Source organism: Triturus cristatus, chromosome 1_2, assembly GCF_964204655.1.
Source record: "Triturus cristatus chromosome 1_2, aTriCri1.1, whole genome shotgun sequence".
In the NCBI taxonomy this organism is placed as follows: Eukaryota; Metazoa; Chordata; class Amphibia; order Caudata; family Salamandridae; genus Triturus; species Triturus cristatus.
The window spans coordinates 269275950-270404929 of NC_140580.1; the positions used below are offsets into that span (position 1 = coordinate 269275950).

General features: G+C 47.0%; 2 protein-coding genes and 1 long non-coding RNA gene across 6 annotated transcripts; 2 read left to right on the plus strand and 1 right to left on the minus strand.

Annotated features, from left to right (window-relative positions):
* Window positions 1-47859: 47859 nt before the first annotated feature.
* On the plus strand, window positions 47860-148648 carry LOC146867147 (DNA-directed RNA polymerase III subunit RPC7-like). 2 transcript variants are annotated; one of them, XR_014961086.1, is made up of 9 exons: window positions 47864-47992; window positions 69337-69504; window positions 82369-82498; window positions 85715-85783; window positions 86348-86404; window positions 107723-107796; window positions 118618-118731; window positions 122257-122425; window positions 148576-148648. XR_014961086.1 is itself a non-coding variant. In XM_085603644.1 (8 exons), exons 2-8 carry the CDS (start codon window positions 69391-69393, stop codon window positions 122341-122343), a joined length of 645 nt encoding a protein of 214 aa, XP_085459770.1. In that variant the 5' UTR covers window positions 47860-47992; window positions 69337-69390; the 3' UTR covers window positions 122344-128963. The 2 variants fall into 2 exon arrangements, 1 of the variants encoding a protein (XP_085459770.1); XM_085603644.1 differs by lacking the exon at window positions 148576-148648 and having other exon boundaries at window positions 47860-47992; window positions 122257-128963.
* A 226423-nt stretch (window positions 148649-375071) lies between these two features.
* LOC146867148 (uncharacterized) lies at window positions 375072-444612 on the minus strand. Its single transcript, XR_014961087.1, has 4 exons — window positions 443827-444612; window positions 412301-412526; window positions 395337-395494; window positions 375072-375485 (listed from the first exon to the last, which is right to left on the minus strand). It is a non-coding gene; the product is annotated as an uncharacterized LOC146867148 (long non-coding RNA).
* Window positions 444613-484722: 40110 nt separating this feature from the next.
* ANXA7 (annexin A7) lies at window positions 484723-974971 on the plus strand. Of its 3 annotated transcripts, none has more exons than XM_085603647.1 (14): window positions 484752-484855; window positions 510642-510715; window positions 577593-577647; window positions 593364-593547; window positions 672255-672491; window positions 684393-684436; window positions 706335-706440; window positions 766852-766946; window positions 787903-788016; window positions 838787-838957; window positions 876228-876398; window positions 917148-917223; window positions 938316-938428; window positions 973574-974971. In XM_085603647.1, exons 2-14 carry the CDS (start codon window positions 510687-510689, stop codon window positions 973694-973696), a joined length of 1518 nt encoding a protein of 505 aa, XP_085459773.1. In that variant the 5' UTR covers window positions 484752-484855; window positions 510642-510686; the 3' UTR covers window positions 973697-974971. The 3 variants fall into 3 exon arrangements, with proteins under 3 accessions (XP_085459772.1, XP_085459773.1, XP_085459774.1); XM_085603648.1 differs by lacking the exon at window positions 510642-510715 and adding an exon at window positions 509996-510100 and having other exon boundaries at window positions 484772-484855; XM_085603646.1 differs by lacking the exon at window positions 510642-510715 and having other exon boundaries at window positions 484723-484855.
* Window positions 974972-1128980: the final 154009 nt, after the last annotated feature.

The following is a 1128980-nucleotide window of genomic DNA, read 5'->3' on the forward strand; positions in this document are numbered from 1 at the left end:
TTGGTGTTGCAGGTGCCTAAGAGGCAAGGGTTCAATCCCCAGCAGTGGAGGCAAGGTCATCTCTGAAGGGCAAAATCTATGGCAATTGATTTTTTCAACCCACTTTTATTGTGTTGTGTGGTCCAAGGCGCTAGGCCTGGGTTCACTCCTCCCTTCTGGTTTTTGTTTCTTAACAGGGGGCTGGTCATTAAGTGTCTTATGCAGTGCAGTCCGGTAAGGCAAGCCAACATGTTGGCACTGCAGGGTACATACACAGGTGACCCCAGGGGCGGGGTAAGCACATGCAGGACTGTCCCCGCCCTGGAGGTTGCCGCCAGACCTGATGCGGTGTGAGGATCATGTACGGATGTTTTGGGCCAGGTACCCTGAGAGGGGATTTTCTAGCGATGCACAGGGCAAGCCGGCGCACTGGGTACCGGTAAGGGGGTTAGGGATAACTACTTCATCACTCCCCCATGGCTGGAGGCCTATTCACTGTAACTGCCAAGCTGCTGTGTGTACTTGAGATGCTTGCCAATGTACTAATCACCGTTCCTTTTCCCAATTGCAGATCGGTGAGGGAGCGCCCGCGAGTATAGGGCTAGGACCGGAGGCGAAGGCACTAAGGGACGCGCATAGCTGTACTATCGGAGCATCGCCATGGAGAATATCGGGACACCGGGTCCATTGTTCTCCCAAGAAACGTCGGTCGAGGAGACGCAGCCGAGCGCACCACAGGAAGGGGTCTGGGCAGACTTTAAGGCATTTGCCCGAGAGAAGGGCACGGCGTGGGCCCAAGGTTTTCTAGAGGGCCGCAGGGTGGAGGATTCGGGCGTTGTCGTAACTCCCCCCCCCTCTGAGGGCGCCCCAAGCTTATCCGGGTCTGAGCCCTGGAGGTCCACCAGGGTGCGCAAGCCCACATCAAAAGACATGCCGGAGGCCCAGCCGGCCAGGAAACGGCAGGCGACCGCAACACGTTCCGGCCTCCCGGCGGTTGCAACAACACCGGTACACGATTCTGCCACAGGACTAACTGACTTGGCCCAGATGGGCAAAGCCATGGACCAGATGCTTGGCCTCATGTCTGTTTTCCAGAGCCGCCTCGATGCGCTGGCCGCACCGCCACAGGTGCCCCCAGCCCCGGGCCCCGCACCTGCTCAGGCGCCCGTCCTACAAGTCTGGGCTGGGCAGAGCACAACCGTTGAACGACGCAATGGTGAGCTGGGGGGAGCGTTGGGGTTGTCAACACAAGGGGAAGCTGGCCCTTCCACAAGCATGGCGGCAAGCACCCCCCCGCACAGGCGATCACCACACCCCCCATCCCTGCTGCCGCTGGTGGCGGCGTCCGGAGGGGGGGGTGTAACCCAGGTCCCGAAGCCCCTCGTTACCCAAGCACCGCTGGCATCGGGCCGCTGCTCCCTGGCGTGGTTGGTGCCGCAGGCCGCAAAAGAAGGGATCTGGAGGAGGGAATATATAGACATCCTGACATTACTTATGCATGGGTCTGCTGGGGTGGACACGAGGAAAATGGGTCGCAAGGAAGAGGAGAGGGTCAGGTACCAGCGGTGGCCGGACAAGACGATCGAAAACTGGACATCTGCATTCAATATATTGGCAGCGGTTATAGTGCAGAAATCCCCCGATCAGAGTGAGGCTCTAATGCAGTACGCCAGCACCATACCAGAGGAGGCGAGGCTCTCGGGGGGGTTAGGGTGGTTCTACTATGACCAGGATTTCAGAAAAAGAATGGCCATATGCCCAGACCTGGGGTGGGACCAGAAAGAAATTCAGCTCTGGGTGGAACACATGTGTCGCCCCACCAGGGAGAAGAAGGACCAGGGTTATAAAGGGCAGGGTGAGGCATCTGAGAAAAAGAAAGACCACTTCCCCAAGCGCCCATTTAAGCAGCCTTTTCGGGGTGGCAGGGGGCGGGGGCAGAGGCAGGGCAAGAGATTCAATTCTGGGACGTGCCGCCTTTACAATGGGGGCAATTGCACCTGGGGAAGGTCATGTATGTTCGCACACAGCTGCAGCAAGTGCGGCGCGCAGCACCCCGCCACTTCTTGCTCCTCCAGCCAGAGCGCACCGCAGCCCACAGCAGTTACCAGGACTGATGCCCGACTTTGAGTCCACACATTGCCCCCCCCCCACCCCCGCCTGCATCCCTCCCCCCCACACCAGTCACGCCCCCGCATTTCAGGGTGCACCACAGAGCGCCATGGCCCCTGTCAAAGGCCCTTCACCCATCATCCTGGGAAATATCCTCCCACTCATTAGGCGGTATCCACTGCTCCGGGACAGACCACTCCTGGCGGGGGGGTTCATCGATGGGGTTTAGGATCCCCTACAATGGGCCTCTGGAGTCCAGAGATGCGAAGAACCTTAAATCCGCTAGGGATATGCCCGGGGTGGTGGACCAAAAGGTGGGGAAGGAGTTGTTAGCAGGTAGGGTAGCGGGTCCTTTTAGCGGCCCGCCCTTGGACAACTTTTTAGTGTCACCACTGGGGGTGGTGCCGAAAAAACAACCGGGCACCTACCGTTTGATCCACCACTTGTCTTACCCTGAAGGAAATTCGGTGAACCACTGGCTGGACGAGGGTATTTGTTCTGTGGTGTACTGCTCCCTGGACATGGCCATTGACATGGTCAGGAGAGTGGGGCAGGGGGCGTGGCTTGCGAAGGCGGACATTGAATCCGCATTCCGCCTGCTGCCGGTTCATCCAGCCAGTCAACATCTGTTGGGCTTCAAGTGGGCGGGGCAGTTCTTTTATGATCGCTGCATGCCGATGGGCTGTGCCGTTTCCTGCGCCTACTTCGAAGCCTTCAGTTCGTTCCTTCAGTGGGCCTTGGGGGAGCTACACGGGATCACGCAGGTGACCCACTATCTGGATGACTTCCTATTTTTTGGTGCGAGTGGGTCAGATGAGTGTGCAGTGGGTTTGAGTCGGTTTGAGGAGCTGGCAGAGTTTCTGGGTGTTCCCCTTGCCCCAGGTAAGACCGAGGGCCCTGCGCAGGTGCTGACTTTTCTCGGGGTGGAGTTGGACACGGTAAAGGGCGAGTCGAGGCTCCCCGCCGAGAAGGTACTGGGCTTGTTACAGGACATCCAGGCGCTGCTGGGCAAGGACAAAGCGACCCTCGGGGCTGTCCAGAGCTTGATTGGCAAATTAAATTTTGCAGCGAGAGTGATCCCAGCAGGCAGAGTGTTTTCAAGGAGACTAGCGGGGGCCACGGCTAAGGTGACCCTGAAGCACCACTTTGTAAGACTGACCGCGGGCTTGAAGGCTGACCTGGCCATGTGGGCGGAATTCCTCAGGGACTTTAACGGGACGGTGATTTGGAGGGCCCCATGGATAGCCAGTCAGGAGCTCTGCTTGTTTTCAGATGCGTCTGGAAGGGAAGGTTTTGGTGTGATTCTGGGGGAAGAATGGTGCGCGATGCGATGGCCCAATGCATGGCGTAAGAAGAAGGTGACGCAGAATGTGGCAGTGTTGGAGCTCTTCCCAATTGTGGTAGCACTGCACCTCTGGCGGGCGGCACTGAGCAACAGAAAGGTTGTCTTCTGGTCAGACAACATGGCAGTGGTACACGCCATCAACGGCCTGACTGCCTCATGCCCGCTAGTCCTGAGCCTGCTGAGGGAATTAGTCAGGGAGGGCCTGCGCAGCAACGTCGAGTGTAGGGCACGGCACATCGCGGGGGTACGGAATGTGGCAGCTGACGCTCTTTCTCGCTTTCAGTGGCTCCGGTTCCGGGAGGCCTGGCCGCGGGCGAGGGCGGAGATGACACCATTTCCGGACCACCTCTGGCGCTTGCTTCAGTGGGAGAAAGATTGAGGAAGATGGGGGAGAGGTCCCTGGCGGCGGCGACGCGGCGGAAGTACGACTCGCAGCTGGCGACTTTCAGAGCTGTAAGGGAGGCGCTGGGTGCCTCAGCCTTAGGGGCGGAAGATCAAGTGGAGGCCTTTGTGGTGTGGGCCAAGGAGACCGGCAGATCGCACTCCTGGATTAGCGGTCACTTGGCAGCGGTGCGCCACGATGCTAAGCTAGATGGTAGGGGCGACCCCGCGGGATCATCCAAGATCAGGGCGGCCCTGAAGGGTTGGGCCAGGGAGGAGGTTAGACAACCAGACACCAGAGCACCCATTGAATACAGAGACCTCCAACTCCTCCTAGACGTGTTACCCCTGGTGACGTTCTCACCGTTTGAGGCCAGCTTGTTTTCTACGGCCTTCTGCCTGGCATTCTTTGGCGCTTTCAGGGTCAGCGAGCTAGTGGCAAAATCTAAGGAAGACCTGTCTGATTGCGCGCTGGGGATTGCGGATGTGACCCTCAACACAGCACTGGAGCTACGCATCCGCAGGTCTAAAACAGACCAGGTGGGGAAGGGGAAGACGGTGGTGTTACAGACCCTAGGGGATAACAGGTACTGCCCGGTTCACTTGGTCAGGGAATACCTTGCTCTGCGTCCAGCATCTCCAGGTCCCTTTCTGGTTCCTGCGGACGGATCCCCCCTCACTAAATTTCAGTTCGAGCGTCTATTAGGAGCTTCACTGGCTAGAGCCGGTCTAGCGGGGTGCGGGCGCAGGTTCTCCTCGCACTCCTTTAGGATTGGTGCTGCTACTTCGGCGGCCAAACCCGGCCTGGGCCCGGAAGGAGTAAAAGGGGTAGGCCGCTGGGAATCGGACTGTTTCAAGAAGTATGTCCGTCCGTAATGCTGTGGTACAACCCGGAGCTTTGTTCCCGCTCCAGGTTTTTGGTCCATTGTCATGAACGCATCGTTTTAATGTGTGTAATAAAGATACGCTTACCTAAAAGCCGTTTCATCGCTTTATTGACAGGTCCCCGGGTCTGGTTGGTAGGCCATTCCTACATCTCGAGGATGGAACGCTGGGCAGCGCACAGGAACTGGTCGCAGAACTTTGCTTCTACACAGCTTGTGTGGTTGGGTTCCCCGGGCATGAAATGGAGTGAAGCTCGCGGCATGATTGAGCAGCGCCTGGCAGTTGTAGGGGTCCAGCCCACTGTTATCATCTTGCACTTAGGGGGTAATGACCTGGTTGCCAGGGGGAGGAGGGCTCTGCTACTGTCAATGCAAACCGACTTACAGGCCATCAGCCAAGCCGTGGGGTCATGCGAGGTCTGGTGGTCTGAAATCGTCCCCCGCAGGGTTTGGAGAGGGGCTAGGTCCCCGGCGGCGGTAGAGCGGTCCCGTAGGAGGCTTAATAGGTCCATGCAGAAATTCATGGAGCGCAGGGGCATGGGCTTCATTAGACATGCTTTGATCCAAGAGAAGGTTGAAGGGTATTATGAGGCTGACGGGGTGCACCTGTCCAGGGTAGGGATGGACATGTTCCTGCTTGACGTACAAGAGGCACTGGCTAGCAAGGGACATCAGTAACACTTGTTAGGAGAGGGGGGCTCTGGCAGCGACGGTAGCCTCCCCAGAGCTGTGGCGGAGTTACAGGGCGATCTGGATGCAGACGGGTACAGTAAGGGTACCCCTGCGACAGGCGGTACAGTAAGGGTACCCCTGTCCGGCACAGTAAGGGTGCCCGAGCCAAGGTCCAGGAGCCGAAGGGGGTTCTGGGAAGACCGCGACGGCGCCCCGTTAGTCCTTCGGGCGGTTGGGGGGCCTGACCAACCGGGGGTGTGCCACAACACGCTCCGCCCCTGTCGGAAGGGGCGGGAGTAGGAGACAGATCACGTGACCCAGTGGATGATCTGTAAATAATTATGTGCCACACTGCCGGGCATCGACCCACCGTGTGTGCGGGCTCACCAGGCGGGCGGAGCAGCAAGGGGCTGCCTGCCCTGGATCGCCCGTAAGATAACCCAATTTTATTATCATACTGTGTTGTATGAAATAAACCTGCAGCAGTTCTTCACCCACAAATAAAGTGTCTGTGTAATCTTTGGGTGACGTCTGTGTATGCGTGTTGTCTGAGGCGGATGACGGTGTGGTCACTATGCCGCTGCCCGCGTCCCAAGCAGTGGGACATCAGCAGGGCAGCATGTTAGTGGCCGCCCGTCGGAGCCTTCCCCCTTGCTGCCTCGCGCGCGAGGCTACGCCCACTAAGGTATGACCCCCCTATAGTTGTGAGCTGGAGGCGGGCCATTGGGGGCGGGGGGCGCGGCTCGCCCCCCCTACTTAGGAGGCCCTATCGCCCAGTTCCTCCTCTGTTTCCTGCGCGCCGCTCCAGCCTGGACACGCGATTTCCCACCCTTTCCACTTACCCCACGTGTCAGGCGCAGCGCGTCATTGGAATGTTTTAATGTTTTTCTTTTGCGTTGCAGGCGGAGTTACAGGGCGATCTGGATGCAGACGGGTACAGTAAGGGTACCCCTGCGACAGGCGGTACAGTAAGGGTACCCCTGTCCGGCACAGTAAGGGTGCCCGAGCCAAGGTCCAGGAGCCGAAGGGGGTTCTGGGAAGACCGCGACGGCGCCCCGTTAGTCCTTCGGGCGGTTGGGGGGCCTGACCAACCGGGGGTGTGCCACAACACGCTCCGCCCCTGTCGGAAGGGGCGGGAGTAGGAGACAGATCACGTGACCCAGTGGATGATCTGTAAATAATTATGTGCCACACTGCCGGGCATCGACCCACCGTGTGTGCGGGCTCACCAGGCGGGCGGAGCAGCAAGGGGCTGCCTGCCCTGGATTGCCCGTAAGATAACCCAATTTTATTATCATACTGTGTTGTATGAAATAAACCTGCAGCAGTTCTTCACCCACAAATAAAGTGTCTGTGTAATCTTTGGGTGACGTCTGTGTATGCGTGTTGTCTGAGGCGGATGACGGTGTGGTCACTAAGCGCCTTCTAGCTGCGGGACCCTGTGATAGCGCCTTCTCGCTTAAATTCGCACGTTAGAGTGTTTGCAGTATGCCAATGCTTTGTAATGAAACCGAGTGCCAGTCTGTTTGTTGAAGTCTGCGTCCCTCTGCAATTCTTAGAGGTTCTTTAGGCGATTGTTGTGCACTGGGCTCGTGTGAACAGAACTATGAATGTGTTAAAGAAAGCTGGTACTGCGCAGATATTAAGGCCGGGGGTCCTTTATGCCAGCGGCAACCGTGGAGACTCCGGGGCGAGGTGGCCGCACCGACGGTTAGGGGAGTAACAGTGTGTGTCAGGACCAGTGCTTTAAATGGGCCGGTACTCACTGGTACTGAGTTCGGCACTTCCACATTTTCTAGCCCTCAGTGCCGGCACTTTTCTTTTGTCAGGGAGAGTACCGGTACCCTGATTGGTGGCACAGCAGGCTCAGGTTCCATATCCCCTTACAACACAGGACAGATGCCGCTCTGCTTCCGGATCTCGCAATCACACTGAGCCATGAAGTCGACTTTTGCAGAGACACTGGTAAAGTCCAGAGGCGCTCCTTTGCCATTCCTCACACTTCAGGGGTTTGATAGGGCTTGAGACAAATGCTGTGATTAACAGAGCACTGTTGATTAAGGGTGTAATGACCTTTCAGCTACAAATGTCTTAGCCCCACCCCCCCAGCTCCCTCTCCGTCAGGTGCATGACGTAGACTGGGCTGGTGCTGCACTGGCCACACTTAAGCGAGTGGCAGTTCAACACAATCATCGACCTTTTCTTTTCATGTTTGTTTTTTTCAGCGCAGGAGCGTCTTCCCTTTGTGTGCCCCATCAACTAATCTCTGCATTTACATAACAGTGAGGGATCCATGGGTGTGAAAGTAGCCCTGCCCAATGCTGCAGCACTCCAGAAATGAAGTCGCGTGACAACTGGCAATGGATCTGGCTGGGGGGGGAAACGAGATGCTGAACATAGAAGGAAGGGGAGGGAGGGATGTAAAAAGGTGACGTGTACCAGATATTTGTTCAGTTGTTCATTTCTGAAATCGGGGCCTAGAAATGGCATTTTAACACAAATTAGTGCAGAGTTCAAAATCTGCTGTATTTCTTGTTAAACTTTCATAATCGTTTATAAAAATATATATATGTAGGTATACGGAAATACTTTTGAAGGGATTGAATGATTTATGATTTTATTTACGGGTTATATATCATGTTATGTATCATCATGTCTTGCCCTTAGCCCCGCCCCTAGCCCTGCCCACTTGACACACCTCAAGCTACTTTTAATGAGTACATGCACTTATTTTTTCCCATTTAAAGCACTGGTCAGGACGGACAGGTCAAGTAATCAAGGGGATGGAGGAACAACGAGGGGTGGGGGGCCAGTATCTACCTGCCATGCAGATGGCTGTCCCAGAGAGGTTTGCTTCAAACAGCACCTGCAGCAGTGCCTGCCTGTAACCGTGAAGCGGTATGCTTTTATCTGTGCCTGCGTGCTGTTTGTTTATAATTGTGTTTAATATTTATGCAGTTTGGTAATTGTTTGTCAGATGTAAATAAAATATCCACCGGTTGTCGCACCTTTACTCAAAAGTTGATTGACAGTCCTTCTCAGACCCCTTCTGCTTCAATAATTTGTGTTTCAATTCCAATTACATTTCAGCATAATCACAGACCTACTGTTGTCAAAGCACAGTGTCTGCCTCTAGCTTTCTACCCTGTATTAAAACCCTCCAAGCCCTGAAAAATTGTCTTTAAATACCATCATGTTAAGTTTAATATGCCCAGCAAAACCGTTCAGGCCACTTCAAAACAGTGAGTACTAGGTGGGGCCAGAACGCCAGCTCGCCACCTGATTTACGTCTTGCAAATGAAACTTCGGGTTTTCTCTTTATTTTACATTTTCTTGGCAATAAGCCTCTTGGACTGGCGTTATCGCTTGTCTTCTGTATACGGGTTCCTGTACGAACCCCGAGTACTGTAGGTAATTAGCTCTCCTAGACGCTGGTGGACAGATGTTTGCTAATGCAGCATTGGAGCGTCTGCAAGTGTGTGTGGAGGAAAACAACTTGTTGCCCATCAAACAGTCTTCTTACCGAGCAAAGCAGACTTCCTGAGTTATTACAGTACTTTAGGTGGCACTGGAAATAAAGTTTTTATTAAAAGGCAGCCAATTAGCAACGCCTCAATTGTTTATGCATCAGAACTGGCATATCTGATGGCCAACTTTGTGGCATAAACCAGCAGCCCTCCAAATACTGGTTGGTGTTCGTGAACTCTTTGATGCAGCATACACTGGAACCTGGATCGAGATGCTGATTGGAGCAGATGAGGGTCTAACTAGCCAAGTTAACAATGCAAATGGTGTAAAACAGGTGCCCGTTGGCATTACTGCTTTCTTACCCTTCATCTTCACGACTTTGCCACATTTTTCAAAGTGAGTAAAAATGTTCCCCGTTATGAGGTCCATCTACGCCTTTATACGCTTGAAATATTCTGCAGGCCTGCACTTCTTGAAGGTGATCAACTCCAAGAACCAAAGTGAGAGTGTATATGGCCAAAAGCGGGCCCGTTTTCCTTGGAGTTAAGAGTGCAAACACTAGGGGGCGTGGTCTCGCGCCGCAAGAAGATGGCGGCTCATCTTTAAGCTCTGCTTGACCGCGGAGCTTATTTAAGGATTACAGCCTGCATTTGGCCTTACGCAGGAATCAAAATGAAGGAATCCAGCTCATGAAGGGTCGGAGCAACGATTGAAACCGCTCTGACCACTTTCTCTTCACTCTCCGATCCAGCGGCGGCATTTCTCCTCATCGTAATGCGAGCGGCGGCCGCCATTTTGTATCGGCCGCTCGCCTCACACAGCTGTAAGGTAAACCGGCGTTTCTATCATTAACGCTTGGCAACGTTTTTTATTTTTATTTTTTCATTATCTCTTTTTTTCCCTCTATCTACATGGAATACTGGCAGAAGACTTTCAAATCTTTACAAGCATTGTGAATGCTGACTATATTATGCCCTGAACCAACTGGTGGTTGGAGGGTGAAGCCATTCCTTTTTTTTTTCTACTGAACATGTTTTCTTTTTTGGCATCTTTTTCTCTAGAGCTTCATTGATTAGTGATGTGTCTTCACTAGGCATATGGGCAGACTGAAATCTTTATTAAAAATCACTTCTCGCCCTCCACATAATTTCAAGATGGCTAATGAAGCTCCAATTTCGGTCAGAGCCTCGTCTTCAGGTACCAAACCCAAGAGAGCCAAAAATGACCCTCCCTCACCCATCTTATCCTCTCAAAACCCTGTTCTTGACACCATTTTGAATGAGGTGAGGGGTCTTAAGTCTTTTATGACCACGACTAACGAGAAGCTTCAACAAATAGAGGATAGATGGATTAATATGGAAGCTAAGGTGTTAGATATGGAGCAACGCATCAGTGAGCTACATGATGTATCTACTAAAATTCCGATTTTGGAATAGGAAATTCAACGTCTCAAGCTTCACACTGAGGACCTTGAAAATCGTAATAGAAGCAACAAAGTCTTTTTGGTCTGCCAGAAAATCTTGAAGGTCCGGATAAGCTTCTCTTCCTAAAGAAATTCTTGTCAGAACTTTTAGACCTTCCACCAGAACCTTCATTAAATATTCAACGAGCTCATAGACTTGGACGTATTCAACCTCATGCTTCCAAACCTAGAGGAATCATCATGTTGTTTTTGGAATTTACTGATTTAATGCGAGTCCTTTCTGCAGCCAAAGCAAAACGTCACCTCAAATGGTCTGGTCACAACATTTTCATATCACAAGATTTGTCTAACGCTACTAATGCAAGAAGAAAGAATTTTTGGCTCTTCTACCTCAAATGAGACAATTGAATATTCGTTATGGTATCCTCCATCCTTGTCTGTGGAAAATTACTCACGATGGCTCCACACGTTCTTTTGATGACCCTCTTAAATTGAGGTCTTTTCTCCAGAACCTTTCTACAAACTCTGCAACTGGTTCTTCCTATCGTCCTTAATGTTCTTGCTTCTTTTCTACATCTTATTCACTATGGCTGTTCATAACTCTACTATTTTTATCTTTCTCTCTGTCGTTTCATCTCTCGTCGATGCTGTTGCGCCCAATGCATCAGTTATTGTTGCTTTCTCTTAGATCTGGATATCTTTCCTTGATCTATCTTCTCTTTCTATTCCCTTTTTCTTTTTTCTCTTTTTCGTTTTTTCTTTTTATCTGTTCCCTCTATTCAATGATGTTCTACTCGTTGCATGTGTCCATTAGTAATGTTTGTTCTTCTATAGCATATTTCTTCTATTCATCTCATAAGTGGTGTTTTTTTCTTTTTAGCTGTATCCCTGAAGTGTATCAACTCTTTACATGTATTACCCCCCCTCCATCATGTGTATTATTGTCACGTGGAATGTTCGTGGTCTTGGAAACCCCGTCAAAAGACAAAAGTTACTCTCTCATTTATCCAAACTTAACTCTCAGGTATCTTTTATTCAAGAAACACATTGCAATGAAGCAGAATCGCTTAAGTTAAAAAGACAGTGGGTGGGTCAAGTTGTTTACTCTCCTGTTTCTAGTAAAAAAGGGGGTGTTGCTATATTGTTTCATAAGTCATTGTCTGTACAAATTTTATCTACGCAAAATAATGCTGATGGACGATGGGTAATGGCCAAGGTTGTTATACAAAACAAAGATCTGGTCTTATTGAATATTTATGGTCCAGTCAAACTGGATCCTAAATTTTGGAATGACATTTAGATTTTACTTTCCTTCATTAAATGTCTTAATATTATTATTGCCGGTGACTTTAACCAATGGATTGACCCCTTTTCTGACAAACAATCTAAGTGTAAGTTTAATCCAGATAAATCCCACAAAGCATACCACTTGGCCATTGCCTCTCATTCATTGTATGATGTTTGGAAGACTTGTAACCCTGACTCTCTCGAGTTTACTTTTTTTTCCAATGTTCATCAAACACGGTCCAGGATTGATTATATTTTAGTTAGTAAACCGCTACTCCCATCTATTCAATCATTGGAGATTGGGTCTATTTTCATCTCCGACCATGCACCAGTCCTTACTGTTTTGGATCTTTCCTTAAGCTCCCCAAAATTCAGCCGCTGGAAGCTTAATAACTTTTTATTATCGGATACTATTTTCATTACAGAAGCCTCTGCTTTAATTAATGAGTTTTTCAAGTTCAACAATCCCATAGACACCTCTGTTTCCAATAATTGGGATGCCTTTAAGGCCTCTTTCCGGGCCTTTACTATTTCATGTTACAAAAAACAAGAAAATTGCTCGAAATAAGTATGCAGCTCTACTACAACAGCTTCAATTATTAGAACATAATTATTTCATTTCCAAATCATCTTCGGCTCTTCATGAGTTGATTAAGGCCAAATCTGAACTTAACAAACTTGCGACAGTCGAAGCTTGCAATATCCTCCTTAAAATTAAATCTAAATACCATGGAGGCCAAAATAAAGCTGGTAAGATTTTAGCCAATTACTTGAAAATCAAATCTGAACATAAAAATAATGGACCCATCTTAAATGAGTCCACTAAAAGCTTAGCGTCCTCAGATGAAGATATTGCTAGTATTTTTCATGAATGTTATCAATCACTCTATTCTGAAGACACGAATCCTTCTAATCAAAATCTAGATACTTTTTTCACGGGCCTTCCATCCCCTCATTCCCTGCCTGATGAATTTAACTCATTAGAGGGAGAAGTTACTGTCCAAGAGATAACTAATACCATTAAATCTTTTAAAAAAATCAAAAGCACCAGGGCCAGATGGCCTCTCTGTTGAATGTTATTCTACTTTTGCATCCATTTTTGTTCCCAATCATTTGGCACTTTTTAATTCTTTTATTTATGATGCTAAAGCCTTCGGGTCTTTTATGGATGCCTTAATAATTCTCATTCCTAAACCTGACAGAGACCATTCCCTTTGTAAAAACTACAGCCCTATATCATTAAATAAACTATGATTGTAAAATGTTTGCTAAAATTCTTGCTTCTCGTCTTGAAAGTATTATTCCATTATTGGTTGAGACTGATCAAGTTGGATTTGTTAGTGCAGATAATGCTCGAATGTTTGCAAATATTATCTCCTATGGGAAAAAAAATCAAATCCCCTCTTGCAGCGCTGTCTCTAGACGCCGAAAAGGCTTTTGATCGTATTAATTGGCAATTTATGTTTAGAACTCTCCAATGGTTTGGTTTTGGGCCTACTTTCATTTCCTATATTAAATTATTATATTCCTGCCCACGCGCCAGTATTTTTGTAAATAATCACTTGTCCAGATTTTTTTCTTTATCTAGAGGTACACGTCAGGGATGCCCCCTTTCCCCCGTTATTTGTTCTATGCCTTGAACCCTTCCTTGAACGCATCCGTGTTAATACTCATATTTCTGGCTTCATGCATAATTCTATAGAAACCAAAATATCAGCATATGCTGATGATATATTAATATATATGTCCAACCCTCATACTTCCCTTCCTCCATTTTTGGATGAGGTTCGGTTATACTCCAGTATTTCTGGATATAAGTTAAACCTCTCTAAAACAGAAGTTTTACCTCTGGACTCTTTATGCTATCAATATATGTTTAATGACACAAATTTTACATGGTGCCCCACAAAAATTAAATACCTTGGTATTTGGTTCTCTGCTTCTCTGTCTACCACAATTAGATATACGTTCAATGCATTAATCACTAAAATTCAATCACTCCTTCTTACTTGGACCCCCCTTTATCTCTCCTGGTGGGGTAGGTTAGATACTATCAAAATTATGATAGTACCCCATGTCCTCTATACAATATCTATGTTACCTATTCGAATTCCCATTTCAAATTTTTCACAAATTAATTCCATCTGTACAAAATTTTTATGGAATAAGAAACACCCTGAAATTGCCCTTACAAAACTTAAACGCCCTAAATCTGAGAGTGGAGTACGTTTTCCCGATTTTAAAGCCTATCACTCAGCCTTTTTTATTAAACAATCCTTTGCTTTATCTTATGAATTTGCTGATATCCCTATACCCAGATGGATTATTTTTGAACACTCCTCATTAAAGGATTTTTCTTTTCAGAATGTAATATATATGTCCAATTGTACTTTCATAACTAATAACCCTATTTTAAAATATTCCCAAAATGTATTGTATAATACATTTACCAATGGTCTAACTCCATTTCAATGTTTTTTATCCTCTACTATCTGGTATAATAAATTTCTCAAATATAAGGGTAAATCATTCTATAACAAACACAGGAAGGAGAAGGGAATTATTTTTGTGCAGCAATTAATTCACCAAAACTCTGTTATTCCCTTCCTTGAATTACAATCACGTTTTCATTTACCTAACACATCTCTTAATGAATACATCTTAATTTCAACTGCTTTACAATCACAGTTAGCCTCTCTTGACCTTCCTGATGCCACACCCTCTCTTACTCCACCAACGCCATAATACAGTTTGTTTCAGATGCACAGACCTAAAGCCGCTCTTGTCTATAAATTATTGTTTTTACATGTTACTGAAAGACCTAAATCCCCTATTGAAATTGCGTGGGAAACAGACTTGTCCTTTTCATTCTCTATCTCTGTTTGGGACAAATTATGGTCTAAGTTATTTAAAGTTTCTGCCGCTGCTCGTATAACCCAATCTTTGTATTTTATTTACAATAGAGCTGTTATTACCCATGTTTGTATTTCCAAGTTTTCCCCTTCCTCTTCTCCATTATGCTGGTCTTATTCTAAATATACCGGCACTTTGAGACATCAACTTTATGAATGTTCCAATGTATTGACATTTTGGAAATCTGTTTGGTCTACTTGCATGAACATTTTTAATTGTGATCTTACATTATCATTACAAAATGTTTTTCTAGGTTCCTCCTCACCTGATGTTGATGACTCCACTTCTATTTCTTTATTGTTCGACCTCTTTATTGCATTAGCATTCAAAGTTATTTTATCATCTTGGAAAGACAATTCCAAAATATCTTCATTGACTTGGTGGAACTTTATTTGCGATGAACATAGAATTGCCAATGTCTCTTCCTCTATTCTTTCTCACAAAATTAAATCTGATCTCCTCTGGCTACCATTTACATCTTATCTTTCTACACATGCTCCTATGCCCTACATTTCCTTTTCTTTTTACTATCATATAAGGTTTTAGAACATTTTATATCTTCTTTTATTTTTTCTTTCCTCCTCTACTTTTCTTTCCCTTTCCATCACCTTTTTCTTTTCTTTTTCCCTCTACTGTTTTTCATACATTGCACTTATATATTAATTGGTTATTTATAATTTGTAATATGGTTTTTACTTTGTGAATGCTTTTACCTTTTTGTTTGTTCCCTTGAAAACTCAATAAAAATTCTTAAACACAAAAAGAAAGAGTGCAAACACTAGAAAAAGCACGCTTTATGTTTCTATGTGTAGTAATGTCCCAAAACATGGATTTCACCTCCACGAAGATTAATTAAGCACAAAAGGAATAAATTATTGTGGAGGATAAATAATGTTTTTTATAATTTGAAACAAAAGAACAAAATTAAATACCTTCTACAGGTGTACAATATAAAGCCTCACTCGGCTCTCTTATATGGTATAAAATGAGTCTTTTTACGGTGGTCATTTTACAAAATCGAGTACAGGGGAATTCTGAACGTCATTGTGTTTGATTTGCAAAAGACAGCGTGGGATTTTTTTTTTCATAAAGCATCAGTTGCTACCCTCCCATGTAGGAGTACAATTTCCTAGAATGCTGAAAAACCTAACATATAAAAAGATTAGTGGTCTGGACATCTGGGGTGGGGAGGTCACGTCAGTCATTTGCTGTCTCATGTAAAATAAAACATGAAAAAGTTGTTTATTAGCAGGTGAGCTCAGACTCCATTTTGCAACAAAATGCCCAAACGGTTTGCCAATATATAGTAAAACGTTCCTTTGGAAATTCTACAGTGCAGAATTGCGACCACAGATGTGTGAAATAAAAACAATGGCATGGGCATGGACAATCAACTCACCAGTTGAGTGATTCGTTTTCTAAGATGACAAACACTTGGAGAACTGCCCTGGTAAACAGGCCATTAAGGTGCTTGTGCGTGCACATCAAGTTAGCAGAAACCGTGAGGGGCGTACCAGGTGGCTCCCATTCAAATTAAGTCTACAGAGAACTTGGAGCGAAGTATCCTTGGAGGGTTCGAAGTGCGCTGGTTTCACAGGCAGCGGCAGATGTTGGGGATTTCGGTCACTCATTTAGAGTCCTATCCTAAAGAAGTGTGGCGGGGAGATTAGAAGCTTGCAAGTAGATCTCAGAATACTAGATTTGATCGTGTCGAGATCCCTGTGGACTGCACTTTGAGATCAACACTGGAATTGAACTGAAGGTTGTGCTTAGTACCAAGAGCTGCTGCTGATGTACAGGTTTTCACAGTAATGACTGCCGTAACTCAGCCATGTAACAACTGTTTGCATCACGCATTTCGACTTTTTGTGGCCTTGTACGACTTCCGGTTTCTGGGCACACTTTCTGTACATCTGCTTGTGTTCTCTTGATATTTCCTTCGGTCTCTTGAAGTGAAAAAAGAGAGTTAGGTATAGCAGAATATATTAGCCCCAAAGGTTATGATGAACATTCACAGAGCTTGTTCACTGCATGGAAAGTGCACGCGCATAGAGTCGGCGAGGTCCTTTGTTAAAGGAGTCCAGTGCAGCGCAACGTTTTTGGTCCTATTGGTTCGATTGCAAGTGCCTCACTCCTCGCCAAGAGTGTATTAGCACCAGTCAGTTACAACACACAGAATGAACACGTGCCTAGGTGTGGGTTCTGCCAAGATGCAAGCGTGAATGGGCTGACTGCAATGGACAGACCTCTGCAACCTCGCACCTGCCTCTACACGACATGCCCGGCCTTTAATAAGAGACTCCAACTACAGCACGAGACTTATGAGACTGCTCTGAACATCTGTATCGCGGCCAAATCGGTTCTACCACCTGAGCTGAAGCCAGGCTACGACGACATGTCTGTCTGTCTGCAGGCAGCGACTTCAGAGTTGTCTCACACTTTCCTACTACTTGCTGAAGTTTAATGTACAGCCTCAAGGTGGTGCTGTTGCCACACTTTATAAATGTATTATTAACGCACAAGAATAGTTAGGTGATACTTTACTTTACTTTATTTCGACTCTGACAACCATAAAAGCTCATAAAAACAAAACCAGCATTTTGCTGCCTCATTAAAAACAAGAAAGAGACAATAATACAATAAATAGGCCTAAAAATATTAAAACCGATCATAAACGTCATGTTAGAACACAAAACATTTGAGCCAATAAAGTACTTTAATATAGTAACACTACTAACTCCCCTCAGATGTCAGAAAAGAAAAGACTTTCTATCCTCAACATGCTTGTAAAGTGCACGTGCATCTTATAATTAATAACGCATAATACAAGATATGGACCTTTCACTAAAACGTCAGTTAATTTGTTAGATCTGATTCTGCTTGCCCATAGTACAAACCTAGACACATTGAAGGCTGGCATAACACAGGCTCACGCAGCCCCGCGGTGCGGGCCCAAGCTCCAGGGGGCCCCCATCAGCACAGCAGTTCGACCGGAGAGATCCTGATAGAGTCTGGAGGGGGGCCCTCCACGTACCTTGCAGGGGGGTCCCCTCAATTTTCATTACGCCACTGATTGAAGACAATTAAAACTTTTGTGTCACATCTAAAGATCTTGAATGCTTCCCTATAGTGGCCAATGCCCAGCAACTTGCACACTGGGATGACCCATTTCTTGCGCGGCTAGACATAGTTAGGACAGAAGAACAAAAGATGGTCCACAGATTCCTCCAACTGCAAACAAAAAAGACTGTTGGGGGGTTGAGGAGCTGTTTTTGTCCCATGTGGAGATAAAGGAATTAAATGGCAGAGTGCCAATTCTAAGCTCTATGTACAGAGTTTTGGCCTGAGCTGGTTGTATTCTATCCAGAAATGGCTCAAAGCACGGGCCACTTTTATGGTTCAAAAACGTCTCGGTTATACTCCCCACTTTTTGACCTTTCCAGATTTGTTCCAACATACATTCCTAGTAAGCGTGTTTCAATTTTACAGTTAACACCATTTGGTGGGAGCCATATCTCCTCCATCTTTACCAAGCTCGCACAGTGCTTTTATCTTTCTTAACCAAGGGATTCCAACTCTCTTGTACAAACTGAGAATCTCCTCCAAAGCTTTTCCATAGATCTCAAGTACCGGAGTATTCCAGATTCATACCCAATATGGCATTTGATATCATTGAGTGGCCATATATGTTCTCGGCCCTGGAGAAGATGGGCTATGGCCCACAGTTTTGTGGGTGGGTTAAACTCCTATATCAGGACCCGCTGGCAAGGGTGCGCATCAATGGTACAGTATCCACTTCCTTTGCAGACTTAGGAGGAAATTTTAACCCATTTGAATCATCCCATAGATGCCCCAGATCTAATTTTATTAATAAGTCTCTGATTTCTTTGAGCCATGCTATAGAATGAAATTGGTCAGCCTTAATAATGTCTTTTAGGGCGGTAGCATAGTGGGCCAGTTCCGGTGTGACCATGATACGTCGCCAATAAAGGAGTGGGCGCAATCGTGCCAAATCCTCGATTCTTTTCCTGCCAAGATCATAGGCTAATGGAATCATTGGGGTACTTCGGGGAACTCCCGTTAAGCAACGTAAAAACTTATTTTCAACTAGACTTAGTTGTTTCAGGTTGCCAAAGCCCCATAGTTCAGAGCCATATAATACAGCACTAATAGCCTTCATATTATAAATCTCTAAGGCTGGAGTGATAGGTTTAGTCAAGGAAGATTTATATTTTGAAACAATTGCTCCCGCTAACTGATGAAATTTTAGGGCAGCCATATCAATATGGTTTGTCCACTTCATATTGTTCTGGAGGGATATCCCTAAATATGTGAATGCCTCTACTTGTTCCAACGGTGTGTCATTGAATTTAATAACACCTCTAAAATGTTTCCTCTTATTTAAGCACATAAACTTTGTTTTGGAGGTGTTTATTTCAAGACCATGTTCTCGACAAAATTCACCAAATGCATTTAGCGCCTTCTGCAGGCCACTAGGTGTCCGTGAGACTATCAGTGTATCATCCGCGAACATGAGGACAGGCACGCGGGTTCCAGCCAATACGGGAGCATCTGTGGGCGAACGACTCAGGTATTCTACAATACCATTAATAAACAGGGAGAACAACGTGGGTGCCAAGACACATCCCTGCCGAACACCACGCTCTACAGGGAATGTGTCAGTAACCTCCCCCTGCGTTCCCCACCTAATTCGTGCATAATTGTTCTCATGCAAGCGGACGAGTAATGTTAGTAATTCTGGAGCTATCCCTGCTTCGTCGAGAACCCTCCATAATTTGGAGCGAGGCACCAAATCAAATGCGGATTTTAAATCTATAAAAACCGCATAAAGGGTCCCATTGGTTAGCTTTACATTCCTCCAATAGAGTGCTAGAAAATAAAATACCTGATCAACCGAACTAGTACATGGTCTAAACCCAGCCTGAAAGGGGGACAGAATATTATTTTCTTCAATCCAGGTGTGTAATCTATTTTGTACTAATCGACCCATCAGTTTCTGGGCAGAATCTATGAGGCTGATAGGTCTATAGTTACTGGGTAATGATTTGTCCCCTTTCTTAAAAACTGGGATTATTTCAGCCCCTTTCCATGAGGGGGGTACGGGCGCCCCCATAGCTATGGAATTTACTAGATATTGGAAATACTGACACCAGGACAATCTGTCAGTTAAAAATACATCCGCAGGTATTCCGTCCATCCCGGGGGCACGGCCCCTGGTTATACAATCTAATGCTAGATTTATATCTTTGATCGTGAAGACCTGCGTTTGAAAATAAATGACCGGAGGGGGTGAGTGCTCTCCTTCTTGCGAGACTGAAGCATATTGTGGTTTGAAAAAATCAACCCATTGGTTTATTGCCACATTATTTTGGGGAGATGGTGCAACCCCGCCTCTGTCCCATTTTACTATCGCCCAAAACTTCTTTTGGTCCTTGGACAGGCAAGCTGTTTTCAGATCCTGCCAATGATCCTCGTCCCATTCCTTCTTCGCCTTTAGCTGTGTATACTTATATAGCTTTCTAGCAGTTCTCACACTATCCATGTTTTTTGATCTAAGGGCCAAACTTAAACTCTGGCGAGCAGCTCTACAAGATTTATTAAACCATCCCGCCATGAGTTGTTTGTCCTTATTGAATTTTCCACCCACTAGGGGCTTTTTAAAAAATGTTTGGAGATTTAGAAAAAAAAGTGGTGTGGACCTCATCCATTGATGATAAAAATTTATTTCCAGATGCTTGTGTAATCAGGTTATCCACTTCATTAGTTACCACTTTTTTAAGATCTTCTAATTCTTCAGGCTTCTCTATGAATCTATCCCATTTAACATGCCTCATGTTGTTGGATACAACAACATCCAGACTAGTTTTCCCATCATTAATTTCAAATTCTGTGGACTCGTTAAAGGTTTGTAATTCCAAGTACAGGGCATTATGATCACTGTCTTCTCGTTTGATTATGGTCATATCGTTCAATTTAGGCCAAATCCTTATATCCACTAGAAAATAATCAATACGACTAGTGGATCTGCCATTATCGAACGTATTTGCCCCCTGGTGATCTGACCGAGTACGTCCATTGGCAGCCCTAAGCCCTCTCTCTAGGCAAAGTGCTTTCAATTGGATGGCCATGGCGGTCCACCTCTTGACCGGGGGTAGTTCCAGCTGGGGAACCCCCCACCTACTATCTTCTTCTTCTGCTAGGAACTGATCCTCCGAGCCAAGAGGTTCAAACGTCGTATTAAAATCTCCACCCACTAGAATAGACTTCTCCGATGGTAATACAGAAAGATGATGGTCTAAGGCAGATATTACATCTGATGAGGAGCCTCCAACCGTCCCTCTAGCATAAATATTTGCTATGGCCAATCCCTGGTCATTAGGCCAGGTGATATTTAATGACAGAATGTCGCTAGATTGGAGACTAAATTTGTCAATCTTACAGCGTAGGGATTGGCGGATCCAAATTATCAACCCTCCTGATGGACGACCTTTAGCTTTTTTAGTAGCAGGTACATAGAAGTTAAGGAAACCCAAGCGATAAACCGGGTCCAATGACCATGACTCTTGAAATAATATTATATCGAACTGGTCGACAAAGATGCACCACTCAGGACAGTGCATTTTGTTGCCAATTCCTGCAAGATTCCAGGATAAAACGGACAGATGAGGCTTGGGTTTAATGGGACTAGTATGCTCATTTAGCGTTAGTGAGCTTTGGATATCATCACCAGTCCTACTCATATAATCAGTCCTGCTACTTGGATTACTTAATGATTCATTTATTGGTGCCTGTAGTTCAATATCTCCAATTCCTAGTTGGGTGGGTAACGCAGATCTACAAAGTTCCTGTGCAGTGAACTGAGTGGAGCTGGGGTTGCCTTTTTCAGTACTGTCATTGCAACTAGCTAATCCTATGGGGATAGATGAAATATCGTGCAGAGTAAATGCAACAGCCTCAAATCTAGCATTCCCATCAAGTCAATCACAGTCATTCAGATTTGACAAGACCTCAAACCTGTTTTCTATGTTGATATTCCACATCCTATTAAGGTCACTCCCACCCCCTATACTAGGTAATGGGGTCCGCCCTTTCCTCACCGTCGCTTGCTTTACCACCCCTTTCTTTCTACAATAGAAAAAGTTGAGTGTTAAGGGAATGATAGAGCCATGTCTCTGTTGTGGAGGAAATATATTATGCAGGATATTAGGGAGGACTGCCAGGTTGGAAAAATTAATAACCACACAATCCCCGGCATACTTTTTAGGATCATGGCCTAACCATGAGACCCTTCTTGCCATGATGATTTCACCAGCTAGTTGTCTCTCTCCCCAAGGGGTCATTCTCATATTTTTTGTTAACCAATGTAATGATTTACTAATGAGGGAAGATGTAGTTTCTATTTTATCAGAAGATAAAATAGGTACATTGGCAAGAACCAATGTGGTAGGAAGTGCCTCAACAATACATTGGAACTGGTCATTCGCTGGACGTTGAGCAAGTCGGTCAATGGGAAGGCCTGGTCTAGATGTTTTCTGGGAATTCTCCTCAGTTGTAAATTGCAAGAGTGGAGGATTCGCAATCTCTTTTTGTGTAGCCCTTCCCTCCCCACTATCAGGTAGTGTTATCAGGCTACGGCGACTCGATGCCGAAGACTCAGCTCTAGGTACTTCTTCCACAGGTCTATTTATCAGGGAATTTAATCTGACTACCTCTGTCATTAATTCATCAATTCTGGCTACCAGAGGAGTAATAATACTCTCAATTTTAATGTCAATCATATTTGCTATTTTCTTGGACAATTCATTCTCAGAATATTTAGCAAAATGGGACTCTGATGCCTCAACTTTCCTCGCAATTTTGGGTGCAGAGGTAGCCTTTTTTTTCCCTGGACGGGAACCATTACTTTTAGCCTGATTTTTCCTACAGGCTCTAACTTGCCTGACTCTGGGGGGAGGGATGGAAGAGTCGATATCAGCTAATTCGGTGGCCGTATGCAAATCTACATCAGGAATGGATTGTGAGGTGACTGTTGGATGGATACTTAGTTCGATAATGTCACTCTCTAACTCATCAATTTCAGTTGGGGTACTAGTGTTAGCCATTAAGGGGGAAGCCAAAAGTGAATCAGACAAAGGTGCTAGCACAGGAGAATTTTCAGGAGGATTTTGAGAACAATTTAACCCCAGTGAAGCCCTCCTGTCGTTATTAATTTTGCTAACGATCTGCACCATGTAATTGTCCATAATGTTCACACTTGTTGCTTTTTTCGATTTCGGCATTTCACCACACAGCTATAAGAGATATACTAGTAGTTCACTGCCACTTGGTGTCAGCTTTGTTAGAACAATTGACAATGGTGCCCAATGAGACAAAGTTCGATAGAACACTCACTCAGACTCTTTCATAGTAATGTGGGTCCGTCCCGTCCTCTGTCGTCCTCGGACGGCCTCAGACGGCCCGCCCTTTGCCCGGGCTTAGCCCGTCGCCGACCCGCGCGCGATCCCGCGTCGCGGGGACTCCCGCTGCCTTTATGCGCCTACAAGCGCGCTTCTTGTGACGTGGGCGGGTTCGTCCCGCAAGGGTTGCTGGGAATAGTAGTTTTCTTTGCGCACAGCGGCCGCGTAGGTGGTGGGAGCGGCAGCGGCAAAGAAACGCTAAGGTGCTCCAAGGTGGCGTCCTCCGGTGTGGCAAGATAGCGCGGCACAGGGAGCAAACAGACTGCGTGGCAACTTCGGGCAACAGGTCAGGAAAAGACACCCCCGCTCTGCCGGGGCTCCCGCTGCCTTTATGCGCCTACAAGCGCGCTTCTTGTGACGTGGGCGGGTTCGTCCCGCAAGGGTTGCTGGGAATAGTAGTTTTCTTTGCGCACAGCGGCCGCGTAGGTGGTGGGAGCGGCAGCGGCAAAGAAACGCTAGGGATACGAGGCAGGGGTGTCCGCTGTCCCCTATGATCTTTGCATTGGCGCCTGAACCATTAGCAGCCTTGGTTCGCCAAGACCCACTAGAGTCCGATATCGAGGGGAGGGGTAGGAGACTGGGAGAAACGCATATCTCTATATGCAGATGATATACTGCTATATGCCACTCAGCCCTATCGCACGGTGAATACATTGCTCCATATATTTCAGTTACTTGGCAACTATACTGGGTACCAGATTAACTGGGTTAAATCCCTCCTTTTCCTTCTTTTGGGAGACGTTCCACCCAGACTGGGTAGGAACAGGCCTTTGATGGTAAAAAATAAATTCAAATATCTAAACATCCAGATATCGAGGACAGTGACTGATTTCATGACTGACAACCTACTCCCACAACTCGAGAGATTCTGAAGACATGTGGCACACTGGAGGATGCGAATAGTGTCCTTGATGGGAAGAGCTGTTCTTTCAAAAATGATGGCCTTGCCACGCCTACTATATGTTTTACAGAACACCCCATAAAAATTCTGCAGGGCTTCTTTCAGAAAGTGGACGATGACCTACGCAATCCTTTGGGACGGGGGCAGCTCTCTGATCGCATTACGTAAACTCCAGGCAGGCATTTTTGATGGGGGACTGGCGGTTTCAGATATTAAGAAATATTATTGGGCAGCTAAGCGAATTACAATAAATGATTGGGTATTTGCAAATAGGGAGGAACCTGCCTACTGAGTGGACCGACTTGTGATGGGCAGTCGCGGCTACCCAGCTGCGCTCTATCATAAACAGCAGGAAGGGCAGTTACCATTGCATACACAGACAGTGGTCCACATATGTCAATAAGCAAATAGATTTCTGGGAAGGGAGGGTAAACTGACAGAGAAAACCCCACTTTGGAACAGTGACTTCCAGCTGGCAGATGAGAACTTGAAGGGCTTTCATAAATGGGGTCTTCTAGGAATAGAAAGTCTTGGAGACTTCTGGAGAAATCAGGCAATGATTACCTTTGACGACTTGGGGGCAGAATATCAGATGACAGAAACTGAAAGATTCTGATATTTACATCTGGGGAATGCGTTGCACAGACATATACTTGAGGGAGAGCAATTGCCAGAGTACACGCCATTGGAAGATCAGTTACTACTAGACCCTATGATGGCCAAGGCTACCTCTCTAAAATATAGGAAGACCATGAATAATTCACCAGATCCCCTTGGGGCCCTGAGGGAGGCGTGGGAAACAGACGTGGGAATGCTAGAGGAGGACGATTGGGCTGAAGCCCTTCAAAGTCCTGGAAAAGTAGCTATTTGGGCTTGTTTTCACCTTATACCGTTAAGAATCTTACACAGATCATACTTGTCCAGAACGCTCATGCACCGGCTGGGACGATGTGACACTGACGAGTGTGCCAAGGGATGCGAGAAAAGGGGTCGTTCTTTCATATTTTGTGGCATGTTTCCTTATTAAGCGATACTGGCGGAAAGTTACGCAGGCTAAGAATATGGTCACGGGACAATATGTCCTGCTGGAGGCACGATGGGATATCCTACATGTGGCGAGAGGAGTCATGGCCTAAATACTCTTAGATATGGCTCATGATGGCTGCAGTAGTGGTGAAAAGGAACATAGCTAAGGCTTGGGAAGGCAATTCACATATCAAGGGTAAAAGACTGAAAAGGCAATCTGGACTGGTGCAGCCTGGCAGAGATAGTGGTACACTAGAGTCATACATCGGGTACTGAACTGATACTCTGAAGATTCAGTAAATATATGTATAGGATGGTGTAGCCTGTTGACTATGTAATGTGTGTCAATCTAGCATGAATGACACGTAGCCTCAACCTTGCATTGGAGTTACTCAAACAATGGAACGATATTGTAATCTTATGTTCAAGTCCTGAGATGTTATGCATATTGATGGAAAGTGTCAAACCAAACTGAGCAAATGTTAAATAAAAAGAATTTAAAAAAAAAGTTTTAATGGGATCGCATGGTCAGTTCTTTTTAGTGCTAGGTCAAATCGAAGTGGGGTAAGAGGGGTGTTTACTGGAACATTGAAAAGAGGCGTAATAAATTGGTTTTGAGCTACACTGAGCATAGAACATCAGTCCATCCCTAAAGCTATGCACCATAAACTGCACCTGACAAGGCTGTAGCCCTGTATACCTCCAGAGCTGGGGTTACTGCTCCGCTGGAGGTAGCCTTATATTTCTTCCCTATGGCCATCACCCTTTGGATAAGAATCGTTCTACGTTTCCTTAACTGTGGTGCCCAGGACTCATTGTCAGACAATCTTACACCCAAATAGTCAAAGGACTTTACTGGCTCCAAGGGTGCCCCCTCTATCCTCATTTTACCTCTAAAGTAGCGGTGGGGGTTCAGTGCCATAAATTTTGACAAGTTTATCTCAGGCCTCTTGCACAGCAAAAGGATGAAAAGTGGTCTAACTACTGCGATAAACGCGATGTTCGAGATATTTAAAGCGTGTCATCAGCAAACATTAAATAGGGACGTTCATGCTTGCAGATTTTGGTGTGTCGTGATTACTTTTTACTAGCCATTCTACTGCTCCATTTATACATTTATTTATTTTTGCATATTTATATAGCGCGAACTCGACCCGAAGGGATTGGAGCGCTTTACATGAGCACCGTATTTACATTACACATTCAGGCACGGGGAGATTAAGTGATTTGCCCAGAATCACAGGATGTGGGCGCACCCGAGGCTCGAACCCTGTTTTCCAGCACCAAAGTCGGCAGTCTAGCCGACGGACCACATCCACTAAAGAGTGTAGGGTCCAGCATGCATCCTTGCCTGACAACACGGTTGATATTTATCCTAGATGTGTGGTTCCCACCCAAGTACCACCTGACCTGGGCATATGATTCCAAGTATAAAATCTTCAAAATTTCGATGAGGTCCTACGGGAAGCTGTACGAGTCCAACACAGCCCCCAGGTTAAATTCTGCCCTAAAGTCCATAAAGGCAACATAAAGATGATCCCGCAACTGGACGACATACTTCCAGCATTGCGTCCCGGAGCGAAGTACCTGGTCCAAGGTGCTAACCTTGGCCCTAAATCCTGCTCGGCAGTGGGCTAGGATATGATGTTATAGTATCCAAGTTTGGAGTCTGATTAAAATCTCCCAAGTAAATATTTTTTGACTAATGTCAATTAAGATAATGGGTCTATAGTTGGATGCAACGTCCCTCTTCCCTTCTTGTTGATAAGAACAATATTTGCTCAGTGCCAGGAGGGAGGACAACCTCGCCTCTTAGGCCTAGCATTACTGAGGGCGTTCAAATAAGTTACCCATATCTCAGGGTGAGACAGGTATAAGTCTCCCGCAATGCCATCGGGACTAGGTGCCTTCTCCCTTTTTATTAATAGGTGCAATGCCTGTGCACTTTCTTCCATCCCAAGTGCTATGGTCTCCCTAGCAGCTGTCCTGGGCTTTTGCCCTTTCTGGTCTACAAAATCACCCTCTGGATGCTCGACATTGTTGTTTGACCTCGTCTTGTATAGCTCATTGAAAGGGGCTTCTCATATAGAAGGTTCAATCACCATATCCAGATGATTTTCTATAGTACAGGTCCCAGATTGAGTTCCCAGAATGCCTTGGTGTTTCTATTGTACAGGGAATCAGTATGTTTCTTCCATTGCTCTTCCTCCCACCCCCTTTTCGCCTTTAAAAGTTGTACTTCTCGGATTTTCTGGTGTTGGAGAGCTCCATATGGTCCCCCGATTTTGCAGCTTCAATTATTGCAGTTTTGGCATGTCTGCAGACACCTGTGGACCAACCATGGGGATTTCCAACGCCATTCTCCCCTCCTCCTGTCCTTAGTGAAGAGCAATTTTAATTGCCCCATAAATTTACAGGGAAGGTCTACAAAGTTGGTGACCGGACTGTGTTAACCACCTTATCTTCCATGATGTATTTGTTTTATCCCTGGTTTGCTTCCTTACAGCCTGCCTACTATGTAATGCAATTTCCATCTGTTTTTTTCTTTACAGTATGTATGTAAAGCGCTCTGATACCTACGGGTCAAGCTAGCACTATATAAACTTTTAAAATAAATAAATAAAAAGTTAATTGCACTTGGATCTAATCTTTCAAACAGGCCAATTTCTTCACAAAGAGATTATACATTTGTGACTGCACTCTGGCATCACCTGATAGTACAGCCCATTTCACATTCCGTCTGTTAGTACACGTTTATTTAATTTCACTCCAAGACCACAAGGACAGCGACCCTTCTTATGGCAGATTTCTTTTTGCCCCCAAGGGAGGGCATTCTATAAAGGATCTATGCCTATGCTGATCTGCAACATTTGGTTTCTAATTATCTTATCTGGAACTTTAGTAAGATGTTCCTTCTCCCAAATATTCAATAAAATGCTTAACAGATTTTATAGCCAGCAGATCGTCCCCATCTGATGATAAGCTGACCATCCTTGCTGATTCATCAAGCAAAGCTTTTATGTGTTCCATTTTAATTTACTTGGCGTACAACGTATTCTGAGTGAGACTGGGCGTCCTTCACAATTACACAGAAAATTTAGAGTTTTTTTAATTTTTTTATTGGGTTTTTACATTTCTTATTGCTTCATGACTTCGTACATCATTTCAAAGTATTAAAACACACTTACAAATGGACGTGAAGTACTTGCGATCATCAACATATATTTTAATATTTCACAATGTTAGCACTATTTAGTCCATGGTGAAAGACTGTTCGGGAATAGTCTTCTCGTTGTTCTGAGCTTGTCAGCGACACGGTCTCATGTTCGGGTAGTATTTGTCGCCGATGGGCGTGTTTGAATATTTCGCTGATGTGTAGACTTCCCGAAGTTAACATGCCTATTCTTGTCTAAATGTGTTCCCAACAAACTGACGCAGAGTTATGTCCGCCAACGCGAACTTTCAACAATTGGGGTAAACTGTGGGAGAAAGAAGGGGGAGCCATCGGACCTAAAATCAATAGGATCAATATTGTCGATGGTATTGTTTCTTTTGTGTGGTGTGGAGGCATGGAAGTACTTCTTCCCTGCCCATTCTAATGAGATAGGGTGCTTACGGAGTCCCTTTACCTCTTCTTCCCTGAGTACCTCTTCCTCTGCCTTTCCCCATTTTTTCACAGCTCCTATCCAGGCTGCTTCTGGGGGTCCCGTTGGGGACCGCCAGTGCATGGCTATTCCCCTTTTCGCTAACAGGAGGGCCAGAGACATGAAACGGCACTGTACTTTTTCGGTCTTCCGCCTACGGATGATCCCGAGAGCACATGATTCCCATGAAGACATAGTCGTGATGCTGGTCGTTGCCCTGAGCGTCCGATGGACCCTGTCCCAGTAGTTTTGAATGGTGGGACAGTCCCAGAACATGTGTTTGAAGTCCGCTTCGGGAGTTTGCCATTGGGGACGTGCAAAGTGTGTGTCTGGGTAGAACTGATGAAGATGGCGTGGAGTGAGATAAGCTCTGTGGAGGATATTGAACTGTATGTTCCGAAACCGTGCATTCCTGGGAGACCTTTTTGGGGTATTCTAAGGCTGTATTCCATTCTTTGTCGTTGACTACCCTTTCTATTTCTGTTTCCCATTTTTGACGTAAGAGCTGTAGGGAGGGGAGAATTAGTTCCCGTACAGCTTTGTAGAGCCACGTGACCAGATGTCGTCCCACTCCCATGTGCAAAATGGTGTGTATCACTGGGTGTGTCGGGGGTTCCCCTTTGTTTGGGTTCCAGTACCGGCGGCTGCTGTCTATGAGTTGTCTGTGGGTTAAAAATTGCCCAGGCGGGAGATCGTATTGTTCAGTCATCTGGGCATATGTTTTTTGAGTTGGCCTTCCTCAAACAGGGATTCTACCTCCGTGACTGCCAGGTCAGTCCATACTTGGAGTGTACCTGCGGTGTAGTATGTCTCATCTCTGGGAAGTAGGGGTGAGTATGGGGTTCTATCCTTGGACATGCAAATTATTCTCATCATACAAGTGCAGGCTATGGACACCTGTAGTGGCCGGGTACGCATTGGCTTGGTGCCCGGTAGCAGCGTCCTATGGATTGCCAGCAGCGGTATGTTGCCCTCCACGGTGGTGGTCTCCCCTGTATGGCGTCCCGCCGTCCAGTATGACAACCACTGTAGTTGGGCCGCCAGAAAGTATGCCTCAAATGATGGCGCTCCCAATCCCCCTCCCGTCATGGGCAGATATAATGTTGATAGCGCAACCCTATGTCGGCTCCCTCCCCAGATCAGCTCGGTGAGTAGGGTATCTAGTTACTTAAAGAATGAACGTGGTGGTATAACTGGGAGGTTGGCGAAATGATAAAGTAGTCGAGGGACCATTATCATTTTTGCCAGTGCCACTCGTCCTATAGGGGCTAGGGGCAATGTTTTCCAGAATCCCACCACCGTTCGAATCTCTGCCAACGCCCTACGATGGTTCCCTTCATAGAGGTCCTCGGGGGTATGGTACAATCTCACTCCCAGATACCTGGGCCCCTCAGCGTTCCACGCGGGTGACTGAGTTCCGATCTGCACTTCGAATGGGGCCAAGTGAGGGCTCAGCGGGTATATCGTGGATTTCTCCCAGTTCATTTCAAGGCCGGAGGCGGCCGCGAAGTCTCTGAGTGCCCCCCAGGTAGACGGTAGGTCTTGAGTAGCGTCACAGACATAAATTAATAAGTCATCTGCATACAGTGACACGCAATGTACCGTGTCTGCTAGTGGAATTCCCCACTCCTCGCCCTACCGTCTTAGGCGCATCGCCAGGGGTTCCACCGCTAGAGCGAACAGGAGAGGAGATAGCGGGCAACCCTGTCTGGTTCCCCTTTCCACTGCGAATGCTGGAGAGATATATTTACCTATTCTGACTCTAGAGGAGAGGCGTGTGTAGAGGAGCTTTGTGTATGCCAGTAGGACCGGTCCGATGTTAATTTTACTGATGACCTCGAATAAATACGGCCATAGTAGCGTATCGAATGCCTTTTCGAGATCTAATATTAGGCAAGTCGCATTGGGGAACTGCATACCCGTCCTGTCTTGTATGTGGAATAGCCTGTGTAAGTTTTACGATGTGTTTCGTCGCGGGATGAAACCGCATTGGTCAGGATGGATCAACGGTGTTAGAATTTGGGCAAATCTTTCTGCTAAGATTTTGCTACTATTTTGCAGTCTGCGCTGAGGAGGGTAATTGGTCTGTATGAAGAGGGGAGCGTTGGATCTGTATGTGGTTTTAGGAATGTGATCGATTCCCTAAGGGAGCCTGGTAGTTCACCTCTATCTAGTGCGTCATTATACATGGTGACCATGTGCACAGAAAATTTAGAGTTATCCTAATACTTTTATCAGGGAGAATAAAAACCAAAGGGCACGAGTTTTAGCTAATGAGTCCCATGAAGTCAAACCTAATTTGAGTCGTGGAGATTGGATCATTGCATTCTGCAAGATAAAAAAAAAGCTTCTTAAGACTCATCAATTCCCCACTATTGCAGCTTACTTGTTTATTGAAACATCACAACTCTGCTCCATACAGGGCTTGCGGGACAGAGTTGCCTGGAATTGCTTTTTTGAAAGGGTCAGCTGATAGTCCACCATATCGGGCACCAAACCCTTTTAGGGCATTTGTGGTGGTCATTAAAGAAATTTTAATGCTGAGAAGTGAAGTCCTAAATTCTTATACCCCTTCATCAACTCCATGGGGAAATAGTTAAGAAACCATGCAAACTTCTTAGATCTTTATGAGAAGATTAAAGTTTTAGTTTTATCTGTACTGGTCGTAAGTTTATTATTTTCACAAAATACATGGAGGGCATTAATTATTCACTACAAGCTGATGGGAATAGAGTCCTTAATGACAAGGTCATGAGCATACATAAGATGTCCTGTCTGCAGCCTCCCGTTTGAGGCCGCAGGCACCACCCTCTTCAGCCACTCAAGTTTTCCACGCCCGGGGGCTCCTCGCCCTCCACTTAATCCCAGCTAATAAAGTTAAGGCGACCTTGGGGGCAGCAAGCCTCTGACAACGCTGGCCCACAGCGAAGATTGCAGAGCAGGCCGCTGCCGGCTATTGGAAGAAACGCGTGTTGCACGCCGCCTTTTTGGTGGACAGCATTCGGGTCTGCTAGGAGAGTCTCGTCCGTACAGGCCCTCTGGGCTCAAAATTTCGTTATTTTCACATCAGGAGTGCAGGGGGAGATGCAGTAAGACCTGCATCAGGAACGCTTGAGGCAAGAACGGCCGCAGGATCGGTCTAGATTGCGAAGCTCAGCAGGGAGACCCTCGAGTTTGCTTCCTATCACATTGGTGCCAAGACACGCCCCTCACAAATCCAGCTATATATTATTAGACTAAAAGGTTATGTTTAAGTCCCCTGTGATGATGACATAATGTAGGCCGCATACATGGTGATTATCTCATATAGGAGCAAGATAGTGTTTTATTCCTCATGTCTACCCACGTTTCTATCATGGATTTTAATTAGCAGAATAGGAATGCTAGTGGATTGCGATAGAACAGGCCCCTGCATGTCGGATGAAGGCAATGACAACTCTAAGACTGTGTATTTCAATGCAATGTTCAACCAGATTTACAAGACCTCTGAGGTTCTCCCAGCAAGAGAACTTATCGCTAGAACACAAACATCTTTTATAACCATTCATACAGACATTTACTACTGTCCACGTCTCTTGGAAAATGCAAACCTCGTGGCTGTCAAAACATTTACCCCACTCATTGTCCCCTAGTTTTAGTTTTAATCCCTGCTACATTCCAACTATGTAGTGAATCTAGTGCTTTGCATGTGGCAGGAGCTTCTGGAAGTATTGCTGTAACAGAAGAGGAGGCAGGTGGGGGAAGTATGGTAGATAGAATAGTATTACTATATTAGGTAGTATAAGAACAAACCCATGAAATTCCTGTGCGATTTAATATAGAGTAAAAAAAGAAGGGCGGTATCTATCTGGTTTCCAGCAAGGACGGCCCTCACAGTTGGAGCTCTGTGCCTCCTAACAGGTGTAATGATAGTGAGAATAGAAGGCATCACCACTGCATTTATGGATGCTAATCCTCTGTGGAATTTGGGGAGGTCTTCGGATGGATTGCTTGGCCCACAAACTTTAACGCAAGTTCCAGAAACAACTTGACCATCAAAGGGCAGAGCGATATCTGGGACCCGGTTGTTCTGTGCAAGTGGTGGAAGATGGAATGCAGGATATGTTTAACTTCTTTAAGGGGAGGTTGGTAATCTGTGTCCCATTGCTTCTACGAAACCCAAAGGGAGGTAGTTTCTAATGCCGGCGCTCCATCATCAAAGGGTAGACAATCATTCTCGGTCAGGCTGGCAAGGTTCATGAAACGATAAGAAATGGAAATTTGGAATTGGGCTAATGTGGGTCCCTTGACTCAGGGATTATTCACAAGCATGTTTTGGAGAGGGCGGTAGAAATAACAGAGGGGATAGCTTTATACCACCATCATGTACACCAGTTTGCACACACTTGAGAAATTAATGCTGCGCAAACCTTGTTAATTATCACACAAACCCCCACTAGGGTTTTCTCTAACGGACCCACCCTGCGAACCATCAAAATGTCATGAGCATTGCAGTTGGGGAAATTCCTTTTAGAGTGAAGGCAAACCAAGAACTCATGCTTGAGCTGCAAAAAGGATTCGGCAGTATGCTGGGACAATGAGGGGGGAACATTGGTCATTACCATTACATATGATACATATGAGCAAGTGGTTGGAGGTAAATCGATTACAACACCATGTGGTGAGTGTGATGTCAAGATCAAATTACTTTGGTAATTAACTGCCCATCCGCAGTGACCTGGCTGATACACAATGTTGGGCCAGATTAGCTGTGCAAGTAGCACCTCCAAACTCCTGTGTTCCCTCAGTAGTAATTTTTCCTTCAGTGTCACAGCCATAGAATGCTTGGGGACAGGTAGAGGGAAGTTGGCATCCCTTTCACCTTAGGGGGCTGGTGCTGCAGATGGAAGTGCAACTGAAGAAAAATGACAAACCTCCAGGTTGCTGTGAGTGGTTAACTGGTCACCTTGTAAAACTTTGTGGGGGGGTGCTGGTGAAACATAGTGAAATAATTTACACAGTTTCTGCTCTATGGCCTCTAGACACTCTTCAAATGGTGAGAGGAGAAGTTTAACAGATGCAGTAAATCTGCCCAGCAGTCTATTACAAACGAAGACCTTTATATTGAGCAGCTGGGACGATGACGGTCGATGGCCCATGCAGTTGAGTTCATGGACTTGTGGCTTTTGTTTTTGAAACAGGATAGCGTTTTTTACGTTTACCTGGTTGATCCATGTCAGAAAGAGCACTTATAACCTGGCCCTGGTTTGAAACAGTAGTGGTGTCAGGCAAATGGCGCTGCTAGATTTGTTAGCGGCAGAGAGGAAGCCTGAAGCAGAGTCTTTGAGGAGGTTAGACATTCCAGGGGGAGGTGTACAAGTTCTGTCAAGAGCTCTGGAGAGATTGACAGGTGGCATTCAGTCAATTCAATTTCTCTGTTAATTGACCCCACAGCCCACTGGATAAACCCATGGAATAATTGATGGCTTGGACAGACTCTGTGGCGCCTTATGTTTCCCCATAATATGGCAATTAAAATGTAGTTTTGCAACAAATAAAACAATGAAGTAAAAGATAAAAGAACTAAGCAAGCCAAGTCAGAAAGGTTTAGAGGCCAATAACTCTAATTGTGCCTTAAAGAGCAGTAAAAAAAATTCCTTCCAAGTGAGATGGTACAAATAGGAGACAGTGTGCTTGCTTCTTCAGTACTACTTAAGTAAACAGTTTCCCCCTCTTGGCGCAAAAATAAAATAAAAGTTCATTACTTGGTACATGAAGGAAAGAGGTCATGAGCCGTATATGTTAAAGGAGGCACTCAGCCCAACCTCCACTGGGCTCTGATGGATGAGGATGGGCTCTATCGGATCCCAGTTCGGCAGATATTTGTGGGCCGGTGATGGGATCGGCCGACCCAGGGAAACATGCTGAATTTATCCTGGTGTCTTTTTCTGACATCAGGACACAATTCAGTAGCACCCCCGTGTTGTCTGCTTCCATTGTTCAGAGCAGCAGCATGCACGGGGCGAGAGCATTTGTATCTTTTCACTTCCAGTTGGGCCCAAAAGGAAGGCCTAATTTGAAGGGCCATCAGCCCTTCTTTTGTTTAAGTATCACCCTGGCTGGGAGCTCAACACCAAGACAGTAGCGTAATGGAAGGAAACCAGGCACACCAGGCCTCGAGAAATCTACTTGCCCGCTCGCTATGGGGAGTCAGATTTGATACGGTTGAGCTATTTTTAGGACCTACTGGTACGTTCTGGCGAGTGAATTTAAGCTGGAATGGAACAGGTCTTCTGTTCATTTCGAAAGTGAATGAGCAATAAAGATGCTTAAAAATGTTTTTTTTTATCTTGATACATTTGATGTCTGTTTTAGAACAGTTTGTCTTTTTAGTAATTGCTGCTTATCTTATCCTGGAAAATAGTGTTTACTTTTCTTTCTCTTACTAAAGTTAGAACTGTGTGACAATCATTGTGAAACAAAAGGCTGTGAGATGTCAGTTTTTTTTCTAACACAACATTGCAATAGCTTATAAATGAATGTACAAATATTCCAAATCTATCGAGAATTACGAAAGCACATTTCTTTTGGAAATTCAAAAGTGTGATGCAAACAATGATTTAAATAGGAGAAAAATAAATCAGAACACTATACTTGGTGATGTGCAAATGGCAAATATTGGCAGAAACTCAATTTCCAAATACTATTGTTTGCACACTCTATAGTTTTTAAAATATTTATTTATTGATATAATGCACAACAGCACATTTGACAACGATAAGTACAGTCATGAATTCAAACAGAAAAAAAGGAGGAATTTCTTTACATGCGATTCAAGATTGTTGAACATCATAGACAGTAGATATTTCTACAGTGTGCAGCAGTTCAAATTGTTACAATACCAATAATGTAAACCAACTCAGAATAGCACTGAAACATTATAGACTATGTAAATATATTTGTGTAACTACCCAATATGACAATGTAGTATGTCGGGTGCGATGAGAAGGCAGGGAAAGCAGAGTACACCCAAGGGGACAGCCACCGAACTTGTTACACCTTTCTAAGCAGGAGGAGACTGGCGGGTGGGAGGAGACCGCAGAATGGCTCAAACATGGATTCCCGAGCCGGGCCAGCACAACAGACATGGTCAGGGGGGAGTGCCAGAGGAAAGGTCTCCACTATTTCCAGGTATCTCTGCCAATTAGGGGTATGGGACGGGGTTGGATGCCCTGTCCCCGCATTGCACAGTACGTCCTGTTACGAAACAATGCCAGTGCGCAGATCAGACAGCCACTGTCTAATGGAAGGAGTGGTAGCTAATTTCCAACACATGCCTATTCTGCGCTTAGCTAGAACCAATGTTAGATCAATAAATGTATTGGCAAATTTACTCGCTGCAAAACGGGAGTTGATCCCCCAGTAGGTAATGAAGGCCATTTTTGAGGAGAGTTCAAGGCCTCCGAAAGAAATATGCTCTTTCATCCCAGTAGCGAACAAGCGGGGCAAGTCCATACCATATGAATAAAGTCAGCTATAGTGTCCCGGAAAAAGGGGCAGGAGTCTGAGGTACTAGAGTACCTGCGTGCCAGTCTCACTGGGGTCAGATAAGTATGGTGGAGATAGTTGAATTATGTATATTTGAGTTGTGCATTCATAGACACACACTTCAGGACCCAAGAAATTGTGACCATTGCTTATCTGTGAGCTTAATAGTCAAAGCCTCGTCCCAATAAGATGAAGAGGATTTAGCGGCATCTCTCTATCTGCACACAGAGAGCTGTACGAGTGTGTGATTGCATGGTGGTCACATTCGTGGGTTAGCACCACCTTAAAAAGTTTTGATGTTTCTGGCTCATCATTCATCCTATGCCAGTCTGTATTTAAGTGTCTAGTAAGTGACGCATAAAGGAGGAAGTTATTCCCGGCAGTATACCATAATTGTCTACTATACCCTTGACAGTGCAGAGAATTTTATTGTTAAATAAGTCGCCCCATGTCATGAGGCAGCAGTCTGTCCATGTGGTCACATACAGTCTGGAACCTTGGGCGGCACAGCCTGGCATCGTTCAGAGAGATAATTCAGGGCATACTGGGGGGATGGCACTTAACCATGTGATCATCCCAAAACAACTGTGCTGCTCACATAAGAAAGTTCCCAGCCCCTCTACGGGCCACTCCCTCTGAGCCCAACAGCCATTACAGAACCATGGGTGGAAGTATTTCGTCAGACCATCGCCCCAACTCCTATACATTTTGTCTAGCCAACCACCAAATTGGCCACTGAAGTTTTGAGGCTAGATAATAATATATTCCTAGTGCGGGACGCCAGGCCACCCTCTTCCAAATAGGTAGACAGATTGTGAAGCATGACTCACCTTCTGTTGCCCCAAATTAGTGTGTTCAAGAGTGTCTGCAACTCCCCAAAAAACTTTAGAGGGAGGATAACGGGGAGAGCAGAGAAGAAATATAACAACCTGGGGAGAAGGAGCACCTTAGAGATAGCTATATGCCCCGTACTTGAGAGCAGCAATGTGGCCCAAAAAGGGAGGTTCTTGCACCAGTAAGGGTCCTACCTAGGTTGCCGTGAATCAGGTCCCTGCCTCAGTGATAGACACCGATCCCCAGGTATATAAAGGTATTGCAGGCCCAAGGGAGTGTGGTGTTTAGGAGCACTCATTGCTGTTACGGAGAAAGGGACTTCAGCGGGAACAGCTGAGACTTATCCCAGTATACCCATAATACAGAGGCAGTGCCAAACCGCCGCAATAGCTCCTTAAGATTTGTGAGCACCGCGCTATCCTCACTAAGATATACTAAGGGATCACCCCCTACATGGCATTCAGCCAGAGAGTGCACGCTAGTGGCTCCATTGCTAACACAAAAATGATGGGGGGGAGGGGGCCACACCCAATGTTAAAGGAGTCGGAAAAGGTAGAGCCAGTTTTCACACGGGCCAGGGATGAATTATACAACAAAGCGATCCACTTGGGGCCTATCCCAAACCAGCCAAGGACTTGCAACAGGTAATCCCATCCCACGGTGTCAAATGCTTTTTTAATGTCAAATGACGCTACCCAGGGATGTACGCATGTCCTGCGAGCCCAGTCCATCAGCATGAAAAGATGACATAAGTTAAGGAACATGTTCCTGTTGGGTATGAACTCATTTTGGTCAGGATGTATTACATACTGTACAGTAAAATATTTGTCCAGGATCACATAATTTGAAGCCAATCTATGGGTCAAGAGCATTACAATTTGGTTGAGTAGATTATCTAAGTTACTAGACCTGCAAGTCTAGTAACAGTTTTAGGATTTTTCGAGCCTGCATACAGCTTATCTCCTCACAAGTACTTTAGAGAAACTATGACTTGGAGGCAGGTGTTTCACTTTGTTTAACCTCCTCGTGTAACAATTGTGAATGCATTTTAAGAAAGCAAGATTATCTTTGTGTATGAGCAATTACCCAAATAATGATTTAAGTGGCACCTACATTTGTATTTAATTCTCACATCGAGGCATAATAAATCATGCAATTGTGTAAGTCAATGTCAAGGGACTGTTATACAAGATAATGAGGTTACAAGTGGTAGGAATCACATATTGTCCATACTTGTAGACATTATATGGTAGGAGTGAATGGTTTGGAGAAACACAAAGTAGCATTTAAAATGTAATGCAGTGATTGTGGTTCACTTTATTACTTTCCAAAGGAACCTTTCTTTGCAATCTTAGAATAAGAACAGATTGAGGTGAAAAAACACAACAAGGATCTAAACCCATGACTGACAGCTTGCATGCAGATCCTTAATGCTGGTAAATAGATCAGTGTGCCATATTAGAAGGACTGTAACTTAATAGTTGGAAGTAACAAATTGATATTGGTGTCATATGCAGTAGCCCACTTACCTATCTTCATAAAATAAGAATCTGTGATTTGCATGTTACACAGTGTGCTTTGCAGCAGACACATTACCCTCTTTAAACCTTTATGAGCCAAAACTGTAACTTGAAAAAACACAGAACTCTCCCAGAATTGCATTAACCACCAGAGTTTACTGCCAACATAATCTCCTCAACATTACTGGGCATATAAAGATCTCTGCAGCAGGTGTCTTAACCCTGTAAGATATTTTAAAAAGCAGCCTCTGTGTGACCAATTAAGTATGCTATAACAGATTTCCTGGTACATTCGTCCTTGTTGCCAATTTCTATGAAGCAGACTTTTTACAATAAAAGAAATGCTTAAGTTGTCCCTCGCTCTCTGCTTATCAAGTTCCGCCCCTCAACACTCTAACCCTGTAGTGTCCTGCGAGACACGTTCTAGTGTCCCGCAGGAAGCTGTCATACCAGCCACTCCCTCGAGGGCTGGACACACTGCACCCCCACATCCATCCATCACGGGTGCCACGAGTGACGTTGCCCCATCAATAAAAGGGCCCGAGTGCACGTGCTCGTGCCCAGTTACTACACTACCTCGCCTGGTGTCTGTGTCTATCAATCATGTAATGCGGGCCAGAGGCCCAACACCACATTGGCGACGAGGCGGGTAGCTCACCCCGCGTGCCTGCTGCCCCGAAATTCCTCGTGGAAGAAGAAATGAGCCCGGCAGGCAGTACCCCCTGCGTGCCTTTCACAGCCATCCGTGACTGCGGTGATGACTGTCTCCCGATTGCCGCCTCCCCGTCTCATGGCTCAAGGTGGCCGGCCTGTGGGGCCCACTCGTGCCCACTGCTAGCACCACGGCCGAGACTGCACTGATGAGGCAGGTGGACACCCAATGCATGGACCGACGTCACGGGGGCGGTCCTGGCAGACGCCCGCGCACGACCGCCGCTGCAGCCCTGCCACCGGCCAGCCCGACAACGGAAGGTCAGTGATCCAGAAGGCGGTCAGACAGGGAAAGAATTGCCGCTGCGCTAGAGGTGCCTGGGGCCCCGACTCTTGAGTACCCCGTCCATGCCCAGACGTGTCCTCATGCTGTCTCACCCGCCGCTCCTGCACTGAGCGCACAGGGTGCAGGGACGCGACTGCCCCCAACAACCACCCGAGGAAAGCGCCTATGCGCCTACACCCCCCTCTGCACTGCCTGATAAGCGGCCTCCGCAGTCGAACGGCCCTGCGGCCCAGAATGGGGGAAGAGTGAGAGAGAGGTTCCAGCCCTGGCCCCGCTCCCTCTCACCGTACTGCCTGAGGCACCGGACAGCTCGCGCACTCCGACGGCTGCCCAGCGCGGAAGTGCCACGGAGAGAAGAGCTATTCACGTCATGAGAGGCCCTGCACCAGCTGATTGCAACGCACCTCACAGCCCAGCCCGCGAGCACCAAGGAGGCCGCAGCAGCCGATGAAGAGGAGCACTGGAAGGCAACGCCACCTAGCGGCCGAATGCCCACTCTGCAGGCTGAAATCTGCAGAATCACACGCAGCAGCAAGATACCCTTCCGATCAACCCGAGCGGAGCAGCACTGCTACCGCAAGCCTGCTCCTCCACAACTGACCCGAACACCTGCTCAGGGAAGCAGGTGAGTCCGCGCTTCACGTTTTGCCTGGTCTGCCGCACTCCACAAAAGGGCAAGGAAGGAGCCATCAGCCAGCAAGTGTTACTCCACAACGGACAGCCTTGGCACACGCAGCACCACTGGGGGACCTCTCCCCCCCTCACGCACCAGTCAAGCCCAGGGAAAACGCAACTAGTGCTGCAACAGCTAGCAGCCCCCTGCATGAGCCTCCAACCCAGGTGCTGAGTTAGACTTTCCACAAGGAGGGTGTAATAGTGCCACCTAATGTCCATTGGGAGACACTGCCACAGCAGCAGTAAGACTATCCTGGACTCACATCACGGGTGGCGCCACCTCACAACTGTTCAGGAGCTCTCCAAAACCCATGCATAGGCACTGCGGCCAACAGGAGGAAGAGTCCTAGCATGAAAACCCACGAGAAACAGGATAGTGCCTCCCATCACAGCACCCATCCCCCCAGGACAATTGCCATGGTTCACTGCGACAACCATACAGCACTATAGTCACCCACCAGAAAACGACAGGACAGAGCTAGGGTCACATACACAGTGCACCCTCTGGTAGTCCCCGGCAGCCGCAGCCGTAAGAAGGGTTGCTACCGGCTACAAACACCCTCGCCAAGTCACAAGCAGGACAGGAGTGACACCCACGGTCACCACCGGGGCCCACAGCCCCAATCCGCAGCAGAAAGGAGACCACAAACCTCATTCCCAGGCAAGACAGGCCAGAGACGGAGCGCTGCTCCCAGCGCCACTGCAGAGGTCAGCCGAAGAATGCTCCCAAGAGGAGAGCAACTCCGAACTCACCCCCAGAATAAAGGTACCAGGGCAGGGGTGTGAAATTTAATAAAATATCTCCTTGTCCATGGGGCAGGTTGCTTCATAAATCTACTTGTCCTGTAACATAATCCACTTGTCCCTTTAATGCAGTGACAAATTATGGCAGCAATCTCATTATATAAGAGCTCCGAAATAGCATCTCTGATTAAGCCAGGGCTCCTTCCATAGTAAGGTTTGAATACAAGCCTTTCCCTTATGTTACCACGTTTCCGCAGATCTACATACTGGTGCTGAAGAAGCAACAGTTCCAGGGTTGGAATGCCCTTTTGAGTCTGTGCAAACCTACTAACTTGCATGTTTTAAGGGTCTTCACCAACTCTTCTCTAATCTTTACCCATACTGAGAGAGGTTGGAAATTTACTCCTGACAATGGCAGACATAAGACTTCTTCCAAGGTTAGGAAAAAAGTGGTTTGAGGGAAAGTGAACTTGCAAGCACTCAGATTTTCGCATGAGCAAATCTACACCTGCATATTTGCTCATGCTAAAATACAGTTCACAAATATTTTCTAAGACTACTATTTTTTGGCCTACTTCTGTAAGTCTTGTGAATTCACTAAAGTTGTTTATCTGCACTTAATGCAAGGACATGAGTGCACTTTTCAGACTAATTAGATCTGGTGTTAATCATGACCTTTTGTGTTTATTAAAATTCTGTGTCTCTCTGGCTATTGGCTTTCTTCTCTGTGAGTGACAGCATTCTGTTCTTTCACAAGGAGCATTATCAACACAGTCGTTTTGTTCAGTGCCAGGAACTACTGTGGCAATGTTTGCTTTTTGAGACCAAAACAACTTTTGCTTTTGCCAATGTTTGTTATAATGATGAAGGCCCAGCAACTGCCACACCAATAAGGTTTTACAAGTCACGATTTGACAAAACCAAAAGGCTGACCAACAATTTCAGAGCTATTGGCTTTACCAATGCTTGTTTATTTTGTTTCCCATAATCTTATTAAAACTGGTTACACTGATTTTCGATTATGAATATTTTTGGGAAATACATCATCACATTTTACTAAATGATGCTGCATAAAAACTACTTAAAATGTTACAGTAGTTTAGCGAAATGTTTTTGCATTTTTTTTGTGAACATTTTCTTTGGAAAGCAAAGAATCAATCTTTCTTTCAAGCTTCTGCATATATTTGCATCGAATCAGAGCATTCTGGGAGCAGTATGCATAGCCTCATATTACTAAACATTGAAAACGTGTGTACACATTTTTATACTGGAACCACTGTCAGTAGTACAGTCTGAGCTACAACATGTACTTAAATCGCTCACCCTAATAATAAAGATTTTGCATTAATGAACCATAAATACAAGTTTGAACAGCATTAACAAATGGACACAAATATTACCTTAACAGCAGGCAATGCCTTTCGCTGATTCGTAATGTGGTACTGTAAACTGGCAGTCAATGGGTTTGTGATGTAGGGGGTTGGGCCTACTTGTCCCAAGGACAAAATACACATGGAAACTTGTTGCCCTTGACCCCAAACAATATGTCCCGGGCGTCGGGCTATAGGAATTCCACATCCCTGCAGGGGCACAGGTCCGCTCCATCCCAGGAAAACGCCAAGACGTAAACGGACGGCAAAGCCCAGTACGGCAGCAAGCCCCAAAAGGAGCCCCAGCGACGCAGGAGAAGTAGCCAGCAGCAAAGCGAATACTTCCAGGTCCACCCAAAGGCCCCAAGAGACAGACACTCATCACAGTAGGCGCGATACTGTAGATTCCACGCTACCACAAGACGCAAGCAAGCAGAACAGACTACAACGTCTCAGGGGAGCTGTCCCAATCGACAGCGCAAGAAAGACCGGTGCAGAGCACGCACCACACACGACTGCCCAAAGCCACCGCCAGTGAAGAGGTCGCATCACCCGCCCCTTCTGGTGAACAGGCACAACCGCCAACCACACCACAGGCACTCCAGTGCCAGAAGGGAGCGCCCAAGGCGAAGACGGAGTGCACGTGGTCCGAAGCGTGCAGAAGACCACACCAGTGAATCCGACAGCACGGGCAGGCGCCCAGGAGATAGAGACATCTCCGCAAAGAAGCCCTGCTGAACGCAGGTAGGAGAGCACCCACATCTCTACCGCCACAGCGAAGACCCGCAGTGGGCCGAAAGCAACAGTGTCCTCCTCAACACTGCCTCAAGATGGAGTCAGCGGTGACCCACGACAGGCAAGAGAGGAGTCGCACCCCCAGCGGCCCGAAAGCAACACAGTGTCCTCCTCAACACTGCCTCAAGATGGAGTCGGCGGTGACCCATGACAGGCAAGAGAGGAGTCGCACCCCCAACGGCCCGAAAGCAACGCAGTGTCCTCCTCAACACTGCCTCAAGATGGAGTAGGTGGTGACCCACGACAGACAAGAGAGGAGTCGCACACACCACGTGGCAGGCCGCCACAACAACAGGCGCTCCAACGCCAGCGACTGGACGTCACGTCGCCCAGCAAGCAAGGAGCGCGCCGGAGCGAAGGCAGAAGCCGGCGCCATGACTGCGCAGCCTTGAGGTCTAAGCGCAACGCCCTTGATGAAAGAAGAGTGACAGCCCTGTCACCCTGAAAACCGGATAAACACAGGTGGGCAGAAAAGACCAGCAAAGGGAGAGGACCAAGGACTCACAACAAGCCACAGAGCACACCCTGACACACCAGACAGCCACCGAGGCGGACCGACGTCCCTGGATACAGCTCCACGGGTGAACCGAACATAAGCCGAGGCAAGCGCAAGCCGAGTCTCATCCCTATACTTCCCCAGGCGACGTCCATCCCCAAGCGTCGGCAGTCTAAGTCAAGTGGCATCCCTGCTCCTGTCCGCAGATGCCACGGGTTAAGATCAGCACTGAGTGTCCGTCCTCACACCACCTCAAGACGGAGTCGGCAGTGGCCCCAAGCCAGGCAAGAGAGGATCCACACACTCTACGTGTTAAGCCGCCACAGACACTCAACATCAGCAAGGCGGAGGCACGTGGCTGCCCAGGTCCATCCTGACATCCAAACTCTCCCAGCAAGTCACCACCACCTGTCATTCCGACTCACCACATGGCTGGCAACCATCACCACGCCAGCCATCAGCACATGTGTCAAACACCACTCCCCGAGTACCGATGGACTGGAGTCCGAAACCGTTGCCACACAAGCCGACTAAAGAAATCAGAAGCCACCTGTGAACCCGGCCTACACCGGAACCGCGGCAGCGAGTGCAAGTCTTGACCAAGACTCATCCACCCGTGAGGGTTGTGCGTGCGACCAAGTAACGGCTCCTCGGCAGTCCTGCAGTTGCCCCCAGACGGCACACAAGCAGAGCCCCCAGCGCAGCCCTCCTACAGTCCCGCAGCAACCCAGACGACGGGCCTCCCCAGGCGGGAGAGCGAGGAGAGACATTGCCTCACCGACATGGTACCGATCGCAGCCAAGCGGTTCAACAGGGATAGTCGGTCTAGCAACACCTCTGTGAATTCTCACTTGAGACTCCATCCATGGTCACGAACTGTTAGGAACTCACCACAGACCATCACCGACGTCAGCCAAGGGGAAGCCATGCAAGACAGCAAGACATGGCATTGTCAGCGAACTGACGGTAGGCAGCGGACGTCTCCAAGCCAGCGGTCATGTCCTGAGTCCCTCAGGTTAAATTACGGGTGTCCGCCGAGAAGGTCCTGCTGCAAGCCAAGTTCACCAGCCCGTGTCTGACGTCATCCTGCCACCTGACGCTAGAGAATGATGGACCCTGTGGTAATTAGTTAACTGTTTGGTTTCTTCCCCACAGGTTGGACTGACACTTTGTTTGTCCCTCAATAAAGTTGGGAAGGAATGTAGTGTCCTGCGAGACACGTTCTAGTGTCCCGCAGAAAGCTGTCATACCAGCCACTCCCTCGAGGGCTGGACACACTGCACCCCCACACCCATCCATCACGGGTGCTGGAGCGGGTAAAATAAAAATATTTGGTATACCCAATCCATTTATATATGTTTATATTAAAACGACTAAATGATAAATTTAATGATTAAAACAGTGTGCTGTGATAAACTAACCAACCTTATTAATCAAGAGAATATATGTGGGAACGCATTTGCATGGCTAAATTAATAGGTGAACTAAGACTGTACACATATTAAAATTATGTTTAGTTTAAGCAATGTTTATGTGATTTGCGCCTAAATAAACCTGCATTTAACGGCTTTAATTGTCGCATATGGCTAGATAAATGCATACACATAAGGGTATTAGCAAGGGAATAACATTATTTTATTCATTTCCATGTATTAATTACGTTTTGTGTTTCTGTACCTTAAGTTGACTATTTCGGCCTGCTAAAAGATGGCCGCCAACTGAATCCATACTAAAGTACATGACTTCATGCAATTGACAGCAGAGGAGGGCGTCTGCACTGACTACGTAGCAACCTCTCCTTGAACCCCTGTACCAGGTCCATGAAGACTACTCTGGGCGAGATGCCAGTGTCCCTGAACACGGATGAAAATGTTGCTAGTTTGGAACCAAAATCCACCTTTTCCACAATAGACTGATACATTCCTGGCCTGGGAACGATTTTCCCATACGCCTGGTTGAATACATCATCCGAATGTGAACATTAAATATGTTACTTAAATTCTTGGGACGGGGCTGAATTCAGCCAATGAAATGACTAGAAATTATAAAATGTTTCCTTTATATGCAAAATTTCAGTATAAATATTAGTAGTCCAGAGAGGGAAAATACCGCTTACCACCCTACGATCTTGAGACGCGCCCTGATCGATGCTATTCACGACGCTGACAGCAGAGGACGGGACGTTAGACTCTTTGATGATTTTCTGAGGACCCGATTCTGACTTGGAGAACGACAATTAGCCAGAATAGGTAATTATGACAAAAGATAATATTGCATTTATTAGGATTTAACCTGAACTTTAATTAGATAAAGAAATTGATTGTTTAAAGAACTGTGTCGGGTGGTTATTTCTTGAAATGTATATTTTATTAGCATAATAAATTGAAGTGTCTATCATCACCTCCCTAGTCAACTAAATGATCCAATTGGCCTCCGGATGGAGGAAATGTCAGGATAAAATTAAATAGATATGGTCTCCGTCCAAGGGAAATAAAGCTGTAGTTTGGAAAGGAATTTGAAGACCCAATCTCCCCTGTAGGCACGGATAGATTGATGTGAATGAATGTTGGTGTTATGGGCCCCACCAGCGTGTGATGTGTGTATGTGCATGTGACTGTGAAATCATTCCGTCCGTGGAAGCAGAAGGAGATTTTGTGTTCTGAACGGCACCACGGGTGCCACGAGTGACGTGGCGCCGTCAATAAAAGGGCCCGAGTGCACGTGCTCGTGGCCAGTTACTACACTACCTCGCCTGGTGTCTGTGTCTACCAATCATGTAATGCGGGCCAGAGGCCCAACACCACAAACCCTTTCCTCTGCACCACTTGACCTCCAATGTGTAGGTTCCCAAAATAAATTTCGTTCAATTCCACCAGTTAACAGGTGTAAAAAAAAATCAAGTTCTTTTACACTCTACCTGCCTCAAAATATGGCCTATGCTGTGCTATACACGACTTGCCCTTATCTGTTAAATTAAATGGTTTCATGTGTCTATAAAAGCAAAATAAAAATTAAACCGTACTATGCTATAGTTACAAATATTTAAGACAGATATTCGTTTATGAATCCAACATTGCCTTCTTTTACGTACTTGTTTAACCTTAAATAATATATTGTAAGACTTTATTTAAGTAAAAAACCTTTAGATAAACCCTCTAACAAAATTAATCATCGCCTGCCCCTTTCAAATAGAATACGCGTCTTTTCCTGCCGCACGCATCCACTATCCCTTCCAGCGCCAGACTATTTTAAGTATTTGGGGTGAGACGCTTACCTTTTCGGAGCTTCAATATATTAACAGGAGTAAAAGGGGTTTCGGGGAACTTCTGTAAAGTGAAAAGTTTAGCTACACTGCGTTGTATTCCCATTTACGTTTGTGTTACTTTTCCATTGGTGCTCGGTTTTCTTTTGCTGCTCAAAGTGCAACCTTTACAGAGGAAACACGTTCTGTGGCAAATATAAGCATTTTACCACTCTCAAATTTACACCGGGCACAACACTCCTCAATCAATCTCATGGGTGATACCTAATCCAGGGTGAGAAACTGGCCAAGCATACTCCCCTTTTCAATGTTTTTGCAAGAGTGAAACAATCAACGCTTCGGATTGCTCTCAGTCGACGTTACGACAAGGAAATGGAAGAAAGGCTGTCGCCATATAAAAATACACACAAGACTACAAGTTTTAATTTTGAGGCTTCTTAAATCTTCATTCACATCGTTGTGTGCAAGCATCTCATCAAAGAGGTAAATACAAAATATGCAAGTCAAACATTTCTAGTGCCGCCAATTACAACTCAATTATGATCATATTCCGGTCTCTGTCAAATGTGGTTAGCAAAATACCTCGGTTTGTGAAATACAAAAAAGATGTTCTGTTTAAAATGCCTACATTTAGAAATTACGCAGTTTGTTATAATGTCCATGTTATGAGTTATACTCCATCCCTAGTACTACAATTCCATCATGGCTGCTCGATTTTCCGATACGAAAAACTGAAAGTCCTCTCACAGCCAGCAACTGTGAATCCCAGCATCGTCTTTCGTTTTAAAGTGGCCATCTTTCGGCAGTACGATATCAACATACAGAAGGACAGCGTGAGATACAATTCCTTGTTATGCTACGTCTATATAATTGTATCATTTCAGAATCCAATGCACATTTAGTGCGAACATTATGGATACGGATGTACAAAAAATACAAATTATAAGTGAATAAAAATAAGTCTATAAATCTATATAATGTGACAATTCAAAATGTTGTTTCGTTAGTCCTACTCATCACAGTATTACTGCTAGACAATGCGTAAGTAATGTGCTGGCTGCTCAGAACAAAATGTGTTTTTGTCTAATATGGCCGCCAGGTGCTGAGCCGTTGCTCTTGGCTTTTAGGTGGGACGTCGGGATTGCCTGGTTCTACGCTGCCAGGGCTCTTTCCCTGTCTCAAGGGGATTAGCGTACATCTGATCCACCCGTCTTGGCACAGATAGTGTTCAGTTCTTAGCTGCTGCTCAAAGATTACTTGAAGGTGAGGATGCTTCTATTTATTTAGTTATTGGGGCTATGTCACGTGGAGGCTGTTGGTTGAGACTGGATACATGGTTGGATCAGTTGAAAGGATACCCCTCCCGCCCCCCATCACTGGCTTAGAAGGGGGAGGTGGGGCGTCCAGGTCTTCATCTTGGATCGCTGCTGCATCCTTCTGACCACTGTAAAGTTTCGCATACCGCAGGTTGTTGGGTGCATTTTACACAAACCTAACAATAAAATACTATTTTTTAGGTCTCGCCTAGGCAGCTTGCGCTGTGTCTTCCAGACATGCTGCATTCAGATATGGACTTTAAACTCCGCCCATTTCCCCGCCTACCCTTTCAATTGACTCCCCTCACTGTCCTTTGCAAATGCTAGCATCTCATTCGTGAATAGACTTAGTAGTGCCTCCTTTTAAAATTTTGTATCCTCCCATGAGGACTACCCCTGCTACATGTGTTTCTACTTTCACTGTTATTTTATTTATTTTATTTTGAGAGTTTTATATAGCGCTGTCTAGACCTGGAGATATCGGAGCGCTTTACATAAGGTTCCACAGAAATTACAAAATGACATCAGTTATACGTTACATTAGTTACTAGAAAAACATTTCAAGAGAGTAGAAGACGAAATAAATGGAGCTTAGAAGGGTAAGGTGGTGGGGTAAAGGGGTAGGAGGTAGATAGGATGGAGAGACGAAGGAGAGTCTGCCCAAAGTCCAGCTGGGTAGGTGACGGCCGAGGGGGAAGTCAACAGCCCATCTCCTCTTTAGCTATTGGGTAGTTTCCACCGGGCATCAGCCAAACAGCTAGGTCTCAATGGGAAAACACTTTAAAGAGCAAAGGGGAGGGATAAATGGAGCGTAAAGGAGAAAGGGGGTGGAGTAAAGGGGTAGGAGGGAGAATACAACAGAGAGACAAAGTATGTTTTGTCCAAAGACCGGCTGGGTAGGTGACGGCTGAAGGGGTAGTCCACAGCCCATCTCCTCTTTAGCTATGAAGTAGCTCCACTGGGCATCGCTCAAAAAGCTAGGTCTCCACGGTCAAAGGAAGGTTAACAGATTTTGTATCCTGATGGGATGGAATCAGGGGCAGCCATTTTGGGGTCAGGCGCAGAGTGATGTTTATGCCCCTTGTTGTTGGAGATAAGCCAGTTACCAGGATTGGGTTTATGAGCAATCATGAGCTTCCCGGGTGGTGAAGGGAGTGGAACATCAGTTGGAATGGGCCACCACTGTCCCTCCTGTAGCTGCAGCAGCATGGGCGCCATGTTGGAGTCAGGCGCGATCATTAAGTCACCACTGATACTGCAGACTGGGTCCCTATGCTCCTTAGGAGCTGTGCACTGCAAGGTGCTCCAGTGATGTGTGGAGCGGGAGATTCTCCTCCTCTAGTGCTGAAACTGCTGACGTGTAAGGGGACCCAGTGCTCCCACAAGGCCTGGCGTCCACCGCGGGCGCCATGTTAGAGTAAGGCACAGCTAAATTTAATTCCTCCCCAGGGTAAACGAAGTAGTGCTATTGGGGCCTCAAGGGGATCTCAGCCAGCAAGGGAAGCCCTCTGCAGCGCCTCCCGCTGCCACCAAACGTCCGATTCCTCCCCGCCTAGCCTCTGCTCGCCTCACCAGTTTGCGCCACACTGCCAGGAAATGGCAGCCGCCGCGTCCTCAGCCTCGCTCCACAGTCACTCCCGCAATTTCCTCTCTCTGCCCAAGGCTTATTTATGGTGCTCTGTGAGCACTCTTTCCCTATTAGGTCTCGAATGGTGGCTTGCAGCAGCACAGGCTTCCGCTTATTACACAGGAAGTGTTACTCTTTAGCATTCGCAGCGCGCCATTCTTTATTTCAGCACAGCGCCACTTTCACTTTCCAATGTGTTTTGCCCACTGCTATTGATTTGACTAGCATTCGCGGCATGCCTTTCTTTATTTCAGCACAGCGCCGCTTGAATTTTCCTTTATGTTTAAGCACTGTTTATTGACATCACTTGCATTAGCGCCGTGCCTGTCTGTATTTCAGCACAGCACAGCATTCACTTTCCTTTAAGTTTAAGCAGTGTTATTGTACTCCTCTCCTTTCCTGTTCCTTCCTCGTCCTGCTGCTTTCCCTTCTTTCCACTGGCCCCTGTGCTGATTTTTGATATGTGCTTGCCATTAACTCCTCCAGCTTTCCCGCCCCCTTGTTTATAGTTCAGGGAATGGTTTGGCGGCATGAGAGAAATCCATGATGCAGCCCAGGCTGTAAAAGACCATTACTGTTTACTTGAAGGGCAGACAGTGAATCTGTGCACAGCCTGTACCTCTCATGGCTTAACCTGCTTGGTAGGAAATGTACGTTTATATACTGAATCAGCCTCAAATCATATAGATTGTACATACTTAATGCATAGTGATTCAATTATTATTTACACTGAGTGAAGAGTTAGTGATTAACCTATTAGGGTATTACTGCATCTCCTCCTCCTCCTATATTAATCAACGCCGTCAGTTTATGTATCAGTACTGCTTGTGCATTTATCTGAATAGTTGTTGCTGCATGCCACTGTTGGGGGCGAGCAGGGGATATTTTCTCTATCCCCTTCAGTAATCCTCAGCAATGACAATCTGTCACTTGTAAATTCACGCCATACTAATGACAGAAATATCCTGTAAAATATGTTCGGAGTTGGTGAAAGTCTGCACTGTGTGTGGGGCAACATATTGCTACTGGAATCAAAATTATTAATTTGTTTCAGTGTATGTCTTCTTCGTGAAAAGGTAAATCTCACAGCATCATTTACCGCCTTGTACAGAGCATCTTCAGACTTCATATCTGCCAGGAGCATGGGAGGGTCATATTGTGCTGATGGAGTTAGTGACTTAAGGGCCACCTATACATTTTTCAAAGACCGAGAAAAGGCTCCTACTAGAGCGACAATCTGGATGAAGGATTCACAATTTGCGAACATACGTGACAAGAATGTTCAATTCTATTAAGGACACGGAGTCGAGGATTATGCTTCTCATTTCTTTACTAAGAAAATCTCAGCAGCCAATCAGATTACAGAAAAGAAAATAAACACTACAATACCCATGAACACACTGGGTATCACCTGATAAACCATAGAGAATCCCCTATAAAAGGTTCACAAGAGAATACCACATCCTCTTTCTTTGGTGAGTAGAACAGTTAAAGTGAAGAACACGGTCCAACGTCTGAAGAACTTGAAAAACAAAGCAGCTCGATCATTGAAACAGCAGACCAACAGGCTGGAAACAGAAGACCAGATGCGTGCATCGTCGGAAAAACTGGAACCTGCAGGTATCCACAAGACAGTCCATGGAGACAGGGCAACACGCCTCACTTAGAATCTGAACGAGTCGTAATATACCATTCCCTCATGGCAGAAAAATTACAGTAACAAGGGGGAGGGAAAATAAGGAACCGATCCATAATACAAATATCCATATGCAGTAAAAGCAGATAATATAAACAGTCATATGAAAAACAACCATACGAGAATAGAAAAACATGGGTGGGATAATCCTCGCCTCCGTGTCCTTAATAGAATTGAAAATTCTTGTCACGTATGTTTGCAAATTTTGAATTCTATGTCAGGACCGGAGGCTCCGATTATGCTTGTTCAAAGCTGAGCCACCACCACAGATACAATATCCACAATCAGTTTATAATAAAAAGTCTTAAACATAGAATCAGTTGACCAATCAGCTGCTTTCATAATCTCCATTAAACTAACTCCCATAGAAAATGCGTTGGAAGCCATAGCTCCACGGGCTGAATGTGCACCAAATTTTGTAACATCAATTCCTGCCTCACCCATAAGCCATCATACCCATCTTGCCAATGTAGCCGGGGTCATCGGGCGAAAAGGTTTTTGCAAAGCAATCAACAATTGACCATGCATATCTTGTTGAAAGCCAGCAGTACTTACCTCATAATCCTTAATACATTGCACTACACAGAGTTTTGGATTTTCAGGAAAACTCAGGTAAGTAATAGAGGCAGTATTACACTTAGTGCGTCTGGAGATAGCAAAAGTGACACCCTCCGGTGAAAATCTACGACCTGCAAGATCCAGAGCACGGATGTCCGAGACGCGCTTGCAAGAAACTAAACATAATAACATAGTTAATTTTGCTGAAAGCTGTTTCCGGGAAAGATTAGTATTGGAGGGCCAAGCCTCCAGGAATCGTAAAACAGTAGAAACATCCCATAACTCAACATATTTAGGGCAAGGTGGTTTTACCAACCTAATACCCCTGAGTAACTTGCACACCAATGGATGTTCACCAGCAGGTTTGTCATTGATTGTTCTATGACCAGCAGAAATGGCGGAGCGAAAATTATTAACCGTTCTATAAGCAAGACCGGAAGAAGCAATTGATGCAAGAAAATTCACGGTCAAAGAGATATCTGCTGAAGCGGGATCCACCTCCTGTTCATCGCACCAACTACACCATTGTTTCCAGCCTGTGGAATAACGTTTGTGTGTGTTGGGAGACCAAGCCTCACTGATAAATCTGGTAGCGTCTCGCGAAAGGCCTGGGATTTTCCAGCGATCCCCGAAACCCGCCATGCCACTAGAAGGAGTTGACCCAATTGTATCAGTGGATGCGGGTTGTCGAGAGGGTCCAGCAACAGATTTCAACGCTGGGGAAGAAGGAGCGGGACTGCACAAATCAAGTGAGGGAATTGATCAGAAAACCCAGGAATTCCATCGATTGAGACGGGATGAAAACTGACTTCTGTGGATTCACTAGAAATCCGAGTGACTGTAAAAGATCTATTGACCACTCCAAATGCGTCATTAACAGGAGAGGGCAATGAGCCATTATGAGAATGTCGTCCAAATAAATTATCAGACGAACACCCCGGGCTCTCAGAGATTCTACGACAGGCCTCAGGAGTTTCGTGAAGCACCAAGGTGCTGACAAGAGGCCGAAAGAGAGAACCTTGTACACGAACCAGACTCCCTGCCACTGGAATTGCAGGGACCGTAAATGGGAATTGACAGATACACATCCAGATATAGACGGACCATCCAGTCGCCTTCCTGAAGAAGATCCCGAGGAAGATGGATGCCCTCCATCTTGAAGTGTCGATAAACAACCCAGCCATTGAAGTCTTTGAGGTTGAGAACCAGTCTGGAACCACCCCCTTTCTTTTGAACCAGAAAGATGTTGCTAGAGAAACCCTGAGGATGATGGGTGGTCCGAACTATGGCCCCTTTTTTCAGAAGAGAGTCTATTTCCGTGGAAATGACAGCTTGATTTTGAAGGGAAAAAACTAGGGGCGAAGGAGGAAGAGTCTGAATGGGAAAACTGAAGAACTCTATCTTGTAACCTTTCACAGTGTCCAACACCCAAGCATTGCTCGAGATCTGTTGCCAATTGGGGAGAAAAAACTGAATCCTGCCCCCCAACAAAACTTCGGAAGCTGAGATCAAGCTCACCTGCAGCTGAGGAATCTTGATGTCCTTGATTTCCATCATAATGTCCCTTCCTGAACGTGTTGCGGGCTCTGCAATTGGGATAGAAGGAGGAATTGGTCTTATAGCCGGAGTCTTGATAACCTCCACGATGGGACTGAGAACCATGCTGGGTGCCTTGGTTATGGCCGCGGCCGAACGATCGTCCCCTATATCGTCCGGCTCGTCCAAAAACCGGGCGAAAAGCTCCTCGAAGGGAGGACTGAGCTTTATCTAGACCACTGAAAGTGGCAACAAATTTGTTCAATTCTTTGAGAAAAGGTTGCCCAAATAACAACCCCTGAGCCAACAGCCCAGACTCAGAAGAGGACAATTCCGCCAATTTTGGATCCATTTTCAAAAGAATAGAATGCCTGCGTTCGCAGGACATGGCACAATTGGCGTTTCCCAGATGACAAATGGGTCTCTGAGCCCAACCAATCAACTCATCAGTATCGATGGCGGAAGCGGACTCCTTAGCCCGGAAACCCAGTTCCAAAATCTTTGTGAGGGGACCAAGCAAGTCTAACAACTTGTCCTGACAAGAACGCCACGCTCTATCAATTCCCTTTTTGGGATCTTTGGTGTATTTCTTGAGATAAGTCAACATGGCAGGGTCTACCTCAGGCGTGTCCGCCAATTTTTCAGCAAGATCAGGCCGAGGACATTCAGAACGCAGACGCGTCCGTACCTCCTTGTCTAGAGGCTGGCGAATATGGGACTGGATATAATCCGCCACCTCTGCAGAAGGGAGCCAGGAAGAAGAATTAGGATGCACAATATCATTAGGATCAAAAGTAAGGAGTTGAGGGTGAGTAGGTGTGTCAACAAAATGCTCTTTACAAGCCTTTTTAGGCGGGGGAGGAGAAACGTCATGATCCGAAGACGTATCAGAAGTAGTGTCTCCATCGTCATGATGGCGAGAATGTGAGTCTGGAATATCCTTGGAAGACTGACCATAGGAATGATCACTGGAAAGAGCTTTGGCCAATTTAACAAAATCAGATTTATGAGGATTCGCCGTTTTTACAGAGGACGAGGAAGATCGCCCAGAAGAAGAAGGCAGCTAGCACTGTTTTACAGCATATGAACAAAGATGGCGTTTTAATGGTTCAATAGCGTGGACCAGCGCTTTATTAACAGACTGTTGGATACCCACATCCTGTGCCTCAATCAACTCCTGTTCCATGGACCCAGAGGCCCCTTCATCATAGTAATATTCTTCCTCCTCATAATACTCATCCATGATAACACTGAAAGTGTAATTATAGCTCACTGGAAGAAGGGAACACTGCAAACCAGTTATATGCCACAGGCAAAAATAAGGGGGGAGTGGAATAACCCCAGGCAAGCCAACAATACAGATACAATGTAACTGTAAACTGAAAATAATTAAATGTGAAGGGAGGGCTTGCCAATGACCACTCTAGTCAAAGCCTATGCACAATTGTACAGCCCAAAGCCGTAATTAGGACCTTTGGGCGTAGGGTAGGGCTGTGACAGGCTCGTGGGCCACAGAGCAAAACCAGCGCTGCTCCTGCGCTAAACAAAAACCTGCAAACCGGCAAATGCGCAGGATAAACAAATAAAATGGCCGCCGCGCATGCGCGTAACGGCCGCCTGTCAACAATAGAAAGAGGACAGCGCGATAACCATACCCGCGTCCTCTAGTCCCGCTCCACAGTAACAGGAAACAACGCGGGCGCAAAGCGCCCGAGTCAGGGGAGGTGAACACACGCTTCCAACACGAAAGAAACAGCGGAAACGCCGGAGCGCCGAATCAAAGAAGTGCAAAGCGCCGCAGATGCCACGCGGCAAGGAGAATGCTGAACAGCACGCAAAACACACCAGAATGCCACAGCAATACATCAAATACACAGCAGAAAATGTAAGTAAATATGGGAAAGCACTTAACTGGCTGCGGAGCAGCAAAGAAAGAGGATGTGGTATTCTCTTGTGGACTTTTTATAGGAGATTCTCTATGGTTTACTCAGTGTGTTCATGGGTATTGTAGTGTTTATTTTCTTTTCTATAATCTGATTTGCTGCTGAGTTTTGCTTAGTAAAGAAATGAGAAGCATAATCTGAGCCTCCGGTCCTGACATAGAATTTGCCTACGGGCTGGACATTTTCACTTGTAGCATATTCTTCCAGGTCAGTTTTCTTTAGTGGTTTGTACAAAATTGTCAGCCTGTGTGTAGTAAGAACGCATTACAGTTAAAAGGTAAATGAAGCAAAGACTTTATTCATAAGCAGGGTCTGCGCAGCAGCCACGCGAACAGGGCACTAACCAACTGACAACTGCAGAACACTCACAACAGAATTCTAAAGTCAAAGTGGAATGCACACATGCAAAGAGAATACAGAGCTGTGGGCGTTCCACAAAGACTATAATGTAACCATACACCACTACATTATCCTCCTCCTTTTGATGATTTTTGTTTTTTAAACTTAAAACAAAAGAGCGTAAGGAGAAACAAAATAAGGATAGAAAATAGAACAGCAAAAACGAAACTGGGTAAGAGGGGAAATAAATAAGGAGAGGCAAAACAACCAGAGGGCCACAGCAGGAAAAGAAGACGAAGGAAAGAACAGAAGGCAGGAATGAAAAGAACTAGAGAAAAAAACTTTGCAGAAACAAGCGAAACCTCACAAGAACAGGACGACGTGAGCTTCTAAGGAACTAACGAAACCTCACAGGAACCGAGCGACGAGGATTGCTTCTACGCGGCTTAGTGGAAACATGCATAGGCAGATTAGAAGCATTAACATTTAGTAAATCAGAACCTAAACCATTAAGCGATTCAGACAAATGGTCAGAGAATATCTTGGGGTTGGTTTGTCCACTAACTTTAATAATAATAGGATATTCCAATTTTTTAAAACCTTTTTGGCTATTATTTAAAATCTTGCTATTAGTTGCTTTTACTGTATAAAAAGCATATTCATCCTTCTGCCGCACTTTTTAATCTATTGTTGTATTTTAGGAAAAAAAGGGAAATATTCTTTGTATTGTATTTAAAATTGTCTTTTTTACTGTATTGATGCATTTTGTGGACCTCCGTAGGAGTTCCTTAACAAATAAAACCTTTGACTTTGAACGCATGAGACGTTCCACCAATTCTTGTTGTTGACCCTAAAGACATTTCCACATACCTTGTCCACAACCGTGGGATCGGAGTATTTCACATCCCCCTTTTTGCAATGATCTTGATGCGTACCACCTCACCCACAGCAACCTTTAACGGGTCAGACCTTTTCAGAGAATCAAAATAATTTTTGGGACGTTGCTGTGCTTTTTCAACATTCTCTCTGACAGTCTCATCCACACACTCGATGGCATTCAACTTCACCCACCTGGACATCCATCCTGGACACACTTTAGAAGCAGGCTTTATTCCTCTCAATAATTCAAAAGGCGAGACTTTGCTAGAGGAATGTGGAGAGGTGCGGTAAAACCATAACATGGAACTCACAGCGTTCTGCACAACGCACTTACTCGCAATGGCCCATTGCACACAGTTGTTCAGCACCCTATTCATATGTTCCACCAGACCATTTGTTTGTGGGTGATAAAGCGAACTTCTGCAGTGGGAAATACCACCCTGAACCAAGAAATCTTGAAACTCCTTACCGACCAACTGCACACCATTGTCTAGACACAATGGTGATGGGCAAGCCTTCCCGCAAAAAATGTCTTTCAAGAAATCAATGACATTCTTGGAATTAGGATAATTTAAAAATTAAACCTCAGGCCACTTAAAATAGTAACCAGTAACAACCAGAGCATAGCGAGAACCGGGGGGGTAAAAGTTTAAATGGTCCCACCAAATCAATACCAACCTTCTCCAAAGGCCTAGATGGAAGTTCAATGGGAAATAAATGCGGTGTCCTAACTTTTAAGCTTTTCTCTGCATTGGAACACACCACACACTCGCCCACAAAAACATCTACATTCTTATCCATAAAAGGCCGCCTGAAAACCTCTCGCAATCTGCGTTTAGTAAGTGTTTTTCCTAAATGCCCCTCATGAGCAACAGAAACCAACCTACCTCCACGCGTCAAAATTCTGTCCTCAACTGAAAGCTCAAGAGCCACTTTCACAAAAGTTTGGAGAGTAAACGGTGCGTTTTTTTCCTTGGGCCAACCACAGCTCATACACTTCAAAACATGACCCAGAACCCCGTCTTTGTCAAGTTCATTCCTCCACACTGATGGCACGCATGTCAGATAAATGAACGTAGGCAATGAAGCAATTATCTTGGTCCTCCTCTACCTCAATACCAGAGTCATCTTCAGCAACAGGATATCTTGAGATGAAATCAGGTCTTCCATTTTTGTTACCAGGCAAATAAGAGACCTCAAAGTCATATTGCAACAACTTTGTTGACAATCTAGCAGTCCTAGAAATGTGGTCCTTGAGCTTACTCCCAGAAAGGATGGAAACTAACAGGCTGTGATCAGTACGCAGTACAAAATGACTGCCCCAAATGTAGGAATAGAATTACCTAATAGCCCACCAGCAGGCAAGATGTTTCCTCTCTATCACTGAAAAATTCATTTCTGGACCACTCAAGACTCTAGAGGCATACCCCAAGGTACTTTCCACACCCTTTTTGGATTGGGTGAGGATGGCACCCAGGCCTACACCACTGGCATCAACACTGATTTTGCATCTGACATTAGGATCGAAAGGTTTCAAAACGTTGGGACCAACCAACTGAGTTTTTACCCATTCAAACCGGATTGTCGTGGGATTTGTGAGGAGTTTCGGACATTTCTACTAGATTAACTGCGAGAGTACTCATGGGCAAGGAATCCTTACATTTATTTACGAACTCATGCAACTGTGACTATTGGTGTACCTTTTGCAGCGCTGCAGCATCTTTTGATGGTACTTCAACGTTCCTTCACTGTGGCACTCCTAGACTGTATTCCAGAATTACCGGTTTGGAAGGCTCCATCTCTTCATTCTTTCGGCTTGGCAAGTGACGTTCCACATCAGAAACATGTAGCATGTATACGTAAACCAGCTATTGTGAGCAAGAGCACTTAGATTAGGAGGCTGTGGAACGCTCTGCACTTGTTTTGGATGCAGTGGAATGAAGCGGAGCACCTTTCCACATCGCAGGTTCACGCAATGCTCAGCATTTGTTTTGGATACAGTGGAACGCAGCACAGAAAATGGTTTCACGTTGTAGGGTTATGCAGCATGCGGTATGCTGCCTTCTTTGTTTACTGTGGTAAGCCTATGGGAGAGCTTATCGTGTACCGTTAAGTAGCCAAGTAAACAGCTATTCACCCTTTCTTGTTATTTCATTTGGAATATATTGGGTAAATTCTGGTATTTATTGAGTTCTTGCTAATTTGAAATAGTGCATAAGGGAACTAGTCCTTTTGGGGTGAAGTGAGAACACTTGTGCAGGACTTACCTTTCAGCATTTACCCCTACAGTATTTCAGCAAACAAATCCCACTTTTGGATGAAGAAAGGATGCTGAAATTACTTTGTAAACTTCATCATAGCTACACAGACTTTTTCTCTTCAACCACTGCAAGCGTTTTGGCCAGCGGGACAGGGCATGGGCTTTCCCTTCCGCCTCTGGCTGTGGGAGGGGGTCTGTGTGAAATTCCAACTCCTGATAGATTTCAGCCACTTTCTTATTTGGATGCAAGTGATTGGCCTGAATACTATCTAGATCATCAATGCCTGACTCAAGGCGATATTTTGGCATCTTCAACTGCTACTATTTCAATACTTTCCCCTCCTAAAGAAACAACTGCCTTTTCAGTACTAGATGGTCTAGCTCTGCTCTCAGGCACCAAAGGCCCTGGCGTAAAGGATCAGCCTATTATTACCCCACTATTACATTCAATTTGCCCCTAATTATGATCTTGGGGTGGCTGGGAGCAATTTGATGCAGGACTCTTGATCTTATTCATTTGTCCCTGCTTCTTCATATGTTGAGGACCTGCTGGCTTGTAATGAGGCCCACAAGGATGGCTTCGGACATAATGACGTCATCTTTAATCCTTTGGCTTGGAATCCTGGTGTTGAAACTCCTAGAACCGAGTCAATTAGTACGACTCTAAGTGACACTTTGATGAGAAGAAACTATGTTGGCACAAATTGTAATGACGCTCTAGCTTTTATTTCCTGGAATGTGGTGGGGCTATATTCTAAGACGAGTAATTCTGATTGGTTGTCTATTATAGATTCCTTTGATGTCATATGTTGCCAAGAAACCTGCGTTTTTTAAAAGATTACAGTAGATGGGTTTAGATCCTTTTGTTCTTCAGCTGTCTCTTCTTGTGAGAGCAGGGAAGGCTGGCTGTTTTTATATCAACTAAGCATAGGAATCTATCTGTTGGAGAGTTAATTACAAGCCCCCATTATCAAATCCTGAGGCTTTCCTTCACAACAGATCTTAAATACTTTTAGTAAATTTGTATTATAATTTCTATTCTTCCCAACTGCTGAATATTATTGAGGGTCTCCCATTCTATGTTTAATAACTAAAGAGTACAATGCTATCTCAAAAATACAAGCAGGTGGGCATTATCAATACTGTTCTGTCAGCGCAGCTCCGAGTGGAGGCCCGTAGGTGTCTCCTAAACATTTAGGAACCGACTGACTTGAATATTTGCTTGACGCAGTGGGTGACTTTGGGGCTAATGCTGGCCAAGAGGAATATTGCCCAGCGATGGGGGGCATCAGTTCCGCCCACGACACAGGAATGGGAGAAAGACATGGATTGGGCAATGTTTAGAGAAAAGACTGTATATGTGTCACATGGATGTCCCCAATAATGGTCTTGTGTGTGGGGCTTGTGGAACTCCTATCGTGGCGATATTTGTCAGCCACCTCTGACCCCTGCATGTGGCGATCCCCCGTCGCCCTAGACCTTCCAGCATGCATGATTGTATTTTGTATATTGCCTACTGTACCGCTGATGCCTATTGATCTGCTCCTCCTGTGTTGTCATGCTACTGCTGATGTTTGTTTTTGTTTATAAAAAAATAATAAAATTAAAAAATACAAATAGAAGCAGGGGATTTGAATATTCCTAAATGCACTCTTAGTGGAAGTCGGGTGTGTTGGATTGTAAATGGGCAGGACGATAAGGTGACACACTTTTACCACTCCCCCTACGGAAAAGCACTGACAAGGATAATGCTGACAAGCCACCTCTAATTTGCATCTGAAATTCGGGACGATATTGATGATTGCTCATATAGTGACTTATGTGGGAAGGGGAGCGCTATTGCTCATATTTTATTTAGTCTCTACTTCCTTGATCCCTTTTTAAAGTAAATTCAAGATTCTTAACTCTCATTTCAGTAACCATGGACCAATTAGTCTCATATTTTCTTTTTCATCTACCCTCCGCCACCTCCTAGTCAGATTGCACTTTTAACTTTCTCTCAAAACCAAAGGAACCCATAGAAAGTGGAAAAAATGTAGATCCTACTAAAATTCGCACGGAACTGGTCTCAACTGCATTTGATGAGATTATGTGCTGCCTAACTGAAAGTACAGGCCCTGGGACGATTGGGGATACTTTTGGGGAAATTTGTACTTCTATTTCTGAACTGTCAACAGTTAGAAGTGATTCGTGTTTTGAAGTAAGTTTATTATGAAATTTGTTTTGTCAAAATTCAGAATGTTGAATATCTCTAAACTCTTAGAGACCCCATTACTAGCACTTTTCACAGGGGATTGTGAAGTTGTGAGTCTAAAATCTACACTCCTCTTCAACAATCTCCTGTGTAGTCTAAAACTGCTTTCTGAGTCCTGGAATTTGAATTCTTCTTCCTACGGACAGTATCCTAGTGAAACAAATTGTAGTGTGCCTTGCCAAAACACAAGCATGCAAAGAGCTCTGTAATACCTGGTGTTTTTAAATGACTTTGCTTCTCAGGTTTTGTATTTATTTAGACTGTCTTTAAAAGTTGTAGAAGTTTTTGTGAAGTTATTTTTTATCTGTTATTTGATGGGCTGTATTTTTTCTATAATGTTAGTGCTATTTGAGTTCAACAAATTTTAGTCATTTTCAACTGCTATAATCCATAGTTCCTCCAAACAAGATCTTGAGGCATTATGGAAAACAAAAATCTTAAATAGTTTGTTGCCTAGTTGAGTTGTGTTCTATGAAGTGCTTCAATGCCTCAATGTCCCCTTCAAATTTTGTGCTCCATCCCGCCTTTTTTATATTTATGAAAATTCTACCTTAAAGCCTAATTAGCATTATTCCAGACTGACAGCCTCCTATTGTATATGTGGCACGTGCCCTTCTCAACAATACCATGCACCTCTGATAACAGCTCCAAACCTCTTTGAAGCCAACATCATCACGATTCCACTTTATACCTGCATGATTCCAAGGATGTTATTTTATTGATATATACTTTTTCTTTCAGGAGACAAATTAGACCGGTGTAATAAAAACTGTTTCATTAGAGGGTGTCAGCACTTTGCAATATAGACACCAAGAAGCTCAATAAAATTATAATATTAAAATGTGCATGGTTGAATGTCTCTTCTTCACGTAATACAGGGGTAGCATTGCACTTGCCAGATGTTCCCAGTTCCATACATTATATAATTGCAGTTTTCCTCTATACAGTCAGTACAACATGTTGGGGTAGCTTACATGCAAACTCCAGACTGTAAATATCAGCTTGCCAATTGAATATGTTATATTGGGAACTCTACCCCAGGAGATTGATCCTTTAATTGTCTCATTACCACCCCTCTGAGTCTGTCCCTTTGTGTTTTTATTGCCAAGCTGTACATTTACTGAAAATAAATCTGCCTCGAAGTTCCTAACATTAGCCTTGTGTGAATCGCTAAGAGTTCATTTAAATCGCTCACAGGATAAAACTTTTTGCTCTGGTAAGAGTTCAGCAATACTTTAGAGATCTAGAGAACTCTTTTATTTTTTTAATAAATCTTTATTGAGATTTTCATAAGTACAGACAAAACAGATTAAACAGATATAAGAGAATTACATTTTCTAACCCGTAACCACCCTCCCACCCCATCCCTCCCATTGCTGACCAGTACTGGTAAAAACAGATTTTATTGTCAAATATTACAAAGGATAGAGAACAGGGTAAAAAAAGATATGCCTTATCTTCGTCCAAATATCATTTTAGTCTTAAATTATTCAAAATTAATTATTCACAATTCATATGGGGCCAATTCATTAGGGGAGCCCAGATAGCTGAACCTTAAGCTTTCGCCTTGCGGCCTTTTCTAGAATATATGGCCCTTTTTAATCTATATATTGCTAGAAATCTTTCAAGCTATTGTTGACCGGATGAAGGAACAGGATCAAGCCAATGCCTGGCTAAACAGAGTGTAAAAACTGTAATGGCAATAAATAAAAAGGACTGATTCTGGCTTAAAGAAAGAGGGCATTCCACACCCAGTACAATCAATTGTGGTGATAAGACAATTTCTCTGCTTAGCATAGTTGACAAAATACTACTAACATTATGTTTCAGAGTATCTAAAGCTGGACATGTGGCAAACCTATGAACACTATCTGCTGCTTGATATTGACACCGTGGTCATGTAGAGCCTGGTCCCCCTACCCCATTTAGCAATCTTGGCTGGTGTAATATACAGATTAAACCATGTTTTAAAACATTGTAATTGTAAATTAGCCGCAATGAATGATGTTTGGGCCAAATATAGTGAGTTTTCTATCTCTCCTGATTCAATCTGTAACGTACTTTGCCATCGATCTGAATGTTTGGTCAAGTAATCTGGCATTAAATCATTTAGAGTTTTATACATCCCACCTAGTGTACTCAAACCTTTAAATAGTTCATCCATCAATCTCACCCTGGAACAGCCACAAGCACCCCCGTCTTTTTGCCTAAAAAAATCTCTTATCTGGAGATATTTAAAAAACTGTTTATTATCCAACTCAAACCTATCTCTAATAACATTGAACACTAACAGCTCAGACTCATTTGTAATATCTCCAATTATCCTGACTTCTTTATCATCCCAATACCTCATATACCTATCATTAAAGATATTTGGAAGAGAATTATTCTTGAATATTGGTGTATATGCATTAAGGCGCCCAAGGCCAAGTTTTTTCCGCACCGCAGTCCAGACCTTAAATGCGCAAATTAAAGTTTTAAATTTGACCCTTTTATAGTAATTAAATTCAATGTGCCGCATGAGGCACCCCTCAGTTCCTAAAATCAGCTCAAAAATAGAAACAGAGGAGCCTACCGTCGTTGTATCATCTTTTTCATTGAGCAATATCCCCATTTTCTGTAATACTGAAGCCCAATAATCTAATTGAAGATTAGGCACTGTTCAGACCCCTTTGTCTCTAGGCAAAGTTAAAAATGTAAGTGCTCTCCGAGGGCGACAATTAGCCCAGATGAATCTGGAAAATAGTTGATTCATAGTAGTAAACTATGAATTGCTAATGGTCAAGGAAATAGCCCTAAAAAAATATAAAATCTTCGATAGAAAAATAATTTTGATGGCATTACACCTCCCCACCATCGTAAGCTTAAGGTTCACTAGATGACTAAATTTGGTTTTGAATTTAAAAATTAGGGGGTTCAAGTTTTTTTTAGAGACATCCGCCATGATTTCTACACCCAAATATACAGCTTTCTGGACCACTCGTAAATCATTTATCTGAAGGCCATTACCGACCAGGACCTGAGCTCTATTTTGATTCAAGCGATAGCCGAATAACTTCTCAAAAATATCTGCTTCATTTTCAATCTCGCTTAAAGCATTCATGGGATTCGAGGTAGTAATCGCAAGATCATCGGCATAAGCTAATATATTCGTGCTCCCCCTATTGCTCTGCACTCCTGCAATCAGGTTATTAGCTTCAATTCTTTTAACGAGCGTACCTATATATAGTGCAAACAATAGAGGGGAGCATTGACACCCCTGACGGGTCCCTCTGCTAAACATCTCTCCCATGATTGATATTCTTGCCACCGGATTTATGTACATTGTTTTAATAGCCGTAATGAATCTTTCTCCTAGCCCTCTATTCATTAAGGTTGCCCATAAGAAAGACCAGGAGACCCTATCAAAGGCCTTCTCCGCATCAAGCAGGATAAGCCCGATAGGGTCCCCGGTAACACCTGCTGCATCAAAAAGAGCAATAACCCTCTGAATATGGTCTATTGTACTGCGTCCAGGTACAAACCCATGTTGGGTTGAGGAGACTAATTTCTTAATAATAGCCGCAAGACGTGAGGCAAGACTTTTTGCAAATATTTTAACGTCACTATTTATTAAGGTAATAGGGCGATAGGACCCCATTTCATTAACCGGCGTACCTTTCTTGGGAAATACAACAATATTAGCTGTTCCCCAAGACCCCAGGGCACCTTGCCCATTCTGGGCTTCCAAAAACACGTCCTTCATTATTCCTTATATGGAAGAGGCAGCATTTTTATAAAACTCTCCAGGAATAGCGTCGGGTCCTACTGCCTTTCCATTTACCAATGAGCTAATAGCACTGTGAATTTCCTTTATTGTTATTGGGGTCTCTAAAGCCTCCCTCTCTTCTGAAGATAATTTCTCCCCTGAGACCCCAGCTAGATAATTCTGCATCATTTCCTCATCATTGCTGATGTCCTCACTATCGGGTTTCTGATAAAAATGTTGAAAGGCAGCTCGAATTTCCCGAGGTTCAGTAACCAACACTCTCCCCCCGAATCCTCTATTGCAAGTATACCCCCTTGAGATATCCGCTGTCTTGCTCGGTTCGCCAACAAGCGACCCACTCTTTCACCACACTCATATAGTTTGGAGCGCCAGGCACAATATTTCCTCGCTGCTTTATTTGAAGACAATTCGATAATTGAGGATTTAACAATGGCCACCTTGGTTTGAGCCTGTTCTATTACTCCGTTGCTAGTAAGAGCCTGTACCAACTGGGTTTCAGCTCCACTCAATTTTCGAAATTGCTCCTGGAGATAGCTTCTCCGTATCTCATTGTTTCTCCTCTAATCCCAGCTTTAAAGGCATCCCAAATAGTCTCTACCATCAAGCCTAGCATGAGTCTAATGGGGAGCCGAGAAAAAAGTATATCGAGCATCCTGAGGTTTTAGAATAGACCATGCATCGGAGAGACCATGGGTATTAAATAGATTAGAAATCGCTTTGAAGACTTTGGGCTTGCGGCCATAATAGGATCTTCCACCTATCTTCCCACTTCCATTAACTAAGTGTAAGTTAACATCTCCACATAAAACCAGGGGTAGACGCCAACCAACTAGCTCCACATTCAGCCACTCAAATAGGGTTGGATCATCAAATATCGAGCCATATACAGAACATAAAGTAAAAGAATAATCCTCAGTGCAGCACTGAGTAATAACCAATCTGCCACATTAGTCTGATTTAGAGCGCGGAAACCTAAGACCTGTTCCTTTCCGAACCATAACCGCAACCCCTCTTGTACGTATTCCCTGTGTTGTAGCAGAGATCAGCTGGTACCCCTCTAATTCGGCAATCCGAAGTCTGCTGGCCTCGATATGAGTCTCTTGGAGACAAACTATATCTGCTTTTAAATATTGTATATCAACATTAATCCTGCACTTTTTCAGGGGATTATTCAAGCCACATATATTAACTGAGGCCATCTTAACTTTACTTAACACCATTTCTAGTATAGAGTAGACTCACTCTGCTCCCCTCCCTGCTTCCTACTAATACTAACATATCTACTTCATCTGGATCAGCACTCCCCCTTGACCCCCGCTCCCCCATCGCACCCCCCCTCTTCCCTCTATCCCTTGGCAAAAAAGGTCCACAGACCCTTGTGATGCCTCCTGCATGAAGCTGCTCCCCCGCCGCTTATCCAGGTCCATCCAACAAGAAACCCAAAACCAAAAACATAAAGAATACCCCAGTTAGTGAAGACAGTTAGACAGGATAGCCCCTTTTTACCATCCAAATTCCGTACATAATTAGATCAGTTGCTTCATATCTACCCCTCAGCCCCCTTAGAGATCCTAGTCTCTGAGATTTCACGTAGAAAGTGCTGAGCCTGTATCTCAGAAAAAAATACTCTGATGGTAGCCTTGTATATAATTTTAAGTGTCGCTGGTCTGAGTAGATAGGCCTCCGCCCCTATCTTTTGAAAGGGCAAAATTAGTTGGCGAAGCCTCCACCTTCACTCCACCGTAATATGGCAGAAGTCTGGCCTAACAAAGAAGGTGAAGCGCTCAGCCGACCGCCATGCCTCAAGGTCGAGCTTTGTCAAACACTGCTTGACGCAGGAGAAAGTTACCCAAAAAAATGTGTATAGCTCTAGGCTTTTCATTAGCATTATTGAGACCCTGCTTCTTTTTAAGCATGAGAGGGAATCAATGTACACGTTGAATCTCCTTTTCCCAATCCCAATGCCCCAGCTCAGGAAAGCCCCCCTTCAACAGGCGCAGCACAAAACCTCTAATATCCTCCCCCTCCGTGTTTTCAGGGATACCAAGAAGTCTAAGATTATTACACCGTTGGCGATTTTCAAAAGCCTCAAGTTTCCACATAACGTCCATCATACGAGATTCGTTTGCGGAAACTTGCCGAGCTGAGTTCTCTGCCCCACTTTCCAGTGCTACTACTCGTTCCTCAAGGGCAGTCATTCTCTCCGTAATCTCAGCACAGGACTTGTTCACTTTTCGTATTGCACCTTGAAGCTTCCTTGTTGCAAGAAGGGCACGTTTGTGTTCCTGTCTAGCTTCACCCTGCATCTGTTTAAGGGTTGCATATATCAGACTCATCGGGGGGGGGGGGATTCTGCTGCATTTACAAGCTTGTCAGATTGTTTTGCTAATCCCCCTCCAGTGTCTCCTTCATCGTGTACGCTATCTTCACTCAACAATTGAGTGGTTGAGTAGTCCCATTTAAGCTGGCTACGATCGGATCCTGATTGGCTAATCTCTTGCAGTGTTCCACCACCTTTAGTCCTTTTCCTTCTTTTAACTAGGGAGGGAAGACGCTTTTGTTTGCTAGGGTTAGAGAGAGAGCTTTCTGAATTCGTACCAGAATTGTCCAAATCTGTTAGGTCATTGGGATGCGATAATTCTGAATCCTCATTAAAAAATTCTCTCCATATTCCGGTGTTTTAGGCAACTCCCCCAGAGTACCAATAGGCTTGGAATTTTTTATTAAGTTGCCATCAATATTTTCCTTTGCGCTACCATCATTGTCATTATCATTGTCTGTTTTACCGCTGGCTAAGACTTCATGACCCCTTACATCTCCTTTTGCCGAATTACAGGCCCTTATAGCAGCCACACTGATACTAGCTGCATTAGTATTCAAATTAGTACTCACATTGTCCTCTACTGGGTCGGTCACCTCCTCCACCACTGTTAGTAGCCCTTCAGACAGAGCTGGAGAAAACTCTTCCTCCACGATCTTCGATTTCACCACCGGTTTACCTTGCCCAAAGAACATCCCTGGAATTACTCGTTGTTTTGCAGGGCCAGCCACTTCTGCGAGACGCTGCTCTCGATCTTTGTCTTTCCCTGTCTCCACCTCACAACTTCCTGCCGTGGGAGTGGCGTCCCCATTTTCCTCCCGCTTGATGTTTTCACAGAGCTGGCGGACCCTTGTGGCCTCCTGTTGCGCCTCCTGCCGCTACACCGTTCTCTTTTCGTTCCCGCTGGGGCCTCAGCTGTTTTGGCGGCATGTTCCTGAGAGGAAACCGGGGCCAGCGTCTCCCTCCACACCACTCAAAAAACGCCTTCAGGACAGCACGAGCAAACGAGTAAGTTAAATGGGGAGCGATTCCAGTAACCCTCTCTCCTTGCAATCGCTGTTTGTTAGCGGCAGCTAGCAGGCTCATTTAGGCATCTATAGCAGGGGTTTTCATCCACAAGTTATGGAGCGCTGGATGAGCGGCTTCTAGCAGTGCTCACACAGCCGCCATCTTGCCCCAGCGAATATTGATCTAGAGAACTCTTAATGAGTGTATTATTTTAGTTAAATGTCATTAGCATCTTAACTCTTGACTGTCAGGTTATTATATTCTCTTTCAGTGGTTGGATCATATAAAGAAACCCTTGAGATACAGTTAAACTTTACACATTTCCTTGACTAAAACACCATCAATGTACTTCACTTGTACCTGTACATCTTATTCTCATTACCTTGCTTGGCGCTTATGACCGTGAACTACACTCTTCCTAGTTTTGATTGGCTACCGTGTTTACTAGTTGGCCACCTGTTACAAAAACTGCTTAATCTTATGCCAGACCCTTCCATTTCAGAAGGGTACCATAGTGATGGCTCCTCTTACTTGTCCTCAGCAGCTGTCTAAAAAGAGACAGAACTTGCCTCTATCCATCCTTCTGGCTGAGCCTAATGTAATTATATTTTGGAAACATTTTGGAGTCAGTTTTCAACATTTAGAACAATTGGTCTTTGTGTTTCCCCATGCGTAAAATGGATCAAAGCAGGGATCAAAGTAATAAAGATGTCCGTGAGTAGCAGGTGAAAAGTAAGCTTATGAAGATCCGTTCTCCCCCAGTTAAAAACCAGATTCCCTAACCAGGTTTGCCATATCATAATTTTCAGTGCGTATGGTGAACTGGTTGTACATGTGGCCCCACCAGAACGGACAACGGTTGTCAAGTTGATTGGCAGCATTTGAAAACCAATACCAGCTTGCCTTCTGGACACCCACCTGTCTCACTGTTAGGCCTGTTTTAATTGACTGAATGCACTGATTTTGTCAGTTACCGTCTCCTTTTAGTAATGTATAATTTAATTGGCTGAATGGTTGCAAAGTGTCTTGGGAAACAAATCACAAGAACAGTGTTAACACTATTAACCGTATTGTTATCTTCTTTCTTATTTTTGGACCCTAGTGTCCTGCGTTTGGGAATCGCAGACCCAATAGAGTATTTTTAAGAGTGCTGAACATGGCAGGAAGAGGAAGGGGGCGTGGCCAGATGACCTTTAACGTGGAAGTAGTGGGAATCGGCAAAGGAGATGCTTTGCCACCTCCAACCTTGCAGCCGCCTCCCTTGTTCCCGGTGAGTGCACGAGTGATGAAGCAAAAGTGTAATTAAAAGAAAACTCATTTCATTCCTCATTTGCTGAAGCTGGTAGGCCAGGTGTGCCAGGTCATATACCAACGTGCACCCTGGTCCACCCAACGCCAAGCCCAACTGGATCCACCTCCATTTCATTTTTTTCCAATGCTTTCCGTAATCCTGTGGTCTTCGCTGAATGTTTGAAAGCTTCATGTGCATAGTAACCTGCAACAATTTGGTTTACTTAAGGTGTATGGGGTAAGTATTGAGTCAGCTGGGATGAATGCCTCTATTGTCATATTCCACCGTCATCCTGAATCACACAGCATTGAAACAACGAGAATTGTAGAATGCAAGCTTTCATCACAATATCTATAAGAAATCTTTATAAAACAAAAACACTGCGATAGATTTAACCTGCCAAGAAAAAGTAAACAAATTGGCATACTATGTAATTAACATACACTTCAAAAATGTTGTTGTTTTATTTTCTTAGGGGTGTAGGCGGCATTCTAACCATAAAGTCTATTGTTAAAACTAAGTGAAATATTAACTGACCAAAATACATTTTAAATCTCTTCTTTGGGTTAAATAAAGACTGTTCCACCCGTAATGACACTCTCAAAGCACATTACAAGCATGTGCGTTATGCAATTAATTATGTTGACCATGCAAGGTACATACATCTATTTTACCAGGAGGATCTCAGCTTTACATTCTCATCAAATTGATAAAATGTGTATCACTAAATTGACTAACGCGAACACTTGCAATGTGCACTTCTACAAAAGTGTAACCGCTCCTGTGCAACTGTTGTTCAACAGAAGTTACATATTTGTTAGATGAAAAGTTTCACTGGATGTTGTGGTTACAAATTTTGCTAACTACACCTAAAAAGAATGAGTTTCAAAAGCACGGAATTACATATTTTAACATGCTTTAACTGGTATGTGTCTAAAAATGGTTTTAAACATTTTATGTGCTCTCTTTTAACATGCGTTTATGTACTCCATTTTAACATGTGTTTGTATCTTTTATGATTAGTCTGTATAATCGAATAAAGATTAATATCATCATCAACGTGCTTTATACAATACAACATCCGTGCAGTACAAATGTCTTAATCCTCCCTGAATAATGCTTGGTGTCATGCCTGATCAGCATTCAGGATGAGTTCAGGATTTTGAATACACTTGTAAGATTACTGTAACTGAAGTGCTGCGGCCTACATCATTGTACTCCTAACTCCAGTTAAAAATTTTGTTGTGAAGTGTACAACTGTGATTTACAGAGTTGATTTAAGTATCACACAGCAGCACTTGTCTAAACTGAATTATGTATATATTCTTAGTGGACTGCAAGTGCTTCAAAATTTTATTATTCCTAAATGATCATGCTTAAATATGTAAGTAATTCATGTAAATTTGATGTTGTTGGAAATTGTACAATTCATATTTGTTTCTGCAAATGTTCATTCTATGGAGTAACTGTATTTTCTTTGTGACTGTACGTTTCTCCGTTCAAATTTTATTTTGGGTGCTTATAAAGCACTTGATGCAGGCCATGGCTATATCAAAGCGATGTGAGGGTAGACAAAAGAGAGATCGGGGAGAGAGAATGAGTGAGGCGCCTTGTGAATAGAAAGGCTTCCCAATAATGCTTGCACGGCACCCTCTTCAGAACAGTAGCGACTAAGGGTAGTGGACATTAGACGTTTATTAAGCTGGACAGGAAGGTGGACGCAGGTGAGCCAAGGTGACAGTAGACGGATTTGATTGCTTTAAACGTGGGGCTCACAATCTGAAGAGGGTTACAGCAAAATAATAAAAAACAGAGAATTATTCACAAGTTTAAACACACTGTACCAAAGGAACTGAATAAAAAGTATATATAAGTAGAAACATGCCTTGTGACTGCCAGATTTTCAGCTGATGGGACACGAATACGTATTTCGAAATATCAATTTACCTTGCTGTATATTGCTACAATAAAAGTACATTGTGCCAAAGTACTAGAACTGATTCCATGAGTTAGATGAAATCGCTGGGTCTCTGTGGTAAGTGGCCCATAGCGAATACACACATTTGAGCACAGTACAAAAACTAGCAGGCTGTCACTAGAATAAAAAAGGCCATCTCCAACAGCTACTCTGTGTGCAGACACCACTAAACTGGGAAGCTGTCAGTGTCTCCTAGCACTTCCATTGAGGAACTCAATAAACGTGACCCTCTCTTTTTTAGCTCCTTGTTACAAATACACAAAGTTCAAAGTTTTACAATGTTCCATCTCCAAAGGGAGGGCACTGTGCCTAACTCTGATGTGCTAAGACTAAAGCAGTACATACATTCTAAATTTTGGCCTTGACCCAGACCTGTTCTCACATTGCTCTGGGTCCTACCAATACTCGATTGAAAGACAGGATCAAAATTGGAAGAACCAAACTGGTTCATGCTTTTAAGGGGAAACTGTGGTCTGTGACTGATTCTTTTTTTTTTTTTTGCTATTCAAGGAAAGGTGGATTTCCAATCCTTAATTGCTTGATATCTTTGAAGGCGAGTCAAACATCGCACGTCGAAGAAAGGTTTTTAAAGCAAGAAAGCTCTCACTATTGCCTGTTAGGAAAGGCCACAGATACACTTAGGATTAGAGCAATAGAAAAACCCAGACTGACTTTCCGTAGGTGAAAGTGCAGAGAATGGCTACCAAGCCTTTGCCTCCCAAAGGATTTCTTTCTTAAATTTGGTAACACTAGTTGATACCAAAGGTGTTAGGTCTCTGGATGTGTGGTGACTCTGGTTCATGGCATCGATGTTGGGGGCGGCTGGGAGGAGTGTATCGCTCTGTACGCGGATAATGTTTTACTCTATGCTCACACGCTCCGCCAGACATTTCACAGACTCATTCACATATTTCAACTTTTTAGTAAAGTTATTTAGGCTACCAGATAAATTGGGACAAGTCACTGGTGCTCCCCCTTTTTTTTTTATTTTACTTGGTGTAACACAGCATACAGAGTTCCACAGTCTTTATACAGATACTCTACTTGCATGTATATGTCAGTACAGGTGTCTTACCCAGACCTGGAATTTGCTTGGGCCAGCCATTTTACAGTTCATGTTAAGTTTTAATGCCTCGGATAGGACGAATGGGGCGACCAGGATCTCCGATGCCCCCCTCCCTCAGCCCCACATGTTATCGGCAGTAGTATCAGGCACATAGGAACAATACAATAATCTTGCAGTACAAGCATTGCATACATATTGAGTTGTACAGTCAGTATCCGTTTGTGTAGAGCTGAGATATTGCACTAACGGTTCCCAGAAGTCCTTAGGTTTAGAGGCCTGTGGTATTTCTTCCGCTTACGTTTCCAGTTGTACCTTAAAATAGGTCACGTCTGTAACCCAGTCCTTGCTTTGTGGTGTTTGCCTGCTTCCCCATCTTTGAGCTATGTGCCTTTTGGCTAATAGCAATGCCACTGCTAAGAGTTTGCGTCGTCTAGCGTGCTTAATTTTATATATTGCTAAGAGACAGACTAAGGGTGTATTGGTATCTGTTTGGCTAACATAGCAGTAAGGATATCGGAGACCTCTTGCCAGTACTGTTGGAGTCGTGGGCATGCCCACGCCATATGTAAAAAAATCTGCTCCCGTGGCAGTACATCTATGACATCTGTCATCTTCTATCTGAAAGAAACACGTTAGTTAGATTCCTCACCTTAGAATATCCCCAGGCGTCAGGCTGATTCCGGAAAGATTTTTCGTCAGCAATACCCCTTGCGCGTCGCTAGGCGTAGTCTGCGGCTCCGCGTCCGTCGTCGGCGTCGTGCACCGAAATGACGTCGTCGGAGTACTTAGACGCCGCCCTCGCGTGCTGACGTCAGTTCTTCTTTTTTCCGCGCCAGACAGCGCCGATCCGGGAAGAGCTTACCCCTTAGTCAATTTTTGACTAAACTTTTTGACTCTTTTTGGTCTTTTGTCGACTCGACTCTGGTGCCGGTAGGATGCCTGGATTTAAGGCCTGTGACGCCTGTCATCACCTGATGTCGGTGACGGATCACCATCGCCGGTGCCTTTACTGCCTGGGGGCCGACCACGACGCGGAGTCGTGCCCCGATTGACAGGCCTTGACCTCGAAGGCTAGGCGGGAGCGGTCCCGTAAGCTTCTCCAGCTTCGGCACTCGGCTCCGCGCCGCTCACGGTCCCGGTGGAGGTCCAAGGACCGGTCGCGGAGCCGCAGTCACCATCATCGCTCGTCGGGCTCGAAGTCTTCGGGTAAATCGAAGCGATCTAAGAAGTCCAAGAGGCGACACCGCTCTTCGGACTCCCCTCGCCGGTCGCGCGACTCGGCCGAGGGTCAGCGTGGTCCCACCCCCACGGCTCCGCTGGAGCCGCAGGAGCCGCATCCGTCTCCATACCCGCCGGTCCCTGGGACTGACGCGACTCCGGCGGAGGTCAGTGCCTTCCTCTCGGCCATGAGGGGCCTGGCTCCGCCGCCGACGCCTGCCGGCGCGCCTTCGGGCCCCGTGGGCTCGACTGGGCGACCTCGCGTGTCGGCGGCTCTGGCCCCAGCGACGACTTCGGTCCCGACGCCGCAGGTCCCCGAGGGATCCAGGCCTTAATCTCTGTCGGCGCCGGTCGACCTCACGACGCCTCCTCCGCCGGCGCCGACACCGGTTCCACCTCTGGCGTCGTCTCCGGACAACGCCGTTCCCCGGTTTAGCCCCTGTCCGGACCCGACGACGGCACGGCGCCGCCCGGTGCCGCACCCGACGCCGATGGATGACCGTTTCATCTACCGTCCGGCTCCGATCGTTCCTCCTGTTTATCAGGAATCGGATGACTGGGGCGACTGGGAGGGGTCTGAGGACCCTATGGCCCTCCAGGGTCAACTTTCACAGACTGGGCAGACGAACTGGGGGATGCCAGTGGTCTGGACACTTCGCCAGACGCTGGCTTCATCTCTCCTCCGACTGTGGCTTCGGAGGAAGGTGCAGCTTTTTCAGTGGTGCTGCGCAAGGCGGCCGAAGCCCTGGGGCTCGAGTTGCCTGCTGTGGCCGTGAGGACTAATATCCTCACAGAGGTGCTTCAACCGTCGCAAGCTCCACAGAGCCTCTGTTGCAGTTCAATGAGGCCCTCATCGACGTTCTGCAGGGCACTTGGTCCAAGCCCTCCACAGTTCCTCCTGTGGATCGGAACGTGGCCCGGCGCCACCGCCCTGCTCCGGGCGACCCCAGTTTCCTGTCCCAACACCCCACCCCCTGAGAGCCTGGTTATCCAGGCCTCCACTTCCCAATCCTCCTTCCCGTCCGCTCCTCCGGATCGGGAATCCAAGAGGCTGGAACAGTTCGGAAAGAAACTGTTCTCTTCCCTGAGTTTGGGCCTGCGGTCTTTGAACACCGCTTGCCTCTTGGACCGTTTCTCCCACTCTCTGTGGGATGCGGTGGAGGACGTGCTGCCACTGTGTCCGGAGGAGGCCCGGACACGTCTCTCCCAGGCACCTGCTGACGGGCGAGATGCAGCGCGACATGCCATACGGTGTGGACTTGACACCACAGACTCGCTGGGTAGGGCGATTTCCACCACGGTGGCGCTCCGGCACCACGCCTGGCTGAGGTCCACGTCTTTTTCGGGGGATGTCCAGAGTACCCTCATGGATATGCCCTTTGATGGCGCACGCCTTTTTGGTGAGAAGGCGGATAGTGCGCTGGCTCGTTTTAAGGACTCCCGGGCTACGGCCACGTCCTTGGGTCTCTCGGCCCCACGGCCGCACACTTCCGCCTTTCGCCCCTTTCGTGGCCAAGGAAGGGGTGCCTCCTCACGTCCGCCTAGCCACCGGCCGCAGAACCAACCTGGACGCGGTCGCGGACGTGTGTTCTGCCGTGGCGGTTCTAGAGGACAACGCGGTCAGTCCACATCCACCCCGGCAGCATCCGCCTCAAAGCCCTCCTAGTCCGAGCTTTCAGGCCCATTCCACGCCAGTGGGCGGCAGAGTTCACCATCACCTGCTCCACTGGCACTCCATCACTTCGGACAGGTGGGTGCTGCAAATCGTCCGAAGAGGCTACTCCCTCCCCTTCGAGACGACCCCTCCATCCATGCCACTGCAGTGCCACCGTATATCGGAGGATCACTTGAATCATCTGCGGGAGGATGTTACGGCCCTCTTGGCCAAAGAGGCCGTCGAACGCGTTCCTTGTCCAGAAGTAGACCGTGGTTGCTATTCCCACTACTTTCTGGTTCCCAAGAATGGCAAAGGGAGCCTACGCCCAATCTTGGACCTCAGGAGCGTCAACACCTTCTTCCGGAAGGAACGGTTCAAGATGCTAACTTTAGCTCAGGTTCTGGCTGCCCTCGACCCTGGAGACTGGATGGTAGCGTTGGACTTGCAGGACGCCTATTTTCACATCCCCGTCCTGCCGGCCCACCGGCGTTGCCTGCGGTTCACGGTGGGTCAGGAGCACTTTCAGTTCACCGTGCTTCCCTTCGGCCTCACCAGTGCCCCTCGGGTGTTCACGAAAGTGATGGCGGTGGTCGCAGCTCATCTGCGCAGATCGGGGGTTCCAGTCTTCCCCTATCTCGACGACTGGCTGTTGAAGGCGGGCTCGCCCCAGCTAGTCGTCTCCCACCTCCAGACTACGGCCGACCTCCTGCATTTGCTGGGGTTCTCCATCAACGTGCCAAAGTCACACCTGAGTCCCTCCTAGAAGCTCCTCTTCATCGGAGCGGTTCTTGATTCGGCGCAGTTCCGGGCTTATCCTCCGGAGCAGCGGGTCCGGGATATTCAGGCTCTGATTCCCATCTTTCGGCCTCTATCCTGGGTTTCGGTCAGGTTGGTGCTGCGGCTTCTGGGGCTGATGGCCTCCTGCATCCTGTTGGTGCATTACGCCAGGTGGCGAATGCGGGCTCTGCAGTGGGACCTGAAGTTTCAGTGGGCCCAGCATCGAGGCAACCTGTCCGACCATGTCTTGATCTCAGAGGGCACTGCGAAACAGTTGCAGTGGTGGCTCACGGACCGCGATTGGGTCAGCGGCAGATGCCTCTCCCTACCCCAACCGGAGCACGTAGTAGTGACGGACGCGTCCCTCCTGGGATGGGGGGGCCACATAGGAGAGGCGGAGATCAGAGGACTCTGGTCTCCGGCGGAGACTCAACTCCACATCAACCTTTTGGAGCTGAGAGCGATCCGGCTTGCACTGAAAGCCTTCCTTCCCTCTGTCCGGGGAAGTGTCGTGCAGGTGTTCACGGACAACACCACCGCCATGTGGTATTGCAACAAACAGGGCGGGGTGGGGTCGTGGACCCTTTTCAGGAGGCTCTGCGCCTCTGGACATGGCTGGAACACCAGGGCATCACCCTGGTGGTTCAACATCTGGCGGGCTCTTTGAACGCCAGAGCAGACGAACTCCGCCGCCGGTGCATGATGGATCACGAATGGCGTCTGAACTCGGACGTGGCGCAAGGTCTCTTTCTGCAGTGGGGAGAGCCTTGGTTAGATCTATTCGCCACCGAAGAGAACGCGCAATGTCAGCAGTTCTGCGCGTTGGAATTTCCAAGGCAGCACTCGCTCGGAGACGCTTTTCATCGCGAGTGGAGTTGCGGTCTGTTGTACGCCTTTCCACCTATACCACTTCTGCCCAGAGTGCTGAAGAAGATCAGGCGCGACCGGGCCCAAGTTATCTTAGTGGCTCCGGATTGGGCACGAAGGTTCTGGTATCCCGAGCTACTCAGTATGTCAATCGATCCCCCGATACGACTGCCTCTTCAGGAGGGCCTTCTGTCGCAGCAGCAGGGGACGTTCCTCCACCTGAACCTGTCCAGCCTCCACCTCCATGCGTGGAGATTGAGCGGCGGCAGTTGATGCCATTTGACTTGCCTCCTGAAGTCTGTGATGTCATTCTGGCAGCCAGGCGTCCCTCCACAAAGACGGTATACGCCTGCCGGTGGAACAAATTTGTGGCATGGTGCACAGCAAAGGCTGTGGATCCCCTTTCCGCCCCTCTTTCTGAGGTTCTACTCTTTCTTCTTTCTTTGGCCCAGCAGGGCTCTGCTTTGGGCACCTTGAAAGGTTATCTTGCTGCAATCTCTGCCTTCTTACGGCTTCCTGATCAGCCTTCTCTTTTCAAGTCCCCTGTTGTTTCACGTTTTCTCAAAGGCATTACTCACATGTTCCCTCCTGTTCCCTTCGTAATGCCTCAGTGGGACTTGAATCTTGTTCTGACTTTTCTGATGTGCGCTCCTTTTGAGCCTCTTCACAATTGTCCCATTCGTCATCTGACTCTGAAAACTGCTTTCCTGGTAGCTATCACCTTGGCTAGACGGGTGAGTGAGCTCCAGGCTCTGTCATCTAAGCCTCCCTTTCTTTCTGTTCATCCGGACAAGGTTGTCCTCCGGCCTCGTCCTTCTTTTCTACCGAAAGTGGTGACCCCCTTTCACCTCGGGCAATCTGTCACGTTGCCCACCTTCTTTCCGCCTTCGCATCCTTCAAAAGAGGAAGAGAGGCTCCACCGTCTGGACCCAAAACGGGTGCTGTCCTTTTATTTGGACCGCACCAAACAGTTCCGGGTGGACGACCAACTTTTTGTTGGATACGTAGGAGCTAAGAAGGGGAAAGCGGTACACAAATGGACCATCTCATGGTGGGTCGTGTTGTGTATTAAACTTTGTTACTCCTTGGCAAAAAAGGACCCTCCTGTTGGGTTGAGGGCCCATTCCACCCGGGCCACAACGGCTACTACTGCCCTGGGCCGGGGAGTTCCCTTGCGGGACATCTGTCAAGCGGCGACGTGGGCTTCACTGCACACGTTTGCCAAGCACTATTGCCTGGACAGTCAAGTTCGGAGAGACGGCTTCTTTGGCCGTTCTGTTCTCCAGGACTTTCTGGTGTGATCTTGGTTCGCAGACCCACCACCGGGGTTGGTATTGCTGGGGTATCTATTCTAAGGTGAGGAATCTAACTAACGTGTTTCTTTCAGATGAACAAGTTACTTACCTTCGGTAACGATGTATCTGTAAGAAACATTAGTTAGTTAGATTCCTCACCGACCCACCCATCCTCCCCGTTCTGCGAACTGACATCTAGGGTTAAGGTCATCCTTTTCAGGGCCCTAGCTTTTTTGGCACCAGTGTTGGTCTCTTGCATGGCTCTGCGTTCCTGGCGCGGAAAGCTATGTACAAGAATTGACGTCAGCGCGCGAGGGCGGCGTCTAAGTACTCCGACATCATTCCGGCGCACGACGACGGACGCGGAGCCGCAGACGACGCCTAGCGACGCGCAAGGGGTATTGCTGACGAAAAATCTTTCCGGATCCAGCCTGACGCCTGGGAATATTCTAAGGTGAGGAATCTAACTAATGTTTCTTACAGATACATTGTTACCGAAGGTAAGTAACTTGTTCCTCAGGCCATATTTGTGCAGTTTCACCAGAGTGTAGTACGCTGGCTGTATACATTTGAAATATTTGATACGCAGATTACAGTTTGATGTGAGCATTTGCATCTGGGCGCAACTATACTCCTAGTCTGCCTGGGTAATGGGAATACCTAGTATTTCTTCCCATCTCTGTAGGGCCTTTTCTTGTGCTCGGTGTTGCTCCCGTTGGGCCGCCGTATAGAGGCGAGTGACTAGGCTTTGGCGTGTTGGTGATGTTAATAGAATCTGTTGCGCATTATGTGTTGGTGGCTCATTGGGGATTGTGGGGTAGAGTTCTTTCACTGCCATTCGCAATCTGAGCTACGCAAATATTTTTAAGTGTGTACGGTGAGCGGCTAGTGAGATGTCAGTAGATGCTATGAATTGCCCATTCGGGAATATGTCACCCATGGCACTGAGGCCCATTTCGTTTATAGCATCATAATTTTCTTTTCTTGTGTCACCGTTAGTCGTGGGTGATGCGTCATGGGCAATGCTGGGGCGTATGTAGGGAGTTTATGAGCCCTTTCTGCCAGCTTGTGCCACTCCGTTGATGTGCAACATACTGGATTTATTTGAGCCCACGGGATGTACCATCTCGGTTCCAGTATATAGGTGACCAGTGAGGTGGGACGAACGCTATCAAATTCTACTGCTATGTGCGGTATATGTGCATGCGGGTGTAACCAGTAATGTGCGTGCTGTGCTTGCGCACAGTAGTAGTATAGTTGCAGATCTGGTGCACTGTACCCACTCTGTATATATGGTCTGGTCAGTTCTGCCCATCCCACTCTTGCATGTTTGCCGGAGCATGGAAGCGCGTAGTTTATTTAATACTTGTTGTGTAGGCTTGACCGGTATATTCATGAATAAGTAAAGAAAGCGCGGCAGTACCACCATCTTTTGTATAGCTATCCTATCCGCTAGCGACAGTGGCAATCAGATCCATATAACTATCTGATCATCTAGTTTCGACATGGCTCACCCGTAGTTTTCTCTAAGTACCAGTTACGGATCATGATGAATCCAAATACCCAGATATTTGACTGGATCCGTCTGCCACTGCCGCGGGTAGTCCAGCGGGGGTTTCACTGTAGTGGGTGTAAGCGGAATCACCACCTATTTATTCCAGTTTATACTGAGGCCTGAGTGGTGATTAAAGCGTATATGTTCTCTAATGAGTTTATTTAAGTTGTCTGCCGGATGACGGGTATAGAGGACCATGTCATCGGCGTAGAGTGATATACTGACTGGTCGGAGTTCGAATTGTAATTCGTTGTTGCACTGGTGCTCCCTTTAGCCGGCGTCATCCCACCCCTCACGTCTGCGGCATTGGTACAGCAGGAGAAATTCAAATATTTGGGTATTTGAGTCACCAAGTTGGAGGAAGATTTTATGGCCTTAAATCTACACTCACAAGTGGTGAGATTGCGGGACGATGTAGCTCATTGGCAGCGGCTCCCAGTCTCCTTAATGGGTCGGGCAGTCATATTCAAGATGATGGCTCTCCCTCGCCGGTTGTATGTGCTGCAAAACATCCTGTATAATGTCCTGAGTGTATTCTTTCAGCCGATTGAAGGAGAACTGTGTAGCCTACTGTGGGAGGAAGGTAATCTGAGCAGAGCACTGCATAAATTGCATCGAAAGGGTCTATGAGGGCAGACTGGCAGTTCCTGACATCAGGAGTTATTATCTGGCATCCCAGCTCATCACTATCAATGATCGGGTCTTTCCATCCCACACCTAGCCTGCATATTGGGTAGACGGTCATGTCATGGGAAACGGTGGCTACCCAACCACACTATATCGCAGGAGCTGCGAGAAATCTCTTCCAATGCAGTTTCTTACAGTATGCGAGCTTGGCGAGAGGCCATGAAACTACTTGGCTGGGACGCTAAATTGACCGAGCAAACCCCGCTCTAGGAATGTTACTTGTTGCGTGATGAGACACCTACAGGACTTTCGTAGGTGGAGCCTCATTGAAATAGATCGCCTTGGAGATATCTGGCGAAATGGGGCCATGATCAAATTTGAAGATCTACAAACATAATATCAGATGGCCAACTCGGAGCGATTCTGCTATCTATAGTTAAGACATGCCCGAATACTCCCCGCTGGAAGACCGACTATTACTTGACCCGATTGTGGATAAGGCTGTCTCTCACACCTACCGCAAAATCATGAATAATTCCCCGTACCCCCTGGTCCCCTTGAGGGAGGCATGGGAAACAGACTTTGGGCTCCAGAAAGATGAGGACTGGAGGGGGGCCATCCAGAGCCCCAGAGAGATTGCCATATGAGCGAGATTTAGATTGGTCCAACTCCAGATCTTACACAGGTCATACGCCACCCAGAACACTTTAACATCGAATGGGTCGCTGCCACACAGACCAATGCGCTAGGGGTTGCGGGAAGGTGGGAACTGTCTTTCATGTCATCTGGGCCTGCCCCAACATTCGTTATTGGAATGGGGTGACCCAGATAATGGCCATTTTAGTGGGACTGCAGGTTCCGGTGAAATCAAGGTGGCACCTATTGGGAGTGACGGGGGAGGTAAACTGGCCTGCACACACTAAAACCTGGCTCATGCTGGCCTCGGGGTGGCAAAAAAAGCATTGCAAGAATGTGGGGAACTACCACTCCTCCCAAGATTAGAGACTGAGAACACGACATAGATGGGTGCCAACAGGCAGAGAAAAAGGTCTACAAAAGTAGAGGGTGCCCCACAAAATGGGAAAAGATTTGGACCTCATGGGAGAAGTACAGAAACTAATTGTGTGGAATAGGGGAGGTACTGCAATGAAAGGGACTGGAAATTTGTACCAATATGAATATAGTATTAGATTTTTCATTATTAAGATGTCAAGAACATGTCCAAGACTTTGTGGTATGCTTCTGTGCTTTGAGACATGGTCGTCATTTTCCATAATCTACACAAGGACACTGGGTTCCTTTTGTCTATGAATGTTGCTAGGAAATGCAGCATCACCACTGCACATTTCCAAGGTATGCGTCCATTCAGTGTTTAACAGTGCTTAATTTGTAAAATATTAAGTGCCAGGGCACTAACAAGAAGGCCACTGCAGCTTGCCCCACCAATCGCTCTTGCCGTCGTTGCCAAAACAACTACTAACCATCTCTCTCACATATAAATGCGACAGTTCAGATTATTCCAGGCTCCCAAAGATGAAGGAATGACTGGGGAGGTAGGTATTAGCATTTTTAATGTATACTGTATTCCTAAACGACTACTGTTCTGCTCATCTCTAAATTAGATGAGCAGCGCCACCATGTGGTGGACTGTTCTAAATATGTTGTTGACAATTAGGTGCCGGTGCTGAGCACCGGAATCCAATTAAGTGCCGGTGCTTAGCACCGGAAAGCCCCGGCCCAAATTAAGCACTACTAAGATGTCCATGAATTATTTATATTTTTCACTCATGCTTTATACAACAGCCCCTGGATTACAAACCTGTCCCGCTGCAAATGGGAGAAGAGGTTGAATATATGTTGGCCCTGAAGCAAGAGCTGAGAGGAGCTATGAAGAACCTGCCTTACTTTGTAAAGCCTGCAGCACCCAAAAAAGGTACTTCCAAATTGAATAATCTGCATCTATGCAAGCATTTAAAGCTACATTACAGTCTTTTCTTGTTCAATTTATCGGTAGACTGCTCAAAAAAAAGAATCACAGTTTCATCACTGTTTACCTTCTCTCGCCGTGTCCTGCGGTAACAAAATTGCAGCCACCAGGTCCAGTTGGGGACGGTTGTTTCTTGTGACATCATAAGTAGGCTTTACTGGTCAGTTGAGCTCAGCTGCTCGGTTAAAGTCAGAGTTATTTATAACGTAGCACTAGAGGACAATTTCCTAGACAAACATTGGATAAGACGTCTCCTGGTGCAATTATAGATGAGCCACTTGTGATGCATGCAGATCTGGCACATTGATCAGATTTAGGTGGGAGAGAGGCAGGAGTGTCAGATACATGAAGACTTCTGGTGCGAGTCCGGCAAAGGCACAGCAAATATCCTGGAAACAGATGAAGTAACTGCAAAAGTTGTCTATTTCCAGGATGCTACGCGATAAGCTTGGCGCCTGCATATATGTAAATTCCCATTACTCTTGAGTCAGGCACAATACACATCTCGAGCACCAAGGTACCCACAGGTTTATGTCTGTGATTAACTATGATCCAATTAAATGATGTCTTTAATAGTACTTGCGTGATGGATAATCCCAAGAAAATATCAGCAGCACACTGACGTATTGTGTCTGTGTACTGGTACTTATGCCAAGACCTGAATGAAGTTTTAGGGGTAAAAGCAAAAAGAAAAGTATGTTATGGTTGTTTGCCTTCAATTTTTACTAATGTCCCTGCTTTAAAAAAAATATTGGAGAAGGTGGTTGGTGAGGCATTGAATGGCGGTAAGGAAGGCGGGGCAGTGCAAGGGTGGGCACTGTAAATATAGGTTAAGAAAGTCTGCATAGTAAGAAGATGAAGGGCAAGTTTGGTGTAAACAGAATTGAATGCAGCGTGGCCCAAGCATGTGGGGTCAAATGAATTAGAACTGAAAGAGGGAGGGCAAAAGGAAAGTAAAGCTTTTAAGTAGGTGAGGGAGTTTTGAAAAAGGACCCCAGAGGGGTTCCACTAAACAGTTTAGTCAGGGACAGTACTGCAGTGGAAGAAACATGTTAGACATTGGTTCACCTTGATTCTTGCTGAACCCATAGCTAATGAGATTAGCAAGGACCAGTATGTTTAGGTCTGGCGTCGGCCAAGATCTTTTGATTTTTCTCAAATTGGATTTATTATATACTTATCGGAGATTTGCAGCTAGCCCTCCTAATCCATTAGTCTATTGTTGTACTATTCACATTTTTCTTCCACCTTCTACAGCATAAATCATGGGGCAGTGGATCGACCCGCTTCAGCCTTTGTCGGCTTCACTGTATGCGACAGCAAACTGCTCTTTCACAAAAAGCCCACTACATACACAGTAGTTCCCTCCATTGCCAGGGACTGGCAACGTGTGCTATATGAGAGGACATTTTATTATCGATGGCCTGGCAGTTCCCATAATGTGTGCCAAAAGTCATGGCAAAACGAAATAAGCATTGACAAAACCAAAAGATTGGCAGGCAACGCCAGACTGATTGGCTTTGCCAAGACTTGATTTTTTGGCATTGGTAATAATAGTCCCTGAAGGGAGAGGTCTGGTGCAGCGGCCAGAGCGGCTGACACCGGAGCACGGGGCTTGCTGTTCGATCCCGTGCGCCGACACAGCTCAGTGTATGACACACCTCAGCGCTCAGCACTACATCAGAGGGTTGAGTTTCTCACCCCTGCTAGCCTGTATTTGTGCATGCGGCCCAGTTCTGGGGTGTGTAGGATGTATGTGATGGATGTTAGTGAAACGAATGTGAAGAGTGTAGAGGTATAAATGGTATGGGGATTTTTTGAAATTCTTGTAGATAATTCTTTTGAATTTTTGATCACTGTCTTTTCTGACTTTGCATATTTATTTATTTAGAATGATCCTGACCATAGTCTTGGTTCTCTAAATGTGTATATATATGTACAAATTGTTATATTGGTGCAAAATGTGGATTGTGTATAAATAGAATAATTTTGGGATGTTCTTTCTTTTACATTTGGAAAAATTGAAAAGAATTGCATTCACATGCTAAAATGATGGAAAAAAATAAATAAATGTATAAACAGACACAACGATTATGTTGATATAAGGGTGTTTCTTATTTGGTATATGTGAGCCCACAATATTTTTGATACAAAGAAATATAGGTCAAGAGGGATTTTGTGTATTATAGTCATTTGTCCTTTCCCCCTGTTCCCTGACCTTTGAGTTAATTGTGTAGGGGGTTGCCTTTCCTTCACCGACACAGCTCAGCACCATGTGTCTCTGGGCAATAGCTCACTTAACCACGGCTCCCAGCGCATCAAACCTTAAGGGGTGATTTGTTCGCGCTTTACAGATATGGATATGTCTAACCTACTCTTCATTGATGGGTTTGGAGAGAAATCGTACATCGGGTCGGGCAGCATTTATTTTCATTAAATATATTACCAATTTGAGGCAAGAGTTTATCGTTTCGGGGATAGCGCAGGATTTTTGGTCAAGTGCCAAAACCCAGATTAGAGCCCAAGTATTCATGTCTCAAGTGTCTTCTTCCACCTTCAGAGTATCGTTGTTATGAACCTGGGCTAGAAACGGATGTACTTTCGGAGCAGAAGATTTTTCGGGGTTGTCTTGGTGGTATTGTAATACATCTCTGCCCCCTCTAATGCCTTCACAGTGTTACAATTTCCATATAATGGTGGGCCCTATCTGCAGGTGTGATGCCATTTGTAATAGGTGAATACATTTTTTGAGGACTGGGTAATGTCTAAATTTTACCACAAGGAACTTACTCGGGTCCATCGAGAGAAAACCAAAAATAAATAATGCACTTTAAGCAGTTTCTCTGAAGGCCTGGTCAGCTGAATCTGCTGCAACTTCAAAGTGGACATTTCCATTTGGTCAGGTTACAGTGCAGATTTTCTCGTAGCAAAGACCTTAATTAGTATAAGTTGCATTTGTTTGTTTTACATGTTTGTTCACGGGTAATAGTAACGAAGCAGCAGATTTATTCTGACGCACTCAACAACTCTTTGGTTTCTGTGAACCTGTCTTGTGCCGTCTCTGTATCTTTCCTTGTCTGCAGGATCAGTATTTGTTTTCTTGAACATCCTGTAGCTCGGTAGCTATTTTTGTGCCCTAATGGTATTTATATCCCTTCTTAGATGTGGAGCGTTACTCGGATAAATATCAGACTTCAGGACCCATGGACAACGCAATAGACTGGAACCCTGGTAGGTTCATCAAGGATGTCCGCATTGTTCTGTGACGTGCGCATTAGTAAAAGGTCATCTGTGAAAGTGTTGCTGCACAGTGTTCTTTTAAGCCAGCAACAGCACTGCACTGTTAAGTTGTGTACAGTCTTACCGCGCTTCTTCATGTTGTTCTTATTAATGCATTATCTAGTTTTACATGTGCCGGTGCTTTCACTTATTCAGCTTTTGGTGATTTGTAGATTTATTTATTTATTTATTTATTTATTATTTTCACAACGTTTATGTAGAGACCCAGGAAATCTGGCCATATGATTCACTTTACAATTTCTTCAAATAAAAAATAAGAAACATATATGCACTGGTGTGTTTAACCTGCACCATAAACAAATATGTCAAATGTAAAATTATTTTTTATTGCAGAGCTCTTTGCAGCTGTTAAAGAAATGGTGAGCTTTCCTTAGACGTTATTGTAAAACAATAATCAAAACACAAGACAGATAGGGCCCCCATGCCACATAGCTTAAAACAGAACGATAGGTGATCATAGAAAAATACAATCTGAAAATCTGTTTGTCCACGCAGATTGGAAGCGACTGCCCCCAGAGCTGAAGATTCGGGTTCGAAAAGTGCAAAAAGACCGTAAGTACATCTTCATCAACCTAGGTATAAGCAATCCATGAGTGTGGTTGGATGGTACAAAAAATCCAAGTAGTATGAATTCAAAAAACACATTTTTATGCATTTTTGCAACCGTTACAAAGGATCTGATTAACAAAGGTAAACTTAACACTTTTGTGGAGGTTTACTCTTTTTAGGGTTTCACAAACTCTGATTAATAGTAACTTTATGTGAATACTCCGCAGTGGGGGCAGAGAATTCACATAAAAAGATAGGCCTGTGTTCAGAGACTCTGCAGTCGTTAATATTAAATCTGAGTTTGTGTCATTCCCCACTACTCCTCCGGCTTGGGCATCCCTCCTCAGCAGCATGACCTATATAGCGTATTAATACATGGTACCTCCAAGATTGAACCTTTGTCCACGCATTGAAAAAAGAGCTCCAATCTTACTTCCTTAACAACACCGGAACCGTAGCCCGAGTGAGCACACTCTGGTCCACCAGCAAAGCTACCTTGCAAGGATTTGCCAAACACTTAATTAGAGCGTGAGTGCGCCTCCCTCATCACCCTGCTGGAGGCCCAGGTCTTGCGCATCTGGGGCAGCACATCACATCCAAACCCCATGAAGAGGTCTCTTGCCAGTTAAGCCTCGTCCGGGAGGACATGCACCTACACTCCCTAGAAGCCACTAAACTCCTCTGGCGAGCAATGATGGCCAATATATATGGCTGGGGTGATACAAATGGAAACTGCCTTATTGGCTGGCCTCCCACCAGCAGGTAAATAGGATAGTCCCCAAGGTCATGGACGAGACAGGCTGTGTGCAATGATCCCTAATAAAAAAATCCCTACCAAAAATCGCACAGACTTTTGCCCATTATTATGAGAAACTATACTCTGTACCGACAGGTAGGGATCCAATGGTTCATAGTCTTTTCTTAAACTTGGTGCCCAAAATCCTTTTTGAATTGCACAAAGTGTTGGTATATCGCTTAAACTAGAAGCACATTTTGTTCTTCCGTTTTCAGCACTTGCATTTTGAAGTTTGGGGATCTCTGTTCCTGATTTTACAACGGGTCATTCGGTGAAAGCACCATCTTTTTTGTGACCTCAGAGGAAGGGCACATTACTAAAATCCAGCGTTGTAGCTATCGATTTTGGGTATTCCTGTTTTTTAGTTTAGGAATTCTTGTTTTTTTTCCAGGAGTAGTCGGTTGATGTAGTTTGCTGCTTTTGGTACCCAGTTGAATTTCTAGCATTGGTGTGAGTTGAGTTATACTACTTACGGAAGAAAATTATTCGACCTATAGAAGGTGAGGTTTAAGTGTGGATGTGTGAAAAGGGGTGTTTTGCTAATGCACTGCCCAAACACTTAAAATGAATGGTTGAGGAAGGCAGCAAAAGAAAGAAAGTGGTGCTGGTATACAGGATATACCAAGCTGACATTGTTAGAGGCCTTCCATATGTGGACAAAAGAATGGAGAGGGCTGTATGTGCTAGATAGAACCTGTATGGATAAAAAAAGACTGTTTTGTTAAATTAGGCGACATTTGCTTCCTAAGTCCTTCCTCAGTTTGCTTGTCAAAGGCAGGGCTCATTCGGGGTGTTGTACAGTTCTTGAGATTTAAAAACAAACATGGGTTTCCGTAGCTACTGTTCGTGAAAAGGAGCTGATGAAAGACAGATGTCAAATGATGTTGGAGCTTATAGTGGGGTAGTCAAAAAGTAGGTTCATTAAAGCCTCGCTCAACCTTGAAGAGATGATGCACCATGCCAAAAATAGAATGGAAATCCAGTAGTATTAGTGTGGCAACACTGCGTCCACAGTTGTTCTCGGGTGGTTCCAACAGGTAATTAAGGCAGATTTCTTCCCTCTGCCTAGATTTCAGTCTGTTTGTATGTCAGCGAGAAGGTTGTTATGTTTGTTTACAAAAAAAGCTGAGATCTGTTGAATGGATAATCTTTTGCTGACTTTACAGAGAGTTGGAGATTGGTAGAATCTGAACAGCTCTCCTGTCAAGACTTTGTTTCTTTTGGATCATCCTGGTATAACATACCCTTTGTATTTGTAAAGTGCACGTCAATCCAAGGGTATCTTGGCACTGAATAACAGATGTTAATTATTTCCCAACTCAATGGTACAGAATAAACCTGCTGGCATTCGAACCTGTGACCATGAGGTCGAACACAGTCCTTCACAGTGAAGTCCACTAAGCCACCAGACCCGGTAGAGGATGTCTAGAACTCAGTGGGATGTTTGCTAATAATTAGGGACTTTTGATGATTGGTCTGCCTAAAAAGGAGGTCAAATTGATGATGAGGAGGATGTTCTTGAATATTGTTCTCGGCATTGATCTGCAGGGGATCTAGCGACTGATACCACAGGTTGTCTTACAGCCTGTAGTACAATGTCTCACAAAGGCAATACATATTTTCACTGGGCGGCTTAGTGGCTATCTTGTTAGTTCCTGGTGAAAATTGTTAAGGACTCCAGTGGATGGAATTTGAGCCTTCTCCACCAATTTCATTTCTCTCCATGGCATTCTAAGTACCCACATTGCAGCATAGTGCTTTATTGTTTTAACATGACTTTCATCCTTCTTCTGTTTCATTCCCACTTTTGCTTATGAACATACATGCTTCCAAGACTGGTAGGGGATAATACATTTGAGCATGCCATCAATTCTGTTCCTGGTACTTTTAATATCTCTTGCACTACTTCAGGTTAAGAAGACAATGCTATGTTTTTCAAGTAACAACTCTTCTAGAAGAATTAGTGCTGACAGAATTTTTGATTCAGCTAAGAATCTCAAAAAGAGTCTTATATATTTTCAGACCAGTTTCTGAACGATATGATGGCTTGCTTGAAACGCACAATATTTCTTTTGCTGTTGCTAGATTCTGATTCAGTCTTAGTAGGGCAGCGTCTACTTGCTTCTAAACTGGCATGAATCAGTTTGTCATTCCATGTTCAAAGAGCAAATATTAGACTCAGATATGGATTCTTCTGATTCTGAGAATGATACAGAGTTCTATGCATCCCACAAAGTATTATCATACACCGAAAGCCATAGAAACCATGCATTTGCTTCCTGTTTCTCAACCTGCCTCTTTAGGACACCTATTGAGGTTCTTGTCCACTGTTCTGCTACCTCCTTCACTTGAAAGTGGGCCTTCTCTCTTGGATCATGTCATTGCTTTATTGATTTGGCCTGATTGTCAACCCTCCATGCCTCAAGCCAGCGACAAAAACACAGAATGACTACAAATGAACCTGTTGTGGCTATTGTGGCTCCTTCTGCATAATTGTTTGTGGTTAAGGCAACCCTGGGTAAAGGTAAACATCCAGCTCCTCCTCTTTGGTTGTTTTTTAGAAGGAAGCTATTCTGTCAGAATGAAAGGGGAAACATCTCACCAGAATGCTTGTGTTATGTGTAGGCAGATTAAAAACCTCCCCCTTCCAACGCTGGAGTGGAATTCCTCCTCTGGATTTCATGTAGTGATGAGGCAGCTTTGCAATAGTTCTGAGCCAACTAAGACCTTATTGACATGACTTCAAGGTCTAATATTGGATCCATATGTATGAAAAGAACTCTTCATTTTCTTCTTGTCCTAGTGATTCAGATATGGGACTGGCCTTTTGAGAACAGTCTTCTTTGGATAGTGTCTCCTCTTCAGAGGAAAAGAAATACAGAGGTATGCTTTCTTAAAGGAATGTACAATGCTCCACATACGTGTGATACCTGGCGAACATTCCTAATGATTGTCTTCAAGCCCCTGGATCATATTTGGTGCCTTGAGTTTGTTTTCAAAATCAAGTGGGGGGAAAAAAGTCACTTGGAGATGTTATTTTGCGGGTAGGGGCACACGCTGATGTTTCCTCATGTGGTCTCTCATATCGCCTTATGTTCACTGGATTACTCTGAAGTTTACTAGCATGGTGAACAATGCTCCCCACAAATAGGAGAAGATTTTGAAACATTTAATTTTAAACAATTTTGTGTCCTCATATATGCTATTGGCACATCTAACACTTGGCCTGAAGCTCATAACTTTGTGTCCCTATACCCAACTGCACCCAGAGCTCTGATCGTATTTTTGTTGCATATTCGCATCACAGCAGTCAGAAACTAACATAACAGAATCCACAGCTGCTTGCTTGGAGCCTAAAGAGGTAGACAAAGAACAGCAGAGACACACAGCTGTTGGAAAATGCATTCAGTCAAAACAAGAATACAGCATATACTTTCCCGTTTGTTTCTTCTCCAAATGAGAATCCTCTGTGAACCTCTTGATCTTTAAAAGCAACACTGACATCGTCCCTCAACAACCCCAGAGATATAAGGACAGTAAAAAAAGGTAACATCCACTAACTTTGACAAAGAATCATAGAAAACTCATGTCTCTGAAGCTGCACTAAAAAGGTCTTGGCGGTCTGAACCCAAAAAAAAAACAGATTTTATTTTTTGCCCTGGTGGACCACGTTCAATTTCAATAGAAGGCCATCGAAGTCAATGGAGAACCTTTTCTCGTCTTTTAGTACTTTATTCTTTACAAGTATTTTTAATATTATTTCTGGAAATGGGAGGAACCAGGTCTCTAACAATACCATCTTTCCTTGAATCAAAACATGCAGCACTGTCACATTGTGTTCTGCTGACATAAAGGTCAACATCACTGTTTCACCAATGTTTGATCTCCCTCGTTTGACAGCTGAATGCAATTTATAATATTTCCTACCATGTTGTTTCAGATCATCATGAGACATCTCGCCTGAGATTGTCCAGTAGCTCAGTTTTCAAGTTCAGTTTTATCTTGCTTTCACTAGCACAATTTCTAAAGGTGTCATTCCACCTAGCCCCATGCTTTGGTTCTTCAGCAACTGGAAGTTCGAGGCATATGAGCTGCAGATCGTACACTGTGCATAGATCGCCATCTGGTGCTGGGCTCGGATGCTTGCACTTCCTTGTTGTCTTGGAAGAAGTCTTTTGTAGTCACGAGATAGGTGACTCCTCCCTTGGACGATAGTGCGCATGAGCATCAACTCCATCCTCAGATTGTTTTTTTCCGCCATCGGGTTTAGATGTAGCTTTTGCGCTCCGGTTCGACACCTTATTTTCCAAACCTTTTCGACGCGCAAACTATCTACGGTATTGTTTTTGATCGCGTGATCTTCGACGCGCATTTCAACTACTCTATTCCGGTCGTCGATGCGGGCCGCTGGGCCTATCAACTCCGTTCGGGCCTACAGCTCATGGAAAGGACTCCATTAAAAAAATGCCCCCAGTGTGCAGCCAAATTCCCACACAGTGACCATCACAAGGTCTGTAACCTGTGTCTCTCGCCCGACCACGACGAGAACAATTGCCAGGCCTGCGCCTCCTTTCGATCCAAGAAAACCATCCATGATCGCCGGGCACCAGTGGATATTCTTCGATGAAGGCCCCGATGTCCCAGAGGAAGATTCAGAGGATTTGGAAATCGTGTCCGAAGCAGACGAGTCAGACTCAGACGACCACATCACTCCTGGTCAACGAGTGTGTACATCTACCCCTATCCCAACCCCACCCGAAAAAAAGAAGGCCCTGGTCAAGACTTCGCCTGCAGGCCCCAGTCGCGACCGAAAACAAGCTTCAGAAGGCCCGGGCCCGGGTCCGAAGATACAGGACAAGCCTTCGGTAGCTCGGGACCGAGCAAACCGCATATCAGTGTCCCGCAGGCGCCTTCAGCACCGAAGACGGGAGAGCAACCTACTCCCAAAAAAAAGTTGGCACCGACCACGTCGACGCCGAAAGACAAACCATCGGATCCGAAGCCAAAGCCCTCGGAACCGAAAAAGATTTCTGTCTCCATAGCCAAGCCAAAGGACTCCAAACCACCTCCTAAGGCCTCGGAGCAGAAAACCAAACCCCGCTCGGGCCCCAAAAAGTCAGCGCTGAAAGGGGTTACCGCAGAGGAAGAACTTTTTCGACCGGATCCTGTCAAACCCAAGCAAAAAAAACTCCATATAGACCCCAAAACAGGACGTGTGGCTGCTGTTCCATACGAGAAGAGGAAGCTGGACACACCAGACACTCCTGCAGTGCCTGTTAAGGAAAAACAACTGTTCCACTTCACCTATAAGACCCTCTTCTCCTGTTCTTCCTCCTAAACCTGTCTCCCCTCTACAACTTCCACCACATTTACCACCACAGGATGATGATAATGATGATTTAGGGGGTGGGGGAGGCAACAATGACCCTTTCACTGACCCTGATGATGACACGGACACACCACAGGATGACTGGGATGATTATGATGACCCAGTAGATCCCCCAGACCTCCCTGACCCACAGCCATATCCAACAAAACCATCTCCCTCAGATGACAATATTGGCTTTGGTCAGCTTGTTAATAGAGCTGCTGTCTACCATGGTGTTCACATGCATTCAGACCCTGCAGACGAGGATTTCCTTCTAGACACCTTCGAACAGTCACAGAAGACTGTTCAAATACTGCCAGTGCTCAAAGGGGTCATTAAACATGCCCCTGACATACTCAAAGACCCAGTGAGAGCTAGAATTCTCAATCCCAGGACTGACAAAAAATATAAATCTGCCCCCGATGATCCCATCTGCATCAAAGGGCAGCTACCCTTAGACTCACTAGTGGTAACTAACGCTAGGAAACGCGCCAACTCTCAAACCTCCGGTGACGCACCACCTCCAGATAAGGAATCTAAGTTGTTAGATGCCCCTGGCAAGAGAGTTGCTGCCAAAGCAGTCAACCACTGGCACATAGCCAACTCCCAAGCATTACTTGCTGGGTATGATAGGGCTCACTATGACCGACTAGAAACCCTATCACAACATTTACCTGATCAGTACAAAACCCAGGCAAATAACTTAATTCAAGAGGGCAAATTAATAACCAACGCCCCAATCAAGTGTGCCCTTGATGCAGCCGACACAGCCTCTAGGTCCATTAACACTAGTGTGCTACTCAGACGACATGCCTGGCTACGTTTTTCAGGCTTTAAACAAGAGGTACAGACAACTATCCTCAACCAGCTATTCAATCAGGAGCAACTTTTTGGACAGGCTGTAGACACCACTCTAGAGAAGATGAAAAAGGACACAGAGACTGCTAAATCCATGGGAGCATTACAGTCTCCATCCACACGCGGTTCCTTTCGTCGCTCCTTCTATAGAGGAGCATCCAAAAACATTGGAACAGAGACTGTCTCCTCTTCCTACAAAAACACCACGCAAACATCCCCCAACAGAGGATATTTTAGAGGCGGATAGAGGGGAAATAACAACAAAGGGAACTCCCTGTATATAGGTTTACCCCAGCGGTTGCTGGATAAACTACAGGGGGTTATGAATGATGCAGCCAGGTTGATCTATAAGAAACCCAGGACTGCCCATTCTTCCCCCCTGATGCAGGAGCTACATTGGCTCCCGATTCGGCAGAGGGTTGTATTTAAAGGATTGTGCATCGTACACAAGGCGCTGTATGGTAAAGCACCAAGATATTTGAAATCCCGCCTACTCCCATATATACCGGGCAGGACTTTGCGCTCGTCGGACGCTACCCTCTTGTCCCAATCCCGTTTCAAACTGGCCACGGTGGGGGGACGTGCTTTCTCCAACACACTCCCAGCTTTGTGGAACAAACTGGCCCCAGAACTTAGGAAGGAATGCAATTTGCTATCCTTCAGGAAAAAGTTAAAAACTGTACTTTTTAAGCAAGCATGGAGCAGACCCTAGGCGCACTGCTGGGATCAAGTGAATGCCATACCTCACTACGTAATCTGGACAAACAGCGCTTAGAGACCCCGGTGGTTATAACGCGCTATATAAGTTAAATAAATAAATAAATAAATAAAGGGAGAGGCCGAGGTAACAACAACACTCGTGCCTCCCCCACTAGTAAACAGTGACTTCCCTCCAGACCATTCGACTCCGGTCGGGGGAAGACTTTCACAGTTCCTACCTGTCTGGGACTCCATCACAACAGACAAGTGGGTAAGACAAATTATCCAGTATGGTTACTGCCTGGAACGTACAGCAACCCCACCCACCATACCACCCAAACAGCGTCCAATGTCCACGGAATACCTTTCACTCTTAAAACAAGAGGTTCTCTCACTGCTTCAAAAGCACACAATAGAACCAGTTCCCTTACAGCATCAACGAACAGGGGTTTACTCACTATATTTCCTAATCCCCAAGAAGGACGGTACTCTAAGACCAATACTCGACCTCAGACCCCTCAATCTTTAAATACAGTCAGATCATTTTCATATGATCACTCTCCAACAGGTCCTCCCATTACTGCAACAAGGCAACTTCCTTGCCACATTAGATCTCAAGGACGCCTACTTCCACATTCCCATACATCCTGCTCACAGGAAGTATCTAAGGTTCATAGTGGACGGACAACACTACCAGTTCAAAGTCCTTCCATTTGGGGTGACCACCGCACCCAGAGTGTTCACAAAATGCCTTGCGGTGGTAGCAGCACACTTGAAGACAACAAATCCATGTCTTTCCATATCTCGACGACTGGCTAATAAAAGCCAAGTCATTCAACCAGTGTGTTTGTCACACTCATCAAACCATCCAGCTGCTACACGACTTGGGATTCACAGTAAACTACACCAAGTCACATCTTCAGCCCTCTCATATACATCAGTATCTAGGGGCCACAGTAGATACCTCCAGAGCTCTGGCATATCCCAGTCCAGCCAGGATAGCCACTATACAAGCCCTAATCGCCAAATTTCAACCACAGCACTCCCTTCCAGCAAGGGTATTCATGCAACTCATAGGAATGATGGCCTCTTGCATCTTTATCGTACCTCATGCAAGACTTCAGATGCGCCCCTTACAGGAATGCCTAGCACATCAGTGGAACCAAGCTCAGGGACAACTTACAGATCTGGTGTTGGTGGACAGCCGCACACATTGCTCTCTGCAGTGGTGGAACACACAAAACCTTTCCCAAGGGCGGCCGTTTCTCGAACCGGTTCCACATATAGTGCTAACAGCAGACCCATCACTCACCGGTTGGGGAGCCCATCTCCTAAAACATACAATTCAAGGCAAATGGACCACTCAACAGAAAGTGCTCCATATCAATCACCTAGAATTACTAGCAATATTTCTAGCATTAAAATCATTCCAAGTACATCTACAGCACAAAACTGTCCTAGTCCGGACGGACAACATGACAGCCATGTATTACATACAGAAACAAGGAGGCACACATTCTTTGCAGCTATCCCAGCTCGCACAAAACATTTGGAGATGGGCCATTCCACAAAACATATACCTGCTTGCAGAACATCTTCCAGGAGTTCACAATCAGCAGACACAGCAGATACACGAAGGGGAACTTCATCCCCAAGTTCTTCAACCATTTTTCCAACTGTGGGGTCAACCAGACATAGATCTGTTCGCCACACACGCAAATGCAAAATACCCAACCTTCGCCGCCAGGTTTCCACACCCGTTGTCCAAAGGCAATGAAATATGGATGAACTGGTCAGGCAGATTTGCGTACGCTTTTCCGCCACTCCCACTGATTTCCCTGGTAGTACGCAAGCTCAGGCAACAGTCTCTCAAGATGATCCTAGTGGCTCCCACAAGGGCACGCCAACCGTGGTTCACAACACTGCTGGAACTCTCAGTGGTTCCAGACCAAAAATTACGCCTCTCCCCAACATTGCTAACGCAGAACCATGGAGAGATAAGGCACCCCGATCCAGGTCAACTGAATCTAGCAATCTGGCTCCTGAAGTCCTAGAGTTCGGTTATCTTAACCTTCCGCCAGACTGTATGAACATCATTAAAGAAGCCAGACGCCCTACTACTAGAGCTTGCTATGCTGAAAAATGGAAAAGATTTGTCATCTACTGCAGTAACAATCATATTGATCGCTGGATGCTTCCATCCAGGACATCACCTGCTACTTGCTACACTTGCAAAGATGTAATTTGGCAGATTCATCCATACGATTACATCTAGCAGCACTTGCTGCTTATTTACAAAATAGACAACACTTGTCACTATTTAGAGTACCTGCAATTAAATACTTTATGGAGGGCCTTAAAAGAATAATTCCTCCCAGATTACCACCCTCTCCGGTGTGGAATTTAAATATTGTTCTTACAAGGCTCATGGGTCCTCCATTTGAACCTCTACATAAATGTGAACTTCAGTTCCTCACATGGAAAGTAGCTTTCCTTGTCGCAATCACCTCTCTCAGAAGAGTAAGTGAGATCCAGGCTTTAACCATACAAGAACCATTCTTACAAATACACAGTAACAAAGTGGTTCTCAGAACAAATCCAAAATTCCTTCCTAAAGTCATCACTGCTTTTCATCTTAACCAATCAGTTGATTTACCGGTGTTTTTTCAAAACCCAGACTCAGTAGCAGGGAGAGCTCTTCACACACTAGACGTCAAAAGAGCACTACGTTATTACATTGACCTAACTAAACCCTTTCGAAAAACAAAACAACTGTTTGTAGCCTTCTCCCCACCTCATAAAGGTAACCCCAATTCCAAAGCTGGGATCACTAGGTGGATAGTAAAATGCATTTGAATATGCTACCAAAAGGCTAAACGCACATTAACAATTCCCCCTAGAGCGCATTCAACACGCCAACTAGGGGCTTCCATGGCATTCCTAGGGAACATCCCTTTAGATGACATATGTAAAGCAGCAACATGGTCTACACCACACACCTTCAACAAACACTATTGTGTTGATGTGCAGGCTATGCAACAGGCTTCTGTAGGCCAAGCTGTTTTTAAAACACTTTTTCAAACTACTGCAACGGATACAGGTGACCACCGCTAAGGGAGACACAGCTGTACAGTCTATGCACCGTGTACGATCTGCAGCTCATATGCCTCGAACGGAAAATGCTACTTACCAGTATGCCTCTGTTCTTGGCATGTAGAGCTGCAGATCCGTACACGCCCACCCACCTCCCCGGAACCTGTATCTGTTCCAGTATTATTTTAATTAGATACATTCACATGGACTTCTCTTCTATTTCTTACTGACTCCATCATTTCCCATCATGGCCAAAAACAATCTGAGGATGGAGTTGATGCCCATGCGCACTATCGTCCAAGGGAGGAGTCACCTATCTCGTGACTACAAAAGACTTCTTCCAAGACAACAACAAGGTGCAAGCATCCGAGCCCAACACCAGATGGCGATCTATGCACAGTGTACGGACCTGCAGCTCTACATGCCAAGAACAGATGCATACTGGTAAGTAGCATTTTCCTTTAGCAGCCGAGCCTCATATCTCTTTCCCCATTCCCATAGAACAGGCAGAAATACTCTCCACCTTCTCTCGCACTGTTCTCAGTACTCTCGCTCCAGAGACTTCTTCCAAGAGGCTGATTTTGATCTGGAGGTTCTGTGCACCCTGTTTGTATGAAGCTTAGTGGGGTCTTTTATTGTGATCAACTCCCATCGCCACCCTCACTTTAAGATATCTGGAATCAGATTCTGACTTATTACAACAGAAGGAGAGTTGTCAACCAATGAAAATTGCCACCACAAAACTCACATAGCTATACCTTCAGTTCGTGTTTGTGGATCAGTAATCTTGTGTGTTCCGACAGCTGCCACAAGGAATTGGAGGGAACATTAGATTTGTAAAGGGCACATCAATCGAGGTAAAAGGTAGCAGCTAAATGAAAGAGGTACATAACCCAGATAAATGTTCTGTCTGCCTAACAGGACTTCTTGATGCAAAGTACTGCATAGCGTGTTGTGTACAATATCAGGTATTCGTTTATCCGGCATGGAAAGGGGCATGTTAAATACCCAACGGCAAAGCAGAGAACAATTTAGTTTGGCGTTATTACATGGCTTTGGTGTTAAATAGGGGAGTGCTTGGTGCGAACAATTTTTTCCTCGGTATCTTGAAATCAGGGTTGTAGTGGCGGTAACATGGCAAAAATGTTAACATGTATTTATACAGGCTACAGCTGAGGTGCAATGACACAACAGCTTAAAAAACACAGTGTTTATAGCTATATAATATTTTATACATAAATACTACAGTAATATTGCGTTGTGATATGCATTTTTGTGTTTTACTGTGTTCCGTTGTAGTTTGATGTGTTGTGACTTGTCATGTTTTGTTGTATGATAGTGATTTGATTGTGCTCTGGTGTGTTGTATAGTTTTAATGTGAACTTTAACAAATGCAGTTGTGTGTTCAGCCTACTGCTGCACTTTCTATTAAATTTACAGTGAAAGACAACCATTTATCACTGCGGAACTGGTATCTTAACAACACTAACACTTAACCTACTTAATATGACAGCAGTTAGTTTGACATTTACGGTGTGCATAATGCATGTAATTTGCTTTTAACTAGTAATGTGAAATTTCTGAAAAATTACACAAAATGCGAAACCAGTGTTTACTGCTACATTTTAGTGCAAAATACATGCTCACGTCCTTTTTGGACTCAAGGACATATTTTGCACTAACAAATAGTGCAAAAATTACACATGCCACAAGCCAGAGCTGTTTATGCTCTGTTTGTTTGTGTTTTTTTCTGTGTTCCAGTGATAGGATTTGTACTCAAACGGCTATGAGAATATACAACATTGCGTGGTTTTCAGAATTTTGCGTAACCAGAGTAACACACAATACCGGAAATCAGCGGTGTCTGCTCCATTATAGCGGAGGAGCGCCACCCCTGCTGCCACCAGCAAGTAAAACAATAAAAAAGTGGGTTTTAAACCCGTTTTATTATCACTTCATTTAAATTCCCTAGGCCCACCCCTGGATTCTGACACGTCTGGGGGCAGGTCTAGAGGATGACACTGCTGGTGGGGGAGTGGTGGGCACTCCCTTCACTGCACATGAGTATTGAGCGTCTCTGGCCAGCCAAATCCTCGTGCACAGTGAAGCTCTCTACAGCCTCCACTGTGTTACTGGGGCTGGAGAGAGCTGGCACAGGCTCTGCCTGGGAATGCAAGTTGCCGGCGCTCAGGCCAATCCCCACGCTGCTTGCATGCAGCGTCAGGATTGGCCCCAGTGGTTTTTGGGAGCCTGTGCCCAAAAGCAGGAAGGTCGCGATGTGGCAGGAGACGGTGGCGTTAGGATAAGTTTATGTTCGAGGCATATGAGCTGCAGATTGTACACTTAGCATAGGTCGCCATCTGGTGTTGGGCCCGGATGTTTGCAGTTTGTTTTTCTTCTTGGACCGTCTTTGGAAGTCACGAGTTTGGTGACTCCTCCTTCGGTCCGTACTGCGCATGGGCTTCGGCTCCATCCTCAGATTGTTTTTTTCCGCCATCGGGCTCGGATGTGATACTTCGTACTCCGGCTTCGAACTTCTACGGTTCCAGCCTCGACGGAAAATCCTCGATTCTTCGAGTTCCTTCATCATCTTCATCTCTCGAAGCGGCACTTTTTCCATCCCGTACATCGACACCGGCCTTCGGGCCCTCCGCGACTCCGGTCCCGGCCGATGGAAAGGACTCCGTTTAAAAAGTGCCCAAAATGTGGGTCTAAATTTCCCCACACCGACCTCCATCAGGTGTGTAACCTTTGCCTCTCTCCGGAACACGAGGCTCGAGACTGCCCCGCCTGCAAGTCTTTTCGATCGAAGAAAACGATCCGAGATCGAAGGGCTCGACGCACCATGGCGCACTCATCCTCGACAGCTCCACCGGACATCTTCGGAGACGACGCCGAAGCTTCGGGGCAGACACACACCGAACTGGGAGAAGACATCGTCAGCGCTTCCGAGGCCGACGACTCCGACCTGGAGGACGTAACACCAGGACAGCGGGCCGTGAGTACAATGCCCCCTCCCAGCCCCGCACCGAAAACCAAAGAGACTCCGGTTACTCCCTCGCCTGCCGGCCTGGGCAAAACCAAAACCAAAGCCTCGATCACCCCACCTTCGGGCCCGGTGTCGAAGCACTCAAAGTCTCACGGCAGCTCGGGATCGAGCCAGCCGACGCCCGGTGCCGATAAACACCACTCGGCACCGAAGCCTGCAAAATCCAGCTCGACTCCGAAACCACCGGTGCCGAAGCCTGGACACTCGGCGCCGACCAAACACAAACAGAAATCGGTCGGCACCGACGCTCCGGCGCCGAAACAGCATTCGACGCCGAAACACACGGAGACCTCCAAAAAGCAGGGCGTACACAGAACATCGAAACCTCCGGTTCCGAAATCGCCGGTGCCGACAGACGACTCGGCGCCATTGGCTCTGTTTACACCAGACCCTTTACAAAAGACTTTGTCCAGAGATCCAAAGACTGGCCTTTTGACTGTGATTACTAAGAAGCGTCGCCTTGAGGCTCCGGCTCCTCCTCCTCCACCCAAAAAGAGGGACTCAGCTACTTCTCCCCTTAGAGTACCCTCCCCACTGCCACCCCCCCTCCCACCACCACCCCCTCCACCTTTACCTCACTACGATCCGGCCCCATCCCCAGACCCGGATGACGGGGACCCGGACAATGACCCAGGGGACGCCCCAATGGATCCCACTCCACCAGGGACCCCAGATCCATGGGAGGATTATAATAACCCTGATGTACCCAATGTACCTCAAGACGACCTATACCCATCAAGGCCGTCTCCTCCAGAGGACTCTTTAGGGTTTCACCATTTAGTGCAGAGAGCAGCACACTACCATGGGGTGGACACGCACACGGAACCAGTGGAAGAAGACTTCCTACTGGATACATTTGATTTACAAGATCGTTCCACTGCTATTTTACCCATGCTTAAGGGTGTCACCAAGCACGCTACAGAGGTATTCAAAGACCCTGTCAGAGCCAGAGTACTAAACCCTAGAATAGAGAAGAAGTACAAGGCGGCACCCACAGACCCTGCATACATCAAGGGCCCTGCTCCTCTAGATTCCCTAGTTGTCTCCACAGCTAGAAAGCGGGCTAACTCCCAATCCTCAGGAGATGCCCCACCACCAGACAAGGAATCTAAACTTCTGGACGCGTCTGGTAAACGCACCGCCTACCAGGCTGCAAACATGTGGCGCATTGCAAATACACAAGCACTGCTTGCGCGATATGATAGAGCACACTATGATGAATTAGAGGCTCTTATGCAGCACCTTCCAGAGAAATACAAACGCCAAGCTCATGACCTGATACAGGAGGGCAAACTAATCACAAACACCTCCATTAAGTGTGCCCTCGATGCAGCAGACACTGCTTCTAGAGCCATAACCACCAGTGTCCTGCTTCGCCGCCATGCCTGGCTCAGGATATCAGGGTTCAAGCCTGAGGTCCAGACATCAATACTTAATCACACCTTTGACCAGCAAACACTCTTTGGCCCAAAGGTAGACGAAGCGCTCGAAAAAATGAAGAAAGATACAGACACAGCGAAGTCTATGGGAGCGCTCCAGACCCAAGCCTCTAAGCGTTCCTTTCGACGCTCGTCCTTTCGTGGCACAGGTAGAGGCTCCTCCACCGATAATGCCTCTACCTCCTACAAATCCCCTCCTCAAAATACCTTTTCAAAGGGCAACCAAAGAGGTGGTTACAGAGGCAACAACAATAAGGGCAGGGGCAAAACCAACAATACCCGTTCTGCCACCCCACCCGCACAATGACTCCCCTTCGCTCCCCCCAGACCATTCCACTCCGGTCGGGGGCAGACTACAAGATTTTATCCACGTATGGGAGTCCATAACATCGGACAAATGGGTGACCCAAATCATTCGGTCAGGGTACTGCCTCGAGCTAACATCTACCCCACCCAATATCCCACCAAGGCACCGTCCAATGTCCCAAGAGCATTCCACACTGCTCAAACAAGAGGTACTCTCGCTCCTCCAGAAACACGCCATAGAGCAGGTACCCGGCAATCAACGAAATCTAGGGGTCTACTCCCTATATTTCTTAATCCCAAAGAAAGACGAGACCCTCAGACCCATTCTGGATCTCCGGCCTCTAAATGCCTACATACATTCAGACCACTTTCACATGGTCACCTTACAACAAGTCCTCCCACTCCTCTGCCAGGGAGACTTTCTCACAACACTGGATCTGAAAGACGCGTACTTTCACATTCCAATACACCCCTCTCACAGAAAATACCTCAGGTTCGTGGTGGACGGGCAACATTACCAATTCAAGGTTCTCCCCTTCGGGGTCACCACTGCACCACGGGTGTTTACCAAATGCCTAGCAGTAGTAGCAGCACACCTCAGACGTCAACATGTTCACGTCTTCCCTTACTTAGACGACTGGCTCATAAAAGCCGCGTCCTACCACCAATGCGTGCAACATACAAACAGCACCATCCAACTGCTTCATCAGCTAGGCTTCACGGTGAACTACCAAAAGTCCCACCTCATACCATCTCACACAAAGCAATATCTCGGGGCCACCATAGACACCTCAAAAGGTATTGCCTATCCAAACTCAGCCAGAATCACAAGCATTCTAGCCTTACGCAAAATATTCCTTCCTCAACACTCTCTACCAGCAAGAGTGTTTATGAAGCTCATAGGGATGATGGCGTCTTGCATCTTCATAGTGCCCCATGCAAGACTCCACATGCGTCCACTTCAGGAGTGCCTAGCACAACAGTGGAACCAGGCCCAGGGTCAGCTGACGGATCTGGTGTTGGTGGACGGCCGCACACATCACTCTCTGCAGTGGTGGAACACCACAAACCTTTCCAAGGGACGGCCGTTCCTGGACCCGGTTCCCCAAGTGACTCTAACAGCGGACGCATCGCTCTCCGGCTGGGGAGCGCACCTCTTACACCTCACAATGCAAGGTCTATGGACGCCACAGCAAAAAACGCTCCACATCAACCATCTGGAGCTTTTGGCGATCTTTCTAGCCCTAAAATCTTTCCAAAAGCAGATTTCAGGCAAAGCAGTCCTCATTCGCACACACAACATAACTGCGATGTATTATATACAGAAACAGGGGGGGACACACTCTCCCCAGCTCTCCCGCTTAGCCCAGAGCATATGGAGATGGGCAATTCCCCAAAACATTTTTCTCCTGGCACAACATGTTCCAGGCGTACAAAACACCATAGCAGATCTGCTCAGCAGACAGACTCAACAACTACACGAATGGGAACTGCATCCACAAGTTCTTCACCCATTCTTCCGACAGTGGGGGCATCCTCAAATAGACCTCTTCGCCACCCACGAAAACAAAAAATGCCCAAGCTTCGCCGCCAGATACCCACACCCATTGTCCAAGGGCAATGCGATATGGATGAACTGGTCAGGCAGATTTGCATACGCCTTTCCACCTCTCCCACTAATTCCATTAGTGGTCAGGAAACTACAACAGCACTCCCTCACACTCATTCTGGTAGCTCCGACGTGGGCCAGACAGCCGTGGTACACCACGCTACTACAACTATCAGTGGTACCACATCAAAAACTGCACCTTTCCCCATGCCTCCTAACCCAGAACCATGGAGAAATCAGGCACCCGGACCCAGCTCAGCTCAACCTGGCGATCTGGCTCCTGAAATCTTAGAATTCGGGTACCTTAACCTTCCCCCTGATTGCATGAACATCATCATGGAAGCCAGACGTCCTACCACTAGAGCATGCTATGCCGCAAAGTGGAAAAGATTTGTAATGTACTGCCGTAACAATACAATCAACCCTCTAGATGCATCCATACAACACATCATATGCTATCTGCTCCATCTTCACAGGTGTAACCTGGCGTATTCATCCATACGCCTACACCTAGCAGCGATCGCTGCCTATCTACAAAACAGACAGCATTTGTCACTCTTCAGAGTGCCCGCTATTAAAGCCTTCATGGAAGGCCTTAAACGAGTAATTCCTCCCAGGGCACCACCCTCCCCTGTATGGAATCTAAATTTGGTCCTTACACGACTAATGGGTCCGCCCTTCGAACCAATGCACAAATGTGAGCTACAATTTCTCACCTGGAAAACAGCTTTCCTTGTAGCTATCACTTCCCTTAGAAGGGTTGGTGAAATACAAGCGTTCACCATACAGGAACCTTACATACAAATGCATCACAGCAAGGTCATACTTCGAACTAATCCGAAGTTCCTGCCCAAAGTCATTACCCCCTTCCACCTCAATCAATCAGTGGAATTACCTGTCTTCTTTTCGCAACCCCAATCTGTTGCGGAAAGGGCCTTACACACACTAGATGTGAAAAGAGCGTTGCTATATTACATACAAAGAACGCAACCCTTCAGGAAGACCAAACAGTTGTTCGTTTCCTTTTCTCCACCACATAAAGGCAACCCCATCTCAAAATCAGGGATAGCTAGGTGGATTGTAAAATGCATACAAATTTGCTATCAGAAGGCAAAGAGAACATTATCTGTTCCCCCTAAAGCCCACTCTACAAGAAAGTTAGGGGCTTCTATGGCTTTTCTAGGGAATATACCCTTAGATGACATATGCAAGGCAGCCACATGGTCTACACCGCACACATTCACAAAACACTACTGTGTAGATGTGCATTCCCAGCAGCAAGCTAGGGTGGGCCAGGCTGTACTAAAAACACTCTTTCAAACAGCTGCAACGGATACCGGTGGTCGCCGCTAAGGTTGGGTACTGCTATATAATCTATGCTAAGTGTACAATCTGCAGCTCATATGCCTCGAACGGAATATGCTACTTACCAGTATGCATCTGTTCTTGGCATGTAGAGCTGCAGAGTTGTACACGCCCACCCGCCTCCCCGGCTACCTGTATCCGTTCCAGTCCATCTTATTTAGATACAACACACATGGGTTTCTCACTGTTATTACTACGCTCCATCATTTCCCTGTTGGCGAAAAACAATCTGAGGATGGAGCCGAAGCCCATGCGCAGTACGGACCGAAGGAGGAGTCACCAAACTCGTGACTTCCAAAGACGGTCCAAGAAGAAAAACAAACTGCAAACATCCGGGCCCAACACCAGATGGCGACCTATGCTAAGTGTACAACTCTGCAGCTCTACATGCCAAGAACAGATGCATACTGGTAAGTAGCATATTCCTTTTTGTGTCCCCGAAACACCCTCCCCACCTCCCTCCTCCAGCCCCCCTCCCACTTTGGCAGGAGACAGGCCACTACTGCCAGAAATTTCATAAGATTAAGCCGTTATAATGAAAAATGTGCCCACACCTATTTAAAACCATGTCACAGAACAAGTCTTAAATCAGCACTTCTCGCTCGTTTTATGTGACACTGCTACAAGGCCTCGCTTTAGTTCCTGGCACTGCCACAAAATCAGATTTTAATAGGAATGGATAAGGTAGCAGGACACTGTCGACTTCAGCTCAATTGTTAGACATCGCCTAAACACAAAAAGTCTCTTTGAAGCACAAATTGCATTCAAGCCTTTAAGTCACTCAAACAAGAGGCAGTTCCCTTTTTGTTTTGGATATTTTGTATCACAACACAATTTCAGTTAATCAGCTCAGTAGTACCTTTCATGTAGGCTGCACTGCTGCCTGTAAAGTGACATTTTCTACTACTTGAGTAGCAAAATTGTTGTTTTGTGAATGTAAAGATTAGTTCTGTTATTTTGACCCCTGGTGATCAGTTATATGCTTGAATGGAGTATTGTTTCCACATTTAACAGTAGTAAAGAACTTGTTGGTGCTGTAAATCTGCTTGGGGTCAAACGTAGTACAGGTATGGACAATTTCCTGTCTAGTTATATTTTAATTGCCAAACTGTGTGTGGTCAAATTTGTATTTAGTACAGGTGGGGACAATCTCCGGTCTGTTTATATTTTTCTGGGAAAACTGTTTGTGGTAAAGCTTAGTACAAGTTTGGACAATCTCCTGTCTGCTTATCTTTTTATGAGTTGTAAAGTGCGTACATCTTAAAAGCAAAGGGTTCAGCATCATTCAAACTCGAGCCATATTTCCGGGGACTCATCCATCCCAGTCTATACTCGTCACTCAGGATACATACAGATTTACTTAAAGGATATTTTAAATTGGGTATCTTAACCCCAAAGCCCTATAACTGTCATTCTGTGTTCAGGGTAACTACTATGCCAATCAGTTCCATTTAGTTTCATTGAATGTAAATTTATCTCACATGAATGTTAAAGCCTGAGATGGATCCAGGCATTCTTGACCTACATTTTATACGCTTGGCTTAAAGTATTTAAATGATTAGAATTTTGTTTTCTAGAAGAAAACAAATTGATTCCTTTGTGTTGGTGGTCGTCTGTTGCTTTAAGACGACAACCTTTAAGTTTTATCTTCAGATAGCAAAGCGTTGTCTATCTAAATATGAGATATTATTCGTATTGTAGAACGTGGTCGTGCTTGGTTCAGTACGCCTGGTGTGTGAGTGAGTACAATATCCTAAATGCTGTCAGTGAATATGTTTGTGTCCCAAATGCTATTGGATAAGTTTGGCTGGACCTATACAAATTTTTGTATGTATTGCTGTATCCTTTTTATGTGTGTGTGTTTTGTTCTCACTGCTCATGCTGGTAAAATACTGTCACAATTGGGGCAAATCTTGCCTTTCTGTGGACATCGATGGGATGATGGCCATTGCCCAACTGTGTAAAATCTGACCCTGTCACAATTGTGCTAATTCTTGGCAACTTGTGCACATCATGGGGTGATGCTCATTACCCTTCCTGGTAAAATGCTTGCCATGGCACAATATGCTGTGCATAAGGCCCAAAATTATTGCTTGAAAGTTTTACCCCATCGTAAAACGTATAGTACGCATCTACACTTTTGTATCCTGCGCAGCCAATCACATTTGTTTTCTTTCTGTTTTTTTAAACTCTAGTCGTTTTCCACCCACTTTCCGATGTCGGCTTTCCCTCTCACAATAAACTTTGTACAATGGTTTTGTTCACTGCCTTTAATTTTTTGTTGTTGATTTTCCGATGCACATCTGTTTTTCAGGCTGGAATTTTGATCTTAAGTGGGACTCTTCTGACCATTACAATAACTGCCAAAAGAGTAAACGTTGTCGGGGAGCGTAGTCATGAATTGATAGAAACAGCCAATAAAAAAATGACTACAATATTCCACGTCATTTTCCATTGCTGCAAATTGTATCGGAAACCCACATAATCATACATGTTTAACTAGCAGTATTTTCCATATTGCAGGAGATAGGTATCCACCTTGCACAAAGTCTCACAGTTTTTAGGGATATTTTTGATATCTCATTGAATGATGAAGACAGTATTCAATTGTGAATATTATTCATGTCGTAAGTGAATAATATTGTGAAATTAGCATGACTCTAAGAAACTGATATGGCTCCAGTAGCCTACCCAGGGAATAACCTCTTACTGGTAATAATTTCTACATTCTTTTTGTAGGATCCACTGTCGTTCTCCCTAAACATAAGCAGAGGATGCCTTTGGACAAAGAAGAGATCATAAAGAAACTTGAGGTAACCATGTTTAAATTAAAACTCATGCCACAATTTACAATGATATTGAACCAGAAATAACCATTAAAGAAGATGTATTTGTAAAGTATGAGCCCATATTGAATAACTGCATATAAATCTCAGACAAAGTTGGTGGGCATCGAAGACCTGGTGACATAGGAAGTGAGCAGGCACATCTTCATGGTGCATTAAATACATAATCTCTAAGGACCTAAAATTCAATGTAGACTCCACACATAGGGCACACCCACATTAGTTTCTGGGGTAATATTTAACTAAAAGCATGGAACACAGGCAACGCCTGCAGATTGTGATGAAGAAGGTCACGTGAGAGCAGAGTACACCAACCTAAACCGTTAAAATGTATACAGCAAGAAAATATTCAGCACAAATTAATGCAGCCTCAAATTTTCAGTCAACCGATCTGCTTGGAGCATCCTCAATGTTCTTTAAAATCAAAACCATAGACCCTGAATACATATATCAAGAGCGTTGAAGAGGCATCAGGAATTATGGTTGGCAACTTACTAAGGGTGGCTCTTGTTATTTCCATGTCTTGATGTCCCTTTGATAATTTTTTTGATTAATGTTTATATTTTTCTTCATTTTCTTCTTTTATTGAGAAATTTCTTTGAATGGTGTAATTCTTTTATGGTGGGAATTAGTGTGAATTATATGCTGTAGACTCGTCAGATATACTGCACTTCTGGTGGTGAAGTGATGTCTGTAATTCTATAATGACAAATGTACTCAGTCAGTCAGTCAAAATTACTTTATTCGGTTACTTAAAACCATAAAAGCATTCTACACAATAAGAAAGGTAAAGAACAATAATATGACATTAGCTAACATTAGGGATATTGCACTAGTTACATAATCAAGGTAGACAAACAGTTTAAAAACAGCTTTAAGACCGGGTTATAAAAAAATTAACAATGATGTTCTAGATCATGGGAATCACTCTCACTTTTTTCCTCCTTATTCTAACTGCTGCTGTTAAGAAACTCGTTATGTTAAAAATGTCCCAGACATTGGTGAGCATCTGTAGATACATAAGCGCTGGTTTTGCCTGTAAAAATCCTTTGCCCCTTAAAATTGGGAGAATAAAACGTTTCCGACTGTGCAAAAAGTGCTCACAGAATAAAACAAAGTGCAAATGTGTCCTGGGTGGAGAAATGATCACATGTACAGACACCCAGGTCCTCCTCACTTCTCCATCCCGGAGGTTCAGCAAGTAAAAAATGTCGATGGTTAGAGTTAGTTACCACATTTAAATAGGGTTCAATTGCACAAGATGTTTTTAAAAATTGATGGGCACGTACCATTGGTTTTGTCAGCTCCCTTGCCTCTCTTTCCATGTGTGCCATGTATAGGTAAGATTTCTTGGCCCACTGCACATCTCCCTTTACTAATTTGTCTGGAGAGTTAAATAATTCAGGCCTTCCTAATTGCACTGCAAGCCTTTTCACGTAACTCAACCATGGAATGCTGCTTGCTCGGTCTAAAGCTAAACAGTCTCGCAAGATTTTGCGATTCATTTCAAGTTCAGGGTTTAACCAAGTTTCTATCCATTTTAGTAAAGGTGCCATTTCAAATAGGGCAGCCACAAAACCTATCCCAGTCTCTTGATGAATTATGTATGATGGTGTTGATTGTGGCACCGATAGCAAATTTCTTTAAAATTTGTTTTCAGCTATTTGGATTTACTTTGCTTCTCTAAATCCCCATATGTCCGAGCCATAGTTTGTGATAGCAATGCATTTTGCTCTGTATACATTTAACAGTGCTTGTATTGGTTTTGCCCCTTGCCTACGTGCAACGCCTCGGACCGCAGATGTAGATCTGGCCAATACATTTATTTTTGCATTCATTTGCGGGACCCATGTACCTCTATCTTCAAATATGACACCTAGGTAAGTAAATGTAGTAACCCTAGTAATCTCATTACCCTCACAGTGGAGGCTTTTAGGCCTTTTAGGCCTGGAGCCAATTATCATTGAGTGGGATTTTGAGAAATGTACTCTGAAGTCCAGAGGTCTCATAAATACGACAAAGGAAGTTAAAAGACACTAGACCAACCGCAGTTCTTGCTAATAGGGTGGTATCATCTGCGTATAGGAGGGCTGGGATCAGCCGTTCCCCCACACGCAGGATGTCTTTGCTGGCTTCCCCTAAAACTAGGCCCAAGTAGTTAATATATAGGGTGAAAAGAAGGGGGGCTAAGATGCATCCCTGTCTAACTCCATTTATGATGCGTATTCCCTGGGTGCAGTTCCACCTTTGATCAAACCTCACTGTGGCTGTCAAATCCCTATGCAAGTCGGCAAGGAAGTAAACAATGTTTTTGTCCACACCTAGTTTGATTAATATGGCCCATAACTTGAATCTATTCACTCGGTCAAAGGCTGAGGAAAGATCCATGAACGCCAAATACAGTGTCCCCTTCTTGGCGATGGTATACTTCCCAATTAATAGGTGCAGATTCAAGCATTGGTCAGTGGTACCCCTCCCTTTCCTAAAACCATATTGCAGGTTTGATAGTGTATTAGTTTTGTTTACCCAAACCGTAAGTTTGCTGTGTACCACTCTTTCTAGCACCTTCACAGCAGAATCTATAAGTGAGATTGGTCTGTAGCAGCTTGGACCCCCTCTATTGCCCTTTTTAAAAACCGGGACAATAACTGACTCAGTCCATGATCTGGGCAGGCCAAATTTACATGCCATATTAAAAAAATGAGCCACAAGTTTTGACCATAGTGTCACATTGGATTTAAAAAGATTGGCCGGGACACCATCTGGTCCAGGGGCTTTATTACTTGTCATTTGATTTATGGCCTCTGCTATTTCTGATTCTGAAAAAACAATGGTGTATACCTCGGCCTCAAATAAAGTACCTGAGGGTCCTTGATTCTCCTGATCGCCATTTATAAGTTTAAAATGATTGAACCATTCCTGCTCCGGTATGTTACATTCTAGAGAGCTGCCCATGGTTTCCTGAAAGTATGGCTTATTAACGATTTCCCAGAACTTGACACTATTTTTGGTGACATCAATGGACAAGAGATCATTCCACGCCTCATTTCTAATCTCTCCTTTGTGTGCATTTATGGCCAGCTTACATGTTTTCCTGAGGGCTACAATTAGACTTTTATCTTGTGGTTTGTGTTTTAGAGCCACCAACAACGTTTGGTGGGCAACTGTACAATTATGGTCAAACCACCTCTCCCCTTTATTCAGGAATTCCTTAAATGGGCTTTTAAGGTCACAGACAACCTGATTACAGATTTTAGCATACGCTGTGAGGATCTCTTTGTCCCTTATATTGTCATCTAAACAGAAATCAATCTTCATTCCAACGGTGTTCAATAGGTTCACATGAAAAATGTACTCCTTTCCTGGAAGCATGGTACAGATCCACTACAGAGATATCTAGGACATTTTAGATTAGCTTTACATTGAAGTGACTCCATCATTTCATTTTAAAAATGCAATCTGCTTAATCAAACTTGCTGCTACTTTTCATTACCTTGCTGCTATCTTTTTAATCGTTGTATTTTGCACTGCTGTTACTTGCAATATTTGCACACTTTTTTAGCGAATTCTGAAATTATTTTTTACCGGATGTATTGATGTGGGGAAACAGGGAAACTGAACTAAATTAGTTCATTTTATGTTTTTTAAACCAGGCTGTTCTGTGTTCTGTGTTTAAATTGTACTGAATCTGAAGGCTTGTCTCTCCTTAAATCTCGGGGGAACCAGGAAGTTGGGACATTGCTATTACGGAGACCCGCCATTTTGTCAAGGCGCGGTCTAGTCTTTCTTGATGACAGACGGGATAAAAAGGCACGTGGCGCTAGCGCGCAGCGGGCGCGCCAAAGGCGCGCCTAAGGCAAGCCCGTCTGCGCCCGTCCGCGCCTCGGACGCACTGGACCATGCCTGTACCCGTAATACTTGTAAGTTAGCTGCTAATATTTCTCCTCACACCCCCCGGCGTAAATATACCAGAGGTGCCCTTCTAAATCTTGATACTGATTTAAATTGTCGCCTTAGATTTTCCACCTTGGGCCAGATGGTGGTTTTCTTCTTAAAACTTCCCCACAAACATCTATTGCTGGGGCTCTAATCTACCGGCCGCCGGGTCCTGCTAACTGTTTTTTGGAAGGCTTACAGTCAGCTATTTCTCCCTTGGTCACCAAATATGAAAACTGTTTAATTTTAGGGGATTTTAATATTCATATGGATGAGCCCCTTAACTCGGAGGCAATTACATTGTTTGACTCTATGAATATGCTTCATCTCACTCCTTATGTGACACTTCCTACTCACGACAAGGGTCACATATTAGACCAAGTTTTCTTTAACAAACCTATTGCTATGGCCTCTCCTTCCCCTGTAGTCTGGTCTGATCATCTTTTACTGCCTTTTAGCATCAATGAATCGACTGCTACAATAGCCAAGACGTATGCATCACGCACTAATAATTTTAGATCCTTCGATTCTATGACCCCTGCGGCCGTAGAAACTTTTCTGAAACTTCATCCCCTCTCACTAAATGACAATCTGGATGCTGGTGTATCTTCTCTGGATAACTGGCTCAAATCCTGCGTCAATAACCTGGCCCCTCTTCAAAGCCGTGCTGCCAATAGAGGAAGACCGACTGCACCATGGTTTACGGCTGACCTCAGGAAAATTAAAAGTAATTGTAAACATCTTGAAAGGTCATGGCGTCAGGGTTATGACGCTTGTGCTAAGTTAACTTATAAAAATGCACTAAAAACATATCACTGCAACATTCGCTTAGCTAAAACTTGTTATCTGAACCATAAAATTGAACTTGCTGGAAACAAAGGCGCCAAACTCTTTAAAGTTGTGAAAGACTTTACTTCTCCAAACGCCATAAAAAATCCTTTTTCCCCCACCAAGACTTGGACTGATGCTATTGCTGTATTTTTCTTTAACAAAATCTCAACTATTCAAGCTTCCTTCGATTCATCAAGCCTAAACCATGTCTCAGAGTTGGATGGGCTGCTCGAACAATCTCCCCTTTCTCCCAGTCATCTTACACATTTTCCCGCTATCCCAATGGAGAAATCTTTACACCTTCTTCGCACCCTGAAATCCGGTTCCCCGATTGATCCCTGTCCGGCTAAAATTCTGGCATCAATCGCGGAGATAATTAACCCTGCCGTAAACAAACTATTAAATCTCTCGCTGTCTACGGGGACTGTTCCGGAACAATGGAAGCTGGGCAAAATCCTACCTTTGCTGAAGAAATCCTCCGCTGACCCCCTGATAGCGAGTAATTACAGACCTATTTCACTGCTCCCCGCCTTATCAAAAACCATGGAGAAGTATGTTAATAACACCCTCGGAGATTTCCTAGAATCTAATAACATCTTACATTCTAGCCAGTCTGGTTTTCGTGCTAATTTTAGCACGGAAACTGCTCTCCTTGAGGTCTCTGAACTAATTAAAGTTACCTTGGACGGTGGCGGCCGAGCAGTGTTGGTCCTTCTTGATTTATCAGCAGCTTTCGATACCGTACCCCATGACCTTCTCCTTGATCGTCTTTGGAGGTGCGGGATCGGACATCTTGCTTTGCAGTGGTTCCGGTCTTATCTCACAAATAGACAACAAACTGTCTGGTCCCCCCCTTTTGAGGCTCACATAGATGCTATGAATGTTGGAGTCCCTCAGGGCTCCATCCTGAGTCCTACTCTTTTTAATGTGTTTGTGGCACCCCTGGCAACGTTGGTTGAATCTTTTGATGCAAAAATCGTCTCGTACGCAGACGATACTCAATTACTTTTCACCTGTGCCAGGGATGAAGTCCTGGATGGTAACAAGATAAAGCTCTGCCTTTCAGCAGTCTTCAGCTGGCTCAATACCAATCACCTCAAATTCAATTCAGATAAATCTGAAATGATCTTTTTCGGCGGTCCTCCAGATGAAAATTGGCATGACAGGTGGCCATCTAACATGCGTCCCCCCGAAAACTTGGCTACCATTGTAAAAAATCTTGGGGTCAAATTAGACAATAAACTTTCTATGAGCACCCAGGTACAGTCTGTGGTAGGCACCTGCTTTGCCCTGCTCAGGATGTTGCGGAATTTCCTTCCTCTACTCTCGCAAACCCATAGAAGGACAGTGGTGCAGGCTTTGATCCTGTCCCGACTTGATTATGTCAATGTCCTTTATCTGGGAATACCGGAATTTCTTCTTAACCGCCTCCAAGTAGCTCAAAATGCTGCCGCTCGAGCGATTTTTCTTGCTGATCGACGCTCACACACTTCCCCTCTTCTGAGAACACTTCATTGGCTGCCGATCCGAAAAAGAATTCATTTTAAGGCTCTGGTTCTTGCCTTTAAGGCCTCCCATAACATCGGTGCTCCCTATCTAAGAGCCCGCTGCCTTCACTACGTGCCGACACGCTCGCTACGGTCCTCCTCTGCACACTTGTTCCGTACGCCCAGGTTTTACCGTTCACGACAGGGCGGCCGTTCCTTTCAGGTTTTGATATCGTCTTTATGGAACAAACTCCCTGTCAATCTACGCCAGGAAAACGATCTTTTATGCTTTCGCCGCAAACTTAAGACACTGCTGTTTTAAACTTCTTCTAGGGCTCTTTTCTTAGCTAGCTTCTTTGGTTTGTTACGGGTCTTGTGCTCAGCTCCGGGACACTCCTGGGAGTAGCCGCGCGCTTAACAAATACCTAGTAACATAACATAACATCTGAGAATGCCTGTATTTGCTTTCCTTACAGAATTTATATTAAACACACAAAATCCACATTGTACGTTTTCCATGACGTTCTGCGGTGTACTACTGAATTATTGTGTCCTCCATAATATTTGACCATAATATTAGAGGTCAAATGGAAAGGAAATACTTTAGCAAAGCTCATCATTCACCTTTAAGGGCATCTTTTTATTTATTTTATTTTTTTACAAACGTATATAATGCGCACAGCTACCCCAAGGGGTTTCCCGATGCAGGATAGTTGCCGACAGTGAAAACCCAGCCAATAGCTAAAATAGCCAAGTTTTCAGATTTTTGCGAAAACATCAATAAGGAATTACAGCTCCTAAGGGAGGAAGATCGAGAATTCCATAGCTTGTGGCCGAGATAGGAAAAGGAGCGTCCTTTGATGCGGGTTAAGCTGGGCCTAGGGGTAGTCAACAAATTGTGGCTGGCAGACCTTAGCAAACTCGTAGGCTCATAAGGAGTCATCAATTCTTGAATGTATGCGGGTGCAAAGCCATGTTTGGCCTTGAACATACAGCAAAGTGCCTTAAATTCAAAGAGTTTTGAAATCTTTAGCCAGTGCAATTCCTGGAGCAGTGAAGAGGCAGGGGCATGTCCCGGTAGTCGAAAAATAAGCCGGGCAGCAGCATTCTGAATGGTCTGGAGGCGTCTAATTGATGTCTTGTAAGTGCCTAGGTACAACACATTGCATTAGTCCAATCTGGACGTGACCATGGCCTGAATGACTGTTCTCTGTGCCTCTAAAGGCATCTAGCGGATCTTTTTCAGCCATTTAAGGTCTGAGAAACAGACAGCCCTGACTTTAGAAACTTGTGGCTTCAAAGAAAGTTTGTCATCTTTGAAGAAACCAAGATTCTTGACCTTCGTAGATGGAGAGGGTATGGGCCCCAGAGAGTCCGACCAGTGGCTGGGTCCCCAGAGACACGGATTGTTGCCAAAGACAAGGATCTCCGTTTTTCTGCCATTAAGTTTTAATGCATTATTATTCATCCAAAAGGAAATATTCCTCAGGCCTGCATGAAGCAGTGAAGGGTCCTATTGATGAGCATCAGATAACGAGAAGATGATATGAGTGTCATCAGCATAAGAAAACAGGGTGAGCCCACAATTCTCAATGATGTCCACTAGAGGGCGAACGGAGATGTTAAAGAGCAAGGGGCTCAGAGTGATCCTTGAGGGACTTCAGAGGTCAGGTCTAGAATCTTCGATCTGGCGTCAGCTGAAAAATCTGGAAGGTGTGATTCTTTGAAAAGGATCTCACCTATTCCAAGGCCTTCAATGCCCAAGGCCGTCGATCAGAATAGAGTGAGACACTGTATCGAACGCAGCACTCAAGTCAAGCAGAATGAGAGCAGCCCTACCACCAGAGTCCAGATGTTGTCTGAGGCATTCAGTCACTGGAAGAGCGGACTCTGCTGAGAGCCGCCCTAAAGCCCGACTGCGAAGGATAGAGAAGTCGGTGAGTCTCAATGAAAGTGGAAAGTTGTGAGTTGACATGCTTGTCCAAAATTTTGGAGAAGACCAGAAGAAGAGAAATAGGAGGAAAATTTGACCAGCAGGAGGGATCCAAGCCAACTTTTTTTAAAAGGGGGAGGAACCAGCGCATGTTTCCAATTCTGAGGAATGGTACCCACACTCCGAGAGGACTTAAGAAGTTTTAAAATTACGGTTAGCTCAGGGTCATTAAGTAGTTTAAGTTTGACAGGGGGCAGGGGGTCCAGCAGAGAGCCAGATTTGCTGGATTGCAGAATATTCTATAAAGATGCCAGATCCAACAAGGACCAGGTCCTAATTCTGAGGGACTCATCCAACTTAGTCACTGTACGAGAACCTTCAACATGGCTACCTAAGGAGGATGCCAAATGCGTACAGCTCTCGTCTTGTGTAGCCTCCTCAGTTAATTGGAGGTGAATCTTATCCACGTTTTCTAGAAAAAACCTGGTTACTTAATCTCACTGGTTCTGTGAAAGAGAGGGCAGAGGCAGGATGTTGTTAGCCACCGAGAGTTCTTTCACCACCTTAAAAAGAATCTTCAGACAGCGTTGAGAGCTGACAATCTTCTCCGTGAAGTACTTGGCACGATCCTCTTTGCAAAGGGCATGATATATTTTCAATGCTGCCACATATTCAGATTTGGCCTCATCTGCATATCATTTCCTCCACGGTCTTTCGAGTGTTTTACATTGTTGTTTTACAAGTCTAAGGGAATCCCTAAACCAAGAAGCAGGGGGATGCGATCTATACGACGTAAGACCCTTATAAAAGGCAAATTAAAAGTGGCCACAATTGTTTGAAATAATGTCATCAAGTGAGTATTAAAGTATTATATAGTGTTTAGGTTTAGAAATAGGTTCTGGGCTAGAGTTGGAGTTTTAGGGCTAGATTTGGGTTACAACTATGGTTATAGTTGGGTGTTTTGTTGATTTCTACTATGTGATATGTAGTTTACCATAGCCGTGCTACAAATTTAATTTGTGCAGACAATATTTAGTTGACTCTAGGGGTTCTTAAAACCTACTCCGGGTCTGCGACTGCTTGGGAAATTAATTAAATAAAGAAGCAAAATGTAACAACAATTAAGTTGCGTCCTCTAATTGATTCGCTGGAGCAGTGCAAGTGCATCAAACAAGATATAGTTTTGCTATTGAGTGATGTCAATTGAATTTGGAAAAGCTCTAACCTTCCCCGTTAAAATGAAAACTTGGAATTTTTTTATATTTGGCAATACAATAAAGTTTTTTATCACTTGTGTATTTGTTTGATGAATGCTTGTATCTTTATTTTATGTGTATTGTTCTGCAGTTCAAATTATCGAAAATACTTAGGCCAGTGTGCCTGTATTCCAATAATGGTTCAGTTGGGGTTCCAGGAGTGATTAAGATGGCAAAAGTCAAAAGGTTAAGAACCACTGATTCAGGCAATCCAGCATGTTCTGTGTTTCACTGGTACCTAGCCTAGATGCAGTGGCGTAACACAGGTCCCCACAGCCCCCACGGTGCGGGGGGCCCGCAAGCTCCAGGGTGCCCCCTCAGCACAATTCTCTGGCTGGAGATTGCCTAATTGAGTCCGCAGGGCCCCCTCCACGTACCTTGCAGGGGGCCCCCTCAAGTATCATTACACCAGTGCCTAGATGGATTTTCATCATTTTCGTTATTCCTCTTGGTAAGTTGCCATTGAGGGGATTCATGTTGCTTAGTGAGAAGTTCAATGTTACTCTCATATTGAAGTGCCTCAGATATATACAAAAGAGTGCTTCTGTGCAGCTTCACAATTTTTCCTTTTCGTATTTATTCCCAAGTGGAAAAAGGCCCCCTGGTGCAACCTAAGAATGTTTGGGGGTGGTGGTTTGTTCCACTTTTTGCCCCAGATAGGGATTCTCTTTAGCCTGCTACAGAAACGTGTTTCCAACCGTTTCTGTGGTGCTAAAGGGTCCGAGATAAATTTGTGAAAGGCAAAAATAATTGCGTTTGTGGTTACTCACAAACTTGCAAGAGAAACTCCCTTTGCTTTCTTAGGATTTAATCCTGCATCATATTAATCGATAGAGCGCTAATATGAGGTAGTTGGAAAGGATTTATGACTGCCATGTCACATTTTGTGAATTCCTTTCAGTTGTAAATCCATCTATGTGCACTTATAAATCAGATTTACAAGCCTAAATGGCTTCTTTAATCGGGCCATTAGGGTAATGTGACAAGAGTTCACAGCTTTCCAAAATAGAAGTAAATATAGCTCCAAAACTTAAAATATTGATGATTCTGCCTTATTTTGCATGTCAAATTTAGACAATCAGTAAATATAGCTCCAAAACTTAAAATATTGATGATTCTGCCTTATTTTGCATGTCAAATTTAGACAATCTGCTTTTTTGATGATTTTAAATGTTGTGCTGCTGGTTTGGTCTAATTAGGAACTGCTTCATGGAGTTCCAGATTCGCTCAGTTTGGCTGATTACATCGTAAGAGAACAGTTGTCTGTAAACTACATTTATTTTAAAACACACAACTGTAAAACTATAAGCATGTGGTTATTTTGTCAATTCCCCTTTTTATGTAGACTCTGGAAAAGAAAGAAGAGGAAGTAACATCTGATGAAGAAGAGGAGAAGAAAAAGGAAGAGGAAGAGGAGAAGGAAGAAGAAGAGGACTACGATGAGGAGGAACATGAAGAGGTCAGGCTTTCACTGCAGAACCCTTATAAAACTGTACAATGTTTGTAGATATTGTGTAGTGTTAAAATGAAAGGGTGGGCAGAACTTGCGGTGTTACATAGAAACTCTATCAGATTCCACGGAGTTCTACCAACGGGCAGAAAATAATACAGCTTGTGATTCAATTTAACGCCGGTAACACGTGCATCGCTAGAAAATACGCTTAAACGGCACCATTTGTGGCCATTCGAGTTGATTTTGCTGCAGCTCGAGTAGAAAATCTATTCAAGCTGTAGCAAACCTACCCAAGAGGCAGCCCTCTGACGGTGACTGCCTGTGTTAGAAAATCACGCTAGGGGATGCCAAATCTCACTCACACTCGCCCGATCTTATTTTATGGAACCTCACTAGAAAAGAATCTTCACCACATGGCGATTGGCGAGATTTGGTCAGAACTTTGCATTAAAGAGAAATTCAGAGCGACCAAAATTCTGCCAGTTCCGCAGGTGGAACGAAACAAATTGCTCACCCCTAGTTAAATGCACTTGCACAAGCCTGAAAGGCGTAAAGGGTTTTTTGCATAGCCCGAAGGACTTGTAATCATTTTGTACACAGACGGAACACTGTTTCAGATGCTTATTCAATAGGATGTGAGCATCATGGTCAAAATAGCTTCTGCCAATGTATGACACTTTTGTTTAGTAACTTTTGATTTGTTTGAGCTTGAAGCTACTTATTTTGTCGAAATCTGAAACTTATGCAATGAAAGCTTTTTTCTGTGGCAAGTGCGGTGAATCCACAATTAAGCAGAAAGCTTTGTGACTACCAAATCACATATTTCCATTGTTAAGCATATAATAATTTACTTGGAATTCTAATAATCCTCATTCATCATTAAACTTTCTGCATGCTCGAATGTGGTTTTCTGTGTCATATTAAAACTCAAGCTCAACTATATCAGGTTGGTTTATTATGGCACAGATCTGAAGGAATTTATTTTCAAATATGCCTGCAACCTCTGCTTCCCCATTAGGGTTGCTGTTGATGCCAGGTGATTTCATTAGCTCCTATGTGATGTCATAGCTTCAAGCTTCGGCATTTGAATCCTTCACCTCATACTTTCGGTGTCAGACGTCGTCGCACCTGTATGAGGTCCATTAATTTGGTTGTCACTTTTAGGCCACCAGCTTGCACATTCAAACTGACCTCTGCCCACATACTGCCAAAAAGTAAGCAGCCAACTACCTACTTGAGAAAGAAGTGGTGTACATCAAGACTATCTGGTTCTGCAGCAGTTCCATGTTTCCTAGCATCTTGCTCCAGCAAACTCCAGGGTTCCGTCATGGGATAAGATGGGGACTGCGCATCAGACAGATTTCCTCCTTCCTGAATTCTTGGACATGGGTAGTTGGAGGGATAATACCCTGCAATCGAAGAGAGTTGTTACTATAATTGAAAACGTTGGAGCTGGCGCTACATTCCATATCAGAAAGTCCAACATCACTCATTCTTAGTGACAAATTGCAGGATGCAGGAACCACATTACCGTATTATTCTCTCGGAGTTTTTGTTTACGATTATGTTTATAGGATGGGTGAAGCCGCATGTCGGTCCTCCCAAGTGCAAAAATGAGTACGTAAAGCAGAGAATGCCCACGCTGTATCCATCGTTTTTTATTGGCACTTGTGACCCAGAGAGCCAAACAAAGACCACATGCATTCTAATGGGTACCCTTGGAGGGGCAGTCATCAAAACTGGATAGACTCGCAAGGGCTTCTCCCGAGGCCTCCTAGTATTGGCTACATTCTATTACACTTGCCTAATGGTCCAATACTTTAAAAAATAAAATATTAATTGTATTTTGGTTTTCGTGGTCAGTCAAATAGCTCACATTGCACATATTTATATACACAGAATTACAATGCTTTTGCATACATTAAGTATTATACACAAATATACATCAAATTGCCGCCTTAGGGACATTGAATTATAGACCGAACTGCTTACACCCTTAATAAAAACATCACACCCTTAACCATCATGAAACAAATAATTAGGGAGCGCTGGGCCATCATCTTGTACATACATGTGTATATGGTCCATGTTATCGCCCAACCGTGGGGTTCAATGGGTCATTCGTCCCTCGCATCCCACCACAGCCCCGGGCTAGCCCCCGACTATAAACCGTCTTCTGTTTGCATGGAGAGAAGATATTGCACCAGTGAGTCCCAGAGCCTAATGGTCCAATACTTACATATGATTTGGAGATTGATAGAATCAGATAGGTCAAGTGTACCTAACCATTTGGTAAGTCTATTTTCAGAGCCTCTTATTGATGTAGTATTGAGCGGAGATTTTTCTGGTGGGTCCATCCCAGGCTTATCAAAATGCCTCTGAAAGGGTATATGCTGCGTGGTGAGAGAGTAAGTCGCGGGTGAGATTTAAAAGGAGGATGACTATAGACCGCACTCTTGACCTTTCTTGTCTACCATGCCAGTTCCACCAGAATTAGTTTAACTTCCATGGATATAAATGACAATTTAGAAAGCTACTTCATCAGTCGCAGCAAGAACCACAATTATTGTATTTTCTCCGATGGAAACGTAGTTCTCAGAGGCTGCCACTGGTGCTGCTTCCTTAATCCTCAGCACTTGCCACTTGTCTTTAAGGGCTTCTTCCAGTAGTTTTAATGTTTTTGAATCATTTTTATAGGGCACTTGGACCGTACGATATTAGGACATTTTACGTTATATGCAGTCGCATTAAAACATTTCACAAACCATATGCGAGGGAAAGCTGCTTAGGACATTAGGGTGGTTGACAATAAAGTAGTTCTCAGTGCATCGTGGTAGTGGAATAAATGGTTAGGGTGAGTTAACTGGAGGGCTTTGTGACATCAGGATTCATCAGGAAGAAGGGTGCCAAACGTAAGGGACGTATTCTTCCAAACTGAGGAGAGTCAACTTTTCAAAGGTATATTTCAATTAATAAAGTAAGTTATTTTGAATTAACGTGGAGTTTATGGTCCTTGAACGGACACATTAAGCAGGGGAAGGGTGCCCACTCAGGACATTCCTCTGGCAATACGAGAGGTGCAGTTTGCCATATTGAGGCTACCTGGCTTACGATTGGGGATCCTTTTCAAGGTGCATTTGTATGTAAGTGTAGTGGTTTAGGTCTATTGAGGGGTGGTAAGTTACTCTATAAAATGTCTGTTTTTTTATTTATTTTTATTTAAAGCTTTTTGGCATGAACGATGTCCTCAGTGCTGTAACTTGTTCTAATGGCGTTGGCTGCTTCTCTTTTACAAGTACATTCTCCCTCAGCAGCTTGATCTGGTTGCTGTGCCTACCAGAGGCAGAGTATACTGTTTATGTATACTTGAGATTTCTTGACAGCTCATGCATCTGAAAGGCTGGTGGGACAGTGGTTAAGTCCAGTTTCCTGCCATTTGGAGACATGAGCCTGTTGGTAAATTTCCAAGTTTTTCTATTAATTGATTCCTAGTTTTTGTTGCTTTTCATTGATTTCTGTCTTCTCTTTCAGGAAACTGACTACATCATGTCCTACTTCGAAAATGGGGAAGAGTTCGGCGGAGACAGCGATGATAACATGGATGAAGCAGTCTATTGACGATAGGCCCATCTGGCCTTGAGACAAGCGCCGCTATTCTACAAGAGATTGTGGGTAGTAGTACAGGCAGACCGGATCTAAGGTAACTTGTGAAAGACTTGGACCAGCCATTGGCTACTTGCCAGACTGCTGAAAACTGTGAAAAGTGGATGCTCTCCATGCAAACTATTTAAGATGCATACTCAGTATGGGTTTTGAAGCCACCTGGGTAAAGCAGGAAACCAAGTAAGATTTCTAGGTGCTACTGTGGGTGGTTTAGTGTGGGTACCAGAAGTACCTGATTGCCTTTTGCCCACTCCCTAAAAGTTTATCTATTTCAATGGCAATAATCGCTTTATGAAGACCACGTTATCCACGCTCCCTACCATTTTTGTAAATTGAAATCTGGCACTCAGATTTTGCACTGCAGTTAATGTCCCTCCTGCTTCTCTGCTGGGAGATTCATTGTATGGGACACCGTGTTGTGTGGAACAAGACTAAACTGTGCAGATAAGTCTGCTCTGGACACTTTTGCAAGGTAAATTCAGATTTTTTTATTAGATTTCTTTTTTTTTTAAACTGTGTAACAGATTTTTGAAGATTGACCTATTTATTCCATGCTGCCAAGTTCAGTATCAAATTCATATTTTATTCAGACTTTGTCAATTTGTTGCCACAAAACAAGTGCCCATCTTCACTCAACACTTGCCTGGAAACCTCCGAGGGCAGAGCCCAGTGGGAAGATTGGTGTTGCACTCAGCATTCAAGTAACCAACAGAGATTCTTGAATCATTTGAGATATTCAGAAATCGGTACGCCAAACCAAGTCAAGAGTATTTTAAAAAAATCCTATTAAATTTTAAAGTTATTATTTAAACAACTTTGAATAGAGCATCCTGAAGTGCCCAACCAAAGAAAACTACACATAAGAGCTGCACATTTTCTATTTTCTTTGCTGGTGTTAACATTAAAGTTGTTTTTTTTTATTCACCGCGTGATTGACATACACCCTTCCAGGTCGGTTACACCAACAATCCTCAAACCGTCAGTGATTTTCAACATCATGGAGCCGTGAAGTCTGTCTTTACAGCACAAAGGCGCGTTTAAGATGTTGCTAGCTGTGATAAGCTCCTTTGTGCCTGTATTATGTATTGCCAATGTGTACCAAAGACCTGCTCGTCGACAGGGGTCCACAGCTTGTTGTTGGATATGTCTATCCAGTTCTAATACATTCTTTGTGTCTCAGAAAAAGGCCTTAATTAAGTACTGTCTTTTTTAAATAAGTTTACTTGCGTCAAAAGGAAAGAAGACTTGTATTTACCTCAAACCAACTACTATCGTTCTCATTTACAAAGTGAAGCAAAGGTGGTCTTATCTGTGTTAAAAATACAGATAGATAATTACATACAATTGACATCTTCTGACAAAAAATAGAATTAAATAGTTAGCATTCTATACTCAGCTGAAACCAGCAGAAGGAGCTGTTAACTAGGTGATGGATGCAGTTGGACCAATGCATCTTTCTGCCTTTTGCTTCCTCTTCCCGTATGAAGCAAAAACATGTAGCTTCGTCTTTGTTTCTGTCTCCTAGGCGGAAGAGGGATGGGGTGGGATAAACTGTGATCCTCGTTGGAGTCCTGGAATATGTTGTGTTTGGCACGTCCCACTCTTCAAAGCAAGTGATGGGGGAAAAGAAGAGGAATCCGTCACGCATTAATAAAAGGACCCGAGGCCTGGAACTTGCGGTCAGATAGTTAACGAAAACCGGTGTCGGCTCCTCATTTATTTACACTGTGAGATCGCCTCCAGCTCCAGGTCGCACTCCACTACATGATAATTTGGTGACGAGCGGGTGGTTTGTTCCCCTCCTGTGCACCCGATCTGGCTCCGAAGCTCACTGCATTATGCCGCCTCCCGCAGGTGCTGTTGGCATTGCACACCTCCGTACTGGACCCTGGGAATTTTCCTGTCTACTCTCCGGCCTCGCCGTCCACCACGGTCTGCAGCTGCTTGTGTCAATTGAGGCGAGCTGCATTGACTATCCTTCTGGGCTGTGGAGGGCGCTTCTCCTGTTCCTGGCTGCCCCGCCTGCTGCATTTCTTGCCTCCTTAAGCTCCATGTCCGGAGTATGCTGCTGCTGCCCTTTTGTCTCCTGCATAGGGCAATCTGCCTAGAGGGCTCAGCTGCTTTAGTCTTCATGTGGCCCTGCACTGGCACGTTTTTGTGTTCTGGGCTGAACAATGTCCTCTGCTGCCTGCTGTCTGCATCAGTGAGAGGTTAAGAGCCTTCCCAACCTCTTTACTGCTGCTGCTGCCTCTTAAGGCTAAAAAGTGGTGTGGCTCCCGGTGGTGGTGTCCTGGAGGCCCAAATCCCTATCTCCTCCATGTGACTTCTCCCTGGTGGTGCCTTTCCAATCACAAGTTGCTTGGCTCCTACTGTTGCCCCACCTCCTTGCTCTGGCACAATCGGCTACCTGCTTGACCTGGGATGGCCTCAGTACCCACACTTGAGCCTTTTATTGTAGCAGGCCCCCCATTCTGCACAGGCAGCCCGATGTAAAGACTGGGTAGAGAGATTAGAAAACTATTTGCTGCAGTAGCCTTGGAAAATGACAGCTGCCGCCCCATGCTCCTACATCTTGGGCGTGCCACCAGTCACAAGCTAGGAAAATCATTAGTGGAGGCCAGCCCGCCATTTACATGTGCTACTCTAAAACGAGCCTTCAATTAGCATTTTGAGCTTCTTGCAAATCCTAACTATGCATGAATCCTCCTAAGCCAAGCCAGGCAACTTCTTGAGGAATTGGTGAACACCTTTTATGCATGACTAAAAAAGCTTGCTAGCACTTGCACGCTGCTCGACACTGATGATGAGATTTGTGCACAGTTCATGCAGGGTTGAGCATCTGTCATACTACGGATTACATATTACAGGTCCCAGGGATGTCCATAACTGATATACACATGATGATGAGGTCAAAGGAACTCTGTAAAGTGTGTGTGCGCACATGTGAGCGGCTCTCCAACGACACGTTAAGACTGAACCTGTCAATGTGGTGACAGCTGTGGAGCAGGAAAAAGGAAGACCCACCCCAGCCTACTATGAGTTCGAAGGTATGCCTACTATGAGCTCCAGGGTGTGTTACACGTGCGGAGGACACTACCCTAATCAGGGGTCATGCCCTGCCCAAGGCAAGAGATGTACTGCCTGCAATAAACAAAATTATTTTGCCAAAGTATGCCACTTCTCCGCCCTTCAAAAGGCGTGAAAACCCAAATCTGTTAATGTCATGCAGGCCCCAGATTGTGAAGATGATGACGATGATGTGGAGGGGGGTGGCCTTGCAACCAGGAGAGTACCCTCAACGGCGCATTCCATAGTGCACAGTCCTTCTAGCGGGCTACCAAGTTCCGGCAGAGTGACACGGGGGCTTCGATTAACATTCTTGCGGAGTCTGTACTGAAAACTCTCCAGCTACAGACTATCCTGCGCCCCACCATCACTTAGGTGTTTACCTATGGATCTTCAACGCCACTTCCACTAGCAGGGGTCTTTACCACAGAACTCTCTCATGAATCACGTTCCATACATGCCAAGGTATACGGCACCAAGAGTGACTCTGGAATGTTACTGACTTGTCACACGGCAGAACGACTTCACACAGTCACTTTTGCTCTGTGTGCACCTGGGAAGTGTAGACGATTAGCTGACTGTGTATTTGCAGCTATTTCAAGGCATTAGTTGTCCTAAAGGACGTCTCATACACTTCCATATAGATGAGTCAATCCAGCCGGTTGCACTGAGACATCGTTGAGTGGACTTCCATCATAGCCCAAAGGAAGAGGATGAACTGAGGAAACTGGAGCAGGCAGACATTGAGAAAGTAGAGGTTTCTGCGCCCTGGGTGTCCCCAGTTGTAGTCACCTGCAAGCCTAAACAGCCCGGTGAAGTCAGGATTTGCATTGACATGCAACTACCCAACATAGCCATCCGGCATTAATGTCACCTGACGTCCACTGTGGATGATATGGTGGTGGAAGTGAGTGGTTCGAGATGGTTCTCGAAGATGGATCTCCGAGCAGGATACCATTAACTGTTGCTCGCTCCCAAACCAGATCTATCACTGCTTTGTCCACACACATGGGTCTAAGGAGATACAAACGCCTCAGTTTCGGGGTGTTGATTGCGGCTGAAGTTTTCCAACAAACCATCAGGGGCGTACTGGCTGGTCTTGAAGGGGTCATCAATGTCAGCGATGACATCCTAGTGCATGGTCTAACCATGAAACAGCCTCTTGGCCGGCAGAAGGCAACGTTCAAGCGATTGGAGGACCGTGGACTCACCCTGCATCGTGAAAAGTGTGCTTTTCTTCGTCTACCATTTCTCTGAATATGGGGTCATGCCCGATCCCACAAAGGTTCTGGACATTCAGTCTGCCCCTGCGCCAACCAGTGTTACAGGCGTTCGCAGTTTCTTGGGGATGGTCACATACTGTGGCCAATTCATTCAACATTTGACCCCACTCACAGCTCCTCTTCGAGAACTGACTAAAACGAATGCAGGATAGGGGCCTGCCCAAGAAGAAGCGTTCCAAGGAACAACAAAAACGTTGACAGCCCAAACCACGCTGAGCCATGGGACAGAATTGTCCGTGGATGCCAGCCATACTGGCCTAGAGGCCGTTCGCTCTCAAAAACAGGATGTCAGTGAATGGGTTCCGGTGGCGTACTCTAGTCGTGCTCTAATAGATACGGAGCAGAGTTACTGTCATATTGAGAAGGAAGCTATTACTGTCCACTGGGGGTGTCATAATTTTCACCCTTATCTTTATGGCTATCTGTTTATAGTTCACACAGACCACAAGCCACTGATACTTCTATTCAATGGTCCTCATCAGAATCACTTCCCAGGAATGAGAAATGGATCCTGCAGCTACAGGAATACCGTTTCACAGTGATGTATCTTACAGGGTCTCAAAATCCAGCTAACTATCTCTCCAGGCCTGGGAGACCACCTACTGTCTGTAAAAAAAAAATGCGAAGATGTGGAGTAGTACGTGCGATTGGTGGTAGAGCAGTCAAGGCCTCTGCCTATTTCTCTGGATGAAATTTTAGCCATTACCCTGTCAGATGACTGCCTTCAGTTAGCGATATCAGCAGTGGATTCTGGAAACCGGCACACGCTCACTCGCAATGTCTCTCATCGAACGGATGATGCCCGATTGACATTTGTCACTACATAATGTCCGGCATGAACTGGCGGTCTCTGCTGAAGGATGTCTGTTAAGAGGTCTTCAATTGCTAAGTCCATCATCACTGAAAAAACAGGTGATTGATCTAGCCCACTCCGCTCATCAAGGACTGGTGAAGACGAAGTTCAGGATCCGATGCAGGGTCCGGTTCCCTGGTCTAGATGACCAGGTGGAACACACTGTGAGACAGTGTTCCATGTGCCAAGCTTATGGGCCAGCAGATCCACCAACCCCCCTCATCACTGAATCCATTTCCCCCACTCTTTGGCACCGAGCGATTTTGGAAGCCTGCCAGATGTCTGACACATGTTGATAATAATAGATGATTTCTCAAAATAGCCGGAAGCTGAGATTCTAGAGTCAATGACGTCCGGCCACACCATACCCCGGGTGGAAAAAATCATGGCAACTCATGGTGTGTTGAATGAACTCAGGACTGACAATAGTCTTCCCTTTTCTAGTCAGGAGTCTGCTGAGTACCTTACTTCACAAGGCTTTCATCATAGGAAGATCACCCCCGCTGGAGGCAAGTGAACGGTGAGGCAGAACATTTCATTTTAACTTTAAATAAAGTCCTTCGAATTGCAGTAGCTAATAGTCAGAACATGGAGTGCTCACTGTATGCCTTCCTTCGTGAGTACAGTCTCACTCCACATTCTACCACTGAAGGGTCACCCAGCACTTTGTGTATGAATGTGTTTTCTTAGTTGTGCAGGTAATGATAACTACATCATCTAGGACAAAGTCTTCACACATGATGTTTGCAAATGTTTAATCGCCATGCCAGCCGTAGCATATTTTTGAGTTTTTGTTTTCATTTCCATGTTTTGTTTTATTTGGGTTAAGGAGGAATGTTGTGTTTGGGACAGTAAAACATCCCACTCTTCACAGTAAGTGAAGGGGGGAAAAGCAGTGGAACCTGTGTCGCATGGCCCAAGTGGTATTGGCCATGACATGATGGGAAAGATAATGAAAGGACCCGAGGCCCCGACCTTGCAGTCAGATAGTTAACGAAAACTGGTGTTCGGCTCTGCATTTATTTACACCACTCGATCGCCTCCAGGCCGCGCTCCACAACATGTCAGACTACATACCTAGAACTACAAATTGTGAACACCATCGCAAGTGTAGAAAATGGTGCAAATGGTGACTGTGTTTGTCATTTGAGACTGACACAATTTTGGACTAGAAGAACTTTTCAGATTAACTTATTCTCTAATTGATTTCTTCCTCTGTACAATATGCACATGTTGATGTGTATTCTTTACTAGAAAGTTAATAAACGTTTTTAACTTATTTTCTGATTGATGTCTTCCTCTGTATAATATACACATGTTGATGTGTATTCTTGATTAGAAAGTTAATAAACGTTTTCATTTGGAACACATATATTTTCCTTTCCACATCTTGGTCTTTATTCCTATCATCTGGAAATACAATTACTTTTTTTAACCTTTCTTCTCAGAACTGTTTTGTTAAACTGGTTATGCAACTTATTTTCTTGGTTTTTATATGTGTATGTAATGTTGTTTGAAATTAAGTGAACGTGCTTCTGGTTTTGAGTTTTAAATGACTGCATGGGGCTTGGGAAAGAAACGATCTCCAGCGGACAGTGGTCGAACCTCATAATTACTGAGGTTTATTATTATTTTAATGGTAAAAATAGTCTCCACTTCAGACACACTTGCAATAATGCCTGGATGTTAGAATAATTTCAGGCCATTACAAGTTTTAGTGGTTCACGTTATAATTGTGACTAGAACAGTACACATTTTCTGATAACAAAACATCTTGTGACTGGAATATTTTGTCTTCCTGGAATTCGTGATGAAATGTTCGTTTGTCATCCAATTTCACATTTAGTCACTGATAATATTTGTTTACGCTGCTTTATATAGTGGACTGCTCCTCTTTTATTTTATTCACCATAACATTAAACTTGGTTGGTACCAGCTGACTCTTAAACTTAATTCCCTACTAATCTTGTGACCAAGGGCTTACCTACAATCTCCAAACATTGTTAGTGGCTGTAGAGCACCTTCAAATGATGTCTAACTTTTACTGTTGGGTCAGGGGTTCTGCATTGGACTGTATGATCATTCTGAGGTTTTTGTTTGGTTCAAAATGTTTATATGAGTGTAGGCAGAATACAAAAACAAAGATTTGTTTGGTTTAACTTCTTTTTCTTCAGCTTGTCTAAAAGAGCACGTTTTGCAATTTTTTAAAAATGTACTGTGCTGAATATTTGTCAGCCTGTGTCCGTTAAACATTCTACCCTACAGACGTTATCCTTTCTCTCCGACAACCGAGACATTTTAAGGCACTCCTCATTACTCGACACTCGTCCACCATCGTCAGTCCTACTAACTAGCCTGTAATCATAGATTCACCTCCAAATCCTACCACCTAAGTTTGAAATGTAGGCATCTATACGGACTCAAATGTCTCTCTCTTTAGTTACAGACTTCATAACTCTTGTCAGCTCTTGCTTCTCACAAATTAAGCATCTGAGGAAATTCCACCTGTTCATCTCTCCTGAATTGCAAGGTTGTCTAAGAAAACATTTCCTTCAAATCCAAGCAGAATATAAGAATGTAGCTAAAACAAATAGAATCACATCACTTGTCTCTACTTTAAAAATATGTAAAGTCACAAGGTAGGGATTTGGCCGCAAAAATCTACACACTGGAATGACCCACCATTTCGTTATGTTACCATATCCTTAAAAAAAAGAAAACCGGAAATGATCTTCAGTTTCAGCACAGAAATTGCAACTGGGACAGAGGTTGGATCTAAATTCTTTACAGGCCCACTTGTATGCAACATTAAAATAGAAAGTACCTCACGAAGAAACTGGATGAACAGACTTTTCGCAAAAGGCAGCATTATTTTGACTATATAATCTTCAAACATTGGAATCTATTTCTGGTCTAAGAAATCCCAAAGAGCTTTTGGGACCTGCGGAGCTTAGCTCAAACTGTGACACAGTTTAACACCCAGATAGTAAAAATAATTAACTCTCTGCAGAGCGCTCTATTTAACATAAAATCACCTTTTAAATTGTTGTGTGGGTTATAAAACACGGCCTTTGTTTTTGAAGTATTTTAAGACCTCGCTTGGTGCAGAAACTTACAAATAGCGCCATCATAGTTTTTAGGACCATAGGGGTTCTAGTCATCCACATATATTATTGCAAGTTGTTTTCATCCTACTAAAGATGGCGAGACATTAAGGCAATTATTCAGACCACTTATGGTGTCATTTATATAAATAGTGAAAAGTGTTGGTGCAAGCAGTCAACCTTGCCGTACACCTCTCCAGTGGCATTACAAAGGCCCCTGAGCTCCAGGGGCCCCCTCATCACAGTGCCCTGACATGACAGCTCCTGACTGAGTCCGTAAGGAGGCCCCCCTCCATGTAGTTTGCAGGGGACCCCCCTCAAGTTTTGTTACACTAGTGCACCTCTCAGTACCAAAATGCGCTCTGACAGGTCCCTTTTACTACCCCATCACACCTGTGTATCATGGTCTGTATGCAGCCTTAAAATTGTACTTGATAATTGTTCTGGGACACCAGACGAATGCAAAACTTTATAGAGAGTGGTACAGGGTACTAAGAACAATAAACCCAACATATAAATGTTCCTGTCTAAGAGACACATTTTTCCAATTCATTAGAGCCTAACAAACCACTTCAATAGTGCTCACACGAGATCCAAAACCCGCTTGAAGATAGAGATCAGTTGCTTTTCCTCAAGCCACTCTTGTAACTTGTCCAATACCTGCTTACTAAAAAACTTTTTGAAAACTGTCCAACAGGCTTACAGGCCGGTAGTTGGCAGGACAATCCTACCCTTTGTGTATTGGAATAATTACCTCAACATTCTAAGACCCTGGAATAGCCTCACTGTCTCAATAGCGTTGGAGAGAATATTAATATAAGGGGACCAAATCTTAGGTTCTGATCTTTAAAGGTCACTCAGGATATTATCAGGTCTCAGCGCTCCTCCTTGCTTAAGACTGGATAGCTGACAGTGTGTCACTCAATGTAAAAACAATCAATGAAGCGGGATCGCTAGAACAAGGACCAATTGTCAAGTCAATTAAAAGTTCAGAGGGGAGAGCATGGGGGTTGGAATTTAATTAATTAATAAAGTGCCGAAAAATGTTGTTCCATCATATCAGGTTGAATACCTCACTCAACCTGACTACATGCATTCCAGTTCCCATGTGCAACTATGTGCCAGAAGGAACGGTTGTCCTTCCTGGTCACAGCCTCAAGCATATTACTCATATTTGCACAACTCCCACTCTTTATGGATGGTTGCTAATACCATTCATAAACTTTACATGAATGTACTATTGCTCCCCAATCTCGATCTTTAGGAACCTTATCCATATTGTTTTTAGGCTTACAGCCGTACTTAATGTACCAATTGTGTTGCTTCCAAAATGATAATTTAAAGCTGGAAACCCAGGTAAAATGTTCCATCAGGGTAAAAAAAAAAAAAAAAAAAGCTAGTGTGTAGGTCCATGATCAGAATATCCCTCACAAGAGATTCTCGGTAAGGGGACAAGCTGCTAAAACACTTAAATAAATGTCCAGCACATTCAGTTTTTTTTATTATTTACCCATTTAACACCCCCCTCCCGGGCCCCCTTCTCCTCTATCCCCCCCCCCCCCCCCCCACGATGGTTGGTAATTGTAAGGGTATTTTCACCAATTCGGTTTGGCCCATCCAGATCATCATGAAACGAACCCTTTAGGGAAAGTGACAGGGAATAATGGTCGCCTTTGTTTTTATCAGTGACTGCCATATTGCTTAAACTGGAGCAAACCCTAACATCGAGCAGGAAGAAATCAATGGTAATCCAGTATTTTCCTCTTATTCGATTCAGTCTGGCCTTATTCAGGGAACCGTCATATATCAAGGTCTACTGGATACGTTTGTCAGATGTCACAGATGATAGAAAATCAAGCTCCCCATCTTCTTGGACCCAGTAGAAGGGGCTATTTTACCCTTACTCTCATAAGTCTCCATTGAGTTTGGTCAAAAAAAGAATACTTCACCATTCTTCCACAGCATTACTGCTCCCTACGTTCCAGTTCTTTGTCCCACAATGTTCCTCACACTTCCCTGGTCAATGTCAACTGCAAGTTCTTTGGACAAAAACAATCTCATTTTGTGACAGGGCCTTGTCAAATGCAGCTGCTAAGGAATGATATTGATTTCCCTTCGACTCTTAACTTTCCTTTCAACCCGTAGCAATGAGGTCCCTTTTCAAAAAAGGCTTTTTATCCAATATTCTACTGTCAGGGTGATTTACAAATACTAATAATAACAACTTAAAAGCTCACATCTGTCAGACTGAACACATGAGAATTCTGAAGTTGTCCACTTCGTGTATTAAAATGAGGCAATCAGTTCCCCCGGAGGTTCTCTCCGGCTGCCTCGTTGTGGAACGGGCCCACAGGGCGCTCATGCAGAAGCCTCTACCGGGGACTCGCCCGCGGCCAGTTATAGCGAAACTCTTAAATTACTTAGACCGTGACGCTATCTTGAAGCAGGCCCGAGCCAAGGAACCTCTTACCTATAACAATGCACGCTTCCTTATATTCCCGAATTACACCCGACAGGTGCAGCTGCAGCGACAATCGTTTCTTGCAGCGAAGGCCCGCCTAAGAGACCTTAAGGTCCCCTATGCCCTGTTGTTTCCCGCCCGCCTGCGGGTAGTATACCGCTCCCGCACGCACTTCTTTGATACCCCAGAGGACATTTTCAAATTGACTGATGAGACAGTGTGGGTGAGAGTCCACACACCACCTGGTAGAGAATCTGATTCATCGTCGAGCGAGGTGGCCTGGAGAGGCCCCCGGGGCCAGCTGAAGGGCAACAGGAGGTCGTGGTCCAGGCGTCGCTCCCAATCATGTAATGCCCCTTCTCGGGGGGGCACCGCCACTGAGCGACAGACATCAGCGGATTGATTTTTGGGGTCCAGACTGTGGGATAACTGTTGGATAGGCTTGAACTTGGGCTGGTCCTCATGCCAGACTGTTGCTGGCTGGGGAGGTGCCCGAGGGGCATGGACTGTGAGTTGGGGTTCCATTGGCCGGAGCGGCTCCTGTCTCCCTTTTGGGGATTGAGTTCTTGCCCGGCCGTGACAGATACTTCACTGTTTTTGAGGTATGGGGTGGGGGGTTTGTTGTTTGTGGGTGTTGTTTCGGGTTTGAGGGTCCATACATTTTCGCACATACACCGAAGAGTTCCCTTACCCATCTTGGTGATGACTGTTTGTCCGGATATCCAATACATTGCATGGGATGCGGGTGACCCCTGGTACCCTCCGCATTGTTAGCTGGAATGTTCGCGGGGCTCTAGACAAGATTAAATGCGGGGCCATACTTCAACAAGCCAAACGGGCTGGGGCCGACTTGCTCCTGCTACAGGAAACACACTTAATGGACACCAGGGCCCTCTGTTTGCAGAGATACGGGTTCCAATACGTCTTTCACTCTGGCTTTACGAGGGGTTCACGGGGGTGGCGATATTGATACACTGCAGGGTCCCCTATACGCACGAAAAACACTGGTCAGACACACAGGGGTGATATATCTTCCTTTGGGGCAAGGTTGGGGATGATCTTCTGATATTGGGTAGTGTCTACGCCCCCCCTCCTCTGCAATGGAATCTGTTGGAACGGCTCATGAACATCTGGGCGGATATGCCAGAGGCGCTCTCGGTGGTTGGTGGGGACTGGAATGATGTCTTGGAACTGGGCCGGGACAGATGGCGGGGTGGGGGCGGACTGGAGAGCGGTCATCCCACGAAATTGCACTCCCTAGTGACGGGGCTTGATTGGGTGGATGTCTGGAGGCGTCTCCATGGGGATAGTCGGGAATTCACCTACCTGTCCGAAGTACATGACTCGTTCTCCAGAATTGACTATCTCTTTGTCCCCAGGGTAATGGTGAGCAGGGTGGTGTCGGCTGACATTCTGCCCCGGGGCCTATCGGACCACTCACCGGTGGCCCTTACGCGTCAGATGGGTCGAGGGCGACAGCCGTTTAGGTGGCATATGTCTGTGTGGCACCTGCAGAAGGATGATTATAGGGAGCGTATGAGTGAAGCTATTGATCACTATCTGACTGTCAACGTGGGGTCCGTTTCCTGTGCTGAGACACTGTGGGAGGCACTGAAACCCACACTGAGAGGGGTGGATATTTCCTGGTGTGTAGCGGCGCGTCGGGAGCGTAAGAAGGAACTATTGCAAGCAGAGGCAGGAATAGAGGCGCTGGAACATAGGAGCCGGGAGGTAGAGGGGGGCCCAGTCAGGCGGCAACTAATACTGGGGGCCCAGTCAGGCGGCAACTAATACTGGCACAACAAAATTATGCGGCCCTTTTAATGGATGAAGCCCGCCAAGCCTGGCTGGCGACGTGTAGTAGAGTCTATCAATGGGGGGACAAGTCCAGCAAGATGCTGCATCGACTTTGCCAGGGTGCCTTTCATTCCCAGGCCCTACCGGGAGTCCTGGGCCTGGAGGGGGAACCACCTACCGAACCCCCGGCTATTGCCGAAAGCTTTGCTGCGTACTATGCGGAACTCTACGCTCCGAAGGAATGCCTCTCGGCTGCCGTCATCGATAAATTCATTGATGATTTACCGTCCAAGGCCGTGTCGGATGAGGTGCGGGACCAATTGGAGCAGCCGATGACAGATGAGGAGTTGGGCACTGCACTGGGGGAACTGAAACCCGGGAAGGCTCCAGGACCCAACTAATTCCCCTGTGAATTTTTCCCAAAAACTTTTATACAGCTGGCCCCGCATTTTAGACCGGTGATAGAGGAAGCGCGGCTCGCTCCCCCCGGACTGAAGGCACGCGGAGGTGGTGGTATTCCACAAACCGGGTAGGCCTCCGGAGCAGCATGCGTCATACCGTCCCATCTCCCTCCTGAATGTGGAGGCGAAAGTTCTGGCCAAGGTGTTGGCCAACCGTCTTCTACCTCACATTTCCACTCTGGTACACCCCGACCAGGCTGGGTTTATGCCTCAGAGGGCGACCAGGCACAATATCAGGCGGGCACATGTGGCGGTGGCAGCCAGTGGTCAACTGGGGGAGCCTGCTGCGCTACTATTGGCCGATATGGACAGGGCGTTCAACTCCCTGAGTTGGGTGTACCTTTTTGCCTTGCTGCGGAGGCTCAACTTTGGCCCGCGCTTTCTTTCCTACCTAACGCTGTTATACACAGACCTGACGGCGTCGGTGCGGGTGGCGGGGGCACTCTGTAAGTCCTTTTCTATACATTGGGGTACACGGCATGGCTGCCCCCTGTCCCCATATTTATTTGCTCTCGCTACGGAGCCGCTGGCGGCCTGGGTGCGCATTGATGCTCAGATCCGAGGATTTGAATGGGCACTGAGCCTATCCGATAGGATTGCATTATATGCAGATGACGTCCTCTTCTTTCTCACAGCTATAGATCGGATGGGGCCGCAGCTATTGCGCATTCTGCAAATCTTTAGGGAAACCTCGGGACTCTATATGAATCCTCGTAAGTCTACGTTATGGGCTCTTGGGGGCCAGACAGGAGTGGGAGCATGGGCGTCCTCGGTCCAGCTGGCGGTGGGGGGGCTGAAATACCTGGGCGTTTTTCTATCAGATATAGCGGCAGTTTTGTGGGAACGTAATCTGGTCCCAGTGTGGGAACGCACTCGGGAAGATCTTAAGTCATAGTCCCGCATGCCTCTGTCCCTATACGGCAGATCAGCGATCTTTAAGATGGTGGCGCTTCCCCGGCTCCTCTACCAATTGCAGAATCATCCATACCAGATCTCACCGCGATGGTTTAGGCAAGTGAACGCAGCTCTGGGTCAGTTCCTGTGGGAGGGGGGAAAGGTGCGGGTGGCCTTGCGCACATGTTTCCTATCCACCTACTGTGGGGGGCTGGCATCCTCGGATGTCCTCTCGTACTATCAAGCTTCACACTTGCTGGTACTTAATGAGTGGTGGTACGGTGACAGGAGAGACCCGGCATATGCAGTTGAGCGGCAGATTATGGGACGTCATTCCCTGCATACGATATTATACTCAGCGCCGCTGCGGGGGTCGCTGCCATCTGTCACGCGGGAGGTATTTCTGATTTGGAGGCAAGTTCTGCGCTGCATGTGGTGGTGGAACACTTTGACCCATGAGACCCCCCTCTGGGATAACGGGCGTCTGCCTCAGTTAGTGGCCCTACGGGGCTTCCGGGGATGGGACGCGATAGGCATCTCAGTTCTTGGAGATGTCATGAGGGGCCAGATGCTCAAATCCTTTCAGGACCTGCAGAAGGAATATTCGATGCAGCGATCCCAGTTTTACCACTACCTGCAATTTAGGCACGCCCTATCCCCTAGCTTAGAGGGCCTGGAGTCGCTACCGGAATTTAGCCCCATAGAGGCGAAGGTCTTCATGGGTGATCTCACTGACCGGAAGATCTCTCGAACAGTCCGTGGTCACTCACTGCTCCCCCACGCTACAGAGGCTTCGGAGTGCTTGGGAAGAAGATGTGGGCGCATTGGAGGAGGAGGATTGGACTGAGGCCTTAGCAGCCCCCCGGGGGGTGGCAATAGCGATGCGCCTTCAGTTGGTGCAGTTTAAGTACCTACATAGGGTCTACTTCACCAGAGTGTGTCTGTGGAAGGCAGGGCTGATCGCCTCCTCCATGTGTCTTCGCTGTAATCGGGAGGAGGGCACATTTATTCATACAGTCTGGAGCTGTCCGTCTCTGAGTCGCTTTTGGAGTGGGGTATATTCCTGCCTCTCGGAAGTTCTGGGATGTGAGCTCCCCCGCACGCTGCAAATGTCCCTATTGCATGTCATGGAGGAGGTGGGGGGTAACATCTATAAACGACACCTCTTACAACTGAGCTTTACACTGGTGAAAAGGGATATTGCCAGGGCTTGGAAGGCACCTAGGGCCCCATCGGTGGCCACATGGAAGAATGGGCTGGACTTTTGCATGGGGCTAGAACAACCCATTTTCATTGCTAGGGGGTGCCCGCGCAAACACTATAGAATATGGAAGCGGTGGGCAGATTATCGGGGTCTGTTGTTGGACCCGCCACCGGTAGTAGAGGCACGCTTGCCGGAATAATTTACACGCACACTGTTGGACTATGGGGGCGGGTTGTGGGAAGGATCGGGGGGCTAGCATCTCCTTTTGTGATATTAAATGGTGGGCAGGTTTCTGTAGTAGGGGATCTCTGTGTATAGTCATAATCTAGTGAATAGTCCCGCCCATGTGCGCGGACCCCGGAGCAATAAAAAATAATCTCTAAAAGGTGACAAATCATGCAGACCTGCATACACCTTTAAGAGAGAATTTAATTTAAAGACAGATAATGCAGCCTATACCCACAGGCTACACTGTCCAGTACTTCAACTAGAATTCCACCAAAATCCACAAACAGCACTGCCTGTCCAGTTTTTCTCCACATAGGAAAAAACCCTGCCTCTACCAGCAAAAGCCTCTGGAATGATAGAGAGGAAGGAGTGGACAGACAAGCCCCATAGGCTGCCATTATGTGGCTTGGAACAGGATACTGTGCCTTTAAGAAAACTTTCCAGTTTTCCAGAACTTTCCCCAGTATCCCAGAATGCCCAGCAGGTCCCATTTACTTTCAGTTCTTTTTTCCGGCTCCTGCTAGCAGGACCCTGGAGCATTGAGCTCTACCTTTTTCAAGGTTTTTCATTGAGATTTTGGCAATTTTTGTCACTTTTTCTTGTGTTTAATAGCTGGTACTGTCAACATGCCTGGCTTGTTCGACAAGTGCCCGGAATGTGGTCGAAAGAAGGCTAAAACTGACCCACACGAGGTGTGCATAGCTTGCCTTCCCCAGTCCCACGTGCCTGAAAGCTGTACCATCTGCCACTCGTTTTCAGCAAGAACCCTGAGGGACAGGATGAAGAGCAGGCTTCAAGCTCTGGAGGGGCGAAGACTGAAGGCACCAGGTGGGTCTGGAGGGGCTGATTTGGCCCATGCTGAGGCCTCTGGGGGGCTCCCCAGGGGCAGGAAGACCAGTAAGCGCTCCCGCTCCCCGTCGAGGGCGTCGACGGCGACGTCGAGGAGGATGACCACCGTCTGTTCGCCGTCTCCCCAGGGCTCTGGGGAGAAACGGCGTCGACGATCGCCGTCGAGGGACCTGAATAGGCCGCCGTCGACTACATCGGCGTCGTCGGCGACGACGCCGTCTTCGACTGCGTCCAGTGGTCGACGTCGAGAGAAGACCCGGCGTCGGCGTTCGGCGTCGAGGGATCGCAGCTCGCCGTCGATGAAGAGAAGGAGATCGACGTCGAGAAAGAGAAGGTCGCCGTCGAGGCGAAGATCACCGTCGAGGCGGAGATCGCCGTCGAGGCGTAGGTCGCCGTCGAGGCGAAGGTCGCCGTCGAGGCGAAGGTCGCCGTCGAGGCGAGGGTCGCCGTCGAGGCGAGGGTCGCCGTCGAGGCGAGGGTCGCCGTCGAGGCGAGGGTCGCCGTCGAGGCGGAGGTCGCCGTCGAGGCGGAGGTCGCCGTCGAGGCGAAGGTCGCCGTCGAGGCGAAGGTCGCCGTCGAGACATAAGTCGACGCCGAGACATAAGTCGACGCCGAGGAAGAGATCGACGCCGAGAAGATCGCCGTCGAGGCACAGGTCGACGTCGAGGCACACGTCGACGTCGAGGAAGAGAGAGTCGCCGGGATCGGTGTACTCAATGGTGTATACCCCGCCTCGGAGGTCTCCGTCGCCTCCTCCTCTCCCACCTCTGCCACCGCCTCCTCCACCACCACCACCACCGCCACCTCCTCCACCACCGTCTCCACCTCCACCGCCTCCTCCGCGGCCGCGGACTCTGTCTCCGCCACCCCGGCCTCTGTTGCTGCCAAGCACTCCTGCGGTGCCGCCGCCGGTCCCCCCGAGGTCGGTTTCCCTTCCACGGTACCCGACTCCGCCGCAAGGGACCCCGAAGCCACGACGCCCACGGTCGCCTGGACCGGCGAGACCGGCGGACAGGCCTAAGCCGAAGAGGTCGCGCTCCCGCTCTCACAGGAGGCGACGATCGCGGAGCCGAGGGCGATCCTCGTCAGACTCTAGACGACGCCGCAGAAGGTATAGGTCCAGGTCGCGCTCCTCGGACAGGGACCTTTCCCCGACGCTGTCGGACTCCCCGGGGACTAGGGTGTCGCCGGTGGACGACTTGGTCTCGTTCCAGGAGGTGCTGTTGCGAGGGGCTGCGAAGCTGAATATCACGGTGACGGTTCCAACACCCACGACGTCCGTGATATTTGAGACGCTGCATAAAAGACACTTGTCTCGCCCCCTCCTGCCTCTCGTGCCTGGACTGGTGGAACCAGCTTTGGAACTGTTCCTCACTCCCGCAACAGCGAAGGCCGCTCCGTCCAGGCTCATGAAGAAATATAGGGCCCCGGAGTCGGATCCGTCATTCTTGAGAGGGGACCCGAAACCGGATTCGGTTATCGTGACGGCGGCGAGAAAACAACATGCGACCGCCCCGGCCTCCACGGTGCCACCGGACAAGGAAAGCCGCTGGCTGGACTCTGCGGGCAGGAAGGTGTGTGGTACCGCCGCCACCACGATGAAGGCGGCGAGTGCAGGGGCGTTGTTGGGCCGTTACGACTGGGCCCTGTGGGAATCCCTGCAGCAATATGCGGACCTCCTGCCACGAGACAAGAAGGAGGACTTCTTGGAGACGGTGCGCGAAGGCATGCTGGTTTCTAACCAAACGATCAGCGCAGCAGCGGATATATCGCTATTGGCCGCCCACGCCTACTGTCATGGCGTCCACCAGCGGCGCCATTCCTGGTTGCGCCTGACGTCCCTCAAGCCGGAGGCGCAGCAGAGAGTGGCCAACCTGCCCTTCTCGGGGGAAACCCTGTTCGGGAAGCATGCGGACGATGAAATGGCCCGCATGAAGGCTGAAGCGGAAACCCTGACGGCCGTCGGGTTAGAGAAGGCCGAGAAAAAGAAACGACCGTTCCAGAGGAGGTTCGGGTCGTCGGGCCGAGGGCGTGGGCAGGGCTCGGGACAGCAGCAGCCACAACAGCAGCAGTTCCGCAAGCCCTTCCAGAAGCGCCAGAGGGGTAGAGGTGGCCAGCAGGCTACTACCACAAATAAGGGCCCGGCCGGGTCTCGGCCCTGAGCTGTTACTTCCCCCTCAACCGTTACCCACTCCAGTGGGGGGAAGCATTCGATTTTTTCCGGCAGAGTGGAGAAAAATTACTCGGGACAAGTGGGTGCTGAATATTGTTTGCAATGGATACAGTCTTCGGTTCATCAGCCCGCCTCCAGCGATTCCGCCGGTCAGCTCTCGCTTCCAGCTGAGGGAGCTCCAGGCGGAGGCAGACATCTTGTTGAGAAAAAAGGCGGTAGAAGAAGTACCTTTGTCTCAAAGGGGAAGAGGTCTGTACTCTCGGTTCTTCCTCGTTCGCAAGAAGGACAAGAACGAGTTCAGGCCCATTCTGGATTTGCGACAAGCAAACAAGTGGATTCGCAGAGAAAAGTTTCGCATGCTATCGTTGCACCAGATTTACCCTCAGCTGCAACGGGGAGACTGGCTCTGTGCCATAGATCTACAGGATGCGTACTTCCATGTGCCCATAGCACAGAAGCACAGGAAGTTCCTGCGATTCCAAGTCGGCGCCAATCACTATCAATACACAGTACTGCCATTCGGGCTAAAGTCTGCTCCCAGGACTTTTTCGAAGTGCATGGCGGTGGTGGCGGCACACCTGCGGAGGAACAAGGTGTTTGTCTACCCGTATCTGGACGATTGGCTGATCAAGGCGTCATCCTTCGAGGAAGCGCAAGAACACTTCCGTTGGACGTGCGAGCTCTTGAACAGGCTGGGGTTACACGTCCACATGTCCAAATCGGTCCCATCTCCGGTACAGTGCATACAGTACCTGGGGGCCTCCATAGATACGCGGTCAGCAAGCGTGTCTCCTTCGGAGGAGAGACGGTTATCACTCCTTCGGAAGGCTCAGGACCTCAGGACTGCTCCATCGACGACTGTGAGGAAGGTGTCGTCTCTGCTGGGATCGATGGCCTCCTGTATCTTCCTCACTCCGCACGCACGTCTACAGATGCGACCACTGCAGGAGTGCTTGGAGGATCAGTGGGATCAGAAGACAGGCTCTTGGGACGACAAGATCCGACTGTCTCTACATGCTCGTCAGTCTCTGAAGTGGTGGTGTTCGGCGGAAAACCTCCTCAAGGGGGTTCCCTTCCACAAGGACATTCCCACGACGAATGTGGTGACGGATGCTTCTCTCCAGGGCTGGGGTGCGCATTCCGGGGACCTGCAGATTCAGGGGAAGTGGTCTCCTTTGGAATCGACGTACCACATCAATTTCCTGGAACTCAGAGCTGTCTTCCTGGCACTGAAGGCTTTCCTTCCGTCCTTCCAGACCAACTCGCTGCTGATACAGACGGACAATACAACCACGATGTATTACCTCAACAAGCAGGGGGGGTCGAGATCGCGCACTCTGTCGCAGGAGGCGCAGGCGATCTGGCGCTGGCTGCTGGCCCGAGGATTGACGATCACGGCCACGCATCTGCCAGGGGTGCAGAATGCTCAGGCGGACGCCTTGAGCAGGCTGATTCAGGAAAACCACGAATGGGTCATAAACGACGAAGTACTAGGAGAAGTCTTCGCAAGGTGGGGGACTCCAGACGTAGATCTGTTCGCCACCGCCGAAAACAGCAAATGCCGAGACTTCGCATCCAGGTACTACCAGCGGGGGACGCTGGGGAATGCGCTATGGATCGATTGGTCGAACAGCTTTCTGTACGCTTTTCCACCCATTCCCCTGATTCCGGCGGTGCTCATCAAGCTGTCCCAGTCCAGGGCGCGGATGATCCTGATCGCCCCGGAGTGGCCCAGGCAGTGGTGGTTCACGGACCTTCTTCACCGGTCTCTCCTTCCTCACATGCGGTTGCCGTGCAGGCCGGACCTTCTCACGAAGTTCGGGGGGCGGATGGTGCACCCCAACCTCTCGTCTTTAAGTTTGGCGGCATGGCTCCTGAAATAGTGCAATACGGTCATCTGAATCTACCAGACGATTGTATGGACATTCTGAAGGAGTCTAAGCGACCTTCCACTAGGACATCCTATGCTTACAAGTGGAAGAGGTTCTGTATCTGGTGTAAGTCCAAGAACTTTGATCCGACAACATGTAAGGAAGATGTCATCCTTCCATACCTTTTGCATCTGGCGCAGTCTGGCCTTAATTTCCATTCCATTAAGGTTCATCTGGCTGCTTTGACTGCTTACAGGAAGTGCCCTTCACAGACGTCCTTCTTTCAGATTCCTGTGGTCAAGGATTTTTTGGAAGGCTTGAAGAAGGTGTTCCCTCCTGTCAGACTTCCCTCGCCTTCTTGGGACTTGAATGTGGTGCTGTCCAGACTGATGAGAGAGCCTTTTGAACCTATTCACAAGGCTTCATTGCAGCACCTATCCTGGAAGGCGGCGTTCCTAGTGGCCATTACATCGGCCCGCAGGGTGAGTGAACTTCAGGCATTATGTTGTCAAGAACCTTATACTGTGTTTCATGCTGCTAAGGTTGTGATGCGTACTCACCCTAAGTTCCTTCCTAAGGTTATCTCTGACTTTCATGTCAATCAGACCATAACTTTGCCTACGTTCTTTCAGAATCCCTCTTCACCAGCGGAAAGGGCTCTCCATTCCCTGGATGTCCGAAGGGTGTTGAAATTTTATCTGGATAAGACCAAGGATATTCGTAGGTCTGACCAATTGTTTGTTAATTATGGCTCAGTCAGGACTGGTCTTGCGACCTCTAAGCAGTCCATCTCTCGGTGGATTGTGTCCTGCATACAGTTGTGTTATCAAAAGGCTAATAAGACCTTAGGGGGTAAACCTAAGGCTCATTCCACAAGGGGCAAAGCTGCCACGACGGCTTTGCTGCGTAATGTTCCGATTGCGGAAATCTGTAAGGCGGCCACGTGGAAGTCGGTCCATACCTTTGCTGCGCATTACTGTCTGGACTCGGATGCCAGGGCAGATGCTCAGGTTGGGCAGGCTTCGCTGCGAAATTTGTTCGCACAGTAGTGGTTGTGTCTTATGTGTTCTCCACCGCTTTTGTTGTGTGGGGATGGGCTTGCCATTCTATTCACTAGATTATGACTATACACAGAGATCCCCTACTACAGAAGGAGTAGTTTCTTTTCTGTAACTCCAGTTCTGTAGTAGGGGTATCTCTGTTATAGTCATAAGCGCCCGCCCTCCTCCCCGGTGGAGAGATACTTATTCATATGGAGAATGCTACAGGTCTGGCGTGCTACGCCTTCAAAAAGAACTGAAAGTAAATGGGACCTGCTGGGCATTCTGGGATACTGGGGAAAGTTCTGGAAAACTGGAAAGTTTTCTTAAAGGCACAGTATCCTGTTCCAAGCCACATAATGGCAGCCTATGGGGCTTGTCTGTCCACTCCTTCCTCTCTATCATTCCAGAGGCTTTTGCTGGTAGAGGCAGGGTTTTTTCCTATGTGGAGAAAAACTGGACAGGCAGTGCTGTTTGTGGATTTTGGTGGAATTCTAGTTGAAGTACTGGACAGTGTAGCCTGTGGGTATAGGCTGCATTATCTGTCTTTAAATTAAATTCTCTCTTAAAGGTGTATGCAGGTCTGCATGATTTGTCACCTTTTAGAGATTATTTTTTATTGCTCCGGGGTCCGCGCACATGGGCGGGACTATTCACTAGATTATGACTATAACAGAGATACCCCTACTACAGAACTGGAGTTACAGAAAAGAAACTACTCCTTATGTGGAATTGGCGCGATCTGGGGGGGGTTGGGGGGATTTGTTACAATGTGTTTGGTTATCACATGCAAAAGTCATTATCACTGTATGGTTGAATTTTGCAGTTGTCTCTGGGGTGCAGAGCCCTCCATTATATGGGCAACTTGACAAATAAAATTTGTTTTCCCAAAAAAAATGAGGCAATCAGAAATGGATCTGAAGGCTGTTTCTGAATTCAAAGAGCTTCGGAAATAGGTTTCTCCAATTACGCTACACATCCTAGACACAAAGAATATAGACATGGAGCAGAATGACCTTCCGGTGTTTCTCTGGGCAGCATCAAGAATAACTTCTTCCATCAGACAGGGAATTTTGTTGTCCTTCAGTGTTCGAATCAAGTTCAGAATTGCCAGTGGATGACAAGGGTTCTTAACTGGAGAACTAGCATACTATTGGTGGGTGATACAAAAACGATCTGTAAAAGAGACTTCATGCGTACCCACTGCCACATTTACTCCAAGGTGTCACTGAAACTCTACACGTTTGTGGTTAAAATACAGATGTGCAGAAGAGCTCTAAAACTAAGAAGCTCTCATCACGCTCAATTCCACGAGCTGCCAATCACTGCAAACCAACCCCATTTCACAGGTATTCCATCCCTGTGTGGTAAAATGTTCTCAGAACTCAGATTGGCTACATAAGACACTGGTTATGAAATACATTCCCTTGTGGAAAAGAACTAGGTGTGGTCAGTTCTTTTCAAAATGAAGTACACTGGCATAGCTCACACCAGGTAACTTCCAAGCATTCCTGACTATTATAGTTTTCCGTTGATGCACATATCCTCCCTTGGAGACTGGTCGAAAGACTATGTAATTAGCTTAGTGGCAGAAGTGTGAAGTACACGTTGCTAAAGCTTCAACAAATGTGTGCATCACAGTAGGCAACTGCAGCAAGAGTATGTAAGCACGTCACATTGTACCCAAATGTTGGAAAACGAAAATAGGTAGCTCAAATGCAATTATTAATTTGAGTTTATCACAATGGATTATATTTCAAACACAATGTGTATTGCATTTTTCAAAAGTGAGACCCAAAGTAATTATAACATTTTATTTTAGAAGAGGCAGAGGCCTGCAACAGGTGACTTAATTGATAACATACCTTTAACATACCTTTGCCACAGCTTTCATAACTGGATCTTCAGCAGCAAAAATATAGTTGACGTCCACATTGTGTGTTATTAATACTATAGTGGGCCTCAGCAACAGCTTAGACTCACAGTACTGGAGGCTACATGGATGGCAGAAACGCAAACTGTTTTCATAGAGCAAAGGGATTTGGTCTCCATGACCTGGGTCCACAAGGTAAAAAATCTAAGGTTCCTCTTATACAAAATAGGGGGAAAATAGTAGATGGATTTTCTCGCACACACCCATCAGCCGTCAGACCCATAGAAAGCTAGTCATCACATTGAGTTGTCATGTCCTAGTTTGAAAAATCTGTGCAGACCAACTCTTATGGTTTGGTAACTGCCTGTTTTGCCCCTTATTAGGTAATCTAATCGGTCCTTTTGGAGCTCTAGTCCTAACCATTTTAAGTCCACCAGAGACATCACCGCGACTCAGGAAACGTTTTTGTCAAGAGGAGAACTTCAGTCTTTGAACAGATGCTTAATTTAAGGTTCTAATCTCCACAATGGCAACCCAGGTTCCACGGCCATCTTTGCCTCCTGTGTCATTTCTCCGCTCATATTCAAGGTAAAGGTCTGGGTGTAGGGCTGTCCAATAACAAAAGCCACATACCACAACACATGGTTTGTCACAGTTGACATCTGTAAGATCTTGTGACAAGGCTATTGACCATTTACCTGCAGGTGCAGCCTCATATTTAGTAACCTGGGAAGGCTCCACCTCTATCCCATGGTCTGTAACAGCGTCACCTACTAGTTCCTTAAGCACTTCCAGATGTAGTCTAGGATGTATTGAATAACTCCATCCTGGGAGAACAGCAACTCTCAGTAGCAAGACGTTAATGACAGTGGCAGACACAGTCTGACTTCTCAATCTTTCCTTCCACCTGGGGCTCCCCAAGAGGCTTCAACAGTACAATTTTGCATAGGGTTTCCCTAGTCTCAGGTATGATAAAAAAAACTCCAGTCTCCACTTCACACATAGGATCAATTTACCTAACAAGCAGATTTTTGGGCTAGTCTTTGGCTCTAGGAAACCCCACCTCAGCAGGTGGGATGGGGTCCAATATAGAACCAGTCTTGTAATGAGGGTTGCCCTTTTCACAAAGAAGGCAAGGCCCCATACTCATCTCTGTGTCTCCAAAAGGAAATCACCCAAGTGCCATTGTGCTGACTTTCCTCTAAGCGCTTGTGGCCCAGTCTCTACTCTAAGGGTTTGGCTGCTGTCCTGGGCCATTAAAAGTCTCTGTACGTACATGCAGGCAACTCCTCATACTTTTGAATGTAGACAAAATCATCTGCACCAGGGCTAGCTATATGTCTCACAGGTTCCCAAGAAGGGGTTGATAGCTCAATGCTGCAGGAACCCTGTTTTCATCTTCACCTCTCCAATGCCAAGATCACATATGGAGACTTGTCCTTTAATTCACAGTCTCCATCTGAAGCTGAACATTTGCCTGGTCAATCAGTAGATCCAGGACTGGAACACAGTATACAGCCTTATGCATGGTACACTCTGTCAGTGTCATGTAGCTGCCTGGTGTTAGTCTCCTGGACTTTGTTTCATAAACAGATCCAGCTATAGCATGATCCTCAGCGACTTCTACTGCTGAAGAAGGTTACATCCAGCTTATGGACCCCCCAGTGTGGCTGGACCCTAGTCTCAAGGTCAGTTCTTTCAAAGATTCTTAGAGATACATACATCTGGGGCTCTGAACGCTATGTTCCAATTCAGATATGGACCAATTGTTAGCAAATATAGTAAAGATCGCATCAGACAGCCACTATTCTCTAGGCAAACAGCCCCCGCCTTCTTGCCTCACTCCAGCTAAAGAACTCTCACGCTCCCTATTGTGGGTACTAGTCAACCTAGAAGTGTGTCACACTGTAACCATATCAACCCTGCAGACTTGTATAGACTCCACATACTGCATGAGCTCTAACATTATTATAAAATAGAACTAGCGTGACACTCCATAGGGACACCATCCAATATTAAGTACTCTCAAACACAGCCTTAAGCATTATGAATGTCTTGCACTTTCTATAAATGGAAATATGGCTAATCTAAGTGTTAGCGCTGTAATATGAGTTATGAGACCACATCCTTAAAGGATGTTGACCACTCTCAAAATAATGAGCTAACGTGTGAATCTGCTTCAGAGTAAAGATAATGTCTTTGTTAATGGGTAGAAAGGTACAAAACCAGTAGTCCAGGTCTTGTCAAGTCTACATCTCGCACCAACTGTAATCAGTCAGTCCCAAAATTCTAAACTTCATCAATTCTCTCATACCTTGCTCAAGATTCATTATCACTACATCTATCATCCCATTCACTACTTATGAGGTGTTCCCACCTTTGGACAGAAGGAAAAGTCTTGGAAATGTGCTGTTAGCTGACCCCCACTTGTCCACGTGGGCCTTAGAAATTTCTAGCTTACCCAATACTCCTCCTGCATTTTTCCTTTACCTTGGACCGGTACAAGAACCTGGAAGAATGAAATTCCTACTGGACTATGTTCCTTGACGGCAAGTCCTGTGCCCCTCCGTGGCAGGCATGGAATTATCTGGATACGCAAAGCGGAACATTAAAACAATTATCCGAGTTGGCTATCTGGTACGCTTTATTGCCTATCTGTTGAAGGAAAGCTGTCTATTTGAGAAGAATGCCCTTCTCCTGTAAGCACCTTACCTGTAGTTTCGCGTTGGAAAGCACTCTATTATGTATCTTCCATGACAAAAGATGAGATAGTTTTCTCGATAGTCCAAGATATGTCTTCATTCAGCATGTGTGCAATGAATGTGCTGTTAGTTAGCGCTTGCACATGTGTATATTTTTGTTCTTTTTGCCTGAGCATCCTAGTTTAAAAAAAAAAAATTATATGGGAGCATGGGTCATTTGTTGAAGATAGTATTACCTGATTCTGGTGCTGGTAAGCACGTACGCTACGAAATGCCACTGTATCTTTGCTCTCTGCTCACTCATACCTCTTTGTTTTGATATTAACAGAGCATGGGTTTGAGCATAGCTGAAAGAAGCATCATCCAGAGGACTGCTGAGAAGGAGAGGGCGTGGCCTAGCAAGATAGCTGCTTAGACGCTTTCGTCAGAGCTCCCTTCGGCCACCCATGTAAATTAAGGCATCCTGCAACATCGTGCTCCGAAAACGCAACCAGACCAAATGGGAACTAGCGCCTGACCCCTTCCGTGAAAATAAACAATGGAACGAGGATCCGATTGCACCGAGATCAATAACACAAGAGGAGCGCTTCAGAAGACGGGTGGTGCCATCTTGAACAATGCGGTGAGCCGGCGGTGGGGCGTATCAAGTAGGAGCAGATGGCATCCCCCTAAGACTTGGACCAGAGACACAGGAAATGCCACTGCCCGCATCCCACGCAGAGGGACATCAGCAGGGCAGCCTTCTAGTGGCCGCCCGTCGCAGCCTCCCCCCCCCCCCCCCCCCCCCCCCCGGCTCCGCCTCGCTAGCGAGGTCGCGCCCAGGGAGGGGAGCTCCCAATGAGTTTGCCTTTAGGAGGCGTGCCGATAGGGGGGGGCGAGGCTAGACCCCCTACTTAGGCGTCTCTCTCCCCCAGATCCTCCTCTGCTTCCTGCGCGCCGCTCCTACCTGGCCACGCGTATTTTCTTGAGGCTCGCAGGCAGGAAGACTCGGGCGTGGTCGTCACCCCCCCCCCCCCCCCCCCCCCCCCCGGCCCTTCGGGGTCGGAGCCCTGGAGGTCCACCCGGGTACGCAAGCCCACATCAAAAGACATGCCCGAGGCCCCGCCGGCCAAGAAACGACAAGCGACCGCACCGCGTACCGGCCATTTCAACACCTGCGGTGCATGACTCTGCCACAGGCATCACGGACATGGCCCAAATGGGCAAGGCCATGGACCACATGCTCAGCCTCATGTCCGTCTTTCAGAGCCGCGTGGACGCTTTATCTGCACAGCCACAGGTGCCCCCAGCGGCGGTGCCCGCGGCAGCCCAAGCACCCCTGCTCCAAGTTTGGGCTGGTCAGAGCGCAGCCGCGGAACCTCGTAATGGTGAGCCTGGGGGAGCCCCGGGGTTGTCACTCTCAGGGAATGCTTGTCCCCCCGCAAGTACTGCAGCGGCTGCACCCACGGCTGGCGCGTTGGTCTCCTCCCCCCCCACCTGCGAATGGTCCGGCCACCACCACCGTTGCTCTCGAGCCTATGCCCGCCGCGGCACCAGGGTCTGCTGTGCCAGTAGGGGTGGGCACGGGGCAGGTTCCCAGACCCCTTGTCACTCAGGCACCATTGGCATCAGGCCGCTTCTCCCTGGCATGGTTGGTACCGCAGGCCGCTAAAGAAGGGATATGGAGGCGGGAGTACATAGACATACTAACACTACTGATGCACGGGTCGGCAGGGGTGGACACAAGAAAGAAGGGGCGTAAGGATGAGGAAAGAGTCAGATATCAGCGATGGCCTGACAAGACAATTGAGAACTGGACGTCAGCATTTAACATACTGGCGGCGGTAGTAGTGCAGAAATTTCCTGAACAGAGCGAGGCCCTCATGCAATATGCCAGCACGATCCAAGAAGAGGCGAGGCTCTCTGGGGTGTTGGGCTGGTTCTATTACGACCAAGACTTCCGGAAAAGAATGGCCATATGCCCGGACCTGGGGTGGGATCAGAAGGAGATTCAACTTTGGGTAGAACACATGTGCCGACCCACACGGGATAGGAAGGATCAGGCATATAAAGGGCAAGGGGAGTCAGACGACAGGAGAAAGGACCAGTTTCCCAGGCGCCCCTTCAAGCAGTCTTTTCGTGGGGGCAGGGGTCGGGGGCAGAGGCAGGGCTCCAAGCGCTTCAATTCAGGCACGTGCCGGCTTTATAACGGGGGCAACTGCACTTGGGGAAGGTCATGCAAATTCGCACACAGCTGCAGCAAGTGCGGCGCACAACACCCTGCGACCGCCTGCACCTCCAGCCAGGGCGCGCTACAGCCTTCCACACCCAACAGGACAGACACGCAACGCCAATGAAACCACAAGGGACGGACCACCCCCCACGCTAGGGCCCCCCACCACCACCACCACCCCCTGCGCTCCTGGGCCCCGCGCACAGCGCCCCAGGCCCGTGAAGGGCCCTTCCCCCATCATCCTGGATAATTTCATCCCGCTCATTAGGCGCTATCCGTTGGTGCAGGACAGGGCCCTACTAGCGGGTGGGTTCCTTGATGGTTTTAGGATTCCTTACAAGGGACCGTTGGAGTCCAGGGACGCACTGAACCTGAAGTCAGCCAGGGATATGCCCGGGGTGGTGGCTCAAAAGATACAAAAGGAGTTGTCAGCAGGGAGGGTGGCGGGGCCGTTCAGCAGCCCTCCCCTGGATCATTTCTTGGTTTCACCGCTGGGGGTGGTACCGAAGAAACAGCAGGGTGCCTATCGCTTGATCCACCACCTATCGTACCCCGAGGGGAATTCTGTGAACCACTGGCTGGATTAGGGGATTTGTTCTGTGTCATACTGCTCCCTGGACATGGCCATTGACATGGTCCGGAGAGTAGGGAAAGGGGCGTGGCTGGCGAAGGCGGACATTGAGTCCGCATTCCGCCTGCTGCCGGTGCATCCAGCTAGCCAGCATCTGCTAGGTTTCAAGTGGGCGGGGCAGTTCTTCTATGATTGCTGCATGCCAATGGGTTGCGCAGTCTCCTGTGCCTACTTCGAAGCCTTCAGCTCGTTCCTTCAGTGGGCCTTGGGGGACCTTCATGGGATCACGCAGGTGACCCACTACCTGGATGACTTCTTGTTCTTTGGCCCGGCTGGGACAGACGAGTGTGCGGTAGGGCTGAGACGCTTTGAGGAGCTGGCAGAGTTACTAGGAGTTCCCCTTGCCCCAGGTAAGACCGAGGGGCCGGCACAGGTCTTGACCTTTTTGGGTGTGGAGCTAGACACGGTGAAAGGTGAATCGAGGCTTCCCGCTGAGAAGGTTCAGGGCTTGTTGCAGGACATCCAGGCGCTGCTGGGCAAGGACAAAGCGACCCTAGGGGCTGTCCAGAGCTTGGTGGGCAAGTTGAACTTTGCAGCTAGGGTGATTCCAGCGGGCAGGGTATTCTCAAGGAGGCTGGCAGGGGCCACGGCAAATGTACTACAGAAGCACCATTTTGTAAGGTTGACTGCAGGCTTGAAAGCGGATCTAGCAATGTGGGCAGAATTCCTCATTGGTTTCAATGGGACGGTGATTTGGAGGGCCCCGTGGATAGCCAGCCAGGAGCTTTGCCTGTTCTCAGATGCGTCTGGTAGGGAAGGTTTTGGCGTGATCCTGGGCGAAGAGTGGTGCGCTATGAGGTGGCCTAATGCATGGCGTAAAAAGAAGGTAACAAACAACATTGCAGTGTTGGAACTCTTTCCCATCCTTGTAGCGCTGCACCTATGGCGGGCCACCCTAAGCAACATGAAGGTAGTTTTCTGGTCAGACAATATGGCGGTGGTGCACGCCATCAACGGTCTTACTGCCTCGTGCCCGCTAGTTCTAAGTCTGCTGAGGGAGTTAGTGAAAGATGGGCTGCGCAGCAACATTTAGTTTAGGGCGTGGCACATCGCGGGTGTCCGGAATGTGGCAGCTGACGCTCTTTCTCGCTTTCAGTGGCTCCGGTTTCGAGAGGCTTGGCCGCGGGCAAGGGCAGAGATGACACCATTCCCAGACCGCCTTTGGCGCCTGCTTCGGTGGGGGAAAGACTGAGGAAGATGGGGGAGAGGTCCCTGGCGCCGGCAACGCAGAAGAAGTACGGCTCCCAGTTAGCGACGTTCAGAGCAGTAGTGGAGGCGCAGGGTGGTCTAGCCTTGGGGAGCGAGGATCAGGTAGAGACCTTTGTGGTGTGGGCCAAGGAGAACGGCAAATCCCACTCATGGACATGTGGTCATCTGGCAGCCGTGCGCCACAATGCCAAGCTAGATGGGGGTGTCGACCCAACGGGGTCTTTCAAGATTAGGGCGGCCCTGAAGGGCTGGGCCAGGGAGGCGGTTAGACAACCGGACACCAGGGCACCCATTGAATTCATGGACCTACAGCGCATCCTGGACACTATACCCCTGATTACTTTCTCCCCGTTCGAAGCAAGGCTCTTTTCAACGGCATTCTGCCTGGCATTTTTTGGCGCCTTTAGGGTTAGCGAGCTGGTGGTGAAATCCAAGGTTGACCTGTCTGGCACAGCGCTGGGTATCGCAGACGTGGCCCTTAATGTATCCCTGGAGCTCCGCATTCGCAAATCCAAGACAGACCAGGCGGGGAGGGGAAAGACAGTTGTCCTACAAGTCTTGGGGGACAACAGGTACTGCCCGGTCCACACTGTCAGGGAATACCTGGCCTTACACCCAGCGGCCCCGGTCCCCTTCCTGATTCATGCGGATGGGTCCCCCCTCACCAGGTTTCAGTTTGATCGCATTCTGGGTGCCACCCTTGACAAGGGGGGTTTATCTGGGAGTGGGCGCAGATTCTCCTCCCACTCCTTCCGAATTGGCGCTGCCACCTCAGCGGCCAAAGCCGGCCTGGGCCCAGAGGGTGTGAAGGGTGTGGGGCGCTGGGAGTCCGACTGTTTTAGGAGATATGTTCGACCTTGATGCGGCATGTACATTTCAGAGTTTTCCGACTTGAGTGTTCCTTTGCGGATGAACATATCCGAGCGTCCTTAAACTGTGTTCTACAGCGGGTATCCCCCGAATAATTTTGTGTGCAAATAAAGATACAACTACCTAAAAGCTGCTTCATCGTTTCATTGACAGGTCACCAGGTTTGGTTGATGGGACACTCCTACATCACGAGGTTGGAACGCTGGGCAGCGCACAGGAATTGGTCGCAGAGTTTTGTTAACACACAGTTCGTGTGGTTGGGCTCCCCGGGGATGAAATGGAGTGAAGCACGGGGATCAATTGAACAACGTTTGGCGGCTGGGGGGGTACAGCCGTCGGTCATCATCTTGCACCTTGGGGGAAATGACCTTGTTTCCAGGGGAAGGAGGGCCCTGCTTCTGTCCATGCAAACTGACCTGCCAGCCATCAGCCAGGTTGTGGGTTCATGCGAAGTGTGGTGGTCGGAGATTGTCCCCCGCAGGACTTGGAGGGGGGGCCAGGTCTCCGGCAGCAGTAGATCGGTCACGCAGAAGGGTCAACAGGTCCATGCAAAAATTCATGGAGCGCAGGGGCATGGGCTTCATCAGACATGCATTGATCCAAGAGAAGGTGGAGGGGTTCTACAAGCCGGATGGGGTACACCTGTCCAGGGTAGGGAGGGACATGTTCTTGCTGGACGTGCAAGAGGCGCTAGCAAGGGCAGGGCATCAGTAGCAGCTATGGAGGGAGGGGGGCTCTGGCAGCGACGGAAGCCTCCCCAGAGCTGTGGCGGAGTTACAGGGCGATCTGGAGGCAGAAGGGTACAGTAAGGGTACCTCTGCGACAGGCGGTACAGTAAGGGTACCCCTGTCCGGCACAGTAAGGGTGCCCGAGTCAAGGTCCGGGAGCCGAAGGAGGTTCTGGGAAGACCGCGACGGCGCCCCGTTAGTCCTTCGGGCGGTTGGGGGGCCTGACCAACCGGGGGTGTGCCACAACACGCTCCGCCCCTGTCAAAAGGGGCGGGAGTAGGAGACAGATCACGTGACCCAGTGGATGATCTGAAAATATGTGCCGCACTGCCGGGCATCGACCCACCGTGCGTGCTGGCTCACCAGGCGGGCGGAGCAGCGAGGGGCTGCTTGCCCTGGATCGCCCGTAAGATAACCCATTTATCGTCACACTTATGTTGTATGAAATAAACCTGCAGCAGTTCTTCACCCACAATGAAAGTGTCAGTGTAATCCTTGGGTGACGTCTGTGCATGCGTGTTGAGTGGAGCGGATGACGGTGTGGTCACTATGCCGCTGCCCGCGTCCCACGCAGAGGGACATCAGCATGGCAGCCTTCTAGTGGCCGCCCGTCACAGCCTCCACCCCCCCCCCCCTTGCTCCGCCTCGCTAGCGAGGCCGCGCCCAGGGAGGGGAGCTCCCAATGAGTTTGCCTTTAGGAGGCGTGCCGATAGGGGGGGGCGAGGCTAGACCCCCTACTTAGGCGTCTCTCTCCCCCAGATCCTCCTCTGCTTCCTGCGCGCCGCTCCTACCTGGCCACGCGTATTCCCACCCTTTCCGCTTACCCTGCGTGGCGGAGGCAGCGCGTGATTGGAATGTTTTAATGTTTCTTTTTGCGTTACAGGCGGAGTTACAGGGCGATCTGGAGGCAGAAGGGTACAGTAAGGGTACCTCTGCGACAGGCGGTACAGTAAGGGTACCCCTGTCCGGCACAGTAAGGGTGCCCGAGCCAAGGTCCGGGAGCCGAAGGAGGTTCTGGGAAGACCGCGACGGCGCCCCGTTAGTCCTTCGGGCGGTTGGGGGGCCTGACCAACCGGGGGTGTGCCACAACACGCTCCGCCCCTGTCAAAAGGGGCGGGAGTAGGAGACAGATCACGTGACCCAGTGGATGATCTGAAAATATGTGCCGCACTGCCGGGCATCGACCCACCGTGCGTGCTGGCTCACCAGGCGGGCGGATCAGCGAGGGGCTGCTTGCCCTGGATCGCCCGTAAGATAACCCATTTATCGTCATACTTATGTTGTATGAAATAAACCTGCAGCAGTTCTTCACCCACAATGAAAGTGTCAGTGTAATCCTTGGGTGACGTCTGTGCATGCGTGTTGAGTGGAGCGGATGACGGTGTGGTCACTATGGAGGCAGATGCGAGAGGCCTGGGGTTGACCGGAGACAGAAGAGAGATCTACATCGGACCAGAAAGGTACGAGGGAGCGATGCCCCGGTGCGTTTGCAGTAGTGGAGCGTTTCTAGCTCTCCAGGCCTGCTCCGTCTCCGTCTGCCCTTGTGGACGCATGAGATCGAATCGCAGCGTGGTCGCATCCAAGAGAAGACCCTGAGTGGCAGGACCCGTTCCCAGGACAGCAGCAATGGCAAGATCACCCGGACAGGGAGTCGGGTGATCCAAAACATGGACACCACCAGATGCAAATAAAATAGAGGAAGGGCTGATAACAGTGGGCCAGAGAGGGGATCCTTCCAAAACACAGCATCCAGATACCGGCGACCGGTGAATAAACAGCACTGAGGAAAAGAACTGTGCAGCACTGATAAAATAAAAACGTGGAGGCCTCAACCAACAATGTACTTGAACTAGGCCAGGACCAGGGGGCTGGACAGGGGGACCAAAGGAACTATGGGAGATCCGGAAGTCTCAACCAGAGCTCATATTATTGAGCCTCACAGAACCAAGATATTACATTACCTGGATCAGAGAGGAGAGGCCTTCCCAGGACAAACCGCACAGGAGGAAAAATTCATTGGCACAATGGTGAGAGAGAAAGCACCCAAACCACAAACTAAAAAAATATCAAACTATGCGCAACCATTACCACAAGGCCCAGTAACCAGGGAAGAGGATACGAATGGAGGGAAGAGCCCCCACGACCGGGGTGATGAGGACCCCCCACGCTGGCAGATGTAATCCAGGCTATCCAATCAACAAGAGTTAACGTAGTTCACAGAATTAACGCAGTTGCTATAGACGTCAATCTCTTACGATGCAATCTGCGCAAAGTGTCGGACAGAGTAACCACCACGGAAAATATTGTGGACACATTACAAAAGGAAATACATAATCTCAGTGCCGCGGTAGTCGAACTTAAAAAGAAAGTAATACAGGTGCATGAGAAGGCAGAGGACTCTGTAGGACGATCGAGAAGAAATAACCTAAAATTTATTTGTTTTCCAGAAAAGGCAGAGGGCCCCTCAACGGAGCTGCTCTTGGAAGACTGGATAGCTAAAGAGATAGCCCCAAAAGACTTCAATGTGGAAAGAGAGCACAGGGTGCTGATCCCCCCGCCCAGGCCGGGCGCACCTCCTCGAGCCATTATCGCCAGGTTCTTCAATTACAGGGACCCTGATGTTATCCTGCAAGCTACTCAGACTAGAGGCCATATGCTTTACGAAGGTCACCCCATCTCCATATACCCGGACTATACACAACGAGTACAGGAACAAAGGACACCATTTATAATGGTCAAACGAAGACTCCGAGATCTGAACTTAAAATACAGCCTCATGATTCCGGCAAAGTTGTGAGTGGATAGTGAGATTTGTACTCTGTTCCTCTTGGCCAATGACGCAAGTGACTGGTTAGACACAGGGTGGCGAAGGGAACTGTCTGGCCCCATCCACCGGATCCACCAGAATTCCAGCAACCGGAGAACTGATGCAGGAACGAAGGAGATCGAAATGACAACAACAACAAGGAATGCACGGAGTCAAGAGGGCAAAGGGACAACCACAGATAAGTGACCAATGAGCATGTTTACACCGAGATGGGAAATATAAATGTGAGCATGAAGGGGTAAGGACACATTGTATAGGAGAAACAATATCCTTAGAATGGAGTTGGACGGCCAAGGGGAAGTACTCCCCCCCCCCCCAACAGAGGCTGGACTTCACCAGGGGAGCCTGAGAAGTTATCTTGCACCCTGGCAGATACCAGTCCACTGGCACATCACCTAATTATAGGAACTCAGGCAAAGGAACTAAAGTTAGTCATATGTGAAGAGACCATAACTCTAAATTGAATGTTATGTACTCTAAATGAAAATATTTGCTGGGGGGCTGGGTAATGGGGCAGCATGTGCTGGATTTTGTTTTAGTTCTAACGACGGAAGTGAGCCTCACACATCTGCCCATGGGGAGTAGGGGGAAAGGGAAAGTTTTGTTGATCATGTTTTTTACAAGTTGGGGGAACTCTACATTGGTGTGTCCACAAAATCGATATCAAACTCAAAGCCCGAGAGTATGGTGGGAGGAAATAGGCATTCTCAAGGAGGGCGGGGTGGAGCGAGAAGGGAAAAATTTGAAATATGGCTACACAAATAATGAAGATTGTTCATTTGAATGTCCGAGGTATAGTGGGCCTAGAAAAAAGTCGCTGAGTACATGCCTTCCTGAAACGTTATAAAGCGGCAATAGCCTGTCTGCAAGAGACACATTATATGGGTGTACGATCATTAGTGTGTGCAAGAGATGGAGGGGACAGCTCTATGCTACCTCGTATTCTGGCTTTGCACGGGGAGCGCTCATATGGGTGGCACCTGGGATCCCCTTCCAGCACTTGCACTGTGTTCTAGACCCAGAGGGGAGATATGTTATATTACATGGAAAATAGGAGGGGAGGGAACTATGCATTATAAATGTCTATGCCCCAAATTCAGATTGTCTGGATTTCTTCCTGACAATCATGAAAGCAGCAACACCATATATGGGGGCAGAGATTATCCTCCCAGGGGATTTTAACTGTGTATTTGATGCAACATTAGATAGAGAACCCTCTAGAAGCAAGACAAAACCTTGAATGTCAACATCACTGGTGACAATAATGCAGAGTATGCAGTTACGGGATGGTTAGAGATCCCGAAATCCGCTTGAAAGAGTATTCTCAAGCCACACCCCTGCATTTAACACATTTAGCCCCATAGATCACTGTTGCCTTACACCAGAATTGTCAGCTACTGTGAAAGGAGTGTCCTATCTCCCCGGATATTTATCCGACTACTCACCACTATTAGTAACACTGAAAAACAGACAGGGTCACCCGGCAATTCCACTATGGCGGCTCTGAGCTGAAACGCTCACAGACCCACCCTATCAGCAGTGGTCTCAGATGCTTTCAACCACTATTTTGAGGAAAATTGGGGATCGACGGCTGACAGATCAACGGAGTGGGAAGCTAGGCAGTTTGTCATTAGGGGAGTATGCATGAGGACAACATGTGGTGAGACAACAATTGAAAAGAGATATAAAAACACAAGAAAGGCAGCTGAAGAAGCTGGAGGAGACCATACACACTATACCCCAACATATGACTAAATGTAACAAAGCCCGGGAGGGAATATTAGAAGCATGGCACAGGCTAGAAAAATGTACATACACAGCATATAGACAGTGTAGGAAGCAGGGTTACTGTTGCAGTAACCCCCCCCCCCTTTTTTTCTCAGACTACTGATGCTCTTTGACTTGATGTGCTCTTGGTCCCTGCCAATCAGGTTCCCATTGCCTGTGTTCTTTCCAAAACTGTACCTTGCACCCCCAGTTGGCACCTCTCTGAAACATGTCAGTCCCTTATAAAGGGTGCCATGGGTACTAAGGGCACTGTGGACAGGGAAGGCCTCTAAGGGCTGCAACACTTATTGTGCCACCCTTAGAGGGGCCCTGTACCTTTATATATTTATATATATATATTCTCTCTCTCTCTCTCTCTCTCTCTCTCTCTCTCTCTCTCTCTCTCTTCTCTTTCTCTTTCTCTTTCTCTTTCTCTTTCTCTTTCTCTTTCTCTTTCTCTTTCTCTTTCTCTTTCTCTTTCTCTTTCTCTTTCTCTTTCTCTTTCTCTTTCTCTTTCTCTTTCTCTTTCTCTCTCTCTCTCTCTCTCTTCTCCCCACCCCCCCAGCTGCGTGTTTTGGTGTAGAAGAAAGTGACTAGTTGACATGGCATGTCTACAACCCAGTGCCCTGGCATAGGTCAGCCACCACTCTAGCTGGGTGCACTATACCAGTGGTGAGGGTACAGGTGCATGAGCCCTGTACCCCTACAGTGTCTAGACCAATTCTTAGACATTGTAAGCGCAGTAATGCCATTAAGAGTATATGGTGCTGGGAGTTTGTCATTACGCACTCCAAAGCGCCATAATAGCTTTACTGAAAACTGGGAAGTTTGGTATCAAACTTCTCAGCACATTAAACCCACACTGATGCCAGTGTGGGATTTAATGAAAAATGCATTCAGAGGGCATCTTAGAGATGCCCCTTAAGAAACAACCAACCTCTGGTGGGTTCTCTGACTGGTACACCCCTACCTGCCACCAGGAGACAGAAACAAAGCCTATCCTGTGTGGAGGTGTTCACACCTGCCCCAGGCCAGGCAGAGCCATCTGTGACTGGGGAGCTTCAAAGGCCATGCTGCCTTGGTAATGCGACCCCCAGCCTCTCCTGCTATCAGGAGCAGGCCCCCTTCCTGTCTCCCCTCCTTTTTGGCAGGAAGACAGGTGAGAAAAATTTGCAAACCCAGAAGGTGTGGCCACCTCTGACAACCCCACCACTCAGGCACTGAAGAGCCCACTCTTTATGCCCACCATCTTGCAGATGGGAGGCACTCTCCAATCAGGATTAGGTATTGTGTCCACTCCCCCACGTGGGGTGAGCACACCAAGGGTGTAGTCACCCTAAAGTCAGTAGCCCATTGGCTTCTGACCTCAAGACCCCTAAAACACCCCCTAAAGACAGATTTCCAAACCCTAAGGAGAAGAAGGGTGAAAGAAGACGCCCAGCAGAGGAGGCTCACCAGGGGAGGCAAGATGGCGTCCACACATCTGGACGTGTGAGCTGGCTGCTCCCGGGTGCATACACCCACACACTGGTGTAATGGACACATAATCGGAAGGAGAAGGAAATCGGAATTCACTTACAGCCGCCGACCGATGACCTTTCTGCCGCGATTGCTGGTTGTTCGGCATGCTGGGCACAGTGACTGTGGTGATATCGGCAAGATTACGCCGTCTAAATTTGTGCTGCTGGAGTTTCTCCCAGAGCCGGCGCTGGTGTAGCTATTCGGTTACTGCACGCTACGGATACCGGAGAGGGGAGGACTCTGACGGGCTAACGATGCCTCCCAAGGCCGTAAGAGGGTGGACTCGCCACCAAGTGTACACAACTGGTACTGGAGCTGGGGGACTCATGAACCTGACTAATACTGCCAGCGGTAGCAAAGCTGCCAAAAATGACTCCGCAGCAAAAGGAGAAAAGACAATGGATAACGCGGGTAAGTGAACTATCCCGCTTTTATTTTCCGCTGGCAAACACAAAGGGAAAGGTACCCAGTCCCCCCAGGGCACGTCACCTGCTCTAGGAACGGGGAGTAGGAAAACTATCGACTCTTCCATGGAACAGGGAGGGAGAGAGGAAGATATTACCCTCAGTAACGTTGGTAATTCAAATGCAGAACCCTCATCTGTTTCTGGAGCAGTTCCGGGGATCGAAGGGGTTGAAGTGGTTGAAGATATAACAGGTGATAGCTCATTCAGGGTTCCTAACCCGGATAGCGCTTCTAATGTCAATCCTCCAGAGACACGCTACACTTCAATTAATCTAATGGTGGATAATCGGGTGCTAACAGGCAAGGGTGTAAAATCGGATGCCTTAAATCTCAAATCTCCACATTATCAGATCATTCAAATTCTTCAAGTGATGATTTAGAATCATTACTCAACGCTTCGGCTTTGACTGGTGCGCAGGGTGATGGTGGTAGTGATCTAAGCAGTGTACAGCAGGAAGACTTCGCTGAGTCATCAGATGATAGTCCTCGGACAGTCCGTAAAAGACCAGATGGTTGAGGTGGTGCTAAGTTGATGGACGGTGGCAGTGACGCTTTGCAGTTGGACTACTCTTGTTCAAACGATAGAGGCACCGTGAATGGGCACAACCCTGAGACTCCTATTGAAAGGTCAGCTAATCCATCTGAAGATCCTTCACTTGCCCTGATCTATCAAACTATCATGACCCACAGAGAGGAGACACGGGTAGAGCGTCAGCGAGAACTCAGTGCAACGCATTGCTAAGACCTGTACAGAATTTACATCCAGATTCAACGATGCTGAAGCTCGATTTTCATGTCTTGAAGACGAACTGGCAGCACAAAAAGCTATCATTAATTCTCTGCGATTACAAAAAGACGACATACAATGGAAGCTTGCTGACCTAGAGAATCGGTCCCGTCGGAACAATCTTAGAATTCTGCAAATTCCAGAGGGGGTGGAAGGACAGGATACGTGCAAGTTTATTATCGATTTATTAACAGAAGCCTTCCCTGAGTTGAAACAGTTGGATTGGCAGAGAGAAAGAGAGAGAGCACATCGCTTCCCATTTGCTCTTCGTTCTAGAAATGGTCAAAACCCTGATAAACCCAGAGTAAACTTGATTTCTTTCAACAGTTTTTTGGCTCGGGAAGATGTGTTTGCGCTGGCACTTCCTGATAAAAAAAGGGCTGGGAAAAGGGTGGAGTTCTTTGTCAGGCCTGATATTTGTCATCTCACTGTTGAAAGGAGATGGCAGTTACGCCAGCTTATCGCACCTTTTCAGGCCAAAGGGGCTCAAGCCTTTTTACTAAACCCAGCAAAATTAAAAATTGTATATAAAGATCATACCCGATTCTTTTCCTCGGAGGTATTAGCAAAAGAGTTTCTACAATCTTTGTAAAACAGTTTTGAATTGGCTCTGCCTTTAATGTGTCTGTTGGAGTGGCTATAGCCAAGTTATCTTGCTGGTTGTAATTATGTGCCTTACTTATTCTTCTTTTTTTTCTGTATTAGAAGGATTGTGAGATCTACAGCAGAGGTCTGGTATCTCCCTCTCTTTCCTTGTATTAGCTCACCCTATGCGGGATGTTGGTTATATGCTTAATAGGATATTAACAACATATTCTATGTTTACAAGAACTTATCGAATTATGTTTTGTATTATTGTTGTTGCGTCTGATGCATAGGGATAGGGGTCTATTCTGGGGGGTGATCATCCGGTGGCGGGAGCTTGTCATCACAGGGACCATTGGTCCTAAAGCCTCTTGGAAGGGTAGGGATAGGGAGTGCTGGGTGGGGGGGGGTGGGGCCTTTGGGAGGTAGGGGTTTCAGGAGGGGAGGGGAGCGTGGGTTAGTTGGGGTGAAATAAAAAAAATAATAATCCACAGTATCGCTAAGTTTGAGTTTGATTGCTTTAATGCTTTTATATAGAGAATGGAGCAACAGTTCGCTCCCCTATTTTTCTAATGGCTACATCTGGACTTCGAATCTGCTCTCTAAATGTATGTGGTTAGAATAAGATACAAAGGGTCGCCGCTGAACTCCGGGTGATTCAGCCTGATGTGGTCTGCATACAAGAAAATCATACACCTTGGGGGAAGCGGAAAATACTATCGGAAATGGGTTTTGTGGTATTAGCGGCATCACAACACTCTTCAGTGACTAGGGGGGTGGCGGTTTTTAGCTAAACCTTCTGTACAAACCACGGGACGAGTGTTAGCGGATTAAGATGGGGCGTTGGGTGATTTTGGAATGCTTGATAGGGAAAGTAAACTTTACGCTGTGTACTGTTTATGGCTCCAATTTCGATGAAGCCATGGTTCTGGAACAACTAAATATGGAGCTTGCACTCTGGCCTACCCCTCTAGTGCTGTGTGGGGATTTCAATATCAATTTGATTAATAAGGAACTCCAATCTGGCATACAAGATTATAAAGGAAGGAAACCTAGGGTCTTTAAGGCTCTTTATTACTTAATGGTGGATCATGGTTTGGTCGACGCTTGGGAGTATTTATGTTTACACGATCCTGAGTTTACGTTTTATTCTCATCCCCATCAGAAGTTAGTATGCCTTGACTATTTTTTTGTATCTCATCTATTATTCACTGATGCCAAAATACGTGTATGCCCAAGAATTACTTCTGATCATGCACCGGTAGATATCCCTGAATTGGGCTCTTGTATAACTCCAAGAGCTTTCTCTTTTGATAGGAAACTCCTTCTGGATAACACCTTTATAGATCATATGAAGATTTGGATCTAGGAGTTCTTTAAAAATAATCGACATTCTACCTCGGTGGGATTCTTGTGGGATACCTTTAAAGCTTGCTTCAGAGGGGAGGTCCTGAGCTATGGATTGTATCAACAAAAGAAAGCCAAACTTGCAGTACAGGAATTGTATACCAAACTTAAAACTGCTGAAGAGGGTCTTGCACAGGGGATTCTGCTCAGGAATAACACTGCTGATTCGCAAACTAATGTGACCAGATGCAAGGCAAATAACAATTTATTATGGAGCAAGGAAATCGCAGCTAAATATCTGGTATACAAAAAGGAATGTTACGAGTATGGGTTGGCTAAAGGGCGTTGCTTAGCTCAAAGACTACAGTCTAAGGAGGCAGCTCATAGAATAAATGGCATGAAGAATGCTTTAGGCAATATGGTATCTGATCCTCAGGAGATTCTTCGGATCTTCTATAACTTCTATGAAGATCTGTATACGGAAAAGGAACCGGGGCATTATGTTAGAAACCTTGGGCTTCAAGATCTAGTGGAGCGTGTAGATCAGGAGGAGGCAGAGATAATGGATAGACCTATCACCATGGAGGAGTTAGAGTTGGCTATTAAGAGCACTTCGACAGGCAAGGCAGCAGGTCCAGATAAGATCCCCTCAGAGGTTTATAGTGCCTTTTTTCAAGACCAGATATGTTAGCTGTTTTCCAAGTAGCTCAAACAGGGGGCGCACCACAATCGTGGGATGAGGCTAACAGTCTTTTTTAAGGAAGAAAGAAAAACCACCAGATATGCCAGGATCGTATCACCCTATATCTCTCGTCAACTGCGATAGGAAAATCTATGCCAAAATCTTGGTGAATCGATTGGCTAAAGTAATTTCTTCTTTGGTTTCCCCAAAACGATATGAGTTTATCCCGAGCAGGGGGACAGTGAATCATATAAGAAGAATTGTGACCTTATTTGATATTGCACAGGCTCAGTCAAGAGATTTAGGTCTGATTTTACTTGACGCATAGAAGGCGTTCGATCGTGTTGCCTGGGACTTCCTTTGGGGGGTCATGCAGTTGATGGGGTTTGGTCAGGGGTTTGTCCAGGCTATACGGGTATTATATCGATCCCCCATGGCCAGGATCTGCTCTATGGGTCTTGTATCGGACCCTATAAAGATTTCCAGAGGCACACGGCAGGGGTGTCCTTGCTCCCCGCTGCTGTTTGCCCTATACATTAATCCCTTTTTAAATATGCTGGAGAAAAGCACCCAGATCAAACCTTTTAGCGCTCAGGAAGATCTTTTTTGCGTCCATGCTTATGCCGACGATGTAGCTATTCTAACATTGGATCCTGCAATGGCTATATCGGAAGTTGAACGGTTGGCTTATGAGTTTGGAGCTGTCTCCGGTTATAAGCTGAATACATCCAAAACTCAGATTTTGTGTACGAACCACATCATGGCCAATGATTCCAGAGCAGTCCAGGAGGTCACGTATTTGGAAATCAAGATCTGGGAATGTCTGAAAGAGCTGGTTGAGGTCAATTGAGGAGATATCATTGACAACGTGAAGCAATCAGTAGTGAGATTGTACTACCTACACCTGTCCTTGGTTGGTAGAGCCAACATCATTAAAATGAATATACACCTAAAGGTTTTATATTCTTTTAGATCGGTACCTCTGGAAGTATCCTGTGGTCAACTTCAACATCTACAAGCAATTTGTGCTAGATTTCTGTGGGCTCCGGGGATACCTCGGAGGGCTTTGCGATTTATGACTCTTCCAAGAGAGAGGAGTGCGTGGTCGGTCCCCGACTTCACACTCTATTATTCTATCTAATATTCGGATATTATTGACAGGAGAAGATGTGAGTAACCCTGCTGAGACTCCCTCAATTTACCAGATGGTATTAGGAACTTAGGTTAAGAATTGTCTGTTTAAGAAATTGGATGGGAGCTATTCTAAAAAACTTGAAATCTTGGGGGCAGTCTTTAAGGCCTGAAGCATAGTCTGAAAAAACTTACAAATTTAGGGATTAACCTATTATACACCTACCAATGCTGCGGGTATTTTGCCGTCGATTTTCTTGGGACTACGTGGTTGCTAGTTGGAGATGTAGGGGCATTACACAAATTGGGGATTTTTAAGACACAGGGGGGCTTTATTCGTCTTTTGCAGATTTAGTGGATAAATATCTCTTACCGAACAATCAGTTCTTTACATTTTTACAGATATGTGATTTTTTGGGTAAACAATGTATTCCGATGACACCTCATAAAGTTGTAGAAGCTATTAGGCGCCAGGTAAAGATAGGGGTCCTCTAAAAAATTCTCTTAGCCTCTAGGACGGATGATTTGGATAAGCACAATCTTAAATGGGCACTTAAACTGGGAGAACCAACTGTGTCATTCGAGAAGACGATTGTATAAAACTATATTTAATCTCTAACATACCTCAGCTAAAATGATGAAATGGTGGGGTGAGAACGATGGTAAATGCTTTCCGTGTGATATAGATAATGCTGATAGTCTCCACATCTTCTACATATGTGCTAAACTGGTGCCATTTATATATCACATTGAGAAATTTTTGACGGAGGTCACTGGTGTCGTCATTAAAATTTCGGCTTCCATGATGCTACTGGGGACTGGTGAAGATCTGGAGCAAGGGAGGGTATTTGCTTTTTATTGCTACAGCTGTAGCACGGTTAGGTTTAGCATCTTTATGGCTACAGTCGGAAGCACCATCTTATGAAATGTGGCGTGCCCGATTTTATAATATATATAATCTGGAGTTCAGTTTGTATTCTGGCAATGGACCAAGAAAAAGCAAACTAGGTATTTATGTATGGGGTGCGATGATTGACCATATGAATTGTTGAAATAAAATTTTGGTATAGCTGAATGATATGAATTGTTATTATGTTTTGATTTATCTATGTTTATGTATTCATATTTTGATACTGTGGATTGAATAAAAGAAAAAAGAAAAAAAGAAAATGGCAGGGGAGGGAACTATGCATTATAAATGTCTGTGCCCCAAATTCAGATTATCTGATTTCTTCCGGACAATCATGAAAGCAGAAACACCATATATGGGGGTGGAGATTATCCTCACAGGGGATTTTAACTGTGTATTTGATGCAACATTAGAGAACCCCCCTAGAAGCAAGACAAAACCTCGAATGTCAACATCACTGGCGACAATAATGCAGAGTATTCAGTTACGGGATGCTTAGAGAGCCCGAAACCTGCTTGAAAGAGTATTCTCAAGCCACACCCCTGCATCTAACACATTTAGCCGTATAGTTCACTGTTGCCTTACACCCGAATTGTCAGCTATGGTGAAAGGAGTGTCCTATCTCCCCGGATATTTATCCGACTACTCACCACTATTAGTAGCACTGAAAAACAGGGAGGGTCTGAGGTTCTTTAATTTTGACTCCATTTTACATTCGCCGCCATTTTGTGTTGCCTTTACACAGGCTGCTCGATTCACGAAGTGTCTCTGCCCCTTGGACTGCAACGTGTCAAAAACCCCCTCCGTCCTTGTCTCTGCCCCTTGGACTGCAACGTGTCAAAAACCCCCTCCGTCCTTGTCTTGAAACCCATCTCAGACACCAGCCGGCCTAAACTAATCCTTGTCTGGACTACCTAATCTCTATATCAACTATCTGTTAGCCTTTAGTATTCTTCTCGTGCTGTATCTTATGTTTTGGCCTTCGCTATTCTCTCCCTGTGTTTTCCTATTCCACAACCATTCCTTTGAAGCACACAAACATGTTCTGCCATTACTCATTGACCTATGGGTGCTGTCATTGATTGACTTATGGGATTGGGCAAAAACACGACTCAAGGGGGACGTTCTGGTTACATGATGCCTTGTTTTGAATGTTTTCCTATTGGCTAATATTTGGCAGATCTTGCATGTCCATATTAGGCATTTTGCATGCTTGCATGAGCTAGGACTGCCCTTTACTTTTATGCTGAGTTTGTAACCCTCACATATATAAGACCCCAGTGTACTGTACTCTTTGGACTGCCTCATTCAGTTGCTGCGGCTTCTGGGTGACGTAGTCACACTCATTTTGAGTTTAATAAAGATGTTCTTTTATATTTCAGTTTCTGTGCCAACTTCTTTTTTTGTTAGTTTAATCCTGAGAAGGAGTTTTGAGTTTCTTCAGGTCGCCCGGCAATTCCACTATGGCGGCTCTGAGCTGAAGCGCTCACAGACCCACCCTATGCGGCAGTGTTCTCAGATGCTTTCAACCACTATTTTGAGGAAAATTGGGGATCGACGGCTGACAGATCAACGGAGTAGGAAGCTAGGAAGGTTGTCATAAGGGGAGTATTCATGAAAGCAACATGTGTGGTGAGACAACAATTGGAAAGAGATATAAAAACACAAGAAAGGCAGCTGAAGAAGCTGGAGGAGACCATACACACTATACCCCAACATATGACTAAATGTAACAAAGCCCAGGAGGGAATATCAGAAGCATAGCACAGGCTAGAAAAATGTACATACCCAGCATATAGACAGTGTCGGAAGCTGGGTTTCTGTTGCAGTAACTACCCCCCTTTTTGTTTCCAGACTACTGATGCTCTTTGACTTGATGTGCCCTTGGCCCCTGCCAATCAGGTTCCCAGGGCCTGTGTTCTTTCCAAAACTGTACCTTGTACCCCCAGTTTTGGCACCTCTATGAAACATGTCAGTCCCTTGTAAAAGGTTCCATGGGTACTAAGGGCACTGTGGACAGGGAAGGCCTCTAAGGGTTGCAGCACTTATTGTGCCACCCCTAGAGGCCCTGCACCATATATATATATATATATATATATATTATCTACTGGCGGTCGCCAGTAGATAGTTATAGTTACAACCTAGTTTCCATAGGAAATCTCAAAATTCTATTTTAAATAACTTTGGCGCCGGTTGACGAATCCTCGCGAAATTTTCAAAACTAATGGGGCGCTCCGCTCAGCTCCTACCCTGAAAGTCTCGGGGTGATTCGTCAAGCGGGGGCCGAGAAAAAAGGGGGGTCCCAAAACGCGTTTTCCCCATGTTATTTTCCATAGGACCTTTAGACACAGCTACAGCCCGAACGGCTGAACAGAATTACGTGAAATTTGGCAGAGAGGTAGCCATAAGGTCAAGGAAGTGCCTTTTGCAGGTCTGGTGTAAATCTGTTCAGTATTTCCTGAGAAAATAGCATTTAAAAGCATATCAATATCTATACGCGTGCAGCGTGCGCGCGCAGCGTGCGCGCACCCTGCCGTGCGCGTGCGCAATTCTGATTGGTTGTTAGATCTTAGTAAACATTTGAATCGGTCGAAACCAAGAAGTGTCGGCCGCCATTTTGTCTCTCGCACTCTGAGGGGGTGAAAAACAAAGGTGGAGAACGTGAAAAGGGGGCAGAGTGGACAGTTCCTCACCCCCTAGCCTTGGTCAGGGGGTCACAGAAGGACCCCCAAGGGAGGAAAAAACTATCTTTTTTATGTTTAAAAAAATCGCGAGGTGCGCGCACCCTGCGCTCCTGGCACGAACTGCGAAACGTGGGTGCTCGGTGCACGAAGCGCACCGCGCGCCCACTGCGCGCGCAGGTTGCGCGCACCTTGCGCACACCGTGCGCGCACCGTAAAAACCTGAAAAAAAAAAATCATAAAAACATAACTTAGCATTTAAAAAACCGTACAAATTCACTGAAAAAACCATAGGTTTCACACACGTTATAGTTACGAATTAGCATTTAAAAAACCTTGCAAATTCACTTTAAAAACCATAGGTTTCACACATGTTATAGTTAGCTGGACATTTCACTCGTAAAAAACCAATGAAATTCCCCCGTTATAGTTACTGCAGGCAACTATAGCTCACGCGACCGCAATCCTCTGCTGATGACGTCAGATATTACATCACTGATGACATATGTGTCTTTATGAAAAATAAATATTTGTAATATATGTATAGCTAAAGATTAATGGAAGAAGACATGGGCAAATAAGTATCTAAATACAGTGATGTAATATCTGACGTCATCAGCAGAGGATTGCGGTCGCGTGAGTTATATATATATATATACTCTCTCTCTTTCTCTCTCTCTCACTCTCTCTCTCTCACTCTCTCTCTTTCTTCCCCCCCCCCTCCAAGCTGCGTGTTTTGGTGCAGAAGAAAGTGAAGAGTCGACATGGCACACATCCCTGTGTGCCATGCCTACAACCCACTGCCCTGGCATAGGTCGGTCACCCCTCTAGCTGGGTGCACTATACCAGTGGTGAGGATACAGGTACAGGTGCATGAGCCCTGTACCCCTACAGTGTCTAGACCAATTCTTAGACATTGTAAGTGCAGTAAAGCCATTAAGAGTATATGGTGCTGGGAGTTTGTCATTACGAACTCCACAGCGCCATAATAGCTTTACTGAAAACTGGGAAGTTTGGTATCAAACTTCTCAGCACATTAAACCCACACTGATGCCAGTGTGGGATTTAATGAAAAATGCATTCAGAGGGCATCTTAGAGATGCCCCCTAAGAAACGACCAACTTGGTGGTACACCCCTGCCTGCCACCAGGAGACATGTTTCTGGACCCCTGGGGTGGGAGCCTTCGTTCCCTGAGCCCAGAAACAAAGCCTATTCTGTGCGGAGGCCAGGAAGAGCCATCTGTGACAGAGGAGCTTCAAAGGCCATGCTGCCTTTGTAATGCGACCCCCAGCCTCTCCTGCTATCAGGAGCAGGTCCCCTTCCTGTTTCCCCTCTTTTTTGGCAGGAAGACAGGTGAACCTTTTTTACAAGCCCAGAAGGTGTGGCCACCTCTACCAACCCCCGCCCCCCCCTCAGGCACTGAAGAGCCCACTCTTCAGGGCCCGCCATCTCGCAGATGGGAGGCACTCTCCAATCAGGATTAGGTATTGTGTCCACTCCCCCATGTGGGATGAGCACACCAAGGGTGTAGTCACCCTATGGTCAGTAGCCCATTGGCTTCTGACCTCAAGACCCCTAAAACACCCCCTAAAGACAGATTTCCAAAACCTAAGGAGAAGAAGGGCGAAAGAAGACGCCCAGCAGAGGAGACTGCAGAGAAGAACTGACTTGGCCCTAGCCCTACCGGCCCGTCAGCAGTTTCCTGAGATCTTGCGCCAAAAGACGCCTATGGCCCGAATCCAGGAGGCCCACCGGTCCCAGCGAGGCCCCCCTGCGCTCCAGAGTCCAAGTCCACCGTGGGTTGACCCCTCCAGGACTCCCCGACGTCCCCTGCAGCCTCTGCATGGAGACCCCCCCATGCGAGTGGCCCAGTAAGGTGAAATCCGACCTCAAAAGACACCCCAGCATCCAGCCACCCTGCACCCTGGAAAAGAGAACCCGAGGTGCACCTACGTCCCAGAGCCCTCCAACTTACCAGCCCAGCTGTTGGTTCCTCACGGAAGTCTTCCTGGACCGAGCCTGCAGCTAAAGTCCAAAACCGGCAACCCCCATTGAAAACAACAGGGTACCCGATGCCAAAACAGCATCCGGCACTCGGCCGCCCCTGTGCCACTGTAGGTGCACCTTTTGTGCTAAACTGGATCCCCCTTTGCCCTGATCTGAACCCTAGGAGCTTTACTCCCACAATGTTATCACCCATTGGATAACATTGGGCCTCAGCACTCTGCCCCTGGCCGCCCTAGTGCCGCTGAGGGTGTTTCAAGGGTGCATCCTTGACCCTGGGGGAACCCTGGTCCTAACCCCAGAATACCAACTCCCACAAACTTGTACTTGTGTTAACCGATAACTTCATTTCTCTTCATAGGAATACATTGACTGTTTTCCCTTGAAAAATGTTTGGAAACCTGAAAAACTATAAGTGTGCAAAACTGATTTTACTTACCTTTTCTCTAGGAAATGTCCTAGTGTGATATCTGGGCATATCACACTGAGAAGAAAAATTAACTTAAAAAGTAATCTGAAAAGTAATTTCGACATTCTTAACTTACCTGTATTTCATTCAACTGCATTTGAACCTGCATTCAGTTGTAAAACACTGCATAAGATATTGCAAAGCATTTATTTCACTTACCTGTGCCAGGCTTGGCTTGGTTCTAGAAATAAAATAACTTAATAATATTTTTATACAAACAAAATTGGTTAGAGTTCAGTCATTGAGTGTGACATCATTATTTCTATTTAGGGGGTTTTTAAAGCGCTTGGTGACGCCCAGCGGCGTGTCCCCGCGCTGAAGAGCAGATACTTACTGGAACCTACCAGAGTGGAATACCCTACTGTTCAAATAGTGCAGTTTTAAGCTTGGCTCTGAAGATTGGTTCTGATGGTTCTAGTCGCAATGCTGTGGGTAGAGTGTTCCATCTAGAGGCTGCAAGATACCTGAAGGATCTTCCGCCCATCCGTGCTCTAGATACCTTGGGGATAACCAGGAGTCCTGAGCCGGACGATCTCAGGGAGCGGACCGGCTCATAAGGCGTCATCAGTCCTTTCAAAGGGAGAGGAGACCTCCCGTTGATGATCCGATGGCATGTGCATAGTGCTTTAAATTCTACCCTGCTTCTAATCGGGAGCCAATGCAAAGACCGGAGGGCCACTGAGGATGCGGCTCTCCTAGGTAATCTAAGCACTAGTCGGGCAGCGGCGTTCTGTAAGACCTGTAGGCGGCTCAAGTTCTTCTCCAAAGTCCCTAAATAGAGAAGATTGCCATAGTCCATCTTTGATGTGACTAGTGCATGCACCAGGGTTTGACGAGCGCTTACAGGTAAAAACTTCAGTGTCTTCCTAAGACTTTTAAGGGTCCCGAAGCATGAACCGACCACCCGATTAATCTGGGGGCCAAAGGTCAGGTCAGTATCGAACCAGATGCCCAAGTTCTTTGCTTTCTGGCACGGGATAGGTGTTGGACCTAGGCATGTTGGCCACCATGCCGACGTCCATGCAGATCGGTCTCCCCCCACAACCAGCACCTCGGTCTTGCCTCCATTAAGCTTGAGACAATTGGCGGACATCCAGGCAGCTAGATCTTGCATGCAAGCTCTGAAGATGTCCGCCGAAAGATCGGGTGCGCGGGACAGGGAGATCACCAACTGCGTGTCGTCGGCATAAGACACCATTTGAAGGCCGTGACTCTCTACTAGGGTAATCTGGTAGCAGAGTGCCGTCAAGGGATTCTTTTTTAAGAAGCAACGTAGTTGTGTAATCTACAATTAATTTATCTAAATTCAGAATATAATCGTAGATGGGATTTATTCCAATTATTCGTGTCTAGAGTTTATACACAGTGAATTTATCATATGTATAAGTGTTCAGTCATCATAACTCGAGAGAGTGAAAAAAATGAAGCAATCAATTACCTCAAAATAAACTCAATATCAAAGTAATCAAACGAAGCAAAGGTGTGTAAAAGAGAAATGAATTTTATATCAATGAACGATATTCAGGGTACTTAAAAATAACAGCAGTTGTACTTATAATGGAAGGCAATAGTACATTCAATGGTTCCTTCACTTTAACAATAAATCAAACACTTTTTCAACACAGTATTCAATCGTTGTGGAAAAAAGTGAATCAGTCGACGTTTCGGTCTTTTGTTGTCATTTTACAAGACCATCCTCAGGACTACAAGGTTTTAAAAGATGACCCCTAAAAATAAAGATATATACCGTTTTAATATATATAAAACACACACCTATGCCATCAAAAAGAAATTTTGAAAAAAATTAATTAAACATATCGATACAATTATGTCCATTTTTCTCGCCAAGTTTTAATTTAGGAAGATGTTCATATTCACAAATTAATAACAAACCCAAAGTATAGACCTATTGTCTTAATTTGTGTAAAGGGAGGCCATTCAACATGAAACAATTATGATATACGTTTTTTGGTCTTCATAAATTATAGTATACTAATTGTCACATTAATGCTGTCCTCTTTGAAGAACTAAATAAATTTTTTAAAAAACAAACAAATCTGGTGTTAAAGATTCGCGATCACCGTTATTCGTTATACGATAAGGTTCAAAGTACATAATCTATTTCAAAATGCAGTTAGACACTAAGGAGTGATTGAATGGGTGTTACCTTATCATAACAAGTCAGATAGATGTAGCAAATCGTTTTGAAAGCGAGTTCTGATTCCATCCACCCACAGTCAGGATTTCTCAGTTAATGATTAAGTTGCTGGAAGATAGACATTTAAAATTGCTTTGTTTGCATCTATCTAATGAATACTTGCGAGTTAAACTTGCAAGGGAATAAGTTTACCTTATTTTTGTTCACCATAAAGTCCGAACTGGCAGATAGCTCGAAGTTCGAGAAGTAAAGTGCCAAGGGAGTTAAGCCTCACGCTAGTTATCTCTTTTTCAAACTGATACTGTGGGAAAGAGATAGCACAGGTTCAGAGTCTTGAAAAGCGACTCGTGTTCACATATTTAACCCTCTATTTCGTGAAAGCATACCTGGCATTTGTTTGGCGTCGTCCGGGCAAGTAGTGAAAACTGGCAGTACCGAGTAGCACCAACTCAGTCCTATTTGAGCTCATGGAAGAGCTACAAAAAACGGACTGCGTCTTAGATCGAAGTCTAAACTGTTGTTGTATAGCCGCCATGTTTGAATGGTTAGAGCTTCGTTATAATCAGTAATGTTCAATAAAGGATATCTTCTCATATCATCAAATATATCTTTAAGATGTAAGCTAAATTGAAAAGGTGCATTCTTAATCTTTAGACTAATGAAAAAGAAATTTTTACTAAATAATCATTCTAGTACTAAGATGTGCCGAATTTGGTGGCCATCTTGGTTTGGGATATTAACCTTATTGTGGCGGCCATTATTAAGGAAGTGTGTATTTCGGTCAGGCGATCACAGTAATATAAATGTATAATTAAGCGATATTTGGGCCAAATTTATGATAAATTAGCAGAAATATTAAGTTTTGAGTTTTAACTTAATCTCACAAAGTATCTTTGGTGTTTTATTTCAAAAAAGACAACAATCTTAGTAAAAATATGTACCAAACCATGTTAGAACATATATTGCACTATAATTAAATCTCGAAATTGGTGCACTTTGGGACGACTGTAAAAGACACACGTATGGATATTTAGGCAGGATATATTCGGGTGATTGCTGCCAATGGAGAGACATATGATTTTTACTGGTATCGCTTTGTAGTCAAATCACAATTAGAGGGGGTATTTAGCGAATGCCTCTAATTTATAGCTATAAGTGACCCAGTGTCATAGTGGAAGAGAGAGAAAGGGTTTTAAGATTTAGACTCGGTAATTAATATTTCTAGAGAAAAATTCATCTGTGTACAAAAAATGCAATCTGCAATTCACGAATATCATTGGTGGTTAAATAAAGACATACTGTCCTATACATTGAAAGATCATATTCCATATTTACATATACAGTGTGTCCTATACATTGAAATATCACATTTCATTTATGCATATACAGTTTAAACCATATGTTAGAGACATAGCTTAGAGGTTGGTAATGTACCCATCATTCTAAAGATAGAGTTCAATGAATCTCAATAATAAAGATCAACATTGCATAGTTAGATATAGAATGGATTCAAACATATGACGACATCCAATATATTTAAAAGGAGTGATTAATAAACATCAATGTCTTCTTCAAAATTCGTGATTCATACTGATACAGTAAGTCAGCAATTGTCTATCAAAGATTTCGTCATTGTGAGAAAGAAATGAAATGGTGGGTACTAGATGTAATCAAACCCTCTAAAAGACAAAACAATGTAGACCAGGTACTAACTATAAAAGAGGGCAGACTCATCTGCATGACTGATTCGATCAATCATGGTCTGAACACTGCTACTGAATGGCATACTCTAGCATGTCTGTAACATCTAATTGGTAAAAGTTAGATACATGATTGTGTTTATATTCTGCAATTCTTTTCCATTGTGTTGATTGTAACATATGCTTTTATCAAAATCTGATATCTTTATAGCAACCATTGATTTATTGAGAGATGTCGTGCATAGACAATTGCTGACTTACTGTATCAGTATGAATCACGAATTTTGAAGAAGACATTGATGTTTATTAATCACTCCTTTTAAATATATTGGATGTCGTCATATGTTTGAATCCATTCTATATCCATTCTATATCTAACTATGCAATGTTGATCTTTATTATTGAGATTCATTGAACTGGAATATGGAATATGATCTTTCAATGTATAGGACAGTATGTCTTTATTTAACCACCAATGATATTCGTGAATTGCAGATTGCATTTTTTGTACACAGATGAATTTTTCTCTAGAAATATTAATTACCGAGTCTAAATCTTAAAACCCTTTCTCTCTCTTCCACTATGACACTGGGTCACTTATAGCTATAAATTAGAGGCATTCGCTAAATACCCCCTCTAATTGTGATTTGACTACAAAGCGATACCAGTAAAAATCATATGTCTCTCCATTGGCAGCAATCACCCGAATATATCCTGCCTAAATATCCATACGTGTGTCTTTTACAGTCGTCCCAAAGTGCACCAATTTCGAGATTTAATTATAGTGCAATATATGTTCTAACATGGTTTGGTACATATTTTTACTAAGATTGTTGTCTTTTTTGAAATAAAACACCAAAGATACTTTGTGAGATTAAGTTAAAACTCAAAACTTAATATTTCTGCTAATTTATCATAAATTTGGCCCAAATATCGCTTAATTATACATTTATATTACTGTGATCGCCTGACCGAAATACACACTTCCTTAATAATGGCCGCCACAATAAGGTTAATATCCCAAACCAAGATGGCCACCAAATTCGGCACATCTTAGTACTAGAATGATTATTTAGTAAAAATTTCTTTTTCATTAGTCTAAAGATTAAGAATGCACCTTTTCAATTTAGCTTACATCTTAAAGATATATTTGATGATATGAGAAGATATCCTTTATTGAACATTACTGATTATAACGAAGCTCTAACCATTCAAACATGGCGGCTATACAACAACAGTTTAGACTTCGATCTAAGACGCAGTCCGTTTTTTGTAGCTCTTCCATGAGCTCAAATAGGACTGAGTTGGTGCTACTCGGTACTGCCAGTTTTCACTACTTGCCCGGACGACGCCAAACAAATGCCAGGTATGCTTTCACGAAATAGAGGGTTAAATATGTGAACACGAGTCGCTTTTCAAGACTCTGAACCTGTGCTATCTCTTTCCCACAGTATCAGTTTGAAAAAGAGATAACTAGCGTGAGGCTTAACTCCCTTGGCACTTTACTTCTCGAACTTCGAGCTATCTGCCAGTTCGGACTTTATGGTGAACAAAAATAAGGTAAACTTATTCCCTTGCAAGTTTAACTCGCAAGTATTCATTAGATAGATGCAAACAAAGCAATTTTAAATGTCTATCTTCCAGCAACTTAATCATTAACTGAGAAATCCTGACTGTGGGTGGATGGAATCAGAACTCGCTTTCAAAACGATTTGCTACATCTATCTGACTTGTTATGATAAGGTAACACCCATTCAATCACTCCTTAGTGTCTAACTGCATTTTGAAATAGATTATGTACTTTGAACCTTATCGTATAACGAATAACGGTGATCGCGAATCTTTAACACCAGATTTGTTTGTTTTTTAAAAAATTTATTTAGTTCTTCAAAGAGGACAGCATTAATGTGACAATTAGTATACTATAATTTATGAAGACCAAAAAACGTATATCATAATTGTTTCATGTTGAATGGCCTCCCTTTACACAAATTAAGACAATAGGTCTATACTTTGGGTTTGTTATTAATTTGTGAATATGAACATCTTCCTAAATTAAAACTTGGCGAGAAAAATGGACATAATTGTATCGATATGTTTAATTAATTTTTTTCAAAATTTCTTTTTGATGGCATAGGTGTGTGTTTTATATATATTAAAACGGTATATATCTTTATTTTTAGGGGTCATCTTTTAAAACCTTGTAGTCCTGAGGATGGTCTTGTAAAATGACAACAAAAGACCGAAACGTCGACTGATTCACTTTTTTCCACAACGATTGAATACTGTGTTGAAAAAGTGTTTGATTTATTGTTAAAGTGAAGGAACCATTGAATGTACTATTGCCTTCCATTATAAGTACAACTGCTGTTATTTTTAAGTACCCTGAATATCGTTCATTGATATAAAATTCATTTCTCTTTTACACACCTTTGCTTCGTTTGATTACTTTGATATTGAGTTTATTTTGAGGTAATTGATTGCTTCATTTTTTTCACTCTCTCGAGTTATGATGACTGAACACTTATACATATGATAAATTCACTGTGTATAAACTCTAGACACGAATAATTGGAATAAATCCCATCTACGATTATATTCTGAATTTAGATAAATTAATTGTAGATTACACAACTACGTTGCTTCTTAAAAAAGAATCCCTTGACGGCACTCTGCTACCAGATTATTTGAATTCACCCAAGCCTTCAAGGGTTTATTGGGTTATCCACTTTATATACTAATCTCTACTAGGGTGGCAATCGGGGCAACATAGAGGTTAAAAAGTGTTGGACTCAGGGACGAGCCCTGTGGCACCCCCTGGTCCAAAGCAATTCGCTCAGAGTAATGATCTCCTTGCCTCACTTGGAAGCCTCGGCCTGTAAGAAATGAATAAATCCATTTCAGCGCTGCCCCTCTCACTCCACCTTTGTTCAGACACTGCAGCAAGATGGAATGTGCTACAGTGTCGAACGCCGCGCTGAGGTCTAAGAGGATCAGAGCCATGGTTTGTCCCTCGTCAGCACCTTGCCTAAGGGTTTCGGTAGCCCTAAGAAGGGCAGACTCCGTAGAATGACGGGGCCGAAACCCAAATTGGGTAGGGTGAAGAAGGTTGCTTTCCTCCACATATTTCATTAGCTGCTTATTTACCACCTTCTCCGCTACCTTAGAAAAATAAGGCAGCAGAGAAATGGGGCGTAGATTGTCTAGCTTCTGGGAGCCAATGTTGGGCTTCTTGCGGAGGGGGAGCACCACAGCCTGTTTCCAATCCTCAGGTATAGAACTGGATCGAAAGGAGACATCTAGCAGATGCCTGATGTAGGGTTCAAGTGTCTCCAGACTGTCACTCAGCCTTTTTGGGGATGCAGGATCTCGAGGGGAGCCAGATTTGACAGAGCTGCAAATTTTAACTAAGTCCTCCGGTAAGGGAGTAATAAAAAGGAGTAGCAGATTTTGATCTGCTTCCTCTCCTGCTGAGTCTGCAGGCTCTTCCACTACAGGTGGTATGTCGGGAAAAGCAGAGTAGATCTTAGACACTTTATCTCCAAAGTAGTTGGCAATGCGATTGCATGCCGCTACTGAGTAGTCTTCATCTTGAATAAGGGTTTTTGGAGTAGACAGGGACTTATATATGCTGAACAATTCCCTAGCGGAGTTTTCTGCCCCGTGTATTCTGTCTGCATAGTATGTAGCTTCTCTATCCGGATTTTATTATGATAGATTCGTCTCTTTATGAGATAGGCCTCTTTCATCCGGTCCTCATATGCCACTCTCCATTGTCTTTCTGCTCGTTTGCAGTCCTTTTTAGCGCAGCGCAACACCTCACTGAACCAGGGAGCAGTTCTTTGTCTGTGGGCACCTTTAATTGACCGGCCCAATGGGGCTGTGCTGTCCAGGGCAGCCGTGATGCGGTCATTGAGCAATTTATTTGCCATTACCACGTCATTGCCTCCTGGAGGACCTTCTGCGGTAAGGGCCTTATTAAACTCTCGCAAGGAGAATCTTGCCCACCTGCGACGAGGGTAGTTGAGAGGGGTGGGAGCACTAGCTTTCTGTTTGGGCAAATGAATACAAAATGGAACAAAAAAGTGATCAGTCCAGGGCAGAGGCACTGGGGGAGCGACTGAGACATACTCCCAATTGGCAAATATAGGGTCTAGCAATTGCCCACGATTATGTGTTGGATGCTGCCCCTTTAGCTCTAGCTGTAGGGTGTGAAGTTCTTCCCAGAACTCCACGGCTCCTTTATCTAGTGAGTCTTGCAGGTGTATATTTAAATCTCCCAGCAACAGAAACTTGTCCCTTCTTATCACTGTTTCTGTGACCCACTCTAAAAGATTGCCTTTAAATCTGGCCATGGGTCCTGGTGGGCGATAAACTAACAGGCCCTTTACAGTCGTGCTCCCATCGATTATTATGGTGAAAACACCCGCCTCGCATCCTGCCAAATTAACTAATTCTAGTTTACAAGCCCATTGTTGTTTAAAAGCGATCGCAATTCCGCCTCCTCTGCCTATCGGTCTGTCCAGGCGCACCATCTGATAGTCATCTGGTAAGGCCTGAATGATATCGGGGTCAGAGTTGGCATCGAGCCACGTTTCAGTAATGAACAACAGATCAAGATGTTTGTCGATGAGGAGGTCATATACATCGTGTTTATGACAGCTAAGCGACCTCACATTAATGAGGCCGCATGACAGCAAGGAGTTGTTGGCCCTGGTGTCAGTTAGCGCTGTGCTAAAGCGGAATTGACAATGACTACATCCTCCATTCTCCCCTACCCTTACGCTGTGGCGACCGGGAGAGCACGCATTTGAGGAAAAACTTACTAGTTCACTCCTGCACCAGGTAACTCTACAATCCAGGCCAGGGGTTGGGGCCCTGGGCCGTGTCCGGTCGCGGACGGGCGCAGACGGGCTTGGCTTAGGCGTGGCTGATTGAGTGTGTACAACAAATGCTTAACACTACTCTGTGATAAAGTCTTACTGCTCGCCGACATTACCACAAATAGAGAGTAAGGTGCAATCTAATATAACCTCTATCTACCTTTCGGGATTCCACCGGACTCTGTGCACACTATACCTCATTTTGGTATAGTATATACAGAGCCAGCTTCCTACAGACAGTGGCTGCATATGGAGGGGGACTGGACAGGTGCACTTCTTGCAAGACTAATTAGAAGGGACAGAGAGGCTACTCCTATACTTCAACTCCAAAATAAGAACGGAGACTTGATAAGCACACAGAGGGTGATTCTAGGAGAACTTTCCATGCTTCTAGAATCAGTATGCACAAATAATCCCTACCCACCCAAACAAGCACTACAGGACTTTTTGAATAATATAGAAGTTCACAGACTGGAAAGAGAAGACTCGGAAATCCTAGTGGCACCAATTACAAAAGAAGAAATACTAGCAGTCATTAAGAAACTCAAAAATTAAAAATGCCCAGGAAGCAATGGGCTTCAGGCGGAATTTTATCTGCGCTTTGCCCCATTACTGGCCGTACGCCTATTGGAAGTATTTAATGTGGCTCCAACAAAAATGTCCCTACCAGCAACTATCTGGGAGGGTGTGGTGACTATGATCCTCAAACCAGATGAAAAATCCCCTACTACTGAACTCCTACAGACCAATATCCCTCCTAAACCTGGACCCCAAGATATTAAGTGGAATTTTGGCATCCCACTTATCCACCCTGACCAAGCCGGGTTTATACCACGGCGGAATACCACACATAACCTACAGAGATTAGCACATGTGTGGCATGCTCCATCCCTGAAGGCAGAGAGCTGCGCACTGGCACTGTTAGACATCGAACAGGTGTTTGACTCCGTCAAATGGGAATACATATGGGCGATACTAAAGAAAATGAGAGTGGGACAGGGGTTTAAACAATGAGTTCGAATAATCTATTCTATACCAACCCAACAGGCCAGGGTGAGATTACGAGGAAATGTATCGAAACCATTTGCGTAAACAAAAGGCACCCGTCAAGGCTGTCCGTTGTCCCCACTTATGTTCGCCATCACAATGGAGCCACTGGCTGTCACACTGAGGGAAATACATGGGAAATGGGGAATCCAACTGGGAGACACTGACCATGTAGTCTCGTTATACACAGACGATACACTGGTGTATATTCGTCGCCCGGACGAGTTTGGAGCGATGTCAGGTCTTCATCTTAACCCCAGAAAGTTAAAACTGTTCCCTATGGGGAAACTAGCTGGCATGCCAGACAATGATTTACCCAACGTATGTCTAACATGGGTGCCAGGTGGTGTCAGATACCTAGGGTTCCGTCTGGTTCACACACCCACCACTTACCTAGAACTCAATGTAGGGAGGGTAGTGGAAGGTATAAGTAACTCCATTACATTTTGGAAAGAACTTCTACTTTACCTGATGGTCTTTTTGCACATTTGCACTTTTATCCTGTGTATTAACATTTTTTACTGACGGCACATAACTGTGTAATGGTTTTTAGTAACTATGCATAATAAAAACAAACTTGAAACTGATGGGAAGAATAGCACTAATAAAATGGTTATTCTGCTGAAGTGCCTATCCGTCCTGCAGCATTCACTGTACAGAATCCCAAATCAGTATTTCACCAAGTTAGACAGTTTGCTAGTTAAATTAATGTGGATGAACAAGAAGAAGCAAGTAAAGCTTGACACACTCCAACGAAAGTGGGAGGCAGGAGGAATTGGAGGTACCACGCTTGGATTTATACTACATGGCCTCACAGCTCCAACACGCAGAGCATTGGATAGATGAGCATAATAACTGTGAAAAACAACTTCTGGTGGGTACATATGGAGAGGTCTCCCTAGCGGAGATCCTCATGATGGGTTCTGGGGTGCCTGGGACCTACCCATACGTTATTCAACATTTTGCGGCAATATAGGAATTTAGAAGGTTGTTCGACACGCACCCTATGCCCTAAATATGCCATTGTGGGTGGTAAAACCGTTCAAAAAGATAGCAGATTCATTGTGCATTAAAAAATGGGTGGAGGGGGGATGCCACACAATGGGAGATTTGTACAGTAATTACCAATTCATAACGAGGGGGGAAGCTGAGAATACATTCGAATTGAAATGGGGACAATTCCTACAATATGCAAAGATTTCGGCGGTAGTCCGCGATATATGGCCTACTTTCCCACAGGAGCCACTCAATACATCGGTCTTCCAGACACTGCTTAGCTTGGCTGAAGGCTGAAGGCCGGAGACTGGTCTCCCATATATACAGAGCATTGCGAGACGACCTTCCCAAAAAAAACCTTCCAATCCAGGTAAGGTGGGATGGGGTAATGGATGAGCCCCTGACAGATCAAGAGTGGACAAAAATACATGAAGGGGCTGAAAAGGCAAGCTCAAGCGCGAGATTTAAACTCAGACAATATAATATTATACACCAGACCTACTTGACACCGCAGACTATGAACAAAATATATCCGGACCGCACAAATCAATGCCCTAGATGCGGGCAAGCGGTAGCGCATTTACTCTACATGATATTGGAATGTGCGGCATTGACACAATACTGGGGAGACATAGTAAACCGTATGCAAATTGCCACAGGGTGGAAAATTCCCCAAACAATATGGGCAGTAATACTGGGTCTGCTCCCCGTGCCCACATCGAAAAAACTTAGTAGGAGGTTTGTCCTGTTTGAGCTAGTGTTGGCGAAGAGGAGAATAGCGATACGATGGCTCAGTTCGGATCCCCCCCCACCCACACTGGAGAGATGGCTAAAAGATCTTAATGGATGGGAAACCGCAGAACTAGTCAGAATGAAACGGATTAGGAAAGATGAAAAAGTTGAAGAGGATGTGCGAGCCGGTCCCTCATGATGACAGACGCAAAGGACCCCCCGACCCTGATGAGGAGTCAAATGGAAAAGGAAGGGAGGGGATAGACAAGGAAGGAATGGCCAGCTGAAGCGATAGTAGAGAATGAATTGTATACATAGATGTGACCTATGTGGAGATTGATATGTTTTTTCTGAGACCAGACACAGCAATGGGGAGGGTGGGGGGATGTTTGTGTTAAATTGGCATAGACAGCATGAAGTTCAAATGTTTAAGGATGGCAACTCAATGGAGACATAATGTTAAGGTACAGCTATAAGACATCACAGAAGCTGGGAGAGGGAATGTAAGAAGTTGATGTGACAATTGTAATTATGCCCTGATATCATGCAAAATGCCAATAAAAACCTTTTTTTTTAAATCCAGACGACTCCTATTCTTTCTTTTCCCAGTCATGTTCTCCTTACGGAAGCAATCAGGAGGGAGGTATGGAAAGCAGTGCGAGGAGGACTATAAGGAGGATTTTTAGGATCTTTTTAAAATGGGCATCTATGCAGCTTCCTGCTCCTCCTGTTTTCAAGTCCAAAACAAATAAGGAGGCTCAGTTTGACTCTTCTGTCCCTGAGGTTTAAGGGGTGGAAGGTTCCTCTTCTGATCAGAAAGTAAAATACATTGATAAGGAGACTTTGTCTGGAATCTTGCCAAGAAATGGGATTTTTATGGGTGATCTTCGTAGTACTTTACCTTGCCTCTTAGTCACTCTGTTACATGGTCAGGGTTGGCAAGTGTTTCCTTACGGGGACAATTGGTTACCTCATTGGTATCAAAAACCAGCTGCAAATTCTGATCAAGGGCATAACTCAGTCTCCCAAACATTTTAATGACTGAGATTCCCAAATTACCCCCACATGTGAGGTATGAAGCAGAGGATTCCCTTATAAATAGTGATCCATTGGATCAGGTATATCATAGGCTGTCTCTCAGTTATTCACGATGATATCCTCAAGGACCAAAGGATTACGTGACAACCTGGTGACCCTTGACATTAGGTCTAGTTCTCCAAATAATTCTTCTATCCAGTTTAAATACTGTCAGCCAGATAATGTGTTACATCCTACCACGCAGTACAGAGGGGGATTGTCATCAACCTTGGGCAAGGTAGTTTGACTTAAGATCCCTATTCAACCCCCTACTCATATTATGTTCCCACCTTAATGAATCTCAATAGACAGTCTGGCTGTATGTGCTAATGCACCAACACCTCCACCTCACCTGTATCCTGCTGAGGTTCTGCTTGGTGTAAAGTTACCTAATATCCACCAATCACCAGGTAATCTTAGCACGGTTTCACCTCTTTATTCATGCCCTTTAGATACCTTGCTTGTTGCTGATTCATCTAATAGCTACCAATCACCAGGTAATCTTAGCATTACTTCTCCATTGCCAGAATCGTCAACCTTCCAAAAGCACATTGTATACAAACCTTCCAAGGTGTTGGGGCCTTCCCTGACTAATTTGCTATCTTGGATATCTTGGAATGTGGCCGGCCTCAGGTCAAAACTGGCCCAACCTGACTGGAATAAATTAATCGAGGAGCATGATTTATGTTTGCTTCAAGAAACTTGGAGCACCGACCCAGTGTACAAACCTGGTTATTTAAATTATTATGTACCAGCCAAACCCAATATACCTGGAAGAGTCTCAGGTGGTTTCGCTACTTGGGTTTGAGCTTTCCACGTCTATAAAATCACTCAATTAGATATTGACTCTCCGGTCATACTGTTGACTTCACTCACATTTAATAAGAGAGCATGGGTTGCAATTTTTAATATCTATGCAAGAGGTGAAAAGGGTGGCTTGGACTAAAAAAAACATGAAAGCTCTCGAGGACTATCAAGTAGACCAATACCCCCAATATGGTCTTATATTGGCAGGGGATTTTAATACCACCTTTGAGCCCCTTGACAATGATAATATCCGGTTAATCCAAGTAGAAGATGAGCTTTGGAGTGTCCCTCATCTGGATATTGCCCCAATTAAAAGATGGACTCAGACTGCTATTCAGTTAAAGGGTCTCATGATCAAACTTGGGGTCAGAGCAACTAATGGCCGAACCAAATCAGACCCTAGAGGAGCGATCACATTTAATAAACCAAATTATGCCAGTCATATAGGCTGCATTTTGGTTGATCTGAGATTGTGGTCACTTGTCAAAGGTATGGTCATTACACATGGGGCAGAGAGTGATCATAATCCTCTATCCCTTTCTATGCTCGCCCTCTTCACTAGTTGCAACTCTGACTGCTGTCCCTCATCTACAACATGAGATCTTGAACTTACATCCAATATGTGTCACTTGAAATGGTGGCAAATAGTTACCTATCCGGACATTCTGACCACTATTAAGTCAGGCGTTGCAAGGGTTGTTAGCTACGATTTCCCAAGAGGCCCCCACTGATAAGGGTGATAAGGCATTTGGTGACTTACATAGTAATTATTTTGATCACAATTGAACTTTTTGTTACAATTCCTAGCACAAACTCAAAAGCCCAGTTATCAAGCCTAGCTCTTGGTACAATGGGGAACGTTGAAGGCTTAAAAGCTTAATAGGCCGTTAAGGCTAAAGGTGTAGTCCAAATTTGTATTAGTACGAAAGCGTATAAACGCTATCTGAGTATTGCTATAATGGCTTGAGATGAGTAGAGGTGGCAGGACCTTAAAGATCACTCCTCAGCAAAAGACACTACTAGGTTTTGGGCACTTGTATTGAAGGGCGGCAGTTGTGCCGCCCTAGAACCAAAAAACATGTTTCTCCATTAGAGTGGTTTGACCACTTCAAGAATCTTTATTCCGATGGTGCCTCGAGTACTGTTGAGGATTAAACTATGGTCTTCCCTTTTATAAAGTAGTGCTGAGCCTTTCTTTGATATTTCAGACGTACTAAATTCCTTTAAAGCAATCTCAAGAGGCAGGGCTGCTAGCCTGGATGGTATCCCACTGATATTTTACTTCACCACATCGAAGCTTGGTCTAAATATATCCTCTTTTAGCTAACGCTATTGCAAGGGGAGCCCTGATACCAGATTCCTAGAAGGGTGCTGTAGTGTTACCAATTTTTTAAAAGGGTGATAGATCTCAGCCGGGGAACTATAGGCCAATTAGCTTAATAGCTCACATCCATATGTTTTTTTGCCGCTGTGTACTAGTGGATTCAAAGTCCCTTTCAGGTGGGGTTCCTGAAAAGGGTGTCTAATTATGACCGAATCTTTTGTCTTCTGTTAATCTACTGGAAAACGGTTGTAATCGGCAAAGGCAACCTCTATGATGCCTTTGTTGATTTGAAATCGGCTTTTGACCTGGTCCCCTGTTCAAACTATGGCAAGTATGTAGAGGCATGGGTATGCCCCACAGGGTTCTGTCTATCATAGTCAGTTTACATGATACAAACTATGCTAGAATTCGCTGGGGCATGCAGTGCGAGATGACAAAGAGAATTCCAGTTTCTAGAGGCGTTCGTCAGGGCTGTGTACTGGTCCCCACTCTGTATTCATTGTTTTTAAATGACATAGTACACTGCTTAACCTTGCCCCACATGGATGGTCCTTTACTGGCTAATATGAAAAAACCTATTTTGTTGTTTGCAGATGAATCTATGTTAATCTACAAAAGCTTTTGAACCACTTAGGTGAGTTCTGTCGTACCCAGGGATTGGAAATCAACACTGCAAAGACGAAACTGATATTTTTAACTCACACAAATCATATAAATAGAGATTGGTATTTGAGGGTTTGCCCCTGGAGAGGGTAGACTCCTTTTTTCACACAGGGGTCACTGGCTGCTATTGCGTCTTGGAAGCCTCATGTTAGTAAGGCAGTTATTCTGCATAAACAGATAGTGGGGGACATTTCTAGAGAGCAATCGGCCTCCTTTAGCAAACCAATAAGACAGGCCCTTCCAATTTATGAGGCAAAAGCACTGGGCTCTGCCCTGTATGGGGTGGAATTGTGGGGTCTTGCTAACACTGATGTGCTTACCACACCTGAGAGCAATTTTCTGAGAGCTATTTCCCATTTACCATCTAGCACCCCCTTAAACCCTCTGACATTGGATATGGGTATAAAAAAGGGTAGAGGGTATTATAGGTTGCACTCGTTGTTCTGGAGGTGCCTTTGGTCTACTCCTGAGTTAGCCCACTATACCACTACCCTTCCAGATGTTATTAAATCAGACAGATTTCACAAAATAAATTGGCTTCACAATAGCCAGCAGCTACTTAGCTTAGTAGGGTTGGACAATCTGCAGGAAACCCCTTCTGTAGCTCCCGTCCCTTCCAAGGAATCTTTGGTAATGTTTTATTGGGCAAAAACATTGTGTGATGGGGGCGTGGCTTGGTCCGCCAGCATAGCGGACGCAGCTTGAATAAGCTCCGTGCTTCCACCGCCAAAATCCGTCTATTATCCTACCTGAAATGATCTTGGAGCAGCTCATCTGTGTCGAATGGGACGGTGACTCCAGTCGGTGTGCCGTTGCATAGTCCGAGAGGGATTTCGCCGTGGGATTCCAGCCGGACACGAGCACCGCGTGGAGCTTACTACGGCCGGGGAACGGCGCTGTTAGACCTGGTACCATTGGCGTGGGTCTCCCTTCCATTTTTTCTGATTGCTTCCTCTGTTTTTGATATGTTTTGCAGGTTTAGATGCTTTGGGCACTGTGCCACTGCCATTCAGTGCCACAGTGCAAGTGCTCCATATGTTAAATTGATGTATTGATTAGTGACTCCATGATTGGGTTATTTGATTTACTTGTCAGACCCTAGTACAGTGCACCATGTGTGCCCAGGGCATGTAAATCAAATGCTGCTGGTGGGCTTGCAGCACTGGTTGTGCCACCCACAGAAGCAGCTTGTAAAGTGTGACTCAGGTCTGCCATTGCAGAGCCTATGTGCAGTCTGGTACTGCCATGCTGACTGACCAAGTGCACCCACTTGCCAGTCCCTAAACCTTCCCTTATCTTCATATCAGACAGCCCTATGGTAGGCCCAAGGGCAGGGTGCATTGTAAGTATAAGGTAGGACATGCCCTGGTGTGTGTGGCATGTTCTAATAGTGAATTACAGCCATTATCGTTTTTCACTATTGCAAGGCTACCTGTTCCCCATAGGACAGAATTGGCAGTTTGATTATTACATCTTATAATCCTAACTGACTCAGGGAACATGGTAGAAATTCGAGTTTAGTATGCCTGAACTCAGAATGATAAAATACATTGTTTAGTAAAGTTGGTTTTAACATTCTGTGTTTGAAAATACCACTTTTAGAAAGTAGGTATTTTCTTGCTTAACTGTCCAAGCCTGCCTCCGCTAGGTTGTGTATTGTGTGTCTGAAGTTTGAGTGACAGGGGCTGGGGGATTCCAGAAAACAGGGTGAGTCAGCACAGGGCTGAATAGAAAGATCTGCATGTAGATGGGTGGGAGGAGTTGCACCTGGGACATGAATACGGCTGTGCCTTCCCTCCACAATGCTGGCTCCACCTTCTGTGGTGTGTCTGATGTCTCTGCCCTGCACTCTGAAAGGAAAGAAGGAGTCAGGTAAACAAAGTGCTCCAGGACTGACCAGAACTGGTTTGGACTAGGCAAAGGCCTCTCTGCCTTAAGAGAATAAGAGTATAAATATGGGGAACCAAACCCCAAGACTTTAGATCACTTCCGGAACAAGAAGAAACCTCTGCCAAGGAAAAGAACCAAAGGAAGCTGTAGGAGTTGGACTGCCCCACTGCCAGTGTGCTGTGTTGTTGGGTTGGCCTGCAGTGGTGTCTTCATTGCCAAGGAGAGAAGGAACTTTTACAGAACTTTCATCATCTTGCAGAATATTACTCCAAGGGCTTGAACTTGTGGTTGCCTCCTGCTGAAGTTTCAGGGACAACAGACTTCACCACCAGCTCCCCTCTGAATTTCCTTGCTGGGAATTCTATCTGCAGAAGCCTGCGTGTCGTTGGGAGCTGGAAGCACGACGCAACGAGAAGAAGCATGTCGCTGCCGCAGCTGTAGTCATCGCATCGCCGGAGAAGCGTGCCGCCGCTGCATCTCCCAGAAGCGTGCCTTTGTCTCAGCTGTCTGCTTTCACATCACCGGAGAAGCGCGTCGCAACTGTGAGGGTCGCCGTCGCATCATCGGTGAAGCATGTTGCAGGGCCTGTCGCGGCTCCAAAGTATAGAGTCACCGCAAGGCTGCCAGGGGGTGCCACATCGTCTCAACACCGTCACATCAAGGGCGCCACCTTATCGCACCGTATTGTCGCATCGCATCGAGGTGCCATCTTGCCGCATTGCAACCGGGCTGCAGCACGAGAATCAACGCATCACCTCCTCTCCGGTAAGGATCAAGACGCATCCCCTACTCTGCGCAAGCATTGAGGCACGACGCATCGTCTCCCCGAAGCAAGGAACCGACGTATCTCCAACGCTGCGAGCCTTTTGTTTATTTTGCGTTACGCATCCAGGTACTATGTGAGAACTGTGTCGCATTTGCCATTAACTTGAAATAAAGCTAATTCTACCATCTTTAAGTCAATTTTAAGTACAGTATTGAGGATTTTTGTCGTTTGTGGTCTTGTGTTAAGTCTATATAAAGAATACTTATTTTTATAAAACCTGTGTGGTGTCCATCTGTAGTGTTTTCACTGTATTACTGTATGTGTTCACAAATGCTTAACACACTGCCACTGAGATAAGCCTGTCTGCTCGTGCCAAGCTACCAAGGGGGTGAGCAGGGGTTATCCAGTAGTGTAATCCCCTTTCCCTGACTTAGAAGCAAGGGTCCCTATTTGGTCAAAGGTACCTACCTCTGCAACATTGGTGGCAGCTGTGGGATTTGAACCTGCATTTGTGACTCATATACAGTGATTGGTGTACACTATTAGTGAGTGCAGACCAAACGTGACCACATAAACATTTTTGGTAGAATTCTTTGTTCCTTGGACTGGTATTTTTCCAGAGAACTGCCATGAGTAGGCCAGCATCTGTTGCATCTATGGATCTTGATTTTGAGGAAGATAGATTGGAAACCTACACTTTGAAACAGCTCAAGCATCTCTGCAAGAAATTAAAAGTTGCTACACCAGGCATTTCTAAAAAGACTGACTACCAAAAGGCGCTGAGGGCCTGGGTAGAAGCAGAAAATGCCCCTGAGTCAGTGGTGGAGCTTGCTGGGGATGCAGATGGGCAACTGGATAGGCCAGTATTTCCAGCCAGGGGAGGGGTGCCGTCCCCACCTGGCAGTAGTGTCTCTTCCAAAGACCTATCCCCCAGAGAGGGAGAGAAATAGGGCACACAAGCTGGAGATGGCTAAACCTAAGATGGAGGGTCAGAGGGAAATAGAGAATAACAAGTTGTCCATGGAGAGAGAGAAAATGAGAATGGAGCATGAGAGGATGTTGAGGGAGATAGGGATCAAGGCAAAGGGCTTAGAGATCAATCCCTCTGGTGGCAGCGCACCATCTGTGCCTTCAGAAAGTAGAGTGTATATTCCCAAGGATGTCATCAAAGATTTCCATAAGCATGAGGATATTGGGCAGTGGTTTGCAGCCTATGAGATAGCAATGTTGACCCACTGGGTCCCTGAGAAGGATTGGGGAGCTGGGTTGTGGGGCCGCTTTGTGAGTGAGGGGAGGGATACTTTGTTAGACCTGCTCAGTGAACATAGGATGTCTTATGCCCACATGAAGGAAGCCCTGATGACAATGTATGGTCGGACCCCAGAACTCTATAGACAGAGGTTTAGGAGTTGCAAGCAGCTGGAGGGAACCACTTGGGTTGAATATGTGTCTTTCTGTTGCTGAGCTATGGATGGTTGGGTGAAGGGTAGCAAAGTGGATACTTTTGAAGAGCTCTATGATTTGTTTGCATGGGAGCACTTGTCTGCTAATTGTTTTCCAGAGCTACGCCAGCACCTTATTGATAGCAAGTTAACTAACCCTAGGAAGCTTGCTGAAGAGGCGGACCGCTGGGTCAGTACCAGGGCCCACAAGGGTCATGTGGCAGATTCCACCAAAGGTGGGCAGGGCCCCCAGCAGAAGAGTGGGGGGGACAAGGATAAACAGAGGGAGTTCCAGAAAGGGCCCTAAAGTAACTCCCAAGGGAAGGGTTCCCAGCCTCCCCCTGAGAAGAAGTCAGAGCCCCCGACAGGTAAACCTGTTCAAAGGGGGCCAGCTACCTGCTTTCAGTGTAAGCAAGTGGGACACCGTTGGTATGATCCCAATGTCCCCAAAAGGGTCAGTATGTGCCACCCCGTGCACCCCCGTCAGATGGCCAGTGTAGCCCTGGGAGTGGAGGAGCAGGGTGCCCAAGGTCGGTGGGGTCCTGCAGAAATGTCCCTTGTCTCATTAGGAGACTTTGAGATGGTCCCTCAAGCTCAGCCTGGGTCAGCCCGTGTGCTGGTGGTACCCCAGCGCTTCAGAGCCTTCCTACTGGGGTTGGCTCATGATGTACCTTTAGCTGGACATCTGGGGCAGAACAAGACCTTTGAAAGGCTTGTCACCCACTTTTATTGGCCCCAGATGCGGAAGAGTTCAGATACTCATTGTAGGACCTGTCAAACTTGCCAGGCATGTGGGAAAAGTGGAAGGAGGGCAAAAGGCTCCTCTCCAACCTTTCCCTGTAGTTATTACCCCCTTTGAACGGGTGGGAATTGACATTGTGGGGCCACTGGACCCCAAGACAGCCATGGGCAACAGGTTTATCCTGGTCTTGGTGGACCATGCTACCCGGTACCCACCCCGCTCAGGACAGTGACGGCCCCCATGGATGGACGTGCACTGATGGGGATTTTCTCCCGTGTCGGGTTCCCCAGAGAGGTGGTGTCAGACCGTGATACCAATTTCATATCCAGTTATATGAAGTCCCTGTGGAAGGAGTGTGGTGTTACCTACAAGTTCACCACTCCATACCACCCACAAAGTAATGGGCTGGTTGAAAGATTCAACCGGACTCTCAAAGGCATGATCATGGGTCTTGAAGAACCAATGAGACGTAAGTGGGACGTCCTCTTGCCATGCCTTCTGTTTGCTTATCGTGAGGTTTCACAAAAGTCCCTAGGGTTCAGTCCCTTTGAACTGTTGTATGGACACCCGGTAAGAGGACCTTTGAGTTTGGTCAAGGAAGGCTGGGAGCAATCTCCCAGGAAACCTCCCCAGGATGTATGCAGTTACATGCTGGCCTTCAGGAACCGGACTCGGCGATTCAGAGAGCTCACTCAGGCAAATCTAGAAGCCAGCCAGGAAGAGATGAAGTGGTGGTATGATCAGAATGCCACTCTGATTGAGCTTCAACCTGGACAGAAAGTTTGGGTCATGGCCCTGTAGAGCCTTGTGTGCTCGAGGACAGGTGGACCGGTCCATTTGAGGTGGTGGAGCGCAAAAGTGATGTCACCTACATGACCACGAAAACAAAGCATCTTTAAAAAATAAGACCATACATTGGGTTTGTCATGTCAGGGGTTGTCGGTCGCTGATACGGGATGATATAGCCAGGGCCCGGAGATGTATATCTCATAATCAATCCCTTGACTATATTGAACTCACCTTGACAAAGCCCGATTTGGCAGCAAACTTGCTAGCACTAGAATATCGAACTTGCCCCCCAGGGACTTCGGCTATCCGATTTAGAAGCTCTCCATTAATTACTGATACCGGAGCACAGAGCAAAGTAGTTGACCAAAGTGTTGAGGGTGAGTCTACACTAGATGCTAACGACTGACTGAGATCAGACCCTGATTCTTATTTAGAGCTTTCAGAAATCTATCACAATAGTATCCCAAGAATCCTCTGTACACAGCCTTCAAGTGACCCTGGCCAATTATCGATAAACCTAACTTGTAATACTGGATGTCATACTGATGTCTCGAGGAGTCAGGTTATAGTACCAAATATGGATACAGATAGGGTAAGGTAAGATTTAGGTCGAGCCTAGAACAGCGCATGCGCTGTTGCTCGACATTTAGTATACGGGTTTCCAAAGTGCTACCTACCAGACCTCAGTGGCCTAGCGCTTGCGTTCACGCGCGCAGCCGCCAATCACTGCTGCGCGCGCACCACTTGCATGCTTGCCACACAGCGCGTCCCGTCATCGCGATCACTTTGATCGCGATTACTTTCGCTTTCACGGCCGCGCAGCCGTTACTTTTACGGCCGCGCGGCCAATGCTTGTTAAATGCGGTTTAGCTCCCAATTAGGAATGTTTGCATTCAGTGCGCAGACACCACATTTCCAGCGCTTACTTTCCATCACAACGCACGTGTGCCACAGTGCGTCCGACAATAAACTGCTCTTGTTTCCTACTTCCATCCATCTCCCTCTCTCCTTGTCTCGATCCCGCATTCCCCGGCAGCCAGGACCTGCTGCTTACTGTTAGCATCCGAAATCACACTCTGGTGCAACTTATTACCAATGACTGGGCTAAAAACTGAGCTCCAGCTTCTCCTGTCAGGGAGCAGAGGCAGGGGGCACTTCTGCCGTCTCCTATAAATGGAGTGATCGAAAAAATGGATCCGATACAGCTCGCTGCACTGCTTGGGGGATGAATGCTTCAGTTCGCATTCACTCTTGGCAATCACACTATTAGTTACACTTCGTCGAGGTATGTCTTCACATTACATTCTCCAGCTATGAACAACTGTGCCATTTGTAAAGTGCCACACCTACACCTGAGGTATATTTATGAACACGTGTGTACATTCAGGCAAGAGCACATTCCAGAAAGCCACACAATCTTAGATAAATAAACTAGAAGAACCAAAAACACAATACTTGAATATGAGTTGTGAGCAACCGCTTGGAGCTGAAAACGGTTCATTCCGAGCGCTGACTCTAAGCACACATTCCCGCATAAACAAGCATTGCCATAGCCAATAGGTCTCACCTTTGGGACCTTATAAATATTTTAGTTCTGCAACACAATATCATTGGTACAACAACATCAACTGTTGCATGGCTAAACACTTATAAGGTCCCAAAGGCGAGACCTATTGGCTATGCCAATGCTTGTTCTGTACAGGGGAGGGGTGCTGGCCAAGTTTCCAAGGGAGAGAAAAAGTGAGAATGGTTTTTCCACCGGTAAGAAGAGGACTGGTGTGAAGTTTGTGATTTAATTAAACGCGTTTTATCCCGCCTTCTTACCACCTCTTGGTAAACCGACGTTTTCTTAGGATCAGGTTTAATATGGCGCGGAGCACTGCACCCCTTCATTGCCGCGAAGCCTGACGTGCAGCTGATGTGGGGAAGTAAGTGGGGAGGACGGGGGTCATTGAAGGCAGCAGTATCTCCAAAACTATCGGTCTCACAATTTACAGGAATGAGAGGCCTCTTTATAATTTTTTTTCTCCTTACCTGTTTGTCTTTGTGTTGTCCGTGTATGTTGAAATGCAACCTTCGAGAAGGCCAGAGATTCCCTCAGCACAGTCCCTTCTAATGTCAGGCCAGCTCTCCATATCCGGGGGCGCTCGTAGGCGCGTGCACATTCCCTTTAAAGCGCTGCTTGTTTCTCTGGCTTCCAGTGGCTGGTATGAGTGCACAGCCCACCGAATGTAAACCACCTATTGTTTCAGCTTCCACCTATAGGAGGTAGTGAAGTGGAGCAGTCTGGGCATGCTTTTTAAAAATCTTATTTATTCTATATAAACAAGTCTTTTTTTTTTTTTTTACTTTTACTAAGGAGCATACAAGTTTTACAGTAAAATGTTCTGTGATGAAAGATGCAGTATCGTTCAAATGAGGCTCATTGATGGAAACCGACCCGTGATAACTAATCATCTTCCATCTCTTTACCTCCCCCCCCCCCTCAGTCGCACACTGTTCAAACACAAGCTCTCACAGGTATGATGATAATACAGATTCCTCCCTCATTTCTTTTTTTTTTTTTTTTTTTTTTTGTAAAAACCTTTATTGACATTTCACCAAAAGACAAGTATGGGCCTACCACCCCCAGGGCCGGCCGCTAAGCAGTCAGAGTAACAGAAGCAAATTTTTATCACAGGCAGCACCTCGGGGAGCAGATTCTCCATGCTAGCATACTCTTGGCCACTGAACAGCCCAAATAGGGACCAGGATACAAAAGGTTTTCATTTTATAATAAGGGATAGAAGGATCAGGTGCCAAACAATTTCCCAGCAGCAAAAAAAATGGCAGGGAGAATAGTAAACGCCAACAATAAACAGCAATCTATCCAGGCAATGGCGCTAAAACAGGAGGTTCAGGATGTGGAGGAATATCACGGCCATTTGCGCCTGCAGTCCCCTGCCCTAAGACCCAGAAATCACCACGGAAATTGAGGCACACATAAAAAGCAGTGATTGGCAGCAGAGGAGACCTACCGTGCTGACCCCAGAAAAGAAGACAAAGAAGAATAAGAGAAGAAAAAGGAGGCCATAGAAACAAAGTAAAAAACTAAAGAATCCCCTCCCCCAACCCCCCACCCTGCACCTCTGCAGATGAGTACAGCCCCCCCCCCCAGCAGTGTGCCTGTCGCCCCAGAACCAGACCCGAAATATAGAAGAAACAGAGAAAATGGAGTAAGAAAGAAAACCCCACCAGACGGGGGAGTAAAGAGAGTATTAATAAACTGGAGGAGGGCCTTCAAAACATGCCCCCGGCTTCTCCCTCCCGCACAATATGTTCCTCCCCAAAGCAAACAGTAAACAAACACAAAATCGACCATGTCAAAGAAAAAAAATGGGGAGCATTATGCACCTATTACACTATCAGTTATGTCGTGAGAGCACGCAACCCCTGTGCCCGCCCGCCTGTTAGATGACAACCTCTGAAGGATCAGCCTTATCCTTGGCCACTCTTTGCGAATCCACCCATGCATACCCATCGACCCAGTGCCATGTCCAATGTTACAATGAAGAAGAGCGTCCAAAAAAGATCGGGAAGCAACACACACATGTAGGGTGGACGTCTCTGAACACCAACACAGTCAACATTATGGAGGACCATCTTTCCCAGTACTGCCCCAGGATCTGTACTGCACCCAAGGTCCAGGAAGGCGGAATCAGCCAGAGCAGGCGACTGTTGCTGGAATATTGCCTGGGTCGCCGGAGGCTGCGCGTGGGACAAAGCCACCACCCCCCGCTCAAATCCAAAACCTCCGGAACAGACCGGACCCACAGCCAGCCGATCACACGTTGGCACATTGTCCGAAGTTTCCGGCTTTCCCCTATTCACAGGGGCGGCCACAACACTGTCCTCCTGTGTGAAGTGTGACAAGTCCCTGTGTGCCTGGGGACAGGCAGATCGCAACTGTTCCGACGCTGAAGCAACACTATCAAGCTTTCTCCCCAATACCGAGGCGCCGTGAACCAGGGTGGAATGAAGGGCACCGAGAGCTTCGAGAAGGTCACCGTACCCCAGCCCAGCTCCCGGCGCCCGCTCCGCTACGCTCCTCTTAGGCACACACTCCCAATCTTGCTGAGACCCAGTGTACAGGATGATAGACTCCATCCTAGCAAGATGGCCGCCGGGTGGGTTCATCCCAGATTGGGACCGGGACTCAGGCACAGGCGCATCAAGTTCCATGTCACTGGAAACAGGGTTCCGGGGGCAGACAAAAATATATATCCAGTGTGTGGCCACAGGTAACAGTCATCCCCACCACGGACCAGCGCCCGCGAAAATCCGGGAGCAGCCCGCGGAAATCGGGACGCGTTACGGGCAGCGTCCGGGCAGCTCACCGGCTCAGGCAATTACCGGAGAATCCTGGAATTGCCACCCCGGGCATGCACTCGTTCCGCTACGCTCAGTGGTAGAAATGACCACAGCGAAATTCAGGCCAATATTCGCACCGCTCCGGTACTCCGACTCCACCCAGTCACCAATGGCCGCTGTTGTTGAACTGCCGCCCGGCCATGTTGTCCACCCGAGGTCCCGGTTCCAGGGTTGCACAGGCCGCAAACTTCAAATGGACATTTCTCCGGCGGTACCGCCGCCAGAAACTTCAGAATCACACGATCGGTTGCCGCTCTCAGCCACCAACACGGGCATATAGCGCAGGCTAAGGATCTCATGCAGGATATCTGTGCGGGATGTGGAGGTTCACGGAGCCGGGAGCCTACGCTGCCGTCCCGATCGCCATCTTGGCTCCTCCCCTCATTTCTTTTTTATGTAGATATGTCATCTCCTCCATCCTCACAGCCCCCACCATAAACTTCATCCATCTATGAACACAGACCTTAGGCTCTTATTCTAGGACGCCCAGGCAGGTTGGTCAAATTTTCCATGTGCAATCGAACTAGCCCAAGGAAGTCAACCGGGCGGATGAACTCTATGCAGGAGCTCCACGCCGTGCCCCAGAACCAAAGTGTGCCTTTTACGTGTGATGGAGGTTTAGCAACTCGAACACACGCACATGAAAAACACACAATACATTTGAATGTCTAGTAAGTTCTTATTCATTTTTTTAAAAAGGTCGTCATATTGTGTGCTCTTGGTGGTGTGGGGAGGTGTGTAAAGACACATATGACAGTGCCACTATGTAGGCTGTGCTGTTTGGGCTGAGCAGTGACCCTATTAGTGCAAGCTTCCCAAACAAGGGGGGGGCAATGCCCCTCATGCCTGGAAACAGCTGGGCCTCTGGGTCCTCGCCATTGAGTCCAGGCTGGTCCTATTTCTTTATAACTGTCCACTTCCTTTTCCCCTTACGCACCACAAGCAGGAAGTTTCTCTATACGGTGGTAAGAGATGCCTTTACGGCGCAAGGAAGGCCGTATTGTTTGTTGTACAATTAACAGACTTCAAAAATGGTGGCCGGTCTCGAAGCACGTAGTCCTTTCAAGCTGCTTGCCCTAACACTCGATGCTGCTGTAAACCATTTTTGCTCTTTTTAATCAAACCAAGGCAGCACCCACTTTTTTTTTTTTTTCGTGTGAGGGATTGTGGTTTGTGAAAGACAAGCGTCTTCCCTTCTGAGGGTTATTATTGAAGGTAAAGAATACAGTATGGATTTGGGCGGTACGGTTTCCAGCGCGGAGGTATCAACGTGTGCCCTTTCTCACACATGTCGAGGCGGCACTCCGACTATATTTTTCTGATGGCCACAGCATACCTACAAGAAACATTAATAACTAAAAATGCAATTTTCTCCTGAAGAAATTAATAAAACTACAAAAATCAATAAAGAGATTCTTTACAACAACTCTCACAGAAGCAGTACTGCTAAACTTAATGAAACTTTATGCTGCAGCACAGCGCCCGCTTTAATACTATCAATACTTGCACCGCGCTGCAGCAATATGTTTATACTTCGGACCGGCACACCCTTTCATATTATCAACACTGGCGCTTCCACAGCTTTGAGCAGTAAGTCTCTCAACCGGTAAACACTGGCGCTTCTTCTGTGTTTACTTATATAACGTGAAAGCAAAGCATGGGGCGCTTGTAAAGAACAAGCATTGCGTTTGCAATGCAATAGGTCTCGCATTTTGGAAACTTTGACCTATCGGTATTGTAAAGGACAATGCTTTTTATTATTCCAGGTTTTTAAACACATAAATGAAATGGCATTGTCATTTACAATGCCAATAGCTCAAAATCTCGCAATTGCGAGACCTATTGCATTGCAAATGCTTGTTTTAGATCTGCTTTAACAGCGCACCCTCAAGTGATACCCTTACGAGAGGCAGCTCTCGCAATTCCACACCCGCACCTCAAGATTATTTCCTGGAATATAGCTGGACTTAGCAGCAAATTGTTATTACCCGATTGGAACAAGCTAATCGAAGGCCAAGACATCTGCCTCTTCCAGGAAACTTGGAGCTTAGTCCCTCTTTATAAATCTGGGTATTCTTGCTTTTTTTGCCAGCAGTCTCCTCAGGGAAAGGCCGCCCTTCAGGAGGTCTGATGGCCTGGGTTAATATCGCTCTGGGATGTAGAATTACTGACCACAACTGTGTAAACCCTGATATAATGAGGCTTACTATTACAGGGAATAAAGGAACTATATCTCTTGAGTTGTTCAATGTATATGTGAGAGGGATGAAAGGGGGTGCCTTCTCACCTATTGTATCATCCTTGGAGCAAGAGCTGTCCAAATGCCACCCCGACTCGCATCTTATGATAGCGGGAGATCTTAATCGTACATTTGAGCCCCTTAGTTCGGGAGATTTGCTGGGGTTGGAGGAAGATGATACTAGATGGGGTATTCCCCCCCTAAGCATTTCCCCTATTAAAAAATGGTCACGGGTTGCAATACAGCTAAATGCACTTATTCTCGAACACGGGCTAAGTCCTGCTAATGGCAGAACACCATCAGATCTTGAAGGGGCTTGTATGTATAATAGAATCAGTTGCCCATCTCGCATCGACTATATTTTAATCGATGTTAGAATGTGGAGAAGTATAATTGATATGGAAGTCGTCCCCACTATCGACAGTGACCATAATCCTCTCTGCATGGTTACAAAAGCTTTTTGGTCGTCTTTTGGCTCAATCCTCGAGGTATATAATAACTTGATGACCAAGGAAGTGGTTCCCTCAAACAGCAGAAGACACCTTAAGTGGTCTAAAGTAGCCGGTAACGAATTAAAAATGGCTGAAATTAACCAAGTACTGACTAAGAACAGACTTACAAGTAGTATCCCTCAATCCTGTTGCCACAGAGAAAGCTCTGGATATCTATATAAGAACTGTAGAAGAGTTGGGATCCTTGTTTGTGACCACTGTTGTCCATAGACCTGCAAAAGCATACCCAAAAGGAAGCCAGGCCTGGTTCTCTAAAATCTGCAGGCAAAAAAGGAAAGCCCTAGCCTTGGCTATCAAAAGTAAAAATGACCCTCGCGTCCAATGTGCCAGGACGAGTATAAAATGACGTTGCGAAGCGCAAAACTAAACTGGGAAGAATCACATTGGCAGAACTTAAAGGATGCCAGTCTAGCAAATAATGCCTATTTATTCTGGAATCTTCTTAGGGGAGCCGACGGGAATGACCCAGACTTAATTCCTAATCATATATCCAGCCAGGATTGATTCGATCACTTTAGGAATTTATATGCTGGGACAGATACAACAATTCAGGGAGGATCTTGTGTCCAGCCCATCCTTTGCTTAACTCCTAATACCGTTGATTACATTAGCTTAAATGAAGTAGAAGGAGCTATTAAGAGGATAGTACCTTCAAAAGCCCCTGGACCGCATGGTCTTCCGGGGGACTTACTACGTGCAAGTCCCAGAGATTGGGCAAAATACATCATGCTCCTAATCAATTCTACTGCCAAAGGATGCCCCAGTCATGGAAGGGAGCCGAAGTGGTGCCTATTTTTAAGAAGGGTACAAACGACAGTGATCCTCAAATGGTTAGGATAAGGATTAGATAAATATAGTTCAGAATCGATACTATATTCTGGAAGTCCAGCCGGACAACCGATTTAATTTTGCAATAAAACAATGCACACATATAGGAACAAAATACTTGTGGGACACAGTCCTGTATCCAATTAGAACAATAACATTACAAAACAAACAAAGGCATTTCAGGCAAGACAATAGGAGCTTTTTACATTATCCAATGTTTTAAGCTTTTTCAAAAACAGCGAATGCACTTTTTTACACAATGGATTAATGTGCATGCTGTTTTAGTAGGGGTCGACGACGTTTCGATCCTGTTACGAGGGTACTAGGATCATCATCAGGACATTAATGTGTACATGCCTGATTGTAACCGAAATTGCCTGTGGGAAAACAAACAGGGGTGATATAGAGAAGGGGAAGGATAAGCGGTGATCAGAGGAGAAATAGAAAGAGAAGATTAGGACGATCCACTCATGGCATGTTGAACAGGATTTAATGCGCAAAAAGTGCAGGTGTGGTAACATGGAGGCATGCTGGTGTGTGGGCATGCGTCGGGTTCATGAGCCAGGTATCACTATGTGGCGGCGCTACATAGATGATATATTCCTGATATGGCATCAAAATGAGGTTACACTTTCCCAATTCCAACACTGGCTCAATAATAATTGTTCTGGTCTCAACTTCACCAGTACACATGACAGATCACATATCCCATTCCTTGACTTAACCATATACCATTCCAACGGAGAACTACTCACTAAACTATACAGAAAAAGTACAGAGAGAAATACATTACTCAGGTATGAAAGTCACCACCCCCGAGCACTCAGAGACTCTTTACCGTACTCCCAATTTCTCCGTATTAGACGCAATTGTTTTTCCAAGGATGATTATTTCTCTGAGGCCCTCACTCTCACCAACAAACTCAGAGCCCGTGGTTACCTGAAAAGACTGGTACGAAATGCACAAAAACGAGCTTGGTATTGCCCTAGGGAAGTCCTTTTGTCACCCAAAGTTAAAACCAACTCCAATCGTTTAGTTTGTGTCACCACCTACTCTCCTGCCTCAAATCAAATTCGTAAATCCATTTTGCAACATTGGCCTGTGGTGAATGCGGGCAACCTCTCAATAGAGCGGCCCATGTTTGCCTTCCGGAAGAACCGGAACCTAAAGGACCATTTAGTAAGAGCTGCCTTACCTCCCCCCCCATCCAATGGTTACTCTTGATGCGCATTGGGGGTTAGATCCTCTCACCGGACATGCCAAATGTGGTAACTGCAATGTGTGTAGCACCACCATGGAAGGCAAAGACTTTGTATTCAACAATGTTTCTATCACCCTAAATTCCTTTTCTAACTGCAATACAAGCAATGTTATTTATTTAATCTCTTGCCCATGCAACAAGATCTACATCGGCCAGACAACACAGAAAGTTAAATTGCGCATCGGCCAACACAGAAGCAGAGTGCGATGTAAAACCCCCAATGCCCCCCTTGTCGAACATTTCATTGAAATGGGGCACAAAGAAGATGACATTAAATGGACAGTGATCAAATGCATCAAACAGCCGCCGAGAGGTGAGGACAGTGCTAAAATCTTGAACAAAGAAGAACTCAGAATGATCATCCGCACTAACAGCATCAGGCAAGGCCTGAATCGCAGCGAGGATTGGACTCACCTTATTTGATAATACTGTAACACTCTCATTCAAAAAACTCTCATGTAAATGCCAAATTACTTTACTTTTCCATTTCCATCTCGCTTCACTTTTTATTATTCACTTTTTTATTCTTACATCTCTTTGTATTTTCATGCTATCTTGGTTACTTCCCATTGTATCAGTATCTTTTATTACGCAACGTATATTATTCCTTCACTGATCAAGTTTGTGCACGTTTACATTAACGGAATTATCCGGTACATGTTGCTGCCACGTGTTATTCCTATTTTTTTTGCTCATTTTTTCTAATCAATCTGTCGTGTAAAAAACATTTTTTTCCCCATTGTTTTTCTCACTATCAAATTGTACCTGGCTTGGTAATTTCACGTAATTATGCATTGTAAACCGTAAAAATCGTGTGCGTTTCCTCTTACTGCACAAATTGCCTATTAGCAGTACAAGAAGGTCGTGCAAACATCATTCCTTTCTCTGTCACCCACACTTTCAAATTGTCCCCCTAGACTTGCTTGGTCAGTTCCTTTATATGTTCATTGTAACCCTTTCTATAAACTTTTAAGTATATCTTCCCTTTCCGCTTTCTTCTCCCAAGATGGCGCCGCTCTCACACGCTCTAGTCCCCAACACACGTCCTCAGTATGTATACACGCCCAATGCGCCTTCACTCCGTCACTCGGTTCACCGCACCTGAGGACCTGGCTGGATCCCGGTAAGCGCATTTCACTACCGTTCTCTTTTCCCTGTCCCTCGTTCACGCGCCGCCACCGTGCTCATGCCGTGCCCTTCCTTCCTTAGTGCATTGTCACGCCGCCTCAACTATACGAACCTTTGCTCGGACCGTTAACTGTTGGATTCTTCTTCAGCTTAATCTAGGTAATATGGTTCCCCTTCAGCCAGTTGTCATCACTATACTCACCGTCCACTCACTTAACGCGGTACTTTTTCATTTCTAGTGAACCTTCACTTAACCTGGCGTTCGTTGTTGCCCTTGGCTCCGGCCGGATCGTGCATTCTCACGACTCTAGGTGAGAACGCTCTTCCACTCCCTTCTCATTGCAGTCACGCGCTCTTCAAACCATCCTCCCCTTGACCCCCACGCACTCCGCTTGGTATATGCCTTCCCTTTCTCCCACTCCTTGCCAGGCGTCTTTATAGCGGGATCGCTTCTCTTAACAACTTGGATGGCTTACGCGGTCTTCCTCCACCACCGGTTGATGCCGCCTGCCCACCTAGTCCCCCTGCCTCCCAATGCGGCTCCTCGCCACGCAAATCCTTTGTCCACTCAGTCCCATTAATCACTTATCCCTTTGTCCTCCTTCCTGCTAGTTCCCTTCCACCCCGGGACCTCGCTCCCTTCGTGGATACGATTCATTCACTTGCAACGCATGTCTCCTCATCACGCGGTCATTTCCGCTCCAACTCTTCATTAGTCAGCCATTCACCTTGAATGCCAATTATCCTTCCTCCTTTTTCTAGCTGGTTGCTCACTACGTATACGTCTTCTGTTTTGCGCCCGCCACTTCCCCACTAGTACTTGGCTCATGAACCCGACGCATGCCCACACACCAGCATGCCTCCATGTTACCACACCTGCACTTTTTGCGCATTAAATCCTGTTCAACATGCCATGAGTGGATCGTCCTAATCTTCTCTTTCTATTTCTCCTCTGATCACCGCTTATCCTTCCCCTTCTCTATATCACCCCTGTTTGTTTTCCCACAGGCAATTTCGGTTACAATCAGGCATGTACACATTAATGTCCTGATGATGATCCTAGTACCCTCGTAACAGGATCGAAACGTCGTCGACCCCTACTAAAACAGCATGCACATTAATCCATTGTGTAAAAAAGTGCATTCGCTGTTTTTGAAAAAGCTTAAAACATTGGATAATGTAAAAAGCTCCTATTGTCTTGCCTGAAATGCCTTTGTTTGTTTTGTAATGTTATTGTTCTAATTGGATACAGGACTGTGTCCCACAAGTATTTTGTTCCTATATGTGTGCATTGTTTTATTGCAAAATTAAATCGGTTGTCCGGCTGGACTTCCAGAATATAGTATCGATTCTGAACTATATTTATCTAATCCTTATCCTAACCATTTGAGGATCACTTTCGTTTGTACTGAACTATTACCCAAGGTCCTCAATTACCTTTTGGGTTCCCTTGTCCCTCATAAATATGCTAAGCGCAATCGCTGGATTGCAAGGGTAGGATACCTATCCCCTTACTAATAAGTGGGTTCTCTCCCTGTTTCCTCCTCTCCACTCCGTCCTCCGAGTCCCCCTTGTTATGTCTGACCATGCACCTCTATATTCCGACGATTACATCAAAAAAATATGTGAGGGCCCTTCCTTTTTCTCAGACTCTGCAGATGGCCCTTCTTCCACCAACATATCATCAGCTGACCAATTAGAAAAGTGCAAAAAGAAACAAGTACGCCTCCAACTTATGACCCGTATGCTCACCGAATATCTTAAAGCAGAAACCATTCCTACTGGGTTACAAGTACGCAATATTCCTGGAATCTTTACTGATAATCCTAAGTATATTAACAGCTTTAGCTACATAGGCACCACCTGCTCCAGACACTGGTTGGTGCTTGGCATCGACACCGCCACAGAAGCCCTTAAAAAATTAGCAGAAGAAATCGAAGAGATTGAAAAACAAATTAGGGAAACGTGTCCAATCCCTGAGAGTAAGAAATTATTAGAACAAATACAAAAGACAGTTGACGACTTCTACAGAATAGAGCAAAATAAAAAATCAGTTAAAGTCAGAAAAGACATCAGAACATACAATATTGAACGCACTTACCCGTATTTGCAAAAAGATTTTTACACCAACAGGACATACTCCAACCCACAAAACAGCAGACCCTGGGGCCGCTTCAACAGACGCAACAATCTAGTTGGTTTTTCAGACACATCAGCTGAGTCCTCAGATAACTCCGACGCAGGTGAAGGTACTAGCACATCCAACCGCACCCCTGGCCCCAACTTTCCAGTCCCAAACAGTAATTTTTTAGGACGAGGCCAGAACGAACCACCCAGGCGAGGCCGTGTAAAACAGGCCCAAAGATGGTACAACCCACCGGGGGAGCGTCAAACTCGTCAAAGATTTTACCAATGGTAACTGATGACAATTTGCAACGCATACCCATATTTAATCTCTCACAACACAAACTTTCAGACCCTGAGTTATCTCTACTTAGTAAAGGATTATCCTTTGTCCCCACTACCCATCCCAATTTTTTGGAACTTCACACGGAACTGCTCAGATTTTTCAGACGACTACGTCTACATACATTTTTTCTTTTGAATCCATCCCCCCCCTCCATCTCCAACACTCCTTTCAGACCTCCGTCCATTTTTTCCCCCTCTACTAACATGATTCCTGGCGAAATAATCACTTTTGAGAAACTGGTTTTGAATGATTTATCCGTGTTGGAATCCAAAAAACGTTTCATTCCCTACAACATTACCCTTCCAGAAAAGAAAGCCATCACTTCCCTTAAAATGAATGATTCGTTAGTCATCAAATCAGCCGACAAGGGTGGAGGCATTGTACTTCAAGAAAAAGTTGCATACAAAGCAGAAATTCAGCGCCAATTATCCAATACAGACCATTACTGTAGACTACCCACGAATCCTACAAAAGAGTTACAGACACTTATCTTACAAATCACTACTGAAGCTAAATTGGAGGGCTTTCTCAGTCAGAAAGAATTCCTATTCCTCAACGTGAAATCACCCCGCACGCCAGTTATTTACACCTTGCCAAAGGTCCACAAAAATCAGACCAACCCCCCAGGACGACCCATAGTTTCTGGTTGCGGTTCCATTTTAGAGCCTTTGGGTCAATATATTGACCACTTTATTAAGGACTTCGTACCACTGACTCATTGCTATATCAGAGATAGAATGGCTATGATCAACCTCATCGAGCATCACCCCTTTGATCCCGCCCATGATATACTTTGCACCATGGATGTAGAATCACTCTACACTAATATTCCACAAATCCCAGCACTTCTCGTGATCCAAAGGATCTTGGACTCAAGACCCCGCCCCCACTCTGTCCCCACACTTTTCATTATTCAGTTGCTTGAACTCTGTCTGACCCGGACTTCTTCAGTTTCGAGAATGAATATTACCAGCAAGTTAAAGGTACTTCGATGGGCGCAGTTTTCGCGCCCAATCTAGCCATCCTCTACATGGATCATCTAGAAATGACTACCATCCTTGATACCACCAACCCATTCTTTTCAGGTATCACTATGTGGCGGCGCTACATAGATGATATATTCCTGATATGGCATCAAAATGAGGTTACACTTTCCCAATTCCAACACTGGCTCAATAATAATTGTTCTGGTCTCAACTTCACCAGTACACATGACAGATCACATATCCCATTCCTTGACTTAACCATATACCATTCCAACGGAGAACTACTCACTAAACTATACAGAAAAAGTTCAGAGAGAAATACATTACTCAGGTATGAAAGTCACCACCCCCGAGCACTCAGAGACTCTTTACCGTACTCCCAATTTCTCCGTATTATACGCAATTGTTTTTCCAAGGATGATTATTTCTCTGAGGCCCTCACTCTCACCAACAAACTCAGAGCCCGTGGTTACCCGAAAAGACTGGTACGAAATGCACAAAAACGAGCTTGGTATTGCCCTAGGGAAGTCCTTTTGTCACCCAAAGTTAAAACCAACTCCAATCGTTTAGTTTGTGTCACCACCTTCTCTCCTGCCTCAAATCAAATTCGTAAATCCATTTTGCAACATTGGCCTGTGGTGAATGCGGGCAACCTCTCGATAGAGCGGCCCATGTTTGCCTTCCGGAAGAACCGGAACCTAAAGGACCATTTAGTAAGAGCTGCCTTACCTCCCCCCCGTCCAATGGTTACTCTTGATGCGCATTGGGGGTTAGATCCTCTCACCGGACATGCCAAATGTGGTAACTGCAATGTGTGTAGCACCACCATGGAAGGCAAAGACTTTGTATTCAACAATGTTTCTATCACCCTAAATTCCTTTTCTAACTGCAATACAAGCAATGTTATTTATTTAATCTCTTACCCATGCAACAAGATCTTCATCGGCCAGACAACACAGAAAGTTAAACTGCGCATCGGCCAACACAGAAGCAGAGTGCGATGTAAAACCCCCAATGCCCCCCTTGTCGAACATTTCATTGAAATGGGGCACAAAGAAGATGACATTAAATGGACAGTGATCAAATGCATCAAACAGCTCCCGAGAGGTGGGGACATTGCTAAAATCTTGAACAAAGAAGAACTCAGAATGATCATCCGCACTAACAGCATCAGGCAAGGCCTGAATCGCAGCGAGGATTGGACTAACCTTATTTGATTATACTGTAACACTCTCATTCAAAAAACTCTCATGTAAATGCCAAATTACTTAACTTTTCCATTTCCATCTCGCTTCACTTTTTATTATTCGCTTTTTTATTCTTACATCTCTTTTTATTTTCATGCTATCTTGGTTACTTCCCATTGTATCAGTATCTTTACTTTTATTACGCAACGTATATTATTCCTTCACTGATCAAGTTTGTGCACGTTTACATTAACGGAATTATCCGGTACATGTTGCTGCCACGTGTTATTCCTATTCTTTTTGCTCATTTTTTCTAATCAATCTGTCGTGTAAAAAACATTTTTTTCCCCATTGTTTTTCTCACTATCAAATTGTACCTGGCTTGGTAATTTCACGTAATTATGCATTGTAAACCGTAAAAATCGTGTGCGTTTCCTCTTACTGCACAAATTGCCTATTAGCAGTACAAGAAGGTCGTGCAAACATCATTCCTTTCTCTGTCACCCACACTTTCAAATTGTCCCCCTAGACTTGCTTGGCAGTTCCTTTATATGTTCATTGTAACCCTTTCTATATACTTTTAAGTATATCTTCCCTTTCCGCTTTCTTCTCCCAAGATGGCGCCGCTCTCACACGCTCTAGTCCCCAACACACGTCCTCAGTATGTATACACGCCCAATGCGCCTTCACTCCGTCACTCGGTTCACCGCACCTGAGGACCTGGCTGGATCCCGGTAAGCGCATTTCACTACCGTTCTCATTTCCCTGTCCCTCGTTCAAGCGCCGCCACCGTGCTCATGCCGTGCCCTTCCTTCCTTAGTGCATTGTCACGCCGCCTCAACTATACGAACCTTTGCTTGGACCGTTAACTGTTGGATTCTTCTTCAGCTTAATCTAGGTAATATGGTTCCCCTTCAGCCAGTTGTCATCACTATACTCACCGTCCACTCACTTAACGCAGTACTTTTTCATTTCTAGTGAACCTTCACTTAACCTGGCTATCGTTGTTGCCCTTGGCACCGGCCGGATCGTGCATTCTCACGACTCTAGGTGAGAACGCTCTTCCACTCCCTTCTCATTGCAGTCACGCGCTCTTCAAACCATCCTCCCCTTGACCCCCACGCACTCCGCTTGGTATATGCCTTCCCTTTCTCCCACTCCTTGCCAGGCGTCTTTTTAGCGGGATCGCTTCTCTCAACAACTTGGATGGCTTACGCGGTCTTCCTCCACCACCGGTTGATGCCGCCTGCCCACCTTGTCCCCCTGCCTCCCAATGCGGCTCCTCGCCACGCAAATCCTTTGTCCACTCAGTCCCATTAATCACTTATCCCTTTGTCCTCCTTCCTGCTAGTTCCCTTCCACCCCCGGGACCTCGCTCCCTTCGTGGATACGATTCATTCACTTGCAACGCATGTCTCCTCATCACGCGGTCATTTCCGCTCCAACTCTTCATTAGTCAGCCATTCACCTTGAATGCCAATTATCCTTCCTCCTTTTTCTAGCTGGTTGCTCACTACGTATACGTCTTCTGTTTTGCGCCCGCCACTTCCCCACTAGTACTTGGCTCATGAACCCGACGCATGCCCACACACCAGCATGCCTCCATGTTACCACACCTGCACTTTTTGCGCATTAAATCCTGTTCAACATGCCATGAGTGGATCGTCCTAATCTTCTCTTTCTATTTCTCCTCTGATCACCGCTTATCCTTCCTCTTCTCTATATCACCCCTGTTTGTTTTCCCACAGGCAATTTCGGTTACAATCAGGCATGTACACATTAATGTCCTGATGATGATCCTAGTACCCTCGTAACAGGATCGAAACGTCGTCGACCCCTACTAAAACAGCATGCAGATTAATCCATTGTGTAAAAAAGCGCATTCGCTGTTTTTGAAAAAGCTTAAATCATTGGATAATGTAAAAAGCTCCTATTGTCTTGCCTGAAATGCCTTTGTTTGTTTTGTAATGTTATTGTTCTAATTGGATACAGGACTGTGTCCCACAAGTATTTTGTTCCTATATGTGTGCATTGTTTTATTGCAAAATTAAATCGGTTGTCCGGCTGGACTTCCAGAATATAGTATCGATTCTGAACTATATTTATCTAATCCTTATCCTAACCATTTGAGGATCACTGTCGTTTGTACTGAACTATTACCCAAGGTCCTTAATTACCTTTTGGGTTCCCTTGTCCCTCATAAATATTTTTAAGAAGGGGGCCAGGGAGGACCCTGCCAACTACCGACCGATTAGCTTGATTGATGCTATTCAAAAAGTAGTTGGCAGGGTATTGCTACAGAGAATCCACTCTTGGGTTGAGGATGAGACCATTCTTTCCCAATATCAAGCAGGTTTTAGAACCAAAACCGGAACAATGGATCAGGTGTTTAGGCTGCTCCTCATCTATTGGAAGGTGGTCGTGATCGGTGGAGGCAGTCTCTACCTTGCCTTCATCGATCTAAAGACTGCCTTCGACCTGGTCCCTCGGGACCATTTATGGAAAGTTCTGGGTGAGATGGGCATGCCTCCCTTTATTTTGAATCTGCTTGTCCAATTGCACGAGGGCAATTATGCCCAAGTGAGATGGGGGTCACAAGGACAAAAAATGGACAGAATTCCAGTGAATAGAGGAGTACGCCAGGGCTGTGTTATGGCGCCCACCCTGTTCTCTTTGTATGTGAACGGGGTGGTTAGCTTTCTTCAGGAAATTCCATCTGAAGCCCCGGCCCTGGCAGGCGATAGGGTACCCACACTCCTCTTCGCTGATGACACTTTGTTGATTTCTAAGACCCCAGTCGGGTTGCAGAAGCTATTAGATAGGTTCCATCTTTTTTGCTCTTCAAGGGGGTTGATCATTAACACCATGAAGACCAAATTAATGACATTCAACCCCTATAAGCCCTTTAGGCACATATTCTCCCTGGGCGGCACACCACTAGAAAGAGTTAGCACTTATGATTATTTGGGTGTCCGTCTTTCTGACACAATGCAGTGGAATCCCCACATTAACAAGATGCTTTTAAACCATAGGCGCGTGGCTGGGGCAATAGGTAGGGAACATCGTCGCTCATGTAGCAGACCCATTGCCCCAGCGCTCACGATCTATGCAGCAAAGGCAGTAAGTTCTGCCCTTTATGGTGCGTAACTGTGGGGGTTTAACAACTGACTCAGTAACTCGGGATCAGCTTGATGATGTTGCCTTGTCATCTCTACTACCTGGAGGCAAAGGTTACATAGAACATGGCAACATATGAGCATACCGACAAAGTAGATTTGAAAGCAGCAGATGAGCCCTTTAAACTCCTGCCTGTCAAAGTGCTGTGAAAGAATTATATTTTTTTAACAGAGAGATCGTGAACCAGGAGTTGAGCACATCGCACTTTGTCCAGCGCCCCTGCCGTGCCTCAAACGCATGCAGCACTTTCAGGACGGTCCCTGGAGGGATTAGAAAGTACCGGCGGCAGTCCTGCTACGCGGGACGTGCGCGGGGCGCGCCCGGGCGAAGACCAGGCCAAGACGGGCCCGTCCTAGACCGACCAGGGCCGGGCTGGGCCATATCTCTTTCATCTACTACATGTAAGGTACTGTGCCTAGGACTTGATGAGGATATTTACTTATTAGGTTTCTTTTGGAACTATACTGCAGAGACATCACTGATAAAATCAATAAAAACACAGCTGAATTTATGCTATTATGCACCACCCTCTCCTGGGCAGGAAGGAGGGCAGGAACTGGTTGTGAAGATAGCCCTTGTATACTGATTGATCGCTACTATATTTTCCAATGGACTAAGCATATCTATACTAAGGGCGTATATACAAAACATTACCTATTTTTCTTTTTTGTGTGTAATCTTGCTTATTCTGATTTGTATTACTTCGATTCGCTACCTATTTGATTAATTATGGGGAAAAGAAAACTGGCGATTAACCAGAATAAATTATCAGCTAAGTCAGGAAAACATCCACGCCAGACTCTATTAAACCATCTAACGGGTGCTGTGGGGGCTATTGAACGCCAGATAATAACTGTAGAAGAAACTTTGAACCCAGCTGTGGAAGGGGGCGTAATTAGGGATATTACTCCCTTTCGTCCAACAGAAGCTCAGGGAGGTGATTCGATCTCAAATGGATGTGTGGTAAATATCTCTGACCAAATAACCGATGGTGAACATATTAGCGAACATGATTACGAAATACAGCCACCGACCAAGCGCCCTAGAAATCCTGACACATGTCCTTTAATCCCAGAGACATCACCCCCAAAGCCAAGTAAATTTCCACCAAAATTATGTAAAAAGGCCCCCGCAAAAGCAAAGTCCCAGAATCCTGAAAACTGGGAAAAAGCACTGCTTAGCTCTAATGCACGCATACAGAGCGAGGTGGGCAAACTAAAGATTACGTTGGGGACACTGGAAACATATATTAAAAGTAGTATAAGTAATTTGATGTCGAGATTTGATCAGGTGGAAGAAAACTTGACTAAATGTCTGGACAAACTGGAGTCTTCAGGACAGGGGTATGTTTCCACCCGTGAAAGTACATTGGGCAAGGCAGTTACTAGTTTGAGAAATGATACAAATATGCCTGTACCAGGTACCGTTAACGATACAGGATCAGGCATATATAACACACTGCCTCATCCCCCTAGTGTAAACATACGGACTTCCCTGCCAGCTATACCACCAGCTAACATCATGCCCACATGTCCTATTATTGCCAATAACCCTAATACTCCCTACGAAAGGAAGAAGGAACAGCATATATCATATCTTGACCTACCTCCAGCTGCCACACCCTATATTGTGGTGTTGGCAAATGTACCTAAATTAAATCATGGGTCAGAAGAAACGTTGGAAACACTAAAAAATAGGTCACTTCATTGGCTGGGTACTAGGACAGGCCTTACGGGGCAGTTATTTTACGAATTGAAAATGGCAAGGAGAATAGGATGGGTTGGTAGAGGACAGAAAACACTCACAGGGAATTGCGTAGTCTTGACCTTTAGGACCCCTGGTTTAGTAAATTAGATTTTGAGCAAAACAGGTAACAACACCACACATGCACATGGTATTAAAGTGCTTCCATTAGGATATTTCTACCGCTATATAGTAGCCGTGTAAGGTTAGACGGGAAACCCCATACGATAAACTCTAGCGATCTTTTTAATATTCAAACACACAATCGCTTCGATGCACTTAACAACCTCGAAGCAGTAGACTGACTGAGACAGGAGGAGCTTGCCCAGGTAACAACATTTGGAGCTCAGGAAAAGTAGGTCGCACACCGCTCGTCACACCAGCAAGTTGCCCCAAAGGACTGTGGGAAATGTAGTGGCGACGGCGGGTACGCCTATGCCACAAAAAGTAAATAGAACAGTATGTGTATGCGTTAGCCATCCCTGGACACGTGTTTCGAGGTAGTTGCCTCTCGTCAGCAGGGAGCAGGTCAGTGTAAAGGGGTGCCGCGTGGACTGCCAAATGTAATTAAAAGCAGGTCAAGTACCTCTCCTGGCGCGCAGGTGCAGACTCAAGGCTCGTCAGCCCGTTGGCTTAAGGAAGCCGTTTAAATTGAGGAAAAGTAGGTCGCACACCGCTCGTCACACCAGCAAGTTGCCCCAAAGGACTGTGGGAAATGTAGTGGCGACGGCGGGTACGCCTATGCCACAAAAAGTAAATAGAACAGTATGTGTATGCGTTAGCCATCCCTGGACACGTGTTTCGAGGTAGTTGCCTCTCGTCAGCAGGGAGCAGGTCAGTGTAAAGGGGTGTCGCGTGGACTGCCAAATGTAATTAAAAGCAGGTCAAGTACCTCTCCTGGCGCGCAGGTGCAGACTCAAGGCTCGTCAGCCCGTTGGCTTAAGGAAGCCGTTTAAATTGAGGAAAAGTAGGTCGCACACCGCTCGTCACACCAGCAAGTTGCCCCAAAGGACTGTGGGAAATGTAGTGGCGACGGCGGGTACGCCTATGCCACAAAAAGTAAATAGAACAGTATGTGTATGCGTTAGCCATCCCTGGACACGTGTTTCGAGGTAGTTGCCTCTCGTCAGCAGGGAGCAGGTCAGTGTAAAGGGGTGCCGCGTGGACTGCCAAATGTAATTAAAAGCAGGTCAAGTACCTCTCCTGGCGCGCAGGTGCAGACTCAAGGCTCGTCAGCCCGTTGGCTTAAGGAAGCCGTTTAAATTGAGGAAAAGTAGGTCGCACACCGCTCGTCACACCAGCAAGTTGCCCCAAAGGACTGTGGGAAATGTAGTGGCGACGGCGGGTACGCCTATGCCACAAAAAGTAAATAGAACAGTATGTGTATGCGTTAGCCATCCCTGGACACGTGTTTCGAGGTAGTTGCCTCTCGTCAGCAGGGAGCAGGTCAGTGTAAAGGGGTGCCGCGTGGACTGCCAAATGTAATTAAAAGCAGGTCAAGGACCTCTCCTGGCGCGCAGGTGCAGACTCAAGGCTCGTCAGCCCGTTGGCTTAAGGAAGCCGTTTAAATTGAGGAAAAGTAGGTCGCACACCGCTCGTCACACCAGCAAGTTGCCCCAAAGGACTGTGGGAAATGTAGTGGCGACGGCGGGTACGCCTATGCCACAAAAAGTAAATAGAACAGTATGTGTATGCGTTAGCCATCCCTGGACACGTGTTTCGAGGTAGTTGCCTCTCGTCAGCAGGGAGCAGGTCAGTGTAAAGGGGTGCCGCGTGGACTGCCAAATGTAATTAAAAGCAGGTCAAGTACCTCTCCTGGCGCGCAGGTGCAGACTCAAGGCTCGTCAGCCCGTTGGCTTAAGGAAGCCGTTTAAATTGAGGAAAAGTAGGTCGCACACCGCTCGTCACACCAGCAAGTTGCCCCAAAGGACTGTGGGAAATGTAGTGGCGACGGCGGGTACGCCTATGCCACAAAAAGTAAATAGAACAGTATGTGTATGCGTTAGCCATCCCTGGACACGTGTTTCGAGGTAGTTGCCTCTCGTCAGCAGGGAGCAGGTCAGTGTAAAGGGGTGCCGCGTGGACTGCCAAATGTAATTAAAAGCAGGTCAAGTACCTCTCCTGGCGCGCAGGTGCAGACTCAAGGCTCGTCAGCCCGTTGGCTTAAGGAAGCCGTTTAAATTGAGGAAAAGTAGGTCGCACACCGCTCGTCACACCAGCAAGTTGCCCCAAAGGACTGTGGGAAATGTAGTGGCGACGGCGGGTACGCCTATGCCACAAAAAGTAAATAGAACAGTATGTGTATGCGTTAGCCATCCCTGGACACGTGTTTCGAGGTAGTTGCCTCTCGTCAGCAGGGAGCAGGTCAGTGTAAAGGGGTGCCGCGTGGACTGCCAAATGTAATTAAAAGCAGGTCAAGTACCTCTCCTGGCGCGCAGGTGCAGACTCAAGGCTCGTCAGCCCGTTGGCTTAAGGAAGCCGTTTAAATTGAGGAAAAGTAGGTCGCACACCGCTCGTCACACCAGCAAGTTGCCCCAAAGGACTGTGGGAAATGTAGTGGCGACGGCGGGTACGCCTATGCCACAAAAAGTAAATAGAACAGTATGTGTATGCGTTAGCCATCCCTGGACACGTGTTTCGAGGTAGTTGCCTCTCGTCAGCAGGGAGCAGGTCAGTGTAAAGGGGTGCCGCGTGGACTGCCAAATGTAATTAAAAGCAGGTCAAGTACCTCTCCTGGCGCGCAGGTGCAGACTCAAGGCTCGTCAGCCCGTTGGCTTAAGGAAGCCGTTTAAATTGAGGAAAAGTAGGTCGCACACCGCTCGTCACACCAGCAAGTTGCCCCAAAGGACTGTGGGAAATGTAGTGGCGACGGCGGGTACGCCTATGCCACAAAAAGTAAATAGAACAGTATGTGTATGCGTTAGCCATCCCTGGACACGTGTTTCGAGGTAGTTGCCTCTCGTCAGCAGGGAGCAGGTCAGTGTAAAGGGGTGCCGCGTGGACTGCCAAATGTAATTAAAAGCAGGTCAAGTACCTCTCCTGGCGCGCAGGTGCAGACTCAAGGCTCGTCAGCCCGTTGGCTTAAGGAAGCCGTTTAAATTGAGGAAAAGTAGGTCGCACACCGCTCGTCACACCAGCAAGTTGCCCCAAAGGACTGTGGGAAATGTAGTGGCGACGGCGGGTACGCCTATGCCACAAAAAGTAAATAGAACAGTATGTGTATGCGTTAGCCATCCCTGGACACGTGTTTCGAGGTAGTTGCCTCTCGTCAGCAGGGAGCAGGTCAGTGTAAAGGGGTGCCGCGTGGACTGCCAAATGTAATTAAAAGCAGGTCAAGTACCTCTCCTGGCGCGCAGGTGCAGACTCAAGGCTCGTCAGCCCGTTGGCTTAAGGAAGCCGTTTAAATTGAGGAAAAGTAGGTCGCACACCGCTCGTCACACCAGCAAGTTGCCCCAAAGGACTGTGGGAAATGTAGTGGCGACGGCGGGTACGCCTATGCCACAAAAAGTAAATAGAACAGTATGTGTATGCGTTAGCCATCCCTGGACACGTGTTTCGAGGTAGTTGCCTCTCGTCAGCAGGGAGCAGGTCAGTGTAAAGGGGTGCCGCGTGGACTGCCAAATGTAATTAAAAGCAGGTCAAGTACCTCTCCTGGCGCGCAGGTGCAGACTCAAGGCTCGTCAGCCCGTTGGCTTAAGGAAGCCGTTTAAATTGAGGAAAAGTAGGTCGCACACCGCTCGTCACACCAGCAAGTTGCCCCAAAGGACTGTGGGAAATGTAGTGGCGACGGCGGGTACGCCTATGCCACAAAAAGTAAATAGAACAGTATGTGTATGCGTTAGCCATCCCTGGACACGTGTTTCGAGGTAGTTGCCTCTCGTCAGCAGGGAGCAGGTCAGTGTAAAGGGGTGCCGCGTGGACTGCCAAATGTAATTAAAAGCAGGTCAAGTACCTCTCCTGGCGCGCAGGTGCAGACTCAAGGCTCGTCAGCCCGTTGGCTTAAGGAAGCCGTTTAAATTGAGGAAAAGTAGGTCGCACACCGCTCGTCACACCAGCAAGTTGCCCCAAAGGACTGTGGGAAATGTAGTGGCGACGGCGGGTACGCCTATGCCACAAAAAGTAAATAGAACAGTATGTGTATGCGTTAGCCATCCCTGGACACGTGTTTCGAGGTAGTTGCCTCTCGTCAGCAGGGAGCAGGTCAGTGTAAAGGGGTGCCGCGTGGACTGCCAAATGTAATTAAAAGCAGGTCAAGTACCTCTCCTGGCGCGCAGGTGCAGACTCAAGGCTCGTCAGCCCGTTGGCTTAAGGAAGCCGTTTAAATTGAGGAAAAGTAGGTCGCACACCGCTCGTCACACCAGCAAGTTGCCCCAAAGGACTGTGGGAAATGTAGTGGCGACGGCGGGTACGCCTATGCCACAAAAAGTAAATAGAACAGTATGTGTATGCGTTAGCCATCCCTGGACACGTGTTTCGAGGTAGTTGCCTCTCGTCAGCAGGGAGCAGGTCAGTGTAAAGGGGTGCCGCGTGGACTGCCAAATGTAATTAAAAGCAGGTCAAGTACCTCTCCTGGCGCGCAGGTGCAGACTCAAGGCTCGTCAGCCCGTTGGCTTAAGGAAGCCGTTTAAATTGAGGAAAAGTAGGTCGCACACCGCTCGTCACACCAGCAAGTTGCCCCAAAGGACTGTGGGAAATGTAGTGGCGACGGCGGGTACGCCTATGCCACAAAAAGTAAATAGAACAGTATGTGTATGCGTTAGCCATCCCTGGACACGTGTTTCGAGGTAGTTGCCTCTCGTCAGCAGGGAGCAGGTCAGTGTAAAGGGGTGCCGCGTGGACTGCCAAATGTAATTAAAAGCAGGTCAAGTACCTCTCCTGGCGCGCAGGTGCAGACTCAAGGCTCGTCAGCCCGTTGGCTTAAGGAAGCCGTTTAAATTGAGGAAAAGTAGGTCGCACACCGCTCGTCACACCAGCAAGTTGCCCCAAAGGACTGTGGGAAATGTAGTGGCGACGGCGGGTACGCCTATGCCACAAAAAGTAAATAGAACAGTATGTGTATGCGTTAGCCATCCCTGGACACGTGTTTCGAGGTAGTTGCCTCTCGTCAGCAGGGAGCAGGTCAGTGTAAAGGGGTGCCGCGTGGACTGCCAAATGTAATTAAAAGCAGGTCAAGTACCTCTCCTGGCGCGCAGGTGCAGACTCAAGGCTCGTCAGCCCGTTGGCTTAAGGAAGCCGTTTAAATTGAGGAAAAGTAGGTCGCACACCGCTCGTCACACCAGCAAGTTGCCCCAAAGGACTGTGGGAAATGTAGTGGCGACGGCGGGTACGCCTATGCCACAAAAAGTAAATAGAACAGTATGTGTATGCGTTAGCCATCCCTGGACACGTGTTTCGAGGTAGTTGCCTCTCGTCAGCAGGGAGCAGGTCAGTGTAAAGGGGTGCCGCGTGGACTGCCAAATGTAATTAAAAGCAGGTCAAGTACCTCTCCTGGCGCGCAGGTGCAGACTCAAGGCTCGTCAGCCCGTTGGCTTAAGGAAGCCGTTTAAATTGAGGAAAAGTAGGTCGCACACCGCTCGTCACACCAGCAAGTTGCCCCAAAGGACTGTGGGAAATGTAGTGGCGACGGCGGGTACGCCTATGCCACAAAAAGTAAATAGAACAGTATGTGTATGCGTTAGCCATCCCTGGACACGTGTTTCGAAGTAGTTGCCTCTCGTCAGCAGGGAGCAGGTCAGTGTAAAGGGGTGCCGCGTGGACTGCCAAATGTAATTAAAAGCAGGTCAAGTACCTCTCCTGGCGCGCAGGTGCAGACTCAAGGCTCGTCAGCCCGTTGGCTTAAGGAAGCCGTTTAAATTGAGGAAAAGTAGGTCGCACACCGCTCGTCACACCAGCAAGTTGCCCCAAAGGACTGTGGGAAATGTAGTGGCGACGGCGGGTACGCCTATGCCACAAAAAGTAAATAGAACAGTATGTGTATGCGTTAGCCATCCCTGGACACGTGTTTCGAGGTAGTTGCCTCTCGTCAGCAGGGAGCAGGTCAGTGTAAAGGGGTGCCGCGTGGACTGCCAAATGTAATTAAAAGCAGGTCAAGTACCTCTCCTGGCGCGCAGGTGCAGACTCAAGGCTCGTCAGCCCGTTGGCTTAAGGAAGCCGTTTAAATTGAGGAAAAGTAGGTCGCACACCGCTCGTCACACCAGCAAGTTGCCCCAAAGGACTGTGGGAAATGTAGTGGCGACGGCGGGTACGCCTATGCCACAAAAAGTAAATAGAACAGTATGTGTATGCGTTAGCCATCCCTGGACACGTGTTTCGAGGTAGTTGCCTCTCGTCAGCAGGGAGCAGGTCAGTGTAAAGGGGTGCCGCGTGGACTGCCAAATGTAATTAAAAGCAGGTCAAGTACCTCTCCTGGCGCGCAGGTGCAGACTCAAGGCTCGTCAGCCCGTTGGCTTAAGGAAGCCGTTTAAATTGAGGAAAAGTAGGTCGCACACCGCTCGTCACACCAGCAAGTTGCCCCAAAGGACTGTGGGAAATGTAGTGGCTCCCTCGAGCTTTGAGCTGACGAGCTCCTGGACGACGCACCTGCGTGCCTGTGCGGGCACTTAGGCCTTTGACGGTTGCTTGGCGGCCCTCTCTTCCACCCCTAACTATTTTCTCTACTGATGAGGGAAGTTATCCCGAAACCCGAGCCATGTCTCGGGCGATATTTTAAAACCCGGGACATGTATCGGGTCTAGAGATCATCAGTTCAACAAGTACTTACTTGCACCCACTGGGGTGAACCACTCAAGAACTCCATCAGAGATCATCAGTTCAACAAGTACTTACTTGCACCCACTGGGGTGAACCACCCAAGAACTTCATGTACCAGCTTCCCTTGGGGCGACCCGGAGGAGGGGCTAGCGGAGTGCGGTCCATTGCGATTGTTTCTAAAAATGGCTCCCTCGAGCTTTGAGCTGACGAGCTCCTGGACGACGCACCTGCGTGCCTGTGCGGGCACTTAGGCCTTTGACGGTTGCTTGGCGGCCCTCTCTTCCACCCCTAACTATTTTCTCTACTGATGAGGGAAGTTATCCCGAAACCCGAGCCATGTCTCGGGCGATATTTTAAAACCCGGGACATGTATCGGGTCTAGAGATCATCAGTTCAACAAGTACTTACTTGCACCCACTGGGGTGAACCACTCAAGAACTCCATCAGAGATCATCAGTTCAACAAGTACTTACTTGCACCCACTGGGGTGAACCACCCAAGAACTTCATGTACCAGCTTCCCTTGGGGCGACCCGGAGGAGGGGCTAGCGGAGTGCGGTCCATTGCGATTGTTTCTAAAAATGGCTCCCTCGAGCTTTGAGCTGACGAGCTCCTGGACGACGCACCTGCGTGCCTGTGCGGGCACTTAGGCCTTTGACGGTTGCTTGGCGGCCCTCTCTTCCACCCCTAACTATTTTCTCTACTGATGAGGGAAGTTATCCCGAAACCCGAGCCATGTCTCGGGCGATGTTTTAAAACCCGGGACATGTATCGGGTCTAGAGATCATCAGTTCAACAAGTACTTACTTGCACCCACTGGGGTGAACCACTCAAGAACTCCATCAGAGATCATCAGTTCAACAAGTACTTACTTGCACCCACTGGGGTGAACTACCCAAGAACTTCATGTACCAGCTTCCCTTGGGGCGACCCGGAGGAGGGGCTAGCGGAGTGCGGTCCATTGCGATTGTTTCTAAAAATGGCTCCCTCGAGCTTTGAGCTGACGAGCTCCTGGACGACGCACCTGCGTGCCTGTGCGGGCACTTAGGCCTTTGACGGTTGCTTGGCGGCCCTCTCTTCCACCCCTAACTATTTTCTCTACTGATGAGGGAAGTTATCCCGAAACCCGAGCCATGTCTCGGGCGATATTTTAAAACCCAGGACATGTATCGGGTCTAGAGATCATCAGTTCAACAAGTACTTACTTGCACCCACTGGGGTGAACCACTCAAGAACTCCATCAGAGATCATCAGTTCAACAAGTACTTACTTGCACCCACTGGGGTGAACCACCCAAGAACTTCATGTACCAGCTTCCCTTGGGGCGACCCGGAGGAGGGGCTAGCGGAGTGCGGTCCATTGCGATTGTTTCTAAAAATGGCTCCCTCGAGCTTTGAGCTGACGAGCTCCTGGACGACGCACCTGCGTGCCTGTGCGGGCACTTAGGCCTTTGACGGTTGCTTGGCGGCCCTCTCTTCCACCCCTAACTATTTTCTCTACTGATGAGGGAAGTTATCCCGAAACCCGAGCCATGTCTCGGGCGATATTTTAAAACCCGGGACATGTATCGGGTCTAGAGATCATCAGTTCAACAAGTACTTACTTGCACCCACTGGGGTGAACCACTCAAGAACTCCATCAGAGATCATCAGTTCAACAAGTACTTACTTGCACCCACTGGGGTGAACCACCCAAGAACTTCATGTACCAGCTTCCCTTGGGGCGACCCGGAGGAGGGGCTAGCGGAGTGCGGTCCATTGCGATTGTTTCTAAAAATGGCTCCCTCGAGCTTTGAGCTGACGAGCTCCTGGACGACGCACCTGCGTGCCTGTGCGGGCACTTAGGCCTTTGACGGTTGCTTGGCGGCCCTCTCTTCCACCCCTAACTATTTTCTCTACTGATGAGGGAAGTTATCCCGAAACCCGAGCCATGTCTCGGGCGATATTTTAAAACCCGGGACATGTATCGGGTCTAGAGATCATCAGTTCAACAAGTACTTACTTGCACCCACTGGGGTGAACCACTCAAGAACTCCATCAGAGATCATCAGTTCAACAAGTACTTACTTGCACCCACTGGGGTGAACCACCCAAGAACTTCATGTACCAGCTTCCCTTGGGGCGACCCGGAGGAGGGGCTAGCGGAGTGCGGTCCATTGCGATTGTTTCTAAAAATGGCTCCCTCGAGCTTTGAGCTGACGAGCTCCTGGACGACGCACCTGCGTGCCTGTGCGGGCACTTAGGCCTTTGACGGTTGCTTGGCGGCCCTCTCTTCCACCCCTAACTATTTTCTCTACTGATGAGGGAAGTTATCCCGAAACCCGAGCCATGTCTCGGGCGATATTTTAAAACCCGGGACATGTATCGGGTCTAGAGATCATCAGTTCAACAAGTACTTACTTGCACCCACTGGGGTGAACCACTCAAGAACTCCATCAGAGATCATCAGTTCAACAAGTACTTACTTGCACCCACTGGGGTGAACCACCCAAGAACTTCATGTACCAGCTTCCCTTGGGGCGACCCGGAGGAGGGGCTAGCGGAGTGCGGTCCATTGCGATTGTTTCTAAAAATGGCTCCCTCGAGCTTTGAGCTGACGAGCTCCTGGACGACGCACCTGCGTGCCTGTGCGGGCACTTAGGCCTTTGACGGTTGCTTGGCGGCCCTCTCTTCCACCCCTAACTATTTTCTCTACTGATGAGGGAAGTTATCCCGAAACCCGAGCCATGTCTCGGGCGATATTTTAAAACCCGGGACATGTATCGGGTCTAGAGATCATCAGTTCAACAAGTACTTACTTGCACCCACTGGGGTGAACCACTCAAGAACTCCATCAGAGATCATCAGTTCAACAAGTACTTACTTGCACCCACTGGGGTGAACCACCCAAGAACTTCATGTACCAGCTTCCCTTGGGGCGACCCGGAGGAGGGGCTAGCGGAGTGCGGTCCATTGCGATTGTTTCTAAAAATGGCTCCCTCGAGCTTTGAGCTGACGAGCTCCTGGACGACGCACCTGCGTGCCTGTGCGGGCACTTAGGCCTTTGACGGTTGCTTGGCGGCCCTCTCTTCCACCCCTAACTATTTTCTCTACTGATGAGGGAAGTTATCCCGAAACCCGAGCCATGTCTCGGGCGATATTTTAAAACCCGGGACATGTATCGGGTCTAGAGATCATCAGTTCAACAAGTACTTACTTGCACCCACTGGGGTGAACCACTCAAGAACTCCATCAGAGATCATCAGTTCAACAAGTACTTACTTGCACCCACTGGGGTGAACCACCCAAGAACTTCATGTACCAGCTTCCCTTGGGGCGACCCGGAGGAGGGGCTAGCGGAGTGCGGTCCATTGCGATTGTTTCTAAAAATGGCTCCCTCGAGCTTTGAGCTGACGAGCTCCTGGACGACGCACCTGCGTGCCTGTGCGGGCACTTAGGCCTTTGACGGTTGCTTGGCGGCCCTCTCTTCCACCCCTAACTATTTTCTCTACTGATGAGGGAAGTTATCCCGAAACCCGAGCCATGTCTCGGGCGATATTTTAAAACCCGGGACATGTATCGGGTCTAGAGATCATCAGTTCAACAAGTACTTACTTGCACCCACTGGGGTGAACCACTCAAGAACTCCATAAGAGATCATCAGTTCAACAAGTACTTACTTGCACCCACTGGGGTGAACCACCCAAGAACTTCATGTACCAGCTTCCCTTGGGGCGACCCGGAGGAGGGGCTAGCGGAGTGCGGTCCACTGCGATTGTTTCTAAAAATGGCTCCCTCGAGCTTTGAGCTGACGAGCTCCTGGACGACGCACCTGCGTGCCTGTGCGGGCACTTAGGCCTTTGACGGTTGCTTGGCGGCCCTCTCTTCCACCCCTAACTATTTTCTCTACTGATGAGGGAAGTTATCCCGAAACCCGAGCCATGTCTCGGGCGATATTTTAAAACCCGGGACATGTATCGGGTCTAGAGATCATCAGTTCAACAAGTACTTACTTGCACCCACTGGGGTGAACCACTCAAGAACTCCATCAGAGATCATCAGTTCAACAAGTACTTACTTGCACCCACTGGGGTGAACCACCCAAGAACTTCATGTACCAGCTTCCCTTGGGGCGACCCGGAGGAGGGGCTAGCGGAGTGCGGTCCATTGCGATTGTTTCTAAAAATGGCTCCCTCGAGCTTTGAGCTGACGAGCTCCTGGACGACGCACCTGCGTGCCTGTGCGGGCACTTAGGCCTTTGACGGTTGCTTGGCGGCCCTCTCTTCCACCCCTAACTATTTTCTCTACTGATGAGGGAAGTTATCCCGAAACCCGAGCCATGTCTCGGGCGATATTTTAAAACCCGGGACATGTATCGGGTCTAGAGATCATCAGTTCAACAAGTACTTACTTGCACCCACTGGGGTGAACCACTCAAGAACTCCATCAGAGATCATCAGTTCAACAAGTACTTACTTGCACCCACTGGGGTGAACCACCCAAGAACTTCATGTACCAGCTTCCCTTGGGGCGACCCGGAGGAGGGGCTAGCGGAGTGCGGTCCATTGCGATTGTTTCTAAACATTTGGAGCTATTGACAATAGAATAAGATCGGGTATGCCAACAATTGCCCCCAACATTGAAACAACCAATCTACAAAGAAAAGATACCATGGGCCACATACAGGCAAGTGTGGGAACAGTAACAGAAATCCCGTCTGCGATAATTCCACCTTCCCCCTCACAAACTGAGCTTATCAATCTGCAGGGGGGGGGAGGGTCCGGGCAGGAGTAGGGGCATAGATAGGCAAGATAAATGCCAGTTCCTATTTTGGAATGTGGCTGGCCTAAAAAGCAAGATCCCCATCAACGCATGGTTGGACTTTGTGTGTAAATTCGAGATAATAAGCCTCCAAGAAACCTGGGCTCTGGAACCGATCCACATAAACGGGTTTAAAACGCTTCATACTCCAGCAATAAGATCTCATCATGGCAGAGCTAAAGGGGGGTTGTGCACCTATATCTCTAATCACTTAAATCTGAGGAAAATGGAACTAACTATAACTAACAAGTATTACCAACTCATAACCATACAAGCTGATTTAGGCATACAAGTGATTATATTAAATTTTATAATAATATCCCAACAGGAGTGACTGAAAGTATATTGCGTAAATTAATTGGCGAGTTGAATAAGCTATTTGCTCATTCGACTAATGAAAATATTATCATACGGGGGGGCGATTTTAACTCCCCGATCTGCAAAAGGGATGATAAGGGGACATGTGGAATAACACTCAGAAGAGATATCTCTCTGCCTCATTTTACACATACACCTCTAGGAGACTTATTAAACGAGATAATTTTTTTATATGATATGGGTTTTGCAAACAACTTATGCTCACCGATGGTTCCTTTTTCCCCAACGTTCAATGGGCGAGGTTCATCTTCTACCATCGATTTCATACTGGTAACATGTAGGCACTCAACACGTGTTAATTAGGCCTGGGCTAAAATTTCGTTCTGTTCGTGGAAATTGCGATAATTTGACATTTTCGCGTTCCGCGGAAAGCGCGAAAATGTAAAAATTTCCGCATTCCGCAGCTTGGCGATAATTTGTTTCTTGCTCGCGCTGTAAAATAATACATTCTCGTGCGATCGCCTTACCTGAATCCCTGCGTTCGCCGACAAGTTTTCTTGATCCGGTCGCGTTCTCCATGAGATGTATTGTTTAAAGCCATTTGCGCTGTCTCGCGACAGTTCGCGCCTGCAGTGACGTCATGCGTCGCGCGATCACTTCTTTCTTCTCGCGATCATGCACCGCGAGACAACTGAAAACAAGATGGCCGCGCCCGCAAGCAACCACATGGGTAAGTTGGCGAGCCGCAACCATGCAGAAAATCTCGCGAACATGCGGGAAAAAAACTTCCACATCTTCGCGATATTTCCGCGTGTTTGCGATAATTTTTAACATTTTCGCGATAATTTGGGAAAGTGGATTTCGCAAATTCCGCCCACCCCTAGTGTTAATACATTTACCACATATGACATGGCCCTAAGCGATCACTACCTGCAGTGTATCGATATTGTAGCTTGGAAACCAGATTCTCACACGAAAAGCAAATCTAACAAGCTGTCAAAGAACATCATATTATCTAGACAAAACGGATATGCATTAAAGTGGGAGAACTTGAATACAGAGACTTTTGTAATAAATATTGTCTCGAAATGCAAAAGCATGTTTTACTCCTGCTTAAATGAGAAGTCCACAGACCAGGAAATTATCACGTGCTTCCAAAATATTGCCTGTCATATTAAAAATACATTGTGGGTAAATACAAGAGGAAAGAATACAGGAAGGATGGTTTGACTCTCATTGTACAAAGGCCTACACCAAACTTAAGCATGCATTGAATATGGGGGTAAGGAACCAGGAATATATCAGGGAAACCAGAAGGAACTATAGGAGGGTAATAAATGTTAGGAAAAAAACCTTAAAAAGAGAAGCTTGGAACGCTTTGCATGAGGCATCAACCAATCGAGATCCTATAGCATTCAGGAAAGCAGTAAATGCCCCTTTTTTGGCGGAGAGTAACAAAGCAAGTGTAGAGATCGCTATAACAGAACAGGAGTGGATCTCACATTACTCTAAATTGTACAATAATGAAACTAGGGATGAAAATGAGACTCTGGTAAATGGGGATGAACTTGAGTCCCCCTCCCCTTTTTTAAAGTTACCTTTGGGTTTTACCCTGAATGAGGTTAACAACGCCATAAACGCAAGTAAGGGCGGAAAGGCGCCAGGGCCGGACGGTATCCCGGTTGATTTATTTAAATCTAATCTGGCCCTGTGGGGACCAATCTTAACGCAAGTTTTTAATGCATGTTGCTCAGAGGGATTCCTAACGACCTGGTACGATTCCATCATAGTCCCAATTTTTAAAAAGGGAGATAGGCAGAGTCCAACCTGTTATCGCCCAATCTCGTTACTGGACTCCACTGTGAAGATCTTAGGCCGAGTGATCCTGGAGAGAATGCAGGATTGGATGGATGAACATAGAATTATAAGCGATTTACAATATGGTTTCCGTCAAGGCCTAGGGACTACTGATCAGGGATTAAATTTAAATATTTTAATTGATAAATACACAAAAGCAAAGGGAGAAAAGTTGTTTTTAACATTTGTTGACCTTACTGCTGCATTCGATTGTGTTGTGCATGACAAGCTGTGGTCAATTTTAGAGGAGCAGGGGGCAGATCCTATTTTAATCTCCCTTCTAAGACAACTTTATATGGGTGCTAGGGCAAGGGTGCGCTTTGGGCGGGACGGGGAATGTACTAAAAGTTTTAGAGTTAGGAAGGGTGTTAGGCAAGGATGTGTCCTCGCCCCATTCCTATTTACTATGTACATAAATAACCTAGAGACTACCCTTGTAGAAGAGTGCAGGGACTTACCATTAGCATCTACGCGACCTATCCCTGCGCTCCTCTACCCAGATGATGCGGTCCTCATGTCACGTACACCAATTGGCCTTCAAAGGGTAGTCACTTCTTTTACTAGCTTTATGTCTAATTTGGGTCTTATTATAAATTGCTCAAAAAGCTTTGTTATGAATTGTGGCACTGGATCAAACAAAAAGAGCAATAATATTTATATTAACAATAAGGCCATAGAACGCACTAAAACATTTTCTTATCTAGGGTTTTTATTTGATCAAACAGGAAGCTGGACCAATGCAGTTAAATCTAGAAGACTTTTGTTTAGTAAGTCATTGGCGGCACTGGTAAACTTCAGTAGAAAGTTGGGAAACCACTCTCCAGGGGAATTACTGCACATATATAGGCAAAATGTATTCCGATTGCTACCTATGGGGCAGGAATTTTGAGTTTTTCCAATGTTACTACCCTACAAACGATGGAAAATACGTTTCTTAAATTCCTATTGTCTGTACCAGAAAGCACGTCCAACTCCATTTGTCATGCGGAACTTGGCCTACCCTACCTGGAGGACACGATTAAGATCCAGCCTGTCCTCCTATGGCATAGGGTTTGGACTACAGACGAGCTGACACTTAACCGTCATATATTAAAAGACGTAATGGGTCTCGAAGGAGTAAAAAGTGTAAGATGGCTAGAATATTTTAAACTATTTCTGGGTCAAATAAGTCATCAGGAATATTATCATGATCCCTACACCTTATGTAAGGTGTCTAGAAAGGACCTAAAGTCTAGTTGCATGAAATTTTTAAGTGAAAGGAGAATATTGAGGGAAATGGATAAAATAACAGTGCAATCCCACTACTTAACTCTGGCTTTTGAGCATATGCAGCCATATATATTATTGGTCACTAGCGATTATGAAAGATTCCTGTTAACTAGATTTAGGTTAAATATTATATTCAGCTCATTAAGTTTTCCAGGATTGAATGACTGGTCCAGAACATTATGTAAATGTCCATGCGATGACCTTTCTGTACAATCCTCTCTACACATTGTGTTTTTTTGCAAATGTTATCGTAACCCTAGGAAAACATGGATTGTACCAGTGCTTAAAAAACTAGGTCTGAGGCAATGCCGTCCTGCACTATTAGCAGTACAGCTTTTGGACAATGAATATATAATTGCTGCTATCACTGCCTTTTTTTTAAAAAAAAATTAAATTGCGGAAATCAATTGTGTTTTGATATGATTGTAATAGAAACTGCTCCCTGCTATTTTTCTTTTTAGATTGTATAAATTTACAATATGTGCTTTTATGGTATGCTTTTAAAGTAACCAAATAAAGTAATTTGAATTGAACAACGTCCAAGAGATTTGCAGTTCGGGACATAAGTTCTTGAGAGAGCTGGTGAGCCTTTCCCGTAACATCCCACTTAAGCCTTTGATGAGTGACATGGGAAGACACTCTTTTAAAGATATTGCTAGATCAAGGCCATTTGTCTACTGGGCGCGGCTGCTACAAACTGCTGAACTTGCCAATTATGCCACCGCACTGAAGGAAGTAATTGGCCTGGACTGCAATCATAGGGTTAGCTGGCTTAATAATCTCAAGAAACTTGTGTTTGCATTGGGACTCCGAAGTTGCTGGGAAGGCCAGAATCCACCCAGTAAGGACGAACTCAAAAAAGCGTACTGGCTAAGGGTTGATACGCAGGAACTCACTAACCCAAACCTAGGGAGGATGGCAGACGAATTTGGCCAGTTCAAACAACATATATTCTTAGAGCCGTACCTAGATCTTATTCAAATCCCAAGAGACAGGGCACTCTACATTCAGTTTAGAGTTGGTTCCCTTTTGGTACGTGAGCTTACTGCAAAATGGAGCCCTCCGCGTCAGACAATCGCGGATTGACCTTGTTGTGAGGCACCAAAGGAGAGCGTGGCCCACCTCATGTTTGTATGTCCAGTATACTCAAGGGCTAGATCCAAGTGGCTTAAACCAATTTGCAGACAACTGGGCACCACAGCTCACATTACTGCTTTGCAGATTTTAAAATCAGATTCTAGAGCTCTCCTTGTATGTGGTGTGGCAAAGTACCTTGGTTGTGTCTGGCTTATCAGATCCAAATTTCTGCGTAGGGAGGTGTAAAAGAAAGAAAAAAAAGAAAAAGAAAAAAAGGAGATGTGAACGTACCACCCTATGTTGGCTTCCTTCATTTTTTTTTTTTTTATTTCTTTTAAATTTATTTATTATATAGTGCTCATAAACCATTAAGTATACATATGAAATTCCTTGGATCGGACACTAGCATAGTTTTGTTAACTTATTAACAATATGATCAAATTTTCGAAAATTGTCCTTGGATCTAATGTATATACTTGTTTTTATAACTGTTTTTATGATAACTTTTATCTTTTTACTTGGTTTGTATGAATTGCTTTTATGATATTTGATTATTGAAGTAAAGCTATTTGACACATTTGACACATACTTGGTGAATTTGTGGTCTCCAAGGAACCCTTTGCGGGTCCTACATGTTAACCGCCTGAAAGGTCCGAAGTGGGCATGCTCCTAGCAACGGATGATGGAATGGAGGAGGAGACAGAGCCTCTTCCTGACCTCCTGTCTGCAACAGAGCAAGATGGGTCAGTGATGGTGTCAGCCTCTCTGCCACCCTGACCCCTGATCAGCACCAAGATTGTCGCCAACTGTTGGGACAATTCTCTGATTTGTTTTCCTTGGTTCCTGGTGTCACAGAGTGGTGCGTCCATGATGTGGACACTGGGGACAGTCCTCCTGTGAAGCACAAGGCTTACAGAGTGACTGACAAGGTCAGGACTGACATCAAGGAGGAAGTCTCCAAGATGTTTGCCTTAGGGGTGATTGAGTCTTCCAACAGTCCTTGGGCCAGCCCAGTGGTCTTGGTCCCAAAGGCTGCCTCGCCTGGTGCCACACCTGAACTCAGGTTCTGTGTGGACTACCGAGGACTCAATTTAGTCACCAGGACTGACCGCACCCCATCCCCAGAGCTGATGAGCTCATTGATCGGTTAGGGGCTGCACGGTACCTCAGCACGTTTATTTGATGTCTGGGTACTGGCAGATCGCCTTAACTGATAGGGCCAAAGAGAGGTCAGCATTCTCCACACCAGATGGGCACTACCAATTCCGGGTTATGCCCTTTGGGATGAAGAATGCCTCTGCCACCTTTCAGAGGTTGGTCAACCAGGTGTTGGTTGGACTGGAAGATTTCAGTGCCGCCTACCTGGATGACATTGTAGTGTTCAGCGCCAGTTGGGAAGAACATCTGCGTCACCTTTGGGAAGTGTTGATGGCACTGCGCAAGGCAGGCCTCACGATAAAGGCGAGTAAGTGCCAGATCGGGCAGGGTTCCGTGGTGTACTTCGGGCACCAGGTAGGGAGCGGCCAGGTGGCGCCCCTGCAACCCAAGATTGATACCATCCTGGCATGGGAACCCCCAATGACTCAGACACAGAAGACATGTACCTACTGTGGAAACACAGTAGAATCCTGAAAGAGCCCTGGCATCCCAAAATGGATGCCACCAGCACAGGCACTGGGCTGCCCGCCTGCTGCTGACCGAAACTCACAGTGGAGGAGGCCCAACAATAGGCATCCTGTCACAGGGAGGTGTCACCACCTTCCAGACAGGATTTAGTGTATTGGGGCTGGGTGGGTGCACTCCTAGAGTGCTTTGAAGTCCTGCACTGGGGGAGCAGTAGGCTCCTCTGTGCATATGCCAGCTAAAACCGGTTCAGAGGCTACCTGCCCCTGCTCTGGCACGAAACTGGACAAAGGGAAGTGGGTGTAACCACCCACTCCCCAGACCCTTCCATAGGAGGGGTCTTAGAGCTAGTCCCTCCCTTTCTTTTAGTATAAGTTAGGGAACCCTTGCCATTGCAAGTTAGATATCCCTGGACGACGCTCTACAAGAAGAATCCTGGACCTTCGACGTTCCACTACCTTTGGAAGACTGAAGAATCTCCCTTGGAGTCAAGGAGTGAGCACCAAAACTTTGAATCAACGGTCGCAAACTTTCCCGCTCCCGCCGGAGTCCGTAGTCCCTGCAGCCCCGGAAGTTGATTTCCTGACTTCTCGACGGCCATTGTGAGTCCCCAGCAGAGCTGAGACGAGTGGACCCCACGAGTGATGAGGAACAGCAATACCCGGGTACCGTGCACTATTTTCGAGTGCAATTCCTTCACGACGTTCTACGAACTTGAGCATTGGACCACGTGTGGTCCAAGCCTCCAGCAGGATTTCCACCGAAGATCAGAGGCCTACCTTGTCCAGAGTGACCGTGGGCTCCTGTGAAGTGAATCCTCACGAGGCATCTTCGCCATCCCTCGCCCATTGGCTTGTGGGTCCCCTGAAGACTTTCTCATCGAACCAAAGGGCTCCCCTGGTTGCCCCAGGCCTGCCCTGACTTACCCTTGCTGGGTGAGTCCCTCAGACCTTGCTGGTCTGCACCGCTGACTTTCTTCACGTTCCACGAGACTTGCTGTTGCCAAGGCTTGTTGGCTCCAATCCAGTTGTCGACACCTCAGTAAGCTGCAGACATCGTGGGACAATCCGAATCCAGCTCATGGTTGTCGTCGATGCCTCCTGGACCTCGTGGCTGAAGAGTCAAGACACCCGTGATCACCTGAAATCACCCGACGACTGTGGGCATCCATCTCCCTGGGCCCGGGTCACTGGCAAGTGACTTTGAACACTGTCTCCTCTGCTTTAAGGTCTTCTTTCTTCAGAATACATCCTTGGATTCCACCGGACACTTCTCCTGTCTTCACAAGCAGCAAGTCTTCTTTGGCTCCCATTGAAAACGATGCCGCGACCCGACACCAAAAGACACCTATGCACCCGGCTTCCCTGGGTGAGGTAACTCGTGCACTCCGGTGCTCCTGTGTGTGTTGGCTCTAGAACTACTTACCCTGTAAGTGACTTGCTTGTAGACTCTCCCGAAGTACCCTAAAACTTTAAAATTCCAACCGCGACTTGCTCCATTGAAGTCTATTTGGATCCGCGGCTGTGTTCTCACACTGCGTGCGTCTCCCATGGGTCCTTTACTTATCTGCCTTGGATGGATTAGTGAGGCCCCAGTGCTTCTGAAGACCTTAGGCCTTCTCCCTTCTCAAGTCATTCTTCTTATACCTCTTTTTTAGTATTTGGTCTGGTACGCCCCTAGGGCCCCAGCCATATAAGTGCTTAATTTGTTGTGAAACATTGATTTGTGCATATGTTCCTGACTTCTAATCTCATAAAGAGATTAGTAGAGTGTGTCTAGAAATAAATACATATATATTTTATATATATACCTGTGTAGTGTCCTTTCATTTGGTAATTCAAGAGATTATAAGGTAAAACAAGCTGCTTTACATTCCTCAGAGACTAAGCCTGAAGGCTGCTCTCCACAGCTACCACTAGGATAGCTTTCTTTAAAAGGTTGTCTTAAACCTATCTATCATAAGAGTCGAATTGGACTAGTGCAAGGTTTAACTAGTGACCAGCATATGCCAGGCCAACTTCTCACATTGATGGGCAGCATGTGGGATTCCAGCTTGCCATTGTTTTACCAGAAAATCTCTATTTTAATTACTAACTGAAAACCTCTAAAGGTACTCAAGGTACATATAAAGTCAAGCTTAGTATCAACAAGTTCTACTGAACTTAGAGCTGTGAGTGAAGGGATAGCAAACCCTTGCTACAGCTCAAGCTAGGATCGGTAGGCCACAAACTAGTGTAGGTAGTACAACACTGCACAACACTAGAATGTCCTCAAGGGCTGGAGCCAGTGGGTCCACCCAACCTCAGTATAAGGACATGACTTTCTTTGACTTGAAAGCCATGTGTGCTGCAAGGCACCTGAGGATAGGACAGAGTCCCTCCACACTACACCTGATAAATCTGTGGACCACAGATGATCTTAGATTAGCTCTAGGAGCTAAGGGGTCTGAATCAGGGAGTGGGTCAGCTATAGTTTCTGGGTCAGATGATGAAAATCAAGATGACCTGAACTCTGTGGTTGAAGGGCCAGACCCACAGGGGTCTGAAAAGGACAGAGGAATTCTCCCTAAGAGAACTGACAGTGTGGAGGAGAGGCCTAGGTCCCTTTCTAGGGAATCTGACCACTCATATCACTCTGGCAGGGAATCTGTCCAGCAGAGGAACTTATACCTTCCTAGAAGGGAGACCTCCTCCGACAGAATGTACAAACTGCTACAGTATGAGGAAGCAAGAGTTGCCCTTAAGGCCAAAGCAGTTGGCATTAGACAAAGAAGCCTTTTAGCTCTAGAGAGCTTCTAGAAGAGAGGGTTTAGAAACCCCTGGTGGCAGCAACAGAGATTACATTCCAGACCATAGGAACCTGTCCAAGGTTGTGTCTCCCTACCAGAGTGGGGATGATATCCACAAGTGGATAACTGCTATGGAGAGGGTCTGTAGAGTACAACAGGTCCCCCAGAGTGGGCAGCAATCTTGTGGCTCTCCTTTTCTGATAAAGGTAGAGACAAGCTCCTCACTGTTAGAGAAGGGGATGCTGATGATTATGAAGTCCTGAAGAGTGCATTAATAGATGGGTTTGGCTTAACCACTGAGCAGTACAGGTTGAAGTTCAGAGACACCCAGAAAACACAAACTCAGGACTGGACAGACTTTGTAGATTGTGCAACCAAGGCTCTAGAGGGTTGGCTCGTTGGTAGTAGAGTTACTGATTTTAAGGGATTGTATAATCTTATGATGAGAGAACAGATCCTTAATAATTGCCAAAACCAGTTGTTGCATCAATACTTGGTGGACTCTGATCTGACCTCTCCCTAAGAATTGGGAAAGAAGGCAGACAAATGGATCAGAACCAGGGTGAGGCAGAAAACCCAGAACCAAGGGGGTGACACTAAGAAGCAGGATCCTAAAGGCTCTGAGAAAGGTGGGGATAAGTCAAAAGACCAGAAGTCTTCACAAGGGCCCCAAAAATCTGCATCTGGTGGGAACTCACAGCCCAACAAAGGAAAAGGCCAAAAGAAGCCCTGGTGCAAATTCTGTAAACAGAAAGGACACTGGACTTCTGACTGTAACAAGTCCAAAGACCAAACCACCACCACTCCTGCCCCTAAGGCAACTGTTCCCCCTAGTTCAGCTACTGGGGGAGGTGGTAATCAGAATAAGGGTGTAGTAGGGTTGACCCTGGGTTCTGAAGTGGACTCTGGCCTAGTCAGAGTACCCACTCAGGCATTGCTGATTTGTGATGGAGACATTGATATGTCTTTCCTAGTGAGCCCCAGTAATCTGGGCAAATACAAACAGCAGCCTGTAATAAATGGCAAACAGGCTTTGGCATTTAGGGACACAGGTGCTAGTGTCACCATGGTGGCAGAGGATCTTGTGGACCCTGGACAGATCATCCTGGGTGAAATGTACCAGGTTACCAATGCAAGCAATGTCAGGACCAACCATAGTCTGGCAGTTGTGAATTTCTCCTGGGGAGGGGTAACTGGCCTTAAGAAAGTAGTAGTCAGTGCAGACCTCCCTGTCGAATGTCTATTGGGCAATGATCTAGAGACTTCAGCCTGGTCTGAAGTAGAGTTATGGACTCATGCTGAGATATTGGGCATACCTGCAGAGGTATTTGCTGTGACCAGGTCACAAGCCAAAATGCATCAAACTGAACCAGCTCTGGATCCTGAGAGTATGGACGCCTCCTGGACCTCGTGGCTGAAGAGTCAAGACACCCATGATCACCTGAAATCACCCGAAGACTGTGGGCATCCATCTTCCTGGGCCCGGGTCACTGACAAGTGACTTTGAACACTGTCTCCTCTGCTTTCAGGTCTTCTTTCTTCAGAATCCATCCTTGGATTCCACCGGACACTTCTCCTGTCTTCACAAGCAGCAAGCCTTCTTGGGCTCCCATTGAAAACGACGCCGCGACCCGACACCAAAAGACACCTATGCACCCGGCTTCCCTGGGTGAGGTAACTCGTGCACTCCGGTGCTCCTGTGTGTGTTGGCTGTAGAACTACTTACCCTGTAAGTGACTTGCTTGTAGACTCTCCCGAAGTACCCTAAAACTTTAAAATTCCAACCACGACTTTCTCCATTGAAGTCTATTGGGATCCACGGCTGTGTTCTCACACTGCATGCGTCTCCCGTGGGTCCTTTACATACCTGCCTTGCGTGGATAAGTGAGGCCCCAGCGCTTCTGAAGACCTTAAGCCTTCTCCCTTCTCAAGTCGTTCTTGTACCTCTTTTTAAGTATATGGTCTGGTACGCCCCTAGGGCCCCAGCCATATAAGTGCTTAATTTGTGGATATATTCCTGACTTCTAATCTCATAAAGAGAATAGTAGAGTGTGTCTAGAAATAAATACATATATATTTTATATATATACCTGTGTGGTGGCCTTTCATTTGGTAATTCAAGAGATTATAAGGTAAAACAAACTGCTTTACATTCCTCAGAGACTTAGTCTGAAGGCTGCTCTCCACAGCTACCACTAGGATAGCTTTCTTTAAAAGGTTGTCTTAAACCTATCTACCATAAGAGTCGAATTGGACTGGTGCAAGGTACCCACTTTAACTAGTGACCAGCATATGCCAGGCCAACTTCTCACACCTTTACTTCCGCAAATGAAATAGGTGTTTTGTGAGGACAAAAAACTGCTATTGTTCATTCCAGTAATATTCAACACTGAAGTACAGTCACTTTTTCCCACAGGAATATTGCCAATACTGCTCACGCAGAGATCCGCTCGAGCTCTAGTAACACCAATAATAGGAGGCCCATTTCCCTTGGCTGTTCGAGTGTTAGGGAAAACATAGTGCGTGGAGAAATTTCCTCGACGATACTCCTCCATTTCCCATACAGTTCCTTTAGCTTGTTGATCTCCTTCCTCAGTGTTAGAAATGAGGGTCTCTAGTTGGCAATGGCTGACCCTTCTTCCTAAGTCAGAGTAAACAGCCGACACCCTTTGATAACCCCTGCTCAACCCTGTGGTAACGTAGCACGAGCAGCTAGGCTTATCTCAGAGGCAGTGTGTGAAGCATTTATGACCATACACAGTAACAGAATGAGGAACACTACAAATGGACACCACTCAAGTAATTATAAAAAAATAAGTATATTTATATAGACTTAACACAAGACCAATAACAGTAAAAATCCACAATGCTAAGACCATAGGGTTACTTTAAAAATGCTGCAAAAATAGTTTAAGGTGCACAAAATGATGTTCAGTTCAATGCAGTGGTCTCTGTGACCCTTTTACTCACAAGGTATCTGGATTCTGTAGCAAAGCAACAAAAATGTCGCTAAGGTGTTGTAGCGATAAATTTCCTCACGCTAACCAGTGATGCGTTGAATCCTTACCGCAAGGGAGGATGATGCGCTGGGTTGCGGGCAGGACAAAGGGACAAACTTCTGCACGCTAAGCCGGCGATGCGATAAAATCCTTGCCGCTAAGGGAGGATGATGCGCCGAGCCTGTTGCGTGTGCGATCTTGCTGCGATAAAAGAAAATGGCGCTCCGCGAGGGTGCGACGATCCTGATGCGATGCGGGGAAAATGGCGAACGCACGGCATCCGCGCTGCGATGAACTTGGTGCGATGATTTTTGGTTAGGCAGCGTTTTGGGGCACGCTAACAAACAATGCGACAATCTTCGGGTTAGTGAGCGTTTTCAGGCCCGCAGTCAGGCGATACAATAACTTGGGTTAGCAAGCGTTTTGGAACCCGCTGACAGGCTCTGCGATGATCTTCGGGATAGCGGGCGTTTTCAGGCCCGCAGACAGGTGATGCGACGTGGGTTAGCGGGCGTTTTGGGGCCTGCTGACAGGTAATGCGGTAATCTTCGGGATAGCGAGCACTCTTAGGCCCGCAGACAGATGATGCGATGCACTTGGGTTAGTGGGCGTTTTGGGGCCCGCTGACAGGTACTGCGATAATCTTCGGGGTTAGCAAGCTTTTTCAGGCCCGCCGACAGGTGATTCGACGATCTCCGGTAGCGAGCGCTTGGCGGCAGCAGAGCAACGATTTTCCTCACGCTTTCCAGCTGCAGCGGCTCGCTAACGGGGGTTAGTGACGATTTTCAGCACTCTTTTCTCAACAGTAGAACTAGAGGCCCTGGAACTCACAGGAGCCTCACCTGCAGATAGAAATCCTCGCTGGGAGGGAACAGGAGGCTGGTGGTGGAGTCTGATGTGCCTGAGACTCCTGCAGGAGGCTGGCTCTCTTCTAGCCCTTGGGTTATTGCTGTAGCCAAAAATAAAAGTTCCTTCAAAGTCCTTTTCCTCTTCTTCCAAGTCCAGTAGTAACCACTGCAGGCCAGTCCAAGAAACAGCACACAAGCACAAGGACAGTCCTTCTCCTGCAGATTCCTGTAGTTACACGGACAGAGGTTCTTCTTGTGGTCCAGGAGCAATACAAATTGTAGGGGTTTGGGAACAAATATTTATACCCCCAAAGTCTTTGTTCTTAGGAGTCACAAGTCTCTGAACCCAGCCAGAACCAGTTCTGCCCAGCCCTAGAGCACTTTGTTTACCAGGCTGCATTCTTCCTTTCAGAAAGAGGGGGTCTGCCTTCAGACGCCCAGTGGGAGGTGGAGCCAGCATTCACCTTGCCAGGCACAGCCCTATTCAAGTGCAGGAGCTACCCCTCCCCTCACTCCAAGGCAGATCTCTCTATTCAACCTAGGTCTGACTCAGCCTGCCCTGTCCCTCCAAAACCAGACAGCCAATACACATAATAGCAGAGCACACTGGAAGGCTTAGGCAAGAAAGTACCTATACTCTAAAAGTGGTAGTTTCAAACACAGAATATAAAAATAACCTTCACTAAAAGATGTATTTTAATATTCTGAGCTCAGGCATACTAAATTCGTTTTTCTACCATGTTCTGTGGGTCAGTTAGGACTATGGAATGTAATAGCCAAAACCTCCCATTCTGGCCTGTGGAGAACAGGTAGCCTTACAGTAGTGAAAAACGAAATTGGGTGTAATTCACTACTAGGACATGCTACACACATTAGAGCATGTCCTACCTTACACATACAATGCACCCTATCATAAGGGTGGCTTACAGGATGCCAAGGGAAGGTTCGGGGGCTAGGAAGTGGGTGCACTTCACAGCCAAGATGGCAGTTCTGGACTGAACGCAGACACTGCAGTGGCAGGTCTGAGAGACACTTTACAAGTTGCTTCTGTGGGTGGTACAAACCAGTGCTGCAGGCTCACCAGCAGCATTCGGTTTACCAGCCCTGGGCACACACAGGCCACGCTACTAGGGACTAACAGGTAAACCAAATAAGCCAATCATGGATGTACCAATTCACATGTCATCTTTACAAAGGGAGCATTCGCGCTGTGGCACTGAATGGCAGTGGCACAGCGCCCAGAGCATCTATAACCAGCAAAAACAGAGGAGAGACAGAGAAAAATGGAAGGGAGACTCACGCCAATGGTGCCAGGTCTAACACGCGTCCCCTCCAGCTGAAATGTGGGGAGAACTACCCATCCCCTTGGAAGTTCTCATCAGTAAGGCGGAAAAATCTGGACGGACCATCAGCATTGGCGTGTTCTGTACCAGGGCGATGTTCCACCGTGAAGTCCATACCCTGTAGGGAAATGGACCACCTTAACAACTTGGGATTCTCACCCCTCATCTGCATCAACCATCTGAGGGGCCTGTGGTCTGTCCGAACCCGGAAGTGAGTCCCAAACAGGTAGGGTCTCAGCTTCTTCAGTGCCCAGACCACAGCAAATGCCTCACGCTCAATTGCACTCCTCCTCTGTTCCCGTGGAAGTAACCTCCTACTGATGAAGGCTACAGGTTGGTCTAGTCCCTCCTCATTCATCTGTGACAGAACAGCCCCCACCCCATGCTCTGAAGCGTCTGTCTGGACAATAAATTCCTTAGCAAAGTTGGGCGCCTGGAGTACGGGTGCCATACACATGGCAGTCTTGAGGGCATCAAAAGCTTTCTGACAGGTGTCAGTCCAGTTCACAATCTTTGGCCGCTTATTGGAAATCAGCTCAGTCAAGGGGGCAACAATGTTGCCATACCCCTTGACAAACCTCCTGTAATAACCCGTGAGTCCTAAGAAGGCCCTCACCTGGGTCTGGGTCCTTGGGGGCTCCCAAGCCAGGATGGTTTCAATCTTGGGCTGTAGGGGTAGGGGTGCCACCCGGCCACTCCCTACCTGGTGTCCTAAGTACACCACAGAACCCTGCCCAATCTGGCACTTACTGGCCTTGATTGTAAGGCCTGCTCTGTGCAGCGCCATCAACACTTCCCAGAGGTGGTGCAAGTGGTCCTCCCATGAGGAACTAAACACTGCAATGTCATCCAGGTAGGCGGCACTGAAATCCTCCAGCCCAGCCAACACCTGGTTGACCAACCTCTGAAAGGTGGCAGGGGCATTCTTCATTCCAAAGGGCATCACACGGAACTGGTAGTGCCCATCTGGTGTGGAGAATGCTGACCTCTCCTTTGCCCCATCAGTTAAGGCGATCTGCCAGTACCCAGACGTTAGATCAAACGTGCTGAGGTACCGGGCAGCCCCTAACCGATCTATGAGCTCATCAGCTCTGGGGATGGGGTGCGCATCGGTCCTCGTGACGGAATTGAGACCTCGGTAGTCCACACAGAACCTAAGTTCTGGAGTGTCACCAGGCGCTGCAGCTTTTGGTACCAAGACCACGGGGCTGGACCAAGGGCTGCTAGAGGACTCAATCACCCCTAGGGCAAACATTTTGGAGACCTCCTCCTTAATGCAGGCCCTTACCCTGTCAGTCACTCTGTAAGCCTTGTGCTTGACAGGAGGACTGTCCCCGGTGTCTACCTCATGGACGCACCAATCAGTGGCACCAGGGAAAATAAATCAGAGAATTGCCCCAACAGCTGGTGGCAATCTCTCTGCTACTCAGGGGTCAGTGTGGTGGAGAGGACCACACCCTCCACTGACCCATCCTTCTCTCCTGCACACAGGAGGTCAGGAAGAGGCTCACTCTCCTTTTTCATCCCTGCATCTGTGGCAAGAAGCATGCCCACTTCAGACCTCTCAAAGTGGGGCTTTAGGCGATTCACATGCTGGACCCGCAGGGGGTTCCTGGGAGATTTAAAGTCCACCAAATAGGTAACTGGACTTTTGCGCTCTACCACCTCAAAGGGACCGGTCCACTTATCTTGGAGCGCACAAGGCTCCACTGGGGCCAGTACCCAAACCTTCTGACCAGGTTGAAATTTGACCAGAGTGGCATTCTGGTCGTGCCAACGTTTCATCTCCTCCTGGCTGGATTCCAGATTAGCCTCAGCAATTTTTCTGAAACGCCGAGTCTGGTTCCTGAAGGCCAAGATGTAGCTAAATACATCCTGGGGAGGTTTCCTGGGAGATTGCTCCCAGCCTTCCTTGACCAGACTCAGAGGCCCTCTTACCGGATGGCCATAGAGCAGTTCAAAGGGACTGAACCCTAAGGACTTCTGTGGCACCTCACGGTATGCGAACAACAGGCATGGCAAGAGGACGTCCCACTTACGCCTCAGGGGCTGCTCTAGGCCCATGATCATGCCTTTCAAGGTCCGGTTGAACCTTTCAACCAGACCGTTACCTTGGGGGTGGTAAGGAGTGGTGAACTTGTAAGTTACCCCACACTCCTTCCACAGAGACTTCATATACTGGGAGATGAAGTTGGTCCCCCTGTCGCTCACCACCCCTCTGTGGAACCCCACACGGGAGAAGATCCCCATCAATGCACGTCCCACCATGGGGGCCGTCACTGTCCTGAGCGGGATGGCTTCAGGGTACCGGGTGGCATGGTCCACCAAGACCAGGATGTACCTGTTGCCCATGGCTGTCTTGGGGTCCAGAGGCCCCACAATGTCAATGCCCACTCGCTCGAATGGGGTACTAACAACTGGAAAGGGCTGGAGTTGGGCTTTGATCTTCCCCCCACTCTTCCCACTTGCCTGGCAAGTCTCACAGGTCCTACAGTAGGTATCTGAGCTCTTGCGCATCTGGGGCCAATAAAAGTGGGTGACCAGCCTCTCAAAGGTCTTGGTCTGCCCCAGATGTCCTGCCAATGGAATGTCATGAGCCAACTCCAGTAGGAAGGCTCTGAAGCACTCGGGTACCACCAGCACACGGGCTGACCCCGGCTCAGCAGCCTTAGGCCCGCTATACAGGAGACTGTTCTCCCAATAAATCAGATGTGAACCAGACATATCACCTGCCGCCTGAGCTGCAGCCTGTTGCCGCATACCCTCAAGAGAAGGGCAAATTCTCTGCTGCTCACAAAACTCCTCCCTGGTGGGCCCTCCTTCCTGCTGCCACTGAGTCAGCTCTGGCAGGTCCCCAAGGTCGGCACTCTGCTCCCCGATAGGCTCAAGGGCACCCCCCTCAAGGTCTGCTCCCTCCTGGGCCGTGGGAACCAAAGGGGCCGGCTTCCCGCGCCCCCTGCCCCTTCTCTCTAAGGCAGGGACCTGGGCCATACTTTCAGGCTCCAGGTCTTTCTCAACACCCTTCTTGGCTGCCATGGACCGAGTGGTAGCACACGCCCACTCAGGCAGACCCAACATCTCCAAGTGAGATTTCCTCTCCACCGTAGCCCACGGTGAGTTCTCTATATCATTGCCCAACAGACAGTCTATAGGCATGGCGGGCCTCACAGCCACCTGAAGAGTTTCTGAGACCCCCCCCCCCACTCAAAGGGAACCTGAGCCACCACACATTGGCTCTCTGTGTTGTCTGCAGACACTACTGGGTAGAATGCATGGGGAACAACCTGCTCTTTGGACACCAACCGGGAGCTGACAGCAGTTAGACTGGCTCCTGTGTCCCTCAGAGCCTCCACTCAATGGCCATTGATGGTTACCCACTGCCTGTACTTTTTAGTGTTATCAGGCAGTGCAGGCTTAGGAACCATCTCAAAGTCTCCTAGTGAGACAAGGGTCAATTCTACGGGGTCCCACCCACCTTGGGCATCCATCTCCTCCTCCCCCAGGGCTACACTAGCAAGCTGGCGGGGTGGTGCACGGGGTGGTGCAGGAGTGTCCCTTTGGGGACACTGGGGATCAAAGTACCTGTGGCCCACCTGGCCACACTTAAAACAAGTAGGGGGGCCCCTCTGAACAGGCCTACCTGTTGGGGGCATTGGCTTCTTATCCTGGGGAGGCTGGGACACCACTGCCTGGTTCCCTTGGGAATTATTTTGGGGCCCTCTGTGGAACTCCCTTGGTTTACCCCTGTCCCCCCCACCTCTCTGCTGGGGACCCTGCCCACCTTTGGCGAAGTCTCCCACTGGACCCTTGCGAACCCGGGTGCTCACCCAGCGGTCCGCCTCCTCAGCAAGCTTCCTAGCTTGCAATCTATCAGATGCTGGCGTAGCTCAGGAAAACAATTACTAGAGAAATGCTCCCGTGCAATCAAATGATACAGTTGCTCAAAGGTTGCTACTTTACTACCTTTTACCCAGCGCTCGATTGCTCTGCAAAAACAAGACACATATTCAACCCACGTGGTACCCTCTAACTTCTTGCAGGTTCTAAATCTCTGCCTTTACATTTCAGGGGTCAAACCATAGCGGGTAATCAAAGCTTCCTTCATGTGGGCATAAACCATCCTACTTTCTGGAAATCCTTAATAACCTCTTTAGGTATATGTACTCTACTCTCAGTATGCACTACTGGTATGCTGCCACCAGAGGGGGAGATCTCTATACTCTTTGCTTTAATGTCCAACTCCCTCAAAATTCTCTCATGTTCAAGTTTCACTTTCATCATCTCAAATTCTGACTTCTTATTCTCTAGGTCTCTCTGACCATCCAATTTAGGCTTAGCCATCTCCATATTATGCCGCCTATCTCTCTCCCTGTCCTCCATCTCTTCTGGAGTCAGGCCCCTTGAGGACACACTAGTGCCCGGGCTGGAAACTGCTTTATCTCTGACCAAATGTACCACTTCATCCTGCTGCTCTCCTGCATTCTCTCCCCCCTCCACAGGCTCTTCTATATTCCTAGGGGCATCCCTGGCTTCTAACCAGGCCTTCAGCGCCTTGTAATATTCTTCCCTCTTAGTGAGCCCTGTGATAGGGACTGTGAATTGTCTGCAAAGAAATCTGAGCTGCTTAGAAGTGTAGATGTCTATTTTCTCTTCTTCCCAGGAGGGATCCTCAGAGGCATTGGATCTGGGCTTGGCCATTGTATCAATAACTGGTAATAACAATCAAAAATAGAATCAAAAACCTCAAAAACGTACATGGTTATGTTATGGTCTGCACTCACTAGTAGTGTACACTGTAATTACTGTATGCAATCATAAATGCAAGTCCAGATCCGCACCGCTGACCACCAATGTTAGAAATGAGGGTCTCTAGTTGGCAATGGCTGACCCTTCTTCCTAAGTCAGAGTAAACAGCCGACACCCTTTGATAACCCCTGCTCAACCCTGTGGTAACGTAGCACGAGCAGCTAGGCTTATCTCAGAGGCAGTGTGTGAAGCATTTATGACCATACACAGTAACACAATGAGGAACACTACAAATGGACACCACTCAAGTAATTTAAAAAAAATATATTTATATAGACTTAACACAAGACCAATAACAGTAAAAATCCACAATACTAAGACCATAGGGTTACTTTAAAAATGCTGCAAAAATAGTTCAAGGTGCACAAAATGATGTTCAGTTCAGTGCAGCGATATGCGATGAATCCGTACCGCAAGGGAGGATGATGTGCTGGGTTTCGGGCAGGACAAAGTGACAAACTTCTGCACGCTAAGCCGGCGATGCGATAAAATCCTTGCCGCTAAGGGAGGATGATGCGCCGAGCCTGTTGCGTGTGCGATCTTGCTGCGATAAAAGAAAATGGCGCTCTGCGAGGGAGCGACGATCCTGATGCGATGCGGGGAAAATGGCGAACGCATGGCGTCCGCGCTGCGATGAACTTGGTGCGATGATTTTTGGTTAGCGAGCGTTTTGGGGCACGCTAACAAACAATGCGACAATCTTCGGGTTGGCGAGCGTTTTCAGGCCCGCAGTCACGCGATACAATAACTTGGGTTAGCAAGCGTTTTGGAACCCGCTGACAGGCTCTGCGATGATCTTCGGGATAGCCGGCGTTTTCAGGCCCGCAGACAGGTGATGCGACGTACTTGGGTTAGCGGGCGTTTTGGGGCCTGCTGACAGGCAATGCGGTAATCTTCGGGATAGCGAGCACTCTTAGGCCCGCAGACAGATGATGCGATGCACTTGGGTTAGCGGGCGTTTTGGGGCCCACTGACAGGTAATGCAATAATCTTTGGGTTAGCGAGCGTTTTCAGGCCCGCTGACAGGTGATGCGACGATCTCCGGTAGCGAGCACTCGGCGGCAGCAGAGCGACGATTTTCCTCACGCTTTCCAGCTGCAGCGGCTCGCTAACGGGGGTTAGCGACGTTTTTCATCACTCTTTTCTCAACAGTAGAACTAGAGGCCCTGGAACTCACAGGAGCCTCACCTGCAGATAGAAATCCTCGCTCGGAGGGAACAGGAGGCTGGTGGTGGAGTCTGATGTGCCTGAGACTCCTGCAGGAGGCTAGCTCTCTTCTAGCCCTTGGGTGATTGCTGTAGCCAAAAATAAAAGTTCCTTCAAAGTCCTTTTCCTCTTCTTCTTCTAAGTCCAGTAGTAACCACTGCAGGCCAGTCCAAGAAACAGCACACAAGCACAAGGACAGTCCTTCTCCTGCAGATTCCTGTAGTTACAAGGACAGACGTTCTTCTTGTTGTCCAGCAGCAATACAAATTGTAGGGGTTTGGGCACACATATTTATACCCCCAAAGTCTTTGTTCTTAGGAGTCACAAGTCTCTGAACCCAGCCAGAACCAGTTCTGCCCAGCCCTGGAGCACTTTGTTTACCAGGCTGCATCCTTCCTTTCAGAAAGAGGGGGTCTGCCTTCAGGCGTCCAGTGGGAGGTGGAGCCAGCATTCACCTTGCCAGGCACAGCCCTATTCAAGTGCAGGAGCTACCCCTCCCCTCACTCCAAGGCAGATCTCTCTATTCAACCTAGGTCTGACTCAGCCTGCCCTGTCCCTCCAAAACCAGACAGCCAATACACATAATAGCAGAGCACACTGGAAGGCTTAGGCAAGAAAGTACCTATACTCTAAAAGTGGTAGTTTCAAACACAGAATATAAAAATAACCTTCACTAAAAGATGTATTTTAATATTCTGAGCTTAGGCATACTAAATTCGTTTTTCTACCATGTTCTGTGGGTCATTTAGGACTATAGAATGTAATAGCCAAATCCCATTCTGGCCTATGGAGAACAGGTAGCCTTACAGTAGTGAAAAACAAAATTGGGTGTAATTCACTACTAGGACATGCTACACACATTAGAGCATGTCCTACCTTACACATACAATGCACCCTATCATAAGGGTGGCTTACAGGATGCCAAGGGAAGGTTCAGGGGCTGGGAAGTGGGTGCACTTCACAGCCAAGATGGCAGTTCTGGACTGCACGCAGACACTCCAGTGGCAGGTCTGAGACACACTTTACAAGCTGCTTCTGTGGGTGGCACAAACCAGTGCTGCAGGCCCACCAGCCGCATTCGGTTTACCAGACCTGGGCACACACAGGCCACGCTACTAGGGACTAACAGGTAAACCAAATAAGCCAATCATGGATGTACCAATTCACATGTCATCTTTACAAAGGGAGCATTCACGCTGTGGCACTGAATGGCAGTGGCACAGCGCCCAGAGCATCTATAACCAGCAAAAACAGAGGAGACACAGCGAAAAATGGAAGGGAGACTCACGCCAATGGTGCCAGGTCTAACACTCATCAGGGTAACAAACTTTATTCAACTGAGCGTTTAGTCTTCCTACATCAGCATAAGTGATATTAGCAACTTCAGAAGCCCACAACAGTGCGAATCAGGCTCTGCAGGAGCCATTATGTGAAAATGGCAAAGGAACAAAGGGTGTTCCTCCTTTTTTCTGATGAGCTGGCATCATTACACATACCCAGCAGTTGGTAATGTTCGTAGCATTGTGTGTATGGTGCAACATCTGAATGAAAGTGTTATTGAGGTAGGACATTCTGTGCTTCTGTTCATGATAAGAAAAAGTGAAGTAATGGTGTTCAATGGGGACAGGAGTAGTAGCAGTCAGTAGATTTCGGACAGGAGCTACTTCCTCTACAACCCATGTTATTATAGCAACAATAGCAACAGTCAAGGTGAGTCCAGTATCGTTTTTCGCTATTCTTTTTCTGCTATAGCTTCTTCTTTCCTCACTCTCTCTTGCACTTCTTTCTCCCACATTCGTACACAATCAAACATATCTTGTCGACTTTTCCTTTTAAACAAACACTGTTCTACATATTGAATCTTCTTAAAGTCAAATGACCCATTCACTGGCCATTGTAGATCAGGATCCTTTTTCGTATATTTGTTCCACAATGTACTATACATTATGGAAGAAATACCATATTTGACATACATATGCCTATTACGTGTCCCCTCTGGGGGAGCCGGCTGACTTCTTTCTAAATCCGTTTTGGTACCACCAAGACAGCAACACAACCTACAGAGTGTGCTGGAAACAGGCATGCTACCAAAGTTTTGTAAAATATTACTTTTCCAAAATATTCAAAAGTAGAGAAAAATCTCCACATTACCTGCCTTTATCTTTTGCAAAAAATAAATCAACCAAAACCAGAATCTTGGCCAAGCAAATCAAGAGTGTCGCTTCAGCGACCTAGCCAAACAATAGTCTCCAACTTCCACCTGCCAAGCTCGTAGTCGACCTAATGGTCACTGCAAATTTTACACCAAAGGATAGCTCAGTCGGAACCAGCCACCACCCGGAGGGTCAAATCGAAAAAAACCCTGAAAAGTCACTTCAGCTGCAAAGACAAGGGTCTCCTCATGCAGGACGTGTCCTCAGTAATATTCCACTCTTCCGTCAAGACCACTCCTTCGGACGGCCGCGTCCTCGATGAGGCCCCACATGTCAGGCGCCAACTGTGAAAATGTGGCTTTTAATGAGCACACCGGTGCCGGGGTCAACCTTCTCTGTCCACGGGTCCGTAGACCAACAAAATAGAGATTGGCACTGAAGCTGGAATTCAAATAACAAGTTTATTAATCACTCATGAGTGGGACCACGTCCATACAACACCCTCAAGTGTTGCAGGAGGTAGTAGATTGAATACACAGACCATGGGGCTTTTATACACACTTTCTTGCAGAGTAAGCATTTAGATACAAATAGAAGGTACAGGCCTACCCAGAAATAGTTACCGATAAACATGGGCAGATGGGTGATCACTTAGTCAGCAAAGTGGGAGGGGAAACAGAACTGTTTACAACAGCAGAAAATAGTTGACAGTTACATCTTTAACCAGGTGCATTTTAGCAGCTACAGGCCTTTTCTCTGCACGTATATTGCTTTGGCTCAGTACAGAAGGAGTTAACTAAAGCTGATGACACAAGCAGAATAGAAGAGCAAGCAACAGTGAAGACGGAAGAATTACATGGCTAACAAAATGGATGCCACAACCAAGATGGCTTCAGCGTATGCTAATTATTTCAGATTTCCACACAGGGCGCTCACGAGAAACTGACTCCTGGAGAAAACCCACGGCCCATCATTGCTAACTTGTTAAATTACGCAGACAGGGACGCTGTGCTGCAGTATGCCAGGTTGAACAAGGATTAGCTTATTTATGACTCCAGGTGCAACAGCAGAGGCAGTCCTTCACGGCAGCAAAGAGGCGGCTGCGTGAGCTCAATCTATCCTACATGCTACTATATCCTGCCAGACTCCGGGTGATCTATAACTCAAAAACACTCTTTTTTGACTCGCCTGAAGCAGTCTTTGCCTGGTCTGATGAAAGGGCCCACCTGAAGCCACACTCCCCGCCACCGCTGGAATCGGACTCTTCTAGGGGTTCGCAGTGGAATAGAACACGCAGGAAGGAATCAAAAAGACGGTATCGCTCTGGTTCAGACCGTTGATCTTCCAGCCCTGAACAAGCATCTTGACGGAATTGCAGTCAGTGATACTCTCATTTTGCACATTATTGTATGCCCAAAGGCTGAACATAGCCAGAAAATTCTGCACCAGGTAGAGATGGACGCTGTGCACGGTGGCTGATCTGCACGGTCACTAGTTCCCCACGGTTTATCGTGTACGGGAAGGTTGAGATCCGTTGGGAGGGTCCCTGGGGTTCGAGGTTGGGGTCCTAGGGTGCCCCTCACCGCGATAGATGCTCCTTGTTTTTGGCCGTATCGGGAGGGGGGATACCGGTGGGGCGGTGGTTTCAGGGTAACAGAGTTATGTTATTTGTTGTTTAAACAAGCAGACACGCATCTCATTCCTTGCTAGGCAGATCAGTGCTCCTAGATCCAGACTAGATATATGGCCTCTCACGCGAAGGTCTCCCATCTGGGTGAACTAACGGTGGTTACGTGGAACATACAGGGGCCGTTTTACGGCAAGCCAAACAATACGGGGCTGAAATTCTTCTATTGCAGGAGACACATCTCCTGGGCAATAAGGCCCCATGTCTGGCACGGTTCGTGTTTCAGCAGGTATACCATGCAGGATTCACAAGGGGGCTCCCGCGGGACTGCCATCCTTATCCATGGTCGTGTCCCATTCCTCCATACGAAACACTGGGTGGACCCTGGGGGTAGATATGTTTTTCTGATGGGAACACTTTACGGTGAACTGCTCACGCTCGGAAGCGTATATGCACCGCTGCCCCTTGGGACTACGTTCGTAGAAGGTTTGACTAGATTGTGGGGTGAACTACCTGAGGGCTTGTCCCTCCTGGGTGGCGACTGGAATGACACTGACACCACTAGACAGGAGATGGGGTTCAGAGGCTTCCTCCTCCATTCGTCCCTCTAAACTGTCGTCGCTCGTGGGGGCATTGGGATGAATTAGACTACACATTTCTTTCAGCGGTGTATGGCTCCGTATCTCGCTTGGATTATCTGTTCACACCCCGGAGCTATGTCCACCGGTTTGCTCAGGCCTCACATCTTCCGAGTGGGCTGTCAGATCACTCTCCAGTTACAGTGACGCTTCTCTTAAAGGTTCAAAGGCCCCCTCTTAGATGGCGTATGTCCCCATGGCACCTGCTTGAACCGGATTACCATGAGTGTCTCCACACAGCGATCCAAGAGTATCTTACCCTAAATGCCGACTTCACTCCCTCTAAAGTGACCCTGTGGGAGGCCCTGAAACTTACCATTAGAGGGGTGGACATCAGCTATAGGACTAACGATAAACGCAAGCGCGCCGCTCGGAGAGCGGAACTAGAGACCCAGTGCCTCTCCCTACACGAGAGAGCCCACTCCGACTCTTTGGAGAAACCTGTCACTAGCGCAACAGCAGCTAAATCATCACCTTACAGAGGAGGCGAAAGAAATCTGGTTGGCGTCTCAATATTGAATTTGTCAGTGGGGGGATAAATACAGCAAAATGCTGCATAGACTGTGTCAGGCCAGGCTGGCCCCGGCCACAGTTCCAACCTTTAGGGGTAGGGACGGTGCCCTGCATACCTCTCCAGGGGAAGTGGTGGAGGAATTCGCCATCATTTTGCTACGCTATACACCCAGAAGGAACAGATCTCGGGCGACATAATCGCTGAGTTCCTGCGGGATATTCCCTTCAGCAGCTATCTGATCAGATGAGAGACCAATTGGATGTCCCTATTACATTAGACTAATTAACGGCTGCATTGAATGTGATGCGCTCAGGTCGAGCCCTGGGACCTAACGGGTTCCCTATGGAGTTTCTTCGTTCTCATGTGAGTAACCTGGGCCTGCACCTAATGGGCACGATTCACGAAACTCTTGAGCAGCAACTACTACCTCGGGACTGGCATCAAGCTGAAATTGTCCTCTTTTTAAAGCCCAGCCACCCACGAGAGGACCCGTCTTCATATCGACCTATCTCCCTTATCAACTTCGAATCCAAATTGCTGGGGAAAGTTCTTGCAGACCGCTTGCGGTCCTGCATTCAGGACATGGTACATTTAGACCAATCTGGCTTTATGCCGCAGAGGGCAACCCGGCATAACATCCAACATGTTCACAATGCTATGGCCCTGGCTCCAGAGTTGGGCCGCCCTACTGCCTTACTCTTGGCAGATATAGATAAGGCCTTCGACTCCCTCAGCTGGGAGTACTTATTCAAACTCGTAGGGGAGATCAATTTTTGGGCCACATTTCCGAGCGTACGTACGCCTACGTTACACCAAACCTATGTCCTCTGTTCGCATCGCTGGTCATTGCTCTCCCTTCTTCTCCATTGGTAGAGGCACACGGCAGGGCTGTCTCTTGTCCCCTCTTCTCTTCACTCTGGCAGTAGAGCCCCTGGCGGCGTGGGTCCGTAGTGACCCGGTGCTCTGAAGCTTTGATTGGCCAAGATCACAGCCGGACCGCATTGCATTTTACGCGGATGATGTCTTGTTTTTTATGACCGACCCTTGGATCTCGGGCCCACGTATTTTGCTAATTCTTCGGGTCTTTGGTCAGAATACTGGGCTCCACACCAACCCAGCTAAATCTGTGCTGTTCCCAGTATGCGGTCATCAAGGTAGGACTACGTGGGCATCTCAACTAAAACATGCCACAGAGGGCTTCCAATACTTGGGGGTATGTGCGTCTCCCTGCCCGCAGATTTCATGGGCCAACAACATAAACCCGCTCCTTGTCAACCTTCGAGAGGAGACCTCTATTTAGGCCTCCCTACCTCTTTCGCTCTATGGACGGTCTGCCATTTTCAAAATGGTCTCCCTCCCTAGGGTGCTCTACCGTCTTCAAAACTTTCCATAACACATTCAGAGAGTGTGTTTTGCACAAATTAACACCATCCATAATAAGTTTTTATGGGGAGGGGGGGGGGAGATTTGGGTGGCATTGCAGACATGCACAATCCATCTATTGTGGAGGCATTGCAGCTGCTGACATCTATTACTATTACTTGGCGGCCCACCTTTTAATTATCAATGATTGGTGGTACAATTAACCGATCGACCCGGCGTTTGCATTAGAGCATGCAGCCATGGAGAGGACTCCCCTCCTGCGACTACTCTGTAGCGCACAGAAGCTTAATTCCTTACCCACACCAGCCGAACAACGATGAGGTTATGGTGGTACACCGTTCGACGAATTGGATGGAATATGCGGCTGACGCAGGTGACGCCCCTGTGACACGGTCATTATTTACACCAGGTGGCCGCATTGAAGAGGTTCTGCCAGTGGGACCACATTGGTATTTCCACATTAGGGGACGTTATGCGAGGCACCGTCCTTAAATTCTTCCAGAGACTGCAGGAGGAGTTTCATCTCCACAAAACCCAGTTTTACAGGTACCTCCAGTTATGTCATGCTCTGGCCCCCGCGCTTGCAAATCTTGCTGACATCCCTGAATTTCATCCGCTCGAGGGCCGCCTTCTTATGGGCGATCTCGGAGCACACAAAATACGACAGATATACCAGACGCTGACGACACATATCACCACGACTCTACATAGAACGAGGAAGGCGTGGCAGGATGACATCCCTGACCTGACGGATGACGACTGAGCGGAGGCGATAGCTAGCCCTCGGGGCGCTGCAGTAGCCTCCAGATATCATATTATTCAGTTCAAGTATGTGCACCGCGTGTACTACACCCGTATTCAGCTTTGGAAAATGGGTGTCGTGCCTTCCCCCATGTGCCTGCGCTGCGAGGGAGGAAGGAACATTCCTCCACACGGTGTGGAGCTGCTTAGCATTACAGCCTTTTTGGCGCATGGTATCGTCATGCCTTAAAGAGGTGTTGTCCTGGGACCTACAGCACGAACTCCGATTGTTCCTGCTCCATAGTACAGAGGACATCGGAGGGAACTGATATAAGCAACACTTACTTTTTCTTGCCCTTACCATTGCCAAGAGGGATATAGCCCAGTTGTGGAAGGGAACTTCGCCGTCGACGATAGGGAAGTGGCAGAAAGAGCTAGATAAATGTATGGGTGCGGAGATGGCAGTGTTTCAAGCAAGGGGCTACCCCCAAAAACCTAGAAAGATATGGTCTTGGTGGGCTACATACCGTGGCATTGATCTGCCTCCTCTTCCTTCGCAATCCCCATAGGAACTGCCTCATGAGAAGCTTGTGGGCCAAAATGTATGTTGCATCGTTTCCTTTTCTTGGACATATATGTGTACTGAAGTTTGCTTGCCGATGCGGGTGGGGTGTGAATGTCTGCGTACAGTTCATAGTTTGTTTTCTTTTGTTTTGTATACAAAGTGTACCCATTGATATTTCCATTGCTATTAATACTTTGATATTTTGCTATCAAGTGGATTAGGTCGGGCTCTCGCCAAAGTGGTACTAGAAAAATTTAATAAAATATGTTTAAAAAAAAAAAACAATGTGTGATGAAACCTACAAAGCTGCTAGCACTTCTCTGACAAGCAACTTCTTGATTTTATATCACTCTGTGCCCACAAACTAGTCTGGGACACCATTATAGTGCCACTGGATAGAAAGCTATATTTCCAGTTTCGAGCAGGCACCCTACCGCTTAAATCGTTCACTTCTTCATCGGTGTTATCTGACTCTCTGCTTTGCTTTGTGTTTAATCTCTCAAAGGAAACTGTAGCCCATTTTTTTTTAACCATGCTGTATATCCCTGTAGCGAGTGATCGACATCTCAACAGTCTGTACTATTACGATCTCGCGAAAATTGCAACGAATAAAATAACGGAGCCCTCCCTCCCAATCAACTCCTGCCCACCCCACCCCCACAGGCATGTCATTCAATCATCCATGTCTCTATGGAGAATAATATCCAGTCATGCAAGGCATCAGGTGCCACAATTCCAGTAAGGAGGGATCGAAAAAAGGGTAAGCCCCTATGCAATATATCCTTTCAGTCACCCAGGCTATGCGCGTAGATAGAGCAGCTTTTCTCGCTCCCCCTACAGTTCTACTCATTCGAGGAGTGGTTCGTTATCATCAGTCGGTTGCTTGAGCAACTCTACTAACGCCACCCACGCTCTCGCCGCTTCCAGTATTTTTTCATTACCAGTTCTTTGGGCCATTTGCAGTCTAAAATTCCCTTCACAATCTGCCCATTTTATAAGCTCCCACAGAACCTCAAGGCACTAGGGGCACTGTTCGCCTTCCAGTGGCTAGTAATTTCTCGTTTAGCCAGGACCAACCCCAGGTCTATGAATTTGCTGGTAATCTTGTTCCGGGCAGTCTGAGGAAACCAGTGTAGTAGGCAATACCCCAGGGTCAGTGTTATGTCACGTTCTGTTATGTCACCTAATCTAGCCGATACCTCCCTCCAGAACCCCTCTAGCAATGGACAATCCCAGAACATATGTAAAAATTCAGTATTTTCTAAGTTACAGCGCGGACAGGCTGATTGGGCCCCGAAATACTCATTCATCTTGTGCGGGGTGAGATATGCTCTGTGGAGGACAAAAAAATTGATTAACTGGAAACGCGAATTCCTGGAACTTTTCCACGCTCTTTCTACCAGTGCCTCCCACGGCTTCTCATCTATGGGCATGCCGAGGTCTGTCTCCCATTTAAGATGCAGGCTCTCCAAGGGACGTCTTATCTCCTGGGTCATCCGCCTGTAAAGGCAAGTGACTGCCTTGATCTTCCCAGCCGCCGATACTACATATTGGCAAGGTAGAGAGATCGGCGGTTCTACCATCCCCTTCTTCCAATGCTAGCGGATAGCTGCCGTCAGAGCGGCATGTAAAAGAAAGTCCCCCCTGGGAAGTTTGTAACGCTCTAATAAATCATTAAAGGGTAGCAGGGTATTATCCTTGTAGAGGTCTCCAAAAGTGGAGATCCCCGCCTCTTCCAAAGCCCGTAACCCCTGCCAGTCTCCACCATGGGATAGGGCCTCACAGACCAACAGCGGAATCTCAGGCACATATGGGGGTCTCTGCTGGGCTCTTCTACTAGCCCGGTTCCAGCATTGGCGCTGCGCCCATAGGTCCCCCCGGGGCTTCTCTTTTGTTCAACGGGAGCCGCAGCAGCACGCGGGAGAGTTGTCTCAGATCTGGATCTGTACTCCCATTGCCCTCCACATTGCGAAGCCTCCCCGCCATCCACTTCGTGAACCACTGTAGTTGGGCTGCGTGATAATAGGCCTCAAAGTCTGGCACTGCAACGCCCCCCTCCCTTCTCGGTCTCATCATGGTGGTGAGCGCTACCCTTCGTCTCCCAGAGCCCCATTAAAATCCCGTAATCATGGTGTTAAGTTGAGTAAAGAATTTTCGCGGGACACATAGTGGTAACGAGCCAAAATAATAGAGCAATCGTGGCAGTGTGATTATCTTTATCAGTGCCACCCGTCCTGCCACTGATAGCGGGAGAGTCCCCCAGAATTCAAAGTTACTCCTGGTGGCTCGTATCGCTCATCCAACATTACCTTCTAACAGATTGGCGGTTGCGTGATATATGCGAACTCCCAGATAAGTCAGACATCTACATTCCCATACTACATCTAACACGTCTGGTGGTTCATTCCTTCCCCTTAAAGCAGGGAAAAGGCACGTCTTGTTCCAGTTGACGTTGAGGCCTGCCACTCTTCCCAGCCAGTTCAGTAGGTCCCTGGCCCCCTGCAGGTCGTCTGCAGAGTTGGCGAGGAACATTAGAAGATCATCGGCATGCAATGCAATAAATTGGGGTTGACCCATCACGTCCAGTCCCCGATAGTACCGTCCCGATCTCACCTGGATGGCTAGAAGTTCCACCACCAACGCGAACAAGAGGGGAGACAGCGGACACCCCTGTCTCGTGCCTCTGCCTACATCGCAGGCCTCTGCTATTAAACCTCCCACGTGAACTCTGGCAGTGGAGCTCTTATACAGTATTGCTGTCCAGGCTACGAATCCCTCTCCTAGCCTAAAGGCCCGCAAGACTCTAAAAAGATATGACCATTCGAGACTGTTAAAGGCCTTCTCAATGTCAATCGATAAGATACACACCTCAGCTTTAGCATAGGTGGGCGCGTCAAGCAGTCGCTGTATATTCATGGCCGTGTTCCGGGACGGAAAAAAACCCGCCTGATCCATGTGTACAAGGGTCGTCATATGGGTCATCAGGCGGATAGCCAAGATGCGGCTAAATATCTTATAATCTAGATTGAGCATGGCTAGGGGTCAGTATGCAGTGCGATCCCAGGCTGGTTTATCTGGTTTTAGGAGCGACATAATTACCTCTTCCCTCGTCGACACAGGCAAACATCCATCCCACTTCGATCTATTGTTAAGGGCCATCAAGCGGGGAGCCAGAGCGTCCACTTATGTGGAGTAAAACTCAACCGGGAGACCATCCGTACCAGGAGTTTTGTTTCCGGCCATGTGTTTTATGGCCCCCCTGATCTCACCTAGTTCTATATCATGGCCAAGGGTCCCCGCTGCGTCTGCATCAATTTGAGGCAGTTTGATATCATCTAAAAATCCCTCCCCATCTAATACCCCTGGGTCTAGTTGATATAGGGTAGTATAGTATTCCAAAAACTCAATCAAGGATACCAATAGGGGATTGTGATCAGATATTGTCCTAGCTAAGTACTCACTAAAGGTGATTCCCACATGTACGTCCGGGGAGCAGAGAATGTAGCCCAAACGAACATGCAGCTCGTGTGGAGCCGAAAAATCGGATGATGAGCTCTCCAAGTGTCAGTCAACCCCCAATGTCGTTGCCAATCCCGCCGAGCCTCTACAACCCGGTGTGTAGGAGCGTCAGGGAGTGGTGGGTGGGAACGGTCCAGATTGACATCAACAATGCTATTGAAATCCCCTCCCAGGAGTACCGATCCAGTCAGTACCTGCGCTAGTGTCTGTGAAAGCTGAGCCAAGAATGCGGGTTGGTCAACATTAGGGGCATATATACTCCCTATGGTTATATCTCGGCCATCCAAGCGCCCCAACACCACTACAAACCTGCCATCCGGGTCTATAATTTTCCTGACATATTGAAAAGGGACTCCCGCCCGCACCCATATTAGGGTCCTGCTGGCAAAAGCTGAATACGTAGTGTGAAACACCTGCCCTCTCCAGCGGCGCTGCAGTGTCGCCCCTTCCATTTGCGTTAGATGGGTTTCTTGCAATATTGCAATTTGCTCCCCTCTTCTGACCAGATAAGCATGGATTTTATGCCGTCGGCTCAAGGTGTGCATCCCCCTAACATTCCAGGTTATGCATTTGATACCTACGGTGGGACCCATAGTACAATCCCCAGCCTCTCTCGCTGTATCTCTCCTATAGCGACATGCCTGGCCCCAAACCAATTCCCCCCAGCCATGAAAACATCCCAACTCCCGTTCCCCAGGACAGGCATACACAAACAAGTTCCCATCCAAACTAAGGCCCTCAAACAGTAAATCATGGAAGTGGCAAGACGTGTACCGATTCCATTGGACCCAGAACCCCCCCGAGACCCCCCTCCACAGACATTCGCCCACCCGCACGATCTCAAACCCCTTTTTTCTGGACACTCTTCCCATCGTGCAGCCTGCTGCAAGAGGCAGCGGGATGGCACAGAAGTCACGTAGGCCCCAAATCCCCGAGCCAAAGTATAGTTGGGCGCCCTTCAATGGATGTGCTCCAGCGGAAAGGGCAAATTTACATATCCTCCCTGCGTCACAGACCCGTCATCACACTAACTCATTCATACACGCATCCATTGGTGGGGCCCATAACACCAACATTCATACGTCTCACTCCGAATCTGCGCACAGGAGGAAAGAAGCGCTGGACATGTGGGGGTACCTTATTACCTATAGGAAGAAAATACTTTACATTATATACATCTATACCTATAGAATCCTAACTTTAACATCAAGGCACTCCACCACTTGGTCGATGGACCAATTTGTTGGACTGGTTGATGGTGATTTAGAACCAGCTAAAACACATTAAAGCTGCGGAACGTTTGATTAATCAATACCTTATAAAAAATCACAAACTCATTTTCTGGTTATAAATGTTTAGTTTATCTAATTAATTCATTTTCATTGGCATAGTCAGCATTTAATCAAATCAGAGTTCAATGAATATTTTGTTACCAATTGGCATAACAATTATATTTACCTAAATTCTGAAACCGGTGACCATTTCCCGAAACCCGTCAGCCCTGCATAAATCAAATCCCTTCTGGTGAAATCGTCCAATCAATTGCAGGCTAAGACCCAAATAAGTCCGGGAAAAGTTATTTCGCTGGGCACGACACAGTCCCAAAGGTATCAAAAGGACCAGGCAGTTGTGCAAGCATATTCATCACAAACCTACAGATAAGAATAGCTTACTTTTATATGAAAGTTACCACCCAAAAGCCCTCAGACAGAATCTTCCTGTAGGACAATTTCTACGGATAAGAAGAAATTGTTCTGAAAAAGAGTCCTACAAAGAACAAGCGCAACATCTTGAGAACAAACTCATCGCACGTAACTACCCTAGAAAGATGGTGAAGAAGGCCAATAAAAGAGCAAGCAATAACCCCAGAGAAGCCCTATTGGAAGACACTGAACAAACAAAAACGAATAGACAAGTATGTGTCACTACATTCACACCAGCATCGAACTCTATTAAAAAAATCATCAGAAAGAGATGGCATATACTGAACAGCGCTGGGAAACAATGGGAAGCCCCCCTTTTTGCATTTAAACGCAACAGAAACCTAAGGGACGAGCTGGTACATGCCCAGATGACCACAACGGACGACACTGAACAACCTAGACTCTGGGACCAACCACGTGTAGTGGGACATTTCGCCTGTGGTATGTGCAACTCATGTAACCTCACCAAGAACACCAAAGAGGTAAACATAGGCACTGGAAAACCTTGGAAACTTAAAACATTCAGTAACTGTAATACGGAGAATGTTGTATATCTCCTAACGTGTCCCTGCATGCTGCAATATGTAGGTATGACAACCAGGAAGATAAGAACCCGTATAAACGAACATCGAAGTAGAATCAGGTGTAAAAAAACCAATACTAAGTTGACTCGCCATTTCACCGAGGCAAACCACAAAGAAACAGACCTCAGTTGGACTATACTTGAGGTCATGAAAAAAGAGAAGTCTGACCTTACAAAAGACCTTTATTTCAGAGAGCAACGATGGGTTTACCGCCTCCATACCCACGAGAAAGGTCTCAATGATGATATCCCCTGGCTACAGCTGACACGATAGAAGGACGATGAACTTATAATACACCATCCTTCAACCATGATATACACGTGTTTTTCACACTGACTCACGTTATATCACGGCCTGAGCCTATAACCATACTACAGTTCCTCCTTCCACACCTAATACGTTAGAATCTCGTATTGTGTACCTGGTTTGAACTTCAACATATGTGGGACACACACACTCTAACCCCACTCAATGATGTATGACCATTTATTATGAAACTGTTGATTGAGTACAGGTCAAAGGGTTTTTATTCACCACAGCGCTTTGTGGCTAGTGAATGTTTCCCTTAGTATGGAAGTGTTTATTTGATGCCATAGAATGTTCATGGCACAGAGGAGTGTTTCGGGCTTATGCATCTAAGGACCGAAGGGATTTGCCTTCCTATTATGACTCTTTTTAACTTGTATGCATAACTCACCCTTATGGTGTAGAATCTCCATTTCACTCGCTCTAGCATGAGACCAATACAATCCTTGTCTCATTATTTACAAACTGTACACCGAGCACAGAGCTATCTCGACTCCGTACCCACCATCCGGATGATCGCGCCACTATTGCACGAGCACTTACTAGACATGCGTAACCATGCCAACGATACAGCCAGGATCGTATCCATTTCTCAACCACACCCCCTGCAGTTGTTCATCAAACCGGAGCGGGTTTAACAATCCCCCACACGGCTCATCCAATGACGGTAACCCTCCTCACTCCCCAGTTCTAAGCGCACCACTGTTTGCACAAACCGTCCGGTTTCGCCCATTGGCTACCATCACCCAGCCTTTTTCTCCACGAATGAAGCTCGTTCCTTTGAGCTTTCACACGCCTCTAACCGACATCTTTGCTCCAGGCAGTAGTAGCCTGGGACACCGGGAATCGCCCACGTGCTGTCAATTCTCGTAATTAGTTCCAATCCACCTCAATTAAGCACCCGGGAGGAACCTTTAAATACTCCACCCGCTCCCTGCCATTTCTACATTCGGGAGGACCGGGAGCGGACGTATAGGCTTCGGGACGCATTGATCACAAGTTACAGTAAGAGTGTGGGTGCATTGAATGGCGATGGAGTTTGTGAGATAGTATGGATGTGGAAAGATGCAACAATGTTTATCCACCTTATGAGATTGGTTAAGTTCTTGATATAGCTCGTTCTGTGATATTCCTTCCCAACCAAAACGCTTTTACCAAGGAACTGTTCTTTCATGTTTTCTCTTACAGAGGAAACACAACTGTGGTTTCTCCCCCGCCCCCTCCCCCATATGGGACAAGTTGTCCAAATTACTAGGGTAAGCTTGGTAGCAGCATCGTCTGCCACCACATTTCCGCACTAGTGTACACAAATAGAGTGCCACCAAGTCACGTACACACTTTTGTCACGCACGACAACCAATGCATGCATTGTTTTCTTCCTTTTTTTCCTTTACAGGTACAAATGACCCAACGAGTTACATTATTGTTTTTCATAACCTCTGTTTCAGGCTTCACTATTGGAAGCAGTTCTAAGACGGTGAAGTGTGCCTTGTGCCACACTCCCGCAGTGGTAACACATTACCAAAATTGGTAAGGACGGAGCCCTTTATTCCTTTTTCTAGGTCCTGATGAATGCCACGGACCCTTCGGGGCCATCCAGGCAGAAACATGTCGACCATCCATTAGACCATTCACTAGACGGTTGGGAACAATAACCGTCCCAATTACCGTCACACCTGTATTTTAATATCATATAGTATTCATTTCACATTAAAGAATTGCTACTGATTACTATAATGATTTTTAACCTCACTCACATAGTCACGGGCCCCCACTCATCCACTTAGAAGTGCATCCTTGTCGTCAAGTGTATGCCCGCCCTCCATCAAACGAAGGTTTTGGAGGGCGAGGACTGGTCAATGATGAAGCATGACACCAGGTTGTGTGTGAGACCAGTCCGTATCTTTTTGTGAGATGCCCACACTTACGACGTTCCTGTAACTCGTTTGTGTTATCACACTAGGAGCAGCTCTTTTGTGATGAATATTTAGTATTGGAGGCTGCTGCTCCTAGAACCCCATGCCTCTCGTTCCCTCCTCCACACATCCAGTGGAGTTCTCTCGTGATTGGAGTTGTGCAAGCATATCGACTCTCCTCACCAGCAATCACCAACGGAAATTCAGAATGCATTTCTACCCACCCTCTTCTAAAGTTCCCCTTATATAATAAATTCTAAGATAATCCGCAACATCTCTAGGAGTAGAAGACTCCTGATTGGCTAAACCCTTAAAATTTGAAATATTGAACTCGGTTCCCAGGTTTTCTTGGTTCTCAGGGAATTAAATATGTCATCCTTTAAAAATAATTAATATACGGAAATGAAGCTTCTAATGTTTAAACCCACACTAATCCCAATATATATTAGTATTTTCCTAGCTTATAGCAACATTTAAAGCAATAATATTCACCATTCCGCAATACCAGGAGCACAAACCATCACAAACGCAACATAAATCATGCAATTTTCTATACCAACACATTCTACAGTTAATATGCGTACCACAGTTAGTCATTAGAATTATTAGCCATGCAATTAGCATTTACTCCCCGTGTATCTTGTGTTTATCAAGGTGTGAAGTTGATTAGTAATAACACTCCAAACAATGAATACAGGTTAGTATTTAGAATGATTACGTAATTAGTATTTTCATGCAAAATAGAGAAGGTATACAAAATTTTGATTTACCTGCTCCACCAATCCCCCTTTGGTGATTTTTAATATCACCAAAATCCCACTAAATTTCAATTTAAATTTTATGGAAATGAATTCTCAGTTCTCTTACATTTTTGTTACGTCACATCATTGTTTCCCCCGTCTCATCCTCTCTTGTTTTCTTATACATATTTTCCTTCCATTCTTCCAATTCTATATCTCCCCTTTCTCGTTTCCTTGTTTCTTTCTCTTTTTTCTTTGCCACTTCTCTTTTTATTTTATTTTGTAATTTTCTTCTTTTTACACATACGCATCCTAGTCTTAGAATCAATATTAGTATTACCACACACGTCACTGGCATTAGAATCTTACCTACAAAGGAACTAACTATTTTGATTAAGAAGTTTTTATAGTAGAAAATCCTTTACCAATACTTTCCCAAACACTTTCCACCGCCAGTGGAACAATTTCCTCATGCAAATCTGTTATATTCTTAATATATTTCTTTAAATTTGTACTCTCGTCAGGAATGTAAGTACAACAATGTTGCACCTTCAGCATTCCGCAGACTCCTCCCTCTTTTGCCAAAATAATATCAAGGGCAAGTCTATTTTGCATCACCATGGTTCTCATGGCAACCATTTCGGTATTCACCAGTAAGAACCCTCCAGCAATGCTTGTCGATAAGCGATCCACTACTGTAGACAATTTCCTAATTTTATGTGCATTCAGAGGTATTCCAACGGCTGGTATCAGTGCTCCAAAAATATCCCCTACAATTTCTGACCAACTTTCCCTCCTTCTACGTGTTAGTTGCCTACCTATCTCGTGCACACCATCTTTTCCCCTTCCCACATGAAATATTTTTGGGAAGACCAGACCTAGGAAACATGTGCCATACCAATGGTCCAGCAACCGATAATAAGCTTTGTTCCCGCAGATAAACTATAATACAGTGAATGCCGGATCGTTTCCTCCTTTAAATCCCCATCCTCCCATGATTTTGTAGACATCATGGCATTCACTCGCACCTATAAAATAATTGTCATAAACAGTTTCATTTTGTCTAATACACAATTTCCCTTTCTGCGGCCAATCTAAGGCAATAGCGGACTAGTTTCTCCCTTCAAATGTTTTTCCCTTTCAACATCCCAAACTGTCGTCTCTCCTTTTCCCTCAGGTATCTTTCTTTGCATCTTAATTCTCCTCTCTTCAACCATGTCCAAGAATGTCTTTTCTTCCTTCCTCAGACTACAAGTAAGATTATTCTTAAACACTTCCTCTAAAGTTAATTCTCTAGTCTCTAAGAAATATTCACCTAAAACTTTACCAGGTTTTATCTTATTTAGTTCAGGAACTACAGGTACTTATGAGAAAATATTATCTACATCAGAGTAATAATAGTCTAATTTCCGTGTTTTATAGAACAAACTCGCTAATACCCTACATGTTATCCCATATGTCACAGGAAGGTGGTGATAGGTAACACCCTCTGATACTGATGCAGGTAACTGCATACAAACGTAACAATCTCTAACATCCATAGTCTTTACATATTCATACAGTAACTATGAAAAAAAGTTATTAGAAAAATCTGTTATAGACCTATCCTTATGTAAGTCAGTTCTATCTATCAATCTAGTGGCATGAGTATCATAACCCCTTTCTATATTAGTCTTATTTTCAGGGTGTTTCTCTACCCCTTCGAACGTTACTCGAAACGAAATTATTATAGCTAATATACTCAATAGAAGCATTAGTAATCCTGTACAACAACAACAACACACCTTGCATCATCTTCGAAGGAACCCACATGTAGGTTTTCTACCTTCAGTGTTTGCCATTTCGGAAATGATGAGTGTCTTTTGACTTAGCCTATTTTATTCACAACTAATTTTTGTCTAAACCCAAGGCTCTAAGCGCCTACTTGGTTCCTTTTCGGTTATATGTCTTATCCGGTAATTCAATCTCTCTGCAACTTCCTCTCGTCGCTTCAGTCTGGCATTTGATCGTCTTTTACCTTGTTTTCACAATCTTGATTCAGAATTTCCTGAACATCCGTCTCTCCTCCGATATCAGACAACATAACTCTCAGGATTTCCGAATCTTCTTCCTCTTCAACCACTTCCGGTACAGTCACACCTAGACTTTCTTGGCTGTCTGCTTCCTCTTGTACTTCAGGAAGTGCCACATACATCCATTCCGGTGACTTATACTTCTGGTTGGGTTTCTTAATTCGATTTTCTTTCTTCAAGTGTGCCTGATCAGTGTCTTCTGATTTCTCTTGACTGGACACTTCATTCACTTGTTCTGCTTTAGATGATTTCACTCTTGTCAATCGATACCTCAGTCTTTTTATTTTGTTTGGCCACATTTCCTCTTTTGATGGCCTTTTCAACCTAGTTCCCTTCTCACCTCGCTCGGCTTTCCAAGCTCTCTTCCTCAAGACTCGTCCTTCTTGTGCTTCTCCTTCACTTTCTTCCGATTCGGTCTCGGTTTGACCTTTACCTTTTTTGGATTTTTCCTTCACGACCTCCTGTTCCCTATCTACAATTGTCCCTCCTCGTGTTTCTTCCACGCAATCTTCCTGCTGACTTACTGTCCCTTCTTCTACCTGGATGTGTGTAGTCCCTACACCTCCTTGGGGGTCTTCCGCAACAATCTTACCCTCACTCTCTGTATCTAATTCCTCACCTTCTAGTTCTATGACCTCAGGTGGAATTTCTCTCGTACTTGCATGTGGGGTTTCTTTATCAAGGATTTCCTTGTCAGTTTCCTCAATATTCTACTTTACCTTTTCCTGTACTCCCACCTGTTCAGTATCTGATTCGGAGCTAGTATCCGAAATTTCCAGTCATCTCCTTAATGGCAAATTCTCTTGTTCTGGAACTCTCACCTTCTCGGAGCTTGTCTTGTTCTGGTTTCTTCTGATTCTGACTCAGAACTGGTATCCCACTCTCCCAAATATTCTTCATCAGGTCTATTTACAGGACTAGGGATCCGGAGAGTATGACTCGCATGAATCCAATTCTTTACTCTGGCACATTTCACAGCCGTCGTCGTGGTCAAAATCACTTGGCGTGGTTTTCCCCAACGTGGGACCAGACAATTTCTCCTTCTATGCACTTTGATCCTCACCCAGTCTCCTGGACTCAAATCATGAGCTGGCTTCTTTTCAAGGGTGGTTGCATCCGATCCAACCTGATGAAACACAGAATGAACGGAATCAGCCAACCCCTTGCAATAATCCAACATGAAGTCATCAGATATAGGCAGTAGTTTGTTGACAGGAATGAAAACCTGTCTCATCGCTCTACCCATAACAATCTCATGGGGACTCAGTCCAGTATTCCTATCAGGAATCGATCTAATAGCCATGAGCACTAGAGGCAAGAAATCAGGCCATTTTAAACCTGTGGCCAAACACATTTTTCCCAATCTGTTTTTAATGGTGCCATTCATCTGTTCCACTACTCCAGAAGCCTCTGGACGGTAGGCACAATGCAGTTTCTGTTGTACATTCAATGCTTCACAAATCAATTTTATGATTTCATTCTCAAAATGCTTCCCTCTATCTGACTAAATCGTAACTGGGAAACCAAACCTAGGAATGAACTCTCTCAATAGGAGTTTCGCTACTGTAAACCCCATCACTCCTTCTGGGAAACACTCATTACAACGACGGTAATTTCACGCAATGCAACTTTCACATCGCGGGAGTCTTTACATCGCAGGCTTTTAGAATGCATGCTACAACTGCGCATTTACATTTACATCGCTAGCAATTACAACGCGCTGCTGGATACGGAAGTTTACAGATGACAGATGCCGCGTGACAGTAACAGATGCTTCACTAAATATTAACTATTACATAGATGATAAAAATGATAAAAGGGCAATGTTTAAAGTGACTAACGGAACTTTTTTATGCCGAGTTACAGATGCTTCACAGATTCCAGAACGGAAGTTTACAGATGACAGATGCCGCGTGACAGTGGCAGATGCTTCACTAAATATGAACTATTACATAGATGATAAAAATGATAAAAGGGCAATGTTTAAAGTGACTAACGGAACTTTTTTATGCCGCGTGACAAATCATAAAAGGCCAATGTTTAAAGTGACAGTGACAGATGCTTCACAGGTTACAGATGACAGATGCGTGGTAAGTCACTTCAACGTGCAAAGAGCAGGTCATGTCGAGGGAAGTGACTTCAACGTGTAATGTGTATTTTTTAAATAGTAAATATTACATAGATGATAAAAATGATAAAAGCAATGTTTAATTTTTACATTATATTACATAGATGATAAAAATGATAAAAGGGAAATGTTTAAATATGAAGCATGGACAAACAGCTGGTCACGTCGAGGGAAGTGACTTCAACGTGTAATGTGTATTTTAAATAATAAATATTACATAGATGATAAAAATGATAAAAGAGCAAGGTTTAATTTTGACATTATAGCTTTACTGCACATATTTTAACAACTTACTTTAACAGAAACATTGCCCTTTTCAGAACCATTGTCCTTTTTCCATGATCACAATACTTACGACCCATCCATCCATTCAACATTCATCCAACCACCCTTTTACCCATCCATCCAACAGCCCTTTCACCCACCCACCCATCCACCATTCATCCAACTGCCCTTTCACCCACCCACCCATCCACCATTCATCCAACCTCCCTTTCACCCACCCACCCATCCACCATTCATCCAACCGCCCTTTCACCCACCCACCCATCCACCATTCATCCAACCCCCGTTTCACCCATCCATCCATCCACCATTCATCCAACCGCCCTTTCACCCACCCACCCATCCACCATTCATCCAACCGCCCTTTCACCCACCCACCCATCCACCATTCATCCAACCCCCCTTTCACCCACCCACCCATCCACCATTCATCCAGCCGCCCTTTCACCCATCCACCATTAATCCAACCACCCTTTCACCCACCCATCCACCATTGTCCAACTGCCCTTTCACCCATCCATCCACCATTGTCCAACTGCCCTTTCACCCATCCATCCACCATTCATCCAACCACCCTTTCACCCAACAATATGCGCTGCAAATGTGATTTACAAAACATAAAGCGCCTCATGTACCTGTTGTGCAAACACATATCTAAACGGTTTTGCATTGATAAAGGCATTGTATGGAGAAATAAATAGATTGAGTGTATGCAGGTCGAGAACGTTAAAAACAATATCCGATTTCTTGATGTGCAAATATCTCAGCCGGATAGTTTAGAGTCAGCACTACATCAGTTTTCAAATTGTTGCTATATCTAGAATATGTGTACAAGTGGGCATGGGTGATGTCTCTTTAAGGGAAGTACTCAGTTAATTTAATATGTGGCCAAAATGCATTGATAATTATGATCTAGTTTATTGAACTACAGTGAAACAGCTGATCTAATTCAAGTGTATTTTTTTTCATGCACCTCTTGGTAAAGACTATTGCAAACACAATTTAAAGGGAAAAAATGCAAAAACATATGTTTACATTGTAGCATCTGGAATCCCTGGATCATTTTCATTACACATGCATGTTTAATCAATGGTTTCGCCTTCATCGACATTGACTTCAAAATAAGTCCAATGATCCATTTAAACACATTTTAAGGCAGACAATATAGACTTGGCATTGCTGTCATAAGTATGAGCAAACGTACCTTTTGATGAGAAACACCCAGCAAATGGAGTGCGCCTCCTTTTATACCCTAGTTCAAGTGTTGCGTCGTGGTACAATCAGTGAAAGTGTGGTAGGACTTTTGTTGTGGCGCTTGTCTAAATAGTGTCTCAGTAATCAACTTTTTAATAATACTTTAAAAAATGTACAGATTTCCGTGTTCCTACTCCCAAAAAAACAACTTAACCTTCATACAACAATAAACACGTTTTAATTGTAATACCGGACTAATGTTTTGAAATACTCAATTGGTGATCATATTGTTGCCATTTTTTCTTACAAAACCCATGCCTAAATCCCCACGATTGCAAAGATCACAGCCCAGGGAGTTAATAAACTCAGAACAAAAAAACTATGTAACAGGAGGCGATTTTGTGAACTGCGTTGTAATGACACAAACCAGCAGAGACACTACAATTGCGTGGTAACAGCATGCGCAGTAAATGCATGCGATATAATGCCTTTTACGATGTTACATCAGCGTGGTAATTGCTTGCGTTGTTCCGGTTTCCAATGTATCGTCATACATCCCTCCTTCTGGTTGGGTACGCCTCCACCCAGTGTGAAAACAAACAAACAACTACTAGAACATACCTTAGCCGATTACATGGGGGCATTTCAAGGAAATCAATCTGCATTCTGGTGAAAGGACCTCCCTCCCGTCCTATCGTTCCCAAACTCACCACTGTTTTTCTTCCTGGATTGTATTGCTGACATATTAGACATCTTTGACAAATGCTCTCAGCTACAAGCCGAAACTTGGCATTATACCATGTCTGCTTGAAAAGTCGGATCATAGCATCATCCCTACCCAATTGTGCTTGTCCATGGTAAATCTGTGCCATGATAGAGATCATGCTATCAGGCATTACTGGTCTTCCATCCCGATAAACCCAAACTCTGTCTGCCTCTCGCGGTGCACATCCTGATTTTATCCACTGTTTCTTTTCTTCTCCTCCTGCCTCTTCTTGTAACTGCCTCACCTCCTCCCAAGTACTCACAGTGTTAGTAAAAAGAAAGGGACATGAGTTAATTTCCTTTTCCCGATTCCGGTTGACTGAATTTTGGTTGCGCACACAATATTGCGCTATGTCATTTGCGAATCCGTTACCTGCCGATACGTAGTCAGCACCCTTTGAGTGGGCTGCGCATTTTACTACCGCCAATTGCTTAGGCAGCTGTATCGCCTCAAGCAACTTGCCAACCACTTCAGCATTCCTTACAGGAGTTCCACTCGACATCAAGAACCCTCTTTGGGACCAGATTTGCCCAAAATCATACACAACTCCAAATCCATACTGACTATCAGTAATCACGGTGACTCTCAGATTCTTTCCTAATTTACATGCTCTTGTCAATGCGAACAATTCAGCAACCTGAGCTTATGTCACTCCTTGCAAACAAGACGCTTCCAATACAGCCACTACAGTACATACTGCATACACTGCACTCAAAATTCCTTCTTCAGTTCTTAGACATGACCCATCCACAAACATCACATAGTCACTTTCATTCAAAGGCACATCTTTTATATCTAGACGCAGCTTGGTGCAAAAGTCAAGCACTTCCAGACAATCGTGATCCACGTCATCCTTCACTTCTACATTTACAGCATCAGGCAGTAAGGTTGAGGGATTTACATTAAGGCACCTTACAAGGCTCACATTCGTCGCACCCAAAATGACTTTCTCATATTTAGTTAGACGACTATGCGTCATAAACTGCGTGCAGCTCCATGTTAAAAGGATCGCAACGTCATGGGGTAGAAACACTCTCACAGGATATTCCATCACAATTCCTTCACTCTGTTCCAAACTCTTACAGGTAGCAGCCACTGCTTTCAAACAACCAGGCAACGCTACAGCTACAGGATCCAATACTGCTGAAAATTATGCAATCGGTCGTCTCAGTTTTCCATGCTTTTGTACCAACACAGAAAGTGCACACCCATCTCTCTCACTACAATAGAGCTCAAACTCTTTTTCATAGTCAGGCATTCCAAGAGCCGGCGCTTCACACAAGCTGTCTCTCAATTGTTTAAACGCCTTCATTTCCTCTTTATTCAATTCAAGGGGGTCTTTCACATCACTCTTTGTCAAGCGTACCAGAGGTTTTGCAATCAGCGAAACGTTGCTGATCCACTGACGACAGTATCCAACCATTCCAAGAAACATTCTCACCTCTCTTTGAGTCATTGGTGCTCTCATTCCCTTTATTATTCTGATTCTGTCTGCAGTCACCTTTCTCAGACTCTTTTCCATTTTGTGACCTAAGTATTGTACTTCCTTTTTGCAAAATTGTAATTTCGATGGGGATACCTTAAGTCCTCCATCCGCCAAATGATTCAACAATGCAACTGTATCTACCACACAGGCTTCTCGTGTTCTCGATGCCACCAGTAGGTCATCGATGTATTGCACCAGTACTGAGCTTTCAGGCATTTTTAAATCTTCTAGGGATTTCTTTAGAATCTGATTAAATATCGAGGGACTTTCTGTATACCCCTGTGGAATTCGGCACCATGCCAAAGTACGTTCGCCGAACCGGAACGCAAAAATCTGTTGGCTGTCAGGGTGCAATGGGATAGAAAAGAAAGCGTGACACAGTTCAATGACCGTGTACCATTCTGCATCATGGGGAATCTGATCTAGGATCACTGAAGGGTTTGGCACAATGGGACAACACGGTACAACAATTTTATTCACCTTACTCAAATCTTGCACTGTCCTGAAAGTTCTGTTAGGCTTTTTCAAACCCATGATCGGTGAATTACATGGACTACTCATTATCTCTCTCAAAATACCCTGTTCAATCATTTTGTGGTGTCAATTTATATTGGGGAATATTCGGGTAACTTATTCCTTCTTTTACAGTAAGTTTTACAGGGTCTACTTTTTTCATCAATCCCATACCTCGGGTTTCACTGTTTTCTTCAATTCCTGAGGTAATTCTTCTGGGTCAAATACAACAAATGCCTCAGTAATTTCGGGTTCCAGATTGGCCATGGTCATTCTATACAGTACATCCTCATCAGGAGTTTCAAAAGCTATGCCATCCGGAGTACAGAAAATCATGCAGTTCATCTTACACAACAAATCCCTCCCCAACAAATTTACAGGGCTAGTATCACTCACGACAAATCGGTGCATGTTAGTAAATGTCCCTATTTTAACTTTAACAGGTTCGGTAAGGTATGTTTTTATCTGTCTATTTGAGACTCCAACTACTTGGATTGTGTCATCGGAAAGAGGAAGATTTTTGACGTCAGCTGATCTAACAGTTGAACGAGTAGCACCAGTATCTACTAGAAAAGTAATATTTTCATCATTTACCTTTCCATCCACAAAAGGGCCTGTCTGGTCTACCTCTAGAGTTGCGCCAAGTACGCACTCCTCTTCCTCTCCTCGGCACCGTCAATAACTCTCTTCTGATTCACTCTCATTGCATTGCAGCCAATACTGCAAAACAGTACTAGTGCGCGGTAGCTTCGTTACCTGTTCCTCGGTGTAGAATCCTGTCTCATTACTGTATCTCTGAGGGTTTACGCTCTGTGGAAAAGGTGGCTTTGACACCTGACACTGTTGGGCAACAACATGCTGCTGTCACGGTGGTTGACAACTCACCTCATTCTGCACCTGTGGATTCAATGATGCATTATCGCCATTAGCACTCTGATTTCCAATGCCCTAATTTTCCGCAATTATGACATGGACACTTCTTTTTTGCTTCGTCTAAACTAATCTGTCCCTTTCCTTTACCAATATTAGGTTTTGGTCTCACATGGCCCATGACATTTGCTTGTTCAATCAACTGGGCTTCTTGCCTTTCTGCTACTTTAACCTGTGCCCACATGGCCTTCTCTTTCAGCTTACGCTGTTTTGCTTCAATTTCGTCGCTAAAATATTTCGCATGTCTCAGTACTTCATCTATCTTTTTATTTTGCCAATCTACCGTATGCTGTTTAATCATTTCACTTACTACAGGTCTCAATCCATAAACAAATCGATACACAAAATGACTCAAATCGTTTCACTCAATTTCTCATCACCACTATTTTGCTTAAAGGCTAACAGCAATCTTTCATAATAGGCATGGACAGATTCCTTAACTTCCTGGTGAGTTCTATCAATTTTTACCCAATCAGTTTCCTTTGGAGGCACTTTATTTTTCAAAAAAGTAATTACCTGTTCATACTTCCTCATTACTTCTGGATCAGTGGCACCTGTTTTAGGATCCCTAGGATACTCTTGAGTGGGCCATCCTACTGTAATTTTACATTCCGCCGATAGATCTGCTGGCACAATGATATCGAACAGACCATTCAAATCAATCCACAATACTTTGGATAATTTAACAAACCTTTCCACTTGTCGATACCATTCCACAGGCTTCTCCCTGAGCCTGGGAAAATCATTTGTAAATGATAAAATGTCCTGTCTAGTCCAGGGAACATGCACATAACACCCTCCTGGGATCTCCCTCATGGGACATTCTGTTACCACCGTCTCCTTTTCTCTTACCGGGAATGCTGAAAAGGTCTTATCTGTTGCGTCATCTCTTTTCCGAAACCACCTGCTTTTCCATCTATCCACATCACCCCATTTTCTTAGCAAGGCAATCCGTTCTTTAATTTGAGTCAACCTTCCTGCAGTATTCACATTTTCAATATCCTTTTCAGAGAAATCCACTCTATATGGCTTCTGTAACGATCTTATTTTTTCAAAATCAATGCCCATTTCGCTTGCTATCTCTTCCAGTTTCTCATGCAAACTCCTTGCTCTCCAAGTTATACTTTTACAAAGAAACATTAGTTCTTCATCTTCATATGCTTTTAATTTTTCAGTTGGAATAGTCCCTACTATTAATTCCTCCAACGTTAATTTTAATTTTGCCATATCTAAAGGTTGAGGTTCTGTATCTTTTCGCTGTAAACTCCTTAACCAATCGCTTAATTCATCAGAAGTGGGACCTACAGGAATTGTTTCATTTCTTATTCATTCCATACTTCTTTCTGGGGTCTCTGTTGCTGATTCTGTTGTCATCAGCATCTTACTTGCTGGACTTTGATTCATTTTCAGATTTTTAGGAGTACTTAACCCTGAGGTACCTACTAATTTTCCCCATGGATTTTCTCCTGAATCTCTTTTTCCCCGTCTCAATCCGTTTATTACTATTGTAAGGAACTGTTAAACAATGCTCACTATCTTTCTGTTTATCAAAGACAGGCATCACTGGTCCTATAGTTATAGGAACAGTTACGGCTTCCATATTTTTGGTTATTTCCCTAATTTTCTCAGTTAATTCCGGGGTAGTTCTAGCCAGTTTAGCTGAATTTTCATTTACCATCCTGACAGGTTGTGCTATTTCAGAATCTCTAAACAGATTATTTTTCCCTAAATCAGGTGGAGTCTGCTCAAAAGTTTGGAGTTTGGTTGATATGGGGAGGATTTTTATAGAACATATCCTCTAGCACATCATCCTCATTCACACCATACTTGTAACCTTCTGACCCTGTATTGTTTCTCTTTTCTGTACACTTTCTACCACTAGTCTCTTCAGCATTTCTCAATGAAAACTTCCCATCAGTCATGTGTGCACTCCGCCATCTACTCATTCTGTCATCATGACTTTCCTGTCCACACGGTCTACCAAACATGTAATTATAACTTCTGCCACCCGCTGCCATTCTCTTTCATACATCTTGTCTTCCCATTCCGTTAAAGCTTCAAACTGAGTAGGTCTAGGTCTCGGTTCTAACCTCATCATCCTTTCTCTTAAGTTCCTTAATACAGCCAAACTCAACGAACCACTTTCTGGAAATGCTAGAACTCCATCTTCTTTTGTATACTTTGCCTAATTATCTAGCCAAATACATGTATGGTACCCATATTTCGGTACCATAAAGGATGTGGGCAATTTCGGTGCAGGAAGTAGCTGTACTTCCCTAGTCACAATTGGCTTATCCTTTTTAAATAAGTTCTTGATTTTCCCAAACCATGACTTTTTCTCCTTCTCTGGTGGATCGTAATACATCATTTTTCTTATTCTTTAATCCTGAATCGCTAGATTTCCTGAATCGCTTTTCTACGACTGTTCGGTTTGTTGTCCAATCCCAGCGCGACTCACACTAACGCACCAATCCTCCAGCCGATCCGTGACGTTAGCCCAGTTAACAATGTATGCCCAGCACCATTCTGAAGGTTTCATTAACCAGGCAGCAGCTCAGTGGTACCACTTCATCGCCTCCCTCCAACAGAGCCTCGTTCCAGCGCTGTCTGTCTTGATATGAGTCCTGAGCGAGGACTAGGCCACCCAGCCCAACAGTCCAAAACCTCCAGTGTGTTGCTCAACTGGTGCCCTCTGATGATCCAATGCACCACACGGCGTCTCTGAACTTCAGATTGTCTCTACGCCACAGTCAACCTCCCGCTCAAGCGGGGAGCGCCGCGTCTCTCCCAGGGCCTCTTACCTGCATGAGTAAGTACTGGGCTCCACATGTCTCGCCGCACTCGTCTCACCGCAGATCCGTGCTCCCACTGGTCTCCCTCAGACATGCTTGGTGGGGCTCCCAGCCGGCTCCGATACCCCGCCGTCTGTGAGGCAGCCCTAATTTCAGGCTTTCTTGTGCAGTCAGCAAATCACTTTTGCGGGTGGAGCGAGCTCTCCACAACCGCTTTGCTCAATCAGCGGTGAGGAAGTTACCGCGTCCCGCTAGAAGCTCCCCACGCCGCCATCTTAAGGTCAGGCTTCGATGGCAGGGCGCGCTGCGAGCCTCGTCTTTCCACTGTGCGCCCCGCTCAGCTGCAGCTCAGGTGGGATTCCGCCGTCGGCCAAACACCTTATACCACTCTCTCCGGTTATGAGCCGCTCATGACGTACTGTCCTTCTCTGCAACCGGAGACCCTGCCTCAAGTCGCGGCCACCATCTTAGGGTCAAACCAGCCGAGTTTCGGGCGGGGGAAGGAACCACCGTTTTCTCCTCTTCACGGCTCCTAGCGCCTCGATAGTTCACCTAGAAGGGCACCAGGTATTCCTCCACAGGTTATGCGGCCAGGGGCCACCCCAGCTTTTCAGGATTGACTGCGGTGGAGGGAGGCCACGGAGGAGCTCCAGGTCCGCTGCTCCCTACATCGGCGTCAAGCCACGCCCCCAAGGAAACTAGCCCATGTCTTCTTTGTCTGTCCGGCCTATCCCTGTGCATGCTCCTTTTGGCTCTCTCCTCTCTGCTGAGGGCGTGGTACGAGAAGTCACAGCACCGATCTCCGCATACTTAGATCGAATTCCCAGCCTTTTTACGCTAGTGCCGTAGCTAAATACTTGGGTGCTATGTGGTTGGTTTGCAGGCAGGCTCTTTCTTTGCACATGTGAATACTTGCCTCATATTTCTTTATGTAACATGTATTTTATCTTCTGCTAGTTTTTATGTGTGTTTAGCATTTTTGTGGGTAATTTTATGGACTGCTGACTTGACTTTGAGTTTTTTACTATTACTCGTGCCCTATTATTTATACTTGTACTATAATGTATTTTGTATGCACTTTTATGGCTTTGACAGTGGAAATAAAGTTTTTGATGATGATGGTTACTTCGTACTTTGTCAGAGAGGCCTTTGAGAGGTCTGGAAGCTATTCAGGTGTGTTAAGCTCATCCCAGGCTGCTCTGCAATCTGCTGAAATATCACTTGACTCCAGCTCAAGGAAGAGGGTCGGATTTAGAGTATGGGTATCTTTACTCTGCATGTCAGGGTGGCGGAAAACATTAAATCCACCACCCTAATGGACACACAACCACCATACTTGGAGGTCACTGTCGGCACTACAGTGAACTCAATGCTTTAAGGGGAACCGCTGTCACAACAGTTCCTCTGAAGACACAAAGATCACCGGTTATAATGCAGATTACTTATTGGTAATCACCATTATCCTTAGACCTGATCGTCCTGCTCAAATTCAATACGACTCACCCAACCACCCCTGGCTGCTGGAATTCAACCAAGCTGGTTAATGTCAGGGAGTATCAGCGGTTGAAGTGCATTAAAAAAAGGAATGGGAACTGTAATGCTACATCCAATGGGGCGGGGTCAGAGGTATGGCTTAAAAAACAAAATATTTTTATTTTTTATTTTATTTTTATAGGTTTCTTATATACATACAAACATTTGTCTAACAGGTTCGCCGCCTTTGGTCTGTAAGGTATAGAAATTAGTATAAAAGTACCTTTTGGACCGGTCCCCCATTGCTGGCTATATTCTTATTAAGAAAAGAAAGGTCTTAAAGCGGGAATGTACAGGACAGATTGGAATAAGTCGAGGAGGAGGATAGGACAGAAGCATAACTGTATATACTCTTCTGGGCAGGTCGTCATTTTGTTCTAGTTCTTGAGATGACTCTTGATCAGAGCTGTTTCTTATGGTGGCTCGTAAGGGGTTAGCGCCTTGTTCAGAGCTTCCCATAGGCCTCTGGATGTCGCCTTTCACGAGGAGTATTGCATTGCCAGGTTATCTGCTCCCCTGAGGTGGATGACTTAGTTAAGCCAGCTCTTGTAGGATGTTTTTGAGGAATCTTTCCAGTTCGTTAGCACCAGTTTGATCGCTGCTGTCAGAAGTAGGTCCAATAGTTCTCTCTCTCCCTCTGTGGGGAGGTCCGTTCGGATGAACGCTGTGGTGAGTGAGGCAAAGTTCCTTGTAATCTTGCACTTAAAAACATTGTCTATGAAGTCCATCACCTTGTCCCAAAAGCTCTTGAGTGTTGGGCATTGGAAGACCAGGTGTTCCAGCTCTCCCCTCCCCATGTTGCAGTTCCAGCAGAGTGGGCTATCCCTGAGGCCTAGTGTATGAAGACGGGCTGAGGTCCAAAATGTTTTGTGTAGTAGCCATAGTTTGGTTTGCGCAAGAACTGGGGTTATTTTATTTCGGGTGGCTGAGGCCCACATCTTTTCCCACTCCTGTTCATTTAGCGGGGGTTGTATAAGCGTATCCCTGTATCCCTTTGTTTTATTGTTGAGTATGGACTTGAGGGGTCGTAGCGGTTTGTATAGTTTCGATGCTTGGTGGCCTAGTTTATTTATGTTTGCGACGTATTGGAAGATCGAGGGCGTGGTGTCTGCTATTTTTGATTTTGTTATGGCTGTCTTTATCTTTAGAAACCTGTACAGATCTAGGTCCTCTAGTTGGTGGGTTGTCTTCAGTTCAGAGAATGTAATTGGTGTTGCTTTTCTTTCTAGTTGATGCGGGTGCGAGATGCCCTTCTCTATCCATGTGTCAAATCTAAGGGTTTTCCCGTTGTATTTGAAATTGTTATTCAACCATAATGCTTCTGATTTTGAGCCTTTGATACTGACTTCCATTTTTTTGTCAAGTTTTAAGAGTGCTATTTTGGTATTTCTCAGTATAGGGTTGTTCGCGTGTGGGTATGCGTTTGTTTTTAGTAGGGCTAGTGGGTTCAGGTTGTTCAGGATGGCCTTTTCTACCTGAAACCACACCGGTGTGTATTCCGGTGTCTGGTCTACCCACTGTGTGCCCTGTTTAGCGAGAAAAGCTAGTTGGAAGAGCTTGAAATCCGCTAGGTTCACCCCCCCTTGCATTTTTGGTAATCTTAGTTTTTTTATACTAATCCTCGCTTTCTTATCGCTTCAAAGAAATTTGGTGCACATTTTATCTATCTTTTGGTGGAAGTCCTCTGTTAGGAAGATGGGGAGCATGCCTGCTAGATAATTTACCAGGGGTGTGATCATAATTTTTAGTGTTTTGATTCGTCCCCACCATGTCATAAATTTAGGTGACCGGTCTTCTAGTTGTTTCTTCATCTTAATCATAGGAGTTTCTCATTGTGTCGTATTGTGGTTATTAGGTCGCTGCCGAATAGTATACCTAAGTATTTGATGTGGTTTGTCTGCCTGGCCAGTCGTGAGTCTCCCAGCACTTCCTTAGAACAGTAAATATTTAACGGCTTGCACTCAGACTTTGTATTATTACGTTTGTACCCTGAGAGTTCTGAGTATTCTTTTATCGTGGACATTAGCGCTTTTATTGAGGCCTTGGGCTGCTCTGTCATTATCAGGATGTCGTCTGTATAGGCTGCCAGTTTTATGGTCACTCCCTTAAAGTTAATCCCCTTTATTTTCTCATTTAATTTTATGTCTCTGATTAGGGGTTCAAGGGCCAGGAGGAAGAGTGACGGTGAGAGTGGGCACCCTTGTCTGGTTCCTTGTTGGCGCTTAAACGTGTCAGAGAGTGAACCATTTACCGTGATGTGAGCCGTGGGTGTCTGGTATAGGGCCATTGCCATTCTGAAGAAGTCCTCTCCTAAGTTAAAGCTGTGCATGCATTGTTCTAGGAAAGCCCACGACATTTTATCAAAGGCCTTCTCCGCATCTAGTGCTATGGCCACTGCTGGTGTCTGTCTCTCTGAAACTTGCTCTAGTACATGGCAGAATAACTGTGTGTTGTCGCTCGCCAGTCTGTTTCGCATGAAGCCGACTTGGGTGTTACTTACTATTTTGGGTAGGAACTTGTTAAGTCTTGCCACCAGGATTTTGGCATATATTTTACAGTCCACATTGATAAGTGATATGGGTCTATAGTTCTCCGGATGTTGGTGGTCTTTACCTTCTTTCGGTATAACTATTATTGTCGCCTCTGTCATAGACAGTGGGACCATCCCTGACATTGCTGTTTGGTTAAATACCTTTTTCAGGGTTGATGTTAGCTGGGGTAGGAAGGCTTTATAGAAGTCGGCTGTGAAGCCGTCCGGGCCCGGGGCCTTGTTTTTTTTAAGTGATTTAACTGCCAGATCTACAGATGGATCCCGACAAGCACGAGGAAAACAGTCACCCAGGCCCTAGTCATCAGCAGACTCGATTACGGAAATGCCCTCTACGCCGGAGCCTTGTCCAAGCTCATCAACAGATTGCAGAGAATTCACAACGCCTCTGCACGCCTGATCCTCAACGTCCCTCGCCGCGACCACATCACCCCCCACCTCAGGAACCTGCACTGGCTCCCCGTTGAAAGGAGAATCTCCTTCAAGCTCCTGATCCACGCACACAAGGCACTCCACAAGACCGGACCAGCCTATCTCAACAACCGACTCTCCTTCTACGTACCCAACAGGAAACGCCGCTCTGCTGACCGCGCCCTGGCCACGGTCCCGCGCATCCGCAGAACAACTTCCGTAGGCAGGTCTTTCTCCTACCGCGCCGCCAGGACCTGGAACACCCTCCCCCTCTTCCTACGACAAACCGAAGACCTGCTGACCTTCAGGAGACAACTCAAGACCTGGCTCTTTTCTACCAGTAGCAGCAGCACCCCCCCCCCTCACCTCCCCAGCGCCTTGAAACCCTTACGGGTATGTAGTGCGCTTTACAAATTACTTGATTGATTGCTGCGTCTGCTTGGTCTAGTTTCAGGAGTTTCAATCTTTCTAGGAATCTTTTGCACACCTCTTTGTCGAGTGTCTTATGGCTCTTATAAAGCTCTGAATAGAAGTCTTTAAATGTCTTGAGTATTTCCTTGTGATTTGTGTAAGTTTTGTTGTGTCGGTCTGTGATTGATGAGATCACTACCTGGTTACGCTTGTGTTTCAGGTACAATGCCAGCAGTTTCCCTGCTCTATTAGACTCGCAGAGGTTGAGAGCCTTGCATTTGTCAAACCACAATCCCGCTTTCTCGCTTATGATTTTGTTATATGCGTATTATTGTTGTGTCAGGGTGTGGAGAGTTGTGTTGTCTTGTTTGTTGTTGATATGCTTGAGTTCTAGCTTTTTTATATCTTCCTCTAGCTTGGTCAACTGTAGCTTTACTTTCTTGTTTATTCTTGCCTTGATGCTGATTAATCTTCCCCTAATGGTTGCTTTTACTGCCTCCCATAGGATATTGGTGTTAACCTCTCTATTATTGTTGTTGGTTATGTAGTCCTCTATGGCTTCCTCAATTTCTTTTTTTGTTGCCCGGGTCTCTGATGATGACATTCCTAAAGCGCCATCTTTTAGGAATTGCCTCGTTGTGTGTGCCACTTAGTTTTAGGTTAATGGCTGAATGGTCCGAGACTAGCCTTGGTTCGATCGCAGATTCTTCGATCATATGAGTGTGATTCCCTGAGATTAGGATGTAATCTATCCTTGTGTATGAATTATGAGGATTGGAATAAAAGGTGTAATCCCTCGCGGCTGGGTGCTGCAACCTCCATGCGTCCTTGAGATTGAATTTAGAGCATATGTTCTGTAGTGCTGTGTGGGAGTTGGTGGGGTGGTATTTGCACGTGGATTGTCTGTCTATTAGGGGGTCTAATGGGATGTTGAAGTCCCCAGCAACGACAATGAGTTCATCTTGTGAGATTTTGTCTAGTGAGTCGAATACCTCTGCCCAGAAAGTGGGGTCATCTATGTTGGGACCGTATATGTTTGCCACGTGCACCCTTTCTTCCCGTCTGGAGAGGTTTGTTAAAAGCAGTCTGCCCTCTTTGTCATGTGTGTGTGAGTCTATTGTTAGCCTCAATCTCCTGGAGACTAGGGTCAGCACTCCCCTCTTCTTTTTGTCTGCAGGTGAGCTTGCTATCTGCGCTATCCATTTGGCTCTGATTAGTTTGGTGTCTTCCTCATCTAGTTTTGTTTCTTGTAGCAGGACTATGTCACTTCTGGACTTTGCTAGGTAATCAACAATTTTCCTGCGTTTGATGGGGTGGTTTAGGCCCTTAACATTGAGTGATGTTATTTTAAGATCTTCAGCCAGTGTGAGATTCTTGCTACCAGCCATTTGCTTTGCTAAGGTGCGGCAAATCTGTATGCCCAACACTCAAGGCTCCCCAGGGTTGCTTGTTTCCCTGGCCAAGATTCTTCCTGTCTACATTCGTTCGAACTAGTAAACTGACATTTGGTTTGGTATATAAAGTTTGGAAAAAGAAAAGAATGGAAAAGGAATAGAGTGAGTACCTGAGATGTACTAACATTGCCCACCCTCCCCCCGTAGAGACCCCCACCCTCTCCTCCCCCCTTCTTCATTAGGATACGGAAGGTGCGACGGCAGGATCGCCTTTCCGCCTCCCAGAGCTTATTGTCTTGTAGATTCTAGTTGCTGTACTCCTTTTGTTTGAGGACTTCAAAGCAACCAAAGGAAAGGATACTTGTCGGTCCATAGTTTCCCCGTTTCCTGGTTTCTTTGTTCTTTGTTCCTTGTTCTCTCGACTGGGGTCACGAGGTAGCTGTTGGTGGTTATTTGAGGTAGTTATGTTGCGTATGTTCCTTGTTTTATAATTATTATTATTTTTTTTTTAATCCAGTACCTCCTTCATTATTGAGCTCTGGCGACGGACCTCTTTTTGCTGTACCGTGGAGCGAGGTGTCCATGGGTTGTGACAGTGGTCCCTCTAGATATCTGTGTGGCTCGTGAGGGTCCGTGAAGAAGTGATTTGTCCCTTTATCTATTATTTTTAATTTCGTAGGAGCCACAAATGAGAATTGTATGCTCCTGTTTTTGAGTTTCTGGCGCAGAGCGAGGAATCCTTTCCTTGTGTCTATGGTGGGCTTCGAATAGTCTTGAGTTAAAATAATTTTGTGTCCCTTCCAGTTGATCTGGTGGTTCCTCCTAGCGTAGTTAAAAATCTCCTCCGCGTGTTTTGATCTCAAGGGTTTGCATATGATGGGTCTTGCATATTGGGAAGTCGATGTCTTGACAGCCGGCACTCTGTATGCCTTATCTAGTTCAAATTGTCGGTTGAATTTTAGGTTGGTGAGTTTTGGTATTAGGTCCTCAAGGAATGTGGAACAGGACCCCCTGCATCCTCTGCCCCTTCTGGAATCCCGAGTGTTCGTATGTTACCCCTTCAGTTCTTGTCTTCCATCTCCGCTGCTTGTAGGGCGTTCGTGACTTCTGTTAGTGACCTTACTTCTTTCCTCACGCCTTGACCAGCGTCCTCCGTGTCACTGATCCTCTGTTCTGCTGCTGTTAGTCTGATATTCACCGAGTTCAAGTCTGCTCTAACCGCAGCAATCTCTGGTTGGATTGTTTCTGTAGTGAGCTTCGTTGATTTTGCCAAATCATGCACCTCTGCTAGTTTCTTAAGAATCGTTTCCAGCGTACTGTTTATGTCCGGTCTTTGTTTGATTGGTGAATCAGATGTCAGTGGTTCTCCCTTACTTTTCTTTTGCTGCTGATGCAACCTGCTTTCCCTGTCCGTCATATTCCCTGTCGTTTGCTCTCCGTGTTACTCCCTTGCGTTGCTTTTGAGTCCTTGTCTCGTGCCTTGGTTTCCTCCGTTCCTTTTGTACTGCCCTTCTCCTTTTCGACTCGTTTTCCCTCCCTGCTTGGATCTCCTGTCTCTTTTATATTGTCTTGTTCTTGTGGCCATGAGCTCCTCCCTTGCTCTATCTGCTGTCTGTCTGTCTCGATCTGTCTCAAATCTCCTATGTTCCCCCATCTAGCGGTTTTATTTTTTTTTGTCACGCTCTGTGTTGACGCCCAAGATTCGGTATAGCGTTCTTTTTATTTTTGGACGGTGGTTTTGCCCTTGGTAGTTTTAGCTCTGACGCTGTTTCCCATCTTTCCCTCTTTCCCTTTTTCCTGTGTATTTTCTGTGTCTTCCGTGGTGTTAGCTGGATGTCTTCAGGATGATCGTATGAGGGTCATTGGTCTCGTGCTAGTTATCTCCCCTTTCTTGGTGCACCCAGGAGCTTTGTTAGTTGTTTGTTTTACTTGTTGTTTTTCCCCCTCCGCATCTCTTTTTTTATTATCCACCTTTTTCCTTTGTTCCTCTCTTCTCGTGTTGTGCTTTAAATTTTAATTTTGCCCTATGCCCGCTCTTTGTGCTAATTTATTCTTCGTGCATGCTATTATGGCAATATGAGCTCCGCCCTGCAGATTTCCTGTACTTTACGGTGCTACTTTAGTTTTATTAGTATTTATTTGTTCCAATTAACCTCCACCCTGCTGGCTCCACTTATTCACTGTTTATTCACTGTTTATTCTCTGCTTGTTCTCTGTTTGTTCATTGTTTGCGGTAGGTTTTGGGCGTCCTTTCCTTCCCTGTCTCCTCCTTTGATTGCTAGCGCTTTGCCTTAGTTTCACTTTCTTTTCTTGTTGTTCCACCCGTCGCCATTTTGATTTCCTCTCCCTCGCCTTGCCTCGCCCGTTCACCCCCCCCGCCTTGTTTTTGCTGTTCCCGGCTTACCCGGCTCTGTCTTGCCGTCTTGCTGTTTCAGGGTAGCATACGTTAGAGGAGGGGAGTAGACACGGTATGCGGGCTCCTTGTGGACAGGAGGGGGGGCTTTCTTATCAGTACCGCTTGCACTCTGACTTTCGCCGTGCGTTTGCTCCCCCGCTTGTCCCCGCTCACCTCCGATGTGCCCGAGCAGTCCACGAGCAGCCTTATTTCTGTCTGTTGGAGGCGCCGTCCTCTCCAAGTGGCAGGTTCCGATCCCCGTTGTCACGCTGAGTGAGTTGCTAGGATCAGTTTCCTTCGTTCCTTCCCATGGGCGCCATCTTGGTCGTCTCAGCCTTACACAAAGAGGCTCCGCGTATCTATCTTTGCTTGCCTTCCTGAGCCCTCATACCTCTCCGCGATGGTACCATTCTTTGGCGTAGATGTTCCGACGACCCACGGTGTTTTCTTTTCTTGTTGTGCCTCGTGATTACCGGAGTATCTTTCCCTCGCTAGCTCCGTTACGGGGCATCGGCAGGATCAGGCAGCCATTAGCTCTGCCATCTAAGCCACGTTTTTTTGGTCTTTCACCTTCAGGTTCCTACAATTAAAATAACGTGCAACTTAAATGAGAACTACATTTTAAAAAGCGCATAGTACATTATGAAACTTCTATTAGTTGGTGCACTGCAGAGGTCTATGTGTAACCCGAGAGCAACAAAATTAAATCTCGGTTGGTCCACTGGAAAATAGAGACTTGTGTATTTTTAGTGCTTTGAGGTCCCAGCCTGTGACAGAAAGCACTGCGAATGTGTATCATTATTTTAAACTTGCATTTCGCACAATAAAAGATAGACTGCTACAAAATGCACAAAATGTTTTAAGATAAAATGGTGATTCCAAATTATAGATTTTAATAATACCCAGTCTGTACGTAATGCAATTTTGAATATGTAACTGTCCCTTAAAAGCATGTGCTTCTTCAAAGCTCAGCCGGTAACACTATTGCACTACCATTCAAAAAGAATAAATCTTTGTCATCACAAAGCTTCAAGTGATTCCATCAATTAAAGAAAGTACAAGCTCCGAAGCACCTTTTACGTTAGCAGATTGACCAGTTGTGCACATTTGCATTTCTTTCAGACAAGCAGGCACCCTGGCACGAAGGCTTGTTTCTTGTTCAGCTATCTATGTGCCTTCAGTTTCACAGCAGTGGAGACTCCCAGGATGATACTTCAGCTGAATAATTTGAACTATCAGAATTACCCTTCCCAGGACGGTGGTATTTTCACTAAAAGTAGGGGAACGGATTTTCATAAATTAAAAAAAAGTATGGGCACGTCGTGCCCCTCCGATCCTGCCCACTTGGACCTCTGGGGAGAATGCTGGCTATACTATCCTTTTATAGGACACAAATGGCTGAGAGGGATCAGTATACCGCATTCTTTCTGATATTTTTTTCTCCTGTCTAGAGGTGGGTAGACCTCATAAGTAATGATTGAGACAAGGTCACAAAGGGCTAAAGTCAAGAAGTTTATCCGCAGGTAACAAGGACATTCTTTGCCATGAAAATATCTTATTTCACTATTCATGTAAATTTGTGTCTACATCACAGACAGTGTTCTTAAAGCAGCAGTTATTCAAGAGGACACTAACATTTTAGAAAACATCCTAAGCAGGTTGACTCGGTATTTAAGGTCTGGTGTCTTGATTCCTAAAGTGCCTCCTAATCAAACACAAACAAAAGATGTTTAAAATGTACCACACTGTTCTGCAGAGCTGCTTCATAATAGGAAGAGGTGCTTCTTGAGGCTCTACATATTGTGTTGATGACAGATTTAACCTTAAAGAGAAGCAACGTTTTTACTTATAACTGGTATGTAGAAAGGTCACACATTTCTAACTGTATATGTTTTACACAAACTATTTTACTCAGGGGGGGTAGAAAGAGAGGGGTTCATAAAATGGCATTCATGTACTTCACTATGAGACAAGATCATTATTTTTGGCGAAAATACACTTGGAATAGGCTCTTGTAGGAAGCTGGCTCTGAACATAGAGGATGTGGTCACACGGCTAGACTGCGAAACTTGGAGCTGGGAAACCAAGGTTCGAGCCTCTGGGTCGACTCCACATCCTGTGATTCTGGGCAAATCACTTAATCTCCCCGTGCCTAACAAAAAAAGAATGTGTCCTTGTGTAAAGTGACTGGTGCTCATGTAAAGCGCTCCAATAACTTTGGGTCAAGTTCGCGCTATATAAATCTGAAAAAAAAATGTATATACATATATATATATATATATTATATATATATATATATATATATATATATATATATATATATATATATATATATATATTCACTGAAAAAACCATAGGTTTCACACATGTTATAGTTAGCTGTACATTTTACTGATAAAAAACCAATGAAATTCCCCCGTTATAGTTACTGTAGGCAACTATAACTCACGCGACCGTAATCCTCTGCTGATGCTAATACTGTATTTAGACACTTATTTGCCCATGTCTTCTTCCATTAAATTTTAGCTATACATATATTACAAATATTTTTTTTTCATAAAGACACATATGTCATCAGCAGAGGATTACGGTCGCGTGAGTTATAGTTGCCTACAGTAACTATAACGGGGGAATTTCATTGGTTTTTTATCAGTAAAATGTACAGCTAACTATAACATGTGTGAAACCTATGGTTTTTTCAGTAAATTTGCAAGGTTTTTTAAATGCTAATTCCTAACTATAACGTGTGTGAAACCTATGGTTTTTTCAGTGAATTTGTACGGTTTTTTAAATGCTAAGTTACTTTGCGCCATTCGTGGCGTGCGCGCCCACTTAACGCAGTTCGTTCCGTGCGCGCACGGTGCGCTTCGCGCACCGTGCGCGCACAGTGAGCACGCGGTGCGCTTCGCGCACCGCGCGCCCAATTTACGCAGTTAGTGCCGTGCACGCACGGTGGGCACGCGGTGCGCTACGCGCACCGCGTGCCCACGTTACGCTAGATGGGCCATGTACGCACGATGCGCTTCGCGCACCGTGCGCACATGGAGGACATATTATGCGCTTCCTTGTGATAGGTAATCTGTTGAAATTTTTGGGGGAAATGCTGTGCTCTGCTCTTCGGCCACCATTTGCACACGGGGTGGAGAGAGTGTGGATTCTTTTAAAAAAAAATTTTTTACCGTACGCGTACGGTAAGCGTACGGTAAGCGTAATCGGCGAAATTTTCAAAAAATAAAAAATTACCGTTTTTTGCCTTGGGGGATCTTTGAAGACTCAACTAACATGGTTATGTGCATGGGCGCTGTCTAAACAGCCCCTTTATATGTTTTTGGCATTTGTTTATCAGCTCCCCCCTCAGAGTGCGAGAGAGAAAATGGCGGCCGCCGCTTCCTGGTTTCGACCGATTCGAATGTTTACTAAGATCTAAGGGCCAATCAGAATCGCGCTCGCGCACGCCACCGTACGCGTACGGTAAGCGCACCGTAAGCGCACCGTAAGCTGGCTCAGATATATATATTGATTTAAAGGCTATTTTCTCAGAATCTACTGAACAGATTTACACCAAACCTACAAAAGGCACTTCCTTGACCTGAGGACTACCTCTCTGCCAAATTTCAAGTAATTGTGTTCAGCCGTTCGGGCTGTAGCTGTGTCTAAAGGTCCTATGGAAAAATGCATGGGAAAAACGCGTTTTGGGACCCCCCTTTTATCTCAGCCCCCGCTTGACGAATCCCCCCGAGACTTTCAGGGTAGGAGCGGAGCGTAGCGCCCCACCTATTTTGAAAAATTCGCGAGGATTCGTCGACCGGCGCAAAAGTTATTCAAAATAGAATGTTGCGGATTTCCTATGGAAACGTGGTCCTAACTATAACTACCTACTGGCGACCGCCAGTAGGTAATATATTCACTGAAAAAACCATAGGTTTCACACATGTTATAGTTAGCTGGACATTTTACTGATAAAAAACCAATGAAATTCCCCCGTTATAGTTAGTGCAGGCAACTATAACTCACGCGACCGCAATCCTCTCCTGATGACATATGTGTCTTTATGAAAAAAAAATATTTGCAATATATGTATAGCTAAAATTTAATGGAAGAAGACATGGGCAAATAAGTGTCTAAATACAGTATTAGCATCAGCAGAAGATTGCGGTCGCGTGAGTTATAGTTGCCTGCACTAACTATAACGGGGGAATTTCATTGGTTTTTTTATCAGTAAAATGTCCAGCTAACTATAACATGTGTGAAACCTATGGTTTTTTCAGTGAATTTGCAAGGTTTTTTAAATGCTAGTTCCTACCTATAACGTGTGTGAAACCTATGGTTTTTTCAGTGAATTTGTACGGTTTTTTAAATGCTAAGTTACTTTACGCCATTCGTGGCGTGCGCGCCCACTTAACGCAGTTCGTTCCGTGCGTGCACAGTGAGCACGCGGTGCTCACTGTGGTGGTTTCGTGGTGATTCGTCTAGCGGGGGCTGAGAAAAAAGGGGGGTCCCAAAACACGTTTTCCCCATGCAATTTCCCATAGGACCTGTTGACGCAGCTACAGCCCGAACTGCTGAACAGAATTACACCAAATTTGGCAGAAAGGTAGACCTTGGTTTAGAGTCGTGCCTTTTGCTTAAATGGTGGAAATCCGTTCAGTAGTTCCTGAGAACATCAAAAGTAAAATCACATATATATCTGGGCGGAGCCTAACCACACATCTCATCGTGAGATCTGATTGGCTGTCAGCACTTCATCCAAGAAGTGTTGGCAGCCATCTTGGGACCAATATACATGATAGCACCTCATTAAAAAGCATTGCAGTTATTAGAAGGTTTTAAGACTTTAGTTACATTATAAATCATTTGTTGATGGTACCATACTCATTTTAGGAATTGTGGTATGTTCTAAGGTGATTTTACCATGTGAAAAAGCCTTCTGCTGGGATATCATGAATCATGTTTGAGAGAAAACTATTTTCACATGCTTTTCCCTCAGAGGTTTGGAAGGTGATCTATAAGCTAAACTGAGAGCATATTTTCTGTAAATTCACATTATCTTTCTTAGTCATATGAGAATGAAGTCTGACATTCTCAGTAAAACATGTACATCCAACAAGGGCAGAGACTGTCAGTTGATTCCTTTGTGTTCTACTGCAGCTTCCCAGAGTGTTCCAAAGAACAACTAGAGCGCTAACACTCCTACTTATGATAAACGTATGGCACACCTGAAGCCATTTTGATTGGAATAAAGTGGTAACTCTTAAAACATTTAATTTAAAAAGGAACAAAATGAGGGGGTTCATTTTGCCATAGAATGTATGATTAGTGCTGCAGAAAGAAAAATTAGGGCACATTTTGAGTGACTTCTCAAATCCTCTTCTATTTAATTAAAGAATTCTGACATGCAGACTGAAACATGCACTTTCAATACCAGCAGCAGACTTCCCTGGTGAGCATTAGCTTTACTACAGTGATCTAATGAGCAACTAGAGTGCTAACATTCTGAATGTATGGCAAATGTGTGACACATCTGAATGCCTTCTTCATTGAATCAAAGTAAAAAACTGACAGTATGCCTACTGAGGAGACTGTAGCAAATGAGGAAATTAGGAAACTTCATAACAAGTCTCCCAAGATGGCCACCAGAGACAAAAGAGCCCAAATGTAGCACAAATATCACCGAGATGTAGCCCAAGTATAGCCCGATGACAGAAATCCCAGAGTGTTTTAAAGAACAACTAGAGCGCTAACAATCTTACTTATGACAAAAGTATGGCACACCTGAAGCCATCTGGATTGGAATAAAGTGGTAACACTTAAAACATTTAATTTGCAAAGGAACAAAATGAGGGGGTTCATTTTGCCATAGAAATTATGATTAGTGCTGCAGAAAGAAAAATTAGGGCACATTTTGACTTCTTAAATCCTCTTCTATTTCATTAAAAAGTTCTGACATGCAGACTGAAACATGCACTTTGAATACCAGCAGCAGACTTCCCTGGTGAGCAGTAGCTTTACTACAGTGATCTAATGAGGAACTAGAGTACTACCATTCAGAATTGATGGCAAATGTGTCACATCTGAATGCCTTCTTGATGGAACCAAAGTAAACAAGCATTGAAAATGCAATAGGTCTCGCCCTCATTTAAGTTAAAGCAATTCTGTTTGTAATTAGGTGGCTTTTTAGCTTTGCTTTTATTAGTGTTTTTCAAAATGTCATGTACATAACATGCATATATGTATATGTATGCATGCATTTATATTTGTATTTATATAGATATGCAGATTATATATATGTTTATATATATATACACACATACATATATATAAATGCATATGCATATATGTGCATATGTGTGCAGGTATTGGTGTAGAGGTGTAGAGGTAGAGGTGTAGAGGTAAAGGTGTAGAGGTAGAGGTGTAGAGGTAGAGAGCAGTAGAGAGAGAGGTAGAGAGTAGAGGATGAGTAATAGAGAGTAGAGAGTAGAGAGAGTAGTAGAGAGAGTAGCAGAGAGTGAGTAGGAGAGAGTAGTAGAGTGAGTAGTAGAGAGAGAGTAGTAGAGTGTGAGAAGTAGAGAGTAGTAGAGAGTAGTAAAGAGTAGTAGAGTGAGTAGTAGAGTAGTAGAGAGTGAGTAGTAGAGAGTAGTAGAGAGTGAGTAGTAGAGAGTAGTAGAGAGTGAGTATTAGAGAGTGAGTAGTAGAGAGTAGTAGAGAGTGAGTAGTGGAGACTGAGTAGCAGAGAGAGAGTAGTAGAGAATGAGTAGTAGAGAATGAGTAGTAGATAATGAGTATTAGAGAGTGAGTAGTAGAGAGTAGTAGAGAGTGAGTAGTAGAGAGTGAGTAGTAGAGAGTAGTAGAGAGTGAGTAGTAGAGAGTGATTAGTAGAGAGTAGTGGAGTAGTAGATAATGAGTAGTAGAGAGTAGAAGAGAAAGTAGTAGAGAGTGAGTAGTAGAGGGTGAGTAGTAGAGAGTGAGTAGCAGAGAGAGTAGTAGAGAGTAGTAGAGTAGTAGAGAGTGAGTAGTAGAGTGAGTAGTAGAGTGAGTAGTAGAGTGTAGTAGAGAGTGAGTAGTGGAGAGTGAGTAGTGGAGAGTAGTAGAGAGTGAGTAGTAGTGAGTAGTAGAGAGAGTAGTAGAGAGTAGTCGAGAGTGAGTAGTAGAGAGTGAGTAGTAGAGAGAGAGAGTAGTAGAGAGTGAGTAGTAGTGAGTAGTCGAGTGAGTGGTAGAGAGTAGTAGAGAGTGAGTAGAGAGTGAGTAGTAGAGAGGGAGTAGTAGAGAGAGAGGAGTAGAGAGAGAGTGGTAGAGAGGGAGTAGTAGAGAGGGAGTACTAGAGAGAGAGTAGTAGAGAGGGAGTAGTAGAGAGTAGGAGAGAGGGAGTAGTAGAGAGAGAGTAGTAGAGAGTGAGTAGTAGAGAGCAGTAGAGTGAGTAGTAGAGAGTGAGTAGTAGAGAGTGAGTAGTAGAGAGAGTAGTAGAGAGAGTAGTAGAAAGTAGTAGCGAGTGAGTAGTTTAATTTAAAAGGAACACAATGAGGAGGTTCATTTTGCCATAGAATTTTTGATTAGTGCGGAAAAAAGAAAATTAGGGCACATTTTGAGTGACTTCTCAAATCCTCTTCTATTTCATGAAAAAATTCTGACATGCAGACTGAAACATGCACTTTCAATACCAGCAGCAGACTTCCCTGGTGAGCAGTAGCTTTACTACAGTGATCTAATAAGCAACTAGAGTGCTAACATTCCAAATTTATGGCAAATGTGTGACACATCTGAATGCCTTCTTGATGGCATGAAAGTAAAAAACCTGAAAGTATTTCCTACTGAGGAGACTGTTGTAAATGAGGAAATTAGGAAACTTCAAAACAAATAAGTCTCCCAAGATGGCCACCAGAGACAAAAGAGCACAAATGTAGCACACATATCACAGAGATGTAGCCCAAGTATAGCCCAATGACAGAATGTCCCAGAGTGTTTTAAAGAACAACTAGAGCGCTAACAGTCTTACTTATGACAAAAGTATGGCACACCTCATGCCATCTTGATTGGAATAAAGTGGTAACACTTAAAACATTTAATTTGAAAAGGAACAGAGTAGTAGAGAGTGAGTATTAGAGAGTGAGTAGTAGAGAGTAGTAGAGAGTGAGTAGTGGAGACTGAGTAGCAGAGAGAGAGTAGTAGAGAATGAGTAGTAGAGAATGAGTAGTAGAGAGTGTGTAGTAGAGAGTGAGTAGTAGAGAGTAGTAGAGAGTGAGTAGTAGAGAGTAGTAGAGAGTGAGTAGTAGAGATTGAGTAGTAGAGAGTAGTAGAGAGTGAGTAGTAGAGAGTGATTAGTAGAGAGTAGTGGAGTAGTAGAGAGTGATTAGTAGAGAGTAGTGGAGAGTGAGTAGTAGAGTGAGTAGTAGAGAGTGAGTAGTAGAGTGAGTAGTAGAGAGCAAGTAGTAGAGAGTGTATAGTAAAGAGTGAGTAGTAGAGAAAGTAGTAGAGAGTAGTAGAGCAGTAGAGAGTGAGTAGTAGAGGGTGAGTAGTAGAGAGTGAGTAGCAGAGAGTAGTAGAGAGTAGTAGAGTAGTAGAGAGTGAGTAGTAGAGTGAGTAGTAGCGAGTAAGTAGTAGAGTGAGTAGTAGAGTGTAGTAGAGAGTGAGTAGTGGAGAGTGAGTAGTGGAGAGTGAGTAGTGGAGAGTAGTAGAGAGTGAGTAGTAGTGAGTAGTAGAGAGAGTAGTAGAGAGTAGTAGAGAGTGAGTAGTAGAGAGTGAGTAGTAGAGAGAGAGTAGTAGAGTAGTAGAGAGTGAGTAGTAGAGTAGTAGAGAGTGAGTGGTAGAGAGTAGTAGAGAGTGAGTAGTAGAGAGTGAGTAGTAGAGAGGGAGTAGTAGAGAGGGAGTAGTAGAGAGAGAGGAGTAGAGAGAGAGTAGTAGAGAGGGAGTAGTAGAGAGGGAGTAGTAGAGAGAGAGTAGTAGAGAGGGAGTAGTAGAGAGTAGTAGAGAGGGAGTAGTAGAGAGAGAGTAGTAGAGAGAGAGTAGTAGAGAGAGAGTAGTAGAGAATGAGTAGTAGAGAGCAGTAGAGTGAGTAGTAGAGAGTGAGTAGTAGAGAGTGAGTAGTAGAGAGAGTAGTAGAGTGAGTAGTAGAAAGTAGTAGCGAGTGAGTAGTAGAGAGTGAGTAGTTTAATTTAAAAGGAACACAATGAGGAGGTTCATTTTGCCATAGAAATTATGATTAGTGCAGAAAAAAGAAAATTAGGGCACATTTTGAGTGACTTCTCAAATCCTCTTCTATTTCATTAAAAAATTCTGACATGCAGACTGAAACATGCACGTTCAATACCAGCAGCAGACTTCCCTGGTGAGCAGTAGCTTTACTACAGTGATCTAATAAGCAACTAGAGTGCTAACATTCCAAATTTATGGCAAATGTATGACACATCTGAATGCCTTTTTGATGGAATGAAAGTAGAAAACCTGAAAGTATTTCCTACTGAGGAGACTGTTGTAAATGAGGAAATTAGGAAACTTCAAAACAAATAAGTCTCCCAAGATGGCCACCAGAGACAAAAGAGCCCAAATGTAGCACAAATATCACCGAGATGTAGCCCAAGTATAGCCCAATGACAGAATGTCCCAGAGTGTTTTAAAGAACAACTAGAGCGCTAACAGTCTTACTTATGACAAAAGTATGGCACACCTGATGCCATCTTGATTGGAATAAAGTGGTAACACTTAAAACATTTAATTTGCAAAGGAACAAAATGAGGGGGTTCATTTTGCCATATAAATTATGATTAGTGCTGCAGAAAGAAAGATTAGGGCACATTTTGACTTCTCAAATCCTCTTCCATTTCATTAAAAAATTCTGACATGCAGACTGAAACATGCACTTTGAATACCAGCAGCAGACTTCCCTGGTGAGCAGTAGCTTTACTACAGTGATCTAATGAGCAACTAGAGTGCTACCATTCAGAATTTATGGAAAATGTGTGACACATCTGAATGCCTTCTTGATGGAATCAAAGTAAACAAGCATTGAAAATGCAATAGGTCTCGCCCTCGTTTAAGTTAAAGCAATTCTGTTTGTAATTAGGTGGCTTTTTAGCTTTGCTTGTATTAGAGTTTTTCAAACGTTCATGTACATACCATGCATATGTATGCATATATGTATATGTATATGTTTGCATGCATTTATATTTATATAGATATGCAGATTATATTTATATGTTTATATATGTATATATAAATACACATACATATATAAATGCATATGCATATATATGCATATATATGTGTGCATGTACAGAGAGGTGTATAGGTAGAGGTGTATAGGTAGAGGTGTAGAGGTAGAGGTGTAGAGGTAGAGGTGTAGAGGTAGAAGTGTAGAGGTAGAGGTGTAGAGGTAGAGAGGTAGAGAGTAGTAGAGAGAGAGGTAGAGAGAGGTAGAGAGTAGAGAGCAAGTAATAGAGAGTAGTGAGTGAGTAGTAGAGAGTAGTAGAGAAAGTATCAGAGAGTGAGTAGTAGAGAGTAGTAGAGTGAGTAGTAGAGAGTGAGTAGTAGAGAGTGAGTATTAGAGAGTGAGTAGTAGAGAGTAGGAGAGAGTGAGTAGTAGAGAGTAGTAGAGAGAGAGTAGTAGAGAGTGAGAAGTAGAGAGAGTAGTAGAGAGTAGTTGAGAGCGAGTATTAGAGAATGAGTAGTGGAGAGTGAGCAGTAGAGAAAGTAGTAGAGAGTAGTAGAGCAGTAGAGAGTGAGTAGTAGAGGGTGAGTAGTAGAGAGTGAGTAGCAGAGAGTAGTAGAGAGTAGTAGAGTAGTAGAGAGTGAGTAGTAGAGTGAGTAGTAGCGAGTAAGTAGTAGAGTGAGTAGTAGAGTGTAGTAGAGAGTGAGTAGTGGAGAGTGAGTAGTAGAGAGTGAGTAGTGGAGAGTGAGTAGTGGAGAGTAGTAGAGAGTGAGTAGTAGTGAGTAGTAGAGAGAGTAGTAGAGAGTAGTAGAGAGTGAGTAGTAGAGAGTGAGTAGTAGAGAGAGAGTAGTAGAGTAGTAGAGAGTGAGTAGTAGAGTAGTAGAGAGTGAGTAGTAGAGAGTGAGGAGTAGAGAGGGAGTAGTAGAGAGGGAGTAGTAGAGAGAGAGGAGTAGAGAGGGAGTAGTAGAGAGAGAGTAGTAGAGAGGGAGTAGTAGAGAGTAGTAGAGAGGGAGTAGTAGAGAGTAGTAGAGAGGGAGTAGTAGAGAGAGAGTAGTAGAGAGAAAGTAGTAGAGAGAGAGTAGTAGAGAGAGAGTAGTAGAGAATGAGTAGTAGAGAGCAGTAGAGTGAGTAGTAGAGAGTGAGTAGTAGAGAGTGAGTAGTAGAGAGAGTAGTAGAGTGAGTAGTAGAAAGTAGTAGCGAGTGAGTAGTTTAATTTAAAAGGAACACAATGAGGAGGTTCATTTTGCCATAGAAATTATGATTAGTGCAGAAAAAAGAAAATTAGGGCACATTTTGAGTGACTTCTCAAATCCTCTTCTATTTCATTAAAAAATTCTGACATGCAGACTGAAACATGCACTTTCAATACCAGCAGCAGACTTCCCTGGTGAGCAGTAGCTTTACTACAGTGATCTAATAAGCAACTAGATTGCTAACATTCCAAATTTATGGCAAATGTATGACACATCTGAATGCCTTTTTGATGGAATGAAAGTAGAAAACCTGAAAGTATTTCCTACTGAGGAGACTGTTGTAAATGAGGAAATTAGGAAACTTCAAAACAAATAAGTCTCCCAAGATGGCCACCAGAGACAAAAGAGCCCAAATGTAGCACAAATATCACCGAGATGTAGCCCAAGTATAGCCCAATGACAGAATGTCCCAGAGTGTTTTAAAGAACAACTAGAGCGCTAACAGTCTTACTTATGACAAAAGTATGGCACACCTGATGCCATCTTGATTGGAATAAAGTGGTAACACTTAAAACATTTAATTTGCAAAGGAACAAAATGAGGGGGTTCATTTTGCCATAGAAATTATGATTAGTGCTGCAGAAAGAAAGATTAGGGCACATTTTGACTTCTCAAATCCTCTTCCATTTCATTAAAAAATTCTGACATGCAGACTGAAACATGCACTTTGAAGACCAGCAGCAGACTTCCCTGGTGAGCAGTAGCTTTACTACAGTGATCTAATGAGCAACTAGAGTGCTACCATTCAGAATTTATGGAAAATGTGTGACACATCTGAATGCCTTCTTGATGGAATCAAAGTAAACAAGCATTGAAAATGCAATAGGTCTCGCCCTCGTTTAAGTTAAAGCAATTCTGTTTGTAATTAGGTGGCTTTTTAGCTTTGCTTGTATTAGAGTTTTTCAAACTTTCATGTACATACCATGCATATGTATGCATATATGTATATGTATATGTTTGCATGCATTTATATTTATATAGATATGCAGATTATATTTATATGTTTATATATGTATATATATATACACATACATATATAAATGCATATGCATATATATGCATATATATGTGTGCATGTACAGAGAGGTGTATAGGTAGAGGTGTAGAGGTAGAGGTGTAGAGGTAGAGGTGTAGAGGTAGAGGTAGAGGTGTAGAGGTAGAGAGGTAGAGAGTAGTAGAGAGAGAGGTAGAGAGTAGAGAGCAAGTAATAGAGAGTAGTGAGTGAGTAGTAGAGAGTAGTAGAGAAAGTATCAGAGAGTGAGTAGTAGAGAGTAGTAGAGTGAGTAGTAGAGAGTGAGTAGTAGAGAGTGAGTATTAGAGAGTGAGTAGTAGAGAGTAGGAGAGAGTGAGTAGTAGAGAGTAGTAGAGAGAGAGTAGTAGAGAGTGAGAAGTAGAGAGAGTAGTAGAGAGTAGTTGAGAGCGAGTATTAGAGAATGAGTAGTGGAGAGTGAGCAGTAGAGAGTGAGCAGTAGAGAGTGAGTAGTAGAGTGTGAATAGTAGAGAGTGATTAGTAGAGAGTGAGTAGTAGAGAGAGAGTAGTAGAGAGTGAGTGGGTGAGTAGGAGAGAGTAGTAGAGAGTGAGTAGTAGAGTGAGTGTAGAGAGTGAGTAGTAGAGAGAGAGTAGTAGAGTAGTAGAGAGTGAGTGGGAGAGTAGGAGAGAGTAGTAGAGAGTGAGTAGTAAAGAGTGAGTAGTAGAGAGTAGGAGAGAGTGAGTAGTAGAGAGTAGTAGAGAGTAGTAGAGAGTGAGTAGCAGAGAGAGAGTATTAGAGAGTAGTAGAGAGTGAGTAGCAGAGTGAGTAGCAGAGTGAGTAGTAGAGAGTGAGTAGTAGAGAGTGAGTAGTAGAGAGTGAGTAGTAGAAAGTAGTAGAGAGTGAGTGGTAGAGAGCAGCAGAGAGTAGTAGAGAGTGAGTAGTAGAGAGTAGAAGTAGAGAGAGAGTATAGTAGTGAGTGGTATAAAGTAGAAGAAAGTAGTAGAGAGTGAGTAGTAGAGAGAGAGTAGTAGAGAGTGAGTGGGAGAGAGCAGCAGAGAGTAGTAGAGAGTGAGTAGTAGAGTGAATAGTAGAGAGTAGAAGTAGAGAGTAGTAGAGAGAGAGTAGTTGAGAGAGAGTAGTAGAGAGTAGTAGAGAGTGAGTAGTAGAGTGAGTACTAGGGAGTAGCAGAGAGCGAGTAGCAGAGAGCAAGTAGTCGAGAGTGTGTAGTAGAGAGTGTGTAGTAGAGAGAGTAGTAGAGAGTGAGAAGTAGAGAGTAGTTGAGAGCGAGTAGTAGAGAATGAGTAGTGGAGAGTGAGCAGTAGAGAGTAGTAGAGAGTGAATAGTAGAGAGTGAGTAGTACAGAGTGAGTGGGAGAGTAGGAGAGAGTAGTAGAGTGAGAAGTAGAGAATAGTAGAGAGTGAGTAGTAGAGTGAGTAGTAGAGAATAGGTGAGAGTGAGTAGTAGAGAGCGAGTAGTAGAGAGCGAGTAGTAGAGAGTGAGTAGCAGAGTGAGTAGTAGAGTGAGTAGTAGAGAGCGAGTAGTAGAGAGCGAGTAGTAGAGAGTGAGTAGTGGAGAGTGAGTAGTGGAGAGTGAGTAGTGGAGAGTGGGTAGTGGAGAAATAGTAGAGAGAGTGTAGTAGAGAGTGAGTAGTAGAGAGTAGTAGAGAGTGAGTAGTAGAGAGTGAGTAGTAGAGAGTGAGTGGGAGAGTAGGAGAGAGTAGTAGAGTGAGTAGGAGAGAATATTAGAGAGTGAGTAGTAGAGAGTAGTAGAGAGTAGTAGAGAGTGAGTAGTAGAGAGTGAGTAGCAGAGAGAGTAGTAGAGAGTAGTAGCGAGCGAGTAGTAGAGGGCGAGTAGTAAAGAGAGAGTAGTAGAGAGAAAGAAGTAGAGAATGAGTAGTAGAGAGTAGTAGAGAGTAGTAGAGAGCGAGTAGAAGAGAGCGAGTAGTGGAGAGTGAGTAGTGGAGAGTGAGTAGTGGAGAGTGAGTAGTGGAGAGTGAATAGTGGAGAGAGAGTAGTAGAGTGTAGTAGAGTGAGTAGTAGAGAGTGAGTAGTAGAGAGTAGTAGAGAGTGAGTAGTAGAGAGAGAGTGGTAGAGAGCAGCAGAGAGTAGTTGAGAGTGAGTAGTAGAGAGTGAATAGTAGAGTGTAGAAGTAGAGAGTAGTAGAGAGAGAGAGTAGTAGAGAGAGAGTAGTAGAGTTGTAGAGAGTGAGTGGTAGAGAGCAGTAGAGAGTGAGTAGTAGAGAGTGAGTAGTAGCGAGTGAGTAGTAGAGAGTGAGTAGTAGAGAGTAGTCAGTGTCAGTGTCAGTCAGTGTCAGTCAGTCAGTGTCAATCAGTGTCAGTCAGTCAGTGTCAATCAGTGTCAGTCAGTGTCAATCAGTGTCAGTCAGTCAGTGTCAGTCAGTGTCAGAGTCAGTCAATCTGTGTCAGTCAGTGTCAATCAGTCAGTGTCAGTCAGTCAGTGTCAGCTAGAGCAGCTCTGCTGACCTGGTTCTCTGGCTCTAAAGCAGCTTAGCTGATCTGGTTCTCTCTCTCTAAAGCAGCTCTGCTGACCTGGTTTCTCTGGCTCTACAGCAGGTCTGCTGACCTGGCTCTCTGGCTCTAGAGCAGCTCTGCTGACCTAGTTCTTATGCTACAGAGCAGCTCTGCTGATCTAGTTCTGTGGCTCTACAACAGCTCTGCTGACCTGGTTCTCTGGCTCTAAAGCAGCTCCGCTGACCCAGTTCTATGGCTCTGAAGCAGTTCTGCTGACATGGTTCTCTGGCTCTAGAGCAGCTCTGCTGACTTGGTTCTCTCCCTCTAAAGCAGCTCTACTGACCTGGTTTCTCTGGCTCTGCAGCAGCTCTGCAGACCTGGTTCTCTGGCTGTAGAGCAGCTCTGTTGACCTGGTTCTTAGGCTCTAGAGCAGCTCTACTGACCTGGTTCTCTGGCTCTAAAGCAGCTCTGCTGACCTGGTTCTATGGCTCTAAAGCAACTCTGCTGATTTGGTTCTCTGGCTCTAAAGTAGCTCTGCTAACCTGGTTCTCTGGCTCTAAAGCAGCTCTGCTGGCCTGGTTCTCTGGCTCTAAAGCAGCTCTGCTGACCTGGTTCTCTCCCTCTAAAGCAGCTCTGCTGACCTGGTTTCTCTGGCTCTACAGCAGCTCTGCTGACCTGGTTCTCTGGCTCTAGAGCAGCTCTGCTGGCCTAGTTCTTAGCCTCTAGAGCAGCTCTGCTGACCTGGTTCTCTGGCTCTACAGCAGCTCTGCTGACCTGGTTTTCTGCACTCACGATGCACGCACCCGACTTCGCGAAAATATATTTAAAAATAATATAAGTTTATTATAAGTACAAATATATTATTCTGATGAATATCTTACATAATCTCTTGCCTTAATATGTATATTAAAGACACATACATATCATTTTGGAACATAAATTTTTTTTGCGGGAGTCGCGCACCCAGCACGCCCCAGCACGTATATAATGTCACGCGGGACCCGCAACCGCGCAAACATCTCGTACCGTAATGCGCATGTGTCGCGAATGCGCGGGAGCAGGAGTCGCAGACTGGTCGCATACCAATCGTGCATATCACGTGATATTAAATGTATATGATGTAACTGAAAAACACGCAGCCGTCGCACACCATACGCGGATCCTTCATGACTTTTCTAAAATGGCGGCTAGAATGCGCGCACCCACCGTGATGTGTACACTTTGAGTGCACGACTCCATAAAAAAATAGGATTTTTTTTTTAAAGAAAATAATATAAATATATTAAAATAAAAAATGAAAACAAGAAAATTAATCAATATTTGTTTTAATAAAAAAAAAATGTGTTGCAATTTTCAGAAAAATATGTTATTTAATGAATAAAATATTTATAAATAAACACTTAAAAACTGTAGAAAATCAGTAAAAAAAAATAGATATAACTACTATCACACTTAAAAGATAGCATTTAAAAAACCTTTGAAATTCGCTGAAAAAAAACATAGGTTTCAGAGACGTTATAGTTAGAAATTAGCATTTAAAAAACCTTAGAAATTCACAAAAAAAATATAGGTTTCAGGGGTGTTATAGTTAGCTGCCCATTTCACTCATACAAAACCATAGAAATTCCTCCGTTATAGTTAGTTCTGCTAACTATAACTCACGCGCCCGCTATGCACTGCTGATGATGTCACATATTGCATCATTCATGACATGGTCAGTGACATCACTGATGACATCACTGATGACATCTCAAATGACATCACTGATGACATCATCCACTTGACAATCTGATACACCTCATCATACACTAGTATAACCTTTCATCACTCACTGTAAAATACAGAGTACCATATTTGAAACCATTGACACACCAATACCAGTTACTACATACCCACTCACTGATTCCTAAGTCTACACACACAACTACCCATTCAACAACAGAATCATCAATACATGCAGTCATTAATTAATAGAACACTATCAAATGCACTTATACACATATATAGACATTGACACATCAGCAGTCAACTTAGTCGGTTATGCAGTCATCCTACTCACTCATGAAAAAAATGTATTGCACTTAAATTTACTCACTTACACAATTATCCAACAACACCTCATTTATTCAAACACATAGTAACTCATCGTTAATATGTTAAAAAAGCACCATTACAATTATACACTCATTCATATAGTTACTCTCACAATCACTGACTCTTACACATACTTATTTATATACACCAACTCTCACATACAATGCCTTTTATTTTTTTACTTTGTTGAAGATGTACTACTAAAACATATATTCGCTCACCAACACACAAATAAATACACTCAGTCACCCAAACAACTGTTTCCACATGCACTCTTAAACCCATACACCTAGTCAATCAACCATTCACACATCTATGCATAGAGTTACACACACCCCATCCAACCACACACAAACTCAGTGTCCCATACAAATACTCACCCAACTAATCAATAACTAATATACACACTCATGTAGTTAGTGACCAACTGATGCAGCATGTTATACAACAACAGACAGTGCTGCACACATTCACATAGTTTAGTTACTAATCCATGTATTAAGTGAGACACTTTTAATTACTCACTTAAAAAGACAGTCAGACATCTACTAAATCCTCCATCCAGACAATTATATATCCACTCAATCTTCAATACAGATTGGTAGATATATAATACATATTTAAATTTCAAACTAAACCACATTCAGTGGATGATGTCATCAGTGATGTCATCAGTGATGTCATTTGAGATGTCATCAGTGATGTCACTGACCATGTCATGAATGATGCAATATGTGACATCATCAGCAGTGCATTGCGGGCGCGTGAGTTATAGTTAGCAGAACTAACTATAACGGAGGAATTTCTATAGTTTTGTATGAGTGAAATGGGCAGCTAACTATACACCCCTGAAACCTATGGTGTTTTCTGTGAATATATATATATTCACTGAAAAAACCATAGGTTTCAGGCACGTTATAGTTAGGAATTAGCATTTAAAAAACCTTAGAAATTCACTGAAAAAACCCTAGGTTTCAGGGGCCACTTATTTATAGAAACACCTAGGACATGCTGGACAAACCGTGTGTACCTATCACCATGACGATTTGCGTGATATTCATTAAAAGGCGACTATGCATACAATGAATCCACGTGGAATATATCTACACCACTAGTGAAGCTCTGACGTGTCTGACGCCCTACCGTGCCTAATCCCGGCGCCCCCGCCGGTGGGTACTCTCCAAGTAGATACCCTTGTCGTTTATTTATACAAACATGGGTAGCTATTGACGGGCACATTTAATACACACGCACACCAAGCCATTCAAAGGGGATTCGACAAACATTCGACCAAACTATGCAAGAAATCCCCCTCAAGGTTAATAAAACACACATCCACAGCCGGATGTGTAATACTTTTTATATTACTCTCTGGAAAGGAGACGAACCTCACTTGAGAGTCACAGCGTGCTCCTGGCTGAGCCCAATGCTGTGTTACACCCACCAGTGCCGGCCGAGTGCCACACACCTCTGTGTTGTATTCCACCAGCTAGTGCGTATGCTATGACACTCTCTAGCCCATGTGCAATGTAACACCACCCGTGAATATGTCATGCCACACTTGCCTTCGCACGGGTTATATTGCCCTATCTAACGTGCCTTCCTCGATGCCTATGTTATAACGCACAGCGCTATGCCATACATATTACAATCTGGGATCCATATCTTTGTCACAGTGCATATGCAACGTTACACTCCCCAGCACATATTTTATATTACAACTTTAGAGACTAGTTAGGTTACACAACATTGCCCTGTGCATATTACACTCCAAGGCGCATATCGCATAGCACGCGCTAGTGCCTGAGCTATCTCGCGCTCTCCAATGAATCTGTCATTGCGCACAATGTATTGCATATTATATTTCACGCCCCGGTTCATCTTATATCACACTTTTTGGTGCATAGTTTATACCATATACTATATCTAGTTTTCATTTTCAATCGTGCTCTCAGGACTATGTTCTATATAACACTGCGTCCACCTACCCTTTTCACGGGCATTACATTTTGCGATGGGGGGTGGAGGGTCAGGGGGTGTTTCTGCCAGTGAGCCCGGAGTCACAGTCACAAACGTCCTCTTCTTCCTGAATAAAAGTGAGATTATGCTGCATACTTGTTCATATTTTAAGTAGTTCGCACAGACACACATTTTAAAAACAATAAAGTTCCTAATACCCACCTTCTCTGAACAGTTAGCTTGCTGCTCCATCCACCCCCTCCCTATCCTCTGTTGTCTGAATCCATGGACTAGCCTCCTCCCTCCTGCCATGCATGGTCTGATGTGCTGCCACTGCCCTCCATTTAGCATGATGTACCAGTCCACTCCTCCTGCCCTCCATTGCCCAATTCTATGGCCCATCATTGACCTCCTGCTTAGCCTCTGTGCTTAGCTTGCTGCCCCTATTCTCCTTCCCCCTGCCCTCCGATGTCTTTGTGCATGCCCCTGCTCCATCCTTTTTGCCCACCATGTTCCATGGACCTGCCACTCCTATCTACTCTGAGTGTTCCGTTGAGCTGCCACTCCCCTCCCACCTGCCTAGCATTGTCAGATGACTGTAACCTGTCCCTGATACCTCCACCCTGCCTGTCCACATGCCATGCCCCTATCCCCTTCCTCCAGTCCTCCATGGTCCATTTTACTGCCACACCCTTCTGCCCTCCCAGGTCTGTTGTGCTGCAACTGCTCCTCCTGCCTGCCCCGCGCGGTCTGTTGTGAGGCCCCTTCCCCTGAACTCTCTTGTCTGTGCCCAGATCCTGACCCTCCCTTCCATCCTCCATGGTCCTTTGTGCATGCCCCTGCACCCTCCTTCTTGCCCATCATAGCCATTGTGCTGCCACTAACCCTCCCGCTTGCCATGCATGGTCTTCTGTGCTGCCATGGCCCCTCCCACCTTCCCTGTGTGGTCAGCTAGCTGCCCCTGACCCCCTCCCACCTTCCCTCCATGGTCTGTGTGTATGCCATCATAGTCCCATTGTTGCTCTCCATGGTGTGTCTTGTTTCTAGTGCCCATCCTGCCTGACCTCCATGGTCATCTTGCTGCTCCTGCCCTGCCCCCTTGCCCCCAGCCCTCTGTTTCCATGTGCAGACCCCTATTCCCTCCCTCCTGGCTTGTCTGTTCCATTGTAATGCCCCTGATCCGTCCCTCCTGCCCTTTATGGTCTGTTATGCTGCAGCTTTCTCTCCTGTCTGTCCATTATGGTCAGCTAGCTACCATTGCCTCTTTCCCCTCTGTTCTCTGTTGTCCATGTGCATGGTCCTGTCCCCTCCCTATTGCTTTCTATGGATTGTTGTGCTGCACTTCCGTCCCGCATGCCCTGTGTGGTGTATTGTGCTGCTGCAAACCCTGATGCCTGCCCTGTAGGGTCAATTTGGTGCACCTCTCCATGTCCCTCCTGTCCTCTGTTATCCGAGTCCATGTCCCTACCCCAATTCCTCCTGCCTACCATGATCCAATGTACCATACTTGCGAACATTTTGAACTTGGTTAGAGGGAGATTTTGAAAAAAAACTGGGGTATTGATTTTCCCCTTTGAGTTACATTGAAAAAGAGGAGATTGTAGACAGGAGACAGATCAAATAAAGCCCATTTGAGCTTAAAAACATTGGACGTTTCCTGTCTGAAACGGGTCTGTTGGCATGTATGGTTGTACTACCACTTCCTCTTCCTTCTGCCCACAATGGTCTATTATATTGCCACAGCCTCTCTTGCCAGTCCTGTATTGTTGGTTTGTTGCCCCTGCCCCCCTTTCCACTGCCCTCCATAGTCTGTTGTGCTGCCACTTCCCTTCCTGCCTGCCCAGTGTGGTCAAATTGTTGCCTCTGCACTCTCCTACCTGCCTTCAATTTTCAGAGTCCGTGCCCCTGGCCTCTGCCTCTCAACAGTATCCCAATGAACAACTAGATTGCTAACATTCTATATTTATTACAAAAGTGTGGAACGCCTGACGTCATCTTGATCCAATCAAAACTGTAATACCTAGAGCATTTCCTTCAGAAATGACATATATGAGAGGGTCTTATTTGCATCAAAATTATGGTTAGTGCTCTAAAAAACTAAAATGAGGACATATTTTCTGAGTTTTCAAATAGCGACAAAGAACTTTTAAATTATTTGTCATCTTTATGTTTTTTTATCCAGTTGACCACTTGATTAAATGTTGCACCTAGGGGAGAGGATGTGGTGTTACTTCCAGAGCTGCAGACTGTGCAACTGGGGAACCAGTTTGAAGTTTCTGCTTCAGCTCAACATTCTGTGATTCCGGTCAAATCACTTAATCTCCCCATGTCTACAACCAAAATGAATTTGATCTTGTGTGATGTAATCGATGCTCATGTAAAGCACTCCAATACCTGGCAAGTCTGCACTATATAAAACTGCAAATACAAAAAAAATAAGTGTTTTGCACACTTCTGTCATTGGGCTACATGTGGGCTACATCTGGGTGATATTTGTGCTGCATTTGGGCTCTTTTGTCTCTGGTGGCCATCTTGGGAGATTTATTTGTTATGAAGTTTCCTAATTTCCTCATTTACTGCAGTCTCCTCAGTAGGAAAGGCTTTCAGTTTTTTACTTTGATTCCATCAAGAAGGTATTCAGATATGTCACACATTTGCCATAAATTCTGAATGTTAGCACTCTAGTTGCTCATTAGATCACTGTAGTAAAGCTACTGCTCACCACTGAAGTCTGCTGCTGGTATTAAAAGTGCATGTTTCAGTCTGCATATCAGAATTTTTTAATGAAATAGAAGAGGATTTGAGAAGTCACTCAAAATGTGCCCTAATTTTTCTTTCTTCAGCACTAATCATAATTTCTATGGCAAAATGAACTACCTCATTGTGTTCCTTTTGAAATTAAATGTTTTAACCCCTTCGGTGCTGATGACGGCTGGGAGCCGTCATGGCACACGGTGGGCGTGTGCTCATGACGGCTCCCAGCCGTTGTGACACCCACCCACGGGCAGCGCTGGCGCTCGCCCCGTGGGACACCGATCTTTGTTCCGGCACCGGGGAAGGCAGGGGAAGGGCTTCCCCTGCCTCCCCCCGGCCCTCCTCCACGTCATCAATGACGTCAGCGCGCGAGGCGCGCTGACGTCATTGGAGGCTTCCCTTAGTTTCCCAACGCGCTGGAAGCCATTTGTTTCCAGCGCGTTGGGAAAGTAAGAGGTAAGTTTTGCCTCTTGGAGGGTGGGGGGTGTATTTCCAAAGGCATCGGAGGAAAGGAAAGGGTTTTCCTTTCCTCCGATGTCTTTTGAAAAATGCATTCCTGCTGCTCGATCGCGCCTGGGGCGTGATCGTGCAGCAGGAATGCATTTTTTGTGTGTTTGTGGGGTTCGGGCTGGTGTTCTAGGCCTTAGGGTTCAAATTTGATAGGGTGCCCGGAGTCTAGGGCTCAGGGCCCGATTCAGGTTTGTGCATAATGGTTTGGGAAGGTTTTAGGGTGGTTTGGCAAAATTCCATCCAGATTTGGCTGATTTTGGGGTGTTCTTGGGAATCGCTGGAACTAGTGTCCCAGTGAGTTTGAAGATGATCGAAGCAGTGGAAGTGCCAAAAAAGAGCATTTTTTGGGAAGGCCTGGATTGCAATGTTATCCAATGGGCAGTGTTGGGGTGCGAGGAGAAGTGGCTTTTAGGGGGTTCCAGTTGATCGACAGGAACGGGGCTGCTGTGAGTGGTAGGGAGGGGCAATTGATGGGTCTGCAGGAAGTTTGGGAGGAATCTATCGATGGGAAGGGTGTTTTTTGTGTGTTTGGGGCGCCATTTGTCTCGGGGAGCGGCCCCTTGGGCAAGGGTCGCTCCCCTTTTGGGTGTAACATTTTAAGTTGGATCTGCCCCCCTTGGAGGGGGGCAGATCCATTTAGAAAAAGGCCAGAAAAATATTTTTAAAAAAATTGTGTGTGGCCCAACCGGGCTGAAAAATATTTTTAAAAAATTTGTGTGTGGCCCAACCGGGCCTTTTCGGCAATTTGTTTTGGGGAGCGGCCCCTTGGGCAAGGGTCACTCTGCTGTGGGGGGGCAGCTCCATTTAAAAAAATATTTTAAAAAAATTGTGTGTGGCCCAACCGGGCCTTTTGGGCAATTTGATTTGGGGAGCGGCCCCTTGGGCAAGGGTCGCTCCCCTGTGGGGGTAAAATTAAAAGTTGAATAAAAAAAAAAGGTGTGTGGCCCAACTGTGCCTTTTTAAATTTTTTCACCATTTTTGGCCAATCTGTTTTGGGGAGCAGCCCCTTGGGCAAGGGTCGCTCCCCTTGGGGGGGAACATGTAGTGTTTCTTTTTTTTAAAAAATCGGTGTGTGTGGCCCTTCTGGGCCAGTATGATTTTTTTTTTTTAGCTGTTTTAGGGAGAGGCCCCTTGGGCAAGGGTTGCTCTCCTTGGGGGAGCAAAATGTTTTTGGGGAGTGGCCCCTTCGGCAAGGGTCGCTCCATTCTGGGGAGCATTTTTCTTGGCCATTTCTGACCCCTTGAAGGGCAGATTCAACAATTAATTTTATTGTATGCCCACTAGGCCACCAGGAATTGTTTTTTTGTTGTTGGGAGCAGCCCCTTGCGCAAGGGTCGCTCCCCTTTAAGGTTAGTTTGTGGACTAGTGCATTATTTGTATATGTGATTGTAATGTTTTATTTCTCCTTTTTATTCTAGTGTAAAGCTTTTGATTCCTGTTTGCGGTTTCGGCAGTGGTTGTTTTGCAGTTTTACGTAGTTGACTTGTTTTGGTAAGAAAAACCTTTTGTTGTATTTACTCCAAATCAGTGTTATTGTCATGCATGAATGAATTTTTTTGTAAGTGGTTTCGTAATGGCAGCATATTTTGTTAGTGTTTTGAGCATGTGTTTTGTAATGTCTTATGTGTAATTTTCTTTTCTTTTTCTTTTTTAGTGGGATATTGTTGATCCTTACTGTGTCTGTGCAGAGTAGGTGGTGGTGAGTCTAGCTGCTTCTGGCACGTGAGTGGTATCGTTTTGGAGTATTTAGGTCTTTGTGATAAAGAGGCATTTTGTTTATAACTAATTTTTCAAAGTGTTTGTTGTTGACTGGTTTGACAAGTTACCTTTATTAATAAGGATTATGGCTAGCCGTAGAATGACTGCTCAGCAGTTTGTTGGTATGCTGCTTGAATCTTCCTCTGAGCAGGATTATGAGACTGACAGTGCGTCTGAGGGAGAGGAGGGAGGGGAAGATTCAGGCAGTGAGTTTTCTCTCCACATGGAATCATCGGATGATGAAGATACTCTCAGTGCAGATGAAGCTACTCTCAGTGCGCATGAAGTGCCTGTTTTAGAGGAGGATACTGCTGTGCCGATGGTGCAAGAGGCTTCTGGATTGCAGCCTGAGGTTGCTAGGCTTCCTACTGGAAGTGCTGAACTGTGGGTTGATCCAAACATGGTGCAGCCGGTGTTGCCTGCCTTTAGTGGTGATGCAGGGTGTAGAGTGGTTTGTGAATTTTTTTTGTTTTTTGCCTATACAGTTCTTTCAGTTGTTTATGGATGATGTATTTTTGGCTGAGATTGTTGAGCAGACTAATTTGTATGCTGAACAGTTTTTGAGGGACCACAGTGCCACACTTAAGCACCACTCTAGAGCTACCCTGTGGACTCCCCCAAATCTGGATGAGATGAAGAAGTTTTTGGGTTTGACTTTTTTGATGGGCTTGATAAGGAAACCGTCCATGGCTTCATATTGGTCTACTAGTCCCTTGATGGCAACAGCCATATTTCCTGCAATTATGTCCCGTGATCGGTATTTACTTTTGCTTCGGATGCTGCATTTTGTTGATAATACTTTGGCATTGCCACGAGATCACCCTGACTGTGACCGTCTTTTTAAGATTCGGCCTGTACTTGATCACTTTGTAGATCGATTTTCAGAGATCTATACTCCTGGGAAAGAAATATCTATTGATGAGTCTTTGGTCCTGTTCAAGGGGCGTTTGGTTTTTAGGCAGTACATCCCTAGCAAGAGGGCACGGTATGGAATTAAGTTGTATATGTTGTCTGAGAGTAGCACAGGATATGTTTTTAATTTCCGTGTGTACACTGGGAGGGATTCCACTATTGACCCCCCTGGTTGTCCGTCTACTTTTGGAGTTTCAGAGAAAATTGTGTGGGATCTTGCTAGAAGACTGTTCAACAGAGGCCACCATTTGTACCTTGATAACTTCTACACTGCTGTGCAATTGTTTAAGGAATTGTTCAAAGTTGACACTTTTGCTTGTGGCACGATCTGCTCTAACCGTAAAGGTTATCCAAAAGAGCTTGTTTCCAAAAAACTTCAAAGGGGGCAGAGCAGTTCCTTACGTAGAGATGAACTGCTTCCTGTGAAATTTGCGGACAGGAGGGATGTGTACATGCTGACTACCATCCATGATGAGAGTACTTCACCTGTGGCTGTTTGGGGTCAGTTTGCTGAACTACGCAAACCGGTGTGCATTTTAGACTACAATAAGCACATGGGTGGTGTTGATAGAGTAGATCAGAGGTTGGAACCTTACACTGCTATTCGTAAGGCGTACATTGGGTACAAAAAGTTGGCCATCCATCTCTTCAATTTAGCAACTTTCAATGCTTTTGTTGTGTACAAGGAGTGTTCACCTGAGTTAAAGTTGACTTTTGTACAGTTTCAGGAGTCTGTGATAGGCAGCCTTGTTGTTGTGGAACAGGCAAGTGTTCCTAGAGTTGGAGTGGTGGAGGATGTGGCCAGATTGAAAGATCGCCATTTTCCTGATTTAATTCCTCCCACGCCCAAAAAAAACCAATCCCTGTAAGAGATGTAGAGTCTGCTTGCGAAGAGGTGTGCGGAAGGAGACTCGTATGGAAAGTGCCGATTGTCCTTCTAATCCTGGGCTGTGTGTGCCCTCATGTTTCAGATTGTATCACACTAAAAAGAGTTTTTGGGAGTAACCGTGAGTCTAATAGTGTACTGCCTTGTCTGTATGGTTTGATATAGTTGTTCAGTTTCACATTTGGCAATAGAATGATTTCTTTTGTTTCTGCTGTTGTTTTTGTAGTTATAGTTTGGTATCTAGTTCCAATTAGTTTGTGTTTTCTTTCTTGTTTAAAAAAGAATTTATGACGGTGTGCGTGGACTGGTGTTTTGCTGGCGGTGAGTGGGCTGGCGCTTGGCTGGCGGTATGTAAGTAGTGACTAGCTGCTGGTCTCTACACACACTGCTAGCCAAATGCCACTCCACGCAATCCGTGAGCTGGTGTGGTTGGTGTGTCAGGAATGTGAGCGTGTGAAAGTGATGGGCCCTTGAATGGCGCTGTCTGCTGGTGTGAGTGTTGTAATGTGCTGGGCCCGCGGCTGGCGGTGTGGATGGTTTTGGATGTGTCACACGTATGAAAGGTGTATGAATGGCCTGTAAAGAGGTTGGTGCCTTGTCGTGGCTTTACAGCTCACGAGCTGTGAGTCAATGGTTCAGTTTCTCGTAGTTTCAATTATCAACAGTGCATTTCCTTTTTGTGAAATCTCTGGTTAATACAAGTATATATACTGAACCATCGCTCACCCTCGTGCCAAATCCAACCAGTATGTATGTGTGCTTCAGGAATAGGTGGTTGTGTAGACAAAAATTTCTATTCTGTTTTCGTCAAGCAGGGTGTACCTTGTCCCTTTTTGTGAATGTTGTAATGTGTTGGTTTTGTGCCTGGTGATGTGAACGTTCTTGTGTGTCTCATGTATGAAAGGTGTGTGAATGGCCTGTAAAACGTAGTGAGGCAACATCAACATTGCCTATCAAAAAATGTTTTGGGCCCTTGCCTGCCGCGGATACTTGGGCCTCCCACCCAAGTGAGGCACCATTTTTACCGAGAGACCTGGGGGAACGCTGGGTGGTGGTAAATTTGTGTGAGCCCGGTGATGCCACAACTTTCCCACACCAAAATGTGTGAAAAAAGTGATTTTTTCAGCTAAAATTGAGGTTTGCAGGGAATTCTAGATAAGGAAACTTTGGGGGATCCAAGCAAGCCATACCTCCCTGGAAGCCGCCCGGTGTCTAGTTTTCAGAAATGTATGGGTTTGGTAGGTTTCCCTATGTGCCGGCAGAACTAGGGTTAAAAAACTACAGCTAGTCATTTTGCCAAAAAAGGGTCATTTTTCACTGCAAAATTGAGGTGTGACCACGTTGCGTTTTGCGCCGTTTCCTGTCGCGGGCACTAGGCCGACCCACACAAGTGATGTACCTTTTTTCTCGTAGGACTTTGGGGAACGCGGGGTGGGTGGAAATTTGTGGATCCACGCAGATTCCAGAATTTCCATCACAGAAATGTGGGGAAAATGTGTTTTTTTTGTCAATTTTTTAGGTTTGCAAGGGATTCTGGGTAACAGAGCATGGTGGGAGGCAGTCAAGTCACCCCATCCTGGATTCCCCTGGGTGTCTAGTTTTTAAAAATGTATAGGTTTGCTAGGTTTCCCTAGGTGCCGGCAGAGCTAGGGTTAAAAAACTACAGCTAGTCACTTTGCCAAAAAAGGGTAATTTTTCACTGCAAAATTGAGGTGTGACCACGTTGCTTTTTGCGCCGTTTCCTGTTACGGGCACTAGGCCGACCCGCACAAGTGAGGTACCATTTTTCTCGTAGGACTTTGGGGAACGCGGGATGGGTGGAAATTTGTGGATCCACGCAGATTCCAGAACTTTCCATCACAGCAATGTGGGGAAAATGTGTTTTTTTGTCAATTTTTTAGGTTTGCAAGGGATTCTGGGTAACAGATCATGGTGGGAGGCAGTCAAGTCACCCCATCCTGGATTCCCCTGGGTGTCTAGTTTTTAATAATGTATAGGTTTGCTAGGTTTCACAAGGTGCCGGCAGAGCTAGGGTTCAAAAACTACAGCTAGGCACTTTGCCAAAAAAGGGTCATTTTTCACTGCAAAATTGAGGTGTGACCACGTTGCGTTTTGCGCCGTTTCCTGTCGCTGGCACTAGGCCGACCCGCACAAGTGAGGTACCATTTTTCTCGTAGGACTTTGGGGAACGCGGGGTGGGTGGAAATTTGTGGATCCACGCAGATTCCAGAACTTTCCATCACAGAAATGTGGGGAAAATGTGTTTTTTTTGTCAATTTTTTAGGTTTGCAAGGGATTCTGGGTAACAGATCATGGTGGGAGGCACTCAAGTCACCCCATCCTGGATTCCCCGGGTGTCTAGTTTTTTAAAATGTATAGGTTTGCTAGGTTTCACAAGGTGCCGGCAGAGCTAGTGTTCAAAAACTACAGCTAGGCACTTTGCCAAAAAAGGGTCATTTTTCACTGCAAAATTGAGGTGTGACCACATTGCGTTTTGAGCCGGTTCCTGTCGCGGGCACTAGGCCGACCCGCACAAGAGAGGTACCATTTTTCTCGTAGGACTTTGGGGAACGCGGGGTGGGTGGAAATTTGTGGATCCACACAGATTCCAGAACTTTCCATCACAGAAATGTGGGGAAAATGTGTTTTTTTTGTCCATTTTTTAGGTTTGCAAGGGATTCTGGGTAACAGATCATGGTGGGAGGCAGTCAAGTCACCCCATCTTGGATTCCCCTGGGTGTCTAGTTTTCAAAAATGTATAGGTTTGCTAGGTTTCACAAAGTGCCGGCAGAGCTAGGGTTCAAAAACTACAGCTAGGCACTTTTCCAAAAAAGGGTCATTTTTCACTACGAAATTGAGGTGTGACCACATTACATTTTGTGCAATTTCCTGTCGAGGGCAGTAGGCCAACCTGCACAAGTGAGGTACCATTTTTCTCGTAAGACTTTGGGCAACACGGGGTGGGTGGAAATTTATGGATCCACGCAGATTTCATAACTTTCCACCACAGAAATGTGGGGAAAAAGTGTTTTTTTTGTCAATGTTTAGGTTTGCAAGGGATACTGGGTAACAGATCATGGTGGGAGGCAGTCAAGTCACCCCATCCTGGATTCCCCTGGGTGTCTAGTTTTCAAAAATGTATAGGTTTGCTAGGTTTCCCTAGGTGCCGGCAGAGCTAGGGTTCAAAAACTACAGCTAGACTCTTCGCAAACAATGTGTACATTTTCATTGTGAAAATGTGGTGTGTTCACGTTAGGTTTTGAGCCACTTCCTGTGGTGGGCACTATGCCTACCCACACAAGTGAGGTACGATTTTTATCGGGAGACTTAGGGTAGTTCAGATTTGTAAAGCAACTGTTATTACCTATTGATTTTTGATGCATTTCTCCCTTCCAAATGAAAGACATTGTGTAAAAAAAAGTCATTTTGAAAAATGACCAATAATTCTCATGCTAGTATGAGTATTCCCAATTTCGAAAATGTGCAAATATGCACTGTTTCTAAACTCTATAATTTGTTCCCATTTCAGAAATACATAGGTGTCTTTCATACCGATTTTTCCATGTACACATTTTCCCACAATAAGTGCTATATACCCGGAACATAATAAAAAACCATTACAAAATGCTGCTCAGTTTTTTACTCTGGGTTCGTTGGGCTCTTGGTGAACCTACAAGTCCTATATATCCCCACAACCAGGAAGGTCCAGCGGATGTAACGGTACATTGCTTTCAAAGAGATGTCATAATTAGAAGAAGTTACAGGTGAAAACGTTGACACAAAAGGCTGCTTTTTTCAACTAATTTTTAATTTTTCCTATATTTAACTGGTAGTTTCTATAAAGAAACCTTGATGGATCTACACAAATGACCCCTTGCTGAATTCAGAATTTTGTCTGCTTTCCGAAAATGTATAGCTTTCCAGGATCCATTATTGCTTTTGTACCAATTTCTACCATTAACTGGAAAGAGGTTGAAAGCACAAAAAATAGCAAAAATAGGGTATGTCCCAGAAAAATGCCAAAACTGTGTAAAAAATGTTGGTTTTCTGACAAAAATCTGTCATTCCCTAAAAGCTGGAGAAATGGTGATTTCTGCCCCACAAACCCTTTTTTGATACCATTTGCAGAGAAAAACCCAGATGCTTTCATTTGCAGCCAGTTTTTCCCATTTTTCACAAAAAAAAAACCAAAATGTTGCTGTATTTTGACTAATTTCTGGGAACCCTCTAGGGGAATCCACAAACCCTGGATACCTTTAGAATCCCTATGATGTTGGAAGAAAAGGACGCAAATTTGGCATGGATACCTAATGTGGTCAAAAAGTTACAGGGGCCTAAGCGCGCACTACCCCAAATAGCCCAAAAAAGGCTTAGCACAGGAGGGGAAAAGGATTAGCAGCGAAGGGGTTAAGTGTTACCAGTTTATTCCAATTAAGATGGCTTCAGGTGTGCCATACTTTTGTCATAAGTAAGACAGTAAGCGCTCTAGTTGTTCTTAAGAACACTCTGGGACATTCTGTCATTGGGCTATACTTGGGCTACATCTGGGTGATATTTGGGCAACATTTGGGCTCTTTTGTCTCTGGTGGCCATCTTGGGAGATTTATTTGTTATGAAGTTTCCTAATTTCCTCATTTACTGCAGTCTCCTCAGTAGGAAATACTTTCAGTTTTTTATTTTGGTTCCATCAAGAAGGCATTCAGATGTGTCACACATTTGCCATAAATTCTGAATGTTAGCACTCTAGTTGCTCATTAGATCCCTGTGGTAAAGCTACTGCTCACCAGGGAAGTCTGCTGCTGGTATTCAAAGTGCATGTTTCAGTCTGCATGTCAGAATTTTTTTATGAAATAGAAGAGGATTTGAGAAGTCAAAATGTGCCCTCATTTTCCTTTCTGCAGCACCAATCATAATCTCTATGGCAAAATGAACCCCCTCATTTTTTTCCTTTGTAAATTAAATGTTTTAAGTGTTACCACTTTATTCCAATCAAGATGGCTTCAGGTGTGCCATACTTTTGTCATAAGTAAGACTGTTAGCGCTCTAGTTGTTCGTTAGAACACTCTGGGACATTCTGTCATTGGGCTATACTTGGGCTACATCTGGGTGATATTTGGGCTCTTTTGTCTCTGGTGGCCATTTTGGGAGACTTATTTGTTATGAAGTTTCCTAATTTCCTCATTTACTACAGTCTCCTCAGTAGGAAATAATTTCAGTTTTGTACTTTGTTTCCATCAAGAAGGCATTCAGATGTGTCACACATTTGCCATAAATTCAGAATGTTAGCACTCTAGTTGCTTATTAGATCATTGTAGTAAAGCTACTGCTCACCGGGGAAGTATGCTGCTGGTATTGAAAGTGCATGTCAGGGAGGAGGAGCCTAGCGCGCAACCAAGATGGCCGCGTAGGTGCGAGGCTCCCGAGGACCTCTGCAACCTCCTACGTTTATCCTGTCTTCATCCTGCATCGGTTGAGGGGACTGTGTCGGTGAGCCTGAGCCGAGGTGGTACCCGTTTCCCGTTTTCGAATCGGACCTCGGGTGCCGGAGTGAGCACCGATTGAAGTTTGCGGCCTACTTCTCTCCTGACCCCGAATTCGCGTTTGGGGGCGACCCAGTGGCAAAGTGAACAACAACGGCGGGCTGGGCCTGGCGAGTCGCGTACCCCACACTTTCACTTTCACTTTCGCGCCCCCTTGCCGTTTTCGCAAGTGGGATCACGGCGCTCTTTGTGTTGGGGTGGCCTTGCTGGGAGACCCTGCCTGCCTGCCTGCTGTGGCCCGTTCTGCCGTCCTGGGGTGGCCCCCCGGAGCTCGTGGCCTTGATTGCTTGCTCTTCAGTGCGTGACTGGTGCGGGTGTGAGACCCGCGACGATGGCCACGAAGCAGGATGGGGATCGGTTGAAGGCCAAGTCAACCCGGCATGGCGCCGCACATCAGGCCAACATCATGGACCGCTACACCCTCCCGAAGGGGTCTCCCGGCGGATCGCACAAGTCCTCTGAGTGCCCCCCGGATGCCCCGGACTTGCCCACGGATCTGGCTTTGCAAGACGTCATGAGCGCCATTGCTGAGATGAAGGCCTCGGTGGGCCAGCAGTTCGACACTTTAGCACACAAAATCGACGCGGTCCTCATTGATGTCAACCTTGTGAGAGCTGATCTCTCTAAGACTAACGACCGTGTCGACTCTTTGGCCCACACCGCGTCGGGCCTCACAACTGAGGTGGCGGCCCTTCAAACGGAGGTGCACCGGCTCCGTCAGGCGAGTGCGCTCATGGATCGGCGCCTGGAGGACTCCGAGAGCCGGGCCCGGAGGAATAATATCCGCATCATCGGAGTGCCCGAGGGACGGGAGGAGTCGGCGGCGGATCTCTTCGTGGAGGACCTGATCACTACCCATCTCCAGCCTCGAGGGCTGAGTAAATTCTTTGCCGTGGAGAGGGCCCATAGAGTTCCCGGGGGCAGACCGAAGGTTGGAGCCCCTCCGCGGCCTCTTATTGCCCGTATCTTTAACTTTCGGGACAGGGATGCGATTTTGCAAGCTTCCAGACTGCAAGGGCCGATTAAGCTGGAGAACATGGAGGTGAACTTTTATCCTGACTTCACCCAAGCGGTCCAGAAGCAGAGACTGAGTTTCCTGGGCGTCAAGCGGCGGCTTCGAGGCATGAACTTAAAATACGCCATGCTCTTCCCGGCCAGGCTGCGGGTGGAGGTGGATGGTCGCACTCACTTTTTTGGCCGTCCTGAAATGGCCGGGGACTGGCTGGACACTTTGTCTGGGGGTCATGATCGGGATGGCGGGGGGGGGGGCTGCGGGAGGAGATTGCCCACCGGACCGGGTCTGAGGTACTGATGCCGGGGCTCACTCCGGATGACGCGGCCACTTTCGGCCAAGCTTAGGGTCTTTTGTTTGTTGTACTTGTCTCCCCTCATTTGGAGGCTGTGCGGGGTCTTGAGGGGGTACTCTTTCCTCCTCTAGGGGGTCTAGCTAGTTCCACTTATATAGGGGCGACAGGCACACTGCAAGTTGGGGGGGCTGTCTGGGCTCATGCAGGGGTGCAGGGAGGGGGGAGTTTTGTTGGGGCGGTTGGGTTGGGGTGGGGTATTGTTCATTTGTACCACAAGGCAAAAGTATTGTTGTGCTATTCCTAAAGTGCTCTCGGGGGGACGATTGATCGCTTTCGGCTATGATGGGGGGTAGGGGACTGAGTCTTTTGTCCTGGAATGTTAATGGACTGGGGGACAGGATAAAACGGGGTGTGGTCCTGCAGTTTCTGAAACGAATTTCACCTGATATAGTTTTTCTGCAGGAGACGCACCTCATTGGCAACTCCTTTCGTGCTATGAATCGACGGGGCTACCGCCTTCTGGCCCATTCGGGCTTCACGTCTGGTTCCAGGGGTGTGGGCATCATGGCTAAAACCTCGCTCCCATTGGAAGTTGATGAGGTGCTCCATGATGACAGGGGACGTTATACGGTTCTGGTGGGTAGAATGGAGGGCAGAGTGATTGTTTTTGTTTCTGTCTATGTCCCGCCAGGGTTGCAAACGACTACTTTTGCGGATCTGGGGCGCCTCCTCCTTGGCCTTCCAGAGGGGATTCTAGTGGTTGGGGGGGATTTCAACGCGGTGGTTTCCGGAACTGAGGACCGTCACCCCCCTAGGGATCTCCCCCGTGCCCAAGCGTGGTTATCTGGCCTCTTGGATACTTTGGGGTTGGTGGATTGTTGGCGTTTGAAACACCCTACGCAGAAACAGTATTCCTTTCATTCCGGGGCCCATGGCAGTCTCTCAAGGCTAGATTATGTCCTGGTGCCGGCGGCGCATGCGGGGAGGATCGGGGAGGTGCGCCATTTGGCGCGGGGTATTTCAGACCACTCCCCGCTCCTGTCGCACTTCGACATTCTCCCGAGGGGGGAGGGTAGGGTGGTCCCGATTAATCCCTGGTACCTGCGTGACCCCACCATTCGCGCAGAGTTGGTTAAATCCCTTAAGCGATATTTTGACGATAATGTGGGGTCAGTGTCATCGGCGGTCTCCCTGTGGGAGGCTTTCAAGACGGTACTCCGGGGGGAGGCCCTGTCCCTTATTTCCCATTCCCGGAAGCACGAGCGGGAGGAGGTGACCCGTGTTGAAACTGAGATAACCGAGTTGGAGGGTGACCTAGAATGTGGGGTGACGGATGACAAACTACATGTTCTCCGACTCAAGCAGGCGGCCTATAAGGCCCTCGTCACGGAGGCGGCCAGGGGCCTCAGTAGAGAGCAACAGGGGAGACTGTATGATGTGGGTGATAAGGCTGGGAAACTGATTGCGTGGCTGGATAAAAAGGAGAGAGCGAGTCGAGTTGTCCCGTCGATTGAGAAACTGGATGGTGTGTGTGTCACTGAACCGGAAGAAATTGTTGATTGCTTTGCAGAATATTTCCGTGGGGTGTATTCCCCGGTGTCCTCCCGCTCGGAAGATGATTCCCATGCCCTGCTCAGGAATATCGCGCTGCCTTCCCTTTCGGAGGAGGACAGGGTGTCGTTGGACGCCGCCCCAACATCTGAGGAAATTGCCCTCGCCATACGTTCGGTCGCTTCCGGCAAGGCCATGGGTCCTAATGGTCTTCCTATCGAATTGTACAAGCTGCGACCGGATACGCTGGCGCCGCATCTCCGTGCTATGTTCCTCGCGGCCCGTTCGGCGGGTTCCCTCCCGCTAGACCAGTGTCTGGCTACTATCGTGGTTATTCACAAGGAGGGGAGGCCGCGGGACCGGGTCACGTCCTACAGGCCCATTTCGCTGCTGAATGCGGAACCCAAAATTCTCGCCAAGGTGTTGGCCAATCGGCTGGTTGGCGTGGTGTGCGATCTGATTCACCAGGATCAGTCCGGTTTTATCCCTCATCGCAACACTGCGCTCAACCTGCGGCGCTTGCATGGGGTGCTCGCGCGTGTCCCGTTCATACGGGAGCCGGCCATTTTGGCGTCCCTGGACGCCACGATGGCGTTTGACACACTTGAGTGGCCATATATTTGGGCGACGCTGGCGAAGTTTGGGTTTGGCCCGGGATTCATCGGTTGTGTGAAATTGTTGTATTCCGGACCGCTGGCGCAGGTGGCTGTAAACGGTAGAGTGTCGGCTCCGTTTGAGCTGGGCAGGGGCACGCGGCAGGGCTGCCCGTTATCGCCGCTCCTCTTCGCGCTTGCCTTGGAGCCCCTGGCGGAGTGGCTGCGGTGGCATCCTTCTATCCGTGGTCTCCGATGGACCCCCGAGTATGAGGACCGCGTATCTCTTTACGCTGATGATATTCTTTTGTACCTGGCCTCGCTGATAGTGCTGGTTGATGTATTGCACTCATTTGGCCTCAACTCCGGCCTAGTCATCAATTGGGCTAAATCTTGTGTGTATGTCCTCTCTGGGGAGGCTCCTATCCTTCCGCGGGGTTGTCCTATCCAGATTGCCCCGCGGGGATTTAGGTACCTGGGTATCTTCATTACCCTGGACGCGGAGGCCCGGTATAAACAGAAGTTGCTTCCCCCCCTCCAGCGCCTGAAGGACGATGTCGCGCGTTGGAGGCGCTTGCCGCTCTCGACGCTCGGCCGGGCGGCATTGTTTAAGATGATGTCGCTGCCACGTTTCCTGTACGCCTTACAGAACACAATGGACGTTGTCCCGGCGCGCTACTTTCGCGAGGTGGAGAGTTTGCAGCGCCGCCTGTTCTGGGAGGGTAGACCGCGTATCGCCCTGGCGAAGCTGACGCTCCCGTGGTACGACGGGGGGGTTGCCCTCCCAGACATCAAGCGATATTACTGGGCCTCCCAGCTGGCTGCGATAAATCACGGCCTTTACGGGCCCGCTCTAAACCCGGCCTTTGAGATGGATAAAATGTTACTGCCGGGCGGCGACTATAATCGGGCGCTTTATTCTAGCTCGCTCGACGCACGTCTGACGGGCCCCCTGCGGGTCATGGTGCGAGTGTGGCACGCGGCTAACTTGGCGATGGGGTGGAAGGACCGTTTGACCCGGGCGACGCCACTATACGCATCTGAGCGGCTGGGCTCCCTGTGGACCTCGAAGGGCTTTGAGAAGTGGGACATGATAGGCATCAGCAGGGTGGGCGATCTCTGGACGAGGGGGGGATTCAAAACGTTCGACGTGCTGCAGACGGAATTCCAGTTGCAGGACAGGGAGTACTTTCGATATATGCAGATCCGTCATGCGTTGTGCTCCGTTTTCCCGGACGTTGCCTCCATCCCGGAGTACTCCCCTCTGGAGGATAGAGTGCTAGATGGGCATGTACCGGACGCCACGATTTCATTAATTTACAAAAAACTCATCAATGATCGCTCGGGACTGCTGACTGGCCTTCGTGAGGCGTGGGGGGCTGATGGATTGGAGCTGGATGACGAGGACTGGGTGTCTGCGGTGGCCTCCCCGAAAGAGGTGGCCATACCGGCTCGCCTACGCTTCGTCCAGCTCAAGATACTCCATAGGGTCTATGTTACGGGGCCGAGTCTGATGCGTATGGGCTATGCTGTGGACGGGTTGTGTAAGCGTGGGTGTGGTTCTTTGGGGACCTTTCTCCATATATTGTGGGAATGCCCGGAGGTGGCGCAATTCTGGCGTGGTGTGCACGAGGTCTTGCAGGCAGTTACGCATGTGCCGCTGCTGTCTGAGGCGAGGAGATGTCTCCTGAATGTGTGGGAGCCAACCGACTACTCAGTGCCGCAGACGTGGTGGGTGACTCTGGGATATATGGTGGCCAAGCGTGATATTGCGCAATTGTGGGGTTCCCAGAGGTCACCGACTGTCTCGGCGTGGAAGGACAACATGGATTGGTGTATGTTTCGGGAAAAGGTGGTGTATGTTGCGAGAGGTAAGCCTGGGAAATGGGTGAAAGTGTGGGGCCCCTGGAACGCCTACCGTGGGGGAATCTGTACCCCGCCGCTGATGCCTGATCCGTCACCGGCCCCGTCTCCTTAGCCTGCTTGTCTTCCTGGTTCTGGGCTTGAGTTCACTTTGTCTCCGTCCCGACCTATCCCCCCCTTGATATTCCTGTGGACCGGTAGGGTCCCCCCCAGGGGAGCACATGCTATTGTTTCCGATTGTGGGTTGCCTTGTGGACTTGTTTTCTTCGTTATTTTTATAAAAATGAAACCGTTGTGTGGGGTCCGGATGGTGTGGCTGCCAATGCTTCTTTCAACTCCTGTGATCTCTTTTCTGCCGCAGCGTGTGTTCTACTGTTTGTATTATATGCTTTTTCTGTCTGCTAGCGGCCGGCCTGAAGGTTGTAGGCCCATCTTTGTATATCTTTTGGATTCTGTAATAAACGGTTTCAAAAAAAAAAAAAAAAAAAAGTGCATGTCAGAATTTTTTAATGAAATAGAAGAGGATTTGAGAAGTCACTCAAAATGTGCCCTAATTTTTCTTTCTTTAGCACTAATCATACTTTCTATGGCAATATGAACCCCCTCATTTTGTTCCTTTTTAAATTAAATGTTTTAAGAGTTACCACTTTATTCCAATCAAGATGGCTTCAGGTGTGCAATACGTTTGTCATAAGTAGGACTGTTAGCGCTCTAGTTGTTCTTTAGAACACTGTGGGAAGCTGCAGTAGAACACAAAGGAATCAACTGACAGTCTCTGCCCTTGTTGGATGTACATGTTTTACTGAGAATGTCAGACTTCATTCTCACATGACTGAGAAAGATAATGTCAATTTACAGAAAATATGCTCTCAGTTTAACTTATAGATCACCTTCCAAACCTCTGTGGGAAAAGCATGAGAAAATAGTTTTCTCTCAAACATGATTCATGATATCACAGCAGAAGGCTTTTTCACATGGTAAAATCACCTTAGAACACACCACAATTCCTAAAATGAGTATGGTACCATCAACAAATGATTTATAATGTAACTAAAGTCTTAAAACCTTCTATTAACTGCAATGCTTTTTAATGAGGTGCTATCATGTATATTGGTCCCAAGATGGCTGCCAATACTTCTTGGATGAAGTACTGATAGCCAATCAGATCTCACGATGAGATGTGTGGAGAGGCTCCGCCCAGATATATCTATCTTTTTAACTCTAATTTTCTCAGGAACTACTGAACGGATTTACACCATTTAAGCAAAAGGCACGAGTCTGAACTGAGGACTACCTCTTTGCCAAATTTGGTGTAATTCCGTTCAGCAGTTCGGGCTGTAGCTGCGTCAACAGGTCCAATGGGAAAATGCATGGGGAAAATGCATTTTGGGACCCCCCTTTTTTCTCGCCCCCGCTTGACGAATCACCGTGAAAGTTTCAGGATAGGAGCGGACCGGAGCTGGCCAAAAGGTTGGAAAATTTCACGAAGATTTGTCAATCGGCGACAATGTTATTCCAAATAGAATGTTGCGGATTTCCTATGGAAAATAGGTCCTAACTATAACTACCTACTGGCAACAGCCAGTAGGTAATATATATATATATATATATATGCGTTAAGTGGGCGCGCACGCCACGAATGGCGTAAAGTAACTTAGCATTTAAAAAACCGTACAAATTCACTGAAAAAACCATAGGTTTCACACACGTTATAGTTAGGAATTATCCTCTGCTGATGCGAATACTGTATTTAGACACTTATTTGCCCATGTCTTCTTCCATTACATTTTAGCTATACATATATTACAAATATTTTTTTTTCATAAAGACACATATGTCATCAGCAGAGGATTGCGGTCGCGTGAGTTATAGTTGCCTGCACTAACTATAACGGGGGAATTTCAATGGTTTTTTATCAGTAAAATGTCCAGCTAACTATAACATGTGTGAAACCTATGGTTTTTTCACTGAATTTGCAAGGTTTTTTAAATGCTAATTCCTAACTATAACGTGTGTGAAACCTATGGTTTTTTCAGTGAATTTGTACGTTTTTTTAAATGCTAAGTTACTTTACGCCATTCGTGGCGTGCGCGCCCACTTAACGCAGTTCGTTCCGTGCACGCACGGTGCGCTTCGTGCACCGCGCGCCCACTTTACGCAGTTAGTGCCGTGCGTGCCCACGTTACGCTAGATGGGCCATGTACGCACGATGCGCTTCGCGCACCGTGCGCACATGGAGGAGATATTATGCGCTTCGTTGTGAAAGGTAATCTTTTAGTTTTTGTGTAATAAATTATGCCATGCACTAATGGTGCCATTCGGGCACCATTTGCACACGGGGTGGGGAGAGTGTGGATAATTTATTTTTATTTTTTTAATTTTTACCGTACGCGTACGGTAAGCGTAATCGGCGAAATTTTCAAAAAAATTAAAATTGCCTTTTTGGCCTTGGGGGATCTTTGGGGACTCCGTCATCATGGCTATGTGCTTAGGAGCTGTCTAAACAGCCCCCATACATGTTTTTGGGCTTTGTTTTTCAATCCCCCCTCAGAGTGCGAGAGAGAAAATGGCGGCCGCCGCTTCCTGGTTTTGACCGATTCGAATGTTTACAAGGATCTAACAGCCAATCAGATTCGCGCTCGCGCACGGCACCGTACGCGTACAGTAAGCTTACCGTAAGCTTACCGTAAGCGCACCGTAAGCTGCCACAGATATATATATTGATTTAAATGCTATTTTCTCAGGAACTACTGAACAGATTTACACCAGACCTACAAAAGGCACTTCCTTGACCTGAGGACTACCTCTCTGCCAAATTTCAAGTAACTCTGTTCAGCCGTTTGGGCTGTAGCTGTGTCTAAAGGTCCTATGGAAAAATGCATGGGAAAAACGCGTTTTGGGACCCCCCTTTTTTCTCAGCCCCCGCTTGACGAATCCCCCCGAGACTTTCAGGGTAGGAGCAGAGCGTAGCGCCCCACCTATTTTGAAAATTTCGCGAGGATTCGTCGACCGGCGCCAAAGTTATTCCAAATAGAATGTTGCGGTTTTCCTATGGAAACAGGGTCCTAACTATAACTACCTACTGGCGACCGCCAGTAGGTAATATATATATATATATATATATATATATACCACAATGAGGTATAGTGTGCACAGAGTCCAGTAAATCCCCAAAGGTAGGCAGAGGTAAAAGTAGATAGCACTTTAATCTCTATTTGTGGTAGTGTGGGCGAGCAGTAAGGCTTTATCAGAGGGTAGTGTTAAGCATCTGTTGTACACACTCAGGCAGCAATTGATGTCACACACTCAAAGACTGAACTCAGTCCAATTTGTTTGTATCAAAAATATTATTTAGTTATTTTATTTCTAGAACCAAGCCAAACCTGGTGCAGGTAAGTGAAATAACACTTTGCAAAAATCTTATGCAGTGTCTTGCAGTTGAATGCCAGTTCAAATGCAGTTGGTTGAATTACAGGTAAGTCAACAATTTGGAATTACTTGTTAGTTACTTTACATATTACTATGTACGTTACTTCTTCGATTACCTTTCAGATTACTTTTGCTAATCCCTGTGATATGCCTAGATATCACACTGAGATATCTTTTAGACAAAAGGTAACTAATTCTTTTTTAGTACCTATGCAGTTTTTCAATGTTCTATACAAACCAACTCCACACAAAACAATTTTCAAGAAAAGCAGTCAATTCAATCCTTTGGGAGGAAATGAAGTTAACGGTCTTCAGGTAAGTACGTATTTGTGGTAGTTGGTATTCTGGGGTTAGCACCAGGGTTCCCCCAGGGTCAAGGATTCACTCTTGAAACACCCTCAGCGGCACTTAAGCGGCCGGGTGTAGAGTGCTTAGGCCCAATATTATCCAATGGGGGATAGGTGGCATCTGGTTGGTGGCTGCTTACGAGCAGGCCACAATGTTGTGGGAGCAAAGCTCCGGGAGTTAAGCTCAGGGCATAGGGTGATCCGAGTCTGCACCCAAAGTACACCCGCAGCGGTACAGGGATGGCTGGGTGCAGGGTGCCATTTTGGCGTTGGGTGCCCTGTTGATTTCAAAGGGGATTCTCCGGTTGCAACAAAGACTGCAGGCTCGGGGACGGAGAACTTCTGGAGGTGACCACCAGTTGGAGAGGTAAGTTGGGATGCCTGGGGATGCTGGGACACAGTCGGTTGGGCCACCCAATGCTGTGGGACGTCAGGTGCAGGGGTGTGTTTAGTCATCAGGTTTTTCTTACCAGCTCCGGTTGCGGTCTGGGAGATCCTCCGGAAAGGGCCTGCCGGCTTCACTTGGAGATTCGAGGAAGGTCAGAGATCACCAATTCTCAGGTCAGAATTGCCGGGGAGACCTCCTCGTGGTGTTGGGCCACTCGAACTCGGGCCACAGAGTGCAGCATTGCGGTTTTGGCTGGGGCCAGAGTCTGTTGGTGAGCAAATCCGATGCTCACAGGAGACAAAGTCTTGGGTTTGGAAGGCAGGGCAGGTCCTTCGGGTTCTTGAGGCTGCTGGCTGCAGGTCGCACCGGGATTTCGCTGGAGCAGGTTCGAGGTGCAGACAGGCCAGTAGGGCTGGGGCCAAGTCAGTGGGCATCCTCCTCTTCTTGGTTTCAGCACGGCTTCTTCAGTCCTTCTTCTTCTCTTCTTCTGGTCGTTTCTTGTCTGAGGAGGCAAGGTTCGGGTTTGCCCCTAAATACTAGATTTAGGGATGTTACAGGTAAGTAAATGTTGGGACAAATAGGTCCCTTCCTTGGGATGGGTACACCCCCTATTGTGTCACCCTTCAGTGGGAGCGGGGCATATGCCTCTCTCTGGTTGGCCGGGTCCCCCCATCTGCAAGAAGGCGGGGACTGAGAGTTGTGCTTCACCTTGCCTCTCCCACTTCACTTCGTTTTCCCACCGATTCTCCTGCCCAAAGCAGGGGTCAGAACAGTGGGAATCAGTTGCTGGAAACAGCAAAGGGCTGGGGTAGCTCACAAAGATGTCAGCCTTTAAAGCTTCCCCTTCGTGGACCCTGCCCATCCTGGGGGAGGAGGCTTGGCACCTCGTCCCAGAATGTGCATTGTTTCAGACTCCCGAGAGCAGCAGTCTCTCGACCCAGGGGTCTAGAAATATATCTGGTGGTAGCATCTGGTGAGCAGCCACTCAGCCAGGACACTAGAGTTAGGTTGTTTTTCCAAGGCATCTCTAAGATGCCCTCTGAGTGCATTTTTCATTAAATCCCACACTGCCATGGGGGGCATGGCCTGGTGCCGATGGAGTGAGCAGCATAGCTCCAGCCAGCAGGCCGCCATCGAATGCCATCCTGAAGCCCTAGAAGGGACATACACCCCTGCAGCGCACCCCTGTAGTTGTGGGAAAGACTAGGTGCACCCCATAGGCGAGGGAAGCCCGCCCTGCGGCCAGAAAACAAAGAAATTGGGAGCTGCGAGCGCGGCCGAACTTCGGGACAAGATGGCGTAGACAGTAAGGAGATCGGGGCGAACCCCGGACACCTGGGCAGGTGTGGACTGGGGCGGAGAGGGAGCTAAGGTGTATCTCTCCTCGTCCCATACACCGCATTGATTGCTGATCCCGGAGACCCCCTGACGTGCAGAGCGGGCTAGCAGACGGCTCAGGAAGCAGCAGAGAGCGGGAGTAAAATGGCGGTGCTCGGACGGCAACAAAGGAACGGGGCTGTGTGCGGGGCTCTGCCCGGGGCCTGGAGTGTCCCCACCTTGCCCCTCCTGAGTGCATCTGAGTGCTGGGCCTGGAGGCTCCTATTGGCACCTGCGGGTGAAACGGGGTGGAGAGAGCCTGGGAACTCCGGAGAACTCCACGTGGCCGACTTAGGGGCAGGGTCGGGTCAACCCCGGAGCGATGGAGCCAACTAAATGTGGCTGAACCTGGTGGAGAGGTGACGACACCTGCCGGGCATTATAAGAAGGCCAGAGTGAGTGTGGGATTGCCTGCGTGACCCTACCTGGGAAAGGTGGAGTCCTGGAGTGTCTTCCCCTCATCCCCTCGGGCAGGACTGAGAACTTAGCCCGGGAAGCTCCTGAGGTGAAGAGCAGGGGTGCTGGAAGTACCGAAAGCGTCAAAGACTGCAGGAACCGGACTGTGTGCGTGATAGGGTAAACACCAGAGTGGCAGAGATAATTGATTGCCTCAAGCGGATACGGCTAAGGCCCCCCGGCGAGTAAAGCTTACATGGACGGTGAGGCGGCCTGCAGGAACAGAAGTTGGCCCTGTGTAAAACAGCCAGCCAAAGAGTCAGAGAGGGAGCGAACCTGGGCCTGGGCCTCACAGTGAGCACCGACAATAAGAAGCATCTGCGCAGTGCCTGGAGAGGGGGGCAGAGGCGGCAGACCTGGAGTAAATGAGGACAAGGCCCCAAGAGAGAAGGGAGGTTTAAGTAAAGGGACCTAGAGAGGCCTGGAAACACAGCTGAGATTGGAAAGCAGGACTTGGAGTTGCCCGCGCTCAGGCCTAAATTTACGGAGTGGCAGAGAGATCCTCCCAGATCGCATATCATGGAGAATTGCGCCAGGAGACAGAGGATTCATTCATCTGAAGGCGAGACATTGGTGGTAATTTAAAATAAAGGTGAACCAGCGCATTGGGCCAGAGCCCGGTGAGAACCAGGGACCCCGGACAAATTCGGAGGAGGGCAAAACCAGACCTAGGCTCAGCGCAAAGACGCGCTGAAGGGGACGGCGGGTTGACAGCAGAAAGTTGCCACAGAGGCAGACTGGCCTGGGCTGCACCTGAGTGGATGGAAATGCCAACCAGAGCACTGGCCAGACAACATGATAACACGGGCAGCAAGGGTAATCTGAAATCGCAAGAGTGCGTGCAGTGCCAGAAGGGCCGCAGAATGAGAAGACGCCATGGGGAAGCTCCCCAAAAAGAAGGATAGGGAAGAGACCCTGGCCGGTAAATCAACAGAAGAGAAATAGAGGGCTTTGACGTAGATGGAGCACTCTGGAGACCCCACGCTGCAGGACATACTACAGGTTATTACCTCCTCCAGTGAATGGCTGGAAGGCAAAATAGGCTCACTGAGCCTTGACATGGGCTTGCTTAGAGAAGACCAAATCACAAAAAATACTCCGCGAGACCATGGGACGGTCAAAGAATGAGCAAGGGAAGTTGAAAATGTGAAGACATGAGCCTATACCCACCAGGGAGTGGGGAAGGAAAGAATTCCTTTTGTTTTAGTTACCCTCACACACCCTAGTGGTGTCATGCTTCATCATCGGGTCACCCTGACGCCTCAAAGTCAGGGTGGGCTCGACCTATAGGGCCATAACACTCCCATTGACCCTTTTTATTTTTATTTTTTTTTATTTTTATAAAACCTTTATTTTGGTAAATGCACAATACACAGCGTCTGCCTACAACCCCTCGGGGCCGGCCGCTATGACATTGTAGAACATAGAACAATAATGTCAGGATAAAAAAAGGTTTAATTTTATGATTTTGTCGAGTACAATGTAGTGAACTACGAAAAGAGTCGATGCTGATCACTGACCAGGAGAGACATCACCGTTCACGGAGCACCCAGAAGGAGGCGTTATATAGGAAGGCATTTGTAAGGAAACAGGTGGCCACCATCCAGGAACTAAGAGCAAACGCTATACCACAGAATGATAGAACACAATAAACTCCCTACTAACACTGAACCCCGACCCCGAAGAAACAAAGAAACATAGAAGAGAAAGAAACCGAAGAAGAAGAGAGAAAGAAAGAGAAAGAGGGCCATAGAGACAAAGAAAAGACATAGAACACATCCCATCCCCCCACCCTGCATACCAGCGGAAGGCCACGGCCCACCCCCCCCCAATAGGCATGCCTGTCGCCCCAAATGAACCCCAAGTAGGAAAGAGAGTCTGGAGAGTGGGAAAGAACATCCCAGTCTCCGACTCCCAGAGAAGGCAGGAGGAGGAAATTTTACATACTCCCGGTCACCACAGCCCCATAAGCATCCCCCACCCTGAATATCATCAGCACAACTGAAGTAGCAAGCAAAGCAGCAGGTGGGGAGACTCCATTCCAAATGTGCGAATAAATCAGATAATTAGCAGTCCCATCCTAGTCCCCGCCCGCCAATACGTACAGCAAACTAAAGGAAATCGCCCAGCCCTGGCCCGATCCTAAGTGGCCCCACAGATCCACCCCCGCAATCAACAATAGCAAATTACACACATGCGGCACATCAGACACATAGACAAATATTCTAGTCCGGGTCATGCCAGGCGGTCAGGCAGGATCATCAAGGGAGGCAACATCAGCCCTGGCCAGAACGCTGAAACCCCACCAAGCATGGCCACCGCTGGGAGTGTACCTCAGGCAGAACAAAGGAGCAAGATGGCCGCTCCCGGCATAGAAGACGCAGAGGAAGAGGAAGCGAGAGTTCCCAACCATAGACCATCACCACATCGATAGTGACCAACACAGTTTTCCCCACAGAACGGCACACACTCCGGCGGTGTTGAGGAAGCCGTGGCAACACTTGCAGAGGCAGAGTCTCAGCTTGTAAAGTGGAAGGGAGCTTTGTATCTGCAACTTTGTCATTAAAAGAACACTCAACACTGTAGCCAGGGAGAGGACGTTCCACAGTATCCCCCTGTCGCCACATTGTATCCGCCTCGAAGGGAATGAGAGGCATTGGGGGGTCAGACAACCGCAGTAGTTCCCTGGATGGCATAGCGACATCGATCTTCCGCTCCAGTTCTCGAGTGTTTTGCCACCATGTCGCCCTCAAGTCTTCCAGGGCTAGAAGGATATCACCATAGGTCAGGTCTGCTCCCCGCTCCAGCGTGTCGGCAGTATGTAAAGGCGCCACCGGGACACCCTCCAGCTCGACAGTAGGCAGGGCAGCTTGCGTCAGGGATATGGAGGCTTCCGTCTTTCCGGCGAGGTAGACCGGCACCGCCACCATTTTTGCAGTTAGCCCACATCGGAGGGGTGAGGGCGACTCCATAGGACGGAGGAATAGCATTTAAGGCAAGAAGAGTTACTGCTCGCTATACGGGGCTCACACGATGTGAGAGCCCTCGGCTGTATAGCAATGCGGGTGGTGGGCGCTCTAAAACGGATACCGCTCTGACCGCTGGTAGCAGGACAAAGGAAGGTTCGCCAGCCCGGACCCAATCATACAGGAATTCTCTCCGTCGCGAAGAAGGCTCCGCCAAGCCGCCCACTCCACATCCGGTCACATTTCCCCAGGCGCCGGTCCAGCCCCAGGTCGTCTCACCGTACGTGATAAGCGGTGTCCGGTGGCGGTGGTCGGGCCAGAGTGCGTGGGCAAAGTCCAAAGTCGGCAAACTCTATGAATCCTCGACCAAAAAAGCCGGCGGGGACATCGGAGGAATGCGGAAAGTGTCTGCGCATTCGTGGTTACATTTGCTCGCGCCGTAGGCAGGATTAAAGATCAGGATGTCATGTAAACAGCAGACGGGCTGCGGAGCCGGGAGCTCAGACGTCCTGTCCGTCCGCCATCTTGGCTCCTCCCCCCCCATTGACCCTTTTTATTTATTTTTAATATCCCTGACAGAACCACCAATAAAGGAATACCGGGATCTGTCTGAGGATTTTTAATCTTTATCTCCCCCTGGCCAATATTCTCACTAGGAGCTCCCTGGAATAGTGTTGAGCCCACCCTGACTTTTAGGCGTCAGGGTGACCCGATGATGAAGCATGACACCACTAGGGTGTGTAAGGGTAACTAAAATAAAAGGAATTCTTTCCTTCCCCACTCCCTGGTGGATATAGGCTCATGTCTTCACATTTGTAACTTCCCTTTCTCATTCTTTGACCGTTTCATGGTCTCGTGGAGTATTTTTTGTGATTTGTTGTAGAAACACGGAAGGATATACTCCCAACGTGAAAAATCCTCTCAGCCCTCTCGGCACAGGGGAAGTGTTCCTTTCCCTGCTGCTATAGTCTTATCCTTGCTTAGAAAAGACCACAAAAACTAGCGGACCAGGTCAAGACAAATGAGGAACAACTAGCTGAAGCATTGCCAGCTGTAGCAATAATGAAGCAGCGAATGACAGCGCTGGAAACTAAAGTGCGCATACTGGAAGGCTGGGTTGAGGACACCGAGAACAGGTTATGCAGAAGCAACCTGAGAATCACAGGCCTGCCTGAGAAAATTGAAGGCCGCAGCATGACAGACTACCTGGAAAAGTGGCTCCGGGAAGAAGTAACGCTGGACGGCTTATCGAACTTCTTTGCCCTAGAAAGGGCCCATCGCGTCCCTGCAAAGCCGCCTATGCCGGGAGCACCACCGTGGGTGGTGATAGCGAAGCTCCTCCACTGCAAGGACAGAGGTCATATCCTTACCCAGGCGCGCCTCAGAGGAGACATACAAGTCAATAATTCCATGGTGCGAATCTTCCCAGATTTCCCCGGAGAAGTGCAAAGGCAGAGAGGGTCCTACTGGAACGTGAAGCAGAGACTACGGCAACTGAACTACAAATACGTGATGCAGTACCTGGTCACGCTGCGAGGCACCTCAGACAAGTGCACAGAGTTCTTCAGAACCCCACAGATGACGTCGGACTGGTTGGACTGGCACTGAGGAACAGAGCCACCACGGGACCCAGAGAAGAGAAGAGTGCGAGAAAACCGCACCAGGAACCAGCGGACCGGGAAAGAGACTCTGGCGCCTATGCAGGAGGAGGCGCAGCTTGAGAGCTAGAGCGCAATGCAAGTTGTAGCATTGATCAGCGGCAAAGCGAGGAGCCAGGTGCCCCCTGAGAGCAGCGAGACTTCAGCAGAATCCGGCTCAGAACATGGGTTCAGCGACTCTGAGACGCAGAGTTTGATACTCCCAGACGTTACCCCGCATACGGCGGAAGACATTGATTAGTTGGAGAGAACGATGGGCTGCGGTGAACAGGTCTGGAATGCTACAAGACGCCCTGGCCTCTGCAATAAGGTACAGAGGTTGACAAGTTGGGGTGCTGTGGGGGGACCTCTGACACTATGGAAGGGGATGGTGGCAGCAGAGACTAGGAGAGCAACGGACGAGTGGCCTTCCCCCCTGCGATTGACTGATCGAACTGCAAGCAGTCACTTGCGGACATATACTAGTTTGGATGGGGGGTGTTTTCATGCTTGTCCTGGGGAGTGGGAGTTGGGGGAAATTTTTAATGTTGATATGGGGGGACACCTTGAGTTGCAGCGCGCAGGAAATCATGCGGGTTCAAGTGGGAGGCGCACGCAGGCGGTGCAGCACAGCCAGAGAGGCAATCAGGGCATAGTAACACCTAATAATGGCTGACAAACAGCAATACAAGTGTATGACCTGGAATATCAGGGACCTGCATACAATGTTTTAACGTCACAAGGTCCTCTCATACATCGGTAGGCGGGGCGTCCAGATAGCTCTTTTACAAAAACGCACCTAACGCAAAAGGAGGGACAAGCACTACGAAGATGATGGATGGGGCAGCTCTATTACACTACTTACGGCTTATGCATGGGGGCACTAAGATGGAATCAAGCAGGGGTTCCATTTCAACTAATGAGATCAATGGTGGATCCGGTGGGTAGATATGTAGCCATAAAGGGGCGGCTAGAGGGTCGGGAGATTAGTATAATTAGTATCTACGCCCCTAATCTAGAACAGCCGACCTTCTTTGCGAGGTTGAGTCTCAGATTAACGCAATATCTGACAGGTACTGCAATAGTAAGGGGCAACTTTAACAGCGTAGACAATACACTTTTAGACAGATCCCACCCTCCATTGCGAAACTCTCAAGGAGCGCGTGCCTCTCATGCATTTACTACCTGGAGACAGAGCTGGGGCCTGATAGATGCATGGAGGACCCTATACCCCCAGAAAAGGGACTACTCCTACTTCTCAGTGGTTCACGAGGTGCATACGTGACTAGACGCCTTCTTGTAGTCAGTAGATGTCCAGCGTCACGTTACTGCTGCGGAGTACCTTGCGCGAACAATATCGGATCATAACCCATTGGTTTTATCCTTGAAGTGGACGCGCCCAGTAACAGCGATCCCTACATGGAGGCTTCGTCCGGACACCCTGGAGGAGCAGGTCTTCCGGGAAGAGATTAGTGGCAAAATAGCGCACTAATTCGAAACTAATGTGGGAACGGCCTAATCGCCGAACGTGGAGTGGGACGCTTTCAAAGTGGTCCTGAAGGGCCAATGTATTACACGTGCCACAGGAGTCAGACGTGTCATCATGAAAGAAATAGAGGGGGCAGAGACGACCCTCAGAGGGTTGGAATGCAGAAGGCCAGAGCACCCGGAGCTTCAACAGGCACTCTTAGGAGCCAAGGAGGAAGTGGCGAAACAGATGGAGAGGCTTAGAAGCTTCGGTTACAAGAAATACTTAGAGCGCATTCACGCTGAGCGGGACAAGTCAGGGTCGCTTTTGGCATGGCTGACGAACCCGGTGAATAGGGGTCCCCCCACAGGTGGAAATTGAAGATGAGTTGGGGATTAGACACTATACACAGGTAAAGATCAATTAAGTCTTTGCTCGCTACTATGTTAAACTCTACAGGAAGTCACGAGAAGGATAACCTACGGACGTAGGGGAATATCTGGCAGACTTGCGGTTGACGAGGCTGAGCCCGGAAGAGACGGAAGAACTGGGAGCAGACATCACACAGTGGGAGGTGCGGGTTGCCATTAAGGGTATGGCGAGAAACAAGACCCTGGGTACAGACGGTTTGCTGGCCGAATTTTACGCAACGTATGCGGAGTGCTGTCGGAAAGTGCCAGGGAAGCCCTTATTGTCCCAGCACCCAAGCCAGCGAAGGAACCACACAAATACACGGCTTACAGGCCGCTATCTATGATAAACATGGATTACAAAATCCTAAGTAAAATTCTTGCGACGTGCTTACTCCCCCACATGTGGAATCTGGTCCACGAAGACCAGGCAGGGTTTATTCCGTGGCGGAATACGGCCATAAATATTAGGCGACTTCTGGTGGTGATGGGCTCTGAGGGGTACGATAACGAGAGGCGGCAGTGTTCGTGGTGGACATAGAGAAGGCCTTTGAATGTCTGGAGTGGTCATACCTCTATGAAGTCCTGGCTAAAATGGGCCTCGGAGGGGGATTTCTGACATGGGTGCGGCTGATATACGCATCCCCAACGGCCCGAGTGCGCACAGAGAGGGCTATCTCGTCTAGACAGAGGGTGGAGAGCGGTACGAGGCAAGGATGCCCCCTCTCCTTTTTGCACTGGCCATGGAGCCGCTGGCAAGCAGGGCCAGGAGCGGACAGGACTATGAAGGCCTGGCGACAGGAGCGGTGCAACATTTCATAGCATTGTATGCTGATGACCTCTTGCTATTCTTAAGCAACACGATGTACGAACTGCAAGGAGCGCTTGACATGCTGGCACGATTTGGCACCGTGTCTGGCCTTAAAGTCGATCGGCAAAAATCCAGCTTATACCCATGGATGCCAAATGCCCCACCCCCACCTGATCTAGAACTTTTGAAGTGGGAACCTAGCTGCCTAGAGTGAGTACCTTGGAGTTAAAATATATCACGGAGTGGCAGAATTACTAGAAGGTAAGGTGGGGAGAGCGATATGATCAGCGAAAATTGTGATGGACTTCTGGGGAACGCTGCCGCTAGCTGGGAGAGTAGCCATCCTGAAGATGGTATCACTGCCGCGCCTACTATACTACTTTGGGACTCTCCCAGTGTGGATCTCGCAAGAGATATTCAAAGAACTTGACTCGATGGTTACGTCATTCCTTTGGGGAGCAGGACGTAGGAGAGTAGTGTTGGCCTCATTGAGACGCCTCATAGCTGAGGGCGGATTAGCGGTGACTGATTTTGAGTGTTACTACTTAGCTGCACAGCTATATTGGCTGATCCAATGGCTGGCAGCAGATCGTAACCCGGAAAGGGAACAATTTTCAGCTGCGTCAGATACAGCAACCCTGGCGAAAATCCTGCTGCAAGTGCGTCGTAATACGTCTGAAGACACAACCGAAACTAGGGTGCTGGTGAGCTACTGGGCTAGATACCTGTGACGAGCGGTTGCTACGACCCCTATTCCCCTGACATACCAATAACAATGCTACTCTGACTTCCACAAGGGTAGCACTGGGCAGGGCTGGAGGACTGGGTTGAGGCAGGACTGAGAGTGATGGGGGACTTGTATCAAGATTCCGCACTACTATCATTAGAAGAGTTGCAAACTGCATACGATTTGCTCGTGGGTCACTTTCTGAAGCATGGGGCCCTCACACAAAGAATTAGAAAGCACTGGAACGTTGGGGGTATGGAACCATGGGTGCTAGTGGGGTGTAGATATGTCGCGCTGTCAGCAGGAAGAATTAAGACGGTGTCCTGCCTATATAAGGCAATACAGGGTGATATGCAAAAGCCATTAGAGCGCTTACGATTACACAGTGGGAAGAAGACCTGGATACTGGAGGGAGAGTGGGACAAAATCTTAGAGCAAACCCCGAAAGCATCTAGAAATGCGAGATTTAAATTAATTAACTTTTATGTGCTACATAGAGCGTATCTAATGCTGGCCCGAATTAGGAGACATTTTGGTGCAGAAACGACAGTGTGGCCGGGATGCGGGGAGAGGGAGGCGCACATACTTCACATGTTTTGGAGCTGCCCCATGTTGCAATCCTTTTGGGAGGAGATAAGACAGTTGATAGGCGACCTTATTGACACAGAGCTTCCCAGGCCCCAGAGCACTTCCTATTAGGGTGGTTCCCCTACATGGCCAAAAATAAAATAACTGGAAAGTTCCAGGACCTTGCCTATGTTCTGGCCAAGAGAGAGATAGCCAGGAATTGGAAAGCGCTGGAAGGGCCACTGTTTATCACCTGGAAAAAATGAGCTTGAGAATTGGGCAGGAGCAGAAGGCAGACTATTGCTCAGGGAGGCCAGCCGGGGAATAGGCAAAATAGAGAGGGCTAGGGCATGGGAAAGTCTGGTGTGCGCGTTGGCAGCGAACAGACAGGACAAAAATAGTGGGGCAAGCACCCCGAGGTTGGTAGAGCCAGAACGGGAGAATGGGCAGGAGGGATATTCACCCTAAAGAAGTCTGACGGCACAACACCACAACGCATGGAATTTGGGAGGTCGACACAGGAGAACCCAAAAACACGTAGAAAAACTCACATGATTACATAAGCGCAACTCAAGGGGAAAGGGGGGATGGTTTTGTTAAAAGGGGGTGCTGAAGAAAATGCGCCCAAGAATAAAAGCAAAAACGCTATGTACAATATGCGCTAGATATGAAACTGGGAATGTCCATGTATATTGATGTTGTCTAAAAGCCAGTAAAATATGGTTAAAAAAAATCCCACACTGCCATCATTGTGGGTTTAATGTGCTGAGAAGTTTGAGTCCAAACTTCCCAGTTTTCAGTAAAGCCATTATGGTGCTGGGGAGTTCATAATGACAAGCTTCCAGCACCATATACTCTTAATGGCATGACTACACTTACACAATGTCTAAGAATTGGCTTAGACACTGTAGGGGTACAGGGCTCATGCACCTGTGCCCTCATCACTGGTATAGTGCACCCAGCTAGAGGGGTGGCTGACCTATGCCACAGCAGTGAGTTGTAGGCATGGCACACAGGGATGTGTGCCATGTCAACACTTCACTTTGTTGTGCACCAAAACGCGCCTGCAATGGCGATCTGTGTGTAAAGGTACAGGCCCTCTAAGGGTGGCATAATAAGTGCTACAGCCTTTAGAGGCCTTCCCTGGCCACAGTTCCCTTGGTACCTGTGGTACCATTTACAAGGGACTGACGTGGCCAAAGAGTGTCATTTGGGTTGTGTCTCAATGCAGTTTATGGAACAAATATAAGCCCTGGATAACTGGTTGGCAGGAACCCAGGGCACACTCAGTCAAAGTACATGCAAAAAAGAGGGCACTTTTTTACAGCTCTGCTGCATGTATAAGATTTCCTTTGTAAGGAAACCTACGTATTTTCTGTAGCATTTGGCAAATCATTTGCATCAATGTTTGTTAAAGTGGCAAAATAGGTAGATGATAATGTCACAGAATGTGCCACAAAATTTTCCTTTGATTACATACTTTTACAACCACCCTGCAGATAGGGACAGATCACCACATAATATAATTTTCTTTACCAATCATCTAGCATGAATCTTTCACTCTACATATGTCCACATCGCGCAATTTAAATCAACACTTTCTTCAGTCATGAGAGAACTTGTACTAAAAGCATCATTATCAATGATACTATAAAAACATATCAAACTCTTCTTTCTTTGATTATCTACTGACATGGCGTTGAATGCCACATGTATGTGGATGACATAGCACCACTTTAAATGCAACCAAAGGAATGTGAAACAAACTGAATCGTGCCTCCAATACAACAAAGCATGGATGTAATAAACCAACATGGCTCCTTCAAACTGGTCTCCAGTATAGGGACAAGATCTTTCTCAAAGTAATACATTGAGGCATTTAGATGTATTTTTTTTTTTTTAAACAAATTTTATTTGTCAAGTTGCATATGTATTGCAGAGCTCTGCACTCCAGAGGTAACTGCACAATCAAAACCATACAGATATGATGCCTTTGGCTTTTTGAATGGAATCCAGGCATTTACAAAAAACAATAAAAAGAATACCCCAACTCCCTACCACCCCCACCCCTCCCCCCTGATTGCACAAAATCCACATAGTCCTGTCCACAACATGTAAACATAGCAGGAGGGGTGAACCCCTCCGGGTCCCCCCGCATTGCACCCCCAAAGTCCAAATGAGTACATATGAGTTATCCCAAAGGATGGTCCTCTGTAGCTGATGGCGGGTCCAACAGCAGTCCCCGATAGTCCGCCCACCGTTTCCAAATCTTATAGTGCTTTCGTGGGCACCCCCTAGCGACAAAGATAGGTTGTTCCAGCCCCATGCAGAAGTCCAGCCCATTCTTCCATGCGGCCACCGATGGGGCCCTTGGCAATGTCCCTCTTCGCCAGAGTAAAACCCAATTGCATGAGGTGTCGCTTGTATATATTGCCTCCTATTCCCTCTATTACATGAAGCAAGGCCAGCGGCGGTATACGGGGGAGCTCCCACCATAGGACCTCCGATAGACAGGCAAACACCCCCCTACAAAAGCGGTCCAGGGAGAGACAGCGACAGACTGTGTGAATGAATGTACCCTCCTCTCGACCGCAGCGAAGACATATAGGAGAGGCAATCAGCCCTGCCCTCCACAGGCTCACTCAAGTTAAGTAGACCCTGTGTAGATACTTAAACTGGACAAGGCGGAGCCGCGTCGCTATGGCCGCCCCCCCCCCCCCCCCGCGTGGCTGCCAGGGCCTCGGTTCAATCCTTCTCCTCCAGTGTGCCCACATCCTCTTCCCAGTCCCCCTGAAGCTTCTGTAGTGTGGGGGAGCAATGGATATCCAGGGATTGTTAGATCCGGGAAATTTTCCGGTCCTTCAAGTCACCCATAAAGACCTTTGCCTCCAGAGGGCTAAATTCCGGTAGGGACTCCAAACTAGGGGACAGGGCATGACGTAATTGAAGATAACGATAAAACTGGGACCGTGGCATACAGAATTCTTCCTGAAGATCTTGAAAGGATTTAAGCGTTCTGCCCCTCATAACATCGCCTAGGACTGAGATGCCTATGTTATCCCATCCCTGGAACCCCTGCAAAGCCGCCAGCTGAGGTAGGCGCCCATTATCCCAGAGGGGTGTTTCCCGAGTCAAAGTGTTCCACCACCCCATTCATCGCAATGCCTGTCTCCAGATCAGGAACACCACCCGTGTAGGCGACGGCAATGAGCCCCGCAAAGGCGCTGAATATAGAATTGTATGCAATGAGTGGCGCCCCATGAGTTGCTCAACTGCATATGCCGGATCCCCCCTATCACCGTACCACCACTCGTTAAGAACCAGCAGATGCGATTCTTGGTAGTAAGAGAGAACATCAGAGGACGCTAGCCCCCTGCAGTAGGTGGACAAGAAGCATGTGCGCAGACCTACACGTACCTTTTCTCCCTCCCACAAAAACTGTCCGAGCGCTGCATTCACCTGTCGGAACCATCGGGGCGGGATCTGATATGGGTGATTCTGTAGCTGTTAAAGGAGCCGGGGAAGCGCCATCATCTTGAATATCGCCGATCTGCCATATAGTCATAGAGGCATACGGGACCAGGACTTGAGATCTTCACGGATCCGTTCCCACACGGAACCAAGTTACGCTCCCAGGAGACTGCAGGTATATCCGATAAGAACACGCCCAGATATTTCAGTCCTCCAACCTCCAGCTGTACCGAGGAAGCTCACGCGCCCATTCCCATCCGACCTCCCAGAATCCATAATGTTGACTTACGGGGATTCATATATAGTCCCGAAGTCTCCCCAAAAATGTGCATAATGCGCAGTAGCCGTGGCCCCGTCCTGTCTACAGCTGTAAGAAAGAAGAGAACATTGTCCGCATATAGTGCGATCCTGTCGAACAGACCAGGCACCCACTCAAATCCCCGGACCTGCGCATCAATGCACACCCATGCAGCCAAAAACTCCATAGCTAGCGCAAATAAATATGGGGACAGCCCTGTTGTGTGCCCCGCCTGATAGAGAAAGTGGATGCGACTGCCCGCACTGACGCCGTCAGATCTGTGTATAAGAGCGTTAAATAGGGGAGAAAGTGCGGTCCAAAGTTGAGCCTGCGCAACAAGGCAAATAGGTACACCCAACTCAGAGAGTCAAATGCCCTGTCCATATCGGCCAATCAAAGCGCCGCTGGTTCCTCCAACTGCCGAATGGCCGCCACCGCCACATTCGCTCGCCTGATGTTGTGCCTGGTCGCCCTCTGGGGCATGAACCCAGCCAGGTCAGGGTGTACTAGAGTGGGGATGTGCAGCAAAAGTCGATTGGCCAAGGCCTTGGCCAGAACCTTTACCTCCACATTTAAGAAGGCAATCGGACGATATGAAGCATGCATGGGTGGCAGTTCGGTTATGAATTTATCTATGAAAGCGGCCGATAGGCATTCTTTGGGAGCGTATAGGTCTGCGTAATAGGCGGCGAAGCTTTCCGCAATGGCCAATGGGTCCGTGATAGGTTCTCCCACCGGGCCCAAGACCCCCAGTGGGGCCTGGAAATGGAAGGTACCCTGACAGAGTCGATGTAGCATCTTGCAGGACTTGTCTCCCCATTGATACACCCTGCTACACGTCGCCAGCCAGACTTGGCGGGCCTCGTCCATCAGCAGGGCCGCATAGTTCTGTAGAGCCATCAGTAATTACCTCCTGAACTGACCTCCCTCCTCCTCCCGGCTCCTACGTTCAAGCGTTTCCATTCCTGCTTCCACTCGCCGCAGCTCCTCCCTACGCTCCCTACACACTGCCGTGCACCAGGAAATAGCTACCCCATCAGTGTGGGTTTCAATGCCTCCCACACTGTTCCGGCGCTAGAGACAGACCCCACATTAGCCTTCAAGTAGTGATCAATGGCTTCGCTCATGTGTTCTTTGTATTCATCATTCTGCAGATGCCACACAGAGAGGCACCACCTAAACGGCTGTTGCCCTCGACCTATCCGGAGCGTGAGGGCTACCGGGGAATGATCTGACAGGCCCCAGGGCAGAATCTCAGCCGACACCACCCTGTCCACCGCCACCCTGGGAACAAAGAGATAGTCAATTCTGGAGTAGGAATAATGGACCACAGATAGGTAGGTGAATTCCCGGCTATCGCCATGAAGGCGCCGCCATACATCAACCCAATCAAGTCCTGTCGCTAAGTAGTGCAATCTTGTGGGGCGACCACTCTCCGGACCACCCCCAGCCTGCCACCGATCCCTGGCCAGCTCCATGACATTGTTCCAGTCCCCACCAACCACAGAAACCACGTCTGGCATATCCGCCCATAGGGTCATGAGCCGCTCCACCAGATTCCATTGCAAGGGAGGGGAGCATAGACACTGCCCAACACTAGGGGGTCCTCCCCAATCTTGCCCCGAAGAAACAAATATTGCCCCTGTACGTCTGTCCACTGTTTATCATGTATATAGGGGACCCTGCGGTGTATCAGTATCGCTACCCCCCGTGAAGCCGGAGTGAAAGACCTGTTGATACCCATATCACTGAAAGCAGAGGGCCTTCGTACCCATGAGGTGTGTTTCCTGCAACATAAGTATGTCGGCCCGATCCGTTTGGCCTGTTGAAGTATGGCCCCGCGTTTAATTTTGTCCAGGGCACCGCGAACATTCCAGCTAACGATGCGGAGTGTACCTGGGGTCACCTGCCCCCTACTAGGTGTGCTGGCCATCTGGGCGGGTATCTACCACTATAGCAGTCATGGGGACTGTTCGGTACATATGTGAAGAGCAGCGGACCATCAGCGAATGTGAGATCTGTGAACAAAAACAACCCCCGCCCAACAAACCCCCTACCCTATACCTCAAAAACACTGAAGCATCTGTCACGGCAGGACCGGACCCCGAGCCCCAACGGGGGAATGAGAGCCGTCCTGACCAATGGATCCCCAACTTACAGCCCATGTGCCCTGGGCCTGTCCCCGGCCAGCAACGGCCTGGCAGAGAACCAGCCCATGTCAGAGTCTCTCCGATGAACAATCAGCAGTCTAGTACCCTGCAGCTCCACGCGGACCCATTAATCAGTCTGCCGATATCTGCCGCCCAGAGGTGGAACCTCCCCGAGAGGAAACGCCACAGGACTGGAAGCGACGTCGAGAGCAAGACTGTCTTTTACCCTTCAGCTGGCCCCAGGGACCTCTCCGGGCCATCTCACTCAATGAAGAGTCGGATTCTCTTCCAGGCGGCGTGTGCACTCTCACCCGCACCATCTTATCAGTCCATTTGAAGACCTCTTCCAGGGTATTAAAGAAGTGCTTGCGGAAGCGGTACACAACCCGCAGGTGGGCTGGAAACAGGAGAGCATAGGGAAGCTTGAGGTCTCTCAGGTGGGCCTTCGCTGCCATGAACGATTGTCGCTGTTGCTGCACCAGACGCGTATAGTCAGGGAAGATAAGGATGCGTGCATTGTCGTAGAGCAGGGACTCCTTGACCCGGGCCTGCTTCAATATGGCGTCGCGATCAAGGTAGTTCAAAAGTTTTGCTATAACTGGCTGTGGGCGAGCCCCCGCCGGGGGCTTCTGCGTGAGCGCTCTGTGGGCCCGCTCCACAACAAAGCAACGGGACAAAGCCTCTGGGGGGAGCCAGCTTTCCAGCCACTGCGTAAGGAAGCGTTCCACGTTGTCCCCCTTGCAGCCCTCCGGAAACCCAACAAAGCGGAGGTTGTTGCATCGGGCCCGTCCCTCAGCATCCTCCACTCGCAGCACAAACCCCTTCTGAACGTTCTCCATGTCAGCCACTTTTTTCTTTAGTAAGGAGACATCGTCCTCTACTCTACGGGTTTCAGCTACTGTGATGCGTGATACCGCGTTACGCAGATCTTGTCTCAGCAGCATAACATCTGAGCCGCGTTATCAGGCATCACCCCCTGCTGTCCTCCGGGCGTCCCCGCAGCCGCTCCTGCCCCGGTAAATTTGTCAATGGGGCCCAGCTTGGCCGGGCCACCACCACCCTTCTCCCGCATCATGGCCGCCTTCAGAGCTCCCCACGCAAGCCCAAAGAGATCAGAGGAGGGAGCGAGGAAAGGGAATATCGAACAGCAGACACCCGCAGCCCGGTCTGACCGCCGAATGGGAGCCCACAAGGAGCCGCCCCAGAACTGGGGCCAACGTGCAGTCCAAGGGTCCACACTACACCAGACCCAGTCAAGGGCCCCTAGCGGCACCTACACGGCCCGACCGACCACGTCATGGATCCAAGATGGGGGGGTCCCCAATCGCCTCCTCGAGCCTGCGGCCTGTCCAACGCACGCGCCCCCGGACTGCACACACCGGTCCCCGCCAGTCACAGAGTCACAAATGGCACCCACGTGGCCCGACTGACCCCCGATAGGAGCACCTCTTATGGCCTGGGGGGTGCTTCAGGGAAGGAGAGCGCCTGCCCCCGCTGGGGCCCGATGTCGGCTCAGGGACCCTCCAATAATCACCTCAGCCTTCCACAGCCGAATCAACTACCACTTTCGCGGCTCAACAACGCCGCCAAACTTCCACTGTAGTGCAGGCCAAGGGGGGAGGGTCCAGGATAGCAGGCCCCACTGCTCCAAATCCGCTGGCCGCACACACCACGGGCCCCCACCACTGCCTGGGGAATCCAAGGCGCGAGTGCCCGCAAGGGCCAGGAAACCACCAGCGCTGTGACCCCTGCTCACCAGCGCCGCACCTCATCTCCGCAGCCCGGTCCAGCGGCCGAGCTGCTCAGCCAGTCCTTGCCTCAGGCTGCACCACGGAGCGGCGGCCGATTTCTCGCTTGCTGCCTCTGCTCATCAGCCGATCTCGGGGCACCCCTCTCCGCTCCTTCGCAGAAACACGGCACCGAGGCTGCCACTCCCACCTCAGTTGCGGCTTCCGCTATCGTCAGCATGGCGTCCCAGTCGGCTAGTCCTCGCCCCCTGGCGGCCCGTCTCGGCCGAATCGCTTTTCCGTCACCGCGAGCCCCCACAGGTGTCCCAAAATCACTCAGGGCGATGCCGCAGGTGTCACGGGACTGCAGAGTCGTTATGGCGGTCAGTGAAGCATCGGAGGATCAGGAGAGTTAAAGGATTTATTCGCGGGCTGGACGGAGCTCGCTCAGCACACGTCCGCCATGCTGGCTTGCCAAGCCACGCCCCCACTTAGATGTAATTTTTGACCTTTTATTTATCCCACATGGGATTGAAATCCATTTCATTTCCAAGAATACATCCTATAGAAGTATAGGATATTACACAATCAATAATAGGGCAAGTAAATTATTCATATATAAACTCTAGTTGAAAATGACCAAGATAAATACAATATTGTTGCTATTTAAATGCAGTTCAAACCTGAGCGTTACTAAAGAAAAGAAAGTGCACACTACTATGCAAGTATTAATTGTAATAAGCAGTACACCATCTTATATATGGCTAATAAAACTATAATTTTCTGAATATAGTTTAAAATAGGCAAAACAAATATAATCTTACTTTTGCTGACAGGAAATTGTAGTCCATAGCCTAAGTCAGCACTGATCATTGTGGGCAAAGAAACTCTATATGGTCTGTGTTTATAAAATTGGCTTTTTCTGTATCACATTAATAAACTTTACTATAGCTAATACGCTATAAAAACGTTTAATCGCAAATAAAGTGCAATTGCCGCTGTTCTTCATTCAATTCCATATCTTTTAAAAATTGGGCGAATAATTTGTATTCTTCACTCTTTGAAATACAACCAGTCAAGTAACAAATGAGATATATTTCAATTTCAATTCAATACTTTATTTCAGCTTTGACAACCATAAAAGTTCAATCAAAAACAAGACTTTTTCTGCCTTATTAACAATAAGAGCGTAACAATCCACCATGTTAGAACACAAATAATTAGAGCCAATACAGTACTTAAATCCAGTAACCCTACTTACCGCCCTCAGGTGTCAAACCATTTGAAAATATTTTCTATCCTTAACAGCCTTTTAAAGTGCATGTGCATTTTATAATTAATAACGCATAATACAAGATATGGACCCTCCACTAAAACCTCACTGTTCATTTGTTAGAACTGATTCTCCACGCCCGTAGGAAAAATCTAGACATGCTGAACACAATTAACTCTGTGTCAAATCTAAGGATCCTGGACGCTTCCCTATAGTGGGCAATGCCCAGCAACTTGCACACTTAGATTATCTATTCCTTGTGGAGCAAGACATAACTAGTACAAAAGAACAAAAAATGGTCCACAGATTCCTCCAACTGCAAACAAAAAGTACAGTTGGGGGTTTAGTAGCTGTTTAATTGTAATTTTATTTATTAAGGGCCAGATGTAGGTAGTGATTTAGCGATCGCAAATGCTGAAATTCGCAGAATTTCCACGTTTGCGATTGCTAAAACCCCATGCGTAATGTAGAGGAAGAAACACCGAATCGCAAAATAAAGATTCCACACCGACTCACTATTTAGCGAATCGCTAAATAAGGAATCGAAAAATAAAGTCACAGCACAATGTACCTAAAACCGCTAATACCGATTCCATCAAAAATCGCTAAATAAGGTCACAAATTATCACTAACTCAAAGCAGGTGGTAACCAGGTGCACAGCATATAAACAGCCCCAGAATGCATCTGAGTGAACACAATGACGGCCCTCTATGTCATTGCAAGGCGGATACGGATACAAGCTGCAGCTCAAAGGATCTGGAGACGACAGGAACGCGTATACAGACTGCGCATCTCACTATTCCAACTTACAGAGGCAGAAATCCATGAGAGGTACAGGATTCACCCAACCACCATCCAGGATCTGATACGTGACCTGCACCCACTCCTTGAGCACCAGACACCAAGGGCGCACGTAATACCTCCACATGTGCAGGTCCTCTGTTGCCTGCACCTACTAGCATCCAGCAGTTACCAGGGGGTAATAGCTGTGGCTGGTGGTGTCTCACAGAGTTGACTGCTGCGTTTTTTCAACAAATTCCTGGATGCCATGATGCAAAGGATGCACACAGCGGAACTGCACAAGACAAAGATGGACTTTTATCAGAAGTTCCCACATGTAATAGGGTGCATTGACGGGACACACATACCAATCTGCCCCCCGCTGCTACTGAGTACATATACCGTAACCGCAAATGGGGGAGTGATGCTGCTGCGGCTTGTTGCCTCCTCACTTTCACCCCCATCCCCCGATCTTGTGGCAGCGATTTTCAAGGTCTGCAGCACCTCCAAGGCACTGGTGACTGTGACCAATCTCCTTGTGACGGCACAGCTGCACTTGGCCATCTCCAGCTGCATGGCCACCGAGCGCCTGCTGAGTACATGGGTGGCATTGCATAGCCGGTTCACTGCCTTGGTGTACCCAACCAATCTCTGTCTATCCCTGCGCCTTGCCCCACGTTCGCTTTCCATCTTGCTGTATAACAGCCTAACAGCCTCTGACATGTCCTGCATGCCCTCAGCCATGGTGTTGTTGAGGCAGTATATGGCCTCCTTCATGTCGCGCATGTGTTTGCTGTTGGCCACCATCTGGCGTTGCATTGCCCTCATTGTTTTGCCTTGCATGCGCTGCACTTTCAGCATCTTCCCCTTCAGACCTGCAAAGACACTGGACTTCTCTACCTCAGGACTGTGTGCCCTTGGTCGGCGTCTTCGGGTACCTGTGTTGTCAAGCTCCATGGGGGACTGTGTTCCTGCTGTGTGTCCATCCTCATCCTGCGGGGTCTGTTGGGCTCCCATGCTCTCCTCCTCTGAGCCCTCCATCTCCTGGAGGCTAGCCACTGTGTGCCTCCTGGCTCTCGGTGGTGGTGGTGTTGGTGATGGTGGTGTGACCTCAGCAGGTGACAGGCCATCCTCCTCCAGTGTGTTGGGCTCCCTGGTTGCCTCATCTGTCTCCCCTCCTGCAGCATTGCGCGATGGGCCGCCTGTGGATACAGAATGTCCATTTACTCACTTGTGTAGCAGCATTTGCCTTACAATAAATTAATGACTGCTAATCTAACTGTCTGTCCCCCGCTTGCTTATCTACTGATGTGTATGACATGCATTTAGGTTCAGTGGACTGACTGCTATGCTATTAGTTGGTTGGGACTACATCTCCCATGATGCATTGCTGGATATTGGCAAAGCATGGACTGGAGTGGTATTCTTGCAGGGTAATTGGGGATTGGGGCTTGAGAGGGGGGCACAGCATGCTGTGCATGCTTCTTACCTTGTCTGTTGGCTCCTGTGGCCGAACTGTCCATATCTCCAATGCCACTGATGCTCTCCGGCTGGAGGGTGGACTCCACCATTTGTTCCAAGGCAGTCAGTGCAGGCGCTGTTAATGTTCCCCCACCTGTTCTAATGGCTTGTTTGAGCCTGTCAGCCACCCTCTCCTTGGCACATTTCCGGAGATCGTACCAGCGCTTCTTACGTTCCTCTATCGAGCGCTGGGTCACGCCGATGGCATTTATTTTCTGCTGGATCACAAGCCATATTTTCCTTTTTTGGGATTCAGGAACGTGCAGTGATTTTTTCCCAAAGAGCTGGTCGTGATCCTTCACCACCTCCTCAATCAGTACCTCCAACTCCCTCTCACTGAACTTATGTTTTCTCTTCCTCTCTCCAGCATCCTTTCCCTTCTCCTGTGTGTCCATGGTATCTTTGGTGGGTCAGCAAGGTGGTTGCTGTGCAGCTCCTGGGGTTTTGCTTCTGCTCCCTGCCTCTCCCACAGCTTCAGGATCAGTGTGACTGCATGGGTGTGGCCACTTCCTGGTTGTGAGGTCATCAGGAAGCACAGAATTGGCTGATTCACAGATTTGCGATTTTTTGAAATACCGGACTCAGTAAATACCGAATCGGTAATAAGGAATCGCTAATGCCGAATCGGTAATAAGGATTCAATATTTATTTTAGCGGATATTACCGAATCGCTATCTTTTAGCAATTTTTTAGCTACATCGGGAATTGCGAGTTCTTAATAGCGATTCGGTAAAAATCTCTATTAAGAAGTCGCACTTTGGGTTTTACCTACATCTGGCCCAAAGTTTTATATAGTGCGAACTTGACCCTAGAGGGTATCAGAGTGCTTTACAAATTGTTAGGCAAGAAGAAACAGGTAGAACAACCTATAAACATATATGCTGACAGTGTACGGTGTAAATCAGGAAAAGGCCAAGAAGTCAATAAACAAGGACATAGCATGAGAATAATAACCATTAGTGTCGACACTGCATCCTCTCAGTGCCCAGATAGAAGGGTCTAAGGGTTCTAAGGTAGAAATTAGTTCATCAAAAGCACTTTGACTTTTCTTTTGAATAATGTAGTTGAAGGGTTCAATCTGATTTCAGGGGGCAGGGAGTTCCGAATTCTCTGGGCCATTCCAGAGAAAGCTTGGGTGTAGGTTTTCTTTTTCAGAATTTCTGAGGTTTCAACAATAGGGTGCTAGAGCTTCTAGAGGATCTGCAGCTGTTAGGCAGCTCCAGTTTTTCAGCTAGGTACGTCGGTGTGTGGAAGTGTAGGGCTTTATGGATCATGCAAGCAATTTTCAGTTGTATCCTTGACTCAAATGAGAGCCACTTTAGCGACTTCAGATCGGGAGTGATGTGGTTGTTTCTTTTGGATCCGGTGATGAGCACTTTTTTGCTTTGGCTTTTTAGCCATGCTGTACAGCACTGCAGCTAAACATAATGGGGGAAAAAGCTGTATGATGCGGCTGTCGCATAATTTTGTAGCTGGTGAGCATTTTCTTCATTTTTATTTACCAGTACTAGCTGGATTATTAAATAAAAAGTTGTGGAAAGGTACTTTTTTGGTACAGTGCTAATGTTTTTTTTTTTTTAAATAGAAGTGGTCTGGGATGGGGACTAGGCAAAATGGAGGCGGGGGGGCGTGGCTTGGTAAGCCAACATGGCGGACGTGTGCTGAGCCGGCTCCGTCCAGCCGTCCACTTATCCGACGAATATCCTGACATCCCGGTACGAAGGTAGAGCGATCTCCTGTTTCTGCAACACGGTGCTGGCTATTTCACTGATCGGTGCGATCTGGGAGTTGGGAACCGGCTGGGACGGTACGATCCTGCCGCTGCGGGGGAGAGGCCTGCCCGACTGCAGAGATTCTGGAGTGCCACGTACAGCGCCGCTGACGGTGATCGCGGGTCGGGTGCGGTGATCGGCTCGTCCAGCGGGTGCATCCGGTGACTGAGGGAGCTCCGGTCCTGCGGTAGAGGCCCACTGGCAATTCGGAGAGTGGGAAGCTGTGCCGTGGTCCTGCGACGCAGACAGCAGTGCCGCCAGAGTAGAGCAGAGGGAGCCGGCGGCCGGATCGGGCCGCGAAGGTGAGGCGGTGCAACTGCGCCAGGAGCGGCGGCCCGGAGTGTGATCCATTGGCGGTGGTGGGCTGGAGGGTGGAGGCAGCCGGCGATAGGGGCGGCTGGCCTGATTCCAGCGGCGCCATCATTTTTTTGTGCCGCGGCGGGGACCGGCAGCACAGTCGGGCCGCGTGGGGGACTATTGGGAGACTGGTGGGTCGCCTCGCCCCCCCCCCTCAGCGGCGCCTTGCATTTCCTGGGGTTTGAGCGCGACAGCGGCGGGTGAGGGCCCCCCGCGCCATAGCGGGGATCGGTGGCACAGCCGGGCCACGTGGGGGGCTGCAGAGAGTCCTCTGGGGCTCCTGCGCTGCCTTTCTGGTGACACCCCCCCCGTACCTGGTGTGGCAACGGGGGATCGGCGGCGCTACCGGGCCATGTGGGGGGCTGCTTGGTGGTCCATTGGCTGCCTTGCTCGGCTTTTGCGACGCCTAGGGTTTTTTGGGGCTCTATCATTGATGCGGTAGTGACCTCCCCGTACTTGTCACCGCAGTGGGAGATCGGCAGTGCTGCAGGGCCATGTGGGGGGCTACTGGGAGATCAGCTGGCTGCCATCGCCAATGTAGGAGCTTCCGGGGCCTACTGGGGCTTCTGAGAGGCGGCCGGAGGAGGGCCCTACGCCCCACAGGACCACCTTGTACCTTGGTGTGAGCCAGGGGGGGGATCGGGGGCTTGGTCGGGCCGCGGGGCAGACTCTTACCTTCATCGGCACCCTGCCACCCCTCTCTGGAGTAATTCCGGGCGCTAGCCTCCATCGGCGGCTGGCGGATCGAGCTGCGGGGGGCGTGGGATCGGCAGCCGGGGGCGCCTGCTGCGGCCTACAGTCGGGACTCCTGACGGAGTTGGTGCGTGGGTTTCGCCTGCGACACTGTCACCCCAGCGGCTAGTGGTGCCGCGTCTACGTGTCTGCGTGCCCCAGATGGGACAGGGTCCCTGGAGCGTTCGGGGGGCTCGAGTGTTGGGGCTCCTTGCCGGTTGGTGCCCATTCGGCGGTAGTGTCAGACCGCGGGACCTGGCACTGTCAGTGTGAGTGCCCCCACTCTGTGGAACTTGGGCCAGCCTAGGAAGATCAAGACACAGCCATGGCGAGGGATAAAGGAGGTGGCGGCTCTTCCAAACAGGGGCCGATCGACAAGTTTACCGGTCCGGGGGTGGCGGCTGGAGCCTCCAGGGGCCAGCCGGGATCTGTGCCGGATAACACGGCCCTTATGGCTGCTATCACCCAATCCAGAGACATGCTGGATGCCAAGACAGGGGCGGTTGGATCCGATGTTATGCTGCTGCGACAGGACCTGCGTAATGCGGTGTCCCACATCACTGAGGCCGAGACCCGCATATCGGGAGTGGAAGACGACATTACGGTGTTGAAGCGGAAGGTGGCGGCGATGGAGACCATCCAAAAGGGCCGTATGCTCAGAGCAGAAGATGCGGAAGGACGGGCCCGAAGCAACAATCTCCGCTTCGTTGGGCTTCCGGAGTGCTGTGAGGAAGGGAACATGGAGAGCTTTCTCACGACCTGGCTGGAGGGTTGGCTCCCCCTGAGGCTATGTCCAGATGCTTTGTAGTGGAGCGGGCCCATCGGGCACTTATGCAGAAGCCTCCGGTTGAGGCTCGCCCACGGCCGGTTATAGCTAAACTATTAAACTACCTGGATAGAGATGCTATTCTGAAGCAGGCCCGAGCCAAAGAACCCTTACTTTTCAACAATGTTCGTATTCTGGTGTTCCCCGATTACACGAGGCAGGTCCAGCAGCAGCGCCAATCCTTCTTGGCAGCCAAGGCCCGTCTGAGAGAACTTCCGTATGCCTTGCTGTTTCCGGCCCGCCTCCGGGTGGTTTTTCGGTCACGCACCCATTTCTTTGACACTCCAGAGGAGGTCTTCAAGTGAACGGACAAAACTGGTCGGGTGAGGCCACACACACCACCTTGAAGAGAGTCAGGCTCATCATCGAGTGATGCGGCTCGGGGGGCCCCCTTGGTCAGCGGCAGAGGGGCAGCAGAAGGTCGCGATCCCGGTGGCGCTCCCAGTCCTGCGGCGCCTCCTCCCAAAGGGGGGCGGCCCCAGGGAGCCAAGTGTTGGAACCCTAGCAGAGGATGCCAGAGAGACGTTGCGAAACTACATCTTTTTTTTTTTTTATTCCCGGGATGTCTTGCTATGGGCTTGTCTTACCGTCAGGATTGCGCTGGTGGTAGCCCTGCCTGGTAGACATGGGTTGTGAGTTGGGGATCCATTGGTTGGGGCAGTGCTCATCCCCCCGTTGGGGATTGGGGACCAGCCCCGCCGCGACAGATACTTCAGTGTTTTTGAGGTATGGGGTGGGGGTTTGTTAGGTGGGGGTTGTTCATGTTTACAGGTCGCATTTCTACTACAGGTCCGCTTCACGTTACACGCACATCGCCACGGCTCATCATTAGCATTGAATCACGATGCACCGCCTTATGACCAACGTACCTGATGGTAGTCAGGGTGCACAGGGCGGCCTCCGTATCCTAAGCTGGAATGTCCGCGGGGCTCTAGATAAGATCAAGCGGGGTGCCATACTCCATTACGTGAAGAGGGTGAAGGCCGATATTCTCATGTTGCAGGAGACTCATCTTATGGGCACGAAGGCTTTTCGCCTACAGCGCTACGGGTTTCAATGGATTTTCCACGCGGGTTTTACGAGGGGGTCGCGGGGAGTAGCTATTCTAATACATCGCAGGGTCCCCTACATGCACGAGCAGCAGTGGACTGACACGCTGGGGCGCTATCTGTTTATCCGGGGTAGGGTTGGGGAAGACCCCCTGGTGTTAGGCATTGTATATGCTCCTCCCCCTTTGCAGTGGAACTTAATTGAGAGGCTGCAATCCCTGTGGGCCGATATGCCAGTTGTGTTGTCTGCGGTGGGTGGGGACTGGAACAACGTCATGGACGTGGCTAAGGATAGGACTGGGATTGAGGGTTGCCCTAGGAGCGGCCTCCCTATGAAGCTACACTCTTTGGTGACGGGGCTGGACTGGGTCGACACATGGCGGCATGCCCACGGCGCTGCACAGGGGTACACTTGTCTTGCAGCGGTCCACAAATCTCTTTCCAGACTAGATTATATATTTGTCCCCCGGGTGATGGTTGGTAGAGTGGTGGCGGCGGAGATTCTGCCTCGGGGTCTGTCGGACCACTCCCCAGTGTCCATAGAACTGTGTACGGGCAGGGGGAGGCAACCGTTCCGGTGGCAACTCTCGGTGTGGCATCTTCAGAACGCAGAATATACAACTCATATGGGTGAAACTATTGCCCAGTATCTGACAGCGAATGTGGGATCTGTTTCTAGTGCCGCCACTGTGTGGGAGGCACTGAAGCCCACTCTGCGTGGAGTGGACATCTCCTGGAGTGCAGCGGCCTGCAGGCAGCGTAGGGAGGAATTGATTCGCACGGAGGCGAATATAGAGATGCTCGAGCGTCAACATCGTGAGACGGTAGTGATCAAGGCGCGCGGCAACTACTTTTGGCTCAACAGGAGTGCGCCGCCCTATTGATGGATGAGGCTCGTCAAGTCTGGCTGGCGACGCGTAGCAGAGTGTACCAATGGGGCGACAAGTCCAGCAAGATGTTGCATCGCCTTTGTCAGGGCATGTTCCACTCCCAGGCCCTACAGGGCATTTTGGAGCCTGTGGGGCTTCCGATTACAGATTCCTCTGCCATTGCAGAGAGCTTTGCGGCCTACTACGCAGATCTCTATGCCCCTCGGGAATGTCTCCCAGCTGCTGCTGTTGATAGGTTTATATCGGATTTGCCACCCAAGGTGCTATCGGATGAGGTGCGGGACCAGATCAAGGCCCCCTTGTCGGACGAGGAGCTGGGAGCGGCCCTGGGAGGACTTAACCCGGGGAAAGCACCAGGGCCTAATGGGTTTCCGAGCGAGTTTTTTCGCCGGTATAATGTGCAACTGGGCCAGCATTTCCAGGCAGTAGTGGAGGAGGCCCGGGACAAGGGGGTGCTCCCCCAGGACTTGAGACACGCAGAGGTGGTGTGGTTTTATAAACCCGGGCGTCCCCCGGAGCAGCATGCCTCTTACCGCCCCATCTCCCTACTAAACGTGGAGGCCAAAATCCTGGCGAAGGCGCTGGCCAATCGCCTCCTGCCCCATATCACTTCACTCGTGCACCCTGATCAGGCGGGGTTCATGCCCCAGCGGGCAACCAGGCACAACATCAGGAGTGCACAGGTGGCGGTTGCGACGACTTGGGGAACCGGCGGCTCTACTCTTGGCTGATATGGACAGGGCATTCGACTCCCTGAGTTGGGTTTATCTGTTCGCATTGCTCCATAGACTCAATTTGGGCTCCCGCTTTCTTTCCTACGTGAAACTCCTATATACCAATCTGACGGCGTCAGTGCAGGTCGCGGGCGCCACTTCCTCCACCTTTTCAATTAAAAGGGGCACTCAGCAGGGATGTCCCCTGGCTCCATACCTATTCGCCCTGGCCATGGAGCCTTTGGCTGCCTGGGTGCGCATGGACGCTCAGGTACAGGGATTCGAATGGGCCATGGGACTATCCGATAGGATTGCATTGTATGCAGACGACGTTCTCTTCTTTCTCACGGCGGTTGACAAAATGGGGCCCCGTCTTCTGCGTATCATGCAAGTCTTTGGGGAAACGTCGGGTCTGTACATGAATCCCCCGCAAATCCACATTGTGGGCGCTGGGAGATCGGATGGAGGTGGGCTCATGGGCGGCTTCGGTCCAGTCGGCCGTAGGCGGCATAAAATACCTGGGGGTGGTCCTTTCGGACGTGCCGGCCATTGCCTGGGAGCGCAATCTAACACCTGTGTGGGAACAGGTTCGCGCAGACCTTAAGGCCTGGTCCCGCATGCCCTTAACATTGTTTGGGAGATCGGCTATCTTCAAAATGGTAGCACTCCCTCGACTTCTGTACCAGCTGCAGAATCACCCGTACCCGATCCCGCCTAGATGGTTCCAGCTGGTGAATTCTGTGCTTGGGCAGTTTCTATGGGAGGGGGGGGAAGGTGCGCGTGGCTATATGTACATGTTTTTAATCCACTTATTGTGGAGGCCTAGCATCCCCGAATCTCCTCTCGTACTATCAGGCATCACACCTACTAGTCCTTAATGAGTGGTGGTACGGTGATAGGGGAGACCCGGCGTATGCGCTGGAACACTACCTTATGGGACACCACACCTTACATACTCTTTTGTACTCAGCTTTGCTGCGGTGTGCGCTGCCATCGGCCACGCGGGTGGTGTTTATAGTTTGGAGGCAGGCGCTGCGGCGTATGGGCTGGTGGAATGTCCTGATTCGGGAGACCTCCTTGTTGAATAATGGACGCCTGCCCCATTTGGCGGCCCTTACGGGATTTAGGGGATGGGACGCTATCGGCATCTCCACCCTGGGGAACGTTCTGAGGGGCACGACACTAAAATCCTTCCGGGATCTCCAGGGGGAGTTTCATATGCCGCAGATGCAATTCTATCAATATCTGCAGCTATGCCACGCATTGTCCCCCAGCCTGCAGGGACTAGAGTCCATGCCCGAATTTAGTCCCATTGAAGCCAAAGTATTTATGGGGGATCTACAGGAAAGGAAGATCTCTCGGATCTATCAGTCACTAGTTACGCATTGCTCCTCTACACTTCAGAAACTCCGAGGGGACTGGGAGGCGGATGTGGGCGGGCTGGAGGAGGAGGATTGGACGGAAGCCCTGTCAGCCCCGTGGGGGGCGGCCATAGCGATACGGCTCCGCTGAGTCCATTTCAAATACCTTCATAGGGATGCATTATCATTTAATGTTCTCATGTATCGTTTTGCTGATCCTGCCAAAAGTCGAATGCTGTCATGGTTATATTTGGCTTGCTTTGGCAGAGGACTCTGGAGTGCAGAGCCCTGCGCAATATATGCGATTTGACTAATAAAATATGTTTTTGTTTTTTTTTAAGTGGAGGTGGGGGGCGGGAGATGTAGATTGGGTAAGAAGGACCAGCGTGAGACAATGGGCAAGCACACAGACAACAGAGGGCAGGGGATGGGGAAGCACACAGACAATGGAAGTTGGCCGGGCAGGGATAGTGAGCACACAGACAATAGAGAGTGGACAGGAAATCACACAAGAGGGTGAGTGGGCAGGGATGAGTAAGCACATGGACAACGGAGAGTGGGCAAGGATGGGGAAGCACATGGATAACAGAGGGTGGGCGGGAGATGGGAAAGCAAACAAATAAGAGAGGGTGAGTGGGCCTTGATGGGAGGCACTTAGACAACAGATGACTGGCAGGGATGGTGAAGCACACCAAAAACAGAGGGTGGGCCAGCGGGATGGTGATGCAAATGGACAACAGAGGCGATTTGGAAACAAACGGATAAGAGTGTGTGCACGTATCTCGATGGGAAACACACGGACAACAGAGGATGGGGAAGCACATGCACTATGTGGGGTTGGCCGGGACTTTGGGAAAGCACATGGCAAATGTACATGAGTAGGGAAGTAAGAATGGTAATGGAAGGTGGGCGCATGGGGAGGAAGCAAGAATGGCAACTGAGGGAGGGTGGGTGAGGGGAGAAGCACATGGGCGATAAAGAGGGACACAAAATACATGAGGGAGATAGTCTGAAAACACATGCACTCTTGCAGAGTGCTGAACCAAAAAAAGAAAAAGTAGCACCTAAAAGGGAACAGTGTAATGACATAAGTAATGGGTCCATTCTCCAGGTAAGGGACATACAACAGAAGAGGAAGGAAAGCCAACGAAGCTGACAAATAAGGAAGCAAATGAGAGTGACAATAAAGACAAGGAATTGTAAGCAATGGGGATATTCTAATCCCACTGTATGCTAACAATATATCTTGCAATAGACCGTGCATATGAGGTCTTAGGCAGGACCAAAAAGGCCTAAATCTCAAGCATAACAAATCACAGAAGTAGTGGCACCTTGCTAAGCCACCATAGATGCATAAATGATTTCAAAGTATCCAAGAAGAATCTATACACAAGCAAATTTTAACATCAGAACCGGATGATTTCCTAAGTTATTAAATAGACCACTGCATCATTTTTCGTAAATTAGAGTTACATTTGTAACTGATGTAAATGAATTTTGCTTGGATTCTAATCCACTGCTATCTACACATGTACTAAGAATATTTTTGATACATTTAATTCCAGTAACATCCATTGCACATAGATATGTTTTGGACACCATATGTGTTTGCAACTGTTTTATCCTATTTTATTATTCAGTGCTGCTAAATGGCCTATTTTGGTGGCATTTACTCGGATAAAGAAAATCACATTTTGCATATGTTGTCTTTCCTTGCCCCATAATTTGGTATTCCTTCATTATACAATGTAGTTAACACGGCTGCATAATTTGTCCTCCACTGCCACATAACTCCAGTTACCTCGATTGTCACAAGGTTTTCCAAAGAAAAGAAAATACACGCACTTCCTGCAAATAAAATTTTAGTGGTTTTATTCTGATCTGACCTTTTCAACTAAGTATAAAAAGTGTCACTGGGGTTTTTGCTTTCTGTTGGTCTGACACTGTAGGCTACTTGAAGATTCAAAGTCTAAAGAAAACAACCTGCTCAGTAACATGCTAGTCCAGAGTATATTGTGAGTTTGAATTTAGCAATTCAAACATGTAAGACATATTGCATAAAATAAAAGTTTAAATTGATAAAGAATCTACGGGCAATAACGTTCATCAGACAGATAAGTGTTAGATCCAATACGACATTGAAAATGTATTGAGCAGCAATAGCCTTCTAGGCGTGAGTCATAAATACTATCCATCAACAGGCGATAATAAAGAAATTAATGTTACATTTGCTACAGTATGGCACTTAAAGTCGGTGCAGAACCAATAATCTTCTGACCCATCAACCATCCAGACATGATAAATGTAGCCACTTGAAACACTACAATCACCCTTACGTCACTTTTACATATTCTCAGCGAATTAATAGGGTCTCGAAGGCCCAAAGATCGGCACATGGGTGCAATCCACCTGGATCTCGCTCGGGAATATGCCTCACAGAAGAATAGAAAATGCTCCTCCAATGCTGCTGTTAGACAGGAAGATCGGTCAGAGCTTCGACTTGTTAGTTGACAAGTGCAAAGATGGCATATACGTGCAGTTGAGAAGAGAATGTGGCCAAGTCGGTTGAATGTAATCCAGGGCGTTCTCTTATTTAAATATGTTTTTGTACATAAGAAAGGCTTAGGTCCGACTACCTGTGGAATCAAAGGTCTCCCTATGTATAATGAATTTTGCCCAGTATGCCAGTTTGATGGTGCCTTTGGCAGTACTATTAATTGCTGAAGGGTTGTTCCTAAAACAGCTCTCCCCAGAGTGCTAAGGGTCTGTTTGACAAGCGCTAGCCAGGGAATTTAATTGTAATTTTGCGATGTTGGGAAGTCACTTAGGGCTTCTCTATAGGGTTTTAAAACGTCTATAGACCAAACCTGAAACCCAATATATTAAGGGCTGGAATCGTGTACCTTCTGTGATAGACTTGAGGGCAAGATCCAGTCTGAGCAGCAGAAGAGGTGTCCCACACCTCAAACTAGCAATAGCCGTTATAAAGTTGTTTTCACCCACACTGAGCGGAAAAGAATATCAATGGCCCCATAGTTTGGTGCCATAACAGGCGGCACTCTTGACTTGGTTGTTGTAGATTTGAATCGCAGGGGATATCAAGCGAGATGATGCTCGTTTGGCAAACCTCACAACAGAGGATGCTCTATGGTTGAATAGCGAGCAGATTATTTGAATTTTGGGGTCCCTATGACTCATTTTTAGACAGTCTAATTCCCAAATAGTCAAATCCCGTCACCGTCTGATGTTGCCAACCTGCTTCTTTTTGTTGGAGTATACCACAACGTTGTTGGTATGTAGCTCTAGTCCGTAGGTGTCACAAAATAGCTGAAACCTATCGATGAGTGTTTGTAAGCCGGGCTGTTTAGGAAAGCAGCAAACTGTTGTCAGCAAAGGACATAATCCCGCCAGGGGCACCCCTCTGTCCCCCGTCCCCCAAAATGCATACCCAAATAACACACACACAGACTGTTGAGTTGGGTAAAATTTGCTGCAGGTTTATTACATATTACAATATGTAATGGGTGGGTTATCTTACGGGCGATCCAAGGGCAGGCAACCAACTGGGCCGCCTGCCCGCCTGATGAGCCGGGCAGCGCGGGAGCGAACCCCGTCTTTGCTGCCATCCAGGTGATTCTTTTCTAGGATCACGTGCCGTTGGTAACTTCTACTCACGCCCCCCCTCTCGGGGCGGAGCGTCGCATAGCAAACCCCCTGGTTGTTCAGGCCCACAACCGCCCGCAGGACTGGTGGGGCGCCAACACGGCTTCCGGGACCCTCCCCTGAGGCTCCTCGGTTTTGGCTCAGGCACCCCCTATGGTGCCGCGCAGAGGTACCCTTTGTACCGGCCTGCTTCCAGATCGCCCTGTAACTCCGCCACAGCCCTGGAGGCGGCTTACCGTCGTCGCCAGGGCCCCCCACCAGAGCAGCTGCAGCCTCTTCTGTCTAGAGCTTCCTGCAAATTTAGATGCAGAGAACCATCCCAACTGGTTATGGATGGCCCCATCTGTATCCCAAAGCCCTTGACGCTAGCCTGGGTCAGATAGTGTCTGATGAAACAAAAGACCAGTTAGGCCTGGGAAGTTGTGCCAAGAACTATCCACCCCCATGAGGGAAAGTTCCACTGCTTGAGTTGCCTCAGCCCCGAGCCAAGTCTGGGCGGGGGCGATGCTGACTCCCAGGCTCACAAAGCCCCATCTATTTGCTGCTCTCACCTAGCTGCCGTCCTACTAGCGCCGAGTGTTTCTGAACACCAGCGTGCCCATCTAAGGAACAGCACCCACTCGCTAGGTGACTACTCCCCGACCCGCCTGCCTACTCTGGCTTAAGGCAAGGAGGATTATACTTAACTTTGAACGGTCCCTGTGCAAGCCAAATGAAGGCGCGCAGGAATGTCCATGACTAGGCGTCCTGCGACAATGAACCAGGCTGCCCCCAGCACTTGCCCTGCAACCCTTCTCCCTGCAGGGAATTTCGCCCGCTCAGCTCCCTGTGGTGGAGCCCCCTAGGCATACCCGCATGGAGACTGTCTGATTCAATACAGGGCGGCCCTGTCTGGGTCAGATAGTGTCTGATGTAACCAAAGGCCCGTTAAGCCTGAGAAGTTGTGCCAAGAACTATTCACACTCCTGCGGGAGTGTTCCACTGCATCACATGCCTCTGCCCCGTGCCAGCTGTGGGCGGGGCGAATGCATACACCAAGGCTCACATTGCCCCGTCTATTTGCTGATCTCACCTAGCTGCCGTCTTTTTAGCCCCGTGTGTGCCTGAACACCTGCGTGCCCCATCTATGGGACAACAGCCCCCATGCTAGGTGACCACTCCCCCACCCGCCTGCCTGCTTTGGCTATTAAGGCGAGAAGGATTATACTTAACCTTTGAACAGTCCCTTTGTTTGCTAAATCCTGACGCACAGGAGTGCTCATCACCAGACGTGCGTGACGATGGGCAAGGGGCCCTTCTGCCCTTGCCATGTATCCCTTATTCCTAATGGGAAGTACGCCCGTTCGGTTCCCTCTGTGGTGAAACCCCCTAGACATACCAGCTTAGAGAATCTGTCTGATTTGAGCAGTGCGCACTGTCAATGTCAGGGGCGAACATAACGTTTGTAACAGTCCGACTCCCACCGCCCCACTTTTTTCACCTTGGCGGGCGCTAAACCAGCTAGGTGGGCCGCCGTAGCTACTCCAATCCTAAAAGAGTGGCTTGAGTATCTCTTCTCTGGCTGGTCCAGACCTGCCCTGGACAAGCTGGCCCTGATCATTCGCTCTATCCGGTGTCTGGTCACCGGGGCCTGGTCCCTGTGCAAGTACCCCGGGGCGGGGGGGGCGGCACCCGAGGAACACCTTCACCCAGTGGACTGGACAAAACCTGGGGTCGCCAAGGGGCCTGAGAACCACATCAATCCCCCACCCCGCCTGATCGGTCTTTGACCTCCGGAGGCGGATGGTCAAGGAGTCGGTAACGGACACATCTGAGATGGCTAGCGCATCCCCCGAGCTGTCGACTTGGACCTGGCCACCCGCTCGCTGATGCGGAATGCGCCGAAAATTGCTGGTTCCAATATTGATTATGGTCGATAGGCTCTCCCACAGTTTGAACAAACATCTTAGCTAATCGTACGCCTGCCTAATTCCCAGGGCTGACTGGTTTAATGCTTTACAAATGAAACTGCCCAACCAAATGAGGCCTTGCACTGATACTTTACTGGGTTATCTCAAGTTTCTTTTAGAGCTAGAAACGCCCCCAAGCGTACCTGATACCTGTTTCTATATGGTGCCAGCAGATGTTGCTCCTAGAGGCCCTTGTAGCCAATTGCACTATGCAGTCTCAACAACATTTCGCAACACCTCTTTTTGCATTGTAATTGCCCAGGGAAGTGTAATATTATATTTTCCCACCCACGGGCTGGTAACCGGTGGCAAATAAAGCCAGAACCTGGGCATAACCTCCCTGTTGCCGGGATTTCTCCACTAGTACCTATGATGCTGAACCTGGACTTGTAAGGCACACATGAGGTTCGACGATCGTCTTAATGCTAGTCGCCATATTTCCAACTCCTCAATATCGTCTGACTTACTGAGGGCACGACGAGGACTCGTGGGACGGCATAACGATCTGAAGCATTAGTGCCAATTAAGAAACCGCCAGGAAACATCTACATCATGGCAAAGGGGCCCTTCGCTGCAAACCGGCCCCAATCAAGTACACCCCATAATACTGCAACCCAGACGTACACCCGGGAGCCAACATGCGACTCTGGTAAAGGTGAAAGAACGTGCAACTTACATCCCTGCAACCCAGGCCTAATACTAAGTTAGAGCCGCAGATCAATATAGGCGAACAAAAGGACCGCCGGACACAGCTGTGCCACATCCCATAAGAACCATCTACAGTTTGAAGCCCACTGAGGAGAGGGGGACACTGGTCAGCGTCCCCGCCCCCTCCCCTTGGGAGTGGGTGGGGAGGGGTGACCGGTGCCCCGGCGGCACTAGGGCGCCGACCGCTGTAGTGGCCCCCTGCGGTAGCCGCGGTCAGCGGCAAAGCCGGCATATTTTTGCTTGCCAGAGATAGAGAGCTTGGCGGTCTCCTATGGCTAAGTCGATTTTATAACGTAGTTCCCCATTTGGACCCCACTAAATTCTAGTGTAGTGTAGTCTCCCTCGTGCAGATGCATGATGATGTTCAACAGGTGTCTTGCCTACCGCATTCTTTTTTTCCGGATGAGGCAGGGGTAAAGCACGCATGGACTAAAGCAGGCGCTGGCGGATAGGAATCTGCTTGGCGTTCTAGTTGTTCCCTCCCTGCAGCTTCCTGCCATCAGTTCCTTTACCTCTGCTTCCGGGTCCTCTTCGTTGCTACGGCGTTCTTGGCAGCTACATGTTGTGTCTCCCTCGCGGTTTGACTTCTTACCTCCACCTCATTAAATTCTCCCTCGACGGCTCCTGCTCTTCGGAACTTGGAAATCCTGCAATAAAAGAGAAGAAAAAAACAATTAAAGAATAAAACGCTCAGGGGGCGTGGCCAAGATGGGGGCCATGGCGGAGGCAGATTAACGAGCTCTGCACCGGCCGACCAAATACCTGCAGTTATCCTGCCCTTTCGCCCGAGCTAACGGGTGGAAAAGCCACAGCGGGACCCGAGGAGGCTGCAGCGGCTCTCAGGCGAAGCTCTGGAGCAGAGGGACCGGCGTGGGGTATGCCCGGCCCGCAACATGCCTGTGGCCTGCAGCGAGTGGGAATCCCCGACCTCAATTAGTGGTGCGGCCCGGGGGTCATGCTACGGAGGCTGGACGGGGGTACTTGAATACCTCCCGCCTGGCAGCTAAATGTTGCTCTGCAGCCCGAGTGGCACAGCGCAAAAGGCAGCACTCTGCCTCCCGAGAACCAGTGAAGGGAAGCAGAATTGGGAGAGAAGCTATATCGGAGGTGAGAGGGGCGTGGGGGGTGGGCGAGAAGCAGAGCACGTGGCATGCCCAAGCCAACTAGACTGTAGGCACAAAAGGCCCTGCACCCTGAGCACCTCAAACAAACCTATGCTGTTCAGGCAGGCACTGGCGATCGGGGAGACAGAGATCGACGCGAGGCACAGGAGAGTTGAGGAACTTGTGCCTCCTGTATAGCAAGTCCGCCTGCCTGGGTAGAACAGAGAGAAGATATTCCGAAGCCCTATTCCTGTACCAATCAACCCCAACTCATCGAGGAGCCCGTGGCTGAATACTGGCAAGCGGTAAAACGCACATGGCTGTTCCCCAGAGGACAGAGCGACAGCCAGTTGTCCCAAGAGCCATAGAAAACCAGGCATTCCACATGGCTGCCAAACGGAAAACATTACCGGACCAGGTATTAAACTGCTGCAGACAGCAGTCTGAAACGCCAGGACGCTGTGCTGGCAATTGAACCGCACCAATGAGCAAACACCACGGGCTATAGGCAATACGCAGGCTTGGGAGATCGATTGCACATAAACCCATGCCATGGCCTGGTGCTGGGGAGACTGGCCTGACAGGTGCCCCCGGTGGGGGACTTACCAGCTGAAGGTATCGGTCCGACGGCGCAGATAATAGCTATCTGGGGGCTCCCGTTGTGGCGTGAGGCGGATGGACGCTCCTCCGAAAGCTGAGTTGTGGTTGGGGTCCCCACCCCTTGTACAGAACCTCTAGGCGACAAATTGGAGGAGGTCACAGATTCCCCAAGGCGCTATATACGGGCACCGGAGAGCCCAGGAGCTACTGACGCACAGAGAAAGCACCTATAGAGCTGCCAGAGATTGGAAGAAGTAGACGCAACTGGCCAACGATGGGAAAAGACAGGTCGCAGCAGGGTGGGCAGCAAACGAGAATCGACCAATATAGGGCGCAAGGGAACAAAGCGCGAAGTGAAGCGCCCCAAGACCCTCAAAGAATGGCTGAGTCCCACAACCCGACCCCATGGGAACACAGATCCTCACTGCAATTGAGGCCTCTAGTGCATCAGTCCAGGTGAAAATAAAAGCAGTGTCGCTGGATGATGGGCTGCTAAGCGTGGACCTGCAGACAGTTGCGAAACGCTCTATCACCACACAACAAAAAGTCGCAGAAATGCAAACGGAGCTAACGACCTTAAAAACCTCTACTTAGACTGCGATGTTGGAGGAAAGGGCCGAAGATGCAGAAGGACGCTCACGGAGATGCAATTTATGATTTGTGGGCTTCCCGAAGGGTGCAGAGAGGAGAGCCCTGGAGCTGTTTTTGGAAAACTGGATCAAGAAAATACTGCTGGAGGCACCTCTGTCTGATCTGTTTATAATTGAGAGGGCGCACAGAGCACTGATCCCGGCTCTTCCTGCAGGTTCTCTGCATCGTACCTTCATAGCGAAGATATTAAATTACAGACACCGGGACTGTAACCTCAAGGACGTCAGAAAGCTGAAAGACCCCCAATTTGAAAACTACACATACGCATATTTCTGGACTACACAAAATTAGTTCAACAGCAGAGTATGTCGTTCACTAGCGCTAGCGTGAAGCAAAAACTGAGAGCCATGCAGCTGCAGTATATACTGCTATATCCAGCAAAGCTCATGGTGTTACATGTAGACCGTTACATTTTTTTAACTTCTCATTAGGCAGTGTGGGACTGGCTGGAGGTGCAGGGGAAGGGGTGCCCCATGCCGTCGAAGAAGGCAAGCTCCATGCGCTGGAGTATACAACAATCCCGCAAACCTAATGGGCGTCGGTGGACTGATAGGCGACCCAGCCGTTCGTCTCAGCAGATAGTAGTCCAGCAGGATGGACGGCTTGCCATGGAGAGAGCTGTGTTGGCCCTGAAGGAGAGATACTCACTCCACATGGACCGTACACAAATGCAAACTGAATGGTAGGAAGCTACGGGCTAGTGGAAGTAGTGACTGCATCTGGCTCAGACACCAGCTCTGGAAACGTGGTTGAAGACACGCCACAAACGGATGATCCATACCTATAAGCACCCAGTTGCTGGAGTCTGGACTGGACTATTAAAATAAGTGGTGGGTGGGGGGTTTGAGCCAAAATGGGCAAGAGAATCTGAAATATGGACATATAAGCTTAGCCCAGCCTGGATGGTATAGAGGTTTTTACGAGAGACGGTGAGAAGGATGAAACTTGCAAATGCGTGATGGGCTGGGGAGGCCTCCTAACCCCCCTACTCTCTTTTGTTCTTTACATCTCCTTTTTCTTTGCTGTATTCACATGCAGGTGTTTCTCGCCTGGTTATTTTCTCTCTCTCTCTTTGAATGTGAGTGAGTGGTGTGAGAGTGGCAGAGTAGACGGGAGCGCAGACGAGGTGGAATACTGCCTGGCAGGTTCTTTGTCTTGTCCAGCAATTATTTGAGACTGAATGAATGGGGTGCAGTCATGGAATTCAGGACAGGTGTGAGTGTACTTGGGAGTGGAGCGGTGGGTGCATTTTTTGAATGTGTGATTAGATATATTTGGTTGATATATTAGTATGTTTAAGATTAGTCATACGAATGGGAAGGCACAAATTATTCACCTAGTGTTTACCTGGGGGGTGGGGGGTTGTTCTGATTTCAAGGGCGGGTATTGGCAGCAAAGGCAGCCTAAGCGAAGGGTTCAGACATTACAATATCAATAGATAGATAGCACAGTTTAAAATTGTGAAGTGGAATGTGCGGGTACTTTATTTCTTCACTAAATGATATAGGGTGCAAACATACCTCCGTCACTGTGGCATACACAAAGCACTTCGCCAAGAGACACATCTGACCGAGGCAGAGGTAACTAAGCTCCATAAGAAATGGAGAGGTCAGATGTACGCTGCAACGTACTCCACGTACTCTCGTGGGGCGATTACATGGGTGGCCCCGCAGTTACCATTTAGGCTTCTTGGTAGTGAAGTAGACATTGAGGGACGATACATTAGAGTGCATGCAGTACTAGATGACAAGGAAATATGCATATTGAACACCTATGCCCCCAACATAGATGACCATGACTTTTTTCGCGGACACCACTACAATATGAGCTGGGGACTTAAACTGTGTTTTAGATGCCACACTAGATAGACACCCTCCCAGGGCCACCACGAAACCAAACATGACAAAGACCTGAGTGGCGTTATGGACAAATTAGGGTACTCAGACACCTGGCATACGATGCACCCAGACTGTGGAGGGTACACCTGTTACACCCCGGCTCGAACGGTCCTAAGTAGGATGTATCGTTTCTTGCTCTCCGTGAGGCCGCAGTACAGGCGACCCAGATACAGGTGTTAGGACGCTACTTATCTGACCATGCCCCAGTACTACTGGAGTAGGGGCCACGGTGCAGCAGACCCAGGGTCCAGTTATGGAGGCCACACCCATTAACGTTAAAGGACGATGTCCTTAGAGGGGAGCTCAGAGATGCAATAAACACTTTTTCAAGATTAACTGGGCACCAACTGACAAGAGGGAGATGGAGTGGCAAACATTAAAAATAGAAACACGAGGGGTGCGGTGGGGTCCATACTGTTATGTTGTCATGGGGGTGTGAACTCCGTCAATGCAGTATGACGTTTTCTGCGGACTGTAGGCTCATGTTCCCTTGTTTTGTGTACACCGGGGTGATGGGGCGACAGGCACTCTGCGAGTTTTCAGGGTGGGTGGTTGGGGGCCCACTTAGCAGGGAGGCAGGGAGGGGGGTTTGGGTTGGGTGGGGACAGTTGGGGTTGGGGGGTTGTTTCTGGTTAGCTCATGGTGACTCACACTTAAATGCATGGATGAGTTGTCGGCGGGGTAGATGTGGTGGGAGGACGATTTCGTTAACTCATGGGGCCTGGTACGGGACAGGGTGATCAATCAAAACTGCGAATCTGGACGTGGAATGTAAATGGGTTGGGCATCAAGATTAAGAGAACACTGGTACTACAACATGTGAAGCGCCACTCCCCGGATGTGGTGCTCCTTCAGGAGACGCACCTTCGTGTTAATAGGTGGAAGGCCCTAGACCGCTTCGGCTATAAGTTGGTGGCTCATTCGGGGTTCACGTCGTGTTCCAGGGGGTTGGGATCCTTGTTCGAGCCGCACTGCCCCTGATCATTAATAGGGTATGGACGGAGGACTCGGGGTGTATGGTGTTGGTTGCAGGTAAATGGGAATGGAGGCTCCTAGTTCTCTGTTCTTGTTATGTTCCGCCCGGCCTTCAGGCCCCGACATTTCAGAAGCTGGGGGCTCACCTGTTGGGCCTCCCTCAGGGCTTCCTCGTGCTCGGCAGTGACACCAACACGGTCATGGATGCTGACTGTGATCGTTCAGGGGTGCGGGGGGGCAATAGAGGGGAAATGGGTTTGCGGGGTTTTGCGGCAGCGATGGGCCTTGGAGACGTTTGGCGCTCGCTTCATCCCTCCCTGTGGCAATACACGTACTACTCGGCCAGACATGGGTCTTTCTCTAGACTAGATCATATTTTTGCTAGGGAGGACCATTTGGGTGAATTTGTGGACTCTTGCATTCTGGCCCGGGGAATCTCGGACCACTCCCCAGTGGAGGTGGTCCTCATTGGGGCAACAACCGTTAGGGCGACCTGTCCCAGGCTTGACCCATGGCGCCTTCGGGATGATCCCACGAGAGATAAGCTGCGGGAATGCTCTCTGCAGTACTTTGCTGACAATCAGGGTTCGGTAGATTCCCAGCTTACCGTGTGGGAAGCGTACAAAACAGTCCTTAGGGGCCAGGCCCAAGCGCTGATTGGAGTCCAAAAGAAGGAGGAATCGTGGCGGATTCAGTAACTAGAACAGGAAATAGAGGAATTGGAGCGCAGGGCCCCTTCGATAGACCTGGCCCACGACCTGGCACTCAAGCAGCGGGAACTTAGGTCACTAGCCGAGGGCGAGGCACGGGCCTACTCCCTCCACGCAGCGCAGGATTTACGATTCAGGGGATAAGAGTATGAAATTGCTGACATGGCTCGAGCGCCGCGATCGCAAGAGATCTTGGGTGGCGAGGGTGAGGGCTGTGTCCGGGTCGTTGGTGGACACGGGTGTGGACATAGCGGAAGCATTTGCGTCCTACTATGAGGGGTCTACTCACTGGTCTGCACCAGGTCGGAACGGGACTGTGAAGAGTTCTTGAGGGATTTTGCGCTCCCGACTCTCTCACAGGATCAAGCAAGCCGTCTGGATTCCGTCCTAACGGGGGCGGAACTCGGGGAAGCCCTAAATTCCCTGCAGGCAGGGAAGGCTCCGGGCCTAATGGGATCCCGGTGGAAATATACAGGAGCCACGCTAGTGTGATTATTGACCCGCTGCGGAACATGTTCCTTGAGGCACGAGAGGTGGGTAGGCTCCCGCCGGATCAGCGAGAAGCCACGATAGTAGTCATACACAAGGCAGGGAAACCGGCAGACCTATGTTCATCATATCGGCCCATCTCGCTGTTAAACATGGAGGCCAAAGTATTGGCTAAGGTCTTGGCGACGAGATTATTGTCGGTCTTGCCGGACCTTATCCATGTAGACCAGTCAGGTTTCATGCCCCATAGGAGCACCCGGCATAATCTGAGAAGGATGTATGGAGTCCTGTACATGACAGAGGCGGTTGGTGATACTCAAACGGCCCTGATGTCCCTAGATGCATCAATGGCCTTTGATAGTATCGAATGGCCCTACTTATTTATGGTCCTCCAGAAGATCGGCTTTGGCCCAACCTTTTGTAGCTGGGTGAGGCTACTGTATGAGCAGCCGGTAGCGAGTGTGAGGGTGAACGGTACGATGTCCCGAACATTTCATCTGCGGAGGGGAACCAGACAGGGGTGTCCTTTGTCCCCGCTGCTTTTTGCCCTCGCTCTCGAGCCGTTGGCGCATTGGATCAGGCGGGACAGGTCTTTTTGGGCTTGGCGCTCAATGATGATTGGGAAGAGCGTATATCCTTATACGCGGACGATATCGTCCTCTATATGGCCCGCCCATACCACTCGATCGCGCAGGCGCTACACCTTTTCGAGTTGTTCAGGAGCTACTCTGGCTTCTCCATCAATTGGTCCAAGTCTCTCATTTATCCCCTCTCTGGCCCGCCACCAAGAATCCCGACGGGATGCTCGGCATCGATAGAAACTGAAGGATTCCGGTATTTGGGGATTTATGTCACCAGAGATAGCGCGGAATTCCTAGCTAAAAACATTGAACCGCATTTGGTGAGGCTTGCCTCTGATGTGGCCCATTGGCGGTCCCTGCCTCTCACCATTGCTGGGCGGGCTGCACTGTTCAAAATGCTGGCTTTGCCGCGGCTCCTATACGTCCTGCAGAACACGCCGTACCAAATCCTGAGTGGGAGTGTTCAGGCGCATCTCTAGGTCGATCCGCACGTTACTGTGGGAGGGTTGCAGCCCGAGGATAGCGATGCGTAAACTCACACGAAGAGTGTACGATGGGGAGTTGGCCCTCCCAGATGTCCAACTATACTATTGGGCTTCCCAACTGCAGGTGGTAAATGATTGGGTGAATGCGCCGGGTTCAGAACCTGCCTATCGGGTTGACAGGTATATTATGCCGGGAGGCTCCTGCGAGCCGCTCCTATACTCGCGCCGTTGGCGTGGAACCCTGCCTTCGCATACGGGGGTGGTACTGCAGTACTGCCGGGAGGCAAATCGTTTCCTGGGGTGGGCTGGTGCCCTGACCGGGAGGACCCCTCTGTGGGTGGAGGATTACTTGCCAGAGGTTAAGGGACTCATGGGCTTTAAGGGCTGGAGGTTGATTGGAATAGAGTATCTAGGGGACGTATGGAAAGAAGAGGCCCCCAGATCCTTTGAGTACCTCCAACGAGATTTCCGTATGCACGAGTCCCAGCGGTTTCATTATCTTCGCCTTATGCATGCCCTGCGGTCCCATGTGAGCCCGGACGCCTCTATCCCAGAGTATTCTCCCATGGAGGACAGGCTTTTGTTAGATCCCATCTTGGGCAGGCCTACGGCTACTATTTATCGTAAACTCATAAACAATATGCCCGATCCGTTGGAGTCCCTCCGGGAGAGGTGGGAGGTAGACATAGGTCGCCTCGAGAATAATGACTGGCAGGATGCTTTGCAAAGCCCGCGCGAGGTGGCCATTCGGGTAAGATTCCGCCTCGTGCAGCTTAAAATCCTACATCGGGTGTACTACCCGCGTACTCACCTTTTCGCATGGGGTAGGAGCTTGTCCCCTCTATGCGCGCGGGGCTGCCAGGAGGAGGGGTCATTCTATCATATCCTCTGGGATTGCCCGAACATAGTACCCATTTGGACGAAGGTAGCTCGGACGATGTCGGACGTTGTGGGTTCGCAGGTCCTGGTGGAGCCCAAATGGCTTCTTCTCATGATTAAAGGTCCCACAGACTGGTCCAGATACCACAAAATTTGGCTTGCGTTGGCGGCCGGTGTAGCGAAACGTAACATTGCCAGTAGTTGGGGAGCGCAGGAGCCGCCGCAGTGGGATCAGTGGCTCAGGGACTTGGATTGGTGTCAGAGGGCGGAAGAAACCATATATAAGGCCAGGGGTTGTGCAAAAAAGTGGCAAAGGGTGTGGGGTCCATGGAAGAGGTTTCGGGGTGTTCGGGGGGGGCGGAAGAGGGTCCATCATGAGCATGTTCTTGGTTTATTATGCAGACTTGTATGGGTACCATGCACGGAAATTAGTCACTATGCATTGTAACGCTGGCTGTATTTTGTTGGTGACCGTGAGCAAAGTTAATAAAAAAGAGTTTAAAAAAAAAAAAAAATAGTAACACGAGGGGAATGTTGCAGACGGGTAGGGCCATTATGGCAGCAACTAAGAAAGAGTTGATACAGGCAGATAACACATTAGCAAGGTTCCAGAAGTCCACGCCAGATGGACCCCCGGGGCGGAGCATCTACTAGAAGCCCACCGTCGGGTGGAAGAAATATGGGACAGATTGTATTGCTTGGTCCGCTGCGAATACAGTCCACTGCTCCATTGGGAGGGAGATAAATCAAGTCGTCTGCCGGCGTGGCTGCTAAAACGTGAGCTGCCTGCTTCAATTATCCTCACGTTACAGAAACCAGATGGCAGTTATGCCATTACCCAAACGGGCGTCAATGCACTCCTGCATACTCACCTGTCATCCATATACAAGGAGGGCGCAGTAGTACCTCCAGACCCGCATGGTCTCCCCACACAATATTATCAAACATACGCTGACGTATTGCTCCCACGACTCCTGGAAACCTTGCAGGAGGCCAAGAAAGTAGGGTGTGTACCTCCGTCAATGAGGGAAGCCCAGATAGTCATGCTCCGGAAGCCAGGGGGTGACCTCTGTACACCAGGTGCATACCGGCCATTATTGATGTTGGGAGTAGACACAAAAATACTAGCTAAGGCCCTCGCGACGCGATTAGGAGGGTAAATACCCATCTAGTTCATGCGGACCAGTGCGGTTTTATGCCAGCTCGTGGCACCCATATGATTCTACAAAGATTGTTGCATGTTTTACAAGCCACAGCCACAACGGATCTCAGGGCTGCGGTACTCGCACTAGACATCGAAAAAGCCTTTGATACCCCTGGATGGGATTATCTCTGGGAGGTATTGGCAAGAAGGGGATTAGGCCAGGAATTTATTGCTTGGATATGCCTTCTATACTACATACCCATGGCACGGATGTGTCCCGGTGGGTTGGTCTCCAAAAGGTTTTCCATTGAGCGGGACACATGGCAAGGGTTCCCGATCTCCCCGCTTCTGTTCACCCTCGCCATGGAGCCGTTGGCGATTAGACTACATAGGGACATGTCGAATTGGGGTGTGCCGGTAGATGGTTGGTGCATATGGTGTCTTTGTATGCAGATGTCGCCCTGCTGTATTTAACTCGGCTAGAGGAGGCGATCCTCAAGTTACTGGACATATTAGCGAATTTTGAATAGTATCTGGGTTGAAAATCTACCCTATTTCCAATTGCTGCCTCAACAAAAATAAACACAGTGGCGCTCACGGAATTCCAATGGAGGTGCACACACTTCCGCTACTTGGGGATTCAGGTGGCACATACGGCAGAGATGCAGCATGACTTGAACGTAGGTGCGGTGATCAGGGGTTTAAAGCTTACATTGATTTCTGGATTCGCCTCCCACTCTCGGTCATGGGGCGGGCGGCACTGGCCCAGATGGTGCTCCTACCGAGATGCCTGTATGTCATACAGAACTCGTTCTGTGTTATCCCTAACTCCACTTTTAAGACCCTTGACAGCCTCCTACTATCGCTGGTCTGTGCTGGTAAGCGCAACAGAGTAAAACATTTTTCAGAAAAATGAGTTTGTTTCATGCAACATCCATACAAAAAAATCTCTTTTAGATCGAAACAGGACCTCAGGTATGAGAAATGGGAGGGATCACAGAGATTATTTGCAGTAATATTAGTGAACTGCTGCTGCGTTACAATTTGAAAAATGTTATATCCTACTTAATTGATTAACCTGTAGTCCAGCCCTGCTGCCACTAGCTGCTCAGCCAGAGCGTGAGATGGTCATAGAATGTTGGTGTGCCTGTGATGCATGGAATGCCTGGGTGTCTGAGTGGATGAGTGTTGGCAGTTGAAGATGGGCTGAGCAGCTAGGGAGGCTGCTCCTGGTGGGGCTGGTACCACACTAGGCTGGCTGGAGTAGAGACAGATGTAACCTGAACTGGAGACTGAATAAAGATGGCTTAAGAATACCTCCTGGCTCCAGGTGTCTTTCTACAGAGATCACAACATTTATTTTGGCGACGAGCGGAGTTGAACCCTAGAGACTCTTGGTGAACCACTGAAACAAAGGAACTACAAAGGAAACAAGGAGAAACCAAGAGATCCTACAAGCTATTACATCTATAAAGAATGAATTCCCAGGAAAGCCAGCGCCAGCCCCACCAGTGTCCTTTCCATTGGACAGCCCACAGAGAAGTGTCATCAAAAGGACACTACAGCCTGGGAATACTACTAACACCTAAAGGACTACAGTGAGTTGGAGGAGTAGCTAAGCTACAGCCACATCTGGTGTTCCAGCCACATCATATCTAAAGGATTACAGTGAGTTGGAGGAGTAGCTAAGCTACAGCCACATCTGGTGTTCCAGCCACATCAAACATAAAGGATTATAGTGAGTTGGAGGAGTAGTTCAACTACAACCGCATATGGTGCTCCAGCCACAAAGAGGATGAAAAAGACAATTTGGGAGTTTTAGTCATAAAGATGTAAGAACCAGTGTGCTGTCGCTGCTCAGATGGAGAATTTGTGGGTGCTTTATTGATAGTTGCAGTGATTTGGAGTGCCTCCAATACCACAGTGACCCGCATCGTTCTACTAGGACGGCAGTGACATCAAGGAAAAGGCATACATTGTGGTACTTTGTACAGGCTGCGCAGATGGAAGAAATTGTTAAGCACACTGTTGCCACATTTGTGTATTCTTGCTACATCGTGTGAGGAGAAGAGGTGCACAAATAGTACGTTTGCCCTGGATTGTGATGGTTTGGAGATTGCGGTTTGGGAAAATGAGGGTCAGCCTCTTTGTAAGGACACTAAACGGAAGGTGTCATGTTTCCTATCTGCACTGGAGCAGGCACGAAGACCGGCCGTGTAACTCCCAAGCACAGAGTTAGCAGTGGACATTTATTCTGATCTCATGCTATTATAGACAGTTTTGAATCAACGTTTCCCTGCCATCATCTTTATTGGTGCGAGTATGGGGGTAGGCCATTTTATTGGTATTTACGGTTCTTGGCTGCCCTTTGGTATTTTGTCAGTTTAACTGCAGCCTTCATTTTCAAATGTACACGCACGCGCTTACCTTTGCCAAGCTACTGGTCGCGTGCAGTCCTGCGGCGCAGTTCCCTGTGTTCATCTTCAGTGTGACGTGCACGGCTGCTTCACCTTCGTCTTCTGGCTCTTGTGGACGTTTGGTGCACGGACGCACCTTGAGCCATTCGGCAGCAACGTAGACCGCGTCCCGCCATCTTGAGGTGGACGGCCGCTTTTGTATTTTCCCTTTCCGTGGTTCCTGTTTGCTGCAGGGTTGCCAACCACGCGATTTTCTGACAACCACAGTGATTTCAATAAAGTTTTGTGAAGGTCGACTTGAGGGCCGGGGACAACGCGGTGTCTTCACGACTTGAACAGCATCTGGAATCGTCGATTTTGGAAGTTTCATGTAGATCCTCCGTTTCATGTATGTCGGAGGTATTCTACAGTGTTCCTGCTTGTCACACGTCACAACCATTTTTCTTGCTATGTGTTGTTTTTTTTGCCACCAGCTTATCTTTGCAGCGAAGTTGTCATGAGGGTGACAAAATTCTGTACTTTGGTAGTGACTTCAACTTATGTATTTGGACAGCGTTTGCAAGTGTGCTGTTTCAGACTAGCTGCCTGTATTTATTCAGAGCCTTATCTGGCAAGTCATGACAACCTGTCTGTGTATCGAGTTTGCTTTAACAAAGTTGGGAGTTATACCGTACACATGAACATGCTCCATTATTTTCACTTACAGTATGGTCTATATCTCATGTCAGAGGGTTGGCATTGCTTAGATTTGTAGTCGTTTGTGCAGTCTGGATGTAGGTGTGCAGTGGTTTTTGTGCCATTTTACGCAGGGGAAGTCTTTGTACGGCAAAATTCGGGTGAGGAGTCACTCACCGGTGGTTGTAAAGTGGTATCTTTGTTTGTTTTCGAAGGGCATGTTTAGATATTGTGCTTAAGTGTGTATTCAGTTAATATGCGTTTTCTTTTACACACTTGATGTCGTGATGCCACAGGATTACAGTTTGAGGAAGGGTCTTCCATTAGTCCTGTGGGTGGTCATCACACTGTTTCCCTACACGAGGGAAGGTTGTGGGTAACATCCCTTTGCTCAGTTTTGTTTTGTTACTCCTACATGGGGTGTGTAACCTCCACAAGGGGGTCAGGAGCTCTTATCAGTTTCATTTGGTTACTCCTACATGGGGGTACGTAATCTCCACAAGGAGGTTGGGACATTGGTTCAGTTCCCTTACTTGCATGGTACCTAGGTTAACCCCCACACAGGCTAGAGTTATGGCTTAGTCCATAGTTAGTTGCGCGCAGTATTGATGTACATCTTTTCATGGTTAACCCTCACACAGGGTTGGGTTTTGGCTTAGTCCATAAATAGTTGCGCGCAGTATTAATGTACATCCCTTCACGGGAGTTTCTATGGGTGACGACCCATATACATGTTTGGTTCCCTTTCTTTTGGGATTGTAGTAGTAGGGTATGCTATCTTTAGTGCTACTCTAGGTTATGACTTTGGGCATTGGTTGTGTGGGGTCTTTTACTCTTTCTGTTGTAGTGCATTACGTCACAGTGTTTAATGCATAATGCTTCAAATGTATTTCGGGTAATGTTATTCTTGCTTCAAAATGTTTGTTATTTCTTTAAGAGAGGGATGGGAGATATTGTTACTCGCATGGGGGTAGGCCATTTTATTGGTATTTACGGTTCTTGGCTGCCCTTTGGTATTTTGTCAGTTCAACCACAGCCGCTTTTGGTGTTCCAGCCACAAAATGATTACAGTGAGTTGGAGGAGTAGCTCAACTACAACCGCATATGGTGTTCCAGCCACAAAGAGGTTCTTGCTTCAAAATGTTTGTTATTTCTTTAAGAGAGGGATGGGAGATATTGTTTATCAAATGTATTTATCTTATCCGTTCTTTGTATAATGGTTCTTTCTCCTGCGATGTTTTAATTTTATGTTTGCATCCGTGGGACTTGTACCATTATTCATTTTTCTTGTGGATAGTTCTTCCTTGATGTTTTTTCACTTGCATGTTTGTTTTCATTGAAGAAAAAGGGATAATGTTATATCCTACTTAATTGATTAACCTGTAGTCCAGCCCTGCTGCCACTAGCTGCTCAGCCAGAGCGTGAGATGGTCATAGAATGTTGGTGTGCCTGTGATGCATGGAATGCCTGGGTGTCTGAGTGGATGAGTGTTGGCAGTTGAAGATGGGCTGAGCAGCTAGGGAGGCTGCTCCTGGTGGGGCTGGTACCACACTAGGCTGGCTGGAGTAGAGACAGATGTAACCTGAACTGGAGACTGAATAAAGATGGCTTAAGAATACCTCCTGGCTCCAGGTGTCTTTCTACAGAGATCACAACAAAAACACACATCACTATCCCTGACTATTCGATGTAAACACATTTAGAATCAGGCCCAGTGTGCCTGTCAGTCACCTTGCCAGAGACAGCATGAAAGAGCTGAAATTGAATCATAAATTCAGACCTGTTCCCAATAGGGGCCCCCAAAATACGTTTGGCACAGGGCCCCCAAAATCCTTAAGATGTCCCTGTGTGCTACCACTGGGCATCGGTCTCTCCAGATTGAGCACTGCTAGAATCAGAGGGTCTTGATTGTTCTCAACTCTGTGGCTGACCGCCATGTCCACCGCAGTCCCCAAATGTGAAAATCTAAAAGAAAATAGTCAATAGAACAGGTGTAATCACCTCTGCGAAATGTTAGGGCAGGGGTTAAGTCTGAGATGGAGCGACCTTTACAGGAGTGTGATCCCTGGTTGAGGGAAAGGTCCACTATCTGCAAGACAGTCCTGGACGTATAACTCCTAGAAGAGGGCGTCAAGTCAGGGATGTTCCATACTGCGTCCTCATCTGCACACACATCCCGTAATATATTATTAGCTCCCAGGTTAAGTTTAAGTCCCCTGTGATGATGACATTATGCGGAGCCGCAAACAGGTTCATTATTTCGTATAGGAGGCCAATAGTTCGTGATTCTTCCTGCCTACACAGTTTCCGAAAGTAAACATATAGCGTGATCGACGCAAGTCATTACAAGACAAAAGGAAACATTGCACGTGATCATGCTCGTGATGTAAATATGTCATCAGTCACGTGATAGCTCCCGTGATCACACGGTGCATAACATGAAAGGGGCACACTACACTAACCCAAGGGGAGGTGGTTTCTAATGCCGGCAGCGCTCCATCATCAAAGGGCAGACAATCGTTCTCGGTCAGACTGGCAAGGTTCATGAAATGGTTACCAATGGGAATTTGGCATTGGGCTAATGTAGAGCCCTTGATTCTGGGATTATTCACGAGCGTGTTCTGGAGATGATGGTAAAAATAAGAGGGGATAGCTTTATACCACCATCATGTACACTAGTTTGACAACACTTGAGAAATAAATTATATGCAAACCTTGTTAATTATTACACAGTCCCCTTGTAGGGTTTTCTCTAATGGACCCACCTTGCGAACCATCAAAATGTCATGAGCATTTGAGGTGGGAAAATCGGTTTTAGAGTGAAGGCAATGCAAGACATCATGCTTGAGCTGCAAAAATGATTCTGCAGTATGCTGGGACAATGGGGATAACATTGGTCATTACCATGGCATATTGGCAAGTGGCAGGAGGTAAAGCGATTCCAACAATATGGTGACAAGATCAAATTACTTAGGTAATTAACTTCCCTCACCAGTGACATGGCTGATGTACAATGTTGGGTCAGATTAGCTGTGGAAGTGGCACCTCCAAACTCGTGGATCCTCCCAGTAGTAATTTCTCTTTCACTATCACAGCCATACATGTTTGGGGACCTGTAACAGCAGGTTGGCATCCCTTGCACCTATGGGGGCTAGTATTACAGGTGGAAGTGCAACTGAAGAAAAATTACACTCCTCCAGGTTGCTGTGGGTGGATGATTGGTCACCCGGTGGAACTTCGTGAGGGGTGAGGGTACAGTTAACACATAGTGAAATAATTTACACTGTTTCTGCTCTATTGCCTCTAAACGCTCTTCAATTGGTGAGAGGAGCAGTTTAACAGATGCAGTTAATTTGCCCAGCAGTCTATCACAAAGGAAGTCCTCTTGATCGAGCAGCTGGGACGATGACAGCCGATGTAGTTAAGCAAGTTCCTGTGCTTGTGTTTTTGAAGCCGGATATGGTTTTTTAGGTCTCGGCCTGACGTAAGCAGCCCATGAGCTGTCTCGTCATACGAGGCTTCTTGGAATCGATGCGATTCCAGAAGCCTCATCCCAGCTCCGCCTTAAATGTATTCGTGCTCGCCGTTTTGCATCACAAATTATGCCAAAGGCAGTGCAATGATTGCACCGAAGGCATGTCACTCGCTGATTATTGCCACCCTGTCTCCTTTTATCCACGCCCAGCGGGATTGGATCTCTTACTGGCGGCGGGAGACAGTCTCCTAATTAGCCCCTACGCACTTTTTTATGCCTTTGCAAAGGCAGCCGCGTTTTTATTTTCGCATCGCACTTTCACGTGAAAGCGCGATGCAGTTATAAACAAGCGGCTACCTTTGCCAAAGCCGAGAGCTTGTCTTTCCAGCCAGCAGGCTCTGCTTTCGCCCTGAGGCAGAGCCCATCGTCCGGGAGACAGGTTTGCTTTATAGCGCTAAATGGGGATGAATAGCTAGTTGTACGGCTGGTGAAAGCCGTTTTAGATTTTAAGGACAAAGAGGGGGAGACCACCAGTGGCCTTTGATATTCGAAACCCCCTTTCCAACGATTTTCATTTGTCGCCATCCTACACGGTGAGGTATTTGTGCATTGTATCTCTGAAGGCTTCTCTTTAGGATTGTGTTTTGTTGTTGTTGTGCCAGCTGAGTCATTATGTCGGCCCTGATGCCTCAAAGTGGCATGCCAACCCCCACGACAGACAGGATCACGCAGGCTGCACTGGAGACCATCTATCTGTGCAAATTCCGGATGTCCATGGACGGGGAGTGGCTCCGTCTCCGCGAGCTGGACGACATCTCGCTCCCTCCGGACCCCGAGCCTACCCATGAAGGTATGGAGGAAATGTCAACCATGGCTGCCCCCCTTCTCTCTGTCCCCCTCTGCCCCTCCCCCCACCTGCTGCAGCATCTCCCATTGGCATCCGTGGCGTCGCTGCCACCTCGTGCATTCACATTACACTCTTAAATGACATTGCAGTTCACTGCTATGATTTATGTTGCGCACACTCTTTGCAACATTGCTTTCCAGGCTTTCTCTTTATATTGCTTGTACTAGTGCTCTGAATCGGCACACTCGTTACCAGGGGTGGCGGGCGCGTGCTCGAGATGTGTGGCACTGTTAGCTTTCCTCTGACATTGTAGTAACAAGCATTGGCATAGCCAATAGGTCTCGCCTTTGGGACCTTATAAGTGTTTAGCCACGCAACACTTGATGTTGTTGCACCAAGGATATTGTGCTGTATAACTAAACACTTATAAGGTCCCAAAGGCGAGACCTATTGGCTATGCCAATGCTTGTTTTGAGATGAGTTTAAGTTACCACCCACACAGGCATAGCCCAGCCGCAGGAATCCATGCTGAGAGCACAAAATTAATTTTACACGGACGTGGTTGAACAATCGACAGCAGAGGTGCGGGTCAAAGGTGAAAGGATTACTAACTGGACAATGCCAGACCACCGCGGTTAGCTTGAGAAATGCTCTTTTGTTTGTCAGCATTTTTATAAAGAATCTACAGAAAAATTCACTTTTTGACACACTGTGTTTTTTACAGACAGTTTGCACGACTGAAACAAATACAAACGTTCATGATCCAGAACATGAAACGCATAACAATAAAACAATAAATAAAAACTAAATCCTTTATTATTTTGTCAAAAAACATACAATATATTAAAAAAAACGCTTGACAGCAAATAAGACACAGCACATGAATTACAAAATCTAGAACAAATCGTACACTTTAAATGAAAACATCATCAAAACAGGGTAAAATAGACATAAAAAGAACGGGATATTAGGAGTACATTAATAAAAGGTTCAAAGTTGCAGTTCAGAGATGTTGTAGTAACAGGGTGCCTGGAGACCACTATGACAGAAAACATACTAACATCACTAATTGGAAAGTGCAGGGTATGACAAAAATCCTACATCTATGAATGTCGAAAGTCCTGTAGAGATAAAGAAAAAATCACGCAGAAATCGAAAATGGAAAGAACCGATAACATTGCTCATTATTGGGATTGGAAGCAGGGAAAGAGTTCTGAAAAAAATAAAGAGAGGGGTCTCATTACATTGATGGAAATGGGCCTATTTAAAAGTCAAATCTATAATACAATCTTTGCTCCATGTAAATAAGAATAACAAAATATGAGCCAAACGAATGTACTTGCAGCTAAACCACACATTCACCCCCTACATAATGATCTCTGGATCTAAAGCAGTGAGCTTTGCAGTACGTACTTGAGTACATGAGTAAAGATGTATGAATTTTTAAATATTTAGTAATATGCATAATCTGAAATAAGGAACAATTGTACTTTCTGGTGATCTAATTAAAAAGAAATTATAGAATGTTCTGTTGGTTTAACAAGATGTACACCAATAATAACACTTTATTCGGTTACAGAAATAACCATAAAAGTACATAAAAACATATTAAAATTGTTAAAAACATATAGTTAAATTATCAATAGAATAATGGGCCGAATTTAAAAAAAACACTATTTCATTTCTCATTACATCATGATCGATTTCCTACAGTTAAAAATATTTTTTAGAAAAGTTGTTACAGAAGCGATCAAAAATTCTGGCTCTAGCTGTTGTAGGGCCATGAATGCTGGGCGGCATTGCCTCATACCAAATGTTTTTAAGACAGGGGTAATCCATAGTTTCCTCTGTACTGAATAAAATTTACAAAAGAATACCACATGTATAGTTGATTGTCCAGAGGTATCATCGCATGGGCAATTACACAGTTCTTTTGACCAGTCATTTACATCAGGGAAACTTATTGATCTGTGCAAAATACCCAGACGAAATCGCATCAATAAAAATTTATCATAATCATGTGTTATCAGGTCTAGGTACGGTTGCAATGTAAAAGTTGTTAATATGAGGTTATGTGCCTGCACCGTTGTTTTATTCATTTCCACACATAACATCTGTTCACTCAAAAAACTTAAACATTCTTTTTTTAGATCTTTCCTTGTTATCCTGTGCATGGAAAGGGGTTCATCATAAAAATCTTGGTGGCCCAGATTATATAAAAACGATTTGACATATAGCAACCATCTGACTTGTTTCACCCCATCCAGACCCATACAATCTGTAAGAATCAGACGATTAAACTTCATTTCCTCTATTGTCCATACCCTATGCCACAACAGGACCGGTTGGATCTTTAGAATATCTTCCAGATATAGCAACCCTAGTTCTGCGTGGCATATGAAAGAGGAGGTACTGTTTGGGACCATTAGTAAAAACCTCAGAAAAATATTTTCAGCTACCTGGATGGAGTTAACATCCACATGCCCCCATATACCGGCTCCATACGAAGCTACAGTGACACATTTCGCTTTACATATGTTTAGTAATTAGTAATTCCACCGTCGGGCGTCTTCCCAATTTCCTACTAAAATTAGATAGGGCAGTCAAAGTCCTTATAAACAATAATCTTCTTATTTTAACTGCCTCCACCCATGATCCTGTGCGTTCAAATAATATTCCAAGGTAGGAAAAATTCTTGGTGCTTTCAATCCACTTTTTATCAATAAAAATTGTCCTAGGCTTTATACACCCTGGCCCGCAATTCATTATAAATGTTTTAGATGAATTAATAGTCAAGCCCCTCTCCGCCATAAAATTTGCAAAGCTATTTACAACCCTTTGAAGTCCCTGTGATGTACGAGCCATAAGAACCGCATCATCTGCGTATAATAATGCAGGGATAGGTCGTTTATCAGCTTCTGGTAAATCCCTGCATTCCTGTACTAAAACCCTATCTAAACTATTTATGTACAATGTGAAAAGAAATTGTGCAAGGACACAACCCTGTCTCACACCACGCCTCACTTTAAAGTGTTTAGTGCATTCCCCCCTGCCCCAAAACGAACCCGTGCCTTTGCCCCTTGATATAGCTGCCTTAAATAAGAAATCAAAACTACTTCCACACCCATCTCCTCTAAAATGAACCATAATTTGTTATTGATTACACAGTCAAACGCCGATGATAAATTGACGAATGCCATGTATAGAGGTTCTTTTTTAGCTTTAATGTACTTATTCATTAAAATATTAAGATTAAGGCCCTGCTCAATTGTGCCTAGCTTCTTGCGAAAACCATATTGCAAGTCACTTATCACTGCCTGTTCCTCCGCCCAGTCTTGTAATCTATTCAGTATTGCTCGGCCCACAATTTTCACAGTAGAATCCGGCAGGGATATTGGCCGGTAACAAACCGGGTCAGCCCTGTCACCTTTTTTAAAAATAGGTACCAAAATGGATTCATACCATGTAGATAGAAAACCAGCGGAGCCACAGGCATTAAAAACTTGTGTTTGCAATGGGGCCCATAGTTCCATATTAGCTTTGAAGATATCAACAGGGACACCATCAGGGCCAGCAGCCTTTCCCCCCAGGCTTTGAGTAATAGCCAGATTTACCTCGCTGAGGTCAAAATGCAGTTGTGCCCCATGGACCTCTGGAGGTTTTACACCATTGAACCTTTATATTTATATTTCAAATACATCACTTTCATATTAGGGTAACCACGTGGAATCAAAGGTAAAATACAGGTTTGTTCTGTGTTAAAAAAAAAAAAAAAGTCCAAGGTTCTGGAGGTCTGTGATCATATTATGTTTAATGTGTTTAATGAACATTCTGAATGGACACCCTGACATCTTGCCTTGCAAAAGAAAACGAAATGCAATCACTCATAGAAATGCAAGAATAGCATTTTATATTTCAGGTACTTTTTGTAAATTGCGCATGTGTTTTTTATATAAAGCTTGCTTAGAAATGAGTAAATGTGACAACGGTTTCAAACAAAGGAGTAATACTTGGTAGTTACATTTAAAATGTGCACTTTTCTTCTATTAAATTAAATATTCTGAGGTTATTTATGTTTAAATAGATGATGGTTTGGTCTTTTCGCCTTGGTTCCTACTGGCGTATTTTTTTTTTTTTAACTGAGTCAAAGATCAAACATCTAATCGCACTGGCGCCATTTTCACCTCGCTTGACCAAGAAAGTGTAAATGGTAGACCGTTTCCTGCTCAGCTAAGAGCGCCAAAAACGAGCCCCCCCCCCTATGGGGAGGATCTGCTGAGGGTTAAAAGGTTACAAAACACCCTTCAAGGCTACATTGCTAGTGTATGCAAGTTTACCGCAGCATATGCTGATTTAACAAGCACAAATCCTTTCTAGATAGAGGCACACAAGGTGAGGACACAACAGTCTGTGTTTGTTTGCTTTCGAAAAACTAGAGGCAGGAAGGCATACGCCCTTGTCCACCCTCAATTAGGGACCTGATTAGAAGAAATGGGCAAGCTCTTAGAAGACCCTAAATATAAAAGGCGCTCAAAGTGACCATACCCTGCAAGCACCCATTCCTACGAAGCAAATGCCTTGAGGTGCATGTTTCCAGAGCAGCTATATATTAATCATTCATTCATTCATTCAAGTATTCATTGATTCCCCATTGTTTTTTTATGATCTGGCACTAAAATAGGAATGTAGCTATTATTTATTAATTATGCTTTTGAAGCAGGGTTTTATTTTGCTTGTTAGGTATATATTCTCAAAGTGAAAATAATTTACAAACTTACAGCAGGAAAGTGGGCAGGTCGTGCATTTAAACAAAGGCATCTTCCAGTTAAATATGAAATGGTTGGCAACTTGATGTGAAAAACGGAAACTGCTTTTAAGAGAAACCTTGCTTACCTGAAAAATTGAAATTTTTTAAGCCAAAGACAAAAGTAAAGCATGAAAATGCAATGACCCGAAACAAGCATTGGCCGAGCGGCAGTAAAATTAACGCCGCGCAGCTGTAAAAGCGAAAGTCATTGCGATCGCTCTGAAAGAGAAAGTGATTGCGATGACGCGCTAAAGCACGAGTTTTCAAAGTGCTGCTGAAGGCTAGCGGCTCGCCTGAACGCAAGCGCTACGCCAGCCAGCAGCACTTTGAAAACTCGCCTCCAAAATGTCACTCTTAGCCAGCGCATGCGCTGGGCTCAGCGAGACCTAAAAACACACAAAACCTGCAAGCTATTATTTCCATTTCTGCGAGCAGTGCGCCGGCTTCCAGTCCCGAAACACAGCCATTGAATGACCCCCCACACAGCCGTTCCAGACAGCTAAAAATATTTTTGACAGTCTTTATAATGTTAGAACCTAACTAAGCAGAATTTAAAAACGGATGTAAACCATGACTAGATTGGTGACGGCGAATGAAAGAGTCGGTGTATAACCTGCAGCGTGACGTTTTTCTTTCCATGCTACCGTGGCTGGATTGGCGTGCATTCTTGGAGCTTGCTTGAAGACATTTATATTTTTAGAGCCTGGAAGCAACCGTTATCTCGTTTGTTACTCGTGACTGAAGTCGAATGTATTGTGCACGTCAAAGACACACTACTTAGTATTTTGCTCAGAATTGATGCAGTATTTCATTAGTGACTATTCCATTGTGATGTGAAGCAGAACCGTCTTGTAAAATAAATCCTGCTTAAAACTGTTCCTTCGATGCCCGGGATCAGCTGCTGCCTCTAGCCGCACATAAGAGCGCTTCGCCGCCCAACAGCCAGTCCCTGTGCACAGTGAAGGGCAGGGCATGAATTGCATGCATGACTATCTGCCTGTCAGTTGCTTGTAGTTCATTCCTTTCCTAGCTTTCCAAGGTGCATTGTTTTATAAGTAGTTGATAATGTGCTCATTAATTTCTCTTATTTTTCAACATTTTGAAGTTGTAGCATTGTACTTTCTTACAGTCTGCTTTCAATTACCATTCATCTGTTCAATATCCAGATGTTTTACCACCACCTTGTGCGTGCCTTTGAACAAATGACATACACAGTTACTCTTGGTACGGCCATGCTAGTTATTAGTTGGGTATGTTTGAGAAGCTGTTGAAGCCTATCCAATCTTTACCCATGCCTGTCTGGTCAATCTCCCGGTGCAAGCGCCCACAACACCAATTCCCATCTCACCGCTATGCAAGGGCTCGCTGATGACATTATCGCAAGGTATTTTAGAGACTGCAGGGGTAGGTTGGGGAAGTAATTGGATGCCATCGACAAAATGAGCACCTGCCAAATTGTAACATTTTGAGGAAGGAAGCTCGGGAAAAGGGTATTTAAAATGATGGGCGATGTGAAAAAGTCGAGCCACAAAAAGATTATTTATGGTACAAGTTGGTAAAAAGAACACATTCTTACATTTTTTTATAAAGGGAATGCTAATTATTAAGAAAAGAAAAATCTACCTACAGTGAGAAGATTGATTCTAACACTTTTTGTGAAGAGATATCTGGGTTCTTATGATAAACCATGTAATTGATAGATATCCTGAACCCCTGGAAAACCTTGTAATTCAATTGTTTGCAAGCGGCAGATGTACATACCCCAGTACCCAAGAACACACTGTTGGTCATGCTTAATGTTCATTCACGGAAAAGTGTTGTAGTACACAGTAAAAACTAAAAAGAAAAAGGAATAAAGACAGTAATGCAAAGGTGTAGGGGTGTGAAAAGTTCCCATTTACAACTAGACTAAAAAGGTCTTTACAGATGCACTTTGTAATGCTGGCTGCATGCAGGAAGACTTATTATAGCCAAGACGCCGATTGAGACACATGACATAGCATGGAGAATAGTTATGTGAATTGACAACAAGCACATGTTCCAATTAGGACCCTATTTAAAGACGTTCATATTGACATGTAAACTAAAGACTTATCATACACTGCCAAATGTTTTTTTTTTAAAAAGACGATCCTTCACCACTGGAAGGTATATCCCATTCAGCACTCCACGCCACCTTTGTTTTTTTCAATAAGCGTAATCAAATATGAATGTTCAATCATAGCTGTTTAATCTCACAGTATGCGAATTTGTGAATAATTTCAACGAAACGAAATCTTCAATTTGCACAATTTGTAATTTTAACTATTGATAATACATCGTACTCGGGTCACAGGGTTAATTCGCAATGCATTTCGGGGCGTGCCCTTCTTCAGGGGTTCTCCCTGTAAACAGAAATGCGGCCTCTTAATAATATCAGAGCTAGAATGCGTGAACTTAGAAGTAAAAGTAAAAAGGTCCGTAGTGTATTAGTCATGCAGTAAGTGGACTAGTCCGTATTGTATACGTGTCGTTATCGCATCTGATTTGCTTGATATGTGCAATTCATAAATAACTGAAAGGGCGGCTGTAGTCTCATGAAAATTACTGCATGTCACTAATGCACATTAAGGCTGTAAATGAAAACCCATTAATTACATAAATTACATGAATATGTTATGAGTCAAATAGTGGAAAATACAATAAACTGAAACAACATGTAAATATATCTTGGTATACATTATAGCACAGAGATACGAAATATTGTAACTACAAATGACACTATTACAGGTAGTAATTAAATTCCACACGGTCATTCAGACCATTTGGATGTAGCGAATCCAATTTATAAATCCAAAATAGTTCTCTTTGTAGAAGAAATTTCTTGTTGTCTCGTCCATCTTGAAGTTGAACTTGTTCCAAAATTAAAAATCGAAGCTGACTGATGTTGTGTTTAAGTTTGTTGAAATGTATAGCAATGACTGATTTGGGATTGTTTGTTCTTATATTGCTTTTGTGTTCTGTCATACGAGTTTTCATTTTGCGTTCTGTTTTTCCCACATAAGTGAGTCCAAACAGGCATTTGAGTAGGTACACCACAAAACTAGTATCGCAAGTCGCTGTAACACGTAACTTAATAGGAATACCCTGTGTCGGATGTGTCAATGTGGTGCCTTTTATGATGTTGTTGCAACTTCCGCAGTTCAAACATGGGATGGTACCCTTGTATGCATCTTTCAAAGCTGCCTTTTTCCGTTTCAACAATTGTTGCAGGTTCACTGTGCGTTGGTATGCAAATATTGGACTTTGATCAAAAATGCCGTTATTATCTGTTTCAGCTTGTAACATTGGCCAGTATTTTTTGATTATTTGTTTGATTTTTTGACTTTTAGTTGAATATTTTGACACAAATACATTTCGTTCCTGTTGTACTCCCGGGTTTTTAACTTTTAGTAATTCATGTCTGCTTTTTTTGGTAGCTCTTTCACTAGCTTGATGTAAAACAGCATCTGGATATGCTCTTTGTCTAAATTTAGTCATCACCTTGTCTTTATTTTCCTGGTACAGTTCTTCAGTTGACGATATTCTCTTCATTCCGAGTAGTTGTGAATATGGTAGATGTTGCTTCAAACTCATTTGGTGGAAACTTGAGAAGTGTAGAAGATTATTCCTGTCTGTACTTTTGGTGTAAACTGAAGTAACCAGCTTTTGTTTAAAGGCAATCTTTTGTTTATCCATTGCGTGTGTGAATTGGATACGGTCATCGATGTTATTCAACACTTGCATTGCTTCCAGTAGTTCCTTTTCTAAACCTTTCCAAATAAGAAAAATGTCGTCGATGTATGGTAAAAATATGATGGTATTGTCCGTCCAATTTTTTTGAGAAAGGATGGGAGTTAATTCGAAATGGTGCATGAACAAATTTGCATACGCAGGAGATGCGCAATTGCCCATTGAAGTGCCATTCAATTGAGTGAAAAATTGGTTATTCCATATGAAGTAGCTGTGATATAGAGTAAAATGCATTAATTCCATTAAAAAGATGTTGAGATGGTTGTTTTTGTCACTTCTTAGAAGGAAATATTCCAGTGCCTGAAGGCCCAAATTGTGTGGAATTGAAGTATATAATGACTGCACATCTATTGTGCATAGGATGTATTCAATGTTTTCTTCCAATTTGATTTGCTCTAACTTTATTAAGAAGTCGTTCGTGTCCTGTAAATATGTTGTCATTTGTCGCACAATTGGTTGTAAGTGGCGGTCGATGTATTTTCCTATTGGTTCATGGATAGAATTCCGAGTACTCACGATTGGTCTGAATGGTGGGTACTGTAAATTTTTGTGAATTTTAGGTATCATGTACAGATAAGGTATACTGGGATTTTGCTTGATAAGAAATTTTTTGTCTCTCTCATTGATTGTTCCAGATTGTAGAGCTTTATCGATTATAGAAACTAGAACTGCTTTAAAAGCTGTAGTAGGATTAGAAAGTAGTTGCATATATACTTTTTCATCTGAGACATGCGAGTGGACATTATCCAGATAAAATGACGTATCGAGAATTACAAGTGCTCCTCCTTTATTTGCTTTACAGCATGTAATCGTCTTGTTATTAGCAAGATTAGAAATTGCTATGCGTTCTTTAGTTGTCAAGTTACTGGTTTTCGATGTCTTTAGTTTGAATATCTCATGTAGTTCTTTTTGTACGATTGTCTCAAATGTGTCTAATATTTTGTGACTCACAGGTGCTTGAAACGTACTGTCTGGTTTGAGGTCCATCAATGTTCCTTGATTAACTGGTTCTGTAAATGTACTGACATTCTTAAAAAATGTTTGAGACGTAAATTCCTCATAAACCTGAACAAACAAACTTGTGTCTCTAATTCGTTGCTCTGGTAAGTAGTTACGTATGACAAACCCTTTTGAAGTGTCTGAATTTGGAAGTTGGATAGCTCTGTTTTAGAAATATTTATTACCAAGTTTTCTGACTCCTCGTTGATTTTGCGATCGGTATTGTGGGGTTGGTTGTGTTTTGACCGCCTGGATCGCCGGGTGGGCCTTGGCTTCTTCCTAAAAAAGAACCTGTAGCTGAGGATGTTGTACTCCCATTTTTTGACGATGTGGGTCGGTTGTCTTGGTCAGTATTCAAGTTTCTAGATGTTGAGCCTTTAGGTTGTAAATTAGGTTGTGGTCTTTGTTGAGAATCCTCTGACGATGATGTATCATCGGTAAATCGGTTACCAAATTGTCGTCGTTGTTTGCGTGATGCATACTCCTCTGCCCAGCTATAGACTTCACCTAACTTGTAATCTACAGTGTCCCGTTTGAATTTACGTAGTTTTCTCTCATTTATTTCCGTTGTATGTTTCTCCAACTGAATATTGATCTCCTCTAGTGTCTTTTGCCATTCATCCGCTGGCATTTTGCCACTTATCTCCTGTTTTAGTTGTGCCACTTCTTTCTCAAGTTCTTCCAATGCTTTTGAAAGCTCTTTGATGATCAATAAAATTAGATCTAGTGAGCATTTATTGAGGATCCCATACCATCGTTCTGTGAAGAGTACATTATTGTTACATAGTGTCGATTTTAGTGGTATGCGTCAAAAATTGACATGTGGATGCATTTTGCAGTAAAATAGTGCCCCAAAATAAGGATTTGCATTTCACATAATCATGTGTATTTCGCATAACTTTTCCCCAAAAATTGCTTGATCACCAGAAAGCAAATTACGCATATTTCACACTCTCCTAGTGGTCTTCTGTTATGAAAGGTCATGGAAAAGATGGGACTAGGCGTGCCCGCACCAGGGCTTCATTCTCCTTGTGAAGCATACCATGGAGAATTTTGCTGAGCCCTGGCACAGATTCATTGCAGTCTCTGGCGCTCGGAATGCATTGCTGCTTGGATTGTAATGTTAGAACAAATCTGTATTACATTGGTTTCTAAATATGGATATTCTAAAAATGATCCTACACTAGGCGCGTTTGTCTACTCTCATTTTGTCCAGTAGTTTCATTAGGGTTCACTGAATTGCACTCATTAAGTTAAAGCCATTTGCTTTGCTATACAATACCATTAGCAAAGCAAATGGCTTTAACTTAATCAAAGCCGAGACCTATTGCAGACAGAGCACTTATAAGCTGAACCTGGTTTGAAGCAGTAGTGGCGTTAGGTAAATCTGCTGCTGCTGGATTTTGTTAGCGTCAGAGAGGAATCCGGAGGCAGAGTTTTTGAGGAGATTAGGCATTCTGGTGGGGGTGTACACATTTTGTCAAGAGCTCTGGAGTGATTGATAGGTGGTGTTCTGGCAATTCATTTTCTTTATCATTTGCCCCCAAGGCCCATTGGATAAACTCATCAAGTCATGAGTTTATTAATGACTGAGACAGATTAAATGGCGCCTTATGTTTTTCCATATTATGCCAGTTTAAATTGAGTTTAGCAACAAATAAAACATTTATGTAAAAGGTAAAAGAACTAAGCAAGGCAAGTCAAAACAGTGGAGAACCCGATAACTCCAATTGTGCCTTAAAGAGCAGTTATAAAAAGTTCCTTCCAAGTGAGATGGGACCCATAGGAGTCAGTTTACTTGCTTTTTTAAAACTACTTAAGTAAATGGCTTTCCACTCTTGGTGCAAAAAAAAAACGAAGTTCCTTACTTGGTACTTGAAGGAAAGAGGTCATGAGCCGTATAAGTTAGAGGGGGCACCAATCCCAACCCCCTTCGGGCTCTGATGGGTGTGGATGGACTTGCCTTAGCTCCGGGCTTCACCAAAGAGCATCCTGCGCTGCAGGGTTCATGGAGCGTTTAGGAAGCACTTACCTCTCATGCCTCTCTTCCGCAAGGTAGTAATGCAGGCTGGGACTTGAAGTCCCCTTACATCCATATGGTGGCAAATATGCTAGTCAACTAGATAAAAGGGACGATTCTTAGTATAAAATACATTAAAACTGTAGCCACCAGATCAGATAAAACTGGTGCGATGCTGGAAAGAAGAGGGCCCCACCAAAGCTATTTCTGGGACGGAGCTGGGTTTTGCCGACCCAGGGAAATATGCTGAATTTGTCCTGGTTTCTCTTTCTGACATCAGGACACAAATTCAGTAGAGCCCCAATGTTGTCTGTTTCCATTTTTCAGAGCAGCTACCTGCAGGTGTGGAGGGCGTTTGCATCTTTTCACTTCCAATTGGGCCCAAAAGGAAGGACTGATTTTATAGGGCCATCAGCCCTTCTTTTGTTTAAGTATAATCCTGGCTGGGAGACATCTTGCCGCAATCGTAAGGCAGCACATTCCGCTCTGTCCATATCCAGACCAGCGATCTGTGATCGCGCGGCGTCCAACTGATGTCAGACCCGAGGTGCCACCGTTCTCTTGTGAATACACTTCAGCTCGTGCACCTGTTTAGTGAGGTCATCTCTCTTGTCCCTGCGTAGCTTGTTATCCACAGAGGAAATTGCAATGAGAGCCCCTTGTGTAACTAATTTGAGTGTTTCCCATATGGTGGTGCTAGATGTGTCGGAATGTCATTGAAGATCAGGAACGCCTCTAATGTCTTTGTGAGCTGTTGTATCACGGCAAGGTGATGAAGTAATGTGTTGCGTAGCCACCCTGAGTGTGAGGGTCTGCCCGCAGAAGGGGTGTCTAACATGAGGGTCACTACAGCATGGTCTGAGAGTGAGCGAGGCTCAATCTCTGGGGATTGGACAAGAGGAATCAGATCTCGGGACCCTATGAAGTAATTAAATCTGGTATACGTCTTATGTGCATATGAGTTGAATGTATAATCTGTGTTATTGGAGTGCAGGGGCCACCAGATGTCGACCAGCCCCATGCCCTGTAACCATCTTGACCAATTCCCCGACAGAGACCATGATTGCCCCTGCCACTGGGCCGAACGGTTCAGGTGATTATCAAAGACTATATTGATGTCCCCACCCATCAGCACCTGCCTGTCTGGCATGCTGGGCAGTCCTGTCACCGCTCGGTGGAGAAAGGCTTCCTGTCCCGCATTTGGGTCGTAAACTGAGCTTATTGTAAATATGTGTGCCTATAGTGACAGCGTTATAAGAAACAATGGTTCTGTCGGGTATGAACAAAACAATTACTTTGTTCTACGAACGGATCGAGGACAATTGAAGAATTAATCCAGAAATGACCACATAAATTATGAAGTACAAATCACACACACAATGTTGAAGTACAACTCACGGTAAAGTCAAATTTAGTGGGTGAAATGCTGTTCTTTATACATAAATTGCATCATTTATATAAACACCCATATCATTTGTAAAGCAAGGTTACCAAAGTAATAAACTGTAAAGTGAATTTGTGAATCAGTGACAAAGTGACATAAGTGACAGAATTGTGCATAATATATACAAAAATTGAATACAAAAAACTTTTTATGTACAAAATATACAAGAAGAGGGCCAGTATTAAAGAGAATTACAATGACACCGTTTCACGAATAAATCAAAGTATGTATAGAAACAGGTCTTGAACTGGTCCTAGCTATTGTCGTCGACGTTTCAACCCCGTGTAAGCGACACTAAATCGTCATGTAGGGTCTTCATCAGGACTTAAAATAAACGATGGCAACCTGCAGAAGCAAGTAAAGTACGTATCAAAAATGTGATATGTAATTATTTTAGTGTGTGGTCCTAAATATAACGTTGTGATGTACTGATAATGGAGAGGCCATAACTCACCTAGCCAGTGGTCTAGGGTGGCCTAACAATCAAGCGTTCAAGTGTTCAAGGACAGAGTACCTCATCCAATGGGGTTTCTGAAAGTGAAATTAAGCGCGGAATGATGTCAAGATACCGCTAACACCAATTATCATAAAACATTGAAGTTGCGCCTCGACAATATTTAAATTACAAGAAGTACGTCAAAGGGAGAATTACGATTTATCAAACGAATTCGCCCCAATGGAAACTAACCAAAAGAGTTCAAACCTACAAGCGCAAACCGATTTGGGAGATTAAATTCATAAACAAAAGGTTCGAGTGACAATCTCGGAGTAAACACAAAGGTCTAAGGCACTTGGAAAAGGCTCACCCCAAAAGGCGTTTTCCTATACGAAAAGCCGTGTTGGTTGAATGATATGCGTCGGATCCAATCCGAAGTTAAAATTCCGTACCAATATCTGTAAGGGCAAACGCGCATTAAATAAATAGAGGAGGGGCTCATGGCTGAGTGAAAAAATGTCAAGGGAGGCTTTAGGAGAGTACTTACTTTAGTTCAATGGTAATTAATGTCCAGCGATCCCGACTCACGCTGCCACACCACCTTTCATAGTTGGAGGAAGCCGCAACTGACAGACCGGCTGCTATATGAAGGCAAGCCAGTGCAGTCCTATTTGACGTAGGTAGAATGACGTACCAGGGAGGTTGCCAGGCAACCATGGTCGCGTCTGAAACCTGAGGCAGCTGAAGCTAGTGCGAGTGTGTCACCGCGCTTGGCTGACGTAAGCCGACAATCAATATGTCAGTCGGTTAGATTAACTAGGCAAAAAGAGCCGACTGGAGATATATTGTGTGACAAACGGCGTGTATTGCCTATATGTAACTTAATATAAATCGACACGTGACGCTGTCAGTTTTTTACGGTTTCAATCGAAAAGTGGGACAACATTCGTATGTGAGTATGCGTAGACTATTCATTTGCATAGACAATGGATAGAGTATGACACAAAATTACGTTTGTTGTGCAAAATAGCATCAATGCGCCATGCCTAAATAGAATGCAGCAAAACACTCAGAGAATGTAGTAAAACATGAGTTAAGATTAAGGCCATCGATATTATATTTGTATGTGAGTATGCGTGGACTATTTATTTGCATAGACAATTGATAGAGTGTAGCACAAAATTATATTTGTTGTGCAGACTAGCATCAATACGCTATGCCTAAAGCGAATGCAGCAGAACACTCAGAGAATGTAGCCGAACATGAGTTAAAAATTCTCGAATAGCCATTAACAAGTGATGGTTCTCGAAGCGGTTATGTGAAACAGACCGCAAAATAAGTGGAACATATGGATTTCACCACAATATTAGTTTCAATAATGCATGTTCACAAAAATATTTTTGTTTTAGATATGTTTCGAAGAAGCATCATGGATAGTTAATTACAACACCTATACAAACGTGTACAACGAATAACAAGGGAACATACAATGTTCATAAAGACATTTGTTTCATGGAAAAACCAAGTTTCATTATTTACATCCCCTGTACAAATATAAAAACAGCAAAGTTACAAAAGGCATTTGATGAGTATAGCATAAGGGCCATCTCAAATTTACATGTGGAAAGAACTGTTGCAATAAGAATATCAAAATGCAATAGTTACTGATCAAACTCATGATACCAAAATTACATATTTCTATTGGGAATGAGCCAACGAGTATGTCATTATAAGAGTTATAAAAAATGACTTTATAATTGACTTGTTATTTTTGGGAATGAGCCAGCGAGTATGTAAATATATCAAGATGATTTCATAATTGACCCATCTCTCTAGATGTTTCCTCAAGGCTATTCAGACCTTGCTGAACAGTATTAAGAGAGTGAATCCATCTGCATTCCTTTCTCTTTAAGTTGAAGACAATTGAGCCACCTCTTGGTGCCAAATTTACTTTTTCTAGCACCCACCATTTAAAATCTTCAGGTTGATGGTTTTGTGCCAGAAAATGATCCACCATGGGGGCCCCTTGTGTCTTGCATCTAATGCGACTCATATGTTGAAGTATCCTGACTTTTATTTTTTGCGTGGTTTGACCCACATACAAGGAGTTGCAAGGACACCTTATCACATAGATGAGATTGGAACTATTACAGTTTGTGAAACTAGAAGAGTTATACGTTCTGTTGTTGTAGGTGAAGGAAGAACCCTCTATTGTCAAGGGACAGGCTTTGCATTGGCCACACTTGTAATGGCCCATGAGGGGAGGTAGACCGAAGTGTTCTCTAAGGCCCCGAGGTTTAGGTGGTTCAAGGTATGCCTTGACAACACTATCTTTCACATTCTTGCCCCGCTTAAAAGCAAAGATAGGTTCTTCAGTAGTAGAGAGCTCACTGGCAACAAGGTTCCAATATTTTTTGATAATTTTCTTCATGCCATTGCTCTTGGTGTTAAAGGATGTGACACATACAATGCTCTCCTTTTTGGGTCTGTTCTCCTTGACCTGTAGGAGTTCGTCTCTCGGGCAATACCAAGCACGTTTTCGTGCGCGTTTTAAAAGACCCAGTGGGTATCCCCGTTCCTTTAACCGAGTGGTCAGGATCTGGGTTTCTTTAAAGAAATCAGCTCTTCGTGTACAATTCCTCCTTAGTCTGAGGTATTGGCCATACGGAAGATTATCTCTCAAGCTACGAGGATGGTGAGAATCATACTTGAGGAGGGTGTTCCGTTCCGTCGGTTTACGAAAAAGGTCACAGATTAATTGTCCATCATCAACTTCGAAAGTGAGATCCAGGAAATCGATGGTGCTATTGTCATTCGTCATGGTGAATTGAATATCATTAGATCTTTCATTCAACCAGCTGTAGAATTGATTGAGTTCATCCTTAGTACCAGACCAAATCATTATCACGTCATCTATGTAACGTTTCCAAACAGTGATGTGGTCAATGAATGGATTTTGATAGCTGTAAAGATGTTCCTCTTCATATGCATCCATGAAGATGTTGGCCAGGCTAGGCGCATAAGTAGCCCCCATCGCCACGCCTTTGTATTGGTAGTAAAATTGCTTCATAAAAATAAAGTAGTTATGTTTCATAGCAATTTCCAAAAGGCCAATCAAAAAATCCGTCGGTATCCAATGAGGTCTCATTCTTTTATTAAGGATGGCTTTAATCACTTCAAGGGCCCTCGTCTGAGGAATGGAGGTGTAAAGCGAGGATACGTCTAGCGTGACCAGTAGCTGGGTTTGGGTATCGAATGGTTGACCCTCCAACAGTTGAATGATATGCATCGTATCACGGACATATGATTTGGTCAAAGGTATCCATGGCTGTAAGAAGTGATCTATAAATTGGTTAAGCGGTTCCAAAATAGATCCACATCCCGAAACAATTGGTCTTCCTGGCGGCTTGTCCAGGCGCTTGTGAATCTTGGGGAGGGTATAGATGGTCGGAATCCTAGCTTCCCGTTTGTTGAGAAAATCACATTCAGATTGACTGAGGAAACCTTGTAACACTCCATCCATCGTAATCCCTTCAATCAATGATTTAACCTCAGTTGTAGGGTCTCTTGGTATAGGGCAATAACTGTCTCTACATCCCAATTGGAGCTCTATTTCCGCAACATAATCTTGTGTGTTCTGCAGGACGACTGCTCCGCCCTTGTCCGCGGCTTTGATCACGATTGCCTCATTAGCTCCTAGTGTTGATAGGGCCAACTTTTCTGGCTTGCTGATGTTGTATTTGATGTATTTCTTTTTCTCCAGTAGCTCCATGGTCTCTTCAAGCACAATTCTTTCATACACGAGTATTTTCTCGCTCATCATATGCGCACTCGGTGTAAAAGTGGAGAGAGGTCTGAAAGGTGTGGCGGTGGCAGCAGGGGCATAGATATTTTTAGAAAAATAATATTTAAGCCGAATTTTCCTAAAGAAACGTTGCAATTCAACTTTAACATTGAAGGAATCGGGAACAGATGTAGGTACAAATGTTAGTCCTTTGGCCAAGACCATCCTTTCTGCATTAGTTAGTCTGTAATCAGAGAGATTGATTATGGGATCCAAAGTATCAGAGGTCAATGGATCAGAAATTACTTGAATGGTTGTGGGGCTGATGTTAATTTGAGAGGCCGGTACAATAGCCCCAAGGGAGTTAGATTGAGGGACATCCAGCTGTAAAGTTTCATTCCCAATCTCTCTAGTTATAGGTTGCTCCAACTGTGGGGTTTCTATTAGCATGTCACTAGTTCTATGTCGTTCCAATGCGATCTCACTTGTGTTTGTTAATGGTGGATTATATTCAGACACTAGTGTTTTGGATCCATGCTGTGAAGTTAATGACTTACTAGTCTGATTAGGGTTTATAGGGGCATTGATACTCAGTCGACTAGGTTGTGGACAAGCGACAACTACGCCATCCAGATGCATGTTCACCATCTGTACGTTTGTCTGCGGGTCGAGATCTCCCCATGTGCCTCTGGCTGAAAGAAACGGACACGCGAATTGGTGCGCCGACTGTTCCCTACCCTGTGGTTGTTCCTAAAACTAATATTGTGGTGAAATCCATATGTTCCACTTATTTTGCGGTCTGTTTCACATAACCGCTTCGAGAACCATCACTTGTTAATGGCTATTCGAGAATTTTTAACTCATGTTCGGCTACATTCTCTGAGTGTTCTGCTGCATTCGCTTTAGGCATAGCGTATTGATGCTAGTCTGCACAACAAATATCATTTTGTGCTACACTCTTTCAATTGTCTATGCAAATAAATAGTCCACGCATACTCACATACAAATATAATATCGATGGCCTTAATCTTAACTCATGTTTTACTACATTCTCTGAGTGTTTTGCTGCATTCTATTTAGGCATGGCGCATTGATGCTATTTTGCACAACAAACGTAATTTTGTGTCATACTCTATCCATTGTCTATGCAAATGAATAGTCCACGCATACTCACATACGAATGTTGTCCCACTTTTCGATTGAAACCGTAAAAAACTGACAGCGTCACGTGTCGATTTATATTAAGTTACATATAGGCAATACACGCCGTTTGTCACACAATATATCTCCAGTCGGCTCTTTTTGCCTAGTTAATCTAACCGACTGACATATTGATTGTCGGCTTACGTCAGCCAAGCGCGGTGACACACTCGCGCTAGCTTCAGCTGCCTCAGGTTTCAGACGCGACCATGGTTGCCTGGCAACCTCCCTGGTACGTCATTCTACCTACGTCAAATAGGACTGCACTGGCTTGCCTTCATATAGCAGCCGGTCTGTCAGTTGCGGCTTCCTCCAACTATGAAAGGTGGTGTGGCAGCGTGAGTCGGGATCGCTGGACATTAATTACCATTGAACTAAAGTAAGTACTCTCCTAAAGCCTCCCTTGACATTTTTTCACTCAGCCATGAGCCCCTCCTCTATTTATTTAATGCGCGTTTGCCCTTACAGATATTGGTACGGAATTTTAACTTCGGATTGGATCCGACGCATATCATTCAACCAACACGGCTTTTCGTATAGGAAAACGCCTTTTGAGGTGAGCCTTTTCCAAGTGCCTTAGACCTTTGTGTTTACTCCGAGATTGTCACTCGAACCTTTTGTTTATGAATTTAATCTCCCAAATCGGTTTGCGCTTGTAGGTTTGAACTCTTTTGGTTAGTTTCCATTGGGGCGAATTCGTTTGATAAATCGTAATTCTCCCTTTGACGTACTTCTTGTAATTTAAATATTGTCGAGGCGCAACTTCAATGTTTTATGATAATTGGTGTTAGCGGTATCTTGACATCATTCCGCGCTTAATTTCACTTTCAGAAACCCCATTGGATGAGGTACTCTGTCCTTGAACACTTGAACGCTTGATTGTTAGGCCACCCTAGACCACTGGCTAGGTGAGTTATGGCCTCTCCATTATCAGTACATCACAACGTTATATTTAGGACCACACACTAAAATAATTACATATCACATTTTTGATACGTACTTTACTTGCTTCTGCAGGTTGCCATCGTTTATCTTAAGTCCTGATGAAGACCCTACATGACGATTTAGTGTCGCTTACACTGGGTTGAAACGTCGACGACAATAGCTAGGACCAGTTCAAGACCTGTTTCTATACATACTTTGATTTATTCGTGAAACGGTGTCATTGTAATTCTCTTTAATACTGGCCCTCTTCTTGTATATTTTGTACATAAAAAGTTTTTTGTATTCAATTTTTGTATATATTATGCACAATTCTGTCACTTCTGTCACTTTGTCACTGATTCACAAATTCACTTTACAGTTTATTACTTTGGTAACCTTGCTTTACAAATGATATGGGTGTTTATATAAATGATGCAATTTATGTATAAAGAACAGCATTTCACCCACTAAATTTGACTTTACCGTGAGTTGTACTTCAACATTGTGTGTGTGATTTTTACTTCATAATTTATGTGGTCATTTCTGGATTAATTCTTCAATTGTCCTCGATCCGTTCGTAGAACAAAGTAATTGTTTTGTTCATACCCGACAGAACCATTGTTTCTTATAATAATCATACCCAGGTTCTGAGGGACACAGGGTCACCCCATTGTTTAGATAATATAGTGACAGCGTGACCTAAGAGTCTTCCTTTGGTTTCGGCCTGTTTGAGACCCATCTTTCCTCTAAAGGAGTGAGAGATAAGTATCGCCACCCCTGCTGTCTTGGTTGTGCTGGAGGAGAAATGCTGGTGTGGTAAGGCCTTCGGTCAGAGCCTGTGCGTATCCCCAGATAGAAGTTGAGTCTCCTGTGAAAGACAAATATGGGCACTTAAATTCTCTAGATAGGATAGGATGGGCCTTCTTTTAACTGGGTTATTCAGCCATTTAACATTCAAAGTAAGGATCTTGATGTCCTCTGCCATATAAGCTCAGTAGTGGGTAGCTAGCTGGGGATAGGTCCGCCGTTGGCCCGGAGGTCCCGATTTCTGTGCCCTTCTGTATTACCTAGTGTGTGGGTTTGGAGGGGTTGAGTGAAAATTGTAAGAAAGCAAGCGTGTGTGGGTCCCAGGGGGGGATAAACAAAAACAAACAAACCCCAACTATGTCAACTGTAAAAAGTCAGATAGGCATCTTGCAAATGGTCAAAGTCCGAAGCGTCATGCTCCAAGGATAGATGGACAGAGGGTACCAGTGGTCTGTGTCTCCCCACCCGGGCTCAGACCAGCACCCCTAGCAATGGAAGAAGGAAAAAGAGGCCATGCAAGTCATTGATCGATACCCCTTCTGAGTCAAGATGGCGCGGGTGCTCGCGAGGTCCTCCGTGAGTGATGCCAGTACCACCTGTCTTTCTTTAGCCATAGTGTCTGGGTCAGGGTATAGGCCCGGGGTCGAGGGTCTGTTTGTAGTTCAGCCATGCCCGCTCTGACTGTTCTGATGCGTCTTGAATTGTTGTGTGTCATCTGTTAAGGTGGACTCGACCCCTAACAATTTACCAGCGGCTGCAACTGAGCGTATTTGCAGAAGCTCCCACTGGAATTGAAAAATCAGTCTGAACAGGTGGCCCCAAGAATAGGATATACCAGAGGCCCAGAGGTGAGCAATAATGTAACCACTTACCCACTGCGTGGGCTTGAAGATCCAGATTCTGCTCAAGAAGACGGATTATCTCTTAGAAGCATTCGATTTCCTCATCTCTGCCAGTCTCATGGGCCTCCAGGGTTTTGATCCGATCTCAGTTCACTCGAAAGCTCCCTCTTCATTGTCTGGAGATATTCCTGTAAGGACGAGAACTGTGACTCAATTCAATATGTCTTTATTTCGATTAAAAATCATAAAAGACGTTTTACATTTAAAACATAATTGTCTGATTCATTTTTGTAGGTGATTACAAGTTTGTACATTAAAATAACGGTCAAAAAGAAAGTAGACCCACAATGAAAAAGTGCCTTGATATATAATAAATAATTAAAACTAATGAAACCTCTGACAATTGTGTCGCAAAGATCAGTAATCTCGGCTTATACGTATAAATAACCAGGTGGGTACATTTAAAAACAAGTTATGATAGCCTCATCTTCTTTGCTCGTATGGCCCACATCCAACTTAGAAATTTGGCAACTGCAATCACTATGGGTTCATCAATATCTGTTTTTTAAAATCCTGAATGCGTCGTTTCCAGAACTAATACCCAAAGTCAAGCAAATTGGTTTGAGCCATTTGTGCCTAGGAATTTTATACACAGGGCAAATAAATAAAATGTGTACTAAGGACTCGTTCTGAGTTGGACAAAAAGGGGCATTTGCTATGGTTCAGGGCATGCCATTTGCTAACAAACAAATTAATTGGGAGTGAACCCACTCTAAATTGATGGTAAAGTTTCCTATCATTAAAAACAGTAATAAAGTCCCGGTAACCTTCATACTCTGTTTCATGTTTATGCTCTAGAAACTCCTTTGTTAGTGACGGCCTTGTTAAAGAGGAAAAACGCTTCATTTTGACCATGTTCCAGTACACCGCCTTAAATTCCTTCTTTGAAGGAAAAACATTGTCAACGGGATTTTCCCACAGTCTACTCATCCCCATCTCGCTCAATATTTCTTTTGCCCGTCTCAGCCATGGAATTTTACACATACGATCTGCCTCCCTGACTTCAAGAAGAGCCTGGGCGTACAGGGACAATTCTGGTGTGACCGAAAGCCTTCTCCAATAAGCCACTGGTCTAAATCGCGCCGTGTCCTCAATAAAATAGCAACCCAGATCTAAAAAGAGGGGCAATAATGGTGTTGATTGGGGAAGACCAGTTATGGCCCTCAGGAATTTGTTTTGGGCTATAGCTAAAGGGGCTAAGTTGTCAAATCCCATAATTCTACCCCATATAAGACCGAGGCGCTAATTTTAGAGTTGTATATTTTTAGGACATGTGCAACAGGCTTGGTGTGGGAAAGACGCTGTTCCTTCAACAGGGCACCGGACAATTGGGCGTGTTTAAGGACCAATTGGTCAATGTGGGGCTTCCAATTAATTTTTCTACCTAAAGTAATCCCCAAATATGTAAAAACGTGAGTCTGCTCTAAGATGGCTTCGTTCATAGCTACTCTGTCTTTTATAACCTTATGTTTATGTAGAACCATAAATTTGGTTTTCTCCACATTAACTAGAAGGTCATGGTCCCGACACAACTCCTCAAATCTAACAATAGCCGACTGGAGTCCTTTTTGTGTCTTGGAAATTATCAAAGAATCATCCGCAAACATGAGCAAAGGAATCTTTATGCCTGCTAGGGTAGGAGAGTCAGTGGGATGATTCTGGAAATACTGCACTACCCTATTGATGTACAGGGAAAAGAGGGTTGGTGCTAAAACGCACCCCTGTCTAACCCCCTTTGCAATAGGAAACCTATTGGTAACACTCCCCTGCTGTCCCCAGCGTACCTGTGCATAGCTAGAGTCATGTAATGAAACTAAAATGGCCAGTAATTCCAATAGCATGCCCTGTTCCACGAAGGCTCTCCACATTTTAGTGCCTGGGACAAGGTCGAAAGCCGACTTGAGGTCAATAAAAGCCGCATATAAGGTGCCCCCTCCTATGATTACCACATGCCAATAAATTAAAATAAACCTAAAAACCTGGTCAATAGTGCTGGTGTGTGAATGGAACCCCGCCTGCAATGGAGATAAGATGTCAAATTCGTCTATCCAGGCCTGGATACGACTTAATACCAGCCTGGCTGTGACTTTTTGAATACAATCAATGAGGCTTATAGGCCTGTAGTTGCTTGGGTTGGAGCGGTCCCCTTTCTTAAAAATTGGGAGGATTTCTTCTCCTGACCATGTATCTGGCATGGGAGCACCACAGACGATGGCATTCGCCAGTAGCTGGATATATGTTACCCAGTTCGCTTTATCATACAAAAACAGATCAGCTGGGATACAATCCAACCCAGGCGCCCTACCTCTCGGAACTGAGTTTAACGCTGTTTCTACCTCTTTCTTTGTAAAGTGCAGAGAGGAATTAAATGGGGGCATTTTAAACTGTTTGGATCTTGTTCCGCTGTGGCGAACTGGGCCTTATAATGTGATACCCACTGCTCGGAGGCTACATGGTTAACTGGAGCTTGGCTTGGTTTGCCACTGCCCCATTTCACAAGATGCCAAAAGTTAACCATGCTTCTCCCTTTACTAGCCTTGAGCAACTCATCCCAATGTTGCTCATCCCAGTCCCTTTTAGCTTTCTGTTGGACTAACTTGTACCCAACCTGCGCCCTTTTGATGTCTCCCATATTCTTTAATCTAATTGCCCTGGCTTGGGTTCTATAAGCCTCTCTACAGGATTTCCCGTACCATGCGACCACCTTGGGGCCAGAATTTTTCTGGGGGTTTTTAACCTTTGTAATAAAAAAGCCTTTCAGCTTATTAAACAATTCATTGTGGACATGTAAGACCATTGAATTAGATTCCTATTGTGTACCACAGTTTTGAAGGGTAGCTATTGCACTTTTCACCAGCTCCCTCATCTGCTCCAAGTGCTCTTCTTTGTTAATGCATTTGGTCCATTTGACTCCCCTAGTGTCGTTACTAAGCTGCACTTCTACAAAGGCGCTATCTGGTGCCGGACAATCCGTGACAGAAAAACCCTTAAACTGCATGGATAGTACTAGGGGGTTATGATCGCTTTCGGTCCGCTCCTGAACTACCATGTCCTTTTGAGAAAGATAAAGTCTGTGCTACTACTTCTCAACCCATTATTGCAAGTTTGCAAGCCCTGCCTATTGGAAACGGACCTCCCGTTAACAGCCCTAACTCCCCGTTCCAAACATAGCACTTTTAGCTGCAGCGCAGCTCCGGTCCATTTTTTAATTGGCGGAAGGACCAGTGACTAAATATTCCACTGAGCGTCCTCCTCTAAGCTGAGGTTGACGTCATTGTTGTCTAATGGTTCGAAAGAACAATTGAAGTCTCCGGCGATTATCAGATTACATGCGCCTTTATACTGGTCTAAAAAAGTGTCTAAGAGAGCAACTGTACAGGAAGCTTTTCCACCTGGCGGCCCTCTCGCGTATACATGAATAATCAGCAGATCAGGGACATTAAGCATCTGTAGTTTAATAATAAAAATATTCCTACTGTCGATGCACAGTTCCTCTACCCTGTAACAATCTGACTGTCTCACCCATGTAGTGAGGACCCCCATGGGTATTCCCCTCTGGCCTCCCTGCGCTATTTGGGAACAATTTAGGAAATCCTGTCGATGCACATTATCCAAGGACCAGGTTTCCTGAAAGGCCATAATGTCATGGCCTTCAATAAACGTGGACCATTCTACTGAGGGTATTTTTGACATTAACCCTGCAATATTCCAAGATACTAGCAGTAAATTAGGTCTAAGGGAACTCAGGTTTGTGCTGTGGGGGGTAGGCTGTTTGTTAGTTACATGGACATAACCCAAGTCTCCCTCACAAGAAAGAACATTTGTCTGGAAGAGCCTGCTGTCCCTAACTTCACCCACAGTATTGTCGACCTCATTGGTAACCCTCCTCTGAGCAGGTGACTTTAATAGTTGAGCTACTACTAATTCATAAATATCTACTTCAGGATCGACCTCACAAAACTCCCTTTGACCATGTGTCTCGAGACTAATAGAACTGGGGTTGAGTCCAAGTCAATCAATATCATCCAAAGAAGAAAAGGCTTCAAATCTATTAAAAGTAGGGACCGCGTAGTTATAGGGGCCCAAATTATTAGCAGGTTCCCTCGACACTCCCCTTCCGCGGTTAACACATGTTTGATAAAAGAAACCCAGCGGAAGTATGTTCATGTCTTCCTTACTTAGGTGACCAGACCCTGCCCAATCCAATATTAACTGGACCAGCCCTGTGGACCTAAAACTTAAAACCACGCAGTCTCCACTAAGTGCCTTATAGGATTTACCGATCCAAGGTATTCTTCGTACCATCTTGAATTCTGAAAAAAGGCAGTTCCTTTCTCCAGTCCTAGTACTCAACCGGTGTAATGCCTTGTTCTTTAAGGAAGAACAATGTTCCTGGGCATTGGCTGGGAGCACTGGAACATTAGCCAGTACTATTGTATATGGAGTTGCTTCAGGTGGGAGGTGGAGGGACATATGGGTATTCGTGGCCCCACCCATACTTTGTAGGGGAGCCCGTAGACCCGATGGCCCTGCTATGTGAACCATTGTACCACTTTGTAGAGGGTTATCCAAGGAAGTGGCCGTGGAGACGGCTACCCTGGAGGGGGGGGGGGGGGGGGGGAGGACGTAATGCTAAATTAGTATGTAATCTTTCATCTAGTCTACTCTCCTGTTGGGTATCAACCATTCCTTCCTGCCGATACCCACAAGAAGGTTGGGGGGTCTTAAAAATATGCTGTTCTATTTTGGCTAGTCCCATATCTATTGCTGACAATTTTATCATCAGAGGATCAATCAGAGCTAAAAGCTTCTCATCCACCCGGTTTAGAAAATCAGCCTCAAAATTACGAGATGGCTGTTCCTCTGTAGCAATAGTGTTTGTGTGACCAGCACCCGAGTTTGTAGGTATAGATGCAGACTTCAAACCTCCCTCACTTCCTGTTGTTGCAGGCTTGTGTTTCGCCATTTTGGAAGCCTGATAGCTGGTCTTGGGTAAACCACGTGCTTTCCTCTTTTTTTGTATAGGTTCGCCGCCAAGAGCCTGTGTAGACCTTTGCCGCCTAGTGAGTACCTTGGCTGGGGAGGCGGGCGGTGTAGATGAGATGCTGTCCAGACTAGGTACTATAGATGGCCCAGATTGCGTATGCACCAGAGACGTGTGACTTGGTTGGGAGGTACAGTCAGCTGTTGCATAGTGCTCAGGTACAGAGGTTAGTGCCATTCCTGTGAGTGGTCGTTAGGGTTCTAACGAGAGTCTGCGTTCTGTGAGTTGAATCTTGTGCATTAACGCAGATTCAGCCCGAGAAAGAAACGTGTCCAAAGTTCCCACTACTCCTGACCCCCCGCCCCCCTTGCGCTTGTTCTTACTCATTACCCCCTGGCTTAAAACGAGAGAACGAGCACAGATAGAAGTTACACAAACAACTAATCGGCTTACACGATATGAGCAGTGACAGTGGGGTGACCCAGCCCAGTCTCTGGCGGGCTCAGACGGGCCCGCCCGGCACATCCCGCGCACGTCTCGCGCTGCGGGGGTAGAGGCAGCTCTTTATGCGCGGTGACCATGCCTCCCCACCTCACTTGCAGCAGCTGTGAAGATGCTGATGCACCCTGGGGGCTGAAGTCCTCACCCAGGATGTTGGTGCCACAATGCAGCAGCGTCCGACCTCCGCCGAGCAACAGGAATGCAAGGGGGCTCCCAGCAGGATTGACACGGAATTAGGCAGCAGGTATGTCAAGTGAAGAAAACTCCACGCCGCGGGGGTAGGGGCAGCGCTTTATGCGCTGTGACCACGCCTCCCCGCTTCACTTGCGGCAGCTGTGAAGATGCTGATGCACCCGGGGGGCTGAAGTCCTCACCCAGGGTATTGGTGCGACAATGCAGCAGCGTCCAACCTCTGCCGAGCAACAGGAATGCAAGGGGGCTTCCAGCAGGATTGACACGGAATTAGGCAGCAGGTATGTCAAGTGAAGAAAACTCCACGCCGCGGGGGTAGAGGCAGCGCTTTATGCGCTGTGACCACGCCTCCCCGCTTCACTTGCGGCAGCTGTGAAGATGCTGATGCACCCTGGGGGCTGAAGTCCTCACCCAGGGTATGCCGCTGCCCGCGTCCCACGCAGTGGGACATCAGCAGGGCAGCCTTCTAGTGGCCGCCCGTCGCAGCCTTCCCCCCCCCTGTTCCGCCTCGCTAGTGAGGCCGCGCCCAGGGGGGGAGCTCCCAATGAGTGTGCCTTGAGGAGGCGGGCCGATAAGGGGGGGGGGGGGGGGCGAGCCTAGACCCCCCTACTTAGGCGTCTCTCTGTCCCAGTTCCTCCTCTGCTTCCTGCGCGCCGCTCCTACCTGGCCACGCGTATTGCCTGCCGTCTGCACCACGCTACTACGATCGGGGGCCCCCCTCAGCGTCGTCGTGCTCTTCGGGATACCAACTACTTTCGGTGAGTCTTGCTAACCTCTCCCACCCCGGCCCTGTCCCTGGGCATGACCAGGTGGACGGGGCCCTGTGGCCCGGATGGCCATGGGTGTGGGGGGCGCAAGCAGTGCCCCGCGTCCCTGCGGGGCGATGCGGGCGGTGCTGGGGGGGCATCTTCGTGGTGCGACTGCGGTGTGGCAGGCTATGGGGGAGGTCCAGTATCGGATCGGGCGGCAGGTTGCGAGTGTGTCGTATCGGCCACGTGCGTTTCCCGTGCCGTTGTCCGGGTGTTTGGAACCACCCCCCATCCCGCGCGGCCATCTTGCCTTGGGTTCCACGGTATCAAGGCTCTCGCGGAAAAGGGTTTTTCGCCGACGCTCAATATTTAGCGCTGGTCACTCGGGCGGGTTCCTAATTATCGCATCGCGTTAGAATGTTGTATCTGGGCCTGGAAAGGAGATGGGTGACACGGCGCGAGTCGGGACACTGCCGGGCCGCAGGAGGCCTTGAGGGAAGAGTGGGGGCTCCTCCGCCACAGGGCGGGCCGCGGGGGGGTTGTGTTTTTATCTGTTTGGACGTCGCGTACACATCCTGTGATTCTGGGCAAATAACTTAATCCCCCCGTACCTGAATGTGTAATGTAAATACGGTGATCGTGTAAAGCGCTCCAATACCTGCGGGTCGAGTTCACGCTATATATAAATACGCAACAAAATAAGAATGCTCTCTTTTCCTGCTAAATCTACACGCGCCATCAAGCGATGTGGCGCGTTAACTGACCTGCTGGTCACGGGTTCGGATCCCGGCTAACCGAATCTTTACAGACCAGCGCAGGTGACGCTCTATCTCTTCGGCAAGCAGTGGGAATCGATATGCGATGCGCGGGTAGCCGTACAGTCTCGTGGCCTCCGCGCGGACAGAGCAGCAATTAGCGCTCCCGGTCTCTTTGCTCGCCCAGACCGACCTGCATCCCAACTGTTGGTGCCTTCTCAGACCGTGTATGGTACCCTGTGGGGTAATCGTAATCGTTATCGGTTTCGCCAGCTCCGAACCCCCCCCCCCCCACCCACGCCGCAAACTTCGAGCGCGTGCAGGCAGCCCACACGGTAGAAGGGCAGCGGGGGGCGGGCTTTCACGCAGTAAACACGCGCGATCCGGACTCGGTGCTCCAGTATGTCTGATTAGTTAAAGAATGCTTGAGCCTGCAAGCGCACCAGGGCAATTTTTTTTTTAGTTTTGTCGGGCGGAATATTGCCGTGCGCCGCTCGGTGATCAATGACCATGGGCGGCAAGGGGCTGTGTTTGCATGCGCTGGTTTCTGCATCCTCTAGGCATTCTGCGCACAAGGTTTTCCTGGCTATGCCAGGGCTGGGGGCTGGGCCGCTGGGTAGGTCATTTATTTTCTCCGTTCCAGGAGTGCGGTGAACAAACTCGGTGCTTCAAATATTTGTTTCTGTCACCAGGAGCTATAGCTCAATGGTAAGTCTGGTGCCCCCGGGTTATCTAGGCTTTCGCAGGACAAGGGGGCGGGTCCCCCCCCTAGATGCTGTCGAAGTGTCATAAGATGGCAAATTTCAAACTCTTTTTTGGTGTGCCTCTCGTGGGCCACAGGTTCAAAACGCACGCCTTACAGTGTTACAACATTAATTTAAACGCGGTACCATGAGATACATCCAAGTACAAATGTTAGATTTTAAACAGGCGCGAGCGTGACGCAGCCTCATGGGTTGGACAAAGGCCAGGCTGCGCATAAGTGTGTTTGGGTTAGCGTCTATGTGGTTGATGGTGTATTTAGTCGCACTGTTTCTCCCATCGTTCTAACTCAGTTCCTTTCCCCACCTACAGATCCGCTGAGGGACAGCCCGCAAACGTAGGGGCAGGGACCGAGGGAAAGGCGCAAGGGGGACGCGCGCTAGCAGTGACCACAGAGTAGACCACCACGCAATGGAGGATATCGGGACACCGGGTCCACTGTACTCCCAGGAGACGTCGATCGAGGAGACGCAGTCGAGCGCACCGCAAGACGGGGTGTGGGCGGACTTTATGGCATTCGCCCGTGAGAAGGGCACGGCGTGGGCCCAAGGTTTCCTTGAGGCTCGCAGGCTGGAAGATTCAGGCGTGGTCGTAACTCCCCCCCCCATCCGAGGGCGTCCAAGGCCCTTCGGGGTCAGAGCCCTGGAGGTCCACCCGGGTGCGTAAGCCCACATCAAAAGACATGCCCGAGGCCCCGCCGGCCAAGAAACGACAAGCGACCGCACCACGTACCGTCCTACCGGCCGTTGCAACACCGCCGGTGCACGACTCTGCCACAGGAATCACGGACATGGCCCAAATGGGCAAAGCCATGGACCACATGCTCAGCCTCATGTCCGTCTTTCAGAGCCGCTTGGACGCTTTATCTGCACCGCCACAGGTGCCCCCAGCGGCGGTGCCCACGCCAGCCCAAGCACCCGTGCTCCAAGTTTGGGCTGGTCAGAGCGCAGCCGTGGAACAGCGTAATGGTGAGCCTGGGGGAGCCCCGGGGTTATCACTCTCAGGGAATGCTGGTCCCCCCGCAAGTATTGCAGCGGGTGCATCCACGTCTGGCGCGTTGGCCTCCCTACCACCCCCACCTGCGAATGGTACGCCCACCACCGCCGTTGCTCCTGAGCCTACGCCCACCGCGGCACCAGGGTGTGCTGTGTCAGTAGGGGAGGGCATGGGCCAGGTTCCCAGACCCCTTGTCACCCAAGCGCCATTGGCATCAGGCCGCTGCTCCCTGGCATGGTTGGTACCGCAGGCCGCTAAGGAAGGGATATGGAGGCGAGAGTACATAGACATACTAACACTACTGATGCACGGGTCGGCAGGGGTGGACACAAGAAAGATGGGGCGTAAGGAAGAGGAAAGGGTCAGATATCAGCGATGGCCTGACAAGACAATCGAGAACTGGACGTCAGCATTTAACATATTGGCGGCGGTAGTAGTGCAGAAATTTCCTGAACAGAGCGAGGCCCTAATGCAATATGCCAGCACGATCCAAGGAGAGGCGAGGCTCTCTGGGGGGTTGGGCTGGTTCTATTATGACCAGGACTTCCGGAAAAGAATGGCCATATGCCCGGACCTGGGGTGGGATCAGAAGGAGATTCAACTTTGGGTAGAACACATGTGCCGACCCACACGGGATAGGAAGGATCAGGCATATAAGGGGCAAGGGGAGTCAGACGACAGGAAAAAGGACCAGTTTCCCAGGCGCCCCTTCAAGCAGTCTTTTCGTGGGGGCAGGGGGCGGGGGCAGAGGCAGGGCTCCAAGCGCTTCAATTCAGGCACATGCCGGCTTTACAACGGGGGCAACTGCACTTGGGGAAGGTCATGCAGATTCTCACACAGCTGCAGCAAGTGCGGCGCACAACACCCTGCTACTGCTTGCCCCCCCAGCCAGGGCGCGCCACAGCCTTCCACACCCAACAGGACAGACACACAACACCAATGAGACCACAAGTGTACCACCCCCCTCGCCAGGCCCCCCCACCACTACCACCACCCCCTGCGCTCCTAGGCACACTGCACAGCGCCCCAGCCCCGTGAAGGGCCCTTCCCCCATCATCCTGGAAAATGTCATCCCGCTCATTAGGCGCTATCCATTGGTGCAGGACAGGGCCCTACTGGCGGGTGGGTTCCTTGATGGCTTTAGGATTCCCTACAAGGGACCGTTGGAGTCCAGGGACGCACGGAACCTGAAGTCAGCAAGGGATATGCCCGGGGTGGTGGACCAAAAGGTACGAAAGGAGTTGTCAGCAGGGAGGGTGGCGGGGCCGTTCAGCAGCCCTCCCCTGGACCATTTCTTGGTGTCACCGCTGGGAGTGGTACCGAAAAAACAGCAGGGTGCCTATCGCTTGATCCACCACTTATCGTACCCCGAGGGGAATTCTGTGAACCACTGGCTGGACGAGGGGATTTGTTCTGTGGCATACTGCTCCCTGGACATGGCCATTGACATGGTCCGGAGAGTAGGGAAGGGGGCGTGGCTGGCGAAGGCGGACATTGAGTCCGCATTCCGCCTGCTGCCGGTGCATCCAGCTAGCCAGCATCTGCTAGGTTTCAAGTGGGCGGGGCAGTTCTTCTATGATTGCTGCATGCCAATGGGTTGCGCAGTCTCCTGCGCCTACTTCGAAGCCTTCAGCTCGTTCCTTCAGTGGGCCTTGGGGGACCTTCACGGGATCACGCAGGTGACCCACTACCTGGATGACTTCTTGTTCTTTGGCCCGGCTGGGACAGACGAGTGTGCGGTAGGGCTGAGTCGCTTTGAGGAGCTGGCAGAGTTTCTAGGAGTTCCCCTTGCCCCAGGTAAGACCGAGGGGCCGGCACAGGTCTTGACCTTCTTAGGTGTGGAGCTAGACACGGTGAAAGGCGAATCGAGGCTTCCCGCTGAGAAGGTTCAGGGCTTGTTGCAGGACATCCAGGCGCTGCTGGGCAAGGACAAAGCGACCCTAGGGGCTGTCCAGAGCCTGGTGGGCAAGTTGAATTTTGCAGCCAGGGTGATTCCAGCGGGCAGGGTATTCTCAAGGAGGCTGGCAGGGGCCACGGCAAATGTAATACAGAAGCACCATTTTGTACAATTGACCGCCGGCCTGAAGGCGGATCTAGCAATGTGGGCAGAATTCCTCATTGGTTTCAATGGGACTGTGATTTGGAGGGCCCCGTGGATAGCCAGCCAGGAGCTTTGCTTGTTCTCTGATGCGTCTGGTAGGGAAGGTTTTGGCGTGATCCTGGGCGAAGAGTGGTGCGCTATGAGGTGGCCTAATGCATGGCGTAAAAAGAAGGTGACAAAGAACATTGCAGTGTTGGAACTCTTTCCTATTCTTGTAGCGCTGCACCTATGGCGGGCCACCCTAAGCAACATGAAGGTAGTCTTCTGGTCAGACAATATGGCGGTGGTGCACGCCATCAACGGCCTTACTGCCTCGTGCCCGCTAGTCCTAAGCCTGCTGAGGGAGTTAGTGAAAGAGGGTCTGCGCAGCAACATTGAGTTTAGGGCGCGGCACATCGCGGGTGTACGGAATGGGGCAGCTGACGCTCTCTCGCTTTCAGTGGCTCCGGTTTCGAGAGGCCTGGCCGCGGGCAAGGGCGGAGATGACACCATTCCCAGACCACCTTTGGCGCCTGCTTCAGTGGGGGAAAGACTGAGGAGGATGGGGGAGAGGTCCCTGGCGCCGGCGACGCGGAGGAAGTACGGCTCCCAGTTAGCGACGTTCAGAGCAGTAGTGGAGGCGCAGGGTGGTCTAGCCTTGGGGAGCGAGGATCAGGTAGAGACCTTTGTGGTGTGGGCCAAGGAGAACGGCAAATCCCACTCATGGACATGTGGTCATCTGGCAGCCGTGCGCCATGACGCCAAGCTAGATGGGGGTGTCGACCCAACGGGGTCTTCCAAGATTAGGGGGCCCTGAAGGGCTGGGCCAGGGAGGAGGTTAGACAACCGGACACCAGGGCACCCATTGAATTCATGGACCTACAGCTCATCCTGGACACTGTACCCCTGATTACTTTCTCCCCGTTCGAAGCAAGGCTCTTTTCAATGGCATTCTGCCTGGCATTTTTTGGCGCCTTTAGGGTTAGCGAGCTGGTGGCGAAATCGAAGGTTGACCTGTCGGGCACAGCGCTGGGTATCGCAGATGTGACCCTTAATGTATCCCTGGAGCTCCGCATTCGCAAATCCAAGACAGACCAGGCGGGGAGGGGGAAGACAGTTGTTCTACAAGCCTTGGGGGACAACAGGTACTGCCCGGTCCACACAGTCAGGGAATACCTGGCCTTACGCCCAGCGGCCCCGGGCCCCGGGCCCCTTCCTGATTCATGCGGATGGGTCCCCCCTCACCAGGTTTCAGTTTGACCGCATTCTGGGGGCCACCCTTGACAAGGGGGGCTTATCAGGGAGTGGGCGCAGATTCTCCTCGCACTCCTTCCGAATTGGCGCTGCCACTTCAGCGGCCATGGCCGGCCTGGGCCCAGAGGGTGTGAAGGGGGTGGGGTGCTGGGAGTCCGATTGTTTTAAGAGATATGTTCGACCTTGATGCTGCATGTGCAGTTCTGAGTTTTCCCATTCTAGTTTTCCTTTTCGGATGAACATATCTAAGTGTCTTTAAACTGTGTTTTACAACGGGTATCCCCCCCGCGTAATTTGGTGTGCAAATAAAGATACAACTACCTAAACGCTGCTTCATCGTTTCATTGACAGGTCACCAGGTTTGGTTGATGGGACACTCCTACATCACGAGGTTGGAACGCTGGGCAGCACACAGGAACTGGTCGCAGAGTTTTGTTAACACGCAGTTCGTGTGGTTGGGCTCCCCGGGGATGAAATGGAGTGAAGCACGGGGCTCAATTGAGCAGCATTTGGCTGCTGGGGGGGTACAGCCCTCGATCATCATCTTACACCTTGGGGGAAATGACCTTGTTTCCAGGGGAAGGAGGGCCCTGCTCATGTCTATGCAAACTGACCTGCCAGCCATTAGCCAGGTTGGGGGATCATGCGAAGTGTGGTGGTCGGAGATTGTCCCCCGCAGGATTTGGAGGGGGGCCAGGTCCCCGGCAGCAGTAGAGCGGTCACGCAGAAGGGTCAATAGGTCCATGCAAAAATTCATCGAGCGCAGGGGCATGGGCTTCCTCAGACATGCATTGATCCAAGAGAAGGTGGAGGGGTACTACGAGACGGATGGGGTCCACCTGTCCAGGGTAGGGATGGACATGTTCCTGCTGGACGTGCAAGAGGCGCTAGCAAGGGCAGGGCATCAGTAGCAGCTATGGAGGGAGGGGGGCTCTGGCAGCGACGGTAGCCTCCCCAGAGCTGTGGCGGAGTTACAGGGCGATCTGAAGGCAGAAGGGTACAGTAAGGGTACCTCTGCGACTGGCGGTACAGTAAGGGTACCCCTGTCCGGCACAGTAAGGGTGCCCGAGCCAAGGTCCAGGAGCCGAAGGGGGTTCTGGGAAGACCGCGACGGCGCCCCGTTAGTCCTTCGGGCGGTTGGGGGGCCTGACCAACCGGGGGTGTGCCACAACACGCTCCGCCCCTGTCAAAAGGGGCGGGAGTAGGAGACAGATCACGTGACCCAGTGGATGATCTGAAAATAATATGTGCCGCACTGCCGGGCATCGACCCACCGTGCGTGCTGGCTCACCAGGCGGGCGGAGCAGCGAGGGGCTGCTTGCCCTGGATCGCCCGTAAGATAACCCATTTATCGTCATACTTATGTTGTATGAAATAAACCTGCAGCAGTTCTTCACCCACAATGAAAGTGTCAGTGTAATCCTTGGGTGACGTCTGTGCATGCGTGTTGAGTGGAGCGGATGACGGTGTGGTCACTATTGGTGCGACAATGCAGCAGCGTCCAATCTCCGCTGAGCAACAGGAATGCAAGGGGGCTCCCAGCAGGATTGACACGGAATTAGGCAGCAGGTATGGCCAGTGAAGAAAACTCCACGCCGCGGGGGTAGAGGCAGCACTTTATGCGCGGTGACCACACCTCCCCCGCCTCACTTGCAGCAGCTGTGAAGATGCTGATGCACCCTGGGGGCTTAAGTCCTCACCCGGGGTGTTGTTGCGACAATGCAGCAGCGTCCGACCTCCGTCGAGCAACAAGAATGCAAGGGGGCTCCCAGCAGGGTTGACACGGAATTAGGCAGCAGGTATGGACAGTGACGCAATAAAGGTGCAATTGATCGGGGCCTCTGGTCCACCCAGATCCCCGGGGTCGTCTGTGTTCTGTTGCGGGGTGAGGCTCTCTGACAAGGGAGCTTGGAGTTTTGATGAGTCTGTCTTTCACTGATCTATCCGTTCTCCCTTTTCCAGTGGTCATTGTGTCCAGCCTCCATGAGAAGTCGGGGTGTGTTACGAGGTGCACCTGTGGCCGTGGACCCGTCAGGGGATGAAGCCCGGGATGCTGGGTACGGCTGTGGCTTGCAGTTGAGAGGTGAAGCCTGCGATGCTGGATAAGGCTGTGGCATGCAGTCGAGAGGTGGGGCCCCTCACGACCGGGACCTCTAAGTCCACTAGCAGCAGTTCCAGAGCACTTTCCAGGAACGGAAGGGTGAGAGGAGGCCTGGTCTGTATGTGAGGCAGGCCTGTAAGACAATACAAAAAGGCAGAATTGCTCTCTCCAGGCCCTGCTACCGCGCAGATAGGTCCTTAAAGTGTATGCATCGGAGGGCAAACCCCTGTGCGGCATTCCAATGGGGCCCCAATGAGTCACTTACTCTCCCCGGGCTCAATGTGGTGGGGTCGGGGTGATCCTGGAGGTCCGTTCTCCACCACAGTCTAGCATGGGCTCAGGCCACCCAGTAATCCAGGCCGTGTTTTGCAGTCTTGTTTTAGGCCTTTATTGGCTTTACTCAGGGGCCCTCGTCCTACATCTTATGCCCAAGTGGGGCGGGAGGGCACCCGCCGCGACCCCCCCAACCCCAAGGTTCCCTTTCACCAGCAGTCACCACCGCGGGCCGGGGTGCCCCCGCTTCCCCATGTGCGCCGTCCTCCTCACCTCTCAGTGGTCGCTGTACTATACTCCTGTCTAATCCACACTCTGTTGAGGTCAGGCAGCATAGGGCAAACCCCAGTACGGCAGTCTGGTGTGGTGGAGGGGAGAGGAGTCCCATCCCACGTCTGTTCGGGCCTCCTGACTGTCCAGGCCACGCTCTGTGGTCTTGATTCCGGCCAATCTCAGTTTCTCCCAGGGGGCCACTGTCTCCCCAGTTTTGCCATGGAATAGGGTGGAGGAAACCCCAACCGCAAGCCTCTCCGAGCTCCAGGGGCCAGTATCCACTGCAGGCCCGGCAGCCCCGTCTCCCTCTGCCCACTGTCCTCCTCACCTTTCTTTCCGGTTGTGGCGCTGCACTCTGGGACGCTCAGCTCCATCAGTTTGGCCCCCCGCAGCCCCTTCACCGGATTTTCCAGGGGACAGCTACTATCAGAGGCGCTGCACAGCTGGGTCAGGACTACCAGAGGCCCCGAAGGCTCGATCGGGCCTCGGTCAGCTCTAGCAATGTGGGTCATTGCCCTTGCAGCACCCTCTACTTCTGGAACAGGCCTCAGCACCGTCAAGCCCGATTCCATGGTGGGCATCATCTCTCTTCTGCCTCAGGGTCTCGAGGGTCCGGCTCCCACTCCGTTGCTGGCCTGGATCGTGGCCGGTGGGGGACCCTCCATTGCCACCCTCAGCCAGCGATGTTCCCTCAGCCGTCGCCCTCGCCAGCTCCTCTCGCGCGGCCACCACTTCCCCAGGTGCCAGTCACCAGGTAGGATCGGTGATATCCCAGTGAGTTTTCGGGCATTACTCAGGGCCAGCCTGGGCACGAGCGGAGAGGCACGTCTCAACCAGATACCATGTTGTCCACCCACAATCACAGACTATTTTAAGTATTTTGGGCGAGACTCTTACCTTTTTGAAATATCAATATATTAACAGGAGTAAAAGGAGTGCGAGGAATTTCTGTAAAGTGATAAGTTTAGCTACACTGCATTGTATTCCCATTTGCATCTGTATTCCTTTTCTATTAGAGATCTGTATTTTGCTGCTTAAAATGCACACTTCATCTGTGCCAAATATAAGCATTTACAACGGGCACAACACCCCTCAGTCAGCCTCACGCATGATACCTGATCCAGAGAGGCTGGTCAATCACACACACCCTTTCAATGTTCAAAGTGAAACAATCTGCACTTCTGGATTGCTCTCAGTCAACGTTACGACAAAGAAATAGAAGGAGGACCATCACCATATAAAAGCTGACACAAGACTAAAATGAGTGTGAAGTTTGGAGCTTCATACAGCTTCACATTATTGTGTGCAAGCATCTCATGTAGGAGTTAAATACAAAATATGTAAGTCAAACATTTCTATTGCCACTGTCAACTACAACACTATAATGATCATACTACGGTCTCTACCAAATGTGGTTAGCAAAATACCTTTGTCTTATGAAATATGTTGTAGGGGTTTACTGGGCCCAAATGTTATATAACTCTCATATCTATGTATCCTTAACCACTTGCTACCTCCTACACACAGTTTGTATTCCGATGGATATTGTTCTGTGCTGAAAGGGGTTAGTTATTCAACGGATTGACAGTTATTCAGTGAGGACAAAGAATAAGGTACCTGTATCATCAAATCAATTTCTTTTCAATCAGCTAATCTTCTAAATGACTATATAAACCGAAAACCAAATGTATCATCCACAAGGAGTGATGAGACAGAACTAACAGAATCAGATTTAAGTGCAAATTTTAGTTTTCATTTAAATGGGTAAAGGGCATTTGCATTAAAATAAAATAGCATACAGCCCTAATAAGTAATTAGTAAAGGATTTAATGAAAATGAGATTCTGGGAGAGTAGGATGGATTATCAGAGAAATCTTCCTCAGCCAAGGTAGATTTGGACTCATACAGCGTATGTGTCTGCAGGAGATAGGAAACAGGTGAGACTTTATAAAGCCTCTGTCTTAGTCTGTCGCTGTAACACCAAAAGTCACAGCAGCATGACATGATCCCTCACCTGGAAGGTTTATGCTGTGTCAGCACACCGGTCTGCAGCAAATCGCAGTGTCACGCCATAGAGTTGCGGTGTCGATTCAGCACATTTCTCCCAAAGTGTGAGCAACTAAACTCGATAAGTTTCCTGCGTAACACCTCTTGACATCACCAAAATTGTCAGACCACTCAGTTCCATTGGTCAGTCCAAAGTGAGATGAGGGTGATGTAGCAGGAATGAAGATACACATCTGGAAAAATTAAGTAAATTGATTACGTGGCTTCCTTAGGTCATGTAAGCATAGGACACATTGAACAATAGTATATTTTAAGAAGGAAAACTTTAGGGTTCACTAGTGCCACTTTGCCAGGCAGCTGTTCTAGGATGTAGCAAACATTGTTGCAAACACACTATTCAGTGCCAGAAATGTCAAAGGAAGCAGTTAACATTTCAATACAAGTTGCTAGTTTACTGAAAGTTCTCATAAGCTTTAGAATATTCAGTCCATGACTTCACTGAAATAGGAAAGTAGAATGAGGCCTACATGAAATATGACTAAAATAAGACAATGGTCATGTTAAATTGCAGCACACATTAATAGAGAGACTTAACATAACATTTCAATGATTAGAGCGGCAGACCCTGATGCAGAGGTCTAGCCCGGGACCAGGGTTCAATTCCCCGCCTCGGCGGGTCTTGGGCTAAAAAATTCCACGAACATGATAATTCTCGCCTCGGTGCCTATTCCAATCATGGAGTCCCACTCTGCAACTCTGGGCAATAGCTTGCTTAATCTCCACAACGGCCCCCACAACGCTAAGGATGCCGGGCCTCCACCTTGGGGGTGCCCAGGAGTGGACGCCTCACAGGGAAAGCCAGGATGGGTTCCACAGCGGTATTCGTACAAGTGCCTTGAGACCCTTGCGGGTGAGTAGTGCGCTATACAAGTATCAATTTACAATTTATAAAAACATTAATAAACCTTTCAATCTAATCATAATCAATGCAAGTGAGTATAGGGTACTCATAAATTTATTTTTTGGGTAAGTGTCAAAGTTACACATGTAAGATAATGTCGTTTGAGCGTTAATAAAAAATTACATATATGAAACATATGTTAGAGAAGTTTCACGAAGGCACCTTTAAGCACCTACTTTTCTTTTCTCATTTCGGTGCACACCTTACAACATAAAATATTCATTTCCTACTTTTTCTCATGAAAATCACTCTGTTTCACATTTATTTTCTTTCGTGTTATTAATTTCACATTCATTACATGTGAAATCAAATTCATTAGTGATATAATGTGAACATGAGGTTTTCTCCCTCATTTTCTAATGCATTTAAATGAATGAATAACATTTCATGATTATTAATCACATCTATATTAATTAAGCACATAATATGTCTCTATGTCTGTCTCAATCTATCTTTTCATCTGCATGCTTTTACGATGCAGTATCTGAATTATATTTGTCATTTACAATAACATGAATCTTTACACACAATGGTCAACATTTGCCTAAAAGTTGTCATAATCATTTATTTTGTCATTAAAATCGTAAGATGCAATCTTTGCTCTCTCAATTCCCCCTTAGATGGCAAATTAAGCGATCACACTTTTAACCTTAGTTTTCTCTGCTGTCATAATTATAGTGCTAATGTTTTCAAAAGTTTTAGTCTAGATTGTTCTAGGGCTTTTAGTTCGTCATAATATCCACATTGTCTTCCTTCTAATTCTATTTTTCTTTTCACTCCTCATGCGTCTTTCTTTGCTTTTATGCGTTTAGAAAATGTTATCAAAAGGATTAGAATTAGTATGCAAATAGCACATTTTTAGTATTGATGTTAATATTTTGTCCACTAAACTAACTCCCAAATTTGTGAACCATTTTTCCACAATAGTTATACTTTTCCCAATTGATTTCCTAGCACCATCAGCTTCAAGTCCACTCCGAACCTTTTCTAAGTGTGTGATTGTCACCCGGTAGGAGACAAAGACACAACAGCCAGCTCATTGCTACTTGCCTAGTTCGGAAGTTAGGCATCTGGGTGGAGTCCCGCTGTCACGTACGGGCCGGAAGCACAAGAAGCCGGAACATCACGCTGGCCGTTTTCAGAGAAGGAAGCCGAAGACGGAGAGCCAAGACGCGCGACTGAAGGGAGACGATCCAAAGAGGAACCCTGGGAGGAAGAGAGAAGAGGAGCAATGCCGAGCAATCCTGTCCTGTCCAGAGGGGAACAAGAAGCCCGGACCAAAGAAGATCCGGCTCGCCTCCAGCTGACGAGGGATATCTGCCGCATCCCAGGAAGGGTGTGGTTTTGTTAGGTGCATGCTTGTTTCTTTCACTAAACCCCCCAAAAAAGGAAGAAGAAGAAAAGAGGGGGGCAGGGAGGAGGTTGGAGTATAACGGGAAGAAGGGTTAAGGAAAAGAAGAAAAAGAGGGTGGGACAAGTGCAGTAGTCTACAAAGAAAAGAGTGATGTCTAAAAGAAGAGAATAAGAGCAAAGAAAGAGACAAGAAAGAAAAGGAAAGAGAGAAGGGAAGTAAGAAAATTAAAGAAGGCATTCCCTGTAGAAAACAAAAGGGAGAGTGCCCCAAATAGTTGTACTTACCCACCCCTTCCCTAGCTGAAAAACAACCCTAAAGCCAGCAGCAAAGGCAGAAACTCACCTGCTTCTTTGTTTTCTTTGCTGAGGGCGCTGGCTGGGAGCGCCTCCGGTGAACCTGAAAGAGAGGTGTTGCCCGTGCCACTAACCTGTTGCAAGGATTGCGGCCCAATCCACAGGAGTGAAGAGAAGTTCCCCACACTCCCCAGGCCAGCACCCGATATAACACCTAAACGCTATATACCTAGGAACTGACCCAAGGAGATGTGGGGAGAGATTGCGCAGGTGTGACTGTGTCTCAATCCCCCAGCCGGTTCCCTTATAGGCAGGTCAACAGAAGAAGCAGGCGGATAAGAACCTGTGGGGAAACAACAGAACAAATATAAAACAATTGCCCTCCCACCTCAATGAACACAAGGAAGACTCAGTGCATGTTTTATAAAAGCTAGACAATCTTTTACCGGCTGGACATCTCTGAAAGCAATGCTGGGACAGCCAGGAGTCGATATGTAGCGAGTGCAGGTTATCTTCAAAGGCTGGAGTCAGTAATTGTAAACAAAAGGTTTTCATCAAGACTCTGATGCTCAAGTCTTAAAGTGGGGAAGAGCAATAGAGTCTCACTCGAAAAAAATAAGTAACAGTCCATTAGATGCACTCAGCACTTTTAACGACACTCTCCTTCTCTGTCTGCTTTGTAATAAGTCAAACGCGCACTGCGCGTACCAAGATACATTGTATCCAGCCCAAAATTCAAACGCGTGCCTCGCGTTTGTAAATAACAATGTATCCGGCTCAAAACTACAAACGCGTGCCTCACGTTTGTAAATAACAATGTATCCGGCTCAAAACTACAAACGCGTGCCTCGCGTCTGTAAATAACAATGTATCCAGCTCAAAACTACCAACGCGTACCACGCGTTTGTAAGTAAACAATGTAGCCAGTCCAACTTCAAACGCGAACCGCGCATTTGAAGAAACAAATGTCAGAAGCGAAAGAAAATTTAAACGCGCACCGCGTGTGCTAGTACTCCGTGTCTGCAATAAAAAATCTTCAGCGCACCGCGCATTCAACAAACAAAAGGTATTTCACACAAGGGAAGGTTAAACGTGGTCGCATATAAAGTAGAGCGTAACGGGACCGCGTGTGAAGAAAAACACGCAGACAATCAAATAAAAAAAAATACCTGACTTGAAAGTGCTCACTGTCAACGTCGTCGAGTTAGTAGTCGTGAGTCAGAGGTTCTTGGGTAATATCTGAAAGTCGAGATTCGAGGTCAAATCCAATAGAACTAGTGAAAGTTGGAATCTTGAAACAAGCACACAGTTCACCAGAGCTCAACAACCGGGAAGGGAACAAGAACGCTGGGAAGAGGAGAAGGGGGGCGTGGAGTCAGATGCAGAAGTCCGAAAGCCGAGCACCAGTTCCCTTGATTGGTTTGCATTTAAAGGTAGGGAGCGTGTTCAAACTCCGCCTCCAGAATATGTAAGTGACTCTCTATAAAGTGTCTTAGTTTCGACAAAACAGGCACCTGAGCAACCTAGGAATGCCAGCTCACTGTACAAGAAGCAAAAGGTCTAACAAGAGGAAGACGCATAAGGACGTCAAGAAGGACTGGAATGTCTCACACATAAATAGTTGTCAATACTGAATAAAGGAATGTAAACTCACCTTGAGACCACTGTGGACTTTCTCTTCACGCCAAACCTAACAAGTGGTCACAGTGATGTTGGTAATATTCCCCCGCGAATCTTTACTTTTATCAGGGATATATGTACAACACTGTTAAACTTTCAGCATCCGGCAGACCCCGCTTCCTTTTGCAAGAAGGACGTCTAATACAAGTCTGTTATGAAACACCATAGATCTGATAGCAACTATTTCAGTATCTATGGCAAGCAATCCTCCACCTGGAAAGTTCTCGAATTTTGTGAGACTTTAGAATCACCCCAACTGATGGAATTATTGCACCAAATATATCCCCAATTACTTTAACACCATTAGCACCTCTTTTTATGCGTGCATGTTTAAATTAATTGGTTCCATCTGTTTGTCCCAAATGATACATTTTTGGAAATACAATTCCCAAATGGCAGCATCCATACCAATGTTTTGGTAACCTACAATAGGCATTTTTCCCACAAATATAATAAATTCCAGGAAATACAGGATCTAAACCTCCAAGGTAGGAACCTCATCCACCCACAATTTGGAAAGTAGGGTCACATTCACTAGAACCAACTAATTTGTTATTAAGTTCAGTTTTGCGTTGCAATATACAAAGCTTTCCTTCGTGTTGCCAATCTAGAGCCATTGCGGCTTGTGTGTTACTCCTTTTAAGTGTGGTTCCCCTATATGCTCAAGATGGAATTTTTGAATGACCTTCAGCCTTTTTCTTAATTTGTCCTCATCTATCTTCAACAGAATTAATACAATCCTTTTCTACAATATGCAAAAGGCAGGTTAAATTATGTAAATGTGCATAAGCAGTGTCTATACTCATTGTGGTTTGGAAAAATTCACTCATCATTTCAGCAGTTTGTGTTTCAGGCACAATATTCAAATTTCCTTTGTAATAAAACAGACTAATTATTACACTACAAGAAATTCCATAGGTAACAGGCAAGTGATGGTAAGTCACCCCTCTGAGACAGAAGTGGGTAATTGCATACACAAATAACAATTTCGGGCATCCATTGTATCAACATACTCATAAAGCAATTTAGTAAAGACATTTAAAGAATAATTACTAATAGATTGATCTACATGTAAAGTTTTGTCAGCTTGAATGTTTGATTAAAGCTCATTGTTTCTTCCTTCTAATGACTTAGTAACAGATGTAGGTTTAGAATTTTTTCCATAGACATGATGAAGAAGATTTAAGATAATGAAAAACACAACAATGACTATAGAAAAAGCAGCATGTAAACATGCACATATACGTTTGCCCTTTACTGTTGCCGGGTTTGAATTCTCGACTTCTCTAGAACCAGACTTCATGAAACTTGTTACATTTATAAAGGATGTTAGTATAGCGTTTGCAGCAAAGATCTAAATATAGACTTTTAAGTGGTTTCTTCATTTCTTTCGTTGTCACAGTTCACAGATTTTGCAGCTTCAGACTTAGTCCATTTATGCCACAGAACAGTGTAATTTCATCTCTTTGGATTTTCCGGTAAGCCTTTCTTATTTCTCTGGCTTTGATGTCTTCAATCAGTTATAACAGTTCCTCAAGGTGGTTTATGTGAGCATGTGTCTTTGAAGCAAAAAGCGTGATATGCTTTCTCTCAGTCGTTGGTTACTGACACATAAGTCCATTCAGGTGCAGTGTATTTTCGATTTGGTACCTTGGTTCTTTTTGACCTTCTTACTGACGGTCCATCATCATCAGTATCACTCTGTTCAGATTGACTTGAAACTTCGATAACAGTCGGTGTACTCTGCCTTCTATCAGAATTTGCCTTAATCTGTCTGTTCTTTTGGGCCAATGATCTCCATTGATCACTCGTGTTTCTGTTGCACTGTTCACATGTTATGTTATGTCATTTTAAAAGAATTTCTTAAGCGCATGTACGCCAAGCGGTTTCATGGCGCTGACTGGGTCAGTAACTGGGTCAGTAACTTGCCCGGTCAGCTCTTCCTCTCTGAGACCCTTGGTACCTGCAAGAGCTGACTCTCTCAGACCCTTGCTTGAATCACTGCTTCGATACCCAGTATCTAGAGCCCCTCTCTACTGTTTGACTGACCTGAGTCGGATGTCTCACTGTAACCACCAGTACATCCGCTATAGCTACTGCATCTTCAAGGGGACATGGGACTCGGTGAGTATGGGCAGCGTGTACCCAATTAGGTAGACCACCACATTTGACAGCAGTTGTGGTTACCAGTATCACTTGGAACGGCCCACGTTAGCGAGGTTCCAAACATGACTTGCGTACGTGTTTCTTCACCAGGACCCAGTCACAAGGACTGAGGTCGTGGAACTGCTGCTGCTGAGGAGAAGTTGCAGCTTCCCAACCTGCTGAGACACAGAAGGTAACACATCACCCAATCCTTTACCGTAATCAAGCACCAAATAATCAGTAATGTTCACCAACTGATTAACAGGAAAGGCAGACTGTCTCATAACCATCCCCATAATAATTTTGTGTGGGGACAGTCCATTTCTTCTGTCTGGGTTACTTCTCAAATCATCAATACCAGGGGCAAAGCATAAGGACGTGGACGCACACACTGTCGCCAACCTGGACTTTAGTGTTCCGTTAACCTATTCAACCACTCCAAATGCTTCCGGTCGATAAGCACAGTGTAACGTTTGCTCGATTTGTAATGCTGCATACAACATTGTCAAAACCTTTTAATTAAAATGAGTCCCTCTATCCGATTCCAAAGAAGTCCAAATCCATAATGCGGTATGAGTTATCACAGCAGATGTTTTGCCACCGTTTAACTGTCTTTTGCCTAGTTGGGTATGCATCTACCCAACGAGATAACAAACACACAATTACCAGACCATATTTTAAACCATTACAAGGAGGCATCTCAATAAAATTGAGTTGCTTCCTGTTAAATGATCCTTCAGATCTTCCTGAGTTATAGTAACCAGTGTTTTCTTCCCCATGTTTTGTTGTTGACACACCATACACCTTTGACACAGCACTTCTGCAATTGCTCTAAATCGATGATTAAACTATGTTTGACAAAAGAGATGCATCATGGCATCTGCTCCAATGTGTGCAGTTCCATGATAGTGCCTATCTATGGGCGATAACAAACTATCTGGCAAAACTGGTCTCCCATCTGTGTACACCCAGACCTCATTTTCCTGTCTCTCTCTATACACCCTGCTCTAATCCAACCCGTCTTTCAGTATCTGGTACTTCATCCTGCAATGCTTGTATTTCTTCCCATATTTCTACAGTTGATAACATCAGCCTACATTCAGCGACATCCGTTTTTTCTTACAAGTGATCTCCATTGAAGATATATGAATTTAGTGAGCAATAGCGCACAGTCTCATCTGCACAGCAGTTGTCCACTGTGACATAATCATTTCCTTGTTGGTGGGCCAGACACTTGACCACTGCAATTTGGGCAGGCAGCTGTAATGACAGCAGTAGATTAAGATTACTCACGCCTTCTCCGTTTTGAATTGGTCAATCCGAAGAGGTTATGAATCCACGCTGTGACCACAACTGCCCAAAGTCATGTCTGACCCCGAAGATGTACTGACTGTCGGTAAAAATTGTAACTCTCAATTGTTCGGTGATGCTGCAAGCTCTCGTCAAGGCTTCTAACTCTGCAACCTGTGCAGAATACACTCCCTGCAACCAAGAAGCTTCCACCACTTCCCCTGCAGTACAGATGGCATACGCACTTCTCAAGTTTAATCCAGCATCTTGCAAACAAGACCCATCCACATACAACACTTGATCTGACTCAGGTAACGGAACATCCAGAATGTCCGGTCGAGGCTTTGTGCATAGTTCAGTCACTTCCAAACAGTCATGATCCGCTTCATCAATCGGAATTTCCTTTCCAGGCAAAAGCATCAAAGTGGCAGAATTCAAACTCATGCCTCGCACCAGCGACACATTCTCAGCACCCAAAATCACTTCCTCATACATTGTCAATCGGCTGCTAGTAAGATGTTTCAATCAAGTATGAGTAAGCAAAATATCAACAGAGTGAGGCACATGCACGTTCAACGGGTGACCCATTACAATGCTTTCACACTGTTCCAAACTCACACATGTTGCAGCTATGACTTTTAGACATCCAGGTAAAGCTAGGGCTACAGGATCTAAAGTAACCAAAAAATATGCAACAGGCCTATGCGCAGTACCATGCATTTGCTTTAATACTGAAAAGGCTCCGCCTTTGCGCTCACTGCAGTATAGAGTAAAGCTCTTGTTAAAATCGGGCATTCCCAATGCTGGAGCTCGACAGACTCTCTCGCAGTTCGTTAAAAGAACGCATACATTTATCATTCCATGGAACTGGATCTGACATATCTTTATGTGTAAGCCTTAGAAGTGGCTTAGCTATCAACAAGAAATTTGGAATCCATTGTTGACAATAGCCAAACATTCCCAGGAACTTGCAAACTTCCTTTTGTGTGCTAGGCGGATTTATTTGCAAAATTGCAGTAATCCTGTCCTGTGACACTTTTCAATGTGATGTCCTAAGTAGAGGACTACTCTCCTGCAAAATTGTAACTTTGCAGGTGACACTTTGTGTCCATTTACTGCCACATAATTTAAAAGTGTGATGGTGTCTCATATGCAAGCGTCTTGATTACCTGATGCTATAAACAAGTCATCAATGGACTGAGCCAACACAGAGTGATTTGGCATCACTAATGATTCCAGATTTGTTTTCAAAATATTATTGAAGAGGGAAGGACTTTCGGTATACCGTTGTGGAACTCAGCAGCATGCCAAGACACCGTTTCGGAACCGGAAAGCAAATAAAAATTGCCTATCCGGGTGCAAGGGAATGGAAAAAATGCTTGACACAAATTGTCAAGCTCACCTGAGATCTCCGCAGGGACGAGAGGCGGAAGATGGACGAGTAGTTCCCAACTTCCCTCTACCACCAGTCCACCCAACAAGGTCAAAGCGGTACTAGTGAATAGGGGGAAGAGGGGAGACAAGGGAAGACAAGGGAAGGAGAAGGTAGCGGAAGGCCCAACACACGTCCTGCACAAAAGAAGCACCACTGGAGACTTGCTGAAGATCCTGTGAACAGAAAACTGAATCAATACTCTGCTGGACCGAGACCATAAAGTTAAATGCATACAGTGTTACACAAACATTCTACCTGGAGGTCTCCCCTCTTCCACTTGTGTCCACTATAAGAAAGGATGTAAGTCTGATGCAATATGTCCTAAATAACAAACAGAACAATAATTAATATCTTGAGGCATAGCATAATGTTTCACAATAATGTAGTAGCCTGAATGAACAGCTTACCCCCCCTTCAGGTGAGGAACGTGAACACAAGGTGGTAAATAATAATTCTGTACGTAGTTAACAACACAACCTTTTGAAGAGCAAGAAATAAACCAAAAAATATTGCCACCATTTTATTCAGGGCCAACTGGTCATTCTGGCTTCATGTAAATGGAGTGTGGAAATCAGGAACCCCCAGTACCCTCCGTTTGTGTGAGTGCCTTAGATACTGCACTCCTTACTTCAGGAGTCGATATCTAATTTTGCGGTAAGGAACTAAATGACAACAAATGAGGGAAGCACTAGAAGACTGTGATGCAATTCAAACATATATAAAAATGCAGACGCCTCAGAGCACACCAAGGATTGCCTCTGTATGCAAGGGCAAGTATCACCCACAGAGCATAACACAAGCAAGTGCGAGCACGTTACCGCCAGAGAACATGAGGAATCAGAAGAAGATGCCCAGGATAACAAAAAGGGCCACGGAAGACCCCCGTTCTGAAAACAGGAACAGGAGGCCGAAGGCAGACGGAAGGTGTCCAGCGGCACCAGCTGAGGCTGTGAATTCCCGGGATGCGGCAGCTCCACCCACGGAAGGCAGTGACCCGGAAGTGTGCGCGTGACCCGGACGGAAACAGCTACGGCGAACAACTAGAACACGAAGCATCTTTGCTGTAGACGCGACGTGTTTAGTGGGTGGGGATTGCCCCCCCTCTCCCCCCTCCCCTTCTGCTGCAGTGTATGCGGAACTTTTGGATTCAGGCACAATCATGACACAAATCAATAACAGAAAACCATTCATCTTCGCATGGGATCTGATAAAGTATCACAGCTGGATTTGGCACAATCGGACAACATGGGATTACAATTTTATTAATCCTGCGCAAATCCTGCACAATCCGATACTTTCCATTCGGCTTCTGAATTCCCATAATAGTTTAATTACATGGGCTTCCCGTGATCTCTTTCAATATTCCTTATTCAATCAATGACACAATTAATGGTGTAATACCTGCAATTGTCTCTGGGAATTAATTATATGGTGGGATACAAGGGAATACTGCATTTGGTTTCAGATTAATGCACATCCGAGCAACCCCTTTGATTAATCCAATATCTTCCGCCATAAAATCCCAAACCTCAGGTGACACAGTATCTCTTTGCTCCAAGGGCAAATCATCACTTGTCAATAATGGAAATAGACCTTCTGCTTCTGATTTGTGTCTTTCCAGTTTAAATACAACATTATCATCATTTGTATGCAGTTCAATTTCTTTTGGTGTACAATAAATGAAATAACTAAGTGTGCACCACAAAACTCGTCCCAGTAAGTTTTACTGGACTAGAATCACATATTATGAACTTGTGCAAATCCTTAAATGACCCAGTTTGTACAGTGACAGGCTCAGTTACGGGATTTGCCATTATTCGATTTGAACCTCCTACAACTTGGATTCTTTTTCCCAAGAGGGGTAGGTTGGAAACTTCAGCTGTTCTTACAATGGAACAGGTAGCACCAGTGTCAACAAGGAATGAAACAGGTGTTCCATTTACCTTTCCATCCACATTGGGACCACTCTGGTCTATTTCTCAGGATGCGCCAATCACACATTCCTCCTCCCCCCTCAGGAACCGTCATTCCGACAAATCAGAATCGGTATCGTCAACCTGAAATAAATATTGCTGGGTAACATTTGGATTTGAATCAATTTGAGCATTGGTATGGAATCCTTTGTGTAGGAGTGTAGGATGTGCACTTATGTTGCCCCCACTTTTTTTCTGATGTTAACACTGGTTTCTGGCTATAGTCTGCATGGGGCCCTGCTAATCAGGGCCCCAGTCTCTCTGTTCTCTCTAAACAACTTGGAGTGCATATTAGATGCACTAGTGATTGGATACTGTGGTACCTTATGAGCCCCTAGTATATGGTACCTTAGGTACCAAGGGCATAGGTACTTCACAGGCCTACCAGGGGTTGAAGCATGTATTATGCCACCCCTGGGAAGCAGACTAAATCTGACACCACAGGCCTGCTACTGCAGCCTGGGTGAGGTAGTGTTAGCACTCCTCACTGAGATATAGGTTCCCTATAGCTCTACCTGCACACACACATAAACCTATCAGTCACCCCTAAGGCAGGCCCTATCAATCCTGAGGGCAGGGTACTTGGTTTCCATGTGGGGGGGGTGCCTCTGACTGAGCAGGGCCCCTCTGCAGCTCTCAGAGTCTATTCTCTGTGGCTGTTTGTGGATGCGGTTAATCCTTATACTCTTAAGTGCATTATAACCTTGAGGTAAATGCTAACTCGGGGATGGCTGCATCAAAACATGTCGTGTTTGGTGTCAAACGCTTTGGAATCATACCTCCACACCAGTAACTGGTGTGAGAGTATGATCCCAGCCTTCTAGAGGGGTAGACATGTACCTTTAGTGGAAACACGGTAGAATCCTGAAAGAGCCCTGGCATCACAAAATGGATGCCACCAGCACAGACACTGGCTGCCCTCCTGCTGCTGACCGAAACTCACAGTGGAGGAGGCCCAACAATAAGCATCCTGTCACAGGGAGGTGTAACCACCTTCCAGACAGGATTTAGTGTATTGGGGCTGGGTGGGTGCACTCCTAGAGTGCTTTGAAGTCCTGCACTGGGGGAGCAGTAGGCTCCTCTGTGCATATGCCAGCTCAAACCGGTTCAGGGGCTACCTGCCCCTGCTCTGGCGCGAAACTGGACAAAGGGAAGTGGGTGTAGCCACCCACTCCCCTGACCCTCCCATAGGAGGGGTCATAGAGCTAGTCCCTCCCTTTCTTCTAGTATAAGTTAGGAAACCCTTGCCATTGCAAACTAGATATCCCTGGAGGACGCCCCGAAGAAGAATTCTGGACCTTCGACGTTCCACTACCTCTGGAAGACTGAAGAATCCCTTGGAGTCAAGGAGTGACTCCCCTGCTTGGCAGGCACCAAAACTTTGAATCAACGGTCGCAAACTTTCCCGCTCTCGCTGGAGTCCGAAGTCCCTGCAGCCCCAGAAGTGGATTTCCTGACTTCTCCAAGGCCATCGTGAGTCCCCAGCGTAGTTGAGGCAAGTTGACCCCACGAGTGACGAGGAACAGCAATACCCGGGTACCGTGCACTATTGTCGAGTGCAACCCCTTCACGACGTTTACGAACTTGTGCATTGGACCGCGTATGGTCCAAGCCTCCAGCAGGATTTCCACCGAAGATCAGAGGCCTACCTCGTCCCGAGTGACCGTGGGCTCCTGTGAAGTGAATCCTCACGAGGCGTATTCGCGATCCCTTGCCGGTTGGCTTGTGGGTCCCCTGAAGACTTTTCTGCAGAACCAAAGGGCTCCTCTGGTTGCTCCAGACCTGCCCTGACTTACCCTCGCTGGGTGAGTCCCTCAGACCTTGCTGGTTTGCACCGCTGACTTTTTACACTTTCCACAAGACTTGCTGTTACCAAGGCTTGTTGGCTCCAATTTGGTCGCTGACACCGCAGTAAGCTACAAACTTTGTGGGACACGCCGAATCCAGCTCCTAGTCATCGTCGACACCTCCTGGACCTCTTGGCTGAAGAGTCAAGACACCCGTGATCACCTGAAATCAGCCGACTACTGTGGGCATCCAGCTTCCTGGCCACAGGTCACTGGCAAGTGACTTTGAACACTGTCTCCTCTGCTTTCAGGTCTTCTTTCTTCTGAATCCAGCCTTGGATTCTACCGGACACTTCTTCAGTCTTCACAAGCAGCAAGTCTTCTTTGGCTCCTATTGAAAACGATGCCGCGACCCGACACCAAAAGACACCTATGCACCCGGCTTCCCTGGGTGAGGTAACTCCAGGACTACGGTGCTCCTGTGTGTGTTGGCTCTAGAACTACTTACCCTGTAAGTGACTTGCTTGTAGACTCTCCCGAAGTATCCTAAAACTTTAAAATTCCAACCGCGACTTGCTCCATTGAAGTCTATTGGGATCCGCGGCTGTGTTCTCACACTGCATGCGTCTCCCGTGGGTCCTTTACTTACCTGCCTTGGGTGGATTAGTGAGGCCCCAGCACTTCTGAAGGCCCTAGGCCTTGTCCCTTCTCAAGTCAATATTCCTAAACCTCTTTTTTAGTATATGGTATGGTACGCCCCTAGGGCCCCAGTCATATTTGTGCTTAACTTGTTGTGAAACGTTGATTTGTGCATATGTTCCTGACTTCTAATCTCATAAAGAGATTAGTAGAGTGTGTCTAGTAATAAATACATATATATTTTATATATATATATATACCTGTGTGGTGTCCTTTCATTTGGTAATTCAAGAGATTATAAGGTAAAACAAGCTGCTTTACATTCCTCTGAGACTTAGCCTGAAGGCTGCTCTCCACGGCTACCACTAGGATAGCTTTCTTTAAAAGGTTGCCTTAAACCTATCTACCATAAGAGTCGAATTGTACTGGTGCAAGGTGTCGACTAGAACTAGTGAACAACATATACCAGGCCAACTTCTCACACTTTATTTACATTATATTTTTTAACCTGACCATTCATATGAGGCTTCCGGGCTTGTGGCACACTTAAGTTTACATTTTACTGTCTTTGAGTCTGCTGATTCTGCATCATATAGCTCTCTTTGGGACACTCAGATGTGTGGGCCAGGGATCCACGGGCCCTGCACTGCCACTCGATTCTCCCTTGCCATCGTGACAAAATACCTTTCTGTAACTCAAGGTGGTGAAATAACATTTTCCCTACGACAGCCACGCGAGAGGTAATGAAGAAATCTGCTTTCCAGATAGGCCGGTGCTTTTCACGGCTCTTTCAGTGGCAGCAGCAGGCTGAGATTGCTGGTGCAGATTAAAAATAATAATATGCGTTTGTCATATAATGCTTAATAGCAGAGGACGAGCCCTTTCTAACCACTGTGGCAGGTGTTGCAGGCTGAGATGGGGGCAGTGGATATAGGTTGAGTAATGCCGGTCCAAGCTGATTTCGACCAACACTAGGTCTGCTTGAAGAAGTTAAGCAGCTTGCACAGCAAATCTCCTGCGTACCACTGCAGAGTGACAATCCAGCTGGCATCCATCGGCAACACCAGGATAGTAACCAGCAGGTCTGTCATGGTCAGGCTAAGGATCAGTATGCAAATATGCGACTTAGAGCGCTTCCTCTGGACACTACATAGCACCGCAGTATTACTGAAAGCTGCAGCCAGGAAGAAGCAGCAAGTGATGGACAAGCAGATTTTGGCAGCAGAAGGGAAGGTAGGCTCTATCCAGGGGGCTGTGGCGAGCTGGTGAATGATGGAACACTGTCGATCTGGGGAGTGAGGTTTGTGTGGTTGGTGACATATGGCACATCACTCATGATCCAAAAAACAAACATGAATACCATTTTTATAAGATAGAAGATCTGATGTCCATTGGCAAATAAAGGCTAATACATTATCATGTCTACTAAGTAGTATTTGTATTTGTGTATTCATATATCAAATAAACTCACGGGTATCCTATACCACCTGTAAAATGCACAAATACATGAATATTGATATCCTATATTGGTCACTCTTTATTCTACTATGTCAAGTACATTTTCTTGTTTGATCGTATTTGAAAAAATAGAATTATTCATGAAATAATTTAACAGGCAAAGAGAGCTTTGCTAAAACCCACCAGTATGCCTGCACATTGAACACATGAATTTGTGAAGTATGTGTGCTCCTGGCTCTGGGCTGCTCCGAGAGCGCTGTTTGCAGGTCTAGATGTTACCGTAAGAGGAATCAAAGGCTGAAAGACATGGCGCATGGTTCGTGGTAAGTGAGGGCAGGCTAACACCTGACATGAGGGTCTCTTAAACAATTTGGGGTAAAGTGCTGCATAGACTGCTGTTTCTTAAAAAACACACACTTTGATATATTTCAAGAGAAGGGCCAGATACATCGTTTGCTCCACAGTAGCGCTTTGCTATTCGAAAGTGATTATTTGTCGATCTACATGTGGCAAATTTTATCACCTAATGTAAAAAACAATTGTTCAGAGTTTGTGGGGGGTGGAGGCTACGTGTTTTTAAATTGCATTAAACATTGGTATATAAAGTACTCTAAGGGAGCATTCTACAGAGGGGATAAGGTACTGAAAGGGCTGTTGTGTGGTGTCCACTGGCGATATGTGAAATGTTGCGCCTTTTCATTGTCACCTTTGTACTCCTAGGTGTGGCCATTGGCTTATCGTGCATAATATATGGTGCTGATTACAAAAATGCCAAAGAGTACCCCCAAAGCCTCCTTGTGGCGGTCCAGCACACTTGCTAGGGTTGCTTGCCACTGGGTTTTCACCCTGAGCTTTTACGCCCACCACTTTCAAATCTCACCAGTCACCACTGGTAAAAGACAATATATCTGGCCAATATATCTGGCCTTGTCGATGGAAAATTTGCATAACCTCCTCCAGGCACCTCTCTCATAGGAAGAATTTTTCTTCCTGATTTTTCCTCCTCCTCCTTAAACATTGGATACATTGGCATAACTATTTTCTTTGTTTCCTTCTTTTTAGCCCATCTACCTTCCTATTTTTCAACTCACTCCATTTTCTGAGTGTTATCAACAATTCCTTAATCTGTGGTCTTTTCCCTGAAGGTTTCATGTTCTCGAGGTCTCTTTCACCAAAATCTAATCGGGTTTTCTGTAATTACTTTGATTTTTGTATGTCCACCCCGCATTTCTGTGCTAATTCTACTAATTTATCGTAGATAGTTCTAGCTTATCGAGTAATATCCTTACACACAAATAAAAATGTGTCACTTCGATAGTGAATAACTCTGCCAGGACTGATAGTACCTAAAACCATTTCCGCCAATTCCACTTTAAGCTTGGCTATAGCAAGTGATTTTTCATTTGACTTTCTCTACACAGTGTTTCCTTGAACATCCGTATCTTTATCAAATGTAGATGGTGCTATCTCTCTAATCCAATAATCAAGTTCTAGTAGGGTAGGGCCTATCTGTCTTTCTGAAATATCTCCTTGTGGCCCTCCACTTGCTCCCTCCAAACACGGTGTATTATGTGTACCTATTTGTAAGGTTCTCCCTGTCAAAGCTTAAGTTCCTCTACTATGGGTTTTTATTGTTCCTTCAGCTAAATCTGGTACTGGGGTCGTTCGCATTTGATTAATTGATATGCTTGGATAAACTGCATCTGCACTAGATCCTATTCCATTTCCTCGAAGGGAATTGTCAGAATTTGAAATGATCAAACTTGGGTTAATTTGTTCTGCACTCAGTCTACGAGGAATAGTATTTGTCCCTCCCATCCCAGTGGGGATGTTCAATGAATGTACCTGTCGTTCTCCATTACCTGATTGATAGAGTGGAACTACAGGTCCTATGGTCACTGGGACTGAAAGAGCATCAGGAGCATTTAGCATCATAGGATTATTATGTTCTGCTCCTCTGGGTGTCTGTTCTCCAGTTAAGAAAGGATTATGCAGACTTGAATTTGTGGGCATCAAGGGTGCATCTGGTAAGATTCTTATAAAAGGACTTGGCCTAACTTGAGGTTGATCCTCACTAGTCAATGCTAATGTCTGAGAGTCCTCAAGATGGTTTTTGTTCTCCTTACATTTCTCTCCTTCACCCTTCTCTGCAACTAATACAGGATACATTTGAGTTACTTCTGCGATATCTGTCCTCTATGCTTCCTGTTGGGTAGTCCATCTAGCTTCAACGTACCTATTTAAGGTGTTTTTATATCTTACCCGATATTTGTTTCCCTTTCTGGTGGGCAACATGTTCCCATTCTCCTGGAGCCTCAAACTGCACATGACTTGGTGGGGGGTTAATATCATACAACTGTCTCCTCAAATTTTCAAGAATTTGTATGTTAAAGGTTCCATATTGTGGGAAAGCTAAAGGTCCATCTTCCTCTGTATACTTCATCCAATTATCCAACCATGTGCACGTATGATAGCCCAGGTGGTATTGGAACCCCTTCTCTAGTGGGCACGGGCACATCGCCCTGTATTGTTTTTTAAATATATTTTTCAGAATTTTCATTATTCAAAATTAATTTCTCAAGTGCCTTTTACAAATAACTCTCCCTTAGCAATTCTAGGAAATACTTCCTTGTTTCGTCCTAACAACCAATTCCAGCGTGACTCTTTATGACGTTGGCAACCTATGCCAGCACGGTTTCACACAATCCAACCAATCACAGCGCAACACTTACATGTGATTTAACTCCCTGCAGCAGCTACCCCTCCTTTACATTTCAGCTTGTACGTCTCCAACAAATATTATTGAAACAAAAATGTTACCACAAAGTGTTACAAAGCAACAGTAGAAGAAAAAAGCTCTCAAATAAAACTGTTATATACTCCACTAAAAAGAAATTATAGGCTTTCACTCACTCAAAAAGTATCATTCGAGCACACTTTCCAAGCGAAATCTCGACCAGCATGACTTCACTTATATCTTTATGATTATTCTCTGTGCACTGACAAAAAGCCCTAACTATTGTAACTTCTTACTCTCACAAAAGGTTTGCTTCTCTAGTGGTACTGCTGATGATGTCTCATGTACCGCACCTTCAAAATCTTAGCAGACAATGTTACTCAGCGTATGCCGCACTGAGACCACCCTTAGGTGTATATCCTGGGATCTTAGGCAACTTCGGACCTGATAACAACTTCAACTCGGGCAACAGGAAAGATTTTACTCAAGCATAAGCTCAAACACTTTAAGCAACAGCAGTCCGCAAACCCTATTAATACTCACATAACTGCTTCGTCGCCTTGTCGTTTTCTTCAGGACTGGCACTTGGTCAATCTTTACTGAACTTGGGCTTTGGGTGAATCTATAGTGACCTCAATATTCATCCCCTTTATATCCTAGCTTTGTCAGACATTAACCATCCTACGCACTATAAGAAAAACTGATGAAGTGGTTTACTGGGCCCAAATGCTGTATAACTCTCATAGCTATGTATTGTTAACCTCTCGCTCCCATTACACACAGTTGGTCCTCCGATGAATCTTGTTCTGTGCTGAAAGGGGGTGGATGTTCGGAGGATCAACAGTTATTCAATGAGAAGCAGGAAAAAGATAACTCTATCTTCAAATCAATTTAATTTCAATCAGATAATATTTTCAATGACTATATGAACCCAAAACCAAATGAATTATTGTTAGAACTGGGATCTCCAGTTGGCCGGGGTAGAACTCCAGAAGGGCTGGCGCGCCCTCCGTGCACAGCGGCTGGAAGCACCAAGGACGGAAGCATTCTCGGCCGATACCAGCCTCGCCCTTCTCCTCAGGTAAAAGTCCAGCGCTGTATGTTAAGTTGCCTGGCTGGGGGTTGCCTGGGGCGGGCTGTGGGGCCACCTACCCTCGGTGGGACTGCCGGAGGCTGTATAGTGCGACATCCCGGGAGTGGGGCAGTGCCCAGGAGAGCCTGACTTTCCTTCCTGGCCGCATTCTGAATTGAACCATAGCAGGTCTAATTTTGGTGCCGGTTTGACTCCCTTGGCTCCCGTAACCGGACTGTGAGCATGGCAGGGGATCATTAATGCGGAAGTTTAACCCCTGTGGCACCAGGAGCATTTTCCTGGAATCGGTGGCTGGAACCCATTTCAGGTAGCATTAGTACTGACCGGCCCTGTGCTCACTTCTCTTTCAGAACCTTAAATCGAGATTGAACTGGTGATTGTTGTAAACTGTGGCCTTTACCAAAGACCCACCTGCTTTGTACTTTTATTGTTATACCGCCCAATGAGAGGCTTGAGTTTCGGTGCACTTCATTAACCATAATCCCATCGGAGCCGGACTGGTATTTGCCAAGGGATTACAGCGCCTACATGAATAGATGTTACCGGAACCTTCCCAGAGGAAGCCCCTTTTGAAAGTACTACCTCTGGGAACCTTGTGTTGTGGAAGTGGGTTTTTGCTGTTCCTCATTTGATAGAAATAAGATAAAGATATCTAAATTTTTACATACAACTGGAGTGGTGTCTCTTTTGTGTGTGCTTCCCTGTGTTAATGTTGGTGTGGTTGCACAATGCCTTTACACACTGCCTCCTGTGTCTTGCTTACCTGCTCTGCGCCAACTACCCTGTCGGAAGTGGTGGTCCCTACTTGGACTAGGGTGCATATCCCGGCCAACTGGAGACCCCGGTTCTAACATTGGTGTTCAGCGGTGGGATTAGGACTTGTGCTTGTGTAGCACCATACAGTGACTCAGTGGGCGTCACAATCCTACACCTGACACAACTTGAACTTTACATTCTCCCTGACTGGTGATCGCAAGTGCTATTTTTCAAAGCCCTGCGTGCCTAAGCCCCTTTGATTTTCCCTGCGAACGTCTGAGGTCCTACCTAGCAAGATGGAATTTGAGCTGGCCAACCTGGAAACGTACACAGTGGTGCAACTTAAGGATTTTTGCCAGGAGAAAGGGGTGTTCTTCAAGCGAGGCACCAAGAGGGAATAGCTTCAAAAATCCTTGAGAGAGAGGAGGCGTGGCCAGGCGCCTTGGGAAATGGCCGCTTGATCCCGGAGCTCCGCCGGGGCCGTTGGTGTTCCGCGCAATCCGGCCATAATCCGCACGGAGGGGAGCGACCTGAGCTTCCCCCCGGATCCCCTCGACCTGGTGCCCCAGAGAGCTGCTCGGCGACCTCCGGGGAGACCCACACCGCCCGGGAGATAGGACGGGGCGGGCAGCGGTGGCGGAGCGCCTCGGCACCGGAGCTCCGCGACGGCTGCGGGCGCAACCCGAGGTCCCGGCTCGTGGCCTGCTTGGTGGCCTGCGCGGAGGAGCGCCGGCCCGGAGGGACGCGGTCACGTGTGCGGCGCTGGATCGCCCCTGGATCCGGGCGCCTGTCGCCGAGGCCAGCGACCAACAGACCCCCGAGGGAGGGACGCGACACCGCGATCGAGGCTGGTGCGGAGTGACTCCCTGGCCGGGAGAGGGCGCCATCTGCAGCCGCAGGAGCGGGGTGACGGGGTCCGGCCCGGGCTGTTTGCCGAGGACTACCCAACACAGACGACAGGTGGGGACCGCCGATCGCGGCTGGGGACAGCCTGCCGCCTAGAAGCCGGGGAGTGGGGCGTCGCGGCCCGCGCCCGATCGCGAGCCTGTCTGAGTGCGCCGGAGGCTTCCTTCCACATTGGGCCTTGAGAGAGAGGGCGCTGGTGCGGGCCAGGGAGCGCTTGGTGGAGCGGCGGGCGGAAGAACCCGGGGCACCCGGACCATCATGAGGCCCAAGGGCGGCGCCGCGACCCAGGCCAACAAGCTCGACCAGTACACGGTGACCAGGGCGCCGCCCCAGACAGATGGGGCTACGAAGGAGGCTGCAGGCCCGGCGGAACCGTCCTTGCAGTCCATAATGGCCGTGATTCAAACCCTGGGCACAACCCTTGAAACGAAGATGGACAAAATCACTATTGAAGTGAACCGGCTCCGAGCCGACCTTGAGAAAACAGCGGACCGCTCCAAAGCCAATGAAGTCGATATCAAGGCACTGCAGGACTCGGAGAAGAGGCTCGAGGGTCGGGTAAACGAGCTAGTGCACCAGCACCGCCTGATGGCCCTGCGGCTGGACGATCAGGAAGGTAGGGCCCGAAGAAGTAATATCCGCGTCGTTGGTGTGGCGGAAGGGCTTGAAGGGGACTGCATGGAGCTCTTTCTAGAGGACCTGATCCTCAGGCACCTGAAACCCAAGCGTCTCTCTAAGTTCTTCACAATCGAGAGGGCGCATAGAGCCCCCATCCCACGACCCAAACCTGGGGCTATGCCACGGACGATCATAGCGAAAATCCTGAACTTTCGTGACCGGGACGCAATCCTCCAGGCGGCGAGACAACAGGGTGATCTAAAGTACGAAGGGGCGACGGTCCGATTCTTTCCTGACTTCACGCTCCAGGTCCAGCGGGAAAGGCGCTCCTTCCAGGGGGTCAAGGCGGCGTTGCGAGATCGTGGGATCAAATACATGATGTTCTTCCCCGCCAAACTGAAAATTATAGCTGGTGGCCGTTCCCTTTTTTTCAACTCGCCGGAGGCTGTACAGGAGTGGCTGGATGCCGGAGAGGCGGCTCAGGGTTCCCGGCGTGACAATGAGCGGTGGCGCGGCACGGGCCCTCCCGCCACGGAGAGAGAGTCGGCGGCAGGACGCCCAGAGGGTGGTGAGCTGAATCAGCGGTCCTGGCGCTCCAGGTCGAACAGTCCCCGTTGGGACTCGCCGGGAGACGGAACGCCGCGTCGAAGCCACGAGAGCTGACACCATGAAGGCATCGAACAGTAATGTATAACACATGTGCCGTCACTCTGTGACTGGGTGGCCCTGGGGCGCTATGGTTGCAAGTCCTTTGGCGGCTAGCTCCAGTTTTCATTTGGCACCAGGCCTTGGGGACTGCACGAACTGGGACACCGCGGACGGGCGGCCAGGAGGGGGCTGGCCCACGAACTTCCCAAGTACAGTTTCTCGGTGGGTTCACCGGGGCAGGGTTGGGCGACAGGCGCTCTGCTAATTGGGGTGGTGGGTAGTTCGGAACCCACGGAGCAGGGGGCAGGGAGGGGGGGTTTGTTTTTGCAGGAGGGGGTAGGGATGTTGGGGTTAGACACGGGAGGGAGGGGGTGGCCTGACTGGTATATTAGCTTTGTTGTACACTACCTGTCTAGCCATGGTGGGGTGGGACCCAGGGAGGGGGGGGGGGGGGGGGGAGTTGGGGAATTGGTACGGTCACACGAATCTTGTCGACACATATGATTCCGGGGTGGTGGGACTTGGCACCCTGATGAGACGACGGGAGAGTGCTTACAGAGCCGCGGGAAATAGTACAACAGTTTGCTGATCACTATCAGCAGGTCTATAGGCGGGAATCGGACCGGCCAGAGGAGGACTCTATGGACCTCCTTGTCGACATACGCATGCCCACTCTCTCGGACACAGACCGGGAAGCTTTGGATAGCCCACTCACTGAGGCTGAGCTACAGCGGGCGATTGGGGACCTCCGCCCGGGTAAGGCGCTCGGCCCAAACGGAATTCCCATAGAGCTCTACAAGCTCCAGCCAGACGTCACTAGTAAACACCTTAAGCCCATGTTCGACCGCAGCAGGGAGGTGGGGCTGCTGCCCCGGGATCAGCGCATAGCGACCATAGTAGCACTCCCGAAAGAGGGGAAACCTAAAGACCTATGTGCCTCCTACAGGCCCATTTCGCTCCTAAATGCGGAACCCAAAATACTGGCGAAAACGTTGGCCAATAGGCTTAAGCCGGTGCTAGCCTCATTAATACACCCCGACCAATCGGGGTTCATGCCTCGCCGCAACACGGCCCTCAATATCAGGAGACTCCATGGGGTGCTAGGGCAACGCCATAGGCTGCAGGAGGATGCGGTGATGGTCTCATTGGACGCCACCATGGCCTTCGACACCTTGGAATGGCCGTATATGTTCGCAGTCTTACGCAAGTTGGGCTTTGGACCTCGCTTCATCGAGTGGGTGCGCTTAATGTACGCAGAACCCCTGGCACAGGTGCTGGTAAACAACAAGGTGTCTGCAGTCTTCACGCTGGCCAGAGGGACTCGACAGGGCTGCCCCCTTTCGCCACTTCTTTTCGCCCTCTCCCTGGAGCCGCTTGCGGCCTGGATAAGACAGGTTGCCACCGTGCAGGGCATAGCGTGGGCGGAGGGGTGGGAGGATAAAATATCGCTGTATGCTGATGACATACTTCTTTACCTCTCTAAGCCGCGTGGATCCCTGATCGCAGCGCTGGACATACTGGCCAGTTTTGGTCGCAACTCTGGGTTCCGAGTCAACTGGGCTAAATCGCATCTCTACGTCCTGCACGGGGAACCTCCCAGACTCCCTGCCACTTGTCCTATTCGGGTGGCGAAGGACGGGTTTAAGTATCTCGGAGTGTATATCACCGTTAATAAGGCCCTGCTATATGAGCACAACCTCAAACCGCCGCTTCTCCGGCTCCAAAGGGAGGCGAAGTCCTGGCAGAACCTCCCACTGTCCTTGCTGGGCCGTGCAGCGCTATTTAAGATGTTATCGCTCCCGCGATTCCTCTACGCGCTGCAAAACTACCCTGACCTGGTTCCGAACAGTTACTTTCTGGCGATCGAGACCGCGGTACGCACCCTCCTCTGGGCCGGGATGCCCCGTATCTCGCTGGCTAAGCTCACGCTGGGGTGGTACGATGGTGGAATTGCTCTCCCCGACGTCCGTAAATACTACTGGGCGGCTCACCTGTCCGCGATTAACCAAGGGACATACGGGGACGGGAACGACCCAGCATATGGTATGGATAGATGGTTGCTTCCCGGTGGGAATTATGAAATAGCACTCTACTCTAAAAGAGGGGCGCGCGGACTCACCGGTCCGACGCTCCACTCGGTGCAGATATGGCACATCGCCCAGAAGAAGCTCGGTTGGTCCGGCGTCCTCACGATGGCCACGCCACTTTGGGCCTCCGAGGCACTGGGCAATCTCAGACGCACCAAGGGGTTCCGTAACTGGGACCTGATTGGCATCTCCCAGATCAAAGACATCTGGGGGTCTGCCGGGCTCCGCACGTTCGTCCAAATGCGAGAAGCATACGAGCTGGCGGATACTGAATACTTTAGGTACTTGCAGATAAGTCACTCCCTGCAGGCCAATATCCCACCGGGGGCCAAACTGCCACCTGCCTCCCCCCTCGAAGATAGGTTGCTGGACGGACATCTCGCGGAGCACGCCATCTCCCTCACCTACAAAAAACTTATCAAGAACCCCCAAGATATGCTTCTTCCCCTAAAAGAAAAATGGGTTGCGGAAGGGTTGGAGATAGAGGACGAGGAGTGGCTTTATGCCCTGGCTTCCCCCCGTGAAGTCGCGATATCGGCCCGATTGCGGCTCATTCAACTGAAGATTCTACACAGAGTTTACATCTCTTGCACGAGACTACACATGATGGGGAGGGCGGACACAGCGCGCTGCAGGAGGGGTTGTGGGGACACGGGAACCTTTTTCCACATATTGTGGGGCTGCCCGAAGATTCAGAGGTATTGGAGAAGAGTGGTGCGGTGTATGGAGGAGGTGTGGGAAGTGGAGATTCGCCCGGAGGCTAAAAGGTGCATCCTCAATATATGGGAACCAACCGACCTGCCGCCCAAAAGGAAGGCTCTGGGTCACGCTTGGCCAAATGGTTGCGAAGCGGAACATTGCTAGGCTCTGGGGAAGCGCTGTTCCACCAAAACTATCAGATTGGAACAACGATATGGACTGGTGCATGCTGCAGGAAAGAACTGTGTATGTGGCGAGAGGGTGCCCTCGCAAGTGGGTTGAGGTATGGACCAAGTGGAACGATTTTAGGGGCGGCATTTGCGAACCTCCTGCCATCGCGCAGGAAGAACCCGGAGATGTCTAGTATCCTGCTGTTGCGGTTAGGGTGTTGGGAGGGGGCGGCGGCTGCAGCCCCTAGCCTTGGACACGTGAAATGAGCGTAGTGTTGACCGGTAGTTAAGGGGTGGGAGGGAGGGGGAGTTTGATTGTTTGGCATCTTAATGCACGTTGGGGCGCTCTGCCCATATCTTTGTGGATGTTCTGCAGGACACTAGACCTGCCACATTCTGGTTCCACCTTGGTACACCTGCATCCTTTAACGCCGCCGTACCTCCGGGTTGACGGCATTGGGCTGTGTGATTCGAGACATATGCAAGTATACTTACCGCGGCCGGCCCATAAGGGTTGTAGGCTCTCTGCTGTGTACCTTGATTCTTTGAATAAAGGTTTTAAAAAAAATTAAAATAAAAAAAAATAACCTCAAAAAAAAATAAACTCGTAGAGTCACCGTTAAAAAAAAAAAAAAAAAAAAAAAAAATCCTTGAGAGCATGGGCATTGGCCCACCTGGAAGGAAACGGGGACGAGGGGCGATCAGAGCATGACGCTACAGGAGAGCTTGACCTACCGCCTACAGATAATAGCGACTATTTATTGCCAGGGCCAGGAATACGCTCCAGGGCAGGCAGTAGTGTCTCAGCAAGGAACCTGTCCTCAGAGGAATTGGCAGACAGGAGGGAAGAGAGACAGCTTAAGTTAGAGCTTGCCAGGTTTGAGAAGGAGCGTGAAGAAAATAGGATGGCCATGGAGGAAAGGAAATTGGCCCATGAGCTCAGCCTGAGGGAGCTAGAAATCAGAGCCCTACAAATAAGGCCTAACAGCAACACAAATGGTGGCAGCATACCTCCTGAAGCTTCACGTTTCTATATGCCTAAAGATGTTGTGGCCAGTTTCAATGTGGGAGATGATATTGACAAGTGGTTAGCAACCTATGAGGTGCCTTTAAGAGCCCATGGGGTCCCCAAGAGTTACTGGGGGGTAGCCTATACAGGTACATGCCTCCGGTGGGGAGGGACACACTCCTTACATTAGACAAGGCAGATCAGACCAACTATACTGTAATGAGGGAAGCGTTAGTCAAAATGTTTGGTCTTACCCCTGAAAAGTATAGGCAGAAGTTTAGGAATAGTCACAAACTTCCCACACAGAACTGGGTAGATTTCCTGCATTGCGCTAGTAAAGCATTGGAGGGTTGGGTACGGGGCAGCGTGGTAACTGATTATGAAGGGCTGTATAATTTGTTCTTGAGAGAGCACCTTCTAGAGAAATGTTTTCCAGAGCTGCGCCAACACCTGGTTGACCGCAAGTTGACTGATCCGAGGGAGCTTGCGGAGGAGGCGAACACCTGGGCCAGTTCTAGGGTTTCCAACAAGGGATCTGGGGGGACCCCCAAAACGGTGGACAGGGTTTCAACCAGAAGAAAGAGAGGGGAGATAAAAAGAAGGAGTTCTCCAAAGGCCACCAAAACAGATCGCAAGGGAGATGGTTTGGATCCCAGCCCCAATCTGGCCACCAGAAGCCCACTTATCCTGACAAAGGTCAGCAGCCCAAAACTGTCCGGTGCTATGAGTGTGGTGAAATTGGACACTATAAGGGGGAACCCCAGTGTCAGAAGAGAGCACCACACCCTACGGGAGGCAAAAACCCCGGGGTGGCTAGTGTAGCGCTGGGGGAGGAGCTGTCCTTAGATAATAGGAGTGAGTGGGCAGGGTTGACCCTAGTATCCCTGGGAGACAGATCCATGTGCCCTCAAATACCACCAAGTATAGGCAGTGGGTCACCATCAATGGTCAGGGGGTGGAGGCTCTGAGGGACACAGGTGCCAGCATGACTATGGTAAGGAGTCAGCTGGTGTCCCCGGAGCAAGTTGTGCCCAATGCATTCCACCCAGTTGTGATGGCTGACAACAGGGAGGGCCACTATCCGGTGGCTCAAGTTCCCTTTGAGTGGGGAGGAGTTTCAGGCCTTCTAAGAGTTGCTGTAAGCTCTGCCATGCCAATCAACAGTCTACTGGGGAATGATCTGGAGCACACGGCCTGGAAGGAGGTAGAGCTCAAAGCACATGCAGAGATGCTGTGTTTACCAGAGTGGGCCTGTGCTACCAGACTGTCCATGGCTGCCCGGGAAGGGAGTCTACCAGGGCTGGAGCCTGGAACATTGGCCCAGCCTCCTGCTAACAAGGGAAACGACCGAGGGCATTGGAAACCCGCCCCGGAGAGCACATCTTGTGAGATGGATGGGGCACCTGCTGCAGTCGCACCGGAGTCCACGGAGGGTGACGTTGCTCCCTTGGGAGACTTGCCGACCCCTGTCGAGTGGCAGGTGGAAGAAGGGTCTACCTGGGAGGAGTTTTGTCGGGCACAGAAGGAGTGCCCCACCCTTGAGGACATGCGGCGACAGGCCGCAGCCCAGGCAGCAGGAAGCGTCTCTGGAAACTGCCACATTTACTGGGAGGACAACCTCCTTTACAGTGAGCCCAAGGCTCCTGTGCATTGGTCATCTAGGGCCTTAGTGGTCCCCCAATGCTACAGGGCCTTCCTGTTGGAGTTGGCTCATGAGATCCCCTTGGCGGGACACTTGGGCCAAAACAAAACTTTTACTAGACTAGTCCCACATTTTTATTGGCCCAGGATGAGGATTTCCTCTCATACGTTTTGCAAGACCTGTGTGTCCTGCCAAGCTAGTGGGAAAACAGGGATCAATTTGAAGGCCCCCCTGGATCCACTACCAGTCGTTGGTACCCCCTTTGAAAGGGTGGGCATCGACATTGTCGGCCCTATGGATCCGCCGACCTCTTCTGGTCACCGGTTTATCCTGGTTGTGGTGGACCGCACCACCCGGTACCCAGAGGCTATCCCTCTGAGGACCATCACTGCACCTGCGGTGGCCCGGGCCCTGATGGGAATATTTACCCGTGTGGACTTCCCCAAAGAAGTGGTGTCGGACAGGGGCACCAACTTTATGTCCGCCTATCTGGATGACATAGCCATCTTCAGCGGCAGCTGGGAAGAACATTTGTATCACCTTCGGGAGGTGCTTCAGGACCTGCAGCAGGCGGGCCTGACCATCAAGGCCAGCAAATGCCAGATCGGACAGGGGTCGGTAGTATACCTAGGACACCTGGTGGGCAGGGGTAAGGTGCAGCCTCTACAGGCCAAGATAGAAACCATCCTAGCCTGGGAGCCCCCCAAAACCCAGACTGAGGTCAGGGCTTTCCTAGACCTCACTGGTTACTACCGCCGATTTGTCAAGGGTTATGGCACCATTGTGGCTCCCTTGACTGAGCTAACCTCCAAGAAACAACCTAGGAAAGCGATTTGGACCGAAGCTTGCCAGAAAGCCTTTGATTCCCTCAAGCAGGCCATGTGCACTGCTCCTGTGCTGAGGGCCCCCGACTTCTCTAAAGAGTTCATTGTTCAAACGGGCGCCTCTGAACATGGCATAAGGGCAGTACTTTCGCAACTCAATGAGGAGGGCCTGGACCAACCAGTGGCTTTCATTTTCAGGAGGCTACTCCCCGGGAACAACGGTGGAGTGCAATAGAATGAGAAGCTTTCGCGGTGGTCTGGGCTCTGAAGAAGCTGAGGCCATACCTATTTGGCTCCCACTTCCTAATTCAGACCGACCACAGCCCCTCCGGTGGCTCATGCAAATGAGGGGCGAAAATCCTAAATTGTTGAGGTGATCCATTTCCCTACAGAGTATGGACTTCAGGGTGGAACATCGACCCGGAGTAGACCACGCCAATGCTGACGGTCTCTCTAGGTTCTTCCGCCTTAGTGACGAGAACTCCCAAGAGGGTGGGCAGTTCTCCCCAATTTCGACTGGGGGAGACACGTGTTAGACCTGTCAACCCTGGGGTGGTCTTCCCCTACATTTTTTTGCCCTCTTTGCCTCCCACTGGACCACACATTTTTGTTGGACTTAGGACTCTGGGCCCCTTACCACTGCTAAACAGTGCTGAGGTGCAGGTGCTCTCCCTTAAAAGCATGGTGACACTAGTGTATCAGCCATAGGCCCTGCTACTGCAGTGAGGCCTACCCTCCATCTGCATGCTGATAGTCTGCACGGTCTGGGACTTTTTGCAACTGTAGCCTTCACGGGCCCACCTTTTGTCCCTGTTGACAGACAGGTAGGAAAGAAAGGGAACATCCCAGAGCCTCCTAGATTTTTCCAGAGATTTCCAACCCTGTAGATTCTTCCAGAAAGTGCCGCCCCTCCCGGTCACCCGACCTTAGGGCAGAGGTCTTCAAACTTTTGTCGTCTGAGCCCCCCCATCTATACCTTTTTACACGTCAAGCCCCCCACCACCACCTGACAAAAAAGTTCTGGAAGCTGGTACTCTGAATCATTGATGGCCATTCCCTCCTGCAGAGCCCAAGTCGCAAGGGCAAACGATATTAAATAAAGTGCTTTACTTCCAGTCTTGAGCAGTACCTGGAAACTGGAGTGCTCACAACATTTTGTAATATATTTTTTGCAGTTTTATATAGCGCGAACATGGCCCAAAGGTATTGGAGCATAATTTACATTACACAAGCACACATTTATTTTTGTAACCACAGGGCGATAAAGTGATTTTCCCAGAATCACAGGATGTTGAGCAGACACCAAGAATTGAACCTGGTTCCCCAGTTCCACAGTCATTAGCTCTGGCTGTTGCGCCATATCCTTGCCCTCGACAAGATATCAGAACAAGCATTGGCAAAGTCAATAGGTCTCGGCAATCAGGTGGCTATAGGTGATGGCAATGTAAGTGCATTTGTGTATCAGGGGGTGTTTTTATTGATATACACACATGCATTACCACTGATTGCTGAGACCTATTGACTTTGCCAATGCTTGTTTTAGAAACAGCAAACGTGTCTGGAGTTGTTCTCACTAAAGGCAGGTCCCTTTTGGAGGGGGAAGTAATGGCCTTTTCAGCACAGAGATGTGAGGGCTTGAAGACACAGGTGTCTGTGTCTTTGAGCCCTCACACATGCACATCTGAACATGTGTGTGAACCTCGTGTCTATTTTTGCTTTAGGCATTTGGGTAGTCACTGAAGCTAAAAAATAAGCATGGTCAGTTTCTATTTTTTTATTTAACGCTGACCTCTATGGAGAAACTAATATGCTGGCTCTCAAGCTACCTCCAGTTGTTCCCCCGACCTAGTCCAGGTGTCATGCAGGGGTTGATGGTGAGGAGCTCTGCCCCCTTGGACTCCTGCAAGGGGGCAGCAAAGATTTGTTTGTCCGCCACAGTTGGCGATTCGGTGCACCAAGCGTTTTTGACAGCTGTAATGAATCTAGCAGCTTTAGAATTATTTAAATTGTATTGTAGTGTTATAATTGCATTTATATAGCTCTTACTACCGAGGCGTTTAAGCACTTGTCTTCACACCTTGAGTAGCCCATAAGGGGCTCCTAAAATATACGTGCATGCATTGATCTGTTCCTGAGACATATGGTGCATAGTGTTCATGAGACCCATGTATCTAGTTTGTGTCCTACCCTATGAAAGAAGTTTTAGGGTAGGAGAGGCACACAAAGGTGATAGCCAGCTAGGCTGTTGAGGCAGGAGTAATAAATAGAAAGCATGCCCCAGGCTCCACTAACTTGTGGTTCATTTTAACCCCTTCCATGCTCATGACGGAACCGTTCCGTCATGGCCCCGCCCGCGCTCGAACCCTTCAGCACCGCGGGGGAATCCGCGCAGTGCTGAAGGGGTTAAAAACAAATACCCCAGCAGTAGGCACCCACATAGAATTCTGACACCTCCGCCGCCCCTGTGAATAAATATACCTTAAGCGACGTCAGTATTAAATAAGGAGAGCAGTGGGTTTCCAAGATTCGCATTTGCCATTTCCTTGTAATAACTGATGGTCACAATGGCTCTGCATCCGAAGTCTGCCTTGCCTTCAAATGTAAGAAATAGGCAGAGTGGGGGCCCAGGGGGTACTGGAACCAGACAACAAGCTGGTAGCCAGTTTACAACAGTATGTTAATATGCAGATGGTCTTTAAAGACCTGTGAAAAACTCGGTTGTGTCGGAGATAAGACTCCAGACACTGCCCAGCCGAGCCCCCAGCACCGGCTGAGACACAGAACCGCAGGGGCTGAAGCCCTTTCAGCCTAATAAGCGTTGCTCGCCTGAAGCAACAATGAAAGGTGAAGTGGTAGAGTGCGCGCCTCCCCCTGAGGGGATGCTGCGCCCCCCCAGGGGGGCGCGCCTCACAGTTTGAATACCTAGGCCTTAGGGTATAATAAGGAGGGTTCTGGCCACACATCTCTGTTATACTGCTGGACCAGAATAACTCTGCAGGAGTGGAGATTGTGGTGCCAGGAGGATTGCCACACTGTTGAGGCTGACTGCTCTTAGGATCTGCTGCCCCAACGTGCTGAGCTGCCCTACTGACTGCTCATCTTGCCCTGCGAGGGAGACTGAGGTAACATCTCCAGAGTGTCTCCATAACCTGCTGTGAACTGTTCCCCCTGCCTAGTGGGGACTTCCTAGGGCACCAACGTGTGATCATAGCTATGACTGCCTCTGCAACGCAAACTGTTGTCCGCATCACCGGCTGCCAGCCTGGGCCCCCAACTGTGCTGTGCTCTAAAAGCGCTGTGGGAAGAATCACTGATTACCTTGAACTCACCGCTGCTGCCTGGGGATTGTAACTGATCTGGAACGTGCTGTGAGCCAGACATCACCGCCGCTGCCCGGGATCCCAAATGCTGCGCGCGGTGCTATGGACTGGAAGCACTGAGAGCCTGGAGTCACCGCTACCGGCCCGGGCGGAGAGCGCCTCTGAAAGCGGCCCATAGTGCGGTGTAGCGCTGGCAAGTATCTGAAGTACTGGAGGCCGTGACGTCATCGCCGCCGTCTGGGGCCGGTGTGCGCTGTGCCGCGTTAGTGCTGTGGTTGGGAGGTGCTGGTGCCCCAGTGATCACCACCACAGGCAGGGCCCTCCAACCGCATGGTAAAGCGGAGTTCTGCCTGCCCAACATCACCGCTGCAGCCCGGGTGCCTGGAAGCCCTGGGTGCGTCATTGCAGGCAAGCCGGGGAAGCCGCGCTGGGATTGGCTCCCGCGCCGGGTGTTGCCTAACACCCATGGAGCTTGTCCTGAGGCCCGGCTGGGGAAGAACTCCGGAAGGGATGGCCCACCCTCCGTGCACCGCTGCGGGATGCACCAAGGACGGAAGCATTCTCGGCCGGTACCAGCCTCGCCTTTCTCCCCAGGTAAAAGTCCAGCGCTATGTGTTGAGTTGGCTGGCTGGGTGTTGCCTGGGGCATGACTTTCCTTCCCGGCCGCATTCTGAATTAAACGACAGCGGGACTAATTTTGGTGCTGGTTTGACTCCCTTGGCTGCCGTGACCTGACTGTGAGCATGGCAGGGGATCATTAATGCGGATGTTTAACCCCTGTGGCCCAGAAACATTTTCCTGGAATCGGTGGCTGGAACCCATTTTAGGGAGCACTAGTACTGACCGGCCCTGTGCTCACTTCTCTTTCATAGCCTTAAATCGAGATTGAACTGGTGATTGTTGTAAACTGTGGCCTTTACCAAAGACCCACCTGCTTTGCATTTTTATGGTTATACCGCCCAATGAGAGGCTTTAGTTTCGGTGCACTTCATTAACAGGGCCGGACTGGGAACCAAAACCGGGCCTGGCAAAGTGCTCGGCTGCGCCCCTCCCCATTGGGGGTGCGGCCGAGCTCTTTGCCAGGCCCGGTTTTCGGCAGATTTTGTTACAGGGCCGATTTTGCCCGGTGCCCGCTACGGCCAGTCCGGCCCTGTTCATTAACCATAATCCCCTCGGAGCCTGACTGGTATTTGCCAAGGGATTACCACGCCTACATGAATGGATGTTACCGGAACCTTCCCAGAGGAAGCCCCTTTTGAAAGTACTACCTCTGGGAACCTTGTGTTGTGGAAGTGGGTTTTTGCTATTCCTCAGTTGATAGAAATAAGATAAAGATATCTAAATTATACACAATTAATGATGAGACAGAATTAGCAGAATCAGATTCAAATGCAAATTTTAGTTTTCATTTAAATAGGTAAAGAACATTTGCATTAAAATAAAATAGCATACAGCCCTAACAATTTATTGGTAAAGGATTAAATGAAAATATTCCAGGCCTCTGAGACTCTAGGAGAGTTTGATGGATGATCAGAGAAATCTTCCTCAGCCGAGGTAGATTTGGACTCATACAGCATATGTGTCCGCAGGAGATAGGAAACAGGTGAGCCTTTGTAAAGACTCTCAGGAAAGTTCAGCAAAGTTCCAAGTAGCCAGTTCCAGTTCGTCAACACAGCAATCTGTCTCAGTCTGTTGCTGTAACACCAAAAGTCACAGCAGCATGACATGAACCCTCACCCGAAAGGTTTATGCTGTGTCAGCACACCGGTCTGCAGCAAATCGCAACATCACGTCACAGAGTCACAGTGTCGCTTCATCACTGTTCTCCCAAAGTGTGAGCAATAATACTCCACAAGTTTATGGGGTGACACCCCCTAGCATCACCAAAATTGTCCGACAACTCAGTTCCATTGGTCAGCCAAAGTAAGATGAGGGTGATGTAGTAGGAAAGAAGATACAAATCCGGAAATATTAAGTAAATCAATTATGCAGCTTCCTTAGGTCCCGTACGCACAGGACACATTGAACAATAGGACATTTTAGAAAGAAAACTTTAAGGTTCACTAGTGCCACTTTCCCAGGTAGCTGTTCCAGGATGTTACAAAAATTGTTATGAATACACTATTCAGTCCAAGAGATGTCAAAGGCAACAGTTATCATTTCAATACGAGTTGCTAATTTACTAAGTGTTGTCATATACTTTCAATTATTCAGTCCATGACCTGACTGAAATAGGAAAGTAGTATGAGGCCTACACGAAATATGACAATGGTCATGTTAAATTGTGAATCACACATTAATCGAGAGACTTAACATAAAATTTCAAAAACATTAATAAACCTTTCAATCTGATCATAATTAATTCACGTGAGTATAGGGTATTCTGACTTTTTAGGTCTCGCCCGACCCAGCGCATGCGCTGGTCTGGCGAGACTTATTGAGAGGGCTCCAAAAAGTGCTACCAGGCCAGCCTAGAGCTACAGTGCATGTGCGCGTGCGCGCGCACCGCCTTTTACCGCAATTACTTTCACTTTCGCGGCCGCACGGCCGCTTTGCATAGCCAATAGGTCTCGCATTTGGGACCTTGTAAGTATTTAGTTATGCAACTGTTGCATGGCTAAACACTTATAAGGTCCCAAATGCGAGACCTATTGGCTATGCCAATGCTTGTTTTGGGGTGTCAACATTACGCATGTAAGATAATGCATATTTCTTTGTCGTTTGAGTGTTATTTGATAATTACATATATAAAACATATGTTAAAGAAGTTTCACATAGGCACCTTTAAGCATCTTTAAGCATACTCGTGTAGTATCTACTTTTCATTTGTCAATTATAACATAAAATATTAATTTTGAACTTTTTCTCATGAAAATGACTATTTCATATTTATTTTCTTTAGTGTTGTTAATTTCACATTCATTTCATGCAAAATCAAATCCATTAGTAATTTAATCCGAAATTGAGATTTTTCCCTTACATTTTCTAACAGATTTAAATGAATGAATAACATTTTCGTGATTATTAATCATGTCTATATTAATTAAGCACATAATATGTCTCAATCTATCTTTTCAACAGCATGCTTTTATGATGCAGTATTTGTATGTCATTTTCATTAACGTGAATATTTACACACGTTGGTCAACATTTGCGTAAAAGTTGTCATGATCATTTCATTTGTCATTAAAATCGTTAAATGCAATCTTTGCTCTATCAAATACCAAACAAGCATTTGCAATGCAATAGGTCTTGCATTTACGAGAGTTTAAGCTATTGTCATTTACAAAGGCAATAGCTCAAATTCTTGTAAATGTGAGACCTATTTCACTTCAAAGAGGCAGCCGCCATTGTCAGGGGCTGCTTGAAAGTGCATATGGCACGTTGAATGCAAGGAAAGCACGTTGTGCCTGCAGTTGGGGAGACTCATTAAAGAAAATAGTGCTTACAGACATACCGTCTTGCAACAGAAGTAAAGCGCTAGTCGCCATGGGAGGTTACAAATGAACACAAGGCGGTACTAAGGAGGGACTAACAAATGAATCAGAAATCAGCATTTACGAAGGACAATAACATAAGCCATTGAAAAATATAAGCGAAGAGTGGGAAGGACGTCAAGTACATACACCAATACAGCATGCCTTGCAGATCAGCGCATGCGCTGCCCAGGCTCAACCTAAAAATAGACTTTCTGTTGAAATAGGCTCATACCTGCCAACTCATATGGTGCCACTGTGAGACACAGGAGGCTTCCATCACACAGTTTCCCCCCAGCTGATATCACATGGAGCCAGGGAAAACGAGCTGTAAACCACTGTAAATTGTGGTTACCCATCTCTTTTTTGAAGAGTTGGAACTGATATCTATTAAGGGGTGTAAAAACACCCCAGGACATAGGCACTAGCCTCAGCAAGCCTTTTTTTTTAGGTTGAGCTTCGACTGACCTATTATATCTCTTCTGTGGGGTTTGGCAAACCCACCGATTGCCGTTGGTTACTATCTGTGGCATTCAGAAATACTGTCTTCTTATTGGTGCATTTCTGTAAAAGTCCCTCCTTTGTGTGTTTAGCTCTCTTTCCGGCGATTTCACTCAAAGAGCATTTTGGTCAGCCATCACACAGTAGACCGTGTGATGGCCTCTCTTCCCATCTGGTAGTATTGCAGGTCAGGCGTTGGTTTTTTTGTAGTTTTATATAGTGCAAACCGGACCCGAAGGTCACCAGTTACCTTACACAAGGACACATTCATTATTTGGTAGGCACGGGGAGAACACGCTTGGTAGGTGTAGCAGTGTGCGACCAATTAGCTTTAACTTTATATTCAGGCTCCCTTGAGCCGGTGGAGTCGACGGACTCATGGTGTACGCCCTGCGCGCTACGAGAGGTATTTACCTGTTATTGATTTTAGCAGCTTACACAGCAACCCCACACACTTTCCTACTCCCTGCTGACGAGAGGCAACTACCTCGAAACACGTGTCCAGGGATGGCACACGCCACGCATACTCGCACTCATGACTCGGGCATAGGCGTACCCGCCGACGCTGACCTCAGGGACCACTTTTCATTGGGGGAACACGCTTGGTAGGTGTAGCAGTGTGCGACCAATTAGCTTTAACGGGGAGATTAAGTGATTTGGCCAGAATCTCCGGACAATCACTTGTTTTATGGTGCTCTGTCTGACCGCAGCTCTGCAGTGCAGTGCAGCTCGCACCCACGGCTGGTTTCTCATGTTCGTGCCGTGCTAAAAACATTTCTGTATTGCGAATCAGCCCCGGATATAGCTTTTAATTGTTGCTGTTAGCAGAGCTGTTTCAAGCTGTATTCATGTTTGACCTCTTCAGTAATGGGTGCACTGGGCAGCTCAGCACAGCCCACCAGAGATTTCTTAAAGGCAGTCTGACTTCAGTTCTGCCTGGAGACGGTCCTGCGGAGTTGGTATCTCCTAGGACCCTGTCACAGAGAATATGTGGAGCGCAGTAAAAAGCAGATAGTTGATTACCTACCTTTGATTACCACTGAAGGAATTGAGCCACATCTTTTCCACCCTTTTAGTCATTTTGAAATGCTTTACCTCACTAGATTCAGATTTGGCATCGCTCACTTACTGGTTTCATATCCTAGCCACACATATCATGATGCCCATCCGGATCCATGCCCCTGTGACTGTAATTCAAACCAGAATATGTTGCACATTCTCTTCTTCTGTGAGTTATATAATAAACCACGCAGGGAATTCATTTTACCACTCTTGGGGGTTTTGAACATCAGTAAATGTAGGCCAGCGCTGTTCTATCTCCGACTACTCCAATCAAAATGTATTTGCATAACGATATATAGATTTATTTGTGCTGCAATTTGCTTAAGGAGGTTAGTTGGAAAATAATGGGTCTCTTCTCCTCAAGACTCTGTTTCGTCTTTTACCCCCTGAGTTTGTTTAAAAAGATTACCTGCAACTTGTGGAGAATTTTATATTTCATATCTTAATTTTCCTGGCATTGTCAAAAAAAGCAATATGCACTTTAAGAATGACTGTTTATAAGGCAGTATGTATTGGCTGAACCCCAAATTTCCCCTGAAACTCAATGACAATAGGATAATGAACTACATCAGATTGAAATCTGCTTGTTACTTTGAAAAGCTACTATGCACTTTCTCAAATGTTACATGGCCGGTTTACACATTGTTGTTGACCAGCAAAGCTTTGTACTAACAAATGGCATTATGCACTTTTAAAAATGATTGTCCTACCGCTGGGATCTGGTGCTGTGTCCTAAAAAGAAAAATGGTCCTGTTGCGGGTGAAAATTGATAATGAACTGTTTTCTGATCTGTGTTGGACGATCATGGCGTGTTTCTTTTATGAATTGCATGTGGGCTAGCTGTTCTTGGTTAGTCTTATGTTTTCTATGCATTTTAAATATTTTGTAAATTTGTGTGTGTGTGACTTTTATGGTTTACTAAAAAAACTAATAAAGTTTATGAACTGAACTGACTCTGTCACTGGCAGCACTCTTTATAGCACCGGAACCTGCTTTGACACTAGCACCGGCGGCTTTTGAGATAGTCTGTTAGAACTGGGGGTCTCTAGTTGGCAGAGGTAGGTACCTTTGACCAAATAGGGACCCTTGCTTCTAAGTCTGGGAAAGGGGATTACACTACTGGATAACCCCTGCTCACCCCCTTGGTAGCTTGGCACGAGCAGACAGGCTTATCTCAGAGGCAGTGTGTTAAGCATTTGTGAACACATACAGTAATACAGTGAAAACATTACAGATGGACACCACACAGGTTTTTATAAAAATAAGTATTCTTTATATAGACTTAACACAAGACCACACATGACAAAAATCCACAATACTGTACTCAAAATATACTTAAAGATGGTAGAAGTCACTTATTTCAAGTTGATGATAAATGCGATTCTTCTCACAAAAGTACCTGGATGCGTAACGCAAGATAAACAAAAGGTTCGCAGGGATGGAGATGCGTCGGTTCCTTACTTCGGGGGAGACAATGCATCGCGCCTCAATGCTTGGGCAGAGTAAGGGATGCGTCTTGGTCCTTAACGGAGGGGAGGTGATGCGTTGGTTCTCGTACTGTGTTCCGGTTACGATGCGACAAGATGGCACCTCGAAGTGATGCTACAATCCGGTGCGATGCGATAAGATGGCGCCCTTGATGCAATGACATGAAGACGATGCGTACACGCCCAGCGGCCATGTGGCAAACTCTGTAACATTGAAGCCGCAACAGTCCCTGCGACACGCTTCTCCGGTGATGTGACGGCGACCTCTGTGGCGGTGACACGCTTCTCCGGTGATGCGTCAGGTAACAGCTTTGACGAAAGCACACTTCTCTGGTGATGCGGCGGCGACCTCTGCAGCGGTGACGCGCTTCTCGGGCGATGCGACGGCAACAGCTGCGACTGCGACATGCTTCTTCTTCGTTGAGTTGCGCTTCCAGCTCCCAGCGATATGCAGGCTTCTGCAGACAGAATTCCCAGCGAGGAAATTGAGAGGGGAGCTGGTGGTGAATGAAGTCTTTTGTCCCTGAGACTTCAGCAGGAGGCAAGCACAAGTTCAAGCCCTTGGAGTAATATTCTGCAAGATGATGAAAGTTCTTTGAAAGTTCCTTCTCCTCTCCTAGGCACTGAAGACACCACTGTAGGCCAACACAGCACATAGGCAGGGGGGCAGTCCAACTCCTCCAGCTTCCTTGGTTCTCCTCGGCAGAGGTTTGTCTTGTTCCAGAAGTGATCTAAAGTCTTGGGGTCTGAGTCCCCATATTTATACTACTACATCCTTTGTCCTCTGAAGGCAGAGGGGCCTGTACCCAGTCCAAACCAGTTCTGTGCAGTCCTGGAGCACTTTGTTTACAGGACTCCTTCTTTCCTTTGGCAGGGTGGGCCAGGGGACATCAGACGCACCACAGGAGGTGGAGCCAGCATTGTGGAAGGCAGGCACAGCCCTATTCAGACCCAGATGCGACTCCTCCCACCACTCTACATGCAGATAGGTCTATTCAGCCCTGTGCTGACTCACCCTGTCTCCTGGAATCCCCCAGCCCCTGTCACTCACAAAACCAGACACACAATACACAAGCTAGCAGAGGCAGGCTGGATGGTTAGGTAAGAAAATCCCTACTTTCTAAAAGTGGTATTTTCAAACCCAGAATGTTAAAACCAACTTTACTAAAAGATGTATTTTATCATTCTGAGTTCAGGCATACTAAACTCTAATTTCTACCATGTTCCCTGAGTCAGTTAGTATTATAAGATGTTATAATCAAACTGCCAATTCTGGCCTATGGGGACTGGTAGCCTTGCAATAGTGAAAAACGAAAATGGCTGTAATTCACTATTAGGACATGCCACACACACCAGGGCGTGTCCTACCTTATACCTACAATGCAACCTGCCCTTGGGCCTACCTTAGGGGTGTCTGATATGACAAAAAGGGAAGGTTTAGGGACTGGCAAGTGGGTGCACCTTCCCAGTCAGTATGGCAGTACTAGACTGCACATAGGCTCTGCAATGGAAGGCCTGGGACACACTTTACAGGCTGCTTCTGTGGGTGGCAAAACCAGTGCTGCAAGCCCACCAGCAGCATTTGTTTTACAAGCCCTGGGCACACACGGTGCACTATACTATGGTCTGACAAGTTAATCAAATAACCCAATCATGGAGTCACTAATAAATACATCAATTTAACATAGGGAGCACTTGCACTGTGGCACTGAATAGCAGTGGCACAGTGCCCAAAGCATCTAAATCAGCAAAACATATCAAAAACAGAGGAGGCAATCAGTAAACAATGGAAGGGAGACTCACGCCAATGGTACCAGGTCTAACAGGGTCCAAGGAGGCTGCGCTTGCCACGCACGCTGAGGGAACAGCCGAGCTCCGCCCCGCCCTATCCCTGACCTGCGGGGCACTGGGACTGTATAAATGACCAGTGCGCAATAAAATACAACAATGTGCAAATACTCGAGGCTGTTGGGAAATCCAGGAGTGGTCTTTGGGGACTGTTCTTTGGGCTGCAACCAGGAAAAGATGAACTGTCATTAAAAAAACTCAGCCGGATGCAGAATCGGCAGTCTGAGCACAGAGCTGGTCACAGTTCTCCAGATACCAGAATAATCCAGCCTGTAGAAGGATGCAAGCTCGACTTGCTTTCATCACGTGCAACCTGCTGCTGGCCTTCTTGGTCATCAGCAATTCAAATGTAAGTTCTCAACTTTTTTTTACTTACAATACATTTTAGCTCTTTAGCAGTGCCCGATGACACAAATGCACAACCGTGGGAAGAAATGAAAGGAACTTTGTGGATATTTCTGTCACCCTCCCTGCAGCTGGAAGAAAATGATGTAGCAGTGATGGCACACATGTACAGATGTGGGAGGAAATAAAATGAACTATGTTGATTTTTCTGTCATTCGGTGTAACTCAAACAAAAAGATGGAGCCTTTTGTTCATAAACCGTAAGAGTGAAGCCGAAAAGAAGTTACATGAAAACTTGCTGCAAAATGGTTCTCTCTTCCGACTACAAACTGTTTACCTGCAATCTAGAGTTACGTTCATTTGGAGGTCGATGCCTTTTAACTACATGCCTACTTTCATTTTCACAATCACGGGTTCATTATTTTAATTTGGAGGCTGCCTTTTAACCACATGCCCGCTTTCATTTTCACAATAACAGGTTTCCTTATTCTAATTTGGAGGCCGCTGCCTTTTAAATACACACCCACTACTGCAGCTCTTTTTCACTCTTCCCTTCCCTTCCCTCCCCTGCATGAAGGCTCTTGCAACGTCACCATCTCACCACCATTGAATTTAAAGCGTAGAGGAAGCAGTTTTGACTCAATGCTGTCTGTAGTCATGCAACAGGCACTTCATTTTTGTTTATTTACATTATTTAGGTTACTGCACAAATCCTTACTATTGCCAACTTAGTACATGAAATATGGGGGACGTCAGAGAACCAGTCTGAATTTAGCACATGCAAACAGGGCCGGCCTTAGCTCTAGTGGCGCCCAGTGCAGCAATCGTTTTTAATGATCCCCACATCCACTGACCTCCTCCTCCTCAGATTCCCTCACTACCACCCAGAAAAAGGGCCCCTCATCTCTCCATAGCTCCTCTGTCGCATACATTTATTTTGTTTTAAAGCGCTGGTAAAGGCTGACTTTCCTAGTCGAATCAACTATCCACATAAAATATAGATCTGTTCTTTGCAGCAGGCATATTAACCCTCTGTGCTACTTTATGGTAGGTCAGAAATGCCACTAGACAAAACTCCGATCTCTCTCTTTAGCAGGAAAGTTATTCAAAAGTTATCTTGACATTTTTATTGCTGCCTGAAATCTGGACGTACAAGGAACTCTGCATCACCTGCTTTTAAATCCTACGTTATTGCTAAACACAGTGCCCTCACCTCTGGTCAGCGTCCCCCCTCCAGGTCAGCGCCCAGTATGGCCTCACCGGTTGCACTGCCCTAAAGCTGGTCCTGCATACAAATGCCAAAGCCAAAGGAGAATGGGGACCCAGGGGCTAACAGGGCGCGAGCCTGTGTCCCCCTGTTTTTTTTCCGCGCGGTGGGATAATCCACGCTGCGTGATAGGTTAGGTAGGTAAGGGGGCGGGGCTTATAGGTAGTCTATATATAGGAGTGCTTTTGGCGGGAGGGCATTGTGGCGGTTAAAATTAATGGCGGACTGCTTTCTTTGACGTGTTCACTTTTTCTGTCAGAAGTTAGTCGTAGTGCGTTTTTTGGTCGCGTTACTAAGGTATTTCTGGTTATTATCATGGAGGAGGGGGTTGCAGTGAGGGAAGCGCTGCGGGTTCTCTGTGCAGCGGGAAGGGAAAATTTATTGAGGCCAGGTGTGTCCGCTGTGGTTGGGGCAGGCATTTTGCGCCCAAGCAGGAAGGCGGCATGGGGGGTAGCTGTGTGTTTGCTGCCAACTGGCAGGGTTCCTTTAGCGTAAGTGCATTTGGACGGTGTAGCGGCAGTAAATCAGAGCCGCGGCCGTTCTCACCTGAAGCGCAGAGGCGAAGGGCTGTTGCGTGCGCGCATTCTCTCAGCTCCTGTATGTGAGGCGGGGCAGTCTCTGCCACTCACCCGGGCCGGGGGAGTAGAAGGAGAGCTTCTCTAAATGGTGTTGCTGCCACAAGGAAGTCTTCCGCATTGCCCCTTAGTGGAGGGTTAAAACGGGGCAGGGTTTTGTCCGTCAGGTCGTCAGCCTCAGTTTCTTTGCTGGCGAGCCCCTCCCCTACAAAGCGGGCCAGGGAACAATTAGCTACCGGCTCAAAACGCTCATGCTGTAGTGTGGAAGGTGTAAAAATCGAACTTGCGCCTCACGTTGTTTATGGCAGGAGCTCTGCTTCTTTGGTAGATTATTCCTGTGACAGTTGTGAAGAAGTTCTAGAAGAACAGATATTGTTCCCTGTCCCTAAACAGGGAGGGTATCCTCAATTGTTGAACAAGTTTATGGTATCTGGTTCATTGTTGGTGGGGGATGATTCTGTGGTTTCACTGTCCCCGGTGCCTAGAGGCCCCCCTGGTTACTCAGTTCCTTTTTCAGGGGTGGATTTATTGTCAGCCACACATGTTGAGGGTACAAGTTCTGCAGGACAGGATTATTCTCATGAAGGGTTTGGAGTCTCACCTCCTTTTTATCATAGTGCAAGTATTGATCATCAGCCTGAACAGCTTGGGGTTTCACATGGGAACGAGTTCCTTTTTCCCACACCTCGTCCTCCTCCTAGTCGGTTTGACGTCTGAATTTGGCTCATCTTTTAAGCCTCAGGCGGGGCAGTGGGTTTGTGTTGAGCACTCAACCCCCCCCCCCCCCACCCGATTACAGGTGTCAGCTCTGTAGGGGGGGGGCAGGGGAAAAGAGTTTGGATTCATTATCTTCCTCAGGCAAGAGCGGCTTGAAGGTCCAAGCGTCGTCAGTAGTACGGTCTACAGCTGGTGTCTCCAGTTCTTCGTCTATTGACCATGTTGCGGCTTGGGGTAAAAAACCGGACCAGCAGGGCAGATCATGAGCGGATTTTCAGGCAACGGCCGGACATTCAGAGCAGATGTCTGTGACCAATTGGAGGTTGTAGGATGGGGGGGGGGGATGGGGAACTGCCTGGACATAGCAACACTGCTTTGGAATTTGGTGATGATCGATTAGATTATGGGGAAGATTATGATGAGTTTGAAGAAGGGGTTTGGGGAAGGAACAAGGTGATGGTAATGAACAGAGTACGCTTCTTGGGAATGTGGTTTCGAGGGGTGTGTTGGGGGCAACCAACGTTTATAGTTTGTTGCAGAAGTCAGGAGCGGACAGCGCAACGGACCAAGAACAGCGGACTGGCCATCGTCAGCATGATGATCCAAAAGAATTTCAGAAACGCTCCGCTCAGTTGCCTAAAGGTAAGTCACATTGGTGGGTTTCATGGTCACAACCTGCTGTCAACAAGCCCAATACTCGTTCTGTGGGGCTTGGGGATGCTGTGTTGGCTGCTGGCTCGGGGGTGCTTTCAGAGGAGGGTGTGGGGACTGTGAGTGGGCAGGTCCCAAAGGTGGGTGGCGTTTCTGTGGAAGGCAAGGATAACTGTCAGGCTAATAAAGTTGATGAGGCTAATGGCTATGGTAATGTGAAGGTGAGTGAAGACAAAAATATTCATAAGCTCCTTTATATGGGTATATCAATGCTATTGGGGACTCATCTTTCTGAAAAGACAAAAACTAGAATTTGGAATCATGAGTTTGTTGATGTGTTTAAACTCTTACATAGAGATATACAGGCTAAAGAAGGGTCCAAAGAAGAGGAATGGGAGCTTGTCAAATGCCCTAGGGTCCCTAAGAACATTGAGAATTGGACATCTGCTTTCTTGATATACGCTTGTGTATATTGCGAAAGACATCAAGACAGGGCTGTTGCAATGTTCAAATACATAGATATAATTCGTAAGGCCCAAATGCACTTGCGTGGCTTAGCTATGACGAGGAATTTAGGGCCAGGGTCAGCATGACGTTGATGCGGAGCTTTGGCTTCAGTGGATGTCATCTACTCAACCGCCGCCAACGACACATACAGCAAGTGGTTTGCCAATTACATACCACCCAAATCGGGGCAGGTTGGTTTGGTAGAGGACAATTTCCAGTATTTGGAGCCTGTTGGAATTTCAACCGGGGTTTTTGTACCAGACAGTTCTGTAGATTTAAACATGAGTGTTCACAATGTGGGGGTAAACATGCCGTTACACAATGTTTCACTTGCCAAAGGTTTGGGGAGCAGGGGAGATTTCAAAGGGGAAGGGGTGCAACATTTCAGCCTGTCCCAAAGGGCTCCTACTCCAATTAGACTGCTGATTCTTGAATCCTGGCTGAATGAGTATCCGGATGTTGAAGCGGCTTCGAAACTCTATTGGGGATTCAGGAATGGCTTCAAGATTGGTTATCAGGGGCCAAGGTATAATCGATGGGCTGACAATCTGCTAAGGAGTTACCACAGATTGTGCAAAAGAAATTAGATGCAGAACTGCAAGCGGGCAGAATAGCGGGTCCATTTCAGCAAATCTCGTTGGAAAACCTGATTGTATCACCTTTGGGTGTAGTTCCAAAGATAGTGGCTGGGGAATTTCGTTTGATCCATCATCTCTCCTGGCCAGAGGGTCATTCCATTAATGATTTCATTTCTCCAGATGATACTAATGTGTCCTATGCTTCAGTGGATGGCGCTTTGAAACTGGTAAGAATGGTTGGGTCTGGAGCTGAATTGGCTAAGAGCGATATTCAGTCAGCTTTTTGCTTATTACCGATAACATCCATCGGATTTTGAGCTTTTAGGCATGTTTTTTAATGGTGCATTCTATGTAGATAAAGTCCTCCCAATGGGTTGTTGTTCTGTGCTCTTTTTGAGATGTTGAGTACTTTTCTGCAATGGTGCTGTACTAAGCGAAGTGGACACACGTATGTGTGCCATTATTTGGATGACTTTATGTTCATTGGATCCGCCCATTCAGATCAGTGAAGCAGGGCTCTGTGCAATTTTCAGGACATGGCTAAAGAGTCGGGTGTTCCGTTAGCCCCGGGAAAGACTGAAGGACCCAGCACCAAACTAACCTTTCTGGGAATCGAAATTGACACTCACGACATGATAGCACGTTTGCCGTCTGAAAAGGTACAGGAAATCGGGTCCTTTTTATTGTGTGTAATGGTGAAAAAAAAAAGATAGAGCTCAGGCAGGTTCAGCGTTTGTTGGGCTATTTAAACTTTGCCTGCAGGGTGGTCAGGGCAGGTAGGACGTTTTGCAGGCGGTTAGGTATGGCAATGTCTGGAGCTTACCTTCCCCACCACAGGATCAGATTATCTAAGGCCATCAAGGAGGATCTTAATATCTGGTTACAGTTTCTTGAAGACTTTAACGGTGTTTCTCTATATATTGTGGAGGATGACACAATCTGGCAAATACAACTTTTTTCAGATGCATCTGGGGCACAATGCTTGGGTCTGTTTTGGGAGGGTCGCTGGTGTGCAGAAAATTGGCCTCCCTGTTGGCTTCAACAAGGGCGCAGTATCACTTTCTTGGAATTATTTCCTCTCTTAGTTGCTTTGCTAGTGTGGGGTGAGGAATTTCGGGATAGATGTGTGCTTTTTCATGTTGACAATATGTCTGTGGTAAATCTGATTAATAAACAAAGAGCGAAAGATATAAGAGTGCTACGCCTTTTGCGAGTTTTCATGCAGCAGAGTATTAAACTGAATATTGTTTTCAGAGCCAAGCACATTCCTGGCATCAACAATTCTATTGCAGACGCTTTGTCTCGCTTTAATTGGCAGAAATTTCACAGTTTGGCGCCAGGGGCGAACAGCGCAAAAACTCCGATTCCACAGAACACCTGAGTGCTGGGGGATTAAGGATCGCCAAATTAGTTGAACATTCTATAGCACCCTCCACCAGACGAAGCTACCAACAGGCTTGGAACAAATTTTTAAGTTATGCAAAATGATCTCAATGTTATGGTGGGAACTTCGATGGTAACAAACATTTCATTTTACAGTTTGTACTACATTTAATTAACAAAGGCCTATCTCACACGACTATTTCTGTGAAATTAGCTGGGGTTTCCTTTTATGGCCAATTATGGTGGTGTTATGATCCTGTTGAGGATGTTTTGTTAAGGAACATGTTGAAAGGGCTTAGCAGGGAGCGCACTCATCCTGTGTCTTTGAGAGAACCAGTTACTTTTGATTTGTTGCAAAAGTTGTTGTTACCATGATTGGGAGGTTTATAGATTTAGGTTATACATGATTTGGCTGTTTTTTGGTGCTTTCAGGGTTTCGGAATTACTGGGACTGCGCGATCAGGATGGCATCCAGAGCAGTGAGGTTCAGTTACATGATAGTAAGCTAAGGATCTGGTTGCGAATGTCAAAAACGGACCAAATAGGCAGAGGCATGTGGGTTCACCTAAAAAGTAGCGGGGTCATAGATTGTTGTCCTTTGATGGAGTGGGAGTCATTTACTAAGTCCCCTGTTTTCAGGCCTGGTAACGTTTTTTGTCATTTTAAAGGCAATAAGATTTCTAGCACCCACTTGTTAGCTGTGTTAAGAAGGCCTTGGTTAGGATTGGAAAAGACCCTTTAGCTTTTGGCACACACTCTTTTCGGATAGGGGCGGCTACTGAGGCTGCCAGAATGGGTTGGGCTTGAGAGGATATACGGAGAATAGGGAGGTGGAAATCGGCTTGTTGTACTCGCTAAGTCAGGAAATGAGAGCTCAATTTGTCCACTTTATTCCTTCCTAATATTTGTTTTTCTATTTAGGTTGCGTGAAAGGTCCACTGGCAACAAAAAGGCACACCTGGATAGTGGGACACTCTTTCATTAAATGGGCAGCGATCTTTGCGGAGCAGCAGATATATATCAGATCACTCGGACTTCCAAGCAAAGGGCATGAAGTATTCTGGAAGGGAAAATGTGGGATGTGGTTGGCTGGGTTGTTTCCCACTTTAATGGAGCTGTCTGCTGCACGAGGTTTTACTGACATGTTAATTATACATTTAGGAGAAAATGACTTAATGCCTTTGTCGGGTCTCTCCCTTATTAAACAAATAAAGTTGGACCTTGAAGTTTTAAAAAACAATTGGGCGGGCACATGTGTGATCTGGACACAGTTCATCCATAGAAAACAGTGGAGAGGGGCAAGGAATCACACAGCTGTTAAAAAGGCCAGAAGGAAGCTCAATCGAGCGATGAAAGTTTTTTGCCAATCTATGGGTATTAAGGTTTTATCGCATGATAATATTACAGGTTCTGAGGGTCACCTATTCAGAGAGGATGGAGTGCCTTTATCACAAATGGGCCAAGCTTATTATCTTTTAAGAAGTGAAGGATCTGCTTACCAATTTTTGGAACGAAAATTTATGGTGTAATAAAAGTGTTTTATAAAAAAAAAATCTTTGTCAGCAGCCTGTTGGGTGGGGCCAGGAAAACTCTCTGGTTTTCCTGGGTGGCGTTTTTTGGGGGTTTTGGATAGTCTGGAGCGGGCTTATCCATCCCTCAGGGGTAGGGGAGGGGGAAGGTCAGTAAGCAAAGGAGGGTAAAGGAAATGATGCTATTTTGCATTACATGGGGTTTAGTTATGCACGTTTTGTTGGAACCATTTGGGGTATTCTCATGCTAAATATGTTGGGGTTTGTTTATCAAAGTATAATGCAATAAATAATTATTTGTGACCCGGAGGGCTGCCCTCGCACTTGCGCTGAACCCCGGAGGTCTGACTCGTGCTGGAAGGGCTGCCCTCGCACTTGCGCTGAGCCCCGGAGGTCTGACTTGCGCTGGAAGGGCTGCCCTCACACTTCCATTTGTGCTGAGACCCGGAGAACCGAAGCGCGCTGGAAGGATTGTTGCGCTGAAGAGGCCTGGATTGCTCCCACGGTGGTTGTGCGGCGCGGGGGAGCGGAGCTCCTGGTCTTGATGGACATACGGGTGAGTCTGAACCCTCTTGCCCTTGTTGCTTGTGCCTTTGAGACGAACCTGGATTTATTTTTGACCAAAGTCCCCTGCTGGGAAGGCGTCTCGCTGAGGTGCATAACTCCCGGGCTTGCTGACATGATGAGGTTTTTGGGCTGACTACTTCCCCTACTACCAGCACGTTGCTCTGAGCTGTTGATCTCTAGCCTACTTGCTGGTTGTCTGGAGCCACAGCCACTACTCAGGGAGGAGCTTACCCAAGCTACCATAGGTCTTTTCACCGACCTCCAGTCAAGGGATATGTGATGGGTCACCACTCTTTTTCTTCTGTGTTGCTCAAGGACCCTTCGATTCAAGACCTATGCTAAATATACGATCAGTAAGGCAGGACACTTCACTAGCTAGTTTATGGGGAGGCCATTTCTTAGTTCAGTCAAGTTGCATTAAGGCACATTTAGTATACTCTCAGTCCGGACTGTGTTAGAAAGGTTGGTCTGTCCCCCTTGGCACACTGGGACTCGGCTTGATTGCAATCTACCTGGTTTTCCCCCTGGACTGGGCCAAATAATGATTACTGTAAAAACATGGTTGATGGGGCCCTGACCTCTTGTGAGTTTAGGAGATACACTGCTATAAATGTTTTACACTGCAGTTAATATTGCACTTAAGAGTTTAGTGCGGTGTTTCCCAAACTGTGGTCCGCGGACCCCCAGGGGTCCGTGACACATTCCCAGGGGGTCCTCAGGCAGTACTTTTAAAAGCACAACAAAGTTCCTTGTAGAATTAGCAGTTTTCTAGCAACAATAAAAGTGTCAAGATAACATCAGTGATTGATGTACCTGCTGGGGAGAGAAGAGAGTTTTGCCAAGTGGCAGCTTTGACTTATCGAATGTAGCATAGAGGGTTAATATGCCTACTGCAAAGAACATGTACCATGCATTTAAAAAAACAGTTTATGTGCATAGGTTAGTGGGTTACTGCTTTTGTCACAGAGATTCTTTTGTTACTGTGCAGTGCTAGCACAGTGACCTATAAACTGACATCAAAGAGCTGCTTGCAAACTACATGGTGTAAGTTAGAAACATATGTTTTTTCCAAGTCGTTCATTATCCTGATGCTGCTAAAAAGGTTTATTTGGGTGGAAATACATTTTTATTATTAAAGTCAATGCTAACCACTGTGTTATGTTGTGAATCCTGAGTTTGTGCTTCTCCAGACCAAGCACTCTTTAAAAATGCCTACTAGTATGAATGACATGTGAATCCTACACCTTGTAGTCGCATTTGCCTTATGTAACATTTTCTATACACTGATTTACACGTATAAATCATTGTCTCTATGGGGCAGATTTACAAGGAAAGTGACTCAGTGTGTGCCCCAAGCCATTTGGCTGCGCCCCACTGAGTCACTTTCAAAGCACAGGGATGCAACATATTTACAACAATATGTCGCATCTCTGTGCTTCCCCCTGCGCTGGCGCACAAACTGCTGCCATGCGCCTGCACAGGCACATATGCATCATGGTGCAAGGATGCCTGCGTCATGGGGAGATTGTTTATGTGCATGAAGGGACCCCTTCCTGCATATAAACAATCAGAAATTGCGTTTTTTTACTTCTAAGTGTCCTGCATTAGCACACATAGAACTTGTACAACTTCATAGTTTTACTGATTGTTATGTGCAGGAAGGGACACCTTCCTGTACATAAACAATCACCAGAGGTGATATCCTCTTTCTATGCGTGCTGCAGAATGCAACACGCATAGAAAGAGGAAAAAAACGAGGAGAAATGAATATATTTCTCTTCGTTGCTCCTCCCTACGCCTCCCCTGGGGAGGAATAGCATTCAGACACATTAAATGTGTCTGGTTTCATGGGTGTTACGTGGGAACACCCACAGCAACACCCATGGAACGCCCCTTTCACGCAAAGTGGTGTGTGCAAATGGACAATATTTACAAGACCAGGAAAAGTCACGCAGGGTGGCTTTTCCTGCCTTGAAAATATGGGGCACTAAAGTACGTCACCGCTGCGTCACTTTTTGTGACGCTCCCGTGGCGCAAGGGGCTTGTAAATCTGCCCCTATATGTGTGTGATGTAAAGTGCTCTGACATCCTTCAGTGATATGAGAGATGCTATAAGTATAAAACAAAAGAAATACTTGTGACCGAGGGGCTATGGAGAGATGAGAGGCACTGTTGGAGGGTGATAATAAGGGAATAATTGAAGAACCCTAACAAAGATTGTCGTATCCTGGTGCATAGTAAGGTCATCATTTACTATTCTTTAAAAGCTGATACAATTCAATATAAAAAGATAAATTTGTTGTAGAATGCACCATTGTTTCCTAAATTTTCTTGGGGGGAGAGCCTCCCAAAGCCCCCTTTGTAGTGGTCAGGCTCACTCACTGCACTTGGTGTGCACTGTATGGGGACTGCTCTGAAAACATTTGCCATGGCTGCTTTGGGTTTCCAGTCTGGCCCTGGCAGGAGCCTCATACTGCGAAATAAAACCAACCATTAGTCACCGAGATGCAGCACTAACCTTCCTGTTTTTTGCAAATTCCTTCAATATAAAATACTAAAATCCTTAGTAATTCAAGTATTTGTTTTGTGTGCACACGTGTGTTTATTGTTTTCGAATTACTGTTTTAATGTTTGAAATTTAAATCATACAAATTGCTTGGGGGTCCCTGGCTTCCAGAGGTGACTCAATGGGGGTCCTCAGGAGTCAAAAGTTTGGGAACCACTGGTTTAGTGTATATACTGCATATACTTGTATGATAACTACCACCCTGCCTTATGCTTGATTCCGGACTGTGCCTCGGCATTTCTTCTTCGGCCCGAGTCCTGATTGTATCTCGGAATTTCTACCGTTCAACCATGCACCCACCTTACCCCACCCAGAACTCGAATCTTGTGCACTACGGACCCAACTCCTGGTCCATTAACTACCCAGACAAAATGACCAGTAATGCACAAAACAACTTCAAGCATAGTACTCTAAAACAACACCCGGAAACACTCATTGTAGATAACTAGCACACAGCGACCAACGGCAACACAAAAACTAACTTCATTTTCTACACAAATCGCCCGGCTAAATAGAAAACCACCTTCTCTCTTCACCTTCAAGTCGCCAAGTCAGTAATTCCCTATGGTGAAAAAATCTCCACTACCATCTCCCCGACCTTCAAAGATGAACTCACCATCTCCATCTACAGAACTGGAACCATTCTCATACAGGCCACCGACCCGCACCTCACCACTTTTGACTGCCACTTCCCCACACTTCTTTCCTCGTTAACTCAACTGAGCCGTCAAACCATATCTCCCCAACCCACCATCACCCTTACTAATAACGTGGAACTGATCCAATCTCCCTGCCCTGAAGAACCACTCTCCAATTCATGGACATCCACCATCACTCACTATAATCACACTACCCCTATCATTACTCTCCGCCGCCAAACACTAACAATTATTACATCTACTGAGCACACCAGGAACAAGAAACTCACAATTAACAAACACCACAAGACCGATCTAGATCTTGACAGCTCGGACTCTAACCTCTGCCCTCCCACGACCGAAATCCCCACAGGCACTCTCCGCTCGACCCCTGATAATCTGAACCCTCCCTCACAAACTACCTCTTCCTCCAACACAGACCCTTTTCCCCCGACCCTTACTTCCCCCATGTCCAACGTCATCTCCAATCCAGTGGTCACTCTCCCCCCTACTACCACTGCACACTCCCCCTCCACAGACACAACCAGTCTCCACCGCTTACCTCACTGACAACCCCCGTGACATCCCCATGTCCAACGTCGCCACCAATCCAACAAACACGTTCCCTCCCTATTATCACTACACACTCCCCCTCCGCCGTCGAACACCCACATACACAACCTGCCTCCGCCGCTAATCTCATTGACATTCCCCGAAACTCTGACTTCTTACCTAGAATTTCTCTCCCTCCTCACTTGGACAGTAGACCCTCTACTCTTCCTTTGAACTCCTTGAATGGGAGCATTCCTAATCCGGCTCCCCGCGTCCAACCTCTCCCCTCTCCTAATCCCACTGATTCCGTCCAATCCCCGACCCCTGCTCACTCTCCCTCCAAAGACCCAAGTAATTCTCGGCCCCTGCCTAAAACCTTAAACTTTTTCAGCTCAATAGCACAACAACTGAACAGAATGGAACTGAAAATTAATTCCCTTGCTGCTGATTTGCTATACTTACAACAAGATTTTCTCAACAGGACCAAGCCCCCGTGCTCCCTCTCCCCGGGTAGATTTCCTCCCACCCCACTCAATACGCTCCCTTGGCCCCACAGTGCACCCCTCGTCCCTCCAGTCCGTCAGCGAGTCAGGCACTTTGACCCAACCGGGATCGCAAACCCTTTTCGATACCGAAACCTGATGAGATCAACGACTCTTACCTCGCTTTGAACCAGAAGTCAGCCCCTTTCCCCATCCCTGTAATTATCGGCACTAACAGAATCCCTAAAAATGTCCACTCGCCTAGACCTCCTGCTCAATACTCCTCTATCCACCTTACTCCCCCATCATCGAGGCTCCCCGTCCTCTCCCTTGCATGCTCATCAACTGCAGATCAGCAGTACAACACACAATAGACATTGCTGAAACTCTACTTGCTGAAGAAATTGACATCGCTTTCCTCACTGAATCCTGGCTCAATTTCCACTCCACCCCCATTCTTGACATTCTCACCCCTCAAGGGTACACCATCATCAGACAAGACAGACCGATCAAAACTGGGGGAGGACTAGCCATCATTCACAAGGCAGGAATACAGATTACCAAACTTAAACCTGCAGAATACCTATCGTTTGAATACCTGGGTGTCGAACTCACTCCCAAGGGCACCTCACCCATCAAATTCCACACCATCCACCATCCTCCTGGAGAGCGTACCCTTTTCCCCGAAGAACTAACAGACCTAATATCACGGTTCTCTATGACAAACACTAAAGACGTGTTCCTGGGTGACCTCAATATCCGCTGGAACGACCCAGAAGACTCCACTGCCCAGAACCTATCCAACCTACTTGAAATATATAACCTCAAACAACTCTGCAATAAACCAACTCACATCAAAGGTGCAACACTGGATGCGATAATTACCAACAATGATCTGGTCTCTCAGAGAGCGATTTCTCCCATTGACTGGTCCGACCACCACCTCATTCGGTTCAAGATTGATGCACTTGTCTTCCACCAACCTATTCATGATGACAAACCTAAACACTGGACCAGAAATATCAAAGAAGTCCCTTTATCCGAACTTGAATCCAGGATTCATGCCCATTTTCAACTCCAACCCTCATCATTGATGGCCGATGACCTCACTACACACTTTAACTCAAAAATGACAGAGCTTCTAGACCAAGTAGCTCCTCTCAAACTCAAACAATTGAGGCAAAACAAATCTAAACCCTGGTTTAACGTGGATCTGAATGAGGAAAGGCGTCAACTCAGACAAACGGAAAGGTCTTGGAGACTAAACCCCTCGACCTTACACCTAGCTCAACTTAGATCTGCTCGGCAAGCATACAAAAAACACATTTTCAGTGAAAAGGTGTCTTTCTTCCGCAGCCAACTAGATCTGGTGAAAAACAGACCGAGAGAACTCTTCAACATTGTCAAAAGCCAAACAAACTGCACTTCTTCTCAAGAAATCAAAGCCACCAATGAGCGTTGTGAAGAAATTGCCACCTTCTTCACTAATAAAGTCTCAAAAATTGATCAATCCTTCATCCAAACCTCTAACCCTCCTTCCCTCTTAACCTGCCCCACTCTAACCACCCCTAATCATTCAGAAAGAGTTCTTAACAAGGACAATCAGGCCTGCCTCCAGCTAAAAAACAATGCGCATTGGTCTGACTTAGAGCTAATGTCGGAAAATGAGGTCTTCAGTATAATTTCTAACCTAAAACCTTCCTCCCACACTATGGACCCCATCCCATCCACAATCATAAAAGATCTCAAGCACATCACTTCCCCTTTCTGGACAAAAATCATCAACGCCTCTCTCACCTCAGGCTGTGTCCCAGACTCCCTTCAACTTGGACAAATCACACCCATTCTCAAAAAAACAGGGGCCGACCCTAATGATCTCAACAACCTCAGACCTATCTCCAACCTCCCATTCCTTGCAAAAACATTGGAGAAATGCGTTCTCCACCAACTCAAGTCAAGTCAAGTTATTCTTTATTCGGTTATTAATACCAAAATAACCATAAAAGTACAAAAACAAAATCACATTTATATAAAATTACATAGGGCCACATATGATAAAAACCGAGTAAGTTCAGATCTCAATTGTTTTCCGCAATTTAAAAACATTTTTGAGGAATGAGGAAATAAATACGACAGTTAAAATATTGTCCAATTTCTGTACAGCTAAAAAAGCAGGGCGACAGCGATTAATTTCCATCATTTTTAGCAAAGGTACAACAAACATTTGTCTTGGTCTAGTATAAAATTTACAAAAGAAAAGTATATGCATGTCAGATTGTACTGATAAATCATCGCAGGGACATTTACTCATGATTTTTGACCAATTATTCATATTTGGAAAGCTGAGTGCTCTAAATAATAGATTAAATCTAAAACGTGTCAATAAAAACCTTTCATAATCACTCATTTGTAGCTTTAAATATGGCTGTAAACTATAGCAGGTTATAATTTGCTCGTGAGCTACTACCGTAGTTTTCTTAAATTCTGTTTTTACTCTGGTCTCTTGCAAATAGGTCATACATTTATCTTTTAAACACTTCCTCGAAATATTACAAAGGGAAAGAGGGTCAGTAAAGTAATCCCCTAGTCCTAGTAGCGTGAGAAAATTATTAATATAGTGCAACCATTTAATTTTCCCATACTTCTCTAGACCCATTGCATTTCTCATGATCATTCTGTTTAAACCAGATTCATCTACGGTCCATATTCTATGCCATAAAAGAACTGGTGCAGTTTTTATTGTGTCTTCTAAATATATTTCCCCTAGTTCATTATGGCAAGAGTATGTTGACACACTCTGTGGGACGGCCAGGAGATATTTCATAAAATTGTTTTCGACAACTTGTAATATGCTGACGTTAGCATATCCCCATAGGCCTGCTCCATAAGTGGCAATTGCTACACAAGTTGCTTTGTAAACAGTCAGCATTTCTTTAATTGGTTTCTTCCCTATTTTCCGGCTAAAATTTTTTAAAGCCATAATGGATTTACAGTACAACAGTTTCCTTGTCTTAATGGTATTGTTCCATAGCCCAGAGCTATCGATTAAGACTCCTAGATAAGGAAATGTTAAGGTGTCCTCAACTGGGGTGGTTCCAATATAAATTGCTTTTTTCTTCCTCTGTGCACCCGCCCCGCAGTGCATGGTGAATGTCTTAGAACAATTTATGCTTAAATCTAGCTGGTTCATAAAATCCGAAAAGGAAGTAACTACTCTTTGCATGGCCTGCGGTGTTCTAGCCATTAGTACCGCATCATCTGCATATAACAGAATTGGGATTGATCTATTTTCTACCATTGGTACATCCCTACACTCTGTTATCAGAGTCTTTTCCACGTTATTGATATAAAGTGTAAAGAGAAACGGCGCCAGGACACAGCCCTGTCTTACACCCCTTCTGATTGCAAATGATCTAGTACATTCACCATTTTTCCCATATCTTACTCGGGCCGATGCCCCTGCATAAAGGTCTCTCAGGAAGTCAATGATCTGCTTATCCACACCCAGGTTATCCATTACTAACCAAAGTTTACAATGTGTTACTGAGTCGAATGCGGAGGTAAGATCTACAAAAGTTAAAAACATTCGTCCCTCTTTCACTTTGGTATATTTTTCAATTAAAATATGCAAATTCAAACACTGTTCAATTGTACCAAGACCTTTCCTAAAACCGTACTGCAAGTCACTTAAAATATTTGCTTCATTAGCCCATATATGTAGCCTATCTAAGATTACCCTTCCTAGAATTTTAATGGTAGAATCCAGGAGTGATATTGGGCGGTAACACTTGCAGTTTTCACGGTCGCCCTTTTTAAAAATTGGTACTATCAGGGATTCACACCACGATGGCAGGAGGCCTTCTTTCAGAGTGGCATTAAACATACGTGTGAGGATTGGTGCCCAGAGTTCCTTGTTGTTTTTGAATAAATCAACAGGGACTCCATCAGGGCCTGGTGCTTTCCCTGCCAAACTTGCATCAATACATTTCTGCACTTCTGTTATTGTTATTTTAGGTTCGAGTTGAATACTCCTCTGTACATGATCTCTCAGGTGACTATCATCATGGATACTAACAATATGATCCTGTACAATGGAGTACAAATTAGTAAAATGCTCGGCCCACTCATTCTCAGTGATTGCTACATCTAGTGGGTCCGTGTCACTAAAATTTAAAAAGGGGGCATTGACAACTCGCCAGAATGAGGCGGAATCATTACTTAACGAGGCATCACATAAAGCATCCCATGCTTCTACTTTTAGTGCATTTTTCCTGTTTTTAAGGGTATGCTTATAGACACTCCTGCACTTCCTGATTAGGTCAACATCCTTCTCAGTAGCATGTATAGCATATTTTAAACTTTTATACGCCTTCGTACATTCAGTATCAAACCATCTCTTCTTCCTTGTGTTCGTTCCTTTAGAATCAACCCACAATAACTTTCTTATTTGAGCAGTGATTGATGTAAAATTACTAATAAAATCTATATCTTTGGCATTTACATCTGTACATACATAAAATTCTGGCAACATGCTTATAATTAATTTCTCCTGAAATTCTACGGGGCAAACTTTTGTCCACTTCAGAGCATAACCATTTTTCCGGACCATAGCAATATCGTCTATTATCACTTTAGTTTTGGTCCTACCACGATAGTTCTTACATCCCATGGTTATTTTAAAGCTTAATGGAAAATGATCACTAAGTGGGCAATCCAAAATTCCGTATTTCCAGATCATGTCCCTATGTCTAGTGGTCATTAGGGCATAATCAATAGTTGTGTTTGCCCCTCTGCCATTGAACGTTGGTAAAAAGGGGATTTCCGGACTGATCAACTTGTTTACAAAGTCCAGATCATTTTCAAATATTATTTCATTTAGACAATCCCCTCGTACAGAATGCTCAAAATGACTAGAGCCTTTGTCTCTATCCAGTTGTATCCCACACAACCCGTTCTCGCCACTCCTGCATATTTGGCAGTTAAAATCTCCTGCCCAAATAATACAGTAATCCTCTGACCTCCCCCTAATTGCCAAAGTGATGTTACTACCTAATAGTCTAAAAACATCCCTTGGGTCTTCACCTTGGATGTTATCATAAAAATTAATCAAAATTATGGAAAACCCCTTGTTAACTGTGATCCTTATAATATGATAATATACATTATTAAAAACTAACTCGGTTTTAACTCCTACAAGGAGGTTCGAAACATACGTACACAAACCTCCTTTAGCCCTACCATGAACAGAACTGACCGCTGGGGAAAAAAATGTTTTAAATCCATTAATATGTATGGGTTCAGTTGTCCAAGTTTCCTGGAGGCTAATTACATCAGAATCGCCTACCATTTTTTCCCAGTTTTCATTACCCACTTTAGACCTCAGTCCTGCAATGTTCCAACTCATAAGAGACCAAACTTCCCCGCTAGGTTGATCATCATCTAGAGTGTTACTACTATCAAGAGGCATTTCCTCACCACGGAATGCCTCAATTTGTGAACTATCACTAATAGGGGCCACCTTAACTATCTCTGTTTCGGTGGAGGTATTCCGAAGCCCTTGGTCCCTTGTCTGATATCTTTTGGGGATATTCAAATCAGTAGGTCTATTATCTCCCTTGAGTCAGTCAATATCTTCTAACCCCTGCAGGCTCTGAAATCTATTTGCTAATGGGATTGTAAAATTTGGACTAACATTATCTCTATGTCTGTACCCATAATTCCCAGAATACCAGGTATTTTCTCTCCTTAGATCCAATAACGGGTAAAAATAGGTTAAATCTAGAGTGTGAATTCTGCCAATATTATAGTTTGGTTCCCATTGACAAATGTAACTCACAGCTCTTCTGTCCCTCAAGTTTATGATAATACAATCTCCTTGGATATCTTTATGCCTTTGTCCAATCCAGTGTACCCTCCTAACATTTAAAATTTCTACACGAGTTTGTCCAGGCAATGGCCTATTGTGATTCAGCCAGTAAATTACCTTATTCTTGAGTTCCTGATAATTCTCTATCTTTCCGTCACTCAATTCTGGTACCCCGGTTAACACTACTGTATAGGGTAATGACTGTGGAGGGAGGTCAATATGTATTTTCTTAACCTTGTCATTCTGTTCCTCAATGTTTTGGTTTATCATTCCCTCCTTATCTCCATATCCCTTACCTTTCTCTTTTTCAATTATTTTTTCACCAGTATCTATTTTATTCGACATATTTTCCCCCCTAGATATAATAAGGGGTGCATCATCCTTCTTACTCCTTTCAGATAGAGTCACTGCTACTGATGTATGCGGTACATTAATAGCAACATCATCTGCACTAGGAGTGCTTACTGCAACTTGAGATTTAATCAGTGCGCCATGGTTTTCCAAAGATTCTACAATACCTGCCCCTTGCTTTTCTAAGCCCTCAATTTTATCAAAGAGGGACTTTAATCTTCCTACCACTGGCAGTATCAGGGACTTCATTACCTGCTCTATTTTCATCATAAAATCTACCAAATCACTCAGTGTAATGGCTTCTTGTAAAGTGGAGTTTTCTTCAATACTACTTAGTGGCTTTCTTTTAGCTCCATTCTCTTGGCGAGGGGGTAAAACAGATTTCCTATTTTTCCCTTTTAGTTTCCCTTTCTTACGCACAATCTGTGCCACTTTAGTCTTCGGTCTACTATCCTGTACCTCCTGCAAGGAGGTTACACCAATTTTCGAACCCATAGAGTTTGTATCTTCATTCTCACAGATAATTATCTCCTCCCTATGATTGGAGACATTATTCGTATTAGATTGTCCCTCACTTAGTTCTAATCTAGGAGTTAGAGACAACCTATTGTCTCGATTCATGAACTCATCAGGAGGTGTACTTTGTGAAGTTACAACACAAATCGGGTCCTTGACCGGAAAATCCGCATAAGAGGCCATTAATATAGATTCTTGTGACAATTGCATACTCAGCATAGCATTAGAGCGGTCCTCTGTATCCTGTTGATGTTGCGCTAACAAACAAAGACTAGGAGGTAGTGATAGCCGCCTCTCAGTGCTCTCAATAGCATTGGCGACGACTCCAATTGTTTTTTGCAGCATCCTGTCTATTGCTGTTAGACTTGGGAGAGGAGTCTTAGCAGGGACTTTAGTTTTAACAGATGAGCGAGTAGCCATCCGTGTAGTTTTCCCCATTGTCCACTCAGAATATACAGTTCAAGACACTTAGATTTATGCAAGCAGCTAAATACCTGGGGTGAGGGTCAAGGGGGGGGGCCCTGCCCTGCCTCTTCCTGGCGATGACGGGCAAGGACGGGCCCGCCCTTGGCCCGGGCTTCGCCCGGGCGCGTCCCGCGCTGCGTGAAGCCTGGTGGGCCTAAGAGGAGCCCGGGCGCTGCCTGATACCGTCAGCGGCAGGCGCCCGGAACACAGACTGCTGGGTATTGTGGTCCTTGGGCCGTTCACCTCACGGCGGTGCGGGAGGAGTCCCGGTAGTTGGCTGGCAGGTGTATTACTCCCCACAGGGCCGTTTCCCTCACGGCAGGCTCTCTGGGCTTAGAAGGTAGGTAAAGCGCGTCCCGCGCTGCGTGAAGCCTGGTGGGCTTAAGAGGAGCCCGGGCGCTGCCTGATACCGTCAGCGGCAGGCGCCCGGAACACAGACTGCTGGGTATTGTGGTCCTTGGGCCGTTCACCTCACGGCGGTGCGGGAGGAGTCCCGGTAGTTGGCTGGCAGGTGTATTACTCCCCACAGGGCCGTTTCCCTCACGGCAGGCTCTCTGAGCTTAGAAGGTAGGTAAAGCGCGTCCCGCGCTGCGTGAAGCCTGGTGGGCTTAAGAGGAGCCCGGGCACTGCCTGATACCGTCAGCGGCAGGCGCCCGGAACACAGACTGCTGGGTATTGTGGTCCTTGGGCCGTTCACCTCACGGCGGTGCGGGAGGAGTCCCGGTAGTTGGCTGGCAGGTGTATTACTCCCCACAGGGCCGTTTCCCTCACGGCAGGCTCTCTGGGCTTAGAAGGTAGGTAAATCACAGTCAACAATCCAGTTTTAACTAAAGCCGTGCTTTTCTGTCCCAACTTGAAAACCCAAAGCGGAATTGTTCCCTACCGCTTGCCCGATGATGATGCTGCAAAAATTATCCTCGATAATCCCCTGGAGTCCGTCGCTCTTTCGCGGAACACAAAAACACATTGATGAGTTCAACCTCCTCGACACCTTTCAATCAGGATTCAGGAAAGGCTGTAGCATGGAAACAGCTATGCTCAACGTCTCTGACGATATTCACAAGGCTTTAGATGAAGGTGATTCCTGCCTACTCCTCCCTATTGACCTATCTGCGGCATTCGACACAGTAAATCATCCAGCGCTTCTGGAGACCTTGTCGAAGCGCTCCGGCATCAATGGCACAGTACTAAAATGGTTCACCTCCTTCCTTCAACACTGCTCGCAACAAATTAAAATCAACTCCTGTCTCTCGAAGCCAACAAAAGTCACACTTGGGGTCCCGCAAGCAGCCTCGATCCTCTCCCCGGCCCTCTTCAATCTTTTCATGGAGCCCCTCACAATCATCTTGAAAAAAGCTGGAGTGAATTACCACCTTTACGCTGATGACACCCAAATCTATTTCAAAATCAAGTCTCCCAGCGACATCCAACACCTCAATGCCACTCTAACCGAGATCCAAACTTGGTTCAACGCTAACCACTTAAAGCTCAACCCAGATAAAACAGAACTAATCCTATTCTCGCCAAAAAGCAACCATCGTCCAATCCAAGAGTGGCTCAAGAATCTGGTCGCCCTAAACTGCCCCATCGTGCTATCCGACTCAATTAAGTCTCTAGGCATCACCCTTGACAAGAACTTATCTATGGAAGTCCACATCAAAAACTCTGCAAAAAGTGCTCTTTGCTCTCTAAAACACCTCAAGAAATTGAAACCTTTTCTTCCCCATGATGACCTCAAGACAGTTGTCCAATCCCTAGTTCTCTCTAAAATTGACTACGGGAACGCCATCCTAACTGGGACTCCAAAAGCTCACCTAGCCCCTCTAAGGGCAGTGTTGAACATGGCCGCTCAACTCGTATCTGGAGTAAAAAGATTTGAACACATCACTCCAGCTCTCAACTCCCTCAACTGGCTTCCCATGTAAGGGAGGTGTATTTACGAACTGGCCTGCATCACACACAAAACCCTTCACTCTCCGGCCCCTAACTACGTGAACAACAAACTGGTAAGGGCAGGTCAATCCAGAATGCTGAGAAGCTCCAATTCACTCCTCCTTATTCCTCCGAAACTGAAAAAGAAAACCACACAATACCGATCGTTCTCTGGCAACGCTCCCAGGATGTGGAACGCTCTCCCTAGAGTCCTCAGATGCAACCCCTCCTCCTGTTTCAAAAGGGACCTGAAAATCCATCTCCTTAACAAATACTTTCCTGACCAACGTCAACTAACCTAGACTTCAATTTCCGAGTTTACTCCTCTCTCTTGACATTCAAGGATAGTTGGTGACCGGACTGTGTTAACCACCTTATCTTCCATACTGTATTTTTTTTATCCCTGGTTTGCTTCCTTACTACCTGCCTACTATGTAATGCAATTTCCGTCTGTTTTCTTTACAGTATGTATGTAAAGCGCTCTGATACCTACGGGTCTAGCTAGCGCTACATAAAACTTTAAAAATAAAATAAATAAATAAAGGGTTTTTTGATAATGTCAATAATTGTGTGTAGTTGTACATAAAGAAAGTTTAAGTCTTACCTGTCTTAATAAAGGTGGCCTTTTCTCCTAAGATAACAACAGTGAGTGGATTGTATTATTGCGCGAACCGCAATCGGACACGATAAATGCTTACCCTGCAAGATAGCCTAGCCAGGGACATGTTGGAAGAAGCATGGCCAAGCAGTGCATTAAAACACACTTTCCAAACGGGCTAAAAATCCACACGTTTTATGGGTATTCACAAGGGTATTTCCGATATTTGTGTCTGCTACACTATTATGGCACTGGATTTCTACACAGCAACTATCAATATCGTGAGCTCAAAACATAAATCTGAATGAGGAGCAGTACCATAATGCTACACACGAAAAGCGCTTTATTAGAAACATTCTTTCTTGGTCCGGCGAAAAAAGTATGTCTACCCAGCGACACTCGGGCACAAAGAAATAATTACAATCAGGACTGGCTTTTTTCATGGGCGAGCTTGGCATGGGCCCACTGCACCAACCTTTAGGGGGCCCAGTGATCTGTCTGCACAAAGGGTGTGCATGCAGCAGTCTTTTTCTGACTGGGCTCCTGTTATTCTTCATTAACTGCTTTTCTCTTTTTTTTGTTTTAATATGCTACAGCAGAGGTCTTCAAACTTTTTTAGGCTGAGCCCCCCCCATCTAAACTTTTTCAGACTTTGAGCCCCCCCCTACCATCACCACTTGACAACAAATTCTGGAAGCTGGTACTCTGCATCATTGCTAGTCATTCCCACCTGCAGAGTCCAGGTCGTATATGGCAAATAATATGAAAGCAAGAGTGTTTAGTAAGCTGCAGTTTTTATAATGCCTGTGGTTAGGTGACAGATGCTTATTACAAACTTCAAATGAAAAGTCTCCAAGAAAAAATGCGCACAAAAAAATTACAATGGTGCATTCTTTTACACATAAAGCAACATTTTGCATAGATCAATAAAAACAATTTAAAAACTAATGAGACAGGTATACCAAAGAAACACCCAATGTGTCGATGGGTTCTTGCTACTACAATCCTGAGGTTGTCCTCCACTTCCAGGGGATTATTTGCAAGCCCCTTGCGCCACCAGTGCATCACTTTTTGTGATGCACCGGTGGCGCATTTTGCTGTTCCATATTTACAAGGATGGGAAAAGCCACCCTGAGTGGCTTTTCCTGTCCTTGAAAAACTGCCCCTTTACACGCAGCACTTTGAGGGAAAGGGGCGTTGCACGGGTGTTGCTGTGGGTGTTCCCACGCAACACCCATGGAACCTGACATTCCAGATTTACAAAAAAAACGTAAACCTGGAAATGCATCGGAATGCTACTCCTCCCCATGGGAGGCGTAGGGAGGTGCAACGAGGATAAATGTATATTTTTCTCCTCGTTTTTTATCTCTTTCCATGCATGCTGCATTTTGCAGCACACATAGAAAGAGGAAATCACTTTCGGTGATTGTTTATGTGCAGGAAGGTGCCCCTTCCTGCACATAAACAATCATTAAAAAAATGACGGTTTGCAAGTTCTATGTGTGCTAATGCAGCACACATAGAAGTTGAAAAATGCCATTTCAGATTGTTTATAAGCAAGAAGGGACACCTGAACATAAACAATCATCCCCGTGATGCAGGCATACTTGCACCGTGGTACAAGGGTGCCTGCATTGGCGCATGGCAGTAAATTGTGCGCCAGCGCAGGGGAGAGCAAAGGAATCCACCATATCCTTGTAGATATGACACATCCCTGTGCTTTCAAAGTGCAGCAGCGCGGCACAGCTAAAGGGATTGCGGTGCCACGCTGCAGCACTTGCTTGTAAATGAGGACCCCAGTTTTGAGAGGTACTTGGAAACTGGAGCGCTCACAAACATTTGTAATATATTTTTTACAATTTTATACAGCACAAACATGACCCAAAGGGATTGGCGCGCTTTACAGGATCATCTTTCACATTACACAAGGACAAATTCATTTTTTGTAAGCATAGGGAGATTAAGTGATTTGCCCAGAATCACAGGACGTTGAGCAGATGTTGAGAACTGAATCTGGTTTCCCAGCTCCAAAGTCAGCAGTTCTGGCTGTTGTGCCATATCATTGCCACTAGATAAGATATCAGGAAAAGGGGTCCCGAAAAACATGCTTTCTGACACAATTGAAAAATCAGTGATTATGTGGAGTATGGCCAGGTGTCGCTAGTAGAAGGTCATCCACAGTTTTTCAAGAAGGCCCAGGGGACATCTACATCAGACACATATGCGATGTAAGTGATTCAGGGGGATATATACCTCTCATCTCTAGCAGCATCAAGAGCCATTTAGTTGTTAACATAGTTGGCTTATATAGAAGATAGGCTTCCAAAGATGCAGAAACATGTCATAAGGAAGCATTTATATTTGCCCTACGAAAGACAGATGGCATATTTCATGATATGTGCTATTTCAGGCTTGTGTACTCAGCTCCAAAGTATTTGAACATTTTAAATGAGCACCAGCGACTTTAATCAAAGGTAGGAGACTTTAAAAAAAAAAAAAAAACTCTTCAGACTTACCTGCTGGTGAATGGAATCCTCAGGAAGAATGCACCCGTTTTCAAATCCTTGGAGCGAAAGGCAGTAGCAGCAAGGTAACGAACTATGATAACCTCGCATGGGAAGGCTTCAAAAGCGAGGCGCAGGTCAGCAACCCGATATGAAGTTAAGCAATCAGGAGGCAAAAGGCAGCAGTGGTGAAGCGCTGCTTTATCAGCAAAGTTGAAGTATTTTGCATCTTTTTTATGCAAAATTCGCGGCACTCCCTGGCATCTGTACTGCTGTCCATTTCTATGGAGGATGTCAGTGTTGACGTAAGTGTTGTAGGAACTACATGCTGATTGGCTGTTCTGAATGCTCCAATCAGAGAGAGCCCTAACTCGAGATGGGGGCCTGCAACACAGGCAGGAAACGCACTTTCAACGTGGGAAGCAACAATGGAAGGTGAAATGGCGAAGTGGAGTGAGCGCCCCCCCTGAGGTGAAGTTGCGCCCCCCAGAGGGTTGCGCCCCACACTTTGAAGACCTATGTGCTACAGGCACCATGTTTAGCGCCTATTAATTCCTGCAATAACGTGTGCATTCGGCCATCCAGTCAACCCTTACCTCCCTCCCAACATGAAGTACTCTAACCGCTTGTTTGAAGTATTAAGAGTAACGAGCTGTAAAGCACAGTGTGGTGTATGGGTCAATGGTTGGAAGAACAGCCACTACTAGGTATTGGAGGTAAGTATAGGTTTATTTATACATATAAATCACAAGCTATAGGAGAGCGCCGGGGAAACGTCCGCTCCGCTCGCCGGCTCAGCGTGAACTCGCTGCACCCAAAATGGCCGCCGCGCTCTACGTCATCACGCCGAGCGTGAAGACTAGAGCGCGACGCTACATATCTCCCTTCTTTATGGACAATCATTTTTTCCAATAAGGTAATCTGACAGTCTACTTGTTGGCGGACTCATTCCCATCTCCCATCTCAAAGTCTCTATACTTCGACGTTCTTACCACTGCTCTCCCGGTGCGGGTACATCTCACAGGAGTGCCATAAGTGTGCTCAGTCCCCTCTTGGGAGTTTCTCGCTCCCCCACCTTCAGCATTCAGGAGGAGTCCCCTGCTCGGAGATCCACTGTAGTTTTCCGAGAGCTCCGAGGCACCGGGATCGTTCCAGACCTCTGCTTCTGCATTACTCTCTCTTTCTCCGGGGTTTCCTGCGCTTGCTTCGACTGGGTTGGCTTCAGCTTCCAGGGTTTGGGGAGGTTTCTCCTGTCCTCTTTTTCTTCCATTCCATCGCAGAATCTTGTTGCATTTCGACATTCTGTCCTGTGACCAAACTTTCCCATCGCTCAGTAGGGCAGACCGGTTATATACCTCCTCCACTTGCAAAGGTGCGCTGAATTTACTGTCCCCTTTCCTTCTCAACTGGGCTTGTTTAACTCGAACCCACTCTCCTCTCTCTAGCTCCGTCTCCTTGACATTTCTTCTCTTGTTAAAGTGTTCTGTGTATATTCTTTGCGCGTTTTCTAGGTTGTGGTGCACTACTGCTGGGGACCACTTGCTCGTGAGGGTGCGCTCCTTCCATGCTACATTGTCTTTCGTGAAAAGGTCTCTACTCCTTAGGATTTGGAAAGGGCTGTATCCTGTGCTGGTCGGGGTAATCCTGTAAGCCCACAACATGCTCTTCAATTCCTTCTCCCAGTCCTTTCCAGTCCCTATCGCTGACTGTACTGACCCCATGATGACTCTGTTAAACCACTCGGCTAGTCCATTTCCTGCCGGATGGTATATGGATGTGTGTTTGGCCTTTATGCCATTCCTTCCCATGTATGCGTTCCACTTGTCCGATACAAACTGAGGCCCATTGTCACTTAGGATGGAACGTGGAATACCTTCCCTAAGGAAAACAGCTGTTAGGAATTTTAATATTTTTTCCGTGTCCATGTCTTCCTGTATGTCCACCTCCGGCCACTTTGAGTACCGGTCTACGAGTACTAACACATATTTCCGGATTCCCTGACCATCCAAGATCGGCCCCCAGAATGTCTATCGATAGATCCTCCCATGGGTTATCCGGGTTGTCAAACTTCCCTAGGGGTGGTCGCATAATGCTCTGGGACTTGTCCGCTCTTTGGCATTGGTCACACTCTCGCACGTGCCTTTCTATCTGGTTGTCCATCGCCGGCCACCAGAACATCTGCTTCGCCCGAAGCTTTGTCTTTACGATGCTCAGGTGTCCTTCGTGAATGAGAGCCAGTAAATGCGGGATCAACTTGTTGGGGGGGGGGACTACCTTCTCTCCTCTCCTCAGGAAGATCCCCCGGTCGCACACTTGATAATTCCTCTCTTACTTCAAAAAACTTCCTGAGCGCCACCTCCATATGCCTCTTTTCCGGCCATCCCTTTAGTAAGCAGTGCTTAACTGCTCCTATGTCTGCATCGGTCTCGTACGCTTCCTTCCACTCTTGTTCGCTTATTACACATTCGTGATCTTCCATGAATGCCACTTTGGTATCCTCCTCTTCAGATGTGCTTGGAGCTTCTTCCATAGCTGATGCTCGGCTGAGATAGTCAGCTACCTTGTTCTTTTGTCCTGGAATGTGTTCCACATCATACCTATAATCCAATAATTTCAACGTCATCTTCGCGATGCGGGGCGTTGCCGTAGCATGTCCTGACGACGTGAGCACTTTAACGAGTGGCTTATGGTCTGTTCTCAGTTTGAATCTCGTGCCCCATAGGAACTGGCGGAATTTTTCCATGGCCCAGACTACCGCCAACATTTCTTTTTCTATCACACTATACTTCTGTTCCGTGGGAGACAATGATCTCGACGCAAAGCTGAGGGTGGACAGTTCACCTCCTTTCGACTCCTGCATTAGGACTGCTCCTAGGCCCCTCTCGCTCGCGTCCGTCGTCAAGACTGATCTAGCCTACTGATCGTATCCACACAGAGATACGGCTGTGCTGATATCGATTTTTATCCTCTGGAACTCTTCCTGTGTTTCTTTCGTCCATTCGAAGTTGATCTTGTCCCGGAGGAGTTGTCGTAAGTGGTGTGTTTTTGTTGCAAAGTGCTGTACGAATTTGCTACAGAACTCGGCCATACCGAGGAATGACCTGACTTCCTCCTTGGTCCTTGGGGGTGGTGCTTCACATATCGCCTTGACATTGGACCGTTTGGGTGTGATGCCTTGGTCGCTGATCACGTGCCATAAGTATGTGACCGACGTCATGCCAAACCGGCACTTGTCCCATTCTGCCGTGAGTCCATTGCGTTCCAGGACTTGTAGGACTTTCAACAACTTGGCATCATTAATTTACAAAAAACTCATCAATGATCGCTCGGGACTGCTGACTGGCCTTCGTGAGGCGTGGGGGGCTGATGGATTGGAGCTGGATGACGAGGACTGGGTGTCTGCGGTGGCCTCCCCGAAAGAGGTGGCCATACCGGCTCGCCTTCGCTTCGTCCAGCTCAAGATACTCCATAGGGTCTATGTTACGGGGCCGAGTCTGATGCGTATGGGCTATGCTGTGGACGGGTTGTGTAAGCGTGGGTGTATTTCTTTGGGGACCTTTCTCCATATATTGTGGGAATGCCCGGAGGTGGCGCGATTCTGGCGTGGTGTGCACGAGGTTTTGCAGGCAGTTACGCATGTGCCGCTGCTGCCCGAGGCGAGGAGATGTCTCCTGAATGTGTGGGAGCCAACCGACCACTCAGTGCCGCAGACGTGGTGGGTGACTCTGGGATATATGGTGGCCAAGCGTGATATTGCGCAATTGTGGGGTTCCCAGAGGTCACCGACTGTCTCGGCGTGGAAGGACAACATGGATTGGTGTATGTTTCGGGAAAAGGTGGTGTATGTTGTGAGAGGTAAGCCTGGGAAATGGGTGAAAGTGTGGGGCCCCTGGAACGCCTACCGTGGGGGAATCTGTACCCCGCCGCTGATGCCTGATCCGTCACCGGCCCCGTCTCCTTAGCCTGCTTGTCTTCCTGGTTCTGGGCATTGAGTTCACTTTGTCTCCGTCCCGACCTATCACCCCCTTGATATACCTGTGAATCTGTAGGGTCCCCCCCAGGGGAGCACATGCTATTGTTTCCGATTGTGGGTGGCCTTGTGGACTTGTTTCTTCGTTATTTATATAAAAATGAAACCGTTGTATGGGGTCCGGATGGTGTGGCTGCCAACGCTTCTTTCAACTCCTGTGATCTCTCTTCTGCTGCAGCGTGTGTTCTACTGTTTGTATTATATGCTCTTTCTGTTTGCTAGCGGCCGGCCTGAAGGTTGTAGGCCCATCTTTGTATATCTTTTGGATTCTGTAATAAACGGTTTAAAAAAAAAAAAACAACTTGGCATCGTGGTCTGCTTTGTTCATGCCCATTACCAAGATGTCATCTTGGAAGTACTGCACTCCTTCTGCTTCACGGAATAGCTTGTGCATTAGCTTCTGAAATACGGCTGCTGCCGAAGCCAGTCCAAACGGCATCCTGCGGAATTGATAGCACCCGAAGGGAGTTATGAATTATGTCAACTTCCTGCAGGTATGGTGTAGTGCTATCTGGTGGTATGCCGATGTGAGATCGATGGTCGAGAACCATTTCACCCCCTTGGTTTTTGCTAGCATTTCCTCAATTCGTGGTAGGGGGAACTTCTCTACTATTATGTTTTTGTTCAACTCCCTTAGGTCCACACACAGGTGTATTTTGCCGTTCGGTTTCATGGCGACCACCAACGGAGCCAACCAGTCTGCGCTTGTTATCGGTTCTATGATTCAGTTTTCTTCAAGCCTGTGTAATTCCTGTTGATCGCCAGCGGGATATTCCTCACCTTATGGCACACCGGTTTTGCGTCTGCCTTGAGCTCTATCTTGTGTGTGAATTTCGTTAATTTGCCGACCTTGCCGCCGAACACGGTGGGAAATTCTTCCTTCAGTTTTCCTGCCACTGGCCGCTGGTCCTCGCCGGTCATCAGGACTTGTGTGACGCCTCCAGGGTTCAACTGTATTCCCAGGTCTCCTTGGTCCATCCACCCTCGGACTGAGGGTCCCTTCTCTGCCACATATAACTTGCACCTAGCACTTCGCTCCTTGAATTCGAATTTCAGATTGCGGTATCCCACCATGGGAATAGGGTCTCCCGTGAATGTGACTGGGCGAATGTCTGGGGGCTCCAGATGGCAACCCAGGTGGCTCTTGAAGTGTTCGTCCCACACATTTCGATGTATTATGGTGTAGGGAGATCCGGAGTCCGCTACCATCTGTATGGGGATTCCTCCTATCCCTAGGTCGCATTGGGGTTTCTTAGAACGGTTGCAGTTGATCCCTAGTATGTGTTCATCTATGCACAGCACACTGTCATCATCCTCCTCATTTTCTCCTTCTACTTCTGTCTCTTGTGCTACATACTTGACCACTATCCTTTTTTGCTTGCGGCGACACACTTTTTCGTAATGTCCGACTATCCCACAAAACATGCATTTGGCCTTGAATGCCGGACATCGCTTGTCATACGCTGGGTGAGACAGACTGCCGCACCTGTAGCACGCGGTCTTGCTTTCATTGCCCGGTTTCCTCACCGGTGCTGGTCTGGACGTCCATTTGGTCTGTGTCCTCGTGTCCCCTGTTGCTCCCTTGCCTCTCTCTGGTGGTCCCGCTTCCGTAACTTTGTTCACCATAGGCCTAGGGACCGTCTCTTTTTTTGCCGCCTCCGCACATCTCTTTGAAAGCTCCGCCTTTTTTACCATGGCTATGACTTCCTCCAGGGTCGCCTCACCGTTGACCCATAGCTTGTCCTGTATCGTCGAGTTAGTGGTGTTGCATGAGTATTTGGTCCTTGATGAATTCATCATGTAATGTACCGAACTTACATGTGACTGCCAATTTCCTCAACGCTGCAACGTATTCATCAATGGACTCTCTCACCGCTTGTTTCCGTTGTTGGAATTTGTATCTGTCTATGGACGTGCACACCGCTGGTCTGTAGTGTTTATTTAAATCATCTATTGTGTGCTGGAACACATCGTCATCCGCTGCCTGCCTTGGTGTGGGAACTATGTTCTGAAATACTCTGATGCCTTCCGGACCTAGGTTGTGAAGCAATATTCTCTTTCTCCTTTTGCTGGGAAAGGCTTCTCCATTCTCGTCCTCCAGGGCTTCTAGATAGTTCATAAAGTATTCCCTCCAATCCTCCCATTTCATCGAGGGATCTCCCGGTTTGGGTAGGCAGGGGATCAGAGTCGTGAGCGAGGATGGTTGGGCTCACATTTCTGCTCTCCTCCCTGGCGACTCCTCTTCTCCCCTCAGACTGCCTGGCGCGCTTTGTCTTTGCTGGCGTGGGAGGCTCTGTTGCGCCGCTGCTCCACCCCCTCTGCTATGCTCTGCCTGCTCCGCCAGGGCCTCCCTCGCCTTCTCTCACTTTTGGGATGTGTGGGACCTTGTCACTGCGCTTGGGTGCCTGTCTTCCCTGGGCCTTTCGTCACTCCGCGTCTGTGGACCGACCTGTATCTGCTGCGCCTCACTATTCGCACTTCGTGTGCTACGGAGCCGTCTGTTGCCTGTGGCGCCGGTCCTACTTGCCTCGTGGTCAGGCCCTATTGTCCTGCAGCTCCGGGCACCTCCGCCTGGTGTGATGTGCGTTTCCGCGTGTTTTAGCTGCTTCTTGCGCCGGGCGTCCCCTCTGCCGCGCTCTCCCTTGATGTGTACCCGTTGGTGGTTGATGGCTGTGTCTCCGGAGCACCTGGCCACGTGTATCACCCAGGTCAGTAGCTTCTTGGCCCTCTTCCTTGCTGATCCCAGACCCTCGTCGCCATTTGTGGTGTATGGGTCAATGGTTGAAAGAACAGCCACTACTAGGTATTGGAGGTAAGTATAGGTTTATTTATACATATAAATCACAAGCTATAGGAGAGCGCCGGGGAAACGTCCGCTCCGCTCGCCGGCTCAGTGCGAACTCGCTGCACCCAAAATGGCCGCCGCGCTCTACGTCATCACGCCGAGCGTGAAGACTAGAGCGCGACGCTACACACAGCACAGAGGGCACACGACTTTTAATCCAGGAGGAACTTTTTTTGCAATTTTTATTTAGCGCAAACTAGCATAGGTACATTACGTGACTTTCCCAGAATCACAAGGCTTTTGAGCTGAAGCCAGGACTTATTTTTAAACGTCCTGTTAACTAACACTCGTCTCCTTTCCTCCTATCCTGTTTTCACTGCCTATGATTGCTTGGAACAGACTATGTAGAGGTCCCTGATGCACGCATTGATTTACCACAAACTTTGATGTCTTTAATATGTAATGTAATGGATAATGTGTTGCATGGCTAAACACTTATAAGGTCCTAAGAGCGAGTCCTACTGGCTTTACCAATGCTTATGTTTTTTGGGAGGGGGCTTGGGAGCGGGCTGTGTTCTAAAGTGCCTCGTAGGTACGTCTGGAAACGAGGCCCCGCCCCCTCCTCACTCTGCGAGATAGTTCTTCAAGTTGGCAGGTATGTAGGCCTATATTTGGAATTTACTCCACTGGGAGCACCACAATTCCATCATGGCTGCTCAATTTTTAGATACAAACTAATGAGTCCTCGCTCAAAGCCAGTAACTGTGATACCCAGCATCGCACTTTCGTTTTAAAGTGGCCATCTTTCGGCAGTGCGATGGCAACATACAGAAGGAAAACGTGAGATATAGTTTCTTTCATGTGCTAAGTGTATATAAGTGTGTCATTTCAAAATAAATTCCACATTTAGTGTGAAAATAAAGAATACGGATTTACAAAAAATAAAAATCACAAGTGAATAAAAACAAGTATATATTTTGTGACAATTCAAAATTTTCTCGTTTCGTTATTTCTACTTCTCATCAAATTATTTCTGTTAAATGTATAAGTAATATTCTGGCTGCTTAGAACAAGATACGTTCATGTCTAATATGGCTGCCAGGCGACGAGCCATTGCTCTTGGATTTTAGGGTGGGGCTCGGCATTTCCTGGTTCGATGCTGGCGGAGTTCTTCCCCTGTTTTAAGGGGGTTATTAGCGTACATCCATCTTGGCAGCCGTCGTGTTCAGTTTCTAGCTGCTGCGCAAAGGTGACTTGCAGGTGAGAATGATTTTACTTATTTATTGGGGCTACGGCAGGCGGATGCTGTTTGTGGTGACAGGATACATGCTACCGGTCGCTTGAATTAGTTGAAAGAACAACCCCCACTCTGGTGGGGTGGGGGTGCGTCCTGGGCTTCATTTTGGCTCGCTGCTGCACCCTTCCGACCACTGCATCGTTTCGCACGTCGCCGTTTGTTTGGTGTTCTTTAAACATCCTTATAAAAAAATTAAAGACTATTTTTTTCTGAGACGTGAGTCGAGATTAAGAAAGCATCGAGGAACAGCAGACGTTAAGTATTCGAGTAGTGGTGTTCCTGTGGTCATGGGACCCGCAGACATTTGTCTTGTTTTGGTAGGTACGGTGGACTGCGGAGTAAAAACTTTTTTTTTTTGCTCTAGAAAAAAACCCTTTCATACCAACCTGATTGCCGTATATAGCAAGGGGTCTGATTCGGAAAGAACGGTGGTTTGCACGGCTGTAGTCAGTTACTAAGACCGGCACACAGACATATGATAGTGATGCAGAGCAATTTCTTGTACCTGGGGGGAAAAACACCAAACTATTGCATGTTAAAAAAAAAACAATGTCAAAATTATGTATTAGTTCTCCGTGAAAATTGCAGATTTAAACGTGTCAAACAAGTTAACCTTACATTCTTAGGTCTAGCATTAGCCTATACCTTTTGATGTTACTAAAGCGCTCTGATACCTACGGGTCTAGCTAGCGCTATATAAAACTTTAAAAATAAATAAAATACATATAATGTACTTACCTAAAAGGGTTCTCATCCACCTCTCTTCACCTAGTGGACTGTTGTTGTGTCGTTTATTTTTTGCTTCCACCCACTACAGCATGGGGCAATGGGTCTGATTAAGCCTCTGTTTAACGTCACTTTGAGTGACTGCATTTTGAAGGGCCAGTGGCATCCCTTTGTCGTCCCTAACTGTTGTCACAGGGGCTTCGCTTAGTATGGAGGAATGGGACCTGTGATGAAAAACTTGTGTGCCAACCACCTTGACCTGTTGCTCAATTGCCTAACCCCCCTGGATGATCTGTAGGCTGAGGCTAATTGACTTGCCCAACTGGGGCTAGCCATCTGTAACTTCCTTATGAAGCCAATTGGACCTGTTAACCCCTGGGTCCAAGTGGTTTCAATTCTTCTGGCGAAAGTTCTCTGCAAACTTGCATAGGCGCTCAAACTTAGAGGCCCTGTGTAGCAAGTGTAAGGAGATTAAAACCGAGTCCTGGGGGAAGCTGGTACAGTCTTGTCGGCAGAAGGACTCCAGGACCTTCTTGAAGGTGGTTAAGAACATTGGTACCCTGGGATCCAATGACAATTCAGTTATTACAACTACAAGCCTAGAGGTGTGTGTGAGCCATTTTAGTGTTCTATACTTCTATATGCTGTGTCCTCTGGAAAACCTGGAGGCTGCGGTGGTCTCCTAATAAAATTGAAATTTACCCTAGAAGAGGTTTGTGAAGCAATCATGAAGTCCGCATCGAACATGGCTCTAGGACCTGATCGGGTTCCTATGGACATGTAAACATTTTGTCCCAAAATTGTGGGCCCCATTATTATGTAATTGTTTTGATGCTTCTACTACCTTCGGCCTCCCTGATTCATGGCATACTTCCATTATTGTACCCATTTTTAAAGGGCGACTCGCAGTCTCCAAGTTGTTATTGCCCAATTTCCCTGCCTGATTCTGTGGGAAAAATCGCAGGGTGGGTTGGGCTGGAGTGCCTGTTGCCTTTGGCCAGGGAGACGAACACTCTGTCGGAGGTGAAGTACGGTTTCCAGGAGTGCGGTACGGTGGAGCAATGCCTAAATTTAGACTTGCTCATTAGCAAGTATACCATCTTGAAGCGGGGCTCCATCCGCTCCGCATTCATGGATCTATCTAGCGCCTTTGACAGTGTGATGAGATCTAAATTGTGGGCCTTGTTGAGTAATCGGAGGTGGACCCAGCGCTTGTCCAATTTTTGTAGACCTTGCACTTTCACCTTTCAGCATCCGTTAGGTATGGCCCTGCTGGTGAGCGCACCTACGGCTTCCTGCTGAGGAAGGGCATACGCCAGGGATGTGTATTGGCCCCAATTCTATTTCCGTTGTACATTAACATTCTTGAGGCTGCACGCTCTGCCGCTGCTGCAGATGTCACGCAGATGGGCAAGAAAAAAGTGCCAGCATTACTATACGTGGACGATCTGTCTTTTTTGGGAGAACACTCCAGAGTCTAAACATCCTATTTTAGGAGTTTGTCCGCATCATGGGGTCCCTCAGTTTAGTCCTGAATCGTTCAAAACATAAACTATGTTTTGCGGCCCCGAATCTGTGAAGATCATATTCCTCCAAGGCCATCCTGTTGCCTCTGCCCAAGATTTTTCATACCTTTGTGTGGTCTTCGATGCCAGGGAACCTGCAAGTATAAAGCCTCCCAAAGATTTGCTAGTGCTGCCGGTTACATCTATAGCTTAGCCTCATGCATTGGCCCCCCTGTGGGAAGTCTTCAGGAGAAAATGTCTCCTCATTGTTACTTATGGGGCTGGCATCTGGAGATAGTCCAACACCACCGACCTGCAGACTGAAGAGAACAGGGTCTTGCAACGTTTCTTAGGTGTACCCCCATTTTGTGCTGTGCCACATATATGCTTCATCAGGGGCTTGGGGTTGAGTATGTAGAAGACCGTATCAAATTGGCCCCTTTGGTGCTATAGTGTGCTGTCTGGTGAACCCACACACAGGTCTCAATAGGAAGGTGATCACTGATTGTCTTGCTTGTGATAGAGGCTTGGCCATACCCTGGTTGCAATACATTAAGCATGAAATGTCTGACGTGGGGAGACAGACTCATTTCTACCCCCTCTGCTATATCCAAGGCTGACTTAACCTGGGTTAGAAAAGCGCCACAAACCAGGAAAAGGCAGCTTAGAGAGGGAGGGGAACTTGCTAAGATCTCTGTATGGGAGTATGTGAATCTGCAAACCACCCAAAATATTGAGCTGTATTTGTCATGGGTGCCTGGTCAAGAGTCCTTTTAACCATATTCAGGTTTGGCATTGTGAGGTGGCATTTGAGCTTTCTTCTGGGTCAATTTGATTCTAGTAATGTGCTACTCTGGCCTTGTGATGTGTCCTCGCCCCAGAGTTTGTTCCTCTTCCCTTTCTCTTGAAAGTACTACCTGGCATACTCCAAAAGGTTTTTAGTCCCATTAATTAGAGAATGTGGCATCCGGAAATGTGCAGAATAAAAGTATTTGAATTCTCTTAAAGAATTGTATGTATTCTTCCTGACGATAAAAAGCTATGGGGTGTTCTCAAAACTTACTGGAACTGTACTGTTTAATTAAAAGTATGTGACTAAGGCAAAAAGAATGAGTAATGTCTCCGAATATGAAGAAACGAATCAGACAAGTTGGATAAGTGTCATTTATCCAACACAATATACACTTACTAAATGGGCAAAAACTTTCAAGGCCATGACTCCAAGACCAGGTGCTGCTACAAAATCTGACTGAAATGCCCCACTCATGAGGAAGGAGCATGGTGAGAATGCGCAGCCAGGATAAATGTCCTAAACAAACAAACTGAAGCCCACTTTTCACCCAAAAGCATCACACAATGGCAGTGCAGCAACAATCACAAAGGAGGGGAGGAGCCTAGCACGCAACTAAGATGGCCGCGTAGGTGCGAGGCTCCTGAGGACATCCGCGACCTCCTACGAATATCCTGACATTATCCTGCCCTGGATGAGGGGACTAGGTTGGTGAACCTGAGCTGAGGTGGCACCCGTTTCCCGCTTCCGAATCGGACCTCGGACACCGGAGTGAGCACCGATTGAAGTGTGCGGCCTTCCCCTCACCGGACCCCGGATTTGCGCAGTGGGGTGATCCAGGGACAAAGTGAACAACAGCGGCAGGCAGGGCCTGGCGACTCGCGTGCCCCGCACTTTCACTTTCACTTTCGCACCACCTTATTGTCTCTGCAAGGTTGGGTCGCGGAGCCCTTGGTGTTGGTGTGGTGTGGACTTGCCGGGAGACCCTGCCTGCCTGCCGGCTGTGTCCACCCCGCTGCCCCGAGGGGGCCCCCCCGGAGCCTGTGTCTGCTTTCCTGCCCTACACGGCGTGGCTGGTGCGACTGGGAGACTGGCGGCCATGGCCACGAAACAAGATGGAGACCGGGTAAAGACCAAATCGACCCGGCGCGGTGCCGTCCATCAGGCCAACAGTATGGACCGCTACACCCTCCAGAAGGGATCGCCCGATGGACCTCGCAAGCCCCCTGAGAGTCCTCCTGATGCCCCAGACCTGCCCGCAGATTTGAGTCTGCGAGATGTTATGGGCGCCATTGCCGAGATGAAGGCCTCGGTGGGCCAGCGGTTTGATACACTGGCGCAGAAGATTGACTCGGTCCTTGTGGATGTTGGCCTGGTGAGGGCCGATCTTTCCAAAACCAATGACCGAGTAGATTCTTTGGCCCACACCGCATCGGGCCTAACGACAGATGTGGCGGCCTTGCAAACGGAGGTGCGCCGGCTTAGTCGGGCGACGGCGCTAATGGATCGGCGCCTGGAGGACTCCGAGAGTCGGGCACGGAGGAACAACATCCGCATTATCGGGGTGCCCGAGGGACGCGAGGAGGCGGCGGCGGATCTTTTTGTGGAGGACCTGATTGCTACCCATCTCCAGCCACGGGGGCTGAGCAAGTTCTTCGCTGTGGAGAGGGCTCACAGGGTTCCCGGGGGTCGGCCTAATGTCGGAGCCCCTCCGAGACCTCTCATCGCCCGGATTTTCAATTTTCGGGATAGAGACGCTATCCTGCAAACATCAAGACTGCATGGACCGGTCAAGCTAGACAATATGGAGGTTAATTTCTATCCTGATTTCACTCCAGCGGTCCAGAAGCAGAGACTGAGCTTCCTAGGTGTCAAACGCCGTCTTCGGGACCTAAACCTCAAGTATGCCATGCTTTTCCCGGCCAAGTTGCGTGTGGAGGTGGATGGTCGCACGCATTTCTTTGATCGTCCCGAGGCGGCCGGGGACTGGCTGGATACTCTGCCCGGAGATCGTGATCGGGGGGGCGGGGGGGGGGGTCGGCGGGGGGTGACGGCACGCTGGATCAGGACTGAGGGTCTCATAATGGGCCTCACTCTGGACGAAAATGCCACTTTTAATTCTGCGTCAGTTTTTTGTAAGTTCCCCTCCTATGGAGGTTGTGTTGGGTCTCTTGGGGGTTCTCCCTCCTCCTCTAGGGGGCTTAGTTAGTCTAACTATATATGGGGCGACAGGCACACTGTACGTTGGGGGGGCTGTTTGGGCTCATGCAGGGGTGCAGGGAGGGGGGAGTTCTGTTGGGGTGGGTGGGTTGGGATGGGGTGTTGTTCGTTCTTACCACAAGGCAAATGTATTATTGTGTTGGTTTTAAAATGCTCTCCGGGGTACGAATGATGGCTCTTGTATATGATGGGGGGTAGGGAACTAACTTTGTTATCCTGGAATGTGAATGGACTGGGGGACAGGATCAAACGGGGTGTGGTCCTGCAATTTTTGAAGCGAATCTCGCCTGATGTAGTCTTTCTGCAGGAGACACACCTCATTGGTAACTCCTTCTGCGCCATGAATCGGCGTGGATATCGCCTAGTGGCTCACTCGGGCTTTACGTCCGGCTCACGGGGTGTGGGCATCATGGTGAAGAACTCGCTCCCGTTGGAGATTGATGAGGTGCTCCATGATGATAGGGGACGCTATACGGTCTTGGTGGGAAGACTGGAGGGCAAAGTGGTTGTCTTTGTGTCAATATACATCCCGCCGGGGCTGCAGTCGACCACCTTTGCGGACCTTGGGCGCCTTCTCCTTGGCCTTCCGGGGGGGCTTTTGGTTGTGGGGGGGGATTTCAATGCGGTGGTATCTGGATCTTTGGATCGTCACCCCCCTAGGGACCTCCCCCGGGCACAGGCGTGGCTCCCCGGCCTCTTAGATACATTTGGATTAGTGGACTGCTGGCGTTTAAAACACCCCGCGCAGTTACAGTATACTTTCCACTCGGGAGCCCATGGTAGTCTCTCACGACTAGACTATGTCCTTGTCCCGGCGGCCTATGTTGGGAGGGTGGGAGAGGTACGCCATTTGCCACGGGGTATTTCGGACCACTCCCCGCTCCTACTGCACTTTGTCTTTCCGAGGGGTGAGGGTAGGGTGGTCCCAATCAATCCTTGGTACCTGCGCGACCCCTCCATTCGCGCTGCATTGATTAAATCCCTTCAGCGATATTTTGATGAAAATGTGGGGTCTGTGCCTTCGGCCATACCGCTATGGGAGGCCTTCAAGACAGTACTCCGAGGAGAGGCCCTATCCCTCATTTCCCATGCCCGGAGGCGCGAGCGGGAGGAGGTGACCCGGATGGAGGCTGAAATAGCCGAGTTGGAGGGGAATCTAGAAGGTGGGGTGACGGATGCTGCATTACATGTCCTCCAACTCAAGCAGGCGGCCTACAGGGCCCTCGTCACGGAGGCGGCCAGGGGCCTCAGTAGAGAGCAACAGGGGCGTTTGTATGATGTGGGTGATAAGGCTGGTAAGCTTATAGCGTGGTTGGACAAAAAAGAGAGAGCGAATCGTGTGGTCCCGCAGATTGAGAAAACGGATGGTGTGTGCGTGACCGAGCCAGAAGAAATTGTCTCCTGCTTTGCGGATTATTTCCATGGGGTGTATTCCCCGGTGTCTTCCTGCTCGGAAGAGGATTCCCACGCCCTGCTCAGTGATATCGCGCTGCCCTCCCTTTCTGGGGAGGACAGGGTGTCGTTGGACGCCGCTCCCACCTCCGACGAGATCGCCCTCGCCATACGCTCGGTCGCTTCCTGCAAGGCCATGGGTCCGAATGGTCTCCCTATCGAGTTGTACAAGTTACGACCGGATACGCTGGCACCCCACCTCCGGGCTATGTTCCTGGCGGCACACTCGGTGGGCTCCCTCCCGCCGGACCAGCGTCTGGCTACAATCGTGGTCATCCACAAGGAGGGGAGACCTCGGAACCGGGTTACATCCTATCGGCCCATCTCGCTGCTGAATGCGGAGCCCAAGATTCTCGCTAAGGTACTGGCCAATCGGCTGGTCGGCGTGGTGGGCGATTTGGTTCATCAGGACCAGTCTGGCTTTATTCCTCATCGCAACACGGCCCTTAATCTGCGGCGTTTGCACGGTGTGCTCGCACGTGCCCCGTTTATACGGGAGCCGGCCATTTTGGCATCCTTAGACGCCACCATGGCGTTTGACACGCTTGAATGGCCATATATCTGGGCGATGCTTGCGAAGTTTGGATTTGGCCCAGGGTTCATCAGTTGGGTCAAATTGCTGTATTCGGGCCCATTGGCGCAGGTGGTGGTGAACGGAAGAGTATCGGCTCCGTTTGAGCTGGGCCGAGGCACTCGACAGGGCTGCCCCTTATCGCCGCTCCTTTTTGCACTTGCCTTGGAGCCCCTGGCGGAGTGGCTGCGGTGGGAGCCTTCCATCCATGGTCTCCGCTGGACCCCCGGGTATGAGGACCGTGTATCCTTATACGCTGATGACATCCTCTTGTACCTAGCTTCCCCACGTAAATCACTCATAGTACTAGTTGATGTTCTGCATTCATTCGGTCGTAACTCCGGTCTGGTCATCAACTGGGCTAAATCGTGTGTGTACGTTCTCTCTGGGGAGGCTCCTATCCTCCCGCGGGGCTGTCCGATCCAGGTCGCCCCGCAGGGATTTAGGTACCTGGGTGTCTTCATTACTCTGGACCCGGAGGCTCGGTATGATCGGAACTTGCTTCCCCCCTCCAGCGTCTGAAAGAGGATGTCGCGCGCTGGCGGCGTTTGCCGCTCTCGCCGCTCGGCCGAGCGGCATTGTTTAAAATGATGTCGTTGCCGCGTTTCCTATACGCGTTACAGAACACGATGGACCTTGTCCCGGCGCGCTACTTCCGAGAAGTGGAGAGTTTGCAGCGCCGCCTGTTCTGGGACGGGAGGCCACGTATTGCCCTGGCTAAGCTGACGCTCCCCTGGTATGATGGGGGGATTGCCCTCCCGGATATTAAACGGTATTATTGGGCCTCCCAGCTAGCCGCAATTAATCAGGGCCTATATGGGCCAGCCTTAAACCCTGCGTTTGAAATGGATAGGATGCTACTTCCAGGTGGTGACTATAATCGAGCGCTCTACTCTAGCGCGCCCGACGCTCGCCTGACGGGCCCCACGCGTGTCATGGTGCAAGTGTGGCACACGGCTAATGCTGCAATGGGGTGGAAGGACCGTTTGACCCGGGCGTCACCACTATACGCATCTGAGCGGTTGGGCTCCTTGTGGACCTCGAAGGGCTTTGAGAAATGGGATTTAATAGGCATCAGCAGAGTGAGGGATCTCTGGACGAGGGGAGGATTTAAAACGTTCGAGATGCTGCAGACGGAATTTCAGTTGCAGGGCAGCGAGTACTTTCGGTACTTGCAGGTCCGGCATGCGCTGGGCTCCGTCTTTCCGGACGTCGCCTCCATCCCGGAGTGCTCCCCCCTGGAGGATAGAGTGCTGGACGGACACGTCCCTGACAGCACGATATCACGGATCTATAAAAAACTAATCAACGATCGCTCAGACTTGCTGACTGCCCTTCGTGAGGCTTGGGTAGCCGATGGGCTGGAGCTGGACGACGAGGACTGGATCTCCGCGGTGGCCTCCCCGAAAGAGGTGGCCATACGGGCTCGCCTTCGTTTCGTCCAGCTCAAGATACTCCACAAGGTCTATATGACGGGGCCAAAGCTCCTGCGTATGGGCTATGCTGATGACGGTTTGTGTAAGCGTGGGTGTGGTGCGCTGGGGACCTTTTTACATATCCTTTAGGAGTGCCCGCAGGTGGAGGGATTCTGGCGAGGTGTGCATGAGGTGCTGCGAGTGGTCACGCATGTGGCGCTGTTGCCCGAAGCGAGGAGATGCCTGTTGAATGTGTGGTAGCCTACCGACTACTCGGTGCCGCAGACGTGGTGGGTGACTCTGGGATATATGGTTGCCAAGCGTGATATTGCCCAGCTGTGGGGATCCCAGAGCACCCCGACAGTCTCGGCCTGGAAGGAGCATATGGACTGGTGCATGTTTCGGGAAAAGGTGGTGTATGTGGCGAGAGGTAAGCCTGCGACATGGGTGAAAGTGTGGGGCCCCTGGAACGCCTACCGCTGGGGAATCTGTGCTCCACCCCTACTGCCTGATCCATCGCCGGCCCCGTCCCCTTAGCCAACTCATCCCCCCGGTACCTGGGCATCGGGTGTCCCCAATCCTAGTTCTGATCTCTCCCCCCCTTCTTGAGACTCCTATAGATGGCTAGATTTCCCCTCTAGGGGAGCACGTGTTGCTATTTCGATTGAGGATTGCCTGGTGGGTTTGTTTGTGTTTGCTGTGCTTTAAATTTAAAATGGAACCGTATGATGGGGTCTGCATAATGTGACACGCAACGATGTTATCTCCTGTAAAAGCTCGGCAGCGGCACCATGTGTTTTACAAATGTATACCGTATGCTCCTTATATTGCTAGCGGCCGGCCGGAAGGTTGTAGGCCCATACTTGTACAATTTTTTTGAGTCCTGTAATAAACGGTTTCCAAAAAAAAAAAACAATCACAAAGGATATAATTCTGAAGCGCCCACATTATCAGTGAGAGAGGCCCATGAAGTGGTAAGGAAGGAAGAGCGCGAACAAACGAGTTCCCCACATTACACTACAAACTTGGAATATTTCACCGAAAAATAAAGGCACACCATGCAGTATTATATTATTTTAAGTTAGGGAAATGAAGTTACTCTACTTATCTTGATTGTGAGCAGCAAAAAAAGACACGTTTTTGCTCCAAGCCAATGACCATATGGGGATTTGAGTTGTTTCCTTTGGTCCACTAGTCTGCTGTGGTGGTTGGTTAAGTCTTGTGGGAACTTTTGTTTGTTTTCATTCTTAACTGCTATTCAAATAATATCCAAAAGGAAAGTCTAATGAGTCTCCTGTCTTAAGATAAAATTGCAATAAACAAATACGTTTTAAAAACAATCATAAAGTAATGAATCGAGTAACAGGGAATAAAATGTGCAAGTAATCTCATGCCTTCAATTCAGTAAAAAAGCTCTGAACGAACCCCCACATCATAAATTTGCATTCCAGCATGACACGTGCTCCTAAAGAGGACCTACATTTTGGCTTCTGGGGGCAGTGACTTGTAACCGTTGTATGATGAATCCTACATTAAACCCATGGCTACGCTTATTCTGCATCCTCTGAATATGATCATGGTGCTAAACGTTCAAGTTGGTTGACTTTTTTTATATTGAAAAGTCTTTAAATCCTGTTTGAAGAAAGTTCTTTATTTGAGGGTTCTGTATCAGAAGTGGTGTGCGGGTACAACTTGCCATCCAATAATACATGAACTAATTTGCTTTAAATAAGGATAACCTGCTTACTTACTATTGCTGAAACTACAGATTCTAACTTTTTTTATTTTAGTTTAACTGTCTGTTCAAGATAATAAAATTATTTTGCTTAATTCTTGTAGCCCATTAGTAGGGCCCTCCAGCACCTAACCTGCTTTTGAGACATATGTTTATATATTCAGTGTGCCTTTTTTAAGGTGTTAGATATATTGTTAATAACTTCAATGACTATTCAGTCACAAGCTTCAGATTGGCACTAGAAAATACACTTCAGTAGTTTATAGTGTAACGTGTACAAAGACATTGCAAACCATCTCACAAAGCGTTGTGGTGTTTCCTGCGACCCAACCCTGTGGCTGCCAACGCTACAAAACCAGACATTAGGAAACGGACAAGGGACTTCTTTACCAATCACCTTGTGGTGACTGCGCCAACTTTGGAGGACTGCGAAAGCAAGAGTAATCCTCGTCTGGTATCCTTGATGCAGGGAGGGTCCATCCTTTAGCATATACTGAAGTATTTTATAACCACTACCAAAGGTGTAGCGTGGAAGGTGTCACATCTGAGATATCGTGGAAGAAACTAAATTGTAGTGTGGAGTGCACAGAGAGGTAAGTACAGTGTCTGGATTTTGAAAATGTAAGTTTGCAAAGGGACAATGTGCTTAGCGGTAAGACTGGAACAGGAAATGGAGAGATTGGACAGTATGGTCAATGCTGCAGGCATCAGAATTTTGGGGGTGCAATGGTTGCATGAGGGAGAGGATGAATGGATCCCTCTTGCGTTTCTTTTCTGAGGGAGGCGGTCTTAGGTTGGCAACCCAAATCTGTTTGTTAACCTTCAGACAGGGTCGGCTTCTCCATTGGAGTGGAGGAGCGTACCACCACTTAAATGCCCCTCAAAGCCCCAGAGATGAAAAATAAAATGGTAAACTTATTATAATTTTATTTTTCATCATCCTATCCTGAAGAGTGTCAGGACAGGGTGGGATTTGCTGAGTGGCAGCAGGGAGTAGTGGTGGTCAGAGGGCTGCCTGTACACTGTTTAAAGAGCACATGTCGCTTTGGCTGGCCATCTTTTGATGGCCAGCCAGACATGCACACTTTAAACATCTCAACCCAGTTGTTTTAAGACAGCTGAGTTGAGATCAAGTGCAGGGCTCCAGTGTGCTGGGGAGCGCAGAGAGAAGCGTCTCCCTCCAATCGGGGTGCTGCTCTCATGCTTGTTAACAGCATGTGAGCAACGCCAGGATTGGTCAGGGGAGTTTGCTGGGATGTGCACTGCAGTCTCAGTAGAAAAGGGCTGGAGCGAGAAGGACGTTGTGTTGTCTGGATTTGGTAGGTGTTTTAATTAATTTTTTTATTTATCTGCGCGAACCCACCCGTTTACCCTCCCCCGCCATAGATGCCAGCCGCCACTTCCTTCAGAAAGTCATATAGCTTACTACAAAAGGCCCTGGGCGTGAGACGCCTGGTATAGGAATGATCACTGTGGATCTTGGGAAATCTTTACAGGGAAGAAGTGACGAGGGCTGGATCTGAGCAGATGGAGGTGTTTTATGGGGAAGGCAGTGTTAACATTTTTCCATACTTAAGTCCAACAATCCACAGAAGGAGAGGCAATCTTCGGACCATAAATATGGCTTTAGCAGTAGAACTAGGAACATTACTTTGGTAACCCTCCATGCTCAGAGTAGTTGCAAAGGGCAAAACACCAGTGTTCTCCCAACCCAGATCTGCGCAAAAGTTTTTGAATGGTAGGAAATTTTAGTAGTACAACAGTTGGCTGGAGGCTTCTGCTAATTGCATGTCTGCTTACTAAGCAGGCTGAGCAACTTTTTTTGTCCGCCTATAACCAGGGGAGATTGTGCTATTACATTTTCTTGCCCAAGTTTCTGTCTCTTTCCTTAAGTTCTTTCAACCACAATTTTTCTTGAACCTTACTTTTGGTGCAAATACCATTGATAAATAGCCTATTTAAATGTTTCTCAATCAATAAACTTTATGCGGCTCAACAGAATCATAAATGTTTGTTACTAGTGTGCTTAGTTATAATTTGAGGGTATGTCCCATCTGTCGTCTTTTTGTTTGTACCATTTGAATAAACAAAAAGATTTTGAAGACTAGAATTACAGGTACATCTCACTTCATCCGAATTTTCCCTTTAAAATACATGTAAAGAACGGCCAGGTTTCTGCCATCACTGTGATACTTTTACTGGATTGATGTTCCAGTACACAGCCTGGTAGAGACTTTCTAGATCCCCTGGCAGTAATAACTTTGTCAATATGCCAACCAGAAACTGAAAGTCAGTTGGACTGCAACCACCCCACAACCCAGTTGACAATATTTGAGTGAGTTGTGTTTCAGGTAACAATACTGAGAGTTATTACAGGGATAGTTTGTGGAATCCAAACCCGCTTTCATTATGGAAAGGCACACTCGCTGACCAGGGATATACTTGTGAATGGGGAAAGTCAGCAAAACAGTAGCAACAATGTTTACCGAGAGTATTAACAGTAAGAAATATTGTAACATTTCAGTCGGATCATAAAGTTTTCTTACTAAACTAATCTTGGCACCAAAGAAAGGGCCAAATTTGAATTTTCAAAATGGATCCCACCTCTAAATAATTAAGCCTATGTTCATTGAAATGGCAATGTCTTTTATTCTCATCTGTGTTGAAAGGAAGGCTGATAAGCCCACATAGTGAAGGCTAAGTGCACCTCGTCACAGCTTTCAGCAAAGGAAGATGTGATTCTGCATGGGCTCTGTCTTGAGTTGGTGGCACAAAGTCCCCTGTATTTTTTCACACATTCCTCTAAGTTAATATAAATGCTTATTCATAGTTACATTTCTCAGAATAAAGAATTCTCAAACAAAAACTGGGCACCTTTTCACTTTGGTTCTGTGAAACAATGCTTTTGTTTAAAAAAACAAACGAGAAACATACCTATCTTTTTCATGAAACCGTGTCTATCATTCAAAACAATCACTTATTCATATGAAATAATATATTCAGGTAGACTTGTTTTACATGGCAAAAAATAATTGCTTGAATGTATGTGCATTTTATGTTTAAATGCCTAAATCTAGGGTCAATAGAATTGTGACAGGGGAGCACCATATAATGGGGTATGGTTGACTAAAAAATGCGTTGAGGAAAGGCAAATTATGCAGTATAATGCATACGTTTTTTGGTACTATGACTCCATTATTTTGCCATTTTTACACATGGTAAGAAAGAAGCAACCAAAAGATGACTAGTTAACCTCTGCAAAGTGCCTTCCAGTGTGTGTACCCACTTTGACGTGCTTTTACTACCCTTTGATCAGTTTGCCCTAGAAGCGCAAGCTGTTAAAATCTGTAGATTGTGCAGCAGATGATGGACTATGTGGCTAATGCATATTTACGCGAAAAAAGCAGCTGCATGGAATCACATTTTCCAATGGCCCTTCCCAACAGTCGTCATATATAATTAAACAAGCATTGGCATAGCCAATACGTCTCGCTTTTGTGTCCTTATAAGTATTTAGTGATGCAGCACAATATCCTTGGTGCAACAACATTAACTGTTGCATGGCTAAACACTTATAAGGCCCCAAAGGCGAGACCTATTGGCTATGCCAATGCTTGTTTTTAGCGCTGTTATGGCCACTGGAATTAGGCGGCATGACTGTACAAAATTATGAGACAGGATTGACCAAATTATCTGGCAGGAAAATGCAAATTGTGCGGAAGAATGAAACTTATGTGGCAGTATTATAATACTATTTTGTCATTTTAATACATTACAACTGTGTGGTCAAAAATGTCATCTCATTAGTACCAGTTTAGCACCTGGATACAGCAATTGACAACTGAAAGTTGACCAGTTAACCTTCGCAAAGGTTGTGTAATTGAGCATCCCTGTGTGGTTCATTTTTGTTTTTAGTAAATTGTGATCCATTTGAACTACAACAATGTTTATACAAATCTATAATTATTCAGTAGATTGTGGATTATGTGGCAAATGCACAAAACCCATAACTATGCGGATAACATTGTAGCTACAGAATCTCATAACCCCCAAAAATGAATGCCAGTCCCACCACCACAACCGCTGGTACACATTCAACACTCCTGGTCGGATACAGTGACGTTTCTTTAATACCGTGATGTTTCTGTAAATCTCCCCTTTGTAGCTGCCAGAGCCGACACTGCTCTCTGCACGCCGGGCCCTGATAAAGTTACACATTTCCAGACACCTGCTTTCAGAGTGTACCTTTTATTTCCCCCGAGGCTGCGTCACAGACCCCGCCTTTGAAGAAAGTGGCCGGGGCACAAGTGTGCCAAAGTGTAAGCTGTATAAATGAACACGTAAAACTTGCTGTGGATTGTCAACTGGGCGGGCTGGCCACACCCTGTCTGTGTTTAGGCCACGATAGGGGGATGCGTATTCTGCTTCGTCCCTGTGAGTTCTGCGGGTTGCCGCGTCCACGCACATTTAAATCACACACCTTGCATGGTTTTTGTGCTCACCACAAGCATATTTCCGATATTTGGGGCAGAGGCGTAATACAAAATGCCCCCTCCACCCCCATCGCAGAATGTGGTGCACCACTGCTCTGGATACTGTATTGCTTCCTGCCTATTCCATTTACATTCGTCTCTGTCGGGGGCACACAAGTCCAACGAGAAGTTTAGTTGGAGGTGACGACAGGTCGCCTCCGTGGCAATAAGCAGTTCTTATTGCCAGCGCCCACCCTTGCTTCCTATGCAGTAATGTACAGTTGCCTCAGGCTAAAAAACACAGAGTTGGCAACGTGCCCCCAGAGCTTTAAGTGGGCCGGGTCCTGCCGGTGCCCAGCACCGGCAATTCTTCAAAGCAGGTGCTGAGACGGGTCCCTATGGGGTTCCCCATTTTCGTCCTCGCTCTCGGGATGGAATAAAATCTTAACTCTGCAGCAGTACACTGTTTTTGATGTAACTTTTATTATTTTACAGTTATATATTGCAAAACTCAAAGTGCTTTCTTTACCGGAGCATCAACAGAGACATATTCATTTGTTTTTTGGGTAGGCATTGGCGATTAATTGATTTGCACAGGATGTTGAGCCGATGCTGAGACTCAAACCTGCTTCCTTCGCTCCAAAGTGGTCCGCTCTAGCCTCCCCTGCAAATCAGTCTGACCCTGTGCCTCATGGGAACAGTCCAGCCCGAACTGCCAAGCCATGTCTTCCCTGGACCGGAAACAAGCTTCCAGGACCGGTTTCTGGCATTTCAGCCATGTCTGAACTGGGGTGGTGGGTGACGCAGATCCGTTTGTGCACATGAAGGACCCTTAAAAGTGGACACTGAGCTGTACCGCTCTGCTGTCTGTGGGATCATATAGGAACACAGGATGAATGATGCTGCACTGTTTGTGCACGAGTATCCAGCGTGCACAAGCAAGTGTAAACAGCTTGGCGCTTTCCTCCTCGCCGTTGTCGAACTCTGCGCTGTAATCTGCCCGGTGCCACGGGGGTCCCCATTAGGAGCCTGGCCCCCGCCCCTAGCAGCGATCCATAAGTGAAAGACTTGGCTGACAGCCTCCCGGGAGCCTGGCAAACTTTTCAGCTAAATAAGTGAAGTGTTTTAAATAAACATTCCCGGGCTGAGGGGGTGCCGAGACTGAGAATAGTTCAATTTCGTTCCGTGGAGTCGCAGAGGAAGCAGCCCGGGCCCCTGGATACTGCCGCAAAAGTGCAAATGATAAATGGCTGGGAAGACGCAGTAAGGCGGATCACATAAAAAGGATCCCAGAGTCCGCCGTTTGATCGCAAGCAGAGGGATCCTAGAGTGAGTAACTGGTTGTATGTGCCCACCAGTCCGTGATGGATTAGTGTTGACAAATATTAGGATGCTGTGCTTAGAACCTGCAGTAAAACGTACTATTTGAAAGCGCCTAGAAGTGCATGCCCTTCCCTAGTGCTTGATTTAAATAACCAGTTATCTGGCGTGATACCTTTACTGCCTGTTACGCGGCTAATTGATTTTAGAAATTACTTTTAAAAAGGTCGCTGTTAAAGAACACGTGTGATGTGCAATGCAATAGGTCTCGCATTTATGCGAGTTTGAGCTATTGACATTGCAAATAACAATGCCTTTTATTTTTGGTTTCGTTTTAAAAACATAAATAAAAGGCATTGTCATTTACAATGCCATTACCTTAAACTCGGGTAACTGCGAGACCTATTGCATTGCAAATGCTTGTTCTCATTGGAAAGCAGAGCAGGAACTTGAACGGGTATTCGTTAATTATAACACTGTCATGCCGTAGCCAGACCTAGCGCCCTGGAAGATACTGGAAGATACGTTTTTAGTGCAAATTAATAATATTGGTGTTGTCCGATGGAACATAATAAAACAAACACTAGCAGCTCGAAAAAAGACAACAAGCGCAAGCTCTCGGTCCTCGGAACACCAAGGAAATGGGTGTTTTGTAGCAGCATCATAGAAATTACATTTTGTTCTGTTGCGATGAAGCACTGTTTACGATTTGGTGATATTTATTTATAAATGACAAAAGTAAATAAAAGAGGGCCGGCAGCAGTGGGATTCAAACCCATGCCATCGAAATGACTGGAGCCTAAATCCAGCGCCTTAGACCACTCAGTCGTCACGCTGCCTTGCTTTTATAGCGCGAACTTCACACGAGGGTATTGGTATCGGAGCGCTTTACATAAACACCAGTTGTGCTACACAAGGCTGTAACTTTTCTTGGCCACGCTGCCTTGTTTTAATTCTTTTTTTTTTTTTTTTTTTTTTTTTTTTTGAAACCGTTTATTGCAGTTTGTAAAAGTTACAGGTATGGGCCTACAACCACCCGGCCGGCCGCTAGAATGACAAAAGCATATTGCATACATACAGTAAAAGTCTCTCGGCAGTGCAGAGTAGTAAAACAGGAGTAATCAATGGTGCAGGCCACACAGCTCCATGCCCACAGTACGGTTCCCTTTTCTTGGAACAAAACAACACCAAAAAACCACACCCGCAAGGCAACCCGCGATCCAAAGCGACAGCACATGCTCCATAAGTGGGGGATCCAAACCAGCAGCAGAACTCTGGAGAGGGGAATGGGAATAGATCAGGGACTGGGGGACCACGCGCCCGCGGCCGAGGGAGGGGGGCCGTCTAGGGAGACGGAGCAGGCGAGGCAGCCGGTAGCAGTGGTGGCTCACAAATACCCCCGCGGTAGGCGTTCCAGGGGCCCCAGAGTTTCACCCACGCCCCAGGCTTACCCCTCGCCACATACACCACCTTTTCACGAAACATACACCAATCCATATGCTCTTCCCAGGCCGACACCGCAGGGGGCCTCTGGGATCCCCACAATTGAGCAATGTCACGCTTGGCTATCATGTATCCCAGAGTCACCCACCGCGTCTGCGGGACCGAATAATCATTCGGTTCCCATACATTCAGCAAGCATCTCCTCGCTTCAGGCAGCAGCGCGACACGCGTAACCACACGCAGGACCTCATGCACACCACGCCAGAATCGCTCCACCTTCGGGCACTCCCACAGTATATGCATGAAAGTCGCCAACGCACCACAGCCACGCTTACACATTCCGTCACCAGCAAAACCCATACGCAGAAGCCTTGGCCCCGTCACGTAAACCCGGTGAAGGATCTTGAGCTGGACGAAACGAAGGCGAGCCGGGATGGCCACCTCTTTCGGAGAGGCCACCGCGGAAATCCAATCCTCGTCGTCCAGCTCCAGCCCGTCGGCAACCCAAGCCTCGCGGAGACTAGTCAGCAGGCACGATCTATCGTTGATCAGTTTTTTGTATATGAGGGAGATCGTGTTGTCCGGGACATGGCCATCTAGCACTCTGTCCTCCAGGGGGGAAGACTCCGGAATGGATGCGACATCCGGGAAGACGGAGCCCAGCGCATGGCGAACTTGTAGGTACCGAAAGTACTCACTGCCCTGCAGCTGAAACTCCGCCTGCAGCGTCTCAAAAGTTTTGAATCCCCCCCTCGTCCAGAGATCTCCCACCGTGCTGATTCCGATCGTGTCCCACTTCTCGAAGCCCTTCGACGTCCACAGGGAGCCCAACCTCTCAGACGCATACAGCGGTGACGCCCGGGTCAAACGGTCCTTCCACCCCATAGCTGCATTAGCCGCGTGCCAGACACGCACCATGACACGCGTCGGTCCCGTCAAACGGGAGTCGGGCGCGCCAGCGTAGAGCGCTCGATTGTAATCGCCACCGGGCAGGAGCATCTTATCCATCTCAAATGCCGGGTTCAAGGCGGGCCCGTAAAGGCCATGATTAATTGCAGCTAGTTGGGAGGCCCAGTAATACCGTTTAATGTCCGGGAGGGCGACCCCCCCATCGTACCACGGGAGCGTCAATTTAGCCAGAGCAATGCGCGGCCTCCCGTCCCAGAACAGGCGCCGCTGGAGGCCCTCCACCTCACGGAAATAGCGTGCGGGGACCAAGTCCATAGTATTCTGGAGGGCGTAGAGGAAGCGCGGCAGGGACATCATTTTAAACAAGGCCGCTCGGCCGAGCGGCGAGAGCGGCAGACGCCGCCAGCGCACCACGTCCTCCTTCAAGCGCCGGAGGGGGGGTAGCAAATTCCGCTCATAGCGGGCCTCCGGGTCAAGAGTGATATAGATACCCAGGTACCGAAAACCTTGGGAGGCAATCTGGATCGGACAGTCCCGTGGTAGGACCGGAGCCTCCCCGGAAAGCACATAGACACAGGATTTCGCCCAGTTGATGACCAGGCCTGAGTTGCGACCGAATGAGCGCAAAACATCAACCAGGACGATCAGTGATTTCCGCGGGGAGGCGAGATACAGAAGGATATCGTCAGCATAGAGGGACACACGGTCCTCATGCTCGGGGGTCCAGCGGAGACCACGAATAGAAGGGTGCCACCGCAGCCACTCCGCCAGGGGCTCCAGGGCCAGGGCGAACAGGAGAGGCGACAGGGGGCAGCCCTGTCGCGTGCCCCGCCCCAGCGCGAATGGGGCCGAGACTCGCCCATTCACTACCACCTGCACCAATGGGCCCGAGTATAGCAATTTGACCCAGCTAATGAAACCCGGGCCAAACCCAAATTTCGCCAGCATCGCCCAGATGTATGGCCATTCAAGCGTATCAAACGCCATGGTGGCGTCCAAGGACGCCAAGATGGCCGGCTCCCGCACAAATGGGACACGCGCGAGCACCCCGTGTAAGCGCCGCAGATTGAGCGCCGTGTTGCGGTGCGGTATAAAGCCAGATTGGTCTTGGTGGACCAAATCGCCCACCACGCCAATCAACCGGTTGGCCAACACCTTGGCGAGGATTTTGGGCTCCGCGTTCAAGAGCGAAATCGGCCTATAGGATGTGACCCGTTCACGGGGCTTCCCCTCCTTGGGGATCACCACAATTGTGGCCAGACGCTGGTCCGGCGGGAGGGAACCCTGCGAGTGGGCCGCCAGGAACATCGCGCGCAGGTGGGGCGCCAACACATCCGGGCGTAGCTTGTATAGCTCGATGGGAATACCATTGGGGCCCATGGCCTTGCCGGATGCAACCGAGCGAATAGCCAAGGCAATTTCGTCCGAGGTGGGAGGGGCGTCCAGCGAATCCCTGTCCTCCACCGTAAGGGAGGGCAGTGCGATGTCCCGAAGCAGGGCATGGGAATCTTCCTCCGAGCAGGGGGAAACCGGGGAGTAAACTTCGCGGAAATAATCCGCGAAGCAGGAGACAATGGCTTCCGGCTCAGTGACACATGCACCATCCACACTCTCAATCAAAGGCACCACGCGGCTCGCTCTCTCCCTCTTATCCAACCACGCAATCAATTTGCCAGCCTTATCACCCACATCATACAATCGCCCCTGCTGCTCTCTACTGAGGCCCCTGGCCGCCTCCGTGACGAGGGCGCGATAGGCCGCCTGCTTTAGGTGTAGGACATGCAACTTGGCGTCTGTTACCCCGCTCCCCAGGTCACCCTCCAGTTCTGCAATCTCGGCCTCTACCCGGGTCACCTCCTCCCGCTCGCGCCGCCGGGCATGGGAGATAAAGGAGAGGGCCTCCCCTCTAAGAACCACCTTGAAAGCCTCCCACAGGGAGATGGCCGAGGGGACCGACCCCACATTCTCGTCGAAATATCGCTGTAAGGCTTTAATCAAATCAGCACGAATGGTGGGGTCGCGCAAATACCATGCATTGATTGGGGCCACCCTGCCATCCCCCCTCGGGAAGACATCGAAATGCAACAACAATGGGGAGTGGTCTGAGATACCCCGCGCCAGATGGCGCACCTCCCCCACCCTCCCCGCATGGGCCGCCGGGACAAGGAGGTAATCAAGCCGCGAGAGGCTACCATGGGCACCCGAGTGGAAGGTGTACTGTCGCAATGCGGGATGCTTTAATCGCCAGCAATCCACCAGGCCCAGCGTGTCCAAAAGGCCGGGCAGCCACGCCTGTGCCCGGGGGAGGTCCCTAGGGGGATGGCGATCCATAGACCCAGAGGCTACCGCATTAAAGTCCCCTCCAACCACCAGCAGGCCACTCGGAAGGTCCAGAAGGAGGCGCCCCAGGTCCGCAAATGTGGTGGCTTGTAACCCAGGCGGGACGTACACTGATATAAAGATAAACACTCTACCCTCCATTCTTCCCACCAGAACCGTGTAGCGTCCCCTCTCATCATGGCGCACCTCATCAATCTCCAACGGGAGTGAGTTCTTAATCATAATACCCACCCCCCGCGAGCCCGAGGTGAAGCCGGAATGGGCCGCCAAACGATATCCCCGCCGATTCATTGCATGAAAGGAGTTACCTATAAGGTGCGTCTCCTGCAGGAAGACAACATCTGGTGAAATACGTTTTAAGTACTGCAGGACCACACCACGCTTAATCCTATCCCCCAGGCCGTTAACATTCCATGACAACACAGTCAAATCCCTACCCCCCATCATACGTCGAAACAATCGGTCGTCCCCCATCGAGCATTCTAAAAACAACAACACAGTAGCGGGTTTGCCTTGCGGTGCTAACAAACAACACACCCCCCCCCCCACCCCCCGGTCCCAACAGAACTCCCCCCTCCCTGCACCCCTGCATGAGCCCAGACAGCCCCCCCAAAGTGCAGTGTGCCTGTCGCCCCATAGCTAAATACTAACTAGTCCCCCAGAGGAGGAGGGAAGCCCCCAACAGACCCCGCACGACCTCCATAGGAGGGGAACATACGCAATCAATGAATGGTGAAGGAACAACGTCCAGAGCAAGGCCTATTCAGTCACCCCACAATTCTGATCCGGCGGGCCCTCCTCGCCAGCCGCGCCCCCCCCCACCCCCCCGGCCCCGATCCCCAGGCAGAGTGTCCAGCCAGTCCCCAGCCGCCTCGGGCCGGTCGAAGAAATGTGTGCGACCATCCACCTCTACCCTCAGCTTAGCTGGAAAGAGCATTGAGTACTTGAGGTTCAGGTCCCTTAGGCGACGTTTAACACCAAGAAAGCTCTGTCGCTGCTTCTGGACCGCCGAAGTAAAGTCTGGGTAGAAATGTACCTCCATGTTGTCAAGCTTGACCGGTCCCTGTTGCCTGGAGGTCTGGAGGATAGCATCTCTGTCCCGAAAATTAAAAATCCGGGCAATGAGAGGCCGCGGCGGGGCACCAGTCTTAGGTCTGCCCCCGGGGACCCGGTGAGCACGCTCCACCGCAAAAAGCTTACTCAGCCCCCGGGGCTGGAGATGGGTCAGGATCAACTCTTCCACGAAAAGATCCGCCGCCTCCGCCTCTCGTCCCTCCGGCACCCCCACAATACGGACATTATTCCTCCGGGCCCGACCCTCGGAATCCTCCAGTCGCCGGTCCATCAGGGCGCTCGCCTGTCCAAGCCGGCGCACCTCCTTCTGGAGGGCCACCACGTCTGTCGTGAGGCTCGTTGTGGTGTGGGCCAGGGAGTCGACTCGGTCGTTTGTTTTGGACAAGTCTGCCCTCACAAGGCTCACATCCACCAGGACCGAGTCTATTTTCTGCGCTAAGGTGTCGAAACGCTGGTCCACCGAGGCCTTCATCTCTGCGATGGCGCCCATGACGTCCCGGAGGGTCAGATCCACCGGATGAGCAGATGCCTCCGTCGGGCCCACCGGGGATGCACGCGATGTCTCCGGAGAACCCTTCTGGAGCGTGTAGCGGTCCATACTGTTAGCCTGGTGCGCCGTGCCACGGCGAGTCGTCTTCACCTTCGCCCGGTCGCCATCTTGTTTGGTGGACATGCTGGCTCTTCCACCGTCGTGTCAAGCTCCCCGAGCGGGCCGCTACACCAAGTCACGGGTGCCAGGGGGGGGGCGGGGGCGACCACCGAACCGCGGGTCAACCCACCGCCGGCGGGTCAGCCGGGCTCCTGGACAAGGCCACACCACCGCACCCCGCTCCGCCGCCCAACCCCGCTTGAGAGCAAGGAGGGCGCAAAAGCGAAAGCGAAAGTGCGGGGTACGCGAGTCGCCCAGCCCCGCTCGCCGCTGTTATTCACTTTGTCCCCGGATCGCCCCACTACTCCAATCCGGGGGGCCGGCGAGGAGAAGGCCGCAACCTTCGATCGATGCTCCCACCGGTGTTCGGGGTCCGATTCGAGCCCAAAAAACGGGTGGCGCCTCAGCTCGGGTTCCCCGACACAGTCCCCTCAACAAGGACAGGATATCGCCAGGATTAATTCAGGAGGTCGCGGAGGTCCTCGGGAGCCTCGCACCTACGCGGCCATCTTGGTTGCGCGCTAGGCTCCTCCCTCTTGTTTTAATTCTTAATTTTCTTCTTTGCGTGCCTGTTTGTCCAGGCATCGTCCCTTATTTGATGGTCACCTATTGAGCCTTTTTTATGCATCACGATCGACTTTTACCCGTGTGCCTGCTATGAAAATTGATCATGTTTATTATTAACCTATTTTTTCATTGTAAAGCAGTCAGTGTACCCAGCCACTTTGCTAAAATATTTATTACAAACGCATTTTGTTGGCAGTGATCATATATTTTTTGCTTATGTGAAAGGTGTGATTAGAATTATTCGGAAATACAAAAAAAGAAAAAGTTTGTTCTGTGCAAAACGTCCATTGCAAAAACTGAAGCTCTCTCTGCCAACGACTTGTGCTTTTTTTCGCAAGAATAATTGAAACCATTATCTGGAGAGCACAGAATCTTTTTGAAAGCCTACGAGCTAATTTTCCAGTAACTTCTTCGGCAGTGGCACATAAACAACTCTTCGATCTGAAGTTCAACAATAGCACTTTTAAGAGCTGGCCTCTAATTTGATTTGCAGTTATAAGATTTATATTTGTGATTGGCTCAACGGATGTATGACGTTACAACGCACACTTTTACAACGCATGCACTTACAACGCATTTTTTACAACGCATAATCCATTACAACGCATGACATTACAACGCATGACACTACAACGCATTTTTAAAAAATACCTTTACAACGCATTTCCATTACAACGCATACTACCTTTACAACGCATACCATTACAACGCATAATATTAAATTACATTTAAGGTAAGTATTAGATAGTATAGGGGTAAAAGTTACTTTTCTAACTCCAGGGGGTGCAACAGTAGGGTAAGTGTTGGATAGTATAGGGGTAAAAATTACTATTCTAACTCCAGGGGGTGCAACAGTGGGGTAAGTGTTGGATAGTATAGGGGTAAAAATTACTATTCTAACTCCAGGGGGTGCAACAGTAGGGTAAGTGTTGGATAGTATAGGGGTAAAAATTACTATTCTAACTCCAGGGGGTGCAACAGTAGGGTAAGTGTTGGATAGTATAGGGGTAAAAATTACTATTCTAACTCCAGGGGGTGCAACAGTAGGGTAAGTGTTGGATAGTATAGGGGTAAAAATTACTATTCTAACTCCAGGGGGTGCAACAGTAGGGTAAGTGTTGGATAGTATAGGGGTAAAAATTACTATTCTAACTCCAGGGGGTGCAACAGTAGGGTAAGTGTTGGATAGTATAGGGGTAAAAATTACTATTCTAACTCCAGGGGGTGCAACAGTAAGGTAAGTGTTGGATAGTATAGGGGTAAAAATTACTATTCTAACTCCAGGGGGTGCATCAGTAGGGTAAGTGTTGGATAGTATAGGGGTAAAAATTACTATTCTAACTCCAGGGGGTGCATCAGTAGGGTAAGTGTTGGATAGTATAGGGGTAAAAATTACTATTCTAACTCCAGGGGGTGCAACAGTAGGGTAAGTGTTGGATAGTGTAGTGTAATATTATGCGTTGTAATGGTATGCGTTGTAATGGTAGTATGCGTTGTAATGGAATGCGTTGTAAAGGTAGTTTTTAAAAATGCGTTGTAGTGTCATGCGTTGTAATGTCATGCATTGTAATGGATTATGCGTTGTAAAAAATGCGTTGTAAAGGTAGAGCGTTGTAAAAGTTGCGTTGTAAAGGTTGTTCCCCTGGCTCAACGTTTAATTATTGTTTTAACAAGCACAATCTTATTACATAAAAACCTAAGTGCTTACCCATTGAAATTTTACCAAAGCAACACTTTCGTTGTTTCCCTTACTTTTAACTCGGATTCACGCTGTAACCCCTCATTAAAAGCAGTAACACTAGCCTTTTGAAAGGGTGTGATTGCCTGCTTTATAAATTCGCTTTTCAATATGGCTAACGTCTCCCTGGTCTGTGATGCAAAATGACTGACACTGGAGGTCTGTCGAGAATTTCAGGGAGGTACTTGTTCTCGATCCGATGCAGAATGCAAGTTTGCCCATCCGTCACGGAGTTGCCATGTGGACAATGATCGAGTTATTACCTGCTTTGATTTACTGAAGGTAAGAGCAGTATAATTTATGTCTTCCATTATTTGCGTGTTCTCTTCTGCCTTGTGGCACAAATCCATCTTTTGAACAATGAATGTTACATGCAATTATTAATTGTAGGTTCTTCTGCAAGTAGATTGTTTTGTGGAACTAAATGTACAGACTTTAGATTCGGCATCAATGAATTTCCAAATACTGGTGGTTTTCTAAGCTTGTCCCAGTTTACGTACTGATGACATAAGCAACTTCGTGCATTATGTACTATGGTTTAGTTTTTAGACAGATCTTGGTTGACTGATCACACAGTGTCACAATAGCATATATTGAGCCAGAAATAGTGAATGTATTTATGTAAGTGTTGCACAGTTCTTCACTCTACTCAAATCAACACAAAGTTCAGTCTAATTTAGGGCATTGGTTTGATGAATATCTCATGCTACTTGAGTTTATTTGCATATTTTTACAATGGGAGAAATACAAATATGCTCCCCCACCCGTGGGCACGATTTAGGAGAGCGCAGAGAAGTGATTTCGGATGAATTATTCTCTGCAGGTCTCTGCCTGGGGCGTCTCACCTGTGCAAAATTGCCGGCTATTTATGGGTGCATTGCACCTGAGCATGTGCAGGTATGTATGCTTGTCTGAAGCAGGGCTGCGTACATGCTTTAGATCTTTACATGTACAATGGTTACATGTCTTTAGGTGCGTATGTTTGCATGTGTGTTTTATGTGCATGTCTTTCTGCTTACTTTATTGTGTAATCAATAAAAAATGCAAGATGTCACACCTTTCATTAAGTTAAAGCCATTTGCTTTGCAATACAATACCAATAGCATAGCAAATGGCTTTAACTTAATCAAAGGCGCGACCTATTGCATTTTCAATGCTTGTTAAAACATCCCACCCCACTGACGTTCTTTTTAATCCACCCATCCTCCTCCCGCTACACATTCTTTGTTCCCCACCTTCCTCTCTCTTGTTACTTGCTCCCCAACCCCATGTTCTCTTTTAAAACACATGGCTTAAAGTTTAAAAAAAGCAAAGGAAAAGTGCTATGAAGCGGACCACGGTGGGCGCGCCATAGCAGTTTGTTTTTATTTACTTTGAGCCATGTTGCACAGCAGCCCGTGCGATCCATGTGATACAATTAGTCCACCAAAGTCTCTCATGGGGAAGGAACCAGAAGATTTCTGGCAAAGTGTGCCATCTGAAAAATTCCATTTTCTTTTTACCTTGGCACAGAAAATACTTTGCATGTTTGGCTCCACATATGTAGGCAAGTGTTCCTTTTCCACAATGGGTGTTCTAAAAAATAAACTAAGAAACAAACTGACTGACTGCACATCAGGATCACCTCCTGAGACTTACACTTTCTGAAAAGGTTACAGAGTACAAGAAATTAATTTCGGACATGAAGTGTAAAATTAGTGTGTAAACTCCGTTCCATGAAAATGACTTTTCCCGCATTATGTGCGCCTTTGTACTTGCTGTTCTACATTCACAAAAAGGCTTTCAAATCAGAGTAACACTTTTTGTGCAGCATCAGGATTGGGAGACTTGCACTGCAACTCTTGCACACTGGTTAACACTACGCATGTCTTCTTCACGGATTCTATCCATGAATGATATGAATGATATGAAGGAACTAATTGTACCTCAGCTACTTTTTGTCTTTGAATATTAATTTGATTGACATTTCTCCAACATTACTAGTGATACCTAATAATCAGAATGCATTGGGTTCCTAATCAGAATGCTACTTTATCAGAATAAAAGACATTAAAAAAAAATGTTGGGTTGAATGTACTTTTAATTGACAGAACTTTGACAATGTGCGTTTATACCACAATGGGCACATTTTGTATGAATTAGTTGAACATCCTTTGAAATGGTTACATTTCATACATATCCACGTTTGTTTTACAATACAGCATTCTCTCAATATTTGTAACCGTTTATTTAAAGAAGTTCTTATGTTGCAGTTATAATGTTATTTAATGTATCTGATATACCTGGAGGCAAAGACAGAAACCACAAAATACCAGAAGGGTGGCACACTATGCTAAGCACACATTTTTAGCTGACATGTTTTTAAGCCATGCCCTTAGTTTCATCAGCCATGGCCCTTTGAGACCACCCCCACACCCCATTTTGTAACTCCCACTTAAAGGGTAGACATCCTTCACAACAAAAGCATTACAACGCATGCCATTACCCCGCATTTTTTACTCTGCAAAATCTTTTACAGCACACGGCGTTACACCACAAACCATTACAACGCATTCCCCAAAGTCCTGCCCCGGTGGAGTCAGAATAGTAAATTGCATTGTAATGGGGAATGCGTTGTCGTGGATTGCGTTGACTTATCAGAAAACTTCCCAGGGTTCTCAAAACCACGTTCTACGAAGGTAGCATCACTGAAGCAAGCACTTCTATCCCAACAAAAGCTCTTTATTTGCCAGATGAAGGATTCTGAGGCTGTAACTGAGGCATCCTTCCAAATGTGCTACTTGCTTGCAAAATATAAAAAAACAGAGGCGGAGCTAGTTAGGAAATGTTTTCTTTTGGCAGCAGACATTTTATTTTGCCAACTATCCTAATAAATCAAACATTATGAAGGAAATAGGTGTATTAAAACTGTCAGATTCCACATTCACATGTTGAATTGAGTCAATGTGGACAATGTTATAGCACGTCATCAATGCAGTCAAGCTGTCCCCTTTCTTTAGCATTGCTGTTGATGAGTCAACAGATGCAGGTGACGTGGCTCAGTTAATGGTTTGGGTGAGGTATTTGGAGCGTGAAATCATTCCAAAGGATTGCATGGTCACACAAGAGAAAAGGGTGTATCGACCAGCATGTGTAATGTCTTTGAATCTCATCACCTGCCATTGATTAATCTTCTATCATAACAGATGGGGCACCCTCCATAATTGGACATGAGAGGGGCTTTGTATCTCTATGAAGAAAAAACTTCAAAAATCCACTTTAATTGATTATCATTGCACAGTCCATCAAAGCATTGTGAGCAAGCATGAAGCAAGGACAAGTAAATGATGTTATGAAGCAACTAGTAAGAATTGTTAATTATATTCGAGCAAAAGCACTCAGCCACAGACTTTTTAAATTATTGCTGAAGTATGCTGAAACTGAATATGCAGACCTGTTGTTGCATACTGGAGTTAGGTGGTTGAGCAAAGGTAGAGTGCTAGATAGGTTTATAATTTTGCTTCCAGAAATTGAACAATTCATAATCAGTCGAGGGCAGTCCTTCCCAGAATCGTATGACTTGCACTTGCTCACCATGCTTCATTTTCTGTGTGACATGTTCTCACGTTTCAAGACTCAATCTGGAAATTCAAGATAAACAGAAACTTGTGTCCACAATGATGAGTGCCATATACTCCTTTGAAATTAAGCTAGACCTGATCCTAAGTTGCAGTCTTTAACCCAGAGGGTTGAAAAAGCTCAGGAAATGTTGTTCAGTCTCAATCTGTGTGCTTATCTGGAGGACATTTCTGGGGACATTAAGAGGCGATTTTCTCAGTTTAGAGTTCAGGTTTGTAGAAAATCCATGCATGGATAGTGCAAGGAATCTTGAAGGAGTTGAACTGCTTGGTTTGAAAAGGGCACAAGCTTAGATAGAACTAATTGACATGCAATACAGCTCTGTACTCGAGCTACAAACTCCACCCATCACATAACCATGATTCCACTCAACACCTCTCATGAGCAGTGGGTGTGTACATTTGAAGAGGTTCAATAAGACAGGACACTCCCATTGTCATGCCTCATTTGTACCTGACAAAGTCCTTTCAATAAAGTTATGCTGGATATCTTACACATGCATGTGCGGGTTTTCTATTCACTCGTGCATATTTTGCACACACATGAATAAAATATGAACACTTTTTTGACACTAGCATCAGATGTTTAATGGCATGACATATGCATGTGTGCGTTTCTTGGAATTATTTTTTCATGTTTTCTTGGAGTGTTCCTGTATGTGTATTTTCGTTTGAGCCAGATGTTTATGCATGACCGCTGTTATGCAGATTAGTAATGTACCCTTAGATTTGATTTGCATGCATTATTTTAAAGTTGCTGTGGCAAGTGTATTGCAATTGAGTGTGTTCCCAAATACTGGCACTGAGTAAAACATTTCTTTTGCAGAACTTCGTCATGTGTGATATTGATGTGTTTATTGCTTTAGTTGGTGTATTTTATAATGAACATCATTTTCAAGACACTCCAAACAATAATACACCACATAAATAATGGCAAAAATGTAAAATTAGTAATGTTAAGGGCGTTTAAGACTTAAAAGACTCTTGGGTCTATGTTTCTCCTTTGAAAATCGACCCCAGAGTGTTTTAGTTATGTAGCCTTTCTATTTTGATAACTTGGATATTCATGGTCCCTAACTTTGTTGTTCTATGTTAAAAACAAATCATGTGTTGCTTGCTCTGCAAGTGCCACCATTTACAAGTCTCTTTATACTGATGATTGCATGGTAAATAACTAAATATATGTCTGCTAAGTTCTTTAACCTTCTGAGATGCTTTGTGTTTTCCACAAACCCTCTAAATATGATTATTTTGACTAGTTATTTTTCCTAACATTTCTTGGGGTGTTGATAAATTAATGATTTACCTCTGCCTGTACACATATTCTAGTTTGATTTTCAGGAATTTTCCCTAGATTGAAAACTCATAATTCTGGTAGTTTGTTAACGCTGAAAGTCATGTCCTTACAGGCTATGTGTAGGCTTTTCTAATAGGTCGGAAAGTTATAATATTTGGTTCTCAAAAATCTGACATCTGAATGACCCTTTTATTTTCTAGTACAGTTGTCTCTTTCAGGGGTACAGTTCTGTTGAGGATTTTGTCTTCTACTTTGCCCTTTCAAAAGTACAAAGTGGGGCTTTCCAAGTGCACCTCCCAACCATCCCCAAGCTGTCGAACGCATACAGGAGAGCAGGAGTTTAAGTCCGTCTCTGCTGCTGTCCGCTCTAGAAACCCCTGCATTGTCATTTAATCCACATTTCTCTGTGTGTCATGATCAGTCCATCTTTCACAGTTTTCTTATTTACAGCACTCGTTACACCCTAAGTGTTTGTAAACGCTCCATGGTTCATAACATCAGGCGTTTATTACTGGAACAGATTACATCGCCGATGGATGTGCTTGATTCCACTTTTAATATTGTGCAATAATGTCTGCTTGGGTTTTTCACGGTTTCCCTACTATAATTTTGCTGTTTCGGTCATTGCATCCAGATTTATCAGATACAACAAGTAACATTATACCTACAACAAACTAGGACTATTGGCTTTGCCAATAGTTGTTAGTTGCAGAAGATAAATAAGCAATAAATGTTTGTTGTATATAATATATATTATATTGAAAATACTTCAGTTTTGAAATAATGAGACTGTGAAAGAACTAAAACAGGTACTTTAAATTACATCAAAAGCTTTCAGCAGTGGTGCTGCTGCTGTATTTCGATTTACTTATTTTTTCTCCCCACCCTGAGGGCGAAAATGTAGATTTCAGTAGGGACCTGTCTCAGCACCTGGCCCTCTTCAAGCCCTGCATATATACACCAGTGAAATCGGGGAGAACGACAAACTTGCCGCCTGGAAAGTTAATTTCATCGGTAATGAGAAACTCGCCATTGCTCACTCTTGAAATTCAGCTTCAGCACCATCTTCTGTCACATACGCTTAACTTTTATACGTAAAACCTAACCATTCATACCATATCCAAAAGAATAAACTCCTGCTTCTGTCCAAGATTTTGATCCACTTCCCCCCCCTTGAAAACCCCCAAGAATACCTTTCACTTCTGTGTGGGTGCTTAAAGCACAATTGAGGAGAGCGAGAAAAAGAAAACCACATAATATGGGGATCAACAGTGTCACAAGGGTGGCGTATACTTTCTTCTGTTAGAGGAGAGACGCAGCAATTGGGGCCTGGGTCAATGAATCTGAGGTCCGTGTCAGCTGCGCACACACTGCTTCCACCGGCGCTGAGGTCAGTCCGAGCAAGTTGAAGATAAGGGCAGGTAAAAAAAGTCAGCAACTTGAGTGCCTTCTTTTAAAAGCCTCTCCTGCCGCAACGCAAGCATATGAAGTTACAGAGGCAGATGAGCGCGGGGGACTCTGGTGACCATGCAAGACACTGATTGTCTGCACATGCCCCTTTGACCTTTTGTCAGCAAATGCTTCCCCCAAGGAATCACAACTGCTATTGTTTTAAATGTGTGTACCATATAAAGGCCTGGCGGGCCGCAAGTGGCCCGCAGGCTGTACTTTGAGTTCCACCGATCTACATAGTCTAATGTCCATCGCTGTGAAATTTCATTGCAGGCCGTTCGGCTGTTTTGCCACTACGTGAAATACAAAAGTCGTACAATGCATTAGATTTCAAGCTTGTTTTGTGACCCCCCACCCCCTTTTTCTTTGAACCTCCTTGACCAAACGCTGTGAAACTTTCAATCCTCAGAAAATGTAACAGTGCAACTGGTCTGCAAAGTTTCACAGAGAATGGGTGCAAAGTTATTAAGGGACAAAATCCAAGAAATCCCTATCTCTGCTAACCCGAACTATAACTACAGAGTTGCTACTGCCACTCTGTAACATAAATACATATATCTTCACTGAAAGAAACAAAGGATATAGTCAGTTAAATATGTCAGTGACCACATTAATGTTTTGAACTGAAATAAAAAAACACAAATTCACCAGTTATAGTTAGCAGAGTTAACTATTACTTGCGCCTCGCCCTGCACTGCTTATGACCTCACATATTACATACCAAATGACATGCTCATCACTGAAAATCTCAAGTGACGTCATTGACATAATTGATGACGTCATTGATGACATCACCGAGCCTAGTTACACCCTTGGACCCCATCTCCCAGGGCCACTACTTGAATAACAAGCTTTGGCATAGCCAATAGGTCTCACCTTAGGGACCTTATAAGTGTTTAGCCATGCAACAGTTAAAGGTGTTGTACCAATGATATTGTGCTGCATAACTAAATACTTATAAGGTCCCAAAGGTGAGACCTATTGGCTATGCCAATGTTTGTTTAGGACTTGTGGCCTGTGAACAGGACCATCGGAACTGAACCTGTACCTGGATATTGTGAAAGAAACCAGTACCTTAAGGAGGAAGCGTGAGGTAAAACGTGCTGTAAAATGTGAAAGTAACGAGGCCTGTGGAGTGTGAAAGACTGCGTGACAGGGATGCCTGTGATACAGAGCACGTACCATCACAAACTTGACATTTGTATACTAGTGAGGACACAGGAAGAAAGCACGAAGAATGAATTACTCCAGTCAAGCATACATTATGTAAACTGCCAGATCAGAGGTGGAGTGTCAACAATCGCACATCTCAGTGACTGCCGAGGGATGACTCGCGCCATCTTCCTCAAAGCTTAGATGAACCAGAGATGTGCAATGTCCCTTCGATAAAACACCAGCTGCAATCACTGCCCACAAACCCCCCAGCTCCACCACCCTTCTTCCTTTCTTATTGCCTTGAATCTGTCTGAACAATTTTTTACAGATACTTAAAAAGAGAGGGGATTGTTTATTGAAGGTTTTAGGAACCTTCACCCACTGTCATGTGCGTTTGTTTCCTCAAATGATGATGAAGGGGAGGGTAGGGTAGGTTTGAGTTCATGGGTGTAGGGAGGGGAGTGGAAAAAGGAAGAGGAAGGAAAGAAAATGCTTGGGGAGGAAGTAAGGAAGTAAGAAAGGAATGGGATGGAGGAGTGGATGGTGGTGGGTGAAGGAAGAAATGGAGAGGGCAGAAGTAAAGATGGGTGATGGAAAGGACAGGGAAGATGAGACCGGAGGGAAGGAGCAACAGGTGGAGATGAAAGGGATAAAAAGGCGTTGGAGAGAGGGGCGAGGGGGAAGGAAGAACGAAGAGGAAAGAAAGCATGGCAAAGGACGGGGAGGCGGGATCAAGGATGTGGGGGCCAAGAGAATGAAGTATGGAAGGAAGGAAGAGAGAAAGGGAAGATGAAGGGATAGAGAGGCGAGAGGAAGAAGGGTATATGTTATTAGAAAACCAAGCACAGCGAGAAGGAGAAACTGCAGAGCCCACTTGATAGTGTGTTTCTAACGCCCGAGTCCTGGACAGAGCGGGTCCTGCTCCGCGACCCCCTTATTTATTGAGAATAAAGTTGTTTTCCGCGATCTGTAACTTTATCATGACGACAGACACCGGCAGTGCCTTCTTACTTTGGTTGTCGTTAAATCTAATCTCGAGCTGTATTTGGATGAATATCTTATTTGCTCCTTAATAAAAACATAATTTGTTTTAAGAATCTAATCTCGAGTTTTGCTACCTCCGCCAACCCCGCTACCCCCCCGCTCTGATGGGCGGCGTCATGCATAGAGCGCTGCCGGCAGTATTTAAACTTCTCAGCGCTACACAGATAGGTGTGTGAGTAGTATTTAAGTGGCCGTAAAAGGTGACGGCGGAATCATCCTTTGTCAGAAGTGATCTCTGCTGAGCTTCTACATCGCAGATTGTTGCACCTCTGATGTCAGAGGGTTTTTCAATCAACACAGAAACAGAATGAAGAAGTAAAATACCGCCGAAAGCTATTACCGCCTAACATTCATAGATCTCCGACACGCACACACTCGCTGTTACGATCTTGTGTAGAAATGCTATTTCTAATCGGGGGGTCAATTGTACAACACGGTGTTTGTCCGTGAGGCAATTTCTGGGCTCAACGGTACTATTTTGACATCCTTTCCACTGAGTCTTCTTTTAAAGCATTTTACTTAAGTTATAATATTTAATTAAGTAAATATCCTCATAAGAGAAGCACTATTGATAGTTGAAACCCGATGATTAGGGTTTTTAAATTCAATTGTGATCTGGGACGGCTGCCCCTGGAAGCGCATTTGATTTGAAATTTGCCGCTTGGTCACATAAGCCAGTGTTCGGGGAGTTGCACTTCACTCCCCTTCGCTGCATCCCCCATGGTTAGCGCACTGATGCATCCAAGTAGCACCGTGGGAGCTACACAAAACACCTAAATAAAGTAAATAACAAGCGCGGCTCGCGCTAACAGTGGGAGGGGTGAGTGGAGTGCAAGAGCACACAAAGCGTTTCCTTTACGGGAGCGAGCCAGGGGCACCATGTGTTTGTAAGTTATTTATGGTGTCAAGCTCGCTCCCACAAGGCAATCGCCACACGTGCACGCGTTGCCATTGAAAGCAATGGAACGCATGCACGTTTTCGGTTGAAAAGCCGAAGCGATTGCTAAAGGTCTTTTTGCCTATGCAGCGCATACGCGCTGTTAGGCGAGACCTAAAAAAAGGGAGGGGTGCTGTGTGCCCGCTCCCTCCTGAGCCTTTTCGGACCCAGTCACATCTGACCAATTTGATGCAATTCAGTTCAGCTGTTTTTGCTGTAGGCCGGTCTATAAAAATCTATGAAAATTGCATGGGGATTTTGTGTTGTGGGACCCATCTATTTTCTCGGCCCTCGCTTGCGAATCACCCTGAAAGTTTCCATGCACAAACCAATCAGGAAGTGGCACCTTTTTGGAAAGGTACATAGAGATTCGTCAAACTGGAAGCTCAAGACCTGGCTGTTCGATCAGTAGCGGCCCCCCTCCCCTCCCCAGAACTTGAGACCCTCATGGGTATGTAGTGTGCTTTACAAATGTCTGATTGATTGAAACTGTGCCAAAGTTGTTAGCAACGCAAAAAACGATTTTCCCGATGAAACAGTTGACCTAACTAGAACTACTTAGTGACAGCCACCACTAGATTAACAAACCAATCACACTCCCACTCTCAATCACTCACACTCTCTTACACACACATATGCTCGCTCTCTCTCTCACACTCACTGTAAAAAACAAAGGTTAGAGGCACGTTATAGTTAGGGTGACATTTCACTCATACAAAACGAGAGAAATTCAAGCAGTTATAGTTGGAGCTAGCTATAACTCGCGCCCCCACAATGCACTGCTTATTACCTCACATACTACATCACTCATGACATGGTCAGTGACATCACTGATGACCTCTCAAATGACATTACTGATGACATCCAGTGACTGTGAGTGTTTTTACAATGTTTGAGTGTTAAATATATATAATAAGGTGTATTGATGAATCCGTGGCTTTAAGGATGATTCAGTGGGTGTGTGACTGACTGTATAAGTGAGTGATTAGGCATCTCAGTGAATGTGTGGGTGAGTGACTGGGTTTTGAGAATGTCTATATCAGTCTGTCAGATGGTGTCCAAGTGGCTGTATGGGTTGTTGAGTGGGTATGTGAGTGGCTGTACGTGTCTGTGTGGCTGGGTGAGAGGGTGTGTGACTGCCTGCCTGCATGGATGAGTGAGTGGGTGGGTGAGTCAGTGGCTGTATGGTCTAGTGAGTGTGTAAGTGAGGGGCTGTATAGGTGACTGAGTGTGTGTATTGGTGTGTCGGTGAGTGAATGAATGAGTCAGTGTTATTTGGGTGAGTGACTGGATATGTGAAACGCAGTATAGGTTAGTGTTGGAGTATATGAGTGATTGTATTTGTGAATGAGGGATTGTGATAGTGGCTGTAGGAGTGATTGTGTGCTTGCGTCAGTAACTAAATAGGTGAGTGAGTATGCAAGTATGCGTTAGTCTCTGTATGAAGAAGTGACTAAGTGTGTATAACTGTAAAGGTGAGTAAATGGCTGTGTAAGTGACTAGGTGAGTGAGTAGGTGTGGGAGTAGGTCTGAGTTTCTGACAGTGTGTGAGTGGCTGTATGGGTGGATATATCAGTGGCTGTTTTAATGAGAGTTAATGTATGAGCGGCTGTATGGGTGACTGAGCGGATGTGTGTGTAGGCCTATGAATCAGTGAGTGAGTGGGTGTGTAAGTACTGGTATGGGTGTGTCAGTGGTTTCGAGAATGGTAGTGTGGAACTTGGAGTGGGTGTATGAAAGGTTGGATGTGGGTCTTGAGTGGGTGCGTCAGATTCTGTGGATGATGTCATTAGTAATGTCATTTGAGATGTCATCAGTGATGTCAATGACCATGTCATGAGTGATGTAATATGTGAGGTTATAAGCAGCGCATTGCAGGGTCACAAGTTATAGTTTGCTCAGCTAACTATAACTGCTAAATTTCTCTGGTTTTGTACGAGTGAAATGTCAGTCTAACTATAATGTACCTGTAACCTTTGTGTTTTTTTTCAGTGAATTTTAAGGGTTTTTCAAATGCTAAATCCTCACTATAATGTCCCTGTAACCTTTGTTTTTTTCGGTTAATTTCTAACGTTTTTCAAATTCTTTTTCCCAACTATAACGCCCAAGTAACCTATAATTTTTCTTAGAATTTTTTATATTCTTGATGATATGGCAATCCCTGCGGAAATGGAAAGCGACATTCCATTGCCATTCACACATCCAAAAATATGTTAAAAAATATCCATTCTGAAAGTTGCCCAACACATATTACTATATTCATACTTCTTTCAAAGCATGTTTAAACTCATATTTTGTACTAAGTTTCTTTAAAAACCATCTTTCAGACCTGTTTTCCATTTTCGGGGCTATTCAGTACCGTCGCGATGATGTCGTTGACCAAGATGATCGCGCCTTTTCCAAAAAGTGAAGCACATATATGCACACACATAACAGTATTTTACACTCCAGAGGTTTATTACTGTTCACTTCAAACTCGTGTATTTCCAAAACAACCATCTCGAATACCTATTTTCCATTTTTGCTGTGAGCCCGGAGATCGCAATGACTCTTGTCATCGTGATCTCCGCGGTTACATCGCGAATGAAGAAAGCAAAAGCAGGAATTTAATAGCCACCCACACATTGAAAAATTATAACTATATAATAAATTCTAACAATCACAGTAGATAACTCATTATAGAAATAACTCTATTAACACATTTATCAATATCTCTATATTAATGCATACTAATGATTCATTGATAATTTTTTGTATATTTTCACAAATTTTCACGACAACGTTGATAGTTGCGATGTCCCCGCAGTGGTATGCAGGGGGGGTGGGAGGGCTGCTGGCAGTCGCGTCGTCGTCCCGAATATCACGTGCTAGTAACAAAATACATTTTGAACATATACCTTATGTCACTAACCCCTCCATTTCTCAACCATTGGGTCAGAGTATCTCCACCCCGACCCATTATGTGGGCTTTCCCGTTCCCGATAAAATGGTGGCCGCAGCTTTCTATCTATTTCTATCTAGGTTGTGTCCATCCAATCGGAGCATTCCTGTTGGGTCGTGCATTTGCGATTCATTGCGAAACCTTCACGAAATATCCGTGGCCAGAGAGATCACTATAATTTTAAATTTAGATTTCTCAAAAATGAAAGTATTTACACCAAATAAGCAAAAGGCACTTCCTTGAGCCGACCTCTACCTCCCTGCCAAATTTGGTGCAAGCTCGTTCAGTGGTTCAGGCTGTAGAGGTGGCTAAAGGGTCCTATGGGAATTACCATTACAAACGCAACCTTATTTTGCACCCTAAATTCTCTGTCTCCACTGCACACATCACCCCTAAACTTTCTCAATCAATAGTACCCACGTGACAATTTTTTGGTAAAATTTCATGGAGATTGGTCAAAGAACGCCAGAGTTATAGCCAAGTAAAAAAATTGCTTTTCCTATGGAACCAAGGTCCTAACTAGAACTACCTACTAGTGACCCCCCAATGTTAGTGATGTTATAGTTAGGACTGGTAATAATAATCTCATTTAATAATTTTTTTTTTTTTTAAAGCCTTTGAAATTTGCTGAAAACAAAAAGGTTAAAACGACATTGTAGTTAGGTGAATGTCAGTTAAAATTAAAAAACAAAAAAACACTGAAATTCGCCAGTTCTAGTTTACTGAGCCAACTATAACTTATACCTGTGTCTTGCATTGCTTTTGACCTAACACGTTACATCTCTCATGACAGATATTTAAGAGGCACATCTTATTAGGCTACATATTAACCCAACACTGCATTTGAACAGTATTGAAGGTGCTTATTATTATTCCTACATAGCATAACCTTTCTTGTGCGCCCCATTAAAAGTTAAAAAAAAAAAAAAAGAATATAATATCTACTCTTTGTGAGTGAATTCAGATATGCTTCATATTCTGCTTGCTGTAAAATGTCACTCCTGCTAGTACTATAGATGTTTTTGAAAACGTGGTCTATGAATGTGTTGCTGAATACCTTCCATTATGAAAAGCTTACAGCAAACTGTCGAATCCATTAGATTGTCATCAGTGATGTGAATAGTGATGTCGTTAATGGTACCATGTAACATGTCATTTATTTAATTAGTGATGCAATATGAGAGGTTCTAAGCAGTGCATCATCGACGCGCAAGATATAGTTAGGTCAGTAAAATATAAATAGTGAATTTCAGTTTTTTGTTTTTTAAATATTGTTTATTTTATTACAAGACGTACCTATAATGGCATACCAAACAGTGACAGCCACCACTGTGTAGTTACAGCTAGGAAAGGTTTCCATAGGAAATGTATTCTTTCTTTGTACTAATAACTTTACTGCCGTTTGACGAATCTTCTCAAAAGTTTTTTTTTAAAAAGGTCTATCCACCTCGTCGACTGCCTGAAAAGTTTTGGTGTGATCCGTCAAGCAGGGGCAGAGAAACAATGAGGAATCCTGAAACTTGTTTTCCTCATGCAATTTCCCATAGGAACTTTAGACCATGCTACACACAAAATGGCTGATTGAAATTCTAAAACTAAATTGGCAGAAAGCTACATTTTTACTCAAAAAACAAGCTTTTTGCGATTTGGTGTAAATCTGTTAAGTCGTTTTTGAGAACTTAAGGTTAACAATTTATAGATATATTGAGAGACAGGAGTGCCGTGGGACCTGCAGATAAAAATAGAAGATCTGATTGGCTGCCTCACATCAACGAGGATGTTTGGCAGCTATTATAGGACTTGAGGATTCCGTCCCTATGTTTTTAAAAATAGCATATTGCAGGGCATGGTAGGAATACCCTGACCCCCTAGTCCTTGTGGTTGAGGGGTGGAATAAAATGTAATCCTGTGTGCATATGCCCCCCTTTGTGAGCAAACTTATACCCCTGGGGACCCCATCCCCCGGGTCTGGCTGCAACTTCATTTGGGGGGGGGGGGGCAAGGGTACCTTGTCCCGAGCCATTTTATTGTCCGAAGCCCCGCAGTCCTTATTTGTGTGGGGTGGGGGCCTTGGGTTCCCGAGCTACATAATGGTCCGGAGGGCCTCATCCCCCAGGGCTGAATGAAAATCGGTGTCCCAAAACTAACTCGCTGCTCACGCTCTCCCAGGCAGGGAACATAGGTTTGCACTCACCAGGCAGGAACAGAAACAAAAGCTGCTCCTGCCAGGCGGGAGCAAAGCTACAGCTGACGCCTGCTGATAGCCAGGATCTCCCCCCGTGTCTCCCAACGGTAGTCTAAGTTTGGGTGCCCCAGGTGGAATGGCGCACGCACGGAAAAAAAGAATTGCTGCCTCCTGCCTGCACACAGGATAGCTGTTGGTTTGGAGGTTGTGGGGGCCTACTCTCGTGGCCCCCAACATTACACATAGTTGGTGGGTTCCCCGGGTAGGACCGGGGCACCTAAACCTGAATAATGACATTTAAAAATGGCACAAATATGAAATGAGAGGAGTAGCTCCTCATTTCATATTGTATGCACCCGCTGGGGAGCACCCCGTTTAGCACTGCTTTTTATTTGTATTTTTTCATCCTCAATGTTCCACGGACCAGTGCCTCCTCCTAACAAGCATTGAAAATGCAATAGGTCTCGCCTTTGATTAAGTTAAGTTAAAGCCATTTGTTTTGCTATACAATGCAATTAGAAAAGCAAATGGTTTTAACTTATCCAAAGGTGAGACCTATTGTATTTTCAATGCTTGTTTAAAGTTGTCCGCTATGTGACTACCTTGCCCAATCCCGCTTTTTGCTTTGCATTCCCTTTTTTAAAATGAGAAATACTACAACCCGTCCCAAAATGCACAACAAAAACAGGTGTCTGGCTGAGGGAAACCTGGGGAGCTCTGAAAATGTGGGCAAGTGACACAAATTAGGATAGTCATCTCGGTTTGGAAGGCTCGTTAAGTTGGAAATACATACAAAATATGAAAGTGAAAGGTAGGCAGCGAAGGATACTAAAAAGAGGTAGCAGCAGAGATGGGACAAGCAGAACAATGATTACTTGGTCTTGGAAGCGAACTTCATCAGCAGGGACTTGTTCTTGGAATTCAGGACTGGGAAAAGATGCAGGCATCTGCGACTACAGGAGGTGGCGCCCCCATTCGCAGTGCTGCATAAGACCAGCTCATCGCCATTCTACTCTTACTGCGCGCGCCTGTTGTGCTGTGGACAAGGATTGACATTGAAGAAAGACTGAAGAAAAGCTCACTGTTACTGAGCCAATCACTAGAACCACGATGATGATAACAAAAGGACGACGAGCTGAAGGAGTAGCTACAGTATCAAACAGTTCTGATTTCAGGGCAACGAGAATGCTTTAGGAAATGGGAGTTGATTAAAGATTTGAAAAAAATGAGACCGAATTTGAAGTTGGTAATATTCCACAAACTTTCCTCACAACAAGTGACGTGGAATTGTATTTTCCAATAGAAAATATAGACAACAGCTATCTTTTTATATACATATATCTATGCAAATATGCTTAATATTATTGTATGGAGATTAATATTGTAGGCCTATGGTGAAAAAAGATACCTGGTAATTTTGCTTTGCTGCGACCCTGGCGGCGAGAGGCGGGCTCCCCCGTGCGGTAGTGGGCACCAGCGCCCAGGGATGTGTGACGCATGCATGCCGGCAAGCCAAAGCACGCACACAATGGAAGGAGGTGCCCGACGGGAGGGAAAACGAAAGCACACCGCCATGCGCGCGCACGTGCACATTTTGTCCACCCATACGCAGCAAGCTGCATATGCGAAGCGGCATTTTTGTTGCCATGACAATGAAAGCTTCGCAAGATGGCGTCGGACTGTCCACTGTCCGTACATACACACGCATGTTAGCTTTGGACAAATGTCGAGAGCAGCCATCTTTGTCCATCCCTACGCGTGCATGTAAGCCTTTGAGAGAATCGATTGCAAAAGGCACCTGCCATAGCGAGGGCAGCGCATGCGCTGCTATTGCCAGGCGAGACCTAAAAAAGTGTTTGTGTGCCTAGGAAGCACACGATGGGCAGGAGCAAAAACCTTTGGGATTTTATAAACATTATGCGCTTGGCTTACGCTAAGACCGGACTAAGTATAGCATTGTAAAGAGGGGTGGGGGGCAGTACTAGTGTTCAAATTGTCAATTTTACCAAAATTTAAAATAACGGATGTTGTATTTAAAGGCACACAATTGTCAGAGGCTAAAATGTTTCCCACTCATTAAACATCACGTGCTTAATGGTAAAACAGCGAACTTTTAGCCTCGTTGCTGAGCGTATGAAATGATCCGGACTGTAAAGAGGTTCTGACTATTTGCGTATTAACTCTTTGGCCTCTCTGCTGAGTGCACCAAGTGATGCGAAATGCTCTTTGTTTACACAGAGACCGGACTGCTTATAGCACTGTAAAGGGGAAGGTGGGGGAGGCAGAACTAGTGGCCAAACTATCCAATTAACAAAAATTTTAAATTACGGATGTTTGCGCATTTCACATAAATGTGTGCCTTTAGTGGCACAAAATTGGCAATGGTGAAACATTATACACTTAATAAACAATTTAGCAGCATAAAGTGTATACATTGTTATGCTGCATAGGTGAAGCAGTGCCTATGGGTTGTTAATATCAGTGTTGAGGGGGTCTGACTATTTGCTTTATTATCTTTTTGGCCTGTTTGCTGAGCGCACAAAGTGATGCGGATTGTTTTGTTATTTTGCACTAACACCAGATTAAGTGCAACACTGTAAAAGGAGGCGCAGTCGGATGTCCATATAGCTGGTTACAATACCTGCTCACTAACTCTTTGGCCTCTCTGCTGAGCGTATGGACTAAACCAGACAATAAAAGGGTACGAGTCAGAAAAGTCTTTCCGGTTCAAAAAGTTGTTTTGCAACCCTATTGCAAACCATTGCTTAGATACCAACACGTGAAACATGGCGTAGGGAGGAGTAGGCTGCATGTGCCCCGCTGGACATGTCCCCAAACGGGAATTATTTTTTTCCAAGCTGCACCTCTCCCTTTAATGGACCAAGGCTACTTTAAAGAGCACATTTCTCTGATCAGAAACCATTCACATGGAACTGGAGCCATTGTAAGCCTAGAGGTCACTGCTGGTGCAGCTTTTGACTTTAATAAGCTCCCCAACCTTTACTGCACATAGCACAGAGGGGGCTGCAGAAAAAACAGAAAAATAGAGCGGGAGAAACAGATATAGAATTAGAGAGCGTGTGCGTGAGAGAGAGAGAGCGAGCGAGAGAGGGAGAGAATATGGATTGATGCATGGATGGGTGGGTGGGTAGATGGATAGATTAGTGGATGGTTGAATGAGAAGATGAAAAGAGAGGTAGAGAAAGGGGAGGAAGAGTGTGAGGATGGTTTTAACATTTGTGCCACAGCAGGTTTTTTTTTTCTTCCTTTTTTTGATTTTAGTTTTTTGTTGCATATTTATATAGCGCGAACTCGACCCGAAGGTATTGGAGCGCTTTACATGAGCACCGTATTAACATTACACATTCAGGCACGGGGAGATTAAGTGATTTGCCCAGAATCGCAGGATGTGGACGCGACCCTGAGGCTCGAACCCTGGTTTCCAGCACCAAAGTCACAGGGACATCTTAAGGATTTTGGGGGCCTGGGCCAAACGTATTTTGGGGGCCCCTGTTCGGGACAATTTTGAATTTATGATCCAGTTTCAGCGCTTTCATGTCCTCTTTGTCCAGATCGCTCACAGTGCACAGAGACACCCCTCCAAATGCTAAATGTGTTTACATTTAATATTAACGGGTAGTGATGTGTGTTTTCAATATTGTAACAGCAGCAGCTCATTAATATTACTAGAAATGATCTGTGACACCCTCCGATTTCTCATATGTCAGGCCCTGTTTTGATCTTTTGATATAAAAGAAACTTTTTTTGTGGATGCTGCAAGAAACATGAACACATTTCACTGCAAAATGTCTGTAATAGCCTGTCACACATATCACCCACATTAAAAGTAAATGAGAGGAAAACAGCATTTAAAACAATCTATTTAACAATTACTCAAGGTCATCAGGGAAAGACTCTGCAGAACAGAGCTGGCTCTATCAGGGGCCCCCTGAATGGCTGGGGCCCTGGGCCTGAGCCCACTTTGCCCATGCCTTAAAACGTCTCTGCAAAGTCAGCAGTCTAGTTGACGGACCACATTCTCTCCGGTTCCTAATCCGGCCCTTAACCTGCTTTACCTAATAATTATTAGGCAGGTGATTTTGTTATTTTCTGCGAAGGGACAGTTTCCGAAGTGGCCTATTAGTACATAGATCATATTGCAAATTTCATACCCATTCATAAACCAGTTGGTATGTAAACAGTTCATTTGGGCTCGGGAATGGGTCTTTGCATGAGTGGTGGCCAGTAATCCTGGAAAGTGACAGGGCGTAATACCGGCCAGGCACACGATCGTCAGTGGGTAAAACATTTCCCACTTAATAAACATCACGTGCTTAATGTTAAAGCTGCAAACTTTTATCCTCGTTGCTGAGCGTACGCAATGATACGCACTGTAAAGGGGTTCTGACTATTTGCTCATTATCTCTTTGGCCTCTTTGCTGAGCGCCCCAAGTGATGCGGATTGTGTTTTTTTTTTTTTTGGCGCTAACACCAAATTGAGTACACTGTAAAAGGGGGCGCAGTTGGATGTCCATATAGCTAAGCCAGAGCTAAGTATAGCATTGTAAAGGGGGGGGGGGGGAGGGGCAGTACTAGTGTGCATACAGTCCAATTTACCTACATTTAAAATAATGAATGTTGTAGCATAAAGTGTGTTCATTGTTGTGCGCATAGGTGAAGCAGTGCCTAGAAGATGTTGATATCGGTATTTAAAATACCTGCTCATTTACTCTTTGCATCACTTGGTGCGCTCAGCAGAGAGGCCAAATATTTTTTTGCGCTAACAGCACATTGAGTAAAACACTGTAAAGGGGGGCGCAGTCGGATGTTCATATAGATAGTTAGAAAACCTGCTCACTAACTCTTTGACCTCTGTGCTGAGCGCACCAAATGATCCAGACTATAAAGGTGTTCAAAATATTTGCTTGTTAAGATGCGAATTGTTTTTTTTTTTTTTGCGCTGGCACCAGATTCAATACAACACTGTAAAAGGGGGCGCAATCAGATGTCCATATAGCTGGTTATAATACCTGCTCACTAACTCTTTGGCCTCTGTGCTGAGCGTACAAAATAAACCAGACGGGTTCTGCCTATTTTTGTTAACATTTAGTACAACACTGTAAATGGGGGCGCAGTCGAATGTTTATATAGCTGGTTAGAAAACCTGCTCACTAACTGTTTGGCCTCTTTGCTGAGCGTACCAAGTGATGCGGAGTGTAAAGGTGTTCAAAATATTTGCTAGTTAACTTTTTAGCCTTTGTGCTGATCGCACCAAGTGATGCGGACTGGTATTTTAGCTTACCTAACACCGAGCTAAGTATAGCATTGTAAAAGGAGGGGGACAGTAGTGTGATCCAAACTGTCCAATTTACAAAAAAATAAAATAGCAGATGTTGTATTTAAAGGCACACAATTGTTAGTGGCTAATACGTTCCCCACTCAATATACATCACGTGGTTAACAATAAAACAGCAGAGTATAAAAATAATTGCATAGTACACAGCAGCTAAACAAGCTACTATAGTGTTATCATAAAGATTGCAATTTGAAATGTATCTGTAACATAACAAACGCTAATATAAGTAAACTCTTGTATTGCAGCTGTGACGTAATAACGTAAACCGGGAAATATAATGTTAGCAAACACCCAGGGGTCAAACAATGTTTGTTGCCGTGGAGCAGTAATAATGCTGTCTGGGAGGAGGATGCCATGCTAGCCACAAGTAAACGCAACAAAAGGCTCCAAAGGACAACAGGCACAGTAAGCTGGTTTGTAATAGGAAGCAGAGCGTCTAGTACCGCCTCCTTGCTCTCAGGCAGCCTGCAGTCCAAAAGTTGCAGCAGCTTGGTTCCGCTGTCTGGGTCCAAAACTAGGAAAATAATGTCGGCAAACACCCAGCAGCCAACAATACCTCCATTGGCACGGAGCAGTATTAAGGCTGTTAGACAATGGCGGGGAAGCCGTAGCTAAAACCAATAAATAAATAAAAACACCTCACGTGAAATGCAAAGCCGTTGTTGCACAGCGTTTGTAATTCGAAACAGAGCGCAAAATTGACACACCGCTCAAAAAAGGAAGTAAGCAAGCACCAATTAAAACGGCACGGGGGCTGTAGCAGAAACAAAAACATTGCCTTGCGTAGTCCAAATGTTGCTGCAGCTTGGGTCCGCTGTCTGTGTCCAAAAGTAAGATAAATAATGTCGTCAAACACCCAGCAGACGACAACCACTCCATAGACACGGAGCAATAATAGGGCGATCAGATAATGGCGGATGAGCGCGAATACCAAACCAAAACAAGCACGGAATCGAAACCAGTGGTGTGCGCGCACCACAGAGGAGCGAGGGTGTGGGAGCGCGGCAGCGAGGCGAACGCGCGCTGCTGCGCGTAACAGACACCAATGGGAAGTGGGCGGGACATGCGCTCACCTTTGCCCAATTGGGTGCTGTATTTTTTTTTAAAAATGCACACTAAAGCCAATTGCAGCCGACTAAAGCAAAAGCACACGCACTAGCATATGGTCAGTTTTCAGAACCCCCTACATGAGGTCTCGCGCTGCGCGAGCAGTGCTGCACACTGCAACGCTAAGCGCGAGGCCTAAAAAATTAAACTGCAAAGTTTCTTTTCTTTTTGAATGTATCCAGTTTTCCTTTATTTAATAGCAATCACAGACATGGTGGTCTGCTGACCTCAGCAAGCCACCATCCCTGTGATGGCGTAGATTCCTAATGGGTCGTAAATTGCGGCCTACCTCATTAATGTGCTTGAGGTAGGTTCATTTGCGACCCATTTGGATTCGCTAATGAAACTCAAGAGTTTCATTCATTAGGAATAGCAATTGCCTAATTGTGATTTGGAGAAAATCGCAATTGGGTAATCACAACTTGAAATAATGATACACATGGCCCTTTGTGCCGGAGCTCTGTGTTCTTCATCTGGAGAGTGGGGTAATCCCATGTGGTTGGTTTTATGGCTACATTTTGTGGCCTGAAGAGTGTTAAATAAATACTCATACATGTTTGTTTTGTTTTGAGTAAAAATGTTTTACTTAAAATACTTTTGTGGCAGTAATTATTAATTATTGGCATGTATATAATTCTTGTGGTGATTTATTGCCAAAGCCAGAAGGTGTGCTTTATATATGTTGAAGTGCTGATGCTGATCCCCTGATAAAGCCAGTAGGCCTGTTTTTTTTTTATAATTTGATTCTCTGACTGTTTGACAAAGGCAGTAGGCCTGCCTTATTTAATATGCGGCCGTCTACGTTAAACCTCAGAAATTCACTGAAAAAAACAAAGGTTAGAGTGACGTTATAGTTTTTAGTTATGATGATGATAATATCCATTTTTTTTTAATTAAGTGATAAAAACAAAGGTTAAAGTGATGTTGTAGTTAGGTGAAAATGTCAGTAAAAATTTAACATTGTAAACTTTAAAAAATCCTAAAATTCACCAGTTCTAGTTGGGGCCACTGGAATTATGCGATTGTGTGGCAATTTGTGCGCAATTGTAGATGTGCCTCATTTGCTACATGTGAGAAGTTGGCCTGGCATATGCTGGTCACTAGTTATAGTGGCCACCTTGCACCAGTCCAATTCGACTCTTATGGTAGATAGGTTTAAGACAACCTCTTAAAGAAAGCTATCCTAGTGGTAGCTGTGGAGAGCAGGATTCAGGCTAAGTCTCAGAGGAATGTAAAGCAGCTTGTTTTACCTTATAATCTCTTGAATTACCAAATGAAAGGACACCACACAGGTGTATATATATCAAATATATATGTATTTATTTCTAGACACACTCTACTAATCTCTTTATGAGATTAGAAGCCAGATACACATTCAAAATTCAACGTTTCTCAATAAGTTAAGCACAAGTATGGCTGGAGCCCTAGGGGCGTACCAGACCATATACTAAAAAAATGGTATAAGAATGGTTTCAGCGGTATCCTTATGTGGCCTCTGATTCCAAGAATCTAAAATCTTCAGTATGTCTCCTGAGCTCCGCACCAGCTCTCCCTCGTATTTCAGTTTTAAATATTTTTCTGAAGTGAAGTCATTTTGTCTGATACATCTGCTTGACATTTTCTAAAAATTCATGTTTTTCACTGTGACATGAAACATTTTTATGTTGGATTGATAAAGTGTGACTTCCGCAGACGTGACTTATTTTTTTTTTTATTTAAACAAATGTTATCTGTCAAAATAACACATATAATGCAGATCTCTGAATCCCAGAGACAACTGCTGCATGCATCATACAAAAGATATCGACTTTGACCATTTTACTCGTTTAAACAGGAGAATATGAAAGGCGATACATATAAAATCAACCCCTGCAAACACCCAATATCCCTCCCTCCCCACCTCCCCCAATGCACCGTCTCCTCACTCCGGAAAAACATATCTTTAAACCAAACTGCCACTGCTCTACATACAAACCCAATGTTAGAATATCAGCTCCTGGCACAGAAATGGGGGCAGCCCATGAAAGAATGACAACAGAGAAGGTCAACAGGTCACTCCAGATCCCGGGTCCGCCTTCCCCCCCCGCAGCGGCACCAATTCCAAACAGGCGATAATCTGCCCAGCGCCTCCAGATCTTATAGTGTTTACTGGGGCACCCCCTAGCTTCAAAGATGGTAATCTCAAGACCCATACAAAAGTCCAAACCTCTTTTCCAGGGTGACTTATCATTTTTAATGAGAAAACAGAACTTTTGTCCTAAAGATTCAGAAATTAACTTTAGAGAGGTGGTAAGTAGGAAACTTCAGGTGACTTGTTAGGCTTAACAAGTCACCAGCCAAAATGTCAGGCCAGCTCCCCAAGTTATCCCACCCACATTTCTGTCTCATTTGGAGTCATTATTGAGGAGCAGGGTTAGTTCCTCTGGGACAGTCAGTGCTTAATTTGAGCCGGTGGGGCACACTGGCACTCATTTTTGGGGATCAGGATTTATTTTTAATTATCAGACTTTACCCCAAAGAAGAAATAAATAAGCAGCAGAAGAAGGAAGCTAGTTAAAACAATGGCAAAGTGAGAACGCTGGGATGAAAAGGAAGTTATGACAGTAGGTATAGGGACAGGCATAGTGTATTGGTGGGTGAGAGAGGCACGAGGTAACTGAAGACTTGATAGCTTTGGTGTTCAGCAAACATCAACATTTGGGAGGGACGCCGGAGGGCTTCTTAAAAAGGTTTGGACACCGGCACTTATTCGTTTACAGATTAATCACTGGGTACAGTGAACTATTGGACCTACGCCTGGCCATACTTGGGGTTACCTAATCACTGCTACTTTCCAGTGTTAGTTTCTTCACTGCATTATTTCATATAATTACTAGGATTACTTCTACAGTAATGCCACAAAAGGCATTTGAAACAGCAAAGCTAGGTATTTCCTTGATTTTTTGTTTTTTCTTCACAAACATTCTTGTTTGGTAGAAACCGTGGTCATTAGAGATTTTCTCCCTGTCAGAATAAATACAATGCTGGAGTAAACTTTGATGCTGGTGTGGAAAACGTGCTAGCCACAAAGGTGCAAATGAAAATTTAAAATGAACAGTGGCACATAATCCTAATATTTGTTTGAGGCTAAAGTTTTTAATCATAAGAGATTAGTAAGAGGGGTTTGTAAGAGTTTTCTAAAGCAATGAGATGGAGACTTGGGGAGCAGAGGCAAAACTCAGATTTATTCGTTAAAAACAACAAAGAAATGGAGAAAACGGATGTTTGATTCCAGAAAGATAGTGCGTCACGTAGGCTTTGCAAAACTGAAGCAAGAAGGAATGAGGCTGAAAAACAAACTAAACTGAAACATACAACAGGTCTGTGTAGCCCAGTTCCTAAAATTGAGTGTGTGCCTTATGAGACGTCTTTCTAGAAAAGAAGTGCGTCGTCAAAAAACGAATAATGTGTTTGTGTTCTGTGTAGCTCGGTTGTTTTGCTTTCTGCTTTTGTGATGTTTGATGCTATATTGGCGGTCTCTCTGCCCTATAACATAGCTACAAAAACACAAAGCCAACGAATGTTTGGTTTTGGAAGTTAAACCATGACAAAAGGGACATTAGCAGTACAAATATTTCCTGCAAAGGAATGAGCCTGGTCTTCGTTAATGAGTCACAGCCTTTGAGACTTAATGCAGGGTGTGGCTTGAAATGTACAGGGCTTTGTTTGACGTGTGTAAAACCCTAAAGAACGCACTTGCCTATAACTAAAGCTGACGCTCAAAACCCGTTTAGCAAGATGCAATAAAAGAGGTTCTGAAGATGGAGGATTAAAAGAAAGCTGCGAAGGCCTCGATTCCCACGGCTTTTTAAATACGAAGGTCCAACATAGCAGCACTGAATGGCCATTTTGCGCATGTAAATACACAATTCTGAAAAATATTTATGAATAAGGAAATTCCGCCCATATGTTTAAACTGTATTATTTACAAATGTAAAGATAGGACAGATTGTGTCCCTTTCTGTGTGAGTCTATTCTTAAAAGTAGGTACAGAAAACAATGGTCCTAAACCTTTCTTTGAACAGTATAAATCAAATAAACAACCAATAGATTCCAGAATAACATAAGTTGTATTTCAAAATAACGTAAGTTTTATTCAATCATAGTTAAACTAGCAGTAGGTATCTTCCTGCGCTCTAGAAACAATGAAGGAGACAGAAAGAGGTTGCTCAAGGGTAACGTGCAGAAGGGGGTGCTCTTAGTGAAAGGGGTGGGAAAGGATTCCAAATAGTGTTCAGCGAGAGAAAATATTAAAAACAATTCATTAGTTGGATTGATAGGAGAATATCAACCTTTGTAAGCCAATGCAGTAACTTTGATGTTAGTCTCCTTGAACAGGCGATCCGTACTAACATCGAAGTTACTGCATTGAAGGCTCAGAATCTATTCAATCGGTTACACTACCCTTACCAGATGGATGAGGACGCTAGCCTCCAGGTTAACCATGAACCAGTAGGAGGACTCACTCCCTCGCTCCACAACAATTGCGGGTGTGGAACACTGATACCACACCTTCGAATTTGGTTGCCCATCCCTGTCCTGAGACAGACCCGCAGGCCGTGGCCCTAAAATACCCTCTGTGCCCCAAGTTGGGTCGAAACGTCGACGCCCACACCTATTAAACCTGGATCACAGGCTTAATAGGTGTGCTAAATGATGCTACATCTCAGTATTTCAATATATATGTAAATAGACCTTTGTGAATCATTGATCATTTGTGGCTAGGCTTACGGAAGATTGATATTCTCCTATCAATCCAACTAATTAATTGTTTTTAATATTTTCTCTCTGAACACTATTTGGAATCCTTTCCCACCCCTATCGCTAAGAGCACCCCCTTCTGCACGTTCCCCTTGAGCAACCTCTTTCTGTCTCCTTCATTGTTTCTAGAACGCAGGAAGATACCTACTGCTAGTCTAACTATGATTGAATAAAACTTATGTTATTTTGGAATAAAACTTATGTTATCCTGGAATCTATTGGTTGTTGCACATTATTAAATTGAATGTTTTGACTACTGTGAGCTGACATTATGCATGCTCAAAAATTGTTTAAACCTTTACTGGTGTTTTGATTTATCCTGTTAAAAGAAAGGTTTAGGACCATTGTTTTCTGTACCAATTTTAGCCCATGTCCAAGACTATAATTGGGTCACCCCATTTTCATAATGTATTCTTAAAAGTAGGCACAGGTCGTAGCAATCAATAGTGCAGCATGTAAAGTGTCCAGGTTTTTTAGGGCACGCTACACCCTGCTGATAACTGATATTTTACTAACAAGGGGACGGTGCCCATTTTCCTTGGCTGCATTGGGGCCCCTGGCATCCTTACTGCATCATGGAGTAGTTGACCAGCCAAGAACTTTGAGTGTGTTGGTCTTCAGGTCGTTTTCTTCACAGGAAAGTTCTACAATTTACTTATACCGTGACCGGGAACAAGTGTGTTTCAACGGTTAGAACTGGGTTAGAACACCTAATAGTTCAGAAGGGTTTAGGGTAATGGATTCCTCCATGGGTTAACAGGTTTGTCCCTCTGCAAAAATGTGAAATGTACATTTGCATGAAATGTAAGCATGCAACATTTTTCTTGTAGTGGAAAATCAGCGCAACTAAATGTTCTGCTTGTTCCTGTATGTAATGTTTACCATGCAGTTTTTACAGGTCAGTGCAATGTAGGTAAGTACGATGCAGGTTATTTCTTGCCTGTTTACAACGCTGTACTTAACCATGCTCATAAGTATTATTTTATTGACATTTTGAATGTCCTTTTGTAAAAAAGCAAATGGGTATTTAAGGGTTATGAGATGGGTTTTTAGGGTTCGGTTGTGGGTAACGGGAGGTAGGGTTTTTTAGGGTTCAGGAGTGGGTAGAGGTAAATGGAGTAAGGGGTATTTATAGTTAAAAGCCGAGTAACGATAAAGGGAGTTGAGTGTTTTTTAGGCTTGAGAGTGGGTAAAGGTCTAGAGCGACAAGACATTTTTAGGGTTTAGGGGCAGGTAGAGGTAAAGTGGGTTTCTGATGGATACATCTGCCTGTGGATTGCTCACCTTTTGAATTGCCCCTGTGCCAGCATTCCGTGGAATCTTTTTTCATAGCTCTCCCATGTCGATGAGGACGTCACACTAGCACGGCTCCGCTTGCGACTCCGTATGACGTCACCAGAGCCATAAGACGACCTCGGCGTGCTGACATCCTTTCTCTTTTTTTCCGCGCCGTCAACGCATAACGGTTTTTCTGGGACTCTCCTTTTTCTACAAAATTGGAAATCTGTTGCATCAGATCTTTGGGTTTTGAATCTTGTAGAAAATGGGTACGCTCTTCCTTTCCAGGAGTTTCCCCCCCCCCTTACCCTCCTAATAGATTCCTTCCCACTTCCTTTATTATGCCTCAGTGGGATTTAAATTTGGTTCTTACTTTTCTGATGGGGTCTCCTTTTGAGCCTCTTCATGATTGTCCGTTGAGGCTTCTCACATTCAAGACTGTTTTTCGAATTGCTATTACCTCTGCCAGGAGGGAAAGTGAGCTTCAAACTTAGTTTTTGGTCTCCTTTTACAACCATCCATGCAGACAAGATGGTTCTTAGGACCAGAGCTGCTTTCCTGCCTAAGGTGGTTACGCCTTTTCATCTAGGGCAGTCCATTACCTACTTTCATCCCTCCCACTCACCCTTCCATGGAGGACTAGAGGCTTCATCGCCTCGGGCCCTAGAAGGGCGGTCAGCTTATACTTGGACAGAACCAAGGACTTAAGGCTGGACGACCAGCTTTTCGTTGGTCTTGTGGGACGAATGAAGGGCAAAGCTGTCCACATGAGAACGCTTTCCAGGTGGATCATCTTGTACATCTAGATATACTACGCCTTGGCCAAGAAGGAGCCTGAATGTATCAAAGCACATTCTACTAGAGCAAAGTCTTCAGCTTTGGCTAGAGGTGTCCCTTTGGTAGACATCTATAAGGTGGCAACATGGGCCTCTCCACACTTTTGTGAAGCATTATTGCTTGGATTCAAAGGTGAGGATGGATGGACATTTTTTCACATTCTGTGCTGCAGGACATTTTGGTATGAGTAGGTGGATACCCTCTCCCGGGAGAGGGACTTCTTGGGGATTCGATTAAAAAGGTGAGGAATCCACAGGCAGATGTATCCATCAAAAAACACAAGTTACTTACCTACGGTAATGCTTTTTCTTGTGCATACAGTATCTGCCTGTGGATTCCTCACGGACCCACCCTCCTCCCCGTTGTCTACCCACGTATACCGAAAAGGTTTTTGTGCTTGACATCCCTGTATTTCTATGTAATTTGCCTTGCTATGATGCTTTTTGCTAGGAAATGTCTTGGCTTTAGCTTTTCTTGTTTTTCCTTCTTCTTTCACTTCTATACTGTGTATATTTGTGTGTGTGTGTGTGTGTGTGTGTGTGTATATATGTGTGTGTATGTATGTGTGTGTGTGTGTGTGTCTATATATATATTCCATTGCAGGGGAGATTTTCACAGCGTGTTTAATTCTTTACTCCTTCACAGGCAATTTTACAGGTAAACCACAACTCCCTGAGAAAAAGCGTCGATCTTAATAAACAATGAAAAAATACTTGCTAAGGTCTCTGTGTTTAAAAAAAATCATTAATTTGATTTCCATATTCCCCCCCCCCCCCCTTCCCCCTGGTTTACATACTGTAATACCTCGGACTGGAAAACAGCATTTAAAGATTTGCCATTTTTAATATTTGCTTGTAGATATGAAGTATTGCCATTTTCTCTATTCTGCTTATAATTTGAGTTGTATGTTCAAGTTGAACAAAGATAGACATCACCATCATTTTAACTATACCTGTTTAAATTTTGATTTATTCACTCTCTTTCCTTCCACGTACAATTGACCTAAAGCTCAGAGTATTCACTCTGATATACATTGTACTGAATTGGAAAATCCAGTTCCCACACACCTTAGGTACTGAAGAAAGCCCAACGACCCACTAGGGGCACTGAAAAGGGCTGAAACATGTCGACCATCATATTGGACACAGTGCGGTGGATTCATCACCAATCCGTCGCTGCACAAATTACACCCTTTTTTAATACTATCCTCCCATACACCAGACAGAATAAAGAAGATTTCTTATGGCAGTATGAGGACGATCCTTTTGAAAAAAAAATCACACCTCACTTGAGCACCTTTCACCTGTTATGAATTCCTGATCACTACTGTATAAACCAGTGGTTCCCTCCAGGTGGAGGAAGCATACAAAAAGAGACCCGGTGATGATGCTGTCACGTAAATAACAAAGTCAGAGAATCAAGATAAACCGCCATATGTCCTGCCTACGTAAATGAGGGTTTTTTAAGTACTCTGCTGAGTAATGACGGATAGAACACATTGAATCCTGGTTGCAGATACAAGTGATCCATTCTCTGATTTTGAATGACATACAGGAAGCTGAATGGATCACAGCTCCTAACTCCCCCCCCCCCCCCCTTCCATGATTTGGAATAAAAGAATAAAGTAATAGGAGTAAAGGATTAAACACGCTGTGAAAATCTCCCTCATGAGTGCGCTCTGATTTGTTCTCTCTAAGTGGGAGGATTTTTGTGGACAAATATATATATTTTGTGTATCTGTGTACGCTTGTAATATGTGGTCGTTCCAACCGTTCGCCTGGAAGGCAAGGAAAAAATGGGTGTACGCTGCTAAGTCGTCTTATGGCTCCGGTGACGTCATACGGAGTCGCAAGCGGAGTCGTGCTATTGTGATGTCCTCGTCGACGTGGGAGGGCTATGAAAAAAGGTTGTGGAATGCTCACGCAGGGGTAGTTCAAAAGGTGAGGAATCCACAGCAGATACTGTATCCACCAGAAAACTAATTACTCAAGGTAAGTAAATTGTGCATTTGGGGTTAAGGAAAGGATAGAGCTAGGGGGAGGTAAGGGTTTTTATGGTTTATGGATGGGTAGAGAAAAAGCGGTAAGGATGTTCTTTTTTTGGTTCAGGGGCCAGTTGTGGTAAAGGGAATAAGAGGTTTGTAGGATTCTGGGGCTTGTGGAAGTAATGGGAGGTAAATGCTTTTTAGGGTTCAGCGGTGGGTAGAGGCAAAGGGATGTAAGGCTTCTTTTCAGGTTGATGTATATTACACAGTGACGGTTACAACTGTGTAATTCTAGTTAGGGCCAGGTTTTCAATAGGAAATATATTTTTTTGATTTCCTTATAACTTTGATTCTATTTGAGGAGTCTTCACAAAACTTTCCACAGAAAAAGGTTCATCCACTTCCGCTCTTTCCTGTAAAGTTTCGGACGGTCTTTCAGTTGGGGGCTAATCAGTCAATCAATCAGGATTTATAAAGCGATGCTAATCGCCTGATAGGGTATCCAGGCTATTCTGGCTATGAAAAAGGGGTGCTCCAATATGTGTTGTCCACGTGGAATTTCCCATAGGAACATTAGACATGGCTACAACCAAAACAACTGAGCAGAATGTCATCAAATTTGGCAAAAGGCTAGATCTTGATCCTGAAAGTGACCTGTTAATTATTTGGTATATATATATATATATATATATATATACCAAATCATTATCTCCATCTCCGGACTCTTGTCCAGTAAAAAGTATAGAATAAATATATTGGGGGCAGGGAAGAGATACCTGCCCCCTTAGACAAGTTAGTGTGGCTCCCCGAGGTACTCCTCCTGGAGGCACAAATGTTTTTTCATTTTTTGTACGGGACGCTGATCCACGGAGTTGTGGAAAGGGAAGAAAAGACCGGGCTTTCCTCTTTTTCACCTTTAATTCTCCTCGTTGTTTCAGGAGGAGGGTGTAGTTTTTTAGAATTTTGTTTGGGAGGGGAGCATGCAGCCCCCTCCCTGGAGCATTAGGAGGCCCCGGGGACCCCAAGCATGGGGCCACATCACATTACATCACTCAACACATTAAAGGGGAGCGCGTGCCCCCCTCTCCCAGTGTCATTTTGAGGCTCTGGTGACCCCACACCCGGGGCCTATTTACTTATTATGGGGGGGGGGCGTGTGCCCTTCCCCGAGACATAAAATGGCCCAGGGGACCCTATCCCCCAGGGCTGAAAAAACATTGATTTGCTACAGGCACCAGTCCCACCCAGGAAACCCACAGCTGTTAGGCCGCGGGCCGACTCGTGACCTGTGGTGCTACCTGTTTCCTCTTTGCCAGCTGCGGTGCAACCCGTAGCGCCCCTCCCTCCTCATCGGGGGCGCCGGGGTACAGCATCACGGCCCGTTGTGGCCATTGCAACGGCTTTGCGGAAAGCACCCGCGACGCCTGTTGGTATTCGGACACGCCGCATACTTGCACGGCAGCCCATCCGGTTCCCGAGGCACCTTGGGACATTACACTCACCTGGTGTAGGCGTCTGGTGATCCCCCTTCGTTGGGGGCCATATTGTTGCTCTCCTCTTCACCTTGCTCCCAGAAGGCAATAGGTGAGGGTTACTTACCTTCCTAACATGGTGATCTTTCTGCAATGCACTTCACTCTTTTACCTATCCAAGATGGCGCCATCTCTCGTTCCTGTATGTCACTTCCTGTTCCTGTATGTCACTTCCTGTTACTGTATGTTACTTTCTGTTCCTCTATGTCACTTTCTGTTCCTCTGTATATAAGGGATCAGAACCTTTTCTTCTTTGCGCTGCAGCATTCCTTGTTCCTGCTGGTGTGTCCTCCCTCCTGTTGGCTGCTTGACTCTTATTTTGGTGATTCCTTCCTTCCGTTGGCGTTTCTGGTTACCTTGCGACTTCTGCTCCAGCTTGACTTCCAGTTTTCTCCTGGTTCCTTTTGTGCTCCTGGTCTTCTAGTGTTTTCTGGCTCCTTGCCTTCTCCTTCATTCCTGGTGTCTCATCATCATCAGAGGTTTTTTCCCCTCAAGAGTTTTCCTCTTGAGACTCCTACTGGGCACTGGCTGCTTAGACTTTCATTGTCGGCAGCACCGTGGCTACCGGAAGGGGTCGTCCCTATCTCGGGCAAACCAGGACTTAAAAGAACTGAAGCCGGGAACCGTCCCAACGCCTCAAGACTGGTTAGAAAGACCCTACACCCGACAACAGCAATGAGAGGCATCGGGCAGCAAGGGAACCCTAGGGCCCCCGCAGCCCCTGCAAGCTCCCCTACCTGCACCCATCCTGGGTGTGGCGGTAGCTGGCTACATTTGTTTGCACCCGCCCGCTGTCTGTACTCATGTGGTCAGGGAACTGCAGTGTTCCAGGGAATGGGGCCACTGGATTGCTCATCCAGGGGGATTGGGTCTTTGGGAACCTTCCAAGGCTCCTGTGGGGGGGGTTCAACACCCCTCCACATTAAAGTATTTTGCCCCAAGGGATGGGGTCCCTGTGGCCTTTAGAAGGCTCCATGACTGGGATGCATGCCCCCCTCTCCATTAAAGAAAAAAAGGAATCCACCTCGAGAAATGGGTTCTTCGGGGCCTTTTAGAAGGCTCGGGCAGGGGGGTGCTGCATGCATCATTCCCATTTATAAAAAAAAAAAAGGAATCTGCCCCAGGGGATGGTGTCCACTCGTCTTTGCGAGAGCTGTTGGCTTTGCCAATATGTAGCAATGTTGTACACCAGAATGGCTGCTGTTCAGCATGAGTAAAAGTTAGCGTGGTTAATGAGAGTGGCGTGGAGTGTCCTAGAGTGTTATGGAGTGGCCTGCAAGTGGCGTACAGTAGAGATGAGTGGCACGGAGAGGAGAGGAGTGAAGTGGAGTGTCATGGAGTAGCGTACAGTGTTGTGGAGTGTGTAGAGTGTCGTAGAGTAGAAGGGCATGGTGTCATGGAGTGTGGTAGTGCAGAGTGTAGTAGCATACAGGCTGTTGCGTAGAGTGGAGTACAGTGTTGTAAAGTGGCATAGAGAGGAGTAGATTGTCATGGAGTGGAGTGACATGGATTACTGTATCATAGAATAAAGTGGCAGAGTGGAGTGGCATAGAGTGGAGTAGAGTCAATGGAGCACAGTTTAATGGATTAGTGAATCCTAGAGTGGAATATCGTGGAGTGAAGTGGAGTGACCTAGTGGGAAGTGGTGTAAAGTATAGTGGTGCAGAGTAAATTGGGGTAGAGTGCATTGGTTTGGAGTAAAGTGGTGTAGAGTGCATTGGTGTAGAATGCATTGACTTAAAGTAGCATAGAGTGCAGTGGCATAGAGTAGAGTGGTGCAGAGTAGATTGCAGTGGCATAGAGCAGCAAGAAGTTGAGTAGTGCAGGGTAGCGTGCAGAGGTATACAGTGGCATAGAGTAGAGTGCAGTGGCATAGAGTCATGCAGAATAGAGTCAGTGAAGGGTCATAGTGACTGGGCTGTAGAGTAGTGCAGAGAGCAGTGACGTAGGGTGCAATAGTGCACAGTGACACCATGCAGTGCCATAGAGTGCTGTGGCATAAAGTAGAATGTTGTAGAATTTAGTGGCCTAAAGTGCAGGTGTGTGAAGTAGTTTGCGTTGGTGCATTGATGTAAGGTGCATTGGTTTTGAGTATAGTGGTGTAGAGGGCAGTTGTTTAGAGTATAGTGGCATAGCGTAGACTGCAGAGGCTTAGAGTGAGGCAGATTTATTTATTTTATAAAGTTTTGTATAGCGCGAGCATGACCCTAGAGGGTGTCAGAGTGCTTTACAGAGGGCTGCAACACATATGGGAAGGGGCAACCAAGGCAGAATCATAGCAATAGACAAGAATAGCATAGTTACGTGATGACATGATAGGCGAAAATAGCAATATTTACATAATGACGTATTAGTGGGCAAAAGAATTGCCCAGTAGGATAAGGCAAGAAAGTCATCAGCGCGATAGTATATGAGGTGATTCGGGACCCCTACTGGCCTTTAGGGCAGGTAAGTATTCATCAGTAGCGCTTTCATTTTCTTTTTGAAGGACATTGTTGATGGAATCAGTCTCATTTCCATTGGAAGGGTGTTCCAGATTCGTGGTGCAATGTCTGAGAAGGAACGGTTATAGAATTTTGTTTTTTTGAATTTCTTTAGTTTAAGTAGGAGGGTGCTAGAGCTCCTGGAAGTACGGGCACCACCCGACAGGTCAAGTTTTTTTGCCAGGTAGAGAGGGGTGTTGAAGTGAAGGACTTTGTGGGTCATGCAGGCTAGTTTAAGGTGTATCCTTGCTTCGAACGGTAGCCAGTTGAGTGTTTTCAGGTCCGGGGAGATGTTATTGTACTTCTTGGAGCCTGTGACAAGCCTGGCGGCCGCATTCTTTGAGGCTCTGAGGGGGGCCAGTCTGTACTTGGGCAAATTGCAGAGTGTTGCACTGCCATATTCCAGTTGTGAGATGACTAATGCTTGTACTGCGGATTTGAGGTCATCGGGGGGGGGGGGAGGAAAGGTTTTAGTTTCCTTAGGATGCTCAGTTTGAAGTTCGATCCTTTGGTATAAACACTAACGTGGTCCTGCATGCTCAGGTTCCTATCCAGCACTATACTCAGGGATTTGGTAGAGTCTATGATATGTGGGGTGCAGTTGAGAGCAGACAGATTTTTCATGTATTCCTCAATGATGGGTGCTTGCTTGGGTGGGGAAATAAGGAGAAATTCTGTTTTGAGGGCGTTTAGTTTGAGATGGTTGAAGGTAAGCCAGTTGAGGATTTTGTGTAAGGTTCCGTTGAGTGATTTGATGTCGTCTGGCGAGGAGAGTTTCATGTACAGCTGGGTGTCGTCTGCATACATGTGGTATTGGATGTTAGATGCTTTGAGGATTTCGGTGAGGGGTTCAATGAATAGGTTAAAAAGAGTGGGTGATAGCGAGGAGCCTTGGGGCATGCCCAGGGTGCAGGGACTGGGATGAGAAAGGGATTAGTTGGATTTAATTCTCTGTGTTCTATTGTGGAGAAAGGAGGTGAACCATTTTAGTACTGCGCCAGACAGCCCCATCCTGTTCCAGAAGGCTCAGGAGGTTGTTATGTTTGACCGTATCGAAGGCTGATGATAGGTCGAGTAGGATTATTAGGCAGGATTTGTTTCGGTCAAGTAGGGTAAGTGCGTCATCAACTATGTGAGTGATGGCTGTTTCGGTGCTGTGGCCTTGACGGAAGCCCGATTAAAATTGATCTAGTAGCTGGAATTGCTCAATGTGGTTACATGGTTGTACCTGTGCACATTTTTCAATGAGCTTTGCCAGAGATGGGGAAGTTAGTGATTGGTCGGAAGTTATTTCATTCATCAGGGTCCGCTGTAGGTTTCTTGAGGATGGGGCGAACTAGCCCGGACTTTAGGCAGTCAGGGAACTCACCTTGAAGTAGGGAAGCATTAACGATCTTGGTCCAGAGCGGAACTAGAGGCCTTATCATTTCTGTAAAGAAATATGATGGAAGGGGATCGTTGAAGTGATTCGAGGGTTTCAGGGTAGAGAGAATGTTGAGAATGGAAGTGTCATTGAAGGTTGAGAATTGATTCCAATGCGCATTGTTTTTAGGGGAGTGGTAGGTAGGAAGAGGGGACTGGGGAGTTAGGTGTGAGTCTGGTGAGGAAGATAATTCGACCAAGGCAAATCTTGGATCAGATTCTATTTTGTTGGATTTTTCGATGAAGGCAGCAAAGTCCTCGCAATTAGGTTGGGGACTGGCGGTGGTTGCCGATTGAATGGGTGTGTTGTTGGATTGACGATTGATCAGTTCAAACAATATTTTGGGGCGGTTTCTAGCTTTTGTCTAGTTGGCTTCCGAACAAGGTCGCTTTTGCAGTTCTGATGTGTTTGTTGTAAAGACTCCTTCTTACTCTCAGAAGTTTGAGTATCTCCAAGCTCGTTCCGCTAGTCTTAGGTTGCGCCTGTCTGCGTTTAGACAGTCATTGAACCAAGGATTGGAGTCTTGTTTGGGTTTTCTTTTTAGTTGAAGGGGGGGCGATTCCATGCTAAATGTTTTAGATGCAGTTGTTGTAGTGATCAGTGAGTTCATAGACATCTGCCATGAGCCAGATTGCTGTGTGAAATGAGGTAGTCCATGTTAGCATTTTGCATCGATCTTTTCCAGTGTTTCAGTTTCTTGGGTTGAGGTCTTAGGGTGTTCCATCGTTCAAGTATGAGGAAGGTGATAAAGTGGTGATCTGGCCAGTCACAGGGGGCTATCGATTCCATCCGAATGGTGTCGGGGTTGAAGATTATTAGACCGAGGGTCGCGCCCAAGTTGTGTGTTGTGCTGTCGCAGAATTGAGTTAAGTTGAGGTCCAGTAGGAATTTTTTAAGACTGTTCACAGCTAGGTCATTTGGGTCATGCCAATGTATATTGAAGTATCCCTGGAAGATTTGGGGGCAATGCAGACCTAGATTGGATGAGCTGGTTTCCATGGTTTGTTCAATCATAAGTAGGTTATCTCCTGGTGGATGGTAGAAGATGTGTAGGTTACAAAGGGGTCTTTGTTTGCTGAGGATGGTGATGCGGAGGTATTCACAAGATGAGAGCGGAGCAAACAGATTGTTTAGCTGAGAGACTGTTATGGTAAATACAGGTGATGCCTCCCCCCTGTACTCTTAGTTCTGTCAAGTCTGATAATGTGAGTGGGAGGAACACGGATGTCCAGGACAGGACCAGAGGATACATTGAGCCAAGTTTCAGTGAGAATCAGGAGGTCAAGTTCTTGTTCAAGGATGAGGTCAGCGATATCCGCGGCATGTTTCACTGCGGATCTGCAGTTGAGAAGGGTGCATTTCAGGTGAGTTTTGGTGTCAGTGGGAGTAGACTGTGCAAAGTGAACTTGCATGAGGTTCGCGGTATTTAGTGCATTGGAGTTAAGTGTGGGGGTTCTATGCGTGTTTAGTGTAATGGTAGGAGTAGAGTGGTGCATCATTGATTGGAGTGGAGTAGTGTGTTGTATTGTACAGTGGCATAGATTGCAGTGGCATAGAGTAGATTGTGTGGAGTGGTGCAGGGTAAAGTGGAGTGCACTGGCGTAGAGAGCTGTATCGCAGAGTGGAGTGGTCTAGACAGGTCTGGCCTTGACTGGAGTGGGATAGAGTGCACTGACATAAAGTAGAGTGGTGCAAAGTAGAGTATAGAGGCATAGACTTAAGTGACGTAGAATGCAGTGTCATAGACTGCAGTGGTGCACAGTAGATTAGAGTGGTGTAGAGTGCAGTGGCGTGGAGTGGCATATAGAGTAAAGTTGTGCAGAGTAGAGTGGCAGAGTGTGCAGTGCTGCAGAGTAGAGTGTCGTAGAGTACAGTGGTGTAGAGCAGAATGCATTGGTGCAGAGTAAAATGAGTGCAGTGGGGTAGAGTGGCGGAGAGTGCAATTGCATAGAGTTTAGTTGCGTACAGTGCAGTGGTGCAGAGTAGATTCACAGAGTGCAGTGATGTAGAGTGTATTAGTTTTGAGTAAAGTGGTGCAGAGAGTACTGGTGTAGTATGCAGCAGTGTAGAATAGTGTCGTAGTGTGGAGCAGAGTGGAATAGTGGCATAGACTGCAGTGGCATAGAGTAGATTGTTTCAGAGTAGAGTGAAGTGATGTAGAGTGCAGTGGTGCAGAGTAGAGTACAGTGTCATAGAGTGAAGCGATGCAGAGTGGTGTAGAATTTGGCGGAGGCGAGAACAATGCAGAGTAGAGTGCAGTGGCGTAGTTGGGTGATGTAGAGTGGTAGAATGCATTGGCTTAGAGTGGTACAGTGGCGTAGAGTTGTGCTGAGAGCAGTGATGTAGACATCATGACATCACTGCACTCTAGTAGAGTGTCGTAGAGTGCAGTTTGTGCAGAGTAGATTAGAGTGGATTGGTGTAGAGTGTAGTGGGTGGCATAGAGCAGAGCGATGCAGAGTTCAGTGGCATAGAGCGATACAAAGTAGAATGGCGTAAAATAGTGTCAGAGTGCAGTGTTGCAGACTACTACATAGAGTGCAGTAGTGTATAGTAAAGTGGTGTGGAGTGCATTTATTTAGAGTGCAGTTGCGGCAGAGTAGAGTGCTGTAGAGTGCAGTGGCACAGAGCAGAGTGGCATAGAGATCAGTGGCGTAGAGTACAGTGGTATAGAATAGAGTGGCGTTGAGTGCAGCGATGCAGATGCTTTTTATGTAAAAAGGATAAAATCGTACTATTTTCCACACACTACTGTGTGGTCGCCCAGACTTCCTGGTTGCAGATCCTCCCACGCTGATTGGTTGGCCCTTAGCCAATCAGCGCAGAGCTCGGGTGGAGTCTGTTGAACCCCCCCGGCCTCAAATGTACACCACAGTGAGGACGCGCGCAGCGGGCGTGGCAAAGGCAAGCCCGTCTGTGCCCGTCCGCGCCGGGATGTCGCCAGGAGCCAGGGACCCTGCTCCTCCCAAAACTCATAGAGGTAGATACACAGGCGAAGAACTACGGGCCGTACAGTGGAGAGGCTCCTGCGGGAATCATAGCTGGGACCCAGAGAACTGTCCTTCTCTTTTTAAACACTGTGAATTCAGACCGCTGCCTTTGAGGCACACTACAATCTCTGGTCCTGGGGTGTCGCCACACACTCTTTTGAGCATTAATTGTCGCTCATTGCCTAAACACCATGCGGAGGTGTTCGATCACCTACAGGAACACTCACCGAGATTCTCTTCCTAACGGAAACGTGGCTTTGTGAATCTTCTGTGGCCATCCCAGCACTTTCTCTTCCTACAGGCTATGCTATACGCAGCATAAATAGATCTGGAGGAAGAGGGGGCGGTATTGCGATTATTTACAAATCAATTCACTCCTGCAGTCTGTCCCTCTTGGATCTTCCTGACTGTGAGAGTTCACTATTTAAAATCTCACTGAGTGCCAACTTCACTTTCTCTGGTCTGCTCAAAAACCTTTAGAGAAGCCCTAATAAATACTGTCGTAGCGCTGGCCCTCCAGACGGCCAACTTCAACATTATAGGCGATTTGAACCTCCATCTAGAGCTACAAGAATCTCCGGCGATTGTCAGCTTTTTGGGGGATTTGGCAGCCTGTCAGCTGATTCAACTGACGCCCAGTGCGACGCACAGAGCAGGACATCTTCTTGACCCTATTTGTTTCTAATCTAGAGCCACTGGAAGTTTTGTCACCGCTCCCTATGATCTGGACAGATCATTTTCTCATCCTGATGCGGCTAACGATAGCCGGCCATAAGCCACAGCCTAATCAATATCCCTCCTTAAAACGGCCCTGGCATAAATTGAACCAAGTAGACTTTCTCACAGCCCTGAGTGCAAAGCCTGTGGTAAAAGTCACAAACATGGAAGAGGCTAACGCAATTTTCCAAAGGTGGATAACTCAAGCCTTAGATACTTGGATCCCCCTTAAACTCACGCATTCTAAAATCACTCGGGCTAACGCCTGGTTCAATGAAGATCTAATCCTCGCTAAGAAACACTGCAAGGTCTTGGAAAGATCTTGGAGGAGATCATATGACCCCCAGGCCAAAGTACTTTATAGATCGACCATTAAATCCTATCACAAGCTGGTGCAAAAAACCAAAGCAGCCCATTACTCCAGTTTGATTAGTACTAGCACCAACCGCAGTAAAACTATTTTCTCTCTATTGAAAGACCTGATCTCCGCCCCAGGGGAATCGGGTAATGTTATCTCTTCCAACAAACACTGTGAAGATCTGGCAACCTTCTTCTTGAAGAAGGTTGAAGATATCTACCAAAAATTCGACCACGGTATATCCCCCAGTGCTTGCGAGAAGAATGCTCCTACTGGCTCTGAGGCTGTCCTCCTTGCATCTCTTCCCTCCATTCCCTTGCAGGAATTAGACTAGTATTTAAAATTAAATCTGGATCTCCAGATGATCCTCTCAAACCAGACACGTTCAGGAAAATTCAACAAGGTCTCTTGCCTGAGTGTCTGGAGCTACTTAATCTATCCCTCGCTACTGCGATGGTGCCTAAGTCATGGAAAAACGCTAAAGTGGTCCCTCTACTCAAGAAACCTACACTTGATACTTCTAAATCAGAGAATTACCGCCCGATTTCATTGCTCCTCTTCCTTTCTAAAATCTTGGAAGCACATGTGAACACCATTCTAACACAGTTTCTAGAATCAAACCATATACTTGACAGTTCACAGAATGGGTTCTGACCAAGATACAGCACCGAGTCTGCCTTTTTGGCTGTGGTAGAACAACTCAAATCTGCGCTGAATACCGGCAGCACATCAGCGTTGGTGTTGCTGGATCTAAGCGCGGCGTTTGACACGGTGTCCCATGAAATCCTGCTCCTACGCTTAGAGGAGATAGGATTTGGGAGTAAGGCTCTAGAGTGGTTTTCCTCCTTCCTGACTGACCGGACCTTTCAAGTGACCTCTCCTCCCTTCTCTTCTCAGGTTCACTCCCTTCGCTGTGGGGTTCCTCAGGGCTCTGCATTGAGCCCGACGCTCTTCAATATATATATGAGCTCTCTGGCACGGATGGCTAAAGCACGAGGAATATCCCTGGTGTCATACGCTGACGACACCCAACTGGTGATTGCCCTGTCCAATGACCCCAAATTGGACAAAATAAAATTCAAAGAAGACATCTTGGCAATTGCAGAATGGATGATAGGTATCTTTCTGCAATTGAACTCTACCAAATCAGAGATTCTCCTGGTTGGCAGAAAGTCCCATCTCTGAACGAATGATTGGTGGCCCCGGGCACTTGGTGATCCTCCTGATCCCAAAACTGCAGTGAAAAACCTAGGTTTCTTAGTTGATAAAAATCTCAACTTTGAAACACATGCCAAATCAATAGCCGGGAAATGTTTTGGACTATTGCGCGGTCTTCGACCGATTTTGGGCCTCTTTGACGACGGATGTGTTGAGGCCCTTCCCTGACCCTATAAACGCCGACTTGTGAGTGCCCTCGCTTGGGAACTTGTGAAACTGTATATATCCGGCCTTCCCGGTCGGGAGGTGCACCGCTGCTGATGAGCGGCTCCGCTGCTGTTCGTGGTGATAGCGAAGCGGAACAGACTGGTGAGCGGCAGCATGGGGGAAGGTGCTCCTTGCAGATCCTATGATGAACTATATTATTTACAGACTAACTGCCAGCAGCCCACTGGGGTTTTATGTGTATGGACTACCAGTCCCAGCATTCTTTGCGACATTACTCACCTGAGTTTAAATAAAAGGGAAGACGCTGGAGAATCCATTTGCTGGTGGTTATTCTGTGCAGTGATACCTATGAGGAAGGGCGGAAGCCCGAAACGCGTCAGGTGACTGCGGACGACGGATGTGTTGAGGCCCTTCCCTGACCCTATAAACGCCGACTTGTGAGTGCCCTCGCTTGGGAACTTGTGAAACTGTATATATCCGGCCTTCCCGGTCGGGAGGTGCACCGCTGCTGATGAGCGGCTCCGCTGCTGTTCGTGGTGATAGCGAAGCGGAACAGACTGGTGAGCGGCAGCATGGGGTAAGGTGCTCCTTGCAGATCCTATGATGAACTATATTATTTACAGACTAACTGCCAGCAGCCCACTGGGGTTTTATGTGTATGGACTACCAGTCCCAGCATTCTTTGCGACATTACTCACCAGAGTTTAAATAAAAGGGAAGACGCTGGAGAATCCATTTGCTGGTGGTTATTCTGTGCAGTGATACCTATGAGGAAGGGCGGAAGCCCGAAACGCGTCAGGTGACTGCGGACGACGGATGTGTTGAGGCCCTTCCCTGACCCTATAAACGCCGACTTGTGAGTGCCCTCGCTTGGGAACTTGTGAAACTGTATATATCCGGCCTTCCCGGTCGGGAGGTGCACCGCTGCTGATGAGCGGCTCCGCTGCTGTTCGTGGTGATAGCGAAGCGGAACAGACTGGTGAGCGGCAGCATGGGGTAAGGTGCTCCTTGCAGATCCTATGATGAACTATATTATTTACAGACTAACTGCCAGCAGCCCACTGGGGTTTTATGTGTATGGACTACCAGTCCCAGCATTCTTTGCGACATTACTCACCAGAGTTTAAATAAAAGGGAAGACGCTGGAGAATCCATTTGCTGGTGGTTATTCTGTGCAGTGATACCTATGAGGAAGGGCGGAAGCCCGAAACGCGTCAGGTGACTGCGGACGACGGATGTGTTGAGGCCCTTCCCTGACCCTATAAACGCCGACTTGTGAGTGCCCTCGCTTGGGAACTTGTGAAACTGTGTATATATATATATATATATATATGTCAACCAGCAGGTGAGCTGCTGATACAATATTCAATACTCCGGCTAAGGGTGCATCCCATATCATTTTCATATTTTTCTTGGCTTGTGGGGTCCCAGTCTGAGCAGGGGCACCACCAACCTTGATAAAGAAGTGTTTGGAAGCTGTAGGAGAATAGCAGCCCCCTTGACAAACTTTGGAAAATTAACCCTATGTCTACCAGGTCAAAAGGAGCATGACGTGGGGGAGACTTTTTCATTACCTTTAAATTACTTCCAAGGCTGGAAATTCTGTTCTACAGCCTGGGAGTGAAGGGATCTCTAGTGGTTGGTTCCAAGTCTGCAGTTTATTTGGCTTAAAGCTGTATTAGAAATACCTAGACACATTATGTTCATGTTAAATGCTGTATTGATAGTATATTGCTAATAGTGGTTTTGTCAAACATTTCATTTGTGTTATTGACTATGTACATGGTTTAAACATGATTATTGATTTCAGTGATGTAATGGTGATTTTTAACTTGCAGTTATTGGTCTTAAACTGTGTTGACCCATTTATAAAGCCAGCAGGCTTGCCTTATGTACTGATATAGTGACCCTGACAAAGCCAGTAGGCTCGCCTTATATACTGATATGATAACCCTGACAAAGCCAGTAGGCTTGTCGTATATTATTGTTGTGGTGGCCCCTTGACCAAGCCAATAGGCCTGCTTTGTTTAAAGGAATACCCCATCATATTGTGATGTACTTTCTCATATAGTTGGGGATTCTGTAATTTTGGAGGTCATGACCGAGCAGGAGTCAACTGTAACTTGAGAATGTTATCAAAGGTATCTTCAATTTACCTGATGTAAATTGATGCATAGTATCCATCAGTGTGTGTGTAATACATGTACTTTTCCTTTCCAAAGAAAATCACTGACTTAACATTCATTTATTGAGTGTTGTTCTTGCATGCTAGCAAATGGTAATTACTGACCGACACCACCTCCCTTGAGTAGACCGCTCGCAAAGGAGTACTTGACCTGTGTTGCCTGTAGCCTTCTGGAGCCCCGTAGGGCATTGGCCTCATTTAATCTGCGTCCAGGGAGCCCCGTTGGGCATTGGAATCGGACCGGGGAGCTGCTGCACAGGAGGACGGGACTGCGAGGACCAGCAGGCTGTGCGTGTTCATCGAGCACACCTGCCGCCTCTTCCCGTGACCCCGCCCCCTGTTGACCGCTGAAAACTCCTCGCGGCCCCCGCTTCGCGGGGGCCGCTCGCAAAGGAGTACTTGACCTGTGTTGCCTGTAGCCTTCTGGAGCCCCGTAGGGCATTGGCCTCATTTAATCTGCGTCCAGGGAGCCCCGTTGGGCATTGGAATCGGACCGGGGAGCTGCTGCACAGGAGGACGGGACTGCGAGGACCAGCAGGCTGTGCGTGTTCATCGAGCACACCTGCCGCCTCTTCCCGTGACCCCGCCCCCTGTTGACCGCTGAAAACTCCTCGCGGCCCCCGCTTCGCGGGAGCCGCTCGCAAAGGAGTACTTGACCTGTGTTGCCTGTAGCCTTCTGGAGCCCCGTAGGGCATTGGCCTCATTTAATCTGCGTCCAGGGAGCCCCGTTGGGCATTGGAATCGGACCGGGGAGCTGCTGCACAGGAGGACGGGACTGCGAGGACCAGCAGGCTGTGCGTGTTCATCGAGCACACCTGCCGCCTCTTCCCGTGACCCCGCCCCCTGTTGACCGCTGAAAACTCCTCGCGGCCCCCGCTTCGCGGGAGCCGCTCGCAAAGGAGTACTTGACCTGTGTTGCCTGTAGCCTTCTCGAGCCCCGTAGGGCATTGGTCTCATTTAATCTGCGTCCAGGGAGCCCCGTTGGGCATTGGAATCGGACCGGGGAGCTGCTGCACAGGAGGACGGGACTGCGAGGACCAGCAGGCTGTGCGTGTTCATCGAGCACACCTGCCGCCTCTTCCCGTGACCCCGCCCCCTGTTGACCGCTGAAAACTCCTCGCGGCCCACGCTTCGCGGGGGCCGCTCGCAAAGGAGTACTTGACCTGTGTTGCCTGTAGCCTTCTGGAGCCCCGTAGGGCATTGGCCTCATTTAATCTGCGTCCAGGGAGCCCCGTTGGGCATTGGAATCGGACCGGGGAGCTGCTGCACAGGAGGACGGGACTGCGAGGACCAGCAGGCTGTGTGTGTTCATCGAGCACACCTGCCGCCTCTTCCCGTGACCCCGCCCCCTGTTGACCGCTGAAAACTCCTCGCGGCCCCCGCTTCGCGGGAGCCGCTCGCAAAGGAGTACTTGACCTGTGTTGCCTGTAGCCTTCTGGAGCCCCGTAGGGCATTGGCCTCATTTAATCTGCGTCCAGGGAGCCCCGTTGGGCATTGGAATCGGACCGGGGAGCTGCTGCACAGGAGGACGGGACTGCGAGGACCAGCAGGCTGTGCGTGTTCATCGAGCACACCTGCCGCCTCTTCCCGTGACCCCGCCCCCTGTTGACCGCTGAAAACTCCTCGCGGCCCCCGCTTCGCGGGAGCCGCTCGCAAAGGAGTACTTGACCTGTGTTGCCTGTAGCCTTCTGGAGCCCCGTAGGGCATTGGCCTCATTTAATCTGCGTCCAGGGAGCCCCGTTGGGCATTGGAATCGGACCGGGGAGCTGCTGCACAGGAGGACGGGACTGCGAAGACCAGCAGGCTGTGCGTGTTCATCGAGCACACCTGCCGCCTCTTCCCGTGACCCCGCCCCCTGTTGACCGCTGAAAACTCCTCGCGGCCCCCGCTTCGCGGGAGCCGCTCGCAAAGGAGTACTTGACCTGTGTTGCCTGTAGCCTTCTGGAGCCCCGTAGGGCATTGGCCTCATTTAATCTGCGTCCAGGGAGCCCCGTTGGGCATTGGAATCGGACCGGGGAGCTGCTGCACAGGAGGACGGGACTGCGAGGACCAGCAGGCTGTGCGTGTTCATCGAGCACACCTGCCGCCTCTTCCCGTGACCCCGCCCCCTGTTGACCGCTGAAAACTCCTCGCGGCCCCCGCTTCGCGGGAGCCGCTCGCAAAGGAGTACTTGACCTGTGTTGCCTGTAGCCTTCTGGAGCCCCGTAGGGCATTGGCCTCATTTAATCTGCGTCCAGGGAGCCCCGTTGGGCATTGGAATCGGACCGGGGAGCTGCTGCACAGGAGGACGGGACTGCGAGGACCAGCAGGCTGTGCGTGTTCATCGAGCACACCTGCCGCCTCTTCCCGTGACCCCGCCCCCTGTTGACCGCTGAAAACTCCTCGCGGCCCCCGCTTCGCGGGAGCCGCTCGCAAAGGAGTACTTGACCTGTGTTGCCTGTAGCCTTCTGGAGCCCCGTAGGGCATTGGCCTCATTTAATCTGCGTCCAGGGAGCCCCGTTGGGCATTGGAATCGGACCGGGGAGCTGCTGCACAGGAGGACGGGACTGCGAAGACCAGCAGGCTGTGCGTGTTCATCGAGCACACCTGCCGCCTCTTCCCGTGACCCCGCCCCCTGTTGACCGCTGAAAACTCCTCGCGGCCCCCGCTTCGCGGGAGCCGCTCGCAAAGGAGTACTTGACCTGTGTTGCCTGTAGCCTTCTGGAGCCCCGTAGGGCATTGGCCTCATTTAATCTGCGTCCAGGGAGCCCCGTTGGGCATTGGAATCGGACCGGGGAGCTGCTGCACAGGAGGACGGGACTGCGAGGACCAGCAGGCTGTGCGTGTTCATCGAGCACACCTGCCGCCTCTTCCCGTGACCCCGCCCCCTGTTGACCGCTGAAAACTCCTCGCGGCCCCCACTTCGCGGGTGCCGCTCGCAAAGGAATACTTGACCTGTGTTGCCTGTAGCCTTCTGGAGCCCCGTAGGGCATTGGCCTCATTTAATCTGCGTCCAGGGAGCCCCGTTGGGCATTGGAATCGGACCGGGGAGCTGCTGCACAGGAGGACGGGACTGCGAGGACCAGCAGGCTGTGCGTGTTCATCGAGCACACCTGCCGCCTCTTCCCGTGACCCCGCCCCCTGTTGACCGCTGAAAACTCCTCGCGGCCCCCGCGCTTCGCGGGAGCCGCTCGCAAAGGAGTACTTGATCTGTGTTGCCTGTAGCCTTCTGGAGCCCCGTAGGGCATTGGCCTCATTTAATCTGCGTCCAGGGAGCCCCGTTGGGCATTGGAATCGGACCGGGGAGCTGCTGCACAGGAGGACGGGACTGCGAGGACCAGCAGGCTGTGCGTGTTCATCGAGCACACCTGCCGCCTCTTCCCGTGACCCCGCCCCCTGTTGACCGCTGAAAACTCCTCGCGGCCCCCGCGCTTCGCGGGAGCCGCTCGCAAAGGAGTACTTGATCTGTGTTGCCTGTAGCCTTCTGGAGCCCCGTAGGGCATTGGCCTCATTTAATCTGCGTCCAGGGAGCCCCGTTGGGCATTGGAATCGGACCGGGGAGCTGCTGCACAGGAGGACGGGACTGCGAGGACCAGCAGGCTGTGCGTGTTCATCGAGCACACCTGCCGCCTCTTCCCGTGACCCCGCCCCCTGTTGACCGCTGAAAACTCCTCGCGGCCCCCGCGCTTCGCGGGAGCCGCTCGCAAAGGAGTACTTGATCTGTGTTGCCTGTAGCCTTCTGGAGCCCCGTAGGGCATTGGCCTCATTTAATCTGCGTCCAGGGAGCCCCGTTGGGCATTGGAATCGGACCGGGGAGCTGCTGCACAGGAGGACGGGACTGCGAGGACCAGCAGGCTGTGCGTGTTCATCGAGCACACCTGCCGCCTCTTCCCGTGACCCCGCCCCCTCTATCCACAGCCAGTATAAGATCTGAAGGTATTGCGCGTTAGCGGGACGCGTGTGCGGGACATCACCCGGGACAAAGCCCGGACTAAGGGCGGACCCTCTGAGACCCTCCGAGGCCGATCGAGGCTGGGCTGGGCCAGGAGTGACTCTGCTGCATTGTGGTAATTGGGAGTTTCTCTCTTTTAAATATTGCCATGGCTTCTAGTGAGATTGTTATGCCTGGGGAGAAACCAAGGCCAGTGGTAAATGGCCCCCTTGACAGTTATTTTAAAAAACCTATCGTAACGGATAAGGAGCTGGACACTACCCTGGAGGAGCGCAGACTAGAACGTCGTCGCTCTATTGAAAATATGAAACGTAGAGCTCCAGAGGTTGTTTCCCCAAACATTCCTGCTGTTGATAGTGGTAGTAATGGTGTAAACGACACCCCGTGCTCTCAAGAGGGTATTCCGCTACTGTTACGTGATTGTTCGCCAATAAACTGTGTCCCTAGTGTTCAGGTTATCAGCGACTCTCCCCCCCCCACATGCCATAAGTCATTCTAAAATTTTCAATACACGGCATGCGGGTCGGGGGGGGTAGGAAAAAAGGCTAAGAATCTGAACAAGGGGATCATTCACGGCCCTCCACCCAGGAAAAAAAGGCGTAGGGTGGGGGTGATCAATGGCCCCAGGACACAGCATTCAGAATTTGGCAACTATCTTTCTAAGGGGTCTGTTTCTGGGTTATTAATTGGGCCAGATCATAGCCAGACGGTGGCCATTAGTACCTGTTCAACGGCTGTGAACTCTGTTGTGACCCCCCCAGAGCCCGCTCTATCCGCCGTAGTTATCCCACAGGTGCCTATTTCCATTGGTTTTTTACCCCAACTGGGGGACATGATTAGCATTCTCCTTTTACCCATTACTGACACCCTAAGGAAGCTGGAGCATAGGCTAGAGAACATCGAATCTACATTGAGAAATATGACCGTTGTAGGTAAGGTTACAACGGATGGTACTAGTAAACAGGCTGGAGTCCCCCCTATAAATCCATCTAGGGAACTTCCTGATCTTAGTAGGAACGTAATGCAGACTGTGGGCCACCTAGTTCCGGATCAGGGTAGAAATGGACCTTTGCTGCATAAGGAACATTTAGTTAGCAAGCCCGTTATGGATTTGGTGGAGGAAGCCAGTATTGCCCCAGTAGGGAGTACTGTCCAGGCGCAGGGTAACCCTAGGTGGGAGGGGGTCCCTGGGACTCATGGTCTTCGGGTTGATTTACCCCCTGAAGCTGCACCCTTAGTGGTGGTGTTGACCGGGGTTCCTGTTTTACCTGATAATAAGAGTGAGGATTACGCCCAGCTAAAAAATAAAACTATCCACTGGTTAAGAACATATAGACCTATACATAGGAAAGTAAATGGTGAGATATTGCATGTTAGACGTCTCCCATGGCTTGGTGGAAGGAACAAAGACGTTGATGGAGATATAGTTCTGATTAATTTCAGAGACCCAGAAGCGGTAGCTCTTATATTGAACTGGCCTCAGGGCAATGGTAATAGCCAAATTCGCCCTCGATCTTTGACCTATTTCTATCCTAGGTCTTCGGTTTTCCCCACATCCTATGTAAGGAAAAATCGTTCAGTCTACACAAATGACCCCACTGCCCTTCACGCATCAAATCAGCGAATCGATCACCAAGGTTGGAGTATGGTTCCCTTTAGTGGCCACAGGAATAATAACACTCAGAGAATGGAGCACCTGAGGCCTTTTACACCTTTAGAATTAGGGAACAGGTTTGATGTTTTTTCCAGCATGGATGATTGTGATTGAAAATTACAGTTCGGGCAGGGGAAGAGGGAGAGTCAAATTAGAGGTGAAATTGTGGGGAACGTTACTGTGTTACCCAATATGGTTGATGACCCCCAAAGCAGTGTTGGGTTTCCTCAGGATGTGGAAAACATTATTTTAAGAACTCTTAATGATCCAACTGTGTTAGATACCACCATATGTACTGTCGGAAAACGTATGATAAATCCAACAATACCATCGGCCACAATAGTTACCAACCCATCCCAAGTAGCCTTAGAAGAGAACCTTAGGGCTATTACGTGGAATATAGCCGGGCTAGCCTCCAAGGTAAACACCCCCATATGGGCTGACTTTATTAAACAAGGTTATGATATTATTTGCCTGCAAGAAACTTGGGATAGGGCTGAAGTACATGTTGAGGGCTATACTTCCTTTAACGTGCAGGCTGTGGCATCCCAAGCTGGTCGAGCCAAGGGTGGACTCGTGACCCTGATATCCACTGCACTAACTGAGTTCTGTGCTAGTGGGCATGTAGTTCTAGGTGAACATGCCTCGGTTCTGCGTATGGTCCATAGCGGATATAGAGACCTAATAATAGTGAATTTTTATAATAACATTGCCGGGCACAAACAGGGAAAGTTTATTTCTGACATAGAGCAGGCCATTGATGCCTTTTTATTGAGTACACCCAAGCCTGCTGCCATTGTATGGGTGGGAGATTTTAACATTAAATCATGTACCTATGCACTCAAGGGGGCTTGTGGCCATAGGGAGGAGTACTCGGGAAAGGAAACATCATGTGTATATAATCATTTCCCGCACAACAACTATGGTAGTGCTCTGAATAACCTATTGGCCAAATATGACCTGGACCTCCTAGAATGTAATAGGAACAAAAACAATGTTATATGTCCGACATTCCATGGGAGGAACAGCCAAACATTTATTGATCATATTATGATATCTTGCTCTGTAGCTTATATCAATGTTTGGGTGATTGAACAAAAGGTCAGTGATCACAACAGTGTAACCGTTGAACTATTGGGTTGGGGTATCAAAAGGAATACCTTTGGTCAACCAATTCAGGATACTGTTGCAGAAAGACCGAATGGGATGAGAGTGAAATGGATAAAAGTTGACCCCACTAAACTTGTTGCCAATGTGATTACAAACTGTTATGGAGAGGTCGAATATTGCCTATTGCTGGACCCATGCCCACGAATTCTGTTATCCAAATTCCTAACTATTACAAAAACTATTGAGAAATCCCTGACATACAAACCTCGGAATTCAAGGAAAGTTAGGGCGGTGTGGTTTGATGACCATTGTGCTCAGTCATTAAAAAGGTTAAAAACTTCACTTGATGCCACACCAAGAGATGTTTGTAAGATCAGGGAAGAGCGCCATAATTATAAAACTGTACTTTCCATTAGGAAGAAGGAATTGCAGGATGCGGCATGGGAAAAACTAGATCTGGCTGCAGATACCAAAGATCATAAACTTTTCTGGGACACCGTAAATAGTCCATTCTTGAAGAATGACAACGTCCCTGAACTAACCTCGCATGTCAGTTGTCAGGCCTGGATAGCTCATTTCACTGGGATTTTTAATTCTGATCTTATCTCTGATTTTACTTCCGTTCTTAATTCTAATGTCTTAATTGATATTTCAACCTGTTTTAAATGGGAGAAATTACTGTTCTCGGTGACACTAAGCGAGGTGACCGTGGCAATCGAAAAGAGTAAGGGGGGGAAAGCCCCGGGTCCAGATGGGGTTCCCGTGGACTTTTTCAAATCTGAGATTGCTCTATGGGCCCCAATTTTAACCCGTTATTTTAATGCTGCAATTGAGGACGAGTTACCAACCTCATGGGGTCAATCCATCTTAGTACCACTTTTTAAAAAGGGTTCTAGGGCTGAAGCACGAAATTATCGCCCAATTTCACTTTTAGACTCGTCGTTAAAGATTTTGAGTCGTATCCTTTTGGTGAGACTAGAGACCTGGGCTGAGGACAATAATGTTCTTTCGCCTATCCAATTTGGGTTCCGAAGGGGTCTGGGAACTATGGAGCAGTGCGTGAACCTCGAACTTATCATCGGCAAGTACACTAAAGCCAAGGAGGGGAATTTGTTTATGTGCTTCGCCGATCTAAGTTCTGCATTTGATTTAGTGGAACACGCACTGCTCTGGCCAGTACTACTTGACATGGGTGCACCACCTGAAATCATCCACCTCTTGGCTAGAATGTATAGTAATCTTTCAAGTAAGGTTAGATTTGGAACAAATGGTGAATGCACCCCTCTTTTTAAAATTGGTAGAGGGATCCGACAAGGGTGCGTGCTTGCCCCCCTTTTATTCTCCCTTTTTATTAATCAGGTTGATCAATTTTTACAAGAATCTTATGCTGATGCTCCCATCATCAATGGAAAGCAAATACCCGTCCTATTATATGCGGACGACGCGGTCCTGATTTCCAGGACCGCGAATGGGTTGCAAAAGTTAATTGAGAAGTTTCATATTTTTATTCAGGGCAGAAAGCTTAAAATTAACAAGGGTAAGACTATGACTATGACTTGTGGTAAGAAAATAATGAAAAACAAGTCATTCTTTTTAGATGGGGATAAACTTGAGGCAGTCCGACATTTCTGCTATTTAGGTATTACCTTTTCAGGTGATGGGAGATGGGTAAACGAGCAATCCTGTGTTGGTCTGAAGATGACTAGAAATACAAATTGCATCTTCAGATTTGCCTCCAAATTGGGGGGTCGTAGAATCCGAGAAATGATTTCTATCTATAATTCAAGGTGTATGTCCTCTGCCTTGTATGGAGCAGGGATATGGGGATATAATCGTCAGATTGCCCAGTCCATCCAGCAAGAGGAAAACAAGTACCTGAAACGATTATTATGCCTCCCCGCTTCTGCCTCAAACGAGATTACCCACAGAGAGCTAGGCTTAAATTATGCCGCAGATCTGATTGCATTGCGTCCCTTGTCCCTATGGCGGTCCATATGGGCTAAAGAAGAAACTAGGTTTACCCAGGAAGTAATTTTGGACTGTATTAAACTAGATCGACACTCGAAAATCCCCTGGCTAGAACATATTTACTCCTGGTACAAGACTCTCTTTGGCCAGGATATTTTTAAAGATATCTTAACAACATCGGTTTTAACAAAGCGTAACCTTAAAACCACCTATTTGGACCATGCAAAAGGGACCAGAACGAAGGAATATGCAATGCAAAGTACATTCAAATTACACTTGGAGTACAACCTTAGTACAAGACTTCCACTCTATCTTACATTTGTTAGTATTAATTCTCATCGCTTCGTTCTAGCACGCCTGAGGCTGGGAATAGTCCACCATTTGGTGGCTTTCCCAACCGTAAAAAAACCCGGGTCATGTCTGTGCCCATGCGATGGGAAATCTAAACAGAGCATCTGCCACTTTTTACTCTTTTGTAATTTTTATACTGGTTTTAGAAAGTTTTATTTGAAGCAATTATTTTTAGAATATAAGACATACAATACAAGAGCCGCAATACAATTGTTGTTTGATTTGGCTTCCCCGAATGTGTGCTATCGCGTGGCCACCTACATTTTAAAATGTACCTGGCACAGGAAATCAATTATTATATGATTCCCTCCCTTCATTATCCCCGTTCACCCGTTGGCTATTACATTTTATGATTATTGGTGATTTACTGTTAAGTTACATTGTTTGTTGTGCATTTATTTTTGGTACTGGCATTTGCACAAATTTTTATTACAAACAAACTGTTGCTAAAAAGTCTAATCTGAATTAACTCCCCCCCTAATAACTATTACTAAAATGTACTTAATGATTAAATTTAACTATGTACATAAAGTGATATACTTTATTGATTTAACAATATTGGCGTGGATAGTGATGTAATTTTAAATGTCTCATTTTTTAACTTTCATAAATTTGATTCTTTACTGTTTTGATGTATGTTGCTATATGGTTGTACTTGTACATACCGAATAAAGCATTTTTGAATTGAATTGAGTAGACCTTGGAATGCTCTGGGTTCACTACTCTGAGAAAGTTGAGTGCTACAATGTGTTGGTTCCTAGTAGGGGGGAAAACCTATTACTTGTGCAGGCCCTCACTTCCTGCCCAACTAATAGCCCATTTTCGTACATTTACCAATTAGGATCGTGCCAATTTTAAAAATGGGAGCAAAGGCACTTTACCTCACGTTAGGAGGAGTAAAGTGCACAGTGCAAAAACCAGCAAAAAATATAGTTATCAAATGGTGAAAACTCGGGATGGCCTCGCAAAAACAGGCAGATTTTCTACAATCCCCTTACCTAGGGCAGTGTCTTTGAGAAGGAACTCTGAATGCCCCTTCTTTATGATGAAATGTTTGCCATAATAGCCTAATAGTAGGAGTTAAATCCACCCTCAAACCTCTGTTCAATAGTCATAGAATTCCTGTGGTTGGATTAAAAAAGGGAGAAAGTGCAGGGGGGTAAAAGGAGATAATGGTCAGTAAGCTACTAGATGGGTGCCCACAAAAGAAAAGGTTAGTAGCCATCAAGGTGGTTAGGTCAGCTAGCCAAATTTCTGGTTGATCAGGTATCTGTGACCTGTTAAATAGAAGAAACCCAGTCTCTGTAATGCAATTTCTTCTTTAAACCAGCAACATTCTAAGATGGTACCCTAATTATTACATCCAGAATGCTCCTCTTTTCACAATCGTATGTAGGGTGAGGTCATAGCCTGATTCGTCTCTCAACGGAGTCCTAGTTTGGGAACACTTAGCAGATACGCTGAGTGAAAGGATGGGGATTAAATAATGAGACCCCAAAGGTCTATCATTAGCATCTAAAGAAGATTTTTAAAAAATCTGTTCTGGCACTACAGAATGTAAGTCTCTCTTGCCCTCGCCTTCCCTGTTTTGACATTTCCAAACAAACATGTTTCAGGCGACTTCGGTCAGGTTTGTACCAAAATTCACATTAGGTATCGCATTTTCAATAGTTTAAGCTATTGGCATTGTAAATGACAATGCCGTTTATCGGTTTTGATAATTAACACATAAATAAAAGGCGTTGTCATTTGAAATGCCAATAGCTCAAACTCTTGTAAATGCAAGACCTAGTTCATTTCAAAGAAGCGGCCGTCATTGTCCTGCGCTGCTTGAAAAGTGAACGAGTGCATGGCGTGCTGAATGTTGCAGGATGCAAAAAGAACAGATGATGGAAGGAATGCTGAGTTAATCAAACATTATCCCTGAGTCACAGATCTGGGTTAAATCCATCATTTTTTTGCACGCCACACCATTCCAGTTTAGACCCAGCCATATGCAAATCAGTCTTGACCCTATTCCCTATGGGAACAGTCCAGCCCGAAATGCCAGGCCAGGTCTTTCCTGGACCAGAAACAAGCATCCTGCTACCGGTTTCGGGGTAACGCCTGTAATCATCAGCCAGGCTAGCTTGAATCTGGTGGCGTAGCGAGCATGGGACCCACATCTGGGCATACCCTTCCCTCTTAGGGCGACAAATGCAGAAAGAAGGGATGATGGACAGAATGCTGAGTTAATCAAACATTCTCCCCGAGTCACAGACCTGGGTTAAATACATGATTGTTTGCATGCCACGCCATTCCAGTTTAGACCTACCCATATGCAAATCATTCTTGACCCTGTTCCCCATGGGATCAGTCCAGCCAGATTCTTCAACTATACTTGTATATTCAATATTTTATAGATGGATAGTTTAAAAAGTTCTTGGAACCAAACACAACAAATAATATTGATGTTCTAGCTCGCTATGTAATCACAATGGAAATGGATGGACTCCAAATTTGCCGTCATTGAACTTCAACATGAATAAATTAATTCTTAGCCACTTCCAGTTACACTATTCTACAAACATATGCATGTACTAACCCCAGATCGGTACTACAACTGTGAGCCAAAGATCTTCACAGATTTCTAATAGGATCTCTGGACCTTGTAGATCTCAGTCTCCTGTCAAAAAGATATCCATATCAGTTAACAAAGTTCTCATTGTTGATGCAGACCCTTTGCCAAACTTCAGTTGCATGTCCCTATAAGCCTTTGACAACCCATAAGAGGACAGCAATTTAAAATGTCTCAGTACCTCTTGCCTTACACAAACCTCCAAAACAATAGTTTTTAGCTGCTAGATCCAGCTTCAGGGCGGGCACCTAGGAGAAGATTTTTCTGATGCTTGATCAGAATTCCTAGGTACACAGTCTGTATGTACATGGGTACCCTCCATTATTCAACCTCTGAGACCCATTTCGTCATGCACTTTTCCCTTTGCATACAATCTGGGCTCGCTGTGGTACACTCTGTGAAGAAGTTTGAGTGAGATTTAAAACTGGCCATGGTAGCCCTTCCCTTGGATGAGGTAGTTTGTCCTCCTAGTTCAGATTCTCCAAAACTCCAGTCTCTGCCAAACAGCTTTGGACCTCAATTTATTGAATTCTTATGACATAGTAGTAATCCATGTTTGTATCTCATTGACATTGATTATATGTAATTGATTAAAGTATATGTGCCTCCAGAGGAGAAAACCAGATGGGTACAAACCCCTAGTATGCCCAGTAGAGCATGGCGGAGAAGGCATAAATAAAGTTTAGACTGTAATCAAGCTACTCTACATGGATCATATGTTTTCTGAGATGGTAACATTCGCTTGCATGTTGCGGATCCTACACACGATATTCACAGGTTGCGCTGCACCTTCCGTGGGTTTGGACTTCATGCTGGTTTCTAGAGCAGCTGGACCAAATCACAGGATAGTACGCGATGACTTTAGATACTTGAGGTTTGTATTTTTGGCAATCGAATTGAAATAGCGTACTTCTTTATTTCAAGGTACAGATCCAGCACTGATGTGGTTTCCACCTCCTCACAGTTGTGCTTAAGATGATCTCTCTCCCGAGTTTCCAGTTTGTTCTGCAGAACTCTTTTTTTCTGGGTCCCAAATTAGTGTTTTTTTTGGGCTAAGGATTGGGTGAAATCTAAAGCTCATTGAGGAAGAGGGTAGCCGCTTGTTCCTTACTGTCAGGGGAAAAGCTGTGACATCAAGAACTGCCCTCACTGTTGGGAAAGACTCCAACTCCCAACATTCCCTGGGGGCATCTCGACGCGTCGGAGCCCGGAAGAGGCTAGGCTTGGCCCCTCCCTTTAACGTCAGTGGATTTGATGACCATGCTTTACCTGCAACGGGAAAAAGGAAGACAAATCAATTAGAGCCAGGTCGGGAAATTATTACCACCTTAGATCCATTCCTTGTGAAGGCAGCAAATGTCTTAACAAATTGTTTTCACTGAACGAAGATTATCTCTAGAAGAGGTAAGAAGTGGAGAGATCATTAGCAAAAGCCCAGTGAGATCGGAAATTAGTGACTCACCCTGGGACCCCCTTCCTTGCTCACCTGCCACCCATCCAGTGCAGTGTGATAGTGCTGTAAAATAACATCCCAGATGGAGGCACCAGCAAAAAGGAAAAGAGGAGTTCCTAGGGAGCAACAGCCTACTAAAGAAAGGGACTGTAATTGGAACTTTGTCCCAGTCCCAAATCCAGGGTTCTCCTATTGTAAATGTGGATGAATTATATTTAGATTTGGAATGTGCTTTGTCAGCCCTGGTTCAGCCCTTGATAATTCATCTGGAAAATCTAGAACAGCGTTAGTGCAACTAATTGAGCAGGGTGGGTTAAAGCAGATATATGGGCCTACTATTGTTCCTAGTTTTTTAATCCACACACGAAGCCATATGAGCCAACTCCAGTTAATGGTGCCAAGACCGGGACGGGGGTAGGAGAGTGGGAGCCCAGCTTACATCTTCGTTGCAATGAATACGCACCAGGCAGCAAGATGGAGTTTCAAGAGGGAGGTATCTGGGTATGTACCCTCATATGCACCCTTTATATGCTGCCCACTTTAAACCAACCCCTTCCTACGTCCACTCAAATTTCGAACCTTAATATGTCATCACCGTACACATCCATCCATACCAAGGCTAACCCAGCTGGTATGTGCAGGGATAAAAGAGTGGAAGGAGTGGGCAAGAGAAAGACGTGCCTCTGGGGTGGGGGGGGGGAATGGTCGATACGAAGTCTCCCACCTGCAGCATGCCCGACCGTTATCATCGTGGTCAATGTGGTGGAGTTAAGGAAGTCACAACCCGAGTCAACTGAGCAACTAATGTACAAAGTGCTTTATTGATTGACCAAGTTTGCTTGAATGGGCTCGTATTTACAGAGGCATATCCTTATGGCAAGGAGAACCTCGTGAGTTGGAATTGCTGTGAAAACTATTTCTGGTGTTTGTATTGTGGTAAACTTTGATAGCCAGGGGGTAGTAGGAGATTTGTTAGTCCAACTACCTAGTGCGCCATCCATAGGATCCCAGATTTATACTCCACCTTTAGGTTTGTTCTATAAGCCACACGATATATGCAAGTCTCAGGTAGGGATTGCAAGTAGTATGGCTCCCCCGTGTTTATACCTACGTGAGAGGATTCATTGGAATTCATACCAGAAATATGTTTGCTCAGTTGGAGAGCTTAGAGGAATGTTATTGACTGCCCAAGACGGAAAACAAGACTGTCCAGGGTGGGGAATGTAAGTCATTAGTAAAAGGGGTGCCTAATAAAGAGATAAGGGGGCCAAAACTAGCCAAGATGATGACCTGGAACATAGGCTATAGATGTACGAAAGATGATGAAGATTAGATAGAAAAGATAATAAAACATGATATTATATGCCTCCAGTAAACATTGGAGGTGGGCCCCATATTCCTGGATGGCTTTTGAGCCTATCAAACTCCGACACTCCCCTCTAGTGCCGGTAGGGCAAAAGGGGGAATACTGACTCTGATAGCGAATACCCTCAGGATTAAAATGTTTACATTTGTTAGTGATTCACCATATTTCCATTACTTGGTATGGGAAGGCCAAGGAGATTAGGATTTGGTAATTATAAATTATTACAATAATCACGGATAATTAATTATATAAGTGAACAGTATCCTAAACCTTTGAAATGTTTTTTGGATGGGAGATTTTAATATCAGAAGTTTTAGAATAGTAGCACCACTTTAGTCATAACTCTTATGGAAATGCAGTAAATAGACTTTTGATTACATGGAATTTATGGATTAGTAATAGGATAAACCTGCTTACTGGAGTAATGGATAAGAGAGAGTGCAGATAAGGAGTCCACAGTTGACTACATAGTAGTCTTAGAAACACTGAGAGATATATATTAAAGTGGGACAAAGTAGACAAGGCTGACTTATTAACAATAGTAACGTAAATATCTTGAGTTTATGACCTGTTTGGATGACCGTGCCTCCCCAGAGCAGATGTGTGGGGCGTTTGAGGACATTTTGGCTGGAATTAACCAACAGCTAACCCGCCCATCACGAAGTAGTGAGCGCACGCAAGTGTGGTGGCTTGACACAAATGCCACAAAAGCTCTACCTAGTTTGCACAAAGCTTTGAGTATGGTCCCCATAGATGTCCTGCTTGTACGGGCCTTACGTGCCAGATATAAAGAAGCAAGCAGAAGTAGATTAAAACATTTAGGAGAGGAAAATGGGTGGATTTAATGCAAGCATCTGAAAGGATAGTCGAGGGTTCTGGAAGGTAGTGAAGTCCCCATTCATAAAAGATGTGTGGGAGCCCTTGTTAGATGTGCATATTGAGAAAGATGGATGGGTCGTGCACTTCCAAGGTATTTTTCACAACTAAGAGTCTATAAACCGTATTTGTAACTTGACGTTGGAAAATAATTCCTATCTGATTTTTGAAGTAATAGAAGTAGAACAAGCCTTGGCGCAGTCGTGGTCCTTGAAGACCCCTGTCCCGGACGGGGTCCCTGTTGATATGTTTTTGAGACAAGAAGTCGCTGTGGGGTCCACTATTGACAAATGTTTTTAATAATATAGTTAATGTGTCCGTTTGCATCATGGAGGATACATTTTGTAAAAGATTACTATCAGTGCCCCGTAGCTGCACAAACTATATTTGTCATAGTGAACAGGGTTTACCATACCTCGGAGATTCGATCAGATTGGCTCCCATATTATTATGGCATTCAATAAGGAAAAGAGATAGTGTTAAAATGAATCAAGTGGTGCTAAGAAATTGTTTAAAAATGGAGTATGCACATAGGATACAATGGCTGAATTATATAGACTACTTTGTAAGCTTTCGTGTTCTGTTTGATACCCTGTTGTTGTGTGCCAGCTTCCCAAAGGCCAAGCTGAGAGAGATCTTTTTGGCGAAGGCCTCTGCGGATAGATGGGCAACAACTAAAGATAAAAGCACTATAGGTGTGTACCATATGCTACCTTCTACGAAGTATGATTAGCAGTCTTACTTGTCCTTTGTACAAAACCCTCCGCATCGGTATATTTTGATACGGTTCCGTCTAAATTACATCCCACTTATTTTATTTATAAATCTGTTTATTGAGGTTTTGACAAGGCATATATCTCAATATAGAAACAGCATAACGTGCAGTAACATTTATACCTTAGCTATGCACCCGGACGGGCATACATTGAGCTGTGGAGAATGGGACGCCTCCTGGTCTCCTATCACCATGGAGGTCCTCACAACTGTGGCAACAACTACAACTATAAAGCTGTTTCTGAGATCCTACCGCAGGAGGGGGGAGGGGCCCCCCCGAAGAAAGAATATTAATACATCGCCCATTCTCTCCTAGGGTTTCTCCATAAACAGAGAGCAAACCATAAAACAACAGGGGCCAAACAGCTAACGCCCAACCAGTACAGCAACAGCAGCAAAGTCCGGCCATTGTCCAAGTATTGCTCGTCCATGTCCCGTAGGTCTACCCCCCAGCCCCATTCATCCCACACTGGCTACTGCACATACGGTGTCGCGCTTGTTCTTGTGCCCCGCCAATCTAGCTATGCCTACGCTACTGTACTCCATGGCACTCGGATGGACGAACTAACTCCATGTCCCCCGGGATGTCGCTCTCGCCACGTATCGCCTCTGCGGGGCCTGCATCGGAGCGCATCATGGTCTGTAGAAGCGCCTCCCACTGAGCTGCAATGGGTGTCTTCCTGAGGCCTAGCGTTTCCTCCCTCTGGAGGGCCGTGCCCTCCGCTGTAGCCCACACCAAAAAGGAACCGTGCCATGCCCGCGTGTGCGGTGGGGTAGCTGCCTTCCAACGCTTGGTGAGAAGCCGTTTCGCCACCACGAACCCCAGGTCAATGAACCGAGAAGTAACCCTCTGCCCAGGTTGCCTTCCTCAAGATCCGCCGGCTGACGATATATCTGGATAGCCAGATACCGAAAGGTGTCCGGCCGCCATTGTACCTGCACTCCCTGAAGATGTTAACTCTGGTTTTGAGTGTCTGCTCGGAACGCGTATATGCAGGACTTAGCAGCGTTCACCCGGAGACCCGAATACGCTCCAGGTCAACTGGGATGTGAGCCACATCCCTGACAAAGACCAGCAGGTCATCTGCATAAAGCGATACCTGATGCTGTCAGCTAGCTCCCTGCGGAGTGTGGCCGCCAGAGGCTCTATTGCGAGCGCAAACAGGAGGGGTGAGAGCGGGCACCCCTGCCTAGTGCCGCAGCCATTAGGGATAGCATCAGATATGTTTGGCCCGGTTCTCACTCTCACTGTGGGGTCCTTATACAGGAGGGCTGCCAGTTAAAGGAAGCCAAGACCCAACCCGTAGTGCGACAAGGCCGCCACCAGGTATCCCCATTCTAGGCAGTCGAAGGCCTTTTCAAGGTCTAAAACCAGGCAGCCCGCCCTAGGCCATTGTTGGATACTGTCAGATGCCACTCGAAAGAACCGCCGCAGATTAGGTGAGGTACTGCGTTTAGGCACGAAGCCATTTTGGTCAACATGTACCAGCACCGGCACCGCTGGCTACAGCCGCTCCGCCAGTACCTTAGCCTGAATTTTATTATTTGTATTAAGCAGGGCAAGGGGGCGATAGGACCCCAGCTGAGTGGGATCCCGCCCGGGTTTGAGCAGCGATATCCGATAGGCCTCCCGCATTGAGCCGGGTAAGGTACGCTCCTCAAGGGCGGCCAGATAGAGGGTGTGCAATTTGGGTACCAGTGATTACCGATAGGTTTTATAGTATTCCGCCGGGAGCCAATCCGGGCCCGGCGCCTTCCCAGAAGCCATAGAGGCAACCGCTTCTCCGATCTCATCCGCAGTGAGAGGGCTCTCGAGCAACTCCTGATACTCATCTGGGACCGTGGGCAGACAGGCAGCCTCCAGGAACTGGTCCAGATCTTGCGCCTGCCGGCGTCCCGTCGAGCGGTACAGAGACGCGTAGGGTGCCGTCATTGCCTGATGAATCTCCCACTGCGTGTATACAAGTGACCCGTCAGGCCCGCGTATAGCGCCTATCGGCGCGTGATCAGTCTCCTGCCTTAGCAGCCAGGCCAGCAACCTCCCCGCCCTGTCCGACATGGCATGGGCACAAGCCGAGTGAGCCGCATGATTGTGGCATCTCAAGCGCTCCAGCAGCTCGGCAAGGCGCGCCCGGAGTCTCATCAGCCGGGTCGAATCACGACCACCGCCCTCCCCGTGCCGCTCGTACGGGAGTAGGCGAGACTCCAAGACAGCAAGCGACAATGCAAGCTGCTTGCGGATATTCCACGTCGCGCCTAAACAATGCCCCCTGATGGTGGACTTATGGGCATCCCACTCTGTCAATTCACTGCTCGTGGTGCCCTCATTCAGGTAAAAAAACTGCTCTATCGCAGTGCCCAAGGATGCACGGAATTCTGCATCCTCCAGAGCCGTCGATTGGAGGCGCCATGTCGGGATTGGGGGACGGCCTGGGTTCCATCGGAGGCACAGTCTAAGAGCATTATGATCGGAGTGCGTCCGACCTAGATATTCTGCCTGCTCTAACAGGGGAAGCAAAGAGTAGGAGCCCACCACTCTGTCAAGACGCACATGGAGGTCATGCACTGCCGAATAGTACGAGTAGATGCGATCATCATGGTGTATACTACGCCATACATCAACCAATGCCCAACGCGATATCCATTCATTCAGAGCCCGTGCGTTTGAAACCACTTGTGTATTACGGAGGGGCGGGAAGGACCGGTCAAGATGTACGTCGAGGACTGAGTTAAAATCCCCGCCCAAGAGCCAGGGGAGACCCGCATACGGTGCTAACACCGTGGACAGATGGGCAAGAAATGACGACTGTTCAACGTTCGGGCGTACAATGAGCCTAGTAATATGTGTTGTCCATTAAGTCGCCCGCGCACTAATGTGTATCGCCCAGCCGGGTCGACTACTACTTCCGTGCATGCGAATGGAGTGCCCACCCGCTCCCAGATCAACGTGCCCCTGGCGTGTGCAGAATATGTGGTTCCAAATTGTTGACCCCTCCAGCGGGTACGCAGCCGGACTATTTCTGACTGTGTCATATGAGTCTCCTGGAGGAGGGCTATGGCCGCCTTGTGTCTGCAAATAAGCGAAAGTGGAATATCTACGCGCTGGCGTGTGCATGCCCCGAATATTCCATGTGATTACGTTGGTGTTGGCCATGTAAAGCAAGTAAAGACTGCAGAGGTGACGGGGCCGGGGTCCGGTAGACCAGTGGGAGGAACCTGGGCGCTATATGTCAGGCCGGCGCGCTGCAATGAGAAACAAAACAAATAAACATAAATGTGCTGCCAAGCATGCGAGCTGAAAGTCAAAAACAGTATAACCATCAGGGCAAACCCCTGTACGGGCATTCGTTCAAACTGCAAGCTAAACGCTTATTGAATGAAACTAAGCCAGGTAATGGCTAACAGGTGCTTAGTGTGGCTATAGCTACTGCGAACAGCTCCCTTACCGCGGTGCCCCTGTGCACACTTTAGTTGCCTCCTGTAGCGTGGGCTTGGCCAAGCATGGGCGGATAACCTTACTGCAGCTACCTACGCCACCCACCGCAAATTCCGCCTGGCGCGCAGGCCCCACTTAGGGGGCAGGGTCTCCCGTCCCCCCCGCACCCACACAGCGACCAAACTAGACTCAACAGCGCCATCACATAGCTCCACACCATAGCAGATAGCAGAATCCGCAAGCCGTCAGCCACCATTACGCATTGTCTATCCCCCATTGATGCGCGTGCCAGTGAGCGCTACTGTCACACCGCTCCCGGCTCACACGATGTGATCAGAGGTCTGGGGTGTCACTAGTGGCATTAATTGGTCCTCAGAGAGCGTGGTGGATGGGGAGGATGACCTGCTGGTCTCGGGTTCGCCATGTCCATGAATGTCCGCATCTCCCGGTCTGCTTGTAGACCCGAGAGTTGCCACTGCCTCCAGCGCGCCTTGGCGTTCTAGGCGCATCCTCTCCGGGCTAGGCGCCACTCCCGGGCCCAATCCTGCATCTCTATGTGACCCTCTCCGCCGCCTCCACCTTGGCCTCCTCCCCCGCTGACTGCCAAGTTCCAGATCCGGAGGCCTCTGTCCCCTACTCTGCCCCGTCTCCTCCAGCCAGTCCCAGACATCTGACGGGGCATCAAAGAAACGGGTCCCCTCTTTCGTGACCACTCTCAGGCGCGACGGGTACAGCAGGGAGTATGGGATCTCCAGGTCACGCAGTTGGCGCTTCACCGCCAGGTAGCTGCTCCTCCGCCTCTGCACCACCGCCGTGTATTCCGGGAAGAACATCACCTGCCCACTTCCCACTGTGATGGCGCCCAACTTCCTGGTCTCGCGTAGCACCACATCCCTGTCCCGGTAATTTAGAAGTTTGAACAGAAAGGGACGGGGTCGAGCCCGGGAACGCCCTTCGGTATCCTCAACACGATCTTCCAGGGTGTGGACGCGATCTATTAGGTCTTGCAATGTTGCAGTGTGATTATTCACCACTGGCTGGACATCTTGGAGCGTGCTGCGTTGTTGGGCCACTGTGTCCGCTAACTTGCGGTGGTCCGTATGAAGAAGGGTGAAGTCCACCGTAACTTTATCAATCCGGGACTCTAGAGAGGCCTTCGTTTGCTCCAGGGTAGAGCCAATTCGTTCTGTCAAGTTTTGCCGCAAGCGCCGCCGCCTGAGGCTCCCCGCCTTCACCGCGGCACCCCGGCACGGGGCCCAGGCCCGCCGCCTGTGTCCGGCTCCCCTTTGACGCGTTTCGTAGCCGGCCCATGACCAATTGCTGCGCTGTAGGCATCTGCTGATAACTCTAACACCAGGCAAGCTGCCCAGGCCCCGGCCCACAGGCCACCACAACAGGAGAGAGTCGACACCACAGTCCCTCCGGCAACGTTGCAAGGATGGAGGAAGGAGAAGGAAGCCAGAGCCCCCCCCTGCAGGGTCCGCAGCTGCCGATCAGGAGGTATCCGCTTGCTGTTACTCACGGGTTTCCCCCATCGGGCACCCCTCCTCTCTGGACGTCGGTGACCCTCGCCGGGTAGGGCTGATGAATGTCCGCCGCCTCTACCTCTGGCAGCTGCACCTGCGCAATCACCAATCACTGGGCATCACTCCGGCACTGCAGGCACTACACAGGTGGCGCCGCGCCCCAGCCAGCACCCCAACTCCAGTTAGGTCAGGTCTCCTCATTCAGCATGCGCCACCACCAACACCCACAGGTCAGTCCGTGCCTCTCCTGGTCCCTCGGCGCCGCATTGCAGGTAAAGGTTCCAGGCGCTACCGCCACGCGTCAGCTCCTCCGGTATGCGCTAGGAGCTCATGCGCTCCCCTCACGCCAGCACCGGGCGGCCTCCCCCTCCGCCACCGCCGCTCACCTCGCAGTCCGGTATCAGGTCGTCCTCTGATCGCCTACCAAACTGCAGCCGGCAGGCCCCCAAGGCTCCAGGGCCCCGCGCCGTCGCAGCAGGTCTCAGGGCAGTCCACTGCAACGAAGGTCACCGGATAGTTAAGTGCCGGACCCACCGCTCCACCGCGATGCGTAGGGAGGCCCACTCCACCTTCCCAGTCACCTCACTGCGTCTGACAGGCCTGCAAAACCCCCTCCAGAGGATCGCCACCAGGCGCTCTGGCAGGCCTCTCACCGGGGCACCTCAAGTGTTTTGGCAAGGTTGCAGCAGCACCCCAGGAAGGCCGCAGGGGGCCCGTCGCACCACAACTCCATCAATGAGCACACCTCATGGCGCCACCAGCAGGCCACGACCGCCTCCGCGTCTCCGTTGTCCTCGCCGCTGCATCCAGGGCATCACACAAGTTCAGGGCATCCCCTGCAATTCACTGCAGGGCAGGACTGTCTCCCCCGACCAACGCTGGTCCAGGGCACCACACTAGCAAAGTCTGGCGGCACCACACCACCGCCAGCGCTCCAGTCAGCGCGGCCCGGGCTCCTCGTGGCGAGCCGCGGGCTAAATTACTGGTCGCAGCCGGCCGCGGCTCACCTCCCACAGCTCTGCGCTCACCGGCGCCAACTTCCGTGTCGCGGGGCCGGCGCTAGGAGTGGCCGCGTCGGCTAACCCGCACCGTACGGTGTCCGGCGCCAGCAAGAAGCCCAGCCAGGAGGGAAACAGCAGGATAAGAGCACCGGGCGGCAGGAGCTTCACTCGTATGCGGCCATTTTACCAGCGCGCCACCTAGCGCCCCCTAAATTACATCCCACTTATGCATGGTTTCCCTGCCAATACTAATTCGATGAATCAGCTGTCTGTCCCCTTGTCCCTGTGATGGGACTTTGTTGCAGTCTAATCTACACAATTATATTTTTGTTGCTCCTTATATTGCCAAGAAAAGAAGGTTTATAGTGCTGCTTATACGTAAATATACAATGTCGGCCAGCATGTTTTTTCATCCAACAGTTGACAGATCCTTATCTGTGTTATGCCCCAGCATCTTATCTTTGGGCTGTTTTAAAGTGACGACGATAGCACCAGGTGTTGTGATTTGTGTCCTGGTTGCGATCTCAGCACCATTAATTGCTTTACAAACATTGTAGCAGATATCTTTGACTAGTTATTTAATATCTATATGGTCCATGATAAGTTATATTCGATGAAAACGTGTGGCATAGACGTTTCTATAAAAGTCAAATGAATGGTTCAGTTTGTCCGTATAGATGCACCAAGTATAGGAGGATTAAAAAGAGGTTTGAATGGTGGATGTCACTGTCAAAGCAATGTTTATTTAGACCTTAGTCTTTAAACAAATATAATGGATGGTGGATGTACTATTGCTGTACGTTTTGCACCTTTGTCAAATGGAGCTGCTCAAATATTTTTTACACGTAGATCTCGGTGATATCTAGTTTGTAATATGTATTTTGATTATGGCTAAATATGAAGTCTATGCCTATTTTGTTTATAATGGATACTTTTTAAGATACCTATTATATTGTTGTTTTAAGGTCTGTACTTTTATGCATTTTAAATTATGCGAAATAAAGTTGTGACCGACTGAAATAGCTTAGAGTAAGGAAATTCCAGGCCTAAATTACCAGAAACCAATTAAAAACCTGATCCTGGAATCTGACCAGTTTGATAATGAAAGAAGTAAAGACATGATTGTGAGCCCAAAAAACAGGCACAACATCCAGCATCACCAGACAACAACTAAAATCTGGAAATGTACGAAGAAGCACAGTTGCTAAGTGTAGTTCTGCTATCCTTTGGAACTCAGTGCTGATATTCCAAACTTTTTCCTAATCAAGCAGTAGATATTTTGTATAAATTGACCTTTCTACATTCCAATTAAAGAAGAAAACGATATATGCGGCAGAGACGATCAAAGCGGTAACCTGCCTATATAGGCGAATTACTCAGGAGCTAAGGTCCCCTTTGGAGAGGCTATGCATTAAATGGGAAGCGGACCTTGGGGTTCCTATAGAGGAGAAGCCGTGGGAGGCGCTGATGGAACGGGCGTGGAAATGCTCTAGAAATGCGAGATTTCAGCTAATACAGTTTTATGTCTTCCACAGAGCGTATCTCACCCCACACAAAATTAACACATTTTTCGGGTCCTGAACTGCCTGCCCGCGTTGTAAACTAGAAAATGCTACATTTTTACACATGTTCTGGGAGTGTCCATTGTTGAACGGGTTTTTGGGGGAGGTAACAACTAAACTAGGTGAAATAACGGATAGAGACATCGATCAGACACCGGGATTTTGTCTAATACACTGGTTCCCCCACACTGCCCGTAATAAAGTTACCAGTAAATTCATAGATTTGGGGCTAGTCCTTGCTAAGAGAGAAATTACCAGCCATTGGAAGGCGGTCACGGCACCTAACGCTACACGATGGCTGCGATAATTCATAAAGTGGGCTGACTGTGAGGGGATGTTTAGACTGCAAATGGCCCGGAGAGCCAATAATGACAAAATGTTGACCGCAGCTAGGTCATGGGTGGTGATGGTGGTCTTACTCAAGAACCCGACAGACGACAATGACTGACCCCCTGCGTGAGGAGACTTGCACATACGAACTGCCGCATTGGCCTTCTTGAGCGGGTGTCTCGGTCGATGGGCAGCGGGCACTACATAGTGGCTCCCCCCCTTTTGCTCCCTAGCACTGAGATACCAATTGTCCTACAAGTGTGACTAATTCACAACACTGAGAGATGACGGATGGAGCGACATGTCTGATGGTGGGAGGGGGGGGTGGAGTTGGAGGTGAGGAGGGAGGGGAGGGGGTGTTTTGTTAACCCATTAACTGCTGAGATAGATCAGAGCGAGGCCTAGCAGAGATGCTTATGGAATTGATCCTCCAGGTAGGGATATAGATCATGACTAACCTAGAACTGCTGCCCAGGTGAATGGGCACAGGAACGCTGTGGGAGGCGGAGGCATCAAAAGAGAAGTTGCCACCAAGAATATATAATAGTACATGTAAACGATGTGAAGTAACTCATTGATGTATGAGCAATGATTCCGCCTAATGACGACACTGGTGGATGTGTTATAAATGAATAAAATAAGTTTACAAAAAAGAAACTAAAGAAGAAAATTATCTGACCATAAGTGAGATGATATTGAGTTAATGATTTTAAAATTCAACAGTAAGTGACAGTATTTACTTTTTTGGTTTACAGAATGTCGTATCCAGGATACCCACCTTCCGGCTATCCTACTTTTCCCGGATATGCTGTAAGTATTCATTTTGTACCATAACTTTGAATAAGAAAACAAAGGCTTCCCATTTTAGTAAGATTCTCACCAATGGCATTCTGCTTACATCTTTACTATCTATAGCTGCATCTTGCTCACCCATTTCAGTGCCCTATGGCTATGTATATAACATGGTTTTCCTCTAGTGTGCACCACATTAGCCAAACACCATAAATGTAAAAAACAAAAGATTGATTATTGATACCTAAATGAGGCTACCCAAATAATTTATTTGCAAGCTTTTACAACAAGAGTCCGGTAGGCTCCTCGAAGTGAAGGTTGTCACGAAAACTTTGAAATAAAAGTTCTTGTTTGCTTAATTCGTGATATATATTTGTGCCAACGGGTAGGTCATTTTGATCACAAACCCATAATGCCATTGCCTTTGGAAACTCCTAGAAGGATAGTGTATTGTGACCCGATTTAGAATTCGGTGGTGACAGAAAATAGTCCTTTTTTGTTGTTTTTTTTGTTTTTTGTTGAGGAAATGATAAATACTCACTTGTAACTCTGCCACAGAAGTAGAATAGTGCAGGCCATTCTGCTCAAAGACTGCGCTGGAGAAACCTTTAGCAGAGGGTTTGCCACTTTCCCACAAATTGGAGGATTTTAAATTACCAACCAGATGTATCTTGGCTCTTGTATTGTATTTTCTTCAATTGCTGGAGCATTTCAAGACCGTAGGTAATTTCTCAGTGCCCTCTTAATTTAGTGACTCTATAGTAAGTTGCCTCCCAGACCATCAATTGACATGATTTAATACATAAGGATCTAAAACATTATCCCTAGTAAGGTTCTTTCATTAACTTCTTTCTACTTGTAAACATTTTATAGATAAAGATATTTTTCAAGAATCCCCGCTTCCAAATTATTAAATTGCAGCCCCGCACAGTTAATGAACATTCTTACACTAGGACTACTTTCATTTCTTTGTATTCAAAGGTAATTTTCCATTAATACATAAACAAAAAAAGACATTTAAATGTACAAACACTTCACTGTATTGACATTTAATCTAGACAAATGACAGATTTTACTGACATGAAAGGTGGGAAAACTATAACAGTTTGTTGTAACAACGTACATAAACTTAAAATAGTCAATTGCAGCGGTGACTAACATCTTGTGGTGACTAACATGGTTTATAACACATCTGTGACTTATATCATTATTGCTTCATGATAGCATAAAGTACGAATATTGCTTTAAAAGGTGTTGTGTGTCAATCAGGTCCCAGTACATAATAAAATGATGTCCTCCAACGTTTTCATGTACAGGTGTTATTTAGCAGTCATGGTAAGGTCAGAGTTTTTAGTGGGTGGTTTGAAGTAGCGCCCTTCCTTGCGCTTAATGCTAGGTGCCTTATGTGCACTTTTGAATAGTTCAACTGAACTCTTGACCTTAGGATTTAATACACCGACGCGTTTCGACCTTCATTTATGGACTTCAACTGTGTTTTGGTGGAAGGTCTTCAGGGCCATATGTTCTTAGTATGGACACGTGTATTCTTATTAACGTTGACCTAGCAACTGGGTATGGAGCTAGATCTTCGCGGAAGGTAATCTTCCCCGCTGTACTCAAAAAGGCTAAGCACCTCAGGACAGGATAGATGACCTCACTAACACCGACGCTTGGGTAGCACCCCCCTCTGACACTCACTTCCTCCTCGAGATTCTTTTGCTATCTTCTTCTAATTTAGTTAAGTTTAAGTTGATGGTTCTGCAATTCGATTATTCCTCAGCATTCGCTCGTCACTCTGACAGCATCCCGAGCTCTGCAGCATTCAGCGTCTCTTCTGCTCTCTCACTAACTAAGGCTACCTCAATTATACCTTTCTATGCTCCTGTATCATCCATTAATGTTTCAATATCACAAAATTACAAACTTTAATTGGACAGGCAAGGAGGCATGATCATCACACCATGCTTACTTTACAATTTAGTCTTCAGTTCATTGTTCAATGAGCCCACCCCTTAATCTTTATTCATAAAACTTTATTTCCACCCGTATTTGCATTTTATTAGACACAAAAGTATAATTTTCGAGTGTTCCCATTAATTTCGGAGGACTTCGGGGCTGGTTCCCAGGGTATGTATCTCTTGCGTCCTTGGACTGCGTTCAAGTGTCACATAACTTCTTCGGGCTCACTCCTACCATGCATGTGCGGAGATCACGTGGGTTATAGGCTCCGGATTCGTACGAAAGGCCCAAAATACGTACTAATAAAGTCAAAAAGACATATATTATTTTCAAAATAAAATGGTTACACTGTATACCACTACCTTTATCTAACCCCATTTACTTATAAGTTCTTTCCCTGCATTAGTAAAACAGCTTTGGTTTAGTTTCAGCAGAGCAGTTGCTTAGCATGTGAGCTTTCAGCGGCCATTTTAAAAGCGTCTGCGCAGGCGCAAAAAATTCCCTCCAAGCGCCAGCTCGTCCTACTATGTAGATGCAGTTGACCGTTTCTCGCGTTCGCAGCCATTTTAGATTTTGCTCAAGTTTATTGTTAATAAGACCCGTAGGTAAGCTTCTCTTTCTTTTATGTTGCGTGTGATGCGTATTAATTTACACCATACATAGTTAATACAAGGTTATGAGTTAAATGAGAGGATTGCTTCCGAGCAAGTCTCTTCTCCATGAGTCCTTGCTCCATCAGTCCCCTTTCTAATGGCATTTTTGAGCCGTCACAAAATCACCCATCCCAACCAGATGCCAACTTTAGCACATCTCAATTCCTTTTCCAGTCTTTTCGTTCTTATCTTCATCTTTAATTTTCAAATTTTTTATCTTTTTGTACAACTCTCCTTTCATCTCTTCTAGCTGTAGCTCTTCATATTTTCTTTTCTTTCCTTTTCCATTTACTTCATATTTCCTTCCCTTTTTACAACATTTGCACCATATCGTTATTGTTCAGATTGTTATTATTTTTTTTTTATTTTAACCTTTATTGACATCATAAAGACCTGTCACAGCTGGGTGCCTACATCCCAAAGGGCCGGCACAGCGGTACATAACATTCTTTGCCAAGGACAATGGGGAAGTTAACACAGCAAGCCGCCTACAACCCCAAAGGGCCGGCCGCGTCAAGTGGGCAAGCATAACGGGTGATAATCAACTCAGGTTCTCAAACAAGTACCCCCCCAAAACCTCAAAGTCAAGAAGTCAGTGTCAACACCGTCTTTCGCCTGTTATACCAAAACATTGTCAAATCAGTCTCCGCTCATCAATCATCCCCATAGTTCCATCACTCCGCAATTTCTTTCACATCCCAGCACCACAAGAAAGTGATCTCTGCACCTCCATGCCCAGCAGCCCCACATCGCCACCCCGTCGCTCCCCACCGTCTCACCCAGTCTCCCCACGGCCAGGATCTGGGTCAGGGTCCCCCGTATCAGTGTGTGCCAAGAGATAAGTTTGAAGAGGGGCCGAGATATGTCTCGGGCGTGAGGAAGGTGGCATTAGTTCAGCATGTGTGTGTAACTGGTCCTGGCAATATTTGAGATCGTTTATCCAGTCCTTGAACTTGGGAGCACGACCGCGCCCCCATCGACAGGCTATCCTTTGCTTCGCCATCCGGAGGGCCAGGGAAACATATCTCCGTATCTTGATTGGAACTCGTTCCGTATACCCCAATAGCACAGTTAGAGGGTCTTCAGGCACATGCACTCCAGCCATTTCATCAAGGGCATGCAGTACCTCTCTCCAGTATTCCCGAACAGGCGGGCAGCCCCAAGCCAAGTGTCCAAAGTCAGCCTCTCCCGCCCCGCATCTATCACAGCAGTCAGTGTCTCGCAATTGCAATCGGTGTAGCCTAGCCGGCGTGTAGTATAGGCGGTGAACATATTTATAATGTATAAGGCGTAATCTGCTATTGGCAGATATGACGCCCGTTTGGTGACAGCAGTAGGTCCTTCGTGATGGAAGTTCCCAATTCCTCCTCCCATTTACCCTTGGCTGGGGCTGGCCCCCTCTCCCATTCCTCTTTAGTCGAGCAATATAGTCGCGACACTACATGTTCCGGGGGAGTGTGCTGTAGAAGAGTGTGTAAGGGAGGCATTATAGGGGGTTCCAACTGAGTAAGTAAACGCATGTCTTGCCTAAGCCTCACATAATAGAACCGTTCCAAAGGGGTGGGGGAATGAGCATCAAAGAAGTCCTCACTATTTTTAAACTTACCATTTACATACAATTGGCCCCAAGTAAGATACGACAGTTTCCGCAGCATACGACAGCATCCCCCTTCTGTCGTGACCGGGAGGTCCAGCCTTCCCTGTAATGGCGCCAAAGGCGAGTAAAGTATAGGGCATTTAAGTCTATGCGCCAGTTCTCGCCAGGCACTAGTAGTACATTGTACGGTTGTAGATGCCAAGTGTCGAGGTACTGCGGTAGTGCTTAAATATGCTGTACATGGTGTAGGGGCCATGTATCCACCCTCGATTGCCAGATGGGGCATGTAAGGGGGGGGGTGCATCCAGTAAGCCGCAAAATGCGCCTGGGCGCACATAAAATGTAGTTCCATGTCTGGGACTTCGAATCCTCCAAACTCAAATGGCCGAGTAAGGACATCCCAAGCCAGCCTAGGTTGCCTTCCTCCCCACGTCAATCGAATCAGCTGAGCTTTGATACTTTTGAAAAAGTGATGGCTAGGAGCATACGGGATGTTGGTAAAAAGGTAGAGTAGTTTCGGCAATAGCACCATCTTGATCAACGATACTCTAGCTGCCATGGAAAGAGGCATCGTGATCCATCTGGAGATCTTATCCGTAATAAGATCGAGTGCGCGTCCATAGTTGGAGCGCATCAGTTGTTCCCGGCAGCGAGAGACCCGAATGCCAAGATAAGTGACAGAATCGGAACACCATGCAAGAGGGGACTCTGGAACGAATTCCGATGTGGCGTCGGTAAGTGGGAATATTTGAGATTTCCCCCAATTCATAGTTATCCCAGATAATTGGCCAAACCGGATGAGCAATCGGAGAATGGGATTAAGGCTGACCGCCGGGTCCCGCAGGTATAATGTCAGATGATCCCGCGTATAGGGAGATCAGAATCTGCCTCTCTGGGTAAATCAACGCGGACTCCTGGAAATGTTGCCGGACTTTAGCCGCCAAAGGCGCGATGGCAAAAAGAAGTGGCGACAGGGGGCATCCCTGCCGGGTACCCCGTTTGATCGCAAAGGGAGCCGACTGAACTCCATTCACCATCACTCTAGCTCGGACTCCGGAATATAACAAATTTATCCATGCCAGGAAGGGGGGCGGAAATCCCATTCGTTGTAAAACAAAGGCGAGGTAGTCTCATTCCAGGGAGTCAAACGCCTTAGTGGCATCGAGAAATATAGCCGCCGCGTTAAGATCAGGGTCTATATCGTGTAGGACCGCGAATAGTGTACGCAAGTTATGGGACGTGCCTCTAGTGGGCACGAACCCCGACTGATCAGGGAGCACCAATGCCGTCATAAGGGGGCTGATCCGATTAGCAATCAATTTGGCTAAGATTTTAGCGTCCATCATTTATTAAGGATAAAGGCCTATATGAGTCACAGTTGGCAGGGTGCTTCCCCGGTTTAGGTAGGGATATAATACGCGCCTCACGCATTGAAGGAGGAAGTATACCGGTCTCCCGCGCCTCCTCGTATACGTGACGCAGCATCGGAATGAGCAGGTGGTGGAAAGTTTTATAAAATTCGTCCCGTAGGCCATCTGGACCCGGCGCTTTTCCGGATTGTAACTGCATTATAGCCGATACGGTTTCTTCATCCTCATGATGTCTCGGAAGAAATTCCCTCTGCCCATCCCCCAATCAGGCGATCGCCGTATCCTCAAAAAAGGGGGAGAAGTCTACTGGCTGATCTCTATGCGTCTCATACAGACCTCTGTAGAACCTAAGGAATGTCTCCACTATCTCGGCTGTGCTACTATGCTTGTGACCATCCTCATCCTCCACTTCCAGAACAATGTTTGCAAATTGCGGTGGCCTAATTAAGGACGCCAGCGTTTTTCCAGGTCTATCCCCCTCCCCATATTGTCGCGCCCTAAAATATTTCCCTTTGTATTTGCACTCGCGTTCCGCTGTCTCTTGGTAGTCATTAAGCACATCGCGCATCCTAGCCTGCAATGCCGGTATGGGGGTATTTTGTAATTCCTCCTCAATGTTTTTAAGTTCTGTCTCCAATCTACGCAAAGTGGATCGAATATCTCTCAAAACTCCCCCACTCTTTGTAATACACAAGCCACGTATGGTCACTTTGAAAGCCTCCCACACAGTGGAGTATTGCGACACCGATTCCTCATTCCGAGGGAAAAACTCCGCTATCTCCTGCTCGAGTTCCTGCTTGAAGACTGGGTTTAATAGAGAGAGTGGATTAAAGCGCCAAAGTAAAAACGGAGATTCCACGTGCGGGGGGGCTATAGCGACCAATACTGGAGAGTGGTCTGAATATGTCTGAGGAAGATGGGAGGTATGCGTCACCCAGGGGGCTAACCCCTTGGTGATTAGCCAAGCGTCAATTCTGGACCAGGAAGCCCGGGCCGTAGTGTAACAAGTACACTCCCGTCGCAATGGGTGTTTATAACACCATGCATCTATCAACTCGTAGTCAGCCATTAACATCTTGAGGGCGGCTTGTGACTGAGAGTAGTGATGTGGTTGTGGGTGTGATCGGTCCTGTGTGGGATCAACTGTAACCATGAAGTCCCCCCCCCCCCCCCCTATAACAGATGCGTAGAACCGATCTTTTGTCGCAGAGCACACAGAAAAATTCCGGGTCGTCCGAGTTCGGACCATAACAAGAAACGAATGTGAAGGAGTGGGTGGCAATCCTCCCCCAAAGAATGGAGTATCGGCCCTGGTTGTCCGTGATGGACCCGATTGGGATATATGGAAGGGACCTTCTCACTAAGATGCAGGTGCCTCGAGCATAAGATGAATAGGAGGAAAAGCATGTATATCTGGCCCATCGAGCAACAAATGTGGAAGGGGTGGCGGGGTTAAAGTGCATCTCCTGCAGCATCGCACAATGTACCTCATGGCGGTCTAGGTAGGATAATGTGTGTCTACGCTTGCGGGGTTCCCCCAGTCCTCGTACGTTCCAAGTGAGGAAGTGGAATGCGGTGGGTCTAGAATGGTCATCCATGGCAGCGGTTAGGGTAACACAAAGTTAAGCGGCTGACTGATGCAAACTGGTATAAGTAACTAGTCATTAAAATGGTACTCCAGGCTAAGACAGGTGTCATGTCACACATTTGTTCGTTACTCGTATGTTTGAACACAACTTTCCCTCCCCCCTCCCACATCAGCAGCCCAATCCTGCCGTGGTAGTCTTCCCTACCCCCCCCCCCCTCCCGCCTTTCCCCCAATGCCATGGTCCCAACAGGGGAGAATGACTCAACCTGAAACATAACGGTCAATAAAGCAGCAGCAACCATACCGATGAGGGTTCACCTGTGAGGTGGAGTCCAGAGGGCGTCCAGTGGTCTTCCTCGCCATAGCGAGGGCGTTCGGGCGATCAAATACGAGGTCATCTCGTTACCGGTCCCAGTACGACCTACAAGTGCATAGTCCACCTCCCACTCGGCAGCTGAAGGACAGGGTGTGACAACCAGCACTGCTTTCGTCCGTCAAGGGGCGAGGGGGCACCCCCCACCGCCCAGGCGCGCAAGATGTACCAGGGTCACTGTCAGAATGTCTAATCTCGCGTGCACCGAGGTCGGTGGTACAGGCTCCTGGGGGGGGAGATTGTCCTGCCTCACTCCAGCCCCCGCGCCCCACAGCAGTGTCTAGACACCCATATTTGAGCCAAGCCTCTGTCAGTGGCCGTGTGGTAGGATCGCTATGTGAAAATCATATCTGTGCAGCATCCTCCTATTCAACATCTGAAGTGCTGCCTCCTCTTCCTTCGGAGCGGCGGGGCGTGGAGGAAAGACCCGTCGCTGACTTCGGCAAGGATTTGAGGAAGTCCTGCGCCAGTTGTGGGGTAGTGAAAAAATGCTGCTTACTTTGATAGGACACCTTGAGTCGAGCCGCAAAGAGCATTGCGTATGGAATGTTGAGCTGCTGTAGTTTCTTCTTCACAGGGATGAACTTTCGTCTCTGCTCTTGCACGGCCAGGGTGAAGTCCGGATACAATGAAATCTCCATTCCCTCATGGCGGAGCTGTCCCCGCTCCCTAGACAGTCGGAGCCGGCAATTGAGCAACCGGGCGATTATCGGACACGGCGCAGCTCCAGGCACCGGGCGAGCACTCAGCACACGGTGGGCCCGCTCGACCACCAATACCGGCTAAAAACGTCTCTCCCAAAGAGCGCGATTAGAAGACGCTCTACATATTCCTCCATCCTGCCGGTGGCTGTTGATTCCGGAATCCCTAAGATACGGAGGTTGTTTCTTCGAGAGCGGGATTCTAACTCTTCGTTCTTGGCCGCAACCACTCTCAAAATCCTCTCCATCTCCAGCGTGCGGGAAGTGGTCGCAGTATAGGTGTCCTCCAGATCAGATATCCTCCTTTCCGTCTCAGTCAGTCTCTCCTCCTGCTTTTTTACTCTGTGCGTTACAAATTAAGTTTGGGCTGGCGCCCTTCTGGTTTCCCCATCCGTCTCATTGCCAACACGTGCCTCCTAGGCAATGGCAAACCCTCCGACACCTCTGCGTATGAAGGGAGATCCGAGGAGCCGTCCCCAGCCGCGCCGGCCTCAGTCAGCGCTCCAGCTACAACACTCGCCCTCCGTCCTCCTCTTCTCCCTCCAATGCCAGCCCCCCAGTCTCTCCAATGAGGGGAACAGGCCGGGGATCCCAGTATATGTAGCAGTAGCCCATTGGGTTGCCCGGTGTCCGCCACAGCGCCGAGATTCATGCTTATGCCCACCACGTGGCAGCTGCCCCCAGCTTCCGGATGCCCTTGCAGAACCAAAAGGATTGCCTTTATGAACCTCCCGTAGGCGGTCTGCCCCCCCCAGGGCCCAGCGTGCTCCAGCCTCCTTCCCTCACAAATATGTCCTGCCCTGGTCGCAGTGTTATTACCACTGGGAGAGGGGGGGGAATTGCCCGCCCCAGCTCACCGCGCAGAGTGCTGCAGGGAAACGTCCGCAGCCCGGGGGGGCCCCCGCGCAGGCCGTAACTCTCTATTCTCGGTGTCCGCCGCAGGGGGGGAGAGGGGAGTCCCGCTACCCCACGCTCCTCACCTCCGCGCCGGCTCCAGTTTAGCACGAGCGGCGTTCGGCTCCGTGCCTCTCCCAGCACCGGGGCCGCCCTTGTCACCTGGCGCCCCCACGCTCCCGGACCTCCGCGTCGCAGGCTTCTTACAGGCAGAGTGTTTCGTCAGACCCCCTGCGCTCCACCGTCTAGCCGCTCAGGCCGAGCCGCCGCCCGCAGTGTCCCATCAGCATCCAACGACCTCCTACTCGGATAGTCCCTGGGGCCCGCGGCTATGCGCACCACGGCCTTCTCCATCTCTGGCGTTCAGGCAGCCCGCAGCAGACCGCCGCCGAACCCGTTTCCACGTAGCCAGGGGCAGATGGCTCACATTCCTCCCCGCACTCATCAGGACCTGGGGCGCGGCTCGTACACATTACGATAAGCGTCAATACCACACTGGAATCTTTGTGCTCACGAATCCAGCCAGGGCACCGCCGCCGATGTATGTTGTTTGTCACTCCCCTAGGCTCAAGCCACCGTCGCCTCCATGTTGTGCCCGCCAGGCAATAACTTCGGTATCCACAGAGTAGCAGGCCGATACCACTGCTTTTTTTAGGGAGTTTTCTCTTCCTTCACCCTCCGATGCTCATTTCCGTGCGTTTCTTACAGCAACATGTCAAAATGACCAGGATTGTGGACGGATCTGGGCCAAACTGCAAGCGCCTCACGCAAGTGCGGCCATCTTGCTTGGCGCCCTCTAGCGCCCCCCCATTATTGTTAAGATTATTATTGTTATACCAACTTATGGAAATACTATTTGACCTATAATGCCTTTCCCAACATTAGAAATCCAAGTCCCTATTGAAGAAACACTTGTTAGTCCTTCCCATACACTGTCAACCTCCAGTGGTTTCACTTCTTCTTGAAGATATGTAATGTTCTTAATATATTCTTTAATTCCTGTGCTTTTATCCGGTATGTAAGTGCAACAACGTTGCACTTTCAACATCTTACAGACTCCGTCGTCTTTTGCTAATAATAGATCAAGCGCAAGTCGATTTTATAAAACCATAGACCTAATTGCAACCATTTCTGTATTAATCATCAAGAAACCTCCAGCAGTATCAGTAGACGATAAATTACTGTTGACAATTGACAGATTCTATGCGAATTCAAAATGACTTCCACTGAAGGTATCAATGCACTAAATGTCAGCTACTATTTCTAAAAAACTAGCTCTCTTTCTTCGTGTTGGTTCAATAATGTTTTCATTGCTTTCATTGATTCTTTTCACATGATAAATCTTCGGAAATACTATTCCGAAGTAGCAAATCCCATACCACCGTGCAGGCAGCTTATAATAAGCATTATTCCCACATGCGTAGTAAACACCAGGAAATACTGGATCTGTTCCCCCCCCCCCCCCCCCCCCCCCCCCTTTAGTCCCAACCTCCCAGAATTAGGAAGGTATGTTCATACTCATTGGAACCAATAAATACATTGTTACAGCTGTCTTTAATCTATGGAGGCAGGTTTTCCCTGTCTTTACAAAGTCTAGGGACATCGCAGTATGAGTCTTGCCAGCTGTATAAATTCCCTCTTTCTCAGCCCATGGTGGAATATGGGTTTTCTGTTCAGTAGCCTTTCTTTGGAAATCCTGTCTCCTTTCCGCAACTAAATTCAAAAACTCCTTTTCTTCTTCACGTAATGAGCAGGTTAGATAATTTTTGTGTGCCTTTGCTATATTTGTTGACTTCATAGTTAAGGAAAATTCACCCATAAACTGTGCATCTGGACTACTAAGCACTGGATTCATATTCTTTTGAATAGGAATCTCTGAAAATATTACATCTAAGTTGAATAATAATATTGAAGTTTTCCCATTCTATAGAATAGACTTGTCAGTATGCTACATGAAAAACCATATGTTAACGGTAACTGATGGTAAGTGACTCCTTCTGCTACTGAAGCTGGTAATTTCATACAAACGTAACTCATTAATCTCCATAGTATCTACGTATTGAAACAATTTTGTGAATACATTTAAAGAAGAGTCATTATCTGTCACTGTGTGATGTAAATTTATCTCATCTGATGCTTCTAGTTCTACTCTATCTCCCTTCATGTTAGCTATCTTTTCAACAGTGTCCGTCATTCTTCCAGTCTGTTATCATAAGGTAAGGAATTGCTACTGTTAGAAATAGCCAAACTATGACCACTAATAAAATGCTACATATACAAATCCTACAGCATCTCTTTACACAATTTTGTTTTGGTCTTGCAGCAACCCTGTCTTCAGCCATTTTAGTCTAAGAAGATTTATCTTCTTTTCTTCACTTCGTTTTGTAAATTTTTATTTCTTTTGCTTTCAAAGAGGCCTCACTTCCCCTTCCTCGATCTGTTCTGCATTTACTTCTTCATCACTTTCTTCATTTAAATCTAGATTCTTGAGTTCTTCAAGAATCACATAGGTCCATTCAGGACCCTTCAACTTATTGTTCAGGATTCTCAGTCTTTGGCTCAGGGCCGGACTGGCTACTGGGCGTTTAGGTGTGCTGCCAAGCTGGGGGCTGATTTCACTGTGGTGGGGGCTGATTTAGTTGATCGGGACCTGTGTGTGCTTTTAAATAAAGCAAAATGAATGGTTTTAGACACACGCAGGTCCCCATCAATGGAATCAGCTCACAGCTTGGCAGCACACCAAAACGCCAGGTAGCCAGTCAGGCCCTGCTTTGGCTTCTTCGACTAGTTTTCACAGGCGGCTGCCCAGACTGACTAGTAACTTCATTCACTTGTTTAGGTTTCTCACTTGTTTTTCTTAAATGATATTTTAACTTTTTGACTCCCTGGCCAGTTATCACCTTTTCTGACCCTCTTAGCTTGCACTGCACTTTCACTTTCTTCGTCTCTTTCGAGAACTTTTATTTTCGTTAAGTTGTGGCACACTATGATTTTCCTCGTCTTCAGAGTACCTCTCTATCTGTCCTTGTTCAGGTCTCGTTATTGCAGCTTCATCTGCCTGAACATGCTCTTCTTCCTCTATCTGTTCCTGCTTGGGTCCTAGTTCACATTGTTCTCCTTCCACCCAAACGTGTTCTTCTTCTCCTAACTGGTCCTGTTCAGGTCTTACTACAATTTGTTCTTCTGTTGCCTGAACGTGTTCTTCAATACCCGTCTGTCCCTGCTCAGGCTCATTTGTTTGTTTGCTTGCCTGAGTACAGTTTTCTTTCACTGTCTGGTCTTTCTCAGGGTCCCCAGTAGCTTTATTCACCTTTTCCTGAGCCTCTTCTTCTACACCTATCTGGTCCTCTCTAGTTTCTTGTCTTTCTAATCTTGTTCTGCTTCTTGTTTGAATAATCACCTCCGATATGTCAACCACTGGTATCCAGTCCTCATGACTTGTGCTCAGTTGTTCTTTGTCAGCCTCTGTTACTCTAGATTCTTCGGCTGCACAACCTTCATCAGCCTCAACTGCTTGGGTCAGTTGTGGTCTCTCTTCATCAGGGGCTGGAACCCTTTTTGTGTGACTGGCATGAATCCAATTAGGCAAACCTGCACACTTCACTGCTGTCGTAGTGACTAGTATGACCTGTCGTGGATCACCCCACCTGGCTGCCAGACACGACTCTCTGGTGTGATTCTTCACCACCACTCAGTCTCCGGGATTCAAATCATGCGCTTAATTCGACAGCCTGGCAACTGCGTCTTCTCCAATCTGGTGAGAGACAGAACGCACTAGTCAGCCAATCCTTTGCAATAGTCTAATACCAGATCATCAGATATATTCATCAATTTATGTCCTGGTATAAATGCTTGTCTCATTGCTCTTCCCATGAGAATCTCATGGGGGCTCAATCCTGTGTTCCTGTCAGGAATACTTCTGGGTCCCATCAGAACAATAGGCAATGCGTCTGGCCAACTCAGTGATGTGGATGCACACACCTTTGCCAGGCTTGACTTAATTGTGCCATTCAATTGCTTCACCACTCCAGAAGCCTCTGGGCGGTATGCACAGTGCAGTTTCTGTTCAATTTTTAATGCTTCACAGAATAACCAAATTATTTCATTATTAAAATGAGGTCCTCTATCTGATTCCAAAGTTACTGGAAAACCAAAACGCGGAATCAACTCTTTTAACAATAATTTGGCAACTGTTATACTCTCATTTCTCCTAGTAGGATATGCCTCCACCCACTGTGAGAACAAAAATACTATGACAAGGACGTACTTCATTTCCCTGCATGGTGGTAATGCTATAAAGTCTAGCTGCAGTCTTATGAATGGTCCTTCTGCCTTTCCGATTTTTTTTTTTCCCCCATCTGACCACTGTTTTCCTGCCTGGATTTATTTGTTGACAAATTAAACATCCCTGGTAAAGACTTTCTGCGACTACCCTAAACCGTGGATTATACCAATCTTGTTTGAAAAGTCTGATCATGGGGGGTCCCTGTCTCCATGGTACATTCTGGCCATTTGTGAGAGCACCTGACACTGCTGATTAACAACCTGCTGCAGTTGATTCATAAGCACCTTATTCTGCGTCTATGGATTTAAATTTTGGTTTGGGACATTATTATTCTGGATATTCTTACTCGTTTTTCCAATTTCCAAGCTCTCCGCACCCATGACAAGGAAACTTTTTCTTTGCATCCTCTCTATTTATTCGTCCTCTTGACTTTCCACTATTCACTGTATTGTCACTGCACATTCATGGAAATATAGTTACCTAGGATGGTGTGAAAACCAACCCCCTGGGCAAGGAGCTGGGAAGGGTCTCCCGGGAAAGACAGGCGACAAAGGCTTCAGGACAGGAATCGGGACAGGATAGATGACCTCTCTAACACAGACGCTTGCGTAGCACCCCTCTCTGACACACTCTTCCTCCTCGAGATTCTTTCGCGACCTTCTTCTAATTTAATTAAATTTAAGTTGATGGTTCTGCAATTAGATTCTTCATCAGCATTCTCTTGTCACTCCGACAGCATCCCGGGCTCTGCAGCATTCAGCATCTCTTCTGCTCTCTCCCTAACTAAGGCTACCTCAATTATACCTTTCTATGCTCCTGTATCACCCAATAATGTTTCAATATCACAAAATTACTAACTGATTGGACAGGCAAGGAGGGATGATCATCACACCATGCTTATTTTACAATTTAGTCTTTCAGTTCATTGTTCAATGAACCCACCCCTTATTAGACACAAAAGTATAGTTTATAAGTATAATTTTCGAGTGTTCCCATTCATTTCGGAGGACTTCGGGGCTGGTTCCCAGGCTATGTATCTCTTGCGTCCTTGGACTGCGTTCAAGTGTCACATCACTTCTTCCGGCTCACTCATACCACGCATGTGCAGAGATCACGTGGTTACGTGGCCCAAAATACATACTAATAAGAAAGTCAAAAAGACATATTATATTTTCGAAATAAAATGGTTTCACTGTATATCACCTATCTCTACTCTAATCCCATTTACTTATAAATGCATTCCCCGCATTAGCACTAGTAAAACAGCTTTGGTTTAGTTTCAGCAGAGCAGATGCTTAGCATGTGAGCTTTCAAGCGGCCATTTTAAAAGCGTCTGCGCAGGCGCAAGAAATTCCCTCCAAGCGACAGCTCGTCATACTACGTAGATGCAATTGACGCATGCGCAATACAGTTTCCCGCGTTAGCAGCCATTTTAGATTCTCTTTCTGTTATGTCGAGTGTGATGCATATTAATTTACACCATACATTGTTAATACAAGGTTATGAGTTAAATGAGAGGATTGCTTCCGAGCAAGCCTCTTTTCTAGGAGTCCTTGCTCCATCAAAGGCACCGACCTTGATGTTTCTCCTACTCTGATTATCTTCGCCCCACGCTGTAAAGGTATGTGGCTCACTGAATGGCTGTAACTTGTAGAGACAAAGAATAAAATATCTGAAACACAGCTTTTCACACGGTTTCATTACATGAGTAATAACTTCCTCAAGCCCATGAGAAAACACAGAACCAATAAGTTTAGAAGGGCGACATGGTATAATACAAGTATAAGGTGATATAAGCGCATTTAAGAGACCACAGATGCAGGTGGTAGCTGCGGGTCCTGGTATTGACTGCATGTGAAATGCAATTGGTTAAAAATGGATTTGCCTGAAAAGGGAGGTACCAATGATAATCGGGGGGGCTTACCAAGGTCACATGCTACCTGAGTAGGGGACATGAGGTATCTAGGAATTATCTCTTAAGTGTTGCACAGTCTGACCTGCCCATGACCCGACTCTTTTCACTTGCACGTTGTCAACAATTGCGACTTTACAGGCCTACCAGCGTCTATTTTTAACTTAATTGTCCCAACTATTGCAACATGAGTCTTTATCACATTTCCAGATTATTTGCATGTTCTCAAAAATTGTGGTATTTTAGTTTGATTTTTGAAATGTTATGAAATGTTTTTAAAAAGTTTCATTATACTACTTTAACTGTAAATACTATGAAATATGTAACAAAGTAATATGACACAGTTACTATGTTAGCTCTAAAAACGTGACTTTTGCTTGTATTTTTCCTTTTTTTAATAAGCCTCCAGGGGGCGAGACTGGCTTTCCACCTGGTAATGCCTACCCATACCCTACTGGTGCTGGAGGAATGCCACAAATGGCTGGAGGCGCATATCCCCCGGATATCAGTGGTGGTGCCCCAGGGGCTGGAGGATACCCCGCATTTGGAGGTTACCCCCCTGGAGGAATGCCGTCTTTCCCTGGAGGTGAGTTTTGCATTTGTAATTGTTTTTCATTAACCTCATCTTGTGAACGAGTGTGTTACTTGAATTCTGTTTCACAAAATTAAAAGTTCTTGATACCGGATTGGTATGGGTCTATGGAGCACTGCAGTGAATAAAGTGGCGACCTGTTTCAGTGGTAGCCTTCTGCAATGGCTTCTTTGGTATGCGAGAGAGACAAGTGCATCAGAGAACTCAAATCTTCACCTTCTTTTCTTAACAATCAGTTTGTCTTTTAGGTAGAGCCGAACGCAGCGCGCAAGCGCTGCTTAGGAGATGACCTCTTGAAATCACTCAGGACTTTTTCGAAACTCATGCATGTACTGCACTGTTTCCAATGAGCACTCGTGTATGTGTGGCGTTTACCTTGCGGGAGCGAGCAGCGGCGCCATCTGTTTACAATTAAACAGATGGCGCTGCTGCTCGCTCCCGCAAGGTAAACAAATGACTCCAGGACTGTCAGGTGCGCACAGCATCTGACTGCATTCTGCAAGTAACTCCTGCCTGAACGGTTTTCATTAACGGAGAAAGAACGCTTCTGAAGATAACTTGCGAGCAGAGAGGGATTGCCATAGGTAAACCTTTCAAAAAGCTTTGCCGCCTGCACACAGCCTTGCTAGAGATGTACATAATGCACCCTTGCTCTCATGCCCAGACAGCGCTCCCAGCTGATGCCTGACCAGCAACACAGGCTATTTGAAAACAGACATATTTTTAAATATATGCAAAACCCAGAACTATCTGACAGTCAACGAATACTGGCGGACTAACTTATTAAAGTGTCACTGAAATTTGGAAAACATGTGTTCGAGGCATATGAGCTGCAGATTGTACACTTAGCATAGATCGCCATCTGGTGTTGGGCCCGGATGTTTGCAGTTTGTTTTTGTTCTTTGGACAGTCTTTGGAAGTCACGAGTTCGGTGACTCCTCCTTCGGTCCGTACTGCGCATGGGCTTCGGCTCCATCCTCAGATTGTTTTTTTCCGCCATCGGGCTCAGATGTGATACTTTGTGCTCCGGCTTCGAACTTCTACGGTTCCAGCCTCGACGGAAAATCCTCGTTCTTCGAGTTTCTTCATCAATCTTCATCTCTCGAAGCGGCACTTTTCTCCATCCCGTACATCGGCACCGGCCTTCGGGCCCTCCTCGACTCCGGTCCCGGCCGATGGAAAGGACTCCGTTCAAAAAGTGCCCAAAATGTGGGTCTAAATTTCCCCACACCGACCTCCATCAGGTGTGTAACATTTGCCTCTCTCCAGAACACGAGGCTAGAGACTGCCCCGCCTGTAAGTCTTTTCGATCAAAAAAGACCATCCGGGATCGAAGAGCTCGACGCACCATGGCGCACTCCTCGACCGCGGCTCCACCGGACATCTTCGGAGACGACGCCGAAGCTTCGGGGCAACTACACACCGAGCAGGAGGACGACGTCGTCAGCGCTTCCGAGGCCGACGACTCAGACGTGGAGGACATCACACCGGCGCAGCGGGTCGTGAGTACTGTACCCCCTCCCACCCCCGCGCCCAAAACCAAAGAGACTCCGGTTACACCCTCGCCTGCAGGCCTGGGCAAAACCAAGCACACAGCTTCTATCACCCCACCTTCGGGCCCGGTGTCGAAGCCTCAGAAGTCTCACGGTAGCTCGGGCTCGAGCCAGCCGACGCCTGGTGTCGAAAAACACCATCCGGCACCGAAGAAAGTGATACCCAGCTCGACTCCGAAGCCACCGGTGCCGAAGCCTGGACTCTCGGTGCCGACAAAACACAAATCTGTCGGCACTGACGCTCCGGCGCCGAAAACTCCTTCGATGCCGAAAAAAACGGAGGTACCAAAAAAGCATGGCGCACAGAAACCATCCAAACCCTCGGCTCCGAAAACATCGGCGCCAGCGGACGATTCGGCGCCACTGGATCTCTTTACACCAGACCCTTTGCAAAAGACTCTATTTAAAGATCCAAAGACTGGGCTATTGACTTTAGTTGTCAAGAAAAGACGTCTTGACACACCGGCTCCTCCTCCACCGCCCAAGCGGAAGGACTCTGCTACTTCTCCTCTCAGAGTGCCCTCCCCACTACCTCCTCCTCCACCTCCTCCTCCTCCACCCCCTCCTCCTCCCATGTCTCCGCCACCCTTACCTCATCACTCCCCGACCCCGTCCCCAGATCCGGATTACGGGGATCCAGATTATGACCCGGCGGACGCCCCAATGGACCCCACTCCACCGGGGACCCCAGACCCATGGGAAGACTACCACAACCCTGACATACCTGATATGCCTCAGGACGACCTATACCCATCCAGGCCGTCTCCTCCAGAGGACTCCTTAGGGTTTCACCACTTAGTGCAGAGAGCAGCACACTACCATGGGGTGGACATGCATAGCGAACCAGTGGAAGACGACTTCCTACTGGACACATTTGACATTCAGGACAAGTCCACGTCTATTTTGCCCATGCTTAAAGGTGTCACCAAGCATGCTGCAGAGGTGTTCAAGGACCCTGTCAGGGCCAGGGTACTGAACCCTAGAATAGAAAAAAAGTACAAGGCGGCACCCACAGACCCTGCATACATTAAGGGCCCTGCTCCCTTAGATTCCCTAGTTGTGTCCACAGCTAGAAAGCGGGCTAACTCCCAGTCCTCAGGAGAAGCCCCACCGCCAGACAAGGAATCGAAACTTTTAGACGCGTCTGGCAAACGCACCGCCTCCCAAGCTGCAAACATGTGGCGCATTGCAAATACACAAGCGCTATTTGCGTGCTATGACAGAGCACACTACGACGAACTTGAGGCTCTTATGCAGCACCTCCCCGAAAAACACAAGCGCAAGGCTCATGACCTGATACAGGAGGGTAAACTAATTACAAACCCCTCCATTAAGTGTGCCCTTGATGCAGCCGACACTGCTTCTAGAGCCATAAATACCAGTGTCCTGCTTCGTCGTCATGCCTGGCTCAGGATCTCAGGGTTCAAGCCTGAAGTCCAGGCGTCCATACTAAATCACCCTTTTGATCAACAAACTCTCTTTGGGCCAAAGGTGGACGAAGCGTTGGAAAAAATGAAAAAGGACACAGACACAGCAAAGTCTATGGGGGCACTCCAATCACAGGCCCTTAAACGCTCCTTTCGACGCTCATCCTTTCGTGGCACAGGCAGAGGCTTCTCCACCGATAGTGCCTCTACCTCCAACAAGTCCCCTCCTCAAAATACCTTTTCAAAGGGCAACCAAAGGGGTGGTTACAGAGGCAACAACAATAAGGGCAGGGGCAAAACTAACACCACCCGTTCCGCAACCCCGCCCGCACAATGACTTCCCTTCCCTCCCCCCAGACCATCCCACTCCGGTCGGGGGCAGACTACAATAATTTATCCACGCATGGGAATCCATAACATCGGACAAATGGGTGAACCAAATTTTTCGGTCAGGATACTGTCTCGAGCTAACATTTACCCCACCCAATATCCCACCAAGACACCGTCCAATGTCTCAAGAACATTCCACACTGCTCAAACAGGAGGTGCTCTCCCTCCTCCAAAAATACGCTATAGAGCAGGTCCCTGTCAATCAGCAAAATCTAGGGGTCTACTCCCTGTATTTCCTTATACCAAAGAAAGACGGGACCCTGAGGCCCATTCTGGACCTCCGGCCTCTAAATGCGTACATACATTCAGACCATTTCCACATGGTCACCCTACAACAAGTCCTCCCGCTCCTCTGTCAGGGAGACTTTCTCACTACCTTGGCTCTGAAGGACGCATACTTTCACATTCCAATACACCCTTCTCACAGGAAGTACCTCAGGTTCGTGGTGGACGGTCAGCATTACCAATTCACGGTTCTCCCCTTCGGGGTCACCACCGCACCACGGGTGTTTACCAAATGCCTAGCAGTTGTAGCAGCACACCTCAGGCGTCAACAGATTCACGTCTTCCCTTATCTAGACGACTGGCTAATAAAAGCCGCGTCCTACAATCAATGTGTGCAACATACCAACAGCACCATTCAATTACTCCACCGGCTAGGCTTCACGGTGAACTACCAAAAGTCCCACCTCTTACCATCTCACACAAAGCAATATCTCGGGGCAACTATAGACACCTCCAAAGGTATTGCCTATCCAAATTCAGCCAGAATCGCAAGCATACAAGCCTTGCGCAAAACATTCCTTCCCCAACACTCTCTTCCAGCAAGAGTGTTTATGAAGCTCATAGGAATGATGGCGTCCTGCATTTTAATAGTGCCCCATGCAAGACTCCACATGCGTCCACTTCAAGAGTGCCTAGCACAACAGTGGAACCAGGCCCAGGGTCAGCTGACGGATCTGGTGTTGGTGGACGGCCGCACCCATCACTCTCTGCAGTGGTGGAACACCACAAACCTTTCCAAAGGGCGGCCGTTCCTGGACCCGGTTCCTCAGGTGATTCTAACAGCGGACGCATCGCTCTCCGGCTGGGGAGCACACCTCTTACACCTCACAATGCAAGGTCTATGGACGCCACAGCAAAAATCGCTCCACATCAACCATCTGGAGCTCTTGGCGATCTTTCTAGCCCTAAAATCCTTTCAAAAACAGATTTCGGGCAAAGCAGTCCTCATTCGCACAGACAACATGACTGCAATGTATTATATCCAAAAACAGGGGGGGGACACACTCTCCCCAGCTCTCCCGCCTAGCCCAGAGCATATGGAGATGGGCAATTCCCCAAAACATCTTTCTCCTGGCACAGCACGTTCCAGGCGTACAAAACACCATGGCAGATCTGCTCAGCAGACAAACGCAACAACTACACGAATGGGAACTGCATCCACAAGTTCTTCACCCATTCTTCCAACAGTGGGGGCATCCTCAGATAGACCTCTTCGCCACCCACGAAAACAAAAAATGCCCAAGCTTCGCCGCCAGATACCCACACCCATTGTCCAAAGGCAATGCGATATGGATGAACTGGTCAGGCAGATTTGCATACGCCTTTCCACCTCTCCCGCTAATTCCATTAGTGGTAAGGAAGCTACAGCAGCACTCCCTCACACTCATTCTGGTAGCCCCAACATGGGCCAGGCAGCCGTGGTACACCACACTACTACAGCTATCAGTGGTACCACATCAAAAACTGCACCTGTCCCCATGCCTCCTAACCCAGAACCATGGAGAAATCAGGCACCCGGACCCAGCTCAGCTCAACCTTGCGATCTGGCTCCTGAAATCTTAGAATTTGGCTACCTTAACCTTCCCCCTGATTGCATGAACATCATCATGGAAGCCAGACGTCCTACCACTAGAGCATGCTATGCCGCAAAATGGAAAAGATTTGTGATTTACTGCCGTAACCACACAATCAACCCTTTAGATGCATCCATACAGCACATCATATGCTATCTGCTCCATCTTCACAGGTGTAACCTGGCATATTCATCCATACGCCTACACCTAGCAGCGATCGCTGCTCATCTACAAAACAGACAGCATTTATCACTGATCAGAGTGCCCGCTATTAAAGCCTTTATGGAAGGCCTTAAACGAGTAATTCCTCCCAGGGCACCACCTTCCCCTGTATGGAATCTAAATGTAGTTCTTACACGGCTAATGGGTCCACCCTTCGAACCAATGCATAAATGTGAGCTACAGTTCCTCACCTGGAAAACAGCTTTCCTCGTAGCTATCACTTCCCTTAGAAGGGTCGGTGAAATACAAGCGTTCACTATACAGGAACCCTTCCTGCAAATACATCACAGCAAGGTCATACTTCGTACAAATCCGAAGTTTCTGCCCAAGGTCATTTTCCCCCTTCCATCTCAATCAATCGGTGGAATTACCTGTCTTTTTCTCGCAACCACAATCTGTTGCAGAAAGGGCCTTACACACACTTGATGTTAAGAGGGCTTTGCTGTACTACATACAAAGAACGCAACCTTTCAGGAAGACTAAACAATTGTTCGTTTCCTTCTCTCCACCACATAAAGGCAACCCCATCTCTAAATCAGGGATAGCTAGGTGGATTGTAAAGTGCATACAAATTTGCTATCAAAAGGCAAAAAGAACATTATCTGTTCCACCTAAAGCCCACTCTACTAGAAAGTTAGGGGCTTCTATGGCTTTTCTAGGGAACATACCCTTAGATGACATCTGCAAAGCAGCCACATGGTCAACACCGCACACCTTCACAAAACATTACTGTGTAGACGTGCATTCCAAGCAACAAGCTAGTGTGGGCCAGGCTGTACTAAAGACACTTTTTCAAACCGCTGCAACGGATACCGGTGGTCGCCGCTAAGGTTGGGTACTGCTATATAATCTATGCTAAGTGTACAATCTGCAGCTCATATGCCTCGAACGGAATATGCTACTTACCAGTATGCATCTGTTCTTGGCATGTAGAGCTGCAGAGTTGTACACGCCCACCCGCCTCCCCGGCTACCTGTATCCGTTCCAGTCCATCTTATTTAGATACAACACACATGGGTTTCTCACTGTTATTACTACGCTCCATCATTTCCCTGTTGGCGAAAAACAATCTGAGGATGGAGCCGAAGCCCATGCGCAGTACGGACCGAAGGAGGAGTCACCGAACTCGTGACTTCCAAAGACTGTCCAAAGAACAAAAACAAACTGCAAACATCCGGGCCCAACACCAGATGGCGATCTATGCTAAGTGTACAACTCTGCAGCTCTACATGCCAAGAACAGATGCATACTGGTAAGTAGCATATTCCTTGCTCGGGGCACCCCAGTTCTAAATGGCTGTGACTTCAATTTGACAACGTGTAAATTAATGACTCCACCAAACAAGGTGCCTGCACCCGGCTCTACACGTGTTTCTTTCAAAGTTCAGCTTTTTATTGCTAGAGTTGTACTCTACAAAAGCACCATGCGCCAACGGGGAACCACTTTTAATATGCGCTTCCATGTCGGGGCAACACTACAACCTCCTCCTGTTCCTGAATGCGAGCTATTAGGTAGACCCTGAATACAGTCGCTTATCGTAAGCATCATTCCACAACGTTTTCCACCGCGTACGCACTTTATAGCTTCCAACCGCGTACCCACTTTATAGCTTCCTGTGAGCATCATTTGCCCACTCTGCATGTGTCTCAGTTATAGCCTCACGGTAACTTCTAGGATTCCTGCCATTTCCCTCCCCTTACCTTCCTCGGCAGCGAGCAGCATCAAGAAGTCTCCTGGGCCCGAGGAAGCACTGCCACAGCCTCCGCAGTGCCTTGAAGTGCGGGGTTCTCCTGCAGGTCGCACTATGAGGCATGGCCGAGTTTATAATCCATTTTCAAATCTGGTAACTGCTCGCGAGGAGCGAGCTGGGCCGGAGCCAGCGCGCCAGCGCCTCTTAGTCACCGTCATGCCCCGGCGGATGCCAGCGCTGGGTACTTGGCACAGAGTGCCGCTTTCCATACATGGTTTGTGCCACTCTTTCTCGCCCACCTGCACGTAAACCACTTTCTACTGCCCACTGTTTATCTGCCTCTTTAGAAGAACCTTCACAGACGCAGGGCATGCACTTTTCGTGTTTGAGTTCATTCACGTTTTTTGGTTTCAGCATCAAAGGCATGCGCTGTTCGCCTGCGCTCTGTTGGTGATTTGTATGCGTGAGAAATATTAAAGCGCACCGTGTTCGCAGCCGAGATGACCCAGCGGGAATGAAAAGCATCAAAGGACGTGGCATTTCTATAAGATTTTACAAGGTCACCTTCACACGGTTTGAAGGGGCATTTACCACACGTGCGCGCTTCACCCGGTGACGTGATTCCACAGCTGAGCTTGTGGTTGGTCGCTGACTAGGAACACCCTTGAATATCCCCTCCCTTCTTCACACAGCCAGCTTTAAACATCCGAGGCTACTCATTCCCCCCCCCCCCCCTGTAAACCTCAGCCGCTCCTCGTCCCCTCGCCCTTGTATCTGGCAGCGTGTCTAATTGAGTTAAACGCTCGCTGCTGAGACATGCAGTATTTCGAATGCCTGGCATGCTAACGGATCCTTAGAAACTTCACAGGTAGGTAAGCTGGGTACTATTACATTGTGTAATAACATTTTTTGTTCACTATACACTGCCGTGAAAAGACATATGCTATTCGCAAGGTGCACAGGTCGGAGAGGGGCTGGGCTAAGAACGAATACATTGAGAACTATCAAATCGTCGCCATGCTGCTGTCCTAGCCAAAATGATGGAATCAGTGTAAGCCTTCTTGCACCACATGGTCCCTTTTGTACCCTGAAATATGATCTTTCAGCGCTAATAATAAGGGTGGAAGTTGTTCTGGGAGGAAATTCTCGAACGTCAGGAGGACGCCTCTTTCTGTGAACTAGAAAGAACAAGGGTCTCTGGGATCCAAGGAAAGTACTGGTATCTCTTGGAAAGGTGAGGCCTGCAGGTTAACACGAGGCAGACCAGTTCGCTCTTACCAAGTGCTTTGTCTCTGACCCTTGCATGTGCACTGTGCCATCTAGCTGGGGTTGGAGCTACGACCCAACTGGGGTTGTCCTACTGGTCTCACCCGCCTTTGAGAACCTCAGAGTCTGATAGAGGCTATGGGTGTGAACCCCTGCTCACAATGTTGGCTTCCTACGGGCTTGCAGGAGTAGGTGAAATCTGGGCCTTTTAACGAGTGTGCAGCTTCTGCTCAGACTGCCGGCCTTCAGCGCTCGTCCACATCCTTTCATCTTTTCTCTTTCATGGGATGTCTTTCTTCTACTGGGCACAAGTAAATAAATGGACAAGGTGCATGGCTACTGCTTGTATCTCCAAGTCCCATTCTTACCCTTGTGGCATCCATTGACTCATTTGACAGTATCTCTTTCTGGCACATGTCGCTTTATGGATTACTGGGTCTTATCCGATTATCCCTCTCCCCCTCTTTGGTTTATGGGCACACGACATACCATCGCCCCTGTGGTTAAGCTAGTTAGTCCTTATTATAACTATAATTTGAAGGTCTCTTTCACATACTGCTTCCCATAACATGATAACCGTACCTTGGAGGTCATCACAGAGAAATAAAAACACTTTCCACAAAGGCACAAAACAAAAACTGCACTGCCCAACCGCACACACCCTACACGTTGGAGCTTGCTATTTGTGTGGTTTAGTGCTTTAGAGGCCCCCTTAAATATTGTAGGCGCTAAACAAATGCTGCAACACAATAGTTATCATTGCTGGCCCGGGGTCCTATGCCTGCAGTATCTGTAAGACTTCCAGTATCCAGTTCTTTGTAGCTCGGCTTGTGTTGTTTAAGTCGGTTATATAGAGTCATTTGTGATACGCTGTATACTGGGGTTATAACTACAGTCATTTATTAGATTTTATTTGTTTCTGTGGTTGTATTGATTGAGAACCTTTTTTTAAAAACTGTATTTACAATTTTCATGTTGATACACAACAAACAATTGGTCACTCACAGCAGCCATACAAATCAAACATTGGCATAGCCTGGCCAATAGGTCTCGCCTTTGGGACCTTATAAGTGTTTAGTTATCCAGCACGATATCCTTGGTGCAACAACATCAACTGTTGCATGGCTAAACACTTATAAGGTCCAAAAGGCGAGACCTATTGGCTATGCCAATGCTTGTTTATTGTAGCAATTCATATTGTCTCAAAAGGGGACTAATATCCGAGTGGGACTCTGTGCATGCCCTTTTATTTTAAAGGCAGGAGAACATAATGTAATGCAAATGATAGTATTTTTATTATTAAAGGCAGGACATCCAGGCATGATCGGCTCCTTCAATAAAGTAGGCAAGAAAAACCGTTTGAAGAATGAAACATACTGCTAGTAATTTTTATCAAAACATTGTACATGAGTTCTGTCAATAACAGCAGGACCTCGGTTTAGACAAATCAATTTTTTTTTAAAGGGGAATTTGTATACCCAGTCCCCTCCGTGTATGCGGGAGGCTAGAGTCTTATTGTTCACACTGTCAGAAAATGTAAATCTGCTTGCAATGAAACTATATGTGCACGTTTTTCACTCCTGTGTTCTCTAACCCATGCTGCATGAGTGTCACAGTTATTCAGGCAATCTCAATGGATTCGAATTGTCCCATACTCTTGTTTTTTTGTAACTTCATAGCCTAGCTTTTACCAATGTTTCTTACGCTGGTATTTGACCATTTAAAAGTTTCTTGATGCTAGTATTTTACCTCTTTCTTCAGTTCGTGGATTTAGAGCAGGCTCTTGCAGAGGTTGGAGTTCAGTGTATTCACCCACATTTACTTTGTTTTCTGTCTCGGCATGCTGCCTACTGTAGCTACGTGTACTTTCCTCCTCATATTCCCATATATTCTGTTTGAAATCTGATTCAGCACATGCGAGAATTCCTCAACAAACCGATCCTCATTGAAACTGTGTATTCGTCTACCATTGCAGAGGTAGGATTTATGACGTATGATCAGAAGCTCTATATCGCCTTACTTTATGCTTATAATGAAAGCTTTGCTTGACTGATTATTATAGCACAGCCTATTGTTGGCTGCCACTTAATCTTTTCCACCCCGTTTCTTCTTCACAGTGGAATCTCCCTTTTCCTCCTAGACTCCTCCCTTCCCTCCCATCCCTCTTAAGGCATTAGCCAGTTTCATTCTGTTTTATAGATTCCATGTATCCATAACAATAACCCCCTTCCATCACTCTTCTTCACAGGCTACCCAGTAAGCCATGCCCACCCAATCTCCCTGGCATACAGTCAGGTGCTGCCCTTTTTGTCATCTCTACTGTCCAACACTGAACTCGTCTCTTTGACTCTTTTCCACTCTGTCTTTCAATAGTAACATTGAAAGATTTCCATTTCTGTTGCCCTAATGTGCTATTGATTGTCCCTCATGTCAGATGACATCCTGCTGTATCTTTATGATGTCAGAGCACCACTGGACCAATTGTCCTGGGTGAAGATGACCCGCAGGAGAATGAGATCAGCAATTATGCCAGGCGAAGTGGCATCATGAGTTCTGTGCCGCTGGAGTTGGCTGGATAGTCGGGGCATTTCCCTGATGGTGCATAACCTGCAGGCTCCTTGAATGCCTGGGTGGATACGCTCAGCCTCCGGTGCCTTGAGGTTCACGAGTGTCACCTACACAGAACATCTTCCGGCAGTGAGGAAACCCCTGGCTAGATCTTTTCTCCATTGTCGAATATGCAGTGTTAAAGGTTTTGTGTGTTTGAGTTTCCGCAAGGACATTTGTTATGAGATATGTTCTGTCTGGAATGGAATGCGCGATCCATGTACGCCTTCCTGCCTTTGCCTTTAATGCTCTGAGTTAAAAATGAAAAAATTATGAAGAACGGGTGGGCCCATGTCATCCCAGTGGCTTCGGATTGGGAGAGTTGTGTATCTAGAATTTCCTGGCATTTGTATCTGCCCTCTGATCAGGCTTCCACTTAGAGAGGATCACCTATCGCAGGAGCTAGGCATGGTCTTTCATCTGAGCCTGCACAATCTACATCTTCAGGTATGGCGATTGACTGGTGGCAGTTACATTAATTTGATCTGCTACCTGAAGTGGTGGATGCTATTCTGACCTCCACACGTCCTTCCACAAAATCCATTTACGCAGAGCGCTGGGACAGATTTGTCGCCTTACAATCTAAACTGTTGGATGTCTTGTTTGTTTTGTCTTTGGTACAGCAAGCCTTGCTGTGAACAAGATTGAGTTATTTTTTTGCCCTTTTCAGCCTTTTTGTGTTTACCGGACAACTGTCCTTATTAAATCACCTGTTATGCAGCTTAATGAAGGTTGGTGTGAGAAGTTGGCCTGGTATATGCTTTTCACTAGTTAAAGTGGCTACCTTGCACCAGTACAATTCGACTCTTACGGCAGATAGGTTTAAGACAACCTTTTAAAGAAAGCTATCCTAGTGGTAGCTGTGGAGAGCAGCCTTCAGGCTAAGTCTTTAGAGGAATGTAAAGCAGCTTGTTTTACATTATAATCTCTTGAATCACTAAATGAAAGGACACCACACAGATATATATATATATATATATATATCTCTATATCAAATATATATGTATTTATTACTAGACACACTCTACTAATCTCTTTGAGATTAGAAGTCAGGAACATATGCATAAATCAACATGTCACAATAAGTTAAGCACAAATATGGCTGGGGCCCTAGGGGCGTACCAGACTGTAAGAAGTTGGCCTGGCATATGCTGTCTCCTAGTTATGGGGACACCTTGCACCAGTCCAATTCGACTCTTATTGATGATAGGTTTAAGACAACCTTTAAAGAAAGCTATCCTAGTGGTAACTGTGGAGAGCAGCCTTCAGGCTAGGTCTTGAAGGAGTGTTAAGCTTATTGTTTTACCATGGATAACCTCTTGAATGACCAAATGAAAGAGTAGTCCACACAGGTATATATTCAAAATATATGTATTTATTCTAAGAACAAATCCCACTAGTCTCTTGTGAGGCTGGAGGTAAAGATACAATTCAATAAAACATTTATAATAACAATAAATAGCACTGGAATCACAGGGCCCCAGGGGGGGACCAAACCATATATTAAAAAAGTGGTATAAGAACCACAACAGTTCTGCAGACAGTGCCTAGGGCACTTGGGATCGCTGGCCCCTTACGAAACCACCCAAGGTAGTGAGAAAGGTAACCCACGGGAAGCGTGTGCAGTGTTTAAACTACAGTCGGGATCCCTATTAAACCCTATGGGAAATGTCGCGGTTGGAAATTGCAAGAATCTGGACACTTCTAGCAGGAGTTCAAGTTCAAGAGTTTAGAGTTAAGCTCTTGGAGGGCCCACACCCACGACAGTACCGAGGTACCACTGTTGCCTTCCCCAGGGAAGCCGGGTGCATAGGTCGTTTTCGGTGTCGGGTCGATGTCTCGTTTTCAATGGAAATACGTGAAGAACTGCTGCTGGCGTGAAGCGTCGTCGATGTCGTGCAGATTGAAGATGTAGATCTTGAAGGTAAGGACCTGAAAGCAGAGGGGACAGAGTCTGGGTCACTAGCCAGTGACCAGGGGCCTTTGGAGAAAGAGCCCTTCAATGTCGGGTGTTTTCAGGTTGAAGACGGGTAGCTTGGATCAGCAGCCACGGGGTCCAGGAGACTTCAAGGAAGGCCAGCTTCTGGAGGGCAACTGTCCCACGAAGGATGAAGGCCGCTGCGGTGTTAGTGTCCGGATTGGATCCACTAAGCCTTGGCAACCCACGCAAGAATCAAGAAACTGCTACGGTGCAGACCCACGAGGTCTGAGCGAGGTCTCCAGCGAGGAGACTGTAGAGCAGGCCTGGAGCAACCAGGGGAGCCCTTTAAAGTGAAGATTGACCTCCGCTAGGGCCCACCAGTCGAGAGACCAGGGACCGCGGGAGGCAGCAATTTGGAGTGCGTAAAGATGTGCCCACGGGTCGCCGGAGCGGGCTGGAGCATCGTCCTTTGGTACAGGTGATGCTGAGAGGTTGGCTCAATGATGGGCCAAAGCACAACTTCCCCACTGGTCGGGTTCGTGTGCTGTGCAAGAGGTGGCCGGTGTCCTGGGGTATCGGGTATCTCGGCACCCACGGGGTCCACGGTGCTGAGCTTTGCTGTGCACACTCACTGGCCTCTGGGATGCCTGGGAACCAACCTCAGGGTAGGCAGAAGTCTTCGTTGTCCGTAGGAGCAGCGGAGTTCCAACTGGGTCACTTGCAGTGTTTCAGGTGCCTGCCAAGCAGGGGGGTAACTCCTTTACCCCAAGGGAGATTTCTTCATTCAGCTGAGCGGCAGCTCGTCGATGGTTCAAGTCTTTGAAGCAAAGTTCTCGTCCAAGATTAATCTGAGGCTCTGGGGACCCTGCACCCACCTTTATCCAGGGATTAGGGGAGTGTCTAAATCGGAGCACACCAATGGGAGTTCAGGCGGGAAAGGGTGGCTACACCCTCTCCCCTTTGTGTGTTTCCCGCCGGCGCAGGGGACAGGATGCCCCTGAACCGGTCTGAGCCGGTGTATGCAGAAGTAGGCACTGGAGAAGCCTACGTGCAAGTTTGAAAGACATCCTAACGTGCACCCACCCAGTTCCAATCCACATAGTCTGTCTGGGGAGGTGGGGGACAACTCCCTGTCCAGCTGCCGTGGCTGGAGTTCTGCCCAACAACAGGCAGCCAGAATTGTGTGGGTGGCGGGTAGCATCCATTTTGTACTACTTGTGCTCTTTTAAATTGGTGTCTAAAATCGGCCGCTTTTACCATATCACCCCTCTAGCAGGGGGGAATCATGCCCTCACTCCCATGGCTGGATTGGGGGTATGATTCCATGATGTTTGACACCAAACATGACATGGTTCTGTGCAGCCACTCTCAAGTTATCACGCTATCGCGATTACTTATAATGCGGTTAAGAGTATATGGTATGGCTGCACTACATACAACCTCGCAATAGTTTTAACGAAGGTTGCAGAGGGTCCATACTCAGGTAGGGGTTCCCCCTCACACATCTCAGCACCCTGCCTTGTAGGATTAGCAAGGCCTGCCTTAGGGGTGACCTATGAGGATATATGTGTTGTATTTAAGTGGGATACAGGATACCTATATCCCTGTAAGGGGTGCAAGCACCACCTTACACAGACTACAGTAGTGGTCTGGTGGTGTCAGTTTGTATGGCTGTCCTAGGGGTGGCACAATAAGTGCTGTAGCCCCTGGTAGGCCTCTGAGGGACCCATGTCCTGGGTACCTAGGGTACCATCTACAAGGGGCTCACAGGGTGTCCTCAGTATCCAATTGGTATGTACCTATAGTACTCAAATCAGTTTAGAGAGGAAGCAGATAGGCTGGGGTCCTGGATAGCAGGGCCACAGCCTGGCTAGAGTCAAAACATCAGCAAAAAGTTGGGGCCAACTATGCAGTCGATGCCACTCTCCTACACAGACCATATACTAAAAAGATTTAAGAATAACGACTTGAGGAGACCAGGCCTAGGGCCTTCAGAAGCGCTGGGGCCTCACTAATCCACCTAGGGCAGGTAAGTAAAGGACCCACGGGAGAGAAGCTTGCAGTGTGAGAACACAGCCACGGATCCCAATTGACTTCTATGGAGCAAGACGCGGTTGGAAATTTAAGGTTTTAGGATACTTCGGGAGAGTCTACAAGCCAAGTCACTTACAGGGTAAGTAGTTCTAGAGCCAACACACACAGGAGCACCGTAGTGCTGGAGTTACCTCAACCAGGGAAGCCGGGTGCATAGGTGTCTTTTGGTGTCGGGTCGCAGCGTCGTTTTCAATGGGAGCCAAAGAAGACTTGCTGCTTGTGAAGACCGGAGAAGTGTACGGTTGAATCCAAGGCTGGATTCAGAAGAAGGAAGACCTGAAAGCAAAGGGGACAGTGTTCAAAGTCACTTGGCAGAGACCCGGGGCAAGGAAGCTGGATGCCCAGTCGTCTGGTGATTACAGGTGATCACGGGTGTCTTGACTCTTCAGCCATGAGGTCCAGGAGGCGTCGACGATGTGCAGGAGCTGGATTCGGCGTGTCTCATGAAGTCTGCAGCTTACTGCGGTGTCGGTGACCAGATTGGAGCCAACAAGCCTTGGTAACTGCAAGCCTCGTGGAAAGGACAACGTCAGCGGTGCAGACCAGCAAGGTCTGAGGGACTCACCCAGCGAGGGTAAGTCAGGGCAGGCCTGGAGCAACCAGGGGAGCCCGTTGGAACTGTAGAAAAGTCTTCTGGGGACCCACAAGCCAACCGGCAAGGGATCGCAAAGACGCCCACGGTCACTCGGGACGAGGTAGGCCTATGATCTTAGGTGGAAATCCTGCTGGAGGCTGGACCACATGTGGTCCAATGCACAAGTTCGTAGAACGTCGTGAAGGGGTTGCACTCTAAAATAGTGCATGGTACCCAGGGATTGCGGTTCCTAGTCACTCATGTGGTCCACTTGCCTCAGCGTCGCTGGGGACTCACGATGGCCTTAGAGAAGTCAGGAAATCCTCTTCCTGGGCTGCAGGGATTTTGGACTCCGGTGGGAGCGAGAAAGTTTGCGACCGTTAATGCAAAGTTTTGGTGCCTGCCAAGCAGGGGAGTCACGCTTTGACTCAGAGGGAGATTCTTCCGTCTTCCAGAGGTAGTGGAACATAGAAGGTCCAGGATTCTTCTTCAGAGCGTCGTCCAGGGATATCTAGTTTGCAATGGCAAGGGTTCCCTAACTTATACTAGAAGGAAGGGAGGGACTAGCTCTATGACCCCACCCATGGGAGGTTCAGGGGAGTGGGTGGCTACACCCACTTCCCTTTGACCAGTTTCGCACCAGAGCAGGTAGCCCCTGAGCCGGTTTGAACTGGCATATGCACAGAGGAGCCTACTGCTCCTCCAGTGCAGGACTTCAAAGCACTCTAGGAGTGCACCCACCCAGCCCCAATACACTAAAACCTGTCTGGGAGGTGGTCACACCTCACTGACAGTATGCCTATTGTTGGGCCTCCTCCACTGCGAGTTTCGGTCATCGGCAGGAGGGCAGCCCAGTGTCTGTGACTGGTGGCATCCATTTTGTGATGCCAGGGCTCTTCAGGATTCTACTGTGTTTCCACAGTAGGTACATGTCTAGCCCTCTAGAAGGGTGGGATCATACTCCCACACCAGTTACTGGTGTGGGGGTATGATTCTAAAGCGTTTTACACCAAACACGACATGTTTTGATGAAGCCATTCCAAAGTTAGCATTAACCGCGAGGTTATAATGCACTTAAGAGTATATGGTTTGACCGCATTCACAAACAGCCCCAGAGAATAGACTCCGAGAGCTGCAGAGGGGCCCTGCTCAGGCAGAGGCACCCCCTCACATGGAAACCAAGCACCCTGCCCTCAGGATTGATAGGGCCTGCCTTAGGGGTGACTGATTGGTTTAAATGTGTGTGCAGGGTGAGATGTAGTGAACCTATATCTCAGTGAGGAGTGCTAACACTATCTCACCCAGGCTGCAGTAGCAGGCCTGTGGTGTCAGATTTAGTCTGCTTCCCAGGGGTGGCATAATACATGCTTCAGCCCCTGGTAGGCCTGTGAAGTACCTATGCCCTTGGTACCTAAGGTACCATATACTAGGGGCTCATAAGGTACCACAGTATCCAATCACTAGTGCCCCTAATATGCACTCCAAGTTGTTTAGAGAGAACCGAGAGGCTGGGGCCCTGATTAGCAGGGTCCCAGCCAGACTATAGCCAGAAACCAGTGTAAACATCAGAAAAAAAGTGGGGGCAACATTAGGTGCAGATCCTACTCTCCTACAGTTTGGCACACATTTCCTTCCACCAATTTGTGATGCCATAGTGGTACCTTAACTTGGTTTGGACATTTCTCATGTGTACGTCCTTCGAGCAGATGCAGAGATGCCCATGCCATCTTTGGACCTTAAAGGCTGTCTTCTTCATTACAATCGCATAAGCTGGATGCGTGAGTGAGCATCAGGCACTGTCTGAGCAACCACCCTGCACCACATTTTTCCGCACAAACTAGTGTTGAGAGCTCAGGAGGCCTACTTACCTTAAGTTTCCAGTCCCTCAACAAATTTGTTTAGGGTCTCACCAGCTTTCTGTCATACTTGACTGAAGCTGTACCTTTCAAAATCTGTATTGGCCATTGGATTGAACTTGAGATTCAAGGCTGTTTTGATTCAGCTGTATTTTTCGGCAACTTGTGGCATTTCCTTTATGACTTCTTATTCACATTCACCAGCAAGATTATTTTCTTATCTGTTTCTTCAGTCACATCAATGAAATCATCATATGTCTCCATCCAGGCAATCGATCTGCCGTCGATCTTCAACTTCAGTATCGAATGGCAGTGGTGGTTTCAAGAAGGTGGCAGCATTGTAACCATTGCTGGAACTTAGTGACGTGGAGAGTATAGTTCTCTCCAATGCTGCTAGGGGATCTTGTTTATGCAAATCAGCTCTGAGACCTTGCGACATGTGGTCTCTGCATCATCATTGATAATGACAGGAAACGGGACCCCTTTCTTGGTCTCCATTGGAGAAGCAAACTGTCATGATTCCAATTGCTGCTTAGTGAGGAATCTGCAGTTAGAAGTATCTATCAGTAGAACAAGTTACTTACCTTTGGTAGCACTTTTTTAGGGTCTACACTTTACCTAACTGCAGATTCCTCACCACGCTCCCACCTCCCTGTTCTGTGAAAAGGCCACTTTTAGCATCTAAAAAGATCCTGAGTTAGGAATCTGCGCACTGGTACCGAAGATTGTGCCATGCTGACCCATTTAGAGTAGAGGATAGTATTGACTTATAATAAAACCGCACCAATGGTGCTGAGTGAAAAATGGTTTGAGTACTAGATGTGGAGAGAATCCAGTGATAAAAATGGATTTCCTGAGATGTACAGTTCTTTCCACAGTATATACTTTTTAATTGGTTATTCATAATTTTGTTCGTAGCATGTGTTGCTGTATGTATACATGCTCTGCATACTCCTGTCATCTAGTGTTGTGCTGGATTGTTTGCAAGTTGTTTTTCTTCAAAGAAAGTATTTAGAGTTTCAAGATGCACCTTGACTCTTCTCTTAGTTGCAGTGCACATGGACATCTTGTTTGGACGTGTCCTACCAGGGTTCCAAATTTAGATTGGTTTTTCTAGCTTCTTTAAGCCCAGGCAGTGCAATTTGGCTCTGATCCTCAGAAAAAGCCTTTGACTTCTACGTTCTTCTCAGCGACAACCTCCGGAGACCAACTTATTGGTCAGCGTCCAACCATTGGGACATCAGGCCCTCGTCAGTGCTACACCCCCATTGTCTTTGACGATTTCTGCAGACATTGCACTCTGGGTGATGGAACGGACGCTATTCCAGTACTGTCCCAGTGCCCCACCAAATTACAGTGATCCACCCACTGTGAGGTTTGTGACCTCTGGCTCTCTCCTGACCACGTTGCCACTGCATACCACACCTGACTTACCTTCTGCTCAAAGAAAATCCTCTGATATCAATGAAAAAGAAGGGGGAGCACATCAGAAGTTGCAGGAACAAGACACCAAAGATGCCTCTGACTTCTTAAGAGAACACGCCTGCATGATGTTGAGGAAGCTGGGGATGCTGACCCTTTGGGAATTCCACCCTACCAACCGTCGCCCAGTCCATAAGTGGTCTTTTTCTTGGACTCCAACCATTTGGAAGAAGAGGAAGGTGTTCACCTCACCTTGAAATCCACTGGCCCTCAAACAAAGACCTCTGCAAGAGTCATGAGTATGGGTGGTCCTGATACACACTAGGGGTCTGGCTTCAAGCCCTGTGACCACCACACAGCCTTTGTGCCTCTGCAGCCTTTGTGCTCTGACCAACAGCTTTTGAGCCGATGTCGCGCCTGACCCTTGGCATTAACTTTCCTCACTTATCAAGCCATAAGAACCTCCACAACTCTTGAGGACCTTTGAAGCTGAAGATCCTGGAGCCAAGGCCACTCTTGATTCCGAGACCACAGTCGGCACAGAAAATGCCTTTCCCAACTGTGTCGGACAACTTGAAGCACCCTATCCCACAGAGACTGCAGGAGGAGTTGGTAGCATTCATCTCCCAATAGGAAAGATTTCAACAAAGTTCCCTCCAGCACCTTCCGTGACTTTGCCTCGCAAGAGCAAACTAACTTTCGATGAACAGTTGGCTTTGGAGCCCTATTCAGCTTTTAAGCCCAAACAATGCAAGGACAGGGGCACAAGCCCTCTTCCCAATATTCCACCTTGTCGTCGTCCTCTTCTTCCGCCACCTCCATCACCACCTCTGTTGCCTCTAAACTCACCAGTGAGATTGCCCCACCCTTCCTATGATGAAGGCTGCCCTTTTGGCTCTGCTGATTCTTATGAGGCACCATTTAGGCCTGAGCCTACAGATGACAGTTAGGACGAATATGACGTAGATTCCCCAAAAGATCTGGGCATATCCTCTGGACGACACCATGGCTTACCATGAAGTGCTCCAACGGATGGCCATTTTTAGCAGGGAAGACTGCATAGTTCTATGTTGAAGGACATTCTAAAATAAGCCCCAACAACTTTAAGAAGCCGGTCAAGGCCAAAAATATAAATCTGCTCACAACAACCCAGCCTACATCGGGGGTCATATCCAACCTGACTCCCTTGTTAGTCATACAGCATGCAAGCAGGCTTCTGCTCAGGCGACATTCCCCCCACCTGACCAGGAGAGCAAAAGCCTGGATGCTGCTTGTAAAATGTTAGCAGTAGGATCCACCGCCCATTCGAGAATAGCCAATTCCACCAACTGGCTTTCCTGCTGCAACAGGGCCCAGTCAGAAGCGATGCAAGAGCTAGTCAAGCACCTCCCAAATTAGTTCAAAAAGAGGGGTCAGGAGAAATTTACAGAGGGATAAACTACCTCCCATGCCACCATCTTCTGCGCTCTTGATGCTGTGTACACCTCAACCCCTAGGGCAACACCAGTGACCTCATCAGATAACATACCTTGCTCCTTATCTCAGACTTCAATCCAGACATTCAACAGTTGCTCAACTTGCAATTCAATGGAGAGCATCCATCCGTCCCACAGGTTGATCAGATTTTAGAAAAATATCCAATAGGACACTGACGCCACAAAAATCAACTTGTGGCTACTTCCACAGACTGCAATAAAGGACAGGCTCCAGAGCTGCTTTGCCGGAGCCTAACTCCATACCAAAGGCAGCAGCAATCATACCACTGACAGACAGCATGAGGGTGCACTTGGGATGCCTACAGATGAGACTACAGGATTTACTTCTCTACTGACCAGGAGTCAAAGTCACATCCAACATCCAGACTCCAAACAGCTCTTCTAGCGACTTGGCACATGAGGTTCTAGAGTTTTGCTATTTATGCCCTCCACAAGAATGAATGGGGGGGGCACGTGGTTGGAGCAGAAAGATGGCTGGCAGCCACATTCTAAATGAGTTTCTGGTCTGCACTGTTTATCGTATATACTCCTCTCCCCATCTGAGGTCTGACCCCTCGCTGCTTAGTCCGCCAGGCCCCCCCACCCACTGCCTCCCCACCCTATTCCAACCACTTCCGGGATGCCAAAATGCTGACTTTCACGGTGGTGGAGCTAAATTCGCCAACAGAAGACGCTCCACCGCAGAGGATGCCAGGCGACCCATGTGAACTTACGGGTGCAGGATGGGCTGAGCCGCGGCCTTTACCACAGGGGTTCTGCACCCATTCCGGAGTAAGGGACACATGATGCTAAGGAGGTGAGGCTTCTCCCCTAAGAGCAGACGTGGGCTAGAGCGGCGCTGGGCGGTCGGCCCTCTTATACCGGGCACTAAAAGCCCGACCGGCTGAGCAGAAACTGGCCCAGGCTTCTGACATCCAGCTCTGGCCTTTAAATGCCAAGCTTGCTCGCTGCCTGCCACCTGAGCGGTAGTGGGCCTGAGGGAAACAGTGGGGCTGTGTCTGCCATCCCCTGGGGGCCGAGCTGACGCACTAAGCCCTCCACACTATGGAGCAGAACCTCAGGGGCGGCTCCTCCACAAAGCAGAGGAGCATCGCCCCACTGCTTTCTCGCAGTGCGAGAAGCAGAGACATAAAATGGTAATAACTTTGTGTTCGAGGCATATGAGCTGCAGATCACACACTTAGGATAAGATCACCATCTGGTGTTGGGCTTGGATGATTGCAGGTTGTTGTTGTCTTCGGAAGAAGCCTTTTGGTCACGAGATAGGGGACTCCTCCTCCTCTGGACAACAGTGCGCATGGGCATCCACTCGATCCTCAGATTGTTTTTTTCCGCCATTGGGTTCGGATGAACTTTTCCACTCCGGCTGAAAACTTCTGAAAATCCAGCTTTCAAAACGAAAAACCTTTACAACTCGACGTCGAAATTCAATCGGACCGGTTCCGGACACGGCTCATGGAAAGGACACCTTTTAAAAAATGCCCCCAATGTGGAGCAAAGTTCCCCCACAGTGACCACCACGAGGTCTGCAACCTGTGCCTCTCGCCGGAACATAACGAATCCAGCTGTCCAGCCTGCGCCGCATTCCGATCCAAGAAAACCATCCGGGACCGAAGAGCTCGACGCCATATCATGGCCAGACCGGCTCCAGAACCAGAGGACATCTTTGCTCAGGATGTCCTGGAAGAAGATTCCGAAGAACTCCAAATTATATCCGAAGCGGACGATTCCGATGACCTCATCACTCCGGGGCAACGAGTGAGTACCAGTGCCCCTACCTCAAACCCCCCCCCCCCCCCCCCCCCCCCAAAAAAGGCATTGGTCAAGACTCCGCCAGCTGGCCCCAGTCGCGACCGAAAACAGTCTTCAGAAGCCCCGCCCTCGGGCTCGGCTCCGAAGAAATATAAGCCTACAGGTGGCTCGGGCTCGAGCACACCACATGTTATAGTACCCACAGTACCTTCCGCACCGAAGACTCAAGACCTCTCGGCACCGAAGCAGGCTCCGAAACCATCGAGACCTATTGATAAACCGGCATCTAAAGCTATCAAGCTCAAAGATTCCCTCTCAGCACCAAAATCTCCACCGGCACCGAAACGTTCTTCGGCACCAAAATCATCATCGGCACCGAAACCATCATCGGTACCGAAACAACTGTCTAAAGTCCAAAAAGACTCTACCGATCATCCAAAACATAGATCGGAACCGAAAAAATCTGCACCAAAACCACTTTCGGACAATGAAGAACTTTTTCACCCTGATCCCACGCAAAAAAGGATTTATATCAATCCAAAAACTGGACATGTCACCGCTGTGCCATACAAGAAAAGGAAGCTGGACACAACACCTTCTCCAGCTCCCATAAAGAAGAAGGACTCCGCCACCTCACCCATTCGTCCTTCCACTCCTATATCGCCTCTCACCCCACCCCCCCCTGCCCCCACCTTCTTTTCCTCTACCATCTCCTTCACATACACCACCTCCACAGGATGAAGATGATGGCTTAGGGGGAGGGGGTGATCCGGATGACCTTAATGATCCTAATGATCCTTTCACACTCCCGGATACGGCACCCTTAGATGACTGGGTTTACCCTTTACCTGATATTCCTGATCCCACTACATACCCCTCCAAACCCTCCCCTCCAGATGACCACCTAGGGTTTGGGCAGCTGATGAACAGGGTGGCACTTTTCCATGGCGTCACCATGCATTCAGATGCACCCAAAGAAGACTTTCTTCTAGACACATTCGAACAGTCTCAAAAATCAGTTCAAATATTGCCCATGATTAAGGGAGTCATAAAACATGCCACAGAGGTTTTTAAAGACCCTGTCAGAGCTAGGGTTCTTAACCCCCGAATTGAAAAAAAAATATAGACCTGCCCCACAAGATCCCGCTTACAGTAAAGCACAGCTCCCTCTAGACTCTTTAGTAGTTTCAAACGCAAGAAAGCGGGCTAACTCCCAAACAACAGGAGACACACCTCCCCCAGACAGAGTCCAAGCTATTAGAGGCCTCGGGCAAAAGAGTTGCGGCACAAGCTGCTAACCATTGGCGTGTTGCCAACTCACAAGCCCTATTAGCCCGATATGATAGGGCTCATTATGATCAGTTAGAAGATCTTTTACAACACCTACCAGATCAGTACAAATCCCAGGCCAATGACCTCATCCAAGAGGGGAAACTCATATCTAACGCATCAATCAAATGTGCACTAGACGCCGCGGACACTGCTTCTAGGGCGGTCAACACAAGCATACTTCTCAGACGCCATGCATGGCTACGTATTTCAGGCTTTAACCCCTTCGGTGCTCATGACGGAACGGTTCCGTCATGAGCCACGGTTGAGCTGTGCTCATGACGGAACCGTTCCGTCATGACCACGCCCGCGCAAGATTCCGTCAGCACAGCGGCGGAATCTGCGCAGCATGGAAGGGGTTAAGCCGGAAGTACAAACAACAATACTTGGTCAACCATTCAACCAAGAGCAACTATTTGGGCCCGCAGTAGATACTGCACTTGAGAAGATGAAAAAAGATAACGAGACTGCTAAATCAATGGGAGCATTACAGTCTCCACAACCACGAGGCTCCTTTCGACGCTCCTTCTATAGGGGAGCCTCCAAAAATATTGGGACAGACACCTCTTCCACTTTCAAAACCTCTGCGCAAACATCCCCCAACAGAGGATATTTTAGAGGAGGATATAGGGGAAACAACACCAAGGGCCGAGGTTGGGCAAATACCAACACCCGCACCTCTCCAGCCACTAAACAGTGACTTGCCTCCACTCCCCCCAGACAATTCCACTCCGGTCGGGGGAAGACTCCAACAGTTCCTACCTGTCTGGAATTCCATTACAACAGACAAGTGGGTAAGACAAATTATCCAGTTTGGTTACTGCCTCGAACTCACAAACACCCCCCCACACATACCACCCAAACACCGTCCAATGTCACCACACCATCTTACACTCCTCAAACAGGAAATTTGGTCCTTGCTTCAAAAACACGCAATAGAACCAGTTCCACGCCAACATCAGGGTACAGGAGTATATTCTCTATACTTCCTAATACCCAAAAAGGACGAGACGTTAAGACCCATACTCGACCTCAGACTCCTAAATCAGTACATACACTCAGATCACTTCCATATGATCACTCTTCAACAAGTGATCCCACTACTTCAACAAGACGATTTCCTTGCCACATTAGACCTCAAGGACACATACTTTCACATCCCCATGCATCCTGCTCACAGGAAGTACCTAAGATTTGTGGACGAACAGCACTATCAGTTTACGGTCCTCCCATTCGGAGTAACAACTGCACCCAGGGTATTCACCAAATGCCTAGTAGTAGTGGCAGCGAACCTCAGGAGACAACAAATCCATGTCTTCCCGTATCTCGATGATTGGCTCATAAATGCCAATACTTTCGACAAATGCGTTCTCCACACTCACCGCACTATTCAAACCTTACACAACTTGGGATTTACCATCAACTATCCCAAATCTCAACTGCAACCCTCCCACATACATCAATATCTGGGAGCCACCATAAATACTTCCAAGGCCATAGCTTTACCCAGCACAGCCAGGATAGCCAACATACAAAACCTCATCTTAAAATTTCAAACTCAACACTCTTCCAGCAAGAGTATTTATGCAACTATTAGGCATGATGGCGTCATGCATCTCCATTGTGCCTCACGCACGACTTCAAATGCGTCCCTTGCAAGAATGTCTAGCACAACAGTGGAACCAGGCTCACGGACAACTTACCGATCTGGTGTTGGTGGACAGTCGCTCACTTTGCTCACTGAAATGGTGGAACACCATCAACCTGTCCAAAGGGCAACCATTCTTAGAGCCTCTTCCACAAATAGTGCTGACAACCGACGCATCTCTCACAGGGTGGGGAGCCCATCTCCTACAACACACCACTCGGGGCAAATGGACCACTCAACAAAAACTGCTCCATATCAATCACCTAGAACTTCTAGCAGTGTTCCTAGCACTGAAATCTTTTCAAGTACATCTAAGGAACAAAACTGTCCTCATCCGCACAGACAACATGACGACCATGTATTACATACAAAAACAGGGGGGGACACGTTCTCTCCAACTGTCCCAACTCGCACAGAACATTTGGAGATGGGCAATTCCCCAAAACATCTACCTGCTAGCGGAACACCCTCCAGGGGTTCACAACCAGATTGCCGATCTCCTAAATCGACAGACACAACAAATCCACAAATGGGAATTACACCCCAAAGTCCTACTCCCATTCTTCCAAAAATGGGGCCAACCAGACATAGACCTGTTCGCCACACACAAACGCAAAATGCCCAATCTTCGCCGCCAGGTTTCCACACCCACAGTCGAAGGGCAATGCAATATGGATGAACTGGTCAGGCAGATTTGCGTACGCTTTTCCGCCTCTCCCACTCATTCCATTTGTGGTACGCAAGCTCAAACAACAGTCTCTAAAACTGATTCTAGTAGCTCCCACTTGGGCACGTCAACCCTGGTTCATGACACTTCTGGAACTCTCGCTAGTTCCACATCCAAAACTGCGCCTTTCCCCGGCCTTATTAACCCAGAACCATGGAGAAATCAGACACCCAGATCCACAGCAACTGAACTTGGCGATCTGGCTCCTGAAGTCTTAGAGTTCGGTTACCTCAATCTCCCACCAGACTGTATGAATATCATAAAAGAAGCTAGAAGAACTACTACTAGGGCATGTTATGCTGCAAAATGGAAAAGATTTGCCATTTACTGCACTAACAATAATATACGTCCACTGGATGCTTTCAACCAAAACATTATTTGCTATTTACTACACTTGCAAAGATGCAATTTAGCGTATTTCTCCATACGTCTACACCTAGCAGCGCTAGCAGCCTACTTACAAAATCGACAACACTTGTCACTATTTAAGGTACCAGCGATCAGAGCCTTCATGGAAGGTCTTAAAAGAATTATTCCTCCCAGATTACCACCTTCTCCAGTGTGGAATCTAAATATTGTTCTAACAAGGCTCATGGGCCCTCCATTTGAACCTATGCATAAATGCGAACTGCAATTCCTTACATGGAAAGTGGCTTTCCTTATTGCAATCACATCCCTGCGAAGGGTAAGTGAGATACAGGCTTTAACTTTTGAAGAACCATTCCTACAACTACATCGTAACAAAGTGGTTCTTAGGACAAACCCAAAATTCCTGCCAAAAGTCATTTACCCTTTCCATCTTAACCAATCCGTCGAGCTGCCAGTCTTCTTCCTTAATCCAGACTCAATAGCTGAGAGAGCCCTTCATACCTTAGATGTTAAAAGAGCCTTGCTTTATTACATCGACAGAACCAAACCTTTTCGCAAAACCAAACAACTGTTTGTTGCTTTCTCTACACCACATAAAGGCAACCCCATTTCAAAATCCGGTATAGCCAGGTGGATAGTTAAATGTATCCAAATATGTTACCAAAAAGCTAAACACACTCTTACAGTTCCCCCTAGAGCGTACTCCACACGTAAAATAGGGGCTTCCATGGCATTCTTAGGGAACATTCCCTTAGAAGATATTTGCAAAGCAGCCACATGGTCTACCACACACACCTTCACTAAACATTACTGTGTTGATGTGCAATCCAAACAACAAGCTTCCGTAGGCCAAGCTGTCCTAAAAACTCTATTCCAAACTGCTGCAACAGATACAGGTGACCACCGCTAGGGGAGACCCTGCTATATAGTCTATCCTAAGTGTGTGATCTGCAGCTCATATGCCTCGAACGGAATATGCTACTTACCAGTATGCATCTGTTCTTGGCATGTAGAGCTGCAGAGCCACACACGGCCACCCACCTCCCCGGGACCTGTATCTGTTCCAGAATTGTCTTAATTAGACATTACACATGGACATCCTTTCTCTTTATTCTTATACACTCCATCATTTCCCATCATGGCGAAAAACAATCTGAGGATGGAGTGGATGCCCATGCGCACTGTTGTCCAGAGGAGGAGTCACCTATCTCGTGACCAAAAGGCTTCTTCCGAAGACAACAACAACCTGCAATCATCCGAGCCCAACACCAGATGGCGATCAGAGTAATTGGCCGCCCACCCATTTCCACATCGGGTGCTTTGGCAGTCACGCACCAATAGCACATAAGAGCATGCGTGCACTTTTGCTAATTCAAAACTAGGCACTGGCGCGTAGGGCACGGACCACCGCGCACCTTCCCTCAATAATTCCCTTCACGCGCTTCACTTCTCTAATCTGAGCATGCGCGTAACTCCACCATTTTGAAACCAGGCACTCGCGCTTCAGGACACAGGAAGTAGTGCTCCTGGTTTATCGGCATCTCAGCCTACCTCTCCACACTGAGCATGTTCACAGTGCGGCTATGGATGAATCAGGCTTCCCCTCCAGGGACACAGGAAACCACACACCTGATTTCACCTAGCACCACTTAAAACCAATTTACTTAAGTGAGCAGACTATAAAAGCACAACGGCTCTCCACCCAGTCCTACACCGGGGAGGAACGGGAGCAGTCGCCTAGGATCCACGCAGGAAACTTTCCTTGAGGCAGTAAGGGTGTGAATGACAACAGATTGAATGAAAGTACTTTGGGGCAATTAGTCCACCATAAGCACAAATTGAGGCTGAATGTTCTGTGTGTTTGTACTTGAAAAACCATAATTCTCACGCCAGCTGTGATATATATGTTTTTTCCCACAGGTTCTGACCAACGGGGGTTTCCCCTCCCCTCCTCCCATGGGGCCAGTAGCTTTGGTTTTTAGGGTAAGAACAGTGAGACACGTGCTCTCACCTTTGCATCCCTATCATGTACACAAATTAGAGTGGCACATGTCACATGAGTAGTCACTCACACAAAAACTGGATCAGTGCATGTATTGAGTCCAGTTATTCGCCACTACTACGGTCTGTTATATATGTTTATTCTCTCCGTGCATTTTCTTTTACAGGCTTGAATCTAGGAGCCATCCAATTGTGGAGTGTGACACTGATCACGCTCACACAGTGGTACACTCTTGCCACTTTTGGTAAGAACGGAGGCCCCATTTACATATTTAGGTCCTGATGAATGCCCTGGACCCTCCTGGGCCAAGACGGCAGAAACATGTCGACCTCTAACACAACGGTTAGGGGACACTAATTCCCCCACATACCGTCATCTGCTTTTAAACATCATATAGTTACCTTTCACATTAAAAAACACAATGAGGATAACTATAATGATTTTTAATCTCACTCACTTATACACTGGCCCCCACTTAGTTTAGAAGTGCATCCTCTGTCGTCAGGTGTATGCCCGCCCTCTATCAAACCAAGGTTTTAGAGGGCGAGGACTGGTCAATCATGAAGCATGACACCAGGTGCTGTGTGAGACCAGTCTGTTACTTTTTGTGAGATGTCCCCACTCACAATATAACTCAAACCTTATAGTGGTTACCACTTTAGGAGCAGCTCTTTTGTCGTTAAACATTCATAGTTGGAGGCTGCTAGCTCCTAAAACCCTGCGCCTCTTGTTCCCTCCTCCACACAGTGTGGAGCTCATGTGTTTTTGCTCAAAGAAGTTGCCTTGATTGACCTTCTTAGAGTTGTCATTGCGGACTACTTTGACTGTAACCAACACTGTGATTTCCCGACATGTTTGTAGAAAGCATGTAAGGCGGTGATCTGAGGCAGGGCATTCGCGGCCATGTGAGAACATGAATAAGAACATGAAATTACTGCCCTAGAAACCCAAATACTTGCACTGTAACAATCCACTGGGATACCAACATAGTCTACCTCACACAACGACTGGAGGACCTCTTCAAGAGACTGAAACATAAACTCCTCAACCATGCCTTCACAACTGCATCCCCTTCCCACTATCTGCTTTATGAACAGGGTAACAGGATGCAAATTGATTTATTGGCTGTTGCAGAAACACGAATTCCCCTGGTCACGTCCCGCATACTAACTTTGGAGGAAACACTCACGAGTCAGCCAAAATCACAGAAAACTTTGTGGAATACTATAGCTTTTTATACAGCCACAAGGCTCCTCCATTCCTGAAACCACTCACCCGATAGCAGCAGGCTTCCCGATCCGCATGGTTTTACAGACCCAATGCGCAGAACTAGAGGATCCCTTTATACTGGACGATATGTAGACCGCCATCACAGCTGCGCTCTCTGGGGGAAACACCAGGCCCAAACAGTTCTCCTCCCTCTTAGCACTCTGTAGGAAGTTGGCTCTGTATATACATTACACCAAACTAAGGTATAGTGTCCACAGAATCTACTGGATCCCCAGAGGCTTTACAGAGGCTAAAGTAGATCATACTAATTCTCTCTTTTGTGGTAGTGTGGGGGGCGGTTAGGCTTATCAGAGGGCTGTATGAAGCGTTTGTTGTACACACTCAGGCAAGAAATGATTACACGCCCTCAATGACTAAATCCAAGACCAATTGTTTGTAAAAATATTGTCTTTTTATTACTTAGAACCAAAGATGCTTTGTTGCAGTAAAATAGGTTTTGTACTATCAGTTTTTCAGTATAAAAAGTGGACACTTTGTATTTTTTCAAACAGTTCAGTGTTAACCTTAGGAAGGAAAACAATGCTGCAATTTCCCAGGTAAGTACACAACTTACAATTGCAGTCTTTGGGTTTTAAGATCAATACTGGGCAAGGGACAGGTAATTGTAGAGACTGCACCACCAGCGGCACTGGGGCAGCTGGGTGCAGAGATCAAATTCGGTCACTGGTGTCCAGTGTTGGTCAATGGAGACTGGGGGGAGGACTCAAAGAGGTGCTGGTTAAAGGTAGGTAAAATCGGAGTTGGGGGGAGGGGGGGCAGGGTCAACCTCCAGGGATTTAGACCAGCACTGGGCGGGGCTACGAGGCAGCACCAAACACACACCCTCAGGCGGCTGGGTGCAGAGTGCCAACACAGCGTCGGGCTCCCATTGCAAATCGATGGAGAACGACAATTTCAAACAAAGGCTGCAGGCTCGGACCAGGATTCTTGACGAAGGGAACCAATGACTTTGGAGGTTAGTTGAGATGCTGAAAAACTCAGAGACACAGTCTGTGGAGCTCCCTACGGCCTGGGGGCTGTGAGTGCAGGCGGGGTCTTTGGACGTCTGAAAAGTCTTACTGGAGCCGGTTGTGATTGGGGGACTCTTCGTGTTGAGGCTGCAGGTGGGGTCATGAAGTCCAGGAGAGGTCAGTCTGGAGTGGACTCAAGCTCAGGACCGTTGAGGAACTGTCTTGAGACTGGTGAGCCACGACTTGGCCCAGAGACGTCTGGTGCAGCGGTGGGTCTGGATGTGCAGTTCAGTAGGGCACTGGAGTTCTTGTTGTTGGTTTCTCTGTAGACATGGTCACTGTCCTCAGAAGTTTTTGGTCTTTAGGGAAGGCAGGCTGTCTTCCCAGGGTTTTAGAGATTGCTGGGCCCACAGGACAAGACTCTTTTTGGAGCAAGTTTCTTCAAGGGCTGCAGACAGGCCGGCAGGGCTGGGACCAAGTCAGTTGTAGTCTGGAATCTTTGCTGCTGGGACGGCTCTTCGGTCCTTCTTCTTCTTTAGGTCGCTAGGAATCTGAGGATTAAGGCACAGTGGTGCCCCTAAATACTCGATTTAGGAGCGTTACAGGTGCTGGAAGTTAGTAGCCGATGGGCTACTTACCTTTAGGGTGACTACACCCTTTGTATGTCCACTCCCTTTGAGGAGCAGGCATACCCCTAATCCTATTGGCTGAAATCCTCACAACCAATATGGTGGATTTTCAAAGGCGGGCGTCACTACAGCTCAGTACACCTTAGGGGTGGTCCTGGCTGAGAGGAGACCCACCCCTCCTGCTTACTAATTTTCCCGCTGACCTTGCCCCCAAAAGTGGGGCTTGGTCAGGGGGGCGGTCATCTCCACTACATGGAGTGGCCCTGGCTAGCATAACAAAAGGACAGGAAGTCTTTGAGGCTCACCGCCCTTGAATGGTGTCCCTGCTTTGGGCTGGGTGTGAAGCACCTCCACTCAGAGCAGGTTTAGTTTCTGAACCATGAGAACACAAGGCTCCCACCGCAGGGTGTCAGAAACATGTATTGAGGTGGCAGGCTGGTGCAGACCAGTCAGCCACTTAGTAGTGGTTTGGTAGGTTTTCAGGGGGCACCTCTGAGGTGCCCTCTGAGTGTATTTATTAATGAATCCAACACTGTCATCAGTTGAGGCTCATTAATCTGAGATATTTGATACCAAACATCTAGGGATTCGGTGAAGCCATCATGGAGTTGTGGAAGGCACATTGACAGGCTCCCAACCCATTTATTGGGTATGGCTTCACTATGCACTTATACTGCCTAAGAATGGACTTTGACACTATAGGGGCATATCTGCTCATGCAGTTGTGCCCTCACAAGAGGTATAGTGCACCCTGCCTTAGGGCTGTCAGGCCTGCTGTAGGAATGACTAACCCATGCCTCTTGCAGTGCTGGCAGGTCGACTCTTTACTTTTAGCTGCACCAAAACACACAGCCTGCAGTAGCAGCGTGTATGTGTTTGGTGAGGGGTCTCTTTGGGTGGCACAATATGTGCTCTTAGAGACCCTCTCTGGTCACCATGCCCTTGGTACCATTGGTACCTTTTACAAGGGACTTGTATTGGTGCCAGAGGTGTGCCAATGGTGGAAACTAAGGTACAGTTTTGGGAAAGAACCAGGCACCCAGTGCACATTCAGTCAAAGTGTATCAGAATCAGGCAAATAGTGTGTGTGGGGGGGTATGTAACAGAAACCCACTTTCCTCCACACCTTATTTAGTACTACTCTTTGAAGAGGTGGGCCACACCAAATCCATGCCACCTGATCTTGTGAAGGCCACCATTACTACAATTCACAGAATCCAAATTACTGTCCAAAATAATGGCCACGAGGCTCACTATGGTTATCAAAACAATAGTCCATGAAGACCAAAATGGCTTCATTCTTGGCAGGTGCACACCCCCACTGCATAAGTAGGCTTGAAACAATTCACTCCCAGCTTAATAAACTAAAAGTTCCAGCAGCCTTACTACTAATTGACTACAAAAAAGTGCTGAATACTGTCCACGGCTCTTCCTGTTTCAAATACTTGATTTAATTTTGGTCTAAAATTCCTCACCCTAATTGAGGCATGATATGATTCCCCGAGTGCGAGAGTTTGAAGTAACTGGACACTTTCCACACCTTTCTCCATTCATTGGGCCACGAGTCCCCTCTTTTCCATGGTGATTGAACCACTTGCAAACTGGATCAGAACAGATGCCCAAGTATATGGCTTCTCCTGATCCCCGTGTCAAGATAGTCGCACTCTACGCTGACGATATGCTATTGTAAATGCAGTTTCCCCACACGCCCCTACCCTGCCTCATCACAATATTTGATATCTATGGAGATGCTGCTGTGTCGCAGGTTACTTGGGGAAAAGTCACAATATATATACGTATGACAGGCCTTTTACAAACCTGTCCCCCCTCCGTTATTAACCAAAGCTACACTAAAGATCACCTTCCAGACCCTTAAAATATCTAGGCATTCACATCACCTTCGATCCACAGACTGCATGGGGACTAAACATTGCCCCTATTCTTACACGAACATGCACAGACCTAGACTTCTGGTCCTTCCACCCACTGCAACTCCCAGGACGAATAACCTTGGACAAGATGTTGATTCTTCCCAGGTTATTTGTTATTTTATTTATAGAGTTTTATATAGCGCAAATGTGACCCTTGGGTATCGGAGCGCTTCACGGTTACATGAGGTAGGTTTGAGATACAGCTTGTATAGCAGCATTAATATACAGGGCACCTTTTGTGCATGGCATATCTCACATTAGAACAATTAATAGATTAAGTTTCTCAACGAAGCGCATAATATGTCCTCTGTGTGCGGACGATGGCCCATCCAGCGTAACGTGGGCACGTGGTGCGCGTAGCGCACCGCGTGCCCACCGTGCGTGCACGGCACTAACTGCGTAAAGTGGGCGCGCGGTGCGCGAAGCGCACCGCGTGCACACTGTGCGCGCACGGTGCGCAAAGCACACTGTGCGCGCACGGTGCGCGAAGCGCACAGTGCGCGCACGGAACGAACTGCGTTAAGTGGGCGCGCATGCCACGAACGGCGTAAAGTAACTTAGCATTTAAAAAACCGTACAAATTCACTGAAAAAACCATAGGTTTCACACACGTTATAGTTAGGAATTAGCATTTAAAAAACCTTGCAAATTCAGTGAAAAAACCATAGGTTTCACACACGTTATAGTTAGCTGGACATTTTACTCGTAAAAAACCATTGAAATTCCCCCGTTATAGTTAGTGCAGGCAACTATAACTCACGCGACCGCAATCCTCTGCTGATGACATATGTGTCTTTATGGAAAAAAAAATATTTGTAATATATGTATAGCTAAAATTGAATGGAAGAAGACATGGGCAAATAAGTGTCTAAATACAGTATTAGCATCAGCAGAGGATTGCGGTCGCGTGAGTTATAGTTGCCTGCACGAACTATAACGGGGGAATTTCAATGGTTTTTTACGAGTAAAATGTCCAGCTAACTATAACGTGTGTGAAACCTATGGTTTTTTCACTGAATATATATATATATATATATATTTTTCTTTCTGGAACTGATTAGTGTACAAGGTGTAACAGTGTTCCTATACAAATGGTTCCGATGTGTCTTTTCTGTGATTTCTACATCAAAACGAGTCCCGAGTAGTACAGTATCGTTAAAGACTATTCTCAGCTTAACTGGTGACTTTATCTTTACATACGTTGTTGTTCTGTGTTGGTAACACCTATATTACTATGCTGGTGATGAGCAGTCTTGCCTAAGGAAGTAACTTGCTCATTAGGAAGATCTTCGCTTCCCTCTTGAATGTTGCTGTGTTTTGGAATTTTTCTAATGTTTGGTGGGAGTGAGTTCCAGATTCTGGGGGCTGCTCCGGAGAAAGCTGTCATACGTATTCTTCTTCCGAAAGATGGGGGTTTTCAGCAACAGCTCTCTGGCACTCCTGGCTGGTCTGCTTCCCCCTGATAGCTCAATTTTCGAGGCTAAGTACCTTGTTGTTTTTTAGTGGAGCGCTTTGTGGGTAATACATGCCAGTTTAAGTTGAATTCTGGCTTCGTATGGTAACCAGTTTAAAGCTTTCAGGTGTGGGGGAGATATGGTCGTATTTACTAGATCCGGTAAGGAGTCTTGCGGCCGCATTGAGACATGCTTTTAGTGGTGCTCTGGAAATTTTTGATAGACCTGCTAAAGTTGTACATCCATATTCAATCCTTGAAATAACTAAGGACAGGACTGACAATTTGAGGTCCGCCGTAGAAATCAGTGGTTTCACTTTTCTAATATAGTTCAAGTGAGAACCAGCACTTTTTGCCATTGATGTGATGTGGGCTTTCATATCTAGGTTCTTATCCAGCGTGATTTCTAGCGATTTCGCTGAGTCAACTAGAATAGGGGTGCAGTTTAGTGCTGTGATCAGTTTGATCCATTCCTTCACTTCTGTGGGGTTCTTTGGTGGTGAAATTAATAGGAATTCAGTTTTTTGTGCAGTTTCAGATGATTGCTAGTTAACCAGTGTAATGATACTTTTAAGGCCTCATTCATTAACTTGATGTCTTCCAGTGCCGCGATCTTGATGTAGATCGGAGTGTCATCCGCGTACATGTGATAGGATATGTTTGCGTCTCTGAGAATTTCTGTAAGGGGTTCGACATACAGGTTGAATAGTGACAGAGATAGTGTATATCCTTGAGGGACTCCAATTGAATTAGGGCATGATGGGGATAGCGTCTGGTTGACCAGGAATCTGTGTTCTATTCTGAAGGAAGGATTCAAACCATTTCAGAACATTTCCAGATAGACCCATCCTGTCATGAAGCCTGGCTAGTAATTTTTCCTGATTTACTGTGTCATGTTTGATTGTGATCTAGGGCCTGTAGCGCATCATCCACTATATGTAGGATCGCTGTTTCCGTACTGTGGCCTGTTCTGAATCCCGATTGGCAGTCGTCCAGCAGCTTGAAATTAGCGATGTGATGGCTCAGTTGATTTTGCACACATTTCTCAATTAGTTTTGCAAGTAATGGAATATTGGTTACTGGGCGAAAGTTATTTAGCTCTGCCGGGTCCGCTGTAGGTTTTTTGATAATGGGGAGAACTTGACCTGTTTTTAGGCATTCTGGAAGGATCCCTCGAGATAGTGAGGCATTTATTATTTTTGTCTATATGGGGACGACGATATGGTTGATTCTTTTTAGGCATTTAGAGGGGAGTGGGTCATTGTAGGGGTTATTGGGTTTGAGATCCGAGAGAGTTTTGGCAATGGTATTCTGGTCATATAGCTTGAAGGTTGCCCATTGTGCCTTGTTTTTTGCCCTATCATGATCGTTTGTCGTAGTAGCATTGTTCAGTGTGGGTGGTTGTCTGGGAAGGTTGTCGGCTGCCATCCTGAGCTCTTTCTAGTGTGTTGACCTTGTCGGTGAAGAACGTTGAGAATTCTTCGCAGCTCATAGTTTCCGTGGTCTGTTTTTGGCATTGTCCAGTTCCGATCTAAAGAATTCCTTTTTAGGTCTCGCCTAGCGACGCAGCGTGAAGCGCTGTCGCTAGTGAGATCTATTGTTTTTGACTTTTGTTGGGAAGTGGGACAGGCAATGTGCATGCTCACGGCGTCTGTTTGCGCTTAGGCCCAGACAGCCGATGTGCACGCATAAGGCTTGCAGCATTACCACAACGCGCACTTTTGCTTCGCTTTCACACGTGGACACTTTTGCTTTCCCTCTTGCTCGTTCCCTCCCTGTCTCCATCGAGATGTGCGTGGACAGCATATGTGCACGCGTGCGCTTTCCCTGTTCCTCGCTCCCTCCCTACCTCCATCAGGCCCCTTCAGTTGCGGAACTGCCCACATGCAGCTGGGCTCCGACGCAGTACCTGCGTTATGTAGGGTAAGTGTTGGCTTCTTTTGTCTGCCTCCATCTAACCATAGAACGTTAGCCTTGTAGAAATAACTTTACGCAGCATAGGCTCCGTAGGAAATATGCTGCAGCAAGTTTTCAGCTTCTGAATAACTCTCTGTACTTTGTCGGTGCTAACAGTTTACCAGTGGCAGGCACCCATACTTAATTGCCTTCCTGAATCCCACCAACGTAAATGACACCAGAATTCAGAAAAATGCTTGTAACAGGTTAATTCCTAAGGTTCACAAATGCGATCCAAATGACATCCATTGAGGCTTGCTCCTAAGAATGTTTATCTATGATAAGGTACCCCCTGTACGTACTTCTAGGTCTGGGAGAAGGGGAAAAACACCAAAAAATATAACAAACTCCCACACGACCTATAGTGATTTCATTGCGGCTGTCAGAAGCTCCAGTGGACTTCCTATTCTTTGCAGATCAAATCCTACTACAAAAATTCATTTAGATATTTTATTCAAAACATATTGTTCGAGGCATATGAGTTGCAGATTACACACTTTTGCATAGATTGCCATCTGGTGTTGGGCCCTGATGTTTGCAGTTTGTTTTTCCTCTTGGAAAGTCTTTGGAAGTCACGAGGTCGGTGACTCCTCCCTTGGTTCGTATTGCGCATGGGCTTCGGCTCCATCCTCAGATTGTCGGGCTCGGATGTAATACTTCGCGCTCTGGTTCCGAACATTCCAGTTCGACGATCGAAGCGGAATCCTCGCTGTCCGCGGCATTGTTTAGATACTGATCTCCTCAATCACCTTCTTCTTCGATGCACCTTCGATTCCAGTCATCGACGGCGGCCTTCGGGCCTATCCAGGCTCCGGTCCCGGCTGATGGAAAGCACTCCATTCAAGAAGTGCCCTCGATGTGGGTCCAAATTCCCCCACACCGATCTTCATGAGGTGTGCAACATCTGCCTCTCCCCTGAACACGCGGCTCGAGACTGTCCCGCCTGCAAGTCTTTTAGATCCAAAAAGACTATTCGAGATCGAAGGGCCAGACGAAAAATGGCGCACTCCTCGACCTCCGTTCCAGTCGACATCTTCGGGGCTGACGTCGACGCTCCGGGACACCAGCACACCGAAGAGGACCTCGTCAGTGCTTCCGAAGCCGACGACTCGGATGTGGAGGACATCACCCCGGCGCAGAGGGTCGTGGGTAAAATACCCCCTCCCACACCCGCGCCGACACCTAAAAAGGCGTCGGTCATGCCTTCGGGCCTAGGCAAGAATAAAGACACTGCTTCGAACACCCCACCTTCGGGCCCCGTGACGAAGCCAAGTAAGCCTTCCGGCGGCTCGGGCTCGAGCCAGCCTGCCAGCGGTGCCGAAAAACACCCTTCGGCACCGAAGAAAAGATCGGCCTCTACCTCGACACCGAGCTCCACACCAAAGCCCTCGGTGTCGAAACCCAGCCTCTCGGTGCCGACCAAACATCATAAGGCCCTCGGCACCGACACTCCCGCGCCAAAGCCTGTCTCCGCACCGAACAAAAAATCGGAGGTACCCAAAAAGCACGGCACAGACAAGCCTAAGAAGCCGTCGGTCCCGAAAACGTCGGCGCCGACCGAACAACCAGTGTCACAAGAACTTTTTACACCGGATCCTTTGCAAAAGACACTTACCCAGGATCCAAAAACTGGACATTTGGCACTGTCTTCTAAAAAGAGACTTTTGAACAAACCAGCTCCACCTCCACCTCCAAAGAGGAAGGACTGTGCTACCTCCCCTTTTAGAGTGCCTTCTCCGCCTCCTCCACCCTCTCCACCTCCACCCCCTCCACCTTCTCCACCCCTGCCTCATCGCTCTCCGACCCAGTCTCCAGACCATGATGATCAGGGGGACCCATACTACGACCCAGCAGATGTGCCACAAGACCCCACCCCTACAGGATCCCCAGACCCCTGGGATGATTATAATAATCCGGACATTCCAGATGTCCCACAAGATGACCTATATCCATCTAGGCCATCACCACCAGAAGACTCACTAGGTTTTCACCACCTACTTCAGAGGGCGGCTCATTATCACGGGGTAGAGCTACACACTGACCCAGTAGAGGAAGATTTCCTCCTTGACACCTTTGATACCTCACATAGGTCTACTGCTATACTACCTATGCTCAAAGGGGTAATAAAACATGCGCCAGAGGTTTTTAAAGACCCAGTCAGGGCTAGGGTCCGAAACCCACGCATAGAAAAAAAGTATAAAGCTGCCCCTACAGATCCTGCCTACATCAAAGGGCCAGCGCCACTGGATTCCCTAGTGGTATCCACCGCAAGGAAAAGATCAAATTCCCAGGCGTCAGGCGAATCACCACCACCTGACAAGGAATCAAAGCTCCTGGACGCATCAGGAAAACGCACTGCGTCACAGGCAGCTAATATATGGCGTATCGACAACACTCAAGCGCTATTGGCCAGATACGACAGAGCGCATTATGATGAACTGGAAACCATCATGCACCATCTCCCAGAAAAATATAAAAATAGGGCCAATGAATTAATCCAAGAGGGTAAGACCATAACCAATACCTCTATACGCTGTGCCTTAGACGCAGCAGACACAGCTTCCAGGGCCATTAACACCAGTGTCCTACTCCGTCGACACGCTTGGCTGAGAGTTTCAGGCTTTAAACCCGAGGTACAAGCCTCCATATTAAACCATCCGTTCGATCAGGAACATTTATTCGGTCCAAAGATAGATGAGGCCTTCAAGGATGAAAAAAGACACCGATACGGCGAAATCTATGGGAGCCCTACAGTCACACCCTCCTAGACGCTCCTTTCGCCGCTCTTCCTTTCGGGGCACGGGCAGAGGCTACTCTTCAGATAGCGCGTCCACGTCCTACAAATCCCCTCCTCAGTCCACCTTCACAAAAGGTTATCAAAGAGGCGGCTATAGAGGCAATAACAATAAAGGCAGAGGCAAAACAAATACCGCTCGCTCTGCCACACCGCCTACCCAATGACTTCCCCCTGCTCCCCCCAGACCATCCCACTCCGGTCGGGGGCAGACTACAAAATTTCCTTCACGTCTGGGAGTCCATCACATCAGACAAGTGGGTGACCCAAATTATTCGTTCAGGGTACTGCCTGGAACTCACATCTACCCCTGCCAACATTCCACCCAGGCAACGCCCAATGTCACAAGAACATTCCATGTTACTAAAACAGGAGGTGATCTCCCTCCTACAAAAACACGCATTAGACCAGGTCCCCCACAATCAGCAAAATGTAGGGGTCTACTCCCTATATTTTCTGATACCAAAAAGAGACGAGACTCTACGACCTATCTTAGATCTCCGGCCTCTAAACGCATACATACATTCGGACCATTTTCACATGGTAACACTTCAGCAGGTACTTCCGCTCCTTTCCCAGAACGACTTACTCACCACACAGGACTTGAAAGACGCGTACTTTCACATTCCGGTACACCATGCCCACAGAAAGTACCTCAGATTCGTAGTGGACGGGCAACACTACCAGTTCAAGGTGCTCCCATTCGGGGTCACAACAGCACCACGGGTATTTACCAAGTGCCTAGCGGTAGTGGCGGCACACCTCAGAAGACCGCACATTCACGTCTTCCCGTATCTGGACGACTGGCTGATAAAAGCCGCGGCGAACCACCAAAAGTCACAACTAACACCATCCGACATAAAACAATACCTCAGTGCCACCATAGACACCTCAAAAGCCATTGCCTACCCCAATCCGGCAAGGATCGCAAGCATTCAGGCTTTGCGTAAAAAATTCATACTTCAACACTCCCTCCCAGCAAGAGTGTTTATGCAACTGATAGGGATGATGGCCTCTTGCATTTTTATAGTGCCTCATGCAAGACTCCAGATGCGTCTTCTCCAAGAGTGCTTAGCGCGCCAATGGAACCAGGCCCAGGGGCAACTGACAGATCTGGTGTTGGTAGACGGTTGCACCCATCGCTCTCTGCAGTGGTGGAACACCACAAATCTTTCCAGAGGTCGACCGTTCCTGGACCCGGTTCCACAAATAATCCTGACAACAGTCGCATCGCTCTCCGGCTGGGGAGCTCATCTACTACACCTCACAGTGCAGGGCACATGGACGCCGCAACAAAAGTTACTCCACATCAATCATCTGGAGCTACTGGCAATCTTTCTAGCCCTAAAATCCTTTCACACACAGATTTTAGGCAAGGCAGTCCTTATCCGCACGGACAACATGACCGCCATGTACTACATCCAAAAACAATGCGGCACACACACTCCACAGCTCTCTCAACTAGCACAGAGCATATGGAGATGGGCAATTCCACACAAAATCTTTCTCCTAGCCCAACATGTCCCAGGAGTCCAGAACACCATGGTAGATCTGCTCAGCAGACAAACGCAGCAGATCCACGAGTGGGAACTTCACCCGCAAGTTCTTCACCCGTTCTTTCAAATGTGGGGGCATCCACAAATAGACCTATTCGCCACCGACGAAAACAAAAAATGCCCAAGCTTCGCCGCCAGATACCCACACCCATTATCCAAAGGCAATGCGATATGGATGAACTGGTCAGGCAAATTTGCATACGCCTTTCCACCTCTCCCACTAATTCCATTAGTGGTGCGAAAGCTACAACAGCACTCCCTCACACTCATTCTAGTAGCTCCAACATGGGCCAGACAACCATGGTACACCACGTTGCTGGAACTCTCAGTAGTGCCACACCAAAAATTACACCTCTCACCATGCCTCCTAACCCAGAACCATGGAGAGATCAGACACCCGGACCCAGCTCAGCTCAACCTTGCGATCTGGCTCCTGAAATCCTAGAGTTCGGATACCTTAACCTTCCCCCCGACTGTATGAATGTTATCAGAGAAGCTAGACGTCCTACCACTAGAGCCTGCTACGCGGCCAAGTTGAAAAGATTTGTTGTTTATTGCCATAACAACACAATCAACCCTCTAGACGCATCCATACAGCACATCATATGCTACTTACTACATCTACAAAGATGTAACCTAGCATATACATCCATTCGGCTACACCTCGCAGCAATTGCCGCTTACTTACAAAACCGACAGCACCTATCACTTTTCAGAGTGCCTGCCATTAAAGCCTTCATGGAAGGCCTAAAACGAATAATTCCCCCCAGGGTGCCACCCTCACCTGTGTGGAACTTAAATATAGTGCTCACAAGGCTAATGGGACCGCCTTTTGAACCCTTGCATAAATGCGAACTGCAATTCCTCACATGGAAAACAGCTTTCCTTGTAGCCATCACCTCCCTTAGAAGGGTCAGTGAAATACAAGCACTTACTATACAAGAAAATTTTCTCCAAATGCACCCGAATAAGGTTGTCCTACGTACCAACCCAAAATTCCTACCCAAAGTCATCGCACCCTTTCATCTAAACCAATCGGTAGAATTACCGTTTTTTTTCTCGCAACCTCAAACTGTTGCGGAAAGGGCTCTACACACACTGGATGTTAAAAGGGCCTTGCTTTACTATATCCAGAGAACACAACCTTTCAGGAAGACAAAGCAACTGTTTGTCTCTTTCTCTCCACCTCATAAAGGCAACCCCATCTCTAAATCAGGGATAGCTAGGTGGATTGTAAAATGCATACAGATTTGCTACCACAAAGCAAAACGCACGCTGTCTGTTCCCCCTAAAGCCCACTCTACAAGAAAGATAGGGGCTTCTATGGCTTTTCTAGGGAACATCCCATTAGATAATATCTGCAAGGCAGCTACATGGTCAACACCGCACACTTTCACTAAACATTACTGTGTAGATGTGCAAACCAAGCAACAAGCTAGTGTGGGCCAGGCTGTACTAAAAACACTATTTCAAACCACTGCAACAGATACCGGTGGTCGCCGCTAAGGTTGGGAACTGCTATATAGTCTATGCAAAAGTGTGTAATCTGCAGCTCATATGCCTCAAACAGAATATGCTACTTACCAGTATGCATCTGTTCTTGGCATGTAGAGCTGCAGATCTACACACACCCACCCGCCTCCCCGGCTACCTGTATCTGTTCCAGTCTATCTTATTTAGATACAACACACATGGGTTTCTTCACTGTTATTACTACGCTCCATCTTTCCCTGTTGGCGAAAAACAATCTGAGGATGGAGCCGAAGCCCATGCGCAGTACGAACCAAGGGAGGAGTCACCGACCTCGTGACTTCCAAAGACTTTCCAAGAGGAAAAACAAACTGCAAACATCCGGGCCCAACACCAGATGGCGATCTATGCAAAAGTGTGTAGATCTGCAGCTCTACATGCCAAGAACAGATGCATACTGGTAAGTAGCATATTTCTTTTCATTTACATATTTTGTTCAGAACATATTTTTCTTTTTGATTAATTTAATATTTTTACTCTAGAGTGCACTTTAAAAAAAAAAAATGAAACATGATAGAGCATCATATTTGTAAATAAAGAAAAAAGCAATATTTTTACATATACAATTTTGTACAAGACAAACATACAAACAGCACATATCATAGTTCGAATATCAGTACACATAAATATGCTTTCAATGATTTTTAATTATCTATTTTATCCCCATCAAGAGAAACAAAAAAGGAAATTTGTAAAGAAAAATCACAACATACCTCACCTCTCACTCCATTCTACTGTCACTCAAGCACAGACATACATGCACACTTTCGACCGGTCTTTCACCACCAGGCTTGAAAAGACGTGCTACTACACTACATGGTAGAAATTCTATTTATCCATCCATGGTGTGACCGTCAGCCGGGAGTACATCTAGCCAACGTACGTTTCGGGGGATTCAATTAGTTAGTCTCCACTTTCCTCAGGGCCATCCACTTTCTATTCTTAATCTCACTAGTAGAGGTGCGATGAAAGAATCCTGTTTGAGTACTTAAGAAGTTTTCTTTTCTTATGATCTGCTATTTCCTTTTCAGCCAGGAAAAGAATCCTAGTGTAGATGTTTCTTACTGCATAAGAAGTTGATTTAGAAGCATGGCATGGTTATGTCTGTATCTCAGTACTGTAGGGTTCAAGCGTCCAGGTTTTTTGAAAGAGGAGATCTTTTGAGATGGTGTCTTCCAGAGTTTTGCAAGTTCTGTAGTAGGGGATCTCTGTGTATAGTCATAATCTATGAATAATCCCCGCCCATGTGCGGGGACCCCGGAGCAATCAAAAATATCTCTTAAGCTGTCCCGCATTTGCAAACCTGCAAAGACACTTAAGAGACAGACAAAATAATACAGCCTAATCACCACAAGGCTGCACTGGCCAGCACTTCCTCTGAAGTGAACACAAAAGCCAAAATAAAGTTGAAATGTCATTTTTATTCACATTTGACATGTTCCTTTATTATCACCCACTCCCTTCACCAAAATCCCTTTAAACAATAGAGAGGAAGGGGTGGACAGACAAGCCCTATAGGCTGTCATTATGTGTCTGCTAAAGGGATACCGTGCCTTTAAGAAACTCTCCAGAGACCCCCGGTATCCCAGGATGCACAGCCAACACAAGTTACTTTCAGTTCTTTTTTCCGGCTCCTGCTAGCAGGACCCTGGAGCTTGAGCTCTACCCTTTTGGGTGGTTTAATTGATTAAAATCGGATTTTTTGGATTAAAAGTGGTTTCATTCGACGTCTAAAGCCTTTGTATACTACTGCCTGCAATCTGGAGCAGTTTTGGCCCACTCTCAGCATGGCTTTATTCGATAAATGCCCTGAGTGTGGGAGGAAGAAGGCTAAGACGGACCCACATGAGGTGTGTATCCTCTGCTTGTCGCCCTCACATGTCCCAGCTGCCTGTGACATCTGCAGCACCTTTTCGAAAAGGACCCTGAGGGACAGGGAGAAGACTCGCCTTCAGGGACAGGAGAAGCAGAGGACCGGTGAGACTTCAGGGCATGGAGGGTCCCATTCCCCCTCCTCCGCCCATGCTTCAGCCCCTGGAGGGACCTCCGGGCAGAAAAAGGAGCAGAAACGACACCTACCGGCTGGTAGGTCGCGTTCGACGTCGAAGGCGACGACGTCAACGGCGAGAGAGAAGGCACCGGTATGTTCGCCGTCGATCCAGGGCTCTGGGTCGCGGCAGCCTCAGCATTCGACGTCGAGGGAGGGGCCGGCGAGACCCGGGACCGGGTCGCCGTCGCAGGTGTCACGGTCGACGTCGACAACACATCGACGTCGTACCGAGCCCCATGGACTGCACTCGCCGCCGTCTACCCACGGCTCGACGCTGACGGAGTCGACGCCGAGATCCCGGCGCCCGCCGTCGAGGCGGAGGCGGTCGACGCCGAGACGCAGGTCGACGTCGAGACATCAACGATCGACGTCGAGATACCAACGATCGACGTCGAGACATCAACGATCGACGTCGAGACATCAACGATCGATGTCGAGATCGCAGCGGTCGACGCCGAGGCACCGGCGGTCGACGTCGAGACGCCAGAAGTCGACGTCGAGGAGACAGTCGACGTCGAGGCAGACACCCCGGCGACGGCGATCAAGGCGGGGCTCGACGCCGAGGAGGCATGGGTCGACGTCGAGAGGACGATCGACTGCGGGGCGGCACTCGTCGTCGAGGGCGAAGAGACGCCGTTCGAGGTCGACGTACAGTTCGACGTCCCAGACATCGGGGAATACGTCCTCGGTGATTACGATCTCCAGTCGGGGATCGGGGAGGCGCGGACGTTCGCCTTCGGTGGCTTCCCCGCGGGACAGGCCCGCCAAGAAGAGGAGAGTGGCCGCGAGCCCGGACAATGATGATGGGGGCTCTCCGGCTAGAAGTGATGGGGCTTCAGACCATCTGACCCCGCTGCCCCAGCGGCCGCCTTTGCCTCCGGTGCCCGACCTTCCACCGGCGCCTCCACCGGTGCCTGCACTGCCTCCTCCTCCTCAGCCTCCTCCTCTTCCTCCTCCTCCTCTTCCTCCTCCTCCACCTCCTCCGCTGCCTCTGCCCGTGCCTCAGCTGCCTGCCTCACCACCGCAGCCACCGCCTCCTCCCCCGAGGGTCCCTCACCGGCAGAGATCTCGCTCTCGCCCTCGCAGGCGATCACGGAGTAGGCGCAGATCCTCCACTCGCTCTGGACATGGTCGACGGAGGTATCGGTCTCGTTCCAGAGGGTCGAGGGGCACGTACTCTTCGGGGGCTGGCAAGTATTCGCCCTCGCTGTCAGAGACGCCTCCTACCCGCGTCTCTCCAGTGGATGACATTGCCACGTTCCAGGAGGTGTTGCTGAGAGGGGCTGCGAAGTTGGGGATATCAGTGACTACCCCTATTCCCACTACTTCTGTGATTTTTGAGACTTTGCATAAAGTACATCTGTCGCGCCCCCTCCTCCCGCTGGTCCCAGGACTGGAGGAACCTGCGATGGAGGTGTTCTTAACGCCGGCCGTGGTGAAGCCGGCGCCCTCGAGACTGTCAAAGAAGTACAGGGCTCCTGACTCGGATCCGGCGTTCCTCAGAGTGGACCCCCCACCGGATTCCGTTATCGTGGCGGCGGCTCGTAAGCAACACTCTACGACGCCTTCCTCCACGGCTCCCCCGGATAAGGAGAGTCGCAAAATGGACTCCTTGGGGAGGAGGATGTGCTCCACGTCGGCTACTACGATGAAGGCCGCTAGCGCCTCCGCTCTGTTGGGGCGCTACGACAGGTCTCTTTGGGATTCCCTGCAGCAGTTCGCGGCCTCCCTGCCCAGAGACAAGAGGGAGGATTTTCAAGAGGTGCTGAACGAGGGCATGATGGTCTCTAATCAGATCATCAGTGCGGCGGGGGACGTGTCGCTGCTGGCGGCCCATGGGTACTGCCACGGCATACATATGAGGAGGCATTCCTGGCTGCGGCTGACTCCGCTCAAGCCGGAAGCGCAGCAGAAGATCGCCAATCTACCATTCTCTGGCACGACGCTATTCGGGTCGCATGCGGATGACGAGATGGCCCGCATGAAGGCTGAGGCAGAAACTCTGAAGGCGGTGGGGCTGGAGCGGCCTAAGGAGCAGAGGAGGTCCTTCCGTTCCTCGGGCAGGCGCTACACCAAGCAGAGGGGCCAAGGGCGTCAGTCGGGCCCCCAGCAACAGCCCCAGCAACAGCAGCAGTACCAGAGGCAGCCCTTTCAGAAGCGCCAGAGGGGCAGAGGCCAGCATCAGTCCTCGGCGGGGAACAAAGGCCCGTCCGGGTCAAAGCCCTGAAAGGTTACTTCCCCCTCATCCGTTACCCGCTCCGGTGGGGGGAAGTATTCAACACTACCTGGCAGAGTGGAGGACAATAACACAGGACAAGTGGGTGCTGAATATTGTTTGCAATGGCTACTGTCTTCGTTTCACCGGTTCGCCTCCACAGATTCCACCAGTGCGCTCCTCCACCATGGTGCGGGAGCTCCAGCGGGAGGCGGACGTTCTGTTAAAAAAGAAGGCGATAGAAGCTGTTCCTTTGAAGCAAAAAGGAAAAGGTCTCTACTCACGGTTCTTTCTCGTAAGAAAAAAAGACAAGAACGAGTTCAGGCCTATTCTGGATCTGCGTCAAGCAAACAGGTGGATCCGCCGAGAAAAGTTCCGTATGTTGTCCCTGCATCAGATTTACCCTCAGTTGCATCGAGGAGACTGGCTGTGCGCCATAGATCTGCAGGACGCTTACTTTCATGTGCCGATCGCACCAAAGCATCGCAAGTTCCTGAGGTTTCTGGTAGGCAACAACCATTACCAGTATTCCGTACTCCCGTTTGGCCTGAAGTCTGCGCCACGGACGTTCTCCAAGTGCATGGCAGTGGTCGCGGCACACCTGCGGAAGACCAAGGTGTTTGTGTACCCTTACCTGGACGACTGGTTGATCAAAGCGTCCACTTATCAGGAAGCCCAGTGCCATTTCAACAGGACGGCGGCTTTGCTTCACCGTCTGGGGCTGCACATCAACATGACGAAGTCAGTGCCGATCCCTGTGCAGTGTCTCCAGTACTTGGGGGCTTCAGTCAATACCTTGACCGCAAGCGTGTGTCCTTCGGAGGAGAGACGCTTATCGATCCGTGGGAAGGCTCTGCATCTCATCTCAGCCCGCTCTCCTACGGTGAGGACGGTGTCTTCATTACTGGGGTCGATGGCTTCTTGCATCTTCCTCACCCCCAATGCACGTCTGCATATGAGGCCCCTGCAGGAATGTCTGGAGGATCAATGGGACCAGAGGAGGGGGCGTTGGGAGGACAAGATCCAGTTGTCTCAGCACGCTCGGCAGTCTCTGAAATGGTGGTGTTCCCCAGAGAATGTCTGCAAGGGTACTCCTTTTCACAAGGACATTCCGGCCCAGACCATAGTGACCGATGCTTCTCTCCAGGGCTGGGGAGCGCATTCGGGCCCTCTTCAGATTCAGGGGATATGGTCGCAGATGGAGACGACCTACCATATCAACTTTTTGGAACTCAGAGCAGTACACTTGGCCTTGAAGGCGTTCCATCCCTCCTTCAGGACGTCCTCCCTGCTGGTTCAGACGGACAATACTACGACCATGTATTACCTCAACAAGCAGGGGGGCTCCCGGTCACGCACCCTGTCTCGGGAGGCACAGGCGATCTGGAACTGGCTGGTGGCCAGGAATCTGACGATCACGGCGACCCACCTGCCGGGAGTGCAGAATGCCCAAGCAGACGCACTCAGCAGACTCGTTCAAGAGAACCACGAATGGGTGCTAAACGACGACGTGCTAAGAGACGTCTTCGCAGAATGGGGCACTCCGGATATAGATCTGTTCGCTACGGCAGAAAACAGCAAATGCTACCAACCAGGGACGCTGGGGAATGCACTATGGATCAGCTGGTCCAACAGCTTTCTCTACGCCTTTCCACCCATTCCCCTGATTCCGGCGGTGCTGATCAAGCTGTCGCAATCCAGAGCCAGAATGATCCTGATTGCTCCGGAGTGGCCGAGACAATGGTGGTTCACCGACCTTCTTCACCGGTCTGTTCTGCCACACCGGCGCCTGCCGTGCCGGCCGGACCTCCTCACGAAGTTCGGAGGGCAGATGGTTCACCCCAATCTCTCGTCCTTGAGTTTGGCAGCATGGCTCCTGAGCTAGTGCAGTATGGACATTTGAACCTGCCTCAGGACTGTATGGAGATCTTGAAAGAGGCTAAGAGACCGTCTACGAGGACTTCCTACGCCTATAAGTGGAAGAGATTCTGCTTATGGTGCAAGGCGAAGGACTTTGACCCTACCTCCTGTAAAGAAGACGTTATTTTGCCTTATCTGCTGCAGTTAGCTCAGTCTGGGCTTAATTTTCAATCTATTAAGGTTCATCTCGCAGCTCTGACTGCGTATAGGAAGGGCCCTTCTCAAACCTCATTTTTTCAAATCCCTGTGATTAAGGATTTTTTGGAGGGTTTGCGTAAGGTGTTTCCCCCTGTTAGAAGGCCTTCTCCACCTTGGGAATTGAATGTGGTGTTATCTAGATTGATGAGGGAGCCTTTTGAACCTATCCATAAGGCTTCGTTGCAGCATTTGTCTTGGAAGGCGGCCTTCCTTGTAGCCATTACATCGGCCAGGAGGGTGAGTGAGATTCAGGCTCTGTGTTGCCAAGAGCCGTATACTGTTTTCCATGCTTCTAAAGTAGTGATGCGTACCCATCCTAAATTTTTGCCTAAGGTGATATCAGATTTCCATGTGAATCAGATGATAACTTTGCCTACGTTTTTTCAGCATCCTTCCTCTCCGGCGGAGAGGTCCCTGCATTCACTTGATGTGCGTAGGGTGTTGAAATTCTACCTGGATAAGACAAAAGATATCCGCAGGTCGGATCAACTGTTTGTTAATTATGGTTCGGTAAGAACTGGTTTAGCTACCTCAAAGCAGTCCATTTCCAGATGGATTGTTTCCTGTATTCAGCTTTGTTACCTAAAAGCTAATAAAACATTAGGGGGTAAGCCTACAGCACATTCGACTAGAGGAAAGGCGGCTACCACCGCTTTGCTTAGGAATGTTCCCATTGCTGACATTTGTAAGGCTGCCACCTGGAAGTCAGTCCATACGTTTACAAAGCATTACTGCCTGGACTCTGATGCTAGGGCAGATGCGCAGGTTGGACAGGCTTCGCTAAGGAATTTGTTTGCACAGTGATTTGTTGGTGGTTGGTCTTACTCCACCGCTTCTTGTTGGTTGGGATGGGCTTGCCATTCTATTCATAGATTATGACTATACACAGAGATCCCCTACTACAGAAGGAGTAGTTTCTTACCTGTAACTCCAGTTCTGTAGTAGGGGTATCTCTGTTATAGTCATAAGCGACCCTCCCTCCTCCCCGGTGGAGTAACCTGACGGTATCAGGCCTGTGGTTATACACCTTCAAAAAGAACTGAAAGTAACTTGTGTTGGCTGTGCATCCTGGGATACCGGGGGTCTCTGGAGAGTTTCTTAAAGGCACGGTATCCCTTTAGCAGACACATAATGACAGCCTATAGGGCTTGTCTGTCCACCCCTTCCTCTCTATTGTTTAAAGGGATTTTGGTGAAGGGAGTGGGTGATAATAAAGGAACATGTCAAATGTGAATAAAAATGACATTTCAACTTTATTTTGGCTTTTGTGTTCACTTCAGAGGAAGTGCTGGCCAGTGCAGCCTTGTGGTGATTAGGCTGTATTATTTTGTCTGTCTCTTAAGTGTCTTTGCAGGTTTGCAAATGCGGGACAGCTTAAGAGATATTTTTGATTGCTCCGGGGTCCCTGCACATGGGCGGGGATTATTCATAGATTATGACTATAACAGAGATACCCCTACTACAGAACTGGAGTTACAGGTAAGAAACTACTCCTTCGCTCTTTAGGGCAAACTCATAATTCAATCAGTTAGGCTGCATTCATTTTTGTTTGGCATAAAAGTCCTTCTGTATCGGATCCCTTAATTTTGCTTAAAGCATAAATCCGGTTTATTTTTTAAAAAAGTGCACTATAGAGTAAAAATATGTTCTGAACAAAATATGTAAATGAAAAAATATGTTTTGAATAAAATATCTAAATTAATTTTTGTAGTAGGATTTGATCTGCAAAGAATAGGAAGTCCACTGGAGCTTCTGACAATGGCAATGAAATCACTATAGGTCGTGTGCGAGTTTTTTTTATATTTTTTGCTCCTAAGAATGACCTAATGGACCCAGTAAAACTTGACTTTTCAGTCCCTACTAGCAGGTCGAAGGTCACTTTGAATATTCTTTTGGTTAATTTCTTCAGGGTGAATGCCAATACCGGTGACCTCTAGTACTACCTGCTGGGACAGCATCTACTTTGCCTCCTTGACGCATTATCCCTTCCATGCATTTGTTATAGGGGGAGAACCACTTTTGCTGTTCATGGCATAGACAGAACAAGCATTTGCAATGCAATAGGTCTCGCATTTGCGCAAGTTTAAGCTATTGGTATTGTAAATGACATTGCCTTTTATTTATGTATAAAAAACGAAAATAAAAGGCATTGTTATTTGGAATGTTAAAAGAGCAAACTCGCGGAAATCCGAGACTTATTGCATTGCAAATGCTTGTTGGAATTGAGGACCCTTTTGTTGTACTCGTTTCAGATTTATCTGAGAGATTTCAGCAGGGGGGATGATGGATGCGGTCTCCATTTTTTTTTCTGCAAGTCTAAGTTTCCGCCTATCTTCATTCAGTGTCCCATTAAACCATGGGTTTTTATCTTTCTCTGTGACTCTTTTCAGTTTTAGTGGCATGGTGGAGTTGACTATATTCGTCATTGACGTAGTGTAGTGATCCGTGAGTTCGTTCACATTCAGCAAATTGTTAGGCGGATTTAGGTCCTTCTCACATCTTGCTGCTAGTAGCTGAATATTGGGGTCTTTGGTGTCTCGAGTCCACTTTTTGAGTTTGATAGGCTGCGTGGTCTTGTTCTTTTTCAAGGTGGGTGAAGGGTTATGGCATGGTGATCCGACCAATCGCAAGGAACAATTGAATGGATTGTAGTATCCTTGATTCTCGAGATTATCCAGTCTAAGGTTGCCCCTTTCGAGTGTGTTGGCTGTGTGCAGGCTTGGGTCAGGTTTAGATCTGTTAAAAAGTCTAAGTGCGTTGACCTGTTTGTCATTATTGTCGTCCCAGTGTAAATTAAAATCGCCTAGGAATATGTTATTATAGTGAATGTTAGAGTTAGCCATGATGATCTCCATTAACTGGTCTATGAAAGTAGCATTATTTCCTGGTGGGTGGTAAAACGCATGCAGGTTGCACCTTTGATTATCTGCAGATCTTATACTGGACTGAGGTATTCACAGGATTCGAGTGGGTCGGATTGTATGTGGCTGACCTCTATATCCGATCCGTGAATGCAGGCTATACCGCCTCCTGTCTTTTTTAGTCTGTCTAATCTCACAATGTTATAATGAGGGGGCACCAGTAGATCCATGAAAGGGGAAGAGGAATCCGTAAGCCATGTTTCTGTTAGGATTGTCACGTCAATTTCCTGGCTAACGATGAGGGCAGCAATGTCTGAGGCATGCTTTGCTGCGGACCGACAGTTGAGCATTCAGTGGTTTCCCTGAGCTACTAGGGTTCAGCTCTGGAGAATTGGCGGTTAGCTGGACTTGTTGTAGGTTGTTAAGGTTGGGTTTCCTCTTCTTAGGCCAGGATGTTCTATTAGCATCGATTGGGACTGATCTAATTTCCTCACCTCTGCTGCTGTCTTTAGACTCGTATGATCGGAGTAAGGTTAAGGTTTCATCTTCCGATAAGTATTTAAGATTTCTGTCTGGACGTATATGCCTATTTGATAATGGCATGGCTTTCTCACTGCTCTTTCCTTGAGAAATATGCACTATTTTTTGGATGTGCTTGACTTTGGAGTGAGTGCTTACAGTGATTTCTAATATTTTTTCCATAGCTTGCAGTGCACTTAGAATGTCCAGTGACAACTTGCCGCTTGTGTTTGAAGAGCTTCGATTTCTCTCTGAGTCTGGGGTGACATATTAGGAGTGCGCATCTGCCTATTTCGGGATTTGCTGTTTGTGTCCCAGTGTGTTAGATTTGTGATTTTTCCCGAGTTATGTGTGCTACAGAATTACTCATTCACACTCCCGTCTCATCCTTTTCAGACTTGCAGTCCGTGTCCACAGGGTTTTGCTGGGCAGATGAGACACCCAGAGTCTCTTATGCTAAAAGCACAGCACCTCTGTATTAGAGTGGCCTTGGTGCACCTGACCTCTGCCTCAACTATTGGGTGGCACATATGATACACATCAATGACTGGTTATTTGGAGACTGCCAGGGCTCTTCCTGGCGTCTGGAACTACACATACTGTATGACTTGGGTGTCCATAACCTACTCTATGGAAATCGCCCACCATCCTTCCTCAGATATTCAAGATCCCATCAACATGTTGGCGGTCAGCCTTAGCACATACTATATGCCTTGGGAAGCAGATAGAGCAGACCCCATTATGGGAGGGGCCGTGACTAAGACCGGTGGCTTGACTGGAAGGGCATTCGTGGATGGGACCGGGTAGCGTTCTCCACATTGGGTGACTTATGGGAAAGCGATCATGTTTCCTTTGACCGCTTTAAAACTAGATATAATCTTCACAACATCACAGTTCTTCAAATACCCACAGATGCACAGGGACTACTCGTGGAGGTCCCTGAATTTAATCAGATAAAGACTAAACTGACGTTGGGACCACTGGGCTGTCAAGGATCTCCCGCTGATATAGGTCCCTCATACTCAATGACCCAGACCTGCTCTTATAGCTCAGAGCGAGTTGGACATCTGAATTAGGAGACCTTGTTAATGATGACTGGCGAGAGGCAGAATGTCCTTGCGAGTCCTGGCTATCCCCTCCAACCTCAGGCTCCTAGAATTCTTAAATTTTCACAGAATATATTACAATCCACATAGGTTATGGAAGATTGGGCAAGCTAGATTGCCATGCTGTACTCGATGTGGTGATCCAGATGGGTCCTTCTATCTCATTGTCTGGACCTGCCAGCTATTAAGACCTGCTGGATCTCAGCCCACTCTCAGATCCAACATATATTGCACACCCCAGCTGACCTAAACCCCAAGGTGCAACATTTGCAGGTATGGGGTACCTTGAAACCAAAGGGGACATTGCTTGGAACTGGAGGTCCCTTGACCCCACCCCCAGTACACAATCCATCTTACGCAGGGGAATTAACTTTTGCTGTGATGCAGATATACAAATGGAAGGGCTGTGCCAAATAACACTTGACAATCTGAGACCCCTGGGCTATGTAGACCATGTAAACAAATCACTTAAACAGCACTACTCGGATATGAACGATGACCTACTCACCGCCATTTGCTTGGGGTAAAAGGGGTTTTATTTGATATCACCCTTATAATTATCACTGAATGTTTAATGAATGTGAATGTCATAAAAAACAATATAAAGATTTATAAACAAAAGATTTTTAAAATGTGTGGGTATCCTACAGGCCTACTACACCAGTCTGCTATACAGCAAGGTGGAAAAGATTTGTCCATTATTGCATCCTCAAACACCTGAATCTCCTTAAACTTGCGATCCAGGATATTATCTGCTACTTGCTTCACCTCAAAGTCTGTTCTTTCTTATACTTACATACAGCTTCATTTAGCAACTATAGTTGCTTAAATGCAAAACAAGAAATACTCTATTTTCTGTATACAAGTAGTTAAAGCCTTCCTGGAGGGCCTCAAAAGAGTCATCCCTCCCAGGTTTCCCCCACACTGGTCAGGAATCTCAATATAGAATATAGTTTTCACTAGACTCATGGGAGCCTTAGCACTCTTGCCCTCTCCAGTACCTTTCTTGGAAGGTAGCTTTTCTTGTGGCTATAACATCTCTTGGACGTATTAGGGAGCTGCAATCCCTCAGAATACAAGAACTCTTCATTAGTGTTGATAAAGATAGAGTGGTACTCAGGACTAACCCAAAGTTCCTTTCTGAGGTAGTGTCCCCTTTCACCTCAGTTAAACTATAAAGCTCAGTTTTTTTCTCTCAGCCAGATACACTCTAGACCTCAAACAGGCTGTCATGTACTACATTGACAGACCAACCTTTTTGCAAAGCTGACCAGTTGTTCATAGTCTTTACTAAAACGTGCTAGGGCCAGCCCATCTCCAAAGCAGGCATCTCTGGGTGGTTAGTGAAATGCATCAAAACTTCCTATCATAAAGCTAAAAGAGCTTTCCCTGTTTCCCCACGGCATCCTTTACATGCTAAAAGGCAGCCAACATGGCTTTTCTGATTCCAGATCTTTTCCTTTATTAAAATACCTCCTTCCCCAACACATGTCCACCGTGCTTTCTTTACTTACCACTCCATTCTACTCTCATCCACTGTGTTAAAAGCAGTCTTTCCTGGAGTCTATGCATTTCCAACTAAAGGAGGAATCTTGGTGAATCTTGTGAATCGATGGACTTTCTTTAAAGAAAAATAACTCCTACATTTCTGATCCCAATACTAGATAGTATGCACAGCATATAAATCTACAGCACTTCTCGTAACGAACAGAAGCTTTACAGGTTAAGTAACGTTTTCCTTTTCTTGTAAGGTATAAAATCAAGAATATTGTGTCTAAAAAGTCGTCAAAAAATTTAAAATTACTACTGTGTGGCGAGGGCTGGGGATGGGCAACAGCTTTCTTCACCTCTGCGCCACAAGGCTGGAACATCTTACCTTTCAAATCGAGAAATATACAGAACTAGCTTGTGCTAGATATTTGTCTTTAAGAAAATGTTGAAAAACATTCCTGTTCCCTTGCCATCCATATAAATAGTTTCATTGTCTGATTTGCTCACTGCAGTCCTAAGTGACTGCATGTTCCTCCAAGTTCCTAGAGGCCAGAAGGCATTTGTGCGCTCTTGTAACACAAAAACGTTGGGTGGGCCACTGGAGGAGAGCAGTTGTAGTCGCATGCATGTACGTTTTAGTTATTTGTATTGCATAGACCGAGCAGAAAGGCAGCAAGGCCCTATGCATGTTAAAATGTAATGATATAGCCAACGTGTGATAGGATGGTTAGCAAGTTCTGAAAGCAGAAATGGACTGTTACCGTGTTTTGTTGTGATGTTCTTTAGAGAGGTGCATCTTCATCTCCGCCCCTCGGTCTAGGTCCACTCTCTCCCCGCAGCTCCGCTGTGCTGTCTCTTGCCTCCAGACCCCGACCTCCTCCGTGGGAGGTTTGAGGCTGCTGCCCGCTCCTGCACCTGCTGCTTGAGACTAGACTGCCTGCAACCACCGTAAACTTTCTCAGTCGTTTTTTTTCTTAAATTTCCCCTGTTGTGCCACTGTTTTTGTGCCCATCTGTGTCTTGCTCTAATTCCACCATGGTTTTATTTTCTCGTGCCTGCCTGTTCCTTTCGCCGCTGCTCCCCCCGGAATTCCCCCCTGGAATTCCCACCTCCCAGCCTCTCCTTCCTCCCACCTTCCCTACTTAATGGCGTCCGCTGCGCGGTCGCGCCGCAAGCCTGTCTGCGACCTGACCGCGGCCAGCGCCAGGAACCCTTGACCTCCCACTACCCATCTCTACGACACCACCACCCGCCTCGCACTCAACCCTGGAAAACTTAGAGATTGCTAACCGGCCTCGCTGAACATGACCCACGGCCAGTTCTCCTGCCACCACTGCCGCCAGACCCTCACGGCCACTCCGGCCTCCAACACCGCAGACGCCAGCACTGGCGACACCCTAAAATGCATCCTCAACGTACGCTCCATACACAAACACGCCATGGAGATCTGGAACCTACTCGACTCTCTTGCCCGACGTCACCTTCTTCACAGAGACCTGGACCAACGCATCCTCTGCCTCTGACATCAGCACCGCCATCCCAGACAGATACAAGATCCAGAGGAAAGACTGCCCCAGCCACCCATGAGGGGGCCTCGCCATCGCCCACAAGAGCACCCTCCATCTCACCACCTCCAGCGAAACTTTCCCCTCCGCCAAACACCTGCACAGACCACCCCTAAAGCCACACTCCGAGGAACCCTCGTCTACAGACCTCCCGCCCCCAAACACCCTTCGCCACCATCATCACTGACTTCATAGCACCCCACGCCATCTCCTCAACAAACTACATACTCATTGGAGACCTGAACTTCCACCTCGACAACCCCAGCGACCCTAACTCCACTATCCTTCGTGACAACCTCGCCAGCATCGGACTTAAACAACTCGTCAATACACCGACCCACAGAGCAGGACACACCCTCGACCCCATCTTCGCGGCAGGAAACAGCGTCCAATTCAGCCACACAATTCAGCTGCCATGGACCGACCACCACTGCATACACTTCACCATCAACAAACCCAAGGCACCCAAACCAGCCCCATGCCCACCACGAAGAAACTAGAGCAAGGGTACTGACAAGCAACTTAACTCCACCCTTGACCGACACAACCACACCTGGGCCCCTACGCAAACGATGCAGCCAGAGAACTCCACACCTGGATCTCCAACTGCGCAGACTAGCTCGCCCCGTGACACAACCCCGACAGACAACGCCCCAGGAAAGCCGCCCGGTTCACCTCCACTCTCCAAGAAGCCAGACGCACCTGCAGACGCCTGGAGAAGAACTGGAGAAACACCAAGACAACCGAAAACCACACCACCTGCAAGGACGCCATGATGGACTACCACAACCAGATCAGAGCCACCAAGAGGAACTTCATCCACAACAAAATCCTGGCCAAAGGAACTTTTCAGTGTCATTCAAGAATTCACCAACCCACACAGCAAAGCCACAGACATCACCCCATCCCAAGACCTCAGGGACAAACTTGGACCTATTTCCACCTCAAGTTCAAAAACCTCTACGACCACTTCATTGACCATCCACCAGGCGCCACAGATGGCCCTCGCCCCCCAGAAACACCAGCCAGCCCACCATCTCCAACTGGACACCGATCATGGCCGAAGACACCACCTCGACCATGAAAAGAATCCACTCAGGGGGGCCCCTACCAATCCCTGCCCCCCTCACATCTACCACAGAGCCGCGGCCGCCATCGCACCTGAACTACAACGCACGATCAACACCACCTTCAAAACCGGCACCTTCCCAGATGACTGGAAGCTCGCAGAAGTCAGACCCCGGCTCAAGATGCCCACAGCTGACCCTACCGACCTCAAGAGCTATCGGCCCATCTTGCTCCTCCCCTTCACAGCAAAAGTTGCAGAGAAAACAGTCAACAGGAAACTGACACGATTCATGGAAGAGCAGGCCGTCCTCGACCCGTCCCAATCCGGATTCCGAAGCAACCACAGCACAGAGACCGCCATACTTGCCGCCACAGATGACATCCACACCCTCCTGGACCAAGGCCACTCGGCAGCCCTCATCCTACTCGACCTATCAGCGGCCTTCGACACCGTCTCCTAATGCACACTAGTCGCCAGACTACACGACGCAGGCATACAAGGAACAGCCCTGGACTGGATCCGATCATTCCTCACCGGAAGAAGCCTAAGGATCAGACTCCCACCCTTCCTCTCCGCCCCACGAAAATCACCTGCGGAGTCCCACAGGGTTCATCACTGAGCCCCACCCTCTTCAACTTCTACATGGCCCCCCTCGCAGCCATCGTCCGACAACACGGCCTCAACATCGTATCCTACGCCGTCGACACCCAGCTCATCCTCTCCCTCACCAAAGACCCCACCACTGCCAAACTCAACTTCCAGAAAGGAATGCAAGACATCGCAGTCTGGATGACCAACAGCTGCCTGAAGCTCAATGCTGAGAAGACAGAAGTCCTAGTCCTGGGTACCACCCCTTCTGCATGGGACAGCACCTGGTGGCCGACTGCCCTCGGACGCCCACCTACCCCCTCAGACCACGCCAAGAACCTTGGCATCATACTCGACTCATCACTCACCATGAAGCGACAGGTCAACGCTGTCACCTCCAGCTGCTTCAACAGCATCGGATCCCCCTTTGAATCAAGGAAGTCAGTCACCCACGCACTCCTCACCAGCAGAGTGGACTATGGAAACACACTCTACGCCGGCATCAAGAAGTCTCTACTCTGCAAACTCCAGACAATACAGAACACCGCCGCCCGACTCGTCCTCGGCATTCCCCAACACGAACACATCAGCCAACACCTACGAAGTCTCCACTGGCTCCCCGTGGAGAAAAGAGTCCCGTTCAAAATCCTCACTCACGCCTACAAATGCCTACACAACAATGGACCCAAATACCTCAACAACCGAATCAACTTCCACGTACCCAAAAGAAACCTACGATCTTCCAACTTTTCACTGGCTGAAACCCTGCGCATCCACAGAGCCAGAGCAGGCGGAAGATCCTTCTCTCACATTGCATCCAAGACCTGGAACAAGCTACCGGCAGACATCAGATGCGACCCCTTCCTGAACACCTTCAGGAAGACCCTCAAGACCTGGCTCTTCGTCTAAACAGATCTGCGGACCCCCCTCAGCGCCTTGAGACCCTTACGGGTGAGTAGCGTGCTTACAATTCCCTGATTGATTGATTGATCTCCTTCCTAAATTAGAGAGCAAGATTGGAGCATTCCTCGTTGATACAGGAATGTTATTCCAGATCCAGGGTACATAGATGGAGAGAGGCTGTTTCCTTGTTTTTCTTTTCTACACTTCTTCCTGCACATTCTACCTGGGCCATAGGGAGATGAGCTTGCTTGAAATACTGTCCATGAACATCTTCTGTCAAATTTATTCTCGGGGTCCTCTGAATTGAAGGTAATGTGGTGACTGACCATTTTTGTACAGACTCTGTGCACCCAATTCTAGTTTAGTAGCATTTGTGGAAACACAGTGCTGTACAAACGTCAGTGCTCTGCTGAAAAATAGTTTACAGTAAGAACAAAAAAGTTTGTGGCTCCAGTGTTGCATGAATCGTTTCCTCTAGGCTATCACATAGGCAAAAGAGGAGGTGGACTAGATGTTAAATTCAAGCAAACTAGACATCTCACTAAAGCCGACTATGTTTCCATGCCAGATTGTGAGGCCCTCTTCACCAGATGCAAACCTATATCAACTTCCTCCTGAAACTTCCGTCTCCTTTACAGACGGCCACCTAGCAATGCAACAATCCCAGACACATTTCCGGACACAGTTTCAAACCTGATCCAACCTATGCATTCTAGTTGACCTCAACATTCGGTTTACCAAACACAATATGCCCCATCCAAAAACCTTCATCACTAGCCTTGCCACACTGTACCTACATCAGATCGTCCACAAATCCACACACATCGCTGGACACATCATAGATGTCTTTTTTGCGAGTCCAGAACTAGTTACCTTTCAAACAGTTATTCCAGTCACATGGTCAGAGCACCATTTGCTAGCTTTCCAACGTGAAACACCAAAAAGCAACACAACTAAAACCGCCTTACATGCATCCACCTATCGACCATGGAACATACTTCGTTTTGAATAATTAGAAACCCAACTAACATCCAACACAGATCTAGACACAATAAATTCCGTTAAAAAACTAGGAGTATTGGCTGCCGAACCTCCGGGATGTCGGCTGACTAGCTGTGTTCCAGACTGACATAAATAAAGGTTTTAAAAAAAAACTAAAAAAAAAAACTAGGAGTGGCTACAGGAAGCGTTTGATGTCCTAATACCACTCAGAACAAGAAAACAGCAGAAAAGAAAATGAGCATCTTGGAGAAATACAGAACTAAGAGATGAAATTAAAAAGCTGCAACGCACCTGGACAAAACAAAGCGCAATCAAGACAAACTTCATCTAGAGAAACTTAACAGATTATACAAGTCCGCTATCAAAAAAAGCTAAAAAGAAAAAGCTACTATCCAGACAGAATTCAAAATGCTAAATGTGCAAATAAAGAATTTTGCAAAATTCTCATAGAATTTCGTAAACCTAGGTGCTGAGAAAGAACTCCTCCCATTACTCAAGAATTCAGACAAACTGCCAAATCAATACGCAACCAAAGCAGACAAGTTGAACTCCTATTTAAAACAAAGGAAAACCACCAGCACCAACCCATTTCCAAAAATACCTTCCAAGAGTAGGCTAACGCAGCCGCTCCATTACTAAAATAAATAAATCACAAAGTGAATTGATGGATCTGGTCAAAGCAAGTAGGCCTGATGGCAGCCCTTCTGACCCTTGTCGACCACAATTATTCAAGAACATTCTTCTAACTACCTTTGCTGCCACATCAGTAAGAAGAATCGCCAATTATTACATATCTGCTGGAATCTTTCCGGAAGAACTAAAAAAGGTATACATACTCCCATTAATAAAGAAAACTAACCTGGACCCACTTGACCCCTGACAATCACAGGCCTATTACAAAGATAGAAAGGGCAGTATTTGCCCAGATGTCACAATTCATTGAAGATAGCTCCATACTTTCTGACTTCCTAACAGGATTCCGTCCAGTAAGAGGGACAATCTGCCCTCCTCTGCATCTGGAATGACCTTAAAAACACAGCAGACCTTGATGGGGTTGCTGCACTACTTCCCTTGGACCTCAAGCTGCTTACGACAAAGTAAACCATGACTCTCTAATCCAAAGACTCTACGAAACCGGCATAGAGGGGACTGCCTTCGAGTGGATCACATCCTACCTTCAAAACGGAACATGTCATCCATTCTCCACCTTTCTCATCCAAATCGTGCTTCGTAAAAGAAAGGGTCCCTCAAGGCTCTATCATCTCACCCAAGCTTTTCAACATCTACATAAAGTCATTACCAGTGAATCATCAATGAATTTCAGCTCACATGCTATAATTATGCAAATGACACACAAATACTCCTTAAACTGGAAAGCCCCAAAGACATTCGAAACTCACAAATCTTCAGTTGTCTCAGAACCGTTGATCAGTGGATAGCATGGAGCCAACTGAAATTGAATGCGTCCAAAATGGAAATACTCACATGTGACGATTGGAAAAATTGCCCTCTTTGAACCGGACCTGATGATCTGGGACCACCTCCTAAAATATCTAGAGAAGTAAGAAACCTTAGAATTATGGAGGACTCCACGTTATCAATAAATGGCCAAATGAACAAATTAAAAGACACACAATTGAACGGCATGCAGAACAAATCAAAACATTCACCACCGGGGGCGTGGCCTGGGAACCGAACATGGCAGACACGTCTCTGCAGAGCTCAGCTGTTCGCTCCCTCAATGGGCCTTAACCGACATTATCCTAGACCCAAGCCGAATTTTAGGGGGTCCTTTGCTGCGGTGCACACCGTGACCCTGCAGACTAGGTCTGATGATGGCGGAGGGTCGGATTCGCCGTGGGCGGCTTCCCGATCGGCAGCCGCCGGGACGGAGGGTGGAGCACTTGAGTCCACGGCTGCGGCGGGCCCTCTCAGCCGGAAGAGCTGTGGCGGAGGGGCAGCTGTCCCTTCGATAGTCACCGGAGCCTGGAGTGGAGAGGGGTTGCCGCTGCTGTGCAGTCCCGCATGGCGACTGGCTGGTGGACGAGGAGCGGGGGCTCCCGCTGCGACGCCATTGCTGAGTGCCCCTTCCCCATTTAATGTATCGCGTCCTGGCGAGGACCTGCTTGGAACTTGCGACCCCAGACCGGAGCACGAGTGAGTCAAGCCGTCGGAGAGTCTATGAGCAAGCCTACCTGGAAGAGCGACTGAGAGCGGCCTGGGATTGTCCTGGCTGGAGGCGCTGCTGTGACGGTGCGGTGGCCGCCGGAAGACCCATCTTCGATCTGGTGAGGGGCCTGGCGCGCATTTGACTCAAGTGATGTGGTGCCTGGGGACTGGCATTATTTTCATGGCCGGAGATCTGCCGAGTGGCCCAGGTCCAAGTGACTGCCCGATCCCTGGCGGTTTGGGGGGACGCTAAGTGGCGTTATCGGGGAGTCAAACATTCCTCGCCAGGAACTGCCCCGTGGCGCCTGGACTGCCCCAGAGATGAGCCCCTGACATAGGGAGTACCGCTGATAGAGGGCCCCGGAGATATCACCTGCAACACGTGCTTTAGGCCACGGTGGGCGCCGCAGAGACACCTTGTGCTTGAGTCTAGCCGGGGGCTGCTGCTTCTCACTGCTGTCGGCCGCAGGGGGGCCCGGCCTGACCTCCCGGCTGGTTGTCCTCGGTCATCAAGGATAGACTGGGAGCGGCGGCCCCCAAGCAACATACTATAGACCGCTACACCACTGCTAATAACACTCCTGGGGGGGGGGGAAGACCACAGAGAGCGTGTCATCGGGTACGGCGACGTTGTTGGAGGCAATTTAATCAATCGCGGACGGCCCTCGAGGCTCAGATCGGGGCCGTGGGCTCCGAGGTGTCGTTCCTTCGCCAAGATCTGCAGAAATCGGTTGACTGCAATCACGGAGGCCAAGACCAGGGTCTCCACTGTCGAGGACTCCGTCATGGTGCTACAGCAAAAAGTGGACAAACTGACCATGCACTCGCAGGAGATGGCGGCATGGGTCAAGGATGCGGAGGGGCGTGCCCGCCGCAATAATCTACGCTTGGTGGGCTTCCTGGAGGGCTGCGAGGGGGGGGGGTTCCATGGACAAGTTCATCTCAGGTTGGCTAAAGGCACTGCTGCCCACGGGGGACATGTCCTCCTGCTTCGTGGTCGAGAGGGCCCATCGTGCTCTGGCTAAGAAATCGCCACCAGGGGAACGCCCGAGGCCAGTGATAGCCCGACTCTTCAATTACGCAGATCGGGATGCCATACTCCCGACTCACACCCCATATCATGGTTTTCCCTAACTACACTAAGTTGGTACAGCAACAGCGTCAGTCTTTTGTGGCGGCCAAGAGAAGGCTACGCAAACGAAATTTATCCTACGCCTTGTTGTTTCCGGCCCGGATGAAGGTGATGTTCAATGCAAAAACATTTTTCTTTGATACTCCGGAAGAAGTCTTTGTGTGGACTGATGAGACGTATTCTTAAACCCCACTCACCGCCTCCGTTGGACTCCGATTCTTCCCAGGGCTCACATCGGAGTGCCCGACAGGGCAGAGATGCGACATCTAGACAAAATCGATCCCGCTCCAATTGGCGTGCCCAAGAGACGACGGGCACCGGAGACTAAGCTGAACTGGGGCACATTGACTCATTTTCCTCTTGTTCACTTCCCGGACAGGGTCATGACTACCGGCAGCGGTCACACGCTAGTTCGACTTGGCCATAAAGGTGGGGGTCTTTATTACTGGCCCTGGAGGGATCTGAACATGGCTCACCCTGGACGTTTTGGGTAATGTTGGGTAAGGGGGATCCATTCGAGGAACCGCTTGCGTCATCCAGTTGGGGGCCTGGGGTGGGATTCCACCGCGACAGATACTCCGTGTTCCAGGAAGTATGGGGGTTGGGGGTGGCGGGTGGACAGTGGAAAGTTTCTTGGTTGGCTTCTTATAAATTATATGTTTTCGCACCATGCACACACCACATTGCTCCACCATGCACGCACCGGTTGTTATTTTCTGTCTGAACACCCAGGGATGGCCCACATGACAGGTAATTCACCTCCGGGGGTGCAAAATATTCTCGCCTGGAATGTGCGAGGGTTGCTTACTAAAGTCAAACAAGGGGCTGTGCTCCACCAGGCAAAGTGCTATGCAGCAGATGTCCTACTGCTCCAGGAAACACACCTCCTGGGCACGAAGGCCCCGTGCCTAGCCTGCTATGGGTACTCCACAGTGTATCACTCCAGCTTTACACGCGGGGCATGAGGTACTGCCATTCCCTATTCACCGTAGGGTGCCACTCCAAATCACACGACATTGGCTAGATCCAGGGGGTCGTTACACAGTGGTCTCAGGTACTTTGGCTGGCGAACACATTACAATTGGTAGCATATACGCCCCTCCACTGTTAGGCCAGGCGTTTATAGATAAAATAACGCAGCTTTGGGGAGATCTCCCGGGTGGTCTTATGATATTGGGGGGCAATTGGAATGACATTATGGGTCCATTAGATAGGTGGCGAGTCTGACAACCTGATACACCCCCAACCAAATCCAAACTAAACGTACTTGCACATACACTGGGCTGGGTAGACACGTGGTGTGCCTTACACCCATCAGACGCTGCGTTCTCTTACGTGTCATCAGTTCACCCCACTCTTTCACGTCTAGATTATTTATTCCTTCCACATAGCTATGTGCACTGGGTGGCACACATCCATTATGCCTTGTGGCCTCTCGGACCACTCGCCGATCCAACTTAAATTGCGACTGCTAACTAGCAGGGCCCCCTATAGGTGGCGTATGTCCCCTTGGTTGCTCTGGGACAAGGCATACAGGGAGATGCTAAGTCAGGCAATCACGGAGTACTTCAGATACAATGCCGGCACATGCCAATCCACAGTTATTTTATGGGAAGCGTTTAAGACCACAATTTGGGGTACAGATATAGGTTACCGCACCGGGGAAAAGCGCCGCCGCCTGGCTCAGGTGCACAGACCTAGAGAACAGACAAGAAGAACTCCAATCCCTTGTGGTGGGAGGCTCAGACCCCGCTGCCCGCTGGAACCTCCTGCACATGGAACAGTTGCTCCATCAGGCTCATACTGACTGTCCCAAGGATTCCCGGCTGGCCACCCAGCATAGGATCTACCAATGGGGCGATAAGTCTAGCCAAATGCTTCATAGGCTCTGTCAGGCTAGAGTGGCCCCGACGCAGGTACCCCTTCTGCGGTCCCCCGCGGGAGTTGCCTGCATCTCCCCTGAGGCGGTTGTTGAGGCCTTCGCTTATTTCAATGCGGCATTATACGAAGAACGGGAGGTCATTACCGAACCCCTCATAGATGCCTTTTTCGTGGATAACCCTCCCCGTCGCCTCTCGGACGAGCAACGCGCTGCCCTGGAGGAGCCTTTAGATGAGCTGCGGTCGACACTATCCAACATCGACCCAGGTCGTACGCCGGGCCCGAAGGGGTTCCCATGTGCCTTCCTGCGGCCACATTTGGAGACTCTAGGACCTTATTTGTTCAAGGTAATATGAGACGCCTTGGAGAAGCGTATTCTCCCTCTGGACTGGAGACATGCGGAGGTTGTAGTTTTTTTTAAAAACCGGGCCGCCCACCAGACGACCCAGGCTCCTATCCCCCTATCTCATTACTAAATTTCGAGCCCAAACTGCTAGGGAAGATTCTGGCAGATCGCCTCCGCACTTGTATACAAGATTTGGTGCACCCAGTCCAATCTGGCTTCATGCCCCAGTGGTCTACCAAACATAATATCAGAAGAGCTCACAACGCGGTGGCGGAAGCTTATAGTTTGGGGCGTCCTACAGCAGTCCTGCTGGCCGATATCGACAAGGCGTTAGATTTGGTAAATTGGACGTACCTCTTTAAGCTCTTAGAGGCAGTTAATCTAGGTCCCCACTTCAGGGCATATGTGAAATTGCTTTATACGGACCTCACTGCATCGGTCCAGGTGGCTGGCCACTGCTTGGCCCCCTTCCCCATTCGGAGGGGCACTAGGCAGGGTTGTCCGCTCTCCCCACTGTTTGCACTGACAATTGAGCCCCTGGCTGCATGGGTCCACCTGGACTCTAGCTTACGGCGTCTGGACTGGTCTCTGGAGTGCTCAGATAGGATTGTGCGTTATGCTGACGACACCCTGTTTTTATGTCGGATCAATGGGTTTCCGGGCCCCGGGTGCTGCAGATTCTGCGGGTCTTTGGGGAAACCTCCGGCCTCTACGATAACCCGTCCAAATCCATTCCGTTTCCTATTTGCGGGGATCAGTGGTCTCAGGCTTGGGCCTCGCAGTTAATAGTGGCTGAGGCAGGATTCCGGTACCTTGGGGTGTTTATTACGCGTGCCAACCGAAGCATGGTTACGAAATATCGCTCCGTTGCTGCCCACAGTTCGGGATGCGACGACTGTGTGGTCCCAACTCCCCCTCTCGTTATATGGTAGATCGGCTATTTTTAAAATGGTGTCTTTGCCTTGCCCGCTCTATAGGCTGCAACATTACCCCTTTCCAATCCCCCCTGTCGTGGTTTTGTCAAATCGATGCATTACTAAATAGGTTTCTCTGGGGGGAAGGAGCGGTTCGGGTGGCGCTCGCAACCTGTATCCAATCTACATACTGTGGTGGGATAGCGGCGGCGGATGTTCGGGCATATTACTGGGCATCGCATCTCCTAGTGATAAACGACTGGTGATATGGCTCACAGTCGGACCCAGCTTATGCTGTGGAACGACTCTTCATGGCCGAAACCCCGCTGCTCCACTCCTTGTATAGCTCCTCATCTCTGTTGTAACTTCCCCCGGCTTGTAGGACTTTCATTCAGATCTGGAGGCGAGCAGTCTGACAGATGGGATGGTGGGACAAACTAACCGGTGCTACTCCTCTTTGGTGAGGCACACACCCCGGCCAGTCACGACTCTGGTGGGTTTCCGTAGGTGGGACGCTATTGGGATTTCCATGTTGGGAGACATAATGCGGGGGTCCACACTCAAATCCTTTCAGCAGCTACAGGAGGATTTTGGCCTCCATAAAAAACAATTTCACAGATATCTGCAACTCAGACACGCCGTGTCCCCTTTAATAAGGGGCCTCACGAGCCTCCCGGAGGAGGGCCGGTTGCTCATGGGGGATCTTGGTGCCCACAAGATCCGTCAAATTTACCAAACACTAACTACACACTCCACGACCACTATACACTGGACTCAGACGCCGTGGGAAGCAGATATGCCCACATTGACGGATGATGGCTGGGTAGAGGCACTGGCTAGCCCCGGTACTCTGCGGTCTCTACTCGATATCGACTGATCCAGTTTAAATATCTTCACAGGATATACTTTACATGTTTACGCCTTTACAAGATGGGGACTATTCGGTCCCCTACGTGCCTCCGTTGCGATTCGGAGGAGGGGTCGTTTCTCCATACTGTGTGGAGTTGTGTGGCACTGCAACATATCTGGTCGGGCGTAAGGTCCTGTTTGGGGCGGGTGTTGGCATGGTACATTCCTGCAGACCCTCGACTGATTCTCCTTCACAGTACTGAGGACATTGGAGGGAATAGATCTAAAAGGCATTGTTCGAGGCATACGAGCTGCAGGTTACACACTATGCATAGATCGCCATCTGGTGTTGGGTCCGGATGTTTGCACTTGTTTTTGTCCTGGAAAGTCTTTGGAAATCACGAGGTATGTGACTCCTCCTTAGGATGATACTGCGCATGGGCATTGGCTCCATCCTCAGATTGTTTTTTTCCGCCACTGGGTTAGGATGCGTTTCTCGCGCTCCAGTTCGGAACTGTTACCTGTTTCGCAGCGCAATCCTTCTCCCTTTCGACGGTATTGTCTCGAACGCGAACCCTAATTGGCGTGCATCTCTAACAGTCATCGATTCCGGTCATCGCCGGCATCTTCCAGGAGTTTGTCGATGTGCCAGAGGAGCGGGTCAAAGAAGAGCTCATCAGCACCTCCGAAGCCGATGACTCCGATGTCGGAGAAGTGACTCCAGCTCAACGGGTCGCAAGTAAAGACGTCGACCCCGACCCACTCCCTACAACCACAAAATCTTCGGTCACACCTTCACTCTCGGGCTCAGGTGCACACCGACACACTGTTTCCCATGCCCCGCCCTCGGGCCCGGCAAAGAAGCCTACCAAGCCTTCCGGCAACTCGGGCTCGAGTCTGCCTGCCACCGGTGCCCAAACCCAATCATCGGCACCAAAAAAGAAGCCGCACCCATCCTCGGGCCGACCGCTACTTCCACCCCGAAGCCCTCGGCACCGAAGACTCCAACCAGTGACTCCCCGGCACCGAAAAAACACTCGGAGCCGACGAAGAAGCCACTCCCCAAAAGTACGGACTCGCACTATTCGGAGCCGAAAAAAGCATCGACACCGAAGAAGCACACAGAGACTGACAAATCGCATGGCTCGAAGCCCAAATACGCTCCGCAGCCAGCGCCGAAAAAGCCCTCGATGCCGACGCTGTCGACACCAAACACCCAACCTTCTTCAGAAGAGCTTTTTCAACCAGACCCTCAACAAAAAACTTTAACTAAAGACCCTAAAACGGGTCAATTGACACTCCGTTCCAGAAAAAGACCACTGGACATGCCTGCCCCAGCTCCACCACCTAAAAAGGATATAGCTACATAACCTCTTAGAATACCTTCTCCACCTCCACCACCTCCCCAACCTCGTTCTCCTACACCATTCCCTACACCAGTAGATGATGACACATATGATGACACAGGGGACGGTGACAACAACATGCCACTAGATCACCCCAGTCCACCAGGCTCCCCGGACCCCTGGGATGACTATAATACACCTAATGTCCCACAAGAGGACATCTACCCCTGTAGGCCCTCCCCACCAGAAGATACCATGGAGTTTAATCAGTTAATACACCGGGCTGCCCAGTACCACGGGGTCGACCTACTTACAGAACCGGTCGAAGACGTTTTTGTAATGGACACTTTCGACACCACCCAAAGGTCCACATCCACTTTACCCATGCTCAAAAAGGTGATTAAACACGCTACAGAAGTATTTAAAGACCCTGTCAGGACTAAAATCATCAATCCTAGAATTGAGAAAAAATACAAAGCTGCCCCTACAGACCCAGCTTACATTAAGGGCCCTATTCCATTAGACTCCATGGAGGTCTCAAATGCTAGGAAAAGGGCTAATTCGCAGACAACCGGTGATGCAGCGCTGCCCGACAAGGAGTCTAAACTCCTGGACGCCTCTGGCAAAAGAACAGCGTCCCAGGCAGCTAATATTTGGCGCATCGCAAAGACTCAAGCCCTGTTAGCCAGATACAATAGGGCTCACTATGATGAATTGGAGTCCCTACTCCAACACCTCCCGGGCAAATACAAACATAAGGCCAACGACCTAATACAAGAGGGTAAAGTTATCACCAACACCTCTATCCGGTGTGCTCTTGATGTAGCAGATAACGCATCCAGAGCAGTGAACACCAGCGTCCTCCTTCGCAGGCATGCATGGCTACGCATTTCTTGGTTTAAACCTGAGGTGCAAAGCTCTATCCTCAATCAACCATATGACCAACACCTTTTTGGCCCTAATGTTGATGCGTCCCTTGAGAAGATGAAAAAGGACACCGAAACGGCCAAATCAATGGGAGCCTTGCGATCGCAAGCTCCCAGACGTTATTTTCGACGCTCATCCTACAGGGGCAACTCCAGGGGATACTCGTCTGATACCCCATCCACCTCCTACAAGTCTCCCACCCAATCCACCTTCACCAGAGGTTACCACAGAGGAGGATATCGAGGCAACAATAACAAGGGCAGAGGCAAGACTTACAACACCCGCTCTGCCTCCAACCCTGCCCAATGACTTCCCTCCGCTTCCCCCGGACCATTCCACTCCTGTCGGGGGAAGACTACAGCAGTTCCTTCCTGTCTGGACCAACATCACCACAGACAGGTGGGTGCGACAAATAGTGCAATCAGGTTACTGTCTCGAACTTACCTCTACACCCCCAAACATTCCACCCAAACAGCATCCAATGTCGGCAGAACATTTATCACTCCTCAAACAAGAGGTAGTTTCATTACTACAAAATACTGCAATAGAACTAGTTTCCCCTGCACCAACAAAACACGGGAGTTTACTCCCTGTATTTTCTAATACCAAGAAGGATGGCTCTCTGAGACCTATTCTAGACCTCAGGCCACTAAACCTGTACATACAATCAGACCACTTCCACATGGTCACACTTCAGCAAGTCCTCCCTCTACTTTCACTGGGCGACCTTCTGGCCACCTTAGATCTCAAGGACGCCTATTTCCATATTCCCATACACGCTTCTCACAGAAAATATCTCCGGTTTGTAGTGGACGGGCAGCACTATCAATTCAAAGTACTCCCTTTCGGAGTCACAACAGCACCACGGGTATTCACAAAGTGCCTAGCAGTAGTCTCAGCCCTTCTAAGAAGACAACACATTCACGTCTTCCCATACCTCGACGACTGGCTCATAACAGCCAGCTCGTACAACCAGTGTGTCTATCACACTCAGGCGACTATCCAATTACTCCACGACCTGGGTTTCACAGTAAACCACACCAAGTCTCATCTGCAACCCTCACACACACAACAGTACCTCGGCGCCACAATAAACGCCTCAAAAGCGCAAGCCTATCCCAGTCGAGCAAGGATAGCAAACATTCTCGCTTTCCTACCCAAATTTCAGCTGCATCGCTCTCTCCCAGCTCGAGTGTTCATGCAGCTCATAGGGATGATGGCCTCTTGCATATTCATAGTGCCTCACGCAAGACTCCAGATGCGTCCCATACAAGAGTGCTTAGCACGCCAATGGAACCAGGCTCAAGGTCAGCTAACAGATCTGGTGTTGGTAAATGGTCGCACTCATCGCTCTCTGCAGTGGTGAAACACCATAAACCTTTCCAAAGGGCGACCGTTTCTAGAGCCAGTTCCTCAGATTGTCATGACAGTGGACACATTGGTCTCCGGCTGGGGAGCTCACCTATTACATCACACCATGCAAGGCAGGTGGACACCTCAACAAAAGTTATTCCACATCAATTACCTGGAATTACTGGCTATATTCCTAGCCTTAAAAGCATTTCAAAAACAAATATCGGGCAAGGCTGTCCTAGTCTGCACGGACAACATGACAGCTATGTACTACATCCAAAAACAAGGCGGGACACACTCCCTGCAGCTCTCCAAGCTAGCACAAAACATATGGAGGTGGGCTATACTTCAGAACATATTTCTCCTAGCCCAACACGTCCCAGGAGTCCAAAACACCATAGCAGATCTGTTAAGTCGTCAAACACAACAGATCCACGAGTGGGAACTCCATCCACAAGTTCTTCAACCATACTTTAAAATGTGGGGGCAACCACAGATAGACCTCTTCGCCACCCAGGAAAACGCCAAATGCCCAAGCTTCGCCGCCAGATACCAACACCCATTGTCCAAAGGCAATGCGATATGGATGAACTGGTCAGGCATATTTGCGTACGCCTTCCCGCCTCTCCCACTCGTACCACTGGTGGTGCGCAAACTATGGCAACACTCACTGACTCTAATTCTAGTTGCTCCAACTTGGGCCAGACAACCATGGTACACCACTGTGAGAAGTTGGCCTGGTATATGCTGTTCACTAATCAAAGTGGACACCTTGCACCAGTACAATTCGACTCTTATGGTAGATAGGTTTAAGACAACCTTTAAAGAAAGCTCTCCTAGTGGTAGCTGTGGAGAGCAGCCTTCGGGCTAAGTCTTTAGAGGAATGTATTACTAAACCACTCTCTACTAATCTCTTTATGAGATTAGAAGTCAGGAACATATGCACAAATCAACATTTCACAATAAATTAAGCACAAAAATGGCTGGGGCCCTAGGGGTGTACCAGACCATATACTAAAAAAGAGACTTAAGAACAACAACTTGAAAAGGGACAAGGCCTAGGGCCTTCAGAAGCGTTGGGGCCTCACGATACCACCCAAGGCAGGTAAGTAAAGGACCCACGGGGGACGCATGCAGTGTGTTAACACAGCCGCGAATCCCCGTTGACTTCAATGGTGCAAGTCGCGGTTGGAAATTAAGAGTTTAAGGGTACTTCGGGAGAGTCTACAAGCAAGTCACTTACAGGGTAAGTAGTTCTAGAGCCAACACCCACAGGAGCACCGTAGTGCTGTAGTTACCTCACCCAGGGAAGCCGGGTGCATAGGTGCCTTTTGGTGTCGGGTCGCGGCGTCTTTTTCAGTGGGAGCCAATGAAGACTTGCTGCTTGTGAAGACAGGAGAAGTGTCCAGTGGAATCCAAGGCTGGATTCTGAAGAAGGAAGACCTGAAAGCAGAGGAGACAGTGTTCAAAGTCACTTGCCAGTGACCCGGGGCCAGGAAGCTGGATGCCCAGTCGTCTGGTGTTTTCAGGTAGTTCACGGGTGTCTTGACTCTTCAGCCACGAGGTCCAGGAGGCGTCGACGACAAGGAGCTGGATTCGGCGTGTCCCACGAAGTCTGCAGCTTACTGTGGTGTCGGTGACCAGATTGGAGCCAACAAGCCTTGGTAACAGCAAGTCTCGTAGAAAGGACAAAAAGTCAGCGGTGCAGACCAGCAAGGTCTGAGGGACTCACCCAGCGAGGATAAGTCAGGGCAGGCGTGGAGCAACCAGGGGAGCCCTTTGGAGCTGTAGAAAAGTCTTCAGGGGACCCACAAGCCAGCCGGCAAGTGATCGCGAAGACGCCTCAGGAGGATCCACTCAACAGGGGCCCACGGTCACTCGGGACGGGGTAGGCCTCTAATCTCTGGAGGGATCCCTGCTAGAGGCTTGGACCACACGTGGCCCAATGCACAGGTTTGTAGAACGTTGTGAAGGGGTTGCACCCAAAAATAGTGCACGGTACCCAGAGATTGCGGTTCCTCGTCACTCGTGGGGTCCACTTGCCTCGGCGTCGCTGGGGGCTCGCTGGGGGCTCACGATGGCCTTGGAGAAGTCGGGAAATCCTCTTCCTGGGCTGCAGGGACTTCGGGCTCCGCCTAGGAGCGGTGGAGTTTGCGACCGTAGTTTGTAGTTTTTGGTGCCTGCCAAGCAGGGGAGTCACTCCTTGACTCCAAGGGAGATTCTTCAGTCTTCCAGAGGTAGTGGAATGTCGAAGGTCCGGGATTCGTCTTCAGAGCGTCGTCCAGGGGTATCTAGTTTGCAATGGCAAGGGTTCCCTAACTTATACTGGAAGGAAGGGAGGGATTAGCTCAATGACCCCACCTATGGGAGGGTCAGGGGAGTGGGTGGTTACACCCACTTCCCTTTGTCCGGTTTCGCGCCACAGCAGGGGCAGGTAGCCCCTGAGCCGGTTTGAACTGGTGTATGCACGGAGGAGCCTACTGCTCCCCCAGTGCAGGACTTCAAAGAACTCTAGGAGTGCACCCACCCAGCCCCAATATACTAAACCCTGTCTGGGAGGTGGTCACACCTCCCTGTGACAGGATGCCTATTGTTGGGCCTCCTCCACTGCGAGTTTCGGTCATCAGCAGGAGGGCAGCCCAGTGTCTGTGACTGGTGGCATCCATATTGTGATGCCAGGGCTCTTCAGGATGCTACCGCGTTTCCACAGTAGGTACTTGTCTATTCCTCTAGAAGGGTGGGATCATACTCCCACACCAGTTACTGGTGTGGGGGTATGATTCCAAAGCGTTTCACAACAAACACGACATGTTTTGATGCAGCCATTCTAAAGTTAGCATTTACCGTGAGGTTATAATGCACTTAAGAGTATATGGTTTGACCGCATTCACAAACAGCCCCAGAGAGTAGACTCTGAGAGCTGCAGTGGGGCCCTGCTCAGGCAGAGGCACCCCCCTCACATGGAAACCAAGCACCCTGCCCACAGGATTGATAGAGCCTGCCTTAGGGGTGACTGATAGGTTTAAATGTGTGTGCAGGAGAGATATAGGGAACCTATATCTCAGTGAGGAGTGCTAGCACCACCTCACCCAGGCTGCAGTAGCAGGCCTGTGGTCAGATTTAGTCTGCTTCCCAGGGGTGGCATAATACATGCTTCAGCCCCTGGTAGGCCTGTGAAGTACCTATGCCCTTGGTACCTAAGGTACCATATACTAGGGACTCATAAGGCACCACAGTATCTAATCACTAGTGCACCTAATATGCACTCCATGTCGTTTAGAGAGAACAGAGAGGCTGGGGCGCTGATCAGCAGGGTCCCAGCCAGATTATAGCCAGAAACCAGTGTAAACATCAGAAAAAAAGTTGGGGCAACATAAAGAGGCAGATCCTACTCTCCTACAACCACATTGCTGGAACTGTCAGTAGTCCCGCACCAAAGATTACACCTCTCACCACGCCTCTTAACCCAGAACCGTGGAGAGATCAGACACCCGGACCCAGCTCAGCTCAACCTTGCGATCTGGCTCCTGAAATCTTAGAATTCGGTTACCTTAACCTTCCTCCTGACTGTATGAATGTTATTAAGGAGGCTAGACGCCCTACCACTAGAGCATGCTATGCAGCCAAGTGGAAACGATTTGTGATATATTGCCATAACAATACCATCCATCCCCTAGATGTGTCTATCCAACACATCATAACCTACCTACTACACCCACAAAGGTGCAACTTAGCCTATACTTCTATTCGGCTACACCTTGCTGCTATAGCAGCATATCTACAAAATAGACAACATTTATCACTATTTCAAAGCCTTTATGGAAGGACTCAAAAGGATAATTCCTCCCAGAGTTCCACCCTCACCTGTGTGGAATTTAAATATTGTGCTCACACGACTAATGGGACCTCCTTTTGAACCTCTACATAAATGTGAGCTACAATTCTTAACATGGAAGGTCGCTTTCCTAGTGGCCATAACTTCTCTAAGAAGAGTTAGTGAGCTACAAGCCCTAACTATTCAGGAACCATTCTTACAAATGCATCACAATAAGGTGGTTCTCCGCACTATTTCTAAATTCCTCCCTAAAGTCATTTCCCCCTTCCACCTTAATCTGTGGAGTTGCCAGTTTTCTTCTCGCAACCACACACAGTCGCAGAAAGAACTCTTCATACTTTGGATGTTAAGAGCATTGCTCTATTACATTGAAAGAACACAACCTTTTCAAAAAACCAAACAACTTTTCGTTTCTTTCTCACCACCACACAAAGGCAATCCCATATCTAAGTCCGGGATAGCCAGATGGATTGTTAAATGCATACAAATTTGCTACCACAAAGCAAAACGCACTTCAGCTGTTCCTCCCACAGCCCACTCTGCAAGAAAAATAGGGGCTTCTATGACATTCTTAGGCAACATTCCATTAGATGACATCTGCAAAGCAGCTACATGGTCTACACCACATACGTTCATGAAACACTATTGTGTAGATGTGCAATCGAAACAACAAGCGAGTGTGGGCCAAGCTGTACTCAAAACCCTATTTCAGACTACTGCAACAGATACTGGTGGCCGCCGCTAAGGAGTGGGACTGCTATACAATCTATGCATAGTGTGTAATCTGCAGCTCATATGCCTCAAACGGAATATGCTACTTACCTGTATGCATCTGTTCTTGGCATGTAGAGCTGCAGATCTACACACGCCCACCCGCCTCCCCAGCTTCCTTTATCTGTTCCAGTATTATCTTATTTAGTTACGGTATACAAGGGCATCTTCCTGTTTCTTACAAAGCTCCATCATTTCCCTGCTGGCGAAAAACAATCTGAGGATGGAGCCGATGCCCATGCGCACTATCATCCTAAGGAGGAGTCACATACCTCGTGACTTCCAAAAACTTTCCAGGACAAAAACAAGTGCAAACATCCAGACCCAACACCAGATGGCGATCTATGCATAGTGTGTAGATCTGCAGCTCTACATGCCAAGAACAGATGCATACTAGTAAGTAGCATATTCCTTATTGTTTCGGGGGCTTTCACTAGCTAAACGTGACCTAGCACAACACTGGAAGGCAACATCCCCACCCAGTATAAGGTACCTGAAAGAAAACAATGGATAGGTGCCTGTCTGCTGAAGTCGCAGTGTTTCAGTGTCGGGATGTCTGCAAAAACACAAGAAGATCTGGGCCACGTACCGTGGCATTGACCTGTCTCTCCTGGGGCCGGCGGTTTCTCGAGACCCCCATAGATAGGCTGGTAGTGAGTAATTCACCGATATAGGGTAATGGTGTGGTGCAGGGGTAAAAGAGCAAGATTGCACTAAGTTTGTATAATGTTCTATAAATGATGTATGGTGCGTAGGTTTGGGTCTGATGTTCTGCAGACCTCATTGGGGATGTTATTAGGTGCCTTTCAATTGTTTACTGTATCTATACATGGTTCGATGCTCTCCGGGCTTTGCCCGTTTGGTACCTTGAAAATCAAAAAATTTGTTGTTAAAAAAAAAAAATAACATTCACCACCAGTCAAGAGATTTAAGTTAAATCCATCATTAGTTTGCTCACCAGACCACCCCAGTTTAGTCCTAGCCATATTCAAATCTTGACCCTGTGCCTCGTGGGAACAGTCAAGCCTGAACTGCCAAGCTAGGTCCTCTCAAAATGATGGATTTAGGCCCAGGTCTCTGTACTGGGGTGAATGTATGACAGTGTTCTGCATCTGTCCATCAATTGTTCTTTTTGCATTTGTAACCCCGAGTGGGACGGGTATGCCCAGACGTGGGTCCCGTGCTCTCCATGCCACTGGAGTCAAGCAATCCTGGCTGATGAGGGGAGAGACCCCGAAACCGGTCCTAGGATGCTTGTTTCCAGTCCAGGGAGGACCTGGCCTGGCAGTCAGGGCTGGACTTTTCCCATTGGGCTCAGGGTCAAGACTGATTTGCATATGGCTGGGTTCAAACTGGAATGGCATGGGGAGCAAAAAAACGAAGGATTTAGCCCAGATCTCAGTACTGGGGTGAATGTAAGACCTTGTTCTGCATTCTGTCAATCAATTGTCCTTTTTGCAAATGGACAAATTGGAAAGAACAAGCTTAATTACTGTGAAAACTCTGTAACGCATCTTCCCGCACCTGAGAGTTCCACTCAAGGTCCAAGCACTATCTTTCGTCTGCTGTGTAAACTTGATTACATCAATGGCCTCTACCACGGATCATCTTGATCAACTATGAAAAGACTACAACAGATTTAGAACTCTGCTGCCAGACTACTTCTATGTGTAAAGCCACAAGCCCACATCTCCCCTTCTTTGAGGGCCCTACATTGGCTACCGGTTGCTAGAAGATCCACATTCAAGCTGCTTTGTATCGCCCACAAAGTAATACATGGAACAGGACCGCTTTTCATCCGGAGTAAAATCATAAAATACATTCAATAAAGGAACCTCTGCTCCGGATTGGCACCTCGCCTCAAAATCCCACCATACAAGAAAAAACATGGGTGGCACATCTTTCTCTGTTCATGCAGCACACTTTGGAATTCATTACAACCCCCCCCCCCCCCCCCCCCTCCGACATAAGAGCCACAGATAGCTATCTTATCTTCAGAAGGCTACTCAAGAATTGACTCTTTTGTACATAACCACCATACTCCAACACAAATATACAGCATATGCCTGTGTATATAAATATTTAATTTGATTATATGTATATATCTAGGTATGTGCATTTCTTTTTTTTTTATTATTTTTATTTAATATACAGATTTTATTAAATTTGACAAAAGGTACATGGGGTTGTTATGCCACAACCCTGTCATTCAACAAGCGTACAATCCGCCATCTTGGGACATAGGTATGGCAACAAGTAACATACAGGTTATTGATCAGATCAGTATGCGCGATTATCTTTGCATTTCCGTGCAGTTCTGTACATATACTTGCATTCAGTCCCGACGGTAAACTCCCGTCCCACAACCCCCACACTTCTCTCCCCCCCAGGCGTGTTAGGTATGTGTATTTCTTGATCTAAATAAATATGTATAATATGTACTTGTGTATCTATATATTTATTGCTTAACTCCTACTGTTAAAAAAAAAATAACTTTACTCTCTAATGCACTACTCTATACCTCTCTCAATGTATCCTCTACCTCCTCTCTCTCCGACTCATCACAAACCTCATTCTACTACTATGATCTCCAAAATAACCCTTTCTAAACTCTTTCCTCCTCTATCCCTCTTTGGATCGCCCAAACCTTATTTTAATTCTATGGTTATTCAAACAACCCTTCTAAATTCTTCCCTCATCTATCCCTCCTTTGACTCATCCTAGCACTCATTTTACTAATAAGACCTCCCTAATACATTTCTAGAGAGTGTTCCCTCCTCCGCCTCTCCTTATACTCATCCCAACCCTCATCTTGCTATTATGAGCTCCCAATAAATACTTTCTAGACTCTTCCCTCTTCTATTCCCCATTATCCTTTTTAATCCAACTAACAAACTCACATGTCCACCACTCAAATTTCACTATACTATTCCACCGCTAATCCTTTTGGGTTCCGGAGTAGCGTGCTACTTGCCAAAAAGCGCTTTGACACCGTGTCTGGGGTATTAAGCGCTATATAAATGCAATTACAATACAATATTCAGAAAGATCATTGTGTTTTTTTTGGTTTCAGTGTCCTTTCCGTTAAAAATGTAATAAATTGTATCGGCATGTAATTTATTTTTACACAAAGCTGATATTTAGTTGTAAAACAAAATGCTTGTTATGCATGAATAGGTTTTCTTGCAAATGTGACAATATAATTTTTGGTCACTACATATAAAAAACGGTTTAAGAAGGGTGAAAAGTGCGCACAACTGTAAGGTAATGCAGTGTCTGATTTCAAGGCTGATAAATAACGTGATTTGTAAAAGTGAATTTTAAAATTCTAAAACCTATTTAAATAAATACTGTAAAAACAAGTAGTTCATTTCTTTTTTAAATTCTTTCCCCTTCAGGTCAAGGCTTTGGCATGCCTAGTGCTGGCGCTGGCTATGGAGCGCCTCCGGGTGGGGCAGGCTTTGGAGCACCTGTTGGTGGAGCTGGATTTGGAGTACCTGCTGGCTATGGAGCTCCTAGTGGTGGAGCTGGTTATGGAGCACCTGCTGCGGGACCTGGTTACGGAGCGCCAGCTGGTGGACAAGGCTACCCTCAACCTCAGGTGCAGAGCTATGGAGGCGGTGGGCCGGCCCCAGGTGTGTAGGTTGCCTAGTTGTGTGAAATGAGGACAGTTGAAACACAAATGTATAGATGTATATTTTAAACCTCCATTGTACATCAACTCAGCTTATAATATGGCTTGTTCTAGTCTGATATCTAGTTTTATATACAGGATATTTTTAGCAAATAATGGCATCAGGCTAATATGAATGTTGCCCAAAGATACTTATTTGTCAATTGTCAATTTTTAGGTCTCGGCCTGACGTCAGCAGCGCATGCGCTGCTCTCATCATACGAGACTTCCTGGAAGCGATACGATTCCAGAAGCCACGTCCCAGCTCTTCCTTCAGCTTTCATTCGTGCGCATCCTTTGGCATCACCAATTCTGCCAAAGGCAGTGCAATGATTGCACTGAAGGCATGCCAGTCATTCCTTGTTGCCACCCTGTCTCCTTTTAGGCACGCCCACCGGGATTGGATCATTTACGGGCGGATTTAAACTCTTTCCTTGAGGACTTGAAGCACTATTTTTTTTCTCATTTGCAGTGCCGTCCACATGCTTGTAATGGCCGCTGACCGCCTCTCCTGCTTCAGCCCCCCACCCTCGCAAAATATGGAGTTCCGCTGCATCAACGCACCTTATCTCTCTGGTGTACAGCTTTTTAAAGCAATCTATTCATGCATTCATTTGCGCATTATGATGAGCTGACGAGTATATTTTGTGTGAGGCGGGGTTGGACTACAGAGGTATGTTTGAATGGTTCTAGTTAAGGATACAATGTATATTTGTAATACATGTTCTGGTTTGCGGACATAATCCTAGTGGTTTTCGGGGTAGTTAGCCAGGCCTTGGAAGAAACGTGGGCTCTCGTCACACAGGGAGTGCAGCGTCATCTTAGATCTTGCACGGCAAGAATGCAATGAGCCCCAGTGGGACACACCGCTTAGAGGTGATGCAGACACACCACAGAATGAACACAAGTGCCTTTTGTGCACCCTGTATGTGCGTCTGTTGTGACTCCGTGCTTGTGCCTTGGTGCTGTGCACACGGAAGCAGGGCTGCGGGAATAGAGGCGCCTGAATGGTACTCGGCCGTTGTGTACATTATTGTGACTCTCTGTCGGGCTGCAGCTCAGTGCTGTATTTAACGATTGGAGCAGATGAGACCCCCTGTTGTACACACACTCGCTGTGCATCAAGAGGCAGAGAACCAGGTCAGCAGAGCTGCTGTCTAGCCAGAGCAACCAGGTCAGCAGAGCTGCTTTACAGGGAGAGAACCAGGTCAGCAGAGCTCCTGCTTTAGAGCCTTAGAACCAGGTCAGCAGAGCTGTTGTAGAGCCAGAGAACCAGGTCAGCTGAGCTGTTGTAGAGCCAGAGAACCAGGTCAGCGGAGCTGCTCTAGAGACAGAGAACCAGGTCAGCGGAACTGCTTTAGAGCCATAGAACCGGGTCAGCAGAACTGCTTTAGAGCCATAGAACCGGGTCAGCGGAGCTGTTGTAGAGCCAGAGAACCTGGTCAGCGGAGCTGTTGTAGAGCCAGAGAACCAGGTCAGCGGAGCTGTTGTAGAGCCAGAGAACCAGGTCAGCGGAGCTGTTGTAGAGCCAGAGAACCAGGTCAGCAGAGCTGCTTTAGAGGGAGAGAAACCAGGTCAGCGGAGCTGTTGTAGAGCCAGAGAACCAGGTCAGCGGAGCTGTTATAGAGCCAGAGAACCAGGTCATCGGAGCTGTTGTAGAGCCAGAGAACCAGGTCTGCAGAGCTGCTCTAGCTGACACTGACTGACTGACTGACTGACTGACTGACTGACTGAGACACTGACACTGACTGACACTGCCACTGATTGACACTGACACTGATTGACACTGACACTGATTGACACTGACACTGACACTCATTGACACTGACTGACGTTGACTGACATTGACGTTGACTGACATTGACACTGACTGACATTGACACTGACTGACATTGACACTGACTGACATTGGCACTGACTGACATTGACACTGACTGACACTGATTGACACTGACTGACATTGACACTGACTGACATTGACACTGACTGACATTGACGCTGATTGACACCGACTGACATTGACACCGACTGACATTGACACTGACTGACATTGACACTGACTGACATTGACACTGATTGACACTGACTGACTCACACTGACTGACATTGACACTGATTGACACTGACTGACTCACACTGACTGACTCACACTGACTGACTCACACTGACTGACTCACACTGACACTGACTGAGACTGACTGACTGTAGGAGAGTAGGATCTGCGCTTATGTTGCCCCCACTTTTTTTCTGATGTTAACACTGGTTTCTGGCTATAGTCTGGTTGGGTCCCTGCTAATAAGGTCCCCAGCCTCTCTGTTCTCTCTAAACCACTTGGATTGGATACTGTGTTACCTTATGAGCCCCTAGTATATGGTACTCCTACTCCCACACCAGTTACTGCTGTGGGGGTATGATTCCAAGGCGTTTGACACCAAACACGACATGTTTTGATGCAACCATCCCAAAGTTAGCATTTACCGCTAGGTTATAATGCACTTAAGAGTATATGGTTTAACCGCATCCACAAACACCCACAGAGAATAGATTCTGAGGGCTGCAGAGGGGCCCTGCTCAGGCAGAGGCACCCCCTCACATGGAAAACCAAGCACCCTGCCCTCAGGATTGATAGGGCCTGCCTTAGGGATGACTGATAGGTTTATATGTGTGTGCAGGGTGAGATATAGTGAACCTATATCTCAGTGAGGAGTGCTAGCACCACCTCACCCAGGCTGCAGTAGCAGGCCTGTGGTGTCAGATTTAGTCTGCTTCCCAGGGGTGGCATAATACATGCTTCAGCCCCTGATGGGCCTGTGAGGTACCTATGCCCTTGGTACCCAAGGTACCATATACTAGGGGCTCATAAGGTACCACAGTATCCAATCACTAGTGCATCTAATATGCACTCCAAGTTGTTTAGAGAGAACCGAGAGACTGGGTCCCTGATCAGCAGGGACCCAGCTGACTATAGCCAGAAACCAGTGTTAACATCAGAAAAAAAGTGGGGGCAACATAAGTGCAGATCCTACTCTCCTACACAACCCCCCCTCCCCCCCCCCTAACGCAGGTACACTAAACTAACCATGACCAGTTGAGTCTTCGTGTTCTAAGTGGAAATACCTTGAGAGTCCATCTGCATTGGCATGTTGGGTCCCAGGTCTATGTTTCGCTGTATAGTCCATCCCCTGTAGGGAAATGGACCACCTTAAAAGTTTTGGGTTTTCACCTTTCATCTGTTTGAGCCATAGGAGGGGCTTGTGGTCAGTCTGAACTATGAAGTGAGTGCCAAACAAGTATGTTCTCAGCTTCTTCAGGGCCCACACCACAGCAAAGGCCTCCCTCTCTATAGCTGACCAACGTTTCTCTCTAGGGGTCAGCCTTCTGCTTATAAAAGCTACTGGCTGGTCTTGACCCTCATCGTTCAGTTGAGACAGTACAGCTCCCACACCCAGCTCTGAAGCATCTGTTTGGACAATGAACGTTTTGGTGTAGTCTGGACTCTGTAAGATGGGGGCAGTGCACATGGCCTGCTTTAGGTCTTCAAATGCCTTTTGACAGCTAGCGGTCCACTGAACCTTTTTTGGCATTTTCTTTGAGGTAAGATCATTTAAGGGGGTCACTATAGATCCATATCCCTTAACAAGCCTCCTATAGTACCCAGTCAGGCCCAAAAAGGCTCTCACCTGTGTCTGGGTGGTTGGAGCTACCCATTCCATTATGGTCTGTATTTTGCTCTGCAATGGTTGAACCTGGCCTCCACCTACAAGGTGGCCCAGGTACACAACCTGACTCTGCCCTATCTGGCACTTAGTGGCCTTGATAGTGAGGCCTGCTTTTTGCAGGGCCTCCAAAGCATTTTCTGAGGTGGACCAGGTGATCCTGCCAGGTGGAACTAAAGACAGCAATTTCAGCTAGATAAGCTGAGCAATAAGTTTCCATACCTGTCAGAACTTTGTTCACCAATCTCTGAAAAGTGGCAGGTGCATTTTTCAAACCAAAGGGCATCACCACAAAGTGGTAGTGCCCACCAGGGGTTGAAAATGCTGTTTTGGCCTTGGCATCATCAGCTAACTTGATTTGCCAGTAGCCAGCTGTTAGGTCAAATGTACTAAGATACTTGGCTGAGGCCAAAGTATCTATCAGTTCATCTGCCCTTGGAATTGGATAGGCATCAGTCCTGGTGACTGCATTGAGGCCTCTGTAGTCTACACAAAACCTCATTTCTTTCTTACCACCCTGGGTATGAGGTTTGGGCACTAGGACTACTGGACTAGCCCAAGGGCTATCTGTAGGCTCAATCACACCTAGTTCCAACATTTTCCGGACTTCAGTCCTGATACAGTCCCTGACATGGTCAGGTTGCCTGTAGATTTTTCTCTTGACAGTCTCCAGTGTCCACCTCATGGGTGCCCCGGGAAGACTGACTAGGGGTCGGGCTAAACCTATGTCTAAACTGTTGCAGAACTTGTCTGCATTCAGTTTGCTGATGATCAGTGAGGCTGCTTGCCAAAGCAACACCATCTACTGACCCATCATCAGGGTTCTGTGAGAGCAGGTCAGGGATGGGGTCACTATCCTCCTCCTGTTCCTCATCAGTTGCCATGAGCAAGCCCATGTCAGCCCTGTCAACATATGGTTTCAATCTGTTGACATGGAACACCCTAAGGGGGCTCCTGGGAGTTCCAATATTCACCAAGTAGGTGATTTCTCCCTTTTGCTCAACAATTGTATGGGGGCCACTCCACTTGTCCTGGAGAGCTGCTGGGGCCACAGGCTCCAGCACCCACACTTTCTGTCCTGGCTGGTATACAGTCAGCACAGCCTTTTGGCCATGCCAAGTTTTCTGAAGTTCTTGGCTTGCCTCCAGGTTTTTAGTTGCCTTCTTCATGTATTCAGCCATCCTGGAGCGGAGACCAAGTACATAGTCCATCACATCCTGTTTGGAAGGTTTGAGAGGTAACTCCCAGCCCTCCTTCACCAAACAAAATGGACCTCTTACAGGATGCCCAAACAGAAGTTCAAAAGGGCTGTAGCCAACCCCCTTCTGTGGGACCTCCCTGTATGCAAACAGAAGGCAGGGAAGTAAAGGGTCCCATTTTCACCTAAGCTTTTCTGGGAGGCCTTCAATCATTCCCTTTAGGGTTTTGTTGAACATTTCAACTAACCCATTGCATTGTGGGTGATAGGTGATAGGGAGTAGTGAATTTTTAGTTTACACCACACTCCTTCCACATTGCTTTTAGATACCCTGTCATGAAGTTGGTACCTCTGTCAGAGATGACCTCCTTAGGGATACCCACTCTGGAGTAAACTCCAATGAGGGCTCCTGCCACCACAGGGGCTGTGGTGGTCCTGAGGGGAATTGCTTCTGGGTACGTGGTGGCATGATCTACTACCACCAGGATAAACCTGTGTCCAGATGCTGTTGGAGGGTCAAGGGGATCAACAATGTCAATTCCTACGCTTTCAAAGGGTACCCCCACCACAGGTAGTGGTATCAGGGGGGCCTTTGTTGTGACACCTGACTTGCCACTGGCTTGGCAAGTGACACAGGAGCGACAAAACTCCTTGGTGTCCTTTGACATGTGTGGCCAATGAAAATGTGGAACAAGCCTGTCCCAGGTCTTGTTTTGGCCCAAGTGTCCTGCTAAAGGGATGTCATGTGCTAGGGTCAAGATGAACCCCCTAAACTTCTGAGGTATTACCAACCTCCTGGTGGCTCCAGGGGTAGGATCTCTAGCCTCAGAATATAGGAGTCCCTCATCCCAATAAACTTTATGGGACCCACTAGCACTCCCAGCAGCAGCCTGCTGTCTGAGGGGTTCAAGAGAGGGGCAGCACTGTTGCTCTTTGCTCAGGTCTTCCCTGGAAGGTCCACCTGCCCCCAAGAACTCAACTTGATCAGGTTCAAGTCCCTCTGGGGCAGTTCCTTCTTCAGGATTTGCTTCTCCTCCCTCAGGAGGGAAATCTGAGATCTGAGACAGAGGGGAAGGCACTGCCTTAACCCTACTGCTCCTCCTCTTGGGTAGCATCTGGTCCATAGTTTCAGGATCCAGAGCTGGTTCAGCTTTATGCATTTTGGCCTGTGACCGGGTCACATCAAATACCTCTGCAGGTATGCCCAACATCTTAGCATGAGTCCATAACTCTACTTCAGACCAGGCTGAAGTCTCTAGATCATTGCCCAATAGACATTCGACAGGGAGGTCTGCACTGACTACTACCTTCTTGAGGCCAGTTACCCCTCCCCAGGAGAAATTCACAAACCCTGACTATGGTTGGTCCTGACATTGCTTGCATTGGTAACCTGGTACATTTCCCCCAGGATGATCTGCTCAGGGTCCACCAGATCCTCTGCCACCATGGTGACACTAGCACCTGTGTCTCTGATTGCCAAAGCCTGTTTGCCATTTATTACAGGCTGCTGTTTGTATTTGCCCAGATTACTGGGGCTCACTAGGAAGGACATATCCATGTCTCCCTCACAAACCAGCAATGCCTGAGTGGGTACTCTGACTAGGCCAGAGTCTACTTCAGAATCCATGGTCAACCCTACTGCACCCTTATTCTGATTTCCGCCTCCACCTGTAGCCGTACTAGGGGGAACAGTTGCCTTAGGGGCAGGAGTGGTGGTCGTTTGGTCTTTGGACTTGTTACAGTCAGAAGTCCAGTGTCCTTTCTGTTTACAGAATTTGCACCAGGGCTTCTTTTGGCCTTTCCCTTTGTTAGACTGTGAATCCCCACCAGATGCAGATTTTTTGGGCCCTTGTGAAGACTTCTGGTCGTTTGACTTATCCCCTCCTTTCTCAGAGCCTTTAGGATCCTGCTTCTTAGTGTCACCCCCCTTGGAGTCTGGGTTTTCTGCCTCACCCTGGTTCTGACCCATTTGTCTGCCTTCTTTCCCCAATTCTTGGGGAGAGGTCAGAACAGAGTCCACCAAGTATTGATGCAACAACTGGTTTTGGCAATTATTAAGGATCTGTTCTCTCATCATAAGATTATACAATCCCTTAAAATCAGTAACTCTACTACCAACCAGCCAACCCTCCAGAGCCTTGGTTGCACATTCAACAAAGTCAGTCCAGTCCTAAGTCTGTGCTTTCTGGCTATCTCTGAACTTCAACCTGTACTGCTCAGTGGTTAAGCCAAACCCATCTAATAATGCACTCTTCAGGACTTCATAATCATCAGCATCCTCTTCTCTAACAGTAAGGAGCTTGTCTCTGCCTTTATCAGAAACGGAGAGCCACAAGATTGCTGCCCACTGTTTCTGGGGAACCTGTTGTACTTTACAGGCCATCGCCATAGCAGTTATCCACTTGTGGATACCATCCCCACTCTGGTAGGGAGGAACAACCTTGGACAGGTTCCTATGGTCTGGAATGTAATCTCTGACTCTAGGGACACTGTTGCTGCCACCAGGGGTATCTAAACCCTCTCTTCTAGAAGCTCTTTGGAGCTCAAAGGCTTCTTTGTCTAATGCCAACGGCTTGGCCTTAAGGGCAATTCATACTGTAGCAGTTTGTACATTCTTTCAGAGAAGGTCTCTCTTCTATTAAAGTATGAGTTCCTCTGCTGGACAGATTCTCTGCCAGAGTGATATGAGTGCTCAGATTCCCTAGAAAGGGATCTAGGCCTCTCCTCCACTCTGTCAGTTCTCTTAGGGAGAATTCCTCTGTCCTTTTCAGACCCATGTGGGTCTGGCCCTTCAATTAGAGTCCAGGTCATCTTGATTTTCATCATCTGACCCAGAGACTATAGCTGACCCACCCCCTGATCCATATCCATTAGCTCCTAGAGCTAATCTAAGATCTACTGTTAGCAGAGCTATCAGGTGTAGTGTGGAGGGACTCTGTCCTAGCTTCAGGTGCTTTGCAGCACACATGGCCTTCAAGTCAAAGAAGGTCATGTCTTTGTACTGAAGCTGGGTGGACCCACTGGCCCCATCCCTTGAGGACATTCTAGTGTTGTGCAGTGTTTTACTACCTACACTAGTTTGTGGCCTACTGATCCAAGCTTGAGCTGTAGCAAGGGTGTGCTATCCCTTTACAAACTGCTCTAAGTTCAGTAGAACTTGTTGATACTAAGCTTGACTTTATATGGACCTTGAGTACCTTTAGTGGTTTTCAGTTAGTAATTCAAATAGAGATTTTCTGGTAAAACAATGGCAAGCTGGAATCCCACACGCTTCCCACCAATGTGAGAAGTTGGCCTGGCATATGCTGGTCACTAGTTATAGTGGCCACCTTGCACCAGTCCAATTCGACTCTTATGGTAGATAGGTTTAAGACAACCTTTTAAAGCAATCTAGCCTAGTGGTAGCTGTGGAGAGCAGCCTTCAGGCTAAGTCTCAGAGGAATGTAAAGCAGCTTGTTTTACCTTATAATCTCTTGAATTACCAAATGAAAGGACACCACACAGATATATATATAAAATATATATGTATTTATTTCTAGACCCTCTACTAATCTCTTTTGAGATTAGAAGTCAGGAACATATGCACAAATCAATGTTTCACAACAAATTAAGCACTTATATGGCTGGGGCCCTAGGGGCGTACCAGACCATATACTAAAAAAGTGGTTTAGGAATGTCGATTTGCAAGGGGACAAGGACTAGGACCTTTAGAATCGCTGGGGCCTCACTAATCCACCCAAGGCAGGTAAGTAAAGGACCCACGGGAGACGCGTGCAGTTTGAGAACACAGCCGTGGGTTCCCTATTTATTTCAATGGAACAAGTCGCGGTTGGATTTTTAAAGTTTTAGGGTACTTCGGGAGAGTCTACAAGCAAGCCACTTACAAGGTAAGTACTTCGAGGGCCAACACCCACAGGAGCATCGGAGTGCACGAGTTACCTCACCCAGGGAAGCCGGGTGCATAGGTGTCTTTTGGTGTCGGGTCGCGCCGTCGTTTTCAGTGGAAGCCGAAGAAGATTTGCTGCTTGTGAAGACTGGAGAAGTGTCCGGTGGAATCCAAGGCTGGATTCAGAAGAAGGAAGATTTGAGAGCAGAAGGGACAGTGTTCAGTCGCTTGCCAGTGACCCGGGGCCAGGAAGATGGATGCCCACGGTAGTCGGGTGATTTTAGGTGATTCACGGGTGTTTTGACTCTTCAGCCACGAGGTCCAGGAGGCGTCGACTATGACCAGGAGCTGGATTCGGAGTGTCCCACGAAGTCTGCAGCTTACTGAGGTGTCGGTACCCGGATTGGAGCCAACAAGCGTTGGCAACAGCAAGTCTTGTGGAATGTGAAGACAGTCAGCGGTGCAGACCAGCAAGGTCTGAGGGACTCACCCAGCGAGGGTAAGTCAGGGCAGGCCTGGAGCAACCAGGGGAGCCCTTTGGTTCGATGAGAAAGTCTTCAGGGCACCCACAAGTCAGCCGGCAAGGGATTGCGAAGACGCCTCCTGAGGATTCGCTTCACAGGAGCCCACGGTCAATCGGGACGAGGTAGGCCTCTGATTTTCGAGGGAAATCCTGCTGGAGGCTTGGACCACACGTGGTCCAATGCACAAGTTCGTAGAACGTCGTGAAGGGGTTGCACTCGACAATAGTGCATGGTACCCGTGTATTGCTGTTCCTAGTCACTCGTGAGGTCCACTTGCCTCAGGTTTGCTGGGGACTCACAATGCCCGTCGAAGTCAGGAAATCCACTTCCGGGGCTGCAGGGACTTCGGACTCCGGCGGGAGCGGGAAAGTTTGCGACAGTTGATTCAAAGTTTTTGTGCCTGCCAAGCAGGGGAGTCACTCCTTGACTCCAAGGGAGATTCTTCAGTCTTCCAAAGGTAGTGGAACGTCGAAGGTCCAGGATTCTTCTTGTAGAGCGTCGTCCAGGGATATCTAGTTTGCAATGGCAAGGGTTCCCTATCTTATACTAAAAGAAAGGGAGGGACTAGCTCTATGACCACTCCTCTGGGAGGGTCAGGGGAGTGGGTGGTTACACCCACTTCCCTTTGTCCAGTTTCGCGCCAGAGAAGGGGCAGGTAGCCCCTGAACCGGTTTGAGCTGGCATATGCACAGAAGAGCCTACTGCTCCCCCAGTGCAGGACTTCTAAGCACTCTAGGAGTGCACCCACCCAGCCCCAATACACTAAATCCTGTCTGGAAGGTGGTTACACCTCCCTGTGACAGGATGCCTATTGTTGGGCCTCCTCCACTGCGAGTTTCATCCAGCAGTAGGAGGGCAGTCCAGTGTCTGTGCTGGTGGCATCCATTTAGTGATGCCAGGCTCTTTCAAATTTCTACTGTTTCCACAGTAGGTACATGTCTATCCCTCTAGAAGGGTGGGATCATACCAGTTACTGTGGGGGTATGATTCCAAGGCGTTTGACACCAAACACATGTTTTGATGCAGCCATCCCAAAGTTAGCGTTTACCGCTAGGTTATAATGCACTTAAGAGTATATGGTTTAACCGCATCCACTAACAGCCACAGAGAATAGACTCTGAGGGCTGCAGAGGGGCCCTGCTCAGGCAGAGGCACCCCTCACATGGAAACCAAGCACCATGCCCTCAGGATTGATAGGGCCTGCCTTAGGGGTGACTGATAGGTTTTATGTGTGTGTAAGGTGAGATATAGGGAACCTATACCTCAGTGAGGAGTGCTAACACTAACTCACCCAGGCTGCAGTAGCAGGCCTGTGGTGTCAGATTTAGTCTGCCTCCCAGGGGTGGCATAATACATGATTCAGCCCCTGTTAGGCCTGTGAAGTACCTATGCCCTTGGTCCCTAAGGTACTATATACTAGGGGCTCATAAGGTACCACAGTATCCAATCACTAGTGCATCCAATATGCATTCCAAGTTGAATCTGAGAGAACCGAGAGACTGGGGCCCTGATTAGCAGGGACCCAGCCAGACTATAGCCAGAAACCAGTGTATACATCAGAAAAAAAGTGTGGGCAACATAAGTGCAGATCCTACTCTCCTACAATATCTCAGAACGAAAAGTTGGAACAATGTTATGGTTAACCATGGACCTTATCCTCATGCTTGGCTTCATGGAATGGCTTTTAATTACCTATTAATCTATGCAGGGACTTCTATTAACCGTCAGAGGTACCGCAGTTGTGCTTTCCTCTATAAAATACCTGCACACCACTATAGTACCGTAGCCTAGTTTCCCCACCCAAAACAATCTGGCGACTTTTAATAATTGTAAATCGGACTGCAGCATTACTTCCACAAGTAAATCATTGTGTGGTGTGCAACGTTTTGCCTCTATGTACAGTTTTTGAAGACCTCTGTTAGTTCTTACTTGATTTGTGTGTGTACACCTATTATTGGTCAGTAGTAGTGCAGACTTTGTATTTACATTATACTGGTTAAAACATGTGTTTTTACTATTTCCATATATGTGATCGCTTTGGTGGTAATGACCTCAATGGTCGTATCATTTGAGATGTAACTAGTAATGTTATTAATTGTTGTGTAAAGCAATGGACAGTGCATAAAGATTACGTATACCTAGATCACTGCGACTGGTTATTTTCGGTTACTTTTTGGTTTTGGATCATTAAAGAAGCATTCCTTACTGTTTTTTTTTTTTCTTGGAACCTGTGTGTTTTTAGTTCAAGATATTTTTATATATTTAGTAAATTAACAGTTACACCATAAATGTGGGTAGGAAAGAAGAGGTTAATGAGGTTAAATCGAGGAAGGACAAAATAGGTAATACATATTCATACTCGCTGTGTCATTGGCTATGTAAATGATAGGTTTTTTCAATTTTTGTCTTCTACTGTAAACTACGGTTGTCATTCATGTTGAGCAGTGTTTAAAAATAATCTGGAGTGCTTTAAAAAATTTTATATTTCTTTTTGAAAATATCTTTTAATAAAAAATGTACTTTACTTTGCAATGAAAAGGTGGTTATCCTGGTGGCCCGGCTCCAAGTCAACCTCCAAATTTGGTAAGTGCTTTTCTTTTATATTAGAACAGTTTGAGTTTAATCGTATTCTTTGTGTTTCGAGTAAATAAAGTGTTGCTGCTTTAACTTGAAATGTTTGGATTCCGAATGAAATGGCCATTAATATCTCTACAAAATGTGGTGTACGTTTGAAGTTGCCGTTTGTTACTGCAGTGCCATGAAATGTGTCCTTTGTGTGGACCACTTTTAAGAAAAAATATACACTGTGGAATGAATACTTCGTTTTATTCTATGCCACGATTCAGATCCTTAAAATTTTACATTTTGGTATGTCTGTTCTTCTGAATAGCCACTTTACAGTTATTTCCCCGGAGGAGTGGGTAAAGCACTTTGCTTAAGTCGATTCTCTGGGTGAAGGAGGGGAGGGTAATACCTGTAGGGGAAGACATAACGGGGAGGTAGAGCTATCATTCTGCCCACTTGAGCTGGACATAGATTAGGTTACAAGCGGCATAAAGAAATGCATAAAAAGCAAAGCTCTCAGGGACATGTAGCAAACATTGATTCTTGGGCCCTGTTGGCTACCATTGTTTTGAAAGCCGTGGTAAAATGTGGCCCTCTCCTTACTTGAAGTCAGTCTGTTATTGTCCCACTTTAAAAAAAAAAAAAAAAAAAAAAAGGAAGTAAATCTGATTACGCCGCTGTAAACACTTCTTTATTAGATTCTACACTTACGATTGTGGGTGGAATACACTTGTGAAGACTGGAAGGTTGGAAAGAAGAAAAAAACATACTCTGTGACGTACAGTATAGCTTCCGGAAGGAATTAGGTACTATCGAACAATGTTTGAATTTAAATATTCTTGTTAGCAAAAATACTTAAGCCAAGAAGGGGTCATTTTATATGGAATTATGGATTTGTCTTGTGTATTCGACTGCGTTAACCTTTGCAAGCTGTCATTCCTTTTGGCTGATATTGGTGTAGATGAGTTTATAATATACTTTTTACACCAGTTATACGTGGGCACTACGGCTCTGGTACGATATGGCAGGAAGGGTGAGTGCATAAAGTAATTTGATGTCTGCAGAGTTGTGAGGCAGGCATGTATTCTAGCCCCATTCGTATTTACATTATACATCAATAACATTGAGAAATCTTTGAACAGAGCATGCTTTATGCTGCAAGAAGGGTCTCGTCCTCTGCCTTTTCTGCTCTGTGCAGGTGACTCGGACTTGAAGGCACGCTCAGGAAATGCCCTATAGACACTCCTTGATAATTTCACCATCTTCATGGATAATTTGGGTCTGAGGGTGAATTGTGTAAAGACATGGAGAATTATAATTCCCCTAGCAAGAAGTAGTCCTTTACCTACTGCCTTAACCGTAATAAAATTGCAAATGCCGACAATTTCTCTTACCTTGGTCTTCCTCTCAGTTACCACAACAACTGGAAACCATTGATTGAATCTAGAAGGCTGTATTTTGAGAACGCTATTGCGGCTGTGTTGAGATTTGCATCGATATTAGGCATGAGACCAATGAAGGAGATGACTTATATATATAATAGAGTTCGAGGCATGTGGGCTGCTGAATTCATATCTGTGCATAGATCGCCGCCTAGTGTTGGGTCCGGATGATTGCACATTGTTGTCCTGGAAGAGTCTTCGAAGTATCACGAGATAGGTGGCTCCTCCCCTCGACTACAGTGCGCATGGGCATCCTCTCCATCCTTAGATTGTTTTTTTCCGCCATTGGGTTCGGATGTGTTTATCTTAGCTCAAGTTCGGAAACTTTAGTTTAAGGCCAAAAGGCCTTTAGTTTCGTCGGTATTGTTCGCGTTCGGTATCGACCAGTTTCTTTTGTGTTTTAGTAACTTCTTCACGCTTTTCGGATCCGCTTCAGTCCGAACATCGATCAACGCTCGACGATGGAATCGAGGACTCCTTTCAAGAGTTGTCCTTTATGCCATGCGAAATACCCACACGTCGATGTCCATCCGGTGTGCAACAAATGTGTCTCACCGGATCATGATGAGTCGAAATACATGGCCTGCACCCGGTTCCGCTCGGAGAAGACTCTGCGGAATCGACGGGCAGTGAGATTGGAGACACAGCAATCGGCGCCTGCCCCGGCCAACATCTTCAGCACCGAGGATGAGGAAGCCGAGAGCGTAGAAAACATAGACTCCAGCCATGCTTCCGAACGTGAATCCCGATCGGAAGACGATGATGAGGTGATCTTCGAGGACGAAGACGTCGCCGGCGAGGTAGGAGACTACGATGAGGCCCTTGGGGCCGAGGAAGATAGCTCCAGCGAAGAGCTAGGCCAACCCGTCGTTACGGAGGCCGAGAGACAAAGTCGTCATAAGGCTCAGGTCGAGGGATTGCCTGCGGGCCTTACCCAAGATCAGTCACACAGTTCTTTGGCCCCGCCTCAAAGCCCGGCCTCGAACATTTCACAGGAGCCATTATTATCGAAGACGACCGGATTTCATTCAGTGAAACCGAAACCGTCCGTCGCACCGGTTACATCAAAACCGAAAGTGAAAGCGGTTGCGATCGGATCGAAGGCCTCGAAGCCCTCCACTCCTTCGGCGCCGGCACAGGTCACCGAACACACCAAAAGAGATTTCGGTGCCGAGCTCACCAAGACGGGTTCCGGCACCGAGCCAAAGAAGAAGGCCCTCGGTCCCCACAAGGCGCCTCAGCCTATGGCACCGAAGATTTCGGCCCCACCCACCAAGGTCAAGGTGGTCGATCCGTCAGCGTCAACATCAAAGGGTGCGGCGCCTAGCAAATCACCGGCTCCAAAAAGCGTCGATACCCACCTTCGGATCGACGACCCAAAGACTGGGAAAAAATCGGATACCGCTTCGACACCTGCCTCCAAGGTGCCTATCGGTTCCAAAGCGCCATCTGCGTTCACCTTGCAACAGGTCTCAGCGTCGTTGCAACGCATCAGGGACCGGGCAACCCTCGAACCTACGTTGGGTCCCGAAACGCACAAGGCCGCAAAAGCACACTCGGCGCACATCACATTTGGATTGCCGCCACCCAAGGCACCGAAAATGTTCGAAATTCGGACACGTGTCCACCAAACACAGACACTATCCGCTGGACAAATCGATATCGAGCCTTCACAGGCACACTTTATCGACGCCGACACTGGTAGGCTGCTGCTCCGCAAGCGGAAAATCACACCAGAGAAGGGATTGGACTCATACAAGATTCCGTTGAAACAAAAGCTGCCAGCAGGTTCCACACCAGTGCTTCACGAAACCTTTCAACCCTACCTTCAGGACCCACCGTCTTTTTCTCCTACGCATTCGGAGGAAGACGCCGGAGAGGACTATATAGGGGATGATACCACTTACCCTGTGGATATCGATCCTGATGATCACATGCAAGACCCAGATCAGGCATGGGGAGACCCCACCGACCAGGGTAACGCACCAGATGCTCCTGACACGCAGCTTTATAATATAAAGACATCTCCCACGGAGGACACTGCTGCCTTTAATGCCCTCATAGAACGGGCTGCTGCCCATCATGGAGTGGAACTCCATTCTGACACTGTAGAGGAAGATTTCTTAGTGGACACGTTCGCCTCCTCTGAAAAAAACCGTCAAAACTCTGCCAATGTTGTAATAGTGAGACCTGCAACATTATTCTCTACCTCTCGGTACGTTTGCATTCCTCAACGCCGCCGTACCTCCGGGTTGACGGCACAGGGCTGTGTGATCCGACATAATTCCAACTGTGTTCTCCGCGGCCGGCCCGCAGGGTTGTAGGCTCTCTGCTGTGTACCGTAAAGTTTAAATAAAGGTCTTAAAAAAAAAAAAATAAAAAAAAAAATAAAGTACTTCTGAACAAAAAAAAAACAACAAAAAAAACTCTGCCAATGTTGAAGGGGGTTCTGAAACCTGCAAAAGACATTTTTAAAGAAACAACCAGGGCACGGGTGTTAAACCCCAGAATCGAAAAAAAATACAAGCCAGCACCCGGAGACCCTATGTACATTAAGGGTCAGTTACCATTAGACTCCATGGTTGTTTCTAATGCTCGCAAACGAGCACATTCACAAACAACGGGTGATGCTCCTCCCCCCGACAAGGAGTCCAAAGTGCTGGAGACATCAGGCAAACGGATAGCAGCGCAAGCAGCAAACATCTGGCGCATTGCCAACACCCAGGCACTCCTGGCCCGTTATGATAGGTCACACTATGACACACTAGAATCACTGCTACAACACTTGCCAGATGAATACAGAGAGGCAGCGGAGCTCCTTATCAGAGAGGGACAACTCCTTACAAATGCGTCCATCAAATGCGCACTAGATGCAGCCGACACTGCAGCAAGGGCGATCAACACCAGCGTAATGTTGAGGAGGCACGCATGGTTGAGAATCTCAGGCTTCAAACCTGAAATTCAGAACAATATCTTAAATCAACTGGTCAACCCAGACTTTTTATTTGGCCCCGAGGTCGACACTACCCTCGAAAAAATTAAAAAAGACACAAACTGCAAAATCAAAGGGGGCTCTGCAGTCGCAGCAGTTTCGGAGTGGCTCCTTTCGTCGCCCCGGGAATAGAGGAGCAGCTAGAGGTCAGGGGTCCCAGCAGCAATACAATAAAGGGGGTACGCAAAGTACCTATGATAAAAACAATAGAGGTGGATATCGTGGATCCAGCACCAAAGGCAGAGGACGTGGGTACGGCAACACCAGGTCCTCCCCCAAAAACAAACAGTGACGCCTTCTCCCTCCCCCCGACCACATAACACCTGTCGGGGGGGGGAGACTCCAACAGTTCCTGTCAGTCTGGAAGTCCATCACCACAGACAGGTGGGTCAGGGAAATTATCCAGTACGGTTACTGTCTAGACTTAACGTCCACTCCACCCAACATACCGCCAAAGCACCGTCCTATGTCCGTAGAGCACTTGGCATTATTGCAGCAGGAAGTACTAAGTATGCTGCAAAAAGGTGCAATAGAAGTCGTGCCCGTCAAACAACAGGGGACAGGGGTGTACTCTCTGTACTTCTTAATCCCAAAAAAGGACGGATCTCTCAGACCTATACTAGACCTGAGACCCCTCAACCACTACATTCTGTCAGAGCATTTCCATATGCTCACCCTACAGCAGGTTCTACCATTACTTAGTCAGGGAGACTTCCTAGCCACACTGGATTTGAAAGATGCGTATTTCCACATACCCATACACCCATCGCACAGAAAATATCTCAGGTTCACTATTCAGGATCACCATTATCAATTCAAAGTTCTCCCCTTCGGAGTAACAACAGCACCCAGGGTCTTTACCAAGTGCCTAGCGACAGTGGCTGCACATTTACGGAGACAGCACATTCACGTCCTCCCTTACCTGGACGACTGGCTTGTTCAGGCAAAGTCAGCCCAGCAATGTGCCAGCCACATGTCCCACACCATTCACCTTCTTCACGGTCTAGGATTCTCACTAAATTACCCAAAATCACATCTTCAACCCGCACACGTACGCCAGTACCTGGGCGCGACCATAAACACTCTGACAGCCACAGCTCAACCAAATTTAGTGAGGATCAACAGCATGCAACTGCTGATCACAAAGTTCAAACCTCAACACTCCCTTCCAGCGCGAGTGTTCATGCAGTTGATAGGCATGATGGCCTCCTGCATTTTCATAGTCCCGCACGCGAGACTACATATGCGCCCGCTTCAGGAGTGCTTGGCACGTCAATGGAATCAGGCTCAAGGACAATTAACAGACCTAGTGTTGGTGAGCGGTCGGGCATACAACTCTCTGCATTGGTGGTATCCACAAAACCTTTGCAAGGGCCGACCGTTCCAAGAGCCTGTTCCGCAAATAATACTGACGGCGGACGCCTCTCTCCAGGGATGGGGAGCTCATGTACTCAATTACACAGTGCAGGGACTATGGACGACGCAGCAAAAGAAGATGCACATCAACCTTCTGGAACTGATGGCAATCTTCCTAGCCATGAAGGCATTCAAAGTACACTTATGCAACAAAGTCGTGTTGATCCGGACGGACAACATGACTGCCATGTACTACATACAGAAGCAGGGAGGAACACACGCTCCACAGTTGTCTCATCTGGCTCAGAGCATGTGGAAGTGGGCCATTCAGAGGAACATGTTCCTCATGGCGGAACACCTCCCAGGCAAGGACAACCAGATGGCGGATCTGCTCAGCAGACACAGCCACCAAATGCACGAGTGGGAGCTACATCCATCAGTACTCAAACCGTACTTCCAGCAGTGGGGTCATCCAGAGATAGACCTATTCGCCACAAGGGAAAACGCAAAATGCCGAAACTTTGCCGCCAGGTTCCCGCACCCACAGTCGCAGGGCAATGCGATATGGATGAACTGGTCAGGCAGATTTGCGTACGCTTTTCCCCCAGCGCCATTAATACCGCTAGTGGCACGCAAACTGCGACAACACTCACTGACGCTCATCCTGGTTGCTCCAACGTGGGCACGCCAACCGTAGTACACCACCTTTCTAGAACTTTCCGTGGTGCCGCATCAAAGGCTGTGGATCACACCCACACTTTTAACGCAGAACCATGGCGAAATTCAGCACCCAGATCCGCAACAGCTGAACCTGGCAATCTGGCTCCTGAAGTCTTAGAGTTTGGCTACCTAAACCTGCCACCTGAATGTATGGATATCATCAAGGAGGCCAGAAGACCCACAACCAGAGCTTGCTATGCGGCTAAATGGAAAAGGTTTGTCATTTACTGCAACAACAATTACATTAATCCGCTGGATGCATCCATTCAAAACATCATCTGTTACCTCTTACACTTATACCGATGCAATCTGGCATACAGCTCCATACGTATACATCTCACCGCGATAGCAGCCTATCTTCAAAACAGGCAGCACCTCTCTTTGTTCAGAGTGCCTGCCATCAAAGCCTTCTTAGAGGGACTCAAACGAGTAATTCCTCCAAGACACCCACCGGCACCAGTGTGGAACCTCAATGTGGTCCTCACCAGATTAATGGGTCCACCTTTTGAACCTCTCCATTCATGTGAGATTCAATTCCTCACCTGGAAAGTAGCTTTCTTAGTGGCAATCACTTCGTTGAGAAGAGTTAGTGAACTCCAGGCACTAACCGTTCAAGAGCCATTCATACAGGTTCACGCAAACAGAGTTGTACTACGTACCAACCCCAAATTCATGCCTAAAGTGATATCGCAGTTCCACATGAATCAGACTATTGAACTGCCTGTTTTCTTTCCAAATCCAGAAAATGTCGCAGAAAGAGTGCTCCATACACTAGATGTAAAGAGGGCCCTCATGTACTATATAGACAGAACAAAGGATTTTAGGAAAACAAAACAACTTTTCGTTGCCTTTTCTCCACAACACAAGGGCAACGCCATTTCCAAAGCAGGGATAGCCAGATGGATCGTTAGATGTATTCAAATTTGTTATCAAAAAGTGAAACGCACATTAACGATTCCCCCACGAGCCCACTCAACACGAAAGTTAGGGGCATCCATGGCTTTCCTAGGAAACATTCCTTTAGAGGAAATATGTAGAGCAGCCACATGGTCCACTATACATACATTTACCAAACACTACTGTGTAGATGTACACTCAAAACAGCAGGCAGCTGTAGGACAGGCTGTTCTCAAAACTCTTTTTCAGACTGCTGCAGCTGGCACGGGCAGCCGCCGCTAATGGAGGGACTGCTATGTAATCTATGCACAGATATGAATTCAGCAGCCCACATGCCTCGAACTGAATATGCTACTTACCAGTATGCATCTGTTCTTGGCATGTAGGGCTGCTGACATTCATATCGCCCACCCTCCTCCCCGGCGCCTGTAGCGGCTGCAGCACTCAGAATTACTGTATAGCATGGCCATCACTTACTGTATCTACTCCATCACTGCCACAATGGCGAAAAACAATCTAAGGATGGAGAGGATGCCCATGCGCACTGTAGTCCAGGGGAGGAGCCACCTATCTCGTGATACTTCGAAGACTCTTCCAGGACAACAATGTGCAATCATCCGGACCCAACACTAGGCGGCGATCTATGCACAGATATGAATGTCAGCAGCCCTACATGCCAAGAACAGATGCATACTGGTAAGTAGCATATTCAGAATGTGTGCCTGGGGTTTGTTATGATGCATGAATATTGGATTATTCTGATGTGGATGACCCTTCAGCAAGTCGAACACATGTTTAAAAAAAGTTCTAGCTGTTCCTTCTAGTTGTGCCAATTTTATCTCATGAGGAATTGGGTATTCCATTTATTGAGGACCGAATTAATTTGCCACCTTTATTACTTTGGCATGCTGTCTGGTTAAAGCCGGCAGCAACAATGAACAGGATGATGATTAATATTTGTCTGGCTCTGGAGGGAGTTCCATGGTTGAATTATATCAAGTAATCATGCGAGACTTTTGGTATTTCCAAATATTTTAATTATCTGGAAACCATGGAAGGTCTAAGTAAAAGGAACTTCAAACGCTTATTGATTTCAGAGCATAAGGTAGGGCGAGAAAAGAATGTAAAATAAGTATTATTGCAGCGCATGCCCTTCTGTTAACCCAGCCTGGCCCTCAACCTTCTATAACCATGTTTGCAAATGTGCAGCATAGATTTTTATTAACTAGATTTCATTTTAAACATTGTTTATTTTCTTTTATTGATCATAACATCCCATGACGGCACTTATCGCCCTGTCCATTTGATGACCTATCGGAACAAAGCACTTTACATCTATGCTTCTTTTGTGGTTTTCAGACCAAACTAAGGAGCAAGTTTATTATACCTGTGCTGACTCATTTAAACTTTATACCATGTAGACCAACGTTGGTGTATCTAAAACAATTGTATTCTGCTTTTATCTGCTATTCTGAAGCAAACTTGTTAGGGACAGTCAGGAAGATTAGGAAATGCTTATCAGCGGTTTAGATTGTTCGCTATCCCTCCTTGCGTTAGTCTGTCTTTATGATATGTCTTTTAGTAGTACAACATACAGCTATAGGTAAATAGTGTCTTGAAAAATGGAAAAAAATAAAATGTATAATTGTAGGAGAGTAGGATCTGCCTCTTATGTTGCCCCCACTTTTTTTCTGATGTTTACACTGGTTTCTGGCTACAGTCTGGCTGGGACCCTGCTAATCAGGGCCCCAGCCTCTCTGTTCTCTCTAAACAACTTGGAGTGCATATTAGGTGCACTAGTGATTGGATACTGTGGTACTTAATGAGACCCAAGTATATTGTACCTTAGGTACTAAGGGCATAGGTACTTCACAGGCCTTCCAGGGGCTGAAGCATGTATTATGCCACCCCTGGGAAGCAGACTAAATCTGACACCACAGGCCTGCTACTGCAGCCTGGGTGAGGTGGTGTTAGCACTCCTCACTGAGATATAGGTTCACTGTATCTCTCCCTGTACACACATTTAAGCCTATCAGTCACCCCTAAGGCAGGCCCTATCAATCCTGAGGGCAGGGTGCTTGGTTTCCATGTGAGGGGGTGCCTCTGCCTGAGCAGGGCCCCTCTGCAGCTCTCGGAGTCTAGTCTCTGGGGCTGTTTGTGAATGCGGTCAAACCATATACTCTTAAGTGCATTATAACCTCGCGGTTAATGGTAACTTTGGAATGGCTGCATCAAAACATGTCGTGTTTGGGTCAAACGCTTTAGAATCATACTCTCACACCAGTAACTGGTGTGGGAGTATGATCCCACCCTTCTAGAGAGATAGACATGTACCTACTGTGGAAACGCGGTAGAATCCTGAAGAGCCCTGGCATCACAAAATGGATGCCACCAATCACAGACACTGGGCTGCCCTCCTGCTGATGACCGAAACTCGCAGTGGAGGCGGCCCAACAATAGGTATCCTGTCACAACCGCGACTTGCTCCATAGAAGTCAATTGGGATCCGCGGCTGTGTTCTCACACAGCATGCGTCTCCCGTGGGTCCTTTACTTACCTGCCTTGGGTGGATTAGTGAGGCCCCAGCGCTTCTGAAGGCCCTAGGCCTTGTCTCCTCTCAAGTCGTTACCTCCAAGTCTCTTTTTTAGTATATGGTCTGGTACGCCCCTAGGGCCCCAGCCATATTTGTGCTTAACTTATTGTGAAATGTTGATTTGTACATATGTTCCTGACTTCTAATCTCATAAAGAGATTAGTAGTGTGTCTAGAAATAAATACATATATATTTGATATATATACCTGCGTGGTGTCCTTTCATTTAGTAATTCAAGAGATTATAAGGTAAAACAAGCTGCTTTACATTCCTCTAAAGACTTAGCCTGAAGGCTGCTCTCCACAGCTACCACTAGGATAGCTTTCTTTAAAAGGTTGTCTTAAACCTATCTACCATAAGAATCGATTTGTACTGGTGCAAGGTGTCCACTTTAACTAGTGAACAGCATATACCAGGCCAACTTCTCACAATAATGTTTTTCAGAAATGAGTTTCCACTTTTTAAATTGAATTCCCATATTTGAGATCAACCTGGTGCAGGGGTATTTTAATTCAGGAAAGAGATATAGTTCACTCTGATTTTATAGGCCTGGGATATTGTGACTGTTGCTACTATTTAGGCTCATGGAGGAAATGTATTTATTACGGATGAAATGTCTTTTTATATTGACAAACGTTGTATTGTGTTGCTTTTATGATTGTGTTTAAAGTGTGCCCAGGAATAATCTGTCCCTAAAACCTTCTCTCCCTCCACCAAGGATAGGGAACTGCGCTTTTTAGACTTACTCTAGGATTTACAAACAATAACGCAGTCCTTGTGGGAATGTGTTCCACATAAATGCAGTTTAGTTCCACACAGTAGAACCAAGTTCAAATGGATACATCATGCTGGCCACATCTCTATAGTTTTGAAGGCTTTTTAACAATTGCTTCCATTCCTTGCTGAAGGAAGAATGATCTTTGCACAAGGGGAGATACCATTGCAGACACCTTGGAACACCTGACCTGCCTCTCTCTTCAACTGCAGCTACCTCTCCAGTGGATTCTGTGATCTAGGGGGGTTGACTTCCTCCTCTCATCAGACACATCTTTCCTTCTCCTAGACTGAGGCAGGAAGATAATTCATTGAGAAAATAAGGTCAAAGCATACTTATGTTAGGAAAACAGTGCTGGTCTTCAACAAGTTCTAAACAGTTTGCAGTCTCCGGTTTGTGTAGTATGGAAACGTTGTCTTAGGTTAACTTAGGAATAAACTCATCCACACTCCCTGGTGCTTTTTTAACAGTAGTAGTCCGTGGTATATGTTAATTCATTTTCTTTTGGCTCCTTACACACTTTCCAGGTACTAAAATGATCTTCAATTCCTTAAAACTGGGACCGGCTATTGGTGTAGGCCAGTGGTTCCCAAACTTTTGACTCCTGAGGACCCCCATTGAGTCACCACTGGAGGCCGGGGACCCCCAAGCAATTTGTAGGATTTAAATTTCAAACATTAAAACAGTAATTCGAAAAAAATAAACAAACGTGTGCACTCAAAAGAAATACTCAAATTACTAAGGATTTTAGGGGCATATTTACAAGTCCCTATTGCCATGGGAACGTCACTTTTTGCGATGTTCCTGTGGCAATTGTGGCTTAACGCTGCCTTGTAAATAAGGCCCCCTTTCACGCAATGCTTAGCGTGAAAAAGGTGGGCAGTGGGAGTTCTAGTGGGCGTTTCAGTCCAACACCCATTGATTTTGACGCTGACCTCTATTTACAAGGTCAGCTTAAATAGGAGACAGCACCATAATTAAGACCATGAAAAACCTGGTCTTAACTTGGCGAAATGAGGAGTAGTGCCTTATTTCTCCTCGTTTTTGCTTTTTACAGAAAAAGCAAAACACCTTTGATTGTTTATGTTCAGGATGGTGACCCTTCCTGCACATAAACAATCTTTAATAAAAATGACGTTTTGTAACTTCCATGTGTGCTGCATTAGGCAGCACACATAGAAGTGACAAAAAGGCATTACAAAATTGTTCATGTGCAGGAAGTGGGAACATAGCAGCATCAGGATAATGATAGACTGGGAATAAACATATGTTGCTAACTTTTGCCATGCAGTTTGCAAGCAGCTCTTTGATTGTTTATAGGACACTGTGCTAGATTACGATTTTCCCTTATGAATTGCACAGTGACAAAAGAATCTCTGTGACAAAACCAGTAGCCCACTGACCTATTCACATAAAATACTGTTTTTAAAATGCATTGTACACGTTCTTTGCAGTAGGCATATTAACCCTCTGTGTCACATTAGATAAGTCAAAGCTGCCACTAGATAAAACTTTCCTCTCTCTCCAGCAGGTACATTAATCACTGGCATTTTCTTGACACTTTTATAGTTGCTCAAACTGCTAATTTTACAAGGAACTTTGCAGTGCTTTTAAAACTGATGCCTGCGGACCCCCTGGGAATGTGTCACGGATCCCAGTTTGGGAAACACTGGTGTAGGCTATAGATACAAAACTATGCACTTGCACTGTGTTAGACCTGGTACCATTGGCGTGAGTCTCCCTTCCATTTTTTCTGATTGCCTCCTCTGTTTTTGATACGTTTTGCTGGTTTAGATGCTTTGGGCACTGTGCCACTGCTATTCAGTGCACAGTGCAAGTGCTCCCTATGTTAAATTAATGTACTGATTAGTGACTCCATGATTAGGTTATTTGATTTACTTGTCAGACCCTAGTACAGTGCACCATGTGTGCCCAGGGCTTGTAAATCAAATGCTGCTGGTGGGCTTGCAGCACTGGTTGTGCCACCCACAGAAGCAGCTTGTAAAGTGTGTCTCAGGTCTGCCATTGCAGAGCCTGTGTGCAGTCTGGTACTGCCATGCTGACTGACCAAGTGCACCCACTTGCCAGGCCCTACACTTGCCAGGCCCTAAACCTTCCCTTATCTTCATATCAGACACCCCTAAAGCAGGCCCAAGGGCAGGGTGCATTGTAAGTATAAGGTAGGACATGCCCTGGTGTGTGTGGCATGTCCTAATAGTGAATTACAGCCATTTTCGTTTTTCACTATAGCAAGGCTACCTGTTCTCCATAGGCCAGAATGGGCAGTTTGATTATTACATCTTATAATCCTAACTGACTCAGGGAACATGGTAGAAATTCGAATTTAGTATGCCTGAACTCAGAATGATAAAATACATCTTTTAGTAAAGTTGGTTTTAACATTCTGTGTTGGAAAATACCACTTTTAGAAAGTAGGTATTTTCTTGCTTAACTGTCCAAGCCTGCCTCTGCGAGGTTGTGTATTGTGTGTCTGGTTCTGTGAGTGACAGGGGCTGGGGATTCCAGGGGAGAGGGTGAGTCAGCACAGGGCTGAATAGGAAGATCTGCATGTAGATGGGTGGGAGGAGTTGCACCTGGGAACTGAATAGGGCTGTGCCTTCCCTCCACAATGCTAGCTCCACCTCCTGTGGTGTGTCTGATGTCTCTGCCCTGCACTCTTTTTTTTTTTTTAAACACATTTTATTAGTAGGTTTTCAACATACTCCATATCACAAACATGTTACTCTGAGCATTGTAATGGTACATACTGCTACAGTGCTGCATTGACATCCACATTGGTAAAGAACAAGAAAGAGAGCAAAAAGTCCACTGTGCATCATAATAATTTGGTAGTATCATTCTGTACCCAACATCCCCCAACTTATTTTCCCAACCCCTCCCTCTAGCCCTTCATCTTGTTGCATTCCTCCCTAAGAGAATCTCAATCCTCAGATTCCGGCAGGCATTGTCCCTATCAGATCAATGTCGGTCTTATTCTGAGATACGGTACTATCCGTCAGTGCCCACTGATACATATTCCTGTCATTGTAAGTGTGGTGTTGTGTTGTGTCCGAGGCTCGGTTCCAGGGCCCGTAGTCATCATTGCGAGCTATTACGTGGTGTTACGACTTCCACTTCCTGCAGTTTAAAAGTTTCGAGCATTACATCCCATTCCAATGCTATCGTGATTTTCCTTAGTCCCCTGATCTCCTCTCAAGACCGTGCTTTCAGCGCATCCCCACCTAACCATTTCGCTATGCCAGACATGTGTGGGGGGAGTTTTCTTGGACTTCCACCGCATGGTGATGGCCTGTATTGCGAGGAGTAATGACAGGTTTATAAACCTATATTGCACTTTGTGTTTTGAGGGGGACTTATGGAGACACAATATACAGTCCTCTAGGGTGTTGGCCACATCCCTTTGCGTGGCAGCAGCTACGTGTCGTCGGACCGAGTCCCAAAAACACCCCAAGTGTGGACAGGACCATATCATGTGAGCTAAATCGGCTCCCACTACATAGCATCGGGGGCAGTGGTGTTGCGTTTGCGGGAACATTTTGTCAAGCCTTTGGGGGGTAAGGTAGGCCCTGTGCAGTATCATGGTTTGAATACATTTAAATTTCACATTTCTCGTGCATTTCCTAGGGTGTGCTATAATTTTTCCCCATACCTTATCGTTAAGGGCCCGCCCTACATCTTCCGACCATATGACTCGTAGCGCATTGAGGGCTATCCCCGCGTGAGCTCGGATCCCAGCGTATAGCCATCTTACCAAGGGCCTGCCCCTCCCCATGTAGTATAGCATTTTGACCAATTCGTTTGTGGCAGGCTCCTGCCGTTGTGGAGCCCAGTTTGTCTTAACGTAGTGTGTTACTGCTGCATGTAGTATGTACATATGCTCGGGCACCCCCGTCTCCCTAACAAAGTTACCATAATCCAGTAACTGGCCGTCGTGAAACAAGTCAGACATCGTGTGGACTCCGGCTTCGGTCCATGGGGCAGTAGTGCGTTTCGTAATACGCCCAGCTGTTAGTGGTATACCTACTAGGGGGATGTTGCCGGCATAAGCTTGATGTGTACGTGTGTAAAGGAGGGCTGCTTTCCAGCATTGTAACGCCGTGCGCAGCAGGGTAGGAAGCTGCTGTGGAAGTTTGCATCGTGGCAATAGGAGTGTGTGTAAGGCGCCTCCTGCAACATCTCGGGACGTGTATCCTATTTCTTGAAGGTTGCGTCCGGCCGTCCAATAGGAGTGCCACTGCAGCTGGCAAGCATAGTAATATACCCTAAGGTCTGGTACCCCTAGGCCCCCTTTGTCCATGCCCAATTGAAGCTTTTGGAGACTTATCCTACGTCTACCAGTGCCCCAGATGAGATCCACCAACATAGTATTTAGGAGCCTAAAAGTACTTTGCGGGAGTAACACCGGCAAGTTTGTGAAATAGTAAATCAGCTGCGGAAGAACCACCATTTTTTCTATATGTATGTATGTATTTAATGCTTATTAAGCGCAACTGTCATCCGAAAGGGTATCCTGGCCACTCTACCCATTACTGACAGCGGCAATGTAGTCCAAAAGGCAATGCTAGACCTAAGGGCTCTGATTGCTCTATGCAGATTGCCGTCTAGCAGGTCAGTGGGCGTCCAATAGACATGTATGCCCAGATACTTGAAGGTATGTGGAGCGACCGTTATTGACATGGGCCCGAATAAGATATGCTCAGGTAGCGCCTGTTCTTGAAAGAAAAAGGCATAAGATTTCGTCGGGTTAATGGCCAGACCAGATATACATTCAAATGTAGTAAATATCTCAGCCAGAGGCGCCATATCTGACCTCAGGTCCCTAAAGTATAGAATAATGTCTGCATATGCCGAGAAGAGGTGGGTGGTAGGCCCAATCGGAATGCCCATCGCCTGTGCAGCCATGCGTATTTCAAGCGCCAAAGGTTCTAACGCTAGTATAAACAAGAGTGGCAAGAGCGGGCATCCCTGCCTCGTCCCACAAAATATCGGATATGCAGCTGAAATATGACCTCCAGAGCGGACACGGGCAGTAGGGGCATGATATAACAGGCGGAGCCATTTAACATAAGCCTCCGGCAGTCCAAAACATATAGTCCCAATTCAGCGTGTCGAACGCTTGGCGGAGATCTAGGGATAAGCAGCCAGCAGGAGTCTGATGTGTTGGGGCGGTTGACATGAGGTAGTGCAGTCTCCTGATATTCAAGGACGTGCTCCGGGCTGGCAGAAAGCCCGTTTGGTCCATGTGTATCAATTTATTCAGGAGAGGCAGGAGTCTGTTTGCTAGGATCTTGCTAAGGATTTTATATTCTGTTGCTAAAAGTGATAAAGGACGGTAGCTCGCCATGTCGTTAGGGTCCCTACCTGGCTTCAGGAGGGTGACCACCAGTGCTTGTGCTGTCGTGAGTGGTAGTGTTCCCTTTTCCAGCGCTTTGTTATACAAAAGCTCTAGGTGGGGCAGGAGGGAGTCCATATAGGTGTCATAGAATTCCGCTGGTAACCCATCTAGCCCCGGGGTTTTGTTACGGGGAAGTCCTTTAATCGCTGCCTTGATTTCAGCCCTGGTGACTGGGCCTGAGAGGTCCTTCAGAGCTGCTGGGGTCGTACGTGGGTACGGCAGCTCGTGGAGGAAATCCTCTACTCGCGCGTCCGCGCTATGTGCAGGTTTTTTGTAAAGTGTGGTGTAGTATTTGCAAAAGGCTGTGTTAATGTCATCTTGAGTGTAGACTGTATCGCCCTCCGGAGTGTTAATTTCCCTAATCATAGTGGCAGGGGGGTCATCTCGCAGCAATTTAGCCAAAAGCGCTCCTGATTTATCCGCTTCACTGTGACATCTGTGTGTATCGCTGATAATCTATGGTGCGAAGGGATTCTAAAAGCACCGCATGGTGGATACGTATTTCTTGAAGTTCCTCTTGCTTCCCCCTATCGTGCGCTGCCTCCTGCTCTAGTGCATCCATTTTCCGTTCCGTATCTGTGAGGGACTTATGGATCTCCTGTCTAGCTCCCACCGTCACGCTAATAGCCCTCCCTCGTATTACCGCCTTAAAAGCATCCCATTCGATTAGACCAGTAGAAGCTGTGTGAGTATTTTCAGGGAAGTAGTGTGTAATGGTGTCAGCCAGAGCAGCACGGAATACTGTGTCTTCGAGCAACTGTGGCCATAGTCTCCATGTTGGTACCGGAGTGGGTATCCTACCCCATGTAATCGTTAACTCAAGTGGTTTGTGATCTGAAAAGGTCTTAGCAAGATATGTAGTGTGTGTGACCTGCATCACAATCCTTTTCGAGCAATAAATCCTATCTATCGTAGTGTGTAGCATGTGCACCGGGGAGTAAAACGAATACTCCCTGTGTGTCGGGTGTCGAATTCTCCATGCGTCACTTAATTCCCAGCCATCCGCCCAATTACAGAGCGCCTTTGCTTGTTTGATCACTCCCGCACCGTGTAGGGGGGGGTGAGACCTATCTAATGTAATGTCCATAATCGTGTTGCAATCGCCCCCTATAATCCAAGGGTGTGTCTCCCAGCCCGCTAAAGCTAGATTCAAAGCAGTGAAAAAGCGTTCCTGCTCAGTATTCGGTGCATAAATACTACCCAGGACCACTGGCTGGCCATCAAGGGACCCTCGTATAAAAATGTATCGCCCTTGTTTATCCAGTCTCTGTTCCATAAATGTAAATGGTACCCCATGTCGTATCCATATAGTTACACCGCGCGCATACCCAGAATAGCTAGTAGTGAAGACCTGCCCTCTCCACTTCTTGCGGAGCCTCACCGCTTCCTGACCCAGCATATGAGATTCCTGTAGGAACACTATTTGCGCCTTCCTCCTGAGTAATTGCGCGTGTATTCTATGACGTTTCTGCACCGAGCCCAATCCCCGGACATTCCACGTCACAATGTTATACTGACTGAGTCTGTGCATTGAGATAGCCGTTCAGACCCCTGGTCAGGCCATATCTTGTACCCTGCAGGGACAAGCTGCCTCATACCTAACAAATAAGAAGGACTACATCCCACCCCAAAATACCCAATACTCGGGCCGGTCAAACAACTATACCGGACCATACAATAAAACATGGCAAACAGAACAGTGCCTTTTGCTATCATAGCATTCGCAAATAGGGGGACATCGCCAACACCGCACTCTGTGCTCGGGCCACACCTCATTTGACATTCAAGCTCCCTCTGTACGGAACCACGGGCTCAAGTGAATAAAGACCCACAATGCTGTAACATAAGTGTAGCATAAGCAAAAAGGATATTAAAGGAGTAACAGGATCTAGTCCTTATGCACTGATGGCAGTCATCCAAACAGTCCGTCCGCCGTCTGAGGGGTCACGGTGGGAAACAGAGCCACGCTGCCCTCCGAATTCGATCTGTGTAAGTCTTCTTCCGAGGATACTGAGTCCTCAATAAGTGTGGCCCGACGGAAAGCAGCAGCTGCGGTGGGTGCCTGCTCCTTGCTCTGTTGCTGTTGATAAGCCGTTGGGTTTGTTCTCCGAGAGGTTCTACGTGTGCATCTGCTTCGACGGGCGCTCTTCTGTTCCAGTCTACCAGAGCTATTTTGCGTACCCTGGGAGGTGTTATCCCCACTCTCTTTAGGGTCCGTCACCTCCAGCTATTCCTCAGCGTCTTCCAGGCTTTCAAAAAAGTGTCTTGCGCTCATAGATAACTTTTAGTCGGGCTGGGAAGAGTAGTGCATATTTTAGGTTCAAGGCCCTCAATTTTCGTTTAACGGCCAAAAAGGAGGAGCGCTGCCGCTGCACCATGAGCGTGTAGTCCGGGTACAGGGAGACCCTGCTGTTCTCGAAGTTTATGCAGTCCAATGTCCGCGCTTTCTGCAGTAGTACGTCCCTGTCCCTATAATTCAGCAGGCGGACAATGAGGGGCCGCAACGGGGCACCCGGTCTTGGCGGACCAGTAGGTATTCTGTGTGCCCTTGCCACGCAGTATTGAACGGAGAGGCCCTCCGAGGTCACATGGTCACGGAACCATTGTTCCATGTATGTAGCTGGGTCTGTCCCCTCACTTCTTTCGAGAAGCCCTATGACGCGTACGTTGTTCTGCCGTGTCCTTCCTTCCGCATCTTCACCCGGTCCAGCAGAGTACTGACTTGCTTCTGGAGTTGCTGTATGTGGGCTGTATTCTGAGCTTGTTGAGAGGATATCTCAGCTATGGCCACTGTGTTCTCCTTGACCTTGTCAGCTAATTTGGCATGGTCCGCCTTTAGCAGGGTAAAACCAGACGTGAGGGCACCTATTTGTTGTTCAATAGCCGCTCTAGAGTCCCGCACTTCCTGTAGTATAAGGTCCAGTTTATCCACAGGGCCTGTTTCAGCTGTAGGCGGAATGCAGCTGGGCAGTTGCGATTGACCACTAGGGTCTGCCTGCGACGTCATGGGGCGCACAGTGGAGTCGGTGTCCTGGTGTTTTCCCTTGGTGCGACCCATCATCGCCAATCGGTGGATGCGAGCCTGGCAGGGTAACGTGGCACCGCGGTGCGTCCAGCAGATTGTATTTAACAACAGGATCCCCCAACGATAGCCTCACAGTCGTAGAGGCATAGTCCCCAGATGGAGATTGCCAATACCATTAGGGCAGCATTGGCCTCAACTCGCCGCACCAGCCAGCATCGGGGGTCCCACCACCAGCCCCGGCGTCACACCCAGCTACACAGGACGTCCGCAGCACATGGATCACGCCCAGGGCCGTATTTCCGCACAGGCTATTGTGCCCCCTAGTGTCCGGTCCGTGGGCCTCGTCGAATCTGTGTCCGTCCCTCAACTTCAGACCCTAGCGCACTACCCAGGTCTCACACATCGGCTCCTATCTCCCTGGGTGTGGGAGGGCTCCCAAGATTCTCAATATGGCGCCTTCCTTTAAGTGACGAGCCTGTCCTTCAGCACATCAAGGTCGCATTTTCAGTGTATTCGGGGCCCAATGCGATGACCCACTGGCCCTCCTCGATCACTGCCAGCGTCCACTGAGCAGAAGCAGGCACAGCCCGTCTGCTATGTCCCTCCAAGCAATCTTCAGAGTCCGGGCCGCACCCATAGGCCGCAGAACATCCCCGGCGTTCGCGTTGCCCTGGCCCCGAAGATCACCCCAGACGCAGCTCCACAGGACGAAACTGCCCGGGTCGGGCCGTCGTGAACCTCGCAGGCGGGGTCGCGCGTCTCTCACCTCATGCGCCACCAGCAGGAGCTCCGACGCCACACAGGTCCCCGCTGGTCACCGTCTGTCCGCAGCCCACCTCGGCAAGGTCACGGCCCGGGACTCGCTTCGCCCCTTCACACAGCGGGCAGAGTCCGGGTCGCTGCAATCATCCGTCGCAGCCTACCTCTGGGCTAGGGATGGGGCCGGACAATGGCGCTGCCCTTCCCCGACACAGTGCATCGCTGAAATCTGCCAAAAACAGCGTGGGGCAGGAGGTTTCCAGGATCTTTAGAGCCCGGGTCCGGAGCTTCACTATCAAGCAGCTGCCATGTACGGCAGTCGGCTATGTCCCCCCCCCTCTGCCCTGCACTCTGAAAGGAAAGAAGGAGTCAGGTAAACAAAGTGCTCCAGGACTGACCAGAACTGGTTTGGACTGGGCAAATGACTCTCTGCCTTCAGAGAACAAAGAGAAAAGTAGTATAAATATGGGGACCCAAACCCCAAGACTTTAGATCACTTTTGGAACAAGAAGAAATCTCTGCCAAGGAGAAGAACCAAATGAAGCTGTAGGAGTTGGACTTGCCCCCCCTGCCAGTGTGCTGTGGTGTTGGGTTGGCCTGCAGTGGTGTCTTCATTGCCAAGGAGAGGAGAAGGAACTTTTACAGAACTTTCATCATCTTGCAGAATATTTCTCCAAGGGCTTGAACTTGTGCTTGCCTCCTGCTGAAGTCTCAGGGACAACAGACTTCACCACCAGCTCCCCTCCGAATTTCCTTGCTGGGAATTCTATCTGCAGAAGCCTGCGTGTCGCTGGGAGCTGGAAGCGCGACGCAACGAGAAGAAGTGTGTCGCCGCCGCAGCTGTAGTCATCGCATCGCCGGAGAAGCGTGCCGCCACATCTCCCAGAAGCGTGCCTTCGTCGCAGCTGTCTGCTGTCGCATCACCGGAGAAGCACATCGCAACTGTGAAGGTCACCGTCGCATCATCGGAGAAGCGTGTCGCAGGGCCTGACGCGGCTCCAAAGTACAGAGTTAGCGCAAGGCTGCCAGTGCGTGTACGCATCATCGTCACATCTTCACATCGTCACATCAAGGGTGCCATCTTATCGCATCGCACCGGATTGTCTCATCGCATCGAGGCGCCATCTTGCAGCTTTGCAACCGGGCTGCAGCACGAGAATCTACTCATCACCTCCTCTCCGGTAAGGATCAAGACGCATCCTCTACTCTGCACAAGCATTGAGGCGCGACGCATCGTCTCCCCCGAAGCAAGGAACCGACGCATCTCCAATGTTGTGAGCCTTTTGTTTATTTTGCATTACGCATCCAGGTACTTTTGTGAAAACTGTGTCGCATTTACCAACAACTTGAAGTAAGCTAATTCTACCATCTTGAAGCCAATTTTAAGTACAGCATTGTGGATTTTTGTCGTTTGTGGTCTTTTTGTTAAGTTTATATAAAGAATACTTATTTTTATAAAAACCTGTATGGTGTCCATCTGTAGTGTTTTCACTGTATTACTGTATGTGTTCACAAATGCTTAACACACTGCCTCTGAGATGAGCGTGTCTGCTCGTGCCAAGCTACCAAGGGGGTGAGCAGGGGTTATCCAGTAGTGTAATGCCCTTTCCCTGACTTGGAAGCAAGGGTCCCTATTTGGTCAAAGGTACCTACCTCTGCCAACTAGAGACCCCCAGTTCTAACACACTGATTTTGTGTTAAAATGGTAATAAGTTTGAAACGGAAAAAAATGTTACTTGTGTTCAGGCTTCTCACATTCTTGACTTACAAATTCTAAAAGATTGAATTAACCCCTTAGAATTTGAACATGAGTTTCACAAATTATATTAATTTTGGCATAAGGCATGTTAACTGAATGACCTTTCATGCATGTTGAGTAGTGCAATCGGTAATATGGTGTTTTATTCAACAGACCTATTGACATGTAAATCTATCTTGTAGCCTTTACCTTCGGCAATGTCAGCAACTCAAGGTACAATCAGACCTGCTGCAAATTTTGATGCATTGCGAGATGCAGAGATTCTCCGTAAAGCAATGAAGGGATTTGGTAAGCATGTGTTTATATTGGACAAGTTATACTAACGATAAACAAAATTGTTCTAGAGTTTCAAAAGTTGAGGACTCTAGTCGTGTAGATCCACGACACTCCCTTTCATTCATAATTGGAGTTGCTTTTGAAATGAATATGAACCTTTTGAAGCATTGTTAATCTGACCGCTCTTTCCAGACTAACGATTTAGCAACAGCGAATTGCGCTTTTCAAAGCGAGCATACAAAAGAAAGAATAATTTTTCTGTTTGAAGCGTGTCACCTCTAGTTCGGGCATGTTAAGCACCCTGTTTCTATGCAGTGTGCCTGTTCTATCCTAGGCAGGCTGTTCAACATACATTTCTAAGTTTATTCAAGATAGTCATCGAACATATAAAAAATGGTAGTTACCAACATTATTGCCACAACTTCACCAATAATTTTTTCAACATATATTTGCATAATGAGAAGACTACGAGAGGTAGTGGTCACCTGAAACGAGCCCCCCCCCCCCAACCCCCTCACCACTAGGCCAATTAAACAGTGATTTAAATTGAGATTTTTATCCAGATCCAGTAGATAACACACCACCCAGCGCATGTTTTGTTTCTGGTTTTGTTTTCAAGGCATTATAAGGGAGACCTCCCTGTTTGAACCCCTATCTGAGTTGGTCCAGAACATAAATTATTTATAAATACTCTCAACTTTGATAAATGCATACGATAAACTGAAGGATTAGTGTGCACACAGTCAGTGTCCTGGAAATTCTTGCAGTGCTGAGAGTTCGGGTAGCTCAGAGTCATGAGTCGTATGTAGCTTCTAATGTATTTACCTATAATGTAAAGACACTGTTTGTATTACAAAACAGTGTTTCGTACCATGAGAATGTCATACTCCAGTAACAGATGTAACTGGCTTGCTGTGATTTTGATAAATGCCAATAATCATATGTTTAATATATATATATATATATATATATATATATATATATATATATATATATATATATATATATATATATATATATATATATATATATATATATATATATATATATACACATAATGGGCAGGCAGGGAGGTGGTGGTGTTGTGGGCTACTTAAAAGTGGAAAAGTGCAGAGTCCCTAATTTCAGAGGTATACCTGTGCAAATGTGCAAGGAAACCGGGATGATGTGATAGCAAATGTAGGCTACTGCATAATCATGACTTCTTTGTAAAGACATGACTACAATGCTGAGAAATCTTCAGTATTACATTTAAGACCTAAAGCAACTCAATTTATTATTTTCTTGAAAGCGGTTCCTCCATTTAGGTCAGACCAACCTGAGCGACTTGATCGATTGGTTAACAAGGTTGTCCACTGGTTGAAAGGGAGAACCAGTGTCAGTAACTTGCTGCATAAATAGATAACCATGGTGAACAGGATTCCATGGGTAGGGAATATGCTGAAACCTGATACTAATGACTGGATTGTGACCAGTTTTTGGAATTAATTTGTTCATGATCTATTATTCACATTCGGCTTCCTAAACCAGGGTCATAGCAAGATTGAGGCACCTCCACTGGGTTTTTATTATGATTCTAGATCATAAGTGATGAGACCTGACAATTGTTATTGTATTTATATAGCGCTTACGATCCCCTGACGAGGCATCACAGTGCGTTTCGGAGTGTAGCACGCTACTCCGGAGCCCAAAAAGGGTTAGTGGTGGATTTGTGTAGTGAAATCTGAGTTAATTTGAGCGTTGGACATGTGAGTCTGTTAGCTGGATTGAAAGGGATAATGTGGGGGATAGAAGAGGGAAGAGTCTAAAAAGTGTTTATTGGGAGATCATAGTAGGAAGATGAGGTTTGGGATGAGTATAAGGAGAGACGGAGGAGGGAAGAATCTCTAGAAATAGATTAGGGAGATCACAGGAGTAAAATTAGTTTTGGAATGAGTCAAAGGAGCGATAGGAGAGGAAAGAATTTAGACGGGTTGTTTGGGAGATCATAGTATTAAAATGAGGTTTGGGGTGATCCAGTGGGGGGGGGATAGAAGAGGGAGAAGTCTACAAAGGGTTGTTTGGGAGCTCATAGTAGTAGAATAAGGTTTAGGATGAGTCAGAGAGTGGAGGTAGAGGATATATTGAGAGAGGTATGGGGTGAAATATAGGGTAGTGCATTGGAGAGTCAGTTTCTTTTTACAGTACGAGTTAAGTAATAAATATATACATAAGTACATATTATACATATTTATATCAAGACATACACAGAACTAGATGCATATAATCAAATTAAATGTTTATATGGGGTGTATGCTGTACATTTGTGTTTGAGTATGGTGGTTATGTAGGAAAGAGCCAACTCTTAAGTAGTCTTCTGAAGATTACATAGTTATCTGTATATCTTATGTGTGGGGGTAACAAATTCCATAGTTTTGCTGATAGAACAGAGAAAGATGTGCCACTTAAGTTTTTTTTCTTGTATGGTGAAATTGTGAGGTGAGATGCCAATCTGGAGCAGAGGTTCCTTTGTTGAATGTATTTGGCGATTTTATTCCTGATGAAAAGTGGTCCTGTTCCATGTATTGCTTTGTGGGTGATAAAAAGCAGCTTAAATGTGCATCTTTTGGCAACCAGTAACCAATGTAGGGCCCTTAAGGCAGGGGAGATATGTGGGCTTGTGGCATTAAATGTAGGAGTAGTCTGGCAGCAGTGTTCTGAATCCATTGTAGACTTTTCATAGTTGATAAAGATGATCCATGGTAGAGGCCATTGGTGTAATCAAGTTTTGACAGTACAAGAGATAGTGGCTGGACCGTGTGTGAAAATCCCAGGTGAGGGAAGATGCGTTGCAGAGTTTTCATAGTAATGAAGCTTTATTTTTCTAATTTTTCCACTTGGGCATTCATTGATAACTTGGAGTCCATGGAAGTTCCGAGGTTTCTTACTTCCTTTGATATTTTAGGAGATGGTCTTAGATCGTCATGCCAGGCGCCAAGTGGGTCATAATATTTCCAGTCGCCACATGCGAGTATTTCCGTTTTGGAAGCATTCTATTTGTGATGGCTCCATGTCATCCACTGATCAACAGCTCTGAGGCAACTGAAGATTTGTGAGTTCCAATGTTTTTGGAGCTTTACATTTTAAGGAGTATTTGTGTGTCATCTGCATAGTTATAGCATGTGAGCTGAAATTCATTGATGATTCACCGGTAATGACTTCATGTAGAAAAGCATGAGTAAGGTGATAGAACCTTGAGGGTCAGCGTCCCCTGATTTTGTGAAGTATGGTTTGGATATGAAAAATGGAAAATGGATGACATTTGTTCTGTTTTGAAGGTAGGATGTGATCCAGTCGAGGGCAGTCCCCCCCCCCTCTATGCCAGCTTCGTAGAATTTTGGATTAGAGTGTCGTGGTCAACTGTGTCAAAGGCAGCTGAGTTGCCAAAAGAAGTAGTGCAGAAACCCCTTTGTGGTCTACTGTGTTTGTCATTCCAGATGGAGAGGAGGGTAGATTCTGTGCCTCTTCCTGGAAGGAATCCTGTCTGGAAGTCAAAGAATGGTGTTCTCTTCAATTCCAGTAGTTTAACAATTATTGGTGATTGTTCTTACTGGTGTGGCAGTAGATGTAGCTATAAGAATGTTCATAAATATTTGTGGTGGACAAGGGTCAGAACGGCTGCCGGCAGGCCTGCTTGTTTTAGCCGAATCCATAAATTCCCTCTGACATTTCTTTGAAGGAATGGAGAGGCTGGGTTAGCCTACTCTTGGAGGGTATTTTCGGAAATGGTTTGGTGCTGATGGTTTTCCTTTGTTTTAAATAGGAGTCCAGCATGTCTGCTTCGGTTGTGTAATGATTTGCCAGTTTGTCTGTGAATTCTTTAATAAGATGAGTTATTTCTATGCATTTAGGTATTCAAAATTCTGACATTTTGTAAATTTCTTTATTTGCACACTTAGCATTTTGAATTCTGTGTGCATAATACCTTTTTTTTTAGCTTCGTCTTTTTTTTTTTTAGTTTCTGTAGGTGAAGTTAGTCTTCGTTTTGAGCCAGATGTGTTGCAGCTTTCTAATTTGCTTTTTTATCTATTTTAGTTCTGTATTTATCCAAGGTGCCTGATTTATTTTCTCCTGTTTTGTCGTTCTGAGTGGTATTGGTGATCAAAAGCTTCCTGTAGTGACTTGTATAGTTTTTTTAACTGAATTTATTGGGTCTAGGTCTTTGTTGGATGTTAGTTGTGTTTCTAAGTATTCAAGATTGAGTTTGGTCCATGGCCGATAGGTGGACGCATGTAAGGATGTTTTAGGTGTAGTGCTTTGTGGTGTTTTATGTTGGAAAGCTAACAAATAGTGGTCTGACCATGTGACTGGAGTAATCGTTTGAAAGGTAACTAGTTCTGGATTTGCAAAAATGACTTCTAGGATGTGTCCAGCAAAGTGTGTGGGTTTGTGGATAATCTGATGTAGGTTCAGTGTATTAAGGCCAGGGATGATGGTTTTGAGTGGGGCATATTGGGTTTGTCAAACCAAATGTTGAGGTCACCCACAATTCATAGATTGTGTATTGTTATCAGGTTTTAAACTGTATCTAGGAATGTGTTTTGGAAAGTTGCATTGCTAGGTGGAGGTCTGTAGAGGAGAAGAAAGTTACAGGAGGAAGTTGGTGTAGGGTTGCATCTGCCGAAGAAGGCCTCACAATCTGGCATGGAAACATCGTCAGCTTTGAGATGTATTGTTTAATTTACTAGAACAGCTAGTCCACCTCCTTGAACCGGCTGCCTCGTTCATACACATGCTATGGGATTGCCCGACACTCCATAATTACTGGGAAGCGGTGCATACCGCCATTCGTGCAGTCACTGGGTTGCAGGATCTCTACACGTGGGAGGCCAGCGCCTTAGGCATACATGGGCGACACAAGAATAAGAAGGTGGAGAGGCGTTTTGCTTTCTTGGGACTTATCCTGGCTAAACGATGCATTACTATGCACTGGAAGGCGCCGGAGGGACCTCCCATGGCGGCATGGGTGGGGGCAGTTAAGAAGTGGGGGAAAGCGGAGGAGACGTTGCTTCGAACGGAGGAGGCTCGGGGACACCGCAAACACCCGATTTCCCTGTCATGGGCGATGCTCATGCATTCCTTCACACAAGAAACACAACCGGCGGCGGGCCCGCGAATAGTTGACTCTCAGGAGGCCCCCGCGACTCAGGAGGGAGATGACCGAGAGGCCCGGGTATCCGATGGGCCCTAACCCTGACCTGTAGCTGGTACCCTATCCGCCCCATGCGCGGCCGGAGATCTACACTCCCGCCATCGACCCTTGCCCCTCCCCTCCCTAGACTCTTCCTCGCGTCTGAGAAAACCTAGCGCTGCGACAGGCAAGGAAACTGCTCCCCGACGTTAGCCACACACTGACTATAATTCCAGATATAGTGCACTCCCCAGTTTACACGTCCCCAGTTCGTTTATAGTACTTAATTGGCCGCGCTTCACCGACCGGAGGGACAACGCACTCGGGATATGGATATTCATAGCAGCCCTCATGTAATGCGGCATCCACAGCGTTCGTCAGTGGGATGGGCCTAGACATAGGATAGGGCGGGGACCCTGACACTCTAAGCTTGTGAGATCCGCTGCACACGGTGCTCCAAGGGCACATGTTTACTGTAAATCTGTATGTGCAAATATCCGCACTCTGTTTACTATAAATGCCAATAAAAATAATTTTCCCCCAAAAAAAAACAGCTAGTCCACCTCCTCTTTTTCCGATATGATTTTGTGTGATAGTTTGATAACCTAGAAGGTTGGCTCCATGCAACACTGTAACAATGTAATCTCCCAACCGGATTAAGTTATGAAGAGCAAGTCTGGTTGTGTGTCAGTGAGTATGTCGTAGATGTTAAGCTTGTTTTTAGAGTGATCCAGCATTTACTAGTATGCAGTTTAGAGATTGTGATTTGGTGATGGTGTGACTTTGTTCTATAGAAGAGTGAGCAATATTTTTGACACTTATAGCATGTGTGTCATTAGTGCTGGTATTGGCTGCTTGAGGATAGCAATCGTGTTGCTTTTCTATATCGTATTCCTCGTTGAGCAGGCTTAAAAGGCATTTTGATGGGTGTGCGTGTGCAGGTGGTGGAGATGGTGTTTGAGAGTGAGTTGGTGAGCTGTGTTGTTTTTGTTGAGTAGCCTTTTTGTTATAATAGACATGGAGATGTGAAGGTGTGATGAGTGGCATGTTTATTTCATGTTTGTCTGTTTAGGGTGGAAGCTGTATGAGTTGCGGGTGGTGCAGCATGTGGGTCATGTTGTAAGGCTCTAAATTGTGCAATGAAGTAGAGGCATTTGAATGAGAATTGTTGTGTTGATGTATTTGTGTTAAGTGTGGTGTGGTGTGGGGGAATCGAGTAAAGATGGTTTAAGATGTGTATTTGTGTAGCCGGGGGTGGGAGTGGGTGTATGTTTCTAGTTTGTGATGGAAAGTATCATGCAATAGTGGGTGTGTGTTTTTGTTGTGCTGGTGTGTGGTATGTATTGTTTTTGTGGAGCAGTGAGAGGAGATGATGATGTAGTGGTTTTCTGAGAAGGGTTTGTATGTGAAGTATTGTTGGTGAGTGGAAGTTGAATGGTAAAGGGGTGGTGATGTGTTTTAGAAAAGGGTTTGTGTTGTGAGAGTATATGTTACAGATTTGATAGCTGGAAGAGGTAATGTGTGGTGGAGTGGTGTGTGAGGATTGTTTTGTTGTGTGTTTTTGGTAAAAAGAGGAATAACTAAAGGGTATAGCTGGTGCTTTTTATGAACAGGGAGTGTGTGTCTGGATGAATTAGTTGTGTATAATGTGGCTTTGCGTTGTGTTGATGTGTACATTTGTTAGTGGTATAGGACAGGGTGGTGTTTTATGGAAGAGTGAAGGTGCGAATGCGTGGCAGGTAGGGTAGAAGGGTGCATATGTGTGGGTTGTTGGGTGCTGTAGTGGTTTCCGGGGGGGATGTAACACTGTCACGTTTTATTGTCCCAGCCGTATACAGATTTGCTGCGTTAGCTCAGCTTGAGTCTGTAGGTTGACAATTCAGTCCTGCTACAGCCAAACATTTTTTAATGATGATGAAATGCATCGGGATAGTGTTTTTTCAATGTTTGATAATGAAGTATGTTCTTCCCCCGTTGTGATACCTGACATTTATTGTTCTTCAACTCTTGTTGACAGTGGTCATTTGTTGCCTGGGATTGCTTTTAAATTTGCCTCATGTAATGTAGCAGGCTTGGGGTCCAAGATGGACAATGTGGAATGGTTCAGTTTCAACAAAGGTTTTGACGCAGCTTATTGCCAGGACACCTGGGCATTGGAAATACAATATATAGATGGTTTTAGCTTATATTTGACAGCTGCTGTCCCAGCATACTAAATTAGAGCAAAGAGAGGTTTATTAACCTTGGTCTCTACTTTATTTCCTGGGGAAATTGCCTGGTCATATTCTATATTCTTTTCTGATCTGTAGAGGGCAAGACTACCCCAACGGGGCTTCCCAGCGCTAGGGAAACAGAAGACTTAACAGAGTAGGAAACTAGAAAAGCTAGGCCTTCGGCAGCTTTCTAAACATTACATAGGAATTGCATAGGCAACGTTTTAGCGGAAGGGCATTCCATAGCTTCAGTCCAAGAATAGAGCCAAACAAGCACCCTCCCTGGCCTGCAAGTCTATCTTTGGGAATAGTTGCAAGATTGTAGTTGCTGGAACCGAGTTCTCACCTGGGAGAATAAGGTCGGACCAGTGATCATAAATATAGTGGACGAGAATGATGCATAGCTTTATGCTTATAGTATAATGCCTTAAATTGGATATTTTTGGCCAAATGAAGCCAGTACAGTAGTCGGATATGATGGGAGACCGATGCAGATTTTGGAATATGACATAGAAAACCGGCAGCCAAATCCCGGGTCGTTTGATACAGCTATTTCTGATAATTGGTGGCGCCCAGTTATAAAAAGTTGTCATAATCTAGTCTGGATGCAACTGAAGTCTACACAATCGTTCTTTGAATAGCAGACAGTAATAGGCATAAAACTTTCCTTGGGTATCTAAGTGGGCCAAAGCAGCATGCTGGCACCTTGCTAATGTGCTGATCCATTGACAATCTGTCATCCAGCCAGAAGCCCAGATCTTTAATCACTTGCCTAGGAATTGGAGTTAGAACTCCGGACACTTACACTTTTTTCGCAGCAAAATCGTTAAACCAAGGAGCCGGAGGGCGCAAACTAACTTTAATGCCAGTTTTCAGAGTTATAAATCTAGGCTTGACTAAATCCAGTGGTCCCAGTGCTAACGAGAGTATCCACTGTTCCTTCCAGCCTGGGCAATGATTCTTGAGGACAGGTGCAGAAAACAGTTGGGTACAAAATTTGGCCTAACGTCTGGAAAGGGACATAGACCCCAGAGGAGGGGGTGGAGCGTGGGGGGGGGGGGGGTTCTCTACCCGGTCTCAAAGCCCTGAATGGAAACAAGAATCCCAAACTGATAACACCAACTGAGAGGTAGCGGGGGATACACCAGTGCACCTAATAAGTTCGAAAATAACGGATCTGGAAGATGTCCTGCAATGGGAGTTGGTTAATTAGCTAGAAGACGAAGACCCGAAGCTTTAGAATCACCAATGATTGAGGCGGCTGTGCTACACTTTGACAATCTAAAGAGGATGTTAAAATTGCCCAGTATAATAAAAGTAGCACACTTAATAATAAAAGAGTTCAAGCCTTCGCCAGGAAAGGGCGTCAACTGCCAGCTGAACCCAGGAGATGATAGATTAAGGAACCAGGGAAAGTAACATTTTTGGCTAAACCTAAAGAACAAATAGAACACTTGTAATCTGGAATGGAAAGATTAGTGATCTGACATGAGAAAAGTGACTTAAAAAAATTTCCTAGCATTTTGCCTCTTTTCTCTATCCGGTCTTGTGTGGTTATACAGTATTCAGTATGTATAGCTAGTGCAATGTGGGGCATATAATCTTCATGTAGCCAGGTTTCGGTAAGAAATACGACATCAGCCTTATGATCTACTAAAAAATTAAAGATATTTGAGTGGTGCTGTGCTAGAGAGCGACAGCTAAAACTAAAAAGGATGTCGGTAAGGTGAAAACGTGAGCTACTCAAGGCCATCAGCCCGGAAAGTAACATTTGGCACCCTTCGCCTCCCTGAGATAAAGTATGCACTGACGGCAACCCTGTGTAAAGGGAAGTGGCTCTAGACTTGTCTGAAAATTGAATGACATTGCCAGGCAGAGAGAGCAAATTGGTTTGCTTGAATAAATAATTCTGCGTGGTAGATGTGAACCAGGCTCCTAGCCTTGGTCTGGCGCAGATGGGCTTGCGTTTCGGTGTACCTTCAGTGCATTCGCGCTATGCCTGATTTTAAACCGTGCATGTCCCTTGTGATATATCCAATCAGAGAAAGACTAGACCACTCAAAATGGCCCATTCGGAACAGCATCACCCAAATGTCTCCTTGTGCTGCCCATCTCTTCCAAACAATGCCATGATTCCGGCAGACAAAATGGGGTAAAACCAGTTAAAAAGCACAAGTTTGGTAAAAATAAAATACACCTCCCCCACACCAAAGCTACCTCCAAAGAATATTAATTATTTTGGATTCTCCACACTTCGAATTGTTGTGGTTTGTTTGCAGTTCTATTAATTTTTAATTAATTTCTATAGTAACAATTTTGATCTGAATAATACTGATATTGCTATTCCCTTTCTAGGAAAATAAAGGGATTCATAACCAGAGGAAATTGGTTGGTATGATAATTCTGAGTTTAAAGCTAACGTTTATTGGTAGGAATGACAGTAGTCTGATAGATTTTATTTTGTTATCATCTAATATGTTATTTTTTTTAACAAGATTATTCTGTTTTAGAACATGCCCACGATAGTCACAGCATATTACCAATCTTTTACTATAGACGGAAGGTTGTTGTGGCACAGGCAACCAACTATTTACCACTCACAATGGATAAGAACAAGGGAGCTTTGTTGAGATGGGAGAGAATTAGAAAGGAACGTGTGTTAACCAATGTGATTCTAGGAGATGGGGGGGGGGTGAGGGGGGGGGGGGAGTTACTAACATGCCTAGACGAGGAAGCTAGAGCAGAAGACATTCATTTTTTCTGTGCTATGTAGGCCAGACGGAGACCCACCGTTGGTGCCTCCATGGCCTCGTAAAGGGAAACACATAGGATAGTTTGATGCTAACTGCTCAAAAACCCACAAGAATTTGATAAAAGCACTTAAATTAGTTCCCAGAAATGCCGAACATGTTCGCTTTTGTAGAACAGAATAAACAAGCATTGGCATAGCCAATAGGTCTCGCCTTTGGGGCCTTATAAGTATTTAGTTACGCAGCACAATATCATTGGTACAACAGCATAAACTTTTGCATGGCTAAACACTTATAAGGTCCCAAAGTCGAGACCTATTGGCTATGCCAATGCTTGTTTTGTTATGGGGGGGCATAAATAACAGAAGGGTAAAGGTCAGTCAGTCTGTAAGTGAGAGTGAGTGAGGGAATGAGCCAGCCAGTCAGTGAGAGAGTGAGCCAGCCAGTCAGTGAGCCAGCCAGTCAGTGAGAGAGTGGGCCAGCCAGTCAGTGAGAGAGTGGGCCAGCCAGTCAGTGAGAGAGTGAGCCAGCCAGTCAGTGAGAGAGTGAGCCAGCCAGTCAGTGAGAGAGTGAGCCAGCCAGTCAGTGAGAGAGTGAGCCAGCCAGTCAGTGAGAGAGTGAGCCAGCCAGTCAGTGAGAGAGTGAGCCAGCCAGTCAGTGAGAGAGTGAGCCAGCCAGTCAGTGAGAGAGTGAGCCAGCCAGTCAGTGAGAGAGTGAGCCAGCCAGTCAGTGAGAGAGTGAGCCAGCCAGACAGTGAGAGAGTGAGCCAGTCAGTCAGTGAAAGAGTGAGTCAGCGGCATAGTCAGTGAGAGTCAGTAAGTCTTTTAGCAAGAGTCGGTGAGAGGGTGAGTCGGTGAGAGGGTGAGTCGGTGAGAGGGTGAGTCGGTGAGTGGGTGAGTGGGTGAGTGGGTGAGAGGGTGAGTGGGTGAGAGGGTGAGTGGGTGAGAGGGTGAGTGGGTGAGTGGGTGAGAGGGTGAGTGGGTGAGAGGGTGAGTGGGTGAGAGGGTGAGTCGGTGAGTCGGTGAGTCGGTGAGAGGGTGAGTCGGTGAGTCGGTGAGTCGGTGAGTCGGTGAGTCGGTGAGTCGGTGAGAGGGTGAGTGGGTGAGTGGGTGAGTGGGTGAGTCTGTCGGTGAGAGTGAGTTAGTGTGAGAAGGTGGCCTGGCATATGCTGTGCTGGTCACTAGTTAAAGTGGCCACCTTGCACCAGTCCAATTCTACTCTTATGGTAGATAGGTTTAAGACAACCTTTTAAAGAAAGCTATCCTAGTGGTAGCTGTGGAGAGCAGCCTTCAGGCTAAGTCTCTGAGGAATGTAAAGCAGCTTGTTTTACCTTATAATCTCTTGAATTACCAAATGAAAAGGACACCACACAGGTATATATATCAAATATATATATGTATTTATTTCTAGACACACTCTACTAATCTCTTTATGAGATTAGAAGTCAGGAACACATGTACAATTCAATGTTTCACAACAAATTAAGCACTTATATGGCTGGGGCCCTAGGGGCGTACCAGACAATATACTAAAAAAGAGGTATAAGAAGAACGACTTGAGAAGGGAGAAGGCCTAAGGTCTTCAGAAGCACTGGGGCCTCACTAATCCACCCAAGGCAGGTAAGTAAAGGACCCACGGGAGACGCATGCAGTGTGAGAACACAGCCGCGGATCCCAATCGACTTCAATGGAGCAAGTCGCGGTTGGAATTTTAAAGTTTTAGGGTACTTCGGGAGAGTCTACAAGCAAGTCACTTACAGGGTAAGTAGTTCGAGAGCCAACACACACAGAAGCACCGGAGTGCACGAGTTACCTCACCCAGGGAAGCCGGGCGCATTAGGTGTCTTTTGGTGTCGGGTCACGGCGTCGTTTTCAGTGGGAGCCAAAGAAGATTTGCTGCTTGCGAAGACAGGAGAAGTGTCCAGTGGAATCCAAGGCTGGATTCTGAAGAAGGAAGACCTGAAAGCAGATGAGACAGTGTTCAAAGTCACTTGCCAGTGACCCGGGCCCAGGAAGATGGATGCCCACAGTCGTCGGGTGATTTCAGGTGATCACGGGTGTTTTGACTGTTCAGCCACGAGGTCCAGGAGGCATCGACGACAACCAGGAGCTGGATTAGGAGTGTCCCACGAAGTCTGCAGCTTACTGAGGTGTCGGCAACCGGATTGGAGCCAACAAGCCTTGGCAACAGCAAGTCTCGTGGAAAGTGAAGAAAGTCAGCGGTGCAGACCAGCAAGGTCTGAGGGACTCACCCAGAGAGGGTAAGTCAGGGCAGGCCTGGAGCAACCAAGGGAGCCCTTTGGATCGATGAAAAAGTCTTCAGGGGACCCACAAGCCAACCGGCAAGGGATCGCGATGACGCCTCGGGAGGATTTACTTCACAGTAGCCCACGGTCACTCGGGGCGAGGTAGGCCTCTGATCTTCTGTGGAAATCCTGCTGGAGGCTTGGACCACACGTGGTCCAATGCACAAGTTCGTAGAACGTCGTGAAGGAGTTGCACTCGAAAATAGTTCCCGGTACCCAGGTATTGCGGTTCCTCGTCACTCGTGGGATCCACTTGCCTCAGCGTCGCTGGGGACTCACGATGGCCTTGGAGAAGTCAGGAAATCCACTTCCGGGGCTGCAGGGACTTCGGACTCCGGCGGGAGCGGGAACGTTTGCGACCGTTGATTCAAAGTTTTGGTGCCTGCCAAGCAGGGGAGTCACTCCTTGACTCCATGGGAGATTCTTCAGTCTTCCAGAGGTAGTGGAACGTCGAAGGTCCAGGATTCTTCTTCAGAGCGTCGTCCAGGGATATCTAGTTTGCAATGGCAAGGGTTCCCTAACTTATACTACAAGGAAGGGAGGGACTAGCTCTATGACCCCTCCTATGGGAGGTTCAGGGGGAGTGGGTGGCTACACCCACTTCCCTTTGTCCAGTTTAGTGCCAGAGCAGGGGCAGGTAGCCCCTGAACCGGTTTGAGCTGGCATATGCACAGAGGAGCCTACTACTCCCCTACTCCCCCTATGCATGACTTAAAAGCACTCTAGGAGTGCACCCACCCAGCCCATATACACTAAACCCTGTCTGGGAGGTGGTTACACCTCCCTGTGACAGGATGCCTATTGTTGGGCCTCCTCCACTGCGAGTTTCGGTCAGCAGGAGGGCAGCCCAGTGTCTGTGACTGGTGGCATCCATTTTGTGATGCCAGGGCTCTTCAGGATTCTACCGTGTTTCCACAGTAGGTACATGTCTATTCCTCTAGAAGGGTGGGATCATACTCCCACACCAGTTACTGGTGTGGGGGTATGATTCCAAGGCGTTTGACACCAAACACATGTTTTGATGCAGCCATCCCAAAGTTAGCATTTACCGCTAGGTTATAATGCACTTAAGAGTATATGGTTTAACCGCATCCACAAACAGCCACAGAGAATAGACTCTGAGAGCTGCAGAGGGGCCCTGCTCAGGCAGAGGCACCCCCTCACATGGAAACCAAGCACCCTGCCCTCAGGATTGATAGGGCCTGCCTTAGGGGTGACTGATAGGTTTATATGTGTGTGTAAGGTAAGATATAGGGAACCTATACCTCAGTGAGGAGTGCTAACACTACCTCACCCAGGCTGCAGTAGCAGGCCTGTGGTGTCAGATTTAGTCTGCTTCTCAGGGGTGGCATAATACATGCTTCAGCCCCTGGTAGGCCTGTGAAGTACCTTTGCCCTTGGTACCTAAGGTACCATATACTAGGGGCTCATAAGGTACCACAGTATCCAATCACTAGTGCATCTAATATGCACACCAAGTTGTTTAGAGAGAACAGAGAGGTTGGGGCCCTGATTATCAGGGTCCCAGCCAGACTATAGCCAGAAACCAGTGTTAACATCAGAAAAAAAAGTGGGGACAACATAAGGTGCAGATCCTACTCTCCTAGAGTGAGTGAGAGAGAGTGGGAGAGTGTCGGTCAGTGAGAGAGAGTGGGAGAGTGTCGGTCAGTGAGAGAGAGTGGGAGAGTGTCGGTCAGTGAGAGAGAGTGGGAGAGTGTCGGTCAGTGAGAGAGAGTGGGAGAGTGTCGGTCAGTGAGAGAGAGTGGGAGAGTGTCGGTCAGTGAGAGAGAGTGGGAGAGTGTCGGTCAGTGAGAGAGAGTGGGAGAGTGTCGGTCAGTGAGAGAGAGTGGGAGAGTGTCGGTCAGTGAGAGTGTGTCAGTGAGAGTGTGTCAGTGAGAGTGTGTCAGTGAGAGTGTGTCAGGGAGAGTGTGTCAGGGAGAGTGTGTCAGTGAGAGTGTGTCAGGGAGAGTGTGTCAGGGAGAGTCAGTCTGTCAGTGAGAGTGTGGGAGAGTCAGTCTGTCAGTGAGAGTGTGGGAGAGTCAGTCTGTCAGTGAGAGAGTGGGAGAGTCAGTCTGTCAGTGAGAGAGTGGGAGAGTCAGTCTGTGAGAGTGGGAGAGTGAGGCAGTGAGAGTCTGTCAGTGGGAGTGGGAGTCTGTCAGTGGGAGTGGGAGAGTGAGGCAGTGAGAGTCTGTCAGTGGGAGTGGGAGTCTGTCAGTGGGAGTGGGAGAGAGAGTCAGTGGGAGTGGGAGAGAGAGTCAGTGAGTGAGAGTGGGAGTGGGGGAGAGAGTCAGTGAGTGAGAGTGGGAGTGGGGGAGAGAGTCAGTGAGTGAGAGTGGGAGTGGGGGAGAGAGTCAGTGAGTGAGAGTGGGAGTGGGGGAGAGAGTCAGTGAGTGAGAGTGGGAGTGGGGGAGAGAGTCAGTGAGTGAGAGTGGGAGTGGGGGAGAGAGTCAGTGAGTGGGAGTGGGGGAGAGAGTCAGTGAGTGGGAGTGGGGGAGAGAGTCAGTGAGTGGGAGTGGGGGAGAGAGTCAGTGAGTGGGAGTGGGGGAGAGAGTCAGTGGGAGTGGGGGAGAGAGTCAGTGGGAGTGGGGGAGAGAGTCAGTGGGAGTGGGAGAGAGAGTCAGTGAGTGGGAGTGGGAGAGAGAGTCAGTGAGTGAGAGTGGGAGAGAGTCAGTGAGTGAGAGTGGGAGTGGGGGAGAGAGTCAGTGGGAGTGGGGGAGAGAGAGTCAGTGGGAGTGGGAGAGAGAGTCAGTGGGAGTGGGAGAGAGAGTCAGTGGGAGAGAGAGTCAATGGGAGTGGGAGAGAGAGTCAGTGGGAGAGAGAGTCAATGGGAGAGAGAGGGAGTGGGAGAGAGAGAGTCAGTGAGAGTGGGAGAGTCAGTGAGAGAGAGTGGGAGAGTGTCGGTTAGTGAGAGAGAGTGGGAGAGTGTCGGTTAGTGAGAGAGAGTGGGAGAGTGTCGGTTAGTGAGAGAGAGTGGGAGAGTGTCGGTTAGTGAGAGAGTGTCAGAGTGGGAGAGTGTCGGTGAGAGTGGGAGAGTGTCGGTGAGAGTGGGAGATGTCGGTGAGAGTGGGAGAGTGTCTGTGAGAGTGGGAGAGTGAGTCTGTGAGAGTGGGAGAGTGTCTGTGAGAGTGGGAGAGTGAGTCTGTGAGAGTGGGAGAGTGTCTGTGAGAGTGGGAGAGTGAGTCTGTGAGAGTGGGAGAGTGAGTCTGTGAGAGTGGGAGAGTGAGTCTGTGAGAGTGGGAGAGTGAGTCTGTGAGAGTGGGAGAGTGAGTCTGTGAGAGTGGGAGAGTGAGAGAGTGAGAGTGAGTCTGTGAGAGTGGGAGAGTGAGAGTGAGTCTGTGAGAGTGGGAGAGTGAGAGTGAGTCTGTGAGAGTGGGAGAGTGAGAGTGAGTCTGTGAGAGTGGGAGAGTGAGAGTGAGTCTGTGAGAGTGAGTCAGGGAGAGTGGGTCAGTCTGTCAGGGAGAGTGGGTCAGTCTGTCAGGGAGAGTGGGTCGGGTCAGTCTGTCAGGGAGAGTGGGTCAGTCTGTCAGGGAGAGTGGGTCAGTGAGTCAGAGAGAGTGGGTCAGTGAGTTAGAGAGAGTGGGTCAGTGAGTTAGAGAGAGTGGGTCAGTGAGTCAGAGAGAGTGGGTCAGTGAGTCAGAGAGAGTGGGTGAGTGAGTCAGTGAGTGTGAGTGACTGTCTATCAGTGAGAATGAGTCGGTGAGTGAGAGTGGAAGTCTGTGAGTCTGGCAGTGAGAGTGAGGCAGTGAGAGTGAGGCAGTGAGAGTGAGGCAGTGAGAGTGAGGCAGTGAGAGTGAGGCAGTGAGAGTGAGGCAGTGAGAGTGAGTCAGGGAGAGTGAGTCAGTGAGAGTGGGAGAGTGAGTCAGGGAGAGTGAGTCAGGGAGAGTGAGTCAGTGAGAGTGGGAGAGTGAGTCAGGGAGAGTGGGTCAGTCTGTCAGGGAGAGTGGGTCAGTCTGTCAGGGAGAGTGGGTCAGTCTGTCAGGGAGAGTGGGTCAGTCTGTCAGGGAGAGTGGGTCAGTCTGTCAGGGAGAGTGGGTCAGTCTGTCAGAGAGAGTGGGTCAGTCTGTCAGAGAGAGTGGGTCAGTGAGTCGGAGAGAGTGGGTCAGTGAGTCAGAGAGTGGGTCAGTGAGTGTGAGTGACTGTCTATCAGTGAGAATGAGTCGGTGAGTGAGAGTGGAAGTCTGTGAGTCTGGCAGTGAGTGAGGCAGTGAGAGTGAGTGAGGCAGTGAGGGTGAGAGTGTCAGTGAGAGTGTCAGTGAGAGTGTCAGTGAGAGTGTCAGTGAGAGTGTCAGTGAGAGTGTCAGTGAGAGTGTCAGTGAGAGTGTCAGTGAGTGAGAGTGTGGGGTCAGTGTGAGAGTGTGGGGTCAGTGTGAGAGTGTGGGGTCAGTGAGAGAGTGTGGGGTCAGTGAGAGAGTGTGGGGTCAGTGAGAGAGTGTGGGGTCAGTGAGAGAGTGTGGGGTCAGTGAGAGAGTGTGGGGTCAGTGGGAGAGTGTGGGGTCAGTGGGAGAGTGTGGGGTCAGTGGGAGAGTCGGGAGTGGGGGAGTGGGTGGGGGAGGGGGTGGGGGAGTGGGTGGGGGAGGGGGTGGGTGGGGGAGTGGGTGGGGGAGTGGGTGGGTGGGGGAGTGGGTGGGGGAGTGGGTGGGTGGGGGAGTGGGTGAGGGAGGGGGTGGGTGGGGGAGTGGGGGAGGGAGGGGGTGGGTGGGGGAGGGAGGGTTGGGTGGGGGAGGGAGTGAGTGGGGGAGGGAGGGGGTGGGTGGGGGAGGGAGTGAGTGGGGGAGGGAGTGAGTGGGGGAGGGGGTGGGGGAGGGAGGGGTTGGGTGGGGGAGTGAGTGAGAGTGGGTGAGGGAGTGGGCGTCTGTGAGGCTGTCAGTGTCAATGTCAGTGAGAGTGTGTTAGACCTGTCAGCCTTTTGGGTGGTCCCTCCTCATCATTATTTATTTTGTCCCACTTTTGCCTCAAACCCTGTTAGTATTTTTTCCTTTTTGGGAACCACCAGACTTTTTAGTATTGATGCAGATTCAGGGAGCCATTTTATCTACCCCTGGAACTTCTGTCTGAGGGCCTGGAGCACAAAATGGTGGCCACCCATTGTCACCTGTGACATCACTGGAACCTACTAGAACCTTATGCAACATTCTGGAACCCTGTGACAGTTGGAGGCGGTTTAGAATGTTGGGAAGCTAAGTCAGAGTTGACAGTTGGAGCTGGCAGTTGGCACCTGACTGGTGAAGAGAGAGCAGCAGAAACCTGAAGGAGGAAGGAGTGAGGCAGCAGGGGTGGAAACTTGTGCCTGGAGTGGGGTCCATAAACCCACTCTTGATACTAGTCCCTACTGACTGAGCCCAGCCTGGAGCCCTGTGTGGGAGAAAGCAAGAAAAACCATCTTAAGGACCTGGACAGCAGGAACAGGCCTTAAAAGTAAAGAACAGCAAGTACCTGACCTGGTTACTGGTAACTACCTGAAGTCCGACGTCGAGAAGCCTAGAGACCTGGAGCCCGAGGTGGAGAAGCGGCGCTGACTGGAAAGCAGACGTCGTACCCGGAGCCGCCAGACGTCGAGAGAGGGCGCCGACGGAGGTCGGGGAGAGTACCAGAGGTCGAGGAGGAAGTCACCCGAGGTCGAGTGAGCGGCGTCGACGGGGGAGTGAAGTCCGCCCTCCGGAGTCGCCGGAGACCGAGGTGAATCGTGCCGGAGGTCGGGAGTGGAGATCGCACTCCGGAGTCGCCGGAACCTGAAGAGAATCGTGCCGGAGGTCGGGAGTGGAGGTCGCACTCCGGAGTCGCCGGAACCCGAGGAAAGGAGCACCGGAGGTCGGGAGTGGAGATCGCACTCCGGAGCCGCCGGGAGTCGACATCGAGCCAAGGCTGCCCGACGTCATCGAACCGGAGCCGCCCGAAGTCGACATCAAGCAAAGACTGCCCGACGTCATCGAACCGGAGGTCGACATCGAGCCGAGGCCGCCGACATCGAACCGGAACCGTCTACCGGCGTCGACAAGAACGGTCATTGAGCCGAGGCCGCCGACATCGAATCGGAACCGCCTCACGGCGTCGACACGACTCCAGCGGCGTCGGAACTTCATAAAAAGGGCAGTAAGTGGAATAGAGGGCGCCTAAGGCCCTGTGAAGCCCTAAAGAGACCATCCTAGAGGCTAGAGAGGTGCTGGAACCAGTTTGATAGTGCCAGGGGATGAGCTGAGACTAATACAGAGGGGTCGTGTAGTGTGGGAGAGCCAGATCTCTAGATTCCCCCTTGATCTACCTCAGTTAGGCCTCAGCCTTGACCAAGCCAAGTAGTACACCCCTCAGGCCATCCAAATCTCTACAAGCTGGGATTGGGTCAAATCATCCCATAGTACCTCAGGAATGTGAACTGATTTACAAATGTCATTGTGGGCTGATATTATTTATTGAGGGTACTGTATTTATTGTATTTATCTAAGTTATTCCTGTAATGTATTTATTGTCCTGAGCTAACTTATTCCTGCACAGTATTTATTCCCTCACAGTATTTATTTGACTTGATCCTATTTATTGCACCGGTAAAGTGTTATTATTTATTTGACCTGCACTTTTTAAGGAAAAGCCTTGTGTACTGCGATTGTATTATTATTTATTTAATCAGCAACTAAGAGAAAAGAAGATAAAGAGATATATTTTCAGTATAATTTTTAAGGTGTAGTGTCGTTTTTGGAACGGATGCACGCATGGTTATTGTGTGGGTATGACGTATGCTTAGCACGGTGCCTGATCCCTGACCACTCGAGCCAAGCTACCACAGTGTATGTCTGGAAGACCCACCACCACCCTTCCGGTGTGGGAGTGGGGTTTTTCTATCATAATTGGTGTTCAGTGGTGGGATAGAGCTGTGCCTACGTATACTCGACAATAACTGTGGGTAGTCCATAGGCCTACACCGGGAGTTTTCTCCAAGCGGCCTTCCTAATTGTGAGTTTTTGTTTTTTCCAAATTTACTCTGGTGGTGGGAGGACGTATTATAAAAGGTACCCCCCTGCATAGCTTTTGCAAATAACTGTCCTCTGACCTGAGTGGGCAAAATGGAGTTTGTGCTAGAAGACCTGGAAACCTATACTGTGGCCCAACTCAGGGAGTTTTGTCAGCGGGAGGGGGTGTATTGTCCCCCAGGAGCAAAGAAGGGTGCACTCCAAACCAGCTTAAGGGCTTGGGGGGAGGCACGACGAGAAAGCAAGGCTGAGGAGGAGGACAGGGATAGAGAGCCCGACAGTGAGGGAGCTGGTTTGTACCAACCTGAGGTGGGGAACCTGTTAGCGGGGCCCAGGACACTTTCTAGGAAGGGCAGCAGTGCCTCTAGCGGTGGCTTGTCTGAAGTGGAGTTAACAGACCGGAGGGAGAAAAGACAGCTCACATGGGACTTAGCAAGGCTGGAGAAAGAGAAGGAGGAACAGAGGATGGCTCATGAGCTAAGGCTGAAAGAGATAGATCTCCAGATCCTACGAGCCGGGGCACACCCTATTCCTAATGGTGGCAGCGAAGAAAGAGAGTTCACTAGGGAACCCAAACCCTACTTGCCGAAGGACATAGTAGCTAGCTATGGGGCGGGTGACGATATCGCCAAGTGGCTAGCGGCCTATGAGGTCTCGTTAAGGGCCCATGGGGTTCCAGAGAAGTACTGGGGAGGGGGATTGTACAGGTACATGCCTCCAGCTGGTAGGGATGCATTATTGGCCCTAGAGCAGGATGAGCAGACCCACTACCCCACCATGAAAGTGGCGCTCATACGAAAGTTTGGACTAACACCCGAGAAATACAGACAGAAGTTCCGGGGTAGCCACAAACTGGGCACACAGAATTGGGTGGACTTCCTGGACTATGCAAAGAAGGCACTAGAGGGTTGGATTCAGGGCAGTGAAGTGAGGAACTACGAGGGGTTGTTTGATTTAGAACTGAAGGAACACCTGCTCGAAAAATGTTTCCCTGAACTGCGTCAACACCTGGTGGATAGCAAGCTGACCAATCCCCGGAAGCTTGCTGAGGAGGCGGACATTTGGGCTAGTACCCGGGTGTCCACAAGGGGGACTGGAGGGGATACTCAAAAGGCCGGACAGGGCGCCCCCCAGAAGAAAGAGGGAGGGGAAAAGAAAAAGGAGTTCTCCAAAGGCCCCCAAAATAATTTCCAAGGTAAGAGAACAGGATTCACCCCTAGGGCTAACCCACCCAGAAACCCTAATCCTGGCCAGAGTCAGCAGCCAAGGGTTGTCCATTGCTTCGAGTGCGGTGGCGTTGGACACTATAAGGGAGATGCGAAGTGCCCAAAACGACCAACCCCTCCCATTGGAGGAAAGACCCCCGGAGTAGCTAGTGTAGTGCTCGGGGAGGAGATGCCTTTAATTAAGGGAAGGGAGTGGGCGGGTGTCACTTTAGTGTCCCTGGGAGAACGGGAGATGGTTCCTAAGATCCAGGTGCCCGCAAATACCGTAAAGTATGGGCAGTGGGTCACCATCAACGGCCAAAGAGGGGAGGCTCTGAGAGACACAGGAGCCAGTATGACTATGGTACATAGCCAACTGGTGTCTCCAGAGCAGGTAATTCCCGATGTACTCCCCCCAGCCGCGATGGCTGACGGCAGAACAGGCCACTATCCGGTGGCCGAGGTTCCCTTTGAATGGGAGGGGGTTGCAGGTTCACTTCGAGTTGCCGTAAGCCCTGCCGTGCCAGTCAATTGTCTACTGGGGAATGACATGGAGCACAATGCTTGGAAGGAGGTGGAATACCGGACTCATACTGAGATGCTGGGTACACCTGACTGGGCCTGTGTGAGCACAAGGTCCGCGACTACCCGGAGAGGGAGTTCGTTCAGGCTGGAGCCTGGAACAAAGGCCCAGCCAGCTGCCAGTCAAGGGAAGAACCGAGGACAGGAGGAGCCTGCCTCGGCGTCCACACCCCGTAGGACGGATAGGCTACCGGAGGTGGTGGACCAGGAGTCTGCGGTGGGGGATGTCCCCAAACTGGAGGACCTACCCATCCCGGCCGAGTGGCACGTGGAGGGAGGCCCGTCCAGGGAGGAATTCTGCCAGGGCCAGAGGGAGTGCCCTACCCTTGAGGGGCTGAGGCGTCCGGCCGAAGCCCAGGCCGCAGGGAACGTTGAAGGGAACTACAGTGTTTACTGGGAGGATGGCCTCCTCTACAGTGAACCCAAGGCACCCCTACATGGATCGTCACGAGCCTTGGTAGTCCCTCAACGTTATCGAGCCTTCCTTCTGGAGTTGGCTCACGAGATCCCATTGGCAGGACACCTGGGGCAAGACAAGACCTTCGCCCGTCTTGTCCCCCACTTTTATTGGCCTCAAATGAAAGTGTCGTCCGATACCTACTGCCGGACATGTGTGTCTTGCCAAGCCAGTGGGAAAACAGGGGTGAAGCTGAAAGCTCCCCTGGAACCACTTCCTGTCATTAGCACCCCCTTTGAAAGGGTGGGCATCGACATTGTGGGTCCATTAGATCCGCCTACGTCAGCTGGTCACAGGTTTATCCTGGTTCTGGTGGATCATGCCACACGGTACCCAGAGGCAATACCTCTGAGGACCATAACAGCACCTGTTGTGGCTAGGGCCCTGATGGGAATCTTTACCCGAGTGGGTTTTCCCAAGGAAGTTGTGTCCGACAGGGGGACCAACTTCATGTCAGCGTACATGCGGGCCATGTGGAAGGAGTGTGGAGTGACCTACCGGTTCACAACTCCTTACCACCCCCAGACCAATGGTCTGGTGGAGAGGTTTAACAAAACCTTGAAAGGCATGATCAGAAGTCTGCCTGAAAGCCTGCGGAGGAAATGGGACGTCCTCCTACCCTGTCTATTGTTTTCCTACAGGGAAGTGCCACAGAAGGGAGTGGGCTTCAGCCCCTTCGAGCTTTTGTATGGGCACCCTGTACGTGGACCTCTCAACCTGGTGAGAGACGGATGGGAAAGAACTCCCAGAAAGCTTCCCCAGGATGTGGTGAGCTACATGCTGGCCTTCCGGAGCCAAATGGCTAAGTTGTGGAAGCAAGCTTCTGACAACTTGGAAGCCAGCCAAGCAGTAATGAAGGCGTGGTATGACCACAATGCTCACCCGGTGGAGTTGGAGCCTGGCCAGAAGGTGTGGGTGATCGAACCAGGAGAGCTTAGCGCCCTCCAGGATCGCTGGTCAGGACCATTTGAGGTATTGGAGAAGAAGGGTAAGGCTACCTACTTGGTGGATCTTAAGACCCCTCGTCAGCCCCTACGGGTGCTGCATGCCAACCGCCTCAAACCCCACCACGAGAGGCCCGAAGTCATTTTGATGATGGTGACTGACGGAGCAGAGGACGCGGAAAGCGAGCCTCTCCCCGATTTGTTTGCGTCTCAAGAGAAGGATGGGTCGGTGGAGGAAGTGATTCTCTCCCCGTCCCTAACTCCTGAACAGCAGGAGGACTGCCGCCAGGTCCTGGGACAGTACTCTTCGTTGTTCTCCCTTGTTCCGGGTAGGACTCACCTGTGCGTCCATGACGTGGACACAGGAGACAGCCCACCTGTGAAGTCCAAGATCTACCGGATGTCAGACAAGGTGAAGGCCAGCATTAACAGTGAAGTCACTAAGATGCTGGAGCTAGGAGTGATCGAACCTTCCAGCAGCCCCTGGTCCAGTCCGGTGGTGTTAGTACCAAAAGCTGCACCACCGGGTACCCAACCGGAACTGAGGTTCTGTGTGGACTACCGGTGACTGAATTCAGTAACCAAAACTGATGCTCATCCGATCCCTAGGGCGGATGAATTGATTGACCGGCTGGGAGCTGCCCAATATCTAAGTACCTTTGACCTTACTTCTGGGTACTGGCAGATCTCTTTGACCAATGGAGCAAGGGAAAGGTCAGCCTTCTCCACGCCCAATGGCCACTACCAGTTCTGTGTGATGCCCTTTGGGCTCAAGAACGCACCTGCCACGTTTCAGCGCCTGGTAAACCAGATCCTCACCGGAATGGAGAGTTTCTCTGCTGCTTATCTGGATGACATAGCCGTCTTCAGTAACAGCTGGGAAGATCACTTGCGTCACCTGCAAGCTGTTCTCCAGGCCCTGAGACAAGCTGGATTAACGATCAAGGCCAGCAAGTGCCAGATCGGGCAGGGGTCGGTAGTGTACCTTGGACACTTGGTGGGTAGGGGAGCGGTGCAACCCCTCCAGGCGAAGATCGAGGCCATCATGGCCTGGGAACCCCCCAAGACACAGACTGAGGTCCGAGCTTTTCTGGGCCTCACGGGATACTACTGCCGCTTCGTGAAGTGGTACGGAACCATTGTAGCCCCCTCACGGAGCTCACGTCCAAGAAACAACCTCGACGGGTAGTCTGGACGGAGGCTTGTCAGCAGGCCTTCGTCAAGCTGAAGAAAGCCATGTGCGAGGCCCCGGTCTTAAGGGCCCCAGACTTTTCCAAGAAGTTCATTGTCCAGACAGATGCATCAGAACATGGCATTGGGGCAGTATTATCGCAACTCAATGAAGAGGGTCTGGATCAACCCGTGGTCGTCCTATCCCGGAGACTACTTCCCAGGGAACAGAAGTGGAGTGCAATACAGCGTGAAGCCTTTGCAGTGGTATGGGCTCTGAAGAAGCTGCGGCCATACCTGTTTGGCACGCACTTCCTAGTTCAGACCGACCACAGACCCCTTCGTTGGCTGATGCAGATGAAGGGGGAGAATCCCAAGTTGTTGAGGTGGTCTATCTCCCTACAGGGAATGGACTTTCAGGTGGAACATCGGCCTGGAGTGGACCACGCCAATGCAGACGGTCTCTCAAGGTATTTCCGCCTTAGAGATGAGAACTCCCAAGGGGTTGGGTAGCTCTCCCCACTTTCAGCTGGGGGGGACGCGTGTTAGACCTGTCAGCCCTTTGGGTGGTCCCTCCTCATCATTATTTATTTTGTCCCACTTTTGCCTCAAACCCTGTTAGTATTTTTTCCTTTTTGGGAACCACCAGACTTTTTAGTATTGATGCAGATTCAGGGAGCCATTTTATCTACCCCTGGAACTTCTGTCTGAGGGCCTGGAGCACAAAATGGTGGCCACCCATTGTCACCTGTGACATCACTGGAACCTACTAGAACCTTCTGCAACATTCTGGAACCCTGTGACAGTTGGAGGCGGTTTAGAATGTTGGGAAGCTAAGTCAGAGTTGACAGTTGGAGCTGGCAGTTGGCACCTGACTGGTGAAGAGAGAGCAGCAGAAACCTGAAGGAGGAAGGAGTGAGGCAGCAGGGGTGGAAACTTGTGCCTGGAGTGGGGTCCATAAACCCACTCTTGATACTAGTCCCTACTGACTGAGCCCAGCCTGGAGCCCTGTGTGGGAGAAAGCAAGAAAAACCATCTTAAGGACCTGGACAGCAGGAACAGGCCTTAAAAGTAAAGAACAGCAAGTACCTGACCTGGTTACTGGTAACTACCTGAAGTCCGACGTCGAGAAGCCTAGAGACCTGGAGCCCGAGGTGGAGAAGCGGCGCTGACTGGAAAGCAGACGTCGTACCCGGAGCCGCCAGAGGTCGAGAGAGGGCGCCGACGGAGGTCGGGGAGAGTACCAGAGGTCGAGGAGGAAGTCACCCGAGGTCGAGTGAGCGGCGTCGACGGGGGAGTGAAGTCCGCCCTCCGGAGTCGCCGGAGACCGAGGTGAATCGTGCCGAGGTCGGGAGTGGAGATCGCACTCCGGAGTCGCCGGAACCTGAAGAGAATCGTGCCGGAGGTCGGGAGTGGAGGTCACACTCCGGAGTCGCCGGAACCCGAGGAAAGGAGCACGGGAGGTCGGGAGTGGAGATCGCACTCCGGAGCCGCCGGGAGTCGACATCGAGCCAAGGCCGTCCGACGTCATCGAACCGGAGCCGCCCGAAGTCGACATCAAGCAAAGACTGCCCGACGTCATCGAACCGGAGGTCGACATCGAGCCGAGGCCGCCGACATCGAACCGGAACCGCCTCACGGCGTCGACACGACTCCAGCGGCGTCGGAACTTCATAAAAAGGGCAGTAAGTGGAATAGAGGGCGCCTAAGGCCCTGTGAAGCCCTAAAGAGACCATCCTAGAGGCTAGAGAGGTGCTGGAACCAGTTTGATAGTGCCAGGGGATGAGCTGAGACTAATACAGAGGGGTCGTGTAGTGTGGGAGAGCCAGATCTCTAGATTCCCCCTTGATCTACCTCAGTTAGGCCTCAGCCTTGACCAAGCCAAGTAGTACACCCCTCAGGCCATCCAAATCTCTACAAGCTGGGATTGGGTCAAATCATCCCATAGTACCTCAGGAATGTGAACTGATTTACAAATGTCATTGTGGGCTGATATTATTTATTGAGGGTACTGTATTTATTGTATTTATCTAAGTTATTCCTGTAATGTATTTATTGTCCTGAGCTAACTTATTCCTGCACAGTATTTATTCCCTCACAGTATTTATTTGACTTGATCCTATTTATTGCACCGGTAAAGTGTTATTATTTATTTGACCTGCACTTTTTAAGGAAAAGCCTTGTGTACTGTGATTGTATTATTATTTATTTAATCAGCAACTAAGAGAAAAGAAGATAAAGAGATATATTTTCAGTATAATTTTTAAGGTGTAGTGTCGTTTTTGGAACGGATGCACGCATGGTTATTGTGTGGGTATGACGTATGCTTAGCACGGTGCCTGATCCCTGACCACTCGAGCCAAGCTACCACAGTGTATGTCTGGAAGACCCACCACCACCCTTCCGGTGTGGGAGTGGGGTTTTTCTAACAGAGTGAGTCTGTGAGAGAGTGAGAGTCAGTGAGTCTGTGAGTGGAAGAGTGGAAGAGTGAGTGAGTGGGAGAATCGGTCAGTGATTGTCAGTGAGTGAGTCAGTGAGAGTGAGTCAGTCAGTGCGAGAGTGAGTCTGTTAGTGAGAGTGTCAGTGAGAGTCAGTCTGTCAGTGAGAGTCTGACTCTCACTGCCAGACTCTCACTGCCAGACTCTCACTGCCAGACTCTCACTGCCAGACTCTCACTGCCAGACTCTCACTGCCAGACTCTCACTGCCAGACTGTGGGAGAGTCCGTAAGAGAGAGTGGGAGTCAGTGAGAGTGAGTGAGTCAGTGGGAGTCTATCAGTGAGAGTGAGTGTCAGTGAGAGTGTGAGAGTGAGTGTCAGTGAGAGTGTGTGTCAGTGAGAGTGTGTGTCAGTGAGAGTGTGTGTCAGTGAGAGTGTGTGTCAGTGAGAGTGTGTGTCAGTGAGAGTGTGTGTCAGTGAGAGTGTGTGTCAGTGAGAGTGTGTGTCAGTGAGAGTGTGAGAGTGTCAGTGAGAGTGTGAGAGTGTCAGTGAGAGTGTGAGAGTGTCAGTGAGAGTGTGAGAGTGTGTGTCAGTGAGAGTGTGAGAGTGTGTGTCAGTGAGTGTGAGTGTGTCAGTGAGTGTGAGTGTGTCAGTGAGTGTGAGAGTGTGTGTCAGTGAGTGTGAGAGTGTGTGTCAGTGAGTGTGAGTGTGTCAGTGAGTGTGAGTGTGTCAGTGAGTGTGAGAGTGTCAGTGAGTGTGTCAGTGAGTGTGTCAGTGAGTGTGTCAGTGAGTGTGTCAGTGAGTGTGTCAGTGAGTGTGAGTGTGTCAGTGAGTGTGAGTGTGTCAGTGAGTGTGAGAGTGTCAGTGAGTGTGAGAGTGTCAGTGAGTGTGAGAGTGTCAGTGAGTGTGAGAGTGTCAGTGAGTGTGAGAGTGTCAGTGTGTGTCGGTATGAGTCAGTGTGTGTCGGTATGAGTCAGTGTGTGTCGGTATGAGTCAGTGTGTGTCGGTATGAGTCAGTGTTTGTCAGTATGAGTCAGTGTGTGTCAGTATGAGTCAGTGTGTGTCAGTGAGTCAGTGTGTGTCAGTGAGTGAGTCAGCCATTAATGCAAGGCATTTGCAGTTAGGGTGAGTACTCTAAAGCTCAACTTTCATTGTGACACTGGTTTGAATATAAAACCCGTACATGTTTGCAGAGTTTAACGATTTGTGGCTATTCCTAATATTTTGAGGATACTACATTATATGCAAATAAATACATGCAGAACAAATAAAAGAAACAATTATAGTGAAAACTTGAATCCGCATGTTCTGAAAACCTGTAATTTCCCATCTTTCAAAAGAGCACAAGCAGCAGCTGTTTTAAAGCACTTGTGCTCGTCATTGCTAATTTATATTAATCGAATTATTTTGAAGTAAATCAATTATGATAGACAGCACATAGGGTAAGGATTACAACGCACCTGAGAAAACACTTCAAACTCTTATCGTATCAAGCCCGGGAGTGGTACGTGCATAGCACGCATGCGCGCAGTCTTCACTTTTTCAAGCACTGCACTTGTGCTTGTGGCACGCTGCTGCGCACTCCCGCAAGGTGGATGCCACCACAAGCACATGAGTGCAGTTCTTAAAAAAGTGAAGAACGACGGCTAAAGACCCTCCTATGCAGTGCATGCGCGCTGCCAGGGCCGGACTGGCCGTAGCGGGCACCGGGCAATCCCCCGGTGCGCCGCACGGTCGGGGGCCGGTTTTGGGCCCCTTGGGGCCATTTTTGCTATTTGCAGTATAGCTGCAAAATCGGCCCTGTAACAAAATCGGTCGAAAACCGGCCCTGACAAAGAGCTCGGCGGCACCCACTACCACCCGCCGGGGCGGGGTGGGCGGCCGAGCACTTTGCCAGGGTCGGTTTTGATTCCCAGTCCAACCCTGCGCGCTGCGTAGGCGAGAGCTAAAAAGGGCCGTTCAGTACGAGAAAGAAAGATGAGGGAGGAGGCTTAGGAATCCTTTTTAGCAGCTTGTCCAAGAAAACGTAGCAGGGCATTTTGGCAGCTGATTAACATCTGTCTTTGGTGGATTCATCTGACTCGGGGCTTGACGCTGTTATTCCTTCTGACATCTTTCGAAAGTCTATAGTAGTGGCATTTCAACTTCCAAGCCCATAGGAAGCAAGGCAGCAAAGTATGCTGGTTTTGGCATAGATTACAAAGATGTTTTGAAGACTATTAACTGATGCCCTAAAGGTAAGGCATCCGGCTCTGATGGGGTCCCAGTAGATTTTGTCAAGGAAAACACAGATCTCCTGTGGGTCCCTCTTTTAATAATCGTCATGAGTCCAATTGCCAGTTATGGTCCACCACACTCTTCTTGCCATGCAACTATCTTACCGATTTTCTTGAAAATGCATTAAGCCAGCCAAACTGTTATCATCCCATATTATTGATAGTCAATGGGTAAGGTAATTTTAGGGCAGGATCCTTTTAGATCGTTTGGCTATATGGGCCAATGACAACCATTAGGGGACATTATATCGATCATGGGGGTTGAGGCCATTATATTTAATTTCCTCAGCCAATTGCATAGTGAGGCGACGGCCGGTGTCGGATACGGCCGAAATGGGGAGACGAACAAACCTTTTCCTATTTCAGGGGGAGTAATTCAGGGAGGCACCGTAACTCCTTTTCACATTGTACATTAATGGGCTAGAAAAATATTTGACTAACTGCGGCATTGAGGTACCATGTGCTGGCATCGTCCCTATACCAGCTCTTATTTATACGGATAACGTGGTGCTCGTGGCTCTGAACACCCCACACCCCGCCCTCTCCCCCCCACGCTTGGCTTGCAGAGACTAGTGGGCAGATTTTCACTTTTTATGGCGGATCTTGATTTTAAAATAAATGAGTCCAAGACTATTGTTGTGGTTTTCAGTTAATAAAAAAAATACCAACACCTCTAATGTTAATCAAATCAAAATTTGCTGAATTCCTTCTTTGCCTTAGCCTTATCTGGGAGACACCTGCAGTTGGACACATCTCTGGTTGTACTAGGACGGTTGTTTTGGGGAGAAGTATACAAGTTCTGTTTAATTTTGGTAAGAAGCTGGGTGGTAAACCCATTAAAGAAATGTTAATGGTTTACAAGTCAAAGTGCCTCGGAATTGCAACCTATGGTGCGGTGCTCTGGGGAATATTGAACTTAGATGATGTTCAGAAAGTTGAGAGCAGGTTTCTGAAGGGATTGCTGGCAGTTTGCCAGAGCGTATTAACTTTTCTCTTTCATTCAGAATTGGAGATGGATTATATAATTGAACATATTAAGCTATGTGCCATCCTTTTATAGTGTCGATCTGGACAAAAAGTAAAACATCTTTCATTCGGATGTTATTAAAAGATTGTATCAAGCTGGATATGGCAATGAAGATCATGTGGGTAGCCTAAAATAGAGAAGCTCAGTGGTATCTTGTATATGCCAGAGCTGGTTTTTATAATCCAGATGATATGCTCCCTTGTGTGAATATTATAAAAGCTTCCTTCCTTACTGTGTGTCAAACCAGCAGAGAACAATTTGAATCCTTGAAATATGCAGTGAGAAATCATATATTAACAGTAACGGCTCCCCCAGAATGGTTCAGAGACAGCAGCTAAAAAAATAAAACCATATTTTATCATTTTATTTTTCAACTGCTGGGCGAGCCAGCGTGTGTAGGGCGGGGCTGAGGTCACAGGGAGGAGTGGTTGTGCACTTCTGAGTGCGCATGTCTGTCGGCCAAACAGACATACCAGCCTGCTCGGGCCAATCCTGGTGTTGCTTTCATAGTATGAGAGCATCGTCTGGATTTGTTGGGGATGCTGACCCAGAGACGGTCTTGAGCAGTAGGAGAAGGGAGGAGCTTTCCTGACATTCAAACAGGCACCAAATCTACTTGCTGACACGATTAAGACTTAGCACTGTGTACTTTATGAATGCCTTTCCCGTATCAGTTTCACACAATGTGATTTGAGCAGTTCATCATCAAAGTACTTTATTTCGGTCTAGGACTATAAAAGTGCTAATGCAATAAATACAGTATAATGCATAAAATTGGTAAGTACAATGTATAATCATTTTGATAAACAAATTGAGCCTGAGGACAGTACTCTGGAGGAGCAAATGCCACTATCAACAAACCTCGATAGAAACATTAAACTAGGCTAAAAAGGGGTCCACCATGTTAAATACCCCGGCCACACTAATCTAAAAAGACTTCTCCTTCTCTTATGGCCATAGATATTAAATACCCGCAACCTGCTTTTAAATAATAAAAAATCACCTAAGATAGATATTAAAAAGGACGAAAATAAGATCAGATAATAAAATCAATGTGGACTGTAAATACTGAATTTGTGGGAAACATGCCCCTTACATGAATACCAGTAAGAATTACAAATTCCCAGATGTTAAACTTTTCATTTGTCTTTTCCAAGCCCTCTGGCGAAAGTGTGAGACAGCAAAGACTATTGACTCTTTTGAATCCGTTTTCTGTTTTCGCTATGCTTCCCAGTAGTGCCTTACACCTTCCAACTTGCACAGTTATCCATTTTTCACGTAAAATAGAGTATCTGGGATAAAAAAACAGAAAGTGCTCCTCTGTTTACTTTATCAAGGGACAAAAGGGGCAACTCTCTGAACCACATTCCATTTGACGCCATCTCTTAGTAAAAGATCTTACAGGTAGGGTACAAGTTCTCAACTGGATATACAGGAGTTAAGCCACAGAGGGATGGATCTTGTCCATATAGATTTCAAATCTAGGTGAACATTTATGAAGGTTGAATTGGCCAGTTAGGGACTCCTCCCTGTGCTCAGCCCATGTTCTAGTCAATGCCTGTTCCCAGTAGGTTTTATTTAAAATCTGCTTAACACCTTTGGTAACTTCTTCAGGAGTGTTCCACAAACTTCCTAGATTAAACTGCTTTTTAACATAATTCAACCGTAGGGTACGGAGTAGTTTATCACGATTAATCAGGTACCTAAGTGCCCAATATAACAGTGGTTTTAAGAGAGATGCCAAATGGATGGGGGCAGATCAAATCTCAACTGAACTAGTGGAATGCTTTGCGGCAAATTGAGAAGACTACTGATACATTTATTTTCCTCAATAGTTATTAGGGATGCATCAGTGTAGCCCCAGATCTTAGCCCCATAAAGGGCAGCCGACACTATAGTGGCTTGGTATATTTTTTCTGTTCAAATTGTTTATTTTGCAAAAAAGACAGGAGACTGCTCGTGGACACAGCGTTTCACCTACAACCCTGCCGATAGGCAGCAGTAAGAAGCATAGCTGAACAGTATGTCATTGAAGTAACATAGCAAGTCGCCTACAACCCAATGTGGGCCGGCCGCATCAAAGAGCAAGTGCCAATACATATCATACGTATGGAGAGAGCAGATGGCAAATCAAGAGGAGGAAGAGAAGCTGGAGAGAAGAAGTAAGAGAGACAAAAAGGGGAGGTGGGCGAGGGGGGAGGAGAGAAAGAAAACTCCATGCCCCTGGGGGTGGGCGAACAGCGTGCAGGAGGGGACTACTCTGGATCCAGAGGGTAGACTGCATCCTCGAAGAGGCGTAGGGTGCGGGGTTTAGGGGGCTGGAAGCGGGCGTGTTCTAATTTGCAGAGATGGCTAACAAGGGGCTGCCACAATTTAGTAAACTGGGAATCGCGGGACTGCAGGCGAGCATTGAGCAATTCCATTGAGACAGTGTGCCATAGGCGCGTGAACCAGACCGTGGTGGGGGGGCCTCCGGCTCTTTCCAGTACAGGGCAATGAGCTGTTTGGCAGCGCCTAGTATGTGGAGAGAGATATGCCAGTCATTGCGTGTGAGTGCGTGCAAGTTGTCAGGTTTGAGGCCTAGAACAGCTGTGGCAGGAGTGGCAGGCAGGGGAAAGCCAAGCCCCTCATTGATATGGCTGAAGATCACCTTCCAGTATGAGGTCAAGAAGGGACAGGACCACCAAATATGCAGGAAGTCGCCCGTGGCGCTCGAGCACCTCCAGCACAGCGGGGATGTCGCAGGGAACATCTTGTGCAGTCGGGAGGGCGTATAGTACCATTGGGTCATGGTCTTGTAGGCGGTCTCCCGCTGGGAGACACAGCGGTAGACCTTCGGGATATCCTGCCACAGACAAGTCCACGGGGCAGAGGCTATGTCAGGGGTAATGGTTGATTGCCATTTGCGCTGGTAGAGGTGGGGAGTAGTGAGTGGAGGATGTTGCAATACGTGATAGGTGCGGGATATAAGCCCTTTAGACTCATCGAAGGTGCGCACTAGGCGCTCAAAGGGCATAAGTGGTCGAGTGGCTGCCTGCGCCCAGGAGGAGGTATGTATCCAATGTCGCAGTTGGATATATTGCAATCGTGCTCCCTCCGAGAGTTGAAAGTCCGCCTTGCACTGATCGAAAGTTTTAAAGGTGTCACCCAGGAAGAGGTCTCTAATGGTCAGGCACCCGCCGTCAAGCCAATCTGAGCACGCTAAGGGACGTACTGCCGGTGGAAAGTGGAGATTCCCAGCAATTGGGGTGAAGGGGGAGGGAAATGTGGTGAGGCCCTTAGGGACTGCAATTTTATCCCAAATCTCTAGCACCATCCGGCTGGCGGGGGGAGGGGGGCAAGTAGGCACTACGCGACCGTGAGGCCCAGGGCTGCCACGGAAGGTCCCAAATGGATCTCCCAGTCACCGCTCTATCCATATGGAACCATACCTTCTCGCTTTGCCAAGACATCCACTCCGAATTAAAGCCGAGGTGGGAGGCCCAATAGTACTCCAAAAGATTGGGGCAAGCCAGCCCGCCCCTATCACGAGGAGACATGAGAATTTTGTGGGAGAAACGCGGCCTGCGTCCGCCCCCGATGAACCTAGTGATATCTCGTTGGAGGCTACCGATCTGGTGAAGCGGGATGGGGTCATGAGAGATTGAAATAGGTACAGAATCTTGGGGAGCACCGACATCTTGACTGCGTGTAGTCGCCCCAGCCAGGAGAGAGTGAGTGGTTTCCATGTCCTTAGGTCCCCGAGGACCGATTGCCGTCATTCCTGCCAATTAATTTGGGACCAAGAAGCGAGAGAGGGGGTTAATTGGAGACCGAGGTATCGAATGGAGCGGGAGGCCCATTGATAGGGGACCAGGGCCTGAAGCGTAGGGATCTCGTCTCGGGGGATCGTAAGGTTAAGGGCCCAGGATTTCTCGTGATTAATTTTAAGCCCAGACGCCAACTCAAAGGATCAAAGGAGAGCCAGGAGGGAGGCGTGGGGCTGTGAGAGTGTAAGCAGGAGGTCGTCTGCAAAAAAGGCCACTTTGAGCTGGTGGCCTCCAAGGGGAATGCCGTGGATGTCAGGGGCCTGGCGGATTAATATGGCGAGGGGCTCCACCACAAGGGCAAAAAATAGGGGTGACAAGGGACACCCCTGCCAGGTACCTCTGCTGATCGAGATAGGGGAGGAAAGCCAGCCGTTGACCTGTACCTGGGCCGTCGGGGAGAAGTAAAGGGCCATTATCCGAGCTATCATGAACGGACCAAGCCGAATTTTATGTAGAACTGCCCTAAGGAAGGCCCAGTCCAGCTGATAGAACGCCTTCTCTGTGTCCAGCGACAGAAGGCAACCCGGGATGCTCCAGTGGTGGGCCTTACTTACCAGGTGTGCGATGCGCTGCACATTATCCGCACCTTGGCGATGTCGGATGATCCAACTTGGTCCGGTTCTATGAGGCTGGGGAGAAGTGGATCGAGTCATTTAGCTAGTATTTTCGTGTAGATCTTCAGGTCCGTGTTGAGCAGGGTTATGGGACGGGCAAAGTGCAGGGTCCTTGCCCGGTTTAGGAATAAGAGCGATTTCCGCCAGCCCCATTGACTGGGACGGACCATCATCGGTGGCAAAGCAATTAAAAAGGCAAACGAGGTGTTTCCGAAGCTGTGGCAGGAACATGCGATAAAAGATAGGGGAAGACCGTCTGGCCCCGGAGACTTTCCGATGGGAAGGTCCTTCAGGGCCCCAGCGAACTCTTCGTAGGTGATTGGGTCCTCCAGTTGCTGGGCTTGATAGGTACTGAGAGGAGTCCAGGGACAGGCATAGAGCAGAGTCCGTACCAGGTCTGGGGAGGGTGAAGCTGATGCATATAGGGAGGAGTAATATGCATGGAAAGCAGCGCATTTAGAGTCTTCCGTGATCGCGCGAGTGCCGTCTCTAAGTTGGATGTTGGCTATATATGCCCTAGGGGCTGAAGCATGTATTATGCCACCCCTGGGAAGCAGACCAAATCTGACACCACAGGCCTGCTACTGCAGCCTAGGTGAGGTAGTGTTAGCACTCCTCACTGAGATATAGGTTCACTATATCTCACCCTGTACACACATATAAACCTATCAGTCACCCCTAAGGCAGGCCCTATCAATCCTGAGGGCAGGGTGCTTGGTTTCCATGTGAGGGGGTGCCTCTGCCTGAGCAGGGCCCCTCTGCAGCTGGCAGTCTATTATCTGTGGCTCTTTGTGGATGCAGTTAAACCATATACTCTTAAGTGCATTATAACCTCGCGGTTAATGCTAACTTTGGAATGGCTGCACCAAAACATGTCGTGTTTGGTGTCAAACGCTTTGGAATCATACCCCCACACCAGTTACTGGTGTGGGAGTATGATCCCACCCTTCTAGAGGGATAGACATGTACCTACTGTTGAAACACGGTAGAATCCTGAAGAGCCCTGGCATCACAAAATGGATGCCACCAGTCACAGACACTGGGCTGCCCTCCTGCTGCTGACCGAAACTCGCAGTGGAGGAGGCCCAACAATAGGCATCCTGTCACAGGGAGGTGTAACCACCTCCCAGACAGGGTTTAGTGTATTGGGGCTGGGTGGGTGCACTCCTAGAGTGCTTTGAAGTCCTGCACTGGGGGAGCAGTAGGCTCCTCTGCATATGCCAGCTCAAACCGGTTCAGGGGCTACCTGCCCCTGCTCTGGTGCGAAACTGGACAAAGGGAAGTGGGTGTAGCCACCCACTCCCCTGATCCTCCCAAAGGAGGGGTCATAGAGCTAGTCCCTCCCTTCCTTGTAGTATAAGTTAAGGAACCCTTGCCATTGCAAACTAGATATCTCTGGACGATGCTCTGAAGAAGAATCCTGGACCTTCGACATTCCACTACCTCTGGAAGACTGAAGTATCTCCCTTGGAGTCAAGGAGTGACTCCCCTGCTTGGCAGGCACCAAAACTTTGAATCAACGGTCGCAAACTTTCCCGCTCCTGCCGGAGTCCAAAGTCCCTGCCGCCCCGGAAGTGGATTTCCTGACTTCTCCAAGGCCATCTTGAGTCCCCAGCGAAGCTGAGGCAAGTGGACTCCACGAGTGACGAGAAACCGCAATACCTGGGTACCGGGCACTATTTTCGAGTGCAACCCCTTCACGACATTCTACGAACTTGTGCATTGGAACCCGTGTGGTCCAAGCCTCCAGCAGGATTTCCTCCGAAGATCAGAGGCCTACCTCGTCCCGAGTGACCGTGGGCTCCTGGTGATTGAATCCTCCCGTGGCGTAGTCGCGATCACTTGCCGGCTGGCTTTTGGGTCCCCTGAAGACTTTTCTACAGAACCAAAGGGCTCTCCTGGTTGCTCCAGGCCTGCCCTGACTTGCCCTCGCTGGATGAGTCCCTCAGACCTTGCTGGTCTGCACCGCTGACTTTTTACACTTTCCACGAGACTTGCTGTTACCAAGGCTTGTTGGCTCCAATCTGGTCACCGACACCGCAGTAAGCTGCAGACTTCATGGGACACGCCGAATCCAGCTCCTGGTTGTCGTCGACGCCTCCTGGACCTCGTGGCTGAAGAGTCAAGACACCCGTGATCACCTGAAATCACCCGACGACTGTGGGCATCCATCTTCCTTGCCCCGGGTCACTGCCAAGTGACTTTGAACACTGTCTCCTCTGCTTTCAGGTCTTCCTTCTGAATCCAGCCTTGGATTCCACCAGACACTTCTCCTGTCTTCACAAGCAGCAAGTCTTATTTGGCTCCCATTGAAAACGACGCCGCGACCCGACACCAAAAGACACCTATGCACCCGGCTTCCCTGGGTGAGGTAACTCCAGCACTATGGTGCTCATGTGTGTGTTGGCTCTAGAACTACTTACCCTGTAAGTGACTTGCTTGTAGACTCTCCCGAAGTATCCTAAAACTTTATAATTCCAACCGCGACTTGCTCCATTGAAGTCAAGATAGGGGAAGACCGTCTGGCCCCGGAGACTTTCCGATGGGAAGGTCCTTCAGGGCCCCAGCGAACTCTTCGTAGGTGATTGGGTCCTCCAGTTGCTGGGCTTGATAGGTACTGAGTGGGGTCCAGGGACAGGCATAGAGCAGAGTCCGTACCAGGTCTGGGGAGGGTGAAGCTGATGCATATAGGGAGGAGTAATATGCATGGAAAGCGGCGCATTTAGAGTCTTCCGTGATCGCGCGAGTGCCGTCTCTAAGTTGGATGTTGGCTATATGTGCCCTAGCTGCGCGTTTCCGCAAGCGCCGAGCCAGGACCGTGCCCACCTTGTCGCCCCCCTCGTAATAGCAGTTTCAGCGCTAACCGAGCGCTCTCAGCCTTGTTAGTGCGGTGAGCCCGCAGCTGGTCACGGAGGGCAGCCAGCCTCAGTTTATGCGCAAGTGATGGGCGTTCCTGGTCGAGCTTTTCAAGGGCCTTCAGGTCCTTAGTGTAGGAGAGTAGGATCTGCACCTTATGTTGCCCCCACTTTTTTTCTGATGTTTACACTGGTTTCTGGCTATAGTCTGGCTGGGACCCTACTAATCAGGGCCCCAGCCTCTCTGTTCTCTCTAAACAACTTGGAGTGCATATTAGATGCACTAGTGATTGGATACTGTGGTACCTTATGAGCCCCTAGTATATGGTACCCCTTCACGACATTCTACGAACTTGTGCATTGGAACCCGTGTGGTCCAAGCCTCCAGCAGGATTTCCTCCGAAGATCAGAGGCCTACCTCGTCCCGAGTGACCGTGGGCTCCTGGTGATTGAATCCTCCCGTGGCGTAGTCGCGATCACTTGCCGGCTGGCTTTTGGGTCCCCTGAAGACTTTTCTACAGAACCAAAGGGCTCTCCTGGTTGCTCCAGGCCTGCCCTGACTTGCCCTCGCTGGATGAGTCCCTCAGACCTTGCTGGTCTGCACCGCTGACTTTTTACACTTTCCACGAGACTTGCTGTTACCAAGGCTTGTTGGCTCCAATCTGGTCACCGACACCGCAGTAAGCTGCAGACTTCATGGGACACGCCGAATCCAGCTCCTGGTTGTCGTCGACGCCTCCTGGACCTCGTGGCTGAAGAGTCAAGACACCCGTGATCACCTGAAATCACCCGACGACTGTGGGCATCCATCTTCCTTGCCCCGGGTCACTGCCAAGTAACTTTGAACACTGTCTCCTCTGCTTTCAGGTCTTCCTTCTGAATCCAGCCTTGGATTCCACCAGACACTTCCCCTGTCTTCACAAGCAGCAAGTCTTATTTGGCTCCCATTGAAAACGACGCCGCGACCCGACACCAAAAGACACCTATGCACCCGGCTTCCCTGGGTGAGGTAACTCCAGCACTATGGTGCTCGTGTGTGTTGGCTCTAGAACTACTTACCCTGTAAGTGACTTGCTTGTAGACTCTCCCGAAGTATCCTAAAACTTTATAATTCCAACCGCGACTTGCTCCATTGAAGTCAATTGGGATCTGCGGCTGTGTTCTCCCACTGCATGCGTCTCCCGTGGGTCCTTTACTTACCTGCCTTGGGTAGATTAGTGAGGCCCCAGCGCTTCTGAAGGCCCTAGGCCTTCTCCCCTCACAAGTCGATATTCCTAAATCTCTTTTTAGGTCTCGCCTGGCTATCGCGTAAGCGATTGCTCAGCGAGACTTATGTAGGGGCTTCCGAAAATGCTCCCAAAGGCTTCCCAGGCGGATCGGGTGGCGGTTACGTGCACAACCACGCGCATTCCATTTGCCACCAGCTACTTCCTGCGCGTGCGCCGCCTCACGCATTCAGAGATTTAGTAAGGGGCACAAGACCTTAGGAATGCGGTTTATGGCCAGTCCGCTTTTCTTGTTTACAAATCACGCCGCACACTGCTGCACGCCGCACACTGCTGCACGCCGCACACTACCGCACACTGCTGCATTACACACTGCTGCCCACCTCGCACTGCTGCCCGCCTCGCACTGCTGCCCGCCTCGCACTGCTGCACGCCTCGCACTGCTGCACGCCTCACACTGCCGCATGCTGCTGCACGCCGCACACTGCTGCACGCCGCACACTGCTACACGAAACACTGCTGCACGCCTCACACTGCTGCACGCCTCACACTGCTGCACGCCTCACACTGCTGCACGCCTCACACTGCTGCACGCCTCACTGCTGTACGCCTCACACTGCTGCACGCCTCACACTGCTGCACGCCGCACACTGCTGCACGCCTCACACTGCTGCACGCCGCACACTGCTGCACGCCGCACACTGCTGCACGCCGCACACTGCTGCATTACACACACTGCTGCATTACACACACTGCTGCACTAAACACTGCTGCACGCCTCACACTGCTGCACGCCGCTGCACGCCACACACTGCTGCACGCCGCACACTGCTGCACACTGCTGCATTACTCACTGCTGCATGCTGCACGACACTGCTGCACGCCGCACACTGCTGCACACTGCACACTGCTGCACGCCGCACACTGCTACACGAAACACTGCTGCACGCCGCACACTGCCGCACACTGCTGCACGCCTCACACTGCTGCACGCCTCACACTGCTGCACGCCGCACACTGCTGCACGCCGCACACTGCTGCACGCCGCACACTGCCGCACACTGCCGCACACTGCTGCACGCGGCTGCACGCCGCACACTGCTGCACGCCGCACACTGCTGCATGCCGCACACTGCTGCACGCTGCACACTGCTACATGAAACACTGCTGTATGCCACACACTGCTGCACGGCACACACTGCTGCACACTGCGGCATTACTCACTGCTGCACGCCGCACGACACTGCTGCATGCACGCCGCATGACACTGCTGCATGCACGCCGCATGACACTGCTGCATGCACGCCGCACGACACTGCTGCATGCACGCCGCACGACACTGCTGCATGCACGCCGCACGACACTGCTGCATGCACGCCGCACGACACTGCTGCATGCACGCTGCACGACACTGCTGCACGCCGCTCACTGCTGCACGCCGCTCACTGCTGCACGCCGCACACTGCTGCACGCCGCACACTGCTGCACGCCCCACACTGCTGCACGCCCCACACTGCTGCACGCCCCACACTGCTTCATTACACACTGCTTCATTACACACTGCTTCATTACACACTGCTGCACGCCTCGCACGCCGCGCACTGCTGCACGCCTCGCACTGCTGCACGCCGCACACTGCTACACGCCGCAAAATGCTACACGAAACACTGCTGTATGCCACACACTGCTGCACGGCACACACTGTTGCACACTGCTGCATTACTCACTGCTGCACGCCGCACGACACTGCTGCTCGCCCCACACTGCTGCACGCCCCACACTGCTGCACGCCCCACACTGCTGCACGCCCCACACTGCTGCACGCCCCACACTGCTGCACGCCCCACACTGCTGCACGCCCCACACTGCTGCACGCCCCACACTGCTGCACGCCCCACACTGCTGCATTACACACTGCTGCATTACACACTGCTGCACGCCTCACACTGCTGCACGCCACGCACTGCTGCACACCGCTGCACGCCGCACATTGCTTCACGCCGCACATTGCTGCACGCCGCACACTGCTGCACGGCACACACTGCTGCACGGCACACACTGCTGCACGCCGCACACTGCTGCATGCCGCACACTGCTGCATTATCCACTGCTGCATGCTGCACGTCGCACACTGCTGCACGCCGCACACTGCTGCACGCCGCACACTGCTGCACGCCGCACACTGCTGCATTACACACTGCTGCATTACACACTGCTGCATTACACACTGCTGCACGCCGCACACTGCTGCACGCCGCACACTGCTGCACGCCGCACACTGCTGCACGCCGCTGCACGCCGCACACTGCTGCACGCCGCACACTGCTGCACGCCGCACACTGCTGCACGCCACACACTGCTGCACGCAATGTAGACGCAATGTGTGCGACCTCCCAGAAGGATGCCCCATTGCTCGCCCACCTCCTGCAGCCTAGCCGCTAGCGGCTCCATAGCCAGAGCAAATATGACCGGGGACAGGCGGCACCCCTGACGGGTGCCATGCGTGATCGGGATGGGAGAAGATACAGAGCGGCCTATTCTGACCCTTGTGGACAGATCCGTCTATAAAAGTCAGGTGTACGCCGTAAATTGGGGACCCCATGCCCACCCTCCGTAGTACGTCGAAAAGGTGTTGCCACGAGCGGGTGTCGAACGCCTTCTCCAGATCCAGCACGAGGCACGCCGCCCTCGGGAACTTGTCCTGTACCCCGTCCTGGACCTGGAACAGTCTCCGTATATTCTGGGAAGTATTTCTCCCATGGACTAATCCACTCTGATCTAGGTGCACTAAGTCTGGGGAGTATGTCCGTCAATCTGTCTGCTAGGATTCTTCCCAGGATTTTACAATCTGTGGTCAGGAGGGTGATAGGCCGATAGGAAGCTCGGAGCAGAGGATCCCGATCGGGCTTGGGGAATGTTACCAATACTGATTCTCGCACCGATTGAGGGAGGAGTCCCACTTCTAGCACCTCCCGAAAGACTGAGTCAAGCTGCGGGACTAACTGCTGAGAGAACGTGGAATACAGTTCCATCGGGAACCTGTCATGACCCGGAGCCTTGTTTTTGGCCAGGTGGTGTATGGCAGATTTGATTTCCGCTGGTGTGATCGGGTTATCTAACGTCTTGCGTTCCTCGTCCGTGAGTTGGATTATGGTACGTGATGTCAACATGTTCCGAATGTGTTCCCCCCTGTCCGGTATTGGCTACCTATAGAGCATGGCATAGTAGTCATGGAAGGCATCTAAGATATCAGCTTGCGCATAGACTACCTCCCCCACGGCGTTTCGAATACTAGTGATCGGTTGTGTGTGCGTGTCTTGACGGATAAGCCAGGCCAATAAGGCGCCTGCGCGGTTACCTTCGCTGTGGACTCTGGTGGTGTACGTGCAGAAATTATACCGGCGCAGATCGGCGCATGCCTCTTCGTATTTGGTTTTGGCCTCCGCTAATAGTGTGGGGGGGAGCTCCCGTTGATCTGCCACTTTAGAGAGCCTGGCTTCTTGTTGTTCTGTGGTCTGCACTGCTCTTTCCAGTGTCTGCTTCACTCCTGTGATTTGTCTGATGCATGCTCCTCGTAGGACTACTTTGAATGCGTCCCATTCTAGAGCCCTTGTCGAGGTAGCGCCTGTGTTTTCAGCGAAATAGTATTGAATGGTTTCTGACCGTGTTTGAACACTGGGTCCAGAAGGCAGTCCCTGGGGAGGCGCCACGTGGGGATCGGCAGCGCTGGGGGTCGCCACATTAGTGTTAAAGTGTGCGCGTCGTGGTCCGAAATTACCCTGCCCAAGTAGTCCGAATGCCTGATGCTGGGAATGAGGGACTGTGTGCACATAAAGCGGTCCAGACGGACTCGTAGGTCGTGTGGTATCAAGTGAAATGAGTATATTTTGGAGGTCTGGTGTGTGTGCCTCCATGCGTCCACCAGGGACCAGTGGGCAGCCCAGGCGCGGAGTGCTGCTGATTGCGCATGGGTTGGGGAGCGTGCGGCAGGGGGGTGGGGATCTGTCCAGGGAGCAGTTGTAGTCCCCTCCCAGTATCCACAGGGACCGTGTGTATCCCGCTAACGCGCTCGTCAGGGTTCCCCAAAACAGTGCCCGATCTACATTTGGGGCGTATATACTGCCTATAAGGAGGGGCAGCCCGTCCAACAACCCTTCTAATAGCGCATAGCAGCCCTCAGGATCCACTCGTCTGCCGGTTTTGCGAAAGGGCACTCTGGGCCGGATCAAAATGAGTGTTGCTCTCGCAAAACCGGGGTAGTTCGTGCTGCAGAAGGTGCCCTGCCACTTCTTCTGGAGTTAGTGCAGTTCCTCCCCAGTGAGGTGGGTCTCCTGAAGGGATATGATCTGTGCATGCTGTTGCTTGATGTACGCATATATTGCATAGCGCTTCCGGGCTGTGTGCATCCACCGCACGTTTAGGGTTAGGAACTGGAAGTCTGTGTTTGCCATAGTAGGGTCGAAATTGGGTCGCAGTTGCATTCTATTCCCCAGAGAGGGGAACCTCTTTCCACTAGCCAGTGGGTGGCATGTGCGTAACTACTTGGGGATGTATGTGCACGCCCCTGCTCCCTATCTGGGGAGTAACCAGAGATCATGGTGAATGGAGTGGGGAAACTGAGAACTGGGGTCGGGAAACAGTCCCAATACTGAGGACCTATCGCTGGGGGCGATGCGTACAAACTGACGCTCTGGAAGAAGGAGAGTGTCGACAAACAGTTAACCTAGGGGGTGGTGGTTCGTGTATGCGAGGGTGATCCATGGACGGGTTCTGGAAGGATCACTGTGCGTCATGTGGTCCCTGACTGCTGCTGGGCTCTGGTGTACAAGTAGTACGATAGACCAACCAGTGTATGTGGTGGGGGAGGGGGGCTTGCCCTCGATCAGCTGTGAGCAGGGCTGCACCGTGTCCGTTCGCTACTATAGTCCCGTATATTACAGCGCCTGGACCGGCCTTTCAGGTCCACCACGCGCTCCTCCATTATAGACAGGCGGTTTAGGACATATCGAATCGTCTTCTGCTGGTCTTTCATCGCAGGCTGCAAGTCCGACATGATCTTAACCCCTTCGTTGACCCTATCAGCCAGCTTCCGTGGTAATCTTTGATGAGGGAGATGTCGGTCGTCAAAGTGCCAAGCCTCTCCTCCATTGACACTCGAAGGTTCGATGGCTGCTAACACTCGGTCAAGCTTGTCCGATATGGACATGTCGGAAGGGGTCGCTCTCAGTGCAGCCCCCGTCTTGATTGTGGCATGTTTTCGGGTGCAGTCTCCGGTACCGAGGTGGTCTGTGTGGTTCTAGGCTTCCCCATCGTGGCACCCGGACAGTCCAGTCGCGCTCGGGTACGTGCAATGCGGGGTCGGGGTTTATCGTGGGTCGCGTGGGGCCGCTGTTCCTTCTGGGGTAAGTTCTGGGTGTTGCGTGCTCCCCAGTGTAGGAGAGTAGGGTCTGCTATCCTATGGTCACCCCAAATTTTTGCTTTTTGCTTCACTGGATTTTGACATATTGAGGCTGTGGGCCTGCCAATCAGACCCCCAGCCTGCTGTTCTCTCTACTAAATTTACACTATGCACCCAAGGTGCATAACCAATTGGAAGTGGATCACCCTGTGAGCCCCTGTACCAGTGTACACTAGGTACCCAGGGCATTGGTGTATCTAAGGCCTACCAGGGGCTGAAGCATGTATTATGCCACCCCTGGCCTGGCCTAACAAATTTGACACAACTGGCTGATCACTCAGCTGGGGTAAGTTGGTGTAACCACCTCTTACTTAGGTGTAGTATACCTATACCTAACCTTAAATGGGACACATGTTAACCTATAAGTCACTCCTATGGCAGGCCTTAACAATCCTGAAGGCAGAGTGCTTGGTTCCATGTGAGATGGTGCTCTGGCATGAGCTGAGCCTGTCTGCAGTGGTCGGAACAACTTCCTTCTACTGTTTCCAGATATCGTCATACCATATACTCTTAAGTGCATTATGAACCTCGCGGTTAAATGCTATCTTTGGTTTGGCTTTATCAAAACATGTCGAGTAAGGTGTCATACGAATTGGAATACTAACCCCTCGCCAATTCTGGCGACGGGGTTAGCATTCCACCCTTCTAGAGGGACACGACATGTACAGTACCTGAAACCCGGGTAAAATCAGACATAGCCTCAGCTCCACAAAATGGATGCTGCCACCACAGACACAAGTCTGCCCTCCTGCTGCTGGGAGTCCTTCCAGCTTGGGAGGTGTGGACAAAGGGTTTCCTGCCAGGGTAGGTGCGTGCACCACCCCAGACAGGATTTTGTGTATTGGTCAGGTAGGGCTTGAATAGAACCAGACATGCCTGAGGCTCACAAGGAGCCTCGGTGCATATGCCAGTTCAAACCGGTCCTGGGGCACACCAGCCCTGGACCTGGGGCGAGCTGGACAAAGGATTGGGGGTGTAACCACCCCCCTTCCTGGTCCCACCCTTAGGGAGGGACCTAGCAGGTAGTCCGGCCCCTAGAATCCGCTTAAAGGTAGGAGCTGTGTCCTAAGACTTTAGACATCCTGGAATCAACTTGAAACTAAGAAGAAGACGGGAACTTCGACGCTCTGCCGCACAGAGGACTGAAGCTAATCTCCCCTGTGGTCAGGGAGTGACCACCTTGCTAACGCAAGCACCATCCAGCGAATCAACGTCTGCTTTGCCGCCGCCTTCCGCCGGAGCCCGAGCCCAGAGACTGACAAGACCTGGACCTCCAGACCTCTCACCGCCCGATCCACAGTCCCTGAAAAAGAGAGACCCGTGGAGGCAACGAGACACGTGGAGCCAGCCATCTTGAAACGACCACGACAAGCTGCAAGTGCAACAACCGAGGCTCCCTCCAAGTTGTGCTTTGGGATCTGAGAAGCCCAACCCTCGAGCAGCATCTGCACCAAAGGTGAGCCCTCCAGCATCTCCGCGATCTGCGTGGGGCCCTTCTGCATTTTGCCACTCGACGCGCCTAACCGGTTGCTGGCCCGCTGGCTAGTGGCCATCTTGGCGACGAACTTCAAGAAATACACCGCTGGTCTGGTTGCTCCAGACTGGCCCTTGCTCCCCTCCAAAGGAGCAGTCCCTCTGACCTTGCTGGTCAGAACCATCAGCTTATTTCGTTTTCCACAACAATTGCTTTTGCCAAGGCTTGTTTGCTTCGATCAAGTCGCCGACACCGCCGACAGCGAGAGCCTGCGTGGGACAGCTCGTGAACCGACTCCTGGACGTCGTCGACCTTCAAGGACCACGTGGCTGCAGAGACAAGCTACACCTTTCTTCCTGTTTGCACCCGACATCGCCTGGTACCCACCTGGTGCCACGCTGTTCACTGGCTAGTGACTGTGAACACTGTCCCCTCTGCTTACAGGTCTTCTACAACTCCGATCCACTCTTGGATCCACCGCATCCCTCCCGGACCGACCGCCTGCAGCATCTTTGTCCACAGGCTCCACGGAACAGATAGAAGAAACCCGACGCACTTCGACACCTATGCACCCGCTTCCTGTGGGTGAGGTAAAGCTGGCAATCCGGTGCCCAAGTGTAGAGTATCATCTCTAGTGTCTGTGTTTCCAATCTTGAGTTCCTAGTCCACCCGGAAGATCCTTTTTGCAGTAACTTTGTACTTTTTACGCACCCATTGAAAACCTATGGGAGCTCGCGTGTGACTATTTGCTCTGCACACGCAACCCGTGGACCTCCTGGTCACTAACTAAAGTTAGCTCCTTGTAGGCCCAGCGATTCTAGAGGCCCTAGGCCTTTTCCCTTTTCCGTTCGTGGTACTTATACCACTATTTTAGTATATGGTTTGAGCGGCCACCAGGGCCTATCCATATAAAGTGCAACTTCTGTGTATTCTACTGTAATCTTGTTTGACGATTTGTGCTCCGGTGCTCATAAAGAGACTAGGGGTTACTTTGAGAAATAAATACATACATATTTTCAATATATATCTGTGTGGTGTCCTTTCATTGGTATAAAAGGGGGTTACATTTGGTAAAACAGCCTACTTAACACGCTTCACGAGTTTAGCCTCAAAGACTGCTTAGCCTACGCTACCACTTGGGCAGCTAGTCCGAAAAGGTTGACTTACAACCACACCATAAGGGTTGCTTGGCATGGTACAAGGTGATCACTTTAACTAGTGAGCATCATATACCAGGCCAACTTCTCACATTGGTGAGCAGCGGTTGGATTTGAGCTTGCTGTGTTTTACCATTGTAATCTCTTGGTTACCAATTGAAAGATCACATAGGTACCTATAGGTACATATAAAACAAGATTAGATATACTTAAGTTCTACTGAACTTAGTTGTTGTAGAGCAAAGGGAGTAGCACACCCTGACTTCAACTACTAGCTAGGTTTAGTAGGTAAACCCAAGTGTAGGTAGATTGCAACACATCCACGCACACTTAAGAGCAATGGCTGGGGCAGAGGGGTCCACTGTACCCATCTCTGTTGAGAGTGACCCCCAGAGGGCACCATCCATCTTTGCTACCCTTAATCAAAATGAGCTCAGGCAGTTGGCAAATATCAGGGGCCTTAAACAGCCCAAGAATCCTACTTCTGCTGAACTCAGGGAGCTTTTACAGGCTGATGAAGATCAGAAAGCTCTCAGGAAAGCCTCCCAGTTAGGCCCCTTAGGGTCAGGAACAGGAGGCCCCCCTTCTGAAGATGCTACTGAAGTACCCCTTTCCAATAGCCATCCCTTAGATGAGAATCATACTACAGAGGAGGAAAGTGGGGAGGATACAGAAAGTAGTGAGGATGAAGGGAGAACTAGCCCAGTGCCAAGTGTTATACGTGGCCCAGCTAACTTAAGGCTATTGGGGATTGACAATGAGATCACCCCATTGGATCTCCCCAGTGGACTTAACCAGGGGTCTGGGAGGCAAAGGAATCGCTCAGGTGACTCTAATGCTTCTCATGCCTCTAGAGGCTCTCAAGGTCACTCCAGGAGAAGGATGACCACCCCTCAGAGGAGGGAGCATGAGGCCAGAATGCAGGAAGCCCAGCTGAGGATCAGGAAGCAGGAGCTAGAGGTAGCCCTGATGGAAGAGAAACTGAACAAAGCTAGGCAACCTAGAGAGAGTGGGTCTATACCCACTGGTGGCAGCATTGTCCCTAAGGACAAAGATAGGGTCTTTGATAATAGGAACCTGTCTAAGGTTGTGCCCCCCTACAAAAGTGGGGGTGACATCCACAAATGGATGACTGCTCTTGAGAGAGCCTGCAAAGTGCAGCAGGTTCCTGAAGACCAGTGGGCAGCAATCCTCTGGCTCTCCTTTGAAGGAAGAGGCAGAGACAGACTCCTCACTGTTAGGGAGGAGGATGTCAGAAATTACAGAGCCCTGAAGAGTATCCTAGTTGATGGGTTAGGCTTAACCACTGAACAGTACAGGTTAATGTTCAGAGACACCCAGAAGACACAGACTCAGGACTGGTCTGAATACATTGAATGTGCCACTAAGGCTTTGGAGGGTTGGTTGCTGGGAAGTAAGGTATCTGATTATACAGGATTGTACAATTTGATGATGAGAGAACAGATTTTAAATAACTGTCAAAACCAGCAACTGCATCAACACTTGGTTGACTCTGATCTGACCTCTCCCCAAGAATTGGGAAAGAAGGCAGACAAATGGGTCAGAACCAGGGTTAAGCAAAAGAACCAGAACCAGGGCCAAGGGGGTGATCAGAAGAAAACAGACCAAAAGGGTGGAGATCAGAAATCTAAAGACCAGAAGTCTTCAACAGGGCCCCAAACTACTGCTAAGGAGGGTGGGTCCCAACAACAATCTAAGGGAAAGAAGAAAGAAGGTCAAAAGAAACCCTGGTGCAATCATTGCAAGAATACAACTCACTGGACTAGTGATTGTAAGAAGGGTGGAGCCCCCAACACTGTTGCCCCTAAGGCACCTGCTCCCAGTACTACTGTTAGCAGTGTTGGTCCCCAGACAAAGGGTGTAGTGGGAATCACTATGGGAACTGAAGGAGATTCTGACTTAGACAGAACCCTGACACAGGCAGTCTTGATCTGTGATGGGGACATTGATTTGTCCTGGACTGTGAGCCCCAGTAACCTGGGCAAGTACAGACAGACTCCTTTAATAAATGACAAAGTGGCTCAAGCCTACAGGGACACATGTGCCAGTGTCACTATGGTGACACCAGGCTTTGTGGACCCTGGACAGTACATACCAGGTGAGAATTACCTGGTGACCAATGCCAGCAATGCCACTACTTCACATAGTGTGGCAGTTGTTAACTTCTCATGGGGAGGGGTAACTGGCCTCAAAAGGGTTGTGGTTAGTGCAGACCTCCCAGTAGAATGTTTGTTGGGCAATGACCTAGAGAGTTCTCTATGGTCTGAAGTGGAGTACAGGACACATGCAGAGATGTTAGGTATATCACCACATGTCCTTGCTGTGACCAGGTCACAGGCCAAAAAGTGCCTTACTGAACCTCAGGTCTTGGATCCTGGAACAATGGACCAAGCACCTACCAAGAAGAAGAACAGGAGGGTCAAGGCTGTGCCTTCCCCCCTGCCTCAGAGTGATGATCAACCTTCCCAGGAAGCTGATCTAGAGGACCCTGAAGGAACTGTCCCTGAAGAGCTTGAACCTGATCAGGTTGAGTTTCTGGGGACAGGGGGACCTTCAAGGGCTGACTTGAGGCAGGCTCAGTTATCCTGTCCCTCTCTTGAACCCCTCAGACAGCTGGCTGCTGCTGAGGCTGCTGGGAATGCTCAAGGTACCCATAAAGTGTATTGGGATGAAGGGCTCCTTTATTCAGAGGCTAGAGACCCCAAGCCTGGTGCAACCAGGAGGTTGGTTATACCTCTGCAATTTAGGGGCTTCCTTCTTACCTTGGCCCATGATATTCCTTTAGCAGGACACTTAGGCCAGAACAAGACTTGGGACAGGCTTGTCCCTCACTTTCACTGGCCTCACATGAATGAAGATACCAAGGAGTTTTCTCTCCTGTGTGACCTGCCAAGCCAGTGGCAAATCAGGTGGCACAACAAAGGCCCCCCTTATACCACTACCTGTGGTGGGGGTCCCCTTTGAAAGAGTGGGAATAGACATAGTGGGTCCCATGGATCCTCCCACTGCATCTGGGCACAGATTTATACTGGTGGTAGTGGATCATGCCACCAGGTATCCAGAGGCAATTCCCCTTAGGACCACTACAGCATCTGTTGTGGCCAGGGCCCTGCTGGGAGTATTCTCCAGAGTGGGGTTTCCTAAGGAGGTAGTTTCTGACAGAGGTACCAACTTCATGTCAGGATACTTGACAGCTATGTGGAAGGAATGTGGTGTCAACTACAAGTTCACCACCCCTTATCACCCACAATGCAATGGGCTTGTTGAGAGATTCAACAAGACCCTAAAGGGTATGATCAAAGGATTACCTGAAAAGCTCAGGCGAAGATGGGACATCCTTCTACCCTGCCTTCTGTTTGCTTACAGAGAGGTCCCACAAAAGGGGGTTGGCTACAGCCCCTTTGAATTGTTGTTTGGGCACCCTGTAAGAGGCCCACTATGTTTAGTGAAGGAAGGATGGGAGTTACCTCTCAAAAAGCCTAAACAAGACATAGTGGACTATGTACTTGGTCTCCGCTCCAGGATGGCTGAGTATATGGAGAAGGCATCCAAAAACCTTGAGGCAAGCCAGGCCTTACAGAAAGCTTGGCATGACCAAAAGGCTGTCTTGGTTGAGTTTCAGCCAGGACAGAAGGTATGGGTGTTGGAGCCAGTGGCCCCAGCAGCACTCCAAGACAAATGGTCTGTACCCCATACAATCCTGGAAAAGAAGGGAGAGGTCACCTACTTGGTGGACCTAGGAACTCCCAGGAGTCCCCACAGGGTACTCCATGTTAACAGGTTAAAAGCATACAGGGCAGACATGGGCTTGCTCATGGCTACAGATGAGGGACAGGAGGAAGAGAGTGACCCTCTCCCAGACCTGTTGTCTCAGAACCCTGAAGATGGCTCAGTTGAAGGAGTGACCATTGGAGGCAACCTCACTGCCCATCAGCAGACTGAATGTAGACAAGTTCTACAATCATTTCAACATCTGTTTTCCCTAATACCTAGCCAAACTGACTGGTGTACCCATGTGGTGGACACTGGTGACAGTCTGCCTGTAAAGAACAAGCTTTACAGACAACCTGACCACGTCAGGGACTGTATAAAGGCTGAGGTACACAAAATGCTGGAATTGGGTGTCATTGAACCCTCAGAGAGCCCCTGGGCTAGCCCAGTGGTTCTGGTCCCCAAACCTCACACCAAAGATGGCAAGAGAGAGATGAGGTTCTGTGTGGATTACAGAGGACTCAATGCTGTCACCAGGACAGATGCACATCCTATTCCAAGGGCAGATGAGCTCATAGACAAACTAGCTTCTGCTAAGTTTTTGAGCACATTTGACTTGACAGCTGGCTATTGGCAAATCAGATTAGCTGAGGAGTCTAAGGCCAAAACAGCATTCTCAACCCCAGGTGGGCACTACCAGTTTGTGGTGATGCCCTTTGGTCTGAAGAATGCACCTGCCACCTTCCAAAGGTCGGTGAACCAAGTCCTTACTGGGTTGGATAACTTTTGCGCAGCATATCTTGATGACATTGCTGTCTTTAGCTCCACCTGGGAGGATCACCTGATCCACCTGAAGAAGGCTCTTGAGGCTCTGCAAAGGGCAGGCCTCACTATCAAGGCCACTAAGTGCCAGATAGGGCAGAGTAAGGTTGTATATTTGGGCCACCTTGTAGGTGGAGGCCAAGTTCAACCACTGGAGAGTAAGATACAATCCATCAAGGACTGGTCTCCTCCAACCACCCAGACTCAAGTTCGAGCTTTCTTGGGCTTGACTGGGTACTACAGGAAGTTTGTTAAGAACTATGGGTCCATTGTGACTCCTCTTAATGATCTGACATCCAAGAAGATGCCCCAAAAGGTTCAGTGGACAGTAAGCTGTCAAAAGGCATTTGATGACCTGAAGGAGGCCATGTGCTCTGCACCTATCCCGAAAAGTCCTGACTACTCCAAAGAGTTTATTGTCCAAACAGATGCTTCTGAGTTGGGTGTGGGAGCTGTGCTGTCACAACTTAATGTAGATGGTCAAGACCAACCCATTGCTTTTATCAGCAGAAGGTTGACCCCCAGAGAGAAGAATTGGTCAGCTATTGAGAGGGAGGCCTTTGCTGTGGTGTGGGCCCTGAAGAAGCTGAGGCCATACTTGTTTGGCACTCACTTCAAGATTCAGACCGACCATAAGCCCCTCTTGTGGCTAAATCAGATGAAGGGTGAAAACCCCAAACTGCTTAGGTGGTCCATTTCCCTACCGGGGATGGACTTTACAGTGGAGCACCGGCCAGGTACTGACCATGGGAATGCAGATGGTCTCTCCAGGTACTTCCACTTAGGACATGAAGACGAGACTGGTCAAGGCTAGTTTAATGTCCCTGCGTTTGGGGGGGGGGTTGTGTAGGAGAGTAGGGTCTGCTATCCTATTGTCACCCCAAATTTTTGCTTTTTGCTTCACTGGTTTTTGACATATTGAGGCTGTGGGCCTGCCAATCAGACCCCCAGCCTGCTGTTCTCTCTACTAAATTTACACTATGCACCCTAGGTGCATAACCAATTGGAAGTGGATCACCCTGTGAGCCCCTGTACCAGTGTACACTAGGTACCCAGGGCATTGGTGTATCTAAGGCCTACCAGGGGCTGAAGCATGTATTATGCCACCCCTGGCCTGGCCTAACAAATTTGATACAACTGGCTGATCACTCAGCTGGGGTAAGTTGGTGTAACCACCTCTTACTTAGGTGTAGTATACCTATACCTAACCTTAAATGGGACACATGTTAACCTATAAGTCACTCCTATGGCAGGCCTTAACAATCCTGAAGGCAGAGTGCTTGGTTCCATGTGAGATGGTGCTCTGGCATGAGCTGAGCCTGTCTGCAGTGGTCGGAACAACTTCCTTCTACTGTTTCCAGATATCGTCATACCATATACTCTTAAGTGCATTATGAACCTCGCGGTTAAATGCTATCTTTGGTTTGGCTTTATCAAAACATGTCGAGTAAGGTGTCATACGAATTGGAATACTAACCCCTCGCCAATTCTGGCGACGGGGTTAGCATTCCACCCTTCTAGAGGGACACGACATGTACAGTACCTGAAACCCGGGTAAAATCAGACATAGCCTCAGCTCCACAAAATGGATGCTGCCACCACAGACACAAGTCTGCCCTCCTGCTGCTGGGAGTCCTTCCAGCTTGGGAGGTGTGGACAAAGGGTTTCCTGCCAGGGGAGGTGCGTGCACCACCCCAGACAGGATTTTGTGTATTGGTCAGGTAGGGCTTGAATAGAACCAGACATGCCTGAGGCTCACAAGGAGCCTCGGTGCATATGCCAGTTCAAACCGGTCCTGGGGCACACCAGCCCTGGACCTGGGGCGAGCTGGACAAAGGATTGGGGGTGTAACCACCCCCCTTCCTGGTCCCACCCTTAGGGAGGGACCTAGCAGGTAGTCCGGCCCCTAGAATCCGCTTAAAGGTAGGAGCTGTGTCCTAAGACTTTAGACATCCTGGAATCAACTTGAAACTAAGAAGAAGACGGGAACTTCGACGCTCTGCCGCACAGAGGACTGAAGCTAATCTCCCCTGTGGTCAGGGAGTGACCACCTTGCTAACGCAAGCACCATCCAGCGAATCAACGTCTGCTTTGCCGCCGCCTCCCGCCCGAGCCCAGAGACTGACAAGACCTGGACCTCCAGACCTCTCACCGCCCGATCCACAGTCCCTGAAAAAGAGAGACCCGTGGAGGCAACGAGACACGTGGAGCCAGCCATCTTGAAACGACCACGACAAGCTGCAAGTGCAACAACCGAGGCTCCCTCCAAGTTGTGCTTTGGGATCTGAGAAGCCCAACCCTCGAGCAGCATCTGCACCAAAGGTGAGCCCTCCAGCATCTCCACGATCTGCGTGGGGCCCTTCTGCATTTTGCCACTCGACGCGCCTAACCGGTTGCTGGCCCGCTGGCTAGTGGCCATCTTGGCGACGAACTTCAAGAAATACACCGCTGGTCTGGTTGCTCCAGACTGCCCTTGCTCCCCTCCAAAGGAGCAGTCCCTCTGACCTTGCTGGTCAGAACCATCAGCTTATTTCGTTTTCCACAACAATTGCTTTTGCCAAGGCTTGTTTGCTTCGATCAAGTCGCCGACACCGCCGACAGCGAGAGCCTGCGTGGGACAGCTCGTGAACCGACTCCTGGACGTCGTCGACCTTCAGGGACAACGTGGCTGCAGAGACAAGCTACACCTTTCTTCCTGTTTGCACCCGACATCGCCTGGTACCCACCTGGTGCCACGCTGGTCACTGGCTAGTGACTGTGAACACTGTCCCCTCTGCTTACAGGTCTTCTACAACTCCGATCCACTCTTGGATCCACCGCATCCCTCCCGGACCGACCGCCTGCAGCATCTTTGTCCACAGGCTCCACGGAACAGATAGAAGAAACCCGACGCACTTTGACACCTATGCACCCGCTTCCTGTGGGTGAGGTAAAGCTGGCACTCCGGTGCCCAAGTGTAGAGTATCATCTCTAGTGTCTGTGTTTCCAATCTTGAGTTCCTAGTCCACCCGGAAGATCCTTTTTGCAGTAACTTTGTACTTTTTACGCACCCATTGAAAACCTATGGGAGCTCGCGTGTGACTATTTGCTCTGCACACGCAACCCGTGGACCTCCTGGTCACTAACTAAAGTTAGCTCCTTGTAGGCCCAGCGATTCTAGAGGCCCTAGGCCTTTTCCCTTTCCGTTCGTGGTACTTATACCACTATTTTAGTATATGGTTTGAGCGGCCACCAGGGCCTATCCATATAAAGTGCAACTTCTGTGTATTCTACTGTAATCTTGTTTGACGATTTGTGCTCCGGTGCTCATAAAGAGACTAGGGGTTACTTTGAGAAATAAATACATATATATTTTCAATATATATCTGTGGGGTGTCCTTTCATTGGTATAAAAGGGGGTTACATTTGGTAAAACAGCCTGTTTAACACGCTTCACGAGTTTAGCCTCAAAGACTGCTTAGCCTACGCTACCACTAGGGCAGCTAGTCCGAAAAGGTTGACTTACAACCACACCATAAGGGTTGCTTGGCATGGTACAAGGTGATCACTTTAACTAGTGAGCATCATATACCAGGCCAACTTCTCACATTCCCAGCGAACGCTTCCGCCGGCCCGTCTGAAGGCGGCCCCCACTCCGGTGCCGCTGCGGCGGGCACCGCGTAGATTACGCTGTGGGAGACCACTGTTGTTGGCACTGGTACCCCACCCCCCCCTTCACTCTCCACCGTCCTTGATAATGAGCCCTCTCAACAGCCTGGAGCAGTTACAGTCCCCTTCTAGTGTCAGTTCAGGCCCCAAATGCCTTGCGGTGACATCGATGAGTAGGTAGTTGCCAGCCCAGTGGAGGGGCAGGCTATCAGTCCTGATGTCGAGTGGCTCCACTGCACCATCTTGGGGCCAGGCAATAGGTGCTGATGGACTGTGGCGGTGGTGAAGGGGGCGCCCCACCCCCCCCCCCCCGGTGGCCCCGTGGGGGTGATTAACCCCCACCACTCACCGCCTGTAGGGTGCCGCCGATCCGTCCAGCGTTGGCCAGTGCCCCGCTCTCTCCCTGGGGACGCTCACCGGTCACCCCCGCTGGGCGCCGTGTTAGAGGCAGGCAGCCTCTGCTGAAATGGCGGCCCTGCGTCCTACTGCACCGGTGGGGGGAAAGTCAGCTCGCCATCGGTTGCCTCCCGCGAGAGCGCACACCTCCACTCGCCGATGTTGTTTAGCTGTTACGTGTCCCAATGTGCCTGCTCGCTGCCGCGCATCACTGTGGTCGCGGCCGGGACTTCTTCAGGGCCGCTCGCTGCTCGGAGTGACAGCCCACGGCAGTGGGTGGACTGACGGTTGCTGCCGGGTGCTCAGGCTGCCTACGATCGTTGTGGCCTGGCCCTGCCGACCTTGCACGTGGTCATCCAGGCTGGAGCCCCCTAGGATACCGGAATACTGGGATGATGGGCGAGATCCCAGGCGGCCGCAATCTTGTCGTTCAATGACGGGCTCTCGGGCGGCTGCAGCCCGTAACTTGCTTGAAATCCACCTTGTAACCATCAGGGAAACGGCGCAAAATGCCCCGTGAGCTCCAGTCACCAAGGGTCCATTTTGCGGTTGGGAATGACGCTGTTAAACAGACATATACCCAGTCTGTCGTGGAGCCTCAGCAAACACGGCGGATTATCTGCATCCATGATTGTATTTTTTAGGAGTGAAAGAATTGATGCTATTTTCCCATCTTTGGGGAAATAGCCTAAAAGGAACATTTTGATATAAAAATAAAAAATAATAGATGACCGGGGACAATGTCAGAGGGTAGCTGTAGTTCTGTAGGTGGTCAAGGATCAAAAGATGACCCTGATTTGATTTGATTGAACAAGTCTGTTGAAAGATGGGAGAAAGCAGAAAAAGTAGCGTTCAGAGACTGATATGGCTCTGGTAATTTAGTGACCAAATTAGCTACTTGACTAGTGTTGGTCCCTGTCTAGTAGCCATCCATTTTCACCGACTGTGGGTTGTTAGTCATGCCAGCCACTCACCTGTGGGAAGGGGCCTAGACCTAGCCTGATTTGAGGGGTCCCCTCATCTTCAAGATGGCAGGGACTGAAAGTTGTGTTTCACCTCGCTTTCCCCCACCTTAGGGGTGGAGTTAGCAGAGGTGGGCACCCCCCTATCTTTTTTTATTTATTTTCCTGCCGATTATTTCACTCAGTGTGTGTGTGTAAACCAGGGGTTTCCATCTGCTGCTAGCAGCAGTGGCTGGTGGTCGCATTACAAATTCGGCAGGCCTTTGAAGCTCCCCTTTCAAGCACTGGCCCATCCTGGGGTAGGAGACATGACACCTCTGCTCAGACAAAAGTACCTATTGGGAGTTTATTTTAGGGAAGGAGCACTGGCACAGGGGACCTGGTTGGCAGGGACCCTGTGCACTACATTTGAAACCACATCAAAACCAGGCAAAAAGTGGCATGCTAAGCATGCCAAAGAGGCACTTTCTCAAACGCATTGACAAAATCAAACTGACAATATAAACTAACAGGTGCAACATAAGCCGAGAAGATCTAATAAGGGTTTCATATATTTGCCTCTGTAGCACCAAATTGAAACATCTCTAGTGTCAGAGAGGACTAGAGATGTTGTTCGCAGGCTTTCTTCTGGAAAAATCCGCTAAATAACCATTTGCAGTGTTGTTTCTTACTAATACTTAATCACTTTGATGTGGCTGTATAATTGTATGAGCATTTAAAAAAAACATTTTTATTAAAAATAACATTCTTGCTCTTTGGACACTGCCCTTAATGGTGATTCGAAGTTGGGCCCACCAGTCATTCCAAGTTGATTTCCTAAGACCTCTCACTCTCAAGAGCTCGACGGAAGGAGAATAGTCTTTACTGCATGGTAGGAGGTCTGGGACAATCACCTCTGGAGCTCACCTCTCTAGCCAGTAAAGGGAACACAAAGCTGGAATTGTTGTATGATGGGGCAACGCATGCCTAAACAACGCGGTTTCCCCCACGACCTTGTCTTTACCATGCAATTTCATGGTAAAAACATGATTGGTAAAGAAACATTTGTGCTAAAGATCATAACCATGCCCTGAGCCCTAAAAATTAACCCCACATCCCAAAAACTACTCTGACCGCAGCCTCGCCCGCCCTGAGCCCTTAAAACTGTCCCCTACATCCCTAAAGTACCCTGATCCAGCTCTGAGGCCTAAAACTGCCCCAGCCTTTTAAACTGTCCCTCACCCCCGCCCTAAACATTGTCCCCATGCCCTAAACACTACCCCGACCCCAGCAACCCCGCCCTGAGCCCTAAATACTGTCCCCCTACACCTGTAAAGTACCCCAACCCAGCCCCCCTGCCCTGAGCCCTAATACTGATCCCTGCCCTATAAACAACCCGACCCCCTCCTGAGCCCTAACGACCCCCACCCTGAAAAACCGTAGGCCCAGCCCCACTTAACTGACCGCATTCTCTCCTGATCCTTCCTCTGCCTGTGACCTCCCATCTGCTCTGCAACTAGACCACGCATTGCCATAACCACGATTATGCGTTAAGGCATCTGCGTTGTTAAGGTATATGCGTGGTTTGGCTTGCGGGGAAACGGCATGCCTGGCTGAGCTGGCGTTGTTAAGGCCGTTTCCCAGCTGGAGTGTGTCCTCTAATGAACAGGCCAAGAGTAAACAAGCATTTGCAATTCAATAGGTCTTGCATTTATGCAAGTTTAAGCTATTCACATTGTAAATGGTAATTCGTTTTAGTAATGTTTTTCGTTTTATAACATAATTAAAAGGCATTGTTATTTACAATAGTAATACCTTAATTTTTTGAAAACGCAGTCCCCTGAAGGATTCTATGCTATAAATAGCCTTTAAATAAATCAGTGTCCCTCGAGCTTTAACTGCAGCATTAGGTGGTTTAGAGTCCACGACTTTCTCTTGTAAACCATCTCTAACCTTCCTCTCCTATCTGGCATAGCTCTTAGACCTCCACCTTGCAATGAGCGCTCTGTTGTGTGCGCAGGGGTCAAACCGTATAAGTTGCGAGTGAACACGCCTGCCACTGGGCTTTGGTGGAAGTGATGGAGAAACTTTTATTTTTTGTATCCCTCTAGTACCTAAGCCATGGATGTATCTCAGCAAGTTGAGCAACAAAAGGAAGTGTTTGTATGTGTGTGCGTGCATACGTGTGTGTGTTTATGTATGTGTTCAAGTGTCTGTATGCGTGTATGTATGTGTGCGTTTGTGTGTGTACCTATCTGTTTGTGTTTGTGTGTGTGTGTGTGCGCGCATGTAACATCATCCCCTGAACGATTCTATACTATAAATAGCCTTTAAATCAATCAGTGTCCCTCGAGCTAAAACTGCAGCATTAGGTAGTTTAGGGTCCACGCTTTCCTCTTCTAAACCATCCCGAACCTTCCTCTCCTGTTGGGCATAGCGCTTAGATCTTAACCTTGCAATAAGCTCTCTGTTGCAACACGAATTGGTGGGCGCAACAGATATACAGAACATATTTTTACATGCAGCGTGTGGAGACTGGCAGTCCCGCCAAAGAACATTCGGAGTTAATCAGCGTAAAGTTTGACCCCAGATAAAAGGAGGTTTCTAACACGACTTGGAACATTTGCTTCATATTTTCATGTTAGTAGGGGTCAGGGTGACATATGTAATTTCTTATTTGCATGGCTAACAGAGCGAGCAGCGCATGCGAGCTTCCACGCTAGGCGACACCTAAAAAGGGCCGTGACACCATGGGAGGTGTCACCAGTAGCCGCTAAAAGCCCTACAGACAAACCCCATCTATTTTATTCTCACGCAAGACTTGCAGAAAATAAAATAAAAACCCAAAAACTTGTACAAAGAAACAAAGACGGTGATCTAACATTTGCAGACCCTAGACAATAAGCGTACTACCGGCCCTTCTGTGTGTGTGTGTCCGCCAATGTACGAAGCAGTCCGGATGGGCTGTACAAAAAAAATACAGGGCGGTAACAAAAAAGCACAAAATCCAATCAGAAAACAGTAAACAAGCTACCAACACACCCTCCTAGATCACGGGAAACAAAGATGGCGTGGGCCAGTCCAGATGGGCCGTCCCAAAAAGCGACCGGGCGGTAACCAAAAAGCCCTATTCCCAATTACAAGCTGCAACGCTAGGCGAGACCTAAAAAGTGACAAGGCAGACAAAACCTCCTGAATTCACTAGTACAGCAACAGCAGGCTGGGAATGAAGAAGGAAGACAAAACCAGGAATCCGGGGGCATTGCAACATACTGGATAATTCCTCCAAAGCCTCTAAATAGGAAGAAAAGACCTGGAAGAAATCAAATGTCAAGAGGAAGTAAAACCCCTTCATATTAGATTAGGAAAGATCCATAGGAAAATATTAAACGGCAACAATGAAGGATTGGGGAAAACATTAGAAAGCCCCATACCATCATGGCGATGGCATTGCATGCCTGTCAGGATGCACGGCGAGCTGACCCCTGGAATGCCAACCCCAGAATCCCACCCCACCAGACAGCACCCTGGAGGACCCCCCCAGCAGAGCCAGCGTCCCCAGGTAACTGTAGACTCAGCTGCCCGATGCTTCCAACCCCAGCAGCGGGACGTACTCTGTGGGCGGTTCCCGCTGCACACAACTGCGCATCTCGTGGATGAGCCAGAGAGAGACATTTTACACTTTCAAAGCTGTAGCATCCTGTTGTGGCCATTAAAGTAATGAAATGATGGAAGGAGATGAAAAGGTCACAATTGAAGTGGCAACCAAACCACCCCGTCTTTTCTTGATCTAATTGTTGATCCTACCATAATTCAAATTGTCTGCCGTGCAGTACATGGGCTGGTACTGTATAACAGCAGTTTTTTTCATTTGAAAGGGAGAGTATTGGCAATTATCAGCAGCAAGCGTACTCTGAGTTGGTGGGTATCTGCTCATTTTCATTTCCATTTAATTAAAAAGTAGCCAGGCTGTTTCCCGTGCTCTTTCTTGGCGGAGCGAAGGATTAAAACAGAAGTTCATTTTCTGAATACTATATAGATTAACTGTTGGATTGTCCGAAGAAGACCAAAGAAAACTCTGAAGTCAGGTTAAACTTTCCATGATAGTCTAAAAGGAGTTCCTAAAAATTACGTGAATTGTAGGGAACATAAGGAGCAATGTAGGCAGTTTACTGCTCCCAAATAATTGATAATTAGTCTGTGTTCTCTGGAAATTAGATCAAGAACTTGATTTGTGGCAAGGTAAATCTTTTTCCAACTTTGTAGATTTGTTTTTAAATAACGATTTGTAAAACTCAACGTCTTGCTATTTTGTGTCTTTTTAATATAATAAGAAATAGTAGCGACAGCATAAAATAAGCATCCTTGTGTGCTTCTTGTCCCTTTGCTCATGCTCTTATCTGTCCACCATCTTCCCTTCTTACCTTTCCCTAATCTTCAGCAAGAGTACCAAAGCATAGTGAAGCAGGAGGATCTACATCTGGGAAATGATCCCTTACCCAGACATATGCTGATCACTCCTCTCCCCTTTAGGAAACAGCAGAGAATAGAAATAAAGGAAAGGAGGTGGAGGATAAGTAGAGAGAAAAGAATGGGATGGCGATTGAAAACCTGAAACAGACCAGATGTCCAGTACACTGATGGTTTGCTGAGTTAGCACTGTTGAACGGCTAATTAGGTTTCATGTTTTGAATAAAAGTGACAAGTGCTTCGTAACACATTAAATTTAAAAAAATCTAAATTTCGAAGTCTCACATAGAGCGATTTTATAATTTTTTCTGTTTGTCTTTCAGGAACTGATGAGCAAGCCATCGTAGATGTTATTGCCAATCGCTCGGGTGATCAAAGACAAAAAATTAAGGCTGCTTTTAAGACTGCATATGGCAAGGTAATTTTATATCAAGTCTGTCCAATAAACACAATTTTCAAAAGAGTAAGCAACATTACCGTAATGAACAGTCATTAAACTATATAAACTATTTGACTGACATTTAGGTCTCCTTTTATTTTATGCTTTGCCCAAGCATATACATTAATTTCAAGCATAATGCACATATGAATAATGTATACTGTTTAAATGGTGTAAATACCGCTTCTTTCATTTTGGGCTCAAACTGGCAAATTACTCCTTATAAATTTGATCCTTTTAAAGGATGTAAAAAGCTCAAAGCAATTGTTTCACATATATATTCCCAGGACACAATGTTAGTAAATTTCACAAACACAGCTAGGCCTCGGTTTTCTGTATTTTACATCTGGAAACCTTGACCAAGCAAACTGTCTTAGTTCATTAGTCATTGACTTTCCCATCTGATGAGAATTGTTTGTTGCTCGGAATCCGGTGATAATGGAGGACTATGACTTGATAGAAAATATCAAAGAATCATGGCCAAGTTCTGCACCAACGGTAAAAGCATCAAATGCGGTGCCTTTGCCATGCTGGTTTGATGAAGATTAATGTAAAGAAGGTGGTAACACCAATTCAGGCCATAAGAACTACGATGGGGGTGTAAGCCAACAAAAGAGATTTCTAGGAAGTGAACATATATATTCATGCAAAAGAAAAAGTATGTTAAAGAGGAAAATGGGGAAACCTATGCTAAGCAGCACAATGCAAAGAGCTGAGAGGCTTCTGGGGAGCTATAGCAAAAGGTTCAGTAGAAAAAAACATGTTTGTTTTACAACTACTGCAGGTTGGCATGCCCACTTTGTACCTCTGTGTGAGGGACATATTGAAACAGGAGTGGAGTATAAGTGCGGGGGACACTACCTCGCTTTTGATTGTGGTTAATAAAACCACTCTTGTTTGCCCATTTATTGTTTAGCAAAGGTAGAATGTGATAGTAAGGGGGAAAAAAATAGACAGGGACTGTTTCTCCTAGAGTTAATGAAATGCATGCTTGAGGTTTGGGTGCCTGTTTTACGAAGAGTTGTTTGCTTTGTTATTACACTTCAGTGCTCACCAGGCATGTGGCAAAAAGCCAAAATGGTCCTCATTTTTAAAATGGCAAATCGGGACAGATTGTCATTCTGTTAGTGAATCTTCCACATGAACACGTCAACAAAGGTTTTCAGTAGAGTTCTGTCTGAAAGCGTGCTAGAGGCCTAGGGAATGAGGGAAATTGGTTTGAGCATCATTGTGAATTTTTAAGCCAAATAGAATACTGATGATCAGTAACTGACTTTGTATCTCTTCTTACCTAAAACAGTGCATGCTAATGCAAATAAAATTGCTTTAATTGACCTGTAGACAAGTTTTGATACAGTTAGTAGGGAAAATCAGTGCTATATTTCAATTCAAACGGCGAACAAAAAAATCGTTGGACGACTGCCTGAGTAAGAGATGGAAATAGCAGGGAATTAATGAAAGTTTGCACAGGAGTGCTGGCTGGTGCCCGTGCTGTTGACGTTTTCTTTCTTTGTCAGTGCTTTGGTGCGTTTGATTATCAGTTAATGAAATGTTCCAAAAATCAAGGGAAATAAGATTCAATATTGTTATTGCATATTATGCTGTGTTGTTAGCCAAAAAACAGAATACATTACAAAGATTGTTAAATCTCTTGGAGCAATTTGTTTGTGGAGGAAAGGGGTCTACACATTGATACAAGTAGGTCCAAAGGAAGCACCCATATAAAAACTACTTCTTGTGCTTTAAACACACAAAAAAAAAAAGTTTACTATGATTATCTTGGATTTACAGAAATACGGAGACTCAGATTTACAGACTCAACTTTTGCAAGCATCTTTGTGGAATTTAAAAGTTACATGTAACACATATTTCATTGTTTTATTGTTTACATTCATGATGTCATTGGCTATTGCGTGTACGTACGCTCCTGAGTGCACCTTCTGAGTGTGTTTCCACGTTCCCTGCTCCGAGTATCTCAGAGTAGCCGAGTAGTCCTGGACTTTCCGGGTTGGCAGTTACTGCGGGATCACAAGACTGGAAGGACGCTAGTGGATGGGCTCCATTATTCACTCTTAAACCTAATAACTGCCTGCATCACCTCACCGGAGTTGCGTGGATCTTTTCCCCACTACAATCTTCTGTTGTTCCTATATTGTGTATAGCTTCATTTTATTGTGATTGTAAACTGTGCTTGATGTTTTATTTTTTTATCTGAAATAAAGCATAAGCCAAACGACCGACTCTAGAGTCGGTCGTTTGGCTAATGCTCCAAATAAAGAACTGTGGTGAAGCTCAAGAGTTGTTCGTGGTTTGCTGTGTTTTTCCAAGTACGGAGTACGAAGGGATAACGGCGTGCATTGATATATATATATATATATCTACTGGCGGTCACCAGTAGATAGTTACAGTTAGGATCGTGTTTCCATAGGAAATCCGCAACATTCTATTTGGAATAACTTTGGCGCCGATTGACGAATCCTCGCGAAATTTTCAAAATAGGTGGGGCGCTCCGCTCCTTCCCTGAAAGTCTCGGGGGGATTCGTCAAGCGCGGGCTGAGAAAAAGGGGGGGTCCCAAAACGTGTTTTCCCCATGCATTTTTCCATAGGACCTTTAGACCAAGCTACAGCCCGAACGGCTGAACAGAATTACTTGAAATTTGGCAGAGAGGTAGTCCTCAGGTCAGGGATGTGCCTTTTGCAGGTCTGGTGTAAATCTGTTCAGTATTTCCTGAGAAAATAGCATTTAAAAGCATATATATATATCTGTAAGCGCGCACCGTGCGCGTACGGTAAAACTTACCGTACGCGCATGCTGCCGCGCGCGAGCGCGATTCTGATTGGTTGTTAGATCTTAGTAAACATTCGAATCAGTCGAAACCAGGAAGTGTCGGCCGCCATTTTGTCTCTCGCAGTCTGAGGGGGTGAAAAACAAAGGTGGAGAACGTGAAAAGGGGGCAGGGTGGATAGTTCCTGACCCCCTAGCCTTTGTCAGGGGGTCCCAGAAGGACCCCCAAGGGCCAAAATTTCCTTTAATTTTTTTGCGAAAAATCGCGGAGTACGCGTAGCGTGCGCGTACGGGAGAAACGGAAAAATTCCGCGAACTGCGTAACGTGGGCGCGCGGTGCGCGAAGCGCACCGTGCGCGTACGGTACGCGCACGGTGAAAAACCTTAAAAAAAAAAAAATACATAACTTAAAATTTTAAAAAACGTACAAATTCACTGAAAAAACCATAGGTTTCACACACGTTATAGTTGGGAATTAGCATTTAAAAAACCTTGCAAATTCACTTAAAAAACCATAGGTTTCACACATGTATAGTTAGCTGGACATTTCACTCGTGAAAAACCATTGACATTCCCCCGTTATAGTTAGTGCAGGCAACTATAACTCACGCGACCGCAATCCTCTGCTGATGACGTCAGATATTACATCACTGATGACATGTGTCTTTCTGAAAAAAAAAAAATTTCTAATATATGTATAGCTAAAAATTAATGGAAGAAGACATGGGTAAATAAGTGTCTAAATACAGTGATGTAATATCATCAGCAGAGGATTGCGGTCGCGTGAGTTATAGTTGCCTGCACTAACTATAACGGGGGAATTTCAATGGTTTTTCACGAGTGAAATGTCCAGCTAACTATAACATGTGTGAAACCTATGGTTTTTTAAGTGAATATATATATATATATATATATATATATATATATGTGCAGTAATAACACAATTGGCAAATTTAACTGTTAAATGCATGACTATGCATAATGAATAAAAAAGCGGCAAATAATACTGGACATCCTGCAAGAAATCAAAGATATTTACACTAAACACATCAAATGATTACCTTGGATGTACTCTCTGACTCACTCACACATCACAAAGAAAACACCTCAAATGATCATAGCCACTGGCCACACATCACAATGGCAATAATTAGAAATCAGACACTTCACCTGGAGCAAACACTGCATCTTAGCCCACTCCAGACCAGGGGATTTACAGCTGGGGTGAAGAGCCTCAGCACCCAGGTTTCCGCTGTACCGAAGTAGACATGCCCGTCCCCATTTGGATTCCAAAATCACAGTTTCTAAGTCAACAACCCTCAGCTTTATAGCCTCAAAAGACACTAGAAGGTTTGAAAGTCCTTCCCTCTGTGTCAAGGAAACTTACTGGATTTGGCAACCTTCCATGCAAGCATTCCAGGGCAAAAGGAGTTCCCATGTTCCCTCTACATTCTCACATGTTTCAGCCTTTATCTTAACGCAGCTTACGAAAGCCTTCGGTACATTAAACAATCTCTCGAAAAACAAAACAACATTGAACGTGATTAACCCAAACAAGTTGCAAACACACTGGGGTCTGGCACCCAACCCCACGATTGAAACTGAGCGTTGTGGACTTCCCCTCTTATGTTGATTAAGTGTGCTGTGCTTAGTCTCATTAGTATCTTTCACCTACTTGTTCTTCCTCCAGGTCAGTCTTTTAGGTATTGATGCGGACACAAGGGGCCAGGTCATACCTAAAGCAAGTAAAGGTTCGCCTTAGCGACGACTCGGTGGCACATCGCAGTGGCTTTGCTGTTGATTTCCTTTGCATTGCTCCTGAAGGAGCACGGACTGGAACCTCAGTCCTGTCACCTCCTCGTACTCCTGTGGGGTTTTACTACCCCTGAAGGAATATTGTTGATGCATTTTGTGTTGCTTTTACAATGGTTCAGTTTTAGTTTTTTTTTTTCTCCTTTCGGGGTTTGTAGGGAGGGGGTGGGTGGGAAATGGTGGCGGCTTTTTAATACTTGGTAAAGATCAGCTTCAAGATTGCACAGTAATTCTTTTTCACATAAGAGGGGGGTGGACTTCTTCTCAGGGACATATGACGATACGGGCCCTAACAGGCCTGGCGATGCTTTTACTGTGATGTTGCTTCACCTACTAACACTATGGCACTTACCATAGGTACAAGGGTCTTAACTCGCCTCAGAAGCGTCAGAAGGTGTGAGAAGTTGGCCTGGCATATGCTGGTCAGTAGTTAAAGTGGCCACCTTGCACCAGTTCAATTCGACTCTTATGGTAGATAGGTTTAAGACCACCTTTTAAAGAAAGCTATCCTAGTGGTAGCTGTGGAGAGCAGCCTTCAGGCTAAGTCTCTGAGGAATGTAAAGCAGCTTGTTTTACCTTATAATCTCTTGAATTACCAAATGAATGGACACCACACAGGTATATATATAAAATATATATGTATTTATTTCTAGACACACTCTACTAATCTCTTTATGAGCTTAGAAGTCAGGAACATATGCACAAGTCAATGTTTCACAACAAATTAAGCACTTATATGGCTGGGTCCCTAGGGGCGTACCAGACCTTATACTAAAAAAGAGGTATAGGAATGTCGACTTCCAAGGGGACAAGGCCTAGGGCCTTTAGAATCGCTGGGGCCTCACTAATCCACCCAAGGCAGGTAAGTAAAGGACCTACGGGAGACGCGTGCAGTGTGAGAACACAGCCGCGGTCTCCCTATTGATTTCAATGGAGCAAGTGGCGGTTGGATTTTTAAAGTTTTAGGGTACTTCGGAAGAGTCTACAAGCAAGCCCCTTACAAGTTAAGTACTTCGAGGGCCAACACACACAGGAGCACCGGAGTGCACGAGTTACCTCACCCAGGGAAGCCGGGTGCATAGGTGTCTTTTGGTGTCGGGTCGCGGCGTCGTTTTCAATGGAAGCCGAAAAAGATTTGCTGCTTGTGAAGACTGGAGAAGTGTCCGGTGGAATCCAAGGCTGGATTCAGAAGAAGGAAGACCTGAAAGCAGAAGGGACAGTGTTCACAGCCACTTGCCAGTGACCTGGGGCCAGGAAGATGGATGCCCACGGTAGTCAGGTGATTTCAGGTGATTCACGGGTGTCTTGACTCTTCAGCCACGAGGTGCAGGAGGCGTCGACGACGACCAGGAGCTGGATTCGGAGTGTCCCACGATGTCTGCAGCTTATTGAGGTGTCGGCAACCGGATTGGAGCCAACAAGCCTTGGCAACAGCAAGTCTCGTGGAATGTGAAGAAAGTCGGCGGTGCAGACCAGCAAGGTCTGAGGGACTCATCCAGCGAGGGTAAGTCAGGGCAGGCCTGGAGCAACCAGGGGAGCCCTTTGGTTCGATGAGAAAGTCTTCAGGGCACCCACCAGCCAACGGGCAAGGGATCGCGAAGACTCCTCGTGAGGATTCACTTTACAGGAGCCCACGGTCACTCGGGACGAGGTAGGCCACTGATCTTCAGTGGAAATCCTGCTGGAGGCTTGGACCACACGTAGTCCAATGCACAAGTTCGTAGAACGTCGTGAAGGGGTGGCACTTGACAATAGTGCACGGTACCCGGGTATTGCTGTTTCTCGTCACTCGTGGGGTCCACTCGCCTCAGGTTTGCTGGGGACTCACAATGGCCGTCGAAGTCAGGAAATCCACTTCCGGGGCTGCAGGGACTTTGGACTCCGGCGGGAGCGGGAAAGTTTGCAACCTTTGATTCAAAGTTTTGGTGCCTGCCAAGCAGGGGAGTCACTCCTTGACTCCAAGGGAGATTCTTCAGTCTTCCAAAGGTAGTGGAACGTCGAAGGTCCAGGATTCTTCTTGTAGAGCGTCGTCCAGGGATATCTAGTTTGCAATGGCAAGGTTTCCCTATCTTATACTAAAGGAAAGGGAGGGACTAGCTCTATGACCACTCCTCCGGGAGGCACAGGGGAGTGGGTGGTTACACCCACTTCCCTTTGTCCAGTTTCTCACCAGAGCAGGGGCAGGTAGCCCCTGAACCGGTTTGAGCTGGCATATGCACAGAGGAGCCTACTGCTCCCCCAGTGCAGGACTTCAAAGCACTCTAGGAGTGCACCCACCCAGCTCCAATACACTAAATCCTGTTTGGAAGGTGGTGACACCTCCCTGTGACAGGATGCCTATTGTTGGGCCTCCTCCACTACGAGTTTCAGTCAGCAGCAGGAGGGCAGCCCAGTGTCTGTGCTGGTGGCATCCATTTTGTGATGCCAGGCTCTTTCAGATTTCTACCGTGTTTCCACAGTAGGTACATGTCTATCCCTCTAGAAGGGTGGGATCATACACCCACACCAGTTACTGGTGTGGGGGTATGATTCCAAGGCGTTTGACACCAAACACGACATGTTTTGATGCAGCTATCCCAAAGTTAGCATTTACCGCTAGGTTATAATGCACTTAAGAGTATATGGTTTAACCGCATCCACAAACAGCTACAGAGAATAGACTCTGAGGGCTGCAGAGGGGCCCTGCTCTGGCAGAGGCACCCCCTCACATGTAAAACCAAGCACCCTGCCCTCAGGATTGATAGGGCCTGCCTTAGGGGTGGCTGATAGGTTTATATGTGTGTGTGTAAGGTGAGATATAGGGAACCTATACCTCAGTGAGGAGTGCTAACACTACCTCACCCAGGCTGCAGTAGCAGGCCTGTGGTGTCCGATTTAGTCTGCTTCCCAGGGGTGGCACACTACATGCTTCAGCCCCTGGTATGCCTGTGAAGTACCTATGCCCTTGGTACCTTAGGTACCATATACTAGGGGCCTTAAGGTACCACAGTATCCAATCACTAGTGCATCTAATATGCACTCCAAGTTGTTTAGAGAGAACAGAGAGGCTGGGGCCCTGATTAGCAGGGACCCAGCAAGACTATAGCCAGAAACCAGTGTTAACATCAGAAAAAAAGTGGGGACAACATAAGTGCAGATCCTACTCTCCTACAGAAGGTATGGAATTACATCACTGATCACCACCTAGATGTGGAGGCCCTTCAGGAAACACACCTCGCATGATACGAGGACACTCGGCTCTACCATAAACACTACCCCATGATCTATAGATCCTCAGCATTAACGAAACACAGGGGGTCGCAATCCTATTCCGTTCCTCCACCAAATTTCAACCTATAGATGTACAACACGATAAGGATGGTCGCTGGATTATGGTAAAGGGCCGTTTGATGAGGACACTCAGCACTTTCGTAGCGGTGTACGCCCCCAACACTGGCCAGACGGCCTTCCTACACACCTTTTTTAGAGAAAATATTAGATTTTTCAGAGGGGCCGTTAGTACTCATGGGCGACTTCAACTTAACATGGCAGAAAGATCTGGACAGCACCCACCCACAACGCCCAGACATGGGCTCCTTCGCCGCCGACGTCCGACAACAATTCCAGGACATGGGACTCCTAGATTCTTGGCGTACCCTCTACCCTACCACTCGAGACTACACATTCTATTCACACGTGCACATACTCACACCTTGATTATATCTTTATTAGCCAATCCCTTTTAGGTGACTTACAAGAAGCCAAAACATTCCCTCTTTCAATCTCTGACCATAGCCTACTAGCGATCTTTGTCTTCCCGGGTGGTACTTCCCGATTGTCCTTACGCGTGATAAGGACTCCTGCACAAAACTAAGGGAGGCTATTACCGAATTCTTTGACATTAATAATCCAGAAGACACATCGGAGTTTACCACCTGGGACACCTTTAAGTTGTTCTTCCGGGGGAAATGTATTTCCCTTAACTCCGCATTAAACTCACACCGCACCAAAGAAAGGGAACAGTTAGAGTCGGAATTGGCCTCCACAGACGGGCTCACAAATTAAACCCCACTAGGCAAACCCTCCGTGGTTTGACAGCGCTTCGGGGCAAAATCCGAGCCATTTACGATAACAGGGCAGAATTTACGCTATTGAAATTACGTCATCTATCTTATTCCCAAGGTAACGAGGTGGGCAAACACCTTGCAAGGCAACTTAAGGACAAATGGGTACGGGAATACATTGGCGGTATTCGGGGACCACAGGGTGATCTCACCCATAGCGACGAGACAAAAGCGATCATCTTCGGGTCCTTTTACAGAATTCTCTAAACCGGCGATCACTTAGATCCCGACGCCCAGCGTGACTACCTCCATTCCCTTCACCTCCCGCAGGTCTCCCCAGAATGGAATGAGCTCCTTTCCACCCCTATCACCACCGAAGACGTTGTCGCGGCTATCCAGGCTCTCAAACCACATAAAGCTCCAGGTCCAGATGGATATACCGCTCTATTCTATAAAACCTTTGCCCCCGACATCATCCGGCATCTTACCCGGCTCTTTAATAAGATGGCAGAGGAAGGCCTCACCTCGTGCTCTCTATCAGAAGCCGTGATTACGGTTATTCCTAAGCTGGGGAAAGATCCTGAGGCTTGCGCTTCCTACCGGCCTATCGCTCTGCTCAACCTTGATGCAAAATTATACTCCACCATCTTGGCTGCACGGTTGAACGATCTTATGCCCGACCTTATACACCCGGATCAGTCGGGATTTATCAAGGGGCGCCAAACGCATGACAACACCCGTCGTATTGTACACTTAATTGATAAGGCCACCAGACGTCGGATTCCTTCAGTCCTTGTCGGGTTGGACGCGGACAAAGCTTTTGACAGGGTGGACTGGGAGTTTATGTTCCGTACCCTGACTGCTTTCGGCATTGCACCCACATTTCTCACTATGATTCGGGCTAATTATCTTCTTTTTTTTTTTAAATTTCTTTTTATTTGCATTTCAACAACAGTACAAACACAATACACTGCAGAATGTGTAGAATCCAGTATAGACGAGACAGTTACCTCCATATACAACGATGTCCATATTGCCGATAGGTATCCACACAATAGTGCCAGAGCAAGAATCAAGAGCAGACTCTCCCCTCGTCCCAGCCCCCAATACACCCCCAACATCTCCCACATCTTCAGTGTCAGCCACTGCAACCCACCATCAATCTCGACATCTGTCTCCCCCCAATCATCCGGCGCGAGGGTCAGCGCACTACAACGGATTGAGCGGTGTGTGAGTTAACCACTGTGAGAAAGGGCCCCATATGTCCCGCGGGCGCGTGCGTGGTGGCAGGAGCTCCCAGAATAGGGTGAGCTGCGTCTGGCAGTATACGACACTCTTAAGCCACTCCCTAATAGTAGGCGTTGTGGTAGCCCCCCAGTGTATCGCAACCTGGCGCTTAGCAAGTAGGAGGAGCATGGCCGGCAGTCGGCGATGTTTAGGCTTGACCATATGTAGGATCCCCAGCAGTGCCGTCTGAGGGGTACATGGGATCGGAAGCTCCGTAATGAGGCACACTAGACGCAGCACCTCTTCCCAAAAGGAGGCGATCATGGGACACTCCCACGCCATATGCAAGAAGTCGGCGCCACGCGCAGTGCATTTCCAACAATTGTCCGTGTCTCGTAAGCCTATACGATGAAGTCTGCGTGGGGTGCAATATATCATATGTATGTACTTGAAATGGATAAGCCGGAGTCTGTAGTTAGGGGATAGTGTCTCAAGCATTCTGCAGCATAGGTCCCAGTGGGCATCGAGAATGTCAATTCCCAATGCAGCGCTCCACAGATCGCGCGCCACCGGGGTCACCACTGGATGATCGCTTTGCATGCGGCTATATAGACGGGAAATTAGCTTGCGCCCCGATTCCACCTTCAGGACATTCTCCAGAGCCATCAGACTTGGCGGCGGCTCCGGGAATGTAGGGAACAGTGCCCGACATGTGTGGCGAAGCTGGTGATGAAGCAGGGCGTCAAGCGCCGTCGGGGCCTCCGCAGCGCACATCTGTGGCAACGTGATGAAGACACCATCAGGAAAGACGTCTCCCGCCGTATGGAGACCCCGGGACGCTGCGCGTTCTCCCGTTTTCATGCTCTGTATCGGGGGCCACATGGGGTTCCCGCGCAGAGGGATTGCCGACGTATAAAGAAGATCTAACTTGGCCCGGCGGCGCAGTCCGTCCCAGGCCCACTGAAGCGCACGCACCGTATCGATTTCATTCCGCCTGCTCTTGTGTGGCGCATATAGGGCAGTGCGGAGCGGTAGCGGGCCAACCATGTCCGCCTCTATCGCCACATGCGGCTGATAAGGCGTGGGGTGTACCCAGTAGTGCAGGAACTGCGCCTGCGCACAATACGCATACAGCGCGAAGTCTGGCGCCGCCATACCTCCCTGTCTTTGTGGGAGGGTGAGCGTCTCCCAGGCTACCCTCGGCTGTCTACCCCCCCACGCCAGTTCGATCATGAGCGATCGTATCTTATTCAAGAAGTGTTTAGGCAAGGGGAGGGGGATATTAACAAAGAGGTAGAGGAGCTTGGGCAGTATGACCATTTTGATCACAGCTATCTTACCCGCCAGGGACAGGGGCAGGTGTTTCCACCGGCCTACTCTTTCCTCTATCCACTGCACGGCCCTCCCGTAATTCTCCGTCCACAATTCCTGCATGTCTGTGCTAACCCATACCCCCAGGTAACGCACCGGCCCGGCTGCCCACTTCAGCGGGCAATCAGGCGTGAAGCGGGGTGTCGCCTCAGTTAAGGGTAGGAGGACCGACTTCTCCCAATTAATAGTCACTCCTGAAAGCAGACCATACCGCATCAGTTCACTCGTCATAGGGGAGAGGTTATCTTGTGGGTCAGTCACATAAAGGGTAATATCATCCGCATACAGTGAAATGGTCAACGCACGGGATGAAAATCCAATGCCCCTGTTCGCATGATGTTGCCTGATCCGGGCTGCCAAGGGCTCGGTTGCAATCGCGAATAGTAGGGGTGACAGAGGGCAACCTTGTCTCGTGCCTCTACCGATGGCAAAGGGCTCGGAGACAAGCCCGTTCACCCTCACACGGGCAGTGATGTTGGTATAGAGCAGGCGAATATATCGGATAAACGCTTCGCTTACTCCCATTCGCTGCAGCAGGGAGAACAGAAAAGCCCATTCCAGGGAATCGAACGCTTTCGTGGCGTCCAATAGCACCACTGCGGCCTTGACGTGAGGGGCCAAGTAGTGTAGCACTCCAAACAGGGTCCGTAAGTTGTGGGTCGTGGAACGGCCCGGCACGAACCCCGATTGATCTGGGCGGATCATTAGTGGCAACACCGGTTGTAATCGCAAAGCGAGCATTTTCGCAAATATCTTTGCGTCTGTATTTATAAGGGACAACGGTCGATACGAGTCACAGCTCTGGGCAGCCTTCTCAGGTTTTAAGAGGGCAATAATGAGGGCCTCTCTCATCGACGCGGGGAGTACCCCAGATTCAACCGCCTCAGCGTATACAGACAGCAGCCGGGGGGCGAGGATGTAAGCGTATTCCTTGTAGAACTGTGCCGGAAGACCGTCCGGCCCAGGCGCCTTGCCAGGGGCCAAGGACCCCAACGCCTCCTTCACATCGTCAATTTCAAAGGGGCGATCGAAATATCCTTTTTGGTGCGCATTAAACCAGATCAACTGAACCGTGTCTAGGTAATCAGAAACGTCTGCCGCGTCAGGCCCACCCCGGGAGCGGTATAGCTTTTTATAGAAGGACCTAAACGTATCCAGTATCTCTGGAGGGGAGTACACGGTGTCGCCCTGCGTCGTTTCTATAGAAGGAATGTAAGAGGAGCCCCTTTGTGAGCGCAGCAGCCGGGCCAGTGTTCTGCCCGGGCGATCCCCCTCGCCATATCTGCGCGCCGTTGCGTGTTTATGTAAAAATTTAAGCTCCCTGTCCGCCTCTGCTTGGTATTCCGTTAGGGCGGCGCGTGTTTCCGCTAGAGTGGTCGTTGAGGGGTCTGAGCTATATTGTACTTCTAGATTATGTAAGCGGTCCTCCAGTCTCTGGAGTGTATTTCTAATGTTCTTCAGCACTCTAGCCTGTCCCGCAATGCAATGGCCCCGGATGACCACCTTGAATGCATCCCAAAGGGTGCCCACCGACGCCACTGAGTTTGTGTTGAGTTCAAAGTAATCGAGTATATGTTGGTGTACCTCCTCGCGGAACACCGGATCCAGCAGGGCCTGCGCAGGCAGCTGCCACGTGAATGGGGCGATGTATGGTTTGGGGACCCTTAGCACCAGTTCAACCGGACAGTGGTCCGATAGAGTGCGCGCTCTGTGCTGCACGTCAGACGTCCAGGCTTGAATATGTGGGGTTATTAGCCAAAAATCCAATCTAGACCACGCCTTTCTGTGTGGGGTGAAGCATGTGCCCTCTCGCTCGCCGGGGTGCAGGATTCTCCACGAGTCCAACAGGTTATATTCTTCCATTAGACCTCGAAGAAGGTTCGCTGTGTGCGGATGATGCGTGCGCGCCGCACCCTCCCTGTCGTTTTCCAGCGAGAGTACAGCATTGAAATCCCCTCCCCATATGTACTTCCCCGCGCCAAGGGATTGTGCCTTTAGCCAGACTGTCCGGAAAAAACCCGGGTCATCTGTGTTGGGACCGTAAGTGTTAATTAGGATTATCTGTTTATGGAACAGTTTCCCCAGTATGATTAAATATCTGCCCTCCGAGTCGGCATTTACTTTAAATGTTTGCCAAGGTAATCCTTTGCGTATTAAGATGGCCACCCCACGAGAGTAGCTGGAGCATCCAGACGTGTGTACCTCACCCCACCTAGCATGTCGCAATCGGTCTCCCGCTTTCTGTAACAGGTGGGTCTCCTGTAGAAGACATATGTCGATGTGGTGTCTGGCCAAGTGCGCGTGTGTCAACCGAATCTTGCGGTGGTCATTAAGACCTCGTATGTTCCAAGTCAGACAGCGTAACTCGGTCAATGAAGCAGTGGGTAATATTCCCTACGCAGCAGTGTGCCAATTCGCGGGGTTAGGGGCAGGGCGAGCAGCAAGATATCCAGTGTACCAGTCCCGGCACCTAGCATGAAAGCGTGGATGTGTAGAGGCAATACCGTGTCGTCCTTCAAAAGTGTATGACATTTCTGCAGGTTAATAACAACAAACAAAACAGTCCCCCCCTCCCAACCTCCCACTCCAACCCCCCAATTAGGTTGAGATGCTGTACCCCTCCCAAATTTAACCCAAAAAGAAGTCAGTTTCACGGGAATCATCCCTTCGAGGGCGTGGGGTTACCTGCACACTCCCCCATCGGTGAACAATAGGGTGGCCGAACATTCTACCTACCAAAGCCCCAAGCAGACCATACACAACAGGCAACGACTTATGCATCACCCTCAGTATTAACGGTGTCACCCGTAGAGACCATGTACAAACAGGAGTCTGTGGGATCCCAGATGCAGTGAGCCTGTTCTACATCTCCCACCCACCACAGGCAGCAAGACATAAACATTCAAGAAAGTTATGGGTACTCATCCGCAGAGTGACATGACGCCATGCTGCACAGAAGTATAACAGGGGTCACAGAAACGTCCGACAGATCATTCCACATCACTCAGCTTGTCCACCGGGGAGGCCGCACGGCTTGCGCGCTGCTCCCCATTCGTGCGCTCTGCTTTCCTGGCAAATTTCAGCGCCTCCTTCGCCTCCGTGAATATCAGCTGCTTCCCTTTGTGGTGAATTTTTAACTTGGCAGGGTACAACATGGCATATCTGGTCCCCACTTTTTGAAAGATTTTTTTGGCAGGTATGAATTCGCGCCTCGCTGCTTGCACCGCCTGTGTGAAATCTGGATATAGGGAAATGGCCATGTTCTGAAAAGTGAGGTCTCCCTTTTCCCGGGATAACCGTAGTATGGTGTCTCGGTCACGGTAATTGAGAACGCGAGCCAGGATCGGTCTCGGTGGTGCCCCAGGCACCGGGCGAGGTCCAAGCGTTCGATGTGCACGCTCGATCAAGAACATTGCCGACAGTTCTGTCCCAAATAAATCGCGGAACATGCCTTCCACAAATTGCTCCATGTTGCCGATATTTGTGGACTCCGCAATTCCGAGAATGCGCACGTTGTTTCTGCGAGAGCGGGCTTCCAAATCCTCATTGCGCCCTCGTATTACATCCAAGACTTTGTCCATGCGCAGCAAACGTTCCCGGGTGTCCCCCAGGCCTTCCTCGCAATACGCGCCTCAGCCGCCGCTAGCCTTTCCCCATGTTGATCTACTGTGCGCGACAGGCCCTCCATTCGCTGTGCCATTGTGTCAAGCTTGGAGTCAATCTCCCTCAAGCAGCCCTTTAGTTCACGAAACATACCCTTTATGTCTTCGTCTTGTGAGGGCTCCATTTGCGTCTCAGGGACCACCGTCTGCGAAGCCGGCCCCACTTCCACATTACGGGCGGATTTCCGCTCGAACTGGAGCCGCGGCTGTTTATTGTCCGGCTTGCCCATGATCCTGCAGGGGAGATCAGCCAGCGGGATCGAGGTGGGGGGCGATCACAGGCAAACTCTCCGCGCAGTCAGGCACCGCTCCCTCGGGAGGTCCCACGGGCCACAGGTCTCCCCACTCAATTCCCAGCACAGCGGCCGCGACGACCGGCACACCGCGCTGACAGAGAAGGACTAGGTCAGCCTCACCACTCGGATAGCGCGGCTCCAGGCCGCTGCGCGGACAGGCAGATGTGGCGACTCAAGGCATGAGATGGAGGGAGCGGCCCATCACCCTCGCCCAGCCGAATAGACAAGGCTCCCTGCCCAGTAGCGTCCGCAAGTTCCAATTGGGCGTGAGGAGCAAGGAATTGCCGCCCTTGGTGGTGCACTGATCTCCGACTGCGGCGCCACCAGGCCTGTCACGATAGTCCCTCCGGCAGCAGTAGGCAACAGCCCCAATCTCACTCAGGGCCGGGAGAGCGAAGGGCAGGCGACCACCCCCAGCAGCCAGGCCAGCGCCGACCTCTCAGGCTCCCCCGATCGCGGTCCACACCGCGGCAGCAGCACCAGCCGCGGCAGCACTATCAGGCGGCTCCGCAGCGCTCAGGCCTCACCGGAGTCTCCGTGGCATCCTCGGGTCGCGAAATACTTCCAGGAGTGGTCCGCACGTTATCGCCACAGGTTCACGATGTAGCACACCGGCCCCACGGGCCCCGATCTCAGCAGCGCCGCAGGTCCTCTCCGCCGGGCCGCCCCACGTGTCTGAGCGAGGGCCCCAGCCGGGGACTCGCGTTGCAGCGATAGCCGACCCGCGGCTCGCGGGTTATCCGGCAGCACAGCGCAGGGCCAGCGCGCCTGCAATACTGCACCGATTTCCTCCGCGAAAACTGCCCTCAGGTTACCGGGTCGTTGACACCACTTTCCAACCTCTCTGGCTGCCCGGGCAATGAGGCAAACTCGGATGGGCCGACGGATAATGTGTTCGGCCGGCAGAGCCCCGTTAAACGGCGGCCATCTTGCGGCTCGGCTCAGCCACGCCCCCCCGGGCTAATTATCTTCAACCCCACTCTAAGGTGATGGTTAACTGTGCGCAATCATCTTCCTTCTCTCATTCCAGAGGTACCAGACAGGTGTGCCCCCTCTCCCCCTTACTCTTTGCCCTTAGTATCGAACCCCTTGCAGCGGCAATTCGAGCGAACCCTATAATACAGGGGATTCCCTTTATGGGGGAACAACACAAAATTTCCCTTTTTGCTGATGACGTCTTGTTATCTCTTGCAGATCCAGCCGTGTCCCTCCCACCCTTGCAAGCGGAATTAGCCCGATTTGAATCAGTAGCAGGCTTCAAAGTTTAATCTCGGTAAATCATTCATTCTCAATCTCACTCTCCCGCCAGCAGAATTACATAGACTCCAACCTTTCACACCCCTCCAATGGGCCACCTCCTCTATACAATACTTGGGCGTCTAGATCACCCCCCCAAAGTGGACGGACTCTACGCTGCTATTTCCCCCCCTTTGCTCGCACATATCCAAGCAGAGCTCAATAAATGGAAGCCCCTCTTCCTCTCCTGGTTGGGTCGAATTCATGCCATAAAAAAGACTTTTCTCCCCAAGCTTCTGTATCTGTTCCAAGCGCTACCCATTGAATTAGAGAGAGACTTCTTTCGGCGCGTTAAAACCATGATCTTGAATTTCATATGGCAACGGAGGCGGGCACGCTTCTCATTTACGATACTTCGTCGCTCCAGTGGTGAGAGTGGGGTCGGACTTCCAGATATACACCTATATTATAAAGCCGCTCAATTACGTGTCCTGATTGAATGGTCAAAACACGAATCAGACAAACACTGGTTGCACATGGATCGCAGTGTGACGGGCCGGACCATATGGGATCTGATCTGGCGTCTCAAACATGATAGACCTAAGAACACCTATATCAGCACCCCTACACGCACAACACTTAAGGTATGGGACTCCGTGTCGGGTGACGAGAGGTGGACCTCCTTTCCCTCCCTTTTTACACCTTTGCATTTTAACCCGGCATTTCCTCCAGGCCTACAGGCAGGTCCATTTGACGCTTGGCGAGAGGGGGGGATGCTGAGCCCGAACACACCTTTTCCATAACTTTGACCCCCTTACCTTTGACAACTGCAAAAGGGAATACAACCTGCAAAACACAGAGATACCGTTATAACCAATTGATGCATTGGGCCCTTACCCCACAAGTCTGGGAGGCGGCTACTCGTCCCCTGACAAAATTTGAATCCTTTCTCACTAAAGCGAATTCCATGAAAGGCACAATTTCCTTCATATATCAGTTTCTCCTCACCACTACTCTTTCGCCACGATATATGTCAATGTGGGAGGGTATCCTACAACGAGATATCACAGAAGAGGAATGGCACCATTTTTGGTCTGATATCACGAAGTTCAACCACTCGGTTGACCTCAGGGAGGCACACCTTAAGACCATGATGGACTGGTACCTTCACCCCTCCAAGCTCTGTCAGATCTTTCCCGATTCCTCTGACAGATGCTTGCGGTCTGCTGGGGGACTTCCAGCACATCTGGTGGGATTGCCTGCATATACGGCCTTACTGGGAAGAAATCCTTGCCCATATCAAGGATATATTGGGATACCCCATCCCAACCAACATGGCGGGGATCCTTCTGGGACTTCGTGACCCATCTTTAGAACACCAGACCCGGGCTGATAAAAAGATCATGTGGCTCTGTATAGGGGCAGCGAAGATTACACTAGCTGCCGCCTGGAAAAGGAGAGAAACTCCGGCAATTTCCCTCTGGCATTCTAGATTATGGAAGCTCCTTAGCTTGGAACGGATGTCGAACGTTTTCAGGGATAATTTTAAGAATCTCTAATTCAAATGGGGGTCCCCTGGTCACATTTCTCTCCCGTGGTCTGCCATCCGCTGTTTGTCCTTCCTCCATCAGGGCGCTCCACCTCTTTCAGATATGAAGTGCAAACTGTCAAACCACCTGCAGTATACGTTTTTCTTTTCTATGTGCCATCACCATGTTAGGGGGAGGTGGGTGGGGGATGGTACAGGGTTGTTCCTTATTTTATGTTCACCGCTCCATAGTTAGGAGCGGTTTTAATACTACTGTAGTACTTTTTGTATAATACCCTCGGACTACAAGGAATTTAATGTGCGCTACAAAGGGCGATGGGACATTTTTGGCTTTAGTTGCCGCACTGTGAAAGACGTGGGGACTTGCCGTAAGCCCAGTTCTATTAGCATCTGTACCCCTTAATTGTGCATCCCACTATGTTTGGATTGGGGACCAGCCCTGGCGCCGTGTTTGACGCTTCACAGTTTAAATTCTGTAAACATTTCTTTAACATTGTGCATGGGAATCTATGCTGGTAATGTTATCAGATGTACTATGTCAAAACTTCAATAAAAATAAGTTTGAAAAAAAAAACATGCTTGTAAAATGACTATGGGGTTCATTTGGAATCAACAAAAGAACATTCATATGCACATATCTAGACCCAGGCATGCAGACTCCCCTTCTGCTGACCTTGTTGAACTAAACATGTTGGGGCTGGGCCATGAAGATGAGCCGGTTCACTCTACAGCATCAACAGTGGAATCGTATCTTAATAGACTTTTTACCTTAATACTGTTTGCAGAATGTTGAGGAGGAGCTGATGGGAGGATGAGGAGGGACCGATACTTGAGACATAGGGCAACAGAATACCACGTAGACCACGTCTACCCAAGAGGTGCTTTTCCATCCTAAATTGCAATATTGTATTGTAGCGCTTAATGCCAAAGGGTTGAATTTCCCTGCTAGGAGGGAATAGATGCATACCTTTCTGGCATCTGAAAAGGCAGATCAGGAAACCCATAAATTCTGATCCATTATATACAGCACTCTGGTCCATTGCCATGCATCTTTGAGGACGTGTAGGTTAGCAATCCCAATTGCCAAAATACCTCCGTTTTGAAACTTTAGGAACCTTAATGGATAGGAGGGTAAGATGTCATGGTATGAGGGAGGCTTGTAACAATTGCCAACTTGTATGCTCCCATTGATGGTCAAGACAATTTTCTAGGGAAAGTCTTAAGGAATGTTGAGGGGTTCATAGAGGGAATTCTACTCCTCGACGACTACAGTATGGTAATGGAGGGCAAAGATGGGCAGTTCAACTGCTAGCTGTTGAAATATCTATGGACATCAAAGAGCAGGTAATGGAACTAGGACCAGTAGACCTATGTGAGGAATGCATCTCGGAGACAGATTATACATTCTTTGCCACTATACATTGCATATTCCAGCATCAATATGATCCTTCTATCTAGTCTTGATACATACAGTGGGAGAGGCAGGTATAGGAGCTCTTCCTGTATCTGACTATGCTCCCGTATAGATCAAACTTAATAACCTAGCGAGTGTTTAATCAACATCCCACTAGTAGTTCTGTACATACGACTATCTTACGTTTCCAGGAGTGCTCCTACTCGTCAACCTTTGCTCAAGTGAATAAGTCAGAGGGAAACATCCATATACAAAGAACTTCTTTATTTTTTATTTTTCCCGAGCAAAATATTGTTTTCTGATGATAAATTCCTTCTACCACACCGTTATTACAATTGAAGGGGTTCTCTACCAATTTCTCAACCTGAATATAGGTACTACATCCTTTATATTGAGCGAATTTTAAATGTTTTCAGAGTGGGAATTGCCATGGGAAATGTTTGTGAATATGGTGGATTCTATGTATTTTGCATGGCCATCCTCTAGAACGAAAATCTGACATACCGGTTCATTTTTCACCATTTTAGTGCAGTTATGATTCTAAAGTTCTAGTTTCCCATATTCATCCGAAAACAGAGCAGATACCCTTTTGTTGTTTACGTTAGTCCGTGGACGTTCCACTAGGAATGCTAATTTTGATGGTTGGGCTTCATATAGAGAACACCCTCAGTAATAACCAAATTGCATCCTCGACCGATTTTGTCGTACTACTACTGTATGGGGAGAGGTTAGAGACACCTCATAAAGTAAGTATAGGTTCATGAAAATGGGTTTTCTGAGCAATAAAAATTACAGTTAAGTAACTGAATCATTGCTGTGTAAGCATGTTGTTTACTTAATGTCTACGCATACCTGGGCATGGTAGAGTTTGCTTATATGCCTGAATGGGGTCACCATCGCTTCGGGTATATGCCTGAATGGGGCAGAACAGGCATGATCACTGCATCTTTTCTGTTAGTTTACCTAATACCTAGATACAGTCAGATCATCATTTGTGTCCCATTTTAGCTCGGATGCCAGTGCTATTAAATGTTTCCTGCTGTTAAGTCACACATGAGTTGGGAGTGTGTAATAAAGTTGTTCGTCGTTTTTGTCCTGGGTGTACATAAAGGTAAACATATCTGGACTTGTTTTGTCCACCCACATGAACACATTTTAACATCTTTGGAGCTGGGAAATTATGTTTAGTCCTCTTTTGTTTTTAACAACTTTTCAGCAAGTTTAAGTAGACGAGTCTGCATATATTGAGAGCAAATACTGCCTGGGGAACAGTAATTGTTTTAGCACAAGCATGTGTAATTATCAGCATCTCTTTGGTTGTTTCCAGATTTAAGTCTGTCCAACTAAACATAAATATCCAACTATTTCAAACAATTTGTTCAACTAAGTCATTTGTAGTTCATCACGTGATGTATTTGATATATTGCTATTCTTAACAAAGTTGACTTCTCCTATTCTAAATAATCTTATTGTGAGTTGAGCTAAATTGAACGACTTATTTCTACCTTTTTAATATTTACAATCTTTTGTGATTTACCAGGATTTGATTAAAGACCTGAAATCGGAGTTAAGTGGGAACATGGAAGAACTTATTCTTGCCCTTTTTATGCCAGCCACCTATTATGATGCTTGGAGTTTACATCATGCAATGAAGGTAAAACCGTATTTTGGTATATTTTCTGGCAAATAGAATTTTTTTCTGCGTCCTAATACTGACAATACTTTGCTAAAATGGGGCAAATGTATTGAAACCGTAAGACACCCACCCACCACACGAATACCATTTAAGGAAGAGTCTTGCTGTATGTCTTCACATCAAATAGTCCTGTGTCTGAGCGTTCTATTATGGAAGGCCCCTTTTAGGGGACAAGGGTTTTATATTTTACGGCATACTTTAAGACCTGTAGGTGCTAGATAAAAAATAGCATTCAAAGGCGAGCCAAAGACCCTATCGGGATTTCTAAATTCCTTGAGTGATACAAGTATTTAAAGGAATGGGGAATCTTTAGACTGTTCAGCAAACACAAAGCAGTGAGAAACCTTTCAGTTTGAAATGGAAAACAAATTAGAATTGAACCAGTCTAAATAATCTTATACCTTCTTCATATGTTTTGTCATTAACAGCTGAAATGTCAGCGTGGTGTGCAAGCACGGTTTCAAAAACCACAATTAACACTAAAAACAACAACACTCAACTACAGTTGTCCTTGATAACACAGTGAATTATATTGTGCATAGAACCGCACATGGATGTGGTGTGTATAGTAGTCTGAATCTACCGGAGGAGTTGGGGGGAAGGGGGGGTGGTGGTGGAGGTGGCACGTCGTGCCAAGGACTGCCAGGTGGTATCTGGGGAGGGGGGTAATTAGGAGAAATCGACCCGGTGTCGCGACGAGAGGAGACTGGGAGTGAGGTGCTGCCTGGTGTTGCAACATTCGCAATCTGGGAGCTCTGTGTGTCATTGCTCACTGATAGTAGATAGATGTGGAGTGGTTGCCATATGTCTTTCGGTTGATACGTAGTGGGTTGAAGAGAGACATATAGCTTGCTGGTGGTATCACAATACTTCAGACTAATAATCTAGTCTTGTGCATTGTGTGGGCGCCTTCTACACCAGTGGAGTGCAACCGCCCGCTTGGCCAGTAAGAGGCCATCACTGCAAAGTGCCGGTAAGTTTTCAGGAGGTCTTGTACGTAATCGAGCAGCGCCAGTAGTGTGTCCGGGTCACGATCTATCCCAGTTATTTTAGCCAGTCGCAAGAAGATCCCCAAATGTACAATGTGCCTACATGTCCAAGCCATGTGTTGGAAATCTGCCTCAGGGTGTGGCATTTGGGGCATGAGGAAGATCTTGTGTGATGAAATCTGTGTTGATGATTGGAGTGGATATACGCCCTTCGTAGGAATTTAAAATGCACAAGTTTGACGTTGGTTGGGAGAGACACAGCATGTTTGTGTGTAGCAGACAACCCATATTTTGTCCATTAGCAGGCAGCCCAGATCATGTTCCCAAGAACACCTAAGTTTTGCATCAAGGGTGGGAAAGTAAAGCTGCTCAAATGTGGTATACCTTCGACACTAAGCGGTGGCCATCATCATCCCGATCACTGTCAGTGGTGTGGATTTGTGAGGCGCCAACGGATATGGTGGAATATGCACCTTTAATGCACTGTACAAGCTCTGCATGAGAAAATGGTCCAAAATGGAGGCCGCAGGGAAGCGATTGTCTGTGGAGTGGGAGAGGATGTGTGAGATAGGGGAAAGGTCGCCGAACGTGTGTAGGCCGAAGTGCTTCATAGTGCTCTTTACCAAAGTCGAGCAAGTAATGGGTAGAAAGGAATTGTCTGATGATACTAATGAAGGTAAGTATAGCAAGGGGGCTCCCAGTATGCGGGGTCTAAAGGAAGTTCTTTCGGGAGAATGGAAGCTAAAGATACTGGTGTGGTCTGGTCAATTTCAGGTTTAGTGCATGGAAGTCTGTTATCTGTGCGCAACGAATGGTGTGAATACTGCCATTGTGCTGCTAAATAATACAGGTGGAAATCTGGTACCCCGAATCCTCCCCTTTCATAGGGAAGGATAAGTGTATCCCAGCTTACGACAGGCGTTTACCTGCCCAAATAAGCTTTAAAAAGTGGCCACGGAGCATGGCGAAGAGAAAGTTAGTTATCAGGACTGGAATATTTTGAAAGAGACATAAAAAACAGGGGAGGATCATCATTTTAATAATTGCAATGCAGCCAGCCATTGATCGGGGAAGTCGTATTCATCGCTCCGGTTGTGTGGACAACGTGTCCATGGCGGGCCATAATTCAAGTGCACTGCTTGCTCCTCATTCCAGTGGAGATATATACGCCCAAATATTTGACCGGTCTGTTGCACTAAGTCAGTGGGAACTCTCGTTGTGGAGAGGTGGTGGACTCCTTAAGAAGAAATAGTTTGGATTTAAATCAATTGATCAGAAGGCCCGAATGATCTCCGAAACTGGTCACCTCCCATAGGAGTGGGGTAATATTTTCTTTTGGGTGCCGCACAAACAAGATCACATCGTCAGTGTAAAGTGATATGAGGAGGGGTCCAGGGCAAAAATGCAGGCCTCGATGCATGTGATCTTTTTGGAGGTGGCAGACTATTGGGTCCATTGCTGTAATAAACAGCAAGGAGTGCAGGGAGCATCCCTGCTGGGTACCTTAGTTGACAGGAAAGGGCTTGGTTTGAGAGGAGTTATCCCTAATGCGTGCCGTGGGTTTGGTACAGAGGAGACCGATCAAGGAAGATAAACTGTGGGGGATGCTCAGTTTGTGAAGGGCCACTCAAGGGAGTCAAAAGCCTTCTCTGCGCCTAAAGAGGCCATTGTAGCTGGGGTCTCTGGAAGCTCTGTTGAAGACAGCGAAAACTGTGCGTAGGTTTAATGATGTGGAGCGGTGGAAGACCAATCCGGATTGTGTTGGAGAGATTATTCACTTCATTAAAAGGACAAGGCGATTGGATAATACTTTAGCAAATATTTTGCTATCAAAATTCAAAAGCGATAGGGGTCTGCAAAATCCGCAATGCTGCAAATCCTTACCATGTTTAAGAAGTAGGGTTATGAACGCTTCTCGCATCGAGGGAGGGAGTACCCCGGCTTTGATTCCGTGTATACCTCCAATGTGTTTGTTTATAAAACTCCCTGGTGAAATCGTCCAGCCGTCGATCCATCCATGGAGTCTATGGTACACACTATTTTCTCACTAGTGAGTGTCTTGTGGAATTGTTGTTGAGCTGAAGATAGCCACACCATGGCTATCTCCTCTAAATATAACATTTAGGCCACAGAGCCACCAGATAGCTGAATAGTGTAGAGATGAGTATAGTACTGGAGAAGGGTTTCAAGGATTGCTTCATGTGAGGTCACCCTGGACTCCCCTTCTTGGCTTAATGCTGTGATATAAGGGGAACCGGGGGGGGGGGGGCAGGGCATGGGAGTTTGGCCAATGTATGTCCTGGACTTTCCCCTTCCCATATCTACGAGCTCTGGCGTATGTCCCAATCAATAACTCTACATAAGTTGCAATGTCGCAGTTTTCTGCCAGTAGATGGCCTGTCTAAGGGAGTATGTGGTTTCGCGTTGTCGAGTGGCATCTGAATCTAATGTGACTAGTTCCATGGCCAGTGCGTTCTAGTTCCCTATGCATGTCCCTCAGAACCCCGGAGTGTTTGGAGAAACATATGACTCTAATGTATGCCTTAATGGCTCCCACAGTGTGGTTAGGTGTCCCCCAAACCCTCATTAAAGTGGTAATATTCCAGGACAGCGATATGCAGTTTGGAGCAAAAGAGTGCATTTTGTAAGGCCAGTTGGGAGGAACTGCCATGGTCTCTTGCAGCTGCCCCCAAATGGAAGAATAAATGTAATGCGTCTGTGTGCTAAATGTTGGATGATGTCCAACCACAGTCCAACAGTCGTGGAGATGAGGCAATAATCAATGCGAGACCAGGAATTGTGCGGGCGAAATAATGTGTGAATGCCAGTGACATGGTACCTTTCATACACCAGGCATTTTTAAGCGTGAAGGTGTTGCAAATGTCAAGACACACAGTGATCTGGGTTTGCTGGATGGTTATGTCGTTGTGGTGTCACAGGGCACTTCAATAAGGAGGTTAAGGATCTCCCGCCAGTATTATATGGTCAAATCGAGGCGTGCAATTCACATATGAAGCTTCTAGAAGATCTTGAAGGAGTCTGTATTGGGGTGTAGATGTTAGCCTATAGTACCAGGTGCCCTGTCAGGGCTCCTGTCACTAAGGCATAATTGCCATTCTCTTCAGTGATAGAAGCCGTGGGGTTAAACGGCACACTTTTGTAGATGAGAGTGCAGACATCACTCGATTTCTTACTGGAGCGTGAATAATGTGGTGTGGTCCCCAAGTGAACGGGAATGTGTGTGGCCTGCCAGGTTGGAGATGGGTTTCCTGCAAAAAGGTGATGTGGATTCTGTGTTGTGTGAGATACAGCAGAACCGGCTTGCCTTGCGGGGGTCCTTAAGGCCTCCTATTTTCCAAGACAGTAACATGGACTCCAGTGTCTGTGAATCAGTAGGGTTCCAGGGCCCTATCACCAAGTGTTCAGAGGTGAGCCTTTCAGTGTATGCATAGAACAGAGGTGTGAAACCATGTGTGTGAGAGAACAGTTATAAACAAAAACATTGTACCACCTCCCATACCTCACACCACCCACACTAGTCAACAATTGGCCTATCGAATCCAGAATAAACTTTCCTAAAAAAAAAACACAGAAAAACAAGAAGCATGACTGTGGCTACCACTGGGGAATGACCACGCCCTGGCGATACCCCAGTATGCAGTTGGGTCAATTCTGACAGTCTGTGGAAGAGCCAGTGTCTGTGGAGAACAATGGGCCCTATGGCATACTGCGAATCGGGGTGGTGCAGGGAAACAGGGCCCAGCATCTGTCGACACAGCAGAAGTAACATCCAGATGTGCTGGGGGGAACGTGTTCATCACCCTGAATGAACAGATCCGCACTGGCGTTGGAGTGCAGATATGAGGGAGATCTTTCAGGATTGAAGTGCCGTGAGGAGGAATGGTCTTTCGAATATTGTTTACAAAAATGTTATGCAGATTCAGAGATATCGAAAAAACGAGGTTTACCCTCCACGTTCACCCAGAGGCACACAGGATATGGCATGCCATATCGGAGGCCTAGTTTCTAAAGGTTCGCCTTAACATAATTGAACGTTCGACGGGCATCCTGTATTGCCATGGTGGAGTCAGCAAATGTCAAAATCGCAGAGCCCTGCCATTGTAATGTACTGTTTTCACATGCAAGTCTGAGGGCGACATCACAGTCTTGCGAATTAAGCATTCTGGCAACAATAGGTCTGGAAGGGCGCTCTGGGTTAGAATGTGTGCCCGTTGAAGTGTGAAGTGTTGTCTCCCCAAGAGGTTCAGCAATAGATTTTCAACAAAGAGATCCATGCGACCAGTGTTAGTGGATTTTGCGACCCCCCCCCCCCCCCCCCCCCCCCTCCCGGATGCATAGATTAATGCAACGTCCTGGTTCGAGGTCTTCGTTTTTAGGTCTCATGACGTAAGCAGCGCATGCATCGAGAGCTTCTTGGAATCAATTCTGATTCTGAAGCTCTCGGAGGTGGAGTTGAAGCCCCGCCCATCTTTCTTATTGGTTCTCGTCATGTTGTATGCAAAATGTAGGCTTTTCATTGTAAAGGAGGCTTCTTAGTCCCTCCTTGTTGCCGCCTTGTCTCCTGCCACGCCCACCGGGATTTCGATCTTTTACCGGTGGCGTGACACTCTCGTTCATTTGTCCCCACGCACTTTTTTTTCCGCACTTAGCTTTGGTAAAGGCAGCCGCATGTTTAGTTTCGATCGCGCTTTCACTTAAAGTGAAAGCGCGATCCCAAAGTAAACACGGGGCTGCCCACCAGCACCGTGGTCTTTGGGTTCGTGTCCGCTGTCTAGTTCTCTGGGAGAGCAAACTGTAGAAAGCATTGTTTGACTTATTAAAATCGTTAGTCTCCCGAGTGGTGTCATGTATATGTTACATTCAGCACCTATGCAGACTGGACTCAGCGCAGTGTATTCGTAGTTCTGTTACGAGTGCCGGAGCAGTGAAAGTGACTTGTGCCCCGGTGCTTAGCAAATGCTTGATGGTGTGGGGATGGGCACGTCACCAGCTCCCACATCTTTTCTTGAGCCGACCTCACCTCCTCCACATGAAACCATTCATCACGTGCGCCCATATTGCTCTGTGTAAAAATCTTTGGAGCTGCAGAGCTTTAAGCTAGCTTTGAAAAGGGCAGTTTTTTCTGCAACCTGTTCGCATTGCGTTTCACCGATTTTGTGTGAGAACAGGCGCTTCACCTCTCCTGCAGACCGGCCTTGAGTTTGCGTTTTATTTTCACCGAAACAAAGCCAGACTTAATAGCGCACTCCCCCAGAGAATAGGCAATTTGGTAGCCTTCCGTATTGCAAGCATGCTGGTGAGCGCATCTGCTGCCATTTGTCTGTCAGGCGCCTCCCTGCTGCTCTAACTTGCCCACCCCACTAGGACTAATGCGATGTGTGAGTGCCAGCGCACCTCTTCCACAGCCGTCCGGGGGACCCCGAAAGATAGTAGCACGTGGGCAACCTTAACAGGATGCAGAGGCAGAGCACCGAGGTCTTCCAAAGCCCGCTGAAAATGATGAAAGGGGAGACCACCAGCGCCGTGGTCTCCGGGTTCCTGTTTAGCGCCTTTGCATTCCAGCATTTCAACTCCAGAAGCGACACAGTAAGTAACAAAGTGATGCTGTTGAGTAGGTTTGTGCATACACTCCTTAACACTGTGTGGTGGGACCGCATGTTGCGTACCCTCACCCAGAGAGAGCCCATTTTTCATTTACGCTTCACACACTGTGTACTGTCCTCGCTGTCTTTCGTGTTTTGAGTTTGCTTCTGTCTAATATAAACCGCCTGCAACGCTTTTTAAATTAATGCAAATTGTGCGTTTACATTCTAACATCCCTAGTGCCGTCGAAGTCGTTATCTTTTGTGCCCCGCTGGCAACGTTAAAGTTCCTCACCCAGCTAGCTCAGGAGGCTCTTGTATAATAATCAGTATTTAGCATTTAATAAACTCCTAATAAAATGCCTGCTTAGAAGGGTTTAATATCCAGCCGTGTAATTGCTTCTACAGATAGACAGTTTGGCGCAGCGTTATCACTGGTAGTTATTAAACTTTACCCAGCGCCTCGAGGTTCCAGGCAGCGCATAGAGGCACCTCCTTTTCAGTGTCCACTTTGGCTAGAAAGTGTCATGTCCGCATGGAGGTGGTGCCTGTGATTGGCAGTCTTTAGAAGACTAAGGATGCATCTGTGAATAATAGTCCTTTTATATAACTCCACTGCCAGTGTTCGGCAGTGCAAGGCGCCCGATGATTAATTTCTGCCGGTGGTTAAATGGGTGGGCACTCAGTCTTACTTTTGGAGAACGGGTCTTATATTTCATTTTCAGACTTTGACCCCCAGCTAGAGTGAGAAGGGGGAAGACAGGATGAGGAATACAATGAAGGAAACCTGTGAGAAAGTGCCATCTTTCTTGCATGATATGCCCACACTTTTTGCTGAATTGCTGAATCTAGAGTGTGCCCTGGACTCCTGCCAATTAGGTGCCCAGGGCCTATGTTCCTTCCCTAAAAACCTCAAACCCAAATTGGCAAACCCTGGCCACATGTCGGCTCTTGGCAAATGGTACCCTAGGTACCCAGGGCCTTGTGACCAGGGAAGGCCTCTAAGGGCTGCAGCACTCATTGTCCCACCCTTAGAGGCCCTGTACCATAACACACACACACTGCCCTTGCAGGCTGAGTGTCTGGGTACAAGACAAAACAAAGAGTCGACATGGCACACATCCCTGTGTGCCATGCCCACCACCAACACCTGCCCTGGCATACATCAGCCACCCCTCTAGCTGGGTGCCCTATGCCAGTGGTGTGGGCACAGGATCATGAGCCCTGTGCCCCTACAGTACCCAGGTCCATTCCTGGGCACTGTAATTGCAGTGCTGCCATTTAAGAGTACATGGTGCTGAGAGCTCGTCAAACACGAACTCCACAGCACCATAATGGCAACACTGAAGACTGGGAAGTTTGGTATCAAACTCTGGTCTGGGAGGATGCCTAGGCTGCCACACAGCAGACCTGTTTCTGGACCCCTGGGTAGGAGAGCCCATGCTCTCCTGGGCCTGCAACAATGCACATCCTGTGCGTGGTGCTAGGTCTTCTCCCCCAGGATGGACAGAGGGAAGCTTCAAAGGCATGCCGCCTCTGTGAGCTTCCCCAGGCCGCTTGCTGTACCCAGCAAACTGGCCCCCACTGGTTTTCACCCCCACTCTGGCAGGAAGACTGGCCGGAAACCCCAAATAAGGACATGGAATGTGCCAGCCTGCCAACCCCACCAGGCGAGGTGAAGCACATCTCCGGGCCCTCGCCATCTTGAAGATGGGAGGCCCTGCCCAATTAGGACTAGGCGACTGCCCCCTCCCACATGAGAGTGGCAGGATAGGGGGTGTACCCCAGGGCAGGGACCCATTGGTCCCTGCCCTTTACCTACCTGTAACTCCCCTAAATCTAGTATTTAGGGGCACCCTGAGCCTTCTTTCCTTCCTCAGATTCAGAAAAACTAAGAAGAGCAAGAAGAAATAAGACCTGCCGTGTAGCTGCTAAGAAAAGGAAGACACCAACTGCTTTGGCCCCAGCCCTACCAGCCTGTCGACCCTCGAACCTGCTCCTGCTACATCCCGGCACCTCTTGTGGCCAGCAACCTCACAAACCCCGGAGGACCTGGCTACCTTTTGGTTCTAAGCACCTGGGACTCCCATGAGCAGAAGCTCTGCTCAAAACCAGCTTCTAACTCCTGGCATCAGCCCGGAACCGCGAACCCTGCACACTCTGCACCCGCCAAACCTGGCCTGTGCCAGAGTGAACAAAGACCCCGAGGACGTCCCCCCGGTGACTGTGTACCCGAATCAGGCACCCAAGGACTCACCTAGACGCTCCTGGCGACGCCTGCAGCCTCAGAACCAGGTGCCCCCGAGAACATACTTTCTGTAGTAGGGGATCTCTGTGTATAGTCATAATCTATGAATAGTCCCGCCCATGTGCGGGGACCCCGGAAGTCCCGCCCATGTGCGGGGACCCCGGAGCAATCAAAAATATCTCTTAAGCTGTCCTGCATTTGCAAACCTGCAAAGACACTTAAGAGACAGACAAAATAATACAGCCTAATCACAATATGGCTGCACTGGCCAGCACTTCCTCTGAAGTGAAAACAAAAGCCAAAATAAAGTTTAAATGTCATTTTTATTCACATTTGACATGTTCCTTTATTAGCTCACACTCCCTTCAGCAAAATCCCTTTTAACAATAGAGAGGAAGGGGTGGACAGACAAGCCCTATAGGCTGTCATTATGTGTCTGCTAAAGGGATACCGTGCCTTTAAGAAACTCTCCAGAGACCCCCGGTATCCCAGGATGCACAGCCAAAGCAAGTTACTTCCAGTTCTTTTTTCCGGCTCCTGCTTGCAGGACCCTGGAGCTTGAGCTCTACCCTTTGGGTGGATATTAGGATAATATTTGATATTTTTGGATAAATAGTTTGTTCACTCAACGTTTAGCGCCTTCCTCTATTGCATCCTGCAATTTGGGGCAGTTTGGCCACTTTTAACATGGCTTTATTTGATAAGTGCCCTGAATGTGGGAGGAAGAAGGCCAAGACGGACCCACATGATGTCTGCATCCTCTGCTTGTCATCATCTCATGTCCCTGCTGCATGTGCCATCTGCAAGAACTTCTCCAAGAGGACCCTGAGGGACAGGGAGAAGATTCGCCTCCAGGGACAAGAGGAGCGGCGGACAGGTGGGACTTCGGGGCTCGGAGCATCTCCTTCCCCTTCCTCTGCCCATGCTTCAGCCACTGGAGGGACCTCCGGGCAGAAAAAAGGGCAGAAACGGCGCCTACCGGCTGGTAGGTCGCGTTCGACGTCGAAGGCGACGACGTCGACGGCGAGGGATAAAGCAACGGTATGTTCGCCGTCGATCCAGGGCTCTGGATCTCGGCATTCGACGTCGAGAGAGGGGACGGCGAGACCCGGGACCGGGTCGCCGTTGAAGTCTCCGCAGTCGACGTCGACACACCGTCGACGTCGTACCGAGCCCCCTGGAACGACATCGACGCCGAGACACCGGCGACTGACGTCGAGGCACAGATCGCCGTCGCGGCACAGATCGCCGTCGCGGCACAGATCGCCGTCGCGGCACAGATCGCCGTCGCGGCACAGGTCGCCGTCGCGGCACAGGTCGCCGTCGAGGCACAGGTCGCCGTCGAGGCACAGGTCGCCGTCGAGGCACAGGTCGACGTCGAGGCACAGGTCGACGTCGAGGCGAAGGAGGTCGAGACGAGGCTCGCCGGCGGGGCGACGAAGGTCGACGTCGAGGAGACACCGCTCGCCGTCGACGTCGAGAGGCCGTTCGTCGAGGGGGGGACGGCGATCGGCGAAGAGACACTGTACGAGGTCGACGTTCAGTTCGACGTCGAGGACAACTGGTGACACGTCTTCGGTGATCACAATCTCCAGTCGTGGATCTGGGAGAAGGCGGCGCTCCACCTCGCGCTTTTCGAGACGGGACAGGCCCTCCAAGAGGAGAAGGGTGGACGAGAGTCCGGACAGTGCTGGTCCGGGTTCTCCTGCACGGAGTGATGGAGCCCCGCAGCCTCTCTCTCAGCCGCTGCCTCAGCGTCCTCCTACACCACCTCCTCCTCCACCGCCTCCTCCTCCTCTGCCTCCTCCTCCTCCTCCTCCTCCTCCGCCTCCTCCGCCTAAGAGACCTACGCCGCCGATGCCACAGCTTCCGCCGTCTCCTCGGCGACCGGCGACTCCTAAGGCTCCACGAAGACCAAGGTCTCGCTATCGACGGAGGTCACGGAGTAGACGCAGGTCGTCCACTCGCACAAGACACGGACGGCGGAGATATAGATCTCGTTCCAGAGGCACGAGGACGGACTCTTCTGGCACTGGACGTTTCTCTCCCTCACTGTCGGAGACACCGCCTACCCGAATCTCGCCGGTGGATGATGTGGCCACGTTCCAGGAGGTGCTGATGAGGGGAGCGGCGAAATTGGGGATCTCGGTAGCAGTCCCGGTGCCCACTACCTCGGTGATCTTTGAAACATTGCACAAGGCTCATCTGTCACGTCCCCTCCTTCCCTTGGTCCCGGGGTTGGAGGAGCCAGCCATGGAGGTCTTCTTGACACCAGCCGTGGTGAAGTCGGCTCCCTCAAGACTGCAGAAAAAGTACAGGGCCCCGGATTCGGACCCGGCGTTCCTCAGGGTGGACCCTCCCCCGGACTTGGTCATTGTGGTTGCGGCTCGTAAACAACACTCCACGACGCCCTCTTCCACGGCCCCTCCGGATAAGGAGAGTCGCAAGATGGACTCCTTGGGGAGGAGAGTGTGCTCCACGTCGGCCACCACGATGAAGGCTGCTAGCGCCTCCGCTCTGTTGGGTCGCTATGACCGGTCACTTTGGGACTCCTTGCAACAGTTTGCTGCCTCCCTGCCTAGGGATAAAAGGGAGGATTTCCAGGAGGTTCTGAACGAGGGCATGATGGTCTCTAACCAGATCATTAGTGCTGCGGGGGATGTGTCGTTGCTGGCGGCCCATGGGTACTGTCACGGGGTACACATGAGGAGGCATTCCTGGCTGAGGCTCACCTCTTTGAAGCCTGAGGCGCAGCAGAAGATCGCCAATTTGCCTTTCTCCGGCACGACGCTGTTCGGATCTCATGCGGATGACGAGATGGCCCGCATGAAGGCCGAAGCGGAGACCCTGAAGGCCGTGGGGTTGGAAAGACCCAAGGAGCAGAAGAGGTCGTTCCGCTCCTATGGCAGGCGTTATTCGAAGCAACGAGGTCAAGGGCGTCAGTCTGGTCACCAGCAACAGCACCAGCAACAACAGCAACAGTTCCCCAGGCAGTCCTTTCAGAAGCGCCAGAGGGGCAGGGGTCAGCATCAATCCTCGTCGGGGAACAAAGGCCCGGCCGGGTCTAAGCCCTGAAGGGTCACTTCCCCCTCATCCGTTACCCGCTCCGGTGGGGGGAAGTATTCAACACTACCTGGCAGAGTGGAGGACAATAACTCAGGACAAGTGGGTGCTGAATATTGTTTGCGATGGATACAGTCTTCGTTTCACCAGCCCGCCTCCACAGATTCCACCAGTGCGCTCTCCCTACATGGTGCGGGAGCTCCAGCAGGAGGCGGACGTTCTGTTGGATAAGAAGGCCATAGAAGCTGTTCCTTTGAGGCAAAAAGGAAAAGGTCTTTACTCCAGGTTCTTTCTAGTCAGAAAAAAGGACAAAAACGAGTTCAGGCCTATTCTGGATCTGCGTCAAGCAAACAAGTGGATCCGCAGAGAGAAGTTCCGTATGTTGTCCCTGCATCAGATTTACCCTCAGTTGCATCGAGGAGACTGGCTGTGTGCCATAGATCTGCAGGACGCTTACTTCCATGTGCCGATCGCACTAAAGCATCGCTAGTTCCTGAGGTTTCTGGTAGGCCACAACCATTACCAGTATACAGTACTCCCGTTTGGTCTGAAGTCTGCCCCACGGACGTTCTCCAAGTGCATGACAGTGGTGGCGGCACACTTGCGGAAGAGCAAGGTGTTTGTGTATCCATACCTGGACGACTGGCTGATCAAAGCCTCCACGTACCGGGAAGCCCAGTGTCACTTCAACAGGACAGCTGCCTTGCTGCATCGCCTGGTACTGCACATCAACATGTCGAAGTCAGTGCCGATCCCTGTGCAGTGTCTCCAGTACTTGGGGGCCTCAGTCAATACCTTGAACGCAAGCGTGTGTCCTTCGGAGGAGAGACGCTTATCGATCCGTGGGAAGGCCCTGCACCTCCTTTCAGCCCACTCTCCTACAGTGAGGACGGTGTCTTCCTTGCTGGGGTCGATGGCTTCATGCATCTTTCTCACCCCCTATGCACGTCTGCATATGAGGCCTCTGCAAGAATGTCTGGAGGATCAATGGGACCAGAGGCGGGGGCGTTGGGAGGACAAGATTCATCTGTCCCAACACGCTCTCCAATCTCTGAAATGGTGGTGCTCCTCAGAGAATGTTTGCAAGGGGACTCCTTTCCACAAGGATATTCCGGTCCAGACCATAGTGACCGATGCGTCTCTCCAGGGCTGGGGAGCGCATTCGGGCCCTCTTCAGATTCAGGGGATATGGTCGCAGACGGAGATGACTTACCACATCAACTTTTTGGAACTCAGAGCAGTACACTTGGCCCTGAAGGCGTTCCATCCCTCCTTCACGACGAACTCCCTGCTTGTTCAGACGGACAATACTACTACCATGTACTACCTCAACAAGCAGGGGGGCTCCCGTTCACGCACGCTGTCTCGGGAGGCACAGACGATCTGGAATTGGCTGGTGGCCAGGAACCTGACGATCACGGCAACCCATCTGCCGGGAGTGCAGAATGCCCAAGCCGATGCGCTCAGCAGACTCGCCCAAGAAAATCACGAGTGGGTGCTAAACGACGACGTGCTCGGAGACGTCTTCGCAGAGTGGGGCACTCCGGACATCGATCGGTTCGCTACGGCAGAAAACCGCAAATGCCGCGACTTCGCGTCCAGGTACTACCAACCAGGGACACTGGGGAATGCCCTATGGATCAGCTGGTCCAACAGCTTTCTTTACGCCTTTCCACCCATTCCCCTGATTCCGGCGGTGCTGATCAAGCTGTCGCAATCCAGAGCCAGGATGATCCGGATTGCTCCGGATTGGCCGAGGCAATGGTGGTTCACCGACCTTCTTCACCGGTCTGTTCTGCCACACCGGCGCCTGCCGTGTCGGCCGGACCTTCTCACGAAGTTCGGAGGACAGATGGTTCACCCCAATCTCTCGTCCTTGAGTTTGGCAGCATGGCTCCTGAGCTAGTACAGTATGGACACTTGAACCTACCTCAGGACTGTATGGAGATCTTGAAAGAGGCGAAGAGACAGTCTACAAGGACTTCTTACGCCTATAAGTGGAAGAGATTCTGCTTATGGTGCACGGCAAAGGACATTGACCCTACATCCTGTAAAGAAGATGTTATTTTGCCTTATCTGCTGCAGTTAGCTCAATCTGGGCTTAATTTCCAGTCTATAAAAGTTCATCTCGCAGCTTTGACTGCGTATAGAAAGGGCCCTTCCCAGACCTCATTTTTTCAAATCCCTGTGATTAAAGATTTTTTGGAGGGTTTGCGTAAGGTGTTTCCCCCTGTTAGACGACCTTTGCCACCATGGGAATTGAACGTGGTGTTGTCCAGATTGATGAGGGAGCCTTTTGAGCCTATCCATAAGGCTTCTTTGCAGCATTTGTCATGGAAAGCTGCCTTCCTTGTGGCCATTACATCGGCCAGGAGGGTAAGTGAAATTCAGGCTCTGTGTTGTCAAGAGCCATATACTGTGTTTCATGCTTCTAAAGTGGTAATGCGTACTCATCCTAAATTTTTGCCTAAGGTGATATCGGATTTCCATGTAAATCAAATGATAACTTTGCCTACATTTTTTCAGCATCCCTCCTCTCCGGCGGAGAGGTCTCTGCATTCACTAGATGTGTGTAGGGTGTTGAAATTCTATCTAGATAAGACAAAAGATATCCGCAGGTCGGATCAACTGTTTGTAAATTATGGTTCAGTAAGAACTGGTCTAGCTACCTCAAAACAGTCCATTTCCAGATGGATTGTGTCCTGTATTCAGCTTTGTTATCAGAAAGCTAATAAGACGTTAGGGGGTAAGCCTACAGCGCATTCGACTAGGGGCAAAGCAGCGACTACAGCTTTGCTTAGGAATGTTCCAATTGCTGACATTTGTAAGGCTGCCACCTGGAAGTCGGTCCATACGTTTACAAAGCATTACTGCCTGGATTCTGATGCTAGGGCAGATGCGCAGGTTGGACAGGCTTCGCTGAGGAATTTGTTTGCACAGTAATTTGTTGGTGTTTGGTTTTTTACTCCACCGCTGTTTTTTGGTTGGGATGGGCTTGCCATTCTATTCATAGATTATGACTATACACAGAGATCCCCTACTACAGAAGGAGTAGTTTCTTGCCTGTAACTCCAGTTCTGTAGTAGGGGTATCTCTGTTATAGTCATAAGCGACCCTCCCTCCTCCCCGGTGGAGTAAACTGGCAGTACCAGGCCTGTTGTTATACACCTTCAAAAAGAACTGAAAGTAACTTGCTTTGCCTGTGCATCCTGGGATACCGGGGGTCTCTGGAGAGTTTCTTAAAGGCACGGTATCCCTTTAGCAGACACATAATGACAGCCTATAGGGCTTGTCTGTCCACCCCTTCCTCTCTATTGTTTAAAGGGATTTTGGTGAAGGGAGTGTGAGCTAATAAAGGAACATGTCAAATGTGAATAAAAATGACATTTAAACTTTATTTTGGCTTTTGTTTTCACTTCAGAGGAAGTGCTGGCCAGTGCAGCCATATTGTGATTAGGCTGTATTATTTTGTCTGTCTCTTAAGTGTCTTTGCAGGTTTGCAAATGCAGGACAGCTTAAGAGATATTTTTGATTGCTCCGGGGTCCCCGCACATGGGCGGGACTTACGGGGTCCCCGCACATGGGCGGGACTATTCATAGATTATGACTATAACAGAGATACCCCTACTACAGAACTGGAGTTACAGGTAAGAAACTACTCCTTACCTGCAACTTGAATTTTCTCCCATAGGTAATCGTTGACTGTTTTTCTATGAAATTTCTTCTAAGTGTCAACTTTTAAAATAGCAAAATATTGCCTAACAACAGTAACTAAGTCGACTTTTATCACTTGTTTCGAAGAACTGTCCCAGGACTGAATCTAGGATCCAGTCTTGGAGTTACAAAAGTAATCCTGAAAGTAATCTATTGCAAATAACTTAAAACTTCCATTGAGCTCAATGCATTATTGTGTTTGAAATTGTGTTGCCTATTGCAACAACCTGTAACCAGTATTTACAAAAGTCAATTGCATATTGCAAAAGTATTTACCTAAAGCATCTCCTTCTGAGAAAGTATATTTTAATACCTATTGTTGGTTCTAAAATAAAACAAACATATATTTTTATATAAACCATTGGCCTAGAGTTCAGTTCTTGAGTGTGTGAGACCATTTGCTGACTGAGTGTGTACAACAAATGCTTTACACTGTCCTCTGATACTGCCTTACTGCTCGACCAAGCTGCCACTTTAGAGAGTAAGGTTATATCTAACTATAACCTCTGCCAAACCACTGTGGACTCTGTACACACTGTACCTATTTGGGAACAGTATATACAGTGCCACTTTCTCCCAAAACCGTGAAGAAGGAAGAAAACCGGGATGAAAACGAAGGTGCAAGAGAGATAAATAGCAAGTGAAGGGAGGGGGGGCACGAGGTGGCATCAAGACTAGGCAGCCCCGGTGAGGGCTCATGAGAAAAAACCCTGCACTTCTTATTTATGGATTAATTGATCGATTACTAATTAGGACGAACCCGTCCATGTTAGTCTTTCGCCATAACTTTACTGTCAGTGCAGAGCACTGCAGGGACCAGCACTATTTAAGGCTGCCTGGGCTCTGTGTTCTACTCTGTGAGTTGACATGTGCTGTCGGTAAAAGAAGTACATCTTCTAAGCAAGTTTTGCATGCGGCCGTGTGTGTGTGTCTTTAATCCTTATTCGATGTTACAACACGTTGTGGCCTTCATTAATATTGTGTGAGAAAATGAACGAGTGAGTCTTTGAAGTAATGATTGAGTGAGTGAATTAATAGCGGAGAGAGTTTGATAGGCTTTTTGGAGTCCAAGAACAGCCGCAAGATAGTTGCTAACTTTATTTGACTAAAATATAATCATAAAAGCAGGACATACACACCACACATATACAAAAAAGATAATTAAATTGACCAAGAATTATATAAAAATTCGAGTTTTAAAACTAGGTGGCAGCAAAAATGTTGATGATATGGCAAAGAAATGAGTGTTACTGTCAGAATCTAAGAGAAAGGCCCAGAATTATAAAGAGACCCAGAGAGTGTAAACATTTCATTAAAACAGCAGTCGAATGGCAGTATCAATAGAAAATCCTCGGGATCGCATACCCTGATATTGCAGCCATTGAGACCACAGGGGGGACCAGAATTAAATCTTGTAGGTCTACAACAGCTGCATGAATTATTGAACGTCCTGAAAGTGAATTTTAACCCGATCTGCATTCCTTACTGTCCACTAAAAGAGCAACCGAGCTCCTTTGCATATTTTTTTTTTTTTAAAGCTGCGCGAGAGTAAAGAAGTGAGAGATATAGTCGATCTAGGAAAAGGCGACTGCATGAATCAATGGATAAAAATCTGAAAGAGTGAGTGAATTGATGACTTCAGTGAGTCAACAATCAGACAACTGAGTGAATCAGTGAGCATGGATCTGAACTAAACATCCATTTAACCTGTGAAAAAATGAATGCACAAGTTGAACTAGAGAAAGTAAGCCACTGAATGAATGAGCTGGTAAGTTACTGAGCTAACAGCACCTGTGCTTATCAGCCTCCTGCCTACCAATTGCAGTAAGCCCTGCAACAAGCATTGAAAATGCAAAAGGTCTCGCCTTTGATTAAGTTAAAGCCATGTGCTTTGCTAATGGTATTGTATAGCAAAGCAAATGGCTTTAACTTAATAATAAAAGGCGAGACTTATTTCATTTTCAATGCTTGTTTTTATGGCCACGGTCTTCAGCAGTCTCTCTAGATGCTTCGTGGTTTGCTCCTTCTTCGAGATCCGCTCCTTATTGGCATCTAGGCTTGCATTGTGCCTATCGAGCCGCTCACCCATAGTATTGAGGCGGCCAACAAGAGAGTCCAATCTGCCGTCGATGCTGCGGAAGCCGGCCCTGAGGGCCGGCTTTCGCCATTATGGCGTCTGTTCTCGTTAGCTGGTTGGGCTCTTGACGTACGGCCGCTCTTCTCTTGGCCAGAAGTGAGGGCATTATGGAATCTGGCTGTTTGGGCTTGTCAAAGGCAAGCTTCTTCTGTTTAGGATCCCCTCGTACTATATCTAGTGTGCCGTGTCACACTCTGTGTTCGTTAAAGTCAGGGGACCATGCATATGCAGTGGACAGCAGCCAGCGGTGTAATCGTGAGGCGGGTACAGTAGTAGATGCAATGGTGCCAGCCAGGCTGTGAATTGAACACCAGAAGGAACCCACCTGAGGTGAATGGCAAGCTGGCCAGAGGGAGTTCTATGGGTAGTCGCCAGTTCAGTTGCACCAACTTGGGGGTGAGAGCACTCCTCGCTGTATTTAGACGAATGTGAGTCAGTGTGTAGTGGGGCCCTCCAGCAGCTTGGGGATGTCCTGGGATTACTCAGATGTAGTGCTAAGTAGTGGGCCTGGGTGAGGGCCTAACGGATGCAACACCAAGCTTCTTAGTCCCTGGTCACCGCAGTGCACAGCGTGTCCTGAAAGATGGTAGAGCACAGCACCTCTTCCTTCAATCGTCAGGCAGTGCGTGCAATAGGGGCTGCTCGCAGCTGTGGATCAATGAACAAGCGGCCCACCGTTATGGGCCTTCAGACTGGGGCAAGCTAACGGTGCAGCACTCCCATGAGGAGAAAGGCTACACAGCGGTGCTGCATCCTATCCGCAAGAACCGCAAGGCGAAGAGGAAGGAGCCTCATGGCGCGAGGCCCAGAGCAGTGTCATTTAACCTCCAGGAGGTGGGGGTAGGTACGCTCTAATGATACTGCCAGATGGCCTCAGCCGGCCCCCAAGATGAAGGCTAGCCCATCCTTACGGGGTCTGTTCACAAGGTGCTAGGACCAAGCTGCAGGTGCGGTCTTCTCATGGGCTGGGGGTGAGGCTGTACCTGGTGTCAGCGGGAGGGCATGCAGGTGAGTTTGCCATCGATTACGGAGATTGGGGGGTGGGGGAGAGACGAGTGACCCAGCGGGGGCCGGCGGGCTCTGACCACCGGCTCACCCGCAGCCCCTGTTGCCGCAGGGCCTCCGAGGCAAGGCCAGGCTGCCCGTCATCTCGCTGGCGCAGTGAGGCAATCTTCACCCCATCGATGACCGCGCCCCATAGGTGCTTCATTGACATATGGCCCCCAGTTGCAGCTCAGCAGGGACGTGTTAAGGAGCTCATTTCAGGAATTTACTGGTCTGGGATCCCGGTGCGTCAATGCGGTGCTGTCCATCCTGGTCACCGAATAGGTCAAGCCCCCAGACATTTCACTCTTCACATCTGCTTAGGTTTCTCTTTTGTTCTACAGATCCTATTCAGATAAAGGCCTTTAACCAAGCCATGCAAAACGCTTATAAAGTGGTTCGTAAAGTGAGGATCTCTGGCATACTCTCTGATGCTGCTAACAATGCACCAATTCCATTATCCGCTTTTTCATCACTAGCCTTGCCAGGGATTTTCTCCATGGATCTGGATCTTCTGTCCTCTGCAGTTCAGCTGGCTGATCAACCTTGAACAAACAAAAGGCGATGGAAGGCATGTTTGCAATAAGTCTAACCTCTTGCATCATTTGTTTGCTCGCCATGCCAACTCAGTTTGGACCCAGCTATATGTAAATCGGTCTTGGTCTTGCTTCAGTAGAAATAAGTCAGCAGAAATAAGTCTGAACTGCCAAGCCACATCATCTCTAAACTGAAACACAAGCAACTCAAGACAGGCTTCAGCTTGATTGGGCCTCTTCAGTCGGGTGTAGCTTGGTCCCAGAAGCATAGTGAGCAAGGAACCCACGTCTTGGCATACCCTTGGCCACTCAATGAGTTATATCAAACACACAAAATGGTGGCAAACGCTCCAGGTAGCATTCCAACTCATTGTTCTTTTGCCCACCTTGTCACCTGCAAATAGACCCAGACCCAGCCATATTCAAATCAGTCTTGGTCCTGCTCCAGTAACAGCCCAGCCCAACTGCCAAGCTAGGTCCTCTCTGAACCGGAACAAGCTCACCATACATTACATGCAGTTCCTTTGGTTCAGATCTTGAGATGGTGTGCACATGCTTCCAGTTTCTTGGTGGTATGCCCCCTTCACAGCTCGTTGTCAATAACCATCTCAAAGCATTTGAGTGTACGTTGTACCAGCATCGAAATTCAGAGTGGTGATGATCCTCACAGACAACACAATACTCTTTATGAGAGAATTAGTGGGCATCTCTTGCCGTCAGCTCTGTGGCAGCAGACACAGCAACATGGAATGTTTTGCCTAGTCTCCCATATTGCAGGAATCAACAACATCAGGGCAGATAACCTGAGAAGGCGTCATCACTTACGACTTGAGTAGGAGATTCTAGGATTCTCCTGGAAGTCCTAGGCCTGTCTTCTGTGTTGTCTCATCTATCCTTAAACGTCTGTGCAACCCATATGGATATTAAATGTTAACATTTAACAAACCTGTTTAAGACCCCAGTCAAAACTCATCATTGTTGCTTAACACCCTGCTGCACTTTTATGATTACATCTTTATAAATCAGAACTGTGAGTGCTGCCTATTTATAACACTAACACCCACACCACACACACGCCCTCTTTCTGCGGCTGTAGTTTTACACACTTTGCCTACTCTTACCATCTAGTGTTGGGCTTGGAAGTTGAATCTTGTTTTTCTTCAGAAAAGTTTTGAGCCACAAGATTTTATGGCGCTCCTCCTTTCGTCCACATGAGTGCATGGGCACTGACTCCCATCCGGTTCGGGCATGTTCAATAACAACTCGAAGATTGATATGTTCCTCATTGTTTTTTCGGGTCTGTCTACTCAGAATAATCTCTGCACACTGTTCTCCTAATGGGTACACCACTCTTAACATGCAGTGGCTGAAGCCCAAGTAGCTGATGCTCCGGTCCTCAACTCAGAAGAGCCCTCTTCGATAACCGGGGAGCTCACCTTGGAGAATGCAGATGGGAAAGGGGTGATGGAACAAACACAGTGCTACTCCAAGTATCCTTGGGCAACCCAGCACAGCATTTGCAACCTCGCCTCTCCCACGATCATAACAAGTTATCCTGCAACTTCTGCCTCGCCTTTTTCCAAAAGACCTTGAGGTACCAGAGAGAAAGGAGTAGAGCACACCTGAATATGCAGCAACAGTTATCCGCAGAGACTCCCGAAATCTTTGGTACAGAGGACCTGATTTGCATGGAGAAGGAGAAAGGCGCCTCTAGCATCCCGGCGGCCAAACCAAAGTTTAGGTGTAATTCTGTAGCGCCTCTGAAGTAGCAGATCAGGGGGGTTCACCTTCGGTGTCGACACCAACGGGGCCACGCATGAAAAATGTCACTGAAAGCGGTGAGTACTACCCCAGCGCCTGCCCATGGAGTGAAGCTCTGCCACCCTAATTAGACCACTGCTCCCACCGGAGTTGGGCACTGAACCACAAGCAGGCTAAGAAGAAGGCTTCAGTCTATGGTCCACCTGTACCTTCTAGCTCCAATTGGCTTCATGAAAAAGCTTCAGAGTCGAGCAGGCTCCTGTGCCAAGTGCCACTCCTCAACACCCTCTTGACCAAAGGGCATCGAGCCTCGCCATCCGGAGCTCAAATCGATGCTGGGAGCTCCTCCCAAACTGAGCACCAAGTCGACACTGAGGGACCGTTCGACACAGGTCACAAGAGTACGAGGCACCCATCGTTGAGAGACCAATGGAGGAACTCCAAGCCAGTCAAAAGTGGCTGTTCATCAACCTAGAGACTAGGAAAAGTTTAGCACAGTCATTCTCTGGGAAACTATTGACCACCCTGTCTCCAATTCCCAAGAAATGGAGACTAACATTTGAGGTGATACTTGTTTAATGCACCTCCCTACCTAGTACCTAAAAGACATAAAGATAGGACTTAAAGCTCTCTTCTGCAGCCTCCCAGAAGCAGACACTCACCACTACTACACCCTTCACCATCACCACGGCCATATTCGCCACCCCCTGCACCTCCACTGAGCAGTGATTAAGTCCTTCTCTTACCTAGATGGCCTTTATGGGGAGAGAGAGAGACCCTTATGACCATCCTGTAGGGGCAAGAGATGACCCCTGGAACGACTCATCAACTGGACAGATGATCCAGACTTCGAGCCTTATCCAGCCATCTAAGCCCGATGATACCACTAGGCCTCATGTGGTCATTCAGAGGGCGGTTAATATAAAGTCGACATGCCTCCTACAGGATGTGGATGACTTGTTAGTGGAGGCTCTCTCAAAGAGTGAATGCAGTGCCGGGTTCCTTCCAGTGTTCAAGGACATGCATAAGTCAGCACCTGACAACTTTTAGGACCCAGGCAGAGCAATGTGGTCATGCCATGGGCAGAGACAAATGTAGTCCTCTCCCAATGACCATCTTTACTTCAGATCCTAGTCATTGGACTCCTGACTCCTTAGTGGTCCATACTGCAAGGAAGCGGCCCTCCACCCAGGCAACTGTGAATGCCTCATCCGGATAAGTGTAAACTAAGCATCTCAATGCTGCTGGAATGCATGTAGTGGTTGGCAAACCACGCTGTTGATCACCTTTTCAGTGGGGTTCCTGTCAAGCTATGACAGGTACAATTAGGAGGAGAGGAGGCCCAAGGATAACACCTCACTGAGACATACCGGAAGTGGGGTGTAGAGATGGTTGCGGAAGGAAAGATAATTTCCAACTCCAATATCCAATTCGCATTGGATGGCCCCAGGTACTGTTTCTTGCAGCGTCAACACCAGCATACTGCACCATTGCAGAACATGACTTCACGCCTTGGTGTTTAACAGGAGGTCCAGAAACACCTGCGTAGCATCCTGTTCGATGAAGAACTTCTTTTTGATCCTGAAGTGGTTGAGATTTTAGAGAAAATCAAGGAGGACATTGATATCGCACAGTCCGTGGATGCCCTTCAGTCTGCTACTCCTAGGGGCTCTTTTCACAGACCGCAGTTCAAGAACGGGACCAAGATTGCACTATCCAGCTAGGTGCAATTCTATCAGCGCCAATCACCGGCTTTTCATGAGTCTCAGGCAGGCAGAGTAAACTTGGGGGGATTATTGAGGTAATAACTGCAAGGGCAGGGATAGAGCTGGCTCCAGTAAAGTATCATCCGCTTTAAAGCACTGACTTGCCCACTTTCTGACCCCGATCTCACAATTTGTCTGGGGTCAATTAAGGATTTTCACTCTTGGTGCGAGGAAATCATCTCATATCCGTGGGTATTAGGTTCAGCAGGGCTACATCTTACATTTCCACACCACCTCTCCAATCATGCCACCACGCCGGCACACTAATCCAAGAGCACCTCACTCGCTTGCAAGAAGAGGTTGGAGGGCACCTTCAAAAGGACTTAATACATCCGGTGCCCTCGCACCATCATGGCAGAGTTGTCTATTCACTGAACTTCCTCATTCCAAAGAAAGACTGCTCCCTCCATCCCATCTTATACTGGAGGCCACTCAATCAGTACATCCTGTTAGAGCATTTTCACGTGACAACCCGGCAGAGTGTCATCCAACTGCTCCATCAAGGAGACTTCATGATGGCATTAGATCTCAAGGACTCCTACTTCCACTATTCCCTATAGCCCATTTATCATCAGTACCTTTGGTTTGTGATGAGTGGACAACACAATACTACCCTTCAGGATCACCATGGCTCTAAGGGTTTTTAACAAGTTATTGCTTGTGGTTGCTGCTATTCTGTGCAGAACAGGCGTCCACGTATTCTCATATCTCAATGACTGGCTGATTAAGAGCAGTAGCAACAGCAATATCTAGTAATCACTCAAACAGCTGTAACTCTCCTCCACAGTTCATGATTCACTATATCCACAAACAAGTCCCACCTCCAGTCCCAACAGCTACAGCCCTTTTAAGACTCAGTTTTAAATGCTGTCACAGGGATGCATAACATACCCAGCAGAGAGTGACATAATTTTAACATCTGCTGCATCTTTTTCAGACCGCTCGTCCTTTAATTGTAAGAACTGTAATGAAACTCCGTGTTAAGTGAGTAGTCTCAAGCAAAGGGTCATTAGGAAGATCTCCTTTTGATAAAGGACAGCGCTCCGCGCTCTCTGCTATGGTGGAACAGCAGCAACCTGCTGCTAGGCAGGCCTTTCTTGGTCCCTCTTATGGAAGTGACCATTACCAAGACTCATCGCTCACATCTCAGCCGTATGACTCCTCAGGGCACCTGAGGAGGCGCATAAACTACCTAGAGCTCATGGCCATTCACCTAGCCCTAAAAGCCTTCTACTTGCTTGTCTTCAACAAGGTGGTCCTTGTAAAGACTAAGAACATGACAGCAATGTACTATATCCAGAAACGGGTCACTCGCTCCCCACATTGTCTGCACTAGCACAAGAGATCTGGCACTGGGCAATCTTCCACAAGATCCATCTCCTGGCAGAACAACTCCCAGGGTTTGACAAAGACGTTGAGGACTTGTTAAGCTGGATGCGTTATCTAGTTAATGAGTAGGAACTCTACCAACAAGTCCTTCACAGGTACTTCCAGCGATGGGTAACCCCATGTATACTCCTCTGTGCCATCCCAAAAAAACGCTAAATGCCCAAGCTTCGCCTCCTGTTATCCACACCAACAGTCCATGGGCAGTGCACTATGGGTGAACTGGTCAGAGAATGTGCCTACGCTTTTCCGCCTCACCCACTCATAATTTATGTGGCGAGGAGGATTACAAATTGTAACCATGTCACCATGACCCTCATCCTGGTTGCACCAACTTGGGGCAGACATCCCTGGTACTGAATGCTGAGATGTCCATCCCCTCAAGAAGGTTCCAATCAGGCTGGACCTTCTTCCATAGTACCAGTGAATTACAAGCTCTTACTAGTCATGAACCTTTCACTCAGTGAAAGAGGCAGCCGGGTTTTCAAGAGGATTGCACTGCCCAGTCTAGTCACTACCCTTTTAGAATATTGCCCACCTCAAATGGCCAGCTGCCACTTGACCATAAAGTTAAACATTCATACAAGGGGTATGAGGCAACATGTATAGACAGTAAATTACAAGGTCTGTTTTGAAAAAATGAGCCCACGTTGCTGTTTGTAGCCTTGGTGTGTCTTTATTGCAGAAATTCTGGGTTTTCATAAATGCACAGCCAACGCGTTTCGCCCAAACATGGGCTTCTTCAGAGCTGTAATATCATACAATATACACCAGGTTCCAGGTTCCAGGTTTAATGTCTTTATTTCGAAAATAAAATCATAAAAGACAGCAAAATTAATGCATACAGTTTGAACCATGCTTTTCAATCACCATATACTGTCCAGTTTACAAATATTTTTTACACACAGTAAAAGCTATACATTTAAAGAACCCTTGTTAAGCATCCCATTTGTATTTAGACAATCCATCTATATAAAATTTTTAAAAGCATAAAATCAGTCGATAAAAACCATCTTAAAATACTATACAATGTCCATCTTTGGAATGAAAGTTTTAAATACAATTCGGATGAGCAATCATTTCTATCTGTTTGTTAGCTCTAATAATCCAAACCCAGCCAAGGAATTTCGCTGTGCTCACCACAAACAACTCTGAGGTATTGGTCTTCAATGCCCGAATGGCCTCCACAGACCTACTGCAAGTAGGGCGTTGGAACAGAGGTTTTATCCATTTTCTACGTGGGACTTTATACATGGGACAGGCAAATAAAAGGTGGCCCTCAGTCTCCTTATGGCCGGGACACCATTTGCAAAATTCGGTTGCTCCAGTACCCCAATTTTTAGTAAATGAATTCAAGGGCAGAGATCCCACCCGAAACTGATGGTAGAGTTTCTTGTCAAGGGGTCTGGTAATGATATCCCAGTAGTTCTCACGGGAAGGATCCAACTTATTAGCCAGGAACCTTCCTGTTAAACTTGTAGAACTAGAAGCGGACACTACAATATACACACATTGAGAATTTTACTATTAATACATTGTTGTGTGCATATAGGGGTGACAATTTATCCCAAGTGCTCGTGGTAGAAGAGCATAGGGAACGAGGAAACAAAGGTGGGAAGTGTGTCAACGAGGGAAGAGAGTCTAAGTGATAGTGAGTGGTGAAAAGAAAGCTGTATAACAGCCGGTGTGTGAAATCACACTGAAAGGAAGGGGAATTGAACCATGTGGGTTGGTAGTGTCAGTATAGTTCAGAGCCATTAATCATACCCAAAAGTGAGACACGAGCCACACCAGTCGGCCTGCCTAAGTGAAAGTGTGATACGGTGGGTTAAAAGTAGTCTGATAGTAACTGTCAAAGTACTTGGAAATACACCACTGGATCCATCGTGAAGTAAATAGACGTCGCAAAGAGTAGGAAGAATGTACCTATTGTAAGTCAGAGTACGCTTACTGATAAAGGGGTACTGTACTCTCGCCACGATAAAAATGAGATCCGCAAATTTTCTGGTCCGTGTCAGGACGTGGAATATAGAGAAGTACATTGAGCAAAGGAAAGTAATGATTAGGAGAAGGGATGTTTCAGTTCAATACGTGAGGTACGGTCAGGTGAGAGCAGTGATTAAAACCAACCTTAAAGTAAAAGGTAACTATTGGTCCATAGAGTCCTCGATCAAGGTTATGTCTCTGCAGCGAAGGTCCGTGTCAGAGGCAGGGGGATGCTGTGGGGAAAAGGAAGGGGGCCTGAATTGAGTAAACGTTGAGAAAGCGCAGGTCATTCGTCCATACGAAAAGAAGCAATAGCAAAACCTTTAGAATGCGCTGGTGTAGAAGCGCGCGAGTGAGGGTAACCCGAAACCAGTGCTCATGTTGTTCCAATGTTAAGTGAAGCTGGAGCATTGGACTCACAAAAGCAAGCGGTATAAGCTAATGTGCTGATCATGAAGGTATAACTGTAGCAGCTCAAAGCGCCATGTTTGCAAAACAGCAAAAAGCGTCTGCACAGCTAAAGGACGTGCTTATGTTGTCGCGCACGTTCTTGGCGCCAACAATAATGTACGGATATTAATAAACAAACTACAGGCTATTGGTGAGAAATCCAGGATAAACCTATTGTAAACAGGCTATATTGTCATGGCAAGTGGCAGCTACGGTGTCCACAACCACAAGCGGCAGTACATAGAATGGTGTAGAGAACGATGTGTGGGTAAAATCACTACAGTTGGCCCAGTGTGTGTTGGCCTATGTTAACCACAACCATGGCAGTGGCTAAAGTACCGTGTGTCCATATCGACAATTAGGTTGTAGGTAAAAACCACTTAAGGTGGTCCAGCGTGGCTAGGCCTATGTTGCCTACAACAGTGGTGGTAGCTAACGGTGCAGTGTGTCCGTGTCAATACTACAAAAGGATAATACTGTAGTAAGGACTCCCTTAATACGTACATACATTGTTAAGTTAGCATAACCACGTTAGATGTTAGAAAGCCATCTTGCTGCTTTTGCGCACGACACTGCGTTCACATGTTATTGCTTAAACAAACTGCTGACTCGAGCTTTGCCTCACACGAGAGCAATCTGTTGTTACCATCCTGAGCTCTGCGCAGCGACCTTGGTCTGTACATGATGTGACAAACAGTCTGGGTTGTTAGACAATGCATGTTTTCCACTCTAGGTTGATCGACCCACTATTTAGCCATAACACACAGGCAGCTGCAAAATACCTGAAAGTTGGTGCTTTTAATATGACAGCCCTCATGTTTAGTATTCAGACCGAAGACGAGCCTTCCTGCGAGAAGACTCCTGATGCTCCTGTGATGTGATTTCACTAAGCTGATCTTTGAGGTATGGGGTCCCCTATTCAAGCCTAAGAGACCTTCTATTAGCATAATAATAATATTAGCTTCTTAGTAAAGGGAAGGTGGTAGTATCCACTGTCATTATAACATGATCACCCCTTTTATATTCTATGGTATTGTAACGATGCTGATGGTTTTGATTTTAATCATTTGTCTGCTTGTATTAGCCAAAGTACTGCATCTTAGGACACGTGGTCTATAAAAATAAACTCTTTTTATTTTCACCGTGTCTCTGTTGATTCTTGTTGTGGACTGATGTGAGAATAATATACGAACAGGTATTTCCGATTCCCACCATTTCTGAGAGTATACTGAGTCGCTTGTTCTGGGTTGTCTTTTCATTGGGATCGCCAAGCTAAACCTCGGATAACGAATGGGACACTTATGCTAGCAGGATACTGGGTTCTGGGTTCTGAGGTGAGTTTCTGGTACACCACAATTCACTGAGGTCCTGGGGTTCTACGCATAGTTCTGTATATAAGCAGAATCCCTGCAACATGGCGCACCTAACGTTTGGTCTATGAGTTGAAACGCCTTAGTACTGCTTATCTTAGTCCACAACACCCTCATTCTTGTTTCCGGATAACAAGTCTGACGGATTTAAACCTACCTATTTCTATTGATATAGGTTTCTTCAAGCTTGATCATTAAAAAGGTTATTGAACCCTTGTGCTACTGAATACTTTGAGTGTAGCTTGTCCTTATGGCGGTAGATATTGCGGCGCATAGCCGTGCAGCTCTGAAACGTCATTTGACGCAGTATGGGGTGCCGGACACTGGTATGAACGTCATCTTTGTGGTGGGAGCCGATGCGGCTCATCCCTATGAGTTGTTCTACTCTTAGGTGACGATTCCGGCGGTGAGTGAGGATGATAATACCTTTCATTCTTACACTGCCACTGCCGTGCCAGCGAACTATACACCGTATAGGACACAAGAAATACCAATATCTGCTTGGCAGCATCATATTTGGTTTAATGGCGCCCTTCCCCATGTGGTTATACCGCCGAGAATGGGCCCTTTATCAATTGCAGGGGCCACTTGGCCGGTACTAGCCGGATTTACGCCTCATCCCCGTTACCTCACGGTGACGGTGGCTGAGTTGCGTGTACTACACACTGCCCTTATTACGGTATATAGGGCGTTAGTGCAGTACGTGTCGCGCAATATGCAGGCGGGGGCGCCTGCTGTTGCGGGGCAGCCTACTGACCAGCACGCGGTGGTCATTAGTCCTGTTATGGTTAATTCTGTTATGGGCAAGCGCCCCCAAACTAGGGATGATTTCCCCTTTTGGCTTGCTGAAAAATTTGACCAAATAGAAGCGGTATACCCGAATACGTCTCGTGTGGAGAAACACAGGATCCTCACCATTAGTTTGCCTAAAGACTTGGTCCCCCACATAGATGATTGCGTTACCTGGGGTAAGGTCTTTGCAGCGAAGTACGCGCAGTGCTATGGCACTCCGTCTATGTTGCAGCTGCCCTCCGTTATTAAACGTGTTCAAGAGAACCACGGTGCGGAGTCTGCGATAGAATTAGGGATGCGGCTCCTCGGGGAGTTTGACCTGGTGGCTACCATGATAATGGGTAACCTTAAGGGTGAAGCTTTGCAATTCCAGGTTCGTAATGAACTGAAGAAAGTTGCTGAGGAGGATAAGCCGCAGGAATTTGCGAAAATCATCTCAGGTGCATACAGAGATTTAGGTCGTAGATCTTTAGGAGGTAAGCCTGTGATCAAAACTCCCGATTTTAAGCAGCAGGGTAAGGCAGAAGCCTCTGGTAAGGATGACCGGCCAAACTTTCCAAAACAAAATTGGCGGTCTAAACAACAGGGAAAGCAGCAGCAGAAACAGGGCTCTCGGCCTGCCTCTCCCGTTCAGTCAAGTAGTGAACGCACTTATGATCTGCGAGATCGTGCTACTATTAAGTCTCCTGATAGATTTCAGGTTTCTGAACAACGTTCTCCTCGTTCTTCACAGGAAACATCGGCTTCACAGTCCGGTGGCGGAGGCGGTGGCAAAGGTCGGGGTGCACCACAAACACGTGACCAGCCCCGACAGACTGAGGGTAAAGGCAAGCAGGACGACTTTGCACGACAAAGACCCCCGTTTCAGAAGAAGAAAGTGGCGGCTCTGACGGCAAGGTATGCCTCAGATAGTGCGGACACAGCTTCGGAACCGGACATGGGCGCTGACGCTACTGGACAGCGCAGCGGAAATTACCATAGTCCGTCAAGCTCTGCGTCCATTTCTGGCGGCGACAGCAACTGATATAATGGTTACTGTTGAAACAGCTGACACCAGAGTGGCTCCCCCTGACAGACTTTATGAAATAGTCCTATTAATTGAGGGTGACATACAACGTACAATAAAAGGGATTTTTTGGGATAATCTGACTACCACCTATGATATCCTCCTAGCGGAGGCAGATTGGCCCCCAGCTTTCATTTTAGAAGCTCCTAGAGGGGAGGAGGTAATCCTCCCGTCCTTTGCGCACACGGTGCCTAAGGACCAGGCTGAAGTGTACGCTGAGGAGTGGGCGCTGGCGCTTGCGCCGGCGGTATATCGTACTCAGGTGGGATGGGACCGGTTGTCCCCCTGCCATGAGATTCCATTGCGGTCTATGCCCCAGCCTCAACCCCAATATCCCATGCGTCGTGAAGCTAGGCCACACGTCGCGGCAATCCTTGAGCAATTGGAATATCAGGGTGTTATTGAAACTTGTGTGTCCCCTATGAATAACCCTTTATTCACTGTAACGAAGCCTGACGGCTCGTACCGTTTAGTTTTGGATTACCGGCACCTAAATTCCCATTGCCGGACCTGCGCGGTACAGAATACACACAGCTCGGCTCTTGTCGACAGTCTCGTGCGTAAAAGATTTAAAACGACACTTGACATTTCCAATGGCTTTTTTAGCCACAACCTGTCCACACTGAGTAGCCAGTGGACGGCGTTTACTTCGGGCGGCAAACAAAAACAGTTTACGAGATTGGCCATGGGCTACAAAAATAGCCCTGGCGTCTTTTCCGCTCGCGTGGTCTCTCTCTTAGAGAGAATAGACCCCGACGCATACTCCTACGTTGACGATATCTACCTCACGGATGATGAGCTGATGCCACATCTGTCTCGAGTCGACAATATTATAGTGAGTTTTGCTGACTATGGCTACAAATTTAATTTTGCGAAGTCTCACATCGCGGAATATACAGTGTTGTTTTTGGGCTACGAGCTCAACAATGAGGGTAAGGGATTAGCTCCTCACTTTCTGGAGAAGTGCGCATGCTTGCGCGCTCCTACAACGCTGAAAAAATTACAATCTCTTCTGGGCTTTCTGAATTTCGGACGTACGTATATTCCTGATTATGCCCAGCGTATCAAACCGCTTTATGCCTTGGTACAAGCTTCCTTTTCGAAGTCTAGCTGGAAGCTGGAACACTCTGCTATTCTACAGTCTTTACAGGCTGATCTTCTTGCTCCACAATACTTGCTGACGCGTGATAACCGCACTAACCTGGTAATAAGAATAGTACCAGGCGCCGTGGGTTTCACGTATTTAACATTTAATGAGGGCGATACAGTCCCCATTGCGTATAAATCACACTTGTACACCTCTGCTGAATTACGTTTTTCCACGGTCGAGAAAGTTCTGACTGCTGTACAGATGGCGATCCTTAAAGAACGCGCACTGTCGCATGGGAAACAGATTCTGGTTGTAACACCGTATCCTGCCCTAGAGGCAGTGACTAAAGCAAGTGTACCAAATTCTAAAGCTTTGCATCCACGGTGGATACAATGGGCAACAACTCTGACGTCGCCAGATGTCACTTATATCTTTGACGCCTCATTACAGACTCAGGAGTACTTGCAGTATGAATTCGTTCATCCGGCTCCTCTGTCTTTGCGCCCGCTCGAAGAATACCATTGTGTCATATACACTGACGGCTCGGCGCAGCCCGCGATTGGATCAAAGCACGCTTATTCTGCGGCTTGCGCAATTGTCATAGGTACATTCGTAAATGGTGAATTCCAATCTGATGCAGTGCATACGCAGTCATTGGGTGATTGTACCGCGCAATTGGCGGAGCTTCGGGCTCTGGTGCTTGCACTGGAGTTTGCTGATCCCCGTGTCACGACTTTAATAGTTAGTGACTCTTTTTATTGTGTCCAGTCATACAATGACAACTTACACTTCTGGTCTCAAAATGATTATGGAGACACCAAAGGTAGCACAATTAAGCATAAATTGCTTTGGGTTCGAGTGGCAGACTTTAAAGAACGTCTCCCTCTCGTGAATGTTATTCACACTCTTGGTCACCAACGACTTGGTGTCCATGCCGTCGGTAACAGCTTGGCTGACGAGGCGGCAAAAACCGCAGTGGCTACATACTTAGTGGCAGCAGTTACAAGATCCAAAAGTAAGATTGATGATGACATCTTGGCAGCCATTGCTGCTACAGAGAAGGGAAGTGATTACCCGAAGGGTTTTCCTTCTCGTTATGTTTATCATTTAAGTCCTGGTAACGTCCCGTTAGTGAGGATTAACGACGTTGGTGACAGAATTATTCCCAACGCGGACTGCAGACCAGCACTGATTCTAGCTGCACACGAGGGGTTGGCGTCAGCCCACGCCGGTGTGTCCGCTACTATATCTCTGTTACAACAACGTTACTGGTGGTTTGGTTTATATAAACAAGCGCGCGCGTATGTTCTTGATTGTGACATTTGCCAACAGATTAAACCTTCTACTGTTGCGCGTCCACCACAAACACAGTTGTATATATCTAATAAGCCATTTGGTTGTGTTTATTTAGATCACTGCGGTCCTTTTTCTTCTGATACTGCGTATAAGTATATCTTGGTTGCAGTGGATTCGTGCACACGTTTTCTCTGGGTATGGCCACAAAGGAGTGCTGATTCACGGACTGTCATCAGGGATTTGCGTGTCTTTGTGGGAACTTTTGCGTGTGGTACCTTCCATTCTGATCAGGGCCCTGCGTTCGCCTCTAAGGCTTACAAGGAGGCTATGAGAAATTTGGGGGTCCTAGTCAATTTTTCGTCCCCCTACCGACCTGAGGGTAATAGTGTGGTGGAGCGAATGAACCGTGACTTAAAGCAATCATTGACAGCACGTGTTTTAGGCACAGGCCGGAACTGGCTAGCCCATTTGTATAACGTCCAACGTGCACTTAATAATCTCCCTAGAAGGTCTCTGGGTGGGCGGACCCCGTACATGATGCTCTTCGGAATCAGAATGTTTGTTCCAGACCTTGATGGTCTAGACATGGCGGCGTCGACCGCACCCTTTGACGTAGATGATCACTGTGCTGTTTTGCAGACTCTACAAGAAACCAGAGACTCTCTTTCGAAAGAACACTTGCCCTCCACGTCTGAAGCTGAGGTTCAGATTCCGGTAGTCGGCTGGCTACCCCGAGTTGGAGACCTGGTCCGTGAGAAGGTGGAGAACAAGAAGGAGTTCGGCCCCTCTTATCGTGCACCGGTTCCAGTGCTTGGAGTGCAGGGTACAAGAACAGTCATTTTACCTCCACTTCCTGGTCGAAAAGAGAACAGGTACATCTCTATTGACAATGTCAAACTTCAGCGAGTGGCCGATACTTCTTAGTCTGACTCCAGCAATTTCATGCCAGACGATGCAAAGAAATTCAATGTTGGTTCCTGCTTCTACCACCTTGTCTGATGTTGCCATCGAGATGCAGTCAGTTACTGATCCCCTGTTAATACCACCGGCTGGTGGTCTGCCCGACGAGACTGAGTATGCTTATCCTACAAATGGTCACTCGCCTGTTTTACAATCTACGGCGCTTGACCAGTCCGGTTTCTCCTTTGACACTAATTCATTGCCCTCCACCCCCCCCTTCGAACATTGCTGTTTTTGCTAGTTGGTTTAAAAGACATTTTTTGGTTACCCCTTGGACATACATCTGGCTATTGCTTTTCAGTATTTTTTTGTTTATGTCCATTGGATTTGTGATAGTGTTTTTCCGTCTGGTGGATGGCCACTATCTCAAAGAGAGAACGACAATTAGACTTATAAATGGAACTTTGGCCCCCCACTCCTCGTCCCACATCATGAAAAGGGACCAGACTTTTGTGAATATTACTGCCTGGCCCGTCATGGATGGAATCGCATGGGATGCTGTTAAATTTCAAATTCATGGGCCTACAGAGGTCATTAATGTACCTAATGTATTTCGTGTTTCTATGGGTGATGTAGTTAAACAGAACATACGTTCTGATGATTGGGATGTACACGCCATTGAGGCACTGTTTTCAGATTTGAAATATTATGCCGCTTTTGATGCTGAGGATTTGTATGAAAATGCGGCTAATTATGCCGAACAGTATTGTTTTCAGCATTATGGCAATCACTTCCTGCATAAAGCGAATACATTTAGAAATTTTGTAAATTTTACCCAATGGGAACACTGTCCCACCCCCTCTTTTGGCAGTTCACATACATTAGTTGATAAGTATACTTATTTTACTGATTTCAGTGTTTCAGACCCGGCATCCTTTTATTTTAAAGTTAAGCCTGAGTCTGCCTCAAAGGTTAGACTGACACACACCAAATTGCTTTATTCTAAGTCCTTTATGGATGAGTTGTCAATCAAAGGTTATGATCTATGGAAGGCTACTATTGATCTTAAGTCGGTTTGGGGTTCCAAACCGTGGCAGGTTCAGGGAACTGAAGCTTTACACCGTGCCTGTCTAGTACCAAATCATATGTTGTTTTTAAATTTAACCATCTTCCAAACCACCTGTTTCGGATTGGCCACTTCTAAAAAACTAAATTCGCCTTCTGTGCCGGATCTGGGCGCTTACCCAAATTGGGATAATCACACAGATCTGTCCCTTCCTGCTTTGCAGTCATTGGTTTCTAATACATCTTTCAATATTTCGAAATTTAGTAGTGAAGGATGGTTAATTTGGCAAAGCAGTTCTGATACCTGTCAACGTCGTTTTCTAGGGCTGAAGCCGGGGTATACTCAGGAACGCGTAGACCCACGGTTTGAGTCGTCACATACAGTAACTACATACTCTGTAGGGAAATTATGTCAGTCCTGGCTGCGACATTCCACCTTGGCATCTGTCAAAGTTCATTTATCAAAATTACATGACAAAATAGATTTGAATGATTTTGTTAAAATTCCTGTGGGTGGCAGATCCAAAAGATGGGCGTATGCTATTTACAACGAAGTATGGAAATTGTCGCAAATTGAGGCAGCTTCACGATTGAGAGCTATTGATCAGGCTAATATGGAAAAAGTATTAGCAGTTATTGATAACAGCATTAGCACTCTTTCTTCTCGAATTTATACATTAGATAATATTGTTTCTTCAATTGTTGATATTGTGCATGATGATATGTCTGTATTGTATCATGGTCAAAACCAGTTGCGTTCTGTTATGCAGTTTGCATGGACATTACAAACATTGAAGGCAGGGAAGGTCCCTTGGGACTATCTGAATACGACATCATTATTTCTTCCCTTTAACCTTACTGACAAACAGCAGTTCATGTCCATGAAAGATGCTTCATATTCCTTGTTACATATTGAAAAGTTGGAACCGTTACCTTTCTCTGTGGCGGAATTGGATTCTGCAGTGTGGTTATTACATGGGTTGATAACTCTCCCGTTCGCCCTTTTTAAGTTTACCTCTTGTATGAAACACTATGCTCTGGGTAGATATGAACAGCTGGGTACCGCTTTCATACATGAGGTCTGGTCCCTCCCTTTTACGTATAGATGTACAAGAGACGGTACTGAGGTTTATCTGAAGGGTGAGGAATGTACAACGACACCTGATCATTCTGTAGTATGTAGGCACATTCAGTTGCACGGTGCTTGTAATGTAAACGCCCCGAATTTGGCCTGCGTCCTCAAAGGTATCCCAGTACCAGTGATTACACCATCTTTCACGCTGCTTGCAAACGGTAGTTATTTACTTTTAAATAATGAAGCTTGCTGCGGGATGTTAGTCGGAATCCCATATATAGTAACTGTATCGCAGAGGGTTGTCTGCTGCAATAATGTTCTGTTTCCTCCCCCGCATGGGCGGCTGGATGCTTCCATCTGGCCTTCGATTCCAACCTTGAAAGCAGAGTTCAACAAGATGAGCAGAATAAGAGCGCTATTGTCCCAAAAGGAGGTGCCATTGACTTCCTCCCGGGAAACATTTGTCCTTCACGTAGCAAATACGCGCACTGAGGTACAGGCGCTTTTGAATACTGACCTCCCCCTGCATTTTGGAGCTTTGATCCAAACAATTTTCAATGCCTCGTCCACGACTGGCCTGGCTCATTTTTTTAAACTTGTGGGCTCGGGCCTCGTGACCTCTTTCCAAACTATTTTTGGTGTGATTCCGGCATTTTTTCATTCTATTTTCTCGAGCGTCTTTGGAGGTGTCCCGTTGATTCTGGCGCTAGTGGCAGGTGTGCTACTTTTACTTTTCATCCTACGGAATGGCTGCTCTTTCTGTGCCACACGACAGCCTGTCCCGTCTGCAGCTTCTTCGTGACAGGATGCTTGAATACTATGGCGTCCTGCCATTGGCGACTTTGAGCCTGGCATATGGATTATCCTTCCGGTATTCCTACTTCACCTGCGTGCAACCTGTCTTTCACTGCCTAGATTGTCCCTTTGAATGGCCTAAGGATTTGTGCTTAACCAACATGGTGTCTCCGGACCCGGATTATGATCGACTGATGAGGCCCTTAGTGTCTCACGAGTTCGCCTGTTCTGGTGTTCGGATTATGGCCTGCGGTGCGGCGCATGGTATCCTGGGTAATTGGGACATCGCGAGGGCGGCATATGACTTCTTGGATATGAGTTATTTGGAAGTACACGCTGGTTGCCCTCTGATGGTGCTAGAGGCTCCGCTAATGGAAGAACATGTATGTTCCTTTTCTTTGATTAACTGGATGGCTGAAACCTTCAGTGGCCGTGCCAATGATTTTCTGCTGGAAGCAGTTGCCACATATGCTGCATATACATTCATGGATTGAGTGAACTGTCGTCCACTGTGTTTTCCTCACGTGTCTTGAACAGTCCCTGTGCGTCTGCACTTCTGCCCGGTGAGGCGTTTTTTCATTTTTTTCACCCCCCACTGCACGTTTGAGATTTTTTGTTTTTTCTTTCCACTTTTGGTTTTTTCATTCTCGGACTTTGCCTGAACTGAACCTTGTTTTTTAAATTGAATACGCCTTGTTCTGCTCTGTCGCACTTGAACTCTGCGTTCTCTCTTTTCTTGCATACTAAGTAGTGCTTCGATCAAGGGGGCATGTAGTAAGGACTCCCTTAATACGTACATACATTGTTAAGTTAGCATAACCACGTTAGATGTTAGAAAGCCATCTTGCTGCTTTTGCGCACGACACTGCGTTCACATGTTATTGCTTAAACAAACTGCTGACTCGAGCTTTGCCTCACACGAGAGCAATCTGTTGTTACCATCCTGAGCTCTGCGCAGCGACCTTGGTCTGTACATGATGTGACAAACAGTCTGGGTTGTTAGACAATGCATGTTTTCCACTCTAGGTTGATCGACCCACTATTTAGCCATAACACACAGGCAGCTGCAAAATACCTGAAAGTTGGTGCTTTTAATATGACAGCCCTCATGTTTAGTATTCAGACCGAAGACGAGCCTTCCTGCGAGAAGACTCCCGATGCTCCTGTGATGTGATTTCACTAAGCTGATCTTTGAGGTATGGGGTCCCCTATTCAAGCCTAAGAGACCTTCTATTAGCATAATAATAATATTAGCTTCTTAGTAAAGGGAAGGTGGTAGTATCCACTGTCATTATAACATGATCACCCCTTTTATATTCTATGGTATTGTAACGATGCTGATGGTTTTGATTTTAATCATTTGTCTGCTTGTATTAGCCAAAGTACTGCATCTTAGGACACGTGGTCTATAAAAATAAACTCTTTTTATTTTCACCGTGTCTCTGTTGATTCTTGTTGTGGACTGATGTGAGAATAATATACGAACAGGTATTTCCGATTCCCACCATTTCTGAGAGTATACTGAGTCGCTTGTTCTGGGTTGTCTTTTCATTGGGATCGCCGAGCTAAACCTCGGATAACGAATGGGACACTTATGCTAGCCGGATACTGGGTTCTGGGTTCTGAGGTGAGTTTCTGGTACACCACAATTCACTGAGGTCCTGGGGTTCTACGCATAGTTCTGTATATAAGCAGAATCCCTGCAACAATACAATCTTGTGATGCTAACTAACCGTGCGCCCATATACTGTAACAAAATTACGTCTGGTAACGTGGCAACTCAAAGCTAGGACAGTGGCAGCAGCTAAAGGTACATAGTGCCCATGATGAAGTATAAAAATTGCTAAAAATCTCTCATAAAGAAAGCTGACTATGCGCCATTGGATAAGTAAAAATATAATGTCCGGTAGTGCGGCAACTCGGGCGAAGTTAAGCCCAGCGTCAGAAATGTACTACATGGTAGGCTGTAGGTACCCGAGTACACCCCACCTCTAAGCGCTATCCCTTTCCCCCTTTGATCTTACTTGTAAAGGCGATTGAAGCGCGATCCGTGTTCGGATGGCGTCTGGTCCTGGCGGTGGCGAGATGAAGTGAAATCGCGTCCTGTCGGCAATATACCGTCTAACCCGTGTAGTACTTCCGGTATGGAGCCCGTAGAGTACTTCCGGGTTGTGGATCGCTCTAAGAGCACATCTAGTCTGCAAACCCAGGCGGCCATATTAGTGGTTTCTTATTCAAAAGACCAATAAAATATACGATAAAGAGCGGTCGATCCGTGGGTGTAAAAAAGTAAATCGGAAACCGAAAAGAGGTACATGTGAATGTTGGCAATCCACCGAGATAGTTCCATGAATAGTAAAGATCATTAAAGAGAGTAGGAGCACTATTATAGTGTAATTAGGAAATGCATGCACAACATTTGCGTAAAGCCGCAGTGAAATAGCTTGTTTGTTTGTTCATGCTTCCCCCCTACTGTTGACACTTCTCTAAAGAGGCTTACCTGCACTCACCGTTCCTCCTCCTTACCCTGCTGTTTGTTGCTCGGCATTCCAGTCCTGGGCTTGGGAGGTTACCGGTCCCGGCAGAGGGACGTGACTCCTCCCCCCACCCCTCCCCTCATTTCCGCTTCCTGGGGGGCTGATTTAAAAACACCATAGGTGCCCGGCCGCACAGCGGGCGCGCCAAAGGCGCGCCAAAGGCAAGGCCGTCTGCGCCCGTCCATTCCGGATTGTCGCCGGACATGCTGCTAGTTTGTCCAGAACTGGCTATGCCTATTCCCAGTCTGAGTTGCTTGCAATTGGGAGGCGTGTAAAGAAGTGTTTACAACCTCGGCTGGATGGTTTGGAGGGCCCTTTTGGGTGTTTATTTTGTGGCTTCTCCTCTGCAATCTCGGCTAAACCTAGTACCCCCTTTCCTCTGTGAGGGTCTGTTCGCTTAATTGTCGCTCACTTGTTAAGCATTTTGCTGACATTCATTACCTCTTGGAGGACAGGTCTCCTGATGTTTTATTTCTTACTGAGACTTGGCTCTCCGAGGATACGGTGACGGAGCAAGTACTTGCTCTTCCACAAGGCTATATGATTTACACTCTTAACAAACCTACGAGAGGAGGGGGCTTTGCGGTTATTTTTAAATCTAAGTTTCCATGCACTTTTGTTGAACAGACTGTTGCTGATTGTGAATGTGCTTCTTTTAAAATAACCTTTAATTTTAACTACACTATGTCAGGACTGTTATTTACCGTCCCCCGGGTCCGTCCACAGAGTTTTGAGCCGCCCTGCCCGAGATAGTTTGCACTTTAGCGGTCAATGCCTCGAATTTCTCCGTTATAGGCGATCTCAATCTGCATTTAGAAATTGATTCAGACCCTACTGTGCTATCTTTCCTGGCTGACCTCGCGGCATGTCAGCTCGTGCAACGGGTTCCGGGTCCTACTCATGTGGCGGGGCACTTACTTGATCCCGTCTTCTCTAATATATCGTCCTTTGAGGTCCTTGTTCCGGATCACATGGAATGGTCTGACCATTACTTAGTTACCATGGTAATCTATGACATTGTGCCTGCACGCAATCAAGCCAGTACCTCGTCCATTAAGCGTCCTTGGCATAAACTAAGTTGGGAATCTCTCCAAAGCCATCTTGCGGCTACCTTCCCGGTCATTCCGGCTGATCCTAACGAGGCCTATTCCATCTTTTCCGATTGGATTACTCGGCCGCTGGATTTTCTTATTCCTGTTAGGTTGTCTAGGAATTGGCTTAATAAATCTAACCCCTGGTACAATGCAAAACTAGCTGATTTACGTAAGCTTTGTAAGAAGCTGGAGAGAGCCTGGCGATGGGATTTTGATCCTTCCTCTAAGGCCCTCTATCGTGCTGCTATTAAGCGCTATCATAGGGCACTCCATGCTGAGCGTGCTGCATTCTATGCCGAGCAGATTAGGGGTAGTCCTAACCCGACCAAGACTATCTTTTCTATTGTGACGGGGCTTAAAACTCAGAAGGACGCTGTAAGCGCCGGGATTACTTCCAATTTGCAGTGTGAAGAACTGGCCAACTTCTATATTAAGAAGGCTGAGGATATTTATAAAAGTTTTCCTATGGTCTCCATAGGCCCCTCTGACACCTCTTGCAAACCCATTGATGGGGTCCTTGAAGCTTTTCCTCCCATAACACAAGAGCTTTTAGTGTCATTTTGTTCCAAGGTAAAGTCCGGCTCTCCTGTTGATCCTTTGAAGCCTGAACAATTAAAAAAAATATTATCTACTATTATCCATCCTTTGGAAATGGTGATTAATGGGTCTCTGAGCGCGGCAGTTGTGCCCAGGGCCTGGAAACAGGCCAGGGTCCTTCCGTTGCTTAAGAAGCCCTCCTTAGATCCCCATAAACCCGAAAGTTTTCGCCCCATTTCCCTGCTACCTTGGGTTACGAAAATTACGGAGGCCTACATCACCTCCCTTCTCACGGATTTCTTTACTGTACATCGGATATTTGATCCCTCTCAGAATGGCTTTCGGCCGGGCCACAGTACGGAGTCAGCACTTTTGGCCGGGACTGAACATCTGTGGACAGCTTTGGAAGCGGGGCAGACGTCGGCGCTGATCCTACTGGATCTCAGCGCCGCATTTGACACGGTGTCCCATGTCCGTCTGCTGAATTGTTTATCTGAGGCTGGAGTCTCTGGGCTAGCTCTCAGATGGCTGTCCTCCTTCCTGGCCGATAGGACGTTCCAGGTAGTCGCTCCCCCTTTTGCTTCCGGCACCTTCCCTATTGGTCAGGGGTTTCCTCAGGGCTTGTCCTTGAGCCCCCTGCTCTTTAATCTTTATGTCCAACCTTTGGCAGAGGTTGCCAGGAGCAGAGGGCTGACCATGGTCTCTTATGCCGACGACACTCAGTTGGTGGTGGCTCTCTCGGGCGACCCAGAGCAGGACGCCAGGAAATTCCGGGGCGACCTCTCGGTAGTCGCCGGGTGGATGACCGTCAACTGTCTTCAACTGAACTCCAACAAGTCAGAGGTGGTGTTGGTGGGAGGGAACCATGGCTGCTGGAGTGATCAATGGTGGCCTGGGTGTCTAGGTACGGCACCTACCCCCAAGCCTGTAGTGAAGAACCTGGGGGTCTGGATGGACAGCTCACTTAATTTTCAGATCCAGACGAAAAAGGTGGCAGGTACTTGCTTTGGTTTGTTGCGGGGGCTCAAATCCATTCTGGCCTTCTTCGATGCTACAACCAGGCAGATCATTATTCAGGCCCTTATCTTATCTAGGCTTGATTATGCTTGCTTGTTATATTTAGGAGCTAACAAATCCGAAATTCAAAGGCTACAGAGAGTCCAGAATGCGTCCGCAAGATCTCTCCTGGGCTTGCGTAGAACCTGTCCAGTGACTAGTGCTATCCGTCGCCTTCACTGGCTCCCGATAGCCAGGCGTATTGAGTTAAAGGCACTTTGCATTGCTTTTAAAATCCTGAAACTGGCATCCCCCCAAATCCTGTCTGACCTTCTACTACCTTATATTCCCTCGCGATCGCTTCAATCTACGGGACAATGTCTGGTAGTGATCCCCCGGGTGAGAAAAGTTTGTGCAGGCGGGTGCTCTTTTCGGAACAGAGCGGCCATTCTGTGGAACTCCCTACCAACCCATATTCGAGGGCTTACTAATTATTTCCATTTTAGGAAAGCGATCAGGATATACTTGTTCCCGTCCTTGTAGGCCTTAGTGTTTGTACGTGTACTGCTCATCTGCTGCTTAGCGCCGGGACGCCTCTTAGCTGAGGCTGCTGCCGCGCTTTTTAAAATCTCCTAACCTAACATAACATAACATTGCGTGATTCAGTGGATAGAATTTACTGCTAGGTTGGCAGGAATAAGTAATTAAAAAGCATGGAGAAGTATACATTAAACAGAAGGCAATAATGCATTAGCTATTGCAAATAGCTTGTGATACAATGCCAATTATATAAGGTGTTTCACAGGTTTACGAGGTTTGTAAGACCATGTTTGACCATTCAGTGGTCCCTAGTATGCAATATCTTACGGTAAACAAGGAAAAACGCAGGAGTGGTGAGGTACAAAGAAACAGTATCTGTGTAAATTCTGTGAGACACGGAAAATTAATGCAGAGCATGGAAACGTTTCTAAAATAGGGAATTGGACAATCTGTAGTATGCAAGGTAATTCCGATGAACTGGAGTGAGGAGCCAGATTGTACCACATTTAGCAGTATTGCAAAACAGTTACTAATGTGAGAACAGATCACAAGAAAAGCGATAAAGGTCTGTACCATAGGGATGTAGTATTGCAAAACAGTTCCTAATGTGAGAGCAGATCACAGGAAAAATGATGAAGGTATGCACCATAGGGGTGCAGTAACATGTCATGCTAGTATTTGTACAATACAGCAAAACCAAAGGGGATGATGGACGGAGTGTTGAACATTGCAAGCACTCAGCCACAGTCAACTGATCTGGGTTTAATCCATCATCATTCTTTAACTCACTCTGTCGCCTCAGTTCAGACATGGCCATATGCAAATCAGTCTGACCCTGTGCCTCATGGGAACAGTCCAGCCCGAACTGCCAAGCCATGTCTTCCCTGGACCTGAAACAAGCATCCTGGGACCGGTTTCTGGCTAATCAGCCGTCATCAGCTAGGCTAGCTTGAATCCAGTGGCAAAGTGAGCAAGGGACCCACGTCTGGGCATACCCTGACAACTTAGGGCAAACAAAGCAAAACCAAAGGGGATGATGGACGGAGTGTTGAACATTGTGCAAGCACTCACCCCCAGTCAACTGATCTGGGTTTAATCCATCATTCTTTAGCTCACTCCGCCACCCCAGTTCAGACATGGCCTGGCTTGGCAGTTCGGGCTGGACTGTACCCATGAGGCACAGGGTCAAGACTGATTTGCATATGGCCAGGTCTAAACTGGGGTGGCATGGTGAGCAAATGAATGATGGATTTAACCCAGATCTCTTGACTGGGGGGTGAATATTTTGATTTGTTCTGCATTCCGTCCATCAATTGTGTGTCTTTTGCTTTCTCGTCCTAAGTGCGCCAGGTATGCCCAGACGTGGGTCCTGGGCTCACTGTGCCGCTGGAATCAAGCTATCCTGTCTGAAGAGGGGTGAAACGCCGAAACCGGTCCTAGGATGCTTGTTTCCGGTCCAGGGAGGACCTGGCTTGGCAGTTCGGGCTGGACTGTACCCATGAGGCACAGGGTCAAGACTGATTTGCATATGGCCAGGTCTAAACTGGGGTGGCATGGTGAGCAAATGAATGATGGGTTTATCCCAGATCTCTTGACTGGGGGTGAATGTTTTGATTTGTTCTGCATTCCGTCCATCAATTGTGTGTCTTTTAGTATTTGTACAATAGTTCTCAATCACAGAAAGCCCATTGCTAACAATCTCATAGACTTGGCTAACGTATAAGCTATATACAAAGGCACTGGCGATTGGTCACGGTAAGCCAAATCCTAAGCAAAGGGGTCTGACTGTACCACAGTCAGTTACCTGTCTGTGTGAAGTATTCATACATGGATCCCGGTAATGTGCAGTCATGGTAAATTTAAAGGAAGTAGTGCATTTCATTGTCACTTTTCAGACCCAATGAGGAAGAGCGTAAGTTACAAATCCAACGTGCTTCTAGTTGCCTCAGAGTCAGTTCCCTGTCACCTCCTCTCTTGTTAGTCATCGCAACATCAATGCCGTGGAAGCAAAATTTTAGTTCTGTCAATATCACTCTTGCAATCGTGTGAGACTAGAGCATATGATGTGTCCCCATTTAAGACCGCTCTCTGATGTTCTTGGATGCGGGTCTTGAGCTGTCTCACTGTGCTTCCCACATAAATCTTATTGCAACCACAAATTAGTACGTAGACTACAAAACTCGTGAGGTAATTGATGAACTGACGTATCCTGTGTGATGTTCCTGTGTTGTATTTGAAGGTGGTCGTCTTGTTGCACCCTAGGTTACAGACATTGCATGTGCTACACGTGTAGAATCCTACTGGTTTGTGCAGCCACATTTGTTGTTTTGGTGTTTTGCAAAGTGTGTAGCTGGGGTATAACGAGTCTCTGATGGCTCTACTCTTCCTGAAAGTCATGGATGGTCTTTCTGTGATGATGTTGTTCACTCCTGGGGCCCCCTTCAAAAGTGCCCAGTTTTTGCCTAGTATTTTGAACACCTCATGGTTGAGTGTGGAGTGTGTTGTGACAAAGGCAAGTCTGTCCTTTCCCTTTATGACATCTTTAGCTTTGCTCCCGAGTGTGTCCCTTCTCTTGAGTTTCCCAGCCCTGTTTTTGGCCATGTCTAGCACGCTATGTTCGTAGCCCCTTCTACTTAGTCTGTCTGTTGCCATCCTGACCTGTGCTTCAAAGTCGTCATCCTCACTACAGTGCCTACGGATGCGTACCAATTCACCATATGGGATAGCCTTCTTGGTAGATGCTGGGTGAGAGCTGGTGTAATGTAGAATGCTGTTGACGGCAGTGTCCTTACTGTACAGTGTGCTGTGTATTTTGTGTTCCGTGACATACAGCTCAAGGTCCAAAAAACTTATTTTGGACTGTGACATCTCCAGAGTGAAGGTGACGTTCAGCATGTTTGTGTTGAGAAACTTGAAATATTCCATCAACTCCTGTACCAGTCCATATGATGATAATATCATCTATGTAACGGCCCCAGAATTGGATATGTTCAGTCCATCCTGAGGCCGATCTTGACCATACATGGGTATGCTCCACCCACCCCATGAAGAGGTTCGCGTACGATGGAGCAAATTTGGATCCCGTCGCCGTTCCCTATTCTTGTTTGTTCCAGGTCTGATTGAACAGGAAAAAGTTGTTGTCCAATATAATGTCAATCATTGTCAACAGCATTTGGTTGTGATCAAGAAGGGTTGCCTTTCTCTTGGATAGGAAAAAGTCAATTGCTATCCTGCCTAGATCCTTCTTGATGCATGTATACAGTGATTCCACGTCGAATGTGGCAAACCACATCCTGTCATCCCATTCAAGGTCCTCGAATTTGTTAAGTACATCAGTGCTGTCCCTAATGTATGAGGGCAGGTTGAACACCAAGGGCTGTAAGAAAGTGTCAACAAATTTTGACAGGGCTTCTGTCATGGAGCCGATGCCAGAAATGATCGGACGTCCCGGTGGGAATGGCTGTTTCTTGTATCTTCAGTAGAATATAGATGCAAGGATACCTAGGGTTGTGAATGGAGAGGAAACTGTACTCTGTGTCTGATAAAAGGCCCACTTCCTTCCAGTGCTGGAGCTGTTCATTTATCAGGGTGCTAGCTGTAGGACATGTATTATTGGTGAGTCTGGTGTAGTGTGATGTGTTGCCAAGTTGTCTCTGGACCCCACGAGCACTTGGGATAAATTGTCACCCCTATATGCACACAACCATGTATTAATAGTAACATTCTCAATGTTTGTATATTGTATGATATTACAGCCCTGAATAAGCCCATATTTGGGCGAAACGCGTTGGCTGTGCATTTATGAAAACCCAGCATTTCTGCAATAAAGACACACCAAGGCTATAAACCGCAACATGGACTCATTTTTTCAAAACAGAGACCTTGTAATTTACTGTCTATACATGTTGCCTCTCATACCCCTTGTATGAATGTTTAACTTTATGGTCAAGTGGCAGCTGGCCATTTGAGGTGGGCAATATTCGAGAAGGGTAGTGACTAGACTGGGCAGTGCAATCCTCTTGAAAACCCAGCTGTCTCTTTCATTAGTAGCATAAATTGGGGTTTGGGTGCACGCCTGGTGCACACATACTAATATATACAATGAGTTTTGACGATGATAGGGAAGAGTTGGCAAGACCTTTTCAAACCGAATAGCGAAATCAAACAAGTTCTCTCCAATATTGGCAAACCAAAAGGAAGGGCTTAAACTTAAATTTCAAAAACTTGAGAGACTCAAGAAAAATGGGTTATCGAAGTTGTGGGACGGAGTCACCCTTAAGAGATACCTGGAAAACAAAAAGGTACCCAGAGGGTTAAGGATCCTGACATTTCCCAACTTCGACGTCTTCGACCCAGACTTGCTCTCAGAGTGAGAGAATAATCTACACAGTTCCTCTTTTAAGATGATGAGGATACTCATAGCTCATGCAGAGAGAAAGTGTGCCAAGCTCCAGACAGAGAGCATGCTCCTAGACTTTTTTTAGACTAGGTTTTACACTTCAGGATCGGAAACAAAAAGAACGAAGAAAAACCAGGAGAGTGGGGAGGAGGAAATACAGCAGGAAAGGACAGGGTGTTAACACAATACCAAAAGAGCCAACTAAACAAACAGTTGATGAAATGTCAGGAAATCTGGAAAATGAAACTGTACCTGTGATTGTAGATGACTTGGTTATCAATTTGTCTGCCTACCCGTTATCTGTGCATGAGAACAATGTACTCTTGAAACGAGCCAGCAAAGACTTTACTTAAACACAGACATTCACTGATCATCTAAATGCACTCTTAGTTCCTCCTCTGTGTTTATTCTCCAGGTCAATGGTATACCTACATTCTTTCTTCCCTAGGGTGAATGTTCTGCTGCCACATCGCAGATTGTTGGAAACATGCTTAATAATGTAATAAGATAACAGATTTGTCTTGCCATGGACTAATGAGTGTCATTGTTATCAATAGCTCTCGTGTTCAAGAACTCTCTTCTTTGTCTAATGGATGGTAATACCAGCATATCTTTTGTTGCAGGGGTGTTCTAATGCATTAACTACAAAATAAGTGCTGCAAGTTAAAAACTGTCTGATAGCCTTGGTGACTTTTCCAAAAGGTACAGGATATTCTTTCTTGCTGGTGCTGTTTCTGGTTGCTTTACACCTGCCCCACGGAAAGAAGCCTTTGAGGTTGCTGAACCTAGATGCCTTAAGATCGTTGATTTCTCTAAGAACTAACCTATCCCGTAGTGTGCAGCCTTTCCTATATGTGATGCTCTGCCTGCTATCTAGCACTGAACTGAGGGCAGTGTCACTGCCTAAGATTTCCCAATTCTACTGCATCATTTTGTTAATCCTCTTGCTTAATCAGCATTAAATGTAGAGATCATCCTGATCATATTTGGAAAAGAGTGGTCTCTCTACTCTTCATGCTAACCCTTTCGACTTCCTGGTTGAAGACCCAACTCGGGTATCCTCTCCACTGAAACCTGTGCAGCATTACCTCCTACTCATGGAGTAATGCAGAGCTACTGTTCCTTTTTGCTCGTTAGCTCACCATAAGGAATGCTCCTCTTAAATGCTTCCGGGTGCCTGCTGAAAGCATGAACGCTATTGCCCGCCGTCGCCTTCCTGTATAGACTAGTTTGTCTTCTCTCACCTCAACCAAAAACAATCTTATCCTTGCTTATGGTGCAGGTGAGCTTAAGTTTAATGAGTTGTTCTCTAGCTTTTTGACAAAATCCAGACTGATTTCTCCAAACCTTTCTATATGATAAACAAATCATTCATGTATCTGAGAAGCAGTGTGGCTTGTTCCATGTCCTCCACAGTTTCTGGTGTGGTGGCAACCTGCTCCTCCAATCCCGCAAACAGGTTGGCAAAGCAGGTGCCTTTGGCAGTGCACTGTGTAGGGTTGGCTACAGGGCATGGCCGCACCCAAACCCTCACGGGTATCCAACCCCTCAGTGCGCATGGCCTTCAGCCACAGCCTGACGCCCTGCCTCCAACCTCACGCAGGCAGCTAACACCAGCCAGGCCCTGCACCCAACATGTGCCGTGCAAAGCATGGAGTTGGGGCATGGCTTGTCCTGCATCCAGGCCCTGTGCACAACCACCCATGGGCGCCAAAGACCCCTTTGCTTGCCAACCCCCATGGTCTTGCTGCGCTCTAAAGCCAGGCCTTTTTTTCCAACACCCAATTCCCCCCCCTCTTCAATTCCACCCAGGGTTAATGATACCCCTATCCTGTTCCATTATGTTTTTTTTTTTTTTACTTCACCTGTTTGTGACATGGTAACATGGCAGCCACAGCATTTTCTTGAGATTGCGGGCTGCCAATCGGATTAGGCGGTTTGCGTTTGCCGCACCGCTGTGTGAAATACATTTTTAACCTTACTTTCTCAAAAACCACTGAACGGAATGACACCAAATGATCTAGCTTTCTGTCAAATTTGGTGTAATTCTTCTGTATGAAAATTATGCAGGAGATGACAATTATGTGGCAGTTTCAGCAACTCCATAATTGTATGGGAAAATGCCACAACTGCAGTGTCGCATTTCAGTGGCCCTATCCAGTAAGGCTAGGTTCAAGTTGACACTGTTTTAGTATGCTGCACTGTACATGCACCACACCATCATGCTACATTAGAAGGACAAGGATAAAATAGATAACTGTCCTAAATGTGGTATGTGGTGAATTACTTTCTATCACTTGTTTAAGGAATGCCCTCAAATTGAAGAGTTACAGAGGTCAGTCTTGGACAGAGTATAGAGTGTTGCTGTCATGGATATTCCCAAGGCATATATAGTCCCCCTGTTTATGACAAATGTTTAAATGAAAAGGAGAGTGAAGCTGCTAGCAACTGGCTATATTATGAAGTGCTATAAAATGGATGAGCATTGAAGGCCCCTACTCTGTCTGAATGGCTTAGAGAACTCAATGAGTGGTCCTTACCAGACTTTATTTGACTTGTTCAGGTCAGAAAAGATAACTTGGTAGAGAATTTTGTGATATGAAAAAAACTTCCTTCCAGCACTTTTATATTCTCACCGTGCTTGACCACCATAAACATATAGAAGAACATGCAGGATGAATAGATAGAAGACTTGAGGGGATTAACGGGAGTGGTAAAACTTGTGACATATTTATATGCCTATGTGCTTACAATGTGGTATCTGGACTTGGTGTTTTAAGATATTTTGCATTTTATTGGCACACTATGCTGTTATAAGGATTGCTCTCCCTGCTTTTAAGTTGCTGAATGCTATCATGGTCTCTTTTTAGGTCTTTCCTAAGACTGATATTGTGCTGTTTATTGCAAGATGTATTGTTATCTCACAGTGGGCTTAGAGCACGCCGATTTCTTACCATTGGTTGGCCTCCTGCTGGACAGCATTGCTAAAAATCATTGCCATTGCCGAAATCAATAGATCTCGCAGATGAGATCTATTGGCTTTGCCGATGCTGGTTATTCATTGTACAATGTTAAAGGTTCCTTGTGATATTTTGTGTTTATTTTGTTTTTATTGAAAAAAATAACAATTACCTTCTAAAAAATAAACAGAGGTCTTCAGATTTTCTTAGTTGGCCACTGGAGAGCAGTAGACTTAGGATGTAGATGTTTGTGTGTGTCTTTAAGATGAGTAGGATAGATGTTGTGAAGTGACCAAGACTGTATCAGGAAATGTTAAGCTCGGAGTGAGTAACTTTGCATACAAGTTGGACCGTTTTGATAAAAGAAACATGATTAATTTTAGTTTGGGTAATGCCCACAGTTTTATTGGCTTTTTTGCCTTATTGGGGGGAGGGTGGTATTGTGGGGCTTATGAAAGCCTGCAACTGGATTGTACGATGACACACTGGTCATTTAAAATGATCTCCAAAACTAAAAATGGGAAAGCATGCATGGGAATTTGAACAGTTACCACTCACATTAGAGTAGCATTGAAAAACAATTCTGTACACAGTCCCTGCAACTTCATTGTACCTGAATGAAAGGCTAACCCAGAAGAATAGATCAGATTAGAAAATGAGACTTGCCTGCTAACACATGTTAAGATGATTGAGGGTTTCTAATACATGGCAAAAGTTCCTTGATAAACGGACACTTGTACCTATTGATGATGCACCTGAGTAATCCTTCTTGTTTTGTGCTTGTATCTAAATATAGTTATAGCTGATTATAATACACATACTTGTGACTGTTAAATTTAGCTCAAGGATACAGGATATTTAGGACACCATTGGTTGGTGTTGCACTTGCTCACATTAAGAGAAAATAGGAGAATATTAAGTAGAAAAGAGTAGTCATGATTACTAACTATAGTATCTACTTCATTCTAAGTTAGTCAGACCCTTCGGTAATATGACTTGCAGTGTAACATCTTGTATTCATTATGCCCCAATAATTTACCACCATAAAGAATTGGATAAATAGGGCTGAAGGAAGAGGAGCTACATTTAACCCCTCTCATGTATCTGACTTAAGCTCTTCGTGCTAGAGTGCCTACTCCAGTATTGCCCTTACAAGGGACACCCCATTACTGTGACTGACATGGTAGAAGGGCTGAGGATAGAGTAGTTCTTATGGTGAGAAACAAGTTTTAATATCCTATTTTAGCTGCGACGTGGTTCTGTGTAGGGACCGATGCAAGTAATTGGTCTTAAGCTCAGTTACATTCTCATTGTAGTAAAACAGGTAGTGGATTGTGGATAGGAGGGGTTAGCTTATTAGAAAATAAGTTAATTGATTGTATTGTTATTTAAAACGGGGAATGCTAGTATCATTCTTTATTTTTACTGTCATTTCTTTTTCTATTAAGCAAAACTGGTTTTATGTTATAGATACTCAAGTAAAATGTACTTTTGCAACCTGACTGACAGAATGTATGGCTTTCTTTCTCATAGGGTGCTGGAACTCAAGAGAGAGTACTCATTGAGATCCTTTGCACAAGAACAAACAGTGAAATTAAAAACATTGTTCAGTGTTATAAAACAGAGTTTGGAAGAGACATCGAAAAGGACATCCGATCTGATACTTCAGGACATTTTGAACGACTACTTGTATCCATGTGCCAGGTTGGTAATTTTAGAGTCTTGTCCATTGCTGCACACTGGGAACAGTAATTTGGTAATGAGGACAAAGCATATGGTGGGGCAAATTCTGTAGGTACTCTTTTGCTTATTCTAAAACACTTGCAATTCAGCATCCGTCTGCAGGCCTTGCTGCCGCTATAATAACAGTGGCACCATGTCACCAGAAGCAGCTGCCTGTTTCTGCTTGTTGTGTGCACAATATTGTTTAGAGTTGCTGGCTTCCTCCTCCTTATTCAACTACCCACTGCTCGCCCCTGGGGTGTGTTGCAGTGTTTACTGTGGTACCATCCTTGGCCTCTGCCGTGCATGCAGTTGTGGTTGTGCATAGTCCCCTCAAGTGTGGGGGGCAGATGTGGATCTGCGTCTCATCTGGATTTTCTGCCGTGGTATGCCGCTGTCTGCCCTTCTTGCTAAGATCACCATGTACACATAGCTGTTTTGACAAGATTATGGTCACCAAACAAAATGGGTTAGCCAGTAAAGTTGAGGGGTTTCAAAGAGGTTTTCTGACCGGGTTTGGACTAGAGACAGATCCCAGGTTTAAATAAATTAGTAAACCCTGTATTTTAAAAGCTTAAACCCAGAATTGTGGCGTAATAGTTTATACCCTGTAAATCTTAATCAAGTGTTACTGGAAAATCAGTTGGCTCCTTGCTGATTTCTCATGGTAGAGGCCGAGTGCCCTGAGGAAAAACCCTCCCCAGCATCTAAATCCTTGAAAGGTTCATGGGACCAGAGTGCACGAACCTTAGAAGCAACCTCAATGTCAGGACTAGTGGCTCCGGATGGGCACAGAGTATGAAACCCTGAACTCCTGAGCTTGAGCATCTGTCCTCCAGTCAGGCTACCAGTTTGGTAGGGTCTTCTGTTGCAGCAACAGGGCAGGGTACTGCACCCAAACCTGTCCACTCTCCACCTTCATGCTTGAAGGTTGTGCAGCAACAGTTGAGGGTGTTTAATCTCCCGCCTGAAGTGTGTGATGTTATTCTGGCAGCCAGGCGTTCCTCCACTAAAATTGTTTACCCGTGCAAATGCGCCAGGTTTGTGGCTTGGTGTGCGTCTAAATCGGTTGATTCTCTTTCTGCACCCTTGTCTGAAGTTCTCCTGTTTGTTCTATCCCTTTCCCGGCAAGGTTTTACTTTGGGCACAGTTAAGTAATCTCTGCCCACCGTTTCCACCTTTCTACTGTTGCTGTTCCAACCTTCCCTGTTTAAGTCAACTGTTGTAACTAGATCCTTAAAGGTTTACAGCATATGTTTCCTTCTATGCCCTTCCTTCTACCCCCAATGGTCCTTCAATCTAGTTCTAGTTTCTCTCATTTTTTGACCTTTTGAGCCGATGCACAGCTGCCCTCTTTATCTCCTCACCATCAAAACCATCTGCCTTGTAGTGGTAGCATAAGCCCGGAGGGATAGCGATCTATAAACTCAGTTAACCCTCCCTACACTTCATTCTTCCAAAACAAATTGGTTCTTAAAACTAGAGCATCCTTTTTTGCCAAAGGTAGTCACACCTTACCACATCAGACAGAACATCACCCTGCCTACCTTCTCTCTCCCCTCCTCTCCCCAACCCTACTAAGGAAGAGGAGAGCCTCCACCAACTAGATCCAAAAAGAGCATTATTGATCTATATTGATCGTACCAACGATTTCCAGGTGGACGATCAACTCTTTTTTGGATTTAAAGGGGCAAAGAGAGGGAAGGCAATTCAGAAGAAAAACCTCTCTCGATGGATCATCCTCTGCATTAACTTCTGCTCCGCAATGGCTAGAAAAGAGCCCCTTGAGGGCGTAAGAGCTCATTTCACAGAGCTAAAGCTAGGGGGTTCCAGCATTAGCTAGAGTGATCCCAGTCCTGGACATCTATCAGGCTATGTGGACTTCACTGCACACGTTCGCCAAACACTACTGCCTCAACAGTCGGGTCTGGCGAGAAAGGCATTTTTCCTGTTCGGTCCTACAAGACTTCTTAGTATAAAATAGTCCACAGACCCATCTCTGGCTTGAGATTACAATGGTATCTATTCTAAGGTAAGGAAACTGCGGCTGGAAGTCTGTCAGATGAACACGTTATTTACCTTCAGTAATGCCTTATCTGGTAGAGGCTCTATCTTGCCGCAGATTTCTTACCAGCCCTCCCTCCCTCCCTTCCTTCCCATTCTGCACACTGTCTTGCCATCTTTAACTATCTTATGATAGTCTCCAGGATTGGTGATCGGCTCCTGTAAATTCCAGAGAAAAGATTGTGCCTTTAGGCACTAAAGACTTTACCTGTGAGAAATAGTTGGCTGCTGCATGACTTGTCAATGAGGATTTAAACCATTTATTGATAAGGTCCAAGGGGGCAGAATCTTTGGAGAAAACACCATTGGTATCCTCCTAACGGTTTAGAATGAGTCCCTCTTTGGGACGTCAGGAAATAGTGTGTCTATTAAGCACCTGGTTGGGATACAACTTAGGTCATATTTTTTGAATCCCACATTTCTCCATTCAACTTATTATTGGAATATCAGTTTCCAAATACTATGAAACACTATGCAGTAGAGGGAGACCAGAAAGAGCAGATTGGTGGTAATAATTGATCACATCTTCCATGGGGACTTATCCATCCAAAAAAGTAGAACGGTGGTAGAGATCCATCAGCCCCTGATCACTCAAGAATATGTAGTAATGTACCGTGAACTTTAAGCTCTTTTATTGTGGTTAACAGATACGAACAACCGAGGCACAGGCATACCCGGTCCGCTCCTTGCCCACTCCAAACATTCTTTTTTCAGTTAAAAAATCCACCTGCAATCCCATAGAACATTAGCTCGACAAACTTCCAAAAATAATCCTTAGTAAAGCATCAACAATAATTGAAAGATGGGTATAGATATGATCTCACATAAAAATAGTACTCATCACCTTAAAATAGGTAGTACATAAGCATAGATAATAATTATAAGCATCACTATAGTTCATTAACAAAGTAGCTATACGTATAAAACGGTAGTCCAAAACTCATAAAAGCTTTAAGCACAACTGTGGTAATACATAACCTAACAGAGTTATTTAAATCTAGCTGACAACTTACGCACCCGCCTGGTCTTCAGAACCTCTTGGAAACTGGGAACCTTCATGTCTTTTCCCACAGAAATATTTTTATGTTCAGTAATTCTCTGTGAAGGTGGATCAATCGACCTTGAGTACTTTAGCCATATTCCACCAATGACGACCCTTAACACGGACAGTACTGCCGCAAATGTTATCAACCACAACCAGTTCAGAGAATTTGGAATCCCCTTTTTAACAAAAGTGTTTACTATTAATGCTGACATGATCCCCCACTGTAGCAGATTTGAAGCATGCACCCTTCTTCACTTCATAGTTTTTTTGTTTACTTGAGCATTAGTAACGTTTTCCCTTGCAGATGAATCCAGTCTACCACCTTGACGTACAAGCTGGTTTAAACACAGTTGTGGGCTTCCTCCCCCTTAGCAATTCGAAAGGAGAAACATTGGTAGGCAACTGAGGTGTTGCTTTTTTAGAACCAAAGCATGCTTTGCACTGCATTGATCCCTATACATCTGTTCAACAGAGCTCAACGCGCACATTGCCCCAAGACTCTGTTAAAACGCTCAACCAAAACTGTTGGTTTGGGGGTAATAGAGTTTTTAAGATGGCTGGCACAGCTCATCTCCCGAAACTCTGCTAGATCTGAAGAAACAAATTGAACTTCATTGTCAGAAACTAAGACTTCTGAGAAACCTTCTCTCATGAACACATCTTTTAGAAAAGTTTGGACAGACATGGATTCTGGGTCCCCAATAAATTAAACCTCCTGCCACTTGGAGTAATAATCAATGAGCACTAGAGCCTAACAAGAGTGACTGGGAAGAGAGTTAAATGATCCCATCAAATCAATGCCCTTTTTTGCCCACTGCCAGCAGGGCATTCTGTGGGAGTCAAATGAGGATTAGATCTTTTCAATGATTTGTCACTACTCGAACACACCACACATTTTTGCATCAAATAATCAATCTCCTTTTTCATTTGTGGCCACCAAAATGCAGTATGCACCCTACATTTGGTGGAAATAGCCCCCAAATGTCCTTCATGGGCATTCTCTAGTATCATCATCCTGAGTCTCTCAGGGGGAATCAGTTTGTCCAACCTCATAATCAGCCCATTTTCCAGAGACAATTCTTTCAACACTCTACTAAATGGCTGAATCAAGGTGTATTTCTTTAGGCCAGCCTTGACTAATGTGTGTGTAGGGAATTTATAGAGCGCTGGAATCCCCACCGAAGGGGTATCTCCACGCTAATAGAAACAGATCAGTCAGGCACAGATTCCCATAGCTCAAGCCTTGAATAATTCCGTCTTCAGAGGTTTTCTGAAGCGGGGAAGACTAGGACATGTACATAAATCCTCTGGCAGAGATTTCCAGTATATTGGTGCCAGATAGGCAACGGTTTTGCCACCAGATCATTTTTTTCTTAAAACGAGGGACCACCAAGAACTTTTTGCCTTCCGATCTGAGACACCGGTTCGGGCAGTACACTTTGAACTTGTCCGCCATATAACTCGGGCTAGTGCCATAAAGAGCTCTGTGGGCAGAGCAACAGAGCTTTAACTTTATTCTCTGGCGGATTGGAAGCCAATGGAGAGATTTCAATAATGGCCCGGGGGAGGTGCGGGGTGGTTTAAGAGCTAGGCATGCAGCCACATTCTGGACAATCTGCAGTCTGCTAAGAGAAGGCTCGTTCGCAGATGCCAATAAAACATTACAATAGTCCAGGTGACCTATAATCAAAGCCTGAATTAAGGTTCTGCGTACAGTTAGGGGTAGCCACATGAACAATCTGCGCAGCAGGCTCAAAGTATGATAGCAGGTCCCGGCAGTGGTCATAACTTGATCCTTCATCGATAACTGTACATCCAACCGGACCCCTAGATTTTTTGCCACCGAAGTTCGTAGAGGGGCAGGGCCTAGCACTGTCTGCCACCACTCAGGGGACCAGGAAGTTAGTGCAGCACCAAACAGCAGGATTTCAGTTTTGGCCGCATTTAACTGCAGAAAGTATTCAGTCATCCATTCTGCTATGGCAGACATGCCATTAGCAAAGTGCTGATCGAACTCCATGTCCTTTTTGAAGGAGAGGAGTAATTGTGTTGTCAGTGTAAGAGAACGGCGTAAAGCCGTACTGTCGGATGACTTAAGCAAGGGTGGCCGCATAGATGTTAAACAGAGTAGAACTCAGACAGGAGCCCTGGGGCACCCCCTTACTAAGCTTCACAGTTTGGGATCGAAAAGGGCCTAGATTGATGGTTTGCGTGCGATGATCGAGAAAGCTGACCAACCAATCGAGAGCTATCCCCTGCAAACCGGACTCTCTCAGTCGAAATATCAGTTTCTGATGAGAGACCGTGTCAAAGGCTGCTGTACTGCGAGAATAAACTCTGAACCACCATTCCATTCTTTTTTAACCAAAGGACACACTTTTCTAAACCTCCAAAGCTGCCATGACATAATTTTCATCATCCACCTTGACGTACAAACACCTCCTTGCACTGCTCAACCCAACACTTTTTTTTTTTTTGTATAATTCTGTTTTATTTTTCATAAGATGAACAAAGAAAGGGTCTATGTATACACAGCACAGGGCCACAACCCTATGTAGGGCCGGCCGCACAATTTAGGGGCGGTACGGGTGATGTTATAAAAGCATACCGGAATAGATTTTACACAGCATGTCGCCTACAACCCTTATTGGGCCGGCCGCGTCTTGCATGTTTCATAACGTTGGATTGCAATTGTGGAGAAAGTTCAAGACCCATGGTTAACATATACAGTATCCTAACGAGGAAGGAGGAGAAAGAGGTAGGCAAGAGGCCTATAAGAAAGGGGTAAGTAAAGAATAAACAGGTAGAGAGCGGCAAAAGGGCTAGAAGACGAAGGAGAAGAAAGGACTCTAGGGCAAGGGATCTATGTTAAGACAGTGGTGACGAAAGAGAAGATGGCGGGGGGGGGGGGGTCAAGGGGAGCCAGCGGCGTTCGCCTCTCCGGCCATCGACCAGTGCATGTGTCCTGGGGAGCAATGAGCAGGGCCATTATGGTGATACAATCAGTCTGTCGGGTTCAGGTGGGGCTACAGCATCTTTGAAGACGCGGAGGGCTCGGAGTTTCGGTGGCAGGTGACGGGTGTGCTCTATTTTACAAATAGTTAACCAATGGTTGCCAAATTTTGGTAAAGTGGGTATCACGGGACTGCAGGCGCGCTGTGAAGAGTTCCATGGTCACTACATGCCATAGGCATGAACCAAGCAGCAATGGGGGGGGGGATTCTGCTTTTTTCCAATATAATGCTATGAGTTGTTTAGCGGCCCCTAGCATATGGAGAGCAATGCACCAGTCACTATGGGTGAGCGCTTTTAAATTATAGGGTTTGAGGCCAAGATGAACCGTGGTGGTGGAATCAGGCAGAGGAAAGCCAAGTACCTCCTTAATGACTGAGACCCTCTTTCCAAAACAGGGCCAGAAGTGGACATGCCCACCAAATGTGTATAAAATCCCCCGGAGCGCTCGAGTATCTCCAGCACAGCGGGGAGGATGTGGGAAACATCCTGTGTAAACGAGTGGGTGTATAGTACCACTGTGTCATAATCTTGTACGCAGTTTCTCGTTGTGATGTGCTGCGATAGACTTTCGGTATGTCCCTCCACAGGCGGCTCCACTGAACAGGTGTAATTTCAGTGGGAGACGTCGACTGCCATTGACGCTGGAACGGGTGCGGAGTTACCAGCGGGGTTGCTGCAGAATCTGGTAGGTCCGAGAGATAAGTCCCTTTGACTCGTCAAAGGAGCGTACCAGTCGCTCGAAGGGTGTAAATGGGCGGGTGGCGGCCTGTTGCATCTCGGGTGTGGACAGCCAGTGTCGTAGCTGCACATACTGGGGCCTAGCTTCCTCTGGAAGTTGAAATTCTTCTTTGCATTGGGCAAAAGTTTTGAGTGTATCCCCGGCGTACAAATCTCGAATCGTTCTGCATACGCCCTCCAACCAATTAGATAACGCTTGCGGGTTGAGAGCTGGTAGGAATAACGGATTGCCTGCTAGGGGGGTGTGAGTGGAAGGGAAGGTCGTAAGCCCCTTGAGTACGGCTACTCTGTCCCAGATGTCCAGCACAGTTTTGGTGGGCACTGCAATATAGGCACTGCAGGAGCGTGCAGCCCGATGGAGCCAGGAAAGGTTCCGAATGGTTAGTCTGGTTACCGCCCTGCCCATATGGAACCAGACCTTTTCACTCTCAATCGCTGTCCACTCTGAAACAATGCGGAGGTGGGAGGCCCAATAGTATTCTAGCAGGTTGGGGCACGCTAGTCTTCTCCTGTCCAGCGGAAGCATGAAAACCTTATTGGAGAAACAAGGTCTACGCCCGCCCCAGATGAAGCAGGTGATGTCTCGCTGAAGGCTCTGGATCTGGCGCTGCGGGATGGGGGTGGGCAGGCATTGGAACAGGTACAGAATTTTTGGTAGCACCGACATTTTGACAGCGTTCAAACGGCCCAGCCAGGAGAAGATCAGGGATTTCCAACCCCTCAGGCCGTCCAAGACAGTTCTCCTACACTCCAGACAGTTCGTTTGGGTCCGTGTGGCAAGCGAGGGGGTCAGCTGAAGCCCCAAGTACCGAATGGAGCTAGCAGCCCACTGCTAGGGGACGAGGGCTTGCAGGGCCAGTATCTCCTCCTCAGGAATCGTGAGATTCAATGCCCAGGACTTCCCATGGTTGATTTTAAGGCCTGAAACCAGCTCAAAGGATTGCAGCAAGGAGTCTAGCGCCGGAAGGGAGACGTGTGGGCGAGATAATGTGAGTATAAGATCATCCGCAAAGAGCGCCACTTTGTGCTGCTGTCCTGCAAGGCGAATGCCATGTATGTCCGCATCCTGCCTAATCATCATAGCCAAAGGTTCTACCTCAAGGGCAAACAATAGAGGGGACAGGGGGCAGCCCTGCTGCGTACCCCTGTGAATGGAGATGGGGTAGGTGAGTTGGCCCTTGACTCGCACCCAAGCCTGCGGGGAGAGATAGGGGGCCATGATCCTAGCTATCATGTTCTGGCCTAGTCCGACTTTATGCAGCACAGCTCGTAGGAAGGTCCAATCGACACGGTCGAACGCCTTCTCCGCGTCAAGCGATAAAAGGCATGCCGGTATATTCCAATGTTGCGCCTTCACCACCAGATGGGCAATTCGGCGCACATTGTCTGCCCCCTGGCGATTCCGGATAAAGCCGACCTGGTCCGGCTCTACAAGGCCGGGCATGTGTGGGTCAAGGCGCTTTGCCAGTATTTTGGTGTAGATTTTAAGGTCTGTGTTCAAGAGGGCTATAGGATGACAGGAAGAGCACAGGGTGGGGTCCTTACCCGGCTTGGGAATGAGGGCTATTTCCGCCATTCCCATAGAGGACGATGGCCCCTCCGTGTCGGAGAAGGAGTTGAACAGTTGTAGGCGGTAGGGCCGGAGTTGAGGCAGAAACAGGCGATAGAAGGCCAAAGGGAGGCCATCCGGGCCCGGTGATTTCCCCGAGGGGGAGGTCCTTCAGCGCACTTGCCAGCTCCTCGTTTGGGAGTGGCTCTTCCAGCTGCTGGGCATGGTAGGGGCTGATAGGTGTCCAGGGGCATTTATCCAAGATATCTTTTACCCGGTTCGGGGGCGGCTCGTCCGCAGCATAAAAGGCTGAGTAATATGCCTGGAAGGCATCGCGCTTGGCCCGATCAGTGGTGGCCCTCTCGCCATCTGCAATCTGAAGGTTAGCTATGTGCGCTTTTGCTGTACGTACGCGCAGAAATAACAAGAAGCACCAGTGCTGCAAAATCTTCAAAAACTATTTTTAGTGCATTGAACAAAACAAATGCTACCACAACCACTTTTTCTGTTGGATTTAATCAACAATAATTTGAAAAAGATCACATAAAATATATATCAAAAACCCAAATTAGCAATTTTTTGAATTTGCTAGAACCAATACAACAACCCACCCATTCCTTTTTACTTATTCAAACACTACTCCCCAAACCTACCAACTCACATACTTTTGTGCACACTCTCTCAACAGACCTCACAATCAATCATATCTCCACACTTACTCCACCCTTCACCATAAAACTTCCATACATCTTCACTGTCAGTCATACTCCCTCCCAAACCTGCTCCAACAGATAAATTCTCTGAGGAGACTTTGTAGACAAAAAAAAAAATCAATCAAAGTTTGGTACAAGAAAGCGGCTAAGGCTATCAAAAACCAAATATAAGGTACTCCGTTGTCAAAATTAACCAAACTTCATATGATTAGCCTAAAAAAATGCCGTGGTCTACGCATTTCGAATCCAATCGAATTAAGGAATTCTCCTCAGGACCAGAATAGCTGTAAAACCTGAAGAAAGAAAAAGGCAATAGCCTTATCTTAATGAATAACCACAAAACATGACCTAACTTGTCCTGCTCTTAAGCTCATCAGTGCTTATCTTGTAAATCAGAACACAATCGCTCTCTTTTTTCCGTCCTAAAAATGGCACATATAAATATCACTGTCATGTCTCTTTTATTCAGAGAAGAGAAACAAATGGAAGAAACGTGGTATAAAAAGCTTCTTACTTGCAACTGTGCGAAAAAGAATATATCACTGGTGGAGAGTCGATAATCACACTACATATCTGAAAAAATCAAAAAGGGAGTTGTTTTGAGAAAAGAAGAATGGAACCTTTTCATTTATTAGAGGCGGCTAAGATTGATAACTATCATACCTGATTCAGTGTGTCCCGTTTTCGGAAAGGCAAACCTTGCCATTACACTTGGCTACCGTTGGGCTGAAAGAAAACTAATTGGGAATGACGAATGGCAAAATTATTAAGCCGTAGATTCGTTAGTTTAAACTACTCGGCACTAACGTCAGTAAAACGTGGCAGTCTAATGTGCAAAGCTTAGGAGATGCATCATTGCTTCGCTTACCTTTTAGATTATTAATTTAGTCTCTTCACAAGGAACGAAGTCCTGTTTATGTTTAGACCAGGGGATTGTTCGAATAGGACGCTTACGATTCTATCATAGAAAAGCGTCCGGCGGATGACGTAATACCTCAAGGGCAACTGGGAGTTGTAGCTATCTGAACTCGATCAGTTGCGGAGCAGGTTGATTTTTATATAGCGTTTTGACTATACTGCCTGCCCGGTGGTGCTTGGATATACGTCTTTTGAAAATGAGGGCAAATAACTGCACAACTCAGTTCTATATCGTCCAGGCATTAACGATCACAAGATTTAAATATTTCAGAGACGAGCGGATTCTCTCTTGCCAGTTTTTTTATAGAGATCCTGCAAACATGGGCAGTCTGTACATCTGTTAAATCCGCGAGACATTTCATTTTTGAGGAAGTAGCTCGAGATTACAGTTTAAAAATCTCAGACCGTTGAGCCCATTAACCGTTCTATTAAATCGGATAATCAACATTGCCTCTCTTTTTGTTAGTTTAATACCCAGGTCTCCCCCTCTGTAATCTTGTTCGACCTTAGAGATCACAGTCCATTTTAAGTCTTTCTGTGTGTGTTCATACCAGTGATTTACTAAAGGTGCAGTTTGCACATTTTTCCAGATTCGTACTCGCAAGCGTCTCGCCAATATCGTACCCACCTTGTTTCCCCCCCCCCCCCCCCCCCCCCTCGAAGTATCGCTGTTTCAACATTAACAGGGCTCTCTCAGCCTTGTTGGTTCGGAGAGAACGAAGTTGCCCCCGAAAGTTATCAAGGCGGCGTTTACGTGCGAGTGTGGAACTTTCCTGATCCTGCCTCTCCAGGTCCTTAATGTCTTTGGACAGATTATCCTCCAGGAGACGGGCCTCACGCTCTCGTGCAATTGCAAGGGAGGGGATATGACCGCGGATTGTGGCCTTAAATGCATCCCTTACGACAGGAAAGGGAGTTTCGGGAATATCATTGAGCGCAAAGTAGGAGTCGATAGCCGTCCGTATGCTCTCCACATCTTCCGGGTCCCGCAAAATATGCGGTGGTAGCCGCCATCGTTTGGTACGGGAGGAGCAAGCGGCCGGATCCTGCAGTAGGAGTTCGAGATGCGTGTGATCTGAGATAGAGATGGCAGACATGGATGCCGAGAGCGTATCTCCAATCAAGGTTTGAGAGATAAAAATATAATCTATGCGCGAAAACGAGCGGTGGATGTGCGAGTAATACGAATAGTCGCGCGTCTCAGGGGAATGATATCTCCAGGTGTCCAGTAAACCAAGGTCCGTTATTTGCCTCCGGAGGGCCGAGGACATAGCTCCCGTCCCATGGGAGGAGGCAACACTACGGTCCATTTTAGGGTCCCATGTCATGTTAAAATCTCCCCCTACGATTAGCGAGGGGTCGTCTTGTGAGACGTGCTCCCGCAAAATCGTCTGGAGATAGAGGTCTTGCGCCTGGTTGGGTGCATACACATTGCACAATGTGAAGAGGCGTCGTCCAACCCGAACCCCAGTTCTGAGAAAGCGGCCATCCGGGCTATGGAAGACCCTAGATTCCCCCTGCCTGATGCCAGCTCTGCAAAGGATTGCCACCCCAGCTGTTTTAGTGGGCGCCGTGGTCCAGAATTGAAGAGGGTATCGAGGATGAGCCATGCGCGGGATATCTACTTTTAGAAGATGGCTCTCCTGAAGGAGGATGATGTCTGGGTTATGTTGTAAGAGGTAGCGCCATGTTTGCTGTCGCTTGTTGGGGGAGTTAAGGCCCTTAACATTGAGGGATATAATCTTCAGGGGGCAGGCAGCAGCCACAGTTGAGTCAAAACCTGGGGTAGTCCTTCATGCCACTGTAGGAAGCTAGGTGGGAGAGAGGCGCAGGGGATTGTCACTCTTGGCGAAAGGAGGGTACCGTCTGTAGGGGATTCCCGACCGCCATATCGAAGGGTATAGGGAAAGTATGAAGGAAGAGAGAAAAAATATGGATACGTGCAAACCAAGAATATATAACCAATATTGGCCAACCGGGCCACAATGTCCTGTTCCAGTCGTGGGTCAGCCTAGACCTTAAGACTCGGGTGATCCCGGAGAAGTCACTCTCCCAAGAACAGGTGGGGGCGGGTCAACAGCCGCTCGTGGAGACATCTGTGTGGATAGTCCAGTGCCATCAGCGCTGCAGGTAGGGAGCTGGGGTATGGTCGATTCCAGAGGTTGAGTGCCAACCCCATTGGGTTCTGAGACAAAATCGGAGGCCGATGTACCCTGCCATTTGCGGTGGTGAGGTTTCAGTCAGTCAAGGGGACGGAGGTCGGGAGCTCGCTGTAGACCTGCCCCCCTCCAGGGACCGGATATGCTGAATAATGTAATTCTTGACTTGCGAGGACGATTGCTCATCAGGATGATGGGAGCGCCGGGGGCGGCGTACAGTAGACCATGATGGCTTGGCAGGGGCCCGCGTGATTGGCGGAAGACATGTTGGGCTGGAGGGCGGCGTTGAGGAAAGGTAAAGGAGCTGCGCTGCTTCTTCAAAAGACCTGACCACCCGGCACTTGGACTCCCATCGAAAAATGAGAGCGAATGGGTGGCCCCACTGATGTGGAATATCCAGGCTGCTTAGCTTATCCGTCACAGGTCTAAAATCACAACGTCTCCGGAGGGTATTGGCTGCTATGTCCTGATAGATCTGGATCTTGGCTTCGTTGTATGTGAGGTCCGGTATGGCACGTGCCGCCTTGAGTATAGCCTCTTTTTCTGTAAAAAAAGTGGACTCGGGGTCAGGATGTCTAGGATAATACCCGGTCTGCCAGCGGAGCCAGATATCCGATGGGCCCGATCTAGGGCCAGTGGAGAGGCATAGTCATCTCCCCAGACCTCATGCAGGAGCTGCGCCACGTAGATCATGATGTCGTTCCCCTCCGCCCCGAGAGGAACCCCCCGGATGCAGAGGTTGTTCCGGCGACCCCGATTTTCCAGGTCTTCCTGTTTTAGTTGCAGCTCGATATGTTGTTCCTGGAGGGTGGTAAGGCGCTGCCAGAGTTGCTCCTGGTCCTCTGTTCGGGCATCCACGATCTTCTCCATGCCATCCACTCTTTCCCCGAGATCTGTGACCTCCTTTTTAAGCTCCCGGACACAGGAGTGAACCTCGGCACGCAAGGAGCCTATCTCAGTTTTAAGTTCCGCCATGAAGGTAGCCATAAAAGCCTGAGCAACAGGTGGTGAGTTCCCTCCAGCCAGTGGGGCCACCTCCCCAGAGGACGGTGCACCCGCTTTGCCCCACATCACAGCAACAGGATTGTCTTTTGGAGTTGTCGCTGAGTCCTTCCCTACTTTGGTGCGTGTCATCTCCTGGGCGAGACCGTCTCTCAGCAGTGCCAAGTGTATGTGCTAGTGAGGGTGTGAGGGGCCGGTAGAGAGTAAGTGTGGGTGTCCAGAGCACCTGTGTTGCCTCAGTCAGTGGGGGCCCGGGCAAGCCACACCGGGCTCTGCAATGAACAGTGGGGCGTAAGCCTGGTGAGGTACTCAGGATCTTCTAACACAGGAATGGCATTGCCACCGCTCTTCACCTTCTCAAAGGGTACGCCTTCCAGGAGTACAACAGAGAACAATACGTGCAGGACAGGGAGAGGTGCAAGTGCATGTCCAGCCACAAGCCCGCTAAGCTGAGAGGCTTCTACCTAAATGCCAGATCCCACGTGAGCACGGTCAGCCCCACCCCAGGCCGACGGTCCCCAGCTTCAGCCACTTGCCCACTAGTTCCGTCTGCACTAGTGGGCGTATGTCATATCGTAGATATGCTGTCCGAGCATGTGGCGCGGGCTTCCCAGCACCCCAGTAGAGGAGTCATTCGGCAGGGGTAAAACTGGATGGAGCCCCTGCGTTCGCAGGTGCCTGACCCGCGGTCGGAGGGTGGCACTGAGCCGAGGGTGTGCTGTCCTGGATGCGCTTATCCTCGAGGTTCAGCACGGGAACAAACAGGGGTCGCGGGGCACGCAGGCATCCCGGGTGGAGCCGCATGGGCCAACCCTGCCAGCACTCAGAGTTCTCCAGTGGAAGGGAGGCCAGTTACTAGGGGCCCTCCATAGTCTGGTCGAATGAGCTGGCAGTTGCCTAAGTGGCTGTCCGCCGGAGTAGGCCTCAGGCAGGCGCAGGACAGTGGGGTTGCGCGGGGTCCGTGAGGTGCAGGGGCCCTGGGGTGAGACGTGAGGAGGCAATTCAGCAAAAAGTGCCCCCACCCCTTACACCTCACCTGAGTTGTGCTGCAGTGCTGCCAGGGTCCAGTACCAGCTCACCACTCCCTGCTTCAAGCCAGTTCCAGGGGGGAAGGAGAGGCCCAGGACGACAATCACACCAGCCCGGGACGTCCCGTTGCTCCGCAACTCAGCTGTGGTGTCTGTGCAGCAAGTCTCCCTCGGGGCCCCCAGCGTTCTTTATGGCCCGCAGTCCACCAGTCACAATAGACGCCCACAGCACCAGATGGCCAAGATCTGCCGCAAACAAGATGGCGCCCGCCTCCAATTTCAGCCCCCAAAGGCAGGGGGCCCACGCTCTCAGCTGGATCGATCCCAGCCACCTCCTGCACACACTCGGGCAGTTCAGGCGCCCCACTGTTCCGGTCCGGGGGGGGGGGCGATCCGCAGCGCACACCACTGGAGGGCGCCCAGGTTGCTGCAGTTAAGGTGTTGTCCTAACTGAGGTAGGCCTCAGGCAGGCGCAGGGCAGTGGGGCTGCGCAGGGTCCGTGAGGTGCAGGGGCTGGGACGTGAAGAGGCAAGAGAGGAGCAAGGGCCTACACCAGACCGCAGGCCTACCAGACCGGGGAGCCGCTGCCTCCAGGCCAGATCGCCCCCAGGGCGCTGCTGCTTTTATGTGTGCCCCCACTTTGCCCCGCCGCTCAGCCAGCCAATGCGGGATGGGGCCGCCACCTCAGAGGCCCTTGCTCGCCACTCCCTGCCAGTTCCAGGGGGGAGGGAGAGGCCCGGGACGACAGCCACACCAGCCCGGGACGTCCCGCTGCTCCGCAACTCAGCTGTGACTTCTGTGTAGTTAATTCCCCACAGGGCCGCCAGCGTTCTTTAGGGCCCGCAATCTGCCGGTCACGACTGACGCCCACAGCACCAGATGGCCCGGGACTGCCGCAGACAAGATGGAGGCCGCCTCCAAGTGCAGACCCCAAAGGCAGGGAGCCCATGCTCTCAGCTCACAGTCACGTCCTGTACAATCTCAGGCGGCTCATTCGCCCCGCTGCTCCGGTCTGGGGGTGCGATCCGCAGCACACACCGCCAGAGGGTGCCCAGGGCTCAACAGTTAAAATGGCAGCCCGAGTCCGAGCCAGGAATCCACACTGCCGCTCAGGACCGGGTGCGAACGCCGTCCGGTCCCGCGGAAGTGCCCCAGCCACTCTGCCGTCGGTCCCGAAGCCGCACGGCACCAGGAGACTCCAAAGGGTCCCAGGACAGCTCTCTGCATCCACCGGGGAGAGCCAGGCCCGGGCGCCTCGGTCCAGGCCGGGAGGCCAAGGTGCAGCAGCTCCTCAACCGCAGCCGCCGCATCAAAGCAGCTCTCCTTCCGTCCGCAGGTACCCTCAGCCAGGTAAGCACCCTCTGAAGCGGCGCCTACGAGCCCCCTGCTCCGCGATAATTGCTTTAAAAAGCAGCGAGTGGCCGGAGCTCCCACGGCGTGAGTCTCACTGCAAACCCAGCGAGACCACGCCCACCCCCTTTCCCCCCCCCCCCCCCCCCCCCCCCCCCAACACATTTTGAAACTCCTGTTCATCAAATTGGAGATAGGCCTGATCTTGGACGCATAATCCGAGCTAAATCATGAGTAAAACTCGCACAGACCAAAAAAATAAACTAAACACCGATCTTATCCATGGGGGGTGGTGCATCTAGGATTCCACTGACTACACCAAACACCGATCTTATCCATGGGAGGTGGTGCATCTAGGATTCCACTGACTACACCTGGCCTAGGCTGAATACCCGAACTAGAAATAACATTACCCAAGTATTGAACGGTCTCTTTCAAGAATACACATTTCAATACAATACCTTGGTGTTAAAAAATAGTGAGAACCTCTTTTAACATGGCATCGTGTGTCTGATGATCATGCGCATAAATCAACACATCTCCTGAAATATGACTACGTTCTTTACTCCTCTGAGTAACGTGAACATTACCTGTTGGAAAACGGAAGCAGCTGAAGCTACACCGAAACGGCATTCAACAGTATTGATACAAGCCCCATGGGGATACAGAAGCAGTACAGTGTTGAGACTCTGACTCCGACTCAATCTGTTAATACGCAGAGGCAAGGTCAAGTTTGGTGAAAAACTTGGCCCTTCCAACCGTAGTCAACATCTCATTTATCCTTGAAAGGGGTTGTGAATCAACCAAATCTCCTTGTTGGGATTACGGTGGTCAACACATACCGTCCGCTTCCCATTCCCTTTGCGTGCAGCAACCAAAGAGGAAAGCCAGAGTGATGATTCTATTGTCTTTATGATGCACCTTTTGTGAAAAGTTTCCAACTCTTTTTCTAACTGGAAACAAGCATCCTAGGACCGGTTTCAGGGTTTCACCCCTCTTCAGCCAGGATAGCTTGATTCCAGTGGCATGGACAGCACGGGACCCACGTCTGGGCATACCCATCCCACTTGGGGTGACAAACACTTCCAGTCTAGGGAGGACCTGGCTTGGCAGTTCGGGCTGGACTGTTCCCATGAGGCACAGGGTCAAGAGTGATTTGCATATGGCCCAGTCTAAACTGGGTTGGCAGGGTGAGCAAAAGAATGATGGATTTAACCCAGATCTCTTGACTGGGGGTGAATGTTCTGATTTGTTCTGCATTCCGTCCATCAATTGTGTGTCTTTTGCTTTCTCGCCCTAAGTGCGCCAGTTATGCCCAGACGTGGGTCCTGGGCTCACGGTGCCACTGGAATCCAGCTATCCTGGTTGAAGAGGAGTGAAACCCCGAAACCGGTCCTAGGATGCTTGTTTCGGGTCCAGGGAGGACCTGGCTTGGCAGTTCGGGCTGGACTATTCCCATGAGGCACAGGGTCAAGACTGATTTGCATATGGCCAGGTCTAAACTGGGGTGGCATGGTGAGCAAAAGAATGATAGATTTAATCCAGATCTCTTGACTGGGGTGAATGTTTCAATTTGTTCTGCATTCCATCCATCAATTGTGTGTCTTTTACTCATGTGTAACCAGCATAGTATTTTTGTAGGATGCCTAATATACCATACCCTAAAAACGATGTCTAAATTTAAAAATTAGAAATTCCATCATTCTTACAGGTCCTGTGAATCTAGTGCATAATGTAGTGATATGTACAGTGAGCATAAAAATACTATGTCAAGATTGTAGGATTAATGAATGGAAATATTGGTTCTAGCAACTTCATTGCAAGATAAAGTGTCTCCATATGAAATAAGATATTATTTGGAATTTGTTTATGAACATGTATAGACCGGTGAGTCATAGAATATAGTGATTGATTAGAGCAGGGTGTCCTGGTACTGTAAGTACAGCATCCAAGAGCAAAATAGAAATTAGGTAGAAAAGAAATTTTTTAAAGATTTGAAAAAGCAGCACTTTCGCTGTAACGATACCACTGCATTTAAGACTTATCCTCGGATCATAAGGAAGTTGGTGAGGCAGAGCAAAAAGTGATACTTAGTAATGTGTCTGTAGATATGGATAGGCCACTGTGGTGCACAGCACAATGATACAGGAAAAGGACTTAGAACAATTTAGGCAGGCAATGTAAAGATGTAAGATAGAAGGAAATGTGGTCACCCTTGCTAAGTCCAATGACAAGACAGAGCTTGGAGTTCTGTATTAACTGAAGGTGTTATATCAGTTTCTGATAGAGACTGAGGAACAGAGCATTGAAATAGTCTAGACAAGAAACAATCTCCAACTAGCCTGTTGCTCTTCAAGAAGAAGCTGGGAGAAGAGGAGTGATCTCTGTGAAAGGAACAATAGGTGCAAGGGAGTTTATTGGCAGTCTTTTTGAAGGAGAGGTACACAAATTGGCTTTGTTCTGTTTTTTTTTTATTTTTATTTTTTTAACGTTCTTCAGCAAGTGGTGACATCCTTTTTATTGGTACTAAACAAAATTAAAACATTTATTCATTCACTTCAATTACCTGTTAAAACATGTCTCATTATGTTGGTTCCTAGGGTCAAACTTGCGCTACTATTTTAGAATAGTCCTCTTTTGTCCTGTTGTTTTTCTGGGTTAAATGTTGTAAGATCCCAGATTCAAGACTCATAAGGATTAGAGAACATGTGAATCGAACACAGATAATGGAGGTTTCTACTGGTGTAGGCAGAAGGAATTCTTTATATTGGCTCATGTCAGCGATGAGGGCATGAGAGGTAATAAAAAAATATACAAAAACACTAGCTCAGTGTTTGATCAAGGCCATTAAAATTCTCACAAGCTATAACCTTTTGTTAGAGGAGATAGTCGGGTTTCTGAATATCATGTGACAAAGATGCATTTCTTCAGCCATCACCTAATTACTTGTGAGGTTTTATTATTTTACCTTTAATCGAGATGCACATAGGTGAGGTCATTCTTTTGCCGTTGCTGGTTTGAACCTCTGAGGGTGAATACTGCAACAAACAACAAAATAATAAAAGGAATGCTTGAATTAATCGGTCACTGGTGATTGCTCAGTGGCCACATTCCAGTCCATCATTTTTCAACACTATGCTACTTTAGACAGAAACCAGGCGTCTGCAAATCAGGCTTGGTTCTACTCCAATAGGAACAGTCCAGCCCAAACTACCAGGCCAGGTCCACTTCAGACAGGAACACATGCAACCCCAGACCAGTTTCAGCCTACTTAGGCCTCGTCAGTGTGGTTTAGCTTGAGTCCTTTGGTACAGTAAGCACAGGAGCCAGGTCTGAGTATACTCTTTGAACTTAAAATGACTAGTATAAAAACAACAACATGATAGAAGTAATGTTTGAATTAATCTTAACCACTGTTGCTAGCACAAGCAACATTCTAGACCATTTCTTTTTGCGCACCAATACCACTCTGGAGAGAAACCAACCATATGCAAAACAAGACTTGGTCCAGCTGTAATGGGAGCACTGCAGTCCAGCCAAAAACTGGTAGGTCAAAATTATGGGCTGAAATGCAGCCCAAGTAATTACCAGTGGTTGAAATTAATTCAAGCATTCCACCCATCACATATTTCTCCTCAACCTTTGAGGGTCCACTCTGTAGGATTTCTTCATCCACGTTAAAATGGTTGCAGAGACAGTCTTTTATGCTCACTGTTTCTAATTAGGCATTCATACCTAGACAATCTGGAAAATCGAAACGCCAACATAAGTCTGAATTCAAATACTTGAAGTATGCCTAACATCTTGAATGTAGGCATCTGTTATGTGATTCCCTTTGTACAAGCACATATCTCCATTAGGATGCAGTGCTGAAGGTTGTTAGTAGATGTTCTTTCTGCTGAATCTCAAGAATCTCTAGTTGACCTGCAAGTGACTCAATAGCTTTGGGGTCTAAAGACATTTGGATCTGTCCTAGGAAATACTGCTATCAGGTGTTTTGTTAGTTTCAACCCAACTAAAAACACCTGTGATCCTTTTATGACCACTACAGGCTAACATATTGTCCTATAGGATATTGGACTCTGTCCTTGATGAAGCTTTCTTCATGGTAATAGACTCTTCACTGCTGACTGGTTCCACGTGTTTGTGTGTCAAATCAAATAAAAACTGTGAAGTGGGGCACCATATTTCTGCTGTTAATCTTTGAAGAGTCTATCCAGAAGTAAATATTAACACAAGGCATTAGAAGCCCCTTGATATCATTAATGCCAGAGTCAAAAAAGGATTAGCCATGTTGTTCAATTACAGGAAAATTTCATTGTTAAACAAGGATCTCAGTACATAGTTTTTTTGATGGAAACTCACCTTGAATGAATGACTGAATTAAACATCATTTATACAATGCAACAGCTACACAAAAGGAATCTGGGCACTAATTAGAGCAAATTAGCTGTAGATGAGGCATGTGGAAACAGATTAAGGAATTTAAAATAGCCCTCTTGCAAGGAATTGCATGTCTTGGCTGTCACGTAAGAGAAGTTCTGCCCCGGTGACTGATAAGTTGGATTTGGGGTATTGCAAGAAGATTTTTAAAGATGGTGTTTGTTTCCAAAGATAGTAAGGACCATGTCCTTGAAAGCTATTATAGTTAGGCACATAGCCTTGAAAATAATTATTTGCATACCAGCAGCCAGAGTATTTTTTAGATGGCTTCTCAGAGGAATGCTGATTGGCAGTAGAAGAAGAAGTCTGATGGCCATGTTCTGTTCAATTTGTAGATATTGGATGTGGTGTTGCAGAATTCCTAGGTAAACCATTAGTATAACTCAGCCTCAAGGTGATTAGAGCCTGAATCACAGTTTTCCAAGAATCTTAAGGAATGCAAGGACTACTTTTTGTAGGGTCTTTGAATAATGAAACAGAAGGTGGTGACTTTGCTACCTGAGAAGCTGAGGTTAATGTCAAAGATAACTCTCAGGTTACTGGCAGAATCGACCAGGCTCGGATAAACCCCGAGATTCACGGTCCCCGCTGGGCGACCTCGGCTCGATGTCGCTGGGCTGCTCCGGCTCGATGTCGCCTTCCGGCGTCGCAGGGTCACGGTCTCCCCGCTTCCGGGTGTCTCCGGAGTGCGACCTCCACTCCCGACCTCCGGCGCGCTTCACCTCAGATTCCGGCGTCTCCGGAGTGCGATCTCCACTCCCGACCTCCGGCGCGCTTCACCTCGATCTCCGGCGACTCCTTACTCGACCTCCGGTGCCTCTCCACGACCTCCGTCGGCGCCCTCTCTCGACCTCTGACGGCTCCGGGTACGACGTCTGCTTTCTGTCAGCGCCGCTTCTCCACCTCAGGCCTCAGGTCTCCAGGCTTCTCGACGTCAGGACTCCAGGAGGACACCGCTAAACAGGTCAGGAGCTTGCTGGTCTTCTTCTTTAAGGCCTCTTCACAATATTTAGGTCCTTAAGATGGTTGTTCTGGTCTTGGTCCCACACAGGGCTCTAGGCTGGGCTTGGTCAGTAGGGACTAGCATCAAGGGTGGGTTTCTGGACCCCACTCCAAGCACTGGTTTCCACCCCTGCTGCCTTACTCCGACCTCCTTCTGAACTGGTCCTCTCTCCTCTCTAGTCAGATGCCAACTGCCACTCTGAGATGGCCTCCCAACATTCTAAACTGCCTCTCACTGTCACAGGGTTCCAGAATGTTACGGAAGGTTCTAGAAATCTCCAGTGGGTTCTGATGATGTCACAGGTGACAATGGGTGGCCACCATTTTGTGTCTCAGGCCCTCAGACAAAAGTTCCAGGGGTAGGGAAAATGGCTCCCTGACCCTGCATCAACACTAAAAAGTCTGGTGGTTCCCAAAAAGGAAAAATTATAACAGGGTTTGAGGCAAAAGTGGGACAAAATAAATAATGATGAGGAGGGACCACCCAAAGGGCTGACAGGTCTAACACGCGTCCCCCCCAGCTGAAAGTGGGGAGAGCTACCCAACCCCTTGGGAGTTCTCATCACTAAGGCGGAAATACCTTGAGAGACCGTCTGCATTGGCGTGGTCCACTCCAGGCCGATGTTCCACCTGAAAGTCCATTCCCTGTAGGGAGATAGACCACCTTAGCAACTTGGGATTCTCCCCCTTCATCTGCATCAGCCAACGAAGGGGTCTGTGGTCGGTCTGAACTAGGAAGTGCGAGCCAAACAGGTATGGCCGCAACTTCTTCAGAGCCCATACCACTGCAAAGGCTTCACGCTCTATTGCACTCCACTTCTGTTCCCTGGGAAGTAGTCTCCGGGATAGGAAGACCACGGGTTGATCCAGACCCTCTTCATTGAGTTGCGATAACACTGCCCCAATGCCATGTTCCGATGCATCCGTCTGGACAATGAACTCCTTGGAAAAATCTGGGGCCCTTAAGACCGGGGCCTTGCACATGGCTTGCTTCAGTTTCACAAAGGCCTGCTGGCAAGCCTCCGTCCAGACTACCCGTCGAGGTTGTTTCTTGGACGTAAGCTCCGTGAGGGGGGCCACAATGGTCCCATACCCCTTCACGAAGCGGCGGTAATATCCTGTGAGGCCCAGAAAAGCTCGGACCTCAGTCTGAGTCTTGGGGGGTTCCCAGGCCATGATTGCCTCGATTTTTGCCTGGAGGGGTTGCACCGCTCCCCTACCCACCAAGTGTCCAAGGTACACCACCGACCCCTGCCCGATCTGGCATTTACTGGCCTTGATCGTTAAACCAGCGTGCTTCAGGGCCTGGAGAACAGCTTGCAGGTGACGCAAGTGATCCTCCCAGCTGTTACTGAAGACGGCAATGTCGTCCAGATAAGCAGCAGAGAAACTCTCCATTCCAGTGAGGATCTGGTTCACCAGACGCTGAAACGTGGCAGGTGCGTTCTTGAGCCCAAAGGGCATCACGCAGAACTGGTAGTGGCCCTTGGGCGTGGAGAAGGCTGACCTTTCCTTAGCTCCATCAGTCAGAGAGATCTGCCAGTACCCGGAAGTAAGGTCAAAGGTACTCAGATATTGGGCAGCTCCCAGCCGGTCAATCAGTTCATCCGCCCTCGGTATCGGATGAGCATCAATCTTGGTTACTGAGTTCAGTCCCCGGTAGTCCACACAGAACCTCAGTTCCGGTTGGGCACCCGATGGTACAGCTTTTGGTACTAATACCACCGGACTGGACCAGGGGCTGCTGGAAGGTTCGATCACTCCTAGCTCCAGCATCTTGGTGACTTCACTGTGAATGCTGGCCTTCACCTTGTCCGTCATCCGGTAGATCTTTGACTTCACAGGTGGGCTGTCTCCTGTGTCCACGTCATGGACGCACAGGTGAGTCCTACCCGGAACAAGGGAGAACAACGAAGAGTACTGCCCCAGGACCTGGCGGCAGTCCTCCTGCTGTTCAGGAGTTAGGGACGGGGAGAGAATCACTCCCTCCACCAACCCATCCTTCTCTTGAGACGCAAATAAGTCGGGGAGAGGCTCGCTTTCCACGTCCTCTGCTCCGTCAGTCACCATTAACAATATGACTTCGGGCCTCTCGTGGTGGGGTTTGAGGCGGTTGGCGTGCAGCACTCGTAGGGGCTGGCGAGGGGTCTTCAGATCCACCAAATAGGTAGCCTTACCCTTCTTCTCCAATACCTCAAATGGTCCTGACCAGCGATCCTGGAGGGCGCTAAGCTCTCCTGGTTCGATCACCCACACCTTCTGGCCAGGCTCCAATTCCACCGGGTGAGCATTGTGGTCATACCACGCCTTCATCACTGCTTGGCTGGCTTCCAAGTTGTCAGAAGCTTGCTTCCACAACTTAGCCATTTGGCTCCGGAAGGCCAGCATGTAGCTCACCACGTCCTGGGGAAGCTTTCTGGGAGTTCTTTCCCATCCGTCTCTCACCAGGCTGAGAGGTCCACGCACAGGGTGCCCATACAAAAGCTCGAAGGGGCTGAAGCCCACTCCCTTCTGTGGCACTTCCCTGTAAGAAAACAATAGACAGGGTAGGAGGACGTCCCATTTCCTCCGCAGGCTTCCAGGCAGACTTCTGATCATGCTTTTCAAGGTTTTATTGAACCTCTCCACCAGACCATTGGTCTGGGGGTGGTAAGGAGTGGTGAACCGGTAGGTCACTCCACACTCCTTCCACATCGCCCGCATGTATGCTGACATGAAGTTGGTCCCCCTGTCGGACACAACTTCCTTGGGAAAACCCACTCGGGTAAAGATTCCCATCAGGGCCCTAGCCACAACAGGTGCAGTAATGGTCCTCAGAGGTATGGCCTCTGGGTACCGCGTGGCATGATCCACCAGAACCAGGATAAACCTGTGACCAGCTGTAGTAGGCGGATCTAACGGACCCACAATGTCGATGCCCACCCTTTCAAAGGGGGTGCTAACGACAGGAAGTGGTTCCAGGGGAGCTTTCAGCTTCACCCCTGTTTTCCCACTGGCTTGACAAGACACACACGTCCGGCAGTAGGTGTCGGATGACACTTTCATCTGAGGCCAATAAAAGTGTGGGACAAGCCGGGCAAAGGTCTTGTCTTGCCCCAGGTGTCCTGCCAAGGGGATTTCATGAGCCAATTCCAGAAGGAAGGCTCGGTAACGTTGAGGGACAACCAAGGCCCGTGACGATCCGTGCATGGGTGCCTTGGGTTCACTGTATAGGAGGCCATCCTCCCAGTAAATATTGTAGTTCCCCTCAACGTTCCCTGCTGCCTGGGCTTCGGCCTGTCGCCTCAGTCCCTCAAGGGTAGGACACTCCTTCTGGCCCTTGCAGAATTCCTCCCTGGTCGGCCCTCCCTCCACGTGCCACTCGGCCGGGATGGGTAGGTTCTCCAGTTTGGTAACATCCCCCTCCGCGGACTCCTGGTCCGCCACCTCCGGTGGCCTATCCGTCACACGGGGCGCGGATGCCGAGGCAGGCTCCTCCTGTCCTCGGTTCTTTCCTTGATTGGCAGCCGGCGGTGCCTTTGTTCCAGGCTCCCGCCTAAACGAACTCCCTCTCCGGGTAGTCGCAGACCTTGTGCTGACACAGGCCCAGTCAGGTGTACCCAGCATCTCAGCATGAGTCCGGTATTCCACCTCCTTCCAAGCATTATGCTCCATGTCATTCCCCAGCAGACAATCGACTGGCACGGCAGGGCTTACGGCAACTCGAAGTGACCCTGCAACCCCTTCCCATTCAAATGGAACCTCGGCCACCGGATAGTGGCCCATTCTGCCGTCAGCCATCGCGGCGGGGTGGAGTACATGGGGAATCACCTGTTCTGGAGACACCAGTTGGCTACGTACCATAGTCATACTGGCTCCTGTGTCTCTCAGAGCCTCCCCTCTTTGGCCGTTGATGGTGATCCACTGCCCATACTTTGTGGTATTTGCGGGCACCTGGATCTTAGGAACCATCTCCCGTTCTCCCAGGGACACTAAAGTGACACCCGGCCACTCCCTTCCCTTATCTAAGGGCATCTCCTCCCCGAGCACTACACTAGCTACTCCGGGGGCCTTTGCTCCGATGGGAGGGGGTGGTCTTTTCGGGCACTTTACATCTCCCTTATAGTGTCAGACACCACCGCACTCGTAGCAATGGACAACCCTTGGCTGCTGACTCTGGCCAGGATTAGGGTTTCTGGGTGGGTTAGCCCTAGGGGTGAATCCTGTTCCCTTCCCTTGGGAACTATTTTGGGGGCCTTTAGAGAACTCAGTTTTCTTTTCCCCTCCCTCTTTCTTCTGGGGGGCGCCCTGTCCGGTCTTTTGAGAGTCCCCTCCAGTCCCCCTTGTGGACACCCGGGTACTAGCCCAAATGTCCGCCTCCTCAGCAAGCTTCCGGGGATTGGTCAGCTTGCTATCCACCAGGTGTTGACGCAGTTCAGGGAAACATTTTTCGAGCAGGTGTTCCTTCAACATCAAATCAAACAACCCCTCGTAGTCCCTCACCTCACTGCCCTGTATCCAACCCTCTAATGCCTTCTTTGCATAGTCCAGGAAATCCACCCAATTCTGTGTGCCCAGTTTGTGGCTACCCCGGAACTTCTGTCTATACTTCTCGGGTGGTAGTCCAAACTTCCTCACGAGCGCCACTTTCATGGTGGGGTAGTGGGTCTGCTCATCCTGCTCCAGGGCCAATAATGTATCCCTACCAGCTGGAGGCATGTATTTATACAATCCCCCTCCCCAATACTTCTCTGGAACCCCATGGACTCTTAATGAGATCTCATAGGCCGCTAGCCACTTGGGGATATCATCACCTGCACTATAGCTAGCTACTATGTCTTTTGGCAAATAGGGTTTGGATTCCCTGGTGATTTCTCTTTCTTCGCTGCCACCACTAGGAACAGGGTGTGCCCCGACCCGTAGGATCTGGAGATCTATCTCCCTGAGCCTCAACTCGTGAGCCATCCTCCGTTCCTCCTTTTCTTTCTCCAGCTTTTCCAAATCCCATGTGAGCTGTCTTTTCTCCCTCCGGTCAGTGAATTCTGCTTCTAATAAGCCGTTGCTAGAGACACTGCTGCCCTTCCTTGAAAGTGTTCTGGGCCCCGCTACTAGGTTCCCCACCTCAGGTTGGTACAAACCAGCCTCCTCGCTGTCAGGCTCTCCATCCCTGTCCTCCTTCTCATCCTTACTTTCTCGCCGTGCCTCCCCCCAAGCCCTCAAGCTGGTCTGGAGTTCACCCTTCTTTGCACCTTGGGGACAAAACACCCCCTCTCGCTCACAAAACTCTCTGAGTTGGGCCACAGTGTAAGTTTCCACATCTTCCAATACAAACTCCATTTTGCCCACTCAGGATAGAAGACAGTTGCTTACAGAAGCTATGCAGGGGGGTACCTTTTGTAATACCTCCTCCCACCACCAGAAGTAAACTTAGAAAAAACAAAACTCAAAATTAGGAAGTCCGCTTGGAGAAAACTCCCGGTGTAGGCCTATGGACTACCCACAGTTATTGTCGAGTAGACGCAAGCACAGCTCTATCCCACCGTTGAACACCAATTTTATGTTGGAAACCGGGCAACCGGGTTAGCAGTCACCAGGTTCCCAGTACAATGGTAGCTTGGCTCGAGCGGTTGGGGCAGGCACCGTGTGAAGCGTACGTCACACCCTCACAATAACCATGCGTTTATCCGTTCCAAAAACGACACTACACCGTAAAAATTATGAAAGAAAGTAGTTTGTCTTTATCTTATTTTCTCTTAGTTGCAGGTTTCAAAACATACATACAATACCATAAGACTTTTCTTGAAAATAGCAGGTCAAATAAATAATACCACAGTGGGGTTTCAATAAATAGGATCAGGTCATAAATAAGCAAGGAATAAATAGGGGTGCAATAAATACAAATGGCTAATAAATACTGTCAGACAATAAATACAATGCAGGAATAAATACAGTCAGACAATAAGTACAGTCAATAAATAAAGCACCTTCAATAACTTAAATAACACAATTAATGACAATTACAGTTCACATCACTTTCCTGAGGTAGTTTGGTTTTACTATGCCCAAGTACAGCTTGTGGTCATTTGGATGACATGGGGGGTGTCCCACCTGGATTGGTCAAGGCTGGGCCTGAACTGAGGTAGAATAAGGGTAACCTAGGGATCTGGCTCTCCCAAAATACACAACCCCTCACAGAGGTCACTGCACCAGTCTCAGTTCACCCCTGGCACTCCCAGGCTGGTTCTAACACCCCTCTAGCCCCTAGAATGGTCTTTTAGGGCTCCACAGGGCCTCAAATGCCCTTTCTACCACTTACTGCCCTTTTCACGATGATCGGCTCCGCTCGGCGCCGGGTCGATGTCGCTGGGCGGCTCCGGTTCGATGTCGCTGGGCGGCCTCGGTTCGGTGTCGCTGGGCGGCTCCGGATCGATGTCGCTGGGCTGTTCCGGATCGATGTCGCTGGGCTGTTCCGGATCGATGTCGCTGGGCGACCTCGGCTCGATGTCGCTGGGCTGCTCCAGCTCGATGTCGCCTTCCGGCGTCGCAGGGTCACGGTCTCCCCGCTTCCAGGTGTCTCCGGAGTGCGACCTCCACTCCCGACCTCCGGCGCGCTTCACCTCAGATTCCGGCGTCTCCGGAGTGCGATCTCCACTCCCGACCTCCGGCACGCTTCACCTCGATCTCCGGCGACTCCGGAGTGCGATCTCCACTCCCGACCTCCGGCGCGCTTCACCTCGACCTCAGGTGACTCCTTACTCGACCTCCGGTGCCTCTCCACGACCTCCGTCGGCGCCCTCTCTCGACCTCTGACGGCTCCGGGTACGACGTCTGCTTTCTGTCAGCGCCGCTTCTCCACCTCAGGCCTCAGGTCTCCAGGCTTCTCGACGTCAGGACTCCAGGAGGACACCGCTAAACAGGTCAGGAGCTTGCTGGTCTTCTTCTTTAAGGCCTCTTCACAATATTTAGGTCCTTAAGATGGTTGTTCTGGTCTTGGTCCCACACAGGGCTCTAGGCTGGGCTTGGTCAGTAGGGACTAGCATCAAGGGTGGGTTTCTGGACCCCACTCCAAGCACTGGTTTCCACCCCTGCTGCCTTACTCCGACCTCCTTCTGAACTGGTCCTCTCTCCTCTCTAGTCAGATGCCAACTGCCACTCTGAGATTGCCTCCCAACATTCTAAACTGCCTCTCACTGTCACAGGGTTCCAGAATGTTACGGAAGGTTCTAGAAATCTCCAGTGGGTTCTGATGATGTCACAGGTGACAATGGGTGGCCACCATTTTGTGTCTCAGGCCCTCAGACAGAAGTTCCAGGGGTAGGGAAAATGGCTCCCTGACCCTGCATCAACACTAAAGTCTGGTGGTTCCCAAAAAGGAAAAATTATAACAGGGTTTGAGGCAAAAGTGGGACAAAATAAATAATGATGAGGAGGGACCACCCAAAGGGCTGACAGGTCTAACACTACCCAACTGAAACGTGCTCTTGCCAGACAAATTGGAATGGTCATAGCTTCCAGAATATTAATGAAAGAGCTGGGAAGGGGGGGGGGGGGGGGTAGTAAGTGTTTTTCCGCTTCTAAAACACTTGCCAATAATATGCCAGATGGGCTAGGGAATTTGGTGGCAAAATTAGAAGAGGACATGGGGGGATTTGGAGACATAGATCAGGAAGCCACAATGAAGCATCCCGGGACGTGGCATTAAAACCAAGATTACACTTCATCCAATTAAAAATCCTTCATAGGGTCTAAAATAGAAGCAGCCTTCAGAAGATGTGCTATGCCCGACCCTTACATTTTTTAAATGTAGCAAAAAAGAGAGTATGTTTAAACACACATTGTCGTGCTGCAATATTGTCCAGATCTACTGGGAAAACATAATACAAGAGTTGAGTCTAAACCTGGATTTTGAGAGCTCCATGTCTCCCGGGTTCATTGTAGTGGGAATTCCAAATTACATAGACTTACCAAGACCCAAACGTGTATTCTGTGTGTTGGGTTCAAAAATAACTGCTAAGAGACCGCACAAAAATGTTGGGATCCCAACTAACCCCTACGAAATGTGACTGGCAACGTGGAATGGATATGTACATGAAAGCTGAGCTGGTGAGATATGAGCTGAGAGAATGCTACTGCAAATATCATTAGATAATGCGAGGATGGTTGAACTAATCTGGAACACTGGTAACATCAAAATGTAGAGAGAAGAACTTCAGTCTAATCTCCCCCAAAGACCCAATGCCATTGATACTCTGGGTATGTACTAATGAGCATATTCGGTATGTATATTAAAGTGTACATAAGTTATACGTCCTTATACCTGTTACATTGAAGAGTGACTCTGCTGGCAAATTGCATTTGATACCTTGTTTTAAGTTGTATGAAACTGAAAAGTATAAAAATATTAAAAGAATAAAATGATCTAATGACGAGAGCTGTGGCATCTTCCTTGGCATGATCTGCATTATTTAGATTTGTATGTAGATCTTCTATATTTTTCTTTAAAAATAGTGCTAGGTCATTACACTGTTCTTGAGAATGACTGAGAGAGTAGGTTTCGGCCCTGGGTTGTCTTCAATCATTTACTCTCCTGAACAATTTCCTTGTGTGATTCTCAGCGTTCATTGATATGCATGTAAAATCACTTGCCTGTAAGCTGTTTGTACTGTCTCAATAACATTCTTTGTAAATAAGTTAATCATTAGATCTGTATACACTTCTCCATTTCCTCTTTAACCTGAGCACAGACTAGCTTGCCACTGGCATGCTACCTTCACAGATGCATTATGCATTTCAGAATATAGCCCGCAATCAGGAGAGAGGCTGGCAAGCTAGTGACGAAATTGCATCTATGTAAGTAACTAGTGGGCCAAAATAATTAATTACCTGGAGATCACCTGCTCCCAGCTTACAGGAAAGCTCCACTAACCAGAAAAGTTTACTGAATCTAAACATAAAATAATGGTGCAAAATTAAAATCAATAAACAAGTTAAAAATTGAACATCACCTTTCCACAATGTTGACTGCTGTTGGAAATGGAGCCAGAGAACTCTAGAAATGAGCGTACCATGCTCTGCAAGGAAAATAAATGCAAAGCAGCATGTTTTCAGGTATTCAGGAATTGACAGTTAATGTTTGAGACAGCCAAGTAGGTTATATCATCCTTAGTTGCACTCATAAGCATCTCACTTGTTTTTTTTTTTTTTTTATCTACGGGCCTTTTTTGAAAGCAGTGTTAGACAGCCTATGTGTGTGATCTATCTGAGACATCTAGCTGCAGATTCCTTACCTTTGAACTTCCAGGCGTCAGGCTAAATCAACAGATTTGTGAAAGCAGTAGCCCTGCGTGCCGGTCGGTGGTGTCCGTGAACTCCGCATGACGTCCTAGATGTCTGGGTTGTCGTGTCGTCTATATAGGCACCACCCTGGTGCGCTGATGTCTGTTTCTTTTTTTCTGTGCCAGCCAACGCAGATCTGTCAGAGAGCTACCCTCTGTCACTTTTTGACAGAATTTTCTACTTTTTGTTGGCTCCTTTTGGTGTTTAGGTATGACAAAGAAGACCTCGGGGTTCAAGCTGTGCAGTGCCTGTCACTGTGCCACGCTGGTCACGGACACCCACCTGGTGTGTCTCTGGTGCCTGGAGCTCAAATATGCCACAGTCATGCTCCGAATGCCAGGCCATGACGCCCAGGGATTTCCCTAAAGCTAATCACGGCCCAGCATATGTTGCCACAGAGGCGCCTCGTCGATCTCGGTCGCGTGGAAGGTCTGAGCACCGCTCGGTCTGTCAGTCTTCTTCCTCTAAGTCATCGTGGTCAGGTAACAAGCACCATAAAAAGCACAAAAAGTTGAAGGATGATTCGACTTTCCCCTTCTGTCACGCGATGAGATGGAGGAGCCTCGGCATTCGAGGCCCCGCTCCGAAGAGTAGGTGCCTGGGTTGGCTCCGCTTTTCCCTCCCTTTCCGGAGCCAGGAGTAATGTCCACTAAAATAGAGGATTTTATGATGCCATGTGCTCCATATTTGGGCGGCCTGACCCTGCCAGCGCACCTTCGGGCCCCCCATGCTCAGCTTAAGGAGATCACATGGGTTCTGCGCCTCGGCTCCAGCACCACGGCCTCCTCTTGGATCCGTTCCTAGATCCAGATAGGCGCCGGTTGTACCTCTGTGACCTTCCCCGGCGCTGCGTCTGACACCATGACCCCGGCGGCACCGGCCGCATTGTTATTCAAGACGACACGGTCAACGACTGAGCCGTACGGCTCCACGCTGCTCACCCTGCCCTATTCTGAAGGGCTAGGAATGGACGATAATGATGATTAGAAGGGGCAGCAGAATCCCTTAGAAATCCCACAACCAAATCAAGACCTGGACTGGTATGAGGACCTGGTTAATGCCAGCAGACTGGACACCTCTCCAGATTCTGGCATGCTGTCTCCCCCTAACCTGGCTACAGAGGAGGGGGGCTTCATTTGCAATGGTGGTACGTAGGGGTGCAGAGGTCTTGGACCTGCAGCTCCCTACAGTGGCAGTCAAGCCTGGTGTCTCCACCTCAGAACCCTTGCTGCCTTTCAAAAAGGCCTTGACCGATGTTCTACTAGGCACCTGGTCCAAGCCCAGCACAGAGGCTCATGTGAATAGAGCCATTGCCTACCACCACCGCCCTGCACGGGGTGACCCAGCTTTCCTCTCCACCCACCTCACCCGCAAAACTTGGTAGTTCAAGTATCCACTTCCCGTGGCACGTTCCTTTCTGCACTCCCGGACAGGGAGTCCAAAAGGCTGGAAAGCTTTGGTAAGCAGGTCTTTATTTCTGCCTGCCCATCATTGCGGTCAGTAAGCACTGCACTCATCTTGGGCCGTTATTCCTATTCGATATGGGATATGGTTGCACAGATGCTGCCAAGAGTATTGGAGGAGGACCGGACTCTCCTCTCCCAAGCTATTTCAGATGCGAGAGATGCAGCAAAGTTTGCCATATGCTTTGGCTTAGACTCAACAGACTTGCTAGGCAGAGCGATTTTCTCGACGGTGGCCATAAGGCGTCGCGCCTGGCTGAGGACGTCTGGTTTTTCATGGGATGTCAAAGCTAATCTTATGGACATTCCCTTTGATGGCTCCGGTCTCTTTGGAAACGAGGCAGATGCCGCGCTTGATCACTTTAATGATTTGGCCAAGTCCCTAGACCTCACCACGTCATCCCAGCCTGTGTCTGCTTTTCGCCCGTTTCGTGGCTACAGAAGGGGCTGCCAACTGTATTCCAGCCAGAGGACCCCGCAAGTCCGGCAACCTCTGCGGGGCCGCAGATGTGGTTCACCCCGACCCCAAGGGTCGGGTGGCCAGAAGTTAAGTCAAAATACAAACCCCTCCTCTATGTAAAACCTTCCTAGTCCGATCCCTCTGGATCATAGACGCCCAGTTTGGGGCAGGAAAGCCATAACCTCCACCGCTGGCAAGATATCACCTAGGACAGTTGGGTGTTGCAAATAGTCCCAAGGGACTACTCCCTCCCACCATGCCTCCAATTTATGATCGGCTGACGAAGGATCACCTTGCCCTACTCTGTGAAGAAGTCAAGACTCTCTTGGCCAAGGGAGGTATAGAGAAGGTTTCCAGGCCAGACATAGGCTGTGGTTGCTATTCCTGCTATTTTCTGGTTCCAAAGAATGATGGAAGCCTTCGTCCTATCCTCGACCTCCGAGCCCTCAACTACTTCAGAAAAGGGGAAGTTAAAGATGCTCACCCTTGCTCAGGTCATATCTACGGTTGACCCAGGAGACTGGATGGTAGCGTTGGACTTTCCATACTCCAGTCCTGCCAGCCCATCGCCTCTACCTGCGGTTTATGGTGGGCCATGAGCACTTTGCCCCTCGGGTGTTCACCAAGTTGATAGCGGTGGTCGCAGCCCATCTGTGGAGATCAGGGGTTCCAGTCTTCCTCTATCTCGACGACTGGTTGTTTATGACGGGCTCGTCCCAAGCAGTTGTCTCCCTCCTCCAGACTTGGGCGAACCTCCTGCATTTGTTGAGGTTCACTATCAGTGTGCCGAAGGTACACCTGACTCAGTCTCAGACCCTACCTTTCATCGGAGCAGTTCTGGACACTGTGCAGTTTCGGGCTTCTCCTCCCGAGCTGTGAGCCCAGGATAGTCAGGCGATGATACAGATGTTTCAGCCTCTATCCTGGATTTTGGTGAGAATAACTCGGAGGCTGTTGAGCCTCATGTCCTCCTGCTGGTGAACCATGCCTGATGGCACATGCGGGCTCTGCAGGGGGACCCGAAGTTCCAACTGGCACAGCATCGAGGAAATCTCACCAACCTGTTTCCCATATCGGAGGACACCGTGAGAGAAATGTGGTGGTGGCTGACAAACCGCGATTGAGTCAGAGGAAGACCCCTCTCCTTTCCCCACCCGGATCTCACAGTAGTGATGAATGCGTCCCTTCTGGGATGGGGCAGCTGTCTGGGAGAGGTGTAAATCGGAGGACTTTAGTGTTCGACTGAAGCGAGGATCCATATCAATCTGTTGGAGCTTTGTGCGATCCGACTGGCACTGAAAGCCTTTTTACCATCCCTCAAGAGAAGGCTAGTTCACATGTTCACAGACCACATGAGCACCATGTGGTACTGCAACAAACAGGGTGGAGTAGAGTCGTAGACCCTCTGTCAAGAGGCCCTTCGTCTCTGGACTGAACAACAGGGAATATACCAGGTGGTTCAACATCTGGCTGGTTTTCTGAACACCAGAGCTGACAAACCCAGCCGGCCATGCCTTGCTAAGACGAGTGGCGTCTCCATCCGGAGGTGATGGAAGGTCTCTTTCTATAGTGGGGAGACCCTTGGTTAGAGCTGTTCGCCTCCGAAGAGAGCGCAAAGAGTTTGTTATCCCGGGCTTCTACAAATGAGCATTAGTCGTCTGATCAGGCTGCCTCTTTGGGAGGATCTTCTGCTGCAGCATCAGGGCAGGGTCCTGCACCTGAACTTGACCACTCTCCACCCCCTTGCATGGAGATTGAGCAGCGACAATTGACAGCTTTTGACCTTCCTGCCGAAGAGTGTGAGGTTATTCTGCCGCCGACGTCCCTCCACAAAGTTTGTATACGCCTGCAGATGGCAAGCATTTTGAAAATACTGTAAAGAATGGTCTGTTGACCCCTTGGCTGCCTCTTTAGCAGATACTCTTCTTTTTATTTTCTCTTTGGCCCAGCAGGACTCTGCTCTGGGCACTCTGAAGGGCTACCTTTCAGCTCGGTCTGCTTTTCTTCGGTACCAGATCAACCATCACTTTTTAAATCACCTCTTGTACAGAGATTTTTGAAGGGGTAACCCATCTGACCCCCCCCCCCCCCCTCTCCATTTATTATGCCCCAGTGGGACACTAATTTGGTCCTTATCTTTTTGATGTGTGCACCGTTTGAACCTCTGTACAACTGCCCCTCCCGGCTGCTCACTATCAAAACAGCCTTTTTTAGTGGCAATAACATCTGCCAGGAGAGTGAGCGAACAGGCACTGTCCTCTCAGCCTCCTTACCCTAGGGCATCTTTTCTGTCTAAGGTGGCAACACCTTTCCATCTGGGACAATCCGTTACCCTGCTCACCTTCTATGCAGCTCCGCATCCTTCGAAGGAAGAGGAGCGTCTCCACCGGCTGGACTCAAAAAGAGCTTTATTGTTCTACCTTGATCACACGAGTTCCGGGTGAATTACCAACTCTTTGTGTGGTACATTGGGGCAAAGAAGGGGCGCTCTGTTCAGAAGAGGACCATTTCACTCTGGGTCATCCTCTGCATAAAAATGTGTTATGCCTTGGCAAAGAAGCAGCCTCCTGAAGGCCTTAGGTCCATTCCACCAGGACTAAGGCAGCCACCATGGCTTTTCAGTGTGGTGTTCCAGTTTGTGATATCTGTCAAGTGGCCATGTGGGCGTCTCTGCACACAGTCGCCGGATACTACTGCCTGGACTCTCAGGTCCATACGGAGGACCTATTTGGCTGCTCTGTCTTGCAGGATTTCTTGGTTTGAAGCTTTTCAGCAGCCCGACATCCGGGGATTGTATTGCTTGGGTATCTGTTCAAAAGTAAGGAATCTGCAGCTAGATGTCGGTCAGATGGACATATTACTTTCCTTCGGTAACTCCTTATCTGGTATGTATGTATGTATGTATGTGCGGTCTTATATAGCGCTCGAATTACCCTTGGGCATCTCGGCGCTTGCATTGGGAACCCGTCCTGGTTTTTCCCTGTGAGATAACCCGTACTGGGCATCCCCAAGGTGAAAGCCAGGCATCCCGCCGCGGGGGGCCGTTGTGGAGATTAAGCAAGCTTGTTGCCCAGAGCTGCATAGTGTGAACTCGTGCTTAGAGTAGGCACCGAAGCGAGAATTATCGAGTTTGTGGACAATTGGGCTCCAGACCCTGCCGCGTCAGGAATCGAACCCTGGTCTGACCTCTGCTTCAGGGTATGCCTCCTCTAACCAGTGAGCTACACTTCTCGGTCTCTGGTAGAGACATGATCTAGCCTCAGATTCCTTAATGACCCACTCATCCTCCCCCACACTGCGGATTAGTTTTACTGTCAGAGCTGTTTCCCTTCAGGGCCCTATTTGTTTTTTGACACCCCACAGTCAGTGACTTCATGGCTCCGTGCTTCTGGCATGGAAAGTCGTGAAAAGTAGACGTCAGCGCGCCGGAGTGGCATCTATATAGACGATGCAGACATCACGACGAAGACGAACCTGACGTCTATGATGTCGCGTGGAGTCAACCGACGCCACCAATCGGCGCGCAGAGATACTGCTAGCAAAAATCTTCCGGATCCAGCCTAACACCTGGAAGTTCAAAGGTAAGGAATCTGCAGCTATATCATGTTTCTACCAGATAAGGCGTTCCCCAGTGCCGGCTCGAACGTCTCCCCTCCTCAAAAAACTGCAGTAAAGGAAAATTAAAACACACTTTTTATTTTTCCTTTCCAGACGAGTCTTGGGGGCGGGGCTTGGTTGTGTGCACTCCCCTCACTGTGCATGATGGTTTAGCCGTCTCAGGCCGGCCAAACAATCGTGCAGTGAAAGCTCTTTCCAACCCAGCAACGCAGCTAGGCTGGACAGAGCAGGCACAGATTCAGTCTGTCCGGAGCGCAAATCGAGGGCGCTCAGGCCAATCCTTTAGCTGCTCTTGTGCGAGTACAGCTTTAGGATTGGCTTCAGAGCACTCTTAGAGCCTGTGCCTTCCCAAAGAGGTGAAGATGAGCAAAAGAGCGCGACGGCTGCAGGCACGTTTAAAAAAGAAAAAAAAAATCCCCGGACCTCTAGTGCCCGCCCCCACCTCCCGCTCACCTGCCCCCCTGCTCCTCCAGCATACCGGTCGCTCCTGGCGTTACCGAGGGTAAGTAACTTGTCCGTTAAAGCAATAAAGGGCGATCATATTGAAGCTAGTTTGAAATGTGAAAAAGGATTTCCTTGAAGGACCGTGGATGGAACATAGTAAATTTGTATAAAATGTTCAAGGTACCGCCTTTAAAAGCAAGCATGTTTATTTGCTCAGTCAAAGTAACTGCTACTTGCAGCACATGTGTAACTATCCTGTATTAAATTTGGACCTGGTAAGATAACTCGTGGCCCAGCACACATCATGTAGATAGATACGTACGTGTGTTGTAACCTGAAGATAATCTATTCGAAATATAGTAGTATAACTTGCTTTTGATTGTACGAGATTGTGTATTATTGGAAGATACCTCAATTCTGTCAAATGATTCCATTTGTTGTATGTGATATAAATTGTTCATTGCTAGATGCTTTATGCCAGAACATTTTTATCTTTGGAAAATGTGAAATAAATATTACTGTAGTCGATTTATTAAGAAACAGTTGCAACAACACAATAAGGTTTTAACAATGCAGGTTGATATAAAAACTTGCCGTGCAATCTTTTGATTTACATAATAAAAAGAGAAATCTTTTTTTGGCAGGTATTTGCTCCTTAGTCTTGCTTTGCTGAAAGAGATTTTTTCGCGGGCAGAATATTAGTTCTGGGTGGCTGTCCATACTCATGTCTAGTCAATAGGAGTATTTTATTTCCAAGAACAAGACTTGAACAGCTAATGTTTAGCATGAGAGCACAAGAAGCGATTCACTTTATTCGGCTCTGAAATGTTTTGCATTGTGCCTTTGTCTTAAAATGTCGTGGCAGATACTGATCCATGCAATAAATATCTGTCAAATGTAATGCTACTACATTTTCGTGACTGTAGGGAAACCGAGATGAAAATCAGACTGTGAACTACCAAATGGCACAGCAGGATGCACAGCGCCTTTACCAAGCGGGCGAGGGAAAACTTGGCACAGACGAGTCCTCGTTTAACTTGGTCCTGGCAAGCCGAAGCTTTCCCCATCTCAAGGCTGTTGTGGAAGCTTATTTCAAGGTACACACGTGTTCAGCTCATTATTTTTACACTTAATTGCAATCGTTTGACCTTGATGTTCAGTATTATTGCATGTAACATTTTATAATCCGATTTGGCATGTATTTTGTCCATTTAAAGTCTCAAACGAGGGGGGGGGGGGAGGCGGGAGCGTGGCCAAGCCAGCGGCTAAGATGACCGCTTGCTAGAGAAGCTCCCGAGATCGGCCAGGCCCATCGGCGATTTCCCCCTCACAATGACAGCGCTTCAACACTGAGGTCGATGCAGTAGACAGCGGAAGCGGCGCTGTATCAGAAAACCCGATCGCCAGTCTACATTTCAGCCGAAGAAATATCGTTCCGGGAGCGGCAGGGGATCGGTCTGCGTCACTGAACCTCGGCGGTCATGGAGGAACATCCTGCGGACTGGCGGCAAGTGTCGCGTGAACTAATCGGCGGTGATCTGGTGAGTCGCGTCTGTGCTGGTGGCTATACTCCCCCCCCCCCCCCCCCCCCCCTGCCTGCGCCTGCTATCGGCTGCCTGGCCATCGGCTCTGCCCCGCGAACCCAGCGTGCGAACGCCAGAAGTGAATGGGGACAGGGCCCATGCGTGGCAACTATCGGGGGCTTGGGCACTGGCCGGGCGCTGGTGCGGCCGGGGAGGGGGGGGAGACGCGCTCGGCGGAGCGGACTGACGACCTGTACGGCTTCCCCAGTATATGCGGGGCTCCGCCCGGACGACGTGGGTTCGCCTCGGGCACGTTTGCCCATAAGTTCAAGACGCTAATTCACTGCCCGCATAGCGCCATTGACTGAAGGTATCCAGCGCTGGTGCACAGCGAATTTACGGCCGACCTGTCCAGCTGACCGCCACTCCTCTTCAGAAGCGAGTACTGCCCCCTGTGTGGATACCGCCATTTGCTCACCCTTGCTGCCAAATTCAGCCTCTAACTGGCAGGCTACATGCGTGTACAGGTCTACCATCTTGGGAACCTACAGTGTTTGAGGGACCAGCAGCTGATATTTATTGACCGAGGTGCCTACAGACTATTGCCCTAGCCTGCCCCACCTAGTCAGTGGTGCCATCGCTGCGGAATGGGACGAAGGGATCCTAGGCAAAGAACCCTCCCCTTTGAAAAAGTGGTGGAGGGAACATCGTCGCACACCTCGGAGATGGCCGATAACATACATACCGCGGAGCCCCCTGCACCCTCAGAGGCGTCTGTTGCCTCCCTGCTGCTTGAGATGAAGGCTGGATTTAGGGTGCTGGACTCCCGCTTTGACACCCTTGACCAGACCATCGTGTCTCTGGGTGCCAAAATACAGGTACATGACAGGCGGCTAGATGTGGCGGAAGCTCGCATATCCGACATAGAAGACGGGACTGCCCAGTCCCTAAAGAGGCTGGAACGGGCGGAACGCCTGCTGAAAGAAGTAGCTATCAAGAGCGAAGACTTGGAAGCACGCGGGCACCGCAACAACGTCCACATTATGGGGGTTCCGGAGACATTTACCGGCCGGATGGACATCTTTGTGGAGAAACTGCTCACAGACTTGTTGGGTGGCGAGGCCTTCACACCTGGCTTTGTGGTTGAGAGAGCCCACAGGTCACTGGGCCCCAGGCCTCCCCCCTCGACCCATCGTAGCGCGACTCCTGAACTTTAGGGATCGAGACACTGCATTGCGACTGGCGAGGGAACGAGGAGTGGTTGAATGTCAAGGGTCAAAACTTTCCTTCTATCCAAACTTTACACAGATCGTCCAGGAGGTTTAGCATTTCTAGCAAGGTTTCAGAAGCACCGTAGTTCATATCACTTGCTTAGATGACCCGTTTAGGTAATATACAGGGGCCCTCGGCCATCACCCTGATGTCCTGGAATGTCCGCGGCCTCAACGACACCCGCAAGAGGCGGCAGGTGCTTCATTATCTTCTCCGACACAGGGTCGACATAGCATATTTACAAGAGACACATCTTCCCCCCCCCCCCCCCCCCCCACAGACTCTGCTCACTTTGGCGCCAACTGGGGCGCACATAGGTTCTTCGCTAATTATAGCAACTACGCTAGAGGCACTGCAATATTGATTCATAGGAGAATCCCCTTCAACCCTATAGACGTAACCAGAGACCCGGTGGGTAGGTATGTCATGGTCACGGGCACTCTGCATGGTCACAGGGTCACCTTGGTCAACGTGTATGCTCCAAATGTAGATGCCCCTGAGTTTTTCCACGACCTAAACACCCGGATCGCAAAACATGCACCTCATGCGCTGCTTTTGGGAGGGGACCTCAACTTGTTAATAGACCTCACACTTGTCAGCACTTCTAATGCACCTGACACTAAACCGCGGGCGAGGCGGGCCCTGAGGGACCTCTGTGATCAATATACACTGATTGACGTGTGGCGACACTATTATCTCACCTCCACCAAATACACCCACTACTCTGGCCCATACGGTACATAGACCAGGATTAACTATTGGCTGATCTCTCCCATAGTTACGGATTGGTTTGACTCCCACATTACGCTCCCTTGCACCTATTCAGATCACTCCCCGATAGCTTTACACTTGAAACTTCCACGACGAGGGTATGAGAGACAATGGCGTTTCCTAAGTAGGGCCCTCCAAGATGACTTGTTCAAGGCAGAAGTGCACAACGCAATAGAGGACTATTTTGAGCTCAATACCGGCTCGGTGGACACCATGGCAGTATTATGGGATGGCTTCAAGGCCGTCATAAGAGGGGTATGCATCTCTAAACAGGTGGGAGTACTTGGGGATCTCCTCAACACGATGGCCCGTATCGAACGAGATATTTTCACATTAGACTCCCAAACATCGAACTCCTCTGACCCAGATGACCAGGCGAAGAGACTTGCCCTTTGTCCGAATATAGAGATACGGCAGACCGGGAGATACTGTATCTAGGGAAATACCACACTGCGTGGAGATACGGAGAGGGGGGAGCGGCCGGGAAGGGTGCTAGCTCAAATGCTGAGGCCGCCTTATAGCAAAACTTACATTCCTGAGCTGCACTCTAATACTGGTGCTACTCTTACCTCGACATCTGCTATTCGGGACGAGTTCTTGGAGTATTATACCACGCTGTACTCTTCCAGGGCGGAGCCTGACGGTACGGCCCAGACTGCATACCTAAATGAAATCGCGCTGGTGTATTTGGAAAAACACATGTTGGACTTTATCGCGGAATCAATATCAGTTGCAGATGTTACCCTGGCCATAGATACCTTACGGGGCTCCACTGCTCCGGGGCTGGATGGTTTCACAGGGGACTTTTATAAGGAATTCAAGGACCTCCTGGCCCCTCAGCTAATCGAGGTCTATGCGGAAGCGTTAGAGAAACAAATTCTCCCTCCCACACTGCATGAAGCTGTAATAATACTCCTCCCGAAACCCGGCAAAGATCACAAACAATGCGGCTATTATCGGCCGCTGTCCTTATTAAATCTGGACTATAAAATCTTGGCGAAAGTGCTCGCAAACAGACTGTCACAGCTGATGGAATACATTATCTCCCTGGTACAATCTGGCTTCGTCCCACACCGCTCGACATCCCTGAATCTTCGTACACTGTTTGCTGTGTTACACAGAATACAGCCTGAAGTTCCAGCGGTGGCAGTATTACTCGATGCTGAGAAAGCGTTTGATTCCCTGGAATGGCCTTTCCTCGTTGAAGTGATGCGGCGTATGGGAATGCCTTATGGCTTCATTGCCACGGTCTCCCTGCTTTATAGTAGCCCCTCGGCGCACCTCCGTTTGAATGGCACTCTTTCCAGACCATTTTGGCTCTATCGAGGGACTAGATAGGGCTGCCCTTTGTCCCTGCTCTTATTCATCCTTGCCATGGATCCACTAATCGGGACTGCAGTTTAATACGGGCCCACTACTGGCATCCCTATATGCGGACGATACTATCCTCTACATCCGGGAACCTCACCTCATCCGGGAAATCATCAGTTTTGGTAGATTCTCAGGACTGGGCATAAACTGGCACAAGTCCATCATATTCCCGCTAACCGCGAACACGGTCCAATGGGACTGCAAATTCCCCCTCGAGTGGTGCTACGATTCGGTGAAATACCTCGGAATACATATTCACCTTGACACCACTCACATCGTCCGCTTAAATTATGGACAGGCCTTCCAAAACCTAGAAGACCCGGTCGACAGATGGCTGAGATTGCCCTTGTCCATGACCGGCAGGGTGGCTATATTGAAAATGGTGGTCCTTCCCAAAGTTTTGTATCTCTTTAACAATATCCAAATACCCCTCGCAGACGGCTTCTTTCGTACTTTGCAAACGCTCACGACCCGCCTGGTCTGGGGCGGGAAGAGGCCACGCGTTCGCTGGTCCACACTGACCTTACCGTATGACAGAGGCAGGTTCAATGTCCCGGATTTCCAATTGTATTATCTGGTAGCGCAATGCCGCTGTGCGTTCGCTTGGTTTCCTCCAGATGCACGTATTCCTTTTCTACGGCCAGAGGCTGACCTGGGTCTCCCTGATAAATTGTGCGAAGTACTACCGGGGGGCTGCCCGCGAGATAGGCACGACATCCAGACAGTGTCCACCACCTCCTGGGCGTGGGGGAAAATTGAGGAAGCGCACTGACTCCACGATACTATATTCTTCCGCCCTGCCGTTACCTAACGCCAGATGGCTCCCAATCACTGGGGAGGGACTAGTACAGCATACACTGAACACATTAGACATTGTCCGGATGGGCGATCTCTTCCCGGGGGGGTCATATCTTCTCCATAGACGAAGACGCTAGGTTCGCGGACTGCTGCTTCATGACACGTTTTATTATGAGCTGAATGGGTTCCGCGCTGCGCTCCCCACATTCCCGGTTGAGCCCGACTCTTTCCCCCCCACTCTAGTGATAGAAAACCCAAATGGTGCACGTCTCATCTCCAAAATGTACAAAGCCTGTGCCAAAATGCTAATTGCGACAGGCCTGGGAAGTGGACACAGGAGGGCCTATTACGGACGATCAATGGGTGAAATGTTGCGAAGCCACTAAGGACAGTTAACTCAACAGCCACCATAAGCTGCTGCATTTGAAATTTCTTCGACGCGATTCTTTTACACCAGCCATGGCGCATAGGATAGACGCCACTAGACCTCGCACATGTCTAAAATGCACTGCTCCACACGCCGACTTTCTTCATTTGGCGTGGTCCTGCCCCCGCTTGCAGACCTACTGGTTGGCTGTGCACAGGACACTAGGGAAAATTATCGGCCTCCCACTTGATACAATCCCTGAAATTGCGCTTTTAGGATACACGGTTCAGATCCCCAAGAAAGTAAGGAGACTAGCATCACTGGGACTACTTCTGGCCATAAGGGAAATTGCCATCCATTGGGGCAGGAAAACCGCTCCTAAGTTACAAGACTGGCTAAATAGTTTAGTGTATTGCAACACCAATGCTGAAACAAACACCAGTCTCATGCCATCGACATCACCTCCCAGAGACATATGGGGGCCGCTGAGGAACTATTTAGACGCCGCTAAGCAGGCTTCCAACACACAGGTAGATAACGGCATAGTGCCGGAGGGAGTGGGCTGAGGGGGAGGTTCCTAGGCCCCGGAGCCTTTGCCGCACATAATACTCTGGAGTTGTGCAGTCGAATAGCTTCCCTTACAATGCACAGCTGGCTGCAGTGTCTATAAACCTGGAACGGGGTTGGCGGGGGGGGGGGCGAGTCGGAGACGGGGGGGGGGGGGGGGAGTAACATGCATGACCACAGTGCAGACTGTTATCGAAACCTCTACTGTTATGGAACTGTCAGGAGCAATATGCTTTGTTTGAAAAGTGTTTATTTTGCAATGCTATGTAACTCGTATTCTTTATTTGAAAAATGTGCTTAAATTTGGGGAAGTGCAGTGTATGCTTGGAGGCAGTGAAGTGACAAAGATGCAAGGAGGTGCATTCAGGAAAGAGTGAAACGAGGATGTTGAAGAGGGAAGAGAGGTGATTGAAGATGTGCAGATGGTAAAGATATGCAGAGAAAGAGGATACATATCTAGCATAAATCACACACAACCGCAGACTAAAATTCCTTTCACAGGACTCAATACTATTTAATTCACAGGCTCACTAATTCAGAATTTAAACATTTCCAATGTTAATTATTTATAACAAATCATCGTTGTTAATCATTTATTTTAAACAGCTAACACCCATGTACAAAGTCAATTGTAGTGAAATGTTTTAGGTGCAGATCAGTTATGTCATTTATCTGGATACAAATACATCTCAGAGAGAAACCAGTAAACCAAAACACTTGTCGGTTGGCACATTATGGGAATCACAGAACTTTATTTGGCATGTTCTTTTATAGAGCACCCCTACTTTTTTCATCCCACATAAATGCCTGTCTGCACATATTTCGGTATGACTGGTTACAGCCAGCAGCTGTGGGTGCTTCCCCAAGCCTGGTGGTTAGAGCATTTTTTCCCAAAGTTAATGCTGCATGGAGTGCAAGACAGCGGACAACCATACATTTTAAAGTGCAAAAGTTGTCACACTGTACAATTTACATTAACTGCTCAACATATTAATGCAATAAGATATGGGGCAGTTTTTAATGAGTTTAATATTTCAAGACTATACTTTCCCACTGCTTTATAAGCATTCCTTTATCACTACATTCATTCGCTTTGAAATGTACCATTTGGCAATATTTATTTAATTTCTTTCTCGGGAGAGGGACCCACCCTGAATCCCAGGTTTGTCCATAAAAAATGTTCACGTCGCATGCTATATAAAAGTTATGCCGCTGATTATATCTCACAACTGCCGAGAGGTTCATGTCGAACTCGTGTAGAAAATGAACAATATTACGATTACCATTTTCCATATCATTCATTGAGGCATCTTGGGCTCAGTGGGAGTTTGCTTGCAAAATATTTCGAAAGAGATTGCAGACTGGATAAAACAATAACGCATTTCAACAGCACCAAGGAGATTATTTTGGAAAGAGCCTGTCCAAACATTGACAAGGTATTTGTCTTGATATATATAAAAGATAACTGCAGTATTCAGAAAAGTATGCCGAAGTATATTGCATTTATGAGCTTTTCTCAGGCCTTTGAACTAGTTGAGATGAAGAGCCATTCAATAAATAGAAATCAAATGAATCCTCAGCTGCTAAACCTTAAAATACAGTTAAAATCCAACTTTTTAACTCAGGGTAAGCACTGATCTGGAACTTTAATAACACCATGGTGTGCTCACCAAAAAAGTTGCTTTAAGTCATGCGCTAATATACATATATATACTATTACATGTATAATGAGCACCACAGCTATGTGCTGACATGCACCCAGAGTGTTCCCAAGAAAGTCTCAAGAAGAGGAATAATCTTGTTGACATTTGATGATTCTGTACTGATAAGGAGACTAGCAAATACCCCCCATTTTCAATGGTATTTCACCTACATCATCTGCCAAACAAAAAAGGGCACATTCAGGAATCATGATCTGAGATCTGCAGCTTTAGAGAAGAGCACACAAAACATCCTTGTTGGAGTAAATTAAAGTATTATTAGTCTATAAATGCCACTAAGAATATGTCTCAGTATTTGAAATTGATGACCGTTCTGATGGATACTTCTAACTGTGGAATCCTCACATTTAAACTATCAACATGTGCCATCTTGAAGATTGTTCAGCATAGTCGCCGTGCGCCAGTAAGAATCTACCTTGTTCCACCCCTGATGTGACGGTCCGACTCACCAATAAGTGCCCCGCCCCCAGCTGCTGACATCAGTTTTTTGTTTTTTCCACTTTTCTTCTCGTCTTTATACGTGGGTCATGACCTATCGCCTAACTTTTTCTCAACAGTTGACAAGTTTTTTCTCAAAATTCTTTTCTAGTGGGCAAGGAAACATGTTCCTCGTAAACCAAGTTTTTTTTTTTTTTTAACCATGTTGGGACTGTCGCAAGCAGATATCTGAAAAAACACGTTAGTTAGATTCCTCACCTTAGAATATCCCCAGGCGTCAGACTGGATCCGGAAGATTTTTCATCAGCAATACCCCTTGCGCGTCGCTAGGCGTCGTCTGCGGCTCCGCGTCCGTCGTCTGCGTCGTGCGCCGGAATGACATCGTCGGAGTACTTAGACGCCGCCCTCACGCGCTGACGTCAGTTCTTGTTCTTCTTTTTGCCGCGCCAGTAAGCGCAGATCCGGGAGAGCTACCCCTTTAGTCACTTTTTGACTAACTTTTTCGATCCTTTTTGATCTTGTCTCGACTCTGGTGCCGGGAGGATGCCTGGTTTTAAAGCCTGTGCTGACTGTAGCCGCTTGATGTCGGTTACGGACCATCACCGCCGGTGCCTTTACTGCTTGGGCCTCGACCACGACGCGGCGTCGTGTTCGGACTGTAAGGCCCTGACCTCGAAGGCTAGACGGGAGCGGTCCCGTAAGCTTCTCGAGATTCGCCACTCGGCTCCGCGCCCCTCTCGATCCCGGTCCAGGAGGAGGTCCAAGGATCGGTCGCGGAGCCGCAGCCGACGTCATCATCGGTCGTCGGGATCCAAGTCTTCGGGTAAGTCGAAGCACTCCAAGAAGTCCAAGACGCGACACCGCTCTTCGGACTCCCCTCGCCGGTCGCGCGACTCGGCCGAGGGTCAGGGTGGTTTCACCCCCGCGGCTCCGGCGGAGCCACAGGCGCCGCGCAAGTCCCCATACCCACCGGTCCCTGGGACTGACGCGACGCCGGCGGAAGTCAGTGCCTTCCTCTCGGCCATGAGGAACCTGGCTCCGCCGTCGACGCCCGCTGGCGCGCCTTCGGGCCCCGCAGACCCGACTGGGCAACCTTGCCTGGCGCCGTCAACGGCTCCGGCCTCGACGCCGCAAGCACCCGAGGGACCCGTTCCCGAGTCCCCGCCGACGCCGGTCGACCTCGTCACGCCTCCTCCACCGGCGTCGACACCGGTACCACCTCCGACGCCGACTCCGCTCGATGTCGAGCCCCGGTTCAGCCCGGTCCGGGCCCGGCGCCGATACGGCGTCGATGGACGCCGCGTTCGGTGCCGCTGGAGACGCATTTTGTCTATCGCCCGGCTCCGATCCTTCCTCCTGCATACCAGGAATCGGATGATGGGGGCGAATGGGAGGGATCCGAGGATCCTATGGCCGCTCAGGCTCAACTGTCACAGGACTGGGCAGATGAACTGGGGGAGGCCAGTGGTCTGGATACCTCTCCGGACACTGGATTCATCTCTCCTCCGACTGTGGCTTCTGAGGAGGGTGCTGCTTTCTCTGTGGTGCTGCGCAAGGCGGCCGCAGCCCTTGGGCTCGAGCTACCTGCCGTGGCTGTGAGGACTAACGTCCTCACTGAGGTGCTTCAGTCTGCAGCAAGCTCCACTGAGCCTCTGCTGCCATTCAATGAGGCCCTCACTGACGTTCTGCAGGGCACCTGGTCCAAGCCCTCCACAGTTCCTCCTGTGGATAGGAACGTCGCCAGGCGCCACCGCCCTGCTCCGGGCGACCCCAGTTTTCTGTCCCAACACCCTACCCCTGAGTGCCTGGTTATCCAGGCCTCTACCTCCCAATCCTCCTTCCCGACCGCTCCGCCGGACCGGGATTCCAAGAGGCTGGAACAGTTCGGCAAAAAGCTGTTCTCCTCCCTTAGCTTGGGTCTGCGGTCTTTGAACACCGCCTGCCTCTTGGACCGTTATTCCCACTCTCTGTGGGATACGTTGGAGGACGTGCTGCCCCTGTGTCCGGAGGAGGTCCAGACACGACTTACCCAGGCTCTGGCCGATGGGAGGGATGCAGCGCGACATGCTATACGATGTGGGCTTGACACTACGGACTCGCTGGGCAGGGCGATTTCTACCTCAGTGGCGCTTAGACGTCACGCCTGGCTGCGGTCCACGTCCCTTTCGGGCGATGTCCAGAGCACCCTCATGGACATGCCCTTTGATGGCACTCGCCTCTTCGGCGAAAAAGCGGACAGTGCACTGAATCGCTTTAAGGACTCCCGGGCTACGGCCAAGTCCTTGGGCCTCTCGGCCCCGCGGTCGCAAACTTCCGCCTTTCGCCCCTTTCGTGGCCAAGGAAGGGGTGCCTCCTCACGTGCGCCTAGCCACCAGCCGCAGAACCAACCTGCGCGCGGACGTGGTTTCCGCCGAGGCGGTTCTGGAGGACGACGCGGTCAGCCCACATCCACCCCGGCAGCATCCGCCTCAAAGCCTTCCTAGTCTGAGCTTTCAGGCCCATTCCACGCCAGTGGGCGGCAGAGTTCGCCATCACCTGCTCCACTGGCGGTCCATCACATCGGACAGGTGGGTGCTGCAAATCGTCCGAAGGGGCTACTCCCTCCCCTTTGAGACGACCCCTCCAGCCATGCCACCGCAGCCCCACCGTATCTCGGGGGATCATTTGAATCTTCTCCACGAGGAAGTTTCGGCCCTCTTGGCCAAGGGGGCCGTCGAGCGCGTTCCGAGCCCAGAAGTAGGTCGTGGTTGTTATTCCCACTACTTTCTGGTTCCCAAGAAAGGCAAAGGGGGCCTACGCCCTATCTTGGACCTCCGGAACGTCAATGCCTTCCTCCGGAAGGAAAGGTTCAAGATGTTAACCTTGGCTCAGGTTCTAGCTGCCCTAGACCCTGGAGACTGGATGGTAGCGTTGGACTTGCAGGATGCATATTTCCACATCCCCGTCCTGCCGGCCCACCGGCGTTACCTGCGGTTCACGGTGGGCCAAGAGCACTTTCAGTTTACCATGCTCCCCTTCGGCCTCACCAGTGCCCCTCGGGTGTTCACGAAAGTGATGGCGGTGGTCGCAGCTCATCTGCGCAGATCAGGGGTTCCAGTCTTTCCCTATCTCGACGACTGGTTGTTGAAGGCGGGCTCGCCCCAGACAGTCGTCTCCCACCTCCAGACTACGGCGGATCTCCTGCATTTGCTGGGATTTTCCATCAAAGTGCCGAAGTCACACTTGAGTCCCTCTCAGAACCTCCTCTTCATCGGAGCAGTTCTCGATTCGGCGCAGTTCCGGGTCTATCCGCCGGAACAGCGGGTCCGGGATATTCAGGCCCTGATTCCCATCTTTCGGCCTCTATCCTGGGTTTCGGTCAGGCTAGTGTTGCGGCTCCTGGGGCTGATGGCCTCCTGCATCCTACTAGTGCATCACGCCAGGCGGCGCATGCGGGCTCTGCAGTGGGACCTGAAGTTTCAGTGGGCCCAGCATCACGGCAACCTGTCCGACCATGTCTTGATCTCGGAGGGCACTGCACGGCAGTTGCAGTGGTGGCTCACGGACCGCGATTGGGTCAAGGGCAAGAGCCTCTCCCTTCCCCAACCGGAGCATGTCGTAGTGACGGATGCGTCCCTCCTGGGATGGGGTGGCCATATGGGAGAGGCGAAGATCAGAGGCCTCTGGTCTCCAGCGGAGTCTCGTCTCCACATCAACCTGTTGGAGTTAAGAGCGATCCGACTTGCACTGAAAGCCTTCCTTCCCTCTGTCAGGGGGAAGTGTCGTGCAGGTGTTCACGGACAACACCACCGCCATGTGGTATTGCAACAAACAGGGCGGGGTGGGGTTGTGGACCCTTTGTCAGGAGGCTCTGCGCCTCTGGACGTGGCTGGAACACCAGGGCGTCACCCTAGTGGTTCAACATCTGTGGGCTCTCTGAACGCCAGAGCAGACGAACTCAGCCGCCGGTGCATGATGGATCACGAATGGCGTCTGAACTCCGAAGTGGCGCAAGGTCTCTTTCAGCAGTGGGGAGAGCCTTGGTTAGATCTATTCGCCACCGAAGAGAACGCGCAATGTCAGCAGTTCTGTGCGTTGGAATTTCCAAGGCGGCACTCGCTCGGCGACGCTTTTCGTCACGAGTGGAGTTGCGGTCTGTTGTACGCCTTTCCGCCTATACCACTTCTGCCCAGAGTGCTGAAGAAGATCAGGCACGACCGGGCCCAAGTCATCTTGGTGGCTCCGGATTGGGCATGAAGGTACTGGTATCCCGAGCTTCTCAGTATGTTGACCGATCCTCCGATACGTCTGCCCCTTCGGGAGGATCTTCTGTCGCAGCAGCAGGGGACGGTCCTACACCCGAACCTGTCCAGCCTCCACCTCCATGCGTGGAGATTGAGCGGCGGCAGTTGATGCCATTTGACTTGCCTCCTGAAGTCTGTGATATCATTCTGGCAGCCAGGCGTCCCTCCACAAAGACGGTATACGCCTGCCGGTGGAACAAATTTGTGGCATGGTGCACAGCAAAGGCTGTGGATCCCCTTTCCGCCCCTCTTTCTGAGGTTCTCCTCTTTCTTCTTTCTTTGGCCCGGCAGGGCTCTGCCCTGGGCACCTTGAAAGGTTATCTTGCTGCCATCTCTGCCTTCTTACGGCTTCCTGATCAGCCTTCTCTTTTCAAGTCCCCTGTAGTTACACGCTTTCTAAAAGGCATTACTCACACGTTCCCTCCTGTCCCTTTTGTAATGCCTCAGTGGGACTTGAATCTTGTTCTCACATTTCTAATGTGCGCTCCCTTTGAGCCTCTTCATAATTGTCCTCTTCGTCTGCTGACGCTTAAGACTGCTTTTCTGGTAGCCATCACCTCGGCTAGACGGGTGAGTGAGCTCCAGGCTTTATCTTCAAAGCCTCCTTTTCTCTCTGTTCATCCGGACAAGGTTGTCCTTCGGCCTCGTCCCTCCTTTCTTCCGAAAGTGGTGACCCCCTTTCATCTTGGGCAGTCTGTCACCTTGCCCACCTTCTTTCCGCCTCCGCATCCTTCCAAAGAGGAAGAGAGGCTCCACCGTCTGGACCCAAAACGTGCGCTCTCCTTTTATCTGGACCGCACAAAGCAGTTCCGGGTGGACGACCAACTTTTCGTTGGATACGTGGGTGCTAAGAAGGGGAAAGCTGTGCACAAACGGACCATCTCTCGGTGGGTCGTTTTGTGCATCAAAATTTGTTATTCCTTGGCAAAAAAGGACCCTCCTGTTGGGCTGCGCGCCCATTCTACTCGGGCCACAGCGGCTACTACTGCTTTGGGACGGGGTGTCCCTTTGCAGGACATCTGTCAGGCGGCGACGTGGGCTTCGCTACACACGTTTGCCAGGCATTATTGCCTTGACAGCCAAGTCCGGAGGGATGGCTTCTTTGGCCGTTCTGTCCTCCAGGACTTTCTGGTGTGATCTTGGTTCGCAGACCCACCACCGGGGATGGTATTGCTTGGGTATCTATTCTAAGGTGAGGAATCTAACTAACGTGTTTCTTTCAGATGAACAAGTTACTTACCTTCGGTAACGATGTATCTGTTAGAAACATTAGTTAGTTAGATTCCTCACCGACCCACCCATCCTCCCCGTTCTGCGAACTGACATCTAGGGTTAAGGTTATCCTTTTCAGGCCCCTAGAATTTATTTTTGGCACCAGTGTCGGTCTTTGCATGGCTCTGCGTTCCTGGCGCGGAAAGCTATGTACAAGAACTGACGTCAGCGCGCGAGGGCGGCGTCTAAGTACTCCAACGTCATTCCGGCGCACGACGCCGACGACGGACGCGGAGCCGCAGACGACGCCTAGCGACGCGCAAGGGGTATTGCTGACGAAAAATCTTCCGGATCCAGTCTGACGCCTGGGGATATTTTAAGGTGAGGAATCTAACTAACTAATGTTTCTTACAGATACATCGTTACCGAAGGTAAGTAACTTGTTCGTCTGTGACAGATCTGCAAGACGTGTGTCTCTGGTGTTTGAGTTTAAGACACAACTCCAAATCTTGCCAGGTATGTGCCCTTATGAACCTAAAGACAATCCAAGATTGCAAAGTCTAGCTGTACGTTGCTGAACATTAAAGGAAGTTGTGCAAGTCCCCTTCAAAGACGAGAGCACGGACCCATTTTTCAACAGTTCATTGTCACGGTCTAATCTTCAGGTAAGTCACATTCCAAGAAGAAGCACAAGAGAGCCAAACGGGACTCCTCACAGTTTTCTCTCTCTCTCTCTCTCTCTCTAATATCTCTCTCTCTCTAATATCTCTCTCTCTCTCTCTCTCTCTCTCTCTAATATCTCTCTCTCTCTCTCTCTAATATCTCTCTCTCTCTAATATCTCTCTCTAATATCTCTCTCTCTCTAATATCTCTCTCTCTCTCTCTCTAATATCTCTCTCTCTCTCTCTAATATCTCTCTCTCTCTCTAATATCTCTCTCTCTCTCTCTCTAATATCTCTCTCTCTCTCTATAATCTCTCTCTCTCTCTCTATAATCTCTCTCTCTCTCTCTCTATAATCTCTCTCTCTCTCTCTCTCTCTCTATAATATCTCTCTCTCTCTGTCTCTGTCTCTCTCTCTCTCTCCCCCCCTCCCCCGGAGGACCTAGAGGTGTCCCCGATCTCACTTCCAGTCCACCTCGGAGGAACTGATTCTTCAGTTGATCCTGATGCACCCCGATTGTCCAGGACTGTCTGTGACATCGCAATAAAACGAGGCTTTCAAGGAAGCCATGTTGCAAATCTTTGGCACCCTTTTGTTCAAAATCACTGAAGTATCTTCTGGGCCCCATGGATCCACGGAGGCTTCCAGTCAGGGTACTGCCAGCGGAGTTATCCTCTGCATTGTCTGTCTCACCTGAACCTGGTTGAGGATCAGCTCTGACTCAGAAGCTTACTCGACACCCGGTTTCAAGATCAACACTGACTCCATGTTAACTGTGGCCCGGAGGGAGGACACAATTCCTATTGTCCTGTCTGATTCCATACCGAAATTTTCTCAACCTTGACCTTAGTCCTGAAACAGTTTCGATTTGCTAGAGACTAGTTTGTTCTCATTCTGACAAAACAGTTCCTTTCCTAGGGCCACCCTTCAGCTACAACCACTTTTATTATTGGACCAAATTGAGCTTGCTTTTTGTGACAATGGAGATAATGTGGATGGAATATCTCCACAATATGGCTGACAATTTCTTTTTGGACCTGCAAGAGGACAGTGGATTGGACGTTTCCACTGACACAGGGTTGGGTTCTTCCCTTGGCCCTTCCACAGAAGAGACTACCTCATTTGCTGTACTCTTTAGACAAGCTGCTGAAGTCCTGGAATTAAAATTGCCTTCTATTGAGATAAAACCAGTGTCTTACGGAAGTTTTGTATCCTGGGCAGGCTTTGACTAAGCCTTTGCTGATATTTAAGGAAGCCAAGACTGACATACTCATGGGGTACCTGGGCTAATTCCTCCTTTTGCACACCTGTGAATAGACAGGTGGCATGACGCCACAGACCTACTCTGGGTGACCTTGCTTTCTTGATGCAGCACCCTATTCCTGAGAGCTTGGTGGTTCAAGCATTTACTTCTAGACAGAGTGTATGAGAATTGAAGCATTCGAGAAATTAATGCTGCCCTCTGCCAAATGTGCCATTCTGATAGTTAACGCTAGCTGCTTGCTAGGTAGGTACTCCCATGCATTCTGGGACATGGTTGCTGAGATGTTGCTGGCAGTCCATGAGGAATTCCATGGCAGCCTGATGCAGGCTATTCAGAATGACCAGGTAGCAATCAAAAGTGTTATAAGATCACGACTGGACACTACTAATTGCCTAGGCAGAGTGGTCAGGACTCTCTAGGTTCTCCAGCACCACACATGGATGAGGTCATGGTCTTCTTGGGTCACGTTTCGACATCACTCATGGATATGCTTCTTGACTGGTCTCACCTATTTGACAGGAAGGCCAGTTCTGCACTATAGCACTTCATAGAAGCAGAGCCATAGCACGCTCCCTCATTCTCTTCATGCCAGTGAGACTTCATCCCCAGCCGTTTTCCCCATTTGCGGCCTTATCTGGGGTTTTGCATACAGGCGAAAGCTACTCCCAACACCCCATAGGAACAGGCACGCCAGTGGGGTCATTAATCCAGGACCCACAGGAACAGTGAGCCTCACAGACCCCTGCCTCTCCAGCAGAAGCCTCCAAGCTGCTTTAGTTTCCCCATATCGGGAATTGACCACCCTGTGGGAGACAGAATCAGTTATTTACTCCAGGGATTGCAGAACATAACATCCGACAGGTGGCCCCTCACAATAGTCTAACTGGGTTACGTCCTGCCATTCTTTTCTGACCGGCTGCAACTTCCACCCACATCAGAAAGATTTTCAGGGGAACACTTGTCCCTTTTGCTGCTGGAAGTACAGGCTCTTTTGGTAAAAGGAGCCTTAGAGAGAGGCACAGCCTTGGAAATAGGATCTGGATATTATTCACACTCCTTGTGCCGAAAAAGGGCAGAGGCCTTTGTCCTATTTTAAATATCTGACCTCTAAATTTCATCCTGAAGGACACATTCAAGATGTTCACACTGGCCCATGTTCTGTTTGCGCTGGATCAGTGAGACTGGAGGATGTTGGATTCGCAGTACTCTTATTTCTATGTCCCTGTCCTGCAGGCCCATAGGCACTACTTGGGATTCGAGATGAGATAGGATCATCTTTAGTATGACATACTCCCCTCCTGCCTCAAGTGTCCCTTTGATGATCATGAAAGTGATGAAGGTGGTTGCTGCATAATTTCAGAGGTCGGGCATTTCAGTCTTTCTCTGCCTTGATGACTGGCTGTTCACGGCAGACTCGCCACATTTATTCTTTGACCACCCCTAGATGACGATGAACCTCTGGACATCTGTGGGGTTCCAATCAATTTGCCTTTTATTGTAGCCATCCTGGATACACTGCTTTATCGGGCCTTTTTTTCCACCATAATTGGTCCAGGGCATTTAGGATGATCCTGATGTTTCAGCCTTAGTCTTGATTCTCAGTGAGTGTAGCTCTGAGGCTTCTTGGCCTGTTGGCATCCTGCATCCTTCTCATCAAACATGCCACATAGTATATGCAGGCTCTGCAGTTGGATCTGAAGGCCGAGTGGGCCCAGCACCAAGAGAACATGTCAGATTTCTTCCAGGTTTCAGAGGATACTGGAAAAGATGTGCAGTGGTGGCTATTTGACCCCAGTTGGACCAGTGGCAGACCCATCTCGCTACCCTGTTCAGAGATGATGGTGGTGACGGGCCATCACTGCTGGGTGGGGGAGGTCATCTGGAAGAGGTGAAGACCTGTCTCCAGATCAGCCTTTTGGAGTTGCATGCCTGGCTTTAAGAGCCTTCCTGCAATCCCTCAATGGGAGACTGGTTCAGGTCCTCCTTGACAACACTACCTGCATGTGGTATTGTATGTAACAAGCGGGGGGGGGGGGGGGGGGGAGTCCTGTGCCAATAAGCATTGTGCCCCTTGAAATGGCTCAATCTGTCAAGTAACTTCCATGGTCATGATCCAACTGGCTGGATCTTTAAACATCAGGGAAAACAAACTCAACCAGCAATGCCTAGCAGCTCTTCAAAGGCAGTTACATCCATAGGTGGCACAGGGCTTCATCCAGCAGTGGGGAGAACCCTGGCTTGATGTTTTCGCCATTACAGAGTACAGGCAATGTCAGCACTTCTGCATGCTGGAGTTCCCAAGAAGGCTCTCTCTCAGTGACACATTCCATCTAGGCTGGTGCACGTGAATCCTGTGTTGCTTCCCACGGCTACCTTTCCTGCCCCGACTCCCAAAGAAAATCAGGAACACACAGACCTAAGTCGTCCTAGTGGATTTGGATTGGGCCAGGATAGTGTGGTAACCTGGACCCTCTGGATATGAGCATCTGTCCTCTGATGAAATTGCCTCTTCAGGTGGGTCTTCTGTCACAGGGCAGGGTCTTGCACCTGGGCCTTCGCAAGCTACACCTCCACTGTTGAAGTTCTAGTGGCAGCAGTTGATTGCATTTGTGCTCCCTCCCAAAGTAGTGGATGTCATCCGTGTGGCAAGGCATTCCTGTACAAAGTCTGTTCACACCAGAATGTGGGACATATTTGTGGTTTGGTGTGGCACCCTTAGTACAGACCCATTGTAGGCCAAACTGTGGGATGTAGTGCTTGTTTTTGCTTTGGCACAGAAGGGGCTTGCAGTGGACACTGTTAAAGTTTGTCGGTCCTTTCTGCCTTTTTTGCTTGTGCTGCATCAGCCTTCTCTAATTAAATCACCTGTTGTGATGCAATTTCTTAAAGATTTCTTAAAGATTTAACTTGTATGTTTTCTCAAACGCTTTGTGATGCAACAGAGGGATCTTAATCTGGTTCTTACTTGCCTTATATATACCCATTTTGAGATGATGCACAGCTCCCCTCTATTCCTTCTTTCAGGACAAACTAGTCCTGAGGAGTAGAGTGGCCTGTTTGAAGCTGGCTCTTTATATATATGATATCATAATGAGATTAATCGTATAAAAAGTTCAGGGGTTCCCTTATGAGTAGACAGAAGGCTTACTAAATCCCAAGGTTCTCTGTTGGGGTGTAGTACAGGGAGTGTAGGGAGTAGTGGGTCAAGCAGCCTTAGGCTCAACACATGGAAGTGCAAGACTTCTGAAATTACACACAAAGGTGAATAAAGGAGACCCACGACTCAAGAAGGAGATCCACGCCAATTTACAAAAATAGGAAATATCTTATGTGTTTAGGCATCGGAAGAAAATTGTTCAGGTAAGAACGTTTTTAAATAAAAATGCCTTTCAGTTCAAAAAATCAACAGTGTAATTTCTGAGTTCTACGATGTTAACCTAAGGACAATCGTATGCGTATGCATATGCGTTTTACTAGTCTTTGTCAGCAACTTACGGGACCCTTCTACAGGAGTTAAGGTGAGTGGTGGGCAAGGTCCAAGACAGCACCAGCAGATCACCACTAGCGGGACTTGGGCCCGGGTGCAGAGGTGCAAAACAGCGTAAGGTGCCCAATGTTATCCAATAGAGAACAATTGCAGTAAAAAGGGGACTGGGATACTAGTTACGGCTTCAGTTCCTGTGATGTAAGGGGATGTGGGAGACCTCTTTTGTTCTCCAGTTGAGGGTGCCTGCTAACATAGGCTGAAGGAGACGTCTGGGAGTTCATCAGGAGTCACTCCGCAGTGGGCTCGGTACCTTGAGGGTTTGGGGACCACGCTGACAACATTGGCCCACTTTAACACTGGCGGGGTGCCCAGGTGCAGTGGTGCTTGGCGGCGTTGGGGTTTTGGTGGAGGTGCAGCCCTCTTGGTCCTTCTTTATCTGTCTTCAGGATGCAGGGGACAGTTCCGCTGTCCCTCTGGAGGTCTTGGTTCCTGGGTGAAGGTTGGCAGTTCTCCTGATTTTTGGGGACTCAGCTGCAGGACAAGTCGACTATTGGTTCAGTGGGCAAAGTAGTCGGGCGGGTAGGGTTGGCTCCAAGTCAGTTGCTGGGTCTTCTGTCCTTGCTGTGTGACTCTTCTAGTCCATCTTCTTTCTTCAGGCCATCAGGATCTGCTCTTCTGGTGCCAGGGACTTTCCTAAATACTCAATTTAGGGGTGTTAGGGAGACTAGGGTAGTAACTAATGGGCTACTGACCCTTGGAGTCACTACGCCCCCTGCATAACCACTTCCTGTTGGAAGTAGGTCTAACCCTGTATGCCATCACAAAGATGGCTAGTTTTCAAAAATTGTGTTCACCTCAGTTTAGCCCACCTTAGCGGTGGTACTAGCCTGGGGTAGCACGCCTAGTTGACTAGCTAATTTTCCCTTTTCCAGGTGCCAAGGGACTCTAGATGAAGGGGGTTGGCTTCCTCTCCTGTGAGGGAGCCAGATTTGCATTTTAAAGGTGGCAGCTCTTTGAAGTTTGCCTGCCTAGGAAGGCTAATCTGCAGGTCATCCTGTGGGAGGGGGTGTGACACCCTTTTCCCAGAGCAAAAGGTTCTCACCCTAGGAGGTCAGAACCGTGTCTTGGGTGGCAGGCTGGTGGAAACCAGTCAAGGAGCACACCAGAGGCTGGAAGGATTTTAGGGGGCACCTCCAAGGTGCCCTCTGGGTGCATGTATTGGTAAATCCATCACTGGAATCAACGTGGGTTTACCAATACGAGATGTTTGATACCAAATATCCCTATCTTTAGTGAAGCCATCATGTAGCGGGGGAACTCGTTTTCACCAGTGTCCAGTACATGTTTTAAAATGGCTTTCCTGGTCTCTTGTGTTGGCAATAATAGGACTGACCAGCACAGAGGCATATCTGCTCATGCAGGTATGCCCTCACATGTAATATTCAGCACCATGACTTAGGACTATCAGGCATGCGGTAGGGGTGACTTACAAATAATACATACAGTGGGGGGGGCATGGCACACAGGGATGTGTGACATGACGTATTTTCACTTTTGCCTGCACCAAGACACGCAGCCTGCGATGGCAGCTATGCATGTTTTTGGTGAGAAGTCCCTAAGGGTGGTATAATGAATGCTGCTGCCCTTAGGGACCCTCTTTAGTACCTCAGGCCCTAGGTACCAGGGGTTCCATTTACTAGTGAGTTATAGAGGGGGCTAAAGTTCTTGCCAATAGGGGGAAACAATTGTACAGTTAAGAGAAGGTGGGAGTGACTATGTAAAAAGGGCTACTTTCCTACACAGCAGTTCTGCCAAAGGTTGTGACTCATTTTTATGTTGGATAGTCCAACACAATTTCCACGTTCTTTGCTCCACCTCAACCCTAGAAATAGGAGAGTCTATTGTTTGGACACCAAAAGAGTGTTGGTCTTCTACATTGATTACACCAACTTTTATTGGGTGGGTTATTGGCTATCTGTGGGGTTCTCTGGGGCAAAGAAAGTAAGTGCAGAAAGGGTCTTTTTTCCAGGTGGATAGTCCTCTGCATTAATATCTGCGGCATGCTGGCCAAACAGCAGCCTGGAAGGACTGAGCGCCTGTTCCACCAGGGCCAAGCCAGCTAACACTACTTTGGCACACAGAGTGCCTGTACTGGATAGTTGTCAGGCTGCAACATGGGCATCAGTGCATATGTTCACAAAGCTCTAAGGCTTGCACAGCCAGGGCCGACGTGAAAGGCATTTCACCCGCTTGGTCCTGCAGGATTTGATTTAAGCCAGTACACAGATGCACCACCTTGGGATGTGCTGGTTTCATATCTATATTAAAGGTGAGTAATCTGCGGTTATAAGAATCCATCAGACCAAGTTACTTACCTTCAGTAATGCTGTTTCTGGTGGATACTCTAAGTGTAGATTCCTCACTGCCCTCCCTCCCTCCCCATTCTGTTGAATGCCTCTTTTCGATCAAAAAAAGGTCCTAAATTGGAGATCTGCACACTGGCACAGATAATGTGTTTTTTGGGCTCTGTGTAAGAGTGTGCGAACAAGAAAAAACGGACGTCGGCATGCCTCCGGTGGCACTTATATGTAGATCTGACAGATAATCGCTACCACAGCAGAATGAGGTTGATGTGGAGGCGTGCAGGTATGTTTGAAAATAATTTTTCAAATCCAGTCTGGCGCCTGCGGATATTCTGAAGGTGAGTAATTTGTAAAGAGTATACACCAAAAAAAGGATTACCAAAAGTAAGTAAATTGCTCGTCATGACCAGATTTCCCAAAGGGATGAGGCATCTATTGTGTGATAAAGCTTTGTAATAATATTGATCAAGAAACCTGTGCAGAAAAACTGGACTACTCCGCTAAGGTGCAAATATCAACACCCTGGATATTAAAAAGATGGTTGGGGGGGAAATTGTTGCTCATTCCACAAGCAACCTTGCCTGTTGCAATTAAGGTAGGCCAGGCATTTATCCCTCTACATGAATGAGGTAGAGTGATACTCCTCTATGTTATAAAGAGATTATAAAGATTTATTAGTTTGAACCCAAGCAATTTGATATGCTTGTGCTGACCGACATTTACCTGCCCTAATTCAAAATTAAGAATCCTGTGAAGCTAATGAAAAGAACAAGGAATTTGGGTTTGAAAAACTGTTTTCCAGCATTGGGTATTCTGTTAGATTGATTCCCACCACTGGAGTTGGCTCCGGAACACTATGAACACCACTTTATTATTTGTTAAACTTCATGAAGTTGGCATGTGAAAGGATTGCTACTTACTCATATTAAAAAGCATTGGCAAAGCTAATTGTTTTTGCGTATGTGAAATCCATTGGCTTTGTCAGTGTCATTTACGTGCTGCACATAATTTTTTTTAAAGCACTGACGTGGCCAGCAATATCGGTCATAGCGTTTTTAAAAAAGCCTTTCAGTCACATTACAGCTCAACTACTTTGCAACATGTAAATAAATTGACAAAGCCAATAGAATTCATATAGACTAAGCCGATTTGCATTGCCAATGCTTGTTATATGGTGCATGTTAAAGTATTAAGATTCACCCCACCACAGGCAGTGACACATCCGGGGTAGTGCAGCTGACTCTAAAGGGTTATGATGCTGTGTTTTTATTTTAAACATAAGGTCATGCATCAAGAAAGTTAAAGCGCTCACACTGCATCACGAACATGACCTAATGATAGTGTAGCCTTAAGGAGGGAATTACGTGCTTATCCAGTATTTGGGTATCTTTCATAGATTCACATGCTTAGAATCATCCCCGCCGACGAGGTGGGAGTCTCACGGTACAATAAAACATATACATAATAGTCATAAAAACATTTTACAATAGGCTACTATGGACAGCAAGGTCACTACATTAGCCTATCTCAGTCCTTTTGTAAAAAGAACCAAATTTGGAACCCAACCAATCAGGCCGCAGCACCCTCTTAGAACCCTCCACAGAGAGGCAAACCCTCAGATTTTCTACCGCACGTCATGTGACAGGGAGTCTCCCTGAGCTCTGCTCAGTTTTTCTTCACCTTTAGCTGATCGTTGTGAGTAGATATGTCTGATTCATCAAAGAAAAGCTTGTTTTTGCCTTGTTCATCATGTGGGAAGAAGAGACTACATTTTGAGGATCCCCACAAGGAATGTATTTATTGTCTTTACTCAGCACACAAAGTTAAAGACTGCAGGATTTGTAGAACTTTCCCTGCCAAGACTTTGAAAGACAGAGAGTGAAGATTGCTGGTTTGGTTGGAGAAGTTGAAGGCTACATCTGATGTTGTTTCAGGAGATGATGGCAGTGTGAGTCCTCAGGCGTCCACCCCTCTGGCCAAAAAGAGGGATAGATCTGGTGATCCCCCTGAGCGACAGAGTAAGACCTTGAAGAAGCCTCACTCTGAGACTGGTCACTCTTCCTCTAAAAAAGAGAAGCTTTCATTCTCCTCTGAGGTGAAATCTGCGGAAAAGATGAAGATTTCAATGAAAACTGCCTCAAAACAGCAGAAATCTCTTCCTGAGATCCCGTCGATGTCGAAAAAAGCATAGTCGACGATGAAATCTCCTCAGATGGTGAGTGGTTCCTCGACGACTAAGAAAATCCCGCCGACGATCGCTTCGTCGACAACAGCACCGTCAACGATTATATCATCGCCGTCGATGATGCCAATCTCGTCGACGCCTACTTCGTCGTCGAGAGGACACATGCCGTCGACTCTTTCGACGACGTTACAACTCTCGTCGACGGGTCCACCGTCAACAACGATGCTACTTCCGTTGACGAGTCTGTCGACGATTCTACTTCTGTCGACGTGTCCATCGACGACGGCAGCAACTTCGACGATGAACACAACATCGTCTTCGATGCCTTTTCCAACAATGACATCGACGATTACAACATCGACGGTAGCTTCTGTTATGGCTAGCTCTGCTGATAGTGATTCACCGTCTGTGTATATCTCGTTGACTGTGAAGCGTAAAAGGCCTGCATCTTTACAAATTAGGCCAGTTTTAATATCAAAATTGTCGTCGTCATTCTCATCTTCAAGAGACTATTACCAGGACGTTTCTCATATTTCACCCTTGCCTCCTAGTAACTATCTGGAGAAGTCAGAGGATGATGGACTTTTTAGCCCAGCACGTAACCCTTCTCAACTCTGGATCAAGTATCAGGATGATGACGATGAGGAAGAGTACTATGAGCCTTGTGAGTCTCTGTGGGGTCCTCAAGAGGCTTCATTTCAGCAAGAACCTATGGTGCAGATGCCTATAGCCTTGATGCAGGATCTGACTGCTATGTTGAGGGATTATCATACTCGCTTTCCACCAACAGCACCTGTTCCAACTCAACCCACTACGTCTGCGGTTTTGCAGATTGCAAGTCCTGCTGCCCCTATCAATGTACCTCAGGAGGTTGTACCTGCGCAACATTTAATCCAAGATGATGATGGAGATACTGTGGCTGAAGATGGGGAATTACCAAACTCACCCAAGACTGTGGATGAATGGTATGAATATTTGATTCCTACGCCATCCTCACCAGTTCCTCAGGCAGTAGATTCCCCTCCTGAAGATATCGGAGGTTTTCATGCAATTTTTGAAAGGGCAGCAACCAGGTTTCATCTTCCTGTATCTGTGAAGCAAACAGATTGTTTCCTTTACGATTTTAAGGACCAAAGTAGGAAGTCTGTGCGTTCTTCCCTATAATAGATCATATCTGGGAAGAAGGGACTAAAATAATGAAAGCTCCCTTTTCAGTGCCTGCGATTCTCCCTAGAATCGATAAAAAGTACAAAGCACCGGATGATGCTCCTGCTTGCCTGTCCGGACATCCTAGACCAGATTCTGTTATTTCACAGGTGGCTCAGCGTAAGTCTCGGAATCCAACCATTCCTGTGACAACACCGCCTGATAAGGATGGGAGGCGCCTCGATAACATTGGTAAGCGTTTCACCACCTTGGTGGGTGCTTCAGTTTGTGCTACTAACTCTTTGGCGATTCTAGTGAGATATGACCGCCAACTATGGTCAGACATTTCTCCCTTACCTTGATTTCCTACCTGATGATAAGAAGCAGGAAGTGAGAAATTCTTCCTGAAGGAGAAAGGGCTGCATCGGAAATTATTGATATTTCGATGGATTTATCCTCCTTGGGCTTTCGTCAACTTGCCGGAGCAGCAGTCCTTAGACGTCAGGGATGGTTGAAATCTACCACCTTTCGCCCTGAGGTCCAAACAAACATTTTGGACATGCCATTCGATGGTGATATGTTATTTGGAAAACACATAGATGAGGCTTTGCAAGAGATCAAAAAAAATACTGACACTGCCAGAGCCCTTGGCACTTTTCAATATAGGACGACTCCTTTTCGGGGAGCTAGGGGCAGAGGATCGTATTCCTTTCGTGGTGGCTATCAAAGATACCAAAACCAAGGAAATCAGGGAAGATATAATTATCAACAGCAGCAGTCCTACAGAAAACCTCCAACTGCCGCTTATAGACAGCAGAATAGAAGACATCAACCTCAAGGCAGGGATTCTGCTAGAAAACAGTGGCAACTTCTTAGCACCTGCAGCAGATCTGCCACACCTTATTTACAGGATTCTGAATGTATCCCGACATCTCAACAATTGGAAAAGACTAACCACAGACAAGTCTTGAATATTCTATAATTTGGGCATACCCTGGAATTTGTCAATACCCCCCCCCCCCCCCCCTCCCCCTCATCCACCTTTAAAGAAACATCCTCCACATCTTGCTCTTTCTCAGGAAGGAAGCAAAAACCATGCTCTCGAAAGGAGCGATAGTGCCTCGCTCTCAAGTAGGGAAAGGGTTTTATTCCTGCTTTTTTCTAATAAAGAAAAAGTCAGGGGAATGGAGACCTATCCTGGATTTAAGAAAGCTGAACAAATATCTTCAGAAGAAATCCTTTCGCATGGTCACCTTGCAAGAAATCCTTCCGCTTCTGGACCATGCAGATTTCATGACTACATTGGATCTCCAGGATGCGCATTTCCACATCCCCATTCACCACAAGCATCGGAAGTTCCTTCGTTTTACTGTGGCAGGTGCCCATTTCCAATTCAAAGTCCTTCCCTTCGGCCTGCGCTCAGCGCCGAGAGTTTCACAAAATTCCTGGCTCCGGTGGCAGCTCACCTCAGGCATCAAGGCATAAAATTATTCCCTTATCTGGACGATTGGCTAATAAAGGCTCCTTCCTTTCGGCAGGCTTCTCGAGCAACGTCCTCATGCCTACAACTATTTCAATCCCTGGTGCTGTCCCTGAACATTCAAAAATCAGTTCTTTGCCCTTCTCAAAGAATTCAATTTCTAGGGGCAGTGTTGGATACTACCCGGGACAAGGCATTCTTGTCCAAAGAAAGGCAATCAAGTCTCATTTCTTTGGCATCAGAACTCCTAAAAGGAAGGTTCGCTTCTGTGAGACTCATCAAATCATTCCTGGGAATACTATCATCAGCTATTCTGTTAGTACCTCACACCCGTCTAAGAATGAGGCCGATTCAAGAGGCACTAGACAGTCAGTGGCTGCAGATCTCGGGGTTGTTCGACGACCTGGTGGAAATTACTCCAGTTATGCGAGAAGCGCTTTCCTGGTGGCTGCGCTCCAAGAATGTCTCAATATGGCTCACTTTTCTGCCTTCAGTACCAGACTTCATCCTCACTACAGATGCCTCCCTAGAAGGGTGGGGTGCACACCTTCAGGATCTTTGTATAAGAGAAAGGTGGTCCGCTGTGATGGCAAGGATGCATATCAATTTCCTAGAACTTCGAGCCATTTTCCTGGCGTTGCAGTCCTTTCTTCCAAGGCTTCAAGGGTCAACAGTTCTTATCAGAACCGACAACACTACTTGCATGCACTACTTAAACAAGCAAGGAGGTACCCGTTCTCACATTCTGTCTCAAGAAGCTCAAAGCATTTGGGAATGGCTGCTTTCTCACAATTTCACAATCAAAGTGGAGCATTTGCCGGAAATTCACAACACTTTAGCGGACACTATGAGCAGGACCTCGAAGTCCTGTCACGAATGGGAGTTGGATCAATCAGTCGTGGAACACACATTTCAGATGTGGGGCAAACCAAATCTGGATCTCTTTGCCTCCAAGAACAATCGGAAGTGCCCATTCTTTGCCAGTTGGGAACCGGAGAAGAGCTGGTGGGGTAACGCCTTCATGATGAGATGGACAGGGATCTTTGCGTACGCATTTCCGCCCTTTCCGTTGATCCCAAGACTTCTACGCAAGCTCAAGATGAAACCATGTTGCATGATTCTCATTGCTCTGCGGTAGCCGCGTCAGCATTGGTTTACGGAGCTTCTCCTACTGTCCAAACGCAGACCTTACTGCCTTCCTGCAGTTCCGACCTTGTTATCGATGAGCAAGGGCCAGATACTTCATCCTCGTCCAGTCCAATTGCATCTTCATGCATGGTTTCTGGATTCACAGAATTCAAGGAGATAGATCTACCTCAAGATTGTAGAGATATTCTTGCTAGGGCGAGAGCTCCTTCTACCTTAAAGACTTGTGCTTTGAAATGGAAACGATTCTGTGCCTGGTGTGCTGATAGAGATTTACACCCTGTACGATGTTCTCCAGGTAAAGTTCTGCCTCATCTCCTTTCGTTATCTAAGTTTGGTCTTATATTTACTTCTGTCAAGTTGCATTTAGCGGCTATCTCGACCTACAGACGTTCTGCAGGAGCTGCATCCCTTTGCTCTAATCTCTTGATCAAACAATTTCTAAAAGGGTTATTCAGAACTTTTCCACCCGTCAAAGCCCCTCCTCCAGAATGGAGGCTTAATCTGGTGTTACAACAACTCATGAAACATCCTTTTGAGCCTGTTCACAAGGCTGATCTCCAATACCTCTCTTGGAAGACTGCACTTTTAGTGGCTCACCTCTGCTTGGAGGGTCTGCGAGATCCAGGCTTTCACTATCAAACAACCTTATTTGAAATTCACCAATGATTATGTCCTCCTCAGAGCTAATCCAACGTTCATTCCGAAGGTTCCCTCTACTTTCCATCTTAATGAGCCAGCTATACTGCGTGCTTTCTTTCCCAATCATCCTTCCTCTGCGGAAAAGACTTTGCATACCTTGGATGTTAAAAGATGTCTGAAATTTTATATTTCACGTACTGTGTTCATCAGAAAGTCGGATCAATTGTTTATTTCTTATGGTGGTCAAAAGCCTGGAACAGCAGTTACGAAATCCACTATTGTAAGGTGAATTGCATCTATCCAATTCTGCCATGATAGGGCTGGACATACTTTTTCTGCGAAACCCAAGGCTCATTCCACAAGGGCAGTGTCTTCATCTACTGCTCTTTTTGCCGGAGTGTCCATAAAGAAGATTTGCCATGCTGCAACCTGGAAAGCGGTACACACTTTTACACGGCATTACTGTTTGGATCTGGCGACAGAGGCTGAATCAGCTGTGGGTCAAGCAGTGTTGCGAAACCTTTTCAAATAAGGTAAGCCTCTGTAAGGAGGTGATTATTTCATTACATGTTCACATATGCATGGTGTTTTGTTTATTCTGTTTTTTCATACTTGCTTTGTATGTATATTTATATATATATACTTCTCTACATATGTTATAATGTTTCCCATAATTTGGGTTAGAATATTGTATTGCATCGCTGTATTGGTGTAACAAGGTATCTATTGTTTTTTCTTATGATACTCACCATCCACTATACATCTAATTTTTTACTGCTAACTATTCTGATTCTAAGCATGTGAATCTATGAAAGATACCCCAATACTGGATAAGAAAACGAGTTACTTACCTGTAACTTTAGTTGTCCAGTATTGGTATCTTTCATAGATTCACATGCGACCCACCCTCCTCCCCGGAGAGGCTTACCTTATTACCTGTACATATTGTCACTTGTGCTACAAAAATCTGTGGGTTTGCCTCTCTCTGGAGGGTTCTAAGAGGGTGCTACGGCCTGATTGGCTGGGTTCCAAATTTGGTTCTTTTTACAAAAGGACTGAGATAGGCTAATGTAGTGACCTTGCTGTCCATAGTAGCCTATTGTATAATGTTTTTACGACTATTATGTAGTCATAACATTTTTTGTTATGTATATGTTTTATTGTACAGCGAGACTCCCACCTTTTCGGCGGGGATGATTCTAAGCATGTGAATCTATGAAAGATGCCAATACTGGATAACTAAGGTTACAGGTAAGTAACTCTTTTTCTTCTCAGCTTCACAAACGTGTGAATTCTCAGAAGTAAAAGAGAACCTGCACATTTCAGCACACAGCACTGCTGGTTCACTAACGAACAGTGCACAGATTTTTGAGGAGGTGTGGGTCAAGAAGTACACACCAGTAAATGTTCAAGCAAACACCACTGGTGGGTACTGTGAGCCAACTTCTGATTGGCGCAAGAAAAACTGCTAAGACCCCCATGCCATACTTTTGGAACCAACCCTCCCCAGGGGGGCATATCCGCTAGGATGTTATGCTGGCAAGTACTGCTCCACGACATTTATTTCTAACCGCAATGATGAGAGGTTGAGCCTTCTGCGGTGGCACCAGGGCAGGTGCGCTAAGGCTGGGTGGGTACATTTTCCCCATTAGCGATTTCTTACTATGTTATTCGCTCCCAGATGCCTGCCATTTGAAATCAAGACATTATTTCTCCAGGCTGATGACACCACTCTGCAGATGTGCTGCAAAAAGAGAAACAGAAAAGACTGGAGTTCTGTGGAACAGGTGACTGAAGCAGGAATGTTCCTTTCCTACAGGGTGTTATTTCAAAAAGGAAAAAAAGTATAATGCAATGAAATGCATCACATGCTGTGAAGCAGCTTCAAATGTGCATGAACAGGACTAGATGGACATTTTTGTCTTTAATAAACCTTTTTTTTCTTTTTCTTAACCATTCAAAAATGTTGGAGTAAATAGATAAGAGGTAATGCGATACCAATTAGCAAACCTACAGGGAAGTCAAAATAACATCAGACACAAGATAAACCATATACTACTACACGCGGAGCCCTCACAATATCAACTTTAAAAAGACAGCAGGGCTCCAAAAACAGGCTGTGAGGCTTCAGTGTGGAAGGCAGAGTTACAGAGGGAGGATGGACACGGATAGTAAACGCACTGATTTGCGGAAACCCATAAACCCTCAACAACTTGCCTGCAACAGCAGACTAAAGAGGACGAAAGTCACTCAGAAGTGGTTTTATGTATGCTTTTGAAATTGATCTGGAAAAAAAGGCTATGTGACACTAGTGAGAGAAAAATAGGTGCAAGAACAGGAAGTAAGAGTAAATGAAAACGCCAGAAAGAACCTTACATCAGCAAAAGTCACTGTGGACGGCACGGTTAACACACACTCAAATAAACGGAATATATTTTTTTAACCCACACTTTTGCCGTGCCCCTATCAAACAAATCCTATCTCGGAGAACAGTTTAGAGAGAAAAAATGATGCGTGTAAATCTCTGCTTGAAATAAAAATATGCACACATCAATTTATACAAAGAAACGTATTGGTGGAGTAAAGTTCATATACCACTTTGTTTTTGGTAAAATGCAATCTTAGCAAATCTCTTAGTGAAATAGTCCCACTGCAAGATGGTCTCTCTAGGATGTTCTCTGTCACACCTTAAAAGATGCTGCCTCAATGATTAACCAGGTTACACGCTGGGGGTGTAGAAGATTGACAACAGAGACATGCACTTAAACAGTACCTGTCAAAGTGAATAAAGAGTGCCTCCACTGCAGGAGCCTGCAGTGGACGGACACATGCCACCAGAAGCAGTACGTGGCCCAAGCTACACGGCCCGATGAAGACTCAACTGAAGCCCAGTAGGAAGACCAAGGCGAGCAGGTGCTGACCAATAGTAAGCAAGGAAACCGGAGTGGAGTGGAAATTGCATTGGAGCCAGCCAATGGTAAGTAAAGGTAAGTAGTGGCCGGACTCTGAGCCCATTTTAAGCTTTTTTTTTTAACACAATATTGTGCAAGTGCTGTGCAGGCGAAAACAAAAAGGACGAGATACATCATCCTCTTAATCAAAAATGTCACTCAATAATACCAGTTATTAGGATAGTTGAAACACGGATTGGAGGAGTGCAGTACAGTATTTGGCTGAAAGATGGTCATTTTTTTCTTAGTCCACAGTTGCTCTAGTCTTTTTCTACCTAAGTAAATTTGAATACTTTCCCTGTTTCCAAACCTTAATAATCAAAGCTGTTTTTATAGGGCTGTTTTAGAGACCCCATGAGAAGGAGGACCTGATTCTGGCGGGGAACTAAGAAATCCCAGTGCCTGGGGTTGGTGAGCATTCCTGCGGGAGGTGTGCAGCTTTTTTCTGATCAGGGCCTGCTCACGATCAGACGCAACAATACTGTTTGTGTTTAATGTATAAATATGGAGAAAGTATATCTACACACCTCGTACTGTGGCAGAAAGATTCAAACACTGTTACTCACCAGGGAACACCGAAACTAAGCACGCACATAGTCAGGTACCACACGAAGACACATTTCCAGATGCGCATAGGTACACACCACGCTCACACCCACCCTCACGAACGCATGCACACTGACCGACACGGACACTCACGGTCATGGTCATAGGGAAACACAATAACACATTGACACACACTCTCCCACAGGCACATTTTGACTTTCTATCTGGCTGTTTCACATCAACATCACACACAGGCCAATATACCCGCACAAACACACCTATGATACACACACTGTCTCGGACACGCAAAAATCCATCCATCAGACTGACACACACGATTGATCTTAAAGAAACGGAGGCAGTCACACGGTCAATGCGCCGTGACTCACTCCTTTTCACTCTCCCATGGTACCACCAAGTAGAAGCAAAGAGGGGCCTGGGTGACAACAAAGGCACACGGGTGGCACCATGATGAGACACGTGGCACCCACAAACCATCGGGCAGCAGACGACCCCTGTGCATAAACATAGTAAAACTGCAAAAGACACAAGTACTGACATTCCACCTCCTTTTACATGCAGCATAAAGCGCAGTGTAAATTTTACTAACCAGAGACGCCGCTTGTCCCGTCGCCAAACATTGGTGCCGCACAGCCGAATAGAGGGACAAACGGAGCTCCTGAGGGAAGATACAGCGGAGGAGCACACTGGTGAGTAAATCCCCAAATACAGCCTCTGCGCCTTGGAACAACGAGAAGGAGTCGGTCACCCCATGCTCCGCTGCTCCCATCGGATCCGCGCGCCCCTCGACACGAATGTTCACGACGATCCTGCAGGTCAGCGGCACCTGCGCAGCACCCGACAACCAGCCAATCACAAGCCAGGAGAGGTTTCGGAAATGTAAACGAGAACTTATTCACAGAAAGACGAAGAGATGCCACAATCCCTTACAAAACACTGTCGACAAATTGTATTGCAGAGTTTCAGTACCCGGAGTGCACAGGAGACTGCGCACAGACTCGACATATATCACTTTCAAGATATAGCTCTGAGCAGTCGCGGCTGGCAAAACGGGAGGGTGGGTTCGCGCGGAGGGTGTAATCTTTATATATAATAAAAAAAAGTACTTTCCTCCAGTTCCACAGCCAGTTCATCCCGCGCCGCCGCCTCAGCTCCTACTGCCTGGCGCGTTTTACTTTTAGGCAGCCTCCCTCCTCCTGCTCCCCTAAGCCAATCACAACGCGGCAATGGCAGCGTTGTGATTGGTGAGGCGCAGCGGAGAGCGCCCCAGCCGGGCCATTTTCTCTATGTAGGCTGCATGCAGCAGCCTACATAGAGAAAAAGGGAGAGTGTGCATGACTGAGTTGGTCAGCCCTGGGGCCGACCAAACAGTCAGTACCCACAACGGTGGGCAATGCCACTCTCTCCCCCCCCCCCACCTTGCCCTCGAGCAGGACTGCCCACCCGCCTGCACCCAACCAGGCACTTCTGCTTTCTCGCAGTGCGAGAAGCAGAAACATAAAATGGTAGTTTTACCATTTCATGTTTCTGCCTTCTCGCACTGCGAGGGATGCCATCTGGGCCAGGGGTCTTTTGTTTGGGAGGGCCTTAATTGTTGCGCGGACATCCTCTTCCATAATAAGTTGACTGAGAAACTCTCTCTGCCCATCTGATAACCAAGCGATGGCGATATCTGCAGGGTAGGTGTCTAAGTCGTCATTGTCAGCTGCCCCCTGCATAGTGTATAGCTCTGCATATGTAGTTCGGAATTGTGCTAAGATCTCCGGGGTAGTGTAGTGGTCGTGGCCAGTTGCATCAGTGATCTTAGGAATAGTGTCGGGTCATACGATCTTTAATCTTCAAAGCTAGTTGTCGCGCCGGTCGCCCACCCTTCCCATAAGCACGGCGTCTAGAAATATACTTAACTTTCCTCTCCGCTAGCTCGGTGTACTCCAATGTGGCCTCTTCAATCGACGCGAGTGTCTGAGCGCAGGACGAGATCTGTCGTGCTCGAGCCCGTGTAGCGTGGTGTCAAGTTTAGCAAGCTGTCCGCGCAAGTCTTTCAATATGCCAGCAGATGTGCTAATGCAAGTGCCCCGAATGGTGGCTTTGAACGCCTCCCATAGGGTCAGTGCATTGTCCACTGAGCCCTTGTTGTGGGTAAAGTATTGCGTGATGGCTCGCGACTCATTATGACATAGAGGAGGTCAAGCAAGGCCTCAGAGTGAAGGCGCCAGGTGAACGAACGGCACACTGTCAGGGAAGTGTAGGGCAATGCTGACTGGGTTATGATCAGACAGTGTGCGAGGTAACCCCTCTATCTTCCCCCCACCGTCTCGCTCAGCAGCCAGTAATCCAGCTGGGACCAGCTACCATGCGCCGTGGAAATGTGTGTACCCTCCCGCTTGTCAACATTTCTCTGAAGCCATACGTCTATCAGTCCCACTCAAATATTGCCTCATTAACGACCTGGGCCGCCTTAGGGGACTGACCACCTCTGCCACTCAACTTGTCATTGGTGGGGTCTAAATGCACATTGAGGTCACCCCCCCCCCCCCCCCCTATAGTATCACAGCCTCAGGCCAATCGCATAAAATAGAGATGATGCGCGCAAAAAACTGGGTCATCTGTATTTGGGCAATATGTGTTTACTATGGTAATTAAACTGCCCGCTAACTTCCTGTGCACAATGGCGTATCGCCCGGCATCGTCGATATAAGTTTTGATCAAAGGGAAGATGTTTCTTGACAAGTGTAAGCACTCCACGTGAATAGGAGGAGGCGAGACAATAACCAGACCATTGTGCCCCAACTTGCACATCCGATTGCAGGGTCAGGTGTGCAATAGGGCGATCGTAACCCCATGGGGATCCAAATACGCTAAGACCTGACAGATCTTTTGGGTGAATTGAGTCCCCGAATGTTCCATGTGAGACACGTAATTAAAGAGTGATCAGGAGATAGAGGAAGAACAAATTATGTGATGAGCATGATAAAGCTACGGTGCTTAAAAGTACATATGCAGTTATCACAATGGTAACAGTTAAAACAACCACGTAAACAAACCCTTTAGAGTCCCCCCCCCACCGCCCATCCCCCCACCCACTTTAGCGACCCCAACATGCCAAAGCCATCCCGAACCTCCCAAAACAGTCCCCGAGTGTAGCACCAAGGGAGTAAACAGTGATGGGGTTCACCCATGAGGGAGCGCTGGAGCACAATGCCCCTCCCGGTGTGGTGGGAGGTGACCGAGCAAAAATGCTAATATTACCTAGCCAGTAACACTTAGTATCACAGAATAATACATGGACTTCCCACATAATAACAGTATAAGTCACAGACCATGGGGAGTTAACAATAATGCAGTTCAGGTCTTTATGTAATTTTCCACGATCCATTTGATAAGTCTCACTGCAGCAAGTAAGCGGGACTGCCCCAAGGACAAATCAAAACATGGGGGGGTGGACAATATCCACAACTCGCGTGCCTTGATATAATCATTGTTCATCTGCTGTCTCACCAGTGGTCCCAGCGTCTCTGCCCGCCGCAGCGGCGGAGGCCCGGCTGCGTCGATAAAGGGTCTTCGCAAAGCCAATTGCTGCTTTTGGAGTGGTGAAGATCCTGAGCTTCCCATTGTCGTCGATGCACAGCCGCGCAGGGTAGAGCATGGCATAAGATATCTGTGCCGCAATGAGAATTTTTTTAACACGCTGGTATTCCCTTCGGGCCTCCTGCAACAGCGCCTGTGAAATCTGAGTAGAAGGCAAGGGTGTTGCCCTCATGAGTTATCGTACCTTTTTCACGGGCCATACTGAGGACGGCGTCACGGTTCCGGTAATTTAATAAACAGGCAATGATGGGGCCCGGTGGCGCGCCTGGAGGGGGGCGAACAGCCAAGGAGCGATGGACCCGCTCCACAATCAACACCTGAGAGGTGTTCTGCACCCAAAATTTTGCAGAGAAGGTTCTCCACAGAAGTCTCAACGCGGCCGATATTCGTGGATTCTGGCAGGCCAGTGATGCGCACGTTGTTACGTCTCGATCTGGCCTTCAAATCCTCGTTGCGAGCTTGTATAACAGCCAGAACCTTCTCCATGGATGTCGCTCTTGTGGTCACCTGTTGCAAGCCGTCCTCTGCATCAGAGATGCGTGTCTCCGCCTCCCCCAGGCGCAACGCATGTTTATCCAGTTCCTGCGACATGTGATCCATGCATAAGTTAAGATTATCGATCTTCCCGTCGATGGACTGTAGGGTGGCTTGGACCGCGAGGAGAGTTTTGTCAATGTTAGACAGTTGATCGCCAGTCGCATCAACTCCGGAATCCGATGCGGCTTGCTGGAATGTTTTGGCCAACCAGCGGTGCTCGAAAGTGAGGCGCAACTGGCTGTGCTAAGATTTCCCCATGCCGCCGCCAAGCCACGATGTAATAAGGAGAGAGAGGCATCACAGCCAGGAGGACTCCTGTGGTGCCTTAGTCAGACTCCCCCGCGATGAGGCCAGAGAACAGAAGGTGGGCACAGCGCAGAAATCAGTGAGCCGTGCTCAATGGTAGCACCGTGATCCAGGATGACAGTGGGTTAGGCACCAGATGGGGAGGCTGGGGGGGCGCAAGGCAGCAGAGGTGCAGCAAATAGACAGGCAAACAGGGGGCCCCTCAGACTGTCAGCGGGCCCGTGCAGCATCCAGCAGCCCGCCGTGTGCCCCCCCCAGCAGCCAGCCACCACCACCTGTAGCGTGGATTATACTGAAGTGGTGTGACCTCCTCCGGTCCAGCACCCAGCCCTGAAAGGGGACCAGGCCCGGGAACGTGAAGGGCGAGGAGCGGCCTGCAGGGTACCAGCGCAACAGGGTCAATGGTGGTGAGAGTAGAGAACAGTGCACAGCCCAACCAGCACAAGGTCGCACCACGACCCCCAGTAGCCTGTGATAAGTTATGACTGCGATATCAGCAGAGGCCGTTGCGGGGCGCTCACAAGCGGGGAGCAGAAGAGGGAAGGGTCACCCGCTGCCGGCAAAAACAGGCGCCCCGAGACTCCAGCAGTTCTTTCCTTCAGGTAGGGCCCCGCCTCATGCCGCAACACAGGAGAGATGGATGGGGGATCCCAAGGCCGCTGTCAGGGTTGGCCAGAGCCAACCAGCCGCCAGGCGAAGCCCACCGCGCCGATCAGCCTTTTAAATATTGCAGGCGGTGTTAATCTGGAGCGCACACAGCGCTCAGGAGCTGCCTCGGCAGGAGACCAATTCACAGGCCACGGAGCCAGCCACAAGGAAGGCCCAACCAGGGCAAAGGAGAGAGGCCCAGCGAAGCAGCGGGCTAGGCCTCAATTAGAGTGGGCGCACACCGCCACAATCACCCGGTGCCCAGGCTCAAAACACTGCAGGAGTCCGTGGTCGCTCCGTCGCAGCCAGACCAGCAGCACAGAGCAGCGGGAGAACAACTATGCAGATCCCAGCCCGTAATCGGGAGGCCGGAGTCAGAAGCCGGCGTAAGCCCCAGCCGGACGAATAACCGCCCTAGGGCACCCGCCACCCCCGGTCCAGCCTGCACAGCCCAACAGACCTCCGCCAAGACGCGAGCTCGCCCTCTGCCACCCCTAGGCTATGGCTGGCGCAACTTGGAGCTTACCGCACCTCTGCGGCTAGAGCCTGTCCCGGGCCGCCATTTTAGTGTCGCAGGCCCGATGAATCGCAGGCCCCTCTCACGGCTCCCTGATTGCAGAGAAGGCAGCTCCACTTGATCCAAGCTGCCCACAGCACTCCGCAGCTCATCCGCAGCAGGTAGGGCATTGATTGATGGCAGGAAAGCGAGGATATTGTGCGAATGGAGAGCTCGGCCGGCCAAGCTGCTCTACAGAGCGGCCATGTTGCTTTGCGCCCTCTAGCACCCCCAGACTAACTCCTTTACCCTCCTTTTTTTTTTTTATCAGCCAAGGCATTTACCCCAGCCCTAGCAGAGATTAGTCTATTGGAGACCCTATTCACTATACCACCTTCATAGAATGCTCTTGTAGTTGTAACTCTTATACATAGTAGTCAGGAGCATGTACAGACCCCACTACCTTCCATGACTGATATCGAGGGAATTAGGACTACAATGATATCATGGAATGTGGCAGGTATTGCTTCTAAAATAGGAAACCCCCAATGGACAAACAAGTGGCAAACCATGGAGATAATATTCTTTCAGGAGACTTGGGCCAAAGACCCAGTCGTTTTTCCTGGATTTCGTACCTTCCACTCTCTGGCAATTCCATCATACTTTGGAAGGGCGAAGGGGGGGTCTACTAACTTTAATTTGAAACACTATACCCCTTCAAGTCAGGCAGGTTGGTCCTCTACATGCCATTTCCAGATCTTTCAGCTCGGTCACTGGAATCAGGACATTTGGACAATTGTCAATTTTTACAACAATGAAACTAGGAGACATATGAAGGTTGTGGCAGATGCCCTAGCAAAGGAGATTGAGAAATTGAATATGGCAAAAAAACGGGGGTAGCGCAAACCTCATTTGGGCGGGGTACTTCAATATTCTTCTTTGTAAGTTTAATGGGACTGGGGTATGCGGAGTAGAAGACTTCCATGGCAACCCACTCTCATACTTTATCCATAATGAGTATGGTGAAACCCTAAATAGCTCATTACATAAGTGGAACCTGGGTATAATAAACAAAGTGAAAGAGGGAGGGCAAGTGACAACATTTAGACGGGGCATTCAAGAGTCTACTATTGACTTTATTTTAGCTCCGGCACACTCCTATGGGAAAGTGGTGCATATGAGTACTCGATTTACTTGCCATAGTGACCATGCCATTTTGTGAATTCACTTAAGTATCCTGTCTAAAGTTAAAGACCATAATACGGTAGTTGAAGGTGTGAATTTGACCAGGAAAAATGGTTATCAATTGAAATGGTCACAGGCTTTTAAGTTAAATTTAGTTCCGAAATGTTAATCCAAGTCACTGAGGAAATGTTATCATGTCTGGGAGAGAATTCACCCCCTTTATTCCTGGTTACCCAGTCCTGCGCCCTTTTGGCAAAAATAAAAGTAGCACTTACCCGGTTTAAATCGTCAAATGCTACTGCTAATATTGGGTGGTGTGACACAGCCTGCTCTAAAGCAAAAAAAGCCCTTGTAAATGCCTTGAAAACCAATCCTAGAGATCCCACCAAGATTAGTGTATTACGTAATAATTACAACCTAGCTAGGAGAGACAGAGAGAAGGATCTCAGGGCGCAGGCTTGGGAAGATCTTGAGCAAGCTGCTATTTCGGACAGCAGCAGAGACTTTTGGTAAATAGTAAATGCCTCGCATTTTAAAGATCCCAGCGACCCTTCGTTAGACGTACATGTAGATGAAGAGGCATGGGTGAGATATTTTGAAAATATATTTGGTGTATCAACTTCCTCAAACCCAGCGCTACCTAGCTCAGTACTTCTACCTCGGGGGGGGGCTAATTTTCTCTGTATTAGAGTTCAGAAAGGCACTAGAAGCTTGCACTCCCAGCAAGGCGCTGGGGTCCGATGGGATCCCAATTGACCTCTTCCAGGATAATTATGACGTGGGTCCCTCTTCTAACAAATATTTTTAATAGCATTCAGATAGTAGGTCCCCCTTTATCCTGGAATCAGAGTGTAATTGTGCCTATCTATAAAAAAGGGAGAGGGGGTCTCCAAAGAACTATCGCCCTATATCTCTCCTCGATGCTATCGCCAAACTTATGGGACGGGTACTCTTGGCCAGATTGGAGGCGTGGGCCGAAACCCATAATATTTTTATGAAGGCACAATATGGATTCCGTAGGGGAATGGGGACGGTGGATCAATGCCTAAACCTCTCCTTATCCATAGGGAAATATACTAAGGCAAAAGGCGGGAAGATCGATATGGCCTTTATGGATCTGACCGCAGCCTTTGACTGTGTTTCCCAACCAAGGCTGTGGTCTATGATGGAGGGGATGGGCATTGATCCGCCGATAATTCGTTTTATTTTTCAGTTGTACACCAATGCCACCGCTTGTGTTTGGTATGGCAGGAAGGAGGAGTGTACACCTCTCTTGAAAAGTGAGTAAGACAGTGGTGTGTTCTCGCTCAGTTTCTTTTTTCCATTTACACAAACGGGGTAGAGTCCTCCCTGTCTGCTTTCCCCGTGGACGTGCCTAAATTCGATCATGTCCCTCTTCCGATCTTGGCGTACGCTAACGATGCAGTATTGATGGCCAGATCGGGGTTAGCCTTACAATCGCTATTTTCGGCCTACTCCACCTTTATGGCCCCCCTTGACCTAAAAGTAAATTAATCTAAATCTTTTATAATTGTGTCAGGAGCTGCCAGAGGAGAGAAATACCCCCATTTCCAGCTGGCAGGAAAGAAAATTGAGATGGTTGATTCCTTCTCATATCTGGGAGTTCTTTTCGATAAGGATCACTCATAGTACTAATTAGTGGTGGCAAGAGCCCAGAGTATGTAAAGGAGCCTCAATGCTGTCAAAAGATTCACAAAGAAGCTGGGAGGTTGCCCCCCTGGACATAATTAAAAATATCTACTTCGTAAAAACAAAGTCCGCTGCAACTTATGGGGCAGGAGTTTGGGGGATGGCTAATGTCGAACAGTTACAGCAAGTGGAAGACAGCTTTTTTAAAAACAGAGTGTCCTTACCACAATCGGCCCCAAATTACATTTTACATCTCGAATTGGGTCTTCCTTATCTCAGTGATTGCATAAGATTGGCACCAGTCATGCTGTGGCTTTCAATATGGCGGAGGTCTACGGTGGACCTGACACAAACTATTATCAGGGATTGCTGTAAGTCGGATTATTACAAGACGGTTGGGTGGTTAAATTATGTAGAGGTCCAACTGAATGCCCTAGGGCTGGGAGAATTATTTAAAGACCCTGATTCCTGTAAAAGGGTCACAAAGAGAAGAATAACAGACTTATTCATTCAGAGAGCAAATTATGTTCGAAGGGAAAAGAAATGTACTCATCATTCCTCCATTGCCTATGATCTGGTTCCACCAAGACCATGGGAGGGTTTTTATTATCTCTCTTGCATTAATAATGCGCAGCATAGATTTATCCTATTGCATTTTTGACTGAATATGATTCCGTTACTCTTGGGGTATGCGGGAAAGAGATACAAATTGGCAGATTTGTCACCTTGTCCCTGCAAGAACTATGCCGTGCAGTCAGACCCACACATATTACTATTTTGTGTAAAAACTATTCAGGTGAAAGAAAAACATTCATCCTCCCAATCCTGAGGTATCACAAATTCAAACAGTATCAGGTGGCTATGTATTTTTTAAAGGCCCTATCGGATCCATTTGTATGCTTTTCGGTAGCTTCATTTCTGTGGGCCTGTTTTAGAAAGAGGAAAATGGTGGGACGATCCCTTAATACTAATGATTAATATTAATTTTTTACTGATTTTAAATGTTTTATGTGAATTGATTACCTTGATCATGGCAAAACTGTTTTATTCATTTTTAACACTGTACACATGCTTATATATTTGTGGTGTACATTTTAGGATGTTTTGTGCTTTTATGGTCTGTTTTTATAAAAGATCGAATAAAGCTGTGTGACTTGACATTATGAACTAAACGTTGTAAAATAAAAATTTGCAGCTTATACTTTGCTTTTGGATTTCAGATCGCCAACCGTGATCTATTGAGTTCCATTGGTAGGGAGTTTTCTGGCAATGTGGAAAACAGCCTGAAGGCTATTGGTAGGTATATACCATTTGATAAGTTCTGTTTTACACACGGTTTAAGTGCTATCCTATATAACTTTAAAAGCATTGCTTTAAAAAATAGTGGAAGTCTCTTTACAGTATAAGATGTTTCATAGAACTATATGCTAACTCTAGCTCTCTACTCTCTAACTCTCATAGGTTTACCGTAAAAATTTTAAATGAGTATTATAGCCCTTGAAGCAGAACATTTTGTTTTCTTCAACAAAAAGACAGGTTTTAACCCTAAAGCAGGTGATAACAACCATCCACTTCTGCTTTATGCAGATGACATAGTGCTGATCTCAGACTGCTAATGCACTTGAGTGCTTAGTAGCCAAATTAGGTGCACTTCATGGCCGACTTGGGTCTTAAATTGAACATGGCCAATTCAAAAGTAGTGATCATGGGCCAACAAAACACCAAAGTAAAATTAATTAGGATTTATGCCTATAATCTCGGAAGGATGGCACCTTCTACATACTATAGAGTAAGATTTGAGACCAAAATAAACTTGTACAAGGAGTTGTATGTGGCTAGTTTCCAGCTGGCCACGCTTAACAGCAGCCTTTTATATTTTCCAAAAATCATGGAGATACTCATAAACCGCCCATGACGAAAAAGTAAAACGCATAAACCATTCCTTTAGCAATGCATGATGCTACAATAGTCAGTCATATTAAGGTACATTCTCACATGGTCTTGGAGAACAAGTTTCTAAAATAAAGTTTGGGGCTGCCTAGCTGTAGATCTAATTGTTTCGCATCTAGAAGTGGAGCAGTCTTACAAAGTAGGCAAGATTAACTGGAACCCACTAGTGTCAATTTCAGATGGTTTAATCCCCACGTCACCTCACTAGAAATGTTTTGCATGGCTTATTACATTTGAATTGTGTTTGATATTGTGTGGTATAATCCTATTGAAAGAACTGTCAGGCAGATTGGTTGCCTGCACATCATTGAGTCTCTACTTAAACTGGCCTTCAGAGACCAAAATCACATACTTGAAACGTTTGATAATTATATGGAAGTAAAAAGTAAATCAGCTGAGTTATTGAAGCCTTCAGTTAGGGCTTATTAGCTATTATTTCTGCATTGGGTCTAGACTCTGGAGCCATATCTATGTTGGACATTTAACCCCTATGAGCAGAATATTCTGATCCGATTTAGGTTTGGCCAGAGGGACTAAGCTGTCGTAGAATTAGGGCTCCTGAGATGCATGGTCCTTGCTGCCAGTGTGACTTATAGGCATTTTCCTTTTTCGTCTATTTCTCCTTTCGGAACACACATGAAAAGTTAATTGCTCAGGGTAACAGTGTCTTGGTATTAGAAACTGTAGAATGACACTTTTCTCTTCACTGACCCGAAAATGATCCTGCATTGGTTTTGAAGTATAGAGATTTTCAAGAGCAACTTTGATGTATATTGAATGCTAAGGGTAGGTTTGTATCCCATTCATTTAGGAGAACTTTGAGCTATTCAAAATCTGATGTAGGGATGCTAAGTACTGAAGGGTTGTGATGATGTGACATTGTTTTGTATGATTATTGTACTTTGTAACTGGAATTTATCTTCTTTTGCATCAATCTTGGGAATGTTAGGCATATTTGGTTATCAATGGAAACTGTTTGAGGCATGTGTGCTGTAGATACACATGCTTTGCATACTCCTGCCATCTAGTGTTGGGTTCGGATATTTGCAAGTTGTTTTTCTTCGAAGAAGTCTTCAGTCACAAGGTAAGGTGACTCCTCCTTGGAATGGAGTCCGTTCCATTGGCCAGTTTTCTGCCAATGGACCGACCTACATCAGGTTTGTAACTTGTGCCCCTCTCCAGAACACAAAGAGGAAGACTGCAACGCTTGTAAGTCGTTTCAGTCCAGTAAGCCTCTACGCGATCATCTGGCTCGACGACAAGAGATGCATCGCCAAAGCAACCAACACACTTGGGATATTTTAGTTGGAGAATCCGACCAAGAAGAGATCGAAGCGGTGCCGCAGAAGAAGAAGCCCTCTCCATTCCAGAGTCCTAGCTCGAGATCGCTCTGGAGTCCGTAGATGTACCTTCGGGACAGAGAACCATGAGTACCGAAGACCTCTTGCCCCCTAAATCCTTTTCTAAAACTATTAAGGCTACTGCACCACCTCTGCCTTTTGGCCAAGGTCTGCACCGAGACAATGTTTCTGACATCCCGCCTCTCGGCTCGGCACCAAAACAAACTGTCAAGCCATTCAGATCGGGAACGAGTCGGCCGAAATTACCTTTTGGATCCGAAATCCTCAGGCTCCAAGGACAAATCTGATTTGGAGCTGAAACCCTCTGCTTCGAAACACAAACATGCTTCAGAGCTGAAACATTCTAAAGACAAGTCAATTTCGACGCCGAAATCCAAGGACAATGTTCTCGAGCCTCCAGAACCAATTTTAGACAATTTATATTATTCCTGATATTGGAACATTTTGGCAAAAAATCCTGCAAAACACAAGCTTCCTTTAGAGGACACTTCTGATGAGATTCCCTTAATGAAAAAGGGCATGGCTACTAGCCCTATTTATCCTGCCCCACAACCCTCTCCACCTCCACCATGTTGTCCACAATGAATAATTGAAGATCCATTACACATAACACCTCAGGAATCTCTACACGCAGATCCAGATGTGGATCAGAGTGATGATACTAATTTGCCTGCAGACCCATGGAATGATTACACCATTGACCCCCCAGTAGACAATGAGCCAGAACTTTATCCTGCAAAACCATCACCACCAGATGATAATTTGGCTTATCAACAGCTCATTGCCAGAGCAGCAGAGTATCAAGTGTTACCAGTACATAGAGAAATATTAGAAATGGACTTTCTATTTGAAACACTTGAGTCCACACCTAGGTCAAGTCAGACAATCCCTATGCTTAAAGGCATGATGAGACCTGCAGATGATATATTTAAAGACCCTGTCAGAACAGGTAGTTTAACTCCACATGTAGTTAAAAAATATAAACCCTCACCATCCGATCCTGTGTTTATTAAGGGGCAATTACCTCTTGACTCCCTAGTAGTGTCCAGTGCTCGCAAATGAGCTAACTCGCAAACCGCTTGGGATGTACCTCCCCAGATAAAGAATCCAAACTTCTAGATGCTTTGAGAAAACGAGTAGCTGTTCAAGCTGCTAACCGCTGGCGCGTCGCAAACACACAGGGCCTACTAGCTAGGTACGACACGGCACACTGGGATGAGAGGGGCTAAGCTGTCCTAGAATTAGGGCTCCTGAGATGCATGGTCCTTGCACAAAACTAAGGCACATCAGTTAGTTGAAGAGTGTAAACTCATCTCTAACTCCTCAATAAGATGTGCTTTAGAAGCAGCTGACAACGCAGCTAGGGAGATCTGAAAGAGAGACAATTAGTTATGCATTCTTCACCTTAGAATCACCCCCAGGCCTCAGACTCGATCCGTAGAATTTTTTCTCAGCAGTACCCCTGTGTGTCGGTAGATAGCGTCTGTCGACTCCACGTTCGTCGATTGTATCATGGTCGCCTTTGTGACATTGCTGCATCTACTTAGACGCCGCCCCTGTGCGCTGACGTTAGTTCTTTCTTTTTCCACGTCAGCCAGCGCGGATCCGGAGAGAGCGGTACCCTTAGTCAATTTTTGACTAACTCTTTTACGACTTTTGTCGCGTTTTAGCCTTCCGACTCCTGGTGCATGTAGGGATGTCCCGTCCTCGGACCTGCTTCAAGCCTTGTGACTCCTGTCACAAATTGATGTCCGTCATGGATCCGCACCTAGAGAGCCTCTGGTGCCTGGAGCGCGACCATGACCCGAAGTCATGCTTCGACTGTTGGGCCATGGCCTGAAGTCTTTGCGGGAGTGGTCCTGAAATCTTCTGGAGGCCCGGCAGTTCGCTCCGTGCCGCTCGAGGTCTTGGTTGAGAGGGAGGTCACGGACCGGTGGCGGAGCCACCACTCATCAAAGTCTTCGGGTAAGTTGAAGCACAAGAAAAAGTCAAAGAAGCATCGTTGATCTTCGCCTGCTCCTATTCCATCGGAGACGCGGAAGGTAGTCAACCTGCGGCTCCGCCTGCGCAGCCTGCTGGGTCGGCTCTGAGTTCTCCCCCCTTCATGGGAGCTGGGGCAACGATTCCCACGTCGGTAGCCCTGAGACGCTACGCCTGGCTGAGGTCCACTGGCTTTTCAGGGGATGTCCAATCGACCCTTTTGGACATGCCCTTTGATGGCCGTCGCCTGTTTCACGACAAGGCAGACAACGCGCTTGAGCTAATAACCAGATTGTTGGGCCTAGCTACCACCTCGCGCCCCATGCAGTCCACTTTTCGCCCCTTTCTTGGCTACGGAAGGGGTGCCCCACCACGTTCCACCCAGGGCCACAGCTGGCGCAAGCAACCCAGCCTCTGTATGGGACCCAGCACCGTGGGTCTGGGGGCCAGCGGGGGGGCCAGTCTGCCTGTGCCCCCTCTGCAGCAGCCTCCAAACCTTCCTAGTCCGAACTTCCAGGGCCACTAGTTGACAGTGGGCGGCAGGATCCGCCATCACCTCCCCCACTGGCACAACATCACGTCGGAGAGGTGGGTTTTGCAGATAGTCCAAAGGGGCTACTCCCTCCCCTTCGAAACTACCCCTCCCTCCATGCCACCAAAACTCCATTGCATGTCGGAGGATCACTTGGCCCTTCTCTGTCAGGAAGTTGCAGCTATCTTGGCCAAGGGAGCTATCGAGCGCGTCCCTGTCCCAGAAGTAGGTCATGGTTGCTTCTCCCACTACTTTCTGGTGACCAAGAAGGACAAAGGCCTGCATCCTACTTTATAACTCAGGGATGTCAACCGCTTCCTCCGGAAGGAGAAGTTCAAGATGTTGACGTTGGCTCAGGTTCTGTCTGCCATCGACCCTAGAGACTGGATGGTAGCGTTGGACTTGCAGGACGCTTATTTTCACATCCCCGTCCTGCCGGCCATCTGCGTTACCTGTCGTTCGTGGTAGGTCACGAGCACTTTCAGTTTACTGTGCTCCCATTTGGCCTTACCAGCACCCCGCGGGTGTTCACGAAAGTGATGGCGGTGGTCGCAGCTCATGTGCGCAGATCAGGAGTTCCAGTCTTCCCCTGTCTCGACGGCTGGCTGTTGAAGGGAGGCTCGCCCCAATCTGTTGTCTCCCACCTCCAGACTACGGCGGACCTCTTGCATTTGCTGGGGTTCACAGTCAACGTGCTGAAATGACACCTGACCCCCTCCCAGAAGCTCCATTTTACTGGAGCTGTTCTGGACACAGCGTAGTTTTGGACATATCCTCCCGAACAGTGAATCCGGGCTATGATGCCGATGTTCCAGCCTCTATCCCGGATTTCGGTATGGATGACCCTGAGGCTACTTTATGGCAGCGGGCACAATTCAGGCCATTACGTGCCTTTACCGGAGACTGACGACAGAACACCTAGCCCCTTTGAACGCCCTACAGGACAAATGGGAAATAGACATTGGGAAACCTATCCCTGCACTGACGTGGCCCACGCTACAGAGACGGGCCTGGAAGAGCACGCGTAATGCCCGGTTTCAATTAGTGCAGTACTTCACTTTGCATAGGGCATATTTGACGCCAGCTAAATTATTTCAGTACTTCGGGGGCCCTACACCACGATGCCCTCGGTGCGGGAAGGAAGGGGCAGACTTCAAACACATGTTCTGGTCCTGTGGGTCACTAAGTTGCTACTGGGACGAGGTTATTGCTTGCTTAAACCAGGTGACAGGGCGGGACCTGGAGGTGGAAATGGGAGTTTGTTTGCTATTTTGGTTTCCCCACTCCCCGCGCACAAAAATTACGAGCAAGTTTTGCGATTTGGGGCTAGTTTTGGCCAAAAGAAAAACCCCCTGCACTGGAAATCGAGAGTTGGTCCCAGCTTTGCGAGATGGAGAGCGACTTTCACCAAATGGGCAGGTAGTGAGGGCACGTTCAGGCTACAGTTAGCGCTGCGGGGGAATAATGAAAAGGCGCTGGACATGGCACATGCATGGGAGGCACTGGTGGTTGAGTTCCAAGGGTGGGTACCGGAAGAAGTGGAGGACGATGCTATAACGGGGCAGCCAGCGGAAATGCAGTAATAGAGATATACCGGGTAGAACACCAGCGATGGAGGGAATACACGACATTTTAATTACAGAACTGAGCCTGGCTATTGTAGGGGGGAGTAGCCCGCAACCAATGACACGGCAGTTTAAAAGAGAGAATCATCCTTATACCTTGTATTATGGCACACTGACATGGGGGGGGGGCGTTTATGCATATAAGAGCGCTGATGGGTACAGATTCTCTGGATGACAGCGAATAGGATTGTGTACCGCATTGATTTCTGGCAATCGGATATGTTCATCAGCACGAGGGTAATTACTGCACGGTGTTTGTAATTGGAAATATGCAATAAAAATGTTTTTGCAAAAAAAAAAATGGATGACCCTGAGGCTACTGGGCCTCATGGCCCCCTGCATCCAGCTGGTGGATCATGCCAGATGGCATATGCGGGCTCTGCAGTGGGACCTGAAGTTCTAGTGGGCACAGCATCAAGGAAATCTGTCCAATGTCGTCCAGATCTCAGCAGGGACTACACATCAGTTGCAGTAGTGGCTTACGAACCAGGATTGGGTCCTGGGCAGATCCCTCACCCTTCCCCAACCAGAGTTTACAGTGGTGACAGATGTGTCAGGTCTGGGATGGGCCGGCCACATGGGAGAGGCGGAGATCAGAGGCCTCTGGTCTCCGGCAGAGTCTGGGCTCTACATCAACCTCCTGGATCTCCGGGTGATTTGTTTGGCACTGAACGTATTCCTTCCCTCTGTCAAGGGAAGAGTAGTGCAAGTGTTCACAGACAAGACTTCCGCCATGTGGTACTGCCACAAACACGGCTGAGTTGGGTTGTGGACCCTCTGTCAGGAGGCCCTTCGCTTCTGGAATGGCTGGAACATCAGGGCATTTCCCTGGTGGTTCAACACCTGGCAGGTTCTCTAAACACCAGGGCTGATGAACTCAGCTGCCGTTGCCTGATGGATCACGAATGGCATCTTCACCCAGAGGTGGTGCAAGGTCTCTTTCAGTGGTGGGGAGAGCCTTGGTTACATCTATTTGCCACAGAAGAGAACGCGCAATGTTTCCAAGGTGGCACTCGCTAGGCGGCGCTTTTCATCGCGAGTGGAGTTGCGGTCTGCTATATACCTTTCCACCTATACCACTTCTGCCCAGAGTGCTGAAGAAGTGCGACTGGGCTCAAGTCATTCTTGTGGCTCCAGACTGGGCACGAAGAATCTGGTATCCCGAGCTCTTGAACTTGGCCATCGATCCTCCGATTAGACTGCCCCTTCGGGAGGAGCTTCCGTCCCAGCAGCAGGGGACGGTCCTCCACCTGAACCTGTCCAGCCTCCACTCCCTTGCGTGGAGATTGAGCGGCGACAGTTGACCGCTTTTGACCTTCCTCCCGAAGTCTGTCATGTTGTTCTGGCAGCCAGGCATCCTTCCACCAAAATGGTATACGCCGGTAGATTAAACAAATTTGTGGCATGGTGCGCAGCACAAGCTGTGGATCCCCTTTCTGCCCCTCTTTCAGAGGTTCTCCTCTTGCTGCTTTCTTTCGCCCACCAGGGCTCTGCTCTGGGCACTCTCAAAGGCTATCTTTCTGCCATTTTCGGCCTTCTATCGCCTTCCGGATCAACCTTCTCTTTTCAAGTCCCCTATTGTAAATTGCTTCCTTGAGGGCATTACTCATCTTTTTTCCTCCTATCCCTTTCATAATGCCCCAGTGGGACTTGAACCTTGTTATAACTTATTTGATGTGCGCGCCCTTTGAGCCGCTGCGTAATTGCCCTCTCAGACTCTTGACTCTGACGACTGCCTTTCTGGTCGCGATCACCTCTGCTCGCAGGGTGAGTGAGCTCCAGGCTCTTTCTACTAAGCCTCCTTTCCTTGCTGTTCATCCGGAAAAGGTTGTCCTTAGAACTTGACCTTCTTTTCTTCCCAAAGTGTTACCTCTTTCCACATAGGACAGACCCTCACTTTGCCCACCTTTTCTGCATCCTTCGAGAGAAGAAGAAAGGCTCCACCGTCTGGATCCAAAACGTGTGCTTTCCTTTTACTTGGGTCGCACAAACCAGCCTGGGTGGATAAACAACTTTGTTGGATATGTGGGCACCAAGAAAGGTTGGGCCGTGCAGAAGCGAACCATTTGCCGATGGGTCGTTCTTTGCATAAAAATCTGCTACTCCTTAGCGAAAAAGGAACCTTCCGTAGGGTTGCCTGCCCATTCCACGAAGGCGACGGCGGACACTACTGCTTTGGGACATGGAGTCCCCCCTCGTGATATCTGCCAGGCAGCCACGTGGGCTTCATTGCACACGTTCACTAAGCACTACTGTTTGGACAGCAAAGTCCGGAGAGACGGCTTCTTTGGCTGTTCAGTTCTCCAGGACTTTCTGGTGTGAGCTTAATTTGCTGACCCACCTCCGGGGTTGGTATTGCTGGGTTATCCTAAGGTGAGGAATCCATAACTAATTGTCTCTTTCAGATGAACAAGTTACTTACCTCTGGTAACGATATATCTGTAAGAGACATAGATTAGTTATGGATTCCTCACCGCCCCACCCGTCCTCCCCATTCTGCGAACTGCCTTCTAGGGTAAGGGACTCCTTTTCAGGGCCCTAGTTTTGTGCACCAGTGGTCAGTGCCTTGCATGGTTCCGCGCTTCTGGCGTGGAATGTCATGTAAAGAACTGACCGCGCGCAGGGACAGCGTCTAAGTAGATACTGTGAGGTCACGACGGCGACCACGATTCCATCGACGAACGCGGAGTCGACCGATGCCACCTACCGACTCGACGGGGTACTGCTGAGAGAAAATTCTCCGGATCCAGTCTGACACCTGGGGGTAATTCTAAGGTGAGGAATCCATAACGAATCTGTCTCTTACAGATATATCGTTACCGAAGGTAAGTAACTTGTTCATCAATACCAGCATTTTCCTTAGAAGGCATGCATGGCTTAGGATCTCGGGGTTTAAGCCTGAGGTTCAACAGTCCATTTTGAACAATCCCTTTGACAAAGATCACCTGTTTGGTCCTGTAGTCCACTAATCTTCTGAAAAGATGAAAAAGGATACTGAAGTGGCAAAATCCAGGGGAGCACTCCAGTCCCCATCCAATAGAGGCTCCTTTTGCTGCTCATTTTACAGAGCAGGGTCCAAAATAACATTCTCAGACCCAAATACTTCCTCTTACAAAGGTAACAACCAATCCTTTTCCCCTAGAGGTTTCTATAGAGGAAGATGTAGAGGAAACCATTCCAAAGGCAGGGGTAAAAGGCGCCACACCACGTAACACCCCTTCCCCTAATAAACAGTCACTTGCCCACACTACCACCGACCACTCAACATCTGTCAGGGGACGACTGCAACAGTTTCTCCCCATTCGCCAATCTATAACAACCGACAAATGGGTACTAGACCTTATCCAACATGGTTATTTCCCAGAGCTCACCTCCAATCCACTAAACATTCCACCTCACGTTCACAAACTGTCAGACCATCTGCAGTTACTCAAGCAAGAGGTGCAATTTCTCTTACAAAAGAGAGCCATAGAACCAGTTCCGTTTCTGTACCAACGTTCAGGGTTTTACTCTTTATTTTCTAATTCCCAAAAAGGATGGTTCCTTAAGACCAATTTTGGATCTCAGAGAGTTAAAGCAGTACATGCTGTCAGAACATTGCCACATGGTAACGCTTTAACAGGTTCTTCCTCTCCTACACAAGGCAATTTTTTATCCACACTGGACTTAAGACTCATATTTTCACATTACCATTCATCCAGCCCATCGCAAATATCTCAGATTTGTGATGGGCAAACACTCTCCGTTCAAAGTTCTTCCATTCAGAATAACTACTGCTCCCAGGGTATTTACAAAATGCCTAGCAGCAGTAGTAGCTCATTTCAGAAGACAACAAATTCATATCTTCCCCTACCCAGACGACTGGCTCATCAAAGCCAGCACACGCCAAAAATGTTTACAAAGCACTCCAACCACGCTACACCTACTTCACCAATTGGGTTTCACGGTCAACATTCAAAAGTCTTGCCTACAGTCTTCACAGATACAATCTTATCTAGAAGCCACTCACACGGCTCTAGCCTTCCCCAATGCAGCCAGAATTTCCAAAATCGAAACCCTATTGCTGCAGTTCCAAACCAACCAAACCTTACCAGCCAGGACTTTAATGCGGCTCCTGGGAATTATGATGTTATGCATTGCAATAGTACCTCATACAAGACTACACATGCGTCCATTACAAGAATGCTTAGCACGTCAGTGGAATCGGTCACAGGGTCAATTAACAGATCTAGTGTTGGTGGACTGAAGTCATAGAGTTTTGATATTTAAATTTGCCACCAGACTGTATGACTATTCTAAATGAAGCTGGAAAACCTACTACCAGAGCTTGATATGCAGCAAAATGGAAACGATTAGTTGTTTACTGCAATAACAACAAAATTCTACCTCTATATGCTTCTGTTCAGAATATTGTCTGTTACCTTTTAAACCTTCAGCAATGTGGGCTAGCTTACACATCTTTTAGATTGTACCTTGCAGCAGTAGCTTCGTATTTGCAAAACAGACAACATTTGTCTTTGTTCAAAGTTCCTGTCATTAAAGCATTTTTGGAGGCTTTAAAAAGTTATTTCACCAATAATTCCCCTGGAACCAGTGTGAAATCTTAATGTTGTACTTACAAGACTTATGGGTCCACCCTTTGAACCCCTACACAAGTGTCCTTTACAGTTTCTCTCTTGGAAGATTGCATTCCTCATTGCAATCACTTCATTAAGGAGAGTTGGTGAGCTACAGGCATTAACTTTAAAAGAACCCTTCTTTCAGCTCCATAAAGATTGGGTAATTCTTCACACCAATTCCAAATTCCTTCCCAAAGTGGTTTCTGCTTAACATATTAACCAATCCGTTGAGTTACCTGTGTTCTTTCCTCAACCTGATTCGCTAGTGAATGAGCTCTTCACACACTTGACGTCAAAAGAGCTTTATTATATTATAGATTTATTGTATTAAGATTTTCGTAAAACAAAACAACTGTTTCATTTACACCACATCACAAAGGCAATCCTATCTCTAAATCTGGCATTTCAAGATGGATTAAGTGCATTCAAACTTGCTGCGCAAAAGCTAAAAAATGTATCTATACCCCCTAGAGCGCATTCCACTCGCAAAATAGGGGCATCTATGGCTTTTTTAGCTAACGTTCCTATACCTGACATTTGTAAAGCAACATGGTCTACACCACACAAATTTACCAAACACTATTGTGTGGATGTACTAGCACGCCAACAGGCCAATGTAGGGCAGGCAGTGCTAAAAACACTTTTCCAGACAACTGCAACATCTACTGGTAGCCACCGCTTTGGGAGAATATTGCTATATAGTCTATGCAAAGCATGTGTATCTACAGCACACATGCCTTGAACAGATTGTTACTTACCCAGTAAGCATTGGCATGTAGAGCTGTAGATTCACATGCACCCACACTCCTCCCCAGGCACCTGTAGTTGTTGCAGTTCTCATTATCTATGCATAAATATCTCTTTACTACACTCACTTAATCCATTCTCACCCTCTTGATGGAAAAAAAATCTAACAATGGAGTCGATGCCAATGTGCACTATCACCGAAAGGAGGAGTCACCTCACCTTGTGACTGGAAAGGACTTCTTCGAAGAGAAACAACTTGCAAACATCCAGACCCAACACTAGATGGCAGGAGTATGCAAAGCATGTGAATCTAAAGCTCTACATGCCAAGAACAGATGCTCACTCGGTAGGTAAGATAATCCTTTTGTTTTCACCTTGTTTTTCTTATTCTCATCTTCCATATATTTTGGAAAATTGCTGACTTAAATCTGTGTTATACGATTTGATCTGATTGAAACAACCCAATGATGAACTCTTTGAATTTAGGGCATGGACATTGGGATGTGAGAAAGAAAGAAGGCAATTGTTTAACTGGATAACCCACTGGACACACCCAAATCGGCACCTATAGTCTCATTTTCGAGGACTCTCACTTAACATAACCAAAATAGTACCTATAGTCAGTGGCTTTGATAGCAGGACCACGGACTATTAAACTCATAGGACGTATAGGTTCCTCCTTTAGAGTCTGCTATCTTGGTAATGAGACCATGGACTATGAATCGTAAATGCTGGGGCTCCGTGTCTGTCGGGTAATGCAGACACTGCGACATGGACTTCTTTTTTTTTTTTTTTTTTTTTTTTTTTTTTTTTTTTTACTGTTTGGGGGGCGGGCATTGAGCAAACCCCCTCCCACTATGGCACGTGAGTCAGGATGTGCGCTCCCTGCCCCATTGTGTCCTTCTCAATTCTTTTTTCATGACACGTTATATAATGGTGGCACCAAAAAAAAGATTTCTCTTACATCCAGCCAATTGGAGCATTTCGGTCCAGGGTCTCTGATTTGAGTCTGCGGGCTTGGAAAGGACAACAGGAAACAAAACTACTTCATCCAATAAGATTTGTTTGATTTTTTTATTAGATTTTCTTGTCACCCTCAGGTGTAAGCAAAATGCTTTTAATGCACCTGGACTTCAGTGGACCTATTTTTTTGTCTTAATGAAGTTGGACACACGTGTATTGTTTACAAGGAGTGGTAGGTTAATTTACTAGGTTCCTACTCTCTTTTTGACTTCATTCTTTGCACTGGAATCGGGAGGGACAACAATTGGGGCACCCTCTATCAATACACATTTCAATAAAAACCCCCAGTTGGGTGTCATATTATCTAAGGGATCATGTAGTGTGCTAATGTCACTGTCTGCTATAGAATAACTTGGTAAATAAACTCCTTTCCTCTTTCTGACTGCATAAAACATTACTCTCCCTAGGTGATCAGTCCAACAGGGACCTGTCATTGGTACCCATTAGCGGAAAAACCCACTTTTTGAGTCTGACATTAATCTCTGTAAAATATCCTCGAAGCATTAACCCACAATACAGCACCAACAGTCTGGAAATCCAAGGAAGAATTATGGGAGGTGCTACAATCAGGGAATTCCTCTCCCCGGTTACCCCTACTCACATCATTTCTGGAAGCCCATTAGGAAGGAAGTCCTATCTATGGACCTCTTCTCTGTGCATGGCTTTACCAGTGATGCCAGCCACTTGTGGCGAGTGGTAAGGCCTGATGCTGTGCTCCTAAATACAAGGAAATACTTATCCTTGCCTCCTAGGTAGAGGTAGTCACTAGCTAGCGTCTCTATAAATAAGAACTCATTAGAGTAATTACTTTGCTTCAAAGTTTTTTTTTCCAAATTGACATTCCAGCTTACTGCTGAAAATACTTCCACTGGTTTAGCGAAAGTAGTTGCAGCAAAACTAGATAACTTTCTACCCTAAATTGGATGGACCTTCCAGTTGGATGTATGGCTTTATTTTTATTTAATTTTTAAAAATGATTTTTATTGGCATTTTTTAAAATTTTATATACAAGTAGGCATGTAAGCATCGTAGATAGTCGTGACAATATAATCATATCTTGCATTTCATTGGTTCAAAAAAGAACCCAAAGATATATGTTAAAAGTGTACATTTGGTCATTGCATGTCTTGCAGCAAAACATAGGTTGTCACATTGGGGGACGTATGGCTTTATTACGCAGCCTTTACCCGCGTAGATGCTTTTATCACACATGGTAATTATTGTAAGAAGATAAGTGAAGTGAGTGAGTGTGAGAGAGAGATAGAGAGTTCACTCACAAAAAAAGTTACAGGGACATCATAGTCAAAAAATAACTTTAAAAACCTTGGAAATTCTCTGAAAAAAACAAAGGTTACAAGGACTTTATAGTGAGGAAATAGAATTAAAAAAACCTTAGAAAATCATTGAAAAAAACAAAGGTTACAGGGATGTTATAGTATGGATGTGTAAATGAGTATGTAAGCGGTTGTGGGTGGCTCTGTTGAGAGGCTGTGTGAGCGAGTGGATGTGAGTGGCTGTATCGGCGAATAAGTCGGTGTGTGATTAGCTGTATGCGTGAGTAAGTGGCTGTGTGTGTGAGTGGCTGTATGGGCGAGAGGGTGTATGACTGGTTATGTTGGTGTATGAGTGGATTTGTGAGTGGTTCTGTGGATGATCTCCTCAGTGATGTCACTGACCTTGTCATGAGTGATGTAATATGTGAGGTCATAAGCAGTGCATTGTAAGGCCGTAAGTTATACTTTGCTTAGGATACTATACCTGATGAATTTGTATGGTTTTGGGTGTGTACAATCTGGGCAAAACTGTAAAGTGCCTGTAACCTTTGTTTTTTTGGTTAATTTCTAAGTTTTTTAAAATTTTGTTTTTGTAACCTGTAACCTTAGAGGATGGATGTGAGAGTGGCCACATGTGTCGTTGAGTAGGTGTGAGTGGCTATACGAGTGTGTGTGCGTGTGTGTGTGTGTGTGTGATTGGTTGTATGGGTCTATGAGTGGGTGTGTAGTGGTTTTGCGGGTGTGTGAGTGGCTCTATTGGTAAGTGTAAATGGGTATGTGAGTTGCTGTATAGGTCTGTGAGTGGTTTTGTAAGTATCTTGGTGTGCAGGTGGCTGTATGGGTCTATGAGTTGGTGTGAGTATGTCCGAGTGGGTCTGTGAGTGGATGTGAGTGTCTGACTGGGTCTGTGAATGGGCGTGTAGGTGCCTACATGGGTATGTGAGTGGGTCTGAGACTGCCTGCATGGGTCTGTGAGTGGGTGTGTCAATGCCTGCGTAGGTTCTGAGTGGGTGTCTGAGTGTCTGTGTGGGTCTGCAAGTGGGTCTGTGCGTGCCTGAGTAGGTCTGAGAGTGAGTGTGTAACTGCCTGGATGAGTCTGTAATTGAGTTTGAGAATACCTGTGTGGGTGTCTGCGTGGATCTAAAAGTGCATCAAGATTCACGGATCTGTTGAGTATTTACATGGTGAGCCGCGCTGAGACTCGCGGGGGGATCCACTGGTTCCCGAAGTGGGAAAAAAAACTTGCTATGACTCAATTTCGTACCCAACACTGGTCCCTCTGACACTTTAACACACCCATGGGGACAGGGTACCTCTACCCTGACCCCTTTAATCCTTTACAGAAAAATGTTAAGTCCCCAGGATCGGTCCACGATACTTAAAACTAACCTTTTGGTGGACTTGCTCCTTTCATGGCGCAGCTTCGTCTAGTAGCTGCTACTGCCCCCGTTGCTACTGCTGACCCAGTTGCTACTGCTGACCCAGCGGTCAGGAGTTCACAGGCCCTCCGCCACCCGCAGGTTCTTGCCTGTGCCTCATCGCTGGTGCTCTAGTGCCAGAGAATCACTGCTCTGCTGCATGACTGCCCTTCTGTCTTCGGCTTTTCTCTTTCTATTTTCATTTTTCTCCTGCATCTGCCTTTTTTGCTTCTTTCTTTTCTTCGCTTTTCTTTCCTTTTTCTGTGTTTCTTGCTTCTTTGTAGCCCCTGCTGCTGCAATCCACCGCTACACGTCAGATGCTGTTTTTGTTGTGTGCCACAAGCTCATTGCGTGCTCCTGTCTTTTTTTGGAAGGCAGTTTTTGTTTAATTATTTTAGGTTTTGTGACGCATTGAGTAGTCTGATTATTTCATTGAGTACTCTACCATGGCACATTATGTGTTGAAAGAGTACCTTTAGGCTCCGTCTAGGCACTGCACATGGTAAAACCTGGTAAATAGCAACTATTCAACACAATGCAGAATACCAGTAAGCATGATGATACTACAAAGAATAAGACCAATTAATCCTGCATTTACTTGAACATTTCAGAAAGAAGCTGAAAAAGTAATCAAGTAACATGCCTCATGTAACTCCTGCCATTAATCAATATAGTTTTTTTTTTTTTTTTTGCATCACAGACTGGTGCAGTTAGTGAAGGCATTTTTTGAATAACATTATTTTTATTCATCGTTTAACTTCCTTTAGGTTGCAAACTTTCCCTATCTGGTCATGAATTGCCTTTCCAGTGTTCATTAAATATCACGTAAGCCCTACCTTGGGTCTGTGTGGCCAGTGGCACGTGGAGTAATAGTAGATGTGTTAGCACCCAGGATAATGTGCTGCATGACTAAAGACTTATAAGGTCTCAAAGGCGAGACCTGTTGGCTATGCCAATGCTTGCTTAGGACTTGCCTACAGACAGGTTTAGCTGGTAAGACCTGGTGTATCCAGTATAAGTTAAGAGTGGGCTTTGGTTCTGCCCCTTGCATATGATTTGATGGCTTTCCTATCTTATTGCAGTACCCAGCTCCTGATTTTATGGCTTTCTTCCCTATTCTTGTATTTGTTTCAACCGAGAAGGATTTTGACCTTATTGTGTTTTGATTCGATGAGTTTTAGCTTTCCATAGGTGGTGTCAGGTCCTTGCATTGCAGTGCATGAGGGACAATTTTTTCTCTCTCTCTCACTTCCTCTCTCCCTTTTTCTCTCCATTCTTTCCCTTCTTATCCCTCCGTGTACTCTTTTTAGGTCTCGCCTAGCGTTTGAGCGCGCATGCGCTCCTCGCTCTGCGAGGTGTCTCATAATCGATAACATTACTTTTAGTGGAGTTGAAGCCACGCCCATCTTTGTGATTGGCAAGTGTCATCGTTTATGGTAAACGCTGGCCTCCGATCGAAAATGAGGCTTCTTTGTTACTGCCCTATCTCCTTTTGGGATGGCCCATCCCGACTGGATGTTTTACTTGCGGTGTTATACAGTCTCCCTCAATTACTGGGTAAAGCACTTTTTTAAATTATTTGCGTAATGGCGACAGCTTGTTTCAGTCGCCTTTGGCAAGGGCAGCCGTGTGTTTATTTTTGTATTGCGCTTTCACTTAAAGTGAAAGCGCGATGCAAATATAAACAAGCGACTCCCTTTATTATTCACGTAATGGCAACAGCTTGTTATTTACAACGCGTTTGCTTTCAATTTAGCGGCCGCGCTTGATTATTTAATTTGGCGCGCGGTCCGATGGCTTTTGCGGCTGCGCTTAGTTTATTTACTTGTTGTAAAAAGGTGCTGTTGACGTCATTGTCTGCTGAGTGACACTTGAAAGGAGCGCCGGAGATGAGATTAAATCGCTCTTTTTCATGTTCAGTCCCGTAGGGAAGATGTGACAAAATGGTGCCGCGTGTTCTGAACTGAAACATTATTGTGACAAAACGAGGCAAGATTTGTATGTTGAAATATCAACTCGCGCGAGTTCAGAAGACGAGCTAGCTGGTCTATTAACAGCTTCGGCAGGGGTGCTGCGTGTTCATCACAGCTCAGTCGGCACATGCCCTGCAGGGAAACAGTCTGCACTAAACAATCTAACAGGATGAACTTACATGATGGTAGCAGTGGCCCCTGATGTACACACAAGGTTCAACACAGCTCCTGCCTTTAAACAATGCATCACCGGTCCCTAAGCAACGGACATGCCACAACACAGTCTATCCTGAACAATTTTAAATATAATGTACTAACAAAAAGGTAACCGTAGCCCCCAAGGTACAGCACAGCAAAGAGCTTAAGCGACTGCGTCTGCTTTCCTGCAGCGATGAATGAGAAGGAATATTGGAATGCAGTAACGCACAAGCACGGTCCTTTATTGGTGATTGGATTGCCGGGGTCATACCGTCATTCCTTGGAAGAGAAGGAATGGTGGAATGCACTAGCGCGCAAGCTTACAACTTTATTTGGGTTGAATCGGAATGGATGCAGTTTCTAGAACTCCCCCGGGGTACACGTCAGAACACTCGATCACCCTATAAATCGCACCCATCTTCTATAATACACCCCACTCCTGACACGCCATGCACTGTACAGCATCTCACGGGTGTTTTTTTTTTTTATAGTACTACATACCATATTTCCACCATTTGCACACGTTCTAAATAAAAGATGTTATTGCCCGCTTTAATTAAACTCCATTTACCGACCTCAGCAACATGGAAGGTGGAGTTGGTCTCCCTGAATTTCGAACTCGTGACCTTCCGATAACCACACGTCAGTGGCAAGCGTTCACTCACAGAGCCATCCTGCTGGTTGCAAATAATGCCCTTTTCGTTAAGTCGGTCAGACTTTTTCTGCATTTTATATGAACTGAAAGTGTAGGCAAAAAAAGGAAACTCACTGGTATTTTGTGCTGTATATTTCCTACTCTTTTCTGCTGCAGTGTTCCTACAAGTAGCCTTTTGTGTGGTAACATCATTGGTGGTGATTGAATTCAGTGACTCTGTGGGAATGTCGGTGTTTACAGTACTCATTTGTGTCGCGGCAGACCAACGGTGCTGTGTTGTGTTAAAAGTTCTGCTCCCTTCTTGATTAAATCTCTCATATTGACCTTATGATGGCTGAGCGCGATCTTTTCACCTGGCGACAACGGTAACGCCTACTTGAAGCTTACAGGAAGTTAGGTCATGCTTGCAGTCAAGGCAGCTGACGTCACAAGGGCAAAGATTTGATTTTGTGGCCTAAAAAACTTGTGCAGCGAAGAGAAGGTCGACTGGATACAAATTTCAAACGTGACAGGAAAAACACTTATTTAACTCCTAGACGAGCATTTAGGACTTTATTCCAGGGCAGCTTGGGGCGTAGGTGCAGGGGACTTAATGGTAGGAGAAGGCCCTCAAAAGGTTATGGAGGCGTTTTCTAGGCCAGTCAAATGTTATGGAATGCCTGGAGATTTTTACAAGATAAGCTCCCAACATAATCAGCTAAGAGCCTTGGATTTACGGCTTATTTTCAGTGAGTCTCATCGAAACATTGGAGTTAAAATAACACGATGGCATGTTAGAATTGAGTATTTGCCCAGCCAATAGCTCTGGTTTTGGTTGCCAGTCTTTTGGCTTTGTCAGTGCTTGGTTGTTTTGTTGTGGGCCAAAACTCTATTGTTCTAGAAGCTGCTGTGCTATTGTCAATTTAAGAAAGAAAAAAACATTGCCTAAAAGCTAAAATATTTTCAGTCTCAAAAAGCACACATTGCACTCGTAGTCCCTGGCACCTAAAGGAACAACTTTGTGTGGGGCACAATTCCACCCCCTCGCAGGGAAGCTAGTTTATTGCTGATGTGGACTGACCTTTTGCTCTAACTGTCTGCTGTAGCGAGTGGGAAAAAAGTGTAAATGACACATTATTTGACCAGTGGATAGATGGGGCTGATTGATAGCCCCTATAAATATTTTTACATATCATTTTAATTAAACCAAAAGGTTTTGGCTAATGCCAAACCGAAAAACAGTATAGACAGTAGGAAGAGTAAAAAAACAAAAAAGATGTCAATGTCTGAGGCTGTAGCTGTCACCAATAGCATATAATCTGTTGGGCAGATGCATCCCAATCACCTCTAGTCCATTAGTGTGACCTATCCCGTTACTTTGAATGCCATTACTCCAAATGCCATAGCTTCAACCCATGCATTCGGGCTTCAACTTTAAACTTAAATAAAATGTATTTAAAAAGTATTTACTTGCATGTTAAATAAATGACTTTAGTTTCTCCTACTGCAGGCGCAACATGCGTGCTTTCACTTTCCAAGTAGCTCGGGACAATGGCGGTCTCTTCTTTGCAATGAAATAGGTCTTGCATTTACAAGAGTTTGAGCTATTTCATTGTAAATGACACTGCCTTTTATTTATGTGTTAATTATCAAAACAGATCAATAAAAGGCATTGTCATTTACAATGCCAATAGCTTAAACTCTCAAATGCGAGACCTATTGCATTGCAAATGCTTGTTTTAAATCTTTGGCTTTCACTTTGCCCCAGTTCCCCCCTCCCCGCCACACACACACACTTTCCCTGCTCACCTGCCATTCATTTCAACTGCAGTGGACGACTTTCTGCATGACCACTGCTTCTAAATTGGGTGTTCAGCTTGGAATGATCATTGTTTTACCGTTTCATAATGACCAACACACTTAAAACCTGCATGCCAGCCCTCAAGGAAGAGTAAAAAAAACGATATGTACAGTACTGTTTGAAGATGGGCACCCACTGCTGTGTTTTCTGGGTGGCCATCTTGGAACATTATTATGTACAGTGTATCATTGTTTCACTGTTCCAAAATGGGCAACAAATTGCTTCTAAACATAGCACCTATGTTGCACAGTGCACAATACCGTTCCAAGATGGTTGCATGCTGTTATGTTTATATTTTTTACTTTGTAGTTCACCATTTTTAGGCAGCTGAATATTTTTCATTTTTTCTACCTGTATTTTTCTTTCACATGCTTGTGAGTTTGTATGTGTTTTATTGTGGATGGGGTGAGTGGGTGAATGCAAGGTAGTCACAAATGAATGGATGCATAACTATAAGGAGGACTTCTTGTACTATGTTACTGAGTGCCCAAACTCACGGGTGACTGAAAAGGTAATCCCGTCTTGTTCAGTAACCGCTTCGGCAAACTTTTCTGATAGAGAAACAATCTAGCATAACGCGAGATGGACAGAATTGCTTATAAAATGCCTTTATCATACATATGGCTTAATCTCTTAACTAATGGTTCTTAACATTAAATATTTATACCATTCTTAAGTCTGGTTTAAGCTAAACAGTGAAGACCCTTTCTACATTTGTTTCTCAGCTTCCATGTCCAGGATTGCTTCTTTCAGTTTGGTGTACAATTGATTTGCATGTCTAGTTCGTCAGTAAGCTAAGGATGCCAGGATGTTAGGTTGTCCAGTGTATGTTTTCATGAGATCATTTCTTCGTGAAGCATCCACATGGAAATAGTTTACATTATGTAGGATTAATCATAAGTTAGAGCGATACGAGCGTACTCTAGATTGATGTCAGAAAGGCAAACGAGGATCATCAATAAGAACAAAAGGCAAAGTAATATGAAGCGATTGTGTAAATGATTAGTTTTATTAATCCAGAAAGATGAAATACCTCCTAACATGTATGTAATTCAGTTAGCACAGTGGGCTCATCTTTATTGTTTGCCTTAGTATTTTGTTTGATGAACATTGTAATGCATCTGCAGAATTGTCTGTAATTGCGGCCAATTATTCCACCTTTGAGTTCATTGTATTTGTTTGTTTTTATACAGTGCAGTGTGCTCTTAACCGGCCTGCCTTCTTTGCTGAAAGGCTTTATCATGCGATGAAAGGGGCAGGGACGGATGATTCTACACTGATCAGAATAATAGTCACTCGAAGTGAGGTAAGGGTTCTTCCGTACTATATTGATAAGGTTCTGTTACGCGTGGACTAGAAATGTGAAGGTTGTGTCCATGATACGCTACAAAACCCCTTATATTATCAGTACCTGTGTGCACACTCAGAGTTGCATTAACACACAACTTTATTAAAAACAGATTGTTTTTGTTGTTTTTGAAGCACCATAGTTCCAATCTGTAGTTCTTTATTTTTAAGCACTTTAAGCATTAATTATTCTACAAGATGTCTTTTCCTTCAGTTTGGGTCTGTGTTGTGTTCATTTTATTACAAGGCCTGCCTGTGCTGCTCATATCTGGTTGTTCAATACTGCACACCAAGTGTAAAGCAGTTTCTTGTAGCTGGCACACATTGAGTGCTCCCTTGTTTTGAGGGAGCGATTACGTAGCCACCTTATGTATTTGAGCTCGTTAGGTCGAGCCTAGAGTCAGCGCTCATGTGCTGCTCTGCGAGGCATGCTGTATCTCCTCTATGCAAAAAGCATTCCGTCCATCAATTGTGTGTCTTTTGCTTTCTCGCCCTAAGTGTGCCAGGTATGCCCAGACGTGGGTCCTGGGCTCACTGTGCCACTGGAATCAAGCTATCCTGGCTGAAGAGGGGTGAAACCCCGAAACCGGTCCTAGGATGTCTGTTTCCGGTCCAGGAAGGACCTGGCTTGGCAGTTCGGGCTGGACTGTTCCCATGAGGCACAGGGTCAAGACTGATTTACATATGGTCAGGTCTAAACTGGGGTGGCATGATGAGCAAAATAATGATGGATTTAACCCTGATCTCTTGACTGGGGGTGAATGTTTTGATTTGTTCTGCATTCCGTTCATCAATTGTGAGTCTTTTGTATCTCCTCTATTGGCATTCAGAAAGCCTATCGCTGTTGATTGGTTCCTTCCTGTGCTTTTCGAAATTCCTTTGTTTTCATTGGTGAATAGCTTACATTTGTACCTTCTTTTGCTCTTTTGATTATGCCTTGGACACTGCCCCTGATGCATGTATTATTTCACAATTGGCCATGTAGGTTAGTGTCACGCACAACTTTTTTCTTTTGCATAGACTTGTTTTGTCAATTTCCTGCTGCTGTTCCCTGCTCGTGCTCTGTAGCTTTGAGCACCATCCCGGGTCGCCCATTGTCCTGTTGCTTTTAGCTCTCGCTCTCTCCTCATGCTCTCTGTGGTGTAAATTCCCCACTCCCCTCCTGTTGTCCATGTTGAACACGTCCCTCGTCACTCCTCCTCTCCCTTTTCTGAGCGTGTGGTGTTTTTTCTTTACTTACTAAATGTTTCTTTTTTATTTGTAATTTCCTGCTAGTGTTCCCTGCTCGTGCTCTGTAGCTGCTAGCACCGCCCCGGTTCTTGCTTTTCATTCGCCTGTTGCCTTTAGCCTCTGCCTCACCTCCTCATGCTCTCTGTGGTTCAAATTCCTCACTCCCCTCCCATTGTCCATGTTAAGCACCTCCCTCATCCTCTCCCTTTTGTGGGTGCGTGGTGTTTTCTCTTTATTTACTGAATGTTGTATTTTTTTTGTAATTTCCTGCTAGTGTTCCCTGCTTGTCTCTGTAGCGCCAAGCATGATTGAAGTCCAGGCAGAACGGGGTGACCACTGCCTCCAACTCACTGAGGGGGGACGTGGAGAGGCCATCACAGGAAGCGCTGTACCATGTTCATAATAGAGCACACAGCAGGTCTACACCCAAGTTCCAAGAACCCGCCCTCTCGCACAAATAGGTGACAATAATCTCAATATGGCTAAACACCAATCCCTTCCCATCCCCTATTATTTACCTCAGTTGCTTACGGCACATTCTACTCAAAACTGTGCGCTCCTTCTCCGACAGTCTCCCCTCCTACAGATTGGCCTTCCTTCCTATTTAGAACTACCCCCTGCTCTCCTTACTTCCGGGAGATAATCATTCTGGTTATGGCAGCAGAGTTAGACACAATGCAAAGATCTCCACGTACAGTACACAACTTTAGCTCAATCTCCAGACTTTCACTGCAACTCGCGCTCGTCTAATGCGTGAGCTAAAAAGGACAGATTTCTTGCACGTTATACACTCGGAGGCAGTAAACTTAATCTCTTGTGGAGTTTCACATAGCAGTACTAGTAATTGAAATACTGTAATTAGTCCTACGTGTGCCACACTTGTGAGTTCCAATCCCGGCAGACCCCTGCCGCCTTCAGTATCTTGATGGCCTAGACCCATTTGTCTGCACCAATTTCCCGGAGCTGCTGCAGCCACTGGTGCACAACCTGTTGCGGAGCTTAGCCCTGAGTGAGTTTCTAGACAATCATGTAAAATTAGGTTGGGTAGTGGACAAAAGGGAACTGTTACTCAAGCTGTTGATAGGAGAGTGGTTGGGCACTGCCCTTTGCTTGAAACCCTGCGTGAGTCGTTTTGGTTACTACTGTCCTCTGCCAGTGCTCCTGGCCGAGCAACCTGCCAGCATGAAACCCTGATGCCTGCCTAGCTGAGCAACATACCAAATTTCCCTGAGCCACAAGCTCAGTCCTTCTTGTCTCCTGCCTTTTGACCTGCGTCTCAGCAATGCTTGTGCCCCGTGCCTTTGTCCCATGCCCCTGACTGTAATTTTTGTGATGTTGCCTGTCTGTACCCATCTCCTCACATTCTTCCACTCTTTCGGAATGTTGGACCCCGCCATCTTGGTGGAATCACTACTGACTCCAGCTGCAGACAAAGTGCTGCATGGCTAAATACTTATGAGGCCCCAAAGGCAAGACCCATTGCATTGCAAATGCGTGTTTTTAAATGAAATCTGTGTATGGCGGATTCCCAAGAGTCTGGCGATATTGCCTGTGGCTGGCTAGCACTTTAACTGTCTTTGACTACAAAGTTGAATTTGCCAACAGCTGGATAACCATGTTTAATTAACTTCAACCGGATTTTTCTATGCCGTACAAGACTGACCTAGTGTAGTATTTGAGAGTGGTGAAACGTTTTGAATTGTCCCCTCGTTAATGCTGTTACTTCCTGTTGTGCCCCTTTACACACTATTGGGAACTTACATTTTCTCGTGCCATCATTCAATGGTGTATCTAAAAAGGCTGTTTTAATCGGGTCCCGCGCCTCGCGTGTTCTGCGCACTGAAGCCCACTTCTCGATGTATTCACCTTGTTTGGTGCTTCTCAGGAAAGACTGGCCTCTGTTTAAGTTTTGAACTGTACTTCTATATGTCTCTCTATGGCTTTCCCTTTTCATTCGTTGGACCTTGCATCTCATGTAAGGAAAACACACAAATACTTTCTTTATGTTTCTAACATGTGCTCTTCTCTGCCACTTGGTAGTTTGAGGTGGTACTAGTCACTACAAATTAGCTGAAGCGTGGTGTAGTGTGCAGCAGGCCCTTTTCTGTAGCCGACTCTCGAGTGTGTGTCCCCTGCCTTTAGGACAGCCAAGCAGTGTGCTTCTCTTCAGGTTTGAACCATACTTGCACAGATAATCCCTTGATGTCCCCTTCATCTCACCACCACAAAGGACCAACCACAATGGTCTCTCCCCAAGTGCCTGCCAGAGAGCAGACGTAAGTGGGGCTAACTCCAAGTTTCCTGAAATACCATTGATGGAACAAATAGTTACATCCTTAACTCCGAAATTGCCTGGATATTTAGAGAAAAGCTCAGGGGTGTTGAGTCTTATCAAGTGTGAAACATTGCTAATTGGTCGCATATGTGATGTCTGTGGGAGGAGTGGCTACACCTCAAAGTAGGGAGAGCTGCTGAAATGCTTTGGAGCTCATCAGATTCTACTGTGGTAAACCACACCAAAGTGGCCAATGTCTGAGTGATATCCATTCACTATTGATAAGGTAAATCTTCAATGTCGGGTTTCAGAGGGCAGTGTTGCTTCCGCAAAGGCCCCTACTTTAAATGATCTGAAGCTGAGCAAGCTTTGGCAAAATCTGTCGAAAGTGGTGTAGTGTAGTTCCTATATCTCGGATAGGCTCTGCGCATTGGAATAATATACACTATAGTTTTGACATAGGACTGCGGTCAGTATGTCTCTATCGAGTACATTAAACTTAATTACTTGTGTGTGCCAGCTAACGCAGAGGTCACTAGAAACTTCTCGAATGAACAAGAAGGGATTTGTTTCTGACAACCGCATAAACATGACAACTTTGTTTCCCTTAGTCGTAACAATCTCAGAACCGTGGAAACAATAGATTACAGTTTCACTAAGTCAGTCGTGCATGCTTCGTTTCTTCAGAGTTGCACAGAAATAGAGAGACGGGCGTTTCAATAAAAAGGGTTTATTGAACAGTCTTATTTCTCATGCAAGAGATATGAACTGCTACAATCGTAAGACAGGATGCGAAGTACAATACGTACAGGGTTAGCAGTAAGATAAAATAATACTGCAATAGCATGGTTTGTAGCTATGATCTATATTCATAAAATACATACATAAATAACACAGGCTAAAATGTGGATACTCATCTGATGCTTCTAAATAGTTCTACCCCAGTGTACCTAACCTAAGTGTAGTACGAAGTAAGAAGTAGGTGCTGTTTTCTAAAGTATAGCTCGCTATAGTTTTAGGTTTGCCAAGAGTTGCCAAAGGTTTCTCTAAGTTCTAGTCTGCTCCATACCTTAGAATATGTGTGGTTGGAATCTCTTTCTGGGACTCGATGTCTAACACCCCGCAAGGGGAGTCAGAAACACTGGAGCTGGATTCTCTGCGAGGAGGATGACAGCGTCTGGTCAGTGCAACAGGCGGGAACTCGATCTCCTTCCGAACTTGCTGTGGCGAACCGCAAGTAGGCAGTCAAACTGAACCGTACCGGAACCGCGGTTTGCCAAGGCAAGTGCAGGTATATTTATACCTTGAAGGTGTTTAGGACTGCCTGTATTGATGTAAAAGTCGGGCATCGGAACGTCATGAATGAACCCCTAAGGAATAGATGTTCATGCATACTAAATGAGTTTTTAGAGAAATCAATATCCAAGCAAGGGAAATTCCTAAAGGCTTAAGAGTCTGGTTTTCCAAGGACTCCTTGTGACGTGGCTTGACGGATGTAGGAGACCATGCCTGTATTCCTGTATTTGGTTAGCATGGACAATGCCTAAATAAGGGCTGGATTTTCTATTCCTAAAAAAGGGCAATATGAATTGTACCTATATAAGGGCATAAATCGGGAAACCTATATACGGAGTCTAAATCTACACACAACAGTGGCGCCAGCTGTCTCTCCTAGGTTGCACTTCTCCTCCTTTCAAAAGTAACACACATAATATGATGAGCGAGGTTCCTTGCATTAAGTCTTGCCTCCGCCTCATCCTTTTCATTCTGGTGATGTGATTACCTATTGGTAGAAATGTCATCACAAAAGTGTGCATCTTTTAGGCTGCTGTTCTTCTGACGTAATCAACATTTCTAGTGATGTACAAAATAACACCGGAATCTCGGAGGGGAGAAGGCAGCACATTTCTCATTCGGCTTTCTCTTTTTAAGAGTCTTGCCTATGGCCGTGACTACAACCTTCAAACACTCTCTACAATTGCCCTGGATGCCGCCTCTTCTCAGTTAGAAAGCATCGAGATGCAATTCATTCACATCGGCTCATATGGTTCCCATTTAGATAAACTCTAGCCCTTTTAGAAGCACAGATTAAAGGGCCTTCAGAAACAATTTACCTTCACCCCTCAAGCGTAGTAGCACAAAAGGACACCGTAAAGTTTTAAGTCAAAACGATTGACCTACCAGAGAACTTCCACCATCAAAGCGGTTGTTGAAAACATCAGACCAGGTGAGCTAGTTTCTGAACCATTGTCGTCATCGGGAGACCTGCTGAACAGATTTGTGCTTCCACTTGCACTATAATTTGAAACCAGTGCTTTTTGTCTGGGGTTGTTCAATTCGGCATTAAGGAGAAAATGTGGGTGGGCCAGCTGCATTCCATTACACATTGTGGTAGGCTGCTTTTGAGAATGTGCTCTCAGGAAGCCCTCTTCTCATAGTTTATTGTGCCCACGCTTTTAGTTCGCCTTTTGCAAGCCCGTTTGAACTCATCCAAATCACACTGATGGCAGGCTATGCTAGTAGTTTTTCTGATATGAAAAGCTGAGTGAACAACGGCCATTTTAGGCCAGATACACTGACTGACCTCTAAAATCCCATTAACAAGGGGATACTGTTCGTTCTATTACAAGAGATTAGTATATTTAAAAAACAGCTGTCGTATCACACTTTGAGGGAGTTCCTAGTGATTTTTTGGATAGCCTTTAACTGAACGCAGTTTTGGTAACAAAATCATTCTGAGTCTGACTTGACATACATTGAAAGCAAGCCATAGCTGCTCCGTCTTTTCTAGTTGAAGCTGGACAATAATCTTTCAGGTTATTTGTGGTATGTGCCGGGTTCTGGACCCAGATGTTCATTACTACTTGTGCTAATTGGACAGATTCAATGACATTTATATGGTAATCTAGGTGCAATGGGGAGAGTGGTTTGTGCCTATAAGCTTCCAAATGTGCTCCCTTATTTTCATACAGTTTTCCAAAGCTTTAGATTTCAACTGTGTAGACATATTTGACTATTGCCCAAAACATAGTGGAGAAAGTACTTAGGCAAGGGTTGCCTATGATCTGTTGCAATGATTCCTAGGGCACAGTGAGTAAGGGAGTCATGCCTGTGTATACCTGTCACACTTAGGGCATCGCACTAGATTGCGTGAATTAATCTTGCCCACTGCCTGTGCTTATGCTAGCCTCAGTTGAGAAGGTAATGATTGCTAATGGCTGCACATGCTAAAAGCAGTTCTAGCAAAAACTGGAAAAAAAATTTACTTTTCTCAAAATATAAAAATAATAATTAGACTAAGTAGTAGGCATTTTTGAGGCCTTGGGTTACTGAATTTAGCTGGGCAATCTTAACCAAACGTGTCCCATGAATCATTTGTCACTTAAGCTTTGATTGGCAACTAAGTGGAATACTTGCCTTCACAGCAGAAAAGAGTGTCAAAACATCAATTACTCTCTTTGATTTTCCACTATGTGTGAATCTGGCTCCTCTAAGATACTGACAGCTGTTCACAGATTGTCTGGTGTAAAGTTTGGCACCTTGTTTAAATGACATAGGACTACAAGCTTCACCAAAAATCTTATCCAACTAGAGTAACAGGAGTACTTGTACTGCCATTGTTTGGTAATCTATTAGGCATTATTAATGTATGTGTGAAATTGGAAGTATGCCACAGAGCTGAAGGATCCAATTGTCATTCCATTGTTGAAGCAGCCTTCTTTGGGGGGGGGCAAGGACCTATAAATGGCCACAGAGCTGAAGGAGCCAATTGTCAATCCATTGATGAAACCTCCTTCTTTGAAGAGCAAGAACATAGAAAAATATTTGCTTGCATCCCATCTCCCATACATCCTGAGAGCATCAGCAGCTTGTAGCGAACAAACGTCTGGATAATTTTCAGGAGGAATTGCACCCAGGTAGAGAGAATGTCCTTAGCTCAGTTTTAGAAAACCTCAAACTATTTTTAGAGAACCAGTTGCCTAGGTGCTATTGCATCTCTCTGCAGCTTTGAAAGATAGAACATGCTATTCTTTTTGAGAATGTATATGGTGTTGGTCTACAAAACAAAATGTCATTGGACACTGTCATTTCTGACCAAAAGGTCTCAGACAGTGTCTGTCACTCAGTTTAGATCTCAGCATACATCCTGAGGCATGGAGAGACTTGTAGCTGTCCCTGATCACTGTTATTTCTTCATTAGCTATGTGAGCACTTTGGCTATACCGATATAAACGTTTGGCTTAAATGTTTATAAGTTCAAAGATTATATGTAGGTTTTCATCCATGTTGATGGACCTATTTGAGACAGATAAGAAATTCCATGGTTGGAATTGAACACTGAATTAAGAGCAACACACTAAAGCTGAATCTGTCAAAAACACTCCTTTTGTCTGTCAGCTAGCTGAGGTATGGCGTAATGCCTTCGGTCTGATATTATGGGACTCCTTCCCTCACTCGTACAATCTCTGAATCATAATGGATGCAGATATCTCTGTCCCATTCAAAATTGTTGCTGTCCCTGGAAGTTTATCCGTTTCAAATTCTAATATGACTTCAAGTATTTCTGTTATTGACACACAAGGTCAAAATGGCCAAAGCCTTCGCATTTCCACCAGCCGCAAATCTTAGAAACCATTTCCCACTGACCAGTTGAACCATGGATGGCTGCCTGTTACTCGGGTATGAAAAGAAGACCTGGAAAGTTCAGTGACATTATGAATATTATGTTGTGATATCACTATCTTCAAGAAAGCCAGTGCTTCACAAAAAAACTAAATAACATTTGTGTCCTCTGCAAGTGTGACCTTATCATGCTGTCTATAGGCATCTGGTGCTTGCACATACTTGCCATTTGCAGAGTTTACATGTAATCCCCAGATATTGCCCTACCATCCATTTGCCCATAGCACAATCCTGGAGCCAGTACATTCTCATTAGTGTGCTTTTGTGTTTACTACAGTGACCTATGTGACTTATGTATGCATTTACTTGATTTTAATTATTGCTTTTATTCCACACTCCAATGGCAATAAGAGCTTGAACTCCCTTTTATTTAATGAAAAGGGAAATTAGGCATGGTTAAGGAGCTGTTCAATACCACATAATTGGCATAAGTGTTATTCTTGTGGTTGAGGCAACGAAAAAGAGTTCTAGGTGGAGGAGCTTTATTTTTGCAGAGACCTGCCTCCAATCCCCTTGTCTCTCATTGGAAAATAATGTCAAATTATGTTAAGAGGCCAACATTAGGTGATTGGTTGGTGGTAACTTCTGATCAGAATATTTCAAATGTTAGTATGTAGCATGCATGTGCGGCCTAGATGCACATCCTTTGTATACTCCTGCCATCTAGTTTTAGCTTTGGAATTTGGAAGTAAGTTTTTTGATTGAAGATATGTTTAGAGTCAGAAAACGTGCTGTAACTCCTCCCTTGTTTCACAATGTGTATGGACACAGACTCCATCTTAAATTATTCTTCTGCCATTGGGTTCGGACGTACACTGAGAGGGCTCCGAGTTGGTCATGTTTCATATACTTTTTTTGGATTTATGGGTTTGAATTATGACACTATGCTTCAGAAGTACAGTCCTTGTCCCTATAACTCTGTTGCTTTACTTCACCAGAAATGACCTAGGATTGCCGACCAACACTCAATACCCTGGATGCCAGGGGGCACCCTGTGCATTTCAAAGTCTGTTTGTCCTACCTCAAACATCGATACTGGAGAACACAAACCAGAAGTGGATGATGGAACGGACACCTTCCAACATTGATCTTGGTGCAGCTTCAAGTATCCTTGGTTGGGTCACCATTATGTACTCAACTTGTTCCTTTCCCCGACCATGACAACGCCTCCTTTAAGTCCTGTCTCCTTATCCTCTTGAATCAGACCTTAAGGTACCAAATAGAGAGGCTCTAAGCACCCCCAAAATGCACTAATGAGGATACCCTGAAACTCTCAATGTTTTTGAAAAAGAAGATCCCTTTCGCACTGATGAAGACAAAGACACAGGTCCATCCTGAATCTATAAGTACTGAAAGGCATTAGTCAACTGCAAGGTATCCAAGTAGCAAGATACGGTAAAAAGGTACCCTGGAAGGGGTGGATTTTAAGGACTACCCAGTAGACGCTTTGCTCGCCTAATCCTCATTGCCATAAGGAATTTGGCCATAAAGAATACCACAATACGGTGTGAGCCTGTCTGCAGTATTCTGAACGTCTCCTGGTGCTTTCTAATTCCCAAGTTCCTACAGAGGGGAGCTATCCATTTACCTCGGGACTGTCTCTAGAGGGGACAAAAAAATACAACATGCTTGAGTGTCTCAGGTCCTCCTTGGCAGCAAGTACAATCCTTATCCGCCATATCCATTTCTTTATGCCACTTCCTTTTGAAAGTGTTTACAGGTAGACTTCCATACCTAAACTGTAGGTATATTTTCCTTGCTTGTGGTGGGACAATTTCATCAATGGTACTCTCGTACAACGGGCCGGTTGAAAATCAATAAAAGCAACAGACAGTGAGCCTTTACAATGCCATACGACAACCCTGCAGAACATCATCCCTGTGCTCCAACAACGCAATTACATGACTGCGCTCGAACTCCATGTTGCCTGTTATATATGCACCGGGCTACCTACGCGGCGATGGTTTGGAAATTTTCCTGGCAGTGCACCCACCTTGATGTAAGTTTGACTACAAGGGGTCACTCCCAACACCACGCTATTTCTAGAGACTCGTTTTATGAAACTCAACTACGGAGTGTTGGTTTATTTGGGTATCCCAGATTTGGAAGGATTACCTTCCACAGATACCGGAGGTAGGATCAGAGGGTACCTTCCTTTTGGGATCTGAAGGGTCCTGATGAATGCCAGAGTGACCCGTTTCTTTAGGCATGATATTTACGGCAGAAACATGTCGACACCTTGGCAGTAAGGAGGGGTGAAGAAATCCTAATTTTCTCCTTTCACTTCCATCCTTCACGATTTTAAGCCTAACCGGATGGCCCCAGAATAACTTTTTGAGTGGGTACACATCCGAGCTAGTTTTAATCTTCACTGGCTGCACTTTTCTTCGGTGATCCCAAAAATGTCATTGTTTGTATTGACTTCCTCTCCCTTTTGCTCCACCCCATACACTGGTCTGGGCAGGGGTGTTAGTAGCATGCCCTATGATGAAGCATGTCACAATCTTGTGAGTGAGGGCAGGTTTTTCACATTGAACACGTGCCACTATTATTATGTATATTTTCCTACTCCTTTAAGTGTGTTTCACATATGCACCGCCCTGCCCATCCCCGCTATCTTTGCTTTGTGGTACTTGGACATCACTACCAATTGAAAGTACTTCCTTTTGGGGTCACCACGGCTCCAAGGGTGCTCATCATGATGGGCCTAGCAGTGGGGACTGTCCACCTGTGATTGGGTGTTACTAGAGTCCTCCCCTACCTCGATGATTAGCTGATGAATAATGCCAGCCTAGCCCACACTCAAGCTGCTATTTATCTGCTCCACAGCTTGGAATTTACCATCAATGCCACCCAGTCCCGCTTCCAACCTAAACAGCTCTAACACTTTCTGACAACTGTGCTGAACACAATTACTGGTAAAGCCTGAAAGTCTATGACGTGGCACTCCCCAAAGATGCGAAAGATAAAGTATGGAAGAGGAAAATCATATTGTATGCATTTTAACGAGTATAAGTTATTACCACACATGCATTCACTATGCAAGCCTTTACAACACCCTGTATTGTATCTTTTGCACTTTACCACACATTTTTCGTGGTTAATTTATTTATAAATATATATGTATAATCTACTGGCGGTCGCCAGTAGATAGTTATAGTTAGGATCATGTTTCCATAGGAAATCCGCAACATTCTATTTGGAATAACTTTGGCGCCGATTGACGAATCCTCGCGAAATTTTCAAAATAGGTGGGGCGCTCCGCTCCTTCCCTGAAAGTCTCGGGGGGATTCGTCAAGCGGGGGCTGAGAAAAGGGGGGGGTCCCAAAACACGTTTTCCCCATGCATTTTTCCATAGGACCTTTAGTCCAAGCTACAGCCCGAACGGCTGAACAGAATTACTTGAAATTTGGCAGAGAGGTAGTCCTCAGGTCAGGGATGTGCCTTTTGCAGGTCTGGTGTAAATCTGTTCAGTATTTCCTGAGAAAATAGCATTTAAAAGCATATATATATCTATAAGCGCGCACCGTGCGCGTACGGTAAAACTTACCGTACGCGCACGCTGCCGTGCGCGAGCGCGATTCTGATTGGTTGTTAGATCTTAGTAAACATTTGAATCGGTCGAAACCAGGAAGTGTCGGCCGCCATTTTGTCTCTCGCAGTCTGAGGGGGTGAAAAACAAAGGTGGAGAACGTGAAAAGGGGGCAGGGTGGACAGTTCCTGAACCCATAGCCTTTGTCAGGGGGTCCCAGAAGGGCCCCCAAGGGCCAAAATTTCCTTTCATTTTTTTGCGAAAAATCGCGGAGTACGCGTAGCGTGCGCGTACGGTTGAAACGGAAAAATTCCGCGAACTGCGTAATGTGGCCGCGCGGTGCGCAAAGCGCACCGCGCGCCCACAGCGAAGCGCACCGTGCGCGTACGGTACGCGCACGGTGAAAAACCTTACAAAAAAAAAAATACATAACTTAGCATTTAAAAAAACGTACAAATTCACTGAAAAAACCATAGGTTTCACACACGTTATAGTTAGGAATTAGCATTTAAAAAACCTTGCAAATTCACTTAAAAAACCATAGGTTTCACACATGTTCTAGTTAGCTGGACATTTCACTCGTGAAAAACCATTGAAATTCCCCCGTTATAGTTAGTGCAGGCAACTATAACTCAAGCGACCGCAATCCTCTGCTGATGACGTCAGATATTACATCACTGATGACATATGTGTCTTTCTGAAAAAAAAATATTTGTAATATATGTATAGCTAAAAATTAATGGAAGAAGACCTGGGTAAATAAGTGTCTAAATACAGTGATGTCATATCTGACCTCATCAGCAGAGGATTGCAGTCGCGTGAGTTATAGTTGCCTGCACTAACTATAACGGGGGAATTTCAATGGTTTTTCACGAGTGAAATGTCCAGCTAACTATAACATGTGTGAAACCTATGGTTTTTTAAGTGAATTTGCAAGGTTTTTTAAATGCTAATTCCTAACTATAACGTGTGTGACACCTATGGTTTTTTCAGTGAATATATATATATATTTATATTTATATATATGTGTGAAGTTGATCCTTTATGCAGTGGTCCGAGCGCTCGCACAGCATCCACTTTGCGCACAGAAGGAGACGGCACCACCAATGAGGTAATTCTTCAAGATATTAATTTATTAAGTATTTACATAGCACCAAGGTGAAATGGCCTATGCGTTTCAGCCGTAGCCTTCGACAGGGCCATCATATATAGAATATAATTTCCTAAAAAAACTTTACAAACCCTTCCCTCTACCCAACCAGGAACTTCTTACACCCCTTAATTCCCTTATTAAAATATATTTAAATTAATTTACCTGCGTGGTACTGTCCCACGCTGTAAAGTGCCAGAAAATAGCAAGTCTGGTAACTGTAATCTGTGGTACAGCCTGTATTGCAATGGCTACATGACCATTTTTGCACTGATGAAGCATCTATGGAGGGGTGCAGACATTTTGAAGTAGCAGGAAAAAAGACTTGAAAGTACAGAAAGAGGATTACGCCTGGGAGACATCACAAATTGGCTGGATGCTTTTGCGATGCTGGCAGCCATCACTCTTGATAAATGCCCCAAACAGAGCCCCTCCATTGTGAGACACAACCAGTGTATCATTGACAAATTTAGGCTGTAAGATGGTATGCCTTGGTTATAGTTTGACCTCTTTTTCAGACCGGGTATGGAATTAGTAGTGGGTATGCCTAGGCAAAATTATTTGAGTTAAAGATCAGTCAAGCACAGAACTCATCTAAGGAACTCTTTAAGGTTGTCAAATGTCTAACCTCCCTAACAGACAATGACCATTCATTGCAGTCCTCGGAAGAGAAATATAATGACTTAGCCTCATTCTTCCCCCAAAAAGTTATGGATATTTATAGTTCCTTTCAGAATGGGAAGGTTACGTCCACAGGCCAGGCAGAGAAAGGAACTACTACGTGCCAGGGAGGGGGATCAGGGATGGAGCCCCACCCTGCCAGCCCTTACCTGCTTCCCATCTACCAACATAAATGGGGTGAGATCGCTGATGGAGAAGATTAAATCGGGCTCCTGATTAGACCCAGCCCCACCACATTTGTTTGAGAAGGTCATGGAGGCCTTGCTCCCCTCATTGGTCGAAATCATTTATCTCTCACTAAAGGCAGGCAAAGTTCCAAAAGCCTGGAGACATTCAATAATTAGACCCCTATAAAAAAAAGACAATCTGAACCCAGCCCAGTTAGGGAACTACCGACTGATCTCATTTCTCCCACTGATTGGCAAATTAACAGAGAAGCATGTTGACGGAGCACTAACGGAGTTCCTGGAAACTAATCATTGTTTCCATCCCACTCAGATGGGCTTTCGGGCGCAACACAGCATGGAATCAGCACTGCTGGTTGCGGTGAAAGAACTAAAAATAACCCTGGATCAAGGGAGCTCAGCCGCTGTATTGCTCCTCAATCTGAGCACGGCATTTGACACCGTGGACCACTCAATCCTACGAAAGAGGCTGTGGGAAAGTGGCAACCAAGACAAGGTGCTGGAGTACCTGTCCTCCTTTTTGGAGGGCAGAACCTTTCAAGACATGGAGGCCAATTGTTTCTCTAATTCTATGCAACTGGCCTGTGGGGTGCCACAGGGCTCCTCGCTTAGCCCCACATTGTTTAATGTCTACCTGGGGCCGCTGAAATGGATTGTCCAGGAGTTCGGTATCTCTATGGTATCATATGCAGATGACACACAATTGGTGGTCTCTCTCGACCCCAACACCAAGGGCAATGCAGACTGCTTAGCGCCATGCCTGGAAAGAGTGGTGGAATGGAGGGCAAGCAGCTGCCTGAAGCTGAATAAGGATAAAACCGAACTTATGGTACTCGGAAACAAAGCTGTCCCCAAGCCTCTGATCAGCTGGCCTCAGTGTCTAGTCAGTCCACCAACCCCCTGTACGACTATCAACAATCTCTGCTTCTGGCTCGATAAGGAGCTAACTATGGAAACCCAAGCACAAAAGCTTGCAGGAACTTGTTTTGGGCTGCTTAGAATGCTCCGTTAAAGTTCTGGATCGCATCCCGCCGCAGCTCAGAAAGATAGTAATCGATGCTTTGGTTACATCGCAATTGGACTATGGAAATTCCCTCTATCTGGGGGCACCGAAATATGTCATAAACTCCAGGTTGTACAGAATGCCTCAGTTAGACTGCTGTGTAAAGCCCCCTATACAGGAAGCCGTGGAGAAGCACCTAAAAGTACTACACTGGCTGCCGATTGAGGTGAGAGTCAAATTCAAGACATTCTGCCTAACGCATTAGGCCATACACGGCACTGGAGACGAATCTCCGCGAGAAGAGCATGTGTTGGTCACTCGACAGAGGCAAGATGGCGTCCGCTAGGGTGGACGCGTAGGCTGACCGCTCCCGATGCCGGAGTTCGCAAAGCACTACCACTACCACGAGTGAAAGAAGGTGCTACTGCAGGCTTATGGATCACTTGTAGACCGGTGGAGTTTTGAGGATATAGTTACTTGGATTCCCTAAAGGCGCTGGAGAAGTGTAAAGACTGACTCTCTCCTATAGCGGCGAATGTTGATTGTCTCTGCTGCACTAGCGGCTGGGGTGGGCAGGCTCCGCCGAAGCCGTTGGGTGTGTGCTGTTCGCGGACTCGGCTATTGGCTGTGTGAACTCACCTGGAGGCGGACTACAGAAACTCGGGAGGAACACGGGCGGCTGATTGTGATGCCGCCGAAGGGAGTCCGTGGGAGGCCGCGGGTACAGGAAGGAGCCACAGGAGCAAGTGAATATCGACGCGGGAAGCAAGTCTCCAGGTAATCCTGGTAAAAGTGCTAAAACTGCTAAAAAAGACACAAACGCTGTGGGGGCTAAGGCGGATACTGGAGTAATAAAAGCAAAAACTATTCTGGCAATTTTTTCAACCACTAAAGATCGAAGAAAGGGGAAAAATATTGGACCCATGCAGCCGGTGGGATTCGATATCACGGATGGAGTAGGGGAACAGAATATGGAATCCATCCACTCTGCTACTCTCTCATTAACTCCTTCCTCTACTGAGTTACTAGAAAAACAAATAGATAAGGAGCAGCACACTGAAGGAAAATAGGGGGCCGTTGTGTCTCTACCTGTACATCCAGTGCAAAGCAGGTTCTGGATATGTCTCAAGGCTCAGTTATGGTGACAGCTGCGCCGAATTCTGGAAGGGCTATGGAGAATGGAGAGATGAGTAATATTGGGACTGGGAGTATAGAGGGAGATATACAAACACAGGCACAGGAGGTGGAATCTGGAGACTTCTTCTCTCTATCTGAACAGTCTACCTCGTCTTGTGAGGATTTGGTGGCAAATTCTTTTTTACAAGTGAATGGAGTCGGCGGTAGCGATCAAAGTAGTTTTTGTCTAGAGGATTCGCCTGAGTTTATGGAAGTTAGCCCCCACACTGTTCGTAAGAGACTAGACCATAAGTCTGATAATGTGGAGGCTGATCAGGTACAGGTGGCTGCTATACAATCGCAATTAATTCAACCTCCTGAAGATATCTCTTTTGCTAATCTATCAATCAATAATGTCCCACTGGGAGGAAACAAAAGTTGAAAGTCAGAGAGTTCAAAACCTATGTCGGAAGTTACAAAATTCGGTACGACGTGTTGCTAAATCTTGTGCGGACTTCACTATAAGATTTAATGAAGCCGAAGCGCGCATCTCTAATCTAGAAGATGAAGTGGTGGCTCAGAAAGCTTTAACTGAATCTTTACGTACTATTAAAGAAGATATGCAATGGAAATTGGCTGATATGGAAAACTGGGCACGGAGGACAAACCTTAGAGTTTTACAGATTCCGGAAGGACTGGAAGGACAGGATCCTTGTAAATTCATAGTTGATTTGTTCACGAATGTCTTTCCTGAGCTTACTAGATGGGACTGGGACAGAGATTGAACGAGCACATCGATTCCCATTCATTATTCGTTCGAAAGCTGGCCAAACAGCTGATAAACCAAGAGCTATTTTAATCTCTTAACAGTTTTCTGGCTAGGGAGGATGTTTTCCACCTAGCCCGACCAGACAAGAAAAGAGCGGGGAAGGACTTTGTGTTTTTTGTAAGGCCGGACTTCTGCCATTATACTGTAGAAAATCTATGGCAATTACGGCAGCTTATTCCATTATTTCAGGCCAAAGGTGCTCAAGTCTTTCTGATGAATCCGGCAAAACTTAGTGATTTTTCAGGAGCGTATATGTTTTTTTTACTACTGAAGGCCCCGCTAAAGAGTATTTAAATTCTATTTAGGAGTTTGATTGCTGGATTGGGGGATGGCTGGTTGGAAGGGATAATGCTTAACAAATTGTAACGGTGTAAAGAAGGAAGAAGGTGGGAAATGGGAAAAATAAAAATAAAGGGGTATCTAGTCAGCTCTAAGCCAGCTATCTTGGACAGGCAGTTTTTCCTCTCCGTATGACTGAGGGGTTTGTGAGTGACGGCATTGGGGGCACGGAAGCTTGTCATCTACAGGACCATGAGTCCTAAAGCCTCGTTAATGGTGGGGGGGGGGGCCTTGGGGAAGGGCTGGGGGTGCTCGGGGTGGGGGATAGGCATGGGATATGGGTGGGAAGGGATAGGTGCACTGGGTGGGGGTGAAAGAAAAAAAAATACATGGTATCAAAAAAGGTAATAAAATGATACAGTTTCACGGATATATTTTATCTATCAGTTTAGCAATACTTGGATCTGGTTCTTTTTTTTTCTTTTTCTGTAATGGCATGCAGGGGGGTTAAAATTTGTACTTTAAATGTATGTGGCCTCAATAATTATAATAAAAGGAAAAGGGTTGCTGCAGAACTTCGTATAATCCAACCTGATTTGTTGTGTATCCAAGAGACACATATTCCTGGGGGGGAAATGCAATGTGCTGACAGATTTAGGTTTTTCATTATTAGTCGCTTCACAACAAACATCAGTCACGCGGGGGGTTGCAATATTAGCTAAATCGACTATACAGACAACTGGTCGATTATTAGCCGATAAATTGGGGCGATGGGTTATTGTGGAATGCATTCTGGGGAACAGTAAACTTACTCTTTGTACTATCTATGGGTCTAACTTGGATGAATCGATAGTCTTGGAAGAGTTAAATGTAGAACTTGCATCTTGGCAGGTCCCCCTTGTGGTATGCGGCGATCTTAATATTAATCTGACAAAGGGGGAACTTCAAGGTGCGATACAAGGATATAAGGGACGAAAACCAAGAGTTTTTAAAGCTCTATATTATCTGTTAAAAGATCATGGATTGGTGGACGTATGGGATAATCTTCACCCAACTACCCTGGTTATACGTTTTACTCTTTTCCTCATCAGAAATTGGTACGTCTTGATTATTTTTTTATGTCAACTACATTGCTAACAAGGGCTTCGGCCTATACATTTCCTAGGATCACCTCTGATCATGCGCCTATATTGTTAGAAATACCGGCTTTTAGTGTTGACTATATTCCGAGAACCTTCTCATTTGATCGGAAATTCTGTTTATATGAGAGCTTTAAAGAATACATGCGTAGTTGGATTAAGGATCGCAATAGACATTCGGCCCATGTAGCGGTTATATGGGACACATTTAAGGCATGTTTTAGAGGTGAAATATTGAGTTTTGGCCTACATTATCAAAAGAAGGCCAAACTACAGTTAAAAGATTTGTATTCCAAGTTGAGAGAAGCGGAAGAAAATCTGACTCAAGGGATTGTACAGGGAAGAAATGCAGCGGACTTTGAGACTAATGTAGCCAGATGTCGTGCCAATATTAACACTCTTTGGAATAGGGAAAATGCCAGGAAATATTTAATCTATAGGAAACACTGCCATGAGTATGGCGAGTCAGTTGGTCGGTGTCTAGCGCTTCAGTTACGGATGAAAGAAGCGTCCCAGCGAATTGCGGGGCTTAGAGATTGTTCGGGTGTAATACTACAAGACCCTCAGGAGATACTGGAAATCTTTCACCAGTTTTATACAGAGTTATATACACAACAGGAAACAGTGGATATGGTAAATGATACTTTTATGGTGGGGAACATAATACAAGTAGACCCGGAAGAAGCAGAGTTATTAGATAGTCCAATTACAATGGAGGAATTAGAGGCTGCTGTTAATAATTTAGCAATGGGGAAAGCCGCTGGACCTGACAGACTCCCTGGGGAAATTTATAAGGTTTTTTTTTTCATGAAATTAAGAACGAAATGCTTACTACCGTCAGGTCAGCACAGAATGGGCAAGCTCCTAAATCTTGGGATGAGGCCACAATAGTAGTTTTAAAAAAAAAAAAAAGGGGAAACCCTCTGAAATACCTGGATCTTATCGGCCGATTTCTCTGGTAAATTGTGATGGGAAAATGTATGCAAAAATATTGGCCAACCGTTTGGCAAAAGTTATTCTCCCACTAGTATCACTGAATCAGCATGGCTTTATTCCCGGACGGGGAATGGTTGCTCATATTAATAAGGTGGTAACATTGTTCGATTTAGCTCAGATCGAAGGGCGGGAATTAGGGTTAATATTGTTAGATGCTGAAAAAGCATTTGATCGTGTGGAGTGGAGTTATTTATGGAATATTATGCATCTGGCAGGATTTGGGAATGTGTTTATGCAGGCTCTAAAGGGACTATATAAAGCTCCGGTTGCTAGAATTGCTTCAATGGGCCTGGTCTCAGAACCAGTGAGAATAACCAGAGGAACTCGGCAAGGATGTCCATGCTCCCCCCTGTTGTTTGCTTTGTATATTAATCCCTTCGTAGATTTGCTGGGAAAGAGCCCTTTGATTAAACCATTTATAGTCCGGGAGGTTTCACATTCTGTTTTTGCTTATGCGGACGATATACCTATTATTACAGTAGATACAGTTACCGCTCTTATAGAGGTGGAGCGTTTAGCAAAATAATTTGGGCAGGTATCGGGGTATAAGCTTAATATCACCAAAACACAAATATTATGTTCAGATAATGTTGTGTCAAGTGATGTGAGATGTTTGAAAGAAGTAACATTTCTGGGGATTAAAATTCGAGCATCAATGAAAGAATTGGTTTAAGCTGATTGGGTGGATATTATGAGTAAAACTAAGGAATCCTTAGAAAGATGGGGGCGGTTACATCTCACATTGGTGGGTAGAGGTAATATCATAAAAATGAATATTTTGCCTAGGGTGTTGTATCTATTTAGATCTATTCCCCTGGAAGTGACACAGGATCAACTCCAACAGTTGCAATCTCTATGTGCTAAATTCCTTTGGGCCCCTGGCAAACCTAGACGGGCTATAAGGTTCATGACTCTACCAAGAGAAAGGGGTGGTTGGTCGATACCGGATTTTACATTTTATTATTATGTTTGTGTTTTCGTTAAAGATGCAAGTATTGCTGACTGGGGAAGAGGTTGGTAACCCGGCTGAGGCCCCCTCTATTTTTCAATTATTGCTTGGGTCAGAGGCAAAGAACTGTTTGTTTAAAGAATTTGATGGTAGTTATTTTAAAAGGACACGGTTTAAAGTAATAAATACTGCTTTTAAGGTGTGGAAAAGTATTCGGAAGATCTTCTCGTTAGAAGGGTTAACATATTATACACCCACAAAACCTTTGAAGATTCTCCCACCCATTTTTTGGGATCAGGTGGCATTAAGTTGGAGAAATAAAGGTATTGTGCAGATTGGAGACTTTTATGAGGCTCGGGGTCTCTTCCCTAGTTATTTGGATTTGTCAAGACAGTATAATCTGCCCAGAACGCAGTTTTTTAAATTCCTTCAAATCCGGGACTTTCTTGGTAGGAAGAACTTAGTATTGGTACCAAACCCACTGATTGAAACAATAAGAAGTCAGGAGAAAATTGGGTATTGTATAAGATTCATTTATCTACTAGGACAGATGATCTAGAGAAACATAACACTCAACGGGCTAGGGTACTGGGAGAAAAGGATATATCTATCGAAAAAGCTAGTTCGAGGCATATGAGCTGCAGATTGTACACTTAGCATAGGTCGCCATCTGGTGTTGGGCCCGGATGTTTGCAGTTTGTTTTTCTTCTTGGACAGTCTTTGGAAGTCACGAGTTTGGTGACTCCTCCTTCGGTCCGTACTGCGCATGGGCTTCGGCTCCATCCTCAGATTGTTTTTTTCCGCCATCGGGCTCGGATGTGATACTTCGTGCTCCGGCTTCGAACTTCTACGGTTCCAGCCTCGACGGAAAATCCTCGATTCTTCGAGTTCCTCATCATCTTCATCTCTCGAAGCGGCACTTTCTCCATCCCGTACATCGACACCGGCCTTCGGGCCCTCCGCGACTCCGGTCCCGGCCGATGGAAAGTACTCCGTTCGAAAAGTGCCCAAAATGTGGGTCTAAATTTCCCCACACCGACCTCCATCAGGTGTGTAACCTTTGCCTCTCTCCGGAACACGAGGCTAGAGACTGCCCCGCCTGCAAGTCTTTTCGATCGAAGAAGACCATCCGAGATCGAAGAGCTCGACGCACCATGGCGCACTCATCCTCTGCAGCTCCACCGGACATCTTCGGAGACGACGCCGAAGCTTCGGGGCAAACACACACCGAGCAGGAGGAAGACGTCGTCTGCGCTTCCGAGGCCGACGACTCCGACGTGGAGGACGTTACACCAGCGCAGCGGGCCGTGAGTACTATGCCCCCTCCCACCCCCGCGCCGAAAACCAAAGAGACTCAGGTTACTCCCTCGCCTGCCGGCCTGGGGAAAACCAAAACCAAAACTTCGATCACCCCACCTTCGGGCCTGGTGTCGAAGCACCCAAAGTCTCATGGCAGCTCGGGATCGAGCCAGCCGACACCCGGTGCCGAAAAACAGCATCCGGCACCGAACACTGCAAAATCCAGCTCGACTCCGAAACCACCGGTGCCGAAGCCTGGACACTCGGTGCCGACCAAACACAAATCTGTCGGCACCGAAGCTCCGGCGCCGAAACATCATTCGACGCCGAAACACCCGGAGACCTCAAAAAAGCATGGCGCACACAGACCATCGAAACCCCCGGTTCCGAAATCACCGGTGCCGACAGACGACTCGACACCGTTGGCTCTGTTTACACCAGACCCTTTACAAAAGACTTTGTCCAAAGATCCAAAGACTGGGCTTTTGACTTTAACTACCAAGAAAAGACGCCTTGATGCTCCGGCTCCTCCTCCTCCACCCAAAAGGAAGGACTCTGCTACTTCTCCCCTCAGAGTGCCCTCCCCACCACCGCCTCCCCTACCCCCTCCACCTCCTCCACCGCCTCCACCTCACAGGTCTCCGCCACCTTTACCTCACTACGATCCGGCCCCATCCCCAGATCCGGATGATGGGGATCCGGACAATTACCCGGCGGACGCCCCAATGGATCCCACTCCACCAGGGACCCCAGATCCATGGGAGGATTACAATAACCCTGATATACCCAATGTACCTCAGGACGACCTATACCCATCAAGGCCGTCTCCTCCAGAGGACTCCTTAGGGTTTCATCATTTAGTGCAGAGAGCAGCACACTACCATGGGGTGGACATGCACAGTGAACCAGTAGAAGAAGACTTCCTACTGGATACATTTGATATACAAGACAAATCTACTTCCATTTTACCCATGCTTAAAGGTGTCACCAAGCACGCTACAGAGGTGTTCAAAGACCCTGTCAGAGCCAGAGTACTGAACCCTAGAATAGAGAAGAAGTACAAGGCGGCACCCACAGACCCTGCTTACATCAAGGGCCCTGCTCCCCTAGATTCCCTAGTTGTCTCCACAGCTAGAAAGCGGGCTAACTCCCAATCCTCAGGAGATGCCCCACCGCCAGACAAAGAATCTAAACTTCTGGACGCGTCTGGTAAACGCACCGCCTCCCAAGCTGCAAACATGTGGCGCATTGCAAACACACAAGCACTGCTTGCGCGATATGATAGAGCACACTATGACGAACTAGAGGCTCTTATGCAGCACCTTCCAGAAAAATACAAGCGCAAGGCTCATGACCTCATACAGGAGGGTAAACTAATTACAAACACCTCCATTAAGTGTGCCCTCGATGCAGCCGACACTGCTTCTAGGGCCATAAATACCAGTGTCCTGCTTCGTCGCCACGCCTGGCTCAGGATCTCAGGGTTCAAGCCTGAAGTCCAGGCATCCATACTCAATCACCCCTTTGACCAGGAAACACTCTTTGGGCCAAAGGTAGACGAAGCGCTCGAAAAGATGAAGAAAGACACAGACACAGCAAAGTCTATGGGGGCACTCCAAACACAAGCCTCCAAACGTTCCTTTCGACGCTCGTCCTTTCGTGGCACAGGCAGAGGCTCCTCCACCGATAACGCCTCTACCTCCTACAAGTCCCCTCCTCAAAATACCTTTTCAAAGGGCAATCAGAGAGGTGGTTACAGGGGTAACAACAATAAGGGCAGGGGCAAAACCAACAACACCCGTTCTGCCACCCCCCCCGCACAATGACTCCCCTCCGCTCCCCCCAGACCATTCCACTCCGGTCGGGGGCAGACTACAAAACTTTATCCACGTATGGGAGTCCATAACATCGGACAAATGGGTGACCCAAATCATTCGGTCAGGGTACTGTCTGGAGCTAACATCTACCCCACCCAATATCCCACCAAGGCACCGTCCAATGTCTCAAGAACATTCCACACTGCTCAAACAAGAGGTACTTTCTCTCCTGCAAAAACACGCTATAGAGCAGGTCCCCGTTAACCAACGAAATCTAGGGGTCTACTCTCTATATTTCTTAATACCAAAGAAAGACGAGACCCTCAGACCCATTCTGGACCTCCGGCCTCTAAATGCCTACATACATTCAGACCATTTTCACATGGTCACTCTACAACAAGTCCTCCCACTCCTCTGCCAGGGAGACTTTCTCACAACCTTGGATCTGAAAGACGCATACTTTCACATTCCAATACACCCCTCTCACAGGAAATACCTCAGGTTCGTGGTGGACGGGCAACATTACCAATTCACGGTTCTCCCCTTCGGGGTCACCACTGCACCACGAGTGTTTACCAAATGCCTAGCAGTAGTAGCAGCACACCTCAGACGTCAACACATTCACGTCTTCCCTTACTTAGACGACTGGCTGATAAAAGCCACGTCATACCACCAATGTGTGCAACATACAAACAGCACCATCCAACTGCTCCACCAGCTAGGCTTCACGGTGAACTACCAAAAGTCCCACCTCATACCATCTCACACAAAGCAATATCTCGGGGCCACTATAGACACCTCCAAAGGTATTGCCTATCCAAACTCAGCCAGAATCACAAGCATTCAAGCCGTACGCAAAACATTCCTTCCCCAACACTCTCTTCCAGCAAGAGTGTTCATGAAGCTCATAGGAATGATGGCGTCTTGCATATTTATAGTGCCCCATGCAAGACTCCACATGCGTCCACTTCAAGAGTGCCTAGCACAACAGTGGAACCAGGCCCAGGGTCAGCTGACGGATCTGGTGTTGGTGGACGGCCGCACACATCACTCTCTGCAGTGGTGGAACACCACAAACCTTTCCAAAGGACGGCAGTTCCTGGACCCGGTTCCTCAGGTGATTCTAACAGCGGACGCATCGCTCTCCGGCTGGGGAGCGCACCTCCTACACCTCACAATGCAAGGTCTATGGACGCCACAGCAAAAATCGCTCCACATCAACCATCTGGAGCTCTTGGCGATCTTTCTAGCCCTAAAATCTTTCCAAAAACAAATTTCGGGCAAAGCAGTCCTCATTCGCACAGACAACATGACTGCGATGTATTACATACAAAAACAGGGGGGGACACACTCTCCCCAGCTCTCCCGCTTAGCCCAGAGCATATGGAGATGGGCAATTCCCCAAAACATCTTTCTCCTGGCACAGCACGTTCCAGGAGTACAAAACACCATAGCAGATCTGCTCAGCAGACAAACGCAACAACTACACGAATGGGAACTGCATCCACAAGTTCTTCACCCATTCTTCAAACAGTGGGGGCATCCTCAAATAGACCTCTTCGCCACCCACGAAAACAAAAAATGCCCAAGCTTCGCCGCCAGATACCCACACCCATTGTCCAAGGGCAATGCGATATGGATGAACTGGTCAGGCAGATTTGCATACGCCTTTCCACCTCTCCCACTAATTCCATTAGTGGTCAGGAAGCTACAACAGCACTCCCTCACACTCATTCTGGTAGCTCCAACGTGGGCCAGGCAGCCGTGGTACACCACGCTACTACAACTATCAGTGGTACCACATCAAAAACTGCACCTTTCCCCATGCCTCCTAACCCAGAACCATGGAGAAATCAGGCACCCGGACCCAGCTCAGCTCAACCTGGCGATCTGGCTCCTGAAATCTTAGAATTCGGATACCTTAACCTTCCCCCTGATTGCATGAACATCATCATGGAAGCCAGACGTCCTACCACTAGAGCATGCTATGCCGCAAAGTGGAAAAGATTTGTAATTTACTGCCGTAACAATACAATCAACCCCCTAGATGCATCCATACAGCACATCATATGCTATCTGCTCCATCTTCACAGGTGTAACCTGGCATATTCATCCATACGCCTACACCTAGCAGCGATCGCTGCTTATCTACAAAACAGACAGCATTTATCACTCTTCAGAGTGCCCGCTATTAAAGCCTTCATGGAAGGCCTTAAACGAGTAATTCCTCCCAGGGCACCACCTTCCCCTGTATGGAATCTAAATTTAGTTCTTACACGACTAATGGGTCCGCCCTTCGAACCAATGCACAAATGTGAGCTACAGTTTCTCACCTGGAAAACAGCTTTCCTTGTAGCTATCACTTCCCTTAGAAGGGTTGGTGAAATACAAGCGTTCACCATACAGGAACCCTACATACAAATGCATCACAGCAAGGTCATACTTCGCACAAATCCGAAGTTTCTGCCCAAAGTCATTTCCCCCTTCCACCTCAATCAATCAGTGGAATTACCTGTCTTCTTTTCGCAACCCCAATCTGTTGCAGAAAAGGCCTTACACACACTTGATGTAAAAAGGGCGTTACTATACTACATACAAAGAACGCAACCCTTCAGGAAGACTAAACAATTGTTCGTTTCCTTCTCTCCACCACATAAAGGCAACCCCATTTCAAAATCAGGGATAGCTAGGTGGATTGTAAAATGCATACAAATTTGCTATCAAAAGGCAAAGAGAACATTATCTGTTCCCCCTAAAGCCCACTCTACAAGAAAGTTAGGGGCTTCTATGGCTTTTCTAGGGAATATACCCTTAGATGACATCTGCAAGGCAGCCACATGGTCTACACCGCACACCTTCACAAAACACTACTGTGTAGATGTGCATTCCAAGCAGCAAGCTAGGGTGGGCCAGGCTGTACTAAAGACACTTTTTCAAACAGCTGCAACGGATACCGGTGGTCGCCGCTAAGGTTGGGTACTGCTATATAATCTATGCTAAGTGTACAATCTGCAGCTCATATGCCTCGAACGGAATATGCTACTTACCAGTATGCATCTGTTCTTGGCATGTAGAGCTGCAGAGTTGTACACGCCCACCCGCCTCGCCGGCTACCTGTATCCGTTCCAGTACATCTTATTTAGATACAACACATGGGTTTCTCACTGTTATTACTACGCTCCATCATTTCCCTGTTGGCGAAAAACAATCTGAGGATGGAGCCGAAGCCCATGCGCAGTACGGACCGAAGGAGGAGTCACCAAACTCGTGACTTCCAAAGACTGTCCAAGAAGAAAAACAAACTGCAAACATCCGGGCCCAACACCAGATGGCGACCTATGCTAAGTGTACAACTCTGCAGCTCTACATGCCAAGAACAGATGCATACTGGTAAGTAGCATATTCCTTATAATGTCTAGGGAAACCCTGTTATCAGCGAATTTAAAGGTTCAAGTCTTTAAAACTATCTTCAATCTATATTATACCCCGGCGAAGATGTTAAAATGGGGTGGGAGGCAGATGGCAAATGTTTTCGATGTGGGTGGGATAATGCGGATAGTTTACATGTATTCTATACTTGTAGTAAATTGTCTAGATATGTTGTAGATATCGAGAAGTTTTTATCAGAGATTACGGCAATATCTGTTAAAATTACTGCATCCATAATGTTGTTGGGAATTGGTCAGGATTTAGAAGCTGGGAAACCTATGTTTAAACATCGATATTTAATTTTTATGGCTATGGTTTGTGGCTCGATTATGTATTGCTGCTGAGTGGCTTCAACCGGAGGCCCCCCCCTTTTGAACGATGGCAAGCTAGAATGTATAACTTATTTAATTTAGAATTTAGTTTGTATTCGGTGATAAGTTCAAGGAAACAAAAGATTGGTATATCTATTTGGGGTGCATTTTTTTGAATATATGAATGTATGAAATAATACAATGTATTATATTGATACCGTGGAGTAAAAAATAAAAAATAAATTTAAAAAAGGCCATACACGGCAAGGTCCCCGGCAAAATCAGAGATCTGATAAGCTTATATGCCCCTAACAGAAGCCTTCGCTGTGGCAGCGAACGGCTCCTAAAAACAACTAGAATTAAGAGTCAGAATGGGCGGCAGATCTTTTACACACCTGGCACCCAAGCTGTGGAACTCTATGCATAGGGAGTGCAGATTCATGGAAGCAGAATCTATTTTCTGGAAAAAGGTTAAGACCTGGCTCTTTACTCAATACCATTAACCTCCCTTAGCCTCCGTATCAGATTGCTCTGTGGGCAGCCATGCGCTCTAAAAAAAACCCAAACATAAACACATGTCAATGAATCAGATGGATCCAGATACATTGATGGAGCAAATACGATCTAGGGTGGGGAACCTGTCCAGGCCAGAGACTAAAAGGCGAAAGACCAATAGCTTAAGTTAGCGACAGTGGCGGCCACTATTTACCTGGGGTGGCTGGGTGGGGGGATGGGGAGGGTTCTAAATGGAAGGGGGAAAAACACTTACCTTTAGGCCAGCCGGCCGCCACCTCTCGCTCCGCTCGCCACGAACGCTCGCTCCTGGAAGCAGGAACAGGAAGCACCCAGGCTCCTGACTACCCCAGCCAATCACAACGCTACAATGCAGTGCTGTGATTGGTCTGAGCGCCGTGGATCGGCGCTCAGACCAGGAATGGGAGCCTGGGGCATGTTTTGCTCCCAGGCTGTAATGTAGCCTGGGTGCAGAACATGCAAAGTGCACAGGACTGTTTGGCCAGCCCAAAAGGGCCAGTCAAAGCGTCATTGCGCAATTTGGAGTTTGCAAACCACTCCTCCTCTGCGCTGCTCTGGCAGCCCTGCCCCTCACCAGGAAAGGGAAAACTGAAATGATAATAACACTAGTTATTATCATTTTAGTTTTCTTTAATTACTGCTCACCTAGCAGTGGGGTAACTCTACTGCGCCTTAGCAGAGGAGCTGCCGCTGGTCAGTGATACTCAAAGTACAGCCCGGGGGCAGCATGTGTTCCTCATGACCTTTACATGTGGCCCCCTGGTCAACAGCATCACTAGGCTGCTGATAACTCATAAGAGGTAAATTAGTTGTAATGGGCACTTTTTGGGTGGCCTGTGTTCCTATTATAGATAAACAACATAATCATTTATTAAATCAAACACTGAAGAAGGTTTTGTACAGCCGCATCCTGAAGTCCTGTATATCAAGTTTCTCTTATATGTAATTATGAAGAAAGAGGAAGGAAAGTGACATAACACATTTTGGTCAAGTGGAGAAGCGGTTATTAGTCCCAGGCTTTCTGGTTTTACGGTGTGCAGTTCAGCCACCAGATGTATATGCTTCTCTTTTTCTACACCCACCTTATTGGCCAACCTCCAAATAACCCCCACCGACCCTCTATGGCTTAAGTAGTAGAGCACATTAGAATGTGGCGCTAAGATTATATTCTGGGCCACACAGCTATCCACAAGCAATTCCCTGCCACAGCATAGCTTTTTGTGGTAAGCATTTGATAGCACACATTTAGAAGGTTAGGGAGTTAATCTTTGCCGATACCATAGGTCCAAAAACACTTTTTGAGTGCCTAGTACAAAGGTCCCACATCTAAGCACAGATCAACTTGATCCAGCCCTCCAGCCAGACTCTACAGCACACCATAGAGTTTCCATAATACCTGTAGGAAGCAGAACCTCAACTGCAGCTTCACACGTGCAGGCACAGCTGCCACAACAATTACATTTGTAGATGTACACCGAGAAACCACAGCAGCAATCGGGTGTGGTTGAGGGCCTGTAGCATTTAAACGAATCTGTAGCAGGCATAGGATGTCAAACACAGCATTCTGAAGTATCAAATGATTTCATGAGTCCTCTACTCTTTCTGGAACCTTCTATGAAACTTTTTGCCTATTTAACAAATATAGTGGGAATTACATTTAAAATGAATCTTTTAGCTCAATTTTGAAAAATTAAACATAGTTGTTGCCTCTCTATTGCCCTAAGAAGGAGTAGCACTCCCCCTCGCAAAGTGAATTTTTATGGCTCACTTGTGCACACAACTTGGAGAGCACACAGGCACTGTACAGCTGCCCACCAAGAAGAAGAATTGAAAGGAACATGACCGTCAACTTCAACGGGAGTTCAGGGTTTGGGTTCCAAGGACAGACTCTTGTATTCTGTGTACTCTTCTGCAGTATGGTCAATGCCTTCTGTGCTAAGGTGCTGCCTCAGTGTTGTTCTTATTTATTTTGTTTTGCAGTGACTTTTTCCTCCAATATGCCCTTCCAGCCTTGAATATTAATTTACTTTAGTCATAGCGGAGTGTATCATCTAATTTCAGAATTCCGGTAGTCTAGGTTTTGTTCCAGCCAGTGTAGATATGTGATATTTGGTGTTGACTTCCATGCACTTCGGAGCGAAGTGGCTATTCCTAAGGCCGTTATGCCCCACTAATACAGCTCTTGCAAAAAATTGAAGATTTGCACATGGCTGGGTCCAAATTGGATTGGCTTGGTGAGCAGGAAAACAATGGATTTAGGCCCAGATCTCTGACTGGAGTGAGTGTTTGACATTGTTCAGCATTCCGTCCATCAATTTTTCTTTTTGCATTTGTCACCCCGAGTGGGACAGGTATGCCGATATGCTGGTCCTGTGCTCGCCATGGTACTGGATTCAAGTTTTCCTGGCTGATGAAGGGTGATACCCTGAAACCAGTCCTCAGATGCTTTATTCTGGTCCAGGGAGGACCTTGTTTGGCAGTGCAGGCTGGACTGTTCCCATGAGGAGCATGGTCAAGACTGATTTGTACATGGCTGGGTCCAAGCTGGATTGGCTTGTTCAGCAAAAAACAATGTATTTATGCCCAGATTTCTGAGTGTGTTGGAAATGGCCCTTTTTGCAGGGTTATCCCCAAACTTTTTGCCTCTTCCTCCTATTTTTTCCTGACCTGTTTGTGTTGGTTTTAGGACTCTGGGCACTTTACCACTGCTAATTAGTGCTAAAGTGCATATGCTCTCTGTAAAATGTGTTATGGATTGGGGTTACCATGATTAAGCTATTTATTTATTTATTTTTTAACATCTTTTTTTATTAAAGAACAAAGACCTGTAGTTGAGTCTAGTACATTTGACAGAACATTTACAGTGGCAGTCTACAATATTCGCACATTGGCATATAAAGTTCGCACATTTGGTCAACACTGTGTGTAATATAATACAGCTATAGTTGCATTGTGACATTTTATACCTCCTCTTCTGATTCCCAGTCCATTGCTGGGGGTACATATATTCCACCTATAGGTATTCCATTTATCCCACACCCTTTCCCATTTTTTGGGGCACCCTCTGTGGATGTACGTAGCTTTTTCTTTTGCCATAATCATATCCATATCTCTGCTCCAGTCTTCTAGAACTGGGGCCTGCACCACCCCCATTTCTGAGCTATATTTTGTTTAGCTATCGTTAACCCAAGTGTTGCCCAAGTTTGCCCAGCCTGGTTCAGGTCTGTTGGTTCCCATATATTCAAACGACAATGTTTGGGTTCAAGTGGGAATATGTGGTGGAAGGTACCTATTTCGTTACATAGGCGCATGCGGTGCTGGTCAGTGACTTTCCCTATTTTGCATAATGTCACTCTTATAAAGTACGTCCTATGTAGTATTGTAAATTGTACCAAGTGCAATCTGGAGGACACCGCCACCACCCTGGGTGATTCCATGGCTTCTTGCCAGTCGGTGTCATCCAGTTCGCTCACCTCTTCTTGCCACTTAACCCGTAATTTTAACAAAGGGTCTATTTGGTTGTTGATTATTTTGCGGTATGTGAGGTAGATCGCATTCCTGTCCATGTGGTCCGTTAATTGCTGGTCCTCTAAGGGAGAGGCTTCAGGAAGAGTCTCTTCTACTGGAATGGCTGCCTCAAGCGCATGTTTAACCTGCATGTACCGGAACATCTCGGTGGGTGCCATCTTGTATTGTTCCTGTAAGTGGGCGAAGGAAACTACCTTCCCACCTTTCCAGAGGTCACCCAGCTGAGAGATCCCTATCACGTCCCATTTTCAGAACCCCTTGCTCTTCACGATTGGCCTATTTGATTTATGTGTCAGTCCCTAGTAAAGTGCACTGCGTGTTCCAGAGCCTGTAAATCAAATGCTGTTGGTGGGCTGCAGCACTGGATTGTGCCACCCACACACACACCCTGTTTAATGTAACTCTGGCCTGCCATTGCAAAGCCGGTGTGCAGTCTGGTACTGCCATGTCGACTTGGCAAGTGCACCCACTTGCAAGGCCCTAACCTTCCCTTTTCTTACATGTCAGGCACCCCTAAGATAGGCCCAAGGTACCCCTGTGGGCAGGGTGCAGTATATGTGAAAGGTAGGACATGCCCTGGTGTGTGTGGCATGTCCTGATAGTGAAAAACGAAACTCACAGTAATTCACTATTACAAGGCTACCTGTTCCCCATAGGACAGAATGGGAGTTTCTTGATTACATCTTATTAACATAACTGATCCTGGGACCTAGGTAGGAAAATAAAGTTTAGTATGCCTGAACTCCAAATCTACAGATGCATCTTTTACTGAAGGTGATTTTTACGTTCTGTGTTTGAAAATACCACTTTTAGAAAGTACGTATTTTCTTGCCTAACCATCCAGTGTGCCTCTGCTAAGTTTGTGGATTGACTGTCTGGGTTTTGGATGACAGGGGCTGGGGAGCACGAGTGGCTCTGGATAGTCTAGGTGGGTCAGGAAAGGGCTGAATAGACCTGAGCTGCATTTGGAGTAGGGGGAGGAGATTTCCTTGCACCTGAATGTGCCTGGTCTGCCTCTGACAATGCCGTCTCCACCTTTTGCCAGGCAGCCTCACCAGAGAAGGCAGAACTGGTTCTGGCTGGGCACAGACACTCTCTGCCTAAGAGATCAAAGGATTTTGGGATATAAATATTGGGGTCCAGACCCCTGAACTTTAGAACTTTTTTGGACCAAGAAGAAGAGCTGGAGAAGCTGTGAGGAGGAACTACCACTTTGCTGTGTGCTTTGCTGTGTTGGCCTGCAGTGGCTACTTCTGTCTTGGGCAGTGAAAGGACTGGACTGAACTTTCTGCAATCTACTTTTGTGAGTTTCTCCAAGTGCTTGAGGTAGAGCTTGCCCCCTGTTCAAGAAGTCTCAGGAACAGCAAAGATGTCAAGCTCTTCTGTCCTCAGCACTGGGAACTGTGTGTTTTGTGCTGCAACAGAAGAAAAAGCAACCCAACGCCATCTACGACGCCGCTACCGACTCCGTGTCCTGAAAGCACTGCAGAGGGCACCGCCGCAATGCTGCACCGTGACCCTGGTCTCACCGACTGACGCTGCCACTGAGCCGCTGCTTGCACCGCGACCTGTGGGCACCGCACTCCGAACCGCCTCACTTCACGACAACGCCTTGGTATCCCAGACGACGACGCTCCACGCCGAAGTCCACGCCGCTGCTTGCACAGTGGTTCGAGAGCACCGCTCGTAAAGTTACACGACGCACCGCCCTCATCCCACACCGCAGCCTTGGCCTACCGTCGCCATCGACTCCAGTTCGTCAGCCGACGATAGCGCTTCAGCAACGACGATGCCGCTGCTTGCACTGTGACCTGCCAGCACCGCATCACTTCGCACCACAACCCTGGTCTCACCTACCAATGCCATCTGATGCCGCCACCGAGCCGCCGCTGCTCGCACCGCGACCTGAGGGCATCGCACACCACTGCACTTTGCACCGCAGCACTCGACGCCTGCCGACGCCAGCGCTCCTGACTTCAACAGAGAGAAGTTCGAGCTGCAACGTATGTGACTTCGAGGGCCCAGACGACTCCTGCACCGACCTCCGGAACCAACGCCTGCAGACGCTGTGCTTTTGGAAGCTCAACGAGAGGTCGCCGACGCCCTGCATTTCTAAAAGGTACTGCTGCAGTGAGCCAGAACTGTGTGGATTTGTTTGTTCACGACGCCGTGATAGTCGGACTGAGCTATCGACATCAAGGAACTGTTTTTCAAGCATATTTGGATAACTGAAGATTTCTAAATACTGTATTGTGGATTTTTATTGTTTTGGTCTTGTCTGAAGTATATAAAAATATTGGATATTTTTCTAAACTGGTGTAGTGTCCCTTTGTAGTGCTTACACTGTATTACTGTTGGTTATGTGCAAATGCTTTACACACTGCCCCTAAGATAAGCCTGACTGCTCGTCCCAAGCTGCCAAAGGATGAGCAGGGGTTATTTTAGGAGTGGAACTCCCTTATCCTGACTAGAGTGGTGGTTACTGCCTGGCTTTGGCACATGCCCTAGCCTACTAAAAATCCCATTTCTAACAGTGTTTGACATTGTTCAAGCATTCCGTCATCAGTTGTTGTTTTTGCATTCGTGAGTTAGCGTTCAACCTTTATCTGTCCTACTTTCACCTATGATGGTGAAAGAGGAGGATAGAAACCAAGATGGCAACCTCGTTTAGAGTAATGTCAACCTACACCGTTGAAAAGAGGACAGAAAAGACAGGCACTTGGAAATGAGTATACATTACAACCACGCAACCTTCTGGGGGAAAATCATTTAAAGACCCCTTTCAATGGAATTACAAATTGGTCTTCTGTATTTGCATATTGCATTTTTTTTTTTTATAACTTCACACATGTATTCTTCTTGTATTGTGTTTATAACTTTCACTTACAACTAATGTGGTGACCGACCATTTAGTTTAGCCAATTAAGAAAAGCATTTTCTACAGACAATGTAATAACACTTGGTATAACATTGACTCTATGTGCTCTCATTGGATAAGGCTTATAAGATCCCTTGGTTGGAGTACGTTAAAACGACTTTGTACTCGCTAGGAGTCCCTGAGCTGTATGTAAACCCCAGCTCGTGTTCCAGGTTCCTTAAGAAGAGGCTAAAGGCACCAACTCTGGTGAAGCTAGCCTATGAGAGGGAGGAATCCCAGGAGTTAAAAATAACTGTAAAGACCTATCACTCGATCCCACCAGTGATAGTGGGTGTATACTTCTACCTGGATGCGGTAAGGAACCTGCAGCACAGGTTTATCCTTTTAAGGTTCTGCTTAAACTTAATTTCCTTAATGCTGGGTTTCCCTTCAAAACAGTATGCTTATAGTGGCTTGACAACTTGCCCATGCAATAATCTATCAGTCCAGTCTGACCTCCATCTTTTCTTCTTTTGTCATTTGTATAAAGAGCAGAGAGCCAGACATATTAAACCTCTTTTAATGCAGCACAATTTTAAGCAGTGCTGCGTTGCCCTGTTCTACCTAAAGAAGCTTCATGATCCTTTTGTATGTTTCTGTGTAGCCTCATTCCTTTGGGCTTGTAAGCGTAGGAGACATTTACTAGAATTGGAGAGCTAGCCTTAAACTCATTTGTCACCCTGAACATACTACATAATCTCCTCGCAACAGTCTCGAAGAGATAAAGGATCTCTTAAACACGTTTTATATTTAAAAGGGCTTTTATAACTTCCAAAGGTTGTCCCTTTTTATCTAAAGTTACCTGTTTTTAAACCTATGTATTTATGTGGTAACCGGGAACCTGCAGTCCACATCTACTCTTTTATTACATTCACTGCACTGCATTGCGTAATTTGCACAGCCCAATTCTATATCCCCATTTTTTTGGTGTTTGAACTTGTACATTGTTTTTCGCTATTTTAATTGTTAGTTTTTAACAACTCGTATGCATTGAACTGTATTGTACTGAGAAGAATGACATTCTCATTTTTTAATATGTACACTTTGATGATCTATATTTTCAAATTAGAATGAATAAAGTTATGGAAACGAAAGGACTTTATGTGCTGCATAGAACATTAATACAATGTGCATTGCTTGTCCAAGATATTTCCTCAGAAGGAAAATAGTGTGCCTCTTTTCTATCTCTGATTAATGTTTTTTTGTTATAAATGTTTTTCAGATTGATCTTGTACAAGTCAAACAAGCTTTTACGCAGATTTATCAGAAAACTCTTCCATCGATGATTTCAAGTGACACATCTGGCGACTACCGACGTTTACTTCTCGCAATTACTGGCCAATAGAACAAGTGTATATTTAAACACAGTGAACTGTCACATTAGTCTAAAATAGGAATGCATTTATACAGGAATGTTAATGCTGTCTATATACAGTATGCAAGCATAAAGTACTGAATGAAAATAGTTGAGAGGGTTTTTAATCAGGCCTTTGTAATCATGACTATTACATTAGATTGTTTTTGTTTACATGTTAAACTTGCCTTAATTAGTGTACAGAGGCAGTTGTCGGTCGCTTAGGTAGGCCTCCTGCTGTCCTGAGATTTGCAGGTGCAGACCTTTCAGCTCCGGCATCTTATGCCGCCTTCCTTTGTGGTAACGGCCCTCCCTCTTTATAAGCATGTCAGTGAGATTGATCTACAGTTTTAATACCAGAGGCTGGGCATACATGTCTGACTGCAACTCTCGTTCATTCTGCAGTTTTTAAGTCAACTAACTACTGGATAAAACAAGGCAATATCAAACTAAATGAGCAAGAGCTAGCTTTGCTTTGGGCCTCCCCCTCACTTAATTAAATCTCTCCTGTACTATCCCAAACAAAATTTTGGCTACTCCACAAGACTTATTGGACCCCTGCTCGGTTAGCCTCACTAGGCCTCAGAGAAAACGACCTATGCTGGAACTGCGACAACAAAAAGGGGGATCTAGCACATCTTATCTTCTACTGCCCAAAACTCAAAACGTTCTGGGGAAAAATCATTGATTTCATAAAAAAGGTGCTGGGATGCACACTAAATCCAGAATTCTCTTCCCTCACCACTGCATTTATGACCACAGGACTTGCCTCACAGCATGACAGGGATCTGCTAGACCTCCTGCTTGAAAATGGTCCTGTCCAATTGGAAGGATACCGCTAAGACATCATACAAAGGCTGGGTCAACTGGGTGACGTACCTCAGAGGCGCAGATAGCACTGCCCTGCAAACCTCCTCGTGGAGACCAGCTACTAGGGGGATGTGGAAGTCGCTCGACACGTATCTGGACCCCTATGAACCCCCGTGAGGCCACTTGGGGGTGTCTGCTTTCACACAAGGCTACAACCCAGACTAGGCTCATTGCTATAGAACACTTCTTGTATCCTTTCTCAACCCTTTCTATTCTATCCTCTCTCTATCATCCTATCCTTAATTTCCCAGCGAGTAAACGTAAAGGGGTTCAGCTAAACATGTATACCAAGTACCTGTAACTACTGCAACACCAACCACGTTTGACTGGTACCTCGTAACGGAAATGCTAATGTACTTGTTTATAAAACTAATAAAATACTTTGAAATCAAAAAACATTAGGTGGATTTGCATTTCTAAGGATTCTTTTGTTATTACGACTTGAGATTTTGCAGTGTTTTTGACACCCTTTAGTCTGTGAGGCATATTTAAGTGGAGCAATTTATGATGCAATACATCTATGCTTCTTCTTTTCTTTAGAAATCACAGCAGCCAATGAAAACATTAAACTGAAAACTAAACTTCGGATGAACTCCTGCAGTCCACACTCTGCACCAATCACTGGGGTCATGTACAGTGTATATGTATATATATATATATATATATATATTTTTTTTTTTACCGTACGCGTACGGTGAGCTTACCGTACGCGTACCCCGCGATTTTTTTTTAGATCAATAAATGTTTTCTTTGTACTTTTCTGTCCTTCTTTGACCCCCTTACAAATGTTAGGGGGTCTGTAACTCTCTTCCTTGCCCCCTTTTCAAGTTATCACCCTTTTTTTTCTGAGTGAAATACACAAAATGGCGGCCGCCGCTTCCTGGTTTCGACCGATTCGAATGTTTACTAAGATCTAAGAGCCAATCAGAATCGCGCTCGCGCACGTCACCGTACGCGTACGGTAAGCGCACCGTAAGCGCACCGTAAGCTGGCTCAGATATATATATTGATTTAAAGGCTATTTTCTCAGAATCTACTGAACAGATTTACACCAAACCTACAAAAGGCACTTCCTTGACCTGAGGACTACCTCTCTGCCAAATTTCAAGTAATTCTGTTCAGCCGTTCGGGCTGTAGCTGTGTCTAAAGGTCCTAAGGAAAAATGCATGGGAAAAACGCGTTTTGGGACCCCCCTTTTATCTCAGCCCCCGCTTGACGAATCCCCCCGAGACTTTCAGGGTAGGAGCGGAGCGTAGCGCCCCACCAATTTTGAAAATTTCGCGAGGATTCGTCGACCGGCGCCAAAGTTATTCCAAATAGAATGTTGCGAATTTCCTATGGAAACAGGGTCCTAACTATAACTACCTACTGGCGACCGCCAGTAGGTAATATATATATATATATATATATATATATGTGTTCGAGGCATATGGGCTGCAGATCACACACTAGAGCATAGATCGCCATCTGGTGGTGGGCCCAGATGATTACACTTTGTTGTCTTGGCAAAGTCTTTGTATGGTAGATGATGACTCCTCTGGAGCATAGTGTGCATGGGCATCGACTCCATCTTCAGATTGTTTTTTTTCCACTATCGGGCTCGGATGTGTATGTCGCTCCCACTCGTTTTTTTTCCACAATCGGGCTCGGATGTTTGTCGCTCCCACTCGGTTTCGTTACCGATCTCATTGCGACACGCATTCCTTGATTCAGTCGGTATTGTTTTCGATCGAGACTTCCTTATACCCGTGTCTCGAACAACCTTCACGTCTCGATTCCGGTGCTCGTTGAGTGCCGTCAGGCCCAACTGCGCCATTGGGCCTTCGGGTCATGGAAAGAACACCATTCAAGAAGTGCCCTCGGTGTGGACACAAGTACCCCCACACTGATCTACATGAGGTGTGCAATCTGTGCTTATCCCCAGAACACGAAAGCCGAGATTGCCTGGCCTATGCTTCGTTCCGTTTGAAAAAGACAGAGACCGTCGAGCTCGGAGAGTCATGGCACAATCGTCTTCATCGGCACCAGACACCCTCGTCCAGGAGACTCCAGTCCAACCGGAGTCTGAAGAAGAACAGCAGGAAGAAGTCATTGTTTCGGAAGCAGAGGATTCAGCTTCCCAGAGCAGACGAGCAGGCAGAAGATGACGATCCCCTTCCAGCTGGTCAGCGGGTCGTAAGTACAGACATCGACCCTCTTGATACCCCCACACCGCTTGAGGCTTCGGTTCCACCTCCACCTTCGGGCCCAGGTGCACACCGATCACAAACTTCTGATGCCCCGCCTTCGGGCCCGGCAACGAAGACTCCCAAAAAGCCTCTAGGCAACTCTGGCTCGAGTCAGCCTCCAGTCAATGCCGATAAACAGAAGGTTCTTAAACCGAAAGTGAAACCTATACAAACTCCAGCACTGAAGAAAACTTCGGCACCTAAAACTGGCGAACTAAACCCAAGTCCAACACCAAAGCAAACTTCGGCACCTAAAACGGTCGAACCGAAGCCAAGTCTGGCATCAAAGCAAACTTCGGCACCTAAAACGGTCGACCCAAAACACGCTTCGGAACCAACCACTCAGGATCCCAAAAAAATCTCAGATCCGAAGAAAAAACTCAAACCGAAAAAAGCTTCCGACCACAAGTCTTCGGATCCGAAAACACAATCTACTCCTAAGACTGTACTAAACATTGCTAAACCCAGCAAACCGCTCGATCCCAAACATGACAAGCCGGTTCCGAGAAAGGATTCTCCCATAGAAGAGCTTTTCCGTCCAGATCCAAAGCAAAAGACTCTTCTTATTCACCCAAATACTGGACATATCACTACACCTGCTAAAAGGAAACTGGAACCTCCTTCCACAGTCCCTCTCAAAAAACATGCTCAAACTTCTCCCATAAAAGTACCTTTACCACTTCCAGAAGTGCCAGACCCTTACATTTCCCCCACACACTCACCTCTCATCCCACACAGCCCTGCACCAGCAGATGACGATGAGGATGATATTTCTGTGGGGGCAGAAGATGTGCAACCTTTAGATGATCCAGATGATATTACTGGCCCATCTGATGATCCTTGGGAAGACTACAATGCACCAGATGCCCTGGATCTACCCCAAGATGACGCATACCCTTCTAGGCCATCTTCTCCAGATGACACCATAGGGTTCACACAACTCATTCACAGAGCAGCAGCATTTCATGGGGTCGATCTCCATACTGATCCAGTGGATGACGACTTTCTCATGGACACACTATTACCCTCTCATAAGACCACAACCATCTTACCAATGCTTAAAGGGGTTATAGAACACGCACCAGACCTATTTAAAGATCCCGTCAGGGCCAGGGTAATTAATCCCAGGTTGGAGAAAAAATACAAAGCTGCTCCAACTGACCCAGCCAAGGCCAAGGGCCATCTACCATTAGACTCTTTAGTGGTCTCCAATGCACGAAAAAGAGCTAATTCTCAGACAACAGGGGACGCTCCACCCCCTAATAAAGAATCCAAACTCTTAGATGCTTCAGGCAAATGTATGACATCTCAAGCAGCCAACGTCTGGAGAATCGCCAACACCCAAGCTCTGTTGGCAAGATACGATAGGGCTCGCTACGATGAGCTTGAAACCCTCATACAACATCTACCAGACAAATACAAGACCAGGGCTACTGATCTGATACAGGAAGGGAAGGTCATTACTAACACTTCCATCCGTTGCGCTCTAGATGCTGCTGACACAGCCTCAAGGGCAATAAATACCAGCATACTTTTACGCAGGTATGCCTGGCTGCGTATTTGAGTTTTTTCGTTTCAAAATGTGATAACATTTTATTGAAATTTTACAGTAATCACACACAGAGTATCATCTTTGTTAGCATATTTGTCGACCACATTATACACAGGTAAGGGATATTGAATTGCAGTTACTGTTGCAGCACTTCTCTGAGTTAATTTTTCCTCATTGCCAATTCCACCATCGGTGATATACATATGTTTCCTCGATATACATTCCATGCCTTCCATTTCTTATCCCACTTCTTGGGGCAACCACAAATTATGAACACTTCCTTTTCTGCTACCATACATCTATCAAGCTCCTGTACCCATACCCGTACAGATGGTGCGTCTGCAGTCCCCCAGTGACGCGCTATTTCACGTTTAACTAAGGTAAAGCCTAGTGCTGCCGTCTGTTGCTCAATCTCCGTGAGGTCTGTGGATACCCATATATTAAGTAAGCCCATCTGAGGCATAAGAACTAGCTTTTCCCCAGTGCGGTTTGAAGTTTAGTCGTGGCTCCCTCCCATATCGGTTTCACAGCAGAGCAGTCCCATATCATGTGGTAAAAAGTTGCCACCTGTTGGCACCCCCTAAAACAGAGCGCATCCTTTCTAGCACCTATCTTAGCCAGGACGACCCCAGTCATGTAGGACCGGTGTAGGATCCGGAGTTGAATCATCCGGAAGCGGAGGGTAATAGCCACCTCTCTAGGAGACATCAGGGCCTCCCTCCAGTCCTCTTCCTCAATGGGTCCAATGTCGCTGTGCCACTTCTCTCGGAGTGGTTCGAAAGTGTCGGGTAGCTTATTACACAACTTCTTATAGGTTAGGGAAATGGCCTTCGAGTGTATCGGCCCATCTAATAACCAGTCCTCTAGTGGCGACGACTCTGCTATGTCTTTGAAGTCAGTGAAAGCAGTCAGAAGAGCGTGTCTAATCTGCAAGTAGCGAAACAATTCTCCTTGTGCCATGTGGTAGGTCTCTTTTAGTTCCCCAAAGCTAAGAATGGAACCTTTTTTGATCAAATCTCCAACCTTTGAGATTCCAATCAGGTCCCACTTGTTAAACCCCGGTTGGTGACATAGGGTATCTAGTCTCTGGGTCTGCCACAAGGGTGTCGCCTTTGTGAGGGTGTTTGCCCAACCCAACCGGGAGTTCGCCTGGCGCCAGATGTCTATCGTGTGAGACGTGGGCCAAATAAGCCTTTGTTTTTTTACTTTGGAATAGAGTGCGCCGAGGTACCCGGCTCGTCCAGTTTGGTAACTGTCCAGCACATATGCCGGATCATTAGGAGGGTGGTATATCCAATGATTCACCGCCACCAGCTGCGAGGCCCAGTAGTATAATTTCAGGTCTGGAAGGGCTATGCCGCCATCGTACCATCCCTTGGTTAGCTTTTTCAGTGATACACAAGGGGCCCGCCATCCCACAACAAGGTACGGATCTCACTCTCCACCGCCGCAAAATATGTATCTGGAACACGGTTCGGACAGTTCTGGAGAATATATAGAAACCGCCGGAGACCAAGCATCTTAAAGAGGCCCACCAGGGATAGCGGCAGAGACCTCCAGTGCTTCACTTCGGCTCGCATCCGGGCCAGTGGAGGGGCCAGATTATGGCTATGAAACAGGGCCGGATCTGCTGTGACATATATCCCCAAATATCGAAAACCATCCCTAGCCACCTCTAGCGTGCAATTCGCTGGAAGGGGAGGAACCTGCCCTCTAAGCATAAACAGTACAGGTTTGTTCCAGTTGATGGCGTAGCCGGAATACTTTCCAAAGTTTGTGAAGATGTTCAGGACAGCACGGATGGATTTATAGGGGGAGGCAAGCTAAAGCAATATATCATCTGCGTATAATGATATTCTATCCTCCTGGTCCAGTGTCCATTTCAACCCCCGCACCATTGCATCCCGCCGTATCCACGCCGCGAGTGGCTCTAGCCGTATTTCTGGTTTTAAATCCGAAGTACAAACCAGTATTCTCAACTAACCCTTTGACCAACATCATCTGTTTGGTCCCACTGTGGATACCTCTCTCGAAAAAATGAAAAAGGACACTGAAAAATCCATGGGAGCTTTACAAAATCAAACTCCCAGAGCGTTCTTTCGTCGCTCCTCGTACAGGGGCGCCTCAACAACTTTTCCTACCAACACTGCCTCCTCTTCTTATAAAACTCCCATCCAATCCTCGCCCAATAGAGGTTATTACAGAGGAGGATATAGAGGCAACAATACTAAAGGTAGAGGCAGAGGTAACATCCGTACCACCGCCGCCCCAAACAGTGACTTACTTCCCTCCCCTCCCCACAGACATTCCACTCCTGTCGGGGGAGATTACAACAGTTCCTACCTGTCTGGAACTCCATCACAACAGACAGGTGGGTGAGACAAATAATTCAGTCAGGTTATTGCCTGGAGTTCACTTCCACTCCTCCAACAATACCACCCAAACAGCGTCCCATGTCACAAGAGCATCTCACTCTCGTAAAACAGGAGGTCGTCGCTTTACTGCACAAACAGGCAATAGAACCAGTTCCACTACGCCATCAAAACACTGGGGTTTACTCTCTGTATTTCCTTATTCCCAAAAAAGATGGCTCCCTCAGAACCATACTGGACCCTGAGACCCCTGAACCTTTACATACAGTCAGACCACTTCCATTTGGTCACATTACAGCAGGTCCTTCCTCTGCTAAAACAAGGCGATTTCCTTACTACCCTAGATCTCAAGGACGCCTACTTTCACATTCCCATTCACCAAACTCACAGGAAGTACCTTCGGTTTGTAGTGGACGGTCCGCATTACCAATTCAAAGTCCTCCCCTTCGGAGTCACTACAGCACCCCGAGTCTTCACAAAGTGTCTCGCGGTAGTAGCACCACACTTGAGAAGAGAATACACCCATATCTGGACGACTGGTTAATAAAAGCCAAGTCCTACCAGCAATGCGTCCAGCACACACACAAGACCATTCACCTCTAACATAACCTCGGTTTCACTATAAACAAAACAGTCATACCAGCAATGCGTCCAGCACACACACACACAAGACCATTCACCTCTTACATAACCTCGGTTTCACTATAAACAAAACAAAGTCGCACCTCCAACCATCCCGGGCTCAACAGTATCTAGGTGCCACAATAGACACCTCCAAAGGACTTGCATCCTCCAATCCAATAAAAATACAAGGCATGCAAGCTCTTATACAAAAATTTCAACCCTAACACTCACTACCAGCTCGAGTGTTCATGCAACTAATTGGAATGATGGCATCCTGCATTTTTGTAGTACCACGCAAGACTCCAGATGCACCCTCTGCAAGAGTGTTTAGCGAGCCAGTGGAACCAGGCTCAAGGTCAATTAACAGATCTGGTGGTGGTCGATGGCCGGACACATCACTCTCTGCAGTGGTGGAACACCAAAAACCTTTCCAAAGGACGGCTGTTACTCGAGGCAGTTCCACAGGTAGTACTAACCACAAACTCATCCCTCACCGGCTGGGGAGCTCATTTGTCAGAGCACACAGTACAGGGCAGGTGGACTCCACAACAGAAGCTACTCCACATAAACCATCTGGAGTTGCTAGCCATTTTTCTAGCTCTAAAATCATTTCAAAATTACCTGTCAGGCGAGGCTGTCTTAGTCTGCACAGACAATATGACGGACACGTACTACATTCAAAAACAGGGAGGAACACACTCCTTACAGCTCTTCCGGCTGGCGCAGAGCATATGGAGGTGGGCCATTCCTCAAAACATCTGCCTACTAGCAGAACATCTACCAGGCGTTCAAAATCAAGTTGCGGATCTGTTAAGTCGTCAGACGACAGATTCACGAGTGGGAACTTCATCCGCAAGTTCTTCAACCTTTCTTTCAAGTATGGGGACAGCCACAAATAGATCTGTTCGCCACATACCTAAACTCCAAATGCCCAAGCTTCGCTGCCAGGTATCCACACCCGTTGTCCAAAGGCAATGCGATATGGATGTGTTGGTCAGGCAGATTTGCATACGCTTTTCCGCCTCTCCCACTCATTCAGTTAGTGGTGCGCAAGCTGCAGCAACACTCCCTCACACTGATTCTCATTGCACCAACATGGACAAGGCAACCGTGGTACACCACACTACTAGAACTCTCAGTGGTACTACATCAAAAAGCGCAACTCTCACCACACCTGTTAACACAGAACCATGGAGAGATCATGCATCCGGACCCCATGCAGCTCAACCTAGCAATTTGGCTCCTGAGGTCTTAAAATTTGGGTATCTCAACCTACCACCTGATTGCATGAACGTTATCAAAGAAGCTAGATGTCCCACCACTAGAGCTTGCTACGCAGCTTAGAGGGAAAATATTTGTTATATATTGCACCAATAACATCAACCCAGTAGATGTTTCCATCCAGAACATCATATGCTACTTGCTGAATCTCCACAAATGCAGTTTAGCATACTCCTCAATCAGGTTACATCTTGCTGCTATAGCAGCTTACCGTCAAAACAGACAGCATCTATCATTATTCAAAGTTCCTGCCATCAAAGCCTTCATAGAAGGTCTCAAAAGAATATTTCCTCCCCGGGTACCACACTCCCCTGTATGGAACCTCAACATTGTTCTCACCAGGCGCATGGGTCCTCCATTTGAGCCTTTGCATAAGTGTGAATTACAATTTCTTTCATGGAAAGTTGCCTTTCTAGTAGCTATTACATCACTCAGAAGGGTGAGTGAGATCCAGGCACTAACAGTTCAAGAACCATCTTTGCAACTCCATCACAACTAGGTGGTTCTATGGACAAATCCCAAATTCCTTCCAAAAGTCATTTCACCATTCCATCTCAATCAGTCTGTTGAGTTGCCAGTATTCTTCTCCCAACCTCAAACAGTTGCTGAGAGAGCTCTCCATACATTAGATGTTAAAAGCTCTCCTCTACTATATTGATAGTACAAAGCCATTTCGTAAAAAAAAAGTCCTTTTCTCCTCCACACAAAGGTAATCCCATTTCAAAAACTGGGATTGCTAGGTGGATTGTTAAATGCATTCAAACTTGCTACCAAAAAGCAAAACGCACTCTATCCATTCCCCCTAGGGCTCATTCCACCCGTAAACTAGGGGCATCTATGGCATTTTTAGGGAACATTCCCTTAGATGATATCTGCAAAGCAGCTACATGGCCTACACCACACACATTCACAAAGCACTACTGTGTAGATGTGCAAGCAAAACAAGCTAGTGTGGACCAGGCTGTACTCAAAACACTATTTCAAACCACTGCAACAGATACTGGTACTTGCCGCTAAGGGAGAGAACTGCTATGCAATCTATGCACTAGTGTGGGATCTGCAGCCCATATGCCTCGAACGGAAAATGCTACTTACCAGTATGCATCTGTTCTTGGAATGTTGGGCTGCAGATTCACACATGCCCACCCGCCTACCTGGCTACCTCTATCTGTTCCAGTAATATCTTAAGTAGATACACTATACGTGGACATCTTTCTGTTCTCGCACAACTCCATCATTTCCCATAATGGCAAAAAACAATCTGAAGATGGAGTCGATGCCCATGCGCACTATGCTCCAGAGGAGGAGTCATCTACCATACAAAGACTCTTCCAGGACAACAACAAAGTGTAATCATCCGGGCCCACCACCAGATGGCGATCTAAGCTCTAGTGTGTGAATCTGCAGCCCTACATGCCAAGAACAGATGCATACTGGTAAGTAGCATTTTCCATATGAAAGTCACTATAGTTATTCTTTGCTGCTGCAGCAGCTGAGTTGGCATTTTTATTCATACTACAGTTGAGTACAATTGGTATTTCGGGATTGTATTTGTGGTTGATGCTATTTATTGATATTTAATCACAACAGCGCGCTTGGGCTGTGCCGCCCGGTCGTATGTTTTTTGGTTGCAGTGGAGCGGGACGCACACTTCAGGGCCAGTCCTCTTTTGATTTCAGCGCTCGCGCATGCGTGGTGCAGCCAATATGGTGTTCTTTGCCAATCGGCTCATTTCTCTGCACATTGTTTAGAGGCTGAGCTTCAGGAAATTGTCTGTAAAATCCCGACAGGACGAATAGGCGGATCAGACGCGTTGCCTCAGGAGAGTTGGGTGACTCCCTCCACTTCAATAAATTTGACAATAAACCAGGGCGTTGTGCTGCCCGAGTGTTCTCTCTGAGACTCTTTGCACCGTTATTAGGGCTACTCTCCTCCTTGAAGCTCGTCCACCCATCTAGTGTTGCAGAATGGCAAACTACGCTGTTGAAGGCTGTCTGGCATATGCTGAAGTCCCTTATGAACAACATATAGAAGAGCGCTTAGTGGAGGCACTTGGCTCACAGGTGCAGGACTCCGTGAATACTTTGCAGCTATTTACTTAGCCCATGGCACACTCCAGGAGGTGTGAGTTGGCAGGTCCCTCTGGGGGCCCTGGTAAGCAGGATATGGCTTTGCATGAGCAAGGCTTTGTCCGTGGTACTTCTTCTAAAAGCTACTCGGGTGATGTCCTTTCCCAGATGGCTCACTTGGTCCTGCCTGACCACGAGTATGGAAGTACAGATTTATTAGAACTGACTGTGTTTGCCAAAAGCTCCACTTTCACGGCAGAGGCGTTGTCTTCATCTTCTGCGTCACCTTCGGATACTGAGACACCCCCCGCTACCCCCCAAGAAGATTTTGAATCTGGCCATCAAACATAAACGCAAAGTGTGACACATGGGGCCGGAGATTCCCTCCAACAAAAAACTGCTATTTGATCGCAGAGAGATTATCCATCCTCGTTCCACAGAATGTGTGCCCTGTGTAAAAGTGGCACGTTACGTGCAAGATGACCTATGACCGCTATAAGAGCGTGAAGTGCGCAATACGTTGCGCTCAGAGTGCCGACGTCCATCCCTCTTGGGTAAAGTGATGGATGTGCCTGAACTCTATCGTAAAATGGCCACTTTTCTTTTAAAAAAATTCCAAAGATCCCAAGAAGGGTCTCGATAGGGCCTGTCGTAGGTGTCAGGATAAACTCCTAGACATTTCTGGTTGCTTTTAAAATATTGGACCTGGCTGTACAGGCAAAGGATAACCAGTCCCAGTTGGATCCTGGGAAGATCCTGCAATAGGTGCAGATAACATTGTGTTCATTAGGAAATGCCAACTTCCCATTATCCCCAGAATGGCGTAAATTGGCGCTCATGCGCATTGATCCCCAACTCTCTGATCTAGCCTCGACGGAGGCCGGCACACTAGCTAACGGATTATTTGGTGACAGGTTTGTGAAGGACTTGGGGAAGTATGACTCGACCTTTCCTGATTTGGATAAAGCACAATCATCTCTGAAGTAGGTCTTCAGCAGGTGCCTTTTTGTCTGGGCTTAATGCTATCCAGGCAGAGTGCCAGGCCGTGGGTTCCACCTGGCCTCACATGGATATGTGCCTAGAGGTGGGGGTGCTCCCCCACGCACCTCCAACTTCTATCCCACTCGAAACAGGGGCAGGCTGGGATGTGCTGGTCATGTGAGATACAGAGGCAGAGACAATGCCGCATATTACTCTTACACAGGTGAGTATTCTTCCTCAACTAGAGGTTATGGTGGGGGAACGGATTCAACTGTTTTACCACAGTTGGCAAATCATATAACAAGACTCATGGGTAAACAATGTTTTCTATCTGGAGTTTGACTCATCCCCGAGTAAAGGGAGACATTCTTTTCCTCTCCATTTTTCCCAAACAGAGACCAGTTTCATAAACAAAGAAATGTGCTCCCTTATAACCAACGGGGCGGTGGCCCAGACTTCCCTGCATCCAAAGGGGGTTCGCCAGTACGGTCTTTTTGGTTCCCAATAACGATCAGGGTGATTTAGTTTAGTTCTCAACCTAAAGAGTTCCATCCCTGGATTGTGTATCGCCACTTCAAGATAGAGTGCATGCATTTGTTACGGGACCTTTTACGAGACTGACTAGTATGCCTAGTCTCAAAGATGCATATTTGGCGGTTCCCATTTATGCTCTGCATCGAAGGTTTCTCCATTTCCACTGGCATAATCCGTGGAACTAGTTTACCGTCATGCCCTTCGGTCTGTCCTCGGCGTCCTTGTGTTTCACCAAGCTCCTTCGTTTGATTAAGTACCTTCGGGAGCGAGGGGTTCACCTGATCATATACTTAGACAATGTTCTCGTCATAGCGCAAGACAGAGAGATCGTTCTCCTTCACCTGCCCTGGACGGGTCAGGTGGGCTCCTTCAGGATCTGGGGTTCATCCTCAACACAGAGAAATAAGTTATGATTCCATCGCAAATATTGGATTTTCTGGGCTTTCAAGTGGACACAGTCCGAGCCCAACTTTTTTTTTACTTTAAGGAAACGATTGCCTAACAAGAAGTTGAGGCGAGCCCTTGCCTCTCCGACTATATCCTTGAGGACCCTGGCACACCTAGTAGGGCTACTGGCTTCTTCGATCCCTTTTTCTGGGTCCCCTCCATTATCAGGCCCTTTTACAGTTCAAGATTTTAAACCTTCGCAAGGGTCTGACTTATGCCTAGCAGATTTCCTTGTCCGAGGAGGTCAAGACAGAGATGTATTGGTGGCTGGAGCATATTTATACCTGGAACAGCAGGGCCTTTTTTGCCTCAGTCCCAGAGGTGGTGATTGAGTCGGATGCAAGCAGCTGGGGATGGGGAGCCTGTTGCGGCTCTGTAGAGAGAGGCGGCAGATGTTTTCAGGATGAACTCTCCCTCCAAATCAATTGCCTGAAGTTACTAGTGTGCTCATTTGTGAGCCGTACCCTTTCACCACGCAAAACAAATTGTTGCATTTTATTGAGGATGGACAATGTATCGGTGGTCCGAAACATGAATCGACTGGGCGAGACCAGATCTGGTGGAGATTGCCAAACATTTTCGGCATTATTGCCTCCAGAATCAGATATCCTTAACTGCGGAATACATCCCGGGAAGGTCCATTGTGAGAGCAGATTGGAATTCCTGGTTTCTCTGCGAATCCAGCAATTGGATATCGATTTGCCTCCCGACTCTGTGCACAACTCCTGCTCTTTTACAGTTGGAGGCCAGACCCGTGAGCAGTGAGCACAGATGCTTTTCTCCAGGACTGGTCTGTTGCATGCTTTCCCACCATTTTCAATAATCCAAAGGGTGCTGTCACTGATGAGCAGACAAGCAGTGGAATTATTTTTGGTTATTCCTTCTTGGAAAGCCCAGATGTGCTTTCCAGTGATGATGAAGTTATTCTGCGCCCTTCCAATTCAATTGAAAATCCATCCGGACCTTCTGGCGGATCCAACGGGCTTTCATCATTCTCTAGTGGCTATGGGGCTCTTGTGCCTCATTGTGTGGAAACTTTCAGGCGACGTTGGCAAATGGCAGGAGTTTCACCAGATACTGTTCTTCTTATCCCAATCATGGGCTCCCTCTATGCACAAATTTTATGAATCCGCCTGGTGTCGCTGGGTTTCTTGGTGCGGTGAGCGGGATGTGGTTCCCGTGGGATTCAGTATCCATAGCATTGTGAATATTTTGTCAGATTTTGCCATACAAGGCTTGGCATATAGGACCGTGAATAACTTCCGGTCCGCCATTTCTGCTGGTCATCCTCATTTGGATGGTAAACCCGTGGACGAACACCCTCTTGTGTGTAAAGTACTACAGCGAATAATAATAGTACGCCTTCCACAACCAAGGTACTCTACTTTATGGGATGTAAATATGGTCTTAGGTTTACTCAGAGCATGGCCAGCTACTGAAGACCTTTCGCGTAACAAAACTCACCATACTTCTGTGTCTTATTTCCTGCATAAGGGTTTCGGATGTTTGAGCCTTGGATTTAGCAGGTTGAGTGTTGACTCCCTCAGGGTAGTCGTTTTCAGTTTCTAAATATATTAACTGATTCAAGATGTATTGTTTACCCTGCTTTCCCTCATCACAAATTATGTGTGGAAAAATGTTTGCAATGTTATGAGAAACATACTCGTGAATTAAGAACTGATCGTGCAGGGCAGTTACTCAAATCATTGCAGAAATATTTCTGCCCATTCACTTACGCAATTTTGGCTCGGTGGGTCAGGTGGATTGTGTCTGAAGCTGGGCTTGATGTACCCCAATTTGGAGCACACTCTGCATGGAACTTTGGCCTCCAAAGCTTTTTCCTCCGGTTCTCGTCTTGAGGACATTGTGGCTGCGGCCCACTGGTCCTCTGATTCCACTTCTAATTTTTTGGGTCATAAACCAGTAGTGGATGTTGTATCTAATATTGTGGTACAACTTTTAAACTAGCATAATCCTCCGTTCCTGACAAAGAATTAAAAAAAAATCTGTCTATTACGTCGAGAATTTTCATTTCTATTAAGGAAATGGAGGCGAGGATTATCCCTCCCATTGATTGCATAAGCAAATGTCTGACTTATGTTATTATTGGGATGGTAAGTCTGTTCCAGCCCTTGATTATTGATACAGGATGAGTAGAAATTGTGCTACTAATGTTTTCTTTCCAGGAGTAGATACTAAGGCAACCTAAAGCAGCTTGATTGTTAGCATTGAATGATGTTGGATCATGGAGGAGAAGAGTACCCTTTGACTGTTTGCATAGTTCACACGGTTGGCGTTGGAGTCCTGATTCGACAATGGTTCAAGTTGGAGTTTTTTTTAATGATTTTTGAAGATTATGGACAAAGAGGAGCTATAATGACTTTAGTGTATGTATAGTGTACTTGAGCCCAGTGATTGGTGGAGAGTGGACTACGTAGGTTCATGGGAAGTGTAGTTTTCTGTTTAATGTTTCATTGGCTGCTGTGCTTTCTAAAGTAAAAGAAGAGAAGCACAATCCTCGTCTCCATGTCATTAATAGAATTGAAAATTCTTAACACGATAGCTAGTATTTTTTTTACTCTTCTCCAACAGCCTTGTGATTGGCTTAGGGGAACCAACAGCAGCGCTACATTGCAGCGTTGTGATTGGCTTTGGGGAGACCGGGTGCTTCCTGGTTTCGGACTTGCCAGGAAGAGAAGGAAAGACAGACGGCAGCTGCATCAAGGTTAGTGGTTTTTTTTTTTGTTGCTTTTATTTTTTCAACCCATCCGCCCCGCGCACCCTTGTTCCCTGCCAGCCGCCACTAAGTTTGAGAGGACCACACCCTAAAAGATGCCGCCTCATCATTTAATAATTGTAAAAAGAAAGAGCTACCTGCACTGTGCAGATTTGCATTTTCTTAGAAGGAATAATAAGAACAAAAACTGACCAATATATAACAATTGTAGAAAAATGTAAAATGCAGAAGGCACTGATCAGACACACCACTACACGGACAAGTACACTCAGAGGAGCTGTTGTATTGGCCAAAGGAGAAGCAGAGCAGATATGCAACAGTTTCTACTATGAATTGAAACAATAGGGCCCTCTACCATTGGCCCGGAACGAAGGACAATTAAGGCTCTAGGACGATTCTGGTTTTTAGGTGGACATAGGCATTTACTGTGGGTTTTCCTAACTCATTCTCTTCCCTCAGAAGGCACCTTCTTTCCAGAAGTGGATGCCTAATCATTTCTTTTATCTTCGGCACAGGCTGGAGTCAGATTATCAAATAAAGAAGTCCACCCTAGTGTTATGAGCCCCAATATAGGCCTAGGTAGCTGCACAACACTTTGCTTACATTTGTCCTACCTTGCTCTACATAACTGCTTTAGCGCTGGCCTTTTGCCTAGTTACGTGCTAAATAAATATTGTGCAGCTTTGTCCGAAAACTAGCCTCATTAATTTGCATGAGGATTCTTAATATTGTATCTTAATTCCCTGCCTAGGACATACACAGCATCTTCTGTATAATAACTATGTTTAAAAGTCACCGCTATCGTCATCCTTGGACGACAGGCCCACAGTACCATTACACATCTAGGTAGAACCCCTGAGGGTACCTTTTGAGTATAAAAGAAACACATCTTCACTGGCAAACCAGAGGAGAAGCTTCCATGCTGACACAAGATGCTGAGATTCCTGCACGCAGACTCTACAGCACTCAGTGGTCTGACATCCCTTGCGAGGTGTCCAACTCGAGATCAAGACTGGGTCCTTCATTCTCTCCCATCAGGTAATGGGGTTGGCTCTCTCCTAGGGGATTCTTGGCTTTACACTTACTTACATACATGCTAGGTACATTTAGGTCCACATAGATAGGGTTAGCATTTAAGGAGAACGCGTGATTACTTCCATGTAGCTGTATGCCTGCGTAAATTCACTGTTTTAGCACCACAGTAGAATTCTACTTTTTATTTACTCTGTTGGTGCAATTAATCTTGTATATCTATTTCTGTCTAATGGTTGTCGCAGCACACGTATTTTATACTAGAATGACGCTGGTTCAATAAATGCTTATTGAAAACATCCCCATAGTTTATTCTGTGTATTTCTCTGAGACCAAGTGAGCATGAGTGACTGATCGAAAAGTAGTGTACTGCTTCCACGGTTCCTAAAGGATCAAGGGTTGTAATGTTCGATAGTTGCCAAGAAACTATTCTCACCTTGGTAATTTCAGGGGGATTATGGTGGCACTGTCGGCTAGCTGGTCTAAAGGCTAACATGTCCTTTGGGGGTGTCTAGAATCAGCCTGGACACTAATTCCTTAGTTTATGTTGTCTAAACACGCAGATCCTATGTATTATTAGGAACTACACGACACTAGCTCGGCGAGGCATTTTCAAAAGTAAGCAAGCCATGGTATGTTAACCCATTGTCACTTGAAAGACAGTCTCTGATAATATAATGATTCAGAGTCGCTTTAGAGTTGAGACAAATTGATAACCACAGGGAAACTGGAGTTTCCAAGATAGCCTACGACCATTGTGTTGTGTTGGGGGTCAGCTAAGATCTTAGTAGGACAGCTGGCTCTGGACAACGGGAGGGTAAGAAAGGCAGCTAGGGGCTTATGATCTCCTGAACTAGTGTCAAAAAGTTCCTCCAGCATGAGATATCTCATTAGGTTTCATGATAAAAGGCACAAACCCTTCTAATAAAAGGGAACCCCCCGTGAAAAGATGGTATTCTACTAGCCCCACAATTTTCAGACCCTAGCATGTTGGTTAAATCATTTGCTGTTATATAGCTGCACAGTTCAGTGCCTGTGTGATCATTTAAATTATCAGTAGACTAATTTTTCAGATCTCCCAGATCTATAGTTTTTAATAAAACATTTAGCATTGAAGTGTCAGCAGATAATTTAAATTATACTCCTGCGGGATAGAGTTAAATTGCACTCCTGAGTAGGCAGTCTGTGCTTGTACTTCAAATCTTCAACAAGGCTAAATAGAGAGTAAAAGTTGTGTTAAAACAATTCACAAAATCATCATTGTTAAGATCAAATAGATAAAGATGAAAAATATCCTCCCTTTTATAAATACAGCCTGGATCTTGGGACTCTGTTTCCACAACCGTTATACCTATTTTCAGAGTCAATTTGATCCAAATTGACAATCCATCTTTAGCATGCCCAGAGCTCTGGAGGAGGTAGCGGGATGGATTGCCAAGTGTAGGTGTCACAAGCTAATGGAGTTACATCCCATGTTTCCTGAAGGGAAATGATCTCATACTGATTAATCGGAGAGTCGGGTAGAGACAGCTTTAAACTGATCCCAGCAAAATTCCAGCTTAAAATGTTAATCGGGATCAAGATTATTAGTAGCAGTTGCCTTCTCCATACTGCAGGGTTCAGGCCTGCATTGTGTTTCACCTCCGTTTGTGCCATCTATAGTGGGTTGCGCAAGTAAGTCATTAACCAATAAATTTGATAATGCTGCATATTTATTGCTTAACAGCATGTTTCCTGAGGATTGTGGCCAAAATATTGTTGGGGTTGGGACAGTCACCTTAAGCAATGTGCTGTTGGAGATAGAATGAGATGGTGGATTATAAAAATAGCCCAAAGGTAGGAGAGTAATACCTTCATGCTGAGCATCAGAACATTTGAAAACAAGCATTGGCATAGCCAATCGGTCTCGCCTTTGGGACTTTATAAGTGTTTAGCCATGCAACAGTTGCATAACTAAATACTTATAAGGTCCCAAAAGCGCGACCTATTGGCTATGCCAAGCTGCCTTGCAGCCGCGAAAGTGAAAATGATCGCGATTGCGATCGCAATCAAACTTCAAAGCGGCCGCGACCATGAAAGTAATCGCGGTAAAACGCGGCGCGCGCGCGCGCGCCCGCGCACATGCACTGTAGCTCTAGGCTGGCCTGGTAGCACTTTTTGGAGCCCTCTCAATAAGTCTTGCCAGACCAGCGCATGCGCTGGGTCAGGCGAGACCTAAAAACGAATACATTTGTCACATACATTGGATTTATTCAATTGACATTGAATGCCTTCAGGTGCTGCCAGACCCGTGGTGCCCCAGTCCTGCAATGTACCCTTTTGAGCACTCTTTGGAAGGTCCCCTTTCTGAAGAGTGCCCGACCTCCACGCAGTTTGCTGGGGTCTCCAATCACTAAGTTGGTGATGTTAGTCTGGGATGGGGTAGCGACAAAGGAGAACCTCACAACCTTCCCGTCTCCCTTGACTCTAATACGTGGGAGGCGAGCGCACGGGCCGCCTCCTGGCCAATAGACTTAGGGCCCAAAGACAACGGACCCAGGTGTCCTCGTTGCGGGAGGGTGACCGAGAGGAGATAACAGGGGATCATGAGATAGCCCACACGTTCCGGGAGTTCTATGAAAAATTGTATGTGGCAGAAGCCACACCGGGGCAGGATCCTGAAGCCTACCTCCAGTCTATCACTATGTCCGCGCTCACCCCAGACCAGGCGGCAGCGCTAGAGGCCCCCATCCGGATCGAGGAAGTAGTTACGGCAATCTTACACCGCAAGGGGCTCAAGTCTCCCGGCCTGATGGATTCCCTGCCCTTTTTTATAGAAAAATTCTGTCATATCCTAGCCCCGATACTGTCCAAACTGTTTAACTCCTTCGGGGGCGAGCACCCGATACCGGAGACAATGCTGGGGGCGGCCATAGTGGTCATACCCAAGCCGGGCAAAGATAGGCAGCAAAGCAGTTCGTACCGGCCCATTTCTCTACTCAACGTAGATTTTAAAATATTCACCGGAATGCTCGCCACAAGACTGGGCCCCTACATGTTAAACTTGATAGTGCCAGACCAAGCGGGGTTCATTCAATCCTGCCAATGTGGGAACAACACCAAGAGAATTCTCCACCTCATCGACAAGGCACACCAAACACAAATGGACGCACTCCTGCAGACAGTTGATGCTGAAAAAGCATTTGACCGAATGGATTGGCGCTTTCTCAGCCACACGATGACCAAATTTGGGATAGGGGAGAAATTCCGGGAGTTGGGTGGGCTGCTGCTATCTCAGACCTACAGCATCGATCAGGGTGAATGGCACTTCCTCTCGTCCATTTGTCATACAGCGGGGCACACGGCAGGGCTGCCCGCTGTCGCCCTTGCTGTTCGATCTCTACATTGAACCTCTGGCCCAGAGGGTCAGAGATAACCCTCTCATACGCGGAATTCCATTTGGGGGTGAAACGCATCCGATTAGCCTCTACGCGGACGACGTGATTGCGGCATTGACGGATCCAAGGGACTCATGCCCCGCCTTCTTGGCGGAATTGGATAAGTTCGGCAAAATGTCAGGCTTCCGCGTCAATGTGGGCAAATCGCTTTTTTTAAATTTAAATCCCGCATCCCCTACACTTACCCCGGGGGAGGAATGGCTCTCCGGAATCCAAATGGTGGACTCGATCCCCTACTTGGGATTAGACCTGGAGGCACTGGTGCGACGTACGTCTCAGCTAAATCTCTCACTGCTATGAAGAATAGCAGCGGTCAAAATATCACTCCTGCCCAAAGCGCTATATCTATTTCAGACCCTTCCGACGGCACACCCGTGGGGCGATCACCTCGCTGCAGCGGGACATTACCAATTTATCTGGGCAGGGTCACACCTGCGGATGAGCAAAGTCTTGGGATATGGGCAGCCTGAGGCAGGGGGTTTGGGGATGCCAGATCTCCTCAGTTACTATAAAGCGGCCCAACTGCGTTACCTAGTGGAATGGGCAAGGCCAGAATCCGAAAAGTGATTGCTTTTCCAGGACCGAGCCCTAGAAAGATCCCTCTTTGGAAGGTCCCCTTTCTGAAGAGAGCCCAACGTCCACGTAGTTTGCTGGGGTCCCCAATCACTAAGTCGGTGATGTTGGTCTGGGATGGGGTGGCGACAAAGAAGAACCTAACAACCTTCCAGTCTCCCTTGACTCCCCTATTCGGGAACAGCGAATTTACCCCTGGCGTGTCTGACAAATCCTATACGGCATGGTGGGACACTTCCTGCCGCTCTGTGGGGCACCTTTTCGATCTTTCTGGAGTCCTATCATTTTCCCAGATGAAGCTTAAATACGGAATTACTGAATCCAAGCGTTTTCAGTACTGGCAACTACGGCACTGGGTGCTTCAAAAGGAGGTGAGGGAGCAAGGGGGCAGACGTCTGACCAAATACGAGAAATGGCTCATTGCTAAAATTACTGATAAGGGTCTGATATCCAAAATGTACGACATGATTAGACACAACCCACTGCCACACGCCACGCTGAGCCAGAGGAGATGGGGGAGAGAACTGGGGGGGGAGACCTTGCGCCAAAGGATTGAGAAGGGATCTACTATAGGGCAAAACACACAGCCCGGAATGTAGCAAGTGAAGAAACTGCCATGAAAATAGCTACATATTGGTACCTCACACCTGCACGTCTACATAGAGGTATTCTGCACAGAAGTCCAACTTGTTGGCACGGCTGTGACCGCGAGGGAACACTCTTACATATTCTGTGGGAGTGTCCACTGTTGTCCAGTTACTGGCCCGCGATCCTAGACCAGATAGATGAGTTGTTTGACACACAGATCCTAAGGCTTCCTGTCTATGTGGTTCTAGGCATTCCTAATCCAATCACCTATCCCCTTAGGAGCACGAGAGGGGCGTCAAATGAGGCTAGCTCTAGGGGCAGCGCTACAAAACATATCGCACTGGGGTTCCGCCACTACTCCTACATACACAGGTTGGCTACATGGGCTCTGGTACATCTTAGGAATGGAACATATCTCAGCTACTCTGAATAAATCCACCGACTCCTTTCAGAAAATCTGGGGCCCGTTCCTTAAACTGCTCTCGTCAGAATTCAATGAGATTGCCCAGTCCAAATACCTAAGAGTGCTACGTCTCTGACCTTTGGAAGGACCCACCGGTCACCCCTGCCGATTAGCTGGTGTTGCTGCAGAAGCAGAATCGGGACTTGCCTATTGTGGGACAGGGATTACCGGACGGGGGGAGGGGCGGGGAGTTAATGGTTTTGGTTGCCACAGGGGGCAGAGCTCTTATGTTGCAATCCACTCATAGCTGTATGTATGCTTTCTCTACTTCTCCCTTTACAATGTCGGTAAGTCTCATCCTGCTACAAGATCAGCTGTGGATTGTACACCCTGCAACATTGTTTTTTGATCATGCCTCTGTATGGTTGTCTAACCTTTGAAAATTCAATAAATACATTTAAACTTAAAATCTCTACAGGGCTCCCGCAGTGCGGGAAGCCTGGAACCTTGCTGCCGCTACTGTGGTCACCCTGAGGGGGAGCGGGACAGGAGTCCAGGTCCCAGGCTCCTTTGGGACGTTGCCCCCGCCGCCCGCATTACGTGCCTGGAGGCGCTTTAAAAACTCTACAGGGCTACCACAGCATGTTACGCGCGAGGGTGTGCCCGGGCCGCGCCCAGTCCAAGGGCTGGCCTGTCTGCACCTGTCAGAGCCCGAAGGAGACTGGGCTGGGCCACCCCCTTAACACTGTCACCCTCAACAGATACAATGGGTAAGCGTAAACATCCATGTAGTCAGATTCAGGGGAGTGCAAGAGTGAAAATGCCCATGAACTTTGCCTCTGTTATATCATATCTGACTTCTGCGGTGTGGGCCCTGAATAAGGAAATCCAGAACGCAGAGGATGAGTTGGGTCTAAGCCATGAAAAGCCTGGGAGCGCAAATGCAAACCTATCAGACAGCATACAGACAAATTCTGTCCCCCTTGAGCCGAGAGTACGGATACTTTAGCAGGGAACGGGGGGGGACGCACATTATTCTGTGTGACTTAAAAATGGCGGTACAAGCCCTAGTGCTACCAAGATTGGACTATGGAAGTACCACTCTGTCGTCCTCACAAATACAAGCTTGCCCCACTGAGGGCTTCGCTTAACGCTGCAGCCAGACTGGTCTCAGGAACTAAAAGAAATAACCACATTTCTCCAACCTTGAAAGCTTTGGACTGGCTACCCTACGAGGCAAGAATACACCTAAAGATCGCCTGCATGACTCACAAAGCCCTGCATTGCAACACCCCCAGCTACTTAGTTCGAAAGCTTGAGCGATCAGGAGGATGCAGACTATTGCGTAGTGCGAGTTCATTACTACTGAAACCATAATCCTTCCACAAAAAGAGAACTGGTTGCAGAGCATTCTCAGGGATCGCTCCGAAGATCTGGAACTACCTACCTCCAGTGGTTTGTGGAATCACTTCCTTTACCTCCTTCAAAAAAGAAGTAAAACTGCTCCTAATGAACAAATTCACATCCTAAGACTTTAACTCTATGATGACTACCAGTCTCCCGTACTACCCTTATACTACTGTCTACCTCTTTTGTACTGAATGACGAATATCGAATGTATGTATACTACCTCAACCTCCTATTGTGTAATATGTATATTGTAACACGCTCTGATTCCCTCGTGGATCATTCCTTAATAACTACTAGTCTCCTATGCCACCCATATACTCCTATCTACCTATTTTGTACCGAATGGCGAATACCTAATATATGTATACTACCTCAACCCTCTAATGTTCAACAACTGCATATTGTAAAGCGCTCCGATACCCCCGCGGGTCATGTTCGCGCTATATAACCCTTTATGAATAAATAGCCAGGCAAGGGGGGGGGGGCGGCGTGACGAATGAAGAGGCCTATAGAGGTGATGGATCTAGGCAGAAGGCCCCACTATCGAACCCAGGGAAGAAGGGGAAAAAAAGGCCGAGCAATCCTGGACATTTATCTGTGGATGTGAATCATAATCAGGTTGGAGACTTGGACTCCCGTGCAAGTGCAGAAAGTGATGGCGGACTGCCTCACCTCACAGTTAGAGCCCATTCTCTCGAACATTTCTAAAGACATTGTTATGTTGGTTACCACTGTAGAGCGGATTAAGGCTAAACTGGAAAGCCTTGAGACCCAACTAGGGGGGGCACAAAAAAGGCAAGTGACGTCTCTAATTGCAACCCCTCTTTTCGGGCACAAACTCGGCCCATAGGTGATAGCACGGTGGAGGGTAAGCAAAATCCACTAAAGATTAGCTCGGAATGTAACCCTGTTATTAATTTAGCTGTACACATAGGGAGCCAGGCAGGGGAAAACATGTGTCGCAAGATTGAGTCACCTAGAGGTCTATTTCCAAATGCTAAAGCTCTGGCTCAGAGCAGGCACCGCTATAAGCGGAATTAATAGTAGTGGACTCCATCTGCCCCCAGAAGCCACCCCCCCCCACTTGCCATACTTTCAGGGGTCCCCCCACTGAGAGAGCATAGACTGGAATCAACCACGGAGTTGCTTCGTAAAACTAAACACTGGTGTGATCAACACCTCACTAGTAGGCCTAATGTCTCCTCACACATTATAATGGTTAGACGAGTAGGGTGGGTCGGCCCCAGAACTAAACAGATTGATGGCAACTGCATTGTCGTTAATTTTGACAGTGCAGATATCACGGGGCAGTTATTTAGGGCTGGTCCCAAGGAGGGTCAGGGGGGCATTAGGGCAATGCCACTGGGTTTCTTTTACCCCCCCCCCCCCCCCAAGGGGATACAGTCACTAGGTGCCACTTCCCAGGGGCTTCGGACCCATTTGGATATCCGAAATCGCTCCACTCCCCACTCAAACACTAGGGAGGAGACTTTTCCTGCTACGTCTCACCAAAGATTAGCAAGTGACCCGAAGACGTCAATAGGGTTCCCAGAGAGGACTGCAGAAGACAATAGTATACATTGCCAAAATAGATTCCTCCCCTTGTCCTCTTTAGATGAAACAAATTGACTGAGAACGTTCGGCAGTCATCAGAGTAACGTCTGTGAACACGATAAAGGGCAGGATTAGGAGGAGAGCAACATTCTTAACTGTAATATTATGAGTTGGAACATCGCGGGTCTGAGAAGCAAAAAAGAGGACCTCAGTTGGCTAAATCTGTTAAGAGAATGATATAGTTGGGTTGCAGGAAACCTGGGATATGGACAACAATTTTTGGGTGGCTGGATACAAAGCCTATAGTGTCCCTGTGCAACCATCCCTGTCAGGTAGAGCAAGAGGGGGCCTTTTAATGCTTTTCTCACTTAAATTGTCAGGGGCTCATAGGATGGTGGGTGTGAGAAAGTGCCATCCTTCTTGCATGGTATGCCCCCCCATTTTGCTGAATTGCTGATGTACTTTGACTGAGTGTGCCCTGGGCTCCTGCCAATCAGGTGCCCAGGGCCTGTGTTCCTTCCCCAAAATTGCATTGAAGCCTAAACTCATTTGGCATCTCTGGCCACATGTCAGCCCCTGGTAAATGGTATCCTAGATACCCAGGGCCCTGTGACCAGAGAAGGCTCCGAAGGGCTGCAGCACTTATTGTGCCACCCTTAGAGGCCCTGTACCATGACACACACTGCCTTTGCAGGCTGAGTGTCTTGGTGCAGAACAAAACAGTCGACATGGCACACATCCCTGTGTGCCATGCCCACCACCTACACTGCCCTGACCTACATCAGCCACTCCTCTAGCTGGGTGCCCTATGTCAGTGGTGTGGGTACAGGTGCATGAGCCCTGTACCCCTACAATACCCAGGTCCATTCCTGGGCACTGTAAGTGCAGTGCTGCCATTAAGAATATATGGTGCTGGGAGATCGTCATCACGAACTCCACAGCACCATGATGGCTACACTGAAGACTGAGAAGTTTGATATCAAACTTCTCAGCACATTAAACCCACACTGATGCCAGTGTGGGATTTAATGTAAAATGCACGACAGAGGGCATCTTAGAGATGCCCCCTGAAACTAACCAACATCCAGCGTCCTGACTGAGAGGCTGCCACCCAGCAGACATGTTGCTGGACCCCTGGGTAGAGAGCCATCCGCTCTCGTGGGTCTGCAATAATACACATCCTGGGCGAGGTGCTAGGCCTCCTCCCTCAGGATGGGCAGGGGCAGCTTCAAAGGCATGCCGCCTTTGTGAGCTTCTCCAGGCCACTTGCTGTACTCAGCAACTGACCCCCACTCTGGCGGGAAGATCGGCAGGAAAACCCAAGTGAGGAAAGGGGGTGTGCCAGCTTCTGCCAACCCCACCCGTCAGGTGGGGGAGGTGAGGTGAAGCACAACTCCGGGATCTCACCATCTTGAGGATGGGGAGCCCTACCCAATCAGGACTAGGCTCCTGCCCCCCTCCCACTGTAGAGTAGCAGGATAGGGGGTGTACCCACCCCAGGGAAGGGACCCATTGGTCCCTGACCTTTACCTACCTGTAACGCCCCCAAATTTAGTATTTAGGGGCACCCTGAACCTCCCTTCTTCAGATCCCGATTCCGAAACTAACAAGAAGAAAGACCTGCCGTGCAGCTGCTAACAAGAGGACGACACCAACTGACTTGGCCCCAGCCCTACAGGCCTGTCGACCCTCGAACCCGCTCCTGCTAAACCTTGGCGTCTCCAGTGGTCAGCAACCTTGAAAACCCCAGAGGACCGGACTGCCTTGCTCCTCTAAAAGACTGGGACTCCCACGAGCAGTGGTTCTGCTCAAACAAGCAACAACCCCTGGTGCCAAGCCAGGAACCGCGAATCCAGCACACTCTGCACCCGCCGAGCCTGGCCTGTGCCGGAGTGAACAAAGACCACGAGGACGTCCCCCTGGCGACTGTGACCAAGAATCCAGCACCGAAGGACCCTACTCGACGTTCCTAACGATGCCTGCATCCTCACAACCAGGGACCCCCCACAACCGCGACCAGCTGAGGGTAAGATTTCCCGATGCCAAAAGAGACCCCTGCACCCGGTACCCTCCGGCCCCCTGTGCCCAACTCCTGGGTGCCTACCTAACCTACAGCTCCCCAACTTACCTCTCGAAGTGGTGGTCTCACCTGAAGAATCTTCACCCCGAGCTTGCAGCCTTTGGTTGGTCTTGCAGCTTTCCCATTGAAATACATTGAGCGTCCGACGGCTCAAAAGCACCCTGCACCCAGCCACCCGAGTGCCCCTGGAAGTGCAGCATCTGTCCTATCTTACTTCCCCACTTGCCGTGTATAAGTGACCAGGAGCTCAGCTCCCACAGCTGCGTGGCCTACCTGCAAGCAGCCACCAACCAAAGGCCTCCTGCCCACCATAGGCTAACATTGAGCCTACTCTCTCTGCACCCGGCTGCCCCAGCGCCGCTGAGAGTGTAACAACCGTACCTACCTGACCCTGGGAGACCCCCAAGTCTATCCCAGAACCTTAACTCTGCCAGACGAGTACTTACCTGAAAGCCGATAACTTGCATTTTCTCCATAGGGTAGCAATGACTGGTTTTCACTTGAAATTTCTTCTAAGTGTTGAGTTTTGAAACTTTAAAATATTCACTAAAAATCACTGATCAACTAAAACGAAATCACTCACCCGTTATCAGGATAGATCCCAGTGCTGGATCTTTGTGACCCTACAAAGCAATTACAACTATGATTTTCCGATAACCAAACTTTCCTCCATAGGCTAACATTTCCTGTTTTTTGCCAGAAATTCTTCTAAGTGTCGATTTTTTTAAACCTACAAATATTCCTTAAAAATCGCCTGTATAACAAAAACGATTTCTTTCAACTGTTTACAGGAGATGCGCCAGGGCTAAATCCAGGATCCAGCCCTGAGTAAGAAAAACCTATGCAAAGTAATTGATGTGGTGTTTACTTAAAAATCCCCATTGAGCTCAATGTTATAATTGTGTTTAACTTGTGTTTCCTATTGCAACAACTGTAACTATTGCATTTAAAAGTCTATTGCTTATTGAAAGTATTTAACTAAAGCATCTCATTCTGAGAAACTATTTTGATACCTACTTGTGCTTCTAAAATAAAATAACAATATATTTTTATATACAAACCAATTGGCCTAGAGTTCAGTTCTTGAGTGTGTGAGACCATTTGCTGACTGAGTGTGTACAACAAATGCTTTCCACTGTCCTCTGCTCGACCAAGCTACCACTTTAGAGAGTAAGGTTATATCTAACTTTAACCTCTGGGGACTGTGGACTCTGTGCACCCTGTACCTTACCTTGGTACAGTATATACAGAGCCAATTGTATGGCAATCGAATTTACTGCTCACAACTCAGTGTTTGTAAATTTTTATAATTCAGGAGAATCTAGTTTTTTAAATGAACATTTATTTAAACTGAAATGTTTTTTTAGAAATGAATCGATCGAAGCAAACCACATATTATTGAATCATAATTATGGGTGATTTTAACATTCATGCATGTGATTTGAACTATCAGGAGAAAGAATTTTTAGGGCCAGCTAATTTACCAATGCCACACTTCAAACATAGACAACAAGGGGAATGTCTGGAAGAGCTCTTGGCCACAGTAGATCTATTGACTCTGAGGCGAGGATTCCTACTTTTAAAGCACGTGAAGGGATACTAGTATAGATTTTATTTTCATTTCCCCTACTCTTCTACCCAAAGTAATCTCTTATAATACTAAGTGTTCTCATTTTAGTGACCATAATCCGGTAATCCTTGTGTTGGACAGAGGCTGTGGCCTAAAGGGGAAATCGGAAAAGTTAGGGGGTGAAACCTGTCTGAAAATAACTGATCAAGGACGGAGGCTAAAATGGGCCTAAGTACTCCCTGACCTCTTTTTCCAGGATCTCCGTGAGAAGGTTGGGGACAAGTTAGCAATCTGTCTTAACGCCAAACAGGGGCCAGGGTTTGTTTTAGCCTTCAAAGGCATCTGTGCGCAGGTAGGGTCAGACCTCACCTTATCAACAAGTTCTAGGCACACTATAGGAGAGAAATGGTTGGACAGCAATTGCTCTGAGGCACACCGAAAATTGATAGCGGAACTGAAAAGGGTCCCACGAGATCGAGGCTATATAGCTAGGTTACGAAAAGAGTATAAGCTTGCCCTATCCTTTCGCAAAAAGGAAATCAAGAAGAAGCTTGGAGTGCTCTGCTATCAGTAGAGGTTATAAAAGATAGCTCTAGCTTCTGGGCCATTGTTAACAAACCTTTTTTTACCGGGATAGGGAATGCCCCCATCGAATGTAATTTCACGGAATCCCAATGGCTTTCTCACTTTAAAGGCTTATATGAGGCTACTCATAGCCTGGAAGCACCAATTAGTTGTGAACCTAGGAGGGCCTCCCCCCACAATAGTCTTTAAAGAAGGTGAAGTGGGATTGGCAATTATGCAAATGACTAACAATAAGGCCCCCGGCCCTGATGGTGTCCCAGCGGACTTGTATAAACAAAATCCATCATTCTGGGCTAAAATCCTGACAAATGTTTTTAATGTGTCAAGCTGTCAGGGTTTCCCATCATCGTGGGCATCCTCTACTATTAATTCGGTTTTTAAAAAGTGTCACAGGGGGGATCCTAGCTGCTATAGGCTGATTTCACTAACAGACTCCGCAGTGAAAGTTTTAGGGAGAGTGATTTTAACGAAGTTAATGGACTGGCTGGAAGAAAATGAGGTTTTAACTAATCTTCAATATGGTTTTAGAAGTGGTAGGGGCACAATGGATCAGTGTCTTAATTTATATTTATTAGCAGGCAAATACACTATAGCTAAAGCAGGGACGCGACAGCTGGCTTTCATGGATCTTTCGTCGGCTTTCGAACTGGTAAATAGATCCAAGCTCTGGCATATCCTGCTAGACATGGTCATTGATACAATTTTAGTCTGCTTCCTGGTTGACCTACACAGGGATCTCACCTCAAGGGTGAGGGTCAACCAAGAAGGAAAATGCACAAGGCACTTTACATCAGGTAGAGGTGATCGCCAAGGCTGTATCCTAGCACCTCTACTTTTTACTTTGTACATTAATAATTTAGGCAAGTTTTTAGAATCAGCTAGTTTGGACATACCCCGGGTAGGGGACCGGCCCATTCCGGTGCTCCTCAACCCGGACGATGCCGTCCTATTAGCCCCTCACAGCTGTAGGGCTCCAGAGGCTTTTAGATTCCTTTGGGGCTTACATGAAATCTTTGGATCTAGTGGTTAACATAGCCAAATCACACGTAATGACCATGGGCCGGAAACATAAAAAAACTAAAACTTTTTTCTGTGAAGGTTCAGAACTGACCAGGGTGACCTCCTTTACTTCTCTAGGAGTACTTTTTGATGAGAGGGGTTCCTGGGTACCTCAACAGAAAGTAAAAGTAAATGTGATTGCAAGGTCAACGGCTGCTGTGAATGGATTTGCACAGTGACTGGGGGCCAAACCAATAGATGCCATGCTCAATATTTACAGGTCTAAATGTATAGCCATCGCACTATATGGCTCGGTCATATGGGGTTACAAGCCAATGGAGGGGATACAGACAGTTGAAAATAAATTCTTACGTACTCTCCTGTCTCTCCCCCAATCCACCCCTACTTTTGCAATTCACCAGGAATTAGGTGTTGGTTATGTGACAGACAGGTTAAGGCTGGCCCCGGTGCTTTGCTGGCTTAAAACTTGGCTTAACCGCCAATTAACTCTGAACCATAAGATTATAGGGGATTGTGCCACCCTGGACCGAGTTAACAAAATTCCATGGCTAAACTATGTTAAGAAAGCTTTAACTAAGCTTGGACGTCCAGACTTATTTGATTTCCCAGATAAAATAAGAAAAGATGATTTGGCGTGGGTAAAAATACACTTTTTGGATCAGACGAAGTTAGAGCGGGAGGAGATCGAATTAATAAAACCGACAGTTAAAGGCAACTTCTTTTTAAAAACCTCCCCTGAGATTGAACCTTATCTGAGGATCGTCACGAAGCCGTTCCACCGCCTTCTTTTAACCAGATTTCGTTTTAATGTAATTCATTTTTTTCTGGGTAATGTGCAAGGCTGGAGTAGGACGTGTGATTTAGGTCCTTGTATCTGTGATCATTTTTCGATCCAGGATACAATGCATTTTACTATGTTATGTGACCATTATAGCGCTATCCGCAGGAGGTTCTTAGTTCCAATTTTAAAAGGGAAAGGTTTTATACAGGTTAAACCTGCTTTACTGTACTTGCAACTGCTTGGGTCCCATAGGAGATATTTAACATCGCAAGCTTTTTTGTTGCAGCTGTGAGACTTAGGAAAATTCGGCACCCTATGTTATCATAACATACGAGTATTTGTAAAGTCCATGGTATTACTCTTTTAATACTTGCCTTTTTATTACTAAATTATTTTTATCAAATGATGCTCTGTTTTAATAGTTTTATCCACAGTCAAGATTTTTATGTAACCTCATGAACTTTGACTTATATCCTCCCTTATTTTCTCATGTCGCTCTATTATTGATGATTCAGTTATGATATTTTACTGTGTATTACATGTGTTTTATGTATCGTATTGTGATTTATGCATGGTACTTTTATGGTTTTTAGTAACCGAATAAAGTGGTTTGATTGATTGATTGATTGACTCACTCTTCCCCTCGCTACCCAACGCCCTCTTTCTCATGCTTCCCCCTCCCGAACTACCTCCTTCCTCAGACCGACTCACCCCCCTAAAGAACTCACAAAACAATAACAAGACTCACTCCACCCTCTCCCCTTCCTACCCCCCCCACGACGAGCACCTCTCATACTTCTCATCCAGAACCAATCAGAAACGTCTCCACTGGGTCTCTCCAACCCCCTTCCAACCGCCACCCCCTCTCCTCAAAACACTACTCCCGACTAACAACTAACGAAACTGACCCCCAGTCAATGACTCCTAACGCCCTCCCTCCACCGGCTCGCAAGAAGCAGACGCGTGAACCACGACGCGACTATCCACACCACATGTCTAGACCGACACACAAAGACACCATAGGCCTAACTCCCAATGACAAACTCCCTCCCTCCCAGAACTACCTCCAGGACATCCTGAACCCACCCCCCACCTCCTTCTCTATGGAGACGACTCAGACTCACTATGCTGGAAAACCAACTTGAGATTGTAATTCTGGGCCTCAACAAAATCCTAATGACCCTCACTGAAAACCGGTAGCCTCCCAACGCGCACAACCCACACCCAAAGCTACCATCACCAAACACTCAAGGCCTCCCAATGCTCAATGGCACAGCTGGAACACAACCCCCCTCCTGAACCAGCCTCAAACATCCAAAAAGATCCAGAGCCACAATGTCCATGAGAGAGGCGATTGACCTTGCCAACTCTTATGACACTTTCTCTACTACCACCCCCTGCTCCATGATCCAGGTTATCACTTGATTTAGAAGGGACCACTCCCCACCCAGATCACCAAGAACTCCAGCCTTTCTCACCAATATCCCCATGGCCCTCATAACAAAAAAACTCAACGACAATGGGTCGACCAACTGCCTGCTCACAAACTGCTGATCGGCTTCCAAACATGCAACAGAACTGGCAGAAACCATCCTTACCCATGACATAGACATCAGGTTCGCCACTGAAACCTGGCTGAATGAGTTCGTGCCCCCAATCATGGACATGCTTGTTCCCCCGGGCTTCCTAATCATCAATAAAGACAGACAAAAACAGCGAGGGGGGGGGGGGGGTATTTCAATCATTAACAAGAACAACATCTCCATAACAGAAACTGACTTCAAATACAACACGTTTGAATATCTAACCGTCACTATTAAGACGAGTGCCAACAAAACATTATACTGTCATCTCCACCACCCGCCAGGCAACTCCACCTCATTCAGTGAACACCGTTCTGATTTGATAGCACACTGCTCTCTCCTAGACTCCAATAACATAATACTAGGTGACCTGAACCTACACTGGAACGAAGAAAACAACCAGCTGATCCAAACCTTAAATGAACTTCTACATAACAAAAACCTCATCCAACACTGCACAGAGCAAATCCATGACAAAGGCTCAATCCTAGATGCCATTATAGATCAAGCAGACACAATCACTATTGACCATATCCTGCCGGTAGACTGGTCAGACCACCTTATCATACTATTCCACATCAATCAAACGCTACACAGGTAGACACCCACTGGATGAGAAATCTAAGACAGATTCCCCTTACCGACCTAGGAGAAAAGATAAGTTCACTCCTCCTCATCACCACAGGCGACCTCTCCTCAACTGAACTCACCACACACTACAATTCAACAATGACTTTCATACTTGACCAATTAGCTCCCCTGAAACAAAAGAGAGGTAGCAACATTCCATAGAGATCTTGGTTCAACACAGATCTAAACTCCGAAAGAAGACAACTAAGAGCTACAGAAAGACTCTGGAGGAACAACCCATCCACAATCCTCCTTGATTGACTCAAATCTGAACGCAAGAACTACAATAAACACATCAAAATTTAAAAAACTTCCTTCTTCTGTGATGCTCTAGACAATGCAAAAAATAGGCCCAAAGAACTCTTCAACCTCATCAGGCAACAAACTTCCAAACCCCCATCATCCTCAGTTTAGGCCTCCAAAGACCTTTGTGAGAACTTTGCTAATTTCTTCAATGATAAAATCACCAAGATTGAGATCTCCCTGGCCGCTCACCACAGACCCCCCCCCAACACAAGCACACTCCCAGAGAGCCCCCAAACTACTGGAAATCCTTCAACCTCGTCTCTGAAGCTGAGACCATCGAAATGATTACCAGTTCCAAACCCTCATCTCACTTCTCGGATCCCATTCCAGCCCACTTGGCCAAAAAGCTCAAACTCAACCTAGCTCCACTCTGGACCAAGATCATAAACAGCTCCCTGAGAACTGGAGTCATGCTTGATTGTCTCTACTTAAAAAGCTGGGCGCTGACCTAAACTATCTCAACAACTTCAGACCCGTCTCAATCTCCCATTCCTAGCTAAAATCATGGAAAGATGTGTTCTCCTTCAACTCACTCAGCACATGGACAGGAATAATCTTCTAGACTCCCACCAGTCAGGTTTCAGAAAAGGCTGCAGCACAGAGACCGCGATCCTGAATGTCATATATGATGTTTACAAATCACTTGATACAGACCAATGCTGTCTACTCACAAAACTGGACTTATCGGCTGCATTCGACACGGTTGACCACAAACTACTCATTAAGGTATTTCAGGAAAGGGTCGGAGTGGATGAGGTGGTCTCACAGTGGATCACCTCCTTCCTGCAGAACCGAGCTCAAAGAATACAATTTTAAAAAGTCACATCTGACCTATGACCCATAAGCAGGGGTGTCCCCCAAGGCTCAGTTCTCTCCCCACAACTATTCAACATTTACATGGAACCCCTCACCACAATACTCAAAAAAGCCAACATCCCCTTCCACCTCTATGCAGATGATACCCATATCTATCTCAAAACCTCTTCCATTGGTGACATTCAGAGATTAAACAAGACTCTAAGAGAAGTTCAACACAGGCTATCCCTCGACCACCTGAAACTCAGCCAAGACAGAAATCCTTCTCCTCTCCAACAAGAAACAGACACCCCCAACTCACAGAATGGCTAAAAGCCATTGGCGCTCTCAACTGCAATCTCACCCTAACCGACTCCGTAAAATCACTGGGAATCACTCTGGACCCAAACCTAGACATGGTCAAACACATCAAGAACAATGCAAAGAGCGCTTTCTTCAACCTCAAACTACTCAAGAAAATAAAAACCTTTATCCCTCCCAACGACCTCAAACAAGCCACTCAATCCCTGGTGCTGTCCAGACTGGACTACGGGAGCGCAACCCTCACAGGAACAGCAAAATCCCACTTAGCTTCCCTCAGATCAACTCTAAATGCAGCAGCCAGAATGGTCACAGGAGTAAAAAAATTTGAACACATCACACCCGCTCTCAGAGTGCTAAAATGGCACCCAATCGAAATGCGTGCCAGCTTCAGAACTGTTTGTCTCACGCACAAAGCTCTGCACACGGGGACACCCGCCTACCTAGCCTCCAAACTCAAGAAGGCAGGTCAGACAAGGAACCTCAGGAGTTCCAACACTCTACTCCTCATTCCTCCGAAAACACGCAAGCAAAAACGTTATCCAGATCCTTCTCAGAAAATTCGCGCAAAATCTGGAACTCCATCCCAGTACACATCAGGACTACCCCATCCTTCTCAAAATTCAAAAGCCTGCTCAAAGACCTCTTCCTCAACCGATCTCTTCCGAAGGGATAGCTGCTGGGAAACGTGGAATCATGCCCATCGCAGCACACTGACACTTTATCAAAAAGGCCCTCCCTGAACTAAATTCGTCATGAGTCAATGTTGTATATTTTTGCTCTACTGAATATACGGTGTCTCTACTATAAATGTTGTAAAGCGCTCCGATACCTTCGGGTCTGGCCAGCGCTATATAAAACTCTTAAATAAAGTAAGGCATTACGAGGAGCTGCTACAGTCTCCGCTATATCATGGAGCATTTTTGAAGGGCAGCAGTCTGACGGAGCACCTGATTTAGTGAGTGCCATTAACTGAGCACTCTTTCTTTAGTGAGAAGGAGGAACTCATCAACCTCCATATTGCTATAGCCTAGTGATTCATCTCCCAAAGCATAAAAGTTGGTGTTGAAACTCGAGTCCAGTTCTCCATACACTGCCTTGTTCCAAATTATCGCATAGAAGCTGGCTATGAATTATTGCACTACTCAAGTTAAGGCTGAAATGCATTTTTTGGGTTTTAAAAAGTTTTCTCAAGGAGTTTTTTTGCCCGACTAAGGTTTTTCAGAGAAATACTGAGTTTTCTTAGTGATGATTGGATTTTTGTAATCCTTAATATATACGTAGTTCTTTATTCGTCAAATGCTGCCATAAACGTTCGCATAAATACAATTGACTAAAAAAACAAAAAAAAACGGTAGAACCAATACAATTAAAAAAAGAAAACTATCATGAGGCCATTTTGAACAGTGCTTAATCAATAGGCTTTGCTCGTCTTAGGATTTCAGAAAACGCGCTACTGCCATATGCCTTATACTTCTGCATTTTAGCACTACTGTACGGAGGGCCGTTAGGTTTGAAGGTGTAACTAGAGCATTTGTCTAGGTCCCACTGCTGGCAGCAGCGGTGGGCAATGCAATACAGTATTCAGGACCCTACACTGCCCTGTCTGATTCTCCATACGCCCATTAAGAAGCAAGACAGAGCAAACACAATCAGGGGTGATGTATTTGATCTGAAGATTCTGGAGACAGCCCTAAAATCCCCAATCTCCATCCTCCAGCAGAGAGGTAATATCCAGTTCTTCCTGCAATTATAATAGCCATTGCTAAAGAACAACTTTTGATTAATACATTTCTTGGTCTGAGGGCATAAAGGGCAGGACAGGTCTGGGTTAAGATGATGTTGTCCCCATTTAACAGTAAAGGGGCACAACAATAGGGTCCCAAATCGAAATTTAATGTACGAAGTTTGGACGAATAGTGGGTTCGATTGAATCCATATTTTCCTCCATAAGGTAAGAATCTTTGAATTCATGGAAAGCTAGTTTCGAAGTACCCGAACTCCTGCTCCTGCTCAATTCTCCATCAATGTAACTCCAGTAAATCCCCTTGAGTGCTGCCTTAGACACACAGGAAATGGCTCTCTGGTTAGTCTACAAATGTTTGCATCCCAATTTTGCCAAGTAAGTCTTAATGTGCACCAACTAGAGAATGCTAGAAACTCCAGGCTGCCTGAGTAGCTCCCCCAAACCTGCCCGATACAGAACAAGCCCAAGCCCATAGCCGTCTCCAATCGAGCAGAGGTCTAAGGTTTGCTTTAGAAAGCGATGGACCTATGGCCTAGATCCAACCGCAACGGCAGGAGTGGGCTACTAGCTGAAAGGTTTGCCAAAGATCGCAAAAATTGGTTCTCGCCCACCTCCAATGTAGTAGTCATCTCATGCCCCCATACCAAGCCCCACCAACAGCTTGTAGGTTGAAGATTTGGATGGCGGGAGATGCAGGTCAGAAGCTAGAACCATTAAACCCTCTCAGGATGCCCCCTGCATAATGTTCAAGCTTCAACTTGCTCTTATAGATCTGGGCAGACCAGCCAAAATTCTCCATCAAAGTGAGGCCCAAGTACTCAAAGGTACAGACACTTTCAAGGGGAACAACATTCGACGGATAAGGGTGTGTTGTATGGCTTGGATTAAATTCCATATACCTGGTTTTTTGAAGGTTGATCTCTAGCCCTCTCTACTCACAGAAGACACAAAACTGGTCTAGGATATTTTGAATGCCCATGGGGGATTTAGATACCAATAGGGTATCGTGTGCGAAAAGAAGGGCAGGGATCTCCATACCTACTAAACTCAGGGCATCATGGGTACACTTTTCTAGCTGAGCCACGAAATTGTTACTGTATAGTAAAAACAGGGTTGGGGCAAGAACACAATCCTGTCTTACCCACCTCGTGACTGGTATTAATGGTGTTAACTCGACGTGTTTGCCATATCTAACCTGCTCATAGTTCTTCTGATGCAGCTTCCTAATGATATCAACAAGATAATTTGGGATACCCTGTTTCGATAGAACTTTCCATATGGCCCCCTTTGTCACAAGGTCGAAAACAGTACGGAGGTCAACAAAAACGTCATAGAGCTGATCACCTCCCAAAACGACATACTTCCGGTGTATAAGTTGTAATCTGAATACTTGGTCGATGGTACTGGTCTCAAATCTGAACCCTGCTTTGAGGGGAGATATAAGACTCACGCCCTCAACCCACTCACTCAGCCTGTCCAATGATATATGACAAAAGAGCTTTTGGGAGCTATCAATAAGGCTGATTGGCCAGTAATTAGATGGCAGGGACTGTGAGCCTTTCTTGTAGATTGGTACAATCTTGGCCACTGCCCAAGTGGGCGGAATAGGTAAGCCTTCCAAAATACAATTCCAATACTTGGCAAAGTATGGACCCCAGATTGCCTTGAACAAATCCCCAGGCACCTTTTCTAGCCCTGGCACTTTCCTGGAGTGATTCAATCTATGGCATTAATTACCTCTCTTATGGTGATGGGTGGAAATTTTCCTACAGTCAAATCAGGCAGGGCCTCCCTAGGTAGGCCATTCTCTACATGTGCATGGGCAGTCTCTACTGCTGTAGCATTGTGGCCCTCAGCAATGCCAAGGTACATCTTGGTCTCTACAATGAACCCCCATCATACAAACCCGAAAAGTAGTAAGTCCATGTTGATGCCGAGATATTAGAATTCAACGGGGAAGCTAAATCCGGAGTCCGGTTGGCCAAAGTATACATAAACAGCTGATGATCTTTCAGTTTTATGGCATTTAACATAACTTCCAATTTCTCAGTCTCATTTTTAGGTCTCGCCTAGGCAGCGCGCAAGCGCTGCTTAGAAGTGACCTCTTGGAATCACTCCAGACTTTTTGGGAAATTTGTGCATGTACTGCACTGTTTCCAATGCGCACTCGTGCATGTATGGTGTTTTACCTTGCGGGAGCGAGCAGCTGCGCCATCTGTTTCCAATTATCGCGCCTGCGCTTGTATACATTGCCTGTCTCGCGGTCGCGTTAATTGGAAACAGATGGCGATGGGCTCTGCAATGCCCGCCTGCTCTCTTAACTCGAAGCTACCCAGCACTTCTTTGAGCTTGGATTGCTGTGCAATGGATGCCTGGCTGAGCTCACTGTGATTTGAAAGAATCGATCATCCAGATAAACTCTCTTTCCAGATGCCGACATGTCCGAGAAGGTTCGAAACTGAGGCACTTCATTGGTTAAGAAACTCTTCTTTTCTGTGGAATCTGCTCCTTGATTTGATAGGCAGCGAAATTCATCAAAACAGCACTGGGGTACTTTGCCCAGGACGAAAGCAGAATTACATCATATGCACAAAGTAGGGCCCAGGCTGAAGACAGAAGCTACGTTTTCAACCACGTTTCTGAGTTGAAAGCTGAACATGAAGCTGTTCTGTGCCACCTTCAGTCATGTTTCATTAGAACCAGCTCTATTCCATCATTTTTAGTTAACATAAATGTGCAGACTGATTCTTGGGTAGTAATTGCTTGTCCAATTTAAAAAACATACATTTAGAAAAATGTACTGACAGTGTTCAAGTTCATAGCAAGCCGCACTGTGAATCCCAGCCATTTACATTCAATGAAAAGACTGGAAAAGACACATTTACCAATGACATCAGAAATGAGGGTAGGGAAAGGAGCGCACCCAAGCCTAGGTTACAGGGTGCGTTTTCAACCTGCTCCAGCAAATTGGGTAACAGTGCATGAAAAGGCGAAGCACCCTCCTTCCCCCCAGGGGATAGTATAGGTGCACCAGAAAACAAGTACCAGTTCCGGAATTCCAGGTGCCGCAGTAGGGCAGTATTATCCCCCTTTTGATGTTTTGGGAGAATAATATATAGAAACCCGCCCCATCGGTAATATCAGCGCATATGTAAAGAGTGCCTCAGTGCTTACACACCTTAAACTTGTGAGGAGTTTCATGGTTTTTAGCCGTGCTCAAGCCAGCTGGTGCCTCCACAGTTAAAAGCGAACACGCTCCCTTCCCCTCCCATTACTTAATTTGTGTCGGGGTTTGTGGTGCTTGGGCACAGGCACTTAATTATCATCTTCAGCACTTACGGCACTTATCTCTTGAGCTGCATTTTCCTAAAATTCTCAGTTCAGCCATCTGAGCCCGCTCTTGGACCTGCTTCACGTGGAGCTCGCCTTCACGTCACTTCATTGCACGCTGCCCTCCTACTTTAGCGTGCGTTTGAAAATGCCACTTGCCCGAGGGACGGTGTCGGGTTAGAAAACGGATTCCACGTAGATCGTAGTAGAGAACACGTGGTTTGTCTATCACAAAACAGAACACTCCTTGATTTTTTCAAACCTATTAGAGCAAAACATGATTGTTTAAGATAAATCTTTTTTTCCGGAAGATTTGATGTGGTATTTTCCATTTCATTGAGCCGTTGGTCCCGCTATAGAGCTCCCTTGAAGCTCGCCCTTTCAGATTCCTTGTAAGGTAGCCAGTTGGGATTTTTGTACTTTTTCTTGACAGTGTGAAGTTTCCCAGAAGCCAGAGACCAGCAGTTAACCTGCTTACTGAGAAACGGGGAAGTTGACCAGTAGGCAGCTGTGCTTCTCAAAGGCCGATATTACTGGGATATTAAGACATAACATTATGGGGGTCCCACTTGGTAGGATAGGGGTCAATAATTAGTGGTGATTAGGCTCAAAGACACATCTAGAGACGGGGTGTGGTATAACGACCAGAGCTGCCCACTTTTGAACTGTAGAACATAGTTCGGGCCCCGACGGCGGCTCCACATTCTGTGATTCTAGGCAAATCCGGACAGAGGGAAACAAACCTGACCTCAAGTAATGTAATCTGGTGCTCAGTAGAGCCTACACGCTTGCACTATGGGGCATATTATCAAGCCCAATTTCGCCGCTTTAGCGGCCGTTTTCGGACGAAAAGCGGGATTTAAATATCGCACTATTATCAAGGACACGCTAACGCGTGTTTCCTTGAGTTAGCAGCCATCTTATCTCAACTTTACATGTCAGCAATATATATCGCTAATGACATGCAAATTAGGCATTCCTGACTTAAACTCCATAGAAACAGTCGCAAACACAACTTCCCTCTATTATCAATGCCTGCGAAGCGTTTAGAAAAGTCGCGCTTATCGCTGGAATTTAACGCCTGAATAATAAATTGACGTAACCATCTTTTCAATGGGGAGTGGATTGTTAGGTTAAGGACACACTTGCAAATTAGCAAGCTTTTCTTTAGCGCAGTTAATTTAGCGCTGGAATTCTCCTTCTATTGCTGGTTTTACACGCTATCGCCTTTGCGATACGCGTTGATAATACCGCGCTATCACGGCAGGGAATCCAGCGATAGCTGGTGATAAAATAAACAGCCTATACGCGCTTTGCGATAATCATCGCATATCGTTGATAATATGCCCCCATAACTGCAAACAATTCTGCGTGCATCAGCTGAAGAGAAGTACTTGTCTCTTCAGACTCCACGTTTGATCCCAGCGCCTCCCTCTGAGGCTGCAGCCATGTTCAATATTCTGTCTTTATCTTAACTGAAGGGGCGCGTGACTCCGCTGAAGTAAATGTACTATAAAGATATCTGAGCAATGTGCTTTCTTTCCCAAAGATGTTCAACATTGTTTCTCTTTAAAAATAGACGCATTGTCAATGCAGGCAGCGACAGGCTTGTGAAAAGCAGTTCTCTACACTGAGCACATACGAGTTCTTGCAATATTGTTATATATGACTTTTTTAAAAACATTTCTAATTACTATGAACTGCATCTTAAATCTGTTTTTTTTTAAAATAAATAAGGAGCATTGTATATTTTTTTATAAGTCTTTAAAGCTTTTGTTTATGGCACCTGAAAGTGTCGCATCCTTTGCAATGTATGCATCTCTCTAGCTGTTTGATTGTAAAATCAGATGTGCCTTTTGTATAACCCGAGAGCAGATTTGTGCAGAGGAAACCGCAACAAAAACAGCAAGCCGTGGAATTGATATTGTGTCCGCAGAACACAGAGAGGTGTGTTTGTGGGAGAATGGGTTTATAGGCGTAGCACAAATACATATATGCACTATTTGTACCTGCTAAGGAGTCTGTAAGTGCCCTGTCAATTTCACACATCTCGTGACACCAGTGCACATATGTTTAGCGGCCTTGTACCCTCACACATGACATCGGACACCTCACCATTGACCCACACCCTCTGCCAATCAAGTATGCGTGCTCCCGCCTGCAACATCAGACAAAAAATCAAAATATAAATGACAAAATATAAAACTTCTTCAAAGTAATCTGTTTCATATTAAAGACACAGCAGCCCTTACAAAAGGCTGCGAAGTCAGGTGCCCGCCATGGCTAGAACTCCAGACGCGCGCCAACTGGAAGGGGAAGAAAGCCATTGGGGAGCGAAGAGTTTACATAGGCCGCATGCAATGTGCAATAGGATTGATGTGACACTAAAGGGTGAAACGCCTGCTCTAGTTTGCAGGTACTGACGTCATTGTGGGCAGAAGACCTGATATAACCTAGTCAGAAGGAGGGTGCACCAGGTACTGACGTCATTGTGGGCAGAAGACATGATATAACCTAGTCAGAAGGAGGGTGCACAGGTGCTAACGTGCCAGGGGTGCCCTCTGGCCCTTCAGTGTGCTGGAGAGGCAGTGATGGGCTGGCCTGGCAAGACATTGGTAGGCCGCCTCTTTGAAAGGTGCTTCAGGGGCAGAGGGCAGTATCAGCCATGTATCTAGCAAGTCCCTCAAAGCGATGGCATTGCTCGCGGTCGGATGCACAAGAATTGAGGTAAGTGGGACTCTGTGGTCTAAAGGGATCAGAAAATCGGATTTGTAATCCCAGCCTCATCACCTGACCATATCCAGTGGTTAACATCCCATGACTTCCGCCAGCCTGGGCTCCGGAAACTGGGAGGCCTCGCAGATGAGCTAAAGGCAAAGGCTTGATGCAGTCCATGTAACACCCCGTCCTAATGAAGACTGCGTGATAAACGTCCTGTAAACCCGCAGCATGCGCAGCACATGGGGGGGTTGTCATTAACAAGACACCTGCCTGGCAGCAGGATATCAACAGGATTGTGTCTTTTGCCACAGGCAGTTTCAATTATTGGAACACTGTTCTTATCACATGCCTGCATAAACTGTGCTGCTCCAACACCGTATTATGATTATAATATTAACTTTCGAGCGCATTTGTGTCTCCCCAAGAAGTTGCCCTTATGTGAGAAGATTGAATTCTGTCGATGATGGTTCCTATGTACATAATCTTACAGATTGTTTGTGATTCTTCAGTTAAGAGATCAGACGCATGGCACACTTTAGTTTCAGCTTTCAACAAAAAGGCAAAATATTGACCTGCAAGCTCTGACATGGGAGTGTCCCAGGCTCAATCATGTCCCTTGATGAGGACTTAAGAGTATTCAGCAATGACTATTTGCCCTGGCTAGACGTGTCTGTAGACACCAGTGCACATACATTCAGAGCACGCTAGGTACTGGGTCTGACCCTACCTTACCCAATATGTTTTATTTTATTTATTTTAAAAGTTTTATATAGCGCTAGCTAGACCCGTAGGTATCAGAGCGCTTTACATACATACTGTAAAGAAAAAACAGACGGAAATTGCATTACATAGTAGGCAGACAGTAAGGAAGCAAACCAGGGATAAAAAAAATACAGCATGGAAGATAAGGTGGTTAACACAGTCCGGTCACCAACTATCCTTGAATGTCAAGAGAGAGGAGCAAACGCGGAAATTGAAGTCTAGGTTAGTTGACGTTGGTCAGGAAAGTATTTGTTAAGGAGATGGATTTTCAGGTCCCTTTTGAAACAGGAGGAGGGGTTGCATCTGAGGACTCTAGGGAGAGCGTTCCACATCCTGGGAGCGTTGCCAGAGAACGATCGGTATTGTGTGGTTTTCTTTTTCAGTTTCGGAGGAATAAGGAGGAGTGAGTTGGAGTTTCTCAGCGTTCTGGATTGACCTGGTCTGTTCAGGTAGTTAGGGGCCGGAGAATGAAGGGTTTTGTGTGTGATGCAGGCCAGTTTGTAAATACACCTCCCTTACATGGGAAGCCAGTTGAGGGAGTTGAGAGCTGGAGCGATGTGTTCAAATCTTTTTACTCCAGATACGAGTCGAGTGGCCATGTTCAACACTGCCCTTAGAGGGGCTAGGTGAGCTTTTGGAGTCCCTTTGGAAATGTTCATTTATGCTAAGTACAGCACACAGTGAGGAAAGTGGGCACCGCTCTAGTTTCATCTTCCAGCATTAAATCGCCCTACAATATCTCTGACTTCAGTCTGGCTGACTTAACCCCCTTCCCTGGTGTCAGCCTTTTGCTATTCACTGCCACTATGGATCAATTCATCCATATAATGCTTTGGTGATGAATACAGTCAATCTCTGCACCATACGGGTCAAGGGATCTGGATAGTTCAGTGACTTAAACGCTAGCAGCTGAAACATGCAGTGATTTGCAGATCATAGGTTTCAACTCCGGCAATGTTGGTAGGCAAGTACCATGAGGATCCTTGTTATGAGTCAGGTGGAGCAGAATTACTTCATGGAATTTCAATGAGCCAGAGCCCAAGTGAGTCGGTTTTTCCAGACTCAGTTTTCTCAGGTGTGGGAGAACAAAACCCTATTTTGCGGAGCAGTAATTCCGCACTGTAAAATCGCATGAGGCTGTGGCGACAGCATACATTTGCCACCTGCTCAGAGCAGATGGTAAATGCATGATTTAAACCCCACAGAGATGGGAATTCTGTGGGGGTAGTATCGATCAGACAAATTGGAGACACGGTAATTTCCCATTTTATGGGGTGTAGCTTTTAGTTACCCGATATTGGGTTGTATTTACCACACTGTAACGGTAAATTTGAACGCAAATTTACTGCATGGTAAATCTGTCCCAGCACTGTGCAACTCTTAATTAGGGCAGTAGTTGGGTAGTAGTAACACATGTTTGTTACAGTGCTTAGAAGTGGTTGGAGAGCGATATGAAGAACTATATTAAAAATATTATTATTATTATGAACTCCTTCAGGCAATGGAGTGTGGACGGATCATTACTGGAACCCTTTGAGTCATACATCTAGGAGCTATAGTGGTCTGAAACATTCTCTGGATGGGGTCGGTCAAGGCTCCTTCAATATCTGCTGATTCAAATAAGCTTTGTTCCCCTTCTGGGTGCAGTGGTGGCTGCTACAGGGAAGTAGTGGGTGGATATAAAAATGTAACCTACCTGCCGGCCACCTCCTCTCCTTCGTCCTTCTTCTGTTCTTCTGTCGATGACGCACTGAAGCAGAAAGCACACAGACTCCCCTAACCAATCACAGCCCTGCAGTCACCAGTATGATAGCAGCGTTGTGATTGGTCTGAGCAGCCTTGTTCGGTGCTCAGACAGGGAGTGGGGAGCCTGTACATGTGATCCAGCGCGAGACCAGGAAGAATGGGGAATAACATGTACCAATACCCTCCCTGCGTTGCAGACCCGACGTCACACTAGCTCATTCACACTCGCAGTCATTGGTGGGGCCCATAACACCAACACTCACACGTCTCTCTCACTGAGTCTGCACACACAGGAAGGATGAGTAATTCAAGCGCTGGACATGTGGGGAATACCTTATTACCTATAGGAAAATATTTACATTATGTACATCTGCATCTGTAGAATCCTAGCTTTAACATCAAGGCACTCCACCCACTTGGTCGACGAACCAATTAGTTGGATTGGTTGATGGTGATTGTCAAGACCAGCTTAACCTCACTACAACAATATATTGAATTGCATAATTAATTGACTCTAAAAGAATCACAAACACAATTTGCATAAAGGAAATTATCATTTATTCTCTCGCTATTAATTTTCACTTGAGCATTGCCATTTATTCAGGACATAAATCAAGAAACTGTTTAATAAAAAGTCATGAAGAGAAAATGTAGGTTTGCATTCATTTCTTTATTCTCAAAATGGTTAAAAATCAATCCTTGGTCATGTAACTGACAGAGGGTTCCAAAATGAAGGATCAGTGAACCATAGTTAAAAACATGCATTTAATTCTAAAGATTTCCTACACTAAAACCTTCCTATCCAGCACTAAAACCCCAACTTACTTAATTAAGCATTGACCTCCTCGACAACTTCTCTCACCCAGGCTAGTGTCCCGCAACGATCTCGAACCTACAGGGGTCATCAGTGCACAGTCTGGCATAATTCCAAGCTCCAAGCATCTCTCCAAAGCAGCTTTCTCCTCCGCCTTCTCTAACAACAAACCCCAATTTTGGTCTGATATTTATACTGTGTTTGCTGGCTCTCTACCCGCAAATGTTTCAACTTATGTCGTTTCGCTTGCTCTGATTGGTCATGACAATGCTGTTCTCAGCTCTCAGGATGTCCGTTCATAACAATGTAATTGTCAGCTTCCAGGATGTCCAGGAATAACAATGTGGTTCTCAGCTCCCAAGATGTCCGTGAAAAACTTTGTTTGACAAGTTGATAGATACAAATTTGACTGTCCTACAGTTCATTAGCAGGCATTCAAAGGTTCATTGGCAGGCATACAAAGGTTCATTGGCAGGGATTCAACTGTTCAGTGTCAGGGATTCAGCTGTTTCTACTTGGTCATTCTTTGGCAGGCATTCGACTGTTCTTCCTTGGCAGGCATTCAGCTGTTCTCGTGCTATCATTCTGGCTCTCAGGAATTCACCGGAATTCATATCAAATGGCCTTGAACATAGTCAGCTGGAGTTGCAAAGTTCAGTGGAGCACAGTGCATGCACGAGGTTCCTTCAGCCAGATGATGCAAGCATTCTCTACTGCGCAGAACCGGGAAAAACGAAGCCATCTTGAAACTGGCCACCAGCCAAACTACGATGAACACACACAAAGAAAATGTGAATACACAGAAAGTAAGTGTTTTCTGTCCCCCCACCCACCAGGGCTAATATTTATCCCCTAAAAACTGTTACCTAGCGGAAAAGCATCACACTGCAAGCCATTAAAATCAAGCAAAGGCAGCATGCAATGCACAATGTACACTACAACATAGACATGCACTATTATACTACTTAAATGCGCAAAATAGATTAAACGTGTGTTTTACACCATTAATTAATATGTTAATCAAACCTGTTAATGCAGAGCATTTCCCACATGTAATGTGTGTGTTTGGTTAATACACAGCAAACAAAATGAATATATTACTTTGTTATGGGGGTGATTGGTCTGAACGGGGTACACACAAAATCTTCTGTACTCTGCTCCATCAATCCCCCCTTTGATGATTTCATCATCACCAAATCCCAAACCACCCATTCATCCCACTAAATTTTATTCGATCAGACACTTCTTCTCAATAATTTTGCTAGTTCAGCATATTTATTTCTCATTTTTCCTGTTCTCGACAAAAATGTTATTTTTAGTTCTAAATCTAAAATTTACTTATCCTTGTGAAGTGCAGTTCTATCTACTTGTGCAACTATTGGTACATTATTAACAGCACCATTAGTAAAATGGTACAACTCATCCTCCACCCAAAGCAAAACATTTTATATCTATTTTTAGGACTGTCCATATCCACTATGGTATCTAAGTTAACCTATAAATGAAATCTACTAAATATGTACCGTATGTACAAAGTGTGTTTTCACACTTGAATGACTTTCTGTCCTTTGCCCCTTCTTTTATTTTAACCACTTGGAAATGGTTCATGAAAAATCGTCTTTGTCTTGTGTGCTAAAACCCAGAAGTGTTTTCTGTAACACTCTTAGGGTGGCCTCAAGTCGTTTTCTTTGTCCTGCTCACTGTTGTTGTCACTGTCCCTTTCCTTTCTTAAATCTACTTCTTCTATCTTTTGTAAGACTATGTAAGTCCACTCAGGTGGCCTGTTCAATTTCTCCTGTTCTAACTTGTTTGTCATTTCAGAGATCTGATCTTCAAGAGCTGTTGTTCCTTTTCTCACTATCTTATACTTGAGTCCCTTTACTCCGTTGGGCCACATGTGTGAATCATCCTTCTCCATAGGTTCACAGTCTTTGTTCAGAATTTCCTGATCATCCGTTTCTTCTCTGTCAGACAAGATAACTGTCAGGATTTCTGAACCTTCTTCTCCCTTGCTTTCAGTCTGTCTGCTTTTATTTCACTTCCCCTTATCTTGAACTTTATGATTTCTGAGTCTTCTGTTCTCTCTTTTTCATGTACTTGCCTCTGCTTTTGACTTTGTTACTGTCCTAGTTCGGCAGTACCGTCTAAATCGTTGTCAGGTGAAAAATCGTTGTCTTACACCTTGCTGTACACTTGCAGTTTCTGTTGATCTAGTATCACCAGTTTCACAGTCTGCTTCTCTTTTGTTAACAGCTTCTGGTAGCTCAGCACCCGATTCTGAACTTGTATCCAAAATCTGCAGTCTATTTCTCAGTGGCCTATCTTGTGGATCAGGTACATATGCTTCTCTCATTGCTCGTCCCACTAGTATCTTGTAGGGATTTAAACCTGTCCTTCTGTCAGGTGTACTTCTCATTGTTATTGGAACTAGGGGCAAAGCATCCGGCCATTTCAAGTCAGTGGAGTCGCACTTTTTGCTAATTTGACTTTCATTGTGCTATTCACCTGCTCACCAATTCCAGAAACTTCTGGACAATAGGCACAATGCAGTTTCTGTTTAGTCCTCAGTATTTCACAGATCTGACTGATAACTTTGTTGGCGAAATGAGTTTCCCTATCTGTGCGTGCCTGTCCATGATACATGCGTGCAAAATGGGCAAACATACTGTCGGGTATAACAGCTCTTTCATCTTGGTAAACCCAAACATCATCCTCTTCTTTTTATGTGCAAACTTCTTTTACCCATGTTTACTTTTCCTCATCGCTTGCCTGATCCTGCAACTGCCTCACTTCTTTCCATGTTTCTACTGTGTTAGTAAGCATGAGATATTGGGAAAAAGTGTCTTCCTTCGCCCATGCCTGATTCAAAGAACAATTCTGTTTTGTGCAATAATTTGCCAATTCATCTGCAAACCAATTCCCTCTGGTAATGTAGTCAGTTTCACATTTGTGAGCATCAGGACATGCTAATGATCCCCTATCAACTTTTCGTTTCTTCTTCTTTCTCCACCTGCTTCTCCATTTCTCAACATTCCTCCTTTTTCTCAATGAGAAAGCAAAAGCTTCTCCCTCATTCTGCTTATTATTTTCCTCAACTAAATCTGGGGGTTTCTTTTTCTTATCCAGTTTCTGAGCTAGGTCTGGTGGTTTCTTTTTCTTCTCATGTTTTCTTGTGCACTTGTCTCCTAATTTCTCAAACCCATTGCATTAAAAAATATATTTCCTTTCTGCAACGTGCAATTGCATTCCTGAAGAACACATTGTCTCATTTGCCTCTTCATTCATATGTACCCTGAAGCTTTTCTGAAATGGAAAACTTCTTGAAACATTAATTTCATATTTTTGAGCCAAATCGGTCAGTCTACCATGTGTAGTTACTGCACATGTATTTGTTTCCTTACTCAGGAAAATTAATTATTTTTCCTGACACTGGTTCACATTTTCATGATTTAAATTGCAAGAACTGTTAATTTCTTCATGCTCCAATGTTGAATTTAAAACACTAAGCTGTTTCTCTTTTTCGGGCTGTGTGTCAATTTGTTCCCCCATGCTTTCTATCTTTTTAATTACCACTGCTTCCTCAAACCATGTTTGAAAAATCCCATCTCCAAATATATTTATTTTATCCTGGGCTGTGAGTGCTGTAAACACCATTTCTCCCCCATCTTCCAACGCTTGGACTGTCTGGGGTAGTTTCTGTTCAATAATCTGTGAATTCTCAGTTTCTGAAATAAACCCTGACATATTTACTCCGTCTACAACTCTTTGAACCTTTTGAGTAGGGTTCATATTAATTTGGACAGTCACAATTTGTCTAGGCACTGTCTGTGCATCTGCAGCTTGTAGTGTTTGCACTGAATCAGTCACATTTAAAGCAGTAACACCTGGAGGTATCACTGTCAGTGGTGAATCAACAGGTAGTGGGTCAATCAGAAATGTCTGCACATTTCTCTCATTCTGTATTTCTCTTTGTTCAACAGAAGCAGTTGCCACTGTAGTACTTACTGGTACACTATTTTCAGTATTTTTAATGGGAACCACATAAAGTGGCGGACACTCAGTTAACAATGCATCCATTATTTCATCCCTTGAATCATTATTTATTTGAAGCTTTTTATCATCATTAATTCCCTTCTCCTGCATCTGATGCTTTACCTTTTTATCCTCACTTGCTCTGTCTCTTGCTGCTTTTTCCCACATGCTTAAGGCCTCAAATTGTGCAGCTCTAGAAGGTGTCTTTCTTTCACATAACACTTCCCTTAATTAGTCAATAACTTGCAAATCAAAAGTACCATCTTTTGGAAACCTCAAAGGACCCTCTTTTCAGTAATCTTGAACCATTGGTGAACTCACATACATGAATTTTGTCCCAAATTGGTAGACATAAAATGCACAGGTGTTCCTTCAGGAGCATCACCAACAAAAAATGAAGTTTTCACTTTACCTCCAAACAGTTTCTTTAAACCTTTAAACAATTCCATTTCTGCAATATTTTAATGCAATTTATTTCTCCAATTCTGCCACAATTGACAGTTTCAGTCTGTTTAACTTCTGCTACTGACCCCTTCTTTAAAACAGGGCTCACTACACACCCAATGTCTCGTCCAGTGCCAGCGTGGCCCTTCGGAACGTCAGTTTTCCTCCTGCTACTAGCCCTCCCTTTACAAAATCTTACGGCAATCTTTTTCTTACGTTCTCTTTTACTCAAAATCTGTTAGTAACGACATAAAAACGCCACCATTATCTGTTTCGCTAACCAAAGTATAGTTAATGACCTTTTTCACAAGAATTCCGTCTTTCCCGAGAGCAGCGCTTACCTCTGCCCTACTACGGAATTGTTACTTCCGTTGATAAAGTAGCACATTCCTCTACTTCACCCTTCTAGCAAGCATCAGCTAACCGTTTCTCCAGAATTAAGACACCTAGTTGGAGACCCAATGCTCCTGAGAAATAAAACCAGAGTTAACCTGAATGCTATTTCATTCACGCACTTTCATACGGAAAATGTAGTTCATTCACACAGAATTCTGTCTTTCCCGAGAACAGCGAACAGTCTGTCCTACTACAGAATTATGACACACGTTAACAAAGTAGCACTTCCCTCTACTTTATCCTTCAAGCAAGCTTAGGGCACACCTATTACCTTTCCAGTGATAAGCGTTATCAGAGCTCCTTCTGGACTCCTGGTACCTAAGACCAAAATTTCACAGTTGACCTTCGCTACCATACACTTCTTTCATACAGGAGATATTTCTAATGGCAACACACGACGATGTCACCGAACTGAACCCAGACAATGCGTCGTGCAACTTCACTCGTTACACGTTTCCCCTGTGTACCTACAGGGCAACAACAATTCCGTCTTTCCCGAGAGCAGCGCTTACCTCTGCTCTACTACGGAACTGTTACAAACTTCCGACTTCCTACATCCCAGAAGCCGTGCAAACAACATAGAACCTGACGCGACTCAACATAGAGTGTTAATACATAAACCAATACTTTCCAATAATCAATAAGCTATTTACAGGCAATAATCACCAAACCAAAACAATAACAAGCATTTGCAATGCAATAGGTCTCGCATTATTAAAGTTTGAGCTATTGCCATTGCTAAATAATGCAACACCAATAGCTAAAACTTTAATAATAGAGACCTAAAACTTGAGGCTATATGAGGCTGGGCATGTTCTCCATCGGGCTGTACAACACAGCCCGGTGGAGAACATGACAAGTGTGCATGAGGGTTTGGCCGACCTAAGACGGCTGACCAAATCCTCATGTGCACTTAGGAGGGTGCCACCACTCCGCCCCCTGCTCTGCTGGAAGCGCAGCCCCGCCTGCACCTGCTTTACATAGCCAATAATGAAAAATAAAATGATAACAACATTGTTCTTATCATTTTATTTTTCTTGTGGGTGTATACAGATATAGATATATTTTTCTTCAATAAAGTGTTCCATATAGCACATCCGCCATTGGAAAGAGCACTGTTACTTACATAAATTTTACTGGCGCCCTGTTTACCGACTTCGGAAGGATGAGTTGGCCTTACCAGGATTCGGCTGGTGACCTTTGGACCACAGAGCAGCTGCTTGTAGATAGTGTTCATCTCACTCAGCCATCTAGCAGGATCATAAATCAGGATAACTGCGCTTACAGAGCAATGTTTTGCAGCCTTTCTTCTGCAAAGAATGCGCGTGTGACGCTCTGACCCCACGTTGCCCCCGGCTGTACAACTATCACAGACCATTTTCCTGATAGGCTATCTTGACTCGTCAGCTGGAAATGGCTTTATGTGGAAAAGAAGTGTACATACAGTCTTGCGAGGAGGGATGTGCCTGCCATGTCCAGCCAGGAAGCCTCCGGATGCGCTGAAACCCACAAGTGGAACATAAACTCGTTTTCTGCGCCTGTAACCTCTGATGTCAAGCGCTGACAGGCAGCCTGGCCGCCTAAGACATGTTGACATCTTCGAGCGAACTGTAGTGGCATTTCTAGAGATGGGAGAAGTCAGCTGTGCTTTTATTCCCTGCTGAACCGTAATGCCGAGGCTCACGAAAACGAGCTTCTTCCGCCAGAAAACAGCTCCACATCCGGGCCGGGGAGGAGACTTGGGAGGGCGAGGGCTGCCCGCGCATGCACTGTAACGAACTTTCTCATGTTCTGCGACTGTGGCTCGTGCCCAGCGGCAGCGGCGCGTGCGGACTTCAAAAGCAGCCGTACTTTAATGAATGCTGCATCGTGCAGCCCAGGGAGGGGGCCGCCAAAGCGGCCAAGGCAAAAAAAGAAAAGCAGAAGTCCGGCGGGAGCCCACCCCTCCTTAGTGAACGCCACATGGTGCGGCCAAAACAGGATTTCAGGCGGGGCTCCTGTGAGTAAGACGGAGCCCTGCGTGGTGCTACAGTGAGCCGCTGAAGACACGAGACCAGCCGGAGTCCCCATAAGAGCTGGTAAGTGGGGCATGCTGTACGTTTAAAGCGCGCCGTGCTTGGAGCGCGCGTGTGCATTTAAAAAAAATAAATATTAAATTGCATGTTGTACATTTAAAGCGCGCCATGCTTGGAGCGCGCGTGTGCATTTAAAAAAAAAGATTACATGAGGCTGGTGAGGACGGAAGGGGACAGGAGATGTGAACATCGCGCGTGTTCACGTGCGCGTACACAGCCTCCAATCCGCCAAGAGCCTGCGCGTGCCCATCTCCTATCCCACTTCCGAGGCAAGTCAGCAACAATAGATCTCGCTGGCGGACAGTAGCGCTTCGCGCTGGGTTCACCAGGCGAGACCTAAAAACCATCATCCTGCTACCAGAAAAACTGATCCAGCGCGAGACCAGGAAGAATGGGGAATAACATGTACCAATACCCTCCCTGCGTCGTAGACCCGACGTCACAATAGCTCATTCACACACGCAGTCATTGGTGGGGCCCATAACACCAACACTCACACATCTCTCCCACTGACTCTGCACACACAGGAGGGATGAGTAATTCAAGCGCTGGACATGTGGGGAATACCTTATTACCTATAGGAAAATATTTACATTAAATACATTATGTACATCTGCATCTGTAGAATCCTAGCTTTAACATCAAGGCACTCCACCCACTTGGTCGACGGACCAATTAGTTGGATTGGTTGATGGTGATTGTCAAGACCAGCTTAACCTCACTACAACAATATATTGAATTGCATAATTAATTGACTCTAAAAAAATCACGAACACCTGAAATCATTTAAAAGATTTTATGTAATTAATTTGCATAAATGAAATTATCATTTATTCTCTCACTATTAATTTTCACTTGAGCATTGCCATTTATTCAGGACATAAATCAAGAAACTGTTTAATAAACAGTCATGAAGAGAAAATGTAGGTTTGCATTCATTTAATTCTCAAAATGGTTAAAAATCAATCCTTGGTCATGTAACTGACAGAGGGTTCCAAAATGAAGGCTCAGTGAACCATAGTTAAAAACATGCATTTAATTCTAAAGATTTCCTACACTAAAACCTTCCTATCCAGCACTAAAACCCCAACTTACTTAATTAAGCCTTGACCTCTTCGGTCCTAGCCTGGGACTTCTCTCACCCAGGCTAGTGTCCTGCAACGATCTCGAACCTACAGGGGTCATCAGTGCACAGTCTGGCATAATTCCAAGCTCCCAGCATCTCTCCAAAGCAGCTTTCTCCTCCGCCTTCTCTAACAACAAACCCCAATTTTGGTCTGATATTTATACTGTGTTTGCTGGCTCTCTATCCTCAAATGTCTCAACTCATGTTGTTTCCCTTACTCTGATTGGTCATGACAATGCAGTTCTCAGCTCTCCAGGATGTCCGTTCATAACAATGTAATTGTCAGCTTCCAGGATGTCCAGGAATAACAATGTGGTTCTCAGCTCCCAAGATGTCCGTGAAAAACTTTGTTTGACAAGTTGATAGATACAAATTTGACTGTCCTACAGTTCATTAACAGGCATTCAAAGGTTCATTGGCAGGCATACAAAGGTTCATTGGCAGGGATTCAACTGTTCAGTGTCAGGGATTCAGCTGTTTCTACGTGGTCATTCTTTGGCAGGCATTCAACTGTTCTTCCTTGGCAGGCATTCAGCTGTTCTCGTGCTATCATTCTGGCTCTCAGGAATTCACCGGCATTCACATCAAATGGCCTTGAACATAGTCAGCTGGAGTTGCAAAGTTCAGTTGAGCACAGTGTATGCACGAGGTTCCTTCAGCCAGATGATGCAAGCATTCTCCACTGCGCAGAACCGGGAAAAACGAAGCCATCTTGAAACTGGCCACCAGCCAAACTACGATAAACACACACAAAGAAAATGTGAATAAACAGAAAATAAGTGTTTTATGTCCCCCCCACCCACCAGGGCTAATATTTATCCCGTAAAAACTGTTACCTAGCGAAAAAGCATCACACTGCAAGCCATTAAAATGAAGCAAAAGCAGCATGCAATGCACACTGTACACTAAAACATAGACATTCACTATTATACTACTTAAATTCGCAAAATAGATTAAACGTGCGTTTTACACCATTAATTAATATGTTAATCAAACCTGTTAATGCAGAGCATTTCCCACATGTAATGTGTGTGTTAGGTTAATACACAGCAAACAAAATTAATATATTACTTTGTTATGGGGGGTGATTGGTCTGAACGGGGTACACACAAAATCTTCTGTACTCTGCTCCATCACATGTTCCAGTCTTCCAGTTAGCTAGTACATCAAATGTAACCCCTCTGAAACACATGAACTAATTGGACCTTCTGCTGTAAGGAAATCAACACAATCCCTGGTAATTGTCTCATCTGGCTATTAATATGTGGGAGAATCAAAGAGGGGAAGGACAAGAAGTCTGACTTTGTGTTTGGAGAGAAAAACTCTCCTGTATTGGATTAGAGTGTGTGTTTTACGTGTGATGATGACTGTAAGAGAACCATTTAACAGCAGTTAGAAAGAGAACAAGCATTGGCATAGCCAATAGGTCTCGCCTTTGGGACCTTATAAGTGTTTACCCATGCAACAGTTGATGTTGTTGCACCAAGGATATTGTGCTGCATAACTAAATACTTATAAGGTCCCAAAGGCAAGACCTATTGGCTATGCCAATGCTTGTTACGTATAGCCTTAGCTAACAAAATTTTGTAAAAAGCCCTTGCTTTTTTGATTGAGTCCCTCCTACCGCTCCTAATGGCTTCTGAGAGCGATATCCGGGCCGCCCTACAGTTGTTAGTATACCATGGAGCCACGTTCACCTTCTTAGGGAGGGATCTAGATTCCACCATAAAAAGGTCTTTCAATGTGCGAAACATGGAATTGTGGGGGGACGCGAATCCTTGACTTCTCTACTTGCCCCAAGGGACACGGCTGATTTCCTGACCATCTGTTCTTCTTTTACCATCTGCCTGGGTCCTTACCTACAAGCCGTGAGGGGAACGGTATTAACATCGCAGCCAAAAAGGAGCACAACTCCCAGAGGCCCTAGCGCTATCAGCGCGCAGCACGTCAGCTGAGGGCGTCAGAAGCCCTCATAAGCTCGGTGCGCCTCCCGCCGTGCTGGACGCGAATCCTTGACTTCTCTACTTGCCCCGAGGGACACGGCTGATTTCCTGACCATCTGTTCTTCTTTTACCATCTGCCTGGGTCCTTACCTGCAAGCCGTGAGGGGAACGGTATTAACATCGCAGCCAAAAAGGACCACAACTCCCAGAGGCCCTAGCGCTATCAGCGCGGAGCACGTCAGCTGAGGGCGTCAGAAGCCCTCATAAGCTCGGTGCGCCTCCCGCCGCGCGGGATGCGCGCGGGCTCGCCCGGGCGAAGCCCGTGCCAAGGGCGGGCCCGTCCCTCGCCCGTCATCGCCAGGAATAGGCAGGGCTGGGCTAACCCCCTAACGCTGACTCCCCGCTGGTGCTTATAAGGTATTGTTGTCTCGTTGTTGCTGCCGGGGAAAACCTAACTGTTTACCACCTGTGTCACTCTTGCTACTAGGGATTTCCCTTCTGTTGTTATTATTGGATATCGTGCAGCTTGCTCTGTTCCCCTGTATTGTTGCTATTACGCCCGGAGACATCTATAAATTTACGCATCTGGAGCTTGGTGTGTTTTTCTGAATCGACAGGGAAAGAGAAGCGCTCTCAGCGGGAAGAAATGGCAACTAAGTCGGGCAATTTGGGCAAGGGTGGGACGGTGGTCCCTACAGGTTCAGTTATGGGAACATTGGACCAATTTATTGTACGTGCTTCCTCAATTCTGGCCTATGAAATTGACCGCACTGAAAAAAGACTGTCATTGGACATTGCGGCTAATAGAAGGTCCTCAATGGGTCTTCTAGCTGGGGCGGTGTCTCCCATTTCTTCTACCAGTATTCCAACCATCCCTATTATTATCCCTGGCCCAGTTGTTCAGCCAGGTGAGTGTATTGGCATGGATCAGGGTGTTTACACTGCTCTAGTACACCCAGCCCCTAGCGAACCCCATAGGGGGTCGGAGTTCGTATCTACACTTGTATCCCCACCTGAGGGTCAAATAGGCTCTTTAGTTGGCAGCATTTCGCCTGATCCAGTGGAGAGTAATTTTAGGACTCGTTATAAATGTGGTGTAAAACCAGCGCACCCAGCGCCAGTAACCAAGAGGAAGCGTGGGAGTATGGCCCAGAAGGGCAGGAAGGCAAAAATCCAGAAGCCAAATGCTTTAACCGAACCTTCTGGAGGTATATTGATGCCTCTAGATAATAGTGCTGAGATCCTGTCTCCAATGATGGCTGAGATAGACCAAGCAATGTTTCCTGGGATAGATACCCCGTCTGAATTGACATGGGCAACATGGGATAAAATCGAACAGTTATTCAACAGAATCTGTATCCCTATTTACAAAAGATTGATCTCCATTGAAAAAAGACTTGACCTATTTGAAGGTGTAGAAGCTAAAACTACTAATAGTGTGAGGTCTGTGGATAGTGCTAGTATTGGGCAGCGTATGTTGGGGACCACTGAGATTATTTCAAGGCTAAATCCTTCAGCACAGTCCCCACAGATAGCTGTATCTAAAAGTAACCCTACCGTGATTGTGAGTGCTCCTATCCCTCAGACTTCCTTGCATGCTACAACCGGAGCACAGGACTCGTGTAGGGTGGGCGTAGTGTCGGGTGGTTCTAACTTAATCCCCCCTGTTTTAGACAGGGGTAGTAGGGTGCCAAATGATTTACCTTTAGGCAGACTTCCATGTATAGACCTTCCCCCAGCATCTACTCCTTATGTGTGTATTCTGACGGGGGTTCCCCCATTGAGAATGGGACAACGTGAGGACTACACTGATTTAAAAAATAAGTGTATTCATTGGCTTAAAATGAACCGAACATTACCTCCTGGTGTTTTGGCTAAAATTCTTTTTGCAAGAAGGGTGGATTGGGTTGGGCCAAGACAGAAAACGATCGAGGGTGATTGTATTATCATTAATTTTGGAGATACTAGTGCCGGGGAGTACATTTGTGGTTGGCATCATCAAGGCATGGAGTTGTGGATGGTATCGAGATCACCCCATTCAGGAGCAGTCTGTGCATTCCCTCCATCAGTATGAATGCTTCCAGGACAGTGGCAGTAGCCTCATAGATCTGTTTTTGGATAGGCTCCGTTGATGTGATAACACACCACCTCAGCCTTCAAAGATTGCTTGAGGGGAAGAGCCTCCTATCAAATGGTTCATTAGCACGAGAGGAGGCGTTGGGCCCCAATGAACGAAGTGTAAGATCCAGGGCATTATGATCACTATCTTGCCGCTGTATTACTTCCATGTCAACAACTAGGGGCCATAACCTGATGTCCAACAGAATGTAGTCTATTCAGCTCTGGCACCCCTGATGGTTAAATGTGTTCCTCCCCACTTGTCTGATGGAGCTGTCCCATTACAGGCTCTGAAGCCGTTACCCCAAAACAAAAACATTCAGCTGCAGAACAGCAGATGACCACCTCCTAATTGGTGGTACGGTGAGAGCAGGTATCGTCCATAGTTTGTCCTCTTCTCCACTAATGGGACCAGGCCCAGTATCGATTGGTTCAAAGCAGCAATTGAAGTCCCCCATCACTATTCTAAGTGGTTCAGGAGGGAGAGACACCAGGTGGCCACTGATTAGGTCAATAACTGCTAGGTTAGCTTTGTGATTTCTATTGCTACACTAGACATTATATAACCACAAAGAGACCAGCATGGCGAACTTCAGAGTAACACACAAAACATTGGAGAATGTAGATCAATCACTCTAGAAGAACATGCAAGTGTGGTGTTAATCCATGTCGCCAAACCCCCTGATGGTCTGCCTCTCCCACGCAAGAGGGCTGGTTGGTTGTAGCAAACAAACCCAGTTCGAAGCAAAGACCCAGTTGCCCAAGTCTCCTGGAAAGCACAAATTTCAAATTGGTCGATGAAATTGGCCCAATCCGCACAGTTGTGCTTGTTTATCAGTATAAAACAAATACTGGGCACACGTAATAGATAAACAGTTGATACAATAATGAAAAATTATCTGGAGGTCGACCCCGGTAGTTCCATTAAAGCAGTTTATGTAAGAGATATTCGTGAGCAAAGCAACAACGCCAGCCGACACGTGTTTCGTCAACAGGTCAATGCCCGTGACTCTTCAGGGCTGAAGAAAGCGTTATGCGTATATCGATGAACCAGTGATAATTCCGACCCGGTTAACGGGTATGCAAAGGAGCCGGAGGTAAGTTAAAGAAGAAACTTGGCATACACGGGCGGGTGCGTCCGTGCAATGGCGGGGCCTGAAAGTGCAGGAACCAGCCTGTGCTCGTCTCGTCCTAGAGAATGTGAGGTTGTTGCTTTGCTCACGAATATCTCTTACATAAACTGCTTTCATGGAATTACCGGTGTCGACCTCCAGATAATTTTTCATTATTGTATCAACTGTTTATCTATTACGTGTGCCCAGTATTTGTTTTATATTTATACTGTTTAGGGCCTCTGGCTCATAAACTCTCTTAGAGGTTTGGGGTCCATCTCTGCACTGGTGGCACCGTGAAGCATTAGTTCTTCATTTCTATTTTACACTAATTTGGCAATCTGCTTGAGCGCCATCGTCTTGCTCTCTCTGAAACCCCTCGCTGAAATGTGCTTGTTTATCAGGCCTGCAATATTCCATATTAGAAGTTTGGTTTTTCCCACTGAAACAGTGGCCTGAGATGCACTTATATCGTTATAGCCCAAAAGAACGCGACCTTTGCCTGCAACAGAATCGATTGTTCCTCCTACTACGAAGGAGCAGCAAAGATGTAACTGAGGCGCTGTTCACTCCCATGCCCTTAAATTTGCCCTTTAAACAGCCCATCCCTGGCACAAGTCAATCATTGTGCATCCAGATCTGGTAAAGGCATGAGCCTGTTTTGGGTCTTAATGGAGATTGCCTCAAACGTGTTCTCTCGTTGTAGCAGGGGCCTTCTTCCATTAGGCAAAGTTGGTCTATAAAAGATGCCTAGTGGAACAATGCTTATGGCTGAACTTGAGGCATGAAACTTATGACCAGGCTGAACAAGCCGCTGGGCAATGCTTGGATATTTGCAATTTACCACCACACAGTCCCCTTCAATGGTTTTGTGTGAGTGGCCTATCCATCTAATTCTCTGCACCAACAAAATGTCATTGTATTGGTGCATCGAAAAATCAGCATGACAGGCAAGCCAATGTCAGACTTTATTCTTGAGTTCTAAATAGCCTTCTTCTTCTATCATGGGAAAGGGGAGGTACTCCAGCTAGCACTGCCACACAGGGACAACAGTCAGGTGGAAGATACAGGTGGGACTTGGACCCCCTTCTAGGTGACTGTCGTTTTTGGTCCTGCAGGGGTAGCCTACCTGGACCTCTTGCCCCTTGTGGATTCTTCTTCCCCAAACTCTCGACCCCTGTTGCCCCTGCTGTGCTTCAGCCTGCAGAGGAAGGTACTCTATGCCCTGTAGCCATGGTTGTGGTAATGATATCGCGGGCACAGGACTCCTTCGGCAGCATGTAGTTCAGCTTGTTGCAGTCAGCTGTAGCAATATGGCTTGACCCCACCCTAGAGGACGCCTGGCTGGGTAATTGGACCGGAGGCTGAGATGGAAGGGCCAGTAGGTTCTCTAATGTCAGTAATAATTCTCTGCAAGTCCCTTCTAGTGCACTGATCATGTCCACTAGCGGTATTATTGCCATCTTCACTACTCACTCAATTTCGTCAATTACCTCACCATGACCCATATCGGTGGACATGGATTTGCTAGTTAGATTGGTGATCTGTGTCTGCTGTGGGACTGTTGTGACCTGGTCTATTTAACTGCGAGTACGGGTAACAGGGCAGGCATAGATCCTTTGTTTTTGGCCTTCTCATTGACTGCTTGTTTTAATATTCTTTTTTTTTCCTCACCACCACTTCTCCGGAGCTAGTAGATACATTCTGGCCGGGGCCCATCATGGGATCTGCCCCTGTAGAATCTGGGCCTGGTATCAAAGTATCTACAATTATGCTCGGACTAGCCCCCTCAAAAGGTCTGTCAGGGGCAATGCACAACAAAGGAACCCTCTCAGAAGCTGTAAGCCCTGTCCTTCTGCTGTAACCAGCGATAAATGTCTCTGCACTAGGTCTATCTCCCTTGCAACAACATTCATACCTCCTGCTAGGAAAGCGTACAACGTGGTGTTTCTCCTAAATGGGTCATGAGTAATGTTCTGCTCCCTGTCCATTTTAGGCTTTACCGTAGTCGCGGTTCAACTGTGATGTCGGTGGAGTTAATAAATAATACATGAATAAGGTGGATGAATGTAGAGTCCTTGAGGAAAGCGCAATCCTATTGACAACTCAACACTTCTCCTGACAATCAAGTGGCAGGTAATGTGCTCATGGCAGAGACGCAGAAAGAGGAAATCAATGGCAGTCAATGACAATGTCAAGGCAGATACATAAACGAACAGATAAAGCAGATAGCAGGCCCCATCAGTTGGAGGCCCTGTACACTTAACACCACCTGCCCTTGATGGAGTCCTCCGCCCACACAGCTGAAGTTTGGTGATGATGTGGAACAATTAAAACAGGCAAAAGTACTTCAAAGAGTTCTACAAGGAGTACTTTAGCGTGGTACAGTTCAGACGCGCATCATGGTATCACTTAGTCACTACTTCACTGTATCATTATGGACTGTGGCTTCTCCCTGCCATCCCCTCCGCCCTGCCATACACCCGTGTCCGCTCACAGACCGGGCTCAGTGACAGTGGGCCGGCAGAGTGACAACTGTGGTGCCTGCGGAGCTGGCATCAGCCCACCAGCTCATAACCCAGCACAGCCCTGCAGCTGCAACGTGACCAGGGGAGCATGGCGCTCGAAAAGACCACCCTGCCACGATCACAGCTGCAGCCATCTGAGCCGTCCCATGCCATCGGGGTAGTTTGATCTGGTACCAGCAGCTGCAGCCTCGATGCCTGTAAGTCTCCGCTCCACAGCTCTCCTGCCGCGCAGCCTCCCAGCATGGCAAGCGAGTCATGTGGGAGGTGCAACGCCGGGGAGTATAAACCTTTATTTCGGCTACCAAACCATAAAGGTTTGCAATCCCATAATTCGAGCCTTGTATTGGCTCCCCATCAGGAAGAGCATTTCCTTCAAGGTCCTGAATATGGTATATAAGGCTATGCATAGCAAAGGCTGATCACATATAAAAACCATGTTTCAGTGGTACACTCCGAGGAGGACCCTGAGATCCTCCGCACAGAAACAATTGGTTTCTCCTAGATTTTACAGGTCCAGATGGGGCAGTCGCTCCTTTTCTGTGGCAGCCACCAAACTCTGGAACTCCTTGCCCCCTTTTATTTATTTCGAAGGCGGACTCTCTTCCGGTCTTCAGGAAACATTTGAATGCCTGGCCATTCGCTTCTTAGCTGGAGGTTGGCACTTCTTCCTCCTCCCTCATCCGTTCACCACCTTGACACCCTTCGATATAAGTGCACATTATAAATATTATCCTAGCCTACAAAATCAGATATAATCAATATTTTAGACAGTCTTTCATCTACACAAGTTAAAACTGTACATAAAATGGAAGGATAATTATTCCGATGACAATACATGTCGGTACTATAACCGGCTTTGTGTTATATTAAATTAAGCCTCAGGTGCAAATAGCAATTAATAAAAACATTTATGCATTTAAAATTAATTAATAATCCAATGATTTATGTTTATGCAATAAAACCCCTATAACAGTGGGGAAAACAGCCAAATACTATTAATAAGGCTTTTCTAAAAATTGGATGTTCAAAGTTTATAATTTTTTATGGCCTCTTTCTTTGATTGCAAGCACAGTGAAGGTAACGAGATACTGCAAAAACTAACTGTTCAGTTGGATCACTTTTCAGTAACCTTGCAGCTTTCTAATAGTGCCTCACTCCCATGAGTTTACATACGGCAATCAACCATTTCTTACGTGCTGTTTTATAAAGGGAGCAGAAAAACAAAAAGTGATCTTCTGACTACAATTTGTGGACAACTTGGACAAAATCTGGAATTGAGAGGTATATTAGACCATTTCAAAGTATGAGCTCTCAGTGGGAGAAGACCACACCTATATTGTACATATAAGCATCTAGCCTGAAAGGGATGAATTCAACCATATAAGGCTCCAACCTTGGTATACATTTATGATTCAAAAACTGACCAGATATAGTTACTACTCTCCTGGTGGGCTCTCCATGTTTGCTTCAAGATGTCCCCCCAGTAAAGATGCTTTGCTTTCTGTGCATCTCTTTTGGCAATCAGCTCTGGTGACAGCAATAGTTCACCCATTTCTATGTTTATGTTTCTCTCATTACCTTCAGCCAGGGAGTGCTCACATCCTTGTCAATATCCTTTACAGAATCCCTGTATATTGCTAGTTCTTAAGTACAGCAACGGTTTGATCAGAATAGCTAAATGTATTGGATTTATAGCTAGGTCTAATCTCAGTGGTGTGATGGGTGAGCTTAGGGGGAGTTTAAAAAGAGCCCTGATAAACTTGTTCTCAATTTAAGTCAAAGTTTCTGATTAAACATAGCCCCATATCTCACCTTTATAGACTGTTGCTGTTAACACTAAAGCAGGGGACACCATCCCCCTGAGGCAGCCTTATATTTCCTCCTTATTGCAGAGGCTTTTAGGTGTAGGGAGGCTTTAGTTTTTTCCAACTGGGCTCCCCATGTTAGATTATCTGTTAATCTGCCACCAAAATAATCAAAATGTGAGACCTTCTTGACCCCCTCTATTGTCGCCTTCCCTCTATAGGATCTGTGGGGATTTAAGGACATACATTTGGATTCAGTTTGATTCAAGTCTTGTTCCACCCATTACTTAATATCAATCCTATTCATCAAGTCTCCTGTTGTATTCCATCTCACATTTGCATGAGTGTTTGCATGAAGAGCCTTCAGTGTCTTTAATAGGTCTATAGTAATTCCATACCCATCCAAAACTTCCCATAGGGTTTCCCTCTGTACCAGGTCAAATGCCGCTTTCAAATCATTGACAGTGAAATATAGAAAGTCTCACCTCAAGGTGACATATTTCCAAGCTCCCACCTTGAAGCTGAGGACCTGGTCCAGGGTACTGATCGTAGTTCTAAAACCCGCTTGTGCATCTCCAAGGATGTTATTCTCTTTTATCCAGTCATTGAGCCTGAACAACGGCTGCCTGCAAAAAATCGTTTGTGTATTATCCAGCAAACTTATAGGTTCACCCTTTTTATTTATTGGGATAATAACAGCTCCATACCATGTGGGGGGAATTGGGTCACCTTTTAGAATGCTGTTGCATACTGTATTTAGATACGGGGACCAACTATCTGGTTGGGATAAGATGAGATCCCCTGGTATACCATTCATTCCAGGCGCCTTTTCCTTTTTCAACTGTTATAATGCCCATCTGTTTTAGCTAGGGTAAAATGTAAATGAGCTACATTGGGGGTGGATACTCCACTCTCTCTGTGAGTAACGTTCCCCACAATCCCATCCATACCTCCCCCAGGAGAACTGGTAGAATTTTTTTAATGATCCTTACCCTTGTACAAACCGCCAAAATGGGCGACCCATATATCAGGTTTTATTACTAAATTTGAGTGATTAACACAGCATGGATTACCTGCTATTAGTTTCTAAAAAGCACTTGGGTCCCCATCTTGAAAAAAGGCTCTCAGCCGTACCTTCCTAAAGAAACCATGAACTTCTTTGTGGAGTCAAAAGCGATCTTCCTGGGCAAGACCATTCTGAACCACAACTACCAGTACGCATGGAACTGAGGAGCAAGTAAAACAACCAGAACTAGTGGTGAACCTCTCCTCCAAAATTCATACCCCACTGGAAAAGAAAGTCCTCGAGAGGGGTTTAGGCTTTTGACTCCACAAAGAACTCCACGGTTTCTTTAGGAAGGTACGGCTGAGAGCCTTTTTTCAGGATAAAGAACCCCAAGAGAAGATTGACACTGGCCTCAGAGCCCCCTCAAGATTCACACCACACAACGGAATGACTCCTCAGATCCTCACCTTCGAGCAAGCCATGATGAAGGAAGTGAACAGCTTGGATAACAGAAAACATTTCAACATGTCTTCTGTTGAAAGAAAGACTATCAAACAACAGACGGAGGATGAGTCAATCACCATCAAACCAGCCGACAAAGGGGGAGCCATAGTCCTACTAAATACCAAAGACTACAATAAGGAATGCCTACGACAACTTTCACAGGAGAGACAGTACAGAAGGATCACTACTGACCCCACTGGCTCTCTACTGACGAGGATCAAATCCATTGTTCATTCTGCAGAAACACAGGGCTGGATTTCCAGGAATGAAGCAGATTTTCTTGTCAACATAGAACCTAAAACACTGTTCTTCTACATCCTGCCCAAAATTCACAAGGGGATACTACCACCACCTGGCCGCCTGATCATTTCTGGCATAGGATCACTGCTAGAGCCACTTAGCAAATTTTATGATCACTTTTTGCAACCGCTGGTCAAGAAAATACCCTCATCCTCCAGGACACCAGAGATGTCCTCAATCTCATCGCCAACATTGAAAGGAGTGAGGAGATCAAGTTTGATGACTCTCGACGTCGAGGCATTGTATCCTAATAATCTCCAAGATGAAACACTAAGAGTCGTAGAAACACGCCTACTAGCCGAGGACTGGACCACGCATACTCCGGTTGGCTTCATCATGGATTGTGCCACAATAGCAATGTGCGAGAATTCTTTCCAATTCCAAGACAGACTATACCACCAAACCCAGGGGACGTCCATAGCACATTTGCGCCTAGTCTGGCCTGCCTGTATGTGGCTGAGTTTGAACATCTCCACATAGCTACCAATAACCCGTATTCGGACAATATCCTTTTGCGGAAACGGTATATAGACGATATCATCGTCCTTTGGAAAGGTGATGTGAGCACTTGCGACTCTTTCTCTACATGGGTCAACACACTTGACCCCTTCCTGAGATTCACTACGTCTATCTCACCCTCTGAAATCCACTTCTTGGACCTGACTATCACGCTGAACAACGGGGTGTTATCTACGAACACCTTCAAGAAAACCACAGACTGCAATAACCTGCTTTTTTATGGGAGCCACCACCCAAAAGCATTACGGGATAATCTCCCGTTTGGGCAATTCTTGAGATTGCATAGAAATTGTAACACTATCTCCAATTTTAAAAAGGAAGCAGCCGCATTGAGTAAGAACCTAGAGGCCCGTGGCTACCCACCTTCGGTCATCAAGAAATCATGCAAGAGAGCTCTCAATAACAACAGAGGGGCAATTCTGGAACCCAAACAAAAGACAGAGGAAGACATTATAACATGCGTGACCACCTTTACTCCTGACTCAAACAGGATACAGAGGGTAATCAGAAAACACTGGAAGATCATCCAGTCTGCGAATCTCAAAATCCCAATGCCTAGCTTTGCAATGAAACGAACAAGCAGCCTGAGAGAGATGGTGGTCCACACACGACTAAGACCAACTCAAAAGAGTACTCAGAGTACGCTTTGGAACACTGCACCTGTGAGGGGCCACTATCCTTGTGGACAATGTGGGGTGTACAGCCTGACCCAACAGACCAAGGAAATAATTCTCAAGGACAACAAGGTATGGACCCAATATACTCATACCAACTGCAATACTAAGAATTGTATCTATCTCATCGAATGCCCATGCACACTTAGGTACGTTGAGATGACAACGTGCCCAGTTAAGACGAGAATCATTGAATATTGGAGCATCATTAGATGTCCGAAGAACCCGATGAAAATGAGCTCCCATTTCCTCTCCCACCTGCACTAGCCAGAGGATATACAATGGACAGTGACAGAAAGCAACACATCATGGAATACACATAAACTGTTCAAAATGGAACAACGCTGGATTTTATGCCTTTCCACCCAATCACAAGATCTCAACGATGTGATACCATGGACTGAACTAAACACATGAACCAAAACATGGTTATATCATATTCCTTTGACCTCTGGTCAGTATCCCGACAGTCACTTACACCGCTAAGGACTGGAATCTCTAGGTCATTAATAGAACTATGATGAGTTGATCACCTCTACCATTCTCTCTGCTACCAAGCAACATGGCCCTATAGTCCCTAAGGGATTGGATTAGCATACCTCTACACATATGTTGACTAACCATACCCCAGACGCATATACATTCCATCTTGACCACAGGGTGCTTCCACACCATATACGTCAAAACCTTAGCATACATCCCACAGAAGAGTCCACTCCAAGATGTCCCCCATGTGCACAGCATTTCCACATGCTGTCAATTTCTAGTAGGCGTAGGCTTGGACCATGTGACCCGGACTATTAGGTCGCAACCATGGCCGCTTCGCTGGTAACATTCAGGCTGGATGGAGCGGGGTAGGTGATACGGTAGTGTCCGATCTATATACCAAGTAAGTGTACCAAACATTCGGAGAGTCAGTCTCTCTTTTTATCTTTTATGGTGGCGCCCGATAACACGAGCAGCTGAGACTATTCGGTTAGAGGACCCGTTGGGGGGATTCACCCAGCCACTGCTTAATATTCCTTTGTATAGTATCGAGACACCTCTTGACGCTTTGATCGGTGGGCCTCGCAACACGACCACTTAGATGAGTCGCTTTGAGGACCCGTAAGGGGGTTTCACTCAGCCACTGCTACAGTTTTTAGTTCTACTTTATATCATCGGCACACAGCTCACTGTGGTAAGGGATAGGAAATCCACGAAGAGAAGTATTGAAGTACTTATAGTCTTGTTTATTCAGCATACAGCAACAGCCACGGCAAGGAGTGTCGCACTCACAGGATCCTAATCAGAACCGAGATTAGTTGATCGAACTCCTATGAATGCACACTCCAAGCGCGAGGCAAACAGAACACAGAAAGAATAACATTCCATAACCTCATATAAATTCAAACCCATTACATCACCTCCCCCTTAATACAAAAAAAAAGTAAAGTAGCGATCGGTATGTAACAAAATCCTTAAACTTGGAAGGAAGTCTTTTACTCCGACACCCTCGTGCAGAATTGCCCACATTACCATCCAACGTACCCCCAACCGGTTTCACCGCTGGCGGGCTTACATTCTCACTCCTGAACCCAGTCTGTTCATGATCATGCAAACAATGTGTCCACTCAAGATCATGTTCATTCTTTGAGACCTTCTTGTCTCTAATCAATTCTGCTTGATCCTTCCTCAACTTAACTGCCTTTTGTTCCACCAACCTCTGCCTTCCAAAAATGCTGCACCTTTACTGACATTACAGACTAGAACTGGATCCGAAAATACAGATTCACCCTTCTTAACTTTGAATGGTTTTTTAAACAACACCCAGTCCCCCTCCGCAATCTCCAAATCTCCTTGACAACCCTTCCTGTCAAATCTTTTCTTCATCTCCGACTGTTTCTCTGACTACCTTAGCCACGCCAGAAGAGTCCACACCAACAGATAACTTACTGTCCAGCCATGATGGTGACAAAGTAGATTTAGCCTTTCTACCCCTTAACAATTCAAAGGGAGTGGATCCCGTGGTACAGTGTGGAGAGGTATTATAATTCCACACCTTTTCTTCCAAAAATGCTCCCACATCGAGACCAGCAGCCAAAGCCGTTTGAATGCCTTCTTTAAGGACTTTATTGCCCCTTTCCACCAGACCATTGGAAGCCGGGGAATACCTGGCCACTTTCAAATGTTTTATATCTTGAGTTTCCAAAACTTTACACATTCTATCTGACAAGAAGTGAGTTCCATTATCTGTCACTAAAGACCTAGGTGTTCCTTCCAACAAAAAAACTTTAAAAAAAAAAATGAATGGTATTATCAGTGTTAGGAGTATCCACAAATTTGTAATACATCCATTTAGAATGATAGTCCACTGCTAAAATCAAGTATCTTAACTCTTCCGCCAAGACAATATAAGGACCTGAAAAATCCAGACCAACTTTATCCCAAGGTTTCTCCGGAAACTCAGTGGGATGCACAGGCAATTTGGAAACTTTCAGTGCTTGTCTGAAAGCAAACATTCTTCACAATCGTCCACAAGGCTTCAAACCTGAGCTTCCAAAGCAGGCCACCAGTAATGTTGTTTTATCTTCATGCATGTTTTTGTCACACCCAAATGCCCCTCATGAGAAACTCTAATAATAGGGTTTCTTAGACTAACAGGAGGGATAAATGTATCCCCTCTTTGCACAAAGCCATCCTTAACTGAAATTTCATCAGCAACGAATGCAAAATTCCTTAAATCCCCAATTACATTTCTTACTTCAGGCCAATTTCCAGTGGAAAACTCCACCACCTTGGAAAGAACATCATCATTTGAACAAGCGATCCTCCAATCTGCTTCTGAAATAATTGGACTACAATTCTCAACTGCATCCAGGACAGCAACACACTCTACCTCCTCCTCATTAAAGTCCTCATCATCATCCTTTTCCATCAGCATTCTTGACAGCCAGTCGGCACAAACATTTTTGCCCCCTTGAATGTGCTTCATATCAAAGTTATACTCTTGTAACTTTGATACCAAATGAATCAACCTAGCCGATATAGTATTATTAGAGACTTTGCTGAAAATAAAAGTGAGAGGCTTGTGGTCCGTAAAAATTTCAAACTTGCGACCCCAAATATACATTTTGAATTTTTGAGCTGCCCAAACACATGCTAAAGTCTCGTGCTCAATGGTGCTGTAATTTCGCTCGAACACTTTGAGAAATCTCGATGCGAAAGCCACAGTTTGTTCCTTGCCATTCACTCTTTGACTGAGGACAGCCCCCAGACCAGTCATACTTGCATCCACCGTGATAACAGAAGGACAATCATCACAAAAAGCATGCAAAGCTTCTGCAGAAACAATCAACTCTTTAACTTTCTCAAATACGCCATTCAGTTCATGAGACCATATACATTTTTGACCCTTCTTGAGTAAAACTCTAAGGGGCTCCACAATTTGAGCATAATTACTCACAAATCTAGTGTAATACTCTGCCAGCCCTATGAAAGAGCGCAGGACATCTTTATCACCAGGTGGTTTAGCTTCTTTAAGAGCCCTAATAACAGACAATTTAGGTTTGACACCTTTGTCAGATACAGTATGACCTAGATAATCCAGCTCCCTCACTCCAAAGTTACACTTATCAGCTCTTACAGTCATGCCATGATCTCAAAGAGCAGACAACACCCTGCACAACAAATCATAATGTTCACATGCATTTTTTTTAAAAATCAGGCTATCGTCTAAATAGGCTTGCACACCTATGATGCCTTTAAACATTGTATCCATTATCCTCTGGAAAACACTAGCAGCAGATGCTAGGCCGAAGGGAAGCCTCGGGAACTTATACGCGCCAAAAGGTGTAACAAATGTCGTCAGTTCCTGAGACTCCTTTTCCAGAGGAATCTGATGATAGGTGGATTTAAGATCGATAAGGGAAAACCATTTATCTCCCCCCAAATTTGCCAGAAGTTCATGAATATTTGGGAGCGGATGGCAATTAATTAAAATATTCTTATTTAGGCCCCTCCAGTCCACACAAACCCTAATCTCTCCGGTCTTCTTACGGGCAACGACTATGGGGGCCACCTATTGCGAAGATTCTGTGGGTTGAATGATACTTTGAGTGCATAACTTATCGAGCATGGTTCTTAACTCCTCTCTTGCGCTTAAAGGTACAGGCCTGACTTTGAGGATCACAGGTTGAGCACTAGGTATAACCTAATTTTATGCTCGAAATCTTTCACACAGCCCACATGATCTTTGAACACAGATTTAAATTCATTGAGCAAGTTTTTAAAATCCACATCCGGCTCACCTACACTACACACAGAGGTTTCTTTAACCCTAACAGGCTTATCATCTCCCGGAACTAAATACAGCCCCATTTGTGCCAGATCTTTCCAGCCCACAATTTGTTTCCTTTTCTCAGCTACATACACTTTAGTAACAATATTGCGGCCCAAAATCTCAACATTAGATATGAAAAAACCCAACATGTCAATGTCCTTTTCCCCGAATGCTTTCGGGTTCACGTCTGTATGGGATAAAGTAACATCTGTGCCCCATTTCTCAAAAGAAATAAGAATCATGAAGAATTGTTATTGGCGATCCGTAGTCAGCCATAACTTTGGTTTCTACACCATCAATTAAAGCGTCACAAAAAGGGCCTTTAACTTCCAAAAGATCATCCTTATAATCAAAAGTTAAAAGTAAGTTGTCAAAATACTCAGTACATGAATCCACTTCGACGTTCACACTGTTCACTTGGATTGGCCTCTTCTCCCGTTTGCAAAGTTTCTGAAAATGGCCGATCTTTCTACAAATAGAACAACGTTTACCCAATGCTGGGCAGCCAGGAAAATTGCCAATGTGAAATTTCGAACCACATCTGTAACAAGAAGGTTGGCTTTTCCTTTGTACTAGATTTTTAGACTTCTCTTTTACTCCCACAGCAAGCAATCTTTCTTCTGCGGCTATTTCTTGATCAGAGACTAGATTAACTTTTGTCGAAGAACCTGCTTGCATGGCCTTAGTGGAGATAACAGATCTCTTGATGCTTAAAGCAAGGTCAATTACTTCAGAGAGGGAAGGATTTTTACAACTGAGAATCCTTTCTTTTATTTTGTGAGACGCACAATTAAAAACAAATTGAGCCTTGATGAAATCATCCAATAAAGGCCCAAATCCGCAAGTTGCAGCCAGAACCCTCAAAGCAGATAAGTATTCTTCTACTTTTTCCTCCTCACCCTGTTTGCGTTTGTAAAATGTATGCCTTTCAAGCATTATATTAGGTGGTTCAGAGAACTGCTTTTTGAGCCTTGCGATTGCCTCTAAATAAACGTTCCACACTTTGTCCCCAAATTGACCAACTGGAGGAGGAATTGGAGGCAAACTGTCGAAAATGCGTTGTGCTGCTTGGCCCAGACTACAAAACAGCAGAGCAAACTTGCAGGAGAATACTTTGTTGCATCAATTGCAACTAAGTGGTTTTCGAATAAACAAAACCACTCTATCCAAGGCATGCATGGCTTACCCGGTTTTCCAAGAAATGGAGGAGGTTGTGTGATTTGATGAGGAGTAGCCATAGTCAAAATACCTTCTTATATTATATTTATTTATTATTTCTCAACTTTTTTTTTTAAATAGATAAATAAATACAATATTGATATAAGGATATAATAAGATTGCAAATAAAAAATTGTGAAGAAAAAACAAGAAGGTGTGTGTATCACTGGATTTGTCTGTTAAATAATACTGTGACATGCAAATAAGCCAATAAATGTGAGCATGTCACAGAGATTCATGAGAAACAGCTGAATTAAACTTAAAGACCGAGGCTCCAACAGCTGCTTTCAGAAAAAAGAAGAGGATTGAAAGGTGTGCGCATCACCGCAATGCGCAAACAGCTGATCGACAAAGAACCAAGGGTGTGTGCATCACCGTGATGCACGAACAGTTAACTCCACCTCTACGTCGTATCAGGCCTTTCCCCAAGTTAAGATGGCCGCCGTGCGTCCAAACATTGCGTCAGCGCACTACGTGAAGTGTCTGACGTCCGACTCATCAGCCTTGTAGAGAGAGTTCCAATTGCGCGCTGTCAAGAACCTCTGACTGCGCACAAGCACGTGCGCGAGCCCCCAACGGTCAAGTACAACAATGTGGCCCAAAAGCGCGAAAATGAAGAAAAGTGGATCCTCCTCTGACACAGGCAGGCAGGTGAGAATGCTACAACGAGAAGTCCCGTTCTGGTTGTAGACTCATGAGGTCGCAAAAGCAGTGACGAGTATCCTCTGCTGTGTGAGTTTCAACTGATGGCTGAAGCTGCTCCCGCTCGTCGCCAAGATGTGGTAAGGGATAGTAAATCGACGAAGAGAAGTATTGAAGTAATTATAGTCTTGTTGATTCAGCATACAGCAACAGCAAGGAGCGTCGCACTCACAGGATCCCGATCAGAACTGAGAACAATTGATCGAACTCCTATGAATGCACACTCCAAGCGCGAGGCAAGCAGAACGCAGAAAGAATAACATTCCAAAACATCCGATAAATACAAACCCATTACACTCACCTAACACGTAGCCACCAGGGACCTCTATTCACGCCCCCTAGACTATGAACAATCGGTGCCCGACAGCGTAAAATACTTTCCATACCAGTGTTAACCGGCACTTTGATCACCACACACGGTGCCGCTAAGCGCTTTCAAGATCGCGATCACCCGTATTCTAGCTTAAGCATGACTACGTTAGGAATTATGACATCTGCCCTCGAATACCCGTCACATTTTCGGCTCCCACGGTACTGCGAGGTTCACTAGGACACGTGACCCCCACCAGGCCTAACAATGTCTACCCGCGCGCCAGGGATCGTGCATGAAGGGGTCAGTAGACCACATTGATCCTTAATAAACAACACTGGCTGCTCGACAATTACTCAGCATTTTTCTGACATATGTGGGCGTGCACAGTTTGAGTCGTCTGAACCAGTTAATAGCAGTTTGATGTGCAATAACGGATCAAGCCAATTGGCTCTACCAATGTTATGTTTCCTTGAAGGTGTCCCCCAGCGTGATCATGACCCTCCAGTCCTCCTATGAAGAAATAGAATCCTCAATTGGAGGTAAGTCACACAAGGGCTATGTGACCCTGTCCTGCCCTTATCTTTTAGACAAAGTGCACGCTTGTCGAAGCATTAGTGTACCCATTCCCTTTTGTTGGTATTAGTTGTGCGTAAGCTCAACCCTTTATTAAGTCTTGTTGAGTTAATTTGTAACCACACAATGACAGTTACCCAGCACTCTGTGTAGTTACTAGTTTCTCACTTGTGACATTTATGGAATACCTGGTGGGATAAGGGGTCTGCCCTACCCGCAGCTGGCAATTTCCCAATACCTTACCAACAAAACTGTCTACAATACCCATGTTCCTATATTATGCACTCACTGTGCTGTACGGAGTCTTCATGTCATATGGTTGTTTTTCTGCCTTTGTCTCCCAATTTCTTAAGTTGAAAACAACACCGGCTCCCACATAGGGGATATTGGCACACATTAGTAGGTCATCCTCGATTAGCGGGGAGACCTCCCGCCCCAATAGAGGGCTTCACTGATCACCAAGGTCCTGAAGAAGTGCCGCCTGACGGTTGGGCGTAGATGGCACAAAACGTGTTACTACGGCTCAACTGCTTTTACTGAGTCCTGAGGCCCATATCTGATTAAATGGTCTGCCTTTGATCCCCGCTGCCTATTTTAAATCACTTTTTTGCACCAGAACTCACCACTTACACTGCCCACTCGCATTCATCATTTACGGTGTCCTCAGTTCAAAAGAACTCCTCCAAAGTAGCCACCAGGCCCGTCAGGCATTGCAGAGCCGGCCTGACGAGGAGCGCCAAATGATGAAGCATGACACCCCAACAGGGCATTACGATCTGAATTACAGATCTCTCATCGACATTTACTCCAGGCAAATAGCACCAATACGTCCATTTAATACTCCAGCCATCCTTTCCATGCAGTTCCATAGGCTTGTAATTTCGCCCCTTATCACTTTCAGTTTTATATCTAAATCCAAAGTGCCTTTGACTTCATTATTCTTTGTGCTGTTGCCCCCCCTTGGTTACGCAGGAGTAATTATCCTTTGGATTCTCTAGGTTCTCCAGGGCTGTATATTGGTTGGAGCACTCCAACTTAATTATTGTTACATCCTCTTTGCAGCTTGCAACGTCTGTTGTTTCGGGAGGGCATATGTTATGGGGAGTAGGGATCTTTCAGTATTAAGGATCTCAATTAGAATATCTTCAAGTGGTTAACAAAATAAGTTACTATACTCTTCTGTTTTAGCGTATTTCCCAGCTAGACTTTTTTCCTCCCTTGCTGGTTTGTCCATTGGCCCTTAGGTTTGGGGGCTAATAGACCCTCGACATGGTCACTTATTTCATTAAGAGTACAATTTTCTGCTGCATGTCTTGGGATTTTCCTTGCACTTTCTGCTCCAGGAATTTTGTCTAGTGCCTTCCTCTTGACCATAGCCAATTATGCCTTAGATAGTTCATGTGTCTAAATTAGCTAGATCAACACTTAGTTAGTATTTCCCACTGCCTTTACAAAAGTAGTAACATACTTACAATCAGAGCCAGGGGGGGTGGCCCTGCCCTGCCTCTTCCTGTTGCTGACGGGCACAGGACAGGCCGGGACGGAGACTGCATGTGGCCCGCGCAGAGGGAGACTGTGAGGCACTCTGTAACGCTGATGGTCCTGCCCTCTGCTGAGTGGCAGCGCCTCCTGGAGCGTGGATTCCTGGGGCTTGAAGTCCCCACAACAAAGGCTTGACGAGTGGGCGTTCCACGCAGCGGGAGAATGCGAGGCACTTTGTAGTGCTGATGGTCCTGCCCCCTGCTGAGTGGCAGCGCCTCCTAGCACATAGATTCCTGTGGCTTGAAGTCCCCACAACAAATGCATGACAAGCTGGCATCCTGAATATATTGTTTATATTTACTTTCAGTTGAATCAGAGTTTTCTTCTCCTTCCTGCTGCATTTTTGTGTAGGCACCCTAAGATCCATAGAGCTGACCTTCTCTTCTCTGTGACCCACCCAAAAAGGCCATCAGGAGAAGGTAAAAACACAACCCCCTACCTTCAGTGAGGTACAAGTGAAGGTTATTTCGAAGAAAACAAGATTTCTAACAGGCTCTGCGTGAATGGCCCCAGGATGTAAAAATAAGCCCCACAATTTGTGCAATATAGACTTTGATGAAGGTAATAACAATTCAGACACAATTCATATCACTCAGATGTCTAAAGTTCCTAACAATGCCGAAAAACAATATTATTTCCCCCCCCCCCCTAATGAAAATATCAGCAGTTTAACATACAGCTTAGTAGTGCAAAGAAAAAGTGGGTGCTTCAAATGTTATCTACCATGTGTTTGTTTTTTATGTACCCTCATTTTATGTGGACCTCCTTGGAGTTCGAAATCATTAAATAAACTTGAACTTATGAGACAAGTCTGTGTTCTGATGTCTGCGTCTTGTTTAACATTAAAACCATCACCTGAGGTTGCCCATTCTGGGTTCTAAAAAACGGGTGTTGGGGTTATGACCATTTTAGTATGCACGCCTATCACCATACTGATCAAACTAATTTGAACTTCCCTCACCTTCTGATTCAGATGTATCAGAAAATGTTATTACTTTACTGTCATTCCAACCTTGATTACGTGAACCTCTTGTCTGATAATTTAGACATGCAATAGCAATTATTCGAGAGGTAGGGATTAACAAGTTCCTCAGAAAATAATGTAAGTTCTTTTTTAGTTTATCTGTTTTCTTCTTCAGGGAAAAATCACTGAAAGAATCTAAGTCTGCATTGTCTCCTTATTCAGGAAAAGCACCACCTCCCTAGCTATTTCAATAATAAATATCATCCAGTCACATGAGCAACAACTTCAAATCAAAGACCATTTTTCCCACAAATTACGCATCTCCACAAACAGTCCAGGAACATTTCTCACCCTTCGGCCCATTCAAATTATCCTTGCTTTTAAGTATTCTAACATATTCTTGGCATGTGATGGGAATGTGGCCAAGATGGCGACCGCAGTGGACGCTCGGTGAAGAGCTCTGTTCCAGCCCAGTTGAAAAATCCTGGAAATAATAGTGGAGCAGCCACCTTAAAGCCCAATTGTTGCTACCTGCCTACCAATCTGAGCCCTCTAAGAACGGCGGTGGGTTCCGGTCTCGGGTCCTAGGGAAAGCCAGACTGGTACGGCCGATTAGGGCACCCGGATCTGCCCAGTGTGACAGAGTCCTGAGAGCATCGAGGGGACCGCGGCGCCATGAAGAGAGATTCAAGTAGTGCTTATGAGTGCTCCAGCTGGAGATGGACACACGGCCTCGCCTGTGACTGGGCACGAGTAAAGACCTGGATCTGTGCCGCAAACTAATTAAGCGGAGATCGTCTTAAGTGGCACTCTGGGTGACGGTACCCCTGAGTCAAAGGGGTGACACTGCTGCAGATCGGCGCATATAAATTCTCCCTACTTCCACGGACAGAGTAAATCCACAGTCGCACGCACATACACTCATCATACGCTAGGGCCCATCACACTGAAATTCATACTATTACTCTATCCACACTAAATATAGGAGAGAAACCAAAACCAATCTGCATCTAAAACGAGGTCAATGCGACCATAAAGATATTGTCCTGAGTCATGATTTTAAACATAGGGAAAACATTAGAAACTCAATAAATGACAAAGAAATAACCACCCGACACTGAAATTCAAACAAATGGTTGTTTATCTAAATTAGTTCAAATGAAAGTCAATCAATAGCAAAATCATTATTCTCATAGTTACCTATTCTAGCTAAATGGGTCAGGACAGGTCTCTCAGTAAAGTCTCTCGAGCTGCCGTCCTCAGCATAGGTTCAGGAAGAAGTGGCCTCAAAAATCAGAATGCAACGCCACAGACCCTCTCTAGTCTAGTATATTTATAACAAAACTAGCGAAATAAAAGTAACAAACAAATTCTGAATGTCCGTTGAGCCGCTGAGCAGAGCGAGCAGGAAAGGATGTCACTTGGTAACATTTAGAAAACCTCCGCTCAGGAAAAATCACAAAAATAAAAACACGGAAGAAGGAAACTCGAGTTTGCAAGCGATACATTTATGAATGCTCTTCCTTGGTACCATAGCAGAGCCACCACATGTTATCACAGTTCATTGTGGCTTAATTCTTTTCCAAGGGCAATTGGAAGCATGCCCGGAGCTGCTGCCCTCACGGAAACTTTTAAATCAGACAGAGGCTGTGGTCAGGTGACTTCCAACCATGTTCAGCAAGGCCTCTCGTCAAAATTCAATCACTCGAGCGCAGGCTGTAAATAGCAGCCATCTTGGTTTAGGCCAAAACGGACCATCTTAATTAAAAGAAACACAAAACAACGTTACCACATCATAATGATTATACAGTGTTAATCCCCACTAATACCCTTATGTGTATGTAATTACCTAGCCATCTGCGACACAAGGAAACATCATAGCACGTTATTTTAAATGCGTAAACACGAAACAAATAGCACTTCAGCAACACTTATTTAATTAAATTGCACACCAACTTAGTTCACGTATTATTAAGCAACATATATGCATTCCCACGTGTAATTTCTCTCATTATTAATGTTGGTTAATCTAGACTTTTAACAAAACTAATAATTAGTGATTACAAATTAGTAATTTTAATCATAACATATAAACAAAACTGGAGCTTAAAACTCAATAAATTTTCAACAGAAAACTCTGCTCCAGCAATCCCCCCTTTGGTGATATATTATCACCACAAAAACCAACCCAAAAAACAAATTTAGTCCCAATTTCAGGAGAAATTGAAAATGTCTTTTATGACACAACATTAAACACCAGACTCCCTCACATCATCTCTCTTCGACTCCAAGTAAACACTCTCCCTCAATTCTTCTAATTCTATTTCTTGTGGGGCTCTCCTTGACCTCTTTTGTTTCTTTTCAGTATTTCCTCTAATTATTCTCTTTTTCCCTCCCCTGTTTTTACAACACAAACACCCCAATCATAGTATCAATAAAGCAACAATTACGCATGTCAATGGAAATAATATTTTACCAATAATGGTACTACCTATTTTAGCAATAAAACTCTTAACAGCAACTATCTTATCCGCTATTTTAGTCCAAATACTTTCAGCTTCCAGTGGTACTAATTCTTCATGCAAATCAGTAATATTTTTAATATAGACCTTTAGATCTTTGCTTTCGTCAGGAATGTAAGTGCAACAATGTTGAACTTTCAGCATTCCACAAACTCCACCCTCCTTGGCCAATAGAATATCAAGGGCAAGTCGATTTTGCATAGACATGGCACGTACGGCAATCATCTCCGTATTTACCAAAAGAAACCCTCCAGCGGTACTTGTCGATAAGCGATCCACCACTGTTGACAGTTTCCGAATCCCATATGCATTTAAAGAAATTCCCACTGCTGGAATTAAAGCTCCAAAAATATCACCTACGATTTCTGACCAAGTTTCTTTGGAAAGACCAGGCCCACATAACACGTGCCATACCAATGGTCAGGCAACTTGTAATAAGCCTTGTTCCCACAAACGTAATACACTCCCGGGAAAACTGGATCTTCTCCACCTTTAAAACCCCATCCTGTTGCAATGAAGTATGTATCATGACACTCACTAGTCCCAACACAATAATTATCATATTGGGATTTCTTTCTGGTAATGCATAGTTTACCCTTCTGTGGTGCATCTAAAGCTAAAGTTGGACTAGCCCCATTCCTCAATTCCTTTCCCATCTCAATATCCCAAATTGTCTCACTCACTTTATATTTCCCTGCCTTTTCATGCATGCTCATTCTCCTTTCCTCTACCATGTCTAGGAAAGCCTTCTCTTCTTCTTTCAAACTGCAAGTTAAATTGTTTCTAAAAATGTAATCTAAGGTTAATTCTTCTTTCTCAATAAAAATCTCACCAAAAATGTTAGCTTCTTTAGCTGGATTCAGCTTTTTATTTATAGGCAATTGCCCAAAAATATTATCTTTATTAGACATCTCATAATCTATTTTCCCTAACAAATAAAAAACACTACTTAACACACTACATGAAATTCCATACGTAGCCGGAAGGTGATGATAAGTAACTCCTTCTGAAACGGATGCAGGCAATTGCATACAGACGTAGCAATCCCTAACTTCCATTGTCTTCACGTATTCATACAACAACTTTGAAAAAACATTACTAGAAAAATCATTAATTGACCTATCTTTATGTATGTAAATGTTACTAATTCTAGTTGGAACTACTTTCTGTGAACTCCTCTATATTAGTCACATTTTCAGTATGTATTCCAAAAGTGTCTATTGTAACTCTAAAAGTAACTAGTAAAGCTAGTACACCCCATAATAGCATTAATAATCCAGTACAGCAGCAGCACATTCTACACCATCTTTTCAAGAAGGCACATCTACTTTGATTATTCTCTGTGTTAGCCATTTTACTACTTTGGCAGTGTCTTTTGACTTAGCCTCTTCTACTCCACTACTGAAACACTAGAACACTAGATTATTTCAAACAGCTAATTTCAGATTTTCTTCCTTTCACTTCTCCAAGTGACTCCTTTTAGTTCACTCAATTTGGATTTTCATAACTTTTCACTTCTTCTTCAGCAACATCAAACTGTATCAGATCTTCAACAACATCATGAGCATCCGACTCTTCTCCAATGTCAGTCAAGATTACTTTCAGGATTCCAATAGTTTTCTCCTCAACCACTTCTCGTACGGTCCCCTCTGGATTTCCTTGACTTTCTGCCTCTTCACCTTCAGACAGTGCCACGTACGTCCATTCCGGTGACCTATACTTCTGGTTAGGTTTTCTGATTCTCTTGATCTCCTCTGGTTCTTTTGAGACCTTTTGTTTTTCACCTTTTGCTTGATTCTGACTCGACACCTCGTTCACCTGTTCAGCTTTCGATGAATTTGCTCGTGTCAGTCTGTACCTCAGCCTCTTTATTCTGTTAGGCCAAAGATCTCCTCTCACACTCCTCTTCAGTCTCACTTCTTTATTATTTCTTTCTCCGATCCAAGTTCTCTTTCTCAGAAAACGAACCTCTGATTTCTCATTCTCACTCTCATCTGATTCTGTCTCATTTGCCTCTTGTTCTTCAACAGTTTTCTTTCGTTCCACAGTCTTTTCCACCACTGATTGAGATTTCCCTATTTCTGTCCCTCCTCGGGTCTCCGACACGCAATCTTCTTGCTGTCTACTTGTCCCTTCACCTAGCTTATCAGGAATGTTCCCTACACCTCCTCGGGGGTCTTCCGCAATCTGTCCCTCTCTATCTTCTACTGACCCTGCTTCTTCAGATGTAATCTCAAGTGGATTTTCAACCTCTTCATCTGATTCAGGTGTAATCTCTGTGGAATTGCTCTTTTCTCTCCTTTCTTCTCCACTGCTTATTGGAACCTCAGGCACTCTTACAGAATCCGATCCCTCCTCTGAGACTCTCAATGTTTCTCTTGAAGCCTCTCTTGGAAAGGAAAAAGAATCACCTGACTCTCTTTCTCCTTCACCCCTTTCAGGATTCGTTTTTCTTCTCACTGGTTCAGTTTCTGCATCATCACTGGAATCTGACTCTTCAAAATACTCCTTACCAGTCCCATCCTTTGGATTTGGAACTCTCAGAGTATGACTCGCATGCACCCAGTTTTTCACACCGGCACACTTTACTGCAGTTGTCGTAGTCAGAATAACTTGTCTTGGCCTTCCCCACCTTGGAACCAAGCAATTTCTTCTTCTGTGTACTTTAATCCTCATCCAGTCTCCTGGACTCAGATCATGGGTTTGCTTCTTTTCAAGTGTAGTAGCGTCTTCTCCAACCTGGTGAAACACAGAATGAACTGCGTCAGCCAGGCCTTTACAGTAATCCAAAATCATGTCATCAGTTATTGTCATCAACTTGTTGACAGGCACAAATGCATGTCTCATCGCACGTCCCATTAATATTTCGTGCGGACTCAACCCTGTGGTTCTATCTGGAGTAGACCTAATAGTCATCAGCACTAGAGGCAAGACATCAGGCCATTTCATTCCAGTGGCTAAACACATCTTACCAATTCGGTTTTTAATTGTGCCATTCATCTGTTCAACGACGCCAGAAGCCTCTGGTCTGTATGCACAATGTAGCTTCTGCTGTATGCTCAATGCTTCACAAATTAAACCCATGAGCTCATTGTAGAAGTGTCCACCTCTGTCAGACTCAATTGTCACTGGGAACCCGTACCTAGGAATCAACTCTCTTAACAGTAACTTTGCAACTGTTATTCCATCATTCCTCCTAGTCGGATAGGCCTCCACCCATCTTGTGAATAAACAGACTACCACCAGAACATACCTCAATCTGTTCACTTGGGGCATTTCAATGAAATCTATTTGCATTCTGGTAAAAGGACCTCCTTCTCTGCCTATTGTTCCTAGACTCACCACTGTCTTTTTCCCAGTATTGAACTGCTGACAAATCAAACATCTCTGACAGATACTCTCTGCAATTAACCTGAACTTTGCATTGTACCAGGTTTGTTTAAAAGACCTAATCATTGCGTCCCTTCCCAGATGTACCTGGCCATGATACATTCTTGCCATTGTCGACAACATGGAATTGGGCATGACTGGTCTACCATCTCTATAGATCCAAACATGATCTGTCTCTCTTGGGGCACAACCTGCCTTTATCCAATCTCTCATTTCCTCATCTCCTGCCTCATCCTGCAACTGTTTCACTTCATCCCACGTTTCTAGGACATTAGTAAACATCACAGAACAAAAAGACATCTCCCTTTCTCGTGCCCTATTAATCGAATGATTGTTCTTTGCACAATACTGTGCTATGTCATTGGCAAAACGATTACCAAGAGTAACAAAATCATCTCCTTGTCCATGAGCAGCACACTTCACAACTGCTAGCTCTTTAGGCAGCTGTATCGCCTCAAGCAATTTTCCAATCACTTCAGCATTCTTTATTGGAGTCCCACTCGACGTCAAAAAAACTCTCTGTAGCCAAAGCTGGCCAAAATCATGAACGACTCCAAATCCGTACTGACTATCAGTCATCACAGTCACTCTCAGATTCTTCCCAATTTTGCAAGCTTTCGTCAATGCCACCAGTTCAGCCACTTGAGCAGATCTTACTCCTTTCAAAGGCGAAGCTTCAATAACTTCTGAAACCTTGCACACCGCATATGCTGCACTCAGCACACCATCATCAGTCCTTAGACATGATCCGTCCACAAACAGCACATGATCACTCTCAGGCAGTGGTAAATCTCTTATGTCTGGTCGGGGTTTTGTGCAGTAATCAAGCACATCCAAACAATCATGATCAACATCATCTCCCACATTCACATTCTCAGCATCTGGTACCAACGTTGCTGGATTCACATTCACACATCTTTCAAGAGTCACATTTGATGCTCCCAGAATTATTTTCTCATATTTAGTCAGCCGACTATGTGACATGTACTGAGTTCTGCTTCTTGTCAAAAGAATTGCCACATCATGAGGTACAAATACCCTTACAGGATATCCCATTATTATGCCCTCACTCTGTTCCAAGCTTCTGCATGTAGCAGCTACTGCTTTCAGGCAACCTGGCAAACCCACAGCTACGGGGTCAAGTGTCGATGAGAAGTACGCAATTGGCCTTCTCAGTTGTCTATGCTTCTGAATCAACACTGAAAGTGCACAACCATTTCTCTCACTGCAGTACAACTCAAACTCTTTCTCATAGTCTGACATTCCCAAAGCAGGGGCTTCACACATTCTGCTCTTCAACTCTTCAAATGCTGCCATTTGTTCTGCATTCAGTTCCAATGGGTCTCTCACCTCACTTTTAGTCAAATTAATCAGTGGCTTTGCTATCAGGGAGAAATTACTTATCCACTGACGACAATAACCCACCATCCCCAAAAACATCCTCACTTCTCTCTGGGTCATCGGGGCTCTCATTCCTCTGATAATTTTGATCCTGTCATCGGTCACCTTTCTCAGACCTTTTTCAATATTGTGTCCAAGATAATGCACCTCTTTCTTGCAAAATTGCAATTTGGCTGGAGATACCTTTAACCCTCCATCTGCCAGATGATTCAGTAAAGCTATGGTATCTACTTCACAAGCTTCACGTGTCTTCGATGCCACAAGTAGGTCATCGATGTACTGCACTAGTACTGAGCTTTCAGGCATGATCAAACTCTCCAATGATTTCTTCAATAACTGATTGAATATCGAAGGACTCTCTGTATACCCCTGTGGGATACGACACCATGCTAAAATACGCTGTCCAAACCGAAATGCAAAAATCGTCTAGCTGTCATGATGCAATGGAATTGAAAAGAAAGCATGACACAAATCAATCACTGTGTACCACTCAGCATCATGAGGAATCTGATACAAAATCACTGACGGATTTGGCACAATGGGACAACATGCCACCACAATTTTGTTAACCTTTCTCAAATCTTGTACAATCCTGAACTTTCCATTAGGTTTCTTTAGCCCCCTTATCGGTGAATTACACGGGCTACTCAGTAACTCTCTCAAAACACCCTGTTGAATCATCTTGTCGATTATAGGAGTTATTCCCTCAATTATCTCCGGTGTCAATCTGTACTGAGGAATATTAGGATAAACAATCCCCTCTTTCACTGAAATCTTCACTGGATCTACTTTATTCATCAATCCCACATCTTCTCCAGTAAAATCCCAAACTGCTGTTTTTACTGTGTGTCTCAACTCCTGAGGCAAATCATCTGGGTTAAACACTGCATATGTACCAACAATCTCACTCTCTCTATTATCTAGAGTCATCCGGTACAAAACATCCTCATCTGGTGTCTCAAAAGCTATTCCATCGGGAGTACAAAAAATTGTACAATTCATCTTACACAATAGGTCCCTACCTAACAAGTTCACTGGACTAGTGTCACAGACTACAAACCTGTGCATGTCTGAGAATTTCCCTATTCTTACCCTTACTGGTTCGGTAAGACGAGTCTTAATCTGTGTATTAGCTACACCAACTACTTGGATTGCTTCGTCCGAGAGAGGAAGATTTCTAATATCTGCTGACCTGACAGTTGATCTCATCGCTCCTGTGTCTACCAAAAAAGTAACACTCTCCCCATTTATTTTCCCATCCACAAATGGTCCTGCCTGGTCTATTTCTAGAGTTGCACCAAGTATGCACTCTTCCTCCTCTCTTCGGCACCGTCAATAGTCCCCTTCAGACTCACTCCCCTCATTCTTTAACCAGTACTGCTGTACCGGGTTTGAACGTCTCGGTTTGTTTACCTGCTCATCATTGTAGAATCCTGAGTCCTGGTTATACTTTTGGGACTCTCTATTCTGCGCCAAGGGCGGTTTTGGCTCTTGACTTTGCTGTCTGACAACCTTCTGCTGTTGCTGCTGATGATTACACCCCTCGTTCTGCACCTGTTGATTCAAGGGTTTATTTTCAATACTTACTAATGGTGGATTGGTACACTCGGATCTCCAATGCCCCAATTGTCCACAGTTGTGACAAGGGAACTTCTTCTTTGCCTCCTCTAGATTCCCCTTTCCTTTTCCTGCATATCTGGGTCTATTTCCCGGATTATTTGCCTGTTCCACCAACTGTGCTTCTTGTCTTTCAGCAACCTTCACCTGTGCCCACATTGCTTTTTCTTTCAGCTTTCTTTGTTTTGCTTCAATCTCATCACTGAAGTACTTTGCATGTCTCAAGATTTCATCAATCTTTTTACTCTGCCAATCAACTGTATGCTCACGTATTCTTTCGCTAATTTCAGGTCTCAAGCCATATACAAATCTGTATACAAAATGACTCAAATCCTTATCACCCAGGTGTTCATCTCCACTGAATTGTTTAAAAGCCAGTATCAGCCTTTCGTAAAAAGCATGAACTGATTCTTTCGCTTCCTGATGTGTTCGATCTATCTTTACCCAGTCTGTCTCTTTTGGGGGTACCTTATTTTTCAGGAACACAATTACCTGATCATATTTCTTCATAACCTCTGGATCCGGTGCTCCTGTTTTCGGACCTCTTGGATACTCCTTTGCAGGCCAATCTACAACTATTTTACACTCTGCCCACAAGTCTGCTGGAACAATTATATCAACCAGACTATTCAGGTCAATCCACAGCACTTTTGACAATTTCACAAACCTGTCTACCTGCCTATACCACTCGACGGGCTTTTCTCTCAGTCGAGGGAAATCATTCGTAAATGACAAAATATCCTGTCTAGTCCATGGGACATGTACATATCCTCCTCCAGGAATCTCTCTCATAGGATAAGCATCCACAGTTTTTTCTTTTTCCCTCATAGGGAAAGCTGAGTAAGTCCTATCCACTGAATCTTCCCTTTTCTTGTACCATCTATCCTTCCACTTTTCCACATCACCCCATTTTCGCAATAAGGCAAACATTTCCTTAATCTGCCCTGTTCTGCCAACACCATTTAGATTTTCAATGTCCTTATCCGAGAAATCCATCCTGTAAGGCTTCTGCAAAGCTTTCACCTTATCCATGTCAACTCCTAGTTCACTCGCTATTGCTTTTAACCGGGGAACAACCTTTACAACGCAACTTTTACAACGCACTACACTTACAACGCATTTTTTACAACGCACAATCCATTACAACGCATGACATTACAACGCATGACACTACAACGCATTTTTAAAAACTACCTTTACAACGCATTCCATTACAACGCATACTACCATTACAACGCATACCATTACAACGCATAATATTAAACTACACTATCCAACACTTTGCACCCCCTGGAGTTAGAATAGTAATTTTTACCACTATACTATCCAGCACTTTCCCTACTGTTGCACCCCCTGGAGTTAGAATAGTAATTTTTACCCCTATACTATCCAACACTTACCCTACTGTTGCACCCCCTGGAGTTAGAATAGTAATTTTAACCCCTATACTATCCAACACTTTCCCTACTGTTGCACCCCCTGGAGTTAGAATAGTAATTTGTACCCCTATACTATCCAACACTTACCCTACTGTTGCACCCCCTGGAGTTAGAATAGTAATTTTAACCCCTATACTATCCAACACTTTCCCTACTGTTGCACCCCCTGGAGTTAGAATAGTAATTTTAACCCCTCTACTATCCAACACTTTCCCTACTGTTGCACCCCCTGGAGTTAGAATAGTAATTTTAACCCCTATACTATCCAACACTTTCCCTACTGTTGCACCCCCTGGAGTTAGAATAGTAATTTTTACCCCTATACTATCCAACACTCACCCTACTGTTGCACCCGCTGGAGTTAGAATAGTAATTTTTACCCCTATACTATCCAACACTTTCCCTACTGTTGCACCCCCTGGAGTTAGAATAGTAATTTTTACCCCTATACTATCCAACACTTACCCTACTGTTGCACCCCCTGGAGTTAGAAAAGTAATTTTTACCCCTATACTATCTAATACTTACCTTAAATGCAATTTAATATTATGCGTTGTAATGGTATGCGTTGTAATGGTAGTATGCGTTGTAATGGAATGCGTTGTAAAGGTAGTTTTTAAAAATGCGTTGTAGTGTCATGCGTTGTAATGTCATGCGTTGTAATGGATTGTGTGTTGTAAAAAATGCGTTGTAAGTGCATGCGTTGTAAAAGTGTGCGTTGTAACGACATACATCCCTTTTAACCTGTCATGTGTACTCTTAGCCCTCCAGGTAATACTCTTGCACATAAATAACAACTCTCCATCATGATGTTTTTTCAATATATCTGTAGGAATTGTTCCTGCAATAAGCTCCTCCAATTCTATGCGCAACCTGGCTACATCAATTGCCTGTGAATCTTTATCCTTCTTTTGAAGAACTTTCAACCAATCATTCAAATCCTCAGCTGTTATTTCTGTAGACTTTTTCACTGCACCCACTTGTTCTGCCATCCTCTGTGGTTCCAAAATCGTTCCTCCCAAACAACCAGTATTCAATACTGAATTAGACTGCACATCTGATCCCCCACTACATATGTCATGTCTCGACTGTCTCAAATTATTTGCTCCCGTTCTCATTCCTGATTCCTCCAAAGTGCAAGTACCAACCAAACCATTTCCAACATAGGGAACTGTCAAACCATTTTCACCCATTCTCTGTTTATCAAAAATAGGCACAACCGGACCTATAGTTACAGGCACTGTAACAGCTTCTAGATTTTTCGTCAGCTCTCTAATTTTCTCAGTCAGCTCAGATGTCGTTCTCGCTAATTCTCTTGTTTTCTCGTCACTAACTCGATTCTCTCTCTCCCGCTCTCTCTCTCTTTCCCTTTCCATGAAAGAGCTACCACTTTTCAGATCTGGTGTCACAGCCTCAGTTTTAATAATTCGCAAAGTATCTCTTACAGGAGTAGCAACTGGCGTGCTCTCTTCTGGTTCTGGTCTGTATGGAGGTGGTCTCTTGTAAATCATGTCATCCAAGACCTCATCCTCGTAATCATTAACCCCATACCTTCTCACTTCTGCATCAGGCACCTTTTCTGTACCCTTCCTCCCTTCCGCTTCCTCAACAGTTCTCATAGGATATAATCCCTCTGACATACTAGCATCTCGCCATCTCCTCATTCGATCATGATGAGTTTCACGATCATATTTCCTCCCGAACATATACCTATAATTGCCTCCACTCCTCTGCTTTTCTCGCTCATGCACCTCATCTTCCTCCCATTCCACCAACGCCTCAAACTGTGTCGGCCTTGGTCTAGGCTCTAGACACATCATTTTTTCCCGTAAATTTTTCAACACGGCCAGATTAAATGAACCATGTTCCGGGAACGCTAAGACACCATCGTCCTTTGTGTACTTAGCCCAGTTGTCTAACCATATACAGGTATGATACCCATATTTCGCAACCATGAAGGATGCAGGAGTTCTCGTTGGAGGTAGCAATTCACCGTCTCTAGTTATTATGTTTTTATCCTTGTCGAACCATCTTTTAATTTTACCGAACAAGGATTTCTTCTTCTTTTCCTCAGGTTGGTAATACATTTTAACGTTTACCAATATTCTCTAGTCCCTTCCGCAACTGTACGATCTTTTTTCCAATAACAGCGTGACTCACACCAACGCACCAATCCTGGAGCGTCTATGTCACCCTGTACTCCTTCCAATCCCTACGCGGCTCACACTAACGCACCAATCCCAGCGCGAGCACTGTTCTGATCCACTACCCAATCAGAGCGCGGTCTGTATGACGTCAGCAGTCGCTGCAGTCGCTTCTGCTCTGTCTCCTGTCACTCGTCTACCCCTCCTTTACAAAACCTTCTCAGTAGACTTCGTTCAGATTCCACAAAATCTATTAGTCACAACATATAAACATCTCCATTGTCTGCTTCGCTAACTACAGAATAGTAAAGAAAATCTTTCTCACAAGAATCCCGCTTCTCTCTAGAACAGCGCTTACCTCTGCTCCACTACGGAATTATTACTTTTGTTGACACAGTAGCACATCCCTCTACTCTGCCCTTCTAACATGCATCCATTAACTGTTTCCTCTAGGACTGCTCCAAAGAGTCTTACAATCAACTAAATGCTCATACATTCACGCACTTTCATACCAGAAAAATGTAGCACAACCACACAGAATCCTGCCTTTCCCGAGAACAGCGAACAGTCTGTCCCACTACAGAATTATAACACGCGTTAACCAAGCAGCGCTTACCTCTGCCCAGTCCTTCAGACAAGCTCAGTGAATACCTATTACTTCTCCAGCGATAAGCTTTAACGGCGAACCTTACGGATCCCTGGGACTTAAGACCAGAGTTTCACAGATAACCTTCGCTACCATACGCACTCCTTTTATACCGAAAATATATCTCTAATAGTAACACACGACGATGTCACTGATTCCGAACCCAGACAATGTGACGCGCAACTTCAATTGTCACACGCTTTTCCTGCATACATACAGGTAATTCCAACAATCCCGTCTTTCCCGAGAGCAGCACTCACTTCCCTCTGCCCTACTACGGAACCGTCACCAGCTCCCCACGTTCCAGAAGCCGTACTCACTACATAAAACTCAATACGACGACTTCAACATATAGTATTAGTACATATACCAACATCAATCAATAAATCAATGAATCAAAAGCCTATGTACAAGCAATCTATCTGATCAAGACAATAATCTAAAACCATCATACTGCTACCAGGAAACTGCTGCAGATCGGCGCATATAAATTCTCCCTACTTCCACGGACAGAGTAAATCCACAGTCGCACGCACATACACTCATCATACGCTAGGGCCCATCACACTGAAATTCATACTATTATTCTATCCACACTAAATATAGGAGAGAAACCAAAACCAATCTGCATCTAAAACGAGGTCAATGCGACCATAAAGATATTGTCCTGAGTCATGATTTTAAACATAGGGAAAACATTAGAAACTCAATAAATGACAAAGAAATAACCACCCGACACTGAAATTCAAACAAATGGTTGTTTATCTAAATTAGTTCAAATGAAAGTCAATCAATAGCAAAATCATTATTCTCATAGTTACCTATTCTAGCTAAATGGGTCAGGACAGGTCTCTCAGTAAAGTCTCTCGAGCTGCCGTCCTCAGCATAGGTTCAGGAAGAAGTGGCCTCAAAAATCAGAATGCAACGCCACAGACCCTCTCTAGTCTAGTATATTTATAACAAAACTAGCGAAATAAAAGTAACAAACAAATTCTGAATGTCCGTTGAGCCGCTGAGCAGAGCGAGCAGGAAAGGATGTCACTTGGTAACATTTAGAAAACCTCCGCTCAGGAAAAATCACAAAAATAAAAACACGGAAGAAGGAAACTCGAGTTTGCAAGCGATACATTATGAATGCTCTTCCTTGGTACCATAGCAGAGCCACCGCATGTTATCACAGTTCATTGTGGCTTAATTCTTTTCCAAGGGCAATTGGAAGCATGCCTGGAGCTGCTGTCCTCACGGAAACTTTTAAATCAGACAGAGGCTGTGGTCAGGTGACTTCCAACCATGTTCAGCAAGGCCTCTCGTCAAAATTCAATCACTCGAGCGCAGGCTGTAAATAGCAGCCATCTTGGTTTAGGCCAAAACGGACCATCTTAATTAAAAGAAACACAAAACAACGTTACCACATCATAATGATTATACAGTGTTAATCCCCACTAATACCCTTATGTGTATGTAATTACCTAGCCATCTGCGACACAAGGAAACATCATAGCACGTTATTTTAAATGCGTAAACACGAAACAAATAGCACTTCAGCAACACTTATTTAATTAAATTGCACACCAACTTAGTTCACGTATTATTAAGCAACATATATGCATTCCCACGTGTAATTTCTCTCATTAGTAATGTTGGTTAATCTAGACTTTTAACAAAACTAATAATTAGTGATTACAAATTAGTAATTTTAATCATAACATATAAACAAAACTGGAGCTTAAAACTCAATAAATTTTCAACAGAAAACTCTGCTCCAGCAACACTGCAGGAGGCGAGGCGAATAAAGTAGACCACTGCGGGTGCAAGGGGAGAGACCTGCTGTGCTGCCAGGAGGAAGCTACAGAGACGCCGATGCGATTGCTGCCGGGTCCTGGCCCTGAACCGTGGGTGAGGCGGCACCCCCGAGCTGAGCATTGGGTAGCGAAGTCCTCCAAGCCTGAGGCCTGGGCAGGGCCTCCGGCTGAAATAAGCAGTGGCTGGAACTAGGAGTGTTGCAGCGGCACCCAGGCGAACGGCCAGGAAGATGCAGATATAATACCCTACCTGGGAGCCTTCTCCTGATCGCACCAGCGTCGTGAGAAGAACTCAGATTGGGCGGGTGCCATGAACTGCCTGGGCTGTGAGGAGAGGCGCCCGGGGTGACAATGCCACTGGACAGTGGAAATTAGAGACTCCAGCAGGGTCTGCTGTGGGTGCACGACTGAGTGGCCCATAGGAGACTGCAAAGCTATTGGTGGGGCCTCTGCGGTGCCTGGAACAGGACCACGAGGTGAGGCGGAGTGGCAGCACCTAACGTGGGGTATGGGGGGCCTTCACGCCTGGAGATCCAGGGGGACACTGGGACGGCGTGTTAGGACAGCAGTGGCGCCTATGTAGGGGCTCAGAACAGAGAAGGCCCTCAACATGTGTACGTGTTCACCCTGCCGAACACAAACTGCTGGAGTCTGCCAGATGAGGCAGGTTGCCTAGTGAAGCAAGGCTGGTGCTTCTAGATGCCAGGAGTAGTATGCAAGATACAGTAGGGATGACCCATTGGGAGGCTGCTTAATAAACCCAACATGTTCTGGAGTAATGGACAATAGGATCTTGAGGCCCCGGATGGTGCAACCTCTATAACCTCTGGTGAACTTGTGCTGGTGGCTAGCACCAGCTCCAGAACAGGGAGGGAAATTTAATTGAATAACAGCCTGAACGGCACTCCCAAGTCTGGGGAGATACACATGGAATTAAGGCATCCGTGAGCCAAGGGAATTAGATCGTCAACAATAGCTGGATGATGAACCAGACCCAACAGAAATAGCTGAGCTGCAAGGGCCTGATCTGGGGGCGGTGTAATCTTACTATGGCTTTTGGCACCAACGGCAAGCTTCACCTAACGGTTATTTAGACACTGCTAAGTGAGCCATAATCTGCAAACTAGTGGCCAAGATGGGTAAACCTAGACCCAAACAGGTAAGTGGACCAACAGAGTTACTGAAACAAAAGAGGTGGATGAACACGGGCAATCCATACATACTCACCTGGATAAAATATTAGCTGCCATAGTGGACACAAAAGCCACTCTCCAGCAAGATATAGGTCAGTGGGGCTGGGACTATCACAGGCAGAACATCACAAGCTGGTGGACAGGATGAAGGAAGTGGAACTTGCCCTTGAAGAGATTCAACCAGAACAAACAATGGCATCCTACAGGCTGGACCACTTAACCATTAGGGTGTGTCGTGATCCTACACGCAAAAACGGCAAGGTAGGGATACATACATCCTAGGCTCCTTCCCTGTATGCATGGGCAGTGGTATGAAAGGTGTGGTAGCCCACAGCACTACGTTACCCAGAATGCAGCTGGGCATCACAGAGTAAAACGGAACCGTCCTCAGAGACACGCCTGCTATTTAAGCACTTCCGCTTCAAGGGGAAGGCACTTGACAATCCCCTCCGGTGTTTCAAGAAGAGCGGACGCGTTCCTTCCCGCTGGACGGATTCAGTAGCCGATATCGTATTGCCAGGCAAGGACTTCAAAAGAGTTGATACCTTCGCGGATTGCTGTGTATTTTCGACCGTCACCCGCTGAACTGCACTGGGATATTGCCGCGGACATCAAAGAACCAGAAACCCTCGCGTGAGGTGTTATACCCTGCCCAACGGCATTTTCACGTCTCCCTGCTGGGCGGCGTGCAGGTACCGTGTCTGTTCTGAATTAGAGTGAAGTGCCGGAGCACTCCTCTCAAATAATTACTGCATACTATTTTTAGATTTTCCTGAATGTGTTGAGCGCACTACTCACATGCTGCGCATCGTATGAGCAGACCCCCGGTGGTTTCCTGAACCGGCTGGTTCTGCAACTTCATGCTCTGCTGGTAGAACAGCTAAAGAACTTTTTGTACTTGTACTTTCCCTCTTACCTGCTGTGAGGTAACAGTGGTAGGAGTGACGGGTTCCTGCCTTGACTCTGGTCTTTGTGGGATAGTGAACCATTGTAGTCCAATCGTAACTTTGGAGGAAGAACTTTCCTGGTCTGTTTCGTGAAAGTTATGTTACTGACTACCGGTAATTTATGAATAATAGAAAGAGAGCATATTGACTTAGACTGCGTGTGGTGTGCCATTTGCCTTGTACAATTCATGTTTGTCTTCTTTTGTTTTCCATGCAGTACATCTGTGTACACCCATAGACCAGACCTATGAAGCAAGGATTCCTGGCAGGATTTTATTATTTTATCCCCTTCCCTTTTCCCAGGGGTGCTATCTTCCATAGCTGTGTTTGAACATACTGTGGGAAGTAGTGCTCGGGCGAGGAGGGAGGCTTCTCTGCACGACATCATCCCCGCTGGCTGCTAGGCAGAGGTTAGTGGCGAAGTTACTCCTTCTTCCGCTCCTGACAACCTGACAGGGTGGCAATCCTGGAACGGCGAGCCAAAGATGCTGAAGGGTGTAATCGCCATAATAACATAAGTGTGGTCGAGGTCCCGATGGACACAGAGGGAACAGATATGGTGGCCTTCTTGGAGGACTGCCTCCAGATGACAGTAACTCTGGGATCACTCTCTTAAGTTCTTCACAATAGAAAGAGCACACAGGGTTCCGTCGCGACCTCTGGCTCCCCCACGGCCAGTGGTGACATGGCTGTTATACTATAGAGTCCGAGACGCCATAATCCAACACTCAGGCATGCATGGTCCATACATGATGGATAACAGCAAGGTGTTAGTATTTCCAGACTTTACGGCCAAGGTACAAACACAACAGGCTTCATTTCTAGAGGCTAAAAAAGCACTGTGAGCGGAAGGTATACAATATTCTCTGCAGTTCCTGGCCTGGCTTTGAATACAGCTGGACGGGAAGGCGTACTTCAACGACTTTCCCTGATGAAGTGTGGTCCTGGCTGGAAAACTATAAGGCAGACTCACAGCCTTCAAAAGGCACATTGACAACTACTAATACAAAACAGAGGAGACTGTGGAAATCTACCCGATGGATCCCTCTGCAAAAACATAGCTCATCTCAGACAGTGCAAGAACGACAAGAGCTCTGAAAGTAATGGCAGAGGTTCTGCCAACAACTCCAGAGGACAGTGGACCTTCGGAGTCTTCCAACCATGTAACTGGTCAATCGGACTCGGGTACATCAGCACGGAGTGAAGTAATGCTCCCGGTAGTGACCCCTGGTTCGTAAGAGAAACTGATATGAAGATGATCTACGGAGTTGGTAATGCCAGGTGTTGAGCCGGGAAAGGAGGACAAAAACAGGGCCTTATTAATTAGTGAGGTTGGGGGTCGAATGTTGGGTGGGAGCAGTTTGAAGATTTGGAATGCAACAGTCACGCAACAAACATAAGATATAGGAGAATCCTCGAGTGTTACACTGGGACAGCCGGCAGACACAAGACTACTGCTGTACTATGTTGAAACCTGGGCCGGGACAGGAGATGCACTGCCTTATCTTGAGCCTCACTCCTTGTTAGATTGGATCTACCACGAAGTGGGCCGAAGCCATCTACCTTCATTACTCTTTTTTTCTTTCTACAGGTTTGGGCGGCGAGCCATTGCAAAGCTGCCGTAGGAATGGGGAGTTATTTGTTTAAGGGGTTATGTTTCTGTCCAGTGGTCCTCGTGCCCCCAATGCCTAGGGGTGGGGGGGGGGGGAGTGCGAGGGGAAGGTAGAATAATGAGATTCTGAATTATGCCTGCTTCGAGTATAAAAACGATCACATCAAGAAATTAAACTTATCCTGGAATGTGAGAGGGATAGGGTCACCCATCAAGCACCATAAAATACACCGCTACTTTACTTGGAGGGACGCACACATAGTCATGTTGCAAGAGACTCACTTCACAACAGAAGAAGGGATCAGACTATGGCGTAGGTGGCGCAGTCAACTATATGCTACCTCATATTCTGCTTTCTCTAGGGGTGCACTGATATGGATTAGAGTCGGTATATCATTTGAGTTGCAACACACAGTTATAGACCTGGAGGGCAGATTCGTATTGGTACAGGGTAGACTGCTGGGAAAAGAAATCATACTGGGGAGTATATATGCCCCAAACCATGAATGAACTAATTAACATCCATTTCTTCCCTCGGTTTTTTGGGGGAGGGATTTTAACTGTGTGGTGAATATTGAACTGGATAGATCAACCCCTCCACTGCGCAGCACATCAGCCTCCAATGTGGCACAGGGGTTTAGAGAATTGCTGAATCTGTGTGAACTTATTGACGTTTGTAGGGTACATCACAGACTGCAGCGTGATTACCCTTATTACTCACATCTGTATAACCTTCAAATCCGACTCGATCTGTTTGTCTGCTCCAATTGACTAACTCCAGCTGTAACACACACAGAACACCTAGGGTGCACCTTCTTGGATCACAACCCACTTTTCCTTAGTTTCCGCCCTATAGCGGACCCAACAGTAACCCCTACATGGCGACTTAACCCTGCCCTCTTGACCGATTAATACTTTAGAAATTCCCTATCTACGATGGTCACTGAATACTTCCTGCTCAACCAGGGCTTGACGGCCTCTAGGGCTATAGAGTGGGAGGCATTTAAAGTGATTGTAAGGGGGCATTGTTTGGGTCAGTCAGTGGGTCTGAGAAAGGAACTGTTGACAGAGATTTCCCAACTGGAGTCTGCCCTACATGATCAGGGTCTTAAATTGTCCAGGGCGCATAGATAGATGGATACTACAAAATGGAAGTATAACGGTGCACTGGAGCAGTTGTGGGGCCTAGGCTACGTGAAGATCACATTGGGGTACACAGAGATGGGCGTAAAGCGGGTAGACTACTCGCATGGCTAGGCAGCCCGACTCTAGAGGATCGCCCATCACACAAATTACTAATGTAGAGGGGGTGGGGCTATACTCCCCAGTACAATAAATGAAGCATTCACTACATATTATGAGAAACTCTATGAGGCCCCGAAACCAAAATATGTGGAAGATTTGTGGGAATTCTTGACACCCTTGCTACTGCAGACATTAGATCCTCATTCAAGGATCAATTTGGGAGGCCCTGTGATGGCCCACGAGATACAAGGGGCAATCCGGGAGATGGCCACTGGGAAAACACCGGGACCAGATGGCCTGCCGGTGCAATTCTATTTAGTAAACCCTGACTCCCAAACTGGAAACATTATATGCTGAAGCCCTGGAAACGGGTGCACTGCCGGCCTCGACTAGGGATGCCTTGATGATACCCATACCAAAGTCGAAGCGAATAGGAGCACGGGTGTCTGAGTTCCGACCGCTCTCCATGCTAAATGCCAACTTTAAAATTTTGAGGAAGGTCTTAGCGTTGCGACTCCTACCCCATAAGACAAACCTGGTCTATGTAGACCAGAATGGGTTCATCTTGACGAGGGCCACATCTGCCAACATTCGTTGACTCTTTCATATAATGCATCACCCAGAAGCTCTTCTAATGTCGGTAGATCTAGAAAAAGCCTTCAACTTGGTAAGATGGGATTTCTGGTGCTCTACAATGACTAAAATGGGATTGGGAGATGTATGGATGAAGTGAGTTACAATACTGTATTCCTTGGGTGAAAGCGGGGGGGGGTGATATCAGGATCATATATCATCTTTAGGGCACCAGGCAGGGGTGCCTGTTGTCCCCTCTTTGTTTGCCCTACGCATTGAACAGCTAGCAGAATTGTTCAGACAAAAGGACAACCACATGGAATGCATCTGGGGTTAGAGAGACCATGTTTTCTCATTCTATGCAGATGACCTACTATTATATCTGGGCGATGAGAGAAGCGGAGTGGAACAAGTGCTCGCCCTTCTGGAGACTTATTCGGCCTTGGCGGGCCTAAGACTGAATAAAATGAAAACCCATATATTACGACCGACAGAAGTGGCACAACACCCAGATGATCTGCCTGCAGCTCCGACTTGGGCTCCCTGCTCTTTTAAAAATTTAGGAATACAGGTATTCCATGATTTGAAAGATCTGCTGGAGGGAAACTTGAACCCAGTTATGCAGTCCCTCAGGACGTGTGTCCCATTCTGGCGTTCGCTAAAACTCCCCATGATGGCTCAAATTGCACTGCCAAAAATGATCATGCTTCCCAGATTGTTATCCTATTTTGTGAACTTGCAAGTGGTGATCCCACCCTCATGGTTTGCGGGGCTTAACAGACTATTACGGGAATTATTCTGGGATGGGGGCATAAATAGAGTCTCACTGGCCGTGCTACAGAAGACCCCAGAGAAGGGAGGCTTGGTTGCCCCCGAGTTTGAGTCATACTACTTGGCGACACAACTGCAATGACTGGCCCAGTGGTTAGATGGTTAGAACCCAGATCTCCCAAATACCAAGCACTTGATTATCAATCAGAGGTAGCTATTCGCTAAGCTCCTACACCCCTCGGTGAACATTCAGAGTCCAGGGGGGCTTTTACAATCTGCATTGTATAGCTGGAAGAGATGCAGTCGACATACAGCGGGATTCCCACTGTATGCTTCGGCCCTGCCCCTCATTGGACTTCCATGTGGAAAGCCCCCTGCCCTATTATCGAGCACACAAATGTGTAGCTGGACAGAGGCTGGGATTACATCGGTGGGAGACTGCTACCAGAGCGGAGTATTAATCCCCCTGGAGGACTTCTTGGCGCAATATGATTTGACTAGTGGTCAGTTCTTCACTTACCATTCAGTAGTGAAAACATTCAAAGATCTCTGTGGAAGTAACTAAACAAAATGGTCGCACACTGCTCCACCCACTAGCGTGTTACCCCGAAGAACTGTGGTCCCTGTATTCAGCGTCGGCGGGTACGCCTATGCTCAGTGGTGCGTGCAAGTCAGAGTAGCGTTAGCCATCCCTGGAAACGTGTTTCGCGGTAGTTGCCGCTCGTCAGCAGGGAGTAGGAAGAGTGTGGGGTTGCATGTGTAGGCTGCTAAAATCATATCAGGTCTGGTACCTCTCGTAGCAACGCAGGTGCGTAACCTACAGCCCGTCGGCTGTCGGGGCTCAGGGAGCCACTAAATAACTAAACAAAATGGTCGCACACTGCTCCACCCACTAGCGTGTTACCCCGAAGAACTGTGGTCCCTGTAGTCAGCGTCGGCGGGTACGCCTATGCTCAGTGGTGCGTGCAAGTCAGAGTAGCGTGAGCCATCCCTGGACACGTGTTTCGCGGTAGTTGCCGCTCGTCAGCAGGGAGTAGGAAGAGTGTGGGGTTGCATGTGTAGGCTGCTAAAATCATATCAGGTCTGGTACCTCTCGTAGCAACGCAGGTGCGTAACCTACAGCCCGTCGGCTGTCGGGCCTCGGGAGCCACTAAATAACTAAACAAAATGGTCGCACACTGCTCCACCCACTAGCGTGTTACCCCGAAGAACTGTGGTCCCTGTAGTCAGCGTCGGCGGGTACGCCTATGCTCAGTGGTGCGTGCAAGTCAGAGTAGCGTTAGCCATCCCTGGACACGTGTTTCGCGGTAGTTGCCGCTCGTCAGCAGGGAGTAGGAAGAGTGTGGGGTTGCATGTGTAGGCTGCTAAAATCATATCAGGTCTGGTACCTCTCGTAGCAACGCAGGTGCGTAACCTACAGCCCGTCGGCTGTCGGGGCTCAGGGAGCCACTAAATAACTAAACAAAATGGTCGCACACTGCTCCACCCACTAGCGTGTTACCCCGAAGAACTGTGGTCCCTGTAGTCAGAGTCGGCGGGTACGCCTATGCTCAGTGGTGCGTGCAAGTCAGAGTAGCGTTAGCCATCCCTGGACACGTGTTTCGCGGTAGTTGCCGCTCGTCAGCAGGGAGTAGGAAGAGTGTGGGGTTGCATGTGTAGGCTGCTAAAATCATATCAGGTCTGGTACCTCTCGTAGCAACGCAGGTGCGTAACCTACAGCCCGTCGGCTGTCGGGGCTCAGGGAGCCACTAAATAACTAAACAAAATGGTCGCACACTGCTCCACCCACTAGCGTGTTACCCCGAAGAACTGTGGTCCCTGTAGTCAGCGTCGGCAGTGTGCGACCATTTTGGATTTAGTTATTTAGTGGCTCTTTGAGCCGGGGAGTCGACGGGCTCAGGTTACGCACCTGCGTTGCTACGAGAGGTACATACCTGATAATGATTTTAGCAGCCTACACAGCAACCCTGCACTCTTTCCTACTCCCTGCTGACGAGAGGCAACAACCTCGAAACACGTGTCCAGGGATGGCTAACGCTATTCACACTTGCACTCACGACACGAGCATAGGCGTATCCGCCGACGCTGACTACAGGGACCACAGTTCTTTGGGGTAACACGCAGGTAGGTCAGCAGTGTGCGACCATTTTGGATTTAGTTATTTAGTGGCTCTTTGAGCCGGGGAGTCGACGGGCTCAGGTTACGCACCTGCGTTGCTACGAGAGGTACATACCTGATAATGATTTTAGCAGCCTACACAGCAACCCAGCACTCTTTCCTACTCCCTGCTGACGAGAGGCAACAACCTCGAAACACGTGTCCAGGGATGGCTAACGCTATTCACACTTGCACTCACGACACGAGCATAGGTGTATCCGCCGACGCTGACTACAGGGACCACAGTTCTTTGGGGTAACACGCAGGTAGGTCAGCAGTGTGCGACCATTTTGGATTTAGTTATTTAGTGGCTCTTTGAGCCGGGGAGTCGACGGGCTCAGGTTACGCACCTGCGTTGCTACGAGAGGTACATACCTGATAATGATTTTAGCAGCCTACACAGCAACCCTGCACTCTTTCCTACTCCCTGCTGACGAGAGGCAACAACCTCGAAACACGTGTCCAGGGATGGCTAACGCTATTCACACTTGCACTCACGACACGAGCATAGGTGTATCCGCCGACGCTGACTACAGGGACCACAGTTCTTTGGGGTAACACGCAGGTAGGTCAGCAGTGTGCGACCATTTTGGATTTAGTTATTTAGTGGCTCTTTGAGCCGGGGAGTCGACGGGCTCAGGTTACACACCTGCGTTGCTACGAGAGGTACATACCTGATAATAATTTTAGCAGCCTACACAGCAACCCTGCACTCTTTCCTACTCCCTGCTGACGAGAGGCAACAACCTCGAAACACGTGTCCAGGGATGGCTAACGCTATTCACACTTGCACTCACGACACGAGCATAGGTGTATCCGCCGACGCTGACTACAGGGACCACAGTTCTTTGGGGTAACACGCAGGTAGGTCAGCAGTGTGCGACCATTTTGGATTTAGTTATTTAGTGGCTCTTTGAGCCGGGGAGTCGACGGGCTCAGGTTACGCACCTGCGTTGCTACGAGAGGTACATACCTGATAATGATTTTTAGCAGCCTACACAGCAACCCTGCACTCTTTCCTACTCCCTGCTGACGAGAGGCAACAACCTCGAAACACGTGTCCAGGGATGGCTAACGCTATTCACACTTGCACTCACGACACGAGCATAGGTGTATCCGCCGACGCTGACTACAGGGACCACAGTTCTTTGGGGTAACACGCAGGTAGGTCAGCAGTGTGCGACCATTTTGGATTTAGTTATTTAGTGGCTCTTTGAGCCGGGGAGTCGACGGGCTCAGGTTACGCACCTGCGTTGCTACGAGAGGTACATACCTGATAATGATTTTAGCAGCCTACACAGCAACCCTGCACTCTTTCCTACTCCCTGCTGACGAGAGGCAACAACCTCGAAACACGTGTCCAGGGATGGCTAACGCTATTCACACTTGCACTCACGACACGAGCATAGGTGTATCCGCCGACGCTGACTACAGGGACCACAGTTCTTTGGGGTAACACGCAGGTAGGTCAGCAGTGTGCGACCATTTTGGATTTATCTCTGTGGAAGTGCCCAGCTAGACCCGCACGCACATAAAACGTTACAAGCAATAGTCACACTGGGTTCAGTTAGGCACTTAGTAAAATGGCATTACAGAGTGTTGATTGATATGGTAAAAAAACACCCTTAGAACTGTTACGGTACAGATGGAACGTGGTGGTGGGGAGGAACTTGAGGAATAGGGAATGGTCCCAATTACTAAGGAGCACGAAACAGATATCTAGCAATGCTGTGTTAAAACTCATTCAATTTAACTATGTACATATGGTCTACCTCACGCTCCACAGATTGAATGTAATGCTTGGGGGGCGGTGGTCTGGGAATGCTCCAGATGTGGACAACAACATGTAGGATTCATACATTTGATATGGGTGTGTATGAAACTGCAGGAATACTGGGGCACAGTACTGGACCAGATAAATTTGACATTGGCCCAAGTACTCATGTGCTCTGTTGAGGTATGCCTCCTAGGATTGTTCCCCAGACCAGAAGCAAAGAAGGTGGTCTTCCGTTTTTTAACTTTAGCTCTGGTTTTGGGGTGCAGGCAAATAGCTATGAACTGGAAAGCACCAGTATTGTTTTGAGAAAAGGCTGTGGGCACCTGGGCCAGGGCAGAGGAAAGAGCTATACAGCGTGAGGAAGCCAGCGGGCTTCCATTGACGCCCCATAGCAGAATTGTGGACAGAAATATTGAGGGCTTGGAACTCCAGAGATGACGAACATAGGAGTGAGCGGCAGGGCACAGATGTGAGTACAGAGAATGATAGGGACACCGCTGTAAAATCATAAGAGGGTACTGAAGGATAGAGATTTCCCAACTGGTGAACTCACTGCACGCCCGCTTGCAGCAGTTAACAGAGTGAAAGAGTTATACAAGACGATCCTAAAAAAACCTGAATTTTGGAGGCACCAATGGAGGAATTGTTTCCCAGAAAATAGCACAATTTGTTTATTGATATACAGAAGATATGGTTAGTAGATGTAAAGACAGTTGAGACTCCCCAGAGTGTATATTGCTACTTCAAAACAGGATTTATTAGGAGGTAAAAATTGTACCAGTACTCTGTTTTGAATAAGGGTAAGAAAGCAGAAATGTAACTTCAAATTGCGTATCTAAGGATGTGTTGATGTACTCAAAGATACAAACTCTTTATATTATACTGAGATATATTATATTACCTGGTAATATAATATATCTCAGTAAAACCTGTACGTATGCAATTATGAAAAATTGAAAACAGTAATAAAGACATATCTAAAAGAAATATTGGCATGTGACTGTGCGCTTAGCTTTTTTTTTCAAATTAAGAAATTTGGCCCATTCATCATTCTGTACTTTAGACATTAGGATGGGTTTCTCTCCAGTAGTCACTGTCATTGCATTCAATGATATGCAATGTGTTTCTCCTTCATTATATATAGAAGCCACTGTCACTAAATTGTCTGACATCACTTGGACATTGCAGTGTTGAACTTGAGAATGAAACTGCTAAAGAGCTTAGAACTACTGTCATCTGCCTTCTGTTGGAAGGCTGACTACTCTGTCAAGAACCATCTGGCTTGGCATCACAGGGACTCTAATGCTAATCCCCAATCCAGAGAGCAGGCATAAGTTAGTGCTAATGTTAGGATACATTGTTAAAGCTTCAGAAAGTGTTGTTGGATCCAGCCACTACTAAAGAGTTGACTTTATCTCTGATGTCACTGACTTGTTTTTATGGCTGTGAGGCAGGATGCCGGTGCTTCTGAAGATGCAAGAACAGTTATTGAAGATGAAGTCTGGCACATAGAATTGTATCAAACATGCGCCCATGTGACCTTGTAATGAACAGCCCCCGGCCTCGCACTGTTAAATGACTGGTGTCGGCTTGCTGCTTTTAATTATCACATTTAGAGATGTGGGGAATTCTGAATATGCTGACAGCTTGAATGCAGATGTATCTTATGTAAAGCACATAAAGTCCTACTCATCTGACTCCATTTTTTTTTTTTTCTTTTTTTTTTTAAACCTTTATTACAATTTCGAAAAGATACAAGTATGGGCCTACAACCAACAGGCCGGCCGCTAAACGCAGTGTAAACCTAGGCACGACTTAACATGCACATCAATGAAGCAGCAAAAGAGTTACTAAAGTGCTAAGTATCGCAGTCAGCCACAGCCGCAGTCCCTAGACAAACAGGAAAGGTTTCATATTTTTGAAAAACAGAAAACATCAAACTCACAAGGCAGAGGAGGTTAATGGTAGAAACATGTGCTCCTCGTATCGAGGGAGTAAACCAACCCGGGTAGACAGAAGGGGGGCAAGGCAGAAGCGACAAAGTCGCATGTCGCAGGAGCATACAGGAATGCGGGGGCTAGGGAGACAGAGCGGCATCCATCTCACGCGTCTGGGGCGGAGCGCAAATACCTCCACGATAGGAGTTCCAGGGACCCCACACCTTAATCCACTTCCCAGGCTTGCCTCTCGCCACATACACCGTTTTCTCTCTAAACATACACCAGTCCATGTGTTCCTTCCACTCGGAGACCGTTGGCGGCCTCTGGGATCTGACTCCATTTTAAGTAGGCCCCATCGACTTTTTAGACAATGGACGTCGCTATTTTAGACAATGGGTGTCACCATTTTAGATAATTGAGATCACCATTTTAGACAATGGAGGTTGCCATCTTTTTCAATTTATGCAGAATAATTGTCATGTCTTCTATTTGCCACAAATGTCATCTGATCATATCCTTCTAAGAACTGTGAAAGTGTCAGGTTATTTGACCAATGACATAGATATAACACTTGATGCAACATCAGTCTGGGTCAAGTGTCTACTTGTCACCATATCGAAGGACATTTCGAAGATGCTACAACTCCCTCAGTACCGATAAAGCAGAGTCCCGGAGGAAGTCTGCTACAGCAGATCATGTTTGCCCTTCACAGGGGACACTGCCTTCACACCTCCACTGATAACAGCCCTCCTTGTCAACAAAGTATGCGGTGCGTCTCCTCTCCCTAAGAAACTATAGACTGCAAGTTACTCTGCTTTCCATGTTTTCTCTAAGTGGAACACATAGAAGTAGGTTTCAGGGTGTTAGGTTTTAGATGACATTTTAAACATATTAGAATTGTTCATTTTATTCTTGTTGCTTACAATGTGCCCTCTTGCTGTTTTAATGATATCCTGTGTAGTTGTTTTAGATATACTGAAAAACAGGTTATTCCTTTCGTAATTAATGCTTTTATTCAAAAGTGTCTATTCTTCTTAGCGCACTGTGTGTGTGATATTGTGAACATCAAAATAGGTTTGTTTCTGTTACCACAGTGTCCCTGATCCCTTTATAGTAAGTTTTAGTAACCCCAAAGAAATAAATACATCTGAACAATGTCTTCATAGGCTTATGTGGGGCTACAATTGCCTGTCTTTCACATTCAGCTCTGGTGCATTGAACTAAGTTCACTTGCTTCACCCGTGGGTGGGATAGCAAATCTTGAAAAACCACGTCAAAGTCATAGTTTACACAACAGTTGGTGCCCAATGTAGGGCTCGTATTTTACAGTTAGCCTTGAGTAGGTTTTGTTTTGAAATGATGTTTTTATTTCATATGCAAAATGACTATTTGTTGCATATTCTATTATTAAAGAAGATTTTTGTGGATGGCACCATATACTGTGGTTAAATTGATAGTAGCAACCTTGTATGGCTCTGTGGGGGGAAATGTGAAGTATAGCTTATATCATTGCTTGTTCAAAATCAATGATAATCTTTTGGGGTTAGTAGTTGTTACTTTGCTGTTTTATTTGGGTTAGGAGCTCTCTATAGGTAGTTGTTTGTTTATTTGGTAATAATGCATAGATGAAAGATATGTTACTGTTGTAAAATTCCCCATAGATGGTATAGAGTTAAAATAATTGTTTGGGACAGATTTTAAATGTCTCATCCATGTTTTGCAATGCCACGGTTTTTAATAAGTTTGTAGGGGTAGCAAAGCTAATTCATTTTTTTTTTTGATAATCAATTTTATTAATTTCAAAAACAATTCATAAAAGGAAAACCTTTGGCAGTTAATCAAGCACAGTGATTGAGAAGACACATTGGAAGAGAAAAAGGCAAAGGCTTGTAAAACATTTGCAAGGATAACTAATTCATTTTTAATGACTTTTTATTGTCATATAAAATGAATTGTTCCTCTTTGTGTGTTACTGTGAACTCAGGTGGAATTTCTACTTCTCTAAGGGACTGATTATGAGTTTGGTGGTTCTGAGGACCGCCAAATTCATGGATGCACAGCAGTGGCGGTCGAGTCACGCCGCACCGGCAGTCCAACCTCCAGATCACAAATAGGGTGGTCGGACCACCATTGCACCGCCACCGGAGCCAGGGAGCTCTGTTCCCTGGTAGTAGCACGGTAGTCTGAGGGCCGAAATACGATTGGTAGTGCCCTGAGGCATACTTGTAATCTGGTGAGGGCGACAGCGAGACTTGGTGGTTCCAGAGTGCGGCAGTGGTGTGCCACCCGATACTACACTCCAAAACTCGTAATCAGACCCTTCATGTTTTTGGGGCAGGTGGTCTTTAATTGGTGGCTTTTTGAGTTTTGGAAATTAGACGCTTTAATGTTGATATAGCAGGTAACCGATCAGTTTCGTGCTCTGGGTCGCAAGGTAAAATGTCTTTTAGAATTTGAGTTGTTGATTGTTGGGAGCTAGTGCTTGCTTCTTCAATGTTTTCTAGGGTGTCTCTAACTTCAATTTCAGTCACATTGGGGGGAGGTTATGTTCTTTTACACTTATAACTGTTGTTTCTCTAGTTGTTGCCCTCCTATAGCAAGCATTTGAGTAATATTTTGTACATTTCCGATTCATGTAGTTAGCTGATATTTTTTCTTGACTGTATGTGTAACCCATATAGCATAGCAAAAGAGGGCCTTTTTGTGAAGAGACAGTTTTTGCTCCATCTGTCATTTTCTTAACTGTACAGTAATTAAAAATAAATATATAGAAAGAGTTAAATATATGTGATATATATTTGTTGCATGTTAAATTGTTTACTTTTTGCACACTTACATATTAGTTGTGCTTTCAACTTCTTGCTTTGTCGAAAAAGTTTTAGTTGTATTTTTCTGTTTTCAGCTTGCTGCTTTTTCTGTTCAGATAAAAAAAATGTTGTTATTTTGTTTTGTAAAATGTATAGAGTTTAAGGAGGGTTAGGTTGAGGGTAGTGAAGGAGTTTAGTTGTTTAATTGTTTTTTAAGTTGCTTTTAAAGTATACTTACAATTTCTTGTTTCTTTTGTTCAAATTTAGTGTAGTTTGTTTGTTTGAAGTTGGGAGAGCCTGTAGAAAAGGGCAAAAAAAATACGAACACGTTTAATAATTTCATTAGTTGGGTTATCTTACTTTTAAGTATAGTTAGCAAAATGTTTAAATAAATTAGAGAGCATACCTACTTTATTTTGTGGATGCTAATATCATTTTTGAAAGCTGTTGTTTTGTAGCAAAACCCAGGCAGAGTTTTGTTCTCCTCCAGTGTTTCAACTTTTTGAGGTAGTTTGTTGTTAATTATTTGGCATCTTTTATATGGTTAATTTAATTAGTTGAAGGATTTTATTGGTTATTATTGTTTGTAGTTTTATTCTATTGTTTGTTATAGCATCTGTTTAATTGTTTTGTCAGTTATGTGTTTATTTAGAAAACGTTAATTTTGTTTAAACGTGTATGTGGTACTAAATGTATATTTATTAAATTATATGTATTTAATTTATGTCGAAAATAATGTTAAATAGTTTCAATTTATTTTTGCTGTTTTTTATTGATGCTTATAAATGTTATTTATTTTTGGGTAAATATTGTATATTTAACTATTTGTATTCATTTTTTTTATTTAAAAAATATATAGTTTTAGGAAATGTATTTGTTCATATGTGGGATATATTTTTATGTTTGCATATCTTGTGAATCGTGGTATTTATTGTTTTGTATAGGTAGGTCTTATGTTTTTTATGATATTTAGGTCATCAATATTGTTAGTTTCAATACTTGTTATTTGCAATGATTATTTAATGATATCGATATTTTTGTTGATATTTTTCATCTCAATATTGGTAATATTGATGTATTTTTGTATTCCATATTTGTGTCTTTTTTTGACGATATTAGTGTGACAATAATTTTGTAGCTCGATATAGTAGTGACAATATTACGTCAGTGAACCAATTGTTACCAGAAGACTGCTTTAAAGGTACATGGCATACCCCCATCAATTTGTATGTTTTCATTGTAAATCCTATCAGTAGGATTTAAATGTTTATATGGAGTCTTGATTTGCATATATTTATCAGTTGGATTTGCAACCAGAAACCTCCGAAGCTTCTGATGCACCATCAAGACTTCTGCTGCACTGTCTAGAAGAGTTCGTACCCAAGTCCTGGTTCAGGGACACTGTGGTAACAGAAACAAACCTATTTTGATGTTCACAATATCACACACACAGTGCGCTAAGAAGAATAGACACTTTTAAATAAAAGCATTAATTACGAAAGGAATAACCTGTTTTTCAGTATATCTAAAACAACTACACAGGATATCATTAAAACAGCAAGAAGGCACATTGTAAGCAACAAGAATAAAATGAACAATTCTAATATGTTTAAAATGTAATCTAAAACCTAACACCCTGAAACCTACTTCTATGTGTTCCACTTAGAGAAAGCATGGAAAGCAGAGTAACTTGCAGTCTATAGTTTCTTAGGGAGAGGAGACGCACCGCATACTTTGTTGACAAGGAGGGCTGTTATCAGTGGAGGTGTGAAGGCAGTGTCCCCTGTGAAGGGCAAACATGATCTGCTGTAGCAGACTTCCTCCGGGACTCTGCTTTATCGGTACTGAGGGAGTTGTAGCATCTTCGAAATGTCCTTCGATATGGTGACAAGTAGACACTTGACCCAGACTGATGACGCATCGCAAAGCACTCGGGGAACGGCTGACCCTGCAACCATCGCACCACAAGCCTCAGGAGCCTGAGGGGCAGCGAGAGCATCGGCGGGCACGCCCCCTCCCTACCGGGGGTCTTGAAATTGAACCTCGCGTCTCCCGGTCCGCGGGAGACGCATCGCAAAGCACTCGGGGAACGGCTGACCCTGCAACCATCGCACCACAAGCCCCAGGAGCCTGAGGGGCAGCGACAGCATCGGCGGGCACGCCCCCTGAGGTCACGAGCTATATCTACAGGCCCCACATCCCGCAACGCGGGACGCGCGCGGGGCGAAGCCCGGGCAAAGGGCGGGCCGTCTGCGGCCGTCAGAGGTCGAAGGAGGCCGGGCCGGGCCACCCCCCCAAATATTCGGAATGGGTAAGCGCAAACAAGTTGTGAATGTGGAGGAGAATGGGAACAAAGCCAAGGTTGCTAGAAAATCGGACTGTATTATTTCCTACTTGTCGTCTGCTGTCGGGGTTTTAACGAAAGAAATTGCAAATGCCGAACAGGAACTTGGCCTGCTACCCCCTACATTGTCCAGCGTAACTACGGATTGTGTGGTAGTTACTAGTATACCTTTGGAACCAGTGGTGGTGGTGTCTAATCCTGCTCTAGTGAGTGACCCTGGTGATTTTACCCAGGCTGTGGTTGTTCAACAGGGGCATTTAGGCCATGGTAATGTAGGAACTATAAGGCCTAGTAAGAAGAAGACAGTGAAACGTCCTAAAACCCCCAAAGCCCCGCAATCTACTGAAGGGGCATTGGGGTATCTCATGGCGGACCTACTAGAAGACATTATCACCTCACGTTTAGAACCTCTACTAGTGGGCATCGCAAAAGACATTGTTGAGACTTTAAATGCCTGTGTTGCTGACCTGCTTAACAAATGTTCTAAATTTGTAGCCTCCGTCAAAGAGTTTAGCTTACAACAAGGGGGGCCTGGTCAGGTCACACGCAGCCCACACAGCCCTGAGGGGGGAACGGTAGTATCCTCCAACCCTATGATTCCATTTTGTCCACAGGGAAATAGTAGCACCCCAGGTATGGCATTGAGCTTGGGCTCACCCTTTTCTATTGCTCAGCCGTTATTAGTGAAGCACACCCCTGTAAATATGCCTCATGTGGCGAGCCATATGGCACCCCAGTCCCCGGACCGATGTGTGTGGCAGACAAGGGGTAGTCTGGTTACCCTTGACCTTCCCCCGGAAGCGGCCCCCTTGGTGGCTGTTTTTGTTGGGGTACCACTGCTCCGTGATGGTGTGCAGGAATCCACTTTTGATTTACTGAAGGCATCCAGATCTTGGTGTATAGCCTCCAGTTGTGGGGGTCTGGACATTGCCCCCAACATCATCATGGCAAGAAGGGTGGGTTGGGTTGGGCGGCGGCCGAAGCGGGTCCTGGGTGACTGTGTCATAGTTAATTTTAATAGCCCGGACATTGCAGATAGATTGTTTTGGGATGGGTCTGAGGTTGGGCATAGGGGTATTAGACCAGTGCCCCTAGGGTTTTTCTACCCACCCACAGCAAAACTATCAGGTGGCATATACAGTCACTCGGGCGAACCCCGTGTCGCTAAATACTCCCTCCCTACACCTCCCAGGCAACTACCTTCTTATAGACAACTACCCCCTTATAGACAGTCCCCCAGGGTGGGGTGTCACAGTCCGGGGGGGACATCCAGGCCCAGAGTTTGTCAGGTACCTAATAATGTTTTTGTACCCCATTCTACCAATTTGACCCTGAATAATCATTTTACCCCACTGTCAAATCTGGCGGCAAATGATTGACTGATAACCTCGGCTCACCCCCCTGTACCCAGTCAGGTAACCCCGGGTATCAGGGATAGCTGTAAATTAATTAGCTGGAATGTTGCTGGGATTAGATCCAAGAGTGCGGATTATCTTGGCTGCACTTTATTGGAGATTATGATATTATTGCCATACAGGAATCTTGGGATTCCTCAATTAATTTCCATCTGGATGGCTACTCCAGCTATGTGGTACCGGCAGTTGTGGGTGGGGTGGGACGAGCGAAAGGGGGCCTAATATTTCTTTGTGCACTTCATTTGAAGGGCATATTTACTTGCCTGGCCTCTGGTTCGAATAATTTTCTCTGTGTCGAATGGCTCGTCTCCCATTCCCTGAAAATGTTATTAATTAATTTCTATAATTCTAGGGACTGTGTGGTTTTTAATCAACACATGGCCGCCCTACAATGTTTTATACTAGAGTACAGTCAGAAACAAAACACTGGTTTCGAGATAGTCCTTATGGGCGATTTCAATGTTCATCCCTGCGAGGGCGTATGCCATGTGAGGGCCCATGAAGACCAGGAGGGTCCATTGAGTGCTGTAGCCTCTCACTTTGAGCACTCTAAGCAGGGGGAGGCCCTAGAGGAATTCCTGGCCACCTCCAATATCTTTGAGTCTAATATTATAGAGGTTGGAGGTAGGGCTATTACGTACAAAGGTACAACCTCGGGGTCAGTGATAGACTATATTTTTATGTCCTCTGGTGCTTTAGCACGGATAAGAGCTTATAATGTTAACCCGTCCGCCCTTAGTAACAATCTGGTTTTTCTGGAGCTGGTCATGCCCGAAAGCTCGGGCGAGTCGCGTCATGTTGGCCAGGGCGACCTTCCCCTGAGTACGAAGGACCAGGGTCGTAGAGTCAAATGGGCCAAGGTGGTACCCGAAACTTTTATGGAGGAGCTGTGCGTTAAAGTTAATCGGCACTGGGCCACTTGCCTTAATGATAATTCACCGGTGGCGGAGGTGGTTAGTGCCTTTGAGGCTATCTGCGCCCAGATCTCCAGGGACCTGACTTCCACTAAAACCCGCAGTAGCAGTAATCCGTCAAGATGGTTTGACGGAAGTTGTTCTAAGGCCCATAGTAATTTACATAAGGCACTAAATAGTTGCCCTAGGGATAGGGGGGCAATTGTAGCAGCCAGAGGGGCCTATAAAGTGGTTATTGCCAAACGGAAAAAGGCAATTAAATCAGAGGCCTGGAACAATCTTTTATCTATCGATGTCCTTCAGGACAGCGGTAAGTTCTGGGCAACAATTAACCATCCTTTTTTTTCGGGCACCGTGGGCTCTGATTTGGATTGTGCAATTCCGGATGAGCAATGGTTTGACTACTTTAGTAATATGTATGGAGCGGGTGGCTCAAGTCCTCCCAGTAGCAGCACTAGTTTAGAACCCCATTCGCTGCCCTGTTTGTCCTTTGACCGTGTGGATGTGGAGAAAGCCATAAAGGATTCTGCAAGTAACAAGGCGCCGGGTCCTGACGGTGTGCCGGCAGACCTATATGGCTCTTCCCCTATCCTTTGGGCTAGGGTCTTAACTAACGTTTTTAATGCTGTGTCTGGTCACAGGTTCCCGGATTCGTGGGCTACGGCGGTAATCATTCCAATCTTTAAAAAGGGTATACGGGGAGACCCCTCCTGTTATAGACCCATCCCCCTGCTACACCCTGCAGTGAAGATTCTGGGCAGGGTCTTACTTCTTAAACTTAGGGATGCTCTGGACAGCCGGGGTATTCTGTCTAATTTACAATATGGGTTTAGAGCGAATAGGGGGACCCTTGATCAATGTTTAAATCTCCAGCTTTTAATCAGTAAATACACAGTGGCTAAGGATGGGTCCCTTTTTATGCCCTTTATGGACCTGTCCTCTGCTTTCGATTTAGTCAATCGGTCAAAGCTATGGTCTATTATGTTGGATCTGGGTATTGACCCTCCCCTGGTTGGTTTTTTAGTAGCACTCCACCAGGATCTCTCTGCTTCAGTGAGGGTCACCCAGGATGGGAAATGCACTAAGCACTTTAGGTCAGAGAGAGGGGTGAGGCAGAGGTGTATCCTTGCCCCACTCCTCTTTACTATCTATATCAATGGCCTGGAAAGGTCTCTGGGGACCCCGAGGGCGGATGCGCCGCGTGTAGGGGACCTAGTTATACCGGTTCTCCTATACGCTGATGATGCGGTCTTACTGGCCTGCACTGGGGTGGGGCTTCAGAGACTGCTGGATTCCTTTGGCGCCTTTATGGCTGCTTTAGACCTCAAGGTGAATATTAAGAAATCTCATTTCATGGTGGTGGGGAAACAGGGCAGAAAACCTAAATCTCTATCCTTTTTTTGTAATGGGGAGGAGATTACGAGAGTTAAGGTTTTCTGCTATTTGGGGGGTCCTTTTTGATGAGAGTGGTATCTGGGGCCCGCAAATAAAGCTCAAATGCAACTCCGTAGCCAGATCTACCTCTGCGCTTTTGAGCTTTGCTAAAAGATTGGGGGCAAGACCAATGGAGGACCTACTAAAAGTCTATACTGCAAAATGTTTGGCTATCGCCACCTATGGCGTGGCACTGTGGGGCTATGTTTCGCAGGACACGATCCAAGTGGTCGAAAATAGATTCTTGAGACACTTGCTCTCAGTCCCGCAATCGACCCCTGTCTTTTCCATTCATGCGGAGGTGGGCCTGGGCTACGTTTTGGATAAGCTGAAGATGGCCCCACTGTTGTGCTGGGTGAAAACCTGGCTAAATCAGGAAATCCCTCTCAATCATTTGATTCTTAATGACATTTTAGCTTTGGACCATGCTACAAGAATACCATGGCTGGAGTACGTCAGAGCGGCGCTCTCCCGTCTGGGGCGTCCAGAGCTCTTTTCATCCCCATCACATATTGTTAAGGCTGATTTAGCTTGGATTAAGCAGTCCTTTATAGATAGGGTCAAACTGGATCGCAAATTTATGCTTCTCTTATCTCCTTCGCTGGAACCTTATCTAAGTATTGTATCTAATCCACATCATAGATTTCTTTTGCTGAGATTTCGTTTTAATTTGATTCAGCACTCACTTGGTTTTTATCCATCCTGGGGCAAAACTGAATGTAGTATAAGTAGGCCATGCCATTGTGATAATTTTTCTATTCAAGACACATTGCACTTTATTATGTTTTGCGACCTCTATTCTGCTAGCCGGAAAAATATCTGCTGCCAATTCTGAAGGAAGCTGGTTTTGTACAAGTTAGACCTGCCCTATTATTTCTACAGCAGTTGAGCAGTACTCGCATTATATTTAGTGTGGCAAATTTTCTGGCAGCAGCTGTGCGTTGTAAATCAAATTCTCCTCTAATTTGTGCAATTCTTGAGCGATTTTTGACTGAAGGTTTTTAGGCACGGTATTTTTAATTCTGTGGATATGTTTTTAATATTGCTGGTTTATTTTATGTCTTTGACTGTTTTTATTGATCGTATGAAATCTGTACTTTTATGATTTTAATTAATCGAATAAAGTGTTTTCTGACTGACTGACTGACCCAGACTGATGTTGCATCAAGTGTTATATCTATGTCATTGGTCAAATAACCTGACACTTTCACAGTTCTTAGAAGGATATGATCAGATGACATTTGTGGCAAATAGAAGACATGACAATTATTCTGCATAAATTGAAAAAGATGGCAACCTCCATTGTCTAAAATGGTGACACCCATTGTCTAAAATAGCGACGTCCATTGTCTAAAAAGTCGATTGGGCCTACTTAAAATGGAGTCAGATGAGTAGGACTTTATGTGCTTTACATAAGATACATCTGCATTCAAGCTGTCAGCATCTTCAGAATTCCCCACATCTCTAAATGTGATAATTAAAAGCAGCAAGCCGACACCAGTCATTTAACAGTAATTAATTAGGCCAGTGGTTCCTAAACTTTTGACTCCTGAGGACCCCACTGAGTCACCACTGGAACTCGGGGACCCCCAAGCAATTTGTATGATTTAAATTTCGAACGTTAAAACAGTAATTCGAATAAAATAAACAAGTGTGCACACAAAACAAATACTCGAAATACTAAGGATTTTAGGCACATATTTACAAACCCCTACCACCATGGAAACATCACTTTTTGTAACGTTCGCGTGCCGATAGGGGCTTTGCCTTATTTACAAGGCAGCGGTAAGCCACTTAATATGTCTTAACGCTGCCTTGTAAATAAGGCACCCTTTCACGCAATGCTTAGCGTGAAAGGGCTGGGTAGTGGGTTTTGCAGTGGGCATTCCACCGCAAAACCCATTGATTTTGATGCTGCCCCCTATTCACAGGGGCAGCGTAAATAGGAGGCAGCGCCAAAATTAACACCAGTGAAAACCAGGTCTTAACTTGGCGAAACAAGGAGGAATGCTTTATTTCTCCTCATTTTTGCTTTTTCCATGTGTGCTGCCTTGTGCAGCACACATGGAAAAAGCAAAATGCCTTGGATTGTTTATGTTCAGGAAGGAGACCCTTCCTGCACATAAACAATCATTAAAACAATTGCATTTTGTAACTTCCATGTGTGCTGCATTAAGCAGCACACACACAAGTGACAAAACCGCATTTCAAGATTGTTTATGTGCAGGAAGGGGGGACCTTCTTTTACATAAACAATCTTCCCCTGCACACAGACACCCTCGCACTGTGTTGCAAGGTTGCCTGCGTTGGCGCTACACTGCTAAGTGTAGCACCAGCACAGGGCAAAACGTAGGGCTGCACCATATTCTTGTAAATATGGTGCAGCCCTGCGTTTCTGAAGTGGCGGGGCGTGTCGTTAAGCCACAGAGGCTAACGACACGCTCCACCACTTCTTTTGTAAATATCCCCCTTAGTATTTTATATTGAAAGAATTTGCAAACTAACATTTTAATGGGAAGGTTGGTGTTGCATCTCTGTGACTAACTTTTAAATGGTTGGTTTTATTTCGCAGTACGAGGCTCCTACTCCTGCCAGGGCCAGACTGGAAACCCAAAGCAGCCCTGGAAAATGTTTTCAGACCAGTCCCCATACGGTGCACACCAAGTGCATTGAGTGTGCCTGACCACTACAAAGGGGGCTTTGGGAGGCTCTACCCCCAAAGAAATGTAGGAAACAATGGTGCAGTCTACAACACGTTTATCATTTTACATCACACACATATAGAGACATTTAATCATAAGTTTAAATCAGTGTAAATCAGTGTATAGAAAATGTTACATAAGGCAAAGAGGACTACAAGGTGTAGGATTCACATGTCATTTATACTGGTAGGCATTTTTAAAGAATGCTTGGTCTGGAGAAGCACACAAAACTCGGGATTCAGAACATAAGACAGTGGTTAGCATTGACTTTAACAATAAAAATGTATTTCCACCCTAATAAACCTTTTTAGCAGCATCGGGATAATGAAAGACAGGGGAAAAAACATAAGTTACTAACTTGTACCATGCAGTTTGCAAGCAGCTCTTTGATGACAGTTTATGGGTCACTGTGCTAGATTACGGTTGTCACTTATGTACTGCACAGTAACAAAATAATCTTTGTGACAAAAGCAGTAACCCACTCGCCTATGCACATAAAATACTATTATTTAAAATGCACAGTACACGTTCTTTGCAATAGGCATATTAACCCTCTGTGCTACATTAGGTAACTCAAAGCTGCCACAGGACAAACCTCATCTCTCTCCAGCAGGTACATTAATCACTGCTGTTATCTTGGCACTTTTATTGTTGCTGGAAAACTGCTAATTATACAAGTGCAGTGCTTTTTAAACTGCTGCCTGCGGACCCCCTGGGAAAGTGTCAGGGACCCCTGGGTGTCCCCGGACCACAGTTTGGGAACCACTGAATTAGGCCATGCAGATGCAAATCCCACGTGTATTTCGGTCATTAATAAGGTTGATTAGTTATTTCCACATCACTTCAAACCATGAGTACGATAATAATTAATTAATTAATCTAATTAATAAAAATGACATGCAAAATGGGGTGGGTATACAAAATTTTGCATAACCCGCTCCAGCAATCCCCCCTTTGGTGATTTTATCACCACACCACCCAAAATTTTGTTCTGTCTTTACGGAATCTTTAAAATGTTTTCTTGCTCTTAATCATAGTTCAGTTTCACCTTTATCTTCTCTTTTTACTGATTCATACATACTCTCCTTCCACTCTTCCAATTCTATTTCTTCAATTTCTCTTTCTTGTTTCTTATCTTTTCTTTTTGAATTTTCTCTTTTTATTCTTTTCTTATTTTTCTTGTTTCTACAGCACATACAACATAATCTTATCATTAATACTATGCAAATTACACATGTTAATGGAAACAATATTTTACCTATAAGAGTACTACCTATTTTCACTAAGAAATTCTTAATAGCAGCTATTTTCTTTCCAATTCTATCCCAAACACTTTCAACCTCCAGTGGTGCACGTTCATCATGCAATTCAGTAATATTCTTAATATAAGTTTTCAGATCTTTGCTTTCGTCAGGAATGTAAGTACAACAATGTTGAACTTTCAGCATTCCACAGACTCCACCCTCTTTTGCCAATAAAATATCAAGGGCAAGTCGATTTTGCATTACCATAGCACGCATGGTAACCATTTCAGTATTAACCAATAAAAAACCACCAGCGGTGCTTGTTAACAAGCGATCCACTACTGTTGACAATTTTCTAATTTTGATTGCATTCAAAGTTATTCCCATGGCTGGTATCAATGCCTGAAAAATATCACCTACAATTTCTGACCAAGATTCTCTCTTGGTTCTAGCTAAATGATTACTTAAGCTATGTACACCATCTTCTCCTCTATCCATATGAAAGATTTTTGGAAAGACCAGGTCTACATAACATGTGCCATACCAATGGTCTGGCAAACGATAATATGCCCTGTTCCCACAAATAAAATATAATCCAGGAAAGACTGGATCTCTTCCACCTTTGAATCCCCATCCACCCATGATTCGATATGTATCATGGCACTCACTATTACCTAGAAAATAATTATCATACGCAGTCTGATTCCTTTGAATGCAAAATTTCCCTTTCTGAGGCCAATCTAAAGTTATAGTTGGACTAGCTTCTCCTTTCAAATGTTTCTCTTTCTCTATATCCCAGATTGTTTTCTCCACTTTCCCTTCTGCTGCTTTCTTTTGCATTTTCAATCTCCTTTCCTCAACCATGTCTAGGAATGTCTTTTCCTCCTTCTTCAAACTGCATGTTAAATTGTTTCTAAAAATATACTCTAATGTTAGTTAATTAGTTTCCAAAAAGAATTCACCTAATACCTTAGCAGGTTTTACTTTGTTCAACTTATTATAAGAAGGCACTTGCGCAAAAATGGTATCTACATCTGAAAAATAATATTCTAATTTCCCTGTCTCATAAAACAAACTAGCTATTTCACTACATGTTATACCATACGTTGCTGGAAGGTGATGATATGTCACTCCCTCAGAAACGGATGCAGGTAACTGCATACATACGTAGCAGTCCCGTACGTCCATTGTCTTTACATATTCATACAATAATTTTGAAAACACATTACGCTTTACCTGTGGCCAGAGTCTATTTGGCATCTCGTTAGCCGTGAGGGGAACGGCTCAGCAGCAGTGGGAGCAGAAACTGGCATCTTTGGCGAACGCCGCCGTGAGGGGAACGGCCTACAAATCCCTGCACACCTTGCGGCCGCGCACGCCAGTGACGCTACGCGGCCGCGCCGGAACAGCTTAAAGACCCACAGGTACCACCGCAGCGCGGGACGCTTTACCTGTGGCCAGAGTCTATTTGGCATCTCGTTAGCCGTGAGGGGAACGGCTCAGCAGCAGTGGGAGCAGGAACTGGCATCTTTGGCGAACGCCGCCATGAGGGGAACGGCCTACAAATCCCTGCACACCTTGCGGCCGCGCACGCCAGTGACACTACGCGGCCGCGCCGGAACAGCTTAAAGACCCACAGGTACCACCGCAGCGCGGGACGCTTTACCTGTGGCCAGAGTCTATTTGGCATCTCGTTAGCCGTGACGGGAACGGCTCAGCAGCAGTGGGAGCAGGAACTGGCATCTTTGGCGAACGCCGCCGTGAGGGGAACGGCCTACAAATCCCTGCACACCCTGCGTTCCGGCGCACGCCAGTGACGCTACGCGGCCGCGCCGGAACAGCTTAAAGACCCACAGGTACCACCGCAGCGCGGGACGCGCGCGGGCGGCACCCGGGCGAAGCCCGGGCCAAGGGCGGGCCCGTCCTTGCCCGTCATCGCCACGAGGAGGCAGGGCTGGGCCACCCCTCGTAGATCCTCTTCCCAGCACTTAAGGTACTGTGGCTAAGTTGAGATTGTGATCATTACTACGTGGTGCTTCTAGGATAGTGTGCTACTGGAGTATTACACCCCCTGAGGACGTATACCTGTTCTACTTTCTATCTCAAGTACATTCTGTGAACAATTTTTGGATTCTACACCATCATATTTGGATGTAATTACTCATGCAATGTTATGAACATTTGTGTTTTAGAGTTATTTTTAATTTATGTTTTTCTCTTTCCAGCATAGTCTTAGATTTTAAAGCAGTAATCTGACCCCTTGTACTGTTTTTCAGGTTGGGTAATGGCAGGGAAGAGTAAACGCACGGGGGGGGCGGGACAGTTACTGGCACCATGGACCAGTTTATAACGCGCGCTGTTTCAGTTTTAGAGCACGAAATCGCCATAACTGAGCGACGGCTCTCTACTGAACCAACGCTGTTAAGACGCTCATCTATTGGGCCTCTAGCACTAGCTAGATCCCCTTCAAGATTAGTTGGGCCTGTGGTGGGTAGCCCCTCTCAGCCCCTCTCAGGTAGAGGACCTTGAGATTCGTCCCTCTTTGAATCAAAGTAATATCAGGATTCTAGAGTCCCCTGCTGAGGATGTTTTGGTAGCTGAAAATTTCTCAAGACCCGATGGTACACCCTCCCAGACACGGGCTAGTAAGAAATCCAAATGTATGTCTAACCCCAAAAGAAAAAGAGCTGATGATATCCAAGGGGGGAGGCAGCCGAAACTCTCCAAAAAGACTACCAACCCAAATACTGTTACTTGTACGCTATTAGAGGGGGACTGTGAAACTAATGGCGTGGGTAAAAAGATCTCTCTTGACCGGTCACAATCTGATGAGCTCATCACCAAGTTTGAACAGGTGGTACGCTCGTTACTACTTCCTTTGGCTGAGAGGGTCAAAGTGATCAATACAAAAGTCGAGTCCCTGGAGCAGACGATGCTTGATCATTTCTGCTCCTTAAAAAATGTTATCAAACTCGTAACAAGTGAGAGAGTTAATTCTAATTTTACCCAAATTCCTGTGGCTGTACCTACAATAAATACCACAGTTACCCCTGTTGTTGGTCCTGTGATCACCCCTATAGATAGGTTAGGGACTGACCCACCTATTGCTTTGGATAACACTAGCCATATTTTGCCACGTATAAGCTCCACCAAAAGTAATAACGGGGGCAATGACATTGAAGAAAAGAACTCTAATGGGATAAACAGGGGCCCGAAGGCAGGACCCAGCAGTATTATTCGTACAGATCCTGCGAAACCTGTAAATGTTCACCTTCATCTTCCCCCAGCCTCTCTTCCTTATGTAGCAGTATTAACTGGAGTTCCAGAATTAAAGGATGGCAAGTCTGAATCCTACCCAGAACTTAAAAATAAAGTGACCTTCTGGCTAAATAAAAATAGACCTATGCACTCTGGACTGGATGGGAAGATCCTATTTGCTAGAAGGGTTGACTGGGTTGGAACAAGGCCTAAAGATGTGGAGGGAGACGCCATTGTTGTAAATTTCCAAGATAGACGTATAGTGCGTCTTATCTGTGACGATATTTTATCCGGGGGTCATTTGGGGATAGGGGTGCGCGATCTTGGATATTTTTACAATGTACCCTCCTACAGCGCTGAAAGATTTTTCCATCATTGGGGAGTGCCTAGAGCGCTCCCAGAGCCTATTATTCCCCATTCTGATTATTACAATCCTAATTTTAATTGCAATTTAGGTTATTTTGATTGACCAGAATTTCATCCTCAAAGGGAAGCTACGGTAGTGAGTGCTGACACTTTGAATAATAGGGTTGAAGCTGAATTCCCTTTATCCGGGATATCAAATCTTCTTAGCCACTCCCCTTTGCAAACTCATTTAGAGCATTCAAACCATCATGACAGTAGCCCTAATACTACCTGTCAGTATAATTTGTCGGGAATAGGGTTGGGCTCAATGATCTCGTGGAATGTTGCTGGCCTAAAGTCAAAAATGGATTCCCCGGAGTGGGTCCAATTTATGGGTAATTTTGATGTCTGCCTCCTTCAGGAGACTTGGTCCTGCGAGACGCAGTTTCTCCAAGGTTTTCTGAATTTTCACGTTCCTGCATCTAAGGGACCCAAAGGGCGTCCGATGGGTGGGTTAACAATATGGGCTCGCCAAGAATTATTCTTGGTGGTCAATGAAATCAACACAGGCTCCCCTGACATTCAATTGGTCAGACTATCCGCGGGCCCATCGGGTGACGTGGACATCTATAATTTGTACCTGAGGGGGACTAATGGGATGAAGTCCAGGACTCTGGTTGCACTGGATTCCCTTATCGCACAGCACTCAAGTAAGAGGGGAGTGCTTGCTGCAGGGGATCTGAATGTAACTTTCGAACCGCTCTTAAGTTCAGATTCCTGCTGGGGACTTGACCCTGAAGAAGATCAATTATGGGGTATCCCTGGCCTTGATATGGACCCAATAAAACGTTGGTCCGAGGCAGCAGTGCAGGTCAACGCCCTCTGTTATGAAAGAGGCTTGAGGGCTTTGAATGGAAGAACCCCTGGGGATAAGGAAGGGGCCTACACCTTTGACAATGGCCGATACAGGAGTAGAATCGATTACGTACTCTGCAGCATGAGGTTATGGCAATCTGTAAAAGACATGGTTGTAGTACCCAGACCAGAAAGTGACCATAACCCTTTATGTGTAACGCATCGCTGGTGGAAAAGTAGCAATGCAGAACCAGCAGTGGCGTCATCTACCCCACCTGAGGTATTTCCCTCTAACGACATGCGCAGGCTTAAGTGGAGTGCGGTTAGGTCTAACGAAAAGGCAATTGATAGCATTAATATATTGCTGTCCGAAGTCGTTGTGGAGCTTGAAAGTTGCAGGCTCTCCGACCAAGGTGTTATGGCAGCCACCGGCCACCACCAAATTTTCTTCGAGGAACTACGCCAGTTTTTTCTTAAACCAACTAGGAGAGGTAGTCGACCACCCTCTAAACGCTTGCGGTGGTATGACGCTGATTGCAAAAGTGCCAGAACTAACCTAATCACAGCCCTCTCCAGTGGCAGTATTGGTCATGTGAGGGAAGCTGGCCAATTATATAAGAAATGCATAGCTTTGGCCAAAAAGAATTGGGACGAGCAATATTGGACAGACTTGAAAGATGCTAGTGATGCCAGGGACTCACGATTATTTTGGAACATCATCAAGTGGGGCAGGGGAGGGTTGCCAGATAGACCAACAAATCATGTCTCACAAGATGACTGGGTAAATTACTTTAGGCCCCAATATGCATGTGACCCCCAGACAAACCCTGCAGGGGAAATATCCCTTGTTTTCTTCTCTAGTGGCCCTTTTTGCATTAAAGACACCCTAATGGCTCTGGGATCTGTAGCAGCTGGGCGAGCTCCAGGTCTTGATGGGATTCCATGTGATCTTTTCCTTGGTAACAAAAAACCCTGGAGCGAATACATTACCCTTTTGGCAAATGCAATTGCTGTTGGTGCTCCAGTTCCTAAATCCTGGGGGGGGGGCTGTTATAATTCCCGTGTTTAAAAAGGGTGACAGAACCCTCCCTGGGAATTATAGACCAATCAGTTTAATTGACACAATTCAGAAGGTCATTGGGAGGATGTTATTGAACCAGGTGTTAGCGTGGGCTGATGATAATATGATTCTCTCCCCCCTTCAAGCTGGTTTTCGTAAGTCAACCAGCACACTGGATCAGGTCTTTAGATTTGTGCAACTCCACTGGAAAGTGGTTACTCTGGGGAAAGGCAGTCTCTACGTAGCATTTGTGGATCTGCGAGCTGCCTTTGACCTTGTCCCGCGTCATCGGCTATGGGTTGTCCTCAATAAATTAGGACTCCCGGTAGAAATCTTGACAATGATAAAGAGGCTCCATGAGTCTAATTTTGCTAGGATCCAGTGGGGAGGAGTAGGTGAAGTCACCCCAGAGTTTCCGGTCGAGCGGGGTGTGCGGCAAGGCTGCACCATGGCTCCAACCCTTTTTGCCTTATATATTAATGGGATTGCCCAAGCTATGCTCAACGCCACTATTGATGCCCCAAAACTTGCTGGAGTTACTACTCCGATATTAATGTTTGCGGATGATACGTTAATCGTATCAAAAACTCCAAATGGCTTGCAGAGAGCATTAAAAGTCTTTGAGGAATTTTGTCTTGGCCATGGTTTGGAGGTAAACGTGGCCAAGACTAAACTCATGGCCTTCAATCCGCATCCAAATCGTAGAGTGAGTAAGTTTTTCCTGGATGGGCAACAAATAGAAATGGTCTCCAACTTTGTTTACTTGGGTATACACATAACTAGTACCAGCAAGTGGGATAAGCACATTGAGGTCGCTGCCCTGAAGCTTAGGCAAATCTCAGGAACCCTGATAAGAGAACACAAAAAGTCTTTTACCAAGCCCGTTAAACCTGTACTCCAAGTTTACGAGGCAAAGGCCCTGGGTTCAGCTTTGTACGGGGCAGAATTATGGGGGTTTCGTCGGCTGGTTCCCCTAACAACAGCAGAAAATTATTTTCTCCGTAGCATAACAAGCCTCCCGCAGAGTTCACCTATGGTCCCTGTAAGGTATGAGCTTGGCAGGAATGCCGTTGCAGACATCGCCAGATTACGCCCGATTTTATACTGGCGAAGGCTCTGGACTACTCCTGAGCTCTCTTTGTACGCCAAAGGGATCATTGATGTCATAGATCTAGATGTCTTTCATAAAATTGAATGGCTGAGGCAGCTCCGCCAGACCTCAACAGTCATGGGCATGGCGGGGCTATGGAGTGACCCTACAACTGCGCAGTTTCCCCCTAAGAAAGTTATGAAAGCTATTTATTGGGAGCGGGTTAACCCCCAGGTGTGGAGTTGTGTAAATCCTAACGGGATGGCTGGTCGTTATCTAGAGGCGAAGTTCACAACCGCCTTTGAACCTTACTGGGACCTGATCACAAAGCCTAGAGACAGGAAGCTGTATTTTCAGCTGCGAGCAGGTTCTCTTCCAATTAAGTCTCTTACAGGCAGATGGTCTAGTGCAAATGAAGAGATCTGTCCTGCTTGTGGGGTACATGTAGAATCTATCGCCCATATACTGTTCGTCTGTCCAGCATTAGCTGTTCCTAGGCGAGTGTGGTTGTCACCATTGTGTAGGAACCTGGGTACCACGAGCAGTGCCATTGCTTTAAGAATTCTATGCACCAGCACTTCTCCAACCATTTCTATCCCATTAGCAAAATTTTTGGGATGGGCATGGAATCTAAGGGCGAAAGCCTCTAGCAAACCACAGATAATTCCTCCTCATGCAACCCACTTCGCTTTTGCCTAGTGTGAAACTCTGTAAAACGTTTTTACAATGCTGTAGTCGATGGGGGTTTATTAATTATATATTGTTAAATTTGCTGTTAGCTCGATTAGTTTAATGCTTTTTTAGAATCTAATTTTTAACTTATTTATTGATGAACTTAACAATTTTAATGTGTTTTTATATGCAATGTTTCGATTTATGTTTGTGTCTTTTATGATTTTGTCAAATCGAATAAAGACAAATGGAATTGGAATTGGATGCAGGTAACTGCATACATATGTAGCAGTCCCGTACGTCCATTGTCTTTACATATTCATACAATAATTTTGAAAACACATTATTAGAAAAATCTGTTATTGTCCTGTCTTTATGCAAATAATTTTTATCTATTCTAGTTGGAACTACCTTAGTATTTTCCCTATATTAGTTTTGTTCTCACTATATCCTTCTAAACTAAGTATCTATAGTGGCTTTAAAAGAAATGACAAGAGCAAGGATGCTCCATAAAAGCATTAATAATCCTGTACAACAACAACACATTTTACACCATCTTTTCATGAATGTACATCTACCTTTACTACTTTCTATGTTCGCCATCTTGTTAAAATGGACTGTGTCTTTTGACTTAGCCTCTTCTACTTCACAACTAGTTTTTCTAACCTAAGGTTCTAACACCTATTTGGTTCTACCAGCCACTATTTTTAATTCAATATCTTGTTTTCTTCATCAATAATTTTCTTAACTTATTCAGTTTGGCATCTCATCGTTCTTCACTCCCCTCTCGTCTTTCAAATATGGATTTTCCTGAACTTCCGTTTCTTCTTCTCCAATGTCGGACAAGAGAACTCTCAGGATTTCCGATTCAATTTCATCCTCAACCACTTTCAGTACAGTCTCCTCTGGATTTCCTTGACTATCTGCCTCTTCTCCCTGTTCAGGCAGAGCCACGTACGTCCATTCTGGTGACTTATACTTCTGGTTAGGTTTCCTTGTTCTTCTACTCTTTGTTTTCAGTTAACTCGTCTTCTTTTGATTTCTCTTGACTTGTCACTTCATTCACCTGTTCAGCTCTTGGTGAATTCACTCGTGTCAGTCTGTATCCCAGTTTTCTTATTTTATTTGGCCAAACATCATCTCTTGCAACTCTTTTTACTTTACTTCCTTTATCATTCTTTTCATTCCTCCAAGCTCTCTTTCTTAGAACTCGACCTTCAGGTATTTCGTTTTCACTCTCTTCAGACTCTGTCTCAACTTGCTTTGTCTTTTCAGCAACTTCCTTTTCCACCACTTGTTTTGTTTTCCCTACTTCTGTCCCTCCTCGGGTCTCCGGCACGCAATCTTCCTGCTGACTACTTGTCCCTTCACCTAACTGGATGTTGCAGTTCCCTACACCTCCTCGGGGGTCTTCCGCAATCTGTCACTCTCTCTCTGTACCTGTCCCTTGTTCACTTAGATTTGTTACTTCAGGTGGAATTTCTCTCAGTCTCTCATCTGGTACTTCCTTTTCACGTATTTCTTTTGTTGCATCTTCAGTACTCTTTCCTCTTTTCTTCCTGTGTTCCTTCTTGGAACCTTGCGCTTCTTGCTTGTTTCCAGAATCGCTGGATTCGGAAATCTGCAATCTTCTTCTCAGAGCGACACTTCTGGGGACTAAAGCTGATCTTTGTTCTGTTTCCCCCCTTTCAGAGTTTCCTTGTGTCTTTGACCCTTCGTCATCTGATTCAGTGCTTGATTCTGATTCATCAAAGTATTCTTTTCCTGTGCTGTCCACTGGATTTGGAATTCTCAATGTATGACTGGCATGGATCCAGTTTTTCAGTCCAGCACACTTCACAGCTGTGGTTGTGATCAAAATGACTTGTCGTGGTTTTCCCCACCTTAGAACCAGACAATTTCTTCTTCTGTGGACTTTTATCCTTACCCAATCACCTGGGCTCAGATCATGGGCTTGCTTCTTTTCAAGTGTGGTGGCATCTGGTCCAACCTGATGAAACACAGAATGAACTGCGTCAGCCAGGCCTTTACAGTATTCCAACACCATGTCATCAGAAATTGTCATCAGCTTGTTGACTGGTATAAACACATGTCTCATTGCAGTCCCATAATTATTTCATGAGGACTCAATCCTGTGGTTCTGTCTGGAATGGCCCTAATTGTCATGAGTACAAGAGGCAAGACATCAGGCCATTTCATACCTGTAGCCAAACACATTTTCCCTATTCTATTTTTGATAGTACCATTCATCTGTTCAACTACACCAGAAGCCTCTGGTCGGTAAGCACAATGTAGCTTTTGTTGTACATTCAATGCTTTACAAATTAATCCTACAATCTCATTCTGGAAGTGTCCTCCTCTGTCTGAGTCAATTGTCACTGGGAACCCGAACCTGGGGATGAATTCTCTCAACAGTAGCTTGGCTACTGTCAACCCATCATTTCTTCTTGTTGGGAATGCTTCCACCCACCTGGAGAATAGGCAGACCACTACCAAAACATACCTCAATCTGTTACAGGGAGGCATCTCAATGAAACCTACTTGCATTCTGGTGAAAGGCCCTCCTTCTCTACCTATTGTTCCCAGACTCACTACTGTCTTCCTGCCTGGATTGTACTGCTGACATATTAAGCATCTCTGACATAGACTCTCTGCCACAAGTCTGAATTTTGCATTGTACCAGGTCTGTTTAAATGACCTGATCATAGCATCCCGTCCAATATGTCCCTTGCCATGATACATCCGTGCCATGGTAGACATCATGCTATCAGGCATAACTGGTCTTCCATCTCGATAGACCCACACATGATCCTTTTCCCTTGGGGCACATCCTGCTTTTACCCACTGTCTCATTTCCTCATCTCCTGCCTCATCCTGCAATTGTTTTACCTCTTCCCAAGTTCCCACAATGTTAGAAACATCAATGAGCAAGAAGACTTTTCTCTTTCCTTAGCCCGATTGACCGAATTCTGATTTCGTGCACAATACTGTGCCATGTCATTTGCATACCTGTTCCCGGTGGCAATATAATCACCACCTTGACTATGTGCAGCACATTTTACAACAGCCAATTGTTTAGGCAGCTGTATCGCCTCAAGCAACTTTCCAACCACTTCTGCATTCTTAATGGGAGTTCCACTCGAGGTCAGGAAACCTCTTTGTAGCCATAGTTGGCCAAAGTCGTGGACGACTCCAAAGCCATGCTGGCTGTCAGTTATCACAGTCACTCTCACACTCTTTCCAATCTTGCATGCTCTAGTCAAAGCCACAAGTTCAGCTACCTGGGCTGATTTCACTCCTTTCAAATATGATGCTTCAATTACTGCTGCGACTGTGCATACTGCATACACTGCGCTCAGCACTCCTTCATCTGTTCTCAGACATGACCCATCAAAGAACATCACAAAATCACTTTCTGGCAAAGGTACATCTTTTATGTCTGGTCGTGGTTTAGTACAAAAATCAAGTACATCCAGACAATCATGATCAACTTCATCTCTTACCTCCACAATCTCATTATCAGGCAACAATGTTACTGGATTCACATTCACACATCTTGCAAGACTCACATTTGTTGCTCCTAATATGACCTTCTCATACTTAGTCAGCCGACTGTGTGTCATATACCGAGTACGACTCCTTGTCAGCAGAATTGCTACATCATGAGGTACTAACACTTTCAATGGATATCCCATCACAATTCCTTCACTCTGCTCCAAACTCCGACATGTTGCAGCCACTGCTTTCAGACATCCAGGTAAACCTACAGCTACTGGATCTAGCATTGATGAAAAATATGCAATTGGTCTTCTCAATTTTCCATGTTTCTGGGTCAACACAGAAAGTGCACATCCATTTCTCTCACTGCAATAACCCTCAAATTCTTTTTCATAGTCAGGCATGCCTAATGCAGGTGCTTCACACAAACCGTCTCTCAATTGTCTAAATGCTGCCAATTCTTCTTTGCTTAATTCAAGGGGGTCTTTTACATCACTTCTCGTTAATCGCACCAAAGGCTTTGCAATCAAGGAGAAGTTCCCTATCCACTGACGGCAATACCCTACCATTCCCAAAAACATTCTTACTTCTCTTTGAGTCATGGGAGCTCTCATTCCTTTTATTATTCTGATTCTGTCTATGGTTATTTTTCTTAGTCCTTTCACAATGTTGTGTCCCAGATACTGCACTTCCTTCTTGCAAAACTGTAGTTTTGCAGGTGACACTTTAAGTCCTCCATCTGCCAAATGATTCAGTAAGGCTATTGTATCTATCTCACAGGCTTCACGTGTTTTTGACGCCACCAAAAGGTCGTCAATATATTGCACTAATACAGAATTTTCTGGCATTTCTAGATTCTCCAAAGATCTCTTTAACAACTGATTGAATATTGAGGGGCTCTCTGTATACCCCTGTGGGATTCGGTACCATGCCAAAATACGCTCACCAAACCGAAATGCAAAAATTTGCTGGCTGTCATGGTGCAATGGGATGAAAAAGAAAGCATGACATAGATCAATTACTGTGTACCATTCTGCATCATGGGGAATCTGATACAAAATCACTGATGGATTTGGTACAATGGGACAACATGATACCACAATTTTGTTCACCTTTCTCAAATCTTGCACTATCCTGAATTTCCCATTAGGCTTTTTCAGTCCCATTATCGGTGAATTACATGGACAACTCATTATTTCTCTCAAGATTCCTTGTCTGATCATTTTCTCTATTATAGGAGTTACACCTTCAATTATTTCATGTGTTAATCTGTACTGTGGAACATTTGGATATGTTACTCCTTCTTTTACAGTTATTTTAACTGGATCTACATTTCTCATCAACCCTACATCTTCTCCAGTGAAATCCCAAACCTCTGCTTTTACAGAGTTTCTCAGTTCTTTTGGTAATTCATCAGGGTTGAATACAGCATATGTTTCAGTAACTTCACTTTCTCTGTTAGCTAGGGTCATCTTATACAATACATCATCATCTGGCGTTTCAAAAGCTATTCCATCCGGAGTACAAAATATAGTGCAATTCATTTTGCACAACAGGTCCCTACCTAATAAATTCACAGGACTGGTGTCACACACCACAAATCGGTGTATTTCTGAAAATTTCCCTATGCAGACCTTCACTGGTTCTGTAAGATAGGTCTTAATTTGCCTGTTGGACACACCAACTACTTGGATCGTTTCATCCGAGAGAGGAAGATTCCTAACATCAGCTGATCTAACAGTTGATCGAGTAGCACCAGTATCCACTAGGAAAGTAATAACCCTCCCATCTACAAAAGGTCCTGTCTGGTCTACTTCTAGAGTTGCGCCAAGTACGCACTCTTCTTCCTCCCTTCGGCACCGTCAATAGCTCTCTTCTGTGTCACTCTCTTCACGTTGCAGCCAATACTGCGAGACAGCGCTAGCGCGCGGCAATTTATTTACCTGTTCTTCATTGTAGAATCCCGATTCACTACTATACTTCTGTGTGTTTCTGCTCTGTGGAAAAGGCGGCTTTGGCACCTGATTCTGTGGGGGAACAACTTGCTGCAGTTGACCACTCACCTCATGCTGCACCTGTGGGTTCAATTATGGATTTTCATTGTTAGTACTCGGAGGAAACTTACACTCGGATTTCCAATGCCCTATCCTGCCGCAATTATGACACGGAAATTTCTTTTTAGCTTCTTCAATGTTCCCTTTGTACTTCCCATTATTAAATTTTGGCTTGGTCCCTGCTTGTTCCACCAATTGTGCTTCCTGTCTCTCTGCTACCTTTACCTTTGCCCACATTGCCGTTTCCTTTAACTTTCGCTGTTTTGCTTCAATTTCATCACTGAAGTATTTAGCATGTCTCAATACTTCATCTATTTTCTTGTTTTGCCAATCTACCGTATGCTGTTTAATCATATCACCATTTTCTGGTTGTAGACCATATACAAATCTGTATACAAAATGGCTCAGATCCTTTTCACTCAGATTCTCATCTCTGCTAAACTGCTTAAAAGCTTGTATTAGCCTCTCATAGTACGCATGTACTGACTCTTTACTTTCCTGGTGTGTTCTATCAATTTTTACCCAGTCTGTTTCTTTGGGGGGCACTTTATTTTTCAAAAATACCATAACCTGCTCATACTTCTTCATTACCTCAGGGTCTGGTGCTCTGTTTTAGGATCCCTTGGATATTCCTTGGTTGGCCAGTTTATCATCAGTTTACATTCTGACCATAGGTCTGCTGGTACTATTATGTCAAACAGACTATTCAAATCAATCCATAGTACTTTAGACAATTTTACAAATCTGTCTACTGTCTGTACCACTCGACTGGCTTTTCGCGAAGTCGAGGGAAGTCATTCGTAAATGACAAGATATCCTGTCTTGTCCATGGAACATGTACATATCCTCCTCCTGGAATCTCTCTCATAGGGCACTCTGTTACTACCTTCTCCTTTTCTCTTACAGGAAAGGCTGAAAATGTCTTATCTGAGGCATCATCGCGTTTTCTATACCACCTACTTCTCCATTTATCCACGTCTCCCCATTTTCTCAGCAAAATGATTATGTCCTTAATTGGACCTATTCGTCCTGTGGTGTTCATATTTTCAATGTCCTTTTCAGTGAATTCTACTCAATAAGGTTTCTGCAAAGCTTTTACCTTTTCCATATCAATACCCATTACATTTGCTACTTCTTCTAACCTTTCATGCAAGTTTTTCGCTCGCCAGGTTGCACTTTTACATAGGAATAACAATTCTTCATCCTGATATGTTTTCAATTTTTCTGTCGGGATAGTTCCAATACCATTCGTAACTTGGCCACACCAATTGATTGGGATTCTTTGTCTTTCCTCTGCAAGCTTCTTAACCATTCAGTTAACTCGTCTGTTGATGGTCCTACTGGTTTTTCTACACTTAGGTGTCCAAAATTATTTTGTGTTTCTGAGCACTGTCTCGATCATTGTCATACGTCTTTCTGCACAATTCTGATCTACAAATGGATTATTTGTGAAATTCGGTTCCATTACACTCATAGTTTGCCTCCATGGATTCTCATTCTGTCTCACTGTTGGTTGTTCTACAGGGTTACTATTTCTGTAAGGGACTGTCAAACAATGCTCACTGTCCTTCTGTTTTTCAAAAATAGGCATTACTGGACCTATCGTTACTGGAACAGTTACTGCTTCTAGATTCTTGGTCAATTCTCTTATTTTCTCCGTTAATTCCAGGGTTGTTTTTGCTAATTCCACGGAATTTTCTCCATCTGTTCTTCCTTCTGATCTTTTTTCTACTTCCCCGGTACCACTGTTTTTACTCAAGCTTAGGGATTCTGGTTCCGATTTTATAATTTGCACTGTTTCTCTCATTGGGGCACTTGGAGTTAACATTTCTGGTTCTGATCTATACGGTGGTGGATTTTTATAAAACCTATCATCAAGAACATCATCCTCAGACTCATTCGCTCCATACCCTCCCGACTCCAAATTATGCCTCTTTTCCACACACTTTCGACCTTCATTCTCTCCTACATTTCTTACAGGGAACACACCCTCAGTCATGCTCGCATCTCGCCATCTTTTCATTCGGTCACTATGCGTTTCGTGTCCGTATGGTCTTCCAAACCAATACCTATAGCCTCTACCACTTCTGTTTCTTTCTCGTTCATGCATTTCGTCTTCCCATTCGGTGAAAGCCTCAAACTGTGTCGGTCTAGGTGTTGGCTCTAAATTCGTCATTCTTTCCCTTAAGTTTCTTAAAACAGCCAAATTAAATGAACCATGCTCTGGAAAAGCTAGTACTCTGTCGTCCTTGGTGTAACTCACCCAGTTATCCAACCAAATACAAGTATGATACCCATATTTCGCAATCATAAAGGATGCAGGGGTTTTCGGTGGAGGAAGTAACTGTCCTTTTCTGGAGGGTCGTAATACATTTTCTTGTCTTTCGCGCAACGCTAGTCCCTCTTTACAACTGTACCGCTAATCTATCCAATCACAGCGCGACTTCACACTAACGCACCTATTCAGAGCGTCCACGTCACTGTCACAGTCCTCGAATCCTAGCGCGACTCACACTAACGCACCAATAAGGAGCGTCTACGTCACCCTGTTTCTTCTCCAATACTATTGCGGCGTACACCAACGCACCAATCCGGGGCGTTTCACAGTTCTGACCGTCTGTCCAATCCCAGCGCGAATGCTGGAATGTTTAACCCCTTACTTTATGGTCACAGCACAACTGCCAGAATGCAGAGCGCTGTTGGCTTAAAATCCAGGCCTGGCTGGCAGTGTCACACGTGACGATAGAGCCATTTGGAGGCAATGGTGAATCTGTAATTTAGCAGGCGTGTCTATACTCTTAGTAAATTGTAAATACCGCCAGCGTTGACACACTGAGGTCTGAGGCCTCTGTTTATTATGAAGTAAGGCCCAGTCTAGTGGTTCAGGTCAGTCCTTGTGAGGGAAGCTGCTGGACTTGTTTTTACCATGCACTTTGAAAGTATTTTCACCTTGATGCAAGAAGAAAGTTGGATTGTTTTACAAAACATGCTTGATTTTTGTATATTGCTGGACTGGTGATTGCTTTATTTTGCACTTTGAAAGTATTTGCACTTTTTCTTTTGCTTTACCAACTACAGTTTGTATAGATTGTCATTAGGTACTTGCTGATATGGTTTGTTTTTATTCTACATGCAGTGTTATTTATGGTGTTGCTTGCACTTGTCTGTAATACGTGTACCTTAAATCTTGTATTTAGCATTGTTTACACTACAGAAATGATAAATTAAAACAGACAAACATCTGCATCAATGTTCTGAAGCATCCAGTTTTCTTCCTCAGCCTGGTTTGCTTGCCTGTTTTGCAGTGCTTACTAATAAAGACAGTTCACGTTATTATCATGCACAACCCTTGACAGTCGCTAGTGTGTGGCATGCAGATAATTCACCAGTCTATTTCTCTTGACTTTCGCAGGATACTGAGCACTTCTCATGTATATTGTCAGTCGAGTTTTTATGGAATTGCAGGTTTGGGTTGGTCTTTCAAAGTTTCAAGGTATTGTCAATTCAATTTCAGAGCCTTCATAGTTGTTCTTTGTTCTTCAGCCATAGGCAGTTCCTGAGACAATAGGACCGCTCCTTGGCATTGTTCTGATTGCTGCCTCAGTTAAATAACCTGCTTTTGACAGTATTGTTACAAATGGCATAGCTTGTATGTTAAGAGTGTTTCCCACTTTCTCATTAGAACTTAGAGAAAGACAAAATAGAGGCATTTCATTTAAAAGTTGGAGGTTTCAAATCAAAATATGCTAGATTTCTGGGTGGTATGGCAAAGTGGTAAATGGAGGGCCGCGCCGCCGGGGGAGGGGTCCCCCTCCATGTGCTTTGCAGGGGGCCCCCTCAAGTTTCGTTACGCCACTGACTCACAGTACCACAGGCAAGCAGACACATGTGCTATTATATAATCTCTCCAGAGTGATATTCGAAGAGGACACTTTACAATGGCCAACCGCTGCGTTTGAGGCCAGATACCTTTAGGCCAACTCAGGTGACCTCTGTTAGGAAGGCGGGGCCTGGTGACCTACGGGGGAGTTCTGAGCAGTGTTGCCTCAGTAACTACGGAGGCTGACACTAAACACCCGGAAGTAACTGTGGTGACATGGCCTGGGAAATGTGTCACACCCTGGAGACAGCTATGTACGTCTTCAGGTGCTGGCGATGCCGAGCTCGGGGCAGGCTCTATTTTACAGGCACCACGCCCTCCAAATTCCAGTACAAAAGGGTCACTTCTTAGCTTTGGCTCTCCGTAGCTTCCACTATGGCCCGTGTTTGCAAATGAAGAACAAGTATTAACAAGCATTGGCATAGCCAATAGGTCTCGCTTTTGGGACCTTATAAGTAGTTATGCAGCACAATATCCTTGGTGCAACAACATCAACTGTTGCATGGCTAAGCACTTATAAGGTCCCAAAGGCGAGACCTATTGGCTATGCCAATGTTTGTTATATATGTTTTATGCATCTTATAATTGATATGTACCCAGTTTAGTGTCTTTCTTGAAACTAACTGTATTATCCCCGGATATTTCTTAAACCATGAAATGCTTCTCTATTTATTTATTACATTTTTTATTATCTGTACTTTTTTTTTTATTTCAATAAGATTTTATTGAGATTTTGTCATATACAAAAGCCAAAAACAAAACAAAAACAGTAAACAAATAGACATAAACATATAACATGCACCTTGTCTCGCATGATGTTACAGGGCAGCGCCTGTTGGTTGTATAGATTGAGGTACAGTTTGTTTATTTCTGTTTCCTTTTTAGGCTGCCCCCCACCCTCTGTTCTCGTAAAAGGTCACAGATAGGTACAGGGAAGAAGGGACCAGAGCGGAGAGAAGGGACCAGAGCGGAGAGAGAAGAAAAACTTGCTCGCGATTGTCTAGAGAGGTTGGAGTCCAAGTCGCTATACTAACTTCTTCAGGGAGGTTCATAGGGGTCTAAGTACTTGTCCAGAGATGCCCACATTCCCCTGTCGGGCTGTCTCCACGGTGAGTCTCGTAGGGCCACCGTATCTGCACCTCTAAGGTACGTCACCCAGTTGAGCCATCCCTTAAACGATGCCTTGGATGTGTCTTTCCATTTATTTAGAACCATTTTTACACCTGCTGTTAGTAGGAGATCAAGTAAGTCGCTATCCCGTTGTGTGATTGGCTCAGTCTTAATAGGGGCTGTTACCAGGGTGGCAAACTCAGTTTTAAGGGAACATCCTAACATGTCGTTTAGAAAGGCAAAGATCTTCTCCCAGTAAGCTTTGACTTTGGGACAGTGATATATGAGGTGAGCCAGATTCCCCCTTCCGCTATTACAATTCCAGCATTGGTCATTGGTGTTCAAGCCTAGGTTCGCCAGGCGCGCTGGAGTCCAGTGTAGTTTGTGTAGTGTCCAGAATTTTGTCTGAGCTAGTACCGGGGTTATCTTACTTTGTGTGGGGGAGGACCATAGTACTTGGGTTTCTTTCTCGCTCAGTGTAACTCCCAGTAATTACGTGTCTTCTCGTTAAGTTTCGATGTGTTCGGTCGTAGAGGTCTATAAATGTGTGACACCTGGTGACCTATTTTAATGAGGTTGGACATATACTGGGTGATTGAAGGCTTAGTAGTAGAAAGTCTTGCTTTGGTCAGTGCTGTTTTGATTTTTAGGAAATTATAAAGTTCAATGTCTGGCAAGTTGTGTTTGGTTTTTAGCGTGCTGAAAGTGGTGGGACTCTCTCCCTCTTTGAGTTGAATAGGGTGGGAAATCCCTGTTTTCCTCCACGTATCCATAGAGAGCGGTTTGCCTTTGAATTTTATCTTATTGTTTGCCCATAATGATTCCCATCTCGAATTTATTATTCAATGTTCCATCTTCTGGTCTACCTTCAGTAGGGCGCTTCTGGTATTCTTGAGTTTAGGGTTTACTAACGTTTTCTGTTTACTGGCTGTCAGAAGTGCTAATGGTTCAAGGTTATTTAGTATAGCTCTTTCTACTCTCAGCCAAGCAGTTGTGTACTCCTGGTCTGGTAGAATCCAGTAGCCACCCTGTTTTGCCAAAAAGGCCGTTTGGAAGGTCTTAAAATCTGCCAGGTTTAATCCACCCAGATTTTTCCCCAGTCTTAGTTTTTTAAGGCTAATCCTTGCTTTTTTGTCACCCCAAGATGAAGTTATTCAACATCTTATCTATTTTGCGATGGACGTCGTCAGTGAGGATTAGAGGGAGCATATTAGCCAGGTAGTTGACCATTGGGGTTACCATCATTTTGATGGTTTCAATCCTTCCGCACCACGTAATAAATTTTGGTGACCATCCCTCCAGCAGCTTCTTTATCTTGTCCAACATCATTATTTCATTGTATTCCAGTGTGTTTTTAAGATCGTTGCTGTAGGAGAGTAGGGTCTGCACTTATGTTGCCCCCACTTTTTTTTCTGATGTATAAATTGGTTTCTGGCCCTAGTCTGGCTGGGTCCCTGCTAATCACGGCCCCAGTCTCTCTGTTCTCTCTAAACTACTTGGTGTGCATATTAGATGCACTAGTGATTGGATACTGTGGTACCTTATGAGCCCCTAGTATATGGTACCTTAGGTACCTAGGGCATAGGTACTTCACAGGCCTACCAAGGGCTGCAGCATGTATTATGCCACCCCTGGGAAGCAGACTCAATCTGACACCACAGGCCTGCTACTGCAGCCTGTGTGAGGTAGTGTTAGCACTCCTCACAGAGATATAGGTTTCTATATCTCACCATACACACGCACATATAAACCTATCAGCCACCCCTATGGCAGGCCCTATCAATCCGGAGGGCAGGGTGCTTAGTTTACAATGCGAGGGGGTGCCTCTGCATGAGCAGGGCCCCTCTGCAGCTACCAGAGTCTATTCTCTATGGCTGTTTGTGGATGCAGTTAAACCATATACTCTTAAGTGCATTAAAATGCTAACTTTGGAATGACTGCCTCAAAACATGTCGTGTTTGGTGTCAAACAACTTGGAATCATACCCCCACATCTGTCCATGATGTGGGAGCATGATCCCACCCTTCTAGAGGGGACGACAAGTAAAACAACAGAAATCCTATAGAGCCCTGGCATCACAAAATGGATGCCACCAGCACAGACACTGGGCTGCCCTCCTGCTGCTGACTGAAACTCGCAGTGGAGGAAGCCCAACAAAAGGCATCCTGTCACAGGGAGGTGTCACCACCTTCCAGACAGGATTTAGTGTATTGGAGCTGGGTAGGTGCACTCCTAGAGTGCTTTGAAGTCCTGCACTGGGGAGCAGTAGGCTCCTCTGTGCATATGCCAGCTCAAACCGGTTCAGGGGCTTACCTGTCCCTGTTCTGGCGCGAAACTGGACAAAGGGAAGTGGGTGTAACTACCCCCTACCCTGACCCTCCCAGAGGAGTGGTCATAGAGCTAGTCCCTCCCCTGTCTTCACTATAAGAAAGCAAACCTTGCCATTGCAAATCAGATAACCCTGGACGACGCTCTACAAAGAAGAATCCTGGCCCTTCGACGTTCCACTACCTTTGGAAGACAGAAGAATCTCCCTTGGAGTCAAGGAGTGACTCCCCTGCTTGGCAGGCACCAGTAACCTTAACAACGGTTGCAAACTTTCTGGCTCCCGCCGGAGTTCAAGGTCCCTGCATCCCCGGAAGTGGATTTCCTGACTTCTCGACGGCCATTGTGAGTCCCCAGCAGGGCTGTGGCGAGTGGACCCCACGAGTGACGAGGAACAGCAATACCCGGGGACCGTGCACTATTGTCGAGTGCAACCCCTTCACGACGTTCAACAAAGTTGTGCATTGGACCATTTGTGGCCCAAGCCTCCAGCAGGTCTTGCAGCGAAAATCAGAGGCCTACCCCGTCCCAAGTGACCGTGGGCTCCTGTGAAGCATTTCCTGAAGAGGCGTCTTCACGATCCCTTGCCCGTTGGCTTGCGGGTCCCCCGAAGACTTTCTTGTCAACTCAAAGGGCTCCCCTGGTTGCTCCAGGCCTGCCCTCACTTACCCTTGCTGGGTGAGTCCCTCAGACCTTGCTGGTCTGCACCATCGACTTTCTTCACTCCACACGAGACTTGCAGTTGCCAAGGCTTGTTGGCTCCAATCCGGTTGCCGACACTGCCATCAGCTGCAGAAGTCATGGGACACTCCGAATCCAGCTGCTGGTCATCATCGAGCCTTCCTGGACCTCGTGAGCAAAGAGTCAAAACACCATCGACGACCTGAAATCACCCGACATCTGTGGTCATCCATCTTTCTGGCCACCGGGCACTGGCAAGTGACTTTGAACACTGTCCCTTCAATTTTCAGGTCTGCAGCATCTTGAATCCACCCTTGGATTCCACCGGACACTTCTTCAGTCGACACAAGCAGCAACCGCGACTTGCTCCATTATACTCAATAGGGAACCCGCAGCTGTGTTCACACACTGCACGCGTCTCCCGTGGGCCTACTACTTACCTGCTTTCACTGCAGTGGTGAAGCCCCAGCGATTCTACAGGCCCTAGGCCTTGTCATTTTGCAAGTCGACCTTCTTATACCATTTTTTTAGTATATGGTCTGGTACACCCCTAGGGCTCCAGCCATATTTGTGCTTAACTTATTGAGAAACGTTGAATTTTGAATGTGTATCTGGCTTCTAACCTCATAAAGAGATTAGTAGAGTGTGTCTAGAAATAAATACATATATATTTGATATATATACCTGTGTGGTGTCCTTTCATTTGGTAATTCAAGAGATTATAAGGTAAAACAAACTGCTTTACATTCCTCTGAGACTTAGCCTGAAGGCTGCTCTCCACAGCTACCACTAGGATAGCTTTCTTTAAAAGGTTGTCTTAAACCTATCTACCATAAGAGTCGAATTGGACTGGTGCAAGGTGGCCACTATAACTAGTGACCAGCATATACCAGGCCAACTTCTCACAGTTGCCAAAGTAGATGCCCAGGTATTTAACGAAGCTGGTTTGCCAAGCGAGACCCGAATCCCCCAATATGTCTCTTGTGGTGTGTAAATTGAGAGGTTTGCATTCTGACTTATCTTTGTTACGTTTCTAGCCGGAATGGGCCAAATATTTGTTTATGGATTCCATGAGGGCCTTGATGGAGGCTTTAGGGCTTTCAGTGACAACAAGGATGTCATCCGCATACGCTGCTAGCTTGATTGTGACCTCATTGATGGCGAACCCTTTCATCTCTTTATTGGTCTCGATGTCTTTAATCAGAGGCTCTAGCACAAGTAAGAATAGTGAGGGGGACAGGGGGCAACCTTGCCTTGTCCCTCTATGCAGCCTGAAGGGCTCAGAGACAGCCCCATTGACCACAATGCGAGCCGTAGGATTATCGTATAGTGCCATAACTTTCCTTGTGAAGGCGTTTCCCAGGTTGAAAGCCCGTATGCACTGTTCTAGGAAATGCCACGATACCCTATCAAAAGCCTTCTCTGCGTCAAGTGCGATGGCCACTGCAGGCTTGCTCGACTTGGCCACTCTATCGATAATATGGCATAGAAGTCTGGTGTTATCGTGCGACATGCGTGTCCTGAGGAAGCCAACTTGTGCGTTGCTTATAAGATGTGGAAGAACCTTATTAAGCCTTGCTGCCAGGATTTTTGCATATATCTTGCAATCAACGTTAATTAGAGAGATAGGCCTGTAGTTTTGGGGGAACTGGGTATTTTTGCCTTCTTTGGGGATAACTATAATATTCGCTTCGGACATGGTATGTGAGACCATCCCTGTCTCCTCGCAATGGTTAAAAACTTTTTTCATAGTTGGTTGGAGGAGGGTTATGAAAGTTTTATAGAAAGTGGCTGTGTACCCATCCGGCCCGGGTGCCTTGTTAGCTTTGAGAGACTTAACTGCCATCTCAATTTCGGCTGAACTAATCTCTTTTCCTAGGATGAGAGCGTCTTCTGGTGTTATTTTTGGGAGGTTTAATCTGTTAAGGTAATCGGTGCAGCCCTTTTCGTCCAGCGCTTGGTCTTTATTGTAGAGCTCCTGGTAGAATACACTAAATGTGCGTAGAATTTCTTTGTTGTGTGTGTGTGTGATGTTATGCGAGTTTGTGATTGTGGAGATGGTATGCTGTCTTTGTTTGTGTTTTAGGTAGGATGCCAGGATCTTCCCAGCTTTGTTGGTCTCGCATAGGTTTATTGCTTTAAATTTGTTTATCCACAGACCCACTCTCTCGCTCAGAATTCTGTTGAATTCGTATTTTTTCTTTGTGAGTTCTGTAAGGACCCCTACGTTCTTTGAGTCTGAGATATGGGCTGCCTCAAGTCTTTGGATGTCTGATTCTAGTTGTTCCAACTGTGCCGTTGCGTTCTTGTTCATCTTGCCTTTAATGTCCATAATTGTCCCCCTAATTGTGGCTTTCAAAGCGTCCCACATGGTTTTTGGGTCCGTGTCTGTAGTTACGTTAAAGTTAATGTATTCTTTTATGGCCATCTCTATTTTAGTTCTGTTGCTTTGGTCTGTCACCACATCACTGTTGAATCTCCATCTTCGTGGATGATCCTTGTTGTGGCGTCCACATAGTAGGAGGCTGATACAGAAATGGTCTGAGATAGTTCTCGTGGCTATGTCAGTATGCTCTATTAGGTGGGTGGGTGTGCCTGTGATCAGTATGTAATCAATTCTGCTGTATGAGTTGTGTGGGTTTGAGTAAAAAGTGTAATCTCTCGTGTCTGGGTGCTGAAGTCGCCGCGTGTCTTTCAGATTGAATCTGGTACATACATTTTTGAGTACTTTGTGCTCCCCCCGGGGGTAGTGTATGGCACTGTGATTGTCTGTCTATAGTGTAGTCTAACGCCATGTTGAAGTCAGCTGCCATCACTGTTAGGTCATTTTGTGGGAGTGCCTCCAGCCTACCCGAGATGCTGTCCCAGAAAGCGGAGTCATCTGTGTTTGGTCCGTATATGTTGAGTACATTAATGTTTTCAACCCCGCTTTTCAGCTGTGTTAATAGAATTCTCCCTTCTAAATCGCATTGATGATCTTCTATACTTATTTTGGAGTTCCTATTTATCAAAGTGATCACTCCTCGTTTCTTACCTACGGCCGGGGGGAGCAAGCCATCTGACCAACCCATCTCGCCCTAATCCGTTCTGGATCGTCCAGGGATAGCCTAGTCTCCTGTAGGAGAAAGATGTCCGCTTTAGTTTTAGCTAGGTAGTCAAGTATTTTTTTCCTTTTAACTGGGTGAATGAGGCCGTTAACATTTAGGGAGACTATCTTTAAGTTGGACGTTAATGTTTTCTTAGGGTTAGATGTCATTTTACTAAGCTAGGTAATGGTTGATTAATCAAGGCCATGTTCACTCTCCGTATATTATTACTCCTACTCTTACTGGGACTTTGTGTATGTGCTTTCTGTGTCAACCTTCTCCGTGCCCACGTCCCCGCTCCCTCCCGTGACCTGATTTCAATCTCTACAATACGTGCAGAAGTGTAGATGGAAAGGTTTAAAGAGAAAAGGGTACAGAGGGTAGAGACTTAGCATGAGTGCCTGACAAACTCATGACGTAAAAAAGGCTAAAACCCCCCCCAAAATCACCCCCCCCCATCCTACACATAGAATTCTGGACGTGCGAAAGCAAAGATCCAGCTCCGTTTCCCCTGGGATGAAATATGGGACCGTATACACATGCATCTGTGGCATTAATCGCCCTAGACTCAAAGCTAAGTGCAACTTATTTAGCATGCTACTCTATTCTCCCTTCTTGAGGAATGCGGGCGTTCATACATTGTTATTAAAAAAAAAAAAACATCCTCTGTGCAGTGCTGTGCAATGATCTTAGAAAGGATATTAGCGATTATGTTGTTCTCTTATATCTTATCAGCGTGATTTGTCTCTGCAATGTTTTATTCAAGGACGTGCTCTGTTGGTGTTCCAAAAGCGGTGTGTCAATTTTATGATCCACGTGCAGGACCTTCCCTGAGTTAGTTTCGGCCGTCTGGCCCTTGAGGTAGATAAGTGTAAGGAAGTAGCGGCCTGTCTGAGGTAGATGGTGAGGTAGATCATGGATGTTTGCGTAGTAGTGGAGGAAGACTACAATGCCAGAAATTTGAGATGACATACATTTATTCATTCCCCCCAGCTCTGGCGAGGCTCTCCTCTTGTTCGCGCTTGCTTGGGAGAAATCCATTTCTTGCAGAGTCTGACCTTGTAGATAGCTGGACAGGTCATTGGGGTCTTCGAAGATGTGCGTTCTGCCCTTGTCAGTGATTCTGAATTTCGTAGGGCCTATTAATGAGAAGAGGATGTTTTCCTTCCTTAATCTATCTCTTTGGGCTAGAAAACCTTTCCTTATGTCCACTGTGTGTTTGGAGTAGTCTTGGGTGAGAATGATTTTTTGACCGTTCCACAGCAGGTTCTGGTTTTTCCTGGCCACTGCGAAGATGGCTTCGGTATGCTGTAATCTCAGAAGCTTCCATATTATGGGGCATGGTGTAGCCTTATTTGATGTTCTGTAGGCTGGAACTCTGTAAGCGTTGTCTAGCTCCAACGGCAGGTCAAACTTTAAGTTAGTAAGTTTAGGGATCATGTCCTGTATGAAATCAATGCATGACCCACATTTCTCCTCTTCACCCTCGGCAACCCCTAGTATTCTGATGTTCCCCCCTCCTGTTGCGGTCGTTTAATTCTGCTGTTTGTCTTCGGAGCATTGCTGTAGTTTTGGAAAGTTCTAGCAAAGCCTTGTTTGCCTTTTGTTCGCTATCCTCCACATCACTCACTCTCTGTTCTACTTCTGTTAGTCTATTGTTTGCCGCATGTATGCCCGCTCTGACTGCAGCAATTTCCAGCTTGATAGCATCCGTGGTTTGCTTAGTCGATTTTGCTAGGTCATGTACTTCCGCCAGTTTTTTTAAAATCATGTCCAGCGTGCTGTTGATGTCTGGTCTTTGTTTGATAGGGGATTCCAGAGTGTCACTCTTATTTTTTTTCGGCTGCTGCGTGAGTTTCCCGTTATTACCAGCCATGTCTACCAGCCCTCTTTTCTCCTGCTGTAGGCTAAGCCTTCCTCTGACCTTCCACTCTAGGGTTGGTTCTCTTGTGATCCTCACTTGTTGACACTTAAATATCGCTTTTGTCTCTCCTAGCTTTCGGCAGTTTTCTGAGCCGCTGGGCTGATGTTAGGCTTGGCGTTCTTGCCGTCTGTGCTTCCACCAATGAGCTCTGGACCACTCTGTATGATGGGTTTGTGCCGGCTGGCCTGCGCGAGTGAGCTGGTTGCTGTTATGCTTTAGACCACATTGATCTATATATTATATTATTGAAGCTTGGTTGGTACTAGTTCTTCCACGTTATGCACCCCCCTGAGTTTTGAATCGCCACGCTCACCTCACGCTCACCTTGAACATATCTTATTTAGCTCTTTATTTACTCGTAAAACACCGCTGCGCTTTTCCTAGGCACGCGCTACTATGGTATTATCTTTGGCCGCAATGGAAAAAGTTTGGAGTCTTTCCAGACTCTGTGAGGTTTGTATGAGTCGCTATGGGGGTCTGTCGTTAGCTTGCTCGTTTACCAGTATTCCACATGTGGCGGTTTTTTATTATTATTTTCATTCCGCTCTGTGGCTGAGGTATATTATTGATGACTTTCTTTCATTGTTACTTTCTGATTTCCCCCTTGAGCTAGGCTCTTTAGTATCTTTGATCTCTTTAGGCTAGGTTGTGTTGGTCATCCGCTGCATGTATCCGAAAGCTATAAGATGTCACAATCCCCCCGCTCTGCTGAGCGTGCGCTGGCAAGGAGCTTGTACAGCCCAATTTGCTTGTCTGGCGTAAACAAGATGGCGGCACAACAGTATGAGGCGGCAACTCCCGTTATAGAGCGCACTTTCGATTGTTTCTTTTTTTTTTTGTTTTGCACACACACAAACTCGTTAGTTCTCATGCATGGTGGCACACGTTAGGCAAAACCTGTGCTTGCGTTTACCCTAAGCTGCACCGTTCGCTATTTCGCTGATCCTTTATCGTGTCACTGTTACTCCCGTCGCACCTCAGCTTCACTCTCAGTATCTGCCGAGTTGTTTTGTCAGCTCACTCAAGATGGCGGCCCCCATCCCCAGTTTCAATTTCGCTCTGGGAGGTTTATCGATATTGTCAGTCCCCCCACTTCTTTTTATAGGACTTGTGCCCTGCTCTTTAGCAAACAGTTGGAAGAGTCTGGGCAAACAAAAACAATGGGTCAAAGAGTAAGATCCAAACCCCACTCCATGTACATTATTAGCAGTAGATTTGTTAGATGTGCTATCAAAACCCAAGCTCAAATGAAAAAATACAGTGTAGCATGTAATACCATTCACATATAGTGCCAAAAACTCCAAGTAAAAGGATGGGAGAAAATCTTCTGAGCAGCACTCTCATCATGGTGGAGAAAGGGAAAAGGGAATCTAGCTCCATACATGGGCCTTTATAGGCCACACCCTCTGTGACCCCTGTGTGTCAGAAATTGACCGTAAGGCTTCCAACCCTCTCTGTGAATCCCCCAGAAGCAGCTACTGGGGCACCAGTGAACTGCAAGTCGGCATGACTAATGTCTACCGTCTGTGGGTGGTGCAGGGACCTGCCACCAGGCCACTGCCGAACAGCGGTGGCCGGCACAAGTAAGTGGGGTGGGACAGGGTGGAAGCCGACGGATGGAATAGGTGTTGTTTATTCATTTTACATATACCCATTCCGTCTTCTGTCCACTCTCCCACATGCCACCACGCCTCACCGCGTTTACCTGGGCTGGGCGCCACTGCTGCCTAATTATGTGGTGTCCCAAATTGGTGAACTTGCTCCTGCTTTTTCAAGCACATGGTAGAAGACGAGTTTGTGTTTCTTTATGTAAACATGGCCAGGACAGAAAGGGAAATGTTCTACTCTTCCTCACGCAGTATAAGGTCAGAGGACGTCTTTTATGGTTACCTTTCAGTGTCGGGGCAGAAGAGTAATGTGTATGTCTGCAACATTAGCAAGGGGACTGTTTTTCTCCCCTGTCATATGGAATATTGGCAAGCAAAGCCGGATTGTTGTATGCCTTTGTCAAATTTTGGTTATATAGAAGAGAACAAATGTCCCATTTTTGTGACACTGTGCTGTAGCAAAAGTGGACCATTATCTATTTTTGGGATGTCACCGTGTGACTTTTTGTCCCTTTTCTCATTCCTTGTCACTCATTGCAGGGCAGAAGATCTTTATTTTTTTTTTCTCGTTTCAGTCTTTATTTCGACTTTATGTCATAAAAGACACATATAAAAACACAATTCATCATAAAAATACATCAAAAAGAGGAATAGATAAAAAAACACAGATCATCATCATATACTTCCATTAGAGCTACACAATTGAGTTATACACAGAAAATGTAACATTGAAAACTAGAGACAGCAGGATCTAAGATCACTACTTAAATGGTATTCCGACTCGACCTAAAAAAATAAATATCTGTCTTCCATAAAAACAAGCTAAAACTATAAAAAAAAAATAAAAAAAATCCACTATTGTGCTGGGTTTACTTTAGGGCGGCTGGAGAGCTTTCAGTTTGCCAACTCTTATTGTCCACATCCATTTTAAAAATTTTGCTGTCGCTATCACAATTGTTTCGGAGCAGTCAGTTTGAAATATTCTCAATGCATTACTCCCCGTCATAATACCCATTTGAATACATACTGCTCTTATCCATTTATGACGGGGAACCTTGTATTCAGGACAGATAAACAAAACATGAGCTATGGTTTCTGGGTGAGTTATGCAGAAAGGACACATTAAGTCTCTATTACTGTGTGCCCATTTGCAGGTAACCGTATTCAATGGGAGGGTACCTACCCTAAACTGATGGAATAGTTTCCTATCATGAGGCTTAGTGATCAAATCCCAGTACATCTCATATCCAGGGGTGTGTTTCAGCTCCAAAAAAGCCTTAGTAAATGATGGAGCAGTGTGTGACTTGAACTCCTCCTGGGAAATGAAAGACCAGTAAGCCTCTTTTAACTGTTGTTTGGTAGGAAATGGTGTCTCCTGAGGATTGTCCCATAGATCACCCATACCTAAAGATTTAAGGAGGGTTTTAACCTTTCTAAACCATAGAATTTTACCCCCTGTATCCATATCACGCGTTTCCAATAATGCTTGCGCATAATGATACAATTCTGGGGTTACCCACAGTCTTCTCCAATATGCAATTGGTCTAAATCTGCAAATGTTTTCTATACTCTGACAGCCCAGATCCATGCGCAGAGGTAAAATTGGTGTAGAATGTGGAAGCCCTGTTATGCAGCGGAGAAATTTATTGTGTACTTTTTGTAAACCTGCTATATCAGATGACCCCCACAATTCCGCTCCATATAACATGGAAGATCTTACTTTTGAATCGTAAATTTTTAATACTGGGGCTACAGGTTTGGTGGCTGACAGCTTAAATTCTCTTAAAAGGGCACCAGATAGTTGTGCATGCTTTGAAATTAGGTGGGCCACATGCGGCTTCCACTGTAGCTTAGAGCCCAAAGTGATGCCCAGGTAGCTAAAGCTATCAGTCTGCTCTAACGGTACACCATTCATAAAGACTCTACCCCTGATGATGTTCCTATGCCTATGCATCGTCATGAATTTGGTTTTAGAAACGTTAACAGAGAGGCCATAATCAAAACAAAATTTTTCAAAACAGTCTATTGCCTTTTGAAGCCCTTCCTGGGTCTTGGATAAGAGAAGGGTATCATCGGCAAACATTAGCAGGGGGACGGGGATACCGTTCTGTCTGGGTGCGTCAGTAGTAGAGCCCCTGAAATAATCAGTAACTCTATTTATATATAGTGTGAATAGTGTGGGTGCCAGCACACACCCTTGCCGCACTCCCCTTTCCGTTGGAAATCTATCTGTTACCTGGCTCGCGTTACCCCATCTGACCTGCGCGTAGTTGTTTTCATGTAGTTTTATCAAAACTGCAAGCAGTTCTGATGGGATACCCTGTTCATGAAGCGCTCTCCACAGCCTATCTCTTGGGACTAGGTCAAATGCAGCCTTTAGATCAACAAAGGCTGCATAAAGTGTGCCACCCCCCAGAACCACCCATTTCCAATATATTGCGGAAAATCTAAAAACTTGGTCTACCGTGCCAGTCAGAGGTCGAAAACCAGCCTGTAGGGTAGACATAACTCCAGAGTCCTCGATCCAATTCTGGACCCTGAGAAGTACCATTCTAGCCACAACCTTCTGAATACAGGCTATTAGGCTAATTGGTCTGTAGTTTCCCGGATCGGTACGGTCACCCTTTTTAAAAATTGGTATGATTTCTGCTCCCCGCCATAAGTCCGGCACCATTGTGCCGTCAACAATAGTGTTCGCCAGTAGTTCAATGTAAGGGACCCAGACTGATTTACTGTGCAGAAACAAATCTGCAGGAATTTTATTTAGGCCCGGGGCCCTTCCCTTAGGTATTAAGTTAAGGGCACATTCAACATCTTTCTTGGTGAAGACTAAAGTATTAGCTGATGGGGGACGGCTAACAGGGTTCTGGGCTGGTGTTGGGACATTATTTGTGTTAGCAAACTGGGACTTAAAGTGCTTAACCCAAAGTTCTGGCGGGACATGATTAACCGGGGTTGGTTTATTATTCCCCGTGCCTCACCTTACAAGATGCCAGAAGTCCATCATGTCTCTGGACTTACTGGCTACCAATAGCTCCTCCCAGTATTTATTATCCCACACTTTTTTTGCAACATTTTGTGTCCATTTATAGTGGTTCCTTGCCGCCCGAATGGCCTCCCTGTCAGTAGATCGCACTGCATCAGCTAGAGATTTGTATGCAGACCTGCAGTTTTTATCATACCATGACTCTGGTTTTCTTTTCCCTTTACCAGAGTACCCCTTCCTCGGAATGCTAAAATATTTACTTAGTTTTAAAAAGAGGGTCGAGTGAATGTGGAGTACCCTGCTGCAGTAATCCTCATAATCCAGCTGCCCCTGTATTTCAATGATTGCTTCACTAACCATGTCATTCATTTCGCTAATGGTTTCGGGTTTACCCAGACACTCTGCCCATCTTACCCGCTGAGTATCATTACCAATGATGATATCATCTACAGTTTCATCTGATATTAACCCCTGCCCGTTAAGAAGCTGTAGCTGTAGCTCAAGACTGAGAGGGTTGTGATCGCTTTCAATACGATGAATTACGGTCATATCACGAATGGATTACCAAAATTCAAGATTTACCAGAATATAATCAATTCTGCTGGTGCTTAGTTCATTGTTAAAAGTTGGATTACCCCGCTCATCCCCTCGTGTCCTACCGTTCACAGCTCTCAACCCATGTTCTAGACTGAAAGTCTTAAGTTGTAAGGCTGCCTGTGTCCACCGTTTAATAGGAGATAGACTGAGGGGGGGGATTTGCCAACAGATATCCTCTGCCTCCGTGAGCTCTAGATCCATATGGTCCAGAGGCTCGTAGGAGCAGTTGAAATCTCCACAGATTAATATATTAGCACCTCCCCTCAACGTGCTAACATGGTGTCCCAGTGCTGCCACAACTTCAGACGATTTCCCTCCCGGCTTTCCCCTAGCGTACACGTTAAGAATAATAAGTTCTCCGAATGAGGGAGAATTTAACTTTACCCCCAGAATATCACTTGAGTCAATTGCTAGTTGTGTGGTTGTAAATCCGTCATCCTGTTTTACCCAAGTGGTCAATCCCCCCCTCGGTCTTCCTTTGTTTGTTTTAGTTGCAGCAATTGCAAAGTGGAGATACCCTGGTCTGTATTGAGGTTCTAATGCCCATGTTTCTTGCATGCAAATAATCATATAATTATCAATAAAGGTAGCCCAATCCCTGGAGGCCATCTTGTTCTTAAGACCTGCTACGTTCCATGAGACCAGGAGCTGGCTCTCCACATAGCTACTGGGAGGGTTATGAACAATTGTGGTGTCTCCATTGCTACTGTTAACCAGCACTCCCTCTGTCACTGGTCTAGTGGCCTCCACCAGACAGCCAGTTTCATTAGCCTTCCCTGAACGTTTAGTGGGTATAGGATGACCTATAGCTCCAGGGGCGGCTTCATATTTAATTTGGCCATGGGTTGTTACAACGCTTACACGGCTACCTTGATTATCTGCTTGTGTGCAGTAATCAATATTATACGATACCATCATGGTGGCCTTTATCGAATTCAGACCTCCATCAAATATGCTTGAAACATTGGGTACATTCCCTTCCAGGGCCTCAACCAAATCACCTGCAATTGTAGCTTGTGCAACTAGTGTCTCCTCCCCTCCTAACTGTAAACTTCAATCACAAGCATCCAGACCACTGAAGATGCCAAACCTATTTGACACTTCCAGTGGAGTGAATGATACTGGGTAGTCCATATTCCTGTGGGCAGTATTACTTGGCCCACTGGGTATTGTGTTCCATCCAGGTGTTTCTACAATTTGGGCTGCATGATGGACAAAGGCTTGATTCCCAGTATTCATCATAATGGGAAAGTGTGTAGTAGGAAAGGAGTGACCATGGGCAGGTTGGGAAGGAAATACTACAGATCTTGGGTAGAAATAGGTTAGAGGGCGTGGGATAATGCTACTATTATGATTAGCTTGAGGCCAATTCAGGATGCGGCGTACTGCATTACGATCTCTGAAATTGACCACAACCACGTCCCCCCGATGTCTTTAGGTCTTCCACCCAACCACTGAAGGCGACGTACAAGGACTATTTTGCCATCTATGTTGCTAGCAATTGGCCTGTGTAATGTCAGCCAGTGAGTTATTTTATTCTTCAATTGGGAAAAACCTTCCCTCTTGTTCACTGGGAGCTCTGGTACCCCTGTAAGAATCACTACATATGGCACGGCCTCTGGCGGAAGATCCGGTAGTGGTGTCCTTAGCTGTTCCCCCCGGGTCTGCCCGAGGCCACCCTCCTCATGTCTCGTTAACCCAATCGGGCGGTAGCCCCGGTCTCTGGTAGAATTATTAACAGAGGTTGATGACTTAGATTTAACTGTTACGGAACTTACAGGAGCATTTGACTGATTAGTTATGAGATGGTTATGAACAGGTGTAGGAGCAGGAGCAATCCCACTCGAAGAATACCTACTAGTGAACGGGACATCTGATGTAGGACCATTTGATTTTATATTTGAAACCGTCACAATTTCGGTAAGTGATGGTCGAGAGTTATTTACACTTTTAGCCACTGCGGAAGGAGCTGAGACCAATTTGGGCTCTAAATTAACTTTACATCTGGTAGGGCTTCTCTTCCTACCCAAGTCAGCTTCTATTTTCCCCAGCCTGTTCTCCATATTTTTCAATCTTTCCACTATTGCTAGAGTGTAAGTTCGCATAATCAACTCGATACTATCCAGAAATTTGCTTGTATGTACTGTATTAATCCCATTATCCTCCAGGCTGTGTTTAATGCTGTGTTCCCCCTCTGTGTGTGCAGAAGTTAATAATAATGTAATAGCATTATCCGTTTCAGTCGAGTCCATATATACTGCATCAGATATGACATTAGTTCTGGGGGGGATGATCTTCTTCCCAAAATCATTGGAACTCAGCTTCTGCTTGGATGGTTCCATCCTTTTACGTCTCCTCTTAGTAGGTGGTGGACCATGATATATAGGTTGTACAGGTTTCTTAGACCTTGCTCGTACAGTCTTGGGAGGTATGGGTGTCGCTGCAATCAGAACTCCAGAAGTACTGGGAGTGCCAGAAGAGTTATCTGGTGTAGTTGGAATGTCTATTCCAGTTAAACAGGTGCTAGGCACTTCACAGTCTCTCAACAAAAGAGGTATACCATCTGTGAGTAAGGTATCATTAGCCAGATTGGGGGCTAGCTCTATATCACGGATGGCTACGGGGTTGGGCTCGGACAAAGTTCTGTTCTTAATTATTTCAATAGAGCGACGACGCTCAGCTCGGCGCTCAGCGAGTGACATTTCCAATGGGCCTCCGGATGATGTTCTAATAAAATAATTATCCAAGGTGCCATTCATATAAGTCCCCACTCGATCAGCCACCGTTGGTGTCGGACTCAACACAAGCGAAGACATATTATTAGCCTAACAGATAGATGACATGCAATAAAATATTGTAGCAACTTACTAGGCGCTGGATTCTTAACGTCACAGCAGGCCAGGGGGACGGGTCCAGTCCGGTCCCGTAGGTCCTCGGAGGGCCACAGAGGGCCCGCCCTTTGCCCGGGCTTAGCCCGGCGCCAACCCGCACGCGGTCCGGCGTCGCGGGGGGTGTTTGTGAATTTATGCGCCTCTGTGCGCGAAGGTGCTGACGTCGGCGGGCTTCCCCCGCAAAGAATCCTGGACACTGTGGTCCAGCTGCACACAGCGGCCGCAGAGATTGTAGATGCGGCGGCGGCAGGGGACAGCAATAACTGGTGGCAACTGCATGGGTCCAGGAGCTAAATCTCTGTCACGAGCAGGGCACAGATAGGGAAATAGCATTGGGTCCTCGGCAAATCGGCAAACGGAGCACACCCCGATCTTTATTAGTTATTGTTACATATTCCTTTGCAAAAGAGGGCATTAGTTTGTTATTTTCACTCAACATACTGTCATGGGATGAAGGTGGTGTCAGCTTTGCCACAAATTCTCAGGCAAAGCATTGACATTGTCCGTTGTTGTCACTTGATGCTAGGGCAGGATGTGTATTTCTTCACACATTACCATGTATGAAGGTGCTTTCTCCTCATTATTGCTACACCCGGCCAAGGCAGAATAGGCGAGTGCCTATCTTCACACATTGCCTTGGGGTGAATACGAATTGTGTCTCTCTCTTTTGGCACACACTACTACCGTGAAATCAGTCTGACGCTGTCCGTTTTTGTCACACATGGACAGGTCCTAAGTGCACTCATGTTGATTTTGTCACATATTGCCACAAGCAAAATATTTTAACTGTCTATTCGACGTTGTGTGGTGTTTTTTAACACATTTACATTGACAGGCGATGGTTTATGCGTTTATTTATCACTTTCCTAGTCAGAAGATGGGTGTATTGTCTCTTTTTCCACACCACTGCAAGACATGAGAACTCTGTTGTATTTCCTTTGAGAACTATCCTTCCTCTTACATCACACACCACCTAGGTCGAAGAATGTGCTTCTTCCGGTCTTAGCCTTTTCTGTTACTGTGTTGAAAGTGAGGGGGGGTGTCACAGTTTGTCTTTTCCCACACGCCGGCTGTTCTACAGTGCGGTTTGTCCTGTCGAGTGCCGCACTGAGGCATACCATTACTGTGGCAAAGTTCTCGAGGACAGAGGCGAGTCATGAGGTATAAAACGAACATTTCTTTAAAGCAATTTGTCGAAAGTGAAGGGAAGCCCAGCCCCAACTGTTGTGTGAGTACTGCCCCTTTAAGGTCACTGAATGCTTCGGTATGATGTGGGGCCGGGACAGCTGGGTTACGGCCATCTGACTGACTCGGGCCTGACATCTGGGGGCTCACTGGTGTGCGGCACGCAAATCGCTTGATGTCGCTATTTAAATGCAAATGTGTGGGGGATCATTGAAGCCTCAGCCCGAGTGTATGCACGCGCCGCGCATGCTGTGGAGGTCTGTGGTGTTATAGGGCCGGCAGCAGGGGTCTCGCAGATGCGACTAGGCCCTTTCCACTGGCCCACGAGGGTCTGTGGCGGCGGAAAGGCCGGTGCACAGGGGTCATGGAGTGTCTGTACGCACGCGCACCCCACTCTGGAGGCCTTTGGGGTTACCGAGTCTGCTGCAGAGGGCCTGGGGAGGCGACAGGGCCACTGCACAGAGTTCCTAGCCTTCGGCGGAGACTCAGCAGGAGGTCTTTGACTTTGCAACGCGGAGTAGGTCCCGGAAAGGCGACAGGGGCCTTTGCACAGAGGGTCGTGACTGTGTTCATGCCGGGGTCTCTGGAAAGCCGGTGGCAGAGGCCCTGCGGAGGCAGCAAGGCCAATACGCGGGGAGGTTCAGCTTCAGGGGTGGCCCTGTGTGAACAAAACAAAAAGATGTGTTGGAAAGCAATTTATTTTTCTGGTATTGGGGGTTAATGACTATTGCCAAAGATAAGTGAATTATCAAAGCTGTTGCTTCAAGCCCGATCTCAAAATCCATTACATGGCCGGCCGTCTAATTAAATACGTAAGTAAAATAAAATCATATTTTATGACCATTTGAGGGTAATGAGATTAGCCTTTAAAAGCGATCGCCACATACTCGGGACGCCAGTGTCTATAGAATGCTAATAACCCTAAATCAAAGAATATGGAAACTGTTCGTTAGTGTTGTGTCCGGTAAGGACTGAGAAGGACAGCGGGAGGTAGGCGGGCAGCATGCACTCCGGGATCTGGAGGAGATATGAAAACACACACCTACGCTTTGTATTGCGCTTCGGTGCACTGACCCGGATCATCCGGTCCAGCCCCCATTTATTTACTTAGGCCCTTCCGGGTCACAGACGGGACCACCCTCGCGTAAGCGTGGGGTGTTCCCTTGAACATAACATTCCTCCTTTATCATGGCACAACAAAACAAAAAAAAGACAACACCGGTTGGAAGGGTGCTCCAGTTCAAAACGAGAGAGAGAGAGAGAGAGAGAGAGAGAGAGAGAGAGAGAGAGAGAGAAACAAAAAGAACGGGAAAACACTGCATTTCTTTTCTCTAGTCCATTACAAAACCTCTCAGTCGAGACGACACCGTTGGATTGGCTCTGAGATGATATCTGTGTCCACCTCGACCTTCGCTCACATCTCTACGGCTTTCCGCTCCAGCCGCCCCTGGTGAATGTTCCACAACTGCCCCAGGCAGTGGGGGGACTGGCCCGGGTGAACCACTCTCCTCGTCAAAAACGTCGCCCGTCGGTTCGCCACCCTCAGGCTCTGGCACCATCTCACTTGGTTGTGCCGGGCACCGGTATTTTTTGAATTGGGAGATGTTCCTGGTGACTGTCTCATGGCCCCTCTGGGCAGTGACCATCGTGCCCTTAACTGTCTGAATCACCCAGGGCTCCGGTTCAAACGGAAGGGAGAACTTCCCTCGTGGATGTCGATTCTTCACCAGCACCCGTTCACCGGCCACCAACGCATTGCTCCTGGCATGGCGCCTCTGGGACATTCGGTCATTCTTGGCCCGCCTCTGTCGGAGGCGGTCGGATACTTGACGACACGCGGGCAAGGATGGTGTCACTTGGGGAAATACATCATTCAGCACCCGTTGATTGCACAGAAAACCAGGGCTGGCCATGGTGGTCGAGTGAGGCGTAAGTCTGTATTCCTTTATGAAATTGTACAGGGCACACTCCATGTTCTGCTCTCGAGACATTGCTATCCGGAGCACTTTGTTCAAGGTGCGCATGAAGCGCTCGGCCTCACCATTGGCCTGTGGCCACCGTGGTGTGATCTTTACATGACGGACACCTCTTGATCGGAGGTATTCAGAGAACTCGTGGCTGGCGAATGGCGGACCATTGTCTGTGCGTAGCTCCTTGATTAGCCCATGGCTGGCCATAATTTTCTCGAACCGAGGTATGGTATTGCTCGCCGTAATGGAGTCCAGTACCTCAACCTCGGGGTATTTTGAGAAATCGTCAATGACGACAAGCATGTGTCGGCCATCCGGTAGGCTCCCAAAGTCGGCACTCGCCCGGTGCCACGGGTGAGGAGGTATATCTTCCGTCACGATTGGGGCCGGCGGATCCGCTGGGCCTACCGCTTGGCAGAGCGCACAAGACCGGACAGTCCTCTCCACCACACTGTCCAGATCAGGGAACCACACCTTGCTCCTCAGACGGGATTTTGTCTTGACTACCCCTTGGTGCGCAATGTGAGCTAAGTCCACCACTCGCTGTTGTAATGACCTGGGGATAACCAGACGCGTGCCTCTCATCAGACATCCCTCGGGGGACACGGCCAATTCAGACCGGACGTTGTGAAGAGCCCTTAACGCCAGTTGTGCATCATCTGTGCGGTGTGTCAGGTTCTCCAACAGGGAGTGCCACCTTCCTGATCCAATCGCGGATATCACCAACTCCCAGCAGTCATCCTGTTTGGTCGCCTCCAGGATGTCCTCGAGCCTGATGGGCAGGGGTCGGGAGCGTTCCACCACCAGCCTGACATACTCCTCCGTCTCCTGTGCTTCAGACTCCTCTTCTCGGGTAACTGGCCGGGCATGTCTGGAGAGGAAGTCCGCGGGGTTTTGCGTCCCCGGGCGGTAGACCACTTTGAATTGATATTCCTGCAACTGCAGGATCCACTTTTCGATTCTTGGGGGTGGTTTCGACGACACGCCCATGAAGAGAGGAATCAGCGGTTTGTGATCAGTATGGACCGTGAATGGCTGCCCATATAGGTAGAGATGGAAGTGACGACACCCCCAATGTATCGCAATCGCCTCCTTTTCGATGTGCGAGTACCTTTGCTCAGTTTCTGTCAGAGCCCGGCTCGCGTAGGCAACCGGGGCCCATTCCCCGTCCAGTTGCTTCTGGGACAATACAGCACCCAAACCGATGGGACTGGCATCCACCGACAGTTCGGACTCCCGGGTGGGGTCAAAGTACGCCAGGGTGGTTTCGGCGGACAGAGCGTGTTTGGTGTCCTGAAAAGCCTTCTCTTGACTGGGGCCCCATTCCCAGGTTGCGGCGTTCTTCGTGAGGTCCCGTAGAGGTGCTGTTAGATTCGTGAGGTTCCGGATGAAGCGACCACAGTAGGTGACCATGCCCAGGAAGCTTCTCACTCCGGTGACTGTGGTCGGGGCCGGTGCCGTCTGGATGTCTCGAACTTTGGCAGGGTCGGGCGACACTCCTTGTTGCGAAAAGTGATATCCAAAGAACGCTATCTCCTTTTTTAGGAATTCGCACTTCTCGCGATGCAACGTGAGGCCACTGTCCTGGAGTCTCCGGAACACGCATCGTAGGCAGTTCATGTGTTCCTCCAGAGTCGGCGCATGTACAAGAATGTCATCACTGACATTTATGACTCCACTGAGGCCAGCCAACACCCCTCTGATGGTATCCTGAAACACTTCCGCCGCGCTGGACACCCCGAAGCTGAGGCGCTTGTAGCGGCGCAGGCCCACATGGGTGGAGAAGGTGGTTATGGCTCTTGACTCGGGATCCAGCAGGAGTTGATGGTAGCCCGCCCGAAGGTCCATCTTCGAGAACCAGCGCGATCCGCTGACCTCCGCAACAATGTCGTCGACAGTGGGCGTCAGATGGCGTTCCCGCTTGATGGCGTGGTTCGGCAGACGCATGTCCACGCATATCCGGACTTCACCTGGTTGTTTTGGTTTCCGGGCAATCACAATGGGGGAGACCCAAGGGGTTGGTCCGTCCACTCTCTCAATGATGTCAGCGGCCTCCAATTTTCTTAGTTCCTCTTCAACCTTGGGCCGCAGATGAAACGCTACTCTCCGATGCTTGAGAGCAACTGGTTGTACTGATTGGTCTATGTGCAGCCGTACCAGGTGGTCCTTCAGGCATCCAATGCCGTTGAACAGGTCTCGAAATTCTTCCACCAATGACTCGACATCCTCCAGGTGCACAGCAAACGCAAAAACCACCAGTTGCAGATGTTCCGCCGTACGACAGCCCAACAGCATCCCCGTACCTTCCTTGGTGACGTACACCTTGGTGCGGACGGAGTTGGCCTCGTGGGCAATGTCGGTGGTGAAGACGCCTACCACAGTGAGTGGTGTGCCGGAGCCATAAGCAAACACCTGTATGGACGTTGGCTTCAGGACGGGCTGAGTTGGGAAGGATTTCAGCATGGAC

Coding starts and splice junctions, on each gene's coding strand:
- ANXA7 (XM_085603646.1), top strand. CDS start 484,752: ATGCTGGCGGAGTTCTTCCCCTGTTTTAAGGGGGTTATTAGCGTACAT. Junction 706,441..766,851: donor TAAAGCAATGAAGGGATTTG/GTAAGCATGTGT, acceptor TTTGTCTTTCAG/GAACTGATGAGCAAGCCATC. Junction 838,958..876,227: donor TACTTGTATCCATGTGCCAG/GTTGGTAATTTT, acceptor TCGTGACTGTAG/GGAAACCGAGATGAAAATCA.
- LOC146867147 (XM_085603644.1), top strand. CDS start 69,391: ATGGCAGGAAGAGGAAGGGGGCGTGGCCAGATGACCTTTAACGTGGAA. Junction 82,499..85,714: donor GCCTGCAGCACCCAAAAAAG/GTACTTCCAAAT, acceptor ATCCCTTCTTAG/ATGTGGAGCGTTACTCGGAT. Junction 107,797..118,617: donor AGATCATAAAGAAACTTGAG/GTAACCATGTTT, acceptor CTTTTTATGTAG/ACTCTGGAAAAGAAAGAAGA.